This window comes from Acanthochromis polyacanthus, chromosome 4 (assembly GCF_021347895.1).
Source record: "Acanthochromis polyacanthus isolate Apoly-LR-REF ecotype Palm Island chromosome 4, KAUST_Apoly_ChrSc, whole genome shotgun sequence".
Classification (NCBI taxonomy): domain Eukaryota; kingdom Metazoa; phylum Chordata; class Actinopteri; family Pomacentridae; genus Acanthochromis; species Acanthochromis polyacanthus.
Genome location: NC_067116.1, coordinates 35,955,292 through 36,991,069, shown reverse-complemented (window position 1 = coordinate 36,991,069; position 1,035,778 = coordinate 35,955,292). Strand labels below are relative to the sequence as shown.

The 1,035,778-nt window shown below is 41.0% G+C and overlaps 49 protein-coding genes and 7 long non-coding RNA genes across 112 annotated transcripts in view; 34 read left to right on the top strand and 22 right to left on the bottom strand.

Annotated features, from left to right (window-relative positions):
- Positions 1–8,320, top strand: part of LOC127533614 (uncharacterized) — a 35,963-nt gene extending 27,643 nt beyond the window's left edge. The window contains exon 2 of the long non-coding RNA XR_007941375.1: positions 8,176–8,320. This is a non-coding gene — a long non-coding RNA (uncharacterized LOC127533614). The remainder of the gene's footprint in view (positions 1–8,175) is intronic.
- Positions 1–82,008, top strand: part of LOC110964951 (cytochrome P450 2J2-like) — a 228,538-nt gene extending 146,530 nt beyond the window's left edge. Inside the window, exons 7-8 of the mRNA XM_051947143.1 lie at positions 81,364–81,551; positions 81,910–82,008. Of these exons, the coding sequence (XP_051803103.1) occupies positions 81,364–81,551; positions 81,910–81,993 (272 nt within the window). The 3' untranslated portion in view covers positions 81,994–82,008. The remainder of the gene's footprint in view (positions 1–81,363; positions 81,552–81,909) is intronic.
- LOC110972462 (cytochrome P450 2J4-like) lies at positions 7,846–78,681 on the bottom strand. Of its 11 annotated transcripts, none has more exons than XM_051947132.1 (9): positions 78,481–78,681; positions 75,774–75,936; positions 75,432–75,581; positions 75,101–75,261; positions 73,041–73,217; positions 62,826–62,964; positions 10,496–10,683; positions 9,838–9,979; positions 7,846–8,322 (listed from the first exon to the last, which is right to left on the bottom strand). In XM_051947132.1, exons 1-9 carry the CDS (start codon positions 78,679–78,681, stop codon positions 8,147–8,149), a joined length of 1,497 nt encoding a protein of 498 aa, XP_051803092.1. In that variant the 3' UTR covers positions 7,846–8,146. The 11 variants fall into 11 exon arrangements, with proteins under 11 accessions (XP_051803092.1, XP_051803087.1, XP_051803091.1 ...); XM_051947127.1 differs by lacking the exons at positions 62,826–62,964; positions 73,041–73,217; positions 75,101–75,261; ... (1 more) ...; positions 75,774–75,936; positions 78,481–78,681 and adding exons at positions 10,873–11,011; positions 11,103–11,279; positions 11,555–11,715; ... (1 more) ...; positions 13,261–13,423; positions 15,099–15,328; XM_051947131.1 differs by lacking the exons at positions 7,846–8,322; positions 9,838–9,979; positions 10,496–10,683 and adding exons at positions 16,466–18,392; positions 61,355–61,496; positions 62,452–62,639.
- Positions 18,147–41,505, top strand: LOC127533613 (uncharacterized). The gene is made up of 2 exons (XR_007941374.1): positions 18,147–18,270; positions 41,388–41,505. It is a non-coding gene; the product is annotated as an uncharacterized LOC127533613 (long non-coding RNA).
- LOC127533618 (uncharacterized) lies at positions 31,020–31,769 on the bottom strand. Its single transcript, XR_007941379.1, has 3 exons — positions 31,451–31,769; positions 31,185–31,347; positions 31,020–31,132 (listed from the first exon to the last, which is right to left on the bottom strand). It is a non-coding gene; the product is annotated as an uncharacterized LOC127533618 (long non-coding RNA).
- LOC127533617 (uncharacterized) lies at positions 49,099–50,167 on the bottom strand. Its single transcript, XR_007941378.1, has 2 exons — positions 50,043–50,167; positions 49,099–49,905 (listed from the first exon to the last, which is right to left on the bottom strand). It is a non-coding gene; the product is annotated as an uncharacterized LOC127533617 (long non-coding RNA).
- A 3,255-nt stretch (positions 82,009–85,263) lies between the features above and the next one.
- On the top strand, positions 85,264–116,508 carry LOC110970666 (cytochrome P450 2J6-like). The gene is made up of 10 exons (XM_051947140.1): positions 85,264–85,619; positions 87,269–87,434; positions 87,523–87,675; positions 88,612–88,772; positions 88,878–89,054; positions 89,153–89,291; positions 89,775–89,962; positions 90,055–90,196; positions 90,291–90,457; positions 115,953–116,508. Exons 1-10 carry the CDS (start codon positions 85,428–85,430, stop codon positions 115,959–115,961), a joined length of 1,494 nt encoding a protein of 497 aa, XP_051803100.1. The 5' UTR covers positions 85,264–85,427; the 3' UTR covers positions 115,962–116,508.
- On the top strand, positions 98,367–105,678 carry LOC110970667 (cytochrome P450 2J6-like). Its single transcript, XM_051947139.1, has 9 exons — positions 98,367–98,701; positions 100,923–101,088; positions 101,177–101,329; positions 101,993–102,153; positions 102,292–102,468; positions 102,567–102,705; positions 104,663–104,850; positions 104,949–105,090; positions 105,185–105,678. The coding sequence occupies exons 1-9, from the start codon at positions 98,510–98,512 to the stop codon at positions 105,358–105,360; spliced, it is 1,494 nt and encodes a 497-aa protein (XP_051803099.1). The 5' UTR covers positions 98,367–98,509; the 3' UTR covers positions 105,361–105,678.
- Positions 105,246–126,235, bottom strand: LOC127533615 (uncharacterized). Its single transcript, XR_007941376.1, has 2 exons — positions 125,357–126,235; positions 105,246–105,325 (listed from the first exon to the last, which is right to left on the bottom strand). It is a non-coding gene; the product is annotated as an uncharacterized LOC127533615 (long non-coding RNA).
- On the top strand, positions 109,216–116,508 carry LOC110970663 (cytochrome P450 2J6-like). Its single transcript, XM_051947138.1, has 9 exons — positions 109,216–109,550; positions 111,834–111,999; positions 112,084–112,236; positions 114,464–114,624; positions 114,767–114,943; positions 115,042–115,180; positions 115,268–115,455; positions 115,550–115,691; positions 115,786–116,508. The coding sequence occupies exons 1-9, from the start codon at positions 109,359–109,361 to the stop codon at positions 115,959–115,961; spliced, it is 1,494 nt and encodes a 497-aa protein (XP_051803098.1). The 5' UTR covers positions 109,216–109,358; the 3' UTR covers positions 115,962–116,508.
- LOC127533616 (uncharacterized) lies at positions 115,563–125,137 on the bottom strand. Its single transcript, XR_007941377.1, has 2 exons — positions 125,048–125,137; positions 115,563–115,617 (listed from the first exon to the last, which is right to left on the bottom strand). It is a non-coding gene; the product is annotated as an uncharacterized LOC127533616 (long non-coding RNA).
- Positions 120,714–125,391, top strand: LOC110946367 (cytochrome P450 2J6-like). Its single transcript, XM_051947142.1, has 9 exons — positions 120,714–121,083; positions 122,778–122,943; positions 123,028–123,180; positions 123,899–124,059; positions 124,203–124,379; positions 124,478–124,616; positions 124,704–124,891; positions 124,980–125,121; positions 125,216–125,391. The coding sequence occupies exons 1-9, from the start codon at positions 120,892–120,894 to the stop codon at positions 125,389–125,391; spliced, it is 1,494 nt and encodes a 497-aa protein (XP_051803102.1). The 5' UTR covers positions 120,714–120,891.
- An 8,186-nt stretch (positions 126,236–134,421) lies between the features above and the next one.
- On the top strand, positions 134,422–142,070 carry LOC110952300 (cytochrome P450 2J6-like). The gene is made up of 9 exons (XM_051947137.1): positions 134,422–134,843; positions 137,570–137,735; positions 137,820–137,972; positions 138,604–138,764; positions 139,031–139,207; positions 139,309–139,447; positions 140,643–140,830; positions 140,929–141,070; positions 141,165–142,070. The coding sequence occupies exons 1-9, from the start codon at positions 134,652–134,654 to the stop codon at positions 141,338–141,340; spliced, it is 1,494 nt and encodes a 497-aa protein (XP_051803097.1). The 5' UTR covers positions 134,422–134,651; the 3' UTR covers positions 141,341–142,070.
- Positions 142,071–147,861: 5,791 nt separating this feature from the next.
- LOC127533611 (cytochrome P450 2J6-like) lies at positions 147,862–157,132 on the top strand. Its single transcript, XM_051947141.1, has 9 exons — positions 147,862–148,231; positions 151,229–151,394; positions 151,485–151,637; positions 152,257–152,417; positions 152,560–152,736; positions 152,835–152,973; positions 154,110–154,297; positions 154,396–154,537; positions 155,003–157,132. The coding sequence occupies exons 1-9, from the start codon at positions 148,040–148,042 to the stop codon at positions 155,176–155,178; spliced, it is 1,494 nt and encodes a 497-aa protein (XP_051803101.1). The 5' UTR covers positions 147,862–148,039; the 3' UTR covers positions 155,179–157,132.
- Positions 157,133–159,845: 2,713 nt separating this feature from the next.
- On the top strand, positions 159,846–173,109 carry LOC110952299 (uncharacterized). Its single transcript, XM_022195797.2, has 19 exons — positions 159,846–160,119; positions 160,488–160,650; positions 161,082–161,231; positions 161,335–161,495; positions 161,579–161,755; positions 164,515–164,656; positions 164,785–164,972; positions 165,070–165,211; positions 165,340–165,510; positions 166,642–166,688; positions 167,571–167,774; positions 168,363–168,528; positions 168,620–168,772; positions 170,198–170,358; positions 170,535–170,711; positions 170,815–170,953; positions 172,032–172,219; positions 172,319–172,460; positions 172,555–173,109. Exons 1-19 carry the CDS (start codon positions 159,937–159,939, stop codon positions 172,728–172,730), a joined length of 3,030 nt encoding a protein of 1,009 aa, XP_022051489.2. The 5' UTR covers positions 159,846–159,936; the 3' UTR covers positions 172,731–173,109.
- A 3,196-nt stretch (positions 173,110–176,305) lies between these two features.
- LOC110952301 (cytochrome P450 2J2-like) lies at positions 176,306–182,263 on the top strand. The gene is made up of 9 exons (XM_022195799.2): positions 176,306–176,553; positions 177,921–178,086; positions 178,170–178,322; positions 178,413–178,573; positions 178,774–178,947; positions 180,385–180,526; positions 180,619–180,806; positions 181,835–181,976; positions 182,088–182,263. Exons 1-9 carry the CDS (start codon positions 176,359–176,361, stop codon positions 182,261–182,263), a joined length of 1,497 nt encoding a protein of 498 aa, XP_022051491.1. The 5' UTR covers positions 176,306–176,358.
- A 1,344-nt stretch (positions 182,264–183,607) lies between these two features.
- On the bottom strand, positions 183,608–198,946 carry hook1 (hook microtubule-tethering protein 1). 5 transcript variants are annotated; one of them, XM_022195794.2, is made up of 24 exons: positions 198,713–198,946; positions 197,174–197,259; positions 196,358–196,430; positions 195,526–195,576; positions 195,000–195,132; positions 194,625–194,692; positions 194,327–194,389; positions 192,900–192,983; positions 192,473–192,519; positions 192,090–192,114; positions 191,323–191,486; positions 191,105–191,245; positions 189,722–189,923; positions 189,463–189,573; positions 188,994–189,081; positions 188,842–188,908; positions 188,604–188,744; positions 187,200–187,287; positions 186,965–186,996; positions 186,765–186,847; positions 186,575–186,675; positions 186,355–186,456; positions 186,202–186,270; positions 183,608–185,317 (listed from the first exon to the last, which is right to left on the bottom strand). In XM_022195794.2, the coding sequence occupies exons 1-24, from the start codon at positions 198,755–198,757 to the stop codon at positions 185,159–185,161; spliced, it is 2,223 nt and encodes a 740-aa protein (XP_022051486.1). In that variant the 5' UTR covers positions 198,758–198,946; the 3' UTR covers positions 183,608–185,158. The 5 variants fall into 5 exon arrangements, with proteins under 5 accessions (XP_022051486.1, XP_022051487.1, XP_051803048.1 ...); XM_022195795.2 differs by having other exon boundaries at positions 192,473–192,498; XM_051947088.1 differs by lacking the exon at positions 198,713–198,946 and adding an exon at positions 198,482–198,602.
- Positions 198,947–201,540: 2,594 nt separating this feature from the next.
- si:dkey-183n20.15 (RING-HC_RNF170 domain-containing protein) lies at positions 201,541–205,867 on the top strand. 2 transcript variants are annotated; one of them, XM_022195801.2, is made up of 6 exons: positions 201,541–201,779; positions 202,275–202,364; positions 202,726–202,837; positions 203,723–203,796; positions 203,875–203,985; positions 204,967–205,867. In XM_022195801.2, the coding sequence occupies exons 2-6, from the start codon at positions 202,350–202,352 to the stop codon at positions 205,261–205,263; spliced, it is 609 nt and encodes a 202-aa protein (XP_022051493.1). In that variant the 5' UTR covers positions 201,541–201,779; positions 202,275–202,349; the 3' UTR covers positions 205,264–205,867. The 2 variants fall into 2 exon arrangements, with proteins under 2 accessions (XP_022051493.1, XP_022051492.1); XM_022195800.2 differs by having other exon boundaries at positions 201,555–201,779; positions 204,928–205,867.
- Positions 205,868–205,901: 34 nt separating this feature from the next.
- pfas (phosphoribosylformylglycinamidine synthase) lies at positions 205,902–226,789 on the bottom strand. Its single transcript, XM_051947228.1, has 28 exons — positions 226,539–226,789; positions 223,264–223,386; positions 222,965–223,100; positions 220,119–220,224; positions 219,830–220,028; positions 216,786–216,891; positions 216,525–216,665; positions 216,311–216,435; positions 216,088–216,216; positions 213,036–213,173; positions 212,340–212,468; positions 212,151–212,224; positions 211,909–212,065; positions 211,758–211,819; positions 211,496–211,657; positions 211,114–211,350; positions 210,783–211,013; positions 210,405–210,585; positions 209,839–209,922; positions 209,465–209,620; positions 209,148–209,267; positions 208,908–209,053; positions 208,607–208,814; positions 207,519–207,610; positions 207,314–207,428; positions 207,083–207,232; positions 206,802–206,942; positions 205,902–206,528 (listed from the first exon to the last, which is right to left on the bottom strand). The coding sequence occupies exons 2-28, from the start codon at positions 223,382–223,384 to the stop codon at positions 206,215–206,217; spliced, it is 3,960 nt and encodes a 1,319-aa protein (XP_051803188.1). The 5' UTR covers positions 223,385–223,386; positions 226,539–226,789; the 3' UTR covers positions 205,902–206,214.
- Positions 226,790–227,502: 713 nt separating this feature from the next.
- Positions 227,503–663,055, bottom strand: LOC110952305 (importin-13-like). 4 transcript variants are annotated; one of them, XM_051947230.1, is made up of 23 exons: positions 663,049–663,055; positions 254,609–254,695; positions 248,554–248,679; positions 248,106–248,462; positions 246,963–247,216; positions 243,524–243,664; positions 242,298–242,439; positions 241,238–241,404; positions 240,842–240,962; positions 240,406–240,553; positions 240,085–240,266; positions 239,289–239,315; positions 238,932–239,066; positions 237,002–237,154; positions 235,962–236,042; positions 235,708–235,845; positions 234,185–234,281; positions 232,166–232,218; positions 230,570–230,636; positions 230,352–230,410; positions 230,159–230,248; positions 229,846–230,027; positions 227,503–229,709 (listed from the first exon to the last, which is right to left on the bottom strand). In XM_051947230.1, the coding sequence occupies exons 2-23, from the start codon at positions 254,675–254,677 to the stop codon at positions 229,613–229,615; spliced, it is 2,886 nt and encodes a 961-aa protein (XP_051803190.1). In that variant the 5' UTR covers positions 254,678–254,695; positions 663,049–663,055; the 3' UTR covers positions 227,503–229,612. The 4 variants fall into 4 exon arrangements, 3 of the variants coding, with proteins under 3 accessions (XP_051803190.1, XP_022051497.1, XP_051803189.1); XM_022195805.2 differs by lacking the exon at positions 663,049–663,055 and adding an exon at positions 255,131–255,256; XM_051947229.1 differs by lacking the exon at positions 663,049–663,055 and adding an exon at positions 255,042–255,158.
- On the top strand, positions 257,784–274,642 carry LOC110952307 (putative protein TPRXL). Of its 2 annotated transcripts, XM_022195811.2 has the most exons (5): positions 257,784–258,071; positions 263,660–263,872; positions 269,592–270,104; positions 271,062–271,213; positions 272,532–274,642. In XM_022195811.2, the coding sequence occupies exons 1-5, from the start codon at positions 258,008–258,010 to the stop codon at positions 272,574–272,576; spliced, it is 987 nt and encodes a 328-aa protein (XP_022051503.1). In that variant the 5' UTR covers positions 257,784–258,007; the 3' UTR covers positions 272,577–274,642. The 2 variants fall into 2 exon arrangements, with proteins under 2 accessions (XP_022051503.1, XP_022051504.1); XM_022195812.2 differs by lacking the exon at positions 263,660–263,872.
- Positions 274,777–285,841, bottom strand: LOC110952306 (janus kinase and microtubule-interacting protein 1). 2 transcript variants are annotated; one of them, XM_022195808.2, is made up of 11 exons: positions 285,047–285,841; positions 284,730–284,772; positions 284,409–284,569; positions 283,042–283,123; positions 281,351–281,534; positions 281,070–281,158; positions 279,898–279,974; positions 279,696–279,796; positions 279,534–279,616; positions 279,301–279,453; positions 274,777–277,414 (listed from the first exon to the last, which is right to left on the bottom strand). In XM_022195808.2, the coding sequence occupies exons 1-11, from the start codon at positions 285,110–285,112 to the stop codon at positions 277,248–277,250; spliced, it is 1,206 nt and encodes a 401-aa protein (XP_022051500.2). In that variant the 5' UTR covers positions 285,113–285,841; the 3' UTR covers positions 274,777–277,247. The 2 variants fall into 2 exon arrangements, with proteins under 2 accessions (XP_022051500.2, XP_022051501.2); XM_022195809.2 differs by having other exon boundaries at positions 281,070–281,143; positions 285,047–285,840.
- Positions 286,095–292,878, top strand: mmachc (metabolism of cobalamin associated C). The gene is made up of 5 exons (XM_022195813.2): positions 286,095–286,217; positions 287,922–288,119; positions 289,174–289,326; positions 289,430–289,606; positions 291,087–292,878. Exons 1-5 carry the CDS (start codon positions 286,128–286,130, stop codon positions 291,267–291,269), a joined length of 801 nt encoding a protein of 266 aa, XP_022051505.2. The 5' UTR covers positions 286,095–286,127; the 3' UTR covers positions 291,270–292,878.
- Positions 308,089–315,231, top strand: LOC127533642 (sterile alpha motif domain-containing protein 3-like). 2 transcript variants are annotated; one of them, XM_051947234.1, is made up of 7 exons: positions 308,089–308,358; positions 308,857–308,899; positions 310,278–310,393; positions 311,612–312,582; positions 313,144–313,302; positions 313,460–313,552; positions 313,780–315,231. In XM_051947234.1, the coding sequence occupies exons 3-7, from the start codon at positions 310,363–310,365 to the stop codon at positions 314,098–314,100; spliced, it is 1,575 nt and encodes a 524-aa protein (XP_051803194.1). In that variant the 5' UTR covers positions 308,089–308,358; positions 308,857–308,899; positions 310,278–310,362; the 3' UTR covers positions 314,101–315,231. The 2 variants fall into 2 exon arrangements, with proteins under 2 accessions (XP_051803194.1, XP_051803195.1); XM_051947235.1 differs by lacking the exon at positions 310,278–310,393.
- Positions 320,576–350,099, bottom strand: LOC110952309 (leucine-rich repeat-containing protein 52-like). The gene is made up of 2 exons (XM_022195815.2): positions 348,749–350,099; positions 320,576–330,825 (listed from the first exon to the last, which is right to left on the bottom strand). The coding sequence occupies exons 1-2, from the start codon at positions 349,395–349,397 to the stop codon at positions 330,488–330,490; spliced, it is 987 nt and encodes a 328-aa protein (XP_022051507.1). The 5' UTR covers positions 349,398–350,099; the 3' UTR covers positions 320,576–330,487.
- On the top strand, positions 366,217–372,789 carry echdc2 (enoyl CoA hydratase domain containing 2). The gene is made up of 11 exons (XM_022195817.2): positions 366,217–366,535; positions 367,760–367,827; positions 368,305–368,392; positions 368,467–368,553; positions 368,637–368,729; positions 370,415–370,471; positions 370,582–370,644; positions 370,734–370,858; positions 371,990–372,040; positions 372,135–372,182; positions 372,397–372,789. Exons 1-11 carry the CDS (start codon positions 366,307–366,309, stop codon positions 372,472–372,474), a joined length of 987 nt encoding a protein of 328 aa, XP_022051509.2. The 5' UTR covers positions 366,217–366,306; the 3' UTR covers positions 372,475–372,789.
- On the bottom strand, positions 372,792–383,299 carry zyg11 (zyg-11 family member, cell cycle regulator). The gene is made up of 18 exons (XM_022195816.2): positions 383,072–383,299; positions 382,806–382,971; positions 381,809–382,020; positions 381,405–381,722; positions 381,157–381,270; positions 380,937–381,053; positions 380,197–380,337; positions 379,786–379,962; positions 378,322–378,386; positions 378,047–378,146; positions 377,901–377,951; positions 377,641–377,802; positions 377,383–377,430; positions 377,098–377,295; positions 376,952–377,004; positions 376,369–376,466; positions 374,778–374,978; positions 372,792–374,695 (listed from the first exon to the last, which is right to left on the bottom strand). The coding sequence occupies exons 1-17, from the start codon at positions 383,099–383,101 to the stop codon at positions 374,788–374,790; spliced, it is 2,241 nt and encodes a 746-aa protein (XP_022051508.1). The 5' UTR covers positions 383,102–383,299; the 3' UTR covers positions 372,792–374,695; positions 374,778–374,787.
- On the top strand, positions 383,562–386,467 carry LOC110952312 (cytochrome c oxidase assembly factor 7). Its single transcript, XM_022195818.2, has 3 exons — positions 383,562–383,939; positions 385,226–385,366; positions 385,768–386,467. Exons 1-3 carry the CDS (start codon positions 383,834–383,836, stop codon positions 386,211–386,213), a joined length of 693 nt encoding a protein of 230 aa, XP_022051510.2. The 5' UTR covers positions 383,562–383,833; the 3' UTR covers positions 386,214–386,467.
- Positions 389,934–466,947, top strand: ralgps2 (Ral GEF with PH domain and SH3 binding motif 2). The gene is given in 23 exon segments (XM_051947233.1): positions 389,934–390,287; positions 411,150–411,258; positions 412,695–413,134; positions 413,321–413,451; positions 413,735–413,842; positions 414,514–414,565; positions 423,704–423,757; positions 423,760–423,785; positions 428,998–429,087; positions 429,193–429,285; positions 430,643–430,769; positions 454,047–454,184; positions 455,432–455,522; positions 455,768–455,835; positions 456,678–456,816; positions 456,967–457,118; positions 457,205–457,259; positions 457,996–458,073; positions 459,185–459,290; positions 460,632–460,724; positions 461,456–461,561; positions 463,019–463,110; positions 463,196–466,947. Coding segments are annotated over 20 exon segments (1,758 nt in total). The 5' UTR covers positions 389,934–390,287; positions 411,150–411,258; positions 412,695–413,134; positions 413,321–413,391; the 3' UTR covers positions 463,226–466,947.
- On the bottom strand, positions 434,596–452,320 carry angptl1a (angiopoietin-like 1a). The gene is made up of 6 exons (XM_022195820.2): positions 451,661–452,320; positions 440,955–441,202; positions 440,189–440,809; positions 437,099–437,292; positions 435,869–436,139; positions 434,596–435,780 (listed from the first exon to the last, which is right to left on the bottom strand). The coding sequence occupies exons 2-6, from the start codon at positions 441,142–441,144 to the stop codon at positions 435,593–435,595; spliced, it is 1,464 nt and encodes a 487-aa protein (XP_022051512.1). The 5' UTR covers positions 441,145–441,202; positions 451,661–452,320; the 3' UTR covers positions 434,596–435,592.
- Positions 470,239–492,057, top strand: fam20b (FAM20B glycosaminoglycan xylosylkinase). Its single transcript, XM_022195821.2, has 9 exons — positions 470,239–470,473; positions 471,433–471,778; positions 473,734–473,981; positions 474,074–474,160; positions 474,263–474,372; positions 483,077–483,248; positions 486,283–486,474; positions 490,883–490,942; positions 491,029–492,057. The coding sequence occupies exons 2-9, from the start codon at positions 471,650–471,652 to the stop codon at positions 491,258–491,260; spliced, it is 1,230 nt and encodes a 409-aa protein (XP_022051513.1). The 5' UTR covers positions 470,239–470,473; positions 471,433–471,649; the 3' UTR covers positions 491,261–492,057.
- LOC127533643 (uncharacterized) lies at positions 500,594–504,515 on the top strand. The gene is made up of 3 exons (XM_051947236.1): positions 500,594–501,238; positions 502,276–502,321; positions 502,480–504,515. The coding sequence occupies exons 1-3, from the start codon at positions 500,972–500,974 to the stop codon at positions 502,869–502,871; spliced, it is 705 nt and encodes a 234-aa protein (XP_051803196.1). The 5' UTR covers positions 500,594–500,971; the 3' UTR covers positions 502,872–504,515.
- Positions 570,740–573,445, bottom strand: faslg (Fas ligand (TNF superfamily, member 6)). The gene is made up of 4 exons (XM_022195823.2): positions 572,738–573,445; positions 571,862–571,904; positions 571,699–571,761; positions 570,740–571,610 (listed from the first exon to the last, which is right to left on the bottom strand). The coding sequence occupies exons 1-4, from the start codon at positions 573,005–573,007 to the stop codon at positions 571,192–571,194; spliced, it is 795 nt and encodes a 264-aa protein (XP_022051515.1). The 5' UTR covers positions 573,008–573,445; the 3' UTR covers positions 570,740–571,191.
- Positions 573,564–578,307, bottom strand: si:dkey-86e18.1 (uncharacterized protein LOC557342 homolog). Its single transcript, XM_022195822.2, has 5 exons — positions 578,192–578,307; positions 577,832–577,872; positions 577,682–577,756; positions 576,758–576,947; positions 573,564–575,659 (listed from the first exon to the last, which is right to left on the bottom strand). Exons 1-5 carry the CDS (start codon positions 578,256–578,258, stop codon positions 575,085–575,087), a joined length of 948 nt encoding a protein of 315 aa, XP_022051514.2. The 5' UTR covers positions 578,259–578,307; the 3' UTR covers positions 573,564–575,084.
- Positions 582,267–586,947, bottom strand: caiap (CARD- and ANK-containing Inflammasome Adaptor Protein). The gene is made up of 4 exons (XM_051947232.1): positions 585,771–586,947; positions 585,492–585,675; positions 583,998–584,220; positions 582,267–583,016 (listed from the first exon to the last, which is right to left on the bottom strand). Exons 1-4 carry the CDS (start codon positions 586,945–586,947, stop codon positions 582,267–582,269), a joined length of 2,334 nt encoding a protein of 777 aa, XP_051803192.1.
- Positions 590,960–593,040, bottom strand: jun (Jun proto-oncogene, AP-1 transcription factor subunit). Its single transcript, XM_022195824.2, is given in 4 exon segments — positions 590,960–592,152; positions 592,155–592,385; positions 592,388–592,525; positions 592,528–593,040. Coding segments are annotated over 4 exon segments (960 nt in total). The 5' UTR covers positions 592,670–593,040; the 3' UTR covers positions 590,960–591,703.
- A 45,730-nt stretch (positions 663,056–708,785) lies between the features above and the next one.
- On the bottom strand, positions 708,786–715,968 carry prdx6 (peroxiredoxin 6). The gene is made up of 5 exons (XM_022195827.2): positions 715,784–715,968; positions 713,675–713,831; positions 711,036–711,179; positions 710,551–710,697; positions 708,786–709,130 (listed from the first exon to the last, which is right to left on the bottom strand). Exons 1-5 carry the CDS (start codon positions 715,873–715,875, stop codon positions 709,005–709,007), a joined length of 666 nt encoding a protein of 221 aa, XP_022051519.1. The 5' UTR covers positions 715,876–715,968; the 3' UTR covers positions 708,786–709,004.
- Positions 715,969–717,280: 1,312 nt separating this feature from the next.
- On the top strand, positions 717,281–730,079 carry plpp6 (phospholipid phosphatase 6). The gene is made up of 2 exons (XM_022195826.2): positions 717,281–717,944; positions 725,995–730,079. Exons 1-2 carry the CDS (start codon positions 717,452–717,454, stop codon positions 726,360–726,362), a joined length of 861 nt encoding a protein of 286 aa, XP_022051518.1. The 5' UTR covers positions 717,281–717,451; the 3' UTR covers positions 726,363–730,079.
- A 136-nt stretch (positions 730,080–730,215) lies between these two features.
- On the top strand, positions 730,216–736,527 carry LOC110952323 (flavin-containing monooxygenase 5-like). The gene is made up of 10 exons (XM_022195830.2): positions 730,216–732,117; positions 732,258–732,446; positions 732,549–732,714; positions 732,854–732,996; positions 733,086–733,285; positions 733,386–733,521; positions 733,612–733,831; positions 733,930–734,002; positions 735,444–735,696; positions 735,803–736,527. Exons 1-10 carry the CDS (start codon positions 731,986–731,988, stop codon positions 735,950–735,952), a joined length of 1,662 nt encoding a protein of 553 aa, XP_022051522.1. The 5' UTR covers positions 730,216–731,985; the 3' UTR covers positions 735,953–736,527.
- Positions 736,528–736,611: 84 nt separating this feature from the next.
- On the top strand, positions 736,612–741,755 carry LOC110952322 (flavin-containing monooxygenase 5-like). The gene is made up of 11 exons (XM_022195828.2): positions 736,612–737,813; positions 738,127–738,284; positions 738,464–738,652; positions 738,735–738,900; positions 738,988–739,130; positions 739,303–739,502; positions 739,933–740,166; positions 740,554–740,675; positions 740,748–740,820; positions 740,940–741,009; positions 741,095–741,755. The coding sequence occupies exons 2-11, from the start codon at positions 738,153–738,155 to the stop codon at positions 741,455–741,457; spliced, it is 1,692 nt and encodes a 563-aa protein (XP_022051520.1). The 5' UTR covers positions 736,612–737,813; positions 738,127–738,152; the 3' UTR covers positions 741,458–741,755.
- Positions 741,756–741,831: 76 nt separating this feature from the next.
- LOC110952325 (flavin-containing monooxygenase 5-like) lies at positions 741,832–755,597 on the top strand. The gene is made up of 10 exons (XM_051946607.1): positions 741,832–742,457; positions 748,685–748,878; positions 750,124–750,312; positions 751,125–751,290; positions 751,444–751,586; positions 751,698–751,894; positions 752,920–753,055; positions 753,732–753,951; positions 754,883–754,955; positions 755,121–755,597. The coding sequence occupies exons 2-10, from the start codon at positions 748,744–748,746 to the stop codon at positions 755,497–755,499; spliced, it is 1,638 nt and encodes a 545-aa protein (XP_051802567.1). The 5' UTR covers positions 741,832–742,457; positions 748,685–748,743; the 3' UTR covers positions 755,500–755,597.
- Positions 755,598–758,136: 2,539 nt separating this feature from the next.
- On the top strand, positions 758,137–778,572 carry LOC127533512 (flavin-containing monooxygenase 5-like). Its single transcript, XM_051946629.1, is given in 12 exon segments — positions 758,137–758,232; positions 759,875–760,015; positions 760,105–760,293; positions 760,424–760,589; positions 762,151–762,293; positions 763,471–763,664; positions 763,953–764,100; positions 764,732–764,939; positions 765,041–765,113; positions 765,214–765,269; positions 765,272–766,481; positions 778,195–778,572. Coding segments are annotated over 10 exon segments (1,674 nt in total). The 5' UTR covers positions 758,137–758,232; positions 759,875–759,883; the 3' UTR covers positions 765,637–766,481; positions 778,195–778,572.
- LOC110950205 (flavin containing dimethylaniline monoxygenase 4) lies at positions 758,138–805,220 on the top strand. Of its 24 annotated transcripts, none has more exons than XR_007941250.1 (11): positions 758,143–758,232; positions 771,413–771,553; positions 771,643–771,831; positions 771,962–772,127; positions 773,054–773,196; positions 774,837–775,033; positions 775,656–775,803; positions 776,440–776,647; positions 776,748–776,820; positions 776,922–777,477; positions 804,420–805,220. XR_007941250.1 is itself a non-coding variant. In XM_051946619.1 (11 exons), the coding sequence occupies exons 2-11, from the start codon at positions 771,422–771,424 to the stop codon at positions 787,026–787,028; spliced, it is 1,680 nt and encodes a 559-aa protein (XP_051802579.1). In that variant the 5' UTR covers positions 758,143–758,232; positions 771,413–771,421; the 3' UTR covers positions 787,029–787,783. The 24 variants fall into 24 exon arrangements, 21 of the variants coding, with proteins under 21 accessions (XP_051802569.1, XP_051802579.1, XP_051802587.1 ...); XR_007941249.1 differs by lacking the exon at positions 804,420–805,220 and adding an exon at positions 787,161–787,783; XM_051946619.1 differs by lacking the exons at positions 774,837–775,033; positions 775,656–775,803; positions 776,440–776,647; ... (1 more) ...; positions 776,922–777,477; positions 804,420–805,220 and adding exons at positions 783,430–783,467; positions 784,845–785,041; positions 785,330–785,477; ... (1 more) ...; positions 786,431–786,503; positions 786,605–787,783 and having other exon boundaries at positions 773,054–773,158.
- Positions 805,221–809,674: 4,454 nt separating this feature from the next.
- On the top strand, positions 809,675–833,337 carry prrc2c (proline-rich coiled-coil 2C). Its single transcript, XM_022192670.2, has 34 exons — positions 809,675–810,073; positions 815,225–815,394; positions 815,854–816,028; positions 816,246–816,355; positions 816,704–816,829; positions 816,962–817,260; positions 817,348–817,427; positions 818,422–818,558; positions 818,671–818,758; positions 819,635–819,818; positions 819,902–820,538; positions 820,627–820,799; positions 821,224–821,488; positions 821,597–821,804; positions 821,901–824,345; positions 824,939–825,102; positions 825,218–825,372; positions 825,495–825,915; positions 825,997–826,082; positions 826,168–826,362; positions 826,452–826,709; positions 826,995–827,087; positions 827,233–827,334; positions 827,449–827,620; positions 827,748–827,969; positions 828,098–828,219; positions 828,452–828,606; positions 828,693–828,924; positions 829,025–829,135; positions 829,249–829,443; positions 829,531–829,631; positions 830,807–830,933; positions 831,054–831,296; positions 831,393–833,337. Exons 2-34 carry the CDS (start codon positions 815,280–815,282, stop codon positions 831,654–831,656), a joined length of 8,460 nt encoding a protein of 2,819 aa, XP_022048362.2. The 5' UTR covers positions 809,675–810,073; positions 815,225–815,279; the 3' UTR covers positions 831,657–833,337.
- A 1,087-nt stretch (positions 833,338–834,424) lies between these two features.
- myoc (myocilin) lies at positions 834,425–844,826 on the bottom strand. Its single transcript, XM_022192671.2, has 5 exons — positions 841,832–844,826; positions 838,289–838,357; positions 838,123–838,215; positions 835,663–835,874; positions 834,425–835,575 (listed from the first exon to the last, which is right to left on the bottom strand). The coding sequence occupies exons 1-5, from the start codon at positions 842,325–842,327 to the stop codon at positions 834,994–834,996; spliced, it is 1,452 nt and encodes a 483-aa protein (XP_022048363.1). The 5' UTR covers positions 842,328–844,826; the 3' UTR covers positions 834,425–834,993.
- A 45-nt stretch (positions 844,827–844,871) lies between these two features.
- On the bottom strand, positions 844,872–855,535 carry vamp4 (vesicle-associated membrane protein 4). Of its 2 annotated transcripts, XM_022192673.2 has the most exons (9): positions 855,388–855,525; positions 854,505–854,641; positions 853,809–853,910; positions 851,455–851,501; positions 850,847–850,897; positions 849,783–849,883; positions 848,002–848,081; positions 847,061–847,112; positions 844,872–846,175 (listed from the first exon to the last, which is right to left on the bottom strand). In XM_022192673.2, exons 2-9 carry the CDS (start codon positions 854,505–854,507, stop codon positions 846,147–846,149), a joined length of 465 nt encoding a protein of 154 aa, XP_022048365.2. In that variant the 5' UTR covers positions 854,508–854,641; positions 855,388–855,525; the 3' UTR covers positions 844,872–846,146. The 2 variants fall into 2 exon arrangements, with proteins under 2 accessions (XP_022048365.2, XP_051802597.1); XM_051946637.1 differs by lacking the exon at positions 854,505–854,641 and having other exon boundaries at positions 855,388–855,535.
- rangrf (RAN guanine nucleotide release factor) lies at positions 855,524–857,327 on the top strand. Of its 7 annotated transcripts, XM_022192661.2 has the most exons (3): positions 855,524–855,645; positions 856,291–856,412; positions 856,530–857,327. In XM_022192661.2, exons 1-3 carry the CDS (start codon positions 855,524–855,526, stop codon positions 857,126–857,128), a joined length of 843 nt encoding a protein of 280 aa, XP_022048353.2. In that variant the 3' UTR covers positions 857,129–857,327. The 7 variants fall into 7 exon arrangements, with proteins under 7 accessions (XP_022048353.2, XP_051802596.1, XP_022048355.1 ...); XM_051946636.1 differs by lacking the exon at positions 856,291–856,412 and having other exon boundaries at positions 855,556–855,645; XM_022192663.2 differs by lacking the exon at positions 855,524–855,645 and having other exon boundaries at positions 856,275–856,382.
- A 5,650-nt stretch (positions 857,328–862,977) lies between these two features.
- itpa (inosine triphosphatase (nucleoside triphosphate pyrophosphatase)) lies at positions 862,978–865,586 on the bottom strand. Its single transcript, XM_022192665.2, has 8 exons — positions 865,478–865,586; positions 865,180–865,237; positions 865,036–865,100; positions 864,482–864,555; positions 864,356–864,387; positions 863,658–863,770; positions 863,499–863,575; positions 862,978–863,292 (listed from the first exon to the last, which is right to left on the bottom strand). The coding sequence occupies exons 1-8, from the start codon at positions 865,565–865,567 to the stop codon at positions 863,160–863,162; spliced, it is 642 nt and encodes a 213-aa protein (XP_022048357.2). The 5' UTR covers positions 865,568–865,586; the 3' UTR covers positions 862,978–863,159.
- A 125-nt stretch (positions 865,587–865,711) lies between these two features.
- On the top strand, positions 865,712–872,764 carry mettl13 (methyltransferase 13, eEF1A lysine and N-terminal methyltransferase). The gene is made up of 9 exons (XM_022192666.2): positions 865,712–865,939; positions 866,427–866,699; positions 866,781–867,249; positions 867,350–867,549; positions 867,654–867,843; positions 868,462–868,620; positions 868,733–868,945; positions 869,034–869,165; positions 869,396–872,764. The coding sequence occupies exons 1-9, from the start codon at positions 865,787–865,789 to the stop codon at positions 869,680–869,682; spliced, it is 2,076 nt and encodes a 691-aa protein (XP_022048358.1). The 5' UTR covers positions 865,712–865,786; the 3' UTR covers positions 869,683–872,764.
- A 561-nt stretch (positions 872,765–873,325) lies between these two features.
- dnm3a (dynamin 3a) lies at positions 873,326–895,305 on the top strand. Of its 2 annotated transcripts, XM_051947551.1 has the most exons (21): positions 873,326–873,925; positions 876,694–876,767; positions 877,294–877,443; positions 877,673–877,876; positions 878,085–878,183; positions 879,084–879,244; positions 879,324–879,466; positions 879,559–879,694; positions 879,831–879,898; positions 879,986–880,124; positions 880,218–880,304; positions 880,410–880,480; positions 880,575–880,635; positions 882,210–882,236; positions 882,986–883,099; positions 887,915–888,024; positions 891,003–891,114; positions 891,752–891,913; positions 893,259–893,482; positions 893,571–893,720; positions 894,910–895,305. In XM_051947551.1, the coding sequence occupies exons 1-21, from the start codon at positions 873,765–873,767 to the stop codon at positions 894,941–894,943; spliced, it is 2,487 nt and encodes an 828-aa protein (XP_051803511.1). In that variant the 5' UTR covers positions 873,326–873,764; the 3' UTR covers positions 894,944–895,305. The 2 variants fall into 2 exon arrangements, with proteins under 2 accessions (XP_051803511.1, XP_051803512.1); XM_051947552.1 differs by lacking the exon at positions 882,210–882,236.
- A 1,787-nt stretch (positions 895,306–897,092) lies between these two features.
- pigc (phosphatidylinositol glycan anchor biosynthesis, class C) lies at positions 897,093–901,894 on the bottom strand. The gene is made up of 3 exons (XM_022192676.2): positions 901,788–901,894; positions 900,234–900,465; positions 897,093–899,614 (listed from the first exon to the last, which is right to left on the bottom strand). The coding sequence occupies exons 2-3, from the start codon at positions 900,459–900,461 to the stop codon at positions 898,958–898,960; spliced, it is 885 nt and encodes a 294-aa protein (XP_022048368.1). The 5' UTR covers positions 900,462–900,465; positions 901,788–901,894; the 3' UTR covers positions 897,093–898,957.
- Positions 901,895–901,924: 30 nt separating this feature from the next.
- LOC127533696 (uncharacterized) lies at positions 901,925–903,184 on the top strand. The gene is made up of 4 exons (XR_007941454.1): positions 901,925–902,049; positions 902,158–902,254; positions 902,921–902,982; positions 903,079–903,184. It is a non-coding gene; the product is annotated as an uncharacterized LOC127533696 (long non-coding RNA).
- Positions 903,185–903,306: 122 nt separating this feature from the next.
- Positions 903,307–909,531, bottom strand: tmed5 (transmembrane p24 trafficking protein 5). The gene is made up of 4 exons (XM_022192677.2): positions 909,208–909,531; positions 906,756–906,853; positions 906,492–906,669; positions 903,307–905,819 (listed from the first exon to the last, which is right to left on the bottom strand). The coding sequence occupies exons 1-4, from the start codon at positions 909,394–909,396 to the stop codon at positions 905,601–905,603; spliced, it is 684 nt and encodes a 227-aa protein (XP_022048369.1). The 5' UTR covers positions 909,397–909,531; the 3' UTR covers positions 903,307–905,600.
- A 1,051-nt stretch (positions 909,532–910,582) lies between these two features.
- suco (SUN domain containing ossification factor) lies at positions 910,583–956,803 on the top strand. Of its 4 annotated transcripts, XM_022192678.2 has the most exons (24): positions 910,583–910,874; positions 930,651–930,765; positions 932,628–932,729; positions 933,163–933,497; positions 934,294–934,434; positions 934,768–934,957; positions 936,068–936,173; positions 936,696–936,823; positions 937,331–937,398; positions 937,503–937,610; positions 938,585–938,690; positions 940,190–940,210; positions 940,501–940,556; positions 942,256–942,347; positions 942,723–942,788; positions 945,015–945,098; positions 947,827–947,911; positions 948,056–949,438; positions 949,565–949,652; positions 949,767–949,871; positions 951,811–951,968; positions 952,223–952,314; positions 953,102–953,157; positions 953,716–956,803. In XM_022192678.2, exons 1-24 carry the CDS (start codon positions 910,822–910,824, stop codon positions 954,280–954,282), a joined length of 4,305 nt encoding a protein of 1,434 aa, XP_022048370.2. In that variant the 5' UTR covers positions 910,583–910,821; the 3' UTR covers positions 954,283–956,803. The 4 variants fall into 4 exon arrangements, with proteins under 4 accessions (XP_022048370.2, XP_051802947.1, XP_051802946.1 ...); XM_051946987.1 differs by lacking the exon at positions 934,294–934,434; XM_051946986.1 differs by lacking the exon at positions 940,190–940,210.
- A 1,191-nt stretch (positions 956,804–957,994) lies between these two features.
- Positions 957,995–970,276, top strand: mysm1 (Myb-like, SWIRM and MPN domains 1). The gene is made up of 20 exons (XM_022192679.2): positions 957,995–958,095; positions 958,309–958,381; positions 958,467–958,537; positions 960,265–960,339; positions 960,441–960,525; positions 960,636–960,734; positions 960,905–961,466; positions 961,549–961,783; positions 961,864–961,994; positions 963,930–964,033; positions 964,124–964,201; positions 964,295–964,377; positions 964,456–964,510; positions 964,856–964,906; positions 966,001–966,075; positions 966,181–966,369; positions 966,454–966,586; positions 966,750–966,855; positions 967,971–968,028; positions 968,102–970,276. Exons 1-20 carry the CDS (start codon positions 958,040–958,042, stop codon positions 968,399–968,401), a joined length of 2,619 nt encoding a protein of 872 aa, XP_022048371.1. The 5' UTR covers positions 957,995–958,039; the 3' UTR covers positions 968,402–970,276.
- A 5,523-nt stretch (positions 970,277–975,799) lies between these two features.
- Positions 975,800–989,835, top strand: oma1 (OMA1 zinc metallopeptidase). 2 transcript variants are annotated; one of them, XR_007941482.1, is made up of 9 exons: positions 975,800–976,611; positions 980,331–980,559; positions 980,753–980,926; positions 981,029–981,136; positions 983,966–984,094; positions 984,226–984,300; positions 985,113–985,262; positions 987,527–988,035; positions 988,763–989,835. XR_007941482.1 is itself a non-coding variant. In XM_022192682.2 (8 exons), the coding sequence occupies exons 1-8, from the start codon at positions 976,253–976,255 to the stop codon at positions 987,851–987,853; spliced, it is 1,551 nt and encodes a 516-aa protein (XP_022048374.2). In that variant the 5' UTR covers positions 975,800–976,252; the 3' UTR covers positions 987,854–989,835. The 2 variants fall into 2 exon arrangements, 1 of the variants encoding a protein (XP_022048374.2); XM_022192682.2 differs by having other exon boundaries at positions 987,527–989,835.
- The last annotated feature ends 45,943 nt before the right edge of the window (positions 989,836–1,035,778 follow it).

The following is a 1,035,778-nucleotide window of genomic DNA, read 5'->3' as shown; positions in this document are numbered from 1 at the left end:
TGGAAGGAAAGGACTGGACTGGACTGGAAGGAAAGGACTGGACTGGACTGGAAGGAAAGGACTGGACTGGACTGAAAGGAAAGGAAAGGACTGGACTGAAAGGAAAGGACTGGACTGGACTGGACTGGACTGGAAGGAAAGGAAAGGACTGGACTGAAAGGAAAGGACTGGACTGGACTGGACTGAAAGGAAAGGACTGGACTGAAAGGAAAGGACTGGGAAAGGGACTGGACGAGGACTGGACTGGACTGGACTGGAAGGAAAGGACTGGACTGGACTGGAAGGAAAGGACTGGACTGGAGGGAAGGATCTGGACTGGACTGGAAGGAAAGGACTGGACTGGACTGAAAGGAAAGGAAAGGACTGGACGAAAGGAAAGGACTGACTGGACTGGACTGGACTGGACTGGAAGGAAAGGAAAGGACTGGACTGAAGGAAAGGACTGGACTGGACTGACTGAAAGGAAAGGACTGGACTGAAAGGAAAGGACTGGACTGAAAGGAAAGGACTGGACTGGACTGGAAGGAAAGGACTGGAAGGAAAGGACTGGACTGGACTGGAAGGAAAGGACTGGAAGGAAAGGGACTGGAAGGAAAGGACTGGAAAGGAAAAGGACTGGAAGGAAAGGACTGGAAGGAAAGGACTGGAAGGACTGGACTGGAAGGAAAGGAACTGGACTGGACTGGAAGGAAAGGACTGGACTGGACTGGAAGGAAAGGACTGGACTGGACTGGACGGAAAGGACTGGACTGGACTGGAAGGAAAGGACTGGACTGGACTGGACGGAAAGGACTGGACTGGACTGGACTGGACTGGGACTGGACGGAAGGACTGGACTGGACTGGACTGGACGGAAAGGACTGGACTGGACTGGACTGGACGGAAAGGACTGGACTGGACTGGATGGACTGGACGGAAGGACTGGACTGGAGGGACAGGACTGGGCCGGGCCGGGCCGGACTGAGCGGAGCTAGGGACAGGACTGGGCCGGGCCGGGCCGGACTGAGCGGAGCTAGGGACAGGACTGGGCCGGGCCGGGCCGGACTGAGCGGAGCTAGGGACAGGACTGGGCCGGGCCGGGCTGAGCGGAGCTAGGGACAGGACTGGACTGAACTGAGAGCAGAACTGAACTGGAGTGGACTGAACTGAGAGCAGGACTGAACTGGAGTGGACTGAACTGAGAGCAGGACTGAACTGGAGTGGACTGAACTGGGAGCAGGACTGAACTGGAGTGGACTGAACTGAGAGCAGGACTGAACTGAGAGCAGGACTGAACTGAGAGCAGGACTGAACAGGACTGGACTGAACTGAGAGCAGGACTGAACAGGACTGGGCAGGACTGGACTGGACTGGACAGGACAGGACTGAAGTGAGAGCAGGACTGGACTGGACTGGACAGGACAGGACTGAAGTGAGAGCAGGACTGGACTGGACTGAACTGAGAGCAGGACCGGACTGGACTGAACTGAGAGCAGGACCGGACTGGACTGAACTGAGAGCAGGACCGGACTGGACTGAACTGAGAGCAGGACCGGACTGGACTGAACTGAGAGCAGGACCGGACTGGACTGAACTGAGAGCAGGACCGGACTGGACTGAGAGAAGGGATGGGCCGGACTGGACTGAGAGAAGGGGCCGGACTGGGGGGGGCCGGACTGGACTGAGAGAAGGGATGGGCCGGACTGGACTGAGAGAAGGGAAGGGCTGGACCGAACTAGCAGGGCAGTAGCTCTGGGGGTCGGCCCGAAGGCTCAACTGGCCGAGGATGGATAGGGCGGAGGGTCCGTTCCGGCGGGCCGACCGTAGGTCGGACTGGCTGGGGATGAGTGGGCCGGTGAGTCCGTTCCGGTAAGCGGAGAGTCCGTTCCGGCGGGCGGACCGTAGGTCGGACTGGCTGGGGATGAGTGGGCCTGAGGGTCCGTTCCGGTGGGCGGAGGATCCGTTCCGGCGGACGGACCGTGGGCCGGACTGGCCAGGGATGGGCAGGACGGAGAGTCCGTTCCGGTGGGCGGCCTGGGGGTCGGACTGGACGTGGATGAGCAGGGCAGAGAGTCCGTTCCGGTGGGCGGCCCGGTCGAGGCTGGGCAAGCCGGAGGGTCCGTTTCGGGGAATGGCCCGAAGGCGGGACAGGTCGAGGCCGGACCGGCCTAGAAATCCACTTCGTGGACCGGACTGGTCGAGGCAGGGCAAGCCGGAGGACCCGTTCTGGGGGACGGCCTGAAGGCGGGACAGGCCGAGACCGGACCGGGCGGAGGGCCCGCTTCAGAGGGTGGCCTGGCGGCCGGACGGGCCAGGACTTGACAGACAGGGTGGATCGTTCGGGGGACAGCCCGGGGGCGGTAAAGCCGGTATAGACTGCTCCAGAGGGCGGTCCTGGGGCCGGACAGACAGGCGGGGCCGCTCCGGCGGACGGCCCGGGGGCCGGACAGACAGGCGGGGCCGCTCCGGCGGACGGCCCGGGGGCCGGACAGACAGGCGGGGCCGCTCCGGCGGACGGCTCCGAGGCCGGACAGGGCAGAGGGGCCGGGCTGGAGGCTGGACTGGGGGCAGAGCCGGGTCCGGTGGGTCCTCCGGGGGCGGAGCCGGGTCCGGTGGGTCCTCCGGGGGCGGAGCCGGGTCCGGTGGGTCCTCCGGGGGCGGAGCCGGATGGGAAGCGCAAGGCCTCTTCATGGACTTGGGGGAGACCCCAGGCCCCTCCAAAACCGCCGAGGCTCCAGGGAGCGGAGGCGGGGCGTCGACGGCCTCCTCAGGGAGCGGAGGCGGGGCGTCGACGGCCTCCTCAGGGAGCGGAGGCGGGGCGTCGACGGCCTCCTCAGGGAGCGGAGGCGGCGCAGGATCCAGGGGCCCCTCCGGGGGCGGCGCAGGATCCAGGGGCCCCTCCGGGGGCGGCGCAGGATCCAGGGGCCCCTCCGGGGGCGGCGCAGGATCCAGGGGCCCCTCCGGGGGCGGCGCAGAAGGGAAGGCGCAGAGCCTCCTAAGGGGCTCAGGGAAGGCTTTATGGCCTTCTAAGGCCGCTGAGGTCGCGGGGACTGGAGGCGGAGCGTCGTCGACCTCCGCGGGGACTGGAGGCGGAGCGTCGTCGACCTCCGCGGGGACTGGAGGCGGAGCGTCGTCGACCTCCGCGGGGACTGGAGGCGGAGCCGGGAACTCCTCCGGGGCCGGAGCGGAAGCCGGGGGGTCATGGTGCCTCCTGGCTTTGCGTCTTCGACGGCCCGGCCGCTTGACAGGTGGTTCCATGGGCGGCAGAGAGCCAGGGCCCGGTTGGCTGCTAGGGGAGTCAGCAGGCGGGTCACTCAGAGGAGCACTCAAGAATTCCTGCATGTAAGCAGGTAAGTGGTCGGCTAATCCGGGTCGCTGGTCTGCTAGTTTCCGGCCCAGGATTATGCTCGAGTCTTGGGGGTCTTCCCTCCACTTTTCCCACAACTCGTATAGCACGTTGAAAAAAATGCTGTGCTCCTCGCAGGAGGAGAAGAAGTCTATGGGCGTGTCTTGGGTTAGGGACTGGGTGTCGGCAGGGTCCGGGGCTGGTGGCACAGGTGGAAGGGAAAATGGTTCGGGCTGGGCTGGAGACGAGCAAACTTGGTTGAGCAACGTGACAAAGTGGTTTAATTGTGCCTTTGTGGCGGCAACATTCTGTAAGGCTTGGCTGTATTGAAGTATCCGGGTCGGGTCGGGGGCTTCTTGGGAGATCTGGCTGGCTAAGACGGCGAGTTGGGAGCACATCTTCTGATAACCAGTTGAAAGCAGACGGAAGGTTTGGTGAAGTTGCCTGATGTCGAATGGCGTGGGCGGGTCCGGCCTTGGCGGTGAGTTCTCCGGGTCCATGTTTGGCCAGAGTATTCTGTCACGAATCTGAGTTGGTGGACCCGAGCAGAGAGCCACTCATCCAAGACCTGAGGAGATGCAGAATGATTTTATTGGAGGGGATGAATAATGGCGGATGGAGAAAGCCAGGGCGTAGGAGCGGGGTTCTGGGCAGGAGTGGGGGTCCAGGCGAGAGTGGGGGGGTCCAGGCGAGAGTGGGGAATCCAGGCAGGAATGGGGGTCCAGGCAGGAGTGGGGAATCCAGGCAGGAGTGGGGAATCCAGGCAGGAGTGGGGAATCCAGGCAGGAGTGGGGAATCCAGGCAGGAGTGGGGAATCCAGGCAGGAGTGGGGAATCCAGGCAGGAGTGGGGAATCCAGGCAGGAGTGGGGAATCCAGGCAGGAGAGGGGAATCCAGGCAGGAGTGGGGAATCCAGGCAGGAGTGGGGAATCCAGGCAGGAGTGGGGGTTCCAGGCAGGAGTGGGGGGTTCCAGGCAAGAGTGGGGGGTTCCAGGCAAGAGTGGGGGGTTCCAGGCAAGAGCGGGGGACCAGGCAGGAGTGGGGTTCCCGGACAGCTGGCTGCGTGAAGGCAGGAGAAAAACAAGGTTAAAATAAGGCAGGAACTCAAACAGAAAATGTCAAAGGCTAGAGAGCAAACCGAACTGCATGGTTTCAGGTTCAATACTCTGGCAGGGAGTGGAAGGCTGAGCCGGTCTTTATTGCAGAGGTGAGTCGTTAGTGAATGATCGTCAGCTGTCCGGGAGCCGTGCAGGTGGTTGATTACCTGAGTGGAGTCAGCTGAGAAGCTAGACTCCACTCAGGCACCGAGCTGTAGGGGAAGAGACAGGGCAGAGGAGCGGATGGGAGACAACCAGGGCAGAGGAGCAGACGGGAGACAACCAGACAGAGACAGGGCAGAGGAGAGGATGGGAGACAACCAGACAGACAGGACAGAGGAGCGGAACTGTGACACTTAAAGTCTACAGAACTACATTTTACCTGCTAAAGAGGAGACCGAAGGGAGTAACCTCTAAAAACAAACGTCAACTGTAAGAGGCTGCAGTGAAAGCCTGGAAAAGCATCACAAAAGAACAATTCAAAAATTTGGTGATGTCAGTGGGCCACAGGCTTGATGCAGTTACTGCAAGCACAGGATATGTGACAACATATTAAATCTTATTCACTTTAATGTATTTTAAATCTATCTGTTCCAATACTTTTGCTCACCTAAAAATTTGGTATTCCGTTACAAGTAATGCTATCTTCTAAGTTGTGTATCAGATCCAGATGTAAATACCTGGAAATAAAAGCTGAAATGTTGATCTCTTGTCTCTGATTCCTCGTTTGATGCCAAACCCAAATGTTTTCAGTCTGTAGCAAACATAAAGGAATTGGCCTCACTGTTCCAGTACTTTTGGAGGGGAGTGTATGTGCTGCACCTTAGTTTTCTTGGAGAACAGAAGTTGTATCAAGAACATATTTTTATATTATTTTGTTTGTGCGAGGGGCTTTACAGTGGTGTGGTGGTTAGGACTTTCGCCTTGCAGGGAGACGATGCCTGGTCCAATTCTACCCAGCCTTCCCGGGATCCTTCTGCATGGAGTTTGCATGTTCTCCATGTGCATGCGTGGATTTGATTTTGGTTCTTGAAGACCATGTAAGAGGCTTTTGCAGTTCTTACTGACTGAAGTCTCAGATGTGTGTTTTCACATTGTCACATGGCTAATGACCCGTTAATGACCCCAGACTCACATGCCTCATCGTTGTAAAACTGCCAGGTTTCAGAATAATGGTTGTAAAACTGCCAGGTCAGAGGTGAGTCTACATATTGATGATGGTGGAACATTCTAGGGAGAGATCTCAATACTTCACTCTTTATTCACTAAAAAGTTGTTTGTCAAATAGCATTTCATGATTGTATAAAGTATTTATCTTAAAGTCCTCAATGTTTCCTGTTCATGTGTTTACAGTGAGTAGCCGGAAGAGTTCATTTTTCAGTCTTGTTTTTCCACTTCAGGCGCCCCAAGAGGCCTTCATCATTGCATCACATTGTTGGGGTCTCATTACCTCTTCCTCTGAACTCCTCAACCAGTTGCAGGGTTAAACTGTGGCTCCTCAGGAGTGTATTTAAAATATTTTAATCATGATTTTTCAGGCTATTTTTGATTCAATGAACTTCACCAGTTGGCTGCTTTTGGGTTTTGCATTGCTGTTTTGACTGATGTGATGAGAAACTGGAAGCCTCACAACTTTCCACCTGCACTTCAGACAAAAAAAAACTGCATTTATCATAAGTCTTTGCAAAATATTTCCTCCTTTGAGAAGTATTTGCTTTTACAGGCAGCTGTCTCAAGAGTACAGCCCTGTGTTCATTTTGAGGAAAGGCAGTGAGAGGATGGTGTTTACTTCAGGATACAAAATGGTCAAAGAGGCTCTTGTAAACCAGTTCCACAGTTTTGCTGATCGACCAGTTGTCTTCAAAGGCATTGGTGAGTCGTTACATGAGTGCAGGAGGGCAGGACTGTAAGCTGTAATTGATTTTTAAGACGATATCCAGCTCCTTCTTCTAACTACATCTAATTATTATGTGCTGAAGGGTTTATCTTAATAGTGCAATACTTTAGCAGCTGCACTCTGACTTAGTCTGCCCTCACAGTAAAACTCCAAACCCAGAGCAGCAGCGATAAGGGAGTGACGATCATTGTTTCTTTATGAAGGAGTCGGTCATGGGTGAGAGTTCTAAAACATCTCAGGCTGTTGTATAACCACACTCATAGTCTGAAATTTCTCTCCTTTAATGAGGGCACCATTCAGAAATAAGAAATCTCACTGGAATAAAGCTCCATCAGTCTGGGTGCATTTGTATTTTTTGGCAACAACAGACCTCATTTGCAACAAAAGCATGCCTATCTGCACAAATGCACAATCTTGACACCAGTATGTCAACAACTGGATGATGCCCAGTGCCACTGAAGTACATCTGAGAAGATGTAATAAATACATAAAAGTACAAAAGATAAAAGATTCAAAAAGTCACCTTACAAATACACCACAAGGGAGAGAAAGGGTGCTGCAGCAGGCATACGTCCCACTGGAGATCTACTTATTGTTCAGGACTGCGGAGACCTGATTGGCATCTTTAGTCAGTAGGAAAGGGAAGAAAAGCCAAAACTAGAAGTTGCCAAAAAGAAAAGTGTTCAATAGAGTTTAAGATTGTGCATCCATAATGAAAAAACAAAATTAAAAAACTGCCTCCATGAGATGAAGATGAAGTGTGATGTGTTTGCCTTTAACAGTTACTGGAATGTTCATAAAGAGGATTGCCTCCATCTCTTTGCTATAATTGCAGCAATCAGGACTGAGCAGAGTTCAGTCAGGTAAAGGTACTTCTGGAATGATGACAGATCTACAGGTGTGCTCATGAGTGAGTTATAAGACTTTCAAAATAAGAGCATGTGTGTGTATGTATGCAGGCGTGCTCGTCACTGAATAGTAATAACCTTTACTCATTTAAAAAAAAACTCTGTTACAAGTGAGTAAGCACAAAAAAGTATTTAAATTGTGCAAATATGTATTTAAAATAAACCTACATTTTGTATTAATATGTGGCATTTATAGAGTAACTGCTAACTGCTGCTAGATCAGTACAAGTTTGACACAGTGCGTGTTCATGCCAAGATAAAAGAGATCTCAAGTTTGAGGACTGCTGATTTTCAGAATAAGCATTCCTTATGGTAAAAAAATAACTTTTCTGTTTAGACAAAACAAAACAAGCAAACTAACAAAACCAAAAAATGCTGTATTGTATGTAAAGTGATACAATTTGGTACATGATGTATTGACCACAAAATTTGGAAAGCTTTCAAAATGTATTCAAGTTTCCTGTTGTACAAACTTCCGTCTTCACAGACCCTAAATGGAGAAGCAGGTGTAATAAATTCATAAAGTGATCAGCAGCACTGAGAGTCATTGCATTATGTCACTTGTGACCCACTGAAACAGCAGTCTGAACTCTAACACACAGCAGTCTGCACGGGAAGCAAAAGTTCATCTCAGTTTATTGATTTACACACAAATTACGTTTTTGTAAGTCTGTCTATTGTAAAAATGAGTGTAGGAACATGATTCCCAGTGATTTCTGTCAACAACAACAATGTGGATCTTTGAAAACAAGAGATTACTTTAATATTTTATAAAGGTTGATTGAAAATGTGTACTGGCTGAAAATACTTCCAAATTATGTTTATTGTACAGTACAGAAAAAGAAAAACATACGGCAGCTATTCTTGATGCTTTAGGACATAAATGTAGAAGAACACAGTGTTTCATTGTGTGTTGTGGTTTATCTTGGTGTGGCACAGAGGCGGTAAGGTTTGGGAGCGTGAGTAGCTCCCAGGACAAACTCCAGACTGGGTTTCTCTCCAGGAGGTGCCGAGAATGAAAACCTCTGAAGGAGGGAGGTGAAAAAGAGGAATAACTCCATCTTGGCCAGAGGTTCACCAAGACAAACCCGCTTTCCTGAGAACACACAATACAGCAGATGAGTTCCATTCACAAATTTTGATCACATTTTATTACTGCAGCTCTGGAACAAAGTCAGTATACAGCAGAGACACTGATACTCTTCCAAATCACAAACCAAATAGTATAGATAATGTTATTGGAAGGAACCAAAAATGAAGGTATTTCGTGTGTTTGATCTGCTAGAAGTGTCTCCAAGGCTGTAGGTGGAAACTGAAGATGATCTCTAGAATAAAGTTATTGTGCTTTTAACTTATAATCTGTATCTACTAGATCACTGCCTTGTTTTTCATTCATTCATTTCCCTGCACCCTGTGTGTCATGGTGCATAAGCTGCCCATGATGCTCGTTCACAACATCTACAAGTTAGATCAGGGGTCTGCAGTGAACATTCAGCAAGATGCCGACTTCAGAGTCCCTTAAACTGGATATAAACACATTCCAGCCTTAAACTTCTTTAGCATTTGTTAGACATTTGTGGGTGTGACCCTTATCAAACACTAACCAGGACCTGTGATTACCAACGAGCTGTAAACCTCCTTCAATCAAAAACCAAATACAAGTGTAAAACTCATAGCATAACATGATACATGATAAGAAGACTAATATCTAAATATAGTTTTGTTGTTTGTCTCATATTCTTAAACTGTCTTTATACTCCAGTCATTAGAGCTGCTGTAATGGTGAACTTTCCCCACTATTGGATCAATAAAGTTTATCTTATCTTCTATTAAAGACCTCCCCTAGAGCACCAGCTTGTGGTATTTCAACATCATTCTTCAAAATAGCTGTATGTAGGTCAGGGATTATTCTCAAATGTCAACTGTGATATAATGCTTTTAAACTGTGAGACAGACAGACATCCATCCATCCATCCATCCATCCATCCATCCATCCATCCATTCTCTATACACCACTTTATCCTCACTAGGGTTGTGGGGGTGCTGGAGCCTATCCCAGCTGACTCGGGCGAAGGCAGGGGGCACCCTGGACAGGTCGCGTGAGCCAGACAGTATTTCATAATGCATATTTTGTTTAAAATGTATCTCTTTTTAAATCCCTCATTAAACTTCCGTTATTTGTTTCCAACACTATATCAGCGCTCAAAGTTTGCAGGATGCTCACAAACATCTAAAAAGATGCAAATGAAACTATTAACTACTTAGACTCTCTCAATTTTTGTCTTTATTTGGTGATTATATTTGTAATGAAAAACATGATATCGTACTTGAAATTACCCCAAGTGAAGCAGCACTCTAATATATAATATTACTCTAATATATATAATAGAATTCAAATGGCAATGTAAGTTCAATATAACACAGTAAAAGGGAAAGGTTATATTCAACACATGAACATTCAGTTGAAATGATAGAAATGTACATCTACAAATGTGGTTACTGAAAAAAACAACTGATGCCACACGATGACATGTTTTATCTTTCTGTCATTTGGCCTTTTAATAGTTCTTGGCTAAAGCTGCATGTTACAGGACTATAACTACTGACTCACCTGCAGAAAAAGGAAGGAAGGCCTCTCTCTTCCTGAATTTCCCATCCTGGTCCAGAAAGTGCTGAGGGTTGAAGGAGTGTGGAGTTTCCCACATTGACTCATCGTGCAGGACAGAGTTCAGTGTAGCCAATAACATGGTGCCCTGAAGGAAAAACATGTTATTTTGTCTGTGTTTGTAGTTCCTGAGAAATAACTTTGAAGGCAGTGAGGAACTATTCAGTAAGATGCTTCACTTTACCAAAAAGGACACATTAGCAGCAGGTAATAATGCAAAAATCAGGAAGAAATGAAAATCTACAGAGTAACTACTTAGTATGATGCTCTACTTTGCTTCAGTGGACAGAAGAGCAATTAATGTTGGAATAATCAGTTAAAAATGAGAGTTTACTGTGTTGTGGTTCTCAATGTTTAAAAGACTCACTTGATTAATTGATTATTATAAATTCATCTCTACCTAATGACTCACTCGTACAGTCTTTCCCAGTTGGTTCTTCAGTAACTTAGAATTAACTTATCATACAGAGTCCCAGATTAGAAGTCATTACAGAGGTTCTTATCAGTGGCCCATATCTATTAGATCATTCCTGATGCATTTCTCACATGTTCTTTGGTAATTAATCTCATTTCCATGTTTAAGTGTTACCTGTGGATTGTGTACCTTTGGGATTGTGTACTTATCCAGTGTGGTGTCCCTGCTTGCCATGTGGACTACGTTCAGTGGGATGATGTTGCCCATTCTCTGAATCTCATGGATGACTGCATCAGTATAGGGCATGTTTTCTCTGTCAGTCATGGAGGGCTGTCTGGATGAACCAATCACAGCATCTATCTCAGCCTGGACTCTCTCTGCAAAAGTGACATTAAAAACAAAAAAAATAGTGTTTGTGCTGAAAAGATGATTGAGAGGAGAAATTACACATCACACACCTTCTTCCCCAATTCAGGACTGACCAGTGATTGATCTCTGACAATATTAAATCAGAGGAAGACGCTTAAAAAAGATCCAGCCATGGCAGATATGACTGAAACACTCACTCTGTATGTCAGGGTAATACATCATGTACAGCAGCCCCCAGTGTAAAGTCGTGGTAGTAGTTTCAGTTCCAGCACCAAACAGATCCAGAGTGCAAAAACACAAATTGGTGATATCAAAACCAGCTTCTTTGTCCTCCTTCTATCAGTGACACAAGAGACAGAAGTGAGAATCAGTTAATAACTTTCATCTATGAGGCACAAACACAAAACAAAGACACAGAAACACTCACGTCTCCCATTTCTATGAGGAAGGAGTCGATGTAGTCTCTTGGTGATGAGGGGTCGAGGTTTTCTCTGTGTTCTTTGATCTTGATTTCTATGAAATCAATTAAGTTCTGAGTCAAAGTGAATATCCTCCGATGAGGTCCTGGCAGCCATTTCATCAGCCAGGGTAACATGTTGTAAATCTACAGAGCAGGAAGACAGTTATTAAATCATCTGACAGGTGCAAAGTAGTTCTGATACTTTCTGTACTTGCTGGTGACAATAGTTGTGTCGTTATACTTAAAAGAGGATTTTAAATGAAGAATGTTTTATGTAACAGTATTTTTACAGTGTTGTATCTGTTTTATTTGTAGTAGAAGTGTTTCACAATATTGTTAATAAAATCCACATTTCACTTACTGTATGTGTTCAGCATGAATCTTGATTTAAATAAGATTGTTAGATGCTGGTGGCTCACCTGGACGAATAAACCTCCCTGTAAGTACACTACTTCATTGAAGTGGTTGAGAATAGTCTGGTGCTTCTGATCAGTGTACTCGAATCGATGCCCAAACACCAAACAGCAGATGATGTTGGACACAGCTTTGTTTATTAGTTTCTGGGCACTGAAAGGCTTTCCTGCAAAATAAACAGAAAATATAGATCAGACACAGGAACTTTGTCAAAAAAGGTATAATACATGTCCTTAAAGTTATGTGCTTTTTACGGTTTTAAAGCTACACAAAGTTTGTCTCTGTAGTAAATGTTGTGTCCACATTAGTAGGTTACAGAGCAGTATCAACTTCTATAGCAGATACAAACTAGACATATTTAGTGTCATGGCCCCGCCTTCTCCTGCACTGGACTCCAGCTAATTCCGAGCAGCTGTGACGGATCACAGCTGCTCTCAATCCATAATCAGCTGCAGTTAAAAGCCTGGCTCTCCTCTCAACTCGCTGATGGATCATTACACGCTGCACCCCGTCACATGCACACCGCTTCCCGGAATATCTGGATTTCCTCGCCGGCTCGTCACCCCTGCTCCGCTCTACACCCCTCCTCCGTCTGCTCTTGGACTGTCTGTTCCTCGGTCATCGCCTCATCCCCACCACCGGCTCCCTCGGCTCTGCCCCCCACCTCGTCTCCAGATTCCCCCGGACACTCAGTGAGTCACATCCCTCTTTGTTTAGTTTAGTTTAGCCCCCGTCGCGGCCGAGAGCCGTTGTCTTTAGTTTCAGTTTTAGTTTTCCCCGTTCTGTTGTTTTCCTTTGTCTCCCATACCAAGTGTTTTCTGTATATTTAGTAGATCCATTCATTAAATCCTTAATTAATTCACCCGCCTGTCCGATTGCCTGCTTTATGAGTTCAAACACCGCCCTGTTCATGACATTTAGAAAAGTTCTTAGAGCTGTACAAGTCAGCCATTTTCTATGCACTGCTTGATTCTCATTATAGTCATGGGGGGACTGAAGCCTCATCAGTGGACATCCTGGACAGGTCACCAGTCTATCACAGGACTACACATAGAGACAAACAAGTACACTCACATTCATACCTACAATTTAGGGTTACCAATTAACCTCAGCATGATTTTGGACTGTGGGAAGAAGCCAGAGAACCCGGTGAGAACCCACACTGCACATGGAGAACATGCAAACTCTATAGAGAAAGATGCCTGGACACAAACTGGGGATCTTATAGCTGCAAGGTGACTGTGCTAACCACTGATCCCCTGATTCTTTGTTTTAGTTCCAATACAAAGAATGCAGATGTTCCTTTAAATTATGGGTGTTGCCATATTTTTAGTTTGTGATCTGAAATGTCATGTTGCATGCTTCTGTGTTGCAAATTTGGAGTTAAAATTAAAATCACACATCTTCGATAGTGAAGAATAATGTATCATTGTAAAATAGAGTTTTTGTGCCTTGCTGATCTGCAAAAGTCTCCGTGAGATATCGACACTCCTCCTGGATGAAAAGCTCCAGAGTCTTCTTGCCCAGACCAAAGTTTCTGAGTGTATGAAGAGCAAATCTCCTCTGCTGCTTCCATGGATTACCATTTGACCCCACAATGCCTTTTGGAAACACAAAGAAGCATTTAATGCATGCCAGAAATCATTTAATGCCAGTGGTCACATAAACACCAATAAAGAACTTTTTTTTCACAAAATGCAACTATCATCACCTCTATTCTGAATTAATTCATCAAACAAGGGAAAAGACGGACGATCTACATAGTCTTCTCCTCGTTGGACCAGGGCTTCTTTCACAGTTTTGTAGCCATTTAAGATCACAACCCTTCCACCAAAGAGACGAAGGCTGAAGATGTTTCCATATTTCTCTGCAAACTGAACACAAACAGCAGACTGGTGTTGTGGTGACTCATATGAGGCCAGGTCCTGCTTAAATGTGTTTTTACATTTGCATTTTCTTCTGCATGTTGCACAATGAATCAATATGTGATGCAACACTGAGATGACATATTGTCTGAGGACAGCTAGAACTATGAAGACATGTAAAATAAAAAAAACAACTCATGACTGAATTCAGAAATGAGACAAAATGTAACCGATATTAAAGCTTCTAGAGGTTCTTTTCAGAAAACTACTGCAAAACCCCAACTTCTCTCCTGAAATATGGTTAATTTTTGAAGTGCATTATGGGAGAACATCACATCATTTCAACATTATTTGTCACAATCAGAGATATCTGTCAGAACATTATTTCCTCAAATAAAAAGGATGACATTGTCTTAAACCAGGTATTGTGTCATCAGTGAGTTGCAATTGTTGCCACTTTGCAAGGCAACACAACAAATGTATTTGACCATTTAAATCAACACTACCAGCAGCAGGAGGTGACACACAAGATAAACAATCAATCCAATCATTCAGGATTTCTCTGTCTCCTTTCCAAATAGAGTAACTCCAGTAAACTGGAGAAATTCCCTAATTCCTTCAGGTCACACTATAAATGGCAGAAAAGTTAAAATATGCAAAATTAAGTAAGTTGTTTTCCCAAGTATCATGTAGAATTATTATATGGTCAAAATAAAATAGTCAAGATAAGATCCTCCCTGTCAGAATTTGAACCCTTCAATGAACCCAATCATAGCTGCTTGCATTTATGTAACGGCCAAATATAAAGATAAGTGCTGCAAATAACAACTGTATTCGTTACTGATTGATCAGCTGGTTCTATTTTTTAGACTGATTGTTTGATTTGCCAATAAAATGGCACAAATTAATTGGAAAATATGACCTTTCGACATTTCTTGTTTTGTTTGCCTCCAGAAATCAAAAGAGATAAAATTTGCATTTTACGTATTTACATTTTTAATGCAGTAAAATTGTTAATTCACTTTAAGTCAGAGGACGAATTATTAACTCTAATTGAGGGAATGTTGTATGAATGATTTCTCTTTGGATGGAGGTAAATTGAGTGTAACAATGTGCTTGATTTTGTTGTTTCCAATGATGGAAAACAGCTGAGGAGATTTACTCAAGTGTTGTACTTAAGTATAATTTTGATGTACTTGTACCTGGTATTTCCAATTTATGTTTCTTTATACATCCACTCAATGATATTTCAGACAGAAATATTGAACTTTATGCTCTGCATCTGGATTGTCTTACATATTTAATCAACTGATAACATAACTTTGAACAAACAATGCACTAAAATTGAGCATTTTTACATTACTGTACATTACTTTTACTCCAAGACATGAAAATTATCTCTATTGTCCTTTTCTATTTTCCGAGAAGTGAGTTAATGATTTCCTCTGCTTCCATCAGATTTTCCCTGAACGTGTTGTATAGAAGCTCTGAAATGTTTCTTTCACTGTCACAACTTTTCTTCAACATTTATTTTTCCCAAAATGCAGAAAGGAACTTATAATTTAGTCATTTTGGGAAAAATAACGGGTCACATCAATTTGTTTGACGTTTCTGAAGCCTCAGACTCTTTCTTTTCTAATAACATTACTATTACTATTATTCTTATTACCATATAGATTCATACCTCTGTGAACTGCAGATGAAGTCTTGCAGGTTGGATGTGATGCAGATCACCAATAAAAGGCAGAGCCCACGGTCCAGGAGGGAAGTTTTTCGGCACTCTGTTCTTCCAAACATCAGCCAGCAGCAGAAAAACACAGAAAAATATTAATAAACTTCTGCCATCGACCCACTCCAAGCCGAGAACACTGAGTATTGCCTCCATTTCTTCTTTTCAACTCTGCTATGTGTAAATGGAACCTCGCTCCTTTTAAGTTGTTCAGTGAAATGAACTGACTCCTCCCAGTCTCTCTTAATCTGCCCATTCTGTTGTACATACTGATGTGACCTCACCTCACCTTTGCTCTTGCATGCAGGCAGATAAATACTGTCATTAAAATGAACAATACAGTGAAAAAAAAATCCCAGAGTTGCTTACCACACAGTCTGAATCCTCAGTAACACTTGAAATTCTCATTGTGGTAGGCTGCTTGGGTGGAAAATGTTGTTGTGTCCTGTAGCAAAGAGAATTTTATAACATCAAAAATGGAAGGGAAGGATCAAGGTGCCTGATATTATCAGTCACTGGCAGGCTTATACCACAAATAAATACATGACTTGTGTGTCCAGGGTAAGTGCTGATATAATCCACACAAATGCACCAAAATTAATGTTTTGTTTTAGTTTTTGTGCTGCACATTCATAGAACATTTTACAACTAAAACTAAAACTTTGAACTGCAGTGCCTGTGGGTCAGTTCAAAACCATGATTACAAACTACCCTGTTCCTGAATGTAACTGCTTTAGAATGTGATCTGATGTGAATCATCCCCTGACCCTGTTCATTCTGTTTTGATTGTACTCTCAACATCATTAAAAATAAGGACATGGCATCAATAATTCCTGTAAAAAGCATTTACTGAATGAATGATCCCGCAGCCTACATCTGGTTGGACACAACTCCTCCTAAATCTCAGCTAATACAAAAGTAAACAATGAGATGGAGCATGAGTACAGTTGAGGCACGTCATGGAAACATTTCTGGGTCATGGACCGTCCTATAATGACATCCACCTTTCACTCAGAGAGGCCTCATCCTTAATTATGCATGACTTTAAGACTTACTGCAACATACAGTTGTCATGAACATGGAATTAGCAATAGAGACCGAAGCTGTTGTTTGTAGTAGGCTGTTATCATGTTTATTTCTGCTGTAACTGAACGCTGGAATGCTGGAGGTCATATACAGAGGTACTGATGAGCAGAGTGACAACAGGGGAAGTGTTTGGGAGCAGGTGAGGTGGGTATAGCAGGAAGGAGGCTGACAACAGGGACAGAAACTGAAGACTTCTGGTGAGTGAAAGAAGTAAAACAGGACACAACAAGACTGAATGAATGATTTAAAAATTTATTGAAAAAATTAAAACTGTGACATTATTGCTAATTACTGAATTCCTTCAGTGCTGCACCTTTGATTCTAGAAGACAAGCTGGAGTAATGTCATTATGTGAAAATAAATGTGCTGCATACATCTTCATAAACATCCAGCTGCTACACAATCTGTATTTGAATATGTGTGTATTGATACTCAGTCATCCAGGTCATGGTAATCCTCAGAGCTTTAAAGAAACTGGACAACTCTCTTTTTGGTTCTTGAAGACATTTCATTGCTCATCCAAGAAGTTCCTTAAGTTCTAACTGACTACTGAGTTGGTTTACAGAAGCCTGTTTGATCATCTTGAGTCCTTAAATGAACATTATCTTCTCACTGACTCCTCTCAATGTGAATACAGGGCCGTGAATTCTGGTAAAAAGTAAAATATTCACAGGATTTTATAAGATATTTGCAAACAGGAGATTACTGTAGTAAAGTATAAGGGTTTATAAAAGAAGTCCACTGGCTGAAAATCTTTTCAAATTGTGACAGACAGAGCTTAACGAACTGATCAGACCACCACCCAGTGTAAAATACAGTGTTGTCAACCAGGAATTTTTACATTTACTGTTTTACAAAAGAGCAGAAAAATATTCAAGTCCATCATTATTTTTTGATTGAGACGCCAAATTACAGTTATCTGCTTGCATTCCTGAACAGAAAAAATGTTTGAATTGTTCTATGTTATTCTTGACTAATTTCTGACCTCTCAGAGAATTCCAATTTACTGGCTCAAATTTGGGTCCAAAAATGTGAATTCTGTTTGAAATTCCTTACTCATGTTCAAAATTGTGAAGCGTAGGGAACTCACTGAGAAAGACAGAGTCTGAAATAAAGCACTTCATGATGCTGGATGGTCTTTGAGACAAACAGAGCAAGACTTTGACCTGACTGCACACTGATACTTGCAAAATGAGCCACGGAAGAGGCTGAAATCAAAAGCTAACTGAAGCACATGTCAGAAACCTCAAGATTTTAAGTAATAGAGACAGAAGGAAAACCCATTTTGAGGGCTGTAAACATCCAAAAATGCCTCAGACTTGTCAGGGAGGACAAACACTGGACTGGAGATGACTGAATGAAGGTACCCTGGACACACGAGTCCAAGTTTGAAATCTCTGATCAGCATCGTCACGTTTATGTCCCCAAAAATGCTGGAGAACGTTTTGATGCTCGAAGCACTGCACAGAGAAAGTCAGAGGAGATTCCATTATGGTACGAGGTTCCATTTGTAGAAACAACACAGACAAAGTCAAAGTCCAGACTTGAATCCTATTGAACAGATCTCTGATTGAATAAATTCAAAAACAGATCGCACAATGGTTTCCTCTCAAGCAAGTCTCTGCGAACAGGTAGAAACTATTTGGAACTTAATAACAAAAGAGATTGTTGAAAAGTCCATAAAAACAGTTCCAACAAGAATGCAAGCTGTTACCAGGGAAAAAAGAAGTCAAACTAAATATTGAGATTTTTGGTTAATATATGTGAATAAGGACTATTTATTTGTTCCAGTTTGTTATTTTCCTAATAAATAACAATACAACTTTTAATTTGAAATACTTTTTTTTGACAGTTTTCTAAAATATTTGTGTTTTCTTGTTTTTATGACAGCTGGTCTAATAAATTCGTTCAGCAATGTTTATCACATATTCTTGATGCAAAATAAGATCAAGGTAGTGGCACACAGTGTGTCATTGTGTGTTGTGGTTTATCTTGGTGTGGCACAGAGGCGGTAAGGTTTGGGAGCGTGAGTAGCTCCCAGGTTGAACTCCAGACTGGGTTTCTCTCCAGGAGGTGCCGAGAATGAAAACCTCTGAAGGAGGGAGGTGAAAAAGAGGAATAACTCCATCTTGGCCAGAGGTTCACCAAGACAAACCCGCTTTCCTGAAAACACACAATACAGCAGATGAGCTTCATTCACTCATTTTATAAGATATTCACTTTAATCACATTTTATTACTGCACCTCAGGAACAAAGTCAGAATAATGTACAGACACTGATCCCTTCCTTAAATTATGAACCAAATCATTTAGATAATGTTATGATAAATGGTAGAAACCCAAAATTTATAGATTTTGGTAGAAGTCTCTCCAGGGCCATAGATGGAAACTGAATGTAATCCACTGGAAACACTGATGGTGATTTTACCTTCTTTGTCTTGTTTTCCATTCATTCATTTCCCTGCATCCTGTGTGTCATGGTGCATAAGCTGCCCATGATGATAGTTCACAACATCTACAGGTTAGATCAGGGTCTATAGTGACCATTCAGCAAGATACAGATGTTGGAGTCATTTGAACTGGATATACACACATGGACAAAATTGTTGGTACCCCTCAGTTAAAGAAGGAAAAACCCACAATTCTCACTGAAATCACTTGAAACTCACAAAAGTAACAATAGATAAAAATTTATTGAAAATTAAATAATCAAAATCAGCCATCACTTTTGAATTGTTGATTAACGTAATTATTTAAAAAAACAAACTAATGAAATAGGGCTGTTTTTTTAAATAATTATGTTAATCAACAATTCAGAAGTAATGGCTGTTTTTGATTATTTAATTTTCAATAAATTTTTATTTATTGTTACTTTTGTGAGTTTCAAGTGATTTCAGTGAGAATTGTGGGTTTTTCCTTCTTTAACTGAGGGGTACCAACAATTTTGTCCACGTGTGTAAACACATTCCAGCCTTAAATTGTCTTTAGTGTTTGTTTGTGGGTGTGACCCTTATCAAACACTAACCAGGACCTGTGATTACCAAGGAGCTGTTAAACCTCCTTCGATCAACAACCAAATACAAGTGGAAAACTCAGAGTATGATCTTAGACATGAAAAGAAAAGTGATATCTAAATCTAATTTGTTGTTTGTCTTCTATTAAAGACCTTCTCAGCAAAAACCAGTTGTATATGTAACTAACATAGAACAGAGTTTAAATAGCAATGTAAGTTCAATAAAACATCGTAAAAGGGAAAGGTTATATTCACCACATGCACATCCAGTTGAAATAAATACAAATGTACATCAGATACTCCAAGTGAGTGGTTACTAATAAAAACAACTGATGCCACACAATGACATGTTTTATCTTTCTGTCATTTGGCCTTTTCATAGCTCTTGGCTAAAGCTGCATGTTACAGGACTATAACTACTGACTCACCTGCAGAAAAAGGAAGGAAGGCCTCTCTCTTCCTGAATTTCCCATCCTGGTCCAGAAAGTGCTGAGGGTTGAAGGAGTGTGGAGTTTCCCACATCGACTCATCGTGCAGGACAGAGTGCAGTGTAGCGAATAACATGGTGCCCTGAAGGAAAAAAAGGTTAATTAACCTGAATTTTGAAAAAATATTCTAAACATAATAGTTTGTGATACAAACAAAAATAAAGTAATAATTTCTGATCCACGTTGGATTAAAAGTTGAGTTCATTCGTGACCTTTGAAAGAGTTGACAAAGTAACGATGCTTTCTGAAAATACGTGATTTAACTGAGCAATAGAAATTTTGTTAATTGGATGAATTCCAAAGTGATCGGTGTCAGTATGTCACTGACAATTTCTTGGTAAGTCACATTAATTTGTAAATTTGTATTTGCTAGACACTGTAAACATGAAAACACTCAATACACTAACAGCCTAAACTCAACTGCTACTACTTCTCACAGAAGTCCAACTTCAAATATTGAGCTGAACCGAATCAGTACAAACATTGTGTGTTACATTTTCTTTTGTCTGTGTTTGTAGCTCTGATATCTATTTGGTCGGCATGGCTCAGTGGGTAGAGTGGCCGTCTTGTAACTGGAAGGTTGCCGGTTTGATCCTCGGCCCGTTGAGCTCACGTCAAGGTGTCCCTGAGCAAGACACCTAACCCCTAATTGCTCCTGGTGGGTCGTGGTTAGTGCCTTGCATGGCAGCTCCCGCCATCAGTGTGTGAATGGGTGAATGTGACATATCATGAAAAGCGTTTTGGATAAAAGCGCGATATAAATACAACCATTTACCATTTTACCATATTATACAAAATGACAAAATTAATGTCAATATGGCTGAGTGAGAATTCTGAGGAATAACTTTAAAGGCTGCAAGGAACTACTCACTAGATGCTTCACTTTACTGAAAAGGACACATTAGCAGTAGGTAATAATGCAATAATGAGGAAGAAATGAAGGTCTGCAGAGAAATACTTAGTATGATGCTTCATTTTGCTGAAGTGCACAGAAGAAGAATTAATGTTGGATTAATTAGTAAACATTGAGAGTTTATTCAGCTGATTAACAAATTATTATAAATTCATCTCTACCTAATTTCTCACTAATGCAGAAATTCCCAGTTGGTTCTTCAGTAACTTAGAATTAACTTATAATACAGAGTCCCACATTAGAAGTTATTACAGAGGTTCTTATCAGTGAACCATATCTATTTGATCATTCCTGATGGATTTCTCACATGTTCTTTGGTAATTAATCTCATTTTCATGTTTAAGTGTTACCTGTGGATTGTGTACCTTTGGGATTGTGTACTTATCCAGTGTGGTGTCCCTGCTTGCCATGTGGACTACGTTCAGTGGGATGATGTTGCCCATTCTCTGTATTTCATGGATGACTGCATCAGTATAGGGCATGTTTTCTCTGTCAGTCATGGAGGGCTGTCTGGATGAACCAATCACAGCATCTATCTCAGCCTGGACTCTCTCTGCACAAAGTGACATGAAAAAACTATATCAGTGTTTGTGCTGAAAAGATGACTGAGAGGAGAAATTACACATCACACATCTTCTTCCCCAATTCAGGACTGAGCAGTGATTGATCTCTGACAATATTAAATCAGAGGAAGATGCTTAAAAAAGATGCAGCCATGGCAGATATGACTGAAACACTCACTCTGTATGTCAGGGTAATACATCATGTACAGCAGCCCCCAGTGTAAAGTAGTGGTAGTAGTTTCAGTTCCAGCACCAAACAGATCCATAGTGCTAAAACACAAATTGGTGACATCAAAACCAGCTTCTTTGTCCTCCTTCTATTGATGACAGAGTAGATGGAAGCAGGAATTAGTGAATATATTTAATTAGAAAAGCACAAAGAACAAACACAAAACAAAGACACAGAAACACTCACATCTCCCATTTCTATGAGGAAGGAGTCGATGTAGTCTCTTGGTGATGAGGGGTCGAGATTTGCTCTGTGTTCTTTGATCTTGATTTCTATGAAGTCCATGATTTTATGCATCAGAGTAATTGTCCTCCGATGAGGTCCAGGCAGCCATTTCATCAGCCAGGGTACCATGTTGTAAATCTACAGAGCAGGAAGACAGTTATTAAATCATCTGACAGGTGTAAAACAGTTCTGACATTTCTGTCTAATTAAATCATCGGTGGGTAGAGAAGCACTTGTGACTTTTGATACTCGATGTACTTGGTGGTGACGATAGTCAATGCAGTTTTACTTAAAAGAGGATTTTAAATGAAGAATGTTTTATGTAACAGTATTTTTTACAGTGTTGTATCTGTTTTATTTGAAGTGGAAGCGTTTTACAATTTTGTTATTAAAATCCACATTTCACTTACTGGATGTGTTCAGCATGAATTCTGATTGAAATAATATTGTTAGATGCTGGTGGCTCACCTGAATCAATATACCTCCCTGTAAGTACAGTACTTCATTGAAGTGGCTGAGAATAGTCTGGTGCTTCTGATCAGTGTACTCAAATCGATGCCCAAACACCAAACAGCAGATGATGTTGGACACAGCATTGTTGATCGCTTTCTGAGCACTGAAAGGCTTTCCTGCAAAATAAACAGAAAATATAGATCAGACACAGGAACTTTGTCAAAAAAGGTATAATACATGTCCTTTAAGTTGTGTGCTTTTTATGGTTTTAAAGCTATACAAAGTTTGTCTCTGTAGTAAATGTTGTGTCCACATTAGTAGGTTACAGAGCAGTATCAGCTTCTATAGTAGATACAAACTCGACATATATAGACAAGTTCTTAGAGCTGTGGAAGTCAGCCATTATCTATGCACCGCTTAATCCTCATTAGAGTCATGGGGGGACTGGAGTCTAAACCAACTGACTTAGAGTGAAGGCAGGAGACACCCTGGACAGGTCACCAGTCTATCACAGGGTGACCAATTAACTTCAGCATGTTTTTGGACTGTGGGAGGAAGCCAGAGAACCCGGTGAGAACCCACACTGCACAAGGAGAACATGCAAACTCTATAGAGAAGAATCCCAGGCCAAGGCTTTGACATGAACCGGGGATGTTGCAAGGTGTGGGTGCTAAACACTGATCCTCTGAGTCATTGTTTTAGCTCCAATATGGAGAATGCAGATATTCCTTTAAACTATGAGTGCTGCCATATTTTAGTTTGTGATCTGAAATGTCATGTTGCATGCTTTTGTGTTGCCAATTTGGAGTGAAAATTAAAATCATGTCTATGTCTTAGATTGTGAAGAGTAATATATCATTGTAAAATAGTTTTTGTGCCTTGCTGATCTGCAAACTCCTCCGTGAGATATCGACACTCCTCCTGGATGAAAAGCTCCAGAGTCTTCTTGCCCAGACCAAAGTTTCTGAGTGTATGAAGAGCAAATCTCCTCTGCTGCTTCCATAGATGACCATTTGACATCACAATGCCTTTTGCTTTTGGAAACACAAAACGACATTAGATCAGAACTCATTTAATGCAAGTGGTCTCACAAAAAACACCTAATTTTGAAACAAAATGCAACAAACATCACCTGGTTTCCCAGATATCGCTTCAGACAAAGGTAAAAACGGACGATCTACATAGTCTTCTCCTCGTTGGACCAGAGCTTCTTTCACAGTTTTGTAGCCATTTAAGACCACAATCCTTCCACCAAAGAGACGAAGGCTGAAGATGTTTCCATATTTCTCTGCAAACTGAACACAGACAGCAGATTGATGTTGTGGTGACTCATGTGAGGTCAAGTTCTTCTTAAATGTCTTACTTTTACATCTGTATTTTCTTCTGCATGTTGCACAATGGATCATATAACAATATGTGATGCAACACTGAGATGACATATTGTCTGAGGAGGACAGCTAGAACTATGAAGACATGTAAAAGAAAAAAAACAGTTCATGACTGAATGCAGAAATGACATAAAATGTAACTGATATTTAAGCTTCGAGAGGTTCTTTTCAGAAAACTACTGCAAACCCCCAACTTCTCTCCTGAAATATGGTTAATTTTTGAAGTGCATTATGGGAGAACATCACATCATTTCAACATTATTTGTCACAATCAGATATCTGTCAGAACATTATTTCCTCAAATAGAAAGGATGACATTGTCTTAAATCAGGTATTGTGTCATCAGTGAGTTGCAATTGTTGCCACTTTGCAAGGCAACACAACAAATGTATTTGACCATTTAAATCAACACTATCAGCTGCAGGAGGTGACACACAAGATGAACAATCTGTTAGGATTCTGCACTTGTTGTCATTTTTTCCTTCTGTGTTTTGGTTTCTCTGTCTCCCCCTGTCTGTTGCTTTCTGCTTTCTTTGTTCTTGGTCACTGATTGCTGTCACCTGACACAATCAGCTCAGAGTCATTTCACCTGTTCTCCCTCTGTATTTAAGCCCGGCCATTGTTCTCAGTGGTCGCTGGCTCATTCGTCTTGGACTCACCTCGTTCCCGTCTCTGCTCCCTCCTTTCCCCTTGATTATCTGCTCACAGGATTACTCTGTTTTTCCCCGGTTATAGATTGCATACTGGACTCAATGATTCTCCTCCCTGTCAGAATTTGAACCCTTCAATGAACCCAATCATAGCTGCTTGCATTTATGTAACGGCCAAATATACAGATAAGTGCTGCAAATAACAACTGTATTCGTTACTGATTGATCAGCTGGTTCTATTTTTTAGACTGATTGTTTGATTTGCCAATAAAATGGCACAAATTAATTGGACAATATGACCTTTCGACGTTTCTTGTTTTGTTTGCCTCCAAAACCGAAGGAGATTAAATTCACAGTTTATTCTTTACATTTTTAATATATTAAAATTGTTGTTAATTCACTTTAAGTCAGAGGACTAATGATTAATTCTAATTGAAGGAATGTTGTATGAATGATTTCTCTTTGGATGGAGGTAAATTGAGTGTCACAATGTGCTTGATTTTGTTGTTTTCAATGATGGAAAGCAGCTGAGGAGATTTACTCAAGTATTGTACTTAAGTATAATTTAAATTTACTTGTGCCTGGGCATTTACATTTTATGTTACTTGTACACTCAGTGAGATTTCAGACAGAAATATTATACCTTTTGCTCTGCATCTGGATTGTCTTACATATTTCATTAATTTATAATATAACAAGCTTTTAAGAAGCAATGCACTGCAGTTGAGTATTTACACATTGCTGTATTTTTACTTTTACTCCAAGACGTGAAAACTATCTCTGTTGTTCTTTTCTGTTTTTCTCGAAGTGAGTTAATGATTTCCTCTGCTTCCAATCAGACTTTGCCTGATCTTGTTATATAGAAGCTCTGAAATGTTTCTTTCACAGTCACAACTTTTCTTAAATATTCATTTTTGTCCCCAAAATACAGAAAATAATTCATAATTTAATCATTTTGTGAAAATAACACACATCAGTTTGTTTGATGTTTCTGAAGCCTCAGACTCTTTCTTTTCTAATAACATTACTATTACTATTATTCCTATTACCATATAGATTCATACCTCTGTGAACTGCAGATGAAGTCTTGCAGGTTGGATGCGATGCAGATCACCAATAAAAGGCAGAGCCCACGGTCCAGGAGGGAAGTTTTTCGGCACTCTGTTCTTCCAAACATCAGCCAGCAGCAGAAAAACACAGAAAAATATTAATAAACTTCTGCCATCGACCCACTCCAAGCCGAGAACACTGAGTATTGCCTCCATTTCTTCGTTTGAACTCTGCTATGTGTAAATGGAAACTCGTTCCTTTTAAGTTGTTCAGTGAAATGAACTGACTCCTCCCAGTCTCTCTTAATCTGCCCATTCAAGTGACTTCACCTCACCTTTGTTCGTACATGCAGGCAGATAAATACTGTCATTAAAATGAAGAATACAGTGAAAAAAAATCCCAGAGTTGCTTTACCACACAGTCTAAATCCTCAGTAACACTTTAAATTCTCATTGTGGTAGGCTGCTAGGGTGGAAAATGTTTTTGTCTCCTGTAGCAAAGAGAATTTTATAACATCAGTAATGGAAAGGAAGGATCAAGGTGCCCGATATTAGCATTCACTATAAATAAATAAATGACTTATGTGTACAGGATATTTGCTGATATAACACACATGCACTTAAAAAATGTTTTGCTTTAGTTTTTGTGCTGCACATTCCTACAACATTTTACAACTGAAACTGAAACTATTAAACTGCAGTGTCTGTGGATCAGTTCAAAACCATGATTACAAACTACCCTGTTCCTGAATGTAGCTGCTTTAGAATGTGATCTGAGGTTAATCATATCGTTGCCCTGTTCATTCTGTTTCTAATGGACTCTCAACATCATTGAAAATAAGGACATGACATCAACAAATCCTGCAAATGAATGAATAAACCCACAGCCCACATCTGGTCAGACAGGATTCCTCCTAACTCTGAACTAATACAAAAGTTAACTATGAGGTGGAACATGTGAGTGGAGTTGAGTCACGTCATGTAAACATTTCTGGGTCATGGTGCATGATGGCACCCACCATTCAGTCAAGTAAGCCTCACCCTTAGTTATCCATGACTTTAAGACTTAATGCAACATAAATTGGTGAGTTTTATAAATATGCTTCACTTTACTGAAAAGGACACATTTCCAGTAGGTAATCATACAAAAAATCAGGAAGAAATGAAAGTCTACAGAATAACTACTCAGTATGGTGTTACATTTTGCTTAAGTGGACAGAAGAAGAATAACTAATGTTGGACTTCATTTCTGTACACTGCCCAGACTACAGGAATAATCAGCCCAGAATAACCAGTGAAGAATGAGAGGACACGGTCTTGTATTTCTCAATATTTGAAAGGGTTATAATTAACTTATAAAACAGAGTCCCAGATTAGAAGTCATTACAGAGGTTCTTATCAGTGGCCCATATCTATTCGGTCATTTCTGACGCATTTCTCACATGTTCTTTGGTAATAATCTCATTTTCATGTTTAAGTGTTACCTGTGGATTGTGTACCTTTGGGACTGTGTACTTATCCAGCGTAAAATGTCACACAACGGGAAGAAACCCGAGCAGAGAGCACATGGTTGAGACAAGATGCAGTTAAGGAAGAGATTTATTGTACGGAGAGGGAGTGGATCTGGTAGGTGGAGAGCCGGGGTCTTGTCAGGGGAAGCGAGGAGTGTTACCAGGTAGGCAGAGTTCCAGCCGGGGATCGGGGATGGGGGGCCGTTGTGGTTCCGGGAGGGGAAGCAGAGTGCGGCGCCGGGTAATCTTGGGATCCCTGACGGCTGGAGAGGAAGCGGGGAAAAGGAGCAGGAGAGCTAGGATGCAGGCAGGGCAAACTGGAGTGATCAGAACCGGGATGGTTCGGTAATCGTTCTGGGGAAAGGTTGGGTCCAGGAGGGAAACCGGTGATGTACAGCAGGCTGGAGTCTGGAGCAGCAGATTCTGGCGAGAACAGGAAAAACAGGGTTAGAGGTCTGTTTCTTACACGGCAGAACTAAAAGGCGAGAAGGCAACTGACTAGGTGAGTCGAGTCTAACGATCTGGCAGGGTGTTGCAGGATGAGCCGGTCCTTTATTGTCAGTGTATAATGAGAAGGACGATTGTCAGCTGCTCAGACTCTGGCGGAGGTGGCTGATTGAAGGAATGGCTTCAGCTGCTCCCTCATCTGCTCTGCTGTCAGGGGAGAGAGAGAGACAACAGGAGAAACGCACCAGGAGAGATGAGGAGAAAAAGGCAGGATGGGGTTTAAGGGATGTCAGGTGGGAGTGAAAGGAGGATCCTGACAGTACCCCCTCCTCAACGGGCGCCTCCCGGCGCCCCACTGACCCAGACAGGATGAGAACCGATGGGGCGACCAGGGAGCTGACAAGGACACACACAGAAACCAGGGGAACTTCAAGGGACTCAAAGGACAGGAGGGACCGATAGAACAGGAGGAAAGGAGGGACGGGAGGGAAGGACGGGAGGGACAGGAGGGACTGGAAAGACAGGAGGAACTGAAAGGATGGGAGGAAAGGACGGGAGGGAAGTACGGGAGGGAAGGACGGGAGGGACTGAAAGGACCCGAAGGACTGAAGGGACTGGAAGGCTGGAGGGACAGAAGAGGCTGGAAGGACTGAAAGGACACGAGGAACCAGGGGAATCGAAAGGACTGGAGGGACTGAAAGGACTGAAAGGACAGGAGGGACTGAAAGGACAGGAGGGGCTCAGAGTGGAACTTGAAGGGACTAAAGGGACAGAGGATTTAAAAGGACTTACAGGGATTGGGGAACTGGAGGGACAGGAGGGAGAGAAGGGACTGGAAGGACAGGAGGAACCAGAGGGACAGAAAGGACTGGAGCTGGACCTGGACTAGAACAACTAGGACAATGGCTGGACTGGACTGGGAAACTGACTGGACTGGACTGGGAAACTACTGGACTGGAATGGGAAACTGACTGGACTGGAACAGGATGAGGGCTGAACTGCTTGCATTAATGACTATGTTGGGGTGAAGTAGAACTGGATTGGACGGGACTGGACTAGATTGGACTGAATTAGCTGGAGGGGTCGTCTGGAGGACGGCCTGAAGGCTGGACCGGCCGAGGATGGACAGGCCAGAGGGTCCGTTCCGGGGGACGACCCGAAGGCCGGACTGACCGGGGATGGACAGGACGGAGGGTCAGCTCAGGGGGACGGCTTCGAGGCCGGACAGGAGGAACCGCTCCGGCAGACGGCCCGGGGGCTGGACGGACAGGAGGGACCGCTCCGGATGACGGCCTGGGAACAGGACAGACTGGGGCTGGACATATAGTAGGGACCGTTCCGGGGGATGGTCCGAGGACTAGACAGGTTGGAGGGACTGCTCCGGAGGATGGCCCAGGGGCCGGACAGACAGGAGGGACCACTTCGGGGACCAGGTCAGTGGCCTGACAGGGGGCCGGGTCAGTCCCGGTGAATCCTCAGGGAACAGGGCCTGAGCCGGTGGGTCCTCAGGGGACAGGGCCTCAGGGACTGGAGGCGGGGTTCTACGGCACCTCCTGGCATCGCGTCTCCTACGGCCAGGTCTCCTTGCGGCCGACCCCACGCCTGGGGGAACAAACAGGGTCCGGTTGGCTGACAAGGGAGTCAGCAGGCGGGTCGGTCAGGGGAGCATTCAGGAATTCGTGGATGTAGTCCGGTAAGTGGCCGGCTAACCAGGGTCGCTGGCCGGCTAGCTTGCGACCCAGGGTTATGATGGAGTCCTTGGGGTCTTCCCTCCATCTCTCCCATAAATCTGTCAGGGGAGAGAGAGAGAGAACAGGAGAAACGCACCAGGAGAGATGAGGAGAAAAAGGCAGGATGGGGTTTAAGGGATGTCAGGTGGGAGTGAAAGGAGGATCCTGACAGTAAAGTAGTGGTAGTAGTCTCAGTTCCAGCACCAAACAGGTCCACAGTGCAAAAACACAAATTGCTGATATCAAAACCAGCTTCTTTGTCCTCCTTCTATTTAATATCACTTCCTTGCTTGTCTTGACTGAAGACACCTCTATTAAGCCTTTGCAACAGATGATCTGTGAGGAAATATGTGAGACATGTAAGCATCTTCATCCCTCAGTTCTTGCACTCTTCACTTTGCTGAATCAATTTCTTCTGAGACAGGGTAGCTTGCTACTGTTAGTTTTCTCAGTTTTCCATAGGGTACTGCCAGCTTGTAGTTAGCATTAGTGCCCCTTCTGGTGTTAGTAATCGCGACCACTTTGATGAGTGAGGCTGTCTGTAGTGCGCTGATTTCAAGTTTCTGTAAGTCATGAGTCTCACGTTGGTATAAGCACCAAACCAAAGAAGAAATCTTCTGTTCATACCTGTCCTCATAAGTCCAGCTTCTCTTTGCATGACAAGGACCAACACAAAGCACATCCCTTGTGTCTGTGAATTTCCCATGCCAGGAGAGTATTGATGCAGCCCGAGACATGCAAGTTTTCTCGCCAGCTTCAGTCCTTGAGAGATGGGTCATATTTCTGAAAAAAGTGCTGGGAAAGTCCAGGCTTTGGGTGCGACAGAGAGGAGTTTTCAGTTGAAGACCCTCTTGCTAGCTGGGTCGACCACATAGAAAATGTCAGCAGGTCAGCTGAACTCAAGCCAGAGCCAAAAAGTCTCCAATTTCGAGAAAGATGCAGCCAAACTGACTAGGAGATCCTTCATCGTGCCACAAGATAATGACACAAAACATAATGCCAAAACAACAAAGTAGTTCATCAAGGGCAAATAAGTGGAAGGTTTTAGACTGACCAAATTAAGCTCCAGACTTAAAGTCTACAGAACTACATTTTACCTGCTAAAGAGGAGACCGAAGGGAGTAACCTCTAAAAACAAACGTCAACTGTAAGAGGCTGCAGTGAAAGCCTGGAAAAGCATCACAAAAGAACAATTCAAAAGTTTGGTGATGTCAGTGGGCCACAGGCTTGATGCAGTTACTGCAAGCACAGGATATGCGACAACATATTAAGTCTTATTCACTTTAATGTATTTTAAATCTATCTGTTCCAATACTTTTGCTCACCTAAAAATGTGGTATTCCGTTACAAGTAATGCTATCTTCTAAGTTGTGTATCAGATCCAGATGTAAATACCTGGAAATAAAAGCTGAAATGTTGATCTCTTGTCTCTGATTCCTCGTTTGATGCCAAACCCAAATGTTTTCTGTCTGCAGCAAACATAAAGGAATTGGCCTCACTGTTCCAGTACTTTTGGAGGGGAGTGTATGTGCTGCACCTTAGTTTTCTTGGAGAACAGAAGTTGTATCAAGAACATATTTTTATATTATTTTGTTTGTGCGAGGGGCTTTACAGTGGTGTGGTGGTTAGGACTTTCGCCTTGCAGGGAGACGATGCCTGGTCCAATTCTACCCAGCCTTCCCGGGATCCTTCTGCATGGAGTTTGCATGTTCTCCATGTGCATGCGTGGATTTGATTTTGGTTCTTGAAGACCATGTAAGAGGCTTTTGCAGTTCTTACTGACTGAAGTCTCAGATGTGTGTTTTCACATTGTCACATGGCTAATGACCCGTTAATGACCCCAGACTCACATGCCTCATCGTTGTAAAACTGCCAGGTTTCAGAATAATGGTTGTAAAACTGCCAGGTCAGAGGTGAGTCTACATATTGATGATGGTGGAACATTCCAGGGAGAGATCTCAATACTTCACTCTTTATTCACTGAAAAGTTGTTTGTCAAATAGCATTTCATGATTGTATAAAGTATTTATCTTAAAGTCCTCAATGTTTCCTGTTCATGTGTTTACAGTGAGTAGCAGGAAGTGTTACGCTGTGTCGGAGGAAGCGGTGCAAGAACAAGAACCGGAGTGGATCTAGTTGAAGGATTTTATTGTAGAGGATGGAGTGTTGCATGTGGGTCAGGGCTTGGGTCGTGGCGTTGAGAGTTCTTGGCGGAGATTCGGACTTGGTCTGGGCTGTGGAGACCTCTTGGCTGTGGCTCTGGCGGAGATTCGGACTTGGTCTGGGCTGTGGAGACCTCTTGGCTGTGGCTCTGGCTTGATCTTGGCTGTGGGATATCCTTGCGGTGGTCCAGGCTGTGGTCCGGAGCCGTGATGACCCGTGGATTGCTCGTGGTCTTTGTTCAGGCAGTGGTCCACGCTGTGGCTGGTTCCGGGTCTCCAGGTTCTGAGCAGCTGAAGCTGATGAAGGAAGACAACAGGATTAATCTCTTGGAATCTCCTCAGAGAAGTTCAATAACTAAGACAAGTTTCAAAACTTAGTTTGGCTGGCAGAGTAACTAACTGGGTTAGTAGTACAACAATCCGGCGTCAAATGGGCGTCTGAACCGGTCTTTTATTGTCAAGGATGGATTGATGAGGGATAAGGATCAGCTGCTCTGACCAGTGCTGGCTTAACGACGAGAGTAGCTCCAGCTGCTGCTGGAGCTACTCTGACCTAGTTTCCAGAGAGAAAGAGCCGGAAAGGAAAGATGGACCAGAGCAAAACACACATAAAACACATGGCATTATCACCAGATAAAATCAGACCTGAGGCTTGGCATGGACAACATAAAAACAATAAAACGGTCCGTGGCTGACATGACAGGACAGAATCCTGACAGTACCCCCCACTCAACGGACGCCTCCCGGCGTCCTAGACGGCCCGTCAGGACGGGCACGATGGAAATCCCGAATGAGGGAGGGGTCCAAAATACGGGCCACAGGGACCCACTGTCGGTCCGCAGGACCATAACCCTCCCAGTCCACCAGGTACTGGAGACCCCGACCCCGGCGGCGGACACCCAGCAAGCGCGAAACCGAGTAAACCGGGCCGCCGTCCAGCATGCGAGGGGGGGGGGAACGGGAACGGGAGGGGCCAGCGGGGCTTCCCGAACCGGCTTGAGCTGGGACACATGGAAGGTGGGGTGGACCTTCATGGACGAGGGCAGATCCAACCGAACAGAGACAGGATTAATGATTCTGGATATCGTGAAGGGACCGACGAATCGAGGCGAGAGTTTCCTGGGAGAGGCCCGAAGCGGAAGATGTTGAGCTCGCAGCCAAACACGCTGACCGGGGAAGTAGGTCGGCGCCTCGGACCGACGACGGTTGACTTGGTCCTGAGACCGACGCGATGCCCGGAGGAGAGCGGCGCGTGCATGACGCCAGGTGCGTGCGCACCGGCGGAGATGAGCTTCGACCGAAGGAACTTCAATATCCTTTTCCAGGTCCGGAAACAAGGGAGGTTGGTAACCGTGAACACACTGGAAGGGTGACATCCCGGTAGCGGCGCTGGGCAGGGTGTTATGAGCATACTCCACCCAGGGGAGCTGTTCCGTCCAGGAGTCGGGTTCCCTAGACGACATACATCTAAGGGCGGCCTCCATGGACTGGTTCAGCCGCTCCGTCTGGCCGTTACTCTGAGGATGGAAGCCAGACGACAAGCTAACCGTGGCCCCGAGAGCCAAGCAAAAGGCCTTCCAGACAGCCGAAGTAAACTGAGGACCCCGGTCAGAAACGATGTCCCGGGGAATCCCATGGGCCCGGAAAACGTGATGAACCAAAAGTTCTGCAGTGTCCTTGGCTGATGGGAGTTTCTTCAGGGGAACTAAATGGGCAAACTTAGAGAAACGATCTATGACTGATAATATGACCGTATGACCGCGTGAAGGTGGCAAACCAGTGACAAAGTCCAAGGCTATGTGGGACCATGGTCGTCGTGGGATAGCCAAAGGATGAAGAAGACCGGGGTCTGGCTGAGTAGAGGTCTTGTTCTGGGCACAGACGGAGCAGGCAGAAACAAATTGCCGACTGTCACCAGCCATGGTAGGCCACCAGAACCGCCGCTGCAGGACCGACAGTGTCCTAAGCTCCCCTGGGTGGCAGGCCAAACGACTGGAGTGAGCCCATTGCATGACCTCAGAGCGGGCGGCTTCGGGAACGAACATAGTTCCTGGTGGACCGGCTTCTGGAAACACTTGGTTCCGTCGAGCCCGTTCAACCACGGATTCAATGTTCCAGGTGATGCAAGCCAGGTGGCAAGGGGACAGGATGGGTTCAGGAGTTTTTGAAGATTGCCCTCTGGAATTAATGCGTGACAGGGCGTCTGGTTTCCCATTGCGGGTTCCCGGACGATAGGCCAAGGTAAACTGAAAACGGTCAAAGAACAACGACCACCTGGCTTGTCTTGGGTTTAGTCTCTTGGCGGTTTGTAGATACTGGAGGTTCTTGTGGTCTGTCCAGACCAAGAATGGCAGTTCGGCCCCCTCCAGCCAATGCCGCCATTCTTCCAACGCCAATTTTACCGCCAGCAGTTCACGGTTACCAACATCGTAATTCTTTTCCGCTGGGGACAGCTTGCGCGAAAAGAAGGCACAAGGATGGATCCTGCCATCTCCACCGGCCCGCTGAGACAGCACCGCCCCTACTCCGGTGTCCGAGGCGTCGACCTCCACGATAAACTGCCGGGATGGGTCTGGCTGAACTAGGACAGGAGAAGAGACAAACAGGGATTTCAGTTTCAGGAAGGCGTCATTGGCTTCAGAAGACCAAACGAACGGACGGGTAGCGGACGTGAGTGCAGTGAGAGGAGACGCGATCTGACTGTAATTACAGATGAAGCGACGGTAGAAATTGGCGAAGCCCAGGAACCGCTGAAGCTGCTTGCGGTCCCCGGGCTCCGGCCAATCCACCACCGCCGCAACTTTGGCTGGATCCATCCCGACCTCCCCCGCGGAGATGATGTAACCTAAGAAGGACACCGCCGACACATGAAACACACACTTCTCAGCTTTTACAAAGAGGCGGTTCTCGAGCAATCGCTCGAGAACCTTTCTCACGTGTCGACGGTGCTCCTCCAGGTCGCGGGAGAAGACCAGGATGTCATCAAGGTACACGAAGACGAACCGGTTCAGGAAGTCCCGCAGTACGTCGTTGATAAGGTGTTGGAAGACGGCCGGGGCATTCATTAATCCGAATGGCATGACTCGATACTCATAATGTCCAAAAGGAGTGTTGAAGGCCGTCTTCCACTCGTCCCCCTCCCGTATCCGCACCAGGTGGTAAGCATTTCTAAGATCCAACTTAGTAAACACTGAGGCACCATGCAGAGGAGTGAATGCTGAGTCTAAGAGAGGGAGAGAATATTTGTTACGGACCGTGATATCATTTAGTTTCTTGTAATCTACACAAGGTCTGAGACCTCCGTCCTTCTTCCCCACGAAGAAGGTACCAGCTCCGACTGGAGAAGTGGACGGACGAATCAGACCAGCAGCCAAAGAGTCTTTAATGTAAGTCTCCATAGCGGATTTTTCAGGTCTCGAAAGGTTGTACAGTCTTCCGCTAGGTAAGGGAGCCCCTGGCAAGAGGTCTATGGCGCAATCGTAAGGTCTGTGAGGAGGCAGAGACATGGCGCGGTCCTTGTCGAAAACTGATGCTAAATTGTGATATTCGGCGGGTACGGAGGTCAGATCAGGAGGTGAAATGGATTCTTTGAGACGAGAGCGACCTGGAGCTTGGGCTGACACCAGACATGAAGCATGGCAGTCTGTGTGCCACGTTAGAATTTTCCCTAATCTCCAGTCAATCTGTGGGTTATGCAAGCTAAGCCATGGATAACCCAGGACCACCGGAGAATTCAGACTTGGCATAATGCGGAAACTGAGGGATTCAACATGATTACCCGAGATTCTAAGCGAGACTGGACCCGTTTGCGAGCTAACCCGAGCTAGACGGCGACCGTTAAGCGACAGGACGCTTAGCGGTGGATTAATAGGCTCTGTTGGCAAATCCAACTGGCTAACTAGGGCTGCGTCAATAAAATTACCCTCAGCGCCAGAATCCACCAGTGCTTCGACTATGGACTGGTGTCTTCCCCACCGAAGTGAGGCTGACACCCGGAGGTTGGTCGGTGGAGAGGAAACTGAAACTTGGCTCACCCGGATCTCCCCAGACCGTGGTGAGCCGAGCCGTTTCCCGGCTTGGTCGGGCAATTTGCCACCAGGTGTCCTCGTACACCACAATAGAAGCAGGCTCCTTGTTTCAGTCGCTCTGCTCGTTCTTCCGGGGTGAGGCTAGCCCGACCTAGCTGCATGGGCTCCTCCCCAGGCGTCGGGGACAACTGGACTGAGGGATACGTACGTGAAGACGAGTTCTGGGACCCAGCGGAACTTGAGCCGCTTGGCCGAGGACCGGGACGGGGCTGGACTGGGTGGGGAAAGCGAGGAACCTGAGAGCTGGTGAGTTTCTTCTCTCTCTTTCGCGCAGTCTGTTGTCCTGAATGATCGCCTGATCTATGAGAGTATTCAGGTCTGCCGCCTCGTCTCGACGGGCCATTTCGTCTTTTAATTCCTCGCTTAACCCTCGAAGGAACTGGAATCGAAGGGCTGAATCATTCCAATCCACTTGAGCCGCTAGCGTCCTGAATTCCACGGCATACTCTGCTACACTCAGTCCTCCTTGGTACAGGTTCCCCAGTCTCTTCATGGCATCGGGGCCGCGAACGGGATGATCAAAGGCTCGCTTCATCTCATCGGTGAAAGCCGTGTATGAGGCGCAGGCAGGCCGTTTGTTCTGCCACACCGCCGATCCCCACCGAAGCGCCGCTCCGGTCAGCAAACTCAGAGTATAGGAGATCCTTTGCTCATCTGTGCGGAAAGTCTGTGGCTGTGAGCTGAAAACTAAAGATACCTGCATTAAAAAGTCTCCACACGCGCCCTGATCCCCAGCGTAGCGTTCTGGCTTAGGTATCTTGGGTTCTCGGTATATTCCCGGCGGTGAAGGATTCATTTCCGGGATCGGCGGTGGTGGATTCGGTGGGAGGACAAGAGGGGGCTGTGAGCTGGAGAGCTGGGTCAACACAGTGGTAATCTGTTGTAACTGGGTGTTGATGTTTCCAATTTGGTCTGATAACAGGCGGCTGGAAGCCCCGAGTTCTTGAAGAGCCTGGCTATGGCGATCCAGTACTGCGGGTGCGGCGGCTACCTGGGACATCTGGTCCGATAAATTCTGGAGCTGGGATGTAACGTGATTGCCGGCTTCCACCAGATCTTTCAGAGTCTTGCTGTGCTGGCCCAGTAATTGTCCATGTATGGAAACTGCATGCATGATCTGGGGGGAGGCTGGTTGGTCCGGTCCCGGTTCCATGTTCTCCACTTCCATTTTTGGCCGGATTGTTCTGTTACGCTGTGTCGGAGGAAGCGGTGCAAGAACAAGAACCGGAGTGGATCTAGTTGAAGGATTTTATTGTAGAGGATGGAGTGTTGCATGTGGGTCAGGGCTTGGGTCGTGGCGTTGAGAGTTCTTGGCGGAGATTCGGACTTGGTCTGGGCTGTGGAGACCTCTTGGCTGTGGCTCTGGCGGAGATTCGGACTTGGTCTGGGCTGTGGAGACCTCTTGGCTGTGGCTCTGGCTTGATCTTGGCTGTGGCATATCCTTGCGGTGGTCCAGGCTGTGGTCCGGAGCCGTGATGACCCGTGGATTGCTCGTGGTCTTTGTTCAGGCAGTGGTCCACGCTGTGGCTGGTTCCGGGTCTCCAGGTTCTGAGCAGCTGAAGCTGATGAAGGAAGACAACAGGATTAATCTCTTGGAATCTCCTCAGAGAAGTTCAATAACTAAGACAAGTTTCAAAACTTAGTTTGGCTGGCAGAGTAACTAACTGGGTTAGTAGTACAACAATCCGGCGTCAAATGGGCGTCTGAACCGGTCTTTTATTGTCAAGGATGGATTGATGAGGGATAAGGATCAGCTGCTCTGACCAGTGCTGGCTTAACGACGAGAGTAGCTCCAGCTGCTGCTGGAGCTACTCTGACCTAGTTTCCAGAGAGAAAGAGCCGGAAAGGAAAGATGGACCAGAGCAAAACACACATAAAACACATGGCATTATCACCAGATAAAATCAGACCTGAGGCTTGGCATGGACAACATAAAAACAATAAAACGGTCCGTGGCTGACATGACAGGACAGAATCCTGACAGGAAGAGTTCATTTTTCAGTCTTGTTTTTCCACTTCAGGCGCCCCAAGAGGCCTTCATCATTGCATCACATTGTTGGGGTCTCATTACCTCTTCCTCTGAACTCCTCAACCAGTTGCAGGGTTAAACTGTGGCTCCTCAGGAGTGTATTTAAAATATTTTAATCATGATTTTTCAGGCTATTTTTGATTCAATGAACTTCACTAGTTGGCTGCTTTTGGGTTTTGCATTGCTGTTTTGACTGATGTGATGAGAAACTGGAAGCCTCACAACTTTCCACCTGCACTTCAGACAAAAAAAAACTGCATTTATCATAAGACTCCTTTGAAAAGTATTTGCTTTTACAGGCAGCTGTCTCAAGAGTACAGCCCTGTGTTCATTTTGAGGAAAGGCAGTGAGAGGATGGTGTTTACTTCAGGATACAAAATAGTCAAAGAGGCTCTTGTAAACCAGTTCCACAGTTTTGCTGATCGACCAGTTGTCTTCAAAGGCATTGGTGAGTCGTTACATGAGTGCAGGAGGGCAGGACTGTAAGCTGTAATTGATTTTTAAGACGATATCCAGCTCCTTCTTCTAACTACATCTAATTATTATGTGCTGAAGGGTTTATCTTAATAGTGCAATACTTTAGCAGCTGCACTCTGACTTAGTCTGCCCTCACAGTAAAACTCCAAATCCAGAGCAGCAGCGATAAGGGAGTGACGATCATTGTTTCTTTATGAAGGAGTCGGTCATGGGTGAGAGTTCTAAAACATCTCAGGCTGTTGTATAACCACACTCATAGTCTGAAATTTCTCTCCTTTAATGAGGGCACCATTCAGAAATAAGAAATCTCACTGGACTAAAGCTCCATCAGTCTGGGTGCATTTGTATTTTTTGGCAACAACAGACCTCATTTGCAACAAAAACATGTCTATCTGCACAAATGCACAATCGTGACACCAGTATGTCAACAACTGGACGACGCCCAGTGCCACTGAAGTACATCTGAGAAGATGTAATAAATACATAATAGCACAAAAGGTAAAAGATTTGCAATGTCACCATGAAAATATATCACAAGGGAGAGAAAGGGTGCTGCAGCAGGCATACGTCCCACTGGAGATCTGCTTATTGTTCAGGACTGTGGAGACCTGATTGGCATCTTTAGTCAGTAGGAAAGGGAAGAAAAGCCAAAACTAGAAGTTGCCAGAAAGAAAAGTGTTCAATAGAGTTTAAGATTGTGCACCCATAATGAAAAACAAAACAAAAGACTGCCTCCATGAGATGAAGATGAAGTGTGATGTGTTTGCCTTTAACAGTTACTGGAATGTTCATAAAGAGGATTGCCTCCATCTCTTTGCTATAATTGCAGCAATCAGGACTGAGCAGAGTTCAGTCAGGTAAAGGTACTTCTGGAATGATGACAGATCTGCAGGTGTCCTCATGAGTTTATTATAAGACTTTCAAAATAAGAGCATGTGTGTGTACGTATGCAGGTGTGCTTGTCACTGAATAGTAATAACCTTTACTCATTAAAAAAACAACAACTCTGTTACAAGTGAGTAAGCACAAAAAAGTATTTAAATTGTGCAAATATGTATTTAAAATAAACCTACATTTTGTATTAATATGTGGCATTTATAGAGTAACTGCTAACTGCTGCTAGATCAGTACAAGTTTGACACAGTGCGTGTTCATGCCAAGATAAAAGAGATCTCAAGTTTGAGGATTGCTGATTTTCAGGATAAACATTCCTTATGGTAAAGAAAAATAACTTTTCTGTTTAGACAAAACGAAACAAGCAAACAAACAAAACCAAAAAATGCTGTATTGTATGTAAAGTGATACAATTTGGTAGCCTAGCCATGCTAGATCCCATGTTTCTGACGGCACAAGGGTCTAGGGAAGCTCGACAGGGAGGGAGGCGGGCTAAAAGGTTGTCTATCAAATGCCTCTGCAGCAATTGGGTAGGTGTACAACCAATCAACGCAACGAATAGGCTGATGTAGTTCCCAGAGCGCCGGCGGATTGAGGCTAAGTCCCATTAGCTTCCCAACCAGCGGAGCCGCGGAGCCAACTGGTATTTTAAGGATTTGCCATATCCCATCGGCATAAGTCCAAATACGTCTTTCTTCTCAATGAAAGACTTAAGTGCGGTCCTTTGTTTATCTTTCAAGTTGAATTTTAGCTTCAAATCTTTAAGGGCTGTGGCCAAAACCGAGTCGAAAGATAACTGTTTATTGAGCTCCGGGAGATGACGTCACACAATCCCGGCATGCAACAGTCGAAATCAAAACACCGCCATATTGGCAGGAAGGCGCGCTGTTTAAACTACTGCCAGCTAACTCCTAAACGTTCTTCAGCGTCGACATCAGAGAGTTCCACCATATGGTGGACAGTTGTTGCGCCCCGGGATGCCAGAACAGCCGAGGACGAGCAAAGGGGAGAGCATTTTATCGGATTCCCAAAGATCCTGAAAGACGACAGAGGTGGATCACTGCCATAAAACGCGCAAGAAGCGAGCAGAAGAAAACGGAGCGGTGGGAACCCACAGGCAACGGATTCCGCTTATGTAGCGACCACTTTGTATCAGGTACAGAATCCGTTTCCTAAGCTTTATATCTGATCGCGTAATTTCTCTTACCCCTCAAGGCTTTTATACGTTGTTCCGCTTCAGTTCCTCTTCAGTGTCCCGCCCGCGGTACACTTTGAGATCTGCATAAGCAATTTGCTAAATGTCTGAAACGCGATTATACAAACACTATACGCCGATGGAAAGCTTAGATTCTCATGAATCCGCCGGTGTAAACCACTTTCAGATGCGATTACCACAGCGGGTAATATAAACACATTTGTCCAACAAACAACGAATATCCATCCATCTGTTCTCTATACACGGCTTCAACGTACACAGCGCGACTCACATTTCCGGGTTCATTATTACACACAGATGAAAATATTCCACAAAAAACGGCCATAATCCGACCTTGGACATCCAGACGACACAAGCCTGTAAAATATTTTTTCCAAAACATGTCTTGAAGTCGGCATATTATCCACGAATAGGTCGTTTTCGAGGAAATGCACCTCGCGATGCGTCCAATATTCCCTGTATTTCTCGTCATATTTTTATTTACAAATAGAATATTATCGATTTTTTGTACTGAAAATGGCTGGAATTGACTGCAGCTTAAAGGGTTAAGAGATTCACCGGAGTAGGATGAAGGAAAATTTGTCAGGTAATTGTAGATGTCAGGGTACCGCAGGTCCGGTAAAAGGTCCGCTCCGACCGTCTCAAGATTCTTAAATAAGATACCGGGGGCATGATATGGATCGGATAATGTTTAGTTTGTCCAGTTTGTTTGTATATTTTATAATATCATCTGATTTAAAATGAAAAGTAAAATCAGACGGCGTAAATTTTCTACCAGCGCCATTCATTTTGAAGCGGAGTTTCCTGCCAACATGGCGGCGTAAACAAACGGAGTCACGTGACGTCCGGAGCTCTATTGTGCGCCGGTTGTTTCTGTCAGAATCGTCACACCTCTGTCGTCACTTCGTTACGCCCGCCTTCTGACTCTACACTTCATGGTGATTGGTCCGGTCAGTTTTTGGAGAATCCAGCCTCGAGCCTTATGGAGGGTAACTAGACTCACCCTGGCAGAGAATTAAATTCGTTGCCGTGGGTTGTCTAGCGCGGCTAGGCTAGCAATTTGGTACATGATGTATTGACCACAAAATTTGGAAAGCTTTCAAAATGTATTCAAGTTTCCTGTTGTACAAACTTCCGTCTTCACAGACCCTAAATGGAGAAGCAGGTGTAATAAATTCATAAAGTAATCAGCACCACTGAGAGTCATTGCATTATGTCACTTGTGACCCACTGAAACAGCAGTCTGAACTCTAACACACAGCAGTCTGCACGGGAAGCAAAAGTTCATCTCAGTTTATTGATTTACACACAAATTACATTTTTGTAAGTCTGTCTATTGTAAAAATGAGTGTAGGAACATGATTCCCAGTGATTTCTGTCAACAACAACAATGTGGATCTTTGAAAACAAGAGATTACTTTAATATTTTATAAAGGTTGATTGAAAATGTGTACTGGCTGAAAATACTTCCAAATTATGTTTATTGTACAGTACAGAAAAAGAAAAACATACGGCAGCTATTCTTGATGCTTTAGGACATAAATGTAGAAGAACACAGTGTTTCATTGTGTGTTGTGGTTTATCTTGGTGTGGCACAGAGGCGGTAAGGTTTGGGAGCGTGAGTAGCTCCCAGGACAAACTCCAGACTGGGTTTCTCTCCAGGAGGTGCCGAGAATGAAAACCTCTGAAGGAGGGAGGTGAAAAAGAGGAATAACTCCATCTTGGCCAGAGGTTCACCAAGACAAACCCGCTTTCCTGAGAACACACAATACAGCAGATGAGTTCCATTCACAAATTTTGATCACATTTTATTACTGCAGCTCTGGAACAAAGTCAGTATACGGCAGAGACACTGATACTCTTCCAAATCACAAACCAAATAGTATAGATAATGTTATTGGAAGGAACCAAAAATGAAGGTATTTCGTGTGTTTGATCTGCCAGAAGTGTCTCCAAGGCTGTAGGTGGAAACTGAAGATGATCTCTAGAATAAAGTTATTGTGCTTTTAACTTATAATCTGTATCTACGAGATCACTGCCTTGTTTTTCATTCATTCATTTCCCTGCACCCTGTGTGTCATGGTGCATAAGCTGCCCATGATGCTCGTTCACAACATCTACAAGTTAGATCAGGGGTCTGCAGTGAACATTCAGCAAGATGCCGACTTCAGAGTCCCTTAAACTGGATATAAACACATTCCAGCCTTAAACTTCTTCAGCATTTGTTAGACATTTGTGGGTGTGACCCTTATCAAACACTAACCAGGACCTGTGATTACCAACGAGCTGTAAACCTCCTTCAATCAAAAACCAAATACAAGTGTAAAACTCATAGCATGACATGATACATGATAAGAAGACTAATATCTAAATACAGTGGGGAAAATAAGTATTGAACGCGTCAACTTTTTTCTCATCACATTTATTTCCAAAGATGCAATTCAAACAAAATTTCTACCAGACATTGATATTAACTCAAATAATCCACACATGAAAAGAAATCACAACATTCAGGTCCATAAATAATGATTATGTGGAATTAAGTGAGATAACACAGGAAAAAAGTATTGAACACGCTAACTGAGACTCATCTAATACTTGGTGGAGAAGCCTTTGTTGGCAATGACAGCTTCCAGACGCTTCTTGTATGTTTTAACTAATCGCCCACACTGCTCAGGTGTGATTTTAGCCCATTCCTCTGCACAGATTGTCTTTAAATCTTGAATATTCTTTGGTGCCCTCTGGTGAACCCTTTTCTTGAGTTCTTTCCACAAATGTTCAATTGGATTTAAGTCAGGTGATTGACTAGGCCATTCTAACAGATTGATTTTCTTTTTTGAAACCATTTGAGAGTCAACTTTGCCATGTGCTTTGGATTGTTGTCCTGCTGGAAGGTCCAGCCACATCTCATCCTGGTGGATGGCAGCAGATTCATATCAAGAATTTCCCGATACACGGCTCCATTCATTGCTCCGTCAATTATATGAAGTTTGCCAGTACCATGAGATGAGAAACAACCCCATGCCATGATGCTTCCACCTCCAAATTTCACTGTTGGTATAGTGTTTTTTGGGTGATGTGCAGTGCCATTTCTCCTCCAAACATGGTATGTAGTATGACAGCCGAAAAGTTCAATTTTGGTCTCATCTGACCAGACACATTCTCCCAGTATTCTACAGGCTTGTCAAGATGTAGCTCAGGGATTATTCTCAAATGTCACCTATGGCATAATGTTTTTAAACTGTGAGCCAGACAGTATTTCATCATGCATACTTTGTTAAAAAAATATATCTCATTTTAAATCCCTCGTTAAACTTCCATTATTCGTTTCCAACACTATATCGACGCTCAAAGTTTGCAGGATGCTCACAAACATCTAAAAATATGCAAATGAAGCTATTAACTACTCAGACTCTCTCATTTTTAACTTTATTTGGTGATAATATTTGTAATGAAAAACATAATACCATACTTGAAATTACACTAAATAAAGCATCACTCTAACATATAGTATTACTCCAATATATATAATAGAGTTTAAATGGCAATGCAAGTTCAATATAACACAGTAAAAGGGAAAGGTTATATTCAACACATGCACATCCAGTTGAAAAAAATACAAATGTACATCAAATACCCCATATGAGTGGTTACTGATAAAAACAACTGATGCCACACAATGACATGTTTCATCTTTCTGTCATTTGGCCTTTTAATAGTTCTTGGCTAAAGCTGCATGTTACAGGACTATAACTACTGACTCACCTGCAGAAAAAGGAAGGAAGGCCTCTCTCTTCCTGAATTTCCCATCCTGGTCCAGAAAGTGCTGAGGGTTGAAGGAGTGTGGAGTTTCCCATATCGACTCATCGTGCAGGACAGAGTTCAGTGTAGCCAATAACATGGTGCCCTGAAGGGAAAAACTGGTTAATTAACCATGTTGAAAAATATCCGAAATATCATAGTTTGTCATACAAACAAAATTTAAGTAAGAATTTCTCATCCACGTTGGATTGAAAGTTGAGTTCATTCTTGACCTTGGAAAGAGTTGACAAAATAACGATGCTTTCTGAAAATACTTTCACTGTGGAAAAGTAATTTTGTTAATTGGATAAATTCTAAAGTGATCAGTGTCAGTATGTCACCTATATTTTTCTTGGTAAGTAACATTCATTTGTAAATTTGTATTTCCTAAACACTGTAAACATGAAAATACTTAATACACGAACATACTAAACCCAACTGCTACTACTTCTCACAGAGGTCCAACTTCAAATATTGAGGTCAACTGAGTCAGGAAAGACATTGTGTGTTACTTTTTTTTTCTGTGTTTGTAGCTCTGATATTATACAAATAATGCAATAATCAGGAAGAAATGCGGGTCTACAGAGTAACTAGTCAGCATGATGTTTCATTTGACTTAAATGAACAGAAGAAGAAGAATTAATGTTGGAATAATCAGTAAAGAATGAGAGTTTACTGTTTTGTGCTTCTCAGTATTTGAAAAACTGACTTGATTAATGAATTATTATAAATTCATCTCTACCTGATGACTCACTAGTACAGTCTTTCCCAGTTGGTTCTTCAGTAACGTATAATTGACTTATAATACAGAGTTCCACATTAGAAGTTATTACAGAGGTTCTTATCAGTGGACCATATCTATTTGATCATTCCTGATGCATTTCTCACAAGTTCGTTGGTAATTAATCTCATTTTCATGTTTAAGTGTTACCTGTGGATTGTGTACCTTTGGGATTGTGTACTTATCCAGTGTGGTGTCCCTGCTTGCCATGCGGACTACATTCAGTGGGACAATGTTGCCCATTCTCTGTATTTCATGGATGACTGCATCAGTATAGGGCATGTTTTCTCTGTCAGTCATGGAGGGCTGTCTGGATGAACCAATCACAGCATCTATCTCAGCCTGGACTCTCTCTGCAAAAGTGACATTAAAAAACAATATCAGTGTTTGTGCTGAAAAGATGACTGAGAGGAGAAATTACACATCACACACCTTCTTCCCCAATTCAGGACTGACCAGTGATTGATCTCTGACAATAATAAATCATAACAAGATGCTTAAAAAAGATGCAGCCATGGCAGATATGACTGAAACACTCACTCTGTATGTCAGGATAATACATCATGTACAGCAGCCCCCAGTGTAAAGTAGTGGTAGTAGTTTCAGTTCCAGCACCAAACAGGTCAACAGCGCAAATACACAAATTGGCGATATCAAAACCAGCTTCTTTTTCCTCCTTCTGTTGATGACAGAGTAGATGGAAGCAGGAATTAGTGAATATATTTAACTGGAAAAGCACAAAGAACAAACACAAAACAAAGACACAGAAACACTCACGTCTCCCATTTCTATGAGGAAGGAGTCGATGTAGTCTCTTGGTGATGAGGGGTTGAGGTTTTCTCTGTGTTCTTTGATCTTGATTTCTGTGAAATCAATTACGTTCTGAATCAAAGTGAATATCCTCCGATGAGGTCCAGGCAGCCATTTCATCAGCCAGGGTACCATGTTGTAAATCTACAGAGCAGGAAGACAGCTGGGTCATTCCATATCATTTCAACCAGTTGTCCCCACCTGACCCTCTCAGATTTTGCTAAGTTTTTACATACATTTAGTACATTATATATGATGGGAAAATCCAAAATTTGAATTCTTTATTGTCATTAGTTTCAAAGTTATGGCCATTTGAAGTAGGTATCGGGTACCCTAAAATTGCAGCCAAAATTAAGACTTGAAATTTTCGACCATTTTCAGACTTCTGTAACTTCTGAACAACAAAAGATAGAGATCTGAAATTTTCAGAATCATTTCACAGTGACCTATAGTCCTCAGAAATGTGAAAATATTTACTTTATATTTATAATTGCATGTTACAGAGAATGACAAAGTTGCGATTTTATCCATCATGAACTTCTAAACTGCTACATTTGGCCACCCATTACACAAAACTAATCATCATATCCATTAGAAGTTTTTGGTGGTATAAGTTTCATTGTGGTATATTGCTATCTAAGGATGGATATGTATAAACTAAGTGCTATGGTATGTAATGCATGAAATATGAACAGAAAAATATCTGTCCGACCTTCGGATTCAAAGGTCCATATCAGCATGTGGGATAGGTGGTATCAAAAAATAAAAGACATCATGTGAAATTACAGGAATTTCCCTAAATTTTGACACCAAGCACAACTTGCTTCTATAAGCCCTTCTATGTTTAATGTTGACCTTTGAATCCGAAGGTTTAATGTACTAAATGTATGTAAAAACTTAGCAAAATCTGAGAGGGTCAGGTGGGAAGTTTTCTTAAAATTGGTTGATTTCATACGGAATGACCCAGCTATTAAATCATCTGGCAGGTGTAAAGTAGTTCTAATCCTGAATTAAATAAGATTGCGAGCTGGTGGCTCACCTGAACCAATATACCTCCCTGTAAGTACACTACTTCATTGAAGTGGTCGAGAATAGTCTGGTGCTTCTGATCAGTGTACTCGAATCGATGCCCAAACACCAAACAGCAGATGATGTTGGACACAGCTTTGTTTATCAGTTTCTGAGCACTGAAAGACTTTGCTGTAAAATAAAGAGAAAACATAGATCAGACAGAGGAACTTTGTCAAAAAAGGTATAATACATGTCCTTTAAGTTATGTGCTTTTTATGGTTTTAAAGCTATACAAAGTTTGTCTCTGTAGTAAATGTTGTGGCCACATTAGTAGGTTACAGAGCAGTATCAGCTTCTATAGTAGATACAAACTCGACATATTTAGACAAGTTCTTAGAGCTGTGGAAGTCAGCCATTATCTATGCACCGCTTAATCCTCATTAGAGTCATGGGGGGACTGGAGTCTAAACCAACTGACTTAGAGTGAAGGCAGGAGACATCCTGGACAGGTCACCAGTCTATCACAGGACTACACATAGAGACAAACAAGTACACTCACATTCACACTTATGGACAATTTAGAGTTACCAATTAACCTCAGCATGTTTTTGGACTGTGGGAGGAAGCCGGAGAACCCGATGAGAACTCACACTGCACAAGGAGAACATGCAAACTCTATAGAGAAAAATCCCAGGCCCAGGCCAGGACACAAACCGTTCTAGCTGCAAGGTGACGGTGCTAACCACTGAGTCTCTGACTCATTGTTTTAGTTCCAATACAAAGAATGCAGATGTTCCTTGAAATTATGACTGCTGCCATATTTTAGTTTGTGATCTGAAGTGTCATGTTGCATGCTTTTGTGTTGCCAATTTGGAGTGAAAATTAAAATCATGTCTATGTCTTGGATAGAGAACAGTAATATATCATTGTAAAATAGTTTTTGTGCCTTGCTGATCTGCAAACTCCTCCGTGAGATATCGACACTCCTCCTGGATGAAAAGCTCCAGAGTCTTCTTGCCCAGACCAAAGTTTCTGAGTGTATGAAGAGCAAATCTCCTCTGCTGCTTCCATGGATTACCATTTGACATCACAAGGCCTTTTCTTTGGAAACACAAAGAAGCATTAGATCAGAAATCATTTGATGCCAGTGTTCACATAAAAACACCAATAACGAACTTTTTTAACAAAATGCAACTATCGTCACCTCTATTCCGAGCAAATTCATCAAACAAGGGCACAGGCGGACGATCTACATAGTCTTCTCCTCGTTGGACCAGAGCTTCCTTCACAGTTTTGTAACCATTAAGATCACAACCCTTCCACCAAAGAGACGAAGGCTGAAGATGTTTCCATATTTCTCTGCAAACTGAACACAGACAGCAGATTGATGTTGTGGTGACTCATGTGAGGTCAAGTCCTACTTAAATGTCTTAATTTTACATCTGTATTTCCTTCTATTTGTGCACAATGGATCAATATGTGATGCAACACTGAGATGACATGGTCTGACGAGAACAACTAAGAACTATGAAGACATCCATCCATCCATCCTTTATATACCGCTTTATCCTCACTAGGGTCGCGGGGGGTGCTGGAGCCTATCCCAGCTGACTTGGGCGAAGGCAGGGGACACCCAGGACAGGTCGCCAGTCTGTCACAGGGCTACATACATAGATGAACAATCACACTCGCATTCACACCTACGGGCAATTTAGAGTAGTCAATTAACCTCAGCATATTTTTGGACTGTGGGAGGAAGCCGGAGTACCCGGAGAAAACCCACGCATGCACAGGGAGAACATGCAAACTCCATGCAGAAAGATCCAGGCCCACACTATGAAGACATGTAAAAGAAAAAAAACAGCTCATGACTGAATTCAGAAATGACATAAAATGTAACTGATATTAAAGCTGCCCAAGACTGTTTTTAGAAAATTACTGCAACCCCCAACTTCTCTCTCAACACAGTTTTTCAAGTGCATTATGAGAGAACCTCACACCACATCATTGCAACATTATTTGTCAGAATCAGAGATATCTGTCAGATAGAACATTATTTACTCAAATAGAAAGGATGACATTGTCTTAAACCAGGTATTGCGTCAGCAGTGAGTTGCAATTGTTGCCACTTTGCAAGGCAACACAACAAATGTATTTGACCATTTAAATCAACACTACCAGCTGCAGGAGGTGACACACAAGATAAACAATCAATCCAATCATTCAGGATTTATTTGTCTCCTTTCCAAATAGAGTTACTCCAGTCAACTGGAGAAAATTTCCTAATTCCTTCAGGTCACACTATAAACGGCAGAAAAGTTAAAATATGCATCAGTCAGAAAGTTGTTTTTCCCAAGTATCATGCAGAATTATTATATGGTCAAAATAAAATAGTCAAGATAAGATCCTTCCTGCCAGAATTTGAACCCTTCAATGAACCCAATCATAGCTGCTTGCATTTATGTAACGGCCAAATATACAGATAAGTGCTGCAAATAACAACTGTATTCATTACTGATTGATCAGCTGTTATACTTTCAGGTTGTTTGATTTGCCAATAAAATGGCACAAATTAATTGGAAAAATATGACCTTTCGACGTTTTTGTTTTATTTGCCTCCACAGCCAATGGAGATTAAATTTACCTTTCAATGTTTACATTTTAATGCAGCAAATTTGTTAATTCATGTTAAGTCAACTGTATTAATTACTGATTGATCAGCTGGTTATATTATTTAGACTGGTTGTTTGATTTGCCAATAAAATGGCACAAATTAATTGGAAAATATGACCTTTCGACGTTTCTTGTTTTGTTTGCCTCCAAAACCGAAGGAGATTAAATTCACAGTTTAACCTTTACATTTTTAATGCATTAAAATTAAAACAACATTTCTTCAATATTTATTTTTCTAAAATGCAGAAAGTAATTTATAATTCAATAATTTTCAAGGTCAAGGTGTCTTTATTGGTCTCCCTTGGGAGAAGAGGGATCTGCTGCACAGACAACACATAGGCTTACCACTCACACAATGAAATAACAGCCAGATAAAAATAAACATCTTGGGAAAATAACATCCAGAACAAAAAATAAATAAAAATAAAAGTACAATACATTATCACGGTTGGTTAAAAACAAACAAAAGTGCATTGTGCAAACTCAGCATTATGTATATAATTAAAACCAGGTGTATTACAGTTAAAATGGCATCACTTGCACTCCAGTTCATTTTCTATGCAAACTGATATTGATCCAGATGTGGCTCCACCTCCATATGAAGCTCCTGCATAACAGTTTTCTCCAGTGATTTCATAACATTGGAGGCAGCTTGGTGACTCCTCGGGTGCGTTGCCTCACTCCGCCCCTCTTCCCACGCTTCCTGAGCCTCCCGCCTCGGCGACGACTCGGTCGGCAGCGTCGCAGCAACTTCCCAGCACGTCGTCCAACAGGCCTGGCGGTGGCAGAATTCCGTGGTCCAGTAAACCCAACAGTTCAGTTCGGCTGTACACTCGCCCCCCGGAGCAGACAGTCCCGTTGTCGAAGCAGTGAGCTATCCGGCTTGACAGCACGAGACATGCCACTGCTAGCAGGTGCGGCTCCCATTCGGACCTCCACACAGTTCAAAGCACGAACTTTATCCACTGCGCATTTAGTTCACCGCTGACAAGCGGTAAGCAGGACGAAAAACACAAACAGAACACACACCATGCAGCAGACACCCTCCTCCATGTCTCCAGCACAGCAGCGCCAACTTCCGCGGAAGGAAGGATATTTTTGGGGAAAAATAACAGGTTACATCAGTTTGTTTGATGTTTCTGAAGCCTCAGACTCTTTCTTTTCTGATAGCATTACTATTATTATTATTCTTATTACCATATAGATTCATACCTCTGTGAACTGCAGATGAAGTCTTGCAGGTTGGATGCGATGCAGATCACCAATAAAAGGCAGAGCCCACGGTCCAGGAGGGAAGTTGTTCGGCACTCTGTTCTTCCAAACATCAGCCAGCAGCAGAAAAACACAGAAAAATATTAATAAACTTCTGCCATCTACCCACTCCAAGCCGAGAACACTGAGTATTGCCTCCATTTCTTCGTTTGAACTCTGCTATGTGTAAATAAAAACTCGTTCCTTTTAAGTTGTTCAGTGAAATGAACTGACTCCTCCCAGTCTCTCTTAATCTGCCCATTCTGTTATACATACTGAAGTGACTTCACCTCACCTTTGTTCTTGCATGCAGACAAATAGCCTACTGTCATCAAAATAAAAAACACACTGAAAAAATTCCCCCAATTCCTTACCACGCAGTCTAAATCCTCAGTAACACTTGAAATTCTCATTGTGGTCGGCTGCTAGGGGGGGAAATGTTGTTGTGTCCTGTAGCAATTTTTTTTTGGGCAATTTCCGCCCGAAATTTCTACTGAGATTTACAGAAAGTAAATTGAATGCTGTTCTTGAACTGTTTGGAGTACATGCATGGTTGGGGTCTCATTTGAAAGCTGACAACCTGAATTTTCACCCAGTGCAGTCAGAATTACTCTAGGTGCTACTGGCACAGAGTATTTCATGTTGGCACACACTGAATTAGGATGAATTTTTTTCTCGCCTACATTTTTTCCCTAATAAAACACCTGAAAATCAGTGTGGCAGCACTGTAAGAGCTTGAAAACACAATATTGCAAAAGCCTGGGGTCTTACATAGTTCAGGTCAAAATTTCAGAGCAATACTACAAGAAATGAGTGTTTCACACATGTATTTGTACTGATATGCTCCGCCCCTGTCAATGTTGGATACACTCTTTATACACTGTGCACACTCTTTACAGAATGGTATAAATTCATTTTCACTTCATTTTCACATTATTTTCATTCCAAAAACTCATAAAGAACTCAAAAAATCACTTCAGATAGGCTTCAGTGTCGATCACACAAACAGATTGAGAGGAATACAGAGAAACAGCAGGTGGAGCCCGGAGCTCACGAATGAAATATCATATAAACCCGCTGGCAGAGGCGGGATTTATATTCAAGCCATTCAGCAAGCTCATTGGCTACCAGGCCTGTCAATCTAACGTTTCCTCCGGCGTGATTTGCTGAGAAACAAGTCAATCAAGTGATGTAATCGATATCTGTCAGACTCGGCCATGGTTGGCTATATCGCCGAAGTAGGCGGAAACGAGTCACCTGATTGGTTGAAGTCCGGTTTGAAGCGGTCGAGAAGCGTTCAGTATCCATTTTGAATCGCGAACAAAGGAAATAGGACCCGTGTATGATAAAGTTATAATAGAAAGATGCAGTGAATATGAAACGCACAGCGCCACCACGCGCCGCGTGCACGCGCATGGAGCCGATCGTTTTCTGGATTTTTTACCTATTTCGAGACATGTTTTGGCCAAAGTATTATACTGGATTGTTTCCTCTGGATGGCTAAGCTTGGGTTCTGGCCAGTTTTTGTGGGTTATCTTCTTTTATGACCAGAAACGAGCGTCCAAACTGCGTCGACAGGTGAGCTGTGCACGTTTACATGACTTGTTGTTTGTTGGATAAATGTGTTTATATTACCCGCTGTGGTAATCACATCTGAAAGTGGTTTATACCGGCGGATTCATGAGAATCTCAGCTTTCTATGTGTGTATAGTGTTTGTATAATCGTGTTTGCAGTGTCCTTCTATTTTTAAAAAAGCGTATACCGATAAAAAAACGGCCCGCCCGCGGGCCGCCGGACTTTAACATCGATAGTGGAAATGAAGGATCAAAGTCCCCGATACCATCAGTCACTATAAATAAATAAATGACTTGTGTGTACAGGATATTTGCTGATCTAACACACACACACATGCACCTTAAAAAATGTTTTAGTTTTTGCGATGCACATTCCTAAAACTGTTGTGATCCCTGCTCTAGCCCTATTCTTCTCCTTGTCTCTCCTTCTTCCTGTCTTTGTCATCTGTCGCTCTTGCATTTCTTTCACTCATTCTGTCATCTCTCTCCCTGTTGTCTCTCTCTCCTTGTCTTGTCCCTCTGGCTCCCTCTGTTTGCATCTGTCAGTCTCTCTTGTTTCACTCACCTGCCTGCACCTTGCTGATTACAGTAATGCTCATCAGCTGCAATAATTAGTTCACTCCTTTCACATGTCTGTGAGTACCCCTCCTTAGTTTAGTTTTGTTAATCCAGTTTAGTATTGGTTGACTTCCGTTTTTTGTATTCGTAGTGTTTGTTTGTAGGGTGTTGAGTAGTTTGGTTTAGTTTTGTTCCCCTAGTCCAGCTCTCCATCTACATACTAGTTTAGTTATCTTGTTAAATAAACTCTTTCCTTTATTCACCTGTCTGCCAGTCTCTTTGTGTCTGTGCGTGGGTTCTCCAGCTTCCCCTGTAGCAAAAACATTTTACAGCTAAAAGTAAAATTTTGAACTGCAGTGCCTGTGGGTCAATTCAAAACCATGATTACAAACTACCCTGTTCCTGAATGTAACTGCTTCAGAACGTGATCTGATGTGAATCATCTCCTGACCTTGTTCACTATGTTTTGATTGTTCTCTCAACATCATTAAAAATAAGGGCATGGCATCAATAATTCCTGTAAAAAGCACTGACTGAATGAACGATCCCACAGCCTACATCTGGTCAGACAGGACTCTTCCTAAATCTCTGCTAATGCAAAAGTAAACAACGAGGTGGAGCTTGAGTGGAGGTGAGGCACGTCAAATTTCTGGGCCACGGACTGTCCTATGATGGCACCCATCTTTCACTCAATGAGGCCTCACCCTTAGTTATGCATGACTTTAAGCCTTTATGCAACTTAAATGGGTGAGGGTTTTTTTTTAAATTCACTAATTAGCAGAGTGAGAACAGGTGAAGTGTTTGGGAGCCGGTGAGGTGGGTATGGCAGGCAGGAGGCTGAGAACAGGGACAGAAACTGAAGACTTCTGGTGAGTGAAAGAAGTAGCCTAGCAGCGCTAGACCCAGCTCTGAAGACGCAAGGGTCTAGGAACTCTCGACAGGGAGGGAGGCGGGCTAAAAGGTTGTCTTTCAAATCACTCTGCAGCAATTGGGTAGGTATACAACCAATCAGCGCAACGAATAGGCTGACGGAGTTCCTAGAGCACCGGGAATCAGAGGATGCGGTAGTTCGGTGAAGCCTTATTTATACAGTCAATGGGTGAAGCTCAAGTATATTACAGACATGTTAACAGAAAGATTATTCAGAGTCGGTGCTAATGGAGCTCAACGACTGTTGTCGTTTTTGTTGTTGACCCTGGAATTAAATTCGTTGCCGTGGGTTGTCTAGCGCGGCTAGGCTATGAAAGAAGTAAAACAGGGCACAACAAGACTGTATCAATGATTTAAAAATTTATTGGAAAAACTAAAAATATGACATTATTGTTAATTACTCAATTACTTTATTGTCCCACCATTTGATTCTAGAAGACAAGCTCACGTAATGTCATAATGTGAAAATAAATGTGCTGCATACATTTTCATCAACATCCAGCTGAATATGTGTGTATTGATACTCAGTCATCCAGGTCATGGTAATCCTAAGAGCTTAAAAGAAACTGGACCTCTGTTTTTGGTTCTTGAAGACATTGCATTGCTCTTTCAAGAAGTTTCTTAAGTTCTAACGGACTATCAAGCTGGTTTACAGAACCCTGTTTGATCATCTTGTGTCCTTAAGTAAACATTATCTTCTCACTGGCTCAGATTCAGATATATTTTATTCATGCACAGAGAAAGATAAATATATTCTACCAAAGCAATTTGCAGCAGATGTACATGAAAGGGAACCCCACGGAAGCAAAAGTGCTCCTCTCAAGGTGAATACAGGGCTGTGATTTCTGGTAAGAACTGAAATGTTCACAAGACCTTTGAATACAGAAAATTACTTTAAAATATAATGGTTTATTAAATAGGACCATTGGCTGAAAATCTTTTCAATTTGTGTTAGATTTACACTACAGAAAAGAAAAAATATACATGTACTAATATAGAGTGCTTAAATTGATCAGACCACCACCCAATGTAAGGTGTTTGCCACCACCGCACTAAATGAACAGTATTGCTGCTTACCAAAATATTTTTTGTTTCTCGAATGGTTTATCCACCAGTGTGTGCAAGCTCTTTAATCAAAAGGATATCTTTAATGCTAAAATATACCTAGTGTTGTCATTATTGTTATTTTTTGATTGAGATGCGCTTGCATTCCTGAACAGAAATTTTTTTTTTTCGTGGTTGTGTGTTATTCTTGATTAATTTTGTACTTCTCAGAGATTTCCAGTGTGCTGGCTCAAATTTGGGTCTAAAAAAGTGAATTCAGTTTGAAATTCCTCACTTCTGTCTGAAATGGTGATACGTACGGAAGTAACTGAACCAGAAAGAGTCTGAATAAATGCACTTCATGATGCTGAATGGTTTGAGACAAACAGGACAAGACATAAAGCGTTCTCCAAGGATGATCAAGTATGCCTTGAACTCATGTTTTAGAAACTTATACTTACAAAATGTGCCAAGGAAGATGTGCCAAGATGTCAGAAACCTCAAGATTTGAAGTAGTAGAGACAGAAGGAAGACCACTGTTGAGCGATTAATGCATCCAGATCAGAATTTGAGAAAGTCATTGTCAGGTTCACTACTGTGGGCTCCAGATAGCGCTCTCCCCTCCCCCTGCCTTTTCTGTTTCTCCTACACACGTGGACAAAATTGTTGGTACCCCTCAGTTAAAGAAGGAAAAACCCACAATTCTCACTGAAATCACTTGAAACTCACAAAAGTAACAATAAATAAAAATTTATTGAAAATTAAATAATCAAAAACAGCCATTACTTTTGAATTGTTGATTAACATAATTATTTAAAAAAACAAACTAATGAAACAGGCCTGGACAAAAATGATGGTACCTCTATAAAAGATTGAAAACTATTTGACCAGAGTGACATGATTAACTCAGGTGTGTCATTTAATTGACATCACAGGTGTTTCCAAACTCATAATCAGTCAGTCTGCCTATTTAAAGGGAGACAAGTAGTCACCCTGCTGTTTGGTGAAAAGGTGTGTACCACACTGAACATGGACAACAGAAAGCGAAGGAGAGAATTGTCCCAGGACATCCGAAAAAAAATTATAGACAAACATCTTAAAGGTAAAGGCTATAAGACCATCTCTAAACAGCTTGAAGTTCCTGTGACAACAGTGGCTCATATTATTCAGAAGTTCAAGACCCACGGGACAGTAGCCAACCTCCCTGGACGTGGCCGCAAGAGGAAAATTGATGACAAATTGAAGAGACGGATCGTTGGAATTGTATCCAAAGAGCCCAGAGCAACCTCCAAAGAAATTAAAGGTGAACTCCAAGGCCAAGGTACATCAGTGTCAGATCGCACCATTCGTCGTTGTTTGAGCCAAAGTGGACTTCATGGGAGACGACCAAGGAGGACACCACTGCTGAAAAAAACTCATAAAAAAGCCAGACTGGAATTTGCAAAAATGCATGTTGACAAGCCACAAAGCTTCTGGGAGAATGTCCTTTGGACAGATGAGACCAAACTGGAGCTTTTTGGTAAGGCACATCAACTCTATGTTCATAGACTCAAAAACCAAGCATACGAAGAAAAGAACAGTGTCCCTACGGTGAAACATGGAGGAGGCTCAGTAATGTTTTGGGGCTGCTTTGCTGCATCTGGCACAGGGTGTCTTGAAAGTGTGCAAGGTACGATGAAATCTGAAGACTATCAAGGCATTCTGGAGAGAAATGTGCTGCCTAGTGTCAGAAAGCTTGGTCTCAGTCGCAGGTCATGGGTCTTCCAACAGGACAACAATCCAAAACACACAGCCAAAAACACCCAAGAATGGCTGAGAGAAAAGCGTTGGACTATTCTAAAGTGGCCTTCTATGAGCCCAGATCTGAATCCCATTGAACATATGTGGAAGGAGCTGAAACATGCCATTTGGAGAAGACACCCATCAAACCTGAGACAAATGGAGCTGTTTGCTCATGAGGAGTGGGCCAAAATACCTGTTGACAGCTGCAGAACGCTCATTGACAAATACAGAAATCGTTTAATTGCAGTGATTGCCTCAAAAGGTTGTGCAACAAAATATTAAGTTATGGGTACCATCATTTTTGTCCAGCCCTATTTCATTAGTTTGTTTTTTTAAATAATTATGTTAATCAACAATTCAAAAGTGATGGCTGATTTTGATTATTTAATTTTCAATAAATTTTTATTTATTGTTACTTTTGTGAGTTTCAAGTGATTTCAGTGAGAATTGTGGGTTTTTCCTTCTTTAACTGAGGGGTACCAACAATTTTGTCCACGTGTGTAGGTGTGCTTGGCCCAGAGGCTGCAGCAGCAGGTGATTCTAATCAGCAGAAGCATGAGCAGGTGGAACCTGGCCAATCAGACTCACCTCTGCTGCAATAAAGACAGACTCCACTCACTATTCGTTGCCAGACTGTGAACGATCAGCAGATCTATGCATCTTTCAATCCAGCCTCTGGTTCCCAAAACTTCTGGTAATTTGTGTTTTGCTTCCATCCAGTCTGAATTGCCACCTGCTTGTGTTCAGCCTGTTCTTCGTCTTCCTGGATCACCTGTTTTCCTGGCAGTTGCTGGCTCTCTTGCACATCGCCAACCAGCCACCGCTCCTTGTCCACCTACCCTTCTGGATATCACTCACCTGGTCCATTACTCCCCCTCTACCTCCTTCCCTTACATCTCACCCCCAAGCCTGTTGCAGCAGCCTCCAACAACCGTGATTCTCACCACTTGATGCACATCATGTCCTCTTCAGCTGAACCAGCTTGTGTCATTTTGGAAAGAAGACTCTCTGGTTTTCCTGACCCCATTCCCCTCCGTATTACTCAGCCAAGTCCCAGTCCGAGCATTCTAGACTAGTGTGACCTTCAAGTTGTTATTTCTGATCCTCAAGTGTGTTTATTCCGAGTTGAAGAGGAGACTGAAAGTGGCAAAGATGGAATACAAAAATAAGATATAGAGCAATTTTCAACACAGTAACATCCGTGATGTGTGGAGAGGAATCAATACCATCTCTGGACACAACAATAAAAAGAGGAGGGAGCCAATAGTGGGTGATGTAGAAAGAGCTGATGAACTCAACTTGTTCTTTAACAGATTTGACACTGTGGACACACCTACTTCCACTGCTACTCCTCCTTCTTCTCCTCAGCATATGGAAATCCCCACTATAGCTCCTCCTTCTTCTCCTCCGTCTCCTACACGTCTCCACAGCTGCAGCCACTTCCGTTCCAGCATCTGTATCTGTCTCTGTCACAGAGACAGGGGTGATGTTGGAGTTTCAGAGACTTTGCTCTGGGAAGGCAGCTGGCCCAGATGGTGTATGTCCAAGGCTGCTTAAAGACTGTGCTGCACAACTGTGTCAACCTCTCCACAGGATCTTCAACCTGAGTCTACAGCTGGGGCGGGTGCCTGCTCTATGGAAAACATCCTGTATTGTACCAGTACCAAAAATCAAATGTCCGGCTGAACTAAATAACTACAGACCTATTGCTCTGACCTCACACATCATGAAAACTCTGGAGCGGCTGGTTTTACGTCTCCTGAGGCTTGAGGTCAAAGACAAACTCGATTCCTTGCAGTTTGCATACAAAGAACACATTGGAGTGGATGATGCCATCCTCTTCATGCTTCACCGTGCCCTGTCTCATCTGGAGGAACCTGGAGTTTATGTGAGAATAATGTTCTTTGATTTTTCAAATGCAGTCAACTCCATCCAACCCACTATCCTCAAAGACAAGCTCACAGAGATGGGAGTGGATCCTTCCTGTGTTTCATGGATTACAAATTACCTGACAAGAAGGCTGCAGTTTGTCAGGCTGGGGAACTGTGTTTCTGGGACATTAATGAGTAGTACTGGGGCTCCACAAGGAACAGTCCTGGCTCCATTCCTGTTCACTCTGTATACATCTGACTTCAAATACAGCACTGAGTCCTGCCACATTCAGAAATACTCTGATGACACTGCTATCATGGCATGTATCAGAAATGGACATGAAGCTGAATACAGAGATCTGATGAGTGTCTTCAGTGACTGGAGTCACAAAAACTGCCAGCTACTCAACGCCTCAAAGACAAAGGAAATGATCATCGATTTCCACAGATCCAAACCCCCTCTTCAGCCAGTGAACACTTGTGGCGTGGACGTCGAGATGGTGACATCATATAAATATTTAGGTGTCCACCTTGATAATAAGTTGGACTGGTCTACAAACGTAGACTTCATCTACAAAAAGGGCCAGAGCCGACTTTATTGCCTCAGAAGACTTTGATCACTAGACATCTGCAGTAAGATGCTGCAGATGTTTTGTCAGTCTGTGGTAGCAAGTGTCCTGTTTTATGCTGCAGTCTGCTGGGGAGGCAGTATAAAACAGAAGGATGCAAGGCGTCTGAACAAACTGATTAAAAAAGCTGGCTCTGTGGTTGGAATCAGATTGAACACATTGGAGGATGAGGTGGAAAGACGGGCACTGAGCAAGATGGAGGCCATTCTGACAAACATGGATCATCCACTTCACATCTGCCTCAATGAACAACGAAACATTAGTGGACGGCTCCTATCCCTGCGCTGCAAGACCGAAAGATTGAGGAAATCTGTCTTGCCATCAGCAGTCAGGCTATTCAATTCAAAATTAAACAGATAAGAACCCTGACAACTGAATTTCCCTTCGGGGATGAATAAAGTGATTCTGATTCTGATTATGTTCTCTTGGTATCTTGTCTTATTGTAACATTCTCAGATTAGTGTAGTTTTTGTAACTCGAGTGTTTATATTGCTTCCAGGTTAGTATTGATTCATTGTTAATACTTGATTCTGTGATTCGAGTATTTCTAGTGAGTGTTGTCACTCTTCTGAGCCTGTCGTTACTATTAGTATTACTTGCCTGCCTAGGTATTACCTTCCGTGGGTTAGTTTGTTTTAGTGTTTTTCATTGTATCCATATTTCCCCGCCAGCCCTCCAGGGGCTCTCCTGAGTTAGTCTGTATCCATAGAATCCGTTCCTGTAAATGAGTGTAGTTTTCCGTTTGACATGTGTAATCCTATATTCCTTTTCTATTCTGCTAATTAAAGCCTTTCTTTTACACAACCCCTTCTCAATCTCGTTTCCTGTGCCTGAACCTCAAGTAAACTATTACAGTCTCCAGAATGACCACATGCACACGATTGAAGGAACAAGGCTTAAAGGGAAGAACAGCAGCGAAGAAGTCAAGATTGAGAGCTATAAACATCCAAAAATCCCTCAAATTTGCCAGGGAGGACAAACACTGAACTGGACATGACTGGAAGAAGATACTCTGGACACACAAATCCATGTTTGGAGTCTTCAGTCAGCACCGTCGTGTTTGTGGAAGCAAAAAATGCTGGAGAATATTTTAATGCATTGCACCCACAGTAGAAAAAACACTGGAGATATCATTATGGTACAAGGTTCCATTTGTAGAAATGGCATGGACAAATTAGTTAAAATCCCTGGTATCATAAACAAGAAGGTCCAGCACAACATCTTGGTGCGTCATGGAATCCTACCTGATTGGTCGTGGGTTCATATACCAAGAAAACAATCACTTCAAGCATACTTCAGAGCTGTGCAGAGGCTAGTTGAGCAAATAAAAAAAGGAATTAGTAGTACTGGAACTGATGGACTGGCCAAGTCATAGTCTAGACTTGGCTCTTATTGAACAGATCTTGGATTTGTTGAATTCCAAAACAGATTGCACAAAGGTTTCATCTGAAGCAAGTCTCTGGGAAGAGCAAGAAACTATTTGGAACTCAACAACAAAAAAGACCGAAAAGTCCATAAAAACAATGTCAACAGGAATGCAAGCTGTTATCAGGGAAAAAGGAGGTCATACTAAATGTTGAGATTTTTTGGTTAAATGTGACTAAGAACTATTTATTTGTTCCAGTTTGTTATTTGCCTAATAAATAATACAATTTTTAGTTTGAAACAATATTTTGACAGATTTCTAAAATATTTGTGTTTTCTCGTTTTTATGATTCTAATAAATTCGTTCAGCAATGTTTATCACATTCTTGAAGCAAAACAAGATCAAGGTAGTGGCACACAGTGTTTCATTGTGTGTTGTGGTTTATCTTGGTGTGGCACAGAGGCGGTAAGGTTTGGGAGCGTGAGTAGCTCCCAGGATAAACTCCAGACTGGGCTTCTCTCCAGCAGGCGCAGAGAATGAAAACCTCTGAAGGAGGGAGGTGAAAAAGAGGAATAACTCCATCTTGGCCAGAGTTTCACCAAGACAAACCCGCTTTCCTGAGAACACAAAATACAGCAGATGAGTTCCATTCACTCATTTTATAAGATATTCACTTTAATCACATTTTATTACTGCAGCTCAGGAACAAAGTCAGAATAATGTACAGACACTGATCCCTTCCTTAAATTATGAACCAAATCATTTAGATCATGTTATGATAAATGGTAGAAACCCAAAATTTATAGATTTTGGTAGAAGTCTCTTCAGGGCCGTAGGTGGAAACTGAATGTAATCCACTGAAAACAATGATGGTGATTTTACCTTCTTTGTCTTGTTTTCCATTCATTCATTTCCCTGCATCCTGTGTGTCATGGTGCATAAGCTGCCCATGATGATAGTTCACAACATTTACAGGTTAGATCAGGGTCTATAGTGACCATTCAGCAAGATACAGATGTTGGAGTCACTTAAACTGGATATAAACACATTCCAGCCTTAAACTGTCTTTAGTGTTTGTTTGTGGGTGTGACCCTTATCAAACACTAACCAGGACCTGTGATTACCAAGGAACTGTTAAACCTCCTTCGATCAACAACCAAATACAAGTGGAAAACTCAGAGTATGATCTTAGACATGAAAAGAGAAGTGATATCTAAATCTAGTTTGTTGTTTGTCTTCTACAAAAGAGTTTCTCTGCAAAGCCAGTTGTATATGTAACTAACACTGAACAGAGTTTAAATGGCAATGTAAGTTCAATAAAACACAGTAAAAGGGAAAGGTTCAACACATGCACATCCAGTTGAAACAGATACAAATGTACATCAGAGACTCCAAGTGAGTGGTTACTAATAAAAACAACTGATGCCACACAATGACATGTTTTATCTTTCTGTCATTTGGCCTTTTAATAGCTCTTGGCTAAAGCTGCATGTTACAGGACTATAACTACTGACTCACCTGCAGAAAAAGGAAGGAAGGCCTCTCTCTTCCTGAATTTCCCATCCTGGTCCAGAAAGTGCTGAGGGTTGAAGGAGTGTGGAGTTTCCCACATCGACTCATCGTGCAGGACCGAGTTCAGTGTAGCCATTAACATGGTGCCCTGAACAAAAAACTGGTCAGTTAACCTGCATTTTGAAAAATATTCTAAACATCATAGTTTGTCATACAAACAAAAATAAAGTAAGCATTTTGATCCACATTGGATTAAAAGTTGAGCTCATTCTCGACCTTTGAAAGAGTTGACAAAATAACTATGCTTTCTGAAAATACCTGATTTAATTGTGCAATAGCGACTTTACAGAAATGTTGTTATTTGGGTAAATTCTAAAGTGATCAGTGTCAGTACGTCGCCAATGCATTTCTCGATAAACCACATTAATTTGTAAATTATGTATTTGCTCGACACTATAAACATGAAAACATTCAATACACTAACACACTAAACCCTGCTGCTTTCCCACACAAGTCCGACTTCAAATGTTGAGCTCCACTGAATCAGTACAAACATTGTGTGTTACATTTTGTTTTTTCTGTGACTGTAGCTGTGATGTTACACAAAATGACAAGATTGCCAAAATTAATGTGAATATGGGTAAGTGGGAATTCTGAGAAATAACTTTGAAGACAGTGAGGAACTACTCAGTAGATGCTTCACTTTACAGAAAAGGACACATTAGCAGCAGGTAATAATGCAATAATGAGGAATAAATGGAGGTCTGCAGAGTAACGACTATGATGCTTCATTTTGCTTCAGTGAACAGAAGAATAATAACCAATGTTGGATTAATCAGTAAAGACAGACTTTCCTGTTTTGTGCTTCTCAGTATTTGAAAGATTCACTTGATATAGCGATTATTATAAAATAATTTTAAGTTAATCTACCTAATGACTCACTAATACAGAATTTCCCAGTTGGTTCTTCAGTAACTTAGAATGAACTTATATTACAGAGTTGAGCGACCCATATCGATTAGATCATTCCTGATGCATTTCTCACTCATTACTTGGTAATTAATCTCATTTTCGTGTTTAAGTGTTACCTGTGGATTGTGTACCTTTGGGATTGTGTACTTATCCAGTGTGGTGTCCCTGCTTGCCATGCGGATGATATTAAGTGGGAGGACGTTGCCCATTCTCTGTATTTCATGGATGACTGCATCAGTATAGGGCATGTTTTCTCTGTCAGTCATGGAGGGCTGTCTGGATGAACCAATCACAGCATCTATCTCAGCCTGGACTCTCTCTGCAAAAGTGACATTAAAAACAATGTCAGTCTTTGTGCTGAAAAGATGATTGAGAGGAGAAATTACACATCACACACCTTCTTTCCCAATTCAGAATTGACCAGTGATTGATCTCTCACAATATTAAATCAGAGGAAGACGCTTATAAAAGATGCAGCCATGGCAGATATGACTGAAACACTCACTCTGTATGTCAGGGTAATACATCATGTACAGCAGCCCCCAGTGTAAAGTAGTGGCAGTAGTTTCACTTCCAGCACCAAACAGATCCAGAGTGCAAATACACAAATTGCTGATATCAAAACCAGCTTCTTTGTCCTCCTTCTATCAGTGACAGAAGAGACAGAAGTGAGAATCAGCTAATAAATTTCATCTCTGAGACACAAACACAAAACAAAGACACAGAAACACTCACATCTCCCATTTCTATGAGGAAGGAGTCGATGTAGTCTCTTGGTGAGGAGGGGTCGAGGGTTTCTCTGTGTTCTTTGATCTTGATTTCTATGAAATCAATTATGTTCTGTGTCAAAGTGAATATCCTCTGATGAGGTCCTGGCAGCCATTTCATCAGCCAGGGTACCGAGTTGTAAATCTACAGAGCAGGAAGACAGTTATTAAATCATCTGACAGATGTGAAATAGTTCTGATGTTTCTGTCTAATTAACTCATCAGTGGATAGAGAAGCACTTGTCACTTTTGATACTTTACGTACTTGTTGGAGACAATAGTTGTATCGTTTTACTTAAAAGAGGATTTTAAATGAAGAACGTTTTATGTAACAGTATTTTTACAGTGTTGTATCTGTTTTATTTGAAGTGGAAGTGTTTCACAATATTGTTAATAAAATCCACATTTGACTTGTTGTATGTCTTCAGCATGAATCCTGATTTGAATAAGATTGTTGGATGCTGGTGGCTCACCTTTACAGATAAACTTCCCTGTATGTGCACGATTTCATTGAAGTAGTCGAGAGCAGTCTGGTGCTTCTGATCAGTGTACTCAAATCGATGCCCAAACACCAAACAGCAGATGATGTTGGACACAGCTTTGCTTATCAGTTTCTGGGCATTGAAAGGCTTTCCTGTAAAATAAAGAGAAAATATAGATCAGACACAGAAACTTTGTCAAAAAAGGTATAATACATGTCCTTTAAGTTATGTGCTTTTTATGGTTTTAAAGCTATACAAAGTTTGTCTCTGTAGTAAATGTTGTGTCCACATTAGTAGGTTACAGAGCAGTATCAGCTTCTATAGTAGATACAAACTCGACATATTTAGACAAGTTCTTAGAGCTGTGGAAGTCAGCCATTATCTATGCACCGCTTAATCCTCATTAGAGTCATGGGGGGACTGGAGCCTCATCAGTGGACATCCTGGACAGGTCACCAGTCTATCACAGGGCTACACATAGAGACAAACAAGTACACTCACATTCATACCTATGGACACTTTAGAGTTACCAATAAATATCAGCATGTTTTTGGACTGTGGAAGGAAGCCAGAGAACCCGGTGAGAACCCACACTGCACAAGGAGAACATGCCACCAGCTTCTAGCTGCAAGGCTAAAGTGCTAACCACTGACCACCTGACTCATTGTTTTAGTTCCAATATGGAGAATGCAGATGTTCCTTTAAATTATGGGTGCTGCCATATTTTAGTTTGTGATCTGAAATGTCATGTTGCATGCTTTTGTGTTGCAAATTTGGAGTTAAAATTAAAATCATGTCTCTGTCTTGGATAGAGAACAGTAATATATCATTGTAAAATATAGTTTTTGTGCCTTGCTGATCTGCAAAAGTCTCCGTGAGATATCGACACTCCTCCTGGATGAAAAGCTCCAGAGTCTTCTTGCCCAGACCAAAGTTTCTGAGTGTATGAAGAGCAAATCTCCTCTGCTGCTTCCATAGATGACCATTTGACATCACAATGCCTTTTGGAAACACAAAACAACATTAGATCAGAAATCATTTGATGCAGGTAGTCTCATAAAGAACACCAGTTTAGATTTTTTTTAAACAAAATACAACAAACATCACCTTGATTCCCATTTAATTTAAAAACAAGGGCACAGGCGGACGATCTACATAGTCTTCTTCTCGTTGGATCAGGGCTTCTTTCACTGATTTATAGCCATTCAAGATCACAACCCTTCCTCCAAAGAGACGAAGGCTGAAGATGTTTCCATATTTCTCTGCAAACTGAGCACAGACAGCAGATTGATGTTGTGGTGAAACACTGGGGTGACTCATGAGAGGCCAGATCCTTCTTAAATGTATTGATTTTACATCTGTATTTCCTTCTATTTGTGCACAATGGATCATATAACAATTTGTGGTGCAGCACTGAGATGACATATTGTCTGAGGAGGACAACTAGAACTATGAAGACATTTAAAAGAAAAAAACCTCTAACTCTAACTGAAGAAATGTTGTATGAATGATTTCTCTTTGGGTGGAGGTAAACTGAGTGTAGCAATGTGCTTGATTTTGTTGTTTCCAATGATGGAAAGCAGCTGAGGAGATTTACTCAAGTGTTGTACTTAAGTATAATTTTGATGTACTTGTTCCTGGTATTTACATTTTATGTTACTTTATACATCCACTCAATGAGATTTCAGACAGAAATATTGTACCTTATGCTCTGCATCTGGATTGTCTTAAAGATTTCATCAACTGATAACATAACTTTGAACAAACAATGCACTAAAATTGAGCATTTTTACATTACTGTTTTTTTACTTTGACTCCAAGACGTGAATACCATCTCCGTTGTCCTTTTCTATTTTCTGAGAAGTGAGTTAATCATTCCCTCTGCTTCCAATCGGATTTTGCCTGAACTTATTGTATAGAAGCTCTGAAATGTTTCTTTCACTGTCACAACTTTTCTTCAACATTTATTTTTTTCCAAAATGCCGAAAGTAATTTATAATTTAATCATTTCGGGAAAAATAACACATCAGTTTGTTTGATGTTTCTGAAGCCTCAGACTCTTTCTTTTCTCATAACATTACTATTATTATTATTCCTATTACCATTTAGATTCATACCTCTGTGAACTGCAGATGAAGTCTTGCAGGTTGGATGTGATGCAGATCACCAATGAAAGGCAGAGCCCACGGTCCAGGAGGGAAGTTTTTCGGCACTCTGTTCTTCAAAACATCAGCCAGCAGCAGAAAAACACAGAAAAATATTAATAAGCTTCTGCCATCTACCCACTCCAAGCCGAGAACACTGAGTATTGCCTCCATTTCTTTGTTTGAACTCTGCTATGTGTAAATGGAAACTCGTTCCTTTTAAGTTGTTCAGTGAAATGAACTGACTCCTCCCAGTCTCTCTTAATCTGCCCATTCTGTTATACATACTGAAGTGACCTCACCTCACCTTTGTTCTTGCATGCAGACAGACAAATACTGTCATTAAAATGAATAATAAATTGAAAAAAATTCCCAGAGTTGCCTTTCTACACAGTCTGAATCCTCAGTAACACTTGAAATTCTCATTGTGGTAGGCTGCTTGGGTGGAAAATGTTGTTGTGTCCTGTAGCAAAAAGAATTTTAAAACATAGATCATGGAAATGAAGGACCAAGGTGCCTGATATTAGCAGTCATTGGCAAGCTTAAACCATAAATAAATGAATGACTTGTGTGTACAGGATAAATGCTGATCTAACACACACACATGCACGTAAAAAAATGTTGTTTTAGTTTTTGTGCTGCACATTCATAGAACATTTTACAACTAAAACTAAAACTTTGAACAGCAGTGCCTGTGGGTCAGTTCAAAACCATGATTACAAACTACCCTGTTCCTGAATGTAACTGCTTTAGAATGTGATCTGATGTGAATCATCCCCTGACCCTGTTCATTCTGTTTTGATTGTACTCTCAACATCATTAAAAATAAGGACATGGCATCAATAATTCCTGTAAAAAGCACTGACTGAATGAACAATCCTGCAGCCTACATCTGGTTGGACACAACTCCTCCTAAACCTCAGCTAATACAAAAGCAAACAATGAGGTGGAGCATGAGTACAGTTGAGGCACGTCATGCAAACTTTTCTGAGTCTTGGACCGTCTTGTGACGGCACCCACCTTTCACTCAATGAGGCCTCACCCTTAGTTATGTATGATTTTGAGCAGTTATGCAAACTAAATTGTTGATTTTAAAAAAAAAAAATCACCCCATGTACAGTTGTCAGGAACAAGGGAATTAGCAGTAGAGACTGAACCTGTTACTTGTAGTAGGTTGTTTTCATGTTTATTTCTGCTGTAAGGTCGGACATTTTAACATGGGGGTCAATGGGGACTGACTTGCATTTGAGGCCAGCATCAAGTGGTCATTGAAGGAACTGCAGCTTTTGGTTCTTCCGCATACTGGTTTCATTTTTCAGGCAGCACTGGAGGTTGCTGCTTGCAAAGAACGCAGTCTGGAAACTGAACGCTGGAATGCTGGAGGTCATATACAGAGGTACTGATGAGCAGAGTGACAACAGGTGAAGTGTTTGGGAGCAGGTGAGGTGGGTATAGCAGGAAGGAGGCTGACAACAGGGACAGAAACTGAAGACTTCTGGTGAGTGAAAGAAGTAAAACAGGACACAACAAGACTGAATGAATAATTTATTGAAAAAACTAAAACTGTGACATTATTGCTAATTACTGAATTCCTTCAGTGCTGCACCTTTGATTCTAGAAGACAAGCTGGAGTAATGTCATTATGTGAAAATAAATGTGCTGCATACATCTTCATAAACATCCAGCTGCTACACAATCTGTATTTGAATATGTGTGTATTGATACTCAGTCATCCAGGTCATGGTAATCCTCAGAGCTTTAAAGAAACTGGACAACTCCCTTTTTGGTTCTTGAAGACATTTCATTGCTCATCCAAGAAGTTCATTAAGTTCTAACTGAGCTGGTTTATAGAACCCTGTTTGATCATCATGAGTCCTTAAATAAACATTATCTTCTCACTGACTCCTCTCAATGTGAATACAGGGCTGTGATTTCTGGTAAAAAGTAAAATATTCACGGGATTTTATGAGATATTTGAATACAGGAGATTACTTTTAAAAAATATATAATGGTTTATTAAAGGGGACCATTGGCTGAAAATCTTTTCAGTTTGTGCTACATACATACATACAGCGCTCTCCATAATTATTGTCAGCCCCGGTTAAGATGTGTTATTTAGCTTCTAATAAATTCAGTTTTTTTTTAACCCATAAGAACCCACGGTGACACCAGTGTAACAAGCACTTTGAGTGCCCCAGCCTCTTCCTTGTAAATTTTTATGTCTGACCTTAACTCATTAAGTCCTTTAAGGAAAATTGGGTCTGGGTTCTTTTGGGTTAAACTAAATAATACAGGACCACAGTGAAATAAAAGAGGAAAATCCATCCTTTAATTCAAGGTCATTTATTCAGTTGGGGAAAAAAATCACACATTAAGAAATAATTCTTTTACATTAAATCATGTGTGCCACAATTATTAGCGCCGCCGATGTTAATACTTTGTACAACCCCCTTTTGCCAACAAAACAGTACCTAATCTTCTCCTATAATACATTTTTCTACAATTTTCAATGTGAGAGTATGCCTCTGGGCTGCACAGTGGTGAGCACTTTCACCTTACAGTGAGAAGATCCCTGGTTCGTGTCCCGGCTTTCCTGAGATCTTTCTGCATGGAGTTTGCATGTTCTCCCTGCGCATGCATGGGTTTTCTCTGGGTAGTCCGGATCCCTCCCACAGTCCAAAACAAAAATATGCTGAGGTTGATTGATTACTCTAAATTGCATACATACATACATACATACATACATATATTCATTCATTCATTCATTCATTCAGACCACCACCCAGTGTTAGGTGTTTGCCACCGCTGTCCAAAATTAACAGAATTGCTGATTCCCAAAATGTTTTCTATGTTTCTTAATGGTTAATATTTGCTTGCATTCCTGAACAGAAAAGAATACTTTCATGCTTGTATGTGATTCTTCATTAATTTCTGAGCTCTCTGAGAATTCTAGTGTTCTGGCTCAAATTTGGGTCTAAAAATGTTCAAAATGGTGATGCGTAGGGAAGTTGCCAAATTAAAGCATTTTATGATGCTGTGTGGTTTTTCAGACAAATAAGTGTTCTCCGAGTGTGGTCAACGATGTCGTGGACTCGACTGCAGACTGGTATTTAAAAAATGAGCCTCCAGATTTGAAGTATTTGAGACAGAAGGAAAACCACTGTTGATCTTCAAGCAGAGATTAATGCTTCCAGATCAGAATCTGAGAAAGTCTCCAGAATGACCACAGCAGATGACTGAAGGAACAAGGCTTAAAGGGGAGAATAGCAGCAAAGAAGCTGTTATTGAGGACTGTAAACATCCAAAAATGCCTCAAATTTACCAGGGAGGACAGACACTGGACTGGAGATGACTGAATGAAGGTACTCTGGACACACGAGTCCAACTCTTCGGTCATCATCATCATGTTTATGTCCACAAAAAAGCTGGAGAACATTTTGATGCTGGACGCATTGCACCCGCGGTGAAAAACAGTGGAGAAGTGACATAGACAAATTAGTTAAAATCCATAGTATCATGAATGAGAAGATTTATAACAGCATCTTGCTGCATCATGGGATCTCTGGGAAGATCAAGAAACTACTTGGAACTCAATAACAAAAAAGATTGTTAAAAGTCCATAAAAACAATGCCAGCAGGAATTATTGAGATTTTTGGTTAATATATGTGAATAAGGACTATTTAGTTGTTCCAGTATTTGCCTAATAAAAAACAACACATTCTTTAGTTTGAAACAATATGTTGACAGATTTCTAAAATATTTGTGTTTTCTTGTTTTGATGACAGCTGGTTGAATAAATCCGTTCAGCAATGTTTCACAATCACATTCTTGAAGCAAAACAAGATCAAGGTAGTGGCACACAGTGTGTCATTGTGTGTTGTGGTTTATCTTGGTGTGGCACAGAGGCGGTAAGGTTTGGGAGCGTGAGTAGTTCCCAGTTTGAACTCCAGACTGGGCTTCTCTCCAGCAGGCGCAGAGAATGAAAACCTCTGAAGGAGGGAGGTGAAAAAGAGGAATAACTCCATCTTGGCCAGAGGTTCACCAAGACAAACCCGCTTTCCTGAAAACACACAATACAGCAGATGAGCTTCATTCACTCATTTTATAAGATATTCACTTTAATCACATTTTATTACTGCAGCTCAGGAACAAAGTCAGAATAATGTACAGACACTGATCCCTTCCTTAAATTATGAACCAAATCATTTAGATAATGTTATGATACATGGTAGAAACACAAAACGAATGTATTTTGGTAGAAGTGCCTTCAGGGTCATAAGTGGAAACTGAATGTAATCCACTGAAAACAATGATGGTGATTTTACCTTCTTTGTCTTGTTTTCCATTCATTCATTTCCCTGCATCCTGTGTGTCATGGTGCATAAGCTGCCCATGATGATAGTTCACAACATCTACAGGTTAGATCAGGGTCTATAGTGACCATTCAGCAAGATACAGATGTTGGAGTCACTTAAACTGGATATAAACACATTCCAGCCTTAAACTGTCTTTAGTGTTTGTTTGTGGGTGTGACCCTTATCAAACACTAACCAGGACCTGTGATTACCAAGGAGCTGTTAAACCTCCTTCGATCAACAACCAAATACAAGTGGAAAACTCATAGTATGATCTTAGACATGAAAAGAAAAGTGATATCTAAATCTAGTTTGTTGTTTGTCTTCTACAAAAGAGTTTCTCTGCAAAACCAGTTGTATATGTAACTAACACTGAACAGAGTTTAAATGGCAATGTAAGTTCAATAAAACACAGTTAAAGGGAAAGGTTATATTCAACACATGCACATCCAGTTGAAATAAATACAAATATATATCAGATACTCCAAGTGAGTGGTTACTAATAAAAACAACTGATGCCACACAATGACATGTTTTATCTTTCTGTCATTTGGCCTTTAAATAGCTCTTGGCTAAAGCTGCATGTTACAGGACTATAACTACTGACTCACCTGCAGAAAAGGAAGGAAGGCCTCTCTCTTCCTGAATTTCCCGTCCTTGTCCAGAAAGTGCTGAGGGTTGAAGGAGTGTGGAGTTTCCCATATCGACTCATCGTGCAGGACCGAGTCCAGTGTAGCCAATAACATGGTGCCCTGAAGGACAATTTATTAATTAATATCCCTTTTAACAATTATTCTGAATATCATAGTACATCATAAAAATAAAAATAAAGTAAAGAACAAACTTCTGATCCCAGATTGAGTTAATTCTTGACCTTTCAAAGAGTTTACAACATAACCAAGCTACTTGAAAGTACTTCATTTATGGAGCGAAATGAGAAGCAGAACATTCTAGAGCAACAGACAGAGAATCCAGAGACTCCTTCACAGAGCTGTAAATTTAGTAGAAACCATTTCAGGAGACAGCTAACTTAAAACTCTCATCTAAATGAAGCAGCGGCTTATCAGATGTTTAAGATCGCCCCTTGGGATGGACACTTCCATGATTGGCTAGATGCTGATTTGAATTTGGCTTCAAGACGTTTTGTAGAATTAAAGAAGTCACTGGAATGAAACCAGAGCTTAATTTTAAACAGGCTTTTGGACATTGTGCTTTTTCTATTGTTAAACTTGGCATAATATTTCTGTGGGTTCTGTACTATTCTAAATTTGGGTTTATTTTTCCACAGGTTCTAACTACTTATTTTTTGGCTTGTTAAAGATCCTTTTCTTCAGCTTTAGTTGAGTTTTGGTTTTCTATGTTTTATTTAAAGTTGGCCTTTGTAAGTTCACTTTAATAATGCAACAGTGCAAAGATTTTCTTTATAACTATAAACTTCAACCCTTGGTGTTTTTACTTATTACTTACACAATTGTGAAAGTCAAATATGCAAAAGTGCCACTTTGTCTCCTTTTTCCTGTTCCTCAACCAACTCATCCAGCAGATCATCACATGGACACATTCTGCAGCAGCCTAACCCTCCCTCCTCCAAAGGCTTCGCAAGCATCATTTTTTATCTGCTAAACGGGTGAATTTATAAATTATAACTTGCTTCAAAATTTTAAAGTATTTCTAAACTGTCCACCACTCTACCAACTGTGTCCGGTGACAATCATACATCAGTGTTTGTGTATATTATCGTTGGTTATACGGTGGATTTCTTTGTTTGGGAAACTGGAGGTCAAAGAAAACAGAGTTAATGAGGCTGATCAATGCAAGTAGATTTGACTTCAAATATTGAGCTGAACTGAATCAGTACCAACTTTGTGTGTTACATTTTCTTGTTCTGTGCTTGTAGTTCTGATGTTAAACAAAAAGACAAGGATGTGAAAATTCCTATGAATATGGGTGAGTGAGAATCCTGAGAAATAGTTTTGAAGGCAGTGAGGAACTACTCAGTAAGATGCTTCACTTTACCAAAAAGGACACATTACCAGTAGGTAATAATGCGGTAGTAACTACTCAGTATGATGCTTCATTTTGCTGAAGCGAACATAAGAAGTCTAACCAATGTTGGAATATAATCAGTAAAGAGTGAGAATTTACTGTTTTGTGCTTCCCAATGTATGAAAAACTCACTTGATTTATTGATTAATATAAATTAATCTCTTCCTATTGATTCACTAATGTGGTAATTCCCAGTTGGTTCTTCAGTAACTTAGAATTAACTTATCATACAGAGTTGAGTAGCCCATATCTATGTGAGCATTCCTGATACATTTCTCACATGGTCTTTGGTAATTAATCTCATTTTCATGTTTAAGTGTTACCTGTGGATTGTGTACCTTTGGGATTGTGTACTTATCCAGTGTGGTGTCCCTGCTTGCCACGCGGCCCACATTGAATGGAAGGATGTTGCCCATTCTCTGAATCTCATGGATGACTGCATCAGTATAGGGCATGTTTTCTCTGTCAGTCATGGAGGGCTGTCTGGATGAACCAATCACAGCATCTATCTCAGCCTGGACTCTCTCTGCACAAAGTGACATGAAAAAACTATATCAGTGTTTGTGCTGAAAAGATGATTGAGAGGAGAAATTGCAATCAATTACATTGATTGACCTCTGACAATATTAAATCAGAACAAGATGCTTATAAAAGATGCAGACATGTCAGATATGACTGAAACACTCACTCTGTATGTCAGGGTAATACATCATGTACAGCAGCCCCCAGTGTAAAGTCGTGGTAGTAGTTTCAGTTCCAGCAATAAACAGATCCAGAGTGCAAAAACACAAATTGTTGATATCAAAACCAGCTTCTTTGTCCTCCTTCTATCAGTGACAGAGTAGATGGAAGCAGGAATTAGTGAATATATTTAACTGGAAAATCACAAAGAACAAACACAAAACAAAGGCACAGAAACACTCACGTCTCCCATTTCAATGAGGAAGGAGTCGATGTAGTCTCTTGGTGACGAGGGGTCGAGGTTTTCTCTGTGTTCTTTGATCTTGATTTTTGTGAAGTCAATGACTTCGTTCATCAGAGCAAGTATCCTCCGATGAGGTCCAGGCAGCCACTTTATCAGCCAGGGTACCATGTTGTAAACCTATAGAGCAGGAAGACAGTTATTAAATCATGCCACATATTTATTACATTTCTGACGAGTTCAATCACCTTTGATACTTTATGCGTTCGTTGGTGATAATATTGGTGGACTTTTAAAGTGTGTTTGAATGGTGGATTTTTACATATGATACAGTATTTTGTTTTTGGCGATTTACTCGGTACAACACACACAGTATGAAATTTCATTTCCTTGCTTGGCCTGACTGAAGACACCTTTATTAAGCCTTTACAGCAAATGATCTGTGAGGGCATATGTGAGACATACAAGCATCTTCATCCCTCAGTTCTTGCACTCTTCAAGAACACTTTGAGTCAGAATTCTTTTACAATGCTGTTATTACAGTTTTTCTCAGTCACTTTGGTACATTTCTCAGAGCAGAATTGAAATTCTCAAAACCACTTGTTCAATCTTCACATCATTGTGTCACTTTTACACATCAAAGAAGCAGTTTGTCGTTTCTTTGGACAAGTTGGTAAATCCATGCTAATGATTCTGAACAATTCTCTGCTGTTTCCTACATTATCAATTGCTTATGTCATGTTGATCAAAATGTGCTATAATGGGTCTCTGTTGAATAGTCCAACCCCCCACAACATTTAGGCTTCAGTTCATCGCATAAGTCTTTACATGTAAAATGGTTGAACAAGTTGTCCTAATATGTGAAGGATGTTTCTATACATTTCCATTACACCTTTTTTCTCAGTCTGTCCTGAATTGATAAATTGCTCCCAGGTGAATCTTGACTTTGTCTAACAAAGGCAAATGTGTGAAGGGTTAGGGTTTTCTGAAATCGTTCAAAGAGGCAAAAAGTTGGCATCTGTGATGTGTATGAGAATTTGTGGTCCAACAGACAGGAACGTCAGGAGGTGTAGGAAGACTGCACTGTAATTCCTACAGCACTGCATGTACAGTTTCCCCTAAAGAGATTGTCCTATGTTCACATTTCTACTTCTGTTTTTTTGTGTTTTACTTTGTGCTATGCAGGGGTTTTCCTTTCTGTATCACAATGACATGGTCTGCCAACAAATTACAACAGTAAAAGCATAAATGTGAATCTTGTCCAGTCTCTTGCAATTAGTCTTTCACATACACTAAGGTGTAACTTACAATTTACAGTAATTGCAATCACAACTTTATCCACAGTTTACATCAGAGCATCTGTACATTGTTATAATGACAACATCCATCCATCCATTCCCTATACACCACTTTATCCTCACTAGGGTCGTGGGGGGTGCTGGAGTCTATCCCAGCTGACTCGGGCGAAGGCAGGGGACACCCTGGACAGGTCAGCAGTCTGTGGCAGGGCTGCATATACAGACAAACAATCACACTCACATTCACACCTACGGGCAATTTAGAGCTATCAATTAACCTCAGCATATTTTTGGACAGTGGGAGGAAGCCGGAGAGCCCAGAGAAAACCCACGCATGCACAGGGAGAACATGCAAACTCCATGCAGAAAGACCCCGGGCTCAGGCCGGGACTCGAACCAGGGATCTTCTAGCTGCAAGGCGGAAGTGCTAACCAGTACACCACTGTGCAGCCCATAATGACAACATGACAAAGCTATTTGACTGTCTTATCCACACACAATGACAATAGGACATTGGCACTGACATGTTCATTGACACAGATGTTTACTTTTGAGAGATGAACAAGAGACTGGCTTTTTCAGGTAATCTATGGTGTTTTGCTATTTGTACGAATTGTTTTGAGAAATGCATTTACTGTGTTGCAAATGTTGAGGATGATTTGAGAAATGTAGCAAAGCGATTGGGAAAAACTGTAAAATCCACATTTGACTGCATTCTGCATCACTTTTTTTTGTAAATACAATTACTGGATGCTGGAAGCTCACCTGGACCATGAAACGCCCCTGTAAGAACAGCATCTCATTGAAGTGGTTGAGAATAGACTGGTGCTTCTTATCAGTGTACTCGAATCGATGCCCAAACACCAAACAGCAGATGATGTTGGACACAGCATTGTTCATCAGTGTCTGGGCATTAAAAGGCTTCCCTGTAAAATAAAGAGAAAAATTTGGAGATGACAAGATGATGACAAAGACATTCCGTTAATTTGTGACTGTTGCTATATTTTGGTCCATAAACATCTTGTTGCATGCTTCTGTGTAATAAGCACATTGTGAAGGATAATCAATCATTGTAAAATAATGGGACTTTTCATACCTTGGTTATCTGCAAAAGCCTCTGTAAGATATCGACACTCCTCCTGGATGAAGAGCTCCAGAGTCTTCTTGCCCAGACCAAAGTTTCTGAGTGTATGAAGAGCAAATCTCCTCTGCTGCTTCCATGGATTACCATTTGACAAAACAATACCTTTGTAGGAACACAAACGAGCATTAGACCAGGAATAATCTGAAGCTGCTGGTCTTTGTAAAACACCAGTTCATAACTTTTGACATAAAATGCAACAAACAGCACCTTTACTCCCAAACAAACTAAGAGTAATTTGATGTGGCTGGTCATATTCAAACACAAATTTTTGAAATAAAATGCAATATAAACCACCTCTATCCCCAATTACTTCCTCGAACAATGGTATGGAGGGACGATCTACATAGTCTTCTCCTCGTTGGACCAGAGCTTCTTTCATATGCTTATAGCCATTGATGACCACAACCCTTCCACCAAAGAGACGAAGGCTGAAAATTTTTCCATATTTCTCTGCAAACTGAGCACAGACAGCAGATTGATGTTGTGGTGAAACACTGATATGACGTATCATCTGAGGAGGACAGTGTAAAGACAAAACATAACAGGCAGTACAATGTGGGCGGCATAGCTCAGTAGGTAGAGAAGTGGTTTGATCCCCCGGCCCGTCGTGCTCATGTCGAGGTGTCCCTGAGCAAGACACCTAACCCCTAATTGCTCCTGATGGTGGTTAGCGCCTTGCATGCCAGCTCCCGCCATCAGTGTGTGAATGTGTGTGAATGGGTGAATGTGTGTGCTCCAGGGGCGTTGTACCGCAGCTGACCCTGCGCTCTGACCCTCTGGATCATGGGATTAATAAGGGATATAAAATTTAAAAAAAAAATGTAACTCAAACATAGCCAGACACCATACCAACACCTAATAAAGACCTTGGAGAGGTTGGTGTGACTCCATCTTCACCTGGTAAGCTATTCAATGGACTTTCAACTTGGCTTCATAGTGCTGTTACCTACATCCATAACAGATCCGTGTCTCACCTGGAAAAAGCTGGGAGCACTGTCACTGTTTTTTTTTTGCATTCTCATTCTTTCAGCCCCATACTGCCCATGTTTCTGAGGGACAAGCAGGAGCACATGGGGGTGAACCACTTCACAGCTTGGGGTACCTGGACTACCTCACCAATGACCACAGTCTGTGAGGTTACAGAACTGTCAATTTGACATCTGCAGTACAGTGCTACTACAGTCCTTGCTTCATTTGTTTCCACCTTCTACACTTCAGACTTTGCATACAAGTCAACTGCTTGCCACCTGCAGAAGTTCTCCAGTAATTCCACATTCATCTGCCTCATCACAGATGGGGATAACACTGATTACATTAAATTGACTCTGATCTTTGTGGACGTGTGCCAGTGGAACCGTCTGCAAATCAAGCAGTCGAGTAGATTTACGAAAGTACTGTATATATGTATAGTTTTAAAGACTTGAAATACTTAAGAATTTCCATTTTGTGCTAATCTGTACATCAACTCCACTACATTTTAATTTATTGTACATTCTACTTCATTTTGTTTGACATCTAATTTCTTTTAGATTTTACACAGCAGATACAAACACAAGCTATTAAAATCCAATAACACTGTCACAGATTAAACCTGTCATGGTCCCGCCCTTCTCTGTGCTGCGCACCTGCTCAGCTGATGATCTGTTGATTGGACACAGCTGCAGAATGAACGCAGCTGTGTCCAATCACATCAGCGGCAGTTAAGTCCAGCTCGCCCCACCAATGGCCGCTGGATCGTTGCCTCTGCTGGCTTCCTGCCAGCCACTTCGCCTAGGTCCGTTTTGGCTCCGGAACTCCCCCCAGCCTGCCCAGTCCTGCCTGGCTCGTTCCTGGAGCTTTCCCCCTCTGTCCCTGCCTTGGGCCGCTCAGCCCCGTCTCCGCTGCATATTAGCAGCACTGACGTGCGCCGCCACAGACTGCCGACTGCAGAACCGGTCTGCCGCCACCGCCCCTCCTGTGGGACTTGATAGACTGTGAGTCAAGCCGTTTAGTTTAGTTTAGTGCTTAGTCCTTGAAGTGACCAGTTATGTTGAGTATTCTTGGTTAGTTTGGGACTCTGTTTTTTTGTGTGTGTTAAATTTGTCGATTTCTTTATGGAGTTTGGTTCGCTTTAGTTTACCTCAGCCAGTGTCTATTTCTGTTTGAATAAATCCTTGTTTAGAACATCAGTGTGACTCCTGTGTGCCTGCACTCTGGGTTCAAACCCCCCTGCCTTGTGACAAAACAAGTGGTTTCCAACCTTTTAAACTTCTCAAAAAATGCAGCGTGTAGTCTAGGGGTGCACTTCTAATCTAATTTCAGTAAAATTTCAAATGATCCAGGAACTCAGAAAATGCACAAAAACTGATTTTTCCTCTCATAATTACCATTTAGATCTTGTGCTTAAAAAAAACTGTGTATAAAGTAGTTCAAATTGCAGCTACAACAGTAAAATGCTGCTGACACACTGATGCCTCACCACTAATATTATGATATAAAATATAATGATATAAAATTCAGAAGGATCACACCAGTACTTAGACTTTAATGCTTTAACTATATTTGCTGCCAATACTTTTGTACTAAAACTTGACTAGGATTTTTTTTTTAAAACAAATTCCTTGTAATCAACTATTTTTACATTGTTGTATTTATGCTTTTATTTCTGAATATTTGTTCCACCTCAGTCTGCTTTCAGCTTCCTTGGGTTAATGATTACCTATGTGTGTGTGTGTGTGTGTGTGTGTGTGTGTTTGTGTCATAGCATAGAATCAGAGAAATAATTTTATTATATTTAATAGAAAACAGAGAGCCTGAAGCTTAGAAACATCATTAGGATGCATCCAATCACCCTAATACTACATTTGCTTACTGAAATGTCTGAAATTACTCAGGGTAAACCACATCATAAAAAACACATTTGTATTGTTGCTAAGAATTTTGTAGCTTTGTTTTCGAAAGGCACTGTACAAATATGTATACTATATATAAATATACAAAATATTATTATTATAATACAAACCTCTGTGAACTGCAGATGAAATCTTCCAGGTTGGATACGAGGCAGATCACCAATAAAAGGCAGAGCCCACGGTCCAGGAGGGAAGTTTTTTGGCACTCTGTTCTTCCAAACATCAGCCAGCAGCAGGAAAACACCGAAAAATATTAATAAACTTTTGCTGTCTAACCACTCCAAGCCGAGAACACTGAGTATTGCCTCCATTTCTTCACAGTAATTGCAGCGATCAGGACTGAGCAGAGTTGAGTCCGGTAAAAATCTTACTGAATGACTACAGAGCTGCAGGTGTGATCCAGTTTTATTATAAGACTTTCAAAATAAAAGCATGTGTATGTGTGCATGTGTCTCATTTTTACTGACACACATATATATATGACACACACACACACACACACACACACACACACACACACACACACACACACACACACACACACACACACACACACACACACACACGTTATGTAATTTATATGTAAGTTATATGTAAGTGTCTTATGAATGCTTAGACTTGGTGAGGTAACTCTCCATTAATTTAATGGAGGCTTCTGTTTGAACCAGATTTAAAGTCAAAGGCTCACTGAATGCAAGCTGATTTTTGTGAGGTCAAAACCCAAAACCATTACATTTATCTGTTAATCTGGGCAATGTGGAAAAACATCTAATTATTATTACATCTTCCTAAACATCCGTCTGTGTACCAAACTATATTTGATGATTAAAACGTCTATGCAGATTCTCACTTCTTCAGGCCATGGTAATCCTAGAAGCTTAAATTAAAAGCAACTACACTTTTATTTTGGTTCTTAAAGATCATCTAAGATGCTTTTGCATTTCCTGACTGAAGTCCCAGATGTGTGTTTTCACATTGTCACATGGCTAATGACCTGTTAATGACCCAAGACTCGCATGCCTCATCGTTGTAAAACTGCCAGGTTTCAGAATAATGGTTGTAAAACTGCCAGGTCAGAGGTGAGTCTAGATATTGATGATGGTGGAACATTCTAGGGAGAGATCTCAGTACCTCACTGCTTATTCACTGAAAAGTTGTTTGTCAAATAGCATTTCATGATTGTCTGTAGAAGCAGCTTCAATGGGGATTTAACTACTTCAGAAATATTTCTATTTAACAATGCCTTAATGTCTCACTCTTCAAAACACTTCAGACAAAAAAAAACTGCAATTATCATAAGTCTTTGCAAAATATTTCCTCTTTTGAAAAGTATTTGCTTTACATGCAGCTGTCTCAAGAGTACAGCCCTGTGTTCAGCTTGAGAAAAGGCAGTGAGAGGATGGTGTTTACTTCAGGATACAAAATGGTCAAAGAGGCTCTTGTAAACCAGTTCGACAGTTTTGCTGATCGACCAGTTGTCCCTCTCTTCCACGTTATCTTCAAAGGCATTGGTGAGTCGTTACATGAGTGCAGGAGGGCAGGACTGTAAGCTGTGATTGATATTTAAGACGATATCCAGCTCCTTCTTCTAACTACATTTAATTATTATGTGCTGAAGGGTTTATCTTAATAGTGCAATACTTTAGCAGCTGCACTCTGACTTAGTCCGCCCTCACAGTAAAACTCCAAACCCAGAGCAGCAGCGATAAGGGAGTGACGATCATTGTTTCTTTATGAAGGAGTCGGTCATGGGTGAGAGTTCTAAAACATCTCAGGCTGTTGTATAACCACACTCATAGTCTGAAATTTCTCTCCTTTAATGAGGGCACCATTCAGAAATAAGAAATCTCACTGGAATAAAGCTCCATCAGTCTGGGTACATTTGTATTTTTTGGCAACAACAGACCTCATTTGCAACAAAAGCATGCCTATCTGCACAAATGCACAATCGTGACACCAGTATGTCAACAACTGGACGATGCCCAGTGCCAATGAAGTACATCTGAGAAGACATAATAAATACATAACAGTACAAAAGATAAAAGATTTGCAAAGTCACCACAAAATACACCACAAGGGAGAGAAAGGGTGCTGCAGCAGGCATACGTCCCACTGGAGATCTGCTTATTGTTCAGGACTGCAGAGACCTGATTGGCATCTTTAGTCAGTAGGAAAGGGAAGAAAAGCCAAAACTAGAAGTTGCCAAAAAGAAAAGTGTTCAGTAGAGTTTAAGATTGTGCATCCAAAGCAAAAAAGAGAGGAAAATTCTTTTTTTAAAAAGTGTCTCCAGGTAAAAATGAGATGTGGTGTGTTTGCCTTTAACAGTTACTGAGATTCATCATGTTCTGGTGGTAGAATTATATTTTCATATAATTACAAAAGTTTTTATTATCAGGTGGTAGAGAGTCAAATATGGATGGATGGATGGTCTGTTGCTCACTATTAAGCCACATTTCCTTCCTTCAAGACGTAAATTACAGAGTCATTTTCAAAATGGTAAAAACATCTGCAGTTATCAGTTCTTGTGGTTTCAATGAGCCATGCTGCAACAATGCCTTTGTGATATTTTACAAGGAAGGTGTGCAGTTTATTGTGGCTTAAAGAATGTGCCCTAGACAGTGAATGATTAAAGTAAACTTACATTTTCCGGCTCTGTTTAATAATATATATTAACACAGACGAAAAATGTCATGAAGTAACAGCATTTTTTGTTGACGCATTAGAAAAAACAGGATCCCCAGGCTGGCTTCAACCTGGAAACACTGGCGGTTTGCACCCTCGACCTGATCGAGGCTGGAACAGAAATAGCTGCCACAACTTTACGTTGGGCCCTCGTACACATGATAAACTACCCAGAGACACAGGGTGATTATCTGATCTATCACATTAAGCATTGGAGCATTTCAATTAAGGTTACTGATTATTTTTAGTGAGTTCCACCTTGATGCACACTGAGCTACCAGTTATGGTTGTTATTCTGGTTCCCCTTTCAGAAAAAGTCCAGGCGGAGATAGACAGAGTGATTGGACAGTCTCATCAGCCCACACTGGCCGACAGACCCAACCTGCCCTACACTGATGCTGTCATCCATGAGAGCCAAAGGTTAGGAAACGTCGTTCCTATGGGATTCCCAAAAATGGCCAGTAAAGACAGTACCCTGGGAGGATACTTCATTCCTAAGGTAAAGAAATATCAACCAGACTCACCCAGGGACAAATGTCAAGCTGTAAATTCTGTAAATTAAGCACACAAAGCTACAGTTGAAAACATCTGATTACTCATTTTCCAGTGCACAGCTGTAACTACGAGCCTTGCATCTGTACTGTTTGATAAGAATGAGTGGGCGACTCCAGATGCATTCAATCCCGAGCATTTCTTGGATTCAAACATCCATTTCCTTAAAAGAGATGCCTTCTTACCATTTTCTGTAGGTCTGTTTTCCAGTCATCAAGGTTCACATGCAGAGAGGAGCATTAACAACAGGTTGCTCTGTCAGCTACAATAGCAGCAAGAACAATCTTTGTGATGTTTCCCTTTAGGTAAACGTGTGTGTATCGGGGAACGTCTGGCCAGAATGGAGTTATTCCTTTTCTTTACGTCTCTCCTGCAACACTTCACTTTAACTCCTGTTCCTGGAGAAACCAAACATAGGAACCAACATGATCTCCACATTTGCTTTCAGACCAGATAATCCCCAGCTTAACAACCGTGGGAAATGACATCTTCAGTGAAGCAATAACATGTTAATTACTAATCGACTTGCAACTTATACATCATTTGTATAATAATATGAACATTTTATAGAACTAAAACAGAACCAGAGTGAGAAATAGAACACCCGTCAGTGGTTCTGCAAGCTTGTATAATGACAAGTCTTTCACGTTGACTGTGTTACATGAAATTGTGAGATCATACTGTCTTGAAGGGAGACACTACAGGTCAGCAGAGGACAACTTTTGACAAATGGTTATTAGGATAACCAGCTGATAACTTATAAAAGAGCAGTGATTATGTTTGGTGTCACAGCATTTTCTGAAGTGTTATGCTTGATGGGTATTACATCGCATGTCTAAAAATGTCCCAATTTGTATACATTTCCGGAACTGAAATCTGAATATCGGATAAATCCAGCTTCAAAATCTTTACTTCCTTCTGTTGACATTCGACAGTCAAAGGTTTTTACAGAGGGGATTTTGGATATTTCTTTCTATCACTCAGAGAATCAGAATTTTCACCGTGTTTGTGGGAATGAAATGTTTCATACATTGTTGATTTACAGGTGAAAAAATTAATAATAGTAATATATATTATAAAACTTATTCAGTTTAGTAACAATTATTTTTGGTATTTAATAATTTATGTGTATATGCAAATGAAATATTATCTTAATAAACGTGCTAAATTGGTTAAAGTGCAGTAAGATGAACACAGAAGTGTATTTAGACCGTTTTTTTCCACTAGGCTGAAAATCTCAAAATTGATAGTGCCTGAAAAATAAATATGATTTCCTGTGTATTGTCAGTTTTGAGCCACAAGAACTCAAGATGTATTCACCATTTAATTGTTGGTAAGCTCATGATATCTCATACATGAGCTTCACATTCATTCACCAAAGAGTTTCAGGTTTATGTGGCAAAAAATTTGTTTATAACACTATAGTACTCTGGCACACAAACACTTCTGTGAACTCTACATCTTTTAATAGTTGGCGGTGCGTTTCTCTTCCATGATAACAAAATATATTGTCTGTAAAGTAATTAATTGATATCCTGTATTCTATGTGATAAAAGGCCACAGGGTTTAAGATGGATGGATGGACGGATGGACGGACGGATGGACATGGTTTAACATTCACCTCTACTATCTAGCATTACTCAACTTTGAGAAAGGTCATCTTCCATGAATCAATAACAGGATGATCCAAACTGCACCCAATAAGTAATTTGTATAATAGAAAACATGAATATTTCAACATGTTAACATATGATGTCAACAGCTGATAGTAACTTCATTTTTTGTCAGAACTGAGATACAAGAAGTCAAGATGTGTTATCCATTCAGTTTTCAATTAGTTCCTGATATCTCACACATGACCTTCACATTAGCTCAAGAAAAGTTTTGTCTCCTGGATAAAACTTGTTTTTCTTATGTAAATGACACTATAGTACTCTGACACAGTTCTGTGAACTTTGGATCTGTTTATCATTCTAGTTGCCTTTGCACTCTGCTTCCACAATAATAAAACACACCTCTGAGTGAAGCAATTGAACATAAATTATTGTTTATTGTATTCTCTGTAATCAAAAGGTGGTCATGCGGTTCAGGAGATCCACACAGGGTTTATTATCTGCGTGGGGAGATCTTGTGTATCCTCACTGGAGTAAAGACTAAATAAATAGAATTTAAAATCAGTCTCTCTTAATTTGTCGAATGATAAACAAATTCTGTTGCACATACTTCACCATTTATTTGTCATGCTGATGTCAGTTCAACAGATTGTACGTTTAAAATCAGAATAAGACCCTACGATATCATATACCGGGCTTTGCAAAAGTTCTGTTACACTTGTTGAGACATTCGCGAAAATGAACACAAAGACTTTTTGGTGCAATAAGATAAAACTTTTGGGTGGCCACCTTTCTGATTAATATTATCATTAACACATATATTGAAATATTTGGAAAATAAAAAATGATCTTATCGCACCAAAAAATCTTTGTGTTCATTTGGCTTGCATTTTACAAGTGTAATAGAACTTTTGCAAAGCCCGGTAAAATACAAAGTAACCCAATTAATTTTATTTCTAATATAAATTTACCTGTCTAAATTAAATATTATAATTAAAATATTATGGATATTACAAAGTAACTTCACTAATTTAAATATTAAGATTAAGTCCCTATATTATTATTTATAATGCAAGCCTGAGTCGGTCGAAGATTAACCTTGAGACATCAATGGAGGCGTCAAAATGCCGCACAGAGGTCTGAACAAAAAAATGTCTGCATCATAGCCAGTGTCATATATCAACGAGTTCTACTTTCAATGACATATTTTGGAACCAACATCAGTCCAGATCGAAACTGCGAAAGAAATATTCATTTTCAAGATTTTAACCCTTTAAGTGTACATTTGTGAACATGATAAAACTGTTGTTTTTAATGAAAACATAAAAAATAAAAACATGTAGCAATATCTGTAACATAAGTCAAATTTATTTTTTTACTATTACATTGTAACAGGGGCATATCGATGTTTAGCACCCACAGTGGTTGTGATGCAGTACTATTCTTATTAAATATTTATTAAAAACATCCTTGTGAAAGAAAAAAAACACTGTTTTCCATTTTAAATGACAAATGTTTTACCGCAACATCAGCCCTTATCATATTTACCAAACATACATTCATTTTCAGGATTTTAACCTTATAAATTACAGTTTCTTTACAAGACCCTAGTATTTTTTTTTATTTAAAAAACACAAAAACATGAATATGTTTCCATAGGACAAGTGCTAGCCTGAAATTGGGAAAAAACATTTGTGCCATTTGTGCTTATTATTATGAGATTAAAAATGGTCCTGTGATAAGTTGCAGTCCATGAACAGTGTTTACTACTGTTTATGATCCCATCAAAGTTTTACATTCGGATTGCCCCATTACTTTGTATTACTACAGAAAAAAACTAAAATATGAGGTCACTTTAGAGAAGACAAATATTCATTTTTAAAACCTGAAGAACTTTTGTCCTCAGTTTCAGAGTTCATGGGGCTTATTATCAGCAGGTCACATGACTACTGGCTCCAAGTGTTATGTATTGATATTGCTAGGTTACATAATATGTGCCAACAGGGAATACCATGTCGGTAAATAAGTCACCTGACAGAGGCACCTTTGTGTATACTCTAAAGCTTCTTTTCCACTGTCTGTCCTGAACAGATTAGCTTAAATCAGGTGTGGACGGGCTTTTAAACGACCTGCAACACCAGTTTTTCAAGCGAGGGCATATAAAATCTCAAAAGCAGGTCCTCCTGGTTGCTGCAGTTCTCTATCTAACCATGTGGCCTTTTAATTTTTTGCTGAGTTTTGACCTGAAGGGACTATTCCTGTTTATTCTTCTGTTTATTCTAATCGCAGACTACCTTAAACACAGGAATCCACCAAACTATCCTCCAGGACCACGGGGTCTGCCCATTGTGGGGAATTTCTTGAGTGTAGATGGAAAACACCTTCACAATTATTTTACCAAGGTAATGATTGATATACAGATTTCATCATAAGGGGGTTTGTAAACATTACAGATCAAAAATGTCAACTCATATTATTTGTCAATGTCAATGTCAAATTGTTCAATTTTATTTTGCTTTAAATTTTACATCATTTTGTCAAATTGTGTCTTTACAATTGTTTGTTGCTATGGATGTTTGCATCAGGTGTGAATTCTCCTGAGACATTCTGATAAATCGAGGCAACCGATTAGATCAGTTAAACAGAATGAAGTTAAAGACTTCAGGATGTTTCTCAAAAGAATTTAGCACAACTGTTCAGGATGACAGCATATGTGGAAAATAAAAACAGTCCTTTTAAAAGGTAAGCTATGGCAGTTATTTTTAAACAGTTCATCAAAAAAACAACCTTATCATTCACTTTGGGAAGTGTGCATTTGGATTCGAGATAGCAGCTTTAATGCAGACACCGATATGCACCTGGTTTTCTCATTGGAAAGTTACGGCAGTGTATGAAACTTTACATACACTTGTAAAGATAATATATATCATGGCAGTCTTGAGGTTCCAATAACCCCTATTACTCCTCATTTTCTATGACAGAATCATTTAAATCGATGCATCTTTGTCACAAAAAAACCCAATCATACATTTTGATTCTGTCATAGATTCACTATTGGTCTTCTGGAAACACGACAAAATCTGCTGGTCAAAAATCAATCACACAGCAACTTGCATTATCAGTTTTGGTGACACAGAAAATTATTTTAATCAAATTTTCTTCGTGTCATGGCCTCTCAACTCCATGTGATTACGACTGAGCTACTACAGCTACTGACTCCTCTGAGCCAGGTTGAATAGTACCCTTCTAAGACACTCATTAGTTTAAACAACAGATTGTATGAAGGGAAAGTCTGAGGAGCTCAACACAGATCTGAAAAAAACAATAATTTACTTTAACAGAAAAGTCACTTGAAGCCACTTCAATACGTTTGGAGGAAAGAAGGTGAGGCATTTAAACCCACGAACACCAAACCTACTGTCAAGCATGGAGGTGTTAGTATTCTGCTCTGGGGCTGCTTTGCTGCCAGTGGACCTGGTGCTTTACACAAAGTAAACGGAATAATGAAGAAAGAGAATTATCTCCACATTTTTTAGGAGAACCTAAAATCATCAGTCAGAAGGTTGGATCTTCAACACAGCTGGGTTCCAATAAGACAGTGACCCCAAACACACAGCAAAAATACTGAAGTGCCTAGACGATGTGAAAATGGCCGAAAAACAATTAACCAGATATTTAACATTACTGTCTGTATATTTTTCACTCAACAGATTTTGTCATATTTCTAGAAGAGCGATAATAAAACCATGAAAGAACCAAAATGCAAGATTGTTTTCTGTGACAAAGATGTGAGGTTTTCAATGATTTTATCACAGAAAATTCAGAGTTATAGGAGTCATTGGAAACTCAATACTGCCTTGGTGTATATGATTTTTGAATGCAAGCCCAATTTTGTTCAAGACCGCAAATGTAAATTTTTACAACTGAACACACCTGGCAACCCATTTGAAATGGTAGCCTTTTCCTTTTTCTTTGGGCTTTGGTAGCTTTTTGTTGGATAACTAATGTAGTCATGGGTTGTGGTTCATTGGTATCTGTTTCTTGTCCACAGCTGCAGAAGACCTATGGGGATGTATTCAGTGTCCGCCTTGGAGGTGAAAATTGGGTGTTTGTATCTGGATACAAGACGGTGAAAGAAGCTGTAGTGGCACAGGCTGACAACTTTGTGGATCGAGCATACAGTGCACTTGCTGACAGGATATACTCAGGAACTTCAAGTGAACGAAATCTCTGTTCCTTGGCACATTCTCTACAGAAATTAGTTGCCACAAATTCTTCTTCACATCCACATGTTTGTGCCTGTAGGTGGTCTGTTCCAGAGCAATGGTGAAATATGGAAGAAACAGCGACGCTTTGCTTTGTCAACCTTACGCACTTTTGGAATGGGCAAAAACATCGCTGAACAGAGTATCTGTGAGGAGCTCCGACACCTGCAGGAGGAAATAGAGAAGGAAAAGGGTGATTTACAATAAGTACAACACAGGATCCTTATGCTGTTCTCACTAAAAGTCATTACATATTTTTTAGCTATACAACTCGCTTAACAAATGCTCCACGGAACAGACGGTTTGTTGTGTTGGGCAGGATTCAATCTGGAAAACATTGCTTTTTTCTTATAAAACTGCAAACAAGCACAAAATACTAAACAAGTAATCCTTGAGAATATCCCACAATGTCTCCAATACATCAGTAGAGAAAAGATGACTGACATACACTCATGAACAGAAGTGAACGAAAACCTCCACATTACCTGGCGATCGCTCTTTGTTGTGGTCTGTATCTAAATCTCAGGACGCTAGAAAGCAAATCTTGTTCCGAAATCGCGCAATAGCTCGCACCAAAACCAGTGTTTTGGCTCGCCAGGTAATGTGGAGGTTTTCGTTCACTTCTCATCTCTACTATGTTGTGGGACACTCGTTGAGACTATCTGAGCCGGTCAGTTTGGGGAAAAAAGCACGTTAGGGCGGACTTTGTCGCGGAGGGGCAAGTTGCCCCATACTTTTCGCTAGCTGAGCTGCTAGCTGAGCTGCTAAGCTGCCTGCCTGGCTAAATACTGGACCTATGTTGAAAATTCATTTCTCCATCACTCACATGTATGAAATGACATATGAAAACAGACCCCAGGTTGAAAAAAACGAAATTCCCCTTTAATGCACAAGTGACAGAAACAGCCAGCAAAAAAAATAATTAAATTTATTTTAATATTTCAAGCATTGGTTTCTTTTTCTTCAGGTGGCCGTTTAACTGCTGCTACCACCAGGTAGCATTAAAAAACTGACTGAACTGATTCTAATACAATGATAAGTCTGCACAAGTGGCAGCAACAGCCAGCAGGCAAAATGGCCTTTTACTTGTTTATTTGAATATTTCAAGCAGTGGTCTCCTCTTCTTCAGGTGGACCTTTCAACCCAGGAACCCTTTTCAACAATGCTGTATCCAACATTATTTGCCAGCTGGTGATGGGGAAAAGGTTTGACTACAGTGACCACAACTTCCAGCTCATGCTTCAGTATATCTCTGAGAGTATTCGCCTGCAGGGAAACATATGGGCTCTAGTGAGTCAGTAACATTCAACAGTCTTCCATTAACTGAGAGATTTGGTGGTTTACAAAAGATCGAAAATTATATTTTTTTCTCATCATTTGTTTTGTCCTGAGTAGCTCTATGACGGCTTCCCTGGAGTGATGAAGTACCTGCCAGGTCCTCACAATAAAATCTTCTCTTATTACAAACTCATCCAAGACTTCATCGGTCAGGAAGTAAACAGGCACAAGAAGGACCTGGACTGCAACAATCCTCGAGACTACATCGACACTTTCCTTATTGAGATGAAGAAGGTAAGTGAACAACTGCTTTACACATATTGCACCGTCATGTCCATTTCTGTCCATCTACCACTCACTTACCAAGTGTCTTTTTCTGTATTTCTAAACAGTACAAAGAGAATGAGCTGGGCTTCACTGAGACCAATCTGGCTCTGTGCTCTCTGGATCTGTTCCAGGCTGGAACAGAAACAACCTCCACGACTCTGCTGTGGGCTTTGGTTTACCTCATGAAATACCCTGAGATCCAGGGTATGTGACGTTTTGGACTCTGCAAGAACATATAGAATAGCAAGGAAACTATGGTTCCAGTACTAAATTCTGACATGCTGATGTTTAACATAAATTTAGTTTCTTCTGTTTATCATCTTAAAGTATAATGTCAGCATTTGCAAATTAGTAGCAAATGCAAAGCACATCCAGTTAATGGAAGGGTTATTTGTTTTACAAATGTTTGATTACAAATCAGACAGTTGGATCATTAAAACTCAGATATTATGATGGCAAAACATTCCCAAAGATAACACAGTTCATCCTTAAATTCTACAATTCTACAAATTCATTCAGCAGACGTTTTAATCCAAAGTGACATACATAGTCAGGAGAACAACCTGGATAAGTGCCATAAAACAAATCAAACCTTATCGTCGTTGCCTAAATATTTTGTGGTGGTGCCAGAAAAAAGTGTGAATATTACTTCCACGAGCACAAAAGCCTTTGAATTTACTTCTACAGAGAAAGTCCAGGCTGAGATAGACGGAGTGATCGGACAGAACCGCCAGCCCTCCATGGCTGACAGACCAAACATGCCCTACACTGATGCTGTCATCCACGAAGTTCAGAGGATGGGAAATATTGTTCCACTCAATGGATTCAGGATAGCTGCCAAGGATACAACACTGGGTGGTTACTTCATTCCAAAGGTTCATTTATTTTACAATCATTGAAAGTGTTAGTAATTAACCAAGTGTTGCAGCGTACCTCAGTGTTGTCCTGTGTGGATTTTTTTTTCTAGGATACAATTTTGGTGCCATTCCTGACCTCTGTGCTGTTTGACAAGAACGAATGGGAGACTCCAGACACCTTCAATCCAGAACACTTCCTAGATGCTGGAGGGAAGTTTGTGAAGAGAGAAGCTTTCCTGCCTTTCTCTGCAGGTACAGACCACCACATTCACCTTTTACAAATTAACAGATAATATAAACTCTCATCCAAACATTTTAAACCTGTGTATCTTTGTTGATTCTTCAGGAAAACGTGCGTGTCTTGGAGAAAGTCTCGCCAAGATGGAGCTGTTCCTGTTTTTGGTGGGTTTACTCCAGAAGTTCTCTTTTTCTGTTCCTGATGGAGATGAACTGACTACAGAGAGCAGAAGTGGAGCTACTCGTGTACCTGTTCCCTTCAAAGTTCACGTCAAGGTCCGCTGAATTATGCAGCATCTCATGATGCATGAATCACATCGAGCAGGGAAGACTAAGTAAAATGCTTTAGGAGATAAAGTTGTAATCTGAGCTTTTCATTCTCATGTGATTACATTCTGTGAGGAGGACGTGTTCAATCTTTTAAATTCTACACAGAATTTTGAGAGAGAGACTCATCTTTACATAAAATTCTTGTATTATTAGCACTATTGGCAGCTCATTCAATCTTTTAAATTCTACACAGAATTTTGAGTGGCAGTTATTTTCACATAACAATATTCTTGTATTAGCATTATCAACAACAAAATGTATGCAATATCATAAACATACATTCTGTATAATAACAATAAAGCTGTACAATTTTGGAACAACTTAACAATTATGCCAATTAAAAGAGATGTTTCTTTTTATTTCAGTTCCCTCCACTTATATTATGTTCAGAAAAATGATCCACCACACTTTCCTCCATGTGGGACCCACAGTTCTACCTATTTAAGAAAATATCTTCAGCATTGAATCTAAACAGACTGACATTTATTAAGTGAAGCTGACGGCATTGAGGCATTTCCATGTTATGTTTAATCTAATTCTAAAACATCCAGTTGAACAACTTTATTAAGTTTAACGGGAAAACAAATTGCTGTTTTGTTCTTAAACTCTAATCACTGCTTCATATAAGTAAGACAGGTGATTAGCAAGGAGTAAATGATCAAAATGCAATCATAAGTAACTTAAAACAACTTAAAACTGCATGTTCTTTGTATTTATAGTGTAAAAGATGCTGATAGCAGCTGTTTCAAAGGACTTAAATACATTTACTTACAATCAGGTCCATAAATATTTAGACACTGACACAATTTTCAGCATTTCGGCTCTGTACACCGCCACCCCTGATTTGAAATGAAACAATCAAGACGTGCTTTAAGTGCTGACTTTCACCTTTAATGTGAGGATAGGTACATCCAAATCAGGTGAATAGCGTAGGAATTCCAACACATTTTATATGTGCCTTCCAATTTAAAGGAGCCAAAAGTAATTGGACATTTGGCTGTGCAGCTTTTCCTTGGCCAGGTGGGTGTTATTCCCTCATTATTTCATTTGCAAGGACCACATTAAAGGTATAGACTTCTTTTCAAATGTGGTATGTGCGTTTGGAATCTGGTGATATTTTTACTGATGCTTCAAGGCCTGTGTAAGTGCACTGAATTTGAAGCAGGAAAAATCTTGTTTTAGTTTTTGTGCTTCACACGCCTAGTACGTTTTAATTGTTGTAATTGTTTAAAATCTTGATGCCCTGTTCATTCTGTTTTGATTGTACGCTTAACATCACTGAAAATAAGGGCATGACATCAATAATTCCTGTAAAAAGGACTGAATGAATGAATGAATGAAACCACAGCCTACATCTGGTCAGATGGGACTCCTCTTAACTCTCAGCCAATACTAAAGTAAACAATGAGGTGGAGCCTGAGTGGAGTTGAGGTCATGCAAACATTTCTGGGCCATGGACCGTCCTACGATGGCACCCACCTTTCACCCTAAGTGGCCTCACCCTTAACTATGCACAACTTTAAGCCTCAATGCAACTTAAGTTGGTGAGTTTTATAAAAATTCACCCTCTGTACAGTTGTTATGAACATGGAATGAGCAATAGAGATTGAAGCCGTTGTTTCTACCAGGCTGTTAGGATTAGGGTTAGGCAAAAATGTAAAAGGTGAATGTGGTGGTTTGTACCTTTAGAGAAAGACAAGAATGCTTTTACCTTCTTTGCCTTGTTTGTCATTCATTTATTTCCCTGCATCCTGTGTGTCATGGTGCATAAGCTGCCCATGATGCTCGTTCACAACATCTACATTTTAGATCAGGGGTCTATAATGACCATTCAGCAAGATACAGATGTCAGAGTGACTTTAACTGGATATAAACGTAGTCCAGCCTTCAACTTTTGTTAGCATGTTAGACATTTGTGCATGTGACTCTTATCAAACACTAACCAGGACCTGTGATTACCAACGAGCTGTTAAACGTCCTTTGATCAACAACCAAATACAAGTGTTCATAGCATGATCTAATACATGATATGAAGGCTGAAATCTAAAAAGAGATTTTTGTTTTTCTTCGATAAAAGAGGTGGAGGCATGAAAAGTAGAGGAATAAAGGTCAGCAAAATAGAACATGTGTGTGAATGAGAGGGACCCAAGTAGAAGAGTGAGGTTACAGGGAGTAGAGATAAAGAAGGTGGAGGGTTGTCCCTCTCTTCCACATTGTCTTCAAGGCATTGGTGAGTCGTAAAATAAGTGCAGGAGAGCATGACTGGAAGCTGCAATTCGTATTTAGGACAATATCCAGCTCCTTCTGCTCATTGCATTTATTTGTTATGTGCTGAAAGGTTTATCTTAATAGTGCAATACTTTAGCAGCTGCACTCTGACTTAGTCCGCCCTCACAGTAAAACTCCAAACCCAGAGCAGCAGCGATAAGGGAGTGACGATCATTGTTTCTTTATGAAGGAGTCGGTCATGGGTGAGAGTTCTAACATGAGGCAGGCTGTCATATAACTGCACTCAAAGCCTTAAATTTACATCCTTTAATAAAGGCACTATTCAGATATAAGATAGCTTATCAGAAAAAAGCTCCATCAGTCTGTTTACATTTGTATTTTTGGCAACAACAGACTTGATTTGCAACGAAAACATGCCTATCTGCACAAATGCACAATCTTGACAGCAGAACGTCAACAACTGGACAAAGCCCAGTGTCACTGAAGTACACATGAGAAGATATAAAAAATAAATAGAAGTACCAAAGATCAAAGATTTGTAAAGTCACCACAAAAATACACCACAAGGGAGAGAAAGGGTACTGCAGCAAGCATACGTCTCACCAGAGATCTGCTTATTGAACTGCAGAGACCTGACTGGCATCTTGAGTCAGTAGAAAAGGGAAGAAAAGCCAGAAGTAGAAATTGAAAAAAAAATGCTCAGTAGAGTTTAGGATTGTGCACTCATAACGAAAACAACAAAAAAACTGTCTCCAAGTAAAAATGTGCCAGATTTGCATTCCAGTGACTATCATTTCAAAATAAAATTCAGATTAACATCCAAGTAATCGCAGATGTGCTCATCTCTAAGCCCTCTCTCTAGAAACACTGTATATAGGAAGAAGCCTAATACCTTTAAAATGTTTTTCTTTAAGAGTAATATCTGTTTACTAAAGAATTATAATAAAAATATGTGTGGGGTTCTGTTGCCCAGGTGAATAAAATAAGATGAAACAATGTGTTTGCCTCGATCGCTTACTTGAATGCTAACAAATTATTTAAACAGGCATATAAATTGTAGACCAGGGGTGTCAAACTCCGTTCCTGGAGGGCCACTATCCTGCATGTTTTAGATGTTTCCCTTTTCCAACACACCTGATTCAAATGATCAGCTTATCATCAAGCTCAGCAGAAGCCTGATAACGAGCCTGATCATTTGAATCAGGTGTGTTGGAAGAGCGAAACATCTAAAACATGCAGGATAGTGGCCCTCCAGGAACGGAGTTTGACACCCCTGTTGTAGACTGTTACGGCCACAGATATCTGTGTGCTGCCTGGTTTCTGGGTGGTTTTCTGTTGGGCCTTTGTTTGTGGGGTGATTGTTTGTGTGGGTTCAGCTGTGGCTGGTTACAGAGTCTCTCTGGAACCCCAGCTGCAGCCATTCCACCTGATGACTCCAGAGTTTACGACCTGCACTGCAGCCTTGTTCTCCCCGCCTCCCGATCTTCCTGATTGGGCCACCCTGCAGCTCCCCTCCACCACTGACCAATCGGACAAAGCCATCACCACACCTGCAGACTACATACCTGCAACCATGCTCTTAGTCTTGGTGGCTGGTATCTGTGACCAGTCTGCCCTGGTGCCTCTCAGTGTTGTGTTGTATTGTGATGTGTTTCGATCTGCAGGTACCGCAGACACTTTGGGTTTCTGTTGGCGGCTGCTACTTTGGTGTGGAACCTGGGGCTCCAGGTAGCAGTTGCCAACTGAGTGAAGAAGCCACTCTGTATTTTGAGTATTCGTGACCTGTGTGGTCAGTGTGAGGCACCAGTTTTGTTTAGTTCGTTTTGCCACTCTTTGTATTAGTTTTTATTACTTATGGTGGGTGTTGTTTCTATATTTAAGTTTGGCTAGGGAGTTTAGTTGTTTTGCTTTGGATTTGGAAAGTTTGGAAACTCTGTTAGCCTTCATTTTGTTATATTCTGTTCTTTGATTTAGCAACACTCACCAGTCTTGCGTTCTATATTGTCACTTTTATGTTCCATTCACCACTAAGCAATAAATCCCTTCACCTGGACCAATAACATCTGGTTATTTTTGCTGCATCCAGCCACCCCCAGAGGTTGGATCGTAACAATACTGTAGTTAAAATGATAGTAAATTTTATATATATATGAGAAAACACATGTACACACGTGGACAAAATTGTTGGTACCCCTCAGTTAAAGAAGGAAAAACCCACAATTCTCACTGAAATCACTTGAAACTCACAAAAGTAACAATAAATAAAAATTTATTGAAAATTAAATAATCAAAATCAGCCATCACTTTTGAATTGTTGATTAACATAATTATTTAAAAAAACAAACTAATGAAATAGGGCTGGACAAAAATGATGGTACCCATAACTTAATATTTTGTTGCACAACCTTTTGAGGCAATCACTGCAATTAAACGATTTCTGTATTTGTCAATGAGCGTTCTGCAGCTGTCAACAGGTATTTTGGCCCACTCCTCATGAGCAAACAGCTCCAGTTGTCTCAGGTTTGATGGGTGTCTTCTCCAAATGGCATGTTTCAGCTCCTTCCACATATGTTCAATGGGATTCAGATCTGGGCTCATAGAAGGCCACTTTAGAATAGTCCAACGCTTTTCTCTCAGCCATTCTTGGGTGTTTTTGGCTGTGTGTTTTGGATCGTTGTCCTGTTGGAAGACCCATGACCGGCGACTGAGACCAAGCTTTCTGACACTAGGCAGCACATTTCTCTCCAGAATGCCTTGATAGTCTTCAGATTTCATCGTACCTTGCACACTTTCAAGACACCCTGTGCCAGATGCAGCAAAGCAGCCCCAAAACATTACTGAGCCTCCTCCATGTTTCACCGTAGGGACAGTGTTCTTTTCTTCGTATGCTTGGTTTTTGAGTCTATGAACATAGAGTTGATGTGCCTTACCAAAAAGCTCCAGTTTGGTCTCATCTGTCCAAAGGATATTCCCCCAGAAGCTTTGTGGCTTGTCAACATGCATTTTTGCAAATTCCAGTCTGGCTTTTTTATGAGTTTTTTTCAGCAGTGGTGTCCTCCTTGGTCGTCTCCCATGAAGTCCACTTTGGCTCAAACAACGACGAATGGTGCGATCTGACACTGATGTACCTTGGCCTTGGAGTTCACCTTTAATTTCTTTGGAGGTTGCTCTGGGCTCTTTGGATACAATTCCAACCATCCGTCTCTTCAATTTGTCATCAATTTTCCTCTTGCGGCCACGTCCAGGGAGGTTGGCTACTGTCCCGTGGGTCTTGAACTTCTGAATAATATGAGCCACTGTTGTCACAGGAACTTCAAGCTGTTTAGAGATGGTCTTATAGCCTTTACCTTTAAGATGTTTGTCTATAATTTTTTTTCGGATGTCCTGGGACAATTCTCTCCTTCGCTTTCTGTTGTCCATGTTCAGTGTGGTACACACCTTTTCACCAAACAGCAGGGTGACTACTTGTCTCCCTTTAAATAGGCAGACTGACTGATTATGAGTTTGGAAACACCTGTGATGTCAATTAAATGACACACCTGAGTTAATCATGTCACTCTGGTCAAATAGTTTTCAATCTTTTATAGAGGTACCATCATTTTTGTCCAGGCCTGTTTCATTAGTTTGTTTTTTTAAATAATTATGTTAATCAACAATTCAAAAGTAATGGCTGTTTTTGATTATTCAATTTTCAATAAATTTTTATTTATTGTTACTTTTGTGAGTTTCAAGTGATTTCAGTGAGAATTGTGGGTTTTTCCTTCTTTAACTGAGGGGTACCAACAATTTTGTCCACGTGTGTATATATTCAAATACATACAAAAAGGAGAGGGTTTTTTTATTTTGAAGAAAGTCTCTCTGCCTTTTGCCTCCTCAGATGTTTGTGATGGAATTTTAAGTTTCAACTATGCAGCTCATTCTTACATGCATATCCTGTTTACATATACAAACTGATCAGACATACAGCCATGGCCATAAGTTTGGACACAAGTACCATGACGCTTGTGAATCTTAGAAAATACCACAAAATTGTCACTTACAATATACAGCCATGGCCATAAGTTTGGACACAGCATGACTTATGTCTGTTTTGATGTCTATTACAGAACATAGGTATATTGTAAGTGACAATTTTGTGGTATTTTCTAAGATTCACAAGCGTCATGGTACTTGTGTCCAAACTTATGGCCATGGCTGTAACATTATGACCACTGACAGGTGAAGTGAATAACACTCATTATCTCTTCATCGTGGCACTTGATAGTGGGTTGGATATATTATGCAGCAAGTGAACGTTTTGTCCTCAAAGTTGATGAATTAGAAACAGGAAAAATGGTCAAGCGTAAGGATATGAGCCAGTTTGACGGGGGCCAAATTGTAATGGTTAGATGACTGGGTCAGAGCATCTCTAAAACTACAGCTCTTGTGGGGTGTTCCCGGTCTGCAGTGGTCTGTATGTGTCAAAAGTTGTCCAAGAAAGGAACAGTAGTGAACAATCGACAGGATCATGGCCAGCCAAGGCTCACTGATGCATGCTGGGAGTGAAGGCTGGCCTGTGTGATCTGATCCAACAGACAAGCTACTGTTGCTCAGACTGTTGAAGCAGTTAATGCATGTTCTGATTCCCAAACCAGCATGATGGGGTTTAAGTCTGGAGACTGTGTTGACCACTCCATGCTTTCAAGTTTACCATCTTGTTATTTTTTCCTAAGGTAGTTCTGGCACAGCTTGGATTTATATTTTGGGTTACTATCTTGCTGTAGGATGAACTCCTCACCAACTAGGCACAAGCCAGAGGGTGGGGAAGTTGGGACACCTGTAGGAACTGGTAGCACCAACTTTCAAAGCTTGATCAACCTCCATTGCTGCGGAACAGCTTTAAGTTGTTAACCCATTTTTTGTTCCCTGAAAAAGGCCTTTTTGTATAATTCTGGAATGTACATTATGTTTCAGCTTTGGGTAACCTTACCTTTTTTTTTTTTTTACCACTGTTCACCACTTCTCTTTGTGCCATTTCAATCTATTCATTGGATTTGAACTACTTGAATTTCAATTTCAATAAAAAAATAGAAACATTCTGGCGTTCTATAACTTTTGACTGGTAGTGTGCGTGTGTGTGTGTGTGTGTGTGTATTTATGACACTATAGTACTCTGACACACAAACAATTATGTGAACTTTGCATTTTTACACAGTCTAGTTGGTGATACATTTTCCTTCCATGATAAGAAAATACATAGTGAAGTAATTAATCATAATGTCACTTACAGTCACGAGTTTTCTAAGACAGACAGAAAGACAGAAAGGACAGAGAGGCAGATAAACATGATTTCACATTCACCTGTTAAATGACAGATGTTTTATACCAACATTAGTCCTGATCATAACTAGCAAATTTTAGTTCATTTTCAGAATGTGAACTCGTTCTTCACAAGATACCATTGTTGTGTTTTTTATTTAAAACAAAACACAAGTCTTGCTTATTGTCAGCAGGTCCCATGACTCGCTCCAGTGCTAGGTTTTGCTCTTGCTAGGTTACATAATATATGCCAAAGGGGAACAGGGTGTGGTTAAATAAGCCGCCTATCACAGGCACCTTTGTGTACACTCTGAGAGCTTTTTTGTCCCCCGTCTGTCCTTTATGGATTAGTTTAAATCAGGCATGAACGGGCTTTTTTAGGGAACTGCAACACCAATTTTTCAAGTGACAACGTAGAAAATCTCAAAAGCACAGACAGTCCTCCTGGCTGCTGCTGTTAATCATCTAACCATGTGGCCTTTTAATTTTTTGCTGAGTTTTGACCTGAAGGGAATTTTTCTGTTTGTTCTTCTGTTCATTCTAATCGCAGACTACCTTAAACACAGGAATCCACCAAACTATCCTCCAGGACCACGGGGTCTACCCATCGTGGGAAATTTCTTGAGTGTGGATGGAAAACACCTCCACAATTATTTTACCAAGGTAATGACTGATGTACAGATTTCATCATAAGGGGTTTGTTGCATTACATTTTTTTTCTTTAAATTTAAATGTGAGATCATTTAATATTTCTCATGTTTCTCATTTTTCTCAAAAGACTTTAGCACAGTTGTTCAAGATTACATCATGGAAAATAATAACAGTCCTTCAAAAAAATAAGCCACAGCAGTTATTTTAAATCAGTTCACCAAAAAAAGAACAACCTTGCATCATTCACTTTGGGAAAATGTGCATTCAGATTCTAGATAGCAGCTTTAATGCAGACACCAACACACATCTGGTTTTCTGATTGTACAGTTACAGTTGTGAATGAAACCTTACATGCACCTGTAAAGACCATGTATATCAAAGCATATACAGCCATGGCCATAAGTTTGGACACAAGTACCATGACGCTTGTGAATCTTAGAAAATACCACAAAATTGTCACTTACAATATACTTATGTTCTGTAATAGACATCAAAACAGACATAAGTCATGCTGTGTCCAAACTTATGGCCATGGCTGTATATTGTAAGTGACAATTTTGTGGTATTTTCTAAGATTCACAAGCGTCATGGTACTTGTGTCCAAACTTATGGCCATGGCTGTAGTTTAGTTTCTATGATATAATCATTGAAATTTATGTATCTTTGCCACACACACAATTAAAAATCCAACTACGAAACGATCATATATTTTGGATCTTTCATTGATTCATTACAGCCTTCTGAGAAAATGACAAACTCTGCTGGACAAAAATATAAATAAAGCAACTTGCATTGTCAGTTTTAATCATGTAGAAAGTTGTTTTTATCAAATATACTAAATAGTAGAGTCATTTTTGGGGGTTTCATGACCAACCTCTCCAAACCGTTTTTTCTTTATGGATTTGGCATTCTAGACCATTTTGAAGGAAAATTAGCTCCTATATACCTGCCAAAAATGACGGCTAACTTTTTTACAGCCCAAAATTCAAAATGACTGCCAAAGTCGCTGCCACTGCCTATATCTCAGTAACTAATTGAGCTAGGAGGTTGATTTTGGTGTCTAGACATAGGTTTTTGGGGTCAAGCATTCCAATACTGCCATTGCTTTACTTGTAAAATATGTCCATTACAACGAAATCCAATATGGCCGCCAATATGGCCACCGGTATACATTTTTTTGTTTCTCGACTACCATGTGGCCTAGAAAGCTGTTGCTGGAGTCAAAACAGAGGTTGTGGGGCTCAAGCTATCTTTTCATGTCAACTGTAGTCTGTTAAACTGATTACATAATCAAGAAATCCAAGATGGCCGCCGGCTGCTATTTTCAAATGCAATGAAATTCATCATATCTGGCTCCAAATGAGCTAAAATGACCTGTGAGGTGTCATTTCTTGCTATTCTCACCCTGATATTAATGCGCAGTGGCCATTACTGTCCAGATCAACATCAATTTTGAAATGGCCACCGGCCGCCATCTTGGATTACACTACAAATTTGATATCGCTAACAAGTTTTTTTTTTTCCACATCTTGACTGGTACAGTTTACTTAAAAGTCCAACCTTACTTCACTTCATCACCACACCATTTTTTTTTACTTAAGTCCAACTTCAATAGTCTGTGACATCACTATCACTACTGGAGTCACTAACACTGCATGAGTCACTATCAATGTAGTCACTGCATGAACTCGCACTAGCAGAGTCACTCTGTGCTTCATCGCCGCTTTCATCACTGTTAACGTCTGTGTTCGGCTTGGGCGGTTTTGGCATGGACAATGGAAGTGGGGGTTCTGTCGATCGTACAGGTAGACAAAACCTGTTGACCAGATGCCATCCATGTCCTATCAGTGAAGGGTGTGGATTGCTACCAAGAGTGCCTAGATGATGTGAAAATGGCCAAAGGACAATTAACCAGATTTTTGCATTGCTGTCTGTATATTTTCGACTCATCACATTGTGTCATATTTCTAGAAGACTTAGAAGAAAAGTATGAAATGCATGATTGTATTTTGCAACAAAGATGTGTCGTTTTCAATTATTCTATCACAGAAATTTATGAGTTATACAGGTAATTGGACACTTAAGACTCCCTTGATATGTCTAATTTTTACAAGTGCAAGTCCACTTTTGTTCAAAACTGTACAAAAGAACAAAAGAACACAATTGTAATTTTTTTTGGAGGACTAATGTAGTCGTATGTTGTAATTCACTGGTACTTGTTTCTTGTCCACAGCTGCAGAAGACCTATGGGGATGTATTCAGTGTCCGCCTTGGTGGTGAAAATTGGGTGTTTGTGTCTGGATACAAGATGGTGAAGGAAGCCGTAGTGGCACAGGCTGACAACTTTGTGGATCGACCATACAGTGCAATGTCTGACAGGATATACTCAGGAACCACAAGTGAACAAAATCTCTGTTCCTTGTCACATTCTCTACAGAAATTAGTTGCCACAAATTCTTCTTCACATCCGGATGTTTGTGCCTGTAGGTGGTCTGTTCCAGAGCAATGGTGAAATATGGAAGAAACAGCGACGCTTTGCTTTGTCAACCTTACGCACCTTTGGAATGGGCAAAAACATCGCAGAACAGAGTATCTGTGAGGAGCTCCGACACCTGCAGGAGCAAATAGAGAAGGAAAAAGGTGATTTACAATAAGTACAACACAGGATCATTATGCTGTTCCTCAGTAAAAATCACTACATTTTTTTTGGCTCTACAACTAGCTTAACAAATGCTCCAGGGAACAGCTGGTTTGTTGTGTTTGGCAGGATTTAATCGCGAAAACATTGCTTTTTTTCTTGTAAAACTACAAGCAAAGAAACCTTTGAAAATACTACACAATATCTCCAGTACATCAGTAGAGAAAAGCTACATCAAGGAACATAAAATATAAAAAATACAGCAGTTAATACATGCACCTGTGTTGTAACTACCAAACACTAATGCATCCATTAATTAACTCAAGAAATAGTCACAGAAACATGTTAGAATTGTAAACAGCTGATGACTTACGATTGAAGTCGGATTGCAGACTTTAAGGCACAGGATGAAGAAGACCGATTCTCTGTGATTCTGACTGTGATCGCATCATATAAAAAGAACTTCCTGAGCAGTACTTCCTGTTCCTATTAGCTCACTTTCTAGTGCCGTTTAACTGCTGCAACCACCAGGTGGCATTAAAAAACTGATTGAACTGATTCTAATACAATGATAAGTCTGCACAAGTGGCAGCAACAGCCAGCAGGCAAAATGGCCTTTTACTTGTTTATTTGAATATTTCAAGCAGTGGTCTCCTCTTCTTCAGGTGGACCTTTCAGCCCAGGAACCCTTTTCAGCAATGCTGTATCCAACATTATTTGCCAGCTGATGATGGGGAAAAGGTTTGACTACAGTGACCACAACTTCCAGATCATGCTTCAGTATATCTCTGAGACCCTTCGCCTGCAGGGAAGCATATGGGGTCTAGTGAGTCCCTAATTAACTCTGGTATTACTGTAGAAATCAGTTCTCTGTAAGTAACTGAGAGATGTGGTGGTTTACAAAAGATGGAAATTATAATTAAATAATAAATGTTTCTCTCATCATCTGTTTTATCCTGAGTAGCTCTATGACTCCTTCCCTGGAGTGATGAAGTACCTGCCAGGTCCTCACAATAAAATCTTCTCCAGTTCAAAAGTCATCGAAGACTTCATCGGTCAGGAAGTAAACAGGCACAAGAAGGACCTGGACTGCAACAATCCTCGAGACTACATCGACACTTTCCTTATTGAGATGAAGAAGGTAAGCGGAAAACTGCTTCTCACATATTGCACCGTCATGTCCATTTCTGTCAAGCTACCACTCACTTACCCATTATCCTTTTCTGTATTTCTAAACAGTACAAAGAGAATGAGCTGGGCTTCACTGAAACCAATATGGCTCTGTGCTCTCTGGATCTGTTCCTGGCTGGAACAGAAACAACCTCCAGCACTCTGCTGTGGGCTTTGGTTTACCTCATGAAATGCCCTGAGATCCAAGGTAGGTGACATGTTGGGCTCTGCAAGAAGATATAAAATAGCAAGGAAACTATGGTTCCAGTACTAAATTCTGACAATCCTGGTGTTTAAAAGAAATTTAGTTTCCGATGTTTATCATCTTAAAGAACAATGTCAGCATTTGCTAATATTACCAAAAGCAAAACACATCAGGATAACGGGATGATTGTTTGCTTTGCAAGTGTTTGGTTATAAATCAAACCATTAGACTGTTGAAATTTGGACATTATTATGGTGAAACATTCACAAAGATAAGACAATTCAAAAAATAGTTGTCTAAATATTATGTGGTGGTGCCAGAAATTTTGTGAAATGGGTCAAAAAACATAAATTATGGCTCACAGGCAGCAGTTATGATAATGGGCTGCGATCAAAATACTTTTCTATGTATAGAGGGACCAGGCAGGGCTGCCCTTTATCACCTCTTTTATTTGCATTAATTATTGAACCACTGGCAGACGTCATTAGAATGGTGCCTTCTATATATGGTTTACTGATAAATGTGTGTCATACAATAACATTATATGCTGATGACTTGCTGCTGTTCTTATCTAATCCAGTCGTGTCAGTCCCATATCTCATTAGGATCAATGATCTGTTCAGTAAATTTTCTAGATATAAGATTAATTTTAACAAATCAGAGGTTATGGCTCTTGATAGTTTTATTGACATGCCTAATACTATGCCATCCCTTTTAAGTGGTCTCCCTCAGGTTTTATATATTTAGGTAAAGCTAATTTTGTTAATTTAGAGTGACGGAATGCACTCCATGTCTCGTGGCTAGGAAGAATAGCATTGATAAAAATGAATGTGCTACCGAGGCTACTTTATCCCATTCAAATGATTTCAATATATAATAGCATCGGCGTCAGTTTAGGGGGGGACGGTGGGGATGTGTCCCCCCCACTTTTTGTCAGGGGTCATTTTGTCTCCAACACATTCAAATTCTTCACATGTAAGCCGTTGTAAACCCAGTTATTTTCAGCAGTATAGAAAATTCCGACGCTCCTGAACGCACCATCCGCACTCAGCCGAGAGTTGCGCAGACATGCAGCACACCTTCATGAGGTTAAAAAAAACGTGCAGATGCTAAATTTGCGCCCGTGCCAAGTGGAAGCTCCGACCAGAGGCGTGCAGGGGCAAAATTTCGGCCCGGGAGAATTAGTACTATAGCGGCCCACAGACCCCTTTACCCGTATGTACCGATAGCTCAACAGGTTGAGCCTCTGCCTGTGGTTCGGTGGTTGTGAGTTTGAACCCAGCTTGTGGCATTTTGCCGCTGTTCTTCGACATTTTCTCAAAGTGCTGTGGTCTCCATCCCCCCCACTTTTCAAAACAAATTGACGCCCTTGTATAATAGGGTACTAAAAGATCTAAATAGCTGGCTAACTTCATTTGAATAAATCCTAAACTAGACTGAAAATGGCAATCCTGCAGCATCCAGGTTCTATAGGTGGCCTGGACCTCACAAATCTCAAAACATACCAGCTGTGTGTTCACTTGAGGTTCATATCCAAGTGGGTAAAGGATGAAACATTCTTTATTTGGCTGGACATTGAATACTCATAAATAAAATCAAAATACAGACTACAGGATCTGCCATTTTTTGTAGATTTCAAAAGCATTAGGGATAGTTGTGATAATCTACTAACAATAAATGCTCTGAAAGCAGGGCAACCAATCTGTCATCTGGAAGAAAGACTCAAGTTAACTTCTGGGTTTACAGCAGTACTTAACAATATGGAATTCTTGCCAGGTTTGTTGGATCCCAACTTCCACCAGTGGGATTGTGTTTTCATTGATGTCATTGTGTTAAAATCTGAAAACCCTATAAATATATTATTTAAAAAAACCAAAACATTATGGCTTAAAATGAAAGAGACTGTCTGCATTACTTATGAATTTAGGTTAAAAAAAAGTCATTGTATTTATTTCTACAGAGAAAGTTCAGGCTGAGATAGACAGAGTGATCGGACAGAACCGCCAGCCCTCCATGGCTGACAGATCAAACATGCCCTACACCGATGCTGTCATCCATGAGATCCAGAGGATGGGAAATATTGTTCCACTCAATGGACCCAGGATAGCTGCCAAGGACACAACACTGGGTGGTTACTTCATTCCAAAGGTTCATTTATTTTACAATCATTTAAAGTGCTAGTAATTAACCAAATGTTGCAGCGTACCTCAGTGTTGTCCTGTGTGGATTTTGGTTATTTTTTTCAGGGTACGTCCTTGATGCCATTCCTGACCTCTGTGCTGTTTGACAAGAAAGAATGGGAGACTCCAGACACCTTCAATCCAGGACACTTCCTAGATGCTGAAGGGAAGTTTGTGAAGAGAGAAGCTTTCCTGCCTTTCTCTGCAGGTACAGACCACCACATTCACATTTAACAAATTAACACATAATATAAACTCTCATCCAAAGATTTTAAACCTGTGTATCTTTGTTGACTCTTCAGGGAAACGTGTGTGTCTTGGAGAAGGCCTCGCCAAGATGGAGCTGTTCCTGTTTTTGGTGGGTTTACTGCAGAAGTTCTCTTTTTCTGTTCCTGATGGAGATGAACTGACAACCGAAGGCATTACTGGAGCTACTCGTGTACCTGTTCCCTTCAAAGTTCATGTCAAGGTCCGCTGAATTATGCAGCATCTCATGATGCACAAATCACGTCTAGCAGGGAAGATTGAGCAAAATGGTTTAGCAGATAAAGTTGTAATCTGAGCTTTTTTATTCTCATGTGATTACATTCTGTGAGGAGGACCTGTTCAATCTTTTAAATTCTACACAGAATTTTGAGTGACAGACTCATCTTTACATAAAATTCTTGTATTATTAGCACTATTGGCAACAAATTCTACGCAAGGATATTGTAAACATGCCTTTTGTAAAATAACAATGAAGCTGTACTATTTTTGTATCAATCAGTGACATAAATTGAAGAGATGTTGCATTTTATTTTAGTTGTCTCTGTTCATATCATTTATACAAAAATGATCCACCACACTTTCCTCCATATATATTTCTGCATATTTAAGAAAACATCTTCAACGCTGAATCTCAACAGCCTCACATTTACTAAGTGAAGCTGACAGCACTGAGGCATTTCCATGTTGTCTTTTAACTGATTCTAGAACGTCCTGTTGAACAACCTCAGCATGTTTGACTGGAAAATAAATAGCTGTTCAGCTCATGGACATAAATGAAGTTATCACAATGTCATTGTTTACCTTAGACTTAACCCATAAGAACCCAGACCCGTTTTTCCTTAAAGGACTTAATGAGTTAAGGCCAGACATAAAACTTTACAGGAAGAGACTGTGGCACTCAAAGTGCTTGTTACACTGGTTTCACCGTGGGTTCTTATGAGTTAAAACAGAATGACTCATGACTACTGTGCTTGAATTCCATTTTGAGTTACTTGTACTTTACTTAAGTATTTCCATTTTCTGCTTTTTTCTGCTTATTTTTTATACTTCTACTCTACTATTCAGATGCACATATTGTCTCATTTATTCTACCGCATTTATCCAACAACTTGCGTTACGAGTTAATTTACAGATTTGTATTCATACTGCAAAACATAATCAACAAATAAATGATGGTGTCATATTGAATAAAATAAAATAATATTGGCCCCACAATATGAGACTGGAGATGGGAGATAGGAAACTGCACAGCAGAAAAAACTTTATAATGTAGTTAACTCCCCTTTATCTGCTCCAACATCAACGTGATAAACACTTTGTGCTGAATTACGTCTCTTATCAGGGTCAGATGCTCGTCAACAAGCCACTCATTCTCTGAGTCCACAGCTTGCTGATGTTTATAGGAACGTGTTCTGTGCTCGTCTTGGAAGACAAAAAACAATGTTTTGTCTGGGAAGGAAGCTGTGGTGATACAGACTTTCACTTGGAGTAAGAATTTTACTGTTTTTTAAGAAGAATTTTGTGAAATGCAGAAAGTCATTTACAATGTAATTCTGAATGAAGGAAATGCAATGGAAAAGTTGAAAAAAAATATCATCAGATGATGCAGCCCTAATGGGGTTTATTAGGCCTCAGACACTTTGTTCCTTATTATATCATAATAATATTGTTATTTATTATTCTATATGGACTCCTACCTCTGTGAACTGGAGGTGAAGTATTGGCGGCTGGACGAGCTCATGGTCAGAGAGGAGAGCCAATCTCAAGTCAGACAGTCTTGGGTGAGGCTAAGAACAGGATGCTGTAGCTGTGTCTTTGCAAAATAGAGACTGAAGGGAACTTTCAATGCCAATGATGAAAACTTTAATATTACAATGACTAATTCACCCCTCCAAAAAAAAGCAGCAAATAACATCTGTGGCTTTGTGATCAAATCTTTACAAATAAAAGAGACAAACATAATTTGAAAATCGGTGCTAAACACAAGAAGCTTGCCTGTACTTTGTAAAATCAGATTATTCACTAGCAGTATGTTGCTCTTGCACAACTTCATCAAACCAATTTTGTCATTTTTAGTTCATCCACACCAATCCATCTCAAAACATGAACATTTGGAGAATGGACATCTCCATCTATCGTTGCTGATGGATATTGCAGAAGATGTGCATACAGTAGAATACAGGTCAGCCACTACCAATCGAGATGCAACCAAAACCATTATTTTTAAAATCATCTGTCTTTGTCTTTCTATGCTAGCTCGCTGACATTGCCACAGCGAATACCAGATTCACATTAAGAAAAAAAAAGACATTAATTCTGAAATATCCATCATCATTTCCCACCCACTCACATGCACTGCATCGTTTCTTTTGTGCTGTTGTTCACATTTCGACCATTCTTGACGCTCTACTCGATGGCACAGCAAGATTTGCTTTATATGCTGTATTGTTTCTTGGGCTGGACCTGAATATCCGAATATTTGGTCGTTATGTGGTATCCGAATACTAATTTTGAGATCCAGATATTCAGACTCCCGCCCTTGGACAACGAATATTCGGCTCGTCACTTCATCTCCCACCCCCACGTCAGACGCTCTCACGCGATCCGAATATTCAGCTTTTCCCTTTGTCTCTGTCCCCCCACCATCGGACAATCGGAATATTCAGATATTCATCATTAATTGGGGCCGAATATCCGAAGCGCAGAAATTGTTATTCGGGTCAGCCCTGATTGTTACAGTCATCTGATTTAAATATTTCACTTGTCGACTATCAGTTAGATTGTGTAATAATTCAGCATCAGTATTAAAACTCCATTTGAGCATACATTTCCTACATATAAAAGTTGGTGGAGAATGCAGGCATACATTTAAACTGATTTGTGAGCAAAAACATAGTTGTGTGTAGTTTACTTTTTGTAACTTGGTCATAAGCGTAGTGGGCAGTTTTATGTGAGATCCAGAGACATTTGAATCTTTTCTCCTGTGGGCGCATAGTAGCGATACACAGCCCGAACCTCGTTAAAATAATACAACTGTAGTAAATCCAACAGAGGACCTTTGGGATGTGGTGGAACATAAGATTTACATCATGGATGTGCAGCCAACAAATCTGCAGCAACTGCGTGATGATATCATTTTGGAACAATCTCAACAATTTGGAACAATGAAATCTCTGAGGAACATTTTCAGCACCTAATTGAAAGTATGCCACAAAGAATTAAGGAAGTTCTGAATGCAAAAGAGGGTCCAACCTTTTACTAGCAAGGTGAGCCTAATAAAGTAGCCAGTGAGTATGAATAACTGGACTCGTTTAAATATTAAGATAAAGTCCATGCAATATTATGCAAAATACCAGCTTGAGTCAGTTATATAATTAAGGCAACAATATAATTAGACAGAGGTTCTTAAAAATGTCTACATCAAAGACAATGCAATATAAATATAAAATATTATATATAGGTTAGACTTTTGATTGCAAATGTTTTAACCAGTCAGTCCACATCATAAATACCAAATATTTATCCATTTTCAGGATTTTTTCCTTTTAAATGCTAGTTTGTTTACATGATGACACTGTTAAAAAAAAAAAAACACATACACAAAAAATAGACTAAAACATAATAAAAATCATGCATATAAGTGCTAGCTTAAAATCGTGAAAAACATGCATGCTGACAGATGATTATTTTCTGAACAATCTGAGATTAGAAAGTTTTCTTTGATAAGTTAGAGTCCATGTAGTGTTTGCTATTCTTTATTATTCCCATCAAAGTTTTTACACTCTGATTACCCTACCACCTTATATTGCTGCAGAAAAAAATTTAAATATAGGATCACTTTGAACAAAAAAATATTTTTTTTTCAAACTTGAAGAACTTTCATTGTCAGTTTCAGAGTTTACTGGAGTTCTGCTCATTGTCAGCAGGTCACATGACTAGCCCCAGTGCTAGGTACTGATATTGCTAGGTTACATAATATGTACACAACAAAGGTCTTGGTTGTCAAAGGGGAATACGCTGTGGTTGCATAAGCCACCTATCACAGGTGTCTTTGAGTACTCAGTGGCATTTTTTCAACTGTCTGTCTTGAACGGATTAGTTTAAATTAGGTGTGGACCGCCTTTTTAAAGGACCTACAACACTAGTTTTTCAAGTGATGACAGACAATCTCAAAAGCACAGACGATCCTCCTGGCTGCTGCATCTAACCATGTGGCTTTTTAATTTTTTGCTGAGTTTTGACCTGAAGGGACTATTCCTATTTATTCTTCTGTTTATTCTAATCGCAGACTACGTTAAACACAGGAATCCATCAAACTATCCTCCAGGACCACGGGGTCTACCCATCTTGGGGAATGTCTTGAGCGCGGATGGAAAAAACCTCCACAATTATTTTACCAAGGTACTGAGTGATGTGTATTTCCTCGTAAGGGGTTTGTAAGCATTGCAGATAAAAATATAAAGTCATATTACTTCTTAATGCATCCATTATTAATTTTTACTTTACATTTAAATGTTACATCATTTTGTTATGTTGTGTTTTTAACACTGATGATTGCTCTGCATCTTTTCATCAGGTGTAAATTCTCCTGAGATATTCTGATAAATGTAGGCAATTGATGAGATCAGTTGAATAGAATTAAGTTAAAGACTTCATGATATTTCTTAAAAGAATTTAGCACAATTGTTCAAGATGTAAGCATATGTGGAAAGTAACAACAATCCTTTAAAAATTAAAGACTACCATGTGTATCATAGCAGTCTTGAGTTTCCAAAAAGTCTTACAACTCCTCATTTTCTATGATGAGATCATTGAAAGTTGTGCATTTTTTTCACAAAATAACAAAAAACAAACAAACATACATTTTGTTTCTTTCATAGATTTTCCATAGGTCTTCTAGCCTAGCCACGCTAGACAATCCACGGCAACAAATTTAATTCTCTGCCAGGGTGGGTCTAGTTACCCTCCATAAGGCTCGAGGCTGGATTCTCCTAAAACTGGCCGGACCAATCACCATGAAGTGTAGAGCCAGAAGGCGGGCGTAACGAAGTGACGACAGAGGCGCTACGATTCTGACAGAAACAACCGGCGCACAATAAACAGTTATCTTTCGACTCGGCTTTGGCCACAGCCCTTAAAGATTTGAAGCTAAAATTCAACTTGAAAGATAAACAAAGGACAGCACTTAAGTGTTTCATTGAGAAGAAAGACGTATTTGGACTTATGCCGACGGGATATGGCAAATCCTTAATTTTCCAGTTGGCTCCGCGGCTCCGCTGGTTGGGAAGCTAATGGGACTTAGCCACACAATCCGCCGGTGCTCTCGGAACCACGTCAGCCTATTCGTTGCACTGATTGGTTGTATACCTACCCAATTGCTGCAGAGGGATTTGATAGACAACCGTTTAGCCCGCCTCCCTCCCTGTCGAGCTTCCCTAGACCCTTGTGCCGTCAGAAACATGGGATCTAGCATGGCTAGGCTATAGGGCTTCTGGAGATACAGCAAAATCGGCTGGTCAAAAATATACAAACAGCAACGCGCATAGTTTTAGTTTTGGTGATGCAGAAAGTTGTTTTAATCAAATTTACTTTGTGTCATGGCCTCTTAACTCCATGTGAGTGATTACAATTGACTACAGCTGCTGACTGCTCTGAGCCATTTTAAATAGAGCCCATTTGATCCATTCATTAGAATCAACCACAAACGCTACAATGAGAAAGTTTGAGGAGCTCCGCACAGATCTGTAAAAAACAAATAATTTCCTTAAACAGGAAGGTCACTTGGACTCATTTCAATATGTTTGGAGGAAAGACAGTGACAACTTTAACCCCAAGAACACCAAACCTACAGTCAAGCATGGTGGTGGTAGTATTATGGTCTGGGGCTGCTTTGCTGCCAGTGGACCTGGTGCTTTATACAAAGTAAACTGAATAATGAAGAAGCAGAATTACCTCCACATTTTTTAGGAAAACCTAAAATCATCAGTCAGAAGGTTGGATCTTCAACACAGTTGGGTTCCAGTAAGACAGTGACCACAAACATACATCAAACATATAGAAAAAATGGCTAAGTAAGACAACAATTAAGCTTTTAGACTGTTCTCCTCAAAGTCCTGATTTAAACATCATCAAGAACTTGTGGACTGTGCTGAAGAAACAAATCTGTCAAACAGCTAATAAATTTACTTTAACTGAACCAATTCTGTCAAAAGGAGTGGCCAAAAATGCAACTTGTAGATAGCTACCAAAACTACCTAGATGGTGTGAAAATGGCCAAAGAACAATTAACCAGATGTTTGCATTTCTGCATGTTTATTTTTGACTCAGCAGATTTTGTCATATTTCCAGAAGACCTATAAGAAAAATATGAAAGCACCAAAATGCATGATTTGTTGTTGTGACAAAGATGTGGGGTTTTCAATGATTATATCACAGAAAATTAATAATTAAAAAAGTAATTGGAAATTCAAGACTACCTTGATATACACAGTCTTTACAAGTGCAAGTCCACTTTTGTTCAAGTCTGTAAATGTAAATTCTGACAAGTGAACACACCTGGCAACCCATTTGAAATGGTAGACTATTCCTGTCTCTTTGGGCGTTGGTGTTTTTTGTTTTTTGTTTTTTTGTATGACTAATGTAGTCATGCGCTGTGGTTCATTGGTATTTGCTTCTTGTCCACAGCTGCAGAAGACCTATGGGGATGTATTCAGTGTCCGCCTTGGAGGTCAAAATTGGGTGGTTGTGTCTGGATACAAGATGGTGAAAGAAGCTGTAGTGGCACAGGCTGACAACTTTGTGGATCGACCATACAGTGCACTTGCTGATAGGATATACTCAGGAACCACAAGTGAACAAAATCTCTGTTCCTTGTCACATTCTCTACAGAAACTGCCTTGAGTTCTTCCTCATCTCTGCATGTTTGTGCCTGTAGGTGGTCTGTTCCAGAGCAATGGTGAAATATGGAAGAAACAGCGACGCTTTGCTTTGTCAACCTTACGCACCTTTGGAATGGGCAAAAACATCGCAGAACAGAGTATCTGTGAGGAGCTCCGACACCTGCAGGAGGAAATAGAGAAGGAAAAAGGTAATTTACAATAAGTACAACACAAGATCATTCTCACTAAAAGTCACTACATATTTTTTAGCTATACAGCTAGCTTAACAAATGCTCCAAGGAGCAGATGGTTTGTTGTGTTTGGCAGGATTTAATCAGGAAAATAATGCGTTTTGTCTTGTAAAACTGCAAACAAGCACAAAATACAAAAAAAGTAATCTTTGAGAATATCACACAATATCTGGGTCATTCCAGAATTGGAGGACGATTTAGGCATCCTAACCTTTGAAAAATCGACCCTTTATTTGATCATTTTCTGTCATGTATTTAAGAAAACCAGGTAGTAAGCCATCAAATAATGTGATTTGTCCAGCTCAAAAGTTACACTTTTTATGAAATGTTTTATTTGATGTGCCCCATGCATAGTGCAATCCTGTTATGAATACTCAGGAACCTGAAAAAAATATAATTTTTTCAAAAATGTTTAATCAGTCCTTTACCATTAAATAAAGAAGGCCACATTCACATTGGATAATCATTTAATTTCAGTTAAGACTTGACCTCTATTAATTTAAACAACTTTTGAATTCTGGCATGCCCAACTTTTCAATATTTGCATGTTTTTTTGTTTGTTTTTTGTATTAAATTGCAAATATTTTCTCAAATCCATTACATTTCTGTAGAAATTAATTAAAACATTTTAAAATGTCTGTTGTAAATAATCTTAACATGAACATTAAAGAGTTGAGTTCATGTTCAGTTGATAATCTCATCCAGGTGGTTATTGCAACATTGACATACTTTTGCTATCTGGTGGTAATAAAAGAAACAAGTACTGTAGTAATTTATATTCCAGAAAACATAGTAATACATTTAAATAAGACAAGTAAATTATGCTAAATTATACAGACACATTTCATTTTACTATAGATAATTGGTTGTCCCTTATGAGCTGTCTGAAGGAAATGCAACCCTGTTACTCTAATTACAGTAACAGGGTTGCAAGTAACAGGGTTGCAAATCAATGCTAATGTTAGCTTTTTTTCAGGAATAGATGCTAGCTGAGGAATATAACGTTATTGTTAGCATCAAGGACAGACTTAGTTATATTAATAAATAAAGAAAACTTTGAATTAATTATTTCTTATTATGATAATATGAGTAACAGGGTTGCGTTGGTGAGAGTGACACACTCAGTGAAGGCTTAAAAGATTGGCAAAATATGAAAGACAGAAGAGAGAACTTACCTTTGGTCTGCCCATAGTGTCAGTATATGACTTGATGTCACTTCCTCTGTGTCAGGTGACTCAATGTTTTTCTTCTTCTTCTGCCATTCTAAATAGGTTTTGGTAACAGGGTTGCGCGCATGTTGTGGGACACAACTTCAATGCATCATTACTATTATTTAAAATATGTTGATGATGAAGTTAATTGATTTAACGATTACAAGAGACACATATCAACAATATCATACAAAAAAAGGGTATTTAAAGGTTTTTTTTAATGGTTATATTTGATGTGGAAGTTTGCCATCAAGAAGGTGGGACAAAAGAAAAATATAATTTTGGGGGTGTTTGAGATCTATTTGGTATTTTGAACAATATTTTGGAACACATTTTCCTACAACTATATTTACATTTAGTCTCAGAACAAGTATAATTTACACAACAAGTGCATGAGTTAGTGTTTTGTGCTTAGACTATTCGAAATTTTAGGGGTGGGACAGCAAATGTCGTCCAATTCTGGAATGTCCCACCTCTAATACATCAGTAGAGAAAAGATTACTGACATACACTCATGAACAGATGCTTAAAGCTATGTCAAGAACATAAAATATGAAAATACCGCAGTTAATACTATTGGCATATGCACCTGTTGTAACTACCAAACACTAATGCACTCAACACAAGAAATTCTCACAGAGACATATTGATGTAACTGTAAACAGCTGATGACTTATGATTGAAGTCATTTTCTGGACTTTAAAGACACAGGATTAAGAAGACCGATTCTCTGTGATTCTGACTGTGATTGCATCATATGGAAAAGAACTTCCTGAGCAACACTATTGGTTCCTGTTCGCTCACTTCCTTTCTAGTGCGTTTAACTGCTGCAACCACCAGGTGGCATTAAAAAAGTGATTGAACTGATTCCAATACAGTTATAGTCCTGCACAAGTGGCAGCAACAGAAAACAGACAAAATTGCCTTTTACTTATTTATTTGAATATTTCAAGCAGTGGTCTCCTCTTCTTCAGGTGGACCTTTCAACCCAGGAACCCTTTTCAACAATGCTGTATCCAACATTATTTGCCAGCTGGTGATGGGGAAAAGGTTTGACTACAGTGACCACAACTTCCAGCTCATGCTTCAGTATATCTCTGAGAGTATTCGTCTGGAGGGGACCATATGGGGTGTAGTAAGTCAACAACAATCAATACTCTGGTATTCCTGTAGGAGTCAGTTCTCTGTAACTGACTGAGAGATATGATGGTTTACAAAAGGTGTAAAATTTGGATTTTAACAAATATTTCTCTCATCATCTGTTTTATCCTGAGTAGCTCTATGACGCCTTCCCTGGAGTGATGAAGTACCTGCCAGGTCTTCACAATAAAATGTTCTCTAATTACGACATCATCCAAGACTTCATCGGACAGGAAGTAAACAGGCACAGAAAGGACCTGGACTGCAACAATCCTCGAGACTACATCGACACTTTCCTTATCGAGATGAAGAAGGTAAGTGAACAACTGCTTTACACATATTGCACCGTCATGTCCATTTGTGTCAAGCTACCACTCACTCACCAAGTGTCTTTTTCTGCATTTCTGAACAGTACAAAGAGGGTGAGCTGGGCTTCACTGAGACCAATCTGGCTCTGTGCTCTCTGGATCTGTTCCTGGCTGGAACAGAAACAACCTCCACTACTCTGCTGTGGGCTTTGGTTTACCTCATGAAATACCCTGAGATCCAGGGTAAGTAATGTTTGGTTGTTAATGCCAGTTTAAAATAGTAGTCACAGTACTGGTATACATGTTTGGTTTATCAATTTACTTCTACAGAGAAAGTTCAGGCTGAGATAGACAGAGTGATCGGACAGAACCGCCAGCCCTCTATGGCTGACAGACCAAACATGCCCTACACCGATGCTGTCATCCATGAGATCCAGAGGATGGGAAATATTGTTCCACTCAATGGAGCCAGGATAGCTGCCAAGGACACAACACTGGGTGGTTACTTCATTCCAAAGGTTCATTTACTTTACAGTCATTTAAAGTGTCAGTAATTAACCAAGTGTTGTAGCGTACCTCAGTGTTGTCCTCTGTGGATTTTTTTTTTCCCAGGGTACAACCTTTATGCCATTCCTGACCTCTGTGCTGTTTGACAAGAACGAATGGGAGACTCCAGACACCTTCAATCCAGAACACTTCCTAGATGCTGAAGGGAAGTTTGTGAAGAGAGAAGCATTCCTGCCTTTCTCTGCAGGTACAGACCACCACATTCACATTTTACAAATTAACAGCTAATATAAACTCTCATCTAAAGATTTTAAACCTGTGTATCTTTGTTGACTCTTCAGGGAAACGTGTGTGTCTTGGAGAAGGCCTCGCCAAGATGGAGCTGTTCCTGTTTTTGGTGGGTTTACTGCAGAAGTTCTCTTTTTCTGTTCCTGATGGAGATGAACTGACTACAGAAGGCATTACTGGAGTTACTCGTGTACCTGTTCCCTTCAAAGTTCATGTCAAGGTCCGCTGAATTATGCAGCATCTCATGATGCACGAATCACGTCTAGCAGGGAAGACTAAGTAAAATGCTTTAGGAGATAAAGTTGTAATCTGAGCTTTTTATTCTCAAGTGATTACATTCTGTGAGGAGGACCTGTTCAATCTTTTAAATTCTACACAGAGTTTTGAATGACAATCATTTTCACGTAACAATATCCTTGAGTTTGCATTATCGACAGCAAAATGTATACAATATCGTAAACATACATTCTGTACAATAAAAATAAAGCTGTACTATTTTTGCAACAATGTAACAATTACGTAAATTAAAGGAAATGTAGTTTTTTATGTTACTTGCTTCCATTTATATTATGTTCAGAAAAATGATCCACCAAATCCAAATTCTACACAGAATTTTGAGTGACAATCATTTTTGCAGAATATTCTTGTATTTTTAGCGCTATTTATAACAAAATGTTTCCAGTGATTTTGTAAACATGCCTTTCTGTAAAATAACAATGAAGCTGTACTGTTTTTGTAACAATCAGTGACATAAATTGAAGAGATGTTGCATTTTATTTAAGTTGTCTCTGTTCATATCATTTATACAAAAATGATCCACCACACTTTCCTCCATATATATTTCTGCATATTTAAGAAAACATCTTCAACGCTGAATCTCAACAGCCTCACATTTACTAAGTGAAGCTGATAGCACTGAGGCATTTCCATGTTGTCTTTTAACTGATTCTAGAACGTCCTGTTGAACAACCTCAGCATGTTTGACTGGAAAATAAATAGCTGTTCAGCTCATGGACAAGAATGAAGTTATCACAATGTCATTGTTTAACCTTAGACTTAAAACAAAATGACTCAAAACAGAATATTTTATATTTATAGTATAAAAAATGCTTATAAAAGTGGTTCAATATCAACTCAGTACATTTACTCGAGTACTGTGCTTAAATTCCATTTTGTTACTTGTACTTTGAGTATTTCCATTTTCTGCTCATTTATACTTTAACTGTACGACAATTCAGATGCACTTATTGTCTCATTTATTCTACCACATTTATCCAGTAACATGAGTTACTAGTAAATACACAGATTTACATAGTACAAAATATAATCAACAAATAAATGATGGTGTAATATTATAGATTAAAATAAAACTTTATTGGCCCCACAATGGGAGATTCACAAGCTGCACAGCAGAAACATTTTAGAATGTAGTTAACTCCCCTTTATCTGCTGCAACATTAAAGTGATGAACACATAATGCTGAATTATGTCTCTTATCACAGTCACATACTCGTCAACAAGCCGCTTAATCTTAATCCACAGTTTTCTGGTGTTTATGGGAACATGTTCTGCGTTCGTCTTGGAAGACACAAAACAGTTTTTTGTCTGGGTAGGAGGCTGTGGTGATACAGATTTTTACTTTCAGTCAGAATTTTACTTAAAAATAAAGATGATTCTTGTAAAATGCAGAAAGACATTTACAATAAAAGTTTGAATTCAGGAAATGCAATGGAAAAGGTTAAAAAATCATCAGATGATGCGGTCCTAATGAGGTTTATTCGGCCTCAGACACTAAATTCATTACCATATCATAATAATATTGTTATTTGTTATTCGATATGAACTCCTACCTCTGTGAACTGGAGGTGAAGCTCTGCAGGTTGGATGAGCCCACAGTCAAAGGAAAATTGTTTGGCACAAATAATCTTCTTTAATATATCATTTAACAGCAGAAAAACACAGAAAAATATCAAACTATTCTGTTTGTCAGGATTTTGTGTCTATATTGTGCTCACATATTGTCTGCTAAACTGTGTTCACTAACATGAGCAAAAAACTGAGGAAAAATAATTGGAGCATCCACCTGATGACCCAACGATGCCACAAAGTTGTCCAGCCAGTCGTCCCCTGGTGGACGCCCAGGGCCGGACTGGGAAAGAAATTCAGGCCGGGAGATTTCCAATCAGTCAGGCCACTTCCACCACCGCAAGGGTTGTGTCACATGGGATAATGCACCAAAATTTTGTTTTTTTCCTTCCAAAAATATGCCTTTTACAGTTATGTTATAGCAATTACAACACTACTAAACAGACAGTAAGTCTATTAAACACAACCATAACGACAGCTCCATACAGTCCAGTACTTTTCTCTTCTGTAATCTCTTCACTACCCTCCCCAATTTTTCCAATCTTTTCCTTTTCCTATTATTTATATAACATGTGGAATTAAAAATATATATATTATTTTGTCAGCAAATCATTTAGATGTCAGCTGGTCATAGCTAATAGTATATGCAAACACCAATGTTCATTTCATAACTGTAAATTGTAAGTCAACTGCCTACCCTACCTAAAGAGGGGGTCTCAAACGTTTTCAGGCTTCCTGCAACCCACCTGACACCTGTGGATCTTATTTGGGCCAGACTCACCATATTTTGTGCTTTAAAATTAGCATTACATTTCCATCACCATGTAAGAACACCTTTACACAAGAAACATGCTCAAATTAAATATGGTAAAACTTAATTCATTTTAAATGCTATACAAAGTCTCTCTCTCTCTCTCACACACACACACACGCACACACACTTAACCAAAAAAAACAGCAAATGAACATCTGAATCCACATACAGAACAGGCAAGCACAACCAACCACCACACTGACAAAAACTGTAGAAGATGCTTCCAATTACTGTAATATACACTGTAGAATGCATAGTACATGTATGATTCATCACTGGATCATAACATATTTGCAGAAATTCTTCCAAGTAGAGCAACTGTGTACAGTACATGCACTATATAGCCAACCATATCTTCTTAACCTGTCCTGTTGTAACAATGGCAATGCCAGATATACCAAAATGGCAAATGCATCAGCAGCAGTACATAGATAATATATTTTATTTATCCATCCCTTGGCTTATGATACTGGGATCCCTATAATTCAAGGTTGGAATATACACAGGTGACTTGTCTAGTAACTATATTATGTTTTGACTATTGAGAGACAAACACAACAAACCACCACAGCACTGCAGCAGACAGAAGGCAAAAGAAATCTACAATGTGGAATAAAGCTTCCTTTGACAACCAGTAGTGAAGGTTGTTATTGTTGCTGTTAGAATAAAGCAAAGTCCATAGAAAGACAAACGGTGTGTGAGTGTGTACTTCATCGTGTTAAAAGGGTGAGGGTCTAACTCTGAGGGTACAAGTGACCCTTTGCTAAGCCCCTCCCACAAAGGGCTACTGTCCAATCCTTGGTTAGAAACCATTAAAATGCACAGGAGGCCTGTCAAGCTTTAAAAAAAAATCAATATGCCTAAGCTGTGTGCATACAGCACTAACAAGTCTAACAGTCAATATTTGAGAAGTTTGGAGGGTGGTGTGTTTTTTTGTTGGCCTTTCCCAAGCCCAAGATGCAAACAGAAAGATGCTGAGTGTGGATAGAGCCTAAGAACACCTGCATTTGTTCTAAAGTAAGGTGTTAACTATCATGAGCGCTATGTGTCAGGTAAGATAATGTTAACAAACTAAGATGCTTCAATAGCAGGTTACTTCTGTTAAACCCTGAGCCATTGAGATATGTGAACAAGAAATATGTGTAACAGAAACAAGTTCTGACATACTGATATATTTTAGCATTTTGTGAATGGCCACCAAAGAAATGGGCAAACACAATGACAATGAAAGACAAATTAAAATTAATTTCAATTTAAACAGAACATATCGACTTACCCTTCTCTACAAGAACACTGTTGTTCTTGGTTTAATTGTTTTGATTTCACTTTAACTCTGCCAACATTTGATTTGATGTGTTTCTCTCTGAAACATACTGGAGACCTTTTCTGGCTACTTCTTTCTGAAGTATCTGAAGAATCTGTTCAGATATTTGAATAACACTCATTGATTTCACTCAAAACTCCATATTTCTCATTCAAGAAGGGAAAGCTTGACAGGCGTAGCAACAGTAACCAAGGGGGCGTGGCTTAGCAAAGTGTCACTTGCAACTGACAAAATGAAACAAAGTTTTCTAATATAGCCAAGCAAATCAATAATATACTAATCATTTTTTATTATATTTTGGCCTTTGAAGTCTGATGATGCATTTGTGAGAAGAACCGACCGTTTGTAAACTTACTTGAAGTAGCAGCATCATTTATTTTCAACTGTACACTGCTGGACCTAGGTGGGGGTTGATGAAACATGTGTGTTATTTTATAACACTTTGGCCCTTCCTCCTCGAGCAACCTTTTTGTCAAACTCTGCTTTTAAAATTGATTACTGATGTGCATGTTTTCATCAGGTGTGAATTCTCCTGAGACATTCTGATAAATCTAGGCGATTGATTCGATCAATTGAACAGAATTAAGTTAAACACTACAGGATATTTCTCAAAGCATATGGCGATGCCGAGAGGAACTGTGGTATTGCATTAAGGAATACCACAGTGGCAGAGAAGTATGTTATGGTGGTGCAGGACATGTATGAGGGCTGTAAGACACACTACTATAAGAACACTTTCACAAAGTGAGGTTTGCATAATATGTCCCCTTTAACAGTCCAGAGCAATGGAGAGTATGGAAAAGATAGGTGAAGAAACATGTGCAAGCAGGTTGGAACAGGTGGACAAAAGTGTCAGGTATGATACAACAGTATCAGCAAGAATGAAAGGAAATGTGTACAAAACAATGGTGAGACCAGCAATGTTCCATAAAATGTGCACAACAAAGGTCTTCGTTGTCAAAGGTAAATACGCTGTGGTTGCATAAGCCAGGTGTCTTTGTGTACTCAGTGGCATTTTTTCAACTGTCTGTCTTGAACGAATTAGCTTAAATTAGGTGTGGACCGCCTTTTTAAAGGACCTACAACACTAGTTTTTCAAGTGATGACAGACAATCTCAAAAGCACAGACGATCCTCCTGGCTGCTGCATCTAACCATGTGGCTTTTTAATTTTTTGCTGAGTTTTGACCTGAAGGGACTATTCCTATTTATTCTTCTGTTTATTCTAATCGCAGACTACGTTAAACACAGGAATCCACCAAACTATCCTCCAGGACCACGGGGTCTACCCATCGTGGGGAATGTCTTGAGCGCGGATGGAAAAAACCTCCACAATTATTTTACCAAGGTACTGAGTGATGTGTATTTCCTCGTAAGGGGTTTGTAAGCATTGCAGATAAAAAATATAAAGTCATATTACTTCTTAATGCATCCATTATTAATTTTTACTTTACGTTTAAATGTTACATCATTTTGTCATGTTGTGTTTTTAACACTGATGATTGCTCTGCATCTTTTCATCAGGTGTAAATTCTCCTGAGATATTCTGATAAATGTAGGCAATTGATGAGATCAGTTGAATAGAATTAAGTTAAAGACTTCATGATGTTTCTTAAAAGAATTTAGCACAATTGTTCAAGATGTAAGCATATGTGGAAAGTAACAACAATCCTTTAAAAATTAAAGACTACCATGTGTATCATAGCAGTCTTGAGTTTCCAAAAAGTCTTACAACTCCTCATTTTCTATGATGAGATCATTGAAAGTTGTGCATTTTTGTCACAAAATAACAAAAAACAAACAAACATACATTTTGTTTCTTTCATAGATTTTCCATAGGTCTTCTGGAGATACGGCAAAATCGGCTGGTCAAAAATATACAAACAGCAACGCGCATAGTTTTAGTTTTGGTGATGCAGAAAGTTGTTTTAATCAAATTTACTTTGTGTCATGGCCTCTTAACTCTATGTGAGTGATTACAATTGACTACAGCTGCTGACTGCTCTGAGCCATTTTAAATAGAGCCCATTTGATCCATTCATTAGAATCAACCACAAACGCTACAACAGGAAAGTTTGAGGAGTTCCGCACAGATCTGTAAAAAACAAATAATTTCCTTAAACAGGAAGGTCACTTGGACTCATTTCAATATATTTGGAGGAAAGACAGTGACAACTTTAACCCCAAGAACACCAAACCTACAGTCAAGCATGGTGGTGGTAGTATTATGGTCTGGGGCTGTTTTGCTGCCAGTGGACCTGGTGCTTTATACAAAGTAAACTGAATAATGAAGAAGCAGAATTACCTCCACATTTTTTAGGAAAACCTAAAATCATCAGTCAGAAGGTTGGATCTTCAACACAGTTGGGTTCCAGTAAGACAGTGACCACAAACATACATCAAACATATAGAAAAAATGGCTAAGTAAGACAACAATTAAGCTTTTAGACTGGTCTCCTCAAAGTCCTGACTTAAACATCATCAAGAACTTGTGGACTGTGCTGAAGAAACAAATCTGTCAGACAGCTAATAAATTTACTTTAACTGAACCAATTCTGTCAAAAGGAGTGGCCAAAAATGCAACTTGTAGATAGCTACCAAAACTACCTAGATGGTGTGAAAATGGCCAAAGAACAATTAACCAGATGTTTGCATTTCTGCATGTTTATTTTTGACTCAGCAGATTTTGTCATATTTCCAGAAGACCTATAAGAAAAATATGAAAGCACCAAAATGCATGATTTGTTGTTGTGACAAAGATGTGGGGTTTTCAATGATTATATCACAGAAAATTAATAATTAAAAAAGTAATTGGAAATTCAAGACTACCTTGATATACACAGTCTTTACAAGTGCAAGTCCACTTTTGTTCAAGTCTGTAAATGTAAATTCTGACAAGTGAACACACCTGGCAACCCATTTGAAATGGTAGCCTATTCCTGTCTCTTTGGGCGTTGGTGTTTTTTTTTTTGTTTGTTTTGTTTTTGTATAACTAATGTAGTCATGCGCTGTGGTTCATTGGTATTTGCTTCTTGTCCACAGCTGCAGAAGACCTATGGGGATGTATTCAGTGTCCGCCTTGGAGGTCAAAATTGGGTGGCTGTCTCTGGATACAAGATGGTGAAAGAAGCTGTAGTGGCACAGGCTGACAACTTTGTGGATCGACCATACAGTGCAATGGCTGATAGGATATACTCAGGAACCTCAAGTGAACAAAATCTCTGTTCCTTGTCACATTCTCTACAGAAACTGCCTTGAGTTCTTCCTCATCTCTGCATGTTTGTGCCTGTAGGTGGTCTGTTCCACAGCAATGGTGAAATATGGAAGAAACAGCGACGCTTTGCTTTGTCAACCTTACGCACCTTTGGAATAGGCAAAAACATCGCAGAACAGAGTATCTGTGAGGAGCTCCGACACCTGCAGGAAGAGATAGAGAAGGAAAAAGGTGATTTACAATAAGTACAACACAAGATCATTCTCACTAAAAGTCACTACATATTTTTTAGCTATACAGCTAGCTTAACAAATGCTCCAAGGAGCAGATGGTTTGTTGTGTTTGGCAGGATTTAATCAGGAAAATAATGCGTTTTGTCTTGTAAAACTGCAAACAAGCACAAAATACGAAACAAGTAATCTTTGAGAATATCACACAACATCTGTAATACATCAGTAGAGAAAAGATTACTGACATACACTCATGAACAGATGCTTAAAGCTATGTCAAGAACATAAAATATGAAAATACCGCAGTTAATACTATTGGCATATGCACCTGTTGTAACTACCAAACACTAATGCACTCAACACAAGAAATTCTCACAGAGACATATTGATGTAACTGTAAACAGCTGATGACTTACGATTGAAGTCATTTTCTGGACTTTAAAGACACAGGATTAAGAAGACCGATTCTCTGTGATTCTGACTGTGATTGCATCATATGGAAAAGAACTTCTTGAGCAGTACTATTGGTTCCTGTTTGCTCACTTCCTTTCTAGTGCGCTTAACTGCTGCAACCACCAGGTGGCATTAAAAAAGTGAATGAACTGATTCCAATACAGTTATAGTCCTGCACAAGTGGCAGCAACAGAAAACAGACAAAATTGCCTTTTACTTACTTACCGGTATTTGAATATTTCAAGCAGTGGTCTCCTCTTCTTCAGGTGGACCTTTCAACCCAGGAACCCTTTTCAACAATGCTGTATCCAACATTATTTGCCAGCTGGTGATGGGGAAAAGGTTTGACTACACTGACCACAACTTCCAGCTCATGCTTCAGTATATCGCTGAGAGTATTCGTCTGGAGGGGACCATATGGGGTGTAGTAAGTCAACAACAATCAATACTCTGGTATTCCTGTAGGAGTCAGTTCTCTGTAACTGACTGAGCGATGTGATGGTTTTACAAAAGGTGTAAAATTTGGATTTTAACAAATGTTTCTCTCATCATCTGTTTTATCCTGAGTAGCTCTATGACGCCTTCCCTGGAGTGATGAAGTACCTGCCAGGTCTTCACAATAAAATGTTCTCTAATTACGACATCATCCAAGACTTCATCGGTCAGGAAGTAAACAGGCACAGAAAGGACCTGGACTGCAACAATCCTCGAGACTACATCGACACTTTCCTTATTGAGATGAAGAAGGTAAGCGGACAACTGCTTCTCACATATTGCACCGTCATGTCCATTTCTGTCAAGCTACCACTCACTTACCAAGTGTCTTTTTCTGCATTTCTGAACAGTACAAAGAGGGTGAGCTGGGCTTCACTGAGACCAATCTGGCTCTGTGCTCTCTGGATCTGTTCCTGGCTGGAACAGAAACAACCTCCAGCACTCTGCTGTGGGCTTTGGTTTACCTCATGAAATACCCTGAGATCCAGGGTAAGTAATGTTTGGTTGTTAATGCCAGTTTACAATAGTGGTCACAGTACCAGTATACTGGTTTGGTTTATCAATTTACTTCTACAGAGAAAGTCCAGGCTGAGATAGACGGAGTGATCAGACAGAACCGCCAGCCCTCCATGGCTGACAGACCAAACATGCCCTACACCGATGCTGTCATCCATGAGATCCAGAGGATGGGAAATATTGTTCCACTCAATGGAGCCAGGATAGCTGCCAAGGATACAACACTGGGTGGTTACTTCATTCCAAAGGTTCATTTACTTTACAGTCATTTAAAGTGTCAGTAATTAACCAAGTGTTGCAGCGTCCTTTAGTGTTCCTCTGTGTGGATACCCCCAGGGTACATTCTTGATGCCATTCCTGACCTCTGTGCTGTTTGACAAGAACGATTGGGAGACTCCAGACACCTTCAATCCAGAACACTTCCTAGATGCTGGAGGGAAGTTTGTGAAGAGAGAAGCATTCCTGCCTTTCTCTGCAGGTACAGACCACCACATTCACCTTTTACAACTCAACAGATAATATAAACTCTCATCCAAAGATTTTAAACCTGTGTATCTTTGTTGATTCTTCAGGGAAACGTGCATGTCTTGGAGAAGGCCTCGCCAAGATGGAGCTGTTCCTGCTTTTGGTGGGTTTACTGCAGAAGTTCTCTTTTTCTGTTCCTGACGGAGATGAACTGACAACCGAAGGCATTACTGGAGTTACTCGTGTACCTGTTCCCTTCAAAGTTCATGCCAAGGTCCGCTGAATTAGGCAGCATCTGTGGGGAATATTCATTTCAACCTATCTATCAAACAATCATGTTTTAATTCTATCTTTAGTTATAATCCATTTAATCATAAATCATCATTTGATCACATCCTGTAACCAATTATATATCAGTGTGCTTGCAACTTGTATTAACCCTATAATCAAATATATTAAAGTGCTTATGAATGCATGTTTGAGTTCTAGCTCATAACCTGGAAAAAATGTTGATCTAAGCAGGTTGTGCAGGTTTCAACGTCTAACCTAAAGGAAAGTGTGTTTAAGGTAAATGCTTCATGCTCCACTTGACTAAAAGGCTTGCGGTTACAACTGACCTTTCAAAGAGCTGAGGGGAAAACTCTCCCCCTCGCTTCAAACTGACAAGCTGAAATAAGAATAACATCTAGGATGGCAGTTTAGCATGGACCAAGGGCGTAGGTTTGGTCTCAACATTGGTAGGGACGATATAACAGCATAACCTGCATGTACACTTTTTGCTGGGGACGGGACATTAATAAGACCAAACAGATTGGGTGAACGGGGGTCAGGGCTACATTTCTCACAAATATGAACCTAATTAATTGATAAGCTAAATGATCAATGCAAAATAAATCTGTATTGGTTCAGGTGATACACCATTCGATTCAAATCTTTGTTTTCAAAAACTACTAAAGAAACATTTTGAAAACTTCCAGAATAAATGTCTCGATTTTATTAGCAAATTTAAATTGCAATATTTGAACATAACTTAATTTATATTAACATACACAATAAATACATGCTCTAGCCTTCTTTCCTTCCAAACAAGGCCGTTTACAAGAAGAAAAGCAGCAGCATGTGTTTTTTTTTTTTTTTTTTTGTGACTGTCAACATTTTCCTGTGAAACACAGACTGGGACCTCTCTCTAAGCAGCTTCTTGCTCACGTTTTTCTGGTTCTATATTTTCCAGCAGAGTTCACTACATTTCTCACAGTTTAATTCACGTTAACAGTAGAAAACACATACAGGAGGACAATTCTCTCTAAGCAGCTTCCTACTCGAGTTTTGCAGGTTAGCAAGTTCACACAGTTTAATGTTATGCTAACTCTGATGCAGGTTGGACTTTCAGTAGCAACATTAGTGGTGTGTTCCCCACGTCCACAACATTGACGTCTTTTTACCATAGACTGTATATATAGTGGACGTGGCATCTGGCTCCAGAATTGAAGTCCACCCGGAAGTGTCAAAAACTTGCAATATCCCGCCGTCCGCTAGGGTTGGCTCCAAAAAGCTTTTGCTCCATAGACCCCAATTCATTTTTGGAAAAAATAAAATACGATAGACTGATTTTCTACAGCTCAGGATTTTTTTCCCGTTAGTTTTCATGGTCAAAATGAGAGATCAGGTGGCCGATCTTAAAATAAATCAATACTGAATTTTAAATAAATTGTTAAAGTTGGCGGAGCCAGGGGGCGTGGCTATACTTGATAGACAGCAACAGAAGCCTCTGCGGTAAAACGTGGGCGGGATAAGAGAGTTCTCAGCCAATCCTGCCCCGAGTTGCTCTCCAGTCCAGTCTGTTTGATGACGCTATTTACGTCACTGGCTCCAAAAAATCCAAAACGGCGACCAGGAAGTAGCAAAATCCGGGCTTCATTTTCTCGCCGTTGAAACCAACGGGTGACGTCACGGTTAGTTTACGCCTGCTTTTTACATTACTTACAGTGTCGTCTGCTGCTGCTGCTGCTGGCCGAAAAAAACTTCTAATACCCCTCCTCTTCGAAGGGGGCGGAGAAGGCGGCATGTTTATTTCTTGTGTATTTCTGTCGGGGCTGTGTGAGTGTGCGTGTGGGTGGCGGGGGGGTGTCAAGTCATCAGCCAATCAAACGCACGTTTGATTGGACCGGCACATTCAGCAAGTGAAAAGGGGTAAATGTAAGTCTGGTCTGAACATAATGAAAATAATTTACTTAATGGCAGGGTCAATTCTATCCTTACAACATATGGGAAGACAATCAAAATTACCTATATAACTGAACTCATTATATAATGCAAATAAGGTTGCTTAAAAGTTGGTGGGGACAATTTGACCCTCTTGAAAAGTTGGTAGTGTTATGTCCCTACCGTCCCGATGCAAACCTACACCCTTGGCGTGGACAGGTGACAGTTTTAAAATAAAAGTGAAGAACATCCGTTAAAACTATGCAATACCTGGAAGAAAGAGGGGGGTCTGCGGTTACAGAGATGTGCAACTTGTCACGTACACACAGAGGACAGAGACAGGGCAAAAGGTTCAAACAACAGCTAGATGTTTAAACAAGAATAAAAGTTAAAGTATTAAACCATAAAACAATATTGGGGAATTAAGATTAGAATATAATGTTCATAAGAAAAATGCTTAAAAGAAAATGTAATCAACAATGTCATAAATTAACAGTAAATTGGGGACAGGCATAGAAATCTTATATTAACCTATGAGGATCCTAGATTAAAATAGGGATAAAATCTGATTAATCTGCCTTATACAAATAATTAAATTATTGATGTTGTTGTACTATTATTAAACATAAAATTTAATAAGCTGAATTAATAAAACTCAAAGCTCAGCATAAATTGAGCAAGAAGCCCAGACCTGTTATCTGCAGAGAGCTGAGTTGTCGTCTGTGCAAAGGTCACAGGAAGCCACACCTCAGGCAGGCACATACACACACATGCAAAGTACTCTCAATACAGGGTGAAGACGGCTCGGATTGGACGAAGACCGAAGACATCCAGCAGTGTGAACCAATCAGAAGATAACACCTTCTTAGTTAAAAACTCATGTAATAGTTTAGAATTCACTCTTTGTTGCGAACAGCTGCATGCAGAGGAATATTGTCTTAGTTTAGTCAATCTGATGTCAGCTAGAACAACAGAGAGTCTGCATACATGCATTTCTCTGCTATCCAATGCGTTTTTACTAAATATTCTTAAATGAATATTTTGACTCTGAGTCATCCTTGTCTCCGAGTGTTTTTTCCTCATTAACAGTACCAAAGAATCCGCTCTGACACATCTCATGATGCACGAATCACGTCTAGCAGGGAAGACTAAGTAAAATGCTTTAGGAGATAAAGTTGTAATCTGAGCTTTTTATTCTCAAGTGATTACATTCTGTGAGGAGGACCTGTTCAATCTTTTAAATTCTACACAGAGTTTTGAATGACAATCATTTTCACGTAACAATATTCTTGAGTTTGCATTATCGACAGCAAAATGTATATAATATTGTAAACATACATTCTGTACAATAAAAATAAAGCTGTACTATTTTTGCAACAATGTAACAATTACGTAAATTAAAGGAAATGTAGTTTTTTATGTTAGTTGCTTCCATTTATATTATGTTCAGAAAAATGATCCACCAAATCCAAATTCTACACAGAATTTTGAGTGACAATCATTTTTGCAGAATATTCTTGTATTTTTAGCGCTATTTATAACAAAATGTTTCCAGTGATTTTGTAAACATGCCTTTTTGTAAAATAACAATGAAGCTGTACTGTTTTTGTAACAATCAGTGACATAAATTGAAGAGATGTTGCATTTTATTTTAGTTGTCTCTGTTTATATCATTTATACAAAAATGATCCACCACACTTTCCTCCATATATATTTCTACATATTTAAGAAAACATCTTCAACGCTGAATCTCAACAGCCTCACATTTACTAAGTGAAGCTGACAGCACTGAGGCATTTCCATGTTGTCTTTTAACTGATTCTTGAACGTCCTGTTGAACAACCTCAGCATGTTTGACTGGAAAATAAATAACTGTTCAGCTCATAGACAGGAATGAAGTTATCACAATATCATTGTCTACCTTAGACTTAAAACAAAATGACTCAAAACAGAATATTTTATATTTATAGTATAAAAAATGCTTATAAAAGTGGTTCAATATCAACTCAGTACATTTACTCGAGTACTGTGCTTAAATTCCATTTTGAGTTACTTGTACTTTGAGTATTTCTATTTTCTGCTCATTTATACTTTAACTCTACGACAATTCAGATGCACTTATTGTCTCATTTATTCTACCACATTTATCCAGTAACATGAGTTACTAGTAAATACACAGATTTACATAGTACAAAATATAATCAACAAATAAATGATGGTGTAATATTATAGATTAAAATAAAACTTTATTGGCCCCACAATGGGAGATTCACAAGCTGCACAGCAGAAACATTTTAGAATGTAGTTAACTCCCCTTTATCTGCTGCAACATTAAAGTGATGAACACATAATGCTGAATCATGTCTCTTATCACGGTCACATACTCGTCAACAAGCCGCTTAATCTTAATCCACAGTTTTCTGATGTTTATGAGAACATGTTCTGCGTTCGTCTTGGAAGACACAAAACAGTTTTTTGTCTGGGTAGGAGGCTGTGGTGATACAGATTTTTACTTTCAGTCAGAATTTTACTTAAAAATAAAGATGATTCTTGTAAAATGCAGAAAGACATTTACAATAAAAGTTTGAATTCAGGAAATGCAATGGAAAAGGTTAAAAAATCATTAGATGATGCAGTCCTAATGAGGTTTATTTGGCCTCAGACACTAAATTCATTATCATATCATAAGAATATTGTTATTTGTTATTCGATATGAACTCCTACCTCTGTGAACTGGAGGTGAAGCTCTGCAGGTTGGATGAGCCCACAGTCAAAGGAAAGTTGTTTGGCACAAATAATCTTCTTTAATATATCATTTAACAGCAGAAAAACACAGAAAAATATCAAACTATTCTGTTTGTCAGGATTTTGTGTCTATATTGTGCTCACATATTGTCTGCTAAACTGTGTTCACTAACATGAGCAAAAAACTGAGGAAAAATAATTGAAGCATCCACCTGATGACCCAACGATGCCACAAAATTGTCCAGCCAGTCGTCCCCTGGTGGACCCCTACCAGAACATACCTGCATAAAGACGCTCCCTGTAACAGGAAGCAATGCCCAGCAGGAAGACCACCAACCCGTACTTGAAGCTGAGCAACTGTTGCAATAGAAATGGCAGCTAATCAGATTATACACACTGAACGATAAGTGGTGGTAGTAGAAGTCAGTAGAGGCCAAAAAGCACATTTTTGTCCTGCAGCCTGTAAAACAATTAATCCTGCGGTTATATAAGTTTAATTCCTGGAGAGCAAGGACAGCTAAGGAAAGTAAGGATGACTTCTTCATTGGCTGCAAGACATCATGGCTGAGAGCTCCTCCTTTTGTTCTCTGCAGGCCAACACCAGCTGATGCACAGGTGCACAAAAATAGCAAAACATAAATCCAGGAGGAAGGAAAGCAAAGACACAAAGAGACCACAACCATTTTTGTACCAGGTTGTAAACATAGGAATCTATGAGGATTTAGACTTAGTCGGGTTATTCTGTATATAACCCAGGTAGGTAATCTCAGGCTGTTAATAATGTGTTTTAGCCAATATTTTGAGTTAGTCCCTTAATTGCCATTTCTCTCAGGGGAATTAGTACCTCAAATTGGCCACAAGGTGATAGCAGAAGGCCGTTATAGACCCTGTGCACGATAGCATGTGCTAGTTCCGGTTGAAAAACTCCGGGTGCTGCAGTTACTTCCGGTCCTGCTTACAGCGCTGTCAAAATGGAAGAAGCCAGCAGTACACTTTACTTTTCCAGATGCCTAGGCAACTTGCCTAAAATTTCTGTTGACGATGTTTATCGTCTCGATGATGATTTTGCGTCAGCTCCTTAAAGCAAACGGGAAAAGGGATTCAAATTTTATATATCCCAGTACATATATAACTTTGAAGGTAAGTGGCATCGCATCCTACATAACTAGCGCTAGCTTAACTGTAGGGCTTGCCAAACATGCACCATATCATTTTATTTTCCAGTATTTATACATTACTATTTTTTGCTTAGTTAGCTACTAGAATCCACTTTACACTTTAGTCTTTGGTACTTAGCCCGTTGCGCTTCAGTTGTGCTTCAGTGTCCCATCTGCGGTACACTTTGAGATCTGCATAAGCAATTTGCTAAATGTCTGAAACTGCAAACGCGATTATACAAACACTACACGCCGATGGAAAACTTAGATTCTCATGAATCCGCCGGTATAAACCACTTTCAGATGTGATTACCACAGCGGGTAATATAAACACGTTTGTCCGACAAACAACGAATATCCATCCATCCATTTTCTGTACACGGCTTCAATGTACACAGCACGACTCACATTTCCGGGTTCATTATTACACACGGATGAAAATATTCCACAAAAAACAGCAATAATCCAACCTTGGACATCCAGACGAAACAAGCCAGTAACATATTTTGTCCAAAACATGTCTTGAAGTCGGTATATACTCTACGAATAGGTCGTTTTCAAGGAAATGCACCTCGCGATGCGCGTCCAATATTCCCTGTATTTCTCGTCATATTTTTATTTTCAAATAGAATGTTAGTGTTTTTTTGTACTGAAAATGGCTGGAATTGACTGCAGCTTAAAGGGTTAGTCGAGTTCAGCAAGACATTTTATATTTGTAGTTTTGTTTGAACAAAATGACAAATGCTTGGATTTCCTCTATATTTGATTAAATGTCAAAACGGAATAACAAATGATTGAAGACTGCACGGATTGTTGTTATAGTTTATCAGATATTTGCTGTTTGATCAGTGACTATGCACTAATATTCCCGATCCTCAGCTCAGTGTGAAACATTTTCTTTCGTCTAATTTTGGCAAGCCACTGAGCCCGCAAATGCCGGTCTTTTGGAAAACGGTGAAGGCTTATAGAACTGTTATAAACACCAGAAGCCGAACATAATGGTACACTACAGTACCTCCCATATCGACCTTGAACACGCAGAAATCTGATTTTTTGTTTTGCCGAGAAAACGGTGTTTTTCTTTTTTTGATTCCATGTTATCCATGCTGCGAAATAGCCTCCGGAAGGACCTGTAAGACTCTCCGGTCAGAACCCGGAAGTTAGCATTTTTGACGTGCACAGGGTCTATTGTCCCTAAGATTGAATTTGATAGGTCTGTTTAGTGCGCGAAAAAGTGCAAGGGGTGGACATCTTACCGAAATATGCCATCTTTTCTTTCTCTTGCTGCCTCCAGTCCTATGTGGAGCTCGAGCTGGATTTACTTAAAAACGAACCATAAATGAGGTATGTTGACACTCAAGTCAACCGCAAAATTTACAGAAGTAGTTGAAAATCACCAGACGCCTTTGAACCACCTCGTAGAAATTGATATTCCAGTGAGTAATGGGTGTTCTTCAAGGTTTTGATGTAGCATGCTAACGCTAGCAAAGTAAAGCTAAACCGGTAAACCCGAGCTCTGTAATCTGTCTAAAAGAACAGTCGGGATAACTTTGATAGGAATTAAATGGTTTTCATTAACATATGTTAGCTGTTTTATGCGTTTGCTGAGTTGAATGTGGTTGCTACTTGAGTAATTTACTGTGTAAAATGAATCATCGCCACTCAGCGCTGGCTAGTTAGATGCTGCATGTGTTCAAATGGGTACCTGGTCAACTCACTCCCTGGTTAACTCACTCCTTGGTCAACTCACTCCCCGGTTAGGGTTAGGGTATTTCAGCTTTCAGTGTAAAATGATATCATCCATGGATTTCAGCTAGTTATAGGTAAGTAACCTAAGCATATGGGGAGTGAGTTTTCTGGGGAGTGACTTTCTGGGGAGGGAGTTGACCAGTATTTGTTGAAATGCCAGAGTACATTTTATTCAGCTAGGCTGTGAGTTACTGAGTCCTAGTAATGTGTTAAATTGTCAAAATGTGTTGCATTATCAGCTGTAGGCAGAGGGAAAGATGTATTTAAATTCAGAAGGTTAATTGTTCATCTATGATATGTCGTATTGTTATGTGTACTGCCTGTTATAAGCCAAGAAAGGACTGGCAGAATGGCAACTTTATTGAAGTAAATGTATTGGACACTTATTATGGATTGTATGAGTAATTGCCCTGCACATTTGCCTAGGCTGTTTTTTTTTTGAGGATTCTCTTCAGTGGGACTTCCATCTTCATCCATCTGCCACTGTGTTGATGCCCATCCACGTCCGTATCTCCATCTCCATCACCCCGGACCTGCTATCACTTCGGACCATCTCGTCGGACATTCGTTATAAGGTGGCGGCAGGATTTTCCTGAGCGCACTTGAATTTTTTTTGGTTTTGTTTTGTTGCCCAGGGGTTTGGGGTTTGATTTGCCTGGCCGGGCAGTTGTGGGTGAAAAAAAGACATTTCCATCTCCGAAACTGTTGTGACTCAATTGTGATCATTGTGGATTGTCATTAGATACGATCATTTGTTCCTTGTATGATTTCCAACTGATAAATCATGGTCAATTTGTAGTAGGATCGCAATCATGGTCGTCGGCAGGTATCTGACACAGTGTTCACTTGTTGTCATGGTTACAACAATACCGTGCCGCAGCTGTATCTCCCAATGGGAAATCCTTAACAAATCTGTGGATCCAGACTAAAAGCCACATGAATGCCAAAATTTAATGAAGTGGTCCTTGTGTCACTTCTGACCTTCCCTGAAAATTTCATCCAAATCCGTGAATCCTGTTTTTGAGTAACGTTTCACACAGACAGACGGACAAACGTATGCCGATCATCACATAACTCTGCCAATCCTTGGCGGAGTAATAATAATACATATCATACATTTAATAAATGCTATCCTAAAATTATGAAAACAATTATGCTGATACAATAATATTTTCTGAACAGTCTGACATAAAGTGTTCTGTGAGTCCATGTAAAGTGTTTGCTATTCTTTATTATCCCCATCAAAGTTTTTACACTCTGATTGCCCTGTTATCTTATATTACTGGAGAAAAAAACTAAAATATTAGATCACTTTGAGCAAAAAAACATTTATTTTTCAAACTTGAAGAACTTTCGTCCTCAGTTTCAGAGTTTACTGGAGTCCTGATCATTGTCAGCAGGTCATGACTAGGTCCAGTGCTAGGTATTGATATTGCTAGGTTACATAATATGTACACAACAAAGGTCTTGGTTGTCAAAGGGGAATACACTCTGGTTAAATAAGTCACCTATCATAGGCATCTTTTGTACTCTGTGGCATTTTTTCCACTGTCTGTTTTGAACGGATTAGTTTATATCAGGTGTGGACGGGCCTTTTAAACACTTTGCAACACCAATTTTTCAAGCGACAACGTACAAAATCTCAAAAGCACGGACGATCCTCCTGGCTGCTGCTGTTAACCATCTAACCATGTGGCCTTTTAATTTTTTGCTGAGTTTTGACCTGAAGGGACTATTCCTGTTTATTCTTCTGTTTATTCTAATCGCAGACTACGTTAAACACAGGAATCCACCAAACTATCCTCCAGGACCACGGGGTCTACCCATCGTGGGGAATTTCTTGAGTGCGGATGGAAAACACCTCCACAATTATTTCACCAAGGTACTGAGTGATATATATGTATTTCCTTGAATGAGATTTGTAAGCATTGCAGATAAACAATTGAAGTAATATTATTTGTCAATGCATCCATTATCAAATTTTACTTCAAATTTAAATATGACATTTTTGTCAAACTCTGCTTTTAAAATTGATTACTGATGTGCATGTTTTCATCAGGTGTGAATTCTCCTGAGACATTCTGATAAATCTAGGCGATTGATTCGATCAATTGAACAGAATTAAGTTAAACACTACAGGATATTTCTCAAAGCATATGGCGATGCCGAGAGGAACTGTGGTATTGCATTAAGGAATACCACAGTGGCAGAGAAGTATGTTATGGTGGTGCAGGACATGTATGAGGGCTGTAAGACACTGGTGAGATGTGCTGCAGAGGAGTTCAAGGTAGAGGTGGGACTGCATCAAGGATCAGCTCTGAGCCCCTTCTTGTTCGCTGTTGTTATGGACAGGCTCACAGATGAGGTTAGAGAAGAATCTCCATGGACGATGATCTTTGCAGGTGACATTGCAGTCTTTAGTGAGAGCAGGGAACAGGTGGAGGAAAATGTAGAGAGGTGGAGGTATGCCCTGGAAAGGAGAGGAATGAAATTTAGCCGCAGCAAGACAGAATACGTGAGTGTGAATGAGAGGGACCTGAGTGGAATGGTGAGGTTACAGGGAGTAGTGATAAAGAAGGAGGAGGATTTTAAGTACTTACGGTTAAAGGTCCCATATTATGCTATTTTTCAGTCACATCATATAGGTCTCAGAAGCCCAAAAACATAGTATTTAAGTTTGTTCACCCCAAAATCATCCTTTGTTCGGAGTTTCAGCGGTCGAAAAATTCACTCTCACCAGCCCTCCTCAGAACAGGCTGTTTTTGGGCCTGCTTCCAGGTATGCAAATGAACGCATCTGTCCGCGCCCGCGCCCACTCCCCCTCCCCTCTCTGGGAGAGGACGCGCTCAGTGCTACATTGGTGTCAGAAGTGGGATGGCGCTCGCCTGACTGCAGATGGCGGAAGAACTGAGGGAGCTCCAACAAGCTGTCACCGAGGGACTGAGCCGCCTCTTGGGAGCAAACCCAAGAGGAAAAGAGCCGGCCAGCGGAGAGTTCGCTCCCGTAATCCCTGACAGCTCCACCACACCAAGAACCCGCCGCCCCTTGACGAAACGGTGGGCCACCACAGGCAGCAGCTGCTAGCAGGAGAGATGCTCCGGCAGCCGGCCGCCGGAGCATCTCCCCAGCTGCCGGCAGCCAGCCAGGGGGTTCTGGAGTGGCGGTTCCCTCACAGCACCACTCTTTTCTCGTTTCCTGGAGCTCGGCTTCTCGGTGCGGGCGCCAGGCAGTCTCGTGCAAAGTGACTAGGCTCATGGCACCGGTAGCAGCCGTCTGGAGAGCGGCGGCGACGTAGGCGGCTCGGTCTCTCGCTCCTCTTCTTCCCCGGGCCCGCACTCAGCCATCCTGACGTGAACGCTTGAACGCGGAAGTTGTGGGGGGCCGGGACGTGAGCGCGCGTTCCGCTCTCTCGGCTTCTCGTAGTGCCTCGGCGGCCGGCTGCCGGAGCATCTCCCCAGCTGCCGGAGCATCTCCCCAGCTGCCGGAGCATCTCCCCAGCCGCCGGCAGCCAGCCGCCGGCCACCACCAGCCGAGAGTGGGGAGCCACCCGCTGCTGTGCAGAAAGCAAACACTCAGCAAGGCACTACGAGAAGCCGAGAGAGCAGAACGCGCGCTCACGTCCCGGCTCCACACGACTTCTGCGTTCAAACCGCGGTCAGGATGGTCAAATTCAACCGCGGTCAAATTCAACCTCATAATGAGGCTACTGCAACACACACTACCATAAGAACACTTTCACAAAGTGAGGTTTGCATAATATGTCCCCTTTAACAGTCCAGAGCAATGGAGAGTATGGAAAAGATAGGTGAAGAAACATGTGCAAGCAGGGTGGAACAGGCGGACAAAAGTGTCAGGTATGATACAACAGTATCAGCAAGAATGAAAGGAAATGTGTACAAAACAATGGTGAGACCAGCAATGTTCCATGGATTTGAGACAGTGACACTGAGGAAAAGATAGGAGGCAGGACTGGAGGTAGCAGAGATTAAAATGTTGAGGTTCTCTTTGAGAGTGACAAAGGATGGATAGGCTCAGGAATGTGTACATCAGAGGGACCATTCATGGTAAATGTTTTGGAGATAAAGCCAGAAAGGCCAGAATGAGATGGTTTGGACATGTACAGAGGAGGGATAGTAAATATGTTGGTAGAATAATGCTGAGTTTTGAACTGCCAGGTAGGAGGCCTAGAGGAAGACCAAAGAGGAGGTTTATGGATGCAGTGAAAGAGGACATGGAGTTAGTTGGTGTGAGAGAAGCGGATACAGAGGACAGGGTTAGATGGCAGCAGATGATTTGCTGCAGCGACCCCTGAAGGGAAAAGCCAGGAACCATAGTGCATGAATGTTTTTTGTGGCAAAGATACCGGATGCCAGAAATTTAAGAGTTGTAGGAGTCATTGTAAACTCACGATTGCCACAATATACATAGTCTTTACAGTGTAAGTGCACTTTTGTTCAAGGCTAAATTCTGAAAACTAAATACACCTGGCAACCCATTTGAAAAGGTAGCCTATTCATTTTTTGTTTTGGTAGTTGTTTTTTTTCTTTTTTTTGTTTAACTAATGTAGTCATGGATTGTGGTTCATTGGTATCTGTTTCTTGTCCACAGCTGCAGAAGACCTATGGGGATGTATTCAGTGTCCGCCTTGGAGGCGATAAGATGGTGTTTGTGTCTGGATACAAGATGGTGAAAGAAGCTGTAGTGGCACAGGCTGACAACTTTGTGGATCGACCATACAGTGCAATGGCTGTTAGGATATACTCAGGAACCTCACGTGAACAAAATCTCTGTTTCTTGTCACATTCTCTACAGAAACTGCCTTGAGTTCTTCCTCACCTCTGCATGTTTGTGCCTGTAGGTGGTCTGTTCCAGAGCAATGGTGAAATATGGAAGAAACAGCGACGCTTTGCTTTGTCAACCTTACGCACCTTTGGAATGGGCAAGAACATCGCAGAACAGAGTATCTGTGAGGAGCTTCAACACCTGCAGGAGGAAATAGAGAAGGAAAAAGGTGATTTACAATAAGTACAACACAGGATCCTTATGCTATCAACACTAGAAGTTGATATGTGTTTTTTTTAGCTATACAGCTAGCTTAAGAAATGCTCCAGTCAGATGGTTTGTTGAGTTGTGCAGCATTGAAACAGGAAAACATTGCATTTTTCTTTTAAAACTGCAAACAAGCACAAAATACAAAACAAGTAATCATTGAGAATATCGCACACTATCTGTAATACATCAGTAGAGCAAAGATTACTGACGTACACTCGTGAACAGATGCTTAAAGCTTCGACAAGGAACAGAAGATATGAAATAAAGCAGTTAATACTATTTACATATGTACCCGTGTTGTAACTACCAAACACTAATGCATCCATTTGTAAAAACTAAAAATCATCAAAAATACTGTGCTCAACCCAAGAAATACTTACATAAACATGCTGGTATAATTGTATGTATGGAAAAGAACTTATTTGTTGGTATTGACTCGCTTCCTTTCTCGTGCTGCCGAAGTGCTGCTACCACCAGGTGGCACAAAAGAACACATGAAGAGAAACAAACGGATTACAATACAATTAGAATCCTACACAAGCAAGCAAAATTGCCTTTTACTTTTTTAGCAGACTTCTCGTCTTCTTCAGGTGGACCTTTCAGCCCAGGAACCCTTTTCAACAATGCTGCATCCAACATTATTTGCCAGCTGGTGATGGGGAAAAGGTTTGACTACAGTGACCACAACTTCCAGATGATTCTTCAGTATATCTCTGAGACCCTTCGCCTGCAGGGAAACATATGTGGTCTAGTAAGTCATTAACATTTAGTACTCTGGCGTTACTGTAGGAGTCAGTTCTCTGTAAGTGACTGAGAGATGTGGTGGTTTACAAAAGGTATTAGACCACGTCAACTAACTTCATGTCCTCTTTCACTACATCTATAAACTTCCTCTTTGGTCTTCCGCTGTGCCTCCTGCCTGACTTGCCTCAAAATGGCCACGATAAAAGGAGAGAGGAGTCTAAAATTTGGATTTTTAAGAAATGTTTCTCTCATCACCTGTTTCATTCCGAGTAGCTCTATGACTCCTTCCCTGGAGTGATGAAGTACCTGCCAGGTCCTCACAATAAAATGTTCTCCAATTACAACATCATCCAAGACTTCATCGGTCAGGAAGTAAACAGGCACAGAAAGGACCTGGACTGCAACAATCCTCGAGACTACATCGACACTTTCCTTATTGAGATGAAGAAGGTAAGCGGACAACTGCTTCTCACATATTTCACAATAGAACACTTTAATTTCTGTCAAGCTACCACTCACTTACCAAGTGTCTTTTCTGCATATCTGAACAGTACAAAGAGGGTGAGCTGGGCTTCACTGAGACCAATCTGGCTCTGTGCTCTCTGGATCTGTTCATGGCTGGAACAGACACAACCTCCAGCACTCTGCTGTGGGCTTTGGTTTACCTCATGAAATACCCTGAGATCCAGGGTAAGTAATGTGCTGGGCTCTACAAGAACATACAAAGGAGCATGGAAACAATGCTAGCAGCTTTGTGAGGCTATGCTAAAGGCTAACATGCTTATGTTTAACAGAAATTTTGTTTCCTGTGTTCACCATCTTAAAGTAGTATGCTGGCATTTGTGAACAAGACGACATGGTCATCAATATCCCCCGCCACATGTGATGTCTATGAGTCTTTATCCAAAATAGTGATCAAGGGCCATAACTCTGTTAAATATTGTCACACAGGTCTCATTTTCAAACTTGATCAAGGTGTCCATGGTGTGAAGCTACACACTAAATTTCGTAATCCTGGCTGTAATAGTTTCCGAGAAAAGCTGTCCCCTTCATCTCGGACGGACGGAAGCACGGACGGAAGCACGGACGGAGGCCAAACCTATATCCCCCTTTCCACTTCGTGGTGGCGGGGGATAATTAGTACCAAATGTGAAGCACAACGGGTTAATGGGAAGATTGTTTTGCAAATGTTTGGTTAAAAATCAAACCGCAGTTAGTCCTAAAATCAAGCCATGTAACTGTTGCCGAAATATTTTTGTGGAGGTGGCAGAAAAAAGCTCTGAAGATTACTTCCACCAAAACAAAGTTTCATGGTAATCTAAGTAATTGTTCAGTCTAGTTTAAAGAGCTGGACTGATTAACAAACTAACATTCTAGCTTAAAATGATAGGAATTCTTTGCATGATGTTATGATCCAGCTCTCTAGGGTGGTCAAGAAGCAGCAAAAAGAAAGCAGAACAAACGCTGAATTCTAGAGGGTGAGGTGGGGATTTTTTTTGAAAGAGTAAGTTTAAAATAACACAAAATGTAATGGGCTAAAAGCAAATGGGTGTTACTGAAATTAAACAAAACAAACATAACCAAATGTTGTTTGTAGCTGATGTGCATTACAAATCCAGGAAGAAAGTGAAGGACAATCAGTACAAAATAAAGGCCCTACTGTTCACTTCTCAAAACCAAAATACACCGCAGTAGTTCCCAGAAACTAAAATAAACAATAAGTATTCTGTTTTCATTTCTGAACAATTCAAAGGTCCCTCACGTTTCTTTTACCCCCACACATTTACCAACCACTGTGATGGATTCCCTAAAGTTCACAAGGCCCAGGGCCATAACACATGGCTTATTCATTTACCTAAAAATGTCCTTGAATTTACTTCTACAGAGAAAGTTCAGGCTGAGATAGACAGGGTGATCGGACAAAACCGCCCGCCCTCCGTAGCTGACAGACCAAACATGCCCTACACCGACGCTGTCATCCACGAAGTTCAGAGGATGGGAAATATTGTTCCGCTCAATGGAGGAAGGATAGCTGCCAAGGATACAACACTGGGTGGTTACTTCATTCCAAAGGTTCACTTACTTTACAGTCATTTAAAGTGTGTTTAATTAGCCAAGTGTTGCAGCGTACCTCAGTGTTGTCCTGTGTGGATTTTGGTTGTTTTTTTCAGGATACATTATTGTTGCCATTCCTGACCTCTGTGCTGTTTGACAAGAACGAATGGGAGACTCCAGACACCTTCAATCCAGGACACTTCCTAGATGCTGAAGGGAAGTTTGTGAAGAGAGAAGCATTCCTGCCTTTCTCTGCAGGTACAGACCACCACATTCACATTTTACAAATTAACAGCTAATATAAACTCTCATCTAAAGATTTTAAACCTGCGTATCTTTCTGGACTCTTCAGGGAAACGTGCATGTCTTGGAGAAGGCCTCGCCAAAATGGAGCTGTTTCTGTTTTTGGTGGGTTTACTGCAGAAGTTCTCTTTTTCTGTTCCTGATGGAGATGAACTGACTACAGAAGGCATTACTGGAATTACTCGTGTACCCGTTCCCTTCAAGGTTCATGCCAAGGTCCGCTGAATTGTGCAGCATCTCATGATGCATGAATCACGTCTAGCAGGGAAGACTGAGCAAAATGCTTTAGGAGATAAAGTTGTAATCTGAGCTTTTCATTCTCATGTGATTACATTCTGTGAGGAGGACCTGTTTAATCTTTAAAATTGTACATAGAATTTTGACTGAAAGACTCATTTTTACATAATATTCTTGTATTTTTAGCACTATTGACAACTAAATGGTCAATGATATTGCAGTAATAATGAAGCTGTGCTATTTTTGTAACAATCAGTTACAGTGCCTATCATACAGTGGGGAAAATAAGTATTGAACGCGTCACCTTTTTTCTCAAGACTCCATTCCTCAACAAAAGACATGTTGAAGCTCGTTTAAAGTTTGCTAAACAGCATCTTGACAAGCCTGTAGAATACTGGGAGAATGTGTCTGGTCAGATGAGACCAAAATTGAACTTTTCGGCTGTCATACTACATACCATGTTTGGAGGAGAAATGGCACTGCACATCACCCAAAAAACACTATACCAACAGTGAAATTTGGAGGTGGAAGCATCATGGCATGGGGTTGTTTCTCATCTCATGGTACTGGCAAACTTCATATAATTGACGGAGCAATGAATGGAGCCGTGTATCGGGAAATTCTTGATATGAATCTGCTGCCATCCACCAGGATGAGATGTGGCTGGACCTTCCAGCAGGACAACAATCCAAAGCACACGGCAAAGTTGACTCTCAAATGGTTTCAAAAAAGAAAATCAATCTGTTAGAATGGCCTAGTCAATCACCTGACTTAAATCCAATTGAACATTTGTGGAAAGAACTCAAGAAAAGGGTTCACCAGAGGGCACCAAAGAATATTCAAGATTTAAAGACAATCTGTGCAGAGGAATGGGCTAAAATCACACCTGAGCAGTGTGGGCGATTAGTTAAAACATACAAGAAGCGTCTGGAAGCTGTCATTGCAAACAAAGGCTTCTCCACCAAGTATTAGATGAGTCTCAGTTAGCGTGTTCAATACTTTTTTCCTGTGTTATCTCACTTAATTCCACATAATCATTATTTATGGACCTGAATGTTGTGATTTCTTTTCATGTGTGGATTATTTGAGTTAATATCAATGTCTGGTAGAAATTTTGTTTGAATTGCATCTTTGGAAATAAATGTGATGAGAAAAAAGTTGACGCGTTCAATACTTATTTTCCCCACTGTAAGTATTCACCCCCTTTGATGGTTTACCCTTTTAATGCTTTCATAAATCAATCATGGTCAATAAAATTTGTCTCTCTTAACACAAAAATTTATTGGAAAAAACTCTTTAATGTCAAAGTGAAAACAGATTTCTTTAAAGTAATGTTAATGAAAGAAAATTATATAAATAAAAATAATTGCATAATTATTCACCCCCTTTTTAATTTAATGGTCTAATTCAATAGAGGTCCATCAAATTGTTACCAATAGTCTCACAATTGGTGAAATGAAGGTCACCTGAGTGGTGTGGGTGTGTTTCAAGTGATTGAGTTGTAAAACACCTGTGTCTGAAAGGTCCAGAGAGTGGTTGATCAGTATTCCTGGCTACCATTACACCATGAAGACAGAAGAACACTCTAAGCAACTTAGGGAAAGGGTTATTGAGAAGTACAATTCGGGATGGTTACAAAAAAATTTCCAAGGCACTGAACATCCCCAGAGTTCAGTGAAATCAATTATCAAGAAATGGAAGGAATATGGCACTTGTGTGAATCTGCCTACATCAGGCCGCCCTCGTAAACTGAGTGAGCGTGCAAGTAGGAGACTAGTGAGAGAAGCCACCAAGACCCCTACAACTACTCTGAAGGAGTTACAAGCTTCAGCTGCTGAGATGGGAGAGACTGTGCATGTAGCAACTGCTTCCCGGGTTTTTCACTGGTCAAAGCTTTATGGGAGAGTGGCAATGAGAAAGTCACTGTTGAAGAAAAGTCATATTAGATCTCGACTAGAGTTTGCCAAAAAGCACGTGGAAGACTCCATGGTCAAGTGGAAGAAGATTCTTTGGTCTGATGAGACCAAAATTGAGCTTTTTGGCCATCAGACAAGACGTCATGTTTGGCAGAAACCAAACACTGCACATCACCAAAGACACACCATCCCCACTGTGAAGCATGGTGGTGGCAGCATCATGCTGTGGGGATGTTTCTCAGCAACTGGGCCTGGAAGACTTGTAAAGATAGAGGGCAGAATGAATGCTGCAAACTACACTGAAATCCTGGGGGACAATCTTTTTCAGTCTGCATGAGAACTACGTCTTGGGAGAAGATTTATTTTCCAGCAAGACAATGATCCAAAACATACTGCAAAAGCTACACAGGAATGGTTAAAAAAGAACCAGGTAAATGTTCTGAAGTGGCCGAGTCAAAGCCCAGACCTCAGTCCTATAGAGAATTTGTGGCTGGACTTGAAAAGGGCTGTTCATGCCCGATACCCGCGCAACCTGACAGAGCTTGAGCAGTTTTGCAAAGAAGAATGGAGCAAAATTGCAGTGGGCAGATGTGCAAGACTGATTGAGACCTATCCACACAGACTCACTGCTGTGATTGCAGCCAAAGGTGCATCTACTAAATACTGACTTGAAGGGGGTGAATAATTATGCAAACAACTATTTTCATTTATATAATTTTCTTTCATTAACATTACTTTATAGAAATCTGTTTTCACTTTGACATTAAAGAGTTTTTTCCAATAATTTTTTGTGTTAAGAGAGCCAAATTTTATTGACCATGATTGATTTATGAAAGCAATGAAAGAGTAAACCATCAAAGGGGGGTGAATACTTATGATAGGCACTGTATGTAAATTGAAGAAGTGTTGCATTTTATTTTAGTTGTCTCAAGGCAATGGCAGGCTTTTACCTGCAGCCTACAGCGGATGAGTGAGACAAATGGGGTTTAACTCACTTCTGGAGGCAGTCTCAAGGAACTGAAGTTTTTTGCACTTCCATGCTGGCTCCATTCTTTTAACCCCTGAAGGTTGCTGTTTGCAAAGAATACAGGTCTGGAAACTGAAGCCAGTCTCAAGTCTCAGCTGCATCATTAATTCACCCACAAATTATTTATTGTGCAGCATTTTATATTTTATTTAAAAAAATGTTTGTAACACCTCATTGTGTACGTAAAATGCAGTTCACATTCCTCTATTCAGCAGCAACAGGAAGAGTTCAAGCTTCAGCCTTGTTTTTCCACTTTCAGAAGAGTTCACCAGAGGACACCAGTGTTACAAAACATAGTTGGAGCTTGGTTTCCTCGACCCCCATCTCACTCACGTGATCAGATAACCACCACATTGTCAGCAGAATCAAACTGTGCTTCCTCAGAGAGATGAAACATTTCCAACATGATTTTTCAGGCTCTTTTTGATTCTGTGGATTTAACTGGTTGTTCTGCTGTTTGGTTTTTCATTTCTGCTTTTGATTGATGTGGTGGGCAGCTGGAGACTTGCAGCTTTCTGGGGTTGTGCCTTTTCTTGGAAATATCTTCACTGGACCTGAACAACGGAGAAGGTGAAGTGAACAGTGTAGGATCAACCAGCAAGTTTCATCCATTTACAATCACAGACTGGAGACATGCCCCCAGATTAACCTACTGACTAGCTCATATCCCCAGTCACTCTCAGGCCTACAAAGGACCAAATGACTGTCAGAGACACTAACTTTTCACCCTGCAGGAAGTAGGTGTCACGTTCTTAACCTGTTGAATTCCAGATTTTTCCCTGCAAAATAAATGCATGCATTTTACTCCTTAGGCTTCCCAAACACGTAACGTATGATTTTTTTCATTTCATGTCGGTTATGTTAGTGAAAATGTAGGTTTTATACTCTGCAACAATTATTGCCGGTGGGATATTGCATAGTCTAAATTTACACAAATTTTTCAGTTTTACCTTTTTAAACATAAAAAAACCAACTAAGAATAACACTGAGTGTAGCATATTATAATTAGGCATTGGTACAAGTGTGTTCACAACTTTATTAGATACATAAAAATACCGTGGCAATGCACACTGAAGGACACTAACATTGACAACATTGCAATTACTGTATTTCACAGTCTCATAAAACACTTAAATAACCATAGAGCTAGGAGTGCTTGATCTTACAAAATAAAAACTGACCATAGTTTACAAAAATATAGTTAACGCATGTTGTAGCAGTAGCTTGGATTGACTTAACATTTACTGACCACTAACATCATGGCCAGAAGACAAGGGTACAGTATTATTCAGCAAGGTCTTCAGGAGATCCAGGGACAAAGCCGCTGAAAGTTCAGGAGGTCATAATGACTGCCAGCGAAATTTCTGAAGAACAGCCAGCTATTCACCACTGCACTGTGAAGAAAACCAAGCCAGGACTTGCCACCACCCCTTCTTTGACCCTATTGCAGAGCTATATCTTGGCACATGAAGATCATGAAGATTCACGCTGCCCATGTTTTGGTTGTATGTAAGGCAACACAAAGGTTGCAGCACTTTGACAAAAGCTTTTTTCTCTTTGCTCCACCTGGATGCTTAATGCTCTGAATATCTTTCTAAGGCATTGGTTGCGATGGTTGCAACACTGTTATCCTTCTGTCGCAACATGATGCATTTTTTTCAAAATCCTTCAGACCTGTGAAAGGGATGTCATGCTGACGGCATTGTCTCAGTGTGCCAAGGGAACCATAACCTTGTTTGGTTATTTCATCAGTGAGGTGAAAGGGTTACCATACACAAATGTGCATCCTGGAGGAACTTCTGCTTATTCACCCAGACCAAAGACTACCGTATACTTGGGCCCTGTCCTAAGCCAGCTTCAGGCAGATGTGTGTAGACTCCACAATTGCGTTCCATGTGAAACATGGACCCGTTGGGTGAAGCAAGGCTCCACAACCTGTACCCAGATCAGATTCGTAGATTGGTTTGCCCCGATAAACTGCTTGCAGCCATGCTTGCCATAATAGGGTATCATGCTTTCATCAATTTGAAGCTGTTTTGTGTATGGCATCATCTTGTGAGAACCCTTAGAGTAGCAGGATGCATCAGCAGAAACAAATCAACAGGATCTGGTTTAACTGCAGTTGGGCCATAGGTCATAAAATCTGGTATACTGGATGTGGCTGATCATTGTAATATTTTAAAAACCCTGTCCCTATTTTGCTTATTTTGAAGTTATTTGTGTCTCTTTTTTAAAAATGTGTTGGTGTGGATTTATCAGGTTAACATCTTCCTCATTCTCCAGATAGCTCACCTCTGCTTCACTACTCAGAAGTCTTGCAGGCAAATGTCCTGTTTCGTCTTGGTACTGTCCATCTGAGCAGTCACTATCACAGTCACTTTCAACTTCATCTGTTTCAATTGTAGGAATGTAAACTCGCAGTCAGTACCTGAAAGATGAAAATGTTCAAATAAAAAGAAAATGCTCTAACAATATGAAGCCGGGTTAAATCAGACACCAATACTTCAAATTAAATTTGTGGGGTTTTTTTGTTTCCCAATTTATTTTACATGTAGTAGAATTTACACAATGAAATGTGGTTCACAAAACCTGTGGTGCAATACATTAGCAAAAAAATATAAGAAACATAGAAGTAACAGAAACATACGGCTGTGGCACCAAGTGGACAAATAAAGCACAAAGTTACCACATTGCCCTGTGTAAGCTCCTGTGCTAAACACATACTGCAGTAACAAAAAGCACTTACAAACATTTCATCATTAACCAACACAAAAATACAATGCATATAATCATACATCCATATTTCATGGAACTAAGAACATAAAATGTTCAATGGTTTTCAGTTTATGTAATTGCCTCTGTTTACCACCTGGTTACAAATGTCATATATTATTTTTCACTTTTCTTGACTCACCAACAGGAGCCCTGATCACAGCTAGTAAATATTCCTTCATTTTGAGGATTTGAACTTTGTCAATGCCAGTTTCTTTACAAGACGCCACTGCTGTTTTTTTAATTTAAAAAACAACAAAATTCAGTTTCCATGAAAGTGCTAGTCTAAGATCGGGAAAAACATTTATGCTGATACATTTTTATTTATTGAAAAGTATGAGATTAAAACCTGTCCTGTGATAAGTTAAAGTCCATGTAAAATGTCTGTTAATGTTAATTATCCCATCAAAGTTTTTGCATTCTGTTCGGCCCATTACTCCATATTACTGCAGGAAAAACAAACGATATCAGTATGTGAGTTTGAGGAAATTCACATGAAAAATTCAACAAAATATATTTGTACATAAGAGGACATTATGTCTGAAATCCCTGATAAGCATGAGTTTCTAAAAAAAAAAGTTAATAGCATATTTATATTAGTTAGTTGTAACTGATATAACTTTGAACAAGAAAAACATTTATTTTTCCAATTTGAAGAACTTTTGTCCTCAGTTTCAGAGATCATGCTGCTTATTATCAGCAGGTCACATGACTTGCTCCAGTGTAAGGTTTTGATATTGCTAGGTTACATAATATGTGTCAAAGGGGAATAGGATCTGGTTACATCAACCACCTATTACAGGGGCTTTTGTGCACTTAAGGCTGTTTTTTTTACACCGTCTGTCCTGAATGGATTAGCTTAAATCAGGTGTGGACGGGCTTTTTAAAGGACCTACAATACTAGTTTTTCAAGAGACGGAAATCTCAAATGCTCAGACAATCCTCCTGGCTGCTGCTGTCAACCATCTAACCATGTGGATTTTTAATTTTTTGCTGAGTTTTGACCTGAAGGGACTTTTTCTGTTTATTCTTCTGTTCATTCTAATGGCAGACTACCTTAAACACAGGAATCCACCAAACTATCCTCCAGGACCACGGGGTCTACCCATCGTGGGGAATTTCTTGAGTGTGGATGACAAAGACCTACACAATTATTTTACCAAGGTAATGATTGATATACAGATTTTTATTATAAGGGGTTTGTAAATGTAATCCTATTATTTGTCATTACATCTATTATTCCAATTTATGTTAAATGCAAATGTTACATCATTTTGGATTTGTTGTGTTTTTAACACTGACTGTTGCTGTGCATCTTTTCATCAGGTGTGAATTGTCCTGAAATATTCAGATGAATCTTGGAAATCGATGAGATCAGTTGAATAGAATCGAGTCAAAGACTTCAGGATGTTTCTCAAAAGAATTTAGCACAATTGTTCAAGATGACAGCATATGTGTGAAAATAACAACCCCTTATAAATTCAAGACTATAACTCCTATTACTCCTCATTTTGTATGATGGAGTCATTTAAATTTATGCATCTTTTTCACAAAAAACAAGCATACATTTTGGTTCGCTCCTAAATTTATTACAGGCCTTCTGGAAAAACGACAAAATCCTCTGCTGGTCAAAAATATACAAACAGCAACTTGCTTATTCAGTTTTGGTGATACAGAAAATTGTTTTAATCAAATTTATTTAGTGTCATGGCCTCTTAACTCCTTGTGAGTGATTACAGTTACAAAGTCACTTGGAGACATTTCAGTATGTTTGGGAAATTATCTCCACACTATTTAGGAGTACTTAAAATCATCAGTCAGAAGGTTGGATCTTACAGACAGTTGGGTTCCATTAAGACAGTGACCCCAAACACACATCAAAAATACAGAAAAAATGGCAAAGTAAGACTATAGTTAAGATTACAGACTGGTCTCCCCAAAGTCCTGACTTAAACACCATCAAGAACTTGTGGACTGTGCCAAAGAAACATATCTGTCAGACAACTAATAAATTTAGTTGAACTAAACCAATTGCGTCAAGAGGAATGATCAAAGATTCAATTTATTTCAGTTCAATTCCATTTTACTTATATTGCACCAATTACAGGTCAAATTGTCTCAAGACGCTTTACAGAACCCATATGCCTGAACCCCAGAGCAAGCCCTAAGGGGATAATGGCAAGCAAAACACCCTTTTAACAGGGAAAAAACTTCGAGCAGAACCCGGTTCTTTATGTCGGGGGACCCATCTACCTCTGGCTGGCGGGTTTAGAGGGACAGAAGAGGTAGAAGGGTTGTGGGGTAGAGAGGTAGAGAGGTGGAGAGGTAGAGGTGGAGGTGGAGAAGAACAGGGATGGGAGAGGAGGGTGGGGAACAAGGAACATCCAGTCATCCATCCATTCTCTATACGCCGCTTTATCCTCATTAGGGTCGCGGGGGGTGCTGGAGCCTATCCCAGCTGACTCGGGCGAGGGCAGGTGACACCCTGGACAGATCGCCAGTCTGTCGCAGGGCTACATATACAGACAAACAATCACACTCACATTCACACCTACGGGCAATTTAGAGTAACCAATTAACCTCAGCATATTTTTGGACTGTGGGAGGAAGCCGGAGTACCCAGAGAAAACCCACGCATGCACAAGGAGAACATGCAAACTCCATGCAGAAAGATCCCAGGCCCACCGGAACAAGGAACATATAACACACGATTGGATACATGCATAATAAGATAGATGATACATACAAAGTACAAGCTAACATTGAAGATGATTCATAAGTTTACTGTTATGATGTACAGCTCTGGCATTAAACATACTACATATATAGCTGGTAATAAAATTCAAACACTATATGTAAATGAGCATATCAAGTATAGTGAGGGCGATGCAGAGTAGACCGGTGGAAATGGGCAGCTGGAAGCAGTGGGCTGGAGGAAGGTCAGCAGCAGCATCCCACAGTGGACATGATGGAGACTTAGCCAGTTGGTGGGACAGCAACCACAGATCTGAAGCATCCAGCTCTGGGACCAGGGACACTTGGAGACGCAGGATGAAACCGAGTGGATGCAATGCAATACCGGTATAGATAGTAAATACACAGGTAGTTAGAGAAGGACTCAAGAGGGGTCCCCCAGCAGGCTAGGCCTATAGCAGCAGAATGAGGGGCAAAAGTAAGAGACATCGAACAGGAAGTCAGTTGTGCAAATGAAGACTCCAGCTGACCCCCTCAGGGTCACCCAGTCAGCCCTAACTATAAGATCTGTCAAAAAGGAAAGTTTTAAGCCTGGTTTTAGAAATAGAGAGGGTGTCCACCTCCCGTACGCATACTGGGAGATGGTTCCACAGGAGAGGCGCCTGATAACTGAAGGCTCTGCCTCCCATTCTACTTTTAGAAATTCTAGGAACAACAAGTAAATCTGCAGTCTGAGAGCGAAGAGTTCTACTAGAATAATATGGTACTATTGAGTCTTCAAGACATGATGGAAATTGTTCGTAAAGAGCTTTATGTCAGTAGAAGGATTTCAAATTCTATTCCAGATTTAACAGGAAGCCAGTGCAGAGAAACCAGTATAGGAGAAATATGATCGCTAACTCCCATCAGTACTCTGGCTGCAGCGTTTTGGACCAACTGTAGATGTTTAAAACAGCTATGAGGACATCCTCATAGTAAGGATACAACCAGAAACTTGTAGATGGCTACTATAATTGACTAGTTGAGGTGAAAATAGCCAACGAATAATCAACCAGATATTTGCATTGCTACAGGTATATGTTTGACTTGGGAGATTTTATCAATATTTCCAGAAGACCTCTAAGAAAAGTATGAAAGAACCAAAGTGCATGATTTGTTGTTGTCACAAAGACATAAGGTTATCAATTATTTTTTGATAGAAAATTAAGAGTTCTTGGAGACATTGGAAACTCAAGACTACTTTGATAAACATGGTCTTTACAAGTGCAAATCTACTTTTGTTCACAACTAGAATGTCAATTCTGACAAATCGACACACCTGGAAACCCATTTGAAATAGTATTGAAATGTTATATCTAGTCCTTTCTTTGGGGTTTGGTAGTTTCTTTTTGTTTTTCTTGTTTGTTTTTTGGGATGACTGATTTTGTTGTGTATTGTGGTTCACTGGTACTTATTTCTTGTCCACAGCTGGCGAAGATCTATGGGAATGTATTCAGTGTCCGCATGGGTGGCAGTAAGATGGTGGTTGTGTCTGGATACAAGATGGTGAAGGAAGCCGTAGTGGCACAGGCTGACAACTTTGTGGATCGACCATACAGTGCAATGGAAGACAGGATATACTCAGGAACCTCAGGTGAAAAAAAATTCTCTGTTCCTTGTCACATTCTCTACAGAAATTAGTTGCTACAAGTTCTTCTTCACCTCTGCATGTTTTTGTCTGTAGGTGGTCTGATCCAGAGCAATGGTGAAAAATGGAGCAAACAACGACGTTTTGCTTTGTCAACCTTACGCACTTTTGGAATGGGCAAAAACATCGCAGAACAGAGTATCTGTGAGGAGCTCCGACACCTGCAGGAGGAAATAGAGAAGGAAAAAGGTGATTTACAATAAGTACAACATAGAATTATGATGCTGTTCTCACTAAAAGTCGCTCCATTTTTTTTTTAGCTATACAACTAGCTTAACAAATAATGTGCCAAGGAACAGATGGTTTGTTGTGTTGAGCAAAATTTAATTGGGAAAACAAGCTATTTTTCTTGTAAAACTGCCAACAAGCACAAAATACAAAACAAGTAATCTTTGAGAATATCACACAACATCTCTAGTACATCAGTAGAGACAAGATTACTGACATACACTCATGAACAGATGCTTAAAGCTATGTCAAGGAACATAAAATATGAAAATACAGCAGTTAATACCATTTACATATGCATCTGTGTTGTAACTACCAAACACTAATGCATCCATTTATAAAAACTAAACATAATCAGACATAATGTACTCAACCTGAGAAATAGAGACCGGATGTATTTCCCGATGAGAAATTAGCTGCAGCTGCCAAGATCCTGCAGCTGCAGCTTATCCCCTCATCAACACTGTGACATATTCCAATACATTTATAATCCTGCACAAGTGGCAGCAACAGTAAACAGGCAAAGTTGCCTTTTACTTACTTATTTGAATATTTCAAGCAGTGGTCTCCTCTTCTTCAGGTGGATCTTTCAACCCAGGAACCCTTTTCAACAATGCTGTATCCAACATTATTTGCCAGCTGGTGATGGGGAAAAGGTTTGACTACAGCGACCACAACTTCCAGATCATGCTTCAGTATATCTCTGAGAGTATTCATCTGGAGGGAAGCATATGGGCTCTAGTGAGTCATTAACATTCAGTACTCTGGTATTACTGTAGGAGTCAGTTCTCTGTAATTGACTGAGCGATGTGGTGGTTTACAAAATATGGAAAATTTTGATTTTAACAAATGTTTCTCTGATAATCTGTTTTATCCTGAGTAGCTCTATGACTCCTTCCCTGGAGTGATGAAGTACCTGCCAGGTCCTCTCAATAAAATGTTCTCCAATTTCAACATCATCGAAGACTTCATTGGTCAGGAAGTAAACAGGCACAAGAAGGACCTGGACTGCAACAATCCTCGAGACTACATCGACACTTTCCTTATTGAGATGAAGAAGGTAAGCGGACAACTGCTTCTCACATATTGCACCGTCATGTCCATTTCTGTCAAGCTACCACTCACTTACCAAGTGTCTTTTTCTGCATTTCTGAACAGTACAAAGAGGGTGAGCTGGGCTTCACTGAGACCAATCTGGCTCTGTGCTCTCTGGATCTGTTCCTGGCTGGAACAGAAACAACCTCCAGCACTCTGCTGTGGGCTTTGGTTTACCTCATGAAATACCCTGAGATCCAGGGTAAGTAATGTATTAGGTTGTACAAGAACATATAAAGGAGCAAGAAAACGATGCTAGCAGCTCTGTGAGGCTATGCTAAAGGCTAACATGCTGATGTTTAACAGAAATTTAGTTTCCTATGTTCACCATCTGAAAGTATCATTTTAGCTTTTGCAAATTAGCATCAAAAGCAAAGCACATCATGTTGATGAGAGGACTGCTGAGTTAAGGTCAGTGTTGGACTGCTGAAATTTGTACCTTATGATGATGAAACATTCCCAGAGATAACACAGTTCATAAAACCGTTGCCTCATTGTTTTGTGGTGGTGCCAGAAAAAAAACTCTGAAGATTAGTTCAACCAGTACAAAGTTTTATGGCAATTTATGTAATTGTTCAGTCCGGACCAAAGAGCTGGACTGATTAACTGACCAACGATATGGCTTAAAATGATTCTTTGCATGGCTAATTACTGACTCATCTAAAAACATCAGTGAGACTTTAAAGATGCATCCTCAACTTTAAAGTAGGGCTGGTCCGAATAGCAATTTGTGGGCTTCGGGTATTCGGGCACAATTAATGATGAATATTTGGCTCATCTGCTGTGAGGGGGAGTGGTAATGACAAAATACTATTCATTTATTTATAACACTCGTTTCTCTATTCATTAGCACAAGGAAGAGTATTTAAACAAACTGAAAGACAAATTAAATACTAATTTAGAAAATGACGCATTTACCTAATTAATTATATTACATTAACAACACAAACACACACATATATATAAGACAAGTAGTGCAAAACAGTGGCATATATTTACAATAACAGACATTTCAGTAGCCTACCTACAATCTCTTCATGTTATGTGCCAGGAAATGAGCATATCTACATTTTCAGGCAAGAGTGAAATCCTGATTTTGTTGATGGAGCCAGCCTTCGAGAAAATGGGGTGGAAGTGGCCGTAATGCACAGGCAGTATTTGGTTGTTAATGCCAGTTTACGATAGCGGTCACAGTTTTGTTTCCACCATTCAAGTGTGCCAGACTGGACTCTACTAGAGTCCGTCAAGTATTACGAGTATTCGGATCCACCTGCACATCAAGGCTTGAAACATGGTAAGCAAATTATACTGGTTTGGTTTGTCAATTTACTTCTACAGAGAAAGTTCAGGCTGAGATAGACAAAGTGATCGGACAGAACCGCCAGCCCTCCATGGCTGACAGACCAAACATGCCCTACACCGACGCTGTCATCCATGAGATCCAGAGGATGGGAAATATTGTTCCACTCAATGGATTCAGGATAGCTGCCAAGGATACAACACTGGGTAGTTACTTCATTCCAAAGGTTCATTTACTTTACAGTCATTTTAAGTGTCAGTAATTATCCAAATGTTGCAGCGTACCTCAGTGTTGTCCTGTGTGGATTTTGGTTATTTTTTTCAGGGTACATCCTTGATGCCATTCCTGACCTCTGTGCTGTTTGACAAGAACAAATGGGAGACTCCAGACACCTTCAATCCAGAACATTTCCTCGATGCTGGAGGGAAGTTTGTGAAGAGAGAAGCATTCCTGCCTTTCTCTGCAGGTACAGACCACCACATTCACATTTTACAAATTATTATGTAGAATAGAATAGAATAGAATAGTTTGTCAATTTTTCTATACATTCAATTTGTATTAGCGCCATACATTTTTTAAAAAGGACCACATACAACATAAATAAAATGAAGTAAAATAAAGAAACTACATGGAAATCAGCCTATGAACTGGCGGTAATGCAACATAGGACACCTTACTGAGGTGATAGTCGTGCAGATATTATAATAGCTTGTTGAGATGTACAGTAGTGCAAATGGTGATATGAGTCTCTCCTTATGTAAATGTGTGCTGCAGTCCAAGGATTGGGGGCAGAGGGGGGAGGTAGGGGAAGAGTTCAGCATGTGACAGCCTGGTGGATGAAGTTGTTCAACAGTCTAATGGAGAGGCTCCGGGTAGAAAATCTAAACTCATCCAAAGATTTTAAACCTGTTTATCTTTGTTGACTTTTCAGGGAAACGTGCGTGTCTTGGAGAAAGCCTTGCTAAGATGGAGCTGTTCCTGTTTTTGGTGGGTTTACTGCAGAAGTTCTCTTTTTCTGTTCCTGATGGAGATGAACTGACAACTGAAGGCATTACTGGAGTTACTCGTGTACCTGTTCCCTTCAAGGTTCATGCCAAGGTCCGCTGAATTGTGCAGCATCTTATGATGCATGAATCACATCTAGCAGAGAAGACTGAGCAAAATGCTTTTGGAGATAAAGTTGTAATCTGAGCTTTTTATTCTCATTTGATTACATTCTGTGAGGAGGACCTGTTCAGTCTTTTAAATTCTACACAGAATTTTGAGTGACAATCATTTTTGCATAATATTCTTGTACTTTTAGCGCTATGTACACACGTGGACAAAATTGTTGGTACCCCTCAGTTAAAGAAGGAAAAACCCACAATTCTCACTGAAATCACTTGAAACTCACAAAAGTAACAATAAATAAAAATTTATTGAAAATTAAATAATCAAAAACAGCCATCACTTTTGAATTGTTGATTAACATAATTATTTAAAAAAACAAACTAATGAAACAGGCCTGGACAAAAATGATGGTACCTCTATAAAAGATTGAAAACTATTTGACCAGAGTGACATGATTAACTCAGGTGTGTCATTTAATTGACATCACAGGTGTTTCCAAACTCATAATCAGTCAGTCTGCCTATTTAAAGGGAGACAAGTAGTCACCCTGCTGTTTGGTGAAAAGGTGTGTACCACACTGAACATGGACAACAGAAAGCGAAGGAGAGAATTGTCCCAGGACATCCGAAAAAAAATTATAGACAAACATCTTAAAGGTACAGGCTATAAGACCATCTCTAAACAGCTTGAAGTTCCTGTGACAACAGTGGCTCATATTATTCAGAAGTTCAAGACCCACGGGACAGTAGCCAACCTCCCTGGACGTGGCCGCAAGAGGAAAATTGATGACAAATTGAAGAGACGGATCGTTGGAATTGTATCCAAAGAGCCCAGAGCAACCTCCAAAGAAATTAAAGGTGAACTCCAAGGCCAAGGTACATCAGTGTCAGATCGCACCATTCGTCGTTGTTTGAGCCAAAGTGGACTTCATGGGAGACGACCAAGGAGGACACCACTGCTGAAAAAAACTCATAAAAAAGCCAGACTGGAATTTGCAAAAATGCATGTTGACAAGCCACAAAGCTTCTGGGAGAATGTCCTTTGGACAGATGAGACCAAACTGGAGCTGTTTGGTAAGGCACATCAACTCTATGTTCATAGACTCAAAAACCAAGCATACGAAGAAAAGAACACTGTCCCTACGGTGAAACATGGAGGAGGCTCAGTAATGTTTTGGGGCTGCTTTGCTGCATCTGGCACAGGGTGTCTTGAAAGTGTGCAAGGTACGATGAAATCTGAAGACTATCAAGGCATTCTGGAGAGAAATGTGCTGCCTAGTGTCAGAAAGCTTGGTCTCAGTCGCAGGTCATGGGTCTTCCAACAGGACAACGATCCAAAACACACAGCCAAAAACACCCAAGAATGGCTGAGAGAAAAGCGTTGGACTATTCTAAAGTGGCCTTCTATGAGCCCAGATCTGAATCCCATTGAACATATGTGGAAGGAGCTGAAACATGCCATTTGGAGAAGACACCCATCAAACCTGAGACAACTGGAGCTGTTTGCTCATGAGGAGTGGGCCAAAATACCTGTTGACAGCTGCAGAACGCTCATTGACAAATACAGAAATCGTTTAATTGCAGTGATTGCCTCAAAAGGTTGTGCAACAAAATATTAAGTTATGGGTACCATCATTTTTGTCCAGCCCTATTTCATTAGTTTGTTTTTTTTAAATAATTATGTTAATCAACAATTCAAAAGTGATGGCTGATTTTGATTATTTAATTTTCAATAAATTTTTATTTATTGTTACTTTTGTGAGTTTCAAGTGATTTCAGTGAGAATTGTGGGTTTTTCCTTCTTTAACTGAGGGGTACCAACAATCTTGTCCACGTGTGTATAACAAAAACATTTCCAGTGATATTGTAAACATGCCTTTTGTAAAATAACAATGAAGCTGTACTATTTTTGTGACAATCAGTGATATAAATTGAAGAGATGTTTCATTTTATTTTAGTTCTGTGTTTATATTATTTATACAAAACTGATCCACCACGCTTTTTTCCATGCCTATTTATGAAAGCATCTTCAGCACTAAATCTAAACAACCTCACATTTATTAAGTGAAGCTGGCCAGGGGCGGATCCAGATTAATTTTAGTAGGGGGGCACTGGGGGGTACAGCAGATACTTTGGGGGGCCACTGAAAAGTTGTAAGAAAAAATGAAAGCTGCTACCGACTTCTTGCTTTTACAAAGTATTTTTCTTTTCTTTTTTTATTGGCTCTTTAACCCAATAGGAAAGCTGTACATGACTTTTTCATTTTGGACTGTTAACATTCAAATTATGATGGACTTGAATCATGATGGCAAAGGCTCTGTCCCCCTAGTGTCGCCGGTTGGTCCTGTGTGGGTGGAAAGGAGGTTTGCATGGGATGAATATTCCTTTTAACCAGCCCCTCAGGTCTCTTTGAGGATTTTGGATGGAATACTTTGTTAAACCAAAATTTTAGGTGCATTTCCGGGATTTTTGATGGAATGCTCCTTTAAGGTAGATGTGTGAGGACCTTGTAGGTGGAGAATACTTCCTGAAACCAACCTTTTAGGTCAACATTCAAAGATTTAAGGTCGAATATTCCTTTAAACCAACCTAAATTTCATGTTTTGATCATTATCAAGTGAAACCTCAATCCAGACTCTTCATAATGACGTTTGACATTTATACTGCTGTGATTTGTTTAGTCCAGACTAAATGACAGAAATCCACAACTGTAATTTTATTTCAGGACTCGGTTATTAAATGTCAAAACAATTCATGTGACTCTAAAAACTCAACAACTTTACAAACTCTAAGATTAAACTCTCCACAAGGATCAAAAATAAGTTGGACTTAGAAGTCCAACCTTTTTTTTTTAAGTCTAATTATTCTTCATCTACTTCCTGAAAATTTTGGTCAATAAAAAAGACAAAAACTTGTGTTTTCAGCTGAACTAAAGACAGACTTTGTGATTTTTCTGCTCATATGTTGTGTTGTTGTAAACTTACTCTTTCAAATAAATAGCCTCCTAACCATAGGCGTCAGTTTAGGGGGGGACGGTGGGGATGTGTCCCCCCCACTTTTTGTCAGGGGTCATTTTGTCTCCAACACTTTCAAATTCTTCACATGTAAGCCGTTGTAAACCCAGTTATTTTCAGCAGTGTAGAAAATTCCGACGCTCCTGAACGCACCATCCGCACTCGGCCGAGAGTTGCACAGACATGCAGCACACCTTGGTGAGGTTAAAAAAAAAAAGTGCAGATGCTAAATTTGCGCCCGTGCCAAGTGGAAGCTCCGACCAGAGGCGTGCAGGGGCAAAATTTCGGCCCGGGAGAATTAGTACTATAGCGGCCCACAGACCCCTCTTCCTGCATGTATCAATAGCACAACAGGTTGGGCCTCTGCCTTTGGTGCGGTGATTGTGAGTTTGGACCCAGCTTGTGGCATTTTGCTGCCATTTTTCGACATTTTCTCAAAGTGCTGTGGTCTCCATCCCCCCCACTTTTAAAAACAAACTGACGCCCTTGCTCCTAACCCCTTGGAAACCAGCGTTTGTCCTGTTTTTGCGTCGCTCCTCGGTGACCCTAGACAGGCTAGTTGTAATGTTTTTTGAGCAACACACCATACTATGACATTTTTACAGTGAAGGTTCTACTACGGAACTAGTTTGACATGTTCAGGCGTTCTATGTGTGAAAACTCAGAGATTTCAGGTTTCAGAAGGTGGTTTTCAACTTTCTTTGTTAACTTTCTGCTTCAACTTTAAACTAAATTTACTTCACTAAGCCAGCCCTCTGGATGTCCAGTAAGCTGTGTTCCTATTGGCTGTCCAGGTGGCTGCTTGGCTTCCTCCAACAGTCCAAAAACATGCTGAGGTTAACTGGTAATTCTAAATGTGAATGTGCTTGTTTGTCTCTATGTGCAGCCCTGTGATAGACTGCCAGGTGTCCCCAGCTTTTTGTCTTACGTAGGCTGGGATACGCTCCAGCCCTCCGCGACCCTAACGACGATCAAGCGGTGTATGGATAATGGATGGATGGATGGATGGATGGAGGTTGCCACTTGGAGGTTGTTGTTGTCCGTAGCGAAGGAAAGTTTGAAATTGGTAAAACTCAGAAGTGAAAGCTGTCTGAAACGAGGCAATGGCAGGCTTTTACCTGCAGCCTACACAGGGCGAGTGAGACGCATGGGGTTTAACTCACTTCTGGAGGCAGGCTAAAGGAACTGCAGTTTTTTGCACTTCCATGCTGGCTTAATATTTTACCCTCAGAAGCTGCTGCTTGCAAAGAATTCAGGTCTGGAAACTGAATGGCGAGGCACTGAAAGCACCATGACATTATTACTGCTAATTACTTTAAACCTGCACTATTCGATTCTGGCAGACAAGCATATCTGTTAAATTTACCTCTAAAAACATCCATCTTCTGGACAAACATTAAAATGTGCCTCTACGTATTTTACCTTACATTGCCAAATGCATCATAAACTCACAAAAAATCATTTATTGTGTAGCATTCTGTATAATTTAAGTTATTTTTTACACATCGTGTTTGTAAAATGCAGTTCACATTCCTCCATTTAGCAGCAACAGGAAGAGTTCAAGGTTCAGTCTTTTTTTCCCCCCTTTCAAAGGAGTTCAAAAGAGGCCACCAGTGTTACGTAACATATTTGAGGCTTGGTTTCCTCGACCCCCATCTCACCGAGACACTATCAGACAACCACTATACTGTCAGCTGAATCAAACTGTGGTTCCTCAGAGGGTTTTTTCTCATATTTTCAACATGATTTTTCAGATTCTATTTGATTCTATGGATTTTACTAGTTGGCTGCTGTTTGGTTTTGCATTGCTGCTTTTGATTGATGTGGTGAGAAACTGGAGACCTCGCAGCTTTCCTCCAGGACCCTGGGCTATGCCTTTTCTTGGAAATATCTCCACTCCGCTTGACTTCAAAACAATGGAGAAGGTGAAGTGAACAGCTACAGTTTTACATGCCTTTATGTGCAGCTGTTTTCCAAGAGCAGAGTGTGAAATAATAGAGCAGATCTTTTAATATCCACAATGCAATCCATCTTGCAGACTGCAGTCTTGTGTAAACAGTGCACAAAAGGTAACAATAAGTGCACACTAACAGCAGCTACAAATGTTTTTAAGCTAAGATCGACTGTCGACAGCAGTAGTTGTGAGGAAGATTTAACTACTTTAAGATTAGTTCTATTTAACAACGTGTTACTGGTCCTCTTCTTTAAAGCATTTCATCAGACAAAAATTGCATTTATTTGAGGCTTTTGTGAAACATTTCTTCTCTTGAAAAGTATGTCTTTTTAAATGCAGCTGAGTCAAGAGTACGGCCCTGTGTTCAGCTTGAGGAAAGGCAGTGAGAAGATGGTGTTTGTTTCAGGATACAAGATGATCAAAGAGGCCCTTGTCAACCAGCTCGACAGTTTCACTGATCGACCAATTGTCCCTCTCTTCCACGTTATCTTCAAAGGCATTGGTGAGCTTTTAAATGACTTCAAGTAAACTATGAATGTATGCTGTAACCATTATTTTTGACAGTATTAGGCTCCTTCTTCAGGACAAAACTAAATATATTTATTCTGTGTGGAAGGTTTTTACCTTAAGTGTTGATAATTTTGCAACTGCAGTCTGACTTCGTCCATTTTTTCTGTGTTTTATTGAGATATCTATAATTTAACAAAATAATAAAAATCACTTACCATTTTCAAACATTAATGAACTTTTTTTTTTTTTTTTTTAAATGGCAAATATTTGTAAAATAACATTTTGGCTGATTTAAAAACAGTTTAAAGGTATTGTAAGTTCTTTAAAGGACAAATTCGTTTTTTGTGAAAAAAATAAATGAACTGCATGCATCACCATCTGTGCAGACCACTTCATAATCAATTTGATGTAACGTCCTCACAGGTATAGCTCTGAGCAATGGTTATCTGTGGAAGAAGCAGAGGAAGTTTGCCAACGCTCACCTGCGATACTTTGGAGAGGGCAAGAAGTCACTGGAGAAATACACTGAAGTGGAGAGTAACTTCCTCTGTGAGGCCTTTGCAGATGAGCAAGGCAAGCAGATTATTGTTTTTCAGTTAACTCAAGCATTTGCTGAGCACTGTTGTGTTTTTTTTTTTGGTATGATTTTAAATGACTTGAATTCAACATATTTCAGGAAAGCCATTCAACCCCCACTACACCTTAACAAATGCAGTGAGCAATATCATCTCCTCTGTGGTCTTTGGACATCGCTTTGAATACAGCGATTCGACCTTCCGTAAGGTTCTAGAGTTGGACAACGAAGCCGTTCTTCTGATGGGTTCAGCTCAGACTCAGGTAACTCCTGACTAAACTAATCTGCTGTGATGTCCCAACAAAGCTGGTTGTTGGTCTAATTTGAATGTTTGTCCCATCAACAGCTGTATGATGCCTTCCCTAGCTTGTTTAATTATCTGCCAGGACCGCACCAGACCGTCCTTGCCAACTACAGGGACATCGTAGATTTTTTGAAGAAGCAAATACAAAAACATCAGGAGGAGTGGAACCCAGACGACCCTCGTGATTATATCGATGTGTACCTGGCAGAGATGGAGAAGGTAACATGTTTACACATATTCGGTAACGCTTACAAATTTTGATAAAGAGTAAGTTTTCACCTTTTTAAGTTTCATGAGATGAGGGACATGCAGAGTGACTGAAGTCCTGAAAGAAGAAATTTTTACCTTCCTAGACTTTAGGGACTCCAAAGACACCAGAGTTTGAGAGATGTTTTCAGAACAAAAAACAAAACTTTTGAAGAGGCTATACACCGTTACACTACCAGTCAAAAGTTTGAACACATAGTTTGTTTTTCCTTCATTTTCAGGACTATCTACATTGTAGATTTTCACTGAAGGCTCTGAACAGTTGATATAGAGATGTGTCTGCTGCTAGAACTCTGTGTGGCATTTATCTGGGCTCTAATCTGAAGTGCTGCTAACTTGTCATTTCTGAGGCTGGTGACTTGGATGAACTTATCCTCAGCAGCAGAGGTGACTCTTGGTCTTTCATTCCTGAGGCAGTCCTCATGTGAGCCACTTTCATCATCGCGCTTGATGGTGTTTGTGACTGCACTTGGGGATACATTCAAAGTTTTTGCAGTTTTCCGGACTGACTGACCTTCAGTTCTTAAAGTAATGATGGACTGTCGTTTCTCTTAGCTGGTTGTTTCTTGCCATAATATGGATTCTAACAGTTGTCAAATAGGGCTGTCAACTGTGTACCAAGCTGACTTCTGCACAATACAACTGAGTCCCAACCCAAAAAGACAAGAAATTCCACAAATGAACCTTTGTCCAAAAATATGCTGAGGTTAACTGATTATTCTAAATTGCCCGTACGCGTGAATGTGAGTGTGATTGTCTGTCTGTATATGTAGCCCTACAACAGACTGGCGACCTGTCCAGGGTGTCCCCTGCCTTCGCCCGAGTCAGCTGGGATAGGCTCCAGCACCCCCCGCGATCCAAGTGAGGATAAAGCGGTGTACAGAGAATGGATGGATGGATGGATGTTTTGACTTATTTCACACTTTTGTGTTCACTACATATTTCCATATGTGTTCGTTCATAGTTTTGATGCCTTTAGTGAGAATCTACAATGTAAATAGTCATGAAAATAAAGAAAAAACATTAAATGAGAAGGTCTGTTCAAACTTTTGACTGATAGTGTACATGTTTAGGTCAGCCTTCCCCGCCATGTGATCCAGCTCACCAGTTGATAGCACTGCTCATCAGAACATCTCTGCTTCATCAGATCCTCTGAGACCGAAAAATTCATCACTGAGCAATCTTCTTAGTTATGCTGGAAACAAATATAATTCCTGATAAATCCTGGAAGTTTACAGGCAAATTGTCACAACTTCACAGAGGAAATGAGTTCATGATTGAGGCCACAGGCTGCAGTTTATGTCAGTAATACGAGCAGAGAAAAAATACTGTTAAGACATCACAGCTTACAACCAGAAAGATGTTTTTGAAAAAGACTTTAGAAAGGAGTGTTGGTGAGTTTATAGATATAAACGATGCCAGATTAGGACACAGGTACCTGCATTGCAGCGCCTGGAGTATTCCTTCTTAGGATTTGTGGGATTTTTGGTGTCCACTACAAAAAAAGAAGAAAAAAACATTATTTAACTTTTTAGAATCACAAATGTTTTTCCATCGGAAAGAAAAAAAAGACAGAAACATAAGTAGCTTTTTGCAGCTGGTGAGACGCCGGCCAGCTTAGACTGACTCATGACTTTGGCTCCTTGACCTCAACTGCTCAAACCAAAACTTTAAAAAAAATGTATACAATTGATGATAGCAAACAGTCTAAACAGAGAGGAATGTGACCAATCACACTTAAATTTAAAAAGAAATACACTCAATTAATAATCAAACTGTATTTGATGAGCACATCCCATAACAGCTTTGTGGAGTTTAAATTGCTCCACAAATGACTGATTAGTGGATGAGACATAACAAGCAGAGTAAAAAAAGGAATTTAATGGAATGTGTTCAGGGGAGGTTCAGTCTGTAGTCCTTCAGAGCAGCTGCAGGTCTGTTAAGTTTATATCAGCTCATCTGAGTTCATTTCAGGGCTGAGAGGGTGTGTTTGTCAGGGAGCAAGGGGAGTAGAGGAAGCAAGTAGGAGGGACAAAGTAAAACTGAAGCAATAGAAGAGGAGAGGCCTGGAGATTTGCAAAAGAAAAGGAGACTTATCTTAACCAGAGTCCAACAAAAACACAGACATCCATCACTGTCCGAACGGATGAGCTCATCTAGCCCTGCTCCTGTAAACAGCTCAGTCAGCAGGACATTATTTAACATTGACCTTTCACAGATGCAGCTGGTTCTTGGTTCCAAAGCAACTGTGTTTACTTTTATAAGTAGACATGACCAGAAACCGCATTAATCTCATCGGAAATTTTTTTTTCGCCTCTCACTCTCTTCTCTGTGCTGGCTTTGTTTGTTCAGCTCACAGGAATGTCTGATTTGTTTCCTTCCTTCCTTCTTTTCCTGCACAGATAGAAAGCATAAGGTTTATTCTACACATTTCTCTCTTCTTTCTGCTACGATACAGTGTCACTTTAAAAATGGGTAAGACCTTTGCATAGTCTTTAGTCTTTGTAGCTGCAAACCAAGAGTTTCAGTGAGAAGAAGGTGAAAACGTGTAATGTTTTACAAGGATAGTAAATGGTTAAATTCGACAGAAGGAATGAGCACTACACTGAGAATGATTAGAGTAAAATGAACTGTTTCCAGCTTTGTTTAATGACGTATAAAGTAGCCACAGTACTACAGCATCATACAATAACTTTCTGTCGACACATTAGAATGAACAGGATCCCCAGGCTGGCTTCAACCTGGAAACGCTGGCGGTTTGCACCCTCGACCTGATCGAGGCTGGAACAGAAACGGTGGCCACAACTTTACGTTGGGCCCTCGTACACATGATAAACTACCCAGACATACAGGGTAAGTATCTGATCTATCACATCAAGCATTGGAGCATTTCAATTAAGGTTACTGATTATTTTTGGTGAGTTCCACCTTGATGTCCATTGAGCTGCCAGTTATGGTTGTTATTCTGGTTCCCCTCTCAGAAAAAGTCCAGGCGGAGATAGACAGAGTGATTGGACAGTCTCGTCAGCCCACACTGGCCGACAGACCCAACCTGCCCTACACTGATGCTGTCATCCATGAGAGCCAAAGGTTAGGAAACGTCGTTCCTATGGGATTCCCAAAAATGGCCAGTAAAGACAGTACCCTGGGAGGATACTTCATTCCTAAGGTAAAGAAATATCAACCAGACTCACCCAGGGACAAATGTCAAGCTGTAGATTATTTATATAGAGCTGATATGGAAAATATCTCAACTGCTTTTCCAGGGCACATCTGTTACTACGATACTGTCGTCTGCACTGTTTGATAAGAATGAGTGGGCGACTCCAGATGTATTCAATCCCGAGCATTTCTTGGATTCAAAGGGCCAGTTCCTTAGAAAAGATGCCTTCATACCATTTTCAGCAGGTCTGTTTTCCAGTGATCAGGGTTCACACGCAGAGAGGAGCATTAACAACAGGTTGCTCTTTAAGATACAATGAAACTGCAACAACACTGATACCACAATAACAAATCTTTGTGATGTTTCCCTTCAGGTAAACGTGTGTGTATCGGGGAACGTCTGGCCAGAATGGAGTTATTCCTTTTCTTTACGTCTCTCCTCCAACGCTTCACCCTCTCTGCTGCTCCTGGAGAAATGCCCAGTTTGGAGGGTGTGATGGGCTTCACTTATTCCCCCGAAGACTTCAGGATGCTGGCTGTGCCTCGCTGAACCAAACACAGGGACCAGTCAGCACAATCTCCACATTCGTTTTGAGACCAAATAATGCCAAGCGTAACAATCATGGGAAATGACATCCTCAGTGAAGCAATAACATGATTATCACTTATCTGACCTGCAACTAATAAATTACTTGTATAACAGAAGATATGAACATACAGAACACAAGTGAGATACAGAAGTCGTACCAGTAGCTTTACAAGCTTGTATAATGACAAAGTCCTTAACATTGACACGTACTGTGTTACGTGATATTGTGAGATAACACTATCTGGAGGGGAGACACTACAGGTTAACAGGGCCAATTTTTAACTAATAGATATCACTATCCTAAGGTGAATGATTACAATAAGGGAATGGTTGTGTTTTTATGTAAGTTTTCTTATATAGTATACCTGATGGGTATTATACATCTAAAAATGTCCCACATTGCATGCTTTCCACAACAAAAATCTAAATATTGGATACAGGTAGCTTCAGAATTTCTGTTTCCTTTTGCTGACATTTTACAGTCTAAAGTTTTAACAGAGGGGCTTTTGGATATTTCTTTATTTCACTTGATGAATCAGAAAATACTGTAAACAGAAAAAAGAAATTTTCCCCAGGTTTGTAGATGTTCTTTAAATCAGGCTATGAATCAATCAACTCTGTCAGCATCTTCAGAATATAGATAGAACTAGAACTAGTAATATGATGTACATAATTGCTACTGAAGTGGAGATTTCTGGCTCAGTATAAGAGAAAAAAAACGTAATGTTGGGAAAATAGGGTAAACATATGTATTAAAAAGTACTACATACTATACGTTTTTTATTGTACACATCTATTTTTGTGTATGTGTATATATATGAATGTTTGAAGAGTGATCTGCTTTTGGAGTAAAAAGAATAAATTTAAAAATGAGTCTCTTATTTTGTCAGATGAAAAATGAACTCTGTTGTGTACACATTTGGTATGCCTGGGTCATGTGTACAGACATTTAATACGGAGGCAAAAGAAGCAGCAAATCAACTACAAGACAGCATAAAAAGCTTTAAGGATGTAAATGTTTTAAGTGTCTGTCTAAGGAATGGTACATTGGTGCATTCTTGCAAAACAAATCTTTAAACTGCTCCAGGATTGGAGTTGTGCATTTCCATGAGGTCACTGAGGAAAGTTCAGAGGGTCAGTCAGGCTTAGGGTGAAAAACATGGAGTGACGAGATTGAAAAACTTTACACAAACACACTGAGTTTGCAGAGTTGAATGAGTTATATAATGTTTTTCACAATTGCTTATCTATGCCGGTGAGAAAACATCTGGCTTGCATCTGAATCCACAGGGAGCTTCTGCTGTCCAGTCAGATCCAGGCCACTTTCTTAGAAATGATAAAAACTTTCAAGACTGCATTGCAATGTCCTCAGCAGAAGATTTATTCCCTGTGGGCGCCTCCATCCTGTAACAATAACTTAGATTTTGTCTGCTTGTCCACTTGACAGTCTGCTTTTAGATACCAAATCAGCTCAGCACAATGCCACTGACTTACATGCAACAGCAAAATGAAACAGATCCAGTTTGTCACAACCGCACTTTGTTGTTTTGACTTGAGTCGATTCATGTTACAAATTGACAGATTCAGTATTAACATTAAAGTTGAGAACCTACAACAAAATACGAATGTATCTGGCGACAGTGAAGAGGAACAACTCCTCATTAACATGACTGCCCTTTAAATATACTGCTGAGCTGAACGTATTGTTGCTAATGATTGATTCCTATAATATTGTGTAACATGCACAACTGAGGTCTCAGTTCCAACAGTTGAGGTCTCGGTTGTTGGAGAAAGGAGGACTTTGTAACTTGTTATGTAAGGACACTATCACAAGCCCCTCTGTGCAAATGTGCTCAGTTTTTCCCCCCCACTGTGCCCTGAGTGGGTGGAGAAAGGTTAAATCAGGACAGGGCGGGCTTTACACTATACAATTAGCCACACTGGAATTTCAAGTGAAATACTAGAGGTCGAGGAAAGTCTTGGAAAGCATAGAGAGTCCTCCGGCTGCTGGAGTAGCGCCATCTAACCATGTGGCTCTTTAATTTTTTGCTAAGTTTTGACCTGAAGGGACTATTCCTGTTTATTCTTCTGTTTATTCTAATAGCAGACTACCTTAAAAACAGGAGTCCACCTAATTTTCCTCCAGGACCACGGGGTCTACCCATCGTGGGGAATGTCTTGAGTGTGGATGGCAAACACCCACACAAATATTTCACCAAGGTACTGGTTCATATACAGATTTAATCTTAAAATACTAGTAAGTAGTGAGGATAAAAGTAAAAGTCCTGTTATTTGTTAATGCAACTTTAATAAAATTTTACTTTGAAAGAACTTTTTTTCTGTTTTTTGGTCAGGTTGTGTTTTTAAATTATTTCCTGCTGTGCATGTTTTCATCAAGTATTGAGATAATCTGATAAATCTCAGTAAATAATTAAATACAAATAATAGAATTTAATTCAAAAGATTAAATTTATCCCAAAAGTTATCGACAATTGCTCAGGATAGCAGCACATGTGGAAAATAATGATAATTCTATTCTTTTTTTTAAATTAAGTGATTGCAGTTATAACATGTATTTACACATTTTGAATTATTAAACCTCAAAAATTCAACTTTAAATCAGTTACATAGGAAAGTGTGCATTTGGGTTCTAAATAGTGATTTTTATGCAGAAAGCTGTTGTAGATACTGATGTCTGGGGGTCTGACTGTAAACATAAATGTACATTTGGTAGTTTTCTTGTTTGTTTGTTTTTTTAAATGACTGATGTATGTTGTGTTTCATTGCTACTTGTTTTCTTGTACACAGCTGGCTGAAACCTACGGGAATGTGTACAGTGTCCGCATGCGTGGTGACAGGATAGTGTTTGTGTGTGGGTACAAGATGCTGAAGGAAGCCATCATAACACAAGCTGAAAGCTTCGTGGATCGACCATACAGTGCGATGTTTGAAAGGTTTTACTTAGGAGCATCAGGTGAAAAAATTCTCTCTGCTCCTTGTCACATTCTGCATCGAAATTGGCTGCACACAAATTAATCCTCACCTCTGCATTCTTGTGTCTGTAGGTGGTCTGTTTGTGAGCAACGGTGAAACATGGAGGAAACAGCGACGCTTTGCTTTGTCAACCTTACGTACCTTTGGAATGGGCAAAAACATCACAGAACAGTGTATCTGTGAGGAGCTCCGACACCTGCAGGGGGAAATGGAGAAGGAAAAAGGTGGTTTACACTGGGAACAACATAAACTTTGCACAAGCAGAAGCGATAGCAAGTACACTGCAAAAATAAACACACATGTTCAATCTAAAACAATGTGTAATCTACACAAGTTTAGCAATTTCAGTTGCTTGAATGTATATCTGGGTTCCTCACATTTAGAATAAAGAGTAGCACAAAGGTGAAGCTGACAAAATAGAAATTAATCAACAAGGTTTTTTGGATAACAACAGCTGTAACCTAAACCCTACATGAGGCAACTTAAAATGACACGTAAAACCCAAAACTTTCATTGATATCTTGAAAAAACAAACATAAAACTTTCTTGAATCAAGCACCTTATTGGATTAACGTGTTTTTTGCAGCAGTCAGGTTCCATTTCCAGGAACAGTTCATGTTGGTTAAAACATCAATTTCTGCACCACATTTCTAGAACCCTTCTTTTTTGTGACAGCACCACTTAGTGTAGTAGATAACTAAGAGAGTGGTGCGTTCAGTTAATACCACATTTCAGGACAAGATGGACAATAATTAGAGCGAGATTCAAGTTTTGTTTTTCAGTTGATGTACGCATATATTTATATTTAAACAAATAGAGTCTTGTCTCCCTTCTTTCAAATAACTGTTTGAATTGTACTAATTAGACAAACTGCCCAGCATGCACCTCTTAGCAACAAAGTTCAATTGCAGATCAGAAACTGGTATTAGGGTCAGATTGAAAGTACTATTTGATTGAAATTAACTCTCAAAACCAAAAGACACAGACTTAAGTCATCATCAAATTCAGTACATGGGACTGTCATGAAAAGCAAAGGTCCTTGACATTTGTCTCTAGAACTACAGCCTTGAAGCTGCAGCCTCCCGTACCGCAGAAACAAAATTACACATAAAACTGAGTCATGAATATCAAACAATATTCAAAATGCTTTCTTATTTAACATCAGGTCAAGTAGACCTTTCTCTCTGTACATGAGTGCTGGCCAGAGGACATTAAACGCTACAGAAATGTCTGTCACGGTGGCCCACAAACATTGAATACAAGACAACTGAAACAACACTCACAAAACTACTTATTTGGGTTTGAACATTAACATTCCCATGGTTGTTTGCTCTGCCAACACAAAGCCGAAAACGAGCTGCTTCTCACTAAGCTGTAAGAGGCTGCACTTGGTGACACAACCAGCTACTACAGTTAAATTATTAATGGAAATTAACTAATTAACAATCATTTATTAATATCCCTAACATTAATTCAGAACTTCTACAAGAAAGTATCTTAAACGCTTATAAAAGGTCCTGTTTGCGAACACATTCAGCTTGATATTTCAAGAACATCCAGCATTTTAGTTGAACTGACTTAAGAGAACGAGCTGAGACAGCAAAAAGCTCAATAACAATTTTTGAAATGATTGGATCCCTCTTCCTCAGGCCGACCTTTCAACCCAGCAACCCTCTTCAACAATGCTGTATCCAACATTATCTGCCAGATGGTGATGGGGAGAAGGTTTGACTACAATGACCACAACTTCCAGATCATGCTGAAGCATCTGGCTGAGATTCTTCGCTTGGAGGGCTCCATATGGGCTCTAGTAAGTCAATAACATCCATTTAGTTCAGTCATTACCAGAGAGACAATGTTCTGACATGACTGTCAGAGTCCGTCTTCTGGAACTGACTGGATGACATTGGTGGTCAGAGTTTTCTACTAAAGTTGAAAAGTGGTGTGAACAAAACCTTCTTTTATCACCTGTTTTGTTTCGAATAGCTCTATGATTCCTTCCCCAGACTGATGAAGCACCTGCCAGGTCCTCACAACCAGCTCTTCAGCCATCATGTCACAGTCCAAGACTTCTTTAAAAAGGAGGTGGACAGGCACAAGAAGGACCTGGACCGCAACAATCCTCGAGACTACATCGATGCTTTCCTTACTGAGATGGAGAACGTAAGCGGACAACTGCAAAGCACATATTACACCGTACGACATGTCCATTTCTGTCAAGCTACCAGTCAGTCACAAAAGTGCCTTTTTCTGCATTTCTGAACAGTACAAAGAGGGTGAACTGGGATTCACCGACACAAATCTGGCTCTGTGCTCTATGGATCTGTTCCTGGCTGGAACAGAAACTTCTGCCACCACTATGCTGTGGGCTTTGGTTTACCTCATGAAATACCCTGAGATCCAGGGTAGGTGACGTGTTGGGCTCCACAAGAAGATAAGATATAGTCTATGATAAGAACCAGGACGAAAACAGCGGTGGCAGCTCTGTGAGACTATAATAAATGCTCACATCAGCAAGCTAACATGCTGATGTTTAACTGAAATTATATTTCTTGTGATCACCATCTTAAAGTAGAATGTTAGCATGTTTACTAATATTCGATATTTGTGTGGCGCATTTATAATATGAGCAGTTGAGCCAAAGCACTTTCCAATAGTGAAATGAAACCATTACAAAGTCTCCTATAAAGTTCAAATATTATGGTTAAGACCTGACAGCATCACATAAAAAGAAATTTTAATGTTGAAACTAAGTATTAAGGTTAAGACCAGACAAAATTATACACGGAAATCCCAACAAATTCAGTGATGAGCAAGCTTATCGGCATCAGTGGAGAAGAAAGCCACCAGCAGAACCGGACTCAGGGAGGGCAGCTATCTGCCTCAACCGGTTGGGGTGAGGGTAAAATGAAGCAGAGACAAACAGACAACAAAGAAGAAAGCATAAACACTGGGCGGATCAATGGGACCAGTAGCTACAGCTAAGAGAAAGCATAAACGACAAGAAAGAGAAGACTCAAAGGTAACCGCATGCAGTAGTGCATAGAAATGCATGGAAGAAATGACAACAATCACAGAACACATATGAGGACAACTATTTGAACACGATGGCTAAGACGAGCTAATGGATTGCTATAAAATAAGTAGAACTATAAAAGCAAAAACAGTAAAAGAGAAAACTGACAAACTGAATGAAAGCAGAATTTGTCCTATCTACAAAGCACAAATGGGGCTGATGAGACGTTAGTTTTGCAAATGTTTGGTAACATTGGTAACAAAATGGCCATCAAATATATATGAAAGTACAGAGGTTGCTATATTCCAGGGGCATGTATAACGGCCCTTTGCAACGTGAATTTCACAACTGCTTATTGGGTTCAATGTACATTATGGATAAATTAAATATTAAGTTAAAAAACTGTAAATTAAAGGAATTATCCTGTCCCTAAGTTAAAGCTGACGTCCTTCAATTTGCTTCTACAGAGAAAGTCCAGGCTGAGATAGACAGAGTGATCGGACAGAACCGCCAGCCCTCCATGGCTGACAGACCAAACATGCCCTACACTGATGCTGTCATCCACGAAGTTCAGAGGATGGGAAATATTGTTCCGCTCAATGGAGGAAGGATGTCTTGCAAGGATACAACACTGGGTGGTTACTTCATTCCAAAGGTTCATTTACTTTACAGTCATTTAAAGTGTTAGTAATTAACCAAGTGTTGCAGCGTACCTCAGTGGTGTCCTGTGTGGATTTTGGTTATTTTTTTTCAGGGTACGTCCTTGATGCCATTCCTGACCTCTGTGCTGTTTGACAAGAACGAATGGGAGACTCCAGACACCTTCAATCCAGGACACTTCCTAGATGCTGGAGGGAAGTTTGTGAAGAGAGAAGCCTTCCTGCCTTTCTCTGCAGGTACAGACCACCACATTCACCTTTTACAAATGAACAGATAATATAAACTCTCATCCAAAGATTTTAAACTTGCGTTTCTTTCTGGACTATTCAGGGAAGCGTGTGTGTCTTGGAGAAGGCCTCGCCAAGATAGAACTGTTTCTTTTTATGGTGGGTTTACTGCAGAAGTTCTCTTTTTCTGTTCCTGATGGAGATGAGCTGACTACAGAAGGCATTACTGGAACTACTCGTGTACCTGTTCCCTTCAAAGTTTGTGCAAAGGCCCGCTGAATTATGCAGCATCTAACAGAACCGTTCTCCAATTAAATGACGCATAGCTGAGGAAATGCTTTAGGAGATAAAAATGTGATTACTTTTCAGTCAGAGATTTTTATCCCTGTGTGATTGAACCTGTTCATTCTCTCCCTCTAAAACAAATTCTCTGTCACAAAGTTATTTCCACACAACAATATTCTTGTATTATAATCCCTATTGCCAAAATTTAAATCAAGATTTTGTAAACGGTCACACTGAAAAATTATAATAAAGCTGTACTGTTTTTTTTTAATCAATCAGTTATGTGACTGAGTAGGCCATTTGTTTACAGTGAACACCCATTTGAAAACATCTGTTAATGACTAATAAATGATTTGATGATTTATGTCATAAATCTGTGTTCAAGTAATTTGTACAAAACACAACACGATAAAGCTACTGTACATTCACTGTTGCTACACAATGGGACTAAGTTGGTTTGTGCTGCAGTTTTCCAAGGCAGTTATGGCAAAGAGAATTATTGCGTATTATTCATTGAAGCTTTAGTTTAATTCAGAGATACACTGAGGTTGGGGGCATCATTTACAATACAGCCTGAAAATGCTGCATAAAGCTGCTGAACTCTGTCCTGACTTTGGCTTTCTGTCCTGTCGTCTTCATGAATTGTATTTATCTGACAAGCACACATTTCTCAAGTCAAGTGACTGTCATCTCTATAGCACATTTAAAAAAAACAGACACTGACCCAAAATGTCTTTCAACAAAGAAATAAGATTAAAGCTGCTGTCCGGAGTTTCCGTTTGTTTTCAATTTATGTATCATTTTTTAACAAAGCTTAAATGTGTTAGTCTAGTTCGATACTATAATATAAAGTTAGAATAACGCGATATGAAACTTTATTCCTGAGCTCCGCCTTCCTCTCATAGACCCCCATGTTATTCCAAAAAGCGCCGGTTGCTGCCGACCAATCAAGTTCGAGCTTCAGCTTTGTCATGCTGTCAATCAACGGTTACGCGCACAGCAAGCAAGCCCATGCAGAGGTAGGTGGGCGAGCTACGCACTACGCAACCGCGCGCACATTTGTTTTGCTTGTGGAGGAGAGAGCATCAGGGCTCAGCAACTTCCAGAAAAGTTACCAATCCCACGGCTTGTCAGGCCAAGAGACTGCAGGACGTTTTTTGGCTCGGGGTGCTCGCCTCGCTCCCCGACCACGGCCTCCATAGCCCGCCTGACGGCTTCGTTTAGATGCCCGACCTCTGGAGGAAGATGTTGGGGCGTCTGGGACATACTCTTCGTCAGAGGAGTCATGCAATTCTGAACTCTAGATAGAAATAAATAAACAATGTAACACATATACACGCGTAAATGCACTAAGTTTGATAAACAACGTCATCGAGAAGGATACACGAGTGTAATCACATATTGAAACTTTACTCGTTCGTCCTAGCAGATTCATGTTATTTTGGTATTAGGACAAGTTAGACTCAATACAGCATTCTCACGTAATTCCTTTATTATTTACTGAATGTACTAAATGTAGAAGAGTGGAAAACAGCAAAACAGGCAAGATGCTGCAGCACTCCAGGCACTCCTCTCATGTACTGCGCGCGTGCACAAATAAAGGGGCGAAATCAGAGGGAGGGAGGGACCACCAGTGTTTTGGGAGACGCTGCGATTCAAACTCCGGACAGCAGCTTTAATGTTACAAATAACGGATTCAAAATTTGGGCCCTACAATGTTATTTATTTGACAAATTTATCTGACTAATTCAAAGAAAATGAGCGTCAACAGCCTACACTTTAATATTAAGACCTTACTGTTTACATTGTGGTAAATTCCCAAATGTTAGAGGTGATTTGAAAGACTTGAATAAAAGGGTATAAAACCATTTAATGCTACATGAGTAATCATATGAATACATTATGCTTTACTAATTCTTAATCGTAATGACGCTAGGAAAAGTAGTTTAAGTGATAAAACTGGAGGTTTTATTTCTGTTGTGCAGTTAGATACGGTTTTATTTTTTTATAGCAATAACTTCAGTCACATGGCACTTTCAAAACTAACAAAGTATATGCAGAATATCCAGAAGACAACACGACAATTAAGAAAAAGGTAAGACCATAAATGCAATGTCAGTACTAAAAAATACAAATAAAACCTTGAAAAGAAACAAACAGCTAAATAAGTTGTCAAAAGAGGACATTATGTAAAAACGAGTCTTTAAAAATGAATCTTAAAGTTTTCTATGAGAGATCTCTGATTCTGCAAACCTTATCTCCTCAGGCAGGTTGTTCCGAAGAGCTTTGGGCCTTTTCCGTTTCTGTACTGCTTTGTATTGTGTTGCTTTGGTGGGGTTTTGTGTTTGTTTTTCTTCTTGTTGCTCTGACCTGCCAAGGGACTACAGCCGCAAGTTATCTTGACTGTAATCTGGTACAGTCATTATGTTTGAGCTGTGCACTGCCGCTTCAAAATAAAAGTTTTTCTTTTCCTAAAAGGGGGAGGGGGGAAGAGAGTGAGAGAGAGAGAGAGAGAGAGAGAGAGAGAGAGAGAGAGAGAGAGAGAGAGAGAGAGAGAGAGAGAGAATATGATCTTTGAATCTAGCTTCATCTAGTGGTGGTTGCAGAAATGACAGAACACTGCACAATGTGTACATCTGTCCACACTGTAAAAACAGATGAGATGGTGGTAAACATACAACAACCCTTCAAATAAAATGTTAAATGAGTACAAATGTGCACAATGTGTTGTGGAAGAATTATTCAGAGTTAATCAGAAAAGCACTAATACAGTAAACATAATAGAAATGTAGGGAAAACTATATTAGCGGTAAATCGTAGTTCAAGTGTGAAGTAAAAGTACTGGTTTGGGCATCATTTATAGTGCAGTTCTGATACACAAATCTGCTTTAAGATATGAGATTTTCTTCTCTAAGCTGCAATTTTTGATGAGATATTGGCGCATTTAAACATACAATGAAATATGGGAAGTTTAGACTGAAAAATCACTGGAGCTGCTAACTCATTCACATCTGAATCAGACTTCAGACTTCACACTTTTCACTTTTGCATTGAGTCAAAAATGTTGGAGACCACTGGTTCAATCCTTCTTTCACAATTGTGTTGGAATTTAAAGGCTTATTACTCAGTGTGTGAAATCTTTATCTAAAAAGTTACCAAAGCTGTCGGATTAACATAATGGAATAGAAAGTGTCAAGTAGTGTGAAGTAGTATAAAATATAAAAACTCAGGTAAGACACAAGTACCTCAAAATTATACTTAAATCGATTAAATGTAATTAGTAACTTTTCAATGCCGAATCTCGGTGTTGTATTTGGACATTCTGAAGAAAGTAAAACCAACATCTAGGTATAATTTAGCCTTATCTGACAGCTCTTTGTGTTTTACATATAGCTACATGTTCTCAACTGCTCTGTTTTGTCATATTGTGCTTGTTTGAATCACTTCTCAGACCATTCTTTACTCTGCACTTGGCTAACAGAGGCCTGACTCACTGTCACACACACATACACCATATTTACCTCAGTGGTGAATCAGCAGAATACCAGGACATCTCTAACTGGGAGTGAATGATGAGGCCAGAGCTCCTCATCACTTTTCTGCTCTCCTGCTCTGCTTCACAATGTGGCTGTGTGATTTATTTCTGTGGCCTGATGTGAGGGGTATGTTGCTTTTTATTTTTGTCGTTCTCCTCCTGGTAGTATATTTCCTTCACAAAAAGGATCCACCGAACTTTCCTCCGGGACCACCGGCTCTGCCTGTCTTAGGAAACGTCTTCAGCATTGAATCCAAACAGCCTCATATTTACCTCACCAAGGTAAGCTGTCAGCAGGCTGTAATGTGCTTTACCTGATTCTGAAAAGTCCACCTGAACAACCTAAGCCTGTTCAACGGCAGAAAAGAAATCGCTGTTGAGTTATAACATTGCTACTTTAGGAGACTATACAGTCATTGTTTCACAGAAGTTAGATAAGACCAAAATGTTGGCATTTATTTGAGACAAACTGAATATTATAAAGCTTATATTATTAAACAGAGCCACAATGACTATGAAATCATTAACTAATGGATTTTTAAAGAAAGAAAGTCTAAATTCTCTTATTGTAGCTTCTTAAATGTGAATATTTGCTGGTTTATTTCTATTTTATAGCAGTAAACTGTGTATTTTTAGGTTGTGAACAAAACTAAATATTTGATGATGCCATATTGAACTTCAGAAAACACTGATCGACATCTTTTGTCATTTTCTGACATTTTATAAACCAAACAACTAATCGACTGACAAAATAACTGACAGATGAATTGGAAATAGGAAATAACTGTTCATGTATAGCTCTAATATATGAAATGCTTAAAAAACTGTGGTGAAAAGAAACTAGGTACATTTACTCAAGTACACTGCTGAAGTACAACTTTAAGTTACTTGTACTTTGGTTGAGCAATATCTCTATTTTTCACTACTTTATATTAGTATTCTACAACAATTAAGAGGCAGATATTGCCCTTTTTAATCCACTGACTGTCAGCTTTACTCACTAGCCAATATGCAGATGTTTAATAATGTAAAATATAACCAATAAATAAACTACGGTCTAATATTGTAGATTGAGAAAAGCTGCCCAGCAAACAAACTTTATGAAGGAGTTAAATCACCTTTATCAGCTCTAACATCTAAATGATCAATATAGCAATAATTAAGTACTTCAATAATTCTAATCAAATAATATACTTTTCTCATATTCTGTAAATATACACTACCAATCAAAAGTTTGGACACACCTTCTCATTCAGTGGTTTCTGTTTATTTTCTACACTGCAGATTAATACCAGACATCAAAACTATAAAAGAATACATTTAGAATTATGCAGTAAACAAAAGAGTAATAATCTACAAAGTAGAAAACAATTCAAATAAATAAAAAGCATTGAATGAGAAGGTGTGTCCAAACTTTTGACTGGTAGTGCACATTATTCTGAAATATGCAATTCTAGCATTTTCCTCAAATTTACATTCAAATATCTGACTTCTAGTATACTTGTAGTAGTACTTTTATTCAAACCAAATTGGAGCACTGCTTCCAAACGTGTCGATGTTGAGTCACAGTGTTAACAGCATTTTGTGCTGAATTATGTCTCCCATCAGAGTCACATGCTCGACAATAAGTCACTTATTTTCTCCCACAGCTTGCTGATGTTTATGGGAATGTGTTCTGCATACGTCTGGGAAGACACAAAACCGTGTTTGTGTCTGGGTGGAAGACGGTGAAGGAAGCTTTAGTGGCGCAGGCTGACAGCTTTGTGGACCGACCTTACAGCCCGATGGTGACCAGAATCTATTCAGGGAACTCAGGTGAACTAAACACCTGTACCAGTACTGAACAAACCTGCCTCTGGAGCCCCATATAAGTAACACCTGCTTTCTCTCTATGTCAGCTGGTCTTTTCTTCAGTAATGGGAGGGTGTGGAGGAGACAGCGGCGCTTTGCCATGACCACGTTACGCACCTTCGGTCTGGCCAAGAACTCCTTGGAGCAGAGCATCTGTGACGAGAGCCAGCATCTGCAGGAGGCGATGGAGGAGGAGGAAGGTTGACAACAGAAAAGAGACCAAAATGTAAGAAAGTGGAAGCAGAATACTCACATAGTGTACTGAGGCTGAAGGTATTTCCTCTGTTCAGGTGAACCGTTCGACCCTGTGCCGCTGCTGAACAACGCCGTGGCCAACATCATCTGCCAGATAGTGTTTGGGAGGCGGTTTGACTACAACGACCACAACTTCCAGAACATGCTGAAGAATCTGACCGAGTTGGCCTATCTGGAAGGCTCAGTATGGGCTCTAGTGAGTCAGCTCAGGCACAACAACAACTCCACATGGTTACATCAACCACAAAGCCATAACTAGAGAGTTAACTTAGGGAGATTAAAAAAAAAAGCAGAAAAAAATCATTTTAAGCATATTTAAACATGTAGTTTGCTGAGAATACTGTGTGTTGAGAGTACACCACCTCTGACTAAGATGTTTGTTTCCTCTCCTAACAGCTGTATGATGCATTTCCAGCACTTATGAAACACCTTCCAGGGCCTCACAACGGCATCTTCAGCAGCTCCAAATCTCTGGAAGCATCTATCAGGAGAGAGATTGAGAGACACAAGCTGGAACTGGACCCCAGCAATCCACGAGATTACATCGACAACTTCCTCATAGAGGAGAAAGTATGGCGTTTATGTTCGGATCAACAGAAGTGTTGAAAATGAGAGCAAAGCTACAGTGAATTTTATAAGTGTTCAGCCCCCTCTAGGAAGTTTACCCTTTTTTATTGCTTTTCAACATTGAATCAGGATCAAAATAATTTGACTTTTTGGACAAGAATTTTCAACAAGACACAGACTTCTATAACATACTGTCAATTAATTATTCACGTGGCCACCAGAACATTTGCCCTGCTGCCTTTAAACCATTTCAATGCAGCTTTGGCCGTATGCTTCAGGTCATTGTTTTGCTGCGAAACAAATCCTCTCCAAAGTGACAGTTCTTTTCCAGAGTGCATCAGGTTGTTTTCTAGGTTTTCCCGTATTCATTTTACCCTCTACCTTTACAAACCTTCAAGGGCCTGCAGCCTAGAAGCATCCCCATGTCATATTCCTCCCACCATGATGCTGCCACCGCCATGCTTCACAGTTGGGTTGGTGTGTCTGTGATAATGCAGTGTTTGGTGCTTTGCAAACATAGCGTCTGGCCTGATGGCCAGAAAGCTCAATTTTGCTCTCATCAAAGCAAAGAACCTTTTTCCAGTTGTCTTCAGAGTCTCACACATGCCTTCTGGTGAACTCTAGTTTAGATTCATTATGAGCTTATTTCTAGTGACTTTTTTTGTCCTTCTCTCAGAAAGCTTTGACAACTGAAAAGCACTGAAAGAGAAAAACTGAATACTTTTTATGAGCTCTGCAAAACTCTACAATAAAGGTGCAAATCATTTAATTAAGTAATACTTAATGAATGCATGAGTCATGATGGTACAATACATTAATCAATCTAGGGTGCACCATGAATTCCTGTTGCCCACCACTGACAAATAATCAGGTCACTCATTTTATGTGATTAGCCAAAACTTAATAGTTCTTTAGCTGAGGAATATGAATCCACAGTTACTTCATACACCAACTGATATGCAGCCACATTAGCTGCATTTTTACTACATAACAATTTATCTAGCTTTATAAATTAAGACATTACACAATATGATTTAATTTGTTTGCATCTGATGGCCAGTTTGATTTAACAAGCTTAATATGTGTAAGAGAAGAGGTACTGTTCTGCTTTCCAAGAGGCTGAGCGAATACACGGCTCTGGAAAAAAGGTTTTATTCAACTGAAATCCAGCCAATAGCAAAATGGGTCGCATATCAGGTCATGCATAAAGCAGCTGTAGATTGATATTCCTGAAATAGTCACCTATAAGGAATAAACTAATCACAAAGTGACTTGATCAATTGTTACTGGCAAGTAACATTAATCTGTGGATTAAATCACCCTGCATTAGTGAAGCATTACTTAAGTGTATGATTTTTGCCCTTATTTGAAAGTGTTACGTAAAGAAAGCACCTTTTATATTAACAGACTGTACGTTTCTCCCTCCACTCTGCTCAACAGCACAACAGAAACAGTGAAGAGGGCTTTGATGAAGGGAACCTGGCTCTGTGCTGTCTGGATCTGTTCCTGGCCGGCAGTGAAACCACTTCAAAGACTCTGCAGTGGGGGCTCATCTACCTCATCCAGAACCCTCACATCCAGGGTGCATTCACATAGCAAACAGACAAAAAAAAAATACCTCTCAGATACAAGAATATGTTAAAAATAAATGAATAAATGTGCTTTGCCTCTTAGAGAAAGTCCAGGCAGAGCTCGACAGAGTGATCGGACAGACCAGGCAGCCCACCATGGCCGACAAACCAAACCTGCCTTATACTGACGCCGTCATCCACGAGATCCAGAGGATGGGAAACATCGTTCCACTGAATGGACTCAGGATGGCTGCTAAAGACACAACGCTGGGAGGTTACTTAATACCAAAGGTGCATCCGATTCAACTCCAACAGGAAACTCCAGGGCTGCATCAGCAACTCACTAAAAAAAAAAAAACAACAACAACTATATACCGTGATGAGCCACAACATTAAAACCAACATCCTAATACTGTGTAGGTCCCTGTTGTGTCACCAAGGTCTGCAACAATGTTTTGGGAGGTGGTACATGTCAAAATAGCATCAATATTACAGCCAGGACGACGAGACAATAAGAATAAAAACAAATGTATTAATTTAAAAGTGCATTGCTATTAATATGCAGGATTAAATGCAAAATGGGCACAGTACATCTATTACATCTGCTCAGAAGAGCAGCTGGAGCCCATTGCATGTTAATTAGAAAACTAACATGTGATTCTGCCTGAAAAACAGTAACATGGGGAAGTCAGAATCAGCTGCAAAGTGTTCTACCTTGAGATTTATATTTAAAAAAGAATATATACAAAAATCTGCATCTTCTGCAAGCTGTAACTTCTCACAAACCCATTTTGAGATTCGTCGCTTAAAGCTCAGGCCATAAGTGTGGTCATTTATTTATTTTGTCATCTTATTCCACTCAGTAATTGTTGAGGCTACCATATACAGTACTAAAGGTATTTTAGTGTGTGCATTGACCAATATTTGTGATTGCCGCTGCCTGAAGATTAAAGTCGACTTCAAGCTCTGCTGAAAACAGTTGGACAAGAACGTCTAAGATGATAGATAATCATTACAAATTCTTTTATCTTTCACGTATATATGCAGACAATACTTTGTGGAGTTTCCTCAACATTATCATTCCATTTTGTTACCCACTTGTTGACATGACATGTGACAAAGTGTTGGCTGTCAACAAGACATGGCAGTACTTAAGGTGTAAAGCAGATTTCCTAATCCTTTATGCATAAATGATGGTGCAATTTCTTCTCTCAATGTAACTACAAGTGTTGTATTTCTACTTACAAATGTCCTGAAATACACACCAGTCATCTGAATACTGCCACAGTAATTAAATTGTTTTCTTTTGCTGTGTTCAGGGCACCTCTGTAATGCCGAACCTGACCTCTGTGCTATTTGACAAGAACGAATGGGAAACTCCAAACACCTTCAACCCTGAACACTTCCTAGACGCTGAGGGGAGGTTTGTGAGGAAGGAGGCATTTTTACCTTTCTCTGCAGGTAACTTTCACACAGTAAACCTGACTTTGACCAGGTGCTAAAATAATATATTTTTGGAAGCGAAGGATACAGTAAATACATCTGAACAGAACTTGTGCTTATTCTTACCAGGAAGACGTGCGTGTCTCGGTGAAGGCCTGGCGAGGATGGAGCTGTTCCTGTTTTTTGTCAGTTTGTTGCAGAGGTTTCATTTTTCCACCCTGGATGGAGTTGAGCTGAGTACAGAAGGAATCACTGGGGCCACACGAACACCGTTTCCCTTTAAGATCCATGCAAAATCCCGCTAAACCCTGCAAACGATCCCCTTAAAGACTGAATGTTGCAGTAAAGCTTATTTTCACACATATATTTATACATTGTATCTGTTGCAGTTATGGATAGTTTTCCTGTAAATTCTAAAATCTTGGCACCATTTATATTCCTAACAAGACGCTGATAGCGATATAAGGAAATGCTTTTTTGGAACAGGCAAGATAGAGGAACTATAGTGTGCCGTTTATTCAGCCGCAACCTGTAATGGAGAAAGTATTCAGATCCTTCACTCAAGCAAAAGCACCAATAAAGCAATGTGAAAATTCTTTGATACCATGAACAAGTTCAGCATGAACGCGGGCTTGAACTCCTTCCTTCATATCCAGTTTTATATTAAAGGACAGCAGATTATCACATGATTAACAGGGTGGGTTTTCAGTTGTTGGTCGTTTTTGTAATGTTTGATTGCTGGTCAGATGTTGCATTAGTTGAACATTTACTGAAATGAAACCATGTACGATGTTTGCAGTGAAAGCAATCACAGTTTGGTGGAGCTGTTAACGACTCAGACATCTGAAATGTGATCTACAGCTTTTCCAAGAGAAAGAGGAAGCTAGAAACCGCTGTGTAATCCTTAACATTGTGTTGTATTTTAAAAGTTTGATATATTGTCTATCGGGTAAAATGTTAATCTAAAAAAAGAACTAAAGCTCTGGAGAATGGAAGTGTAAAATAGCATAAAATGGTACCTCAGAACTGTACGAAAATACATTGCTTAAGTAAATGTACTTAGTTGCTTTCCAACACGGTTTTTGAGATTATTTCATATTAGGACTAACATCTATTTTCATTCATCTGTCAAATATTTTCTCGACTAGTTGGTCTGGAAATGTTGAAATGTTTCAAAATTGTGAAAGATGTTGATCTGTTTTTTGTTTTGTTTTTTTCCCAGAGCCTAAGAGAATGCCTTTAGATGTCTGGTTTCGCCCATGACACAAACACATTCAGCGAAAGGTCACTGAGAGCGAAAGAAACCAGACAATATTCATTTAAGAACCCAGAATCAGAAACTGTAAACATTTTTCACCAGTGGCCACAAGCAGCAGCAAAACTCAAGTTCAACAACTCTCACAATGAAGTCTAGTATTTTGTATTTGTCATATTATGAGTGATTCAATTTCACTGGACTACTGCAAACTATACAAATAATCATTTTAGAAAGGCCAGATTTTTTTCTCATTTTTCTTTCTTGTTGGATGGATCTCACTCGATGGGACTGAGTTGTAAATTGCTGCTTTATTGTCACATGAACATGCTGATGAGGGTTTTTTTTTTTAATCTTTGGACCCAATCTGAGATCAACACCACTGAATGTAAAATACACTTTTAGAAAAAAAGAGTTTATTTATTCACAGAAAACCAAAGGCTTTAAAATTTTACCTTCCTAAATTCCATAAAGTTCATAATGCCTTTCTCATGTTTTTCATTTACACACAAAACATACGACTCCTCTCATGTAGTTTCTGTGCTGTGCTACGTTTGATCAGACTTCTTATTTTTATGAGTGAAACTGCTTTGAAATCAGCAATCTATAAAAATCATCCACAGCAAAAGGAAAAATCAAAGCATCTTAATGTACATCTATTCATCACAAAAGCGAAACCGTGACAACAGAACGCCTCTTTAGTGTTGCTGCAAACATACAAAGAGAGAAGGCAATCAAACAGCCATTTTCTGTTGTGAAACTTAAACTCCGTAGCATCAGACAGCTAATAAACCACAATATCAAAGACATTACCTGCTTCTCTACAGCGCTCTTTACTCCGAACTGATACTAAATGGCCTGAAAACATTTCTCCGATTAAATAGTGACTACAGCCACTGAAGTTCTCAAGTTACAATTTGCAGGTACTGTATGAATGATTAACCTGGTTCTGACATTTGGATCAAAAGCTGGTGGTAAAATCACATTTACATTACAACTGTACAACTTCATAGATTATGGTCTTGATTACTCTTTACTACACAAGATTCAGTGAATAGAAAGTTACTGAGAACTTGCTGCCAGTGCAGAGGTCAAATCACACTCTGGGAATATAGAAAATAATCGATAAATACACAATTCCTGAATTTATTCTAGAAGATTTGTCGCTGCAGCACCTCGAAGGTTGTTTATGGTTAATATGACTTGTAGGATCTTCACAGCTTCATTTGATGGAGCTTGTTCCATTTTAGTAAAACCTTTGTAGGAGACTGATGTTAAATCCGTAAAAGCAGTTGGCGGCCAGCACCAAATATAGCATTTAGCGTTTTCGCAGAGCTTGTTTCATCAGTCTGCTGGGTGACAATATCAGTACCCCCGTTTCACTGCATAGTATGACGGTACAGTTCGTACTTACAATAATCTGAAGTCACATTTAGTTGATTAGCATTCAAGTAACCCTTTAAAAAGAAAATCACATTCATTACTTATAATAGGCTCTAATTTGGAACAAAAATGCTAAGCAGTCATATACATTTCTCTCATTCCTGACAAACTACGACAGGATATGAGACAAGGCTAAACTGATTATAGCAAGTATTTAGCTGAGTCTGCAGGCGATAAAGCACAAACACGAGGGCAAAATGGGAATACGCGGTAAATTGTGCGTTACTAGAGCCAGTGAGGTGAAAGCAGGTTGTGGGTTAATGTGCTATGTAAGGTCAGCTTTCAGGCTAGTGGAAATAGTGGGACAGCTTACTACAGCCTCAGGTGGGCGACCTTTAGGGTTGTGTTTGACAAGTTAGTGCTCATTGATCCCAATCAGCTTATCCTTGACTCGTCCCCAAGTGCAGAGAGCAGATGTGTATAAGGTCACTTGAGTGCTCACTTGTGGGAGGGAGAGAGGATGTCTGCTTTCGTTGAAAGACGTTTGGCTCCGCGGCGTGGTCTACTTGGAGGTAGTGGCTGGCACGTTCATGGACAGCGCTCGGCGTGGGGCGTTCGAAACCTGCCGCTGCTGCGACAGGAAGGACTGGGCCGGGGATAACACGGAGGGAGTGCGACCCCCCAGGCGGGATTCGATGGCCAACTTCTGATAGTTTAGACTCTGAGGACAGAGAAACAGCTGGCTGACTGCAAATCAGATTATAAAAGGCAGGATGTGCAGACGGGTGACACATTAAAGGAAAAAATCTGAACCTTAGATCCCTACAGTGAGGGGATCTGGTGGCTCTATTAAGCTATAACAATGTCAATGCTATAAGGAAAAGATGGAGAAGAAGCAGCAGGAGAAGAGAAAGAAAAAAAAAGATCAACTTTATGTCTCTAGTATCTTTTGAAACTAGAGTTACATGGTGTAAAAATCCAAACCCTTGATCCCTACATCATCTGGTCGCTCTGTTGTGCTAAATAATGCTAATGCTAGAAGAAGAAGAAGGAGGAGGAGGAGGAAAAGAAGAAGATAAACTTAATTTCTCTAGCACCTTTTGAAACTGGAGTTACAAGGTGTTTGCAAACTGCTATTGAAGACAGTGCAATCTTAAAAGGGGTTGAATAGTGTGTGTTATGTCTGGAGATGCATCACTGCAAACTAACACAAAGTTGTTCTGAGTGATTGTTTTCATGCTATGATGAAATATTTCTATCATGACATGCACGGTGTCTTCCAAAGTGATGAATCTCTTATTCTCGGTGCACAAGGAGTCACGAAAATGTTTGAGGAACATGATGTGAATCACATGCTATGGCTTTGCAGTCACCAGACCTGAACACCTATGGCAGATTCTACCTAAATATTAGACAGAGCTCTGTACCACCATCATCAAAACGGCAAATGAGGGGTTATCTTTTGGAAGAATGGGGTTTCATTCCTCCAACAGAATCTGTCCCAGTGGCCTCACACCCTACCGAGACACTTTTTGCTTGTTTTTCCTTTAATTCGTCACTCATCTGTAAATATGCAACATATCATTTGCTGTGACTTTTTCTTACCTTGTTATACCAGGCTGTGACGATCAGCTTCTCCTCATACTCTCTCAGCCTGGCCTGCTCACACTGACGCTTGAAGACAAATCAGTCAAGCATCAGTTAGATTTGAAAACAGCTCCTGGATATTCAGGTGACAAACACTGAGTGCCGACTTACTTCCAGGTTGACAATCTGCTTGTCCCGGTCTGCTAGCTGGTTCCTGAGAGCCTGGATCTCAGCGGTGGCAGGATTCAACTTAGGGTCCAATGCTCGGATAACCTGCAAACAGGAAGGAAGGAACAACAGTGAAATACTACGAAATAGCCCAACTACTGGACTCATCATCAAGTTTAAAGATTTATGCAAGAATTAAATACATTTTCAAAACGGTACGCACATTACGAGCTTTCTCCAGGTACATCTTGTACCTCTCTTCCATGGCCCGCATGTCGTCATCCTTCTTCTTCAGAGCAGCCATCAGCTCATCCACCTTCAAGGCTTAGGAAGGAGAAATTGTGACTCTGATTTGTTGAGCGTGCTGACAGAGTAGCGGTGGTTGTGTGATGATTACACTACATAAAACTTACAGGTTTGAGTGTTGTCAGGCTGAAGGTCCTCCAGCAGCTCTTTCTTCTTCATGATTTCATCCTGAGCCTCGTTCAGTTGGACCCTGGAGGGGAAAACAAAAAACAACAAAAAAAGATTCTTCAACTCCACCTCCTGGAGAACACACAGATCCATCTTGCTTCACTCAGCTTTTCCCAGCACAAACCAGAGCCACACTTACATGTGCGCATCAAGTTTCCGCTTCAGGTTTGACTGAAAATAAAAAGGAAAGCGCAAGTCATTAAAGCAAATCATTTTGGACGGCAAAATAAACAAATACTCTCTATGAAAGTGATTTTTAACCTCGCTATCGGTTTAACATTTTGACAGAAGAGCCACACTGTGATTTTCAGTCTAAGATGAACTCTGTGGGGTATTTCCTCTGTGTTGGTGCCAGGGCACGTTGGCACACTTACATCATCGGGTTTGGCTGCCTGACTCTGCAGAGCCTTCTGAAGGTCCTCGACCTGCTGCTGCAGCTCACTGATCCGCTCTCGGCTCAATCTGGAGATTAAGCACCACGCAGAGGAAGGAAATGTTAACATGTAGGAAGCACATGTTTGAAAAGGAAAGTAAGGGAGGAGTCTGTGATTTTGCAAAAAGACAGTCTATATTTAGACACTTAGGAGATTTAACATCTAACACATTCACCCCCTCTTTTGCTCCCCTTCTTGCCCCTATCTTCCTGTCCTGTCCAAGAGGACAAAAGTGCACAAGGAACATGCACAGATGGCTAAATGGCTAATGGCTAAAATAGTGTTGTGTGGATGACTCTGAACCACTAAGTTTGTTACCCATTTATGGTCATAACATCTCAAATCAGAAATCATCAAATTTTTAGTTCTTCTTGCTGGGTATTTGCTCATCATTCCGTTGATTCAGAATCTGCAGTACTGGACAAATAGATCAAATTCTGTCCAATTATGCATGGCTTGAAATTTATGTTGACGCTATGATGAAAAGTTGAGCACAAATTAATAATGAAATTGCTAATGTGGAATTAACTGGTCAGATTTTCTGTACCATATGTAGCTACATGTTACAATAATAAAAACAAAACAACTGAATATTAATATGAAATATTTGATCACAAAAAAAATGCTATTTAACCACGCCTGAGGTGTACGTCAGCGGGGTTACCGCAATCGCTTCGGTATCTGGCTGGCTGGGTAAGTACGTGTGTGTGTGTATGTCCGTTCAGATATCTCTGCAAGTGCTGAAGTCAGGATAATCAAACTTGGCACTGAAGATCGGTCTAAGGTCCCCTGCTCAGTTGTGGAGTTACAGGTCTGGGCGTGGTTCTGCCATCTACTGAGGGCTGTTCTAGTTTTATTTAACTTTTATTAGCTCATTTTATAAAATGAAAAAGTTGCTTTCATTTAACTTTCATAAATGGGAAACTGTTTGAAAAGGTCAAAACAGCCTTTTACCAGGTTAAAACCTTTAAGCATCTCTAGTTGGAGGAGAATGCAACGGGCTGAATATGTTATGTCTGAAATGACTGAAAACAACATTATATGCCTGTAATAAAAATGTTTTTCTCAGCTTGATGGTTGAGTGGACAGCCCCTAACGATTTGAGAAGGAATATCTGTTTACAGATCCAGGACTGTGTGCAATTTTTTTTCCTCCATCGCACACAGACCTGTGAGGAGATATTCACAGATTTTGAAAAAGTGCACTGGTGTAGAATCATAGCTCCACCTTGACCATACAGCAGAGACAACATGACAGTTATAAAACAGAAACAGAAACATATGGAGAACAGAACCTCTATCAGATGTCATTAGTTAACTCACATCAGACATGAACTCTGCTAACCTGTTCTCAGTGTCCAGTTCACTGCGAGTCTTATGAGCTTCCTCCAGCTGAGTCTGCAGAGCAGCGATCTTCTCCCGCTCAAATTCCTCCTGCTGCACTCTCAGCATCTTATTCTCGTGCTGCAACCTGATGAACTTTTCTCTAAACAACCGCACAAACAAAGTAAGCACTCACACACCCCGCTGGAGCAAACTAGATACAAATCATATGATGTGCAGTAACAGCAATAAGATATCACCTGTACTCAACAGGTATTAACTCAGCTGCCAGGTTATCATGGCTGGGACTGCCAGAGGAAAGCATCCCTGTGTGACAAAAGCATGTAAACTTTAGAGTATCAAATCAACACGGATAAACAGTGTAATTACTGGTAGAAACTGGCAGAGATACCTGCTTGAGAGAGCTGGTGCTGTTGAGCCTGAGTGCATCGCAGCTCTTCGTTGATTTCCTTCAGAGAATCTCTCTCAATGATGGTCCTCTAAAGGAGGAAAGATTGTAAACCATCAAGCCAACTATTAGCAAAGAATTGTACCACAGGAGAGTTAAAAACGGCAAAAAAAAAAAAAATTGAATAGAATAGATCTTTGTCACTGCTACAGAAATCAATGAAACTCAGTTAAGTACTCTCTGAATAGCAGCATTAAAAACAAACTATATGACACACCCTAAAAAAATATATACAACATAAGCTCAAAAATATACAGTATGGAAATGATTTGTGGATAGAGACCTGCTCTACACATGGTTATGAATTGCACTGACATAAATATTGCACTTGTAGGTATGTGATGTCATTCAGGGAGGAGGGAGCAGATATTTGACAGCTTGGGGATTAAAGCTGTTTCTGAGTCTGTTGTACCTCTTTCTCCTTAATCACAGTTTCATGCTTCTCCTCCAACTTTTTCATCTCAAAAGCCAGATTGTCCGCTCGCCTGGTCTCCTCAGAAAGCTTCTTGTGTAGCTCCTGGACCTAAACAAGCAAAACAACGTGTGGCACTAAAACATGCTTTCCCAGCAAACGACAACAAGAAATCTCTGCTAGATCTGTAACGTGGGAGATTCAGAAAACTGTGAGAATTTTCCCTTTAGTTTCCAACCACGCTTTGCACATATCTCACCTGTCTCTTGTACGTCTCGAGCTGAGCACGGGCAGCGTTGGCCTTGCGTAGCTCTTCCTCCAGACTGACGGTGTTTTGCATGTAGGTCATATTATTCTCCTCCAACAGCTTCATCTGCCTCTTTAGATCACCCAGATTCTCCAGTTTACGCTTGTAGGTTTCCACTGAGGCCTCCAGCATCACCACCCGATCAGAACAGTTCCTGTAAAATTTCAAAACAAAAACACAAATGTCAGTGAACAAAATCATAAGACGGGTGTTTTACTTTATTTCAAGCGTAAATATGAGATGAGAAAAAAAAATGAAAAGCATCATCAGATATGCTACTTACTCTGCAAACAACTTGCAGTACTCAAGATTTAAGGTAAAGAGTCAATTTCAAAGGCAACTTTATATTTTCATATGAAATGGTGGAAAATAAACATATGTTCACACCTGAGGAAAAAAAATGTTTGTTTGTTAAGTAACTGATTCCCAGTTGGTGCTCAGTTTCAACTGTAATAAAACACTACTTCAGATACTAGCCTTATCTATGATCTCCAATAGCGCAGACAAAGAATGGTGGGTTTCAAATATGCCTTAGCTTTGTTAAAATGTATTACCTTGCTCTGTGTCAGAACAATGCATTGAGAGTTGATGTTTTTGCTGCTTCTGCTCAAGCAAAAAAAAATCAGCTCTCACCGTCAAGGTCAAGAAACACAGCATCAGCAAGCTTCACTGATTAGCTCCTCTAGACTGACTGAGGGTAAAGTGTCATCTGAACTAATTCCATGTGTTTCCACCAAAAAACTAAAAAGGTTCTGCGCCTGATAAGCACAAACCCAGACAACATCCTCAGTGGGCATTTCTTGTTTTAAAGGGTGGAGCTATGAAGTTTGCAAATTAAAAAAAATTGAAAAGTAAATTATGCACCATTCCTCTTGAACAAACTCATTGTTCATTATTGGCTCGTTTAACTCCGTTTGACCAAACTGAAGCACATTTTTGCAATAAAAGCTTGCAGGTAAACAATACCAGGTCTGCCATGCTGTTTCATTTTCTCTGATATAAATGTGCTGTGAAGGACAAAAGTCTGTTATGAATTGGTGAACACCCAGCGGGTTCACACGGTGGCGCCCTGGTTCCACGATACCAGAATAGAGCTAAATCTCGAGCCAGAATTTTTGTGGTGGAAAAGCAGTGTCTGGCATTTCTTCTCCACCTCACTGACCCAGCTGTCTCCTAGTTTCTCATTAAGATGTCTGCAGGTGTACTGTTCCTCCAGCACTGCTTTTTAACCTTGTCAGGTGCTTTTATGCTCTGCACTCTGCATTAAAAGATAATATTTTTCCAAATCTGCTCAGCCTGTTGCAGCACACTCCCCCCCCCTCCATCAACACAAACCTCAAGACATCCAGTTCATCTTTCAGAGCTCTTGATTCCTCTGCCAGGCTGGTGAGCTCGTCATTACGGTGCTGAACCTCAATCAGCTGCTTCTCCAGCTCTTCACAGTGGATCCGGTAATCATCCTTAGCAGCCTCCAGCCTAGTTGAAGCAAACACATGTGACTGTTTGGACTTTATCATAAAAAGACAGTTGAGGTTCATTTAAAAAAAGCAAACCTGAAGTTCTCCTCCTGCAGTGATTCGAGCTGCTGCTGTAGCTGATTGTGTTTTCTTCCTGAGGGAGTGCTTGGGTCGTCGAACGTGTCCAGCTGATTGGCTCGGTCTGTTAGCACGTCATTCTCAGCTAATAAACTGTTCCGTTCCTCCTGGAGAACAGCCACCTGTCCAGGGACAACGAGGTCAGGGAGCCACTTTCACTCACAAGAAAGCATATTTTCAACAATGAGGGGAATTACGGCCGAGAAGGACAAAAAAAACATGATGTTAATTCTCTTTTCAGTCAATTATTGCATGCAAAGCAAAAAAGTCACATCTGAGCATCAGAAGATCCACCCTTTCCATTTCAAATAACTCTCTTCCTCTCCCAGCTGTTAAGCAAACAGTGCAGTTAATCCATGCTGGAAGCAGAGCACAGACAAAAGGCACTTTAAGCAAACATGTTAATTCACACTTAGTTAGTTTTCCTTCTCCACGGTCATTTCCTCAAGTCTGCTTTACCAGTTTACCAGACCCGAGTATGTTATTGTTAAAGTCCTACTAACAGCATGCTCACAAAGTAGATGACAACAACCACGAGGAATAAGACCACTAACATAAGAATTTACACTTTTACATAAAGCTGGACTGTGTGGTTGAAACCGACACTGTTAGAATACACATGAAAAATGGATGTCAAACAACAGAATGAACTTACATGTGCAATTTGTATTCTACTTTCATGCAATACAACAGCAAAGTTACTACACGTAAAATATATGACTCACATTTCTGCCGTCAGATTTCAGTTTGCTTGAAATCATTACATACAGTCATGACAATACAGTCCAATGGCATATTTATACCCAATAATATTAAATTATCTGCAATATGTATCCTATGAATGATACCACACCGTGTGACACAAAGATTAATTGTAAAATAATGTGATGCTGTGTTTCCCCAAAACAAGATGACAAATGGTTAATATAACAGAGATGTTGTAGTATGAATTACTGGAATAATAAAGAAAATTACTGACAAAGCGCTGCATGTCTCGTCTCGAACAGAACCCACATTGAGCCGTCTGTTAGCCGAGTTAGAGTAAACGTTTGAGCAGTTGGTTTAGATGGGTTTAGTTTTGCCCGACGGTCGGCCATCTTGGACTTACCTTCCTGAGACGAGAGACGAGCAAGACTGGGGACAGAACAAATCAATCTGTCGAGAGTCCAGTTGAAGAGATGATCAGTGGGTCTGCTAAATTTAGTCTGCCAGTCTACAGTGCTGCTGAGGCCTTCTAGCAGTGGGAGAGTGTGGGCCCACACTAGCAGAGCCCAGACTGTAAGCCCACAGTTATTCTGCCACAGCAGCTCCAGACAATGGACCCCAGCATTACAGCAAATTACACAACCACTGTTTATGCTCTACCAAGGCATGCGTGAGTGTGTGTACATAAGAAGAGCTGAAAATCTGCAACTTACAAGACGGAGCAGAGGGTGGACAGCTTGGCATTAATGATATGGATGTATATTTTTCTACAGCAATTCTTTTTCAAAGGAGTCCATGTGTGTGTGAGCGCGTGTGAGCTTTGTATTCACCTGCATGTCCAGCTCTTGACAGCGTTGGGTGAGTGCTTCCTTTTCTGTCAGAAGTTCACCAAGGTCCTCCAGGGCTTTTTTAAGCTGAATACATGAATAAAAAGTTGAATTAACTTGCATAATATATTGGCCACATGCATCAGAAAAAGCAAAGAAAGACTCCTTTCACTGCCTTTTTTCCAGTCAGAAGGCTCAAAGGGTTCTTAAACCCTTCTTCAACTGTCAACTAATGTTCGTGCACTACATATTTTTCAACTTGACTGAAGTAAAACCAGTGTGAAATCATCAAGGGATAGCAATTTTCATTTTTTTTACCCAATGTTAAGCCTGTTACACAGGACTGATCCCTCATTTCATTTTCCTGTCGAGGTTGCTGAGCCCAGAGCGCTACAGTGTGCAGCGCATGTCAATATGTGAGCTCTGGGATTCTCTGCACAGTGGTGGGCACAGTGTGAAATACAATGATGAGCTGCCCGGTCAAGTATTCAATCACACAGATATGCCACAACTTTGAAACCACCTGCCTAATACTGTCCAAGTTCTTTTGGTACCACAAAAAGTTGAGGCCTGAAATCCACACACCTCTGAAGGTGTCCTGTGGGTTCAGGCACCTACATGTTAGCAGCAGGTCCTTCTTGTTGTGAGGGGGGGCATCCATGGATTGCAATGCTTTTCACACTACATGCCACAGATGTTCAACCGGGCAGAAATCTGATAAATTTGGAGGCCAAGACATCAACTTAAACTCTCTGAAATGTTCCTAAAACTGTTTCTGAATCATTTTTACAGTGTGAACGGAAGCAACATTGAGGTAAAACAGACCACCAACTTCATCAAACAAAGCTGCCATGATGATGCGCAACAATGCTTAGGTGGGTGTATCCAGAATCCAAGTCCGTATCCTCGTAAAAGAAAATCATAGAAGGAAATGTGATGTATCCATTTCTCAGGCCAATTCAAATGAGAATCCATGAGCCTTGGGTGTCCGTGATCGTGTTGCTTGGACCGCTTTGGTATTTTTCAAACTAATTCATATCAGGAAAACTCCACAAGGGCAGCCATTTCAGACATGTTCCTCAACCCCTTACGTTGCCCGTTTTCCTCTCTACAATACATCAACTTCAAGAACCAACCTTTCACTTGCTGCCTAATACAGCCGACCGCTTCACAGGTGCTAATATAATGGAAAAATCAAGGTTATTCACTATTCCTTCTGTGGTGTCAATGCTGTGGCTGATGGGTTTACATGTTCAAGTCATTTGATAGGCACAGCAAAGGTAGACTACTGCAGACTGAACGACTTTAAGGTTTTTGGAGCTGGAATTTAGAGCTGCATTTCCATATTGACTTCATTAGAGAATCTCACAGCACAAAGTCCCAACATTAATGAATCCATTCAGAGGATTCTCTGTCGTAATAACACTGACCTGCTGTTCCAAGTCCCCTGACAGCTCTGCTCCAAATGGGCCCATGGTCTCTCTACTCATGAGCTGAGGGGAAAAATGTCACTGGGTTTATTACACACACTCATTAAAAGAGCTTCAGTGCCTCAGCCTATTTTAACCACACGAAAGCATGCACTCTGCCCTCCTTCAACACCTTCTGCTGAGGCCCTTTTAGGACATGTCATTTTTGAAAGGTACAACTGCTCAACAAAGCTTTTCTGGATATTATTAATGCATCTTACTTGAGTGAGGTAAAAATCTGGTATTAAGATGAACTGACCTCCTGGATGGCTGTCATGACAACATGCTGCACAGACTCCTCCAGGGTCATGATGATCTGAATGTATTCTGGCAACATTATGAGAGAGATTCATGACACACATACACACTTTTTTTTTTTTTATACAATCTTGCACAGCAGCTTCCAAATGCAACACTGTCCTCACTGGTTTCCCAGCCAGGCTGCCTCATGAGCTCTGCCTTTGTCTGTGGCTTGGCAGGGCAATAATTAATCATTGTTTGGCTGATGGCTTTAACCTAACTGCATTCTGACGACAACAATAGCCCTTCCCAATCTATACTGGGCAACACATGTATAGTGTAGATACGTCTGTACATGGGTTCTGTTAGGGTTTGATTTGTGTATAGAACATACCTTGTTTGCGCTCACATCTGACAGCGCAGCCCAGGATGAGCTGCAGCAGCCTCCCCAGCTGCACTGGGTCTGAATGCTCTGCCACCAGGGACAGCTCAGGCAGGGGAAAGTTGGAGATTTCCTGGCCTAAGACCTGATGGTACACAAACGTATGTACTAAAACCAAATATTGACACTTCACAAGGCAGAAGAATGAACACAAAAACAGGAACAAATTGCACGAACGTCCAAAGCAACACGTAAACACAGCCGAGGTAGTACAGGACAGCAAAATAAATACAAAAATTGATGGATTTCTGTGCTTTATGACATTGAAAATGCCTTGTGTACAAGCTTCAGCTGCTTAATGTGTATTTTGATCCCATGCTGCACTGCCTTTTAGTCAAGTCTCCTTGGGCTTTGTTAACAGTGCATAATAGAACCTTGCAAAAGAACTGAATGAGCGCATGGAGTTCATGTCACGGGGACAGCAGGTGTTTTCAGCATTCACTTTACAACAAGAAGGGGTGTGTTGTTTACTTCATACCTCATTGTAATAGTCAACCACCATCTGAAGGATCTTCTTCAGGTTATTCACCTGAGGAAAACACACACAAGATTGTGAAATATTATTAGGTTTGTTTAGAATATAGAGCAAGAGGACCAATCATAAGTTACATTTGGAGTTGTGAAAGTGGATAAAGTAAATAAAACCTGAACAAAGTCCCAAAAAAAAGACTCATAACACCAGAATGAAAGGGCGGCATGGCTCAGTGGGTAGAGTGGCCGTCTTGTAACTGGAAGGTTGCCGGTTCGATCCTCGGCCCGTCGTGCTCATGTTGAGGTGTCCCTGAGCAAGACACCGAACCCCTAATTGCTCCTGGTGGGTTGTGGTTAGCACCTTGCACGGCAGCTCCCGCCATCAGTGTGTGAATGTGTGTGTGAATGGGTAAATGTGACATATCATTATGTAAAGCGCTTTGGATAAAAGCGCTATATAAATACAACCATTTAGAATGAACAAAAACATGATAGTTATCCTGACAGAATTAAATGGAATTCAGTTGCTGTTACTTTTTTTATTCACACAAGTAATTTTCTTGCTAATTTGTTGAGAAAAAAGTGCAGCAGCAGAGACCATTACAAAGAGAAAAGGAGAACGCGCCTGTTGCTTTAAATCCCCCTTATATTACAAACAAACATGGACACATGGAGGAGTACAGGGTCAGAGTGTGGGCTGAGCCAGAAGCAGCACCTCTGGAGGAGGTTGGTGTCAAGGGCAGTTTAGAGGTTTTGGAGCAAGCAGAGAATCAAGACAATGTAAAGAGTAAAGTCAGAAAGGACAGATGGTGGACAGGGAAAATGACAGCACTTTGTACCTTTAATCTCCAGTTGTCCTCAACATCTGTTTTGATACGACCGAGCCACGCTTCAGTGAACCACGCTGGGTCTCTGTACCACACAGAGGGCAACAATAGTTAATCTACACAGTACTTTCACTTTAGTGATGTGACATCTTGACAAATTCTTTACTAAATCATTAGCATTATATTATCATCACTGAATCATGTTGAGTGTATTCTCGATGGTATTTTTTTATTCAATGCTTTTTTCTACTGTTTCTAAACTTTTTTTTAACTAAAGCTATTGAATGCCTACATTTGACAGAAATATATTCAACAGTCCCTTGTTCTTTCATTTAGCTGAGGGTTTTACATAGTGAACAGCCAGTTTAGCATCAGGAGGAAAGTATGACATTGTAACAGTGAAAAGAGAAGAAGACTCATTCAAGACTGTTGTGTGAGGCAAACTGGCAAAATCTTTGTCAAGAAACTGATATATAATGAACTAACTCACTGATCATGTGACTGTCTGACATTATCCTAAGTTTGCTGAAGGCTTATGTAAAGTAAAAACAGCTTGTCAAAATAACAAATGGAACCAGAAATGCAGGAACAGCAGGAGTGTCTTATGTTTGTGTTTTAAAGTGGAATCAGGATTATTATGCGCTACACTAGAACAGTTAGTCAGGGCTACATGGAAGACAAAATCATTTATTTTTGTTTTAATACATCTGGGCAAAAGTACACTGTCCCTAGTGTTTCCAGTGTATGGCTTCAGGCTTTAGTGTGTAATGTGAATTACTCAAGCTCAACGAAACTGGTTGTAACTAAATAATGCAGGTGCTCTCTCACATTTGATTAAGCGCCTGTGACATTGCCGCTCCAGTGGTCAGCTCTGCCACTGTTGTGCAGGGTGCAGGGGTGTTGAAGGTCTGCAGCTGAGAGGCAGAAAACATGGGATTATTACGAGTATTGGTCAACAGCAATGAGCTTATCAGTCAAGAGTTTATGCACAGTTCTGTAAGTGCTGAGAGACAGTTCAAGTGTTTCAAAACTTCTGTGAGAGTAAGTAAAGGTGAGAGGTGAAGATAGAGGACCGAGAGGAACTGCTCAGTGGATAGAGGGATAGAGACAGGTTAGATTGCAAAGAAACCACAACGGCCAAGCAAAAACAAGATCTATCCTGCTTAAATGAATATGTAAATAATTCAAGTGCAATGTAAGATGAATACTCCTGATCTAAGATCCCTTTTCTCAAGCAAGAGCTGTCCAACTGTGAAGTACACACATCCTGCTTAAACCAAGAGAGGTTCATTCCCACCGGCCATTTAAATGTTTTAGTTGAAAATGGGCGATAACTACAACTTTCTAGCATTTAAAGACAGTCCACTGCTTGGGGACAACTTTAAACATAGAACAAGGGCTGAACAATGAATCAAAACATTATTAAAACTGCAATATAGCCAAATGCAATATCCTTTTTTTTTTAAAATAAAGTTGAAATGTGTGACAACACACATAATCATGTTATCCAGACACGAGGGAATCATCATCTTCATATTATTGTTCTCAGTGGAAAAGAAATGCAAAACCAATATGCCCTTAAAATCATGACCCACAATCTGCCAAACTAATGGCAATGTGATTCTTTCATCTGCATTTTGCATAGCCCTGCTTTAAATGGGAACTTTTATTTACCTAAAAGGGCTTAGAGGGTTTTTTCTTGGCATGCAACCCTCATGGGATGAGCTCCTGTGTTACTAGGTGACACTGTTGTTCAACAAAGTGATTAATTTGGCTGATAGATCCAGCAGCAGCAGGATGTCAGATGCACCTGACACGAGATCTAACTACCAAACCACTTATCCTCACGAGAGGGCCAATAAAACGTGCATTCACCCCGATAAACAGCTGTAAACCATGCTAAGCTAGCTAGCTGTGCCTGGGGTAAATGGGTGGCTGGTGTTAGCTACATTTAATCAGTTACACAACAAAACATGCAAAGAGCAGCATTCCACAAATATCTCCCCTTTAATGGGATTAGTAGAGTAAGTCCAGTGAAGGTAAACTGGATGATATTGTTGTGTTTGTGTATGAGCAGGGTTATAACTTGATATTCAACAGAGCCCTGTAGGATGAAGGAGGATTTGCGTTCCTCACCTCGCTGCTGTTCCTACCGGTGGACGGACACAGAAATGAGCAGCAGATGAAGCTAATCTCTCTAATAGCTGCTGTTAGCTAACCTGTCCACCGTGTACTCCGCTTCATATTTGCCTCGTTTCTCTCAGCTGGTGAGGACAACTATCGCTGACACCCCCACCAGCTCCAAACAGTTAAATTTAAACCACTCTAGTGGCTTCAGGACTCATTCAAAGGAGCAAATAAACTCACCCATATGATGAGGCTCTCGACCAGCGCCGTTTTGTTGTCGTCCATTTGTCGCCTTTTTTTTTTAGCTAAAAGCTATAATATTATTTCTTTCCACCTGTCCGCAAAGCTCTTCCGCTCCCTTCCTCTGCATTTGACCTCACCTGCTGCCAAAGGTAGATCTCTAACGACAGATACGTAGCTCGAAGACCGATGAAGGACCTTTACACTATAAAATAACGCAAACAGTACGAGAATTCCGCAGCTTCTCAGTTTGCGCACGGGATAAATTGACGTGAAGCGGAGGAGGGGGCGGGGTCATATAAACTGAATCCAATCAGCACCGAGATCTGTGAAGATTGACGGCCGTTAAACCATGCTGTGACCAATCAGAGAGCTTGATCTGGATTTGCTTCCCCCTCATTTTCCTGAACAAAAACATAACATTCTGGAGCAATTATCAAACCCCTTGTGTTTGTAATGATGGATTCTATGATATATATGTATATATAATATATATATATATATATATGTATATATAATATATATATATATATATATGTATATATATATATGTGTGTGTGTGTGTGTGTGTGTGTGTGTGTGTGTGTGTGTGTGTGTGTATGTATATATATATGTGTGTATATATATATAAATATGCTGTAAAATTCTGCATAATCTCACCCAATAACCCAGCAGACTAAAAATCCTGCTCAGCCAGTTTTACCAGGAATTGTTTAGAGCTGAAACAATATTGCATCGTTAATCCCATTAGCCTCATTTTTCCATCAATACTAACAATAAACAGTTTCTGTAATGGAGACAGTTCCACTAAAGCCACTAAACCCCTGGCAACATGCCAACCCTTCCCCTGAAGGTAAATCATTTCTCAAGAATACAATAAACTGCCTCACGTTAAACAGTTACATATCTCACGTGAGGATAGATGTAATTGATAGCAGAGGTGAGTCCTGTCTGCTATTAGCCACTTTAAGATAAGAAACTCTATGTGTGTCAGTGCTCTCTGGAGCCTCACGATGGAAAAGATTAGAAACAAATGTAAATTTGCAACAAGGAATTCTTACAACATGTATAGTGCAAACATGACATGCACACAGTCTGAGAGAGCAAACGACCAACTGACACATATGTCACAAAATCCTAAAATTAGTGTGTAGAAGAGCTGAAGCTGGACTTTACCCACATGGCCTGCAGGAGCAGCCTCTTTCATGTGTTTACCGGTCAGTGAATGAGCCTCTGTTTTATCTGCTGAATTGTGCCACTTAGACACCCTGACCCTCACTGAGAGATATCAGTTATTTTTAGATGACCTGAGCTACACTGACTCTCTCGTTGTTATCTGAGGTGCATTGAAGAGCCCTGATGAAATATGTGAGGGCCGTCACATTGCTGCTCACTTGAAGAGCTTCTATTTGAACTGCCGGCATTTAGTAAAGAAAAGCTGTTTTCGTTTCCTGATCTCTTACTGGATTTTGAGTCATTCCTCAGTCGATCTCGAAATAAAACTATAATAATTAACTTTATTTCTACAGAACCTTTCAAAACTGGAGTTACAGGGTGTTTTATAATACATAAAAATAGAAAGAAATCACTTGAAAGCAACAATAAAACATGAGTAAAGACAGTGAAACATTATAAAAGGCAGTAACTAAACTTTAAAAGAGATAAAACATAATACAAATGTCTGTCTTCAGAGTTCCTTATTGACTGAAGAACTGAATGAGCTGCTTTGACTGTAAGCAACAGTTTTTTGCTGAGTGTTTGGTTAGGCAGCATTGATTCTCTGATCTGAGGGTCTAAGTGCTAAATAAAGTGCTAAAAACTCTGAGAAGCAGAGTGGGGGGGTTCCTTGTCCAGTTCTAGACACTCTGAAATGCAGATAAATGTAATCATTTTCATTCACCGGTGGGAACTGTTGATTATATTTCACGATAAACTTCAGTGCTACATGGATTCTGTAGGGTTAAGATGCTATATGTTGTACTTGAGTTAATTATTTACGTGGTTATTTATTGATGTCAATGTTTCTTCTTTGCAATTTTAAACAATATCTAGTTAATTAAAGTATTTTGTGTCATTTCTTCATTGCAATTGCAGGTTGTTCTCCATATGTAACCTGCAATTCTGTGCTTTTTCAAAGTGCAGTTTGCTCCTTGAGGATATTACGCATTCAAATGTTGATATTTTTCAGCGTAAATAATCTCAGGATGTTAATATCATTCTTACTTTTATGTTGCTTAAAGTCATTGGGGGAAATAATAATGTTTTGTAATTCATGCTTTCCTATTGTACATGGGTTCCCTTTGTAAAAAAAATGAAAATAAAATTCTGGAGATGGCCTACCAATGAAACTTTGCAAGCAAATGTGTTTTTGCAGGTTTGACAGCATGCAGGATAATCATTTTGTGTCAGTTTTAAAGAAAACTTTAGAATAACATTTGAGACGTTGCTCATGAAAATACTTGCTTTTCAAAAATTTAGGCCTCCTGGGTTGATTATTTACACACAAAGTGCCCTCATTGGAAAACACTGTTAACCTTTTTGACTTCAGAGCCCAGTCGGTTATGGTAAGAGAAGCGCTATGTGCACAGGGTTCTGGCAGAGTAAACTGTGGGTAAATGATTGGCGATTTCAGGTCTAACCTACTTAAACAGCGTAGGAGGAATCTTTCTCGGCTTTGATCTGCGGTCATGTGATAGAAATCGTTTGGCTCTGACCACTCTGAGGGGACAAAAGTGCACATTTTAAGATTTAACTGATCTGAATCTTTTTTATTTACACTGAAAGTTAGACACAGTTCGTTGTGAAGTTAAGTAAGTGTGTTTTGGGGTTGTCCTCGTGATATACAAAACACTGCTGTAGTGATCTGACTGCACTGCTGCTCCCTTTAAGCAGAAAGACTCTGAGAGCAGCTGATATTGGAGTGTAGTTGATCATTAACAGGCAGCTCTAATTTATTGTGTAAAGTGATGCTGTCGTGCAGCACTTCACTTCCTTCAGGGAGACAGCGAATACAAGGAACAGCTGCTTTTAGAACTACTACACACATTTACCGCAGATTTCAATCCAGGTGAGTCTCATTTTCCTGTGTTTTCTTGAACAGAAATGAGGTTGTGCATGTTTGGAAGCCAGGACACCCGGGTTCCCTTCACCTAAATAATTCTGAACCAAAAACTTTGATAGTAAATATGTTTTTTCTTAAATATTAATCATCTGCTTGTGTAATTTTGTATGTTTTTCCTGATTAACACATTCCTTGCAAAAGTAATTTGGAGATTAAAGTCAGAATGCACCAGCCAGATGACAGCTTTGATAGAACTGTATCATACCTTCATTTGAGCACTTATGCTCTTGTTAAATTTATATTTCCTTCACTCCAAATGCAGCATAAGCTTTGAAATCATTTCAGAAAACTGACAGACTGCTGTATCAGTATCTGGGATTCGCAAAATAGTCGAGTTACATTAACCTTATCTCACAAATCCTCAGTTCCTGTATGTGCCTGTGTTTCTCTTCCATCAAATCTGTGAGTGTTGAAGGTGTGTTCAAATTCCTCACGTTGCAGATCAGATCACCTCCGCTCTGAAGGTGCAGTGGGTTTAGGGTCATCGAGGGACACCCAGATCTTCAGTGTGAAGACATGAGCTGTCACAAGGTGAGTTTCACAGCTGATGTTCTGCAGGTTCTCCAGGGCTGAGTTATTATAAACAGCGTTAAAACCATTTATATTGGTGTGAAAATCAGAAAGCTTGGACATTCTCAAACTTGACATGTAGAAAAGTTCACAAGAACTGAAAGAGGCTCCTGTGAGATGATAACTGCTGCTTTTATCAAGGTCTGCACCAAACAAAAGCCAATAGTCTCACTGTTTACACGTCTGACACGTACTATGGATCTATTTTTAAGCTTATCAGAGATTACAACACGCAGTATCAGGAATGAATTTGATTGGAGTTTTAGCAGCATTTTTTCAGCATCCTTAAACATCTGTCTCTTTTTTTCTCTCATCTGTTCAGGAACCTACACAGCTGTGTCCGTCCACAAGCAGCAGACGAGACCTGAACTGTCCGGTCTGTCTGCAGACGGCCAGATTCCCAGTCCAGACCAACTGTGGCCATTTGTTCTGTGGTACGACATCACACACGAGTTGCTCAGTATCACATCAGGCTCGAGTTGTTCTTTTATTCATACGTCCGTTCATTTTTCATACATTCTCACACTTGCTCACCTCTTACATCATGTGTTTCTATTTGAGTTTGTGTCACTCATTCACTGACCGCTGTAGCATCAGTGGGCTTTAAAGCCTCGCGGGGCCTCGTCGGTTCGGCTTTCAATAATTAACTGTTGCCACGGTTTTCAAGCTCTGCTCCTGGGCAGTGGAGAAGATCACAGCAAATACGTCACTTTATCTGCTCGCTGTTGTTGCTCTTACTTGCTTATTGTAATTCACTGCTTTAAAATGCAGTCGGGGCGAGCACAAACATGAATAATTTGGTGCAGTAAGATAAGCAGAACGTCACTTGAAGTCTGGGTGGCTTGTTGCTTTTAAGTGTAACCATAATTTATTGAGCAATTTACAGACAACCTTAATGTTAATTCTAGTGGATTAAGTAAGCCAGCGTAGTAATTTTAAGGCAAATTTGCCTTCCGAATGAACTGTAACTCGAGGAAAGACATGCAACTGATTTTAGTCATTTTAGGTCTGGTTTTTGACAGGGACTCTTCTTTTTGTTGCTCCAAGTAGAAAACCGCTTACAGTACGTGTTTATAATGGCACAGATGAACCCCTATTTAACCTTGATATAATCTGTTAGAGATTACAGATTTATTTCTGTTTCAGCAGACACTTTCTGTCACAGCTGCACCTGCCCTCCACCACCCAAACACTTCTTTTCCTTATCATTAACAATCACACAGCACTGAACGTTTTGCATGACTCTCAGTTGTGCAACGTAAACATCCAGTGATTTCAATAGAGAATGTTGTTAAAAAGCTGCATATTTATCCCTGCAGCCCCCTGTCTGATCGCCTACTGGAGACATGGGCCGTGGTTGGATGCAATCAGCTGCCCTCTCTGCAGACAGAAGGTACATAATGGTTTGTCTGCATGTTATAAATAGATATTAAGGTGAGACATGGAATGAAAAATGCCTTTGATTGTCCAGGTCAGCGTTCTGTGCCACCTATTCAACGAGAGCCGATCAGACCAGCGGTCAAAGGAGGTTCTCGGGGAAATCACCGACTACAACAAGCGTTATTCTGGAGCCCCACGAAAGGTGAGAGCTTCTTTAAACCTTCAGACACAACCTCATTGTATCGACGCCTCCCAATGGGGTTGTTTCTGGTTGTGTAAAGGTGTCAGGTGGGGCGAGTCCTTGAAAGTTTCATCAGGTTAGATAAAAAGGAGGAGGAGAATTCCAGTATTTTGTCCAATAAAAGGCTTGGTAACAGGAATACCTCTTACGCAACTTCATGCATTTATTGTCCCTATACAAGCGCCAATACCAGACAAAGGAGATATCTTGTTAACACCTCACAATGTGACCTTCTTTGAACGTGTATTTTGTTTCTGTGGATCTGATTTCCCTCATGGATCTCATTTATATACTCTTACATAAGTAAACTGAGACAGTAGAGGGGCTTTGTTTTTGGCTAAAGGAGAATAATCTGAAAAAAATACAGCAAATGTGTGTAGAATGACGTTTTTCAGCCAGATCCAAATAATAAACCCCTGTAGAAAGCTATTTATATTAGGAAATCTTGAGTGATGCTCTTTAAAAGCAAACTCAATGTCTACCTTTTTAATCAGGCTTTTGTGGATATTACTCCTCTTTGAACTGATTTCATTTCAGTTTCTCTATTCATTTATTTATTTTAGTCTATTTGATGTGCCATTTTTACTTGTTTTTGCCCTTCACCTATCTATAATTTAATAACAGATATTTTATTTCCTTTTATCTCATCTTCGTCATTGCAGGCGTTATTTAGATTAGTGTTTCCTCAGTTCTTGTGTTTTTGAGTCCTTCATTTATAACATGATGTTGGGGGTTGTTTGCATTGTTTTGTTGTGTTTTTATTACTTTTGTCTGTGAAGCACTTTGTGTTGCATTTCATTTGTATGAAAAGACTATCGAGAGACGCTGTGTTTTCAAAACTCTGATTTTTAAACATCTTGTTTGAATGTGTAAATGATCTACACTGATTTGTGACCCCTGCAGTTAACGGACTACCTTTGCGATGCCCCACTTCTTCTCCAGTTACTGGCTCGAGGTCTGGGCACCATGGGAGGCCTGGTGTGGTTGTTTCTCTTCAGGGTGGCCTTGTGCTGTGTTGGGACCATCGTGTCCATCTCCTCCCCTCCTCTGGACCAGGTGTCTTCATCAGACAGTTCTCTGGAAACAGACCCCTCCCTGTGTGGACTGCTGGGGGTGCTGGATGACCTGGTGGTGGTCTTCCTGCTCCTCACCTGCGTTATTAACATCAACCAGCAAATGGCGCCAGAGAGAAGAGACTCTGCTCCGACCTTACAGGGAGTGATGGGAAATTCACTGTGAGACAGATGCAGCTGGAGAGCGTCAGTACAAGCTGTTCGGCATGGACTTTCATTGGATTTCTTCCTTCTGGCTGTAGCCGGTTGGATTAGCGGATGCAAGAATATTGACAGCCGCGCAGCATGTAACAGTCAAGACGTCAGATGGTGTCTGAGCTGCTCAGAACATGGACTCAGACTCCATGTCTGTTTGATAAGTGTTTACAGAGCCTGTGTGAGAGCGAAATCTGAAATAAAAAAGTTACGCAGCGTGCTGGTTCAACGACGGTTACAAATCCTCCAGTTCTTGTGTCCTGAAGTGTTTGGGGCCTTCTAAATCCTTGTTCCACAGACAAAATCTTCAGCGTCTGTTGACTTGAGGGGAATTATATCAATTGGAATTGTAAATTGATCCAGTGTATTTCTGTAATCCACATTTGTTAGCATCTTACCCAAAAAAAGTGATCAAGTTGTTATTTTTACTCCTCTCGGTGGGCAGCAACTTTGTCACCATTTCAGTGAGCTAAACAATACTTGTCATATTGATACTGTGATGTCGACATCCCTGTAAATACTTACTGTATGAATTTATGTTATTATGTATAAAATAAAGAATATTTATTGTCTTATGGGGCTGTTCTGTATCATATGTCACACCACACGTGGTTTTATTTGATTTATTTATTCGAAAGTTCAGTTTTTAAAATGTTAGCTGGGCAACACTGATAAAATCAGCAGACCTGATTTGTGCAGCTTTTAAAAACAGAGTGATCACTCGAATTAAAGCCTTGGAATGTATATAAAGTAATCAATGCATAACAACCTCAAAGGTATAAAGTACAGCAGGAAGTAACATTGCATTAAGACCTAAAACAAGTACCACAGTGAGTGGGAAAGTGTATTACACAATGTAAACAAGCCTTTTAGTTCCAGTTGACACAACGCCACTATTTGAACAGCAACATATAATGGGGTTTTATCCATCGTAGCTGCTGCACCAGGCAAATGCATTTCTAAACATACGAAGCCAAGGTGAAGGTGTGAGAGAAGGCCTGAGGTCTCTGGGGGCCCAGGGCCACTGCCAGCCCAGAGTGCAGCGCTCCGGATGGGGCATCATGGCCAGATGCCTCCCATTCGTGGAGCAGAGCCCCGCGACGCCCAGCGGAGAGCCATTGGGGTTCAGAGGATACTCTTCAGTGGGGTGACCCTGGTCGTCAAGGTAACGGATCGGAGCGAACCCTCCAGAAATAATCCGGTCTTGGGCCTGGGAGCTACGAAATTGCATCAGACCTGCCAGGGAGTGAGCAAAGTTAGAGGAAAATCAATAATAAACACAGCTGCCGATTACAGAACACACTGCCCTGTGACTTGTGACTCAGCAGAATAAATCGGTGCTGTGTAACGTTAAAACTTTCACAGTGATTAACCTCAGAATGCTCAGTCACGGTTCAGTGATGCATTCCACATTAGGTAAAATATTAGCTGATGGTTTGTGGACTCGATGCACACACTGTGATGTCTGAAATTTCCGACCATTTAAGAGCTGCTACATCCTGACTTTACCTTCTCCATGTGCAACCCAGGCTCCCAGAGCAGAGCCCTGCATGCCTCTGAGCCAGATGGACGGAGATTCCTGGATCCCAACGCTGACAAACCGGGACTCAAACCTGCCAGACTTATTATGAGTCAGCACCACTTCAGATTCTGGGGAAAAATACAAAGAAAAGAACAAAAGTAAAACAAAAACCATCAGACTCAGAACCTATTGTAAACATCTTATATGTGTGTTTCTGTTACACTCTCATTTTTTCTGCCTGTTTGCTGTCACTACTTGCTCATCTTACCTGCTCCATCCTCGCCCTCGCCCACCCAGCCCAGCAGGGCGAGCAGCTGGCAGCCGTTACAGACGCCAAGACTCAACGCGTCCAACCGACGAAAGAAGTGAGCAAATTCAGCCTTGGCCCTGTGGTTGTATGAGACAGTAGCAGCCCAGCCTTCATGACAGAAACATCATGTTAGACAACAGCAGTTGCACCTCAAACAGTCCATGGGTGAAAGCATGCTTGTTTAATTGCCTTTAGCTGATCCCAGGACGTCTGCGTAGCTGAATCCACCGACAAACACAACTGCCTTAAATGGGTCCAGGCTCACGCAGCCCGAGCACAAGTCATGCATGGTGATGTCCCAAACCTGCATACACAATAAGAGGGTTAAATAATGAACATAAGAAATGTTGCTTCGATCAACAAACATCCTTTTCATGCGGCTCTCACTAATGACCTCAAAGCCGGCCATATGCAGAGACACAGACATCTCTCGATCTCCGTTGCTGCCCTCCTCTCTGATCACAGCAACATGCGGCGTCTTTCCAACTGAAAGAGTAAAACATATCACAGAGATTAGCAAGTGACACGAAAAAGACTGACAAACATCACAATACTATAAAATACCACTGCGTCCTAAAGATGTCACTGTAATGAATACATGCGTTTCTAACTGCTAATCAAACAAAAGTGCAGTTTACGGACAAGTGATTTAATCCTCTGAACCCCAAAACCTGGCAGTAGGTTTTTAAAGGAACTTTATCTTTTTAAAAATTGCCAAACCTACACCATTTATTAGATCTGGAAGCTGGAAAAACAGAAAAAAATGTCAGGAATTCAACTTTCCCACTGTCCTTTAACTTATCATGTGCGACTTTGTTTTATCTGGAAAATGATCCAAAAAGAAGCTTAAAATTGTGATATTTTGTCAAAATATCTTTATTCTAAATATCTGTTAAAATTTGTCAAAAATAAACAGCTCTCTTGGTTTCTCATCAAACCCTGTAAAAAAGAAAAAATGTGCTCTACAGAGCAATCAAGAAACCATGACTGACTGCTGCAAATAAAAGTCAAATGACAAAAAAATCTGGGACTTCTCAGCTGGACTGCAGGCTGTGTTGGCACAGAAAGGATAGGAGACAAGTATGGAGACAAATTCAAAATGGAATATGTATAGCATGTAGAACTTATTGTCTAGTACTGGTAAAAGCTGTTTTACATACAAGTTCCAGCTTTGTTTTTGCAATTTTTGGAAAATAAATAGTCAAAGATGTTCAGCTTTTCTTTTGTCTTATGATTTGTGACGTTATACCTTTTTGATACAGAGCAAGTTACAGTTTTGAGTTCTCTCTACCACTAGGATATATTGCAGTTAAAAATGAGGCCACAGTGAGTAAAAATGTGACAGGAGCGAAAAAGCGGCAAGAAACTGTTTGGAGTTCAGAGGGTTAATTAAAAGATGACTTCATGTTGACAATATCCATTAGCTGTAATTCTAGAATGCACAAAATCTTTCAAAATAGTAAAAATCCTATTAGGTCTTACTAGGCTGCCTGATGATGGGCATTTCAGAGGGGTCAAAGGTCAGTTTGAAGAACGGCTGAGTCCTCCGGGATAGACCCGCCTCTTCCTGTTTAACACAGAGCTCATTGGCTTGGAGGCGCTCCAGCTGGAAGCTAGTTTCCTCCCACAGAGCTCTGAGGTCAGGCAGCGACTCTCTCAGCACCTCCTGTCCATCCACACGGATGCTAACCTGGAAGACAAGTGATGGAAACAGAAGACAGCGGTCATTATAGAGGAAGAGGAAGCTTTTGAGGCAAAGTCCAAGCCAAGGCTGACAGCTCACCATCGCCTCTGGTCCAAAGCCACATGTCCTGCCGATATGACGACACTGAACGCCTGCATCGCTGTATCTCTGACATACAGTTTCCAAATCAGAGTGCGAAACCTCCAGAACCAAACCAAGCTCCTCGCTGAACAACAGCTCCATGACTGCACAGATGACAAAACATGATTCCAACCAGTTTATAAGCTGTATTGGTAAATTACAGGAAAACTAAAACAAATGATGCATCGACTCGCTAACCTCCAGTTCCTTCTGATGACAACTCAACGTCAATCCCACGGTTTCCTGCAAACGCCATCTCTAGCAAGCAAGAAATGAGGCCTCCATCGCTGATATCGTGTCCTGCACTCAGCAGACGATCTGATAACAGAAAAAATATTCTTCCTCAAGTTTTAAACAAAACCCTAAAGAGTGAAACCACTAGGTGGCGGTCTGAGCACAGTACAAAGCTGTTGCTGTGCACCGAGAAAAGTTTGTTCACAGATTGAGTCACAGTAAACAATGATGAACTTTTTTTCCTTCTGCGGCAGGTAAGTTTCCCGCGAGTGCAAACTGACCGCGTATGAGCTCCTGAGTGGTGTTGAAGCAGGCAGTCAATAGTTGCGGCTGGTCCAGGTCAGGAGAGCAGTCTCCCAGCTGGCTGTAGCACTGAGCCAGGGCAGAACCTCCTAGACGGTGACGGCCCGGACTGAGAGGAACCCACAACAACACGCCTGCAGACAGAGGACAGAAGGTCAGATTAGGCCGTCTGTTACTGAGTGTGTGGCGCGAGTTTGAGAGTGAGATGTGTGTAACGTGGGCGAGAGCAGCTGAACAATGAGGATACTGAAACTCTGTGAATCCTGCTTCTGCCATCAGTAACTGGAAACTATGACAGCCAAACATACACGGGTTTATTAATCACAGGCAATGTTTATGCGCTGTGTCATACCTTTGCCATCCGGATCCTCGAGATCGGGCGTCACCGTTGCAGTGATGTCAGGACAAACAGCATACACAGAAATAACCAAAGCGCCTGAAACAGAAGCAGAGCAAAAGCAACTTTTAACTAAAACTCTAGAAAGTGATTCAGTGTACTTGTTACCACCACTTAAAAAATGTAAAATTCCAATTTAACTCATATAGGAAGACCTTTTATTCTGCAAACTTGTTTTGATGAGCTCTGCTGACAAAGCTAATTACTCTAACTTATCATTGTGTGTAGATTAAAAGAGAAATTTCTGCTTTAAGTGATTTGAAACTAAATTCAAGTTGTGGTAAATTAATGAAACTGGCTTGATAATTACACTTTTCTTCACCTTGCTTTTCTTTAAAAACTTGTGTTTATGCAACCAATTATTAAGTAATTGGTAATTTAAAATGACATTGATTGTAGAAGAAAAACTAATTTCAAAAACTCAATATAGTTTGTTGTTTGAACTTAATTTAATTAGAATTTGTCCTAACTCAAAAATAATGATGCATAACTTATTTGTTTTTAGAGTGCACACATTGTACCTGGAGCTTTGACCGTCTCTTTCCCGACTCTGGCAGCCATACTCAGAGAGTCTTTGCCCCCGTCGATGGCCACCCCCAGCTGGCCCATGACCTCACACATGGCTTTGCAGGCGTCCCACAGAGACGCCCCCTCACCAGGCAGCTTGGCAGCCCACATCCAGTTACCGCTACACTTCACATCCTGAAAAAACAGCAACATATATCAGCGGCAATCTACACCAGTTCTAACCTAAAGAGGATCAGGGTTACAGAGTTGTCATTTTATCATGTATATGTCATCAATTGGAGAGGATCGGCATATTTTTGTTTGTTATTGTAGATATTTTTTGTTTGTGTTGGATTTTATTTTTGTCCCCACAGGCTCCATGATCTGCTCACCTTCAGTGCTGTGACTCTGGCAAACACCAGATTGGTCAGAGCCTCTCCGACTGCCATGCGAGCCCCCGCTGCAGGGCAGACCAGACCTTTAATTGGCTGCTCCCCGATGGCCGTCGCTGCTCCCTCCAGGCTAAATGGCGACAGAGCAACAACAGCCACATCGGCCAATGGGGTGTGAAGAGGGCCGACACACTGTTGCTGGGCAACCAGCCCAGTGACAGACCGGTCCACCTGACGGAGGGGAGGCAGTGAAACCACGGACAGTCACAAAGTGTCTGCACAGATTAAGCTGTAAAGACAGAGACATGGAAGACGGGGATGTGACACACACCTTGTTGGTCAAGTAGCGTTTGGACGCCACAGCAGGCAAACGTAAAACTCTGAGGAGAGCATCTTTGACTGTCAGTCCAGCAGGAAGACTCAGAGGCTGATGTTTCGGGGGAAGTCGCTCCAGCTTAAACTCTTTCTGCGGCATTTTCCCCAGAACCCACTCCAGCTGCAGGTCGACAGGGTAACGCTCCCCACCTGCCTGGTCACCACTGCCTCCCTCATCATCCACCAGCACAATCTGTGTGAGAAATTAGACTGAAATCAACACACTGGACTCTTATTCAGGGCAACACTTGAGGTTCTCTTTTTAGTATGACGCAACCACTGATCACTGAAGTGGTTTGATTAGCAGAGTGGATGTGCCTTTATCGGCTGAAACATGCCTTTCCGTCTCCTGTGATCTTTCCCACAAAGTCAACAGGACACTTCTCCCTCTTACAGACTATCTCCAGGAAGTGCCTGTCTGATGGACGCAGCAGCAGAGCGTTGCTCTCCTGATACTCGGCTCCCCACAGCTCCAGCACACTCAGCGTGGGGTCACCTTTCTACACAGCAGAGACACAGAGGGAAAGCAAACAGTAGCAATTGATCTTATGAGTTGTAAAAGGAAATAAGAACAAAAAGCTGATCTGTGTTTGTGATTACCTTGAATTTACTGCAGTAGATCACAGCTCCAGCTGGCTCACTGAGCTCCTTGAGCACATTACCTAGAAATGAGAATGTGGCTCAATACTGTAACTTTGCTCTCATTTCTGAGCTTTATATAGATCCTTAAAAAAAGCCACAGTTTTTGTACCGTTTCCTCCTGCCCCCTGGTCATGTATACTGCAGATCGGGTTCCCGCTGCTTCTTTCCAAACAGGCCCTGAGAGCTCGATTCATCTTCTGCTCCATCTCAGGATCTCCTCTCTGCACGGCACCCAGATCCCGGTCGCTGCAGTTGTCCCCCTGCACCTAAAAGCCAAAATATATTTAAATACACATCTGCACTTGCTGAGATCACCGCTAGTCTCAGTCTGATTTTCTGCAGAGCCCATACTTGAACCGAAGAGGCCGCTCCTCCTCCTACACCGATCCTGTACACCGGTCCTCCGATCTTCACCACCTCCATCCCTGATCGAAGAGCACAGCAGAGGAGCAGGAAGACACTGACTCACTGATCGATACATGTGTAAATATAGCTTCGGAATTGATTAAACTCATTTCTCGCGCTACGTTAAAGCATTACCAGGCTCTGCTTCTTCTTTCTTCACATGCGTATCTTCAATAGAACCGAGACCACCGCTGAACATGATCGGCTTGATCCACTCCCGTCGCTCCCCATTGGCGAGGCACATACCGAAGGAACGAGCAAAACCTAGAGGAGGGCAGAAGCATTTTTAAAGTTAAACTTCTACAGAAGTGTAATATTACTTCACTACTTCAGAATTACTTCTTACTTTTCTCTTCTGGTCTCATTTTAGCTTTTTTTATTTACATGTTCAGTAATGTGTCATACTTATGTCTTATTGCCTTTCAATGAGCCAATGCATTTATTCGTATTGCATGTAATTTTGCTTTCTGAGCAACATCTGGCATGAAAATTTCCTTTGGGGTTAATAGTTTAATCTTATGAATACGCAGACTTACAGAAAATAGACTAGAATAATTCATAAGTGACTGATTGCTGCGTTTAACAGGCTACAGTTTTACAGATGCAGCAATTTGTTTTTTCCTTTCCCTCGTTTCGCACTTCATTTATTCCAACTAAACAGCCTCAGGAAAACATTTTAATAACACATTCTGGTTTTGTTTACCTCTGCAAAACAATTTCCGACGATAATTAATTAAATATTTAATTTTCATGCCTGTGTGGATGTTCAAGAATTAACTGTGAAATATACTTTAGTGATGCTTCAGTGCATGGAGTGGTGGATTTTCACACCTGACAGGACAGGCTCTCCAAACTTGTTGCCGTAGTCCGAAGCTCCATCGCTGGCCTCGATGGCAACCTGCAGCGGAGGAGCGAAGCTGGACGGATACTCCCAACCCTCGCCTTCAGACTCCCAGGGCAGAACGTAACCTGGAGAGGACAGAGAGAGACGATGTGTCAAATCAATATCCGTGCTGCACAGTCCAAGTTGCTTTTCTACATCTCTATTACCAACTGTGACTCATCACTCAGGGCTTATTTCTGGAGCCAATTTTTATTTTCCTTTTACAAACTCCACAGAATTTGTAGACATCTCTTCTCTTTTCACTGTTATTCTGATGCTACCTACATGTGTCTTACATTTGGACCCTTGCAACTGGGATCTTTGTCACCGGGTCACTATTCTCACATTATTTTCTAACGCAAAACAGTCTGGCTGCACCTCAGTATGCTGTCGCTATAGGGCAAAAAGCAAAAAAATAACGCTCCGGCTTAATTGTATTTCTTTAAACCAGGGATAACTAAGTGGCAGTCCGCGGTCCAGATCCAGACCCAGACGCCATCTTATACATACGCGGACCTGTAATCAGTAAATTGTAACAGGATTTTAATTTTGAAAAGTTGCTTCTATTTTACTGGCGCAACTTTTCCAGCGTTTCCAGCATTGGTTATCTGCTCAGGAAACACGAGTTCAACCGTGCCATGTGACGCTACTCAGCCAACGAAGTCTCTGTCAGAAGACAGCTGAGAGGCGACAGACAGATGACAGGAGGGCAGACGAACAAGAAAAATAAATACAGTGACATGGAGAGGAGGAAGCTTTCTCAACTATGAGCACAATCCAAACTAGATATTGTTCCAGATTCACCAATGAGCTCTTTAAAAATGTGTTTGAGAATGACCCTGACATTCAAAATACTGGCAGCTGCAGCTCAGTTCTACTATGTTCCACTATGTTGAACAGCATAGAAAAAACCCTCAATGACTTTGTTTCAACTTGAAATTTGATGACTTTTCCATGCTTTATACTGTACAATTCCAACTTACAGTCTACAGTACACCGTTTTCCTTCAAAAATGCATTTTAAGCTACTGTCTGTACATTTCTGGTTCTTTCTTAAGATACAGAAGTACTCTCTCTTGTTAAACAAATAATGTTTACACCTATGCAGTGCCTTTAGCAGCAATAAAAGTGATAATAAACTTCAACTTTAGTAAAGAAAACAGTTCTAACATGTGATGCAATAAAAACGAGCAGCGACCTCTGATTAAATACAGTCTTTCTGCCTTCTGAAGAGGGAAAAACCAGACATTCACGAAGTGTGTGATGCAGGACAGGTTACTTCTTCATGTAAAATTAGATTTCTGGTTGCTGAATTTTTAAGGCTCAATGGAAGTAGAGCTGCGGGTTAAAGATGCTATAGATTATATCATGATGGGTCGACAGAGGCTTCTTGCAAGGGAACATGTACACTCACTTGTGGTTTCCTTCTCTAGCTTATATATCTGTCAATATTCATCTTTAATTTTGGCAACTTATATGAGGTGATAGCCCATTCAACTACGATCAAGCTGATATATACTTTCCTATGGTTCTGCTCATTCTGTGGGATTTCACACACTGATTTAACATGAAAAAAATTGGTAAATTTTCACATTTAATAGGGACACTTATCTAAAAGGGGGTTTTAAAAAGTGACTGGAAAATATTCTAATGCAGTGCCAGCTACTTGTGAATATTTGAAGTATTACAGAAAAGCATGTAAGTTTATGAGGTAAAGCAATAATAAAGAAGGTGTTTAACTTTGGTGACAAAACACCTCACTGTTTTTTTTCCCATTAATTATGACAAAAAAAAAGTTTTCAACAATCACCTGAGATATAAATGTAACCAGAACAAAATGAGTTGCGAGTTTGAAAATTGACTTGGTGTTTTAAAATAGCCATATGGTGTATAGCAGAGTAACATCACTAGTGGTGGAGCCTTTCCCCGCTGTCGCTAGATGTTACAGAGTACAATATTTTCCTTTACATCTATCAATAATACCAACAAAGCTGGTTCATGCAAGATTTTTCCACAGAATATGATCACATGTGACAAGATTGAAGTATCTGTGCAACATGGTCATCCTACAACATACAGACTTGTTGCGGTGGACTGTGTTACCATGTTACAGGGTATGTCACAAAGCATGCAGCCAAGGGATGGCTTACCAATGACACAGGCCAGCTGTTTATGGTATTTTACTAGTAGTGGTAGCTAGTTAGATTTAGTCACTAAATAGTCAACTATTTCTTCTAATATATGTGATACCAGGTCCATTAATGATACACAGACATAGTATGTCACGTTTTGTGTACGTCACGCTCTGTAGCTTTCCAGATGTTACAGAACCAGCTTGGAATCATGTCATGAGTTAGTGTGTACTATTGATTAGTACTCACAAAAAGGTATTGTCTTCAGCACTGCAAGTAGTATCTTTAGTTTCAGCAAATGCCTCTTATGTCTCAGTCCCAATATGTCACGTTTTTGTGTACGTCACATTTTTAGTGTTTTCCATATTGGACCTGATTTAAAAACACAAGTATTAAGCTCTGAAACTTCACTGGATAATACCCCAGACAACACCCTTTAAAATGGTATATAACATTAAATATTTCAAGGTACTTCATTTTTCACCCTCTGGTGGCCAGAATCTGTATGCGTTCCCATGCTACAAGCCCAGATCATCCTCAGAGACTGGAAGAAACCTGGAGAACCGTCTTTTCACAAGTGGACAACTGCACCTCAGCAGTATCCAGATGTAAATGAGCTAGTACCAGATGTATTTTTGTTCTATTTACTTTACTGTTCAGGCAGCTTATTCATTTTTTGTACTGCCTTCCATAATAGGCTGAGATGCAAACCACCTCTGAGAGTGATGGACTCTTCTTGGTTGTGGGTGGGAGGGTGGGATGTGGGTGTTTGGGTGTTGATGGTTTGTATATCGATTCTAAAAATCACAAAAATAATAAAAACTACAAGTCATAGATTCTTTTCACAGTGCAGGTCCATAGTGTCTGACCTGGTATGTGCAGGTTTCCGAAACAGTATCCTGCAGTCCCAGCGATGACGTGGCCTCCTTGACCAGCGCTCTGCACGTCTCTAATTCGACCTCCGGTTCCTGTGGTGGCACCACTGAATGGCGCTACACCTAAAAGGTCCATGCAGATACGACTGAAAATCACTGCTTACTAAAAAAACAAATGCTTATGCTTAAGTGCGTGGAGTGTTGCTTGTGTCCTGACCAGTCGGGAAGTTGTGAGTCTCAGCAGTGAAGATGACGTGTCGCAGTGAACGGCGTGTCTCGTACGCGCTTACTCGGGACGGGTTTTTCGGATAAATACACTCGACCTCCAAGCCTTTGATGCCACTGGACGCACACACACATTTCACAGTGAGTCAGTTTGGGTGGAAACACACTCACAGCATCTGTGGTTGCTGCGCCGTTTCCAGAACTACCTGCTGTTGTCGCAGAACTTGATGACGTTGTTCTGGTTGCTGTGCCGCTGCGTGTCCATTATGAGGCTGAAAAGAGTCTCCTTCTGCTCCTGCCCGTCGATTATCATCCGCCCCCGGAAGAACCAGTGACGGCTGTGCTCGCTGGGATACCGAGGTGCAAAAGAAAGAATTGGAGAATAAAAAACCTCCAGAAGCCAAAACTACGGAGGCACAGGACACAAAGCAGTCCTGCTAGTCTAATCATTGCAGACAAACCCCCACCTGTTGGACTGGGCCAGGTCAAAACACTCCACACTGGTGGGGTTCCTTTCAATCCTCTGGAACATTGATGTGTAGTAGTCCAGATCCCAGGAGTCAAAGGCCAAACCTGCGTCAAGCACAAAACACAACATCCTGAATATCAGAACAATCGACCGCAAGGCAGGTGGAAAAGATTCAACCGTCATGTGTGATCTTTCAAACAGCAATGTACATAATGATGCAACAAAAACACACCTGAATTCCCCAAGAACCCAGAAATCCAGCAACTATTTGAGACAGTTTCAATTGCAAACAGTTAATTAGACAATTTCCACAGCACTTCACCTTCACAACGACTGTTCTGATGAATTAATAATTATGAAAACTACACACCACCTAGAATAATTAGCGTCCCGTCTATTAAACAACACGTTGAGCTTAACCGGGGAGGCACAACAGTGAGTGCACGATAAAGGCTTTAAGCAGCTATAGTCTCAGTAAATTCCACATACACCACTTCTTAATTATCGCCTCAATTCGCCAGATGAGCATGGCAGAGCCTGCAAAGTATGTGCAGAAATTATTCTCATCTGTCTGAGCCGCTTGTGAATATTAATGAAGCTGGGTGAATAAGCAGAGCGTGAACATAAGTACGCACACCACGTTCTGTCACTGTGGCTACCGAAACCTGCTTCACAGAAAAAGAAGAACTAACCACAGTCGCTGAACACACACCGTCACGAGCAACAAATTAAATGCATTTTTTCCCAAATACTTAATGAGAGGATTCGTTGCTTTCCATTGCAATAAGAAGTCCTGCACCTCTACGGAAACCAGAACTAGGAGGAGAAAGAACTCAAAATTCTGTTTTATGCAGTAAGACACAGGTGTAGCAGCAAAAATCACAACTAGCGAAGACAAAACTTAAATGTTTTTGTTGTTTTGTTTGGAGCAAACAGCATATTTTTGGTCATTTTTATTTGAATGTGAGGGATTCTAATGAAATGTCATTATTTCAAGTTTAGATTTGGTTGATTGAACATAAGAAATGGCACAGATGAGTAGTTTAAGGACTGCTGGAAACCTGACAGTCATTTCTGTTTTTAGGATTTCAGCTGGCTGTGATAAATGGTTTAACTTTTTGAAGATGACACCTTTCAAACCTGTCGGTGGGTTTCAGGGTTCAGAGATTTTCAGCGTGGTGTGTTTTCCATCCAGAAATTGTGGGAAACCTGAGCTCCCTGCAGCTCTCCAAAAAAGCTGATTTTTACATGAATCATTTAAATGTTTAGTTATTGAGTCTGAATGAAAGTCTGAAAGAATGGATCAGACATTTTTCTCACTTTTAATAGGATTTTTAGTTATTGTTTATACAGCTCAGAGTTGAGTTCGGCACCATCTCCAGGACAGCGATGTCTCATAAAGCTGCAGATTCTCTAGCTGTAGCTGCACAGCTGGGGCTGCTTTTATCAATGGACAAATGGAGATATTTAAAAGGTGAAAACAGCAGGTTAAAGCAGAGAGCGCAGGAACACCACTAGTTTCCTGAGCTGCATAGTTTTTCAGGACATAATGTTGTCTTCCTGCCTCCATCTTCGCAAGGAAGTCCAACCTCACACATGCAAACAAACTGGAATGAAAATGTTGGTGAATGATTTGATCAGCCCACAAGTATGCCTGGATTTCTGTGCTCAACTGCAGTCAGAACACAAAAGAAACAATACAAATTTGTGTAAAAAATTTGCCTTGTTTAAAAAAGCAGCAGGGAGCTAGCGCTAAATTGCACCACTAAATGCCATTTGCAAGCGGTTGCTGAATCTCAACAATGGAGGCAAAGACAGTAAGACACATGGAGGCTCAGTAATGTCAAATGAAGTCTGGGTTTGGGACATTTTACAGAGTAGTGTACAGAAAAAGTGATCTTCTACATGTTTATGTTTTTCATGTTTTTAAGCTGAATCATTCATAACTTAATTCATAACTTCCATGTTTTGCACACCACTGTTCAAAAGTTTGGCATCACCCAGGCAATTTCATGTTTTCCATGAAAATTCACACTTTTATTCATGTGTTAACATAATTGCACAAAGGTTTTCTAATCATCAATGAGCCTTTCAACACCATTAGCTAACACAGTGTAGCATTAAAACACAGGAGTGATGGTTGCTGAAATGTTCCTCTGTACCCCTATGGAGATATTCCATTAAAAATCAGCTGTTTCCAGCTAGAATAGTCATTTACCACATTAACGATGTCTACACTGGATTTCTGATTCATTTAATGCTATCTTCATTGAAAAAATAAATACTGTTCTTTCAAAAATATGGACATTTCTAAATGACCCCAAACTTTTAAACAGCAGTGAATGCACACAAACTAATAGTAGTAATATCAATGTCTGGGTGAGAGGAAGGGATTGGAACAGAAGTGAGACTTTGCCAATATTGTATGAACTTATATGTGTGGGAAGAAACTGATTTGCTTTTCTCTGCATAGACGACTAACGTACATGTTTTTTCATTAACAAATGATCTTAATAATGTCCCTTCTGTGAGTAGCAGCACTTCTCACCATTATCTGACATGTTTTTAGACTGAACTTTTAGAAAATATTTACCATTTTCACGATAAAATGCATGCCCTAATTGAGTCAGTCCAAAAGCAGATCTCATGCCAGTGTTCTCACACTCAGATTTGGCTCATTTTTACTGCATCAGCCACCTGTGAATTTAAAATCTTGGCTGCAAATAATAACGTATTCGGTTTTTGACCTCATTCAACCAGTCAAAAGCTGATCCTATTTTGGGTTTCATCACATTAAACACAAACATGCACGAGTGAGATAATGAGCGGCATCACTGCTGTCCTGTGACTTCAAGCAGTTAAGTAATAATGTCATGCATCATGTGACATCACGACGTCCACCAACACGCACGGTCTACTCACAGTTTCCTGCAAGACTGGAAGGAAGCATGAAGGAAAGAAAAGGTCACAGGACGTTAAATCCAATAAGGGTCTGAGTCAGAGGAGTAAAAGCAGAGGCGGAGAGGAGCTGAAGAGTCTCACCGAGTTCGTCGTTCGCCTTCTCCAGGGCTGCGCGACCTTTTCCCAGGATGTCCACCTCGAACACCGACTGCGGTTTGGTTTCCACGGCGAATGAGGTGATGGGACGCTGATAGATGCACTCGGTCATGCTGTCGTACAGACACTCGATCAGCTTCTTCACGTCTTCGTTGAGCTCGGTGAGGCTTTCTCCATCCTTGGGCTGCAGAGGAGACGGACGGAAAACATCAGGGTTTAGTAAAATAAAGTGCCAAACAGCCTCGAATCGTAGCGTTTGTGTGTTTGTTCCAACCTTGATGAGAAACCGGCGAGACAGTTCGACTCGTGTGACGTGAGCGAGGCCGACGCTCCGGCAGATGGACACGGCGTTAGTGGACCAGGCGGTGGAGAAATTCAACCTAAAAATGCAACGACATACAGGAAACGCTTTGAAGGAATGGTCTTTTTCGTGTTGGGTTTCTCCGATATCACAAATCTTCTAGTTAATGATTATCTGAAAGTATTCAATGTTTTTTTTCCACGAATTAATTACAATGCAAACCATGTTCACCCACAGTCTGTTTAAATTTATCCACATTTTCTACTCCTGGACGCAGTGAACATCTGCCTACCTCAATAGACCTTCAGCATAGAAATATCTGTTTTTATGTGCTACAGGGAGTCATAAACCACATCTTGGCCAGCATCCTTGTACTCATCCTTGTGCGTCCTTTCCTAGATTGAACATTTTATCTACCTGGAGATTGCATCCACATATTTTCCTTTCACTCTGCTGGAACCAGCTTGAATCCGATTCATTTCTGGCATGTTTTGGCATTTTCTGAGTCTTTCAGAACATGAGACCTCCACAGGCTTGCTTAGAAATATACATTATCAGGCCAGGATGAATATTTGTGCTCTAGTGGACTTGAGTTATTGAGCACAAAACTATTCCTGGATGACAAACCTTTAACATTTCGAACATATTCTCCAAAATTAGTTCACACTGAAAGCTTTTAGAGAATCATATTTCAATTAGGGGACTTTCGCGGCACAAAAAAACAAATCAAGGCAGAAAATTCAGCTCCAAGAATGTCCAGTTATCCAGTATCTGCTGCCTCCTTCTATAGCGACTGATGCAGAACAGGATCCAGGAGTTATTAAACCATATTGCATGTTCAGATTCAGTGCAGCGTTGCCAATGACGCACTTCATGAGATTAAAGTAGCGGTTTTATCGTCTCCAAGAGCTGCTGAAATTCACCATCGCTTACACAGAGGACAAATCTTTGATTCTGATGATCCAACATCCCAAAATATGCACATTTAGTTGGAACAGTTTCATTGGCTGCAGTAGGTTTATTTACTTTTTTCGTAAAACTTATTTTTTGCCTGTATTATAGTGCACAGCGGAGAGAGAGACAGAAGAAGAGTGGGGGAAAGACATGCAGTAAATGACCATGGTCGAACCCATGAACGCTGTCATTTTCAGCCCTTGTTTATTGGTCGCCCGTTCAACTTTTTGAGCTACAGGGTGCCTGGATGCAATAGTTTTTAATTTACTTGCGTCCATGTGATGACATGTGCAGTGGGAATAGGTCTTTAGACTTCAGGGTGGGAATGAAAACTGCAGCCTCTAGAGCTGGTGCTTCAGACTTCTTGTCTTAGTTGTCTTGAGTACGTTCCAATACACGTCCTACCATGCCATATAGGATGCCAGAAAAAGATTCTTCATGACATTCAAACTGCTGCGTATCGAGTCAACTGGGAAAATGGAGGCTGCTGCAGCACCTGGAATGCTTCGGATCTCTGAGGCAGAGTTTCATAAGATCTTAGATGATCGGGCAAAAAAAGGTCACTGCACTAGAGCTAGAAAAGGTTGGCTTCTAAGTGAGAGAGAGAGTACTTGCAAAAGCTACTCAAAACTTACTGAGCTGAAGCAAAACAACAGATGGCTGATATTTATGTAGATCTCTATAAAAAAAAAAAAGAGAAGATGTACAGAGATGCTTGCCTCGAAACTGAATAACTGGAAGCATCTCTGAAAAGGACGAGACGAAGGAGGCTGAGATCTGCCTCATGCAAAAGGTGGAAGAAACCTCCAAAATGAAAGCTGCACTGGCCAACGCAAAACAGCAGCTAGACAACCAAAGACCACAAAAACAGCTACAACAGGACATGAAGGGGGCTGAAGTAAAGGCTCAGGACGACCGGGACAACGAAAGAGACCAGTGGCACCATGGAAGATCCCACCGTTTTAAAACTACAAGTCGTCTCAAGTGGGCAGTCAAAGAGGAGGAAAGGGAAAAAAAAAACACGTGAGTTGAAGGACGACTTGTGCAATTACAAAACCGGATATAGATGATATGAAAAACAAATCCGTAAAGAAGAGAATTCATCACTTCTAAGATAATGTAATATAAAATAAAAACCTTGCAATGTAAATTTTCTTGTTTTACCTCTCACAATGACTAATTAAATCTATGTGGAATTAATACAGAAAAAAATGTGCATTCTTCATAAACATGTTCTTCACACGTTTTCTGTGTTCAAGTTCTGAGGTTAACAACATTCAATATAATATTAAACACATTGAGAACAGGAAGCTGGAGTTGTTTTAGCAGTTCTAGTGCAGTCGCATTTTGTTTTTTTTTATGTAGCGGTTTATGTTTTCATGTATTTCTGCAAGTTATCTGCCAACATTATATACTTTACCAATAAACAAAGAAGCCTCTGTGTCTTTCTTTTATTTGCAAATATCAACAGTTGTTCATCTGATCTACATCAAATGAGGCTGAACTTGTTTGGCTAAGAAGAGGACATTATTTAGGATGTTGTTGGTGTCCTCAGCAGAACTTTGGCTGAATGTGGACAGAGTTAAGTTCCCATTCCACATCAGAACGAGTGAATCTCTGAATGAATTGATTAGTTATCAGTATTGTGAGTTTTTCAGGCCTTTCATCTGCCATTATAAATGAACTGTACTGCTCCATGAACACGAGGGAGGGTTCTTGTTTGGTGCAGACCAACGCAAAGCAATACATCCAAATTTTTAGATTTCATGCAGAGAAAAAAAACGACAATTTCAACTAAAGTTGTGACCCATATCGCAACATCTGTCAAAATACCCTTCAGCTCTAACTGAAACCAGTAGAGTTACCTTGGTCCGATCTCCACCAGCTTCTCCCCGCTACCTTCTGTGAGGGTTGGGTTCCCAGACAGCGGCTCAGCCTTCAGAGGAGGACGAAACAACCAGAGCAGAACCTCCCTCTGGTCGAGGTCGAGATGCTCACAGCCTGCAGTCAAGATCAGGAAGAAACACCAACGTGGCAAAGAGGATGAAAGTCAAACTGAAGCAGGATGTGGCAGACTAACAGAAAACCTCAGTTCATCACAATTCTCTTGCTGTCCACTGAATCCACATCTTCATCATAAATTGACAAGCTGTTCCATTCTCACCTGTCAGTTCCACGTTGTAGCACAGCTCGGTAGTGATCGACAGATGCGGGTAGAGCTTGGCTGCCCTCTGTAAGGCCCGCCCATCCACAGCTTCATTACTGTAGAACCGCACCACAGGCATGACTGATGGAGTCGGACAAATAAATCCAGGTTAAAGACGGACAGCCTCGCCTTCACAAAATCAATCACAGGACACCTGAGATGATGAATTTTAGCTGCCATTCGTCGATAAAATTGGTGAACTCTTTTACAGGCTGCATTCTGTGAGGTAATCGATCACTGAATTGGAGGCCAAAGACACTATTACTGTCATATCTTTTCACTGAGGCTGACCTTTGTCTTCTGATCAGTTCAGGTCAAGACATCAGGTCAAGTCATCAATGATTAACCAGCAAGATCAATCTGACTGAGATCAGCTCTTTAACCCTCCTGTTCTCCTCATTTATAGGCACCAAAAAATACTGTTTCCTTGTCTGAAAAAAAATGCAAAAATTCAGCAAAGAAAATCCCCAAATTTCTGAAAATTTGCAAAACCTTCAGGAAGAAAATTCCAATAATTCCTTAAAAGTTTCTCCTAAAAGTTTTATTTTAAACAAATCCCCCAAATTTGGCAAGGAAATTTTTGCAAATATTTTCAAAAAAAATGCGTCAAAACCTTCCAAAAAAATCCTCAAAATATCTAAAGTGATTACATATATCAGAAAAATATCTAATATTCTCTTAAGGATACTGACATAGAAATCAACCAAAATCCAGCAAAATTTGCTGGATTTTGGTTGATTTTTATGTCAATGTTCTAAAGAAACATTTTTAACATTTCTTTTTTTTTCCCCACCAAAAAATGTTCAAAGATTTCCCTAAAAAAGATCAAGACCAGGAAAGCCGCAGGTCCTGATGGAATCGGCTCCAGACTCCTCAGAGACTGTGCAGACCAGGTCTGTCAGGTGCTGCTCCGTATCTTCAAACTGAGCCTGAGTCTGGAGAGGGTTCCTGTGTTGTGGAAGACTTCCTGCCTGGTTCCTGTCTCAAAGACCAGGAACCCCAGGGAGCCAAACCACTTCAGACCTGTGGCCCTCACTTCTCATCTGCTGAAGACGATGGAGAGGATCATCCTCAGGAACCTCCGCCCCCTGGTGAGCCCTAATCTGAACCCACTGCAGTTTGCTTACCAACCGAAAATTGGAGTAGATGATGCAGTTGTCTACCTGCTGCACAGATCGCTGACTCACCTGGAGGGCACTGGCAGCACTGTGAGGGTCATGTTCTTTCAACACAATCCAGCCTTCCCTGCTCAGGGTGAACCTTGAGGGAGCGGGAGTAGACTGTCACCTGGCTGCTTGGATCATCGACTACCTCACCAACAGACCACAGTACGTGAGGCTTCAGGACTGTGTGTCTGATGTAGTAGTCAGCAGCATGGGGGCCCCACAGGGGACAGTGCTCTCTCCCTTTCTCTTCATCCTGTACACATCGGACTTCCACTACAACTCTGGGAGCTGTCACATCCAGAAATTCTACAGCCATTGTTGGGTGTGTCTAATGGGGACGAGCTGGAGTACAGGACCGTCATCTCTGACTTTGTCGATTGGTGTGAGCGAAACCATCTGCAGCTCAACACCAGTTAGACGAAGGAGATGACCATCGACTACCACAGGAGGAGGACACATCGGACTGCACCGGTGAAAATCCGGGGTTTGGACATTGAGATAGTGGACTCATACAAATACCTGGGTGGTCACCTTAACAACAAACTGGACTGGTCACACAACACAGAGGTCCTGTACAAGAAGGGCCAAAGTCGTCTCAACCTGCTGAGGAGACTGAGGTCCTTTGGAGTGTGCAGGACTCTGCTTCGGACATTCTATGACTCCGTGGTAGCGTCTGTTATTTTCTATGCAGTGGTCTGCTGGGGAGCAGGGAGCACTGAAAGGGACAGAAAGAGACTGAACAGACTGGTCAGGAGGGCCGGTTCTGTGCTGGACTGTTTCCTGAACTCCATAGAGGAGGTGGGTGAGAGGAGGATGTTGGCAAAGCTCACATCCATTAGGGACAACCCTCTCACCCACTGCATGACACTGTGATGTCCCACAAGAGCTTTTTCAGCAGTAGACTGAGACACCTAACCTGCAAGACGGAGCGCTATCGCAAGTCATTCATTCCATCTGCTATAAGATTTTATAACATCAGCATCACTGGCTGATGTTAAAACAAAACTGGACTCTATCACATTGGCTTTTATCACATAATCTGCAGTTCTTGTATTATTTGAGTCTTCTTGTACTTCACATCATTCCATAAGCCACTTTTTTCCATTCTACACTCCTGAAAACATTGTGATTGTTATTACGATCATCATTATATTGTTGTTTATTGTTGCTCTACTGTATGGTACATGCTGCTGTAACATGGGAAATTTCCCTAGACAAGGGGAGTAATACAGGATTATCTTAGCTTATCTTATCTTAAAATGTTAAAAATGTGGACATCAGAAGTTTCACTGTGAAAATATAATTTTTCTTCCCCATATTCTCAAACTTTAAAACTGATCAATTCTGACGACACGAGAGTTAAGATCAGGCAAGTTACTAAAACATCCTTTTCAATTGTTCTTGACAGTAAGTCCTGGGAATGGAAAACACTACAACTACTTACTTTTTTTTTTTGGCAAATATAGATCCTTAAATCCAATACTAATTTGACTTTTTTGTACTTCCTGTACTTTGTATGGACTAAACTGACTCTTAAAATTTTTAAAAGAAGCCTTCATTTATTTTCATTGCTTAAAAGTTTTGTTTTCTACAGTATTTTAACTCAATGAATGAACATTACCTTCAGAAATCACAGCATTCATCATGTAAAGTGCCCATAATTTTATGAAATCACAGTAAAACTCTGGCATACTTTTGTGAGGTTGTGGTTACATTTTAAGATGAATTCATTCACTCACTCACTCACTCACTCACTCACTCAGCCCCATTGATTATGTGCATATTGTAGGTCAGGAGCTTTCTGTTAACCACATGGAGCAACACAGCACACACCTCTTCACCAACACTCATTATGATAACACTGATGTTACCAACTAGCATGTTGTTTCAAGAAACAACAACAGAAGCACACAACTTCTTAACTAGTCAAAAAAAAGTCACACAGCAGGACATTAATATACGTTCACGGTGTGTTGGCATTAACTTTGTTTTCCATGCTGTTTCCTCAATTTGCTGTGTGGAAGCTAAACGGCTAAAAGTTAGCAGAAAGCTCGTTAGCTCACTTACATGCAGCAGTTTCAGCGTTTCGCTTTTAGTTAGGGGTGAAAAGTTGAGGTTCTGCTGAGGTTGTGGAAGTCCTGGAGAAAGTTCTGATCCCCTGGGACGGACTGGAGGAGGTCTAATTGGAGGAGCTGAGCGGACAAACCATATATATCTATGGGACAAACAGGGAGGATGGACCTCTGCTCACATGTGAGCTGCTGCAGCTGCACCACGCATGCGCAAAAGGGGCAGTATGGAAAGACCTTGAATGAATGAATGTAGTTGCAACATGTTCAACATCTAATCTGTGCTGTCTCAGTTTCTAGGAGGGCATATTTCTGCCTATTAATAAGGCCCCAGACTTTTGCATTTACATGCTACCATGCTGTTATGCATTTAAAAATATTTACATTTGAAAGGCAACAGGCAAGTGCTTGGGGGTCAAAATTAAATGCACACCAACTATTTTAACCGAGTTTAAAGTATCTTTTACATAATATGTTCCATGTTTCTCCGTAATCTACTACAGTAGCAGTCATTCTCTGGGACTGACTGCATTTTCAGCACTTCTTTCTTGTATTTCAAGTCATGTTAATACAGTGGAATTAAGTTTCAACCAGAAAATGTTGCTAACCTGCACTAATATTTCTATGACCCACTGCATAGCTAATTCTTGTATAGTAATTTTACAGTATGATGTTGTAGTTCTTAATATTTGTGTTGCAGAGTTTTGGCATTAATATTCAACTCAAATGTGCACCATAAATAACTTAAATTAGCTTAATAAATCTTTCTCAGTTAAATATTGAATGTACCTGAACCTCAAAAATAAGCAATTAAAGCAAATAAAAGCTTTCTATTTTCTACTTTCATTTACTCTGGTGATTGTGTTTGTTTTCAGAGGTCTGGGAGAAATATCTGCAGGAGTCTGCAGAGTTTGATGGAAGCACTGAAGGAACAGAACAAAACTACTCCCACACAGACAAAGTCAAGAGCTGCAGTCTTAGATATATTTAATAAATTAAAGCCAAGGTACAAAAAAAATAATGTACATTTTCAAACCTCCCTCCCCTCCTCCATCTTCACCTTCTTCTTTAAACTGTGACAAGCATTGTTCATTTTCTCACTTCAGAACAAGACAATACAGACCAGGGATCAGCAATGAACGAACATCGAGTCATTCACAGTTCAGCCTCTGAAGCTGAACAGCTCACTGTGGAGCCGATTCCCGCCTCGGGTCTCAGTCTAAATCACGTCTTTCTGCAGCCTGACACACCGTGTTATCTTTGTCCCCTGAGCCCCCAAACCCCCCCCACAAAACACACACATGCTACATGTCTGCAGGCACCTTGGATAAGACAGAGGGATTAGACTGAGATAAAAGTTTTATCAGAGACCACAAAGTACATTTCAATGCCGAGTGTTGTAAGATGTCTGGTCCTGCTGGTTCACAGGACGTATTTTACAGCCATCACTTCACCAATAACGTCTCGGGCATAACGGATGAGCACAGAATGTCGGTGTAGAGTAACTTTCTCAGAGGTCTTACATTTTGTTCTAATCCTTCTCGGTCCTCTCCAAGGCAGTGACCCAGATGGGTGAAGGATTCTGGGTAGCTTGTTCACAAGCTTTTTTTTAAAAAAATTTTGTTAAGAGCAATAGTCGGTGTCAATAACAGATAGACGGTTGGGTCTGGTCAGTGATTATCCGGATGATATGGAGGTTTATTAGATGAGTTGCTGGTGAGCAGCAGATCGGAAATACTGGACATGCCTGGTCAGTCTTTATGAAGAGTAGTATGAAAGAGTGATGAAGAAATGAACAGGCTCTTTGTTTAAAAGACGGGGTGGGGGTGGGGGGGTGATGCATGTGTACTGTAGGTCCAATATAAGTGCACTGAACAAGTGGAAAAAGATACATCTGTGCGCACACAACCTCTCATACATACATACAGGTATGAACACACGCATACACCCAAATACACAGAAGTGTTCAGCAAAAACTGTTAATATGCACAACTTGATTAATATTTTTGCACGATTACAGTGACTAAGCAGTCCACCGTCAGGAATATTAATCCCTCCAAACGCTCAGTTCCCTTCTCAGTTTCCATCTTGTGCCTTTTCCTTCGCCTCCAACTACTTTAGTCCATTTTCCATCCAGCCATCACTCCAGGAAGTCCTGCTTTACCTAAGGGACCACTGAATAAAAACCACGATCTAAGACCCGAAGAGACTGCAGTAGGACTTGGTGGGATTTTATGTACATGAGGTACAACCCCATACATAGAGGGCTGGGCACAAAAGCAGACTGTCTTTAGTCCTGGTTACGTGGTCTTTCTGTCTCCACTCATACCCACTAAAAGGCATTGATTAAAAAACTAATAAAACAAACAAAAAAAAGACAAATTCACAAAACTATTCATGATAATTTGGCAAACGCAGATATTGTAGGGGCATGACAAGGAGTAAATATTCTTGTATTAATGTCGTTCTTCCTGCAGAATCCCCTCCTGACATTGGTCCTTCTCTCTTTCCATTAGCAGCAGCAGCAGGACTGAAAACCACTATCTTTCTATATGTGTATACATATACATTTATATAATTAATTTGATTTATTCTGAAAAATAATGTCAAGTAGCTACGTACGATACCACTATCATTTCATATGGATGCTAATCACCAGGAAACAACCTAGGAAACCACAGGAAGATCTAGAAAGGCAGAACAAGACAGAGATAGGAGGAGGCGTGAGGCAGCATGCTGGGTGTGCTGCTCAAAGTTTTTCCAACAAAAAGACCTTTAAATAAGAGTTGAGAGGAGGGAAGGAGAAACAATCAATCTCTTAACAGAAAGAAAAATCATTGGAGCAGAGAGGATGGCCCTTTAAAGCCACCAGGGATTTAATGTTTGTCCATTAATCCGATGGCAGGTCTGTGCTGGAATACTTCCATGTCTTGTCCTGCGATGATGTGGGTTTATCAGTACAATCATGATATCTTCGCTGATGGGGTTGGAGAGAACGGTGGTGTTGTGGCATCCGGCTGATTTGCGCTGAGGACAGAGGTCACGGTCAGGTGAGAGTTCACAGGTAGAGTTTTAGTATTCAGCGGCGTACTCTGTGCCATGGAGACCTCTGCACAATAGTGTGAACTCCTTCACTATGTCCTTCACCCTCCTCTTGTTTACTCGTTCTCTGCACAACAAAAGATGTAGTAGAAAGGGAATCAGAAAAGATGGGAAGCATACAATTATAAAGCGTACGTGAAGATCACACTATAGGTCAACTGCAGTGACCTGTTTGGCCGTAAACAAACCTCCAGCAGTGTTACCTGAGTATCTGCTGTGAGAAGTTGTCTTTCTGCTCAGCTGTGACCCGTGATGACGGGAATCCTGGAGGCTGCAGAGCTTCTTTTAACCACACGGCGAGCAGAGAGAAGCAGTGCTTGTTCAGACAGAACAGCACCTCTGCAAACTGGTCCATCAGACTCCGAGATGCCCCGCCCCCGATGCCCTGCAGACAGCGGAGGAGGCGTTTTACATCAGGGACTTACTTACAATAGGAGAGGAAGTAAAGTTTGGCTGCTGGATCAGTGAAATGATGAAACATTTCGATGTTGTGACGAGTAACGCAGAGCTTCTTACCTCCAGTACGGCCTGCACCAACAGCTTGCCGTCCTCCTGCACCACTCTGGCTAATGGAGGCACATCTGAGCAGTGGGGTAACAGTTCAGTCTGAGGCAGAAACGGAGAGGCAATCATCAAATATGAAGACAAATGACTCATCTGTAAACATGCCAGCACAGTTTCAGCTGTGTGAGTGTGTGTGTGTGCTTACAAAGAACAAGCACGTCGACTTGACTGTCGGAGCCTCAGGAAATTTGAGTGACAAAACTCCTGGAAGAGGGAGACAGAAACTACTGAAGGCTGGTGTCAAACATTTACAGTTTGTACTTTGTACTGACAGGCACGTATTTCACAGAAACTGAAGCAAAAACACCCAGCACAACAGTGTGTAGGGGTGTGTGTGTTTGTGTAAATTATGTGCAAACTTACCACAGTGGAACACTGCTTTCACGTCAAGACTCTCAGACAAGAACAAATCGGGCTTCCGTTTGAGGGCCTAAGAGGCAGATAAAGGCATTAAACAGAGTATGTTTCTGTCGGTCCGACCCAATCGGTACTGCTTCACCACATTCCACTGCATAAGCTCCTTCAAAATACTGCTATCAACAATACCCACTAAGCCTGGTAGCCGGATCTGACAGCAACACAGGACTGGGACCAGATCTGCCTACCAGGCTCTAGTACTCTCTCCATCTGTTTAAAGAAAACTATATCCAAACTCATACAGAGATCCTCCAATGCAGAACTCAGCAGGTATAACAAACAAATTGCAAAAAATCAAACTTTGAAATCATTTGAAACTTAAGTCAAACTAAAGGCAATGGTGGTTTAGGCTTTGTTTTGTTGAAATCAATTATATCTGCATCATTACTTTTCCTTGTTTTTGGTTGACTGGATTGAATATGCAACAGAAGTGTGTAAGTAATTAACATGTGCAGATAAAGAGAAAGACAACTCATCTCATAATAATGAACTCATTCAGGATGGAGGAGAGGAGAGAGGGAGAGAGGGAAAGGGAGAGAGATGAAGGTCAGATCTATCCAAAGATAGAAAACAAAGGAAGAAGAATGAAGACGAAAGACAAAAATATAAAACAGAAGAGCCATCAGCCAATTTGTCTGAACTGATTAATATTAGTTGAATATTAATTCATTTGGGCTTTGATTGGCTCTGGGCTGGAATGACTTCAGAGGAGGACTGGGCTCAGAGACTAACCAGTCACCTGGGACCACAGCATTGATAGTCATGCTGTTGCATCATCTCCCTGAGAGCGCTGCATCAGCTGAAATATTTCATCGCAGGCTCTGAGTGTGTTGATATTTTTTTCCAAAGAGCAAATGTGCCCTGATGTTGACTTTACAGAAAAAAGGGAAAAGATCCAGTCAAACTGAAGTGCTTCAAAAAGCGGATTTTCACTTAAAATCTGTCCACTTCACACAAGTGCTCATTTCATTCTTTCTAAGCAGCATGTGCAGCAGCGTATTACATTAAAATCATAGCTATTTGAAGGATTACATGGATTTATTCGAGTCGTTAGAATTTTACTGACACCTTAGGTAATGAAGATTTTCTAAAACTCTGTTAATTATCATTCATGTTAGTGAGAACACAGCCGCAAAAAATCTCTATCAGTGTTTATTCTAATCAGTTGTTTGTCCGAATATAGTGCAAATTTTACAAGAAAGTATTCTTAACACACAAGATAATGATTTGTGTGTGAACCTTAAAGGGGCTTCTGCAGCTAAAATAAAACGAATGAGCTCAGGACTATGCATGTGTGGCGAGGCGACTGTTAGAATCAAAAGCGTTTGACGAGAGGCAAACTGTCTCTTTTTCAAACGGTCCTCTCATGTGTTTCATTCCGCTGCCTCACCTATGTGATGGGACACCTTAGGGCCCAGTAACAAAGAACAGAAAGAGGCACAGAGAGAGAGAGAAGAGGACAGAGAAACAGCAAGAGAGTAGGAAAAGAGAGAAAGAGAGAGAGAAACCCAAAGTGAATGAAATAAGAAACCAAAAACACACCTGAGCTTGGAGTTGCATAAATGAATCAACAATATCAGGATGATCCCTGGGTCCTAAAATATAATAAAGATGAAACTTAAGAAATCATAAGAGAATAAGAATAATATACAAACAGCAACTTAATAGATTCAACAGTCATGTGGAAATAAAAGAGAACTCAAAAATATCTCATTGAAATAATTCACACGTGAGTAAGGAACAAAGGGGAGAAGGGGGGCATATGAAGCTTTGGCAGAGTCTTGGAAGAAGAGACCAACCAAAAAACAAAAAACAGGCAGAAGACAAAGACATGGGTCTGTTTGGAGAGAAAAAAAGAAAGAAGTAACGAGAGAAAAAGAACAAACCTAAAAAAACAAAAGTGGGTTTGGAGTGGGAACCCAGGAGGCACCTCTGTTACTGTTACAGTTTGGAGGAAAAGAGGCACCAAACCTGAATGAACCCTCCTCTACCTCCTTCCCATGAGGCACCGCCGGCATCGTCGTGATCAAATAACAAGTCAAGCATTTCCTCTTAGACTGAAGGAAGTGCCTCAGAGGAGGAGGTTTACTGTAAAGGGTCCATTCAGAACTGGTCAACTGGTCCCCTTTGCTTCAAAGGTGAACCCAGAGCATCAGTAGGAATCACACTCAAATATCCGGATAGGTTCTGATATCACTACCTCCCTTATGCTGGACACAAACTACGAGACTTTAAAATGTGTAACAGATTTCAAATGATGTACAATTAAACACACGTCTCCTGTAAAAGCTTCTGAAATGAAGAATCCACATTAAGATTTCCGACTTTCTGGTTTAAGATTGATGTTGGAGGGACTCCAACATCAAACTTATGATGAAACAGAACAAATGTCCGTAGTGAGCGCCCAGCTTTGGCTGTTCCCAGACTCCAAACAATTTCCCTGCTCAATATCCCCCTCCAGCCCTCATCCACACACAACCCCTCAAGAGAATACAGGGCTTATTCAGAGGGCTGTGATGGAGAGCCCGACTGTAATCCTAACACAGCAGTGGCTGCAGTCATATCGAGCTGGCCCTCTCTGCCATGTTATATGTCAGCCAACTGAATAAGCTAGTGGTCTCTGTGCTGTGACTGTATCCTGTACTGATACTGTCTACTGAAGGGCACCTGCTCAGAAAAAAAGAGTTAAGAGGCAGGAGGAGAGGCAGCCATTACTTAACCAGTCAAAGCAGGAAAAGAGGTAAAAAATGGACAACACAAAGGGAAGGGGAGCATCAGACAGACCTGGTACAAATACCCAAAGCCAGCTTTACTCAATGATATTATATCACCTTATTAATGTTCATTTTATCCCAAATTAAAGTCAAAACATTGGTTGGCCCTGGGGTCTCACACATATGGAAACATTTGATGAACTTTGAGCACTTTACAAAAAGAAATCCATTTTCATGCAGCCCAAAACACTGTACCCATAAATTCATCCACAACTTTGTAAATGTAAAAAATAAATGAAAAATGGAATAAGCAAAGACTAGGCTGACAAACAGAAAACATGGCAACATGTTGATTTAATAAGTAAAAATAGGTTTAAAGTAAATCATAATAGTTTGAAAAAGATTTAATTAATGGTAAGTGGGAGAAAATGTCTGCATTGATAAAGTCATCATTTGAGACTTGTCTCCTTAACACACCAAGCACACACACAACTTTGTGGTTCCACTTAAATTAATGAGTAAGAAGAGCAAACGTCTAAAGGTCAACGGTTCAATGAGCTCTAACTTGAAGGCCCCCAGGATGAGCTATCTGTGCAAAATCTAGTGACGCGGCAGCAAATCAGTCATATAGAATCACAGTTGGAAATGGCAACATAAGTCACCATTTCAAATACAAAATAAATTTGTTTTCTTGTATTTCTACAAATATATTTAAAACTTTCATTTTATTCTACCAGGATATGATGTTGGACCCCTGTGAAAAAGAATATGATCAGAAACATCCATTTCTCATTTGAACAGAAACAGTTCACAGCACTGACACTCCCGCCCCTGATGGACCCCCTACCTTGCTGGAAGATGGACAGTGTTACCGAGGTAACCAGCTCAAACAGAGCCTTGATGGGTGGGAAGTGGTCTGTCTCACTGGCAAAGATATGCACCATCTGAAACAGCAGGTCTTCAAATCAGACACGCTATTTTTGCTTGTATATAGCAAAACAAGTTATTAAAGGAAAAACAGTCTGATATTTGTCACTATTGTCTATTAGTGAAGTGGAATAAAAACACTCAGTAAGGAGAGTGCAAGTGCTTTTATTGTACAAATGTGCCTGAATTTTACAAATTGCCTTCAGCTCAACTGTGGATTCTGGATTACTTAGACTTAATTACTTGAGTGTCATTTTCAGTTTCAGTTGGACTTGAATTGAATTAATGCATACACCGCTATGAGTAATGATCTGTCATCTGTTCACACTGCTGCCACAGCATCACTTTTCCTGCCTGTAATTTCTGTCATACACATACACAGATCTAAGAGCATTTGTATGCAGACAGGAGACAAATTAGAGGAAAAACCACCTTCAAGTGTTTCAGTAAGGTGCTGGGCTGCTATGTGCTGCCAGAATAGCTTCAATGCGCCTTGGCATTGATTCAACAACTCTCCTAAACTCTACAGGAGTGATAAAACGCCATTCTCCCAAAAGATATTACCCCATTCTGTGTTTTGATGCTGGTGTTGGAAAGCGCTGTCTAGCACATCAATCCAAAGCAAAAATAGGTGTTAAATAAGGCTGAGATCTGGTGACTATGAAGGTCACAGCAAATGATTCACATCATTTTCATTAACCAATGGGCAGTGTCATCCTTAAAGAAACCGCTCTTAACAGGATAGAGTTCAGACATTCAAAAAAAACTTTGTACTGATTTGCAGAGACTCGTTCCCTCTAAGGGAACATGTGAACCCCAACCATGAAAGCAAAATACCCCCCACATCACAACAAAGCCACCAGATCCTCTTACTGTTTGAGTCAAGGATTCAGGTTTTTCCTTTAATTTGTCACTGTTAGCATTATCACCTCTAGCTTGATTAAAGAAACTGTTCTTACAGTTGGCATGACATTTTTAAAAGCCTGGTTACTGCAAAAATGCAGTTCATTTAATGCTATAAATGAAACTATTAGTGTTTATAAACAAGAGGAGCTCATTATGAATTCATAAGGAAATTACTTGATGCAAAATTGCAGAATATTTAGTGTTATTGATTACTTTTGTAAAGGAAACTGTAATTAGTAGGTTGGTTAAAGTAGTATTATTATTTATAGATAATAAAGATTGAAAATTGAGTTTAGTTTATGGCTGCAAAACATATGCTTGAGAGTTTAGTCACGCATCCAAACTCTAACTGTGGAGGAAGTTTTACAGACTTCCACTATATCCTCATTAACCTCGGACTCACTGATGCATAGCTCATTAGTATATACACAGCCCTTTTTTGACAAAGTGCTAAATTTTCCCTGCATATAACCACAAGCTATCAAAAAACAACTACTAATGTGCATTAGTGTCTGTGTGCACAAGTCGAGGGTGTACCTGTCGTGTGAGGTCGAGGGCAGAGGCCTGGGGAATTGTACTGTACATCTGCCCCAGCATCTCGCTTAGCTGAGAAACCATCGGAGCAAAGTCGTGGAGAAGAGTTTTCACAGACTTCTCGAAGATGGCACACACCGCCTGAGGAACATCACAAGATCAGCTCGACTGAAAATGTCATCATATCTGAGCATGTGGACCAGTTTTAACAAAGCAGCGCTCTGACAGTATGTGGATGCACATCTCAAACATCTCACCTCCACGACCTGTGAGTCGTTGAGCCACTTGCTGAGTACTGTCTGTATAAGGGCAAAGACTTGCTGCAAAACCACCACCACCTGAAACACAGAAACTTTATTAAAATAAAGCAAAATGAATAGAAACCAAAGTCATGAACAAGAAGAACCACTGCATTAACATTTATACATGGGTGCATGTCTCTCAGCAGAATTACTAATGACTATGGTTGAGTGAGAGGGCACAATTTTCCTGCTGGCCACCCTCATGCCTCTAGTCAGTGATAGCCGATGTATTCAGTGATGGAGACAGCAGGGGGCTGGGCTGTGAGACATTGAGCTCATTTGACTGCAAGGTCCAAGTGCCCCTGCTTTTAATAAAAGGCTGTACGATACAGCTGAAAAGTTTATTAAAATAAAGTTTTCATATCAGTTGAAATCGACAACTGCTAATAATATTTAATGGATTATTTCTAAGAAAGATTAGGAAAATAAGATTTAATATGAATTTATCATCTTCCTTTGAATTTAACTGCTTTAGCCTATTTATTAAGGAGAACAAGTGATAATTCTAATATTAACATTACAATGTAAAACGGATACAAATGCATGAATAAAAACCAGGAATAAAGAAAGAATCTCTCCTGCATATATAATAAATGAAGAAAGCAAGTAAACCTCGAGGTGCTCTGAGGGCAATAATGTGAAGCTGCTGCAATGTGCTGAGGTTAAGGTTGCTGTGGACAGAGGCTGGTCAGAATTTGTTATTACTGGATAGGTAATCCCACATTAGCCTCCAAGTGCACAACTAAACTTTGCATTTTCGTTATGTGCTTCATGGCAGTTTGCATCTAATGTATGTACGATGAAACCAAAACAACCTTCCTACTGCAGCTGATTAAGTGTCTGTTGCTGCTACATAATCATTTTTGTATCGTCATCCATGTCTGCTTTCATGTGTACTAAACTGAAATATACTGTACTATAACGCCTTAAATGCCTCTTGGTGCTCAGTCAGAGTGCCTAACTAATGAGAGTGATGGAGATGTGTGGTGACTGACCGGGTTTGGTCCAGGTGGAGGTGGAGCTGTTTTGACAGGTGGCGCTGAGCCGTCTGCTGACTCGTCATCTTGCTTGCTGATGTCGAGCGTAGTGAACAAATTGGAAAGCAGCCCCAAGATGTGTATGATTGCTAGCTTATTGGAGGGATTAGGCTGTACAGAGAAAAAAAAACAGAAAGAAGAAACATTACTTCCATTAATAATAATACATTTTATTTGTATAGCGCTTTTCAAAGCACTCAAACACGCTTTACATAAAACCACCAAACATTGAAAATATGAAAATAAAACAAGTCATAAAACAAATCGTAAAAATAAGTTCAAATTATGTGATATAAGTGGTTGTGAACAGGTTGGTTTTGAGGAGTGATTTGAAGGTGGTCAGGTCTGTGCAGTCACAGATGTGTTGGGGTAGGGAGTTCCAGAGAGTGGGGGCAGATACGGAGAAAGCTCTGTCTCCCCATTACGGTATTTACCGTACTTGTTTATACTCAAACACCTCGATTCTTCTGGCTCATTAAGTGCATTAGAATCTGTCTTAAAAAACAGCTGCCAAAGTATTTAAAAACGACAAACCCTAAACAGTCAATATACCACAATTAAACAGTTTAACAGTTAAGAAAAAATGCTGTAAAGTATCAACAACTCAAGAAGGTGAGGTAGAGAGCTGACAGCCAAATTAGAAAATCCTCCACAATTCTGATGAGAAATAATTCAATTAAAATAAATTGCTGCATTAAATAAAGGTGGGTTTGCAGTTGATCAGAAACTAAGTAAGGATTTGACTTTGGGCATTTCTCATTACCATTTTCAGAATAAATACAGAGAGATAATATATATCATTCTATTAACAAAGCAGATCTTTATCAATTTCAGTCATAGATGGAAATTAAAACACAAGTCAATGGGCAGATATTTCAGCAAGGTGATCAAAGAAGGTAATGACTCATTTTCATGCCACTTTTCTCACTTACATCTATGCACACGCACACCTCCCCCAGGTAAAAACATTAATTAGGTTTTCGCTGTCAGTGATTATTAATCATTGTTCTGTCTCCATGGTGATGCAACAGCCAGAAGACTACAAAGAGGTAAATGATGTGGCTGCCACACCCTCCAACAGATCTCCAGTGCCTCCTTCGAATCTGCCTGTACTAAGACAACATGTGCACATCCTGCTCAGCTGCCTCATCACAGTGACACCATGTTTTTTTCCCCCCAGACATCACGGTCATTCACCCCTGATGTAACGTAACCTGAAGGTCTGCCCACTAGGTGCCACTATTTGTCCAGTTCCAGACACGGCACCTGATTTAATAGTCTGATGTAATGCTGATACATCAAAAAGCGAGACGGAAAACAATAAACGAGGGAGGAAGTGAGGATGGATGAGACTTTGTGCGACAGTGGTGTGTTATGTGAAGGTTAGGGGAGGTGACACAAACACAGAGAGAAATGAAAAGCTTCATCTAAACTGACATCTCTATTGACTCCATCTATTCTTTACTGATGGAAGAACAAGAGTTTCAGAGAGTATCTACCGCGTCCTACAAACGGTAAATATCAGACTATTTTTAGATAAGGCTGGCTCCATATTTGTACTATCCAGCGTGACAGTCTGAATAACCATGCTCTATTAGATGTGGCATTTAAACAGAGACAAGAATTTTCTTTTTCATGACTGTGCGGTCACACGTGTATCAGTGTGACCTACTGTAAGCTCGTTTGTGTAGGCACTTTTCTGAATGTTTGCATGAGTGAGCGAAAGTGTGTCTTTGCTATTTCCATGCGAGTCACTAGCCCATGGTGCAGGGTCAGATCCAATCTGGTCCTGCAGAGAAATGTTCCACTGCAGTGACACCACACAGACACAAGGCCTGCTCCTATTGGCTACAGTCCAACTGTGCTTGTGCTGTGTTTGTGTACGCACCGTCTCATCTGCTAGCTTCTCCAGTTGCTGAATGTATGGAGTGATGAGGGAGTGAAGGTTTCTTAAGATGTCTTCCACTGGGAGAGCCGAGAGCAGGAAGCCGAGAGCCTGCATCAGCCACATACACTGACTCGTCTGCAAGAAGAGACCATCACAGGTTTAGCTTCAGCTTTAGCAAACACTGAGCTTGAAGTCATTAAATAGGTGTATACAGAAACAACAACAGATTTTTCACAACACATCGGGCTGCAAATATGCTATGTAATTCTTTCACAGCATTCCCTATTTAAATGTCATTTCTGAACTGAGTACAAGGGTAGAAACAGATAGTGAATAAGAAATGATACAAGCACTGACCTTGTGGATCTGCTTTATAAGCACCTCCTTGAGAGAAAAAAGAGATTTAGAGAGAAGGCTCGGTTAGCCTGAAAGTACAACAAAACCCTTCTCAAAATAGCCATAAAAAGTATCTCCAAAATAAAACAACTGAAGTGATTTCAAAGAGTAAATGTTATTTCTGGAGAGCGAGAACATTACAAAATCCTCCAACACCTCTGTTTTCCCAAGTCCCTCTCTAGTCATTGCTTAATTCCCTAGAAACTGATCTGTGTTTCATATTTTTTTCCCACAAAAATGATCCCTGCCTACCTCATGGCTCAGATGTAATTCTACACTATTGCTTCCTTCAGAACATGCAGATCTATGAATTCTCTAACCGTTATTTACATCCCTCCCTCAAAACAAACTTCAATGCGAGCACACCAATTCATCTTTGACTGAAACAAAGTAAAACTACTCTACACTACACAACAGTACATTGCAATGCTGGAGTATTTCAGTGACAAGTCTTTATCAGAAAGTGAAACTGAAGAACAAATATAAGCTGCAAGCTGACAGGATTAGCTCCTTTGCTTTGTCACGTATGAAACTCTCACTACCTGAATTTATGGTGTTGAGCCTTTTACTCTGCAATACATGGACCACTACAGTTTCTAGGTCTTATTTACTTATGATGTATCTTCCAGCATATAAAAACACCCTATGGATGCTTAAAGCACTTCATATTCAATGTAGGAGGTCTTTAATAAAGAAAAAAAAGAAACAGTTGGATCATCTGGGAAAAAAATCCTGTAGCATATAAATGTCCGCATACCTGAGAGACGGCTACTATGTTGGTTGCGTACGGTGGCAGGTCGTATTTACATTCCCTACAGATTTTCTTGAGTGTCGAGACAGAAGAAACAGAAAGGTCTGGATTCCCTAAAGCTTGTAGCACCAAGGGGAGGACACTGCTGAGCATCACGGGGTGGTCTGCCAACCATTCAGCCAGAGCACCTAGTAAGAGAATAACAGTTCAGATAAGGAATGAGAAACCATTTAGATGCAGTGCGACATATGTTTTTCCTGCACAGCACTGTCTATAACTTACACTTATTGGAGCTTGACTTTTATTATATCATGTGTATTGTCTCACCTATCGTGAACATCACTGTGTCTGCTAACTGGACGTTGTTGATGCTGATTCTCGGGATGAGTCCTATCAGGCCCGGGATGACGTCGGAGTAATTCACATCTATCGTCTCTGCTATGGACTGGAAGCCGTACAGCAAAGCTTCTGTGTGCTGGAGGATGCAGTCAGTTTATATGTAAGCATAAATTGTCAACAAAAACGTTGCATTAGTCTGCAAGAATTTGAGGTGTGAATTGAAAAAAATTTCAGTGGAAAAGGAGTTCACTCATTTAAGTTTGTCTTGATTTTGACTGGACTGTTCAGCGTTTATGCACGCCATCACAAGTACACAAATACAAGTATGACACATTTTCAGTGCAGGCTTCTGTGCAACACTCAAAGAAACAGAAAATAGCTCATATTATTTCTTTGCTCGTCTGTGTGTGTATGTCTCACCCACCTGCCATGATGTGGGCTGCTCTGTGTTAGTCAACAGTCTCCCTAGTTTATCATACAGGTTACTCAGCAGCTCTGCTCCCAGCATCTCATACACGTACATAAGTGTGTCTGAGATGTCCACCCTGCAGGACAGACGTGCACAAACAGACATTTTAGGGGTGTGCAAAAGATCTGTCAGTCTACTTGCCAGACAGGCTTTGCCCTCTCAGCTGCCAGTGCAGTGAGAGTCTGTTAGAGAAAAACACACTCATTTGCTGACCAATCATCCTGTCAGCAGGTAATTTCTGAAACACTTAGATCGTCAACGTAACACACAGTAGCATGCAGTAGAAATTGGGACGTACAACTCATGGAGATGGGGTCCTGCACACAAATACACGCACGCAACCAAGCACACCTGTAGATCCTGAACTGCTCCTTCTCATCTGAGGACCACGATGCATACTCCTGGTCAGAGGGGAACTGAGCTTTGTGCAGCAGAACATCCACCAGTTGGAAATACACTGGCCTGTAGACCTGCAGATAGACTGCCTGCTTGTCCGACTCAAAGGACATGATTTCATCCTAAGAAAATGAGGGAATAATTGTGAAGAAGAAGAATTAGTCTTTGACCTTTCAGATTAAAAACAAGTGTTCTGGTTAGCGAGACAACTTTAAAAGAATTACCTTAACTGTTAGCCAGCCACGTAATCAATCAATTATTGATTAAACAATGAAATTAAATCAACACACTGAATGTTTCCCCCTGTTTATATCTAGCGTTAGCATGAGTTTCAGGTAGCCCTAAACCCAACAGCTGCCAGACACCTTTATCACAACTTCACGTTGCACAGTTCTTCAACACGACTGGCACAGTAAGCAGTTATATAGCATTATGATTCTATATTTTAGATGTCATCATCCAACACACCTGTAACCCCATCTCACTTAACAAAAGAGGCTTTACTTAGTGGTGCAATCTGGCACCATAAACCCAGATCACATTTTCTGCCTTACTGGTTCGTCGATCAAAATATTAACAGCAAATAATCATTCAGATCCCTAGTTCTAGCCTGTGCTGCGTTTACCACACAAATGCAGTTAATAGCTATTCATGTATTTTTCAGATTTTGTCAGAAGAGGTATGCAAGTCTACATTGCCACTTCACTTAAACATATAACAGATCACATAAAAGGCAAATCGTAATTGTTTTTCAGATATGTTGCGAGAATATCAGTGAGAGACAAGCAGCACATTTATGTACCACATGTTCACAGTTTTATACAGGCCAAAGCCAACTATTCAAAACAAGTGCCAAACCTTATCTCAGCGAGCAAAATTTTGGAGGCTGGTTTTGCAAGCCAAGAAAAGATGATGGAAAAGGAAACCTGAGTAGCTGGAAAACACAATATGCAGAGACCCTCACTACAATATTACTTAAACGTCTCAGAGATCATAACATTTTGGCATGTCTTACTTGTAGAGTGTACCAGAAGGTGAGTGTGAGGGAGCTGGTGGTTTCATTGACAGGGTAGTGGCCGGGGATGCCTGTACAAAACATGATCATGTTGACTAAAGCCAGGAAGCTCTGCCAGTGATCCACCTGCTCCAACAGAGTCCTAGGGAGAGTGAGAGAACGGGGTATAAAGGAAAGAAAGAGGAAAGGTGCGATTTGGCAGCTGCACAGTAGTGTTGGTACACATTTAAATTAGCACTGAAACATTTCATTCGACACAGCAACACATTAAAAAAGCAGACATGGTACGCGTGGAGACTGCAAACAGAGACACCGGAGAATGACCTGCATGACTTGTTTTGAATGTTGAAGTTGCAGTATGTAATTCTAATGCAACACTATTTTTGTCAAATTCAGTGAATATCTCCTCTCGGTCTGCTAGCTGTCTGTTCTGTGTGCGCTAAAAAACGAATCTGTTGTTCATACCATGCCCAAATGATTCAGGGAAAATATTTAACTGAAAATTTTCTGACAGATATTGTGATTTGAGTTGTGAGTCAACTTTTTAAAGTCAAGCCTCACTTCAGTAATCACTGTGTAACAGATTACAAACATGTGACGGAGCACTACTCCATGAGATACCATCAAAAGTGTGACTGTGACACAAAGAGGACAGCATGAAATCATAAACCTTAGCAGTTTAAACAGTTTAAACTCTGGGTTAGACACACTGCTTAACATATACATGTGTAATCGAAATTGCAGCCTTTATAATTTATGGAATATATTGTTTCAAAGTGCTGTTTTGATTAAAAACAAATTGGTCAGCTCCAGTTCGCACACAGTCATAGTTCTATAAATACAAAATAAACAAAGCGCCTCAGAATTATCCACACAACACTATTCTAAAGTGTGTGACAAGGGAGGGGTATATCTGTACATCTGGACACGATAACCGTCTAAATACGGCAACTAGCTCAATATCAACAGTATTATTCCAGAGTCACAAACTCCACCTTTAAGAACTTTTTTCTCGTACACACCAGGTCATTAAATTTAGACTAATATAAAAAGCTTTGCATTGCGTATTTTACATTAAAATTTGTTTAATATTATGATTTCAAGCTCAAATAATTTCCCTTGCAATTTACAGGTGCATCATTCAGGACATTAATATTGGCCAAGATGATGCTATTATTACATGTTCATTGTAATATACATTTACAAACACACACACGCAAACACACCTGGAGTGGTTCTCTCCCAGTGTCACAGCGATCCGGCAGATACCGTGACACGTCTCCATGTCTCCATTCTGAACAGCCTCTCTGAGCTGCTCCTGGAGGGCCAGCACTTGAGGAACCAGTTTCAGCAAAGTGTTCACATATCTACAACACATCGACACAAGAAAAGAAACACCGCAGTCAATATTTAATTGCGCAGCTCATTTAAAGGACTTCTCTAGTCATTGATTACATTTTTTCACTAAAAGGATCTTTAATAATGCCAGAAAATGCATCCTAGCACTTCCTTGGATTTCTTGTACAGTATTGTGTTTCTTTTATTCCTGTATAATTTACAATTTCCCACAATCTTGAGCAACTGCTACAAAACAATTTCCCAAGAGGTTTTCTGTTTTTGAAAATCAATTTTAAAAAATGGAGTGGAGAAAGACACAGAACGTAAGGCCAGGGAGCCTCAGTCAGAGACTGTACATTGGCTGGTGAATATAAAACTGACTCACATCGCTAGGTTGATGTATTTATTGCTCTTTCCCAAGACAAGTGTTTATTTCAAATCAAATCTCAGTCCAAGTCAGTCCAACCTCTGATCCAGCACACCCACCCTAAAAATCCCACACATCTACCAGAGAACCGGAAAATCTATTCAAAGCTCCTTTCTCAGAGCTCCACCGCTGTCAGTTATTATTCTGTCTTCCTCCTGCTGTCTCAGCCATTTATAATTCCCTCTCTGACTAAAACACACGTGTGCTGCTGACATGCACACAAACTCACACAGACACACATACATACACTTTTCAGATCTGCTGTTGTGACAGCATCAGACAGCATCACTCCTTCTGTCATCCTTAATGACAGCAAGAGAAGGGGTGACATTTGGAGATGAAGGGCGTGTGTGCGTGTCCCTGAATGTCGCCGAGAAGATTATGTGCATGTGTGAACGCTGTACATGTCAACTATATTATGTGTGTCTCAGGAGGTTTTTGTGGTATGCAGGCTGTGCTTCATCTTTCATGGGAATGTCAATAAGAATGCTCATCCAGGTCGATGAATATTCATCAATGACAGAGCAAGGTTGTGCGTCTTTCCTGGCATTTGAAACTATACTATCACTTACTACGTTTCTCACAGGACTGAATCTAATGCTGCGACTAATGATTATTTCAGCTGTCAACAGCAGACAGGTGTTTTCTCTAAATCAATTGTTTTAATCTTGGGTTTTGGCCTTACAAAACAACTTAAACAATTGCTCAGATAATTAAAACTGCTGATTGGTTTCCTAGCCCATCGATTAATCAACTAATTGTTTCGGTGTCGATGTCATTCCTGACAGAATGGGAGCAGCCAAAGGAAAACAGTGGCCAGAAAAAAAAATGACAATGATATGCACCTTCTGTTGTGCAGGTTAAATGCATCTCTTGCCGCGGTCCTGGGATGCATTTTTCATTCTAATTTCCCTCAGGCCCTCTTATGAGCCGAGGCGCCAGTTCTATGGTCCTGCATTATGAAGCCAAGTCCCCTATTCAGCAGCCCACGCTGATTCAGCCGTCTTTGGAGAGAACTACACCCTGCTGAAACGCAATGTGTATGAATCTGGCCTCCATCTAATAAGCCCATACCTGTGTGCCTATTGGCCTACATCCTCTGCGTTTGGCTGTCTGAGCTACTCTCTGAGAGCAGCACCAGAAACTGCACTCAGCTGAGTGACTGCCTGTGTGTGTCTATGCACATGTGAACAGCAGACTGCACTCATGCACTCAGAGGATCATTCATTTTTAATAAGGTGCTTTGCAGATGCAGGTCATGCACTCTTGGTTCGGGAAAAGAGGACTTGGTGGGCATGTGATGCGATTAAGAGAGCAAAATGGATTTGTATGCCTTTCTCCATTTCCCTCGTAAGACATGACATTCTGGAGATTCCTTGGAGACTCTCTGCTGCAGTCTCCTCTCCTCTAACTCATAGTTGTCCATCCTCTTTTGCCCCTGTCCTGCCATTATACACTTTCCTGCCTCCTTCCTGACTCCTCCTTTATTCTCTCCCTCTCACTCCACCTCCTCCCTCCCTCCCCCCATATCCCTCTCCCCTCCCTGATCCCCTCTGCAATTACTGCAACACTCTGAGACAGGGGAAATGGGTTGCCTGGCAACAGGATGCAGCTGGACCAATAGCATCCCCCCAAATGAGTTGACTGTAATGTGTTTAAACAGAGAGAGTGAACAAGAAACAGGGAGGAGGGCTTAGTACTGATGGTGAGAGATGAGAAAATGGCAAGGAAGAGCACAAAGAAACAGAGGTAGAGTAGGAGGAAATATAACATATATAGAACAAACAGACAGGGGAATCTACAGGATGAAAAAAAATGTGGACTTTGATTGACTTTCTATGGATTTTGGAAGAAAAAACCTTTCACCTACTCTTGTAATAGATTTATTTGTTTCCTTGACACTCATAAACGTACACGAGAAACAGAATATTCTCAAGTGACTTCAGTGTAATCCCATAAATTGCACACTGCCCCGACATAACAGTGGCTCCATGGATGCTACAAGTGAGACAGTCACCACTTTGGGAGGACCTGATGAGCACACACCAGCACACTGCACAGGGCTGTGATCAGTCATGAGTAACAGAACAAATAAATAAAAAATGGGAAAATGCATAATGAAAGTAAGTGACTGTGGTAAGAATTGAAATTCAGAAATCAGGACCCCATTTCCAACAATCTATCCTGGGAGCCCAGCAACACTTGTGTTGTTCTGAGTGTTGTGTTGAGACTGAAGATATTCTACCTGTAACTCCGCTGCCATTAATCGTCTTCCTACCATCTGCTCACTGCGCTTAAACTGACTTGTCAGCAGCAACTTCACAGGTCCAACCCCCCCGTCTGTGCAGCAGCGCAGAGGTATGGAGGATGAAGACTTTTATTCTTGCACACTTTCACACCTTCCCCTGTCCTCCTCCTCCTTCCTCTCTTAGCATCCTTTCTTCTCTCTGCATCGTCCCGTCACCCCCGCCCTCTCTCTCTGTCTCCAGGGGAGGGGTAATGGGTGCCTGCCATGTCTGAATCAACCAGGGCATGATGACATCTCTCCCCAGCTCTGTAACCATAGCAACGCCAGCCAACCGAGAAATGCCATTCTCCTCCCCCTGGCTGTCAACTTGCCCTGTATCAATCCCTCCCTCCTTCCCTCCATCCCTCCCTGATGCCCTTCTAGTGCCCACCCTGTCTGTTTCCTGCCTTTGGCTAATACATCTTTCTTTTTTCCCTCTCTTTTTTCCCTCTACCTTCATTTTTGCTCCACTGTAATTTCTCCAGTTATTAACAAGATGAGTTTTCATGCCACAGTAATGCTATTTCATTTCTACTGCCTCCTTTTTTCTTTTTTTTCTTTTTTTTGTTGGGTTGGCATGAGTACACATTGGCAACCATAACTGTGTACATACCTTTGGGAGTCGGGTTGCGAGATGGCATTAACTATCGCCTCCACCGCTGTGTCGAAAAGCTCTGGGTCAGGGAGGGCACTGAAGCAGTCGTGCACCAGGCCTTCGCTCTCGCTGAGGGGCACATCCAGCAGCACCCACGATGACAGGCAGCGCAGCACGCGAGCTTTCACTGCCCCCGGGCTGTCCGTCCTTCGAAGCAGTTGTTGCAATAAGGGACACACTGACCCCCACTCCCGGCCCAGGGCTCCCCGAACCTTGAGGGACGATAATAACAAGGATTAGACTGCTGGAGTGTTGCTCATGTGTGTATGTTTCTCAGCTCGATAGCTTGATGATGAAAACTGAGGATAATTCAAAATGCTTTCTTGTTGGTGATTTTATTTTGCACTGACACAGATTTTGTTTTTGAAACCCTATTTTTTGGAGTACAGCGCCCTCCATAATTATTGACACCCCGGTTATGATGTGCTGAAAGCCTTAAAATAAATTCAATTTTTGTTGAAGAAGCATACTCTCACACTGAAAATTGTTGAAAAATGTATTATAGGAGAAGATTAGGTGCTGTTTTGTTGGCAAAAGGGGATTGTACAAAGTATTAACATCAGTCATACTAATAATTTTGGCACACATGATTTCATGTAAAAGAATTATTTCTTTGTGTGTTTTTTTCCCCCACTGAATAAATGCACTTGAATTAAAGGTTGGATTTTCCTCTTTTTTCCATTGTGGTCCTATATTATTTAGAAAAAAAACTGAATTTATTAGAAGCTAAAGAACACATCTTAACCAGGGGTGCCAATAATTATGGAGGGTGCTGTACATATACGCATTTGTTTGCAGTTTTTGTTTAACATATCAAGCCAAACATGACTATCTCACACAAGCATCTGCACATGAACATAAAAAGAAAACATAAAGAAGTCTAAAATGAATCACGATTTGAAGGTTATAACAGAAATTATATGAATTATAGAAATGCAAACAAAGCTATTATTCTGAAAACGCATTTACCACCTAGACTTGACCATTTTCTTATTTACTTCTACTTATTTAAGTTATTTATGTCATATAGAGGTTTGACACCTTTTGATGCGAAGGGTAACGCAAAGACAACCTGTGGACAGATTGAAGAAGGTGACATACCTGTCCCTTTCGGTACTGTGGCAGGCGGCTGGTCTGGAACTCCTCGGGCAGGACGGTGAGCAGCTCCAGCAATGCCAGGCAGCGTGCCCGTCCATCCACCCCTCCCCCTTCCTCCTGAAACACCCGCACCATCTCTGCCACCGCGCCAGGCCAGGCCTCAGGCATTGTGTTGAGTGCCAGAGAGGCCAGTGCCACACACAGCCGGGTGAGCACCATCTTGGAGCCAGATGAGAAGCAGGCAATCTGAGAGAACAGCTGGCTCTTCAGAGACTCATACTGGTCTGTGGGGATGTCGGACCAGTACCGAGAAATCTTCGTGTGAAGTGCGCTGGCACCAAAGTATTGGATCTCTGGCACCTGTGAGAGAAAATAAGAAGGATGTGAATGACACGTTTCTTTTAGTGTTTGTGTATGTGTGTGTCTTTGTGAGTGTGTGTGTACCCTGTACCTTATCTGGGCTCAGTAGGGCCCAGCAAAACTGCCAAGCCTGAGGCGAGACCTGAGCCTGCATTAGCCATTTCTGGGCCAGATTCTTGTTTTCTATATTGGGATCATAGTACAACTGGTGGAGGGCCTAGGAACAAAGAAGAAAAGGCAGAAAAACAGTGAGAACAGTCACACAAATCCATAAAATCTGTGGACGGTCGAACCATGCAGGAGTTGAACGCGCTCTTGTGAGAAATGTTTGCAGCTACACTCCACACTCCAGTGGATGTCTGAGAAAACAGACCAACTGAGAGTAGACAAACGCAGTCCTTTGAGCGCTCGCTTGCTGGAAAGAGCTGGTTACCTTGAGAAAAGAACATCTTTTCTCACTTGGAAACACGCAGACACATAGTAAGACAGGTTACCTCCAAAGCCTCAACAGTCGAGAAGGCAATGACCTGAAAACAGCACTCTCTGAAGCACAGCTCTGAGTAATTTGAGTACTTGAGTGCAGGGAGAACAACAAGGAGCAAGCCAAAGAGACAGGAGATAAAGGATGAGTGAGAGAGGGGGAAATAAAAGAAAGGAAAAAGTAGCATTAATTAAACAGACACCTCTAATCCTAGCAATGCCAGAAGAAAGGTTTAGGCACAACTCTGCAAAATGTCTATTTATTTCTCTCTTGCTGTCTTACACACAAACACACGCACATGTACATGCTCACTGAACTAAAACTACTGGCTGCCAGCGCAAACTGTCTCACAAGCAACACCGGAAAAAAAAAAAATCTATTCAGCGAGCTTCTGATCCTTGTCTTTTACCCCTGAAGCCTGCTCACATCAATTCCTTCACCACCATTCTCTCATCTTTCTTCCCTTTCATTTCATCTCTCTATCCACCCTCTTCCTGCCTAAACTGTCCATCCAGTCTCATCCTACCCCTCAGCTCTCAATTGTGATCCTAATCTTCGAAGATTTACATTTTACCCATTCACTAATGAGAAATCTTTATATTGTTTAACACAGAGGATGAACAATACTGTAAAGAAAACACAACTGGTCACAGAGTACAATGATGCAAGTGCAGCTGTATAGAAGAACATCAATACAACGTCAATGCTGACTGGAAGCAGAGTCTCAGGTGGCACTTTCTCCACGTCTGTCATCCTCCAATGCAATTATCCATCTCCATTTACTGTGTGAGACTCTGAGCATGACTGGCTGGCTGTTAATGAGATGTTTCTTCATAGAGAGTGGCATTCTATGTGTGAAAGAGAGCGATAGGTTCAACTACAGTATGTGCGGCAAATAAAGTACTGTACGTGTAGTAGATGTTTGCCTTCCACTTTTTCTTAGCTTGTAGGTTTCTGTTTTCAATTCACATGTGACTACAGTTTCAGCTGTTAAAGAGAAACCACTACACAAGTGAAAACAAGCTATGCAATGTTTCCTTTATCCATGTAGGTTAATGCAGACAAACCTGCAGGACAGAACTTATGAAACAAGAATCCGGCATCGCCTGTCTATGGGTCATTATTATGCTTTCATTGTAAAAAGCATTAGGATGGTTTTGTTAGTCAGCTCGACTCTGCCCTGTCTATAAATGAGGCTGTGATATTACGGTTCAAAGCAACAGCGGATCATTACCGCAGTCCACTGTGTGATCGCAGACCTCTCCTCATCCAATCCCAAACAGAGCGGTGTCTGAGTGTGTCTGTCCTTCCGAGATTTATTATCAAAGCACAAAGCGCAAAACAGCCTGTTCATTTGGCTGCTTTAATCTTCTCACAAAGCAGCATTGTCTGTCTTTTCCTATAAATCACACAAGGCATCTTAGCAGTGATCTTGACGTTGTTTAATTGTCTGTTGTTAAGTGGGTTTTACAACAGGAGAAAAAACATGTGCATCTCTAGAAATAGCAGCTTTTAATTTTACTTCCAGCTGAAGCAACTAATTGTATCTACAGATGGTATCTAACTGTCTGAAACACCGCGCTTCACCTGAGGACGGCGTGCTCTTGGCAGACACTGTCCGAGATCATTAGCCTCCTCTACGGCCCTTTTCCAACAGGAGAAGTGAGAAAATGGGAATGCAAGCGATAAACCACAGCTCAGTTAGACAGATTCAATGTCAACTCTTACATACAACTACAAAGAATTTAGCTGTATACACTTGTATACTCAAACCCAGGAGAATAAGCACAGAGTAGCTCCTGAGCCACAAAGAACAGTACAATACCTTTGCTATTAAAAATAACCAGGGCAAACATGAATTCTTAAGTAATTGTTTTTCTTGTTAAAATGAATACGAAGTACAAGGCAGGATATTTAGATAAAGAGAAGGGTCAGCCTTTTCATGATACTTCAGTGTGTATCAGAGAAATCTCTCTGTCTCCACATCTTTAAGAGGCACAAGTGCAAAAGCCTAAACATACTTTGGACACTGTGTTCACACACAGCAGGTGATGGCCATAGGTTCACTGTGTTTGCAAGCCATCTGTCCACGAGGGCGTCACTCTTGAAGCTATTGTAGCGATGGGAGGGCAATGCTCGTGCTGTGATGCAGAAGGCATCATCACACCGCTGACCCATCATGACACCGCGCTATAACTGTGAGAATCAAAGACATGCAGAGGAATGATGATTAATAAGGGAACAAAGAACAATAGTTTGTGTGAGAGTGTGCGCGGGTGGTTGTTGACAGCAAACTGCCAAGAGAGAAATTAAGAATACCATGTTGCCAATAGTGGTGAAATCTCACCGAATGAACAGAAAATAATCCTTTGAACCAAGTGTCTCAACAATTTCCCTTTTCACTGCATAATTCAAAAGACTGATCACCTCCAGTCACTGAATCAATGGGCTGCCGACACGAACACTGAAAAACACACTCACGCTAGGAGATGTGTGCATCATTTAACCTACAAGAAATGTGTTCCACCTTGAGCTACATGTATTTTCGTCAATAAGTGGATAAAAATTCCCTCCCACTCTGACTACCAAAACACTACTCAACACACCGTGTATCATTTCTCTCTGTGACAGATTCGGCTGCCCTGCTACGTTCCATGATTCGTTCGCTAGAGGCTGAATCATCTCCTACGCTTTAAAATTCCATAAAACTACTTAATAATGAGACAGCCCTTCCTGTCACATATATCTTATCCTAACGTTACTTACAGTTTCCAAATGGCAGAGAAATAAGGAATCTGAGAACTAAGCTCTACTGAACAGGCTTCAATAGCATCCTGTGTAGAAGTGACGTGATTACAGATGGTTGTGATAGCAGGAGTAGCAGAGTCCAAGTGCCCTTGAGCAAGATGCAGACCTGGACTGACCCAGTATTATGCTGTCTTTCCTTCTGATGGTACAGTAGTTTGTCTCGAGGGAGAAATGCAACAGCAGCGCTATGAATTTCCTCTAAATTCCACTTGTTTGGCAGATAGTCGCTCTAAAGCTAATTATAGTTGGGCGGAAATGTAAGGCAGTATACGATCCCCCCCTTCATTATACACACGAAGATACTGACAATGTGATACGTTGTTTCACAGACCCGAGATCAAACAAAGAGCCTTCTATTAGACGCATACAAATACTGGGCCAGGAACCATCATCTCCACCACCATGTGTACGACAAACACACACTCACCAGCACCCCACTGTACCAAATTGACAATTTGGCACTGCTTATCTTTTTATTTCACTCTTTTAGCAATGGCGTATGCTCTAATATTGTTACAGGAAAGCACAATTTGCCTTTCTATGAATAAACAATATTATATGTCTGCTGGTGGTATACAGGATTTTTCTTGGGTCAAGTCAAGTCAAGGAATCTTTAATGTCCCCACGGGGCAACTTTTGGTGCAGCAAGCAGCAAACAACAGACAAAAACACAATAACATGCGATACGCAACAATAAAAATACACAACAGAAACAACAATAACAATAATCAGTTAAATACAATAGAATACAAGATAAATAAAAACCTAAGGAAAGTTAAAATGACAGATTAGGAATTTTGGGGTTACTATGCAAGACAGAAAGCATATTACTGCATGTACAGTAAACGCAATGACGCTGTGTTAATTTGTTTGACATAAATCTATCAATTTCCTGTGGTTTCTACCATTTGATATGCTTGACGAGTTAAAACCTCAATTAACAGAACTGGTTAAAGAAATGATTGCTTTAATTTTCAATGTCCATCATTCTGGCAATGTGCGATTTGGCTAAAACCTCTTTGGGAGCTGTTGAAAATTCCTCTACACTCTAAACGCCCTGCATGTATATTTACAATTACCTGCTGCTGGGATTGTTCCGCAAAAAGAATAATACAATTACTCGTGAAAGCAGCATCTGAGTCATTAAACTGAAAGTCTGACGCAAATGCTGATATGATGCTTTCAGTGAACACATATTTTCTAAAGAAACCTTTTGTCTTCCTCTTAACATCCTACTGATGAAGTGTTATCCGAGTCAAAAGAAGAAAATGGAAAGGAAAAAAAAACATCGAAGCAGAAGGTAAATATACTTTCTAAAAATAGCAGAGTCATAAAAGACAGTATCTTTTCAGTGGCATGAATATAAAAGCGCATGTAGCCTTCATGGGAAATGATACTTAAGATGCTGTTTGCCGTGTTGTATCAGTTAATGAGATTACTGATAGCACTATACCATTTGGAGCAGACTAAATCCTGATGCAAGCTGTTTTACAGTCTGAAAAAGCATCTTAAACTCTACAAACAGCCCACGCATTCAAAAAAAATTAAGAGTACAAAATCACAGGTGACACGTCTAAACATTTCTTAAATGTATTATTCATGAAATAATCACGACACTGACATTAAACCATTATATACTGCTTCAGATTATGACTCACATGTGGTTCAGGTTATTTTTTGTTGAATATCTTGCGCTGTGTTTGCTCACTTGTGGTAGTCTGGCATGCAAGGCATCACTTTCAGTGTAGTGGGGATGTTCAAAAACGGAAAAACAGTCAATATCTACACGCCTGGGTGTTTGTTGCTTTTCACTAAGTTTATGTTCATATATTGTTAGCCATTTATGACGCTCCTGATTACATTTATTATACATTTTAGGTATCCATACAGTATGTACTAGTGTTTTTTCTAACTTTAGTCAAAATGGCAAGGAAGTGACTTTTTGTTGTTGTTTTTTCCTTTACAAATGCCAAATAAAAACAACACATTCCTACAGACAGTCTTCTCTCCACCTGTGGAAATTGAATATGAAGAAATGAAAGCGGAGATTATCCCACAGCAGACAGGACTGTGGATACTGGTTGTTATTCTTCCTCCTCTTTTATTACACCATAAAACCACAGAATCAAGTCAAACCATTTCTCCCTACAGGAATGTGCATCTCTCCCTTAAACCTGCCTCTAATCATTTCTGTCGCATCGCCAACCTCCTCTCACCCCCTCCTCCTCCTTTCTTTTTCTCTGGCGCTGTCACAGACATCGACCCTTCCCTCTCCTCCCTCCCCTCCTTCGCCTCACCCCCCTCTCTCTCCATCTCATCACATCGACTCTGCTCTTCCACAGGAGCACCACCTTTTTTTCTCACTCCCTCTACATCCTCTCCATTGTCTCCCCCACCCATCCCCATTCTGCCGGAGTCAGCGGCCACCCAGCAGGGAGATGCACCACAGCAACCTGGCAGTCAACAAGCATGCACAGGCAAAAACACAAACACAGCGTAATATACATTTAACCTTACTGAAGAAAAACAACATCCAAATAAGCATGGTACAGAAAGTGACAAGAGGTTGTAAAGAATTAGATGCAACCTGTTATTTTGCTCTTATTTGATGTGCATTATAAACATTCAGTCACGGCTAAAGTCCTCAAAAGAGCAACGTCACTTCTCCAGATTAAATCACTTCTGTAAGAAGTGTTAATTAACGTAATATTATGTAGCTACAAGGCAAATGCAGCCCTTCTGCTTTCCCTCTCAAGTAATCAGCAGAAACGCAAGCGCTTTTCCCCCTTTCTTTTGGTCTATAAATCTCCTCCGATGCTGTATGAGCCGTCGGGGACAAGCTGACCCAAAAACTCACCTTCTCTACGTTTTCCACCGTGAAGTCCAGGGCGTCCGGTGTGGCTGCTATTCTCGCCGGCGTCTCCATATCTCCGCGGACACGGAGCTGTCAAACGATTAAAGAGGAGCAACACATTGAGAAGCAGCCACCGCTAAACTTGCCTTTAAAAAAACAGTGTCATCTCCGTTAATATTTCCATTGCGGCATGAGGAACGTTAAAGTTAGCTACGCGGTTTAACTAATTTACTAATTTATGGATGACACGAGAGGCTAACCGGCAAGCTAACGTTAGCTCGCCTAACTTGAGAGCAGGCTAGCGGTCGGTAACCTCCACTACAGCATAATGGTATAGCAACAGCTAGCGCCACTATGCTAACGCCAAACTAGCTAACGTAGCAGTGTAACTTAACGTAACCCTACCACCGAATAAAACTGAGCGAGAAGGCTTTACTAGTATATTCCAAGTGTGACAATGTTATCAAAACAATGCCGTCTGCGTGTATTATCTCTAGGCTGTCCAGAGGTCCGATATTTCCACACCTTTCTGTCCTGCGACGGTATGAGACGATGCTGGCAGCTCCCTGCCGCTTTTCTGCCTCCTCTCCGTCACCAGGAGCTCTTTGCTACATTCAGGCGCTGTGGGAAAAACCGGTATCGAACTGTAACCGGTCAAGCACCACCCAGTAAATGAGACAGCGATTTTTTAAAGGTTTCAAAATATTAAAGGTAGTCTATGTGTTAAACTGTTATTAACCTTTAGTTAGTTAATTTTGTTTTATACTGTCGTTGTTACCAAATTATTTAGTTTACACTTTATTAGTTTGTTCGTTTTGTTTGTTTTTCAAGTGTCGTATGTAAATATGTACATTTGAATGTGGCATTTTCATTTTCATAAATCTAATAAGATAAAATCTTCACATTATGGAGCTTAAGATGGTGTCAGGGGCAATGAACTAAAGAGTATTTACTATACTGTATCTCACGGTTGTCTCTGGAAAAACTTCAGCTGCAACAATTGGTGAGTTAATTATCAATTATTGAATTGATTGCTATTTTTATAATCGATTGGTCAATTTGAGTATTTTTTAACAAAAGAAAAAAGTTTGAAATGTGAATGCTTTCTGTTTCTTTACCACTCTATGTTGGAAAACTGAATATCTTTGGTCTGTATACATTTGAAGACATTATCTTGGACTTTGGAAAACGCTAACAATTTTTCTCCATTTTTAGACACTAATCAAAAGAATCAACACATTAATAATCAATAATAGCTATAGACCTTTCAGTTTTTCGGTAGAAAATAAATATTTCCTGTTGGTCCCACAAGTCACTCAAATCCCTGAACATATTAAACTCCTCTTATGCATTAATATGTGTAAATAATCTAAAACAATGTGTTGTCTAGTAATTATGAATATATTGATAAAATGACGGAAAACATAACTACAAACTACCGTTTAATAAAAGAATATCCAATTACGTTTTTCACACATAGAGCAAAGTTATTTACAGGTTCTAATATACAATTAAATAAGAAAAAAAACTGCAGTCAAGTATGTGGCTGAAAAGAATATTAATTCCTTTTGTAAGTAAGAATCATCATTATACAACTATCACTAGATGATGCCAGTGTCGAGAAAAAAGTAATAAAAGGGTAGGTCAGAAAGGAGAAAGGATTTCAGTTTCACTTACTTGGAAGTGAAACTGCACAAAGGGGACACATATTATCTGGTTTATGTAAATAAATGTGCAATTAAAACCGAATCAGGATGATAGCAGCAGTGTGGAATTCTGCTCCATGAATCCAATTTAACACCAGCATAAATAAATAAGAAGAATAACTGCAAAAATCCTTACCCCCGTGGTTGTTTAATATTCTTCTATCCATTCCAACACAGGCTTGTAGCCTCACAAAATACTATTTTTTAAAAAAATATCTTCACTTCATATAACAACCACCAGGTACCATGGAAAATGTGAATAGATAACTATATTAAACAGATTCTAACATAAAATAAAATGTCAAAAATTACAACCATATTACCACATGGCACCAGAGTAGGAGCTCTTACTCTCACCATAAAAATGTCAATGCATGATCATCATACCACAAAAATGTGTATATGTCAGGTTCCTTTGTAATATCTTTATTTCATGGAGCAGCCACCACTTTATCTAGGAAATTTGGGGGAAAAAATCCCTTTATTTTTCAAATATATTTTTGTTCTTTCTGCAAACCAGCAATGTTTAATTTGAGCATCAGTTTCATGGAAACCAAGAAATATCATGAAATAACTCTGTGTGAAAAAGGTGGCTTCTGAACAGTGTAATTGAGGAACTGTTATTAAATCCTGACCTGTGGCTATTTGGAGAATCAACTGTGGAGCAACAGCGCCTCCACGTGGCTCAGCACAGACATCACAACACAGTCAAACACTCGGAGGAAAGCGCCAGTCATGGATTAAAAAAAAAAACCCACCAAGGATGATACTTTTTTTAGCTTCAAAAAGAGTCAAATATCTGAATTAGCATTTATAATTATATCATAATTGTATTTTTTTTATAAATAAAATCTCCAGCGTCACTTCACGCTGTTCAGGATTTATAGTTAGTGCTGATTTATTTATTCTAAGGGCCACAATGTTGTGGCACAACATGACTTCCAAATAGCCATTTATTAAACAAACCATCGATTGAAGTTACATAAAAACTTTACATTACATATATACACGTGTGATAAATTCCTTCTACTCTTTTCGTTTTATTACAGTTTGAATTCATAATAAATGCATTAAAGAGACGAGTGTTTGCCCGGGGGAGAAAAAACAGGAACACGTTGCCAAATCCTATGACATGATCTTTGTTGTGCGTAAAATGGTGAATGTGAATGAACATTTTCAGAACTGTATGGATCTCACAGAAGCTGAGGTGATTTATCTGTGTGTGTAGTCACTGTTGATGCTCTGTAACACATGATGTGGCCTGTGTGCCCTTCTGCGCGGCGTGGGTAGATGTCAGTCTACGCGTCATGGCACCGAGTCCGGTCCAGCGACTATTTTGAACAGGGAACACGTGGCACTACTGTTTCTGGAGAGAGAGAGAGAGAGAGAGAGAGAGAGAGAGAGAGAGAGAGAGAGAGAGAGAGAGAGAGAGAGAGAGAGAGAGAGAGAGAGAGAGAGCAGCAGCAGTCAGGACGCTTTCACTCCTCCTTCAGTCCTGCAGCCACGCAAACACTGGCGGAGCTGCTGTGCGTCTCTCTGCTGTGGGTAAAACACTGAACAGCGGCCTGGCTTCTGCGTAAAACCATTATTAAAGTCAATCGGACTGTGAAATATAGAAAGAGAGAGGAAACTCCAGCGAGAGCAAGGCAAGAGGAAACGACATTTGTTCAGTCATTTTCTTGCGAGGACAGAGAGGATGGAGACCAAACTCTGGACTGCTCTTTGTGCGCTTCTGCTCATTAACTTTGGATCCGCTGATGGTAGGTAGAACGTTATATCTGGTCTGGATTTTTAACTTTATGCCACTTTGATTAAAGCAATACACCATTAATTGTGCTGGAAATGTAAACATAGTGTTTGTATGTCTCACCTGTGGACATGTGGTGCTTGAGGGCAGCTTCTGTCACTGTGTCAAGCTGTAAATTGTCAAAACAGAGTTTAAAGTAAGAAGTCTCTGTGTGTGTGTGTGTGTGTGTGTGTGTGTGTGTGTGTGTGTGTGTGTGTGTGTGTGTGTGTGTGTGTGTGTGTGTGTGTGTGTGTGTGTTTAGACAGGAGGACATTTCAGTTCCTCCTCTGTGTGTTTCCTTTGAACCCTACTTGAGATCAGAAGTGGATAAACTCCACTTCAACTCCCCGCTTCACTTTCATTCTGAGCAGTTTTATTAAAATTTTCCTGTCCTTTTTGTTGAAACAACCCCACAGTTTATCTTTACCCCAATTTCCTGCCTCCTGCCTTCTTCCGGTTTCTGCCTGCATCACATTTGCACACCTCTCACACATCCTGTATTTCACTTCTAAGCCACGTTCTGCTCTCGACTCTACCTGGTCCACACACTTCCTCCTCTCCCCTTCCATTCTCTTTCCTTCCTTCTTTCTTTCTTCCTCCATCAGCGCCTCTCACATAAAAGGAAAATGAGACTATTGACATTTGAAAAGATTTTATTGGGCTGAACCATCCCATCAGCTCCTCCGGCTGAAATTTCGAATGAATAGAAAAACAGCACCGCTCCACTGGAGAATATTTATTGGCGGTAAAGGAGCAGGGAAGTACATTGTGATAAATGACACCTCTAATTATGTGCAGCAGCACGCTGTCATTTCACTGGGCTCCTGCTAATTGGCTTTCCTCTGCAGTACAGTATGTAGACTTTATGAAGAGATTTAAAGCGGTGCAGTGGTAGCAGGTTCGGTTTTTATGGTGGCCTGACGTCACATAGAGTGCGTAGGAAGGAAGGGGAGAAAATGCAAGTTAATAAAAATCCCCTCAAGTTTTCTTAGTACAGAACATGTCCCATGGCCACAGGCTTTTTTGTTCTACTTATTGACTCATCTGGCTGCCAGTGTATTCAATGAGTCACAGTCTTTTGGTCTCGCAGAAAGACAAGCTTTCTTGTTGAGAATAAGAAAACTAATTAAACCAAGACATAGCCATTAGGTAATACACAGTGTTTAAGAGAATGAGTTAAAACTTATTTGATTTACTTCTGTTGTCATATTACAGTACTATATGATCACGGAATGCAAAAATAATGCTTAGATTCAGGTATAGTGTTGGTATAGAAAGACAGGTTTAACGGCTACTCTGCAGAGTTTAAGAGGTTATGACTAAGTTAAGACTTAACTGATTTACTTATATTGTTATACTGTAGTAGAGCATCATATGGAGCAGATATGTACTAAAAATGATGATGATGTGCCTTGGTTACATGTAGGTATACAGTACTGGCGTAGAAAGTGGTAGATTTAATTGCTTCCCTGTAGAAAAAAGTCTTTGTTGCTCATTATGGGAAAAATTAACAAATAAAATCCACTTTATGCCTTATTTGATCACAAAATATTTTAAGATCTACATGCTAGAGCCTTCAATTGTGAGAAATTCTTTGAAAAACAAAGTAAATTATGTGTTAGGGACTTTTTTGTGTGGACATAAGACAATGTTTTTTGTTTACTGTCACATGTCCTGGTATTGTTTCACCCCTGCGTCAGTAATATCATTATAAATAACATGACTAACTAACCACCAAGCAAACACAACATTTGACATTTTTGGAAAAAGATAAGACAATATGTACAGTTTCAGTTTTGTTTTGTTTTTTTTAGCTTTTTCCAATTGTACTTAACAAGGAAATCCCCTTAAGAATGATCCGTTGCATTGACTATCAGCAGAAAAACATGCTGTGATTCTAGTTGAGCGGATAGCTGGGTTTCTATCACCGTTAGGCTCTTCTAGCTTTGAGTGCTGAAGCAGCAGACATCTGCTCGCAGAGAAACGGTTGGCTGTTCCTTCTGGCTGGCAGGGTCAAGAAGTGAGCAAAAGCTATTTCCCCAGGTACGTGCTGCATTGGCCTGAAAGATTGTGAGTAGAACCCTGTAATATCTGGAGAGAGCGGTGTGCAATAGTGGAAACAGTGACTCTCTTTATGAATCTGCTCTGCACACACACACACAGAAACACACATGTACCGTATACAAAAACAGACAGAGCCGACTACTCCAGCATTTGACCCAAGCAGCTCTAATAGAGCTAAAGTGAGGGAACAAGGCCGGTATTATGCAGCTGAGCACCTCTGTCTATTTATGAGTGAGTCTGTTTTGGTATCAGAGTTCAAACAAGTCTCTCTCTCTTTCTCTGTCTTTCTTTTTCTGTGTCTCTCGCCCTCACGCTGTGGGCTGATGAGCTGTGTGAGTGATTATGGAGGTAATGAAAGGCATCAGGGCAGTGTGTTACAGGACGGTAATGACTTTACATTAGTGCTCTGGTTTTCATCAAAGGGAAGAAGGTAGAGGCAGAAATGGAGATTTGTACAGTAGCGCGAAGGACATCGAGACAGAGGGGGGAGGAGAGAAGCAGCGAGAAAGATTGAAGGTCTTCATTAAAACGATATTACTTCAAAGACTTAAAATGACTTGCGTCTCATGTGGGCTCCAGTCGCGTAAAACAAGAGTCGGTCCTTATCCATTTTATCTTGTACTTTGCATTAATGTGACTGTGTAATCTGTCCACTGGTTTCCAGCCCTTACAGAGGACACATAAATAAAACTAATTAGATCAGTGTGAGTGGGGATGTCAAGATAAACAAAACACAATAAGAAACAAGAGAATGTTTCTGCTATGTTTATTTCATTCATTTTTGAAACGAACATTTTACTTTTTTTTTTTTTTTTTTTACAAAAGTTTCTTGTTTTTTGTTGAATTACTGATGATATCTGGTAAAATCACGGAAAACTGTAATAATGTACATGTTAGTCATAGGAAAACAGGGACAAAATGTAAATATGTCCAAAAATGTGCACATAAAAAATTTACATTTTTTATTTTAAATGTTTTTTTGTTCTTTTACAAAGTTTGACCTTAACATTACACTATTATTTGAAATGTATATAGATACATGTATATACTGAAAATGGGTAATATTTTTTTAACTCTTATTTTACAAATTAAACTACACAAAATATTTAGCAAAATCACAGAAGAAGTATACACTTCCATGTTGGCTCAAAAAAAACTGCATCAAAAATTTGTATTTTTAACAAATAGTAATTCACTGTTTTCCAATGTGTGCTCATAAAATTACAACGCTTTTCTGTATGGTATTCACTAAAAAAATATATTGTTTTTCTACAGGTATTTATTGTATTAGCTTTTTTTTTTACTCTATTTTAACCTATTATTTCTGACATCCTTATTTTTGCTGCATATTCACAGTTTTTTTAAACAATTTTTGTTTGTTTTTTACTGCATAGAAAGGGACATAAGATTTTGGTTGAATTAAGCACAACTCAGGAGGTCATGAGTACTTGCCTTACTTTGCTTCACATTTGAGGGTCATAGGTCTAAATGGCTGGAAATGTTCCTCCTGATGCGAAAAGCAAATCTGAATTTGCAAAGTAGCTGTATGGCATGCTATCTTCTTTCCTAACACTTTAGCACGACAGTGATACCCTGTTTGCTCCAGTGAAGGTGCTCACTGATCGATACTGGGCAGGCTGCTCTGTTAAAGTGCTGCAATGCTTTGCTGGAAACAAGTCTTCATGGACAGATAGCTCTCCTTGGATAAATAATAAATACAGTACTGTGCAAAACTTTTAGACTCTTTATATCCATCAAACAATACCATGAGGGAGACTTTGATTGGTCCGAACCCAAACATACAGCCAGCCAGAGTCAGCTCTGCTCAGAAATGGGACATGTGACATTGCTGTTTCATCACTCGGTTAAAGCGCCGTCATTCTGTCACTGAGGCATAGGACATTTTAACGTCAATTTTCGTTACAGCTTAATTCACCTCATAGATGAAGACAATTATTGTACTGAAGTTAGATTCGATGGAATGAGTTTACTCAGTCCGATCAATGAAAAGAAGTGCATGTCTGAAAGGGTCTGTATACACTGATCAGACACAGCATTAAAACCACTGATGGATGAATCAATCATCTGGTGAGAGTGCAATGTCCTGCTGGGAAACCTTGGCTGTTGTTTTGACTTGTTCCACCTACCACAACATTTTTGTAAGTGAAACACACCATCTAATGGCAAGATGACTTCACAAGCAGGATAATGCACCCCAACACACCTCAACAATGACTCAGGCATAGATACAGGAACACGACCAAGAGCTCAGATGGTTGACCGGAACTCCGAACTCCCAAGATCCCAATCTTGTGGGATGCACTGAGCAAACTCTGTTTTATAGAAGCCCCACCCTTCAAGGACCCAAAGGACACTACAGGACATCCCCAGAATTCACGTTTATGCTCCATAAACTGTTTTGGCAGCACAATGGGGACCTACACAATATAAGGCAGCTGATTTCAATGTTGTGGCTGATCAGTGTAGAACTATTTGCAGCAACAGGAGGAACGAGGAGTTGCTGCAGCAGATGGTATGGTCCCCACAGAGCTCCAATCTTAACTCTCCTGTTGTCCTCATTTACGGCACCAAAATATATTGTTCCCTTGTCTGAAAAAAATCCAAAAATTCAGCAAAAAATTCACCAAATTTATAAAAATTTGCAGGAAGAAAACTCCTTAAAAGTTTCCCTTAAAAGTTTTATTTAAAAAAACAACAAATTTAGAAGAAATAAAACTTTAAAAAAAATGTAAATATTTTAGGAAATTGAATAAAAATCTTCCAAATAAAATCCTAAAAATATCTAAAGTGATCCCATATATATCAGTAAAAGTTTTATTATTTTCTTTGAGAACAGTCGGAAAAAAATCTACAAAAATCCAGAGAAATTTGCTGGATTTTGGTTGATTTTTTCTGAATGTTCTTAAAGAAACTTTTTTTTAACATTAATTTTTTTTTCACCAAAAAATGTTCCAAAATTTCCCAGAAATGTTGAAAATGTGGACATCAGAAGTTTCACTGTGAAAATTTGTTTTTTCCCCACATTTTCAAATTTTTAAAAGGGTCAATTTTGACCCGCAGGACGACATGAGGATTAACTCTGGGGTTACAATCAACAGAAGAACTGTGGCAAGTCCTCCAAGATGCTGAACGACCTTCCTGCCAACTATCAAAAACTGTGTGCAAGTCTACTGAGCAAACCTGCTGCTGTTTTGTCTAAAGGTTAATGAATTATAATGCCATTAGTGTATGCAAAAAAGCTTTTTGTGGTATTACTTTTGAAGGCATCCTCACTTTGCTTTTGGTGCCTGGATGTTTGCACAGGCCTGTCTGCGCACACATCTTTCAGTTTCAGTAATGACTGTTTGAATAAACACCCTGGCCTGCACTGACTGTGAGTCATTCAGATGGTTTTGGATTGTGCACTGCGCCGGTTGCCTCATGTTTGCTCGGAATAATGAGCAAATGAGTTGTTAACGAGTGTTCTTACCTCATCAGATGGCGACCATGCTGCTGCCTCCCCTACTTCGAAGAGTCCGGTTGGAGCAGAGGCTGTAGTTGCAAAATCTGTAACTGATTCTAGCTCCAACCCAGCCAGTCATGCACCGAACAGCTCTGAGACAAACACAAGTTCCAGTGGCAACGGCAAAATGAGCAACAACACATCTACAGAGTCCATCTCTGTGACATCTGAATCAAGGAAAGATATTGGTAACTATACTGTATGAGGCAATAATAAGTTTGCTGATTTTCTCATTTTATTCTTATGTTATTTACAGTAAATATAATTTTTGCTGTAACTTTTGAATCTTAAGTTTACATATTGGTTTAATAGTTATTTCAGAGTAATGCTAATTGAATATGGTTATTGGTTTATCTTTTGGACTGGAACAGACTGTTCACTTTATGTTTAATCTTTGGTGGTACTGTAGCTTTAAGAGCTGGCAGTTTGGCTCACCGGAACGTGAGATTATTCTGATCAACGCCAGGTTAGCAGTGGAGACACACGGTTTTCTTACCGTGTCCCGTCCTGTGTTTGTTTTGAAAGCCTTTTTTGTGGATTAATCAGCGACCCAATGTAAATAAATACATTCTTGTTTTTTCATCATAACCTGGACTTGGACTGGATTGTTCAATACAACTGGGATTAGACATGAGTAAACCAGAGATAACTGTTAACTAGCATTAGCCAGTACATATACAACTCCACATTCCCCCTCTTGTGTATGGGAGACGCCAGTGTTTACAAACAGTGACGTCACGAAGTCACGTGATTACCGCGCTGGTTGGCAAGAGGAAGCAGAGGAACAATGGCTGATGATAACAATGCGAACTATCCTTCCGTGAAATTGTCCGATTATGCTCAATCCTTATCACCTGAGGCCCGACAAATATACGTGAGTAAGCTGAGATATCAGGGAAACAGTGAAACCTTGCCAGATCCCTACAATTTGAAGACTGGGCGGGTTGACGATCCTTCATTGTGGCCGGACATTTCCTTCACCGACATTTATTTTTACTTGATTGACACCGCTGGGCAGTTCACCCACCCAAAAATATATAATTATGAATTAAAAATAATATATCTTCTGTTAATCTTCAACAAGATGTCAAAGAAACGTCAAGAAGTTGCTGTATTTTTTGTCTGCAGTATGGCTTCTATGTAACAGTAACAGACCCACAGCATTGGTGATCGAAAATATGACAATTCTAAAAAACGATCGCTAGACGCATACAGAAACAAATGTGGTTACAAATAGGAGGCTGCTGGCTTAAGGAGATGTTATTGAATATACTTCATTCGACTTTAGTATATTTTCATTGCCTAAAAAGCGATCGGTAACACATGACAACACTGAGCCAAACCGAAAGTGTAGAGATCGCTTCACACGAAGGATGCGACACTAAATCAATATCTTTTCGTAAATAAGCTCAAAGTTGGACATACTAAACATGCTAAACTGTTGAATAGTTTACCTGAAGAAAAGTGGGAGCCACAAACACGATCTCTGCTGCTTACTGGGGTACAATTTTTCCTGTTGATGGCTGAAGCCACCGCCGTCTTCTCTCTCCTGAAATCAGTATTCGGTGAAATTTCAAGCCTGATCCCTTCTCAAAACGCTTCGTACAACCAACAACTACACACGCTATTACCATTGTGGTAAATACATGTGCAATTTCATTCATGAAAAGCGATAACTTTACGTATTTGTTTCAAACCCGATACCGTTCTCGTAGCAAGCCGTTATGTTACTGCCGGTTCTTGCCAACCAGTAGCAGTCTTGTACCACGTGACCATAGCAAATGACGACACGCTGGCGTCTCCCATAAGGAATATTAATGACAATACAGGCAAACTGAATGTTTTGCCGTCTTTGTGATGTGCAAACACACAAAAGAAAGGTGATGGGATGTAGTGGTCATTGTTTCTGCCTGTTTGAAGTTTGCCAGCACGGAAGTTTTGTCACACTTCAGAGGAATTTATTAGGAAGCCCGGCAGCAGGTGGTTCAGAGTTTAGGAGCTATATTTAACAAAGTCCTTATCACCATTTTCCACATCCAGAAGTGGGCTGCCGAGCTCGAGACAGGGTTAAAGATTTGACAGCAAAGACAACACAGGCAGGAACAGAGAACTCAGTCTGGACTTCAAGAAAATAGAGCACCGAGAAGGAAAGAAGTCTACACTCTGGAGGTGGTGTTAAAATGATGTGGAAGTAAACGAAAAAAGAAGCGGCAATGAGTGACTTAAATAAGGTGCAATCTGTTAAGAGAGCAATGAAAAATATACTTGGAGAACAGTTAGATTCAGATCTCGCTAGACAGAAGTGATTAAATGCTGTGCGACTTTTCACAAGGAGGTGAGAAAGGTAGAAGTGAAAAACTCCTCCCTCACAAGCTCACCCTTTTTCACACACACTCACACATTCATAGGCCGGGCACCTTTTCAGATCATTTATCTTTGTGGGAAAACTCAACTGTTTCCATTTGCACAAGTCAGTGTCTCTGCAGCATTTAGCCCAACAGATAACTGCGGTTATATTTGTCCAGGCTTAGACGCATTTGACCTTTAGTCTTCTGCCTCCACCCTGGTACAGTGGAGGTAAATGGATTTTTATTTGCTCATAGGGTTGTAAAATGTACATTAAATCATCAGGCAAGGCTGGAGTTACATAAGCATGCTCATAATAGCAGCACTCACATTCTGATGTTTAGCAGGTATAAAAATTGTTAGAATATCTTCATCAGCTTTGTTCAGAGAGTTAGCGTTTTACAAATTAGCAATAAGAACACAGCTCAGTGGAGGTTGATGGGAATTGCATTAGATTAGCAGGTATCTGGTCTTAAATCAATGGACAAAATCTAATTTTGAAGGGATGATGGTGCTACGTGAAGAATTTAAATGATCATCAAAGTAACTGTTTTATCCTCAGGGGAACAAGAATGTCTCTACTGAATTTAATCACAGGGTTACCAAGACTTGGAGTCAACAAACTTGACTAACAAACTTGTTAGTGTATAAATTCTGGGAACCATGAATATCTGAAGAACGACTGTGAAGACGCTCATTCAGGTCATTGCTGTAAACACATAAACAACGGCAGCTGGACTCGAAAAGTCTTGAACAAACTCAAGAAGCTCCATTTAGCATTGTTTTCACATTGTTTGTGAATGTTTTCACAAAATTTTATGCCAGTCCATCTGAAAGTAGTTGAATTATTTCAGCTTGAGCCAAAGCAGTAGCCTAGCCGCGCTAGACCCAGGTCTGAAGACACAAGGGTCTAGGAACTCTCTACAGGGAGGGAGGCGGGCTAAAAGGTTGTCTTTCAAATCACTCTGCAGCAATTGGGTATACAACCAATCAGCGCAACAAACAGGCTGACGTAGTTCCTAGAGCGCCGGAAATCAGAGGATGCGGTAGTTCGGTGAAGCCTTATTTATACAGTCAATGGGTGAAGCTCAAGTATATTACAGACATGTTAACAGAAAGATTATTCAGAGTCGGTGCTAATGGAGCTCAACGACTGTTGTCGACCCTGGCAGAGAATTTAATTCGTTGCCGTGGGTTGTCTAGAGCGGCTTGGCAAGTTGTTTCCGGTTGTTTCTGTCAGAATCGTCGCGCCTCTGTCGTCACTTAGTTACGCCCGCCTTCTGACTCTACACTTCATGGTGATTCGTCGGCCAGTTTTAGGAGCATCCAACCTCAAGGCTTACCGAGGGTAACTAGACCCACCCTGGCAGAGAATTAAATTTGTTGGGTTGTCTAGCGCGGCTAGGCTACCAAAGCAGTGCAAAGAATCTAAAGAAACATCTTATTCCAGAAGAGTCAAATCATTTGCCAGTCGATGCCAATGGCTGCCCTCCCTGGTTCTGTCAGAGGTGGGGTTTTGTCTTTCCCGGTAAAGGGGACGTTTTTTGGTTCCTTCCCACTGTCACCAAGTGCTTGCTCAAAAGGAATCCAGAGCAAAATTCATAAGGTCTTCATGCTGCTGTGTGAAATGCTATGAGATGACATATGTTGTGAATTAGCGCAATGTAAGAAAAATATAATTGAACTGAAAATCTTAATTTGGGTATAATATGTAATTGCATTTTTTTTCTGACAGATACTGGGATTTGATTAACACTAGAAATTTTTTTAGATCCAATATTAGCCGTGTAATTTAAAACATGTGATGGAGCATAATAATAAGAGCAGCCACGAGAAACATGACTGTCACACAAGTACAAGAGCATGAATTTGTAAAACCACTGACACAACAGTTAAAACTCTGGATTAGACAAACTGCAAAATGTATGAAATATGTCAGTGGAACCATGGTAAATAGACTAGAAATACTCTATTTGGTCGTTACAGCAGAAAGAGTACAGTTCCCACCACCATAAATACATATAAATAAGCAAAAAGTGGCAGTAAAGGATTAATAAGAAAAATATAAAATGCAAAACATCCTATGAAGAGAATGTACATATGTGAATGAATGAACTGCATAGGTTACGTTAATGGGAGGAAAACTGCTCCTGAACGCCTCATTCTGCTTGAACATAGGCGTCAGTTTAGGGGGGGACGGTGGGGATGTGTCCCCCCCACCACACACACACACTTTTTATCAGGGGTCATTTTGTCTCCAACACATTCAAATTCTTCACATGTAAGCCGTTGTAAACCCAGTTATTTTCAGCAGTATAGAAAATTCCGACGCTCCTGAACACACCATCCGCACTCGGCACAGACATGCAGCACACCTTCATGAGGTTAAAAAAAGACGTGCAGATGCTAAATTTGCGCCCGTGCCAAGTGGAAGCTCCGACCAGAGGCGTGCAGGGGCAAAATTTCGGCCCGGGAGAATTAGTACTATAGCGGCCCACAGACCCCTCTACCCGTATGTACCGATAGCTCAACAGCTTGAGCCTCTGCCTGTGGTTCGGTGGTTGTGAGTTCAAGCCCAACTTGTGGGATTTTGCCGCCGTTCTTCGACATTTTCTCAAAGTGCTGTCTTACCAACGACACAGAAGCATATGAGAAAATCAGGCGTGCCGCACCAATGCTAAACTTTGATCTCAAGTAGAGGGCCACAAAATATCGCCGGTGTTCCCGATTACCTAGCACGCCACCCAGGGTGTGCATTTCCATCTGACAATGGCTGTGGTCTCCATCCCCCCCACTTTTAAAAACAAACTGACGCCCTTGTGCTAGAACTACATTAAACTGGCTCACAGTATTAGACTGATTATCTAGTAACGCACCTTTTCTCGTGTGTAAATCTGTATGTTATTCACTTTAATTTTCATAGTTGTTAATGTAATTTTTAAGAGTATATAATATAATTGTTACAATCTTAACCTTAACATTTAAGCTGGTCAGATTACATTACACATTATGATATATAATACTATAGGGTTTTAACCATATCATTAGATTTAGAAAGGTAAATTTATATCTTATATAATTTTGTAAGGTTTGAATTGTAATATTTAAATTACTCTTATAATTCACACAGTATTTGTAATAATGTAGGGTGTTTACCATAATATTTGAACTTCTTAAGTTGCAACACAAATCTTATTTCTTTAATAGAAAGCATGTCGACTGAACAGCTGTTGTTTTCAGTGTTCTATATAAATGTGACTTGACCTGTATATCCTAAATTGCAGCCTTTGTGATTTGCATTGTTTTAAAATGCAATGTGAAATCAGTTTATTGTTCAGTCCTAGTTCCCTGTCTAGTGTCCCAGTTACTGATCATCCAAACAACACAGTCAGTTGTCTTGTCAGAATTCACATTTGAAACGCATGAATTAGTTCTCCAAAAATGGGCTTTTCACAATCGCTTTGTAAGGAAATAAGATTATTTTTATGTTGGTGAACTGGACCTTTAATTTCTCACATGCTTCAGTCATGCACTTCATATTCCTCTTCCTCTTTCCTGCAGCTACCGAGGTCTCTCGCACAGTGGATGGAGAAAAGAATGAAACCCAAAGAAATCAGCCGTCATCACAGCCTTCAGCTTCTCCCACTGAGAGCCCCACTCACAGCCCAACTTCCCCTGCTAAAACCAGCACCACACATCACACTTCTTCTGCAGACATCACCGCAACACTTTCACCAGAGCACAACACACACGAGACACATTCTGAGCTTCCACTCTCTGACTCCACGACACAATCACATCAGCCCTCTCCAACCACAACTCCCTCCATCACTTCTTCCCCAACATCAGCACCACCAAAGCCCCAAACTTCTCCCAGTACTACTACTACTACTACCAACACCATCCAGCCCACTTCAGCATCCAGCACCAGCTCCTCCCATGTGGCCACCGCTCCTGCACACACATCACAATCCTCCAGCATGGCCCACCCGAAGACACCCAGCTCCCCGCCGAGCAGCCCCTCTGCCAGAACTCACGGCGACAGCCCATCCCAGCTGAACATGGGGGGCGACGGTAAGTGCACAATACCTTCTGTGCTGCTGCATGAATCCGTCCTGGACTATTCACTGCCTGGATATTGACAGAGCCAGAAGTGAATTGGCGTCACAACAAAGGCGACGCTGTTCTTTGTTTTGCAGCACAAGCCAGTCCATGCTTCTACACAAACAGACACGCACACACCCTCCCCGCTTACATCTTCTACTAGCACTGTCACCACCAAGCACTCCACAATCATGGGTTTGTTTGAGAAAAGGGACAGAGGCGGTCATGGGACTCCGGCCTCGAGCTTTCTGTTCGTCTTTTTTAGTCTGTCTCCCTGTCCTTCTGTCTGTCTTGACCAGCTTTCTTGACTACTGTTAAAATGCAAAAATCTCTCTGCTTGTCTCAGTCTTGTGTGGTTTTATTAAGCGCTTGGCACGTGGCCTTTTTCCATTAGCCAGAGGAACAGGGAGCTTTCACTGCTCTGTGGTTGTTGTTACTTTTCTACCAGAGGGTATAAAAACAGCTAAGTTTACAAAAACAGTCTTCCATAGCAACATGTATATCCAGAAATACACAGCCAAGAACACAGATGCAAATCCCTGCTGCACTGAAATATACAAACAGTAAAGCAGTAACATCGAAAGGTCAAGATGCTTTTAGGGATTGCGCGCTGAGCTACTTGAATAGACTGTTTAAACTGCTCAAATTCAGTTCTAAGACATTAGAACATCTTCAGCAGTGACCTTAAGTACTGCACAGGCAAGTTTAACATCACCATCCTGTTTGACATTTCTGTCCCGAGCTGCATGATGAACACTCAACATGCTGCTTTAGCATCTATATTTAGCTCTAGTCACAACTTTAAACAGCCACTTAAGAAGCTGTGGTTCTGCTTTTTGCACCATGTTAAGTCAAAGTGAAATCCATCCTGATCTGACCAAAGAGAAGAAAGGCCCTGCTGACGTGTCTGCTGTGTTTCTGTTCCAGCGAAAAAAGACTCTCCTGCCTTGGACCCCCTCCTGGCCGGGCTGGTGTCGGCCTTCATCATCACTGCAGTCATCATCACCCTGCTCCTCTTCCTCAAGCTGCGCCGAAGAGATAGCAGACCAGAGTTCCGCAGGCTGCAGGATCTACCAATGGTGAGGAAATCAATGGCATCCAGTCAACACTTTGAGTCATGAAAATAAAATATACTACTAGAACCAGTGCTTCTGTAGTCCAAACATCTTCCTCAAGTTAGACCTGCAAGTCTGATGGTCTTAGCACTGCATTCTTCTGGAGAGACACCTCAAATGTTGTACCTGGAATATGCTGGAGTCACCATCCCATTTTTGAGGGTTATAGCCCCTGATGATCAAGTACCACTGGGACTATCTTGGCCTTGACCTTCCCCATATGTTCCAGGTGTTCCTTTAGCCTCTGGTAGTTCTCAATCTTCTCATACTCCTTTTTCCAGATGTTACTGGCAGCTGGGATTCCAACACTTGTCCCACCTGCCCTCTTCTGCTCCTTGTCAACCACCACTGTGTCTGGTTGGTTGACCAGAAGCTGCTCGTCAGTTTGGAAGTCCCACATGATCTCAGTTTTGCTGCTTTCGGTGCCAGATTTGGACTTGGGAGCTTCAAACCCAAACTCAGCACAGATGTTTCTATACAGTATCCCAGCCACTTGGTTATGCCAATCACTGTATACTGTCCCAGCTTGTATCCTACATCCTGTTAAAATGTGCAAGGCTGTCTGGGTCCTGTCTGCTGTTGTAGAGCCCAGCTCCTATGGATGTGGTACTAGGCCCTGTTCTTGTGTTACTGGAGCAAGACAAGTGAATATTATTGAAAAATTCCAACTAATTACCAAGTGATGTCTATTGTCAGAAAATTAAGCCCTAATAACAAAATTACTTCAAACTCTGCACTGCACCTCCTTGGGTCCTTGGTGATTCACCCACCAGGTTTGAAAAAGATTACGAGTTATGTTGAGATATGCGAAAAATAAACAGACATACAGAGATTGCTTCATTTATTAGCTAGATGTCACCGATTATGGTTATATAGTAACCACAACTATTTAAAACCATAAATATTGAAATCATTTTCCCATCACTTAGGTATATATAGTTATTTGCTTTCTCACAGCGACTCAGATGACAATATTGATATCACTCTGATATCATGGATAGCTTAGCTTAGCACAGATACTTGCTAACAAAAACTAAACTTTGGTTTGTTGAATGCATAAAACAGACATGATACAGCTTGTCAATTATGGAGGTTTTGAGACATTGCATCGTGGATATGGACAGAGACAGGGGAAGTGTTTTGCTAGGTGTTTGGGTTCTTATGCAATGAAGATAACCCATCCACTGACTATGGCTTTATATTTACCGTAGAGATGAAAGAGTAGTATTAATTTAGATCTCATAACACTTGACAAGAAAGTGATTCTATTTTTCCTCTGCAGGATGATATGATGGAAGACACACCCTTGTCCATGTACAACTACTGATGGAGGCACAATAGAGCTTTAGGCACCCAGATACCCTCCTCCAATCCAGACTCAGGCCGCTGTGGTTGTCGAACCTGGTCTCTCTTCCTTAATCGGCACCAAACAGAAAGAACTCTGGGTAGGTGTGAGCACAATTCTGGATTGCTTTCATTTACCCAGATCATTGCCAGGTAGAGATGGACACGACTGAAACTGCAGTGGACAATGAAGATAACACCCTCGATGGGTCCCTTTGGAAAATGTCTATTTTGGTGTAATTATAAATTAGGCCTCCGCTCAGTACTGTACACCTCCTAGTGTTCAGCCCACCTTTTGAGGTTGTTGGGGTGTATAAAGTATTTTGATTTCCCAAAAGTCAAAAAATGTAAAGCAGGAGGCAGCATCGTCCATTGTAACTATATCTCTAATGGTTCACACGCGACACAGATTGATCCTGTCCTGCCAGACTCTGACCTGGTAACACTGGTCTGATTTCCCTTTATCAGGTAAAGTCTGGCAGAAATAAAAGCGACTGAGAGGCAAGAGAAAAGAAATCAATAAAACAAATGGCCTGATTATAGTGTTAACAAGGTTGCACTTTACTTTTCAGGAGTGGGGGGGAAGGCAATGTATGAGAAAAATTAAGTTTTGTGTGTGTGTACATAAGCAACATAGCAGTGTGTGCATTCGTAGGTGAGTGCGCATGTGTGAGAGTCTGTTAAGAGGGTATGTATGATGTTTTGGTGGCATGGCAGAGAATATTTAAAGTTTTCTTTTCTGTGTTATAGGTTCTGCTGCCTTTAGCCATGATTTTGATATGTACTTTCAAAATGTATGTTTTTTTTTCCCTGCAGTCTTAAATCCAGGAGAGAGTGCCTTACACAGTATAGGAACAGCTCTTATTGTATACTCCATTGGAATTACAGATAAATGAACTTCCAGATTTGCTAGTCACTTTGTGCGATATCCATTTAAACACACTTTCAGGGCTGGCAGCTGCTCTGACTTGCCTGTTTGAAGTTTTGCCTCCAGCGTGTTCACCATGAGGCACTCCTTCACACACTGACAGCTGCAAACCGAAAGTTGGTCAATGGCCTTTTTACACAATGTTAGCATTGTCCTGTGCGTTGTAAATACTACTGATGATTGCATCATGCAAAAAAAACAACAAAGACTTTACAAAACCCCTCATCTCTAGTTGCTGCTGTAGCGTTCACCCGTCGCAAACATATTGAAATGTTCCATAGACTGACACCTTATCTCCAGTAAGCACGCTCACAAATGTTCCTTTGATTATACTAGGCATCGGCCTCGCTGTATACTTGCTATGCAAATGTGCAGGAAAATAAGAGTGGAAGTGGGACATATACAGGACAACAGATTCACCCGTAATGATGCAAAACACATGCAGTTCTTTTTTATTCAACATGGAGCTTATCTACTGATGCAAAGTGGAAGCTGATTTGAATCAAGCTTATGAATTTGAGCAGTGGGCTAGTTTGAACGCGAGGTGTGGGCGCCCTCCCCCTGGAAATTTTAAACATCAAACACTTGATTCCCTACATTCGGGTGAATATGTATGCATCAATTCGTGCCTTTTCTGCATCAGTTTATGGTGAAAATGTCTCTATCCAATGCACTCCCCCTGAAATTTACACGTCTGGTTTGCCAAAACAGTGTTTTCCGTTTAATATTTGTGCCAAAAGCAGCTAGATAAAAGAAAAATGAAATAAAATCATCAAGAGTAATGTGATTCGCCATCAGAACAGATCCAGAGCTATTTGGCAGATTCTATGCATGTATAAGACAATGTATCACTGATCCAAGAATTATTCTCCTCCAAATGTTTAAATGTTTATTTGGTGTCCTGTGGTGGTTACCGTCCAAAATTTCCCACAGTTCTTCTATTGGATTGAGATTTGGTGACTGTTTTGGGCCATAATAATTTTTGTACTCAGTGTTAAAATGTGTGTAAGTCCTGTATTGTCCATTTCTCGATGTGTTAAAATAATGCTGAATGAGGCTTTGCTGCCTGATGTGGATTATGGACTGTTGGTGATTTATGATTAAAGGTATTTTGGAACCACCTTCTGCATATTTTCTCTTATTCCCATTTTAGATTTCGGTTGTAAACAACCTTCGACCTCAGTGAGGACAAAAATACAATCAGAAACATAACACTGATCCACAGAGGCCACAACAGAAAAATCCTCCTCGCTCCTCGCTTGTAACACAGACTTTTATTGTTGGAGACAAAACACAAAACAATTCTTTTACAGATCTTCAGTGAATGAATCAATGCACTGCTTTACTGCAGCACCACTGCACAATACTTGGCAAATGCCATAAAATGGCAGTAAAAAGGTCTGATTCATCAGCCATTACGTGGCCACATGACAAATAGACGAGCCTTTCCTTCATTAAACGTCTCTCCAACCACAACATTAGCAGTTTCACAAGGATTGTGTGCAAGAAGAGGTTTGTGAAAATGTTATGTTCTGCTCTGTGCCATTTATTGTTTTCGAGAGGGTCTTTTATTGCTCACTATGGACCAGTGAGACAATCCCTCTTGTTACATGAGCTGAACAGTGTGTGGTAAATTTTACCACCTAAGCCTCCATATATGCACCCCACTGAACAGCTACCCGGTCTGTAAGCTCTGCACTGTGGTCTGGGATCCTTGATGGGGGGGTGTCTGGAAGCTGAAATATTTAACAGCTCGACACCTCGCCCGGCAATGTGAGATTCATGTCAGACATAACGGCATAAAGGGACCCTCGACTGTCTCAACTGAGATCTGTGTACATGAAGATCGCAGTGGAGGTGGTGAGGCACTGGCGCCTTGATAACAGTAATAGCTTTTGATTCCTCTTTGCCATCACTTCTGCTGCATTACCAGGAATCAAAACCCCATCCCTCATCAGATTCCTGCTGGACTGAAGAGTGCATTATGGCAGGATGAAAACCCCATTAAATATCCATTACTCTGCCACGATGAAGAATGAACAGTAACTTTTGAGACCGTGCCAGCCATGATCACTTGAACTTTAAAGACCCACCCTAGTGTTATCCTTACTAACATTTCTATATGGTGTTTTTTTACATACCAGAAGACACATGAATGCCACTGAAACTGCAGTGTAGCGATGACAGTCTCAAAAATAGAAATTCAGACGGTTTACCAAACCAAACATAACCAACCGGAGGAATCAATCCCATGCACTTGCAGGGTAGGTCATTCTGTATCATTGCTCTTTCTGGTTTGAGCATGTATGACTGAATTACAATGTCACCACTTAATGTGTAGCATAGAGCCATTTCACAGTGGTTTAGCAGAGTTCTGGTTGAGCTGGCGTGCTCGAGCTGCAGCGAGAGATGTGGAATTCATAGAACTGCAAAAATCACTTTAAGTTCAGGAAGAGACCATCTTCATGAGGAAAGACTTCTATATACATCTGACTTTGATACATGGAGATGAGTTTGTAAGGGTTAAATCATTGACAAGAGAAAAGAGAAAGTTGTAAAACCACTTAAGTTCGGGTTCTTTGTTTGCAAACCAGTGCTGTGCTCCACAAAGCAAAGTGTTGAGTTGTGTCTCTTTATGGATCTCACTTTAGCTCTGGGCAAAGATTAAAGTCTTGCCCACATCAAACCTTTACCTAACCCCAACAATCCACAATCATAGCAGACCTAAACATAACTATTTTTAATCTCATTCCGCCTAAAGCCAAACCTTGTGGTTTAGCGGACCAAGCGCTGTCCTTAACTCTGCTAAGACCCATAATTTATTGTCAGTACAGTGCAGCATGAGAGCAGAGGGTGTGGCAACAATTAAAACATTATATTCTTTGGATGGATTACACTTAGAAATAATGCACTTTACAAAAGCGCTTCTATTTTTTTATTTTTTTTTTTACTGGCACCGACATGAAACAAATTGGGTTTTTTGAATGAGCAGCTCTTACAAAGAACTCTTTAAACAGCTGCCTCACTCCACAGTTTGTTCCCAGCAACCTATCGGCCCGTACATGTGGAGACAGTTATATTATTTAAAGAGAATCTGTGGGGACTTTACCGTCCTTAACTGTAGCAGATAGGCAGACGGGAAAACAACGCTTTGAAGAACAGCATTTGAAACAAACTGACATGAATGAGTCAGCTTTTGATAAACATTTAGGCGATTTGTTTAAGCACAAGATGTTAGCAAGTGTTTGAGTGTGTCATTTAAAAAAAAAAAAAAACTTGGCCTGTCCTGATTTCAACTCTTCTGGTTCTCTGACAAATAACAGTTTAAAAATAGCATTCAAGAATTTCCCACATTAACAAGGTTTTCCCAAAAAAGATATGAACTATGACGAGCAGGTCTGTTAAGCAACACTAATAACACTAAGTAGGATGATTTAATTACTTGTTGTTATATGTGTGCTGTGCCAAGTCTGCTGCTTGAAATCCTTTGTTATCTTTCCCCTCCTCGTGGGACCCAAAAGGAAATAAGCCATATGGTTGTTTGTGTTATCCTGACTGTTCCTATTTTTAAAATGTTGGGGTTCAAAACAGAGCTGTACGTCTGAACTGTACTGGCAAAATGAATTCAGTTTCAAAGTATTCATATGTCTCAGGTAGTGCAATAGGCTAGTGAGAAGAAACGTCTCTGTTAAATCTCACCTTCATGAAGAATAAACATGTGAAAGTTCAGAGGTCATTAAGACTTATGTCAGATCCCAAGTCTGGGTTCACATCGTCATCGAGAAGATCACCACCATCCTCATCGTCATCATCCTCCAGATCTGATCCTGGACCAGCAAAGTGGCTCCGTCTAGACTGAACGCTCAGGCGTACTCGTGGCTTCTGATGAAGAGCTAGCAGACATTAAAAGAGCAGAGAAGGAGCAGTTCATTTTTGTGTTTGAGTGCCTCTTTGCTGTGCCACCATGTGGGATTAGGTTGGAAGACATTCAAATGCTTTCCCGTTAAAAACTGTGTACTAGTTTGAGTTTGTGTGCACGTGTGTGTGTGTGTGTGTGTGTGTGTGTGTGTGTGTGTGTGTGTGTGTGTGTGTGTGTGTGTGTGTGTGTGTGTGCTTGTGGATAAAGTCGTCGAATTATCCCAGTTCCATGAGCCCAAATCACTCTGGGAAACATTTAGAGCAGAGATTGTAATCTCTTCCGGGAACATCAACGTTCTGTTACTGTAAGTCTCGGGGGTGAGTAGTGTACGAGCTCACGCTGAAAGACACACACTGACTACCAAATTTCCCAAGAAATGACTCGCTTCGCAGAGACCGTAGGAGAGGAAATGAGAGCTTTAGTGGTTTATGTGCAGATGGAGGAACAAAGTAGGACCACAGACCTGCTCACAGTGATGCTGTGCACTGCAGATTGTATTCCTCACTTTCACTGTATTTCTAATACTGGCTTTTTCTTTAAACTTGGGTCTTTTGTATTTTTGCAATTTTTTCTGCCTTCATAAAACTTGTGAAATAAATAAGGGTGACAAATTAAAGGAAAAGCAAAATACATAGTCTTAGAAAGGTGTTGGGTGAACAGAACGGCTTCATTGTGCCTTGACAGTAATGCTAAAAGTCTGAGTCTCTACTGGAGGTAAATTCTCCATTTCCAAACAAATAATCCATCACTTGGGTCTTGATTATGGTGTTAAAGAGCGATGAAACGTTGGTCCAAAATCTCACAGAGTTGTGTAATTGGGTTGAAATCTAACTGTGACGGTGACAACATATGAATCGCATCATTTTCATCAAATCATTCTCTCATGCCCCACGGACGGAGGCATTGCTATTCTGGAGGAGACCACTCCCAACAGGATAGAAATGTTTTATTACAAGATAAAGGTGATCATTCAGAACAACTTTGCATTGATTTGCAGCACCTATTCCTTCCTAAAAGGACAAGTGGACCCTAAATGCGTCAACAAAATGCCCCCTAAAGCAAAAGAGAGCCACTGGATCCCGTCACTGTCGGGGTAAAGGATTCAGGTTTACTGGATTGAGTGGACTAGTCTGACATTTTCACTTACACTTCTTCACTTCCCTGTCAAGCATTAGGTAAGAGAATCAATAATAAAAAACGAGGCTACGGCCAAGTGGAGGTTAGCTTAGCACAAAGACTGCAACCGGGGGGAAACTGCTAGCCTGGCTGTGTCTAATGCAAACAAAATATGGCTTATAACATGTTATAGCTCTTTCATTTAATCCACACAAAAAAATTAAAACGTAAAAATGACTAGATGTGGTTTTGTGTAAATGCGGGACTAGTTTTTGTCCGGATGCATTGCCTTCATAGAGTTTGCCAGGCAACAAGCAATGACAGATATTGGAGCAGTATCAATCTTCTCATCTACCACAAGCCAAGAAACAAATGAGCATGTTTTCCGAAATGTCAGTCTATTCCTTTAATTAACTGTATGCTGAAAAGGCAAACACAGTGTAGCTGTGACTCAGATCTATTGGGGATGAATCCGAGTGAAAGCTGAGCCAGATGTGTGGGGGATAAATGGGAGGGCGAACTACATGTCCCATCTTGCTGAAACTGTCATTAGCCTGTGCCCATCTGGTGCGGCGCGTAACGTTATTCCAATTATCAAACAGTGTGCATGTAGGTAACCAGAAGGCTTGTGAAAATGACGCAGTGACAACATGTGGTATTGATGACTCGGCACGCTTAATCTGCGGGAGAACTGAGTAATCGTGCTTGGGTGCATTTTTTCATTGACAAAACATGAAGTCTTACCGGGATCTTTTTCATCCAGCCATGACAGATCATCCGAGCTGACCTCGGCCAGGCTCGGAGTCGGGCTAAAGTCTTCTGAGTCAGACTCTGGCTCCTCGACTCTGACAACTCTGCTGTGGCTGTGAGGGAGCGGGAGCGGGAGCGGTGAGGCCCCTGAATCAAAAAACAAAAAAAACACGCTTCCAGACTGATCAGGCAGTGGATGTTGGAGCCAGACTAGAAGAGATACTTACCTGATGTGTGAGCTGACAGCAAAGGTGTAGGTTCTCGGATGACGAGATTCCTGACCTCATCCTTCAGCTCTGACACAGTTGTCCTGATGTAAGAGAATAAGTATGTAATCCACTCAAAGACAAGATACAAACCGCAGACACACAAAACACACACATGCTCACCTGATCTGTTGGACCTCTTGTTGTGTGCGAGAATACTGAGCGAGCGTCTTTGTCAGATCAGTGCTGTGAGTTCTGTAGCTGTCTGTCAGCTCCTCCAGCATCTGAACAAAGCACATAAAGGAAAGGTTAAGTATCTGTGAGAATACAAACCACAAACTCCAGAAGCAAACACAACCTGTTTCAATAAAATGTGTGTGTGCACCTTGCAGCTGCGCTCGTACTGCCTCCTGGTCTCTCTGGCCTCGGCCTGCTGGAGGAAAGCGTCCTCCTCTTGCCTCCCTGCCAAGAAGAACAAGAAAGAGCCGACGTTATGAGCAAGATTGTGCTTGTCTTTCCTTTGCAGGGCAGCAGTGGGCCGGGACATGTGCGGTCCCGCTGAATCAATGAAAGGGCACGGTGTTTGTGTGAGAGCATACTGGAAAAAATGCCCCTCTCAAAACAAGAAAAAAAAACTTATTTCAAAGAATTTTTACCTTGAAGTAAGTGAAAAAGTCTGCCAATAGAACAAGCGAAAAATAACTTGGTAAGATTTCTTGAAAAAAGATACGATATTTAGGATGTTGAGATTTCAAAATTAGCTGGGAAATCTTATTTTAAGCTATATTTTACCAGGATTGTCAAACTTAGGTGTCTTAACCCTCCTGTTGTCCTCATTTACGGCACCAAAAAATATTGTTCTCTTGTCTGAAAAAAATCCAAAAATTCTGCAAAAAATCCCCCTAATTTATAAAAAATTTGCAAAACCTTCAGGAAAAAAAATTCCTTAAAAGTTTCCCTTAAAAGTTTTTTTTTTTTTTAAATCCTCAAATTTGGCAAGAAATAAAAATTTAAAAATTAAAAAAAATCTAAAAATTGCAAATATGTTCAAAAAATGAATAAAAATCTTCAAAAAAAATAAATCCTAAAAATATAGATAAAGTGACTACAAATATATCAGTAAAAGTTCTGACATTTTCTTGAAGAACATTCAGGAAAAAAAAAATCTACCAAAATTCAGCGGTTAATTTTCTTTCTGAATGTTCTCAAAGAAACATTTTTTTAACATTTCTTTCTTTCCACCAAAAATGTTCAAAAATTTCCCAAAGAATTTAGAAAATGTGGAAGTTTTCACTGTGTTTTATTTATTTTTTCTCCACATTTTAAAACGGGTCAATTTTACCCGCAGGACGACACGGCTGTTAAAACAAGATCATTTTAAGATCATTTGACTTAAGATATTTAAGATGTATTGTCTTAAAATAAGTCCCTCCATCTTACTGAAATGTCACTTGTTGAGTGAATTTATCTTAAATCAAGTAGGATGACACATTTTGACTAAAAATAAGACAAACAGACTTTGTAAGATTTTGAGTTTTTGCAGTGCACATAACTCACTTAGCCTTGTTTTCAGTTGGTCCAACTCTCTCCGCAGGTGTTCCAGCTCCTCTCGGCGGAGCTTTGAGCTGAAACTGAGGGATAAATGACTGACATGTTGTCATAACGCTGTCATGACATCTCTCCCCAAAATGAAAACGACACCCACACAAGCGTTGAAAACCCTTTCTAAATTCTATGGGAGGTGTAAACACATTCATATCAATCTTGGCCTGGACCTGTCATCAGTTTACTCTGCAGTTAAACCCCCGCCGCCTCCACCAGCTCCACCCCTGATTCACCTCTCCTCCAGGTTGCCTAGCGACGTGGCTCGGGTGATGTGTCCCCGCAGACTGCTCAGCTCACGTCCAACCTCTCTCCTCCACTGCTCCATCCTCCTCTCTGCTCCCGGACTCTGTCCCCTCCTCGATTCCTCCCTCTCCATCTCCCTCTCCCTCAGCTCCTCACGCAGCCTGTGAACTTCCTCTAGATAAGAAGAGAGATTAGTGTAAGTAGGGAATTTTCCCTTCTTTTGGCAGCCTTGTGGACAAAATCAGAATAATTTATTAGCGTCATTAATTATGAACGAATCCCCTCTTGATGAGTGGATTTGGTTGTTTCAGACAGAACAGGGGTGGATAGTGAGTAGAGAAGGCGGGGGAGATCAAATTCTAGCTATATCTGAACTTAAAACAAGGGTGAGGTGGTATTTTTATGCATCAAACATATCTATAGTTATCTAAATCACTGTAGATCAAGTAAGGGAAAATCAATAGAAATAAATAATGTGCGATAATAAACAAATGCTGCTTGGTCATTCTTGTCCTCTGCACGTAGAGCTGTAAGTGCTGATGGTTCACAAAATTGAGACCATATTTTCCTGTAAATCCACTTGCTTCCTGTTGCCGCAAGTATTCAGCTACTGGTTCCATTTTCCTACATCTCTCCTGAGACAAGCTAAGTGAAACTGGTGGTATGCAGTGAAAGTGAATCAAACTGTATTTAATGCAAACTAAAAATTAACGCATTTTCCACCACACTCAGCCATAAGGCAAAGCCCATCTGTGCCACTTAAACAGATTAAATTCTACCTTATATGCATGTAAATGAAAGTAGAGGCTGAAACAGCCTGCCAGGGAACTTTACTTGCTGTGATTAAGCTAGTCAACACATTCACAGTGCATATTTACACAATGAACAGAATTTAAACCACAGAAAGCGTCTTTACAGTGTTTTAATTACAGCAAAGAAAGAAGGGAAAGTAGCTAAAACACGATTTTGCAAACAGTCAAAGGCCAGTACAGAAAGTGTATTTTTTTATATTTAAACCAAAATATTAAAATTGAGGTTTAAAAAAAAGTGAAAAAAATAATGTAAATATCAGTAATTCAATCAAATGAGATTATTCAACTTTGTCTTAGTGCTTTTGTGTGTGTACAGCACTGGAGTTATGTCCTTTTTCATTCTCTCCCTAACTTATCAAACACAGATAAGCAAACAGGAGACAAATTCTCGTACAACCCCCTGATCTGAAGGATAAGCTGAAGGTGAGAAAAAACACTTACATTGTTAAAAATGAAGGTTTTTGTGCACGAGTGACTTTTGTCAGGTCAGTAATTTCAAATGAAAGGGCTTTACATGATTCTGTGGGCTGAAACTGGATCTGACAACCAGATTCACTTGTTTGCCAGACTTGGCTGCAGCACTGAATAATATATCATGGAAGCAACATGCACCCTGTATGTGTCAAGAACTGTGTGGTGATGATTTATTTCCAATAAAATGCACCATTTTAACAAACCAACTCTGGTCATTGTTTAGTTTTCACTTGTTAAGTTCAGTTGGGTGTGACCACACTAAACAGAATTTAATCAGATATGAACTCTTTTCTTCTAGTTAACAATAACTTGAGTCAGATGTCATTCTGTGTTTAGAAGATAATGTGACCCAGAACAAACTGAGGAGAATAACTCATGGCGAAGCAGTCGGTTACCTTGTAGGGTCTGAATGTGACATCGTTGAGATTGTCTCTCCCTTTCCATGTCGTGGAGTTTCTGGGTGAGGGACTCAATCGCCTGAAAAGACAATGTGAAAACGTTTTTGAAATTTTGCCCCGTTCAAATTTAACACTATGAAAGTTCAATATCCAAGATGCTAAACAAACAATATACCAGCAAAAAATTTTCTGCTATACAACAAAACAGTGGAACAGAGGAATCTACAGCAGAGAATGAAGTCGCACCCCATGGCTGTTGTAATCGGAGCTTCTGTTGTGCATGCATGTTAGTGCAAGTTAATACACGTTAGTGCATGTGAGTCCCTTCTTTTGAAACTGGTGGTCCTTCTCATGCTTATAAACAGACTAAGAATGACCTCCCACTGCACTAGAAAAACAAAAGTGTAGTCCAGTTTCCACACAGTGCCTCAACAATTAATCAAGTACTTTAAAAATTAAGTATTTTATTCCTGTTATAGGGGCTGCACGGTGACTCGATGGTTAACACAGTTGCCTCACAGCAAGAAGATCCACGGTTTGTGCCCCGGCCTGAGATCTTTCTGTGTCGAGTTTGCATGTTCTCCCTGTGCAGCGTGGGTTCTCACTGGGTTCTCCAGCTTCCTCCCACAGTCCACAAACATGGTGAGGTTAATTTCTAAGTTGTCCATAGGTGTGAATGTGAGTGTGCTTGTTTGTCTCTATGTGTAGCCCTGCGATAGACTGGCAAGTGGCGATCTGTCCAGGCTGTCCCCTACTTTCACCCTAAGGCAGCTGGGATAGACTCCAGCCCCCTTGCGACCCCAATGACAATTAAGTGATGAATAGACAATAGATGGATTTATGTTATGTACAATCATTTCATTTCAGCTCAGTGTAAGAAACATAAGAGTTTCGGTTTGTGACATGCTCGTGCAAAAAGTGCAGTGAAATTCAAATTGCTGCTGCTGTTTTAAGATTTTCTTCTGATTTTTGCACTCTTGCACTATGTACGGTAGTCGACCCGATTCATCCACCGGTCTGCTCCGAACCACCAAACCATGGAAACAGACACACATGAAGCAGAACAAAAACAAGCACAGGGAAAGAGAGAGGAAGTAAATTTGATACCCATTCATTGTATTTTACAATGCTAGTGTGAGCACATGATTGTGGCTAGACATTTTTTTAAAATTCGCTTTCATGTACGAAACCTCTCTTGTTGTAAAACAAAGGGAGGGAAGAAGAGAGGTTTGGTCGATGTGTTCATTTGCTGTCGTCTATGCTGATGCTCTAGTGTTGTCTTGCAGTTTTGAATGTTGCACACAGAACCATTAAACTAGATGAATACATGTGTGATTAGTTGTCACTGACAGACAAACACACACCTGGCTCTGTATCTGGAGCTGTGACTGGATGGAAGCGATTTCTGACCACTGAACAGTAGGACTGAGAGAAGGGGAAGGCTGTCGATGGAGAGGGGCTCGAGGGGGAAGAGCAGGAGGGTCCAGATCTGAATCATGAACCCTTTCCCTCGCTGGAAACAGATCTGGAGAAAAAGAGACATGTGTGGAGCTTTTTTTAAATGAAAGGAGTAAATCCTGTCAAATGATTTCAAACAAGTGAGCTCATTATTTTGTGCAGTTGAAAAGAAAGGAAGCCAATTTCTACTATTAGTCATATTCAGAAAACTAAAATAGTTCACCTACCTTCTCCCCCTTTGCAGAATTTCCCAGGTGACACGAGCCTTTCCTGTGGACGCATAAAAAGACTAATTCAAAGGGTATTCCCCAAGTCTTACTCTCAATGCACTGCTTTAATATGAATCACCATGGAGCATTACTGCCACCTACAGATGACTCCAAAAAACGACTATTTACAGCTGACCACAAGAGTGAAGGCTCTGTCTTTACGTTTCACACTCAGCACTGATGCAATACAAAATGCTTCTGTGTGCACTTTAATAATCGATTTCTGCCGTTCACTGCAAGACTAATGAATAAGAAGGATATTTAGACCAACTTACCCTCATTTTTGCAACGTTGCCATCTGCTACTGACAGAATGGTGCTCAGCTGATTGTCCCAGTTCATGTCGGAGTTGAACTAAAAAGTCAAGTGCAGTTGACAAATGCATCAAACATCACAACTACTTCCCTGATTCTTGCAAAAGCGTCTTGCAAGACAACGTTGTGCAGCCTGATTGCATCAAAAACCCGCTGTAGGATGGTGATGCAGTAACTTTAGACGTGTTATGCGGCTGCTGGGTGAGGTAACAGCTGAGTTACGATCTCTGACACTTTGAGGGAGGTTAAATTACAGCAGGCCTGTGCATTTGCATCTTTCACGGTTATCAGCTGCTACACAGGTAAAAGTAGCTGTTGTCGGAGGTGCTAGAAAATGCGATAATCCAATTGGTTTGCTCAGCCTGTCCGCGGGGGAGTAGATACTGATTTGAAATGCTGGCAGTGCCGAATCTTCCTGCTCCACGACGGTTTATGCTAACAAAGTCACAGCAAACTGCGCAACAAACACACACTCAGGCATAGCAAGTGTTAAACAGACCACGTTGGCGTAACGTTAACCTGAGCTAATGTCTGTTAGCAGCAGTTTTACGACGTTTCTAACTCTCTGGCTTCATGACGTTTCTGTTTAAGTTGGCCAAAAAAACATATTTGTCGCTTCTAAAACTCTTAATGATGTCTGCTTTTGCAAATAGCAATGTCGCTGATAAATATATATTAATTATTAACTAAATAAATACACATACATCTGCTAGCTGGCTAACCAAGCTACTCAAAGAAAATAGTACGACTCCACTTTTAAATCCAGGAGCCCGCAACAACGACGTGATTACGTACGACTTACGCCCGTGGGGCTTCTGGGTAGTGTAGTTGTAATAGGTTGTCGGTTAAGCTAGTCGTCTTTAGTTTCAAAACTACAGAGCTAGTTTCGTTTATAAACATATAAAGTATGTTTTATTTCTAATATAAGTTCAATTTAAATAAATTACTGCAGAAACTAACAAAAGAATAGCTTTTTTTCTTGACATTAAGTAACTAAAGAACATCATATCCCATAATCCAAAGCGCCATGTTGACATGCAACAATGGCGGCTTCCATTGACAGTGTGGAAAGTATAAGAGGACTCTTGGACAACTGTTTAACTAAGTTGGGGTTTGAAGTGTACCCTTTAAAGGTATGGTGGCACGAATTTGCTTCTATTGTGTTTCTCTGACAGAAAAATGGACTAAAAAGTGTGAGAAATGTAAATAAATACATTTTTAACCTTCAACTATGACAAAGAGGTGAGGAGTTGGAAAGGACAGTCAATTCTACACTGCCATATTTTGTTTTCTGCGATATGAAAATATACAGCAATTTTCACCAGATGATTTGAATAACTATCTGGAACGAGCTAATCATTCTGCAATGATTGCTTTCATCGTGTGGATCTGCATAATGTGTAAAACTAATTTTAAAAAGCAGTTTGTAACCTTTATCATTTAATATTAAACTGGCAGAGGCATCCAAAAATCATTTCTTGCATAAATGGCATTGAGATCTGGCTTTCCACTCATCATCCGAAGCTTTGTAGTGCTGATTTAAATTGTCAGTTTAGTTGTATGGTCTCCCATAGTGAAGCAACTGCAAGACACACCTAACAGAGTACCTATTTTTGGTCAAAATCATCCTTTCTGTAGCCAGAATATTTCCACACAACCCATTGCATTTCTTTTTGCAATATAATCTTCCTTCTCAGTGTTTTTCTCTCGTTTCTCACTCATTTTGCTGTGCATATGTGGGGTCTGAATGTCAACAAACTCTGTGTCTTGCAAGTAAAGTTTATAAACAATATGTAAAAGGACATTTAAATTAGAATAAAATATATTATATTAGACATCTCTTGAAGATCAGTGATAGAAAGTAAGAACTGTTGGAGTTATTATATATTAAAATATATGTTGTGCAGCCCCAATATATATTTATTTCTAATCGCAAATACACTTTTTACAGGATAAAGGGCCAAAAATTTAGTGTGACTTTTATTTGCTCGTAACGAATTTCAAACTTTACAGGTCAGAGAGATTTACTGCTCTGATCTTCTCTGAAATGTCATTTATATGAAATGGGACAGTCGTTAATTTTCTGCTGTACTCAGAACCAGACAAGAGCACCTGATTTTGTATTTTCCTCACTTTGACCAAGAACATTATTGTCCTTGATCCAGTGCAACACTTCTTATCTTATTTATTTTGTTTATTTATTTATTTATTTGGAATGGACAGTGCATATTAATCATAATAGTTTACACAGAGTTGCAGAAAATACGATGGATTTAGCACAAGGCTAATTTCCATCTATAGTCCCACACATAAAAGAAAAAATACTGCTTCACACACGTATAAAAAAACAATATAGTAAAACAAAAACAATGACAATTAATACTGGCCAGGTTAAACCTAGCCTAAAGTGCTACTATTTTGGAAAAGTGCTTTCTAGACATAGCCTATCATAAAGTGCATTTAGTAAAAGAGCCTGTTTGAAAGTGCCTGAATTCCTCAGTGTCTATGTTTAATTGTCAATCAGCCATGTAATATACTGTCTCTTAAAACTGAAAAAAGTGGAGCTTTCTCTGATAGCTATAGAAAAAGTATTCCAGTTTGTGCAACCTTTAATAGATAAGGCATTCTGTGCAAAGGAGGACTTTCTAAATTTTACTTCTCAGTCACCCCTGGTGGCTGACCTTGTACCACCAATACCATTTTTGTTTTTGATAAAATCCCCAGCGGCGGTGGGGCCCATCCCATTCATAGACTTATAGATTAAACAAGCACTTTTAAATGATCTGAAACTCTCAAAGCTTAGAAATGTAATATCATCTTTCCCTTGATGTTTAAAGGTTGGTTGGTACAACTCTTTGCTGCCTGCCACTCTGCGCCTGTCTTACCCAGATGACACCTTGGCTGTGGTGGTACTCAGCACTCCTGCTATGTTTGAAGAAGCCTTCCTGCCCTTCATGAAGCAGAGGGGCTGCCAGGGGCTGTCTGACCCCATAGATCAGTGTGTCCGACACCATATCGCCTCCACTGTGTCACAGGTGAGGGTGGAGTGGAAACATTAGATTATATGGTTAGTTTGGGATATGATTATCCTTTTGAACGGCATTGAATGAATGCATACATTGGTGTTAAAATCCTGCAAACTGAATACGGTCAGAGAAAACGACCCAGGTTGTATAAGTTGGGGGGGGGGAGGGGGGGGAGTCAGTCCACTGTATAAAATTTAAAAGGAATTACTTTAATATGGAACTCTGAAAATGCATTTGTAGTGGGAGAGAAGAAAGATGGCTAGATGAAATGGAGTTTTAGAACAAGAAATGTTGCAGTTCTGGTTAAGAATCTTGAAACGGTGTACTTTAGGAGATGTTAGTTACTGGCACTGGAACAGGAGGTTGTTACCACTGGGTCATCGTCTTGTTAAAACAATTTTAAAAAATAACAATTTACTGACTACGTATCACTATTTTCCTGATCTAAATCCAAGATTTAAGATTTCTTTGTACACCTGTGTTCACAAAAAACGAAATATTGTTCCCCTCAGCCTGCAACAGTACCACAGAAAATACAACAATGAAGACTAGCTTGAAAAAGTAAGAAAAATGTAATAAATAGAGCTCACTACAAAAAAAACAAAAAACATGCAAGTACAGTAGAGGAGCCAGAGCCTGAGCAAATCACAGTCAAATCAAGTATATTTAAGTAGCATGTTTAAGAACAGCCAAAGCTGACAGTCAGAAAACAACAAAATAAGTGCAAAATGCAATCAAACTGTAAAATTAAACACTAAATGAAAATACTAAATGTTTGGACCATTAAAGACTACCAAAAGCCAATGAAAACATGCAGGTCTTGAGATTTTTCTTTAAAATGTCAACAGAGAAGAAAGTTTGCATTGCGAAAGAAAGACTATTCCAAAGTTTTGGAGCTAGTAAAGCAAAGATTCAATCTCTTTTCCCCACTATCCTCAACTGTGCAACAGGTAACAGCAACTGTTCTGAGGATCTGAGAGGCTTTGATGTAGAGTAGGGGCAGAGAAGTTTTAAATTCTAGCAGTGGCACTTAAATATTCTCTTTCTTCTTCTCGCCCTGCAGTATTTTCCAGAACAGAAAGTGGATTTGAGGTTCGACTACGAGCTGCTGCCCAGCAGGAAGCCGAAGTTCTTGGCGCAAACTGCAGCTCACGTATCTGGAGCTGCTTTCTACTACCAACAGTCTGATGTCCCAGACCAACCATGGGCTGGAAAAGTAATGCTGCTCTTGGTTCTTTGTTTTGCTTTTTATGGACTGTCCTTGGTTGATGCTTAGATACATTTCTTGTCTCCTCACCTTTCGATCTGCTCGCTTGCAGAAAATGTTTGGCGTGTGCGTACATCCCAGGTTCGGGGGCTGGTTCGCCATCAGAGCTCTGTTGGTGTTTGGCGATGTGATGGTAGGATCTAAGCTGGTGCAGCCTCTTCCTCCTGACTGTGTGCCTTCCAGAGAAGCCAGGATACAGCTGCTGGAGGCTTTCAACTTTCGCTGGCAGGTGCTGAAGCTCTTTTAGACATAATACTTGTGCGAGACACAATAAAGAAGCAGCGCCAAAGTGTTTCATGCAAAAGATCCTCAGACAGATGGCCTTTGGATAAGAGCGCACCCATGGGGCGGAGGTTTTGTTGTCTTTTGAGCCACCTTCTGAGAAGATTTCAGTTATCTGTGCTGTTGGTCTGCACTGTAAGTTGTGAGACGAAACTAAAACCTTTGGTTTTACAGCTTTCTGTACAAGGACAGGGCAAATAAATTGACATCAAATTAAACTTAAACATCCAAGTTTTCAGCATGTAATTAAATGATGTGTTAGTCACAAGTAAGCAGCAAAATTCTGTGTTTGTTTACAATTTAACAACATTTAATTTCATATCCATTAAAGTTAACTATACAAAGTGCCTATAAAAAGTATTCACCTCCATTGGAAGTTTACCACTGTTATTGATTTTCAACATTAAAGGTCATGGTCAATATAATTTGCTTTTTTTGGTCAAGAACGTACAGAAAAGACTATTTCTTCCATGTCAAAGTGAAAACAAATTTCCCCAAAGTATTGTCAAGTAATTAAAATTAAACATGTAATATAAGCAGTCGCGTTAAGTACTCACCACCTTTAAAGTGACTCACCAAACTCTGCACATCATCACAATCACGCTGTCATCACTGGGAAGCATGGTGGTGGCAGCATCATGATCTGTGGATGCATCTCAGCAGGAGGCCTTCGAAGGCTTTGTGAAGGTAGAGGGTAAAATGAATGCAGCAAAACATAGAGAAACCCCGGAGGACAACCTGATCCAGTTTGCTAAAGAACTGTGACTTTGGAGAAGATTTCTTTCTCAGCAAGACAATATCCTGAAGCAAACAGCCAGAGCTACACTGAAATAGTTTAAATACTACAATGAGTGTTTTAGAGTGGCAGAGTCAGAGCCCAGACATCCATCCTATTGAGAATTTATGATGGGACTTGAACAGGAGTGTTGACTCATAATTCCCATGCAATCCGGCAGAGCGTGAGCAGTTTAGCGTTGAGGAATGAGGTAAAATTGTGGTGTCTTGATGTGCAAGGCTGATTGAGATCTATCAAAGGTGCATCTACTAAATACTAACTTGAAGGGGGTGAATACTGATGCTATCCCTTGTTTTACTTTTCATTTTTTTAATTAATTGACGTTACTTTGCATAAATCTGTTTTCACTTTGACATGAACAAGTGTTTTTTTGGAAATTCTTGTCTGAAAATCATAATTATATTGCCCATGATTCAATGTTGGAAAGCAGTAGAAACAGAATACTTCGGGGGGGGGGGGGGGGGGGGGGGGGGGGCGGTGGGGTACTTTTTGTAAACACTGCATAACTGTTATTTGCATATTTTTGGTTAGTTTTTATTCCCTAATTTAGTTTTAGTTAAAATGTTCTACTATGCTGCAGTATGCTAGGTTAGCATATCATTAAGTTCTCTTTTTATTTTGCATCATCCAGGACTGGAGCTACCGAGACATCATCCCTCCGGTCCGGACCTACTCTCAGAAACAGAAGGACTACTTCCTCACTCCTCCTGCTCAGCGTTTCGCTCTGCTTAAGACTTGGGGCTTTCTGCAGAGTGAAGATGATCGACCTGATCCCTCCTCTGACGCACAGAGTCAGGTGAACGGACATGGATGAAAACAAAGACCAGCTGAACTGTGGGCATGGCATCTTCTGGGATGTTTTAGTTCATGGTTTTAATTGAATCCTTGTTGATCAGCTGCCTATCAAGACTTTAACTTCCATGTTGATTTAAAGCCATCTGGTTTTGGGTGACGGATAATTGGAGCTAATAAGCTAATAAGGGATACTTGAATATTTGTGTTCAGCTCTGTACGACTGTTATTTTATCACACTACTTTAAAAAAGCCCATATTATATGAATTTACAGGTTTGTATTTGTACTAGAAGTCTACTAGAGTAAGTTTACATGCTGTAATGTTCAAAAAGGAGGTAGGCTGACATTAAGCAAATGTGTTACATGATGACATAAACAAGTCCCAGAAGAAAACCCTACACTTTAAATGAGGTGTTTCAGGCTGGTACGGAGGAAAGCTTTCTATGGGAAAGAGTAACTCCATTTGGTGTTAACTTTGGCCGTTGTAAGTTTGCAGTTCTTTGATGTGCCCCAAAAAGCTATAAGACACTAAAGGAAAGGGAAAAGCCCAAAAAGCATAATGAGGGCTCTTTAAAATACCCTGTTATAATAAGCAGATCCCTCATAGCTGTGGTCCTAAAAGCACAGTTAAATGCAGCTTCCATTTCAGTACAAAGTACCCATCATGTTTGTTGTGCGTTTGACAGCAGCAGCATCTCCTCTCCTGCTGCTGTTGTATAACGGATGATAAATAATGTTGAGTGGATGTTTGCTGAAAGTAGCTCAGCAAAGCAGGATTCACTGTCTGCCATATTTTGAAGAGGAATGCACTTTATATGCCTGTTTGATGGATCCCATCGGAAATTCTGAATGGTATAGTCGAAAGTAGCAACGGGAACTTTTACTTCAAAGTTTAGATGAATCATATATTAAGACATGTGGGTTGAAGAAGCTTTGTGTCACTCGCCTGTTTAAATCTTATTTTTGTTAAACGTTTTCTCTGCATTGTTTGATTTAACAGTGAAGTCTGAACAGTTAAGAATGAATGGCCATGTGCTGCAAAAAACAGGATGAGCCGTAGTAAAAGCAATCAAGGTACAACTGTATTTGTCTTTTGTATTTTATCGAAGTGTAATAAAGAGAAATTCTCAGTGAATATTTCAGCTTAAAGATTAGAGCTCATCTGACCAAGATTCCAACAAGTTATGACACTATTTGCCCTTCAAACATTACAGCCTCAGCTTTCTCATGAAGAGAACAGGAGCTTCTCAGTCGGGGAATGTAAATAATACAGAGTGCAGTCAAAACAAGACAATAGTTGGACCAAGGTTATGGCTGTTAAATGATAAAATCACTACAAGGAAAAGTAGAAAATGAAATTTTTTTCCTCCACAGCGATACAAAGGAGGTGCACTAGATAGAAAATATTGAAAACCTCAATATTTCTTCACCAAAGCAACGTTCCTCTTCCAAGGGCATGTTCTTTTGATTAGCCTGAGTAATGCTGACTATTTTTTGTGAGCACCTTCAGTGTTTGGGGTTGAACAATTACAGTTCAATCCACATCCATTACAGAAAGGATCATTTTAACAATCGAACTACGACGAGTACTGTGACACTAATTGGGAAATAAATCCTTCCATCCATTCATCTCTCTCCAGTATTTATGGCTCCTATTGTGCTGTCTTTGTGTCCAGTTTACTACCCGACATCCAGCTTGATGCATTATAGATGTGAGCTGCCTCTGCCCCCCCTGGCCTGCTGACATACTGACTACTTTCAACTGTGACTAACCCCTCTGCCAGTGGGTCAGCAGCACCCAGCATAAAGCAGCCACCACTGGCCCGCACAGTTTCTCAAATTTAAAGCTTCATATGACTTTAAGCTATCAGCTCCACCGGGCACTGAGGGGTTAAGTGTACCAGCACTCTGCAGCAGCGACTCTGTGCAGGTTACCTTTCATCACCTCTAGGTGCTGCTGTTGTCCTCCTGTTAATGCTGGTTGAAGGGCTTTGTGCTGCTGTTTCTGAAGCATCTGCAGATGTTCAGCACTTGATAAAGTCAATACAGACTGCAGATAAGCTGCATTATAAAGTGAAACATTTGTAGCTGCTCCTCGAGCCTCACATAACCATCTAAATCTGAAGTTTCATTTCAGCACCTCACCCTTTGCTTCCATCAATCCAGACTTCTTTTTTTCTTTTTTACCCCACTGAGCTTTCTATTGCTTCATTTCACATTTTATGTTCATTGCAACACCACATCCCCCCCCCCCCCCCCCCCCCCCCTCTTATTGCATCTTTCTCCTCACCCCCTTCTCCCTCCCGTGGTATTCTGTCTATCTGTGTACTGAATCAGCATTTCAGAGCAGTATGCCGCAGGCCTGCAGAGAGCCAGACCATGGAGTTAATTATACTCCCACAGATACTCGATCTCTTCCCCCTATCCCCCTCTGTTGCTCCATCTCACCTCCCTCTCTCCCCTTTCTCCCTCTTTTCTTTTTCTCACTTTCTCTCTCCGTCTCTTTTTCGATGTGTCAGTAAACTCTGCAGTTCAATTCTCAGCCCCAACAAAAGCTTCTGAGAGAACCTCATTACCCATAATTACAACAGCCACAGAACCATTTCTAAATTCCCTCCAGAAAATAATATGTTAGAGTTACATGTTATGCTTTTTTTTTATTACTTTTGAAACAGTTAAAGTCAGTGAGGCAGAATTACATAACTAAAAGTTGATTATATTAAACTGAGGCATCGTTTTGCGTGCTACATTTTGAGGCAGCTTTAAAGTGCAAAAAAATTGGCACGCCACTCGACAACAAAAAGCAAAAAGGCATAGAAACTGTTGGCAGAATGATGCTCTTTTTGCAGTTTTTGTCTTTCTCGCTTCTTCAGTTAGTTTTGAACTCAGACATTTCTTTTGAAGACTTGGAGGTATAATGTTTTTTGACAGTGTGAGAAGCCAACTCTTTAGCAGTTCTTGGGTCTCTGCTGCTGCTGGATTTGATTTTGTCCTCAGAGGTGCGTAGTTTGCTTCACTTCACTGCAGCTGGGAAAGCACTAATATCTGCTAGGGGAATATTTAGGTTGCAGGCTGGAGAAGAAGCAAAAAAGACAAGCCAGGAAGGGTGAAGAGGGATACTCTTGGTGATCCAGCTCCTCTTTTTATTTTTATTTTTTGCTTCTTCTGCTCAGTATCCTGCAGGAAAACCACAGTGCAGCTCGAGTTCTGGCAGGCGATGCTGCACCAAGGAGCTCTCGTGGTTCTTGTGTTGTTGCAGGACTGCAGAGGCAATTGTGGAAGAAAAGCTGAACCGTTTCTTACACACTAAGAAAGAAACAGTTTTCATGAAATCTGTGATGGAAAAATAGCCCACATATTGTCAGTACTGTTACATGTCACCAGACTCATCCTTTGTTACAGTCTGCCATACCCCCGTCTTACCTGCTGTTATCACACCTTTACTATTTGCAAGTGTTTACCAAACTCATCCTTTGTTAGCGTCGGTTATACCCCCCGTCTTACCTCCTGTTACCCAATTGCCCTTTTGTTCTGTTGTCTTACCCTCGATTGAACTATACGCAAATTAACCACTGTCTACCTTAGTATTTACTTACAACCCCCAACCCTTCCTCTGAGATGTTCCTTTTGTTTTACCCTTTGTATTTGCATACAGCCGTCCCTACCCTCTGATATTCCTATAAAATGGGAAATCTCCAAATGTTCTGGGTCGGTTGTTGCTAGAGGTACGGACCCGTACCCGTAGCCTGTGGACTACGGATACTGCACTTGCCATTTGCCAATCAGATACGCGAGATCTGGTCACGTGACTCCCGGTAGACGCTAGCGGTACGGACCCGTAGCATCGGTACTACAGGTACGGACCCTAAACCTGACCCTAACACTAACCCTAACCTTAACCTTTGCTTACCTTTCAACAGTTTGCAGTGGTTAGCAGCTTCTTGACTCGCGAGGCTCGCATACGGGTCCGTATCTGTCTGGCAAATGGAAAGTGCCGTATCCGTAGCCCACAGGCTACGGGTACGGGTCCGTATCTGTAGACACTACCTTCCTTTGAAAACGACCTATTCGTGGAGTATATACCGACTTCAAGACATGTTTTGGACAAAATATGTTACTGGCTTGTTTCGTCTGGATGTCCAAGGTTGGATTATGGCCGTTTTTTTGTGGAATATTTCATCTGTGTGTAATAATGAACCCGGAAATGTGAGTCGTGCTGTGTACGTTGAAGCCGTGTATAGAGAACGGATGGATGGATATTCGTTGTTTGTCGGACAAATGTGTTTATATTACCCGCTGTGATAATCACATCTGAAAGTGGTTTATACCGGCGGATTCATGAGAATCTAAGCTTTCCATCGGCGTATAGTGTTTGTATAATCGCGTTTGCAGTTTCAGACATTTAGCAAATTGCTTATGCAGATCTCAAAGTGTACCACGGGCGGGACACTAAAGCGCAACTGAAGCGCAAAAAGTAATCCTTCAATGCGTTATGAGGCACTACTTTGACATACTGCACTGTCCTGCTAACGGGCTCAGGGCTTCTCCGGTACATCAGCAGGAACTGTGATATCAACGTAACGACTGCTCCGGAGAACACGGAAATCAGTATTTAGTAAACCAAACGTTTAGCCGCGGTAACAAAGCAAGTTCCACCTGGTCACTGTCACAGCTGCCATATCATCTGCTTTACTATGATTCTGACAGCCGACAGCACAACAAGAAGGCATATTTAGCGTAATATGTGCTTGTAATATCACGACTTGGACAGGTAAACAGGCTTTGTTTTGAACCGGGTCTGCGCGCGCAGCTGCCTAATTAAGTATGCATACGTCACGTGAAAGGGGTCTATAAACACCCCACTACAGCAAACTTTGCAGAACCAAGTGTGAAATTTCCTCAACATCTGTCATGTTTTGCAGTTTTACTAAATGCTGCATTGACGGGTTTTCGAGGTATAATCATAAAGAAAAGGCTTGCAAATCCAACAAAATATGATGCATTGTTGCATGCCATAAAAGAAGAAAGTCAAATTTTTCAACACTAATACACACACAAAAGCATTGAGCAAAAGTAACTCTTGTATCTGTCATGGTTTGTGATTTTAGTAAATGCTGCATTGAAGAGTTTTGCACATATAATCTTATACAAAAACCTTGCAAATCCACCAAAATATGGTGGAAAGGAAAACGAGGCACACTACACGAATGCATGCAAAAGCAATGAGCAAAAGGTACTATCATATCTGTCATGGTTTGTGAATGCTGCATTAAATTGTTCTGGAAGTATAATTTTAAAAAGAAAAGAGTTGCAAATCCATCAAAATGTGGTACATGGCGACCACTCACAAAAGAAAATGAGAAAACTTTCCACACTTCTACACACAAAGGCAATAAACAAATAATACGTCATATTTTTAGCTAGTAGCAGGTTTTAGTTAATGTTGCAGCCTGCATGATGCATTCTGGAGGTGAAATCTTACAGAAAAGGCATGCAAATCCAACGAAATGTGGTGCGTGGCAACTGGTCATGAGAGAAAATGAGTCTATTTGGAGAATCAGTATGAGAAGTTGGACTGGATGCTGCTTCTCTACCAGTAAAATCAAAACACTGAAAAGCAAATACTGGGCAGTAATTGCATGTTTTTGTGGAGCACAAATTATCCAGAGCAGAGATAGTTTTGGGCAGAGATAAAAGAGATCAGAGAGAGTGAGAGAGAAAAAAAGAAAGATGAGTGGTGTTTCATGAGTTGTGGATCAGTGAAGCAGTGTTTTCCGCCCACAGACATCAGCTAACAAGAAGAGAGGGGAAAGGCCAGCAGCGTACCAGCAACAGAGGAGAGCTGGGGGGGGGGGGGGGGGGGGGAGGAAAGGACCGACATCCAGAGAGTTTAGTATTTTTGATTTAATATTTATAATGCTATTTAGGATTCCAGATTTGTATAAAAGGGACACTGGAAACACTGAAAATATTACGCAGTGGTTGAGATTCATGAGAAACATGCAGGAGCTTAATTATCTCTTTCTGAGTTTTGTGCACTTCCAATCTCTGCTTACTCAGACAAAATAGTCTCATATTTTCTCAAAGGGGCCCGTCTCTCTCTTGCAACCAATTCAGTGTGTATGTGTGTGTTTCCAGAGGTTTTAAATTTTTAAAACTGTCTCCTTATCAGTTTCTTGGCTTAGCATAATTAACTAGTACCCCTGCCTCAGAATTCCCCCTGCAGCCAATCGGTTGTTGGTTGGCGGCTGTGGAGGCCAATGGACATGGAGAGGGACGGAGGGGAGAAAGAAAGAGGGAGCGAGAGCGGGCAAGTAGAGGACTGTCCAATTATCTCATTATCAGGCTCGGCCAGGCGCTAAAACTAGAAATCCTCCCTCTCTGCGGCACCCACAAACACTTAACACATGTGTTAATTAAACCATCAGATATATCCAGGAAGCAGAAAATCAGATCCATTCCTTCACAATCCTCTCTTTTGTATCTCTTGTTTTCCTCTCTGTGTCCCCACGAATGTGCACTGAGCGCATTCAGTTTGTCAGAAAGACACGAGTTTGGACGCTCGAGTCCTCGTGCAAACAGAAAAATGCATGAAAAGCAGCAGCAGGGCAAATGTTCATGGTTGTTCATGTGGTGAAAAATGCTGCTAGCGACCTCCAAGCTACTGTGATGTCCACATATGTGTGCTGGAATAATTCTTTGAGGTAATTAAATATAAACATGAAGCAGAGTGTTGAAGGAAAATCGTGACCAAAGAGGCTACAACAACATCCACCTGACTCCAGACTCCTGACTCTCCTGCAAAGAGCCACACAGGAGAGGAGGATTAGCCCGAGCTGAGGTTCCCCTTACATAATCCACCATTTTAGATTAACTTCATTCCCCTGAGTACGTGATATATTTAACCCTTTTAAAACACACAGGAGAACTGCAGGAAACTGCAGAGGACGGTTATCCTTTATGACATAAAGGACTCAGATGTGTCTGCCGAAAGTTCACGTCCGTACAGCACCTTGTGGTTCAGTTGTGGGAGTTCAGTTTGGGAAAATACAGTGAAACAGCAGCACAAATGCAGCTCACAAAGTGACTCAGTAATATCAGCATTCTGATGTTAGATCATCAGGTCTGTAGCAGCAAAACCTGAGAGTCACCTGAAATTACAGATTGACATTAGATGCTTTTATTGCTTATGGATTAGACATTGCATTTGCAGGTGGAGGGATGTGAAATTAGAAATAGCTGATTGTTTTGGGAAATACAATTTTTGGATTTGTTTTTGAGTTTTAGGCCAGAAAACTGACCACTTTAATATCATATCATAAGAGCGTGCAGCCTTTCTTAGCTTAGCATGGAGTCTGGAAACATCAAATGCATCTCTATCCAGAAGATGGTGGCATTTGTGTGAGGCCAAAATCTGCGTTTTCATTACAGGGAAGGACTTCCTGCTCATTAAAGCTAAGGTGGGCAGCATTTTTTGGGAATAATTAGAAAGAAAAAATCTATACTAACCTTTCAGCATGTTGTAATTTAAGTGGTTTGAGAGGAAACTAGATTTTGCATTTCATCTTGTCTCCAAGTTCAGGTTTTAGGAAATATAGACTGTGCTGGGAGATTTTAGACAATCACAGGGTTTTTCCAGCCAATCCCAATGCGCTTGAGTGACTTTAGTCAGACCATCTTTGTGTATTTGAAGTATGTGCTTTTCTCACAGCAAAGGAGCTGTATATTTTCAAATTCTGGCTTTTTCTTTCTTTTTCAAATTTTTACCAACTGCAGCTTTAACAAAGAAAGACGTTCCTAAGATGGAAAAATGAATCAACCCATTTGCGCCAAAGGTGACACAATGCCAAAATTTTTTTATTTTTTTTATAACTGAGCAGTCTAGAGGTAACAAAATGGCACAACTTTTTAAATGAACAGCCCCAAAGTTGACTCGTTCAGTCGTTTTGTTTCTATTGCAGTAGAATCCAACCACTTCATCCACAGCATTAACTGAAAATGTAACAAAACAACATTTAGTCGTTAATGGATGTATCTCCGCTACAAGCATGAAGGAATTAGAACTGGGACTTGTTGTGTTGGCTGAAATGATGAATTTTACATTGAAGATAGCAGCATTTAACAGAAGAGAGCAACTCAATCAGGCCATTGTAAGGCATAAGGATAGTATTTGTTGTCACCTCAAGTTTAGCTAATCAGAACTTCTCTGATCCAATATTGTCCAATCACCTTCAGCATGAGCACAGCAGTTTTGTCGGGGTTGCACAAATGTACCTCCCATGGAGAAAGTACTTTTTGTGCCCTAAAAATTGCCTAGAAAATAGTTCTACAAAGGCAGTGCTTGCAATCAGAACATGCACAACTGTTTGAGGCGCTCCAAAATGACCTGCAAGCTCCTCTGGTGGAAAAACAGCCTGATGTCCACCCACCAAAACCTAAGGCTTACTAATTAACATGTCATTTGTTTAATCTGTAGCTGTTTGTCCTGTTTGCAGAAGCTTACTGGCTGAAGCTTTTTATTTACCAGTCCCACATAAGAGTGGTATTGATCTTTTCATCTAACTCTCTGCAAGAAAGCGGATAAGCAGATTTCCCAACATGCAACCATTCAGCTAACCTTTTAGAGGTGCAGTGTTATTAGAGATGTGCAGCGGATTACAACCAGCTGAATAATCCTCACCTCAGTCTAACCTTCTAAATATGTGGGAGAAATGAGCACGACAGCTAAAGCCACTGTGTTGTCCACTGTGGGGTCCTGTAGATGTCACTGAGTGAATATGAAGATGAACAAACCCTCCAACAGTCATGACTCCCATTATTATGTGTAACTTTAAGCCTTAATATAGACACCATAGCTGTTGTTTGTATCAGGCTGTAAACATGTTTGCTTTGTTGTAAAGTTTGGCATTTTAGCATCAGGATCTATGGAGACGGACTCACTTTTGAAATCAGCCTCAAGTGGACAATTGAGGAACTGCGGTTTTTGGCAGCTAAATCTGGCCATAATTTTTTGTCTGCTCGATAGAAATGAACTAAAGAGTGGTGCGACATGGCAGACAGTGAAAGAGGATTTTGCAGATCTAAAAGGCACATTCAAAAGTAACCAAAACACAACAATGCTTGGTAATTATACACTAATAAAAACATAGTTACTCCACAAAGGAATGTGGCAGAGTAATGTGATGATCTGCGTTGGTTTGTCTGTCTGTCATTTTGCAACATTACTCAGAAACAAACAAAGAGATTTGGATGAAATTTTCAGGGATGGTCAGAAATGACAAGGACTGAGTGAGCTATTATGCATGAAGTAACAGTTGAAGTAAATTAAAACTAACACTGTAAAAAAATACAATAAATTGCAGCAATACATTTTACTGTAGTTAAATTGCAATTACTGTTTAAACAAATTACAATAGCAACACTGTAAAAAATGATTTAAAAAATTGTGGTTGCCAATATTTTACAGGAAAATGTACCACTGTGTATGAAAAGTGCAGTGATGCTTCACATGCAAGTGAATTAAATACAAATGCAGATTGATTATTTGCCTAATGTGAGGAAAACACTACAGCACACTTTAATGGACTACAGAGGGAGGCGAGGGCTTTTTAAAAAAAAAAAAAAAAACATTCCTTCCTCCTTCCTACTAATGTGCTGCTGCTGTAAACGCTCACATATGAGCTAATTTATAGTCGTGCATTAAGTACTACATCACAACTGCTGATGAACTCTAAACCTGCCACATGCATGAGATTTGCTCTTTACTGCACCCCTCTCTGCAAGAACCTGCAAGGAGCAACATTTGCATCCTTCAGTCATGATTTATTTCTATTTATTTCCTTCTATTTTATGATCCTGCACACACGGTTTATCCTTTGGGTGGCCACCTTTCTGCTTGATGTCCTCCTGCAACCTCTTACCTCCCCTCACCTCTGTTATCTCTCCCTCCTCACCTCTCTCCTTCCCCCCAGAGAGGCAATGTTGTTGTGCTCACTTCGACTTTTCTGGTTATTTCACCAAGACAGAGTAAAAGCACAATTTGGATGAACAGAGAGGACATTTTTCTCGCCTTAAAATGTAGTTTGTCGACTTTGCACACTTCCTGCTTGCATTATTGTGTCAGAGAGAAAACTCCTGCAAAAGAACAGAGTGTAATTCATTAAGTAAACCCATGATGCAGCACAAAATTATTGGCCTGAAGCATTAGCTGGTATATAGATACATGTATCTACACCTTCATGCTTAATCCAGTGTTTTGCATTAATGTGCTGCAGGCTGAAACACACACTACAGGCACATTCTATGCGTCTCTGTGCATGTTGATGTATTTTTATGTAAATCACCTCCATCCTGCAGCAGTGTCGCCTCTGCACCGTGTGGCCATTATCCAGTTTTGTTAAGTCGATATTTCTTGCACGTGCAGAGAGTAACCTTTGCTATAAATCCCTCTTAAACGAGCTAAGTGCTGCTCCTGTTTAGTGTTTGATGTTAATGTCAGAAACTGGCTGACGTGTTTTAGTGTCAGCAAGCGTCACCAAGTAAAAATATCCCCTGTAACAGAGATGGACACAGGTCAAGACTCATCTAAGCCAGACACTGAAATATTCACAGGCTGATGTGGAACTTCATCTGCGCACAGCAAGGAAAAGTAAGAAGAGGCTGCAGGCTTTGCTTTCAAACCCTCGAGTACTTAGCACACCTGTCGTCCGCCAATCAGCAACAATAAGTGTAATGGGAGAACGGATGAATTCATTAGGCTCAGATTGACCTGCTATGACGAGCAATTTAGTTTCAAACACAGTTAGGCACCTGCGGGAGAGAGGAAATTAGCATTTTAAATAGGGACGATTATAGGCCAGGCCACTGTGCGAGTGTGTGCATCTGTGTGTCTTTGTGTGTAGCCAGACACACACAGGCATCTCCTCTCCACTCACTTGAGTAACACATCACGGCAGTTTATGCCATCTGAAATATTGACACAACATAGTGCTCTCCTCCTACGCCTCAATGCACTTTTTATAAATAGAGTGCCGGTGCTGAACACAGCTGGAGAGCACTTCTGAGAGCACTCGAATCTGACACAACACAAAGAAACCACTCGGCTCTACTCCTACATTTAGCTGGCAGGCCTCACACAATAGCTACCGGTGTGAGCATTTAAATTACAGATGGCTTTGATATGATCGCTGCAGCACATCATAGACAGAGAGACACAGACTGACAGTTATACAGTAGGTTTAGCTCATGTTGGAGTAAAGATGAGAAGTTTTGCTTTCAGGTTTAGTAACTGCAAAGTTGTCTTATTTCTGCAACTTTTTTTGGACTCTTGTCAGGAGAAATTTAGAGGTTTAATCCAAACAGACAATTTCTGGGATCACTAAGTCCAAACTAAATATTACATTAGATTTTGGACACCAGGCGTGCCCAGCTGGTTTGGAGCAAATCTTGAAAATGGATTATTCAACAGAAACAATGGGATTCTGAAATCCAATAAGATCAGATCAAACTTTCAGTATGTTTTGCTCAAAATGTTTTTCTGCAGGTTCTCAGATCTAAGGCAGAAAGCTGGATTCAGGGGGGACTTCAGGAACAAAATGTAACAAACTTTAAAATTGGTCAAATGATAAAACATTTGTGTAATTTTTTGCTTTTTGCACTTTGCTTGTTTAGCCTTTAGTGTAATAAGTTAAACATGAAGCTACCTGTTCAGTCTTACAGTACAGTGGAAAAAGAAAAATAAAGATTTTGTGCCCAAACATTAACCTGCCAATATCAATCCAAACCTATTTATTTTAACTGTCACTTATTACTGTATATTAATTAAAATGATCTTTATTTCTTCTAACATCAGAACTTGATAAAAGCAGGTACAAAATTAGGAACTCTGAACCTTATTTATTTTGATAACATTTGGACGTTAATCCTTTTTATAATTTCAAATGTGTCCGAAATACACTTTGATGTATTTACCACTGAAGTTGGTCATACACTTGGAAAAAATATTCACCCTGAACAAAAACAATAGACCTTGATACTTTTCATGTGTTTGAGTTATGACAACTTCTAAAGATATTATGCTCAACCAACAAACTACACAAAGTTAGTGGAATTTGCTTTTCTTCACAGTTAGATGCATTTTTAATTTCGTAGTGTCTACAGATACGGACCCGTACCCGTAGCTTGTGGCCTACGGATACGGCACTTTACCTATCATAAATATTAATGAGACGTACATGAATATTAATGAGCCGGCTGATGAACGCGCTTTGTGATTGGCTGGTAATCCGACGACATAAATATTAATGAGCCGGCTTGGTCATCCGAGTGATGAAGGCGCTTCCGTGATTCGAGGTGAATCTGCGTGCGGAGCCTGTCATGTCAGTCATCTGCTGTTCTCTTTTCTATCATGCATAATGTCTTATAAATATCATCTGACTTTTCCACTGACAGCGATTTGGGGGTTGAAATCGGCACTACTATTAAAAATAGCAAAACTTTTTATTCACGTGACCCTGTTCTAACAAAGCACAAACAGCAAACAAAACAAATGGCGGAACTAACAGCCAGCAAACTACAAGTATTTTTTTACTTTCAAAAGTAGCGACAGACTATTACATATTAACAACCTAAACAAAACCCTGACGTATTTTCTACGTCTGTCAACACAGACACTGCACGTCAGTCACTTTAATGTTAGCGGACTCTGTTGAATGGCTAAGTTACATAACCACAAACAAATCTCACAATATCACAGTAAATCGAGTTTGTGGGTTTTTTTAAATTCATGCCGAATTAAAGAGCTGCTCCTCACCATTCACGAGTGTTTGTTTCATATTCGACATCCTTAACTTTATCTTGTAAATTAGCGTCCGAAATTAAATGGGAACATTTGCAATGGAGTTCGTCAGCCGCTTCCACCACTGAACGCGGTAAACTAATTAATAGGAACTGGACTTCAAACAATTTAGACACGGCGTCTAAAAGCGTAAAAACTGTAATGTCTAAAGTGTGAGAGGAGACGGTGTATTTTTGGTTAAATTATACAATGTTCGCCGTCAAAGTCATTCGTATAAACTGCCTGTAATGTGCAGCAAATAGTAGTTAACCGGCGCCAGCTCTTCAGTGACCTTAACGGGTCGTACCTCTAGTACAGATGCTACGGGTCCATACCTGTAGCATCAACCTTTTAATTTTCCTGCCTTAACCATCTGAAACTCTCCAGATATGTTAAGATAGAGACTTGAAATTATGAGCTCAAGGTGAAGGAAAATAAATTTATCGAGCCATTTTTATTGTGTTACCTTAATGTGAATTTAGTTTTAGATCAACTAGTGCAGATATTTCACTTTATATTACATAAAAATGTGATTAAACATAAAAAAGTTTTTTGGATAATTATCTCAAGAAATTTGTTTTAATATGGGCTAAAGTTCTGTAATGCATTATAACAGGACTATAAATATGGTTATCTTGATACTGAATAAATTCTATGTAACTTTATCTGCTGTGGTGTGGTTTGTTTTGCTGCTCACCTATGTGACAGTGAGAATGTGGATATTAGCTGGGTGTTTGGAGTTTATACTGTATGAATAAGTTCTACTTACATTGCATTTCACCCCAGCATGCAAATGCTCTCCGCTGTGAAGCCGCTCACTGTGCTAAATCCATTAGCACTTTTGCCTGCAGCCAGGAGTTATCTCTTCTTATCGTTTGGAGCGATGCAAAAGAACTCATCTCCTCTGCAGAAAGCTGCATTCAGAGAGTGACTTTAGATAAATGATTGATTTTTTTTCTTCGTGATAGCTTCATATCAACCTTGAAAGAGACCTCAGAGATGGATTCTTGTGATAGAGATACGACTTGTAATGCAGAGCCTAGAAAATGTCTCCCCCCCTCATTGGATGTTTTCTCCTTTTCAATGATGAATCCTGGTCAGTATACTTTAGCTCAGAATAATGAGTTACACCTGCAGTACCCAGGTGTGCCAGGCTGATTAAGATCCATCCACACAGGATCAATGCTGTGACTGGACACTGACTTGAGTTTATATTTTTAATTAATTGACAGTTTGTGGAAACCCGTTTTCACTTTGACACGGAAGAGTCTTTAACTTTTCAATTACTATCAAAAAACCTGAATTAAATTGACCACAATTCTGTGTTTTAAAATAACATAAGGATAAATCTTCAAAGGAGATCCCCCCCCCCATTCAAAGGCACTGTATATCAGCTGAATAGATGAAAGGTATTAGTCAAGGGTTCTGTCGATATGCAGTTTTGAATCACTGAAGGATAAAAATATATAGTAAAAAAAAAAAAAAAAAAAAAAAAGTAAATGCAGCGTGTAAACTCTTAATGAATTCTATTAAGTCTTTTAAACACAGGAGTAAGCAAAGGATTTTTCAATGCCCTGCATCTCTACAACAGAACGGATGTCTTGAAACAACCATTGTTACGGGGGGCTCTGGAGAACCCAGGCGCAGACAAAGAGAGACTGATAGATTGGTGAATATTTTAAGGGGTTTTATTAGATGAAAATCCAAGCTAATACATAAACAGAGAGCTGAACTGGGGGAAGCAGAACAAAAACCAAACTACACTAAATTGTACTAGCTAACACTACGAATGCAAGAACAGCTTTTACACAACAGAGCTAAGGAGAGATACTAACACTACCGGGAAACTGACAACCAAGGGGGCAAAACAGACTGGGGAAAATCCAAGAGAAGACAGGAGCACAATAGAGTCCAAAAGAGGGGAATCCAGGAGGGAGGAGAGCAGAAGAGTCTATGAGCTGAAAGAAGTCCAGAGGTGGCAGGTTTGGTGAGGAACAGTGTCTATGAGCAGGGTTTATAGTGGGGAAAGCTTGTGGACAGGTGAGCTGAGTTTACTGATTACTGCAGCTGACAGTCATTGGGGTAATCAGCAGGCAGAGTGCAGGTAGAGCAGGAGGGCGAGTGGCAGGGAGAGAGAGAGACATGAGGGAGAGGTGACAGACAGGGATCCAAAAAGGCAGGACAAAACCGAAACAGATCAGGAAACAAGAAAGGAGGAAAAAGAGGAAGAAAGGGGGAAGAAGGGCAGGGGCCAGAGCAAGATCCTAACAACTATAAACATCTTATTTTGGAAATTATGATAAAATTCAGATTCAGAATGGTGTTTACAAATCAAAAGTCAGCCATGAGTTGCACAATAGTGACGCATAAAGTTAAAGAGCTTGCTGAAGCTGCTTATGGATTCTTGTCCGAGGCTTCCTGAAAGACTCGAGGAAGTCATTGGACATTTTGGGTCAAAAAAATTTCTGTCAACTGATCACATTTTCTGATCATTTAAAGCCAAACCTGATAAGGGAGTGGACTAACTTAATGATTGAGAATGAGAATGAATTAGATTTTATCTTCTCTGTGTCAGAAAAGAGCAAATGAGGCTGAAAAGGGGTTTCCATTTACATGCATGTACACACACACACACACACACACACACACACACACACACACACACACACACACACACACACACACACACACACACACACACACACACACACACAGAGAGAGAGTTCTTTTGTCAGATCAATATATTGTTGAAAGGAGGGAGGTCCATGTGGAGGACAGGAAACACAGAACTGTATCCCCTCTTCTTCTTCCCACCCTTTATTCTGTTATCTCTTGTATTGATCCAAAAACGTCTGTTTTTAGCCGCAGCCTCCAGTATGATGTCTGACCCTGCTATTTTCTTCTTCTTTTCACCACTCATTAAGGAACTCTTCATCAAAATCTGACTGTTTGATGTCAAATCAACTTCGTCTGATGTTTCCCCGCAGCGTCCGCCTAACAGTGCATAGCTTACTCGGGTGTTTCTGAAGTTACAGAACAAAGTTTACATCATCTCTCTGAGGTGAAAGTGTTTCGTCTTTGGGGAGATTGTTAGAGACGAGCGAGGGCAATGTAGGTAGCAGTGAGACATAGTTGTAGTCTGCTTTTTATTCTCCTGGGAAGCAATAAACATCACAGCCAAACTCATCAGCACGAGCTGGAAAAGAAGGTAAAACAGGCTGGAGTTAAAGAGAGGTGTAAGTTGCTAAGTTTGTATTCTCCTGATGCTGGAAAATTGCTGGTGAAAGAGCAAAACTCACATAAAAACTATTGGAGTTATTCAAATCCTGACAACAGCGCCGGCCCAACATCACAACGTTGTCCATCTCACAGCTGCAGCTCCCAGTGTGCTGTTTCATCTGAGTGGGTTTCTGCTCGGCTATATTCAGCGTCTCCTGAGAGCGGTCAGAATATACACGTCTACCTGGAACAGGATCAAGAGGCCATCCATCATGCAAACACAGCTACTATAACCAGCCTCGCAAAGTGCTGAGCCAGCAGTTCCTGTGAGGAGGAAAAAAAAGAGAGTATATGAGAATCTATCCTTTATTTGTGTTTGGCCGAAAACGTGAGGTAAGCATAAATGCTTTAGGTTTCCTGGAGGCTGAGCAGGTTTACCCTCCCTGGATGTAGTTTTTTTATGTAGAAGGACCCATTCATCCAGGAGATTCCCTGTTACATGATAAAAAGGAGCCTCCCAATGGTTCTTTGCTTCTTGTTCAAACTCTCTGTAGGAGAACAGATATCATAAACAGCACAGGGAAAAACATTTACTACTACTATTGCTGTACAGTTCTGAGAGGCTTACATTTTACTCCAGTATTCTTACCTTCTGACTCTGAAATGTTTTATTTTGCTTCACTACTGCACTTTAAACTCAATTCAGCATTGAGATTAACCTCACTTTTATCAGTAACACTGTAAAATGTAATTGTATATCATACTTAAAATATAAAGTGACCTTAACTTATTTCAGCTTACTCTGTTGAGTCTCCTCACTTAAACCTAGTAAAGACAACTTTCTACTGAGGCAAGTAAACAAACTTGTCAGCAGCAAGTTACCTATACTTTGAAGTATGAGTGAGCAAGAAGCGTCTGCTCAACCTGGAGAAACTCGGCAGCTTTCGGCACCATTCGGCATTTCTCGTTGAGTGCACATGCGCAGTTGCCATGTTTTGAATCAGGCGGTCAAATCTCAAGCGGGAAGAGACGTACTACTCCTGCATATTGTCACGGTAAGTTTAACTGGTTTTATTGATTGCAAATGCATTGTCGTTTTTATTTGTAATGTCATTTATTCGTTAGTTCAAGTTTGGAGGTGAACTTTGTGTTATTGATTTAGCCGTGGCTGGGACTTTCAAGCCGAAATTCTGAAGTTTATTTAGTGGCGTTTTGTTGTTGCTCGAGTCGGTCCTCACAATGCCGCGTTTATATCAAACGTGAGCTAACGTTAACGTAAAGATTAATGTTAGCATTTGCAAGCTAAAGTCAACCAACCCTTCATGTAACGTTACGCGATGCAAACAGATAACTGGAGCTTCAGCGTGCTTATTAACGGTTGAAAAAGCAACTCTGCTGATCTTTCAGGGTCACTCTTCAACAAAGAATGAGTTTGTCGTTGTCCATTGCTCCTTTTTAACTTGGTAGAGATGCTTTTAGTTTACTGTTGTCCCTTTTTAAACTGGTCACATATGTAACAGTTTAACTGACTGATTTTGTTGTTTCTTTTGTAGGCTTTCATTTCTGAAGACTGAAACCTAGCTATGCATTGGAAGTGTAAGTACTGCTTGTTTTCTTCTGAAAAGAGGGCTCAATTATTCAAACACTACCGCTTAAAACATGGAAGCTATGCCAGGACTAGTCCAATTCCATGCCTCCACACAGATTGTCTGTGTTCATTCAAGTCATTTAATGCCCTAAAAGTGCATCTAACAAGAAATCACTCCCATGAAGTACATGATGGGCAGATGAGTGGAGCTGATGAAATCCCTGTGATATTCCATTGTCCTCTTTGCAATTTTGAAGAACCCTGCACAGAACTGACTTTTTTTTCCCATTTGCGCCAACATCTTAAAAATAAGGAAACTGTGAAATGTCCATATGAAAGCTGCATTTTTGAGAGCAACGTCTACTCAACATTTAATGCTCATAAATGTAAAGAGCATCGGCTTCCCAGTCAGAAGCGGTTGAAACCTGACATTGCCTTGAGCAGTACACCTCACAATTCAGATCCAGATGTGGAACAAGATGTACAAGAAGTTGAGGATTTTTCAAGTGAGGAAGAAGCGAAAATTGAAAATTTGGATCACTTACAGCATCAACTGGAGCATAATTTAGCCTCACTCTTTCTTAAACTGCAGGCGATCTTGCATGTATCTGACATGGCAGTACAGGAGGTAATTCAACAGCTAAACCAGCTTGTTCTTCTCTCAGAGCCCCTTTTGCATAATGCCATTCAGCAAATTCTCAGTGAACATGGTGTCAGTGACGATTCAGTTGTGAGAAAGATTGTGAATGCTGTCAAAGAGAATAACCTGTTATTGAAAATGACTGATGCTGGCCAGTCACTGTCCACAGCTAATAAAAGAGCCTCCTACTTTCAGAGGGAATTTCCTATGGTCATGCCAGTTGAATACAAACTTGAAAAAGACTTACAATCACTCTCTTATGTGCCAATTCTGAAAATGTTACAAAAACTATTAAACAGAGCTGATGTTCTAGATAAAATTCTCACACATGAGTGCACCGTTGATGGATTTAACACTTATAGAGATGGCACTCACTATCGCAGGAATGATTTTTTTAAGACTGAGACCTTAAGGATTGCACTTGGCCTTTACATTGATGAATTTGAGATAGCCAATCCTCTGGGCACTTCCAAAAAAAACACAAACTGTGTGGTATTTATTGGGTTCTTGCCAATCTTCCCTCAAAACATTGCTCCTGTCTCCACTCTATTCAGCTAGCAATATTGTGCAGAGCAAGTGCAATCAAACAGCATGGCTATGCAGCTGTCCTTCATCCACTTCTTCATGATCTGGTCACTCTTGAAAAACACGGTGTCTATGTTGAGCAGTTAGGCGAGTGTGTGAAAGGAACTGTGCTCTATGTGTCAGCCGATAACTTAGGTGCTCATTCTTTGGCTGGTTTTCAGGAGAGTTTCACAGTGCAGCACCCCTGTCGATTTTGCATGGTGAAGAGGAGTGACATCCAGCAGAGAGAGGTCCGATCAGGAGCATATGAGTACAGAACCAGGCAGGATCATGACAGGCAAGTTTCTGAAGTGTTAGAAAATCCAAATCTGGTGAAAGAGTATGGTGTGAAAGGCCCTTGTGTTTTAAGCGACAATCTTGAACATTTCCACACTGTCAAAGGCTTTCCACCTGACATAATGCATGACCTCTTGGAAGGTATTATCCCTGTTGAGATGTCTCTGTGCATTAATGACTTGATCTCCAAGAAGTACATCACCCTTGAGTCCTTGAACAAAGTCATCAAACATTTTCCTTACAAATTCACTGACAGGACTGATCAGCCTCAGGTTATCCCAGCCACATTTGCCTCTAGAGGTACAATTGGCGGTAACGGCCATGAAAACTGGGCACTCACAAGACTTCTTCCACTCATGATTGGTTTTGATGTCCCAGAGAATGATCCAACATGGGAAATTTTAATGCTTTTGAAGGACATCGTAGAACTGTCAGCATCATTCAGACTAACAGAAGATTCTCTTGACTTCCTTGATGCCAAGATCTCAGAGCACAGAGGTTTACTTTTAACAGTATTCCCTCACTTCACATTGCGCCCAAAGCACCACTTTGTGGAACATTATCCACAGTTGATAAGGATGTATGGGCCGCTCAGACATATGTGGACAATGCGCTTTGAGGGAAAACATAAATTCTTCAAACAAGTCATTCACAACACAAAGAACTTCAAAAACGTCCCACAAACTCTGGCTGTCCGGCATCAGAGAATGATGGCATACCATGTAGACTCCTCATTTTTCAAGCCATCCATCCAAATGGACAAGGTGACACTTTCTTTAGTTTCATCTTTACCCGAGAATATTCAGAACTTGTTGAAACAGAGGTATGCATCTCAGAACACTGTCCTTGTAGCATCATCTGTGAGTGTTGATGGCATCAAATACAGTCCAGATATGATTGTGTCTATTGGTGCTTGTTCATGCCTACCTGAATTTAGGCAAATTCACAACATCCTTGTCATTAACAGTGATATTTTGCTTCTGTGCAAACATATGACATCATGGTATAATGAGCATCTGCGTTCTTATGAGCTTTGCAGTCATGTGTCCTCGATGTCAGTCAGCATGCTCTCTGATCTGAATGACCCTTTTCCTCTGGCAGCCTACAGAATCAGGGGCAGAACATTTGTTACCCTTAGACATTATATTTTGTGCTGATTGGATGGTGAAGATTTTTATGTCAAGTGTCATGAGGTAACTGAACTTATTTTTTCCTATAGAATCACAGCCAACAAAGGAGATGAAACTAAGGATAATTGTCCATGACAATGACATCAGGAAAATTACACTCTCTGGGAAACCACAGACACTTGACTCACTTGTTGAACAGCTTGAGGAGAAGCTGGGTCTTCTGTACAAATTCTCCCTCCAGTATGAGGATCCTGATTTTAACAATGCCTTCGTCAACCTCACTGACATTACTGACCTGCCTGACAAATCCACCCTAAAGATAATCGCACTGGTTCCAGCCCCCACATCAAGCATAGCCAGCACAGCCAGCACCGATGACACCGAGATCCTCTCTTTTTCCTCCCCTGAAAGTCGGTCATCTCTTACTCGCTCTCCATGGCCAGACACTTTTGACATTCCTTATTTTCCTGTGGACATCGAGTACAGATTACGCCAAGGGAATCTTCTGTATATGAGAGACAAGACGTATCTACAGGTATCCAGGGACATGAAGCATGAGATACTTGAAAAACTTGCTGAGGCAATTTACAGCTTCAAGGCATATCCCTGCGATCAAGAATTCAATGATGTTGCAACTGCACTGATTCAAAAACATCCATGCCTCACTGAACCAGGCTCTGTCAATGGATGCAACAGCTGGAAAAATAGCATCAAGTTCAAAATGGGAAACTATCGCACCAAACTGCGACGAGCTGGATGTACAGATGTGACTGTAAATCAAGGGAAAAGAAAAGGCCAAGCTCCTCAGAGAGGCATCAAAAGACCCAAACGGTTTGAAATCAATTTTCTACCCAATTTCCCTGATGGTGAAGATGAGACCAGTATGGAGTTCAAACGAAAGGAACTTGTAGAAGAGATGAAGAAACGTCGTCCACCTGCTGCTCTGATAACCAAAAACATGGACTCGACTTTTGCCTTGAGAAGACAAGAGTTGGTGAACTTGGAGCCTCCAGTGAAAGACACAATGGAAAGGTGGCCAGCACTCTTTACAGAGTGTCAGGTAATTGAACACTCTTCCTCTCTTTTATGCGTTAGTTGTTTGTTTTTTTTTAGTTCTTTGTCTTATCTTTGATTAACTTACGGAATTAGCTTCAATGTCCTACAAGTGAAAAGTAGTCCTAAGATGTTAAAGATTCCTTCCAAACATGTTTTAAGATGTACATAAATTCTTTACTTTTTTCCACAAAAGTTATCTTGATAAAATCCTTAAAATTATATCTACTACTTCTCGTTGAAATCCCTATTTTTTTCTGCAGTTGAATGCAGAATCCACCTTTCATTGTCAAACTGCACAGTGAAGCCCAAATATTCAACTTCAATAGGAACACTAAGAAAAATGTTTTTGAGTGGAGGTTGACTTCATGATTTAAGAAATTGATCACTGTAAATCTGAGTGCTGAAGTGTCTCATCATATAGTAACAAAACACTTAATCACATGGGCAGAAACAGTATTGTACTGGCCTCCAAAGATTAGATACAGATTTCTATTTTTTGTTATTCTTTAATGTAGGTGAAATATGGCTACATCTTGAATAATAACTTGTCATACTTTTCCTTTAGATTCTGGCAGAGTTCTGTCGCTTGTCAAGCAAAAACCTGAATACAGAATTCTTCAAAGAACTTGACAAATACACTCCTCGCTTCTTTGAGATCTTCAAGACCAAGGGGGGAAGTGTTGGCCAGAAACTTAAGACTTATCTGCAACAAGTCACACCAGAGGTAAGTTTCACGGATACAAAAAAATTCATTTTTTATCATGTGGGGAACAAAAAATGCAACCCCATTGTGTATGCAGAGGTATTAATTGATTGTCCTTAACCACAGAAGTGATGTGTGTTTGATATGATTGTTTTTTGTTTTGTTTTTTTCCCCCCAGAGTACAGATGTTACTGCGAAGCGAACAGCTGTCCTCCGTGGCCTTCCTGTCATCCTTGGAGATGAGAACACAGACTTCTTCATGACATGCTTTGTAAGTCGTCTATACTACTAAATTTTTATTCCACACCACAGGATGTCCACTCTATTTAATTCTCCTTATGTTACTTTGATAGCTTTAGGTTAAGTTATTTTACCTCCACACAGCCTCTAATATCAGAATATCACTTACTTTTAGTGGCTGTCTTGTGTTTTCTGCCGTAGAAATTCAAGATAACATCTGATATGTAATTGTGGCTGTATTTCTGCTATTGCTGTTAGGACTGCGATGACCCAGGCATATCTCACACCCCCATTGGAATCCTGACCACTGTTCCTGAGGACGAACAGCTCTCCCTTGACTCACTGCACCTTCAGACTTCAGGTACCGCAATCATTTTGGAAGGAAGAATTGTGATGGATGACCTTGAAAATCTTCCACATGCCATGTGCTTGCTCTTTGGACTTACTTACGCCCTGAATTTGGAGTACCCTCAACAACTGAAGTACACCTTTGACTTCATTCAAAGGGTGCTTCTCTCACTTGGACATAAATCCCTAAAACCAAAAATACAATCACTCAAAAATCTTCTGATGCAATGAGTGAATGTAATCATGATGTGAATGTGACTTGACATCTTGGGTCACATTGATGCCTTTACCCTTATTGGAAAAGTGATATTTTTTCTTGTTTGAGCCTTTTTTGTGGGAAGGAACCTCATCACCCATTTTAGACTACTGAATGTTTTTTATGTTCATGAGGAGAAAAATGAACACCTACTTTCCTTTTAGCTTTTGTTTTTCCTTTTGTGTTGATGCTGAAATGATCGTGGTGATATTGATTACCAGGTTCTGGAGCAAGTTCTCTCTGACTTAATATATTTCGTAAGTCAAGCTCTGCTGCAGTTCTAAACTCAACCACTAAGAATTAAAATCAGAAAGCTCTTAGCAGTTTTTAGCGGGAGCTGGCTCAAACATAAGAATTACAGTTGCACATTCAGTTGAAATAATAGGTGGATTGTAAACAGTTGAGCAATGTCTGCTGTTCACTTTATTGATGTTAAGATAAATGTTAGACCCTGCAATTGACTACTGAGTTTATCTGTAGTTCACACTATAGTCAACAGAGATATTTAAGCAGGAATTCTCAAAGTTTTACTGGAAGCATGCATTTCATGTCACCTTTACTCAGTGGGTTGCCATTGTAGACTGCACTTTAAGAACCCCTGTATGTAAAGTGTGTTCTGAACAAAAAAGTTAAATTATTAAACTTTGTTTCCATTCAAACTGTTGTCTTTCTTTGTTTCTATAGCTTATCACTTTAAGTTCATCTTACTTGAACATATCAAGGCAATCGGTTTCCTGATATTTTGCTAGTAAGGTGAATGCTTAAACTTGTAAAGTTAACTTATAGTTTACGAGTACTGCTTAATTTACATAACTCATGAATTTAAGTAGACAAAATTGACATTTTATAGTGAAACTATCTAATGATTTTGAGTTAACTTTACTCAAATTTACTGGCACTGTATGACTTGTCTGAATTTATATTTTATAGTTAACCTAACTAATGATTTTTAGTTAACTTCACTCAGGTTTACTGACATTATCTGAGTTGTCTAAACACAGTTATTTTCAGCTTTAACAACTTAAAATGAATTATCTACTTTACTTGGGAATTTTGAGGCAATCGGTTTCCTGACTTTTTTTAAGTAAAGTCAACTTATTACATTTTACAGTGAACATAAAAAAACAGCATTCATCAAACTGAGGTTTTTTTTACTTACTTTAAAGACCCTTTTGGTTTAAAAAAATATGTTTTTTACCTTTGTTAAAATGAATATATGCTATTTTTGCAACCCGGTCTCCACAAAATTGTGTTCCTGTATGTTTAAACTACAATTACATTGAGAGCCAATCACATTTTAGATTGGGTGGAACTCGTCACCCTGGTTACCCAGAAAATGGAGATGATGCTTGAAGTCTGTAATGAAAGGGTCATATTTTAAACCCTGTCATGCCATTTTTTTCAACCCTAACCAAGTAATTTTAACATCTAACCCTAACCAAGCTTCTAACAAGCTGCTTCTTCATGTCGAAAACAGTCACTTGAGGTAGTTTGGTCATCTAATTCCGATACCTCCAGGGATACTTCCTTTGAAGGTTTTCCAAACGCATCTGCCTGTGAGGAGACCCTGGGGCAGAGCCAGAACTCGCGGAGGGAATATATCTCTCATCTAGCCTGGGAACACCCCGGGAGCCCTCAGGAAGAGCTGGAAAGCATTGCTGGGGGCGGGATGTCTGGAACAACCTGCTTCGCCTGCTGCCTCCGTGACTCAGCCCCAGATAAGGGAAAATGGATGGATGGATGTGTGGTTGGGGATGCAAGGAAGTGCAACGTTGGATTTGAAGCAGATCAGATGAGTAGTGGCTGTGTTTGGGGTCTTTTCACCGTCTTTGGCTTCCTGTGGGTGGAGTCAAAATCACTCTTTTTTTTTTCTTTTTTCAGGGTTCACATGTCAGCCCGTCACTTGGCAGGGAGCAGTGGACTTCATGAAGTTAATGCTCCCACACACACAGACAAACTATATGGTTCCACTTTCCTATGTGTTCATGCTAAGCTAAGCTAAGCTAACTCGCTGACTGAAGTGTCATTAGAGTGAGACCAGTCTGCTAATTTGGGTTAAGAAAGTAATTTCTCAAAATGTAGCACAAGTAAGTCAACTACTTATACCTGTGGTTTAATGTTTAACTTCTAGTTGCTGCCTGCTTACAGTCTTACAGTACGCTGACTTCACACCCCAATCTCAAACCCTCTACTTAAAGAAAGGACAAACTGAGGTCCAGACATGACATAGCTGCAGTAATGATGAAACCAGGTTGCAGCAGATGGTTGCTTTATATTAAGTGGGGCAAATCAGATGACCCTTGTTAGATTTGCATTCATTGCCATAATGAGAATTCTGTTGTCCTTGATGAGGCATTCTCTTCTGCATTGAAGCTGTCTCCTAAATCATGAGACTCTCTGTTGTAATGTCCAGGACTTCTACATAGCCCCTCATCGTCCTTATTTTCGCAAACCACTTTCACAAACTCACTGTTGCAAATTAGACATGAAATAACACAATTTGTATTCACGGTGAGACCTACTCTGTGACGCCTTCACAGTTTGTTTGTGCATGTCTTTGAAAAGTCTCCGTGTCTGGCACAACAGTACTCAGAAAACAGTTTATTATGTTGATCGAAATTCTGAAAGGATTTCAAACGGTTGTCTCAGCTTATGTTTTAATTTGACAGCTCGGTGGAGCACCAGAATGAAAATTATGACACTTGACTAAGAGGAAAAGCAAAGAGAGGGAGGGAGGGGGGAGTGAAAGACATGATGAGACCTCATTAAGGCTACAACGAAAGAGGTGTGCACGCTCATGTGCCGGTGTGCACGGCGTGATCCAGTCATTTTTGTGTGCGTCAGTGTGTGTGTCAGTCAGTGCAGATCTAAGGAGCCCCTGGGAGGGTTAAGTAGGGAAACAGAAGAAGATTGAGGTGGGGAATTCTCATCAAAAACTTCCAAATCAGGAAAGGTGTCGACAAGAGCCACCCTGCAAGGGGACGGAGGGAAACAGCAGGGGAGTGTTGAGGGGGGGGTTCTGTTCAAAGACAGAGGAGTCATATGTCTGACATGGGGGCAGCTGCTAAAAATGCTGGAGAGGAAGGTAAAACACTTAAGTATGAGGGATGGGAGTTACTTTAACATCACTAAGAATAGCTGCTTAAGGCAGGAGGAGGTGTATTTACGCAGATGTGCGTCACGATGTGGGGGCTCCATCTGAGGGGCTGAGGTCATGTTGGGAGGGGAGTGAGGAGCCGGCAATGGAGGGGGGAGGCATGGGGGTCCTTGGGGGCAGTCCTGTGGTAATGAGCTGTTAGTCTCAGAGGAAGACGAGCTCTATTACAGGAACGCTGAGCTGCTATTCTGAGGTTTAATCTGGCTGGTTCACCTTCTCATGACGCTCAGCACAGATACAGGCTCTCCATCCGACAGCACAGCGAGCGTAAGGGGGAAGAGAACACGGAGATCTTTGGGCTTGAATTAGAGGATTCGATCTGGAAAACAAATCAGATCGGAGCTGAGAACTGTTTGTTTCTTCTTGCTTCTGTTCTTGGGAATCTGGGTTTTGTGGGACTTCTAAACAGCCTCACAGGGGCCATGGCCTCCTTTCAAATTTAATTCCTGGAGGGAGATTTGTCATCAGGCGGCCGGTCAGGAGGTCAGCAGGTCGAGGTCAGAAAGTCAAACGTCTGCTGGGGACATTTGTTCATCATTTTCATATTCAGGCTGCAGGAGACAACCAGTACTCTGTCTTTTTTTATTGTCATTCACTTGTCTGTACAGTTAGTACGAACCCAATATATTGTCAAATATTTATCAATGTGCTTTCAATTTATTTAACATCAAGTAAAAAGTTCAAGATTAAATACATCTTAAAGGGCTACTTCACTGACTGTAAGAAGACAAAGACTCATTACTCATAGTGTTTGCATGATATGAACTGTTGCGTCTAATGAAGCACAAGACGCCCAACACATCTGCTGGCTCATCCTATGGATGAAAACAATCAGATTGGATTGTTCAATCACTGCATCCTATTTTGCGCCAGTTACAATATATTACGCTGCTTTTGCATCTGTAAATATAATGTACTGCCATCTGTAAATATCTATCTACTTGCAGACCAGCCAGGCAGCATTTTATTAAACTATTGCACTATCCATTCTTAGTGTCTGTCTTTTTTGCTTTTTCTACTGTGCCTTGCATGTTTACACCGGGGTCTGATAGAAACAGCATTTCAATCCCATCTAAGTCCTGTATATATAGCAAAACTGACAATAAAGCTGAGTTTGGTGCTACCGAACTGCATTCTTGTAACTGTAATGCTTCTGAAACTTGATTGTAAAGCAATCAATTCAATTCTTTAATTTATGTCCTGCATGTTCCCCGACTTTATAAAAGTTTCAGCACTTAATGTCTGGAATACATTTTGAAGGACCTCTTTGATGGTAAACAAGTTTTTTGACTTGTTGCATGTTCATCAGTTATTTTGTAAATGTTAGAAAACATATCATAAGTAAATGAAGGAGTCAGCACCATGACTGAGCATTTCCAAAATGAACTGCAATGTACTGATGGCAGGTTGGCAAGGATTCAGTCTTCCAGTATTTTCTGGAAAATCCTGGAATAGAAGGAATCAATCCTGCTAACCTGCAAGCCAGGTTTTCTGTTCCGACATGTTTTGGCCACAGTGAGTGGAAGAGGGGAGGTTCTGCATTGCTTTCTTTTGTAGAAAACTTCTAAATATGTAACTCTGATACACATAGACATATTTTTAATGTAGGAGCTTCAATAGAAATCAGCCGGACTTCACTTGTAGGTTCTTGAAGATGTTTCAGCTCTCATTCAAGGGGCTTCTTCAGTTCTGTTCGATAACCTGGATGACTGAGAATCTACACAGGGAAAGCGTTAGGGGTTCAATGAACAAAGATCGGCTTTCACATTTAACATAAATAATTCACATTGCATTTAGAGAAATATTACCCTAAATAATAAGTTAAATGAGTAAATAAGAGCTCTTTGGGAAGGTTTTTATATTCTTTCCATGTCAAAACCATTCAATCAGTCCTTGTATGGTAAGTATTGGATTTACTAGACCGGTTTCTTTTGAGAGGGCATGAATAATTTGAGTTACCATTTAAATAGCTTTGAGAGAGGAGGCAATTTTGGATTAAAGTATAATCGTTTGTACCCTCCACAGTTCACAAAGTTTGATTTAAAAAAAGTGGTTGTCTGCCAGACTTTGGTACAATTTAAAAGATAATTTTTAAAAAGTCGATTTTTTCTTGGAAATATACGTCAGAGTTGTGATTATCCATTTAGCTGGTGGATTTAAGGAGTCGGTTTTTGTTTTGTTTGCTGCCGTTAATGGTTCTGCTGCCCGTCTGAAACAGATGGATGAACTGCACGGAGGGAATGCTAAACAAGCCGAGACTGACAACTTCACTTGCAGCTTGGTAGGTGTAGCAGAAAATACACAATAAAGTCCTAATAATGGACGACTAAGAGCGCACACAGGGATTATCTGTGAGACCAGGGCTCGTCGTTTTGTATTCTACTAGCGAATTCTTGCTGCAGGAGGAGAGATTTTAGCCAGTAGATGTGGTTCCTTGCCCTTGTTTTTCTGCCTCAGTGTGTCGGTGTGACCTGGTGACACACTGAGCTGTCAGGATCGATTGAGGCTCCTCTGAGCTGGCAGCAGAGACCGGGCCTGGCGTTCTGGCATCGCCGTGCCATGTCTGGTCGTCCGTATCATAGAGGGCCCACAGCCACAATGACGGACCAAGTGGAGCCGTGGCACTTTATTAGTATTTGCACAAATATTTTACACCTGCCAAGCCGAGCCTTCACTCCCACAGCGTGTGCAGTAGATGGATAAACTCTCCACCTGCATGTCACTCTCCCTGCCTCCCTCAGCTGTTTCTCTTTTCTTTTTTCATCCTCTCCCTTATGTTAAGTGCCAAGTGAAGACGGCTCCACTGCAGTATCTGACCCATCCTGGCAGAGGTGACGCTGGATAATAAAACCACTGTTCCTGCCAAAAAGACAAGAGGAGATAAGGGGAGGGAGGTAAAGCAAAAGTGAGAGCAAAAAGCACAAGACAAATAAGGAGAGAGAGGCAGAGTGGAGGAGAAACAAGAGCGAGCAGGAGGAGGGAGAAACACTGGAGGAGGCGGAGAAGAATTGATGAAGGGATTTGAAGAGGTTTAAAAATAAATAGGGGAACTAAAAGCAAGAAAATGGGAGAGTTTATGCTGCAGGTAGAGCATTAATGCATGTTCATCTTCCTCTCCCACCCCTCGATCTCTCTGTCACTCCCATCCCCAGTGCCAGGGCGCTGGTGCAGAGGCTAAATCAATCACCGTTTCGCCCTCCTTCCACACAGATATGCTGACATAGGAGCTGTAGTTCTGCACATCACAGTAGAAACACAGGAAAGAGAGCAAAGAACGAAAGCACAGCCGTTGGTTAAACGTCAGTCTATTGTTTTAATTAATAGTAAAAGATAAAATGTTACTTAATATAAGTTACTGCAGTTTTTAAATAGCCAGAACTGCGAGTCATACAGAGGCAAGTTCTGTGTAGATTCATACAATGAGAGTTTGTGTGTTCTGAAGTGTGTAAACCCAAAGATGAAAAAGAGGAGAGCTACTGTAAGTCAGACAACCAAGATTACAGGCCAGTGATGAACCAGCTGTGTGTGTGTGTGTGTGTGTGTGTGTGTGTGTGTGTGTGTGTGTGTGTGTGTGTGTGTGTGTGTGTGTGTGTGTGTGTGTGTGTGTGTGTGTGTGTGTGGGCCCTATACGATATAGCTCAGAGGCCCTCAGGTGCGTTGCTGCTCAGTGTGATGTTGTGTTTCTAACATACAGAAAGTGTGTCATGTAATTATGAAACATCTGTCTCTCGCCCTCCTGTGACCTTTGACCTGCGAGTTCCATCGATTCAAGTCACAATCTGGGCATCCTGGAAAAGGCGCTTGTTCATAACCATTCACACCTCATACAGTTTTTGTTTATTTATTAAAATCACTCCAGTCCACAGCCTCAAACCTCCTAAATCACAGCTTAAAACATGAACAAGAACTATAGTTCTGGCTCATCTGCAGAATGTTTAGCTAATAAATATATAATTATATAAATACTGTCGTCACGTTGACTTTTTAATCGTACTATGCTGACTTTTCTAGGATGGACATCTAGTCTGACAATGATTATTTTCTCCATTTTAGCACAGCTTACCTATTGACAGGTCTGTTTCACACACAGTCCACCCAACGTCTACTGACAGAAAGGTTGTGTTTCTGAAAGCTTCTCATTAACTCTGAGAACATTTTGTTTTGTAGGATAGCTCATATTAAAGGAGAATTGTTGACTGTGGCCTTTCTGACTCATGCTAACTTTGCAGTCACCAAGCTGCCGCTGGTTTTGGAGACCCTTACAGAGTTTAGTACACAATCTACAGGACTGCTTTGTGTATTTCCTAAGCCCATTTCAGACATGTGCCATGTCTGAAATGGGCTTCAGCAGCATGTAATTCAGACAACTAAACATAAAGTGATAAATAATGCATAATGAGGCACTAATAAACTAAAGACTAAACTAATAGCAGACTTATTAACCTGTCCAGATAACTAATATTGCTTCTTAACCTCCTAAACACTGAGAATTCTGTCCATTTGTGATGCCAATATCAATCATACTGCAAGTACTTAATAAACTCAGAGGAAAGATTCCTCCAAACAGCTGGAAGCAACAAAATAAACTTCAACTCCAGTTGATGTTTTGTAAAAACATGGATTCCTTTTTTTTTTCCTGATCACATTAATCTGACACTTTGAAGTCTGACTTCATTGCAGTAAAGTGCTATTTTTGTGGCCAGTTCAGTTTGCAACATGACCCAAAATAGTGACTTTGACATGCAAACTGTGTCTTTGCTGGAACTGAAAATGTGGGAGAAGACCAGATCCGCTCACGCAACTCAAATTTCCTGCTTGTGTGTTAACATGACGGCATGCAGCTCACACTTTTGCCATTTCAAAAGTGATACAGAACAGCTCCAACTTAGTAGGTGATCAACATTCAGAAATGAAGCCCTTCTGCCAGATGAATGGGAAAAAATCTGAAATGAGCTTTATAGACAAATATTTCTAATTCTAATGTGATCATTTGTCAGGGTCACATTTCAAGAATCCCTACAGCAGAAGTGTTGACTGCAAAGTTAGCCGAGTTACATTAGCCACAGTTACAGGAACGAAAACCAGGTTGTAACACATCAGAATTTTTCTCTCCTGGTTGTGTTTTTCCTCCTCTCTTCTTAGGATTCTCATAATGCCATTCAAGGTTAAGCAGGCAGAGGGAATCCTGCTGACAGCTACGCTCTCCTCTGCTCCCACACAATGTCATCTTCAGAAAGCTTTGAATGTGTGTCTGTGTGTATTTGTGCATGTTTGTGCGCTCTCACAGTGGGGTCACGCTGAAAGTGATGCACAACAGCTGTTGATTTTGACTTTTCACCTCTTCCTGGTTCCTATTAGAATATTCCACGCATGATTTCCAACCTCCTAAGATAAATGAGATTAGGAGCACGATCAGTACTACGACTTCGTCCTCTGCAGCTCTACGATCAGTGGTGAGTGCAGGACATGTTGCGAGGGAGAATAATAAAACTTGGTTCTAAAACGAAGCCTCGACAAAGAAGAAAACCCTCATCTTTCCCCCTGGAAGGCTATCTTGTGCTGTGTGTGTGTGTTGTGTGTGCAATGATGGGATGTATTATTGACTTATTGCATTAGATGGTCTCTGTGCTTCATGCATCGCCCTCAGAGAAATAACGGCATCAGATCAGAACGAACACACAAACTCAAAGCCACCCACACAAACACACAGTAATGGTTGCGTGAACACAACTAATGTTTTGGCTCTTGCGTTTGCTGTTGTGCTTCTGGGGTTTTGTGTTCTTAGTTTACCATTTCTGTCCATCTGCAAGCCTGTCCATCTCTATGTGTCCGTTTGTCTGCCTACAATCCTGGTCTGCCTGTTTGACGGGAAGCTTTCTGAAGGGGCAGGAAAGAAAGGAAAAAAAAAAGCTGTGAGATCCAGCAGGCAGAGTTTTGAGGGCTGCGTGAAGGATTAGAGCCCGCTCTCTTGCCAGTGGTGTGAGCGGAGCGGCTGAACAGTTGGCAGCACAACTGAAGTCAAAAGGGAGGAGGGAGTGGAAAGAAAAAGGGGAAAGTGGGAAGGGGTGGAGAGCTGTGAGGCAGAGCAGGTGGGAGCTGGGTGTGAGGACAGATAAAGAGGAGAGAGAAAAGTTGTCAGGCGGGAGAGGGGAGAGAAAAGATCCGTACTTGCATTCACTGAAGTCAAGCGTGAGCCTCTGCTTCCTGCTCTAAGCCCCTGACTCTTATCCCAGTGCCCACTGTGGGTATGTGCCTGTGTGTTTGTGGTGTGGGTGCATGTCTGGAGTTCAAACTCTGAGGAATCTAAAGCCGTACATGGCTGACAGTTCAATATATAGGAAATAGAGCCAGGCTGAAGTATTACTGAGGTTTATGACAGTCTGAGACAGAGAATTCCTTAACATTGTTTGTGAAAATGATCTCCAACCGCACCCAAACATAGTAGGAACACAAGTATGAATATCAACCTTCACACCTCACAGTCAAAAGCTTTAAGATGTCAGTACTGGTTGATTTGTGGTTGCACAGTGGCATAAAATACTACTTGAGCACCTATGCAGTCAGAAATGCAACAGAAAAATGACTGTTTAGTGCAGCTAAATAACTTTGTTGCTCAACAATAATTGCATCCTTCACTAGAAGGGGTTTTACCAGGTGAGTGCTTTAAACTTGATGCAGTTGGAAGTGTTGCGTGTTCAGACTTATCCCCACAGTACTGCAGAATGGTCTGACTGCACCTTATTATTATTCTGCTACAGGAAGAGGACAAACAAAAGCGCTCATCTTTACTTCTTTAGTCTTGGTTTGCCAGTCCATTCTGTAGAACATAAAGGTCTGACTGCACCTCAACAGACTGCTATATGGAGGGAAATTCTCTGGCTTGTTTGTATTTCTTTAAACCAAATGCAGTCATTGTGGGCAAAACGAAGCAAAGTATACAGCTTCTATGTTTCCTCAAAATGGTGGGATCACTGTGACGAGCGCTGTCATTGAAATGGATAATCCTACTTTTTAAAAAATTGCATTTCCGCCTAACTGCACAATCTAAATCCCGTGCAAAACTTGAAATTGTCAGGTTGCTCGCGAAGGAAATGGCGACACACAGATAGCGGAAGGAGAGGTCAAAGCAATGCCAGGCTCAAACCCACATCCAACATCCAGGGAGTCAGGCTAGCACTCCTTTAAACCAAATCTTCTGTGGTCTAAAACTTGGAATTCACCAATGCTGTCCCTGCAAAATAGCAATGTTTCAGTGGAACATTCGCACAGAGGGAAGCAAGCACTGTCAATAAAATAGCTAAAATGAACTGAGCAGGTCTGTCTTTTTGCACGATTGGCAGGTTGCTGCTCAGTAGCAGTTGCTGTTTCCCATAGATTTTGTACCACAAATAGAGAAAAGGGAGGAGAAAGTTGCGTGAAAAGCCAGGCTAATATGACAGACTAAGGCCCAAAGTTTACATCCTGTAGGTCTCGAAATTAGCTGTAATTTAAAACAGGCAGAACACTTAACACAGAAGCTAATATCAGTGAGATGATATTGAAAGTGCAAAATTAGATGCAGACTGACTCTAGCATGTGAATGCTGAACTCCGCCACTATCAATGAAAGACTTCCACACGCCAGTTACAGGACACAGCAATCAGTCCCAATATTAAACCCACTGACGGATGAAGTGAATATCATTGATTATCTTATTACAATGCAATGCTCTGCTGGGAAAGCTTGAGCCCTGGTGTTCATGTGGATGCTGCTTTGACATGTACAGCAACACCCACAGAAATATTACTGCAGACCTTGTTCAGGCCCCATAGCAACAGCACTCCCAGTGGCCTCCCCAGCAGGACAATGCCCATTTCCAGACTGCAAAAACACAGAATTGGCCTCCAAACTCCGCAGATACCAAATCACTTGAGCATGCAAGGAGGCATCAAACAAGTACAATTCATGGAGGAGCCCCTCCGCAAACCCACAGGATCCATTGACACTTTCAGACCCCTGGAGGTCAGAGATGTTTTGGTGGCACGAGGAAGAGCTGCACAATATTAGGCAGGCGGTTTAAATGCTGTGAGTAACTGATCTGTAAGTATAATCAGCGATAAACAGCATCAAAAAGAGGAATAGTCTCCACGAAAATTTGAAAGCAACATCCAGCACAAATGCATGTATGTGCAACAGAAAAATGTTTTGAGAAATCAAGAGTGCCCTTATTTGTGATCTAAAAATTCTTACAATATTTTACTGAATACTTTTTTTTATTCATGTAAGAATTCCTGTTTAATTACAGCACAAGAATTCAGATGATTTCTTTCAGTATTAACAAGTAAAGTCTTAGAAAACTATTCTGTATCCGTCCTTCATCCTTCAGTTCTTTATTGCTCATGATACACGATGTACTAAAACTGAAGAGAAATCTAAAAGAAAAGACATAAAATCAGGTCTATCAGAAGGCGCATCAGGAATCTCATGTTAGAAACAAACACACACATACAGCAACTGAAGACCTGGTTCTGCAGCTTTAACAGAGAGCCACCGCATAACCTTTGATTTCTGATCAGCAGGCTAATGATGTTTTCTTCCTCTGCGCAGTAAAGTGTGAATGTTCCAGACTCGCACACTGAAACACACACACAGACACACACACAATGAGTGTTGTGATGACGAGAGGAGGGCAGAAGTTACAAAGCAGCCCCTCCCTCTCATTCATCACTTGCTTGAATCGGCTGCATCCAGAACATCGCCCTCGGCAATGATTTTCATGTCGATTTTTTGGAACTCCGCAGCCACTGAAACATTACACTTTCCTCCAAATCCAATAGCAGCAAGACTCACAAAAAAATCACATCGGATCCTCTGCAAAAAGTCCCTTTCTTCACCAGCAAACCTCCACCCCCCGGCTGCTGATTACACCCTTTGACTGAGCCTATACGTGTGCACAAACACAAAAGTCCTCTTCTTCTTAGATCAACTGTATTTTTACTCCGTCCTGCTCTCTGTCCTGTGACGAGTTAACACCAGCATGTCGCCTCAACTCACTCCTCTCGTCTTTGTGGCACACTGACTGACTCTCTTATCCTCTGACCTGCTGCTGACAAAGGACTCACATTTTCTGTCTGCTAAACAGCTCTATATTTATCAGCAGCACAAAACTGACATTCACTTCAGCCAAGTATCTTCCAAACAGGAAGCGTTGCATTTAAGGACGTATGCAGGCATGTCGCCTCTTGTAGGACAAATGTCTTTCTATGAATGCGATGTAACACAAGAAGCAGGTCCGCTAAAGCCTCCTAAGCTTCCCTTTGAATAAATGATCCGATAATGACAGGCTGAGGATTTATCAGGTAAATTATAGGTGCAGGTGTGTGTGTGTGAGCGTGTGCTGGCATTGTGTGAAGGCTGATGACAGTGTCAGATTGAGGATGGAGGGGAGGACAAGAAGATGTAGTCATGCATGGCAAGAGAGACCAAAACAGGAGTGCTAATGTTCCCAGGCCTGCGGCTCTGACTTTAGCTGTGCCCTTGAGATTTATTGTGCTCGTGTGTGTGTGTGTGTGTGTGTGTGTGTGTGTGTGTGTGTGTGTGTGTGTGTGTGTGTGTGTGTGTGTGTGTGCATGAGCTGATACCTGCTTTTGAGTGAAGGAAGGAAGTGTCTGCGAAGGAGCTCCCATGTTACTGATTTTGATTACATTTTAACCTCCCACTGTAAAAACAAAAAGCTGCTGTCACTCGTGCATTAACCTTTAAGATATACCGTCATGATCCGAGCCACAAACACCATAAACGCACACATGCGCAAGCGCACACACAGTGACAGGCGCTGCCAGACCCTTTGGAGAGTCATCATTTAACCGTGCCCATTCATCCAAGGCATTTGGATCCACTCAGCACGGAACATGAATAAAAGCCCAGCTTTCAATCGGTCTCAATAAAGCTGCCGAGTCTATCAATCAGGATGAATTCCTGCTTCTGATGGTGACCCCCCGGCTCGTTCTCCGCCCCGCCTCCACCCAGCCGTTCATCATCTCCGTCCTGTGACGGACGGACGGGCCGGAAGCGGAGCAGGATGGAGTAGGATGGCTTTGGATCGGTCTGCGCTCATGAATCACTCATCCATGCAGCTCACAGAGATGCTCTGCGATCGCTCTGCCCCACTTAAACACACAGTCACGCATACATGAACACTGTTACTACTACGACTACTCCAGGGGCCTCGCTGACAGTCGGGTAATAGAGTGGCGCCTGTAACGTCCAGTCACATAATGTCAGGCCATCATTAGAGATATTCTGTCAGACTGACGCCGTCTTCATGAACCTGCCCCACTTCTACAGCTACAGTAGGTTGGAGATCACAGTGAGCAACTACTGCAACCACAAACCATGCAGACACAGAAAGATGGAGACAGTAAACAGGAGACATGATGGAGTCACTTAGTGTCACTATGAGTTGACTTCTTCTGTCCATCTCTGCACTGGATTGACCTTTAAGAGTAACTGAGCAGGTATCAGCAGGTCTTTTGGCCATATTTTTCTGTGTAGGTGAATCAGTTAGGAGACTGACCTACTTCCAATTATCAGTAGTCTTTTAAACTTGACCCCCAATAAATAAAATTATTTAGCAAAAGTGCTAGTTAGGCTCTGATGCAGATTCTGATGCTGATGCTGATTAGCTCAGGTAAGAGCCAATCAACACCAGAAGATAAATGAAAAAAAGCCTTTTTTAATAAGCCTATTGAAATCTTAGATAAGCATAAGTACTGTATTAGAATTTGTGTTTTTCTAAGCTCTGATCTGCAAATATTTCAAATATCCGTTATCGGTCTCCTTGATTACTAATAATCGATACTGGTATCGGCCCTGAAAAAACTGTCAGTGGAACTCTAGTATCAATAAAAACCAGATGCAAGTGTTATGGAAACAGACAACGTGAATAAATGATGTACGTATGTAATATGCAATGAAGTTTCTGCTCCAGTAAAGAGTTGAAAATGGCTGCAAACGAAAACATCACATTTGCATGAAGTGATCAGGACACTGTACCACTCTACAGATAACAAAATTAAACATAAATCCCAGGTTTTCGTCACATTTTTCGACATTGGTTTTGTTTATTTGAGGATTAACGAGTGCTTTCATTCCCTATCAACCACCGACTGTTTAGCTAAAGGCGCCAAATGACAGGTTCAGACTACACAATATTTCTACACTGTGTCAGATTAGGTGATTATAAAGTCGTAAATTATTTCTGTGACTCCTGATAGATTAGAAAGTGGTCGTAACTGATCATGGCCTTTTGACTTTCACAACCTGTGTGATGCCGTTTGAGTGGAGGACCAACTACCCAAACACGATGTAGTGGTTATGTCGTGTACCATACCGACTGTTTTGTGCTTGGAAAAGAGTAAACATAAAGAAAGAGGAAACAGTGGACATGTCTGTGGGCTGCACCAACAAGACATTTCACCATGTTGTCACTTTACATGAGAGAAGGTTTAAAAATGTTTGTGAAAGCCATCGTGAAGCGGTCCATATTCAGAGTTGGTGTAAACCGTTTTCCACTGCAGGAACCTGTGAGGAGTTTTAAGGTGATCTAAGCCCCTGCAGAACCTTGTTTTTAGGGAAGAAACAAGTATCAACTCCAGGTTAGACATTTTTAAGCGGCCTTTTGAATAAAACTGCTATGTAGGGTTTAGCGCTGATTGTGTAAACACAATGAAGACAACACTGTTCATGAGAGGACAATAAGCGCCATATAAGCAGAAGCAGCAATCTGCTCTCAAACATCGCCATTAGCAGCTTAAAATTCACCATTTAGACCAACAACAATTTCCACAGTTCTAAATTGTATGTGGAGTGTCGGTGCTGCTTTGGTGCACTCTGAGTTGACACTGAAGCTTCTGCACTGTCATTCCTGTCATTCCATGTCTCCCCTGAGTTCCTGCAGTGAAAAGCCTCCTTATGTTACACTCCTGTTCACTTCCGAGTCCCTTTCTGACATCTTTCTGGTTGAGCCGATATCGTGCAGTCTGAACCCAGCATGGCTCCTAATGTCCGCCTTACAAACTGAGCCAAAAATGAGTGCCGCTGCGAGGAAAGCAAATCTACTGATGGGTGTCGTTATGTGTAGATTTACAGTGCATCATGTATGAAGGTCAAACACAACAAAGGTCAACAAAAACAGGATTGTGTTGGTGGCTTTGTGAAAGGAACCCTGTGCAGTTTTGTTGCCAGCAAAGAACAGTTGTGATTACATTCAGAATGTATGATATTAAAGTCATTTGCTCATATCCTTGAGGTATAAACACTTAAAACGTGCCGTTTTTCTCAAATAATTTAAAATCTGCATCACTTAAGCAGTAGTGCACAAATCCACATACAAAATATTTCTCCACCGAAACCACCAGCAGTTTGGAAAACTCCACAAGGTGCCTTTTAATTAAAAAAATCAAACTCACTTTGACTGCCAAGTCCCAGAACTGGTTGTATTTGTTAACTTCCTGTAAATTCTACTTCATTCTAGGTTTGTACTTTCACTTTAATGTGTCCTAACTGCTCGGGTTTTTGTTCTCTCTGGACAAACTCTGTCGATAGGAGACAACAGTGACTAATGACTGCTTTAGGTGCCTTAAGGCATTCAGGAAACTCACATTTTAACACTAGTTTCACCTTTTAACTGCAGCAGAGATAAGGCATCACTCTCTTTGTGACCCCCTTAACACCTTCTGATGTGTTTTGTACGGATGAGCTGTGTGTGTGTGTTTGTTTCTCGTCATGATCATCATTTACAGGGTGTTACTCAAGAGCACTTTACACAGTGTGCAGGTACGTCCACCCACTCAGAGAAACCAGCAGCTCCGTAGACTCTTGAGTGGTTAAGCTGAACGTGTGTGTGTGTGTGTGTGTGTGTGTGTGTGTGTGTGTGTGTGTGTGAGAGTGTTGGGGGAGTGGGGGGTTATTGCTCGCAATAATCTCAGAGGTCATTCTGTTCTCCTGAAGTGAAAGCATCCTTATTGCTGTCTCTGTCTGTCTGTCTCTCTTCACACACACTCTCACACTCACACACACTCGCTTTCCAATATGTTAAGGAGCACATTGCAAATATCTAAATCTGTAACAAAGACAGACAGGCAGATCTTTGTTCATAGCGGAGCCTTTGGTCTCCTCCCTTCCTCCCTTGTCTTTAGTGATATCTGTCCTTCCACATCAGTCCGTCACACCTGCATGCCAGGCTTGCTCAGATCTCCGTTACCCTGGTTCCCTCCGCCTCCACCTCCGCCTCCGCCTCCCATTCCTCCCCTATCGTCCTCGTCGTCGCTGTCCAGCTCCTCGCTCTTCCGCTTGCTGTAGCGCTCGTACAGCACCATGAGCACGCCCATTACCCAGGCCGACACCGTGCCGGCCGAGAAGATGACGAAGCCGATGGCGATGAAGAACAGGTAGTCCCAGTAGCCCAGGCCCTGGTGGCAGTCCGCTCGCAGCTGCATGCCCACCTCCGCCAGCCGCTGGCCCGCCAGCTCCGGGGGATTGTGGCAAACCGTCTGGCCTTCATCTGGAGAGTAATGAGAGAGGAGATTAATGAGGAGGGTTGTAAAGAGAGAGAATTATCAGTGTGTACGGTTGAGGATGAAGGGCAGAGCAATGGGAGAGAAAAAGGTGGAAAAAAATGTAATTACTCCGGAGGTAAACGTGTGCACCCAACAAAAACACACACAGACACACACACACAGCTCTTAACAATGCAGCGATAACCTTTTGCGATAAAGGATCCCGGGAGACACTATAGATTTCCTCTGAGTAATGTGGGTCTTCGGTGTCTAGGACATGGAAACATTATTATGCTACACACACACATATATACATGCGCAGAAAGGTGACGAGACTCGACCATGATCCTACAACGCATCAACCCTCCCGCCCTCCTCGCTGCACGTCGATATCCACTAACAAATCACCGCACAGCAGCCTGAGCGATAAGGAGATGAGTGTTTTCCCTGACAAAACATCCGCTGCTCGTAATGAGGAATATGATAATCAGCCTGGGCGAGCGGCGGCCGCACAAAGAGGCAGAAACGAGTTTATTTGCGGGGTTTGATCGCCTACATCGGAGAGGTCAAAGGTCAGGGTTGGATTCAGGAGCACTTTAGCTCATCACACCTTCCTGCATTCTGCCACAGTGCCTTTTCAGCATTAGCATATACAGTACGCTCATGTATATCAATTAGCGCAAATGTAAAGAGGATGAGATGCTCTGTATGCGTCTGACGGTGATCAGAAACAAGAAGGAAGCAGGGTACAGTACTGTTTTCTATCAGTTCATCTGACTTTTAGCAGCGCTGCTAATTCCCAGGCTCCTTCCCTCCCATCCTCCCCGCATGCTTAATTGCGTTTGTACTCTCCAGAAAGGGCAGAAGTTTTTTTTTTTTTTTCCCTTTCCAAGCAAGGAACAATGAGAGAGATGAGAGAGCCGAAGAAGAGATAGATAGACAGGCGAACCGAGACGAGAGAGAGTAGGGAGACAGATAACAGCACAAAGCGGAGACAGACGGAAGGAGAAAGACAAACAAATGCGCAGGCAAGGGGAGCAAGTTGGAGACATTTGCACACTTAAAGCGAAGCAAAGGATGATGTGAAGATGAGAGAGGAATCTGGCCGCAGTCCTGCCCTCTGATGGATTATTACTGTTAACAATGTTAATTAAACTGCAGTCATCTACCCATAAAGCTAAAGGTCTGAACATGGAAATGAGCAATGGGGGAAGGATGGAGGAAGCGGTCAGATATGATCTATACTTCTCAGACTACTTGCCAGGGCTTTTGCAGGAGCAGCGGCCGAGATAGAAGAGATCTGCAGGGAAATGATTGGCTTCCACACACACAGATGAACCTAAATCCTTTGCAAAGCCTTAAGTGTTTTTTGTGCTTATATCAGATTTAACCCCGAGATGACCACAAGTCAGATTAGTCTGCTGATTAGATTAGTCAGACTTAAGGGTTGAAAATAACTATTCAGCAACCTCTGCATTTTGTAAAAGGTTTTTCAAAATGCCTTGGCGGTGGTTTGAAGTGGCTTATGCGCAGGTTAAAAAGTAAAAACAGACATTTAAGTAAACTTGATTTGGACACACTCACTATACTTCCATGCATTCATGACTACTGTGTTAAAAGTGCAAATTTTGCAGTAGTAACAATGCATTTAATATGCTATTTGAACATAATCAGTGCTGGGGGAGATATACTTAAATACAACCAAGTGTACTTCACTGTACTGTTTTGAGATGCCATTCAGACACACTTAAGGTATATATAAAGTATTTTTTTGTTGTGCTGGTAGAAAAGTACTTTGTTTCACTTTTAAGTATATTTTAATCCACTTTGGATAACTGTTAATACACTTTGATCGACCAGCCACAACATTAAAACCAGTGAAGTGAATGACATTGGTTATCTCGTTATAGTGGCATCTGTCAGTTAGGCAGCCAGTTCTTGAAGCTGATTTGTTGGAAGCAGGAAGAACTGTCAAGCACAAAGATCTGAGCGACTTTGACAACTCTGATCGCTAGACAACTGGGTCAATGCATCTCCAAATTGGTAGGTCTTGTGGGGTATTGCAGCGATTTGTAGCATTCAAAGTGATCCAAGGAAAGACAACCGGCGAACAGGGTCATGAACGCCCAAGGGTGAGCGACGTTCATAGTGGAGTGAAAGCTGGCCCGTGTGGTTCGATGTTACAGAAGAGCTTCTGCAGCAGTCACTGCTGAAAGCATTAACGCTGGTGATGATGGAAAAGCATCACCACAGCTTGTTGCATTTGGAGCTGCAGACCAGTGACTGTGTCCATGTAGACTCTCAGAGCAGCTATGATAAGCACAGTAGTGTCAGAAGTGGACCAGGATGGATGGATGGATGGATGGATGGATGGAAGGATGGATGGGTGGATACTATATTCATCCCCTTGGTGAAGTTCAAGGTATCCAGTAGATCACACGTTGCAATTACGAAAAGGGAAACTAATGTGCAAAGCAACGTGCTGGTAGAAGAAACAAGATGCTAAATTGTGCTGGTATTTACAATAAAAAAGACTAAGAAAAGTGTATTATACAGTGTAACAATAGGGGTGCTTGAGACCTGGTGGACCCAGATGGCAGCAGGATGGGAAGAAAGCAACCATCGATGCTTTGTACAATGTTCTGCAGTGGAACCATGGGTCCTGGCGATGCTTTGACATGGCATTGGTCTTCCCTGAAGGCAGCAGTGGCCTCATTCATCCATCCATCCATCCATCCATCCATCCATCCATTCTCTATACACTGCTTGATCCTCACTCGCAGGGGGTGCTGGAGCCTATCCCAGCTGACTCGGGCGAAGGCAGGGGACACCCTGGACAGGTCGCCAGTGTGTCTGGCCTCATTCAGTTAAGAATATTGTTCCATACTACACCGCAAGAAATGTTCAGGAATAGTTTGAGGAACATGACGAAAAGTTCAAGATGTTGACTTGGCTTCTAAAGTCTCACTCTGATTGAGGTCCCACAATGCAACCTCATGGACTTTAAGGACTTGCTGCCAATGCTTTGGTGCCTGGGACACCTTCAGAGGTCTGTAGAGTCCAGACCTCCATACAGTAGATCAGAGCTGTTTCAGCAGCACAAGGGATGGCTACACAATATTAGGAAGGTGGTCTTAATACCTTGCACCTTGGTCTATAATATATAAGAATTACAGTTAAAATTCAATGAAAATGTGTGGATAACACATTTTGTATTGAGTTTCAAGTGTGTCTACTATTAACAAATGTGTTTAATACAAATAATTGAGCATCAAAATAGCTGTGAGGTGCACTTAAGGGAAGTGGAAGTTAAAGTGATCAATAAAAACTAAATGCCCAGATAGCAAACTATGGGTGAATCAATGTTGAATCGATGTTGAGACCTAACGTAGAAATTACACAGAAAGCGCAAGGCTGATAAAATGTTGAGTCAACGTTTGCTTTTCAACCATAAATCAGACTTTTCCCAGATAGCAAAAGATGTTAAATCAATGTTGAATTAGGGTTAAGAAGGTTGAATTTTGGTTACGGTTGAAGATTGATGGTTGGATCAACGTTGATTCAACAACATTTTGTCAACATTGAAGTTTGTGTTTAAAAGATGCCATTGAATCTACATTGTATTTCGGTTTAATTAAAATGTTTGACAGGTCAATGTTTAATTCATGTTGAATCTATGTTCGCAAACACGTTGACTCACCATTTTATCAACCTTGCGCTTTCTGTATAATTTCTACATTGGGTCTCAACATAGATTCAACATTGATTCATCCATAGTTTGCTATCTGGGTGACCACCTCACCAGGGGGCTCTGTGTCAGTCTGCAGAGGAAAAGTTGTGCTGATGATGCGTTTGTGACTGCTGGGCCTGTTGTAGTGATGAATCCTCTCTTGTAACGCGATAGCTGTGATGTGTGATAATTTGACAGCTTTTCTTGTCTGGGCAGAATTAGCATTTAACATTATGCGTGTGAATTAGTGGTCAGTGATGTGCAAAGATTAATGAAGAGTTGTTTAGCAGCAGCAGATCAAACCAGGGATGAACCAGGAGATGTTTAAAAGCACACTCTGAGACACTCTTAGCCCAATTTTAACTGCAGAGGCTTCCTCAAACTGTCATTTCTCATCTCCCCCTCTCCTCGTCTCAGCTCAGGGTAGGAAAATATGACTCTATCTGAGGCTGTTTGCACTGAGATATGATCAGTCTAATCTAAGACTGTGGCAAACACTCTGCGGTTTAAGAAAAATCTGGACAAGAGATCTTAATTAACACCAAGGAGAGGACATACAGAATGGAAAAAATGTCTCTGTTAATGCTGCATGGTCAGCGAGAGGTGCAAAGGGCAAAATTATACACTGCAAATTTATACACAGACATTGTTACACCGTGTAATGGGCCAAAACGGGACTCATGTATGATAATGACTGCTGGAAGTGTAAAATATGAATCCTAGGAGCTTCAGTGAAAAAGAAAATGAAGCACTTTCCATTGCTTTAATGTGGAAACGCTTTTTTGTTTCTCCTTTGTGCAAACCAGCTATCAAAAAGTACTGGAGAGGGGTTGCAGAAACCGAAGACAGGTCTCTCTTAACACATTTAAAGAAGTTAGATGTGTGTTAGCAGGCTTTATTAGCACTTCAGGGATTAATCTCCAGTAATGTTGCAATGAGGCAACACCGTTTTATGGATATTGCAAAGGAAAATCTGAGGTGTGGTGTCATTTTTCGGTAATTTATCAAGGAAAATGTAATAGGAAGTGAGCACTCCTGTTGGTTTTATTGTCAAAATGTTGTGTTGTTTTTTGTTTTAGTGTTTATATTACGTCTTTTAGCATCTTTTATGTGCCCTTCAATGACCTATGTTGCTCTAAGGCCTAAATATGTTGGAGAATGTGAACTAAAGTGAACTTCCTTATGCTCTTCTCCTCTTATTTTTCTGTTTTCCTTCCCCTCTCTGTATCACTTCTGTCCCTCCGTCACTCTCCGTCACCATCTGTGACGGTCTGGGCCGGCTAGCCGATCCACTCAGGCCTCATTACCCTGCCAAGCTCGCCTCCAGCCAGGTGTGAAGATTTTTTCCCTGCCTATGTGTGCGTGCATTCAGGTCGCTGTGTGTTATTTCTCTCGATGCAACACTCGTAACCGGATACTGGAACAGTGAGGTGCAATCAGCGGCTGCACGGACACACAACAAACAGGTCTGTCAGGGTATCTGGGTCTCATTTGTCCTCTGTTTTCTGGTCACTGTTTGGATGCATCTTGTAGCAGTTCACAGTTCTTGGCTGGTCTCCTCTCAGTAGAAAAGTGCGATGAAAGTCAAGGCGGATCCCTAAAACAACAGAACCACCAGCATTTGGCAGGTGTTGCTACGGTGTTTGTTTGACTTGCTGCCTTTGTGTTTTTGCTGCCAGTTTTCTGTGACACACGTGTTCCATTAGTTAATTGGTCCTTTGTGTGTGTATATATACTCCACCATCTTTAACTTTGCGTTCTTTGTGCAGTTGTTCCTCCAGCATTCACAGCTTGTGCCTGGTACCTTTACTTTGCACTCTGAATTCTGTATCAGACTGAAGGTCACTTTTCGTTTTTGCAACCTCCCTCCTGTGTCCTGCATTTAGGCCCCCGCTAAAGTGTTTTAAACTCAGTCAAAAATGAAAAACCTCGTCATTTCCAAAGCATTTTTTTTTGTTACTCTCATCTTTGGGTGTCCCAGGCTGATGGCTTAGTCAGGTAGATGGCAGTAAGGCCACTAAAGCCACATCTCGAGCCCGATTCTTTTCTCAATGATCATTTTGCCCTCATACATTGATGTCTGAAATGAATTTAAAGTGCTGCTCTTAGTTTAAATCTAGGTTCAATAAAGGGAAAAGAAGCTGTATTTGCAGTTTTACAGAACACTATAGGAAGCCAATAAAGGGAATCTGTGATATCGACTGTGTCTTCCCAGTGTGACACTAATTAACGTTTGGGAGATTTCATGCTAATTCACCAAAAACCCACACGGTTCATCTTGTGGATTTTCTTGAAAGAAATCATGTGAAAACTTCTATTAATGATTCTTTACTTTGTTAAAATGTTGCAGAGAGTTCATAGATCAGCACCATCTAAAAGAAGCATTTGCCCTATTATTAATGATAATAGGGCATTATTTTCATGGCAAAATGTATAAATATATAATGTTGATGAACAAAGATGAGTCTATAGGGGTTAATCGATGCCTGAAGCAGCACTTTAAGTTAACAGGACCTTGCAAAGTACTAAACCTTTGCTCCAAATACTTTTTTTAGTTATAAATTGTTACGTTTAGCCATCAGAGCTAAATTTCTCTGCTTTCTCTTCCTTCTGAGCCTAATCAGTTACTATTGTTTTTACTGTATAAGGTTGAAATTTGTGATAAACATCCACAAAATCTTGAAAATCTCTGTCAATTTTTAGAAAAGCAATTGTTGCTGAAGATTTTACAGTAATAAAACTAGCAAAAAAATAAAAATAACAGAATAACAGTGTTCTACCCAAGCAAAGAATCTTAAATTTCAAAAAAATTAATCTTTTTTTAAACCAAATTTTCATTTTGTGTCATATTATTTTTGATTCCTATCATATTTAAAAGTTATTTGATATAGTAAAAAAAAAAAACTGAATGCCACATATCTTGCTAAATATAGCATCAGATCTGAAAAAGTGGAAATAATTGGAAAGCTAAGAACACAAAACATGAAAATCATACAAGTGGAGTATTGCCTATAGTATTTAATTGACTTAGTGTTGTGCAATATTCCGCTTCATTTACCAAGAGTTGGCAAAAATTAGGATATTGCTATACGCTAATGTTCATCAGACCTAGTAAAGATGTAGAAGGTAAACTTATGAGTGCTTTAATTGAGAATAGGTGTGTTTTATTTCATTGTCGTCTTGTCTCACAGAATGTACAAGATCTGACTTCAGTGTACTCCTATTCATAGATTTCTGTATTTAAACTGGTTTGCTTTGTTTCAGGCTGCACAAAACTTAAGTGAAATGTGAACTATGCAGCTGTATTGTATTTAAGCAGCAAAGTCAGAGCATTTTTCAGACAATAAGCGCTCAGATTTGGACTGGGTCAGTGTTTTATCTCACGACCAAACCCAGGGAAGGAAAACGTATACATTTCCTAATCCAGTCATATTTCTCTTGTACATTTGTCGCTGTGTTTAACAAGCCATTCACGATAGCGTCCCGTATTAAAAAATAGAGAATATAATGCAAGTATTATTGGAGAACATGGAAAAAAGGTTGCAGCCGGGATGATTCACTCAGTCTCTCTTCACCGTCTGTTTCTTTGTCACTCAGTGTTTTCTCGCTCATCCCATCACTCTGCCTGGGAAACCACTCAGACATCAGTCTGGCACAATGCCCTTGACATTTTCAGTTGTCCCTGTTTTTCACAGTCCCCGCTCCTTTCGCCGAATCTTGTCTGCAACAATACATGCCCTGACACTTTTATTGAATGGAATTGAAATCATAATACTCTAGTTTTCAAGGCCAGTATTTAAGGGATAAAAAAAATCCTGCAGTTCATAACCTTGACTAAATCCAAGACTGCATCCAATTTTATTGCTCTAAAGCTGCAGTTGGCAGAAAATAAAAGATCTAAAAGTCAACTTGTGACTTTACATGGAGTTTAAAACCTACTCTGTTTTATCCCTGTGTGTCAGAGAATTTGAATTACAATATGCTAAATATGCTTATTATAGAATTTTTGCCCACTGATGCCAAAGAAATAATGTAGAGTCCAGCTTTAATACTGTAGAAATACATCTTCTGTGATTCTAAAACATACCATTTCGAAGACAATTACACTAAAATGCTTTTTATAAAGTCCAAATTTGGGAACATATAGGCCAACTTAAGCTCAAATTGATCCTACTTCTACCTTGCCTCAGCACTTATCCTGTTCATTATGCCTCTTTAACAGTCATAAAGTTTCTCTAAGTGTCTGTACGTGCAGCACTCATATGCTGCAGGACGTTTTCAGGTTATGCAGTGTGCATCTGTGTGTGTGTGTGTGTGTGTGTGTGTGTGTGTGTGCGCGCATTTGTGTGTGAGGGAAACTCAAAGAGAGTAAAAGGAATGTGGGAGAAGCAGATAAAGAGCTGTGTGTGTCCTCTTTGTTCCTGCATAGTAGCTTGAATGTGCAGTCTAATTCCAGCAGTTTCGGGACAGTTGCTGCAGCCTGGAACAATTCATTGGTTTTGCATGCGTTTACTGCACTGCAGTTTCCATATTTCTGCACTTCAAACAAGCAAGAGCTGAGAAATCCTGCGGCATTAGATGGATATGGGACAGCAAACCCTCTGCCCTCTTGTAATGAGGTAGTCTCATCTGAATTAGACAACATTAATCTTTGTGACAAACGTTAGATTTCAGCCTGCAGTGAGATTCTGTGATATTGAAGGTGGTGAGACGTCACAAAACCAGCAGCAGGACAGAATGTGGCGGTCATCTGTCTGTGCATGGCATGATGTCAGCGTGTTATGATAATATTACCAGGGTTACGGTCAGTGGTGTCAGTGTGCCACGATGCAGGATTTGTCGTGAAGCATGCCGCTGACCGGACACAAAGTCCAGCAGCTCAGTGACACACTCCAGGCCAGAGGCTGTAAAGATAAAAATAGCACAGGAGGAAATAAACGGCAGCAATCAGAGGAATAAACATGTAGCACCTTACTTATTTACAGATGCAAGCAGAGACAAGCAAGCGCTCCTCTAAACACAGCAGAGCTTTCCAGGAATCCTGAATGGGGATTTTATTCAAAAGAGAACGCACAATCAAGCGACCCAGTGGGCTTGAACGGTAATGTTTATGTGTGCGCATACATCTGTAATCAGAAGTGAGTTAGTGGCTGCTGCTGCGACTCAGTGATACAGTCTCCGTGTCAGATCATCAGCTGGTTGCATAGATTGTTCGGCTGGATGGTTTCCAGGCTGAGCTCTGACACACTGGCAGAGAAGAGGGCTCACCACCTCCCTGGAGGAGGAGCTAATGTAGGGCCAAGACGCTACTGAAAAACATTGCTGACTCTTTTGTGAACTTCCCTCAGTTTCCCTCCTCTCTGATGCTCAGATGCATGAAAGAGCAATGAGCAGCAGAACTGTTATTTCAATTCAATTCATTTTTCCATCATACATGTTGAATGCAAACATCTGCGGTTTAAAGGATTAAAATGCAGCTTGTGTATTTGACACTGTATGTGTGTAGAATGTTCACATGTTTGTATACATACATGATCAGAGCTGTGAGGTATTAACCTGCAGGGCCAAGATCCCGTCCTGTGAATTGTGAACAGAGCTATTTATAAGCAGATTAATTATGCCAATGCATATGGTAATCAGTGTGGTTGTGGTCTCTTATAGAGGGGAAGGCTGGAAGCTGTCCACACAAACATCCCCTAAGACCCACAATGTAGGCGACTGCAGCAGCTAATGCTTGATGTTGTTTTCGTCTATATACAGACATGAAAGGTGACCACCAGTCAGACATATGACCTTGAGTAGAGCCTCTCTAACTAGCCACCATGCTGAGTTATCTCTACCTGCTCCTGTGCTGAAGCCCTACTGGTGACCTTGACCTTTGACCTCCACATGGAACAGGTAACTTGATAGTTGTCAAAAGATCACTGATGTTAAATAAGCCCTGATTCCATGATGTGTTACTTAAAATACTGCAGAAATTTATGGTAAAAACAACAGAGTGTGTGTTTATACGTGTGCTTTTCTTCATGCAGCTAACGCGTGTGGGATTTTTATCTAAATATCTACATTTAAGGAACCAACAAGGTGGAATATGATTGAGTGGAATATGATTTGCTTTTTAAAAAATCATTTTTCATTTGCACCAATCAGGGCTGCTCAGCGGCGTAGTGGTTAGCACTTTCGCCTTGCAGCAAGAAGATCTCTGGTTCGAATCCTGGGGTGGGCCTGGGATCTTTCTGCATGGAGTTTGCATGTTCTCCCTGAGCATGCGTGGGTTTACTCCGGGTTCCTCCCACAGTCCAAAAACATGCTGAGGTAAATTGATTACTCTAAATTGCCCGTAGGTGTGAATGCGAGTGTGAATGTTTGTCTGTATATGTAGCCCTGCGACAGACTGGCGACCTGTCCAGGGTGTCCCCTGCCTTCGCCCGAGTCAGCTGGGATAGGCTCCAGCGTCCCCCGCGACCCTAATGAGGATAAAGCGGTGTATAGAGGATGGATGGATGGATTTGCACCAATCAGCCACAATATTATAATCTCTGACAGGTGTGAATAATATTAATTATGTCATGACAGTGTGCTGCTACTGGGAACCCCTGAGTCGTGGCATTCATGTGGATGTATATATATATAATTGAAGGACATTTTTATTAAAAGTGAAAGAAAATAATGTTTTCTATGTTCATTATGATCATGTCTTTGCAAATTCCAGAATTAATTATTATAGAAACAATCACTTATTAATAAAAAAATGACTGGATATCACTAAAATGTCAACTAAATAACTGTCTGAATTTAACAACAACTACCTTCTAATTGCGTTAATTCCAGATCACATGACCTGCTCCACATGATGTCGTTTCCTCCTGAAGAAAAGACTGGCAAGACCCCAAGGCTTTCTTGATTATTTAATATAAAGTAGTGTGTGAGTCAAGTGTGGATTTATCACATGTCAACAGGTTTGCTACAATATCTTTATAAAGAACTTTCAGTTTTACTCAATTGTATACATAATATTTAGAAGAATCTTTCTCTAAAAATGCCATGAGGTGTTTGGTTGTAGGCGGCCATGTTGATTTTAGGCCTGAAAACAGCAAAAATAAGATAAGATAAGATAAGATAGACTTTATTCATCTCACAAAGGAGAAATTTACTGTTACAGGGCTCTTAGAAACAAAAAACAGAGGAGTGCAAAAGTCACAAAAGTGCAAGAACAAGATAATAAAAATGTCAACTATGTTACAATAAATCCTGCAATTATATATTGACCCGGGAACAACCGTCCTAAACACTGACTATAGACCAAGCACACCTCCAATCCCAACAGCCTGCAGCAGCCTGCCCCAGCAGGACAATGCACAAAAACTGCTCAGGAAAGATTTGAGCAACTACAAAGAGCCTCCACTCGGCCTACAAACTCCCCACATCTCAAGCGAACAGAGCATCTGTGGGATGCACCAGAACAAGCTCAATCCAGAGAACCCAAAAGATCCGCTGCTAAACTCTTACCACAGGACACACGACCAGGTTGCATATTCATACCCCAATAGGTCAGAGCTGTTTTAATGGTGAAAACCAATTAACTGATTAATTTTGTAGCTCCTTAGTATATATTTTTATCCACTTATGCATGTGTCAGCTGTTTCAAGTGTTTGGTATTTGACTTCCCCTTTGATAAACCTCTGTGGCTTAAACCTTCTAAATCTCAAAGAGTTGGTGCTACTTTTCCAGGCATGTTTCTAAAATACTAAAATGTCACCATTTCTCAGAGCCAGAATTGTAAAATCAAAAAGAAATGTTGGATTTTCTGTTTTCCAATGGCGCTCGAGCTTCTAGTGTCTGCAAAAAATAACCAAATTGAAACCTATAATTGTGATATTTCATTCTACAAATTTAATTTATAAATTTGCCAAAAGAAATCATTTGCTTCAACTGGATACATATAAAAACTAATAAAGGTTTTGAGCTCCTGGGTGCAACCATAAAGTCATTAACAACTCAGCTAAGACAAACAGTCCTATGAAAAAAATTCAGGGACTCTTCAGTTGAAGTGGGTTGAACTGCAGGCTGTGTGCACTGCAGGTATACAGACAAGTATAGAAATATAAATTAAACTTTTTTCCTATTTAAAGATGTATGGAATTCTAACTGTCAAATTGCACAGAAGACATATATTAGTTCTCTCTACTTCCAGCTGTGGTTGGGTTGTTTCCATGGAGGTGCAAGACTTTAGATGGCACAGGGAGCTAAAATCTAAGAGAAGCAAAAAAAAAAAAACATCCAGAAACTACTTTGAATTTAATAGAAAAGACTTGTGTTTTCCTATTGTTCATTTTCCATTTCAGAGACACGCACTCAATGACGGTTACACAATGAACAACATTTCAACTAAACTGCTTCACCAGACATGTTTCGAGCTCCAAACCTCCCAGAAGAATCTGATATTTAAGGCGTTTTGGGGCTCCTCCTCTCCCAGCGAAGCTCCAATATCTCGCTGTTTATCCAGCTAAACGCATCATACCGGGGTTGGCGAAGACTAAGAATAGCTGACCTTTTCTCCATCACATCCACTAGGGCTGAATAACACACGCCTTCACACTCCTCTCCTCTCAAATACGGCATTAGTCAGATTACCACCATCCTCCATTCCATCATTTCTCCATATGATCCCTTCTTCCTCTGGCGGAGGATGAGTGGAGAGAGAGAGAGAGAGAGAGAGAGAGAGTGAAGGTCAGATAGCAACAGCTCTCCCTCTCTCTCTCCTCTATCGGTTCTTCTTATCAGTCTCGCTCTCTTTATCACCTACCACTTTTCATTCCCACTCTTTGCATTTATTCTCCCTCCGTGTCTCCCCTTCAGCTTTTATCACTCCTCTACTCTTTGACATCCTATTTCTTTTAGTTTTTGCTCTGTCATCTTCACACTCTCCGCTTTCTCCCTTTTCCAGTTTTATTCTCTTGGCTTGCATATTGGTTGGCCACACACACACACACACACACACACACACACACACACACACACACACACACACACACACACACACACACACACACACACACACACACACACACACACACGCACGCACGCACGCACGTACAGTACATTTATATACACACAAACACCTGAGATATCTGTGCCTCAGGTGATCACATCGCAAACACGCCCACACAGGCATCACATCAATCTTGGTTTCCGAGCTTCACACCGCGAAATGCACAGAGACATAAAAATACATACAGACCGGCACTACACAAGTACACCAGTTGAATTCGATATGCTTCTCCTGCACCAGATGGGTCGGAGGAATGGTTCCAGCTGATAAATAATGTACCATCTACCTGTATTAAATTGAATCGATGCCTCCTTGTCATAATAAATGTTTTAATGGATTTGAGTGACAGATCTGGGGCACAGACGATCGGTAACTCCTCGATAGATAGCCCGTCTGTTTCTTCTTTTCCCCCTCACTCTATCCAAATCCATTTTAATCTGTTTGTCTAGCCCTTCCTGTCTTATCTCTTTTCTTTTGGCTACTCTAGTTCCTCGTGTCTCATCTCTCAATCAAAGATTCACTTTCATTAAAGAGAAATCAAATCCGACTGTTTGAAAAAGTCATTCCTTTCATTTTGCTTTTCTTTGAACCTGCTGAACTCGTGATTCTCCTTCTCTTTTTATGAATATTTAACATTTGCCCCATGCGTGGCCCCCTGCCTTGGCTCTTTGCCTCGGGCCTGTGAGCTGTCCAGGGCACTGACGAGCGGCCAGAAATACTTTCCCCAACACCGGAGCCATAACACCACAAACTCTGCCAGCCCTGAGAAGGACAAGCCACTTACATTGTGTGTTTTTATCCGAGGCACTTGTCAGAATCAACCTACAGTGATACAACGGGTTGTTAAACAAGATGAAATGTCACTATGACAAGAGACGGTTTGGTCCCCAAGTTGTGGGAATTGATAATGGGTATGTTTTTGGTACGCAGTATGGGAACACAGATAGCAAAATTTTTTTAAAAATCTTATAGAACATATTGTACTCAATGATGTAATCTCATTACAATTACAATTAAACAAGCCCGAGACATAAGCAAAAAATACATAAATAATTGTTGGACTAATTTAGATTAGTTGCTTTAATCGGTAACACAGAATCGAATTAAGTTCATCCAAGTTAACAAGTAATATTAATATCATTGGATAAAGTTAGATGTACTTAAATAATTTGATTCCTCTCAAATGAGCATTGCTGCAACTAAATTTTAATTTTAATCAACTTAAATAGTTTTTATTTTTTTCCCAACCTAAGTATTTGCTTCACCCAAATGTAAAATGAAACTTTAGACTTCCTGTTTCCCCCTTTTCTTTTCTCTGGGATCCTACTCAAAGATTTTCTATTTTAGCTAAGATTCAAATACCGCTTTAAAAGTACTTCAATCAGTCACTAGAATCCACAAATCTACACTGCCATCACTAAGGCAGAAAGATGAATAAGATTCATTTAAAACAGTACATTATTTCAGCTAGTTCTGTTTGATCACATTAAGCTTTGACACTTAACGTCCTTAAAATTAAAGGCCACATTAGACAGTCAGCAGAACTCACAAAAACAGAACTGTAAAGTGCAAAAAAGTACATTTCTAAACCTGAAGCAGTACTGACAACAACAAATTATGTAATAAAGCTTGTTTGCAATGTAACATTAAGTTATGTTTTTCTAATAAACATTTCTCCACTGAAGCATAATATTTTGATGTCATGAAATCTATGGACACCCTAATGAACAAAAGAACTGATTAAGTAAGTTTAGGTAATACATTTGGTGTTGTGTTTGTCCCCTTGACTTTCTGTTTCTCTTTAAAGACACATTTTTCAGTTTTTGCCTGCTGGACATGTGGCCCATACAAACCAACAATCACACGTGTTATGGCTTTGTTAGGTGGCAATCGCTAACATGCTAACAGGATATTTTGCTTGTTTACACATTCAGAGGTGAGAAACATTCAGTCAGGTGTCTGTTCATGAATGCAAAACGCAAGTTCAGTACTCATTTCAGTATATTTCTTTTATCTCAAATTTGGTCTCCACCAACCTCCTATGTCACTTTGTTCGCTACTAGCTATCACTGTTGCTAACTTTGTTGTTTAGCACTCAGCATGCATAGTGTATGGTACATATGCTAAAGATTTTTGTCTTCTTTTTTTTTGCCAGACAGCCTCGTGAAACAATACTGGAAACAACAGTGAAAGTGAAGCAAAAGTTGGAGGCAGTAAAACCAAAATAATGGACTGAAAGATGCTAAAATGCTACATAGCAGTGAGAGGAACTACAGAACTGGTCATTAAAAATGTAAGTTTCTGGCTAACTTTTGGCAATATTAATGCAAGGTCAAACTATAATACAATTATTGAATAATATAGACTGACATGTTTGCCTCTAAAGGGAAACTTGTTATCAGGAATGTATTGAAAGTCCTGGAAAACTTTGGTGGCCAAACACTGATGAACATGTTTGCCAGCAGTGTCTCATTATTGAGGAGAAGGCAACATGCACACTACTTAGTCGGTTTAATTTGTGGTGCGGGCGAATCAAAACCCAACATATTCAAAACAGAACACAAGAAAACATTTCCCCCCCACACATCACTCAATAAATCAATGCAGAGGTGAAACGTGTGTGTGGAAATAGACTTTCTTCAATAAACTTATTGCCAGAATATTTCCTGAAGTGTCTCACTAGCAGCCAACGCAGCCAAAACTGTAACAGCATTTTTTTTTTGGCAAACTAACGTCTTTGCTGCAAATCTGCCACAAACATTTTGCTTTAGTAAGTGGACTTAGATAATTCTGTGTGAGTTTGTCACTGTGAGTCTTTTAACTTTACTTGCGGCCTTTTACATTGTAAATTCAATTTCAACTAATATTTTTTTCTCTGTGTCCTTTAATTTTCATTTTCTTTTAGGGAATTTAGCAGCCGTAACAGAGGAGCTTCCTAACCTGGGCTTGCATTTCTTGTCATATTTAGGTTTTTACATTTTTGTCTTTTCAAACCTTGAAAATCTTTCAGAAACCAGTTAGGAATCACTCCAGAAAGCAACATCCAGCATTGTCTCTTTATGTTGACCACATGACTAGACCGCTCAATCCACCACCTCAGACTCAATAATAAACATGTCTTTTGACCATTTCTTTGCTGTTATTTTTTTTTCTTGCATTGCATTATCACACTTCATCTCTCAGATGAGACTGGAAAGCAGCTGCAAACCTCACAGCTTTCCTCAAACCGGATCTTGACTTTATTGACTGCCAGAGTGAACTCAAGTCAGCCTTTCTCAGTGACACAAACCCAACACAAACTGAGCAACTTCCTTAAGCACAAATAACCACACAAATACACCAACAAAAGATGCAAAGCCGGTTACAGAAATGCAAAATGACTAAACAAAAACCCATCAGACCAAACCAGATGTTTCAGTCAGTCTATACACAAATTAGAACCCTCTCCAGCAACATGAATGAATTAGTTACTGTGTCATGTTCACAAACATGCACACTTGCATGCACCTGATTCATATTCACACTGAGACATAGAGACAGCTGGAATCTCCATACGTTTGACTCACAGCCCTGCAGTCAGAGCAGGGAGGCATTCACGGCCACGGAAATGCACACTTGACCCCGTTCACTTGGTTTGGCTGGTTAGTCTGGTTTGTTTATGTCCAAACTCCACTGGTCCCAACTTCTAAACTCCAGCGTGATGACGAATAGCTGTTATTTCAGAGCTCTGATTTAAACCGGTGCAGGTGTGAGTGTTTTTTGATGCTCAGCTGTGGGTGTTGGATTGTGTCGCTTCGGATTCAAAAGCTCTTCTGCCGGAGTGTTTGTTCTAATTTTGTTGCAGAAATGAGCAGTGGGAGCGTGTGTAGTTTTTCGAGGGTTCTTCAGTTGTAAAAGTGAAGGTGGAGCTGCTGTCTCTCAGTGGCCTTCCTCACAACCTCCTAGTGCCTTAATCTCACTCTTGTTTCCCACAGGTCCTCGGCCTCAGGGTCTCCCCTCCAGCCTCCAGATCTCACACTGACTCACACTTAAACGGGGTGAGTCACTTTCAGACACACACTTCACACACACGTACTCACTGTCCTTAGCAGCAGCATAGGAGTCCAGCTTTTTTTGAGTACCATCATTAACCATCTGGACTGAAGGGCCGAAGCATACGGCAGCGGGGGCGCCAGCACACCCAGGTGCACGAGTGTGTGTCTAAGTGTGTGTGTGAAGACAAAATAGAGGTACAAAAGGACACAATCATCCTCTCAGCATTATCTCTGCCTTCAGGACCCAGATAGACTAAAGCAGCAGCATCGATGGGACCAGCACAGGCTGAAAGGCGGCTATTATCAGCAACACCCACATTGTTACAGAACCTAACCCAGTTCACCTGCTTACAGCTAAGCTCAATTAACATTTACCAGCAAAGATCATCTCAGCTTGTCCTCTCTGAGAAGGTCACAGGTCTCATTCTCAGGCGATTTCTTGGGTCACTCTAATTCAATCCCTCTCAGTTTAAGGGTCTGAGGTTTGCTGTTGCTTTCCAGGTAACAGTAACCGTCTTGTTAGGGGGGTAAACTTGAGATATTACAGAGATGTGAAGGGCGGTTTGAAGGGATTGCGTTGCAGTGGAAGGAAATCTTCAGATTGCTCTGACTCTGAGGTCAAACCATTAGCTGTGAAGTCTGTGCGACTGCATCTGCCTCTGCATCTGTGCACACATGGGGAGTGCACGTGGGAATATGCGAGCATTCATATCCAGAAAATAAAGCAATAAGCGGTCCAGCATCAGGCTCTAAATTGACCAAGCGCCCACAATCGAATTATCTAAATGAGCTGATGTGACAATATCAAATGATGAGACCTTGGAGCGTCTTTGGCTCATGGTCTTCACAGGAAAACAGAATTTGCCAGGGAAGTGGAGCCAATCATCCAAGAGACCACCAGAAAGAGGTCTAATAGGGACACAGTGTGGAGCCACATTTGGGCAAAAGGCTTTTTCACATTTTCTGTGTTGCCCCAAACAGAAACCTTAAAAAGTCAGATGAAAACGTACATTTTAACATTTTTCCCAGTTAAAATCACCCTAGATTTGCCTGTTTGTGCAAGAGATGCTTGGAAACCATGTGCTGAGCATCTTTCACACCCTCAGTCTCACCTTGGAACTTGAACCCCTCTATCTGCACCCACAGGCAGAGGTCCTCCGTGTCACAGTCGCACCTCCAGGGGTTTCCGCTGAGCCCCAGAGAGCGCAGAGCCGGCAGAGCGATGAGGCTGCTGATGTTCAGGGCCGTCAGATTGTTCCGACTCACATCCAGCACCTGCAGAGCCATGTTCTCCGAGAAAGCGTCCGGATGGATCTCCCCCAGACTCGGGTTATCCGTCAGCCGGAGCATCACCAGAGACGCCAGTGGCCCGAAAGTCCGGTCCTCGATCTGCAGCAGGGTGTTGAACGACAGGTCCAGGTAGGCGAGTTTCCGCAAGTTCCCGAAGGTGGACTCGGAGATCTCAGTCAGAGAGTTGTTGCTACAATCCAGATAGACCAGATCGGACAGGTAATTGAGCTGCAGCGCCGGCAGGTCCCCGATGCGGTTGTTCGAGATGATGAGCTGCCGGGTGGCCAGCGGCAGGTCGTTGGGGAACTGGGTGAGATCCTGCCCCGCGCACTGGACCACGAGCTGGTCGTCGCACACGCATCTGTCCGGGCAGCCGGCTGTGAGAGCCGGGGAAGGGGCCACCCCCATCACGAAGATAAAGAGGAAGAGGAGTCGGAGGGACTGTGCGCTGGGCTCGGGCAAGAGACGCATGACGAAGCCGCCCAGAGCGTCATGAACTCGGGCTGAGCTGGACCAGGGCTCCCCGGCGCTCTCCGGGCATCCTGCATGGGTCTGAGGAGCTGGGAGGGAGGAGAGACGGCTGCTCTGGGTGTCTGGGTGTCGCTGCCTGAGAACCGGGCTGCTGTTTCTATCCAGCCTCCTTTCCTCTCTCTCTCAAAGAAACACTATCGGCCAGTCAGTCACTCACGCGCACGCTGGCGCACGTCGCCACAAGACATCATTTGAGAAGGTGACCGGAGATACGCGTATGGCTTTGTTGGTGGGGGGAGACGCGTGGCAGCTTCCCAGACTTTGTCCCAGCTGAGAGGAACAGAGAACCGCTGGATGCTGTCGATCCGCACTTGGGAGTCTCATCTTTGTGAAGTAGTTGCCTCCAACAGAGCGAGTAGTTTCCAAACAAATGCCATGACTTGCGTAAAAATCCCCAGAATCCTTTACTCCCCAACAAATCTCCTCAGACGGTGTCCTTTACTGTGTGTTGGTGTTCTGAGTGTGCGTGGGTGGTGATGTGTGCTACTGTCCAGCCGTTTGTTTCCTTCAGGAGCGCAGAGGAAAGTGCGTCCTTCCACTCAGACAGCTCGCTGGGACTGAAGCTCTCCGCTGCGCCGAGGCTCCGTGCGCGTCCCTCCCCTCTCCATCAGCGCGCTCACACTGCAGCCCCGCGCGTATGTGTGTGTGTGTGTGTGTGTGTGTGTGTGTGTGTGTGTGTGTGTGTGTGTGTGTGTGTGTGTGTGTGTGTGTGTGTGTGCCCATGTTTTTGCTTCATTGTGGGGACCAAATGTCCCCACAACTGTAGGAAAACCGAAAACCATGTCACTTGTGGGGACCTCATTTCGGTCTCCACAAGTTTAAACAGTGTTTTCTTGGCCATGTTGTTGTTACTGAAAAAAGTAATCGTGCAAAAACGTTTCTTTAGGGTTAGCCATTGTTTGGGTTAGGGTTTGGTTAAGGTTAGGGTTAGGGTAAGGGTTAGGGGTTAGATATGAATGGGAGTCAATAGTATGTCCCCACAATGATAGCAAGACACACACACGTGTGTGTGAGTGTACTTGTTTCTGCTATTCCGGTGGGGACTTTGACCTGACTATTTGCTATAAAGGTGGGGACTTGTCTTACGGTGGGGACCTAAAATGAGGTCCCCACGGGTGGCAACACCGTTTTCTTGGCCATATCGTTGTTAATAAAAAATGTAAAAGTGCAAAAACGTTTGTTTAGGGTCAGGCATTGATTTGGTGATGGTTAAGGTTAGGGTAAGGGTTAGGAGTTAGATATGAATGGGAGTCAATGGTAAGTCCCCACTGGTATAGAAAAACAAACATGTGTGTGTGTGTGTGTGTGTGTGTGTGTGTGTGTGTGTGTGTGTGTGTGTGTGTGTGTGTGTGTGTGTGTGTGCCATGTGGGTGATTTGCGATGGTGACATCACCAGGTGTTGCCCTCCTGAGAGCAGCAGACGTCCAGAGAACAAACCGTCTGACCGGCCAGAGAAGCTCAAAGGCAGAAACCAGAGAAGGCTGGACACATCACATCCCCCTTCACCCTTTCCTCACCCCTTTAAATATGCGTGTGCGTGTCTGTTTGTGTGTGTAAAAACCCAACTCAATCATAAGGTTGCCTGAACGCAGCACGCACACATTGAGCCGGCCTTATCTCGTGTGGTCCAGTGGCTAATTTCTGCTCATTCTGTCCCCCAGCGGCTTGTTGACAACATAATGCATTCAAATTGGATTGTGTGTGCTCACTTATTAATTTTTTGGCATAGTCGATTTCTGTTTGAATTCAGCAAAACCACACATTCAGTTGTTTACGTCCACATGAGCATCAGAAATACTGGAATACTGAGATATTAAAAACAGTGAATAAAAATAACAGAAAATATATGGAAAATAATGATATTTTAACTGATTTAAATACAGTGTAATTTTAGCATCACATAGTGCAAAAGAACAGATTATTGTCTAGAAGAATACAGACTTTTTTACAGACTTTTTTTGCTGTTGTAGTTTTTTCACAGTCACTGTAAAGTAATACATTTTGTTCTGTGATTTAATAGATTGTATCTGTAATTTTAGAATACTGGAAGAATGTGTAATTTTTTTTTACTATTTTTCACACTCATTCCTTTCAAATAACAGCAGACTCATTTAAAACAATTAAATATATTTAAATAGAGTAAAAAAAAACATTTTAAACAAACATTGTTAAAGAAAGCCTAAAGTGATTTTTTATATGTAAATAAACACTTTTTCCTGTTTTAAAAGATAATTTCTACATTTTTAACTATACAAGAAAAATATGGAATATAAATATATATTTTTTTAAAATTTCAAATAACAGCAAACATCTGTAAAATATTTTTGATTTAAACTGAAAAAAATGTACTTTATTTTACAATTTACCCAGTTTTTTTCAACATGTTACATTTTTTTTTCAAATAACAAATATCTGTAGGGTAATAATTATTTACAATGAAAATTTTGCCATTTTACAGTCAATCTTTGAAAAACAACAAATTACTGTATATATATCATTGGTCAAGTGTAACATTTCTGGTGCAATACATCCGTTTACTTTCAGTTCATTTTGTGTTAGTTTTACTTATTATTACTATACAGTTTACATCTTGTACTTATTAATTTATTTTTATTATTTATTTTTATTCTTATTTTTAGATACTTTAAACACTTAAGACACTTCACACAAACACTTTTAGAAACTTTACATTTTGTACTTTGTATTCTTTGTTATTTCTATTTTACTTTTAACCTCTGTGTTATTGTGTATATTCCACTAACCTCTGTTTATTGTATTGTACTCTGGAAAAAATAATTTCCTCTGGGATGAATAAAGTAGATCTTATCTTTATTCTTATTTAATGTAATTCACCAAAACAGGCAGATCTGTAGAATTAAAGCAAAATGTAAAGGAAAAGAAAAGAAAAACATTACAGTTAAAAGCTGTTTTCTAAAAAGTATTTCTTTTACAGTGTAGACTTTTTGTGTAATTGATGGATTTCAGGCTCCTTCCCTGTGGAGGTCACACAGAGGTCATTCGTCTTTGAACGCTTTCACTATAAATGAATCACTGTAATGTTGTTTTCCTGCAGGCACAGTTCAACATTTCGGGAATTTGTTTCTTGGCTTTCTTTTCGAGCGTTAGATCAGAGGATCGATGCACTCATGTGTCTGAAGGGTACCAATCTACAGGCAGCTTAGATCAGCATAAAGGTGAGCACATCTCAAGCTCACACTCTAACATGCTAGATCCGGTTTATTTATTGAACCCTCTGAGCCCTGAGGCTGTCTTTAGGGGAATTTCACCACCTTTACTTTTAAGCTCCTATCCTGGTCATTATCAGGGTTAGACAAACCTGATGTGTCTTGCTTTGTTTTGTTTCAAAACAGTCCAGATTATCCAGATCTTCCGTGGTTTGGCATTTTTAAATGAGCTTTTATGTGAAGGAAAATATACGTTGTGTATGATGAAATCGTTGGAGTTTTTTTTTTAACATGTATTACCCATTTAATGAGGTGTGTTTTCATAGCTGTCTGATTGTTGGAAATCTGGTGATGTCAGAGCCATGATTGTGGGATACTGAACTGAAAAACATGTGCTTAGTTCTTAATGGGAATATGCAACACCAGGTGGCGTCCACTTTGCTTTGGCAGTGCAGGACTGTGACCTGCACTTATCTTTAAACCACAACTTTTTCACTGCAATGAACAACAGACAAGTAATTGGTATTGTTGGAAAAGTAAAGTAAGATGGCTTCATTTGATTGTGTGCCACAAGTCACTGCAACAAACACCGAGGCAGCAATTCAGCTGAGAAGGAGGCATATGAATGTGGGCATCTGCCAAGCTAAAAGACACAACAACAAAAAATAAAAAAACCTGCCAAATATATGCACTAAACATGAGGGTTACATACATCTTTAGTGTATTATTACCTCCGCCAAAGAGGTTATGCGATCGGGTCCGTTTATTTATTTGTCTGTCTGTGCGCGTGTCTGTGGACAGGATTTCTCCGAAACTACTTGTCGGATCTTCATGAAATTTTCACCAGAGGTGGATCGTGGCCCAGGGAAGACTCCATTCAAATTTTGTGCTGATCCGGATAAGGTTCTGGATTCTGGATCTGGATTTAGATTTTCCAACTTTACCATCCACATCTTCCCTTGGCGGAGGTCAGAAATCTCGGATTGCTCTTGTTTAAAACAGGTATTTGTTTCATGTGAAGCACCCTAAAAAAAACCTCAATGTTGATTTCCTAACATTTCAAAGCATTCCATTAAATCTAAATAGTTGACTGTGTATAAAAATGAACAAAGCAGTCATCCACAGGTTTCCTGAGGATAGATTTTGAAAATCAGTGACCTGGCAAGACCTCACTCCATCTAATTCCTGGCTTATCTGAGCAAAGAGGTGAAGCACATGTGAAGGTGAGGTGGGTCATGCACACATCTGAGACATGGACTGTCTGAGGACTGCATTCACCCGTTACCGAAAGCAACCACACTGTTTATGTGCAACTTTAAGCCTTATACGTAAAACATGGGAGTTTTATATAAAATCATGCCTTGTAGTGTTGCTATGAAAGGGAACATTAGCTGTAGGGACCAAAACAGTTGTTTGTACCAGGCTGCAAACATGTTTATTTCTGTTGTGAATCTGAACCTTTTAGTGTGGGCACCTGTGGAGATGAACTCACTTTTGGATCCAACCTCATTTGGACGTTTGACGAACTGCAGTTTTTGGCAGTTTAGCCGTGAAGGTCGCCAGTCGTTGTAAATCTCACAAAAAGTAGGAAAATGAGATTCAGACGGTTCATTGACTCTAATGAAAGCAGTACTTAAAGACAAAATGTGTGACTCCTGCAGGAAAAGGGTTTAAAACATGTCTATCTGATGCATCTGTGACAAAATGGGTGAAAACTCATTTTTCTTCAACACTTTCATTCTACACAACACAGTTTTCATTGCGGGTATTTTGCTCTAATTTAACCATACTAGTGTAACATTGTTGCATATCCTGCTCGTTTGCGTTGATACTATGTTACAGTTTACATCCATCATATGAGGGATTAAAGCCATTAATTAGTTTCAGTTTTCTTGTATAGAATTACAGATCAATTGTTTGTTCCTTTGTTCACACTTACCTTATTTTGTTCCTTTGTTCTGACTCACCAAGCAGGACTAATGTTTGGGAGGCGGCCAGCCCAGCACTTCCTGAATTTATGGTGATGTCAGAGGGACATCGTTGGGCCAGACCAAGTGGAGGGTTTTTATTCTTTTTAGTAATGTTTGTTGTGCATTAAAAGGAATAAATCTGCAGTGACTTCAAATGTTTAGCTCTATGGGAGACATTTAGAAAAGGCTAATGTGTTTGTAGTGTTTACAGTGATGTTGTTTGCAGTTTTGTTTGCATCTGGGTTATGGAGTAGGTCACCATGCCGTCTGATGGTAGCGCTGAAGTGATGAAGGCCTGAATTGAGCACCCTATATAAAGGCTAGAGAGCCTCCACCTGAAGAGGGGTGTGGTTCTGCCTCCAAAATTTGCCATTGTTTGAGTAGCAGTGGCTTCATTTTGTGGTTATTTTTCCTTGTACATTATTTGCTAGTCATTTTAAGATTTATTTGGTTTTAGAAGTGCTGTAAATTATAAATATTTTGCACCTTTATATATGTTATTTTGTTATTTTTCCACGAAGTACAATCTGTGTTATGTAGAGAATCTGCAATAATAATACTCCAGTGGTGTTTCTGTGAATCAAAATAATCTGTGCAGTACCACTTATATGTGCAATAATGTTATTTTTAGAGTACTTATGTGTATTTTTGTTTATTTCTACCCTTTCCCCACTGTGGGATTAATAAAGCGTTCTCTTCAGTCTGCTGAATCTGCCTGCCGACCACCTTTCTCGACCTTACAACCCTTTGACCAGACTTTTCTACAGCAACTAAGGAGCAAAACAGCTTTTTTTAAATGCTGAACTATTCCTTTAGAAGTGGCTTCCTTCTTGGGGTCAGGACTGTAATATTATGTTTGAAGATAAATGAATCCAGGATTGTTTGATGCTTACACAGATAGGACATTTCCACAAATCTGCCACACAAAATCAAGTTTACTTTGTAGACTTTTATCTATTCTTTGTGGGTTTTTTTTTGTTGTTGTAGTTGCTGTATTTCGGCCTCTTTGTGCCTTTCAACAATCACATGTGAGTTCTCACTGCTCAGTCACAGCCAACCTTGTCCAGCAGCACACAGCTGAGTATTAAGGGTTCGCGGGGATAACAAGCTGTAAAATATTACAGCTCTGACCCCGACAGCTTTTCATCTCAGAGCTGTTGTGGTCAGCCGCGGTTATCTATCCTCAGTCTGATATGCCATCATTGAAGTAAAGCTCCACCGAGTACAGAGCAGCCTGAAGAAAAATGAGCCTATTTGATCAGTGTCGGTTTCTTTCGGCCTGTCAGCTCCCTCTGTCATGGGTTTGCCGTCTAAATGGCCCCGCTGGATCGTGTTCGCAGATAACTGCCTTGGTAAAGCCTGGCGATCAGAATCATTAATGTAACTTTCCTCCCCGAGGGCTCCAAACGGTGTCAGCTTCCAGAGGGACTCGTACATGTGTATCTGTGTGTGCCAGTTTACAGAAAGTCAAGGTTACGTGACATTTGAGGTCTTGTTTTTGTATGATCCTGTGGCTCGTGTCATGCTTGTGTGCATGGATGCTCCCTGGCTTTGTGCCGGTGTGCATGTGTGGAGTGTGTGGGCCAAGCTGGCCGGTGAAACGTCTTTATTTTTTAATAAGGGTGTGTTCAGTGTCAGCTGTCAACTGCCAGACAGCCTGTTTGATCCCCGACCTTAAGGGAGGCCCATGCACCTCTGCCTTCAGAGGTGTCAGTCATGTTTGCTTCACACCCATCCATTTCACATCTTTTAGTTTTTCTTCGGCAACATCACTGGACCTAATATTGACTGTCTCCTAACACTTGAGTGTACTGATCTCTGTCCTGATGCTTCTCTTCAGGGTGCAGTCATAATTCCTCTCCTTCTTTCTCTCCTCGTGGCTCTGTTTGGTCGTAACTCTTCTCCGATCTTCGCACCATCTTTCAGACTATAAGTCTAAAGGGCCCCCCCCCCAGCACATAACCAGCTCCATCATTCTAATGTAACTGAAAAAAGAGTGTGATCATCTATCCGTCATCTTGACTGCTTCTGTTCTGGTCGCTGGGATTTGTGGGTGTAAGCTCTGGGGAAAGTTAAACATAAAGAGACAGAGCATTTGTATATTATGTTTTATTTACAGTCATAGAACGACTCAGGATGACTATAAGGGGGATTCTGAAAATGGTCAAATGCAGCATAAAGTGCTTTTGTGTGTAGCGATGTACACAGAGCATCTCTCTATTTCTGTTTTGTGTCCCGTTTTTCTTGACTTTTTGGCATTTTGTGTCTCGTTTCGTTATTTTGTGTCCTTTTCATCATTTACTGAGTAGTTTTGATTGTTTTGAGTCTTTTGGGACAGTTTCAGTCCTTTTGTGGCAGAGAACATTTACAAAAAACAGATTTGGTTATTAGAGTGACACCTGGACGGATTCAAAACTGATCTGATCAGCCGTTTTACATCTTGCTTTTCTTGTTTTGTGTTTGTTTTTTGTTCTTTTCTGCTCATTGTTCTCATTTTTGTCTTCTGTCATCTTGTATCAGTTTTGTCTTTTTGGGGCTTTTTTTTTTTTTTTTTACTCATTGTGGTCTATTTGCTTGTCATTTAATATAATTAACATGATTCCATACCACGTGAACATATGAGAGAATTTCAAAAAAAGTTGTGGCCTCACCTAGAAACACGAGGTGTAACTTCCATTTTGAGGGTTATCTGTATACCATGAAGCCTTACATCACTGTCTACAAAAACTTAGATGTTTGAAGCAGTCAAAGATAAAAGGTGTGGAATTCTTTGAGCTGGCTGCTGTTGCTTGAGGAGGCAAGAAGCAGCCAAACGGGACCTTGAATTGCTGCTTCATGATCCTTACTCACACACAATTTGACCTCTGCTTCCCAAACTGATATCCCACTTGTGTAGTCACCATTTTCAGAGTGATAATGAGGTCATGAATGCTGTTGAGGAGAATCTGGAGGATCAGGATGTGACCTTCCGCAAAGGAATAGCGGGGCTTGAACATCAGTGGAGCAAATGTATTAAAGTTAATGCAAGATAATGCAAGAACAATCTTTCTCTTGTGATGTTGGTTTATTAAAGAGCTAGAAGGTCACTTGTAGAGCACAGATGTTCACCAGTGCCAATGCCTTGACTCAACACTCTTGGAAAAAAAAAAAGATCTGCATTTGTACAAATATCTTATAAGTCTCCCTTTGCCCATCCTACATCTCTCCACCAGCTTTCATGACATTCTTCAATGACAGTTTTTGCAAAACTTTGCTGACTGTCAGCCGAACAAACGACAAAGATGTGATGATTTCTCTATCTTATAAGAGCCATTAAAATACAGGCAGAGCGAGGCTTTATAAATGAGTCACAATTAAGCACAAATTTCCCTCTTTAGTCTCTCTCCTGACTTGAAAATGGAACTTAACTGTCATGGCCCTCTCCTCACCCCTTCCTACCTGGCATCCCAAATACCCCATCCTATCTCCTTTTTCTCTTCCTCTCTTGCTCTCCTCTCCCTCTCTCTCTGCTCTCTCTCCTCAGCGCTTAACCTGACTGGAGGGTGGCCTCACAGCTGCCGCCACTCAGGTAATTAGCCTCACCATGGGACCCGGACAGCTGCAACTCATCGCCATGATTACACCTGCTGCAATAAAGACCGGCTGAATCTTCCACACCCTGCTAGATTGTTGAACTCAACCTAACAGTTAGTCGCTCTCTAGCCACTCAGAGATTCTTTGAAAAGTTTGACGTTTCATGTCTTCTGTCTTGCTTAGATCCAGCTGTCCGGGTTCTCATCTGCTCTGCCTCCCTGATTCTCCCTTGGAACTCATTCAGCACCGAGCTGTTTCTCCTGGATCCCCTGATCGGCTCGTTCCATTCTTGGATTCCCCTCTCAGCTCACTTCCTGGATTCTCCAGCCATTCACCGGCTCCGACCCACCTCTGGCTCCCCACCTGCTCCTCTATCCATCCAGCACCCCACCTCGGCGTCTCCCATGAGACCGCAAGACGTCAGCCGCCACCTGGCCCATTCACCACCACGGCCCCCCGGATCGTCAGTGTGTGACGTCTCTCCAAACCCCCTGCGTCTGCCTCCCCTCCGAATTTCCGTCCTTCGCCTGCCTCCGGCCGCCAGGGATCCAACCACCATCATTGCCACACTCTGGTTCCCCCCTGGAACCCACGGCGACCGCCGATCCCTGGCCACGGAACCCCCCCCAACCTGGACTCACTCTGCTTCACCCATTCCCCGTACTCCTACTCCTCTTCACTATCCATCCCCTAGCAATAAGTCATTTCCATTCCACTCTGCCTTGATAGTGTGGCTCTCTGCTTAGGTCCAACTCTAAAATCTGTGACATTAACTGCACCAATGATTGTTTCTTGCATAGTTGATGACTGATGAAACAACTTCAATAAGTTATTAACTTGAACTGAGTCACAGAGAACGGTTACAGACAGGCTTTACTTTTTACATTTAATAAATGTGAGGAGATCCTTCTTCATTTAGCATTGAGATTTTACAGCCTCAGCTTTTGAAGCCATTTTTGGCCTGAGCCAGAACAAAGAGAATGTGAGAGGCTGCTCCCACTTACTGTTAAATAAATTATAAGTCTATGACTGTTGGGACTGAATTCAATGAGAACCTTTGCTATGGTTAGAACTGTTTAGATTAGAAGAAACAACCATAACTTTATTCAACGTGTATTAAAGACACAGCAAGTTTCCACTGTGTCTGTCTTCTCAAACTACAAAAAAGAAGAATCTCTGGGGAGTTTTAAACATAGATATATTCCAATCTGCCTGAAACTTTACACGTGTGATCACATCCCAACCCTCATCACATCCATCCGTCCATCCTCTATACACCGCTTTATCCTCACTAGGGTTGCGGGGGGTGCTGAAGCCTATCCCAGCTGACTCGGGCGAAGGCAGGGGACACCCTGGACAGGTCGCCAGTCTGTCGCAGGGCTACATATACAGACAAACAATCACACTCACATTCACACCTATGGGCAGTTTAGAGTACTCAATTAACCTCAGCATATTTTTGGACTATGGGAGGAAGCCGGAGTGCCCGGAGAAAACCCACGCATGCACAGGGAGAAAATGCAAACTCCATGCAGAAAGATCCCAGGCCCAAGCTGGGATTTGAACCGGGGATCTTCTTGCTGCAAGGCGAAAGCGCTAACCACTACTCACTGAGCAGCCCTCATCACATTCATTGGCTGAAATATACTCTCAATCACAGTGCCACCTGGTGGACATGCTTGGATTCACCGACGAGCAAGAGTGCGAGGACCCGTCCAACACTGCTTGCAGCTTTAATTTAACTCATTTTAAGTCCAAATGTCCTGAGTTAGAAGAACTTGTGTGTTGAAGTTCTGTAAGTTTTTATGACCTATAATCCCTTGATTACACTTGCCTACTTAACCTGGACCTGAATGTTTAGTGGCAATTTCTACCACCTATGTATGCACTTTTGTATGTATTTACTGTGAGTTAACTAATTGTGTTGCAAATTTACAATGACAATAAAGAAATTCTATTCTATTGACCTGCAACACATTTTGAATCTACATTTTAATGTCACATTTTTAATCTGTAAAACTATTATTTGCTGAAACACCAGGTTAAATTCCTCATATGTGTTTCTGATTCAGATTCTAGAGCACTCTGAAAGTAAAAATTAAACATTTTAAATTGACTTAATCAGAAAACAGCACAACTTATTTATTTACATTAAATAAACTAGAGAGAATTAGATGATTTGACTAAATTCTTTTATGATTTTTACAGTGTAGCGTTTAGGAATAAAAATGAGGAAATAGTGCATTTTAGGAGGATTGTTTTTGTAGAATAATACACATTGTTGCACCGGTGAGTGTGTAAAGCATCAGGATTTAATATGTAGGAATGAAAATAAACTAGTGTCCAGGTTCATCACAATGGAAGAACACGATCTGATTGAAATATAAACATTTGCAGTCCGCAGAAGTTGAATCTCATAATTTACTATCATTGGGTATTTGAATAGATTTCTTGACAATAACATTAATTAAGGCTGCTTCCAGATGTTTCTCTTTCCATGTACATTCTTATGCTGCTAATCTGCAATAGACTAATATCACTGAGTCACGTTCTGCTCAGAAGTTTGAGAGTGTTGGAGCTGCAGTATCAGCAGAGCGTATTAATCCACTCCACACTGCTTCTCTGCACTTTAGTGGCGTTAATGTGCTCACATAACAACAGCCCTCTGGTCCCAACCCATTCACACACACTCACAAGCACACAAATCAGCATCCCCTCCAACAAACATCTTCTCTGATTTTCTTTATCTCCATCGCTGCTCCTCCCACTGCACACATTCATTTGCACAAACACAAACAACACACAGCTGCTGTTTTTCTTCTATGGTTTTGTAAGGAAATTAGCGCTGATTTAAAAACAGCCTGGCCTGGGGTTGTTTTTCTTGTAGGTGTCTGTGTGATACAGAGTAAAAAAAGTCTTTATGAATGCAGGCTGAGCGTAGGATAGAGAATTATGTGTGTTAGTGTTACACTGTAACCTCAGACGCAAAGGTCAAACACATTGTGGACGCCTTGAGCAGATCACTGGACCTCTTGACAGAGATTTCCAGCAACGAAATGCCAGTCACTGCCTCTGACTCATGCCTGTCCTTGTACCCCGTCACCAGGCCTCCCCTCCTGAACGCAGCCCTGGGCTATGATGAGCTGGAGGCCCACGTGGATCTGACTCTTGTTTTCATCAGATCCTGCCTCAGATTGGAGAAGAAGATGGGGGGGGGTATAGATAAGGATGAGGTCATGAGTAAAATGACATTATGGGAGCTTAAGAGCAACATGACAGACTTCACGATTCTCTAATCAGCCGTCTGATCCGAGGCTGACACCTGCAGGACTGGAGGGGAAATGCTGGGAAGTGTGAGGACGTTTCTTGACGAACGAAGGTGAGACTCTATCCAGTTAACGCTCGTATTGTCCTGCGGGTCAAATTGACTCACTTTAAAGTTTGAAAATGTGGAAAAAAAATATTGTCACTGTGAAACTTCTGATGTCCACATTTTCAACATTTTTGGGAAATTTTTGAACATTTTTTTGGTGAAAAAAAAAAGAAATGCTAAAAAAATGTTTCTTTAAAAGAATCAACCAAAATCCAGCAACGTTCACTGGATTTTGGTTGATTTTTTGTGCGAATGTTCTTAAAGAAAATATTAGAAGTTTTACTGATATATTATATCGGACTCATCTCTGATGGGGATGAGTCTGCTTACAGACTGGAGGTAGACAACTTGATGACCTGGTGCAGCAGGAACAACCTGGAGCTCAACGCCCAGAAGACAGTGGAGATGGTGGTGGACTTCAGGAGGAACACAGCCCCCCCTGCTTCCATCAAGCTCTCTGACTCCACAGTGCTCACCGTGGAGTCTTTCCGCTTTTTGGGATCCAACATCTCCCAGGACCTGAAGTGGGAGATGAACATCACCTCCATAACCAAGAAGGCACCGCAGAGGATGTGCTTCCTGAGACAGCTGAAGAAGTTCAACCTGCCAAAGACTATGATGGTGCACTTCTACACGGCCATCATAGAGTCCATCCTCTCCTCCTCCATCACCGTCTGGTACCCTGCAGCCACCGCTCGGGACAAGAGCAGGCTGCAGCGCATCATCCGCTCTGCTGAGAAGGTGATCGGATGTAACCTGCCATCCCTCCAGGATCTGTACACCTCTAGGCTCTTAAGGCGTGCAACCAAGATCTTGGCCGACCCCTCTCACCCTGGACACAAACTTTTTGAGCCCCTCCCCTCAGGCAGGAGGCTGTGGTCCGTCAGGACTAAAACCTCTCGCCTCAAGAACAGCTTCTTCCCCTCTGCTGCATCGCTGATAAACACTGCCCGTACCACTGCAAATCAGCTCTGTTGACTATATTAATTACTACTGCGTAGTAACTGCACATACCTTGTCTATTTTAACCATATTTCTTACATCTCTTTACTTACTATTTTATTTTATTTTATCTGTACTTGCACCAAGAGCACCAGAGAAAATTCCTTGTAAGTGTAAAAACCTACTTGGCAATAAAACTGATTCTGATTCTGATATGTAATCACTTTTGAAATTTTTAAGATTTTTTGGAAGATGTTTTGAAAATATTTACTAGAATTTTCTTGCCAAACTTGGGGGATTTTTTTTAAATAAAACTTTTAAGGGAAACTTTTAAGGAATTATTGGAATTTTCTTCCTGAAGGTTTTGCAAATTTTCAGAAATTTGGGAATGTTTTTTCAGACAAGGAAACAAAAATGTTTTGGTGCCCATAAATGAAGACAACAGGAGGGTTAAAGAGCAGAAATGCAGCTACATGCAGGGAAAGAGTGGAATAAGGGAGAAGATCCATCAGACTCACTGCAGCACAAAATACCTCCTCACTTCTTTCATTTCTCTTGTACTTGGTCTCAGACTCTGGTCCTGCTGTATTTTAGGTCCAGTCCTGACTTTCTACAGTTGGACTCCGTCAGGTTCAGTTCTCAAACCTCAAGTGTCATTTTTGATCAATTTTAGGTGTAGTGTCACTGTTTTAAGTGAAATGTATTGTTTTTAGCTTTGTGAAAATACATTTTACTCCTAGTTCATGCATCTGAAGATCTAGAAAAATGCTCTTAACTTGTGAATACATGTAATTATTGAGTTTAGCAGAAATATTCTACCTCAAAATCACCAAATGATGAGATAAATGATTGTCAGTGGTTTGAAGAAAAAGCTGCCAGACAAATAAAGTGCAGTAAAAAGTATAATATTTCCCTCTGAGATGCAGCAAAGTAAAAGCGTTCTGCTGTGTTTTGAGCTCACTCTTGACTTTCTACATCAGTCAGGCTCAATTTCTGTCATTTACACACCTTCATACTCAGACCACGAGTGTCATTTTCCATCAGTTTTCCATCTCAAGGCGGGAGAAGAAACCTGCCAGACATCAAATCTCAACAAGCTGTTCTCCTCCACAACCACCAGCTAGCATTTCACTCTGCTGCAACAGAACCGACAGACGAATGCAAATCTCTGTCTCTCATTACCTCTCAAATGAAACCCCATCAGGATTACCATTTATATTTAAATCGTCCCTTGCTTCACCTGTCTTTGTCTGTCGCTGTCCTTATATCTTTATTTCTTTTATATAACCAAGCTGCCGCTGTTCAGTGGTCAAATTAATGTGTGTAAAAATGCATCTGTGCTGTTTTGGGCAGAGTTTCAGTTTCACTTTATTCATTTCATCCTGCCCTGTACCCTGCAGCTCAGCCACCTACACCCTGCAACTCTTAATTCACATCTCAATTACAAATTAATATGATTCATTCAAGCAGTATCCATGCTAATTATGAAGAATGAACAAAGCCAAACAGCAACAAAACAAACAGTGAGAGTGAATGTGATTGATATAAATGTAACCTTATGAATCTGAGAGCTGAAATAAATTCACCAACCGGTTCATTTCTATCACAATGCATCGATCACATGGATTTGCACGGGGACACACACGTAGGCCGCCTCTCTCTTCTCAGACTGTTGTGCCATCAGAGACACTGTCTGACTCCGTAATTGCAAAACTTGTAAAGACCTGCTCAATAATGCATGGTCAGACTAGACATCAGCGGCCTGACGGAAAACCTTACCTCAACACGCCGCTTTGTCTGGCCAAAGACTGGACACTTCAGATGGATAGGACAGCAGGTCGAAGGGCAGCGTGTGTGTGTGTGTGTTCTCATGTTGTCTGGACTTAAATCTGTGTACAGAGTCACATTGCTGGGATTCACCTGACACATAAGTCCACATAACTTCCATCCATCCATCTATTACCTATAAATGGCTTTATCCTCATCAGGCTCATTAGGGGAAGGCTGGAGTCTATCCCAGCTGACTTAGGGCGAAAGTAGAGGACACCCTGGACAGATAATTTAGAATTATCAATTAACCTCGGCATGTTTTTGAGCTGTAGGAGGAAGCCAGAATACCCATTTGCACAGGGAGAACATGCAAACTCCATGCAGAAAGACACCAGGAAGGTGCGAACAGGGGATCTTCTAGCTGCAAGACTAATCACCAAGCCCCTGTGCAGCCCTCCACATAAGCTAAATCATTAAATTATAAGTCGAAGAATTGGTTTCGGGTTCGGGTAAGGTCAAGGCTTATGTTAAGGTAGAGTGTGGGAGTGTGTGTTACGGACAAGATGAGTTCACAAGGAAGTAAAAATGAAGTTACATAATTGCAAGAGTTTCACTTTGATTCCTGTTGAGGGAAATGGTGACTAGTAGCAGGTAGTAGAAAATTCCATTTTATTGAAACACTATGAAGAAACGATGCAACTTCAGCACTTCAGCTTTAAATGCTAAAATATCATCCACTGTTCTAACTTTTTAACCAGCAGAAGCGGTTGGATCCTTTACTAAAGTGAAAACAGCGAGACTGCACTGTGAAAATACTCCTCTACATGTAAAAGTCCTGCATTTGAAACTTTCTGTAAGTATGTAATGCATGATTTAAGCCATGGTTTAAAAGTAAAAACGACATATTTTACAGGAAAAATGTTCATTATCAGCATTTTACTGATGCATGTGATGTTTTAGGTTAATATTTCTGCAATATTAATATGTATGGTGCATTTCTTTTTGCTGTAGATGTTAAGGGTGAACTAATTTTACCTACTTTATATACTACTGATTGTTTAATCTACAGCAATATTTCATGTTGTATAAGAAAATCATGTTTGTAGTGTCACTGTTGTGTAAGAAACTTGTGTTTTTACAAAGTTTTTTTTAATGAAAAATAGCTGAGATTAGCTTTGTGAAAAAAACATTTTACAGTTAGTTTACGCATCCTAAGAAACAGAAGAATTTTGTCAGCATAATCTTTGAGTTTTTAAGAAAAAAACAAGGTAGTGTCTACAGATACGGACCCGTACCCGTAGCCTGTGGTCTACGGATACGGCACTTTCCCTTATCATAAATATTAATGAGCCGTATATAAATATTAATGAGCCGGCTGATGAACGCTCTTCGTGATTGGCTGGTAATCCGACGGACATCCGAAATTAAATGGGAACATTTGCAATGGAGTTCGTCAGCCGCTTCCACCACTGAACGCGGTAAACTAATTAATAGGAACTGGACTTCAAACAATTTAGACACGGCGTCTAAAAGCGTAAAAACTACATTGTCTAAAGTGTGAGAGGAGACGGTGTATTTTGGTGAAATTATACAATGTTCGCCGTCAAAGTCATTCATATAAACTGCCTGTAATGTGCAGCAAATAGTAGTTAACCGGCGCCAGCTCTTCAGTGACCTTAACGGGTCCGTACCTCTAGCATCAACCAAAAAACAAAATCAAAATCACTATATTTAAAGGTAAAGGACAGGAGGTGTGTCTACGGTGGCTGTCAGATGTAGTGGAATAAAAAAATATGTCGCATAAAATGGAAATACTGAAAAAAAAGACAAGTATCTTAAATGTATTTATAAAAAATACTTTAAGCAAATGTCCTCTGTTTCATTTCTCCTCTGATTTGAACTTTCAAAGGTACTGCTGTTTAAAAGAAGGGAAGCAGCCAAGTCCCTCCTCTCAGGAAGAAACCTGCAGCAAACTTCCTGCAGCTCTTGGACGCTCTTCCTGCCCCTGCAAACTAAACAGCAAAGAAACTACAAGCATGACGACTCTCCTTCGCAGACTATCGGGGTCGATGTGCTCACTGTTGGGGTGCAGGGCTGTAACGCACAACCGCACTTCCTATCTGATCCCCCGGGACGGAGCGTGGCTGCTGCCCGCCTGCAGCGGCTCTCTGACGGGATACAGTCGCGCACAGAGCCGCTGGCAGCACACAGAGACTGGAGATCCTGTAGAGGTGGATTTGAAGCGGTTAGAGGGCAAAGACGACGGTATGGACACATTTAAGAGCAATTCAACATTGTTCAGTTGTATACCAACAAGGATTTGGTTTATAAATACAGACACCTCACAGCCAGCCATCTGATAAAACATGAAACTCGTGTAAATGTCAAGTGTCTGTGTGTGCTGACTAACTCAGAAAGAAGAGGCTGTTCTCCCACCCGTGATGATATTTCCAGATTAATATCAACAAAGGCATTTGTGTTGATTAAACCTGTTTAATTCTGTGGGGAAATAATATTAGATCAGGCTAGTTTCGGTACCGGAAGCTTAGATTTTGACCAACAATACTTCCTCTACAGTCTTTCTAATTAAAAAAAAAACTAAATAAGAATGAAAACTTTTACGGAAATGCAGCAGCTCAGGACATTTTACATGCCCAGGATAAAGATCTTATAATAGTATGTAATACAGAGAAGCTCAACAAATCCAAATGCTTCCCCTGTAGAAAGCTCTTTGGTGACATTGGGAAGGAAAATTCACCTCATACTGGAATAAAATTCTAGCAGAACCAGGCTCAGGCAGGGCAGACATTTGCCTTAACTGGCTGGGGGTGAGGGTGAAGTAAGAGAGAAAAACATAGAGAGACAACACTCCAAATGTCCTACAATTTTGCATCTATTATAAACTGAAATGTCTGTGAAGATAAAACTTAACTCCAGTTTTGTGCTACTTACAAATATTATACCGTGGCTCTCTGTGCCACTGTTTTGCATGTGTCTGGATAAGTATTAATACAAAAGTGACTTACATCCGAGTTACAGAATGCTACCACTTCAACAGACTGATTTGTATCCCACGTCTGATTGTGGCTCAAGACACCGAGATGTTGAATTATAGGACAAGGAAAAGAAGCAAATTCTGGCAGTCAAGATGTTCCTGACCAGCCTGGAACCAGTGCATGTCGTTCCTCTGCTGTCTTTCCCCGTGTTTTCTGTCTATCTCTGCTGTCTGTATGAAAACTGAAAAGGGGGAAATTAGTCTTATTCTCAATTATTTTGTCAATAGGAAGTAGTAATTACACAGTTTTAATGCTGAATTGATTGCAGACAGCTGCAAAATAAGTACATCAAGACAACAGTAGTGCTCCTAATTTTGTATTTTGCACATTACAGTGACAATAAATGCTCTCTATTCTATTCTATTCTATTCTGTTCTATTCTATTCTATTCTATTCTATTCTACCGCTGCCCTTTCTGTTTTCTTTTTCTCAGGCATAGTGGAGGTGTTGATGTGCCGACACAAAGCAAGAAACGCTCTCGGACATGTTTTTGTGTCACGGGTGAGCCGACGTCTGCGCCACACACACACACACACACACACACACACACACACACACACACACACACACACACACACACACACACACACACACACACATGTTTGTACTTCTATCTTAGTGAGGACATCCATAGGCGTAATGCATTTCCTAGAGCCTTACCCTAACCTTAACCATCACAACTGATCGCCTAACCCTAATCCTTACCCTAACCCTAACCAAACCTCAATTCATACCTGTTCTCTAAAAACAAGTCTTCACCCTCAAACATGGCTGTTTCAAAGTGAGGACCGGCCAAAATGTCCTCACTTTGTAAAAATGTCCTCACTTTGATAGTTAAATGCAGAAAATGGTACTCACCATGTAGCAAGTACAAGAACACACACACACACACACACACACACACACACACACACACACACACACACACACACACACACACGCTGCACTGATTGAGACTCGGTGTGTGTTTGTGTGCAGATGAGGGAGCTGGTGTCCACTCTGTCCAATGACTCAGCGGTTCGTGTGGTTGTCTTCAGGAGTTTGGTGCCAGGAGTTTTCTGTGCCGGTGAGTGATTTCTGCTACATCTGAAACCTGAACTCCTGATCAAAGTGTGTGTTAATGTTGTGTTGTCTGTTTAGGTGCTGATTTAAAAGAGAGAGCTCTGATGAATAACTCAGAGTCTGACCTGTTTGTTCATGGCCTGCGGTCCCTCATGACTCAAATAGGTAAGAAAGAGGATGGATGGATGGATGGATGGATGATTGAATGATTATTCATCTTGCCTTTTTTTCTCGGGACGCTTCGGCAGCTTCGTTGCCCACGCCGACCATCGCAGCGATGGACGGCGCCGCCCTGGGAGGAGGACTGGAGCTAGCGTTGGCCTGTGACCTTCGCACTGCTGGTGAGCGTCTCCCGAACCTCCTCCTATCAACCCTGAGCTGGAGAAGTCTGATTCACGCAACATATTCTTTCTTCCTTCAGGTGACGTTAATGAGGTTAGAAAGGGGATGTCATGTTCTCTTCACAGCTGTCTCCAGTCCAGTCAGATCAGATCAACGCTTGAGTCTAAACAGGCTGGTGGAGGGTTTGTGGCTCCCACTTAGGGCCATTTCTCTGCACTGACAACTCCCTCATTGCATCAGTGTGGATTAGAGCGGCGTGTCTCAATCTGGGTGTCAAGACCCCCCAGTTGGGTCGCAAGAAATATTCAGAAGGGTCACAAAGCGTTTGATCAAATCAGTTTGTTCCTGTGAAATGTTGGAGAGCTCTACATCTTCAGGACCCTAAAAACTGCAATGTTTTGAATTGTTATTGCACTTCTCACAGCTTTTATAGATATCTGCAACTAGTGATGAAGCAACACAGTAAGTCACTCTCTGTTCATTGATTTAAGTTCTAAAAACTCATCTCCGTTTATCAAAGTTACATATTTAGATTTTTTTTCCATGAAAATATCTTCCTCTTGCCTTAAAATGGCTCTACGTGGTTGCTTCAGCTCGATGACACCAATCACTGATGTCTTTCCATCCACATCTTCCTGCTTGCTGAAGCTGGAGCACACCAGCTCACCTATGACTCACGAGTTGCGAGTTGTTATATTAGAGTGATCCCACCCTATATTTGACCTAGAAGCCAATTCTGAAGGAGAATAGTGATGTAGAAAGTTCTATCAGGATTGATTCCTTCGTTTTTCTTACTTATGACACTCCACAAGTCTACATCTATGTTTTTGAAACCATCATACACTGCTGTTTTAAGGTGGAAATGCCCAGCCATGGCATTGATTTGTTATTTTCGATAAATAGTATGTCTTCCAGCATGTAAAAAAAACACCTTATGGGCATATTAGCAAGGGAAAAAAACACATGATTTTCACTGGAAATGGTTTCAAGTTTCAAGATAGAAGTGCTTATTGCAGCCTTCTTGACAGGTTTTTGAGTCGTTTGTTATTAATAATAAATGTGATTGTAATTTAATTCACTGAAAAGATGAAGAAATGTGTGTATAAAGTGATGCATGCAACACATTTACTGTTTTCATTTGATTGAATATTGTTGCTATTAAAAGTCTTTGCATTAACATTTCATTCACTTTAATTATCTCCCATGAAGAACCGGGAGAAAATGATACAAAATGTGTTCTGTTACTGTCGGTGTGGAATAACACGCTTCTAAGTATCTTAAAGCAGCATAGGGAAAATTAAAGAGGAAACTTTATGTTGTGATTAATGTACAAATGATATAGAAATGCTGTACAGTCTTTTGTTCTTTCGGAGAAGTTGCCGTTATCACAGATAAAACTAATGATCTGCTGATGAGCTCGGGGACTAATGATCGCCTATGACGTCAGACACATCTGCCCAGCTGCTCGTCTAGATTAATCTGCCTGTGATTGGTTACATTAGGCGAGGCAGCTCTGCGATTGGCTGAGCGCTGATGGGCTCGGCGAGCAGGTGTTTGCGCCTAATGCTCTGACAGAAGCATCAGTCAGACTTTACCCTCCACAGCTTCAACGGCACTCAGCAGCTCAGACCTTCAACTGTCCTCTGTGTGTGTGTGTGTGTGTGTGTGTGTGTGTGTGTTTCAGCACGTTCGGCACAGATGGGTCTTATTGAGACGACACGGGGGCTGCTCCCAGGGGCGGGTAAGGCGCTCAGAGGTCACACATATGACCCTGCCACTGCACTAGAGTGTCTGAATAGAGAGACAAAGCAGCTGTGAGAAGTTGACCTTCACCTGGTTTTTGTCCTGCAGGGGGCAGTCAGCGCCTGCCGAGGATGGTCGGCCTCGCTCTGGCCAAAGAGCTCATCTTCACAGGTGGTGTTACAGAAAAAACAAAACATAAACGCTGACATATGGATATATAGGCGGCACAGGATGCTTATGGAGGTTCTGTGTGTTATCAGGTAAACGTGTGGGAGGGCAGACGGCGCTGGAGATAGGGCTTGTGAACAGAGCTGTGGACCAGAACCAGACAGGAGATGCTGCCTACAGAGAAGCACTCAGCCTGGCCAGAGAGATACTGCCCCAGGTTAGAGTACAAACCCTCTTTTTTTTTTCATGCCTCCTTCAGGTGGGAGATCTGCTCTTTTACCTCTTCCTGAGCTCCTCTTCTGCTTGTCATTGCCTCCCATCCTGGTGTTTTCTTTCCACCTCTCCCTCCTCTCTCCAGGCCTCTGTCGTTCCACATATCTTTCACTCCAGTTCAGATGCCCGCGGTCGCCAGGGCCGGAGTGGCAGTCAAGTGGAGAAATGGACCACAAATAGCATCACACACACATTCACACACACACATCCGCAGACGCCGGCTCAGGTTGAATGACTGATGGGAGTTTGTGCTAAATGAAAGCACGGTGGAGAATAATAGGCTGTGTGAGCTCTTAGATTTTTCTCTCGGCTTCCTGGAAAAACCTGTAGGATTATAAGAAGTAGTCTGTCCAGTTGACTGATGCATATGGAGTTCTTACAGGTTAATTTGTGCACATTTTAAAAGGATTCTCCAGTAATTTAATAATACATTTCCTAAGGCTGGAGGGCTGCCAACAGACAGAAAAAAAACAGTGGTCACATTCTGTTCTGCAAAGGCTGCAACATCCTTAAGAATGAGTCGAGCTTGTGCCAGATATGCTTAACTTTGGTTAAATTCCAGCCACAAAATTAAAACCGCCGGACAAATATTGTATTGGTGTCTCCCGTGCCGCCCAAACAGATCAGACCCACTTGGCCATGGGACTTCTCGGGGTTTCCTGTGGTGTCTGGTCTCCTTTAGATCCTGCGGGGTTGTGGGATCTAGTCTCCGTGAATTAAACTTGTTTCGGTGCATCTGGAGGATGCTCAGTCGCTTTGGGATCTGGGAGGTTTGAAGGCTGGGTCAACACCTCGGCTCTTGTTTGTGTTCCTCGCGCTCCTCCTGAACAGTATTTGTGACGTAGCAGGGCATGCTGTCCATAGATAGGTGCTCTTATTCTGCAGCAATGGTTAGATGGGTGATATGTGTACATATTCATCCACATGAATGCCAGGACTCCAGATTTCCTAATAGAAAGTTGCACATGCAAGATTATAACTGGTATTTGCTTCACCTGTCGGTGGTTTTAATGCTTTGGCTGATCGGTGGATAGCATCTGATCAGTACTAACTCACTTTTATTTGTCTTTTCCAGGCTCCTATTGCAGTGCGGATGGCAAAAGAGGCGATGAATAAAGGCGTCGAGGTACACTGTGATTCATCGATCTTGATTTTTTTTTATTTGAAAAACATTCATTACATCGGTGACCGCAGCACTGACTGTAATCTGCCTCTTCCAGGTTGACATTAGCTCAGCAATGGCAATAGAGAGGATGTGTTATGCTCGGGTAAGACCAAACACTCTCACTGCAGTTTTGCATGATTTTTGTAGGTTAGGATTTTCCTTTTAACCTAATTTCTAAGAAAACCTCAAGATAGTGCTACTTTTTTTCCTCATAAAATTTCAACTAGAGGCAGTACTTTGAATTGCAGTTGAGTTCATCTTTGACATTCACTCTCTGGTGTAATCACATCATCTCCCCACTTGCCCTCTCTTTTCAGGTCATCCCCACACGGGACCGGCAGGAGGGGATGGCAGCCTTCATAGAGAAGAGAGCTCCACAGTACACTGGGGAATAAACTCTATTGAGCTGCTGGATCGGTCACTCTAATGTGCCAGGACAGATGCATGCTGCTGCTCTGTAACCTCGCGCCAAATAAACAATTAACACCTATTGATTGTCTGTGCGCCTCCCAGCCAGCGTCGGTAAGTTAGTTAAGGCCAGTGTGAGCGCTCAGTGGATCAGTGTTTGTGATGATCTCCAGGACAAGAGCTGATTTTTGTTTGATGCAACAGTGAAAATGACAAAGATTTTTAAAGTGAACTGTTTGTGCTTCTTTTGTTTTATGTGATCAAATTGTCATATTTGGAATAAAAAGGCAACACAAGCACCATCTCCAGGTTATGGCAATGTACATTCTTTATTTCCAAACTTGAAAGTGTGACTCTGAGCAGCAACATGGCACGGTCATGGCAGACGTACAGCATCTTGACTATTTCCATCTGCCTTTTTTATTCAATTCTTGTGGAAAAAAACATCAAACTGGCCTTTCTCCAGGGCGACGTTCAGGAGCTCCACTAAACAATCCAACATATAAGGAGTGACAGAAATAACTCTTCCATTACTATTTCTCCTTGTTGAAACTGATGATCTGTCTGGGAAACGTGTAATTATCAAGCTCACTGTCAACAACAACTGATTTATAGAAACAATAAATCATTTAACAGATGGCATGATGAATGTTTAAGTACCATTTTGTAGCCCAAAATCTGAAATACATTTCCATTACCATACATGTTATATATGGAAATCTGCAGACCTGTCATTGGTATCCTTGCTACTATACTCCATTTATATATTTGAAAGTGTTTTCATTGTTGAATCGGGGGTTTGACAGCAGTTTGTAAAAGTGAAGTTGGTCTTAATTGCATAGAAAATGGTGATAGGGGCCTTCATCAGAGCTAAACAAGGGAGATGTGGCTTCTCTAGAGAACAGAAGTGTACCTGGTAGATGGCATCATGTAGAATGGTCGGTCATTTTAGAACACAGAGAAATGCCCTGAAACATCTAAAACATTTCGACTTGCTCTCTGAGTGAAAGGATTTTTTCCCCTTTTGTTCTTTATTATAATAACTGAAAAACAAAACAAATGAGCATACAACAGAATACTTTCCATGCAACCAATTCAACCGGTCCTGAACAATTACTATTTCACCCTCATTTTCTATAATGTACAAATTACACACACTCTGTAAGATGCAGCTACTTGTACAGACGTACATACACACATGCTCACACCAAAGTGCTGCCTCTGTCTTTAAGACACTCGGACGCGTAGCAAACACACCCATATATACACAAGTTTCTCAAAGAGAAAACAGATGTGACTCAGTACAAACGTGCATCTATCATGACTCTGCTGGACACCTCATTATTGCCACTTGTGTTTTTACTTTTGCACTTTACCAGGCGTAAATGGCTGCCAACTTATCACGATAATTCTACTCTGGAGCGTTCTGCACTGCAGGTTTTGCCACTGATACAGATTTAGTGCTGCCTGATGTTAAGAAAGTAAAATGAACTCGAGATTCTCTGTCTGTATAATTTCTGTTTTCGTCTGTAATGTTTGGAACATTGGAAGCTGCTGAACACACCCTTGGCAAGTGTCTGGTCACATCAAATCAAAGGCATCAGCTGATAAAAGACGAAATGAGGAGGAGAGCAACAGTAGTATTGCAGACCCAGAGGCGTGGGTTTCAGTGAACAGAGCACTGATATAAACAACCAAGCAGGCATTCCTAAAATGAACAGTACAAGCATTCAGACAAACTCCAGCATGCTTGAGCTCACGGCAGCGTCATGCGTATATTTAACGAGCACTCAACGTACGAGGGCCGCAGGGCGTTGACCCTCACTAGAGCTGAGCTGTGGGAGGTTCAATCCCAGACTGAGACTTGTAATTGTGCACTGGCATGTTTTTGGTACGAAAATCAACTTGATGCCAAAGTCAGGCTGGCGAGAGCGAGCACAAACACAAACTCAGTGCTGAGATACAGCTTGTCATAATTGAATTTTTTTCATATGTCACAGAATTAGCACACAGAAATACTTTTAAAAAATAAATAAGGTTAGTGTGTGCAAAGAATTGCATTGTCTCTCTCCTATTCTCCGTTTACTTTCTAGGGATTCTCGTGCGTGTTTGTGCATTCACACGCACACATACAACTTCCTCCCACTTCACCTCGCCCACGATGGGAACCAGCTTTGCGTCCTGTTCTTGATCTGTGAGCCTCGTTTTCTGAAAAAGGCAAACGCAAAAGGATGAAAAACGTCCGACCGTTGTGTGGCTGAGCTAGCAAACGGCTGCTGTGTGCTTTTACCTTTGTGAGGCTACTGTGGCGGCGGGCGGCGACTTGTGTTAGTGTGCGCCAGCTGGCCGGTTCGGGCTCTGTGCCGCTGCAGACTGTCCAGAATGCTCTCAGCCAGCAGTTTGACGTCTTGGTGGGTCTGTGGGTGTGCGTGAACGCGCTCCAGCTGCTGCAGGCCGCCCTCCTCTAACAACATGCTGCAGTAGCGAGAAGCTGCAGACAACAATGCAATGCCACGTGGATCAGCGGTTTGGGTAAGTGAATCACAGGGCATCAATAAAACGGGCAAACTGATGAAAGTAGAAGAACATTAAGATTTGCATGTGCTCATACAGCCGTGACCAAAAGTTTGCATACACTTTACACTACAGAGCATAATGGCAGTCTTGACTATCCAGTGACTCTTACAACTCTTAATTGTCTCTGATTGAATCACTGACAGACATGCATCTTTGTCAGTAAAAAACACAGCTATGCATTTTGGTTCCTTAACAGGTCTTCTAGAAATATGACGAAATCTACTGGTTCAAAAATACACATGCAGAAATTCAGATATTTTCCCCATTTTCACCTCAGTTAGGCTACCAAAAGTGCCTAAGGCCAGTCTTAAACCCTAATTCTAGCCTTATTTAGCCATTTCTTGACCATTTATGATGCGTGTTTGGGGTCACTGTCTTGTTGGAACATCCACCTGTGTTCATGATTCAACCTTCTGGCTGAAGAATGTAGAGGCATTCCTCCTCCTTTATTATTCCATTTACTTTGTGTAAAGCACCAGTTCTACTGCTGGAAAAAACAGCTGCTGAGAAGATTAGGCTAACTCTGAAAGGGAAAGATGTCTGTTTTGAGAGAATGTGGAATCCCTTCATGTCATATGTAAAAAGTACAGCCTGCCAGATCACTGTGAGTTGAATGTACACGATTGTTTTTTTTATCTGTTTTTCTTTATTACTCTTTTTATTTATTATATCTTTATTCTTTTTGCTAATATCATTACGGTTGATATTGTCACTTCTGTCTGTATTCTTTTATTACAGTCTTTGTTTAACATGTTTTGCTTCCGCTTTACTTTTTTTTTTTTTAAACTAACCCGTTTACAGGCTACGTGTCCAGCCAACTACGGGTAATGGGTGCCAGCCGGTGGGGGGTGGGAGTGGAGCATTGTTATTTCTTGTTTCTTTCTTTCTTTCTTTCGTTGTTTCTGATTAAATTTAAATCTGTGATTGTACATGCTTACTGTGAAGAAAATCAATAAAACAGATTGTTTAAAAAAAGAAAAAGAAAAAAACAGCTGCTGAGCATGAGCAGAATTCTATTTATTGTAGCCGAACAGCTCATCTTTTGTCTTATCTGACCACAGAACTTAGACTTATACATCTATACAAAGGTTTGCATTGTTGGCTTTGGGATCTGAGGTATCTTTGAAATTAACCTAACACCACAAATTAACATCACCAAAACTGACAATTCAAATTGCTGTGTGTATGTTTTTGATGCATGGATTTCAATGATTCCGTAACAAAAAAATAACCATTCCTACGATATATGCATGGTCTTTACAAGTGTAAGTGAGCTTTGGTTGACGACTGGATCTGTGTCTCACCATTCTTGCTGCAGACGTGTTGCATGGCCCAGGCTGCCCACAGCTGGACACCAGGGGTATGAAAGCACTCCAGTAAGGGAAAGAAGGGGTTAAATGACCTAAACAAGGAGAGACAATGACAATTTATCGACCATGTCATGTTTGAAGATTTGAGTCAACATCTGCAGCCTTCTTAGAAATGTATGTTCTGACACCAGATTACACAAAGTATAGTCAGAATTCTAAAGACATTTTGCAGGCTTGTTTTCAAGTTGCCTCCTTAAAATGTGTAACCTGAATGCATGTTAGAGACCCTAAATCATTCCTGCACTAACTCAGACACTGAAAGGTTCATTTGTGTTATGTTTTCTTTGACGCCATTCTGACAGAAACGCAACATAAAAGCTAGAAAGTTAAGTCTAATTAGCATCACAAAACCGCCACTTGTTTTTTTTGTTGTAAGAGATTTTATGTACATATTTGAAATGGTGAAAATGTCACATTTAACAGCTGAATCAGGCTACAGTCATTAAGTCTGAAAGTCTGTGCTGTCATTGTGACTGCTCCCTTGTTCTATAATTATTGTAGTCAAGCTGTGTCTCACCTGTAGGCCACCATTTCACACTCAGGCGGGGGCCACTTCATAATGACAGCATGCTGAAGACAGACAAATGAGTCACACTCAAAGCGACGTTTCAAATAACGGTGTATTTCTGTGCACAAGGTAGAAGCAGCATTGCTTATTCTTACTAGCTGTTCAAGCAGTGAAGAGCGGAGATTAGGGCTGAGCGTCCAGGCCTCCTCTCCTCGTGACGTCAGATGTGCGAGGATGCCTGCGGCGAAGTAGCTGACCTCCACCTCGGGGCTGTGCAGCAGAGTCTTGATGTGGTCCAGAAAGCCCTGCACCATCAGCTCTTCATGCAGCTCTCCAACCTCTGCTATGTTGTTCTACACCGCAAAAGGAGAACTGTGAGTTCATTTTGTTCATTTATTCAAAATTCTGCTTTTTTTAAAGGGTAAAGAAAAAAAACTCACCAGAAGACCGAGAACCTTCTGCTGAATAGAAGATTCACTGGGGAACGACTGCAGAGACGGGTGAGGAAGGAGGGGGAGGGGGTGGAGGTATGGACACAAAACAACAGTGAGTCAGCCGCCTCACAGGCATGTGTACTGATACTGAGCAACACATGATTAAGTGCGATGATTAACTCCTATAGAAATCTGCTGGAAGCTGTTCTGTATGTGGCGTTGACTGTTCATGTACACGACGTCCACGCTGACAATTCTGGGTACCTCTAGAACTTTAATGAACAAGTCCAGACCCTGGTTCTCGATAAAATGGCGGCAGGTTGTCGGTGATTCATCCGTGAGGTTCCAGAGTGCACTCAGTGTAAATTTGAGCGTGGCGTCCACCACTCCCTGTGTGGCCTTCTGACGCACAATGTGGAGCAGTTGCTGCAGGGCGGACAGAGTGTATTTATAACAAAAACATGTCTTTTTTTTTTTGTAAATTAGCAAAGGCAGAGAGTATTCAGCTCTAGAGTGAAACCTACCTTCACTATGAACAGCTCTGCCCCCAGCTGGGCCGTCTGCTCTGTGGACAACTGCAAAAAGCAAACGTCACCGTGTTTGAGAATAACCCAGCAAACATATCGCATGAGTAACAATGCATGTGATAGTAATACCACACAAAATATACCTTAGCTGCCAGGATGGAAATGATAGCTACAGCCATCCTCTGCATGTTCTGGTCTTCATGGTTGCAGAGCCACTGCATCACCAGTTTGGCAGCTTCAAACCTTGTCAACAAGGAAGCAAAACATTTGTACTGTAAATCTTCCTGACAACAGTTAAAGGTTCCTGGTTTGCTCACGTTGAGGCACATTTACAGATTGGATTTTTTGTTTTGTGTTCCTAATGAATATGTATATAAAGTCGATTTGAAATTTGCTTCATAAAATGCGTGTTTCTCACCTGTTGAATGGAACCTCCTGCAAAATGCGATCGCTGCACAGAGACAGCAGGCAGTTCTTCTGAAGCTGTAGAAGGAGAAAACAGACGTCATTGTAGAGGCTGAAAAATGTCAGACTGCAGTGTCCTCACATGGTCTGTTAACGTACAGTTCTTTCCCTCCACTTATCAGTTTCTTGCAGTTACAGTGACCCAGTAGAATGTGTGTAAAGACACATTATGAAACACAAAAATAGTTTTGTCTCACTTCTGGAAGGTAGGATTGTACATGCTGTTCTTGCACCCAAATTATTGAAAGAAAAATGTATAAATGATATATATATATATATATATATATATATATATATATATACATATATATAGCATTAACATACTATTTATAAATACAAATTCTAGTATTGTAAGTATTAATTACACGCCGTTATCACTAGGGCTGGCCCAAATAGTGGTTTCTGGCCTCCGAATATTCGGGAGGGTGGGGGCGGGGGCGGTTGTGGCAGAGACGGCGCGAATATTCGGATCCGTTTGTCTGGTCAGAAACCACTTGCCTTTGTTTTGTCTTCAGTTAAACTGAAGAATTCCCAAACAGCAGAGGTCTTCAGCATCTTGTCTTGTATTTATGCAACGAAGTGGGTGGGCGAATATTCGGACACCAAAATTTAAATTAATCTCTGGATACCGCCGTAGCGAAAGAATATTCGGATATTGGGGATATTCGGGTCCAGCCCTTGTTATCACTGTGTGTGTCACTTCTCCATTTTTGACCAGAGCCCTGCTTTTTTTATTTTATTTTATTACCGTAACAAAGCATTTATTGGTATTCCACTGCACAATTTTATGAAAGCTTTTTTCCTCAAAAGAAAACAAAAAAGGGAAGCTGCTTTTTGTGGTTGTGGCAAGTTCCCCAAATCATCAACATTTTCAGGTTGAAAACAGACAGAGAGGCAAACTCTTTATTTCTTCTCTCAAATGTTTCACACTAACACAGCACCTTGAAAAGTCAGCAATTTAGAGTCTAAGTATAAGTTGAGGTTTTCTTATTTTTCCCAGTGAATGTGTATATTTGAAAAGCATCACATTTACTACTAATGCTACTACTAGTAATAATAATATGTTGATTCCACTGCAAAGCCAGTATTCTCTGCAGCTAAGTTGAATTAGCAAAAACCAGTTGAAAAATATATCAACAGAAGTCCAGTATCTTGCATTTCTAGTTAACACAGATAGAGTATACACATTTTGATGTATATTTATGTGCACAAGCAGGTTATGAGCTTAAATGATAAATATATAAACTGGAGGCCAAAAAAAAATCTGCTTATAAAGCACCTAAAAAAGTATGACGAAGTATCTGAAGTTCTGGTAGTGTGTAGTGGTGGGAATCTTGTATATGGAGTTTGCGAAATGACGCCATTGTTTTGACGAGCTTTTTATGACTAAGCAAGAGCAGTGCAGGCATGAAGGTACCTGTTGGTGGTTGGGAAAAGTCCTCATGGCCTCCAATAGAAGCTGAGTAACTGTACTCAGCAGTCGGACCGGCATTCCTGCTGCCAGGTCCTGCTTCGTCAGGTTGAACACACACGCACTGGCTGCCAGCTGGACGTTTAGAGTGGCCGGGTGATTCTTCATACCCAAAACAACCAGCTAGGAAAAAATAACAAGAAAAGGGAATTGATATTCTGCTATATGAGAGGAATGAGGAATTGGAAGTGTGCAGAGGAAGAGTAGAGGTATAAGGTTTGAACACAATATTCTAAATACTCTGCTTATCAGATAAACACAGTATCTGCTTAAGAGAAGACATTTCTGTGCGTTAAGCCTGATAACATTGTTTTCATTAGGATTAGGCAAAACAAATCTGGAATAATGTGATTTTACCTTTAGGATGTCAGGCCTTGGTTTCTCCATGACATGAGTCAGGCTGAACAAATGAAACAGAGCTTCTCTCACAAAACCTTCCCTCTCACTGTAGCGCCGCAGAGCCTCACAGATTTGCATCTCGTTAGCTTCTCCCGTGACCTGTTTAAACAGACAAGATAGCTTGACGAACCTGAAAATTGTATTGCTCTTTGTTCTATGTTAATTCTTCTATGCTAATGTTAACCAATTACAAGCCATTGCCCCCCCCCACTCCACCAACGACCTGCGCCAAGCAAACCAGTTGAACAGTTCTACTGTCGCTTTGAAAGGCAATGGTCAGCTGACGACCCCATCCCCGCACCTCACACCTCCAGCCCACCTCTTCACTTGGCCGACCCCTCTCACCCTGGACACAAACTTTTTGAACCCCTCCCCTCAGGCAGGAGGCTGCGGTCCGTCAGGACTAAAACCTCTCGCCACAAGAACAGCTTCTTCCCCTCTGCTGCATCGCTGATAAACACTGCCCGTGCCACTGCAAATCAGCTCTGTTGACTATATTAATTACTACTGCGTAGTAACTGCACATACCTTGTCTATTTTAACCATATTTCTTAAATCTCTTTAATTACAATTTTATTTTATGTATCTGTACTTGCACCAAGAGCACCAGAGAAAATTCCTTGTAAGTGTAATAACCTACTTGGCAATAAAACTGATTCTGATTCTGATTCTAATATATGTACCGTACTACTGCCTACCTTTAGATTTCCATCTCCAGAAAGGAAGTCAGAAAAACCAGCATCTGTGGCCAGAAGTCCCATAAAGGTCATCCCCGGTCTCTCCTCGACAAAAGCCTTCACAGCTGCATCTGTTACCTACAACATTCACCAATACAGGGAGTAACTTGACTTTAAAATATCCATGTATTTTATTTGCAATTAAACTGACTTATACAGACATGCAAACACATACACCCACCTGTTTCCGCCCTGACACATCGAGGGAAACAAGAGCAGGTAGGATCCCCGGCTGTCCGAGCAGCTGACGAGCAACGTCGGAGGTAAACTGTTTATCATCACTAATGTCCAGGTGCTGAATGGGAAAGGTTTCACACACAGCACAACAACACAGACACAAACAAACATGGAGACAGTGTAATAAATAAACAGAATCATATTTACTATAAACACACACAACAGCAAACTCAACTCCACCCTTCCACTAACCTGCAACACATCCAGCTGTCCTATGACCCCCAGTAACTGAGCAGTGCTCATCTCCAGCCTTTTGAGCTGGTGCAGTGTCAGCGAACGCAGCCGCTCCTTCAGGCCCAGCAGGGGGCTCAGGTTGGTGACTGAAGTGTTGGAGAGATCGAGGCTTTCCAACCGAGGCAGGGAACACACGTCCACCAGTCCAGAGTCATAGAAGTCCACATTAGCTAGCGAGAGGGAGCGCAGGCCCTGGAGGGAGCTGAAGCGATACCATATTGGTTCCTCCAGCGACGACATGGTGAGACCCGTTAGGACAAGTCGCTGGAGGGACTCCTGTTTGAGGAAAAAGCAAAATTACTTCAGTATTGTAAGAGAAAAGGTTAGCTAAGTCCCACATTTTGCCATGCATCTCGCTTTACCTGGCAGTATTTATTGGTGGCCAGTCCCTGCAGAATGTCAGGAATGGTCAGGTCAGCGTTGACCCTGGCAGCATCCAGCTCCAGCAGTCTGTGAGGGCAAAGGGCTTTCTGGAAGGCTTCTGCAGAGATCCGCGCTGTACGGATGCAGGCCCTCCTCAGCCGCAAGTATTCACAGTTCCGAAACACACCCGCTGTGCTGTCATTCAGCAGACCTGTAGTGGAATGAACTTATGTCAAGGTTCATCTATGGGACATGTGCAGGACTGAGCTTTACACAGTCCTGCTACTGTTTACTGAGGGCAGGGATTTGGTTTAAGTGACAACATACCATCAGACTAAGTAGCTCACAGATTTCAAACATTTCCTTAAATCAGAGTTAATTTGTACCAAGTTTCAAAACAATCAGACTGAACCAAAGTGCTATGTCTGTTATAAATCAGGACACAAATAACGACAGTAAACTGTAAAAGAAAATAACTATAAAATGCTAACAAACAAGACAACTTCTAGGATCAAACTCTAAAATGAGAGAAATGCAAAATACTAAAATAATACTAATAAGAGCAAGCCAAAAGCCTATAACGCCACACTTTTGAAATCGCTGCAGCTCTTGTAAAATGTAACAGAATATTGAAACACCTAAACAACACGCAAGTACCCACACTTCGGAGAGGGTTCAAAGGGATGTAATAAGCTCCTTATTCCTGTGACATAGTGAACTCCAATTAACAGATTAATTGATCAATCGCTTAATCATTGTAGCTCTTTTAAAATGCAACAGAAAATTGAAACCATAAACTCAAGCACCCACACTTCAGAGAGGGGTAACAAGTGATGCTGTGACATGGTGAACTCCAACTAACACAAAACTGAAGCACCTAAGTAAAGCACAAGTGTCCACTCTTTAAAGAGGGTGATCATCTTCCTTTGCTTGTGACAGGGTGATCACCAACTAACCCATTAATCACTGCAGGTCTACTTTGGGGTCCGGGTTTACCTTCAGTGGCCATCTTGGCCAGCAGCTGGTCCGCTAACTCCTGCGGGAAGAGCACAGCCTCCCTGAAGCACAGAGATCCGTCCGGGCGCTTCACACAGAAACACTCCAGGTTCTGACTCACATAGGTGAGACACAGGTCTGTCAGAGCCGCCGGAGACGCCTCATCCTAGAAATCAGGGCAGATTTATTGCAACAGATTTCCGCGTTATGACTGAGAACATAAAAATGCGTCACACCCATCACCTGAAGCAAAATCTGAAACTTACCGTGTTTAGGAAACTACAGGCCATAGCCATGGTTTAAAAATATACAGTGTTAGCTTATCCAACCGAGACTGGTGTCTGTTTCACCCAGAAAAAAAGTGTAAAATTTCTCGCTAGCTTGCTGAGGAGAAGGTCGGTTTGTATCAGTGCCCACCTGCAGGTGAGTGCGAGGCGGTTAATCGGGGTGACAGTAACCGGGAGAGGACGACGGCTGGGCTGCGACGGTTAGCGGGGGACCAGCTAGCTAGCTCACTTGTTGTTTCCTCCGCGGTGGAAAATCACTCTGCGACCAGAAACGTCCAAAGCTTTCGGATGCGGCGGAATTCATGTCGATCAAAGCACGGTAGCGACCGAAACGCAGGACTGAGGAAGCAGGCTGGGGGATACGGCTTTCACAGCGAGGTCTATTTTTGACCAGCGCGAGCAGACAGACAGTAAACAAAGGTCACAGCACTGGAAGTACATTAGCGAAGGGGGGCGGACTACGGAAGCCGGCAGAGGAGGGTTACAACCCAGGTTACAACACAGGAAGAGATCGTCCGGGAGACAAGCGTGATCTTGTTTTTACTGAAAAGAAAACTACCACACGAACTACCGCAGTGGGCTTTTATAACATCTTTACAACTAAATACAACTATCTGCTCTGTGCTTCGTGTTGAGGAGACGCTTTTGTAACGTCGCTCAGTCACCAAGGTCAAGCAGCAGTGGATGTGTGCAGCTCAGCCTTCAACACGTGTGGTTGTTGCAAGAAGTAAAGGCTGAGATATGGCTGGACTTATAAACTTTGAAGATGAGAATGAAGTGAAGCAGTTTTTGGATAATTTGGGAGTGGAGTACAGCTTCCAGTGCTACAAAGAGAAGGATCCTGAAGGTAAGAATCGGTAATCGGTGGTGCTGACAGTTAAGACTGAACTACGAATCGGTTTTAATTGAAACGGTGCAGAAATTGGTTGCGATTTAAGACAAACATTAAGCATCATTATTATTATTTTTATTACTTTGTGCAGTACCTAGATGTAATTCCTAAGCCATGGATGACCTACCTGTTTCAATGTCAGAGATTGTTATATTCTATTTGGATTTGTTATTATTATTACTCCATCTCATTTGCCATTAAAAATGTAACAAACAAGATAATATAAAATAGAACTTTTGCAATCCTGAAGGAAATTCTTGTGCCAGATGTTGTGAAGACAAAAAATAACTTAAGAGTGCATGCATAGTCAAAAATCAATAAGAAAAGTAAGCAAGCTTTAATTAGACAAGAATAAATAAGAAAGGGTAATACTGGCAATTATTCTGAAGTAGTGAAATAAGATGACAAAATGAAACATTTTGCATTAAAATTAAATATCGAACATGAAACTGAAATAACACACATTATAGCACATGTTTATTACTATTTATAAGTTCCCTGTGTTAGAACATGGAGCAGTTAATATTCGGATGAGAATAGAAAGAGATATCTAATAGAAAAGAAAGAGTGAAGTAGTAAAATGATTTTACACATGATAATAAAATGTTGCCATGAAATTGAAATGTTAGACGTGATAACGAAGCAATTCATATCTTTAAGTTCTGTGCATTAGAACATGGAGCAGTTATTATTGTGATATTATCTCTGTATCTCATAATGATCCATTACATGTTATAAATCTGTCACACAATACATGTTACCCCAAAATGAATTCCAGTATTTGCCAGAAAAATTGCAGGATGGAGAGGATGTGTTGTTAATTGACGAAAGAATCTGATTAAAGTATATGTTTGTCTGATTTACAGAATGTAGAATGTAAAATTCAGGGAGCAGTGGTCATTTAGTACATTTAAACCGTATGTATACAAAGCATGTCAAAACAATGAATGAATCGCCCTTTATGTGCATCAGTGGAATATGTATTATGTGTCCCAGCACCAGAGCGCTAATATTTTGATGGCATCTCATGAGGTAATGATTGAGTGTATGTCTGTAATCTGTTACACAACAAATACTGAACTAATGTTTCTGAAAAATATATTTCACAATAGAATATTTGTCAGAAAAATCGTGGTTAGATATTTTCTCCAAACTGTTTAATCCTAACACAGACTCCAGCTATATAGCCATAGAGGGATAAGTATGTTTCCTCATTGTGTGCTTTTCTGCTGTGTTCTTAGGGTGCCAAAGGCTCGCTGACTACTTGGATGGGGTGAAGAAAAACTATGAATCCGCAGCACAAGTGCTCAAACATAACTGTGAGACACATGGACATGGAGAGAGTTGCTACAAACTGGGAGCTTATCATGTCACAGGCAAAGGTAACTCATTATTACTTTAGTTATTTACCGTCTCTTGTGCAGAATGTTTTTAAATGTGTAATTTTTAGGTACTTGTGCTTTATTTAGGTGAACTGATTGGAAGGTTAATTGATAATTAAAAATGATTAAGACTTAATTGTTATCAGGTCAGCATGCATTTTTCAATATCAAGACCCACTTTTTAGTGAACACATCAATAATGAAATAATTCAGGTTAATACTTACAGGTTTCATGCACAGGTAAATTTATGGTTCCTTTAGTAATGAATGGCCTCTAATGGAGCCTTTCTATTCAAGTGGGGGATTTGACTAATCTTTACAGTACCTTTACAGTATCTTTACAGTGTGCAAGATGTGTAAAGATCTCTGCATAAAGTCATTCTCTTAAATCTGTCCACCAGGTGGAGTTGCTGAGTGCCTAAAAAAAGCCTACTCCTGCTTTATGCAGTCCTGCAACACCGGAGGAAAGAAGTCTGTAGACGCCTGCCACAATGTTGGTCTGCTGTCGCATGACGGACGAGCTTTGGATGGACAACCCGACCTGACGGCGGCCCGGCAGTACTATGAGAAGGCCTGCGCTGGAGGCTTCGCTCCCTCCTGCTTTAACCTCAGTGCTTTGTTCATTGAGGGCAATGCCAAAGGTCTGGCACCAGATATGACTCTAGCCCTGAAGTACGCTAACAGGGCCTGTGAGCTGGGACATGTGTGGGGCTGCGCTAATGCAAGCCGGATGTACAAACTTGGGGACGGTACAGAGAAGGACGAGAAGAAGGCAGAGGAGCTGAAGAATCGAGCTAGGGAGCTGCATGGTTCGGTGAAGGAAAAGCAGCTGAAATTTGGCGAGTGATCATGAAACACTCGACTGAATTGTCATTGTTTTGGTGTATCTACACATGTGGCGCTGAAAAAACCCGTTCACTGGGTTTTAAGGTTGGAAATGATGTGTTGTTAGTCTTTAAAAAGACCTCATGAATGAATATCTTTTCCTGATGTACAGTCTGTAGATGGTAAAATTCAGGAAGCAGAATACATTTATGTAAGTAGATTTAATATATATATGTGTATACCCTGCTCAAAAAATTAAAGGGAACACTAAAGTAACACGTTGTAGATCTGAATGAATGAAATATTTTTATGAAATACTTTGTTCTTTCCATAGTTGAATGTGCTGACAACAAAATCACACAAAAATTATCAATGAAAATCAAATGTATCAACCCATGGAGGTCTGGATTTGGAGTTATACTCAAAATTAAAGTGGGAAAACACACTACAGGCTGATCCAACTTTGATGTAATGTCCTTTAAACAAGTCAAAATGAGGCTCAGTAGTGTGTGTGGCCAAGCTAGAGGCGTGGAGGTTTGCCCTGGAAAGGAGAGGAATGAAGGTTAGCCGCATCAAGATGGACTATCTGTGTGTGAATGAGAGGGACCCAAGTGGAAGAGTGAGGTTACAGGGAGAAGAGATCAAGAAGGTGGAGGATTTTAAGTACTTAGGGTCAACAGTCCAGAGCAATGGAGAGTGTGGAAAAGAGGTGATGAAGCGTTTACAGGCAGGCTAGAACGGCTGGAGAAAGTGTCAGGTGTGATGTGTGATAGAAGAGTTTCAGCTAAAATGAAAGGAATGGTTTACAAAACTGTGGTGAGACCAGCCATGTTGTTTGGTCTGGAGACAGTGTCCCTGAGGAAAAGACAGGAGGCAGAGCTGGACGTAGCAGAACTGAAGATACTGAGGTTCTCTTTGGGAGTGACCAGGATGGATAGGAATGAGTACATCAGAGGGAACAGTGCATGTTAGAGGCTTTGGAGATAAAGTCAGAGAGGCCAGACTGAGATGGTTCGGACATGTCCAGAGGAGAGAGAGTGAATATATTGGTAGAAGACTGCTGAGTTCCCACTGCCATGCAGGAGGCCTAGAGGAAGACCAAAGAGGAGGTTTATGGATGTTGTTAAAGAGGACATGAAGGTAGTTGGTGTGAGAGAAGAGGATGTAGAAGACAGGGTTAGATGGAGGTAACTGATTCGCTGTGGCGACCCCTGAAGGGAAAAGCCGAAAGGAAAAGAAGAGGAGTGTGTGTGGCCTCCGCGTGCCTGTATGACCTCCCTACAACGCCTGGGCATGCTCCTGAAGAGGCGACGGATGTTCTCCTGAGGGATCTCCTCCCAAACCTGGACTAAAGCATCCGCCAACTCCTGCACAGTCTGTGGTGCAACTTGGCGTTGGTGGATGGAGCGAGACATGATGTCCCAGATGTGCTCAATTGCATTCAGGTCTGGGGAACGGGCGGGCCAGTCCATAACATCAATGCCTTCGTGTTGCAGGAACTGCTGACACACTCCAGCCACATGAAGTCTAGCATTGTCTTGCTTTAGGAGGAACCCAGGGCCAACCGCACTAGCATATGGTCTCACAAGGGGTCTGAGGATCTCATCTCGGTACCTAATGGCAGTCAGGCTACCTCTGGCGAGCACATGGAGGGCTGTGCATCCCTCCAAAGAAATGCCACCCCACACCATTACTGACCCACCACCAAACCAGTCATGCTGAAAAATGTTACAGGCAGCATAACGTTCTCCATGGCTTCTCCAGACCCTTTCATGTCGGTCACATGTGCTCAGGGTGAACCTGCTCTAATCTGTGAAAAGCAACCAGTTCCGGCACCAATTCCTGTGTTCTATGGCAAATGTCAACCGAGCTCAACGGTGCCAGTCAGCGAGCACAGCGGGCACTAGAGGACGCTGGGCCCTCAGACTACCCTCATTAAATCTCTTTCTGATTGTTTGATCAGAGAGATTCACACCAGTGGTCTGCTGGAGGTCATTTTGTAGAGCTATTGCAGTGCTCATCCTGTTCCTCCTTGCACAAAGGAGCAGATACCTGTCTTGCTGATTGGTTGAGGACCTTCGACAGCCCTGTCAAGCTCTCCCAGACTAACTGCCTGTCTTCTAGAATCTCCTCCATGCTGTTGAGAATGTGCTGGGAGACACAGCAAACCTTCTGGCAATGGCACGCATTGATGTTCCATCCTGGAGGAGTTGGACTGTCTGTGGAACCTCTGTAGGGTCCAGGTATCGCCTCATGCTACCAGAAGTGACACTTACCCTAGCCAAATGCAAAACTAGTGAAAAACAGTAAACATTAGGAAGGAAAAAATGTCAGTGGCCTTCACCTGTAAACTCATTCTTGTTTTGTGGGTTGTCTCATTGTTACCCATCTAGTGCATCTGTTGTTAATTTCATGAACACCAAAGCAGCTGAAACTGACTAAAAACCTCCTCTGTTACTTACTTGACCACATCAGTATTCCACATGTTTGACTGACTTGATGCAATACTTAGAATAAATTTTGTTTCTTCCGATCATTTTTTTTCTAGCATCTAAAGCGTAATATGACTGAATATTTAGTTTTGCTGTTTGAATGTAGTAGTAGTTGCAGTAATGGTATTACAGCAAGCATGAACTGAACTAATCACTGAAGTAAATGAAAAAAACAAGGCGACAGACAGTCCAATCATGAAAAAAAAAAAACTTTTTGCTAACATTTAAGTTATTGTAGATAATTCATCACCACAAAGTGAATGTCTGTTTTGATAAATAACAAGAATGTCAGTGTTTCTTAAGCCATAAATTAAATGCAAAAGGTAATGATAATAATGATAAATATTATCCATGCGCAGTGTGTTTGGGCTCTGGAATTTATATCAGGGCCAGTTTTACTGCCGAGTAGGTTTTCACATATCAGGAATTTGATGTGGTGATTTGATTTATTGCAGTAAAAGCTGACAAGTAAGGAATTTTCAAAGAAGGATGAAAAGATCTGAAAGGAATGCAAGTGCTGCAACATAAATAGGCAGCCAGACTTACAGGTCGAATAAAATGCAAGTGCAGCAAATCCAAGGATTTTAAGTGATAAATAAAGTGACAGAAGGATTTATGATGTGCTGGAATGCACAAATGGGCCTGTGATGGTCCACGGTGTCCCCTGCCTTCACACTTAGGGATAGACTCCAGCGTCCCCTGTGACCCTACAGAAGATAAAAACAATGTATAGAAAATGTATAGATGGAGAAACATGCAAATGTGTATTTAGATTGTTGAATTATTGTTCTTTGGTATTTGACACTGCTTCATGGAGAAAAGGAGCCATTATTACTTTGGACAGTCACAGTTAGAATAGATAGATTGATAGATAGATGGATAGATACTTTATTTGCCTTTCATTTACTTTTTCATAATAAAGGGTGAAAATGCAAGTAATGTTAAATGAAGAAAAAGATGCAGAGAAAGAATTGGTTATAGTTTATAAGTATAAAGAGTAAGATTCAAACATTTACAGTGCGCAGAAATGTCCAAATTATTCACCTGGGGATGTGCAATTTTACATAATCTCAGTGCTGTTATTTGATGTTAAATTTGTTTTTAACAGAAGTTTAGCTTTTCATCCTCATATTCTGGGAGCTACCACTGCAGGAGCAGGTGCAGGCACAACAATAGTTTGACCACAAGAGGGAGTGAGAATCAAACGCATGAACTTTGCGCCCTTTTTCAAAGCAAACAGGGCGCTTCGTCCCGGCTCCAACAATAAACCAGGGTTACGAGCATCCCATCTGTCAACACGTTAGCCGACGCTGCATTAGCAACCTGTAGCTAACGTTGGCAGCGACAGAAGGTCTTTGTGCACTTGTGAGCTGAACTAAGCCGGTGTGTGTGGAGGGTGATGGACAGACTGGCCCGTTTGCACCCTGGAAGCTCCGCCCGTTAGCCGTGCGTCTCCTCCTCAGCCCTCATTCAAAACAGAGCACAGCTGTTGCGAGGCGCATCGTCGTGTCCCGAGCGTTAGCCTAAAAACTGTTAGCTGCCCGCCGCCTGCTGATGTCCCCGCTGGAATATCAGGAGAATACGGAGGAAAACCGCGCACTTCGGTGAGTTACTGAACGTTACGAGTCAAACTTTGTCACTATTAGCGATGTAGTCAAGAAAATCCCTCCCCAGCCGTCGAGTTAGTAAGCTAACGTAAACGTTAAGCCCCACGAACTGGTTGGTTGGGTGTGTTTGTTTTTAAATGCAGGATGCTCCCTTATCAAAGTAAATCGGCATCCATCCAGAGGAGGGGAGATGTGAGGCAGGCGATAAACCGGACACGGAGACTGGCCCTGGGTTTTGTAGTTCTCACTCTGTGTGTAGCTGAACGCAGTGGGGGTATTTTAACCGTTATTTATTTGCCCCTCCGCCCACGTGAAGACAGGTTACGGTCGCCCCACCGCACGCCGAGCAGCGGCACCGACTAGTTTTGATGCCATGCTAATAATAAATCATGCGCTCCCTCTCCGAAGCCAGTGAGCCCGGCTAGTTAGCGTGTACATGCTAATATGGAGAGTTTAGCGATTGGTGGTGCTTACTTTGTTGGCTTTGATAGCTACACAGTTAGCTTATGTTCCAGAAAGGTTAAAGGGTTCACCCGTTGGTGCTGGCTAGCCCCGCACGGCTCACTTAGCAGCCACTGCAGACGCCGGGCTGCTCCGGATAGCTCATTGGCGGTGAACCCCCTGCACAGTTACCCTCCGGGGACCGCTTTGGGTGTGGCGTGGGTTCACCCACGAACAATACAGCGTGCAGCTTCAGTCTATCTTGTCTCAGCAGAAACATGTCTTAATAGCAGAATAGGCACATTCGTGAGAGTGTTTTGAGTTTGCTGGAAACGCTTTGTCGACCTGGATGACCTACAATCAATAAATTAAATGCGGGAAACTTTTCAAGCTTGATGTAGAAAGAATCCTGCAAAATCCAGCTGCTTGGTGTTCCTCAAATATGACAATCACATCTCAGAAACAGCAAGCTATTCTGCATGTTCCTGAGACCTGTCTACGCTCCATTAATCTGATCTAATTATGGATCAACAACTTGAGTTTAATGAATTAGTCTTCAATTAGATATGTCTCTCTAGTAGCTACATGTCAGTCCTTCTAACAGCTAAGAAACATTAAGTTTTATGACTCTTTAGACTGTAATTTAGCAGCTACACACAGCTAAGGTGAAGGCATGTTGACCTTTATATTAAATTAAAATGAATTTGGCACAGTGATGGTCTGATCTGTTCCCCTAATTTGCGGCATCAGGAATAGCCACAGATACTACACACATTTAAGAGGGACGAAGGCAAAAAAACATCCACTGGCTTTTCATTAATAAATCGCCTTTTTCTTAAACAAAGCCTCCCTCTGCTCAGTTCTCCCATCCAACAAACTCTTTGTCGCCTGCTGTCCTCCGTGACGTTGCTCTCACCCCATTTTTAAGGACTCTAAGGAATGTTCCATATCGATATTTGGGATTGCTGTGTGGAGCTGCTGTTGTCAACACTTCACATATGACCCAGAGGTCACCGGTTCAGGCTCATGACGAGCATGCCTTTACAGTGCCGTGGTGTCGTGTTATGCAGAAAAGACAGAAACAATCTTGTTTCGCTTTGGCAGTTGTTTTTAACGGTTAAATGCATGCAGAATGAGTGGGAGGATGATGCTTACAGTTAAAGTTAAGCCCAAAATTGGAGATGAAAACTAATTCTTTCCAAATGCTAGAGCTCCCCAGTCCTCCATATAAAGAAGGAATCTGTTTGGAATTCCTTTTGGTTTTTCACTTTATCTGCTTCAGTTTCAGCTGAGAATTTTTAGAGATCACTAGTGAAAGTTTAGCCCGAATGACAGTGGTCAGTGGTTGTAAAGGGTGCATCTGAAACATTCAGCCAAGCAGTCTTCAGTATCAGGGCTCAGGTTTTAATCCAATAAAATCCAGTTGATTCAGTATTCTATCGTGCATGGAGCTTTGCTTTGGTTTTAGGCGACACGACTCCCATCTGTACGACTATTTACAAATGCTGCATTTAATTATCATCGTGTATTTTTGGGTTAATCCTGTTCTTCGTCTGTCTTCCCGACAGTAAACAAAAACGTCATGTCGCATATCTGTTGCTTGCCAACAGAAACAGTGTGAGCGCCTGGAGGTTTCGCTAAAGCTCACTTGGTTAGTGTGCTGTTTTTATTTGCAATTACATCAGTTTGTATATTCTGGATAATCATCCATGTCTTTGCAAGGATGTAAGCCAACAATTGAAACATTAAGTGTTGTCGCAGATGGAGGGAGAAAGTCATTTAAAGGATTTACCTTCACAGACATTACTCATGAATGGACATTGCAGCCGCATTTCCAGTTTCGATCCTTGATTGATTACACCTTTGTGGACTCCCTGTGTTGTAATTTGAGCACCAGTTACTTTTGAGAAACCGTCCCCTGGTAACTCTATCTGCTACTTCCACCTTCTGGACCAGGCTAATCCCAGAGATGCCTCATGTACGTGGGCCCATCTGTTCACCACCGTGGTGTAACTGCTCTGTCCAAGGCTTGCAAATGTGATTAGTTGGAGATTACATCTGTGTGTGTGAAATGAAACTCCCTTCTCAGAATCAGAGCCGTGTGTTTACAAGAGAAAGGGATAAAACACTGTACAGCTTCTGCGTCATCGAGTGCAACCCCTGGTCTTTCTCAGATTATGTTTCTCGGCTCCACATTACGTCATGTTCACTACATAGTTTATGTAAAATGTTCCTGAATGCATCACGTTCGCGTCTGTAACAATACATAGGGTTCAACTTGGCCTCCTTCCTGAGCGAATAAGCAGTCGTCTTGCAGGCTCCTTTAGGTGCTATACATACTCCAGGAGCATTTTGGTCTGCATCAAGATTTTTCTGCATGTGACCTCCAAGCAATGATGTTGCTCTGTTGCCAGGGTAACTTTATGCGTGTGTCTGGCACATCCATTCAGCACAGATGGAACTGCGAAGTCACATGTCGTCACACTCTTCCTCTGATGCCTCCCCAGCCTTGGCTCTGTCACTACAAGTATAAACACATAAAGGAGCTAGTCGTGTGTGTGTTCATTGTCTGCTTTGGCTTTTTTATGCCAACTCCAGAGCCATCCAACGTTTCTGTTACTATTAGAAGTGATATAAGCGGTCTCTGCGCTTGACAAGTTGTTTTGGAGCGCTGGTAATAATATTCTGTCTGGTTGCCTGTTTGATAAAGACTTTAAAAGGTAAAGAGGTGTTTCTAATGTTGCTGGCAGTTGGTTGAAGTGGGTGTTGTAGATGTGAGCTTGGCTAACGCCTGACTAGCTGAATGTGTGCATGACTGTGTGAGAAGAAGATAAGAGACAAGTGTAATGCACGCACTAGCTTTTGACTTCAGAAATCTCAGAGGCAGGCACCATTTTTTGCTGTGTATGTTGAGCAACAGGCCTTTTTTTTGTTGTTGTTGTACCCAGAGCGACATTTGAGGAAGTGGCGCAAAACTGCCTCTTCTTATTGTTGTGTGTTAGCCATGTGGTTCCTGCTGTGTTGTAATCAAAGCGCTTGTTTAGGAGAAGTCGGACACAGGCGGTGTTGAAGCGGAAGCTGTACACACAGGGTCACTCCTGACTGATGGCTGAATCTCGCACACACACACACACACACACACACACACACACACACACACAGAGCACAACAGGCCGAACGGCGGCAAGAGACCTGGTGCATTGAGAACATTTTAGCCTGAATTAGACCCCTGTTGGGAGTTGCTCACACATGAAGGGCTACACTGCGAGTGGTCTGCTGCACACCCGTCTTCTCTTTAGCTCCTAGCTTATCCTTTGTGTAAATTTGCTCTGTTTCTCTTTCACGTTGCTTTCTTGTTGTGAGTGGGATCTGATTCTATTTTAGTCCTGCCTTGTCTTCCTGTGTTTAATTTTTCCAGTTGTCAGGCAGCATCCCTTTCAATACATGTGCAGTGCATTCAGTCACCCACATACGTCCTGCTTAGATCTTTTTGTCTTCTTGGCTCTTCTGTGAGTATGTCACTGCCTTTCTATGACACCTGACTATTACCTGTCCAACTTTTGGCATGACAGTTTAGGATACTGTGCACAAATATATCCTTGATTCTTGTACTACTTGCACTTCATGGTCGTATGATGTCTGCCTGTAAACAATTAATCATTTTCATGTTCAACGAATGCAAATTTCAAATCACAGTTTAGGATATTCTGTATGTTATACAGTGTGTGACGCAGGGTTTAAACTGTTGCGTCAATCGTTTTGCAAATTCACGCCATCCTGCTTGTGTGACAGTCATGTTTTGGACGCTATCTCAGGCGCGTCACGTGTTTTAAATCCATTACACAGGGAAAACTGAAAAGAAGCTTGACTTTAATTGCAAATCAAATTGCAGTATCTGTCAGAAGCCGTGCATTTAGATATTTTCCCCCTCAATGTTAAGTTCTATTGCTGAGCTGACGTGATCTTTAGAAACCGATCAAATCTATCCTGACCTTATCAGTTTTTATTTCTCTTTAACCACAACAGTAATTCGCACTGCAGAGTAACGTCAGCTGCTGTTTGCGCCGTTTGTTTGGGGCCCTGTCTGCCTGTTGACGGTGATCCTTAATGTCTTGAACATGCAGCTTGAAACAGGATTAGATATATTACTGGACACATGTGCTGCATGGTTATTTAAACGTCGCAGCATTTCTGGCAGTAGGGTAGACTATTGGTTATTCAGCTTCATGTGAGCTATTTTGATATTTGATGAACTAAGATACTTTTACTTCATGTCTAATGTGCTTTTTAAGCAGGGTTATGTTAGGTTTGAATTCATTATTAGGCTGACTCATAAAAAATTTGAGGAACCCCCACAGCTTCTTAAACTCAAATGACTGTGTGTAGGTGTGTCTTTTACTGTAATTGCCGCTGGTGTTGAAATATAAGCCTGAAGTTTTTGCTGATGGGGCTTCATTCATCAGCAATATATTCTCTCATTAGATTCCAATTAGCTGTTCTTATAAATCTTGCAAATGTAGGGTGCAAGCTGTTGGATAAATTAGAATCATCAGTCACACAAGATTTCTACTGTTTAAGAGATGCGTTCACCACCTCTGCTTGTCTTTTCATCTGCGCATATGTACGCCTTTTTAAAAAATATGTTTATTTTAAGGTCAACATTACCTCAGCTCACGCAGCTGATGGGTATTAGCTCGGCTTGGTGTGTCAGGTTGTAGATGTTTGAGGTCATGAGATCAGGGGTTAAAGGTGAGTTCAGGGACAGGACTATAGCAAAAGGGCCCAGCCTTTCAGGCATGCAAAATGGCAGCTATGAGGGTCCCGTTCCACCTGACACTTTCAGGCTGGTGTGTAGCCCCAAGTCATGTGGCTTTTTGCTCTGCATATCCGGAATATTCTCACTGGAGGAAGTTTCATCGAGGAGCAAATTCAGAGTATGCCAGGCAGCAATGATCTGCTTCAAGGAATACAGAGTTTTTCTGCATAGAGGAATTTTTTGGCATCCTGAAAGAGAGTTTTATAATTGTGTTTATTAATATGCTAATTTGGGGGCTGCACAGTGGTGTACTAGTTGGCATTTTCGCCTTGCAGCAAGAAGATCCCTGGTTCAAATCCCGGCCTGGGCCTGAGATCTTTCTGCATGGAGTTTGCATGTTCTCCCTGTGCTTGCGTGGGTTTTCTCCGGGTACTCCGGCTTCCTCCCACAGTCCAAAAATATGCTGAGGTTAATTGATTATTCTAAATTGCCCATAGGTGTGAATGTGAGTGTGATTGTTTGTCTGTATATGTAGCCCTGCGACAGACTGGCGACCTGTCCAGGGTGTCCCCTGCCTTCGCCCGAGTCAGCTGGGATAGGCTCCAGCACCCCCCACGACCCTAGTGAGGATAAAGCGGTGTATAGAGGATGGATGGATGGAATATGCTAATTTGGTCTTCATTTACTCAATATAATAGTTTTTTTTATTCAGCAAGTGGAAAATGCATAAATTTCCGTCAAATAAAGGAGCACAGACCCATTCCCCCTAATGGACGTGCACCGATCATGCCTGCTGTTGTGTGTAATCATCCTCTAAGGGCCCTTTCTGAGCCAGGAAAAACCCTGTAATATGGCCTCATTTTTAGGAGATTTTATGATTTGCATATTAGACTGCATCTTAGTAATATGGACATTAATATTTCATTTAAATATTGTGGTTGATGAAAATGATTCGGTGAGCTTTTGATCAGGAAGCGTTTTCCTCAGTCCTGATTGTTGTGGACAAAATATTAAAAATAGCTCTCAGTTTCATGCACAGCTGTTGTAGTGCTCTGTGGTGTGTGTTTTTTTTTTTGAGGTTTACTAAATACGGAACTTGCAGATTGTTTATTCACTCCCAAACCCTGGTCTTTGTCTTGTACAAGCAGATTGCATGCGCTCACGTTCAATGGAATACTCTGAAGCGAACATAAACAGACAGATGCCTCACCCTTCCATTTCCCCTGTATATTGTCTTGAGCCACCGGTTTATATCAGTGCTGGAGACAAGTCTTTGTGGTCTCGCAGCGCAGCCTCATCTATCTGTCTAAAGTCTGAGTGTTTTGGCCTGAGAGCAAAACGGAGAATGAAGCCTTGGCTATGTCATGGAAACTTGTCAACTTGGTCCTGGACTGAGCCAAAGACAATAGATCAGATTCAGGCAAACATGATTCCAACTCTCTGTTCTCTTTCGTGCTCTCATCCTTTTGCTTTCTTCTGCTCCCAAAGTTGTTTTTTTTGTTCTTTTCTTCCCCTTCAGAAAGGCAGTCTCGGGTTCACGTCAGGCTTTTTGACCTCAAGCGCACCATGAATAGAACGCCTCATCCTCCCCACCTGTTCTGCACCTCCTTTGATTAAATAATTGCAGCGATGATTCACATCCCAGGCAGATGTCTTTCTGTGTCATCTCAAAGAATCCATTTAAAATCTGTGTGACTGAGACAATCCGTGTCCTGTCGTCTTTGTCAGGTTTCCCATAGGTTGGGTCATGACTTGCACACACACGCCTGCAATTACACACTTTAGATCACCAACTGTCAACCTGGGCGTTATACCATTTCGTGCACACATTTAATAAATATATTTAAGTTGTGTAGCTGTGATGGAGAAGCAGTATTTAGGAATTTTTTGCATTTTTGTTTACATTTTGCATATGCTAATCCAATTTGTTTCCCTCATGTGTGACTGGTTTTATTTTCATTTATTTATTCTTTATTTTACCAGGTAAGATCAGTTGAGAACAGTTTGTCATTTACAGTGATGACCTGGCAAGGCTTTTATTGAATTAACCAGTGTATGTTTAGGACAAAAAAACCATTCATGTTTGATGCTGCTTTGTATGTGAAAAGACAACCCGAGTGTTTGTATGCTTTCCTTTTGTCTTACAGTTAGAATCTGACGAAAGTGGGAGGGTTGGGAAGACAGAAGGGAGGGTGACATTGCCGCTGGAAACAATGTCTTTCCTATTTTTAGTCAATAGATGAATGTTTAGTAGCACATGGATCCTGCCTGTACTTGTCCTCCAGAGAGAACAGAGGCTCCAAACCAGCAGTGTCTGTCTAACTCGGGCACTTCATATTGTAATCTGTGTGTCCATGCAGGCAGTGAAGCCTCTGACCATGAAGCTCTGTGGGAGAGGAGGATCAGAAAAAGGGTGTGAGGGGCTCATTCAGGGAGAGCGAGGATGAGGGAGTGAGGGGGGGAAGGGATTGAAAAGATACAGCTGTTTCTCAAGTCTCAGCTGTTGCTCTTCTTCCATTCGATGCAGGCTCGCCTTCCCTCCCTCTCTCAAACACACACACACACACACACACACACACCCTAACTGGAAGAAGCACACAGTGTAACATTGTTCTGTCTTGTGAGAGAAACATGAAAGAATCAATCTTTCATAGCTGCTATCAGATGGGAATAGTAAGTACCCTCCATATTAAGGGAGGCAGCCATGGCCAGATTAGGCAAAAATCAGCCTCTCGTTTCTTCTCCCGCACATCCGTTTCTATCTCTGTCATCTTCTTCTGCTTTTCCTCATCCGCTGTGCCTCGTGTTTTTCACTGTGTGTCCTGGTGTCATGTTTTATTCTCCCCTGTGATCTCTGACCCAGTGAACTCTCAGAGCAAACAGCTGTCTCTGTGTGCATTTCTTAGTTCATATCCCTATTTGACCAGAGTGGTGTACTGTGAAGCGAGTTTGACATAGCCAGACTCTCTTTGTATTAGCCGGCTTAACAAAACCTAAAACCCCGGTGAGAGTTAATGGGTGTAATGACGGTGGATATCAACTTTCTTTGTTAGCTGTATTTTCTCTAAAGAATGAATGTAATAGCATGGAACCTGTCATTAATAACCAGGCTCCCTTATTAATAAGATTAGTGTCATTAATTATGTACAATAGCAATAGAAGTGAGGACTCTATCCTGTTTACCGTTGGATCGATTAAGATTGAACAGTTCGTCTCCTGCAGTTCTATCTGCTGTTGTTCTCTATTTCCTTAAACTTTCACTGTTCTATCACTTTTATTGCCCATTATGGCCCGTATCTTATAGCATCATTTGTTATTGTTTTCCAGACACTGTTTAGAGTAATTTGTGGCTGCAACCTAACTTGGCCGCTAGACATTAGCAAAGCTTTAGCCACTAAGAAAGCTACTTCCTGATTTGTGCTGGTGGTTAGTGTATCTTGTTTCGTTTTTGTGGGTTGTGTCTCTTATAGAGAAATGTGCTTGTCAGTTAGAGCAGATTGCCGAGGGTAATTTTACTTTAGAAAGATGTTAAAGGAGATACAGCAAGCCTTGTAGAGATAGCCTTAGCTTAGCATAACCAGAAAAGTAAATTTCAGCTGCACCGGCATAGATAAGTAAACTGAGCATTTTCAGTGTAACGGGGGGATCAGACATGTCTGTGGAAGATTGTGGTGATTAGGACAGCTTCAACCACATCTGCTACCTCAAACAAAGCTTCGCTAATAATTGGAGCTGTTCCTCTTCATAAATGGGTTCATCTTTCCTTGTCTGCAAACAGTAGCTTTCAGTGTTAATTGGCTGTTACTTGTGGTATGTAGCCAATCAGATGGCACTGTGGATGGGATATTGGTTGACATCAGACAGAGCTGCGTCAGTCAAAACGGAGCATTTAATTTATCAATAACTGGCTGATGGAAAAATAACAATGCATATAATCGGTAAAAGCCTAATTTCGCTCCGATAATCAGCCAAACGTTTTTACAACATAGAAGAGGGCATTTGGTGCATTATTTTGCGTCACACATGATGGACTGATTATTTCAATTAGCAGGTTGGTGGAATGCTAGTTAAAAAAAAGGAAAAAAACAAGTTGCACTAATTCTTGTTAATTTGTATATTTTACCACTGTGTGATACTGTTCCATAATGAAAAAGACGTGGAAATTACTTTGTTCAAATTCAAGTGAAATCAGTATTATCAATATTTTCTATCATAAATATCAGTGGACTAGACGATCTTTAAATCAATAAACTGCAGTGCCTGAAGCGTACAATGGGCTCGATAGCAAATCAGGGCTAGGCCTAAAAACATAATATGCATTTCCTGCATCACTGACTGAATACATGTAGGTTCCCATCGCTATGGCTGCTGTGGGATTAATAGCTGAGTTCACCAGGTTTACTGATCTATTGCCTCAGCTGAAAATCTGCATCTTTCATTGTGAATGCTCAGAAAATACACCGCTAAAAGGGAGCCGCTTCTTACGTCCAATTTAAATCCAAAACTCTGAAAATAGCCAGGTTAGCTGTGCAGCATGAGATAACATAGTGATCTAGCTGGTTTAAATTAGATCCACCTTCATGAAACTGAAAACCCTAAGCTTAGTCTTGCTTTGTAGCGCACCACGCAGGTTTGCATGATGGTGTGAATCTAGCTTTGGCTTTCGTTCTTTTTCCTGTGCGATACACAAGTGTCAGAAGTTGACACACTTTGATCACACACTTGTTCATCCGTCTGTCCCTCCCCTCTTGACTTCTCCCCCTGCTTTTCCCTCTTGGTAGCCCTTTATGTTTTAAGTTGTAATTACTCATTTTATCAAGCTCTGGAGACAGGGCAGTGTCATGTTAGGGGAAGTCATGCATGCAGCACTGTGTGTGTGTGTGTGTGTGTGTTCATGTGTTAAGCCGTATGGGAAGCCTGTTACTTCAGTTTTGCTCAGTTAAGCAGGTTCAAAGTGAATTGAGTTGCACACCAAAACTACTGAAAGTTCAACTGGAAGCCTGCATTTGAAGCTGAATCCCTCTTTATCTTACTGAAAACCTGGCTGCACTCACTGCATATTCAAACACAGGATATAAATCTGACAATAGCTGGGCTGCAGAGTGTTTTCAGAATCAGACTTTAAGGTTTGGCTGGCGCTCTGTTTTGGGTCAAGGATCTGAGCAGAGTAGGCCAATCTAAAAGAGGACAGAAATACTTATTGGAGGAGGATGAGGTCATTGTTACAGAGATGATAGAGTATACTGGTGTTTTTTGAGGGATTGTACTTAAACAAATAGACAGACAGTACAGCACAGTTGAGAAACACTCAGGTTTATTTCAGCAGAGCCAATCCCGGGTCTCATTCTACCCCATAAAACTACCTCTTAAAATATTTTTTCCTGAGTCTGAGTTTGGCTGCACGGTGAACCTTGGCCAGACAAATTGAGGAAGCAAGGTGAAGCTAGATGGATATGGCATGCATGCAATGTAATAAAGTGAAATTAAAGATTAATAGAGACATTATGCCCTTTTGTTTGATAGGAGAAGCCTTATACACCCACAGGTTGTTAAGTCTCTGCTTTAGCCAGTGTCCTGTGCCTGAGAGAAGGTATTGTTGTACCCAGACTGTTGGTGTTTGTGTGTATGTTTGCACTAGTAACTCTATGGTTTGTCAGGTTGCAGCATGTACTGTCTCTTTAGCTCACTGTAAAGCCCTGAGGGCCCACCAGGTATCCAGTTCTGGAAAAGGCTGTGTGCTTCTGTTTGAGGTTGCATCCACACTTACAGGTTTAATTTTAAAACATAGGAAAATAATCTCCATCCAGACGTGTGTTTTAACAGTTTCAGAAATATTTCCTATGAGTACTAACATGTATAAAGCTCAAATCATGTGACAGTTCACATAGAATGGGCCTGTGGGTGCCGGTGTCAACATTTAGCAAGGGGTTGGTTGCTTAGTTGCAGAAAATACTACAGAGGAAGAAGAGCAATAGGGAAAGTAACACCACAGCTTTCGTTAATAGCATAACGGCTGCTAAAATGGACAACAAGGTAAGCAACGCCTGGAGTGAATGTTGAATACCCGCTGGCAGTTGAGGCTGATGTCTTTGTTTTCTTTTGGAAAACAGTCACGCGACAGAGTGTGACAAACTCAGGAGCAGCGTGCATTGTCAATCAGAAGGCTAACATGGGTGTCTGCGTTAGTTTTCAAAAGTTTCAGTTTCTGCATGTCCGGACAAAAACACAACCTTGGATTTTTTTCAACTTACATGTAATCAGAAGGATATTAAAAATCTTGACTCTTCTCCTCATGTTTCCCGTCTCTCTCTCTCAACTGTTCTCTGTAATAAGGACTAAAAAGGCCAAAAAAAATAGTGTTTTTATTTAGGGCCCCTAAAACTGAGGAGTTATGTGGATGCAAGGTGTAAAAGTAGCAGAAGTTATGCATTTTAAAATGAAAATGGATGTGATCTGGAGTACTGTCAATAGAAAGGTGTACCATATTTTGCATGACACACTGAGCTACACACCACATTTCATCTGTTTATTGAAGTACTATTGATAGTACAGCAGCATTAACTGAAAGAGAGTAAAGATATATTCCTGATGAAGCTCTGATGATAAAAAGAAAATCAGATGAGGAAAAAAAAAAAGCACCACTGACAAGCTGGACTTTGGGGAAGGGCTGTTTAAAGCAAAGTCCGATGCTGTTGTCATCTTTACCAGCTTAAGTAGGGATGGTTATACTTGTGAATGCATGAGTCATTTAGTTTTTCTAGTTTGATTCAAACATACTCTCATTAAGTCCTTATAATCCTAGCTGCCGCACCTGCATTCTAACTTTGTTTTTCGACATCTTTTACGCAGCAGAAGTTCTTAACCAACAGTTCCTTGCTTTAAAACAGATTCGCCCACAAAACGACCAACAAAAATGTTTCAATATCCACTTCCAAACTCGGTTACAACCTCCAACTAAAAATATAGATGTTTTATGTGGCCATAACAATAAAAGTCACACATAATTTTACCCACTTACAAGCTTCAATTTCATCTCAGGGAATGTTGCTTTTCCATTAACAGAGGTTAATGCCATTTAATGTTAGTGGCTTCTACACATTTTTGAGGCTTTTTGTAGTTTCGTGTTGCGTTTTTTTTTTTTTTTTAAGGGAAGGTTTGTTGGCAGAAACGGGAGCCTTCGTTTGAGATGGACAGGAAATGCCTTTGCACTAATCTGCTGTGACCAAAACTGTATTTATATTGCTGACATAAAGCTGTGTGTACAAAAACAGATGCTGAGACACACAGCAGCTGCACAGGTAATTCTGGATCGTCACAGGGGTGTAGATTTTGACTTCAGTTGTCATATTAAGTTGGAGTCTGCTGTCTCTGTCTTTGTTGTTGTAATTGGAAAAAATATTATACTCATCTACTGTACCTGGGCTGGGTGATCAAACAGTAACAATATGTACCACCAATTGAACCCTTAATTAATATCAATCCGAAACTGTTTGTTTGACTTTTCAACAGTGTCGTTTAGATGCATGGATGTAAACTGAAATGAAAGCACAAAATGAAAAGTTCGGTTTCATTTACAAACTCGAACATTCTCCTTCTCTAGCTTGTAAACACCCTTGATAATGGAGCCAGTTTGCCCTCTGCGCCGTTAAAATCGTTACCTTTGTGCCTTGATAAACAGGGTAAAATGGTTAAATTCAATGTCAAGTGGTTAAAATCAAATAAAACTTCATGAAAATAGATCATCTACAATTATCTACATGGACTGAAATATTTTACAGTGACAAACGTTTCATCTTTGGAGTAGCCCTAAATCTAATATGTCGTCTCATAATCTGACGTGCACTGCCACTCTTATCCTGATGGAGTCTTCACTCGGCCTCCATGATGTGGTTTTACTGCTGTGGTTTGTCTGTCTGTCAACCCTCAGAGACTCATAGAGGAAGACGTAGAGATTATATCAGTTTCCTCTAAACACTACTGCTCTGACTGACTGCTCCGTTGCCCTGCATTGTTAGCCTGCCCTTTCCTTGTTAATAGTCCGTGCAGGGAATGACCACAGACAACAGTGCTGCTGCCAGCCTCGCACTTCCTCTGCTTCCTCTCCCTCCCCCTCCTTTGACTTTCTTTCTTTTTTTTTTTCTTCCCTACTCGTCTGTCACCACGCTCGGGTCGCCCAGGCCTCAGCAGCAGAGTTGAACTTGGGCTGGGCCGCCTGCCTGCTCCCATTTGGGCCACAAATCAGGCTGAAGCCAGCACACGTTCAGATCCAGGCGTACACACAAACAGTAGGCCGGAGCTCTGCCCACACGTGACGGCGTGCTGCTCTCAGGCCCTGCCACATGCCACTACTCACAGGCTTGGCAGTGGCACCGTTACTTTGTTTCGGTTCATTTGATGGATAACCAGATAGCGCGATCGAGACAAGCTGGACCTTGTATTCGCTCGTGGTAGCTGTAGCAGCCATTAATTTCAAAGGCTATTGCTGGTTGTAGGTTAAAGCCGGTGTCGACTGTAGGCATTATCTAGGTCCGTGAGAGCTGTACATACCAAGTGTGTCTGTGTCACAAGGGGATGTGCCAGGAGAAAAGACAGAAGCGGGGACAGGCCTGAGCAGCATGTCTGTAAAGCCTGAGCTCTAATTATCAACCCGTAGAGCTGCAGGGATCGAGGGAGAAGAAGGAGAAAGAGCGAGGGAGGCAAGTGTAACTAAAAAAAGCATAATCACACCCCACAGTGCAAGCTGCTGCTACTACACTGATTTAGAACTAGTGGAATTTCACTAACAGGCTATCTCTCTCAACTAGCTTTAGGTGTGTTAGTGCGCTTTGCTTGATGTTCCGTCTTAGAGTTCGTCACATCTTGTCATATGTTTGCTGTCAGCTGAGCAGAATAAGAACCAGCTGACCTGCCTTTCACCACACAAGATATTTAGCCATCTGACAGGCCTGGTGACGGTGTGTAATTGGCTGTGTAAATTTGAATTGTTTGCCTTGGAAATGGAAAATAAAGCTTTTCACTATGCATCTGGACTAATATCTAAAATAGCAGCAATGTTCACAACCAAGCTGTTGACAGCCTCAACACGTCCTGTTTGCTTTTGCTACTTAGCAAATCACCTACTTTGGCTGCTAGATGACCTTGTGGCAACAGCTTGCACAGTAAATAATAAATTGCTGTGTAATCTTTAATATATTCCTTATAGAAGCAGTGTTTCCCCTGGGTTGAAATGGCTGTGAGGTGGTGGGGTGTAGGCAAGGGCCAAAGAAAATCAAGATGCAAAATGGGGCATTCTGGCACAATTTGGAGCACATTTTGTTGTATTTGTAGCCATTTCCAAAAACTAAATTAAATAAAATTTTCATGTTTCTTTTCTAAAAATTAGTGACAGGGAGAAAATATGACAAATATAAACCCACTTGTCCTTGCGATCAAAACATGTCAACTAGTCCAGTCTATTTTATTCTGGTCAGATTTCCACAAGCCATTCCAAAATGCCACATCAGTTCTTATTACAAATTTGAAAAAGATGACAAAGGACTTGAATCTGGAATCAAGTGGTGACTTTTACTTTTTTCTAAAAACAACTACATGTTAGGTACCAAATTCCCACTTCATTTTTATTTAGAATAAAAAGGTTATGTCATGACTTTCATTTTACTTAAAAATGTGAAAGAAAACTTCAACTCTGGGTTAACAACTGGTTTTCTGAAGGAGTTAGTTCTGTTTTCAAAACTGTTACCTTTGTGAACACAGAACTAGAATTTGAAGACAGAATTTGTTTTGCCATTGAATGATATAATTTCAGGCACTCTATAAGTCATTTTATCAAAAGAAACTAGGAACTTTATATTCCGTTGAAATCCTTTGTCTCGTTAGTGAGAACGGGTTTTGTCGTGCCTAAATGTTTTAACGGGAGCCATTTTTGAAGTCAATGTCAATTCGTATCGCTGCGGACAACAAAACAGTAAGCAAACTCAGTAAAGGAAGCAAGATCGATGCCTACACTGCGTTGCTCACTTTATTTTGATGACATGCGATACTTAATTTGACATATGTCTGTGAAAAACGAAACGATGGAGTGCTGCAGCTTCTTGTCCGCCATGCTTTTTAACGCTAGGAACGTTCGCCAATCGGAACAACCGACATTTGAAACACGATCTCGCGGGATATCATACGAGAACTGAGTGTTACCGACCAATGGGGATGTGCCTTGCTGTCTTCAGCAACGGCGAGAAAAGGCTGCCATTCTGGCTTGTTGATTTCAGCGGCGAATATACCGGACTTATGTGTCAATGCTTTCTAATATTTAGCATTACTTTTTTTTTTTTGGCACGGACCAGTGAGGCGGCAATGTCGGCAAAATTGTAATGAGGCGGTGGCCTATACCAGCGAGGCGGCCCGCCTCATCGGTCATATAGGAGGGGAAACACTGATAAGTATGTATAGCAAATTTCAACTGTGAAAAAAATTAACTGTGGTATTACTGAAAGATAACGATTTTTGCAAATGTGCAGGTAAAGATCTCTAATGGAACATTCAGTAGTCGTGCAAGACCATGTTATCTAAGATAAAATAGACCTTTTGTGGAGCTTCTGGTTGAGGACCCTTTTTATTCAGAGATTGATAAGATAGTGACAGAGAGGCTTGGCTGGGTGGCGGTTGTGCTTCATATAAGTGGATTCTGTTGTCATTTAGATGCAGCTAAATGATACACCCACTGTGCCCTCAGGTGTCCGGGATCGTGCTCATTTTCAGTCACAAACGGACGTAAATATTCATGAACTGATGGCTCAGTATGTTGGAGGGTAAAGCACAGACTTTCTGCACACAGCCAGTGAGGCTGTCTGTGTCGTGTCACTGGGTTTATTGCCTGTGGATTTTCAAAACAAAACAAAAAAAAAATGCTTTTGCTGTGAAATGATATGACACCATTAGCCTGTTCTGGCTTCTTTGTTTGCATTATGTCACTATGATAAATCAGATATCTGCAAGCTTCTCGTCTGGAAGGATGCACTCTGGAACTTATTTCCTCTTGTGTGTATTTTTGTGTTATCAGGACCTCATTTCATAAGCAATAGGGATACTAGCATGCACTGTAAGCAGTGTTACAAACCCTTTCTGTGTGAGAATTGAAATGAAGAAACGCCCTGTTCTAGCTGGGACAGTTGCAGATTTTCTGCCCATACTGGCATTCAGAAGTTGAGCAAATGGAACACATGGCTTTTATTTACAGATGGAAGTGTTTGTACATACAGAGTTGCGGCAGCTTTTGCTTTCCCTCTTCCATTCCTGCAAATATACTCATGAAAACATTTACTCTTCTCCACTCCTGCTGGTCCAAACTGCCATGGAGCTGCCGCTATCCACTTATTGACCTTCAGAGGGGTCTGAACATCAGCGGCATGTTAAGTGATAATGTGACGGGGCTGTTAGTCATGTTCCCTCGACAACAACGCACACACACGTTCAGACACACACACACACACACACACACACACACACACACACACACACACACACACACACACACACCATTGTCCCTCCACAGGCAGTGCCACTAACCTCTGCTTGAACAGCCAACCTGCTGAGTGAAAGCAGTGTATATCGAACTGCTGTGACATGCAGCTGTTACTGTGTGTATGTGCTGGTTATTAGAGAGCCGGTGTGATCAGCCAGGCCCTCTCTTAGCTCCAGATCAATAGTGTTGCCCCCGGGAGGCTCAGTGAGAGCCCAGAGAAAATGAGAACCTTGATCCAGTCCTTCATGGCATTGCATTACCGAAACACCACTGACGAGCTCTCTGGTGATTAACAAGCACCACAAAAGATGTAACCATAGTTGGAAGTAGCGCTCTTCTTGGAAATCCGGTAGTCAAAGTAGGCCGACGTTGTACATTTTAAGACCTGATCCTGTTTTGAAATTCTGTAGATACAAGATGGTAAATTTGTTCAGCTCCTAGCTTCTTTACAGGTTTAGTTCAGAATAATGTCATATGGCAGTGAGGCCTGCTACAAGAATTAAATAGTGGGAAAATAATGTGCCAGGAAGGTTACAGCTTTGATGCTGACGGTGTCACTGTCCTTTAGTGTGTGTGTGCTGTGTACCAAAGAGAAGAAGACGGCGGCTCAGCCTAATGGTATGCCACATCTCTCCCCGCTCAGCTCAACACACTGACCCACTTTGGCTCCCTGACTTTGTCGCATCTGCGGCATGCTTTTTAAATGCATCAAGCCCTGCTGCTCCGAGGGGAAAAAAAAGAAAGCATGTGTCTGTGTAGTGCATTCATTATCCAGACAGTGACAAAAAGGAGCTACTGCAAGTTTTATCATACAGCACAGCAGGGCAGTAAAAGAGAGAGATTCTTTTCTGACTCCGTTTCAAATGACTGTGCAGCGAGAAGGACAGGACTCTTTCCTGTAAGCGGTTCATAATAAAATGGTCTGTGATTCTTGCTGTGAGTATGAGGGAGAAGGACATTTGTGGCACTCTGTGACACAGTAGGAGCAAGATCATAAGTGTGGCTTGCAGGGCTGTTAGGTGTCAAAGACCAGGCCTGCAGTGCTGCAGGCAGGGACTGGCAGAGTTGTCACAACTGCTCTGTTCATGCTGAATGCTACACAAGTCTCACATGTGTGATCCTTTATTCATAGCCTCGCAGCTTGTGACCTTTTCCTGATCACACAATTCTGTGTGTCTCAGGACACACAAATGTGGTTCATCGCGCGCACACACACACACACACACACCACACTTTGGTGCTTCATGTTAGGATAGAGATGATGTCGTGAGTAAACATTAGAAAAGTAAATCAGATCAACACTTGGAGCAGCCTAGTGTGTGGTTTCTTTGAGTGCCAAGTTGTTCTCTTCCACTGTATAGGCCATCTGCAGTGCGGCTTTGTGGCTTCCACAGATTAATAAAACATAAAAATGTCATTATACATTTTACCTTGTTCCAAGGGGAAGACAGCTGCTGTCATCGATGTTGGTCAAGAGAAGGGTAATGGGAAACTTTAAGATGAATCTTGACCTGTGTTGACCCATAAAGTCATTTTAAACTCCTTTTGCACAGACTCGGTATTCCAGAAGTTAGTTGCTGTTGATTAAATTGTTGTATTGCTTCTGAAACATTACCGACCTAAATATTCAAAAAGTTGATTAATTTTCTGCAAACTGAGTTTTTTGTTCCCTGTCCTGACTCTGTCATATATGTAGGATTTATTATGTCCTCAACTAATTGAAAGAGACTTCCAGTTGGAAGACAGATATTTCTGCTGTAAAATGAGATTGAGGTGAGGAGGGAAAGGACAGGAGATGAGCAGTGTAAGGAGGACAAAGGACATGCCAAATGAAAGTGGTGGAGACCTGTTTTCAGGGCCACTGGAGACAGGAATGTAAGGGGTGAGTGCAGGAGGTGGAATGTGTTGTCACATGCACAAATATGCCGGCATGTGAATGATGACACAAAAACCCTCGCTAATACACATTGTGACGCTAACTCACAAGGCCCGTTAGGCAGGCAGCACCTTTTGTGTTTGAACTCCAGCATGTGAATGTCAAAAAGCAGTCTGGAAACATCAATAGAAGGAGGGAGAGGCAGCCGATTCAGAGAAGTCTGATTCAACAGCACCTGCTATGCAGTATAATGAGTCACATTTAGCTTAACAGCGACACATCCTCTTCTACAAGCTCCAACATGAGTCGTTCCACTTTCTGTCACTCTTCCCCTTTTATGCTTTGCTGCCTCTAATCCCTGTCATGTCGTCTTGATATCTTATTCCCAGCTTACCCAAACACACACCTATTCCTTATCACTACGCGCATGCTGTTCTGTCAGCTGAACATAACAGTCCCTGGACTTCAACCTCAGTAAGTGAAGCATGAGGACTTACGTCACCAAACACACAAACAAGCACATTCCAGCTAAGCTTGCTGTCAAATGTGTATACATGACGTTAGGAGCAGAGCACTGGCTGGTTAGAAGTGGATTGGGGATGCAGTGCTTTAAAAGCGACTCCCTGTGTTTTCGAAATTACATCGCTGGAGGTGTGGGCGTCGTAAAAAGCTGTGAAGCTCCGTGTAAACTGGTCCAGGGTAATTGGGATCAAGACTGACAAGCAGCTCAAACAGAGAACAAACTGACAGACAGCAGACAAGCAGAAACCTGCTGTTACCGGGGGCTGTTTACACTGCGCGGGGTATAGACGAATCAACAATTGACAGTGACACAGACACTATAGACGTGAGCTTAGCCTCTGTTACGGTTGTGTACACAGGGATGCTATTTCTGTTTTCATACCACAAAAGGACAGTCAAAAGGAATGGAAGAAGTGAAACTCAAGGGCAATGTTTTCCTGCTCAGATGTGATTTTTTTTGTTTACTGCTCGTAGTGGAAATCTTAATCTGCTGTTTGCTGTGCTGGTGAGCCTTGTACCCATATCCAGCATGATGATAACCTGGAGAGGATGAGGAGCTGGTAGCCACTACCTGATGGCTGAAGGCCGGCCACTGTCAGTCAGCATGCAGCATTTGTCTGCAGCTCAGCTGAAGAGTTTAACACTGGCCTTGATCCCTTAGAGTAGTGAGACACCTACTGGTTAGAAGGAGTCATGTAATGTCCTGGAAGAAGTCTGGAAACAGAGAAGCTCAGATTTTCACATGATGCAAGACTGCAGACCGTCTGCTGTATATCGGGATCATACAGTGAAAAATCTTGACTCTTCAAGCCAGTGTTTACAATAAAGAAGTTAATACATAAAAATGAGCTAAACTCGTATTCTAAATATATTAGAAATGAAGATTTCATGTGTACTCTTCATACTTAAGATTAAAGCACAAACCTTAGTTAATTGATGTGAAGGTTTGCGTCCTTTGTAGCTAGTAATCTCAGTAAACTTTGTACAGAACTGTATTGAGCTTTACAGCTTGAAAGATGCAGGTTTGAAATTTAACTTTGCATCAGCTCAACCAACTACGACAGTAAAATGCTATTTTTTACAGCCATTACATTTATAGGTTGCAATGATAGAATGTTTACTCGCACAAATACATTTTCCTGATTATACTTCAGATAATTAGTTTAAATAACCTTTTCAGTGCAGGTCTTTAACTTGTAACACTACTTCTACAGTCTTGTACTTTTGCTACAGTAAAGGATGTGAAAATTTTCTGCGCCTCTACAAAGTGTGGATTCGTCATGTCATGGTCAGAGCCTGATCTCCTTATTAGAAGAAGTATGAGACGTAATCTACATATAAGGGAATTAATCTGTTGTTGCTGTATTTTTTTATTCAGGTTAACAATAAGGACAAGTGCATTTATATTACTAATCACACAATATATAAACATCATTTCTACAACGGGAGGCAAGATTTATTTCTGTGTATATTCCTGTATTTTACTGCATGCTGGCCAGGCTCTTAAAACTGATGGCCAAGGAAAAGTTTCCATTAGAACGCTGCTATTAGATCTTGTCCCGTCAGCTTGTCATTGCAGTGGCTGTGGCTTTTCTATGCGCTTACACAAATCAGATCAGCTGTTAGATTATTATTATTTTTTGGCTGTCGTTACTTATGGCTGCGTGGGTTTTCCTCATGGTCAGAACAATCCCGCTGCCTTCCTTTCCATCTCTCCCTCATCTCTCTCTTTTGCCTTTCACACAGACAGCAGGAGCCAGCCGCAGAGAAAGACAGGACTCGATAGACAGAGAGAGGAACACAGAGCAAAAGGCTGACTTGACTTCCAGCACTATGCGCATCTGACACACATCTGGTAAGTACGGCCTTGTCTGAGCAAGGACCTGTTGTTTCTGGAAGAGCGAGCCTATCTGCACAGGTGTGTCTGCGGGTTCTATGCTAATCATTTTTATTAACCACCCGAGGTCATGATGACATAACGGGCACACTGGCAAATATTATGCGTTTTGTTAAATCTACAAACACACACATGAAGCCCAACACATTATGTAATTGAGTGTTGTACAAACTCGGCGGCTTTCGGTGTTTTTGTTGGCTCAGAATGGGCCTCTACGGCAGGTAACTACACATTGCAGGAAACATGTTCAGCCCTCCTGCAGTTCGGGCAGTGAGTTTGTATTAACTTATCTGGCAGAACTCTGTGCACTTTCCTGTTGTGTCTGACCATTTGATAAGCAAAAGTGCCTATTGTGCTTGACTAAATGGAATCTAAATGAACAAAGTTGCATTTTAATTTGTGGCTTTGGACCCCTCTTTTGAGGTCTCCAAACATTCCTGAAAAACTGCAGGAAAAGCCCATGCTTTAGTAGTAGCTAGCATGAATTACATAAGATTTTAGTTTGTTCTGTTTTTAGATAAAAAGACCAAAATCAGGTACATGGGATTTTTAAAAACTGTTTTCATGCTTATGTTCACAATAAACACACTGTTGACTCAATCTGTGCAAAGCAACTACAGGCAAAGCTCCCACAAGATATTTAACGTAATGCGTGGCAGTGGCAAGACATGCATGGGTGTTAGTCCAGGAAATAAGGTAATTACAGATGTAAGATTTTCTAAACAACAGGCTCCTACTTGTAAGCACAGCCTAGCTATTGCGTCCTGTACAATTATGCGCTGCTGTCAGACAGTTCAGGGGAAGTTGACATGATGTACTGGTGTTGGCTCTCGGCTCTGGCAGAATGCAACTGTGGAAGGCAGCTAATGGTTCTTAAAGCACAAGCCATTTAAGCTCAAGCCAGCCGAAAAGACGGGCAGGCACGCACGCCCACACACATACAGACCCGCATTGTCAAGTACACAAGGGATGCCTCTGCTGGCCTTCAGTATTTCTAAGCAGCTCCTTGTTTTTCATTACTGTCTCTCGGCACGCTTTTGCCAAAGAACAGAGGTGTTTTCAGCGCTGAGCAGAGGAGGATATTTAGAATATCGTCTTAATAAAATACCACGCAAAGTTGAAATTTCGGTGTATCTCTACAAAGACTGGACGCTGAGCCTTCAGTTTAATGTTCATAATTCACATCATTAAATGCTTTTATTCTGTTTCCATCTGTTCATGTAGTCACACGGTATGCTGTTTCAGACTGGGACTTTCAATGTGTGGTTTTCTACTAATTGATGTAAAGAAAATATGTAAACTGCTCTTTTAAAGTAGGCAGTAAAATACAACTTGTGCAACAATCAGCAAGTGATGCTCCTGCTGAAAGTGCTTATCGATTGTCTGATTCACAGGATTAAAGAATTTATCAAGACAACACACTTCAGATTAAGGTCTGAAGAAGAAGAACAAACCACTAACCAACCGAATGAACTTTATTTACCGATAACAGCAGCCTGTAATGGCCAAAGTACCCTGGAGAACCTTAAGACATGCTACATAAAAGGTGTTGCTCTTCTGTTGACAAAAGAAAAAGTAGATCTTGACTGCATTCAGGACTTGACCCTGCTGTGAGTGGCAGTAGGTCAGGTAAGCTGTTTACTGTTGTGGATCTAACAAACCCCTTTCACATAAGATCTTTTCCTAATGCTCAGCCTAAGCTCCTTCTGTCCTCTCTTTTGTGTTGTCAGGACCGACTGAAGGCGTACGTCCACATGCCATGCACAGGAAGCATAGCTGAACCTGTCAACACTTGCACTTACACCTCAAGTTCAACCGTAGCTAATTTTCTGAGGTTATTTTTAGCGTCGTATTTCAGTTAGTAACCTGAAATGATTAAATGCAGAAGAATATGCAGATCTTTTATCCAGTAGGTGGAGCTGCTGCTTCAGACTCTGTGATCACTCAGGGATACAGGTAATATTGGCTTGGACGTGGTGCAAAATGTACTCACTGTTGTACATGTTCCGTATGTATTCAGAGGGCCAGGCCGGCTTTGCTACAGCTGAGGATGATGAATGATCTCCTGAGCTAAAGCTAGATGGTGTGCAAATGATGGACCTCCCTAATGGCCAATCAAGCATCACCACCAACGCTGCAACGATCTCTGAGGTGAGGCCACACCCACTCATCAGACCAGCCTTTTAGAATCCACCCTGTGCACGCATCTTTCAGCGCTGAAAGCTTTAGTGTGTGATTATGAGGCGACAGGATGTTGTTACCTGTTTTCCTCTGACAGCTGAAATTTAACACAGTGTTTGGTAGCAGTGCTGTCACAGCACTTAGGTTGTTTACCCCTCTCAAAACCTGTCATGCCTCACCTCTCTCCTTCACTCTGTAACCTTGTTCTAAACAGCAAAGCCATCAGCTCTAACTGTGTGTGTTTGTCTTCCAGAAGAGCAGCAGCTCAGAATCTCTCAGTGATAAGGGATCTTCGGAGCTGAAGAAGAGTTTTGATGCTGTTGTGTTCGATGTGCTGAAGGTCACTCCAGAAGAATATGCAGTAAGCAAAGTTCATGTGTTTGTCAGCCACTCTGTCTCTTCCTGTTTGGTTAACCTGTACAGTTGAGTGATTAAAAATGAAATGTTCAGTAAGCACACATGTGATGTGCTGACTTGAGACAGGAGGAGATGGAATGATAGAGGAAGAAATGGGGTCAGAGACTGGAGCAGTAATAATTGATGATGTTTGGCAGTGCCAGGCAGGCGCTGGTCCAGTTCCCCCAGCTGCCTCTGCACAAACTTTCCAATGGCGTTCTGAAAAAACCCCTGATCAGCATCACACTCCTGTTCTAATAGCTGTAGGCTAATGCTCAGGATTTCCCCGTGATGTTTCAAAGAATAGCATGCTCCAAATGTCTGTCATTTTATCAAAATGCTTTGATGTTGGTTAGTTGTTCTGCCACATTCGACCACAAGAGGGCACTCTCTGTCTTATTTTGCCCTGAAGCCACTCTCTCCCTGGTATGTCAGTGCATTTAGAGGTGCTGTCACTAATAAACCAACATGTCTTGTGAAGAATGAGTTGTACACTGTCACAAAGCAGTGCTTTAATTGTTGAGTTTTAATCTCACTGACCTCCTATTTGACAGCTTACTCACTGTGATGCAATGTTGTTTGTATGTTTCTATCTGAAGAGAACAAATCTAACAACTGTTGTTTGGTCTCCTTCAGGGCCAGATTACGCTCATGGACGCTCCTGTGTTCAAAGCCATCCAGCCAGAGGTGAGTTGTTGTTCCATCTGTGGAGCAGTGAGTGGCTTCAGCAATGTTGAATATGGTCCAAATGCCTGAGACCACATCAAAAATGTCTTAAATGTTCATGTAAATCAGGAAATAATCAGACAATTTAGTAAAATTAACAAACATTTCTCATACTAGAAGTTACGACATGTGAAATCAGAAATATTTTGGATTTTTCACTATTTCTACATCAACAATCGATTTATTCATATTTGTGTTGTTGCTCATGTTAACGCCTTTTGTACAAAAGCTCAAATGACACTTGAGTGTCTTTGATGTACTCAGCAGAGGCTTGTTCAAGGAAATCCACTTGTAGCAGGTGTTCACCCATTCTATGTATGGCTTTGCTTCAGTTTTCCAGCAGAGCAGTGCTGAAGTGGGAAACATGATAAGTAAAAGTGTCAGAAGGGTACTTATTTTAAGAAAAGAGCGGCTTGCTGAGCATCATGTCGTGGCTACACTGAACGTTTCTAAGGATGCGGCGGATGGCACTCTAAATCACTTTGAGGAAACTGGGATCAGCGGGTTAGGGAGACCAAAAGTGACCACACCATCAGAAAATCAATGTATGAAGCTTTGTTCATGGAGACGTAGAAAAGCTGCTTCATCACAGATACACAGAGACTCCAATCAGTATCAGTCCTGTCAAAAGAAGGCTGCCTCGTGGTGATCTCAGGGGACGGGTTGCTATCACTGCATTACGTGTCAGGAAAGGAAAGAAGGCCAGATGCTTGGGGTTGGGTCAGACAAACCAGTGTTTCACGGTGGATGATGAGGGAAAAAGTCCTAGAGGAGTGAATATAAAAAAAACAGGTGGAAAGAGAACAGTACACAGTAAATCAAATCATGGTGGTATTCTGGATACGTGCACTGACTCGTCTACATCTTGGCCAAAAAGAAATGCCACTTTATTCTTTAGATGCATGCTATAGAGACATGTTTGTGTCTTTTATGTAGAGAGAATCATAGTGCAACAACGAAAACTTAGAAAGCCAAACAGTCCTGATGTCACTAGAAAATCTTTGGAAAACTGTTATATCGTGCTGGGATAAAAGGGATTGCACAAACTTGAGTTCCATGTCAACTGTAATCAAAGATCCCACGCAGTCACATACCACAGTCATGCAGAAAATGATTATTTGCATCACAACTTTTCTTTCACACCTGGTCTGTGCGAGCCGCCGTAATTTCCTGCTTTTTCTCTGTTTGGCTCTTTGCTGACAGCAGGCGTGGATAGCCTGTGTTTAAGGTCGGCCGCTGTGGCCTTATAAAAGCAGCATACTGACCACAGCCCAGAGCGGTGTGGTACAGTCTGACTCCTACTATTGCATATTTGCAACACTCACTTCCCTCAGCTAACAGCACACACACTCCTCTGGTATTATCAGACCCATATTTTGATTTTATTAAGTAACACTGTCATAGTGTCCTTTTTGAGTCTTGTTAATAGTTTGTTGTGTCTGAGGAAACGGAAAACACCAGAGACTTACAGTTCCCAAGTATCTTTCGTCAGGCCTTGTTTGTCTTTGTTTTGTTTGTCACAAGCGGAAAGACTTGAAAGTGGGATTGAAGAATGATACAGGGGAAAGTGAGCAAGAGGGGGCATCTGGAAAGGAGCTTGATTCAGGGGGGGGTCTGAGGAGTTGATGGAGGCTGCAGTCTGTGGGGAGAGAGGGAGTCGAGTGTACAGTATTCAGAGTGACCCAGCAGGAATCCTGAGTGGACTAGCAAGGCTTTTTTTTCTGCTCTCACTGTGCTTTTGTCTCATGCCGAAAAAAGGTACACGACTGTGACTGAGCTGCACTCAACTAGAGTTTCCACCGCTGTCGGTCTTCCCTCGCCCTCCTCGCAGACACATGATGGAAAAGCAGGCGTGTGTGTGTGTGTGTGTGTGTGCGCTGTTCACTCCATTCACTGCTGAATAGGAAAAGTATTAAATAACTTGCTCGATTCCTTGAGTTGTGCAAATAGTGTTTTTACTGACTTACAGCCATTTGGCCTTTTAACCGTTTGGTTGCTGCCATCATACAGTGATCAACACATGTGGACGCTAGAGAGAGCTTCCTATAAATGGGGAACAGTTATGGATGTAATTAATGTAAAAAAGGCATATTAATATAGAGAACAACATTTTTGTGTTTTACTATATCATTCTCAAAGATGAAGAGTGAAAGAGATGGTGTTAGTTCCATGAGTGATATGTGGTAATTCTCGTTTCTCTGCCAAGGCAGGAGCCGGGCCATGTGGTTGTTGCTTGTGTCTGTCTGTCAGCAAATTATGCAAAAACGCCTGACCAAATTCGTGAAACTTGTTGGAAAGGTGGAAGGCATAATCAAAGGAAGAAGCCAATAAATTATGGTGAGGAACTCGATGATTTTCTTCTTCAGACACCGCGTTGGCCTTGACGGAGAACTGTGCCCTTCTGGTTTGATTCAGCTCGACATAATATCCTAATACAGATTCTTGATGTGCCAGTTGATCTTCAGATGGTTTCAAGGTGATAGTTTCACTTTTGCATTAAAGAAACTATAAACAGATTAAGTCCTCCACCAGATTTTTCCTATATTTTTACTGCATACCTCTATATGCATTGTCTTCACAGCTGATTACTGCAGACAAATCAAGCTTGTCCTGTTGGTCTCATTAGTGCAAAAAGCAGCAGTCTTTCAAGTCTGAGCTGCTGTATTCTGCTGTTCTCCAACACGCAGTCTTTTCATAATAATGAACTAGACATAACTGAAATAACCTATAAATTAGCTATGACCTGGCCTGTTAGTGTCTGTGTTTAGATTTTTATTTTCCTTTCACCATAACACATCATAACTGCGTTAATAGAATAATGTGAGAGCTTCTGTGAGACTGAGAGCCAAACGTTTTTTCTTCTACATGTGTATAGACACTTAACACAATATTCTGGCATGGGTCTGAAAAAACCCTCAGAGAAGATACAGCAGCTAGTTAACTCAAGTGTTCCAATGCTGAGATGCAACAGATGTATGGAGAAGAGCCTGAAAATCCAGCAAACCGTCTGGATGAGGAAGAAAAGATAACGGTCTGTCACAATAGGCAATAAACGATTACATGGGAACCGTGGACAGACACACCAAAAACAGAGTGAGGAGATGTAGAAGTCTGGCCAGCCCTTCTGGGCACGAAGCAGAGTCCACGCCCACTATCTGTTGTTCCTCCCAGACATGCTGCTACGTATAATGTGGGAAAATTTATGGGTAATAACTGGGAAGGCCGTTTCTCTTTGATATTGAAAAAAGCGTCAGTAGAGCCAGGTTTAAAAGATCAGGCTGAACACATGTCACTCCTGACACAGCAGAGCAAACGGAATCTCAACACATCTGCTTTTTTATGATACTATAAGTGACGGCTATAAGCCTTTTTTTTGGGGGGGGGGGCAATGCATGTTGTAATTTACTTCTCCGCTTAATGACCCTCGTAAGCGCAATACTCATTGTTCTTGTGTGGAAAGGAGTAAATAAAGAAATGGCCTGAGAGCCAGCGAGCAAAGCATTGTCAGAGTCTCGTGCTCTGTTTGGAGTGGGTAATAATTGATGGGAACACCAGAAGGCATTTTTGATGGTAAAATAATCTATACTGCAGAGCCAGGCTGATGTTTAATCTACAGCCCCCAAATGAATCTCTGTTATGTTCCTTGGCTGTTGGTTTCCAAAGTGAAATGCCATTAAAATGACAAGACTGGATCATAGCGAGGGGGAGAGGAATGAATGCGAGGACTTGTAGCAATCAGTTTCTCACATCTCAAGTTTATGAAGCAGTGATTGCTAATGGGTCGTGAGCATTGGCTGGTTCTGTTTATCAGGGAGCGACTATGGATGCATATCTGCTCAGTGTAGCATGAATGATCAGTTACAACAGAAACGGAAAAATAAATGAGCAAAGTAAAGGGAGGGACAAGCACAAAGAATTGTGATGAAATGTAAGAGCGTGGAGACTTTTCCTCCATTCTCTTGCCCTTTTCTGTCCCAGTAGGCTTTTCTAATTCATATCAGAAATGCAGCTGAAGATCTACATCTGGATGTTTATGAAACAGAGGCTGAGCGAGAAAGACTGATTGAGTGACGCAGAGGGGCTTTGGGGGGAGAGAGGGTAGCCTTTGTTTTTAACATACAGTCATTCAAGAGCTAAGTAAGTAATTTAGTGGCTTTGGCTAGCCGAGTTTCTTTTCAGCCTGAAGGGGACAGGATATCGGGGTTGCATTTTACGTACCCGCTGAGAAGTATGTCAGATCTCACATGTCTCAGCACCCAGAGTAGAAATCCTCTGAACAGACTGACGGTCTCATGTGAGTCGAAGAGATGGCTTGTTAGTTGGAGCAGGTAACGTTTCACATTCTGAGGCCTGTCTCGTCTGCTTTCCAGCATTGACTGTGCAATTAAAAAAACATTTGCTCAATATCATCCTTGTGTCCATACCAGTCAAAAGTGTAACTGAGATACTAACCCAAGTAGTGTCTGGGAGTTTTTTTTCCTCTTTGCTCCTGTTACATTTTACTATACAGTGGGCTCCTTTTTTCCTGCAGTATAAAGTCCTGCACCTTCAGAGAAACAGCACATCATAGCTAGAAGTATAGATGGAAAATATATTTGTGCGAGTACAAGGTCATCAATCAGAACAGAAAATCACAATAAAAAAAATATGAAACAAAACCTAGAATCAACATTTACAACATTTGCCACAGTTTAGAATACTGAAAAAATCGTGATTCTACATCATGCTATGTTATAGTTAGTTATTATGGAACTACTTAGATTTTTAATTTGTTTTCTTACTTGTTTCCTATCTGCTTTTGTAAACACACCCTGCAGTTCCAACCCGGTCAGCCGAAACGTCCCAGAATTTTTGTTGGTCATTATTTCCTTCACAGTTGTGCCAACAATGCAAATGTTTACTCTTTCTCCTTCAAATCAGGTTAAAGTAAAGAGGTTATTTTGGGGGATTTAAAAAATTATATTTTTTGAGTAAAATTCACAAAATCAAAGTTAGATCTGGAAGGTTTTTTTTTTTTGCAACAGAATGTTACATAACAGGTGAGCAGTTCAAGGATTATCAGAAAGTTTAAAATCCGATGATTCTATTTTTTACAGTTTCTGGCTCTAAGCGGTGGAGTTTTGGCTGCTTTTTTAAATAACGTGTTTATCGAACAAGCTGTGGGTTTCAGAGGGTTAAATGTGATGCATACAGTTCTATGTAGATCCACAGAGTCTGCACATGTTGTTTTCTAATGGAGGGATTTGACAGTAATTGCTTCACAACAAACGCAGGAGGGAACCCCTCCTACACCACAGCTTGTCAGCGTGACAGTCTGGATGCATTCATCACGATGAAAGGTGGAGAAACAAAGCTTTGCAGCAGAAATGGAAAACAACAGTTCCATCATCAACAAGGATTTAGTCCACCAACATTATAGTATATTTTTATTATCTTTAATATATTCTTTATGAATTAAAATGACAGTTATGATTATTGTAGCATCTTTAGCAAATGCACTGTAAATCTTTTTATAGCAACATGCTTAATCTCGCTATACTGTACTGTCTTAAGAAATAAGACATAAACATAAAGTACATGTACTAACATACAAAAGTACAGCTATTTCCTGGAAAACTAATTCTTTCCATGGTGTGCAGAGCAAGGTGAAGGAGGCTGCAGCTGGCTCCCACCTCCCTGCCAAGTCTATACTTTAGAACAGTCTGACTCCGACACAGTGTATTTATAGGTCTTCTTTTCATTTTTCCTTTCCTGTCCTTCCTTTCCCTGTCCTTTCACTCTCCTCCTTTCCACACTGCATGCTATTTCGAAAAAGAGCGAAAAAGTCACATTTTTTCAAAGCCAGAAACTGTACAAACAGAAACAGTCTGATTTTTAACTTTCTAATGCCTCTAGAATGGTGTGATGTGACATTCTGACTTTCCTTTCATTCACGCTGTGTTCTGTTTTTCTCTGTTTACCTAGAACAGAATCAAAATGGCAATCTGTAAATAGTGACACCACATGTTTGCATCACCTGCCATGTCGGTGTTCCTCTGTCTCCCTGCATCCTCGAGTACTAACAGCAAAGAGACGAAATTGTGCATGTTTTTCCATCGCAGTCCTTCCTGTCATCCCGAGTAAATCTTATCGCCACAATCTCCTCCTCTTTCTGCGCATGCTTGATGTCTCACTTTCCTGCCCTTCTCATCTTCCTTCTTTTTTCCATCCTGTTCCTCATCTTTATCAGCCCTTCCTGTCTTGGCCCGTGCCTCTAACGTTAAATTTCATTGGGAATTCCCGACAGCATTATTTCCATTTACAGTGCAGACCAAAACAAAAGGAATAGCTGTGGCATCTCACATGAGCTTCATCGCAATTATGCGGTTCTGCTACAGCGGGTATTTTATTCTGCTTGTACTTCGGCTTATATAATACTTCTTACAGTGTACAATGTACAGCACGTCTATGCTTGGAGTTGTGTAAAGTTATGTGGTTAATGACCGTATGAACATCTAATCTGTGTCTTTGTTTGAATGCTTAAGAACACACTTTACTCAATTAGTTGATATTTATTGGTTATTGTAACTTGTCGGTCACTTAAATGTTCGTCCAGAGGTGACATCACTTTTCTTTGACAGCCTCATGTTAATATTCATACCCAGCAGTGTAATGCGCGCAGCTTCTCTCAGCCCTGAGGACTGTGCTTTAATGAAAATGCTGCTCAACCAGACCAGCATGTGGAAATGACAGGCGTCTGTGTTTGGCTGTGCAGGCTTTTTTCTTTCTTCTTTTTTTTTAACTGTGCTTTTTTACTGCAGTATGTTAAAACCTTTACCCCTTACCAGAGCTGCCTCGTCAAAGCCTTCCTCCAAAGACTCAACTGTTTGTGAAAGTTTTATTCAGAAGTTGCCTGCAGTTTGTAATGGCTGAGTGTTAGAAGAAGCTATAAAGGCACACAAAAAAAATAAAGGAAATAAAGCCCTAATAGTTTCTGGAGAGGCTGTGGATCAGTTTCCCTGCTGCTTAAATGCGTGAGACATTGTTGGCTGTGAGCTTAGGAAGACTTGAAGCTCAGCTGGATGGACAGATGGATGGATAGTTTAGATTAGAAGACGGTCCAGGTGGTCCAATGTTGAAGGTTCAGTTTAGCTTGTTGAAATGTGGTCTTGGTGTCTGTGTCAGTGTAACGCCTACTGGGTGGCCGAAACAGCGAGAAACAAACGTTCCCACCAACTATAGAATGCTTTGTTTTAGGAATCATCAACCAAAAAGAGACAAGAATGATTGACACGAAGGGAAGCGGTTTTTGAAAAGGACAGATGTTAAATAAATAATTAGCTCTCCTTGGTGAGACAGGCTTTCTACCTTCAGGTTTAATGCTATAGCTGTGACAGCACACCGTAGACACACAGGAGGCTACTCACAGACCAGCAAACCTTGTAAGGAAGATGCTGCTGGGTCCCCCACAGTGTTTTATTTCACAGCATTAATGCTGTCCATTCATCTTCACGCACTTTTCTTCGTGTTCGTTTCCGTGTCTCCTAACCCTGACTCAGGCAACATAGACACCAGGGCATCACCTCGCCCACGGCATGAATGTCTGCTTTTAACATCTGTATTTGATATGTTGCCTCTTTGCCCTTGCTGGCCACCTCTGACAACCCAGACACGTCGAACAAGCGCAACTTCGCTTCTCAAGCAGACATCCCGATGAAGTCCGGCGCAGGGAGCTGTGAGCAGTTGGTTGTTGCTTCAGACGGTCGAAACTGCCTCACGAGGAGGTTGTTGTGTGGGAGAGCCCGCAGCCTGATTCAGCTGTTCGTATTGTCAGCCGGGCTGGCAGGGATTACGAGGAGAGCTTGCCACAACGTTTTTCCTACTGTTATGTCAGTGTCCCTGGCCGCTGGACAGCCTGCGGGGCCAAAGAGGGCCTGGTTCCCCTCGCAGTGTCTGTGTGGTCTCCTGTTTTTACCTCATCTCTGAGGACAGGCAGCTAAAGCCAAACTGAGTCCAGCCTGGTACTTCAGAGCAAAATGACTGTTGGTGCGTAGCTGGAATTTTCTGTGTTCAAGTTCCAAAATCACCACTCTTCCTTTTAACTGAGTTACTGAAATCGTTATCAGTACTGCTGCTTCCACAGCTGCTGCTGCTTGCTTTGGAAGATTGAAGCATCAGTAGAAGTGCAGCGACTGATTTATTAGCTTTAACAGAAAGTCAACAAACAGCATTTCAATAACCCGGTATTTTACAAAGTTTTTATGAAGTTAGGAAACAGTTATTTACAGCTTGTCATGTGTAAGCTTGTTGCAGCTTTTCTCTGCTGTGTGTGACTGTATGTTGAACTGCTTTTACTTTTGGACCTTTGGCAAGATGTCTGAAAGATGTCACTTTGGTATTTGTTTTACTTTATGTAATAAATGTTTTTTATATTTAACATTTTATGCATTTACCAAAGAATACCCTGGAATTTCATGGTTTACATTCAGTGCATTTCTTTCAGAAAAATGCATTGTGCACCCTTAATTTGACCTTTTTAAAAAAGCATCACTTTGTGCTTTTTGTCTTCTTGTCTTTCAATGTGACGTAACTACTTTTTACATTGCATAATCACAAACTGCACGTTGCTACAATGTGCAGCTGGCTGAAATGAGAATAGGATCACCACTGTGCTCAAGACTGCATTAATTCTAGTTTAAAAGTCGAATTCTTTTTATATTGTTCTTTAAAAAGGGTTGAGAATTCTTGAAGCTTTTTTTGTTTCACATAACTCTAGTTGAGCAACAATCATTCCACAGCTTAGAGATCAATTTTCATTGGAATAGTTTTCAGTCAATGATGATTGCTCAAGCTCCGTCCTGAGGAAGAACGTGCTCCTGAATAACTTGTCCTGTTTGTTTTTTCATTCTTTCATTAATCAATCTGTGCCTTTGCCGGATCTTTGTCTTCAGCATCTGCTTTTCTCTCCTTTCATATCCTGCCTTTACTTCCTCTCCACTTCTCACTGAGTGACCTCTGACTGGGCTGTTAAATACATTGAGTAAAATGCTGCGTGTACAGAAATGCTCTGCCGCTCTGCAAGTAATCTTAATTTACATGATTTGTTTGTGTGTTTTCAGGAAGCTCTCAAGTTGTGGCTGGAACAAGAAGGAGAAGCACAGCTCTGCCCCGAATGTTGTGCCTTTACCCGCAGGTTCAACCAGGTGAGACACATTGACCGTTTGTGCTACACGTCGCTCAGTACAATTTCAAGTCTCACCCAAAAGCAAAGAGAGAAAACAGTCCCTGTAGTTTATAGATTTATGAGCCTTGGCCGTTGAGGTATGGAGAGATTACAGCTCTTCTTTCCATCGTGTCCTCCGCTCCGTCTCCAAGTATCAAATCATCACCCCAGCTCTCCCAGACGTGGTTGTTTTGAAGCTGTGCTTGTCATGGCAGCTCTTAATAATCCCCATGTCTCCATCCCGCCAGTCAAACAGTTATATATATCCTAAATGGTCCCCAGGTGAAGCAGGTCTGAGGGAAAGCAGCTTTTCTTTTGGTCCTTGTTTTCTGGCATTTGTGAACTTATTAATGTGCACATGTAGGAGTGTGTTTGGCACGGTCCCCTTCCTCCGTACTCTGTGACATCATCAACAGGAAGTTGTGGTAATGATTCAAGGGGTAGCCATGCCCTTTAATCCACTCCCAGTGTTTTTGCCAAGCTCCTTTAAGACCCACTTTACTGCCCTCCAGTATAAATATGAGATGATCTAATAAGAATGCGTTGCTGTGGAAACTTCTCCATGTATACCAGATCTCAAACGGTTGTTTCAAGATGTTAGCTGCACACATTCAGCAACTGGGAGCCAAGGAAAATGAGCTTTTTGGATAATGGGACTTGGACAGGGAGGGCAGAGAGTCCCAGAAAGCCCCTTCGCATGAGCTGAAGCCATATTCTTCTTCCTCAGTCCCGGTTTGTTGGCGCTAAGTTTTGGAAGCCAATGAGGCTGAAAGGAATTGGCTAGGCTATTTAACACATTATGATGATGATGCACAGTAATTGTCTTATTAGGTTTTCTGCAGTGACAAATCAGCAGCTTGAAGTGTTTTTATTCAGGAATCAAAGAATCAAAGGCTTAATAAAGAATTCACGGCTGTAACTGAAGGAGAATGCATTATATTCTCAACATGTCTGTTAGCTCTTTAGATTTTCTCTACTAGTGAACAGGGATTAGCACATCAAGAATCAGATCCCACTGTCAGTCAGCTGTCGTCTCCATCACAGGCCTGATCTCAATCTCCATCCCTTCTCTTCCTCCCCTCAGGCCATTAAATTGGTTAATCTACAGCTATAAGCTTTTGGATAGATCTGTCTGCTTCCGCTTATTTATGATTATTGAAACGCCGGGACCTCGTAGCTCCATCTGGAGGCCTTGATGCTCTCATAAACACGGCCCCAAAAACATCGTTTTTGCTTGAGGACATAATTTGAGATCTGAACAGACAGAACTCCGTCTGCGAAGCTCTCTCACACACTTGTGATTGCACCTATGTGGAGCGCTGCCATCATGACAGACCTCATCGCTGTGAAGTTTTGGAGACCAGAGCAGACGGAGACGCATTCCCTGTAATGAACCCCATAGGTGTAGTGATTTTGGAGACATGCTTTGTCCAGATTGACCTCGAATATCAAGAGATTAGGCCACTGAGGAAACTAAATGTGAAGCTCCACCAAGTTTTTCTCCCAGACTGGAGTCACATTTTACAATTACTGGAAAGTCTCTTCTACTGTACAATAGAAGAGGAAGGTAATTTTTGAAAATGGGAGCTGCTTTTTCACAGGAAACCGCTGTAGCAAGCCAGTAGATCCATATTAAACCAGTGGAAGTCAGGGTCCACCATCCGATGTGTCTCCTGTCTGTTTTCTACGTCTCTCTGTATTACTTCATGTGAAATGGTGAAAATGCAGAACACATGGCTCTGTTTCCTGCTGATACACTACCTCATAGATTGAACTTGGTTTCATGTGTACATCATGTGTTTATAAGAGAGGACGGGGAGTGAGAGAATGAGTAGTTGGACGAATTCATCTTCTCACTCCTCAGCTCCTCTCGTCTTCTCTGAAGTAAAAACAAGTCTTGGGGCTGTTTCCAGGAAAAAGTAGGCAAAGACAGCTGTAGGTTTAGAATTTGTGTGGAACTGAGAATCAAGAATGTTGAAAAGCACGAAAATGCTGCCACACACTCCTACACCTAATTTATAAACACACACACACACACACACAGAAATCACACCTCTTGGTTTGTGGCCTTAGTGGAGAATGCCAGCCACACAGGTATAGTCAATTAATCAAGGAGACAAAAAAAGAGAGAGGAAAAAAAAGCGCAAGTAGCAAAGTGAGAGAATGTTTCAGAAATGGAATGTATGCTAGTGTAAGAAGAAAACGTGGAGATGGTCAGTCTCTGTCTTATCAGAACACAATGTGCAGACAGCTGTGGGCTTTGAAAGTCCTGAGAGCCCTGCAGCGTTGAAGCTAACTTCCCTTCCCATTACCTTCTCTCTTCCCTCACTCTTCTCCCTTTTCCTCTTTCCATCCCCTCTCTCCCAGGAGCTTAAACAGTGATTGATTCACTGACTTTTCTGTTTGTGTGTATGTGTAATCAGAACTTTGGCTTACCAGCATTCTCCCTAAAGAGACAGATTTCCGACATCACTCTTGGTCTGGCCAAGTACTCTGAACACACAAAGTATTCACCGTCTCCTCCTCCTTTCTCCGTTGACATATCAGGAGTTATGGTGTGTATCTGTTGTGTAATCACTTGGCATCCAGCAGATTTTCCTCCGAGGGTCTTGTTTTTCCTTAAGAGCTGATTTTTAACTGTCGCTACACTGCAAATTGTTTTCCTTAGTAATAATTTTATTGTTGAACAAATACGATGCTCTCAGTCGATCCAAAATGTCACTGAACCTCAAACGTGAATGTTTAACAGAGGAAAAATGTGTTTTGTCTTTCTCAGGAGAATGTATAAGTGCTCACAACTACTAGGCAAGTCAGTTACAAAAATCATTTTCCCCAACTCACGTGTTTATTCTCGGATTTAGTAACCGAGTACAGCAGACAAGGTTTTCCGCTAGTGGTACTGGTCCTACCAATTTTGTCAGCTGTTTAACTCCTCACTGTCTGAACATCTGCTTTGATGTTGAATAGACACTATCATTTCCTGATGTTCCCTAAACGCCTCACGTGCAGGTAACAGAGACATGCTAGCTGGCTAGTTTTAGCACCCTCAGACAGGTGCGTGACCAAAAATTATCTGAGAAATACTAAAATAAGGTGTTTTGATGCCAGACATGCAAAAGTTTAAAGCAATTTTTATCCACATGGGCTGTTTTCTTAGCCTAGCTACGCTAGACAACCCACGGCAACGAATTTAATTCTCTGGCAGGGTCGGTCTAGTGACGCTCGGTAAGCCTCGAGGTTGGATGCTCCTAAAACTGGCCGACAAATCACCATGAAGTGTAGAGTCAGAAGGCGGGCGTAACTAAGTGACGACAGAGGCGCGACGATTCTGACAGAAACAACTGGAAACAACCATAGAAACAAGGATAGACAAGAAGATGGCTGCGCACAATAAACAGTTATCTTTCGACTCAGCTTTGGCCACAGCCCTTAAAGATTTGAAGCTAAAATTCAACTTGAAAGATAAACAAAGGATAAGATAAGAAAGATAAATAAGGCTTCACCGAACTCCCGCATCCTCTGATTTCCGGTGCTCTAGGAACTACATCAGCCTATTCGTTGCGCTGATTGGTTGTATACCTACCCAGCTGCTGCAGAGTGATTTGAAAGACAACCTTTTAGCCCGCCTCCCTCCCCGTCGAGAGTTCCTAGACCCTTGCGTCTTCAAACCTGGGTCTAGCGCGGCTCGGCCACTGTTTTCTGTGTGTGAACTTTTCTCTGAGTGCATTTTAAACAATCAATACCACTCTCAGTTTTGTTCATTTAATTTTGGGAATCCACAATCACGATCACAGTTATTATTAGTTAATTTTTTTAGCACTAGTACTGCCATCGTGATTAGATGTAGTGGGCTGCTTGTTCTTCTTCACAGGGTCGGTATCTCTCTGCCTGCAGTGGGTTGTTTTTATACGCCAGGCGGGTAGAGACTGACCGATCCAGGGAAAGTAGTTTTCCACCACAATATCTAACATGGTAGCACTAAAACGACCCAATGTTCCAGGTGCAGATTTGTGACAAACCAGTATAAATCATTTTGGTACGGTGTTGGGTCATCTCGTATCTCCAGAAAAGCTTCATTACACCTTTGATTCTGCAAGTCTTAAAAATTTACTGGAGAAGTGCAACACCTTTCACCCTACAGATATTCCCTCATTTGGCATTTTAATAATAGTGGTGAAAAACGCTGTCTAACATGTCGGTTTAAAATCTTCTATGGTGTTTATTTAGCTTGAGATCAGGTGACTGCAAAGACCATAGCGTACATCATTTCAGTAAACCATGCCATGACCCCTTATGCCCAACGGATGGAGGCATTGTTGTCCTGCAAGAGACTGCTTCCATCAGAATTTACATGTTTCATCACAGGATAAAAATTACCACAACTTTACATTAATTTGCACGGACTCTTTTCTCTAAGTTGACTCAAACCAAGTCAACAATATACCACCAACAGGCAACAGTTTTACAATATGGTGGTCCTGGAGGATAATGGCTTTGTGGTAGATTTATATGCACTTTTTTCCCCCTAAGACTTGTTTCTTTCATTTTCTGCAATGACGTTGACTACTTGCAACAAAGTGTGCGATCATCAGGTGTTCATTCTTCAAAAGTAAAAAACAAAATTAGCAGCTGTCTTCAAAGCACTTTACAATTTTTGTATTTTCAACTAGTTAAGTCTCTGTACTGGCCCATTTAAGCTAAGGCAATGAAGCTGCCTAATAATTATGCACACTTTAGTGTAGGGAGTTATTCCCTGTAGGCCACATCCTCTGTCATTAGACAAATACATGCCGCCTGAAGATGATTAAATCCAAAAAGCATTCAAGTTTATATGGTGTGGAGTTGGAAAATATGCATAGAAGTAATGATGAGGTCAGAATATGTACTTGCTTAATAACAGTGTAAAGGAGTGTTTCCATTAACGGTCTGCCCTGTGTTCTATATTGCTGAGATTTATATGAGTTTCAGCCCATAGTTTTCATGACTGTCTGCAGGTCTTGGCTCTGGACTCTAAGTCTGGCGATGGCGCGAGCCAAATCTCCCCGTCGCTCTTTTAATATACCTGATATCCCCATGGAGCTTTGAAGATTGTAACATATGAGAGTTAAAACTTTCAATGGCATCATACTTCTGTTTTTGGTGAGTTTGTGAGTGTTGCTCGGTGCCGTAATCCGTTTGTGTGTGTTTTCTAGACGAGTTTCTGGGTGGTACGAGAAATCCTCCATGCACAGACGTTGAAGATCAGAGCCGAAGTGCTGAGTCTGTACATTCGCACTGCCAAGGTAAACGCATCAACACAAAACACGACATTATTGTTCTTCATCCCCGTGAATATTTGCTGTGCAAACTCAGCTTAATGATGTTTGATGTACTGTAACTTTACACAGAAACTGTATGACATAAACAACCTCCACGCGGTCATGGCTGTGGTGTCGGGGTTACAGAGTGCTCCCATCTTCAGGCTCACCAAAACATGGGCGGTGAGTGTATTTACCTTACTTTGAGGACACATGGTTTATTAGTTGAGTGCTGTCGATAAACAGGAATTTCACGAGGATCTGTAGCAGAACATTGTACACATAAATGAAGACTAATAAAACTCGCACGAGTGACGTGAAGAGGAGAAAGAAACAAGCAACGAAATGAAGTATTTAGAACTTTGAGAAAAGCTTAGTATCACACTGTTTCATGAGATAAAAAAAAGATTTGAACATTCTCTATTAGTAGCCCTTATTCTTTTGAATTCTATGGTTTTCATGCTGTTAATGAAACCCCCAGTATTTGCATACAGGCTTTGCTAGATATTTGATGATGGAGACATTTTGATCCTATTATTTGTTTGTAGACCAGTGTCAGTTACACAAACATGAGGCACAACTAGTGTGTGTTCTCAGTGAAGATGTAGAGCTTACATAATGACATAATGATGCTCTGATGTAATGGGGGGAAATGTCTCTGGTCTACAAAACCACAGGACATTATTTTCGGCATTCAGTGAATGCTGTTGCTTGTCACGATATAGAGCACCTGCATGCATGCATGGAAACACACACACAATTTTCTCTGCTGTTGTCACAACCTGTGCGGTTCCTGTAACTCACATGATTTTTCGTGCATATTCACACAAAATAAGTAAAATCTTTTGTTTCGCTCCAGCTACTGACACAATCTGCAGATGTGATATTAAAAGGCTTCCACAAATGCGTGTCGAACATGTCATAAGACAGCAAAATGTTCCTCACCACATGCCGCCATGCATGTCATCCATCTGGAGATTCTTTGATCCTCCTTTTTCCTCTTCCTCCCACATATCTGAGCTCACTCTTTCTGTGAATGGATTTTAATACTATGTGAGCATCCTGAATGTGCGATTATAAATTAATTTCCATGCTTTTGTTTTTAATTGCCAGGGCAGTCTCTGTGACTTTCTAGCAGTAAACAGGCAGAAGGAAGAAAGAAAACAAAAACACCTTAAAAATATAAAGAAAAATGACCCCAACAAACTACCAACATGGTAGATTTGCATGGGATTAAAATCACAGAAGACCTCCACGATTGTTACAAAATAGTAGAGTATCATGGCAATGCTAGTTCTGTGCAAATACGGCCTGGGAATCATATCAATAAATGTAATTCACACCAAGGTCTCACCAGCTATGTCACTTATTGCACAGAAAAATGTGACTCAGTAGTTAACAGTAATAAATTGATTACAGCCATTTTTACCTTGACAGAATTAATATCATCAAATGTCTTCCCTTCGATCTCAATGTGTTGCTAACCATTCTGGCTGTTTCCTGTTCCCTCCCTGTTTTTCGGTCCCTGTTTACCTCATAGTTACTGAGTCGGAAAGACAAGTCAACATTTGATCGGCTCGACTACCTGATGTCCAAAGAAGACAACTACAAACGTCTGAGAGACTGCATAAGCAGCCAGAGCATGGTCTCCTGTATACCATACCTAGGTAACAGACACACTCACAGACCACCACCATCTTTGATCTTTGAAGCCTGAACTAAGATGCCTTACTGTTAGCTTCTTCTCTTTATGAGCTGTTTGCAGGTTAAAGCTTGAGCTAATGACAAACGTCTTGGCTTAACAAAGACACCTCTGCCTCTGGATGTGCGTTTGGTATCATTATCTCATTGATTATTCACTCCGACCGTCATCATTCATGTTTTATTGTTTGTTGTTCTTGTATTTCTCCGTCGTCTCTTTTTTTAGTAAGCTGCTTGTTTCCCCTGTAGCTCCCTTTTCTTGGTTTTTGAGTTTGCTTGGCTTCTACGAATTGAAAAGAGTGATTGTCGCCCATAAATTTGGTGCTCAACATCCCAAACTTCCTTTTTAGCTGGGAAAAACGCATGAATCAGCGAGAATAATAAGAAAGAATAATAATATTAACGGTCTTTTTCCTTTCCTTTAATATTTATAGCCTCGTGCTCCGCAGTATGACATCACACAGGAGTCGTGTTATGAGCTGTGCAAGGAGAACGCTCGTGCCCACGTGTGTGGTTTTACTGCTGTACTGTTTGTTCTTGTTTTGATTCGATGATGACTGGACGGCTTTGATGCCGGTTACCGTTCGGCTCGTGTCATGGCTACTGCAATGTGATTCAAACTCAGATGCTCAAGTATGCACAAACAAACAAACACAGACACAAGCAACAAAAAGCTCACGAGTCTGTTTGCCATTAAAGAAACTTTAAACCGTCCAGTTTCCCCACCGTTCTCCGTCATGGAAGACTTTGAGACGAATTCAAAGCTAATCCTGTGAAACGGCACGTGTTTGCCAGCTTTACTCTAAGTCATCGTGAATCAGAAGGAAACGCTTTCTTTTTCGTAAGTGTTTGAGTGATTTGTGACTAGTTGGTCGTCCCGTCGGGTGGAGCTTCGTTGAGCATGTGTGTGCGAGTGGGATGGTGCTGACTTAGTGTGAGCTTGTCAGTGGTGCATGTCCGTGTGTGATGTGACCAGCTGGCTGTGTTGAGCGCTGGATCGAGCCAAGCTGACGTACAGGAGGTAAATCGTCGCTCTCTTGTACTCGGACATTCCCCTCGATTATAAATTCGCCCGGTCCCTCTGAGAGAAAGCAGGAATGAATGAGTGGGATAGTGAAAGCCGCAGTGCTTGTTAGAGAGCATCACTCCCAAAATAAGTGCTGGGTGTGTGTGTGTGTAATGGTTAAATTTGGGTTGGGTTTCGCCTGATGTCTTAGTCCATGTGTTTACTTCTTTACTCGCTAAACAAAGTACTTGTTGAATTTGGCTCTAAGCTTCAATTACAGTCCCAACCCACAGCAGAGGGTTAAAACTACCAAGTGTTATTTTATGTAGGAAATATGCCACAGGAGGGTTTCACTTCTACAGTGTTTTTATGTACTCGTGCCACTTTTGTGACTTCCTGTCATGTTTCTTTCTTTGCTCCATTTGCATCTCTGTGCGTGTGATGCCTATCTCTGATAACGGGTCTGGAGAAAGAGTCGTGTGTGCTCACACAGTGTCTGAACTTGGGTTTTTCTACAGTGATGCATTTGTGCAGACCTGCATGTATGTGCAGCGGTGTGATCTCTGACCTGCTATTAGTCTCGGCAGACACAGTTCCTTCTTGTCTGCTCGCCACAGGGCCGCCCTGTCAAATGCTCAGATGAACTTGTTCCTGTTCTCTCGTAAATCATGTAAGGATAAAGAGGCCATAGAAACACATGGCTCCACTATGACAAAAACTAATTTCAGAACATTTCCTCAAGTCGTTATCCTTTCACCTTGTGTACATCAGCCACGTTGCAGAAGCAGCACAACAGCAGTAGCTACAGTTCTCCATCAGTATCTGCTGCTCACAGCTCAATGTACTGTTATGCAAGTTAGTGTTAGGCGATGAAGCTGTCTAATTTATCGCATTAAATGTTTAATTTCAGTCCATAGCGTGTGTATTATGCCCAGTCTGTCGCAGGGCTGAGTTGAACTACTTTAGTCTATTTGTTAAAGAACACCTGTACAATTTTTAATAGAAACAACATAAACACATACAAATAATTACATTTACTAACATAAATAAAGCAAATAAGGATGAAGGAATGATTTCACCTTGCTGTACATTAAATAAAGCAAGTAAGTAAAACTCGGAGGCGAATGAAGAGTGACAAAGGTGAAGCCTTAGTCTGAGGTTAAGGTTTTGACTGACTTCCACATTGGCCTCCATATGCTCCGTGCGTTTCTTAGATGGAGGTGAAGTTGTGAGTGTTTTTAGACCGTAAAGCTAATCTTGCTGACTGCAGCCTCCACCAGAGGAGGTCTGGAGTACAGCGACTGCTGGAGAAAGGGCTACAATATGAAGAGATGGTGGGCTGTTTATGAGCCAGGAAAGGAGCATGCTTGGGGTTTTCATTGTTTCATGGTGGTTTGCGTCCGTTATATTTTAAGTCAAATTGTTGAGCAATATCCTGATATATTCACATATCACTGTTGTTTCATCACACTGGCCTACTGTTGGTAAATTATGAAAAGAAATTTAAATTTAAATCCCAATAGCTTGCTTTGGACTGCAGTTGTATATGTGAAGCATAAGCGTGAACAGTTGCAGTGTTTAAAAATGAAACTTTATCTGCTGTGTCACATGAATGAGTGAAAAATGCTGATGAAAAATGTCCTGTGTAATATTACACTTCTCTGAATAGTGTCACTGAGCAAGAGCTTGTTAATATTTATGATCACCTCAGTCTAATTTTATTACACATATTAATAAGATGCTGTGATTTGTGTTTTCTTTTTGGCCTCTGTCAGTAAAGTAAGACTTTATTGAAGGCCAGAGGCCAAGCACAAGGTCCAGCTCCAGCATGATTTTGCTGCTGTGTAGTGGTAGCTGTGGGACATGAGCATCAGCGGATGGAATAACAAGTGTAATGGAAAACTCCAAGGTGTCATATATCTCAGGTCAGAAAAGTCTGCCAGCTGAGGGGTTAATTGCCCCGCTGGTTCTTGTAACTTGGTGTATCAGGAGCCAACACAGCCAGGCCTGGAATCGCATGGATGTACAGTATTTTAATCTGTGACAGAAAGCCTCTCTGCCAGTGTGGTTGGCCCACTGAATGTGTGAGAGTGTGAGCTAAAAAGTGTTGAGTGTTTGTGCTCTCCTCCTTAGTGTTTGCGTCAGACAGCTCCTATCTGTTCTAACTTACAGCTCCTCTGAGGGAATGGTCCAAAGGGGAGCCATAACTTCAAGTTATACGCATTTTAATGAAACAAAAGCTCAACGATTTTATGTGGAAGGAATGTTCCCCTCCTTCTCTTCCCCAGCTGTCTGTCTGGTCTCTTTTATCATCCTTACTGTCTCTTTCTACTTTCATTTTGGTCTAAATTCTTCTATAGCAGCATCATTTAATATCGTCCTTTATCTATTTCTGCTCTTGATATAGTCCGATACGCTTCTGCAAAGCTCTCATATTCGTCTTAGATATTTCTTTTAAGCCTCTCCTTTGCTTCTGTCAGCACAAGAATGATGTGATTTTACATGCCGTCTCTTTCTGTGGCCGCAGTACCTTTTTCCTTCTGCCCATTTTATTTTAATTATTTAATCACCCTGACCTTTTCACTGCTTTGGCAGCTCAGATTGCACTGAAATCAGATCAAGGAATATGTTTCATTTCAGATGACTTTTTATACTGACAAAGGCTTTGCAGATATTTTATGTAACATTTCAGGTTTTACATTAATTCCGGAGATCATTTTCTTACGCTTTACACAGCTCTGTTGCTACTCATTAGAACATGAAGCTTAGAGAAAAATGAAAGACAGTTTAATGTTTGTAAAAGAATTTAATTTTTCTCGGATGACTAGCAGTGCATGCCACATGTTCTCCATCCTCAAGTCAACAGACATCCACTCTGGATTTGTTTTATTCTGCTGTCTTTGTGTGTGCTTCTGTTCAAGTGTTACTAACGTATCTCTACATGGGATTAAAAACAAAAATGTTAAAGATTGTATTGTTACAAAGCCAGATATAAAAAGGCCATGACTATACTTACTATAAATACACAGATAAATAACAAAGAATGGCAGAGTAACAACATTGTGAACATTTGGCCTGAGTAGAATCACACCTCTTAAATTAACTTTCACAAATAAAGCCAAAGATATTTACATACCAAAGCCAGCTCAGCCATATGCACATTGAACAAACACATTGTCGCATGAGTTCACTTTCTGTTGCGGGTTGTGAGGAACCCCAGAAGTCCAGAAAATCCCAGAACAAGTGGACAGTAGGTCCAGCAAAAGCTATTCCCCTCACCATTTGATTGTCTGTCAGTATGACTTCCATTTTCATGCTATGAAGGTAAAACATCCCAGTATAACCAATGCCCCCGTGGTATGGGAAACACTACTTTCAATAAGTCACCATTAGCTGCTCAGAAGAAATCTCATGTCTGTAGTAAATCACCATTTCCCCTTATTATATACTGAGTCTCAAAAATAGTGAGTAAAATAGGACACAGGAGAATAATACTGAATGTCAGGGGGCTTGATGGACCATTACTGTCCAAACTGATACGTGCAGTTGCTAAAGTAAAGGAATGGCATCCATCTTTATCGTAGCATTGGAGTGAAGTAGCCACTATGCAAGAGTTGTTGGTGTCTGGCCACAAACTTAGGCCACTGTGTCTTTCGTTTGGATTGCGCAGTTGAACGATGGCAGAGATTCCCGATTCTGCCTTAACAGTATTTATTTATGGGTAGAAACACAAGATAATGGCGCAGACTGAGGTGCATTTGAAGGGAAGCACAGTTCAAGGTTTCAGTCGATCGGTCGGATCATGAGACGCACCGACTTGAGGGAGTAGAAACCTCCCCCGTAGTCGGCCCAGAAGATTCCATCCTGAAATTTGCTGCGGTAAACTCCCCCGCTGTACCATACGCCGTTCAGATTGGTCTGACCGCAAGCGTTGTACCACCAGCCACCCTTATGGAAATGGGCACAGTTACCTAGCGAAGAGAGAAACACAACTTCAGAAAACGAGATCATAGTAATACACAAAACCAGGAAATGTTTGAGACTGGCTCATCACCCTACCAGAAAAGGCGTCTTTATCACGGTCGAGTGTGGTGAACTGTTTGCCGTTGTGACTGCTGAAGGAGTCTCCGGCGTTACCCTGGTAGGTGCCCAACCTCAGCCGGTAACCTTCGCTCTCAGACTCCAGGTGGAAGCTGCTGTACTCGGCGTAAACCTTCTTTCCTGTCCAATCTTCCAGCTCTATCATGAGCTTGTAGTCGCCCTGTTTCCCAAGGTTGTAGATGTTGTCCAGCCCAAGCCAGTGTTCACCGTCTATGTTGCCAAAGCCTTTCTGTTGGGAACAAACACCGCAGCATGTTATTTTCACTTGTGGTTTGTCTTTAAATGTCACTCTGTTATAGTATTAATTTAGCTAACTGGTGAAAGAACAGTTCCCTTATTGTTCTGCGGTCCTCGAAGGAAAGTCACATCCAAAAAACACAAACAGTAAAGCAGACTGAGGTTAAAAAGATTTCTTTGCAGGGTGCTGCTGAGTTTAAAGGAGCCCTTGCAATCAAGTGAAATGACATCAAATCTGCTTCCCATTAAGATGATAATGTGTTAAGGTTGTGATCTGAGGTTCCTCACTCAACAAATTAGTTGAATGGCAGCTGCAGTTGTGATTTGGCTACAGTCAGACACATTTCTGTCCCCAATCCAAACAGCATGCAAGTATTGATTTTGAAATCTGATTTTATTACTGGAAGGGAAGCTCTTGCCTTTGCCTTTTTGTATACAGAGAAAACAAAGACCAATCATTTTGTCAGGCCGTTTATTGGTGCCATTCTTTTTTTGCTCAGTGTTACAATAATTCTTCCTTCGTCTTTGTGCACAGCTAGTTCATAAAGATTTTGGATCTTATCTCAATTGCAAAGTCCGACACATGGGAAGAAAAGGATAAAGGGATCATTTCCAGTGGTTTTGAGAAAACAATTGCATGCCCCTCACAACTCATGGGACTCTCTGATTGCGTATATTTTTACGTAGTTCCCTGGATACAGCTGCTGGCTGTAACTGCACAGTGAGGAAATCCAACACTTTGCTGTTTACACTCTTGGAGCAAGTGCTTGTTTAATGGCCTCAAAATGAACTGTTGAGACTGGATGGCTTAGTGAGGGGTGAGGGAAAACTGTAAATAAAGTTCTTTCTCATGCAAAATAACATGTTCACTAATTGATGAGATTGTTATCTTAACAATGGAATTCAGTTTTCAAACCCTTGAACCTCATGGTGCTTTTTCAGTGAGCTTACCTTGTAGTTCTCCCAGTTTCGAAAGAAGTTAACAGAGCCATCTCTCCTCCTTTGCAACACCGTCCAGCCTCCATTGTCAAGGCTGTGTTCGCACCAGGCTTGGATCAATCGCTCACTGCTGTCTGTTTTAAGTAAGTACATCCCACTGGTGGTGTGACCTGCCTGACGTACTTGGTAGCAATCCTTGAAAGGGCCTAGGATAAGAAAAATGGGGACAAAAAAACAAACACTGGTTCAACAAAGATTGTGCTAGTGGGTATAATTTAAAATGTTTGATATCAAAAGAAATGCATATTTTAGTTTAACCATTAGGAAGGTGTTTTGTAATCTTTCTGTCTGCATATTACATTCTTATCTTAATGTTATTCTTTCCTGAGTATTTGGGATGGAATACTTGATAATGCTTATTAACTCTTGGGACAGCAAGTTGTTCAGATGAGTCTTACGGCAGATAAAATGCCATGGATTACCATTATAAAGGCACTATAGTTGGAATTTATATTTTGCTGATGACTTTTGATTTCTACTAAGACCATCAATTATCTGAATCACAGACAGTTTAAGCTTCCTGAACAAATTTACCATACTGTGTGTGCTTTGAATTGAACAAGATGCCTTCTTTTTTTAAGTGCACATGCAAAAGTCATCATAATCCTTCAGGCAAGATGATGGCAGAGAAAGTTGGGAAGGAACCCCCATGGTTTGGGGAGATGTATGATTGTGGCAAAATGCTTCGGAAAATACTTTCTTTTTCTCAGACCAGCCAACTATCTTGCAATCTCAAGTTGCATAAGCATGCATCTCCACACTTAAATTATGGGTATAATCACTCAGGTTGAGCTTTTAATTGAAGCCATGAGGTAGTGCTGCACCCAAAGCTGAAGCAACTTAACCTAAAGCCAGCATATTTCCTCTTTTTCTCCCCCTGTGTGAATATTTATTAAGCCGGCATGAAGACGGGCTTTGTGTGTGGGGGCCTCTGGGGCCTAAAGGCCTTTGGTAGATGGTTTTCCGAGCTGGGTGTTGGAGCACATAGGGACCCACAATGTAGATACCTAAAACCTCCACGCACAGGCTTGTATTTTTCTTGTAATGTCTTCATCAGGTTGAGGTTAAAAATAAATCTAACATACCATAGTGGTTTAAAAAGGGTTCTGCTAGACCAAACTGTGGTCGGGCCATGTGTATTTACAGTAGTACTGAACCTACATGGAAGACCGCCTATTTGGTGTCTGTAGTGGTTTGGGGTTTTAAATTTTCCTGTTTTCCTGTCATGATTTAGCTCAACTGTCTGCTGAATGGCATCTCCGTAGCAGTGACAACCAAATGAATTAAAGGAAATTTGAAAATTAAAGCTCATATTATTCAGGAACAGTACCCATCCTTATCACTAGCTAAATATATTTTATGGAGACAAGAGGTAGAAACATTTTGTGGTATGTGTTTTTCTTTTCCTGCCTAGTGAAACAATGAAGGATGAGCCACTAAAGCGAGTGATCCACCCCTGGCTTTCAGTTCTTTTTCTTAAATAAATGGGGGATGAGAAATGGTGAAAACAGCGGCTTATGGATGACTTTTATAGTGTGGAAAAGGTCTGTGGAATTGGAGGGCTACCGCTTGAGAGTGCTCTGTTCTGACGAGCTTTGATTAACTTATACAACACTAAAATTACAGTTCAGCCAAGCCAAGGTGAGGTAGGTGGGGAATTATTATACACCGCTAGAAATAGCTACAAGAACACTCTTTGTCATCTATAAGTGCAGTCTTTGGCATTTTACCTCCCGCAACCACTTCCCCAGCCTCATATTTTCTTCCATCTCCCTATGTTTCCTTGGACTTTTTTTCTGCACAGAGGCTTTTAACATATTCCATCTTTGCTTCTCTGCTTATTGAGCCTGAAATAAGCCTGTCATTATTAGTCCTCGGGTCAGTGAAAGGTGGCGACAGCTCAATGTACTGAGAAGAGCCATGTTTAACAGACTGCTTTCCAAAGAACTGACAGTGCACCTCTTTGAAAAGCACTTTTCAGACACTTTGCATTAATTCACACTTCACATTACTATATAAAGTCTAACGACTCTGCAGCATAGGGTTGATTAAATTTTTTTTTGTCCTGAAATGACATTGCAGTGACCTGATGGTTTTAGACTAACACCAAGATGTAGCAGACATCGACCTAAACAGACTGACCTAGTTTTCAAATGGTACCTAGCAGTATTCCTCTCTCCAGTATTCTTTCATGTGTCCACTTCTTGCACAATACTAAATCAATCTCCTGCCAGTGTTTAAACAGCTCTTCTTTTACTCCCTCTTTTGTCTGAGGGATGTTATGAATGATTTCATCCATTTCACCATCGGGTTGTATAACCCCTGTCAACATTCCTCGCCGTACTCTAATCGCCAGTCAAAATACAACAGCCCAGACCAGATTTTAGGAGCCCTTTCCAAGTAGCATTTTAACCTTGCAAATTGGTTTCATATTGAGGATGATCTCTCTCAGATGTCAGAATTAACCAATCTCTGGGGGGAAAGCACAGAGGAGCCTTGTCTATCTTAGAGGGTTTTATCTGATGGGATGATTTTGTGCAGTGACTTGAGATGTGATGGCCTCATCCAATCCATCAGAAGCTTTGTTTTACGATTTTCTGCGCCCTTTATTTCTTGCATAGACTGAATTTAAAGCTGACTACAGCCTTGCAGCAGGTTATGAAGACTTTTCAGTGCTGTTTAAAGAGACCTAATCCACAACCCACTAATTTAGTACATATGCTGAGTGCTGTGCTGCCAATACAGGCGGCCAAGTGGGATCATAGGAATGTATGATTTCACTGCCTCCGTAGTATGCCAAGGATGAGCCAACTGTGCCTCAGCAATATGACATGTTGTGAGAAATTACGTTTTGAATTGCAGCCCTTAGCTAAATGCATTTAAGTAGTTTTGTGAACAATTAGCTACCACAATTGCTGTGATAAGCAACGATAGCTTTGTTTCTGCTCAGTTTCCATCCATGAAAACTCATTAGATTACTGATTGTTTTATGTCGTTAACTGGCTACTCTACCATCCCCTGTCATTATAGATCGGTGCATACCATCAGAGGTGAGCGTCCCCTGTGGTGGTGGAGGATCAATCCCTAAAGGGCTTGCAGTAGGTGCCTCCATGCGTGATCCTCGGGGGAAGGCCCGGTTGTTATTGTCCCTCTGTATCTCATTGGTGAAACGGTTGTTAACTGGTATATTCTGCGGTACCACCTGCACCAGTGGGGGAACTGGGGGCAGCTCGCTCCGTCCCAGTGTCCTCAGACACTGCTCCTCCAGTGCAGAGATGAGAATAGACTGGTTGTTCACCACCCCGGCCATTGTGGCGAATCGGCCCTCTAGCTCCTTGTACCTTGAAGCCAGTCGCATCATCTCAGAGGTCACATTGAGGACACGGTTCTCCAGCTGGGCTAGCTCCAAAGAGTTGTCTCTTTTCCTGATGATCTCATGCAACAGCTGCATGTAGAGCTGGGTCACCCTGGAGTTCATGTTCCTGCTCTCCTTCCGCAGCAACTTCATCTCATTCACCAAGTTACCATCCACATCTACCACCAGCTGCAGCGTCTCAATCTCACGCCGCTGTTTGTTGAGCACCTCCCGCACATCTGCAATGTCCATACGAGTCACTCTGTCCTTGTCTGGCTCAGGCCCTGTGGTGCTGGCACAGATCGGTCCTGAAGACAGATATGAATTATTTAAGGGATTAACAAGAAGCTATTTTACTTAATTGAAAACAAAGAAGAAACACTTGAATCAGTGAGAAATGATGACATCCACATCTTATTGTTACTTATTTCTGAAAGAAGTCGTCCTTTGTACCTGTGATTCTCTGCTGAGGGACCAGGAATGTATAGGAACATTTTTTAGCGTCAGGATCCTGAGGAGCTCTTCTACTCCTGTGAAGAAAAGGCTCTTTGGGCCTCCGGGCTTCCCTGGAGCTCCTACAGTAACTTTCCTCCCAGAGAGAGAGGCAGAGCAGGGCACACAGGCTCCACATCAGCCCCTGCATTGCTCCTGGCTGGCTGGTTGGATTGATGGACAGCTGCTGGTGTTCCCTCCAGGCTTCCCTGCAAGAATACAAGACCTTAGGAGTTAAGAAAACGGCCTCTTCTTAGTTTACAATGGCTCACAAAAGGAATGACAACAGCAAGGCTGTTTATTGTATGTTCTTCCAAAGCAGACCACTATTGGATTTTTTTTTACTGAAAAGGTTTTTGAGGCTGTTTCAAACATTCACAAAAAATCAGTAGTTGTTTAGGAAAGTGTGCAGTAGAAGATTTGTCACATCATTTTTCCATAGAAAGTTGTTTGTGTGGAAAGAGTGATAAAAAGAACTCATTTCTGTCCAGCCAACTGGACGACGTCTGTTTTGTGTCTAAGTTACGCTGCTGACAGACGCTGTATTTTTCTGAGGTCCTGTTGGTTCACGCTTTTAAAATGTTCTGATACGTGGCTGCTGCCTGTGCTTTGTCTTTAGGATCTGCTCTTACATTTACCTTTCCTTTCTATCCTTAAAATGAATTGTTTCTTTTCTTTAGCAAACTTCCACCCTCTTGTCTTGCAGAATAAGCACATTAACTGTCTTTTTCAACAGCAAGCATCTTTCTAGGAACTCTTTAGAAATCTAACATGTTAATTGCAGGAATCTCGTTCCAGTTTTTGGTTCCTGATAATGCTGTAGCTTATGTTGCTTTAACTATTTTGGAATTAATATAGTCTCGCAGACAATAACTCTGGGCTTGCAGGTATTTTTCTGTCAATAAATAAGCTATGAATGAGAATCAGCTGTTATTGGTAACTTGTAAATAACTGGACTGATCTTAATTAGACAAGATGAAGAGAGACATGCTTGAATTCATTTGATAATTGTTTCTGTGCAGTGAGTCACTAAAATTGGATTTGTTTTCTTTATTTTGTGTTGGTTTATTGCCTGACCTTTGTTTTCCATCTCTTTAACCGCTGTTAACATTGATGCAAACTTTGCCAACAGCATGTATGATGCATAGTAATCTCTCTTTAGTGTGTCAGTAGCGTAATCCTAATTACGTCTGGGTTTGAATGTGGTGGAAATGCACTAACATTGCCTACAGGCCCTCTTCAGTCTTTGATCAAACCTTGTAAACTCATCTCTGTGCAACAACGTTACATATTTTGAAGTTTTTTCTGATGAAAATAATCACCTGACACCTTAAAATGACTGTTATTATTGCATTTTTTCCATTGTTGCATCAATGAAAATGTGCAGATCTTTGAAGTCAGCTTTTTTCACAGCCAACCCATCCACCTCTAATAGCACCTCGAGCACACCAGCTCAGTTAGACCTCTGCCTAAATACTATATGATGTTGTAATATTAGAGTGATTCAGCCATTCATGCTCAAACTGGGATTCTGGAAAAAAGTTATATATATATATATATATATAGATAGATATAGATATAGATATAGATACAGAAGGCTCCACTCTGCAAGTTGTCAAGATTGATTTGGTTGTTTTGTTGCATATGAAAATGTGGCTGTATGAATTAGTGCTCATTTTTGCTCAAGATGCAAGATAAAACAAAAAAAAAACTGTGTGGATCTTCTAAAAAAAATACATTCATCATTTACAGGTGTTAAAGAAACTTTGAGCTTCTGATACATTTCCTGAGTTTGTCTCTTGTTGTCTTGTACAGTCGTGTTGGCCATGTGCGCATGCCTCCCCTAAGCAAAACACACGGAGGGTAAAAGCACCAAGAGGGATGTTATGTAGGAGGTAGTATTTTTGTTTCACTTCAAAGATTTTACAAACATGCACATGCAGACAGTCACTATGGGGGGTTTGAAACGAAGTCCAAAAAAATAACAGCATGCGCAAAGCTTTTTTAGCCCTGTGTCTAGTTTGAGAAGGACTCCTGGCCTCTTTTTCCCCACTGATTCTAGCTCTGTTTCTCATCAGTATACGAAGACAAAAACCACTCACATAGACGTATACACTGCTCCATTTAACACTCTGGCCTGAGCCTGCGCAAACCCAAGACTGTGTAGGCCTCCAAGTCCACTCCATCACTCCTCACAATCAGTCTTTGCTCAGTGCCACATCATTAAGTCCTACCTCCACCCTGAAACTCAGGCCCTGTGTGTCTCCCATATGACGCCATTGTGGTTCTTGAGGAATTCTGGCAGTCCTGTCACTTGGAACAATGTTGAGAGGGGGACAGAATTGCTGCTGATCTGTAGCGTGTGTGTGATGGTATGTGTAGGGTTGTGCGTTCGCCTGTATGATTGAATACTGCGTGTGCATGACTATCCAGAGACGTTATTCATTTTCATGGTGTTTTCCCAGCAGCCGGTGTGTCTGACAGCGTAACCAGGTACTGTATCCTTGCTGACCTCGGTGAGGACCGTTAATGACTTTAACAGCAACATCAGCAGTATCAGTTCTGCAGTGTGTCTTCTTGAAACCGCTTTTTTCTGTTATCAGCGCCACCGAACTGTTCATAGTCACGTAGTTTAAGGGGGATTGAACAAGACAGGCAGCTTTACAACTCATCCATCAGTCCCCATCTCTTTCTTGTCATCCTCCTTTTTCCTTCTCATTCTCCCCACTCTCTCTCTCTCTCTCTCTCTCTCTCTCTCTCTCTCTCTGTTTCCATCTTCTGGTCTCTGATGTCTTCCTGGTTGGTGGTTCTGAGTACAAGGGGCCTAACCCTTTTCATAGAACCACAACATATCAAAGGCATTCCAGAGAATGTTCAGAGGTCACCAGTGTGTCGTGAAGGTACAAAGTTTACACTGTTTCCTCAGAACAAGCACAGCGGCTCCCTTTTTTTCTTTCGACCTTAAAAAAAACCCATGAAACTGTTCAAGTGCTTTAGGACTGTGAGGGCAATTGAGCGGAAAACATAAAGCACGAACCTGCAGGACAGAAGCTTTGTGCCTGTGAATGTGCTTTCACATGCTCTGTTATAGTCACCAATACGTTATGTTTTGTTGATTTCTTTCTGCAAATTGTCAGTTACAGATTTAATCGTGTTTGTAGACATCTGTACAGTTACCCTGCTTGACCAACTATACTGCTTCAGCAGAGTTGGCAGGGAATTTATCCCAGCAATAGCGCACATCTGGTTGGTTTCAGATTTAACAACAAAAGAGGAACGATAAAACTCCGTGCATGCCTGAGTAGACAACACTTGGGTCTTTATCAACAGGCTTCAGTAGATGCACCAGCTTGTTTTCCTGACTGTGGTTTTAGCTTACAATGGAAACGCTGCAGGTCCTCTTCGTATGTATGTGGGTGTTTTCATGACAAGGCAACACAAGGTCACGTAACGTTGCATTGATCGTTTTATTTCCATGTGTTGGACAAGCTTTTGTCTCGCACGTACAAGTGCTGCATGTTTGGCATGGTGTCAGTGTGAATGAGCAATGTTCCCCGCTCTTGAGTGTTATTTTGCTCAAAATAAATTGCGAAGCGCTTCAGAGAAGCATTCCTCACAATCAGAACGTGGAGCGCTGAGCTACATGTATAGATACTACAGCGGCTGCAGATGAGGAGCGACAGACTGTGAGGCTGACGCACATCGCAAAGATTTAAAAGGAGAGCAGAGACACTAGTAGAGACTAATAGTAGCAGGAAGTTGGTCATGACCCTTTTCCCTTTTTGGCAAGGCATCATGAGCATAACTTCAGGCAGAACCTCTCACAGATAAAATACTCCCTTTTCTTTTTTTTAGAGTATATATTTTTGTTCTTGACAGATTTGCACTCTTCTCTGGCAGTTTCTTTCCATTTAATTGCTTTCCTCTCTGTGTAACCCCCCCTCCTCGTCACTTTCCTTTTCTTCCCTTTTCCTTTTAATACTTCCCTTCCTCTTTGCTTTCTCTATTCGGTGTTCCTTCCACTCGTTTTGGTACAGTTAAATAATGGCATGTGAAAGTTATTGACTGTAAGCAGTGCACACAATCAAAGAAATTGAAGCTAATTTTCTTCTTAACGTCAACAGGATTTATTGAGTTTCTTCTTGGCTCTGCCTTGCTGACAAACAGCTTGTGTCTTCTTTGTTGAATCAGAGAAACACTGTCTGGAAAAAAGGATTTGCAGCCTTCATCTCTGCTTGCCTGGTGTTTTGGCAACAGTAGGAAATTCTGTCTTCCTTAGTGCACGGCTGGGTTCCCTAATAACTCCTAATAGTCCTGAGATGTGTTACGGTGTCTCTTTAATTGTCCTTCCTCCTCTTTGTCCGTCTCTATCTGCACTATTGGTTCATTTATTTTCAGGGCTGTTATTGGAGCCGTCTAACTGCAGACAGTATGTAGCCTATTTCTCTTTTTACCACGCACTTTCTTCCAACTGGGAATCATTTTCAGTTGAACAAGACACAACTGTTTCAGTGTTTAAGCCAATTAAATTCTGTCATCCTCTGAAGGCAAACTTTGTGTCTGCAGCTCTGGCTGTACCATATTTTGCTTTATGGTTCTTGTTCATTCTGTTTGTCGTCTTAATGCTTTCCTGTTTGAAATGAACTGGTCCTCTGGTTCTTACTCGAACAGGAGAGTCTGAGCCTGGAGGCTTTGGCTGATTTATCTGGTAATTTAGGAGCTTAGTACAATGCTGATAGATTTCTGGACTGCTTTAACACACACAAATATGCACGTTTTGTACGCCTCCACACGTTTCCATTTGCACACAGTTTTTACACACAAATGCAGACAACATGTGAAGTGGTGTGATGCTGAATAGCTATTTTACATTGGTGTTGGTTTGCCTTTTTTTCCGGTGGCCGCACGCTGACTCTGGAGGGAAACCGGCTCTCATTTACTTTCAGTTTCTGTGTGGAGGTTTATGTTGCACTTTAATGCTGATTAGTTTTGTGCCTGAGTAGGAGACAGAAATAATTCATTTCTTCAAGTTCTAAGAGAGGAAATGACCAGAGAAGTCATTAGGCAAGATGGCTGCTTATGTTACTCCAAGACAGGAAAAATTAGCTCTGGCTTGTTGCTGGTTAAACAGTGTAATGAATGTTGGTTGTTACCTGAAAAAGACAACCGTATGCCACTCTTACAGCCTCAGGTTACACTGTGAATGTGAGAGGGCAACAGTTTGTTAAACACAATCATTTTTGACCTGAAAAAAACTGATTAAATGATAAATGTCTGCATGGAAATGTGATTCACTGCAGGTGTGTGGTTAAAGGCTGAGGGAGCTTTATATGTGCTTTTCCAGATGAACTCCATTAATGTCCGTATTATGTCTGTAAAGGATAAAATAACAGCTAATACAGGTAAATGATATGGGCATGTAGCTAAATTCTTTCATTACAAAATCAAAATGCAGACTCATTTGGGTTTCATTCTGTGTAAAATAACATATTAGTGATTTGATAGCGTGTAACATTGAGAAGCAGTGGCTATGCAGAGCATCTTGCCTTTTTCAGCTAGTAATATTTACTAATTCTGAGTTAACCCACTGATCCCTAAGCAGTTTATGGATATTTTCTGTTAATCTCACATTTTTGCTCACTGTACACTCGTTTGTCACTGCAGTATAAAGTCTCAGAATGTCTTTCTTGCAGAATGACAACATTAGAATGTTATAAATGCTGGTAAAAAAGTTTTTTGTTAATTAATAGATTTGGAAAAATTTCAAAATCTGGAATCAACATGTGCAACAAACACTGGTAAAAACAGTACAATTCCATGTGCTATAGATATTTTATGACTTGTATGTTTTGTTTTTGTTTCTACACTTGTCTGCTCTTTGTAAACACTGACTGCAGTTCAGCTGAAAAGTCTCCAAATTTTGTTACGTGACTGTTAGTGATCGCTGAGTAACTAATGGCTGCATGATCATTGGTTTGGACAGTTTATTTTTGATGATTTTTTTTTAGCGACACGGGTAGAAAGAAGTGATTTAAACAAAATTTCAGTTTTAAGCTGAGATTTGGTTAACTTTCTAACAAAACAGCCCATTGCAGGTGAGTAGTTCAAGGTTAGTCAGAAAGTATTAAATTCTACCGTTCTCTCTGTTTGTACCATTTGTGGCTCTAAAATGGTGCAATTTTGACTTGATGTTTTTAAAAGCTAACATGCCTTTCAAACCTTTCAAAAAGCGTATTTTGGAAGTAAAATTGCCAACTGTAATTCAGGTGTATTCTGATATTTGGTAAAAATTTTGAGTAAAGTGCAACTTCAAGGCTTGTATCGGGTATCTAAGATGAGCTAGACCTTTTAAATGTGTAAAATTCAGACCACAACTGTTTGACTGCTGGAAGTATCTGCCTGTGTTTTGTGAGTTTCAGAGCTCGTGCTCTCTGGATGTGTCCTGCAATGATTTACCAATTCTGATGTGTCGGTCTGTAGCCTGATGGATTGCAGTTCAACAAGCCGGAGAGAAAAACTTGGATAAAATTTATTTATATTTTCATAGTCAATGTATTTCCCAGCCTCAAAATCCCTCGCTTTCACTTCCCCCATCTGGTCCTCAGACTTTCCCAACAAGAAGTCCAAAATGCCCCGAAACTCACAGCACCTCATCAGTGGTCAGAAAAACCGGGGGAAGAAAGTCCAAGCAAAATGTGGATACATGAAGGCAAGGAGTGGGTTATGAAATTTGTGGAGGAGGCGTAGAAGGAGCAACAATAAACAGCAGCTTTCCTTTACATGACAACATGGAGCTCAGCCAGCTGTACTGTTAGAACAGCTCCAGAGACAGACTTCACTCCAGCCCTCCATTCATACGTGATGTCACCAGCCACCGTTTTTGGCCACAGAGCCGAGTTACATGACCATTTATACACTTTCTCTGGTGTGCTTGCTGCTGAAGCAATTGGTTACAGAACCACAAGTGCAACTGACAGCTAAGAAACCATTTAACTGGCTTCAAATCAGAGCAAAGAAATCGCTGCAGAGGAGAGCACAGCGTGAGCTCAGAAACGGTGAAAGTACTAACATTATAAAACAAACAGTGTACACACTGAGAACTAACAACAACAAGGAAAAACTCATAAAAGACTCATCAGCAAAACTGAAGAAACCTTACAGAGATTAAATACTTCCACTAAAGCAGAGCACAGAATCCACTGTGGTGCAGGAATAATGATGCTGTTTTATATCTGCTCATTAAATGGTGCATGTTGGGAATGTTAGAACTGAAATCAAAGCACAGACAAAGAACTACGATGGGATTATCTTTGCATTTATGGCCTGAGCCAGTAATTGAGACTGGATATTGAAGTTATGTTCGATTAAGTGGTTATGCTGCTGGCTTATGCTTCGAAAAGTTCTGTCCACGTCCTGTTCTCTAGCTACTGAGTTGTTTTCTTTCATGATGCTACATTAGTGACGAGCGAGCCCCCTACACCCCCCTGAGGCCCCACCGGCCCCCATCTGTTTTCCTTCTTCTGTACTGAAACTCTAAACATGTGGGCTGATGTTGGGGTCAGAGGTCTATATGTGGGATTAGGGTGCAGGCCCCACCCTTCCGCTGCCTCACCCCTCCCCTGCTCGCCCGCTCAACAACCCCTGCAATCAATTGGCCATTGTGGAAAGCAGGTCCCCCACCGTCTCTTCCTCTTCATGCACGTATAAATGCACAAACACTGGACAGAGTTCATATAAGGCCGTCCTTCTATATCTGTCACACTTAGTCAAGATAAGGACTCTCAGCTCTGCAGCGCCCTCGTCCATCACCGCACGACACTCACCCCTCCTTACCTCCCCCATCACACAAGCCAACGCTCCTTGTAGCCACACTTACAATGATGCATGCACATCGAATCCCAGCAGTTAGCATCATCTTCCACCAATCTATTACCCATTGTGACATAACAAGCTGCGGCTCAGATGCCTTTTCTCTGAAATTTAAGCTGGTAAAGCGACACTTGGCTTCCCTCTAAGGTTTTAGGCAGCAGAAAAGAGCGGCAGGAGAGGGAGGAGAGCCAAGAGGGGGCAGCATTAAAAATTTACTGCATTTATATAAATGTTTGTTTGGCTGGATGGTTCAGATTTTTTCTGATTTAGGAGATTACTCGTCACCACTCAGGCGCTCTCTTGGTTTTTTTTTTTTATTTCTCCTCTGAGTCACACCTCACCTTCAGCTCATACCTCACACTACACATGCTTTCTATTAGCTGAATCAACAAGGAAGAACGCATAAATTCACACACACGGCATCTGCACACTCGTTACCCACTGGCTCTACGTAGTTTCATGCCTCTACTTCTCTCGACTGTTTACCCTGACCTCCTGGCTGACCTCTGCCTCCCTTATGCTGACCTGTCTGTTCGACTGTGTCCAAGCTCTCATTAAGGAGATTCTAAATGAGCTGAGTGTTAGAAACTTTCCTTGGAGTTTTGCTGCAGCCTTGGCACTTCTTCTTTTTTTCTTTCCTCATAGTTGTTTCAATTTTTTGTGGTTCTTTATACAATTCAAAAGTACGACAGCTTGCTGTGTGACTCGTATTGTCGGTCTGAGTTTTTTAGAGATATAATGTGTCCGACTTGTTTTTCTGTGGCAGGTTCTAACCACATGTGGTCGCCAGGGCAGCAGCAGCCGCAGTGTTTTTGGCTCAGGGCTGTATCCAGTGCGTGTTATCTTTTGTCTGCTTCTATAAGTGGCTCTGTTTTGCAGATAAGATCAGCTGAGCTGTCCATTACACATCTGGGCCCATGAAGGGTCGGCACTCAGGATTAGGTTAAACAGGGAGATACGATTGGATGCGTGCCCGTTGCCCAAAAACCGCAGTTGGTGTGTGCTGGCTGGGCGAGCTATCAATCTCCTGCTGGGTTACAACATGGTGTGTGACAGGATGGCTGGGGGAGGGCGGCGGGTAACCGGCTCCGACAGCCCTGCCACGCACGACCTGATTGCTATTTATTGGCTTGTCCAGGGAGTTTTAAAAACTTTAAATAGGAAACTCATCAAAAAGTTGTGATTCAAAGTTTGGAGTGGAGGTTAAGAGTCTGGTTAGTTTATGTGTAGACTGATAGCAATGACCCAGTTAAAGCGTGTCCCACTCGAGGTTCAGGTGAACTCGAGGGCTTCAGCACGGAATGTTCTGGATGCGTCTCACACAGCTGCTCCTGCTCCTCTCCATCTTTTTAGCTTTCGTTTTTCTTCTTCGCCTGCCTGAGTTATTGGAGGCATTGATATTGTGATTTATTGCTCTAAGGGAAAACTGAGAAAGCTCGTGAAATGTTTTCTTAGCCTTTTCCCTTTCCCTCATTTTGCCTTTTACTTCAAACCTTTGCTTTTTGAAGCTCTGTGCAAATGTCTCTCACGGTCATTTACGACATTCACAGATGTGGCTTCTCAGCGAAACAGAATGTTTTCCACAGATCCCACCAACAGACCAGGGCATCAGTGAAAACATGTGAAGATAATTGGGAGTTAGTGATAGGGAAGAGCACCAGATTGATGTTGTTAGTGTTCAAAGCTTTTGCTATCCTGGCGAGATTGTGACTGAAGCGTGTTATGTCCGTGGGGTGCCCTTTATAGAGGATGTGGTTGGAGTTGGCTTACATCATTTCCCCCCCCTAAAACAACCTTGTGATTGTGGACACTCATAGAAACAGCCTGTTCACTTTTAAGGATTCCACCAACTACAATATATTTTCTGTGCACCTCAGTGTATGATCTCACAGCCCCTGTATGTAACAAGAAGAAGCATGTGTTGAGAGGCATGTCATCGCCTCATTATGTGTGATCTTATTGATCTAACCTTGATTCCAACAGGTTAACTTTGCTCTCTGTTAGAGAGCAGGCTCACATGGTGCTGTATTAGGAAACCAAAATCCAAGAAAAAATAAACAAGCCTGGCTCCAGAGCTCAAATCTCTCCATCTGATCAGACCAGTGTTCTGCTGGAATGCCCCACTTTTCTTTCTCTTCACATTTTTTTTTTTTTTTTTTGTGCTTTCTGTTGGACGTAGTGAACATTTCAGGGAACATTTAAGACATGGGATGCTTCTTCTTCTTACATCTACAAGCATACACATCTATGACTAAATCTTTTTTTATTTGAGGATTTCCATTACTGATTTTGTATCTGATGTCTGTTCTGACCCTGCACACTGAAAACACCAAAATCACCAGTCACCACACTTCATAAATTTACTTCAGTCTCCCTTTACAGCCCTTATGTGGCTCATATTGTCACATTTGTTGATTGTGTAGACACAATACACTCCTCAGCATGCTGTACACACTATGTCCCGGTCAGACTCCAGAGGAAAGCCAAAGAAGCGTTGCTAAATGCTTCTGTCTGCAGCCGCAACATCCAGTCACGAAACGTTCTAACCTCTCCAACCTCTCAGCCAGAGCTCTCACAGCTGCCCAGACACACACACACACACACACACACACACACACACACACACACACACACACACACACACACACACACACACACACACACACACACACACACACACACACACACACACACACTCATACATACACCGACACACACTCACAAACACTGTCTCTCTGACGCAAACACACCCTCCAAGAACCAAAATTGGAGACAGAATAAACTCAACCAGCGTTTACCTTTTAGTTACCAGTAGTGGAGGGGAGTGTTTTCCTGCAGTTATAGTTTCACGTGTGTGTTGTGTTGTGTCTTCACCGAGCTGCAGTGCTCAGGACTCATCTCTCTGTCTCTTTGTCCCGGTCTTCTGAGGATCTCCCCTCCACTCACTCCTCCTGTCCTGCTGCTGTGGATCACAACACGAGGCTTTAGTCGAAGGCCCTGCTTCCCCAAAAGATGTGCCTCTCTCTGTGGACTTAACTGTCCCGGGGCTCAGGCTGGGGCATGGTTCGAAAGCTGGCCACTTCAACAGACTGAGCTCTGAACCACTGATGCCTTGAGTTTTTCACGAAGAATGGGGGAGACGAGAAGAGGGAGGGGAAGGAGGAAGAGAGGGGAGGAGAAGGGGGATGAGGGTGTGGGTGTTGGAGATTGCCTCCCTTTTTTTCCTTTCTTCCTCTCTTTATTTTTTTGGAATTGCCCAGCCCACCTCTGATGTCACTCTGATGGGGGAAAAAAAGACAGAAAAAGAGAATAACAGAGCTGCCTCATTAAATTTCCCATCCTCAACAATGGCCTTCGTGGTTCTTGTGTAGAAGAAGTGAGTTGAGTAAAATGAGACGAGACCTGTTTGAATTCGGAAGTGGTTTTCGCTGAGTCTGGGGCTGCTTTGACCTCTTTGTCCTCAATTACAACTCTCAATTCCCCTCTCATCTATTTTTTTTTTTTTGGGCTTTGTCCTTTAGCTATGGGAAGACTGATTGTAATTCTGCTGGGGTTTCTGACCGCCTTCCTGTAGAGAACAGCTGGATATATGAGAGCCTGAGACAAAAGCAGGCAGATACGACTGATTTGTGGAGCATTTGGAAGAAAATACTTGCTCCAGGTGGAGTCTGAGCTTGTCTGGACTTAGCTTGCTCCTTATCACCACTGTTATTTACGTTAATGTGTTCAGGTGTCGGGAGACATGGACATATGTGGAGTTTTTTGTGCTGAAATATTTGAAATATCTTTCTGAGATAACAAGCTTAGAGGAGTAGAGACAGGATGATATCTTCTCCCTGCATTGTGGCTGCACTTCTTCTCTCTCACACTTATGTTTCTAACTTCATTCACAGTATTCTCATAAGAGGTTTGCAACATGCAAACACATACAAAGGGTCTATGTAATCTAACCACTGGTCCTGTGAGCACGCATCTGTCTGTGGGTGGCACAGGCAGTATGGATTTGTGCATGACTAACTGCTGTTATCCCTGACATGCTCTCAGAGAAGCAGCTATAGCAGTTAAGCCTTAAGGATCCCACTCTTCTTCTCCTTTTCTCCATCTCTCACATTCCCTCTTACAGCCGAATCTCCAAATGCTTGTAAACCTCTTCTCCTGTTCCCAACTCCTCTCTTTATTTCCCGTCTCACGTTGCTGTGTTTTGTGTGTCTATATGAAATCCTTAGATGAGTTTTACCCCTTTTTATCTGTTCTATCTGGTCTTCCAGCTCTGAACTTTGACTCTGCATGCAAGCTGTTGTAAAAGCATGTGTATGAACACACATCTGTGAGTATTACACCCTTCTCCAAGGGAGGTGGGGGAAGCAGGGGACAAGGGTGTCATGTAGTCTACTGTGTGATAACTTTTCTTACATCTGCGCTCAATCGTGATGCTGGCGTGTGAAAGAAACATTGAGCAAGAGAAGGAGGAAAGAGGAGAGTGGAAGGAAAGTCACACCAACAGTTCACGTCTGAAGCTTGTTAATCTCTCTTTTCAGAGTTGTGGGAAGCCACTCCTGAGTTTGCCCCTTAATGTTAATATTTATGTAATGAGAGACTAAAAATCTCAGCTCTGCTCCAAATCTGCCAAAAAGATGCAACAAGAGGAGGGAACTGAGGGGGGATAGATGGCCTTGAGTTGGAAAGGCTGAAGAGGATCAGCCATCCACTCAGGACACTCATTTAGACCCATCAGGAGCAGATCAAGGGGGCAAAAAAATGTGTTTGAAACTTGAGCAAAGTCTGTGCTAACAGTTTGTGCAGGGTTTTCAATTCCTGCCGGTTCATACACATGTGATTACAAAACAACAGTCTGCAAGTACCAGCTGCTTTTGACACCACATCTGCATGACGCTTGCATCGTGCGTCCGTGGAAATCTGGCTGTGTTACAATGTCCAGCCTTGATTGTATCAACATGTTTGCTGCCTAATGAGCTGATCTGTGTGTTCAGTCAGGAAAACCCTTGTGCTCCCTACTGGCGAGAAAATAAAAATAAAAAATCACCTCCGACAGATGGACGCTGTCCTCATTTGGCCTGCACTGGGGCCCTTGGCTCGCTGAAAGATGAGTGCACGACGAAGAGATCTGTGTGTTTCTCATAATTTAATGCGTGCATCTTTGTTCTGTCTCCTGCTTTATTTCAGGGATGTACTTGTCTGATCTGACGTATATAGACTCGGCCTACCCCTCAACGGGCAGCATACTGGAGAACGAACAGAGATCAAACCTGATGAACAACCTTCTCAGGATCATATCAGACCTGCAGAGATCTTGTACCTACGGTAAGACTCAAACAGCCACAGCCACTCATTCATTGGATAACCATGGGCGTTTTATTTGCTCCTGGCACATTTTTACTAACTGTGGATTAAGGTGTCAGTGCAATATAAAGCCTTGCACTTCTGTAGAAACTGCAATAATCATGGCCAGAAGTAGAGAACTTAAAAATTTCTATTTTGCAGTATGACACAGTTCTAATGCTAAAAGTCATTAAAAAAGAAAAGAAGCAATTGTTGAATGTCTACGATTAGTTGTTTTATGGCAGCTGAGAAAACTTGGATTTAGCACGTACAACATTTTTCCAAGTGTCCACAGCTGCTACCAATACTTGGAAAAGAAAATGATGACTCTACATAATAGATATTTCGCAACTTAGACTTGTAATGTGTTTCCGTGCTCGTCTCCTATCTGTTTTGTGTAAACACAGTCTGCAGTTCAGCCCAAGCCAAACTAAAAGTTCCTGAAGTTTTGTCACATGACTGTTTGTCACGCAAAATTTTCAAGGTTTTTTTCTGTTTAATTTTTGGGGATTTTGTTGGTTTTTTTAACGAGACATATATAGTATAGTGATTTCCAAGTGATTTTTTTTTTTCCTTTCAAACCCACTGGTGACTTTTGGGGCGCAGAGGTTTAATCTCATGTCAGAGTGTAATCCACAAGTCCTCACTCTTTCCTGAACTCTGCCCATCTACATGTGAAGGAACAAAAGTTTAAGGGGAGAAGGGAATCTGTGCAAAAGCTGGAGAAAGCACCACAACAGCCTCACCACTTCATTTCTTGTTGCTATGGAGACACTATGAAAGAGTCTCTGCTATTCATCTCTGCCTCTGTGTGTTTTTGTGAACTGTGAAGTTGGATAAAATATACATAGATCAGTTGGTGTCGTCGACGTTCATAATTTATCACAAGACATGTTGCCATTTTAGAAAATTTTAACTTTTTGTTTGTGAAAAATGTGAGGAAAAACTAAATTAAGATGAGAGGAGACATCATTCCACACAATTTCCAGTTTGTTTGCTTCTTTAAAAACAAATTAAAAATATTAAATTTCAAATGAGCTTCAACTATTACTGAGCAATACGGTTGCTCCAGAGCTGGCTTGCACTTGAATGGTCTTCAAAACAAGCTAAAAATGCAAATTTCTAAATTGTTACACGTGCTTCAGACACACTATTTAGCCAAGTTAAAGAATGTTAGCAGGTTTAGTATTTTTTAATCCTAATGTCTCTCTCCATCTGCCCTCTCTCAGATATACCAGTGTTGCCTCATGTACAGAAGTATCTCAACTCAGTCAGGTATATCGAGGAGCTGCAAAAGTTCGTGGAGGATGACAATTACAAGTAAGAAACACAACACAACGTACAGAACAGAATGCGGATAAACAGAGCATCTGTTGGCCAACTCGGGAGAACACAAACATTTTGGCTCATATTTCTGATTTAGTCACAAGAGCAATTTCCAAAATAGGTTCTGTCTAGTTTTGTTTCACTCATCTGTCTGTGTTGCCTAAAAAAATCTGAGTTATTGTTTCATGACAAAATTACAGATGATTATTTCAGACTGTTGGATGTGTCTTTTTTTTTAGATTGTCACAGAGGATTGAGCCAGGCACCAGCACACCACGAGCAAACGCCTCCAAAGAGGATCTTGCCGGTGAGTTGGAGTGTAGATCTCCAGTTGGCAGTTAAATCTATTGTGTAAACTAAACCTGTGTGTTATCTGTATTTTTCCATTTTTCAGTGTTAGAACTGCAGCGACGAGGCAGCATAATCAATGTAGTCAACGCTGAAAATGTGTTGGCATCAATATTTTAAACCAACGCCTGGTTTATTATTTCTTCAGTTCAAATTAACAGTGTTTTTGTTCTGTATCAACACTCCATTCATCATCCTTGTATCATGATATGAATAATTTTTGGCTCCAGTCACCAGTCAGGTGCACTGCAGTTGTCTAAAATGGCAGCTGCAGCGGAGTATGACTCGGCCGAGTGTAAAAGTTTCCAAAGGCTCAGGCTTTGAAAGTTTGGGAGTGATTCAAATTATCACGTAGCAAAAAATTGTTTTGCACACTCTGCAAAGATGCACTGCCAAAAAAACGGCAAAACCGCCCTCATTAGGCAGCAGACTACAACATAAAATGAACTCAAATGTAAAATTGATGGTTAAGATTAATTGACCAATTGGTAAAATAACCAATAGATTAATAGAAAAATAGTTTTTAGTGGCCGCCAGCTCTGACACTGCACAAGCTGTCTGAGCATTTTTCTGTTTTTGGTTGACTTGTTTTTGTGTTACTTTTACTACTTTTCTGCTGTGTTGTTTCCTATTGATTTAGACTTTTTATAGTGATTTTCCTGTATATTTTTTTGCTTTACTGCTGAAATACTGTACATTTCCATGCTGTGGGATTACAAAGGCTTAGAATATTTTGTCTTGGCTCCTCTTCACCCTTTTTGTGATCTGTAAACCTGTATTTCCTGCCGTTGTTGCTTTCAGGCCAGGAAGCATCAGCGTCTCCTCTCTGCGGCCGTAAGTGTACGGTAGCAGCTGAAGGAACCAAAGTCCCGGCGACACCTCCGTCCCCCAGGAACCTGCTGCCCTATGGACACAGGAAGTGCCACAGCCTGGGCTACAAGTCAGTGTTTGCTTTTATCTTGTATTAGGTCGTTAACATGGGTCAGTCCCTTTTATAGATGTTGATGAAGACAGAATTTTCACACCTGCGTGTTAAAGTACAGACAATGACATTTCTCTTAATATTACTGTGCTTACTGTGTCTCTGCAGTTTTATCCATAAGATGAATACAGTAGAGTTTAAAAGTGCTACGTTCCCCAATGCTGGTTCTCGCCATCTATTGGATGACAGCGTGATGGAGAGCCACAGTCCCACCAGAGGACAAGCAGAAAGCTCAACTCTGTCCAGTGGCATTTCTCTTGGTAAGACTTGAACCTGTCTACATATTCAAACACAGTTTCTATCATCATAATGACATTTTTTCCTGATGATTTCTGTCTGTTTACAGGAAGCAGCGAGGGCTCCGAGCTCAGTGAAGAGGTGTCTTGGCCAGCGTTTGAGAGGTAAGGCTCATACTTCTGTAGGCTTCAGTAGGCGACGCTTTTTCATCACGTCCACATGCAAAAATCAAATCATAAAACACTGCCGTCCCTGATGTGATCATCTAATTTTTAAATCTCTGCCTTCAGTTATGCATAGTGATCTGCCATTAAGCCTCACACACACACACACACACACACACACACACACACACACACACACACACACACACACACACACACACACACACACACACACACACACACACGCTTCATGCACAGCCTTGCTTTTAGCCGTGCAACCAAAGGCCATCATTCTTCATCCCTCCACTGCTGCTCTCAGCCTTCAGCAAAGATATAAAGACGCTTCTGCTTCTCCGAAAGCCTAAAACGCATTAAGTGCTTAACATTTAAATCCCCTAACCAGTAGTCGCCCTGTGCCAACAAGTGTCTGGAGCCACACTCACCAGATTTGAAAAAACACCCTCTCGGCTCAAGAATCTACTAGCCTGAAAATCATCTTAACCTCTTTTTCCAAAACACCATTTTCTTTAAAGTCTTGAATAACCCTGTAAACACGCATCCATCAGTAGCTCCTCTAACCCAATGACTGCTCTCATCCTGCCCTAACCCATGCAATCTGAAGGGAAAAACGGCAACAGCAACAACAACAAAAAAAAAACCACGCAGCCTCACACCGCCTTAACAGTGTCCCGTGCCCCCTATCCTGTCCTATCCTATCTTATCCTATTCTGAACAGGACTCGGTTCTATCACTCTCTGGGCCCAGTGACCCGAGTGGCCCGGATCCCCTACAGAGGAGTCCTGAGGCCCAGCAGGTACACACATCCCGACTGGTACCAACTCCATCTGAACCAAACCCTCTCTTACCCTCACTTTTCGCCCCTCAGTCGCTGCCAGGGGCCGCTGTGTGCTGGTGCTTAGAGTGTGTGTAGTGCTGGGATACTCTTGTGGTCTGAAATAAGTGCGTGTGTGTGTTGGTGAAATCACAAATCAGGTGAAGGACAAAGGATCTGTTCTCTAGCTTTTGCTGCAGTTAATCAGTTTCCAATCTACCTTTTTGCTTTCTTGGATTTCTTGCATGTCTGTTTCACTCTCACACACATGCTGAGGTTAAGGTCGAAGTGTGGGAGTCTCTGCATCAGCTAGCTGAAGTTCAAAGTGTCGGTTTAACAGAGAGGACAGCTGAGATCCAGAGCACATGGAGTAATATTAAAAGCTTTTATTAAGCTCCTGCACTTGAATAACGGCACTGTATTGAAAGCCTTTTTCTTATTAAAAACCTAAAAAAAAGAAGCTCTTAATATTACCATGTGCTCCAGATCCTGCGATTATAGTCAAACCTAGTCGTCTTCTTGTGATAAGTTTCCAAGGTATTTCACAGCTTGGAGCTGAAAGGGAGTTTCCACAGCCGCAGTGCACTCCACGTGTTATTGGAAACAAACGGTTACATCCTCATTCCTAAAGTAGAAAGGAGGAGACTGCTTCAGGATTATTAAAGCCAATTCTCATGGACATTGCATATTAAGCGTCCCTTGCGGTTTAGGATGGTCTCGCCTTCTGTCTATCTCTCGCTCTCTAGCAGGCTTCACTAGACTCCTGCACTGGGCTTCCTGCTCTGATCCTCCAGACAGACACAATCTGCACACCACCTTGCCCGTCTCCGCTCTCCTCTCGGCCAATAGCATTGTTAAGATTTATATCTGTGAAATTCGATTCTGTCAAAACAAGACAGAAAAAGGTGTAGTTAAAAAAAAAACTGTTACACTTACAGTGAGGTTAAAGGTTGCTGTGCAGATTGCAACTGCCTGCCTGTACTATTAGTTTATCTCTGATTCCATCCTGGTATGTTTGCGTGAGCGTGTGTTTTCCCCTGTGTGTATGTTTGTGTATATATAGCGAGTAATGTTTGTCTTTGTCCTGTTGCAGCTCGGCTGAGTCAGAGGAGCTTGCGGTTCACTTATATCCTGGAGCGGTCACAGTGCAGGGGGTGTTGAGACGGAAGACTGTGCTCAAGGAGGGCAAGAAACCAACCGTAAGAACACACACACAGTCACAGATAGAAATGCATGCGTTCTCCGTGTGCTGTTTGAACCTGTATGTACTGTACAGAAACAGACTGGTAATAAATACTGTCTGCCAAACACACATGGGACCTCAGAGACTCCTTAACCTGCACAACGTCTCTGTTTCTGACTGTTCCCTGCACCCTTTTTAATTCTCCTCCTCTCTGACTGCACTTGCCGTGTTTCCCCAGTGCTTTTGTTTTCCTTGTCCCTCCTAAGCCATTTCCATATTTGCACTGATATTATCCTGTTCTGTTTTGGCTGGAAACCAATCAGGAGCTTTTTACGTACTTAAAATGACTTGTCACTGTCTTAGGTAGTGAGGATAATTTGCAAGATTCTTTGAGTGTTTTTTTTTTTTTTTCTTAGTTTTGTTTAGTGGGTTCACTTGGTTTGTTTTTCTTTCTTATAGTTTCTCATCATCTCTTTTTTTCCCCTTGTATTAGTTTTTCAAGGTTTCAGTGTGTTTATGTAGCAGAATGCTTACTTTGCCCTCTCCAGTCAGCCAGCCAACCACAGTCAAAAAAAAAAAAAAGTTCCTCAAACCACAATCTCCCTCCATTAATTCACCTGAATCACGTGGACACACCTCCTCATTACAGGGTTTTCCTTAGGAGAAAACTGAAGACGACAAAACGATGAAGTAGCAAATACAGACTTATGTCGGAAACACAAAAAGGGTTAAACAAACCCTAGCATGTTTCACATCTACGATTCTTCAAAGTAGCCACCGTTGGCCTCGATGACAGCTTCACACAGTATTGAAAATATCTCAGCCAGCTCCATGAGGTCGTCACCTGGAGCTTTTCCAGCACTCTTGAAGGAGTTCCCACATATGCCGAGCACTTGTTGGCTGCTTTCCCTTCGCTCTGCGGTCCGACTCATCTCCAACCAGCTCAGTTGGGTTTAAGTTGGGTGATTGGTGGGGTCAGGCCATGTGATGCAGCCCTGCATCACGCTGTACTCCATCAAACAGACCTTCGCTGAGCCCGGAGGTGTGCTTTGTGTCCTGCAAAAGGAATGATGGTAAGCTCGAACCAGATGGGATGTAATGTCGCTGCAGCAGGAACCAAAAGTCCAGGTTTTCACTTATCAGATGTCTGATCAAATGCTCTCCTGTTTTTGTTGGTCTTCAGTATTATTCTACAATGTAGAAAAGTATGAGAAAGTACGTGTCCAAACTCCCGTGAAGCTTAATCTTCCAAAGAATCTAATAGCACCTCATAATATTTTACAAGAATAATTTTTCATTGACTCAGTCCAGCTGAAGTGGAGTGTGTGACTGGATTTCACTATTTTTGTGCCTCCAGGTGGCATCTTGGACCAAATACTGGGTGGCTCTTTGTGGAACCCAGCTCTACTACTACCCTGCCAAGTCCCTGAAGGCCACTGAGAGAAAACATGTAAGTCACACAGACACACACTCGCACTGTTCCATCATCATTCTCCGTTTAGCAGTCTGAGGAGGTGTTTACATCCAGGGTTAGCGTTAGAGAGCTAGTTATGTTTGTTTGTGAAGACAGCAGATTGCTGGTAGCGACATTAACACATCTTAAAGTCTTCCCTTGTGTTTGATAGAAGGGAGAGTGAGCGTACCAAATGACCCCAAAATACTCTGTTTTATAAGTAGATGACACATGAGAGCTATTACTCACTCTTAATTACAGAATAAATTCAGAGAAAAACACTTAATGATTATTTTTCTTGGTATGCACACTGAAAAGGAAAATGAAGACCGAAAGCTGACAGAAAGACATGCTTTAAAAAAAGTCGTACTCTGGATGTGTGTGTGTGAGTGTGAGTGGTTGGATTGAGAACATTTACTGAAACTGTACAGAAGCTCGGGGAAGAAAAGGAGGCAGGAGGGACAATAAGAACTGCAGGAAAGAGAGTACATAAGTGGATGTTTTTTGTGTGAATGTATATGTGAGTGGTCGAGTTCTGGTACACACAGATGGTAGCACTCATTGAATAATGAGACCGATGACATCACCGCAGTCCTGTGTGTCACTCACGGTATAATGAGAACCTTGTGGAGTGCACATGCAAGACCGAGACGCACGAAGTTTGCGTTAGCATCTCTGCGCGTAGACGAACATTATGAGACAGTTGATCATCGTTTCACTCGTTCCAGTTCAAGTCCACGTCCAGTAAGAGCGTGTGTGTGGTCGGTCTAATGGCCATGATGGCAGACGATCCCGAGCATCCGGATGTTTTCCTGCTGACTGACTCAGAGCATGGTGAGACACACAGACACACACGAGAAAAAAAAACAACAAAGAGTAAAGGATTAACGCAACAAGCAGTCAGGTGTCTGAAAATTGATTCAGTGAAAGGTAAACTGTGCCAGTGGAGCTTAGTTTAAATAGCGACTAATAGTGTTCATTTTGGCACCTCATTATAATGTAGTTTTAGTATTTTGACAACAATGTGAATAAGCATTAGTAGGCTTAGATCTTTATTAGTGAAAGGCAGTGATGCAGCAGCCTCCTCTGTAAATTAAAATTTCAGAATTCACTCTCTCTCTGTCAGTCCTCCTTACCCAGCATTAACATTAGCATTACTGCAGCTGTCTCAACTGCAGAGCAACAGCTAATTCAGATGCTGACTCGCTCCCTTGTTTCATAATATGCTGTTCTCTGTCTGGATTTACCTCGAGAGGAGAATTTGAATCATACAGTAATAACCGAACACAAGATGCATGCTGACTGGGGAAAACATAAGATATATTATGAAATAAAGGTTGTCGATCAGGATTTTTCACCGTGGCTTTCTTTGTCGAAATGAACACAGATGATGACACTGTACACAGAAAAATTCAGGTTGTGTCCGACTCACTGGACAGTAAGTTTCCCTGTCAACTAATGCTGCTTTATTATAGCAAAAATCAGTCGTCATTATTGTTATTATTATTAAGATTTTTCATGATTCTGTACCGACTTGGAAAACACATGCATGTATTAAATATTGAAGAGAATGTCAGTGGATTTCCTTGGATTTTAAATATAATTTAATCTAAAAAAAAAATGCATATAAAAACAGCAAAAAGACATGAATCATCTGCAAATGATTTACCACAAAGTTCTCTACAAACACTGGAATGTGAGATAGGAGAAGGGCGATAGAGTTTCACAGAGATATTGTATCATCACATCTGGGCAGGTGTTTAGTCGCAGACCCACAGATGGTAGCTTCACACTATCGGCTTCTCACCAGACATAGACACCAAATGTCTGCTTGTACTGAGTAGGATTCACATTTCAGCAACACTAAGCTCTCTCACAATGTTCTAACCTCAGCTCGTGTTCCTTATTCGTGGCTTAACAAGCTACCGTTTGGTGAACATTTTAACAGCGGCACTGGATTCAAACGCAGAACAGCCTCACTGCAAACTGGAATGCAGCACAATAATCATTTTTGTCATAATTATCTTGTTTTCATAAGTGTTTTAAGCCAAACTCTGCAATTCTTTCAGCTTAAATGACTACACACACACATCATATCTGGTATTCTTCTTATTCATACACAGCTGTTAATGCACATCACACACATATCATGTGACTTTGTCCTGAACTTCTTCACTGTGACTGTTTGTATTTTATCGAACTGTTCCAAAATCAAGGCTTTCCAGGCTGTCAAAAGAGCAGGTGGAAACGAGAGACCTGGCGTCCTCACACTGTTTGCCTCTGTTGCCTAGGTAACACCTACAAGTACCAGGCGGGGAACAGAATGAACGCTTTGCTCTGGTTCAAGCATCTGAGTGCTGCCTGTCAGAGCAATAGGCAACAGGTATGAAGTTACTTACACACTCACACACACACAGACACAGAGTTGAGTTATTGCCTGCGCTCTATAAATGTCACTTTCTTCCCAGGTGCCAGCCAATCTGATGTCTTTTGAGTGACCGTTGCCGAGGAGTTTGACAGCACGAAGGAGAGAGAGAGGATGAGGAAGCAGATGAGGATGAGGAGGAGCACTGACTCAGTAGTGGGAGCTTTCACTGCCATGAGCCCTAACCGCCGATTCTCCAATTCTAGCCCCGGCCTCACTGCAGCCTCACCTGCCACCACTGCCTTAACAAGAGTTACCCTGTGTGTGCGTGTGTGTGTGTCTGTGTAGGTATGACTGTTTTGGATGTACTGACTACTGAACAAGGACCTGCACCACTGCTCTTGTCTCCCATTTGCTCTGTGTCTTTTGTTCAGCACTTCAGTGGAGCCCTTTGACCTCTCCTCTCTCACAGATAAACTGCCCTCAGAGGGGCAGAAATAATCCTCTTCTTCATTACTTTTTTTTTTTCTCCAAGGGGTTGACTACTTTTATTTGAATCTCCGCCATGCTCGAATGCAAGATTTCCACCTCTTCTTCAGCTGGATGCACAATCACAGCACGCACGCTCACATCGAACTAACCCACTGGACTCTGGAGGGTTTTTTGAAAACACCTTTTTACTGACTTGTTTCATACTTAGAATCGTTGGTCTCTTCAGTAACTTGACTAAAAATCACACGATTATTGATGTGAATCTCACACACTCACATACTACACACACAGTCACAAGCCTATTTGATTGCACCGTTGTAAACGTAAGGGCTCTGATTCGCAATCAATTCCAGCAGAAACAATTCCCACACTTCCTGAATGTGTTTAGTTTTTATTACCAGAATTTAGCCCTTGTTTTTTGTCAAGTGTCGTGTATGTATGGTGTGTGTGTTTCTGTAACTGCATTGGATGAGGGGGTTGGGATCCGCTTAAATTAGAGGAATCTTATCTGTGTTCCACATAGGTACGATAATCCCAGAATCGAAGCTAAGACGTGTTCATAGTTGGGAAGACAAGAGTTTCTCAGTTTCAAACCTGCATTTCTTTGTTCTCCTGTGTTGTCTGCTCTCCGTCGCCTGACATCAGCTTTCTACGGCAACTCTTGGTTCACCGGACTCACACATGCAAAACACTAAAGACTTGAAACTGTGAAAGAGTCTCAGATAGAGAGCTACAAGAACTCACGACACGTGGTTTTATCTCCTCTTCTGTTTGTTGTTTGCTATGGTTGGATCCTCTGGTCTGGAGCAGACACTCAAAGCTACCTGGAGCCATACAGAGTCTCTTTTAAATCTTGTTTGTTGATGATGTTTTGTGTTAGTTTCTTCTCCTTTTTTTTTTTTTTTTGGGAGGGATGGTGCAGTTCACAGTATTAACATGTAGTAGATCGATTGCACGGTAATGCTTTATAGTTTTGTCTGTTACATTTGAATGTTACATTTTTTGTCTTTTTTTCCCCCTTTGGGGGCATTTATTTTGAGTATTTTTTGTTCATGCGAATTTGTTTTTTTTTGCCCATCATAGTGGTGACCAGGACCCGGTTCAATTTTAGGCCCAGATAATGTTGCATCTGATTTGGAAATGGCATAAAGCACCTTGGTAATAATGAGTGCCAAGCCACGCTACCGTGAGGCTGAAGAAATACTAGGAAGCTGCAGTGGAACTAGACAGAGCTGCTGGTTTGCTTCAGTGGATTTACAATTTCCACTATGCATTGCAGATGTGTTTGTGTGCCACAGATCGACTATCGCTAATTGTTTTTGTGAAAACATGAGCAGGATGATGGTTATGACGATGAGGAGGTGCTTTTCACCCAATAATACTCAAACATCAAATTAGAATTTTTTTAAACAGCTGTTTACATTGTATGTTTACACAGTCTTTTCCCTGATATCACAATCCCTTCTCTGCTCCACGTGTACTGTATTTAGTGTCAAACGCTGTGTAGAAACAAATGTCTGGCCTACCACTTAAACTCAGAGCTACTTTCAGGCTGTTGATGATCAGAGGGATGGGTGAACATATCCACACTCGCAGCACTGATTCCTGTCTGATGTCGTTCAGTCTGCCCTCTTCTCCAGGCTTAAACCCAGTTCATGTCTTCAGCACAGCTTATTGTACAATCTAACAGTCCAACTTAGCTAGCTTTGTTTAGTTCAGATAAATATTACAAACTGAAGTCAATTTAGTACCTTAAAGAGACGCTCAGTCCTTTGTATGTTGACTAAAAGGAGACATTGTCGTGGATGTACCTGTGGAGGAATGAATGAGGAAGCCAAAGACAGGCCTGTATAATGTGACAGTCACTGCAAGTATGTGTGTGCATTTGTGTGCCTGTGCATACTGCTCTATTTTTTTAAAAGCGTTGTAATTCAAGCCAGAGTAGGCAATTCCTCAAGGCTGCCATCACTGCTGAGCAGTGGGGGGTAACCAGCTACCTAATGGAGTGTGTGACTGACTCCTCACCGGGGTGTTTTGTACCGGAAGTATGACGAGAGGTTCCTTCAGATTAAAATTGAACTCATCTGTCTGCGTCCACCATGGCTGAAGTTGCATAATGGAGCAGACAAAATCCCAGATTGAAGTGCTATGGAGGCTGGCTGGTCTTTGTATACTACTGGGTGGACTAAAGACTAAAGAGGGCTGTGAATGAAATGAGTGAAATGTCTGAGACGGAGTTCAGGGTGGGCGGTTGAGAGACTGTTTACCCGTGTTTATGTGCAGATGCTGGTTGCTCTCTCTTAACCTGAAATTCAGACAAGCTTAACCTGCCATCATTTGCAATGTATTGACTGCGTTGGTGCAGCTGAGCAAGAATTAAAGCTAAAGACTTTCAGGGTCTGCAGGAAGGACTGTGCGCAGAAGGAGCTGCCATGTAAACAAACCCTGTCTAGACGGCCCCCATTCTGTGTATTTGCTTTATCTGATGTTAATTAAGGATGATGAAAGAATAAGACAAATGAAATGGTAACATATGTATTTGATGTCGACTCCTGAGTTGAAAGTTTTATCCGTAACGCGACCAGAGAAGTGCTTTTGGGGACGTCTTGGAAGGTTTATTTGAATTCACTTTGGGTTGAACAATCTTTCTTTTTGAGAAATACCCAAATCATATTGAGCTCTTTTAGTGAGGAAAACCTCACTGTTACCTGAGTTTACATGATTTTCTTTTGTTTTATTATCATTTCTGTGCAGTGTATGGTCAAAATGATGGAAACACAGATGTTTTAGTCGAGTCATTTCTTGGATTTGATACCAGTCACTACTAACATTATCGCCCATTAGGGTGAGAGTGGAAAATTCAAATGTCAGCCACTCTTCATTTGATTATAATGTTTGGTTTTTATGAAGAAACTTGATTCCATTTGCTTGAAAAAAAAATCCCCTTCACTGCATTACAAGCTCATGTTGTTTCCTTTATACTTGCCATACTGTCTGCAAATGCACAATTTGCCCCCGTGTGAACCGTTTTGAGCGAATCGCCTTCTGATTTCAGTCTTCTGGGTTTTTTTTAACGGTCCTGTAAAAACATTTAACAGTCGAGATGAAGGGTTTCAACCAGAGGAAATGTCAATTCGTTCTGTGATTCACTGTTTACCACGGACAGCAGCAACAGCAGCAGCCTTCATTAAAGCCATGGAGGTTGACAGGGGTGATGTATAAATGCCCTTCACCTGGCTCTGAGTGTGTCTGTCTCTGCCTGTGTCATGACTGTCGGCGAGCGCTGTGACCTCACTTCTGAGTGATGCGCTGCCAAATTGTGAAGACTGAGAACCAATAAACACTCTGCCCTTTTTTACTCCACACATTGGTTTTATGCTCATTGTTCTGCTCAAGGTTGTGTGAGACTGAAATGAGGCGAGGCCGTGTGCTCCTGACTGAATCGTGGGATTACACGTCTCACTGCTTCCCCACAATCAGTTTCAGCTTTTTTTTTTCCCCCAAGCTGTGTGAATTGTTGCAGAGCAGTAAGATTGACTTTGAGAACTACTGTAAGTGGTGTTCTGGAGGATATCATTCCTTTTAGGATAGCATCACCAAAAAAATGTTTAACACTTGTCTGGTTTGAAAATGAGGGAAAAAATATTTTCTCAATGAAACTTATGACGTCCACATTTTCGGCTTTTTTGGGTGGAAAAAAGAAATGTTAAAATTTTTTCTTTAAGAACATTCACATAAAAATCCACCAAAATCCAGCGATTTTTTTTTTTTTTTTTTTTTTTTTTTTTTTAATGTGAATGTTAAAGAAAATTTCAGACATTTTACTGATGTATATGTAATCACTTTAGATTTTTCTAGGATAATTAAAAAAATAAAATAATAAAATAATCATATAAAAAGATAATTCATGTTAGATATTTTTAGGATTTTTGGAAGATTTTTACTCTTTTTAAAAAAAAAAAAAAAAAAAAAAAACATTTACAAGAATTTTCTTGCCAAATTTGGCACTTTTTTAAAATATAACTTTCAAGTGAAACCTTTAAGGAATTATTGGAATTCTCTTCCTGGAGGTTTTGCAAATTTTCAGAAATTTGGGGAATTTTTTTGTTGAATTTTTGGATTTTTTTCAGACAAGGAATCAATATTTTTTTGGTGCCCGTAAATGAGGGCAACAGGAGGGTTAAAGGAATGAAGATTTGTAAATCAACTGACAAAATACCTGGAAGAAATCCCATCTGTAGCTTGGCAGATTTTTTTTTTTTACTGAGAGCATTTTCTCCAATTACATTTATATTATTAACAAATGGTGGTGGTGAATGGTCAATCAGTGAAAATATTTCTTGTGAAGTTTTACATTTTCTAAAACAGCATTTTTTTTTTACAGATAGTGTGACCTAAAAAGCTACCACACTGAAAATGTGAAATGTAAATCTGAAAACAAAGATTTGTTTTCTGTGCCCACATCTGTGCATGCAAATGTTCCACCAAAATAGTTCCTCCATCATTATTTTGAGATGACAGTGTTGCTTTTCAGCACCCAAAACAATTGTTTGGTTTAAAGAAATACAAACAACATATAGTGTTTCCCCCTCCTGTGTTTACACTTATTTAGTTGCAAATAAAATCTGTATTATTGTCATCAAAAAGCAAGCAAATTATAAGAGTGAGTGAGGGGAAAAAATACTATTTGCCTACTGCAATTTGCTGAAAAATAGAAAACTGATTACACTTTTTGCCACTTCAATGTGAGTGATATATAGGAAATCGCTTCTTAAGGTACAACATTACTCCATTGTCCCACTCGCATTTTATGCATCACGGCAAATAATGTGTATTCAAATATCCATACTACCGTACTATGTAGTACACCCGAAAAAGGTATAGTATGCCCCAATACATAGTATGTCAAATGCTGTATACTAAAAATACCTGGATGTCTCGTTCGATCCAAGCTCAGTTTGCCATATGGAGGATAGCTTGCTTTTCTGCCTATACTGTGACCTCAATATATTGCAATATTTCACTTGTATTAAAAGCTTGAGCAACAGAAAATGAGCAAACGGGTGATATCAAGCTACAGATTGCGACCGATTTATGAGCAAAATCGTCAAACCGTGAGGCGTAATACTTTGAAGAAGTAGTATGCTGTAATAGTACGATTGCAGCTTGCGATGGAATGGAGACCAATGCGGACTTTAAAAGCAGAAACTGATGTCGCTATGGCAACAGTTTAGGGCAATAATTTTTATATTGATTAGGTTGCGTTCTATTTTTTACACGGTAACAAAACGGGGGGGGCAGAAACAATACGGTAAGAAGTGATGGTATTCTGTAATCTTCAAACTTTATAATTTTATGGTCATGCGTCAAAAGGACAAAATACTATTTGTAAAAATATTTATATTTTATTAGATTTTTTTTTATAGTTAACATGTAAACATATATTTTTCTGTGATGTTTTGCTAGTTATTGTCCATCTTAACATAAAGGAAAAAGCTGTAAAGTAATATATATTAAACAATTTTTCAATCCTTAATATGCATAATTTTTCTTTCAAATATTTGCAAATATCTGTAAAACAACAAGTTTGCACTTTTTCAATAGAGTATACAATAGTATAATATTGATGGACAAATTTTGTAAAAAAAAAAAAGACATTTTTGACTTTGCAAAATGCTACAGACAGCTTTGGTCCGCTTATTTTATTTTTTACAGTTAGAATGTAAAATTTCTTCTTTTCCTATGTTTTTTGCTAGGCAGTATCTGTAATTTAACTGAAGAGGTAACATTTGTTTAAAAAATAAATAAAATATTAGTAAATTGTTCAAAAACTACAGTTAAAACCTGTTTATAATTTTTAACAATATATGATACAGTAATAGCATTCGATGGGTTATTCTCTATTAACGCTATCGGGTCTCTGCCTCAATATGTATTAAAGTCAGGTAGAATAGTAATAAATATAATTTCTGTTGGATTTTAACCCTTAATATGAAAATTGTTCTAGTAAAATCACAACATGAACAACACTGTAGGTTCTCAACCCCAGCATTTATGTTTGTTAGGTTACAATCAATCTTTTTTTACTGAAAGATGTTTGAGGCAAAATGATTCATGACTCAACCACTTTATCATCTGACATTTGCTTTATTGTAAAGCAAATATGTTTTCAAAAAGTGCTGTACAAATGAAGTTATTTTTCTTAGAGGCAAAATGTACAACAATATCGCTTTATCTGTGATCTTGCTAGTTATCTGTAATTCAACTAAACAGAAAATTTGGGGAACTTTTTGCTGATTGTTTTTTTTTTTTGCTTAATTTTGGATTTTTTTCAGACAAGAAAATATTTTTTGGTGCCCATAAATGAGGAAAACAGGAGGGTTAAGTGAGCTAGATAAAACTGCTTAATTTAATTATTTGTTGAATTTTACATTTGCATAAAGCACATTGTTTTTGAAAAGTGATGTTTGGATAATATTATGAGTAATATCATTATTACATCTCCTTAATCACTAATAATTACTATCGGCTTTTTTGCTTCTTTTTCTCAATTAGCTTTTTGGGCTTTAATATGAACATGTGTCAGTTTGTGGTTTGTGGCGCTCAGTTTCTTCGTGCGTCCTGTTTGGGGTTTCCGCGGTGTCACGGCGCCACCTGGCGGCCGCCTGCAGCCGCTGCAGGACGGGGAAGTGTTTCGGAAGTGGACACGGCAGGGCAGAGAAGGAATCGAAGAAAAGGGCGGAGGAAAGGGAGCCACCGAGGGAATTGAGAAAATGACAAACCGCCGTGACTTTTAGCGCCGAGCCGACTCGATGCATTAAACTTTCATCACACTGCGGGACTTTACGGACACTTGGAAGCTGCTTCACATCCAGCGAACGAGCGGAAGGTGAGTGAAGCCCGTAAACACAACAGACGACGCACTGAATGCAGCTAGCAGCCCGTTTTAGCTAACACACTCAGCAAGGTGTACGGCGGTTTGCTAAGCAGCTAGCCCATAAGAGGTAGATGTCAGAATGTGGTGGCGGGTATGGTGAGCTAATAGCGTCAATGAACGAGGAGTTACCGCGGTTGAAGGCGGCGTTTAGGGGCTTTTTCTGCGGTCAGCGCTGCCCGGCCGTTTTCTCACGGCGGTTGAGGCATCATGAAAGAGCGATTGTATGGGAGAAGAAGCTGCCTGCGTGGCCAAACGTGTGTCGACTGAGCTGTTAGAACCGTAATTTCTGCTGTTTCGGGTTGCCTTGTTATTCTGTTACGGTGTGGTGGCATTAGCTGGTCTGCCATAACGACAGCAGGTAACTGTCAGGTAAACGTGGCAGTTTGTGACACTCACAAAGTAACGCCCCACGTTACAGCCCATTTTACCGAGCGAACTATGAAGCCTTTAAATCACATGAATGTGCTGTGGTTCGGGTCATCTTCCACCACCTCAGCTGACCACCTCTCTGCACCACAGCAGTGTCCATCATCTCCACTCTGCTCAGTAATAAAAGACAGGAGTTGTACTCTTACCCCCCACCCCCACCCCACCACCTCCTTTCATCTTCCAGAGCTGGAGAAAAGAGGGAGGGATGCTGTAAATATGGCTTCAACACAGCCCAGCCTGTAACAGCACCCGGAGTCAGAGTCTGCTCAGCTGCTGGCAAACAGAGCAAGTTTTATGGTGTATTTATGAATGTGCACAGACATTTAACACAGCGTCCTGATGCTGTTCACTGCAGTACTGGGTCATCCTCTGCCCTGGAGGGAAACCAGCTAGAGGGGCAGCAAATCAATCGGGTTTCTCTCCACATGTTATTGACAGGACATCTTTCATCCCTTCCTCTCCCTCTCTCACTTTCATTTCAGTATCCTGCTCTCTTCCTGCTGGCCTGTTTGCTCGGATTGTAGCTCCAGGGAAAAGGGAAGGAAAACCCACCTAAAGCCCTAGCGTCCATCAGAGGAGTTCGTCTCGACAGCATTGGGGAGCTGCTGCAGGGGCCATGCATTGGGGGTGAGGGGGACTCGCTTCGGGGGACAAACACAGCGTCGGGCGACGAGGAGGCCGGGGCCGGTCGGCGTGGAGATGAAGCTCAAACAGCGCATGGTGGTGCTGTGTGCCGTGCTCCTCCTGCTGGGCCTGGCCAAGATCTTCCTGCTGGATGGAGGTGAAGGATCTGCAGCCAGCCGACGGGACCTCAGAGCGTTTCGCAAGGTCAGGGTGCAACTTGTTTCGTGGCCTTGAAAAGAGACGTATAAAAATTCTGCTGTCACTAGGGGAGAGTATTATGGGTAGGAGGATTATCTAGCTGGCATCACATGAAATTTTACTCCTGGGTTCTGTCCTTGAATACGAAAACAAACGCTCTGCCGGGTTGTCTGTAAATTCAGTATTTTTCACAATATGGAGAAGAAAATACATCGCAAGGGGAGAATACAAAGAATACATGCAGCATTCTTCCTACTGGCTAATATTAAATAAGTTCCAAGTGTAAACCTCATGGTGCAGTGTTTTATTCCGTGTCTGAAACGCCGAGTCCATCTTTCCAAAGACAAAAGCCTTGAAGGAGGTGTAAACATATCTTCTCTGGCTGGCCTCAAACTTTACTCTTTGATGACATCAAAGTTACTCTACCAGCATTAAAAATGATCCCCAATAATTAGGATACATTTGCTGAAAATGACTATATAGACAGTAAATAATATCCTTACGGCTTGTCGTTGACTTTTCATATTCAAACATGCTCATGTTTATTGCTACATTCCTTCAAATTTTTGCAATAAAATGTTTCTTTTTCACATGAATTCAGTGCATCTCTTAGAGACAAATCGCCTCACTGTTAACCAATAAACCCTACAGTCTACCAATGTTCTCGCATCACATGCTGCTAGACACTGGTTATGTTCAGTTCAAATTTTATTTTTGTAGCACCAGTTCACAACAACTTATGGAACAGTCTGGACAACAGTCTCAAAACAAGTACAACCATTAAACAATTTAAGAAAAAAACAAAACAAATGAAGACTCCTTGAAAAATCTAATAATGTGGAACAGGAAATGTGTTCTGTTTTTTTTAAAGAGGCATAAAAGTACAAGTTTTGATGCAAACAGGAAACAGTAGGATGTGAGATGTACAGACATGTAGCAGGTAGAGGTTAATAAGTTAAACTTCATGTTACCCGTTTTCATTATTTTCGGTCTCAGATTTAGTTTGTTTGTTTCGTTTCTCATTTTGTGTGTTTTAATTTCTCTTTCGCCTTTGATACCGTGGCATGTCTGAAATAAATATAATAATGGAAAGGAACCCAAGAAAAACAAAAGCTCCGACAGAACCAGGCTCAGGGAGGACAGCCGTCTGCCTCGACTGGTTGGGGTGAGAGTAAGGAGGATGGGGTGGAGGATAGCAGGGCAGCAGATGGAGGACGGACAAACAGTAAAAGGGCATTGAACATTTTGGAGTTATGCACACAGAGAATATTTACCAAAGGTGAAGCCCAGTGATGATGTGTTTGGCCTGTGCCTTTTGAACATCAGTTATTCATGTTCGCTTAACTGTGAGAAGCCAAAGTTATGAATATGATGAACATTCAGTGAATTATGCGACCTCTTGTTGTTGATTATTCAGTCGATTATTTTCATAATTAATCGATTGGTTGTTTGGTTGAAAAAAATGCCAGAAGAGGTGATGTCCTCAGATTTTTTGTGTACAACTCAGAGACATTCAGCTTACTGTCATAGGTGAGTAAAGAAATGAGAAAATTGCTATATAATTAAGAAACTGGAATTAGAGAAGTTTTGCTCTTAAAAAAAAACAATTAATTCATTTTCAAGGTAGTTGAGCGCTCGAGTAATCATTGCAGGTCTTCAGCACATCAACACTGAAGTGTAAAACGGAAAAATGGCATTTTTAGGAGTCACAGGCTTTCTATGATGTTCTATAAGAGAAAAACAAATCTGTATCCTGTTGAAAGTTTATGGTTCTAACGAGATAATTTGATGTCATTTTGACATATATTGTGCGGTCTCACAGCTGACGTTGCATTAATTTGCGACTTCCTTTCCACTGCTTCCCTCCTGTTCTTTGCTCAGTTTGCTTTGTGCATTTTTTTTGCCTGAATGTCCAAAAACTGTGTGTAGCTCAGCTAACACTAATCGCTCACCTGTGACAGATGGAAGCCGGTCTCTCTCTGTCTCGGGGAGCTCGCCTCACCCACACCCTCCAGTCTCCATGGGAGATAGCGAGCCAGTGGGTGGGCCCCAGAGAAGTGTACCCTGAGGAGACCCCAGAGCTGGCTGCTGTGCTCACATCCCTGAGCTCTGCCAGGATAGAACGGGCCGACGTGGGCTACAAGGGCACACAGCTCAAAGCCCTGCTGGTGCTGGACGGAGGACAGAAAGTCGTCTTCAAACCCAAGAGGTCGGCCTTGTTAAATATGGAATTAAACACTTTAGTTTTCCATTTAAGTGTGATGAATTTTTCACACTTTTGCCCTTTACACCCACATTTAGATACAACAGAAACTACGTGGTGGAAGGGGAGCCGTATGCAGGCTACGACAGACACAACGCAGAGGTGGCTGCTTTTCACCTGGACAGGTTTGACAGCTACCTGGTTTGAGTGCTGACATTCATTGTCTCTGATCTTTCAGTGTTTCTGTGTTGTAATCCTCTGATATCATGGTATCTGTCGCTCTGCAGGATCCTTGGGTTTAGGAGAGCGCCTCTGGTTGTGGGTCGAAATGTCAACCTGAGAACAGAGATCAAGCCTGTGGCCACGGACCAGCTGTTGGGCACTTTCCTCATGCAGGGTGAGTGTCTGCTCACTCCTTTGTCTTCTGCCACACTTCACAGATAAGCTTCTAGTAAGGTGAAAGTTTACAACTGCCAAGAGAAAGGTGTGAATGAATGATTTCTTTTCCTTTTGACTCATCTGTCCACTTTCTTTCTCTCCCTTTTCACAATTTTCACTCCGTTTCGCTCTCTGTCTTGCTCACCTTGCCTTTCGTTTTTTTAGTCAACCCGTTAAACCAGGATACACCTTGTCAGATCCTATTTGCTGAAGGTGTGGCCCTGCTGTTCTGTGAAACGTAAGAATTCATACAAGAACAGACACACCTTCTCATTCAGTGTTTTTTTTCTTTATTTTTACTGCTTTCTACATTGTAGATACACACTGAAGACATCAAAACTATGAAGCAAGATATATGGAATTATGTAGCAAGCAAGCAATTGTGAAAGAACTTGTAAATATGTTTCAGATTTTGGATTCTTCAAAGTAGCCACACTTTGCTTTAGTGACAGCTTTGCAAACCCATGGCTTTCTCTCCATGAGCTTCATGAGGTAGAACCGGAAATGGTTTTCACTTCACTGGTGTGCCTTGTCAAGGTTAATTTGTGGAACTTCTTGTCTTCTTAATGGGGTTGGGACTATCAGTTGTGTTGTACAGAAGTCAGGTTGGTACACGGTTGACAGCCATATTTGACAGCTGTTAGAATCCATATTATGGCAAAAACCAACCAGCTAAGTAAAGAGAAACAGATGACCTGGCCTCCACAGTCACCTGACCTAAACCCAATCCAGATGGTTTGGGATGAGATGGTAAACAGACCAACAAGTGCTCAGCATCTCTGGAACTCCTTCGAGACTGTTGGAAAAGCATTTCAGGTGACCACCTCATGAAGCTCATCCAGAGAATACCAAAAGTGTGCAAAGCAGTAATCAAAGCAAGGGGTGGTGATTTTGAAGAATCTAAAATATAAAACATGTTTTGACTTATTTCACACTTTTTTGTTTCCTACATAATTCCATATGTGTTCATTCATAGCTGTGGTGCCTTCAGTGGAAATAGTCATGAAAATAAAGAAAAACCATGAAATGAGAAGGTCTGTCCAAACTTTTGACTGGTAGTGTTTATATAAAAGAGCATAGTTTCTCCCTGTATCAAAGGGGAAGTCCACCATATTCATACATAAAGGTCAACTGACCAGTCAACCTGTGAAAGTAAATGTGTGGTTTGATGAGCCCTAATGACATGTCATTTATGGGAACATTCTTTATTTAACTTGCTCTTAAACCTCCATTTCTGTGCATCATTTTCTTTTATTTGTCTCAACATCTCCATAGTATTGTAATACTAGTAATACAGAATGACCGACGTAACCTTTTCTTTTAAGGTCAAGCAGCAAAACTAGTTTTCAGCTGATGTGCCCTGACTGTTGCATGTGTTTCATTTCACCGTAACTCATGGGTTCATTAAACCGTTGTTGGCTATATTATCAATTGATAAGCGGGGCCTGTAAGGTAATATTGGATTTTTTAAATCAAATTTTTCCTTTTTGTTCTGAGATACCTGCTGCTTTTTCTAATAGAAAATAAACATTCAAATTTAGGGCTGAAACGATCCCTTGAGCTACTTGGGTACTAAAATCCCACGAGGCAAAATTCTCTGATTCGAGGCTTTGTTGAATCCACTACAGGCTAGATCCTAGGTCAGTAACGGGTGGTTTGAGTCTGGACCCAGAGTTCATCCTATACAGACCAGAACCTAAAATCAATAAATTATAAAGGGATTTTAAATTCTACGGGGCGCTTCTTTTAACCGGTGCAGGTTTCCAAGTGTTTATGGTGTTTAGCAGATCAGAGGACTGAACTACGAAGGCAGCTTGACATAGTTGGACTTTCTTTGTGTGAGTTGGCTCGACAAAAACTGAAACCTCAGTCAAATTTAACAGGTATGAAGGTGGTTATCAACTTTCCTTTTTTAACTCGCACTGTATGCTTCAAACTCGCCCACACAAACAGAAACGTTTAACGAGCATTTGACTCATTTTCCACAAAATGAACCGATCGCAAACAGGTTGTTTAAATGGAGAACGATGAGGAATATAAAAATGTTTGACGGCAAAAAGCGCTGCGACTGGAAATTATGTAAAACACAAATGCTGGTAGAAAACTGTTAAGCGTGTGTGCTGTATTTACAGCTGCACAATAAAACTATCAAACTTCATATGCTCACACATGATATTGTTTTGAAGTGCATGTAGGTTTGACACTGTACCATAATGAAGGAAATCACTTTAATTTGTGGCCAAATCAAAATGAAACTGTTACTGATTGAATATTCTCTGTCGTAAATGCTAATAAACAATCAGTTTTTTATTTGTGTTCCATCAGCTGCAGTATCTGCAGTTTAAATGGACCAAACGTAAAAACATATTTATGTGATTTCTGCATCATCATCTAAGTACATGTGGGGTTCCCGTGGCTTTGAGTTTTTGTTAAATACCCCTGTACCATACTGTAAATGTCCAATACACCACAGATATCCACCCATGTTCCGCCAGAACGATTATTTCTGTTGCACAGCGCGCTCACGTCGGCTTTTTGCAAGCACAGACTCTGATTACTCAATTAATCCCCAGAATAATCAATAGAATACTCAGTTACTAAAAGAATCAGAAGCTGCAGCGCTGCTCATATGACTTGAATATTTTTTATGGTTGTTCACAGTGATGCATAAAAGCAATCGAATTATTATTATTTTCTTTCTGTAACATAATATTGACGTAATAGGATATACAATCAGAATTGTTTTGCCGGGTTTATGCTTATTGATGGGCGAGGTAGCTGAAAAGCAGAATGTGAGAGAACGAGAGCAAAAGACAAGAGGAAAGAAGTGTATCAAACAGAAAAATTACCATATGTACAGTTGCCACTCTAACCGATGGGTATTATTAGTCATTCATCCAACACCTTCCCACTCAGACCCCTCCAGTGTCTCAACGTTTGTCAATTTCCTTTATCTCACTCCTTCCTGCGGTCTGGAATCTGACATTCAAATGGAGGGTCTTGCTCAGTTATCAGAAACATGTTTTATAATTCCATAATAGTAAATATAATGGAACCTTATTTATTTGCCATAAATAAACTTCCTTGTTCGCAAAATAGTTATTTTTAATATTCAGATACACCAGTCATCACAACAAGAGTTCAGAAAATATGATGAAAGTTGATCTGTTCTGTTGCAATGTATGCTATAATATAAATACATCAGTGACCTCATAACAGCAGATTTTATTCGTTTTTCACCCCTACTTTTCATTAAAACTGCAATTTATAGCTTTCCACTCGCTTAGCAAACACCAACCATCATCCGATATGTAGTGTAGGTACTTCTAGTGCTTTAGCAGAAAATGAACAATGAAACTGGATTAATGTTGTCAGTAATTCTACAAGCAAAATACCAACTTTTAATGTTTTCAGCATGTCAAATATGTACATTTGTTACTTTTTCTTGTTTTACAAGGACAAATTATTATGTTTTGTAATGTTTATGATTGATTCTCCAGCTATTCAGACCACTCCAGTGGTGGCCCATACATTTAAAGCTTCCTTTAGTTTGAATTTTTTGAATTGTGGCTTTATGAGATGCTTATCCACAGGAAGTGTTTTAGCTACAGTATTGTCGGTGTTCACAGTTTACATGAGCAGACAGGAGTCCTGGCACACAACTCTTGTGAGTCCTGGCAGCAAAAAAATGTATTTTAGTCACCAAAAAATGACCCACCTGAAGAGTAAGCTTATATTTTGATTATTTTTACTACTTTGCCAACTGAAGTTATTAGATTGTTCTCTTCAAATCCACGAGACTTCATTAGCCAAAAAAACAGAATTTTATTCTGTGGAATAAAATTGCTCTGTCTGCGTCGTTTAGTTTTAACACAATAGTTTGGTTCTGAACTGACTTTTTAATACATTGAAATCACAGATTAACACAAGCAAACCAACCAGTTCATGCAGGATTAGACCCACAACTTCAGTTTTTTTTCAAGATGAAAGGTTTTCATCAATGAAGTCTTCTGGCTTTGATGAAGATGATGTTGGCTTCAGTTCCCAGTCAGAAGGGGCTTTACAGGAAATTAAACAGGGCACATCTTCGAAATATAATCTGTTACATATTGTTTAGATATTTTTGATGGCTGGAATATGTTTTGCTCCCCATCCACAGAAGTTCGCTGTTTAGCTTCGATCCCTCCACCCATGTTTGTGTCTCCAAACAGGCAATGTGCCATCTGCTGTAGCTAATAAGTGGTTCACAAAACCCCACTTCAAAAAATCCAAACTAACCCCCTAACATGAGTCATCTGTCTCGCAACCTTTACACTTGGGGTTTACAGCGATTAAACGAAGGCAAAGCCAATACCGCAGTAGACTAAGCAGTTACGCAAATGTGTCATTTCATTCTCAAAAGTGGTCTTCAGTAAAATAAAACTTGAAAGGGTTGGTTGACCGTAATGCAAAAATGACCTGATCCTAGATACATGCAGTTATGCAGCAAGTTTTGATTTTGACTTCATTTACAAATTTCTGATATTTACAGCTTCCATCTGCATCTGCTCTCCAAAGCTGTCTAAACTGCTGTCAAGTTAACCACAGAACTCTTGAGAAGCTATTCCTCTTGATTGTGGGTGACAAACCGTTAAAAGATGCATTGGCAAACAGGAACAATGCCTTCACACGAAAACGGCAATTAACAGATTCATTATCTTGACTCAGCCATTATTGGAGTCTTACAGGTTCTCAAAGTATAACAACTGTGAATTTATTGGAGGGCTAAAGATCTAGAAACACTCTATTTTAAGATGATGTTGCACCTCATAATCAACCTCAAGGTGTCTGAAAGAAGATGTTTTCTGTGAAAGGCCTGTCCTGAATCCGCTCAATAAACTGCACCAAGGCTAAGCTGTTTGATAACTGAATGATTCTCAGTGGAGAAAACGCACGTCAGCACAGAGCTAAAATGTGTTTTAAAGAATGTCATATTTCAGCGAATTAAAGACAATACGGCAAAAATGATCCAAAGGGCTGCAGTAAATGAAGCAGAAGAGGAGGCCTGGCAGGGTGTTGTAGAGCAGCAGAGAGCTCAGACTTTGAAATCAGTTGAGATAAACTCGTGACTTTGAATCTTTATTAAGTCAATGTGTTGGGGCGTTCCTCTTGTTGTTTTGCGTTTTTTGGGTTTTTAATCCAGTCCAAGTAATATGAGCTGTCTCATCAAAAAAATGCACTAAACATAAATACAGACACCACTCCTACAGAGTTAAAATGATCGTTCATCCAACACCTTCAGATCCCTTCCGTGTCTTAACATTTGTTACTTATCACACTCCTCCTTCACATTGCCTTGAGTCTGACCCTCTTCAGATGGATGATCTCATCCAGCTTTCTCAACCACATCTCAAAGTGAAAGACAGCATCAGATTTCCATAACTGCAAGAAATATGTTGTTTGTTTTTTTTAGCTAGCATAGTATTCATAAACACTGGTCATTTGTCACAATAAGAGTTCAGACAATGCAATAATAGTTGGTTGATTATTTCTAAGAAATGCAATATATACTATTATATACAATATAACAAATATATTAGTGATGCATCATTTTTTTTATATTTCTTACCCATAATCTTCATTAATGCTGTGATTTATTATATCTTTCTACTTGCTTAGCAAACACAAAGATCATCAGATATCTAACTGAATTACTTCTAGAGCTGTATCAGAAAATAAACAGTGACACTAGATTAATGTTGTAGATAATTCTTGAAGCGAAACACCAACTTTTAATGTTTTCATCATATCAGATGTGAGAATTTGTTAACAATTTGTCCTTGTAAAACATAAAGTATGTTTTGTAATGTTTGTGATTGGTTCTCCAGCTATTCAGACACTCCAGTGGTGGACGTTCACTGAGCGGCCTCTATATTTAAAGCTTCCTCTTACCGCCAGTCAGCTTGAAGAGTTAGTTTGATTTTTTTTTTTTTTAAGTGTGGCTTTATGAGATGATTATCTGCAGTCAGTGGTTGCAGTTTACAGAAGCAGACAGGAGTCCTGGCACATAATAGCCTCTTGTCAATCTAGGCAGCAGCAAAATATATTTTAGCCACCAAAATATGATCCACCTAAAACTTAAGCTTATATTTAGATTATTTTTACTACTTTGCCATGTCTCTGACAGTCTTTTACAACTGCTTTTTTGGATTTGAATCCAGTGTGAATAATAGGAACTTTGTCTGTCTCATCAGAAAAATGTGCAACACTGTTCAAACAATTTGGAGTGGGTAGGCATACACTGGTTCTTTTTTTATTGTTCGTTTGTGAAGGATGTTTTGAATTTCTGCTTTTATTGATTGGTATTTTTCGTGGCCTGCTGTTATTTAGAACAAACTTAATAGGATTTTTAATCCGTTTACCACTGTTGCGGGTCAACGACAACGCTGTGTGGCATCGCTTTGTGAGTCACTTCCAATGAAATCAAACGGACTCCGACTGAAGTAGGTGCTTTGTGCTTCATGGGACTCTTGACGTGTGTGTCTGTGTGTGTGTGTCTGTGTGTGTGTTCTTGTACTTGCTACATGGTGAGTACCATTTTCTGCATTTAACTATCAAAGTGAGGACATTTTGGCCGGTTCTCACTTTGAAACAGCCATGTTTGAGGGTGAAGACTTGTTTTTAGAGAACGGGTATGAATTGAGGTTTGGTTAAGGTTAGGGTAAGGATTAAGTTTAGGCAATCAGTTGTGATGGTTAAGGTTAGGGTAAGACTCTAGGAAATGCATTAAGCCTATGGATGTCCTCACTAAGATAGAAGTACAAACGTGTGTGTGTGTGTGTGTGTGACCTTAAAGTGTTTGGATTGAAAGTTTGAACAAACATGCTAACTGTTCATTAAATGAGTATGAATATGTTACATATGTTCACACCAGAAGGCACAGATGTTTATGTTTGAGTCAGTCTGATTGTGTATCTGAAGTTTTTGGAGTACATACATGTTTTCACACTTCATCATGGAAACATATTGCTGCAACCTCAGAGAAAGGAAAACAGATCAGTATCACATTATAATGTCAAGGTATTGTTGGCACAGGATGTTTTTCATGTTTTCAGAAGACATTTTCACATTACAGTATGCAGACTTGCGTCATAACTCAAAACTTTCTTTTGTGGTTGCACCATTTAAGTGCTCCTTTGTGCTTGGATTCAGACATGGCAAGATTCTGCTGTTGTTGAGCACCGTAGATGATGTGATAAGTGTGCAACACAAAGAAGAAATCTACAACACACTCTTGCTGTACGGAAAGAAAAACGAGTCTGGTCCTCTGGAGGAAGCATCATTTCTTATTGATCAGCTAAAGGGACACTAAAGGCTTCATTTATATGTAATTTGCAACAATACCTTCCACCGTGCTCAATACCAGAGAGTTTCACTGCATTTCCATCCCGACACAAAGTAGCACTTCATCAAATAGTGTATTTAAGGCATATTTTTCAATGCATCTGTCCTAAACTGTTGGTAAGTTGTAGTGCTGCAACAATTATTGTTTTAGTTCTTAAATTAATCACCAGCTGTTTTCATCATCAATTCACTGGTTTAAGTAGTTTTTTTAAAGAAATAAAAAATGAATACTTTCTAATTCTGGCTTCGTAAAGTTGAGTATTTTTTGGTTTCGTGCCTCCTGTGTGACTGTAAAACTCAATATCTTTGAACACGTTGACCCTGATTGACATTTTGCATCATTTTCTGAGGTTTCGCCAAACAACCACAAGATTAAGAAAATAACCAATTAATTGACAGTAAGGGGATGAATAATTAACTGAATATTAATAATAGTCACAATTTTGGCTTCCCACAACATAGTGAACGACTACAGTATTGATGTTTAAAACACTTCCCTCAGAAAACGGCGTCTGCAGATAAAATCAGTTTCGCCCTGAGTAAACCTGTATTAGAACACCTTATTTCACCTCTTGAACTTAACGTTTTGACCACACATTTGTCTGATTTGCTGCACTGAAACAACTGAGTGGGGAGACTCGGAAACTTCTCTGTGGTGGTTAGCATGTAGCGTAGCCTTTATGTGAGGCGTTTAGGGAACATCTGTAAATCCAGATATCCACAGGAATGTAGCATGACACAGAATTGGCAGCATTACTCTGTTTATTTAATGTAGAAGTGTAATAAAAGTATTAAAAACTGATTAAAAAATTGCCGTCTTTCTAAGCATCAGAATAATCGGGGTGGTTTTTGCAGCTTTAATATCAATCAATCAATCAAAGTTTATTTCTATAGCACTTTTCATACAAAAAGTAACACAAAGTGCTTAACAAGTTAAAAACAAACAATAAAAAACAATAAAAAGACAATGCCCCACATCCCTCCCAAATCCTGCCCCACATCATACTTCCTATGAACACACACACACACACACACACACACACACACACACACACACACACACACACACACACACACACACACACACACACACACACACACACACACACACACACACACACACACACTCTCTCTCACTCTCACTCTCTTATAACAGAAATAATAGTGTCTGTTGGCTGAGAGTAGAAGCACCAGAAAGAGGAATCACCATCATTGAGATGGTAGTAAGTCATGGTCGAAAGGATTTATAGTCATCAGCTGCTATTTTTGTGTTTCCACAGGTAATAACACATGTTTCTATGGAAAGTGTTACTACTGCCGGGAAAGTGAACCAGCATGTGCAGAGGGGGAGATCATGGAGGGCTCTTTAACCCTTTGGCTGCCAGACGTCTGGCCGTTGCAGAAACACAGACATCCGTGGGGACGAACATACCGAGAAGGCAAACTGGCCAGGTAGGTGTTGAGCAAAGCTGTTTCTGAGACGTTTTATCGGCTTTTGAAGTCGGGTGGGAAAATCTTCTGACTTGTGTCTGATGCTTATTTAGAGGGGAAATGCAAATACTGTGTTGATGCAGCATCTCTTCCATAATGGAGGCATTTCAGATCAGCGGTTTTAAAAAGACTGACCTGTATTTTCCAAACATCGAGACTTATGACGCTCCACCTCCTCCTGTATTCTGAGAAACGGTGACTGTGGTGGGACGAATAATGCGGGGGCGGGGCGAGGTGGGAGAGTGTCTCAGATGCCGTTTAGATATTTGAGCGATTAGAGTTTGTGGCGTCATTATTGGGCACAGAGTAAATATTAATCTGAATCCAAATAGAAGCTGTAATAGTTTGAACTGATGAGCTACTAAACACTTTAACAATGAAATACCACCAAATTTATAGCAGTGAAATATTTTACTTTCATTTTTTGTTTCTGAATTTATAGGGATTAAATTTCTCCTCTTGCTCACAAACCAAAACGGGAACTCCAAGTGTATAAGTTAAATGCAGTATGAATAATTTAATGAGCATGTAGTCTGCAAAGGATGTTTGCTCTTGTGGTATTTTGGTCAGATTCCACGCTTTGGTTAGATGACTCAGAACTGAGAGGACTGAGGATTGCTTCTGTCAGGCTTGACTGTTAATCTTTGTAAAGTTCACCCTAGACATTATTAATTTCTATTTTTTTAAATTATTTGGGCATTTAATTAATTGATTGTGCTTTGGTCTTCATTGGGGTTCAAAGCAGTGGAAACGTTTACTTATTTAAAAAGGAATATCACTGTGTACGCATTTAATTAGTGGGTTTATAATCTTAATAAATTCTATAAAATGTTTGCTATTAAAATGTTAGACTTAGCCATCACATTGAAAAATAATTGTGTTAAACTGATGCTCCTTATTTCTGTTGGAACGTAGCACTTTCCGTCTGCAAAAGTCTCAAATTTCTGTAGAGGTCGGACTTCATGATGGCAAATTTTTTTTTTTTTCTGCGACATTTCTGTAACGAAAAGCAGCATATATGGAACATTTTAAATATAAGTATTGTGTGTAACGTACCACAACTCATGACACATTGTAAGTTGTTTGCACATAATAGTAACAGTCCTGTGATGTGAAATATGATGATGGTGTTTATTAGAACAGTTAAATGATGGTGAAAACATAATAATCACTTTACCTCAATTATCTGTTTAATACTTTCTACAAGCAAAAATTGACGTTGAATTGAAAATAAATGAGTTTAACCCTGTAAAACCCACTGCTACAGAAATTCGTCAGGTCCATATGTTTGAGATATTATTTTCGATTTTATATATATTATTTTGCATTTTTTTTCTATATTTGTTTTCTATATTTTTTATTATTTTTGCTCATTTTCTTCTATATTTGGATTTGTATGTTATTATTACTATTGTTATTATCATTTATAAAATTTTTTGTTTGATTTATTTATTTTTTTGCTAATTTTTTTTCTTGATTTGGGTCTTACAGGGTTAATAATTTTGTCTTATCTGCAGGCAGAGAAGCTGTTCAACACATTTAATAATAATATAAATATAAATAATGACAAATTAAAAACGGTAAATGAATCATTTCTTCATTTGACAGGACATTTCTGTTTTCCTCATAATTAGCACTAAATTACTTTGGTCTTTCATTGAAACTTTACAGAATATATAAAACACTACCAGTTGCCCTTTACTTTCCGGTATGTATTTATTAGCATAGACATGTCTGTGTGTTTTCCTGTTAAATATACATGAACGTATTTTTCCTCCTGTTATGGTTCTGGTTTCTCTCTTGTTCCTCGCTCTGCATTCTCATTTCTGGTCCGGTTTTTCTGCAGCTCTTTTCCTGCGTTTTCAAAATTCAGCTGGAAGCGACACACTAATGTGAACGCTGCACGCAGACGCTTTCATATAGATGAAGGACACCACCAGCACATTATACTGACATCATCAGAGAGAAACTTTCCTTCATCATGACAATTTGTTCTCACTGGTCTTTAAATATTAAGCAAAAGCTGACTTCACAGAATAACTGAAGAGAGAATTTTGGCAGAATAGTCCCTTAAAAAGGGATTGAGCTTCTTGTCAGTGAGGATGGTGCACCTGCTGAGTTAAAGCTGAGTATGTGTGAAGACCAGTAGTGTGATGGAAAATCTCAATAGTAATGATGAATCAACATGTAAATTAAGACTTTTTCAGTGATTTTACACAAAAAATAAAGGAAAGTCTGCAAATTAAGAGAAAAAGCTGCAGTTGCATTTCAGACATACATCAAATTAAATTTTCCAGTTTCCCAAAATTATCTGGAGTGTGATTTTAAAATGAACTGAGGTGCTGTGTTCAGTGCATTTTCAGTAACTCTGGCTACATTTAACTAATATCACGTGCATAATTTTGTCTTTTGAGAATTTCTGTTTGAATGACAAGTGTTTCTTAGGGACTGACCGATATTTTGTTGTTTTTTTGTTTTCTTTGTTATTTTAGGAACGATGCCAATTATAGGCAATCAAGAAAGGCAGACAGCCGGTATTTGGAACCGATCTGCATTAAATGTAGTGTTTTAATAGCATATGATAGCAGGGAACCAGTCCTTCATAACTATCTTATATCTTAAAGAATTCATATCTTAAAGAATTATTGTTTTCCAGACTCTGTTTCAGGTTGATCTGTGGCTGCCTTCTGACTTAGCCGCGAGCTGTTAGCATAGCATTAGCCACTGTGAGAGAAGCTCATTTCCTGGTTTGTCACAACAGTTTGTGCTTCTTGTTCAGTTTTCGCAGTCTCTGGTTTAGACACAGTTCTGAGATCACAGAGAGAGAGAATCGATCAATAATCGGTCAATAAAAATACTGATACCGATAATCAGAAAAATGTCAAGTATCAGCGACGATAATCAGCCAGACTAATAGTTGGTCTTTCTCTGGTATTTATTGTAGACAGTGTGGATGTTGATCAGTGTCTGAGGATTATTTGTGTTCGTCATCCAGGTGGGAGTATGATGAAAGCTACTGCGAGGCGGTGAAGAAAATGCCTCCATACGACGCAGGACCGAGGCTGCTGGACGTCATCGACACGGCCATCTTTGATTATCTCATCGGTAACGCCGATCGACATCACTACGAGAGCTTCCAGGATGACGGAGGCGCCAGCATGCTCATCCTGCTCGACAACGCAAAGAGGTGAGTGATATGCAAAGAAGGATTTTAACAAAAATTATCCGCTTACGGGAAATCCTGAGTGAAATCGGAGTCTGTGCTTCCCACGACATTACCGCAAGAAATAAATCAGTAACTCAGACTGACTGGAAAATTCTGCACTTTGATCAGCGCTCCCACTACCATAGTCTGATCGTTTTTGAAAAGTTCACTTTTGCAGCTTACATTTGAAGTCTTACTTTTATTTTCATTTTCTATTAGACATTTTCCAATGTGCTCATCTATTTGGAAAAAAAATCTTTTTTTTCCAAGAACTCTCTTATCACCATTGACTGACTCATGGTGAATACCCACTTCATGAAGTGAGGACGGCAAGCTGTTAATCCCTCTTTGAAGTTGGGTTGTTCTTGCTGATCAAAACTCAACAATGGAAAAACTTTCTGAGCAACATGTTCTTCACAGTTGACAGGATGAGGTTAAATATGGTGTTAACTAACCTTTTGCTGGGAATACCAAATGTCCGACTGAACTTCTGATTTCTGTGTATCGTCTTTTATGAAGCACATCAGCTTTATTTTGTACATATTGGAAGATCCTACCAGCTTCTTATTAGTTTAATTTGTTGACATTCCCGTCTGTCACAAATCCTTATCCGAGTAGGAGAAGCCACAGATTCTTTCCCACTTTCTAACCTAGCAGAGATTCCTGCCTGTTACAGTCACATTTTACTAGCATTAGACCTTTATTTAAAAAAGAAAAACAAGAACAAGCACAGCCATTATCAGTCTCTCAACAAGCTAAGTTGGGTCAGTTTGTCCAAGAATTCATTCCTTCAGTCAGGCTGCTTTGTTTCTTTCTAGTGCAGCCTTATTTTATGGGAAATAGCTATGCTTACTACTAGTGCATTAAATTGTTCAGGAGCATATTCTTTCACCACTTCTTCCCTCTGGACTCTGCTGCAAAGATCATAAAGTGGAAAAAAGTACTTGTTGACAAATGCTGCTGCAAATACTATTAAGTCATTCTCGCACACTAATGACACAAATTGGAAAAGGGAGATGCTTCTTACAGCTGATTTAAATCCCAAACTCTGAACAGAACCTCCTCCGAAGCAAGTTTATGATGATGATCTAGCAGGTTAAAGAGGGATACCTAATGCAAAATTAAAAACTCCGAATTCAGGCTCAACATATCTTTCTAACCTGCTAGTCTTGCTTGGTAAAAAGTACCAGGAGTTTCATAGTGTGTACAATCTGAAAGGTCACAGTAGGAAGCCAAAGGCGACCCCTGTACTCTGAAGAATGATCGGACGAGAGGCCAAGAAGAATACGAGGATCACCCTTGAGGCTGTCTTGATGAATCTCAGTAATTCTGATACGAACTTCTCTAGCTAGACATTCCAGAAGACACTGAACAAGGAGGACTAACCTTTGCAAACTCTCACCTGGACAAAATATTACACTTTGAGTCATCAGTTCTGTAGTCGGATGAGATTAAAAAAAAAAAATTGAGTTGTTTCAACACAGACGTGGTTTTTGTTTGGTGGAAGAAAAGAGAAGTATTCGACTCCAAGAACATCATCCTCACAGTCAAACATGGTGGTGGGAATGTAAAGTTTTCAGATTTTCAGCCTATAGTCCGGACAACCTTGTCAAGGTAAAGGGCATCATGAGAAAAAATTACGACATTTAGATTCTGGAGGAAAACATCAGGCAACCGAAAAACTTGACCTCGGGCAGCTTTGGACCTCCCAACAATAATCTGAGACGTCCAGCAATGCCAGAGTTCAGGCTTGAATCCAACTGAGAGGCAGATGAAGGAACTGGAAACCATATAAATGGAATGGAAACTTTCCAACATGGAGACCAAAGCAGGGTGGTCCAAAATCCCAGTAGAGATGAGCAAAAAAAAGCTTTACTCTGACCGCTATGCTGCTACTAGTGCAGAAAAAGGTTCATATTTTCCATCAGTAAAGGCAGTGAAAACTGTATATATTTTAAACACATCATACAGAAAGTGCTTTCTCTTTTAATGCTGATAATTATGGAGTACAGCTTGAAAACTTATGAGGTATTTATGTGATAATATGATAGTTTGAGATGCACTACTGTGTAAAAAAAAACATACTTGTCTGCCCTGTGAATGTGGATAGATCAGCATTTGTTTTTCTTTAAAACCTTTGATGCGTAGAGTGCATCAGGAGACGCCCATTTTCCATTGGGTTTGGGTCACTTTTAACCCACGGTGTGAATCAAAGGCTTAAAATTCATACAGAGTTTTGTCACTTTGTGCCTCACATGCTTGGAGTATACTTCAACAATTTTTTAGTTTTTGTAAGGTTTAATTGCTGCTCTTATATAATTGTAACTGTCATTACTTTTAAACTGTATATATTTTTTTGTTTAATGTTGTCTTATTTTTTTGTTCTCAATGCCAATTTCTACTCTTTTAAGCATTGTGAATTATATTTTTATCTCATGGCTGTTAATTCTTCCTTATTGGTGTGTTTCTGAATTCATAGTTTGTGCCTTGGCACGATTTTACAAAAATGTCAGTCTCTTAATATGTTCTCCAGTTTAGATGAAGATGAAAAGATAAGATTAGACCAAAACTTTGAGGGTTTGAGACCAAGGCAGCATGACAACCGTTAACAGTAACAAAATTTCCATTAATTAAGTGGAAAGAGTCAACTTTTTGCTTGCATTTGAAGCAGGAAGTTCTGCATCTGGTCATGCTGATGTAGCTAACCAAGACAATATGCAGACAGTTGTGTTCTTGACCAGGCTTGAAATAAAACACTGAGTCCTCTGTCTTAGACCAAGATGAGTAAAATTGAGGTCAATTGTGAAAAACGGCTTTCTAAAAGTGGTCTAGAGATTGGTCAACTACAACTCTAGTACCCAGTTTGACTCATACATACAAAATCCTCAGCGTGTTTAGCAAGTCAGTGAACACGATTCAGAGCAGGTACTGTCAAAATAAATACATTTAATTTAAAAACAATATTGGAAAAGTGCATTAAGACCTGACACTGTCCCATAATGAAGTAAATCACTTTGGTTTTTGTACCAATATTCTCTCTAATAAGTGCCAGTAATCTATTTTATAATCCTTCTGTTAGCTGCAGTGTAAAGCAGACTTAGCAGTGAATCAGGACCAAACATTGAAACATATTTGTGAGCTTTCTGCATCACCAGTTGAACACATGCGGGTTCCTGTGACATCCCATACAGTTTGCTATATTGTAACTGCATGGAACTGTGCAGTTTTGAAAACGTACATCTGTACAGGTTCACAGACAAAACATATTCCGTCAGCAGAGAATCAGCATTGCTCACAGAAAATTAACAGAAATACTAATTAGATGTTTGGCATGGGACGTGTACCGAAACACTGAAACTTGTATGAAACCCACAGTATTCTGCGGCATGTCAGGTAAGCACAGAATAAGTTTCCTTATATTGTGTTTTCACCCAGAAAATCACAGTTTATTTCCACGTTTGTCTCAGTAGCATGTAACAACATTTTGTGAGTGACTGTTTTCCCACATTCTTTAATTGTTGAGGAGCATATTTTTCCACCACTTCTTCCCTCTGGACTCTGCTGCAAAGATCATAAAGTGGAAAAAAATACTTGACAAATGCTGCTGGAAATACTATTAAGTCAAATTGGATTAGAGAGATGCTTCTTACAGCTGATTTAAATCCCAAACTCTGAACAGAACCTCCTCTGAAACAAGTTTATGATGGTGATCTAGCAGGTTAGAGGGACATCTTTTGCTACATTAAAACTCCAAATTCAGTCTCAGCATATCTTTCTCATAGTTTTGCTTCACAGTAAACCCTTAAGGACCCATTTTGACTCGGCAATCTGTTAAATGTTACTTTAAACCCTAAAAGTTCCTGTAGAAGGAATGATTTTTTTTTTTTTTTTTTATTGGTCTCTACAAAACCTTAAAAAGAGGTCCAGGAATGCAAAGAATGGTCTCATGAAGCAGCTGATAAGATTAATAAAGAATTCCCATCATGTTGTTATTGTGGAGCCATGAACAATTCCTGTAAATGTGTAACGAACAGCGTGGTTTCTCACTTTCTCTCCTTCCTGATATTTTCCTTGTCTTGTCGACTGTTTGCACCAAATATGATTTCTTGCTTTTCTTGGATGTTTGTTATCCTAATTTTCAACCTAAAAACTTGTTAGCGTTGCACAGCAGAAAACAGAGAAACAGCTACAAAATACAAGATCTGTTGTAACTTGAGGCAAACCAGGGAAACATTTCTGTTCCAGTAGACTTATGCGTTGTAAAGATTGTGTGTGCTGTGGCCAGCTGAGTGTGGTTGATGCATTTTTCTTGAAATTGTAGTGCAGACAGGCCTCTGGCTTTACATGCCTTGCTTTAGTTTTTAATTGTGATTTTATTTTGTGTCTGCAGCTTTGGGAACGCGGCTTTGGATGAGCGAAGTATCCTCGCACCACTCTATCAGTGCTGCATGTAAGTCAGGAAATGACCAACTCTCTGTTTTATCCTAATCAGATTCCTTTCATGCTTTTATTTCTGGTTCTTTCCCTCTCCATCAGGATCCGTGTGTCCACTTGGAACAGGTTGAACCTACTGAGAAGTGGAGCTCTGAGTGCAGCCATGCGACAGGCTCTGGCGTTCGATCCTATCCATCCGGTGCTGTCTGAGACGCACCTGGCAGCCCTGGACAGGCGTCTGTCTGGAGTCATAGCGACTGTAAAGCAGTGCATGGAGGCGCAGGGCCCTGACAACACTCTAATAGAGGACCGAATGAACCTCCCACATCCCTGAGATGAAGGAAGGAGATAGTGATAAAAGAGCTAGGAATTTCCTCCGCAGGCCTGGAAAGGAGGAGGCGAGTGACCAAACAGATCAGGTTCTAAAGGAAATGGAGAGTGAGGAAAAGAACCGACAGGGTGGAACAAAGACTACATTTCTTTTTGTCAAGACTCGAGTGGTTCTCTAAAAGAAAATACAGGATTTGAAGAGTTAAAACTTTGTCACCTTTGACTTTGTGAACTTTTTCTCAGGACTGTTGTGCACTAAAGGACAGTTTCTGCTGTAAGAACTCCTCCATCTACTACTACTGGTTTTGATGATACTCCGGCCTTTTGCCAAATCCTCCCTCCAGTTTTTCCATAGGAGTCAGGATAAAGCTCGGAGAGATAAACACTCTCAAGGAAGGAGGAAAGGTTAAAATGAGCCACCGATTGATGCTGCACAGCTGTGTTTCAGGCTGTTTGGAGCTTGCAGTCCAAGAAACTAAAATTGAATTTATTTAGGACCTGAGAACTTTTTTTTCGCCATGAATTTAAATTTACCTTTGGAAGGAAAAGAGAATTGACTCTGCCGCATCAGTATGTACATATTTAACTACGTAGTGACATAGAATTATGAGAAGAAAGAATATAAATTTGCGGATTATAATAATAAACCTAAAAGTGTGTGTGTGGGTGAGTGTGTGTGCGTGGACGAGTACCATATTGTGCCGTAATTACAAAAGCTACTGACACGACAGACTTGAAGCGAGGGGTAACAGATGTTGGGAGCGTGGGTTTATCTTCAGCATTAAACTATGATCTATTTAATTTTGGTTTCTCTCAGTCATCTTTTCTTCCATGTGTTCACCACTTAAAAGCCCACAGTCTGCTGTCACATACAGTGTGCTGTCAGTGCTGCTCTAAGAATAACAGTTCTCCTCATGCAGCGCCACGTTCATGCTGGAAGGGACTTTCGTTTTACTCTTGCTTTTAGTTGTTGGGATGGTTTTGTTTTAGTCACATTTGATCTGAGATGTGTCACAGGTCATATCTAGAACGCAGTGGTTATAGCCGACGCTGGGTTTATAATAAGTAGTTTTAGTCTTCATCTTTTTCTCGTCTCACTTTCTGTAAGTGTTTGTTTTCGATTTTCCAAGTTTGAATCACCTCTCATACCCTAAATAGAGGTTAAATTCAGGCACCAGTAACTCTTTCTAGTTGCAGATTAATCAAAAAAATCTTTTTGAAGGCAGACCTAAAATTATTCAAGTTTTGATCTGTAGTGAATTTCTAGTCGACCCAATAGTTTTCTCCTGGCTGGAAATGACAAGTTACAAAAGACAGGAAGTCATTATGTTTGAGATGGTTCTACATGCCTACTTCAAAAGAAAAGCAAAAAAAACCCTTGTGAACATTAATTCTTCTAATTGTTGCCAATTTCTGAGAAAACACAAACTTGTATGCCATGCCACATGGTCCTGATTTGTCCCATGTTTTACAGCATTCCCACTGACAGCAGCTAAGGCCATAGCTGTCTACTCAGTTGTAGCTAAAACTGAGGAGCCGTGTAAGACCGCAGCTATGTTCCATCGCTGCTTGTGAGCTACACATTGTGACTCCTCGCAAGATGTGGGAAGCCTATAAAGCCATATCAACGTGTTATGAAATGCCAGTGGCCACTGTGCAAAGCATCATCAAAAAGTACCAGGAGTTTCACAGTGTGTACAATCTAGGAAGTCAAAAGCGACCCTTATACTCTCGAGATCGGACGAGATGCCAAGAAGAATACCCCAAGACTGTCCTGATGAATCTCAGTAATTCTGATACGAACTTCTCTAGCTAGACACTCCAGGAGACTCTGAACAAGGAGGACTAACATTTGCAAACTCTCACCTGGACAGATTATTACACTTTGGGTCATCAGTTCTGTAGTCGGATGAGATTTTAAAAAAATAAAAATAAAAATGGAGTCATTTCAACACAGACGTGGTTTTTGTTTGGTGGAAGAAAAGAGAAGTATTCAACTCCAAGAACATCATCCTCAAAGTCAAACGTGGCGGTGGGAATGTGAAGTTTGCAGGTGATTTCCAGCCCATAGTCCGGAGAACCTTGTCAAGGTAACGGGCATCATGAGAAAAAACGTTTAGATTCTGGAGGAAAACATCAGGCAACTGAAAAACTTGACCTCGGGCAGCTTTGGACCTCCCAATAAGAATCTGAGACATACAGCGAAGTCAGAGTCAAAGTCAGGGCTTAAATCCAACTGAGGCTACAGACCTCCAAATCCCACAATGCATTGTGGGATGTAACACTTTACAGGTGCTTGACGGTGCAAGTTTGGCAGATGAAGGAACTGAAAACCAGATAAATGGAATGGAAACTTTCCAACATGGAGACCAAAGCAGGATGGTCCAAAATCCCAGTAGAGATGAGCAATACAGTTTGTTCGCATTTAAAAAGCTTTTACACTGACTGCCATGTAAGGGTACAGGTCATTCTGGCAAAACTTAAATATAAATAATTAACATCTCAACATAATGTCTTACTGTCTTTTGCCACTTATTTATGGCGTTTTGGTGAGAAGAAAGATTGTTAAAACCTCACGACACATCCGGATTTGGCACGGGTAGGAATAATTTTGGGCCTAACTATACGTCTTCATGTCTGATTTCTGGTTTCAGATCATTTCTGTTGTCTGGAGGAGATTTCAGCAGATTTATGTTGTGTAGAACAAGTGTCAAGGCAGTTTGCACATCAAAAGACATAAAGTGGTGTTTGGAGGGGCACGAGGTGCTTTGATGTTTATGTTGGGAGGGTATCTTCAGTTGTGGTTGACACACCTGTGAGTCTCTCGGCATCATCCTGCTGTCTTACAGTCTCATCCGCCGGTGTTATGAAGATGACGAGGGCAGCTGAATGAGATTTCAACTTCTCACCTTTTGTAAAATTTTTGGAAGCCAGCAGCCTTTTAACCTGAGGTGAGCGTTGTAAAAGGATGTGTGTGGGCCGCTGGTGATTTACCTCTTCACACTGTTCTTCCGCAAACCTTCGTCAACCCTCTGCATGACAGCTGAAATGGCAAAAAAAACAAAAAACGCACACACAACTGTACCCCTCTGAATATGACGCAACTTTACCTTCTGGTAATGGATTTCCCCATTTGAGCATTTAGTTTACACATCATGTTTCACCACAGCATTTTATCCTTACCGCTTGACATTTACATCATCTTTTGTTCACGTCGCTCACGCAAACATCATGGCTACAAAAGCGTGTGCTCTTGTTCTCCCGTCTGAGTCGAGTGTTCTCGTGTTTGCTGCACCCACAGAGGGGAAGCTTCATTGTGAAACCATGTGGCAGGTCCCCCCACTCCCACAGGCAGATGTTCACTTCAGCTGCCGGCTCTGCTTATCTTGCCGTCACATCCAGCCTCTTCATTGTTTATGTGTGCAACAAGCCAGATGATGTAGGACACCTGTTTCGTTTATGCTAAGCAGGTGTTTTACTTGGGACATGTACCAAAACAGTGAAACCTTGACGAAAACCGCAGTATTTTGGGGCATGTCAGGTCATGTCAGAGAAGGTACTGAATGTGCCTGTACAGAGCACGTTTCCTCATATAGGATCAGATCTAGGATAATATAAAACAACAATATTAAATCATGGTCAATTTAAGTTGGCTTTTTGGACAAAAATTTACCAGAAGCAAAAAGACTCACTACAAAAACAGATTTCTACAAAATGATGGCAATTAATTAAAAATCTAAAACATAAAATAAGTGAAGTGACTTGTGAGGTAGACCACCAAGACCCCTGTGACTGCTCAGAAGATGTTATAAGCTGTAGTGCTTGAGATGTGACAGACTGAGCATACAGTGACTGCTGCCTGTTGGTCACCGGTCAAAGCGTCATCAGAGAGCAGAAAAGAGAAAACCGCTTTTTAAAGTTCGTTAAATCACAACTTGATCTTGCCAGAAGACATGTGGGACACTCTGAAGTCAACTGGAAGAAGGTTCTTTAGCCTAGTGAGACCACAATTAACATTTGTCCATCACACTAAACACTATGTTAAGCAGGCACCAAACCGTGCACATTGTCCCAAACACCACATCCCCACTGTGAAGCATGGTGGTGGCAGCATCATTATGTGGGGATGCATTTTGGCAGCAGGCCCCAGAAGGCATGTGGGGTAGAATGAATGAAGCAAAGCATGGCGAAATGCAGTCTGCAAGAGAACTGTGACCTGGGAGGAGTTTTGTTTTCCAGTCAGACAATGACCTAAAGCACAGAAATAGTTTAAAGATGACAAGGAGAATGTTCTGGGGTGACTGAGTCAGATCCCAGACCTTAATGAAATTAAGACTTTTCAATCTTGCCTTGAAAAGAGCTGTTCACATATGATTCCCGTGTAACCCGACAGATCTTGAGCAGTTTTGTAAAGGAGAATGGGGGAAAAATTGCAGTGCCTCATCTGCTTATACTCAATGCTGTAATTGCAGCCAAAGAAGCATCTACTAAATACTGACTTGAAGGGCAAGAATGCCTAGGCAATCACCTATTTTACATTTTATATTTTTTTTTGATTAGTTGACATTACTTTTTAGAAATCTGTCTTCACTTTGAGTAACTTCTTGGCTTTAAGGTCAAATTATGTTGACCGTGATTCAGTCTTGAAGAGCATCTCAAGGGGAAGCTTCCAAAGAGGGGTGTATATGCATTTTATTCATGACCTCAGTGATGCACAGCGTAGCAGCAAGCATGACAAAAGCCTCCTGCAAACCCACCGCTGACTCTGAGCTGCACTGAAGAAGTCCCAACGCTTATTACAGGAACATCAAAACCTGAGTGTGTAGGAGCCGAACGATAAAGCAATAAAGTATGACATGAGAAGTGCTGAGTCATTACAAGTACCACAAGCACACTGTACACCACTCCTAAAATGAGGCAGTGACACTTATGTCTCAAAATAAGAAAGCTACACGGGATATTTCACAGTGAAATCACCAGATTTTGCTCGATTATAAATGTTATATATGACTTGCATAAAAAGTCTGGCAAATTTCATGCTCTTGTGGGAAACATGAGAAGTGAATGACCTGCTGAAGACAACTTGAAAACAACTGAGGGGGTTTTTGTTTGTTTGCTTTGTTTGTAATGACTGGGCATAGATTTTGCTATTTCTATCTCATAAATAGAATCTGGTGTATGAAGTATTTGTTATAGAATAAGTGGGCAAAAATTCCACACTAAACTTTAATGCTTCCGCCTCCTCTTGCCTTCATATTGAGGTTTTAGAAAATCAGCCAATCACAGTTCTTTGTAGCCACATCAGGTGAGTATAGCAAGGGCAAAAAAAGGCTGCAGCTGGTACATAGGAAGTGGTGGCGCATTGGGATAAACAATGTCTTTTTTTTTACATTTTTTTACACTCGCCGTGAAGCCACAAGTTGACAGGGGCTTTTAGAGCTGACTGTTTAGTTTCCAAGCGTGTGAATAATCCCTTAGCTTTTCTTTTGGTGAGGGGGGCTTTTTTGATTTTGAAGCATCCATTTAACCCCTTTAAAAGTCCAATGTGTAGGATTTAGTAGCATGGCTTAATATTTCTCACCTCACAGCCCCTTCCAAACATGTTGGAAACATACAGTGGTGGCTGAAAGTCCCCACGCTAGCGCCAGTGTTTGGATTTTCCATTTTGGCCTGAAAGGTGCAACATTACAAACTTGTTTGCAAACTTGCTTCACTCTGTAGGTACAAGGAGCTTAATAAAGTCTTGGAAACATAGCAGCATGACTAATATCCTGTGTCACTAGGCCAAATGCAGACAGGGTAAATCTTCTGCTGACTTACTTTGACTTGCGTCAGCCCTGCTACGCTATTTCATGACAGTAGAACCACTTCAGCAATAGTTCTTTACCGTACAGCAAAATTGTCATTTAGAAGCTTTTTATGTGTCTATAGGAGGACAAACTTGTTGAATCGTGTCCAATAAGCAAAACAATAAATTTTTTAAAGACCTCCTGTAAAATTCAAGTTTTTACTTTCCCAACTTCTCCATACAGTGTTTAATAATTCTAGAAGTCATACAATAGGTGAAATAAGACATCAACGCATACAAACACTAGAAAAGCACTCAGAGAGTGCAGACCTCTGCCAAGGATAGAGAGGAAAACAGGAAACCCATGTAGTAAAGGATCATGAGCTGGAATCAAACCTGGGTCTCTGACACAGTTCTGTTTACAAATCACCTTCTTAACCAGTTGAGCTATCTGGACACCTTGCTCCAATTTGTTGGACAACATACTAACCTATGATGTTTTTGTCATATTTTGGACCACATACTACAACATAGTAAAAAATTCACAGTGATCCAGAATCCAGGATCCTTTCCGGATTGCCACCCAAATTAAATATACTCTTCCTCTTACCATAGTCTACATCCTCTCAAAATTTCATCTGAATCTGCCCAGGCGTTTTTGAGTTATCTTGCTAACAGACAGACAGACAGACACACAAACGCTGGGTGTCACATAACCTCCTTGGCGGAGGTAATAAGGAACTAATCCTGTCAACTTCCATGTTGGGGCTGTCTGAATCATTATTCTTCAGGATTTGCTTTCATTGTTTGAGCTGAGGCTTATAGGTGAGCTGGTGTGCTCGAGGCAGGGCCTAGAGGAAGTGGAGGTGCAATGTTGCATCTAAACCATCTGATGGTTAAAAATTCTCTTTTTATAGTTGTGTGTGGTTGTTTCAAACTTGGAGATGTAAAATAAAAGCTGTTAAGATACAAAGATGTTCACTTCTACCACCCTCCCACAAGTAGGTAGTAAGAATTCAACTATGATGTTATTTATCAGATAGCTAGCCAGTCCGGTTCAAGCAATTTTCTTTCTGAAAGGGGCGGGAACAGAAGCAGCTCACTGCATTCCTTTAGAGCAAAGCAGCCCTAAAACCAGGGGTTATAAATAATCAGCCTCTCCCAGAAACAAGGAGCATTACTCACATTTTTGGCCATATTTGTATCTGACAGCGTCTATTTTAACCCTCCTATTATCCTTGGGGTCAATTTGAACCCATTCAATGTTTAGCGATTAAAAAATAATAGTTGACTTTATTTCTTTTTTTGCTTCATATTTCATGACTTGTCCTAATTTCATGGGAACTATCAATTAAGCCTAAATTTATCATGATGATATTTTTTCAATTTGATGAACACATTTTGCGCACATCGGTGTTCCTCTGGGGTCAATTTGACCCCAAGCTGTTTTGACTGCGTAAAACTCGTCTGAGTGTGTGACCTAACATCCCCACACCTGCAGGTGCAGAGTTGATACTTTTGAGTTGATGGGTAACAGAGGGGTGGACAAACAACTATTCCCACAAGAACTGTGATTCTTCTCATGGTGTGGGCATGTGGGGAATATCTGGACTTGTGAACTCCTGCCAAAATGAGGAAGCCAGTGTAGGTTTGGAGGTGATCACATCCAAGTCTTTCCAACTACACATTCCTCCCCTCTAAAATTATCACCTCAAGCACTATGTTTTCAACTGATGGGTCAATGTAGAGCTTGAATAATGACTTTCTGTCTTCAATATGGCCGACTGTGTGTCTGGTGGGACACACTCTTAGCAGCACGTCTGTCTTGTTGTTGAAGTGAGTAGAGGGACGAAAATTTTTCACGATACATTAATTCTAATTTATAAGATTGCCCTGATGGTGGCACTAGAGCATAGATCAGGTTACACTATCAAGGGATTATTTATGTATTCAACAAATACAGTGCCTGACACAATAACTTGGACAACAATTTTACGCAAATCATTGTCTGGTGGCAAATGTCCCTGGAGTCAAACTGACTTCAAGGGTAAAATGTTGTAGCAGTATTTGAGGAGGAGGGTTAATCCATTTCTCAAATTGAATCCCACTTGTGTGGTCGCTATTTTCAGAGTGATGATGGTGTTATGCATGCTTTTGAGAATCTCAGTCCCTTCTTCCGCGAAGTGCACTGAAGCTGCCCCTTTGTTGAAAAATAATGCACCAATCTTTTGGCTGTGACATTTCCTGGTGATGTGGAGGACTTTTTTGAAGCCCCGTCATACAGTGATGATGAAATGAACCATCTTTGTAAGATGAAAGATGCACTGTGGGAACATGAGAGTCTTTGAGTAATTTGCTGAAAAGGGGCCCAATATGGGACCTTTGATATCCTCTCCTCAAACTGACATTACACCTATTTCTGAACAGCAATTCAAACAGTGACATGCTTCTACACGTTTTGTAGTAAGACTGTTAAGGTCAAGAACATTTCAAGAACATGATTTCTTGCAAATTCTTGTCCAGCAGAGGTAATACAAAATATTATTTCTTTTCCAAAAGCTGCTGTTTCTGTGATATTCTTCATAAAGACAATCTCTCTTTTCTGAATAGTAAAGAATAGAAAACCATATAAAAGCACATAGCAAAGGTATCCTTTCCACTAAAGCATCAAAAATTATAGTATCAAGCCATTTTACTGAGTTGTTCACTGTATGTTTGGCTGTTAATACCTTGTCAAGTGAAGGAAATTACAGTCGACACTTTCAACTGAGCGTGTCAGTAAAATGGGATGTAGTCCTCTCAACAAATCCATCAACCAAAGTTTAAATACAGGAATCGGTGGATTTGACGGACTGTAAGGCATCAAAAAAGAATTCAGTCAATCTAGCTCATCCATTTGAGTTTACTTAATGTAAACACAACACTAACTGACTAATTTATAACGAAGTGAAAAACAATCACTTTTAAAATTTGCGAGCCACTTTACAATTTGAAATCTCAAGTTCTTAGAATGTGAGGCATTCTGACTTAAAATAAGCAGTTGAATGAATGAAGCAACAGTGTTTCTAAGAAACAAAACTATGATATACAGTCAGCAGACTTACCAGGATGCATTTTGACAGCGTTAAAGACCCTCAAAGACTCATTTTGAGACTGAAATAGTGAACACTTGATGTGTCTTTATGAGATAAGTTATATCTGTTACTGTCTTTGATCATTTTGTTGATTCTACTTAATATTTTTAGCAATTTTGTACTTGTTAGTTCAACTGAGTTAAATAACTCAGCTAGTTTTACACTGTTAAAACTCATAAGATGACTTTGAACTGATAGATAGATAGATAGATACTTTATTCTTCCTTTGAGGAAATTCAAACTTTCCAGTTGTTCACACACAAGTTAGTTTCAATAAGAAACCAATGTGCAAAGAAGAAATAGTTTCCAAAATTGCTGATTTTGCACATTTATTTTGCATAAATAAATGCAAAATCCATGGTATTTACAACAAAAAAAAGAACATTAAAAAGTCTAAGTAGTAGTGGCTGGTTAGTGGTTTTATTGAACAGTTGAAAAGAAAGTTTTGTATGTCATAATGATTTTTTTTCATATCTCATCCTTTGCTTTTTTCTGTTTTTTCTTCTTGCTTTTTTCCGGGGGACACAATGGACATAATCAGACTATAAATGGCAGCAGTCTTGGTTGTCCTGCTGCTGAAACATGCATGGTTTCCAGGAAGCAGGACGTCTGATGAAAATGATGGGAAGACGACGGTTTTGGAAGCTGCTGCTCCCGTGGGAGGTTTCAGCTCACTCTGAGTACCATCATCTCTCTTCGTACCAGACAGCGGCAGCCAATCAGCTCGTGGTTTCGCTCCCAGTTCGCCCCCCTCTCCTCCCACATCAACCAGCCGCGTAATAAAGCCGCCTGCATGCTCGCTCTCTCTAAACTCTGTCGTCTCCCTCTCAAAGCTGCGCAGTGCGTCCGGTTTGCGTTCTCAAGCCCCAACCGCGCTCCCACACGGAGCACCGGAGCACCGATGGACCAGATGGGGATGGTGGATGCTGAGGGGGGCCGCGTGGTGCACCGGCCGCGGCGCGCCGGCGGGAGGCTGGCGATGGTGGTCGCCGTGCAGAACGTGCTGGTGGTGGTCTGTGTGCTGGTCACCGTGTACGTCTACTGGGACGCTCAGAGCAAGGTGAGTGAGGAGATGATGGGATGGGCAGGGTGTTGAAATGCAACTTTCCATCATTTAAACTGCGAACCAACTGTCTCAAATAGTAATTAGTTAAATATCTGCTCCTATACTTGTTCACTTTTTCTCACTGATTGACCTATTTACACACAACTTTTTCTGCATTTACACAATTTAGTTGATTTCAATTATTGCTCTTGAACTAAAAATACTTTATTTTCGTCAGATTAAAAAAATACACTTATACACATATATGTATTTATTTATTCTGAATAAAGCAGGAAAAGAGGGAGGAAACCTTCAATTATCAGTTGATAGCACACCTGGGAAGTTGTTTAAAGAGCTGCCACCACTTCTTCTACTTGTCCGGGTCTCCTAATTTCACTAAGCTGGAATTTTGAATTAGTAAGTTGCCTAGTTATGGAATCATGCAGCTCAACTGTAGATTTTGTATTTTATTTCCTTGTGCAAAGAGATGCTCATTTAGTCTAGAAAGCATCACCAAATTGGAAACAGCTCATTGCATTTTCATTCAGTTACTGAGTGGATGCTGCACTGGACTTTTCACTAGTTGCCAAAGACTACTTAGCTGTCTTTAATCTGAATCTACTAAAAGTTTCCGTCTGAGTGCCACAGGAGTGGGCGAGCATTGATTCTCCAGCTATCCCATGACCTGGATGACTTATAAGCTCCATGCATTCGAGATATCTGCTGAGTTCCTGTATAAAGATGGTTATTTTAATGGGTTGCTTTTGTTCTACTTTTAGTCCCCTGGTGTTTATTGCTGCACAGCTTCTATCGCTACTGCTATTAATCATCCCACTGCGAGACTTTCCCTTGTTTCTGTCAGCCTGCTTGTTTTCACATCATGTCACCAAACCACTGTATCAAATAAACAAGTCTTGGCTTCAAACATCAAGGGATCTCAGAACAGAGCGTCGTGACCTTTAGCAAATGCTCAGACACAATGTTCAAGTGCAGTAAATCTAACATCAGGAGAGCTGGAGGGAGTGAAAGTCTAATGCTTCCTTTCTTTACAGACTTCCTCTGAAGGTATCGTGCACATACAGTTTGCTACCATCACAGGTGAGGAGATGTGACTAAAAGTTTCCAATCTTATTGTCTTTGCTTTTTGCTAAACACTCATATTGAGACAACTAAAGACTCAAGGTAAAGATGTGTATTGACCTGTTTTTTTTTTCACTTTCTACTCTCTGTTTCACACTTCTCTCTTCATCTTCCAGTCCCACTAGGAAGTAGCACACTTTTGTTCAGCTACACTGACAGCAGGAATTCGATTGACTTCGGTGAAGATACAGACAAGTTCACCATCAGATGCACCGGACCCTACATTCTGCATATGGACATATGCTACACGAGCTACAAGAAGGATGAGAAGATGAGGTCACAGACTCCATGGAATCTGCAGCTGCAGGTGGAGGGCAGTAAAACTCCCGCCGGCACTGTGGAGCTGCAGCCTTCAGATGAAGTCTGCAGGGGGCTCCACAGTATCGTCTTCCTCAGAGCGAAGGAGGTGGCCAGTCTGCACTTGTTGAACTCTACAACATTTTTCAATATCAAGAATGTGACAGTGGGCCTGAGCTCTCTGCTGGGGAACAGGTGTGACACTGACTGAGGGTTTTTAAATACTGTCAGAGGACGAAGGCTGGAGCTGGAATGAGGAAGGAAGGAAGGAAGCTCCGCATTCATCTGTGTTTGTCTGCCGCTGTGACTACAGACACACTAAGCTTGATTCACACTGATGGCATGACTTGTGTTGACAGATTCTTCTCCTCGTTGGTTAATTATACTTCGGCCGCGGTTGCAGTGCCTCAAGAAATCACAAGGAATCTCAACAAACTTGTGCGCAGTTCAGGGTGAGAGGAAATCTCTTTACAAAGTGCCTTTTTTTTGGTGCATCAGCTGAAATTGTCTTCTTTTCTTGAATCATGATGATCAAGGCTGCAAATGAATGTTACTGCTCTTCTGTATGCACATCATCGCTATGTCTTGGTGCCTAAGAGGACATTTTCAAATTTGTTTTCATGCTGGAACAAATGTCCAGAACCCAAAGATAATAAATAATGATAATGATATGTAATGTAATATAATGGTGATAATGGGGGAAGCCTTTTAAAAAAGCTATAAGTAGAAACTTGTAGGTGTTTTTTGCATGAAAAATGAACCAAAAGCTTCATGATCCCTGACTTCTTTGGACTGAATAAGTCACAGTGTTGTGTAAGTTGAGTGAATATTTAACTGGATGTTTTTCAAAATAGTGTAACAAAACCCTCTCCTGGCCTGTATTCGGGCCGCTGCTTGTTCAGGGGTTTTTAAGCTTTTTCATTCCTCAGGTGCACTCAAATTTTAATATAGAGTGTTGTTTTTTTATTACTTTATTTCACTATAGCTGTTGTCGAGTACCAAATGAATGTATCAGTTATCTGTGCCTTTATCCTCCAATGAAGCTGTGATGCGAGTCTCTGTGTGCTGTGCGGCTACAAAACAGTCCCTTCACATTTTTTCATGGAATACCACATTTTTAGAGACCACATTAACCTGCAGGGGGCCTACCTCCTGGTCAGTGTCTGACATGCTGCTGGACATTGATCTTACGCTGGTGTTTGTGGAGTTAAACTGACAGATCAGGTGCTGCAGTCACACTGACACAGAGACGACTCGGAGCAAAGACCAAAGAGGATGTGAAAGAAGTGGGAGTTTTTTCTCTTTTTCATTATATCTGCACTTACGGTGCTTATGACATGACTGAATGATTTTTTTAAATGATGCATATGGTTATGAAGCACATAAGGTTAGAATGTATTGACTGATTTCCTACAAGGTTCTTTGTTTTTGATGCTTTTGTTAAGCTATAATATTTTAAATAAAAGTATGTTGTGTTTTAACATTCTGCTGTTTTATAATACAGGTTTGTGGGCCAGTGTTTTAGACAATGTCATGTTCAGTGTCATTTATTTTTTGCTAACATTGGTTGCTTGAATGATATTGATTTCAAAATGAAATGTTTTATACAGACTGTAAACCAAAGATAAAGAAATGGTACATTCGGATTTTAGAAATATCCAATGAAAAATTAATGTGTTTCAATGAGCTGAAGCAGACCTGTTTTGTTTTCACTGGATTTTCCCACACAAGACCTGTAAGATGTAATGATGACCCAGGGATTAACAGAGTTGCTACCTCATGTAAGCTTTGGCACAGATCACCTGTTGGGATGAAACTTTAATAAAAAAAAATAAGAGTTTCCATTTTGCAAGAAGCACGCTTCATTGTTTCACGTCTGCCCCTCCCCTTTGTGTGTGTGTGTGTGTGAACAGTTTCATCATCATTACCTCCACGTTGTTTAACTAAAACTGAAAGTGAAGTGAGGGCGGATCTCATGCAGTGACGTGTGCATTTTTGCTTGTATACCTGAGAGCTTCAGGCTGCAGTTTCACACTCACTTAACCCCTTAAGCCCCGGGTTACATTTTCCACCTGAAACAAAAGTACGGGGTGTCCATAAAGTCTCTTTACAATTTTAAGAATTTATTACAAAGACAGTTGATAAGATATCTTAACCAGATTTGTTTTATTGTAATCAGCGTTTATTAAACTTTGTAATCACATTGAAAATGTGTGCTTCAGGTATCCCGTTGGTGAAAGAGGTACTGTTAAATGAAACCTGAAAAAATGGCTGCTCCTCAAGAGAAGGCACAATGTGTGTCATGGTTTATTGAGGCAAAATCGGATGTGCAAACTCGGTGAAACTACAGAACTGAGTATGGAAAAGATCTACCATCATGTCCTTCAATTCGTGCATGGCACAAGAAATTTATGGAGACAGGTATAGTGTTGGATGAAGGGAGGAGTGGGCGACCAAGAACATCTGACGAAGACATCGCTCGTGTAAGACAATCCTTTGCTTGTTCTCCCACAAAGTCCATCTGTACTGCTGCCAGAGATACGGGACATTACTGACTTGAAGCAAAAGATTTCTGATGCCATTACAACCGTTGATGAGGCTACAGCGAACATGGCAAGAAATTGAGTACCGTCTTGATGTGCTTCGTGCAACTAATGGTGCCCATATAGAGGTGTATTACATGAGGTACAAAAAACTTTGACAACCACTGATTACAGTAAAACAAATCTGATTAAGATATCTTTTCAACTGCCTTTGTATTTAACTCTCAAAACTGTAAAGAGACTTTAATGACACCTTGTATTGCCAAATTACACAACGATAAGGCCAAAGTGAGCAACCTTGGTTCCGAGAAATTTGAAAGAGTTTTGAAATGTGTCAGTTATTTTTGTCTCCTTCTCGAAATTTCAAAAGACTCCTGCAAGAGTTGACTTTTTTACTTCTGCATAATTCAGACTAAAGAGAAATTACAAGCTCTATGACACCCTGAACCTGGTTTAAAACTTCTGAAATGCAACTCTGCTAAATCTGATGCAACAGAAATGAAGCGCGTCAAATCCTACATCTGTACAATCAGCAGGTTGCCTCATACGTGAATGTGCCACTTCCTGCAACCTTCTATCAATGGGCCCTGTTGAAGTAATTTCACTCTTACTCCTTTGAAGTTTGCTGTAATGGGGTGTTGTTTATTGGTATTCCGACATATGGTGGGCTTACCAACACCGAGCATGAGTCTGTGAAGGTAAGCCAACCTAGAACATCTGCAGAGTCCATGTTTTATAGGGATGGTCAGAGGGTAGGAAGGGGGCTGTATGTAAAAAAACAAGGATGAATAGTGGTGAATTTGCGTATAGTTGCTCATCAGTGACAGACGGGGAGACAACAAAGGACAAAAGGTGGTTGAATCAAGTGTTCTGGCAGACCAACAAAAGGTAAGATATGAGAGGCCTGGCAAACAGTTGCAAATAGCAAAGAAGTCGGGCAGACGGCAACAAATAACAAACGATTAAAAAAAATGTGGATAACAGCGGCAAATGGAATGAAGGAGTGACACTTGAAGGTATCTGTAGCAAAAGGTGTGTTATTTTCTTCATCATGTCTTTTGTCATTTTAATACCTGATACTACCTGGTCACCAGACACAGGTGAAAAAGGTTAAGGTGTGCTTTATCGCATTATACCAGAATTAACATTAGGGGATTTTTGGCTTTGCTTTACTTTGACTGGCTTTCGTCATTTCTAAAAATAGAACAGTTTTTCAATGCAATTTTCCCAAGGCAGCGTGTTGAAGCAAATCTTCTTGTTGTTGTAGAAGATATCATCTGTTGCTTAAAATAACATTGCACGTGTAGATTTCCTGTGAATTTGAACCTGAATGCTGTTGCAAGTTTAAACAAGAAGAGAAAAATGTTCACCCACATGTGTGAGTTAATCTTTGGCAGTCGAAAAAGTTTCAACACAAGACTTTAATTATGACATGACTAAATATATTATTTATTTGTGCAATTCTACAGAATAAAACACTTACAGCTGAAGAAAAAATGGATGCAGTGTTGACTCAAACTGTGTCACTCACCCCAAGATGTGTCAGACCATCCTACGTTTTCAGTCAGTATGGTTTTAATTAACTTGACGCGTCTGCACATTCAGCTACTCTTGTGTATAAAATGCGCTACACAAATAAAAATGCCTTGCAGCCACAGAATTTCTGTTCATGGCAGACAGCAGTAAAACCCAATGTGGTCTAATGTTGTAGCAGACAAACCTTAAAGGGGAACTTCGTTTTTTTTCAACCTGGGGACTGTTTTCATATGTCATTTCATACATGTGAGTGATGGAGAAATGAATTTTCGACATAGCTCCAGTATTTAGCCAGGCAGGCAGCTTAGCAGCTCAGCTAGCAGCTCAGCTAGCGAAAAGTATGGGGCAAGAGGCTCCTCCGCGTCAAAGTCCGCCCTAACGTTCTTTTTTCCCCACACTGACCGGCTTGGATAGTCTCAATGAGTGTCCCACAACATACTAGAGATGAGAAGTGAACGAAAACCTCCATAATACCTGGCGATCGTTCTTTGTTGTGGTCTGTATCCAAAGCTCAAGATGCTAGAAAGCAAAAAAAAAAAAAGGACGCAAGAAAGCAAATCTCGTTCCAAAATCGAGCTATCGCGCGATTTCGAAACGAGATTTGCTTTCTAGCATCCTGAGCTTTGGATACAGACCACAGCAAAGAACGATCGCCAGGTATTGTGGAGGTTTTCGTTCACTTCTCATCTCTAGTATGTTGTGGGACACTCATTGAGACTATCTGAGCCGGTCAGTGTGGGGAAAAAAAGAACGTTAGGGCGGACTTTGACGCGGAGGGGCCTCTTGCCCCATACTTTTCGCTAGCTGAGCTGCTAGCGGAGCTGCTAAGCTGACTGCCTGGCTAAATACTGGAGCTATGTCGAAAATTCATTTCTCCATCACTCACATGTATGAAATGACATATGAAAACAGTCCCCAGGTTGAAAAAAAACGAAGTTCCCCTTTAAGTCTGGATGTGTTGTGAGTCTGAAATTTTTTTCCGCTTACCATAGTAGTAAAGACATGAGTTACTTTTCGGCTTCTGTTTCACAATTCCATTGGATCAACGCTTTCGGAAAATGTTCAAACCCACAACATGAGGGAACAACGATCGTGTCTTGGTTTCATGAGAAGCCGCAACCCTTTTTTTACACCAGCATGTTTCTGTTACAGTAGTGAACTTTGACACTCCACTGTTTTATTACTTAACAATGTTTTGACCTTGACACACTTATCAGAGCCGTGGTGAGGCGGGAAACAAATTGCTGCCGGGTAAATAATTTAATAGTGAGCTTAAGGTCCAGCATGTTTCTGTAATAAAAGTGGAAGCATGGATGCACTAAACGTTCTTGGACAGCTGCACAAAACTTGCCAGCCTCATCATCAAGTCTGGTGAATTCCTGTCACTGAACTGATAATGTGTCCTATAAAACCATCTGACTAAGCAATACGGCCTCTTTCATGAGGCTCAACTCTGAAACTTCCGGGTGATACTGCTCTGCTCTTCAGTTTTAACTTGTGACCACAGTAAGTACAAAGGACGGCATGTACACACGTGGACAAAATTGTTGGTACCCCTCAGTTAAAGAAGGAAAAACCCACAATTCTCACTGAAATCACTTGAAACTCACAAAAGTAACAATAAATAAAAATTTATTGAAAATTAAATAATCAAAAACAGCCATTACTTTTGAATTGTTGATTAACATAATTATTTAAAAAAACAAACTAATGAAACAGGCCTGGACAAAAATGATGGTACCTCTATAAAAGATTGAAAACTATTTGACCAGAGTGACATGATTAACTCAGGTGTGTCATTTAATTGACATCACAGGTGTTTCCAAACTCATAATCAGTCAGTCTGCCTATTTAAAGGGAGACAAGTAGTCACCCTGCTGTTTGGTGAAAAGGTGTGTACCACACTGAACATGGACAACAGAAAGCGAAGGAGAGAATTGTCCCAGGACATCCGAAAAAAAATTATAGACAAACATCTTAAAGGTAAAGGCTATAAGACCATCTCTAAACAGCTTGAAGTTCCTGTGACAACAGTGGCTCATATTATTCAGAAGTTCAAGACCCACGGGACAGTAGCCAACCTCCCTGGACGTGGCCGCAAGAGGAAAATTGATGACAAATTGAAGAGACGGATCATTGGAATTGTATCCAAAGAGCCCAGAGCAACCTCCAAAGAAATTAAAGGTGAACTCCAAGGCCAAGGTACATCAGTGTCAGATCGCACCATTCGTCGTCGTTTGAGCCAAAGTGGACTTCATGGGAGACGACCAAGGAGGACACCACTGCTGAAAAAAACTCATAAAAAAGCCAGACTGGAATTTGCAAAAATGCATGTTGACAAGCCACAAAGCTTCTGGGAGAAGGTCCTTTGGACAGATGAGACCAAACTGGAGCTTTTTGGTAAGGCACATCAACTCTATGTTCATAGACTCAAAAACCAAGCATACGAAGAAAAGAACACTGTCCCTACGGTGAAACATGGAGGAGGCTCAGTAATGTTTTGGGGCTGCTTTGCTGCATCTGGCACAGGGTGTCTTGAAAGTGTGCAAGGTACGATGAAATCTGAAGACTATCAAGGCATTCTGGAGAGAAATGTGCTGCCTAGTGTCAGAAAGCTTGGTCTCAGTCGCAGGTCATGGGTCTTCCAACAGGACAACGATCCGAAACACACAGCCAAAAACACCCAAGAATGGCTGAGAGAAAAGCGTTGGACTATTCTAAAGTGGCCTTCTATGAGCCCAGATCTGAATCCCATTGAACATATGTGGAAAGAGCTGAAACATGCCATTTGGAGAAGACACCCATCAAACCTGAGACAACTGGAGCTGTTTGCTCATGAGGAGTGGGCCAAAATACCTGTTGACAGCTGCAGAACGCTCATTGACAAATACAGAAATCGTTTAATTGCAGTGATTGCCTCAAAAGGTTGTGCAACAAAATATTAAGTTATGGGTACCATCATTTTTGTCCAGCCCTATTTCATTAGTTTGTTTTTTTAAATAATTATGTTAATCAACAATTGAAAAGTGATGGCTGATTTTGATTATTTAATTTTCAATAAATTTTTATTTATTGTTACTTTTGTGAGTTTCAAGTGATTTCAGTGAGAATTGTGGGTTTTTCCTTCTTTAACTGAGGGGTACCAACAATTTTGTCCACGTGTGTAAAAGCTGAAAGCTGCTGCATAGACACATTGACATTTTGCAGAACTGTGTTGCATTTGTAGTGTTTTATAATATATAATCATTGAAACATTTGATTGTAATTGTGGTTTTACACCACTATATGTTATTGTGTTTGGTGGAATTTCCATTTACAGCTTTGAGAATTAAGTATTCAGAATCTTTCTGTGCTAAACTTAAAGTCATGACTTACATAGAACAAAACAGGCCAAGACAGTTTGATTTCTTGTTTGTTCCATTAATGCATCAGCACGGTATGATTATTTAGTGGTCATGTACAAATCATTGTCTCACTTCATGTCTTTGGCACATTTGATCCTGCAAGAGCCAGAAAAGCACTTTCAAAACACACTACTTCCTCCTGATTGCCTAAATCTCTGTGGAGAACTTAAGATCATTCACGTGGGTGTAGATAAAATTGTGTGATGATGTCAAAATATCACAAGGTATCACAAGACCCCATAACGCAGCACATCCGCTAGACAGTCTTAGCTTTATGAGTTTCACTATTCTAATAATTGCCACAGGCCTTCCAGAGTAAGATGTGATGCAATCATTGGAAAAAATCTTAGTGAACTTGATGGAAAATTACTCTCACTCATCAGGCTTTCTGCTTTTTCCGTATCTCTGTAATACAGCTTCATCACACCGATACAATTTTCAGGAAAAGATAGTTAATTGATTTGATTTTGCTTTTGTTTCTAAGATGTTATTAGTTTTTTCAAACATGATAGTTAAAAGACGCAGAGGACACATATCTAGTGTCTTGAGGGATTGGGGTTTCCACTTTGACTGGTTGATTGGTAGGAAGTGGATGTAGGTGGCCTGGACTGGTGTCTTGTGGGACTAAGGATAGTAATGTCGGTCAGCTGATTAGTAGGAACCTGAAATGTGTGTCCTACACTAGTGTTTTAAAGGACCAGGAATATGAATGTTAGTTGTTTGGTTGGTAGAAAACAGAAAATCCAGTATTTTGAGTGACTGGGGATGGCAATGTTGGTCAGTTGATTGGTAAGAAACAGATATAAGCAAACTGCAGTGCTTTGATGATTTGGAGATGCCATTTTTGGCTGGTTGATTGGTAATAAATGATTACAGTTAGCATGTATCTACCATTTTGACCAGAAATGGCAATACTGGTCATTCAGTTGGTTGGATACAGAAATAAGAGGCCCATATCTAGTATTTTGATGCCAGTTTTGGCTGATTGGTTGGCAATTGGACTTCTCTCATCCAAGAGGCTTCTTTAGTTCTAACTGACTGACTGGGAGTTTTGGATGTAGCCTCCAGTGCTTTGAGGGATTGGAATTACAATGTTGGTCAGTTGATTGGTGGGTAACAGCGATATGTTTCCCATATGTAGTGTTTTGAAGTACTGAGGATGCCAAGGTTGGTTGGTTGATAGGTGGAAACAGACACTGGTGGCCTACAGTAGTGTCTTGAATTACTGTGGATGTCAATACTGGTTGTTTGGTTGGTAGAAAACAAAAATAACTGGAAATATTGGTTGGTTTATTGGTGGGGCACAGACATATGTGACCTGTATCTTTGATGTTCTCTCATCCAAGAGGCATCTTCAGTTATAACTAACTGATTGGGAGTTTTGGATGTAACTTTCAACGTTTTGAAGGATTAGGGATACCAATGTTGACTGGTTGGTTGGTCAGAAAGAGCTATAGTTGGCCCTTGGAGCTTCAGTAAAAAGACTTGACTTCTCTTTTAGAGTCTGTCATATGTGACATGTATCTAATGTTTTAATACATACAGGGATTGGAAATGGTCATATTGGTCAGTTGATAGGTAGGAAACAGACATAGATGAACCATATCTAATGTTTTAAGGGACTGAAGACACCAGTGATGCCTGGCCTCAAATAGACATCAGTGACTTGAGGGACTGGGGATGCTAATGTTGGCTGGTTCATTAGTAGGATACTGTTGTAAGTGGCCTGCACTGGTGTCTTGTGAGACTAGAAATAGCCATGTTAGTCAGCTTGTTGGTAGGAACTAGACATTTGTGGACTACACTTGTGTTGTGAAGGACTGGGGATGTGAATGTTGGTTGCTTGGTTAGTAGAAAACAGACATATATGGCCCAAATCCAATTTTTTGAGGCACTTGTTAATCCGGTGTTGGTCAGTTGATTGGTGGGGGAGACGTAAGTGGCTTGTATGCATTAGGGTTTTGACTGACTGTGGATGTCAGTGTTAGTCAGTTGGTCTACAACTTTGGTCTAGACTGAAATATCTTAACAAGTATTCTATAGAATGTAATGGAATTTTGTACAAACATCAATTTTTCCAAGAGAAGAAACAGGAAAAACATCCCGATCCCTTAACTATACATCTCTGACAATCAAATTAAAATTCCTGATTGTAATGATGTAATATGTGCACTACTCATCATATTTACAACAGCCACAGGTGCACTGTGTGCTTCATGTTAGCAAACAAATGTTGGCATTTGTCATATCACATAAATGATCCAAAATGTGAACATGGTTAACGTTACACTTGTCATGTCATCATTATCATTGTGAGGGAAATTCAGTTTCATCATTTCCTCATATAATTGCTTTGTTTATTATTTGTCTATGTGATCATATGTTCATGTGATTATGTTTCCTTATTATTTGGGACATCAACTTCTCATGTGGTGTTGGGATGTAGGGGCTTCTCCCGTGTTTCGATGATGCACGTACACAATTGATTGTCTTATTCCATTGATCTGTCTATTAATCGCTCACTGGTTCTGATACTCTAAAGATGGAAAACTAAACAATGAATTGTGTGTGTGTGTAACTAATTTAGACTTACACAATCCTAAGAGCTCATGTCTACAAAAGAGGATATTGTTCACTGGGCACATGAAGGGGGTGTTCTTTGTAGAATTAAGAAATAGGCAAGGAGAATGAAATTCTTTCCATCAAACAAGTATAAAGATGTCTGGTTCTCATTCAACCATAGATGATGACTTGGTCTACTTGCGCAAGTGCATTCAATAAAACTCTTTTTTGGCACTATTGTACTGAAGTGCAGTCCCACTTAGGGCATGGCAGCAGATTCCAAGAAACAAACGTGCAGCTAACAAACCAAGTTCCATGTGGCATCTTGATGTGAAAAGCCTGCAAAATATTGTGCCAGAATGCAGCTGAAAAATGTCAAAATTTTCCGGCACAGTAACACATTATTGCTTTTCTTACTAGTGCTGGATTCATTACAAAACAGATCTGTCAAACTGAAGTGGTTTTAGTTGCACCTACTGACTATGAGGTCAAAACTGGACCTGTGGTGAGGGTTTGGGGTAAATCCCTGTGTGTTTGAGAGTTGCAAAGAGTGGTTTCAGGTTATGGCAGAGTTCCCTGCAGATCGCCTGCTTACTGAATAACTAGACGCACTGCATATCCATGCTGTGATAATCGATTGATACTTGCTGTTGATTGTGGTTTATATGATTTTCGTTTATCAATCACCATTTCACTGATGAAAGATTGTCTTTGCAGATTGGATGACAGTCCATAATAAAACATGAGCATTATCCAGAAATATCCATATATTTATAAGGTCCTTGTTATAGTGCTAAAACATGCAGACCATACATCCTGAAGTATCCTTATAACTGGCTGTTTGCTGTAGCTCTGACTCAGTCTGTAATCTCAATTGAACTGAACCAGTCAACAGTTTGGACACCCTTATACATTGGGATTTTTCATTATTGTTGCTTTTTACTACAGTTTGGGGGAAAAAAATGAAACTATAAAAACGATGACAGGATACATATGGAGGTATGTAGAAAACCATGAAAGTGTTAAACAAGTCAAACGGTATCATATTTGAGATTCCTCAAAGCCTCTGCTTCGTGTAGAGACAGCTTTGCACACTCTTGATAACTAGCTTGATAAAGTCGTCACCTGGGGTGGTTTTCAGTTGGCAGGGGAGCGTCTGCAAAAGTTTTTTTGATTAAATATCTTGTCTTCTTAACATGCTTGACATAGTTGTTCTGGGTCAGGTAGAATTGGTATACAGTCTTGTAGACAAAGAAAAAACAGACAGACCATCATTACTTTTAGACTTGAAGGTTCATCCATCCATCCATCCATCCATCATACACCGCTTTATCCTCATTAGGGTCGCGGGGGGTGCTGGAGCCTATCCCAGCTGACTCGAGCGAAGGCAGGGGACACCCAGGACAGGTCGACTTGAAGGTTCATCAATCTGAAAATTTCTTAAAGTGCTGTAATAAAAAAAATAAAAAAATCTTACACCATAGAGAAACAACGGACTCTCATGAAGACTATCCCAGAAACGGAAGACTGAGATTTACCTCTGTGGGGCACCATAGCAGCTCACCAAGTACAGTTCATGCACCATGTCTTAAAACTAAGTTCTTTGCTGTATGTCAGACATGCCCTACCTATCAAATATAAAGTTAAATAAAGACTTCACAAAGAATTACTAGTCCTGCAAAGGAGAACTCAATTAAAACTACTAGCTTCAGAAATTGCTAATTGATGATTAGAGTTCATCAGTGCTTCTCAGAGTTCAAGCAGCAGACACATCTGAACATTGAATGTCGGGAGGGAACCAGTATTTGATCACTATACTCTGTGCATTAGGCCTTCGTAGAGGAGCTGCTATAAAGAAACCACTACTGAGGGAGACCAAGAAGAAGAGGAGAACTGCTCTGATCCACAAGGTAATGACATGAGACAGGTGAATGTTTGGACTTTGGTCTGATGAATGAATCCCAATGTGAGATTTCTGGTTGTGGTCAACATGTTTTTGTCAGACTCAGAGAAGGTGAATGAATGGAATCTTCCTCTAGGTTTCCATTGTAAATCAAAGAGGAAGATCTGTGATGGCGTGAAGGGACTTTCCTGACAACACTGTTGGCGACTTACACGTAGCCAACATGGAGTCTTCAACAGTATGCAGTGACATTCAAAGAAAACGCCTTGAATGACTGGGTGTTGCAACATTCTACTTTAGGGACTCTGAATCTAAAAAAAAAAAAAAAAAAAAAAACAGCGTGTGGAGGTGCAAGTTTTTCTTGTCACTTCCTATTGCATAATTGCTTTACAAATAATTCACAATTCATGTGGGAGGATGTCTGATTGCAAGGTTTTAACCTTGTGCAACCTCTAGCCGATAAGTGAGTATTTACTTAAGGCCTGGTGATGGCTTGTAAAATCCCGCCTGTGCTTTGGTTGAGGTAGTCATCATCTGCAAAGGAAGTGAGGTCATTGAAAGACCAATGTAAAGTCTCTTGCATGAATACAGGGCTTACAGGGTGGTTGTGGATTCATTTAAAATAAAAATGTGTTTCTATGTTGTAATTTCTTGTAAATACTGAAGCTACAAATGGAGGAGGCACATAGACCTTTTCGCAGTGACGTCAGAGTCTGGGACACGTGACCATACCTTCCTTAGCAACGCACGCCGCCATTTTAAGAGGGGGCAACAAAGTCATTAGCAACCGCGATTTGACCGCCGAAACCGCGCAGTTTTGACCCGGAGAAAAATGTCTGCTGATTATTTCGGAAATCTTGAGCCAAAAGCCAAGCTACGGTATCAAGAAAAATTAGAACTGGTTGGTTTGCAGTCATGTCCGTACCAAATTCCTCTGGTTTCATGGGAAAACGACCCTACTATGTGGCCAGATCTTCAATGACACTCCATTTACGAGTACCTTATCAACAGCCCAGGCATCCACACAATGGAGAAGATGAAGACTTATAAAAGCCTGGACTCATACGTTTTCTTTGAGGTATGCTTATATTTATATGTTTTTGTGCATACAGGTCAATGTCAGAATGATAAATGCCTTGTAAGATACGGCTACACCAGCTCCGCTATGCTAAGCTAATGTTAAGCTAACGGGGTGAGCCATTACACCTTTTAATTTCAAGTGGAAGTAGTTTATGTATATTAGTTAGATGTGCATTATCAAAACTAAGAGTCAGATACCTGTAAATGAGCTCTGCCCACCCTAGGCCCAAGGGTATGAGGTGCTAACAATAATGGGGACAATGCTGCTGATTACAGCATAGTAGTTAGCAGAACGAAAGGGAGGAGAGAAGGGAGACTTGTTTGTTCAGTATTGAGTTTAGGAGTGTTTAAAAATAGCAGTGTGAGTAGAAAGACCCCTGACTTTTTGTGGGAAGCACAGCTAGCACTAACCTAAGCTAAGTAGCTAGCCCTCAACATTTCAGATAATTATAGACATCATAAGCTGCAGTCAATTCCAGCCATTTTCAGTACAAAAAAATCGCTAATATTCTATTTGTAAATAAAAATATGACGAGAAATACAGGGAATATTGGACGCGCATCGTGAGGTGCATTTCCTTGAAAATGACCTATTCGTGGAGTATATACCGACTTCAAGACATGTTTTGGACAAAATATGTTACTGGCTTGTTTCGTCTGGATGTCCAAGGTTGGATTATGGCCGTTTTTTGTGGAATATTTTCATCTGTGTGTAATAATGAACTCGGAAATGTGAGTCGCGCTGTGTACGTTGAAGCCGTGAATAGAGAACGGATGGATGGATATTCGTTGTTTTTCGGACAAATGTGGTTATATTACCCGCTGTGGTAATCACATCTGAAAGTGGTTTATACCGGCGGATTCATGAGAATCTAAGCTTTCCATCGGCGTATAGTGTTTGTATAATCGTGTTTGCAGTTTTCAGACATTTAGCAAATTGCTTATGCAGATCTCAAAGTGTTCCGCGGGCGGGACACTGAAGCGCAAGTGGTTGCTTATTAATTAATAATTTCAGAAAATCAGTTAAGGGGTAATAATTTCATGAAACACAACATACCATTGACGAAATGCTGACTGCAAACATAGGACCATTTTGACTGTGGGCTCCATGTGGTCCCATTATTGTTAATCCGCCTCAATGCTGTGAGCCATAAAGTCCTTTTCTGGCCCTTTTCAGTCGGAATCCTGTAAAAGGAAATGTTCTTGTTGCTCCATGACTGAGAACTACAGCCAAAAACAGCGCAGGTTTTGGGCATATCTGCTTTTGGTCGTTCAAATCGGGAGGGAAACGTGGGAAAGTAATGGTCGTCAAGGCAAAGCATACCCCTCTTAAAATGGCGGAATCGCGTTGCTCGGGCCGGTGACCGGCGGTGACGTTCGATGATGACATTTCGGAAAAAGGTCTATACTATTGTGTTATTTTTTAAGAAGACCTGCTGTCAGTTGTACTTTAAAATTTTCTTGGCCTCAACAGAAAAATATGGAATGTCTTTGTGGTTACATGTTCATAAAATAAGTGGCAGTTCCAAAGGAAGCAGCAGAAACTTTGTACAGAGATAGAAATCATGCATAAGGCCACGCCTCTGATGTTTTCGAACAGTTTGTCACCTGGAGCAATTTTCCTGAAATGTTATTGTAACCGCACGCCAAGCACTGCAATACGAACAGTCGCAAACCACGGTTTACACAGACTTTTAAAGACCAGGTATATTAAGCCAGTCTTGAGTTTCGCATGAGTCCTATAACTCTGAATTTTCTGTGATGGAATTATTAAAACCCATGTACGATTGTCACTAATGCATTTAGTTTATTTCATAGATTTTTTTAAAGATCGCCTGGAAATATGACCAAATCTGTTGGGTCCAAAATATACAGCAATGCTAATATTTGGTTAATCATCTCTCGGTCATTTTCACCTCAAGCTTCGGGTTGTATATGACCTCTCCTCTTGAGGTGAAAATGACCGAGAGATGATTAACCAAATATACAGCAATGCTAATATTTGGTTAATCATCTCTCGGTCATTTTCACCTCAAGCTTCGGGTTGTATATGACCTCTCCTCTTGACAGACTTGATTACTTTTTAACTAAATTTGTTGGATTTCCGGCACAGATTTGTTTCATTATTACAGTTTACAGGTTCATGAGAGGGTTCAAGTCAGGATTTTAAGAAATTTAAAACCTTAATTCATTGCCACTTTTGATGTGTGTTAGGAGTCATTGTCTTGTTGGACAAAAAACTGCCCTCAAGATCCAACCTTCTGGCTCATCATTTTCAGTTTTCTTGAATAATGTGAAGGTAATCCTCCTTCTTCATTGTTCAATTTACGTTGTGTAGCACCAGTTTCACTGGCAGCAAAATAGTCCCAGAGCATAATACTGCCACTACCATGCTTGACAGTAGGTTTGTGTTCTCGTGGTTAAAGACCTCATCTTCTCGCCTCCAAACGTATTTGTGGTCATTGTAACTAAATAGCTTATTTTTTGTTTCGCTTCACCTCCATAAAACTTTTTCTTTGTCTGTGCAATCAGCAGCAAGCTTCAGTTGAGCCTTAAGGCACTGTTTCTAGAGGAAGGCCTTCCTATCTGCACGGCAGCCTCTCAGCTCATGGTAATGGAAAACAAACTTGACTGTCTTCCAGCAGTTTCTATTTCATTGCAGACTCCCTTTTTAGTGATTTGTGATAGACTCGTGACCATTTTGACCAATTTTCTGTGAACAGCAGGTTATAGTTTGTGTTTACTTCCTGACCAAGGCAGTGACACAACTGTGCCATGCACTTCATGCTTACAGTTGTTTTCACAGTTGATTTTGGGATCTGAAGCTGCTTTGAAATGTCTCCAAGTGGCTTTCCTGACTTGTTCAAATCAGTGATTTGCTTTTCAGATTGCATACTGAGCTCTTCAGATTTTCCCACTGTCATGTTTGTGGCTGAGTCAAATGGGCCAAGAAGAGTCACCAGCTGTAGTCAATCATAATTACCCATAAGACCAAAAGAGGCCATGTCACTAAGAACATTTAGATTCACACAACTTTCTACATTACCAAATCTAATTATTCAAGTTGCTGTACGTATAGTTTTGACCAGCAGATTTTGCCATATTTCCAGAAGACTGCATAAATAAATCTGTGTCGTTTTTTTTGTGTGTGTGTGACAATGATACACAGGTTTTAATGAATCAAACTCAAAACTGCCATGTTATAAATGGTCTTTTCAAGTGTATGTAAACTTTTGGTCATGACTGAATATAGCGTGGCTGGCGTATTGACAGATTATCTTTATTAAAGGTAAGACAACCTCATGAAGAAATCTGGATTTTATTATTCAGGCCTTTGCTAAGAGCTATTTAACTTGTTTTAGCTTTTATTTAATATCCAAGCAAAGTTTTCTTGCTCATGAATCTTGACTAGGAATCTGCTTTCTCTCATGGAACATCTACAACTTTCACTGAAATATATGATGAGACTGTGAAACTAGTTTCAAGTTCTGCCCAGCAGGCAATGAAACTGAAGATACACGCACGCACACACACACACACACACACACACACACACACACACACACACACACACACACACACACACACACGCGCGCGCACAACTGTGACAAGGAAGTGTACTAGACTGGACTACATAAACAGCCAGAAAGCTCAGGACATGTGGGCGTGTGTGTGTGTGTTAACAGTCAAGTCAGTCAGTCACCAAGCCTTACCGGCAGTTAGGACCGAAGCCAAGATGGATATACAACAACAACAGTGACGTAAGGTCATGCTGCAATCTGAAGGTGGGCGGGACAATAACAGTGATGCAAGGGCAGTTTCTCTTGTGGAGGAACTTCCTGCTAAATGGGTTAGAGAGACTGAGACAGAGAGAGAGAAGTGGTTTGAAGTGCCGCCTTCAGGTTTCTTTGTAAATGTGTGTGTCAGTGCACTCCTACCCCTGCACTTGCACAAATATGCTGGGTGTGTGAAAGTGGCATGTGCTTCACGTTCAGGTCAAATGTTATGACACCAGAGCTTGTGTAGCCGCACCTGTGCTGCCATACTAAAGATATCATTCACTTTGCATGCAGTTTCTGTGAGTGGGAGGAATGAAAAGACTGCAAATCATAACAGACACCAGAGATGACAGTGCAGTGGCTTCAGGTGCTAATTCCTTCTCAGCGGCTTGACAGTTGCTTGTATTTAAGAGAAAGAAGCAATATTTCTTGAGAGAAAAAGAGGTTCCATGGGCAAGAAACGTACAGTGCTGGTCTGTTCATGTACAACAGCATATTGCAAGAAAAATGCTGCTATAAATGCATATTAAACACAGTTTGAATGTGTGTGTGAACATGAATATAGGGGGATTATTAAAGGAATGACTGAGTAATCATCAGTCCATCTGCCATGTTCCCACAGGAAGAGAGTGCTCTCAGCAGACATAGTCTTTCACAGGACATTGATTGAAAGCATCAAACCATCATCCAACAGCAACAGCACAATAGCATATACAAAATACACTGCCTGGCCAAAAAACAGTCACCACCTGGATTTAACTAAGCAAGTAGTTAAGAACCTTCCATTGGATAATTAGTGCAGTGATGAATATGTTTCAGCTGCAACAACTTTTTTAACCCTAGCTGATGCAGTGAGGAGCTTCTCATTTCTTAAACAACCATGTTGGAAGACATATCCTGGGGTCATGGAAAGGATGTTAATCTGTCTCAGAAGGCTTAAATTATTGGCCTGCATCAAGCAAAGAAAACAATTAAGGAGATTTCTTAATCTACTAAAATCAAGTCAAAAACCGTCCAACGTGATATTAAAACCTGAAGGATAGCGATGAACCATCGTCTTTGGGGAACACATGTGGTCTGATGAGTCCAGATTTACCCTGTTCCAAAGTGATAGGTGCATCACAGTAAGAAGAGAGGCAGATGAAGTGATGAACTCATCATGGCAAGTGCCTACAAGCTTGTGGGGGTTAGGGTTATGATCTGGTGTTGGTCAGGTTCAGCAATGTTATGTTCCCAAAGAATGAGGTCAGCTGACTACCTGAATATACTGAATGATCGGGTCTTTACATCAATGGAGTTTTTCTTCCCTGATGACACGGGCATATTCCGAGATGGCAATGCCAGGATTCATGGGGCTCACCTTGTGAATAAGTGGTTCAGTGAGCATGAGATCATTTTCACACATGGATCAGCCTCCACAGAGTCCAGACCTCAGCTCTATTGAGAATCTTTGAGATGTTCTGGAGAAGACTTTGTGCAGCGGGCTGACTCTGCGATCATCAATGTAAGATCTTGGTAGAAAATTAATGCATCTGTTGTAGTTTCTCTTAGACATTCGAAGAGGTGCAAATGTTGAATAAATGTCCGATGACACTGTTGCTTAAATATAATATAATTTTATTATAAGGAAGAACAGCAGCGAACAGACAGAGAAACTGCCTGGAAGGATCAGGCCAAATGAATCTCCCCGAACGGCAAGCAGAGATCATATTTATATGTTTTGGACAAGTATGAGGTCACAACATATGTTTCCTAGTTAGAAGACATCTGTTATGGAACAAGACCCTACTGATCAACCCCCTATCATTAAAAGGCACCCAAAGAGCCACTAGGGCCCCAGAGATAAATTATCATTACCTAAACATAATGACTCCCAATCTAATCACAGCAATGACTTCTTTAGCAGAAGGACACGTACTATTCTAACGAACAACATATATCTCAGATCAGATACTACACATCTCTGGATAGAAATTAATGCTGTAACATTGCAGAAGTTTATCGAAATGATGTCACAGCAAATGAGTGCCATACTCAAAGCTGAAGGCAGTCCAACAAAATATTAGAATGTGCTGCTTTTTTTTTGGCCGGACAGAGTAAATCTACATACAAAAAAAAATTGGGAACCCTTTGGAATACGTTTACTGCTTTTATTGGCCAATTAAAGATGATCTGATCTTCATCACAAGTCTATACAAGCACAATCTGCTCAGGCAATATTAAAAATACCCAAACAACACACCCACGCATTTTTCCAGTCCTAGTGGAAAAGACAAACCCTGCCAACTAACTAAACACCTCTTTCAGAAATAACCTCAGACAAGTTTTTCTCGAAGCTACTGATCTACCTGCAGGACAAGTAGGTAGATTTTTTGGACAAACTTTCCTGCAGCTCACTCTCATCTCTGACTGTATTTTCAGAGAAATCTAAACATAAAGCTCAATTCAAAATCAAAGGCCTTCATTTCCTTTTTTTTTTTGCCACTGTTCAAACGCAACTCACAGAGTTTTATTTAAATAAATAGCCCACAAATTCCTCATTAAATATGACCCTGGCATTAAGGGCTCAGGAATGCCAGTGTTTTTGATTCAGACAGGCGTGCCAGCACAAATACAAAGATAACAACCACAAGTTTCTCAGTCCCAGATAAGCTCTTACGGAGAGTCAAGAAAAGCAGAAGCAGTCTAATGATTAAACCGGTTTTGTTGCATAGGCTTTGAGGGATTCCCTCACTCCTTTCTGTTTGCGTTTTATTGCACATGGGCGGGAGCTAAGTGAGTTTGGGATTCCCACTTTCTCTGTCTGTGTGGGAAGACATGGGCTATATTAAGAAGCCTCCACTGTGGCTGAGTATCACAGTTGGCACTATGGACAAACAGCAGGCAGGACAGGAGGAGACACTCATCAGGATGGAGATGGGCAGTTTGGAAGACTCTCATCCACGCAGGGCTTCAAGGGGCTGCTTTAGGTGTGCAGTGGCTTTGGCAGCAGTGATGGGAGTGTTTGTTGTGCTCCTGCTGGTGGGCTTCAGCCTTTATTATTTCTTATTCAGACCATCATGCATCCAGGTAAGAAACACCTCACAGTTTGAATAGAAAGGTTTAATGCTGTCAAAAGATTTCTCCTCTCTACGGTGCGCTTCTATTCATAATTATTGTTTTTTTTTTTTTTTAGGAATCTACATCATATTCACTAACAGGTAAGTGTAAATTTTATTTCAGATGCTTCCAAAAATCCTAATTAGATGTTAATGTGTGTATTAATGGGAATTATTTCAATTTCTTCTGAAGCGACTGATGTAAAGGGAACCTATGACATCTTCACAGCAAAAAAAGATGCACGGTACTTGGTCTATGGATGGGTGATGTTCCCCAATGCCACCAAGGACGAGATTACTCTGTCAATGACCTTCAACACTCATACTTTAACCCTCAACAACACGAAAATCAACAAGGAAAAGATGGTCTTTTTTCATAATGTCACTCTAACTGCTGGTCAAAAAATAAGGATTGAATTCAGCCCTAGATCCATAAACAGCTCCTTCCACATCTTTGAACTTTGCCTCAGCAACACAAGCTGCTGACAGAGTTTCACTGTCTGAACGTGGTGCACTGTACTGTACTGTCAAAACCTGTTGCTGCAGACATTGTGCAATTTCTCTGGATCCATATTTGTGCACTTAAAGCAGTCTCATGAAAAAGTGAGGCAGTTTCATTGTTGGGCTCGCTCTGGATAGAGTCTGTGAATTCTCGCGGGAACAGGTCTGACCGTCCACACCAAAGAAACAGTTTGCTCATTTAATTTGAAATGTAAAAGAGGAAAATTCCAAATACTGCTCCTCAAAAGTGTCTCATCACGTTAAAGGCAACTCATAATGTGCTTTGCGTTCTTGCCAGCTGTCATTCAAATACTATTACATGTAAGTGTTAATTTCAGTTTCACAAGAAAAAGTTTGTCGTTAGTCATTTCCATTTCTCTACTTTTACCTGTGAGAATGACCCACCGAGCAGGAACTGAATATTGTTTATTGCTCTCTGTATGCCAAACAATTCAGAGGTTATTATATTGAAGCTTGTAAAGTTAACAGAAGTGCGGCAGAGGGGTTTTGTGGGTTTTGTTTGCTGTAAAAATCTTGTAAAAAAAATCAAGTTGAACGCTCTGCTTGTGGTCTTTCTTTTCTTTCTGTGAATGAATGAGTTGAGTTATTGTGTATTAATATTTATGTGTTGTGAGTTTGTACCATTTTGGCGTTTATCTTGTATTGTATTTTATGTCACATCGTGCTGGGTGTTGTGCAGATTGAAAAGCCCATTTTGTATGTGCTGTAAATAAAACTGATCTATCGCATTTGTAATGTCTGATAATTTCATCAATTTTTGCTCAGATTTTGTAGTATTTTATCGGGACTTAAACCTATTACATATATATATATATATATATATATATATATATATATATATATATATATATATATATATGTACATCCTAGCAATTAACAAACAAGGACAGCTGACTGGGGTTTCATGCTACCCAATTAGTTGTAGTTACATAGTTGTAGTAACTATGATTAAAAAAAAATGACCACAACAGAAAAATGTTAACCTATTTCCACTAGAAATAATATTAGCTATGCAACTAATATCTGAAAAAAAATTACTCTTGTTTCAAAGAAGTTACACAAGGCGAAACTGACTGATGCTTGAGGTTAAGAAAAAACATTTTCTAATCATAGTCTCACTGCACATCCTCTGTATGACAGACAATTTTTTTTTTATCTTAAGGATCATAAACATTTTATTAAGAAAAACAGGTATTGTGTTTCTGACTTCTAAAATCATCTTACCACATCTTAGCATCTCTGAAGACCCCAGTAAATTGGTGTTTGGCACTTTGATGCTTCTTAAAGGCCTTGTGTGACCCCATTCAGAAGTACCAATCTAGTTTTAACAGGTGAAGCTAATATTATTGAGTCCATATTTGCCATGAATCCTAATTATAAATATAACACAAACAGATAACCTGAAATACTGCTGTTTCAATTATATATATATATATATATATATATATATATATATATATATATATATATATATAGAGAGAGAGAGAGAGAGAGAGAGAGAGAGAGAGAGAGAGAGAGAGAGATAGATAGATAGATAGATAGATAGATAGATAGATAGATAGATAGATAGATAGATAGATAGATAGATAGATGAATCACTAGTCAGGAGCTTTTTCTGGGTGCTGAGGAGGGGGGAGGTGAGCAAGGCAGTGAGGGAAGAGGTGGAGAGGAGGGAGGACAAGGTGGAGGACAGACTGGTGGACTGGAGCATATATATATATATATATATATATATATATATATATATATATATATATAGAGAGAGAGAGAGAGAGAGAGAGAGAGAGAGAGAGAGAACAGTTAAGAATAGACACACACACAACCACACAGATTCCTTCAGTGCTTTTCACTTCACCTGCCAGTGGTTTTAATGTTCTGGCTGATTGGTGAGTCCATAGTTTCACTTTAAAGTATTTGTCATTCATTTGCATTTATTTACATACAAACTTTGTTATCTGTCTGAAACAATGTTTATTTGAGTCCATTTTAATTTGACTTATTGCACCATATATCAGTGTTTTTTAAAATTGTGCTTTGTGTCCACACAGCATGAGTAATGTGAAAGGGCTCACGCACGGGGGTCAGCCCAAATGTATTTCAGGGAACTCTGCAGTTCCCCTCAGCTTTACAGAATATTTTATCTTTCATCTCATTGTTTTGATTTTACTCTATGCTTCAGTTTCACTGCTCTCATAATCTAATTTCTGTACTAATTTTGTACTGCAGACTGTGCGGCATTTAGAAGCGGAAGGACCAGAGGTCATAGGAGAGTAAACCAGAGTTTACACTTAATATTGGACTTAAATCTGTCAGATGGGAAAATACCCAGTGGAAAACAGAGTCAAATTTTACGGTCTGCTCAATATGTAAATACACTGAGTCAAATATATCTGCCATATCAACTTTGTTACTTTATACATTACATTTGTACTGTTTAAATTTAGCACATAGCCACAGAAACTTAAGTTACACTGAAAAACTTTTCTTTTTTAGTGAAGTTGTATGTGATATTTCTGTTTGCTATTATAGCGCATATCTTGCCCAACACATAATGATTTGTCGTTGTAGTTTTCATGCACTTTAGACCGAACAGGGCACATTTTGTTGTAGATTGTAAGCAAATTCTATCATTATGAATATTGTAAAGTATTTTTTCCACATTTTTTTCATTTGTGAACTTGGTTTTATTCACTGTAAATGATTAAAGACTTTCTTAATTGTAATTGAATCCCCATTTTAGGATTCAGATCCTTTTGTTGCTCCTTAAGGCTAAATTATGGGCTTCAGTTTAATTTATTGACTGCGTTATTCATCTATTTTTAATTACTGATATTCTGTACTGATATAAACATCTTCTGTTTAATTTTGCAACTCTTTAAGTGGATCGGGAGACAAACAAAAAGGATTAAACAAACTAAGATATGCCTGTTGATATGGTATAAAATTATGTTGTTATTTTAATTTTGTCATGCATTCAATCAGAGCATTGAAAGTGCAGATAAAGCTACTCTTCACTTAAGTAGCTGGCACATGTTTCAGCATGATACTCAATAACTGCATGGTCACACACTCGGTAAACATCCTCCACACTGCTTCGGTCTGCTGCAAGTTTCTTTTATTCAAAGAAAAAGTTTTCTTAAAGCCAATCAGTTTAGAGCTGCCAAGTTGTGTGTCATTCTCATGAGGCAATCTCTGAAGAAACATTTCTGGTTCTGCTGCCCCGAGCATCCACCCATACACATTTGTGTAGCTGTGGTTCATCCTTCCACCACCAGAAACAATTCATAGTGTATTTTTAACCTACGGGGGCTTTTATAATAAATTCTTTCTTGTTATATTTTCCTATTCAGTGTGACACTGACTGAAAAATGAGAGTTGAGGCTTTAAATAGGACTCCTGACTAATACAGAGGCAGCAGAAAGTTGTGCCAACAAGTGTTTCACATGAGGCCATGTGTCAGACATGGATCAAATACGTTTAAAATGAAAGTGTAAAATGGACGATAACTTATAAAAAGCTGTTGGACAGAAATATCATTTTAAAAAACAGTATTGTAAAACAAGTTTGTTTGAAGATGCCTTAACAAGATTTAACATGTTTTTGGCTGAGGAAGCTAAGAGAAAAGCACAAGCACTCTCTTTAGGTGGGATGTTCACTATGTTTCTTGGCTGAAATCATTAGCGGCACCATGAGAGTTTACATATGGAACAAAGGCACATTTGGATCATGTTTAAAGTATCATTGAAATTGAAAGATAGTCAAAAAAAGTAAAATTCCATGGAAATGTAATTACTACTATACCTGTGGTTAAGATTATGTCATATCTTTCATCTAAAGGGCTTGCGCAGAAACCTAGATTACCACAAGATTTTGTTATCTGTTGAGCCTTTTCTCTGACAGAAAACAACGAATGCTGGTGAGGGAACTTTACCGAGGTCAGCTTAGTCAGAAATACTGTAGAGCTGTTTTATTGCATGCTTTAAAAGTTGCCTTGATGTTGGACACCAAAGATGATACGTCTGTAGTTCTGCAGGAACCAACACATTACTATTTCTCAGAAGTCAAATGGGAGGCTGAGAGGCAGTAGCCTCAAGTTGTATCTCTGACACACTGGCACACACCTGGGCTACAAAGGTTTACTATTGATTTAAGATTATTAACTGTTTGAAAAGCCCAAGTGTGCTTACTTACTGTGTGCACATAAATCTTATACGCACTGTTCTGCAATGCCACGAGGAGGCACCAGTTTCTCCTTCAACAGTATGATTTTATTATTTACTTTGGACCATGGAAGCTGAATACCCAGCTATTTAACTTCAGATTTTACAACCAAAACTGAAAATGAATGACAATGTATCTTTGTTTTTCCGTTATGAGCTAAATTTCAGCCACAGCATTAGAACCACCTGGCTAATATTTTGTAAGTTCCCTTGAGCTGCCAGAACAGCCCTGACCCATCAGGATGTGGACTCATGACCCAGGCTTGGCGCCCTGTGGTGTATGGCACGGTGCTGTTTCTGTTCTGTGGGTCGCAGGGTGGAGACTCTGTGGATCAAGTTTTATCCGCATCTCGCAGTTGCTTGATCAGATTGCGATCTGGGAAATATAGAAGAATTTGCTGGTGGGTTCCACAAGCTATTCCCGAGCAGTTTTGCAGTATTACAGGGTGCATGATCCTACTGGAGGAGGCTACAGAGGCCGTAGCCATTAGGGGGATGTCTTCAATACGGTTTAGCTAGGTGTTGCCTCACATAGCCGGACATTTCCCTGCAGCACTGTGTTGGAAAATGGTCTGATTGTACTTCATTATTATCCTGTGAGGAGGGAAAAAAACAATCTGGCTTGTTTGTATTTCTTTAAACCAATTACAGCAGCTTTGAGCGGTGCTAAACCCAGGATGCAGTGATGGTTCCCCTCCAAACTACTGACGTAGGAACTTGTTTTGGTTGAACATTTGCATACAGTGAGGTCAATTTTGCCATTAAAAAGGCTTATAAACCAACAGAAGAGAACAGGTCTGCCTTCCTGCATGATCCATTTTCAGCTGGTTGCAGGTCGACAGTTGTTGTTTTCCAGGAAAGGAGAAGGGGAGGTGAAAACCACCCAGTTTGAATTCTCTCAGCAGGGGAAGCACAGGTGTATTCACGGTGGCTGCATTCTGCTGTTACTGTCCATGCTGGTTCACTTACATGGCTTTTTGGGACATTTAAGAGAAGTAAAACATCACTAATTTCCCTTGTGCTTTCCCTACTGTGCCATGAACAAGGGCCAGGTACGTCAATAGCATGCAAACATTGTCTATGCTGAAAGCATTGGTATTCCATGTTTAATTTATCCACCACTTCTTTTTAAAAAGTTATTATTTTGGCCTTTATTATATCGGATAGTGGAGATAGAGACACAGGAAACATGGGCAAAAGAGTGGGGGAACGTCATGCAGTAAATGGCCATGGGCTGGATTTAAACCCATGATGGCTCCGTTATGGACTATAACACCTGTTTATGGGTCGCCTGGTCAGCCAGCTGAGCTATCTGGGTGCTCCTCTTTTTCTGTACTGAATAAGTCGAAAGTACTGTTTGAGGTCTCAGATTTGTAACATTACAGTAAATGAGTGGCAAACATCTCTGCCCACACACATTTCAGCCGTTTTCATGCTAAATTGATGACACTGCTCAGATATCTGGTTTAAAAAAAAGACATCTGAGATTTCAGTGGTACTTTATCTGTTACGTACTTTTGAAATTTGTTCCTCTTTTTTTAGTTTCAGGAATACAGGCTGTGTGTCCATGAATAAAAAAAAACTATGTTTTTTCACTTTACTGTACGCGCACCCTCTAAAAATGTCAAAAATTTAAAGGGTCCACCAGGGCTGAAATTTAAAGTTCTGTTAACCAAAAGAGAAACAAAAGTCATGAGGAAGAAAGGAAGCAATTTGATTGAAAGCAATTGTTAAACCTGCATTCATTTTTTTTTATATCTGCGGTTCAGGTTCACCCCACCAAGGTGTAAAAACAACATTTTATAAAGTCATAAAGTTGATTTGACAGATATGTTTACCTCACAGTATTTACATACTGAGCAGACCACAAAATGCGTCTCTGTTTTGCATTGGGGTTTTTTTCCCATTTGGCAAGTCTTAGTCCAATATTAACTGTAAACTTGAGTCTGCTCTCCTGTGACCTCTGCTCCTTTAGCTGCACAGGCAAGTTATTGACTGTTGTCTGCCATATGAAGGATATTTTTAAAAACACCATTAAGACTACAAAAATGTAGCAATAAGGTGCAAGAAATCAAATAAACAGGAATTCATACAGATATTATGTCAAACAAATAATAAAGTTAGTGTGTAGATAAATGCAAATAAATGAAAACTATATGAATACTTCAAGGAGAAACTAAAGTATTCACCATTCAGCCACATCAGGTAAAGTGAACAGTATTTAGCTGCTTACAATACAATGCTCTGCTAAGAAACCTTAGGCCCCGGTGTTCATGTGTGTTACAGGTGTTGACCCAACCCACAGAACCCAAAAGATCCGCGGTCAGCGTACAGAGGTTCTGTGTCTATGGCCCGATGGCTCAGAGGAGTTTTGGTGTTGTCTGGGACACCTACGCGTTATTAGGCAGGTGGATTTTTTTTTATCGTGTTGCTAATTGTTGTATGTCTCAAGACAAATGGAGGAATCTGTGTGGCTGTGTGTGTCTGTTCTTTATATTTATTTGACAATTATTCATCTGATCCGCTTCAAACTTAGCTGGTCTATTGCTGGAGACTTACTGCAGTACAGTGTTGAGTTTCAAGATGTTTGGATGAGCGGTACTTATATTTTGGCAAAAAGTTGTTTTCTCTATGCTCTCACAGCTGAACTTTGGCTGAGCATGATTTACCTCTGTTGCCATTCAATGTCATCAGAGCCAGGACTCTAGAAAGCTTTAACAGATCAAAAACATCAGATTTTTGTCCAATATTAACTGTCAACTCTGGTCTGCTCTCTTGTGAGTTCTGGCTGTTTAGCTGCTAAATGTTCCACGTGCTAGTTATTAACTATTGTCTGCCACACAAAGGATTTATTATTTCTTTCATCTTTAAAAGCTGCCTGGTGTGGTGGAAAATTGATGAGGTTAAGAGAGAAGTGAAACTGAACCAAAGAGTAAAATCAAAACAAGATTGAAGAGAAAGCATTTTGTAGAGCTGAAGGGAACCACAGAGTTCCCTGAATTACCTTTGGGTTGACCGCTGTGCATGAGGCCTTTCACATTACTCATGCTATGTGGTCAGAAAGCACATAAAACAAATGTGAAACCCTTTGATTGACAGATAGATAGATAGATAGATAGATAGATAGATAGATAGATAGATAGATAGATAGATAGATAGATAGATAGATAGATAGATAGATAGATAGATAGATAGATAGATAGATAGATAGATAGATAGATTGGTCGTATATACCTCATGAGAAAATGAAAGAATCTGTAAGGGTGTGTGTCTGTTGTTTACACATCTTGAAAACTATTTATTGAAACTACTTCAAATTTGGCAGCTGCATTGCTTGCGACCCAAGAAAGCTCAATATCAAGGTCATTTTGATGATTTGTCTTCATGTTTTGGACTGAAGTTACTTTCTGTTACATTTTCACAGCAGTATCCTCAGAGGTCTTTTGACTATGTCTGGGAGGAGCTTTATTTGCCCCTGTTGCTGGGTGGCATAGTCAAAGACAAGATTCTAAGATGTTGGCGCCATCACTGATATCAGACTTTAACTACAGACTGAGGACACCCCACAGATAGTAATCCATTCAGAATATTGTATTAGGGAACTTCCTGCAAGAGAGAAAAAAAATTTGATCTATGACCAGCGTTAACGTACCTTGCAGGCAACAAGTAGGCTGACTACATGTGTGACATATTCAGTAGAGAGGATGATTTAGGTTTATACAACTGATGACATTAGCTATTTTAAGACATCGGTGCAAAACATAAAATTCTTTAGATTCAGGTCAGGAACTTCAGTAAATGTTGAGGTGTGATTTTTGCCTCCAGATGTGCAGGTTTAAGGATTTCTGAAACTCCTGATCTACAGTCTCCTTTTACCTAGGATGATGTGACAAAAACATCAATCAAGCAGCAACAGATTTTTATCTAAAAGTAGTCATAAAAGAATGATCAGCATGATTGGAGTGGAGAAGAAGGCTACTCAGATAACTATTTTTACAGCTCTGTAGAATAGAAAAGCATCTCAGACTTTGAGGTGGATGTGCTACAGCAACATGTTATGTTGAGTCCTGTCAGTCAAAGGCAGAAACATAACAACATCATGACCTCCTCAGTCATCCTATCTGAATCCACACAGTGGATGACTGTGCCGCTGGCAAGTGTCAGAAATCAAATGCTGCTGTCATGCCAACATGGAACAGAATCTCGTAGATATGCTCCTAATATCCTGTGCTCTGTTGCATGAAAAGCAAGGATTGAGGCTCTATCCAGTATTAGCATAGTGGCTCAGATAAAGTCCTCAATGAGTATCTCACATATGAACCCAAACTGCAACAACAATCACAAACTAAACTATTTTGCTTGGCTGGTGCTGCATCGTCCCACAAGCATATCATGGCTTCTTACTTCTGATTTTGTTTGTAATGCTAGTCATTATAATTTTTGCTGAAAATGCCAGATTTTATTGTGTTGTGTTTATTGCTTGCAGTATTTTTAGGCTCTGAGCAGATGTACAGCTTGACCTTTAACAGAAAGAGAGAAGCAGCTGGATTGATTCACTACCAGATGTACAGACCATCTACTACAGGAGACATCGCCTCTTTTGTACTCAAATAGATTGTGCCTCACATATATGCTGCATATACAGACTCCTGTTGTTAGACAGCCTGCACGATAGGAAATGAATCATTTCAGCTGCTTCATTCTTTCTGTCAAAGGTCTAAAACTGCAAGCGATAAACACAGAAATAAAAAATTAATTCCATTAAATTTGTGCAAAAGAATTAATAAAGCAAGCATTAAAATGCATACATATAAAAAATACCAGTACTGCACACATCTGAACAGCAAGTAAGTTGTTTTGGGCACCAGTATTGCATCTGTAAGTACCAGCTAGTCAGCCTCAGATGGCTTCTAAATAGAGTGGTTTTCTAAAGCGCTCTCTGACAGCAGAATCAACTGTTTGTCTGCCCGTTGGCAAGAAACTTTGACAAAAAAGCAATGTATGTGCTAAGTTTCCTGAATAACTGGGACTTCACCTTAATCTCCTACCACTGTCTGCAGTGCCGAGCAGGTGCCAAACCACAATGTGGTGCAACTTAACAGAAGGCCCTCAATAGTGCATTTGCAAAAGTTCAAAAGGATCCCCTGGTCCAGGCTTTACTTCCTATGTCGCAATCAGTCTCTTTTCTACAAATATGCAATACAAAAGCTTACAGAACAACTTAAGGACACTGTCCACAATATGTCTCCCGATATGTCTCTCACTGGTTCATTTAATGTTCTGATTCAAGCAGCCACAGATCTTGAATTTTACCAGTAAGATGACTCAGTGTGTGAGTTTAGACTCATAACCAAAGTTCTTTTCTTTAATCTGCGATACATCACATCTCCTGTCCTGCAAGACATTCCTTGCTGTTTCCACTCTGAAGAAGGGGTTTTTCAGCTCCGTGTCACAGATTTCATTTTTTTTAAAACCGTATTAAATCTTGATCTATATTTATACATACTTTGGTCAGCAGTGTAGGTTTTTCCCCAGAAACGGCACTTTCAGAGGTTTGTTTAATACATCATGGGAGGAGTTAGAAGATAATCATGTGGAATATCCGACAATCAGCCACATCAGCTCCCACCTCTGTCAGCATTTGTGGTATATTTGAGAATGTGGTCATGTTTACAGATGTCATGACAACAGATTGTAAACTCCAGTCTTATCCGGTCATGCCCTTGACTGATTGAAATGTTTTCTGAGAGTTTCCAGGAGTGGATTCCTGTGTAACGGGTGCAGTATTTTTTGTTCAGATACTTGTGCTGGCTTTTTCTGTAGATACTGATCTTTTCAATCATTTTACAGGGGCCATATTTAAACAGTTTCCTATTTGCAGGCCCTTTTTTGGGTCTGCAACTGGCACAGTTTTGGAGTGATTGCCCCTGTTGAACCTTTTCCATGGCATTTTCCATAGGAGAAAAAAGCATCTACTCCAATCCAGGTCCTTTTAAGCTGAACAGAAAAAACTGCTAAGCAGGGATTGATATCAATCAAGAATCCATATCAAGAATAACCAGGAAGGTGAGTACAGGGACTTGATGGAGGCCTTCAGTTACTGGACTGATAAGAGCTTCCTCAATGCTGAACATCTCCAAAACCAAGGAGATGGTCATCAAAGCCCCCGCTCCAACCAGTCAACATCAGAGGGAGGTACAAACCTATAAATACTTCAGTTTGCACATTGACACCAAACTGATCCATAAAGATGTGCTGTATTGGAAGGGTGCTATCTCAAGAGATTAAGATCTATGCAGTGAAACACGTTGTGACCAGTGTTCTCTTCTGTATTGTGATCTGGTGGGATGAAAGCATAACTGAGAGCAACACTAAGCAGCTGAACAAGCTGATGAAGTGCAGTTCATTCTGAACAATGGCAGCCACCCTCTTCACAACATCCTGACAGAACAGAGGAGTGGCTACAGTGGGCGGCTCATCTCTACAGGACTGAGTAGTCCTTTGTTTCCACAGCGATCAGGTACCACAACACCTCAGCTACCACTGGTTACCGTACATCAGTAACAATCGTAAATGTAACAATCCTGGGTCAACAAGGCCACTCTATCTATCTATCTGTCCATCCATCCATCCTCTATATACCGCTTTATCCTCACTAGGGTCGCTGGAGCCTATCCCAGCTGCTCGGGCAAAGGCAGGGGACACCCTGGACAGGTCGCCAGTCTGTCACAGGGCTACATACATAGACGAACAATCACACTCGCATTCACACCTACAGGCAATTTAGAGTAACCAATTAACCTCAGCATGTTTTTGGACTGTGGGAGGAAGCCGGAGTACCCAGAGGAAACCCATGTATGCTCAGGGAGAACATGCAAACTCCATGCAGAAAGATCCCAGGCCCACCCCGGGATTCGAACCAGGGATCTTCTTGCTGCAAGGCGAAAGTGCTAACCACTACTCCGCTGAGCAGCCCTAGCTATCTATCTAGTCTTTACTATTCAGGAAAGAGAGCTTGTGTTTGTTGATAGTCAAGACTGAAGAATATCATAATAACTGCAGCCTTTGGAAAAGAAACTACTTAGTATTACCTCTGCTGGATAGGGATTTGTAAAAATCATGTTCCTGAAATGTTATTCACCTTAACAATCTTACTACAAAATGTCTAGAAGCATGTAACTGCTTGAATCGCTGTATAGAAAAAGGTGCAATGCTAGTTTGACAAAAGGATATCAAAGGAGTAATATAAGTCTTTAAAGTACACAGTTATGCAACAAAATGGGAGTTGTGTCCCTTGTTTCTGGGTGAGGCCAAATTTTTTTTGAAGTACAGTTGTGTAACTCTTTGTTTTCGGGGTGTTTTGCTTGAAAAACTAATGAGCTTCTGCTGTTCCCGGCCCCTTCAGGAGGAAAACGCTGTGTCACAGTTTGAGCTGGACAATTATTGGTTCGTTAAGTGTTAAATAACATCAGGGTCAAATTCTGACTAACTAGTTGTGGGAGGATGGCAGAAGTGAACATCTTTGTATTTTAACCGCTTTTTGTTTTTGTATCACGTTTACAACAATCACACGACACTACAAAACGGGAATTTTTGCAATTAATATAACAACCTCCAATTGTTATATTTCCTACATGCTCATAAAACTGGAGTTACATCCAGTGAGTTCTATTTGCAGTCAAAAGCAGCAGTAGTCTGCTGCATAATAAGTAGTACTGTGTCATAAAACAGCTCAGACCCTTTGTGTAGGTCAGAGGTCATAAATCTGAATACTAAAGGAATGCAAAAGTACTTCCAAAAAAGTGTTCCACCTAAGTCATTTCCTAATAAAAATGAATTCAGCCACAATTTTATCTACACAATTCTTTGGATTTTTCTCCTTGTCCCTGAGGGACCCTTGATTGATAATGTGGCAGTGGCATGACCTGTTTTGCTGCCAGAAAGTCTTTGGGGGCAAGAGCTTGGGCGGATGTGATTTTGATCCGGCAGACAGTTGTTGCCTCACAAGGATATTCAAAGAACCCAACAGAGTTTTTATGCTTCAATTTTGTTCATGCTTCTCATATAAGGGCATCAGAGCAGGAAATACTCAGACCTTGTGAGTCAGTTCGGAAAGAAAGATGAGACTGGTTGTTTTGTCGAACACAACTTACTTTCTTTTTTGCTTGGGGACTGTTTGAGGATGTTTTACCGACCAAATACCAATACTTCCTATTTCTGAGAATCAAAACCTTGCAAAACTGAGTGAAGAATGGAGAAAAAAATGCAGACACCAGACAAAGAAAGCAGACAGAAGTGAGATCAGAACCTATGTCTAGACTCAAATGCCATTTTACTGCTGTCAATGAAAACACTTTAATTAAAGTGTGCATAACAGTCAGACAAATTAATCCCTCGTCTGTATTTCTTCCTGTTAAGATTAGATCGGTTTTGCATTCCTCTTATTGTTAAGAGCAGTGGAATGTAGCTGTAGTTGTGCAAGTATCTCCGTGTTTTGCTGCTTTCTACATCTGCTCCACTATATTTCATAGTTACTTTGCACATAGCTACATTAATTTTAAAGCTTCAGCCATCAGTCATTTTGCAAGTTTAGATTATTAATATAAATTAACAAATGTATTTTGATATATTAGTATGAATATTCAGCCATTCCCTATTGTAAATTAAAACGAGCTCTAGCTGCAATACTGAGGTCATGCACACATTACTGAATAAAAAATTATAATCCTATAATATGATATATGTGGTTTTGAAATTCTGCATAATGATCATTTTCACTATAGGTTCTTTATATGTACTTCTGTACTTGTAGTTAAGTAAGTTTAAGTTTGAGTCCAGGACTTGGATTCATGACAGTACTACAAAAAACCTAGGAAGTTTGGATTAATTGCACTTATAACTCAATAAAACATGACCGCCTTCACAGATTTACTCACAACTATTATAGTATACTTCTTAATAAACCCATAATGAAAAATTGTTAAGTGATTTACATTTTACCTCAGATGACATTTAAGTTTTGCTGTGTGTGCACATTAGCACTTCTGTCTTCTTCTGAGAAAAGCTTGAGTTAAAATCGAACCCATGACCAGAGTACACACAAGTAGGAGTATGGAGTTGATTTTTTTTCCTTCTTATGTATTTGGGAAAGTCTGTGGTGTGCTGCTGTACGTCACAATTATTTTTCCAGTCCATCAGTTGCCCATCAGCTTTACCTAACCCCCCACGGTGTGTTTGTGTGTTGTGTATGTAGAACTCGCCTACAGTCTCTCCACCATCATCCATTTCCTCTACTTTTGATCTGCTGGGGGAGGTGAAGTTGGAACACAGTACACATATCAATATTGATGGTCTATCTTTCCGCTCTGACACATAAACATCGCCTTCATAGCTTCAGACATCAAACCACACAGGTCAGCTGACATCCTCTGTAACTGTCTGGTGCTGACGGCAGGTAAACAAATTGTCCATTCAGTTCAACCACATAAAATGCAGTCTTGTATCACAGATAGCTAATCCTGCTCCAGCAGTTTGTATACACACATATATGTATATATATATAAGCTCACCATAATGAGACCATGTAGTGCATACTATTCAGGAGTGCTAGCTGATTACAATTTGAAGCTTTCTGGGGTAGAATATCTCTTATGAGAAAGCATTTGTTTGCAGCAGTACCTGGTTGGAAGCTCCACATGTGTCTCAAAGATTAGTCTCTATTTTGACCATTCCTTCACTCAAAGTAAATGCAGGGTACTTCAAAGCTCCACATGAAACTTAGAGCAGTGATTGTGATGGGCTTAGATAGGGGTGATAAGGAAGGTGTCCACTGGACAAGGGGCACTTCATGATGCTGCCACCACCATGCTTGCCGTGTTTGTGATGGTGTGCAGTTTTTGGTGTCCACCAAACATAGTGTCTTTTTGGTGGCCAAAAAACTCAATTTTTGTCTCATGAGATCCAAAAACCTCATGTCTTCACATGTCTTCTCATGAAATCTAGTCAAGATTTAACAAGAGATTTTTCAACCAGTCCAATTAAGCTTTGACTGGTGAAAAACAGGCAACAGTTGTTGTCAGTGCAGTTATTGTCATCTCAGCTGAAAAAGCTTCTACTTCAGAGGAATCATGTGTGTCTTGGTGGCCTAACTCACTTGTCCCTTTTCTGCACATTCAGTCAATTTTTGAGGACAATCTGCTTTAAGTGGATTTACACATGTGATATTTTCCTTTCATTTCTTAATCTATTCAGTGATTTACACTTTATAATGCCATTTTTCATGGAATTGCTCATGGTGTTCTTTGTCTTCATAGTGTAGTTACAGCCGGGTGTGCAGATTTCACCAGTGGCTGGACCATAAAGACGAGTGTCTTTATACAACAATCACTTGAGACACATTTACTGCACTCAGATGATATCTATTTCACTGATTATGTGACTTCTAACACCAACTGACTGCACTTAGTCACTTAGGCTGTGGTGAGAATGTTCAGGAAACTGAACTCTATTATGAACAATGCTTCTCACCCACTAAACAGTCTGGAGGTGTTTCAGCAGAGCACCTTCAGCCACAGACTCATCCTCCCTCCATGCAGGTCTGAGCGCAGCAGCAAGTCTTTCCCACCAGCTGCAACCAGGCTTTTCAATTCACAGTAATTTACGTTAATATTTTTACCCAGTTATATGCTGTACATGTTTTTAGTATAATTTTTTTAGTTTTTTCATAATTTTTCTAACTTACATACTATGTTTAAGGTCATACTGATGACTACTGTTAGTGTTGGTGTTCTATCACATTTGTGGGTGGTTTGGGTGTTAACATGCTGCTGTTACAAGCAATTTCCTGTAAAGGATTAATAAAGTGCAATTCTATTCTATTCTATTCTTTTTTATTTTGTAAAAACAAACAAACAAACAAAAAAAACATACACACATATTAAATTGACTGTTACGGCCACCAGTATTGGTGTGCCGTTCGTTTTGAGGTGGTGTTTTGTAGGGCCTTTGTGTGGGAGAAATTTGTGTGCGGGTTCAGCTGTGGCTTTTGCAGACTCTTTGGAAACCCAGCTGCCAGCCGTTTCAGCTGATGACAAAGAGCTGAACACGAACTGCACTCCAGTCTGGTTCTCCCCGCCCTTCGACCATCCGGATTGGGCCACCCTCCAGCTCCTCCTCCTTGGACCAATCGGAGGCAGCCAGGCACCACACCTGCTACCTATAAAGTGCCACCATGCCATTAGTCTTGGTGGCTGGTACTTTGACCAGTCCACCCTGGTGCCTCTTTGCACTGTGGCTCTGTATTGTTGTTCTGTGTGGTCTTTCGGTCTGGAAGCACTTGTGGTGGGTGCTACAGACAACTTCGACCTTCTGTTGGCGGCTTTAGTTTTGGTGTGGAGCCCTACATCTCAGTGGAGATTGAGGCTCCAATTTGTAGTCTGCCAACTGTGTGTAGAAGCCACTTAGTATTTTGAGCTTTTGTGAACTGTGCTCAGTATGTACACTTGTTCAGAGGCACCAGTTTTGTTTAGCTTGTTTAGTACACATTTTGTATTAGTTTTTGTTCCTGGTGGTGGGTGTTGCTTCTGTAGTTCGGTTTGGCTAGGGAGTTTAGTTGTTTTCTTTGTGTTTAGCTTAGTTACAAACTCTGTTAGCCTTCGTTATGTTTTATTCCGTTCTTTGTTTTGGCAACACCCACCAGTTTTGTGTGTTATTGTCACTTTTACGTTCCTTTTACTACTAAGCAATAAATCCCTTAACCTAAACCAACACCATCTGGTTATTTTGCTGCATCCAGCCAACCCCTAGAGGTTGGATCGTAACATTGACCATAATTCGGCGTTGAAAAGCAACGAAGGAGTTAACTCCCAGTGCAAGTGAATATATTGTAGCAAGCACTTGTCTAAACTGGTAGTGCAAAATACACCTGAGAATCAAACTAACATGTTTTTCCAGTTGTGCTGGCACGATCTGAGGAATATTGCAAGGCGAAATCAAAATTCTACCATGGTTGTTGTACAGATTTCAATCTTGAAAGATCAATAGCCTGTATATTAGAAAGAATAACCCTAACCCTCTAACAGGATTTGTATACAGTATATGAAAAAAAAAACCCAGAAACTACTTTGACAACATAATTTTTTGCCAAGTGTTGAGGACAAAAGCTGACATGACTTCTAAAGTAATTATTTACCTTGTATCTAAAACCAAATTTCAAGGTACATAATGTTAGGGAAAGCAAATAATTACATTAACAGAGCATATCATATTCAAAACCCTTCAAATTTCAATCTAGCCTAGGTGAAATCAAAATTCTAATTCCGCCTAGGCGGATTTAAAATCTGCCTGGATTCTAATTTGGCCTGTAACATATACATTGCCAAGAGATAAAACATACACCTTCAGCCCAAAGAAACAACACTCAACAAAAATATAAACGCAAAACTTTTGTTTTGGTCCCATTTTTTATGAGATGAACTCAAAGATCTAAAACTTTTTCCTCATACACAATATCACCATTTCTCTCAAATATTGTTCACAAATCTGTCTAAATCTGTGATAGTGAGCACTTCTCCTTTGCTGAGATAATCCATCCCACCTCACCTCACAGGTGTGCCATATCAAGATGCTGATTAGACACCATGATTAGTGCACAGGTGTGCCTTAGACTGCCCACAATAAAAGGCCACTCTGAAAGGTGCAGTCTTATCACACAGCACAATGCCACAGATGTGGCAAGATTCGAGGAAGCGTGCAATTGGCATGCTGACAGCAGGAATGTCAACCAGAGCTGTTGCTCATGTATTGAATGTTCATTTCTCTACCATAAGCCGCCTCCAAAGGCGTTTCAGAGAATTTGGCAGTACATCCAACCAGCCTCACAACCGCAGACCATGTGTAACCACACCAGCCCAGGACCTCCACATCCAGCATGTTCACCTCCAAGATGGTCTGAGACCAGCCACTCGGACAGCTGCTGAAACAATGGGTTTGCATAACCAAAGAATTTCTGCACAAACTGTCAGAAACCTCAAGGAAGCTCATCTGCATGCTCGTCGTCCTCATCGGGGTCTGGACCTGGCTCCGGTTCGTCGTTGTAACCGACTTGAGTGGGCAAATGCTCACATTCGATGGCGTCTGGCACGTTGGAGAGGTGTTCTCTTCACGGATGAATCCCGGTTTACACTGTTCAGGGCAGATGGCAGACAGTGTGTGTGGCGTCGTGTGGATGAGCGGTTTTCTGATGTCAATGTTGTGGATGGAGTGGCCCATGGTGGCGGTGGGGTTATGGTATGGGCAGATGTCTGTTATGGACGAAGAACACAGGTGAATTTTATTGATGGCATTGTGAATGCACAGAGATACCGTGACGAGATCCTGAGGCCCATTCTTGTGCCATACATCCAAGAACATCACCTCATGTTGCAGCAGCATAATGCGCGGCTCCATGCTGCAAGGATCTGTACACGATTCTTTAAGCTGAAAACGTCCCAGTTCTTGCATGGCCAGCATACTCACCGGACATGTCACCCACTGAGCATGTCTGGGATGCTCTGGATCAGCGTATACGACAGTGTGAACCAGTCCCTGCCAATATATCCAGCAACTTCACACAGCCATTGAAGAGGAGTGGAACCCCTACCCCCCATAAAACAAAACTGCACCTTTCAGAGTGGATCTTCCCTGGTGAAACAAAGAATTTAAAAGAGCAATAGATGAGTTTTTTTATTGATCAAGTCACTGTCTGGAGTCTGTATAGATTCCGTGGAGACTGGAAACTGGAAGCAACAGTGCAAAATGTGGGCGATGGGTGTGGTTTATTGTGGTTGTTTGCATATGGTTATTAATCTCCTGATTTTCATCACACATTCACTTTCATGGCAGAATAAATAATATGGCTCATTGTGTGAAGTAGGAAGGTGTTTCCCCTAAATAATGATGTGATTGATTGCTGACTATGGAATACTGTCACAGTGTTAGTGTTTTGGAATTTTATTTTTATTTTTTTGACTGGTGAGGTTTTCATTATTCCCACATTGACATTTCACTCTGGTAGCTATTGTATGCTCAAAAGGTCAACCTGTTAGCAAGCTAGTTTCCCCACAAAACATCTGAGCATCTCTACATAACTTCATCTAAAGCGTTGTTTCTGTGTAAACGGTGTGCCAAAACGCAACAAGATCGTTGTGTTTCATCCTAAAAACCGCTGTTGGGTAAATAGGATCTTACACGATAAGTGGTAATAAGTGCCACTTGTAATGTAGATAATTACCGCTTGTAATGGAATAAATGTGTGTTTTTAGTGCTCCAGCCATTATCTGGAGTCTGTGTTGCTTCCCTGGAGGGTGGAAATTGTAATAATTAACATTAAGTACTGTATCATCAGATGATCATCAGGACATTTACTTTTCCGGTGGTTACTATCGAGGTCTATCGACATGTTTCTTCAGCTCACCTGAAAAGTGAAGCTAAAGGCTGGATCATGCTCTTGGGCCTGTTTGAACTAGTCTGTTCTATTTGTCCTGACAGCTCAGCTGGGAGAACTGGGAGAGTGCTCTTTCTCTCTCAATACAAAACAGTCACAACAAATTCCAGACTAACATTTGTTAATGGCACAGTTTTTCACTTTAAAATGTTAAATGTTTAGGGGTGAAAATTGGAAATATTTAGAGAATGTCACTGTGATTGTCAGACAATCAGAAGCCTTCATTCACCATCACTGGCAACAACTAAGTCTCGGCTATTTGCTTGTTGACAAATTCTTTTTTGATAATAGGTAATCAGTGTTATGATGTACTGTAGCTTTTTTAAAAATAGAGCACACACACTCTGCTTATCAGCGAATTTGGTGGGAAGTGATCATTCAGCAACTCATGTGCTGCGTTCACAGCTTTTAATCACTAGGTGCATTTTTGTTTAATGGAAGAAAGGATGTGATAAGAGAGATATGAATGGGGGAGTCCCACAAAAATTCTGCTCTGCAAGGGCCCCAGCGCCTCCCACCTGCCTGTAAAAAAAAAAGTTCAGCCTCGCGAAAATTCACAAGACTCAAGAGAGTCTATGAAAGCTTTTTGTTAATACTTTTGGTCAAATCTGTTCTTAGCTTTGGCTCTGTCTTATTGTATGAGGGCATTTTGCTTGGCAGACTCTCAATTAATTAGAGAGACTTTACAGCAACTCTGTGATGCAGCAGAGCACATCTTCTGCACATTTTAGTGAGCACATTTCAATTGAAGATGAATGTTTTGTGATCACCGGGTTCCTGCGAAAGTTACACAGCAGCAGCATGTGATGTTTCAGAAGGAGGAGTTGCTTAGTGTCAGATTAATCACAAGGGTCAGAGAAATAGTCTTTCAAATCCCACTCTAAGGGTCAACTGGTGACATCACTATCGCAGCAAACATAACCTCATTTAGCTGCATTTTATGATAGAAAAATGGCCATTAAAAAGACAGTGATGCGTAGGTATTATTCACACAGTCACTGGTATTCCCGGTGACTCTGAAAATGAAACATTCTGAATTTTATTGCAGCTTTAAGCTAACTAAAGTAAAAGTAAAATATGAGCCCTGTGTCCCACCCTCTGAAGTATGTCTAGGTTCTTTGGCCATTTGTGAGCAGATTTTAACTTCTCGGCTGATATTTTGAGCTGTTGTTTCAGTGCATTCACATAACTATTCACTGCTCTTCTTACCCACTCTGTGAGGTGCACTAAACTGCTCCCATACAATGATGATGCCACCACCGTGCCCAATAGCACAATTTACTTATTTGGTCTTTAAGAGCAGTTTAAGAGTAATTGCAGTGTTGAAGCAGCAATTTACTTGACTCAGAACACATCTAACTTACACTGAGCTGAAATGAGGTAATTAGGAAAAAACACTAGTTTAAATAGAAAGAAAGATCGAACAGAAAAATTAAACATAGATTCGGAATAAGACAACACTGCTTATACTGAAGATAATAAAAGATATAGTTTGCTAATATGATATCTGTAAGTGGTTAAAAGTCTTAGTTTCAAGTATATGAAAACATCAACAACAAATGTATATTTACAGTATATACAGATGCAGGCATTCTTAATTCTAGGCTTCTTAATTACTTATTAGCAGTTTAACATGAAAACTATCAGTTGCTCAGCTAAAAATCAAAAAAGCTCCACAGCTGTCAAAACATTTTCAGTCAAGTGCTGCTAGACAACTATAGATTATCTTGCAATGCTATCACACCAGCCAGTTTTCTGGCCCGTTCTGCAGTCATTACTACATTTTCACGAGATTACACACAGATGCAACTTTAGCTGGGACTTGCTGCTCCAGAAGGCCGAACTGCTGTTTTAAACTATCTTAACCTTCCTGTTGTCCTCATTTACAGGCACCAAAAAGTATTGTTTCTTTGTCTGAAAAAATCCCAAAATTCAACAAAACAAACTGCCCAAATTTCTGAAAATTCACAAAACCGTCAGGAAATAATTCCATTAATTCATTAAAAGTTTCCCTTAAAATTTTTATTTAAAAAAAATCCCCCAAACTTGGCAAGAAAATTCTTGTAAATATTTTCAAAAAATGAGTAAAAATCTTCCAACAAAATCCTAAAAATATCTAAAGTGATTACCTATATATCAGTGAAACTTCAAATGTTTTCTTTAAGAGCAATCACAAAAAAATCAAATCAAAATTTTTTTTTTTGCAAATGTTCCTAAATAAACTATTTAAAAAAAATTTCCACAAAAAAATGTTCAAACATTTCTCAAAAAATGTTGCAAACATGGACATCAGAAGCTTTACTGTGAAAATATTGATTTTTTCCACATTTTCAAACTTTAAAATTTTGACCCGCAGGACAACACAAGGGTTAATGACGTGAACCGTAGGATGGTTCAGAATCTTCTTCAATTAAACAAATCTAAATCTGAAGTATTGCTTTTTAATCCACCGAACCTTAAAAAAGTCTCACTGCCAACAACCGACGTAAAACCTGTTGACAGAAACCTCTGTGTTTTGTTTGATCCTGACGTCAGTTTCACTCCCCACATAAAGCAATTTATCCAGTCTCGCTTCCTCCAAATCAGAACAATCTCCAAGATGAAGTTGATGCTCACATACCCAGACCTGGAAAAACTTGTCCATACACTCGTCTTCTCCCATCTCGATTACTGAAACTTGTCCAAAACGCAGCAGCTAGACATCACATCACACCAACCCTGACTTCCCTCCACTGAAGCCCTGTTGGTTTTAGAATTGATTTTAGGATTTTACTGATCACTTTTAAAGCTTGCCAGGATCTTGCCCCAAGCTACATTCCCGATCTGCTGACCCCTTATGAGCCTGCTCGCAGCCATAGATCTTCAGATGGATCCCTTCTGGTCGTTCCAACGTCGAGGCTTAAATCTAGCTTTCTCCATCAAGACCCCTCGACTTTGGAACAACCTGCCTGAGGAGATAAGGCTTGCAGAGTCAATAACTTCTTTTAAATCACTTCTTAAAACTCACTTTAAAAGACCTGCTTTTATGTGAAGTTTACTTTTAGCTTTTGTTGAGTTTTAGTGTTTTATTGTCTATTATGTCCTGGTTATTTTTAATGCTCTCTCTTGTTTTATTTTAATTTTAGCTGCACATTTGTTTGTTTTTTGGTATGATGTTGTCTCTCTAATACTTTAATTTTAGAATTTTTTGACTTTCAATTTTAGCGTTGCTCTTTAGTTGTTCTTTAGTTTTCAAATTGCCTAGTTCCCTTGTTTGATTTGCATGCTAATCCAGCTAATTATTTGTTCAATTTATAGTCATTTTTACTATTTCTTTTAATTGACTGCTCTGATTTGTCTCCTGCATCTTGTTTGATTGTCTCTGTGTTTGCATGCTTTAACTGTCAAAGCACTTTGTGAATGCTGTTCTTAAGGGTGCTATATACACACGTGGACAAAATTGTTGGTACCCCTCAGTTAAAGAAGGAAAAACCCACAATTCTCACTGAAATCACTTGAAACTCACAAAAGTAACAATAAATAAAAATTTATTGAAAATTAAATAATCAAAAACAGCCATTACTTTTGAATTGTTGATTAACATAATTATTTAAAAAAACAAACTAATGAAACAGGCCTGGACAAAAATGATGGTACCTCTATAAAAGATTGAAAACTATTTGACCAGAGTGACATGATTAACTCAGGTGTGTCATTTAATTGACATCACAGGTGTTTCCAAACTCATAATCAGTCAGTCTGCCTATTTAAAGGGAGACAAGTAGTCACCCTGCTGTTTAGTGAAAAGGTGTGTACCACACTGAACATGGACAACAGAAAGCGAAGGAGAGAATTGTCCCAGGACATCCGAAAAAAAATTATAGACAAGCATCTTAAAGGTAAAGGCTATAAGACCATCTCTAAACAGCTTGAAGTTCCTGTGACAACAGTGGCTCATATTATTCAGAAGTTCAAGACCCACGGGACAGTAGCCAACCTCCCTGGACGTGGCCGCAAGAGGAAAATTGATGACAAATTGAAGAGACGGATCGTTGGAATTGTATCCAAAGAGCCCAGAGCAACCTCCAAAGAAATTAAAGGTGAACTCCAAGGCCAAGGTACATCAGTGTCAGATCGCACCATTCGTCGTTGTTTGAGCCAAAGTGGACTTCATGGGAGACGACCAAGGAGGACACCACTGCTGAAAAAAACTCATAAAAAAGCCAGACTGGAATTTGCAAAAATGCATGTTGACAAGCCACAAAGCTTCTGGGAGAATGTCCTTTGGACAGATGAGACCAAACTGGAGCTTTTTGGTAAGGCACATCAACTCTATGTTCATAGACTCAAAAACCAAGCATACGAAGAAAAGAACACTGTCCCTGCGGTGAAACATGGAGGAGGCTCAGTAATGTTTTGGGGCTGCTTTGCTGCATCTGGCACAGGGTGTCTTGAAAGTGTGCAAGGTACGATGAAATCTGAAGACTATCAAGGCATTCTGGAGAGAAATGTGCTGCCTAGTGTCAGAAAGCTTGGTCTCAGTCGCAGGTCATGGGTCTTCCAACAGGACAACCATCCAAAACACACAGCCAAAAACACCCAAGAATGGCTGAGAGAAAAGCGTTGGACTATTCTAAAGTGGCCTTCTATGAGCCCAGATCTGAATCCCATTGAACATATGTGGAAGGAGCTGAAACATGCCATTTGGAGAAGACACCCATCAAACCTGAGACAACTGGAGCTGTTTGCTCATGAGGAGTGGGCCAAAATACCTGTTGACAGCTGCAGAACGCTCATTGACAAATACAGAAATCGTTTAATTGCAGTGATTGCCTCAAAAGGTTGTGCAACAAAATATTAAGTTATGGGTACCATCATTTTTGTCCAGCCCTATTTCATTAGTTTGTTTTTTTAAATAATTATGTTAATCAACAATTCAAAAGTAATGGCTGATTTTGATTATTTAATTTTCAATAAATTTTTATTTATTGTTACTTTTGTGAGTTTCAAGTGATTTCAGTGAGAATTGTGGGTTTTTCCTTCTTTAACTGAGGGGTACCAACAATTTTGTCCACGTGTGAAAATAAACTTATTATTATTATCACTATTATTGCCTCATGGTTTGAACCACATCCACCTTTAAAATGGTTTTCACTGTGATCGTAAATATGTACTTGTAAAATTTCATGATTGATGTCTTTCAGCAAAGCTAGGTGCGCTTGAGCTTAATCTCCTTTCTCGCCACATGTCTTGTAATTGAATCAAAACAATGATGAAAAACAGCAGAAAGCTGCATGCAGTACTTCCACACTGAAAGCAGAAACTGGATTTAATCCTTGACTGCCCAACTTATTTTTAAGCTAATAGAAACAAGGGTCTCTGTGCATCTTAAAGCAAAATGCAGCTAAAATCAGATGCTTGTCAGTTCGAGAACAACAAATTTCCAAAAAGGGGGTGGGATCATTGATTTTATCGCGCTTCTTGTAAGTTGACACGCTTGACAGGTATTGATAGCTGAACTTTTGTCCCGTCACCCCCCCTTGTTCTGAGAAACAGAAGAAATTAGTTTAATCTCAGGCATGAAGGTAGTGGTTGATTTGTCAAGTTTCCATTGGTTTCTCACCTTTGAATGATGCTAGTTCTGATATTTCTTCATGATTTTTCTTGTACTTTCATCTTTCTACCTTTAAACAAGGTCTGTTTTCCTTTGGCTGTTAGGCGTGGGACACTTAAAACAACTAATAGTTTATCACCCAGTAGATTTCCACCAATTATCCAACTGTACACCTGAATATATTTGATTGCATCATGTCTTTGTCTACTTTGACTCTGATTAAGACAACAGCAGTGTTGAAATGTCTGTTTGCACAAGCCTGTGAAATAAGTAGTGTGCTCAAGTATATATCTATTTTTTTTTTTAACTCTGGATAAGATTGAGGGTAAGAGGCCTTTTTCACAGTAGACTTGAGTTGGCTTCTTCTATAGGGAAACACACGGGCCTCACTTTGATTTTGAATGTCTCTTTTCTATTCCAACATAATGTGCCAGCAGGCGCATTACACAGATTTTTGAAATGCATGCAGCAGAATGTTTTAAATAAAGGAAAGAGGGATCATGTGGCTCCATAATTATTGTCAGTTGCATCACACTTTAACGGTGGAGACAGCTTATGTCAGTATTGTGTTCACAACCTGTTTCTGCTGCCACCAGGTGATCAAACAAAATTAAAATAGCAACATTTCAAAGCGGTTATCTCACACCAATGGTAACCCTGGAACCAACACCTAAACCACATCCGTGATAAATCCTTTTACATAAAGCTTAGTCTTTATAGCAACATTTTTCTCTCCCTGACACCTGTTTGTACTTGAAGAGATGTAGCCTTGTTTTTAGAAAAAAGAAAAAAAAAAATCCTGCAGTCTCAACTTTGTGTATTTATGTCCCTTTAATTCTGAATGCTGCATGTGACACCTAGGATTTAAAAGAAATTAATTAAACCTTAGTGCCTTGTTCTTGCTTTCCGGTGAACTCGACTGAAAATTAAAAACTGCTTACTTATTTGCAGAAGCATTTGCTTATATAATCTAATCATCTGCAGCCTACATTTCTGGTAAGTTCATACTTTCCATTTCATTCACACAGGGAAGAAGAAGGGCACATTTCTTGGACAATACGCCCACACTTTTTTGGTTCTGTGCTCCCAGCAAGTGTGAGGAGTGGAGAGCATCGTGGAACAGGTTTCTGCCGCTGGCTGAGTCATTGTGAAGCCGTTTATGCATCAGAGAGGACACTGTCAGAAGGACGCTGAGGGAGAGAGACCTAGATAAACATCTCACACCTTTCTGTAGAAAATGAAAAAGTGTTTGTGCGCCGGGGGGAGGTGAAACTGCATAGAGGATGCCACCAGAGATCGAAATTGAGAGGGAGAGAGAGAAAGGGAGAGGGGAGGAAGAAACACAGACAGAGGGAGAAACAGACAGACAGACAGAAAGAAAGAATCAGAGGCAGTGAGAAAACGAGATTTCCCAATATATTGACAGGGGGAGTCCCACGGCCTCATCTATGGTGGGTCTCACACTGGGCTACAGGCTTTATCTTGCATCATGAGTGGGCTTAGTCAAAGGTGTTTGCTTACTGCTGTCGCCTTCCCTAAACAGAGTCATGGAGCTTTAAGATGGTACTGGGAATCCCCCTTGTATCTCTCAGCCAGTATCTGTGAACGTCACCATCCTGCATAAAGCTTCATAGAGATGTTAAAGACATTTGTGAGCAATTTATAGAGATTTAGTGCCTGCTGTACAGTTCCAGGAACACTTTGGCTGACTAAAACAATAAACAGTGGTGGGCCCCCCTCAGAGCTGTTGTTGGTACACAGTCAGAAAAAAGGTGCAGTCCCAACAACAACTGGATGCCACTCTGCAGCTTTTATTTACTTGGGAAAAAAATTGCGTTCTTAATTTCGAAAAGGCAGCTCATCTCTTTCTGCGAGTGTTATCTTGATAATAAAGGGTGTTGTATTTGAATGAATCAGATTAAATCAAATTGTGTAGGTTCAGTGAGTCCCATGTCCCAGACAGCACAACTATTTTTTAAAAACGGCGTCAAATATATCCTCTACATTGTGCAGCAAATATATATAAATATAGTCGTCATGGTTGACTTTGTGCGTTGCTGTGCATTATATACATTAAATTCTGTGTTCTGACTTTATCTCTTTACTTTTCAGTTGCAGTGATGGCTTTACCATCTTGTGCATGCTTTTGCCGCCTCCACTCTTCTCAGTTTACATCTTGTTTTTATGAGTGGTATGATAGTATAATGAAATGAAACTTTTAGCAGTTTCAGACATTAACTTGTTCAGCAAATTTCTAAAAGTCAGAGGTCAGAGCGTACAGTCAAATATTCCAGGTGAATCACTATTTAGTTATTAAAAGCAACCAGTTTGCTGAAAACAATGGGATTTCAAAGAAGCTGAAGATAAAGTCGACTTGATAAGAGCTTCATGAATGAGACCACCAGGCCAAGGCCCAAAGGCCTGAAAAAGAAGGCCCAAGTCAGGAATCTTTGTGAAAAAGACAATCAACTGACTACAAAGAGAAGCAAATGAGTTACAAAATTAGTGAAAACCACTTTAAAGTGATGAAAATGAACCGCAAAGAGAGATGGACAACTTCAGAGGAGTAAAAACGCCCGAAAAAAGAGAGATAGAAACCACTTAAAAACAAAATGAGCACAAATGCAGCTTTGGAAATACTTTGACACTTTCCCATCATGATTCTTGGTTGCTGCCTTTTCTTCTCATGGTTGTAATGGAGAGCTGTATAGCTTTTCTCACGGTTTCCGTCTTTGTTAGGCACAAAGACGACTGTCACTGATTATCTGCTGGCCACGCATTTTTTCCAGCAAGTGTGAATTTTACATGTATTCTCAATTCCCCTACGTTTTTTCAAGTTTAAAAAGATCCTCATGATCACAATGCAAGCTCATAGGTCTTTTACACACACACACACACACACACACACACACACACACACACACACACACACACACACACACACACACACACACACACACACACACACACACACACACACACACACACACACATACATACTGTCGAAAGGATTATTTTTTTTAACACAATTTAATGCATTTATAGAATTACTTTAAGATTGTTGTTCATGTTTTTTAGAAGGTGCTGCAATTTTTCAACCACAATGATAAATTTTTACAACATTATCGGGCCTTTTGCGTCCAAACAGTAAACAGTCCGTCTGGCAAGTGAGACTCTATTTGATATCACCAATTTCCATCCCTTGTCATCACAACTGAAATTCAACCATCTCTGGTTGTCTGGGCACGTACACAGAATGCCTAAATCCCGCCTGCCTCGACAGATCCTTCACAGTGTTCTGAAATAGGGTATGAGGCCCGTTGGCAGACCTTGTCTCAGGTACAGGGACGTTCTGAAGAGGGACCTTGAAGACTTCAACATGGAGCCTTCATCATGGACATCCGCCTGCACTGACCGAGCAGTTTGGTGCTCCAAACTACACAAGGGAATGAAAAATGAAAAAGCAGCAAATATAGAGAAACTGAAGACACGGTGGAGATGCCTGTCTACCACTGTCTAACCTAGCTGATCTTCTTCCGCATAGTCGGCAACGACTGAAGCTGGCCTGAACTGAACTGAACTGGGAAAAAAAACTGTATATTTTGACATCTTGCAAATCTGCGTGTGCACCTGACAATAAATATATAACAAATGAGCGTTTGCAAGTTTGATGAGGAGGTAGACAAATCTCTTCACAGAAAGAGCACAAGTCAAATGATTGCAAAGTGAAAGACAGCTTCTTCAGAAGCATTTTTTTATTTTTAATGTGACTCACAGTAACCTGTCTCAAACTGCTACATGCATCAGTTTCTGCCGATACACTGCAGGGTCTCAATTGAGCTTTTGGTTTCTAAATACCAAGAAACAACAGTGTTATTAATACAAGCATATTATTCAAAAGTTTCCACTGAAATCTGACTGAAACCAACCACAGTATTTGTGTTTAAAGCAAATGCACTGCTGATAATTTTCAGATAAAACCTGACTGAAACTAACCACAGTATTCTTGTTAAAAACAACTTACAACTGATAAATTTCAAACCAAACCTGATCGAAACTAACTGCACTATTTCAGGTGAGGCAGAAAACTTTGAGTCTAACTAGATAAACCTCAGTTTATCCACAAAAAGACTGACAATGTAAAATATTTCCACACACAGACACACACACCTTCACATGTAGATCTGAAGGTACGAACATGTAAACATACAAATATGAAGATCCAAAGAGCAATGATTTTCATGCAAAAATCAAAAATGAGATCCAAAATGTAAATCTGTGAGTTTTAGAGGTTCTGTTTTGCATTGTCTCCTTTTCAAACTAATGGGTTTCGTTATCTGTGTTAATAAAATAACTACACCACCTTAAGCTGACAGTGTCTTCATATTTAGTATTTATTTCCAAGATTAGGGAATCTCTGCTTTCTCTGCTTTTTTAACACTAGTGTCCTGGACAGATGATTATTAACATAAAAATTACAATAACATGGTTTGAACAGTTTCATCCTGGTAAAGATTTGAACATAACAGCCAAAACAGAAACACAGCATTTACAGTGGCATCACTCAAGAAACTTTGTCATAACAAATTTTTACCAGTGTGCAATTTCTTACAATTTCCACCTGGAGACGCCTGCGAGCACTGTGAGGATCATGTTCTTTGACTTCTGCAGTGCTTTCAACAAGATTCAGTTGGCTCTCCTGAGGGACACGCTGGAGCTCACAGGGGTGGATCATCACCTCTCAGGCTGGATAATGGACTACCTCACAGACAGACCACAGTTTGTGAGGGCATGGGACTGTGATTCTGCACGGTGATCTGCAGCACAAAGGCCCTGCAGGGAACGGTCTTGGCTCCGTTCCTCTTCACCCTGTACAGACTTCATGTACAGCTCAGCCAGCTGTCATCTGCAGAAGTTCTCTGATGACTCTGCGACTGTCGGTCTCTTTTCAGATGATGACGATCAGGAGTACAGAGGGCTGACCCTGGACTTTGTGGACTGATGCCAGCAGATCTGAACCCCCTCCAAATCAAAGCAGGGCGCAGTCACACACCCCTAACATCACTGAACATCCAGGACATGGACTTTGAGAGAGTGGGCTTGTACAACTACCTGGGTGTTCACTTGAACAGTCAATTGGACTGGTCAGACCACACTAGTGAAATTTATGAGAAGGTTCAGAGCAGACTCCATCTGCTGAGGAGGCTGAGGTCTTTTGGGTTGCAGGGAGTGCTGCTGAGGACTTTTTATGACTCTGAGGTGGCATGAGCCATCTTTTATGGAGTGGTCTGCTGGAGTATCTCAGCTGCTGATAGGAGGAGACTTGATCGGCTGATTAAGACGGCCAGCTCTGTCCTGAGGAGCCCCTTGGACCCAGTGCAGGTGGTGGAAGAAAGGAGGATGTTGTCCAAGCTAACATCACCGCTGGACGGTGACTCCCACCCCATCCACGACAGTCTGAGCAGCTCCTTTAGTGACAGACTGCATCACCCCAGGTGTGTGAAGAAGCATTACTGCAGGGCCTTCCTTCCTGCTGGTATCAGACTTTATAATCAGCACTACTCCCAACAAACCACACACTTAATGATGACTGTCATGTGCAATAAACCCAAGTGCAATTCATTCATGTAAATACTGTTAAATGTTCGTTCTTAGTATCCTTGTGTTCTTCTGTTTTTCTTATTTATTTTGAATATATAGTGCATATACCTCACCTCTTCAATTAATAGTTGCTTTTTTTCTTGCTTTTCTTTCTGCCACTCTGCTGCTGTGACGTAGCAAATTTCCCCTAATGGGACAAATAAAGGATATTGTATTCTATTCTACAGTATAAAATGTCACGAAAACACAAATGTCACTTTGTTTTTAGTTTGTGTCTGTTGTTTAAATTTAGTCCTGTCACACTGCACCCTGCAGTTGCTTGAATCCATCATTAAATTAATTAGGAAACTCATTTAGGAATTCTGATGGCTTTTCAAATTAAGCTAAAATATATTGTGAGTAAAAAAAAGGCTCAAGAACTAAAAAGTGATCCTGCGTGACCTACGCTTCAAAAATCACAACACAAATGACGTAATATATCGTAAGCAGAAGCAAGCATCCCTGTGCAAAAGTATCATTAAAGGAGAGTATTTCCTCCTGTAAACAACCAAAAACAAATTCTTTAGAGAGACTGTGTTGAAACTACAGGCCACATAGTAGAAACTCAGTGTGAATACACCTGTGATCACTTACACCAGAAAACCTGTGTTCATTTCAACAAAACTGAGTATGCTAGTGATTTTCAGTTAGCCTAATTGCATGAACACTAAGATTTTCTTGAATTTCAACCTTTGGACCTATGTCTGCATCAGGGCTAAACATGAAAACGAGCTGACAGATAAACTGAAAAAGGAGATTGTGAGACTTCACGATTACGCAAAAAGATACATGAAGATCCGTGACTAGCTAAAAAAACAGTCAAAGCACACTATTCAGGAGGTTTTGAAAAATCCATACAGTGAGACAGCAGTTTACTATCTTCACAACACACTTCTGAGGAACAGGTAGGTGTCCCGGATTTGGTTCAGTAATCACCAGCAGAAATCCGAGTTTCTGTGAGAGGTGAGAAAGCGTGAAAGAATTTGCATAATGTCAAACTCGATGGGAGACATCAGAGAAAAATACCTTGTTTGCTGTTCAGAACGAAAGTGCACAATGAAACTTTGCTGCGGAACAAAAAAAAGCAGCTTGGTGAATTTTGGGAGTACATTCTTTTATCATATGAGACCAAGATAAATTTGTTTCAGTCGAATAGGGTCAAGCATGTCAGGGCTAAACCAGACCATGAATACCACAGCGAAGCATGTAGATGGGAGTGTGATGATATGGGGCTGCATGAGTGTAGAAATGAGTGAGTGTTTTTTTGTATTTATTTGTGTTGTTTATATTTTTCTTTTGTGATTTAGATTTTTACCTATTTTGACATTTTGTATTTATGAAGCCTGGTGGACAGTCACTGCATTTCCCTGTCATACTGTATGTGTTTGTGACGCACAGAAAACTCCAGTCTAATCTAATCTAATCTAATCTAAAGTGAGATGACATTTAGAATGCTGTCGATTCACCAAAATACCAGCTGACAAGATGACTATGCGTCAACCGAAACTTAGCATGATCATGATCTGAAGCTCTCTTTTTTTTTCAAAAAGAAAAAACTATAACCTGGTCCCCTGACTTAAATCTAATGGAACCTCTTTGAGATGTTTTAAGGAGAAAGATCGTGCAAAACAATCACTCAAGCTAAAAGGAGTAGAAAAATTTCTGTGAATTATTGAAAAATCCCCCCAAAAATGGATCTTGGTAATGAAAGGTGTACTGGTGTTTGCTGCATTGAATTCCTGCAGTGTGGCCTGTAAATCACAGAAACTGCTCTACTTAAAATAACCAATGACCTCCTGATGGCAGTAGACTCCGGACTCTTATCCATCCTCATCCTTCTTGACCTGAGTGCAGCTTTCGACACCATCTCCCATTCCATCCTCCTCTATAGACTGGCATCTATCGGTTTGTCTTGCACACCCCTGGACTGGTTCACTTCATATCTCTCTGACCGCACTCAGGTCATTCAGCTAAAAACATTTACATCTCAGCCATCCCCTCTCTCCTCCGGTGTTCCCAAAGGCTCTGTTCTACCTCCTGTCCTTTTCACTATTTATCTTCTCTCCTTTGGCCATATATTCCATAAATTTAACATACAGTTTGCATGCAGACGACACCCAGCTCTACCTTTCCAAACCCACCTCCACCCTCCTTCCTTCCTCTCTCTGTGACTGCCTCCAGGAAATCAAATCCTGGTTCTCCTTCAACTTCCTCAAACTCAACAGTGACAAAACTGAGGTTCTCCTCATCGGATCTAAATCTACTCTCACAAAAATTAACAATTTTACCATTACCATCGACAACTCCTCCTTCTCCTCCTCCCCATTGGTCAAGAGTCTGGTTGTCGTCCTCGATGGCACTTTATCATTTCAAACCCACATCAATAACATTACTCGGTCTGCATACTTCCATCTCCGTAACATCAACCACCTCCGTCCCTCCTTCACCCCTGTCAGCACCGCCATCCTAGTCCACTCTCTGTCACCTCCCGCCTGGACTATTGCAACTCCCTTATCCCTGGTCCTCCTCTCAAGTCCCTCTGTAAACTCCAGCTCGACCAAAATATAGCCAACTTGCCCGGATCATCACCAGGACACCTTCTCTCCACCACATCACCCCTGTGTTCCCACAGCTTCACTGGCTCCCAATCACACACTGCATCATCTACAAAACCATTCTCATTAGTATCACTGAAGGACCGACAGATTTATTAAACTTCAGCAATCACATGAACTCCTTGTAATCTACAGGCTCATATCCATTCAAGGGGATTGACACAATGTGCCAGTCAACAAACCTAGAGGCAGTTTTTGTCTTTTGAAAAATAATTATAGCATTATGTCGCAAATATATTCACTCCAACTTTCAAAATGTAGGATTGTAGCATAGACTGGCTGTTAGGGGTTTATATATAGTGTGTTATATTTCTGAACAGTCTTTGGGTTGTAGGAGCAGAGTGAGTTATTAAAAAATACTTTGGCGACCTCTAGTGGGATAAATTTGGCCTGTACATGAATTATACATGCACGATTTATGTAATAACAAAATGAAATATATGAGCATTGATTTAGTAGTATTTTACTTTATTTTTTATCATCATTTAATACTACATGTAGTTACAGTTAACATAGTTGCCCTTGTTGGACTATTGGTATGAAATTGTAGTTTCCAGGAAGTGTAACTCTGCCCACCTCAGTTTGCAGCTTCATTATTTACTGCCACAGTGTGTTTTTTTGATGCTACCAGAGAAGGGCGCCAAATAGTAAAGTTTAATATAAATTTACACATGTATTCTGCTCTATTCTGCAATATGTTTAGGAGTATTGCTGTACAAGACATCAACACTAGTTTAGCATTCCTGTCAATCCCAGTTCATTGAAATTGGAAGGCAAAAAAGTTAAAAAAAAAAAAAAAAACTGTACTAAGAAAGAGTGTGACTGAAAAGTGAGGCTTTCAGTTAATACCTTTTGCCAACTGATACACATTCATCTGTAGCTGAACTGAGGTCTTAACACAAAATTCAGCACTGGTATCTGTAGTTGAGAACAGGTAGTTGGATTTATCTGTTAAACAGATGAAAAATTAACCTGGTAATAGCCAGATTAATAATTGTGTAGTACTTGGATAGTACGCCTCTCGTTGTTCTTCCTTCAAAGAAGCGATAGGAGATTCAGCTAAAACTGACTTAATAGCAGCATCTACACGATCGTTGTCCTCCATTGCCATGTTTGTTTTGATCTACTGGCGCTTGGTGTTGTCGTCACACCCGGATATCCCGCCCATTATCCCGCCCCACACACGAATACTGCTGCATGATTGGCCACGAACCAACTTGGTGCTGTACGAAAAGTGAAGGCGGGAGCGGAGCAAGATGGTTTCTTGAGAGATTTGTGAACTCACAAATATCGCGAGAAATCAACTTGCTGGCAAGGTTAATAAAAAATACCTTTTTAATATATTGATGCACAGTTATGTTGTGTTTTGTCCACTTCTTTGTTTTGTCCACTTTAAATGGAGAAAAAAAAATCAACAGATATTGTGGCATGTGCAGAAGCTACCCCTCCCCACAGTTTGCAAATGCTTTTTGCAGCCACTGTATGTCTCGTCTATATTTATGCTTTTTACTATTTTTTTCCCTTTCAAATCAGTCCAAGTCCTGATATGTTTTGGAGCTGCTTTGTGCACCCAACATGTTTGAAATAGACTGGCTGATTTTCAAGGATGTCCCAAAGATGTTGCACAAAGTGGATGCTGAGGTCTACTGTGAATCTGAAGTCCCGTTGCAGAAGAAGTCCTCTTTTCATTTTCACTTTCTTATTTGACTGCAGGACATTTGCATCTAGAATTTGCTGGCTAGTTATTTTCGATACTTGACATTTAGTGAATCTATTCTTTCTTCTGTCTGTGTGGCAGACGGTTCCCACCCCCGTGCTTTACTTAACTGTGACTTGGCGTTAACTTCAGCTGTCTTCGGCACGTTTTCAGAATGACTCTGGCCCATACAGATGTTACTCTTCAGACTTTTGCGATGAGGTTTTTCTTCGGATGACTCTTCCATATTTCTGCATCAGCATTGCAACACCTTGTTTTGCAGCCGCTTTGCATTCATAGGATGGTTTTGCTCTGCCTTTCTGGCCAGCAGACGTGTAGGTTTTTCTGCGAGTTGCTTTTGAGCTTCTTCAGGGTCCATAACTCCACTCTGAAGTGTCTGAAAACTTCATTTGCTTTGGAAATGTCATCATCTAACAGTACCCAAAGCAAGCTCTTAGGCTGCCTTTGAAGTCTTAACAAGTCAATTAAGGCCTAATAAGTTAATGAAGGCATGAGACTTCACATGCAACAAGTACTGCATATTTTCATGCTTACTGAATAAAAACGGTGAATTGACATCTGAAGACTCTATTTTAATGTCTGCAGGGGCTGTATTTAATTATTTAAACATTTGCAGACATCTGTGCAAATGTGATTGGAGTTTAAGGCAAACTTATGATACGACAGAGAACAAGGTGTGCTGCTTGATTTTTAGGACTGTGGTTTACAATATACAATAACTGCAATGAATAGCATGAGATAGCAGGTTTTGCAATGATAAAAACACTGACATTGTATTGATTTGAAGTATATAAAGAGTGTTTAGGATCTAACCAAAGAGTGTTTAGCATGTAGAAGTCTCAACAAACATCATGAAAAGAGCATTTTCTGTTGCGCCTTCAGCAACAAACTGGTACACTCTAATTGTAAGAAAGAACGTTTCCTCAAGTCCTTTATTCCAGCATCAGTCTGATTGTACAATGCCCCACAATAAACTTCACCGCTAAATTAAAAAATAACAGTAATAAAAAACAGTAAGAAAGTAAGAGTTAAAGAGGAAAAAAAAAAGCAGAGGTGTACCGGGATGCTGTATCCATGGCATGCCTGTCTGACACTTCTGCTCTGTTCTGCTGTTTCACAAGTCCACATACACAAACACAAACTCGAGTGTGTGCGCGCGCCCCCCTATTCCAAGCGAGTGTGCATCTCTGGGGGATGTTGGGGGTGGAGAGGGGGGTTTACCATTTACTGCTGCACTTTCTTCCCCCTTACCTCTTTCCACTTGCAATAACTGATACCTCATCCTCTTGTATATAGTCTTCTATATATTATTTAAAAAATAAAAAATCATCTGTATACAAAGTTCTCTACAAATTTTACACTGTGTTTTTTTCTTATTTATTCTTGTACTGCCTTTATATTTTTTTTCTTTTGGAGCTGCTTTAATGGTGAACTTTCCCCCCTGTGGGATCAATAAAGTTTATCTTATCTTATTTTATTGGAAAATATTACACAGCATCACAACAGTGTTCAGGAATAACTGGTGCCTGAGATAGATGATTTCTTTTGGACAAAAATGTTCTTGTTCTAGTTACCTTCCTTGACCTCTTACTAGTGTCAAACCAAATGCAGTGCATAACAGTTCTGATAGATGGTGCTAAAGATAAGGTAAGGAAAGCACTGAGCACTTCGATTCAGGTTCATATCCTTTCCATGTCACAAATGTAGGTCGTTGTGCAGCATCTGTGGCTATTGATTTCCTGCTATTAGGAAAACTTTCGCTCATCTGGCGGCTTTATATAAGATTTTGGAATTTGGCTGAAGGTTTTCACCCTCATTCAGCCACAAGAGCAGGTTGGCACTGATGTTCAGTGAAAATGACCCACAGTAGAAAAGTTAATTTCAGAGTAGTGAGAAAGAATTAAGTAGACTGTGTAAGACAGTCATGGTTTTCCAAAACCAACTTCTCTAACCAAATTTACTTTGTGTATTTGAGGGTCCATGTATATTTTTGCAATTGGATTTTCCATTCTGAAACGAGTATTGAAAAACAAAAACGAGTGGTTATTTGATTTTCGTTTTAAAATACAAAAAATAGAATTGAAATACAAGGCGTTTTTCCTTTTCATGATCAAAAAGAGATATACCACATTTTTAAAATGCTTTGATTTTAATTTTATATTTAGAATAACAAAAAAAATAAAATCAGTAAGAGACAGAAAAGAAAAAAAGTCAGTCTTTTCATTTTCTGAGACCGGATGTGACCGCAAGTGTGGAGACAAATCATATAAATGTCTATATGTCTATGAGCCAAATGACAACAAGATTCTCAGAGGACGGAGCCAGAGAGCAGTGTTTGGTCCATACACTGTATATATAGTGGACGTAGCATCTGGCTCCAGAATTGAAGCCAACCCGGAAGTGTCAAAAACTTGCAATATCACGCCGTCCGCTAGGGCTGGCTCTAAAAAGCTTTTTCTCCATAGACCCCAATTCATTTTTGGAAAAAGTAAAATTTGATAGACTGATTTTCTACAGCTCAGGATTTTTTCCCCGTTAGTTTTCATGGTCAAAATGAGAGATCAGGTGGCTGATCTTAAAATAAATCAATACTGAATTTTAAATAAATCGTTAAAGTTGGCGGAGCCAGGGGGCGTTGCTATAGTTGATAGACAGCAACAGAAGCCTCTGCGGTAAAATGTGGGCGGGATAAGAGAGTCCTCAGCCAATCCTGCCCCTAGTTGCTCTCCGGTCCAGTCTGTTTAATGACGCTTTTTACGTCACTGGCTCCAAAAAATCCAAAACGGCGACCAGGAAGTAGCAAAATCCGGGCTTCATTTTCTCGTCGTTGAAACCAACGGGTGACATCACGGTTAGTTTACGCCTGGTTTGGTCAGACCATAGACTGTATATAGAAGACAGTGCGCTAGCATCTAGTGTTCTATCTATATCTGTGGTCGGCACATCTTGTAGCATCTCTGGCTGCTGTTGACCTGGTTTCTGGAGTAAAACATGGTAAGAAGATAAATACTTCTAACCAGTAGTGTTATTTTGTTGTACGTTAAGTCAGCGACTTGTGAAGAGTTGTGTTTTGTTGTGTTTGAGCAGTTGGTCTGGACGCGTTAGCTAGCTAAGCGACTAAGTTAGCAAGCGGGCTAATTAACACAGGTGGCTAACTTACCGCTGAACACCTGTGTTAGTTGCTGCCACAGCTGTCCATCATTATTAGAATGAACTTCTCAACCTGTATTTCTCTGCTGTGTATTTTAGCTTTTAAAAAGTTATTTTACCTTAAGGTTAACTGAAACCCATTCAGCTGCACTGAAATTTAATATTGAATTAAACCGCGCTTAACTTAACATTGCGCAACATTACCTGTCTGAATCTCTATAAAATCATTAAATTCCTTCTCTCTTCAATGCTCAAATTCAATCCAGTATATAAAGTGACATTAATAGTGAGTAAACTAACAACCAGTCATTGTATTTATTTATTATTGCATATATGAGTAAAAATCAGCTAAGGAGTTAGCCTAGCAGCGCTAGACAACCCACGGCAACGAATTTAATTCTCTGCCAGGGTGGGTCTAGTTACCCTCCGTAAGGCTCGAGGCTGGATTCTCCTAAAACTGGCCGGACCAATCACCATGAAGTGTAGAGTCAGAAGGCGGGCGTAACGAAGTGACAAAACTGTCGCAACGATTCTGACAGAAACAACCGGCGCACAATAAACAGTTATCTTTCGACTCGGCTTTGGCCACAGCCCTTAAAGATTTGAAGCTAAAATTCAACTTGAAAGATAAACAAAGGACGGCACTTAAGTGTTTCATTGAGAAGAAAGATGTATTTGGACTTATGCCGACGGGATATGGCAAATCCTTAATATACCAGTTGGCTCCGCTGGTTGGGAAGCTAATGGGACTTAGCCACAATCTGCCGGCGCTCTAGGAACTACGTCAGCCTATTCGTTGCGCTGATTGGTCGTATACCCAATTGCTGCAGAGTGATTTGAAAGACAACCTTTAAGCCCGCCTCCCTCCCTGTCGAGCGGTCCTAGACCCTTGTGCCTTCAGAACATGGGTCTAGCATGGCTAGGCTACTAAGGAGTAATAATGTGTAACAAATCATCTGGACATTCAAATTCTTTTATTGATTAATCAAAGGGCATTTTATTACACTTTGATGATTACCTTAACAATAAAAACATATGAAAAGATAGTAAACTAGGCACGTTTTTGACAAATGGCCTATCAAGTTTCCAAAATTATGCTTATGTATGTTACTTTTTGACGGAAAAAAGTGAACTTTTGTTCCGTCAAAAAGTAACATACAAAAGTAACGTACATAAGAGTAATTTTGGAAACTTGTCAAAAACTTGCCTAGATATGTGCACTATGCTTGGAGACCAGAACAAACGCACTATGCTGCGTCAGAGACCAGCCCCTGTACATGGGTCACCTGCTTAACCCAATGAGCTATACGGGCGTCAGGCACCCAATAAACAAAATTATTTAATAAATACCAGCGCACCGGCCCACATGTGGACCGGCCCTTCGGTCAAATGACCGAATGAAATAACGTTCAATCCGCCCCTGAGCACCGCTCAGATTCAGCTGTCATCATTGGAGTCGTGATGAGGATCTTCAGCAGAGACAGTCTCTGAGAATGTGTCCTGAAGATTGTTGCTCATGAAGAGCTGGTACAGAGCCACAGCGCAGGGTGCGGTCAGCCTACACCCCGCTGTCTCCTATCGCTTGTATTGAAGATGAACGAACTGCACATGTCAAAGTTATAACGAAAGTCAATGGGGAAAGATGAGTGCGCCCCGACCATATATGTCCGCTATTAGTAATTGTAGACAACGTCAGACGTTTCTAATCTGACTTTTTATTACAAATTATAAATTTTAGCAACTATTTCAATTTCACAATTGTCAGAAAAGTAATAATTCAAACAATAAAAATTTCCTCAACCCAAAATTGTAACACCTAAACTTAAAGTTTTCACACTACTTTTCCAGTAATTATATTTTTAACTTGATGTGTTCTTGCTGAAGCATGTTAAGTTTTATTTGTTCCTTAGCACGTAGAATTTGCTGGTGTGCTCGCTCAGTTTCCATCTTGAAGAGTTTTTGGTTGGCATGATCCTCATCATGATGCCTCTTCTGGTGATGTCTTGGTGGAGGTACAGGGGGAACCTCCCCACAGCTCTGTAGAGGTGGAACCTCCCCACAGCTCTGAAGTGTGCTTGGCTCCAATTCTGGTTCTATGGGAACAAGAGAGTATGGTCTCTGCTGTGGAGAGATCAAGAGGTTGTGACCCCGCAGATTCACCTGCATCAGCTGATACAATGCTGTGCAAAGCATGGGAGCTCTCACCACCAATGATATCAAGTACAGAATTCGTAAATTCGCCACACTTATATTGTTTGTTCCCAGTTTCTGGGTTTTTAGATTCAGTAAGGTCCTTTGTTGCCTTCTGTTTGAAGTTTTTCCATCTTAACTTTACTTGGTCCACAGTCCTTCGCTCACCACTCCCAGTGGCATTTACCTGTAAAGAAATGTTAGTTAGTTTAGATTAACACCAATAAAAGACACTACAAATAAGTGTTCCAAGTCTTAAGTTTTTTACCAATTTAAAGTATAAAACAAATCCAAAGGACCGATGTCTTAAAATAAATTGCTCTTATTAAAGTGAGACACTGCAGGTGAATAGGGGAAAAAATAAATTTATAGATATCAATTTGAAACATTTGCTGAAGATCACATCAGCGATCTACAGCAAATGTGAGAAAAACAAAAAAAACCCTATTGCCCAAAATGGTCCAAATTGTCTATATTTTAAACTAAAATTTAGATCCAAATTTTAATGGTGGATGGAGCCTGGTTTAAATGATGGTTTTATTTTGTTGATTTAGGATGTCTTAAACTTTTTAATAAACTAGTTTTAAGAGAAAAAAAAATCCGGTTTTCTTAATATGTAATTTTTAGTCTGATTTATTGAATAAGATCTAACCCCACAAGATAAGGCAAATTTAGAATGTTAGCTTCTTAGCAAAGCTTCAATATATTAAGTCCAAGATTGGAAAGTTTTGTGTCTGTAGGAGCTGCTACAGTGAAAATTTCTACAATACCAGAAAAAAAACACATATGGACAAACATCAAAGCAGTGCTGCAATTAGATTAGGCAGTTTATTTGTTTTCAGGTGAAAGTTTATATGTTCATAGAGCAAACTGGCCCATAATACAAATGAGTTTTGCCTGTAGTGTCTCCCCTTTACGATAAATCAGCTTACTTGAAAAAAATTGTACATATTTTTAGGATACTCGTTGAAGTGTATCGCAGAAAAAAAAATAATGAGGAAAGTGGCCGATTAGTATAACAACAAATAAAAATATGGTCATTTTGCATGCAAAAAGGCTCAAGGAATGAATGTAAATGGTTTTACCTGCTGGGTTACTTCTGCCCAAATAGCACTTTTGGCTCTTGTGGTCAGAGAACTTTGCCCAAGCCCGCTGAAATTCCCAAAAAGTGTTTTGTAATTGGCTCGAACACCTTCTAGAAGAATGTTGGTTTCGGCTGTTGAAAAATTGCACCCTTTTGTTCTGGTCTCCATGATGTTTGAAACTCACTGATGAAGATGAACTCTTTATAGGCCTTCTCTGTGACGAAGGTAAGATAAAAACAGGTGTGACAGCAGAGATCACAGGTTTTGTAAATTTCCCTCTGTGTGACCTAATTGGCAACATGGCTTCAATTGTGCATGAGCTTCAGCATCGCAGGAGATCATACAGGCCAAGGGAACATGTTGAACGTCCAAATCTACTTCAGCAGTACTCCAATGAAGAACTGTATGCAAGGTATCGATTCAGGAGGGATGACATTTCATACTTGTGTGGTGTTCTTCGTCCTTATCTGAAAAGACAGACCATGAGGAGTCATGCCTTGACAGTGGAGGAACAGGTGCTGATTGCTCTGCGTTTCTTTGCCTGTGCCTCATTTTATGAAGTCATTGCAGATGGAATAGCAGTAGCAAAAGCCACAGTGGGATATGTGGTGCATTCAGTGGCATCAGCACTTTCTAGTATGCTGAACACTTATGTCAAATTCCCAGAAAGCAACAGTGAAATATCAGACATCAAACGAAGGTTCTTCTCTATGGCCTCAATGCCTAATGTTATTGGTGTGATTGACTGCACACATATTCACATTCAGGCCCCACATGAGAGAGAGTGGGAATATGTCAACAGGAAGGGGCGCCACAGTATTAATGTGCAGCTCATTGGCAATGCAGATCTCAAAATCACCAACTGTATCGTTAGATGACCAGGATCTGTACACGATGCTCAGATTCTGAGAGAAAGTAACATACACCAGAGATTCCAGAATACTCCACCAGATGGCATACTTCTTGGTGAAAGTGGCTACCCTCTACTCCGTTGGCTAATGACACCATTTTCAAATGTGACCAATGCCTCTCAACTACAGTATAATATTGCCCACAGCTCAACAAGAGGAACCATTGAGTGCATCAATGGTATTCTTAAACGTAGATTTACCTGTTTGAATTATCTCAGGGTTGAACCCAAAAAAGCACGCAAGATCATTTGTGCCTGTATCGTGCTGCACAATACGGCTCAAGCACGAAGAGTTCCACTTTGTGAAGACAAGGCCGATGCACCAGTAGCCCCAGAAGGTCCAGATCTTCCACCACCTTTACCACATCTGCCTGATGAACCAGCAGGAAGAGTGGTCAGAAGTGCTTTGGTTGATTTGTATTTTTCCTAAAAGTTCTAGGAATACTTTTGTTTTCCCTTTGTTTATGTTCAGTAAAGCTACTGGATATCTCACATTTGTCTTATGTTTTTATTTCATTACACTAGTCTGTGATGTCCTTTTATAAAATGCATCTCTAAATATGAAAGGTCAGTGACAAGGCAATTGTTTAAACAGAGAATTGAAGTAAACATTGACTCCATGCAACAGAAAATATTTTGAACGACTATATAATACTTTTGCTTTTGGTATATTAATTTATCAAAGATCTCTGTAGTCTTAAGATCTACACAACACACATTCTGTCTCCTGTCTGTGACCCTGAGGGGGTCCTAGGGGCGGGATGGATTTTAAAATCTCAGTCCGAGAGGATCAGGATTATTCTGATCCAATCCAGCAAAGTTTTGAAATACCGGGATAGAAGATCCTGATCCATGGATCAGGAAAGTGGGATTTGGAAATCTAGATCAATTTAATCTGGATTTAATTTTTTGAAATACTGGGCCCTGATGTTTATAGGGGATGGTTGGTGGCAACGTTAAGGCATGGCAACACCTGCTGGTCACTTTATATACCTACTTTTGGCCTCCTCTTGGGTGTTTAATTGCCGATAAATAGGCTATCTCTCGCTCATTCAATCAATAAATAGCCTACTTTCGTGCAAACCCTGTACTGTGTACACCACTTGCTTTGATTTAGAATTAGGGGAAGTGCAGTGGGGGCAGGCAATACAATGAAAGTCAGTCTGTCTATGCCTGCCAGCGCAAGAACTTTATTGTGATGGGCAGGAGCTTTATTGTGCACCTGCGGGCTCCGAAGCCCCGCGCACCAATGAAACGAAATATGGAGTCGTATTTTCATTTTGGGGGTGAAAACGAAAAAACGAAAAAACGAACCGTTTCCTGATTTTTTGGGTTTTTTGCTCAGAACGAAAAAACGGCTTGATTTTTTGTTTCTGCCCGTGTCTTTTATAGCCAGGAAACGGACTGATAAAACGTACCTTGACCCTGACCTGTCCGCCCCTGACCGGGTCACATTTGACATTGCCTTGTTGAACATTTGCTCTTTTCGCTTGAACTTCATTTGAATCTATCTGTCATATAGTCAGTAACACATCATCTAACCAAGTAGTCAGAGTTTCTCATCTTACATTTAGCAAATAAGATAATTTCTCCAACATTTTCTATCGGAAGGCTGAACAGTGATCAGTAGTCAGAACTGTCAACTTGCAGCTCGAAGATCCCCGGTTCATGTCCCAGCCTGGACCTGGGATCTTTCTGCATGGAGTCTGCATGTTCTCCCTGTGCAGCGTGGATTTTCACCAGGTACTTCGGCATCCACCCACAGTATAAAATCATGCTGAGGTTAATTGGTAGTTCTAAATTGTGTTGTAAATGTGAATGTGAGTTTGCTTGTTTGTCTCTCTGTATAGTCCTGTGATAGACTGGTGACCTGTCCAGGGTGTCTCCTGCCTTCGCCCTAAGTCAGCTGGGATAGACTCCAGCCCTCCTGCGACCGTAATGAGGATAAAGCGGTGCATAAATGATGAATGGATATTCTTTTGGACATAAAAGCTAATTTTACATGAGGTTTGAGTGACATCCTGTTCCTAAACACAATTCAAGTAAACACTTTGAGGGCTGTCAAACCTGAGGTGTGGCCTCATGTTTGACCTACATAGCAGGTGCAGTTGCTGACACATAAAAGCCTTCCAGTTGTGGCCAACCTGTGACCTGCTAGGTCTTACTCCACAGCTCTATTTTAGTTTTCACTCTACAGATTCATGAAAAGTGTAGATTTTCTGTATAAAAATGGGTGTTGCAGTGGTTTAACACATTTCAATTCACAGGAAGAAGCTTCTGGGTTTGAACCTGCTGGTCGGCCTTTCTGTGTGGAGCTTGGATGTTCTCAGCTTGCATGGGTGCTCCAGCTTCCTCTTGAAGATGAGGTTTATTACTGACTGTAGGTGTGAGTGTGAGCGTGCATGGTGGTCTGTCACTGGAAGTTCGGTTGTGATGAACTTGCTTTTTTGGTTTTTTGAATGTTACCAGAAAAATCCCTCAAGATATTTTTATTTCTTTTTGTTTACTGCTTTAATTCAGTGCAATTCCGGTTTATGGTGTAGTGTTAATTCACACAATAAGGGATTTCAAGGCATTTTGTATATTAAAGTGAAGAAATTACAATATTGTTTATTATAGAAAGAAACCCAACAAATGTAAAGATTTCTCTTTGACCAAGCTCTTTGGGGACACTGGGAATAAAAAAGTCCTGCTTAATGAAAGGAAACCTCCAGCAGAACCAGGCTCAGAGAGGGCAGACGTCTGCCTCCACCAATTGCGGTGAGAGAGAAAACAATAGCAGCTTTGTCACGAACGCATTAGAGGAGTGAGAAAATGTTGATAAAAGGTTGGGGTCAGCCGTGATCAGAGGAGGAGCATATATAGGGTTTAAGCACCTTGCTCAGGGGCCAAACTGTGGATCGCTGTAACAAGACCATTGGACCATCACCGTCCCCATTAACAATCCTCAGAGACTGGACTTGAACTCAAGTCTCCTGGGTGAAGATCCACTGGCTGAAATCCTCCATCAGCTCATCCAGCATAAAATTAGACAAACAGCATGAAGCACTTCTTAATGATTATTTAACGTTGAGCGGAAATATTTCAGTTTTGAAGCCTGTTATTCAGGGCCTTCAGTTGAAACTGTGACATAAAAATTTCATGTTTGACCTACATAGCAGGTGCAGTTGCTGACACATAAAAGCCTTCCAGTTGTGGCCAACCAGTGACCTGCTAGGTCTTACTCCACAGCTCTGTATTTGTTTCTCTTGTCTTAATTTTATGACACACATTAAGATGACTACAGTCCTCCCTCTGTGCATCAGTTCCTCCCCAACACTAATGCAATTCTGTCTACATTAGACCATTAAGAGGTTCTTTAAAGGTTACATTTCAGTAAGTACAAAATCCCGTCTTTATTTTTTTATGTTAGCTTGTACAGTTTTGTCTTTCGGTCTCTTACATTAGGAAGAGTTGGGCAGTACAGCGATGAGTCATTCTGCTGTCATCATCAACTTTGCTTAGATACTAAATGAGCTCTGAAATGTGACAAACACACTTTTAAGCTTGATACTCAGCTGCTTGACATGGTTTGATTTGCAGCATATTTACTCTTCTACTTGGTGGTATAGAGAGTTTGAGCAAAAGTCTCACAAAATCAATTGATTCCCACACAGCTGCTTCTCAAACTATCTTTAGCTTATCGTTTAGCTTTATCTAATTGTGTGGTTTAACACTTCAGCAGTAAACAACCCTCTGACTTGCAACATTGACTTTCAAATATAGGGGTGTGATGAAACCTCCTGAAGAACTAACTTACAGAATGTCTCTTTGCACAGTCTCAGAAGCTTATAAATTACAAAACAGCTGCACTTGGACATACCCTGTAAGATATTGTCCAGACAGCAACACTGTAAAGTCTGAACTGTAATAATCAGCAGTTCTAATAATATATATAAACACCCAGTTCATAAGAAGATGAGCAGGCTTGCAGAAATCAGAGTCCAATTAGCAAAGAAAGTTTATTGTGTTGTAACCAGACAGCAAAACAAACTAACTTGAACCGCGCTGAGACTGAACATCTGATGCAATTGCTTTCATGGAGCAGATGCTCCTCCTTTGTTTCTACCAACTTTCGGAGTGCTTTCGTTTCTACCAGTGGATGCTTGTCAGGCTCATCTGCACCGCTACAAGCTTGGTGACATCTAAATCTAACTGTCATACAGTCAGCAACACGTGATTAAACTGAGTAGTCAGAGCTTTCATCATACATTTAGTAAATAAGATCATTTCTCCAGCATATTCTATTGGACATAAATGCCGATTTTATATGCCATTTAGACGACATCCTGTTCCTAAACACCTCGAGGGCTGCAAAAACAAACCCGAGGTGTGGTCTCATGTTTGACCCTGAATTTGTTTTACATATGAGGGGCAGTTGCTGACACATAAAAGCCTTCCAGTTGTGATCAACCTGTGACCTGCTAGGTCTTACTTCACAGCTCCATTTTAGTTTTCACTCAACAGAATCACAAAAAATTTAGATTTTCTGTTTAAAAATGGGTGGTGCAGTGGTTTAACACATTTTGATTCACAGGAAGAAGCTTCTGGGTTTGAACCTGCTGGTCGGCCTTTCTGTGCGGAACTTGCGTGTTCTCAGCTTGCATGGGTGCTCCTGGAGACGAGTTTAATTAGTGACTGTAGGTGTGAGTGTGAGCACGCCTGGCGGTCTGCCTCCATGCGTTAGCCTGCAGTTTGCAGAAAGTGTAGCCTCCTTCTCGCCCAATATCAGCTAGAAAAACCTGTTGAAGGTGAAAGAGGCAGAAGCTACGTTAGTGGTTGAAAATGGAGCGCTGCAGAGAAAAATAAATGAGGGCTAAACAGTTAACTAAAATGAATTTAAAATGATGAAGATACTGTTTCTTATAAGATGATGCAACAAGTTCAACAAGATCACGGGCACATTTTTCCCAGCCCCCTTTAGTTCGTGTAGAGGTTTTATAGTCAAAAGACCGTTTTTAAGGGGAGTATCACTTTGAACAGAGAGTATTGTGATGAGTATAAAGTGAATATTGGAACAAGATGCCTCCTGAAGTGTACTGATGACAGACTGGGGCAGCTTTTATGTTGCTGAGTAAAACATGAACTCTCTCAGATGTGTGGTTTTCAAAAAAGGTTAATGTGCAATTTAGAGTGAGAATAGCCTAGAACAGAAAGCAGACACTTCTTTGGTGAAATCTGCTTTTTTCTTATTTGCTCTACACAGGTGGTCCACTGTAGGAACAGAAAAATGAATGAATGAAGAGGCCTCAAAAGCTCAGTTCTACAAATCCTTAAAGAATTATTCACAAATAAACTGTCAATAAGTCACAAGTTATGTTTTTTTTGTTTTTCACTACTCTGTTAGAGGAATTTGTGGCTCAGTCCTGCATGGTTTAAAGACAATATTTCTTTTCTGGTTTAAAATGATTCTTTACATTTCAATGCAAAGCTCGTCAGAACTTGTGACAGAAATAAATCTACAAAGGAATTCAGAAGTTTGACACATGGATTCAAAGAAGCACGCACTCTTTCACAAAAATCAGCCTGCAGACATGCGAGACCCTCTTGATATTCACACAGGAAGGAAATGCACGTCAAACCTAACACAGCTTTGGTCCCCTCATCTGTGCCCAGCCTGCACGTCTTTTCACCATCCACAGCCATACTTGTTTGTGGTGTACTGACAAAGAGCAGAGCAAGACAGGCGCTAAAGTGAAAAAAAAAAAGAAGTGCTGCAAAAATGCAAGTGTGCTCGCAAACTGTGGTCTCTAAATCATTTCTGACACAGCAGATGAACCAGGAAAAGTAATTTTTAGTCACAGTTTAAGTGTTGGTTTTGAGATTAGACTGGCAGATTCCAAAACACCAACCTGCTCTGGTTTCAGTCTGCAGCCTCACGTCAGTGGAATATATGGAAATGAAGGTGATTGTCAGGAGCAAATCTGAGTTGGTGTCTTCATGATAATACTTTCCGGTGATTACCACCCACGTGGGCATTCCTCACAAGACAGACTCAAACATGAAACGCCCTCAGATTTCAATTACAAATATTTATTAGCATTGCTCTTTCCATTAGACACATGTAAAAGTCACTTAAATTATCTCTTCAAAACAACCAGAATATAAAATTTTTCTCTTTTATAAGCACACATTTAGACATTGTAACCGTCAGATCCACACTAAAATAAATATTTTAAAAAATGCTACAACTAAATCAGCACCTTAGTGTTAACTGACTTCCTCCTCATCGATGAAAGGCACAATATTTGTTTATACATGTGTAAAATGCTTCACTACCCTTATGTATACTTTCTCAATTCTCAATTTTAAGCTGCCAATCTAGAAATTGTGCAATATTTCCCTCACAGAAGCTGCCATGTTATGCTATCCAGTGCAGTTATTATATATATGATGAGAAAGTTTCACTCCTCCCTGAGACTGATACTGGAGTAAAATGACTCCATAACCTGACACAAACTTCTTCAGATCTGGTAGACACCAAAGAAAGTGCCATAATGTGATTGACTAAGAAGCTGCGGGTGTGATACATTCACAAAAACCCTGTCGTATTTCTTCAGCTGCTGAACGGAGCCAAGGAAACTGTCAGTGGTGAAGGCATGGGCGCGTTGCTGAGGACAGAAACCCATCCTGTGGGCCACCATCAGCCTCACAGGGGAGGACTGTCCTGATCTCCTCACAAACACAGAGTGATCAAACGAGGAAGTGGAGGAGCATTTCCCGAAGATCAGCTCCACTCGTGAGTAAATGTGGTAGAGTCCAGACTCGTTGACCTGCAGAGCCCCGTCTTCAATCCGGTAAGCGACTCCTCCAGAGGTGAACGCCTGGCCTGTCTTTGGCTCCCATCGCAGAGTCTCGGGGTGGTGTTTAACTTCAATGCGTCCTGTTTGAGGAAAAAGCACAATGTTACCAAATGCGAGAAGCAGAAAATCTCAGAGCGAATATGAAAGCAAATTTTTTAAAAAAGTTACCTGTAACGTGTGCTGCAGCTCTGTCTTTCTTATCTTCGCCACTGATCTGGGGTTCATAGAAACCTGAAACAACCCTCAGATTAGCCACGTTATCTTCTTTATTGGGAACATTTTCACATTTTTGGTGGGAATCCTTTGTTTATAATAAGAGATGAAGACCTACCAATTTGCTTCTGAGGTGCAGCAACCTCCGTCTCAGGCTTAACCTTCAAGTGAAGCGAAAGAGACAAATTTTAATACCACATCACACAGATACCGGAGCCTCAGTGCTTTCTTCTGAACGCTTTCTCAGAGCACGAGTCAGAGAGGATTTCCTGTCTCACTGGACCCGTGACCACAGATGGAACACTTTGGGTTGCGTTTCTAAATGTCAGAGGAGAGCTGAGGTAAATTAACTCTTCAAATTATTCCAACCTAAATGGTGAATTAATTATTAAACCTTCTTCTGCAGCTCTAAACTTTCCACTCTCCCACTTTACACCTGTCGCCCCCTCTCTGATGCAAAGGTGGCAGAAGTCGCACCTTTAAATTTTTGCTGCTTTTTCTTCCATTAAACCAGATCAAGAAATGTCAAGACTTCTCTTTGTCACATAGAGTTTGAGCAGTAAAATGAAAAGTAAAAAGTTCCACAAGGCTGAGCAGTAATAACAGGATTTCTTTTAACAGAAGACCTCATAAATAGTAAGAGAAATTAAAATGCAGTGTACATTGTACAAGAGTTGCAGTCACACATTTATGTTATATCAATATTTGCCTTGTGCTATTGTGCTGTAGCTTAGAGGTAATTGGGATTTAGATTTAAGTAGCAATATTGTACACAAAAGAAACATGTTTAGCACAATTTCTTTTCAACCACTACACAAGTATTAATTCACTATTTCTTCACTTACTTCTAATTTTTTAAATCTACTACACAGTTCTGCCAGATTTTCACCATCTCAATGATTTTCCAGCTTCAAACAGATACATTTCCACACACTGCTGCAGTCTTTAATAGCTAATTAATCACGCAATTCCTTCTCTCTTTGCCTCTCCTTACCTGTCTCAGCTCTTTCTGTATGTTCATAATCTGGTAGGCTTCAAAGCCGAGGGCTGCAAACACCAGCAGGAACAGCAGGAGCACGATCAAGGCCACACCGGGGCGAATTCCCATGCAGCCCTCGCTCTTCTCACGGCTCCTCAGCCTCTGCTGGGCGGGAGGGAAGGACCAGCAGGGGATGAGACCCGGAGGCTGGGCAGAGTGCTGAGAACGTCCACTCTCATCCACGAGGAACACCTGGGGGAAGGGGTAGCTCTGGTCATAGCTCATGGTGCAGGTCCTACCTACTGTGAGACGAGCTGTGTGTGCATCTATCACGTCTGCATGAAAGAAGGTGTCTACTTTTGTCTGAGCATGTCTGTAAAGGGCCAAACTTCAGCTGTCACTCACCACCCACTGGTCCCTCCCACGCCTGCGCAGAAGACTGCATATTACTTAGCATAAACTTACACAAGCCAACACTTTCATCGCCTATGTGGTTGCTCTGCTGCATTGTATGTCTTCACAAACTTTAGCGAGCCTTTTCTCACAGTTTAGTGCTCAGTGTTTTAACTTTGTGTGTTGCAGTGTGCACATAGAAATGTGTAGCGAAGACAGAACAGAAAGGAAGCTTGAGGTTTCAGCTGACCTCCACCTTACTAACCACCTGTAGCTCATCATCAGAAAAGGACTTTTGCATAACTTCCATGGAAAGATTGAGCAACCACTGTCACACTCACGTGCCCAACACCGATGCCCTAGTTGTGTGCTTTTCAACATGTTTCTCTTTATCTGAACTGCTGAATCTGAAAATCTCACTTTAAAATTCAACACATTCAAAAACAAATTAGTCATGAGATCAGTTTTTATTGCGCTTTAAGAGCGTGTTAGTAAACAGTGATAGAGCAGTTTCAGTTGTACAGAGTATTCTTGGTGGGAAGATTCTGCTGCCACATGAAAAGGACATATGTCTGTGCTCTGGCTTTTGTGACGACTGCTTGTGAGAAATTGGCAGCGAGAGACGCAACGATACTTTAGAGCGGTGAGATTAACCCCAAACAATACCTCAGAGATGAGCTTACAGGAAAGCTGACACCGCTTCTCTACCCACTCTGTCAATAACTAATAAGAGTGTGGTCTTCATCATTCTTTTGCGTTCGGTTCCTCAGACACGGAGCGATTACTATACCATTGTGGGTGCAATGGTTTCCAGACAGGCATCCGCTTTTATCTGTCGTTTCATCAAGAAAATCTGCTTGCAATTATCAGTGAGCACTCTTTAGTGAGCTTTCGGTGGTTTTTGATGAAGGGTGTCTTTCCAGCTTTACAGAAAAAAAAAGCAAATATTGCGGTGGAGGGGGCTGCAACAGCGCTGTGTCATGCAGACCTCCACCGAAACTTCGGCTTCAAGATGATTTACAATTCTGAAGTGAAGCAAACCTTGTTCATTGCGTAAAGTGCTGCGTGCGTATTTTAGTAACTCCAAAGGAAATTCTAAGGTATCAGTTCCGCTAAAGTTTCATTTCTCCAAGTTCAAGCAGAGCCAAAAGGGAAACCCACCTTGCAGCGCACAGCAGAGCTCAAACCAAAAGGTTAACTACGTCAGACTTAACCATAAACTGCACAGGCTGCATTCTACAAGCTGATCTGTTTCCCAGAATCATCAAGCTGAAAGCGGTCCTCTAAGCAGTAGCAGTAGCAGCACAGTGTGTGTTAAGTGGGAGGGTGGGGTTTGGGGTCTAACCAGGCCGTATTCACTGCTGCTGCTCCAGTTTATGCAACCAGATCAAGAGAGTAAAATGAATCACGAAATCTGCAGACATTTCCACCGATTACTGTCAGTTTCTCACAGACTTGCTCCTTTCTATTGCATAATGGAGGTAATTGTGGTCATGATGACTGATTGCACAAGTGATACAGAGCCTGACAATGAATGATTTTCTAAAACTTGACATGCATAACAAAACATTACTCATGCTTTTGTGGAAGTACACTATTTTACTTATGTAGCAGATTTTGTGAACTTAAATGTCTCCATTCGTAATTTTATCTCAATCTGACACAGCGTAAGAGTAATCTTAAATACCTGAGAGAATGCAGGTCTTTGTTGTTGAGGAGGAGCTGGAGATAGAAAAATGCTGAGAAAGACTCTATGGTGGTATGCAATTAACAAAGTTATTAAAAACCCCTTCTGGTGAAAATCAACGGTTTTTTATGCTGTTAACATACCCATGTGTTATAAAACATACCATGAGCAAAATGCCTTGTGTATTAATGGCAGTCTCTCTTGTGAGGTGAAGAGCAGCTTTACAGTACTTGAGCAGAGCTGTAGGTGTAGAACTCAGAAATTGTGGACTACTGCATGACATTATGCATCACAGTCCTCATCAGAAGAAGAGTAACAGTCTAGTCCCAGGACATGACCAGTCCTCTCTTCTGCTTCCTCAGAGTTAGATGATTTCCCAGGTATCCTGTCAGCTGCATCACAGTCCAACTTCTTCTCCTGGATGGCAGCTCTCTGTCCAACAGCAGAATCATCTGTTGCTACATCATTGTTCTCTCTGTCTCCATTCTGGGATGAAAATGTTTGTGTTCTCAATGGAGAATTACTCAGATTTGGCAGCCCAGACTGCAGAAGGCTGGCAAGCCTTTGTGTTTGAGAAGAACTGATCTGAAGTGAAGCTCCTCTGAATGCAGCAGCAGCGACTGCCAGCCGTGTCTGATCAAAGGCGAGGGGCTGGTCCTGGGCTGGACAGACAGACTCAGAGGTCTCTGAGGCCAGGTTGGTGGGCACAAGGGTTTGAAATCTGGTCTCTGAAAAGCTGAGAGGTTCCTCTGTGTCTGAGGATTTCAAAGTTCCTGTCCCACTGCTGGCCAAGTCACTCTCACCTGTACTGTACTGACTGCTTCCACGATGGGACTCACCGGCCCGAGGGTTTATATCTGTGAACGAGAGGAAGTACGCAGGGTTGATATACAGATCCTTTCCAAAAAATTTGAATACGATGGAAAAGTTCGTTTATTTCCATAATTCCATTCAAAAAAGTTAAACTTTCATAGATTACAGATTCAAGGCCCATAATTCAAACAATTTCAAGTATTTATTTGTTTATTTTTACATAATTTGGGCTTCCAGCTCATAAAACCCAGGAAAACAGGAATTCAGAACATTAAAATACCTTTTCAGTTTTTGCAGAAAAGAAAGACAGAAATTAGGATGACATCAAGTGATGAAAATACTCCGTTGGAAGAACAATGCATGTCCACTGAAAATATCTGCAAATGACCAAGACTGTCCTCATTTTGAAGGCGCTCTTGTGGGCTTACAGCTATCCCATGGGGAAGTGTCTCTGCAGTTTTTTTGCATTCAGAAAATCAAAAATAAATCTTGCATATGTTAGTACTTTCAAGCAAGAAATTGTGATTAATGGTAGCTATTTGAGAAACAATCTTGAAAACTATTCATTTGACATAAACAGCACTGCTACATGCTGCAATGACAGGATGAAGAAAAAACTGTGCTCAAATTTGACCAATAATGTAAGCTAACTGACCTACAAAAGGGCAAGTATCACATCTTTCCTTTTAGTTTTAGTCGCTTTCTATACTTACAGGTATGTTACATAAACCACATGCCACCCCATTTATTCACAAGTTTATGATGCCTGTCAGTTTCATTTTTAAGCTTACTATACTTAGGGTATGTACGTATGACAGTTTACAAAGCAAACTCTAGATTTTGGAATAAAATTAAACCTATTTCTACTCTTTTTGACAATCAAAAGAACCACATAAGTACCTGCCCTTGATCTGTCTGTGTTTCTTTTTTTTTCTTTCCAAAGATATATTTATGTCAACTGTTTGTTCCTCTCAAACACAAACTGCATTCTGTACTTTGGCTCGCATTCTCAGAAGAACTACCCTTATAGATTAAAAACAAAAAGCTTTTTTAAAAATACATACATCTATAAGCTGTCTGTTGTTGAACCCACAACATGCTTTCAGTGCATGCAGATGATTAGTCATAACTTAACCACTAACCGTTGGTTGGGCATTCTTGAGTGTCAGCTCTCTTTTTGAGGTATGCGCGAGGAGTCCACGGCTTATGCTTACACGAGGGGTCGAGAACTCGTAGTTTGGTGATGAAGCGTTTGTACTCTTTTTCCAAAGCCTCAATGCGAAACTGGAACTCCGCAATCTTCCTCTCGGGGTAATGAGAAAGCTGGGATTGCTGCGGGAAAAGACAGAAACATCCAGAGAGTACAGTCACCAGTACATGCTATTATAGCATTTTCCCACCTAACAGTGCTGTACATAGATATGATATAAGAAAACATATCAAACAGTTACACCTTATAGTGTTCTGGACTGGGCTTTGTCAATTCTCTATTAGATTATGGAAGCTAAGCCATGAAACAGGTATAGTCAAGTAGCATTTCTGTTCTCTTCTCTTACAGATTTTAGATAGTGGCTGAGGAATCAGATTCATGTATCCCAAATGATCACATCTGACTATAACTGACCCTTTTCTTATTCTTTCATAAGGGATAGAAAAAACACAAGTTCACTTTAGTATATCTGCACACACACTTGCTTCACAATCATTGACATTGACATATAAGATAAGATAAAGTAAGATAAAACTAAATAGGATGAGACAGAACTTTAAAAAAAATCCCATTTGCAATCCCTGATTTTATAGAAGAGCACATACATCCTTATTACATTTTCTAGTTTTGTAAAATTATTTTTTCCTATAGTTACGCACTTGCTAATTTCTGGAGATTCATGACATTTATATTGGATTATAAAGTACTCTGTGGTGAGATTTCTCACCTGCACAATTTACTTTAGTCATTAAGTTTCTACTGATTTTTTTTATTATGGAAATTAAAATAAAATACGAGCATGTTTAGGTCTAAAATAGACTAAAATCTATTTTCATACTAAAAACTAGTCACTCACCTGTAGATAATACTCTATTTCTTTCTTGATGCTGGGGATCCACTTCTTTACAGAGGAGGCTGTATTAAGGGTTGACTGTGGGAGAAAGGTTTTAACTGAAACAAACTGTTGTGAGGTTTTGCGAATTTGATGATTTTTCTTACATCTTACCAGTTTGGGTCGTCGCTCACGAACATCTTTGAGGCGTCCCTCTGTGAGGGAAATATTAAAAGGAAGTGATAGTAGGCTTCGAGTAGCTCAGTGTTTGGAGGAGGAAAATTATTACCCAGTGCGCAGGTGTGTAAGCAATAACATTTTAATTAACCATTTCAGAAGGAGAAAGATATGGTAATTTGGAAATATTTAGCGATACAAGGAGAAACTCCGTGTGTGTCTCCCGGTTAGCTTAGTGCTGCAGCTAACTCTAAAAGCTAACTGTCCGTAAAGTAGCTTTAAGCAGTTTTTAATTAGGCAAACATTAATTAAAGTTTGTATTTTTAACTGTTTGTGTTATGGATATTAGCTGCTTACCCTCCCTCTCTTTCTGAAGCCACAGTCTGTTGAGTCTCCCTTGTTGTTTCTCTTCGTTTCTTGCCATCTCCACTTCATTCAGAGACTCTGCAGATGAAAGGACTGAACCAAAACAATATCATGTGACGCACTGTTGTCGTCTCGTAATATATCGCGATAGCCGTCATAGAACGTTAACTGCCAAGTCTCTAGATGGGAATTAAACTAAATATTCACACCGAACAAAAATAAAGAAGAAGAAGGAGATTTGTTCTGTCCTAGAGATAAAGTGAAAAAAATGTGTTATGGTTAGAAAGTAATTAAATTTAGCCAATTCTGCACTAAAAGGTTTTGAGTTGTTAAATTGCTGTAAATGAGTTCATCCCCACTGGGGCTCGGTGTGGCTTTAAAAAAACAATAATCAGATAGTGTCACCAGTACACAGTTACTTGAATGTCCACAATGTGAGTGTGATTGTTTCAAACAATTTGTTTGCATATGTAGGCCTGTGATAGACTGATGACCTGTCCAGGGTGAACCGCCTTCGCCCTAAGTCAACTGGGATAGAGTCCAGTGCCCCCACGACCCTAATGAGGATAAAGCAGTGTAGATAATGGATGGATGGATAGATGGATCTGTGTTGACTTCACACTTCATCACTTTCCCAAGAACTGACACACATTGGGAATGTTTCAGTGTGTCTGGCTGACCTCACTCTGTGGTCTACTGATACCACATGCAGCAAACACTGTTGACCTTAATTCTTCCGTGTTTCTCCGTGCGAGTCAGCGTGAACGCACTGTGGTCCTAAAACAGAGTTGGGCTTCCAAAGGTGGAAGTGTGTTACCAGACCCAGTAATGACTCAGTTAACACTGACTATCAAGTGAAAGTTGCCATAGATTGTTAAGAAATAACCAGCAGTGTCAGACTATTCTCCCCCTACCTTTGTCGCAGTTCAGAAATGGACTGTTTCCCCCCTCCTTTCTCTGTTTATTGAGGGATTTGAGTATTGATATGAGCCCAGATATCTTCCCTTAATTTTATAAAATGTATCTACACTACCAGTCAAAAGTTTGGGCACACTTTCTAATTTAATGGTTTAATGGTTCTTTATTTTCATGACTATTTACATTGTAGATTCTCACTGAATGCAACAAAACTATGAATGAACACATATGGAATTATGTAGTAAACAAAAAAAGTGTGAAATAAGTCCAAACATATTTTAGATCACTTGATGTGACTACTGCTGTGAACACTGTTAACTGGTTGTCAGTTTAATATTTTTCCAGTGGTTTAATCTTGATCTGAGACTTGTTGATCAATTCTAGAAACTGTAGGCCCCCTTGCAAACTAAACTGTGGGTGTGTTACAAGTCAGTTTCATTCTTTCAGTCACTTCGGTCCACCGTTTAAACTCCCACTGCCTTGCACAAAAAATAGAAAAATTAATGCATATCAGGGGGCTGCACAGTAGGGTAGTGGTTAGCACTTTCGCCTTGCAGCAAGAAGATCCTCAGTTCAAATCTCGGCCTTGGCCTGGGATCTTTCTGCATGGAGTTTGCATGTTCTCCCTGTGCATGCGTTGGTTTCCTCCGGGCACTCCGGCTTCCTCCCACGGTCCAAAAATATGCTGAGGTTAATTGATCACTCTAAATTGCCTGTAGGTGTGACTGTTTGTCTGTATATGTAGCCCTGTGACAGACTGGCGACCTGTCCAGGGTGTCCCCTGCCTTCACCCGAGTCAGCTGGGATAGGCTCCAGCCTCCCTGCGACCCTAGTGATAATAAAGCGGTGTATAGAGAATGGATGGATGGAATTCATATCAGTGAAGAATACAAATAATACATCACTTAATTTTGTAAGATACCTCCAGATGAGGTTGGATCAGTGCATCTCTAATACTCTTCGTCTGATTATGGAGAAAAAAAGTCCATCTACTGCACCTTTAAAAGGTCTTTTTGCATGTTTTCCAAGGTGCAGCTATATTTCCTAGTCATATATCAAGTGGAAAAGACTGGTGTCACTGCTGAAACCTGATATTAACCTAAGCTGAACCGATTCACTTTTTAAAACAAAAGACTGCACAAATTAAGCTTTATTTAAAGACCATTATGGACATGTAAACATGAGGGTATTGTTTTAGGAAAAACTTGAAAAATTTCAGTATTTGTATTATATTTAACATGTTTAAATTTTTAAGCAAAATTGCAATATAAGTCTGTATTTTTGTTATGGTGTAAAAGTAAGAAAGGAGATATGCCAGTTCTGTCCATCTGGTGCAATAAATGGATTCTTTAAAACATGGTTTTAAAAAAACAACTACATGTTATTAAACATCTTTCTGAGCTTTTCAAATACTGTATGAATTTCTCTTTAGGGTAAAATGGACATTTAGCTCAGTCACTCCAAATTTACATAATACCTGAAAGGCCCATAGTTGGTCTATCTGAGGCTGAGCACGAATCAAATTGAAGTTCATTAGGTAATATACAATTATCAATAAATTAATCGGCATATTTTTTCAAATTTTTGAAGTTAATCTAAAGCTGGAAACTTTAATAACACTTTAGTACATTTAAAAAAAAAAAAAAAAAATATATATATATATATATATATGTAAAAAAAAATTCTGTAATGTTAAAATATGCGATAATTTTTAACTGACCAGTGAAGAGATTCAGTGAGCAATTAGACAGCAAAAACAACAACAAAAAATATGTTATTAAAGTTGTTGTTATGTACTTGTGTCTGATTTCTTTCTGTGCAGTATTTTGTGCATAGCACGAAAATGTCTTGCATATTTTCCTCGGTATTTTGGCCGCTTTTGCTAATCCGTAACTGTGACAAATCATTTTCCGAGTACTGATTCATATAACAGCGATGGAAAAGTGATGTGTGGGGGGTTACAAAGAACTTGAAATGATGCAGATGTGAGCAAACAACTAATAACATCCCACCTCGACTCCAGTGGTTTTGGTGTCAGTCACTTTGTCATTTTGGGTCTTTTTTCGACGATTGCACAGGAAAAAACAGATGACACGAAGACCGAGCATCTTTATCATTTCTGAATCTTCCAGTGCAACTTGCACTTCTGCAGATCTTTTGATAAAGACTACTGCACGTATATTTTATTCCTAGCAAACAGGAAAAGACCCTGAAGCAGCGAGAAATAAAACAGAACCCACAAATTGAAGGAAAGTAGGTCAATACACTTTATTACAACATCATTATTGCACTGAACATCGCGACTATAAAGCATAGATTCATATGAAAATCCAACTTTTTTGACATGTTTGTAGAACTGAACATCTGATGTTGTGCCTACAAATAAAGGTGGTGTATGTCAATGATGGCACAAAGTTTCTGATCTTTTATCCAATAGAAATATCAAGAGAGGTAATATCTTTCATTATCTTTCAATATCTTTTTGTATGTGTTTTGCACAATTGCCCACCAGTTCATGCATCGGCTAGCATCTTTTTTCAAATGTGTACAGAACTGAGGTTCTATTACTTTTATTAATTTCTAAAAATGAATTAACCTCATTATGTCTTTGTGAGCCATTCTTTGGTATGTTTGATCATGCACTTCAGTCATCAAAACGTCCTTATTTGGGGACCATGAATATGTGCAAATTCTTCATCCAGTACACCACATATACTTGAGATGTTCCAGTATGGACAAAAGTGGTGGACCAACTAATGAACTGATAACTGGGCTTAAAGTTATTGTACCAAAATCTCTTTTTTTAAAAATGAAAAATGGTCATTATGTGTGTACAGAACTTAGATTATATTTTTCAGTGGCATGGACAGTTAGAGTTATATGAAAGAAAACTTCTTTAACATATATTTGTTCTTCTATCTAACATAGAAGCCCAGCAGGATATTCAAATTCAAGCAGTCTAACCTGATGACCTATTTATTTTTTGACTGAGGATGCAAAAAGAGCATGTGATCAACATCAGCACCATTCAAGGAAAATGATGCAGGATTTGTATGAGATTTCTTCTGAGATTTGAGTTCCTGAAAAAATGAATACATAAATAAGTAGACTGATCATTAAGCTGATATTGCATTTTTAAACTCTTCTTCTACTTGGTGAGAAACATCTTCTTTTTGAGTAAAATGACTATGTTCTCATGTTCTGGTGTGTCTCCACTCTCTGCCAGCTGCAGCGCCGTCCTGCCCACATTATTTGTAGATTGTAGATTGACCTGATTCCTCCGTCCTTTCTGCCCAGCTTGGCCCCAGTTTACAAGCCTCTTCATCACCTCCTGGTGTCCACCGCGAGCAGCACAGTGCAGAGGAGTGTCTTTATTCTGATCTGTGCTGTTGATCTTTGCTCCAGCCTCCAGGAGCAGCCCAACCACATTATCATGGCCTTTCTCAGCTGCAGCATGAAGTGGTGTTTTCCTCCATGCGTTCCTGTCTTCTATCCCCTTGTTGTTGAGTGAATGCAGCAGAGCTGAAACCACGCCAGCATGTCCACCAGCTGCTGCGTAATGTAGAGGTGTGGAGCCGTCCATGTCTCGTGTTCCTGCTTTTGCCTTGTAGGACAACAGTGAGGTGACTGCATCTACTTGTCCTGCTGCCGCAGCCACATGGAGAGCAGTTTTCTTCTCGTTATCGGTAATGTTTGGGTTGGTTTTGGCTGACAGCAGCAGGTCTACCACACAGCTTTCTTCTTGAGAAGCTGCTGCCCAATGCAGAGCTGTCCTCCCCTGCCTGTCTTTGACTTTTGGATCTGCTTTACCCTGAAGAAGCTGGATCACTGTGTCTGAGTGACCCTGTTGACCTGCTACATGCAGAGGAGTCAGTCCATCCTGGTTCACTGCATTCACCTAAAGAAATGACGCACAACACTCCATAAATCTACTGTAATTATTTAAATATAAAACTGATACCAATCACCACCGTGTTCAGAGGAATTTCTGTAAACTTCTAATAATGTTTTCAGCATTAAAACTCTTTGGTGATAACATGGTTAGACTGTTGTGCCCTAACGTTCCCAGTGCAGGAATGTCTTATAAATAATGTTCTGTCATCTGAGGCCTCGATAACACCTGGAAAACATTTTTTGAATGTTGGTTTAAGAACATTCTGCTTTTGTTATTAGGAAACATTGTGAGAGTGTTTAATTGGGAATGTTCTCCAACAGCATCCCCAAGACATCCATAAAACATTGTAGCCACAATGTTCCACCTGTGGTAACATATCACAGTACGAGAGCATCTCATGTTCTGTCATCTGAAATTTCAATAACATCTTGAAACAGTTTTTTGAATGTGGCATTGAGAACATCCCTGCTCTGTCATGACTGTGGAAATGCCTTGTAGAAGAACGATCTATAATTTGTTCCTTTAGCATAAAGGGAAAATGTTCTGCTTTTCATATATTACATTACAGGAATGTTATAAAAAAATCTATATAAAAACATTCAGTTATCTGAGGCCCCAATAATACCTAGAAAACATATTTTAACTGTCAGTTTGAGAGCATTCTTCTATTGTTTTTGTAGAACATAACAAGAATGTTCCATATAGAGAGAGTTCCCCAACAACATCCCCAAAGCATCCACAGAACGTTAGACATTACAGGACATCTTTATGAAAAACCATATGAAGCCTTGGCAGAATCTGGAAATCATTTTTTGAATGTTGGCTTGAGAACGTTTTTCCTCTGAAATCATGGGACATACTGTTAATAATAAGACTGTGCTTTAACTTTAAAATGTACATCTTTGAACATTAGATTAAAACATTTTCTCTAAATAATGACTCAAATGTGTAGGTAATGTTATGGGAGCATTTCCTGATTGTTACCTGAGCTCCAGCTTCTAACAACAGACCAGTTAAGCCCGCCCTGTTGCACTGAGCTGCCAGGTGAAGGGGCATCTGGCCTTTAGCTCCAGTGACGTTGGGATCCGTTCCTTGTTCCAGAAGATTCTGTACTATGGGAATGCTGCCACCATGGACAGCCAGGTGCAACGCAGAGGAGAGGTCAGGTAAAGTGGTGTCCAGTTTGGCTTGTTTTGCTGCCAGCACTCTGAGGTGTAAAAAATAAAAAATAAAAATGGCACTATATAAGATATAGCATTCGATAAAATGCAAATAAGCAAGGAAAAATGACTGGCATAGTATATATATAGAATCTGCAACGAAATTGTGCTGAATAAAGTGGCAGTAATGAACATAGAAAACAAGGATTTCATACCACTTGAGGCCATTTTTATGTAAATGCAAGTAGGTCTATGTCTGTGAGAATAAGTCTTTCATTTCCTGATCTAATTTAGGAAACTTGAGTTGTGTATTATGCATTTCCTGTTTTATTTTGTCATTATCTGCCCTGGTGTGACTGTTGTTGTCTTTACTTCCTGCCTCTATCTGTTTCCCTTCCCACTTCTCTGATCAGTTTCTCCTGGATCTCCTGATCTCCCAATTAGTTTCACCTGTTTTTCTTTTGCTGTCTGTCGGTTTGTCTGCTTTGTCCTCCTTCCCTACCGGTAACCTGCCTGGTTTGTCACCTGTTTGTCCCCCCTGCTTGGTAGTTTGGCTTCCATATTGGACCACCTGCTCACCTGACTGAGCTCTTCCCTGTGCTCACCTGCTTCAGGTTTGTACTTTTCATTTTCATGGTTTTGAATTTGCTTTTTTCTCGCTTCAGTTTATGCTGTGCTTTTGTTGTCCTCGTGGGGTTTTGGTTAATTTGCCAACTCCTCTGCTTTTGATTTTTCAGTGCTGTGGTTTGTTCTTTGTATCAGCTTTTTGCTCAAACTTTGCTTTTTGTTCTTTTAACACCTGCTTTTTCTGTGTCTGTGACTGATTCATGACATATGCTTGTCCTGTCAAATGATGCTCAGGGTGATAATCTTTGGTGTAAGACTTATTTTTTTTGTCTCTAACGTCCTGCGGTTGAGCGGTGTGGGCTGCTGGCATGAAAAACACAGATTTTTACATTGATGTTCATGCAGCTTTCCCAATCTTGATCCCAGTGAATAGAGTATTGCAGTTTCTAATAATAGCTGTGGTGATTTTGTTGTTGACACATATGGAAAAGGTGAACATATGACTTTATGTTCAGACTTTCTGAAGATTTCTAAACAATGCAAAGCTCTGACAAAAGGACACAACTAGCCCAATATAATAATAATAAAGTTATTTCAAAATCTGAGATAAATTTAGGCATGATTTAGGTAAAAAGTTCCTTTGTACATCAAAATGTTGCACTTATAAAAACCTACTATTCGAAAAAAAATGTGTAGACTGAAAACCAAACATGCATTTTAATGACACTAGATCCTTTTTAGTACACATCACCTGAAGACTTCAGTGTGTCCCAGCTCGGCCGACAGGAGGACAGGAGTGTATCCTTGTTTGTCACAGATGTTCACATCTGCTCCATTGTCTATCAGTGTAGTCACTGCTCCGTCATGGTTCTGTCTTACAGCTGAGAGAAGAGCGGAGCCCAGTGCTTCTTCACTCAGAACAACTCTTGCATTCTCTGTAGTTTGAACAACACTTACTGTGAGCTTGGATGCTTGTAGATTTATACTTCAGTTTGTTTAAATGTCTTAAAGTAACTGCATAAAGACTTACCAAGCAGCAGCTGGAGAATTGTTGCTTCATGGAGATTAATGGCTTCATTTAAAGCATCTTGGTCAACTGAGGCTCCTGCCTTGAGAAGCATTTTCACCATTTTCTCATTGTTTCTCTTGACTGCATTGAACAGAGCTGTCTTTTCATGGCTGTTTATGGCATCGACAGCAGCTCCGTTCTGCAGCAACAGCTCAGCAAGCCTACAGTTATCTTCCATAGCTGCCATGTGGAGAAACATGTCCTGGTTGTGGCTCTCAGACTGCTTGACCTCCTCTTCCACCAGGATTTTTACAGAATCCAGGTGTTCATCATCCACTGCCAGGTGAATGGGGTTTTTTCCATGCAAATCTAGAGTGTGGATGGAGGCCCCAGCCTTTATAAGGACCCTCATGATGTCAGTGTGACCCATGCTGGCTGCTTTGTGAAGAGCTGTGTGACCAACGTTGTCCTGCAGGTCCAGTCTGGCTCCTTTATGGATCAAGAGCTGAATGATGGATAAATGTCCATGTTCTGCTGCTGCATGTAACAGAGTCTCATTGGAGGCATTGACAGTGTTGATGTCAGTGTCTCCTAACAGCTCCTCTAGTAGCTCCACTTCCCCATTTGCAGCAATCATGTGAATGAGGTTTTCTGATTTACTCTCCGCTGGTTTATTGTCTTCTTTTCCAAGCAGCGTGTTTTTTCTTCCTGCCCTCTCAGTCTTATATCTCTTGGCTTCTTTAATGGCATGCAAAGTTGGAATCTTCTGAGTTACAGTTTGGTTTTTTAATTGATCCATCCCTTCATTGTCCTTCTCCAGCAAATACCCAATCAACTGTGTCTTTGAATCTTGAATATATTCGTTCACACTGCCCACGTAGGTCTTGATTCGCTGGTAGAGGTCTGGTTCTGCCAGCATTAGACAGGGATGGAAGAATTTCCGACATGCTCTCTCACCTCTGGCCTCCAGGATGTCCAGGACTCTGGAGTTCTGATCTATATGAGTCCTGATGGTCAAGACGACGGACCTCTTCTCTGCCGTTATGGCTCCTTCTGTGACGAGAAGATCCAGCAGATCCTCAGTGTGTGAGATTCCATAAATCAGATCTCTTCTCTTTACCTTGATCACATCCACTGCATAAGGGTTGGTATAGTTTGATGTGGCTCGAGCCTCAGAACCTTTGAGTTTGCTGATCATTTTAGACATACTGGAAACTAAAGGTGTCTTCTTAAGCCTTCACCCTCGGCATGTCCGTGTTATAATTTGTTGTTCTACCTCTGCATGAGTGTGTGTTTTATTTCATATTGCTAAGTGAAAAACCTCACCTTAGCAACTAAATACAGACAAAAGCCATTCACAATAGACATCCAGTCGGTTCAACTTACCTTTTGTGAGATTATGTGACCAACTAACAGTGTTAGTTTTCATTAGATGTAACAGGAGTCATAGATTGTCATAATATACTGAACAAAAATACATGCAAATGGTCTTCTTTTCTGATTGAGAGATAAAGTGAAACATCTGTTTTCTGTGGTTATGATTAGCCAGTTGTGCACTAAAAGTTTTAAACTGATGACAAATTATCGACCATTGAGAGAACCCACATCCTAGTATGGCTATACAGGACAATAATCAGACAGTGTGACCAGCACACAGACTCTCCTTTGAGCTGTAACTACAAAAGGCCACCTTAAAATGCAACTTTAGTCAAATGGAACGATGCCAAAGAAGACAAGAAATGGCACAGAATGGACAATTGGTATGCTGGATGCTGCATATCAGTTAGGGCCATAACCATGCATTTGAATATCCACTAATCACCATTTGTTGTCCAAGAAATATTTAGATATATACATAGTACAACAGTAAATCTGCTTTGTGATGCTCTGGATGGACATGTCCAGTTCCGGAGTGGGACAACCAACATCTCATTAACTCTATGTTGCACTATACAATAAAAATGGTGAATGAAAAGTGGCTCACAATCATACTTTGAGGAGACGGGACGGAAAAAAATGTTTGATTTGAGGCATGTTGGACATGTTGGTTATTAGCTCTTAAGATTAGGTTGGTTTCTTTGTACTCTCTGTGTATTGTACTATAAAAGCCACAAGTGGACAAAAGAACTCTGACATTGCTCATTTTCTTTTTCTCAAGTGTGCTACAATCATGTAGTTATTTAATAAATGTGCTAATCAGATAAACATCCCACTGTAAAAATATGTATATTCTTATAAAACACCACCAAGGATTATTTTGTGCTGTCAAAATATTCCACCAACAAATGATTTCAATGCCTTTTTAAAAATTAGCTAGATCACTATCATCCCAGAGAAGACCCTAAACAAAAATTAACTATATCTAATTTTGGTAATCATTATGTAGCAGAATAACCTCAGTCACTTATCATATCAACGAGAACGCATATTTTTAAAATATTTTAACAAGGCACTATGCAGTAAGGATGCTTAGAGACGTGTATTAGTATGTAGACTGTTAATTTACATTATTAGGGACTATAGCTGCCAAACACATGTAGGCAGTGGAGGAATAACTACATCATTTCCTTGAAATGTAGTGACATTTCTAATAAAAGAACATATTAAATACTCAAGTCCTTCAAAATTGTATATAACTGGATGCAACCTCCTTCTACTGGCTTTTATCATCGAGTGTATTCACTTTATAAACTACGGTAAGTATCAGTTATAAACCGTCCCTTTATCCTGGGCTTACAATTTTGTTTTGATATTTTTATGTATTTTAATCCAGAAAGTGGGTCGTCTTTGTTATTTCCCGGATTCTGGTCCTCCAGTCAGCTTTATTGTCGCTGTAATCTTTCCTCTGATTCGTCCTTGGGAAGTAAATCCTGTCTGTTCTTCGTAGAACTTTCTAGGACTCCTCTTATTAAACACAGCAGATTACAGCGTCGATTCACTTCCGTAAGTCACGCCCCCTCTGTAGTGACGTGCACCTTCCGAGTGTTCCCTCTCCTTATATGGCAGGGGAGCTTTCCGGAATGATGTCATGTTGCCCAAGTTTGAGAAATCAGAGCAGATTTACAAATCAGAATTCCCACAAATAAATATCTAGAATATCAATATGTTTAGACAAATCAGAGTAGACCCAAACAATCAGCTTTAATAATGTGCTCGTTTAGTGTGTGTAACTGGCTTTGAAGTAGTGTAAAGCAATATAGTTTTTAAAAGACTGTATTAGAATAAAATAATCAGGCTGTAAGATGATTATTTAATCAGAGCAGACCAGACACCCAAACAATCAACTTTAATAATGTGCTCGTTTAGTGTGTGTAACTGGCTTTGAAGTAGTGTAAAGCAATATAGTTTTAAAAGACTGTATTAGACTGTATTAGAATAAAATAATAATCACAACAGAATGAAAACAGACAGTTGAATAAGCTGCAGATATATGGTAAGATATGTGGTAAGCTGTGTCAGAAAATATCCCCAGTGTATTATTATATATAGCAAAAAAAAAAACAGAGATGAATTGTGAATAAATGTAAAGAAAAAATAGAGAAAAGAAGAAACAAAAATATTCCATGGCTACTTAGAGTAAGCGTAAAAACTGCACCATTTGTTATACTGAAAACATTATTTAAGCTTCCACAGTCTGTAACCCGTTCTGTTTGTGTCATGACTGATGTTTGTACTAATTTAATCAACAAATTAACCAATAAAAGCTACAATTGAGCCCTGGAGACTTCATCTCTCAGATCATTCTGACTCGGTCTGTGCCGCCCTCTAGTGTTTAATTATAAGCAGCACCGGTGTCTGGCAGTGGTTGAAGGCACTAAACTTTATAACCTGTGAGCCCAATCTGACCTGGCCTCTCATATGCACCTGCTGTCTGAGCAGGGAAGACATTCAAAATGATGGGTTAACGTACTAATTTTCCAGTATGTTTGTTCTTTACTTCAACAAATGAAGAAACTGGGGGAAAAAACTCTCCAAACTGGGAATGTTCAGCTATGTTGTATATAAAACTGGACTACAACAGTATTATTATTTTGTGATACTTCCCAGTCTTCTGTATTGATTTCTTCTGCTAAAGTATCTCTGCTTAGTTTCCTATTTGCTGATTTAATCTATTCTACTTTTTAGACAAGATCTTTATAGTAGAGTTGCTCTGAGACAGCATGACATTAGAATAAAATCTATCCAGACTATACACAACCAAACACATATAATATTGAGTTTAATTGCGGTAATGATGTGCTTTGTGTAGATATTTGCATTACAGGACCTGAGACTTTATTTGCATTTGTTCTGATGTGTTGGGCCTTTCCTTATTTGCAACAGGACAGAAGTAATCCCGAGTAACTAAATGATGCAACAGCATGACTGGTAGCCTGTGATTGGCCTGATATGTGTTTGTAAATGTATGTGTTGTCTCCCTTTAAATTAATAGTTTCTTCTTTTATTCTGTTTGCTTTATGTTAGATTTATATGCTATCATGTGCTTTAAAATCATCTTTAACACTTGTATCTGAGTCTATCTATCTAGAACTCCACTTTAGTTCTTTTATCTGTATTTTACAGATTTTATACAATGAAATTATGTTTTTACTTTAATGTGTGGGCTTAGTTTTATTGATTTTTTGTGCTCTTATGTTACTAAACTTTACCAAAGGGATGTACATACAGCTCTGATTTTTGTGAATTACTTATTACTTTAAATTCTTTAACCCAGAAAGCAGTTTGTTCAAAAGCTTGAAATACTTCTATTTCTATATGTGCCATATCAGTGATGCCTCAAATGTCTTTAACTGAGATTTCTTGCTCACTTCAAACTGTTGCATCTCAGTTTTGCAGCTCCAGGTTGTCACAGACTTACTTGTCGTGTCATATTGTGTTTTCTGAGAGCTTAAGAGGCTTGTGTGTTGCCTAATAGTAAAATTCTTCTTGTATATCTGTGTGTGCTGATACAAAGTGGAGATCTCAAACTCTACAACCCCATTTGCAGAATTGGCCTCCATCTGTAGTAAGTGAGCCTGATCTGTCAGCTGAAACACAATCACTTAGCCTGAATCAATACCAGCACTAATGGAATTTACCGTGAGGTACTCTGAACTAGCAGCTCTTGCAACATGTTGCAACATGTTTTATTGTTTGAGTTCCTGACATGGCACACCCACCTTTTTCCTTCTTTCTGTCACACTTTTACAAGAACACAGAGGCAATGTTGCTTCATTTTATCTGGTTTTATTTTCTTAAATATTGATTAGTTTCTGAAGTGCTCAGAAAAAAAACATAAAAATTATACAGTATTCTTATTACAAATAGTAAACATAAGTACTCCAAGTTGATCTTATATACATATAACAATGAGTGAAACCCCATTAAACAACTTTAGAAAAAACAAGTAAATCTTGAAGCTTTTCTAACTTAACTTCTTACAATTAAGAAAAATGTACTTTGTACTGTAACTCAGAAGTCAGGCAGCATTTGTTACAACTTTTCAGCCGTTTAGAGTTGACCAACACGCCCAAAATTTGAGGCCATTATGGCTACAGCAAGAAAAGTCTATTGCAGGTTCTTAAATCCTCTAATACTGAAACTTCTCCTTGGATGTCATGATTAAGGTCCATGCAGAGCTGGGTGTAAATCAAGAAAACTTCAGTCCTGTCCAGTTCTGTTAAAAACAAACAGCACGAAACAGAAAGGAATCCTGCTTGTTGCCATGTCCCCTCTGGTTCATGGCTACTGTCACTGTCCCGAGCCCATCTCTAGGACGCGCCACCGGGGAGCGCATGGCACTTTCAGGAACTTTTAGCGCGGCCCCCCGGTCCTGCCAGTGGAAGCGCCACATCGTCCAAATCCCGTCGCGATTTCGGGAGACACAGCCACTCACTGTCACAGGAAGCATCCGCTTCTTTCAACTACAGTCTTTTTCTTTTCCTTCTCTCTCCGCCCGCCGCTTGGTCACCACCTCAGAAGGTCTGGAGCTGCTGCGTTAACATGAGCTGGCACCCGCTGTTAACGTGGTTCATCACCTTCTGCTTCAGCTGGGCCACCTGCTCCCGCAACATGTTGGCGGTGGAGGCGAGCTCAGAGTTCTGGGACTTGAGGGTCTTCACTTTGTCCTCCAGCCGAGAGATGCGCTCCAGCTTCCTCTTCCGGCACTTGGAGGCGGCGATGCGGTTCCTCATCCGCTTTCTCTCGGCCTTGATGCGCTCCTGGCTCTCCATGTCTATCGGGGAGAGAGGAGGGGTCTCCCCCGGCATCTCGGGAACGGTTTGGGGCTCCTCTTTGAGCGCCGTGAGCCGGGGGAGCTGGGCGGAGGAGGGCTGGCCGTAGATGGGAAGCTGAGGCGGGGCGGCGGGGAAGGACATGGTCGGGGCTGAGGTGGTGTAGTTCGGTGCCGACACGGTGCTGATGGCGGGTTGAAAGTGTTCAAGTCCTCGTAAACCGGCGAGTCGGAGCGCATGGTAGCGTTGTTGCTGTAAACGGTGGCACCGGCAACGGAGGACACCGGCGGCAGGGCAGTGTTGACGCCGGTCTGGGCAGCGGAGGTGGTGGCCGGCATGTGCTGGTGGTGCAGCTCGGCCAGGGCTCGGACGAAGCCCTCCGCGAAGCCTTCCTGCTCGTCAGTGACATTCTTGGGGCACAGGACTGGGTCGGGGTTGGCGTGGTGGTGATGAGCCCGTTGCTGGACTGGATGATGAGCCGCTCCAGCTCCGGGGAGGCCAGCTTCAGCAAGCCCACGTCCGGGGAGGTGAGGATGTCTCCAGCTTTGGCGCGGAGGTGAGGTTCAGAGAGACGGTCGGATCGGAGAGGTTCAGTGTCATGTTGTGTTTCAGCGTTTTGGGGTTGCTGTATCCGTAGCCGGTGTTGTCGTGCTGGGAGAAAGCGTTGAGTGAGTCGTCATAGAAAGTAGTTTCCATCTTGGTATACATAGAAGTGAACCAAAAACAAATGTAGCTACAAAAAATCTTCTACAAAACAACTTTTCGAAGAACCCCCCTCTCTTCTTCCTGGTTACTGAGGTTTCCAAACGTCCTCTCTGTGCGTAAAAACTTCCAAAAACTTTGAGTGCGCACTTTGTTGACACAGGAATCAGGACTTACTTCGTTCACCCGGCGGCGGGTGGAGTGTTCAGTGTTGAGTTGTAACAGTTCACAAAGCTTTTTCCAAGTATCCAGACTTGTTTTGAGTCGTGAATGAGAAAGCGCCGAGCGGTTCTAACTTTTCTTCGCGGTGTGTCCTCTGCCCGGGCAGTGTTTCTGTATATACTCTGAGCTGAGCAGCGTGGAGCCAAACCTTATCTGCTGCCGCTGCCTCTCTAAAAATAACCATGATGTCATGAACGGGCTCTCCCATTGGCCAGAGGGCGGGGCTCAGGGCGGGGCTCGGCGCGCAGATAAGGCGCGTTGCCTTGACGACCACCCAGAAGATTCTCAGTCTCGCGGTGGATTGTGGATGAGGTAATGCTGTAAGAGAGCGTAAGCGCGGTGCATTGTGGGATGACGTATGTTTTTGAATATCTGGTTACCCGCTTTACTGTCAGTGGCGGACGGACGTGTTCAGGACAGTGGCTCTGTCTAAATGTTGTTTTTACTGAGAAACTGCTGCAACTATACATTTATTTTCTATCAGGACTTTATTTAATACTCTTTATTATTTGTTAAACTTTTTCTGCACACGGAAGTGTTTTGTTGAACCTGCAGAAGCCTTGTGAAATACAGTTAAGATACACTGATGGCCTATGAATTCCATGAAATGACCTATTCTGTTCTATTCTGCTGCTCTGCTTCTAATTGTTATAAAGTTGACTTAAAAATACTTTGTTGCAGACCAAAAGAAAACTAAATTATCTATTCTATATTATGGCCTGTTTTATATTTATTTTGCTACTTAATGCTACCTATAAGGTTTTAAAATTTATTTGACTTCAAAATAACATTTTTGTAAAGACCTAAAATAAAAATATTTTCCTGTTCTATTGTAAACTGCCATTCAACTTAAGCTTTTTTCAAAGTTGTCTGACCTTAAAATATTCCCTGAAGTAATTTTTTATATAATAAAAGTAAACCTACCGTAAGAATTGTAATCTAACGTTCAGCTTAAATTATTTAATGTTTGTCTGAATTAAAAAGAATAGTTTCATAACAACTAACATGAATGAACGGATTCTTTTCTATATTATGTTCTATTGTAGCTTTTGTAAGGTAATCTGACTAAAAATAATGTTTCATTAAAAACGTGTAGTAAGATTTTTATTCTATATTTCATTTTTCTAGTGTAAGTGGCTTTTAGAGGTTTTCTGACTTCAAAATAACATTTGATGACTGCCTATTCAAATCTGGACAAGAAATAAAAGAAAACCAAATCAAAGCAAATATAGATTTTTCCATGTATGTGTGCGCTTATGATGGAAAGACTTCATGTCATTTTACGTCTTGGACTGAGGATCTCCTGGTGGTCTCTGGTTGGTGGTCTCATGTAATTTGTCTTATAGCACAGACACACTCTTCACATTTAGCTGTATACACTACAGCCCAATCATTTGGAAGCAACTTCAAGTTTCTGTTCACAATGTCTTTCTTAAAAAGGTAAAAATATTTTTTAAAGCATGAATTCTGTGGATTTTGGGATGTATTTACTGCATGATCAGACTTTGCTTTCATTGATACACACCATTTTCCTCAATTTCACTTTCTGTATACATTGAAGTTACCGGACAAGTGCTCAATATATGTTAACAAAAGAAAACAAGAGCTTAGTTTTAGAGCTGAGAAGATTTGCAAGAGTCACAACTTCAGTGCAAAAGTAAAAACAAGTCACAGTTTGCATTGCTCACTTCATCTCTTTGGCTTTTAAGAGTTTGCACAGAAAAATCCCAATTAATCTCACCTGTGTCCATATCTAGTACAAATTGACACAGAAATGACTAACAGCTGAGTAAAGAAACAAAAGTATAGATACAAATACCTGATAATTATAGTGAAAATGTATTGTGATGAATAACTCTTGATATAATTATCATGTCTATTTATTTGCAAAGTATACCAATGAAACTAGGATCTTTATTTGTACAAATTTGATCTTGCTTTCACACTTTTACCCTGTAGTGTGTATATATATTTAGAAAGAAATGCATTTAACTTGGTTATTTACCTGAGATGCAGTGTTTGGTCAATGTTCCTGCACTAAACAGTCCCTTGACATTTTTAAATGTTAATTCAGCCATTACTTGCGGCACATCTGCAAAGCCACACTTTAATCTTTTTATTTCTGCTGTGACTACGAGACGTTAAAGACAGATCTACAGATGTCTGTTCACCCTCATAAAGAGCGAGTACTTCTCCTATTATCCATGTCAGGGTGTGTAATTAGTGTAGTGCAGTCCATTGTCCTCTGGCCCTCAGTCAGAAATCACTGCTGCTTTAATGGCAGGAGGTTAACCGGTGTGTCTTACGTGTTCGCCTCTAGTCCTCCACACTCCCACTGTCTGGGTCATCTTCTGCCCTGCCAGCTTTACTGCCCACTCTCTCCAGCCCATCCAGTCTGAATATGTCCCCCATGTGTGACAAGTAAATCAGTCCCATGGCGCTGGCTGGCTCAGAGAGGCACCTCAGGAGGATGAACCTGGATCATAAAACACCTCCACAGTCTGACTTTTTATGGCTGCTAATGTTGTCTTTATGTACTGTTGTGTGTGTCAAATTGTGGCAATCAATAAAGTCAGATATAATCTGATCTAACTGGTTGACTTAGCCGATCTTTGGTAGTTTCTAATATGATTTAAACACATGACAGAATTTCGCTTTGCTCTATGGCCATAAGGAAAAGGTTAATGTGAGTCTTGTACATCAAACTTGAGCAGCAATTTTTCGCTTTCTGTCAGTTTCATTTACTTGGTTGTAGTTTTATAACAGTCAGGGATGAAATAAGAGCAAGCAGACCGAGCATAAGTTGTTTAGATGCTTGTTTAAGCTGGCACATTCTGAAATATTTATCTTCTTTGCCTCATTCATCTATTCATGATTTTGTTTCATTTCAATTAAAGCACATGAAAGAATCATAGGTGGTCTGTCACCGCCACCTGACAGCAGGGATCCGCATGTACGGCTTCACCAGTTGTCCCAAACAGACAAATTAAGTTAAGGCAAAATACATGATGTCATTTAAAGTTATTGTCTCATTTAAATTAAAGCTCTTTTCAGAGTCAGATCCCATGGCAAAAGTCAGACCTCTGGAAATTCTATTTTATATACTTTCAAACGGTGTTTAATACAGAACCCCTAAATGTTTCAATATGACTGCAGCGCTGGCTGGATGGGGTCTGCTTTTCTTCCCTGGTTGCCATGCGTAAAGTTATAAAGGGGTAACCACAGCATGGTAGTTTGCCAAAGTCATTTTCTGTGTAGGAATGTATGGGAAAATTAGCATGGAGGAACCCCGCTGCTGCTAGTCCGGTTTGGTCAACTGTGATCATAAATTACTTCTTCAGTATTGCCCTCAAATGTAGTAGGATGGAGACAGGAGGTGGATATGTGGTTGAATATGGGGTAGCTGTACCTACAGCAATAAGAAATGACAGACGCTATAAAAATTTGGAAAAGTAGAAATAAATGTTGATGACGACTGCTTTCAATTTTACAGCCACTCCTACATATGAATGACTTACAAGCTCTAAATCACCAGACAATGTTCAACTGAATTTAGGTGATTCACTGCCACCAGTAAAACAGAGGCTCGTTTGTGAATAATTCTGATTTGACTCAGTGTTTAGATTTAATTATTTGTGGTTGCAAGTTTTCATGTATTTGACAAGCAAACAGCGTTGTGGCATTCTGTACTAAAACATGACTAATTACTGACTCATGTTGTGATTGTTGATTAAGCCCCAATAAACTGATGTGTGTCAGAGGTACACAGAGAAGACAGGTTTCATTTCCATTAAAATAATCCCCCTTCTGATTAAAAAAAAAAAAAAAAAGATTACATGTAACTCTACACTGCTTCTTTCTCTGGAATGTGCAGATCTGTGAAGTCCCTGCCTGTACGACCAAACACTCGCTGCTGCTCGAGCACACCAGCTAACATACAAAGCAATCTGTGGCATTGTGCTGTGTGATAAAACTGCACCTTTCAGAGTGGCCTTTTATTGTGGGCAGTCTAAGGCACACCTGTGCACTAATCATGGTGTCTAATCAGCATCTTGATATGGCACACCTGTGAGGTGGGATGGATTATCTCAGCAAAGGAGAAGTGCTCACTATCACAGATTTAGACAGATTTGTGAGCAATATTTGAGAGAAATGGTGATATTGTGTATGTGGAAAAAGTTTTACATCTTTGAGTTCATCTCATAAAAAATGAGAGCAAAAACAAAAGTGTTGCATTTATATTTTTGAGTGTAATATCTACTATAATCACAGAAAAAAATGTGATTTACAGGTCAACTGCAATAAGAACAGGCACAAACTGTAAATAATGTCCAGTTTAAAAACTGCATCTTATTAAATGTTAATTCATTCTTTTCTAATGTTTGGTCGTATAATTACACTATTTTTTGTTTTTACAATAAATAAGTGAAAAATATTATTTTACAGATATTTGTCATTATTTAGAAGAAAAAAATGCATATTAAAGACTGAGAAATAGTAAATAATTTTTCAACTATTTTTCATATTTACCCTGTTTTGGTAACAGATAAAACTTAGTAAAACCATTGAAAAATATTGCACATTTTGATTGTTAAACAGATCAAACTGTACATGTCTACCTCAAATATTATACAAATACAAACAGTAATACATTCTTTAAAAAGTATGTTACTCTAAACTTGCATCCCTTTACTGTATTTAAATCAGCTAACATATATGCTTTATAGACATGTGCTGTTATTGTCACAATTTTTAGTTTTTGAATATTGCTTCTGGCAACTTTGCCCCCCCCCCCCCCCCCCAAAAAAAAAAAAAAAGACTTGTTGCAGCTTGCACAGCACAAAAACTGCATATGAATTACTCAAGGAACACAATCCCAAACTCATCAAGCATCAGTGGATCAAGTGGGAGCAAGTTAATCAACTAAATTTTTCTGCCTACATTATTGTACAAGATTTCCGGTAAAACAAAAATTAATCAAATCAAAGGCTGTCAACGTATTCTGGTAAAACAGATTGCAGAAATTGCAATCGGAGGTCTGAAAAATGTCAAGGCTTTGTATTTTACTGTAACACATTTGCAAGTCACACAACACAAAGGTCAGAAAACTCCTTCCTGTTGCTGCACTTGTGGTTTACTTTCAAGATAAAGAATCAACACGGGTTATTTTAGAGCACCGTGTTCCTGCTCAGCTGCGTCCTGACCTGATGTAGTACAACCAGCCCTTCTAAGTTATCTTGAATCTGGATTTTCCACCCACAAACTAACCTCCACTTCTTGCGGAACTTTTCTTCATCATTTTCTCTTCCATTTCTTTCACCCCTTTTACTCCCTTCATCCTGACGTTACCTCTGCACTATCTTTCCCTCTGGACTGGATCCCACATGTCCTCCTCTTCTATGCCCCAGCACATTTTGCCTCTCTCTTATCTCTCTCCTCCTCTCTGGCTCTCTCCCTCTCATCTTACTCCTATCAGTGGCCGTCCAGGCAGCAGGATTTCCCCTGTGATGGAAACAGGCTGCAGCCTAATTGTATTGTTTCAGCAGTTCTTTTCAGTTGAAGCTCTCTACGTTTGTGTTGGTATCAGTAAGTTAAACTAGTTCACTGGCCGAAGCGCTGCGCAGAACAAAGGAAATGCACAAGTGTAAAACCACTGAAATGTTGAAAAAAAGTACTTTTGTTCTTTACGTCACACTTAACATCCCCTGAGGTTTGCAGGGTGGCTGAGAGGCACGGAGACGGACTGTTGAAGCTTTTGAGACAGTGAACACTCACAATGGCCTTACCCTGTGAGAAAAATTGTTGTTTCAGCTGTTATGTGAAGGGAAAAAAGCACCCAGCTGTGTAGATTGTAACTGTAAGCAAGCACACAGACTGGACTGTGTGTACACGTCTGGGTCGGCCTTTGTTGTGAATGTGTGCGTGTATTTGTCACTGTGTAAAAGAGGAAAGAGGGAATTAGAGTCCCTGAAATAACTCGATAAATTCCTACTTTTTCACATATAAAGCATACTGAGGCAGCGACAACACTTTAACACACTTTGAGTACCACAAAAACAGCCAACAAGTAGGGAAGTTTAAACTGAGCTAAAAATAAATGGATAAATGGTTGAGATAATTAACCAAAATGATGGATAAATGGTGGAAAGACTAAATAAAACTTAAGCACAATTGGCTGAAATATCTCAAAGTTAAGGTAAAACAGACAAGCTAATTGCTAAAGGAGGAAAAGATCATAGTTTGGGTTAAGTTTGTTGGACAAAACCTGTTGTTTTTTTGTTTTTTATAATTGCCTAAACAAGTTAAAACCCTACCACTAACATGGTATATTCTAGTACCACTAACATGGTATATTCTAGTGGACCAGAGTGTCTGTTGCATCCTTTTGTGGACACCGGGGGAAATTTTACATGTGCTTCCTCACACGACTGCAAGATCACCAAGATAATCTGAGTTAGTTTCAGTTTTTATTAATTAGCGTGTATAATATGGTCAACTAGTAAGTGCAGTTTGCCCAATCAAACGGCAATTTAATGGACTAATAACATTCAAAGCAAAGACTCCACATCGCCCTCACTATAACTGATATGCTCATCTACATATTGTTTGAATTTTACTGCCAGCTATATTTTTATATATAAATATATATATATATATAGTATATTTAATGCCAGAGCTGTACAACATAACAGTAAACTATGAATCAGTTTCAGTGTTAGCTTGTACTTTGTATGTATCATCTAGCTTATCATACCTGTATCCAACTGTGTGTTATGTGTTCCTTGTTCCCCACCCCCTCTTCTCCCATCCCTCCCCCTTTCCACCCCTCTACCTCTCTACCTTTTCTGTTCCTCTCGACTCGTTCGGCCAGCTGGTAGATGGGTTCCCCCACATATAGAGCCAGGTTCTGCTCGAGGTTTTTTTTCCCTGTTAAAAGGGTGTTTTCCTTGCCACTGTCGCCTTGGGGCTTGTGCTGGGGTTCAGGCATATGGGTTCTGTAAAGCGTCTTGAGACAATTTGACTGTATTTGGCGCTATATAAATAAAACTGAATTGAAATAGTATTGCTGGAAACCAAAGAAAATGCAGAACTGAGTGAAGTGTGGCCACTTTGGGGGTTTTCTCATGGCCAAAAGTTGTTCTGTTGTGTTTCCACAGCAGTGTTCTCAGTGGGATTTTGGCTACTTGTGAGCCAAAGTTGTATCATCAATAACAAATGTATGATGTCACAGGATATGTCACTTTCTGTATGTGTGTGCGTCTGTTTTTAACCAAAAGTTTTCTGTTATGCTTCCCCAACAGTATTCGGTAGGTATTAGGTGGAGCCATGCTGTGGGACAACATCATCAAAGGCAAATGTGTTATGTAGTCCAAAGGTAGGACTCTAGAATGTAAATTGGTTATACCTGCTTCAAATTGTAGATTGTCACAAAGGGCTGAAGTTTATTCCAGATGGCACTGGACTAGAAGGGGGGGACACCATGGACAGGTCAGCAGTCAATCGCAGGACCAACACAGACAGACAGGAAACGGTAGTGGTCAGACTTGTAACCTTCCATGGACTTTGGGGTGTGGATGTATCTGGAGAAAACCCATGTAGGCACACAGAGAACCTCCATACTTCAGTCAGAAAAGCCCCAGCCAACCACCAGGGTTGACTCCAGAACCTTCTGGTTGTGAGTCGACAGTGCTAACCACACTTTCTGACACAAGGTTGTAAGCTAATGATCCTGATACCGAGTCTGTGACAGTAAGGGGAACGAACTTGGACCAACATAGTGAGATCTACCCATTATTCCACACCTCCTTCCTTCTTTTGTTATCCTCTTTGTCCTTATCCTATGCTGCGTCTTTCAGTCTCCCCTACTGCTTTTTTAATCATCTTTCCTGAGTTATGTGTAGCACTCACACACACGGACTCACACACAGCCACTTACACATTAATAAGATACTGTGGCAGCCATTTTTATAATGAAAAAGGAAAGACGCGGCTACATGACAAATGTCCCTCTTTCCCTTCAGGATTTACAGCATGGTTTAAAGGAAGAAATCATTGTGTTTGATTATTACACACACTCAGACACACTCATTGAATCTCCCTGAGTGATGTCTCTTTGTTCAGCCCTTCCCCAAGTATAGAATGAGTGTTTGATGCCTGACTTTGACGGGTTTTTTTTTTCTTTTTCAGGCAGCGTTTTAATTAATTTGCTCGTAAAATCAACCATGATTCCCAACAGCCTCTCTGGCACCCTCAGCCGCAAAGGACTTTATTAGCTTTGACAATTAATCGTCACTAACTACCCAGACTAATCGCATCTCAGATTTATGGGTCAGAATCGTATAGAATATCGATTGGCTCTCCCTCATTTTGACCCTTTCAGCACACCGTAACTCACTCGCAAGTGTACAATGACATCATTGGGTGAGGGCGGGCACAATGCAGGTTCTGAGACTTTACTTTTATTTTATTTAAGGCCACAGATGCTCTTTTATCACAGCTACAGCAAAACAAGTCCAGTTAAAGGGTCGCATAGACTGGGATTTGTGTGTTTGTAGGGGTGCTTGTCTGCGTTCGTTTCTATTTGTTGTCTCAGAGTAATTCAATCTATGAGAGTGGGTCTGGGCCTCATTATGTAAATTAAATAACCTCATCTAAAAAGAAAGGCAGAGTGAGCCACAGCAGGACTCTCACACACACATAAGCGTACACTCAGAGGCACACAAAAGCACTAGAACACACACCCATACACACACACACAGGCAGGCAAAGTAAATGGCCTTTTTGACGCTGCATGGTAGCTTGTATGCACATGTGCAGTGTGTGTGTGCACTCAGGGACCTGTATGAGTCCTCAGCTGGCTGTGTTCGACTTGTAACAGGGAGGTGAGTGTGTCACCAGGGAAAATGATCGATAGCTATTAAAACCCACCAGTGCCTCAGTCCAGATGGAGGACTATTTGTGTGTGTGCGCATGTGTGTGAGAGTCTGCTGAGCCATGATCAAGCACTATGTTTGTACAGGTGGAACACTATATGGCAGCAATGCTAACCTGTTCCGCTCCATTTACCTCTGCAAGCCGTGGAACCGTACCAACCGCACAAGGTGTATGTATGTGTGTGTGTGTTACTGTTTTAGTATGTCTACATGTGTGTGTTTGTGTTGTTTGTGTGTACAAGTGTGACTGGGAGGTTGTCAGCATGTGTTTGGACTTGCTGGTTATACTAGCCTGGCTTTTCAGAGGCAATAAAAAAGTAAAGGGAGGGAGGGGGGAGGAGGAGAGTGACAGGACTGAGCGATTGTTTTAAGCCGAGCAGCAGTTTCAGTCTTTGGGTGAGAAAGGGGCAGAAAGAAGGAAGAATGGACGTTTGTTCTGCCGCATATACCGAAGAGGAGAGAACATAAATACGGGCTTGTCAGAACTACAAAATGAATCAGGGCGCGGTGGATATTTCCCTTAAATTATGTTCAGGCTTTACTGGACATGTGATCGGTTTAGGTGAACCCGATCTGGCAGATTGCAGTCCTATGAAACAAGAGACATACAACAGTAAAAACACACTCCCCTCTCTCTTCTCTGGTTTTCTTCTCTGCCTCACTATCTCTCGCTCATGTATGCAGGCATAAACACACTCAGGCACACAGATCATCCTCACAACCCTCCTCTGAGGCAGCTATGAAACCTGATCACAGATCAATATTGAGTGGTGTTTTGGTTGCAGGGGAGGGGGCTCACACTGGGATGGCTGGCTGATGAAACAGGGATTTTGTGCTATCTTATAATGTACTAACACCATACAAATTATCTATGTGATTATTGTAAAGTTGAACATTAAAATGACAAGCTTTATTTAACAATTAAGCTGTAATAAAGGTCTTCATTATTCATATCAATAACAGAAACATTGCATTGCTTCTTTAAGAACATTGTAGGTGGTGAGACATTACTGCAGAAAGCAATGAAGCTGCTAATAATTATATGAAACAGGAATGTGAAAATATGGTGGAATTCACAGCACAGCTTTCTCCTTAGCTCTTGTGTACTGTGAGGTTTTTTGGATGACACTTGGAAAATCAGCTTTTTAGCAGTGGCAGCAGTTTGGAAGTGATTGTTGGTTAGCATGTTGTCAGATTGAATTCCATCCACTATTTAATACTTGATCATTTATTTGACAACAGAAAATTTAAAAAAAAGTGTCAATAAGAGCAGCTTTATTGGGAAGTTGGATACATTATATGTGAGCACAGAGAGAAGGAGAGAAGCAAATGTAAAGATCCTCCAAACTGAGTAGAGCTTCTGTTTGTTGTCTTCAGCTGTTTGCACAACTTTGCACAGTGTGCAAACCATGTTTCTGTTCTCAATCATTTCCAAGCCTTGTAAACTTGAAGCTCAACAGAATCCGACTTTGCTGCCTACAACTGTTGTGCTGACTGCAGCTGAATAATGAATAAACTAGAAACAATCTGTCATGACGCAGCATTATATAGAAAAACCTTTGTAAAAAATATTTGTTTAAAAATGCATGTTAAAAATATTGACGCCATGGTAGCTCTAGCTCTCTGATAAGTGATTGCATAAAGGATTGGTATTTAGTGGAAGGTCTGTTTAATGTGAAATGAGAACATATAGGCTGAATTGTGGTACAAAGAACATTTAGCTCCTATTTCAAGCTGATCATGTTGAGTTTTCTACATCTTCTGCTGCTTCCTGTCTGAAGTGTTCAGGATAAAAGACTCCCCAGGCCATGAACATCATTTTAAGGTTCCGGGAGGCTCTGATTGTCCGGAAATGGAGATGAAGTCTGAAACATGTTGTTAAAAGGTTGTATTTTAAACCAAACTGTGCTATTTTCCTAAACCTAACCAAGTCATTTTGGTACCAAACATAACCAACCCTGTGACAAGTAGTTATCATTGGGAATTGGTCAACCAAAGCATGATATTTTGTCAGACCTAACCGTGTACTTTTACTGTCCAAAGCTAACCAAACAGTGAGTGAAAACCAAAATAGAACAATGAGTGAAAATGAAACCTACGTTTAAGAGTAATGTTCTCACACAGGACACGAAACTCAGTCTCTTGGGTGAAAGTCCTGTTGCTGAATTATGCCTACATCCACCCGTCCTGACTCTTCACATGGATTTTGCAACTCTTTTAAACTGAAATTTGAAAGTGCTTGTTTCTTCCAAAAAGATAATGCGGTTGGCTGTATACAGATGTCTTTTTTTGGAGACAGATTTGTATAACATTACGGGATTATTGTCTATAGGTCATGCTCTTTTTCAGGATGTTGATTGTTGGTGAATAAACACCTGGTTGGTCTGCACAAGCTCATGCAACTTTTGCCACAAGTGACAGTTATACTAAATGATAAAGCAAAATGCAGCTTCGCACAGTAACATCGGCTTAAAGTTTGTTTTCATTAGCCTCAATAAGCTGCTTTTCATCCAAGACCAGGTGAGGCTGTAGCAGCAAAACCCCTGAGCGCATTAAAGTGACAAATTGCACGCGTAATTACTTATGAATTCAGTTTTTCATTTTTAATAGGAAAAGTGTGCGAGTTTTTTCTCTGTAAGTTATACACCCTCACGTTACATGTTCAGTGTTTATGGGATCCTATAGTCTGTAATGCCTGTAACCATGGCAACAACAGTGAAACTCAGCAAAGGTTAAACTAACTTCTGGTTAAATCGAGGATAAACACTTTGTCTGCCAAAAGCTGCCAGCGCTGGAAAATAGTGGGCTCAGTGGACTGGACTTTATGTCACACATTATGCTTTCTAACTGTATCACCTGGCTGTATGTATTATCACATATTGAATAGAAACCCACAAGAGAGCTTCAGATCTCTGTGTGTGTTTGTTTCTGATTGGGTGAGGCTGAAGGGAGGAAGCAGCACCACATAGTTCAGTGACAGTAGTTTGTACTGTTTCCGAGTGTTACTCCGTTCACTAGTGTGTGTGTGTGTGTACATATTGGCACGTGTACGTTCCTTAAACAATGTCAGCAATGAAACTCACAACTGCCTTTCGAGTCGCTTGTTCTTTAAGTGACTTTTTTTTTTTTTTTTTTTTTTTACATTTTTTGGACCGCATTGCAGTCCACATGCTTCTGCTCTGGGTGTTCCCTCTCCCGCTCTCGGCTCTCTGGTATCATTGTAAGGGATTTGCTAATAAACATGTTGGTTGTCCTGTTGCCGTGCCGACCGAGCAACAAATATTTGCAGCTATGTGGCACCTTCCACCAACATTCCAGGATCTGCTGTTTTGGAAAGTTCTCCTGTCAGTCGTCTTTCTCTCCTCTGTCTCCATCCAACATTCAGCCTTGTCCTCGCTCTCTTTCTCCTCCCCCTTTCTCTCTCTCTCTCTCTCTCTCTCTCTCTCTCTCTCTCTCTTTCTCTCTGTCACCCTTCACACATCTCTCTCTCTCTCTCTTTTCTGCCTCCCTCTAGATAAATGGACTCTTTGTCTCCTGGTAAAAATGAACTTGAAAACAGTAGTTGGGACAAGTGGTACTGTTTATCAGCAGGAACACACACTATAGCTGGGCAGCAGTGCAAATCTGGAATAGCATGTACTTTGTTGTTATTAGGAAGTGAACCATACAGACGCTGTACACTTAATCTGAGAAAAACAGTCACATATGTGAGTTGGATATGCAAGGTCATGGAAACTATTATTTAATACAATATAAATGTGCAGTATACAGTATTGTATCGCTAAAACCACCTGCCTACTACTGTGTAGGTCCCATTTGTGGTGCCAAAATAGCTCAGACACAAAACCTCTTTGGGTGTCCTGGTAATGTGAGTTCTGTGGGTTTCAAGGTGGAGCCTCCATGGATTGGACTTGTTCTGGTGCATCCTGTGGATTCACAGACAGACTGGTAGCAAATCTTGTAAGCTTGGAGGTCTGGAACAAGCAACAATGCCATTGTTTAGCAGTATTTGCAGTGTATCGGGGCTTAGTGTCCTGCTGGGAGAGGCCACTGCCACAGTGTAGAGTGTATGTGGTCTGCAGCAGCATTTAGGAAGGTGCTACATGTCAACATCCGTATGAATGCAGGGACCCAAGGTTGTAGACAAATTTAACATTGCATCGAGATTTTACCACCTCAGATCGTACAGTTACTTAGTGCCATTACTCAAGCACCCTTTTGAGGTCATTGTCTTTCAAATTCTAGAGCTACTTTATTTTCTACACTGTATTCAGTCAGTGATAATAATTCGGTGAACAATCCAACAACATAAATCTCACCGTATGTATCGGCAAATGCCTGCAAGCAGAATGCAGGGAGTTTCAGAGCTAGACTGAGGTGACGGATAAGAACTTCCCCTAAATTAATGTGTTGCTTCGATTTCATTTTGAGCTTTTATTTCCTGTTCGTTCTAAATCCGTCATCAGTGGCTCCTCAGTTAATCATGACATTACTTAGCAGAGTTATCGCTGAGGCTGCTGAAAGGCTATCAATTCTTTGAGCATGAAACCTGACACTTCTGACAAACGATGCACAGGTGCTGCCTGAGGATTTACGTGCAAGCTCACAGACACGCATTCAAATCAGCTTTGGTGCTATCGCAAGCATGCAGGAGCAGAGTGGCTGGTGTTATGGGCAGCCCTGCAGCACAGTGATGGAAACCAGAAGCTCCAGTTCATGTGGTCCAACTTGACAATTCATTCATCTTTAATGTTTACACTGTGGTTTGACGAATGTGTAGCAGATATATTTGCTTGAACGTGCAGCACAATTTATATTTTCAATTTAACTATAGCTTTATTCCTGCTTCAGCCCCATTTATCACTGTACAGGCGAGAAGAATGGTCTGAGCAGGAGGGACTGCTGCTGTAAATTGAGCTTTTTCAGTGTCTTGGGTCTGCTCACTCTGCAGAATTTATGAGGTAAATGCTGGTACACAGTGTCTGATTTGCTATGACTGTTTTCGTTTGAGGTTAGATTAGATTCTTGAAATTTAATGTGTTGCTGTGTGTTTTACGGCACATGTGCAAGGATTTTAATGACCTTCACGTAGGAGTTAAAAGTCTTCGTGTTTCTGAGTAAGCAGTGTACAATGAGCTTGTCCAGTAAATGGGAGTGGGGTGAGTAGGAGAACCTAATTTCTTACTAATTTCTTGCAAAGTTCTCAGAAGAGATACTGATCTTGCAGCATATTGCGTGTTTGTGTTTGCATGTACCTATAATTTCAGTATGAGGTAGCCGCGATCAGTGGCTAACTCTGTGGAATGCACTTCCACCCTCAACCAATTATTAATCTGTATTTGCTCAGTGTAGCTCAGGGCGCTCTGGTCGTGAGAAATCTCTCCCAAATCACTTCTCTGCTTTAGCACTCTTGCACGAGTGTGTCTCTTTGTGTGCCCATGTGCAAGTGTGTAGATATGTGTGCAGTCAGACTGGTTTGTCAGAGAGAAATAGGAAAAAAAGTCTCAGCCGAAACTGCGCTGCGTGCTCATGTACGCGCATACTGTCCGTGTTTCACATACAAACACACACCGAGTGATTGAGTGAGCAGTTGGATTCCTGTCTGCACTTAAAGTCCTCCCTCTATCGCAGAAGGTTAAGGGCTACAGCTCTTATCGCATACTGAGAATGTGTGCGCACATGCATGTGTGTGCGTTTGTGTGTGTGTTTGTTTAACCCTGTACATGTGTGCTGGTGGGTGTGTGCGTGTGCATGTTTGAGAAAACACAGACTGGCCCATGGGGCTGCTCAGGCTGTGTGTTTTGGCTCTGTCAGGCAGACCATTACTATGGCGTCGAAGGTCAGGTGGTCTGACCAGAAGGCACAGATATATATTTGTGTGTTTGAATTAGGGCCTGATGAATAACCTCGCTGCAAAGTCGGTGTGCGCTTCCTCAGTTCCCACTGGGTTTTGTGGAATTCTCAAGACACTTCCCAAGACCAGTGTGTCCTTTAACAGCTGGAGGGTAAGTTGTTGATGAGACAGGCCACCCTGAAAGTTCAGGTTTTTCTCTTTTGTCCAGGATGAAATTATCCTTGAGCAACTCTTTGATCACTTACCTGTGTCAAGGAGATTACAAGCAGCTGTTGAAGCTCTGCTGATACTCAATAAAATCCCACATGTTTCTTCATGACCCAGCAGCTATAATTGCCTTTGTCCGCCATGCTGTGAAATATTTGAACCATTAATTCTACATGACAATATATGCTATTTTTGGGTAAAATCTTACATAAAACCTCAATAATAAAGTGCAAACTTTCCTTATTCGTTGGCAAGAAAGTGACAAAATGTGGTCATAAACAGTAACCTCAAGAATTGAAACTCCCCAACAATAGTGCCATAAACTGCAGTTCCTGGAAATGGCCACTTGAGATGGTCTCCAATAGTAATGAAGTACAAACTGTCTTTATTCATTGACAAGACACTGGCAAAATGTTTTCACCATGAGTGGCAACCTCAGGGAGTCAAAGATGAAGCCAAAACCAAAGTGACTAAAGTGTCAACACTGCAGTTCCTCAAATGGCCACTTGAGGCTTGTTCCAAAAATGAATCGATCTCTATAGACCCTAATGCAAGAATGCTGAACTTTACAGTAGAAATGAACATTTTTACAGCCTGGTACAAAATCAGTTTTAGCTTCCATAGCTGATTTTCCCGTTAATGATAACTGTAGGTTAGATGGGTGATTTTTTTTTTTTTTTTTTTTTGTTTGCTCACCTGTTTAGATTGTATCAAGACATAACATTGTGCATAATTGAGGGTGTGTCCATTCGGAGTTACAGACAGGTGCCATGACAGGACAGTCTATGGCACAGAAACATTTGCATGTCCTGTCTGAGCTCCAATAACGCTCAACCTCTTGGCTCATTTTTGGATTAGCCGAGAGTTAGACACTGATTTCAGACACAGTTTGTGCTGCACTTTCACCACTGGGAGTTGCAGAGGGCAAGAAGAAGTTTTCAAAACTTATCGCAGGACTATAACACTAAATTTATGATTATTTTGTGTTTTGTATGAAAACTATAGCTTTTCATCGTTACCTCAAATAAGAAACTTCAACAGGTGTGTAAAGCCACGAGAGGGAACACGTAACAAACGGAAGTTACGTTCACATGTATTGAAAAGTGTTGAACACACCAAAAAAACCATCTTGGACAGAAACCTGTTTCCAAGATGGAGCTTTCGACTGCTCTTCAGGAAACTGATAGCTGATATCACAGCATTCCTCTGATCAATATTCAGTTGGCATCTCTTCTCTCTTCATATTTAACAGGAAAACTTGACTGATGCCAATGAACACACATCACACAGCAATACTACAACTAAAAGTAAGACTAATAGCAATGCTAACAGAGATATGCTTACTAATATTAATACTAATACTATAAATAGACACATTTTATTCATACTGAGAGAATAATAATAGTGACAGCTCTTTTTTCACTCAAGTCTAATCTGGTGATCTGTGGTTGGCAGCCTGTTAAAACTCACTCTGAGAACCATCATGCAGGTCCCACATTCCAGGTTACCCGAGGTCAACATGCAGTCAGGCTTCTTCTCCTCTCACTGTCTCTTTCTGCTCATCACTTCTCCTGTTTCTTGTTTCTCCCACGCAGGTGTCGGCGTGCGTTTTAGCAGCATGCTTTAATAATAAATGTGCAAGGGCCTCTGTTTCTTTCATTTGTGTTTCTCTCTTTTAAAATCTAGGTCAACAACCGTGTATAATCTTTGGGTATCAGATGCCTCAGTAGTTCTGCAAAATTCTGCCTGTCTCCCTGGTTTCAGCACGCAAAGATAATCGTGCAGACATTATCATACTACACCTCGTTCTACTTTTAGCTGTTTAGCTCTTCGGAAACTGCATTTCATGTTGTTTTTTACTTTCAAAGAAGTTTTCAGCTGTTCTCAAGGCATCTCTTTCTGCTCATGTTTCCATTTACCCCCTTAACCCAATAAACCAATAGTCTGACATTTTGAGCTTTTTCACTGGCAGGGAGTCAGATGAGTAGTTGCTCTCCAGTTTTTTTTTTTTAAGGCCGCCTTCGTTTACAAGACTCTGACAGTAGCTTCATATTTGCTGCACAGACATGAAGGTGATATCAATCTTCCTGTGGGACGCACTGCCAGACACATGAAAAAGCCTATTTCTCAAAATGAACATTCACACTGTGAAGCTGTGTGAAATGCACTTATTTAGACACAAACGCACCCATTGCTGTTCCAAATCCTTCACAGTGTGGACTACATCCTTTCTGCTTAACTGTTGGTGGATTATAAGGTAGTTCTTGGGTGTCAGAGGTTGCAGGTGTGTTGAATAAATGCAGCATTTGTCTGATGCTTATTTGCAAAGACATTACAGCAGGTGGTCGTAAGTAAAATGCACCTGATTGATAAATTTCCTTTAATTGCTAAATTGTGTCCCGTCTGTCAAGTCTGTGTATCTAAATGGTATTTCCAGACTGATGGGCATTCGAATGGGCAGCGGAGGAAGTCGCTTTGGCGTAATGGCAACAAATGAGTGGGCTAACTGGCAGTAATTACCCATTGTGCACGTATGTGTGTCAGAGTCTTTAACGCACACCAATGATAACACAGCTGTGTGTTATTCCCCTGAGTCTGGGAGCGATTATATTGGAACTGAATACCAGACTTTTTTTTAATATTATTATTGCTTCCCCAGTTTCTTCAATATATTTGTCTTAAATTTCAGCCATCCCATTGTGCTCTGTGTGTCGAGAGTGTGGGATGCTGAAATGGAGAAACAGATGGAGGTGGAGAGAATAGCCAGACGTCACTGTCAGTCGACGTAGGAGCTCTCAGACACTCACACACTTTCATTCAGCTCATCACAAGCGCCCTGCTGTCTTCGTCGGTCTGGGTGCCATGCCGGGCAGCAGTGGGCGCGTGACGTTATGGGAGAGTAGGATTCCACTGTTTGCTTTTTTTGACGTACGCCCACCCTCAGCTGTGTGTGAGTGTGTTTGTGTGTCAGCGTGGTTACGTGAGGGGACGTATTTCTCTGTGTGTCTGTGCGGTTTTGCAAAGCGGAGAAGTGAAACCAGTGTAGCCCCAGAGACTGCACCATCCTCCCTCTTTCAACCAGAATGTGAAATTCACAGATCGAAAGAGCTCCGTGTCACGTACAGCCGCCTCGCAGTATCTGCAGCATCAGTTACAACCTTGAGCCGAAGGCAATACCATAAATTACAGCCACCTTAAATTAAAGTTTATGGATTATATGTTGACAGTGATATTTAGATGTTGCACATGAAGAGCATAAAAACACGTGAGGAATGCGCTGCTACCCAGAAGGCCAACCTGTTTGGACAATAAACCACCACTTTGGCATTTCACAGCCATACGTCAGTTTTGGGCGCCGTTCTGCCAACATGCTTGAACTTTTCGACAGTGCCATCTTGGACATGTGTGTTAGGTGACTGATGTAAGCAAATCCCTGATATGAGGACAGGCCCCAGTGCAGCACGATTCTGCCTTTCAAGAGCTGCAGGAAGAACTTACAATGAAACTACTCAGGCTGCTTCCTTTCTGTGCAGACGCTCTGACAAAGAGGCACAGAGCCAAGTTCTCCTCCCCTCGCCTGAGGTGGGTTTTTTATTTATTTTTTATAGGGAACTGCTCAAGAGTTTGGGAACATATTGAGCAAATAGTGTGATGGGCTGTTGACTGATTGATTGATGACTTTGTTTGTGAAGGTGTTGCAAAAGCTGTTCAGATGTTAAATTAACACGTATTAAAAACATACCACGTTATATATGTGGCTGTTTTGTTGTATCCACAAACTTGCCGAGTGAAGTTTTTGCACGTGCACCGCTCAGTGTCGTAAAAAGTACGGCAAGGTGCTGATGCACACAACACTCGAGTCATTGTGACTGTGCACCTGAAAGCTGTGTTTGTTTTTGCTGCTGCTGTACACGCAGGACCTGCTTTGTGTGTCGGGTCCTGAGAGCAGCTTCCTGAGGTTCTCTCCAAGCTTCCTCTCCAAGAAGTCGGAGGTTATCTGCGAATCCCGCCCCTTTCAACCCACACAGGTCCACGCAGCTGTTTCCTCTGATGATTATGGATCAGATTGAATCTCTCACACACATGTCAGGAAGGCTAGAAAAAGCATAAACCTTACTGAGGAAATAGTAAAGTTTCTGCAAAGTTGCAAAGTCTTGTGTGGTTCAGAGGATGCTTTCGATGTCTTATGTGTTCCCTAGCTTCTCTTTTTTACTTCACTGTGAGTCTGTGTGTGTATAGAAGGGGTGAGGTTGTGGTCTCGGTTGTAGGACAGGAACTATATACTCAAAATGTGTGTGCTTGCATCAGTGTGTCTTTGTGTGTGTGCTTTTTTTTTTTTTTTTTTTTTTGAACATCTGCTCCTCGTTGGCTTTGTTTTCCCTGTTCTGCATGGCCCACCCTTGCACTGGGTGCTGGACTAATAAAGTCTTTAACTGTTTTCTATGAAAGAAAGGTAGAGAGAAATGTTGTGTTGTCATTTTCAGTAAATGTAGATCATTTCATAGTCAGGAGATTAAATCGGGTGATGTTTCTGAGCTCAAGTCCACAATTCCCACTTTGTTTTCCTTCACTCTTCTTTTCTTTCAGTGTGTCTCTTATGGTGGTTCTCACTGTCAACTGTCCTTCTAGCAGCAGATGTTGGGTCTGTGTCCAGATGTTTTATGTTTATCAGTCTCCGGTCACATCTTTAACAAACTCTCATACAGTAAACATTTACAGAGGCGTCTCCTCTCCTCCACTGCCACAAGAGCAGGCACGAGCGGAGAAGCGTTCTGGGGAGAGCGAGGTAGATCCAGCAGAGTATGAAAGATCAACATCCAGCGCCACATTCACACGCTTGTTGCCATGAGCGACAACTGTCCTTGTTTTCCCTCTGTTTACAAGACAAACACACATTTTGCGGGGCACTTGTGCGCATGCAGGCACATGCACACACACACACACACATGCAAATGAGGCGTGTGCGCACTTCATAGTTTCTGTACTGGTTTGAGTGCAACATCTTTGCTCCTGACAGTGTTTACTTAACAACAAAGACAGTTTTCTGTCACTTGCATGCAGCCAGACTCCACAACAGAAAGGATGTTTTCAGACTTGTTTTTACACTCATTTCAGAAGTCTGCTCACTTTTTTTTTATCCATCTGTTCACAGAACTTGACCCTGCGTCTGACTTTTGATTTCTATTTTACGTTTCGACTGAGAGGTAATAATTCTGAAATTCCGCTCTTTCACACGCAATCACAAAGCAAAGCATCGTCTATTAATATTGTTCAGCTCAGCAGTGAGATAGCAATAACAAGATCATAAATAATTCTTTCCACAGTTTACCTGGCTTGCTCTGGCAAAGTGGTTTGACAGAACATGCAGAGAGACAAAAGTACATGCCATCAGAGACGCGCAAATAACGCATTTATATTATGTAGACATTATCATCCATTAAATCTCTAAACATATAATTTTATAACCTCGTCTTTATAGCTAGTGATTACCGAGCATCATGTAATAACTCGTTATTTTTACACCTTAGTGCTTATTTTTTCTTCTAGTGTGTATTTTTTTATAGTTTTCTTGGTAAATTCCTAAAAAATAATTATCAAACAAAAAGATATAATGCAGAGGTAGATACATTTAATCATGCTGGCATTGTGACTAAATGTTTAACAATGATGCTTCATAGATCCAGTACTGTGGTCCAGACTGAAACATCTTGATAATCGTGTACTCTTGGTCCCGATAGACAGAATCCTAGCTCTCTTGCTGATTCCCTGACCTTTCCCCCGGTGACACCATAAGACTGAGAATTGTGGTTTTGAGTAAAATGTCTCACCAAAAGATCAACTCACATAAAATGTTGACGAAAATTGTAATAACTTTGATAATCCCTCCACCTTTCCTCTGTCCATCCTCAATCATCAATTCAACATTTTAATTTGTCCAATGCATTGGTGCAACATTCCCATCAGCCTCAGCATGACCTGTGCACATGTTCAGTATAAATAAGTGTGGCCAGAGTGGCAATGTGGTAAAAGTTATGCCAGCCTTTCATCAGCATGTTGCCGCTCTCATTTTTTGCATGTGACTAGGCTAACATTAGCTTAAAGCGCCGCTGTGCCAAAGTTGTTGCTCCACTGAGCTGCCAGCGAGGCTCAGGACTCCTCTTCCTGCTCAGCGAAGCTCGGATGTGAAAATTTTGCAGTCACTGCCTTCCCAAGATAAATGACAGCATCATTCATTTCAGCAGGTGCCCCAAAGCAGCATATTTGTGTAGGGAGGAGGTCAGAGCGAATGCATGAGTCAACAAAACACCAGACTATAAATTTGAAGACAGTTGTTTGTTTCCTGCTCTGAACGGACTGTCAATCTTATTTTTTTTGTTTAAACCATGACCATGATCTTTCCCTAACTTTCACAACCAACCTATTAAACGACAACCAAAGCCAAGATATTTTAAGCCTAAACCTATACACTGTAAAAAAAAAAATCCAAGCAAATAATAAAAACAACAAAAACATGTGTTAAATAAAAGGTGAAAATCTGTGAAAAATACAAACCATGCAATACTGTAACATTAAAAAAAACAGCAGTTACTGGAAAAAATAAGATTAAATGGTAAGATTAAAGAACAAGGATTTTTTTTTTTTTGCTGATTAGAATGCAGTACATCAGTGTAAATCATACGTTGAGAAAATAACTAATTACTATTTGCAAAAGTACAGATTTTTGTTCTGGACATTGCCTACTGTTATTGCTGTTTTTAAAATAATGTCAACACGTAATTTAAAGCTGCTTATGGTGATTTTACTAGATATTATCTGTAATGTAACAGAATGGGGGGGGAATCTAAAATAATAGCTAGCAAAATCATTATTTGTAATTTTACCAAGCAGGGACAATCAGTAAAATACCTAATCTTTTTAAAAAAAAATACAGATACCGCTTTATTTTTTACAGTGTAATCAAACTTCACCAAAGCATTCTTGCATCATGTACAAATTTAGCCTTCAGCAATGTGTTGTAATGGTTTTGAAAGGAACAGACAAATGTTTGTCTGATGATTGTAGCTTAAAAAAAAAATGTTGTCATATGATTGAAGCAAGTAGACAGCGCTGTTTAGCATGTAACGTAAATGTACAAAGAATCAGAAAAAAAGTAGTTTTTGTGTTTTCTGTGCACCGATGTTGTAAAAAACTTAAATGTATACGCTACCAGTCAAAAGTTTAGACACGTTCTCATTCAGTGCTTTTTATTTAGTTGTGTTGTTATTCCGCCAAGGAAAGCAGTGGTGTTATGTGATGATCAGTGTTGGTTTGTCTGTCTGACTGTTGGCAACATTAAAACGGACTAAGAGATTTGGATGAAATTCAGAAGGACACAAAGACGACCTGATTAGATTTTGGCAGTGATGCGGCTTTTAGTGTGTATCCATGGATTTGGTAAAGGTTTCTGTATCATTGCGAGATAGCGGCACTGCGTCGCTGTAACTATAACAACAAGTGAACACTACTTCAAATCCACTGCTGCAGACATATCAGTCAGAAATTATACAGTGACTGAGCAGCCTTGAGGAGGAGTAGTACTGCACTCTGAGTACTTTTCTTGTTTTCTACCTTGTAGATCTATACTGAAGATTAACACTTTTTTGCTTACAGCATAATTCCATTTGTGCTCTTTTATAGTTTCGATGTCTTCAGTATTAATCTACAATGTATGAACTAATTAAATGAAAATCATTCAATGAGAAGGTGTGTCCAAACTTTTGACTGGTACCGTATATCTATAAATAAATCAAACAGGGTCAGACAAACAGGTCAGCAGAAAAGAAGCCTAATAAAACTCCAGTGATGGACGATGCTGAACCTCGTGTTGCTGAACTTGACCACAGGTCCAGACTCTGACACCGAAGTGTGACCTTCAGCTTGACGAAATCGCACCATGCTGCCAATTAGAGGGGATTCCCTCCCTTCAATCCTCTCCTCTCCTCTCCTCTCCTCTCCTCTCCTCTCCTCTCCTCTCCTCTCCGTGAGCTGTTGTCTTGTGCAACATGTTCTACCTGTTCTGTTTCACATCTGGCTGATTAATAGCCAACCGTAGATCAAAATTTATTGCTTCCACAGACGTTTTGGACACAGCTCACCCAACACCAACCTCCTCCATTTGGCCTCAACCCCACTACTGTAGCTTACCTCTTTCATTCGCTAACATTTCCCCTCCTCTTGTTGCTTTCCGCCCTGCTTTACCCCCCTAGTATCACTTATCCAGGTGATGACATCCATCTCATGTCGAGGCGGGCAGGCTGCTTTGTGTGATGTCCAGGCGCTTAATCCTTTACTTCTATCCAGTTAGCCCCTGTTAGCCCTCCGACACGCCAGCCGGTGGACTTGGAGCCAGAGAGGGAGGCCTTCAGACAGGCAGCTGCTGCTTTGGTGTGACAGTTCCACCGACTGGACATACATAACATGCTTTATTATGCCTCTATACAGATCAGGACCTTTCATCAACACCCTGACCTCTAATCCCAATTTTCACTCTCACAGTTGAATGTCTAACACTGGCTGTGGCTTTTATACCGCATGTATAAACACATACGCAGTGTATGCAGAAAAAATACTTAAATTTAACTGTTTACACACACAGACACACCGAGTAGGGTAATTCAGTGATAATTCAGCAGATCAGACGTTAACAAGAGAATCTGGACCTAAAAGTTTACCAGCTATGGCCAAGGATGTGCCACAGTTTAAAATTTTTAAATCCAAATTTATTTTGTTTGCTTTTAGTGCCATATACTGTAAAAAAAAAAAAGAACAAACGGCAGCAAGGGTGCCAGAAATAATATGCTGAAGAAAAAAAATGTGAAATAAATATGTATTAAAAGGGAAAATAATCTCAATTGCCAGTACATTAATTATATTATTTGGTGCATTTAAATACCTTAAAACAGCCAATTTTATGGTCACACACTGTGACTACTGTAAATAGACATTTTGATCATTTTTGGCAGTTTTTCTTTTGTTTATTTTTTGACAGTTGACATGTAAATGAATATTTTTCTGTCATTTTATAAGAACTTATGTTATTTAACAAAGCAGTAAATAGCTATAACAGGTAAAATTTTTCTTTGCAATTTTCCACTCATATGTGACTTATTTTGAACAAGGGTAAATATTCAATAACATTTAAATGCAGTAAAAAATGTGTAATTTTAGGGTCAATTAAATACGATTTTATTTTAACAGTCAGCACCGCAATCAATGCTTTTTTTTCTGGGTTAGTACTGAGTCTTTTTTGTAATTTAACAAAACATTTAAAACTTGTAAAAAGAATAGTTACAAAGTGATTTCTTCCAATCCTTAATATATCTGATTTTCTTTCATATAATGGCACATATCTGTCAAATATACATACAGAAAAAAACAGTAATTTTATGGTGAAACAGTAAAAGAATTAATTATCATTTACAAAAATATAGATATTTGGTGTGGATATTATCAACAGTTTTGGGTTGTTCTTGTAGGGTTATTAATATTAATTAACTTAACAAAAAATGTCTAATTCAGCAAAACAGGGAAAATCTGCAAAAAAAAGTAAATTAATTTTAATAAATGACAGTTAAAATAATTTTTTTTACAGTGCACTGAAGACGGTAGAAGAGCATTCACCATTCAAACCAACACAGTAAAAACAGTCCTGAAATCACAGACGGTGGGAATGCTTCCCTCTCAGTGCCAGCAGTTGGACTCGGCTTGTGTTTCCAGAATTTATAGTAGCGTTCTAGTTAAGGCTTTTTTTGCTGAGTGACTGGAAACAGTAAGTGATGACTTTCCTCCCAACACATTTACAATAGAGCTGCCTCTACATGACAGGAAATAAGCAGAGGTTTAACGTAAAAGCTTATTGGAAGAAATGTAGCCGTCATGGTGAGATGATTGTTTATGGCTGATAATGAATTAGTGCTAGCTAATGAGACTGTGTGTCCACATGCACTGATGCACAAAGAGGAAGACACACACACACACTAACACACACAGAGTAAGACATGAAGACACACTTATTCGCTCCACTTAGTGGTTCTGAGAAGGAGCTTTGCACCCATAAAGCACTGAGTCACAAGTGTAGCCCAGAATTCAATCACTGTTTTCCCTCTGCTCTCTCAGCTTGATTCCCATCACACACACACACACACACACACACACACACACACACACACACACACACACACACACACACACACACACACACACACACACACACACACATGTTTGTACTTCTATCTTAGTGAGGACATCCATAGGCGTAATGCATTTCCTAGAGCCTTACCCTAACCTTAACCATCACAACTGATTGCCTAACCCTAATCCTTACCCTAACCCTAACCAAACCTCAATTCATACCTGTTCTCTAAAAACAAGTCTTCACCCTCAAACATGGCTGTTTCAAAGTGAGGACTGGCCAAAATGTCCTCACTTTGATAGTTAAATGCAGAAAATGGTACTCACCATGTAGCAAGTACAAGAACACACACACACACACACACACACACACACACACACACACACACACACACACACACACACACACACACAGGGGGTACATTTTCCTATCAACACATCACTATCATCCACTGCAGTTTAGTGGCTAATAAATTTTCCTGTCCACCAACCAATGCACTTCTTTACCGCTCATATAAAGCACTAGACCTGTGTGTGTGCGTGTGTTGTACGTATCTGTGTGTGTTTGTGTGTGCGCCCTTGGGAATATCAGTAATTAAATAAAAAGACAGATTTCATGGTAATGGCTTACAGTACGAGTCCCATCCCATAAATTGGCTATCTTCCATTTAGCTTATTGTTTTAAATGGCTGCGGTGGAGGGAGATAGAAGGATAAAATCTGCAGATTACAACCAAAGAAGTAAATAGTGGCGAGCGGTTGATGGATTGATAAGAGGAAGATGGAAAAACCCTGAAAGAGTCTCACGTGCTCATCAGGAAAGCACCATCTTAATTTTCTGAAATCAGATTTGGTAGGAACTTCATGCTGCACACAAAGGCAGAAAAAAAACCCCCACGACATTTAGGCCAGAGTTGATTTATTCCTAAATCTGGCTCGGGCTGATGAAACAACCAGGGAGGGACAGGAAAGCAGGAATAGAGAGAAGATGGATGGTTAGAAGACGTTTGGTGTGTTTCAGATCAGGGCAGGAGGAGGAGGGGTGAGATGGGATGATGAGGAGAGGGGTGAGACGTAGAGATGGAGGAGTGAGAGGAGGGGAAATCCCTCAGGGAGGTTCATCTGTCCACATATGTAATGAAAGATAGTCATCCATGTACCCGCCTAATGTAGTGTATCGATGAACAGCTAACAGCCTCCCTCCCTCTCTCTCTCTCTCATTCCCTCTAATCACTCATGTTTGCTGAGAGGTTACAGGCTTTGTTGAGGTCTCCCTGCCTGGAGGCAAACCAGAGCCTTTCAACTCGGTGGCTTGTGGACCACCCTATCCCACTCTGGTATGCACTCGATCCCTCTCTATCCCCGGCTCTGTAGCGTAGGTCAAGGGTCAGGCGCTGGCAGGTGATTGGATGTTGTTGTGGTAAGGGAATACTGGGCCGCTAAGTGCTGCAAAAACACCAACTGTCTCTGATATTACTGCCCACAGGCCGTTAGCCGAGCAGTGTGTGTTTGTGTGTGTGTGTATGTCCTTTGTGTGTGTCTGTGGAGGTCAAGAAAGGACATGGACCAGATTTTTGTCTTGAACTAGACCTTCTGAACACACACACACACACACACACACACACACACACACACACACACACACACACACACACACACACACACACACACACACACACACACACACTCCCCACCTGGAAATTAACAGAATCCATGTGTCTGTATGAACATGACTCTCTCTCTCTTACTCTGTGCATATGAGACTTCAAAAAAGCCACTTTGGTAGATACCATTATTTAAAAATATCTTCACATCATTTCTGCCGTTAAAATAAGTTATAGTCGGAGCTTTAAACAGACAGACAGTAACAGTTGGACGTGCAGACAGTTTTGGGTGCTGGATAAGTTGAGTCGGGGGAATGCAGACAGGCTCTCCAGTAATGTTTTTGATTACCCAGCTGTGGCCACATAAACTAGCAAAGCTGAAATGTTTGTGTGTCTAAAGAGAGTGAGAAAAGACGGGAAGGGAAAAATGGAAGATATTTTGAAGAACATGTTGTTCTACTCTGTGCCAAAGGGGAAATTTGCATGCTCAGTCTGACTCTCAGGATGCAGACTGCGGGTATAAGCCTGCAATTCTCTGCTCATTTCAGTCATTTTCGTGATCTTCTTGCACTATCTACCTGTTAGCATTTTCAAAATGCAAACTACCACACTGAAAATCTCAAATTTTGTACAGCCTGTGGACCATGCATCTCCCGATCATGCCAATGTTCCACCAAAACAATTCCACCATCACTATTTTAAGGAAACGCCAAAACATCCTTGGTTTAGCTCTGCCCAAGATGATTGTGATTGGTTTTGAAAAAATACAAAAAAAGCTGGAGCACTTTTGTCTCCGCCCTATAGCAGAATGATAATAAGATGCAGCCAGACCATTATGCACTACAGAATAGTCTGATGTGGTTGTTCAGATTTTAGCTGCTGGTTGCTGGGTCTTCAATTAAGCACCTCTGGCAGGTGGTGATTTACTTGGCAGTTGCAAATTAAGCTACAACATTAAAACCACGTGCCTAATACAATGTAGCCCCCCCATGTGCCACACATGCCCCCATGAAGAGCTGTAGCCCATTAGGGCATTGACACGCTACCTCTGGCATTGCGACGCTGGCAGCAGATCCTTTTGAGGCCTCAGTGGATTGAACTTGTTCCAGCACATCCTGTGGATGCTCAATCAGATTGTGGTCTAGAAAGTTTGGAGACCAAGTCAGCGCCTTGGGCTCTTTGTTGTGTTCCTTGAGCAGCTGTTGTGCCATTGATAATGGGCTGTACTTGTTTAGACGAGTGGTATGTGTCCACATGAATGTCAGGAACCAAAGATATCCCAGCAGAACATTGTGTTATAGCAATAGAGGTGAGACCAGTGATGTTGTATGGTTTAGAGATAGTGGCACTGAAGAAAAGACAGGAGCAGAGATGAAAATGTTGAGGTTCTCTTTGGGAGTAAGCAGGATGGATAGGATCAGGAATGAGTACATCAGAGGGACAACACATGTTAGATGTTTGGAGATAATTCCAGAGAGGCCAGACTGAGATGGTTTTGGACATGTGCAGAGGAGGGATAGTGAATATATCGACAGAAGGATGTTGAGTTTTGAAGTGCCAGGTAGGACGTCTATAGGAAGACCAAAGAGGAGGTTTATGGATGTAGTGAAAGAGTACATGGTGGATCGGGTTAGATGGAAGCAGATGATTCATTGTGGTGACCCCTGACGAAAAGCCGAAAGGAAAAGAAGACTGCAATAGATTACTGAAGTTGATAGTGGTTCCAATGTGATTGCCCAGTTTGAACAGTTGTTACTGTCCAAGTAAGTCTGACAAATGCATAAGGCCAGAGAGGAAGCTGTTCATTCTCACAGGCAGAATGGTTGCTAAGATGTTACTGCTATATGTACAATAATAGTAGGTTTTACAGGATAAACGTTAGTGGTGTTGCATGCTAATAGGGCGCTTAATGTAGAGTTTCTAGGTAGGTGCTTAGGATGTCACAAAAAGACATAGTAGTCGATGCCAATTACACTGAAATTTCTTGATTCCCAAGATCAAATTTTATACCATAACAAAATAGATACAAATATACTATGAAAAGATTCAGGCCTAACCTGTAAACAAGAAGTGTGACTCCCATTTAATAACTGTATGCTATGAAACCTTAAATCACTGTCCACCAAAATTTTAAATGTTGGTCGCCATTTCTTTGCAGGTGAAGGAAAATCGGTGGATGACAGATAAACCAAAATGGGCAAGAAGTTCATAGTTTCTGCTATGCATTGGAAAGTCGCACGCCTATCCTTAACCATCTAGCGATGCTTTCCACTTGATCATCTGTGGTCACTGATTCTGGGTGCCTCGACCATGTGTCATCTATGCTCTCTTTGCCCTGCTTAAAATCAGCAACCCTACTACTTCACAGTCGAAAAGAAAGGAAATTTCTCACCAAATGTGTTGACCATGAACACCTACAAGTTGCCGCAAAGACGTGTTTACCACGAGATGTGACACAGCATGCTAATTTGTGACGATTACTGCCTGCACCAGGGACAGTCTCTCATCTTTTTGATGGCATCTTGTAGTTGTATAAAAGAGGGTAAAAAATGTAGCAGATCTTTGGGAATTATTTTGCAACAAAATAATCAAATCATAGCACATTCTTCAATAAGCTGCAAAATGTCATGTGTCATTAAGTGCAACAGGAGGAGGAGGAAGGCGCAGAAAACTGTTGACCTGGGAACAATTTTGTTGTCTTGTAAGCACACTGGATGAAGAGAAGCATCTTTCTTATATCTATAACGAATCGAGTTATGTGGCATTGAGTTTTGCATGTGTACGTGAAGGCTGGGACTCATGGATGACACGTGATATGATATTTGTAGAGCGTATATGTAGGTTTTAAGAAGTGACTCAGAGTTTGGTGGGCAGATGAATGAGACGCACACACACAATCAGTGTTTTTTTTCGGCTGAAGGTTGCGGACTGAAAGAATTCTCTAGTAATTACGGGTCTATTCTCATCACTCTTCATCTGAAGGCTAAAGTGCTCTCTTGGCGCTCTCTTCTCCACTTTAGTTTGATTGAAAAGACTCCACTTTAGCTGAAATGCATATGTGGACGCACATACGAGCATGCAAGCTGCACAAAGCACACATGCAACACACACCGCAGCTGTTGTATAATATTTTTTTACGAGCACACAATGCTCTCTTGGCAGTGCCTCGGCTTTCCAAAGTTCAAGCACCCTATAGTTGATATTCTGGGTTAATGCCAGACTGACTCACTGCTCGCTCGATCTAACAGGCAACACACACACACTCACACACACACCCTCGCACACCCATATGCAGCCCTAAAGCTTTGATTGTTCAGTGCCCCTGCCAAATGTTTCACTGCAATGGGGAACCGGCTGCAGCCATTTCTCACGTAACCTCACTCTTTTCTCACCTCTTCACTTCTCTGCCTCCACTCTCCCTCCTCTGTGTGCAATAAATAATCATGAGTGAGCCTCAATAATTAGCTGGCATAGGTGTGAGAGGGCTATCGAGATGAAGAAATGCCCGCAGGAATGATATCGACGGAGGGAGCGGACAATAAAAAGGGTAGACGCTTCAGCTCTTCGGAGCAGCCAAATAAACCCAGTGACCCTCTCCTCGCCCCATTGCTTCCCCGACTGATGTTCTCCTCTTCTGGCAACAACAAGACATCTCCATCCTGGCCTGGCCTTGCCCATCCTCTCTGAGCCTCACCTAGTGTACCAAAAGCTCGATCCAGTCCAGCCCCACCCGGCAGCCCTGCAGGAGGCAAAGCATGGAACCTCTACTGCTCACATGAAGCACTGGAAAACTTTTATAGCTCATAATATTTAAACCTCTCCCCTCTTTTTTCTTCTCTTATGAAGCAGTCACATTCTTTCTACATGTGCCCCAGCTGTTCTGACTTTATTGTAGCACTGTCATTGCTATCTTCTTCTTCTTCCCCCCCTTCTCTGTCTATCTCTTTCCCTTTCTTTGCTTTCTCCATCTCCACCCCTCACACCCACTTCACCACAGCCTCCACTGAGCGCTGCCTCGCTGGCTTGCTGAAACAGAATCAGGGGTTTAGAGAGCAGTCAGCGCTCGAGATCCTCCACAATGCAAAGCAGATGTGACACACACACACACACACACACACACACACACACACACACACACACACACACATCCAGAGACACACGTGGAAGAGCAGCCTGGAGGATTTTGGGCCAGAGGGTGGAGAGAGAAGTAAGCAGAAACAGCTCTGTTGCTAGGCCACGGCAAAATAAAACAAGTCTCCGAGAGCTGCAGTCTCCAGCTGAAACAGGCAGTTTGTTTCACACACACACTAGTAACTGTCAGGACCAGAAAACAATGTTTTGAGAGAGTCCTGGGAAACACGGACGGGCTGAGTCTGTGGACTTTCATAAAAGATGTTGTGTCAGATTTCTTGTTCGCAATCAAATAAAAAAACAAAAACAAGATGCAAATTGCTGGCGTTGGCAGTCTGTTGATGCGGGTTTGGGAGTGTGTGTGTACTTTTTATTTTTGCATGTGGAGAGTTGAGGAGTTCAGGCTTGTTTGTACATGCAGGTGTGTGTGTCTGTGTTCAACAGAGGGGCTTTGATTGAACTGTTTTCCAGGGTGGTTATTGTAGCCAAAGGACTGTTCTGGTCCTTATGGAGAGCAACAAGACTGTGTGTTTGTAAGACAGAAAAAGGAAGGGAGAGGTCAGTCATTCTCTCACAGCTTGCCCATGCAGTTTATTCCATCTTTTGCTTCTATATTCATTTATCTGCTTGTATCTTTGGTATTTTGGCCCCTTTCTCTTGTCCATAGCTGTTAAAATGCATACACTAACCCTGTGAGATTTGTTTGTCCTGACCTTCCTCAGACATCAAATCTCCAGGAATGTTTATTCCGCTGTTCTCCAGAACAGGTACTATCTTCTTGGAAATCTCCTGATTGCTGTATTCACACACATGCACACACAAAGTCATAGCTTCAGAGGAAATTACATTCACCTAATTTCATTTCTTAGAGACTTCTACCTTTACTATAATGACTACCTTAAAAAAACATCTTCACCTTTGAAATTTAATGATTTACAGTACATGAACTTGCTTTTTCTCCTCATAAGGAAGAAATGTGACTGTGTAAACACATTGAGGTCCTCACAACTTTAGAAACAGCTGAACCTACACACACAACACACACTGCCACACACACACACAAAGCCAAGGGGGATTCCTGGGACTAATGTTTAACAGGGAGAAACTGGACTGCACCATCAATTTTAGCTCTTTCTGCAGACACTGTGGTTTACTCTAGATAGCCGGGCCAAGCCTCAGAGATAAGACGACTCTCAGCCAGCCTGTGGAAGAGATGAAAGCATTCCCTTTAAAGCTGACTTTTCTTTCGGTGTTCCCACTCCCCCACCAATCTCTTTCTCCAAGTGTAATGTGTGAATGTGTGTGAGCGTCCTGAAAACGCCTGAGAACCTGGATACAAGTTTTAACCTGTAGTTGCAACTTTAAAGTTGGATACATGTTTGTATGAGGTGGGAAGAGTATTTGCAGCACACTCACTCACTCATTCATACACTTCTTAACCGCTTTAGAGGTGATTCCTACGCACCAAGCAGTGCCATCAGGGAGGCCCGGTCCCAAATCAGTTCTGCAGCGACTCCAAGCATACAGCCAGAGTCGTAAAGAACCACCATCAGTGACAAGAAGAACAAGGAGTTCTGCAGCAGATGGTCCAGCCCCCACAGAGCCTTGATCTCAACAGTCGATCTGGGATTACATGAAGAGACAGAAGATACCGAGGCGGGCCCGAAACCACAGAAGAACCGTGGGAAGTTCTGCAAGATGTTTCGAGCAGCCTACCTGCCGAGCACGTTCAAAAACTCTAAATGCACCAAGTAGGAGTGACGCTGGTTTAAAGGAACTTTGCTGAATTGGGAAATAATTACTATTCATGGCATTATTTCTGATGCCCTCAGTGCACTTACTTGAGAAATCAACACTCATTCGAAAATCTTTCCATATTTGTGTAATTTTGGAGATTAAATACATAAACTGTCACACATGACGAAAAGCTGTGTACTTAGCAACATGAAGTAAAACATTTTCAGCCTGACTCGATGACAGTTTTAGGTTTTGCAGCTGGACATCCTCATGTTTTCCATGTTGGCTCACACACTGTAGATTTGCCAGTAACTTACACAGGTGAGAAATTTCTATAAGTCTCTGAATCCTACACATTATAGTACAATTCTTACACTTAGCATGTGCGTTACATGTTTACTCCATTGTCAGATTTTGCATATATTTGCACCCAGAGAAACTGCACAAGGTCGTATAGGGGTTAATATGCAAGTTAGCACACAAACGGACACATACACACTGACTGTATATGCACACACACACTCATCTGCAACTCGCACACAAACAGACCTACCATGATGAGTCCTGTGAGTAACTGTAGATTACAGAGCTGTCAAAGTGGCTGCTGGAAGGAGGCAATTAGATCAGGGGATGTCTTGCTAATGGGCTGCCTGACCCCGGACACACACACACACACACACACACACACACACACACACACACACACACACACACACACACACACACACACACACACACACACACACACTAAAACACCTACACATAAGCACAAACTGCATTTCTCCATTACCCTCCTGAACCTTGCCCCAAACAAAAGCAGAGAACTGTTAAATCTAAGGCCCGCAGGACTGCACACACACTTAGACTAAAAGTGCAGGATATGCAGAGGCATGCAGCACACTAAGCCCTGACACACAGGTATGAAAAAGATTCCATTGGAAAACCACCGGAATACCTCTGTTTCCCAGGCTCTTCCACCGATTAATAAACACTGAGTGTGTTGTGTGTGTGTGGGCCTATAAGAGTATATATAGTAGTGTATTTGTGTGTCTGTGTGTGTGTGCGAACAAGTGGGTGTGTTCCTATGCACGCATTTTAGGCAAACAGAGGATTCATTGTGATATGCGTATGTCCCTCAAGGCGCTGGAATCTGGCACATTGTCTTTGTCGGAAACTCAAACCATTTACAACTCTCGACTTGTTTTGATCCTTTCAAAAGATTCCATTTCCTGCGGTCGTTTGAGGAGTGACTGCAGAAGAGCCTCTGGAAGGAAAAGCCTCATTATGGCTTCGATGTGAGCTGGACGACTTGACGCGAGGGTCAGTGCCAGCTTCACCACTGAGTTTTTCTTCATGCTAGAGTTTTGGGCAAGAAAAGTTGACTGTTAGATAATAAGGAAAGTGGGTTCTGTGAGTTCTTTGCTACCGGATGGGTGAATGTAATCATTCCAGAGGACAACACCTGTCAGGACAATTTGTTTATTCAGTGGGATCATTTTGTTATTACTTAATACATCATCCCTCCAAACATCAAAACCTACTGGCAGGTTTGAAAGTCATGTAATATTATACAAAACTACACTTACATTATCAGAGCCAGATACATTAAAAACAAAAACAGCATGAAAAGCACTTGGAGAGCACAGTACTCCACCAAGGCTGTCCATTCCCTAAAATGGAATTGTCAGAAATGCAGCATTTTTTTTTTAAGATTGTGAGCTGAGCACAGGTGTGTGTTATGCATGTGTCACCTAAACATGTAGCGGGCGATGGGAATTGACGGGACACCCTCAGAATTTAATCAGTTGTTCCTTGTATAATGCCGGACAAATAAATCCCAATAAGTTGCGTTCACTCGTTGTCACAGTGACACCGTGCCGCAATCCTGCAATGATACAGAAATCTTTAACAAATCCGTGGATACAGACTATAAGCTGCATCACTGTCACGATCTAATCACTTGGTCCTTGTGTAATTTCTGGCCTTCCTTGAAAATTTCATCCAAATCCATTTTTGAACAATGTTGCGACAGACGGACGACAGTTGTACAGCAACTGTCACATAACTCTGCCTTGTTCCTTGGCAGAGTAATTATCAGGTTTTCAACTTTCCAACAGTCCTTGAGCTACCAATCCGTGGTGCTGTGATCATAATATTTTAAAATCACTTTATTCAAAATGTCTCATAAAATAAATCATTTATACAAAATTCAGTAAGCACAATTACTTTTTCTCCAGTTCTATTCCAAACCCTGATCTCTTCCTGCTGGTCGGTCCAATGTCAGTTTTTGGAGTTGGACCCTCACATTATCTTAGGACGGTACTGGAAACATCGCCTAGTCACCCTTAACACACCACTATCTGTCTTTTTAGTGTTTCAGAGTGTGCTTTTGCATCAATACAGTGCACATGTGTCTAAGTTTGCATCTGTAAATGTGTTTCTTTGGATGTGAGGTAATGTCTGACGGAGCTGCTCTGCTCACTGCCAGAGCATCACTTCTCCAGAAATACAACTAGTATGACATCAGCTGATGCAAATTTCATAGACAATGTGAATCAAGGAAGTGGAGCATATTAAGTAAAGGGTGTTAGTAGAACTGTGGGAGGGAAAAAGTGTCTGACACACTGCTGAGTGTTGCCCATAGTACGTAGTCACATACTCTATGCAAATGTTTATTCTTTGGGGCACAACTGCTTTTTTACTAATAATGTGGTGTTAGTTCTGTTACTTCTTCAGTGAGAAGGTAGAGAAGTAGTTTAACAGTTCAGCTAAGCAAATTGTTGTTAGCTCTGTCCAGTCATTGATTAACCCTCTGAAAGCTCTTGTGTGTGTATCAAACTTAGATATTTTAATTTTCTTCCCATGAAAATGATTATTTTCTGCCTTAAAATGGCTGAGATCATTGCTTTCTTTACAATGTACTGATCTATGACATCCCTGCCTCTGTCTGCACCAACCTCTCTGTCGCTTGCTGTAACTCGAGCACACCAGCTCACCTATGTACCTACTGAAACACTGACTCTGCACTTTACAGTGGTAAAATTCGCTTTGCATGTTAAAGGCCAAACTGATTCTGAAGGAAATTAACCCCAAAAAGTCTGAATCTGTGTTGTTGAGACTGTTATTGGTTTACTGCAGTGGACAAGTGGAAATGTTTGTGTCGCTCTTGATGCTTCTTCTGTTGCATAAAAAACAGCATATGGAGTCGTTAACAAGGTGAAAAATGGATTTATACCAGATTTGGAATATAGTGTCCACATACTGTTGCGCATGCTAAGGACCGTTCTTCTTGATCTCAGTTTGTGAGTAATGTCCCGACTCCGAGCTAAAATGCACACGTATTGTGTATGTTCACATGCTGTCTGGCTGTGATGGAAGTCAACAGGTTTGATGACGGGGATTCCTGTCAAAAAGCAGATGGGTCACCGAAGGCGATGAGATTTTTCAGCTTTTATTCTATGCGGAGTGCGTGAATGGATGCTGAGCGTATAGACGGCATACATGCAGCCGAACGCTAGGTTTGTAGCAGAAAGCAAAAGGAGAGCGAGCCACTTAGAGAGAGAGTGAGAGAGAGGTTATTTGTGTATGACAGAGGGTCGCCTGTATCTGTAGCGTGTGACACACAGTGCTCTCTCTACAGCAGCCAGGCCACAGCTTAGGGAGCTGTGCCAAGGGACAGAATAGCCTGTCTGTTTCCTGCCTCTTACTGAACACTGATTGACAGCAGGGCTTGTGTGTGTGTGTGTGTGTGTGTGTGTGTGTGTGTGTGTGTGTGTGTGTGTGTGTGTGTGTGTGTGTGTGTGTGTGTGTGTGTGTGTGTGTGTGTGTGTGTGTGTGTGTGTGTGTGTGTGTGTGTGTGTGTGTGTGTGTGTGTGTGTGTGTGTGTGTGTGTGTGTTCTTGTACTTGCTACATGGTGAGTACCATTTTCTGCATTTAACTATCAAAGTGAGGACATTTTGGCCGGTCCTCACTTTGAAACAGCCATGTTTGAGGGTGAAGACTTGTTTTTAGAGAACAGGTATGAATTGAGGTTTGGTTAGGGTAAGGATTAAGTTTAGGCAATCAGTTGTGATGGTTAGGGTAAGGCTCTAGGAAATGCATTACGCCTATGGATGTCCTCACTGAGATAGAAGTACAAACGTGTGTGTGTGATGACTTCTGTGTGAATCAAACTGACAGACTGACAGAAACACATCGCATGAAAAGGGATGCAAAGAAGTTTTCCATCTCCACAGAGAGAAGACTCTCTTGCTCAAACTGTCAAATTGTCACTTATTTAACTTGTTTATGTGCTCTTCTTGTGCGCAATATCACACTCTCTCACAAAAAACACACATGCGTACAATTCACACACACATGTTCACGTAGCGGTCAGTCCCCATTTAAATAAACAATTTCTCCACAGAGCACACCAGGGTTTATTTATTGAGAGTGTCAAATTGCACGCACAAACACATATGCACAATCACACTTCCTGGTCTCAGCTGTCATGTTTGTAGAGTGTCAGGTTGTGAAGAGCAGAAGTGGATGCCTGACCTCTGACCTCGCCGCGGTCCTCCGAGGTTGTGAGGACTGCCGACGCATAAACGTGTATATCTGAGGTTTTCAGACAGGAAGGCAGGGATCGGTGCAGGAAGGCTTAGAGTGTGATTGTGGAGGTCAAAGAATCTGCAGAGAAGACAAAGAACAGACAAAGATGGAAAAAAAACAGACGTCTTCAAGCTGGAATGTACAAAGTAATGTGGCTGTAAAATAGCAGAAGTTAAGACGGAGGTGACAGAAGTCTGCTCACCACATCTTTTAGAATGAACTGAAGAGAAAATGCATTAGTAAAGCTCCACTATTTTTGTCCTTTCTGAAGGCGATACAGTAAAAAGACATAACTCCAAATCATCACATTCCATCTTCAAGTCCCCTACAATCTTCCCACAGCCAAATAAATACTGGCTGGAACTTTTAAAGGGCATTAGCCGTTTTCAGATGCACAGCAGGGAGATAAAAACTCACTAATTTAGGAAGGTGGTGTGCTCACTGACAGTAAAGTTAAATGGAGCAGCAGTCAAGTTCAACACAAAGCAAGTCATGCTAATGTTAGCATTCTGTGTTAATTCCCTAATCCCTGTTGAACTGTTGCACGTTTAGCTGTGGTTTTTTTTTGTATTGGATTATGGACAATGTTGTGAAAGACAATAGAAATGCTTACATTCGGCAGCACATCCAATCCCTTCTCATTCCCAGTGCATCAAATACTGACTCTTTTTAAAAGCCACTGATGTCTTGGAGATACAAATAAGGTGTCCTTTGGCCTCAGTAGTTGACGCTGAGGGATGCATAGGAATTTTCATCCATCCATCCTTTCTCTATACGCTGCTTTATCCTCACTAGGGTCGCAGGGGGTGCTGGAGCCTATCCCAGCTGACTCGGGCGAAGGCATTCAAAAGAACCTCATAAAGATGTTTGAGGAGCAGGGCTAAGTCAAAGGTCTTCCACTCAGCAGACTGAGATGTGTCAAACCCCTAGTTTTTCACTTAGCTTTAATGATTTCTTTGGTCATTTTACACTTGCTGTATGGTTCAATTTAGGCACCAGACGTACTTAGTTAGGTTTAGGCACCAGAACTACCTGGTTAAATTTTTAAAAAGATCATACATCATTTCCAAATACGCCAATTAACAGCAATAAATACGTAGCATGAGGTTCTTGTTGCCTGAAAAGGAGCAACAATGACGACTCAAATGATTACAAATCAAGCTACAGTTCAATTTTTCTTTTTCCTTTTTCAATGATCTCAGTTCTTTCACACAAGATCAAGAATTTACAGCATCATATTGTAGAGATAAAGTGAACAAACCAATAGTTCCTATTGAATGAGCAGTTGAAACTGCCATTTTTGAAAGAAAAAGAGGCTTCTTTTCAACATAAAGATATCTGCGGCAGAACCAGGCTCTGGAAGGGTGGACATTTTTACAAACAGCAATGTCTTCTTTAACATTTGGCTCTAAAACCACGCAGTCATACGATATGTGAGCCCATTAAAATTTTGTAAGTTTACAGATATTTGCTGTTATTTTCAAAGTTGTTTTTTCTTGCAGTTGAACACTACAGTGTTCCACAGTTTGTTTGTTTTTCTGGCACTGTTGCTGGCAGATTTTTGACAGTTTTAATGGACTTTTTTATTTACATGTATTCACAAGATGGGTACAGTAAAATGATACAAACCATTTTGACAATATAGGTTATATGACAAAGTATAAGTTTAAATGTGTTTTTCTTGTTTTACTTTTTTTTTTACGAGGTCAGACATGAATGAAATAGAATGTTCACTGAAGCGGAACATATATTTTTTGCAGTTGTTTGTGGTTCATGTGTTATTCATCCACAAGAGAGGGTGAAGGAGAGACGAAAGAAGAGAAAAGTTGTGGAGTGAAAAGACATGAACTATATACAACAGAAATTGGACACATCATCAAGGGTAACTGATAGTTCCCCCTCAGCAGCCCCGCCTGTTCCCTGCAGCAAGCCCCCAGACATTCACTGGAGGACTAAACAGGAATCCCCCACAGCCTCACGACAGACTGACTGACTGCATGGTCTACACCACACACACACACACACACACACACACGCACACACACACTGAAACTGTCAACACACACATGCAGACACACACACACACACACACACACACACACACACACACACACACACACACACACACACACTGAAACTGTCAACACACACATGCAGTCACACACAGGCTTACAGACAGTTCAGAAATAGCCGTAGTCTGGGGTATTACCATACACACTATCTGCCCCAAGCATCACCTCATCCACTTATATCACTCTGCAGGACTATATGGCTTTGCCACCTGCGGCCATTTATATTTAAAAATCTCCTCTTGCTCATGTGTTTGCCACTGAGCCATGTTTGTTTCACCTTTTTCATCCTTCACACTGTTTTTCTCTCATTTTCTATCTTACTTTCTCTGTTTTTCATTTGTTCCCCCTCTCTCTTTCTGTTTTAATTTCTCTTTCACTTTCTGTCACACACTCCCTTACATGAACATTCAAATCTTTACACTAAATGAGCTCCTTGAGAGCATTTTTTTCTCGCTGTTTATTTCATCGGTTTTCAGTCTTCCAGCCTTCACACATTTCACAATGACACCGGGTGATGCACAGATTGACAGAAAGTGCTCATGAAAGGAAAGGTCAGGAGTTCCTCAGCCTCTAGTTCCTGACATTGCAGCACCTCCCACAGCAGCGCCGATGTGCTTTGGTTCCCCTCAGTGTTCAGCCAAGCACCACAACGACTAGGAGGGGCTTTCTTTCACCCTTTCCCCTCAACATTTGCATGGTACTCATTAGCAGGGTTTTCCCTCCAAGACAAAATATCACACAATCTACACATCATTATGTGTTATTTCAATGATTGCATGCAGGTAGCGTTATATTTGAAAATGTTGGCTCACTTGCAAATCAAGAATTTGGATAAAATTGTCAAACCATCAAAGGTATAATATTGGTGAGAGTCCTAACCGATGCTGGCTACAGGAGTGGGTCGAGTTTATTTGGGGAAAACACCTGCAGGAATTTTTCTAAGAGTGCATTTTCTGGTTTAGGAATCGACACTTCAACAGAATGAAGATAATAGGAAGGTTCCCAAACATAATGAATCACCTAAAACTTGTTGTTTCCAGGTGGCTGCTGCTCCTTTCCCCGAAGACTCTAGCCAGTCTCTGTCCTTCATAATCTGCAGAATCATATCGAGAGCTCCTTTATAAAGCTCCTCGCTGAGCAGGTTTGAACGAACATCCCTAAATCCTTTCCTATTGTGGCTAAAATTTGGGTTTAATCTACTGGAAATCTCCTAAGACTCAGGTCTACAAATGTGAATATTTACTCAACTTAAATTGGAATGTCATGTTCCACTCTTTCTCCATTTGGTGTACGATGGTAAGTCATTTCATGCTTCCGAAAGTGTCGAACCGTCCCAATTAGAGATGATTCAGTGGTTTCGATCAGGACGCAGCGACGCAAGCTTTGCGTTGTTTCAGCAGCAATGAAACTGCTGTGTTCAGTTGTTATTGGACAGTGCAAACAAACAGAGCAGATGCCATCATGAGAGATGTTCAGTTGATAACCACAGCGTTTATGGTGACATTTTGGGATGTTTGCTTTCTTGCTCAGAGTAAATATGCTGCTGAAGCTTGCAAGTTAGTTAGCTTAGGTTGTTTATAAGGACTAAAAACACAAGGAAACAGATTAAGGTAAGAAATTCTGTCCATCAGCCCCTGTAAAGTTCCCTGTTTATCCTATTATATCATGTTCATTTAATGCTTAAAGTGTAAAAATCACAACTTGATCTTTCACAGAGGGTTATACGTTGGACTATTTCCTGGCAAATTCTTGGTAGAGACCACAAATGGAAATGCAGCATAGTCAAGGAAACTAAAAGACAAGACACTGAGGAAATGTGTTCATCACAAGGGGAAACCTCCTGGGATGAAATATGAAGCCAAAATTTAAGTCCCAAAAACTACAGTTCTTCGAATGTCCACTTGAGGCTGGTCCAAAACCCAATCAATCAGCATAGACCCCCATGTTAAAATGTCCAACTTCACAGCAGAAATGAACACGTTTACAGTGTGGTACAAAAATGATTTTGGTCTCTCTAGTTAATTTTCTAGTTCATTATGACTGTATGGGGATGATTTTCTATGAAACTCACTTGCTTAGATTGTATTAAGGTCTAAAGTTATGCATAATTAAGGGTGCAGTTTCTCTGAGATACAGGTGGGTGTCATCACAAGATAGTCCATGGTCAAAAGGAGTTTGCATGTCCTGGTTAGCCCCACTCACACCCCACCTCTTTTCTCATTTTTAGATTAACTTGTATTTATGAAAAGCCAGGCACTGTCCACATGATGATGGCCGGAGCTACAAAACTGGCTTTTAGTGACTTCACAGATGGCGCATTAATCTTTATATAAAATCAAGTCTTTGAGTAAAGCCAAGATAGCTGTTTGCCCCTTTTCCAGTCTTTATACTAAGCAAACAGACTGCTGGCTGCACCACCATATTCAGTGTACAGACATTTTTACCATGTGTTAATTTGTGTACAGAACAAAGTGCAAGAAGGACAATGTTCGGCTTTATGAATGGCCATGTGTCAACATAGCAGCGCTTTGTACAGACAGGCTACCCGGCTGTTTACCCCTATTTCCTTGAGGCTAAGCTACGCTAACCGACTGCTTGCAGTAGTTTCATATTTACTGTACAAACACAAGAGTGGTATCGATCTCCTCATTAAGGTCTCAGCAAGAAAGGAAAGAAGCGTGTTTCTCTAAATGACAAATGATTTCAGAGCAAAATAAAGCTTAATGAAAAAGTCTCAATGAATCAAAATGAACCGAGTGTAATATCTGACTATAGGTGAAGGATTCTCTGTCTGTTATTGCTGCTGTTGTCTGTTACTCCCCATAGTGTGGAATACTGAGGATGAAGTTGTTTGCATGAACAGTGGCCAATTTGGATGTTTTTTGTGATCATCAAGATGACTTGAGGTGCATATGGACAGAGCCTAAGTCAGTCCTTCTGCTAGTCAACATCAAAAAAGGCGACTGTATCATGTCACATTTTGATTAGAGCTAGAAAGACAGTGACAGGGTTAATTAGAAAGACCAGGCCACACTGGGAATTCGTCAAGAACTTTGTGGGTCTTTCGAATGAAAAGTCAGCACGAGACTTCTAGCAAATCAGTTTCACTTTTGTTTCCTTATCCTCAAAGTCTTGATAGTCCTGTCCTGAATCATATACTGACAACTCCGAAGAAATGACTGGTGTTTCTCTTTTATTGCCACTTCAGTCTGATGTTCAGTTCAGCACGAGGCAGTGGGCAGATTTGCTTTGTCATGATGGCTACTCGGGACACATGATCCGCCCTCGACTCCCGCCCCGCCGCATGCACCCCGCTGGTTTCTCTATCAGGTCAAACTTGTCGTCAAGAATGCCGTCTATTTCCAGTTGACCTGCCTTGACAGCTAGTTATAAACCTGGGTTACGCGATTAGGGCTGCCAGAGCGGACGAAGAGGAGGATGAGGAAGATGAGTGTGGGGTTTCCTGGGAAGCTCCTAGCCAGACATCTGCTGCCATCACTCCATCACCGCCTCTCTCCCGTCCTGCCATCGTGCTGTCTGTCTTTCTGCTATTTGCCCCTCTGTGTCTGAGATGGCTCTTTGTGGCGAGCAGCGGAGCTCCACTGAATAATTCAAAGGAGCCAGCTTGGGCAGACTGTGGATTAAGTCCCCATCGAAGAAAGAGGTAGAGGGACGAAGCAGGAGGACAGCGGGGATTTTAGTCCATTAGAAACTAGGAGGGGAATTTTGTTGGTGGTGCAAGAGAGGGGGGTGTTAAATCAGGGGGAAAGAGGGATGCTGTCAGAAGCGAAAGAGAAAGGGAGGAGGGAGGCGAGGAGAAAGAGAGCGAGCCAACGAATGGGGGGCAAGTCATGTGACCATCGGGAGATCCCTGAGCACAGCCGGTCACCTGACTGCCTGGAAATGCACCCTGCTGCCTGAGAGCGATTCCCAGAAGTTACGTCTGTGTGTGCAATCGCAGATTACAGTATATAGCAGCAGCGTTGTGAATTATGTCATCTATACATCGCACTGTGGCACAGGTGTTATTTTAGATAGGGGGAAATAAAGAAAATTACAATAAAACCCATGTGTCCTCTCACATTCAGTCAAGCATGACGGTAGAAACAAAGTGCAAGATGCCCTTCAGATGCGTTTAAGTGTTGGCAGCTGGGGTGAAAAGAGGATTTTGGTGAAACAAAGCTGCACATTTAAATGTCAGAAGTGCAGAGAGTATTGAGTTAGTGTGAGTGATCAGTCTAAACTGGGGTAAAACTTTTTCTTCTCCTGCTGCTTCTGGACTTTTGGGCCAGCTGTCTCACGCCCACTCAGTCACACACAAATGCACAATCTCACACACCAAAACAGCCCGAAACGTCACTTACAGTTCAACATGCTCACAGCTTAGAAAGTGAGGGGGATTTGATCATTTGTCTTTCCTAGAATAGTAATGTTTCGAATTACTTTTGATTAAATGAGAACTGAGTGAAAGCTTATTGCTTTATCTGATTTTTGTTCCTCCTAGAGAGTACATGTTGGGCGCTGTGGTGAGTGAGTAGTTAGTAAGTGGCTATATGTGGGTGTGGGATTAAGATGGTTTAATCTGGCCAGTTTCTCTTGTTTGTGACGAGATTTGTAGTTGAAGACATTTTACTCTTTTTCAACCAAAAAAAGCCCAAAATTGCCAGATTCACGATTACTTAAAAAAGTTAATCTTGATTTCTATATGAAACGTAGCCTCCTTATGTTAGACCATCCCACTTTTTCATGTGAAGCTCAGTGGTGACTAAGACATAAGTAGTGGGGGTTTGAAATTTGCACAGATGTGAACTTTACTCCTGCTTTATTGGAAGTTACACGTTCTGCCCCAGGTCTTGCTCATACCCGGTCAACTCGTGCTACGGCCGGCCGAGCAGCTTTCAAAGCCCTGTGCATTGTGGGAGTGTGACTAAATAAACACATTGCAACCATAACTGCACAGTTCATTGATGGACTTTATGGCCCGTCTCTGAGGGCAGCGCCTGCGAGGCTTTGTAGCAGCGGGTGAAAAATGCACTCAGTATGAAAAGACGTCAAATACTTTCCATGCGTGCACGCCGGGTTTGCGTTCCCCGGAGGATGCCCGCACGTTAGTTTATATGTTCCTGATGGGAATCTGGTGTTTGCTTTAGTTCCGGGTGGGTTGTGTTCGGGGTTTGTGGGTCGGTGTTTTCAGGCCAAGCAGCTCCAGAAGCAGGACTTCTGTGTTTTTGAAAGGAAGCTGTTGTTGCTCTCATCTCTGAAAATGTCTCTGTGAAAGCGTGACAATTATGAAAACAAAAGTATCGCCTGGTTCCAGGTAACTGTAGGTGAAGTAAATATTCATTGAGGTTTACTGAAATGTACCTTTGTTGGTTTCAGAGCACCCACTCCTGTTTCAAAGCAAACCTCAACAACACTGCTCAGTTACGAAGAAATGTGGGCCAGCATCAATGCAGTGAGCATAACGGAAAACAGAACAGATCTAACAGATATCTCTGTGATATTAAACTGTAGTGTTTTTCAGTTTTATACCTGCTTCCCTCCATCTCTATCTTCCTCCATCTCTCTCTCTAATATAATTGTAGTGAGCTTCTCCTCTCCTATGTAACCCAATGCTCGTCCCGCAGCACTAAAGTGTCGTTTGGGACGTAGCTTAAGTACTCGGTGTGCTCTGCGCTGCGCTCTAACTCTTCAAGATCAGCAGAAGCCCAGATTAGACAAATGAATAATTCAGCTTATTGCCTTAAATGCAGTTTGTGGTAAAAGAGAGTATTAAATCCTATTAGACTTCTGACCCTGTTCGTTTCACTGTTGTGCCCTGAAGTACCTGCTAAAATGATGGAGCAGTTCAAAGCATGTATCTGTATTTCAAATGTTTTCTTAATAATTTTTCCTCCTTCCTGAAGATGGTTAAATCCTCAGTATTCTTTCTAAAACTCAAGGACAAGTGTGCACACTGAGATTTATACATGTAGCACCGTGTGCATGCGTGTGCTTTATGTCGGTGATATTGGCAGCCTCGAGTAAAAATAATGGAAAATAGCTTTATGTTTGGCAGAGCAGGAAGACGAGAGCAAATGCTTTCAGATATAAAGATTTTCTGATCTTCCCTCTGATCCATCTGCGCCGTAATGGATGTCAACGTAATAAAGTGAATTAAGGTGATGTTGATGTCATCATCAATTATTGAGCTTGAATAATTTATGATGCAGGTGATGTTTAGCGAGGCCGATATTCTGCTTGGAGTGGATAAACATGTTAAAAGAATATTGTTTTTACTCTGTGCAGTAGCAGTTGTTGTGGTTTTCACTGTGTCGATGCGTGTCTGAGATTAACCTGATGATCTCATGCTGTGGGTGATGCAGGGTCACAGCAGGTGAGTCATCAGGCGGTGCTGTGGGCTTCTTACTGGAACTAAGACTTGCTCAGATCATCCCCCCTGCAGCATTTATCTGCTGCTGTACTTACTGCTGCATCATCTCCCCGACCTCCCTCCATCTGCCTCCACCTCCCTGGACAGCTTTATCTCACTTTCCTCCTTCGTCTCGCACCCTCACTGTACTCTTTTATGTCTTTCACACTCATCTCTTTTCGGTCCTATTATGGTGTAAGCTGTTTCTCCTCCTCTTCTCTATCCTTATCATGGTCCTTTTCATCTTCGTTTTACTCTCGCTACACTGTAAAACTGTTTTGAACCTGCAGTTGAAGTAAACTGTTTATCTCACCTGTCTTTCTGCTTTGCTGGAGACGGTTTTCTTTGGTGGATTCCACCACCCTGAAATTGAAATTACATTTGTCTCCTTAAAGGAATATTTGAACTTCAGCAAAAGTGTGAAAATTGGCTTTGCTATTGCTTTAACACTGAGTCTGACAGCCATGAATCTTCATATTTTTTGAGTGCAACTGCTGTTTTATTTTTTTCTCAGTAAAAATACGAAAAAAATGGAAGAACTTTAAGTCTAGAAACTGAATAAATTTTTACATTTTATGTATCAGTAATCACTTTCCTTACAAATTCAGTTGTGCCAATGCTTATTTCAGCGAAATCTAATTATTTCAGTACATCCACCTTCAATCAGGGGCATTTACTTTACTTGTCAACAAAATTTAAATAAATTAAATTCAGTTGCTTCTTACCAATTTAAGCAATTCATTTAAGTTAGCCCAACAATTCTCTTTTTTCAGTGTAGACAGTGGCTCTGCTTTAATCCTGTATGATGACAAGTTTAACAAAACTAGCAATAAAACAACTTCTTATGAACTTATCAAGTTTCCAAGAAATTCCACAGTGGTGCTTTAACACCCTGACAAGGCAGCTTTGTTTACACAATTTTCTTGCATCCAAATGCAGTTAAGAGATTAGCAATTTTTCACTCACAAAACATAGTTTGGCGTTGTTTGCTGGAGTACAATGGACTATTCTAGCGCAGGGAGAGATAATCCAGCTCACAAACCTCCATTAAAGCTCAGCATGACATTTTTACACACTTTTGGATGGATTAAACAAACAAGGCTAAAGTGCTAAAGGACCCCTCAGGTGAAAATCAAATTACTTTTGTTTACCTTGTTAACATGGCAGTGTGGTGATTTTATTCTAGAAGTGACATTACAAATGAAATCAGCAGTCAACACCATGGTTGAACATTTACCTCTTTGCAAACTGCAGTTTACTGTTTCAAAAATATGGATTCATACAGTCAAGGTTTCATTCAAAACAAACCTAAAGCACCAGATCCTTTCAGCTTGCCGGGTGGGGCTTTCTTCATTGTTATCATTCTTCAGAAACTAATTTGGACATATAAGGCTGAATTACTTAATATTTCAAATTGCACAGTCATTTAACAGGGTTTGACTTGTTGCAGGTGAGCTGGTCTGCTCAAGCTGAAGCAAGTGGTGAGAAAAAGGTGGAGAAAGTCACAGTGACTTCATAAATGTGCACTTTCTAGACGAAGTAATGATTTAGAGTTACAGCTCAGCCGATTTAAGGCAGGAAGGGGTTACTTTAAAGGGAAAAACTTTCAAATTTTGAAACGTTAATACACAGAAACTGTTCTTCAGTTGTTAAATCGACGACCTGACACAGAGGTAAATATTGGTAGGTGAATTATTTTACTTTCATACAGAGCCAGACTAGTTTTTTTCTTTCTTTATGCTAGACTGAGCAATGATCTCATATATATCATTCTGGCTTGACAACAGTATCAATCTTCTCATCTAAATCTCAGCTATAAAGCATTTAACCACAAATGTCAGACTATTCTGAGCAGCAAATGCCAACCGATAAGTAAATAAATGAAGAGATAATAAATTCCTTTGTTACATCAGGTCATTTCTCCTTTCTTTGTCCTCTGGCTCTCTGTCACCCGGCCTTCTATTTGCATTTTTCTGCTGCTGCTTGTGTTTTATGCCCTCCATCACACAGCAGTAAACACAAGAGCCACAGAGACCGCCAGTTTGTTTTTTTAATTAGGTAAATGGACTTGTGTCTCCCAGACCAGACAGAGAAATTACTCTTTGGACTCCGGCACCGTCATAATGATTTCTGAAATTAATGAGCTTCAACTAAATGTTATTAAAATCTTGCTGTGCAGTAGATTATGCGTACTTTTACCCACTGCCGTTTTGGGGGTTTTTTTTGTCGTTTTTTTTTTCCTTCTCGGGTTTGCTCTCAGCCTCTGAGAAGGTTGAACGATCAACAGTTTCCAGAGAGCCGAGTCCACAGATGCTCCTGCCAAAGGGGGATTTCACCCACGCAGCATTCGACCTCAAACCTCAGCCTCATACCTGGTCCTGGCAGGTTGCAATCCGACTCTCCCACACCCACGGGAGGCCTGGCTTGGTGCGGCGGGCGGAGACGTGGCACTGCCCATCTTTCCAGGGAGGATCCCTTCAGACACAACAACAAACATGCACTCAGACAGAAGGGTATTATCTGTTGTTATTATTGGAGATAATTACGTTGGATAATTACATCTATTTGCTACGCTGCGTCTTTTCAGCCGCTCCAATGTCAATATTGTTTCAATTTCAGTCTTGAGAGCGTGGGAGCCCCATGGGAAAATCTTGTGAAGTAAAGAAAGAGGATTTGAATGCACCACAAAGTGAATGAGCTTTGCACATTTTATTTACCTCTGGAATAAAGCTCTGACAATAATAATTAAAAGCAATCATTTTATTCGTATGGCAGTCTTTGAGTACACTATTGACCAAACAAGAAAAACTCGATTTTCAGTTAGGATTAACGTGATCCCAAAGTTTACTCATCGTTCTCTTAGATTTCATGCCAATCTACAGGCTTTATTGTTAGATAATCTAACAGAAAATCACATCTCTGTTTTCTCTTATTACCAAAGACACAGTGTTTCCCAACACTCCTTGTTTCCTTGTTGTGCATGAGCGGTTCTGACTTCTGACTGACTGTTTCGCTCACAGAAGCCTTTTGTGTGCTGCAGGTGTTGAGGTATATGAGGCCGTGCTGAGGAGTGTTTTATTCCTATGGGCCCCCTGAGGCCCCAAGGCCTGGTCCAAGAGAAAGACCAGAAGCTGTTTCAACTTCCTCCGCTGTTGTTTTGTATGGAACACGACTTCAAACGCTGTACGTCAGAGCACGCAGCTACACACACAAAACACGCGCACTGTAGGCTTTTATGACACAGACTGCTCACAACATTCAACTTTTTTATTTTCCTGGTGGACGTTCTAAAATAAAAACATGACTGTGCATTATTTTTAGTAGGCTGTGAAGAGAGAGGAAGCTTGGAGTGATAGTTTGCAGACACAATCAAGTTTTTTTTATGGTTAAATATAACTTTAAGTTGTTAGAAAAGCCTGCTCTTAGTTATCTATCTATTTTGTGTGGTTTTTCAAGTGGTGGAACAGTTCATTGAGATTTGTTAGTATTTAGTATAAGTGTAGCAGCAGCACAACATTCATAAACTTGAATGTAAGAATTCTGCAACTGTTTTGAAGGAGAAACTTCTCATTTATACAGAACATTAAAATAAACTAAAACAAAATTTATAGCTACTTACCATAACTGTTGAACACTGTGCATCCCTTTCACAAAAATACATAAAACTTTATGAACTTTATTTTATAAGCATTAAAAGTATATATAAAAATTCTCTGTATAGTTGCAGCTGTTGTGGTATTTAATTAAAATGAAACAACTAAATACCTTAACTGTTGAAAATGGTTGGCTGCCAGCACACACAAAAAAATGTCAAATGTTTTTTAAATCCATTTTGAAGCCCCTGAAAAAAACATTTTTCTTTAGTAGATTTGCAACTAATAAAGTTAAACATAAGTAGTAGTTAATTAAAAAAAAAAAACGGTTAACTGAATAATTATCTACCTACTATAGCCATTGACTAAAAGCTACTACACTGTTTGGCTCCAACACAAAAAATTATATAAAACTTTTTTTATTCCATTTTTGAAGCATTAAAGAACAACATTTTCTCTGAGTAAAGTCACAGCTATTAAAGTTAAGTATAAGTGGTAGTTAATCATAGAAAATTCACTATCCACTACATTTCTCTTGAATGACAGTTTAAAAAAAATTGTATGCTTTTAACACAAATGAAGATGTAAAACTTTTTGGGCGTTTTAAAGCATTGAAGGAACTACATTTTTCTTCTGTAAAGTTGCAACTAATAAAAGTTAAGCATAAGTAATTAAAACTAATTAAATAATTAGCAAAACACTATTGACACAGTTGACTAAAAGTTCTTACACTGCGCCTTTAAAACATTTTAAAAGCATTCAAAAAAAAAAAAGAAACCTCAGTTTTCCTTCCTTCTGTAGAGTTGTAGATTTTAAAGTGAAGTATAATATCAGTCAAACCATTTCTGTTTTTATTTTGAAAAGCAACTTTAGACTGCAGTTCTTGGAAAGTAAAATTCCCACAGAATAATTTGCACTATTTATACCATAACATAATGTACGTCCATATCAGAGAGATGACATACGGAGCAGGCTGTAACGTTACACTGCAGCAGTAAATGGAGTCCAGTCAACAGGTAGAGCAGTGGAGCAGCAAGCTCCCAGAATGGATTGTGTTAGCGTCTCTAAAGCCCCTGGAGCCACAACACTGACCTTTCCTGTTATGGAAATGTACTGCTGGCTGTTCTAGGCCTGCAGCCACACGCTGCTTGTTTGAATGGTCACACAGGCCCCCTTCTGCTGCCTGCCTCTTTCCTGAAGACTGCTTTTACTGTTTGTGCTGCTATGTGAACGCATGTTAGTGGAGCATTGTTCAGCAGAATGGGCACACCATGTTCCCTTTTTATGTTACTCTCTAGCTGTCTTTACTTTGGCAACCTTCTGCTGTACTGTGTGGCGCAATTGTGTGGAAATTTACTTTGAACTTCTCATAATGCCTCATAAATAACTGCTGCTTCTATCTGTGTGTGTGTTGGATGAAAACCAGTTGATTTGGGTTTCCAGACCAAAGAGTGCAGAGTGTTCGTTGATCGTCTTGCAGTTCACTTCAAGCTGCTCCATCACAGAGCCTCCTTCTCTTCTCCCTCTCCTGCCCATCACTGTGATTAGGGGCTAAACTGGGGCAAATGAAGTGACATGTTTTGCTTTGCAATGAAAACATAGCTGTGTTAATACTTGCACATGGAGCGGTGCGAGCGTCAGAGCGAGCAGAGGCCTCGTGCTGCACACCAGGTCAGCAGCGGTGGTGGTGATGCAGTGCTGCGATCTGTCCGCCATCATCTGGACTTTCCATATGTGATGTGATTAGAAAGCAATTTGCTCCTTGACAATCTGACCCAAGAAAAACACCTGCTTTATTAAAACCAAACAAATTACCCCATTTAGGCCCCAAAGACACAGAACCGAGCGGTTTAGCAGCCTTCAATACATCACATGGATGGATTATTATAAACAAATGGAGGTTTTACGAATAAATCAGAACATGATCCTCGTTGTGACGTATTGCGGCGCTCCACCAAAACCTGCAGTATTTTTGTTTGACCTAGAATCTTGACTGAAGGTCTTAAGGAAACACAGCTGAACATGGCTGTTTGGATTATCAGAGGTATCTGAATTACAGAGCAGGTAATCCACAAAATATACTTTGTAAGTCTCAGAATTTCTCGATGTACTGTACGATGTGGTATTTATATCCCATCATCATGCTCAGATATCCCAGGCTGGTCTTCAAAGTTTCTCCAAAGCACTAGAAGAAGCAAGCAAAAGCTTATTGGACAGTATAATTTTGTGGCTGTATATTTCACATCGCTTTAAAATGAAACCGATTGCAACCCGGGGGAATTACACTGTGCTGGATTACACACAAAACAAGCTACCTTGTAAAATAAATATCTGTGGATTGATGTGGCTTAAGTGTCAGCGAAACACAGGGCTCTGCGACGCTTTTTCCAACACGTTCTGTATAAGTGGGAGATTTTAAAGACAACAATTTTGCCTACAGAGGTTTAACCACAAAAAGGGACCCTGACGCAGCAAGGATTAAACACTGTGACATAAACAGCGATCAGTCCTTGTGTGCTTTTAAAAATAGATTCACTAAACATCTTGCCAGCAGGAATTTCTGTTCAATTTGACTTGAAACATCCTAGAAATGCCACGCGGCTTAGCTCTGCTTAGGATTGTGACGTGGTCCATTGTGAGAGCAGTTTTTCTTCCCTCTCCTCCTGCAGGCCCTCAGCGGACGGTAATCGCCTTGCGTTTGTGGGACGTTAGCGTAGCATAGCGTGGCTTAGCATTGGACTAGTCAGCTGTAAGCCTGGATTGTTTATGATTTGTCAGAGAAACGAAGCATGGCGTGGTAATCGCTAAACTTTTCAGATGCCCTTTTCAGTTTTTTGGCGGTTTCGGATGCCGCAGATACACAATGAAGCCTTTTCACACAATTAAAGCTCAGCTGGATGTGTGTTCTGCTCAGAAAATCCATTTGCTGTTTCATTTCTGAGCTTAAACAGAAATCCGTGATGGAACTGGTCATTTTTCAACAACTTGTAGATCACTTTTTTTTTTACATGACAGCATTGTTTCATGCATGACAGGGATGTTTTGTAGAAACCAAAGAGCCAGCAGTGTTTTCTCCCTTCTCCATGTAGTTTCTCTCTATAGAGAAACTACATGGAGAGGGGAAATATAGAACTCTGCAGAGTTCTATATTTATCTCCTGTTAAAGACAGGAAGTTCTGTTAAAGGAAAGAACTCTGTTTACAATCTTTTCCTGTTCTTCGCTGTTTCTCACTTCCATTTCCAGAATCAGACGTTCTTCTTCTTTTGTATGCTTCAGAGAACATTTGCTTTCTGTCCACCTCCTCTCAGTGTTCAGGTTTTTTCCTTCATTCACTCTCTCTTCCTCAAACCGACGGTTACTTAACTCAGCTGTAGACGTCTCCTTTGCTCTTGTGCGTGTCTGTCTGACTGTGTTTTCTTTTTCTGTGTGCACACTGTGTAGGATGCAACAGGAGAGCGGCCAAAAGCAGCAGGCCGGACACGACCAAAATGTCCAATTCAGTCAATATTATACAAGTACCACCACAGAATGTTCTTTGTTTTATCATCGTGTTGTTTTCCCGATCAGAGAAGTGTCACTGATGGGCAAAGCGGCCTCCAAGAAATTCTATTCAGAATTTACGCATAAAGGCCCAATTCTGCAGATGTGCTAATACAGGCATTGCACACAATCAAGTTGAATATTTGGCAGCTTTAGTTGAAATTTGAATAACAAATTTGTCATCCTTCAGCCTCCACAGCTGCAGACACTAAGGCAGATCATGGAAGCAATAGTAATGTTAAAAGCAGAAAAGACACTAAAAACACTCCAGCTTAGATGTCTCAGATGTAGCACCAACCACCAGCAGCTCAATCCTTGGCCACCAATTTAAAGAAGGTCCTGATGAACTTGATCAAGAAGAGTCAGACTTGTCCAACTCGTCTGTATACTGGGGTGTTTGTTTTGCTGCTCCCGATTTAGGAGCAGAAAATGGTAAGGATATTCCTGCAAAAGCTCTGTGACACTTTGACCCACTTGTAAAATATTGGGGTCAAATAACAATGCAGATGTTGCCTTCACCACAGCTGGAGCAGGGTTTAAGGGTGCAGGTGAAGCTGTAACTGTTGATGAAAAGGAAGGACACGTGTTATTCACTTACTACTGCTGAGTTTTGCAACTTTTTCCAGCTGTTTTCCAGCATAGCACGCTATTTTTCACTGCTGTTCAATAAATCATGATAATTACTGTCTAGTTTCCAGATCCCGGCCTTGAAAACTAGAATATTAGCAACCAAAGACATATAAACATCAAGAAAGTATTGGCTATACTCATGTGAATGTCATCCTGATTATGATATAAACTGCTTTTTGGCTGTGATTATTCACTGAAAACACACTTCAGTTTCACAAAAACATGTTTTTGCTTTTACAATGGATGGATTTAAAGTTATGTTAGAGCTGATCCAAATAAACAAAGCTGCAGACACACATCAACTGGAAAATAACTTTTCATGTGAGTCCCCCCATTAATTTCAGATGCAGCCTACCATTTTGTTTACATTTGATCAGAACCTTTATCTTTCCTCATCTTAAAGTACTTTTGTTACCTAAATATAATCACAGACAGAACTTTGGGTGTAAAACCAATCAGTTGTGCAGTTCAAATATCCATAAACATATATAAAATAACGACAAACGTATTGGACAGAATAGAATTCTGAGCTGATGATGGCCCCATGAGTAAAACCCAAGGGGCAATCAAAAGCGATTCATGATCATAAGAAGCCAATAGCTGATCTTTGATCCTGGACCAAAGTCGTGGGCAAACTACTATTTCTGATGCCATGACTAAAAAGAGGAAAATTACTCACACTGAATTTCCTGTAATGACGCTAAACAGCCAGGTTGTAAAAGTAAGACAAACTTCTGTCTCCCTGCTTTTAAATCACACAGTCGACCAAATATAGTTCCCATCTGCTGCCAACGGTCACATCTTAATGTCTGGTAAGAATATCATCTGCATATATCGTGTTTGACACAATTTGTTTATGAGTTGAATTTAGCAGTGGCTCAGGATTAATTGGAAAAACGACCCGCTGCGCTCTCTGGAGACAACCAAACGTCCCAAACAAGGACTTTAACCTCTTCTTCCTCAAGTTTCCAGTGTTTATTAGCACCACGGTGACAACTCCAGGCCAACGGTAAGCAGGGATCTGCCTTTCGAGGAGCTGGCCTACTTATGCCAAGAACACAAAAGTCTAAATCAGTTCTTTCAGCGCTTCTTTGTGCACGTCTCGCCATCGCAGTCAGACAGACAAGATTCCAGCGGCGGTGCCAGCCTCAATAACATTTCAGTCTGCTTTAATGGCTCCGTGCACGTGTGTGTGTGTTTATGCGTGCGTCTGTGTCAGTGTGTGTGCATTTTTGGACGGGAGAAGGCGGGCGTTAGGAGGAGTTGAGCGGTTGGGTGAAAAGAGAGATGAAGCAGATGCTATTTCTCAGTTCGGGCAAACCGTGCACGGTGCCATGAGGCTGCAGCCTTTGGCACGGGACTAACAAGTGCGAGTCTGTGGGTGTGTATTGTGAGAGTAATTGCAAATGTGGGGGTTGTCTCAGCATTGCATTAGCTGTGCCCTTATAAAGATGGGAGCGGGATATACTGTTCTCATACTGAAATGCCATATTAAACAAACACCAAGCTCTCTCTGTGTGTGTGTGTGTGTGTGTGTGTGTGTGTGTGTGTGTGTGTGTGTGTGTGTGTGTGTGTGTGTGTGTGTGTGTGTGTGTGTGTGTGTGTGTGTGTGTGTGTGTGTGTGTGTGTGTGTGTGTGTGTGTGTGTGTGTGTGTGTGTGTGTGTGTGTGTGTGTGTGTGTGTGTGTGTGTGTATAAAGAGTGATGGTGTCTATCTCTGAGTGAGGCCTTTACTGGCTTCAGGAGCTGAAACACCGCAGTCCTCTTGATGTAAAAATAGACTGTATATACTTACAGTCTCTATACGCTCTGCATAGACAGTCGAGAGATTCAGACACAACTACCCCGTGTGTGAACCAAGGAGAACGGTGCATCTTGAATGTAGAAGAAAGTCGTGTTTGGTCTCAGTTTTGCAGCATTTATATGTTACAGTTATGATCTGGAATATTTCATCCCTGTCTGATACATGGTTGGTGTTGATAAATCAAGTTTAAGACTAAAATTATCTTAAAACAGCTACACTAGGAGGAATAACAGTAAACGGAGAGAGGTGATATCTACAGGAAAAGGTTACACGCAGTAATTCCTGCCTAATTTCCTGTGAATTAACAACTGTGAGTGCTTTGAATCCAGTGGGGCAATGCAGTGCCCAGCAGCGTCCAGGTTTAGCATCTCAGTGGCTTTAAGTGTGGACTTAGCCTCTGAAGTGTCCAAAGCATAAAAATAGGGTCTGGTTTCATTAAAGTGTTAAAGTCACATAGTGTTACATTGCATCTAAGGCTGGCTGTGCGCTACGAACAAGAAAAGGCTGCAAAATATCAGGGTAAATAGCAGCTTTACACACAGTAATTTAAGTATCAGCAGAAGCCAGTTCTATAAGGAGGAACCAATCTTTGTCGAGTCAAGCGTTCCACATCAGAAATGTAAACAGTTTTTTGAGTGAAGAAGCAGAAGGTTCTTCCAATAGTTGCTGGTTCTGTGAGTATTTGTTTGTGGTATATTATGGAACATGTTCGAGTTTAATTATCCGGATGAATGACAAAAGAAAATAAACCGACCAAGTGTTCAGTGGTAAGTTTTCTCTCGGACTTTGATTGATGAAACACTTCACTCAGCACGTCATTAAGATCACCCAGGGGTAGCGTGTCAGTGGCTTCACGTGTTGGCCTGACCTCTGCAGTATCAGAATCATAGCCAGGGTCCGATTTCATTAAAGACACCATTAAAGTCACATGATGTTATACTGCATCTAAGGTTTACCTTTTTATGGTCACTCTCCGGTCATTGATTAAACCCCTTAAAAGTCATCTGTGTGTATCAAAGTTATGTATTTAGAGCTTCTTTTCCCATGAAAAATAACCCATTTCTGCTGTAAAATTAATTAGAAGTAACTCCACACTGTTGCTTGAACTAAAATATACAGATCTACTTGCTGCAGCTTGAGCACATCAGCTCACCTAAGACTCTGCTCAAACACTGTAAAACCACCAAATGTTCCACAATGGGAAGTTGTGATATTGTCATAATTCAGCTGTACATGTCTGAACTGGAAGCTGATTCTGAGGGATCATAGTGTTACAGGAAGCCCCACCCAAGCCAACAGGATTAGCTCGTGAAGTTTGTTTAGTATGAAAGTCTGAATCTGTGTTTTTGAGACTCAACTATGGCACTGACCCCTTATTTTGCTCATGGTGTGTCTTCTAGCATCTAAAAAACACCATATGAGTCATTCCATGTCAATTCAACAAATGCTTGTTGCACCACTTTCTCAGATCCTCCCAAAATTTTTTTTGGGCTTTATTTGGGTAATTTTATGAACAAATGCAAAGTATTATGGTTATAAACATACAGTATAAGCAGTAATGATCTAATCTAATACCCATAGTCAGTCCAAACTTAATCCTCGCCTATGATTTTAGGGTTTTAAACTACTAAAAAAAGCAATTTATACTCCTTTTACATGGTCAGAATTTTTTCCCCTTCCAAAACTTTTACCCTTCTGGTGAGAAAAGTATAGAAATGAATGAAAATAAAAAAATACTGGACTGTGGAATTTCCCAAAATATCCTTATTATTTCATGGGCGACTTTATTTTGGGTTTTTCATGCCTCTATTTTAGGACTTATTCTTGTGAAAAGACATTGAAAGAATGAATTTTCTTCTTTACTAATGAAAGTTGCATAAGGTAAAAGTTTTAAAACATTAAAATAAAGCTTATTTATTGATTTATAGGCTGTTGAACTCAGGTGTAGACCCAAAATAGCCTAACTTTAGGCATTAAAAAGTGCATGTGGGATACATGGTACGCGGTTCAAATTTTTTTTGGAGGAACTAGTATGTGTGAAGTATGTGTGAACTTACTTTCATATTTGTTTCTTGTGCCAAAGATGAGCAACTGCTGAATCAATTTACTATACATTTTGATCCTCGTTTTTGTTTTTAGGAACCATTTACATGACCAACTAAAGATGAAAGATGAATCTGAAGCATCAGCATCGTAGTATAAGTTACAAAGGGCATATCTGAAGTTAATTATTATATAGACATTGTTTTTTCTTTCATACAGTAACTGAATAAGAAGAAATGGCATCACTCCCAGACTGCATTCTCAGGACAGCCTCGGTATCGTATTTGACTTATCAGCTGAATTTGAAGATTTGCAAGTGAAATTCATGCACCCAAAAGGTCCCAGCAAGAAGTTCACATGGCCTAGAAAGGATGACGTAGTGTGGGTGCCTACAGCCCACATCCTCTGTCCAATCACTGCTCCTTCAACACGCCGTGGTGGACAGTACCACATATCTGGTGCAGATGATGGCCTGATTTCAGAGAAATTCAAGCAGTTCAAAGGACAGAAATAGTGGTGTGATAAGTTGGGGACAAATTACATGTTTTACATGGGACCTAAGGCAATATAACTCATTTTAACTGCAATATATTAGTTAGAATTCCTAAAAAAACGCCTATAAAACATAGTGCATTTCTTGGTTAAATTGGCCATGAAGGATTCAAGAAACAATGTTGATACTTCAGATATCAATTATTCGGATGTTTATTGTTATACAGACAAAGTTTCATGTTTCTACTCCATGTCCCACATTGGTTTCTGTGCCAATATATGTATGGTGTTTTTCAGTCTGTTTCATAAATAGGCATCGTTTTGAGGTCTAAGGAGACTAGCTAGCTCTTGGATATTTTTAGGTTAGAGAGAACTTTTAAGGTACTTTGAGATTTTTATAACATATGAACCTTGTTACTTATTAAAATTTGTGAAAAAAATGCCTAAATTCTTGAAAAATGCCATTTTCGCCAAATTTTTAAATTGCCCTGTACCACAGAGAAATGGGTATATTCATTCCAAATTTTTTTTCCTGCTCTATTGTTAAGGTGTTTGAACCCTTCAGATCACTTGTAAGTCTATATCATCAGTCAGTTCCCAGTATTATCTTCCTAAATCAAGCCTTTCTACCTAACATATCAATTTCCGAGTGGAAAAATAGGGATTTAAATATTTTATAACTTAGCAAATAGCAATCATATGATGTTAAAACTTTGCAAGTAATCTATTCTTATGTTGGGATAGTTAAAAAAAAAGTTTGGAGATGATCAGAGGAGGTCATGCAACAAAATTTCCTCAGATTTGTTGAAATGAGATGGAATGACTCATATGGAAATGTTAAAGTTTAAAAAAAGACTCAATTTTCATCAGAAAGTGTTTAATATTTGCTGCTTTTTATCTAATATATATTTCAAAATGAGTACTTCAGGCTTACAGAAGTCAAGATTTTACTGAAATTACAGCAGCAAAAAAGGTTTCAGTGATGCTGTAATGAAAAAAATGGCAGAAATCTCAAGTGAGCCCCTGATTATCGGCAAAAATGTAATTTAAAAAAATGTAAATATTCATATTTTTAAAATGCCTTTTCAAAAAAAATGTAAGTAATTATTAATTAGCCATTTCTTGGCATGTGTTTACGTTTTTGGCCTGCTGTGGGAAAGTTCACTCTGAAGGGTAGCTTGATGCCTATCAGTGTCAACAGCAATTTAACATCAAATTGAGCTTTGTGGGAGGAACTCCAGAGTTCTGCTTATTTTCCTTCTTCCCTTTCTTCCTCATGTTTCTGTTTCCCTCTCGTTCCTCTTAAGGTCACAGCTGAGCATGTGTGTTGTTCAGTCCATCAGCTCCAAGCAACTGGCCCAGGTTGACCCCAGTGGTATGGTCCGACACGCACGCACGCACGCACGCACGCACGCACGCACGCACTTCGGCAAAGATGCACGGTCAGCAGCGACACTTTAAGACTAAGTAGAAGACATAACCAGACGTGTGCACGAGTCACACACACACCAAATGCTTGTTGGGTCTCTGTGTGGCATTTTGTGAATCAGACACCGTGCAAGGCAACTGATACACTTCTCTTTCACTGCTCCTTTTTTGTAAAAGTAGAACATGTGGACACACAAATTATTGGGTGGAATAGATGACTTAAGACATAGGAGACTTATAATTGAAGATCAACAGAACAGGATTACAAACCTTGCTGGCATCACATTCCCGTTTTCAACCAAGCACCGGCCTGACATTGGTTCTGTTGCATGATAACAGTATCAGTAATCACTATCTTAAATGCCAAAGTACTAACAGCCTTCAAGGCAGCAGCTAAAACTGGCAGACTGCAGACTTTTGGAAGTGGTCCACATTTTAACCCTCTGGACGGAGAGATTAGCACCTTGGCATCACAGGCCAAGTCCGACCAGCTGGCAGAGAGGCACATACTGCAGATCTGGCCTTTCTCTGGTCAGAGAAGTGCACTTGGTGTTGCCACACCCACCTACATTCGTGAGATACAATGCATGTTGTCCTATAGCACAGATCAACAAGGGACAAATGGGGAACTACTTCACTGCAAAGGAAAATGTCCTGATAACAAATGCAAAAGGCTGTGCACTTGAAATTCATAGACCCTTGCAAGAAAATCTGTTTGTTTTTTTTACGTTGTTGACACGTCATGATGTTGTTTTTCACGTGTTGGAGGATATATCCCGAAGAGAATAAGCAGCCATTATCATGACTGAGCATGTTGGCCCTAAAACTGCAGTATATCTACTGCATGACAGTCTCAAAAACGGATTCAGGCTCATACAAAACAAACCGAAGAAGCCAATCAGATCAGCATATGTACACAAATGGATGGGTGTCTAGGGTTTAAATCGGTGACCACAGAGTGATCTAAAAACAACCTGTATGGCTTCACGAAATAGTGCAGAGAGATGACCGATTCAAAAAATACAAGATTGCTATTTTACTACATGTACCCTAAATGTGAGCTAAAGGTAGCTACTGGTTAGACAAACTTCGCAGAAAACCTGCAAGGAGGGTTAAATGTTCCAACATCCTCTGGTTGCCCGATTACCTCATGAAAATGGCAAGACCAGCTTCAATGTGTACGTTGTTGTTTTACACTGGATTTTCTCTCACTATAAATTAAGAAATCTTTGTATGTGTGTCTGTCTGTTCTTTGCTTTTCTTGACAACAACTTACGTGACAAACTACAAACGTTCCACGTGTATTACTGAGGACCAAAGGCAGCACAGTGTCAAGTTTGAGGTTGTTTGGATCAGCGGTCCTCCTAGTCTGGGTGAAAGTTGTTCCCTGTTACACTATTACAGCAGTATCCTCTCACTGTCCTTTGGCTGTCTGACATCATCAGAGTGGTTGGGTTTAATAAAGGATCTCTCATGTGTTAATTAGTGAGGTATAGACATAATGGTAGGTAAGTTTTGTTAAATTTTGACAGAACCATGCTATCTGTTTTCCCTTGGTCTTTAGGCGAAGCTAAGCTAAACAAATTCCCTGCTGGATCCAGCTTCAAATTGAGCATGCAGACACAAGTGTGGTAATGGAAATGAGGAAACGCTTCATTACTTTACTGTGCAGTTTAGACATGTCAAACTTTGCATACACAGGATTTCCTTCCTCACCTTTGTTATTACCGCTCGGCAAAACTGCGTTTGCCGGAAGGTATTGTTTTGAGCTGCATGGTCTTGGTTGGTTGGTTGGTTGGTTGGTTGGTTGGTTAGTTAGTTGTTTGTCTGTAACAATTTGGTTTCCGCGCGATAACTCGATAAAATATTGATGTAGCCGCTACGTATTTGGTACACAGCTGTACCATAATAAGACACAGGTCAAGTTGGCATTTGGTGACCGTGACCTCATTTTCAAGGTCACAGGGGTCATCTTTGTCTGTAACAATTTGGTTTCCGCGCGATAACTCGATAAAATTTTGATGTAGCCTCACCATATTTGGTACACAGCTGTACCATAACAACACACAGGTCAGGTTTGAATTTGGTGACCGTGACCTCATTTTCAAGGTCACAGGGGTCATCTTTGTCTGTAACAATTTGGTTTCCGCGCAATAACTCGATAACGTATTGCTGTAGCCTCACCATATTTGGTACACAGCTGTACCATAATAACACACAGGTCAAGTTCTAATTTGGTGACCGTGCCCTCATTTTCAAGGTCACAGGGGTCATCTTTGTCGCCGGGGGGTCCAAGTTTGGTAAAACTTCTTGTTGTATGTTGTTATCACGTCCTGCGCTCCACAATCTACTGTGTACTGCACTTGGAAAAGTACATCTCATTCTTATAGGTGGAGTCTGTGATTCTGGGGAAAGATTGGTGATGTTCAGCCTGTCAGCATGTTTAAAAACTTAGCACGTGTCTGATTTACTGTCCCTCTTACTCTCTATTCTGTGCATGAGCGTGAATGTGCACAAGACGAGCTTTAAGAGTGTAACATAGATTGGTCTGAGCAAGTTTGTTTGCTTCCCATTTACAAGGCTGTGTACGAACACTGGATTAGTTTTTATTGCACACAGCTAACAGACAGCTGTAAGGAGTTCCAGCTGAATTTGACAACAAAAAAATGTATTGGATCAGAAATGTATAATCCACTGTGAAGTGAAAAGAAGAATAATTGCTCTTCCATTTTTATTTGCACAATTTGGTCCACTTTGCTGCACTTAATAAGTCTGCCGCTAAATCTCAGTTGTCTGGAAGCGTCGATGAAAAACCATCAACAAAACAAAGTTGACCTGAATGAGCAGCAACGCTTGACTCTGTAGTTTCTCACCAGCAGACGAGCTCACATTTGTTTTCTGTGACTGGAACCAGCTGAGCATCTTCACTATATTCTCACTCAGAGACAGACAATGGAGAGGGAGACTGGCTGGGTCTGAACATCGTGGTGTGTAGGCATATGTGTGTGTGTTTGTGCATATGTGTGTGTGTGTTTGTGTGTGTGGCTCATTGCAGATGTAGGGCTGGGCCAGTGCCAGCAGCAGGGATCTCTGGGAGCAGACCCAGGCATGATGTCATTACCAGTCAGACCAAGGAGCCGCAGTAATCTGTGACATTGTGCCTTCCAAGGAGAGAGCCAAGCACCCAGCGTGTGTGTTTGTGTGTTAATGTTATTGCTGAAAAGTGTGTGAGCGTGCAAGGACGTGGTTATTGTTGGGTTTCTCCTGCTGGGTGTCAGTTCTTCATACTCTGATCCGTCTGGTTGGCAAACCCCTCAGTTATATTTTTTCTCAGAGTTGTGAGAGCGTTTATGTGACTCTCCCTCTCTCTGTCGAGGAGGTGAAATATGAGACCGTCTCGCTGTTTTCTCTCGTCTATTTCAGGTTTATGACTTAAGACGGACAGGCAGACGTCTAACAGGATGACATTTCTCGGCGGCCACTCGAGTCTGCAGCTGATGCGATTTGGAAGTCGGAGGGGATACCCAGTGACAGTCCGACGTTTTAATCCAATTTTATAGAATGGAACCGTCAAAATTCGCCATGACGATTTTCCTTTTTGCTCATTTCGCTTTCAGACTGCTGCTTCTTTGAGACGTATGGGGCCTGTCTGATGCTTTTCCATGTTATATTTGTTTATGGTCGACCGGCAAGGAGGGAGGCGAAGGGTGAGGCAGGGAGCCAGAGAGAGGAATCATTGAAGTGCTCGCCAGTGTTTATGTTTGTGTCTGGGTTTCCCTCTCTCTCTCTTTTTCCCTCATACCCACAACAGCAAGCAGCTTCATTTCCTTCACCACACCTCTCACTCTCCCCTCAGCCTACCTGTCTCGTCCGCTCAAGCACAATTCACGTCAACCCAACTTTCCCTCAAACCCGCTGTCTCTCTATACACCTGCCAACCTTCACTTTCTCCCGCCTGTGTTTGTGCTCCGGTCTGGCTTTTGGCGTGGTCCGTCTGGACGCTGCGGAGGAGGAAAACCCGTCAGGTGGAGCGCAGATGTGGGAGGAGCTTTTTAGGCCTGGAAGAAAAGACTGCCTGTGGTACTGGATTGAGGATTTTCCATCGAACAGCGAAAACCAGACGTCTGTGCAAGCTTTATCAGGAAGAAGTTTGTTTCGAATGCATAGACTGTGCAACAGCAGAGTCCTGTTATAACTGAAGGAGATGTGTGGAAATTTTAACAGCCAGGTTGACTCATGCTAGTCCGTCTTTCCTTTCTTCTTTTTGTCAGTGCATGTTTTCAGGTGATTGCGGCCAAATTGAATTGGCACTTTGGGTTTCACGTGTCAGCAGGGAGCTCTGTTTTCAGAAGCTAGGTTTCAGATAACTGCCCAGTCCTCTGTCTTACGTCTCTTTCCAGCCAAACACATTAACACTCCCACTGCTGCTCCAATAAGGTCCCTCACCTCTGGAATATGAGGTTCACCCCACACTGCCTTTAACTCATTTCACCTCCTTTTAGAGGTTCAGAGGCACCCCGAGGTCATAACACGGAGACATACAACACCACTAACCCGCCTGTCGCCACTCAAACTGGGGAAACATGCAAAACCTCCATTGCACGCCTCTGCACAAGCAGATGAAAAGCATTAAATCTACAATTTTACGATTTCATTTAGCAGATGCTTTTATTCAAAACAACATAGAGAGAAGGTACAACACAAGCAAGAATGTAGTCAGGAGAAAACAACCTGGATAAGTGCCATAAAACAAGTTCAAGTGTGATTGGACCTTGGTGCCTACAGGTGCAGGAAGTAGTAGGACTTTTTTTTTTTTAACAGTCTGCTAAGTGCAAGGATGTTCAGTGAAAAGCTTAAGTTTTTTCTTAAAGGCAGAGAGGGATTCTGCAGATCTAACAGACTTTGGTAACTCATTCCACCACCGGGGAACCACAGAGGAGATGAGTCCAACTATCAACTGGCCTTGTTGTGGCGGTTGCAACGGGCTTTTTGCTGGCTGAGCGTAGTGAGCAGGACGGAGTGTATACCTGAATGAGAGCGTTGAGGTTGGAGGGAGCTGCTTTCATTGTAGTGTTGAACGCATGTGTCAGAATTTTGAAATTTATGCAGGCAGCAACTGGAAGCCAGTGAAATGATCTGAACAGTGGGGCGACGTGCTGTTTTTGGCTGGTTGAAAACCAGACGTGCTGCTGCATTCTGGATTATCTGCAGAGGTTTGACCGTGCATGTGGAGGCCTGCTAGTAAGGAGTTGCAGTAGTTGATGCGTGATCTTACAAGAGCCTGGACCAGGAGTTGTGCTGCATGTTCAGACAGGAAGGGTCTGATCTTCTTGATGTTGTACAGGACAAATTCACAAGACCAAGCAACAGAGTCCACATGAGCCTTGAAGGTTAAATCTGCAATATATTATAATCTATACGAAAATATATGGTAGAAATAGGGCACACGCATCATAAAACATACTATAAATATAGTAGAAAATGGGGAATATCAACATTATTTTAATATTGTAGTCATCTCCAGATGTACATTTAGGTTTTTTTTCCGTCGTGTTCTGAGTTAACCAACCACATCTTCGTCATTTCCAAGCCAGACTTCCGCCTGCAGCGTGTAAATATCGTAAGTTAGTGCCCACGCATTCAGGAAGACAAGACCGTTATTTTCCCAGAACACAAACAGTCAAAATGGCCGGTCGTTTAACACAGGGCCACCAAGCTTCAGTTGAGCTTTACTGGAAGCAAAACGGACAAATCTATAATTTCAGTTTGACTCTCCGTGAAACTGCCACCCTCAGTGGCTTTGTTTACATAGGTTTATTTGAATCTTTGTCAGGGTGAAAATGATTTCTGTTGATGATTGTGTTACTTGCATTGCATCATTTCACTTTTGGATGTTTAAATATGAGGTTTATATCATCCCACTCAGACACACATGGTGTTAAAGATTTTCAGGGTGTTTACCTGAAGTTACAGGAAATATTTCTTTTCCCAATAAGAGTAATTTTGCAAAATTTCCACCAACCGTCTGGCTCTTTCTCACCTGGAATTTTTGCTGCATTATACTACTGAAAAGTGTAAATATGTCAAGAAACCTTTGACCTTTGGGTTTGCACTTTCTGTCCACCTCTGCACCAGCTGCTCTGAGTCTCTGCTGTGCAATTTGTCTCTGCTGAGGTTTGCCGTATGCATTCGTCTGTATCCACTCTAAGTCACCACACTTCTTCTGATCAGGCTGAGAGGGATTCCCAGCCTGTTCACGGTTAGTTTACCCGCCCCACCTCTCTTCTCTACATCGCTGTCACCTCCCACCTCCCCTGTGGTTTCTCCGGCCTACACTGTGGTGAACCTGTCACTGTTGATGAGTCAGTTAAGCGCAATGGCAGAGACATGCTGTGGTTAGCCGATCTTTCTCCCTGATGAGAATCCATGATAAGGAGACCCCAACGTGTCTCATTCACAGCCACACCAGCGCTAATGCAAAGTCTGGGTCCAACCTCTCATTTATGCAGAAGTGAAACAAAGGAAGTTGGTTTGCCTTTGCAGCTAAGAGACATTTATAGCCATTTTTGGCAAAGTGTAGTATAACATTAGCAATATGGTGGTTATTAAACCGAGACAAAGCAGAGTGAAGATTCATCATTACAAAAATTGCATCTACAGTAAGAAATATAATAACTTTAAGAGCAATAAGGCCAGTTTTCTAAACCAATCTGCTTGTAGATAAGAAGAAAATAAGTGCAACTGTTGTGCTGATAGTAAAAAGATGCATAACCTCTATCCATCCATTATTTGTACACCGCTTAATCCTCATTAGAGTCATGGGGGGTGGAGTCTATCCCAGCTGACTTGGTATGAAGGCAGAGGACACACTGGACAGGTCGTCAGTCTATCACAGGGCTACACATAGAGGCAAACAATCACACTTGCATTCGCACCTACGGACAATTTGGAGTTGCCAATTACCTGAGCATGTTTTTGGACTGTGGGACGAAGCCGGAGTACCCAGAGAAAACCCAAGCATGCAAACTCACGGAAAGGTGGGGACCAGGGATCCTGTAGCTACAAGGCGGAAGTGCTAACCACCATCCACTGTGCAGCCACAGATGCAAAACATGTTTATGAGAATTTTTAAAAACATTTTTAGTCATAATTTTACCCACTAATGCATGTCTTTTTCTTCTAAATATCAGGAGAGTTTGTTGAACAAAGCTGGTTGGGCTGTGCTAGCAGGTATAGCCTAATATTAACCATGTTTACCATCCAGCAGATTAGCAGGCTTGTATGTAGTCATTATTGCCTAACACCAAGTATAGCTCTGTCTAAATGTTATTTGTTTTGCAGGAGTTTGGTTAAGAATCATTTGGACAACTTATGTTTTCCAATGTTGCTGCATTCTAAGATGTCATGCAGCTCAAAATGTAATCCACTGCCCTTTAAATGATCTGCAAATGGGTGTAACTATTTCTCATTTTGCAGAGTATCGCTTTTGTGCAACGTCCATGTGCCGCAAATTTCCACTTAAGAAAGATTCATCAAAACCTTTCTAACCTCTTAGACGACCACATGTACGATTTGAATGTCATTATGTAGAGCAGAGGGGATCCCGTCGTAGACACAAAACCCAACAGAGCGTCACAGTTGCATAGTGGAGCGTTAACATCGACCCCACGCAGCGCTCGTGGGCGGACGGCTGCTGTGGAGAGGGGGGATTCTGAAACTTCAGGGGAAAAGGAAAGCCCTCATTTCAAAGAGCTGACTTTGCAGGTACAAAGCTGAGTGCAGCGGCTGAGAGTCTGGTGGTCTTTATGACACCCACACAACCTTATTTTTTTTCCCCAAAACTGAAGCTGCATTACTGAATTTCGGTAACTTCAACTCACTCTTCATCTCCTGCACGGCATAAGCACTCCTGCTCTCACACTTTGCTCTCTTTTAAGCGTAGAATCAGATTAAATTTCAGAGAGGCATTATGTCTTCATCCAGCCAACATGTTCCCCTAAGTGATAATGGAGTGACATGAAAGATAATGTTAAAATTACAAGGGTTAGGGAAGATATTTCTTAGCTTTTTCCCTTAAAATTCTGATTATCAATTTATATCCAGCAGCAATATGAAGCTGATCCCTCACCGGTTTCCCACCTTCAAACGATAGCGTCAGAGCTAATCCACATGTGCTGCTTCAGCCAGTTCTCCTGGCAACATATTCATGTTAATTAAATCACAATGAGGGATTTCACTCCTATGTGAGGAGGCGACCTTACTGGAAGTTGCAGCTTCCTCTGACTGACCATGAGTTCGGTCAGAGATCCAGGATGCAGGACCACTTAGCGAGGCAGTGATATGGCGCTGAACTTCAGCTACAGCAAAGGACATGGAGCCTTAGCATGAAGCTGCGAAGGCGTTGTTGTTCTCGGCGAGCGGGTGTCCCGGTTGATAATTAGGTCAGCACAGCCCTCCTGGGAGCAGAGGGCAGAGGGGACACTGTAGAAACCCCTCGACCTCATCACAGCCAGATGAAAAGAAAACAGTCCCAGTACAGGTTCCACATGTCGGGGCGAAGGGTGAAAATGTGTTTTAGATTTTCCTCCTTCCCGCTCCTCTCTGGTCCCGTTTGATTCTGAGCTGGAAGGGAATAACCTCCTAAGAGCTCTTATAACACCTCTCTGCCCCGGCGTTTAGGTTTGTTCCTATGCGAGTGTGTGCGTGGCGTGATGTGGTCCGCCATATCTATTTCTTCCTTCCTTTGGGTTTTAACTAATCCACTTCTCTAGGCTTCCTTCCCAGAACAGTGAGACCTTTCTAAAGAAAACAGGGCAGAGCAGCACCCTGGAAATCCCTCCACCTCTCTCATTAAAGATGAGGATGAAAACGAAGTTGATTTTCCTGATTCAATTTAAGCCCGTGAAACTGGACCTCAGCCACGGTGCTCCAAGAGAGGGATGAAAGAGAGACAGCTGGAGAGAGAGATGGAGGCACTTAAATGAGCAAAGATGGATCTGTTATCGCTTTTCTTCGGTTCTGATTTCAGGATATGTGGGTTACTGAGTGGTGAGCACTTTTTTAAAACATTTTTGTGTGTGGCAGAATGATTGCTTTGCTATTATTGTTGACAATAAGTTGATTCCATCTAAGTTAAAACTCATTTTGGTCAGAAATAGGCCTTGGTCTGAATACTAAAACCTGAAAAAAATACTTTTGCTTCTTTCGAGCACCCCCTATATTGGATTTCAATATAACTTTATCATATATTGGGCACAGACTAAAACTTGGCAGTCTAGTTGTGTGTCAGTGTGCACGAGCACCGAAGTAAAGTTAATAACAGCTTCGGTTTCAGCAGCCACACAGGCATGAAACCAGTTTGAGGCGAAACTTCTGGCCATGACACTATGAGCAGAATTCCAATTTCACATCGACTTCTTACTTTACAAGTCAAGAAGCAGTGCAGTGATGGATTCTGTGAATTCAGAAATGAAGACGCACATGTTTGCGTGTCTGGTTGCAGCCTGTAGACGCATGTGTCGGCCCTTGCGCATGTGAAAACGTGCGCATGCGGTCGAGCACATGATAATGATCCACCAGCAGAATTGCACGTCAGGCAAATGACAGACCTGCAGAGATAAAGACTGTTCTTACGCTCGTGTAATTCAAACAATAATCTGCTGTGGACTCGCTGATCCTGCCAAACTGGGCATCTTCTCTGTAATCACAGCTGTCACGCTTGGACAGAAGAAAAGAGCAACAATTCCTGCCTTTTTCTAGGCTCCTTCTTTCTTTAGAGCCTGCATTAATAATACACATACCCCTTTTATTATATGGATATTTAGGCTGTAGATGTGTGACACTTCTGTGCAAAGTGTAGAAATTTGTCATTTGTCAAACCCAGGCTTATCTTAACATCTTTATAAACAGGTAACATTGGGATGAACTGGCTCCAACTGAAGCCAAGCTGTGTTTTCCATTTTCATTCTGTAGGCCCAATAGAGTCAAATCTGCAAGTGCTGAGTAAGATTTTAAAATCACCCTTTGACATATGATTGTTGTTCTGTTCATTTTGTGGACAGCAGTGTATTTGTCTCTGTCAGCAGCTCTTCAGCACAAGCGCAGATCAAAAAACCATGAAATAACAATCCAGGAAACCAAACATGCTCAAGCCCGACCAAAGTCTACAGTTTCAACTGGCAGAGGAAGTTGCTGATGTTTAATTTTTTTTTAAAATGAGATATTTTTGTGCCTGCATTGGAAAAAGACCGTTTGAAAAAAGGAGAAATCGAATCAAATGACCTGGAGAAATGTGAAGAGAGGTGGATTCGACTTTAAAAAAAGACAATTTGTTCTGAAGATATTAGTAATACTGATGACTGTTCAAAATACCCGCAGGACTGTTGGTGTTTCTGAACCAGGTGCTGTTCTAGTGAATCACTGTTTGTGGCATCTGTTTACTGGAATAGGGTCCAACTTATCACACTAAAAGCACTGCATCACACCCTTTTAATTATTCATAATGTGAACTGTAGCGTAAATAATAATAATAATATAAAGTGACTCCAAGCAAGTTTAACTGAATGAAGTGTAAAAGTGCAATTACACATTGAATTTTGCACTATATAGCCGTTGCTATCATGTTACTTCAAACCAGAGTGGGAGTTAAAGTGCCGGCACAAATGCACTGAAGCAGCGGCAGACTGTAGTTCCCCTCACAAGAGGGGACTGTGGTATTCAAACTAGACCGAGAATGTGTTTTCACAACTCGAATCTGAGACTTTTTCCTCTCATCTCGTACTACCAGCTGTGTTTTTGTTGTCTTTTCCTCATTTTCAGTCTTTCTTTTCATATCAGAATACGTGCTGACAGGGGCTTTCAAACACCGTGGAGACGTCTCTTTCTTCAGACTCTTTGACCATTGTTCACTCTGAGCTGTGCTGCCTTTCTGTCCAGACAATGTACACTTACACCACATTTAAGGCTTTACAACTGTACAGCAAGACTTTGTTCTTTGCTCTTCATTGTATTGTGTATCTGTTTGTCATATATAGTATAAACAATGATGTGTGACTGACTGAGCAGAATATATTGAGCAGATGTGTCCACACTGGATTAAAACCTGTATATCTGCTTGAGAAATCATCCCCCTCAACACTCCCCCACGCCCAAAACTCTAGATCCCTCCAAACACCCCCTTCAGCCTCTCTGGGGAGCTACTGCAGGCAGCGTGGCTCCAGTGTTCTGTACTAAGACTCAGGGGGTCTCCATGGAGGGCATACCCAAACTGTGATTCCCTCACGGGGGCGCAGGTACACTCATCATCCTGGAATCAGAACGGAGGAGGAGGGTCACGTGTGGTCATAAACAAAGCACAAGCACAGTTAATGAGTCACAGTAAATCCATGGTCTTGGCTGACAGTCTGTGTTGTTTGGTGGAAATTTAGCCAGAGAAGTTATTGTGGAGAAAGAGGAGGGAAAAGTCTCTCTGCCAACTTCTTGACTCATTATCTGTGTGCACTCTGTGTGCCTCGCATAAATCTGTACTTAAACGTGACCTTCAGTGTTCAGCACCTCACCTGAACTTAGAAGGGAATGATAGTTACATAACAAAGACGGCAGGTCAAGCATTGCTAATACAATAAAAGGCTGAAAGTCTTTTTTTAAATCCTGTGAGCTCTAATATTTCGAGCACACAATCTTATTTAAAATTAGATACAGTATTTTCATCCACACCATCTTTGCTATATCTGCTTGTTTCCTTTACTTAACTGAGGCACAGCTAAAGAACCAGATCATATCAAAGGTACCATGAAAACACATTTTTATGGTTGCACCAGTGCAAGAGTTGTCAAAGTAAATGTTTTGTGCAGTATTTTACAGACTTATCCTTCTTACTCTCACATAACCAGAGCTCATTTTTAAACTCTTAAGCTACCTGGTTTAAATGCTTTCACTTTCCAGACATTAGTTAGTATATTTGCTTGTCTTTTTTTTTAGATTTGTTTGTATTGGTAGCTTAGCTCTTGGTATTTTCATCCACAAAGAAAAGTCAAAAAATATTTCACTTATCTTGTAACATATCTGAACATCTACTGGATGGATTGATTGCCACCAGATTTCATAACCACTGTTCCACTGGGACCACTAACTCTGATGATCCCCTGACTTTTCCTCTAACGCCACTTTGATGGGGGAGTGTTTAGAATTTTAGCAAAACTGATGCAGAGACAGCTGTCACGAGTTAAATCTGAGGTTTTGAGACAGATGTGGTACAGACAGACAGACAGACAGACAGACAGAAATTCCTTCTCGAATCTTGCCTTTTGATTTGATAATGTTGCCTAGCAACAGGGGCTCCACCCACAGGCAGCCAAAGACTGGGCTGAGGGCCTCAAAAAAGGATCACTGCTCATTCAATCTGTTTCAAATTTGACACTGCACTTCCTCAAGTTCCCAGTGATAGGCTTGCCATGTTTCAAGAGGATGGGATGTACATTTGTCAAGATATGTGAAGAACAGATATACACACACACAGATTCCCTGATTTATAGCAAAAATCATGACAACTGTTGGATGAATTATGACTGATGGTGCATTCATGGCCAGATAATAAATCCTTTTCTTTAAGCACCACTGTGAGCTTGACATTTGGGATTCTGAGTAAAATTTTTAAATATTTTAAATGGTTTGTAGTTTTTCCTTTCGAGTGAACAAGACCTTTCCTGTAATGGTGTTAATATGTGAAGCTTAGTGTGTTTAATTGTCTTATTGTCTTGATCTTGTCTAGTTGAAAGGTTTAACCTGCATAAATGTGTTTAACAGTAGTGTTGCATTTCAGTCTTGCATTTGGAGATACTTTACGAAAAAACTACCTCTACAATTGAAAAGCTCGTTTCAGATGGCCACACAGTAGCACACACAGAATGAATGGCGTATCAAACAGCACCTGTTAGTCTGTAATGGAAATGGCATTACTGAGCCAATCCAGCGATGATCATTCTCCTTCGCAAGGCTTCTGTTTTCTTCTCACTGTCACAGATTCATTTGTTAATTGCCCTGTTAGAGACCCACAGGCCACTTAGAGCCTGTTGACCTCTGACTTCTGGGAGGGGTTAAGTATGGGAATGAAGGGGTCACCGAGGAGCGAAGGGTTAATTGTCGTCCCTCTTAGAAGTAATCGGCAACATCACCCACGCTCCGTGCCCCCTCTTCTCCGCTGCACACACATCCACACATTCGACAGCTTCCCTATCCTCTGCAGTGTCCCTTCATATCCTGGCCCGCAGGCAAACAGTTCCCCTTTTCTGCAGACGGATAGATGTTCTGCTTGTTTCCACGATACATGTTTAGCATTCCACAGAGAGCTGGAAGGTCAGGCCTTGCCCAAGACTCTCCCCTCGGGATTTGATCTAGACTGTACCCCAAGGGTCAGCCAAACACACAAGCACACCACAGTCTCAGACACAGTGTCGTCTACTAGTCTGTTACAGCTCAAGACGCTCCAGCTATTGGGAAGATTTTTGGAGAAAGAGGAATGCTAATTGGAGTGGAATTTTCAGATTTTTTTTTTTTATTATCCGGCTCGACTCTTACTTTATTGAACAATTGCAGTTTGTCAGCCGTTCGTTTGAAGGACAGTGTGGGAGTATGTGTGAGCAGCGGGGCGTTCAAGTGATGCAGGATGGATGTGATTAGAGGATGGGACGGAGCTCAGCAGCAGCAGGGCAGGAGGGTGAGGTGGAGAGACGGAGGAAAAGCCAGGTTGGAATGGGAGTGTAATAGGCTGAGATGAAAAATGAGAGTCCTTGACCTTTTGTTACCTCCAGGGATGGCTGATAGCATGAGAGCCCATCCCATCACCCCGTCCCTGTGCCACTCCCTCAACCCATAAAGATCTTTAACTACAGGGATGGAGGACAGGAGGGAGGAAGGTAAAAACAGGCGGTGAAGCTCAGGGGGGAGTCGCTTGGTTGTTCTTGGGTGTGGTGGTCTTTTAATGTGTGTGTGTGTGTGTGTGTCGGCTAAGTGCGTGTGTGTGTCAGGGTCTCAGCTGTCTCAGCCTCCATTAGTCACTAATAGGGCTGTCACTCAGGGCTTTTAACTCTGCTTGTTAGCATGGCAGATGACCAACAAACCTGCTCGCTCTCTGCTCGCCCTGCTCCGATTCTACAGATGTCTCCATTAGCGTTGCTCTCCATCCAGGTCGCTGCACTACAAATATGCAGAGTGAAACGAGTCCTACCTCAACCTACCGCAACACCTTTGATGGGAAAGATTCTCAATCGGCATCTACATGCGGGCTTCATAATCTGATTCACGGTGCAGTTTTAGCAGGAATTCCCCAGTGTCCTCAGTGCAACCTGCCGGGTCTGTGTGGTGACAGGTGTGTCCGTTAATTAAAGCTCAGAGGTAATAACAGGGTGGCGGACCTGAAGAGAAGAAAACAAAAAGAGGCCCAGGGGATGGAGAATTGCCGGCACGAGTTTAGTAGTGGACTGAAAAATCCTCATTGTTGACAAATGACTAATCTGGTGAAGAAAGAGGGCCCACTTGTTGTTTTTTCACTGTCTGAAATTCAACTATGCTTTCAATTAATTGACACAAAACACAAAAATTTCATGTATGTCTGTCTTCCCATAAACCGTCAGTCAGTGTTAGTCTAATCTGACCCAGACAGACAGGATGAGGAACACTAAACAGCAAGAGAAGTACTGAAGTAAAAGAATGTATTAAAAAGGTTTAAGTAACTAAATCAGCCATAAGTAGCTCAAATCCTTCATGTTTGAGAATCTGCTGAGCCGAATTTTGCCTTTTAGGCTGTTGCCAGAGCTATAAGTGAAAAAAAATTCAAGATAAAGGTGAACTGATACTTTGGATTAGTCAGAATAAACAAGGGAGAAGAGCTCAGATACATGGGAAAGGATTTCAAGAGGGGAGAAAAGAAACAGGGAAGGATTGAACCGGAGAGAGTGAGCAGCTGTGAGGAGGTGCAGTTTGTCCTTGTTAAACTCGCAGCCATATGGCCGGCATCTGAGCTGGTTCTGGAGGTGATTTTTATAGCTGCTTTTATAGCTTGGCAAGCTCGTGCTGCTCCAAAGAGAAAGTGCCTGCCTACCTGCCAGCGGTCGGCCATTCAGCTGATGGAGAGGAATAAACATGAATAATGTCCTGAACTTTATTCTACATTTGGAATATTAAAAAGCGCCGAGATCCTCCGTCTTGAAAAGAGATTAGTTGGGATATATACGGTCAGAGCTGCTCGCCTGTCCTTCGGCCCTTTTGTCTTCTCTTTGCTCGAGTTCTTTGTCCCCTGCTCTATCCATCATCCATCCCTCCAGGCCCCTTTGGACTATTTTAAAGGTTCACAGTGAAATGTGTCCATTTGAAATGAAAACAAACAGTGCTGATTTCAGTCGTGCCTTTCCCTAACCTGATGGATGTGCACTAAAGACCTCTCTAAAGGAGTCTGCTAAATGGATCACAAGTTGGGTTTCACCAAAAAAAAAAAAAATCCTTCAGCCTCCACTGATTCTCCTTCACATGCACCCCATTACTCGGCCATTACAATTAGTGATAACTGCTCAACAAAGGCTTTCGAGTGCTGCACTTTCAAGATATCCACATGCTTGTCTGTGCAAAAATTCAACTCTTAAGGATTGTTGCACACTTTTCCCTTCCTTAAATAGTTCAAGAAACACAGTTCAGTCTAAGAAAAACCACACTATGGGAACCTGTCGTCCTTCAGACTCACATTCATACATTATATCTGCCATGGAGCTAATTTCTTTTCATCTTTTCCCACAAAGTTCATTAGGTTTTGCTGCCGTTGTTGTTCGAGCTGCCAAGCCTCTCCAGCAAATTGCATTTCTCAGGCATTCTCTCAGCGTTTGAACTGGAAATATGAAGGAGATCAGGTTTCCACGGAGGGGAATTAGTGAGTGTGTGTGTTTGTGTGTGCGGCTGAATGGAGGTTTCTCGTCTTGTGTGAGACTCCTGTGAGGCCGGACAGATGCTCCACACACATGTGAAAGGGCAGACTTAGATTTTACAGTCAAAAATCTGCTTTTAAAGGGGAGTTTTTAAGGATTGTTAAGTTGTTATCCATTTGGTAAAATAAAAATGGTAAAGATTAGTGTTGTAAAGAAAAGAAATTGCATATATTCCACATTTATATATCCATATATATGAAATAAGCCACAGCTGACCAACAGTTAAAAATCGAATTTGTTCAAAATTCACTTTGTGCAGTCTGTTTATTCACCCCAAGCACCAAAATGAAGCCGCTCCGACATCAGCTGTAAGCCAGCTACCAATGTACACTTTGTGTTAGTCCAGCCTTTGAATGAAGCTCAAAACATTCTGTTATTTCCCTCCACTCGTTTTCATTTTCCTCTTGCCTCTGCACATTTATGAAGCAGATTTACAACTGCCTGGAATGGGTGCACTTTTTTTCTCCTCTGGTTTAAACATGTTTAACTCGTGCAGATGTGTCTTCGCCTCAGTTTGTTAACCTGATGTGCCAGATGGTTTGCCACACAGAACCATCTGAGAAGTTGTCCTTGGAAACTATTTGGAAAAGCAGGTAGGTTTTAAAAAAAGTTGGCAAGAGATCGGATGAACCATCTGTCTATTAACTCAAACTGAAAACTCCCTGTTGCTGCAGCTAGTTACTCAGTTCTTTGCCACTAGTTCCTGATTAGTCTAACCAACTGTGGATCAGCTGCAGTTGGATCGCTTGAATCCAGGCCAGATGGATGCCTGGACAAGATAATCAGTTTGCAAAACAACAGTGAAATTGCATTTTCTTCTATTTAATGCATTTTCATCCGCCTGTTCTTAAGTGCATGTATATTTTCAGTCTCTCCACACCAAGCAATGAGTTGCAACACCAGAATTTGAAAAAAAAAAATCTAAATGATTGTTGTTGATTGATGTTCAAGTTGCACTGGTGGTGAGGCAATATGCAATGGAAATTGACTTAGCTAAAAAATAAAAAGTGACATACATGATGTACGAGACTAAAATATCATTCAAGCTCCCCGACAGAGGTGCAAATCTGCTGCAGACAAAACTGTCAGTTCTTTGTGGAGAGATGAGAGCACTGTAACCTTCCTCAAATGAATGCATGAAGACAATACATTCAAGGTTTAAAAAAGAACTTTGACAGACAAATCAAAAGCAGGATACAAAGAAGGCAAATCAAGAACAGGAAGTCAGACAATAAGGGCCAAAAAAAGCCAGGTAGAACTAAGGTTGAATTATAATGAAGATAAAGGAGACAAAAGAGGCAAAAATACAGAGTGCATGTCTCTAAAATAACAAAAGCAATAAATAACCTTGGTGAATGATACAAAAGAAATATAAATCCAATTTTCCTGCATGGTTTTCCATCATTTGAGGTTTGACTGAGTTGACACTTTTTAAATTACGTATCAGCTTCTAATAGTCACGGTGGATGGAAACGTGCACCAATTCATAGTTTCTTTTGACAGTTTTATGGAAATTCTGTTAAAATTTACATCCTGTTGAGTTTACACATTATTGTGCTGCATCTGAAATCCATCTTGTTTCTATGTAAACACACTTTATTCTTTTGGTTTCACACTAAAACCTCAAACACTTCAACTGTGTTCCACCAGGGAGTGAAAAAGTGATGTCAAATCATAGAAGGTGCACTCTCAAATATACTCTTGAGTCCTTGAGCTTTTCTCAAGGTTTCTGTCAGAAGCGATCGTCATCAAGTTCTGTCCACCGAGTTCAAAGTGAAACGCTCGCTGACGCACATGTCGGCGGTGGAGGTGACGGAGAATGGTGATCGTTTATCTGTGTGTCAGGTAACCACATCTGTGGGGGCTGTGTTCATGTTTACACCATGATGATAGAGTCTCAGCTCACCACACTGCTTCACTCCAACTCTCTCTCTCTCTCTGTCTCTTTCATCGTGACGTTGTGTTGCGGAGGACTCATGGATCATGGCCAGCCAACAGTTTCCCCTCTCCCACTTGCTGTCACATCAAACCCGACCTTCAGAAACTCACTGCAGGCCCCCTTGAAGTGTGTGTTGTGGTATTGGCAAATGGCAAAAAGAAAGGGGGGATATTTAGGAGGGAGATGGAGAGAGAAAAGGCATGAATTCAGCTGGAGGAGAATAATATTCGATTCGACCAGAAGAGGAAAGGAGAGGAACTGAAAAGAAGGGTGGTACAAAGTTGAAATTTGAACTGCTGCCAAACCATTGTAAGAGTAACTGCTCCGCCTGCAGCTGTCCTGGTAATGTTTCCCACCGCTGTTGTTTCCCTTCCACATCTGTCCTCATTCCTCTGATGATGATGATGATCTGATCACCAAAACAGAACTTTTCTTGGCGCTATAGGAAATGTGGCCACACGCTAACATAAGGGTGCCTCGATACGCAAACAAGCCTATGATGGATTGAAATCTAAAAAAATCAGAAGAAAGAGAGAAGCAAGGTGGAAATAACTCCCAAGTTCATGCATGCAGGGTGAAATGGAGGAGAAAGGAGGGGACGTTAAATGGAAAATGGCTGTGTGCCAAGTGGCAAAGTGCCCTTTCAGCTGTCTACTTGTTTTATACACACTCGTCCATCACAAGCATTGCTGAGGACAAGCTTTGGTGAGCACGAGCGAGCGTGCATGTGTACCTGCAATGACTTGTTCCATTTACCATAAACTGTAAAAGGGCTTGTTTGGCTGAGAAGTGTCTGTTTTGTTGGGCAGACAGGACCGGGGACACTGAGACATGTAATTTAGAGTGCAGCCTTACTTCCTGTCAGAGACTCATAAAGAGAGATGATAACACACTCATGGGGATGTGCCCGTCACAGACGCTCTTGACAAATCTGCTAATGTGTGTGTGTGCGCGCCCGTAAGTGTACTCATCAGTCAAACTGCTCTCCTCCCCGTCTGCATTCAAAGAAGTGTATTGTCTGCCCTTATCTGTGCATCTGTGCAGAAAGAAGAGAGGAGGAGAGGAGGAGGAGCTGCAGGCTTGTAGTTAAACCCCCCGATGCCTCCCTGCTTTTAGGCTCAGAGATTTGTTCACCTTTAAGCGCTGACAGGACACATCGTGCAAATGAATGTGGCTATTGATGAGGAAGTTCGGATCATCTCTGGGGATATCTGGAAGTCATGAGGGACAGACAGGTGACAAATTGAAGGAAAAAAAAGTGAATGGAGAAGTGTTATTTGTGTGCACGAGGACTCACTGATTGATCTGATGAGCATGAAAAAGGATGTGAATTTTTTTCTAAGGTCACAACAGTCAACAGATGTCATCTCAGCTGATCACATACTGGAGATTTTGGAGCAATGTGTTGTGAATTTGCTGAAGCTTTTATAAGAATGTATTCATCTTTCCGGTAGTGATATATCAATTTTCAGAGTATTTACCAAAAAGGGGCCCCAAAGAAATACTCATGGTGACCCCACACCTAAAGAAACACTTGATTAGTTTTTTTCTCTGGTTTGTCACCCATTTCTACATTAGCAAAATTAAAACTCGTCCTGCAACATATGTGAAACGCATGGCCTACTACCAGAATATGTATTTACGAATATTGCTTTTTCAAGAAGAGGTTTTATGAGTTGTGGGTTTAAAGTGGCGTCCGCACTGTAGCAATTTAAATATCACACCATCTACTAGATAATCTAGGCAGAAACTACATCATTCTTGTTTAATGTGACTAATTCCTAGCAGCAAATACCTCTTACATGTAGGGATGCTCTTCAAAATGCACTTACTGCACTTACTACAGGTTTTTCCTTATGTCTGAATTCTTGCTTGTGTTGTACGTTGCTTTGGACAAAAGCGTCTGCTAAATGAAATTGTAGAATTGTAGAATTGTAAAATGGACAGCCTTTCCAATTTTGCCTTTTATAAATAGGCTTAAGCCAACAACAACAACAACTGTATTGGCTGAATGTTAATTTTAAATTAAGTGAATTCAGTTTTTGGACACTTGAGGACAACAAAATCGGATCCAAATACATCACTGACACATTCTAACCTTTTTAAACTGAAAGAGGAAACAGCCAACCAGCAAAATTAGCTTGTTTAGGCATCTAGATTATAATAAGGTCATGCACCAGTTGGCACTTTTAGAAATTCTCTGCTCCTCTTTGACCTCTAGACCTCTTTCAGGTCACGATCGAGGCGAGTGGGTAAAAGAGAACAAGGCTTTGCAGTAGCAGCTCCAAAGCTTTGGAACAATGAACTTCCTCTTTCAGTCAAAAGTTCCTCTTCCACTGACACCTTCAAGTGAAATCTCAAGATGTACATATTTACAGTAACTTTTCATTATTCTTCGGGGCTTTAGTATTTTAGCATTTTATATTTGTGTCATTGTGTATTGTCTTGTTTTTTTAAAGTATTTTTCTGTCTTTCTCTCATTTTGCGCATATTTTTTGTTGCTGCCTGTCTTTAACAGCACTTTAGTAAAACCGTGGTTATTTTAAAATGTGATTTTGATTTGACTGGATGTGAAGCTCTGCTCTGATTTATCTGGAGTCGTGTTTCTGACCACCTGATTGATGTTAGTTCAATATTAATTCCGCTTTCAGCTCCGTTTATGGTCTACACCAGCTCCTGAGGGAAATATCTGGTTCTTCTGCTGCTAAATGCTGCATGATGTTTGTCACGGTCTGCTTAGCGTGACACACACACCGTGATTTCAGTCAGGTCAGCTCTTCTTGATTTTCAGCTTTAATCTCCTCACTTTAATTCGTAGTCACTCTCTGTCTCCACTCTGTTACGCTATGCCGAGTCTATATCGTATTAGACTTGTTTTGTGTTCGAATTAGAGGCAAACATTTCTTGCTGGCCTGTTAACTTCGTCCTGCTCTTAGCCTCATGTTCTATGTAACTCTCAGAGTTATGCTGCTGCCTAATGCTTGATAGAAGGCCTGCTAGTGGTACTTCCAGCATATATCTCTGTGCAAAATATGGCGAGTTTATGCGTAAAGGGAGAAGGGAAGTTAACAAAACCAAACAAGTAGTTGGAAGACCTGGTGCCCTCTCTGAATGTGAAAAAATGGCAAAAAACTTGAAACTACACTCAATGTAGCTGAAAACTAAACCGAAACAAATTGGAAAACCAAGACAATGAGCTGAAAGGTGCCAAAAGGGGTGCTGCAAAGTTTTGTGATAATTCCCTGTTGGTTTAATGCTACATGTTCTCTTCTGGTAATATAGAAAACATTGATTATAGACACTTTAAACTGATTTGTCACCCTGGAGAAAAGATAGCAGTTTTAATAAGTGATATTTCGTTGATATACTCATGCAGAGCAACAGATGTTTGAATTTCCTGAAAGCACAAGTGCATAAAAAAAAAAGATTTCTTCCCAGTAATGAGGGTTCTTGTGATTACTTTCCATAAGTGTTCAAATGTTGCGCACTCTGAGCTGCCAAACAGCACGGCGGCGGCGTAGTATCGGTATATAACGCTATTCACTGTGGTACAGTATAAGTATTGTTTCTGCTGTAGTTAGAGTTCCCAGCAGAGTAGTAACCACAGTGAATGCAATAAAACAAAGACCTCTGTTTAAAAGGGGGCTCTGTTTGCTGTTAAAATGTTGGAGTGGTGATCTGTTGCTTTTGCCCAACGTGTTCTGTAAGCAGTGTTAAGTAGATTTTAGTTGCTATTTTGGAGAGTCGAGATAAGAAACATGCTCAACATTACCCAGCATCCACTCTACCCCACCGAGCCTGATTGTCCGTTGCCCTGACATGAGAAAGCCTGGCTGGTTTGGAGCCAGCTGGACCAGCCCTGAGCTCCTCTGAGAACCGGAGTTACAAAGGCTCACTGTGCTGGAGTGGCACCGAGAGCTGCACCCTGGCAGCGGCTTTGACACTTAACCAAAGCTGGGCAACACTTGAAAAGTGATTTTTCTGTCTGCATTTCACCTCCACCCCTCCTCGTCCTGTTTTCTTACTGGCATCACCCTGTCGTAGATTTTCTCTCCGGTATCCTGATTTGTCTGTTTCAGGTGGATGACTCGGTATCGTTTCGATCTGCATTTATTTATCATGGCAGAGAACTGGAAAGAGAATCGCCCCCTCTCAAAATAGCTCGCCCTTTCGCACACTGCTCCACTGGCAGCATTGTTTTTTGAAAGATTTTCCTGCTCTGGTTTGTGCAACTGTTTGGAGGAAAATCCCCTGACAACAAGGTTGTGATGTCATCAACATGAGACTGCTATACTGAGATCAGGTGCACTGAAGTGGAATCAGGGCCACTAATCCCGCAGTAAGAGGCCTAAAATGTTGGACCGAGGTGACAACAGAGCAAAGAGTCAGGCAGCGGGGAAATCCCTTCGTACTCTTAGACCTGAATTTCCCGCTGCTGCCTCTGTGTCCAACTTAAGCTGTTTACAAAAATTCCCCCACAAAAGAGATCCAGTGTCAGACGTGAGGCAACTGAGTTCACCTCTACTGTAGCCTCAAGTCAGAAGAGTGTCATAAACAACTTCATTCATATGGGTTTTGTGTTAAATCACATTAGTTTGGCAAAAATAAACACGTGTAACTCCTTGGTTTATCCGTGACATTTAACAGGATTTGTGATTACTGAGATATTTTAGTTTAATAATTCAGGAGTAACACAGGCAGCCAAAGAATGTCTTGGACTGAGCTTCAGGTTTAATCCCTTCTTCCCAGCTGGTGCTACTGTCCCAAACACCCTAAAACAAACACTAAACCGCAATGATTATACGGCTAAGACCTCTGAGAGAGCCATAAATATCACAGGACTACCCAAACAAGTCACATTTTATGCTCCATAATCCCAGAATCAACAGCAAATATTTGACTTTCAGTTTGTTGTTCCGAGTGGCAGATAAGCTCCGATGCCACAACGTGTGGTGACTCTCACCTGTGCTGCTCTGAACTGAAGGTGTTCTAATACTGTTGTTGGGTTCCTGCCTGTGGATGGAGATGGAAGATGTTTTTCATAGCTTTGCCCTTTTTTCAGCAGTTTGTTAGGCATGCATCTGTAAATATCAGTGTACTGCAAAAATGTACATTTTAAACACTGTCAATTGCAAATTTTTGGGCAATTTACTGTTGTTTTACAGATTTTCACCCTTTGGAAAATTGCATATATTTACATGCCAATGGTAAAAACAAGCCAAAACCATATAATGTCCACATCAAAAATCTCTGTTTTTATTTAGTTTTTTTTTCAGTTTCATCATTTGACTATAAAATTCTACAATTTGTTTAACTTTATTTAAATCAGAAAAAAAATGTTTCCAGATATGTATCATTATGTGAAATAAATGAATGTATATGGAGCATGGAAAAAATAGTGAATATGTTTTTCACTTTCACAGACTTGTTTGTTTTGTTTAATTGTAGACAATAACTAGTAAAATTGCAGAAAAAAGTAATAATTTACAGGTTAACTGTAAAAACAAACAAACAAAAACCCTAAATAAACAGTCCAAGACATTATAAAATATCTAAAGCAAATTTCTAAATTTTTACAAATAGTAATTTGTTATTTTATATTTGGCCATTAAATTTGACAAACTTTTTTTTTACTGTTTAAATCAGATATTTATCATTATTTGAACAAAATAAATTCTTAGCAAAGATGGAAAATGGTAAATATGTCGTTTTGACTGCTATTTTAATGATTTCCCTATGTAGTTACATTACAGATAATAACTAGTAAAATCACAAAAAATGATTAATATAAATGTCAACTGTAAAAGTCCACATAAAAATTTCTGCTTTTACACATGGTAATTTGTTTTCTAACAAATAAAATTCTATACAATTCCACAGTTTTTTATGGTAATGAAAGCAAAATAATTATTTTACAGATATTTGTCCTTTTGTCAAAGAAAAATTATGTATAAATATGGACTGACAAAGAGAAAAAATTTTAAAAAGTTATTTTCCATATTCTACCTGTTTTGTTAAATTACAGACAGTAAAGAGAATAGAATAGAGTGAAATCACACATCGACATCAAAAATCTGTATGTCTGTAGTAATTTGTCCTTTAACAGTATGTGATGGTATAATTACACCATTTTAGTGTATTTAAATCAGCTAAAAATATCATATTTTACAGATATGTATTTTACAGTCATTTTCACTTTACTTTTTAGTTTTTGAATGTCATAGTATTCCAACATTTTTCCCTGGCACTCTTACTGCTAGATTTTCTGTTTTTCATTTTTCTTTTTCAGATTTCTTGTTTTTACAGTGTAATCAACCTTTTATGTGTTGTTTCTTTCATTTGTGCAAAAAACATAAATAAAGTGCATAAACAACACTTTGACATTTAATGATGGTTTAATGTGGTGAATTATCTCTTTGCTAGAATCAGTAACTTCCTGGATTGTCTGCTGGCTGCCTGACAGACATAAAAATGGTATCAGTCTTCCCATCTGCTCGTTTCAAGAACGTGTTCAAACATATTTCCTGAATTCTTAAGTATGAAAAGTGACTGGCTTTAAATCTCTTGCAGATCTCATGAACAAAGTGTCCACAGTGTTGCTGTTTTCACGTCAGAATTGAGTCGTTATTATATCAATATAATCAAATGTTAGCTAAACGTGGCAGCCGGTCGGGAGAGGAGTTAATTTTTTAGAGTGCACATGTGGATACTAGTTTGTAAAGTGTGCTTGCCTGTGGCGGTTTGGTCATGTGACAAAGTTTGCGTGCAGCCTCAGGTGGATCGTACCCGCACCCATACAGACATCAGTAAAGGGCAGCTCCTGACCGCTGACCCCATAAAGGTTTGGGGCAGACCAGAGGGGATGAGCAGTCGACCTCATCAGCTTCACGCTCACTGTGACTGTGCTGATCTGCTTAGCGTCTTTAGCGACAGAACTGACCTCAGAATCATGGCCACTGGGTCGGTGCGAGGTGTGAAGCCACTGACCCGACGTCTAAGCTGTTGTCTCTTTTTTTGTTTCTGTCCAGCAGACAAACCCCCAAAAAATCACTCAAACTCCTTCTCCGTTTTCACAAAATCCTCTGACCTACCTGCGTAAATAAACTTGTGTACAGGCGGTCAACTCACCTTTCCTCCCCCCCTACTTAAATAAACATGCAGTTGGGGGGGAAGTGAGGGGTTAATAAGGCCAAGTTTAGGGAAAAAGAATGGTGGGAGCAATGAAGGCGTGGAAGGAGGGGTGGAAGGTGAGGGAGGCCCAGGGGAGCTCATTATACCCAGTCGGAGGAGATGTTAACTCGCATGCACACATTCTGACACAGTTTTTTCTTTCTTTTTTTTAAACACACACACAGAGACTTATTACTCGCTGTGTGTAGCATTTGCTGGCTTAAAGCCCCATTAACACACAAAGTTTTATAAGCGCACTTATTGGAAGCAGTAACCCAGAAACTCACCGGTTCCTGGTTGGGGTGAAGTGACACTACAACATGAGAAAGGGATACGTGTCTGCTCTACTGTGTGTAGCAAAGTCTTACAGTCTTAAATCTTGAAAGTGGGGTTTTGTCGAGAGCTTATCTTGAAGCTCGCTTTAATACAGGGACGTTTTTATCTCGGGGGCAGGCAGGTATATCTGAGTTATAATAACAATCCTGCCGTTTTCTTTGTGCCTCTCTCAGTGTCTGTGTTAGCTTGGCACTGTTTATTTACAAGTGCTTGTTTTATGATCATCACTTTAATTGATGGTTAACTATGGCTCTGCACTCCCACTGCTGGATGAACATAAACAAGTACTAAAGCAAAACATGTGTTACTCTCTAGGCTGTGTGTGTGTGTGTGTGTGCGTGTGTGTGTGTGTGTGTGTGTGTGTGTACATGAGATGGGGTGTGAGAGCCAGGAAAGCCAGACTGGTTTCATTATACTCCAAACTATTATGGTTAGAGGAAAATCATCCAAACCCTAAACTGTTGCCATGGTAATGCCATCTCAACTTTTCTTTTTCTTTTTCAACCTCTCTCACTCTGTTCTTCACCTCTGCAGCCTCCACCCCTCACTTCGCCTCCTCGGCTTTATCCACCGCAAGGTCAGGGTTATCTCACAATCTGACCCAGACAGACAAAAAGATGAGAAACACTAAGCAGCAAAGAAGTACTGAAGTAACGAATAAATTAAAAAGGTTTAACTAACTAATCAAGCCCACAGTAGTTCAAATCCTTCATGTCTGAGATCCCGCCGCTGAGACGAATCCATTTAGGCTGTTGGAGAGCGTACAAGTGACAAAAAATGCAAGATAAAGGTGACTATACTTTGGATTAGTCAGAATAAACAAGGGAGAGAGCTCCAGATACATGGGAGGATTTCATAGAATGGGAAAGAAACAGGGAAGACTGACCGGAAGAGTGAGCAGCTGTGAGGAGGTGCAGTTTGTCCTTGTTAAACTCGCAGCCATATGGCCGGCATCTGAGCTGGTTTGGAGGTGATTTTTATAGCTGCTTTATAGCTTGGCAAGCTCGTGCTGCATCCAAAGGAAAGTGGCTGCCCTACCTGCCAGCGCTCGGGACATTCAGCTGATGGCAACGAATAAACAGTGAAATGTCCTGAACTTTATTCTACAATTGTGAATATTAAAAAAGCGCCGAGATCCTCCGTCTGAAAAGAGATTTAGTTAGGATATATACGGCAGGCTGCTTCCCTGTCCAGACCCTTTTGTCTTCTCTTGTTCGAGTTTCTTTGTCCCCTGGCTCTATCCATTCATCCATCCCTCCAGGCCCCTTTGGACTATTTTAAAGGTCACAGTGAGTGAATGTGTCCATTTGAAATGAAAAAAACAGTGCTGATTTCAGGTCTGCCTTTCTCTAAACCTGGATGAATGTGCTTGCTCTACAGATGTCTGCTGAATGGATCACAAGATGGGCCTTCAACTAAAAAAAACGCTTCAGCCTCCACTATTCTCTTCGTATGCACCCCATTTACTCGGCCATTACAATTAGTGATAAATGCTCAACAAATGCTAGCAAGTGCTGCATTTTTAGATATCCACAGCTTGTCTTGCAAACACAATTATAACTCCTAAGATGATGTTGCACACTTTTCCCTCCTTAAATATTCAAGAAACACAGTTGTCTAAAGAAAAACCACCACTTGGACCTGTCCCTCCTTCACGACTTCACACTCATACATTATACTGCCATGGAGCTGATTTCTTTTCATTCTTTATCCACAAGTTCATTTAAGGTATTTGCTGCGTTTTTGTTCGAGCTGCCAAGCCTTCCAGCAATCTGCATTTCTCAGGCATTTCTCCTCAGCGTTTGAAACTGGAATAATAGAAAGGAGATCGAGGTTTCCACGGGAAGGATTAGTGAGTGTGTGTTGTGTGGTGCGGCTAATGGGGTTTCTCATCTTCTGTGAAGACTCCTGTAGGAAGACAGATGCTCCACACACATGTGAGAGGCAGACTTAGATTTTACAGTCCAATAATATCTACTTTTAAGTGGTTTTAGGATTTTGTTAGCCATTATCAGTTTGGTTTAAATAAAAAGTAAAGATTAGTTTGTTACAAGAAAAGAACATAGGGCTGATACAGTGGTAAGTGGTTAGCGCTTTCGCCTTGCAAGCTAAGAAGATCCCTGCGTCCGCGTCCGCGCTTTCCCGGGAATCTTTCTGCATGGAGTTTGCATGTTCTCCTGCTGCTGGTTTCCTTCCGGGTTACTCCGCTGCCTACCCCCACTAGTCCAAAACCATGCTAGGTTAATGTACTATTCTAAGCCCGTAGTGTGAAAGTGTTCGAGGAGTGGTTGTGTGTCTTTGGTGTTACCTGCGACAAGACTGGCGACCTGTCCAGGGTGTCCCCTGCTCGCTCCGAGTCAGCTGGATAGGCTCCAGCCCCCCCCCGCGACCCTAGTGAGGATTAAGCGGTGTATAGATAATGGATGAGTGGATGGAAAGAAAGGGGAAACATTTAAAGTCTATCTATATATATAGAACTAAGCCACAGCTGACCAACAGGTAAAAATCTAATTGTTCAAAATTCACTTTGTGCGAGTCAGAGTTTATTACCCCAAACAGCAAAATGAAAGCGCTCCGACATCAGCTGTAAGCCAGCTACCAATTATTTTGTGTTAGTCCAGCCTTTGAATGAGGCTCAGAACATTCGTTATTTCCCTTCACCTCGTTCCATGTTTCCTCTTGCCTCTGCACATTATGAAAGCAGATTACCAACTCCTGGAATGGGTGCAACTTTTTTTTTGTTTGGCTGTTGGTTAACAATGTTTTAAGTCGTCAAGATGTGTCTTCGCCTCAGTTTGCTACAGTGGGTGTCCAGTGATTGGTTTGCCCACACAGAAGCCATCTGAGAAGTCGTCCTTGGAAACTAAAAGAGCAGGTAGGTTTTAAAAGTTTGGACAAGAGATCGGATGAACCATCTGTCTATTAACTCACACTGAAAACTCCCTGTTACTGCAGCTAGTTTACTCAGTGTCTTGCCAGCTAGTTCCTGTTAGTCAACCAGACTGTGGATCAGCTGCAGCCTGGATCGCATTGAAGCTGGGCCAGATGATGCCTGGACAAGATAATCAGTGTGCAAAACAACACACAATTTGACACTTTGCTCCTATTCAAATGCATTTTCATCCACCTGTTCTTCAGTGCATATATATTTTCAGTCTCTCACACCGACAGCAATGAGTGGAAACACAGAAATCTGAAAAAAAAAAATCTAAATTATTGTTGTGTTATTGATGTTCAGGTTGCACTGGTAGTGTGGCATCATGCAATGGAAACTGATTTAGCTTAAAAAATGTGACATACATGAAGTACGAAACTTAATATATTTAAGCTCAGCTTGAACAGAGATGCAAATCTGTCAGTTCTTGTGTGGAGAGAAGAGGACTGTAACTTCCTTCCAAATGAATGCTGAAGACAATAAAATTCAAGGTTTGTAAACGAGCTTTGACAGAAAAGTCCAAAAGCAGTATACCAAAGAAGGCAAATCAAGCCGGAAGTCGACAATAAGTGGCCAAAACAAGCAGTAGAAACTAAGGTTAAATTAAGGAATGAAGATAAATAAAGGAGACCAAAGGGGCAAAAATACCGGAGCACAAAATCTCTCTACTACAATAATCAAAAGCAATAAATAGCCTTGATTAGTGATAAACAAAGAAATATAAATCCACTTTTCCTGCATAGTTTTCCATCATTTTGAGGAGTTTGACTGAGTCTGACACTTCTTAAATTACTGTCCAATGTTTTCGATTCAAACGATCACCTTCTAATAGTCACGGTGGATGGAACATGCACCCAAATTCGCATTTGTTGGACAGTTTTATGGAAATTCTGTTCAAATTTACATCCTGTTGCGTTTTATACATTATTGTGCTGCACTGAAATCCATCTTGTTTCTATGTAACCACTTTTTTATTCTTTTGGTTTCAACGCTACCTCACCTTCAGCTGTGTCCCACAGGAGTAGTGAAAGAAGTGATGCGCAAAATCATAAAAGGGTGCGCTCTCAAATAACTCTCGAATCCTTGATCTCTTCTCAAGGTATCCGTCAGGAAATGATCGTGAATCAAGTTCGTCCGACCGAGTTTCAAAGTAAAACGGCTTGCTGACGCACCGTGTTCTGGGCTGGAGGACGGAGAATTAGTGATGCGTTTATCTCTGTGTCAGGTAACCACATCTGTGGGGGCTGTGTTTCATGTTTACACACCATGATGATAGAGTCTCAGCTCAACACACTGCTTCACTCCAACTCTCTCTCTCTCGTCTCTATTTCATGCGTGACGTAGTGTTCGGAGGACCCATGGATCACCGGCCCGCCAACAGTTCCCTCTCCCCACTTGCTGTCACATCAAACCCGAACCTTCAGAAACTCACTGCAGGCCCCCTCAATGTGTGTTGTGGTACTGGCAAATGGCAAACAAGAAGGGGGGATTGTAGGAGGAGGATGGAGAGAAGAAAAGGCCATGAAATTCAGCTGGAGGCAGAATACATATTCGATTCGACCAAGAAGAGAAAAGGAGAGAACTGAAAAGAAGGGTGGTACAAAGCTGAAATTTGAACTGCTGACCAAACCATTGTAAAGATAACGCCTCTGCCTGCAGCGTCCTGGGTAATGTATTCCCACCGCTGTTGGTTTCCCATCCACATTCTGTCCTCATTCCTCTTGAATATGATGAGCTGATCACCAGAACAGACTTTTCTTGGCGCGTAAGGAATGTGCCACACACTAACATAAGTGTTGTGCTCTATAACGCAAACAAGCCTATGATGGATGGAATTCGAAAAAAAAAATTCAGAAGATAAGAGACGAAGCAAGGTGGAATAACTCCAAGTTCATGCATGCAGGGTAAATGGAGGAGAAAGGAGGGGGACGTTAGATGGAAAAGGCATTGTGTGCCAAGTGCAGAAGGGCCCTTTCAGCTGTCTACTGTGTTTATAACACTCGTCCACACAAACATTGCTGAGGACAAGCTATTGGTGAGCGGTGAGCCTTGTCGTGCTGTGCTATCCATGCATAACTTGTTCCCGTTACCATCACTGTAAAAAAGGCGTTGTTTGTGAGAAGTGTCGTTGTTTGTTGGGCAGACAGGACCGGGGACACTGAAGATGTGTAGATTTGAGTGCAGGCCTTACTTCCTGTCAGAGACTCATAAAGACAGAATGATAACAACCACTCTAGAGTGCCCGTCACAGACGCTCTTGACAAATCTGCTAATGTGTGTGTGTGTGTTGTGTCCTAATAAGTGTACTCATCAGTCAAACTGCTGTCTGCATTCAAAGAAGTGTATGTCTGCCCTTATCTGTGCATCTGTGCAGAAAGAGGAGGAGAGCTGCAGGGCTTGTACGTTAAACTCCTGCTGCCTCCCTGCTTTTAGGCTCAGAGATATGCTCACCTTTAAGTGCTGACAGGACACACTGTTGGTGATGAATGGGAGCTATTGATGAGATCATCTCTGGGAGATTCTGGAGATCCATAGAGGAACAAAACAGGTGACAAATTAAAGGAATAACAGTGGATGGTAGAAGGGTTATCTGCTGTGCATAGGACCTCACTGATTGATTTGTATGAGCATGAAAAACGGAGTAATTATTTCTAATGTCAAAACAGTCAACAGATGTCATCTCAGTGACACATCGTACTGGAGATTTTGGAGCAATGTGTTGTGAAGTATGCTTGAAGTCCCTTTCATAAGAATGTATTCATCTTTCCCGGTAGTGATATATCAATTTCAGAGTGGTTACCAAAAAGAGAGCCTGAAGAAATGCTCGTAGTATCCACCCTAAATGAAACACTTGTTATAATTTTTTTCTCTAGTTTGTCTCCCATTTTGCTACATTAGCGAAATTCACAAACTCTCCTGTTAACATATGTGAAATGCCATGGCCTACTACCTGAATATGCATTACACAATATTGCTTTTTTAAGAAGAGGTTTTATGAGTGTGGGTTCAAAGCGGCATCCACATGTTAAGCAATATAAATATACACCGTCTACAGAGACATCTGGGCAGAACTAAGATTCATCTTGTTTAAAGTGACTTATTCCTAGCAGCAAAATACTTCTTAATATTCAGGCAGCTCCTTAAAATGGACAACCTTTCCAATTTTTGCCTTTTATAATAGGTTTAAACCAACAACAACAACTGCATTGGCTGAATGTAATTAATGAATTCAGTTTTTGGACACTTTGAGGACAATAAAATCATCTCCAAATACATCACTGACATATTTAACCTTCTTAACTGAAAGAGGGAAATTAGCTAGCCAGCAAAATTATGCTCTTTAGACATCTAGCAAGATAATAAGGTCATGCATGAGTTGGGACTTTGGTACATCTTGAGAAATGTCTCCTGACCCTCTTGCGACCATCCAGACCTCTTTTAGGTCACCGTCGAGGCCAGTGGGTAAAGAGAACAGGGCTTGTGTGGAAGCAGCTCCAAAGCTTTTGAAACATAAACTTCCTCTTTTCAATCAAACACATTCCCTCGTCTGTTGTGCATTTTCAAGTGAAATCTCAGACGTACAGATTTGACAGTGACTTTGCGTTTCTTTGGGGCTTTAGTATTTTAGCCTTATTTTGCGTAGGCTATCGTAGTGGTTGCACGTCGCCTGCGAAATTGTTTCACGTCCGCTACTGGATCTTTCGCAAGGAGTGATGTCTCGCATGCGTGTTTTTTCATCGGTCTCCCATCTGCTAAATTTGTCTAAATCCCATTGATGTGGTTCTGTATACCTCGACTGGCGATGTCAGTGCCGCCTTTTCCCGAGTTTTCATGGGATGGCTTCCGCCCAACTAGTGAGTTAAGCGGTATAGATAGAGGGGGTTTTCACTGTTTTTATTTTCTATTTACATTGCACTATTTGTTGTCTGCACAGCACTTTAGTAAACAACTGGTTGTTAAAAGTGTGCTTTAAAATGTGATTTTTGATTTGCTGGATATGGAAAGCTCTGCCTATGAATTCCTGGAGTCGTGTTCCAACCACTCTGATTGATGTTAGTTCAATATTAATCCATCGTTCGCTAGGTACACCAGCCTGAGGGGAATATCTGTTCTAGTGCTAGATGCTGCATGTGTTTGTCACGGCTGCTTAGCGGACACACACACCGATGATTCAGTCAGGTCAGCTCTTCTGTGATTTTCAGTCTTAATCTCCTCACTTTATATTCGCAGTCACTCTCTGTCTTACTCTGCTACCTCATGCTCGAGTTCTTATCGTGATTAGACTATTTGTATTCAATTAGAGGCACTTCGCCTGTTCTCGCCTCATGCTCCTACGTAACCCTCAGCTAGAGATGCTGCACAGTATAATGCCTTGATAGAAGGCCTTGTTAGTGGTAGCTACTACATGTCCTCTCTGTGCAAATTATGGGGGTTTATGCTTCACAAAACCCAAAACAAGTAGTTGGAAGACCTGGTCAAGACCTCTGAATATATAAAAGTTGGCAAAACCCTGAACTACACTCAATGTAGCTGAGAAACTGAACCGAAACAAATGGGAAAAACCAGACAACGAGCTGAAAGGCTGCCAAAAGGGGAGCCTCAAAGATTGTGTGATAAATCGCCTGTTGCGTTTAATGCTATATGTTCCTTCTGGTATACAGAAAATATTGATTAAAGCCACTTTAAATGTATTTGTCACGCCTAGAGGAGAGATACGCAGTTTAATAAGGGATATTTCGTTGATTGCTCATGCAGAGCAAACGAATGTTCGAATTTCCTGAAAGCAACAAGTGCATAAAAAAACTATTCTTTCCCAGTAAGAGGGTTTTGTGATTCACTTTCCCTAGTGTTCAAATTTGCGCACTCTTGAGCTGCCAAAACAGCACTGGCGTCGTCGTAGTATTAGTATATAACGCTATTCACTGTTGATACGTATAAGTATGTTTCTGCTGTCAGTTTAGAGTTCCCAGCAGAGTAAGTAACCAACCAGTGAATGCAATAAAACTAAAGACCTCTGGTTTAAAGCGGCTTCTGTTTCTGTTAAAAGTTGGAGTAGTCGTCTTGCTGCTTTTGCCAAACGTGTTCTGTAAGCGTATTAAGTTCAGATTTTTAGTTGCTATTTTGGGAGAATGAAGATAAGAACATGGTCGAAAATTACCCAGCATCCACTCTACCCCACCGAGCCATATTGTCTGCTGCCCCTACATGAGAAAGCACTGGCTGGGTTGGAGCCAGCTGGACCAGCCCTTGAGCTCCTCTGAAGAACCGTGAGTTACAAAGGAAGCTCAACTGTGCTGGAGTGGCACGAAAGCTGCACCCCATGGCAGCGGCTGTGACCACTTAAACCAAAGCTGGGGGCAACACTTGAAAAGTGATTTTTCTGTCTGCATTTCACCTCCACCCCTCCTCGTTCTTGTTTTCCTTACTCGGCATCACCCTGTCTAGATTTCTCTCCGGTGTCCCGATTTGTCTGTTTCAGGTTGATGACGTCCAGTATCATTTCGTTTTGCGTTTTTATCATGGCAGAGGACTGGAAAGAGAATCGTCAACGTCCAAAATAGCTCGCCCTTTCGCACAACTGCTCCACTGGCAAGATTGTTTTTTTCGAAAGAAGAATTTTCCTGCCTGGTTGTGCAACCGTTAAAGGAAAATCCCCCACAACAAGGCTGTGATGTCATCAACATGAGACCGGCAGACTGAGATCAGGTGCACTGAAGTGGAAGCAGGGCCACTAATCCTGCTATAAGAGGCCTAATGTTGGACCGAGGTGACAACAGAGGCAGAGAGTCAGCAGCGGGAAATCCCCTTCGTATTCGTAGACTGACCTCTGCTGCTGCCTCTGTGTCAACTTAAGCCGTTACAAAATTCCCCATAAAACAGATCCAATGTCAGACCTGAGGCAACAGAGTTCACCTCTACTGTAGCCTCAAGTCAAAAGAGTGTTCACAACAAACGAGATTCAATACGAGTCATGTTTGTTAATCAACATTACAGTTTGGTGCAAAAATAAACACGTGTAACTCCTCGGTTTATCCGTGACATTCAACAGGATCTGGTGATTTACTGTGAATATTTTAGTATAATAATTCAGGAGTAACGACAGGCAGCCAAAAGAAATGTCTTGGGACTGAGTTTCAGGTCTAATCCCTTCTTCCAGCTTGGTGACCGCAGCGCTACTGGTCCCAAACACCTGAAACAAACCTGAACCGCAACAATAGGATACAGAACCTCTGAGAGAGCCATAAATATCACAGGGTTACTCAAACAAGTCACCATTTTATGACTCGTAATACCCAGAATACACAGCAAAATATTTGAAACTTTCAGTTTGTTGCTCCCAGTGGCAGATAAGCTCTGATTGCACAACGTAGGTGGACTCTCACCTGTGTCTGAACTGAAGTGTTCTAATAGTTATTTGGATGATGTTCATATTTGTCGATGACATTGCATGAGATAACGTTATTTCTTTTTTACAACCGAAAATCAAGAAAGATGGTTTTACCTTAGCTGACATGTTTCAAACTGCAACTGCAGTCTTTCTTCAGAGCGTCATCCGACGTGGCTGACGTGTCCTTTTTTTATCAGTGTGACCGGTCTGACAGATCTGTCAGAATCTGTCAGATAGGCCACGCCCCCCGCCGTCCGGCGGTCTCTGGAGGATGGAGTCCCAGGTATTAGAGGGTTTAGGCCCCCTCGTTCCCGGTTCATGGAGCAGCTCGCCCGTTCCTGATCTCCATCTAAACGATGGATCAAGTAGGCCATCGAGATCGGTAGTTTAAAGCAAAAATAATTATTTTACCATATTAGCCGTTATTTCAGAGAAGAAATATGTACATCAAGGCTGAAAACTTGTAGTAATTATACCAGTTATTGTACATATTCTACTTGTTTGTTAAATACAGAGATGGGGGAGTGTTTAGAATTTTAGCAAAACTGATGCAGAGACAGCTGTCACGAGTTAAATCTGAGGTTTTGAGACAGATGTGGTACAGACAGACAGACAGACAGACAGACAGAAATTCCTTCTCGAATCTTGCCTTTTGATTTGATAATGTTGCCTAGCAACAGGGGCTCCACCCACAGGCAGCCAAAGACTGGGCTGAGGGCCTCAAAAAAGGATCACTGCTCATTCAATCTGTTTCAAATTTGACACTGCACTTCCTCAAGTTCCCAGTGATAGGCTTGCCATGTTTCAAGAGGATGGGATGTACATTTGTCAAGATATGTGAAGAACAGATATACACACACACAGATTCCCTGATTTATAGCAAAAATCATGACAACTGTTGGATGAATTATGACTGATGGTGCATTCATGGCCAGATAATAAATCCTTTTCTTTAAGCACCACTGTGAGCTTGACATTTGGGATTCTGAGTAAAATTTTTAAATATTTTAAATGGTTTGCAGTTTTTCCTTTCGAGTGAACAAGACCTTTCCTGTAATGGTGTTAATATGTGAAGCTTAGTGTGTTTAATTGTCTTATTGTCTTGATCTTGTCTAGTTGAAAGGTTTAACCTGCATAAATGTGTTTAACAGTAGTGTTGCATTTCAGTCTTGCATTTGGAGATACTTTACGAAAAAACTACCTCTACAATTGAAAAGCTCGTTTCAGATGGCCACACAGTAGCACACACAGAATGAATGGCGTATCAAACAGCACCTGTTAGTCTGTAATGGAAATGGCATTACTGAGCCAATCCAGCGATGATCATTCTCCTTCGCAAGGCTTCTGTTTTCTTCTCACTGTCACAGATTCATTTGTTAATTGCCCTGTTAGAGACCCACAGGCCACTTAGAGCCTGTTGACCTCTGACTTCTGGGAGGGGTTAAGTATGGGAATGAAGGGGTCACCGAGGAGCGAAGGGTTAATTGTCGTCCCTCTTAGAAGTAATCGGCAACATCACCCACGCTCCGTGCCCCTCTTCTCCGCTGCACACACATCCACACATTCGACAGCTTCCCTATCCTCTGCAGTGTCCCTTCATATCCTGGCCCGCAGGCAAACAGTTCCCCTTTTCTGCAGACGGATAGATGTTCTGCTTGTTTCCACGATACATGTTTAGCATTCCACAGAGAGCTGGAAGGTCAGGCCTTGCCCAAGACTCTCCCCTCGGGATTTGATCTAGACTGTACCCCAAGGGTCAGCCAAACACACAAGCACACCACAGTCTCAGACACAGTGTCGTCTACTAGTCTGTTACAGCTCAAGACGCTCCAGCTATTGGGAAGATTTTTGGAGAAAGAGGAATGCTAATTGGAGTGGAATTTTCAGATTTTTTTTTTTTTATTATCCGGCTCGACTCTTACTTTATTGAACAATTGCAGTTTGTCAGCCGTTCGTTTGAAGGACAGTGTGGGAGTATGTGTGAGCAGCGGGGCGTTCAAGTGATGCAGGATGGATGTGATTAGAGGATGGGACGGAGCTCAGCAGCAGCAGGGCAGGAGGGTGAGGTGGAGAGACGGAGGAAAAGCCAGGTTGGAATGGGAGTGTAATAGGCTGAGATGAAAAATGAGAGTCCTTGACCTTTTGTTACCTCCAGGGATGGCTGATAGCATGAGAGCCCATCCCATCACCCCGTCCCTGTGCCACTCCCTCAACCCATAAAGATCTTTAACTACAGGGATGGAGGACAGGAGGGAGGAAGGTAAAAACAGGCGGTGAAGCTCAGGGGGGAGTCGCTTGGTTGTTCTTGGGTGTGGTGGTCTTTTAATGTGTGTGTGTGTGTGTGTGTCGGCTAAGTGCGTGTGTGTGTCAGGGTCTCAGCTGTCTCAGCCTCCATTAGTCACTAATAGGGCTGTCACTCAGGGCTTTTAACTCTGCTTGTTAGCATGGCAGATGACCAACAAACCTGCTCGCTCTCTGCTCGCCCTGCTCCGATTCTACAGATGTCTCCATTAGCGTTGCTCTCCATCCAGGTCGCTGCACTACAAATATGCAGAGTGAAACGAGTCCTACCTCAACCTACCGCAACACCTTTGATGGGAAAGATTCTCAATCGGCATCTACATGCGGGCTTCATAATCTGATTCACGGTGCAGTTTTAGCAGGAATTCCCCAGTTCCTCAGTGCAACCTGCCGGGTCTGTGTGGTGACAGGTGTGTCCGTTAATTAAAGCTCAGAGGTAATAACAGGGTGGCGGACCTGAAGAGAAGAAAACAAAAAGAGGCCCAGGGGATGGAGAATTGCCGGCACGAGTTTAGTAGTGGACTGAAAAATCCTCATTGTTGACAAATGACTAATCTGGTGAAGAAAGAGGGCCCACTTGTTGTTTTTTCACTGTCTGAAATTCAACTATGCTTTCAATTAATTGACACAAAACACAAAAATTTCATGTATGTCTGTCTTCCCATAAACCGTCAGTCAGTGTTAGTCTAATCTGACCCAGACAGACAGGATGAGGAACACTAAACAGCAAGAGAAGTACTGAAGTAAAAGAATGTATTAAAAAGGTTTAAGTAACTAAATCAGCCATAAGTAGCTCAAATCCTTCATGTTTGAGAATCTGCTGAGCCGAATTTTGCCTTTTAGGCTGTTGCCAGAGCTATAAGTGAAAAAAAATTCAAGATAAAGGTGAACTGATACTTTGGATTAGTCAGAATAAACAAGGGAGAAGAGCTCAGATACATGGGAAAGGATTTCAAGAGGGGAGAAAAGAAACAGGGAAGGATTGAACCGGAGAGAGTGAGCAGCTGTGAGGAGGTGCAGTTTGTCCTTGTTAAACTCGCAGCCATATGGCCGGCATCTGAGCTGGTTCTGGAGGTGATTTTTATAGCTGCTTTTATAGCTTGGCAAGCTCGTGCTGCTCCAAAGAGAAAGTGCCTGCCTACCTGCCAGCGGTCGGCCATTCAGCTGATGGAGAGGAATAAACATGAATAATGTCCTGAACTTTATTCTACATTTGGAATATTAAAAAGCGCCGAGATCCTCCGTCTTGAAAAGAGATTAGTTGGGATATATACGGTCAGAGCTGCTCGCCTGTCCTTCGGCCCTTTTGTCTTCTCTTTGCTCGAGTTCTTTGTCCCCTGCTCTATCCATCATCCATCCCTCCAGGCCCCTTTGGACTATTTTAAAGGTTCACAGTGAAATGTGTCCATTTGAAATGAAAACAAACAGTGCTGATTTCAGTCGTGCCTTTCCCTAACCTGATGGATGTGCACTAAAGACCTCTCTAAAGGAGTCTGCTAAATGGATCACAAGTTGGGTTTCACCAAAAAAAAAAAATCCTTCAGCCTCCACTGATTCTCCTTCACATGCACCCCATTACTGCGGCCATTACAATTAGTGATAACTGCTCAACAAAGGCTTTCGAGTGCTGCACTTTCCAAGATATCCACATGCTTGTCTGTGCAAAAATTCAACTCTTAAGGATTGTTGCACACTTTTCCCTTCCTTAAATAGTTCAAGAAACACAGTTCAGTCTAAGAAAAACCACACTATGGGAACCTGTCTGTCCTTCAGACTCACATTCATACATTATATCTGCCATGGAGCTAATTTCTTTTCATCTTTTCCCACAAAGTTCATTAGGTTTTGCTGCCGTTGTTGTTCGGGCCTGCCAAGCCTCTCCAGCAAATTGCATTTCTCAGGCATTCTCTCAGCGTTTGAACTGGAATATGAAGGAGATCAGGTTTCCACGGAGGGGAATTAGTGAGTGTGTGTGTTTGTGATGTGCGGCTGAATGGAGGTTTCTCGTCTTGTGTGAGACTCCTGTGAGGCCGGACAGATGCTCCACACACCATGTGAAAGGGCAGACTTAGATTTTACAGTCCAAAAATCTGCTTTTAAAGGGGAGTTTTTAAGGATTGTTAGTTGTTTATCCATTTGGTAAAATAAAAATGGTAAGATTAGTGTTGTAAAGAAAAGAAATTGCATATATTCCACATTTATATATCCATATATATGAAATAAGCCACAGCTGACCAACAGTTAAAATCGAATTTGTTCAAATTCACTTTGTGCAGTCTGTTTATTCACCCCAAGCACCAAAATGAAGCCGCTCCGACATCAGCTGTAAGCCAGCTACCAATGTACACTTTGTGTTAGTCCAGCCTTTGAATGAAGCTCAAAACATTCTGTTATTTCCCTCCACTCGTTTTCATTTCCTCTTGCCTCTGCACATTTATGAAGCAGATTTACAACTGCCTGGAATGGGTGCACTTTTTTTTCTCCTCTGGTTAAACATGTTTAACTCGTGCAGATGTGTCTTCGCCTCAGTTTGTTAACCTGATGTGCCAGATGGTTTGCCAACACAGAACCATCTGAGAAGTTGTCCTTGGAAACTATTTGGAAAAGCAGGTAGGTTTTAAAAAAAGTTGGCAAGAGATCGGATGAACCATCTGTCTATTAACTCAAACTGAAAACTCCCTGTTGCTGCAGCTAGTTCTCAGTTCTTTGCCACTAGTTCCTGATTAGTCTAACCAACTGTGGATCAGCTGCAGTTGGATCGCTTGAATCCAGGCCAGATGGATGCCTGACAAGATAATCAGTTTGGCAAACAACACAGTGAATTGCATTTTCTCTATTTAATGCATTTCATCCGCCTGGTTCTTAAGTGCATGTATATTTTCAGTCTCTCCACACCAAGCAATGAGTTGCAACACCAGAATTTGAAAAAAAAAAATCTAAATGATTGTTGTTGATTGATGTTCAAGTTGCACTGGTGGTGGGGGCAATATGCAATGGAAACTGACTTAGCTAAAAATAAAAAGTGACATACTGATGTACGAGACTAAAATATCATTCAAGCTCCCCGACAGAGGTGCGAATCTGCTGCAGACAAAACTGTCAGTTCTTTGTGGAGAGATGAGAGCACTGTAACCTTCCTCAAATGAATGCATGAAGACAATACATTCAAGGTTTAAAAAAGAACTTTGACAGACAAATCAAAAGCAGGATACAAGAAGGCAAATCAAGAACAGGAAGTCAGACAATAAGGGCCAAAAAAAGCCAGGTAGAACTAAGGTTGAATTATAATGAAGATAACGGAGACAAAAGAGGCAAAAATACAGAGTGCATGTCTCTAAAATAACAAAAGCAATAAATAACCTTGGTGAGTGATACAAAAGAATATAAATCCAATTTTCCTGCATGGTTTTCCATCATTTGAGGTTTGACTGAGTTGACACTTTTTAAATTACGTATCAGCTTCTAATAGTCACGGTGGATGGAAACGTGCACCAATTCATAGTTTCTTTTGACAGTTTTATGGAAATTCTGTTAAAATTTACATCCTGTTGAGTTTACACATTATTGTGCTGCATCTGAAATCCATCTTGTTTCTATGTAACACACTTTATTCTTTTGGTTTCACACTAAAACCTCAAACACTTCAACTGTGTTCCACCAGGGAGTGAAAAAGTGATGTCAAATCATAGAAGGTGCACTCTCAAATATACTCTTGAGTCCTTGAGCTTTTCTCAAGGTTTCTGTCAGAAGCGATCGTCATCAAGTTCTGTCCACCGAGTTCAAAGTGAAACGCTCGCTGACGCACATGTCGGCGGTGGAGGTGACGGAGAATGGTGATCGTTTATCTGTGTGTCAGGTAACCACATCTGTGGGGGCTGTGTTCATGTTTACACCATGATGATAGAGTCTCAGCTCACCACACTGCTTCACTCCAACTCTCTCTCTCTCTGTCTCTTTCATCGTGACGTTGTGTTGCGGAGGACTCATGGATCATGGCCAGCCAACAGTTTCCCCTCTCCCACTTGCTGTCACATCAAACCCGACCTTCAGAAACTCACTGCAGGCCCCTTGAAGTGTGTGTTGTGGTATTGGCAAATGGCAAAAGAAAGGGGGGATATGTAGGAGGGAGATGGAGAGAGAAAAGGCATGAATTCAGCTGGAGGAGAATAATATTCGATTCGACCAGAAGAGGAAAGGAGAGGAACTGAAAAGAAGGGTGGTACAAAGTTGAAATTTGAACTGCTGCCAAACCATTGTAAGAGTAACTGCTCCGCCTGCAGCTGTCCTGGTAATGTTTCCCACCGCTGTTGTTTCCCTTCCACATCTGTCCTCATTCCTCTGATGATGATGATGATCTGATCACCAAAACAGAACTTTTCTTGGCGCTATAGGAAATGTGGCCACACGCTAACATAAGGGTGCCTCGATACGCAAACAAGCCTATGATGGATTGAAATCTAAAAAAAATCAGAAGAAAGAGAGAAGCAAGGTGGAAATAACTCCCAAGTTCATGCATGCAGGGTGAAATGGAGGAGAAAGGAGGGGACGTTAAATGGAAAATGGCTGTGTGCCAAGTGGCAAAGTGCCCTTTCAGCTGTCTACTTGTTTTATACACACTCGTCCATCACAAGCATTGCTGAGGACAAGCTTTGGTGAGCACGAGCGAGCGTGCATGTGTACCTGCAATGACTTGTTCCATTTACCATAAACTGTAAAGGGCTTGTTTGGCTGAGAAGTGTCTGTTTTGTTGGGCAGACAGGACCGGGACACTGAGACATGTAATTTAGAGTGCAGCCTTACTTCCTGTCAGAGACTCATAAAGAGAGATGATAACACACTCATGGGGATGTGCCCGTCACAGACGCTCTTGACAAATCTGCTAATGTGTGTGTGTGCGCGCCCGTAAGTGTACTCATCAGTCAAACTGCTCTCCTCCCCGTCTGCATTCAAAGAAGTGTATTGTCTGCCCTTATCTGTGCATCTGTGCAGAAAGAAGAGAGGAGGAGAGGAGGAGGAGCTGCAGGCTTGTAGTTAAACCCCCCGATGCCTCCCTGCTTTTAGGCTCAGAGATTTGTTCACCTTTAAGCGCTGACAGGACACATCGTGCAAATGAATGTGGCTATTGATGAGGAAGTTCGGATCATCTCTGGGGATATCTGGAAGTCATGAGGGACAGACAGGTGACAAATTGAAGGAAAAAAAAGTGAATGGAGAAGTGTTATTTGTGTGCACGAGGACTCACTGATTGATCTGATGAGCATGAAAAAGGATGTGAATTTTTTTCTAAGGTCACAACAGTCAACAGATGTCATCTCAGCTGATCACATACTGGAGATTTTGGAGCAATGTGTTGTGAATTTGCTGAAGCTTTTATAAGAATGTATTCATCTTTCCGGTAGTGATATATCAATTTTCAGAGTATTTACCAAAAAGGGGCCCCAAAGAAATACTCATGGTGACCCCACACCTAAAGAAACACTTGATTAGTTTTTTCTCTGGTTTGTCACCCATTTCTACATTAGCAAAATTAAAACTCATCCTTCAACATATGTGAAACGCATGGCCTACTACCAGAATATGCATTTACGAATATTGCTTTTTCAAGAAGAGGTTTTATGAGTTGTGGGTTTAAAGTGGCGTCCGCACTGTAGCAATTTAAATATCACACCATCTACTAGATAATCTAGGCAGAAACTACATCATTCTTGTTTAATGTGACTAATTCCCAGCAGCAAATACCTCTTACATGTAGGGATGCTCTTCAAAATGCACTTACTGCACTTACTACAGGTTTTTCCTTATGTCTGAATTCTTGCTTGTGTTGTACGTCGCTTTGGACAAAAGCGTCTGCTAAATGAAATTGTAGAATTGTAAAATGGACAGCCTTTCCAATTTTGCCTTTTATAAATAGGTTTAAGCCAACAACAACAACTGTATTGGCTGAATGTTAATTTTAAATTAAGTGAATTCAGTTTTTGGACACTTGAGGACAACAAAATCAGATCCAAATACATCACTGACACATTCTAATCTTTTTAAACTGAAAGAGGAAACAGCCAACCAGCAAAATTAGCTTGTTTAGGCATCTAGATTATAATAAGGTCATGCACCAGTTGGCACTTTTAGAAATTCTCTGCTCCTCTTTGACCTCTAGACCTCTTTCAGGTCACGATCGAGGCGAGTGGGTAAAAGAGAACAAGGCTTTGCAGTAGCAGCTCCAAAGCTTTGGAACAATGAACTTCCTCTTTCAGTCAAAAGTTCCTCTTCCACTGACACCTTCAAGTGAAATCTCAAGATGTACATATTTACAGTAACTTTTCATTATTCTTCGGGGCTTTAGTATTTTAGCATTTTATATTTGTGTCATTGTGTATTGTCTTGTTTTTTTAAAGTATTTTTCTGTCTTTCTCTCATTTTGCGCATATTTTTTGTTGCTGCCTGTCTTTAACAGCACTTTAGTAAAACCGTGGTTATTTTAAAATGTGATTTTGATTTGACTGGATGTGAAGCTCTGCTCTGATTTATCTGGAGTCGTGTTTCTGACCACCTGATTGATGTTAGTTCAATATTAATTCCGCTTTCAGCTCCGTTTATGGTCTACACCAGCTCCTGAGGGAAATATCTGGTTCTTCTGCTGCTAAATGCTGCATGATGTTTGTCACGGTCTGCTTAGCGTGACACACACACCGTGATTTCAGTCAGGTCAGCTCTTCTTGATTTTCAGCTTTAATCTCCTCACTTTAATTCGTAGTCACTCTCTGTCTCCACTCTGTTACGCTATGCCGAGTCTATATCGTATTAGACTTGTTTTGTGTTCGAATTAGAGGCAAACATTTCTTGCTGGCCTGTTAACTTCGCCCTGCTCTTAGCCTCATGTTCTATGTAACTCTCAGAGTTATGCTGCTGCCTAATGCTTGATAGAAGGCCTGTTAGTGGTACTTCCAGCATATATCTCTGTGCAAAATATGGCGAGTTTATGCGTAAAGGGAGAGGGGAAGTTAACAAAACCAAACAAGTAGTTGGAAGACCTGGTGCCCTCTCTGAATGTGAAAAAATGGCAAAAACTTGAAACTACACTCAATGTAGCTGAAAACTAAACCGAAACAAATTGGAAAACCAAGACAATGAGCTGAAAGGTGCCAAAAGGGGTGCTGCAAAGTTTTGTGATAATTCCCTGTTGGTTTAATGCTACATGTTCTCTTCTGGTAATATAGAAAACATTGATTATAGACACTTTAAACTGATTTGTCACCCTGGAGAAAAGATAACAGTTTTAATAAGTGATATTTCGTTGATATACTCATGCAGAGCAACAGATGTTTGAATTTCCTGAAAGCACAAGTGCATAAAAAAAAAGATTTCTTCCCAGTAATGAGGGTTCTTGTGATTACTTTCCATAAGTGTTCAAATGTTGCGCACTCTGAGCTGCCAAACAGCACGGCGGCGGCGTAGTATCGGTATATAACGCTATTCACTGTGGTACAGTATAAGTATTGTTTCTGCTGTAGTTAGAGTTCCCAGCAGAGTAGTAACCACAGTGAATGCAATAAAACAAAGACCTCTGTTTAAAAGGGGGCTCTGTTTGCTGTTAAAATGTTGGAGTGGTGATCTGTTGCTTTTGCCCAACGTGTTCTGTAAGCAGTGTTAAGTAGATTTTAGTTGCTATTTTGGAGAGTCGAGATAAGAAACATGCTCAACATTACCCAGCATCCACTCTACCCCACCGAGCCTGATTGTCCGTTGCCCTGACATGAGAAAGCCTGGCTGGTTTGGAGCCAGCTGGACCAGCCCTGAGCTCCTCTGAGAACCGGAGTTACAAAGGCTCACTGTGCTGGAGTGGCACCGAGAGCTGCACCCTGGCAGCGGCTTTGACACTTAACCAAAGCTGGGCAACACTTGAAAAGTGATTTTTCTGTCTGCATTTCACCTCCACCCCTCCTCGTCCTGTTTTCTTACTGGCATCACCCTGTCGTAGATTTTCTCTCCGGTATCCTGATTTGTCTGTTTCAGGTGGATGACTCGGTATCGTTTCGATCTGCATTTATTTATCATGGCAGAGAACTGGAAAGAGAATCGCCCCCTCTCAAAATAGCTCGCCCTTTCACACACTGCTCCACTGGCAGCATTGTTTTTTGAAAGATTTTCCTGCTCTGGTTTGTGCAACTGTTTGGAGGAAAATCCCCTGACAACAAGGTTGTGATGTCATCAACATGAGACTGCTATACTGAGATCAGGTGCACTGAAGTGGAATCAGGGCCACTAATCCCGCAGTAAGAGGCCTAAAATGTTGGACCGAGGTGACAACAGAGCAAAGAGTCAGGCAGCGGGGAAATCCCTTCGTACTCTTAGACCTGAATTTCCCGCTGCTGCCTCTGTGTCCAACTTAAGCTGTTTACAAAAATTCCCCCACAAAAGAGATCCAGTGTCAGACGTGAGGCAACTGAGTTCACCTCTACTGTAGCCTCAAGTCAGAAGAGTGTCATAAACAACTTCATTCATATGGGTTTTGTGTTAAATCACATTACAGTTTGGCAAAAATAAACACGTGTAACTCCTTGGTTTATCCGTGACATTTAACAGGATTTGTGATTACTGAGATATTTTAGTTTAATAATTCAGGAGTAACACAGGCAGCCAAAGAATGTCTTGGACTGAGCTTCAGGTCTAATCCCTTCTTCCCAGCTGGTGCTACTGTCCCAAACACCCTAAAACAAACACTAAACCGCAATGATTATACGGCTAAGACCTCTGAGAGAGCCATAAATATCACAGGGCTACCCAAACAAGTCACATTTTATGCTCCATAATCCCAGAATCAACAGCAAATATTTGACTTTCAGTTTGTTGTTCCGAGTGGCAGATAAGCTCCGATGCCACAACGTGTGGTGACTCTCACCTGTGCTGCTCTGAACTGAAGGTGTTCTAATACTGTTGTTGGGTTCCTGCCTGTGGATGGAGATGGAAGATGTTTTTCATAGCTTTGCCCTTTTTTCAGCAGTTTGTTAGGCATGCATCTGTAAATATCAGTGTACTGCAAAAATGTACATTTTAAACACTGTCAATTGCAAATTTTTGAGCAATTTACTGTTGTTTTACAGATTTTCACCCTTTGGAAAATTGCATATATTTACATGCCAATGGTAAAAACAAGCCAAAACCATATAATGTCCACATCAAAAATCTCTGTTTTTATTTAGTTTTTTTTTTCAGTTTCATCATTTGACTATAAAATTCTACAATTTGTTTAACTTTATTTAAATCAGAAAAAAAATGTTTCCAGATATGTATCATTATGTGAAATAAATGAATGTATATGGAGCATGGAAAAAAATAGTGAATATGTTTTTCACTTTCACAGACTTGTTTGTTTTGTTTAATTGTAGACAATAACTAGTAAAATTGCAGAAAAAAGTAATAATTTACAGGTTAACTGTAAAAACAAACAAACAAAAACCCTAAATAAACAGTCCAAGACATTATAAAATATCTAAAGCAAATTTCTAAATTTTTACAAATAGTAATTTGTTATTTTATATTTGGCCATTAAATTTGACAAACTTTTTTTTTTACTGTTTAAATCAGATATTTATCATTATTTGAACAAAATAAATTCTTAGCAAAGATGGAAAATGGTAAATATGTCGTTTTGACTGCTATTTTAATGATTTCCCTATGTAGTTACATTACAGATAATAACTAGTAAAATCACAAAAAATGATTAATATAAATGTCAACTGTAAAAGTCCACATAAAAATTTCTGCTTTTACACATGGTAATTTGTTTTCTAACAAATAAAATTCTATACAATTCCACAGTTTTTTATGGTAATGAAAGCAAAATAATTATTTTACAGATATTTGTCCTTTTGTCAAAGAAAAATTATGTATAAATATGGACTGACAAAGAGAAAAAATTTTAAAAAGTTATTTTCCATATTCTACCTGTTTTGTTAAATTACAGACAGTAAAGAGAATAGAATAGAGTGAAATCACACATCGACATCAAAAATCTGTATGTCTGTAGTAATTTGTCCTTTAACAGTATGTGATGGTATAATTACACCATTTTAGTGTATTTAAATCAGCTAAAAATATCATATTTTACAGATATGTATTTTACAGTCATTTTCACTTTACTTTTTAGTTTTTGAATGTCATAGTATTCCAACATTTTTCCCTGGCACTCTTACTGCTAGATTTTCTGTTTTTCATTTTTCTTTTTCAGATTTCTTGTTTTTACAGTGTAATCAACCTTTTATGTGTTGTTTCTTTCATTTGTGCAAAAAACATAAATAAAGTGCATAAACAACACTTTGACATTTAATGATGGTTTAATGTGGTGAATTATCTCTTTGCTAGAATCAGTAACTTCCTGGATTGTCTGCTGGCTGCCTGACAGACATAAAAATGGTATCAGTCTTCCCATCTGCTCGTTTCAAGAACGTGTTCAAACATATTTCCTGAATTCTTAAGTATGAAAAGTGACTGGCTTTAAATCTCTTGCAGATCTCATGAACAAAGTGTCCACAGTGTTGCTGTTTTCACGTCAGAATTGAGTCGTTTATTATATCAATATAATCAAATGTTAGCTAAACGTGGCAGCCGGTCGGGAGAGGAGTTAATTTTTTAGAGTGCACATGTGGATACTAGTTTGTAAAGTGTGCTTGCCTGTGGCGGTTTGGTCATGTGACAAAGTTTGCGTGCAGCCTCAGGTGGATCGTACCCGCACCCATACAGACATCAGTAAAGGGCAGCTCCTGACCGCTGACCCCATAAAGGTTTGGGGCAGACCAGAGGGGATGAGCAGTCGACCTCATCAGCTTCACGCTCACTGTGACTGTGCTGATCTGCTTAGCGTCTTTAGCGACAGAACTGACCTCAGAATCATGGCCACTGGGTCGGTGCGAGGTGTGAAGCCACTGACCCGACGTCTAAGCTGTTGTCTCTTTTTTTTGTTTCTGTCCAGCAGACAAACCCCCAAAAAATCACTCAAACTCCTTCTCCGTTTTCACAAAATCCTCTGACCTACCTGCGTAAATAAACTTGTGTACAGGCGGTCAACTCACCTTTCCTCCCCCCTACTTAAATAAACATGCAGTTGGGGGGGAAGTGAGGGGTTAATAAGGCCAAGTTTAGGGAAAAAGAATGGTGGGAGCAATGAAGGCGTGGAAGGAGGGGTGGAAGGTGAGGGAGGCCCAGGGGAGCTCATTATACCCAGTCGGAGGAGATGTTAACTCGCATGCACACATTCTGACACCGTTTTTTCTTTCTTTTTTTTTAAACACACACACAGAGACTTATTACTCGCTGTGTGTAGCATTTGCTGGCTTAAAGCCCCATTAACACACAAAGTTTTATAAGCGCACTTATTGGAAGCAGTAACCCAGAAAACTCACCGGTTCCTGGTGGGGTGAAGTGACACTACAACATGAGAAAGGGATACGTGTCTGCTCTACTGTGTGTAGCAAAGTCTTACAGTCTTAAATCTTGAAAGTGGGGTTTTGTCGAGAGCTTATCTTGAAGCTCGCTTTAATACAGGGACGTTTTTATCTCGGGGGCAGGCAGGTATATCTGAGTTATAATAACAATCCTGCGTTTTTCTTTGTGCCTCTCTGTGTCTGTGTTAGCTTGGCACTGTTTATTTACAAGTGCTTGTTTTATGATCATCACTTTAATTGATGGTTAACTATGGCTCTGCACTCCCACTGCTGGATGAACATAAACAAGTACTAAAGCAAAACATGTGTTACTCTCTAGGCTGTGTGTGTGTGTGTGTGTGCGTGTGTGTGTGTGTGTGTGTGTGTGTGTGTACATGAGATGGGGTGTGAGAGCCAGGAAAGCCAGACTGGTTTCATTATACTCCAAACTATTATGGTTAGAGGAAAATCATCCAAACCCTAAACTGTTGCCATGGTAATGCCATCTCAACTTTTCTTTTTCTTTTTCAACCTCTCTCACTCTGTTCTTCACCTCTGCAGCCTCCACCCCTCACTTCGCCTCCTCGGCTTTATCCACCGCATCACACTCACACAAAACTGCCACGAACACACACACACACACACACACACACACACACACACACACACACACACACACACACACACACACTGGAACGTGGCACTCGCTTTCTCTCTTCCCCCGCCGATAAAGTTTCACAGGCACCTTCCCTCTGCCCTCTCACACCGACTGCCCTCTGCTTTAAAGAAAAATAAACCAGTGGAAAAGGACACAGTGGGTTTTTGGAATTGCAGGGTCTCTATCTTTTTTTCCATTCTGCTTTATTTACCTCATCTTTTTCTTTGTGGCCGGCCAGTTTTTCGGCTCCCCGCTTCCTTTCCGTGTGATGACCAAGTCAGGTTTTTCTGAAGAGGATAAAAGCATCCTGTTGGTGATCAGTTTTTATCAGGTCAAGATGACTGTTGTTATGGTGAATTAACGCTGGTTCTCCAGCTCCATTCACCTGGAAAATATTTGCCTTAGATTAGAGCAGCAATGGAACTTTGATTCAGTGACTTTACACTGTAAAAAAAAAAAAGGTATTTGAACTTTAGTTGAATTAAAGTACTGTGTTTTACTTTCTACTTTGGTTGAGGCAGTTTCTTTTTGTGGAATCTATCAGTCAGCTTGAGATTACATTCTGTCCCTCTGAACTGGTATCGTAATTTTAGAGAAATTGTGAAAATTAGGTTTGCTACTCCTTTAACATTGAGCACATTTTTTCTGTTGCACCTTAACTGCACTATACTTATAGTAGCATTACAGATTAAAGTCAACATTACAAAATCAAGTTTATTTCACATTTGGGTCAAGTAGATACTTACTAGTATGTTGGAAAAATGAAAAACTTACACTTGAGTTTCCTTAAAATGAAATTACAATAATGCTCATTTGAGAGAAGTTAAATGATTTTGACTTAAACTAGTGACAATAATATCACTTTTTAAGTTAATTTGAATAAACTCCGGTCATTGATTTAACCCCTAAAAATCAAAGTTACATATTTAGAAATTTTTTCAATGAAAATAATGCCTTCATGCCTCAAAATGGCTGAGATGTGACTCTACACTGTTTCTTCCTACCTTAAAAGTATAGTTTGATATTTTGGTAGATGCACTTATTTGCTTTCCAGCTGAAAATTAAATGAGAAGATTGATACCCTGCTTTATTTATGTACAGCATACACAAGACTACATGCTGCAACCAGTTAGCTTAGCTTAGCATGAAGACTAGAAACAGAGGAACCAGCCTACCTGACTCTGTCTAAAGGTGACCAAGTTGATCCAGCAGTGAAGACAAAAAAATAGAACCCTATTAATCTTGAGGGAATTGTTTTGAATGCTGATTAGAATTGGCAAACTCCTGGAGAAATTGCGCGTGAATTTGCTGAAAACTGCTGTACCTTGCTAGCCTAGCCGCGCTAGACAACCCATGGCAACGAATTTAATTCTCTGCCAGGGTGGGTCTAGTTACCCTCCATAAGGCTCGAGGCTGGATTCTCCTAAAACTGGCCGGACCACTCACCATGAAGTGTAGAGTCAGAAGGCGGGCGTAACGAAGTGACGACAGAGGCGTGACGATTCTGACAGAAACAACCAGCGCACAATAAACAGTTATCTTTCGACTCGGCTTTGGCCACAGCCCTTAAAGATTTGAAGCTAAAATTCAACTTGAAAGATAAACAAAGGACGGCACTGAAGTGTTTCATTGAGAAGAAAGACGTATTTGGACTTATGCCGACGGGATATGGCAAATCCTTAATATACCAGTTGGCTCCGCGGCTCCGCTGGTTGGGAAGCTAATGGGACTTAGCCACAATCCGCCGGTGCTCTCGGAACTACGTCAGCCTATTCGTTGCGTTGATTGGTTGTATACCTACCCAATTGCTGCAGAGGGATTTGATAGACAACCTTTAAGCCCGCCTCCCTGCCTGTCGAGCTTCCCTAGACCCTTGTGCCGTCAGAAACATAGGTGTAGCATGGCTAGGCTAGTACCTTGCTGCTACTAGAGCTTGCCCAGTCCACCACTTGTAAGGATGTCTTATTATTGAACTTGAAACCTCAAGATTCAAAGATAACCATCCAACTGAGCCATAGTCATCATGAAACCCTTAAAAAAACAAGTTGTGCTATTCCACTGGGGTTGGGTGTCATCATTACTAGGCAACGCGACTCACTTCCTGACGTCACAAACAAAATTGATAAAACACACTGATGAGTGAGCTTTAGAGGTTTTGGCAGGCAAATTCTATTATTTTTGGGCAAGACCACAGTAGCTGTTTCACTCCATCACCGGTCTTTGTGCTAAGACACATAATCATGCAACTAATCCACTAGTTGTATATTTTGCAGACAGATTTTCACATCTAACTCTCGGCCACCAATTAGTTCATTTCCAAAAACGTCAACCTACAAGCTAAGGTGAAAAATGGGGGGAAATGCAGTGCAGATATTGCTTCAGCTTACTGAGAGTGGGACTTGAGAAAAGTAAAACACACGTGCACACATGTTGAAAACATTATTAATGACTTGGAGTGCTCTAGTGGTTCTGTGTTTTGTGGCTGGGTTGGTGGTCTGCGATTCTTATTGGCTTGTGTTTGATGTCTCTTCTTAATGTCTCCTGCATTATGATTGCGCACACACACACACACACACACACACAGAGAGAGAGAGAGAGGCGCACTTTATTATGTGAGCAGCCATTTGCCTTGTCGCCATGATAAAGCTCTTGGCGCTGTGCTGGGGCCTGTTTTAAAGCCCAGACACCCTTAGCCATTACTCAGGTGATATGCCAGCCGCCGGTGATCAATGTGTCTCTAATAGAGAGAACGGGGGAGAGCAAAAAGCGAGGGAAAGGCAGAAATATTGATAGAGAGAGATAAAGATAAGCACGGAGAGTGATTGCACTTTTACCTTCTCATTTATCACCCTGTTCATTCAGAGCACTAACTGGCCCTAACCTAAGCTCTGCAGTAATAGCCTGTCTGGACACTGTATTTACGAGGTGCCATCAAAACAATTGCATCTATCTTGGCACCTGGATCATACACTTTCATCACTTTTATCATGATGTCTTCACCTCTGTGTGTGCAGGTGTGTGTGCTGCGTGTCTGCTGAAAGGCCCGTTGACCCATACTTTAGCGAGGAAAGCTCAAGGGTGACTGTCGACTGCGAGGCGGCTAATGCTCCTTTAAAGTTCAGCCAAATCCCGAGGTCATCGCTCATGTTTCTGTTTGTCTGTCTGACCTTCAGTCTGTTCATTTGTCTTACTGTCTACCAGTTAGTTGATGCTTGGCACACAGAAACGCCTGCAGGCTTTTTGCACCAGTTTCAGAATGTAACCGCAAAGAGAAGGGATCAACTGTGCTGTGTTTGTCTGTGCATGGGAAAGGGGAAGCTGAAGAAGCAAAAAACTTTGATAAGCCGGGGTTGAGTGAGATGGGGGAGGTGCCATTGTGTTAGTGTGCAAGTGTGTGGGAGATGTGGAGAGAGTGGGGAGGGCGAGAGTGCCAGGCGATGTAGGAGGGAGAAACAGAGAGACGGAGCGTCTGGAAAGCATCAAGCCATGGCTCAGCATGTGTGTGATTACATGTGCATGTGTGTGTTGTGTAGCTCCTCTGGTCTCTGGCCTGTTAACCTGCAGGTCACGGGCAGCTTCAGGTGATGAAGTCAATGCCTGGCACACAAGATGGGAATAATGACCTCTTCCACAGTAAGCACAGGCTCATGAATAAACACACATGCACAGAAACACGTACACTCAGCATCTGTTTTTGGTGTTTTTTAATGCTGGTACTTCTCTACATCAAAGATCTGAAACACCTTTACAGGACCACTTTGACTTATTTGTTTTGTTGCCAGGGGTTTGATAGAAAGATTAAGTTCACTCTCGTGTCTGTTAAATGTGAAGCTACAGTTTGCAGATGGTTTGTTTAGCAGATACATTAAGAACGGGTAACTTGAACAGTGTACTAAAAGCTGTTGGGCCTAAAGCCAGAGTTTTTAATGTCACAAAGGTGGTTCTCCTTTAAACTGGCAACTGATGCTGTACAGCTTACCTACACTGAAGGAGGTTCTGTTCCGAGTTTGGGATTAAAATCAGCTGCTAGAAGTGCCACCCTCTCACCAAACAGAATCTCAGCTGAAGGAATACGGTACAGTCTGCAATCCTGTTGAGCCACACGCCAGTAATGTGATAGTTGGTGACAGTGGCAGATCTTCCGTGGGGGCACGGGGGGGGGGCAGTGGCCCCCCCTGTGATCTGATTGGCCACCCCATGTGCCCCCGAAAATTTTCATTGGAAATTTACATTACTGATACTCCGATTTCCGACGCTCCTGAACGCAACTTCGTTGTCCGACTGCACCGAAATGCACCAAGGATGTTAGTTTGATCGTCTGATTGTATTTCGTTTGGATTTGAAGAAGCTTTGAAGGCAGTTCCTGATGATGGAGTTTCTGACTGTTACGTACTGAGTTTCTCAGTACGTAACTGTCCGTACATGGGTTCTCATGTACTCATGAAACGTCATCATGGAGACTGCATCAGATCGGACCAGTGTGCATAGATATGAATCAGTAGATGGGACACGCCCCTTTGAGCTGCGTGCTACATCTATGATAGATTTATATATGTGTATGATAGCTCTATCATAGATATATATAGATCTATCTATATATATCTATGATATATAGCAGATATATATAGATCTATCTATCAATGTATGATGAAACATTTCTATCCGGATGGGAGTGGTCTCTTCCATGATCCATCCATAGGACATGAAGGGTCACTAAATGGCTTAATCTGTAGATAATGTGAATCATATGATATGGCCTTGATGGCCATGGTTTTAAACCAACATGTTAGACAGCACTACCAGCTGGCATCATCAAAAGACCAAATGAGGGAATGTCTGTTAGAAGGAAGGTGCTCATCCCTCCAGCAGACCTCAGAGACTTGAAGAATAAATGCTAAGTTCAATTGAAGATGTTCAGGCAACACATGGTGGCCCAACACTTTACCAAGACGCTTCAAGTTGCTTTATCCTCTAATTTGTTACTCATCTGCATATGAGTAGGCCATACAATAAAACTCAAGCTGGCAGTTACAATCAAGCATAAATCTTGATCCCAATTTGGTTATCAGTTCTCAGGAAAGCTGGAGTCTGGACTGTCTGAGAGAAAAACATCATCTTCTGTCTGAGATAAGAGAAGTTTGATGGGAGGCCTCTCCTTTTCAGAGCAGGGTTTATGTCTTTGATCAGCAGTGTGTGTGTGTGCCTTATAGAGAAAGAGAGAGACCAGCAGCTGGTATTGTGTTTGTGTTTTACCCCGTGAGACCTGGTTCGGGGCTGGTGTTGTATTACATGTACTAGTGTTGCCGAGGCGAGGTGGGGTGAGCTGGCTCGATAGCCAAGAAGTGGAGGGTGACAGATGAACGGGGTGAGGAGAGTGGGGGAGGAGGAGGAGGGTTGGTACTGGGCAATTAAGCCAGCGTCTGACACCCAAAGCACTTCTCATGCTCTGGCACTGGCTATTGTAGTCTGGAATTTGAGAAATGCATTTGATCAGCACGGTGTGTCTGTGTGGGTGTTATTTTGGATGACTCCTGAGGACAAAACAGCCACCAGAGAAGGGGAATGGGAGCAAAGACAGAGGAGGCGGTGAGCAGAGGGCGAAGGTTACCTGGTGAATACATCAACTTTCATTGCACATTTGAGAGGTTTGCATTCAGCAGTTTCATCCAAAAGAATGTAGCCGCTATTCTAGAGGATGAAACACTGCAAACAAAACACAGATTTTTTTTTATAACTTACTCTGCTAAGTGATTGAGAGGGGGCGGGAGGGAGGGAGATAACATTCCAGTTCACATTGTGTGGATGACAGGAGGGGAAAGAAGGAGGGCCTGAAGATATTTTATCTGGCCCTGCACACTCTTCACCTCCCTCCTCACTCAAAGGGAATCCCATCTTTTCTCTTTGACCTCAGCATTCCTCAGAGTCGGAGTGAATGCGAGGCCAGAGCGTGTGTGCATGCGTGCGAGATCAGTGTTCACCTTCAGACTACTTAGAGTAATTAATACGATCCTCAACCGTGCAGTTTTGAGGGTTGAATAACTCAGAGGAAATCTACACCTCAGTCCTGGCTTCAGTGTCTTGTCTACAGTTAACACCGACCTGCTGAGATGAATTTACTGCGGCTGAAATGGCATCAATCTTTCAATCCTTGGTCTGAGTCTGGAATTCAGAGGGGTTGTGATTCTTTATAGGTATTTTGTGATGCTGTGGATCTTGCTAAAATGAAATACATTCAGGCTACATTATTATAAAAAATACATGCTTGACATTTTGAAAAACTTGCAAACTCCAGTGACAGACTAACCTTTATAACAAAATTGAAAGACGTCCATCACATCAAGGTACTAGGGCTTCAATGGAAAAAAACTCCCCATGCAAATTTCTACTAAAAAGAATACAAGCATTGCAGTAAAAATGGATTTAAAGTCCCCAATCAGCTGAGAAATGGCCTCCGTTACTGATATGTTATTAGTTATGAGACTAGATTGTTCCTTAACACTTTGTATGCACTGGTTGATGTGCTTGCAGTGGCTCCTAACCCAAGAGTCAGGGTCCCTCCAAAGATCAATTTAAAAGGCCACTGGATGATTAATGTAGAAGAAAAGGGTAAAAAGCAAAGATCTGACTGTTCCTTTTTGGTAACATTACTTTTTTCCTCTTTGGGCCTCATACAATTATTGAAATGAAACCATGAGAGAGTTTGAAGGGGGAACATGTTTTTGGAGGAAGTGGTGAAAACTTGTAGACATCTGAAACGTGAAGGACCCCCCAACTCCAAGCTGTTTTTTGGAAGAAATTTCCAATCGAAATCACATGGAAACCACTAGTTTAACATGGAGCAAAGTGTTGTATTTTATAATCTTATATGTGGGTTTAAGAGCCTTAAGCGAAGACAACAATCTGGCAGATAAATGTAAAGGAGTAAACATAAAATACAAGCACCTTAAATGTGTCCTCAACTGCATTACCTCAATAAGTCTACTCACAGAGAAGCTTGTATCCCTTCGGTGTCATGCAGCTGGTAAGTTTCATCTCTATGATGGTATTTTAAAAGCCTTGACACTGAGCAGAGAACGAACACCGTCAATTTAAGACTAATCCTCGGTGCATTAAGACACTTGGAAAGCTCGAGCATTAGCCTGTGATGCTGAGTTCGCAAAATGATTCAGAAAAAAAAAACGTGAGAAAGTTTTGAAAGCCTCAGTACTTAGAAGAATACATCAAAACAACCCTACTGAAAGTTGATATCTACTTCACAATTAATGTGCTCTCCCATTTTCTAAATAATTGCAAGTGTAAACAGTCATTTCAGAACATGTGGCACCACTCCCTATCACTGCAGTTGTTGAGAACAGGTTGGTGCTTCTACCTCTGTAGAGAGACCAAACCACTGTGCCTGTAGTGCCACCTATTGATACAAGACAGTGCTGCAATAAAAGAAGCACGGTGATGTTTCTATTTGAGGTTGTAGGACGACATCTAGTGGGAAATTCTGCGTCCTCTGTTCTCCAATATTGTGGAAAAACTTCAAAAATACAGAGCAAGTGAGAAAAGTGTGTTTATTCTAGTGACACAAGGCACTATACAGTTGCACTACAAAAATTGATGGTTCAGTGCTTGAAATGCCATTGGACTACAAACACTGGTCACCGAACCAAATAAGTGCATCTATTCATTTTGGTCAGTTCTAAGTGGAAATGATTGACCGCAGATCTCCTGGTCAGAGAACAGTAAACTGTAGCAGGACGCTGTTCCAGAAGGTCTTCAGACCTTAGTGTAGCGAAGGTACTTCTTCCCAGAGGGCAGTTCTTTAGTTGTCACACCGTTGGTGAAGAGAGAAGCAGCTTCAGCATCAGACAGCGAGGGAATGACCATGACTTCATCACCAGGCTGGAACAGAAGAATAGGGAAGTATGTAACCGACGAGACTACATTTCTCACGATTAGATAAAGTCTTTACTTTGATGATACTCATGCAGAAGCCTCCTATCGCTCCTGTGACCTGCAGTATTTAATCATGTGATGTTCCCACTCAAAATTTGGTCACTTCAACATTTTTGTCTTCATTTTCTTGGCTTTTTGAAAACTTAATGATGAGCGAGGGGAAGATGTGAGTAAGGACGGCACACATGCCCATATGGTAGCGAGTTCTTAATCACAAGGCAGTCACAGCCTAAATCCTACCCTACTTTATATATTTATACTTTACCCTACTTTTTTTTACGGACCAAGATTTACAAAATGAAACAAATTTTGTATTGAAAGAGGTTGGAAAGTAGCAGTTGAGACCAGAAACTGTTTACTGAAGCAATAAATCAAGAGAGAGGACATTTCTCAAATGTCTACATAATCTTCTTTCTGCAAGAAGAGAGATCGCCCCCTGTTGGCTGTTGAATGCAAGTTTAAGGCATATCTACCCAGGCTTTACTTTCCAGATCAAGAGACTCTGACCATCATTCATATATTTGACTGATTCACTGAATATAGACTGCAGGTATAAACCTACATTTCACATTGCTGTCTTCTCCACTTCTATCTGCAAAAAACCTCCAACTACAACCTTCAACACGCAATCTGCATGCTTCTTTTAAAGAATTAGCCATTTTAATGACAGTGTTTGCCTCCCTGTGTGCAACTGTTCTACCAAAACAAACTTTTTGTCTCCATCTTGCAAGGACACATCCTGGTCTTAGAACCACCCAAGATGAATGAGAGTGATTTAAAGAAATAAAAGCAAGCCACAGAGTTTCCTCTGTGCATAAGAATGATAAAGAGGCATAGCCAGAACAATTTTTAGCACTGGCAAAGTGCTATAGAGTTAGGTCTGGCAATGTGAGGCTATTAATATACAACCTATAGACACTTAGATTGTACATTGTGAAGGATGCACTTACAATTTTACTCATATCTGAAAGGCAATTAGCGCAGCTTAACAAGGGTCACTGCTCCAGACCAAGGAGTGGTCGGATACATAACCCCCCATAAAAAATTTAAATAAATGTACATCTATTTAGAGGCACTCTTAGCTAGATTTAAGTCAGCAGCCCTGGATAGAGAAAGGCAAACTCCTCCGCCGTTTTCAGTATTAATGCTAAGCTAAGCTGTAGCTTCATATTTAAAGGGCGAGATATAAGTGTGGTATGAATCTAACCCTGGCCTTACCAAGAGCTCAAATATTGTTTATGTGGTTGACAGCTGGTAGTACCCAACATGTCAACATCCACCTCTAAAGAGAGCTAGCACATCCATTTTTTGCTCTTTCTGATCACCCAGACTGCTGACTGACATGAGTAAATGTTGAAATATGTACCTTCCAGTCAACAGGTGTGGCGACCTTCTTCTGTGCTGTCAGCTGCAGAGAGTCGATGACTCTGAGCAGCTCGTCAAAGTTCCTTCCAGTGGTGGCGGGGTAGAGGATGGACAGCTTCAGCTTCTTGTCAGGGCCGACCACAAACACCTGAAGTGGGTTGAGATAAACTTCAACACAACACCCAGAACAGGCTCATCATTTAGACTTATGTCCACTTAAATCTGTCCATTAAACGATTGAAATTAATGCATTTTCCTGAAAAATAATGTAGTCATCCAGTCCAATCTGGTGACAAATAAACATTAAAGTCAGAACATTATATATTTTATTGCACAAGACAAATTTTATTAATACTAATAATGATGCCGTTTTTCATCTTTGTTCATTGTAGTGACATAAAACATTACATCAGCTATTGATAAAGAGCTTATTATGGTTAATATATTAATGGCTATGCAGGTGTAATTAGGAGGATGGGTTCTCACACAGCGAGCCGTGAGCGGCATCCCATCCTTGTCTCTCTCATCGGGGTCCAACATGCCCAGCTGGACTGACAGCTGTCTCTTGTCGTCAGCGATGATGGGGAAAGGCAGAGGACTTTCACCGTCACTGTTAAATGCCATCACATCCTACACAGACAGAAGGGACACATTCAGTCTTTACTTCTTAGTTACTGCAAGTCATTCTGGTCAGTTAATAATCCTCTCATTCTTGGCAGCTACTATTACTGTGCAGGTTGTAGTGGCTTTTAATCTTTAACTGCACCAACAGTGGTTCACTAGCAGGTTAAACAAGGACTGTTGCATCACACAGAGGTATAAAGTAGCACGAAAGTAAAACAGTTGGGCCAGAGAGCACGTGGTTTTCTTCATTTTCTGGCAGCGAGGAAGACTGTTCATCAACTGACAATGGTCCAGTGAGCTCTCGGACCAATCACTGGCCTTCCTGAGGAGGCGTTACTTCAATGGGGCAACCCATTTATAAGCTAAACAGTGAATCCATTCTGTGGTGAGAGTAGAGGTGGGATTAACCCCGTCAGCTTCTGTCCCCTCAGTTTTATCTGAATACCAATAATAAAATACCGTGATAAACATAAGAAAAATGTAATAAAAATAAGTGTAAACAAATCATGTTAAATTATATACGTATACATATTTAAATTAACTGAAATAAAGCCAATCCTTAGGCATTGATTAAATGTTGCAAACCCATCTCTGAGTATCAAAATGATATATTTAGAATTCCATTCTAAAATATATGTATGAAGGAACTGTATGAAGTTCCTGCCTCTTTTTCCATCCACCGCTCTGTCATTCGCTGCAGCTTGAGCACGTCAGCTCACCTACGACTCTGCTCAAACACTGTAAAACTACTTTAGGCAAATAGTAATTTGCAATATCAGTAATTTAACTGTACACGCTGGACCTGGAAGCCAATTCTGAAGGATAGTGATGCAGAAAGCCACACTCTGTAAACCGTCAGGACTGATTCTTTAAGTTTGCTGCATATAAAACCTCAGAAGTCTGAAACTGAATTTTTGAGTCTTTCATCAGTACAATGCAACTTTAAAGTCTGAGTACTTAGTCATGATGTTAAAAGCTTGCTTCACTCAAGAAGTCCCCCAGTATGCAATAAACAGGATGTAGAAGTTTCAACAAGTTTTTAAAAAGAACTTTGATTTGTATCACGTATTACATTTTCAATTGAAACCGACAGACTGTTTGGAGGTTATTTAAATAACTTGTGATTTAAACTGCAAACAAATTGTGGCCCTGAAGAAGACATTTTTTTTGGTTTGAAGATTTCTCACAATCACATTTTGAAGATTACACTTGTCCAAGCAGAAGAGGGTTGTGTCAACAGTAATCTTTTGTGTTAGTGGATCTTTATAAAAAGCTGATTTGATTACTTGTAGTAGATGCAATAACACTGCTGCAATGTTTCACACCGTTAAAGGCACTGCATTTCCTGCAGAATTTACATGACTGAGCATGTGTTAGTGGAGAACTGCCTATACTTAGGACTTAAAGTTAAAATGCTTTGTAAAATAAAAGCCCTCGGCTATATTTCCTTGCAGATGCATGCATGGGCAGCTGCGGACACTGTGATGGCTACCCCAGCCACACTCAGTCCTCACACAGGCTGTCACTCACTGGACTCCGCCCAGGCCTGAACCAAAGCAGACTGGGGAAGGGGAAAGTTTGGGGTTGAGTTTCCTTACTTATGTTGATTTATTTATAAGTTTATGGGATTTTTGTTAATGTGAATCATTGGTTTACTGAATGTTAAATTCCCTGTTTAGTTATGTCCTGTCTAGTGGTTTGTCCATGTCAGTCTCCCCCATCCTTATGTGTGTTGGAGTGATCAACCAACTTAAGTGTTCCAGGTGTGTCTTGTTTGGCAGGTCAATTGTTTTTTGTCTTGGTTTGGTTCAGTTTTGTTTGGGGGAATTTTGATTCAGTTACTTAAGATTATTTTGACCTCTTTTATGGGCCCAATTTAATGTTATTTTTGAACTTTTGTTGGCTACAATAAAAACCCTTAAACTTTATGATTCTTTTGTCCTTTGTCCTGCCCTCGGTCCCTTTATGAGACTTTCTAGTCCATATGGACGATGCGTTTGCTGTATATATGTCACTGAGTACTGGATGTTATATACTTATGGATACAGAAAGCATAATGCAGACTTTAGAGCAGACACTTTCTAAGGTAAAGATGAACTCCCTTATTTTTTCAAAACTTGACCAGATATGAGCCAATTCCAGTCATGGGTGTTTGCTAAATAATTAACTTGGACAATTCGAAAAAAAACAAAACATGAAAGGACTTTGATTTGAGTGTGCAGGACAGCAGGCACGTACATGCACAGATCCTGCCCACAGAGATCAACAGCTCGAGTGTAGCGACAATTACAGTGTGACTGCTGCATTTTTTCTAGATCAAGAGAACCACCTATACACTATATAATAGTAAATAAAAGTAATAACAGTATATGAGGTTTAATTACCACTCTTAGCTCTCACTACACCCACAACTAGCCCCATCTGTTATTAAAGGTTGTGATTTCACCTCTTGAACTCGACAATAAATCACTGGTAGAGTGACAGAATAGGTTTTCATGCACCTTGCTCCAGCCTTTGTGATCCTCAACGCTGTCGATGGACAAAGCGATCATCTTCACATTCCGTTTCTTGAATTCATTGCTGATTTTAGCAGCACAGGCCAGCTCAGTGGTGCAGACAGGAGTAAAGTCCCTGGGGTGGGAGAACAGGATACCCCACCTGCAAAGGGAAGGAAACCTTTTTTTTTTTTTTTTAAAGAAATTAAGCGACATGATTATCTGGCTCGGAAGCACCAATGTATAAAAACTGGATGAGGAAAACCGATGGAAAGTCAGTGTCTGCAAGCGTTCTGCATGTACGTGCTTCTGTTTACAACTGAACTTGCACGCGGCTTTAAGTTTTATGCGCTGCCTGTGTTGCGTGACTCGAGTCACAAGTTCTAGTAATCACAAGCTGAAAAAAGTGGAATAAAGGTGAAAACTTGCACAGATGTAGGACAACATTTTCCTCGTCCCTGTGCATTTCATTGGCTTTTCAGAGCTCATTTGGAGTGTTTCATTTGTGAATTTACTAACTTTTTGTGCATGTATGCTTTGGTGCAGCTGTACTTTGACAACACAGGGTTTCCAAAAGATTTAAAGAGATTTTAAAAAAAAAAACAGGAGTAAGAGTGCACAGAGTGAGAGCAGGTGGAGAAGGCCGAGAAAGGAAAAAAACAGAACAGTATGTCTCTGTTTCCAAATACAGATTGGAGCAACAGGTGTCTGTGAATCTGGGAGTCAAACCGAAGAGATAAAATCCAGCTGTCTTGCTCTGAAAACTACAGTGAAGGACTGAGCAGGCGTTTCCTGCAAAAACAGCACAGAGCAACATTTGAAACTGTAATCTTTTTCTGAAAAGATCACAAGTTTCACTTGTTTTTTTATTCCAAAACTTTCTGCAACAAGAGATTTGCTGGCTTCAAATGTGGATGTACAAAGTTCACTGTTCTCTCCCACTGGGATTGCTACTTTCACTTGCACTGGCAGGAACAATCTAAATCAACTACTGCTGAAAAAAATTATTGAAAGCCAGAAAACTGGGACACTGCTTCAACAGATGGCTGCCTCTGGCAGTCCAGCATCTATTCCCAGAGTGGAACGAAGGAAGTTATTGTGCAAGTAACAAAAGTGAGGAGTGTCCTGTTACTGATAAGCTTAGATTTAAGGAGGATGTGTCTGTTTGGAAATTAGGGTCAGCTATGCTGTTGCTCAGCCACACTGTGTTGAACTTTTAGATGGGGAAAATCAGTGGAGAAAATCTGATTTTGTTCAACTATCGTCGCAGTTTGTTCTGAAGTATTTCTTTCTCTGATTGATATAGGACCACAAAAACATTTAAATCAGCTGGGATGAAAAACAAAAAAAAATGTGTTTTTGCTGAAAAATAATCTTCTACCAATTGTCAGTGTTTTTGCTGCTTAATTTTTCCTAAAGGTACCGTGTTGAATTATTCTGACATGCTTTTAGAACAGCTGTGTGCATGAAAATTCACAGGTGTTCGAGTGGGACAAAAAAGCACATCAAACAGTGAAGCTGTGCACACACACACACTCACTTTCTGTTCTGTGCTCTTTTGAAGCAGCTGAGCTTAACAGGCTTGGAAATTAGATGTGCTGAAACAGCTCCAAGTTCACACAAACAGAACACAGGCATTTCCTTACTGTGATTACACTCCACTGATTAATTACCCAGGGAAAACAAAATAAAACAAACACTGCATCAGCTGATTTTAATTGAATTAATTATACCTACATTAAAATGATAAATTACTTATTCTCTTTTCAGCTATTTCAAAACGGAAACACAGGTTTGTACAGAGTGGAAAACTACAACTGTTGCTAAATTGTGCAATTTTATATCACATTTAAATTCCTTATCTCATCTGAACCGTCATGATTATGTAACGATCTGCGTGTCGGCCAGCAGGTGGCGCACGACAATCAAATGAGGATAAATCAACCCGTCTCCGTTTTTGCATTAAGGATATAGAATATAAAATACATATATATATTCGCTCAGAATTACTTGTACATAACTGATCAACAACATCTTGCACTTGTATTTAAAAAACTGCGCATAAAACAAGTGAGTTACAATGCGTTTCCTGAACATTGGAGCCTGCGCACTTACGAGTCTCCGAGGAAATCGTGGAACTTGATCTTGCCGATGGTGGTGTCGGCTTCGAAGTTCGGGAAAACGTCTCCCAGCAGAATTCCGGGCATGCTGTGATCCTCTCTGCAGCTCAAACACCAGAGAAATGCACGTAGGACTGCGCTCCTTGCTGCTTTCACCAGCACATGAATGGATCCGGACGGGGCGGAGCCAAAGTCACGTAAATACGGAACCTTGCGTAAGTGACGGACCAATCAGGAAGAGGCGGAGAGAACCGTCTTATTTCATTATCTTTTCAGCAACTTTATTCAACAAACAAAAACATTACAAACACATAAGAAGCTTTATATAAAAATCAAATGTGTGTTATATATAAATTGGAGCTTCTACATAAGAAACAAATAAATTCATATGTAGAAGCTATTCATTAGTTTGTTCTTCGATTTTTTTTGTCTGTGTCGTTACTTCAGATGTTCATTCAAGCAAGACATTTTTCGCTTTATTTTTTTGCTTTATTTTGTAAGGGCAGAGTAGCACTATGATACTTCATGCTGTAAAAACAGGCAACGGGTTCTGGAGGAGCACCCTGGGGAATTTTTTTACGCTACATTTTCTGCATTCTGGGGATTTTTCATGCTGCGGTTTGTGACTTTTTTGCGTCAGATAGTAGAAGCGCCTTTAATCTGGCTAAGTTAAGGAAAACTCTCAGTCCAGTCACCTCTAAAGACCTCAAGCATTTTTTATTGTTTTCAAATATTATTTTCTATCGTATCAACACCGCTCATTTAATATAATCCCTGCTGACTCACGCATATAAGCATTATTCGCTCTTTTGTGTCTTGTTTTGGGACATTAACCTCTTTACATGTACACGTGGATGCTTTTCACATCAGTAATAAATAAATTAATAAAACCCCGGACTTCGATAGTTCGTATTTCAGACAAATTCCGTCTCTTCCTTAAAACTTTCTGTACATTTAAAATATGGCACATATATCTATGTTTTGAGATGACAAACACACATGTCCCACATGTTAAGGGGGACATATCACCTGTGAAACCTCTGTAAACTTTTCCTATGCATATACTGTTGACCAAAAAGTATATGAAAAACATCAATTAACAAAACAAACAAAAAATACTTAATTCTAGTCAAATAAAGCTATATATTTGTAACTATTTGCAAAGGGTTTACAATTTTACAGCAAACAAATTGGGCTTACTGATAAGTAAGTTGTGAAATGGGTAATTTAAAAATGGAAAAACTCGACATTCATCACGAAAGCATTTCAGAAATAATCATACAGATGGTACCCTTATGAATGGTAGTGGCTTAGACAACGTATGAATAATATATAAAAAATACCATTTAAATATATTTTCAATGAATAATAGTGTGATATGATAGAAATAGCAACAAGCAGCTTTATTTACAGAAAAACGCTTCCAACATTTATTTTTACGTGTACATTTTTAAATAAAACTCGGTTTCCCAGGTTCCTTTGCAATCAGAACAACAAAGATGGCGATTCAGCTTGGTGTTCCTGGACGTGATATGAATTGTCAAACGTACAACAGATGAACTAACGAAGCGACAACCGGCACGGCACTGCAGAAAACTCTCCACTGCGGTGAAACTACACGACCACACAACTGCCAACGTCGTAGCGTACAGTAACGGACAAAATGCCGTCTCCGAAAGCTAAAAACCCCGGTCGAAGCGGAGGGAGCCCGGTGCTCGGCAGCTCCAACGGCCGCTACGAGTTCATGTCGCTGACGAAGCCGCTGAACCGCTCCTCGCCGCCTCACCTGCTCCAGCGGCAGGGCTCCGATCCGACCACCGCCCGCCTCCGAGCTTCGGAGAGCCCCACTCGGCGTCGGGGCTCCAGCTCCTCCACGGGCTCGGCGAGCGGTCAGGGGCTGCCGGAAGAGGACGGTATACGGCTTAACCCGTCCTTCATCCGCGTCGCGCTCAGCTCGCTGCTCGCCATCGACCTGTGGCTGTCCAAGCGGCTCGGGGTTTGCGCCTGTGAGGACTCGTCCTGGGGCAGTGTGCGTCCCCTGATGAAGCTCATAGAGATATCTGGACATGGCATCCCCTGGCTGGCCGGTACCGCCTACTGCCTGTACAAGAGTGACAGTGCTGCAGGGCAAGAAGTCATGCTCAACCTTCTTATGGGTAAAACTACTCTGCTGGTTATGTTGTTCCATGTGTTGTCACATTGTTCTTCTTAAATGGCATGCAAACACACAGAAATCTTTATAAATAGCTGTGCAGGTAGATCTCTAGGTACCACAGAGATGCAGTATTACTTGTCACACCCCCCATGCACAGCTCTTTTATGAACGCTAACCTCAGCTATAGAACACTTAACCCACATCCTCTAACATCACTGGTATTATTCTGACACATTTTTCTCCATTAGTGCAGGAGATGTCATCTGTTCTTTATTCTAGCATCTCTGATCGCAGTCTTGTCTCGTCACTTCTTGGTTATGACCTGCTCTACATGTTGCTCCACATGTCCTGCTTTATATTTTTCTGTGTTTGTGTCAGCCACCTGAGGAAACAGATGAATGGCTCTTACTCTGATGTAGTGGAAACTGGATAGCTGTGTTGTCACGGTGTTTTTTCTTCTTTAGTGGTGTGCAAACAAAGAAAAACCTTTAGCAATAGCTATACAGATAGGTCTCGATGTACCATGCAGAAATACTTGGTGGCACGGCCCCCCATCTCCTCCCAGGTCCTAATTTGCTATTCACAGCTGTTTTATCAAAGCTTCCATTACCTACAGAAGATCAAACCCACCTAACTTAACGTTACTGTTCATTTTCTGCTGGCTTGTCACATGAATGCCTGATTCCATTGCTAGTTTTAGTCCAGCCTCTTACTTTCTTGGTTTTAACCTCCTCTATGTGTTGCTTCATGTGTCTTGCATTATATTTTTCCATATTTGTGTCAGCCAGCTTACAGTGTGCTGAGGAAACAGGTGAATGCTAGTAATGTAGAAGTGGTACAGTTTGGATTGCAAATGCAGAATGATCTGAGTTCTTGTGCAGAGACTTCTCTGTGCCTTCGATGGGAGTTTCTGTGACTGACGCTTTCTAAATCCACATGAAGGAAATGCAGAACTGTGAAGAAGAGCTGCAACAAAAGCTGTTGAAGTAGTCGCCATCTGTTTTGAAAATTTGTTCCTCCGTGTGTGGTCACTGTGTTTCTTCTTCTGAAATAACATGCAGACACACACAAGCCTTATCAACAGCTATGCAAACAGATCTACAGATACAAGAGAGGTTCTGCAGTACTTGGTGTCTCAAACCCCTTGTTACTGCCAGGTCCTGATTTGCCAAGCACAACTCTTTTATCAGAGCTAACTTTAGCTATGAAAGACTAAACCCACCTCCATTAACATTACTGTTAATTTCCTGAGTGGCCTGTCAGTGCTATCATCTCAGATGGAAATGTTTTCCAGCTCTGATTGCAGCTCCGTCTCTTCATTTATTAGTTTTAATCTACTCTACATGTCCCGCGTTGTTTTCTTTACATCTTTGTGTCAGCCAGCTGAGGAAACAGGTGAATGCTTCTAACTCTGAAATGGTGCAAATTGGATAGCTGGGTTGTCACTCTTCATTAATGGCACACAGAAAGCTCTATCAATAGCTATGCAGACAGGTCTCTAGGTATTATGCAGCATTACTTGGTGGCATGGCCCCCCCAGCTCCTCCCAGCTCCTGATTTAACATGCGCAGCTGCTTCATCACAGCTTACCTCATCCGCAGAAGACTTTCCCCAGCTAACACAACATCACATGTTCATTTTCTGACACATTTTACCCCATCAGTGCAGGAGATACCAGCTGTTCTTCATTCTGGCATCTGTTATTGCCGTCTCTCCTCTGTAATTATTGGTATTAAACCTGCTTTACATGTTGCTCCACGTGCCCTGCATTATATTCTTCCATACTTGTGTCAATTAATAACACGTTTTCCTCCATCAGTGCTGGAATCTCATGGAGATGTGTTCTCTTCTTCATTCTGGCCTTGTTCCTACTCTACATGTTGCACCACGTGTCCTGCTTTATATTGTTCCATATACACACGTGGACAAAATTGTTGGTACCCCTCAGTTAAAGAAGGAAAAACCCACAATTCTCACTGAAATCACTTGAAACTCACAAAAGTAACAATAAATAAAAATTTATTGAAAATTAAATAATCAAAAACAGCCATTACTTTTGAATTGTTGATTAACATAATTATTTAAAAAAACAAACTAATGAAACAGGCCTGGACAAAAATGATGGTACCTCTATAAAAGATTGAAAACTATTTGACCAGAGTGACATGATTAACTCAGGTGTGTCATTTAATTGACATCACAGGTGTTTCCAAACTCATAATCAGTCAGTCTGCCTATTTAAAGGGAGACAAGTAGTCACCCTGCTGTTTGGTGAAAAGGTGTGTACCACACTGAACATGGACAACAGAAAGCGAAGGAGAGAATTGTCCCAGGACATCCGAAAAAAAATTATAGACAAACATCTTAAAGGTAAAGGCTATAAGACCATCTCTAAACAGCTTGAAGTTCCTGTGACAACAGTGGCTCATATTATTCAGAAGTTCAAGACCCACGGGACAGTAGCCAACCTCCCTGGACGTGGCCGCAAGAGGAAAATTGATGACAAATTGAAGAGACGGATCGTTGGAATTGTATCCAAAGAGCCCAGAGCAACCTCCAAAGAAATTAAAGGTGAACTCCAAGGCCAAGGTACATCAGTGTCAGATCGCACCATTCGTCGTTGTTTGAGCCAAAGTGGACTTCATGGGAGACGACCAAGGAGGACACCACTGCTGAAAAAAACTCATAAAAAAGCCAGACTGGAATTTGCAAAAATGCATGTTGACAAGCCACAAAGCTTCTGGGAGAATGTCCTTTGGACAGATGAGACCAAACTGGAGCTTTTTGGTAAGGCACATCAACTCTATGTTCATAGACTCAAAAACCAAGCATACGAAGAAAAGAACACTGTCCCTACGGTGAAACATGGAGGAGGCTCAGTAATGTTTTGGGACTGCTTTGCTGCATCTGGCACAGGGTGTCTTGAAAGTGTGCAAGGTACGATGAAATCTGAAGACTATCAAGGCATTCTGGAGAGAAATGTGCTGCCTCGTGTCAGAAAGCTTGGTCTCAGTCGCAGGTCATGGGTCTTCCAACAGGACAACGATCCAAAACACACAGCCAAAAACACCCAAGAATGGCTGAGAGAAAAGCGTTGGACTATTCTAAAGTGGCCTTCTATGAGCCCAGATCTGAATCCCATTGAACATATGTGGAAGGAGCTGAAACATGCCATTTGGAGAAGACACCCATCAAACCTGAGACAACTGGAGCTGTTTGCTCATGAGGAGTGGGCCAAAATACCTGTTGACAGCTGCAGAACGCTCATTGACAAATACAGAAATCGTTTAATTGCAGTGATTGCCTCAAAAGGTTGTGCAACAAAATATTAAGTTATGGGTACCATCATTTTTGTTCAGCCCTATTTCATTAGTTTGTTTTTTTAAAATAATTATGTTAATCAACAATTCAAAAGTGATGGCTGATTTTGATTATTTAATTTTCAATAAATTTTTATTTATTGTTACTTTTGTGAGTTTCAAGTGATTTCAGTGAGAATTGTGGGTTTTTCCTTCTTTAACTGAGGGGTACCAACAATTTTGTCCACGTGTGTATGTGTCAGCCAGCTAAGGAAACAGGTGAATGCTTGTAACTCTGAAACGTTGCAGGTTGAATAGCTGTGTGAAATGTAGAATAATCTTGTGCTGAGACTTCTCTGTGCCTTAAGAAAGAGTCTCTTTGACTGACACTTTCTAAAGCCACACAAAGGAAATATAGGAAAGAGAAATAGAGCTGCATCAAGAGCTGTTAAAGTAGTGACTGTTCTTAACATCCGTGTGTTATCACCCTGTTTCTTGCTCTATAATGGCAGAGAAACCTTTATCAATAGCTATGCAGAGAGGTCTCTAGGTACCACGGACAAAGGTTGTTTTGCAGCATTAGATAGTATCACAGCCCTCCTGAGCTTCCATCTTAACGGCTCCTTTTTCGCAGCTCACATCACCTATAGAAGACCGCCTGTCTTGACATGACTGTTAATTTTATGACACTTTCTATCTAGTCCGTCATTGCTGGCATCTCACATGGAGGTGTCTGATTCTGGCCTTGTTCCATCTCTGATTGCAGTCTCCTCTCTTAAATTTTTAGTTTTAATCTATTGTCCATGTTGTTCCACCTCTCCTGCATTACATTTTTTCTATACTTGTGTCAGCTGGCTTAGGAAACAGGTGAATGCTTGGAACTCAGTAATGGTGCAGTTTGCCCTCAGAGGGAATCTGCGTGACTCATGCTTTGTGAAGAAACACAAAGGAAATATCTGACAGTAAAGTAGGGCTGCAACACGTAATTGATGTCAGCTATGCAAGTGATCGTCATCTGTTTTCAAAATCACCTCCTCCATGTGTTGCCACTCTGAAATAGCATGCAGACACACAGAAGCCTTTATAACTATCTGTGCACCACAGAGATGCTCGTCCCAGGTCCTGATTTGCTTTGCACAGCTCCTTTATTACAGTTCACATCCCCTATAGAACACAGCCCACCTACCATAACATCACTAGCAGTTTTCTGATACATTTTCCTCCGCTCATTGCTGACAGGGGCTCATGTGGAGATGTCATCTGTTTTTATTCTGGCATCTCTGGTTGCAAACTCAGAAGGGGTGACCTTTTCATTTCTTGGTCTTGATCTCCTATATATGTTGCTGCACATCTTCAGCATTCTATTAAAAGAAATAAATAACAGTTGCAGGTGAGCAGGGAAAACCGGTGAATGCTTCGAACTGTGAAATGGTGCGAATTGGATAGCTGTGTGGATTGATCTGAGGACTTCTCTGTGCCCTCAGAGGGAGTCTGGTTCATGCTTTGTGAAGCCACATGAATGAATTATATGGCGGTGAAATAGGGCTACAGTGCTAAATTGATTAGCTGTCAACTGTTAAAGTAACTGCGAGATATTTTCAAAATCAGATTGATTCTGTTTTTCAGAAAAAAGTCCAAATTCTCTGCCTCCAGCTTTTAAAATTTGAGTATTTTCTGGTTTCTTTACTGCTCTATGAAAGCACCTAAATATATATTTGTTTTGGGGACAAAAACAAGACATTTGAGGATGTTACCTTGAGCTTTGGGATACACTGACATTTTTCATCTTTTTGTGACTTTTTATAGGTAGTTGATTAATTGGAAGAATAAAAGAAATGAGCTGTACACTAAAGAGGTGGGGCAGAGTCTAAAATCCAAGGCGCCAACACAAGGTGCAGCAAGTGCAGATGAGAGTATTTTGCAGCATACTTAGTAATCTAGCAAAGGCTGGTCTTTGGACTGTAGATTAATTCATGAATAGCACCTCTTATTTAAATTGTGTCAGTTATAAAAGCAATAAATATGTGTGGTGCAAGGTCACACTTTGTACCCAGATATGTCTGTAGAGGTCTATTGTTTGCTCAGAGATATCAACCCATTATGTCATTTTTATCTGAATATATTTTTATTATGCATCTTACTTGATACAACCTTCTGTAGTCTGTCTTATTTAATGTTTTTCTTGCAGTGTGTGATAATTGCAGTGGCACAGCAATATTAAACTGAATTTCCTAGGATTTGAACAAAGCAAGCCCTTTCATGACATCTAGTTGGCCTTTGGCAAAGTGTGAAGAACAATTTTCACTAATTTATGACCAATTTTTCAGGGATCAGTTGTCAGAAACTGAATGAATCCATTTTTTTTGTCTTCGTAATATGATGGATCCAACAAAAGCTTTTTTTTTAAGAGGCACAGATTGTTGAATAGGACCTTCCCTAGTTTCCTCTTTCTGTTTTCGAGAGATACAGCTGCACTAGATACTTACTCTGAAGTTTTCAGATAAATAATTAATTTTGCCCCTAAAAATCTTTCAGTGGTAAAAATAATATTTGCCGGTCAGCCCTCCCATATGCGTGATGTCAGACGGAAAGCAGCAGCCTCTTGTCTTCAACAGTTTCTTTCTGCTTTAAACTAGACCACCATTAATCACCAGGGGGCTATTTTTAGAGCGCACTAAATTAGGTAATATAAATAAACCAGCTAAGTACTAAGAAAGACACAGTTTAACGTCAATAAGTCCCTGGATAAACAAAATCACTGTTGCTACAAGACTGTGGTGAGGGCCAAACGCTTCCCTCAAATCTAAAAGAGCGTTTTAAGACAAACAACAGGCTGCAGTTTGATGCTGCCCATGCTGTAAGAAATGCTCGTACCTGAAGTCTTTGTACACTCTGATTATAGACTGCAGCTTTTAGTTAGCAGTAAGGAAGAAAATGCACTGTTGCGCGTTCATCATGCTGAAATCCTTTTATCTGATTGCCAGCAGCGATTGGCTCGGTGCCACCTGACTGTTGCATTAAATTTTCAACACTGTAGCTCTGGAGAGCTCATAAATCTGTTGCTAAAAAATCTGAATACATGCTGAGATGCAACTTCTTCAGCTACCCTTTTATCTAACTATGATGTTCAAAGGAGATTTCTTTCACTTTTGTCACACTGGATAACCCTTTGTTGCACTTTCTGTAATGCAAACAACAAATGTTGTGTGTGCGTGTTTTAAATACACATTCAGCATGTATTCTAATCCAGACAGATAAGAATATTTGATACAACCTAGATCTGCAACTATTAAATGAATCGTCTTCTTACTTTTCAAAACGCTGGTCGACGCTTTTCACCATTTTTGGACGTTTTACAAAGCAACTAACTTAATTAATCAAGAAAATGGACAGATTAATCGACAATTAACGGTTAGCTGCAGCCCTAATACATATCATTTTGAGTCATATACTATTAATATTAACTAAATATGCAAACATTCAGTTTTTCTGTCTCAGTGCCTCAAGGATTCAAGATTTTAGTTTTCTTTGTCACATGCTCATAGAGTAAGTGCAGTAAAAAGCACACTAACTGTTCTTCAAGACTGTGTAATAACACAATAAGACACTATAAAAGAACATTCTTTAAAAACAATAAAAAAAATAGAACCAGTCTAGAACCATATACTTTGACTTTGCTTGTCGTCATTGGCCGTTTGTTCCAGACGCACCTACTTTATAGATTCGAAAATCCTGGTTAAATGGACAACAGCTTTGGCAGAGTGTAGACTGTTACAGATCCTTGGAAGGTTTAACATTTTGACTTGCCATGTAGGAAAAGCACAGTTACATTATTGAAGGCTAAATTCAAAGATCCTGGTGTTCATGCTGCTTCACTGTCACACTGTAAAGGAGGAGGCCACGCTTGGTTTTATTAGTAGCTCTTGTGTCTGCTTTGGAAAGGTTCTGTAGCAGTTATTGATTACACACGCTTTTGACAAGAGCCTGTTAATAAATACCAACAGCAAAACGTGATTAACAGCATGCACCGGTGTCTGTCACTGTGTTGTTGCTGCCACCAGATGCTGCCAAAGTGAAGAATTTGAAACCCCGTGTCCTGTACACAGCTCAGATAATTTAGCTGGACACGTTTTTCCTTTCTGGTTAGAAAACTGTACTCTGTATATGTGGTCAGGTTAGCTATGCTATATGGTTGTATTTATGTAGCGCTTTTATCTAAATCGCTTTACATGATATGTCGCATTTACCCATTCACACACACATTCACACACTGATGGTGGGAGCTGCCATGCAAGGCGCTAACCACGACCCATCAGGAGCAATTAGGGGTTCGGTGTCTTGCTCAGGGACACCTCGACATGAGCTCGACGGGCCGAGGATCGAACCGGCAACCTTCCAGTTACAAGACGGCCACTCTACCCACTGAGCCATGCCGCCCCTTCATTAGTTATTCATATATAATATATAATACCACAGAACACGTAAGCCTGTAGTGATATAACAGCATCATATGATTACCAGACACCATCACCACTCTCAGATACCTATTTTTTAGGCTCTCAATGCCATCAGTGTTCTTGTGGTTGTGATGTATGTGTGTACCAGGGATGTAAAAGTAGTCTCTCTCATCGCTGATACAGCATATCCCCTCTTTTTTCCTCTAAATATTTCCTGGTTTATATCCGCTTCATTCTGGTTGCGTGCAGTTTGTGTTGCTGTTTTTGTAACACCTCTCCTCCTTCGTCCCTGCAGGCCTGCTGCTGGACCTGATCCTGGTCGGCGTTGTTAAGGCGGTGGTGCGTCGGCGTCGGCCAGCCCATAACCGCATGGACATGTTTGCCACCTTTTCCGTGGATCGCTATTCCTTCCCGTCCGGCCACGCCACCCGTGCCGCCCTGTGTGGGCGTTTCCTGCTGGCCCACCTGGTGCTGGCCGCCCCGCTGAGGGTCCTGGTGCTGCTGTGGGCGGGTCTGGTCGGGCTGAGCCGAGTGCTGCTGGGCAGACACAACGTGACTGATGTGGTGTTTGGCTTCTGGATGGGCTACTGCCAGTACAACCTGGTGGAGATGCTGTGGCTCTCACCTCAAACCCTGCAAGGGCTGCTGGGACAGTTAGCTTAACCTTAAGCACTGAAGTAGGAGGAGACGTGGGGGTTTACATCTTGATTGTGAGAGCACCTGCACATCTTTTAGACTGGTATCTGAGTGAAATTATCGTTGGACGAGAGAGGAGAGCTCTATCAACACACAGTTTGCTTCTTCTGTTAACTGACACTTCCATCTATCTTTGCCTCTCATTCTAAGGTAGCAACTAGCCTGCCAATATTAAGTCGTACATGATTTTAGTCACAACAAACCAGAAGGGAACAAATTTGATCAGTTTACCTCCTGATGCCACCTCACTCACCTCTGCCACCTCACTGGCCTGATCCAAGGAAACGATATGAAGTCAACTCTTTCCACTTTTATGGGTGTTGAACACTAAGTTTACTTTTTACGATAAGGAGACATAAGTGCAGTTTGATGCCCTTTTGACTTGCAGATTTGTCTGGATATCATCAGTGACTTTATATCACGGAGGAGTCAAATATTTGATAAATAATTTGAATTTACAATAGAAAAGTAATATGCTTTGACTTAAACTGCAGGTTTTACGCTTTGATCAATGCACGACCAAACAGCCGTAAGTAAATGAAAATCAGTCATTAATGGAAGAACCTGCATAATTCTGATCTGTATCCTGATTTTTAAATTTCCTGCTCAGAATGTCAGAATACTCAGCTGGTCATGAACAAAGGGTTCACAGAGTCATATTTGTCTAAGTAGTTTAAACAAATGCATTAAGTAGACACTTATCAGGAGCATTTACTTCCTCAAGCAATGTTCATAACAGCGAGTGTTATACCTGCTCAGCTTCTTTAGGATGATTTCTAAAGACCAATCTTGAAGTCTGTGTCCTTAAAGCACCCTCTTTACTACTGATCTGATAGGATTAGATATTACATTGTTCAAAGTATACACACCTAAACACTTCAGCGTTATCTAACTGTATCGTGTTTTTTTTTTTTTCTTTTGCACAACCGCCGTTTTATTAATTATCAACCAAAACAACTCCTGTAAGTGACAACCAATCAGCTCTGACTGAGTAGATTTGGCACTTAGCCACATTGTTATCCGGTCATCTGAGGTTACTTCCAGGAATTTGCAAATATAAGGTTGTCACATCAGATATGCTTGGATAATTATTATGAAACATATCGTGTATCTGTTTTATTTAAAGTGTTTATGCAGGGAAGACAACGGTGATGTGATTTTGTGGGTTTGAGGTTGAAAAAAAGTCATCAGTTAAAAAATAAAACTGGCATTTCAGATGATGCAATGAGGCTGAAGTCTGACATAGTGTGCAGTACCTTTGTCTATATTAGGAAGGAAGACTGCATTTTAAATTGACTAGATTACAGTGGTACATACTGTATATTTACAAAAAAAGACCGTTTTCTCTACTTGATAGTAAAAGAGTCACAGATTTGGTGTTTTGAATTTATGAAAGATTGTAAATTTACTACACGTGAGTTGTCAGTTTCATTTATTAGACAGAAAAAAAACTATATTTGTAGAGCAGAAAGTGGAGGTCAAAGAAACCCACAGCATTTATATTTGACAAAACTAACCCAATAACTGAAGATACGATCAGCTGAGGTTTTAATTGAACAGAAATATGGTGACTTTCTTTCATCCAACCCAACAATATTCCAAGAATTTTTTTTTTTTTTTCCGTTTACCACTAATCTGAACACTTCAGATCTGTCAATATGAGTTATAAAATAGAGATACACCTAAAACCTGGACATGTGTAAATACCAGAAATGTGTTAAATTGGCACTGACTTAAAACAGATGAAGAACCAAAGCAGCTATCATCATTGTTCAATCTAAGACCAAGAAAATATCACTTGAATCTTGCTCATTACAATCTTGTTTAAATCTTACACTGTGAAATCATTCCTAAATATCCTAACATTTTAACCTTCTATTTTTTTTAAATGTTGCCGCTGTATTTTCAAAAATTGCAATAATTTTAGCTATACGGACTAGGATAGATGATAATTAGAAGATGTTTTTGACACAGCAGCAAGTAGTTTGTTGGCAACGAGTTTGGGTGGATGAAGATGTTTTGACTAATTTGCTATGCAGTGATCTGGTGTGCTGCCCGAATGTTTTGTGATCTACTGTCTATGTGGTACAGTTTTGTGGACATTCTTGCAATTGCAAAAGAACAAAAATGGCATCATATCGCCTGTGCTAGCTAATGCGGTGTCACATGGCCCTGTATGACAAATTCCAGTTGGATAGCTTGTGATTTTAATCTTTTGACATGCGCTTGCATAAAGTTTTGCACTAATGTTCAGCTGAAGATTCGCAAAGGCAATAATATGTGAAGATGCGACATGTCTTCCTGCAGTAAATATTTGACTTGTTCTCAGCCTTGTGCTTCGACTGCAGCACATATGTTTGGATACAAATCTGTCGGACTTGGGATTTTACATTTCCTATTCCCCAGACACCATGTTTGCTTGTTTGATATGTAATCCATGAACTGTCCCACTCACCAGCTGGTGGACGGAGATCCAACAATAACAATAAACTGGCGCCAGTGGTGAAGGTTTTGTAACCTAGAAGTGTCTTTGATGTTAGCACTGTCATGGAGGAGTGTAAGCATGTGTAGGATTGTGTAAAGAGTTGTAGTTTTGTGTCCTTACATGTGCTGGCTGACCCTCATATACTCTGCCAAATCTGAGGGGGAAAAAAAATGTTTTTTTCCCCACTTTAAGCAACAGGAAATAAGGAAACTTGGAAAGGAAATGTTGTGCATATATGGCACGTCATCTTGTCATTCGCATGGTTCACATTCTACGTTCATTCTCATCCTCGCTTGCATGACTTTTGCTGCTGTGTTGGTTTATGTTTCTGGACCACTTTGTCAGCACAGAGCAGATAATTAAATACAGCAGCTAACTTCACCGACAAACATCTTGGCACTGCCAGAAACCAGGAGCTGTTAATCTGCAGGTGCATCTTAGTTTATATCGTCATATATGGAAATATTTAGTTGTATTTGAAACTAATAATTTCTTTAACAAAAATAAAGTTCTCTGTCTGTGCAGCTTTTACTTTTTGAGAGATTTTGGGCTGTGAACCACTTCCTGTGGCTGGTGCAGATCTAACTATTTGGTGTCAACCAAAGCAATGTAAACGACTGTTCCCATTGTCAACTGTTGTTGACTTTTTGCATACTGTGACGTCTTTCTGCAATAAACAGCCAATTATCTTCCCAGTGCCAGTGAGTGAGGTGGCAGTTCCAGGCTTTTTTTTTATTACATTACCATTCTGTTGCAAATCTAAATATGCTGGATTGTGAATTTTGTGACCAAAAGATTTTTTTACGATTTTTTGCGTCGCTGTACATTGAAATGAAGCTTAAAACTATAATATGTTGTTTATCACAGTGAGTACAGGCACTATATATTTGTGTGTGGGATAGATTTTGCACATTACATGTCACCAGTTTGTTCCCAGGTTCAGAAACTATCAAAAGACATTTTTCTGGTTTATTCAGCCTCTCAAAGATTGTCAGCAGTTGTTACATGGGTTCTTGCACATAGTCAGACACGGTATTGTTCTCTACACTCTGTTTTGCCTGCTGAAAACTATAAATAATAATGTGTGTCAACTGTATAGACCTTATTCTAATATATATACACAGTATGTCTGTATGGTCACGTGATTGCACTGTTCAATGCATTTCAGTTTGTGATTAAATGGGTTTATTCCCACAGGATTTGATTGTAATGATTTTTAATTAAATGGGGAACAAATCTGAAACTGTCTCCCGTTTCATGTATAAAACCTGCTGCTACTGACGCTTCATGCTTTTTAGGGCTTATTACCAGAATTTAGTCATCTGTGAAGCTCCTTGAACTGCTCTATTCTGCATTGAAGGTGCCACATGAATAAAATTTAATAGAATTTACCGTTGATACATAGAGTCACGTAAAATCATTGTTACTCAGTCACTTATCAGCACTCTTCAACTCCCTTTAATGATCTCAAAGGAAACTTACTGAACTTTAGTCCATCAGATTTGGGTAAACAAAGGTCATCTCTAAAGCTGCCTTTTTTGGGCAGAATCTGAAAAAAAGTGTATACCCTTAGGTTTAAAAGTCTGTGCTGTGGTGATGCTCATGCCATTTCACTGATCAGCACGCAAAGATCAAGGTAAGACGGAAAGAGGATGCATTTGTCTTTCTGTTTTTCTTTGCAGATAGCTCCTATTTTTGTATCTTAAAAAAAGTGAGATGTGTTATATAGGATGTTTGTGTGCAGATGATGAAAGAGCAACATGATTTTCAGCCTTTTATTGTTATCAAAAGATGCAAAATAGCTGGAGAATAGTTAATTGTAGCCGATTTCTACATTTTGCACTGATGCAATCACAGAATTTAAATAAGAATAACAATAACATACAGTAGGCCTTTCTGAAGTGTCAGTGCCCTCAAAGAACTGAAAGATCACAGAGGATAAAAGGGGGCTGGAGCACAATTCAACACTACTGCGTGTTCATCAGAGTCAAAGTGTTAGACAGCTGTAGGCCGCTAGATATTCAGAATATACTAGGTGTAAAATTATTAGATAATTAGTTGAAAGGGGTTTCAGACCTATTGAATGATAAATTGCTGGGTGGGAATTGTCAAAGTCCATATCCAGTTGCCACATCTCTAACTCAGGAAGTGTAAAAAGTACATAAAAGTAAGAATAAACATCTATCGGATGCGGCAGCCCGGAAGAAACAAAACATGCAATGCATTTATGTCAGAGGGCTAACATCAGTAATCACCAGCTTGCCATATACAGCTACAGTTGTAAGATTTTCTTCCCATGAAGCTTCTGATCTGCAAAGTTATGTCACCCAGTCAAAACTTGCAACTGCTAACTCTTCAAGATACCCATATTGACTGGGCTGAATTCCACTTTGAGATAACTACATTGTTCTGACCAGTTCAAATTTAATTTAGGATGTCAAATAATGAAAAAGCAGATACCTCCAATTGACTTAAATATATGTTAAACTTATATTATGAGTTGGCCAAATTAAACTTTAAAAATCTGAAACTTGAATTAAAAGTCGTCATGATTCAAATGGCAGATATCTGAGACAAAATGTATTTCAACCCTACAGACAAAAATGTTAAAACTGATGTCATTTGTCCTACGAAAAATTACAATGTAGATATCCAAAGTGTTCTTTTTGACTAGGAATAACTGAATTACATATACTACAGCCCAAATCCAGTTTAGCTAATAAGCGTTTTAACCGCCTGCTATATGTTATGTTTGACAACAGCAGAATGTTTTGTGTACGTACTGCAGTCCTGTGGTCAGATATATAAATCTTCGAGGTTCTTTTTTTTTGGCCTGACACACACCAGAGCACAGGGGCATGTCAGCATATAGACAGCATGTCTGCTACTGCAAATATATGGCAGGATTTAACTTTGTACCATCTTCAACCAATTATCCAGCAACAAATGTTCACCTGAATGCATGCATTTTCCTCTTGTCTTTGTCCAGGCTGCTTTCTTTCTGTGAGCTGAGAAGCACCTGATTCAGCAGCATTTTGTTTTTTTACACTTGAATCTGGCGCTCATCTAAACCAAATTTTTCCCTCATCTTGTTGCAGCACCATCATGGTACAGAGAGTAGCTGTGATCGGGGCCGGCCCCTCTGGTCTGGCCAGCATGAAGGCTTGTCTGGAAGAGGGCATGGTTCCAACTTGCTTTGAGAGCAGTGATGACATGGGAGGGCTGTGGAAGTTCAAGGTATTTTTTTTTTTTATAAAGTACTGACAACTATTCTATGTTTAAGCTCAAAGCCATTTATATGAAAGTGAACATGACAAAAACACCCACAGATGTAATTATTTGTCTTCTTTTTGTCCTTTAAAACTGTTTCTCTGCAGGAAGTGTCGGAGCCCAACAGGGCCAGTATCTACCGATCCCTCACCATCAACATCTCCAAAGAGATGATGTGCTACAGTGACTTCCCCATCCCCGCTGACTACCCCAACTACATGCACCATTCTAAAATCCTGAAATACTTCAGAATGTATGCAGAACACTTCAAACTACTGCAACACATTCGCTTCCAGGTAAAACAAAAAAAAGACACAGCAGGGCATTTGGTTTCAAAACTGCGCTTTGATAGATATCTTCAAAATAGTCTACTTCTGTATATTCTTGTTGTATTTTAGACCTCAGTGAAGAGAGTCAAACAGAGACCAGACTTTACTCGGACTGGTCAGTGGGAAATAGTGACTGAGAACAGAGACGGACAAGAGGAGAAGCATGTCTTCGATGCAGTTATCTGTTGCTCTGGTCACTACACCTACCCTAACCTGCCACTCAAAGATTTCCCAGGTAGGTGTTCAATCCTGCATCAAAAATGAGACAGGTTTTTATATTCTGTCTTGATATAAAAACAGCTTTCTTCCTCACACTTTGCAAAAGATTGCAGAAACAACACAAGACATGTAAACGTGATTGTACTACGTTGCAGGAATTGAGACATTTGAGGGAAAATACCTCCACAGCTGGGACTACAAGGGGCCTGAAGACATGTACCGGAAGAGAGTCGTGGTCATCGGCATCGGTAACTCAGGAGGCGACATCGCTGTAGAGACCAGCAGAGTTGCAGAGCAGGTTGAGGAGTCTTTCTGATTTGACTTTTAATACAGCGTGCTCATTTGTGATGATAATTCATGAGTTCTGTCTTTTTCTCTATTCTGCAGGTATATATGAGCACTCGTCGCGGTGCCTGGGTCGTCCGGCAGGTTTCTGACAACGGGCTGCCAGTGGACATGAAGTACAACACGCGTTTTGTCCACATCCTCTTCCAGCTGCTGCCCATCAACTTCTTAAACTGGTTTGGCGAGAAGAAACTCAATGCCATGTATGACCACACCATGTATGCCCTCAAACCCAAACACAGGCAGGCGCTCTCTTGATTTCTCATATTGTTGCTGGAGTATGAAAGCAGTACAGCCAATCACAGTAAATATCTGCTCTGCCTTTATCTGCTGCCTCCACAGGCTCTTCAGTCAGATCCCAGTGATCAACGATGACCTGCCGCTAAAGATTCTGTCTGGATCAGTCATCATCAAACCAAACGTGAAGGAAATCCGTGGCTCCACTGTGGAGTTTGACGATGGCAGCATTGTGGAAAAGGTCGGCAAACAGTCTCTTCTTGAACTTCCCCCCCAAACGTCTTTATTGACTTCCATCATCGTTTAATTCTTTCTTTCTTCCTTGTTCCAGGTGGATACCATTGTATTCGCCACAGGATACAACTACGATTTCCCCTACTTGCCAAGCAACACTATGTACAAATCTGGGCACCGTGTTGGCCTCTACAAGCATGTGTTTCCCCCAAACCTGGAGCATCCTACTCTGGCTGTTGTGGGCTTTATTCATGGCCTTGGAGCCATTATGCCTCAGGCTGAAATGCAGGCCCGCTGGGTCACACGTGTCTTCAAACGTACGTCTGCATAACCAGTTATTAGTGTAGATGCTTCCAGAGCACAAGATGGTCTTTTTACCTCTGTCTCCTGTTTTTTCTTTTCTATTACTGCTCAGGAATTAAAAAGCTGCCCTCAAACCAGGCCATGATCAAGGCAGTTGAAAATGACACAAAGGACATCGAGAAACAGTAAATATTCCATCACGTTCCTCTATGTTTTAAACCTGACTTCAATATTTCCTCTTCTTCTGTTCTATCCTGGTGGAACACATGTATGTTAATATATTTCAACTCTAAACAGGTGTACATGTCAGCAAACCATATAGTAGTCACCAAATATAAAATCCATTAGCTCTCATGACAAAAACAAGTACAATATTTAATTTTTTGTATCTGGTTTAGTCTCAACCACAGACTACATATAAAATAAGGACGTAGCCTCCAGATCTGAAAAGAGAAGAATGTGGAAGGACCTCAAACTTGCATTCTTTCTGATGAACAGCAGGAGGCGACCCCTCTGGTTGCAAAATAAGTTACACTGTACAAAAATCTATAAGAAAATTATTGTACTTTTTATTTGTTTGTCTTTTTTGCCTTAGCAAATATTTTTGTAATAGGTTTATGGTCTGTTGTTATGGCCCTATTTAGAGTAAAATAGACAATATAGAAAGGTATGTTTTATGGTAGATGTACCTCATAATTGGTAGGTTGCTAACTTCTAAATTTGCTGTCAAGCTGCATTTCATCTTTTTTCTAAATACCAAGATGGAGATGGATAAATACGCTACTAGAGACTTGAAAAGAGTAGTTTGCAAACTAATGAGTGACCTCAGAGTAGTAATGTCCATTGTTCATGTTAATTCCATGGTATCAACCAACCCCTGATTGAACTATCCTACTTTTCAAGTTGTTCAGTTCCTGCCAACCAGGAACGGACACAGCCAAATGTCATAAGATATGATATGATATGACAAATGATAAGATAAGATATGATGAGTGGCCGCCTCGCAACAGAAGGGTTGCAGTTCGATCCCCAGGCCCGTCGTGCTCATGTCGAGGTGTCCCTGAGCAAGGCACCTAACCCCTAATTGCTCCTGATGGGGCGTGGTTAGTGCCTTGCATGGCAGCTCCCGCCATCAATGTGTGAATGGGTGAATGTGTGTGCTCCAGGGGCGCTGTACCGCGGCTGACCCTGCGCTCTGACCCCCACAGATGGGAGGATATGCAAAAATCAGAATTTCCCCTTGTGGGATTAATAAGGGATATAAAATAAAATAAAATAAATAAATAAATTTTTTTAAGATGCACATGAACAACTCAATCACTAGGGGACACTGGATACAAACTCAACACAGAACAAAAACAATTAGCTTAAAGAAGGTTAATTTCTGTGGGTTCATAACACATGCTAACTGGATATATTGTTCTTAAAATATATTAATTTCTGCAGCTTTAAAGCTGCAAAATAATCATCTGCAAAACCTTTATCATTCCTGAAACAATCAATCAAAGCAGTCAAACTTACCAGAGTGCAATCCAAGAAAGCTTTATTCCTTCATTCATATTAACTTGCACTATACTTATTTCACTATTAAATCTTACATCCATTTCTCACCTGTCCTGTCAACAGCTACATTGTGTCAAAGCTGACGCCGCTGCAGGTGGACTTTGTTTCCTACTTGGACGACATTGCTGGAGAGATTGGAGTGCGACCTAGTCTCCTGTGGCTCTTCTTCACAGACTACCCGCTGTTTAAGAGGGTTTTGTGGGGACCCGTCTCTGCCTACCAGTACCGGCTGATGGGACCAGGGAAGTGGGAGGGAGCCCGCCAGGCGATCTTCACCCAGTTTGATCGGATGTACCAGCCCCTAAAAACCAGACAGGTCTGAGAATAGCACTGTTTCTTCCGCATTCTAGAAGTCTATTTTGGCGTAATATGAAACAAGATGAAAATATAAACACACACTTTTCTCTTTCCATCTCTTCCAGATGGTGGAGCAAGAGTCTTCCTTAGCTGGACGCCTGGTGAAGCTGAGTCTGACTATGATGGCTGGAGGCGCTGCTGTCTGGTATGTCCATGCTCGCAACCCAACCACCATCCCCACCCTGCTGTCCAGCCTCCGTCCACAAACAGTGTGAACACAAACAAACCAAAAAACACATCTATTGCTTCTGGATCCCTTGAAAGATCTATTTCAGTATACTTCTATTTGGGTTGTAAATTGTTGAAATCTTTAAAGGGGTCACTGTCTGAGCCGCTGATTGATGCTGCGATGTTCTTCTGTGTTCATAGGCTGTTTAAATGTCAGTCAGGAACTGTTCCTCCTAAAAATAATATCATATGCAACTACTTTACAGCATATAGTTTTGAAGAAACTCAACAAATCCTAGTTTATTTTGTTTTATAATTACATCAAAAAAGATCAGCACCTACTTGAAACATGAGAAGAAAAAATGCCAGCCATGCTGTTGTTGTTGTTGTCAACCATGCCTTACAGTGTCGCAGTGGTTTTAGTTAGTTGTATATGATCACAACTGGCATGAAATTATACAAACCTTCTCTTTAATGGCTTTCAATTTCTTTGTTTTTGTCAGATTTATTGGATTGTTAAAGGTCAAGCACAAGTAAGCTGAAATTCTGATTTAACTTTATGTCACCATGAATGTGGAGTTTGTTTCCTGTGTATATCTTGTGAATAAACTAATATATTATACATATGATCTGAATGTCATGTGTTTGCTGGGAACTCGATAAATTGCTGTGTCAAGTTGAAACTAGACTATATGAGCACTGATAGTTTTGAGGGTCTTTTTGGCCTCCTTAGCTCAGCCTTTGCTTGTTGGTGAAGTCCCTGTTGCCAGGCAACCCCATCAAAGTCTTAATCTCTGTTTACAACTGACAACCACTCACAGTGGACTATGCAATAATGCTGTAAAATCAGCTAAAGCCAGTTGTTTCTCTGAGCTTCGACCCCTGAAAGGAGCCAGGTGAGGTGGTTTAGGCATTTAGTTGGGATGTTCATCAAACACCTCAGTGTGGAGACATTACAGGCAGTGAGACCACCTATATGTCCTTTGACCTCCTTTGGATGTCCCAGAGGGAACTGAAAGAAGTAACTAATTAGGTAAATAACTAATGAGGAATTGATTCTGTCCTGAGCACTCAGTCGTTTTGTTGCCAATCTGCATAAGATCGACAACAAAAATGCATTTTCTGTAAAAAGTGAAACAATTTATCTTCTGTTGACAAAATAATGATAATTTCAAACAGAAGAATTACAATCAGTTGAAGAAGAAACCTAATTTATGTGCACATATACCTCAGAACAACACACAAAAACATAACAATGCAATTTTGATTAAAAATACTCCTAGTTCAGTCCTGGTTGTCCTCAAAAACGCATCAGGGCTCCTCTCTGAATTATGCTCCAAGTTAAAATCTACTTTACATGAATGTTATTTTTGCTACTGCACTACCTTTACTCCATTACATTTCACTTCTGCTATGCAACATTTGCCTGACAGTTTTAGTTATGTCTAAGATAAAGATTTACACAATAGGTAACATAACAAGCTTTAGAACAAACAAAACACTGTAGAAGATTAAACCAGTGGTTTGCAACCTCTGTTGGAGAGAGAGAGAGGGTATTACACTGGAAAACTAGAGATAAGCATTTCCACTTGTGTGAACAATTGTGTGAGTGGGTGTGGGCTTTATGGTAGGAATCTGTAATAATCACAGTTTGAACAGTGCATTCTTGTGAATGATTTAAAATTGGCCAACTTCAGCCTTTCCTTCATTTGTTTTTCCCTGTAAGCCAAAGCTACTTCTTCAGCACGATACAGCATTGCTCTTGAAAGCATTTGGAGATATTTCCCTTCACTGAACAGGGTTAAAGTCCTTCCTCTGCAACACTGTTTAACTGATTGGGTGACAAGCAACAGTTGTTTAACATCTGACCGCAGCTGCACAGGACTCGCAATCAGCTTACTGGAGAAGGTGAGAACAGCTGACATGTCTTTTAGATTTCAACAATAAGAACATTGTTGTTGTTGGCATATTTTTGTACATGTGCTGTTCAGCCAAAGCCAAAAATGGTCTCTAAACAAATGAGGCTAAGAAATAATTAACCCTTTGATGTGCAGTGTGGGTCAGGAGACTTCCATTTGATTTAGGTCACTTTTGCCCCATGTTGCGCATCAAAGGGTTAATGATAGAAGATACCTACACTACAGTGCTTGAGAAGTCACAAATATGTAAAACTTTGCAAAAGACAGTTGTTTTCAGACATAAAATACATTTGCTCGATTAGGTTCTTCCACGCACAAGTGCTGAGCAATGGTTGGCCGTGTGGCGATAATTGGAGCAGGCAGTTCAGGTCTGGTCTGCATCAAGACCTGCATCGATGAGGGCTTGGAGCCCGTCTGCTTTGAAAGAAGTGATGACATTGGTGGCCTGTGGAAATTCAAGGCAAGTGGTTGTACAGCTTAAGATATCACCTTACTGTTGTTGAATGTTGCATTTGTGATATACAATATGGACAGAGAGTGTGTAGTTTCTGTACAACAATCATTGACACAGCATAAAACTGTAAAATGTTCTTATCAGATCATGATGTTTTATCAGCTCTAGTGTCTCTTTGTCCACAGGAATCCCCTGAGCCAGAGCAAGCCAGTATTTACCGCTCCTTAGTGGTCAATACCTCCAAAGAGTTTATGTGTTTCAGTGATTTTCCCATGCCTGCTCACTATCCAAACTTCATGCATAACTCTCAACTGCTGCAGTACTTCAGACTCTATGCTGAGCATTTTGACTTGCTCAAACACATTAGCTTTCAGGTAACTCCTGATCCTACCCACCATTGCACATGCATTAAAGTCAAAGTTCATAATATTAATGTATGTGTTTTTATGCATGTAGACCATGGTGAAGAGCGTCACACAAAGACCAGATTTCTCTGTGTCTGGTCAGTGGGATGTAGTAACCATAAACAGGAATGGGGAGGAAGAAAAACACATTTTTGATGCAGTTCTGGTGTGTTCAGGTCACTACACACATCCAGCCTTACCACTGTCTGAATTCAAAGGTAAGGTAAACAAACACAATATTTTTATCTGCACATTTTTTGAAACTCTTGTTTTCCTCTGAGCAGTTGCATCTGTATTTTCTCCAGGACATGAGACTTTCTCTGGCCGGTGTCTTCACAGCTGGGAATATAAAGACGCAGATGACTGCAGAGGAAAGAGGGTGGTGGTGGTTGGCCTTGGCAATTCTGGAGGAGATATTGCTGCAGAGATTAGTAGATCTGCAGAGAAGGTAAGACCCAATGAGAACAGAAAAATGACAATGTCTCAATATCAGTCTTCACCTTCACACCTAAATACTAAACTGTCATATGTTTGCTAGGGCTGATAATTATATAAATATGAGGAATTGGATACAGTATTATGCATGCTATTACAGCCAGTCCTCTCATCCTCTCAAACAGACATTTCTCAGCACCCGTCAGGGTTGCTGGGTGATAGGCAGGATGTCCAGCAATGGCCTGCCTGTGGACATGACATATATCACCAGGTTCAACACCATCCTCCTACAGCTTCTTCCCAAGACTTTGTTGAACTGGGCAGCAGAGAGAACACTGAACCAGCGATATGACCACAGTCTGTACGGCCTGAAACCCAGTCACAGGTGATATACGGTGTTTTGACCTGGGAGATGTCTATTCTATTCTAAACAATGATTCTGGACCGCTGAGACTTATTTATGTGGACTTCTTTTGGGCTCCCATCACACAGCTTCAATCAACTATTCTTATTTCTGTGTTTGTTTCATTTTATTCGATTAGAGGATTTTTAATAATTGCTGAGTCTCAGACAGTTGGCAACATAGGAATCCAATGTTCAACACTTCAGCTTCACTTTGTGCTCCAGGGAATGGCAGTCAGAGCTGTACAATGAAACAGCAAAGCTTTGAGTTTACTGTTAATATTGGAATGCTAACACACTCACAACGTCAACGCCAACATGCACATGTTTAGCAGCTACTCTGCAGACAATTCACTAATACAATATTTGTAGCCAAGATACTTTGATTTTAGCTGTCTTCTTTTCTTTCACAGAATTATGGACAAAAAGCCGTTGATCAATGATGATCTTCCTCACCGAATCCTTCAGGGAACGTTAGCTATGAAGCCCAATCTAACAGGGTTCAAGGGATCAGGAGTTGTATTTGAAGATGGCACAGTGGAGGAGAACATCGATGCTGTGGTCTTTTGTACAGGTTATAATGGCACATTCCCATTCCTCCCCTCAGCTCTGTCTGAAGGACCTCATGGAGAGTTGACACTGTACAAGTAAGCTCATGGTGAATAGTAAGCGTAGCTGCTACTGGTATTATCTGAAATGTAAAGATCATCGATTCAGTAATGCACAGTTGCCATCTTCTTTGATGTTAATCACTAGTTAGTTGAAGTTACATACCTTTTTAAAATATTTTTACACAAATGTATAAATTCTGTAATTTACTCATTGCTTTTCTACAAAACACTAGATTGTGACATTTTTTTTAAAACTAAAGGGCATTTCTGATCAACCAATAACTGAACTAGATTGTAATGATAAATTTGACATATTAGATTGTCGACTATTTTTCTTAGTTTCATTCGTTTACGAATGAAAATATTAATTATTTCATGTTTACAGTATGACCACTATTCTAACAAGGTTTTCTCGTGATTCAGAAGAGCATTTCCTCCATCCCTGCAACACCCCACGCTGGCCATTATGGGTCTTTTCCAAGCTAAAGGGCCAATCATGCCTTTGGTGGAAATGCAGGCACGTTGGGCTGTTAAGGTCTTTTCAGGTAAACTCTTCATACATGCAAACACACTGGCTTAACAAAATGTGGTATCAACTGGTATGTTTTACCTTCAAGGTTTGAGCTGTCTTCCATCTGAGGAGAAAATGCTGAAAACCATTGAGTCTGACAGACGGATAAACATGCAAAGGTACACTCCATCCTCTAACTGATATTTTTTGATGACACAGCCAAATGATTCATTCATCAGTAAGTCTGGTTCATGATGTATAATACGTAAGAATCCACATCGTTGCTTTATTTTCTCAGCTACCCCAACCCACAACAGGCTGCTCTGCAGGTAGATTACATCCCATACCTGGATTTCATTGCTGGGGAGGTTGGTTCACTTCAACACTGTATAAATTTCACCATTCACATTGTGTATAAAGGAGAAAACCTTCATGATAGACTTTCAATCTCAGATAGGTGTTCGACCAAACCTCCTGAGCCTCCTTCTGAGGGATCCTGTGCTCTGGATGAAGGTCTTCTTTGGTCCCTGCACTCCTTATCAGTTTCGTCTCACTGGGCCTGGACGGTGGGCTGGAGCCCGACAGGCCATCCTCACTCAGTGGGAACGAGTTGTTCAGCCTTTCAGAACCAGAGAGGTACCAGAACCAAAGATCAGGAGATCAGTCCTGTGTTCTCTTTGGCTGCTCACATGTGGGGGAATGCTGGTAATGGCTGTGGTCTTGTTTAAAAATAAGACCATCCCAATGCTGCAAGGTGCAGCTCAGATTCTGGAGAGCAGCAAGACTTTCCTTGGGGACTTGTGGTTCACTGCATGACCAAAAATCATGATGCAAAATGTATGAATGGGCAGTTATCAAGCAACTGCTTTGTATTATTGACAAATATTTGCTATGCATTCATTGATACACAGTCCACAGGTCTGGTCTTTTGTGATGACATACAGAGACAGTTGCAGTCTTTCACTTCTGATGTAGCCCACAAATGCTGTAGTGTAGTAAAAAAATAAAAAATTAAAGTAGTTTAGAAAACATGTTCTGTTTATATGTCTGAACACATGCATGGAACAACTACAGGTTCATTTGCAGGACTGATTGTTTTGTAGCTCTATGACAGTGTGTGTATATATATATATATATATATATATATATATATACACACACCCCTGTCAAAAGTTTTAGGACACTTTCTCATTCAAATAAAGTAGAACCTGTCCTCCAACTTTTGACAGGGGGTGTATCTACCAAATTTGGTACACATATGCAGCGCATCAGGCTGAACAAAAAAGTCAGTGACAGCCACATTCCAAACCCAACAGGAAGTGAGCTATTTTGCGTTGAATGTCAGATTTTGCCCATTTTTCATTTTTTTTCTAGAGCGAACTCCTCCTAGGGAGAAACTCCAATTCACCTCAAATTCAGCCAGTACATACAGGAGGCCTTAATGATCCAAAGTTATTAAAATCTTTTTCCAAAGTCAAAGGGCGTGTCCCTGGCTGCGTCTGGAATTTTGATCCTTCGCCATGAAATTTCAAATGCTGTGTAAATGCCCTGAACATGCTCCAGTCTGCCTGAAATTTTACATGTATGATCAGTGTGTAAATGACCTAAATTTTATTTGTTCATCTCAGTTTTTCTTATAATTTAAGTTCCTTTTGATTAAGTTAAATCGGGTGCTTTTATTTTGGTAGTGTTGTACGGCAGGAAGGAGTATGGCGTCTGACAACAGAAAGTGTAGAGTGTAAATAAATACGGAAAGTTAAGGAAATAGAAAACGGACAAATCATTTAAAGTTCAGCACCTGGCTAAAGGGGACAAGGTTTGTGTGTGTTTCTGTTTAATTTGTGTTTATAATAGTTTAAATTGTGACGTTTTTATTGATGGTTTTGTGGACTTTGTGTTGACTTTGAATGTGTGTTTTAGCTAGGTTGAGTTTTTGTAGTATTGTCCAGTCGTTACTCTTTCGTTTATAAGGTGTATATTTTGGGATTAATTCAGTTTTTCGATAAGTTATTACAGTAAATGTATTTAAGTTAAGATATGAATATGAATGATATGTTTTCTTTTTCTGTTATTGTCATAGCTCTTACAGTGTCTTACAAAATAAAAACAACTGAAAAGGCATCAGTCAGAGAGCACTTCTTTAACCCTCCTGTCGTGTTCGGGTCAAATCAGACCGATTTACAACTTAAAACCTTCATAAAAATTGTGTTTTACATCTAATTGCCTCAAGGCCTCATGATATCCTCCATACTATGCAATTAAACACATAAAAAAGATTTTCACCACTTTCATTGAATTTTAAGTGTTTTAATCAACCTTGTTACACCTGTTGTGTTCCCGGTCAAAAGTGACCGCCATAAGAAATGAATGGGTAACCAGAATATATTCGTCCATCAGACAGAAAATATTTCCATAAACCACTCACTAACTCACTCACTCACTCACTCACTCTTCAGACCAAACAATGTCTTTTGTGGGTACACATCTCTTTCGCGTGCTTATGTGCCGTTCCTCCCACGTGAACCGAAGCAATGAATCAAATCTTCGCACAGACTAGACAGCTGTCTGTTATGTGAACCCATCTCTTTCCCGCGCCTTTGTGCCTAACCCCCACGTGGACCACACCTTCCAGACTAATCAATGTATCAATCAGTGTATCAAAACATTGGCATCAATGTATCATCTTCAAACAGATCCCATATATATAGCTTGATGTCTGCCTTGCACTCCTTTTACTCTGAGCACAATGTGTAGGCGGCTGACCAAGAGGTTCTCTGTAGAAGAGGTTCTGGTCCAGATTTTTGGACAGGATGAAGATGGCACTGAAATTGAGCCAGAGATAGAGGAGGATGTCTCAGAAGAGGAAGACAACATGTACTTTGATCCAGACTTTGAGGAGACAGACCAGTCAACCGATGGAGAAGGAGAGGCATCTGAAGATCAGACACCTGAGGAGACGTTCCGGTTCAAGAGTGGACACTTGCTCTGGTCTTCAGTCCACCAGGACAGAGGAAGTGCAGCGAGAGTGGAAAATATCATAAAGATGACGCCAGGGCCAACTTGCTATGCAACATCTCATGTGGATGACATCAAGTCCAGCTTCTAACTCTTTTTACCAGAGTCCACTGAGGGAATTATAAACAAGCCTGAGATGCTGCAAATGTGATGCCTACATTTGCAAGGCCCACTCTAACCTGAGTGTCACATGCCGCTCATGTGCATCAATTCATGTACCCCCCCCCCCCCCCCCCCACACACACACACACACACACACGCACACACACAAGCACACAAACACAACTTCATGTTGAGTTTCATCTTTGGTTTTAAATTTTTTTACAGTACACGTTCATAATTGTAATTTTTAATGCAGTTGTTTTATGTCTATTTCCATAAATTCATATTAAATGTCACTTGTTCACAGTTAAAGAATGTTGAATAAAAGTTTTCTGGTGAAAAATGATTTTTGTGCTAGTTTAAAAGCTGTTAAAACAGACCGGTCAATTTTGACTGGGAACACTAAAGTAAGGGGCAGGAGGTGAACATGACAGGAGGGTTAATAAAGCCAGGGATGCTACACAGAGTCCTGCCCTGATCACGTCCATATGATGAAATACACCCCCTGTCAAAAGCTGTAGGACAGGTTCTACTTTATTTGAATGAGACAGTGTCCTAAAACTTTTGACAGGGGGTGTATATGCCACAGTTTTCATAATTAGTCTTCTATTATTAAAAAAAAGGTATTAAATTGTACTGAAAATTTTATCTGACTTGTACACACGTGGACAAAATTGTTGGTACCCCTCAGTTAAAGAAGGAAAAACCCACAATTCTCACTGAAATCACTTGAAACTCACAAAAGTAACAATAAATAAAAATTTATTGAAAATTAAATAATCAAAAACAGCCATCACTTTTGAATTGTTGATTAACATAATTATTTAAAAAAACAAACTAATGAAACAGGCCTGGACAAAAATGATGGTACCTCTATAAAAGATTGAAAACTATTTGACCAGAGTGACATGATTAACTCAGGTGTGTCATTTAATTGACATCACAGGTGTTTCCAAACTCATAATCAGTCAGTCTGCCTATTTAAAGGGAGACAAGTAGTCACCCTGCTGTTTGGTGAAAAGGTGTGTACCACACTGAACATGGACAACAGAAAGCGAAGGAGAGAATTGTCCCAGGACATCCGAAAAAAAATTATAGACAAACATCTTAAAAGTAAAGGCTATAAGACCATCTCTAAACAGCTTGAAGTTCCTGTGACAACAGTGGCTCATATTATTCAGAAGTTCAAGACCCACGGGACAGTAGCCAACCTCCCTGGACGTGGCCGCAAGAGGAAAATTGATGACAAATTGAAGAGACGGATCGTTGGAATTGTATCCAAAGAGCCCAGAGCAACCTCCAAAGAAATTAAAGGTGAACTCCAAGGCCAAGGTACATCCGTGTCAGATCGCACCATTCGTCGTTGTTTGAGCCAAAGTGGACTTCATGGGAGACGACCAAGGAGGACACCACTGCTGAAAAAACCTCATAAAAAAGCCAGACTGGAATTTGCAAAAATGCATGTTGACAAGCCACAAAGCTTCTGGGAGAATGTCCTTTGGACAGATGAGACCAAACTGGAGCTTTTTGGTAAGGCACATCAACTCTATGTTCATAGACTCAAAAACCAAGCATACGAAGAAAAGAACAGTGTCCCTACGGTGAAACATGGAGGAGGCTCAGTAATGTTTTGGGGCTGCTTTGCTGCATCTGGCACAGGGTGTCTTGAAAGTGTGCAAGGTACGATGAAATCTGAAGACTATCAAGGCATTCTGGAGAGAAATGTGCTGCCTAGTGTCAGAAAGCTTGGTCTCAGTCGCAGGTCATGGGTCTTCCAACAGGACAACGATCCAAAACACACAGCCAAAAACACCCAAGAATGGCTGAGAGAAAAGCGTTGGACTATTCTAAAGTGGCCTTCTATGAGCCCAGATCTGAATCCCATTGAACATATGTGGAAGGAGCTGAAACATGCCATTTGGAGAAGACACCCATCAAACCTGAGACAACTGGAGCTGTTTGCTCATGAGGAGTGGGCCAAAATACCTGTTGACAGCTGCAGAACGCTCATTGACAAATACAGAAATCCTTTAATTGCAGTGATTGCCTCAAAAGGTTGTGCAACAAAATATTAAGTTATGGGTACCATCATTTTTGTCCAGCCCTATTTCATTAGTTTGTTTTTTTAAATAATTATGTTAATCAACAATTCAAAAGTGATGGCTGATTTTGATTATTTAATTTTCAATAAATTTTTATTGTTACTTTTGTGAGTTTCAAGTGATTTCAGTGAGAATTGTGGGTTTTTCCTTCTTTAACTGAGGGGTACCAACAATTTTGTCCACGTGTGTATGTTAGTCTCACTGTTGAAACTGGTTTAGCAGAGGAAGTACAGAAGAATGGAGTTAATGATCGTTTCATTTTTGAGAAAATCAAAGAACAGACATACAAAACACACATTCTTCCCTTGTTAGTGAGATGATCAGACAATTTTGAGGTTAGACTCTGGACACAGTTTACGTCCGTTTTAATATCTAATCAAAATGTGAAATTGTGCCTAAAATAATAGCACAAAAATTTTAACATTTTTGCATTTTAATTTAATGTATGTTTAAAGTCATATTACATAGGTAGGCGACAACTCTATAAGCTTAAAATTTTCACAGTTAAAGCCGTTGGTTGGAGTCGATGTGTAATAATCCACATGACCCATAAACCAGGCCCTGAAAAATCTGTAGTTTGGCAACAAAAAGCTTTATTACCTCAGTCTTTGTCAGAACAAATATATGTTTTATTTACTTTTTCTTCTTCATGCTTTTCTGAAAAGACTGGAGCAATTATGTGCTAAATATATATTTTCTAGATTATTCTATGATTTAGTTGCTGATCAAGAAAAAATCTCTGAGGAAATGGAAAAGTGAGCCCAAAGAGTTAAAAAAAAAACTGAAATAAAGTACTAAATAACGTAAAAAGCATTTTAAAACTGCAAATATAGGATTATTGTACTAAAATTAGGTTGCACAGCTGTATTTTTAACACAAAATTGACGAAAAGAAAAACTAATAGGCATTCATAAAATACCAAAATTGAGAATTCCACTGGTATGTGGACTGGCCTAATAAAACAGAAGTAAGGTTGATATTTGAATTTCAAAGCTAAATAAAAGGCAAATTGTCTATAATGTCTATAGATCAATGTAATATTACTACTGAGACCCTCTGTTTGGGTTGAAGGTCTATAAAACATCTGATCTTTACTCTTTCTACTTACTGAATAATCCATTAAACTTCTGGTTGAGTTTATTTCTTCATGTGTCCACTTGCACACATGATCAATCATCAACCTGCCCTGTACGTCTGTGTAAAATGTGTCTGAGAAGTTAGTCTTGAGGAGTGTATTCTGTTTTTCTTCGCTGCCTGTAGAAGACGAGGTAAGACTGATGCAGGTGTTCATGTGGGTGTTGATTTGATTTTTTACAAACACAGCAGATTGTAGACTCATACATGATGGTGCAGCAATGATTGTAGATGTGTGTCAATAAAGAGAGACACACATGCATAGCTGTCATTTAAAATGTAACTAATTATAACCTACCTGTATTTTGTTTCTTTGTTTCTGCTGTAGGGCACACAGCTGTTAGTGTTTCCTTAGTGTGCTAGTTTAAAATCGCTTTTTTAACTTGTGTATCTCACTACCAACAGAGGTGTGTCAGAGTGTGTTTGTAAATGAAAAATGGTGCAAAAAGGTTCATTTTAAACTTGAGTCAATCTCTTTGGGAACAAAAGCTTGTGCGATGCGGCACCTGGCTCCACAATACATCTTGGGTGTTTGCTGCAAGCGGCCCTGATTTGATTCAACAAGTTCAAACTGTTTCTCCATCAGCAAATCCTGAATTCAAAACACCGACAATGTCTTCCCTTGCATTGTTCCTGCTGGTCTACAATGTAAAACAAATTTTCAGAAGTTTTCCTCTCGATGTCTGTGCGCAGAGAAAGCACAAATCAAAGTTGGAATCATGTTATGATCTGATTTAGAAGCTGCTTTTGTTATAAAACAGCAGTTGAGCAGAAAAAAATTTCATTTCAAAGATCTCATTTTTGTGTTTATTTTACCTATTAATAGTCAAAATTGATGACCATTACAGTAAATAAAACTTTTGGGAAATCAATATAAGCATCTCTAAATATTTGTGCACTGAGTCTGACATGTTTTACAAAAAAATATTTCATGAACCCTTTTCCACTGTTTAATTCAAGATAAAGACGCATTTAGATAAACTATGCTATTTTTGATTTGTTGGGGTGACATATTTATGGTTCCAAATAATACTGCATGAAATTTAAACTAAAATTTCTGCATTAAATTTAAATTTTAAGGAAGATCATGTCTTCTCCCGTATCACAGCTGGACAAAAGACTGACAAGACTGACTCCCTGAACTCTGTGTAGTTTGGTGGTTGAACACAATTCCATTAGAAGCTGTTATAACTCCAAAACAATGGTGCAAACTTAGGCATTACATATTTTCCTTGAGCCCAACATTATGAGTCAGAGCGTAGTTGAACCTTAGAAATGGTTAAACTTGTAGCAGGTTAACAAAACATTTAGTTCAGCGAGTACACAGCACAAAGCATGTAAGCGTGAGAGCGATCCTGTTCTCACGCTTCCCTTTGAGTCATCACCTCGAGGCTGTTTTCCTGTGGTTGAGCAAAGAGCAAAGAGACACCAGTTTAATGTCCTTAGAGATCAAGATTCAGATTCAGAAAACATTATTTGTCTTAGAAAAAATTATTTGTTTAGAAAAAATTTAAAAGAAGTGCCTGCAGCCACTGCAGTCATTTTATTCTCATTTAGAGCCACAACAAAATTGACCTAATTATCCCTGATTGGATAACAAAGACGCCTGTATGCAAATGGAAGTCGACCGCCCTCAAATGCTTCAGGACACACACAACAAAACATATATTTAATCCTCTATCCTTCTCAGTCCAGCTTCAGTCTCTACAACAGATCAGAGCTCTCGTTGCTGTTAGCTTCCAGTCCATCATGGTGGTTCAGAGAGTGGCAGTGATCGGTGCAGGACCCTCAGGTCTGACCAGCATCAAAGCCTGTTTGGAGGAAGGTCTGGAGCCCACGTGCTTCGAGAGCAGCTATGACATTGGAGGTCTGTGGAAATTTAAGGTGAGGGGCATGAATGCTTCTACATGATACTATAAGAAAATGATTTATATAGCGTTTGCTTTGATAGGAAAAGCAAAAGAAATCAAAATAACAACAGGAACCAGGACAACAGGGCCAACGAAAGCATGGCAAAATTACGGGCAAATTGGCAAATGATGCAAAAAGACAACGTGCAAATTGCATTGCTGGTAAATGCAAAAAAACAAAACCTATCAATATTTAGATGACAAATACAAGCAAGTTTGCTATCATGGATTTAAAAGATTCTGTGAGCTTTATCTCATCAGGCAAAGTTCAGACATGCACAAGGAACAATCCCTTTTAGATCTCAGTTTAGCCTGAGGCCAGAACCAGACAGGCTTTGACAGCACTGTAAATAAACATAACAAAAAAACCCACTAAAAAGCATGAAAGGAAATATGTTAAATGATGGAATACTGTAAAGAAAACTGTTAAAACAGTTAAAAAAAAGACATTACAAACAAGATTTTTTTTAGCAGACTGGAGATTTAATTTCAAGGTTAAGCACTGTTGAATCAGAGATGACTGTCTGTAAAAGTAAATGGTTTTCATGTGACTTTAGTTTTTCTTTACCGTCAACATGTGAATTCAAAACTTTTTTCTGTGACTTTACCAGTTATAACAAAACAGGGATAATCCATTAAAAAAGATATTTAACATTTTACTCCTTGATAAACATGTTTTCTTTCTTTCAAATTACAGTACAATATCAATATTTCTGCTCACTTTAATTACAATTTTACAGTCAGTTGTAACATAAGTAATTGCTAGAGTACGGTTTTGGCCTCTTTTTTTCATGCTTAACATGTAAATGAATACTTTTTTCTATAATTTTGCTAGTCATCTGTAATTTAGCAAAACAAGGAAATCTGTAAAATCACAATAAATTGTTTTTAAAAATATATTGGTAAAATATGTTGTTAAATCAATTCTAAAATGAAGAGGAAGCCTGGATTAGGATCAGTATTCTTAAAGCCAACATAATATATGAGTAATTTCAGAAAAAACAATATAACATTGGATACTCAACAATCATTTTCATACCTGTTATGAATATCCACAGTGAAATCCTTTAACCATGTATTCCAAATGACCTCTGTAGTAGTGGAGATGTGTCACACTGTTTTCACTTTACTGGCACAGTGTTATCATATACACACAATATTTAGATTTCAGGTGAAGCTGTAATGTGAAATATGTGGTTTTCATTTTTTCTCTCTTTAGGAGAAGCCGGAGCCTGGACGGGCCAACATCTATCAGTCGGTGGTTATCAACAGCTCCAAAGAGATGATGTCCTTCAGCGATTTCCCGCCTCCCGCTGAGCTCCCAAACAACATGCATCACTCTGAGATCATGATTTATCTGCGTCTCTACGCTCAGGCTTTTAATCTAATGCAGCACATACACCTGCAGGTCAGTGAGCTTCAAGTTTGTTCCTGAAGGAGATACCGACAAGTGCAACTGTAAAAGTATTTATTCCCCTCAGAAGTTTTCTTTTATTGCTTTTCACTGTTGAATTAGGGTCAGTATATTTGACTTTTTGGCAAGAATTTACAAAGAAAGACTCTTTCATGTCAAAGTGAAAACAGATTGTAAAGTAGATTGTAGTGTATAGTAAGTGACTGCATATAATAACACAGAATTTTCATACTGTTTTTGAAGAAGGCAAAGAACTTTTTTTAGGATTCATCAGTTTGAATAATGTTTCTATGAGGAAAAATGTTTTAGCTGCAGCATTTAGATGATGCTTGAACACAACAAAGGACGAATGTTCTCAAACCAACATTTCTAAAAACATTTTCAAGATGTTATCAAAGCCTCAGATGATAGAACATTTTTCATCAAACTGTCCTGGAATGAAATGAAATCAACAAAGATAGAACATTTTTCCTGCAAAGAGAATGTTTTAGGGATGTTGCTGAAGTAACACATTACAAAACATTCCCACAACGCTGCAGGATAACAAAAGAACAACATTCACATTGCGACATTTAGGAAATGTTTGAAGAATGTTCGGATGCGATGGTCTTGCAGTGTTATCACCTGTAGAACATCTTTAGTGAGTGTCACCTGGCTATAAGTAGAAGATTCTGGAAACTTAAAGAAAACCTCCCCCTTAAAACTATCACAAGAACTTTGCAGAATGTTTTTGGAACTAAAGAAATGTAGCTGGGTTTGCACTGAAGGATATTTCAACGCTGTTTGTTTGTTTGTTTGGGTGTCAGACTACTGTGGTCAGTGTGAGGCAGAGACCAGATTTTGCAGCGAGCGGTCAGTGGGAGGTGGAGACAGAGAAGACGGAGGGTTCGAGGGAGACGCATGTTTTCGATGCAGTGATAGTTTGCACCGGACATTTCACTCAACCTCACCTGCCGCTCAAGGACTTCCCAGGTAAACTGAACAGAGAACCATTCTGCAGCAGCTCTTCTTCCAACTCCAGATGTCACATAATAAATGTTCTGCATTGAGGATACAACAGTCCGTTAATAATGAGCTTTCTGTATGTGCAAGCTACTGTAATTTGATTTCTTTGTTGCATCGCAGGTATCGAGAGCTTCCAAGGCAGATATTTCCACAGCTGGGATTACCGCAGTGCTGAGGGTTTGGAGGGAAAGAGAGTGGTGGTGATCGGGATGGGGAACTCTGGAGCTGATATTGCAGTTGATATCAGCAGAGTTGCAGAGAAGGTACACAAATGAACATTTCTGCACTTCAGGCTTTTTCAGCAACAACAAACTAGCACTGCAGTTTCATATTGAAATCTGAGCTCATGATCCTGAAACCTCTCTGACCTGCAGGTATACCTGAGTACCAGGAGTGGAGCCTGGGTAATCGGTCGTGTCGCACCTGGGGGGTTACCACTTGATATCGTTTATGTTTCTCGAAAGGACAATCTGATGCAGAAGCTCTTCCCCTCATGGACCAGTAAGATGTTGGAGAAGAAGCTGAATGAACCGTTTGACCACAAACTATACGGCCTTCAACCAAAGCACGCGTAACGTATCATATTCCACATAAGAATGTTTTTTTAATTGTGGTTTCTTTGGTTAACATTTCACTTAAAAGTTTATTTAAAGGGTGTGACTCAATTTGTGAATCCTTTATGAAATAATTGAACGTCTGTTGTTTGTTGTCAAAGTTTGAAGTTTGTCCTCCAGATGGCGCCAGAAAAAAAGCTTAGAGGTGTTCTTAGTGTTTGATAATGCTTCTGCAAAAACAGCAGATAAAAAGTTCACTCACGCAGAAACATGTTCCTGTTGTGCATTTGTGCATTTATTTTGTGAATCCATTTAGTTCTAAAAGCCACAGTTTCTCCGCACATACATAGTTCACACTCCAGTTCATACAGTGTCATGGACAGATAATCATGATCTTAAGTGTTCAAGTGCAAATTTTAAAAAAACAAACAAGCAAACAAAAGATTTACAGAAGAAGAGTTTGAACCCTAAATGGGCTAAATTAATAATTAGAAACATTTTTCTGGTTTCATGTGGAAATAAAAGTAAAAAACTATTTTTTTCCAACAGTGACTTCCATCTCACACTGGGACAATCTACCTAATGTGTCTCTGAGATGCTTCTTCTACAACGATCATAAACAGTCGCAAAGGAAAAAAATATTTTGACCTGACAGATTTTCACACATTTCCAGAAGACTTAATAAATCTATGAAAGACAAAGATGAGACAAAGATGCATGTGCTTCACTGATTGTATTATAAAAAAAGTGAGAGTCCTAGGAGTCACTAGAAACTCATAAAGATAAGATAAAGAAAAAGAGACTTTATTGTCATTGTGTAATGAAGTGCAATAAAATTTGTCAGGAAGAACACGACAATTAGCAGCAGTGCAAATGAGAATAAAAATACTCTTAAAAAGAAAAAGAAATCAAACAAAAGTAATATATACAAAGTAAAGTGGTCAGTTGGAAACTCCTGACTGCTCAGATGTACTCGGTCTTTACAAATGTGTGTAAACTTTATTTTTTTCACGACTGTTCATCGTTGCTGTTTTGTTTGCAGCTTTTTTGCACAGATTCCCGTAGTCAACGACGACCTGCCAGCTCGGATCATCTCGGGTCGTGTTCAAGTGAAACCCAACGTGAAAGAGTTCTCTGGTTCCAGTGTGATCTTCACTGATGGCAGCATCATAGACAAGGTGAATGTTAACGCTTTTCTTAACTGTGGATCAACATATTTATTGGATTCATGTCGTAAAATGTCTGGCATATCAGCATTCATTTCTGGAATATCCCATTTATTGAGTTTATTTATCCATGATGTGATTATATGCTCATTGTTGTACAAACTGTATAACCTCATATAAGATTGTATTAAAATCAACTCAGCCTCTCTAGTTTACTTAAATGTAAATATGTGAGTTTTGGTCATTTCTAATGATTTTACTTAAAATATAAAATTTTGATTTGCACAACACCTTAGGACTTAAAAAACGAGCTCTGATCACTTAAAGCATTTTGACTTGAAGTATTAAGTTAAATAAACAGATGAAAGCTCACTTAACTCATTAAATTAGGCTAATAAGAAACAAAACTGGCATAGAAGCAGACTTTCCATTTGTAGAGAGTGAAAACTCGCCTGAGAGAAACAAGGCCAGGTGGAAACTTGCTGTGTATCTTTATCTTTTTTCTATACTCACCAGAACAGTTCTTATCTTAAGTTTGCTGTGCTCTCAAAGTCATATAACTCTGCTAGTTTTGCACTGTCACACCTCATAAGACAACTTTGAACTGAGAAAGTAACCAAAGTGCAGGAGGTTTGACATATCTAAGCTGAATGACCTTAAATTGTTCTACTGTGTGTCCTTCATACAGGTGGATGTCGTGGTGTTTGCTACAGGCTACAACTATGGCTTCCCTTTCCTGCCTGCAGCTCTGCAGGCTAAATGTGGCTACAGGCTGTGTCTCTACAAGCATATTTTCCATCCTAAACTGACCAAACCCACGCTGGCAGTGGTGGGCTTCATCCATGGCTTCGGGGCGATCAACCCTCTGGCTGAGATGCAGGCTCGCTGGGCTACGAGAGTGTTCAAAGGTAAAATGCCCCACAGGAACAAAGTTTGTTTTGTGTGCTGAGTGAGTGAGGCCATTAATCTAACACAGCAATATTTATAAAGGCCTGTTAATATTTGAAATGACTGATAGTGAACCGATAAGGAGGCACTTAAAGTGGAAACTGGACAGAACATAAAGCAATTAAACTGTAAAAATAAGTACATAAATCAAAAGATCTGGCAGCAATGCCCACAGAAAGTAATACAATAAAAAACAGTCCAGTAAAATTGCATCATGTTGTGATTACATAATGTAAAAGAATAAGCTTACAGTTCTACAGTTTCATTTACCAGATGCTTTTATCCAAAATGTCGTATATCTGAGAGTAGATACAACACAAGTAAGGATCTAGTCAGCAGAAAACAACCTGGATAAGTGCTATAAGACAAGCTTCTATTGGTAAAACTACAGGTTTTTGAGGATATACAGTTTTGTACTGTTATGTTATTTTACAGTTGACATGTAAAAAACAGTTTTTTCTGTGTTTTTGTCAGACATTACAAGTGATGAAGAAAATAGCACATAGACACCCCCTAACCTTAGTGTCACTCTTTATTATACTTCGTTTGTCACTGATGACTCTCTTACCATTTGTTGTCCTGTAGTCCTCTTGATTCAGTCACCTGCCAGACGCCTCATTCTCTGACCTTTTGTTGTCCCGACTGCTTGACTCCACATCACTATTTGTCAGTGATTAGCAGCCATATGTAAACTGACCAGTGTTATTTTCTGGATTTACATTCTGTCCCCTTCCAATCTGTCTGACCATAAAATGTTTTACTCAGTAGGAGTTCTGGGTCAGCTTACCTTCACAGACTCACACTCTGTGTTAAGCCCACGGTATACCAGAATACCAATAACCACCCCACAGCAGTAAACTTTGCATGAGGATTTTGAATTCTTTCCTGCAGGCTTAATAACTCTCCCAACTGAGAAGATCATGATGGAGGAAATTGAGAAAGACACAGCAGAGATGCATCAGAAGTAAGAAAAAAACTGTGAAGCTGAATTATAAAGCTGCTAATGTGACCAAAACTGTGTATTAATTTGGTGGAATGATCACCAATAACAACTTGTTGCAAAATCTTCTAACTTCTATAGCTATTTGTTCCTCCTTTTACACTGTTCTTTTCTCTGTTCCTCTGTTAGATATGCCTGTTCAGAGCGTAACCCCCTGCAGGTGGACTACATCCCTTACCAGGACTCTCTGGCAGAGCAGTTCGGGGCTCGACCAAACATAGCGTGGCTCTTTGTGAAGGATCCCAAACTGGCGCTGCAGGTTTTCTACGGTCCTGCCACTTCGTATCAGTACCGTCTGACTGGAGCAGGCTGTTGGGCCGGAGCCCGTCAGGCGATTCTCACTCAGTGGGATCGAGTGATTCAGCCTTTCAAGACGAGAGTGGTACCAGAACCAGAGACCAAACCTTCGTCTACCCTCGGCATCATTATGATTTTCTCATGTGCTGCTTTGCTGAGCAGCTTCGTCTACAATAAACAGCTTCTTTCCTCTTTCCTCTCTCCTCCATAATTCCTCATAACCCCTCAGTAAGTTGTAAGAATAATAATGAATCAGCTGTAGGTGGAGAATGTTTTTAGAATGGGCACTTTGAATAAAATATGGGGAAATGTTTAAACATAAATGCTGTCTTTTTTCAAATCTGTGCATTCCTTTGAATATGCTGAATGTTTTTACTCCTTGCAGTGCAGTTTTCTTGGAAGCTGACTTGTTTCTGCATCAAGTCCACTCGCTGAAAGTTCTGTCCAAACTGTTTTTTCCAGTGAACAGCTCTTCACTTAAATGAATTACCAGTATGCAGGAAGGTACCAAATGCATTTTAGCCCTGTTTGTCCATACTACTGTAATGGAACCTGTTAATCACAGTGCTTTATGATCGGTGCAGTCAGGCCTCCATGAGTTTGATCAACAGACACTTCAAGAAGCTTCACTGTTCCAGTGATTGCGCAATAGTTCAGATATGTTTAAGAAAAAAACAGCTGGAGTGAAAAGAAATGAGCAGATCTTGTCATGACTAATTTTACAATAAGGAAATAAATGTCTAGCTTTCCAACATTATCCAGCTGCACTGCTGGACAGGGTTAAAGATCAAAAATCTGCACAATGATGCAACATTCATAGACTAGAAAAGCACTCAGAGAGTGCAGACCTCTGCCAAGGGTAGAGAGGAAAACAGGAAACCCATGCAGTAAAGGATCAGAAGCTGGAATTGTACCTGCATCTCTGACACAGTTCTATTTATTAATCACCTTCTTAACCAGTTGAGCTATCTGGACACCTTGCTCCAATTTGTTGGACGACATACTAACCTATGATGTTTTTGCCATATTTTGGACCACATACTAAAAAATTCAAAGTGATCCAGAATCCAGGATCCTTTCCAGATTGCCACCAAAATTAAATCAGCTCTTCCTCTTACCATAGTCTACATCCTCTGAAAATTCCATCTGAATCTGCCCAGGCGTTTTTGAGTTATCTTGCTAACAGACAGACAGACAGACACACAAACGCCGGGTGTCACATAACCTCCTTGGCGGAGGTAATAACTAATCCATTTATTCTGTGATAACTCATTAACTCTTGCTTTTCTTCTGTTTTCACTAAACTATACAAACGTCTTGACAGAATTCTGCACAGTTACCTTTATTTTTTGTGTTCTTGACAACATGAATGTACATTTTAACCTAGTACTTATAAAGGCTTCTTGACGTGTGTAGTCAGACCTCCCTGACTTTGGCCTGTTGAAGATCCTTCAAGAAGTCTCACTGCTCCTTGTGATTGCACAACAGTTTAGATGTGGTTAACATAAGATGGCTAGAGTGAATGATTTCCTGCATCATTCAACTGCACTCCTGGACGGGATCAAAGAGCATCTGTCTGTGTAGTGTGCAAAATCCATCACTAACTAATCAATTTAATTGATGATAACTCCTCTAAGGCTTGTTTAGCATTGCTCATCACTAAATTACCCAAGCTTCTTGGCAAAATGCTACAGATTTACCTTGATTTTCAAGTGAGCATTTTACTCCTTGTAATGGAGCCTGTTGTTTTTTGTTCATTCTAAAACTTCACAGCAATTGCAAAAAAAAACATCCTGACTTTGCTCAATAGAAAAATCCTCAAAAACCTTTATTGCTCCTTGTAACTGCACAACAAATCAAATGTGTTTCAGATTTTTTTTAAAAATGGATTGAGTGATATTTAAAAAATCTCATCGTGAATCATCATTTTAAAATAAGGGAACAACCCCACTTTTTCTGCAGAATCCACTGGATTTTGAAGAGAACCTCCCTGCACAATGACACAAGATTCATAGCTACCTAATTGATTTAATCACTGATAACTCATTAATTCTTGCTTGGCTTCTATTTTCCCAAAACCCCACCAACTCCTGAACAAAACTGTGCACAGTCACTTTGATTTTTGCTATTTTTGCATGTCAGCATGAGTCATCATTTTATTCCTTGTAATTGAACCTATTACAAAACTTTATAACAGCAGTAAAAACCTTCAAGGAACGTCTTTGCGCCTTGGGACTGCACAAAAGTTCACATGAAGTTCAGGTGTGTGAAAATACACAAACTGATCTTGAAATGACTCGTTTTATTGTGGAATTCTTTACATGATGACAAGAATGAAGTATGCATCATTGCGCATGAACATACTATTTCACTATATTCAGTGATAAGTTAAAACTAATCAGTGTCAGGTGTGATATTGACTTCAGTTTTGCAGTAGTGGGTCTTGGTTTGTCCTGATAAGGTCTTCAGAAAACTTGTAACAAACTGTTGCGATTCTGTTGCATTACTCCAAATAAAAAAACAAAACAAAAACATTGAAACACATCTCATTTTCATTTCGTTTCATTTATTAATTTCAGGCTCACGACCATTTTTGGTTTGGAGCACAAACATTTACATAACAAAACAAAACAAAACATCCAAACCATCATTTCTCATCAGAGTGCATGTAAGGCATTAGGTTCTACTGCTTCTTTTAACTTGTAAAAATAGAAACCCTCTCGGGTTCATGACATTGACTATAAAATGGAGCATGTATGGAATGTTTAGGCAAAGAGTAGTGTTTGTCTGTTTGCTTTTCCTCCTGTTAAATAACTGTGACACCGCAGGTTCAGTTTAGAATGAACAGAAGAAGCTTCACTCCGCCCACCGTCCAGCTCCATGCAACCTCAGACCGTGTGCATACAACACGAAGAAGCTGTTTCCTGACTCGAGCTGCAGAAAGGTAAGACATCTGGATAATAGGTTGCAACGTTTGGGTACATCTGTGCAACATTTTTAAATATGACGGCTGGAAAACCAAGTTTGGCAAACAGGACAGCTTGGATCGCTGCAGCGGCTGGAAACTCGCTGACGAAGAACAGAAGCCACATATTAAGTACTGGTGAACTTTATGCCATTAAATCTCGACACAAGAGGCTTCTTCAGTTCTGGTGGTGGTTGGTGTTGCCTCAGCTTTTAAACCTCTGTGAGGTGTGTCCGGGGCTATTATTCCAACGACCGATACTAAAACTCATCTGACGACGATGGTCGTTGTGAGTATCGGTGGGGGTCGTTGAAATGCACAGATGTCACTGAGCCCTGGTGTGCTAATGGTGGTCATTAGCATGAGTCATATAGACTCTAGAACAAACATGAATATGAAATGTGTGACATTGTGCGCTAAGCAAAGTAAAATTATCCTAATTTCTTTCTAAAGTCAGTCCATGCTCCATATTTATCCATCAGTGAGTGCAGAAAAGCAAGAGCCACAGTTCTCAAACTCTGTTCCTTGTAATTCGTCCTATTTATTTGATTTATACAAAGAAAAATCACATATGAAGGCGTGTCTTGCATAGAAACATTTTGAAATCCACTTGGTTACACCAGAGTTGCCCATTTTTAGCTGCCAGCTGGAGTTAAACTGATTTATTTTATAGGTTATTGATGCTCGTTTTAATTAAATATAGTTAAGGGGCTGCACAGTTGTTCAGTGGTTAGCACTGTGGCCCTGCAGCTAGAAGATCCCTTGCCTGGGGACCAGACAGCCTTTATATTGTGTATATCCCTTATAACGGGAATACAGTCTAGCTAAGCTAGGCTAGAAGATCCCTGGTTCGTGTCCCAGCCTTGACCTGGGATCTTTCTGCGTGGAGTTTGCATGTTCTCCCTCTGTGTTCATGGGTTTACTGGAGGTTCTCCGGCTTCCTCCCACGGTCCAAAGACTGTTCCATAGAGAATGTGCTATTTCTCTCTATGTCCAGCCCTGTGATAGACTGGTGGCATGTCCAGGATGTCATAATTCGCCATATGTCAGCTGGGATAGAATCCAGCTCCGCCTGCAACCTCAATGAGGATTAAGTGGTGTGTAGATATTGGATGGATAGTCGTTTCAGCTATTTAAGAGTGATTTGGCTTTTAATAGTCCAAAAGACTATTAAAAGCCAAAAGAGCCGGATTCTGCTCCAGGTTTCTTCCCTGTTAAAAGGGTGTTTTTCTTCCCACTGTGGCCTTAGGGCTTGCTCTGGGAGTTCAGACATATGGGTTCTGTAAAACGTATCGAGACTATTTGACCTGGAATTGGCGCTAAATGAATAAAATTGAAAATTTAATTAAAAGAAACAAGTGTTGGTTAAGGGAGAGCGTTCATCCTTATCACAAATATCTAACAATCTGACCAAATTCTTCTACCTCGAGGTCACAGATTAATCTTGCTGTTAATAAATGCATCCTGTTTACTGTCATAGATTTTATTGTATTTGTGTCAGATGATAGCATTTCTTTTCTGCCGTTAGAATTTTAGTGGTGTGATGTGATGAGATTTAATTGTTTTTTAAAAGGCAAATTTCCAAAAAAGACATTCAGACTGATTGGATTTATTTTCATAGATTTGAAGTATGACTCGTCGCGTGGCAGTGATTGGAGCAGGCAGCTCAGGTATGGTCTGCATCAAGTGCTGCCTGGATGAAGGGCTGGAGCCTGTTTGCTTTGAAAGCAGCAATGACATCGGAGGCCTGTGGAGGTTTAAGGTTTGTGACGCTGTGTACAGGTTGGACTTTTCTCTAGATTTGATAAGAGATTATGATGTTTTTTCCCCTCATCTTGGCTGTTATTGCAGGAGAATCCAGAGTCAGACAGAGCCAGCATCTACCACTCTGTCATCATCAACACCTCCAAGGAGATGATGTGCTACAGCGACTTCCCCATCCCCGCACATTTCCCAAACTTCATGCACAACACCCTCATCATGGACTATTATCGGATGTACGCCGACAACTTCAAGCTCATCAAGCACATCCGCTTCAATGTGAGGACGCTTTGCTCACTTCCTACATTTACTTCTCTTATCACCTTCATTTTCATGTATACGACAAGAAATGATGACTTGTGGTGATTAAATGAGTCTGCAAACTCTCTTCTGTCTTCTTGTTGTCCAGACCAGAGTCCTGCAGGTGAAGCAGAGATCAGACTTTTCCCATTCAGGCCAGTGGGATGTTGAAACGGAGAACAGTGAAGGCAAAAAGGAGAAACACATTTTTGATGCCGTGATGATCTGTGTTGGACATCACTGCCACCCCAACCTGCCTCTCCATGACTTCCCAGGTAATGCCCCACATCTGTATCCCTCTATCTGTAGCCCACAGCACATCTGATTGGTTACATATGCAGAGTAGTAGCCCATCAACAGTGAAGGAAAACTTTTAAAAGTTGTCCCTGATTAAAAATATGAGAAACACAAGAATTTGAAGTTTGACCACAGATGCAAATCAGTTCCGAGTATCGGTCATCAATCTCTTTGATTGCTGATTAATCTGCCTTGAAAAACAACACATTAGTCAATTCAACTCACCAAGTTCACTCAGTAGCAGATAGACTCTACACACCCACCGTGGTCTGTTCTCCCTGCTCCCCTTTGGGAGGAGGTTCTGCAGCATCAGAACAAGAACAGCCAGGTTCTGTAGCAGTTTGATCCCCCAAGCCATCAGACTCTTGAACTATGTCTTTTCTGTAGAATAAATATGTGTGGATGTGTATGTATGTGTGGGTTTTTTTTGCTCAAGTTTGTTTATTGAGTTTTTATCACATAATTATTGCAAGTGGTATTATCACAGATTCCAAAGTTGTGTCAGGTACAAAAAACAAACAAACAAACAAAAAAAACGCGTGACACAAACATGAAGCAACAACAAAACAAAACCCCTGGTCACCACACAATGATTGAGTTAAATGTAAAATGCACAGAGTTGAAAAATAAAAAAATAATTTTGAAAATAAAAAGCATCTCATCGCCACCCCATGCACACAAGTGGGCACCATGCACACACAGTCCGGGACATGTGGTAAAAGCAGTCAGCCTGGAACAACAGTAAACATCAGTACCTCTACATATTTGAGGAAAGGTCTCCAGCTTTTGTTAAATTTGTCAAGAGAACCATTCAATGTACACCTTATCTTTTCCATCTTAATAAAGTAAATATTGTCCTTGATCCATAAAGCATGAGAAGGAGGAATAGGACACTTCCATTTCAACAAAATCAGGCATCTAGCTAACAGGGTGACAAATGCTACAAAGTCCACCTTATATTAGGGAGTGACAGTGTAGGGGGAAAAACCCCAAAAACTGCTGTGAGTGCTGTCGGTTCGAGTCGTGTCATGGTACAACGGACACGACCAAAACATATGAAGATGGGTTGTATGTGTGTTTTTTACATGTATATATTGGAAATGTTTTTTTTATTTAAAAAAAAAAGAATATATATATATATGTGTGTGTGTATATATATATATATATATATATTATTTTTTTAATCTCTCCAATGGCAAGCTTTTTTCATCGAAATTTCTGTCAGGATGTGCACCAACTAGTGTATGTTCTGGTTGAAAGTAAGTGACTATTCTATTCTATTTTATTCTATTCTGCTCCTGATTGTGCTGCAACACCATAACAAGAGAATTCTGTTGCTTATCAGTCGACCCTTGACACAGTACGACTGAGCTTTTAGCAACCAACAAAGTGGTTTTATAGCACTATTTAGTGAGATGATCCACAGTGATAAGAGTTGTCAGCATCATGTCCTGAACTGTGGGTCCAGCTGTGGTTTGATTGCAAAGCTTCAATATCTACTTATGTACAGCTCTCACAAATCTGTCTTATTTCCTTCAGGCATCGACACTTTTACGGGGAAGTATTTCCACAGCAGAGACTACAAGACTCCTGAAGAGTGGAGGAATAAAAAGGTTGTGGTGATTGGAATCGGAAACTCTGGAGGTGACATAGCAGCGGAGCTGAGCAGATTCACCAAGCAGGTTGGCCTGAGATAGTTACGTACCCATACGGAAAGATAAGATTTTATTTATCCACTGGATATGGAAAATTGGCATATTGTACATATCTATATAAAAAACAATGTTATGGCAGAGATGTTCTGTGATTAGAAATACTGATATCGCATAGATTTTTGCCTGATATTGTACCAAGTTTTTAAATGTGCAAAATATTCAAAATGCACAGGTTTGAATCTGAAAATGTTGCATCAGAGTGAAATACTTCAGTTTCATCATGTTGGCTTACTAAAAAAAAAAAAAAAAAAAAATCATCTTTACCATCAGGGTGCAGTCCAGAAGTCCTAAAAAGCAAATTCTAATTAATAAATGTGCAAAGCTTGTTATATGAATTAGGAGCGGCTGTGTCTCAGGTGGTACAGCGGGTCGTCCAATGATCAAAGGGTTGCCTAGTCATGTGCTGTTGTGTCCTTGGGCAAGACACTTTACCCGCCTTGCCTCCAGTGCTGCTCTCACACTGGTGTACGAATGCGTGTGAATGTTGGTGGCGGTCGGAGGGGCCGTAGGCGCGGATTGGCAGCCACGCTTCCGTCAGTCTGCCCCAGGGCAGCTGTGGCTACAAATGTAGCTTACCACCACCAGAGTGAGAATGTGTGAGCGAATGAATAATGGATCCATTGTGAAGCGCTTTGAGTGCCTTGAAAAGCGCTATATAAATCTAATCCATTATTATTTAAAGGTGAATACGAGCGCATACCACATGGACGCAAATACCCTCAAGCAGTGAGCCCCCAGTTAGATTCTCAGCCAGCCCAGACCTGTACTGCATACAATTCCCCATTAATTTCCCCAATTTCCTGTCTCCTTTTCTACTGTAACTCACTCATAACTGTGAAAGTGCCAAATAATTGTAATAAAACAAAAAGAAAGGAGTTTGAGCCAGTATGTTCAATTTATTGCGTGCACAACTGCACATACAATTGAAATAAATGTGATAGAGGTATGCTACCCAAACAAAGCGCTACACTGGACAGTATGGGTGATATTGCATTGTTGTAACTTGCGGATAACACTATTTCAAACGCACTTTACCAATGATTCATTTAAGTATTAACATTTCAGACACAAAGCATCCTTGCAAACCATTTTTTTTTCAAAATTACCTGGACAGTGACTAACGACCATTTCTTTTCTGTTTTAGCTTTACCTGAGCACTCGTAGGGGAGCCTGGGTTCAGAACAGAGTTGGGGACAACGGGATTCCCCGTGATCTGTTGAACAACAGGGTCAGAGGTTTTCAACGGAGAAACTTACCCTTTGTTTTCTGTTCTCTGGGAGAGAAGAAACTCAACTCCAGATTTGATCACACTCTGTACAATCTGAAGCCAAAGCACAGGTTCAGTATTTATACAACTATGTCTATATCTGCATGTTGTGTTGTATTATAGTCAAACATTTTAATTTTAATGAGTTCACTGCAGTTTTTCCGAGCATAATCTTATGGTCAAGCTTTTGGCCTCACTATTTGTGTGGCTTTATAGCAAAATGATAGGAATATTTATTCTGTGTAACTAAATGATGCTACTGGTGGAGCTTTACACTACTAGCCTTGTTTATATGAATCTATCTGCAGTATTTAATAAATTGCAGTCATATACCTAGCCAGAGCGGACATAAATTTCAGGTTGCTCAGCCAACATCCCACAGTGAACGATGAGCTTCCCAACCGCATCCTGTCTGGAACAATTCAGGTGAAACCCAACATCCGCAGATTTCAAGGTTCCAGTGTGGAGTTTGATGATGGAAGTGTAGTGGAAGATGTTGACCTGGTGGTAAGTTTATGTGAAAACAACACTCACCCACTTGTACAGCTTTTCTGTCCTCCCAACACTTTATTTATGAAAACATACAACTGTCAAGCAGTTTTACAATGCCTGTACAAAGTATGAAGCCCACTTTTGTTGATTTTCAACATTAGATTACAGCCATTTTCATTTGTCTGTTTGGACCAGAATGTCTGAAAAGACTCTTTCATGTCCAAGTGAAAACACTCTTCCACAAAGTAATGTCAATTAATTGAAAATTAAAGAAGAAAAAATAATTGATTGTATAAATATTCTCCCCATTTAAAGTGACTCACCCAGCGCAGCACAGGTGCAACCAGTTGATGCTAGAAGTCACCGTTAGTGAAATAGAGATCATCTGAGTGCAGTGAATTTGCCGAAAGTGATTGTAATATGAAGACACCTGTATCTGGAAGGTCCAGTCACTTTTAAATTATCACACTTGGCTTTAACTACTCCATTAAGACAAAAGAACACTTTAAGCAAAAAAAAAAAAAGAACCTAAGTCAGGGGGCGAATATAAAAAAACAAGACGATGCGTATCATCACACGGCATGGTGGTGGCAGCATTATACTTTTTATAGGCACTGTGTGACTGACACAAGCCTCTTTCTTGCAGGTTTTTGCCACAGGTTACCGGTTTTCCTTTCCATTTCTGGCTTCACAAGTGGTCTCAGTGTCTGAGAACAAAGCATCTCTGTACAAGTATGTGTTTCCTCCTGAGCTGGATCGGCCCACGCTGTGTATCATTGGTTTAGTGCAACCACTGGGAGCCATTATGCCCATCTCTGAGATGCAGGCCAGATGGGCCACACGTGTCTTTAAAGGTAAAGAGATTCTTTAACAAATGCAACCTAATCTCATCACTTAGGCTTTTACAGAATTATTTTGCTCATGAAGTTAAACAACTATGTCCCCTTTCAAACAGGCTGCTTAAAGCTTCCTTCAGTGGCTGCTATGCTAAAAGATATCCAGTATAAGAAAGAGACCATGGCTAAAAGGTACTGAAGTGAAATCAGTCAACTTTGTGATTACTTAATATTTCAGATCTGTAGAGATCCAGATTTTTCTGCACATGTTCAACTGGAGTCTCATTTTCAGGTATGTCACCAGTCAGAGACACACCATCCAGGTGGACTATGTTGACTACATGGATGAGATGCCAAGATAGTGGGGGTTCGACCCAACATCCTCAAGCTGCTGCTGACTGATCCCAGAATTGGAATGAGCGTGGCGTTTGGTCCAGTCACACCCTACCAGTATCGTCTCGGAGGGCCAGGAAAGTGGGCCGGAGCCCGGCAGGCCATCCTCACCCAGTGGGAGAGAATATCTCAACCCATGCAGACCAGACCCTGTGAGGTCAAAGCCAAGAGATCCGTCATGTGGCCTCTGGTTCTGTCAACTGCTGCTGTGAGCTTGGCTGCCTACGTGAACAGGAACAACCTTCCAGCCATCCTACAGGATCCATCTGCATTGCTGGACAGGATTAGAGAGCACCTGCCTGCAATGCTGCAACATTCTTAACCAGTCAGCTTCATCTGTGATCACTCTTTGAATGTTTGCTCAGCAAACGTCTGCACTAAACTACAACAATGTCTGAAATTGACAATTTACTGATACGTTAGTGAATGATGTAATTGTATGGTAACTTTGAAGGTCAGCTCCACATCACTATTTGTCAATGATTAGCAGCCATATGTAAACTGACCACTCTTATTTTCTGGATTTTCACACTGTCCGCTGACATCTGTCTGACCAGCTGCATAAAATGTTTTACTCAGTAAGAGTTCTGGGTCAGCTTACCTTCACAGACTCACACTCTGTGTTGGTAAGCCCACAGTATACCAGAATACTAATAACCACCCCACAGCAGTAAACTTTGCATGAGGATTTGGGTGAATTTCTTCAACATCAGTATCTGGACAAAAAAAGAGATCATCTGTTAAACAACAGTTTAAAACGATTAACTATTTTGCATCCTTTAATATACTTACATTTTCTTTCAAATAACAATAAATATCTGCAAAATGTTTTTTGCGGATTTAAGTATAGTAAAATAGCGTTATTTTGCAATTGAAGATCATAAAAGAACAAATTACTATATGTTAAAGTTAAACATTTTTCAGGTGGACACTGCTTGCAATTTTAGCCTGTTTTTCCTGTATTTTTTCTAACAGTTAACATGTAATTTTATTCTTTTGTCTGTTATTGTTACCAATTATTATCTGTAATTTAACAAAACAAAGAAAATCTGTGAAATAACTGTAAATTGTTGATGAAGCACTGTTAAAACTGTTTCAAACTTTCATTCTTGATGTTTCTTGTGCATAAAGCTAATGATGATTCACAGCTACAGTATCGTTATGAAGGTAACAACAGCAAACTGTGCAAAAGTATAAATCCACCTCAAATCAATGTTAGAAGCCGATATTGTCTGTTTTAGTCTGACTGAATTCTTCCCTGCAGGCTTAATAACTCTCCCAACTGAGAAGATCATGATGGAGGAAATTGAAAAAGACACAGCAGAGATGCATCAAAAGTAAGAAAAAAAACTGTGAAGCTGAATTATAAAGCTGCTAATGTGACCAAAACTGTGTATTAATTTGGTGGAATGATCACCAATAACAACTTGTTGCAAAATCTTCTAACTTCTATAGCTATTTGTTCCTCCTTTTACACTGTTCTTTTCTCTGTTCCTCTGTTAGATATGCCTGTTCAGAGCGTAACCCCCTGCAGGTGGACTACATCCCTTACCAGGACTCTCTGGCAGAGCAGTTCGGGGCTCGACCAAACATAGCGTGGCTCTTTGTGAAGGATCCCAAACTGGCGCTGCAGGTTTTCTACGGTCCTGCCACTCCGTATCAGTACCGTCTGACTGGAGCAGGCTGTTGGGCCGGAGCCCGTCAGGCGATTCTCACTCAGTGGGATCGAGTGATTCAGCCTTTCAAGATGAGAGTGGTACCAGAACCAGAGACCAAACCTTCGTCTACCCTCGGCATCATTATGATTTTCTCATGTGCTGCTTTGCTGAGCAGCTTCGTCTACAATAAACAGCCTCTTCCTTTCCTCTTTCCTCTCTCCTCCATAATTCCTCAAAACCCCTCAGTAAGTTGTAAGAATAATGAATCAGCTGTAGGTGGAGAATGTTTTTAGAATGGGCAATTTGAATAAAATATGGGGAAATGTTTTAAACATAAATGCTGTCTTTGTTCAAATCTGTGCATTCCTTTGAATATGCTGAATGTTTTTACTCCTTGCAGTGCAGTTTTATTGGAAGCTGACTTGTTTCTGCATCAAGTCCACCCGCTGAAAGTTCTGTCCAAACTGTTTTTTCCAGTGAACAGCTCTTCATTTAAATGAATTACCAGTATGCAGGAAGGTACCAAATGCATTTTAGCCCTGTTTGTCCATACTACTGTAATGGAACCTGTTAATCACAGTGCTTTATGATCGGTGCAGTCAGGCCTCCATGAATTTGAATTTTGCTATGAATTAGCATATATATATGCTAATATATATGAATCAGCTTTATAATTCACAATGACACAACATTCACAGATAACTCATCAATTTATTCTGTGATAACTCATTAACTCTTGCTTTTCTTCTGTTTTCACTAAACTATACAAACTTCTTGACAGAATTCTGCACAGTTACCTTTATTTTTTGTGTTCTTGACAACATGCATGTACATTTTAACCTAGTACTTATAAAGGCTTCTTGACATGTGTAGTCAGACCTCCCTGACTTTGGCCTGTAGAAGATCCTTCAAGAAGTCTCACTGCTCCTTGTGATTGCACAACAGTTTAGATGTGGTTAACATAAGATGGCTAGAGTGAATGATTTCCTGCATCATTTAACTGCACTCCTGGATGGGATCAAAGAGCACCTCTGTGTGTAGGGTGCAAAATCCATCACTAACTAATCAATTTAATTGATGCTAACTCCTCTAAGGCTTGTTTAGCATTGCTCATCACTAAATTACCCAAGCTTCTTGGCAAAATGCTGTAAATTTACCTTGATTATCTTGATTACCTGCGGTAAGATGCTGCAGATGTTTTATCAGTCTGTGGTAGCAAGTGTCCTGTTTTATGCTGCCGTCTGCCGGGGAGTCAGCATAAATCAGAAGGATGCAAGGCGTCTGAACAAACTGATTAAAAAAGCTGGCTCTGTGGTTGGAATCGGATTGAACACATTGGAGGATGAGGTGGAGAGACGGGCACTGAGCAAGATGGAGGCCATTCTGACAAACATGGATCATTCACTTCACATCTGCCTCAATGAACAACGAAACATCAGTGGACGGCTCCTATCCCTGCGCTGCAAGACCGAAAGATTTAGGAAATCTTTCTTGCCATCAGCAGTCAGGCTATTCAATTCAAAATTAAACAGATAAGAACCCTGACAACTGAATTTCCCTTCGGGGATGAATAAAGTGATTCTGATTCTGATTCTGATTTTCGAGTGTGCATTTTAGTCCTTGTAATCGAGCCTGTTGTTTTTTGTTCATTCTGAAACTTCACAGCAATTGCAAAAAAAAACCATCCTGACTTTGCCCAATAGAAAAATCCTCAAGAAACTTTATTGCTCCTTGTAACTGCACAACAAATCAAATGTGTTTCAGATTTTATTTTATTTTTTTAAAAATGGATTGAGTGATATGTAAAAAATCTCATCGTGACTCATCATTTTAAAATAAGGGAACAACCCCACTTTTTCTGCAGAATCCACGGGCTTTTGAAGAGAACCTCCCTGCACAATGACACAAGATTCATAGCTACCTAATTGATTTAATCACTGATAACTCATTAATTCTTGCTTGGCTTCTATTTTCCCAAAACCCCACCAACTCCTGAACAAAACTGTGCACAGTCACTTTGATTTTTGCGTATTTTTGCATGTCAGCATGAGTCATCATTTTAGTCCTTGCAATTGAGCCTATTAATTATAAAACTTTATAACAGCAGTAAAAGCCTTCAAGGAACGTCTTTGAGCCTTGGGACTGCACAAAAGTTCACATGAAGTTCAGGTGTGTGAAAATACACAAACTGATCTTGAAATGACTCGTTTTATTGTGGAATTCTTTACATGATGACAAGAATGAAGTATGCATCATTGCGCATGAACATACTATTTCACTATATTCAGTGATAAGTTAAAACTAATCAGTGTCAGGTGTGATATTGACTTCAGTTTTGCAGTAGTGGGTCTTGGTTTGTCCTGATAAGGTCTTCAGAAAACTTGCAACAAACTGTTGCGATTCTGTTCCATTACTCCAAATAAAAAAAAACAAAAAAAAAACATTGAAACACATCTCATTTTCATTTCGTTTCATTTATTAATTTCAGGCTCACGACCATTTTTGGTTTGGAGCACAAACATTTACATAACAAACAAACAAAACAAAACATCCAAACCATCATTTCTCATCAGAGTGCATGTAAGGCATTAGGTTCTACTGCTTCTTTTAACTTGTAAAGCTAGAAACCCTCTCGGGTTCATGACATTGACTATAAAATGGAGCATGTATGGAATGTTTAGGCAAAGAGTAGTGTTTGTCTGTTTGCTTTTCCTCCTGTTAAATAAGTGTGACGCTGCAGGTTCAGTTCAGGATAAATAGAAGAAGCTTCACTCCGCCCACCGTCCAGCTCCATGCAACCTCAGACCGTGTGCATACAACACGAAGAAGCTGTTTCCTGACTTGAGCTGCAGAAAGGTAAGACATCTGGATAATAGGTTGCAACGTTTGGGTACATCTGTGCAACATTTTTAAATATGACGGCTGGAAAACCAAGTTCGGCAAACATGACAGCTTGGATCGCTGCAGCGGTTGTAAACTCGCTGACGAAGAACAGAAGCCACATATTAAGTACTGGTGAACTTTATGCCATTAAATGTCGACACAAATCAGCAGAGTAAATGAAGCTAGATTGATTAGACTGAATAGGGGAAAGCCTGATTTAATCAACGCGTAAAAGTTAGAAAAACCATACTTGTTTCATGCTTCCTGCATGCATACACCCTCTTGTTTGCGAAAGAAAAAACACGTAAAGCGTTGTTAGGATCTGAAATAAAACACTGGAAGCTCAGCCTAGCCCACACATCTTCAAATTTTAACCTTTTAATGGCATGTTTTAAGGTATTTTAGAGCAAACATGAATCTGAAATGTGTGACATTGTGCTCTAAGCAAGGTAAAATCATCCTAATTTCTTTCTAAAGTCAGTCCATGCTCCATATTTATCCATCAGTGAGTGCAGAAAAGCAAGAGCCACAGTTCTGAAACTGTGTTCCTTGTAATTCATCCTATTTATTTGATTTATACAAAGAAAAATTGGATATTGCATAGAAAGATTTTGGAATCATCCACTTGGTTACACCAGAGTTGCCCATTTTTAGGGTTCGGGTTAGATTTGTTTCATAGGTTATTGATGCTTGTTTTAATTAAAAATAATATAGTTAAGGGGCTGCACAGTTGTTGAGTGGTTAGCACTGTGGCCATGCAGCTAGAAGATCCCTGCTTCATGTCCCAGCCTCGACCTGGGATCTTTCTGCGTTGAGTTTGCATGTTCTCCCTCTGTGTTCATGGGTTTACTGGAGGTTCTCCGGCTTCCTCCCACAATCCAAAGACTGTTCCATAGGTTTGAATGAGAATGTGCTATTTCTCTCTATGTCCAGCCCTGTGATAGACTGGTGGCATGTCCAGGATGTCATAATTCGCCATATGTCAGCTGGGATAGAATCCAGCTCCGCCTGCAACCTCAATGAGGATTAAGTGGTGTGTAGATATTGGATGGATAGTCGTTTCAGCTATTTAAGAGTGATTTGGCTTTTAATAGTCCAAAAGACTATTAAAAGCCAAAAGAGCCGGATTCTGCTCCAGGTTTCTTCCCTGTTAAAAGGGTGTTTTTCTTCCCACTGTGGCCTTAGGGCTTGCTCTGGGAGTTCAGACATATGGGTTCTGTAAAACGTATCGAGACTATTTGACCTGGAATTGGCGCTAAATGAATAAAATTGAAAATTTAATTAAAAGAAACAAGTGTTGGTTAAGGGAGAGCGTTCATCCTTATCACAAATATCGAACAATCTGACCAAATTCTTCTACCTCGAGGTCACAGATTAATCTTGCTGTTAATAAATGCATCCTGTTTACTGTCATAGATTTTATTGTATTTGTGTCAGATGATAGCATTTCTTTTCTGCCGTTAGAATTTTAGTGGTGTGATGTGATGAGATTTAATTGTTTTTTAAAAGGCAAATTTCCAAAAAAGACATTCAGACTGATTGGATTTATTTTCATAGATCTGAAGTATGACTCGTCGCGTGGCAGTGATTGGAGCAGGCAGCTCAGGTATGGTCTGCATCAAGTGCTGCCTGGATGAAGGGCTGGAGCCTGTTTGCTTTGAAAGCAGCAATGACATCGGAGGCCTGTGGAGGTTTAAGGTTTGTGACGCTGTGTACAGGTTGGACTTTTCTCTAGATTTGATAAGAGATTATGATGTTTTTTCCCCTCATCTTGGCTGTTATTGCAGGAGAATCCAGAGTCAGACAGGGCCAGCATCTACCACTCTGTCATCATCAACACCTCCAAGGAGATGATGTGCTACAGCGACTTCCCCATCCCCGCACATTTCCCAAACTTCATGCACAACACCCTCATCATGGACTATTATCGGATGTACGCCGACCACTTCAAGCTCATCAAGCACATCCGCTTCAATGTGAGGACGCTTTGCTCACTTCCTACATTTACTTCTCTTATCACCTTCATTTTCATGCATACGACAAGAAATGATGACTTGTGATGATTAAATGAGTCTGCAAACTCTCTTCTGTCTTCTTGTTGTCCAGACCAGAGTCCTGCAGGTGAAGCAGAGATCAGACTTTTCCCGTTCAGGACAGTGGGATGTTGAAACGGAGAACAGTGAAGGCAAAAAGGAGAAACACATTTTTGATGCTGTGATGATCTGTGTTGGACATCACTGCCACCCCAACCTGCCTCTCCATGACTTCCCAGGTAATGCCCCACATCTGTATCCCTCTATCTGTAGCCCACAGCACATCTGATTGGTTACATATGCAGAGTAGTAGCCCATCAACAGTGAAGGAAAACTTTTAAAAGTTGTCCCTGATTAAAAATATGGAAAACCTAAGAATTTGAAGTTTGACCACAGATGCAAATCAGTTTCCTTGGTTAGTAATTAATCTGCCTTGAAAAACAGCACATAACTCAACTCACCAAGTTCACTCAGTAGCAGATAGACTCTACACACCCACCGTGGTCTGTTCTCCCTGCTCCCCTTTGGGAGGAGGTTCTGCAGCATCAGAACAAGAACAGCCAGGTTCTGTAGCAGTTTGATCCCCCAAGCCATCAGACTCTTGAACTCAAATAATCCTTCTGGGCAGGTCCACCTGTTGTCACTGTGAAAATATAAATGCTGCTACTTTTTTCAATGTTACATGCAATACTGCTGCTCTATCTTGTCTGTAGAATAAATATGTGCGGATGTGTATGTATGTGTGTTTTTTTTACGTGTATATATTGGAAATGTTTTTTATTTAAAATTATTTTTTGATTTTTGTTTTTTTTTATCTCTCCAATGGCGAGCTTTCTTCATCGAAATTTCTGTCATGATGTGCACCAACTAGTGTATGTTCTGGTTGACATTAAAGTGACTATTCTATTCTATTCTATTCTATTCCTGATTGTGCTGCAACACCATAACAAGAGAATTCTGTTGCTTATCAGTCGACCCTTGACACAGTACGACTGAGCTTTTAGCAACCAACAAAGTGGTTTTATAGCACTATTTAGTGAGATGATCCACAGTGATAAGAGTTGTCAGCATCATGTCCTGAACTGTGGGTCCAGCAGTGCTTTGATTGCAAAACTTCAATGTCTACTTATGTACAGCTCTCACAAATCTGTCTTATTTCCTTCAGGCATCGACACTTTTACGGGGAAGTATTTCCACAGCAGAGACTACAAGACTCCTGAAGAGTGGAGGAATAAAAAGGTTGTGGTGATTGGAATCGGAAACTCTGGAGGTGACATAGCGGCGGAGCTGAGCAGAGTCACCAAGCAGGTTGGCCTGAGATAGTTATGTACCTATACGGAAAGATAAGATTTTATTTATCCCACAGTGTTACAGCAGCAAAGAGGATAGAGCAAACATGCAGGAAACATCAGTGGAAATTAGAAATAAACAAGAAATATACATAAATACCTTTGATAATGTACTGATTCTTTCATATGTAGAAATTCAGATATTGCACAGAATCCACTGGATATGGAAAATTGCAATATTGTACACTGACAGTCATTAAAAACTTTGAGACCATATTTTTCAACATAATTTTTATTTTGAAGCCCGAAACTGGATTTTCTTCAAATGAATCATTTGTTTAGCATATTGGCATACAGAAACAAAAATCTAAAGTTTCAAGAATGATTTCAAAATAAAGAATTTCACAAAAGAAAACGGCACCTGCCAAACACAAAGTCAGAACAGTCAATACCGAGTATGGCCTCCATTTGCTTCGATGCATGCAGCAGTCCGTCAGCGCATGCTTTGGACCAGGCTTCTGATTGTGGGTTGGGAACAGCCCATACGCCTGGCTACATCACTGTAGCTCAAACCGGCCTCCACCATACCCAGTGCCCGGAGACGTTGTTCATGTGATAGACGTGGCATGATGCTGTTCACTGGACTAACAATTGTGGCCTTTTTTGGGCCTTTATATAGGCCTTCAAAACCCATTCTCAAATTGTGCAGATACTCACTGAGTATTGCTTGGTGTGTATTTGATTCACTTTTGCAAAGTGACCAACCCATGTGCAATGAATCATGACAAAATGACAACTCATCATTATCTCAACGACCAGGGCACTAGATCATCAGTAAATCCACAATGAATAATTACAACCCCCCTACAAGTAGAATTCTGCGTACATTTCTACCTCAAAGTTTCTATTGACTGTCAGTATACATATCTATATAAAAAACAATGCTATGGCAGAGATGTTCTGTGATTGGAAATAATGATATCGCATAGATTTTTTCCTGATAATGTACCAAGTTTTTAAATGTGCAAAATATTCAGAATGCACAGGTTTGAATGTGTAAATGTTGCATCAGAGTGAAATACTTGAGTTTCATCATGTGTGCTTACTAGAAAAAAACATAATCTTTACCATCAGGGTGCAGTCCAAAAGTCCTAAAAAACAAGTTCTAATTAATGAATGTGCAGAGCTTGTAATATGAATTAAAGGTGAATACGAGCGCATACCACATGGACGCAAATACCCTCAAGCAGTGAGCCCCCAGTTAGATTCTCAACCAGCCCAGACCTGTACTGCATACAATTCCCCATTAATTTCCTCAATTTCCTGTCTCTTTTTCTACTGTAACCCATTCATAACGGTGAAAGTGCCAAATAATTGTAATAAGACAAAAGGAAAGGAGTTTAAGCAAGTATGTTCAATTTATTTCATATACAACTGAAATAAATGTGATAAAGTAGAATTCTACCCAAACAAAGCGCTACACTGGACAGTATGGGTGATATTGCATTGTTGTAACTTGCGGATTACACTATATTTTAAACACAATTTACCAGTGCTTCATTTAATTATTAACATTTCAGACACAAAGCATCCTTGCAAGCCATTTTTTTTTCAAAATTACCTGGACAGTGACTAACGACCATTTCTTTTCTGTTTTAGCTTTACCTGAGCACTCGTAGGGGAGCCTGGGTTCTGAACAGAGTTGGGGACAACGGGGTTCCCCTCGATATGTTCAACAACAGGTTCGGAGGTTTTCTACGGAGAAACTTACCCTTCGATGTTTTCTGTTCTCTGGGAGAGAAGAGACTCAACTCCAGATTTGATCACGCTCTGTACAATCTGAAGCCAAAGCACAGGTTCAGTATTTATACAACTATGTCTATATCTGCATGTTGTGTTGTGTTATAGTAAAACATTTTAATTATAATGAGTTCACTGCAGCTTTTCTGAGCATAATCTTATGGTCAAGCGTTTGGCCTCACTATTTGCGTGGCTTTATAGCAAAATGATAGGAATATTTATTCTGTGTAACTAAATGATGCTACTGGTGGAGCTTTACACTACTAGCCTTGTTTATATGAATCTATCTGCAGTATTTAATAAAGGTAGTGTCTACAGATACGGACCGTACCCGATACGGACCCGTACCCGTAGCCTGTGGGCTACGGATACGGCACTTTCCATTTGCCAGACAGATACGGACCCGTACGCGAGTCTCGCGAGTCAAGAAGCTGCTAACCACTGCAAACTGTTGAAAGGTAAGCAAAGGTTAAGGTTAGGGTTAGCATTAGGGTCAGGTTTAGGGTCCGTACCGCTAGCGTCTACCGGGAGTCACGTGACCAGATCTCGCGTATCTGATTGGCAAATGGAAAGTGCCGTGTCTGTAGACCACAGGCTACGGGTACGGGTCCGTACCTCTTGCAACTACCTTTAATAAATTGCAGTCATATACCTAACCAGAGTGGACATAAATTTCAGGTTGCTCAGCCAACATCCCACAGTGAACGATGAGCTTCCCAACCGCATCCTGTCTGGAACAATTCAGGTGAAACCCAACATCCGCAGATTTCAAGGTTCCAGTGTGGAGTTTGATGATGGAAGTGTAGTGGAAGATGTTGACCTGGTGGTAAGTTTATGTGAAAACAACACTCACCCACTTGTACAGCTTTTCTGTCCTCCCAACACTTTATTTATGAAAACATACAACTGTCAAGCAGTTTTACAATGCCTGTACAAAGTATGAAGCCCACTTTTGTTGATTTTCAACATTAAATTACAGCCATTTTCATTTGTCTGTTTGGACCAGAATGTCTGAAAAGACTCTTTCATGTCCAAGTGAAAACACTCTTCCACAAAGTAATGTCAATTAATTGAAAATAAAAGAAGAAAAAATAATTGATTGTATAAATATTCTCCCCATTTAAAGTGACTCACCCAGCGCAGCACAGGTGCAACCAGTTGATGCTAGAAGTCACCGTTAGTGAAATAGAGATCATCTGAGTGCAGTGAATTTGCCGAAAATGATTGTAATATAAAGACACCTGTATCTGGAAGGTCCAGTCACTTTTAAATTATTACACTTGGCTTTAACTACTCCATTAAGACAAAAGAACACTCTAAGCAAAAAAAAAAAAAAAAAAGAACCTAAGTCAGAGGGAGAATATAAAAAAACAAGACGATGCGTATCATCACACGGCATGGTGGTGGCAGCATTATATTTTTTATAGGCACTGTGTGACTGACACAATCCTCTTTCTTGCAGGTTTTTGCCACAGGTTACCGGTTTTCCTTTCCATTCCTGGCTTCACAAGTGGTCTCAGTGTCTGAGAACAAAGCATCTCTGTACAAGTATGTGTTTCCTCCTGAGCTGGATCAGCCCACGCTGTGTATCATTGGTTTAGTGCAACCACTGGGAGCCATTATGCCCATCTCTGAGATGCAGGCCAGATGGGCCACACGTGTCTTTAAAGGTAAGAGATTCTTTAACAAATGCAACCTAATCTCATCACTTAGGCTTTTACAGAATTATTTTGCTCATGAAGTTAAACAACTATGTCCCCTTTCAAACAGGCTGCTTAAAGCTTCCTTCAGTGGCTGCTATGCTAAAAGATATCCAGTATAAGAAAGAGACCATGGCTAAAAGGTACTGAAGTGAAATCAGTCAACTTTGTGATTACTTACATATTTCAGATCTGTAGAGATCCAGATTTTTCTGCACATGTTCAACTGGAGTCTCATTTTCAGGTATGTCACCAGTCAGAGACACACCATCCAGGTGGACTATGTTGACTACATGGATGAGATTGCCAAGATAGTGGGGGTTCAACCCAACATCCTCAAGCTGCTGCTGACTGATCCCAGAATTGGAATGAGCATGGTGTTTGGTCCAGTCACACCCTACCAGTATCGTCTCGGAGGGCCAGGAAAGTGGGCCGGAGCCCGGCAGGCCATCCTCACCCAGTGGGAGAGAATGGCTCGACCCATGCAGACCAGACCCTGTGAGGTCGAAGTCAAGAGATCCGTCATGTGGCCTCTGGTTCTGTCAACTGCTGCTGTGAGCTTGGCTGCCTACGTGAACAGGAACAACCTTCCAGCCATCCTACAGGATCCATCTGCATTGCTGGACAGGATTAGAGAGCACCTGCCTGCAATGCTGCAACATTCTTAACCAGTCAGCTTCATCTGTGATCACTCTTTGAATGTTTGCTCAGCAAACGTCTGCACTAAACTACAACAATGTCTGAAATTGACAATTTACTGATATGTTAGTGAATGATGTAATTGTATGGTAACTTTGAAGGTCAGCTCCACATCACTATTTGTCAATGATTAGCAGCCATATGTAAACTGACCACTCTTATTTTCTGGATTTTCACACTGTCCGCTGACATCTGTCTGACCAGCTGCATAAAATGTTTTACTCAGTAAGAGTTCTGGGTCAGCTTACCTTCACAGACTCACACTCTGTGTTGGTAAGCCCACAGTATACCAGAATACTAATAACCACCCCACAGCAGTAAACTTTGCATGAGGATATTGGGTGAATTTCTTCAACATCAGTATCTTTACAAAAAAAGAGATCATCTGTTAAACAACAGTTTAAAACGATTAACTATTTTGCATCCTTTAATATACTTACATTTTCTTTCAAATAACAATAAATATCTGCAAAATGTTTTTTGCTGATTTAAATATAGTAAAATAGCGTTATTTTGCAATTGAAGATCATAAAAGAACAAATTACTATATGTTAAAGTTAAACATTTTTCAGGTGGACACTGCTTGCAATTTTAGCCTGTTTTTCCTGTATTTTTTCTAACAGTTAACATGTAATTTTATTCTTTTGTCTGTTATTGTTACCAATTATTATCTGTAATTTAATGAAACAAAGAAAATCTGTGAAATAACTATAAATTGTTGATAAAGAAGCACTGTTAAAACTGTTTCAAACTTTCAGTCTTGATGTTTCTTGTGCATAAAGCTAATGATGATTCACAGCTACAGTATTGTTATGAAGGTAGCAAAAGCAAACTGTGCAAAAGTATAAATCCACCTCAAAATCAATGTTAGAAGCCGATATTGTCTGTTTTAGTCTGACTGAACTCTTTCCTGCAGGCTTAATAACTCTCCCAACTGAGAAGATCATGATGGAGGATGGATTGAGAAAGACACAGCAGAGATGCATCAAAAGTAAGAAAAAAAACTGTGAAGCTGAATTACAAAGCTGCTGTCGTTTACTGCTGCTGTTTATTGTCTACAATTAACAGCCTCTTTCCTCCATAATTCCTCATAACCCCTCAGTAAGTTGTAAGAATAATAATGCATCAGCTGTAGGTGGAGAATGTTTTCAGAATGGGCAATTTGAATAAAATATGGGGAAGTTTTTAAACATAAACGCTGTCTTTGTTCAAATCTGTGCATTCCTTTGAATATGCTGAATGTTTTTACTCCTTGCAGTGCAGTTTTCTTGGAAGCTGACTTGTTTCTGCATCAAGTCCACCCGCTGAAAGTTCTGTCCAAACTGTTTTTTCCAGTGAACAGCTCTTCATTTAAATGAATTACCAGTATTCTGCATAATTTCTTTGATTTTTGAGTGGCAATATGCATGAGGACATCAAGTATATTTTAGTCTTTGTAATGAAACCTGTTAATTATAAAACTTCATACAATGACAGAACATTCATAGCTAACTAATTGATTTAATCTGTGATAACTCAACAGCTCTTGTTTGGCTTCTGTTTTCACTAAACTCCATCAACTCCCTGAAAGAATTACCTTGATATTTTTGTGTTCTTAACATGAATGTGCATTTCAGTTCTTGTAATGGAGACTGTTAATTCTAAAACTTCATAAGAAATGCAAACAGGCCTGTCTGACACTGATCAATAGAAAATCTTCATAAAACTGTTTTTTCTCCTTGTAATTGCACAACAGTTTAAATATAGTTAGGATAAAAATGTTTGTAGTGAAAAGACTTCAACAAATCATGTCCTCATTCGACAACAAAGGAACCGCCTTCCAAATTTTTCAACAGAATCTATTGATTTTTAAGAGAACCTCCCAACACAATGACGCCCCATAACTAACCAATGAATTTATTCTGTGGTCACTCATTAACTCGTTTTGCATCTATTTTCAGTAAACTGCACCAACTCCTTGACAAAATTCTGCAAAATTAGGTTGATATTTTTGTGCTCTTCACAACATGCATGAGTACATCAAGAATATTGTTTTCCTTGTAAGGGAACCTGTTGACGATAAGTCTTCATGACAAATCCAGCCAGGCTTTCAAGAATTCTCACTGCTCCTTGTCATTCAGCAACAGTTTAGACGCGTTTAAGATAAAACAGCTGGAGTGAATGATTTCCTGCATCAGTCAACTGCACTCCTGGACGGGATCAAAGAGCATCTGTCTGTGTCGTGTGCAGAATCCATCACTAACTAATCAATTTAATTTATGATGACTCCTCTAAGGCTTGTTTAGCATTGCTCTTCACTAAATTACCCAAGCTTCTTACCAAAAGGCTGCAAATTTACTTTGATTTTCGAGTGTGCATTTTACTCCTTGTAATGGAGCCTGTTGATTTTTGTTCATTCTAAACCTTTCTGGCAAATACAAATAGACCTCCCTGACTTTGGTAAATAGAAAAATCCTCAAGAAACTTTCTGGTTTTTGTAACTGCACAACAAACCAAATGTGTTTAAGATAAAAATGGATTTAAAGAATTAAAAAAAAATCTCATCATGACTCATCATTTTATATGTAATGGAATCTATTAATTATAAAACTTTGTAACAGCATTAAAAACCTTCAAGGAACGTCTTTGCGCCTTGAGACTCCACAAAACTTCACATGAGGTTAAGTAATTATGACTGGAGAGTGAAAATACACAAACAGATCTTGAAATGACTCATTTTATTGTGAAATTCTTTACATGATGGCAAGAATGAAGTATGCATCATTGTGCATGAACGTACTATTTCACTACATTCCGTGATCAGTTAAAACTAATCAGTGTCAGGTGTGATATTGACTTCAGTTTTGCAATACTGGGTCTTAGTTTGTCCTGATAAGGTCTTCAGAAAACTTGCAACAAACTGTTGCCATTCTGTTGCATTATTCCAAATAAAAAAACAAACAAAAAAAAAACAACAGTAAAACACATCTCCAAACCATCATTTCTCATCAGAGTGCATGTAAGGCATTAGGTTCTACTGCTTCTTTTAACTTGTAAAGATAGGATTCCTGACATTGACTATAAAATGGAGCATGTCATAGAATGTTTTGGCAAAGAGTAGTATTTGTCTGTTTGCTTTTCCTCCTGTTAAATAACTGTGACGCTGCAGTGGACGCAGGTTCAGTTCAGGATAAATAGAAGAAGCTTCACTCCGCCCACCGTCCAGCGCTATACAACCTCAGACTGTGTGCAAACAACACGAAGAAGCTGTTTCCTGACTCGAGCTGCAGAAAGGTAAGACATCTGGATAATAGGTTGCTACTTTTGGGTACATCTGTGCAACATTATTAAATATAACGAACGCAAAAGTCGCCCTGACGGCTGGAAAACCAAGTTTGGCAAACATGACAACTTGGATCGCTGCAGCGGCTGTAAACTCGCTGACTAAGAACAGAAGCCACATACTGGTGAACTTTATGCCAATAAATCTCGACACAAATCAGCAGAGTAAATGAAGCTAGATTGACTAGACTGAATAGGGGAAAGCCTGATTTAATCAACGCGTAAAAGTTAGAAAAACCATACTTGTGGCCTGCTTCCTGCATGGATACATCCTCTTGTTTGCGAAAGAAAAAACACGTAAAGCGTTGTTAGGATCTGAAATAAAACACTGGAATCTCAGCCCAGCCCACACATCTTCAAATTTTAACCTTTTAATGGCATGTTTTAAGGTATTTTAGAGCAAACATGAATATGAAATGTGTGACATTGTGCTCTAAGCAAAGTAAAGTCATCCTAATTTCTTTCTAAAGTCAGTCCATGCTCCATATTTATCCATCAGTGAGTGCAGAAAAGCAAGAGCCACAGTTCTGAAACTGTTTTCCTTGTAATTGGTCCTATTTATTTGATTTATACAAAGAAAAATCACACATGAAGGTGTGTCTTGCATAGAAAGATTTCGAAATCCACTTGGTTACACCAGAGTTGCCCATTTTTAGCTGCCAGCTGAAGTGAAACTGATTTATTTTTTGGTTATTTATGCTTGTTTTAATTAAAAATAATAGAGTTAAGGGGCTGGACAGTTGCTCAGTGGTTAGCACTGTGGCCCCTGCAGCGAGAAGATCCCTGGTTTGTGTCCCAGCCTCAGCCTGTGATCTTTCTACGTGGAGTTTGCATGTTCTCCCTCTGTGTTCATGGGTTTACTGGAGGTTCTCCGGCTTCCTCCCACGGTCCAAAGACTGTTTAATAGGTTTGAATATGAGTGTGGTATTTGTCTCTATGCCCAGCCCTGGTGACATGCCCAGGATGTCCCTTGCCTTCGCCATAAGTCAGCTGGGATAGAATCCAACTCTCCTGCAAACCCAGTGAGGATTAAGTGGTGTATAGATATTGAATGGGTAGTAGTTTTTGGCTATAAGAGTGATTTGGCTTTTAATAGTCCATAAGAAACAGGTGTTGGCTAAGGGACAAAGGTCACCCTTACCATGCTTAGCAATGCCTAACAATCTGACCAAAGTCTCCACCTTGAGGTCATAAACTCATCTTGCTGTTAATAAATGCATCCTGTTGACTGTCATAGCTTTTATTTGAATTTAATTGTTCTTTAAAAGGCAAATTTCCCCCCCCCAAAATTGAAAGTGATTGGATTTATTTTCATAGATTTGAAGTATGACTCGTCGCGTGGCAGTGATTGGAGCAGGCAGCTCAGGTCTGGCCTGCATCAAGTGCTGCCTGGATGAAGGGCTGGAGCCTGTTTGCTTTGAAAGCAGCAATGACATCGGAGGCCTGTGGAGGTTTAAGGTTTGTGACGCTGTGTACAGGTTGGACTTTTCTCTAGATTCAATAAGAGATTATGATGTTTTTTCCCCTCATCTTGGCTGTTATTGCAGGAGAATCCAGAGTCAGACAGGGCCAGCATCTACCACTCTGTCATCATCAACACCTCCAAGGAGATGATGTGCTACAGCGACTTCCCCATCCCCGCACATTTCCCAAACTTCATGCACAACACCCTCATCATGGACTATTATCGGATGTACGCCGACAACTTCAAGCTCATCAAGCACATCCGCTTCAATGTGAGGACGCTTTGCTCACTTCCTACATTTACTTCTCTTATCACCTTCATTTTCATGCATACGACAAGAAATGATGACTTGTGATGATTAAATGAGTCTGCAAACTCTCTTCTGTCTTCTTGTTGTCCAGACCAGAGTCCTGCAGGTGAAGCAGAGATCAGACTTTTCCCGTTCAGGACAGTGGGATGTTGAAACGGAGAACAGTGAAGGCAAAAAGGAGAAACACATTTTTGATGCCGTGATGATCTGTGTTGGACATCACTGCCACCCCAACCTGCCTCTCCATGACTTCCCAGGTGACAATTGCATCCTATAAATAGAAATCGATAGATTACCACATCCAATATCTATTTTTTCCCCCAAAGGTCTGTGTTGTTGCTTTCCTATTTCCAAAGATTCATGATCAAATGCGTGAAATTAATGCACCACATCTGTATCGCTCTATTTGTAGTCTCTCTCTCTCTCTATATATATATATATGGTTTTTTACATGTGTATATATTGGAATTGTTTTTCATTTTAATTATTTTTTTGTTTTTTTAATCACTCCGATGGCAAGCTTTTTGCATCAAAATTTCAGCTATGATGTGCACCAACGAGTGTATGTTCTGGTTGACAATAAAGTGACTATTCTATTTTATTCTATTCTATTCCTGATTGTGCTGCAACACCATAACAAGAAAATTCTGTTGCTTATCAGCTGACCCTTGACACAGTACAACTGAGCTTTACGCGACCAACAAAGTGGTTTTATAGCACTATTTAGTGAGATGATCCACAGTGATAAGAGTTGTCAGCATCATGTCCTGAACTGTGGGTCCAGCTGTGCTTTGATTTCAAAGCAATGTTTTCTTATGTACAGCTCTTACAAATCTGTCTTATTTCCTTCAGGCATCGACACTTTTACGGGAAAGTATTTCCACAGCAGAGACTACAAGACTCCTGAAGAGTGGAGGAATAAAAAGGTTGTGGTGATTGGAATCGGAAACTCTGGAGGCGACATAGCGGTGGAGCTGAGCAGAGTCACCAAGCAGGTTGGCCTGAGATAGTTACGTACCTATACGGAAAGATAAGATTTTATTTATCCCACAGTGTTACAGCAGCAAAGAGGATAGAGCAAACATGCAGGAAACATCAGTGGAAATTAGAAATAAACAAGAAATATACATAAATACCTTTGATAATGTACTGATTCTTTCATATGTAGAAATTCAGATATTGCACAGAATCAACTGGATATGGAAAATTGCAATATTGTACATATCTATATGAAAAACAATGTTATGGCAGAGATGTTCTGCGATTAGAAATACTGATATTGCACATATTTGTCTGATATTGTATCAAGTTTTTAAATGTGCAAAATGCATAGGTTTGAATGTGCAAATGTTGCATCAGAGTGAAATACTTCAGTTTCAACATGTCGGCTTACTAAAAAGAAATAAATAAATAAAATCATCTTTACCATCAGGGTGCAGTCCAAAGAAACAAGTTCTAATTAATGAATGTGCAGAGCTTGTTATATGAATTAAAGGTGAATACGAGCGCATACCACATGGATGCAAATACCCACTAATAATGGTGAAAGTGCCAAATAATTGTAACAAAAAGAAAGGAGTTTGAGCCAGTATGTTCAATTTATTGTGTGCACAGCTGCACATACAACTGAAATAAATGTGATAAAGAGGTATGCTGTCACGAAACTGGTGTGTGAATCCAAGCAGCAGGCAGGTGGATAAATTTAAAAAAGGATTTAATGAATGTTTTAAATGAACAACAGCACTCCAAGAGGGAGGATTAGGGAAATCAACAGAATGGTAAAATTAACTAAACGAACAGAGGATGGACCAGACGGCCGAGACAAAACTATACATAAAACAGAACTAACATAGAAGACAGCTTACTGAGTGTCCGGTGGGGAAGGCAGAAGTGGGGCAGAGCTGGCAGAGTCGGTGAAGGGAGAGTGGCGATGGCTGGGTAGCAGGCAAGATATTCCAGTGGTGAGATAGAGTCCGTGGAGCGACGTGCAGGAGACGTGAACGGAGCGCAGCATGTAGCAGGGTGCATAGACTAGCGGGGTGGATGAGTCAATGAACCGGCATTGGAGTGGTGGCGAGAATCCGGTTTTATGCTGTGCTGATTGTGCATAGAGTTCAGCTGTGCTTCCTCAGCTGAGCTCAATTAGCCAGATCAGAGGGCTGGCACAGGAGGAGTGTGACAGTATGCTACCCAAACAAAGCGCTACACTGGACAGTATGGGTGATATTGCATTGTTGTAACTTGTGGATTACACTATATTTTAAACACAGTTTACCAATGCTTCATTTAAGTATTAACATTTCAGACACAGACACATTTTTCTTTCAAAATTACCTGGACAGTGACTAACGACCATTTCTTTTCCGTTTTAGCTTTACCTGAGCACTCGTAGGGGAGCCTGGATTCTGAACAGAGTTGGGGACAACGGGGTTCCTCTTGATCTGCACTTCAACAGGGTCCTAGGTTTTCTACGGAGAAACGTACCCTTCGGTGTTTTCTGTTCTCTGGGAGAGAAGAGACTCAACTCCAGATTTGATCACGCTCTGTACAATCTGAAGCCAAAGCACAGGTTCAGTATTTATACAACTATGTCTACATCTGCATGTTGTGTTGTATTATAGTAAAACATTTAAATTATAATGAGTTCACTGCAGTTTTTCTGAGCATAATCTTATGGTCAAGCTTTTGGCCTCACTATTTGCGTGGCTTTATAGCAAAATGATAGGAATATTTATTCTGTGTAACTAAATGATGCTACTGGTGGAGCTTTACACTACTAGCCTTGTTTATATGAATCTATCTGCAGTATTTAATAAATTGCAGTCATATACCTAACCAGAGCGGACATAAATTTCAGGTTGTTCAGCCAACATCCCACATTGAACGATGAGCTTCCCAACCGCATCCTGTCTGGAACAGTTCAGGTGAAACCCAACATCCGCAGATTTCAAGGTTCCAGTGTGGAGTTTGATGATGGAAGTGTAGTGGAAGATGTTGACCTGGTGGTAAGTTTATGTGACAACAACACTCACCCACTTGTACAGCTTTTCTGTCCTCCCAACACTTTATTAATAAAAAAAAATACAACTGTCAAGCAGTTTTACAATGCCTGTACAAAGTATGAAGCCCACTTTTGTTGATTTTCAACATTAAATTACAGCCATTTTCATTTGTCTGTTTGGACCAGAATGTCTAAAAAGACTCATGTCCAAGTGAAAACACTCTTCCACAAAGTAATGTCAATTCATTAAAAATATAAGAGTAGAATATAATTGATTGCATAAATATTTTCCTTATTTAAAGCAACTCACCCAGTGCAGCACAGGTGCAACCAGTTGATGCTAGAAGTCACCGTTAGTGAAATAGAGATCATCTGAGTGCAGTGAATTTGCCGAAAATGATTGTAACATAAAGACACCTGTATCTGGAAGGTTCAGTCACTTTTAAATTATTACACTTGGCTTTAACTAATCCATTAAGACAAAAGAACACTTGAAGCAAAAAAATAAGAAAATAAACAAAGAAGAAGAACCTAAGTCAGAGGAGGGATATAAACAACAAGACGATGCGTAGCATCACACGGCATGGTGGTGGCAGCATTATATTTTTTATAGGCGCTGTGTGACTGACACAAGCCTCTTTCTTGCAGGTTTTTGCCACAGGTTACCGGTTTTCCTTTCCATTTCTGGCTTCACAAGTGGTCTCGGTGTCTGAGAACAAAGCATCTCTGTACAAGTATGTGTTTCCTCCTGAGCTGGATCAGCCCACGCTGTGTATCATTGGTTTAGTGCAACCACTGGGAGCCATTATGCCCATCTCTGAGATGCAGGCCAGATGGGCCACACGTGTCTTTAAAGGTAAAGAGATTGCTTAGGAAATGCAACCTAATCTCATCACTTAGGCTTTTACAGAATTATTTTGTTCATAAAGTTAAACAACTATGTCCCCTTTCAAACAGGCTGCATAAAGCTTCCTTCAGTGGCAGCTATGCTAAAAGATATCCAGTATAAGAAAGAGACCATGGCTAAAAGGTACTGAAGTGAAATCAGTCAACTTTGTGATTACTTACATATTTCAGATCTGTAGAGATCCAGATTTTTCTGCACATGTTCAACTGGAGTCTCATTTTCAGGTATGTCACCAGTCAGAGACACACCATCCAGGTGGACTATGTTGACTACATGGATGAGATAGCCGAGATAGTGGGGGTTCAACCCAACATCCTCAAGCTGCTGCTGACTGATCCCAGAATTGGACTGAGCGTGGCGTTTGGTCCTGTCACACCCTACCAGTATCGTCTCGGAGGGCCAGGAAAGTGGGCCGGAGCCCGGCAGGCCATCCTCACCCAGTGGGAGAGAATGGCTCGACCCATGCAGACCAGACCCTGTGAGGTCGAAGTCAAGAGATCCGTCATGTGGCCTTTGGTTCTGTCAACTGCTGCTGTGAGCTTGGCTGCCTACGTGAACAGGAACAACCTTCCAGCCATCCTACAGGATCCATCTGCATTGCTGGACAGGATTAGAGAGCACCTGCCTGCAATGCTGCAACATTCTTAACCAGTCAGCTTCATCTGTGATCCCTCTTTGAATGTTTGCTCAGCAAACGTCTGCACTAAACTACACCAATGTCTGAAATTGACAATTTACTGATATGTTAGTCAATGATGTAATTGTATGATAACTTTGAAGGTCAGCTCGACTGAAACTAAAAGATTTATTCAGCAGATTCTTTTATTAATTAATGTCCAATTCACAAATATGTTTTGCTTCTGTTTTTTACTGAATAGTTTAAGAAGTATTTGACTTGAAGACTCTTTATCTAATTAGCTCATTTGTTTTGCTTGACAGAGTGTATCATAACTACGTACATTGCATTTCTTTTGCTTTGTGTTGTCCATTTCTGAGGGAATGTATTTTCATAAATCATTTTTGCTTGTAATATCTTCTGTATAATGTCTTTTTTCAAAATCTTACTATGTTATGTATGTGTGCAAAGAAATAAATGATAGATTTAGATTTTCAGTGTTTAAAATGACGGATTCCACGATTTATGGCGAAGTTCAATATGCATCAATATGAACTTCACATCAATTGCAATTTGAAGTAAACTTGTTAAAGAAAATGTTTTAAATAAGCTTTTAAAATGTTATGTTTTGTTTTTTGCAATACCGGAATGTGATGATAAAGAAGGCTGAGAAGAAACAGTGTAATGTAAAGCTGCTTTCACATGCTTTGATTTTTGTCTTGTTCTTTCTTTATAGTCATAGAATTGTTCAGGTTTACTCACATTAAATAATGCAGAACTGGTTGCATCCAAATGCTTTTTACAATGCCAAAGGAGAAAAAATCAATTACCCAAAACATTTTGATGTCATATTTTGAAAAGTTCCCGAAACTAGTCTGGTTAAAATGTTTTATTGTATTCTTAACAAGAGATTGACCTATCAAAAATGTGGTGTAACTGTATAAATAAACCTGGGTCCAACACTAGAAATTGCAGAGCTTGAACTTTTTATCCCTCCCAAATCAGTCATCAGGTCTTCAGTTATATAAGCTTAGAAAACAGTTAAATCTTTATTTGCTGCAGCTGTTAAAGCTTGTTTTTAGTGTTGTTTGTAAAAGCAAATGTTTTCTGTTGCGGTCAAAAACTTCTTTCATTTTATCTCCAAACTCTAGCATCCTAATAGGTTTTCTTTTAACTTGAGAAACCTAAGAATAATACTGAGGTTTTCTTTTCTACATCAGGTATAGCAGGAGTTACGCTGACATGCAGTGTGTGATAAATCAATACAGTCACATAAATGTTCACTCATCATTCTGCCAACTGAATTGCCAGATTATGCAGAGCTTTTGGCAAAGGAACAATTCAATGTGGGTCACTAATCAAAGGTGCTTTTAATCAATATAAACAGTACTTTTTTAAGCATCTAGCTCTTTCATTAACACCAAGACTCAACTTTATAGAATATTATGCAGTTACCCTCAGATGCACCAAGAAAGTAAGTAAAAAAAGTTTCTAAAGCCTCAATATTTACCTGAGGATTGAACCTCTGGGTGTGTGCAGTAAGTTATTGATGCATAATAACAGATAACTGCGGTGTTTACACAGTCGCACAACTGCTAGTTTAAAAATGTGCACTTCTAATGTAAGAATGTTTTAGCTGCAGCATTTAGATGATGCTTGAACACAACAAAGGACGAATGTTCTCAAACCAACATTTCTCAAAACTTTTTTAAGATGTTATCAAAGCCTCAGATGATAGAACATTTTTCATCAAACTGTCCTGGAATGAAATGAAATCAACAAAGATAGAACATTTTTCCTGCAAAGAGAATGTTTTAGGGATGTTGCTGAAGTAACACATTACAAAACATTCCCACAACGCTGCAGGATAACAAAAGAACAACATTCACATTGCGACATTTAGGAAATGTTTGAAGAATGTTCGGATGCGATGGTCTAGCAGTGTTATCACCTGTAGAACATCTTTAGTGAGTGTCACCTGGCTATAAGTAGAAGATTCTGGAAACTTAAAGAAAACCTCCCACTTAAAACTATCACAAGAACTTTGCAGAATGTTTTTGGAACTAAAGAAATGTAGCTGGGTTTGCACTGAAGGATATTTCAACGCTGTTTGTTTGTTTGTTTGGGTGTCAGACTGCTGTGGCCAGTGTGAGGCAGAGACGCATGTTTTCGATGCAGTGATAGTTTGCACCGGACATTTCACTCAACCTCACCTGCCGCTCAAGGACTTCCCAGGTAAACTGAACAGAGAACCATTCTGCAGCAGCTCTTCTTCCAACTCCAGATGTCACATAATAAATGTTCTGCATTGAGGATACAACAGTCCGTTAATAATGAGCTTTCTGTATGTGCAAGCTACTGTAATTTGATTTCTTTGTTGCATCGCAGGTATCGAGAGCTTCCAAGGCAGATATTTCCACAGCTGGGAGCTGGGATTACCGCAGTGCTGAGGGTTTGGAGGGAAAGAGAGTGGTGGTGATCGGGATGGGGAACTCTGGAGCTGATATTGCAGTTGATATCAGCAGAGTTGCAGAGAAGGTACACAAATGAACATTTCTGCACTTCAGGCTTTTTCCGCAACGACAAACTAGCACTGCAGTTTCATATTGAAATCTGAGCTCATGATCCTGAAACCTCTCTGACCTGCAGGTATACCTGAGCACAGCTGACATCGTTTATGTTTCTCGAATGGACAATCTGATACAGAAGCTCTTCCCCTCATGGACCAGTAAGATGTTGGAGAAGAAGCTGAATGAACCGTTTGACCACAAACTATACGGCCTTCAACCAAAGCACACGTAACGTATCATATTCCACATAATAATGTTTTTATTGTGGTTTCTTTGGTTAACATTTCACTTAAAAGTTTATTTAAAGGGTGTGACTCAATTTGTGAATCTTTTATCAAAAAAATTGAACACGTCTTTGTTGTTTGTTGTCAAAGTTTGAAGTTTGTCCTCCAGATGGCGCCAGAAAAAAAGCTTAGAGGTGTTCTTAGTGTTTGATAATGCTTCTGCAAAAACAGCAGATAAAAAGTTCACTCACGCAGAAACATGTTCCTGTTGTGCATTTGTGCATTTATTTTGTGAATCCATTTAGTTCTAAAAGCCACAGTTTCTCCGCACATACATAGTTCACACTCCAGTTCATACAGTGTCATGGACAGATAATCATGATCTTAAGTGTTCAAGTGCAAATTTTAAAAAAACAAACAAACAAACAAAAGATTTATATAAGAAGAGTTTGAACCCTAAATGGGCTAAATGAATAATTAGAAACATTTTTGTGGTTTCATGTGAAACAAAGGTAACAAACTATTTTTTCCAACAGTGACTTCCATCTCACACTGTGACAATCTACCTAATGTGTCTCTGAGATGCGTCTCCTACATCGATCATATACAGTGGTATGCAAAAGTGGGGGCACCCCTGATAATTTTCAAGATTTTCCTTTATAAATCACTGGTTGTTCGGATCAGCAATTTCACTTAAATATAGCAGACAAACACTGATATATGAGAAGTGAAATGAAGTTTATCGGATTTACAGAAAGTGTGCAATAATTATTTAAACAAAAGTAGGCAGGTGCAAAAATTTGGGCACCCTTGTTGTTTTTTTGATTTGAATACCTTTAGCACTAAATATTGGAACACAAAATTTGTTTGGTAAGCTCATTGACCCTTGACCTACATACACAGGTGGAGCCAATCATGAGAAAGGGTATTTAAGGTGGCCAATTGCAAGTTGTTCTCCTCTTTGCATCTTCTCTGAAGAGTGGCAACATGGGAGCCTCAAAACAACTGTCAAATGACCTGAAAGCAAAGACTTTTCAACATCATGGTTTAGGGGAAGGATCCAAAAAGCTAGCTCAGAGATTTCAGCTGTCAGTTTTCACTGTGAGGAACATAGAGAGGAAATGGAAGACCACAGGCACAGTTCTCGTTAAGGCCCGGAGTGGCAGGTCAAGAAAAATCTCAGATAAGCAGAGGTGAAGGATGGTGAGAACAGTCAAACTCAACCCACAGACCAGCTCCAAAGACCTACAACATGATCTTGCTGCAGATAGTGTCACAGACCTGGTGGAAGCTTGCTGTGTATCTTTATCTTTTTTCCATGGTCATCAAAATAATTCCTTTCTTAGGTTTTCTGTTCTCTGAAGGCAATATAACTCAGCTAGTTTTACGCTGTCACACCTCATAACTTTGAACTAGACATTAGTTCAACTTTGCCCTAATAAAGTAACGTTGTAGTGGAACCTGGTTATCATAAGGGCTTCTTGACAAGTGTAGTCAGGCCTCTGACTTTGGTTTGTGGAAGATCCTTCATGAAGCGTCATTGCTCTTTGTGATTGCACAACAGTTTACATGTTTACATGTGAGTGAGTGATTTCCTACATCAATCATCTGCACAACTGGACAAGTTTGAAGAGCACGTCTCTCCATAATTCAGGACTAATTAATTTAATTTGTAACTCTTAACATTTGCTTAGCTTTGTTTTCACTAAACTACATAAACTTCTTGACAGGATTCTGCACAATTTTGATTTTTGAGTCACAACATGCATGAGGACATCAAGTATATTTTAGTCCTTCGAGTGAAAAATATAATAATCATAATAATTATTATTATTATAAAACTTCATACAATGACAGAACATTCATAGGTAACTGATCGAGTTAATCTGTGATAACTCAACAGCTCTTGTTTGGCTTCTGTTTTCACTAAACTCCACCAACTCCTTGAAAGAATTACCTTGATGTTTTTGTGTTCTTAACATGAATGTGCATTTCAGTTCTTGTAATGGAGACTGTTAAGTCTAAAACTTCATAAGAAATGCAAACAGGACTGTCTGACACTGATCAATAGAAAATCTTCATAAAACTCTCTTGCTCCTTGTAATTGTCAGAGGGTGCACAATTAAATCAAACGTCAGCAGAGAAGAAGATTTGTTTCTTTTATCTTTTTTCACCACTCTTTCTGTGATGTTCTGTCAGTGTGAAAAAGGCGTGGGAGAAATAATGGACACATGTGGAACTCACATCGATATGTTGTTTCCTCCTCCATTTTGACGTTGCACTTCCTGAAAAAGTTGTCCAGAGTGAGCATCGATGCAGACTCGCTATTTAAGGGCTGAACAGTCCCTCCGCACTACGCGGTTTGGGACGGCCCTTAATATGGAGGACCCTCCACGGGAACGCGCAAACGGAGGGGTAGTGTGTCGGGGGCGGTTTGGGATTCAGCCATTGATGTGAGTTCCACATGTGTCCTTTATTTCTCCCACGCCTTTTTCACACTAACAGAGCATCACAAAAAGAGTGGTGTATAAAGATAAATCAAAAGAAACAAATCTTCTTCTCTGCTGACGTTTGATTTAATTGTGCACCCTCTGACACCTTAAAATTTGAACACAACTGACAGAATTCATTTATTCATTTATTCATTTGTTGGATTTGAAATGCCAGATAATAGGATTGGAAAACATGTGAGTGAAAAAAAAGTGGGATGCTTTCGTCTTCTGGAAGCTGCAGCGATCCTTGTTAGTTGCAACCTGTGCCACAGCGCTACAGCCATGACAGTAGGCGTCTTTGTGTTACCATGGCGATGACGTCTTCCGTTTTCCGGTGAGGCGACAGGGCGTCCCATTCCTGACGATCGTATTTATACCCTCCCCCTTCAATAATAGGTGCCCTCCACAGCTGCGAGTGTGACTTCTTTTGGAGTGACACTCGGTAGTGGAGGGGAGTGTGCAGGGGGCGGTTTGGGATTCAGCCAAAGTCTCCGCTCTGTTTTTGGACATAATATCATCATTTCGACGATCGACACGTCTGGGCTTTTTATCTCGCCCGGACGCGCGCTCAGCCTGGCTTGGATCAGCCTGGCTTGGATCAGCCTGGCTTGGATCAGCCTGGCTTGGATCAGCCTGGCTTGAATAAGCGTCTCTGAAAAACAGCTGAGCCTCGTTTGTGGAACTACTTGCAGCTGAGATTAAAGTTGCCGCTTGTTCAAGCCACGCTTACCGGCGTAAGCCCAGCCTGTTTTAGCCTTGCCTGGGGACCAGACAGCCTTTATATTGTGTATTACAAATACACATAAAGTCAGTCTGGAACTGCTCCATTGAACCAAATCTAGCCCAGAGGCGGGACTACCGATCACAGCTTGAATTGGAGAGAGCCAATCAGCGTAACACATGTGTGACGCAATCACTAAGCGACCTAACAACTGCCTTTCCGCCATGATATTTTGTAGTTTTAACAGCTTCCTTCGCCATACAGGGGTCCTGAGGAAAATTTAAGCTCTCCCTTTCAACAGTGGAGGGCAGCATTACGCATTCTATCGTACAGCCTGCCGGAATTAAAAGAAGAAGAAGAAGAAGTAGTCCTAACAGTTATGGCGACCAGTTTTAAGGACAAATTCAGCCCGTGCAAAACAGAGGAAAGCGCACGAGAGAAACCTCGCTCTGTTGCGGTTGCCATTTCGTTTGTATGCGGGAGGTGCACAGGTGTTAGATGGGTAATCTCGGCCCTGAAGATGACGCATCGTTAACTCCCGCCTCTGGTGCTCTGATTGGTTCGGTCTGATCTGCTCGGAGCTTGACAACCTGTCAAAATGTGTCAATGGAGGAGGGCTAGACCGTATTCCCGTATATCCCTTATGGGAGACGCCAATGTTTACAAACAGTGACGTCACGAAGTCACGTGATTACCGCGCTGGTTGGCAAAAGGAACCAGAGGAACAATGGCTGATGCGAACTATCCTTCCGTGAAATTGTCCGATTATGCTCAATCCTTATCACCTGAGGCCCGACAAATATACGTGAGTAACCTGAGATATCAGAGAAACAGTAAAACCTTGCCAGATCCCTACAATTTGAAGACTGTGTGGGTTGACGATCCTTCATTGTGGCCGGACATTTCCTTCACCGACATTTATTTTTACTTGATTGACACCGCTGGGCAGTTCGCCCACCCAAAAATATATAATTATGAATTAAAAATAATATATCTTCTGTTAATCTTCAACAAGATGTCAAAGAAAAGTCAATACGTTGCTGTATTTTTTTGTCTGCAGTATGGCTTCTATGTAACAGTAACAGACCCACAGCATTTTTTAATTCTAAAAAAACGATCGCTAGACGCATACAGAAACAAATGTGGTTACAAATAGGAGGCTGCTGGCTTAAGGAGATGTTATTGAATATACTTCAATCGACTTTAGTATACTTTCATCGCCTAAAACCGATCGGTAACACATGACAACACTGAACCAAACCGAAAGTGTAGAGATCGCTTCACGCGAAGGATGCGACACTAAATCAATATCTTTTGGTAAATAAGCTCAAAGTTGGACATACTAAACATGCTAAACTGTTGAATAGTTTACCTGAAGAAAAGTGGGAGCCACAAACACGATCTCTGCTGCTTACTGGGGTACAATTTTTCCTGTAGATGGCTGAAGCCACCGCCATCTTCTCTCTCCTGACATCGGTATTCGGTGAAATTCCAAGCCCGATCCCTTCTCAAAACGCTTCGTACAACCAACAACTACACACGATATTACCATTGTGGTAAATACATGTGCAATTTCATTCATGAAAAGCGATAACTTTACGTATTTGTTTCAAACCCGATACTGTTCTCGTAGCAAGCCGTTATGTTACTGCCAGTTCTTGCCAACCAGTAGCAGTCTTGTACCACGTGACCATAGCAAATGACGACACGCTGGCGTCTCCCATAATGGGAATACAAAGTCTAGCTAAGCTAAGCTAGTTTTAGCCAGCTTCGTGGAATACCCCCCAGGAAAGGGCGTCAGTTTGTTTTTAAAAGTGGGTGGGACGGAGACCGCAGCACTGTCGAAGAACGGCGGCAAAATGCCACAAGCTGGGCTCGAACTCACAACCATCACACCAAAGGCGAAGGCGCAACCTGCTGCGCTATCGGTGCATGTAGGTGATAGGGTCTGTGGGCCGCTATAGAACTAATTCTCCCTGGCCGAAATTTTGCCCCTGCACGCCTCTGGTCGGAGCTTCCACTTGGCACGGGCGCAAATTTAGCATCTGCGCGGTTTTTTTGACCTCACGAAGGTGTGCTGCATGTCTGTGCAACTCTCGGCGTGCGGAGTGCGAGTGCGGATGGTGCGTTCAGGAGCGTCAGAATTTTCTATACTACTGAAAATAACTGGGTTTACAACGGCTTACATGTGAAGAATTTGAATGTGTTGGAGACAAAATGACCCCTGACAAAAAGTGTGGGGGGGACACGTCCCCACCGTCCCCCCCTAAACTGACGCCTATGCCCCCAGGTGTGCCAGGCAGCAGGGCACACACAGAGATAAGGGTGAAAAAGAACAATAACAATAAAACACTTGCAGACGAGCAGAAAGCTTGAACCGACAGACAGAACAGCAGTAGCGCGGCCATATACACATAGACATGCACTGTATGTATATGTCTATGAGTGCAGCGGCAGAGGTGGAGACCCGGGAATGACAACGCAGCTTCCCAGGCATTTGGTCTTTATACTTAAGTACCAGAAATATTTTGGTACTACGTTTTGCATTCTTAGGGGAGTCCGATTTTAAATAGGGAGACAGAACGTTTTCTCAGTTAACAATTATTTTATTGGCACGTGCATAACACTGATAGAATATGAACAACACTTGGCGATTACACCTTGTCCTGACGTCCTCGTATGAATGAAGCATCAGCATAGGATCTCCCCCGATGCCATTTAGGGTGCGGACATACTGATGAGAAGAGGAGGAGAAATATGTCACCTTATTATATTTAACAGGAAAACATGTCCACAGTTCGGTACTTAATTTTTTTCGGTACTTAATTTATTTCGCCATTTAACCCGAAAACCAGAGGAAAACAACAACAAAAATCAGTAAAGGTACAACAGAAAATCCGTCAAGTGGCGTTCACGCGAAGGGGGAGTCATATTTTTCCGGGGAGTGGGAGAATTCTGCCACACCTGTCGGATGCATGTGCGAGATGCGCCGCCCTCTCCCAGATGCAGCTCTGCGTGGCTCCGCCCAGTAATCAAGGGGCAACAAGAAAATTGCTTCCAGCTGAGCGGCATTCAATGAGCGGTGAGCAGCTGAGAGAGCTACACCACAATTCACCTTATCCAATACGCACAAACAGCATAAGTGGAGAACGACTGGGCCGTCCTATCACGTATGTGTAAGATAAAAATGGATTTTGTGAAAAGAAGTTTTGAAAATCTCATCATAACTCATAATTTTAAATGTAATGGAATCTATGAATTATAAAAGTTTATAACAGCATTAAAAACCTTCAAGGAACATCTTTGCGCCTTGGAATTGCACTAAAGTTCACATGAGGTTCAGTAATTATGACTGGAGAGTGAAAATACACAAATAGATCTTGAAATGACTCATTTGATTGTGAAATTCTTTACATGATGACAAGAATGAAGTATGCATCATTGTGCGTGGATGTACTTTAGTTTTGCAGTAGTGGGGCTTGCTTTGTCCTGATAAGGTCTTCAGAAAACTTGCAACAAACTGTTACCATTCTGTTGCATTACTCCAAATAATAATAAAAAATGCTAAAATACATCTTCAAACCATCATTTCTCATCAACACGCATGTAAGGCATTGGCTTATCTTGCTTCTTTTAACTTGTAAAGATAGAAACCCTCTCGGGTTCATGACATTGACTATAAAATGGAGCATGTATGGAATGTTTTGGTATAGAGTAGTGTTTGTCTGTTTGCTTTCCCTCCTGTTAAATAACTGTGACGCCACAGGTTCAGTTTAGGATAAATAGAAGAAGCTTCACTCCGCCCACCGTCCAGCTCCATGCAACCTCAGACTGTGTGCATACAACACGAAGAAGCTGTTTCCTGACTCGAGCTGCAGAAAGGTAAGACATCTGGATAATAGGTTGCAACTTTGGGTACATCTGTGCAACATTTTTAAATATGACGGCTGGAAAACCAAGTTTGGCAAACATGACAGCTTGGATCGCTGCAGCGGCTGTAAACTCGCTGACTAAGAACAGAAGCCACATATTAAGTACTGGTGAACTTTATGCCAGTAAATCTCGACACAAATCAGCAGAGTAAATGAAGCTAGATTGATTAGACTGAATAGGGGAAAGCCTGATTTAATCAACGCGTAAAAGTTAGAAAAACCATACTTGTTTCATGCTTCCTGCATGGATACATCCTCTTGTTTGAAAGAAAAAACATGTCAAGCGTTGTTAGGATCTGAAATAAAACACTGGAAGCTCAGCCCAGCCCACACATCTTCAAATTGTAACCTTTTAATGGCATGTTTAAGGTATTTTAGAACAAACATGAATCTGAATGTGTGACATTGTGCTCTAAGCAAGGTAAAATCATCCTAATTTCTTTCTAAAGTCAGTCCATGCTCCATATTTATCCATCAGGGAGTTCAGAAAAGCAAGAGCCACAGTTCTGAAACTGTGTTCCTTGTAATTGGTCCTATTTATTTGATTTATACAAAGAAAAATCACATATGAAGGTGTCTTGCATAGAAAGATTTCGAAATCCACTTGGTTACACCAGAGTTGCCCGTTTTTAGCTGCCAGCTGGACTGAAACTGATTTATTTTATAGGTTATTGATGAGAAAGGTCACCCTTATCACAAAAACGCAAATACGCAACAATCTGACCAAAGTCTTTCACCCTGAGGTCACAGACTAATCTTGCTGTTAATAAATACATCCTTTTTACAGTCATAGATTTTATTTGTGTTTATGTCAGATGATAGCTTTATAAAAAATTTCTTTTCTGCCATTAGAATTTCTGTGCTGAGATGTGATGACATTAAACTATTTGTTGAATGCAAATTTGAAAAAACATCGAAAGTGATTAGATTTATTTTCATAGATTTGAAGTATGACTCGTCGCGTGGCAGTGATTGGAGCAGGCAGCTCAGGTCTGGCCTGCATCAAGTGCTGCCTGGATGAAGGGCTGGAGCCTGTTTGCTTTGAAAGCAGCAATGACATCGGAGGCCTGTGGAGGTTTAAGGTTTGTGACGCTGTGTACAGGTTGGACTTTTCTCTAGATTTGATAAGAATTATGGTGTTTTTTTTTCCCCCCTCATCTTGGCTGTTACTGCAGGAGAATCCAGAGTCAGACAGAGCCAGCATCTACCACTCTGTCATCATCAACACCTCCAAGGAGATGATGTGCTACAGCGACTTCCCCATCCCCGCACATTTCCCAAACTTCATGCACAACACCCTCATCATGGACTATTATCGGATGTACGCCGACAACTTCAAGCTCATCAAGCACATCCGCTTCAATGTGAGGACGCTTTGCTCACTTCCTACATTTACTTCTCTTATCACCTTCATTTTCATGTATATGACAAGAAATGATGAATTGTGATGATTAAATGAGTCTGCAAACTCTCTTCTGTCTTCTTGTTGTCCAGACCAAAGTCCTGCAGGTGAAGCAGAGATCAGACTTTTCCCGTTCAGGCCAGTGGGATGTTGAAACGGAGAACAGTGAAGGCAAAAAGGAGAAACACATTTTTGATGCTGTGATGATCTGTGTTGGACATCACTGCCACCCCAACCTGCCTCTCCATGACTTCCCAGGTAATGCCCCACATGTGTATCCCTCTATCTGTAGCCCACAGCACATCTGATTGGTTACATATGCAGAGTAGTAGCCCATCAACAGTGAAGGAAAACTTTTAAAAGTTGTCCAAAATTTAAAAATATGGAAAACCTAAGGATTTGAAGTTTGACCACAGATGCAAATCAGTTTCCTTGGTTAGTAATTAATCTGCCTTGAAAAACAGCACATAACTCAACTCATCAAGTTCACTCAGTAGCAGATAGCCATGAGACTCTTGAACTCAAATAATCCTTCTGTGCAGGTCCACCTGTTGTCACTGAATATATAACTGCTGCTACTTTTTTCAGTGTTACATGCAATACTGCTGCTCTATCTTTTCTGTAGAGTGTGTGCGTGCACACGTATATATGTATGTGTATGTGTATATATATATATATATATATATGTATGTATGTATGGGTTTTTTTTACGTGTATATATTGGAATGTTTTTGTATTTAGAATCCTTTTTTGTTGTGTGTATGTTCTGGTTGACAAAGTGTCTGTTCTGTTCCTGATTTTGCTGCAACACCGTAAGAAAATTCTGTTGCTTATCAACCGACTCTTTGCGCAGTTTTAGCGGTTTTAGCAACCAACAAAGTGGTTTTATAGCACTATTTAGTGCCATGATCCACAGTGATAAGAGTTGTCCGCATCATGTCCTGAACTGTGGGTCCAGCTGTGCTTTGATTGCAAAGCTTCAATATCTACTTATGTACAGCTCTCACAAATCTGTCTTATTTTCTTCAGGCATCGACACTTTTACGGGAAAATATTTCCACAGCAGAGACTACAAGACTCCTGAAGAGTGGAGGAATAAAAAGGTTGTGGTGATTGGAATCGGAAACTCTGGAGGTGACATAGCGGTGGAGCTGAGCAGAGTCACCAAGCAGGTTGGCCTGAGATAGTTACGTACCTATACGGAAAGATAAGATTTTATTTATCCCACAGTGTTGCAGCAGCAAAGAGGATAGTGCAAACATGCACGAAACATCAGTAGAAATTAGAAATAAACAAGAAATATCCCTGAATACCTTTGATAATGTACAGATTGTTCCATATGTAGAAATTCAGATATTGCACAGAATCCACTGGATATGGAAAATTGCCATATTGTACATATCTATATGAAAAAACAATGCTATGGAAGAGATGTGAGATTTTTGCCTGATATTGATTCAAGTTTTTAAATGTGCAAAATATTCAAAATGCACAGGTTTGAATGTGTAAATGTTGCATAAGAGTGAAATACTTGAGTTTCTCCATGTGTGCTTACTAGAAAAAAAAAACATAATCTTTACCATCAGGGTGCAGTCCAAAAGTCCTAAAAAACAAGTTCTAATTAATGAATGTGCCGAGCTTGTAATATGAATTAAAGGTGAATACGAGCACATACCACATGGACGCAAATACCCTCGAGCAGTGAGCCCCCAGTTAGATTCTCAACCAGCCCAGACCTGTACTGCATACAATTCCCCATTAATTTCCTCAATTTCCTGTCTCCTTTTCCGCTGTAACTCACTAATAACGGTGAAAGTGCCAAATAATTGTAATAAAAAAAAAAGAAAGGAGTTTGAGTCAGTATGTTCAATTTATTGTGTGCACAACTGCACATACAATTGAAATAAATGTAATAAAGTAGAATTCTACCCAAACAAAGCGCTACACTGGAAAGGGTGGGTGATTTTGCACTGTTTTAACTTGCAGATAACACTATATTTTGAACACACTTCACAAATCCTTTCTTCAAGTGTTAACGTTTCAGACACAAAGCATCCTTGCAAAGCATTTTTTTTTCAAAACTACCTGGACAGCGACGAACTACCATTTCTTTTCTGTTTTAGCTTTACCTGAGCACTCGTAGGGGAGCCTGGATTCTGAACCGAGTTGGGGACAACGGGGTTCCTATTGATCTGACTTTCAACAGGTTCAGAGGTTTTCTACGGAGAAACTTACCATTTGGTGTTTTCTGTTCTCTGGGAGAGAAGAGACTCGACTTCAGATTTGATCACGCTCTGTACAATCTGAAGCCAAAGCACAGGTTCAGTATTTATACAACTATGTCTATATCTGCATGTTGTGTTGTAATATAGTAAAACATTTAAATTTTAAAGTTCACTGCAGTTTTTCCAAGTATAATGTTATTTTTTTCAAGCTTTTGGCCTCACTATTTGCGTGGCTTTATAGCAAAATGATAGGAATATTTATTCTGTGTAACTAAATGATGCTACTGGTGGAGCTTTACACTACTAGCCTTGTTTATATGAATCTATCTGCAGTATTTAATAAATTGCAGTCATATACCTAGCCAGAGTGGACATAAATTTCAGGTTGTTCAGCCAACATCCCACAGTGAACGATGAGCTTCCCAACCGCATCCTGTCTGGAACAATTCAGGTGAAACCCAACATCCGCAGATTTCAAGGTTCCAGTGTGGAGTTTGATGATGGAAGTGTAGTGGAAGATGTTGACCTGGTGGTAAGTTTATGTGAAAACAACACTCACCCACTTGTACAGCTTTTCTGTCCTCCCAACACTTTATTAATAAAAAAAATACAACTGTCAAGCAGTTTTACAATGCCTGTACAAAGTATGAAGCCCACTTTTGTTGATTTTCAACATTAAATTACAGCCATTTTCATTTGTCTGTTTGGACCAGAATGTCTAAAAAGACTCTTTCATGTCCAAGTGAAAACCCTCTTCCCCAAAGTAATGTCAATTAATTAAAAATAAAAGAGGAAAAAAATAATTGATTGCATAAATATTCTCCCCATTTAAAGTGACTCACCCAGTGCAGCACAGGTGCAACCAGTTGATGCTAGAAGTCACCGTTAGTGAAATAGAGATCATCTGAGTGCAGTGAATTTGCCGAAAATGATTGTAATATAAAGACACCTGTATCTGGAAGGTCCAGTCACTTTTAAATTATTACACTTGGCTTTAACTACTCCATTAAGACAAAAGAACACTCTAAGCAAAAAAATAAGTAAATAAATAAAGAAGAAGAACCTAAGTCAGAGGAGGGATATAAATAACAAGACGATGCGTAGCATCACACGGCATGGTGGTGGCAGCATTATATTTTTTATAGGCGCTGTGTGACTGACACAAGCCTCTTTCTTGCAGGTTTTTGCCACAGGTTACCGGTTTTCCTTTCCATTTCTGGCTTCACAAGTGGTCTCAGTGTCTGAGAACAAAGCATCTCTGTACAAGTATGTGTTTCCTCCTGAGCTGGATCGGCCCACGCTGTGTATCATTGGTTTAGTGCAACCACTGGGAGCCATTATGCCCATCTCTGAGATGCAGGCCAGATGGGCCACACGTGTCTTTAAAGGTAAAAGAGATTGCTTAGGAAATGCACCCTAATCTCATCACTTAGGCTTTTACAGAATTATTTTGTTCATAAAATTAAACAACTACACACGTGGACAAAATTGTTGGTACCCCTCAGTTAAAGAAGGAAAAACCCACAATTCTCACTGAAATCACTTGAAACTCACAAAAGTAACAATAAAAAAAAATTTATTGAAAATTAAATAATCAAAATCAGCCATCACTTTTGAATTGTTGATTAACATAATTATTTAAAAAAACAAACTAATGAAATAGGGCTGGACAAAAATGATGGTACCCATAACTTAATATTTTGTTGCACAACCTTTTGAGGCAATCACTGCAATTAAACGATTTCTGTATTTGTCAATGAGCGTTCTGCAGCTGTCAACAGGTATTTTGGCCCACTCCTCATGAGCAAACAGCTCCAGTTGTCTCAGGTTTGATGGGTGTCTTCTCCAAATGGCATGTTTCAGCTCCTTCCACATATGTTCAATGGGATTCAGATCTGGGCTCACAGAAGGCCACTTTAGAATAGTCCAACGCTTTTCTCTCAGCCATTCTTGGGTGTTTTTGGCTGTGTGTTTTGGATCGTTGTCCTGTTGGAAGACCCATGACCTGCGACTGAGACCAAGCTTTCTGACACTAGGCAGCACATTTCTCTCCAGAATGCCTTGATAGTCTTCAGATTTCATCGTACCTTGCACACTTTCAAGACACCCTGTGCCAGATGCAGCAAAGCAGCCCCAAAACATTACTGAGCCTCCTCCATGTTTCACCGTAGGGACAGTGTTCTTTTCTTCGTATGCTTGGTTTTTGAGTCTATGAACATAGAGTTGATGTGCCTTACCAAAAAGCTCCAGTTTGGTCTCATCTGTCCAAAGGACATTCTCCCAGAAGCTTTGTGGCTTGTCAACATGCATTTTTGCAAATTCCAGTCTGGCTTTTTTATGAGTTTTTTTCAGCAGTGGTGTCCTCCTTGGTCGTCTCCCATGAAGTCCACTTTGGCTCAAACAACGACGAATGGTGCGATCTGACACTGATGTACCTTGGCCTTGGAGTTCACCTTTAATTTCTTTGGAGGTTGCTCTGGGCTCTTTGGATACAATTCCAACGATCCGTCTCTTCAATTTGTCATCAATTTTCCTCTTGCGGCCACGTCCAGGGAGGTTGGCTACTGTCCCGTGGGTCTTGAACTTCTGAATAATATGAGCCACTGTTGTCACAGGAACTTCAAGCTGTTTAGAGATGGTCTTATAGCCTTTACCTTTAAGATGTTTGTCTGTAATTTTTTTTCGGATGTCCTGGGACAATTCTCTCCTTGGCTTTCTGTTGTCCATGTTCAGTGTGGTACACACCTTTTCACCAAACAGCAGGGTGACTACTTGTCTCCCTTTAAATAGGCAGACTGACTGATTATGAGTTTGGAAACACCTGTGATGTCAATTAAATGACACACCTGAGTTAATCATGTCACTCTGGTCAAATAGTTTTCAATCTTTTATAGAGGTACCATCATTTTTGTCCAGGCCTGTTTCATTAGTTTGTTTTTTTTAAATAATTATGTTAATCAACAATTCAAAAGTAATGGCTGTTTTTGATTATTTAATTTTCAATAAATTTTTTTTATTGTTACTTTTGTGAGTTTCAAGTGATTTCAGTGAGAATTGTGGGTTTTTCCTTCTTTAACTGAGGGGTACCAACAATTTTGTCCACGTGTGTATGTCCCCTTTCAAACAGACTGCATAAAGCTTCCTTCAGTGGCTGCTATGCTAAAAGATATCCAGTATAAGAAAGAGACCATGGCTAAAAGGTACTGAAGTGAAATCAGTCAACTTTGTGATTACTTACATATTTCAGATCTGTAGAGATCCAGATTTTTCTGCACATGTTCAACTGGAGTCTCATTTTCAGGTATGTCACCAGTCAGAGACACACCATCCAGGTGGACTATGTTGACTACATGGATGAGATAGCCGAGATGGTGGGGGTTCGACCCAACATCCTCAAGCTGCTGCTGACTGATCCCAGAATTGGACTGAGCATGGTGTTTGGTCCTGTCACACCCTACCAGTATCGTCTCGGAGGGCCAGGAAAGTGGGCCGGAGCCCGGCAGGCCATCCTCACCCAGTGGGAGAGAATGGCTCGACCCATGCAGACCAGACCCTGTGAGGTCGAAGCCAAGAGTTCCGTCATGTGGCCTCTGGTTCTGTCAACTGCTGCTGTGAGCTTGGCTGCCTACGTGAACAGGAACAACCTTCCAGCCATCCTACAGGATCCATCTGCATTGCTGGACAGGATTAGAGAGCACCTGCCTGCAATGCTGCAACATTCTTAACCAGTCAGCTTCATCTGTGATCCCTCTTTGAATGTTTGCTCAGCAAATGTCTGCACTAAACTACAACAATGTCTGAAATTGACAATTTACTGATATGTTAGTCAATGATGTAATTGTATGATAACTTTGAAGGTCAGCTCGACTGAAACTAAAAGATTTATTCAGCAGATTCTTTTATTAATTAATGTCCAATTCACAAATATGTTTTGCTTCTGTTTTTTACTGAATAGTTTAAGAAGTATTTGACTTGAAGACTCTTTATCTAATTAGCTCATTTGTTTTGCTTGACAGAGTGTATCATAACTACATACATTGCATTTCTTTTGCTTTGTGTTGTCCATTTCTGAGGGAATGTATTTTCATAAATCATTTTTGCTTGTAATATCTTCTGTATAATGGCTTTTTTCAAAATCTTACTATGTTATGTATGTGTGCAAAGAAATAAATGATAGATTTGGATTTTCAGTGTTTAAAATGACGGATTCCACGATTTATGGCGAAGTTCAATATGCATCAATATGAACTTCACATCAATTGCAATTTGAACTAAACTTTTTAAAGAAAATGTTTTAAATAAGCTTTTAAAATGTTATGTTTTGTTTTTTGCAATACCGGAATGTGATGATGAAGAAGGCTGAGAAGAAACAGTGTAATGTAAAGCTGCATTCACATGATTTTTGTCTTGTTCTTTCTTTATAGTCATAGAATTGTTCAGGTTTACTCACATTAAATAATGCAGAACTGGTTGCATCCAAATGCTTTTTACAATGCCAAAGGAGAAAAAATCAATTACCCAAAACATTTTGATGTCATATTTTGAAAAAGTTCCCGAAACTAGTCTGGTTAAAATGTTTTATTGTATTCTTAACAAGAGATTGACCTATCAAAAATGTGGTGTAACTGTATAAATAAACCTGGGTCCAACACTAGAAATTGCAGAGCTTGAACTTTTTATCACTCCCAAATCAGTCATCAGGTCTTCAGTTATATAAGCTTAGAAAACAGTTAAATCTTTATTTGCTGCAGCTGTTAAAACTTGTTTTTAGTGTTGTTTGTAAAAGCAAATGTTTTCTGTTGCGGTCAAAAACTTCTTTCATTTTATCTCCAAACTCTAGCATCCTAATAGGTTTTCTTTTAACTTGAGAAACCTAAGAATAATACTGAGGTTTTCTTTTCTACATCAGGTATAGCAGCAGTTACGCTGACATGCAGTGTGTGATAAATCAATACAGTCACATAAATGTTCACTCATCATTCTGCCAACTGAATTGCCAGATTATGCAGAGCTTTTGGCAATGGAACAATTCAGTGTGGGTCACTAGTCAGAGGTGCTTTTAATCAATATAAACAGTACTTTTTTAAGCGTCTAGCTCTTTCATTAACACCAAGACTCAACTTTATAGAATATCATGCAGTTACCCTCAGATGCACCAAAAAAGTAAGTAAAAAAAGTTTCAAAAGCCTCAATATTTACCTGAGGATTGAACCTCTGGGTGTGTGCAGTAAGTTATTGATGCATACTGTGCTAAAGGTCAGATAACTGCTGTGTTTACACAGTCCCATGACTGCTAGTTTAAAATGTGCACTTTTAGTGGAACTAATGTTTGCATGATAACATGGAAAAACTTGGATTATTTGATTTTCAAATGCTACAAACCTTTGCAGTCTCTCATTATTGTTTCTTTTTTTTTTTTTTTATAAAACTTGCTCCAACTGCTTCAGCCATCTTTACAATACTGTCTGACCTCAATCACTGCTCACTGTTCTGATATTATGTCAGAGGGTTAAAGTGCGCTCCTCATTCATAAAGATAGTGAAAAAATATGGTTAATATTGTTTTTCTAAACCATTTTAATTGTAATTTTGTGGAACAATTCAGTGCTATTTTACAGATGTTCTCTGTCTGTTAAAAAAACAAATATTAACTCGTAAAATCTCAGAAATAAAGGTATTAAATGATATGTAAACTGCTGAAAAAACAGACCAAAATGATGTCCACATGAAAAATCTGTTTTTGACTGTAAAATTACACTTATTTTTCTGTATCTAAATCAACAACAAGTATCTGCTACTATTCTTTTAATTAAATAAGGTTTTTTAAAAAATACTAAATACATTTTAAAATGTTATTTCACAGCAGCTCATTCTTTAGTTAAAGTCTAGCAATATCTAATATCTAGTAGAATCTCTGAAAAAAGGATTGATTTACATGCTGAATGAAAAAAAGGTCAAACCAATATAAAATGTTCTCATCAAAAAACAGTATTTCTACAAAGAGTAATTTGTTCTTTTAAAATGCATGGCAGCACGATTACATAATTTTACTTCATTTTTACCTCAGGAACAATATTATTACTTAACAGACATTTTCTGTTCTTTTAGCAATGTTTACAGCTTCTGAATGTTACAGCACTCCATGATTTTTAATGCTTGTTTTCTGGCACCATCAACTGCCAGATTTTTACAGTTGTTTCCACAGCTGTTTTTTGTTGTTGTTGTTGTTGTTATTGTTGTTTTTAAAAATGCTTTAGTGTAGATTGCACAGTGTATATCGGTGGTTAGCACAGTCGCCTTGCAGCTAGAAGATCCCTGGTTTGTGTCCTGACCTAGGCCTGGGATCATTCTGCATGGAGTTTGCATGTTCTCCATGTGCATGTGTGGGTTTTCTCCCACAGTCCAAAAACATGGGGAGGTTAATTAATGATTCTAAATTGTATGTATGTGTGAATGTGAGTGTGATTGTTTGTCTCTGTGTGTAACTCTGTGACAGACTAGCGACTTGTCCAGGGTATCTCTTGCCTTCCCCAAGTCAGCTGGGATAGACTCCAGTGCCCCCACGACTAAGGATTTATGGTATATATAATGGATGGATGGATGGATGGATGGATGGATGGATGGACGGATGGATGGCTGTGTGATGTGTACAAACCCAGGAGATCTTTTAGGTAGCCTCTGGTTCTGTTGAAAGGAACAATCTTCCGGCTCTCCTGTGATGTGTTACTTCATGTCTGATGTGATTATGACTTTGTAATATATGGCTGACTTGCAGGTATTTGTTAATTATAATACCCGATATTGTGATGACAGATGATGCACAAGCTGCAAAACAATATTCAGATCATTTACTAACCTATGAAACAAAATAGATAAAAATGTCAAAAGTAGACAAACACAGCTCAATAAATATCTGTAATAAGGTCATGCATAAGCAAGCATATTTAATTATTTTCTACATGTTGATACATCAGATTTCGTGTATCTTCCTCATCTTGGTGTAACCACAAAAAAAGCTGACAAACTCAGGTAACCCTGCCATGAGTTCTTGTCAAGGCTGGACTGTGAACTGAAATAATGTACACTGGTCTTTAATGCCATCTAATGGTGACTTCAGAAGTTGCCTCAAGTTTTGTTTCAAAAAGCCTCATGTATTGTACAAACCTTTGTGCCTGGCTGCATCATACTGAGAGCATGTGATGAAGAAATCCCCTCCTGTGTCTCATGTAGTCCACATCAGCAGTTAAGGCAGCTTTTTACATTTGTATTGATTTCAGTTTAGCTACAATGAGACTGTGTCAAGTGACTGTGTAAAAATATGAATAATCAAGACTAAATCAAAACTAAAAAAAATACTTGTAGAAGGAAATAAAAGTCTATTGTTTATGTATTTTGTCATTTTTATGTAGCTTACTGACACATTGAAGGTAAGCTGAGACTTTGATACAAGATTCCCTTTATGAAGGATTTTCATCCCATTATGGATATGATTTAATTTGGCTTTGTTAATAAAATAAAAAATAATTACTTTTTAAAACTCTAGAAAGCTGTGAAAACATATAGATAGATAGATAGATAGATAGATAGATAGATAGATAGATAGATAGATAGATAGATGGATAGATAGATAGGTAGATAGAGTCGTTTAAAATTATTTTAAATGAATCACGATAACAATAAAAATGTAGGTGGAAATTTTCGATTTGAAATTTCCTGACTTCAAGCAAACCGCCTCCTCCCAGCCACCGGTAGACCCCGGAACAAGATTCATCCACGCGTGACTCGTTGACATTTGGGTTGCCAGGTTTGGAGAAACCGAAGTTTAAATGTCACGCCGTCAAAGTCAACGCACTCACATATTTGAGATTTTGTTAAGTCATGTTTGCATGGTTTCCTACCTCTAGTTTAGTTGTCTTATTATTATTGCTGTTGTTATTGATAATAATACTTCAATTATAAAGTACTTTTAAGAATTAGGGTTTACAAAGCAGGTTCCCTTGACGACCAAATAAAAGCTGTAAGCCTTTAGAGACATGCCAAGTAAAACAAGGCAACATAAAGGTGACATTAAGATTAATGTAACTGTACATTTTCTATTCCCAACTCAGGCATCATTTTCTTGCACTATTTCTTGTATACGCTGCTGTAACATCAAAAATTTCCCCGCTACAGGATCAATAAAGATTCAGTCTATCTATCTATCTATCTATCTATCTATCTATCTATCTATCTATCTATCTATCTATCTATCTATCTATCTATCTATCTATCTATCTAAAATATTTCTGAATGTTTTTAACAGTGTCCTGTGTTAAGCTGCAAATGAATCTTATTTCTGTCTCGTTAAATTACAGGGAAACAAAAGGCATTGATGAAACTCAAGAAAATCTGAATGCATTCAGTTGAATGACTTTTTACATGCAACAACAGTTCAGTGTTTCAGCCATCTAAATAAAGACTTTTAAACTCACAGAAAAATGCCTTGGATAGTTTTAAGCTTTGCTATGCTTCTAGGTGCTCTTTTTTTCTTTCCTGTAAAGGAAAATTGTTATATTTTACTCTTCTGTAATGCAATCATCATTTGCAATCATCCTACATCTACTAAAGCTGTATACTGTGTAGCTACTGTGGGTTACACCCTGAAGAGCTTTATTTTAAAATGTATGGGTATTGTGTACCTTTTTAGCATTTTGTCATAAAATAGCAATCAGAATTAATGCTTTTTAAAAAAAATCTTTCTTTTTTTTAACTTGTTCCCAGAAAACATCTTTAAAATATACAGAAACTTAAAACAATCTGGATTTTTTTCCCATTTGGTAAATAAATTGGGAAAAAATCTTACAGTTGCTTTTCTGTAATGCATGTATCATTTGCAATCACGCTGCATTTAATAATATAATATTTTACAATTTCATAATAAAAAACCATCTGAATAAAAGTTTTATCACTTTTCTTGCCTGCAGTTTTGTTCTTTTTCAACACTTTTGTGTCCCTTACCAAAAGTGCCTTCTTCTAGAAACATTATATGTTGATACAAATATATTTGCCTAAGCACCTGCACAGGTTGAATCTGAGAAAGAGGGATGTCAGGGAATAAATCTGGCAACTCCAGTCTGCCATCTTTGATTGTGCGACAGGCCGCGGCGCGAGCGGGGCCTCACTCAACTAGAAAAACGGTCTGGCACGAGATAACGGGTGGGGAGAGACACGGAACCACGGGACGACCGAGTACCGGTTCCCGCAGAAACGGCCCAACAGACGAGCACAGACTGACGGCGTGAAACGGCGGAGAGGACACGCAGCGTGAAGCCGTGCATGTGGAGAGCGGTTTGTTGGCAGCCGACGAGCAAAGTAGCTAACCATCGTTAGCCGAACTGGGTTAGCAGGCTAGCCAGCTTTTGTAATCCGCCGGCCAGACACACACATTCGTCCGCCGCAAACCAGGCCGAAACCGGATTTCAAGTGAGGCCGTACGCTATCCGAAAGGACAAGGAAGGCACCGGCGGTGGCAGGTGGGTCGGAGTGGCATGCCGGTTGGAAATGTGAAGCATTGCCTGGTGGCTGAGATGTTAGTGTTAGCTTGTTAGCATAGTTTGGCCACTGACGGGTTTGAAAGTGGATGTGATGGCGACTAGTGAGAAACGAAACTATGCACAACGATGCAAGCTGGCGGCCTGCTCTCTGACAGTCGCATTGTGCAGTAAAAGCGATGTTGTTGCCCGCATTATAACGTTAGCGTTTTTGTGTCTAACTTTTGTGCAACTAAAGTGTTATTTGAGTCCGGTCTGGTTGAGTTCCGGGCGGAGAGGGCCTCTACTCCCCTGCCGGTATGAGCCACCCAGCCCACCAGTAGTTTGATTCATGGAGAGGGATGGCCTGCACACTCATCGCTGGCACTGATTTAAGAAACTGTACCAAATAGTATAAAATCAACCCATTTATTTTGTTTTTCCTGAGAAGTTCTCTCTCGATTCTTTGCGTTCAGGTTAGCTCAGTGTATTCCTTTACAGCCTTCGGTGTTGAACAGATTCAGCAAAATGTGGTAATAAAGCACATTTTTAGTGTGTGAGTGTGCACTCTGAGTTTGGCTGGGCTGGCTTGTAGAAGAATCCATATGATTCATAAACCCCTCTCAGATGTGGAAGCCAGCTGTGAGATCATTAATTAGGTGCATGTAAAGCTCTCAGCTTGTGCATTTAAAGATTACTAATGTGATTGGTTGTAGGGAAGCATCCAGACATTTGTTGGTTAGAGTAGTAATTATTGATTGATCAGTCAATGACATGGCCTGATCTACAGCTGAAGTGGAAAGTGTCTTTTGGAACCCATAAGCATAAATTTTAAGGAATAAGATGATGCTAATGATTTATATTTCTTGCCTCTTCCTGGTTATTAGCAGTTCCTAACAAGAGCTGATAATCCAGTCTGCTTTTTATACATCACGCGTCAGTCCCCTAAACTCCTCCCATGTGTGTAGTTTAAAATGACATTTGCAATAATAAGTGCTTCATTTGTGTATTAAATCTAGAGACGTGCGTGTCTCTTGAATGAAACTATAGCCATCCTGTGCTTTCTTATTAAATTGCAAACAGCTCCCCAGGGAGACCATCCTGTTGGTATTGATGACCAGGCAGACCTGGAGGAACCACAGTAATCATAAGTGGCTTCCGGTCTTTATCTTTTTCTGAGGTTTACGTTCATTGTGCCAAAAACGATAAGCACCATTGAAGACGTTTGCCGAAGCCCCTTGCCTTGAAATTTTATAAAATTGAAAATTAATAGACGTAGATTCTGAATGTGTTGTAATCAGTTATAATAATGGATGCAACATATTTCCTATTTACGAGTCTGATCGTGTGGTCTGTTATCTGTGAGGTGTGACCATGTGTTTCAAGATCAAAAAGTACAATCATACGCTGAATATTGTAGCTTTTGATGGTAAACCAACAGATTAGGCACAGCACACTTACTGTTGCAGAGTTTTTCCACTGCACCATTACAATACTAACCTTTAGGGACAATGAAATGCAAGCCTGCTTTCTCTATTCTATTCAGCGCCCATCATTTAGGCCATCTTCATGACTTCTCATTCTGTGAGTTAACTGTAGCATTACACAAGTCAGTCCCATGACTCACTCAAAACAAAGAAGTGGGGGACATGAGCACTAGATAGGTAAGTCTAACTGGACAATACATCAACATTGCTAAAGAGAAACCCATTTCAATATGTGGGCGTCATCTTTTCATTTTGATTTCTCAAGTAGCCACACTGATGCTTGTGCCTCCCTATTTGACTTTTTTTAGCACAAGTGAGTACAATATGCGACAGTCGTTTACCTTCAGCGAACAGTAATCATGTGCGAGCTACAAAGCAGGATGCTCGGTTTCTGACTGCTAAGAATCTTCACCGAAACAGGAAAGTCATTTCACTGATGTCAGGGTTTGATGGATGCCAAATTAAGTCAGTCTTTTTAACTTCATCTCACAGTCAAAATCTGCAAGGAACATTTTTAACAGAAGTGCTCAAGTGAACTAGTTCTTGCCCAGAAGAAACACCCAAGTGATGATATTTTTGAGTATCGGATAAGAGAAGGAAAGAGCTTAGGTTGATGGATGGACTGAAGTGCAGAAGCAGTTGCAGGGGTGCAGGGTCCTGCTGGAGGTCAGGCCAGCCCAAACGAGTCTAGAGAGTTGGGATGCTGCTGTGTGATTGATGACGGATCTTTCTTTTCCACTCTCCCGAGACAACGTCTAAAAACACTTAAAAGGAGAGTACATGTTGGAAGGTTCAGAGGCAGTCGACATGTATTGTACACTGAACTGAGCCTTTCTTTCATCCCCAGGTGACTTTTTGGTCTCACTGGCATTGAATAGGTAACATCATTTGTGGTCTGTGCACAGATGAAGTAGGACTGTTGTGACTTGGACTGGACACAGTGTTCCCGCATCCTGTTTGTTCCCTTTTTTTGTGTGTGTTCTGAAACTTATCCTTTTACATCCCGTGTCCCTCAATGTCAGGAATGGCATTTCTACGCGCACACACACACACTATTACGTCCAGCCTCTGCACCATATTCCTTAAGCTGACCTTTCTAAAGAGGAGAATAACAGCCCATTCTTACAAGAACTTGCCCTGATAAAAGGTTTTCTAAGAGTGGGGATTACTAAAGCTCGAGTCTTGACAATTCTACACAGTTGATTACCTTTAAAAGCTTTCTCATTGGGATCAAGCATGTCTAATGTAATCAGCATATTTCCTACAGTTTGGCAGGTAATGGTCTGCAATAGAGAGTTGCAGGGGTGCAGTTAGCAGAGTAAAAGGAAAAATGTCTCTGCTGCATGAAAAGTCTGCTTTTAAGCATTCATATACAAACTCTGCTTTTTTTATGACGGTAAATGCTTTTCTTTAGCAATTCAGTTTCTCACAGATCATACCTGCTACAATAAGGGACTCCGAAGTGCACAGGTTCGTGACAGTACTTAGCTTGGTGGGGATGTTGTGTGTTGTCCTAAAGCTGTGAGATTAGACGGTTGTAAACACTAGTTCTATGTTGTTATCTTGCAAATTTGAAAATCGTTTATAGTGTGTGTCCAGCTTTTGTGTCTGGTGGTGTTGTCTGGAGCAACCATTTTCAGACGGCGTAGTGTTGTGGTAATGCATCAAAGTGCCACCACTGCATGGCCTTTAGTAATGAAAAACCACTACCACAAAAAGACAAATGTTCTAGAAACAAGGAGAGTGGGTATCATACTTTTTATACCAATGTCCCTGTGGTGCAAGAGCTGAACAGTTAATGGAGTTATTATTCTAACTGCAATATGGCTAAGTGCAGCGCGTAAACCGGCAATTTTTAAACTAAATTTAGAACATGTCACAACGTACCATTATGAATTAAACGGCGTGGTGCTACAGAAATGCCTCGACCTACAAATCATATTCTCTAGACATAAGGGAAAGTTTAACAGAAACTGCACACAATGTTTACATGCGTTTTTATTTTTTAAAAAACAAGTACAAAAAATTCCATTCCCAGTAAAACTGTGGCTCAAATTATTCATATTTGTCAAAACAGTTGCAATAAAATGTTTATTTTGGATATCAGTCAGCCCTATGCAATACCTGATTTTTATTTTTTTTCCATTTTGCATCATAGATTGTCATAAAATACAACATATAATCATTACATTTCTGATTTCAACCAGACATTGAAAAATTTTGTTATTCGCTTACAATTGAACCGACATAAACCCACATGCAAAGTATTGGTTGAACAGGATAAATCACTTTCTATTTAAATACGAGTTGTATTGGTTAGCATCACTACTGATTCTATAGTTAAAGTTGGCACGCTCTTACTTGCAGAACAAAAACAATATACATTTTAGGTTTAGTCTTATTCCGTTTTATCAAATGAGAACCAGGTTGTTCTGACAAGACAGCTGTTTTCCTTTTAAGAGGATGTTCTTTTGCCAAAGTGTTCCAAGGCCAAGTTGCAGATAGACTGAACTCATCAGAGCTGTCGGCTCCCCCCAACACACATGCACACTAACACAACCTCGCACTCAGTGTTACACCACTGCTCCGTTAATAATAAATGACCTCTGTGTGACTTCGCAAAGACACTGCAGCCCTAAACATGCTGTCTCTGTGTCCTTCCTGCTGCTCACTTTCTAGCTTTTCCTTTTCTTGCTGCCCCTCCGAGAATCCTCGTTTCTGCTTTATGTCTCCTCTGTGTCCCGTCAACACCACCGGTCAATGTGTCTTTCTGTTTTCTTATGACGGCTGTACACCACAAATGCAATTTTAAATTGGTAGTCTCTCACTGACTAATTTACCCCAAACACATCTTTTGCCTCTGATCCCGATCAAAACGGTTCTCCTTGTCTTGTATAACTCACTGACAGGCATGATATATTAATTGAGAAAAGCTTGCTGGTGTCCTGCACTTTGGCTCGAAATGCAGTGTTCGGCATACAAAGCTCAGTGGGGCATTTTTGACATCTCGCTCCTTTATAAGGCGCAAACAAAAGATCGTATAACACTAAGGCTTCATGATGCCTTTGCTGTTTTTTTTTTTTTTTTTTTTCGTAAGAAAGAACTTGGAAAGTCATAATCCTTTAGACTGATTCATTTAATTCTATTCCCACCCATAAAGCAGGTTTGACTGCTTTAGCTCAGATTAGTGGTAACCAAAAGGCTCATTTTCACTTTTAAAGTGTGTACTGGCCTAGAATCCGAAGTTGGGCACAGTTGAAATGAAGGGACACTCCAATCCCCCACATTGGTAATGAGATCAATGCAACCTTATTAGGAGGATCAGGGATCAGCAAGACAAAACAGATCCAAAAATATATGCTGAGTTATTCTTTTATCTCTTTCATTTTTTTCAGTTATAGATGTAGCGATTACTCAGGTTTTAGTCCTACAGCACCCCTATCGTTAGCTTACACAAAAATGATTGCAATGATTCTCACGCTGGGATATATGACCTTTTTTTTTTTTTTTAAAAATTGTAAACCAGCTTTAGGCTCAGATGCATTAGGAGAGAAAGAATCTCTTAAAGCCAGCTGTAGTTTGTTAGCAAGCATCAAAGAAAGCTGAGAATATGTTACAGTTTGTATTCAAAGCCAGTAACCTCTACACCTTTTGTCTTTGTCTTTAGGAGGCTGGTTCTGGGGGCGTGGCCAAAGGACCAGACTCAATGAGTTTCCAGCGAAATGTCCGAGAAGTCAGGGCAGAGCACCAAGGCAAAGGATGGCAAAACAAAGTATGCGACCCTTAGCCTCTTCAACACCTATAAAGGCAAATCTCTGGAAACCCAGAAAACTGCAGGTAAGCCAACACCATTATTCTGTGGTTCTGGTGATGCAAGCAATGTGTGGACTGAAAACTTGCTTCTTACTCACTAACCTTCTTGTGCTACCTAACTCCTTCACACGCCTCCTCTGGCCAAGCCCAGCTTCAGTGACCTGGCATTGCTCTCAGGAATGAAAATGGATTTGATACCAAAATTTAAATATAATTTAACCAACTGGCCAAAAAAAGAGGGCGAGAGAAATAGAAAGTGTGCACACAGTAATGAGGGAGAAAGCGGTAACATGCACAGACACATGAACTTAACTTTCATCTGGTAAAGATTCAGATTTATTTCAATGTTAATCAGTGACATATAACGCTCTATCTAGCTCCAGAATTGCAGAGTACACCTGTAATTGTAAAATGTCCTGAAACGATGCTGCGTGGTGATTCTGAATTTTACATAAAATTGATTAAGTATTTTTTCCATTCCAGTGGCTGCCAGACATGGGCTCCAGAGTTTGGGCAAAGTTGCTGCCAGCCGGCGCATGCCCCCTCCGGCCAACCTGCCCAGCCTGAAGGCAGAGAACAAGGGAAACGACCCAAACGTCAACATTGTCCCCAAAGACGGTAGTGGCTGGGCATCCCGAACTGAGGCCGGAGACGAGAGGTAACTTCATCAACTTGGATGCACTTTTATACCTTCACACATGGGAAATAATAATTCCCTTTTCATGTCTTTTTCTTCTACATCAAGGTGTAAGTGAAGCACTACAGAGTTACTGAAAGTAGTAATAGAAGTATAATATTGAGGAAGAGGTTTCTGTCATCCATGTTTGAAATGATCGGTGTTGTTGAAAATTCTCTCCTGTTTTCATGTACCACAGGCAACAGGAGACACCCCCACCTCAGAACAAACCAGCAGTGCTCCAGTCACAAGAGCTGTCTATTGGGGGCAGCCGCTCCTGGGCAAACAGCAAGCAGACACAGCTAGACGGTAAATGCACTTACCATTTGCTCCCTAAGCCTTTCACTTACTCATAAAATGTAGATTACTGATGTTGAGTTGTAGTTCTTGGCATTTATGTAGGAAGGTTGTAAACAATATCCAGTATGTTTGCTGCTTGTGTTCAAACAAATGAATGCACAATCCTCAAGTGGTTTACTACACTCAGCCATTACAGTTTGCATGGAATGCAAACCATTTGATCTCTGCTAAATGTAATGTTGTGGTGGAAGAACAACTGTATGCCAGTGGAGGATTAGACCCTTTTCTGTAACTCACTGTATTATGTTCAACCTTAGGATTTCTGTGCAGTTGTAATGATGTGCTTATATTGTACAGGATCTCCTCGTGTGAGCAGCCATTTTCACCAGGAGTTTCCCAGCTTGCAGGCGGCTGGTGAGTTGGAGAAAGGGGACGGTCAAGAGGAGGAGCCTTATGGACCAGGCCCCAGCCTCAGACCTCAAAGTATGGACACACACATGGACATGAATAATAATCATTCACAAATCACTTTCTGTTAGCCTGTTTTTTAGCAATGACGGGTTGCCTGACTGTTTGTCAAGTCAATCAATACCTCTTTTCCATCTGTCCTTCTAGATGTTGGCAGTTGGCGTGAGGGCGGCGGCAGGAATTTGAACACTGCACCCAGCCCTCCTGAGATGGACAACAGGGCTCTGGAGGAGGGCAACACGGGCCTTGGTACTTCCACACCACCTGGGGAAGCTGATGAGCCTGGCCGAAATGTAACCGCTGACGGTCAGAGGGAGAAGAGGGATGGCAGGGAGAGGTTGCCACCCTCTGGCCCTCCTCAGTCGAAACTAAATGGGGGGCAGCAGCCTCCTGCTGGGGTGCCAACTCACTTTGACCCTGCTTTCAGGAGCATGATGCCACCTTATGTAAGTGACATTGTGGACTGACTACATGAAGATGCTGCTGTTAGCGCGTTTCTTTACCTTCCGTGATGATTGCCGTTTTTGTTTCAGATGTTCCACGCCTATCCTCAAATGTCTTTTGGCCCAGGACAAGGGAACTTCAGATACCCTATACCACAGGATGGAGCAAAGTGAGTTCAATAGATCGCCCTTAGGTCCTTGGAATAAGGCTCATTTAAAAAGTTTTTTTTTTTCAATCTTAATACAGTTAAGACACACTATACTCTGGATTTTTCCTGCACAATTAACACAACAGCTACTTATTTTTTGTGCAATTCAAAAGTTATACAAACTTTTGATGTACCGCTTCGTGTTTGTGAGAAATAAAAAAAAAATGCCCTGTATTGTTTGCAAAACGATAAACAGAAGTTGTAAGATGGTCACTGAGGCCCCGTCCACACGAAGACGAAACGAGGTCTAAACGCATAAGTTTCTTGCCAAATCTGCGTATCATCCACACGAAGACGACGTTTTGGGGGTCTGTAAACGATCATTTTTGAAAACGGGTTCCAGAGTGGAAATTTTTGAAATGCCGTTTACGCAGCTCCGTGTGTACGGGCGATCCGCTGCTTTTCAGAAACGCTTGTCATAGTTTTGTATCTTCATTGACACGCATGCGCCACACGCGCGGTAAACACAACAACAATGGCGGCATACAGTGTAGCAAATGTGCTGATGAAGCCAGTGACCCTACTATCCCTGTTGCAGCAAAATCTCCTCCTTCTCAATCACCACCGAGTTGAACAAACAATTATCGAGGACACATTACGGCACTTTATTTACTTCCCGGCTTGGTCTCTGTTTATAACTTTTGCCGCAAGTGCGCATGCCCACTGTTTTTTCTTCTGTTTGTGCATTTCTGTCATATCGTTACAGCGCCCCTAGAGGTCTGGCATGTGTTTTACAGCGTTTCCATGCGTATCGAGTGCATTCATGTGGATGCACACAATTTCTGAGACGCCTTCGTCTTTATGGCGATCATTTTTGAAACTGTTAAGCGTTTTGTCTTCGTGTGGATGGGGCTTGAAAAGCACATTGTTTTATCAATATATGCTTTGAGCCTGTGCACATGTAAGGTGTGTGATACTGCCTGACGTATTTTACTACCTTGTATCTGGCTTTCAGGGGTCCACGTTCAGCGCGACCCCAGCAGGCACCTCCTCAGTCTTGGCTTCAAGACCCGGACAGACCCTCTATCATCAGTGCAACAGAACTTAAAGAGCTGGACAACTTGGACACCGATGCTGATGAAGGCTGGGCTGGTCAGTAGATGTACATTATCTATGAATTACTACACATAACTAAGTGGCTAAAAAGATGATTTCATAATTCAGTTGCAAGCTTCTAATCAGTTATGTCCCTTCTGTTATTCAGGAGCCCAGATGGAGGTGGACTATACTGAGAAACTAAACTTCAGCGATGATGAGGAGAACCAGGCTGCTAAAGAGAAGGGAGAAAACTGGTGAGCCTTTTGATCTTTGCATCATTTTCAGTATCTCACATTTACAATTTGTCTTCGGTTCTCTTCTTTGACCCCACTGATATGTTTCTCTGTTTAGCCTGTTTAGTTCAAGTTGTGTAGCTTTCATGAGTGCCAGCCTTTTTAAACACATAACGCTCCTGCTTTGTACTTGTGAAGACTTATAATCATGCAAGAGATAGGTAGTCATCAGTTTATTTCCTCTGAATCAAGCACTCCTAGCAAAAAAAATTATCATACAGTGGTACACCTTTTATAACAGTAACGTTAGAGATGATGCTTATTTTGATTGATTTTGTATCTTAACAAATGTGAATTTGGATTTTTATTCTGTATTCAAATGAAGAGATGTGGCTGCTTGTTAGGCAGGAAATGCAATCGGTTAAAAAAAACAAACATATCCACATCTCATTGATATGACTTTGAACATGGTTGGCATCCATGTGAAGTGAAGTCATTTGTAATAAATGGACAAATACATTGAATAACTACTGTGGTGGCTATAAGGCTTTATCGTTAATTAGTGCAGATGCATTAAACACCAGTCACATAATAAAATGACTCCTCAGTGCTGGACAGAATGTAATTGACATCCATATATTGCAGACAGAGCACAGCTAGAAGTTTAATGGCAGCATTAGAATTACTACTTAATGTTCAAAGTGCTAAATAGTTTTGTACAAAGTGGAGTGATTTTAAAAATAAATCTGTTTGTGAAGGTCATTTGTGTGTGTACAGTGACATCGGTTGTGTTAAGTTGTGGCATGCATGTTGAGGTAAAGGCGCTAGAGATGCAGGGGGACTGACAGTTGAAAGACGCTGTTGTTTTTAATGTTTCTTAAATTATATTCTTTTCAGGGAGTGGATGGGTAAAGTGGAGCGTATGAGATCTCGGACATCAGACAGTCAGGAGGGCTGGAAGGAGGGAACTGAGGACCGTGGAGGCATTAAAACCTCATGGGCTGACAGTGTGGATCCCAGAGCACCATCACCTGGAAGCATGGGGCAGTACAATAAATCAGCTGCTACTCAAGACTACCAGGTAAAGCATCATGCATTACACGTGTGACATTTTTTGCGCATCATGATCACTTTGTATCTGTATTAATTTCTGTATTTTTCCAGGGTGGCAGTCGTTCTGTTGGCGGTGGAGCTCCCCGTGGGAGCAAACCACAGGCAACAGTGGCACCTGGGGCTGAGGAGGACTCTGACGCTTGGCGACAGAAGCGCAAGAAGCCATCTGAAGTTTCTGAAGCTGTAGAGCGAGCAAGACGGAGAAGAGAGGAAGAGGAGCGGAGAATGGAAGAACAACGGCTTGCTGCTTGTGCTGAAAAACTTAAGCGTCTCAATGAAAAACACCGCCAAGCAAATGAGGGCAAACCTGTCTCTGCTCAGACCGCCAGTGATGAGGCAGGAGGTGCCCGTGAGGAAGCCCCTTTATCAGTCCCTGCTCCTGTGTCCAGTCCTGTACCTTCAGTCCCAGTTTCACAATCACAGGCCCCAATCACGCAAGGTCCTCTGTCTGAGAGGGTGGATCGAGACAGGGAGCAAGAGAGAGAGCGAGTAGAGCCAAGTGCTGAGGATGAGGTTCACTTGCCTCGTCAGCCCAGCCCCCCTGTCCCGAGACCTATATCTGTAGCTCCGGAGTTACAGAACGAGGGGGAGTCTTCCCTGGCTGAGGTTGGTCCCCTGATGGAGGAGAACCAATCTGATAGGACCTCAGTGCCTATCCGGGACTATTTTAACATAGAGGACAACAGGGGTAAGCCAACTGAATATTTTTTTTCCAAAGCTGCTAGTAAATGATGTGATTGCCGCTAACAATCAATATCGTGTTTGTTTTTCTTTAGTGGATGAGCCCCACTTGTCTCTGCCACACATGGAAACCCCGGGTGGTGAGGAAGTCCCCGTTGCACCTCCACAGCTGGAAGGAGAGGCAGCAGCTGCTATGCGTCCCTCTCTCATCTCAGGCTATTCCAAACAGTTTCAAAAGTCGTTACCACCTCGTTTCCTCAGACAGCAGGTAGGGGTGTTTAGATCTGGTTTCTGGAGTTTCTAAAGATCAGGATGTTGCTTGCTATGCAGATGTGCAAAGAGTTAGCTGGGTAGTTTCCAAACTGTTACCCAAATGGGACTTGATAATTCATATTAGAAGACAAAAATATTAGACCTTTCCAACAAAGGACTAGTAATAACAGAAGACATTTAGATGTACTTTACAGCATTTAATTGGGGATGGCATTTCCGTGTCATTTACATTTGCAAACACAGATGCAAAAGTGCTACTACTTGTTTGCAAAGGCTTGTGTTAAAACAAATAGTTTGTCCATTTTGAGAACACTGTGTTGTTAACAATCAGATATCACACTGACTAATGAATATACAATATCATTAAAACCAGATAGGCTTCAAAAATCTTACATTTCTCTCCTTCATTGGTTTTGTAGGAGCAGATGAAACAGCAACAATGGCAACAGCAGCAGCAGCAGAGCGGGGGCTCTGTGTCGCCATCAGGTGGTGGAAGTGTTCCACCTACCCAACAGCAGCAGCAGCAGCAGCAGCACCGCTCCATGTATCAACCTATGGGGCCCCACCACCAGCACTTGGCCTCCATGGGCTTTGACCCCCGCTGGCTCATGATGCAGTCCTACATGGACCCCCGCATGATGTCAGGCCGCCCCCCTATGGACATGCCAGCTAACATTCATCCTGGTAAGTGCAAATGCAGGATAGAAACTGGGAACATACAAGTATGTTTGTGGTTATTACGACAGCAGCCGGACAACCTGTTCAAAGCCACTCTGATTTCATCCTCTATAGGGAGGATACCTCCTAAGCAGATTGTACGCAGAGAGCCAGGTGACAACTCTAGCTCCAGTTCTGACTCATTCGACCACTTGACCCGACCAATTCGTGACCATGGCTTGCCCTCAGACTCTCGGATGGTATGGGGATCAGACCCATACCCCCAGTCAGAGCCGTTACCTTCTGTAACACCTCCAAAAGGACGGGATGATAAAGAGCAAAGGTAAAAAAACAATGCATATTATGAATATAATAATGAGGCTAATAGCTTTTGTATTGTATTGATTTTTATATCACAATCACAACTGTTTGTTTACAGGATGGACTCTGGTTTGGATCTGGACAGGGGTCTTACAGCTATCTACCCCCAGGACCATGGTGCATTGGACTCTCGTAAAAGTAACTTCTTCCGAGACCCTTCAGAGTCTCTGTCAGCATTTTCCCAGGGTCCAGAGGATTCGCCGGGGCCTCTAGACAGGGTCCCCGTTGGTTCAGCCTTTGATCCTGAGGAGCCTGGCTTACCAAGTGGGGAGGAGGTAGAAGCCCTTGGTCAAGCCATGCTCCAGAGGAGTGTCTCGCAGGGCTCTAGCCACTCCCTTAAGCTGGATGAGCCTCGGTTTGATGGGCTACCTCTAGGAACAAAATCGCTAGAGCTACAGGACACTGGGGAACGGGCTGATGATAAGCCACAGAATGAACTCTACTCCCAGGCTGCAGTATCCAGCAACAGGGCTACACCTCCTGCTGATGGATTACACAAACAAGAGAAGCTGCCTCTGCCAGCACCCAGCAAGCAGAAAGCTGAGGTGCGTTGGGGTGGAAGATCAGGTGCTGGACGCAGAGAAGGACCAGGGGGAGAGAGACCAGTCCGCAGGTCTGGACCAATAAAGAAGCCAGTCCTGAGGGACATGAAAGAAGAGAGGGAACAGAGAGAGGAGAGGGAGAAACGTCATGAGAGAGGGGAAAGAGGAGACAGGTCCAAAAAGGATCAGTCATCCAAAGCTCCTTCTGCAGCTGCTGCTGTCTCTGAGGGCTCCAGACCTCAGGGTGAGGGGAAGAGGGAAACTACAGAGTCAGAGGAAACACCGACTGCCCATCAGAGGGCCAGAGACTCTCAGCCTTCCTCTGGGGTGCCCACCTCTTCCTCTCAAGAGGAGAAAGCAGACAAACAGCCCAGCAATGACAAACATCCAGAACCCAGACTGCCCTCTCGGAAAGAGTCCAACCTTCCTCCGCGTGCCTACCGACGAGAGGAGAGAGAGAGGGAACGGGAGAGGGAGAAGGAAATGATGGATAAGGACAGAGAGAGAGAATGGCCTGCTGACTCTAATTTTAAAGGACGTGGTCGAGGGGAGTATTACTCCAGAGGAAGGAGCTACCGGGGTACTTACAGTGGCCGAGGGAGGGGGAGTCGTGGTAGAAGTCGGGCAGAGTACCCTTATCGAGAGCCACGATCACGCTCCGATTTACCTTCTGCTGGAGGTGCTGCTGCTTTTCGGAACAGGGAGGAAAGTGAGACTCGCAGTGAAAGCTCAGACTTTGAAGTTATACCAAAACGCAGACGGCGTCGCGGTTCGGACACAGACTCGGAGAGTGAAGGTGGGAGAGAGTCTGCCAGTGACACTGGACCTTCAGACCGTGAGCCGAGCACCAAACCTAGCCGTCCACTGAGACGAGAGCTCCCTGGGGAGGGCCGATCAGGGCCCCACAAGCCAGGCTTCGGACCTCCTCACATGGGAGAAAAGGTTGGATCAAGAGGGGACGATGACAGCCGGCCCAAACCAGGATTCCTGCCTAAAGGAGAGCCATCTCGGCGAGGAAGAGGTGGGTTATACAGTAGACGAGGTGGAGCAAGGGAACGTGGAGGTCCTCGCTCAGCCCCTCTTAGACGGCCAGCAGCCAGAGAGTCCTCCTCTCAGTGGCCCTCTAAACCCATGGAGACATTCAGGCCTGAGGACACAGAGTCCACATCAAGATATGACAATCCTCCCTCTGACCGACGACCGCCCAAATCGGACAGCAAGAAATTTGGGGATGTGGGCCCTCAGAGTAGCAGAGAAAGGCCACGTCGATCCAGACCAGCACGACCTCCAAGGCAAGACAAACCCCCTCGCTTTAGGCGTTTGAAGGAGCGTGAGGCTGCAGTGTTGGCTAGTGGAGAGACGGCCCCGAGTCCCCCTGTTCCTTTACCCTCAGTGCCTGCTGCTGCTGTTGCTAGCTCTGCACCTGCCCCAATCTCCCTTTCCCCAACCTTATCTAGAGCTCCAGGAACCCCTTTAACTGTGCCTGCGGAAGTGGCAGCCACTATACCTGCAACTGACCTGCCCTCTTCTTTAGAAACCCCACTACCTGACACTAGCAGTCCTACCATCACTGCAGTTGGTACCAAATCCCCTGACTTGTCAAACCAGAACTCTTCAGATCAAGCCAATGAGGAATGGGAAACTGCCTCAGAGAGCAGCGACTTCAATGAGAGGAGGGAGCGAGAAGAGAGGAGAGGAGCATTGGAGGCTGCAAATGAAGCAGCTACAGCTTCTGCCCCAGCACCTGCACCTCCTCAGGGCTCTGTGACTCCCAATAAAAGTCCACCTGATGGAGGGGTGACTCCAAAACGCGAAGGAGCTCCTGCAGCCAAGAGGAGTTTCTCGAGTCAGAGGCCTACAGAGAGACAGAATCGTAGAGGCAACAGTGGAGCCAAACCAGGTCGCAGTTACACAGGGGGCAAAGGAGAGAGGAGAGGAGGGGCCAAAGCTGGCCGTAAAGGGTGAGTTTGACACAATCAGGCTTTTGTGGGTTGTCGGGCATTTAGTTTGTCTGCTTACATTAACACTTGCACAAAGAAATCGACTCAATGAACAGTGTGCAGTAGGATAATACTGCAAGTTCATTCACTCACAATAATACCTTTGTGTAGTTATTACTGTTCCTAATTAAGAGTGGTGCGGAATCTAAATTCTCATTAGTGTTGATATTGCCTGTTCAGATTAGCATGGCTGTTTCTAGAAGATTCTCCACTAAAGATACAAAATTACTAAAGAAGAAAAAACATTTTGATTTAAAAATAGCTGTTTGGTCTCAGAATGGTGGTATTTTTAGACTGTTTTTGTACCTTGTTTCATGACGGAGAAATGTCATTTCACCTTCTGCATCAACTCGTGCTGTGTAGTGGTTTCTTTGTCATCTTCTGCTTCCGATAATGATGATAAAGTTAAACCGTATATTCATGGTTTCTTGAAAAAATGTTGTCACGACACCATTTTTTAAAAAAATATTTGTGGTGTATTACCACTTATTACCGAGTCTCATGCTGGGCTTGAATTTTTAATTCTGTCTTCAATATATGCCTTAATTAACCAGGCCTGCAGCCCAGCTGAACTCAGAGGCAACGGCGCCAGCAGCTGGAGGAGCAGCTCAGAGGTCTACAAAAGAGCAGCCTGCCCGTCGCAAAGATGAGGCCAAACAAGCCACCAAGAAGCCTAAGGAGAACGCTCTTTCTCAGTTTGATCTCAACAATTATGCCAGTCAGTAGACACATTTATACTCCAGCTTTTGTCTCTTAATGATTACATAGATACCCTTACCTGGCTGCGGTTTCTCGTCACTTGAAAACTTAATGTAGTTTTCTTGTTATTGTAGGTGTTGTCATTATCGATGACCACCCAGAAGTCACCACAACAGAGGACCCACAGTCCAGCGCCAATGACGATGGCTTTACAGAGGTTGTCTCCCGCAAGCAACAGAAACGCCTGCAGGATGAAGAGAAACGGAAAAAGGAAGAGCAGACTACTCAGGTACGGAGACAGTTGGTCTGCACTGTGTGGTTACAAAATTGTTTGCTTAAACAACAGTGCATTACTTCAGTGAGAATGAGCCATACTGATTTGATATAATAATATTCATACTGATTCTACAGAACTGGGGTAAAAAAGGCTCAGGTGAGAAGAGCAGAGGGGGAGGAGGAAAGCTGCCACCAAGATTTGCTAAAAAACAGTCATCACAACAGCAGCAGCAACAACAGCAGCAGCAGCAGCAACAACAGCAGCAGCAACAACAGTCCTCACAGTCTCAGCCTCCTGTAGCTGCTGCCCCTCAACCCCAGCAGCAGCCTCCTATTTCTGCTGCACAGCATCCTCACCTTGCCCCCTCCCAACCTGCTGCGTCCCCTCAGACACTGGAAGGAACAGTGGCTCCTCTGCCCTCCATTCCCCCTGCTAATGTGGACTTCACCTCAAAGACCCTCCCCCCCGCTTCTACACAGACACACAGCACTCTGGGCACAGAACTGTGGGAGAACAAGGTAGCAAGCTCCACCGTCCTGCCTGACGTCAAGAAGCGTGAGTAGAAAAGTTTTTCTTAACTTCTGAATCTTGTTGTGATGCAAGCTCAATCTAAAAATTGTAATCTGTATATTCCAGTTGGTCCGATCAGCCCTCCCCAGCCACCTTCTGTGAGTGCCTGGAACAAACCTCTTACCTCCTTTACTGGCACTGTCTCCTCTGAGGTAGGTTGAATATGCCTGCCGTGCCTTTAGTGACTGCTTGATCCATTTAACCATGTGATAGACCACAAACAATGTTTCGTTTCAGGGTGTGAAGCCTGGAGCTGAAGGCAGTGTAGAACTGGGAATAGACAGTATTCAGTTTGGAGCACCATCATCTGCAGGCAGCACTGACAGTGATGGAGTTCCCGCATTGCTAGAAAGTGGCTCTGAAAACAAACTACCTGCTCCCAAAGAACAGAGACAAAAACAACCTCGAGCTGGCCCAATCAAAACACAGAAGGTAACCGGTCTGCATTGTTTTACAAGACTGATTGATATTAATTCTGTTGAATTCTCTTTCAATGTAAGCGTTTTGTCTCTCTTCCTCAGCTCCCTGAGATGGAGCCAGTAGAAACCAAGGAGTACAAGCCAGGTCCTATTGGTAAAGAGCGCTCTCTGAAAAACCGCAAGGCCAAAGATGCACGTGGAGGAGAAGGCGAGGGGATGGAGGCAGGAGTACCTGGAGGAGGCGTCAGCAGAGCCACAGACTCCAGCCCTCCCACTAGTGATACCACAGTACCAGAACTAGGAGGAGATATCGAGGGCATGATCACGGTCCCTTCAGCAGAGTACAACAGTAACTCAAAGGTACAACATCTTAAATGCGCTGTATATTTTTATCATACTTGAATTTTACTTTTACCTCTAGACTGCTGTTACAAAGTCCTACACATAGAGGTAGTGATGATATTTTTAAATCACATCATTGATTCTATTGTATGTTTTTTTATTTTGACCAATTATTAGTATTTTTAGTAACTCAAAATAATATTTGATCAGTAGATTTGATGTTTAACATAGTGAAGTTTGACTGCTGTAGTATAACATTTTTGTGTGAGTGAATATATGCTAACTTCTTGCCTTTCTCTTTAGGAGTCTGTCACTGACTATACCACCCCGTCCTCCTCACTGGCTGACAGTGTTCCTACAGGAGGGAACAAAATGGAAGAGAGTTTGGTAGCCAATGTGAGTGAATGTCTTTACACAGACATAAAATAATCATACATTGATCTAAAGTGAGGAAATGCATCTTTAATCTGTTAAGTTACTGTTGTAGTTGTCAATGTTCACCATTTTTTTAATACTTTGTGGGATCTTTGTTCAATCTAAGGTTGCTCTACCTCACTCTTTGCCCCTTCCTCGTCGAGAGACCCTGCAGCAGAGCTCCAGCCTCAGCACCGTCTCTCCTGCTACTGTTGACCTAACACTAAAGGTACACGCTTGTACAACACACTCCAAACAACACTACTTTCCCTGAGAAATACAGTTCTTTAAAGTTTGAGTAAAATGTCACCTAAGCACCTATTTCTTCCTTTCATCTCTTTAGATGGAATCGGCTCGTAAAGCCTGGGAGAATTCCCCGAGTCTGGAGAAGAATTCTCCAGTCACCTCTTCTTCGTCCCCTATCACCTCCTGTGCGTCGTCATACTCCTCTTTCTCCTCGGCCTCCATTGCACAGATCCCAGTCGCTTCTGTTACCCCCAGCACCTCACTATCAGGTAACACAGCTCCCACTCCCACTGTATTGTATACCTCCTACAGTGCTGTTTGCTGCCCCAACACTATGTAAAAATCAATAATATTTTCTTGAATTGACTGATTTATTTATATTTTTTAACCATGCAGGTTCTGGTACTTATACAACATCATCCCTCAGCACCAAGACCACCACAGCCTCCGACCCCCCTAACATCTGTAAAGTGAAGCCCCAGCAGCTGCAAGGTGGAAGCCTGTCGTCCTCCAGCAGCAGCAGCAGTAGCAGCAGCTTCTCTCAGCTCGGCTGTGTGCCTCCCCTCCTCCCCCAGCAGCAGCAGACCCCACAGGTGTACGTCTCCCAGTCTGCAGCAGGTGAGGGAAACATGCACTGGCCGGCCTGTGATTTCTTTGTTTTTTTTAAGTCCTGATAGTTCAGTTTCATATTTGAAGAACTTCCCATGCCTGGCACTAATCTGAAATTTAATGACCCGTATATTCAGGTTCTGCAGCTCAGATTCCAGCCTTCTATATGGACACTAGCCATCTTTTCAGCACCCCTCATCCTCGGTTGGCTCCTCCCTCTTTGGCACAGCAGCAAGGCTTCCAGCCTGGCCTCTCACAGGTAGGATTTTCTCTTGGATTTTATAAGATAAGATCAACTTTACTGATCCCTTAATGGGGAAATTCATGTTATACCATTTAGATACAAATAAAGCACAGTAGGAAACAAGACAAGTATTGCAAAAGTACATAATAGAGATTTTGAAGACTGTGTAGACTTTTCATGTGTGGAGATATGGATTGCAGAAATGTTACATTTGAAGGTCAAACTATGCGTTTTGTCCACATTATAGCCTACAGCAGTGCAGCAGATTCCCATCCCTATCTATGCTCCGCTGCAAGGTCAGCCTCAGCACCAACACACGCACCAGGCTCAGCTTGGACTTAGCACTGGCCCTCCAGTGTCACAGCCACAGGACCTGTTTAGCTCCTCACTGCAGCCTTACAGGTAACATGCAGCCTCACAGGTGTTTTATTCTCAGCTATAAAACACTATTATCCCCATTTTAAGGCTTTTTATCTGTCCTCCCTCAGGTCTCAGCAGGCGTTCATGCAGAGCAGCTTGTCACAGCCCTCCATGATGCTGTCAGGACCCTCCTTGCACAGCTATCCTGGTGTGCAGGCTCCTGAGCTGGGCAAACCTCAGTCTAATCTGGCCTATCAGCAACCCTCCTCCACCCAGCACATTCCTATTCTGTTTGAGCCGCAGCTCAACCAGCCCTCTGGCATGGGAGGGTCCCAGCTCATTGATACTCACCTGCTGCAGGTAACTAGATCACACTCAGGAAATACTTAACTTACTTTAGATATTGACTGGCATTTTGCTCTATTTTATTTCCATCTGACATATTTGTTCTTCGGTTCAGGCTCGACAGGGGATGAATCAGCATTCAAACATGTACTCAGGACAGGTGCAACAACACGGTCAGAGTAGCTACTATAGCAACACTCAGTCGCCAAGTTCTGCAATGCAACAGGTAACCCACATGCTGACTTTTAGCGTTTATGAGTCTTGTTTCAGCGGCACGAGACGGAAAAGCTGCACATTTTTGTTGAACCAGTTAATAGTCTTGTCTTAATTTCTCCCCAGGTGACGGTCCCTCTGCCCGGCTCCCAGTTGTCCCTGCCAAACTTTGGTTCGGGTGGAGGTCAGGCCCTCTTGGCGCTGCCTCCCACTCCTCCTCAAGCTCAGCCCCCCAGCATCAACCGGCAGCCCCCAGTGTCACAGCCGTACCGAGGCATCATGGGCCCCAACCACAACATGATGCAGCCTCCCACCAGCAAGGTACTGCACTGTGTGTTTGATTCTGTGCACATAAACATGCAGATTTTTACAGGAAAGTCAACAATTTTTTTTTGTGGCATGTTGCAGATGGACATGGATCTGAAACTGTTTGGCAGTGGGATGGATGTGAAGCCTGGAACCCCTCCTGTCAGCGCAAGGAGCACTACGCCCACCTCCAGTCCTTACAGGTAAAAGCATAAATGTGTAACGGTACGCCAGGAACGCAAAGTGGTGAAAACCTTACAAGATGGTATCCCCTTTCTCAAGATGCCTGTTGTTAGTGTGTATCAAGTGTTAACAGAGTAGCAGATTAAATCCACACACTCCATAAGATCTTCTTCCAAACATGTATTGCAGTTCACAACCTCATGCAAAACTACCTGAAGAAAAATATCTCGATATTCAATCATCAAACACTGCATGCAATAGAAAATTAGGTTTTGAACCAACTATGAGGATAAACGGGGAAGTTTCTTTGTGATGCAGAGTCGAAGAAACTCATAACACATGATGAAAGAACTCCAGAAATCTTCACCTTAAAGCTACACCTCGGGTCCATAAATCTCTCACCAGACTCCCAGGACCCACATGTTTTCGGTTTAGATGCAGCAAAATTGTTTTAGTATCACAGAGTATCGAAAACTACCTACAAACGTTTTGAATTGGTACGTAAGATCCTTTAAATGAATTTCTTTTGTCTGGGTGATGATTTGTATTCACAACCACAAGTTATATAGTCTGTCAAAAAGCCTGGGAGAGTGAGGGACACGGCAGACACACTGCTGGGAGCAGAAAGCTGAGCAGTCTAGAGGTTTGGATGAGGAGTTGTTGTCTCAGTGGGCTGATGGGTGGTTTAGCTGTTGGAGATTCTGTTTCTCTGAGAACATAATATATTATTTGACTTTCTATGCTTTCCCTTTAATATCTAATGATGACTTTCTATGAGGCTGCTGTTACCTCAGGTCATATTACTGGAATTTATAATTTTCCACATGTAAATATGTGCTCTTTTCCATGCGTGTGGCTTTTGGTTTTGTGGTTGTTTAGGGACTAGCTGGCCATGCTCTGACCTATTTAAAGGTTAGGAATTAAAAACTCCTTAGACACTGAAGTTGTAATCTTGAATCTTTTGTCATCAGGTGTTCTTGCTCTTGGTTTTTTTTTTTTTTTTTTTTTTACAAAAGTGTGCTCTGCAATAAATATTTTAAAGGGGATTTTTTTTTTTGCCTCTGCAAAGGTTTTTGAAGAGACTACACATGTGTTGCTCGTCACTGAGTCAGAACAATAGGTGCAGCACTGTTTGGACATTTTCCAAGTGTTAACATATCCTCTATCATATTATTTCCTTGTCCTCTTCCTGCAGGGCCAGCTCCACCTCTCCGAGCAGCCAGTCCAGTAAGATGAACAGCATGCTCTACCAGAAGCAGTTTCAGCCCAGCTCTGCCGGCATGAGAATGACACAGCACTTCCCTGGCCAGTTCAACCCACAGGTTACACATAAACAATAATCTAACAGTAGCCTGTGTTTTTGTTTAAGTTTAGATAATGCACTGATTATTCATCACAACAACAACTGACGGGGAATCATTTATCCTCCTCTCTGTGTGCAGATTCTGTCTCAGCCCAGCATTGTCTCTCCTCTGGTTCGCCCTCCTCACGCTAACTCCTTTGCTGGAGGTGTCCAACGTTCTCCAATGGGCCCTCCAATATCACCCAATGTGGGTGGTGGTCTCATGCCTCATCCCCGACCGCAGCACCCGCAGCACAGCCAGCATCCTCCCCGGGGGCCCTCTGGTCCCGCTCTTGCACCCAGAGGCACACAGGCGGCTCTGAAGGCCGAACAGGACCTAAAGGTATGTTTGTTTGCATCTGTTTTGTTAATGTGGCCAGTTTAGTCATGATCTTCCAGTGATGGGTTGGGTTTCTTTTTTCCTCCGGTTCCTCTGCAGGCAAAGCAGCGAGCTGAAGTGCTCCAGTCCACCCATAAGTTCTTCTCAGAGCAGCAGCAGCAGCAGCAACAGCTCAAGTCCCCGCAGGTCAGCAAAGCATCTCGACTTGATCAAGGAGGAAAACCTCCACTAGACACCTCGGCCCCAAACCACCAGGCGGGAGGCGAGCGCCCAGATTCTGACAAACCGCCCGTCTCCACGGCCAAGCCCATACGGACTGGCCCCATAAAGCCACAGGCCATTAAACCAGAAGAGGGCAAGTAAAGGTATTCTGACCCTCTTCAGATGACGACATGAATGGAAGAGAGGAAGAGAGAATCTTGCCCCATTCACTCAGCCGGCGCCTCATATCAGCCCTGGAGGACAGTGTAGGGGAGGAGGATGAATTGGGTGGAGATCCAGATGGTTGTGGTTACTGGCAGTAGGCGCTGTCACGTGTAAACATAATCCTCTTCCTCTTCTTTCTTCCCCTGCCTTGTCTCACTGTAGGTGGGGGCATTTGAGTTGGATTCTTCCATCATATTTAGATGCCGATAAAATTGCTGCACAAGTTGTTCCATAGAAATCTACTACAACGGTAGATAAGAGGAGAGCTGGAGAAAGAGAAAATCAAGATTTGCTGCTGAGTTTGCCATTTTTATAGCTCTTTGTTTCTGTTCCTTTTAATTATTTTTTTCCCCAAATAGGATCACACATATTATAGGAGAAGCTTGTTTTGTTAACGAAGGAATGAATCAGATTTGTTTTTGTAGTCAAAACAATCTTAAGGAGATGTCATTTAGTGAAGCACACTTTCTGTTGCCCAATCTCCCATTCTAACTAATCCAGAGATCTGTGCACATGTGCGCTCTCACTCAACGGTTAGATCCGGTTACTGCACGGAGCCATGAAATCTGAAATTCTGTTGTCTTTTTTTTTTTTGTTTTTTTGTTTTACCAGAATGGAAATGTGAAAAAATGCAGCATTTGATTGACTTACATGATTGATTTGATTCGGCTGCCTGTGAGCCTTTGCTCCTGCCTTCTGCTCTCATCTCCTTGCCTGAGAAATACTGATGTGTTGGGGGGTGTGTGTGTGTGTGTCGGGTGTGTGCTCGTGGTATAAACAGGGGAAAAGCTTGCAAGCTGGACTCTCCTGTATATTTAGCCAAAGGTTACAGCAGCGCAGAGATGATGTCACAGCCTTTTAGGATCGATGTTGCCGCGGCAGCAGAGTTTTGAGTGGACTTCAAAGGATTACACGGATGATGTATGATCACTACGTACAGCTGTTCCAGCATAGGGGGCTACTGTCACACACCCTTTCACCGCTTTCACACCCATCTTTGCTGTCACACAAACACATGTACACACTTCACTGTAAAGCACCCAGACCTGCTGCTATTGACTGATTTCAGTGCCCTTAGCTAGAGTATAGCAGGATAGGGCTGTTTAGAGGAATAGATACGGTGAGTTTGATTGTTGAAACAGTAGAAAACTTTTGAGTGTGTGTATCGTCCTTCACGGTGAGGGGGGATCAGGAACAGGACGGAGAACAAGGAAAATGAAATGAGAAGCCTCAAGTTCTGAAGCGTTTGGGCAGAAGGACACTTATTGTTTTGTTGTCTTTACTGATGAGAGCAATCAGTGCTGTTTTCTGTCTCTGCCTCACCTCCGCTGGCTGTCCCACCCACAATGCTCTCATCTTGGGGTTGTGGCAACAAGGGTCCTTCAGAAATGTACAGTAGTATGCACCCTGAGGTTGTGAGGGAGTCCTCACATCTACCTTGCTTTGGAGGTTGGATGAGGGAGGGAGGGTAATGACTTTTTTTTTTTTGGTTCTTTTTTTTGTTTTTGTTTTTTGTTGTACTTGTACAGGGGTTTCATCGCTGTATTAAAATATGTACGGTCTTATTTACATTCTCTTGGTTTGGTTACAGAAACTAATAAAAATAATATACTGTTGAGATGTTTTCCAGTGATTGGTTTTTACTTGAAGTCGTTGCTCCAGTCAAAAGCCAAATTCAGCATCTGACCACCAGGTGTCACTGTGACACCGTCATAAACGTAAAGTTGGTTTTCTTCCAGCAGTAAAGCATATGAGTGTCACCTTACAATTACGCACCTTTAGTAAACTGTTGAGGATGAGGAGTAATGAAAGGGTTCAATAATGGTTAATTTTATTTGTCCATCCATTACTAGACAGTAATAGGAACAGTGTTTGGGTTGCCAGGTCTTGACTCAGGCAATAAACCTCTAATTCTTCATGAAAGCTGCTGTAATGGATAATTTGACTGTCAATCTTTGGGGAAAAGGCTGTGAGATGTCTGGTGTAATAGTCACATACTTAAGAATACGTAATAAATAAATGAAAAATGGTTGCTAGCACCTCTAAAGCGATTCATCAAAATTCACCACAATGTGTTTCTCATTCACCTGTTTAGATGCAGTCTGATGGCATATTGAGAGAATCTGACATTGACCTGCCAAGCTGCCCCGATTATTCATGTTTGTTACCATTATAAGGTAAATAAAGACTCAACAATTTTATTTCTAATTGTTAGCTTGATTGATGGTTTAACTTTAATAATGACTTAATAGCCAGAGAGATATTTCCACGGCCTTCTGTTAGACACTTTTGAATGGCATAGAAGTAATTTATAAAGGGAACGACTTATCCCCAAAACATCACATTTTCAGGTGACGTACCTCTAGCGTCTACCGGGAGTCACGTGACCAGATCTCGCGTATCTGATTGGCAAATGGAAAGTGCCGTATCCGTAGGCCACAGGCTACGGGTACGGGTCCGTACCTCTAGCAACTACCATAGAATAAAGGCAGTCACTCAAAATGACTTGCAGTGACCCTCCCCTTTAAAAAAAAAAAAGCTAAATGATGCCAGTAAAATGTTAAACAGAGCCACCAGATCCCCTCAATGTAGAACTCTTTGGTTCAGGTTTCTCCTTTGATTTGTCACTTGTCTGTGTGTATTACTCATGACCTATGAATAAATTCTGCAAAGTAAAAAAAGTAATCAAATAAATACATATACTGTTGTACTTTAGAATTTTAAAGTTTATTTCAGGATGGTTTTGAACATTATGTTGACTACAATGTACAAGAACATGCAATATTCAATACATACTAAGTGAGGAAGCAGTTTATTTGACAGATGGTGCTGACTGGTGAAACATTTTAGGGCATGTCGTACCACGGGAGTTGAAGATTGTATGCAATGATTGTCCCACTTAGTGAGTGAAATTGAACTATGCTTTTTTTTTCCAGACCTCAAATATAGCATAACAAGAAAACAACAAAATCATACATCTGAATTAAAGGCGGTAGAAAAATAATTCCTCTAAAAACATGTTTGTGGATCAAGCCACAGCAAAAAAAAAAAAAAAAAGCCCTCCCACTGAGAAAATAAAAAAGAAAAGCAGACCTGCCGGGGACACTGTTCCTCAAATGTCTTCAGTTTGGTAGTTAGGCTCTTCTACATGTATAAACTGATGGTGCTGGCTTTCTAACTACTGTGGCCACTCAAGTAAAGCTCTAAAGCTGTGAGTCTTTGAAGCAGGAACAGGTGAGCAAAGGTCACTTCTCAGCAGTCACTCATGTTGGCCTCAGTTGGCCTGCTGGCGACCCAGCCTGAGGTCATAGGATATTATGTGGAAGTTGTCCCAGGCAAACAGCTTCCTCTGAGCCAGGTTATAGTCAACCATGCTGTTGTAGCCGTACTTGTTCCTGAAAGGTATGGCGATAGTCTTCCCTTGGCTGGTTTCAGTGTCGTACATGTAGTTGATGATGGTTTCAGGAGCGGCATAGCTGGCCACGGTGTACAGCCTGCCGCAGATCATGAACGAGTTGGCCACGGAGTTCTTCCTGATGTTGGTTTCCCAGCTCTTCTTCACCTCCAAGCTGTGCGGGTCGAGCTGTGAGATCACGATCGCCCCTTTGGCCTTGCTGGTGGAGTACACGGCCCACAGCCCCTTCTGGTCCACAGCCAGGTCGATATCTGTGTAGCCTCCCCAGGAGTACGGGAACTGGCCATGGAAGCCGGCGTGGGGAAGGTCACGACGGGCCGCGATGGTCTCTGATGCCAGGTCATAGCGGATCAGAGTGCGGCTGCGACGTCTCTGATAATACAGGGAGCCTCGGAACAAAGCAGCTCCGGTGCTCTCGACTAGTTCTGGCAGCAGCAGCACCTGTTAGGGAAGAACACGAGGCAATAACATGGAATGACTTGGAATGACCAAAGAAAATATCCACATCAGAATCTAAGTGGCACCTACCTTGGATGGAAAGCCTTTAGAGAGTTGCTCCATATCCTCATAACCAAACAGCTGCCGCACCTCAGTGCCGATGGCATCGATACGCCAAATCATGTTGGGTCCATACGGAGAAACAGCCTCAGGGTCCTGCATCCAAATACCATATTTACCTGCGATGTTGTCGGCCTTCCTGTGAGTAACCGGCTCAAGGACTGAAACCAGCACCCCACAACCTGAACACAAGAAGGAGATAAAACATGAGAGAGAAGAATAGTAGGAACGCTCTAGAAGAACGTCATTAACTGATAGTGGGAAAATGCTAGAAGAAGAAGATGGCCGTGTGTTTCGGGAAATTTTAGAGGCATGTGCCTTTATTTTCATGATTTGGGGTATTTTGGGTCACCTACACCAAATATCGGGCTCCTCTGCTGTGGAACGAGCTCACTAGACACTTTCTCTACTTTAGTTTTTGATAAAGGTTGTAGTTAGGACTGGATTCCCCCTTAGATATTCTTCGTTATATCCTCTCTGCAGGTATCTCTGGTTCTGGATCTTTCTGATCTGTGGTTTCTTTGCTAGCCATGTATCTGTTCCCTTTACCCTCACCCCAACCAGTTGAAGCAGACGTCTGCCCTTCCTGAGCCTGGTTCTGCTTGAGTTTTCCTTTTCTTAAAGGGCAGTTGTTCCTTCCCACTGTCGCCAAGAGCTTACTCAAAGAGAATCATGGGATTTTTTTGGGTTTCTCTCTATAGTATAAGGCATAGTATATGAGACACCCTGACCCTTTTTTCTGGGCTATTTTAAATGGCCACTTTCTCAATAACACTAACTTGCAAATGAAAGCTTGGAAACCTGGGGTCACATTGAAAAATCCAAAATCTGATATAGTCATAACCAAACTTTTAATCCAAGACCTTACGAGGCACATCGTGTGGAGAGTCTGTGTGAGGGCTAATATTGGGAAACTGCTCAGGAAGAAACTGCAACAGTCTTTTTCTATCTTTAAATCAAATCTGCCTTTAAAGTATGTTTGTTCTTCAAGTTGACTTCAGGAGAGAAGTCACAGAGTAAGCGAAACACGGTAAAGGAGACCCACATGCACATGGCTGAAAAATGATGAAGGTAACCTGAGAACTGATCAAGGGTATGATCAGGTCATCAGTTCCCATCGGAGGCAGACAGCAGGTCTGGAGATGCTGCCTGACGTCTACGTCAGCCTCAGCTTTGCCTGAGTCACCACCATCAGAGCAGCAGCAGCTGTGCTACAACTCAACGTGGGCAGGAACTCTCCGCTTCTCATACTGGGAAAGCGATAAGGCCGGCCATATATTTACCACTTCCTAAAATACACCCTCTGCCCTCGGTCTCAGGATGTAGCACCAGATTTAGGGTTAGATAGGAATATGTCTTATAAATACACCCATTACCGTGTAGCTTCTCGGTGGCATGGTCACATCTGAGATTAAATAGCTGCACGTGTTTCCTGCACGTGTATTTTCACAATCTACCAAACAGTCAAATCTGCTGAAAACAATTCAGCAGCAATGACGTGATTTCAGGAAACACCATCCAGTGGAGGGTTAAACAGCATGTGTGGCACCCTCATTAAAGGTGCTTTCCCTTTTTACATTCAACAAATGTAAACATGACTGTCAGGATGGCCCTCATTCCTACGGATTGGCATGACTGTGGTATTCTCGCCCCAAATGCCTCAGTATTAATAGTAGTATTTGCTTTGAGGCTGTCAGTGGGGGGTGTGAGTGTCATGTTTGTCAGGTCAGATGGGAGGAAGGGGGAGGAGGGAGAAGGGGAGTGAGTCCGATGTCTCCTTTTAAAGGACCGTACAAGTGCAGTTTGTCTTCATAAATTAGGTGCTCCTTGTGTTTTGACTGTTCAGTTTTGCAGTTTCAGTGAATATTTCATATTTCAAACTTGTGCTCATTTCATGCTACATTCAGACCCAGAAACTTGATATGAAAGGTGCTCTGTGGAGTTTTCTTGGAAACAAACAAAACACCTGCTTACATTTATTGTTTTGGGGGGTTTGATTGGAGTTTTTGAACCAAAATTTATTGTATTCACTTTATTCTTTAACAAATCAGAGACCAAGTCAATGCTATAATTCCTATATTGTTAGTCTGTCAGGTGGCTTCTAATCTTCTTCTTGTCTGTCTTTGGGGGCATTCTTTTGCACACGATGGCCAGCAGCTCTCAATCAGGGGTGTAGCATGCATGCGTCAAACAAAAAAGGCTTTGCTTCATGGTGCTGCTGGTGGTCAAAAACTCCACAGAGTGCCTTTATTTGTGCAGACAAGCAAATTAAGAGCTATTGTCGGCTTCGCTGATGTTACAGTATAGACAAAAGGAAAAAACTGCGTATCGGAAAGGGTAGTAAGCCTGTACATTCAAGTCTATAATCTACACGAATGTAATGTTGGGGCTAAAATGGGCAAAATAACCCATATAATCCAAGTTATAGACCTGTGTCGTTGTCATTGCTGTCAGGAGCAGGAACCTCCGTCACCTCAGCCTTCAGTTCCTGAAAACCCGGAGCTCCATACTGCCAGGCTGAATCTGAACAGAAAGAGAGATGGAGTGAGCTGAAGGAGTTACAGAGAGTGAAAGTTCTGCAGAAACCTCATCTCACCTCTCAGGCTGCTGCTGCTGTCTCCCTGCCTGTTTGGCCTGGTCATCAGGTGAGACATCGGATTGGAGCCTAAACACACAAAGACACACATCACAGCTTAGTGATTTCTGTTGCACCCTTTCCTTGTAACAGTTTGGAGAGAATTTGTGTACCCTGTGTACCCAAGCGTGTCGATGGCACTACTGACAGCAGGGAATGTGACAGCAGGAAACAAACACCCCCTAAATGGATTCCCAGCTGCTCTGGAGTCAGACAGTCGGTAGATTGACCGACCACAACACACAATACTCGACGCCCCATGCCACCCCTGCGCTGTCACCTTCACTTCCTTAAAACTTCATACCGGCCGTTTGGCTTTGGCTCCGATTCTGTCGGATCACTCCCCTCTCTTCATACATTCCTTTTGTTTATCCAACTCTGTCCTTTCATTTTCCATTTCCCCCCTTCTTGAAGTCATTATTGTGAAAAGTATGTCAAGCAGTGTCTGTAAACTATATATTCCTCAGGGGTTTGATGATACAAACATGGTGGTGTTTGCAAAAGAAAAAAAAAGCAGTTTCAAAGGATTTTCATGAAAACTGATATACAGTCTGTTTATATAAGTTGTGTAATTGTGACCATGTTGCTGCTGTGCCCGTTTCACGTGTGTTGTCCGCTGAATTCAGGCGCCTAATGAGGCCTAATGATGCAGGGAAAAGTAAACGCCAGCATCTGGAAGCTGATGTTGATTCTCGGCGTTGATGGAGAGGAGCAGCAGGCGGGTAATGGGCTGGACGAACAACAGGAATGTCGCTGGTGAACGTGTTTCTAAACAGAAAAAATATTTGCAAAAGCTAGTGTTACGGGGGGTTTAAACCGCAGCTATTTTCCCACAGGTCATTTATCATCGTCACAGGTAAACGGCCACATTCTCCTATTGTAGTTTCCCCTGGTGCAAAAGGGGGTTCTGTGCCATATGTGCCCTCATGTCCGGCCTCTTTATTTGGGATGTCATGGAGCAGAATACCATGAACCTCACTAATTTCCCAGGAGAGGCTGTGTGTGAACTCAGTTAGCTGATCAGCTCTAGCTAACAGAGTTCAGCAGAAAGCTTTGTTACAGTTTAGTCCAGTCATAAACAGTTTGCCTCTGGATGTTTATCTTCACTGCTTAGTCAGAATTCAGGGTACAGTCTATAACAAACAATATACAAGGGGTCTCAAAATCAGCCACAATCTGGTTAAAAAGTTTCTCAACCTTTTGCATAAAAACACATTGACTGAGGTGTCTCACAAACAGCATTTATTACTGCATTTCCTGTTGGTTGCACGCTCAGGAAATTAAAAGAAATCATAGAATAAGACATGGTAGCTGTGTTTTGGTCCCACCTTCAGCTTAGCAAAATCTCAAGCTTAAATGCAACACAAAGTCTTCGGAAAGAACGTATCCAGCGTGCACCTTTCACATTTGTTTCAGTTCTGCTTTAAGCACAGGTAGGTCACGCTCTAAAAAAGAATGCTGCCATCTTAAGCACGCTGATTTGTGTTGTCACATCCCGTATAAAGTTTATGTGAATGTCTGTTTTTAAAGTCATAAAATAACAGAAGATCAGGTCATATATTTTGAGTATTACTACAGGTCAGAACCGCTGCTTAGGTTGTAAATATTAAAGATCTTCCTGTCAGACTTTCTTTACTCTCGAATGCAAAACTTGCCAAAATGGTTTCACTTTTATTTCTTCCCTGCTCTGGACCTGCATGTCTTAGTCTGCCTATGATCTATCCGGCATCTGCCTGTCGCCCTGAGGGGCCTCTGTGCATTTCCGTCTCCAGGTGCAAACATGAGGAGCTCAGCAGATAACCGGGAGCATGCAAGAGATACAGTATGGAAGTTCCTCCCAATGCACAGGGAGTAAGGACGTCCATAAGGAAGGATTTATTGCTGCAGGCCATTTCAGCTTTTAAAGCAATTGATGCTCAGAGCCAAGAAGGTAAACAGAGCGACAGAGAAGAGAAAGGGGGATGGTGACCAACAGCAGAAGGCGATCTGGGAGGCCAATTAGACAAATGTTTGGACACTGCAAACACACAGAATACCAGAGCTTAACTTTACCGGCTCCAGGATAACTCCTAAGCTCTGCGGAGGCCTCTAACCCCTGGTCGTGTAATGTTCTTGGCCCCAGACCTCCATCCTCACCAGCCCTGACCCACCAGGCGTCATCAAAAGCTGCGAGTTGAGACCTGGGCATGGAACCACCACTTCCAGAGCCTGCATCACATTTCAACACCCACCCCCAACTTCCCCAACCGGGCTATTCGCACACTTCTCGGCATGCTGAGGGAAACACCAGCAGTAAAGAAAGCAAGATCTGCCCATAAATACTAAACTGAACCCCTCTGACCTGCAACCACCGCCCCTCAATGCAGGGCAGGAAGTGGGGAGCACCGAAACCTGAGGTGAGAGACAAACTGAGCAACCAAAACATTAAACCTCACACATACACAAACAGGTGCTCATCATTAAAACACGATCACGTTATTCAGCCTTTTCTCTTTAGGATGACTGGTGCAGGCAGATCTGGTGCCAGGAGGAAACTGTCACCTCTAACAGACACATAAACACACATGCATGGGATCCCCCGTCTATTGGAATCTTGTGTGGCTATATGTGTGCGTGGTATTCCATGCATGGATGACGTCTATGTGTCATCACTTCTCTGCTCCAAGCCATAGTCCTTCAGTGGGAGTCACTGAACACATATTTCAACTGAAAGTCAACCTGTTCGCGAGCATATAGGTCATAGAAGCATGCATCTCAATTTTAGATGAGATAAAACTTATATTAAATAAAAAGTCGACACATAAAGTCATCCTGAAGCTAAATATTTACCTACATTAGAATGCCACTGGGCTTTGCAAAAAGGTCTGTATTAAATTACAAATCATTGCGAGCATTTTTCTAAAAGTTAAACATTTATTAGTTTAGTAACAACCTTATTATTATATTATTTTCTATTTATAAATGTCATTAAGCTCTGCAAAAGGTTTATATTTAATTCAAAGCTATATAAACATGCATCCAAAAACTATTAACAGAAACAGTAGACTGCATACGAGAAAAAAATATCTTCTATTAAGAAGTGTCATTAAGCTTTGCAAAAAAGTTTATATTTAACAATAATCCCTGTGAACAGTCACCTAAAAGTTAAATATTTAACAGTAACAGACGAAAATTCAAAATAAAACTTCCCTTTCTGGTCTAAATGCCATTAAATTTTGTAAAAGGATTATATATTATATAACAACTATTGTGTGCATTCACCTAAAAGCTAAACATTTATCAGTAACAGTAGAATATTCACAAGAAAACATTATTTTATTTTTAAAATGTCATTAAGCTTTGCAAAAAACGTTTACATGAAATAAAAATCTATCTGCAAATTCATCTGAAAGGTAAATATTTAACTCTAGCAGTAGAATATTCACAAGAAAACATTATTTTCTATTTAGAAGTGTCATTAAACTTTGTACATTTTTGTAGCAGAGCGTATGGAGTGTCTCTTACCACCAGTGGGTCTCTTGGGGCTCCTGTCCTGCAGAGGCTGGCTGGGTGGGACCACTGGGGTCTGGGGAGGACAGGGTCTGTTCCTCAGCCTCTCCGTCTCCCTCCTCATCTCCTCCATCCTGCGCTGAAGCCCCTCCACCTCCCTCTCCAGACGCTCCTTCTCCCCCCGCAGCAGGTTCCTCTCTCCCACCGCCTGATTCAGCGTCTCCTGGAGCTCACTCTGAGCTCTGGCTCCGGGCCCCTGGCGACCCCCTGGGAGCTGAGTCTCCCCTCCGGTCAGCCGGGCCACCAGCACCTCCAGCATGGTGAGCCTCGCCTTCAGACCGTCCACCTCTGGACCCGACATCTGCGGGCAGCTGCTCTCTGCAGGGCTGGGCACAGTGAAGGTGTACTGGCATCGCCCACTTCTGTCGTTTTCCTTCCACAGAGAGGCTCGGCTCTGAGCTTCACCTCTCACCAGGAGACCCAACATGCACAATGAGAGAAGCAGGAACATGCTTGAAACACTTCTTCCACAAAGCTCACTGTATAAACCCCTTTTCTGTCCTGTTTCTTCTTTTTTTCTGTATTATTCTAAAAAAAAAAAAAAAAACAGTTTCAGGTGATGATTTTCTGTCTTTTCTGTCTTCTCTCAGGTGTCTCTTCTTTCCCTGCTGCTGCCAGAGTTGTTTCTCTCCTTCCTTCTCTTGTTCAGGTCTGCAACACTGAGCTCTCCCCAACAGTTCACAGATATTTATACAATCTGGATGGGACAGAAGGAGGGAAGCAAAAAAGGGAAGAGAGGAGAGGTGAAAGGAAGGGAGGGGTGGAGATCAGGCAGGGAGGGGTGAGGCACGAAGAAAGAAAGAAATGAAATGGATACTGGTTATTTTGGGGACAAAAACAGACATTTTTGCATAAGCTTGACTTTGTCTCTCTGAAAAAGCTGTTTTTGGGATGTTTTTATTATTATTATTAAAAGCCTTTCTATATCCCTGATGCAGTCCCGTGTGTCTGAGGACTTTTTCCTGAAGTTTGGGTCAAGCATGGCAGAAAAAAATGATCCTTGTTGGATACAGTTTCCTGCTGAGGAGCCAGTGTCTTCTTTCATACTGGCACGGGGCCACAATGTGACACAAAGCTGCCAATAATAGTCACCATAAGAAGAGTCGAGGTAACCAGTCATTCGATGACTGGTTACCTGGCGCTGACCCCGTCTTCCCTCAGCAGGGTTTGTTGTGATCAGTTAGTGTGCGTATGTATTCAAAGTCACTGCAGACTGATGCCTTTACATTCATTTATATTTAACATGTGAGCATGAGGGTGGATTTGTCTGCCTCCCATCTCTCCCTTCTGGTCCCTTTGAATTTAACACAGCATCACTGACATGTCGAAGTAAAGTCTCGCTTCTGCAGTCATGCGATATGGAGGCTCTCTTCAGAGAGGCAGGATGCAGGACTTGGAAGTGAGACAGTAGCACAGAGCCAGGCAGGTGTGTGGACGAGCACAGCATCCAATCCCAACAGTCCTAAACGCTGCGGCTCTCAGCTTACCCTCATATCCTGCCTCTTTGTTTGGGCTCCTTGGATCTTTCCTGGATCCTCTCCTGCACTTCTTTCCCTCGTATCTCCTTACTTCAGTGCGTGTCCATCCATCTCTCCCGACCCGCCTGGAAAACCAGATCTCCAAAGCGTCTACTTCAGGGCAAAGGTGAGGAGAGATGGAAGTGCAACAAGATGAAGTGCCTTGAAAACACACTTACTTGCACGTCGATCCCATCCTCTCCTGCTTCTGGTGTTACTTGTTTACATGCAGCTGGTGATACTTGAGCTGCTTATCTTGATTAATGAGGCGAGCCAATGATTGGCTGGACAGATGGATGGATAAATGGATGACAAAGGTACATTTGAGCTTGAAAAAAAATGAGCTGCAGAGTTCACAGTCTGGGAACACAAATTTGTTAAGGCATTTCAATTATTAAAATACCCAAAGAGAAAAGGCAGAACATGTGGTAAAATCACATCTAAATGGACATTAGGGAGAATATAAAGACAAGGAGCTCCTGGAAAAGTAGCTGGAGTGATGGATTGTTTTGGTGGATATTTATTCTCCAGCCTCTGACACGTCCACCTCCAACTGATCAGCCTGCACTGGACTGGTCAGAGGGTGTGTGTGTCTGCGACTGACGAATGCTGGTTGGCATATTGTCCACACTCGTCTCTTGTGGGTTTAATTCACTTTTATGTGAGTCATATAACCGCCGCTATGCCCGGAATCTTAAGTCATCCACTATGAGCCCTAACAGAAGACCAAAACATCCTGTGCTGCCAATGTGGGAGTGTCTCTGCAGGCCAAGAGGACAGAAATGCCTCAGACACTTTTGCACGATAGTGGAACAAAAATCTTTTCCCCTTACATATAGAAGGACAATGGAAACTCACACCTCCAGACTACATGTTCGCAGTTAAGGTTTGCCAGCGACACCTGAACAGAGCTGCAGACACTACTCCCAGCAAGACTTTACAACTTCTGCAGCTAAGCAGTGACCATCCAACTACCATTCGGCCTTTTCACTACAATATTTAAAAAAGTGCATGAGATGAAATAACCGCTTTCCTCTTCATCTTCACAGCTGAAATGAAGCCGTCGTCTCCCGCCATGTGTGAGCCAGAGGGCCAGATGCCTCAGTTCAGTAAAGCAAATGCTCCCGATGGGCCAATTTAATTTGTGCTCCCTTAAAAAGCGTTTGGTAGCTCTGGCTGAGCAAAGGGCAGAGCTGTCAGTTTGTGTTTTCATCTACTTTCTGGGGAACACGAGAGCGGTGGGTCTGTCAGAACAATAACGCTTAACAGGCTCCTCTCCCTCCAACGTTAGTGCCATCTTGGGAATCCACACCGCCAGTAAAGTCGCAAACCAATAAAATAGTCGGGTAATGAGAAGAGATAAAAGAAAGCACAAGCCAGGCCTTTTGCTGACTCTCAGAGTGCAAAGGCAGCGGTCAAAAGTGGAGTTTTCCCCCTCTTCATCTTTTTTTTTTCTAAACCATAACATCCCAGACAAATGCCTCTTAAAATCACTTTATTTCAGAGCAAAAAAAAAAGGGTCACAGTCTTCCAATGCAATGCCAGAGTATTGTACATCATCGTTACAGAATCAATATTTACAACTAAAATAAATTACATTAAAAACAATAAGATGGCAATGTAAAGTTAATCCAGACACAGTTACACCTATGCTCAACTTTTTAAACTTGCGGCACAAAAATGACCTCCTCCCTAAAAGCAACAGAACAGGGAGATAAACTGTCCCTCCTGTGGGGGAAATACCAGCATTCGTACAAAGCATCACACTGAGCGAGCGGCAGAAATTAAAATAGTGGGAGAAAGACAGAAGCGGTGTTTGAACGGAACCATCTGCAGGGTGAAGACAGTGTCATGTAGGAAAAGTAGGACAGCCGTGACCAAAGCGGCCCAGAGCTCAGCACAACCGAGGAGGTTTAGCGTACAGAGTGGCGAGGAGACATTCATAACCTGGCCGATTTGGTTCAGCACGGTCCTTGTGTACTGTATAGCAAGCGGTAGAGATTTACGCGAGAAAAGCAGGTGGTTGTATGAACACATGGAGCTTCCTTTCTAGTCCCCTTTCCAGTCATGTGCTGATGAAGAAAAATACACCTGAAAAGTGAAATCAAAGCCTCTTTGATGATTATTTTTAGACAGATTAACCTCAGATGTTCCTGCGCCTGATGTTAGACAGAAGAAAATGTGCTTTCATTCACGAAGTGTTCCCTTTAACCGTTCTCGGAGCACACAGGGAATCATGGGTAGACATCAGAGGTTCATCTGCTGCAGGAGATTCAGACCAGCTAAACTAAGAGGTGGCATGGAGTCCCTGCTTTTACAGTATGGATCTATGTGACGTAACATGCAGGACCTTGTTGTCAAAGCAAAGCCAGTGCCCTTCCTGTGCTATGAATCATGGAATGGAGCGCTCCTTCACATTGACCAGAGGGCTGAGAGTCAGCGTTTTTCTCCTAAACTGCATTAAAACATCTCCCCAGTTCTTTCCCCCTGTGTCCCCTTTCTGCAGCTTAGTTTCAAGCCAGGGATCAGACTGAGCCTTAGTGCTGATCTTACAGCAGACTCAAGTGGAAATACAAATATAAGATCTGCACTAAGGGGCAAGTGGAGGCCAGATCCTTGAGGGTACACAGGCTGACGCTGAAGAGGGGGTGGGAAGCTGGCTGGCGCCCCCTAGCTGGAGTGGAGGACTGTGTGCAAGGTGGAAAAAGAGAAAGAAGATGAAGAGGAAGGCTCCCCCATCTCCTCCTCATCAGTCACTGGCGAAATCGAAGGATCACTGGAACTGGAAAAGAGAGAGAAAAGACAGAAACGTAAGCACAGAATACAAATGATGGAAATCCAAACTGTTTATGTATACAAGCTGATCAAAAAGTTCTGGGAATGTTTGTGGCACACGAAGCACATCATGGTGACTCCAACATGTGTGAGATCAACTGTCCCGTGTCCACGTGGCATGATCTGTGTTACACGTTATGTAACCACTGGTCGGACTGGATTTGTGGATTGTCCTTGTAGCTCAAAACTGGAGCAAAAAACAAACGTCACATTTAGTGATAAAAGGTGAGTCTGTGACAAACGCCAAGAGAAAAAAACAGTAATTTGTCACATTAGAGAAGTCCACCGTTTCAAACACCAGACAAAGTGCATAAGGCAAGGAGCACCAAGAGCATGCTAGTTATTTACTTTAACAATCACCTGATTGAGAATTAGTCCTTCAGGTTTTAACTGCCAAGGCAGAGTTCTACAGTAACGTACTGAGGTATAAAATGTTTGATGCAAATGACCTGAACTGTGGCACGATGCCATGCAGGTGCTACACTGCATTTTGCTGTGATTATGCACAAGTTTTTTGGGCACAACAACAAAAAAGTTGCTCGTTATGCGCCATACTTACTAGATTGTACTCCCTTTGACTTATAACCAACATGAAATTCAAACCCAGTGAACACTGTTTAGACATAGTGGAGGAGATTCACCATCACAAATGGCACTTGATGTGTTTACACAACAGGACTTCCAAGCATTGCAGGAGCACCTGGAGAGGTGCATCACTGCACGAAAAGACTACTTCAACAGGGAAGGTGGCCAAATATAAATAAGGTTTTTGATTTTTATGGGCACAGTCTCAAAACTTTTGGATCACCTTCATATGCGGTCTGATACTCACTGATGATAATCAGCAGGAGAGCGACAACTACCAACGCAATAATCATCTTCATCTGTGGAGGAAATGACACACGTTAAACACGATACTCATGATGCTGAACATCTCTCTTGTATAATTAATGATACTGTAGATTTTTAACCTTAATGTGCACATTATTATTGTAAATTCACAACCTAGGTTATAGTGTGGGGTCATAACCCTAATTTAGTCAGTTATATTTTATAAATCATAAAATGTCAGATCTTAACAGATGTTTTAAAATACTCAGGCAAATTTGTTTTTTATATATATTGTAGGGCCTTAATGATAATATTTAAATTACTAAGGTAACCATGTATTTTTAAAACATTGAATGGTTTTAACCTTACTATGTAAACTACTCAGGTAATTTTACACAATAAATAATGCTGTAGGGTTTTATCCTTAATATTTATTTGGTAAGGGAAATTTGAACTTTATACAATATTGTAGGGTCTTAATATTTAAATTAAGCGGGTAAATTTGTATTTTAGATATTGTAGGGTCTGTGCCACAATATTTAAATTACTCATTGCTCTGTAAATTTGTACTTTAGATAATATTGTAGGATTCTAACCTTAATATAGAAATTCCTCAGGTAAATGTGTATTTTATATATTGTTGGAGGATCTTAACCTTAATATTTAAATGACTTGGGTAAATGTGTATTCTATATAACAGTGCACAGTCTTAATTTTAGTGTTTAATTGAATCGGATATATTTACATAATAAATAATATTTAATTTAGTATGATAAATTTTTAACTTTTTATAATACTGAAGGGTCTTGATCTTGATATTCAAGATTTGAGATATTTTAGGGTCTTAATCGTAACATTTAAACGACTAACTCAACAGAAATAAGACATAAAGTGAAGGTGTCTCAGACTTGAGTACCCAGACACGCTCATAAAACACCCCACCTTCATGTCTCTCCACCACATCCTCCTGTGCAGCTGTTTGGCTCGGCTACTGAAGGCAGACGCGTTGTCTGATAGGCTCTCTGCAGCATCACATGACCACAACGAAGAGGAGGGGAGGACACGTGAGGAGGAAAATAAAATGGAGAAGAGGACAAATAACAGACATCTGTTAATCACAAAATAAACAATAGGCTGGTTATTGTCTTCACTTCGATGTTGGATAACTGGTCTCAAACTGCCTGGCTGCGTGTTGTGCATGTGCAGCTAAAATGTGTCAGACTTATGTAAGACTTAGCTGAGATCACTTGGTTGAACAGCTTTCTGTAAAAAAAAAAAAGAGTCAATTCTATTGGAGTGGAATGCTGAACAAGTTTCCAAACTAAAACACAACGGAGCAAAAGCTCATTTCCTGCAGCTTCCACCCTTCTGTCCTTGTCGTGATATCCCTCTCCAAACGGCTCGCCCACACTGCCGTCTGCCTCTCTGTTTCTTAGATACTGTTGTTAACTTGATGTTTATGCATGTGAGCAGGAAGGTTACGGCTCCCTAGCGTGCCGTGGCGCGCTTGTCCAAGCCGCTGTCCCTCCTCAGTCTTTGTGCCTGCCGTTTCCATCTCCATGTGGCTGTTTACAACCTGTCGCTACTACAAAGAGAAGCCCCCAGACAAGGCTTCTAACAAGATGCTTGTTAATCTTGTGGAATTTAACAACAGGTTACCTGCACATGGGTCAGAGAGCAAACCGCTACTGTCAATCATGGGACAGTACACTGCTCACATAAAAAGTGCACCGAGACACGCGTACGTCCGCAAACACAACGGCGCTCGTACATGCACAAAGAGTCGCATTCAAACACGAAAAAAAATGTGCTCCAGATGTGCGTCGTTGTCTGGGTTGGGTGGTCAAACATCTGTAAGTGCGATGCTTAATAGACTGGCAACAGACACTAGCAGCTCAGCCTCATGACTTCATCAGTGGAGAAGAGCTGTGAGAGCATCTTTCTGAAAAGCCTCACATGTGTGCGAGGTTGTATAAGAGCTTAAGACATTTTGAATAAGAGCGTGAGAGATGTCAAAAGCTTTCAGACATGCATCTGGTAGAGCACTAAAACTGACAGATCTTTAACACCAAGCGTATGGAGCTGTTGCTGCACGCTTTGGATGCTGCTGGATCAAAAACAGGTCTAAAAATCTGACTACTTCTGGAGCAAAGTTAATGTTTAGTTAATTCTTCTAAGCAAAACATATTACACACATCATATTATTTAATAAATTTAACACACTTGCCAAATTGTAAAAGTAGCACTTCTATTCAGCACACAGTAACACCTACTTTGGCAGAAACTGCAGCTCCCAACTATTTTTCTTGGAAATAGCCACGTGCCTGCATTTGGAAGTTCTTACCTGTCGAATACTTCTGTCATAAAAACATAAATATTCAGGTTTGAGAGCTGACCACATATCTGCAATACCTTTAAGGCTGAGAGCGTTTCTACCCCTCTATTTCCAAGTGGTTCAAAGCTGTTTATCGGATGATTCATTCTCATTACAAAATGTTTTTTGTTTAATGTGATGCATATTGCGTAAAATTTTCCATCCACATAAGTGAATTCCCAAAATAATACCAAACACAGGGTTTGTAACCTATCAGTGGAAACAAAATGTAAAATAAACAAGACTGATAAAATATTCCCTGTAGAGGCAATTTAATTTTTCTTTGTGAAATCAACAAGCCACACATGCTCCGCAGATGTGAAGACGCACAAACACATGCTGTCCTGACCTGACTTGTCCTGCAGGTCGTCGAGCCGCTCGCCCCTCTCTATCACCTTGGAGATGTTCTCCTGCATCACGTCGATCACCTCATCGACCTGCGACTGCACCCTGAGGACACAAGTTGGTGTGAGATGCAGAATCTTGATAGTGCCTGAAGTATTGATCTCAGTTTTGATACAGCACAAAGGTTCTCCACGCCTAACCCCGTCCAGCTGGCAGGAAATAAAAAGCCTGTCAAATGTTTTTCAGCCTCTGTATATCCTCGACGCACCTGTTCGGTATCTGCTGAATTATGCTCAAATCCTCGCTTTATTCATGTGACTCCTGCCTGAGATTCCCCTTTTATTTTAGAGCAACACAAAAGCCTGCAAGGTTAGCAAGAATCGAGGCCTTGGCAAAGAGATAAGGTAAAGGAACTCATATGGGAGAAAAACCTGACAGAACACAAAGGTATTTCTATTTCCTAATGACTGTTTGTTCTCCAGCACCATCAAATTGATTGCTTCAGACAATCACTGCAGGAAACTATCAGTGTTGGCCTGCAGTTTGATTGCAAGCTCAAGGTGGTATTCATGCAAAACCAGTCAGTAGCTGGGGGACATAAAGAAGCATGAGCTGCCAAACACACGTAAACATCCCTGTGAGGACCTGACCTCAGGAATTCAGGTTCAGACAGACACAAAGAGCCTGAGCCTTGTGCACACGACATCCCTGGAATCTGCAATGACGGCATCCAGTTTCATGTGCTCACAAAAATGACAAACTGTTAGGTATGAAGGCAGCATGAGAGAAACAGCTCTGAGTGCCAGGCTGTCTCAACAATGACCTCCTCTGTTCTCTGGCTGCTGAGGTTAATATGGAAACTGACTGCAGAGGGACTACAGAGACGTCCTGGGAAGGTTACACAATCACTCGCAAACGATGGCCTCTCTTACACAATGTGCTAACAACTAGCAACTTCTGGTAAACATGACGGGCCACAGTTACATAAGACCAATATCAAAACTTGTGTTGGAAATACTACACTGACCTCTGGCTTGGAGCCGTCATGAGGAATGTGTTTGTACTTACTGCTTGATTTTGTCATTCTGAGGTCCAAATCTTGGTCCTGTCGGCCCTCTCCTGGAAAGCAAGAGTCAACATTTCCAATTTAATGCATAAATTTTAGAGCTGCTTTTGTATACACAGCTGCAACACTCCATATTAGTAACATTGCACTCATCCAGGGCTACAACGAGCAATTATTTTTCAATTATCGATTACTTTCTTAAATACTGATAAATCGTTTAGTATGTAAAAGATCCCCAACACATCAAGTAATCCATGTGTCTGTTCTTCTTAGATCTCGACAATCGTACATCTGATTTGCTTCAAACATAGCGAGTGTATTGCTTGGGATCCCAGGGAGTATAGTGTCAAGTCTGAAACAAATTGGACAAATAGTGGCCATTTCTGAAGTCCTAACTTGGCCTTAGGCTGCCTGTGTGTGGAGCCTATCAAAGAAAATCATATATGGAAAAGAAAATCTGGAACTAATTAATTAATTTACTGATCACTTGACTAATCATTGCAGCTCTCCTCCGCAATACTCATTAGGACACATGTAAAAATGCAAAATGTAGTTTGAATTTTTCAAATGTATTCGTGTCTGAATGCAATATATCTTCATGCAAACTCACAGAAAAAAGTCTTCCTCTTCATCAGAGTCCTCCTCCAGAAGGTTCCTCTGTAAAAGAGCAAAAGATCACAGGTCAGGGAAAAGTAAGCTCTGCATATTGAATGACTAAAGCACCATCATAATCTCCACCCTCAGGCCTGAACACTGAACCCTCACAGACTTCACTGACGTCACGGCTGTAGCACTCAAGTGTGTGAGTTCTTGAGGGCTTGAAATAGTATAAAAAGGAAGAATGAGACACACTGTTGAGTGAACACGTTGCCTGGAAACAATGCATCGCCATTAAAAAAAAAAGAAAAGTGAATTTGGACTCGTGTCTTTCACAGTTTGACTTGCTGCTCAGTTGATCACTCACTATTAATATATTGTAGCAAACTATTACAAGTCAGAAAAGCCATGAACGTGTAAATCCTATGAGGATGTTGAACTGAAAATAAAAACCTTACAAATACAAATAGTGCAATGACAAACTGTGACGCTGCTGTCACTTACAGATGAACTTCCTTGTGGACTCAAAGTTGAACCACGCTTGGTTTGTGTACATTTTCTGGGAGACAGGACATGCACGTTGACAATTTTACTATGAACTGTGGGTGAGGCCCTCAGGAAAGACGGGAGATATGTGAAATCCCAGAATGGATGCAGAAAGGAGGAATGAGTCTCAAAATCCATGAATGTGGAGACTCTGATTGAGCTCAGGAGTTGGGACTACCCTGGTGATGAAATTACCCAGCCACCTACAGCATCTCATTAGTTCTTTGGTTGTGGACAAAGACTAAAAAGCTTAAAGGGCCATGGTTTACCAAATCAGCAATTAGAAAGTTTGCAGATTTTAATTTGGGTCTGTAACCAGCATCTCTTCAGTTTTGAGTACAGTGTGTGATGCGGTACATTCCAGGTCTTCAGGACTAACCCTGCTGGTACTAAAACATAAAAGAAGCTGCCTCCTCCACATGCCTATAGCTCGTGTACAGATCAATAAAAGCTTTTCCTGGCTGTCTCCACAAACTAAATATATAGACTAATATAACATGAGTCTAGTACATATAAGGCCCTGTTATGACTGGATAATGGTACAAAAATCACATCTGATGTTCTGCTTGCAAAAGCTCAATAAAACCTCTTTATCTTCTACTCGCTGAGAAACATCTCACTCTGATCAGGGTATAATAAGCTTGCTGTGAATCCAAAATAAACCTGAGCAGGTGCAGATAAAAAACAAAAGCATTATTTCTGGCATCTAAAGGTACATTATGCCATAAAAATAATATGCTGCCATGATCACTATCATATCTGAACCACCAGGTTTGAATCGGGGAAGAAAGCATCCTGTGTAAAACGCTATTCACGGAGAATCAGTGTGGACAGCTGCACTAAACTCTCACAGGAGGCAGTAAGAGTCTGTTTCTCGTCCGATTGGAGGCAGAAGGAATACATTCACTGCTACTAAAAATGAAAGGTCTTCAGCAGAGATTATGTAAGGAAGATAATCAACATTTGATGCCTTCTAAAGAGAGATTAATCACATTTCATTTTCCGTAGTTTAGGCTAAATCTCCAATTTTCCGTCATGATAATCATCTTCAGACAACCATCACACCTGCCACTACAAGTCAGCTGCCAGCCAATGTGCTGCCGACATAGACGTTTTATTTTCTTGTAAATACAATGACATCTGCAAAGAAGCTCGGGGAATGGAGGCCATATGATCGTAAAGCACTTTATAAGTTGAGGCTCCTTCTGTGCAGCCTCTTCATTTCTTTCCACTCGGACCGGAGACGTGAAGAGAACTGTTAGCAATTATCAAGAGGACACGAGGTAAAGCACCAAGGGGAAGGCATGGAAGGTGGAAGGGAGCATGTTATGCAAGTTCTTGACGTTAGATCAGCTTTGATCCAAGTTTACCACAACAGCAAGAGGGATTACTGAGAGGAAACAGAGGACTGAAAAAAGTCAGAGGGAGGACAGGGGAGGTGGAAGTGGGTGGGATGGGGTGATCACTTTGATGAGGACCAGACATTTGGCCATAGGAGTTCCTGGAGTTAATACAAATGAATACCTCACCTCCTTCAAGCCTGGAGTCTGTTGTGTTTTTTTCAATAGTATGTCACTGATGGACCAAGAATCTCACTGCAAAATCTGCATTTTAAAACCGCATCTGTTTTAAACTATAAAAAATGATCTGTTATTAATTTAATATGATAAAAATGTACTGCTACTGTTCAAAAATAAACAGACTTGCTTATTACATGTCAGCTTCTTCCATGGCTTAAACTGCTTCCTCTCTCCATCTCCTGTAATTTTAATGAAAGCTACAAACCAAAAGACCACCTTTCTGCCTACATCTGTGCCTCACCCTCTCGCTGCGAATGGATCCCGTGACCTCGTCGTCGTTGAGGTGTCGTTTAAACTTGGGGGGCATGTTGTCTTCAGTCTGCTCCTCCCGGTCTGGCTCCCTCTGTAGGACAAGAGGAGGAGATCAGCAGTTATGATAAGAGACATTTGAGACATGAACAGAGTCAGAGACCTGCAATGAGTCACAATTTCCAGCAGTTATTGAAAAACAAAGCTAGTCATAGTTACCAATCTGTGGAGACCTACAACCCCTACACCTTTTGTTAAACAGGCTGGTTTTGTTACTAGTCAATTTATTTATGTCTGCTGTCTTCAAAAACCTACATATGCGTTGTCAATTGAGCAAGGAAAACAAGACATGGCAATATATCTTACTAAACTGTATTAATTCCAAATACTTCTGGTGTTGCAGGCATTGGGTCTCATGAGATATGAAAGGAAGTGTCATCAATGCTCTCAATGCCACTGGGCAAAAAAAAAAGATAACAAAAAACCATGGATAGCATGCCGTTCTCCCATTTATACACCCTCAAGTCTGAGTTTCGGGTATCACATGTTCCACAGAGCGAGACTAAACACGCCAATGTCTCGATAAAGCGCCTTTGTGACCCTGAACGAACCAACATGTGATCTTTAGCAACATCAGTATTCTTTTACACACACACACACACATGCACACCAACAACACAGCTTATACCATTGAGTCCAGTTAGGTCTGACACTGTGGCTTTCTCAGCGTCCTTTTCTGGCACTGCGGTTGGAAAATGGCCTTTCAGCGGGCCAGGAGAGGAGAGCAACTTTCCAGCAAAAAGCTCAGAGAAGCAGGGGACAGATCTGAAGCAGTGAAGAGACACAGAAAGACAAAAGAGGAGAAGCCAAGACCAGCATGTTAAGCTCTCAGAAGAAAGACGTGAGAAAACTAGTCTATTTTGAGGGAGGAATTTTAAAGGTGCAGTCTATAAAAAAAGCAGTATCGAATTTAAATTCAAGCACTGATTTATTACAGAGAGAAAAACAGTGTTATGTCAGATTTGGACAAAAAAATTGTGGAAATGACATAATGACAAACTGAAGAGAGGACTACTGATTATTAATGATCGCAATCAATTCATGGATTGCAACTTTGACCAGACAGAAAAAGAAGAATGCAAGACAGAGCCACAATCAATTTCTCTTAAGGGAAGGAAACCAGATGCTGCGTCCATGGAGTACAGCTATTTTTAGATGAATACTCCTTTTTTCGGACTAATGTAATGGCTTTAAGGGCCAAAGAGGGACCCCTTAAAGGAGCCACTACTGAAAATGAAACTTGTTATAAGCCCAACTGTCAGGAATGCTAATTAACGTTGTATCACAGCCAATTTTAGCCGGCGAAGCTATTGGCTAAGCTAACTCTAAGCTATCCGAATATCGTTGTTTGCCACATATAAACCATTAATTTATAACGCCACAATAATACGACCAAAAACACACTGATGTAAACGCTACAATAACGTAGTGACTTTCTAATTTATCAATATTGGACAGGCCGCTTAGCTAGCCAACTAAGCTAGGCTAAGGAAGCTAACGTGACTAGCTACCTGCTGTTTCCCACAAGATACGATGCTGGATGCTGGTGAACTCCCACACACAGAGACTCGGATATAAACCCCGAGTGTTCTGAGATTAAAGCGGTTTTAGAGATTCATTTAAACGGCTGTCCGGCGATGGGACACGATGATCATTGTGGATGTCAGCAGCTGTGCTCTTGTCTTTCCTCCGTCAGAATCAGCTGACCAGGAAACAACACAAACAGCTGGAAGAGGAGAGAGAGGGACCGCTGCAGATTGTTTTACAGCGTGGGTGGTATTTTATATTGAGAGAGAGAGAGAAAAGACATTTTAATAGTTAATAGCTGCAACCAAATATATTTAACATTCACTACATTCAAGGTCGTGTTTTAGTGCTGCTTATTTTTTTCTTCAAATAACCAATTATGAGAATCAATGTCATGAAGTATAGTAGCAAAATGACACCAATTTATTGTGCATTTTAGGTAAACTTTCAAGGATCGTCGTGATAGATGGGTGTTCAAAACAAGTTATAGCAAACGAGTTGTGGTGCTTCATTCAAGTAGGGCACCCTGAATTCTGCCCTTAATGTGCTATGTTTTTATTCTTCAGAATATATAAATATTTTTTTAGGAATTTTACTTTGGTTTGTCTTTCAGTCATTGCGTTTTATTGTTTACCTGGACAGCATTTATGTTCAAATGCTGTTGCTTTCAAATGTGCTACATAAAGTTAAAAGTGATAGCAGATGAAAAATGTTTCATCTGAAAAGATTTATCTTCTTACTATGTTTCCTTCTGTTTCAAAGTAATTTCTAATATAGTCATATTTTAACACTTGCTATTGTAAGTGATAGCTTAGGATTGATTTTGTTGCTTAAATTTTCTTCTTTCACCATGCTCGTTTCAGTGCGCATGTCTGTCAAACCTGTAGGTGCAGCAGTGCGCGTGTCACGACTGAAATTGAAGCAGACGACGAAGAAGAAAAGTTTAACCCGGAAGAGAGCTCAAGAAGCGGCTGCGTTGGTAAACTGCAGGTCTTCTTTTTGCGCTGTGGTTAGGGGTTTGTTTTTTCAAGGTTTTCTTGAATTTTGGTAATTATTTTAAGCATATATTGTTTCTGTAGGAGCAGCCAGTCACTAAAGGTCCCTGTGTTTGCTGCTTTTGCTCCAGACAGCCTCTTCGGAGAGATGCAGAGCGCAGGAGGCAGCGCTGATCAGCCTCATCCTCTGTTTGGAGGAGCTCTATCAGCCGTCATCCCCCACAGCGCCACGGACATCAGCGAGCTGAGGGAAATCCCGGACAACCAGGAGGTGTTTGCCCACGCCCACACCGACCAGAGCCTGATCGTGGAGCTGGTGGAGTACCAGACTCAGGTGGCAGACCAGGATGCAGCCAGGTACCACTTCGAGGACATCGCAGGCAGCAACAAAGCTCTGGAGCCTGGTGCTTTTGAAGTCACCAGTGTTGTGGCTTTGCCCAAACCCCAGCTGTCTCTGTCAGAGTGCAGCTCTGCCTGGATGCTGACCGGGACGCAGTGTGTGTCCAAGTTCAACGAAGACGCCAGAAACACAGTGACCCTCCACCTGGGTCTGCTCCGCCTGCAACAGTTCTCCACAGACGTCCTGATCACCTTCAATGATCCACAGAGCATCAGCCCCGACAGCAGCAGCGCCTCTGCAGTGGGGACACACAAACAACCCTGGACAGTGCAGGAGTTTCAGCGATTATTACAGACGCTGACACTGCACAACCCAGGACTGTTTGGTTAGAATAACTGCAATTTTCTCAGTATGGGACCTCACCTGTTGATAGCTGGACATTCTCTATGATACATGCAGCAAGGTGGGTTCTGTTTAAAAGAATCAGGCCCTTATGTTTTGAAGGAGTAGTGGTCCTATGTTGCGCAGTGACACACATGAACAAATGCTCTGCTTTGGTCTACCAATTAAAATTAACTTAAAAAACAAATATCCCGTAATGTGGTCATAGTTTTATCTAGGGCTGAACGACTTGGGGAAAATATCTAATTTGGAATTTTGTGACCGATATTGCAGGTTGGTTTTCAAAATAGTTTCTAAGGTCAAGCTTCAGTTCAGATTTAATAAATGATTAAACATTAAGACATAAAAACAATCAAAAGGTGACTGTTACACAAAGAGGACAACATGGATTCATAAAACCACTGACACAGCAGATTAAACTGTGGGTCAGGTATGTTGACTGACATCCTAAACTGCAGTCTTTGTGTAATGCTGAATACATTTGGATTTGAAATCAACTATTGAGCCCTAGTTTTACATCATAGATTTAGATGGACTGTTTCACTACATTTGGTTTATCAGATTAAGATTTATTTGTAGTTTAAGTGTGTTCAGAATTCGATCTTTACTGCAATGTTCAATTTTCCAGTAACTCTCATAGAAAAGGTCAAAGTCAAATTTATAAAGTTGAACTTACCTACTTTACAGTTAAAATGACGGCATAAAATACAGTAAAATGCAATAATAAATTGGCAAATCTGAGTCAAAATAAATGGATAATAATAAAAAATACTACACATTAAGGGATAAAGTCAGGGTGTCAGGCAATATTTAACTTAAAGAGGTGGGTCTTAAGCAGCAACTTAAAGGTTTTTAGTGCAGTTCTCACATGAAAAAGATTAGAAGCAGCCATTGCAAAGGCTCCATCACCTCTATTTTTGCAACTGGATGTTGGAACATCTAAGATCATCTGATTTAACATGCAAGAGTTCGCTAAGTAAGCAGGCACCAACCCATTTGCAACCTTAAAAGCAAACAATAAAATCTTAAAATCAGTCCTAAAACTAACAAGAAGCTAAAGGAGGGAGGCAAATACTGGAATTATGCCTGTTAACAGATGAGCAGCTGCAGATGATAAAAAGCCAACTGTTCTACACCCACATACAAAAGATTACAATAGTCCAACCATGTGGTAATAAAGTCATGAATAATTTTTCCAAAGGCACACAGATGTGATCAAGTTAATGTTTATTTTAAATCTGGTCTGTGTAGTAGAGCTGCAGTTGTCAACTATTAATTAATCTCCAACTATTTTGATGATTAATGAATGGTTTTTAAAAGAAAAAAGTAAAAATAAATCCTCTTATTCAATCATCCAAAATCTAAATATTTCCTTGTTTCTTCACTCCTTTTTGACAGTAAATTGAATTTTCTTGGTTTCTGGACAAAATAAGACATTTAAATATGCTGTCCAGGGCTTTAGGGAGCACTGATGGTCATGTTTCACAATTTTTAGACATTTTATAGACCAAACAAACATAATTTAAAGAAATCACATCACTAACAGTAAGTACCTCTACATAAAACTCTAAATTACACATCATAGTCATATTTCGAATTCTTTTTATGGCCACATTCCCTTTAGCTCTCTCCTTGTCACTCTTCTTCCCTAACATCTATCGTTTTCTATTTTTAGGGTCCGAGCACCGATGGTGCCAAATGACCCTATGAAACCCTAGGGTTTCTTTTTCTTCTTCTTCACTCTTTTCAAACTCCACTTTGGCGGCCTAAACATACCCCAAAACACGTCAAACTTTGCATGCACATCAGGACTGGCGAAAAATTTTATATTTTATGGGCGTTGCGCACTTGTGGGAAAATGGCTCCATAGCGCCCCCTGCAAAATTGAAAAAGTGGTCATTAGGCCAACTGCCACTGTTTCATCTACAGCCACAATATGTGGTGGGCTTATGCGGCACATCAGGAAACACAAAAAAGTCAATCATGACCATACTGTAAACCCAACATTAAGTCAGCCATCTTGAATTCGCTGTAAATTTTTTGAGATTAATAACTCCTTGGGGGTAGCCTAAGTCCGAGAGAGCTCAAACATGGCCAGTATATGCAACAGTCCTTCCTGATGAAAAGTTATCAAAATGCTCTGCAAAAATTTGAGGATGTGGCCATAACGGCTTCAAAAAATTTTGATCCTTCGCTGTGAAAGAGGAAATGGTGTCTAATTCTCCTGTGCATGCTCTGATCTGCCTGAAACTTTACATGTGATCCAGCCCTCATCACATCCATAGGCTGACAACCACTCTCGGTCGCAGCTCCACCTGGTGGACATGCGTGGATTCGCCAACCAGCAAGGATGTGAGGACCCATCCAGCTTTAATTCATTTTTAATCCCTGTCTTTGTCTTTAACCATGTTTTTTATGTTTACAAAAGTTGATTGCAAACCACTTAAAGAGATGAAGGCCTTAAGGGTATCTGTAAATCACAAAAGTCTCCTTTCAGGGTGCTAGAAGCCTACTTTTTGACACTCACCATGCTTCGCTGCTCAAATCTCCATATTTCTTACAGTATGATGGTAGTAAAACCATGAGGAATGTCAAAGGTTAAAGTACAAAGTAAGAAGGTTAAGGGTGGAATGAGATGCCACATACATAATTGGGAGCAGCTAAAAAGCAGGTAATATTCACAGAGCCCTTAGTGTCTTCAGTGCAACTTGGGTTTAGTGAAAAGCAGTGAAATATGAGAGGACGAGTCCCAGCAGGAATATGTATTAGGTCAACTGTTTCTATCATTCACAGCAGTTGCCTCCTGGTGGAATAATTCATTAGTCAGAACCTCGAAAAAGCCTTGGATGGACTTCATTCGAGCCTGAGTTTGGTGAAACACAAAATTTATGGAATGGAAATTGACCCTTATTAGTTGTTGCTTTGAAGTTAAAACCATCTTCGAATTTAAACATCGTAAGTCATACAGTGTGTAATCAAGCCAGTTCGTAAGTACATGCGCTGTTATTAAAGAAAATGGTTTTCACTGGAGTCTGCTGTTAAATAAAAGGCATCACAGCAGGGGAATTCAGGTAAAACTTGCATAAAACAAATAAAAGGAAGCACAGTCTATCTCCCCTAAGCCACATCAAACCCTCGTCATCCTCCCTTGCAATCACGAAGGATTAAGATCTCATAAAGTCAGGCATCTTTTCCTCTTAGTGATCCAAGAGTAGCACATTCCTTCATTAACCACAACATCCACAGCATCACAACAGCAAAGCCTCCGTCTGACCACCGTAGACAGACATGCTGTTTTTGGTCAGGTTTGTAATAAAGTCTGAAAACATCCTGTCTTTCAGAGCCGATGAGGATTTGGGAAAAAGTTTGCAGGTCTTGTTGGGAGACAATTTTACTAACACCGTGGATTTCCGAGGCCCGAAAACATCCTATCATGGAACGGCTGCTGGGGTTTGTCCTGTGGTCTCCAACTTTCCACCTTGTGCATGTGAATATGTAGAACTCTGGTGAAGAGTTCAACAAAAGAATTGTCTCTTTCTGGGTTGTTTCCATTTTGATCAGCAGGAGCATCAAAAATATTGAAACAAAGAACAGTCATAAAGACAGAAAACTGTTTTATTAATGCAATTTTCATTATTAGCATTAGTAATCATATTTATATACTTTTTACAAACACATTGCAGATAGAATAATTTGATGTCTTTAATGTTTGCTATGTGTAAACCACATAGCAAACATTGACATGACTGATGGAGTTTAATTGTATTATACCAAAAGCAGATGCCTTATTCTTGCAAACTTTAAAAAAAATAATCCTCTATCTTCATGTTACTTATTATTTGGATACTTTGCTTAAGTAAAAAACAATAGTACTACAGTATAAAAATACTAAATTACAAGTAAATTTCCTGCATTTAAAATCTTACTTAAGCAACAGCACAAAGCATCAGCATCACAATATAATGGAATTACTTAATATAAAAATAAGCATTGTGCAGAAAAGCCAATTTCAGACTCATTTATGCAATAGTATTGGAACATAATTATCAATTCGTTATTTTAATGTTGCAGTTGGAGCTCATTTGAATGAACATTTATACTTCCAAGAAGCTTAATCTGTAAGAGTAGATAATATTTTGTCGTGTATTTATTGCAGCAATCTCAACCTACAAAATAACCCATATCCAAAGCTAAAAATAAATGTAGTGAGTAGAAAGTGTAATATGTACCTCCAAAATACAGTGGAGTAGAAGAACAAAGTAGCATGATATGGAAGTATTTAAAGTAAAAGTCCATTAAAATGGTAAAAAAAAAAAAGCAGTACTTGAGTACATTCATTTAGTAAAATGCTATAAATAAAGAGTGCTTTTACATATGTAATGATGACAAAGACCTGTTAGATGAATATGCACATAAAGATAAACTTCTTTCGGTTTGGGAACTACAATGTTCTGATTAAATGTAGTCTAATATTCATATATGATATATAGTATAATATTATATTTGATGTGACAAATCCACTGTAGAAATATTATATCCTAAATGTGCATACTGTATGTGTCTTATTAAAAACAGTCATGCGTTTCATTTTAACCAGTTTTGATGCTTAGTTTAATTTAGTTTGTTTAATTATAGTTTTTCTAGGCATCATGAGACTGTCTGATGTTTATTCCAAAGAGGAAACAAAGAAAAGAAGAGAATTATTTTAAAGAATTCTTGTAAACTCAAGACAGTAGTCAAATTAAACAATACCAGTTATCTTTTGTGACAGCTCCAAAGCCTTCTTAACTAGTTTTGTGCTTTTGAACCTTTGAAATCATTCAAACTTCATACAGTCAAAACCCTTGAGGGCCCCGCTGAACACACCAGCACCGACAGTAACTGTGCTGATTTGGAGTCACAAGAGGAAAAAGGAGGGAAGCCTTCACAGCGATGTCTTCGACCTCTAGTGACCTGTAGTCTGGCACACATTCCCCCCCCCCAAAAAAAAAATCTGGCTCACGGCTGAAGTGAAGCCTTCCCGATGAGGGAAAAATGCAGCTTTCCTGCTTTCCACAACAAGTTGTTGCTTCCTGTGAAGTCCCCAAACAAAAGCAGAGGTCTGGATAAACAGAGCAATCAAGTGTTTTAATGACACCTTTTACAGAGAAAATTTTTAGTAGGCATTTTTGTTGATAACCAGGTGAAAGATTTCATGTAGAGGATCAGAAAAGCTTCATATATTATAGATAAGTGAGGAAAACACACCATTAGACAAAATAACCCTTTTGAAACATTTTAACTGTAAGCTGTTTCTCCTGGGTTTAGTCAGAGCTGCATGTGTCTGTGCATGTGTCACATCTTCAGTACATCTGGGAGGCATCAGTCACAGGTGTATGCATAATTCCTGCTCAGAGACTTCCAGCTCCGGGGTCGTTTATTATCCAAACTCCCCTGTTATCACTGCAGTGTTTGTACTGAACACCCCACTTTCCTCTTTAGAGACTCGCTCCTCTTAAACCTCCTCCACCCCCTCATCCCTCTCTGGATTCCTGCCTGAACAATCCTCTGCTTCCCTCTTCCAAATCTAGGAGTGAATCTGAGACATGGAGCGATCTGTTGCTCTCATCAGGACCCTGGAGCTCCTGTTTTTCATAAATTATGCTCTTTTCCAAGTCTATCTTTGTCAGTCCTGGGAAGGGAAAAACTCCAAACTTGTCTTGGAATATCCACTGTGGAACAATCAAAGAGGACTTGCAATAATCTCTGCTATCTTTTCATATTATCTGGAAGATATTTTTAACATGATCTGCTCCTAACAGAAGGAATCCTTTACAAAGGAAGACAAAGAAAGCAGATTTTATTCAGAAATGAACCAAGCTTTTATTAAAAAATAAACACAGATATTATGTGACACATTTTTTTTAAACTACAAATTCTTTAACTACAGGTTGTGATCATAAAGCAGTTTTCTCCTTCAGCAATAAAATTGTCGAAGTAATACAGAGTTGAGAACATTTTGTAGCAGATACAGTCATCTTTAATCTTCCTGCTTCTTCTTCTTGCTCTGTGGTGAGACATGGTTGTTTTGAGAGAAGTGCTCAGACATGGCAGCAAGAGCTCGGTAGCGGTGAGAGATTGTGTTCTTCACTTCTTTGGGCAGTTCGGCATATCTAGAAATAAGAAATCAAATGTGAGCACAGGGATGGAGATGTTTTCTTTTGGTGAAAATGTAAAATAATAGTGTCACTTTATCCAAAGCCCAAACATAAGGAGAAAAGATCATGTGATTTGATGCGTTTGATTTTCTCAGACAGTGTGTTAACCTCTGGCTACCCCTGGTGGTATAAAAGAAGAATTTCAAACATCCTTTGCTTACGTTTTATCATATCCGTCTGGCTGGAAACAAGGATCCCATCCAAAGTCTCGAGGACCCCTTGGTTCCACAATTCTCCCCTAAAAATATCCAGAGAAAATAGACAATTACAAAATACTCACATAAGCATAATGGGGCAGTCAAATAGAGATAAATTCTCACCTCTGTTTTCCCTCTGAAGAGCTCTACAGGTTGATCTTTACCAGCAGAGAAAGCAAATGTGCAGAGAGCCCATGCTGATTTATCTTCAAACCCAGCTAGGAGTTTGTACAAACCTAAAAAACAACATCCAAAAAGATCAGACATGTTGGAAGAGTCACATCACAGTTTTTCTTTACAGCTCTACAGAACTTTTTATTTTTATTTTTTAAAATTATGATATATTGCACTGCTTTGTATATCTGTAAATATACTGCACTGTCATCTGTAAACGCCTAACTACACGGCATTTGTAAATATCTATCTACTCGTACACCAGCCAGGCGGTATTTTACGACACTATTGCCCTCCCCATTGCATTGCATTGCTTGTTTTTCTGCTGTGCCTTGCATGTCTGCACCGAGAAACAGCATTTAAATTGGGCCTATTTCCTGTGCATATGGCAGAATTGACAATAAAGTTCACTCTTGACTCGCTGACTGAAGTGGATGGTAGAGAAGCGAGGGCTCCATAGATTTATGAATACTAGAGGAAGCAATTGTGCAGAGTTACATCCAAGCTATCCTGCTAGGCAGGAAGGGACTATTTTCATGGAAAACAACTTTAACTATTTCACTTTGGTATTCAGAGGTGGATATTTAGGGGTTTGGAGATGGACTTTAAAAGTCTTACAATATATATATATTTATTTCAATTCTTACCTTCAGGCTTGAGCTTATCCAGAAACCATTTACTGCAAAAACAAGTGCATATATTCAGTGAAATATTGCTCATTACTAGTATTTCAAATAAAATTACTGAATGCATATGATAGCTATTATGCTTACATGTAAGGACCAGGTAGCCCCCCCAAAGCACTGAAACAAAGACAGGTGTCTTCTACGATGACTGGCCCATCAATCTAAAGAACAAAACAGAAACAACATAAGGCTCATCTCATTTCTTCTTTTGGAGCTTTTACATCTCCTCTGTCCTCCGTACTTCAGTAGGCCATCTCTATCTCAGTTCTTAAAATGTATCTCACGGACACAGAACAGAGAATAATTGCTGGAAGAGCTATGGGAAAAGATGCATGGGTATTATCTCATTTTGGGCAACTGTAATGTATAAAGCAGGCAGAATGTACAAACCATGTTGAGAGCAAAACTGATAAAAGTATATATATAATACATATCTATCAATCATAATATGTAACTCTTTCTTTGTACAGTAGCTGCTCTGTAGTGTGTGACAACTCCTTCAGACTTCAGAGTCAGAGACATGAAGAGATGAGTTGAAGACACTTAAACGATGTACAAACTGAGAAATGAGAATAGGGGTAGGCATTGTTTCTGATTCACATATGGTACAGACAGATGTCTGCAGGGACATTAAACTGTACCTGCCGTGCAGCTTCCTTGCACTTCTGTATAGAAATCTCATCTGGCTCTCCTTGGTACTCAGGCACTGAATAAAGAAATTGTTTAATGAGCAGTGACTACATATAATGAAGGAGTTCACTAAAGGTATGTCCATTGATACTTACAGTCAATCTTTTTTGACACTAGTTTGTATGGAAACTTGTCTCCCAGAATCTGAACGACCTAATGGGTGCCAAAAAGAGAGCAAAGCAGATTTCCAGTGAGGCTGTTTTCTCTTTTTCTGCTGGAAATCAACCAAGAAGATAAAGTTACAGCTCGTGTTTAGTTGCCTGTATTTAGCAAACACAGTCTGGAGCAAAACAAAATGGCCATTGTGCAAATATTTTGTCAGAAACGGTTTAGACCGAACAACGTCACTGTGAACAAACAGTCAGTTTCTGGAATTAAATGTTTGACTCTTACTTCTTCGAGTTTCTTTGCGTTTCCAGTCACGAAGACCAGAGACCTTCCAGCAGGTACAGCCATGATGAACGACGCCCGGATGACTAACATTACCGGACCGGGCACATCCGGCTCAGCAGTGGCCAATAAAATCCACTCTGACAGCCTCAGCCAATCATAGGAGAGAATGTAGCACCGCCTCCAAAGGTTAGACCAATCAGACCGCGGTACTCTTGTATTGCTGTCCGGGTGGAAAAGGGAATACGAGGTGCCATGTGGAGAAGAGCCTGAAATCAAGTCCTGTACGGTAAATATTTGGACTGAACTGCAATGAGTCTTTTACCTCGAACCGCCGAAGAGTTCAGCTCTGCTGAGTACTGGGAGAGATTTTTTAAGAAGCGCGGAGAGAAAGCTTTTGAATGGTATGGAGACTACAACAAACTCTGCGGCGTACTGCATAAATACATCAAAGTGCAAGACAAGGTAAAGTGGGATCTATCAGGGGGTTAATGATACACTACATTTTACTGTTTTCATTCACATACAAGTAATGTGTACGGTATACAAGAGAAATGAGTACACTTCTGTGCGAAATGTCAAATAATTACAAACTAAATCACTTCTCAATAGTCGCAGTGTATCTCAGCTGTCAGCTCGGGTGTTTCCTTTTAAGAACCATCAAAATACTTTAAAGAGATCATGCTGAAAATACAGGCCTCAAGGTAGAAATCTAAAGCAGCAAAGGTGAATACACCTGGAATCACTGACACACAATTTAGGAAACCTGTGATCACTGAAACAATATTAAATGCACCAGTGATTTACAGTCAGCCTAACTGCATGAACATGGTAATAAAAAGAGTAAAAAGAAACAAACAAAGTAAACCACAGTTACATAAAACAATGGATTTAAGGTGTGTGTATTCTTTACGTGGTCCAGAAGTTAAAAATGCTATAATTGCTCCTTCAGGTGCTGGTGGTTGGTTGTGGTAACTCTGAGTTGAGTGAACAGCTGTATGATGTCGGCTACAAACATCTCACCAATATAGACATCAGTGAGACAGTGGTGACTCACATGAACCAGAGAAATGCCGACCGCAGACCAGGTCTCGCCTTTCATCAGGTAGATGCTACACAAACTCCATATGAAGACGCTAGCTACCAAGCTGCTCTGGACAAGGGCACCTTGGATGCAATGGCATCTGAAGAGGAAGGAGCTTTGGCCAGGAACATGCTCACTGAGGTAAGAAACCAAGTATACATAATTTTCTATATCACCAGTGTACATCTTTGTATTCTTCTCACTGATTTATTGTGTTTGTAGGTGGGCCGTGTGCTAAAAGTCGGTGGGCGGTACGTCTGTGTGACACTGGCTCAGGAGAGTGTCATAAAGTTGGCAGTGGATCATTTCGTTCAGCTTGGGTGGGCGGTGAGGCTCCACTGCCTGCAGGAAGAAACTGGGCCTGATGAAGACTCCTTTGCTCTGCCTGTGTTTGTTCTGGTCTGCACCAAATTCCGTCAGCCGATGCCCATGCCCATTCTAGAGATGTGTCTTGGAGAGGATGGAGCCCCGGTCCGTCACACACAAGTTTCAGAGCTGTTGTCAGCTGTGAGGGAACATCAGGCTTACTCTGTCTTGAGAAAGAGGCTCCGCACAGGCACTGATGCCAGCTCAAACCTCTCACTAACTCTCTGCCACGCCAAGACCGGCCTCCCCAGATACACTCTCACAATACAGGATTCTCTCCCTGGTGCCAAAGTGCCAAGACCAAACCAGTTTGCTGTATTTATTGGTGAGCCTTTTTGTCATCTCTTTGTGTGTCTGCATTATTGTATACGTAACACTGGTTGTATTTTGTTCTTCTTTGATGATTACCCTTCTTGTTCAATCAGTGCCTCAGGGGAGTGAGACAGCTTGGCTCTACAGCTCCACCGAGGGCCGAAGGCAGCTGGCAGCCAGTGCTAACTTTCGGCGCCTGGTCATAGTTGCAATGCACAGGAATCAGGAGTACAACGACATGGAAGCTGTTCAGTCAGAACTTTCACCTATGGTGATGGATTTGGCTCCCCCAGGCATGCCAGCCAACCATCAGGTAAACAGACTTAAATCTTCCCTTTTAAAATGCTTTTTAAAACAAAAAAACATTTTATGTCACCAAAATAAGTGCATCAATTTGAACTCTCTATCCCCAATCAGGTGCCCTTTCTGTCAGTGGGAGGCGACCTTGGTTGGCGAGAGGAGGTCAGCAGGGGTGTGAGTCAGCTGAGTGGGGAGTTTATTGTGGAGAACGTCAAAGGAGAAGATGGACAACTGTATCGCAGACTTGTGTTCATGTCTAACACTGCCCTTGTCCAGTCAGAGAGCCGTCTTGTCTCATCGAATACTGGTAATTTCTTATTTCCTTTCACTTTTCTCTCAGTTTATTATGTTTTTTTTCTTCATGATCTTAATAAAATAAATTATTCAGCTAGATGATAAAAGTAGAACTGTAGCATAATAATAAATTCATAGTCTTTAATTTGACAAACAAACTAATGTTTTAATATTATTGTGTCTTCATCAGAGTCATAGTTGTATTGAAACATCAGTCTGTATGCTCAGTTAAAGGCTGTATACTGCATTTGTTCTTTCATCCACTGGAATTTTGCTGTTCTGAAGCTGAGAAGCACCTGGTTCAGCTGCATTGGGCTGGATGATACACAGAGAACCCTCTTTTTTTTTTTTTTTTACAGCAAATGAACCGATCAAACACCACCAACGATGCACATAGATACACCAGTGAGCCAAAACATTAAAAACCCCTGCGTGATATTAGGCAGGTAGTTGCAATGTAGTGATGTGTGTGTGAACATTTATTTTCACAGTTTAAGAACAAAATGTCCTGGCACAACAGTTAATATCAAGTTAGAAGTGGATACATATAGAAACACACTAAACAAAGACATACAAATACATAATTTAAATAGCAAAAGTACTATATAAATGTGTATTGGTGTCCTTGCAGTGTCAAGTCAAAAGAAAAAGAACAAAAAGAAAGCCAAGGCTGCTCCAGTAACATCCTCATCCCCTCTGTCAGTGGACATTGGCTTCCTCTGCTGTGCTCATCATGAAGTCATGGTGGCTGCTCTTGCTTTGCTTGGTCTGGGATTGCCACAGAACAAAGGTGTGTGACTGTGTGCGTCTGTTCTGTAGATCCATGCCAAAGTAAAAAAATATCACAATTAATCCAGTTTACCTGTGTGTTTTCTCTACTCCCACCTCATCTTGCTTCTTAGACGTCCCAGTGTCAGTGCTTCTGGTGGGGCTCGGTGGAGGAGGCCTGCCTCAGTTCCTGCGAGGCTTTGTGCCTAATGTAACTGTTGAGGTTGTAGAACTGGATCCTGATGTTCTGGAAATTGCAAAGACGTGGTTCGGGTTCCAACCAGATGATCGTTTGACTGTCACTGTTGGGGACGGCCTTGAACGAATCTGTGCTTTGGAGAAAGGAGGTCAGTGAAGGAGCAGAACAAAGTTTGGTTACAACAGTGAATATATTAACAGTGGCAAGAAGTGACTGTGGCTTTTCTCTCTCTGTAGGTGGTCGATTGTTCGATGCCATCATGTTCGATGTAGACAATAAAGATAGCACTTTGGGTATGAGCTGTCCTCCTACTGCTTTTGTAGAAACACCCATCCTGCAGAAAGTCTCCAGCTTGCTAACTCCCAGAGGTACAGACACACTAATTGTTTCTTTATTTGTTTGAAAATGTTGTGTTTTCAGTGAAGTAATGACCAAACTATCAAACCGCTGGCATATTCAAAAGCTGTTGTGCCTTCTGGTGGCTTTATTAGAGACTTGTAAACCTTCAGCAGTCTCATTCCAAAAACCTATTATGTCTTGCTAGGTTTTTGTGTTTACATTCCTTTTTGTGTTTTCTGTCCTTATCGCTCTCTGCCAGGTCTGTTCATACTGAACCTTGCATGCCGTGACTCGGCCCTGAGGAAGAGCGTGCTTGAGCGTGTGAATGGTGTGTTTCCCACCATCCTCTCTCGAAAGATTGAAGAGGAGATCAATGAAGTCCTTCTGTGTTCTCGTGGAGACAAGGAGACATCGGTTAGCATCCTTCCATCCTTGAACCAAGCAGCCAAGAATCTGCAGAGCGCTCTGAACTCAAACAGGACTGAACCCAACCGCAGGCCTCATATAGACATTGCAGAGTTGTTAAAAAACCTGAAAGTTGTGTGACCAAGTGAAGCTGGTTTTAATCGCGTGCCAGGACTGTTTGAGATAATATAAATGATATAATGAAATATGAGAGCAACTGCATTGGTCTTTGCTTTTCAGTGCAGTGTAATGAAGGAAAAACCCACAATTCTCACTGAAATCACTTGAAACTCACAAAAGTAACAATAAATAAAATTTATTGAAAATGAAATAATCAAAAACAGCCATTACTTTTGAATTGTTGATTAACATAATTATTAAAAAAAACAAACTAATGAAACAGGCCTGGACAAAAATGATGGTACCTCTATAAAAGATTGAAAACTATTTGACCAGAGTGACATGATTAACTCAGGTGTGTCATTTAATTGACATCACAGGTGTTTCCAAACTCATAATCAGTCAGTCTGCCTATTTAAAGGGAGACAAGTAGTCACCCTGCTGTTTGGTGAAAAGGTGTGTACCACACTGAACATGAACAACAGAAAGCGAAGGAGAGAATTGTCCCAGGACATCCGAAAAAAATTATAGACAAACATCTTAAAGGTAAAGGCTATAAGACCATCTCTAAACAGCTTGAAGTTCCTGTGACAACAGTGGCTCATATTATTCAGAAGTTCAAGACCCACGGGACAGTAGCCAACCTCCCTGGACGTGGCCGCAAGAGGAAAATTGATGACAAATTGAAGAGACGGATCGTTCGAATTGTATCCAAAGAGCCCAGAGCAACCTCCAAAGAAATTAAAGGTGAACTCCAAGGCCAAGGTACATCAGTGTCAGATCGCACCATTCGTCGTTGTTTGAGCCAAAGTGGACTTCATGGGAGACGACCAAGGAGGACACCACTGCTGAAAAAAACTCATAAAAAAGCCAGACTGGAATTTGCAAAAATGCATGTTGACAAGCCACAAAGCTTCTGGGAGAATGTCCTTTGGACAGATGAGACCAAACTGGAGCTTTTTGGTAAGGCACATCAACTCTATGTTCATAGACTCAAAAACCAAGCATACGAAGAAAAGAACACTGTCCCTACGGTGAAACATGGAGGAGGCTCAGTAATGTTTTGGGGCTGCTTTGCTGCATCTTGCACAGGGTGTCTTGAAAGTGTGCAAGGTACGATGAAATCTGAAGACTATCAAGGCATTCTGGAGAGAAATGTGCTGCCTCGTGTCAGAAAGCTTGGTCTCAGTCGCAGGTCATGGGTCTTCCAACAGGACAACGATCCAAAACACACAGCCAAAAACACCCAAGAATGGCTGAGAGAAAAGCGTTGGACTATTCTAAAGTGGCCTTCTATGAGCCCAGATCTGAATCCCATTGAACATATGTGGAAGGAGCTGAAACATGCCATTTGGAGAAGACACCCATCAAACCTGAGACAACTGGAGCTGTTTGCTCATGAGGAGTGGGCCAAAATACCTGTTGACAGCTGCAGAACGCTCATTGACAAATACAGAAATCGTTTAATTGCAGTGATTGCCTCAAAAGGTTGTGCAACAAAATATTAAGTTATGGGTACCATCATTTTTGTCCAGCCCTATTTCATTAGTTTGTTTTTTTTAAATAATTATGTTAATCAACTATTCAAAAGTGATGGCTGATTTTGATTATTTAATTTTCAATAATTTTTTATTTATTGTTACTTTTGTGAGTTTCAAGTGATTTCAGTGAGAATTGTGGGTTTTTCCTTCTTTAACTGAGGGGTACCAACAATTTTGTCCACGTGTGTATATGTATACATCTAGTGTGAATGCAGAGACTAATCAATATTCAGAGCCCATTCATTTGTCCCAGCCAATAAAATCATAAAAAAGCAGAAAACCATTATTCTGAAAAGCTGTTATAACCTTACCCTTAGAACCAACAACACCTATGTGGCAGGTTGGCCTTTTTCTTCAGCACTCATTTTTCAAACTGAAATGTTACGATGATATCATGGAATGAATGAAACATTGAGCAAAAGGCACAAACAACAAATGCCAACATAGCAGTAAGAGAAATCCATGGGTTTTGCATATAGAAACAGATTTAACTACGCTAAAAAATGTGGGACTTACCAATGACACAAAATAAAACCTTTACATAAATAACGGCATTTCCACCATAAAGTGGTACAAATTGGCAGAGATTGGTGCATAGAATTCACCAGAATTAAGTGTTTTATGATCTATTTAATGCGCCCCCGTCCATTGTTTCAAATAAACCCCAGTACAGTGCCTATAAAAAAATATTATCTATACTTCCCGGATTCATTTCACCCTCTGCCTTTATAAGCCACTAAGAAACCAGCTGCTGTGAATCATCCCAGCGTCATGATGCTGCCACCACCATGCTTCATGGTGTGCTTGATGTCTGCCAAAACATATCATCTCATCTGATCACCAAAAAGGTACATTTAGGGTTCATCAGACCAAAGAATCTTCTTTCAGTTGCCTTTAGTCTCCCACATGCCGTCTGGTGAACTCTAGCTGAGATTTACTGTAAGGTTTTCTCAACAATGACTTTTTCTGCAACTCTGTTATGAAGCTTGACTATTGAAAGACATGGGCAACAGTTTTTGTATGTACAGTCCCTCTGGTCTCAGCCACTGAAGCTTGTAACTCCTTCAGAGGAGTCATAGTTGTCTTGGTGACCTTGATCACTAATCTCTTTCTGGCATAGACAGCTTGCTCAAGACAACTTTACACATATGCTATATTCCTTCCATTTCTTTGTCATTGATTTAACTGGAGTTCAAGTGATGCCATGTGACCTTGAAATTTGCATCTTGCAACTTGCATCCATCCCCTGACTAATACTGTTCAATAACCATATCACAGGGTTGCTTGAAGTTTCTTTTGTTTTCACTGTGTAGTTGCAGCCAGGACTAGTGATTCACCTGTGACTGTACTTTCCAGATGCAGGTGTCTTTATACGTCAATCACTTGAGATCCGTTCACTGCACTCAGATTTTCTAATTCCACTAATTTTGAAACTTCTGGTACCATTTGGTTGTGCCTGTGTTGCATGGGGTGAGTCACTTTAAAAGGGGTAAATACTTACACGAGTACTTGTTTTACATTTTTTATTGACATTACTTTGAATAAATCACTTCCAACTTCGACATGAAAGTTTTTTGGGGGCAAATTCTTTTAAGTAAAGACAAATTGATCATTATTCAATGTTGAAAGAAACAAAAAGGGAAAACTTTAAAGCTGAAAGAATACTTTTTAGATGCAATGCATGTTTATAGAAACAATCACAAGTAAAAACCATTTTGACTTTACATTTTGATGGAGTGGTTTTACAAAAATACCTTCCTATTGCTGTTAAATATTTGAATAAGTGTTGTTGTTGTTGCTGTTGCATTACTTCACCATTTAATGTAGCCTTTACTTTCTTTTTCATGTGCTTCTGGTGTCTAGTGTGCTACACCCTACCCACTCCCTCATAGGCAAAGAATGCAGCAGCGTTATTTACAGTAGATGAATCGTACACTCTGGTTCTAGTTGCAGTGTTTATAGGGCTGCAGAGGAGCCTTGCCCACACTGGATGCGTAGGATTTTAAATAGCCATGTCCCCGAGGACCGAAGAAGTCGGGGTGCTCTCATAATTGGCTGTAAGGTGTGTCTGTCTTCTGTATAAGGGGGGCTGCCGAGATAAAATCACTTCGTAACGCGCATGCGTAGAAAACTTACTCAGTAAGCTGTCAAGGCAGAATGTTTTCCTTCTGAACATGGACCAAACTGAGCGAAGAGACCACCGGAGAGCTACTTAATGTCTCTATAGTTTACTAGAAACGACACGCCACGAGTTTTTGGACTTTTAAGGCGACAAAAATGACATTACTGAGCCGCTTTTGTGGACTTGAGATCTGTGAGTACAAACACTATCGTCGCTACCAGACGCACTAACTAACGGCAGCTAAAGTTGCGAAGCCTTAAAAGTTAGCACCAACCATCAAGAAAAGACTTAAAGTTCTTTTTTATTTACCTTTCAATTTTGCTAAAAGATATAATTATGAGTAAACACCAAGTATGGTAGTTCCCCTGTCGACTGGTGTGGACTAGAACCGGAGGGAAACAGGATTCGAAGGAGCCGGACAGGTAGCTCCTCCTGTTGCGATGGGCAACCGCGGGATGGAGGAGCTGATCCCGCTGGTCAACCGCCTTCAGGACGCCCTGAGCAGCGTGGGGGAGAGCGCCAGCCTCCACCTGCCCCAGATAGCCGTGGTGGGCGGCCAGAGTGCAGGCAAGAGCTCCGTGCTGGAGAACTTTGTGGGCAGGTAAGCCACGAAGAAATCACAACCCTGTACACATACATAATCACTTTTATCTGCGCTGACTAGATGTGGATAAGCCTCAGATACAAGGAAAATTGATACCAATTAGTATGAATGGTTGAAGTGGAAATAACAGGTCGTTTAATCTATTAGTTTTCAGTTGTTTGGTAAAATATAAAAATTATGTCTCTATTTCGTCCTCAACCACAAAATATTCAGTTTGCTGTCACAGAGGAGTAAACAAAACAGAAAATATACACTTTTGAGAAACTGGAATCAGAGAATTTCAACCTTTATTAATCATAAAAATCACTCAAACTGATTAATCTCATAATCAAATAGATGACAATTTATCACGTCCCTGGCACTTCTGTAAAAAGCAACTGAACTTCTCTTTTATTTTCTTGAGTATGTTTCACCTCTCATCTGAAAAGCTTATTCAGTTCTGCTTTTCAAGAAGCTTTTTGGATGAGAGGTGAAATATTTTCAAGAGTCGAACAAGGACGTTCAATTGCTTTTTGCTGAAGCTCTGGGATTACCATGACCTGGATGACTGAGAATCTACACATACTAATTGATTAGTCCTTTTAGACGCAGCTCTGATTAAAGGACACCTTTGACATATGACACAAATAAACCGAAAAGAGCGACTCTTAGATTGCCAGGCTGTGTAAAATCCTGTTTGACTATTTGACCACTGTGTTGACTAAAATACACCATCAGTTCCTTATACATCATTTATGATGTTAGAATAGAATAGGAACTTTTTATTGTGATTGTAATGTATAAAATACAGTAAAATGAAGAGATCTGCTCCTAACTGATGCATATGGTGACATGCATACGCAAAGCACCACCTTAAAAACACACAAATAATATAAAAATAATACATTTTAAATTCAACAGGAAACATAGCAGTTCAACTACTATGAATGTTGATTATTACACTGTAATTGTTGCACTATAAAGCAATACTGTTTCACAAGTTTGACTTGATGGCTACTAGACAGTGAAAACCCCCTAAGTTTTCTATGAATGGGGAAGCAACAGTAAACTGGAATTTTACCAAACAGAAAGTATAAAGACCAGCCTCTATGGGAAGATATACTTTAGTTTGAGAGCTGTTGTTCTCATTAATACTTTATACTGATGTAGAATGCATTAGTATATGTCATAGTCACCATTAACTAAGCCATTAATGAAAGCATATTGATCCTGTCTGATTAGTATGGCCTACAAGAACAAAGACTGTCTATAAATTGTCTTTATAAACAGCTGTTGGTTGCAATTTTATGAGTTCACCTGAGCAATTTAATGACTTAAATGACTGTCAGAATATTTGTAGCAAACATTTATGTGCAATGTTGTACTGAATTCATTGTTAATTGCATTAAAATACTTAAACTTATTTTTTTTTAAAAAGGCATGGCCTGTAATTGCTGAAAATGTGATTAATAATATCTGTAGTTGAATGAGATGAGTGAGAACCTAGGTTTGTAATACACTTTGAAGTGGTTGTATTGTCAAAAGTAAATCCATTTAGGCTGCTCAGGTAATGGGACATGTCTAATTTCACTAAACTGAAACCAAAACCTAAAGCAGCTCATGTGTTCATACTTTCTGTGTCATAATTTCCGTCGAGCACAAGTATTCGGGCTATCTTTACCAGTCTGAAGTGTTGGATGCCAGATATGACAGTGTCTGTATGACGGTAGTCAGTATAGCAGCTTATCTCAGTGAAGGTGCCAGTGAAGGGTGGAGATTAATCTGATTCCTGAAACAATATAGAAGCAGCATTTAGGTAGCTTCCAACATGACTGAGTTGAACAGAGCTTTGTTGTGTTACATCTTTTTCTGACCTTTAGCAGATTTCAAGGTCCTAAAAATATCATATCCCACTAATGAATAACAGGATTGTTTCGGTGAAACTTAAATGCAACTGTAATAGTTTGGTGTGTGATGAGGAGGCTAAGTACTTCCATCCTGTTAGAAAGGAATGCTGTATAGTAGACAGGAGTTTCTTTGCTTCCTGCAGCCACAGATGAGACAATCAAGCTCTGTTCTGTGAAGGAGACATATGCATTGTCCACATTGTTTGGCTGTCCAACCTATAATCTCTGCCATTGCCAGTTACTGCAGTAGGCTGTTAATGGCGGCTTTCCTGAGGGTGTGTTGATATTTTACCCTAGTTCTTTGTCTCAGCCATGAGTGTGATATGACACCCCTTTTGTGGAGGATTGTACCAGCTGTTTGATCTGGGACAGGATGTAATAAAACAAACTTCCTGAATCTGATTTTTAAAGGAAACAGGACAGGCTATGTTTTTAGCTTTTGCATTGTGCTCCTTTATACTAGATTTAGCTTTAAGTCTGTATACATCTAAGATGGCTGATCATATGACGCATAACATTTTCGTGGACCTCCTGATCCTGAAGTCTGAATATTATATATATAAATTAGGATATATATATATATATATATATATATAAAAATATATCCTGAATATTTTGGATAGCACAACATGTAGCTAAAACTTATGTACAGCTGTCTGTTAGTGCTCCTAGTGCAATAAAGCCACTCTCTAGTTGCAAATTATTTCGCTTTAGTGTAATGGCTGCTTCTGTGTGTGTAATAAGTAAAGTGGTGGGGGTGTCAAACTAATATTTCAGACTGACATTAATGTCAGAAGTGACAGGGTTAGAAGCAGTTATCCTTTCTGTTTCCTGTCTGTGTGTATGTTCTTCTCTGACTCCGTCTTTCTTTTCTAACAGAGACTTTCTTCCACGGGGTTCAGGAATTGTCACTCGCAGACCGTTAATCCTCCAGCTGCTAAATAGTAACACAGGTAGGAAAGCTTGGAGCATGTATTTAAGACTACCACCAGATGGCAGTGTGATATCTGATAAATACCGCTTCTGACTGCTGGGAAGCTTCTAAAAATGCCAGCTAATTTTTAGAACTGTGAGATAGTGTGCTATATTGTTTGACCTAAACAACAGTCTTGTATCCCGCTGTATGATTCTGAGATTGCATGGCCAGACCCACAAAGGTTAAAAACGTAGCTTAAGTTTTGGTGGATAGGTCATACTAGACAGCAGGCAGATGGGTCCCCCCTATATAGAGCCGGGTTCTGCTCGAGGTTTCTTCCCTGTTAAAAGGGTGTTTTCCTTGCCATTGTCGCCTTTGGGCTTGCTCTGGGGGTCAGGCATATGGGTTCTGTAAAGCGTCTTGAGACAATTTGACTGTAAGTGACGCTATATAAATAAAATTGAATTGAATTGAATTGAAAGATATTCCTGAAAAAATCTAATCCAATTATGAATCTGGTATCAATTTGGTGATGTTTTCTCTTCTGCTTATGTCTTACCCAGAGTATGGTGAATTTCTCCATTGTAAGGGAAAGAAGTTCACAGATTTTGACGAGATCCGCAAGGAAATCGAGACAGAGACACGGAAACTTACAGGATCGAATAAAGCCATCTCTCCTATTCCCATCAACCTACGGATTTACTCACCAAATGGTAACACAGTGTGTATTTTGTTGTGTGTTTCACATTCTCGCATACAGCCTATTTCTCTGACAAACAGTAGAAGTAAGCTATGTGCTTATTTGTTCCCTTGTGTGTGTGTGTGTGTGTGTGTGTGTGTGTGTGTGTGTGTGTGTGTGTGTGTGTGTGTGTGTGTGTGTGTGTGTGTGTGTGTGTGTGTGTGTGTGTGTGTGTGTGTGTGTGTGTGTGTGTGTGTCTACAGTGCTCAACCTGACTCTTGTGGACCTGCCTGGCATCACCAAAGTGCCCGTAGGCGATCAGCCAGCTGACATAGAGTACCAAGTTCGAGACATGATCATGCAGTACATCTGTAAAGAAAACTGCCTCATCCTGGCTGTCACGCCTGCCAACACTGACCTGGCCAACTCTGATGCACTGAAATTGGCCAAAGATGTTGACCCGCAAGGTAAACCGCTGCTGTGGAGGGGATGACTTATACAGTGTTTGGGTTTTTATTTTACCGTGTGACTGTATCTCTTCACCCTTTTGTCCTTCCAGGGATTTTTTTCCACTTTATTACAATAAAAAATGTCTCTGAAGCGCTGAGTATGGTATTCATTCTTCCACTGGTTTCATATTGCTAAGGCAGTACATTTTTTTTTGTCTCCCTTTAGGTCTGCGCACAATTGGTGTAATCACAAAGCTGGACCTGATGGATGCAGGAACAAATGCCAGGGAAATCCTAGAGAACAGGTTGCTTCCCCTACGCAGAGGTGTGCTGCCTCCCTGTGTGTGTATGTGCATGTGTGTTTGTTGTGCTGAGCCATAAAGCTGCAATCAAATCACAATGGAGCCTCTTTGGAGAGGCCTGACATCATGATTGTGTCTGTTATCACCAGCCAGACCCTGAGTCTCAGCCAAGAGCAAAAACTGCCTCGCACTTTGTATGACATCACTACAGTGCCACTGAGTCTGTGTACATGTATATCAGTCTGTGTGCTTTGGTTCTTGTGTGGATGTATGCAAGAGATAAAGAGTAAGACTTTCAATATGTATATATTACATATATAAACATTACTGATAGTGTAGGTTTGTGTAACAGCCAGAATTGTGGAGTCTGAGTACATACCAGTTTGTCTGTGTGTGTGTGTGTGTGTGTGTGTGTGTGTGTGTGTGTGTGTGTGTGTGTGTGTGTGTGTGTGTGTGTGTGTGTGTGTGTGTGTGTGTGTGTGTGTGTGTGTGTGTGTGTGTGTGAGGCCCAGAAAGCCAGTGCAGGAGGCTCCTGGCCCGGGGCAGCATACACACTGGGTAAAGCACCACCAGGTGTTGTATCCTTCATGCTTCTCTTATAGTGCAAATGCATTAGCCATGGAAGCCCACTGAAATAGCTGCTCTAGCAGCAGTGTAGAACTGAAGCATTAGACATGAAGCCTGGTGCTATTACATCTATTACTGTGCTAAATAGGGGATTTGGCCCGCTTTACACAACATACCCTGCTGTTGCGCAAACACACACATTTCCTGCTTGTATGCTACAGTCATACTGGAACAAATTGCAGCCTGGGAAGAGTTGAGAATTGTCTTAGATCAGATTGTTCCTTTCTCTTGCCGCTTATTGTCTTCCTTACAGTGATCACATGCTCTTCATTTCCTTTTCGACTCTTCCTTCCCAGGTTACATTGGGGTTGTGAACCGCAGTCAGAAGGACATTGATGGGAAAAAGGACATTCAAGAAGCTCTGGAGGCAGAGAAAAAGTTCTTTCTGTCCCATCTGGCCTACAAACACATGGCTCAAACCATGGGGACCCCATATTTACAAAGAATACTTAACCAGGTTAAAAATGCATACAAACACATATCAAGATTTAAATATGTACTGTGTATGTGTTGTTACTGACAACGTTTGTTTGCAGCAACTGACAAACCACATCCGAGACACACTGCCAGCCTTCCGTAGTCATCTACAGAGCCAGCTACTAGCTTTGAACAAAGAGGCCGAAGAGTATGGACAGTTTAATCCTGATGACCCAGCACGCAGGACCAAGACACTGCTAAAGTCAGTCTATCATCCTTTGACTCTGTGGGCCCATTCAGTATTTTTTCTATTATTCATGTGTGTATGTGTTCATCCATGTCTCTGTCTTCCAGGTTAGTTCAGCGCTTGGCTGTTGATTTTGAGAAGCTAATTGAGGGTTCGGGTGACAAAGTAGACACTGTCAATCTGTCAGGAGGTGCTAGGATCAATCGAATCTTCCATGAGCGTTTCCCCTACGAACTGGTCAAGGTGGGCATTTGATTCTGTGTTTAATTTCTGTTTATCTTTCAATGTATATAGTGCTGCGAATATTTTAAGTGCATCAATTACTGTAATGCTAATGCTCCTAAGCTAAGTCCTCACCTGTCTATCATGATATGCTAAGATTGAGTCTGATGAGAGGAAGCTACGGCGGGAGATCAACTATGCCATCAGAAACATCCATGGTGTCAGGTGCAGTATAGTGGTCTCAATATAAATGTGAAATCCTTTTGCATCATTTACACTTTTCTGTTTTAACGACTGTTTTTTTCCTTACAGAACAGGCTTGTTCACTCCTGACATGGCCTTTGAAGCCATAGTGAAGAAACAGATATCAAGGCTACAAGATCCATGTACTAAATTTATTGACCTGGTCACTCAAGAACTAGTCACCACTACGCAGCAGTGTATCAACAAGGTATATGTGCGCTTGTGTGTTGACAGTGTTCTGTATAATTGATGGTGTCAAAAGTGTCTTATGTCTGATTTGGGGTCTGTTTTCTTTCTATAGCTCAGTTCTTTCCCCAAACTGCGAGATGAGACAGAGAGAATTGTAACCTCTGAAATTCGAGAACATGAGAGCAGATGCAGAGATCAGGTCATTTGGATTTGCACACTGCATTAAAAATTTGTTTTAGATTACTGTATTATTAAGGTATGTGGAGTTCTGTTCCTTTAGTTAATATTTGTCTGCTCTGTTCAGGTCTTGCTGCTTATTGACATACAGCTTGCCTACATAAATACCAAACACGAAGACTTCATCGGCTTCACGAAGTGAGTAACCTCATTGGTTTTAAATGATAAAAAATAACCTACAAACTGTAACACGCTAACTGAGTAAGTAAGATGTGCTATTCTTCTTTCTCAGTGTCCAGCAGGCTTACAATCAAAGCAATAAGAAGACTGTTCCAGGGATAACAGGAAACCAGGTGAGACTTTAAATTACACTACATTCACCAAAACCAAATGAATGTAGAAAACCAAGGGTAAATTCTGGACAATGAAGCACTGAAATGAACTTCTGCTGCATTTTTAACTATGCAAATAAAGGGACATTTGAGACATTTTGATGGCAGATGGTCAATCTGTCTGTTGATGTAGTTCACCCAGGCCATGGCTTCACTTTTGTCAGCATTTTTGACAAGTAATCAAAGAATTGTAATTAAACAGAGTATGAAACAGTCATAATCTAGTAATTCTGTTTTAGTCACTTTCTACTAAATATGCTAATGATATCCTGCAATTACTTGCTATGAACATCCTTAGCTTTGCGCTATTGCCCTGAGGCCAAATGCTACTACTTGTGGTGTAATGGATCGTAGTTGATTTGTAACCCATGTGAATCTCCCTCACGTGATTTGGCACGCATGTTAACGGTGAATCAATTGCAAAGTTTAACCATCATCTTATAAAGTACAGTTTTACTGCTGATGTTACTTTCAAAGTAAGTTTTCAAAATGGAACTCGGAGAGCTCTTCTCTGCCAAGGCCAGTTCCCTGCCTTGAAATTGTATAAAAAGTAATCAGGAGCCACACTAGAACTGAATTAGCTATGTTCTACCTCTTCACCAAGTTTCATGAAATTCAGCGCCTTAGTTTTTGTGTGATGGTGCTTACACGCAGACAGACACACAAACAAACGGCACTAAAAACATGCCTTCATCTGAGCGAGGAATAATTCCGGAAATGTAAATGTAGAGGTTATTGGTAAAGTGACAAAATGTTCACATGAACGGACATATTAAAAGCAGTTCACAGTGAGTCATAGCAATATTTGTCTTTTTTTTGGTAGATCTTTTTTGGCTGATCTGAAAACTTATCCAATCTATAACTGAACAGCTGCTACATGATCGAATTGAGACTTTGTGATTCATTGCACCCTTATTTATTACTGTTAATCCTATTTTCTATCCAGAATTGTGTATGCATGTCATGTCATATGTCATGCACAATACTGTCTAAATGCTCAAAATTTACACTTATCTGCAGTGCAGAATGTAAGTATGGCTGAATTTGACCTAACCCTCTAGTCTGCCTCTTACTTTTTTACAGTTACGTCACAGTCCCATGTGTTGTGTATTAATCAGCTGTAATCAACATTCATTGCTACAGATAAATGGGAATTTTTATGCTTTTAATGAGCAGGATTTGGGCTCCAGTAACCATAGCTAATCTTGGCTTTTCACAGGAATCAAGTCAAGTTAAAATAATGTATCTGCTATGATTAATGTGCAATATAATATGTACGTGACATATTTAAAAGCAGGGATAATTAAAAACAGAGTTCCAGTATAATTGTGTTTAATCAGGAACTTTAATGTATGATGATGATATTTGTTGAACAGCAGTATTTTATAACCGCAGCTTAAAAAATAAAAAATAACATCAGTTATTTGCACAGTTTCTCTTGCTGCTTTAATAATACGTAACCATAAAATGATTGATATTTGTGTCTTCCCCAAAAAGACATTAATGTTGCCACTTCATCTCCTGTTTTTCTCTAGGGTGTGGCCCCTCCTTCAAGTCTAATAGTAGGAGACCAATCTCTTTAAGTCTTCTCACTGCTGCCTCTGCTGGAGATTTGTGTGTGCAGGAGTCAACCTTAAGGGTTATGGGTTGGCATGCGACTGATTGCAGCAAACATGCACTTTGGCAAAATGGCTTCTTGCAACTCTATTAATCGTGTTTTTCAACATCTGCAACTGCTAATGTCACAACCTGTTCTAAGTTTTTCTTGTGTACAGTACTCTCTGCGTCCTATCCTAATATTCCTTATCTTTCACAGTTCTCCTGTTCTATAAATATCTACAGATGTCAAAATGTTCCTCACTTGCAGGATGTGCTTGTCGTTTCTTGGTATTATGTTCTGTTTCCTGGAACTTTACTCTTTGCACATCTTTTCTCTACCGTGTCTTTGTCTTTCACCCTTTGCCCGACTGCTTCCGTCCTGTTTTTTCTCCAAATCTTATTTTTATGCTTACTTTGTTGTCTTTACATGTACGTCAAATGATTTTTTTGATTACTTTTATCCACTGGTGGTAGTGAAATTTTTTTTGGTCATTTCACACAGCTCCATATCTAAAACTGGATTTTGTTTCTTGCAGTGCCAGCTGTTTCTGACTTTGCTCTTTATTTTCATTGGCAAGCTCCACTCTCATTGTATGACCTGCTTTGTATACCTTAATTGGATCCATGCTTTCCTATAAACCTGTCCTTTCAAAGTTCTTTTGCTGATCCTGTCACTGTTTCCTTCCTTCCTACGCTTCTGTCTGCTGTGCAGGTGATACGGAAGGGCTGGCTGACTATCTCCAACATTGGCATCATGAAAGGTGGAGCCAGGGAATACTGGTTCATCCTCTCTGCAGAGAGCCTGTCGTGGTTCAAGGATGATGAGGTGAGACCTTTATATACTTTTTTTTTTTTTACCTAATGAGTTCCTCATCTCCTTATTATGTTTAATTCCCAAGACAAGTTATTATTTGGACTGATGTGGAAAGTGTTAAACATTTATGAAAATAGTGAGACCCAAACACAGCAGTACACTTAAGTCACCACAAGTTTATTAAAACATATTGCAGCTTGAAATAGCGTTCCCCCTGGTAGGTTCAAAGAATTAAGTAGAAGGGAAACTGTTCATTTGTTGATATTGTTATCACAGCTTCAATAAAGCTCCTGCTGGTTTATTGAAGTAGGCGGGAGAGCTGTCCTAATGGCCCTGCGCTCTGATGTCAGTGGGGCTGCCATCTGTCTGCCTGTCTGTGCCTGCTGTACAGGAGCAGAAGGTCTGCACAGCAAGTGTAGACAGGCAGACACACCACAACAGTCTCATCCTGTCACAGTTGATGTCATGGGAAGAGGGAAGGGAGAGAGATCAGAGAAGGGGAAACACATTGCATCATTTGTATATGGATACAAACAAGGACCTGTAAACATTCACATCTGGATGAAAACACTGAAGATGGATAGTGAACATTTGTAAGTACGATTTTGGTGAAATTGAGTTGTATTGTTTGACAGATTGAGAAGTGGTTGGTAGCAACAATATGTAGGATGCTTTTGCAAATGAGTTATTGTTCTTGGTAACCGCACGAAAGTAGTTTCAAGGCCCTTTCTGTGTGCAAGTTTTGCGGCATGCACAGCTGAATGGGCATCTTTAACCCCCATTTCACTCCTCAGCTAGCTGTTTCTTTTCTCTCTTGCCACCTGGACCTGCAACTGAACCCCACCATTCCCCCCATTCATTCCTCTGACACCCTCCCCTCCCTATTCGTCCTGCTCTCCCCTCACTCTTCCCCCCTTACTCCCCCTTTTCTTCCTCTTCTGGGAGTTTAGGCATTTGGAGCAGCTCACTCTGACACAGCTGGAGCTGCCCCAAGCCAAACTAAGATACACACACACACACACACACACACACACACACACACACACACACACACACACACACACACACACACACACACACACACACACACACACCACAGTGGACAGAGTTGTGTATACAGTATACAGTACACATGCAGACTCTGATGTAAACAAAATGGCATGCAAATAGTGGAGAAAAATATACACTCACTCAGACAGACACATGGTCACTTTTCAGATAAACACTGGATCGCTTGAACACTGTGTTCCAGACACAGCCCCAGGCATGCATATTGTACACACACAGTGTTATAGGTTTCCTCTTGCTGTCATTCTCTTGCTAAGCATCAGCTTACTCATGCACACAGACTTTTGCACATCTGCAAGAAATAATACAAAGGCAGGCAAGCAAATATCTGTCAACCACATCAGAACCTCAAACCTCAAACTTTGGCTGTCTGCAGATCACAATGGGACACATATGTTTCACTACAAGGATTAAAGCTAGTATGAAAATCTAACTCTTACCAATTAATTTCAGTTTTGTTGAGTAGTCGTTTAATCTTCACACCTCCTCACTATGTTGGAAGGGTTATCAGTTGTTTATGTAATTGCAAGGCTTGAGTGCTTTTTTCAGTCAACCGTGTTATCACTGGACATCAGATCTACAGGCTTTTCACATACACACACAGCAGACACACACACATGCACAGGCACACAAGCCAAGCTTCTGCTTCTTCTCTCTTACAGTTCCCGCTTTCATAACTCCCCGCCCACACTACCTCCACAGACATTTCTTTTTTCTTTAACTACTGCCCCCCTTTATTTTCTCTTTCTTTTGCCTCTGTTGCCTTTTACTCCTCCTTTCTCTCCCCCTCTCCCTCTGTCTCACCCTCTTTCTCCCCCTTTCTGTGGTTGGCAGTCTCCCTGGGACTGTGCACATTCCTGGCTGGAAAATCTGAAGCTTTGTCCAAACACCAGCTTCCAAGATCTGCCCAGAGAAATCCCACATGGCTGTTTCTACACTGCAGACCTCCCCTTTTGATTCTCCTCTCTCTGAAACTCTTCCATAGTCTCTCTCACAAATCCCCCTCTTCCCCCACTTCACCCCCAAAAGATTCCCCTTGCAGCTTCCACTCATCATCCCTGTGTCAATTACTTCCATACACACAATTTTGTAACCTCTCTGAGGCGGTTGCTTTGCATTTTGGTGCGCTACAATATTTGTACCCTGCATTGACCTCATAGTCAGAGTGCAGCATAATAGTTCAGAGTTTAATCTGCACAGCACACTGAACAGACATACATTCCTTCACCCCTCGACTGCCAGAACTCCACTCGGGAGCATGAAGAAAAACAGACGACTCATGCCTATATACTTAATCTACATGCACTCGTCTGTGTGTACGCGTGTGAGGCCTGTTCCATATCTCAAATCCATTAGTCTCTAGAAAGGGGAGACACGGCTTCAGACACAGCAGCTCTGATGTATGGGCCTTCACGATCACCCCGACACCACTTGGGAATATGACATACACACACATACACACATGCATATACAAAGCAGTGCCACGATGTCTGCGAACACAAGTTATCATGTTGCCACACGGATGCACATGCAGAAACTCAAAATACCCACAGTGTGAGGCATTCTGTAAGAAAAACAGTTAGTTTAGAGCTTCTCTGCAATGCATCTGTGTAATAAAAGCTTAAATAATTATTAGTTAACTTGTTCCTTTCTGAGTTTGTAGCTTGAAAAAGGATTAAACAGCACTTAGTTTTATGATGTCTTTTGCTTGAACGTAAACCTCTGCCTTAATGTATGTTTCATTTGCTCGTAACAAAGCTGACAAATGCATCAAAATGGATGAAATACTACGTGACTTGGTATAGAGTTGATCACGGTGTTTAAAGAAATGAAAGCTGTTGATAGTGTGTACAGATTTAAAGGCAATTGCGAATCTGCAAGCAAGAAACATCAGAGAACATTAGACACCATATTAGTTGCATTACGTGCAGGTTTTCATGTCATCCTGAGTCTTGTGCATATGTAGATGTTGTTAGCGTAGGCTACTGAGGCACTTCCTTGCACAGTCTAACCAATGTGCAGACTACTGTACACCAGTAAGATCCTGAACAGGTAGTCTGAACACTGGGATGACGGAGCAGGACCCTTTGTCACTCTCACTTGGGCCTCGCCTTTCCCATCTCTGGCTGTTTGCTAGCAGTCCTGCCTGAGGCGGAGGGGAGTTGGCAAAAGGTTTCCGCTGTTATTCTCTTCTTTTTTATCCGGTCTCAATGCTGGGTCGCAGGGCAAGAGGTCTGCACACACATCAGACATCCACTCCTTTGGGTGTCCCCCCCGTCAGAGATGTTCGCGTTTCTCGAGTCGGCCGTCCACAGGGCTGTGTCCCGGCGTAGTATCCAGTCTTGACGTGGCACATTCAGTCATTCAGCTAGGGATCTGCCTGTTCACTCAGGGAAGGCATAAGGAAATAAGGGGAGTGAGAGAAGGAGAGAGAGTTAGGGAGGAACTTAGCAGCCATATATGGGTTGATGGGACCCATGGGGAATCAACTTTGGACTGGTCTGCAGTTTCTCCCCACTTCTTCTGCACACTCTCCCCTGCTCTTGGTGTTCCTCAATGTTTCCTCGTCTACTTTTTTGCAAAATTCACCTCCCTCTATCCCTCTATCTACCTCTATCCCTCCTCTTCCTCTCTTTCTCATCTCTACTTTCTATTTCTACCCCATCAGAGCACCCTATACTCGCTCCAGTCTCCTCCCCCTCCGTCTAAAGCGATCCCAGATGTTGCTGTATGAGCGCCAATCGCGTTCTGTCATTTTTTTTCATCCTCTGTTACAGGAAGTGGGCCCCTTTGGAAAAAAGGAAAGGGGAGCGAAGGAAGAGAGTCGTAGGGTTCAGGGGAGCACTGAGCGAGGGAAGACCAAAATGTACTAGCAGCATAGTCATATCTCCTGTCACATGTGTGCACGTGCTCACACTCAGGCGTGCATGTGTGCATCTACACACACACACACACACACACACACACACAGACAACATCCAGGATTTTGAGGGCATCCTCTGGAGGTCACCTTTCTCTTTCATCTTCTTCTTTCTTTTTACCACATCCATGGCTCCTACAGCCAGCCTTTCTGGAAGGCCCCTTCTCAAAGGTTAGACGGAGGGAGCAGGCTGGGGAAGAGAAATGAGGGGGAAGGGCTTCACTTTAGGAGAAATGTTGTGTTAGAGCTTGAGTCTGAGTAATGACTTTCACATGTGGGCCCGGCCTTCTCTCCCTCCTTTTTTTGTATCCCTTCTCTCATTCCCTCCCTCCCTGCTTCTCTGTACCCTGCCTCCATTCTGTCTGGTTCTCCTCACATTGGCTGCCCTACTCCTCCAACTGTTCTCTGTCATTCATAAGTCCCCATGGTGATGACAGACTATAGACTTATGGCATCTCTTTCCCCTTCGCTCTCCCTCCTCCACTGTCTCTCTTTCACTAGTTAGTGGGTTGTTAATGTGAGTCAGTCTGACAGTCAGACACATCATCCTATATGAACTCGGATGCTCTGCTAGCACAGTGTTCCACATCTCCTGTTAACTTCGCCTTCTGACATTTTTCCCATTACAGTTCAAGTTTCTTGGCCTCTCTTTCTTCTCCAGGCGCAGGCTGAAAAATATTAACCACCAGACACAACTATTTTCGCTGAAGCCCCCAAGTGAACTAGCCCCAGTCTCTGTTGTTTTTTGCTATCAACACCTGTGTTACCTTTCTGTGATGTCATATTTTACTCTGCATACCTCTGTCAAATGTTATCTTTCTATATTATATCTTTTCCAGGAGAAGGAGAAGAAGTACATGCTTCCTCTGGACAACTTGAAGCTCAGAGATGTTGAGAAGGGCTTCATGTCCAGCAAATTTGTTTTTGCTATCTTCAACACAGAGTTAAGGTTTGTATGTGTGACTCAAGGCATGTGCTTTTTTTTATATGCTCCTATTTGTTGAGTGAGTGTGTGAGTCAGAAAAGGGAGTTCTGTTCTTGTCACCTGTTTGCTGAAATTCTGGTGATCTTTTACAAGGGAGGACGTGTCAGAGGAGGAAAGGGAGAGGGTGTCAGTGTGGTGTTTTGCCCTTCCTCTGACCTCTTTCATTCAACTTTGCCACCTGAACTGAAAGGATATCCAGTGGGTACTGGAATGGGTGTAGTTTTTTTTGTCTCTGAGTATATTCCAGGCTGTTGAGGGCCAGGCTGAGATTGAGTTTGCTGGGTTTGTGTGTGTGAAACAGATTGAGAAAGACAGAGAGACAAAGGGAGAGCATGAGAGAAAGGAGAGAGAGAGAGCGAGTGTTTAGGAGCTGGAGCTGACCCAAAGCCTGGCTGATTGTACCAGAGCATGTGGGCTTTGTTTATAATTCTGTGCTATGCTGCATTCGGACACACAAACTGGATTCATAAGTGCATTTGTGCGTTTGTACACGTGTGTATGTGCCCCTGCAAAGAGTGCGCGTATAGACCGCAGCATACCGACGGCAGGCTCATTAAGCAGCTAATCAAAGCCAGAGAGCTTGGATCAGAGATGAGGCTGCTCTTGTTTGGAAAGAATTGCTCGACTCACCACAAAAAGGAGGGAGCGAGAAGAATTGGAAGGGCTGAGAGGAGAAAGAAAGCGGGAGAGAGAGTATCAGAGCCATCGGCCAGGAATGTGTCAAAGTCTGTCCTGTGGCGCCCCCCCTCTCCAACCCTCCCTCCTTTCCTGCGCCCTCACTCTCTGTTTCTGTGTTAGTGTGTGTGTGTTGGGGGGCAGACATTGCAGTGGCTTTGTCTCTGTCTGACAGTAATCAAAAACCTCAGGAAACTCTTCAAATCTAAAGCAGTCAAGGCTCTGCAGAAATTCCTCAAGAGGAGTGAAAAAACTCGCACTGGCCATGAGCTGACGAGAGTGCAGCGAGGAGGAGCAGAAAAAAAATGTTGATGTATCAGCTCAGAGAACAATTTAAATGTGCGTTTGAGAACACTGGTGTCCTGAACTTAGTGTAATAGCGCTTTAGTATTGTCATGGTTGGCCTGGCTCCCTGCTTGTTAGGCACCACGCCCTGACTTATTAGCCTCACCCATCCTAGCCCAGTCATAAGCACACAAACTGAAAGCCTATTTCTTGATCTTTCAGTATAGCTCTCAGTCGCTGCAGCCAGTCTGATTTCTGTCTCCGTTTCTGTTGTCTCTCATACACGCAAAGGTTTCACATATTTGAGGTTAATTGCTATGTGTTCTGAATGTGAGAAGGGAACAACAAAAGGAGGAAAGAAACAACTGAGTGATTAAAGAAAAATGTTTAACAGATGGGCCACAGCCTTCTCCAGATCCTTTGCTTGTTTCTTAACTTTTCTGTGCAGCTTCCACAGCCAAGATAGGGAGATGGTTTGAGGGACGTGAGGGGGGACGAGAGAAGGAAAGAGGAGCTTGGGAATCAGCAGTGAGAAAATACACGGCGGTGATAATAGCTGACGTGAGATGCATCATGTCATGCAGTGAATTTGAGGAGAAGTAAATTCAGCTGTTTTATTTTCTATGTGTACGTGTGGATCTGCTTGCTGCAAGTGCTTGTGTCTTTAACATTTGTCTGTGAATCCTTCTCTCTGTATTCTGTTTGATTTCGCACAATATTAAGTGTAATTCTGGCGAGTTTGGCCTAACTTGCTAAATATTTGTCATTCTGTGGTTCCCTACATGGGGCTGACCAACATGGGTTTACATAAAACCTAATGGCCTTTGCTACCCGTGTATCAGTCATTTACGCAAGAAGCTGGAATGGGACACAGGTCAGCCAGTGAACCACTTAAACAAGTCTGTGTACGGTACATTAGCTCAGGCTGCCACAACTCTACCATGCTGTGTAATTAATTTTGCCAAAGACATGATCTGAGTTTTAGTTATTTCCCCTTAATAAATTTAAAAAGCTCCTAATAGACGAAACATTCACAATACACATCGCTCTATAATACATAATAAATGAAAATAAATGTAGAAGCTCTCACAAATCATTAACAAAATTACAACATTTGCACTGTAAAAGAAAAACTAATTACAATAACTCTTATTTTTAATGCAAACACAAGAAATTACACTTTCCTGTAGAAACAAATAGCAGCTTTTATTGTTTTGCATGTTACAAGTGAAACTGTACTGGGCCCAGGAGCGCTTCACACTTGAGCGAAAAAGTTATCTTAAGAAATTTGAACACAAATGCTGAAATCACTCATTTTTGGCCCAGATTTTGTCTTTTAAATACACTACAACCCACCTAAAACTGTGCTTATTTCACTTATATACAGTTCACAAGAACATTTGTGGGTTGTGGATGGTTGTCCTTTATACTAATCAGCACTGAAACTGACAGGTGAGAGGAGTTACATTGATCATCTCATTACAACACAATGCTCTGCTGGAAAACCCTCAGTGTGTGGTGTGGCAAGATAATCCACCCTTATACACCGCAAAAATGGTTCAGGAACACAACAAAGAGCTCAAGGCCTCCAAAACTCCCCAAACCCCAATCTGATCAAATATCCTTGAGGTGCACAGGAGCAGACCTGATCAGTGGAGGCCCCAAAGGATCCGTTGTTTTAGCAGGAGGCTCTACACAGTGTAGGAAGGTGGTTTTAATGTTGTGGCCGATCAGAAAGCATTGTGCTGCCGTTTCTCTGCGGCACCAGAATGAACGATCTACCAGAGACATCTGCACGACTCTGGTATGTTTTCATGACAGTAAAGTAAGCACTGGGCCAATCTCCCCACATCTTTGTGTATTTGTTAAGGTATGCAAGTTTATGTGTTTATTACTCTGTATTGTGGAAAGCACCCTTGAGTTTTGGGTGTTATTACTGTATATATTTTGGAGACATCTGACAGGAATTTAATGAATTGCAGGAACGTGTACAAGGACTACAAATGCCTGGAGTTGGCCTGTAACTCTCAGGAGGAGCTGGACAGCTGGAAGGCTTCTCTGCTGCGGGCCGGCGTGTACCCTGAGAGAGTCGCTGTTAGTACTCTGACCCCCAATTCAACCTAATTAAACCCAACCCTAACCTTAGCTGTGGGGAGCTGCACCTGTCTGCCCCTCACCTTTGCGCTCTCATTGCCTTCGCTAACCCGTAAATCCTCGCCGTTACCCCTTACCCCTCTCTCTCCATGTTCCCCCTTTTCTCCCCCCCTGCTAAAGCGAAAAGCAAGTCCCCCACCCCTTCATCCCGCTCTGTCGTTGGTTCTTTAGCGCAGCATTCCTGGTCCATGATGTCACTACAATATGCGTGTATGTGTGTGTGTGTTCTAGTCTGTTTCTAATCAGCAGTTCCTCGTCCCTCACCCGCTCCCCCCTCTTCTTTCTTCTGCCCACTCCTCCTCACCTCCCTCCTTTGTGTTCCCTCTGTTCTGCTCTCCTTGTTCTTATGCTTTCGAATGTGTTTCTTCTTGTCACCAGAATAGGATACATGTCAAGATATGGCAACACACATAAGATGGATCTTTATCACGTTACGATTCTGTATTAGCATGAAATTACCAGCTGGATGTTTTCTGAGTAGTCCCTGTAGCACATTACACAATTCTCTACTTTACTGGTTAAAAGTGTAAGGGCTATCTGCTGTACTTTTATCCCAACTTGTCTGTCTGTCACTCAGGTCGATGGTCAGGGAAATGGAACTCCTGAAAACTTCACAGACCCCCAGCTGGAGCGTCAAGTGGAGACCATTCGTAATCTGGTTGACTCCTACATGAGTATCATCTATAAGACCGTCAGGGACTTAATGCCAAAAACCATAATGCACCTCATGATCAACAGTGTAAGCAGTCCAGACCACACAGTTAGCTGTTAAGCCATTTCCCCCTTTTTTTTCTCTTTTCGTTAAGCCTCTGAACTCCCATGGCGGGTTTTTTTTTTGCTCACTGTGGGCTCGTTTTTCACTGCAGTTCCTACACCTCAATAAAAACAGCACAGCCATGGGAAGAATTGGAGAGAATTCAGAAATGTGTTTTGTGCAGTATGACAAAGGTAAATACCATAAACGTAAGAAAAAAGGTAGAATTTCTTTGGTCATTTTTTTTTTTAGAAAAATTGAAAAAATTAGAATCAACATGTGCAACATTTTTCCAAGGGTCCTCGTGTGTCAGCAATACTGGGAAAAAATGGTGACTCTACTTACTGTAGATATTTTACTTCTTGCATTTTTATTTGTTTCCACACTTGTCTCCTCTGTGGTTTATGTAAACACAGCCTGCAGTTCAGCCCAGCTGAGAAAGTCCCTGAATTTTTGTCACATGATATATTGGCCACAGTTGAGTCATTTTTCACTGACGAGGGCAGAATGTTTGTTGTTTTTTTTTTTTTTTTTACAAAATCTGATTCATGCAAACAGTTTATTTTTGCTGAAATTGTAGATGAGACATAAAGGGTTTTTGATGAGATTTCACAATTTCTAGCTTAGATCTGAGGATGTTTTCTGACAGAACAGCACCTCACAGATGAGTAGTCCAGGAACTGTTGAAAAGTTGGAAATTTTTTTTGCCGCTTTTACAGTTTCTGGTACTGATAAAAAGTTGTCATCTTGACATTTTTAAAGAGCAAAAGATAGAATAAAATAGAATGGATCTTTATGGTTACTGTTACAGAAACAATGAAAGTCAGTTTGGTACTCTCTGAATAGCAGCATTGAAAATAGACTATATAGTACACCTGAAAATATAGACAACATAAGACCAATTATGCAGTATGGAAACGGTTCGTGGTTAGAGAGCTGCTCTACACATGATTATTGCACATGAAATATGGATTGCACTAAGATAGCATGCCTCTAAACCTGTTGACAGATTTTGGAGTTCAGAGGGTTACATTGCTGTACCAGCTAAACGCTTCGTTGTGATCCAGCAAAACCTGCCTTTGTAACTTGGTTTGGCAATAATCTGTCATAACTTTTAAGTAGAATCTGTATTCTTTAGTCTGACATGTATGTGTTCACAATTGGATCATATTTACCTGACAGGAAAAAGAGAAACCTTTTTAATAAAAAAAAAAACAATTTTCACCACACCTTTAAGAATTTAGTCTTAAGAGTCCAAATCAGAGAAAAATATCACTTTACAAAGTCTGCAGTTGAAGTTGTCACAGCAGTTTATAATCCCTCGCTGTAGGTGAAGGAGTTCATTAGCTCCGAGCTCCTGGCTCAGCTCTACGCTCTGGGAGAATGCTCAGTGCTGATGGATGAGTCACCAGAGCAGCAGCAGCACCGGGTGGAAGTTCTCAGCAAACATGCAGCCCTGAAGGAGGCGCTCGCTGTCATTGGAGAGATCTCTACTTCTACCTGCACCACTCCTCTGCCTCCACCTGTAGACTCCTCCTGGATACAGCCCTCCAGGTACACGCAGTGATCCACACACAGATGCATGCAGTAAGCATACGTGTACATCTTGGCGCTGTCACTTAAGGTTCTCTTCTCTACCCAGCCTAAGTCCTCCTAAACACTCAGGCAGGCCAGTGATTCGTGGCCATGCTCCACCTGCTCCTCGGGTGCCTCACACTGGACACAATGCTTCCCCCGCCGGCTTTCAGCGGCTCGCTGTTCAACACAGCCGAGCCCCAACCAGTGTGCCAAGGTGATTCTGAAACACAGAAATTAAAACCCGACCTGTTGTTTCACGATGCCCTCCAGGTCTCGCCAGGCCTGGCATCTACGCACTCACAAGCACACAATCAAACGCTCCTCCACAGCGGTGCAGGGTTAGGGAAAGTTGTTATTTGAGCTGGGTGGGGGTCTGCTGGAAAATGTGTTTCTCATATTCTCCTTCCCATCAGCCTCAGTAGACAGGACTTCTCTCAGTGCAGCTTTCTACTGGAGCCAGAGACAACAGGCTGAGCGCTTTGTCAAGTTTTCATCTTTCTCTCTGTCCCACACCCCCCCCCCCCCCTTTTCCCCCTTTTCCTTTAGCATGCATTTGTTTTATTGCCTTCCTCAGTTTCCCTCATGCAATAACCGTTATTTTTCCTTTTCCCTGTACCTCTTTTTCTTGTACTTTTTTCTTCACTTCTCCTCTTTCACTGGTTCCTCCCCTGCTTTTGGCCCGTCTCTCCTTTTTCTCTCTGCCCCATTTCCTCTGTGCTCTCCAATGGTTCTTTAGGTTCTTTCCCGCATAGCCTCTTTCCTGAGTCTTTCCATCCAACCTTATGCCTCTCTGCTTCCCCTATAGATATACAGTGCATGAGATAGGAGGTTACTTTTATACGTCTACTTCTTATTTTTATATTTATTCTCCTCAGTGAAAATTCTGGTGATGCTGGACACTGGCCATGACTTGTGTAACAAAATGTGTGGCATTATTGGCAAATAAGAGAGAGAAGAAATTGTGCTAGGAACAATTGTGAACCCTGACTCATGTCATCACATGTCCTGTAGTAATAACTATTTTCCATCAACCTAACTCATATTTTCTCTCTCTTCTTCTTCTTCTTTGAAACTGTGCCCGACCCATCTAACTCTCTGTTTGCCCATGTAATACTTTCTTTTAAGAGAACATCCTAATCCATTCAGCCTATGCCACGTTTCAGAACTCTTGCCTGCAGTGCCGTTACAGTTTTATAGATAAGGGAGACTTGCATTTTATTTATTTGGATTTCATTAATTTTCATCATTTAGGAGAAATGGGCATAGAAAGGTGGAAAGCTGATACTCAAGCTTCAGTCTGAGTCCTGGCTGATGATAAAATCCAGAATAGACCTATGATGAGGGATTTATATAGACGTTTTATTAATGTTAATATAATATCTTTGATCTGATCTTCTCTCTAGGAGGCATCCTCCAGCAATACCGAACGTCAAATAAGTCTTTTCTGCTCAGGACTCCATTACCCATCTGCCCCTGTACTTCTTCCAGCTGCAGCTGACTGCTACCCAGAGAAATCCCACAACCTGCCTGATGTGTAATCCAGCTGAAGCACTACGCTGGGCTTCTCCCCGTCTCCTCTGGGAGCTGCAGTCTGCAAAATTCACTCCGTCCTGAGTCTGCTTTGTACATAATACATTGGCCATAAACGCTGGAATGTGCACAACTCTCTGCTGACTTCTCTCAAGTGCCTGAACTTTGTGTATATATAAAAAAAATATCAAATTGAATTATTCTGCTAAAAGAGAATATAAATGCACTGTTTTTACCGTTTGTGAATAAACTGGTATTTTATTTTTGAACATGTATCCTGATTTCTTACTATTTCAAGGCTAGACAAACATTATTCTCAGTATCAGTTAATTTAATCACTATTATTGCTTTTACTTTCTTTTTCGCTTTTCTACAAAACGTTTGACTTTGTGGCAGGAAAAAAAAACAGCATTTTGAAAAAAGTTTTGCAGCTAAGCCTAATTATGTTCATTAGAATCTAGCAGATCATGCATATCAATTTTAAAAATGTTTTTATTGTCTTTGTATTCTCTTCTTGAATTACAAAAGTGTATACTAAGTATTTTGTTGAGTGACCAACTAAAATTATTTATATTCAGTAGAATCTAGCAAATAATGTTTATAATTCTAAAATGTAATCTTTTAAAATTATTGTTTTCTCATCTTCAGTTACAATAATATATACAAAATTATTTTTATTGAATAGAATGTAGCAGATAATCTTTGATAATTATCAGACTATCTTTAATTTTAGACATTATAATTATCTGTTTTCTCTTTTTCAATTAGAATAATGTATAGAAAAATATTTTTGTTGAGTGACCAACTAAAATTATTTATGTTCAATAGAATGTAGCAGATAATATTTATACTTATTATCAGATTTATCTTTAATTTTTAGAAAGAAAATGCTGGAATAGTAAAAAAAAAAAAAAAAGATTTCATTAGAATGTAGCAGAATTATCAGACATTATCTGCTACATTGTAATAAAATCATTTTAGTTGGTCATTCAACAGAAATATTAAATCTTTATTTTTTAGATGAGTTATTATTGATGTTCTCTCTTATTCACCAGAATAATGTATAGAAATTAGTTTTTGTTGAGTGGCCAACTAAAATTATTTATGTTCACTAAAATCCAGCAGATTACGTTAAAGATGGATATCTTTTTTCTTTTTAAATGAATTCATATCACGTGGTGCCTGACAATGAAATAAAGCATCTGGCACAGTTTTTTTTTTCATTAACCCTCTTCTTGTCTTCATTTACGGGCAAGATTCAGCAAACAAAATTCCTCAAATTTCTGAAAATGTTCAAAATCTTCAAGAAGAAAATTCCAATAATTTCTTACAAATTTCCCTTGAAAGTTTTATTAAAAAACAAAACAAATTTAGCAAGAAAATAAAAAAAAAATGAGTAAAAAAATTTAAAAAATCCAAAGTGATTACATGAATATCAGTAAAACTTCTGTTTTCTTTAAGAACACTCAGAAAAAAATCACTTTTTTTTAACATTTCTTTTTTTCCCACCAAAAGCTTTTCCCAAAAATGTTGAAAATGTTGAAGTTTTCACTGTGAAAATATATATATATATTTTCGACATTTTTAAACTTTAAAACGGGCCAATTTCACGCGCAGGACAACGCGAGAGTTCAACCAGTAATAGTTTACTTCGCGGCTGGAAGTAAACAGAATATTTTCCGTCGCACGGTAACGCGCTGACTGTTACCAGGACTGTTACCCTGCAGCGATTCTGCCCGGTGAGGCCGGTCGGCTCTGGGCAGCTCGCTTGGACGGTTGTGTCAAAGTGGGGCCTTGTCTGCTGTTCCTGGTCAGACTATGGCGCCACTAAAGCGCTCAAAACCCGCTGCAAAAGCCACCGCCACATTCCGGAGCAGGCCGAGGAGAGAGGAGGTGAAGGTACGACGACACCTAGCGACCGCTGCTCTGCTGCCGGGTTCAGCACCAGCTGCCCTCACCGAGGCTCCACAAACACCAGCAGCAGTTTAAATGCACTTTTAACCGCACAGGGCTTCTCATGTAGCACTGAAAGCCAGAATGAAGAAAACACAACGTGTAGATATGCAGTTGATTTTAATATATTGAAACAAGAATTAAAAATAAACAGTAATTCCAGTTTCATGAACAGCAAATGCTGAACACAAAAGAAGGACAGTGGCATGAAGTATAATCAAGGTGTTTAGGTTAAATTAATAATATTTCAACATTCTGAAGGGGAAGTGAACTTTTTTTAAGCAAGGTTTGTACATTATCAGAGGTGTTTGACCATGTGATTAGTGTCTGGACTGAAGGCATCATGGCTGACAGTTTGACTCCCACTCCAGCAGCTTTCTGCTTCCTATGGCAGGTGATTAGCGCTCTAATACTGCTATGTTAAAGACCCCGTCTGGTGAAAATATAGTTTGTATCTTGTTAACGTGTTCATATAATGTTTTTCTAATATGTTAGAGGACACAACATGAGCAAAATTTGTAGCATTTTCACGTTGAAGCTGCAGTGTACCATGGTTTCATACATAATGAGCCTCACAAAACAATCTTGTCAGTTTGTAGGGTTTCATGCCATTATTATTTGTCTAAATGCTGCAAAATAAGACAGGATGTAGTGGGATATTTTTGACAGACTGCATTTGACATACCACACTATGTATTGGGATAAATTATGGTTGTGTACTATCATACTGTAGCACGCCAGAAAAAAAACATGCAATATGCCAAAAATACCACAAAATCCAACTACCTTTAGTCTGATTTTGCAGTATCCTCTGCTCACTATAAGACACGTCACATATGGTAGTGTCTTGTTCGAGTTACAACCTTGAGCTGCACAAACTAACGATTTCACACTGCAGATTACGACAGAAGAGCCACACAGTCAAAGCTTAAAGGTGCAATATAATGGCAAATTACCATCTCCCAACTGTATGTTCACTGCATAAGGACAGCTGTAGCAGAAAAAGGAAAAAGTATGTGATTTGGATTGCAGGGCAAATTTTACTACAAAGTATGGGTACTTGGAGACATCCTCGGTTTCTGGTTTCGAGCAGGAAATACTCTAATGTCACAAGTTGCCCTTATGCAGCGCAGACAACAGTGTGCAGGCATGTTTTTTCCATTGAGAGAACAGCTACATTTGTAACTTTGATGCAGAAAAAGGACTTTCCTAAGGGTTAAATTAATGACTGGAGAAGAATTTTAAAGCATAACAGGTGGCTTTGTTATTCTAATTAACTGCTGAAGAAATTAGCCCTCAATACAGATTTGTATACAAAACCGGTGTCTTCAAATCTCAAAAAGTAACATCTTGTGACCCAAATTTTAAACAGATAACATGATCAATGAGTATGTCTGACAGTAAAAAAATGAGGACATAGCTCCAATATGATTACAGTGAGCTTTTTGCAGTACAGTGGAGGTAAAAATTGGCCTCCTGTGGTATTGTATTGAATAACACTGAGGAAATACTGCAGCTCCTTTAAAAAATACCTCTCGAAATCTTAAAATCCTATTAATTTTTAAATGTCTTGAGCCCTTGTATTCAGATACAACACGAGCAACCCCTAAAACATGGCACATCTCCCACCGATTATTTAAACATCACTGATATCAGACTGGTGCATAGCATCATAGTGTGTCCAGTGAGGTTAGTCAGCTTTGCACAAGTCGAGATCATCCATATAAACTTTGAGGTTGATGGTTACAGTACAGTAGCAGCTTTAACATTAAAAACATTGTGTTCTCAGATGGAGAATGTCAGTGTTGCTATGGCTGTCCAGACAGACGTGGACCAGCGATGAAAGAGTTGTCAGTTTAAATGTACAGCACCAACAAAACTGCAGTCTGACAGTATAAAAAATCATTGGTTCACACCTTAAATGTCAGTTTGTCAGGAGCAGCCTGTGTTAGTCCTGGCTCTGTCTGATTAGTGAAGGAAGTGGCTGAGGTCCTCGTGAATCTCAGCCTCATCCCAGGGTCCGTGGATGTTGTCTTTGTGCCTCTGCAGCCTAACGAGCAGCAATGGACAGAGCAGTGTAACACTCCCTAAGGCCAGCGCTAAGAGCACGGCTCCCCCTGGCGACTGCGACCCCAAACCTCCTACCCCTGCGATGCACACTCCCACACACACCCCTGTAAACTGGCTGGGAGTGTTCTCCCTCAACCTCTGCAGCAGGCAGGGCCACAGGGCAAACACCAGCAGGGCACAGCTGAGCATGGCGAAGGTGTGCAGGGCCCCAGGTAACCTCGAGGCTAAACACACCGAGGCAAACAGGGCAGCATTCAGGGAGAGGATGCCGGGAGGTGAGGGCTGGGCGTAAGGAAATGACACCAAGTGGGCCAGCAGCATCACGGCAGACATGGCGTACACCGTGTCCGTGCTCACGGACTCCGTTAGTGTTTTAAGAACTGGCGAGAAGCCAAACGTGAAGGACAGGAAAATAGCAGCACTCTGTAGATCAGCCAGATGGGTCCTGGGCTCGCTGCATGATTCGACTTTAGAAGACAAGAGCTGATGCAGTCCATAACCCAGCAGGGAGCAGACGAGGCTGGTCCACAGCAGCGTCACAGGAGACAGCAGACCCTGCAGAGAAAGTGGAGGTGTTGATTAATCAGCCACTGCATTCAGTAGAGGCGCAGTATGAAGACCATGAGCACAGCAGTGAGGAATTAAAGAATCCATCTATCCATGGTTTTCCATTGATTGAATGAACTCAAGCCAGGCATGAGGTGGCACATACGAATACAGGACGCGCCCTGTAGCTCGCTGTAGCTAGCCGTTTTAGCCTTTCTGTTTCCATCATGGTGTAGAATGAGAGAGCACAAGAACAGTGACAAATATTAGTCACTTGATATCCAGTTCCGTGACATGTAGGACGTAGAAAAATCAAGAATTTATGTTAGCTGTATGGTGAATTTTACTATGAAAATTACATCAGAGAGGAGAAGGCTACTACTTCATGAGGACATCCCTCCCCAGGTTGTTCCACCACCATTAACACCTAGAACCATGTTAGCCCCATGTCATTAGTGACACTTGAGCCATGTGAGTTGGGCTATGAATAATACCTGGGACCCCCTACCAGTCACCTGTACCTGAAGAAGCCTTATGGTTGTGAGGTGAAACATCTTCAGAAGTCCAGTTGCTTTCTACTGAAGCACTTAGGATTGTGAAGACCATAGATTTTTATTTAAAGGTTTACCTGTTCCATGTAGAGCCATAGGGTGATAAAAATGGCCACACAGGACAGCTGCTGTCCTACAAAGCCAGCTTCTTTCACCACAGCCCAGTAACGGTACTGCCGGATGCCCTCATTCCTCCGTAATTCCTCCAGGAACCGCTGATCCACGTAGTTATCAGGGAAGGGCTGGCGTTCCCACAGCACCTTCCGCCAGGGCACAGCTGGACCTGGGGCACTATCTGGCCCCATCACCCTGAACCACAAACACACAGAGACTGGGTTGTGAGTAGGCATCTTGAATCTACTGCTCAAAGCAGCTGGTAGTATTTACGTTGTTTTACCATGCAAATAGTAGGGCTGAACCTTTAATGCAGTTCAAATCCAGACTTGAAGAGCCGCAAATTGCAAAGGATTATTTAAATATTTAAATAAGTATATATGCCATGCAGTGTGTCTGTCCCCGAGCTTAAAAGTGTCACGTCAGTGGTTTTACACATTCCCGCCGTCCTCATGCGGTTATGCTGTCATGTCATCTCATGTGCTCCTTCAACAGTTTGTATATTGAACTGAAGCTTTACTTTTTTTTAATGATGTTTCAAATCAAATCACAGTGGCTGTGAGAAAGATGGCAATTAGATAATTTCTCCAAATCGTTCAGCTACAACATAGCTGGGTCATTCTATCTGAAATCAGGGTCTTGCTTGAAACTTTTTCGATTATCAATGGATTATTAAACTTGTATGTGTGAAATTTTAGCTAGATATCTGAAGTACTTTGGAAATAACATTTATTAAATGTCCGCCGACTCACTTTCAACACGTTTTTTTCCAGACATTTGAGGCTGTTTGAACCACAATATCTTAACTTCTAATAAACATAAAAGCCTGAAATTTTCACTGTTATTTGCCATCTCACCATTGATTCAGAATCTGTGATATTGAACATCGATAGTCGCTCATTATCAAAAAGTCTATGATTGTAGGTGGATTGAGATATGAAAAGAAAAAGAGAAGCTGTTCTACAAAAACCAATAATCATGCTTCTTACTACAGTAGTGATGTCTTAAACACGTGTGTTAAAATGTAGTTTCTTCTCAGTTTTGAGCTTCTATGCGACACGTTTCTAACAGTTGGCCAAATAGCAATAAAACACAGAAAAAAACAACAAACATATTGAGAGGAACAGAGGTCTAATAGTGTTATTGTACATGTAGTAGTATACTTTAGTAGGGGTTTGCTATCTGAACACACTAGCCTCAATTAGCTAAGCTAGCTTTGGATGTATGTCGTGTAAGGGATATTTTATTAGTAATTAGACAGCACTAATGTCAGAAGAACATGTAACATGTAATTCAATCATATTCATACTGTTGTGTTGACTGTCAGGTGAATGCATCTGTTCTGAACGGGGTTTTGACAGTTGGTCGGCTGAGAAACTGCCGGTACTTCCGGTGTTGAGGCGACGATAACAGCACTTCCACCGCGTACATACGGGTCTATGGGTCTATAACCAATAACATGTCGATAATTGTCTTGAATGTCTCCATAAATATGTACATGAGAGTTTTAAGCCTACCTGGGATGTGATTTTGTTCGGCACCGATGCTACAATCTCATCGCGTCATTATCCCGGAAGTGAAGCATTTTATCAGAGCTCACAGCGCCTCCTGCTGGAGGAGGTTTGAAACGCACCTGTCCCTGTCTGCCAATCCCAGCTGTCCGTTTTAACGTGATCTCTTCATGTTTTCCTCTGTCAAGGTGTCTGTGTTGAACATACGCCCCTTCTCTGCTGATATTAGAAGACCAAATCCACAGACCACCAACATGTCTGCCCAAAGGTAACATAGTACTGTAACCTTATAACAATCCTGTAGTGATGGTGTGTGTCACAAAATTGATCACCAGGCTGATTTTGATATTTTTCATGAACCTCATTCATCTTCTAGCTTCTCAGTGGGTAAACCACATCCTCCTGTCTCCCTGGTAACAGAAAGAAAACCTGTCAACTCCGATACTGCACCAGAAGAACAGGAAACCACCATGGTACAGTTTCTATAAAAATATTAATTCCTGTTTTAATTGCTTTTCAACATTGAATCATGGTCAGTTTAGTTTGTTTTTTTGGCAGGAATTTCCAAAAAATATTCTCTCATTCTAAATGGAAATATCTGTCTGTCTGTTTATCCATCCATCCATCTATCGCTTACAATCCCTGCACAACCTAAATCAAAGCTTGAACAATTTTACAAAGAAGAATGGAGTAAAACTGCAGTGTGATGATGTGTGAGGCTTTTTGAGGCCTATCCACACAGGCTAAATGCTGTAAAAGCCCATCATCTACTAAATAGTGACTTGATGGGGGTGAATACTTATGCAATTACTTGTCTTAAATTTTAAACTATTTACCATCTAGAAATTTGTTTTCACTGTGATGCAAACAATTCTCCTTTTTTGGTGAATTTTTGTCCAAAATGTTAAATTAAATTGACCATGATTTATTGTTGAAAAGTAATAAGAGGGGAAAACTTCCAGGGATGGTGGAATACTTTTTATAAGCATTGCATTTTCTCCTAACATTGCACTCAGAACAGACACACAGTGAGATGTGATGAGGCTTCTGCTTCATCTGGTATTCCACCTACGGCTGTTTTTGCTGTTTTCTGATTTTGTGCTTGTTACATATCTGCTCCTGTATATTTGACTTTACAGATAGGATCGTGCCTTAGCGGGATTTCCAGGACTGAATCGTCCACCCAGCGTCTGATGGGCCCGTAAGTATCATTAACTTAAATGTAATACTGGAAGGAAAACAAATTAATTTCAATACATTTTTCCTTTCTTTATGGTCTGCATCTGCTTTACTTCAGAGGAGCATCTAGTTCTTCACTAAGGGAGTGTCTGATCATCACATCTCTGCAGCAACAAACCAAGAAGATACCAGATCCCCCAGCAGCTCTATGACTAGTAAGAGACAGCTTTATTCTACTGATTTATTATTTCATTGTCTTATCTGTATTTTTATTGCTTGGTTACATTGTTTTTTTTGTTTTGATATAAAGTTTTTCACTCAATAGGAACACAACAATACACAGATGTCAGAAAAACATGATTGTTTAATTTATACACATATACATCTACAGGACATTAGCTGAATAAATATGTCACATTCCTTCTTTTTCCACTGATCATTTATGGTTGTAAAAACTTTTTTACAAAACCAGCGTGGCTGTTTCATATGATCTCCTTTTCAGTAACGTAGAAATACTCTTTAAAAAATGTCTAATTTTTGTAGAATTTTGAAAGCGCTTTCAAATAAATCAGAAAATGAATTTATTACTAATCCGTAAGACTTTCCATAAGACACAATCTCAACATATATTTCAAGACTAGAAACACAGTAACATCAGTTGGACAGAGAAACAAGGAAGGAATAAGCACTGGAACTGAGGCAGGAGGTGATCGCTTCTCACAACCATCCATCGTATATTATTGCAGGCATCCACAGAACAAATGCACATACAGTATGGGAAGACATTGAAAACAATCACACTACTCAGAGTTTGGTTTAACGCACATCCAACGTAAGGCGGTGTAAACTACGAAGGCGTGAACTCACTGTATTGTCTTTATCTTACGGCACAGGGCAAAATTTAGAAGATGGAGCTCCTGGCCAGGTCTCAAGAAAGGAGCTGAGTAAACACCAATAAAAAAATTAATAAAAACTCACTGAAACCATAACCACAGGCCGTGTTGGCACCTTAATAGAAAAGCAACTGATGAGAGTTTGTTAACTGCCGAACCCAGCCCTGAAGTGTTAAGAGCATTAATGCAGTTTGATCAGCAGAGTTTCCCCTTTGGGTTTTGTGTGTTTTTCATGAACACACTCTGGTTTGCACGACACAAGAAAATGATCTGGATGCCAACAATAAAGAAGAGCAGAGGTCATTAAAAACCTACAGTATTTACAAATGAGCTCAGCCCTTCTGGACTTTTGGTAGGAGTTCATTACAGAGTTTGGTGAGCTCTTCAGTCTCCTCCTCCTTAGGAGTTTTTAAAAATCTCTTCATCAGTGCTCTTTCTCCCACATGTCAGGACAAGTTGTGGACCCATTTCTGCTGGACCCCACTAAAACAACAGAGCCCAAAATGTTAAATTATGTACTAAGAATACATAGACAAAACAAAAAAAATGTTGTTCTGTGGCATCAGAGGCAGTGCAATGATAAGATGTCAGTTTGCTATGTTGGCTAAAAAAATGCTAATACACAGATACTAGCTTTTAAAAGAATGCTGACGTAGTCAAGGCAGTGGATGGCTTGTGCATATTAACTGAGCAGTGCAGTGTCGTAGTGGTAATGACCTTCCAGATGTCAGTAAGATAGAAATAGACTTCTGTCACTAGAGAGACTGGCAGGCTCAACATCTTCATACAGCAGGCGGCTGGTGGCTGTAAGCAGACACCCACCAGCAGTCATCAGTCTTCACAGTGGAGGGTAGCGGAGCTAGCAGCCATTTAGGCAACAGGTCCACAAATCATGGCAGAGGAGAGTAGGGCAGCAGTCACTAAGAGACTTGGAGACGGCCTGTTTCCTTTTCTTCTACCCCACGGTCCCACTGGTGTCAGAGAGCAGCAGCATGGCTCTGACTAAACACCTGACTTTTCAGTACTTGCATGGAAGTGAAAGTGAGACAGAACGGCAACGACGCAAGTGTTTGAGGCAATGGGAGAGTTATTCAAAGGCCTCACAGATTGGCAAAAAGCTAGCAGCTAAATCCATATCACTAAGGCAACTCCGATCCATACAAAAGGTATGCTTTTAAAAGTACTTAACATATGGGGAAGACATGCGGACAGACTGGTTGCACCTCACACTCCTTTTAAGCAGAAATAAATTCTTAATTTCTTCATCTAGTTCAGTTTAACACTCAGAAAAAAACACATCCAAACAAAAACGGACATCTTTGCAATTGGCCAGTTCCATGGTAACTCTGTTAGAAAAATAGTCCCATCATAAATGCGCTTGTAACATCACTGTCAGTAAAGAACTACAGCAGCCAGGGAGGACAATAAAACAAGAAACAAGTTGTAAAGAGAGACTTGGAGACCTTTTTTTCCTGTAGCAAAGAGACAGAGGTTGCCTGTAGAGGGGCTGACAGTTATACGTTCTTGGATTCCTGCTGTCTTTCAAACTCCAGTGGACTGACGACCAAAGTGTGGTGAATGAATTCTTAATCGGTGTCTGTAGTTGGTGTCTGTGCATAAGTGTGTGTACATTGAAATCTTGTATTATGAGAGTCACAAGTCAGGAGATCAGCTGAAAAAAATCCCAAAGATTTTTGTGGGCAAGTGTGTTAGTTTTTCTCCGTTTCTGCCTCCATTTCAGGCGGTGTTATGTGCGAATTTTCCTTTTATCTTCGAACAGCGAGCGGACAAGGTAGACCTGAACCGCGGACACCAACACCATCACAATGAGATTGATCACCGACCAAAAGTTCACCCTCTCGAAGTTGCTCTCCTGGAGGTTACGGTCGCGAGCCTCAAACGCTCGCAGCAGTGTCTGGATCTGCACACTTTTCCCCAGCCGAGCCTTTACATTGTTGATGGTGTCCTGAAGGAGAAGAGACAAGCAGGTCAGACTTACTGGATCTGAGAAGAGAACTGATAATTTGTCTGCAATTTTCATCTTGGGTAATTTTAGATAAATTAAATACAACTTCTAAGCAAAGACGAATCAAAATGAGATGTGGATCTTTTTGAGTCTGTAAACAAAGCAGCTCATTCAGGTGAGTTCCTTCCTCCACAAGAAAACAATTTCCTCCACAGCTGGAAGATACATTTCCTGCCTTTTAACAACTGATGCCTATGTGACTTCTGACACAAATTAAGGCTATTTCTGGGGGCGGTGCAGGCTACTGTGGTGCAAACTCAAACAATTGGCTCCCCTCGGCCAATAGGTGAGAGTTCATTATGACATTGTCTATTCTCGTGACAGTCTCCTTGTGACTTTCCCTGGATGTGGTGGATTGCATGCTATTTTGCTGGCGGCCTGTTGGGTCACTTTACCCCCCTGTGAGCATATATGGCACAGCGACAAATATCTCAATGACAGACAGTAGAAGGACAAAGAATTAAACACCAAGTGAGAGCAAAACACCACCTTGAATTGGTATACCTCTATATTCTATCAAGATTCAAAAGTTCTCATACATACAAATCTATTTCAGTCTTTGTCTGGAAAGCATTTCATGTCAAATTCAACTGAGACGGACTGCACACGCACCATAATGTCTTCCATCTTCATATCCAGCATATCTGACCCGTGCACGTACTCCTTCCAGTCATCTGGGTCTTCTGTGTCCATGTTGTCCAGGATCAACTCAAAGAAGATGAGCTTTTCCGAAACAGAGCTGAATGTGTTGTCAAAGCAGAACATGTAGTCTCCATCCTCGGTTTCTATGCTGCATGGAAACACAAACGGCACTAGGAACTTGCACGTTTAACTCAGTCATTTATGTGTGTTTGAAGGATGATCTCTGTTGCTTACGTGTGAACGCCGTCTGACTTGCGGTAGTCGCTGAACAACAGTTGGCCAGAAGGAGAGGAGATATAGAAATCTACATCGAGACCTGCACCATCTAATACCTGTGAAGGGTGGAAGAAAAGGTCAGTTAGGCAGAGAGGGAGAAGAAAATCAAGAGCTACTGATGTTGTAGAGATTAGGGGTGAATGAGAACGGGACAATATCTGATGGAAATTGAACAGAAATTCCAATTATAATTTGATCTGCGATAGAATTCTTTTAGTTCGCAGTGCATTAGATTTAACTCGTGATGGTTCAATACTATATGAGATACTGACAAAGGTGTGACTGTCGCACACGGAAGACAGTGTGAATTTGTAAAAACAATGACACGTTTTAAATCCTGCATCAAATGGGCTGCAGAACATACATCTTAAGTTGTAGTATTTACAGTTTGCTAATTGCATTGCTTCAAACTGCGATTTTGATTTGAAATCAATGACTTATTCAGTCCTAAAGATGTAACAACACTGAAAGTTAGCCTTGGTTGCAGCATTTAAACAGTTTAATATTCATGTCATACATTAAATTAGAGAAATGCTAGTTCTCCCTCGCAAGGTTTTCATGACAGCAATAAGCCTTGATGCCTTGTCCTTCACTGTAGACACCACAAGATATGTACACACGTGGACAGAATGGTTGGTACCTCTCGGTTAATGAAAGAAAAACTCACAATTGTCAGAAATATTTTGAATCTGACATAAGCAATAATAAATACAAATTCTATGAAAATTAAATGATGAGAATCAGACATTGCTTTTGAACTGTGGTTTAACAGAATTCTTTTAAAAAATAAACTCATGAAACAGGCCTATACAAAAATGATGGTACCCTTAACCTAGAGCTGACATTTTGTTGCACAACCTTTTGAGGCAATCACTGCAATCAAACGATTTCCGTAACTGTCAGTGACACTTCTCCAGACGCCATGTTTCAGCTCCTTCCACAGATGCTCAATAGGATTTAGATCAGGGCTCATAGAAGGCCACTTCAGAATAGTCCAATGTTTTCCCCTTTGCCATTCTTGGCTGTTTTAGCTGTATGTTTTGGGTCATTATCCTGTTGGAGGACCCATGACCTGTGACTGAGACCAAGCTTTCTGACACCGGGCAGCACATTTCTCTCTAGAATACCTTGATAGTTATGAGATTTCATTGTACCCTGCACAGATTCAAGACACCCTGTGCCAGATGCAGCAAAGCAGCCCCAGAACATAACAGAGTCTCCTCCATGTTCCACAGCAGGGTCAGTGTTCTTTTCTTGATTTGCTTCATTTTTTCGTCTGTGAACATAGAGGTGATGTGCGTTGTCAAAAAGTTCCAGTTTTGTCTCGTCTGTCCATAGGACACTCTTCAAGAAGCTTTGTAACTTGTCAACATGCAGTTTGGCAAATTCCAGTCTGGCTTTTTCATGATTTGTTTTCAACTTTGGTGTCCTCCTTGGTCGTCTCCCATGAAGTCCACTTTGGCTCAAACAATGACAGATGGTGCGATCTGACACTGATGTACCATGACCTTGGAATTCACCTTTAATGTCTTTAGAGGTTGTTCTGGGCTCTTTTGTTACTATTCGTATTATCTATCTCTTCCATTTGTCATCAATTTTCCTCCTGCGGCCACATCCAGGGAGGCTGGCTACAGTCCCATGGATCTTAAATTTCTGAATAATATGTGCAACTGTAGTCACAGGAACATCAAGCTGCTTGGAGACTGTCTTATAGCCTTTACCTTTGCTAGGGGTACCATCATTTTTGTCCAGGCCTGTCTCATGAGTTTATTTTTTTAAATAATTCTGTTGAACCACGGTTCAAAAGCAATCTCTGATTTTCATTAGTTACTTTTCATAGAATTTGTATTTGTTATTACTTTTGTCAGATTCAATTATTTCTGTGACCATTGTGGGTTTTTCTTTCATTAACCGAGGGGTACAAACAATTTTGTCCACGCGTGTAAAATGCTTGGGTTGCCTCCCACAGACACAAACATATATTAACTCCCACACATCACTTAACATCTAGAAAAAACAAAGGGATCCATTCTGTGTTGCACTCTGCATTCTGACCGGCAAAACAGGTTCTAAACAATTTGTAAATCAAGGTGTGAGCACATTGTCTATATATTCGTGGGTGTGAGCCACATAACCTGCTGGTCCTCTTGCACTCGACAAAAAAAAAAAAAAAAACACGTCAGTTTATCATTAACCTGCACATGGTTTGAACGAATATTGAGAATCAAAAATTACAGTGAACAAGAATTTAAAAAAGGACAAATCAACAGGTTTGACAAGTGTGTCAATGTTGACTCTTCTTCCTTGTCGGTTACCACTGATTTGACTGCCTGTAGACACAGACAGGAAGTTTTAGTTTATTTAGTTAACCGAACAGTTTCATGTAAAAGTTGTGTGAGCTCTTCATAACCTGATATTCAATCTCCAGGGAGGCATCTTTCTTCATGGTCTGGTAGAAACACTCCTTTCGACCGGGGGGTAGAGTAAAAGTGAAGTCGCTGTCCAGAGATTGGGAGAAGGCAGCCAGCACCACTAACCTGTCCGATAAGAGCGAAACAAACACGGACAGGACGCACAGAAATACCCGGACGAGCTCCATAGTACGAGGCTAAAAGTCCAAAAGAGCCCAAACGGTCTTACAGTAGCCGGCCACGGTGCTGGAAGTAGGCGGAGGAGCTGCTAGCTACGTTCGCCCAAAGTTGACTCCTGTTGAAATGTTCTCACTCAGGGCTGTCGAAAGTTCAGGACCCCGCCGGTTTAAAATTGTTATCAATTGCATTATAAATAGCTGATTAATTTGTTGCTACATTTAAACTTAGCATTATGTAGGATTTTTGTATTGTAGTAATCTTTGGATACATATTTAATACAACAGAAAATAACAGGCATATTTCTAAATGCCTGTAATGACATGCATTATGGGAAATGCTGTTCTTTAGTCCTATGTGCGTTAAATAGGACTACAGGAGGAGCCAAAGCGTGTATATATATACTTTTAATGGCTGCTAAGACATATGAGCTATTTCTGAACTGTTTTTTAAGAACCAAACATGACTGACAAATTCACAAGCGTTTCAAGATGTGGTTTTAGTGGGCAGGATTTTTCTACTCGAAAGGCTCTTAGCAGTTTACAAATACTATAGCAATGTACTTATTTAATTTAACGTTAATAACCGTTGGTTATTAAGTAGTTTGTGGCTTAATTATTAAATATTATATATATATATATGTGTGTGTGTGTGTGTGTGTGTGTGTGTGTGTGTGTGTGTGTGTGTGTGTGTGTGTATATATATATATAACAACAATATGAAAATGATATGTACCGATAGCATAACACAATGGGAATATATTCAGCTTTGATGACAAATAAATGTTTTTGAAGTATGTTAAAAAACATACTTTTTCTTTACTCTTTGAAGGCGTTTTCATGTAAAAGATAAAAGTACACAGTGTTCACATTCCTTCAAGCATTCATTACAGACTTCGCCCACTTAATAAGAACATGGGCGCTTTTAAAAGACAAAATTTACAGCATCCGTCAATTATACTGAAACGTTTGACATCACACTGTTGTGCAATAATTTCAAATATTGCATGCTTTGGGGATATGCTTATCGAGAAATGGGTGACGCGTCCTGCTCAACAGTCACCAACTCATCCTCAAACCGGGGGGCGGGGCTTATTAGTGAAACCCTGCGTGAGGGAATCTGCAATGATTGGTCAAAAAATGCTGAGCGCTGATCTGATTGGTCGGACTCTGAGCGGGGGTTGAACTTACGAGGAGGCAGCTACTCGTAAGTCGCAGTGGCTACTGAAGCTGAAAAGAGCCGGACTGCTAGTCCGCACAATGGGAAATAGCATTCCCCAAGTGTAGGGTTTTACCATTAAAAGACAGCTGTTTAAAAAAAAAATCACACAGGCGGACACTCAACCGACATTTCAGCCTGTCTTTCGGTGTATTGTGTAGCCGCGAGTGATCAGATAAAACCCAAAGAGCGAGGATGTTGGTCCCCGCGGGAAGATAATGAAGAGGCTGCGCGTTTTGTTGTTGTGCCTCATTGTAGCTCTCCTGTGCTGGTAAGCTTGGCCCGACATCTCCATTCACATTATTTACATCATGTCAGACACATTTCTGCGATAACAATAAGAGAAATACGTTTAATGATGGCAATATTGTCCGTCATGTCGCTTTGCTCGGTGTCTTTTGCCGCATTACATCTGCTGCTACATAGCTAACAGCTTTATACAGCGTGTGATGTTTCTTTGACCTGTAGCTCAGACAAACAGCCTTGAGATGGTTTTGTTGGAGCCTGACACAACTGACTGATAAAGTTTGTTGTTTGAATGTTATTTTTAGGGTTTTAGAAGGTTGGGTAATCAGCTGTTGAATAGCAGCAGAGCTAGCTACTCCTAAAACCAGTGAAGTTGGGCTGTAATGGCAGAGGTTACTTGTCTGGTGGATGCTAATGTTCACCATGAAATACTAACTTGCCAGTGAAAAACTTAACTAAACACTTAACTAACATTTATTTCATTGTAGGTTATTTTTCAGTGACAAATCTGCATTATTAGCTAGTAAAGTCCTAAAATTAGCAGATGCAACCATTAATCGATTAGCTGTCAAATGTCATCTCCATTATTAACATTCAGTAATTTCTTCAGAAAAATAACTCAAAATGCTGTGATTCCACCTTGTGACTATTTTCAGATTTCCTTACTCCTCTGTGACCGTAAACAGAATATCTTTGGATTGTGTTCATAACAAGACATTGGAAGATGTCATCTTGGACTTTAGAATGCATTGATTAACATTTTTCATTTTTTTGACCTTTTATAGACCTAACAACTAATGATTTGTCAAGAAATCAATGGGCAGATGAATCCACAGTGAAAATAATTGTTAGTTACGAAGCCTAATGGATGGTAATGTTCATAAAATGCTGAATGTCGCAAACTGTCCTCTCTCTACAAGATTTACAATGCTGCAAATCAGATTTTTCTTCATGTAACTGAGGGTATAAAATAACCATTATTTCATTACGAGTTATATTCCAATACAAATTCAGCCGCCATTGCTCGTAAAATTTAAACTGATGTCCATAAATTAATACTAAGAAACTTAACTTATTTAGAAATAAATTTAAATTTTTCTTACATTTTTCTTGTAGGAAAAACCTTACAATAAAAATGTATAATAAAATTAAATAACACAGCACCTTAAGATATAAACAAGATAAGCAAACATGTTAAATTGCCTGTGCAAACCCAATTGATAGGTAGTTTTATATCATGTGAAATAGAACATTGAAAGCCCTTCTTTGAAATTGTGACTAAATGCATAAAAAAGTTGACATTGTTAACCTGTTGTTAACAGTAAATTTCAAAAACACTTAGTTGTGATCAAAATAACAAAACACTCCAACCCTATGTTGATACAATAAAATACAAGAACTTTATTTATCCCCGAAGGGAAATTCAATACTATGGACCAGTAAGTGAGAGGGATACAAATACACAGTGGAGCTTGAGTTTACAAAGCGTGTAAACATTACAACATAGTATAAAGTTAAATATATTACTTATGCAGATGTAACAGAGGTCTATGATTACATTAAGTCATGTAAATAAGTGGCTCCCGTTAAACCAGTGATTGTAGGTCTTCTCCAAAGTACACAGAGGTATGGTAGATTAACGCAACAGTTTAATCTCAGAGGCACGAAGCAGGTAACAATGTGTAGGGTTTGTGGAATGGGATTAGGAGTCCGACTAACGTGCCACCTTTATCCAGATTGGTGACTCAGGAACAGCTAAGAACGCACAGGGTAGCCTGCAGGCTGTTCGTTTTTCCCTTTGCTCTCCTGGTTACTTGGTAGTGATGATCACTCACTGTCACGTTCCTTGACAATGCAGAGGGTCAAACTTTATTCTCGAATAATATATATTCATTGCAGTTGGCTAAAAACATAAATAAATACAAGACATTTTTTAGTGGACTAGTAGTGGTAAGTAAGGTTTAAAATTTTTGCTTGTAAAACTCCCAACAACTGAGCTGTGCCAGGTAACATTACGTCACTTCAGATGTGCTGGCACTTCTTTCATAATAATGTTTCCTGGAAATTATCAGCATATACCTGTGCTACCAGCACACCAGAGCCAACAGGTATTGTAAGGACAAGCCCTATTTCATTTTTTTCTGTTTTCTCATAGCATTGAAAGCTGTTTTTAGGGTCCATGTTTTATTTATAATACTAGGAATTATTGTTATGCAATGTCTTCATTAATAAGTAAAGCTTTCTTCAGTACATTCTAGTGTATTACCTTTTATAATATTCACAATTTGCCGTACAGTTTGGTGCGTATTTCATACTGTTTTGAAACTATTTCACTGGCAGTTGAATTACAAACTAAAAGGCTATGGTAAATCCACTTGTTATTCTCAGGTTGTAAGTCATTCTGTTTTCCCAGATTATTATTTTGAAAAGGCTCACGTACTGCACAGACAACATTTAGCGGAAAAAGAAGAAAGAAGGGAAGATAGCAGTGTGTTTCTCTCAGATATTGGAACAGAGATACTGACTGAGGGATTTACATATTCATAGTTAATCATTAAAATTCCAAAAAAGCTCTACAGGAATATGGAATTCTACAGCATAAGTGAAGCCATCTTCAGTAGCGACTACATTTGATTTCAGCCTTGTGAATCAGATGTTTGCATGCCTAAAACATTGGTGCACTTTTCACTTTCCTCCAAACGAACTAATGACCACGCTGCTACACGAACAGACTTCATTACTAATGTAAACCCCTTTTAGAGTGCCGCGCTTGGCTTCTCACTCCTCCGTGCCAACTCTCACACGTCCCAGTAGGAACAGCGAAGCAGGGAACACAATCCTTGCAGTAATCCAAAGGTTTCCAAGGCAGCAGTGATTTTAAACATTGAAAAGGGGCTCTGTGTTGGGAGGCTGGTGGCAAATGGCTACAGGGGGGTGTGTCGTCATGATTCACCTGATGTTTTTTAAAATCCCTGTGCTGCTTGAAATAGTTGGAGCTAATGTTGAATATTTATGGTTAGATTTTCTGTCTTATGTGAATCCTTTGTATATGGCTTTGAAGCTGCTCAGCTGGAGGTCTCTTTGCTGCAGTACTCATAGGGGCACAGCAGAATGTGCTCTGTGTTTGTGGTGCTGCCCCTTCACTCACACGGTCAGCAACAGGGATCTTACTGTGCATACGGTAAGCTAGCTCAGGCTGTTGACATCAGCATTGGTGGAGAAAGTGTGTGCATGTGCTCCAGAGACTGTTTGCGTGAGGGTGCACATTTCCAGCCAGGTTTCTTGTCAGTAATGACAGCTCACCACAGACGCACGGTTTCTCCACATTTAGATCCTAACTTAAGAGCCGACATGCTGGCTGAGAATGGCTCGTTAGCTCTTGTTAGCTCTTATTGCAGGTTACAAACAGTTTGAACTTGTTAGAGTTTTTGGCCGACATATTGCATCTTTACGTTAATGATAGATTTTGTAAAACTACCTGACGACTACCACAAAAAATGATTTTGTTTTTTGTGTTTGAACAGGAGTGTGCTCGAGATGATGTCTTGTCATCGTCTCATTCTGTTCCTGTGTCATAGCCTTAATAGTTTCACAGCCATCTGAAGATTATTGTCATTATGCAATATGATTAGCGCTTATGAGATAACTGCAGCCAATTGACCAGTTGGGGATTGTCTATTATATTCCACTAGACTGCTGATACTTTGTAATCATCCACAGCACAACAAAGCTAGCAATGCATTGCATGTCTTTGAGCATGTGCAAATTAAATTAACTTGCCTGTCTAGTGTCATTGAATTATAAATCTACACCTGATTTCTGTTGAAATTTGTTGATTAGCTTCGTATATAATTGCATGAGACCAGCTTAAATGGCTTTAAGGCATTGTGGTATGTTGTTTGCTTCTGCTTTACCAATCGAGGTGTTTGTGCTGTATGTTTTTACGCAAGCTCAGTAAGAGAACACCGTGGGGGTTTTTGCTTGTCCAACCTGTTCCCTTTCCTAGTTCACCTATAGGACGAGGTGATTACTGTATGGGATTTCACTGGCTCTCTGCTATCAGATCTCAACTCACATCTCCACTTCTTTAGCAACTCTGTGTGTGAGACTTTGTTAAACAGTGCAGATATTTTGCCAAAAACAAAACCCCCCAAAAAAGCTAGCAATAAGTCAGCAGGCTAATGGACTTGACCATTATATTATAACATAAGGGATCCTCTCCCTCATTACACATGCACACAGTTGGAAGTGTCTCATTTTGCTTAAAGTTTCAAATATTTTTTGAATCTATGCTCCTGTGTCTGAACACTTGCTGAAAGGCAAAATAAGTACTATACAAAGAACGAGGCCAGGATGTAGCTAGAGGACCCTCTTGTTAAAGAACAATGTGTTCTGCCTACATCGTAAAAGTTCCCCTTTTCGGGGCAGTTGTTACATAAGAAGACCTTCCTCCTGATGTGCACTGGTGGTCAGTGAAACTGTTGTCACCCATAGCCCTGCTTGTATTTCCCACCAGTAAACACTGGTACACAGAACGTGTACTGGGCACGGAGAGTAGACGACCGAGACACAGAGAAAGCTCTGTGTGCATTTTGGCTATTTCAGCTATGAAAGAGGAGGCCAGATGGAACGTAAAAAGGTTACAGAACCTGCCTTCGGAGAAGACTGTGTTGCTTACTTTAGCCTTTTCCTGAAGCTCATCACCTCCCAGCTGTTCGTTTCATCCTGCTGTCTTCTTGTAACTTTTGCAGCGTTGAAATGTCATGTGGCTGCTGTGATTTACAGCATGTGTATCCATACACGTGCCTATATTTTTCTGTCCTCTTAACACTGCCAGCATTAGGTAACTCCTTTGTTGTTGGTGGTTTCCTCGTGTTGTTGTTCTGGATGCCTGTGCTTAGTTAATACTGTGTTTGATTGAAGGCTGAAGGAACTGATTAAATTGGTTTATACCTCTGGCATACCTTATGCTATATTAGCAGCACATTTTCACATGATGACTTCCCTTTACGTCTGAGCTCAGCATTTTATGTGTGTAGATTTAATTATTTTTGTATCTAATTAGATGATTGTACATTGTGAGATAAATCAGTTACATTCTAGTGTGCCATGGTTGGTCAGAATTTACCACAAAGTCATGCGATCAGATGTGTCTTACCTGGTCATCTGTCCACTTTCTCAGGACTTTTTTAAACATTATTGCACAGTACTTTGTTGCTCGTTGCATAAGAAAGCAGGGAAGTTATTGATTGTTGGCCCGGCTGATTAGTGGAGTCAATATTCATGATTTTGTAATGATTGATGTTGCTGTTTTTTTATGTAATTCTAGATAACATAAATTAATTTAAAATGTGCAGCTTTGCCTCTGATGTAGACACCGCACACTGTCTGCTGTTGCAAGAAATGCCCTGGCCGCGGCATTATCTGTTTAATTACATCATGAGTATTAACCTAACAACGCTGAAGAGGAAATGTGGAAAATTCACTTTTAGTTAAGCAGGCGTTAAACATAAATCCAGTTTTATGCAGAAGTTTGTGTTACTCTAAATTTTGACACCAAGATTTTTATTTTGACTGCAAATGGCAATCGGTGGTCAGCGTCTGTGGTTGCTGATAGTTAACATAAGCCCTACAAAATCCATTTACTTTGACTACTTTAAGTAAGCATCAAAGAGGTTCAGACATCAATAATTCCTCTTAAATCATTATTAAACACTTAAATACACATACCTCTGTCTTTTTTAACCTCATGAATATAAAGCATCGATTGACCTGTAGAATTTGGAATCAAGTAGGTTTCTAAAGCAAAACAAAAGGATTATCTCTCTGAGCAAACATGACATTTAACCTACATGCCAGAAAAACAGCAGAATCATCACGTTCTACATGCAAACTGGACCCAGACTTTGTTGTTCTTGGCCACGTTGTCTTTTGTCTAAATTACGTCAAAGCTTTCCAGATAGTCTCTCTTGCTTCTGTTTGGCATTTTCACAATTCAGAGTAGAGCCAGAATTGATAGTAAGTTAATTACTTGATCAACACAACATTGCTAGTTTAAATCAGTTATCAAATAAAGATAGCAAACATTTGCTGATGTCAGACCTTTTAATTGTTTGGTATGTGATCAATTATGAGCTAAATAACTACACATGCACACGCTATGTTTATGATTGTTTCATTAAAATGATGACAAACCATAAAAATTTACTACATACCGCAATCCGATTTTATTTTGTTTGTGACACTGGCTGGCAGGTTGTAAAATGTACATATAACATCCTTTAGATAAAACAAGAGAGACTGGGTCTAATCAGCTGCCAGTGGGTCTATTATACTTTGCAAATCTCTTTGCAAATTCATTATAAAACCATCAGTTTCCTTAACTGTTGGCTGAGAGTACAGAGGCTCAGTAACTCAGAGTCCCTGTCTCTGTTGTTGTTGTAGCAGGTCGAGGTTTAACACTGCGGGCTGGCAGCTCTGGTTTTATGCGAGGAGACAGAACTGGACTGGCACTCCTGCACACACTATTGTTCCTGCCCACCGGCCATGCTGACTGATGAGCACAATGAGTTCTCTTGCCCGCTGGCTTCCTGTGTCCCAGCTATCAATACAACGCTGTGTATGTTAATGCTTTCCGCTGGCACGTTTTAAAGCGATCAGATCGGGCCAACACCTGCGGTAGACTTGCATACCAGAGTAATGCTCCGAGGGTAGGACTTGTCGAGCTAAACAATCTTAATTTTAGATTCCTACAGAAGTTCTCTTGCTTGTCGTGAGTGTGGTTAATCAAAAAACAATCGCGTGGCGGTTTATACAGCATAGCTTGACTCCTGTTTGTTTGAATCATCTACTGGAAGAAAACCTTATTAGTTTACTGCATGTTAGGTTGAGCATAACTGCACTCTTTAGAAGGAAGTCAGTGTGACAGCAACAACCAAGCAAAAAAAGTAGATTTCAGGTTTGCTATCACAGTATTTTGATTAAACTGTGAATTGAGGACATCATGACTTGACAGTCGTATAAAGCAAGGATACGTGGTTCTTCTCTGACTCTATTATGTGTCTTAAATAAGTCTGCCTTTATAAAACAAATTAAAAGTAGATGCAAAACTGATGGAGTATCCTCAGTCTCAGTTTGTAGTGATCTTGTCTCACTTCCTTTTGCTCAGAAAATAATTCAATAACCTCATTCAAAGACCCAAGCTAAATCTTGCACATCCCACAATGCACATCAACATATTTTTCTATCATAAAGTTTCTGTCACGACTAAAGAATCCTTTTTTCTGGTAGCAGGAACTTCTCTGCAGAATCCTGTTGCTCACATAATGTGATTCTCGGAATAGGTAGTCCTGTGGAGAGAGTTGATTGCAGGCCAGTAGCCCGAGGCTCTCACAGTGGTTGGAGAGAAAATACCACCGTTTGCTGCTTTAGTGAACAGTATTCCGAGGGTGGAGATTGTTTGATTTTAAAGGTGGGGTTCTTCGTCAGAAAACTAATCTGGTGTCAATGTGTGTTTACCTGTGTGAGAAGAGAGTACGGCGGAGGGAATAGATTGGATTGATTAGACTGTTTGACAACTGAGCTTTTAGTTTGAACTTGCTTTTTATATAAACCTCTTGTCAACATAATTCCAGAGTAATTAAAATTGCAAGTGGGTTCCTGGGGGTATAATTGTATGCTGTGGCTCAAAAACAATTTAGATGTGAAATTGTTCTATCTTCAGCTGTTTTAATGCATCTGATGGCAGTTTGAATGCTGGATACAGTTCTTACTACAAGTTTTGCATTGTGTTTGCCTTTCCTTTTCTTGCCTGCTAAGAGAAAAGCTCTTATTTTCTCCCCTCTTGTAAAATGCTCTGGTTTCTTCTCCTCCCATCCCCCTCTCTTACTCACCGCTCTTTACTGTTTACCTTTTGCAGGACCCGTCGAGCTCTCATGCATAAATTCTGTGCATGTGGGGGACCACTTCTCTATTTTTTCTTTGTTGGTATGAGGCAATCTTCTAACGCAGAAAATGCATAACTTTGTACCTTTACACTGTGTTGGTGAGGGGAGGGTCACAGAAAGAAGCCCTGTCCATAGCTGACATAAAAGGATACTAAGGAATATTGTGTGCTAAAGCTAAAGCATGTTTTCGCTGAACCTTGTACGTAAAGCCTCTCCAGTGCCATCAAATCTACTTTCCTCAAGCCGCCTGCTGAATGCAAGATGCCTATAGTGCTTGCCAAAATAATTAGATTGCTGATGGATGTCTCAATCCAAAGGGCAACATACAGTTGGTTCATTGTTTTAGATTAGCTGAAGGTGAGTGGACTGTATTGTTCAAACAAAAATGTCACTGTGTTCATGTTATATTTTGCTTTTTATAAATTTTGAAAATACTTTCCTTGGCGCTGGAGCCTGTTTGGCAAATTCACGTGTTTCACCATGCTACAGCAGTTTGGTACACTGTGTACTAAAGTGAATGTTTGATGAGTTCTTGTTCTCCCGCTATGCCAGCTGATACATACTGACAAAGAATTCACGTTTGTGTCCACACCCCACCCATGTTACCCCTCACTGGCAAAGTGGCTTTTCCTATCAGATTGCATTATATCACATGGCTGCGTCCTTCACTCCCATTGTCCTGAGCCGATGCTCCTGATGTCGTATTCCCAAGCCTCTTTGATCCCCGCCTGACTGGAACTTCTGTGATGGTTCACAGAGCCACTGTTGCTGCTTGACTGATTGTGGGCCTTTTGTTTAGCTCAGTGTAAGAATTGTGAGCTTAATTTTACTGCTAATAAATATAGTGTTATAGTGTGGCATTTGTAGCCTCTCTAGTCAATAAAATTATTAGATTTAATATCCAGAACTTAAAATGTAAGCTGTGTGAATTATATGATAATAATTCCCATTAGTCACATGTTTGTTCTGCTTTTAATGAATCATTTGTTGTCTATTATACTGTTTATACTTGGTCTTATTCAGTCCATTGAATCAATACTCTGAATGGTATCATTAGTTCGCTATTAGTCGCTATTAAGGATTCTGCTGAAAACCAGTCCCTCAAAAACTCATGTTTCTGCTCTTATTTCTTAAACATATTTCTGCTCAGTGCATTGTTATCACTCTTTTTAATAATAAAACATTCCTTTACTGGACTGTCATTTTCTCTGATTGGTCTGTTTTAAGCTTTTAGCGAGCTGGTCAGGTTTTCATTTCCTCTTGAGCGTTTTTCTGGCTTGTCGTAATGATGGTCAACTGATAATATCGTTTGTCTGAATTGTTTCATTGAACATTTGAATGGCACAACATGCTCATCCCTGTGCCTGTTTAGTTTTGGTTCCTGATAAAAATGTCCTTCTTGTTGGCGGGCTGCAGGCCTGTTAGGTGAAGTTTAGTCTACAGGAGCAGCAGTCTTTCCTTCGCCTAATTCCTTGGTCTACCTGTTGCTCCAGGATATCTCTCAAATAAAGGTGTGTCTGTTCATTCACACTATATCCTAGAGAAAGGATCCTGTGTAAATTAAGACGGATCCCTGTGCGTCACAGCTCTGGTGGAGTCAAATGGGGATGCTTACAGATCTGAAAAACAAACAAGCTTTACAAATAGATTAAACTAGTGTGGATCATAAGAGCATGTGGCCTTTCAATACGTACAATGTATTCAAGTGTTTTATTAAATTGCAATCATCTGAGATTAAGAAGAAACAGGATGAAACGGTGGCATTGTTTCAGGAACTACTGGGTTCATGTCAGTACGTGTATCAATGTGACATTTCACTAAGAATAAGAAGAAAGCCATTGACTGGGCTCTTTAAACAAAACTTTAAATTAGTTTATAAGCATAAAGCAGTGCCATTGTATGTCTTACAGAATATCACACAATTGTATATAATTATAGTTGAAATGCAGATACTCAAATCTTGTTATTTCAAACTGGCTTCCTGTTTACAATAACGACAGTAAATTAAATCATATGACTAGTACGCATAATTTGATTTAATACACAGTGTAATGTTTTCTTCAGTGTGTGAGATTGAGCATCAGTGTTCATTTTTGACTATATGAATCTCTTTGAAAAATTCTAATTTGCTGCGTAAATGATGCATGCAAATGTGAAACAATCTGAGATTTCTTGGTAGATCTTGCTTCTCTTTACCTAATTACAGTGAGACTTCTCTTTAACTATGGCTTTGATGATAGATTTGACAAAATTCCTCTAGTAAATAAAGGAATCCATCTCTAAATATGTATTTGTGTGTCTGTATGTCCTTTACCTGTCTCAAAAACCATGTATTCTGTCCTATTCAAACTTGGTGGGATTTTTGCTGTGGACGGAAAAAGTGCAGTGTCCAGTTTGAAGTCTGTGTAATGTAGAGTAGCCGGTTTTGGCACCTTTCGGGTCATCAGCAGGCCATTAGCTGCCTAGAATGTAAGGCTCTGATTATACTTTTTTGTTGACACACACACCGCATACCCCGGTGTTGCGTAGGTGTTGTTGTTCTGCAACTTTTTAGTCCACTTAGTCAGCTTTGAGGACTCTGCTCTGTACACGTGCAATAGATTTGCGTCTATGTATTCCACACATGTACCCTACTGCCCAGCGTGTGCATCAGTGTGGCAGAGTGGCTACACAGGCACAAATTTTGGCCTGCACTCAGACATCCACAGCGGGGTCTGTGCAGGCAACACAGACCAGCAGATGACAAAATTAATTTGGTCTAGATTGGCCTTTTTTTTCTTGGCAGTGCCACCAAATAACAAATAAACAATGTCAAGAGATGTCACTCTCTGATAAGAGCTTCAAAGGCAAATAATTCTAATAAGAGCTATAGAGGCATTGACAGAACTTGTTTAGAATTCCAGTCTCCTGGCAAATTGTCAACATACTTTTCCTCCATACATTTTAGAAAAACACAGATTGTTCTGCAAACTGTGTGCAAGTTTAAACGATGAACCTGTCTGGCCTGGTTTCAAACAATCTATCATCAGCTGACTGTGTGTCTGTTGAAAGTAGGATGTGAGATGTAAGTAGTATTTTCTCAGCAATCACCCCTTGAACATGAGCAGAATGAGTGAAAAAGAAATTTGAATCTTCTCTGCATCTTTTAGGCATGTCACGTATTGTTTTATGTCAAGAATTGCTAACATTTCTACTCCTTCTAGGTTGTGCACTCATGTTTGTTCTGTCACTTTCCAGTTGCTGGGAAATCCAAATTGATTTGTGCAGCTCTGTCCTAAAATCAAATGAAGAAAGAGAAGAAGTAAAAAATGAAAAGGGGCAACTTTTGGTTTCTACATTCCTGTGCACCGACCGGTTACATTTACGTTACAAAACACTGGCTATGGGGTGTATGTGAGACCTAGCATACTTCGGCAGATGTCAAAGTCTTGTGGACTCTTTGTGATCATACATTAGCCTTAAATCAAAATGTCGGACCAAGAAAAGCATTGGTTTTTGGGTCAGTCATGGTTGCTTTTCTGATGTGAAATGCCTGTAAGAACAGTCCTGTTTCTTGGTGTCAGGAACAGGTCATAATTCTTGGCGCAGGAAGAAGTAGATTGCGATGCCTCTACTCCTCCTCCAATACAGCACACACCATTAAAGCACTTAGGGAAATGAGCCCTTTACTCAAGCCCCATTCACCACGCACAGTGCCTTGGGTCAGTCCACACAAAGCAACAAATGGAGCAGCAATGCTATGTGTGGGATTCATGTTTGCAGCAACAATGCAGCAAAACATCAGTTTCCTTAATTATTTTCCTTTACTCCTCTGTTTGCCAGCTGGTGAAATTTCTGGTTGTGGTCAACACAGAGCTGCAGCAATCTGAAATCAGTTTCAAACAGTGAAAAATTTACAGAACAAATTCAAAGAAAGAGGGCTGTAAGGAAAGCACAGAGACACAGTTTCTACATGGGCGCATGGATTCAAGATGGGATCTACCATCCAGCTGTCCATTTTTGGGATGTTTTTAGGCTTTTCATTGGGTCTTTGCCTACCTGTGGTTGGGGTTCTCGTTACTAATCAACCTCATCCAAGAAAAATCTATTATGTAGAAGCTCACTTCTACTGCCTCGATGTCTGTAAATATCTCACACAAGAGAAAAAGGATTTGAGGAAAACAATCTACCTGCCACTAGCGTGGATGTCAGTAAATTAATGACTTTAAGCCTAGAATGTTTAAAAATTATGGTAGAAACACAACCAAAATGGAAACAAGTAGAAAATAAGAACTAAAAGGCAGATTCAGAATGTGGTCAGTCATGGTCGCCATGTCTGAAGAGTTGGCTAAAGAACAGAGATGAGTCTTTAAATGTTATTTTAGGACAGAAAATGCTTGATCGCCTTTGGTTTTTAAATGCATGTGTGTAGAATGAAGAGCAGTTTGAAGCCAACTGGACAAGTACTAAAGGATGAGGAGTTTAGTGGTGTAACCCAGGGCAAGTCCACGCTAGGCTTTTAAAATATAAAATAATCTTAAAGTCAATTCTGCACTGTACACATGACCTTTGAAGAGAGGCCATTGCACTATGGTGTGATCTCTCTTTTTTTGTAGCAGTAATGTGGTTGCAAGTAGGCTCTGGTTCAGAACTGCGTCTTTGCTGGCGAAAGAGCTATTTACCAGTTCAGCCACTGTGTCCTGGCTGCCATGAGGATGCACCAGTGGAGAGGATTATGGGGGATCAGCAGGCTTTAGAACAAACTGCTGGTCTACGTTATTTCATGCATCGATGTGGAGGAAAATTAGAGCGCACACACAAGCGGTCAGTCCTCCTAAGGCTGAGCTTTCAGGCTCTGCCCTCCCTTCTCCTCCAAACAGTGACGGCATGTTTTTGTCTGCTTGGCAGATGCGCTGGCCTACTTTTCCTGGCGAGCTCTGACACATCTCCCTGCCCCACAATCCACTTCTGCCCACGTGGATCCTGGATTCTCTCCTCAGCTCTTTTTCGCTCCATCTGCCTTTCTGTCTCTCTATCAGCTGTGTAGATGTGAAGCACAGTGTGTCTCATTTGAATATGGATTCTCTGGCTGATGAAAGTATTAATTCCGAGAGGGAAGTAAATCCTTCTGGGCGACAACAGCTGGATTTTTTTGAGGACTTTTATAGGGTTTTTGTTCTCCACAAGCATGTGGTTAGACTTGGGTGAGTTGCCAATCCAGTTTTAACAGGAAGCTAGCTCAGTGCCTTGTTTTAGCACTGTTAAGTCCACTCCCAGCACCTCATGTTATACACCAAGAGTAATCTGAACTAAAGTACAAAGCATCACGAGACTCCCCTTTCCCTTAGGACAGAGGACAAACAGATGCTGTATTCACCCTGCTGTTGAAGTCATAACCAAGACCATAATAATATACACCCAATTACTTAACAATACATTAAATTATTTTACCCTTTTTTTTTTTTTTTTTCTCTCAGTGTTTTGTGGTGACAGTTTATACGTTTGTGCTTTTTCATCTTCTTTGCATATCTCTACAACTATTGTAATTGAAATTTCCCATGAGTATGGCTGAGGAGTGTGGCTAAATGATTTTGGGGAAAAGTTCTAATAATATCTAGTATCTATTAGCATTTTTTCTGCTACATATAGCGATAGCAGTTTGATTTGCTCTACAATTTTGAAAAAAAGTAAAACTTCAGGTCAGTTGGTCACTATCCACTGTATATTACATTACCACATAACACACCATCAAAAGCGTGACTGTTACACAAGAAGGACGGTATCTATTCGACCACTGACCTAACAGTCCATGGGTCAAGTGTGTTTCAAGTAAGATTGCCATGGTGGGTGAACCACATGTTGTACATCAAAAATACAAAACTCTCAACCTGCTTGAATTAAGTTAAGTTGATTTACAGCATTGGATTTATTAACAGCCTAACTGAGGATGTCCTACAGTAGCTTTTGTGATTTGTTAATTGCATTATTTCAAACTGCTATCTGTCCAGGATGTACCTTACCCTTCTACCCAGGTCAGCTGGGACAGGCTTCAGCCCCTCCTTGACCCTCTACAGGATAAAGCAGTGTATAGATAATGGATGTTTAGCCCTGCTGAGGATCCAAAGTTTGAAGTCATTTGCATGAGCAGTGGCCGTTTTTGGGGGCGGCAGGAATTTGGCTGCCTGTGATTGGAGGTTAAGTTGCCCCTGTTGCAACAACATCAAAGACTAATGTGTGACGTCATGTGATGTCACATTCTGATGAACCATCCAGACGTCAGCAGAACCAATTTAAGACAATTAGTGATGGTAGGGACTTAGTGTACACCATGTACTGTTGGTCAGTTGCTGTGTGTGTGTGTGTGTGTGTGTGTGTGTGTGTGTGTGTGTGTGTGTGTGTGTGTGTGTGTGTGTGTGTGTGTGTGTGTGTGTGTGTGTGTGTGTGTGTGTGTGTGTGTGTGTGTGTGTGTGTGTGTGTGTGTGTGTGAGAAAGAGTGTTTATGTAATGACGAGGAACATGCTGGTCTGAGATTTAGGCCAGGAGACTAAAAGGCTACCACTAATCTGCTCTGGATTGGGTTATATGTTACACGTGCTGCCATGTACAGCCATGAACAAGATGAGTTGGGTAGAAAGGCAAACCTTTTGGGACTCTTGTGGTCATTTGGGTGAGGCTGTCAAATCAGTAAAAGATGATTCAGAGAAATAACAGGACCCAAAGCTACAGAGAGCAAAAGCTTTTGGTCATCAGGAAAACATCCTGCCTGGGAAAAGATCAGAGCGCACTTTGCATGCCATGTGGCTGGTGATAATATTTGACTTTGCTGTTGGCAGATTAATCAATCCTCTTGTTGTCTCTGCAATTTTGGCTCCTCTGTGTCAACGCAGTCAGTTAGTACAGTGCTGTTGTTTTGGTAGAGCTGTGCCATGTCCCCTGATTCTGAATGGCACTAAAGCCAACAGGAAATATCAGGGGATTTGGCTGCTCGGAACCCGTGCAGACAGCGTAGTAGATCATGTAGCCAGTGTCTCTGTGCACATCTTTCCAAAGATGATAATCTGAAGCACTTATAGGAATACTGTAAAATAGCTGAGCCATTTGTAGCCTTCAGAGGAAAATGGAAAAGACGGAAACACTTCTTGCAAATCCCTAGGTGCTTTTAAAGTGGGACAGGAAACAAGGATATAGACAGAATGAGGAAGAGGATATTTGCAAGCTGCTGACTCATTAGTCTCGCTTGCTTCTCCTTCTTCATTCGCTTGAACCACTACCAGAATGTAATGTGCATAGTTCTCTAGTCCCATTTATTGTTTTACTATTCCCCGTATTTTCGCCCATTTGCGGGTCATACATTCCACCTCCTACTGTAGCAGAAGTATTTGAATGAAAAAGTAGGTCACAACAGACCTGCAAAGCAGATCCTGTCAGTTCAGCTCCGTTTTTAGTTTTTTTCCCCCCTCTGTTCACCAGCTTTCCTTTTTTTCACCTTTGGAAGGAATGTCAACACTCAGGTCTTTCCATTCATGCATGGAGCAGAGCAGGCCAAAGAGAGCATCTCACTCGCTTCACAGTTTGGCTTGTGTTTATGTTTCTCTGTAAATACAGTGCATTTGTGGACTTGAATTGCTCCATAAAAATGTAGTCTTTATGTTTATATTTTATTATCTGTCTGTAGGGCTATGTGACTTGGCACGCTCCAGTTCAATATTGGTTCAGTGAGTCACATTATCGAAGTCAGCCACATTTGCATCTGTTATTGCGGAAGTTTACACAGGATGGTTTACTTTGTGACATGTTCACTTAAACCTGTGCTGTGGTATGTAATCTGTTTATCAGCCACACAAGTGCTCCCTTTACTTAGCAACAAAAAGTCAATTTGGCAGCATGAACGGCTCTTTTATTAAGTAATTGAGGGCACATATTTACAACAGCAACTGTAGATACACATTTTGAGAGTTTTGATAATTTAATAAATGACTTGCGTGTTTTAGTGACTGTTTTAGCCTCTCATGTCCTTATTTGAAACTAGACTGTGAAACTGAATAGTGAAAAAGCCGTGGGTGTTTTCAGAAAGCAAGCAGGAACTAAGAGATCTTGATGTAAAAAGCCTTATCACCGCTAAACATTCAGCACTTAAGTATTCAGATGATGTCGGACTTGTAGAAAATTTGTAAAACAGTTCCACGATTTTGCAGCATCCTGTGTGAAAAATGTAAATGCCAGCAGTAACATTCTAAAGACTTTGAGTAAACAGATCATAAAAACAGTCAAGAGATCCAGGGACACTTGTAACACTGCAAACGCCTTGCACCTGCAGATCTCTGAAGAGTGTAAATTCTAGTATGTAGGATGTTCTGATGAAAATTAAAGCTCAATTTTTGATTGTTTGTAAAAAAGTGTTTTTTGCCCATTATTTTCACAGATACTGTCCTGCATCCACCCCTTTCTATTGAGTGATTTGGGCTACACTATTTTTTTTTTTAGCTTAAAATCAGTATGAAATGTATATAGAAGCATACATTAATTATGCCTTCACTGCATACACCCTCTTAATCTCCTTTTAATGTAATGGTTTCCTGCAGCTGTCTGTACAACACTCTGGGTTCAAACTTCTGGTATCTTCTATCTTGTGACTTTGTACCGATCTGTGGTTGGATGCACTTTACATGTACAGGAAAGTTATAAATAATTTGCATAGGGTTGATATGTGAAGTGGCTGAATCGGCATTTGAGAGGAAGCTGAGAGATGCATTTGTTGCTGTGGCCATGTTTTCATGATGTTTAGGCTGATGTTTGATGTTGGTGCAAATGGTTTCGCTGCCTGGTAGTATAAGCACCCTGAGTGTGTTTTCTGGCATGATTTTGCCTGTTGAGGGCAAAAAGGTGATCTGACTTGACTTAAAAATGTACCTTAATGTTTTTTTCTCTTTTTTTAGTCAGCTGCTGATGAATCAATAAATCAATAATTAATTTGTTGTGACTATTGACATCAGTTGAAAAATACAAATTATAAATTTAGTTAAGGAAAATCCTAAGAAAAAGCTATTAATCATCATTGTTGTAGCTACAGGGGTTTTATGTCGCCGTCTCTTACATAACCCTTATAACATCCTTAGTGAAACATGCATAACGCTTCCTCCCTTTACATCCCTGCATGGTTGAGCAGACGGGCACACAGCAGACATTTGAAACGCCACACAACATAGATCTACATGGATCTAAGTATAGCCAGGAGCCTACATTAGCCTGTGGTTCATGTTTACTCCTAAGTATCTGTACAGTCTGTGACTCTTAGGTTTCCTTTACTGGCTTTGTGACTCCTACTAACCCTTTTGGAGAATGTGCATATAATGAGGTGTTATCACTTATAGGGACATGCACATATTTCATTGTCAGCAGGGGTCCAAAATGACTACGGTAAATGTCATGTCTTGGTATCATAGTCAGATGTCCTTCAGAATTGTGGAGCAAGGGCTTTGTCCTAGACATAACACTGATACAGGGATAAATCCTTCATAGGATACACTGATATGTAAATTTCTTCACACTGCTTGAGTAAGTTTTACTGCAACACAGCCAGACAATCCGTCGTATTTAGCAGAAAACCATAACTCTTGGATGAAAACTTTACGATAAATTAGATAAATGGCATTTCAGACTCAGTAGTAGAAGTAGCTTCAGTATTATAACTAACATCTTATCTCAAGTCATCGTCTGTTCATCAATCTGTCTGTGTTCGCTTCAGAGCTTTCAAAAGATCCAGCTACTTAGCCAGATGTTCTTGTCATCTTTTATCTTGTCATTCCATCACTTCAAATATTAATGAAGAGTCAAGATGGAGAGGCTCTCTGAATGACAGGACACTGACTTGCACAGATGGCTGTTTCTCTGTGCTCGGAAGTATGTGAGCTCGCTGTTCGTCTCCCTCCTTCTGACAGCCGGGCTGACAGGGCACTAACATGAGTGTCCATGTGTCTGCCTCTCTTCTGACATTGATATTTGAGCTCTCAAGGGGAACAGCTCCAGTTTGAGGCTCGCATGGTGCTTTCCTGCCAAGGTGTGTCTTTGTGTGTCACCATGTGACATAAACTGATGTAAGGTGTTGTCATGATGCTCTAAGTTTAAGCTTTCCAGTTGTACTTCCATGATATATTCAGATCTTTTGTTTAATTTAGTGTACAATGTGAATTTCAGTGAATGTGAACCTGTATGAAAGTCTTACACGGGTCTCTGATCTACATTAGCACTGATTTAGTGGCCAGTTTTGTTTGCCAGGCTGATGGCCAGTGTGAAAAGAGGTCTTTGTTTGGTTCTGGCATCTTTCAATTGAACACAGTCTGACTATGTGCAACAAGCTGGACTAATAGCTCCACATTAGTACAAAGAAATTAAAGACCGCTCCAGTAAAAAAATCAATTTTTTTTACCTCGTTAATGTCTCTGTATGGTGATTTTTATGACAGAAGACACGTAATGACTGTCTAAAAAACACTTCTGGGATTCCATAAAAACAAATCTAAGAAACCAGCCTCGTCAACTTTTCACACTGTTTTCTTCTTTAGAATCGGTTTCCGATTTAAACATGTATAATTGAATTATTCTACTATTCCAACTTGCCATTGTGTAGTGTAGAGTAGTTTTGCAGTGTTTAAGCAGAGTCCTAAGTGTGCTGGTGTCCTCGAGCTGCAACCAGTTTTGAAGAGAGAGGCATAGATCTCCACACACTAGAAGACATAACAGTGTAGACTTGTATTTCTGGCATTTTAGGTCAGAAATTGATTATTTTGAGAGGGAAAACATCTAAATGTTTAACTTTGATGCACTGCAATGAATTTTTAGAGGTTAAATCAACTCCTGGAGAAGGACTCCAGTGTACAGGGAAGCAGTTGCAATACTTAGATAAACCTCTTGCTTAATTCTTCACTTTATTTTGATTCCACTGATAAAGAAACCAACTAAGAAAGAGCTGACCCTCTCATTCCTGTGTATTTTCATTAATCTCTTGCCTTGCCTGCCAGGTATTAGCTCTGGGTTTTATTATTTCATAACCTTTCCATCTCTATTTGCACTCCTTTTTTAATGCAATCTATGCTGCTGATGACTTCTGACATTTATATCATAAGAGTTCTTTTTTTTGAGGACAGCACGCTCAACTCATTCTTAACATGCACAGAAAAGCAGCAGTTCTTACAGTCTGTCATTTGTGTGGAAGAGATAATGTGGGTTAATCTGTGCTTGAAGCACAGTTGGCCTTGAGCACCTTGACTTGGAGGCCACTAACAGAATTTCAGCAATATCCCAAGCCCTGCTAAACCTTTATACAAGCAAAGTGGAGCTAGGGAGAGAGCAAATGGAGGAGGGGGTCGAGAAGGCGAATCAGAGAATGCAGTTTGCCTCAAGCAACTTGTCGAAGCACGCATAATGAGCCAAATTTTGTTTTTGCTGGTTAGTCACACTAGGCTGTTCAGTTTCTGACTTTTGCTTGCTTTCCGCCTCTATTTGTGGACTTAATTTACACTCTTGCCTTTGGTTCTAGCTCTCTCTTTGCCTCTCTGCTTTCGCTCATGCACTTACAGCCTTCTTTGCCCTCCTCCACTCAGTGCTTTCATTGCCTGTATCCAAAGAGCTAGTGTCGTGGGCCCTCCTCAGACGAAAGCAAGTGCTCTCACTGTGGAGAATGTGATGTAGTACAGCCTAACCTTTGTTTGAATTGAAAGGCACTCGTTGCTTGTAACAAATTGTGGCCGCAGTAACACCAGGTTTCTGAGTAGATGCAACGTTTGGATTTTACATTTTGAAGCTACATCTATGCTAACTTTTTCTGTGATGATGACAGTTTCGCATTTACTAACAAATATTCCACTGTTTGTGTTTCAGGTACTCCAGTCAACATGTGCATTGTTCAGAGCAGAGCTTGTCTGGCCCAGGTCGGTCTGCCCAGGACAAAGACCCTGACAGCCACGAGCAGGAGCAGGACTCCATGCAAAACAAGGTGTGTTAAGGTTTTTTCATCGGTCTCATCAAGCGTAGTTTTTAATGAGCAACTTCAGTATACTTCTTTGATTAATTATGCAATCCTTGCCAACACCAACTTCAAATGGAAGCAAAATATTCACTGTGACATTGCTGGCCCAGCTGTGGTATGGTGAGCAGTATTATTAGACTCACTGCTCATGGTGAAATGTATGAGTTAGCAGAACGCAGTAGTGGTGGGAGTTAGGTCATGCACTTGAGTGACCTACTAACCCCTGGTGAAAACTAGTAGGGAGAGAACTGTAAGTGAATGGTCAGGAAGGGCCTGGATTATGGAGGCCAGGCTGGACGGTGGGAGGGCCGAGGGTATTATGTAAACGCTTCTAAGTCATACCTTTGACGGACTTATTTGGGACAAAAACAACACGAGTTTTTCTCTGACAGCTACAAACAGAATTGATGCATAGTTGTTATACTAATTTCTAGTTTCGCTTGGAGTCTGCTGGGAGGTGTCTTCTTAATACTTGCACAGCAGGCCTGCTTGTTCTGTACATATGCACTACTGCCCTGGTAAAGTTGTGACACAAATTTTGGGCTGCATATGGACATCTATAGAGGGGTGCTGCTCATGGACTCTCATAGATTTAGGTAGATGGCAAAATTTACGCCACTTGCACTAGCAGGACCAAGCTCACCAAAGGTTGGCAGTTTGATCCCTCAAAACACCATTCTTTCAATCTACTTTAAACTCAACCCTGCACTTCCTTGGGTCCCCAGCAATACGCCCATCAAGTTTGAAGTAGATATTATGTACAGTTGCCTTTGGTGATGTTGCCCATTAATTTGGGTGACAGTCTTAGGCAGACAGTGGTTTTCTTAAGGCCCCAAAAAGGCCCGTAAGCCGCCAATCAGTCATCCCAACACCTTCATATATGGCATTTCCTCCTTGGCGCTAACAGTAGACCCACTGAGTTTGAAGCGGATTGAATGTATGGTAGTTTAGATATAAGAAGAACACATAGATGGATACAGAGATTTCTTAATTCATTTGAGATAATTTAAAGCCTCAGAAAGAATGAAAAACAATGTTGAGTACAGGAAGATTGGAGCCACTTACAGGGAAATAGTCACTTAAAAAGCAGCCCAGTTATATGTTGCCAACTTCTCTGTTGAATGAGTGCTAGACGTTGTGGTGATATAGGTTGGGACCTGGTCTGTGGGGTTAGAGTTCAGGGTCTAAAAGCTTTCATAATTCTCAGCTTTCCAGTCTTTCCTGTAACCTTAGTGGCACAGTCTTGTTGCAGACTAATCCATTTTAAGTCTGTGGAGGTCATTCCATTCATTTTATGATGAACCATAAAATGGTCTTGTAAGAAGAGCTGGCCTGAAGTGGGTTGGCGATGGCTCAGAGCTGGGTTTGGAGTAAATATGTGATACCCTCAGTTCTTATGAATGGGTCCTCAAAGTTGTGTGTGTTTATGTGCAAACGAGCATTAGAATGAATGATAATTTGTGGAAGTGAGTGTGTTTTGGTATGCATTTGTGAGCAGAGAAGAAGGGGAATCATTGTTTGAGGTCCAGCATCAAACAGGCGTGCCAGGGCAGTTCAGCAGGCCTGGCAGTCTGTCATTGGCCTTATAACATGGTCTTTGTCTACTGACAAAGGTCTTTTTCACATCCTGAGATGCAAAGACCTCTCTATCTGGCATCTGTACATTGTAAATGGATCTTTAACCTAAACAGAAGTAATAATGCCTTGCAAAGAATTTGAATAGTTGTATTTTGTCATTTGATGATATTTCTAAAACTGTAATTGTTTTGTTGTTGCTTAAAGTTCCTCTTTAGCACTGTGATGATGTGATTTTTTTCCTCTCCCCCTAGGTGGTGGAAGAATGGACGACACATACATCATATGACATGGGATTAGAGACAGAGAGAGCAGCACTAGAAAAGCTAGCAAAACAGAACACTCACCATGAACAGGTATCAACAAACAACTGTCCGTTACTGATAGACTTCCAGACATGACTCAGAAATATTGTCAAATATAAATTGCATTATACAAAAGAACTAAAACATGTTGATGTGAGAAGGATCAGAACTGAAATGACAGTCGAACTAATAGAGAAAGTCTCAGAAGGTGCAGCATTTCGACTTGCTATTTTTTTTCTGGATACAACACTGCAGTTACAAAGGAAGGATTTCACTTATTTATCCTGATAAATCGTGAAATGAACACAAACTAGAATTGGGGAAAAAAGGAAACAAGGAACAATTAGCCAGGTGTAAATACAGTAATAATGCTGATAAAATGCGCAAACTGCTATCATTTCACTCAAGTAGAGAGGATGTAGAAAACATTTGAGCTGCATCAGAACATGACACACATATGAATATTTCTGTTTTCTGTCACCAGACTGTGAATCCACAGGAACCTGAGGTGGAAGAGAGAAAGTCAGACCCAGAGTCAGATACTGTACCTGTTGTTCCTGAGCCAGAACCTACCACAGACCCCCAGACTGACTTGGACCTGCAGACTCACACCAAGGACCATGACCAGGAAGCTCCAATGCCCTCGACTCTAGAAACAGCTCCAGCACAGGGCCAAGTGTCCACAGATGCCCCAAACCTAGCAGAGACCTCCAGTGATGCCCATGCTGCAAATCCCAGCCTGGACTCAAACCCAGCCACATCCCCAGATGAAGCTGAAAACTCACCTACCTCACAGAGTGCTGCTGCAACCCACACAGGGTAAGCTCAGTTTTACTTCATCATTCCAGAGACCTGGTCTCTGGCAGTAGAAGTTGGCTATAACCATAGAGAATTCACATTGGAGAACTGAAATTAAACTCTAAGAAAATCCACTGCATGCTCCTCTTATAATGGTTACAGCCAATTTCAGTACAATTTAGGTGTAGGATTGGTAATAAATGCTTCCAGTGCATATTTTCTTGGATATTTTTGTTGGTTAACTTTTGCTTCCCTCAGTTGTCTGTTTTATTTCGATTATTTTGTTTTCGAATTCAACAAAAGAATTACTGATCACAAACTGGAGAAAACAAAAATTCAAAGGACAGATGATTCCTGGATATTTCAGTCATCTTTCATGGAACTGATGGCTGCCATTGTCAACTTCTATGGGACAGATAATGCACATTTTTTTGGAATGGAACTACAAGAACACTGAAGAATCACCTGTATGGAGATGGAACTTGACCAAGATTAGCTCAGATATCCACTGGAATGAAACTTCAAAAAAGATGCATCCATCCCACGGCATATTTTGTATTCGGCACAAGAACATTTCAGCATTTCGGGACGAGTAAATCAACTGCCTCACCAGCGAGCAGCCTCTCCTTCCCTTTTGTCCATCTATTTCTTTCTGTCTCTCTACTCTCTCTTTCTCTTGCCTTCTTTCTCCTGCTCTGTGTCGTTTATCTCCTCTTCCTTGTTCCCATCCCCTCCTCTCTCCCTCCCCATCCTTCTGTCTCTGCCCTCCCCAGTGTAAGGAGGTGTGGTAAACCCCATGTCCTTTCTTTCCCCTCAGTGCAGAGTGGGTTGCCAGTGCAGGAGATGAACTCCCAGTAGACAGCTTTGTCTATGCTGAGCACTCTGATTCACAGTGCGGGGTCATTCCCCCCGAACTGGCAACCTGTGAAAACTCCCCTTTTGGCAGTCCTCTCTCCAGGTGAGTTTCAAACCACCAGAAGCCAATCAAAGCACAGAGTCAAGTAATCAAGGTACAAGCTACACCTCTCTGCTGTGCGCAACCGTCGACCGCTGGCCTTGCTCTCCACCTACTTCTGCTTTTTTATTGTTTATTTTCTTTTCCCTTGTTTTGCCTGCTCCAACCAAGGACTGATAAAACTCTCAAATAATTAATGTTCGCTTGTTTTTACATCATGTGTGCAACATTGCTATGCACTTATTTTTGTCTTTGCTCTTCTTTATCCTTATTCCTCCCCCCCTCCACTTCTTTCTCTTCCCTGTCCACCTCAATGGTCCCATGTTTGTGATCCAGTGTGGATGAGGCCGTCGTAGAGGACCAGCGGTCAGACCAGAGGCACAATTCTGGTCCTGAACCAGATGTTCAGTCCACCCCAGGCCTGGTGGACCAGGAACAGCAACAGCAACAGCAACAGCAACAGCGGTGGCAGGAGATGGAGGATGGCCTATCTAATTTGGCCCGGGAGGACAACACCTCCCAGCAGGTTGGCAGCTTGCGGTTCCCACACATCTATCATATGTATCGGGTCATTCTAAATTCAATATGGGAAATAATTTTTAAGTGACACCAATCTTTAAGCAAAAATAGAAGAAATGTAAATACAACTTTTGAAAGTTAATATTGAAGTCAAAATAAATGCAGGAGACTTTACAGGAGTCACTGCATCAGTAGATGCATTACAAAGCTGTTCATATCATGATGGAAAATTTGACTGTCAGACAGTTGGTGGAAAAACACTTTGAATGAGCCACATTCAACGTGCGTGGTTCAGGTGACATAATTAGCTGAAACATGATCCTGCAAAAAAAAAAAAAAAGACATTTAGGGCAGCTGCTGCAGACCAACACTTCAGTAGGAATAAAATATAATTGGTGGCCTGAAGATGCTGTGGATCAGCTGGACAATCCATCTGTCCACACAGATCACACCTCCTTCCACCTGCTGACTAGATTGCCATCATGGTTATAAATATTCAGTGTGCACATCTGTCCTGGTGAAGGACAGCCTTTGAAGGTTTCAAATTGCAAATGCTGAGTCTGCCTGCTTTCAGTTGCTTTTTCATGATTGAAAGATAATGAAAGACCAGTCTATCTGGGAGAAACTACTTATTTTCAGGGGCATTGTGTTCATAGTGTATTTCTACATTGTTTTGCCTCTTTGGAACTAAGATCTGATGACTAATCTGTATGTTGCTGGCATTGACTCTTGGTGGACTGTTTGGGTGTTTGCAAAAGAGGCTGTCTGAGTCTGTGGATTTTTAGGATCAGACTCTCTTGTAAGGTCCAAAAGGACGCTTATATAATCCATCAAGATATTATTCACAGCTCAATGCCTTTGAATGCTGTAGTGGCCAGGGGCTAGCTGACTGCCATGAGCTGCCAAGGGAAGTCTCTTAGTTGTTTTACCCCACACTAGGCTTGTGTGTTATTAGCAATAGCATGTAGTTCACATAGTGAGTCACTGTTACTCACTGATGATTCACTACAGCAATTTGTGAATCAATATCTTCTGTTCCCCTCCTTGTAAAAATGGAAGCATATTCGAAAGGTGATTGTAGTTCTGATGTTAAATTCTGGACCTGTGTTTGTTTCAGATTGTGGAGCCTAACATTGTCAACGATCCCTCAGTACCCCACGAAAAGGAGATCCCCACTTTCGACGAGTGGAAGAAGCAAGTCTTGGAGGTGGAGAAGGAGAAAAGTAAGTGCATACATTATTAAAGCACACATTTAGATACATGCGCATAACTGGAAGGGGAGACATCACATTAACAACAAAGTGCAATGTCCCATTAGATTTTGCTTCAAGCTCGGATGCTTCAAGGCTTTTGGCCTAACAGAGCTGGATAATGCAAAAATAGCTTGATGATGTTAATATTGCTTCATGACACAGGCACAGTTTGCAGCACGGCCTCTGTAGACAAAAGAGGCCTCATGTCAGCTTTAATCCACATCTCATCTTGTTTCTTCTTTGTTCTTCTTGCTACAACTTTTTGCACATCCTTTCTCTGTAACTTCCTTCCTTATGTTCTATTCCTGTCTGTCGCTCTCTTCATCTCTCTCCTTCTCTAGCTGTACACGCCATGTGCAGTGGTCAGCGGAGCGTGTGGTTTTTGTGTGTGTTGCGTAACCTCTCTACGTATTCCTCTCAGGCAATGCTCTGTTTTTTGTTTTTTTTTTCCATGGTGTCAAATGGGACTAATGTATCGCTCCCTCTGTGTAGGCCAGTCTCTCCATACCTCAACCACCGGCACCCCTCATCCAGTGAAAAAGGTCCAGAAAAACTTCAAGAATAACTACGCTTCTGTGGAGTGTGGTGCCAAGATACTCTCTGCCAACACTGAGGCCAAGGTTAAACACACATCACCGCTGTCCCCCTGTTGCCTGCACACAAATACACAAGTGTGCAGACATCATGCTGTCATATTGTATCAGCAGATGGATGAAACCTGCTGGAAAATCTTTTTGACATTTAAGCTGAGCATTTAATCTGAACCAAGGGCAGATGATTAGTCACACATTAAACAAAGTCAACTACATTTACCTGATAAATATTATATCCAGGTTTTTCCTGCGTAAAGGAATTTTTGCTGCCATCCCAAAAGGAGTTTTAGACGGCACGAAAGGAAGTTTAATTGTGAATCAAAGTTTCGTTAACTGGTCCTTTATTTGCTCCAGAATATTGCATATTTTAGCTGATCACACAGTTGGAAATAACAGGAAAATAGATATGTTTATGCAAAATATGACTTAATGAAAAACCCATTCAAAAAAACCTGTAGGTAAACAGAATAAATCAAAAATGTGATGCTGATGGTGTTGGTAGGTGCTCATTGAACATTCTCTATCTTTTTTCAGAGCACTTCAGCTATTCTCATGGAGAATATGGACCTATACATGCTAAATCCGTGCAGCAACAAAATCTGGTGGGTGCCAATATGAAATTTGTCAGTAACAGACCCTGATTAACCTCAATGCAACATTCATGTGAGTTAGCCTTTTAATAATACTTAGTTTTACTTCTCTGCAGGTTTGTTATAGAGCTCTGTGAGCCCATTCAAGTCAAGCAGCTGGACATTGCTAACTTTGAGCTCTTCTCATCAACACCTAAAGACTTTCTAGTCTCCATCAGTGACAGGTATACTCTGAAAAATGTCTCATAAGCAGACATATGCTACAACACTGAAATCAGCATGTTCCCACAGGCTATATAGAGGACACGCATACAAAGCTCTTCAGTCCAAATTTCCATAATATTGTTTTCAATTCATTGTCACCTGCAAATGATTAACAAGTAGTGACTGAGTATATGAGAACAAAGAGTTAATGCATCACTGAAGTAAAAGCTTTAAAAAGTGCTTTGCGTTGCCATATTTCACTCCTTATGTGATGATATAAATGTCACTACGTAAATTACTTTATGGTTGATGGTTGCTTTTTTGGTGGGATGAAGATTTCTAATGAAAAATGTTAATTGTTTCAGGGACTCTATAATAACATTTCACTTTAGTTGCAATAATATATTAAAAGGTTTGCCTTTATTGTTAGTTTCTTAGTATTTTTTTTACCATTGCACAAACAATTGTATCCAATATTGAAGGATCTCAGTAGTTAGTTTGAAACCAGTTAAATAAGATGTTTCAGTGTTTGCCTGGGGGGTCCACTCAAAGAAACACAGACAAATGTCAGGTGAACCGGTACAGCCAGTGAAAATGTTTACAACAGATTGCTGCAGTGCTGCATTTTCATTCTTGAGATCATCACTTGTTGGTGTACAGTCACATCCTGTAACAACACCATGTAATTTCATTCCATTCCTGTCCACAAGACCAGCACTACTTAAAATGGCCTTCTTCCTCCTGTAGCATCACCTCTAACTTTAGTGCAGTCAGAGCTGCTGCCGCTTTTGTTTAGAAGTTCAACCTTGAGATTTATTTCTACCATGATCCTGATCCATGACTCATTAATAAATTCCACCCTTTGGCCTGGAATGACAGACCTTCAGTTATAATGAAAACGGTGACATTTGCAAACACCCTGTGAGAACATGTTTGACGTAATTCATGGCCCTCAGCCACACACATCTTACTTTTTGCTTTGCTCTGTTTGCAGGTATCCCACAAACAAGTGGGTAAAGTTGGGTACTTTCCATGCCCGTGATGAGCGGATAGTCCAGAGTTTTCCACTGGATGAACAGCTTTACGCTAAATATGTCAAGGTACTCCTGTTATCCTTTCTTTTCTTGCTCATGTTATATCACAAGGGGATAAAGGATGAACAGTAACTTCATTCATTGTCAGCAGCATTGACACACGCAGCCTTTCATACATACTAGTTCAGGCTGTATTTAAGGCTCTGGGGACCCTCTTATGACTTCATGGTAATTAAGCCATGTCATCAGGGCTGACTGTAAACCCTCCTTTAAATGGATGAAGGATGGTGACTGTGAGGGTGTGACAGAGTTTCACTTGTAAGAACTGAAGACACATTGCTTTGGTTATATTTAAGATTTGGGTGTCACGATTGATTTGGCCAAATGTGTTGTAGTTACAGGATATTAAATCACACAGTGTGTGACGTTTAAGGATTACAGTTGTTTGCCTTTGGCCCAAGTCGCTTACAGCTGTTCCTGCTGCAGTTAATTTAAATTTCATATTCTTAAATGTTTGATTTTTATAACTGAATGCAGGATCAGTAGTGTAGAGGTATGAGCAAGAGACCTGAACAAACAAGTTGACTTAAAATAGTTTTCTGTGGCTTCAGTGGGGCTTTTATTTTACAGTCCAGTTTACCAAGGTTACAACCGTTCTTTGTATCTCTTAGAAATCTTTCCCATCACCCACTCTGACTGCAGAGTTTAGTCACTGCTGCCCGCATCTCTCCATCTACAATTTCATCTATGTTAGTCTGCTTTCAGCTGAAACTGCAGCAAGAATAAACAGTGCAAGTTCCTTATCAACGGGCATAATTTCTCTTTTGCGTACCTTTTTCAAGCGTGTGAGTTCCACCCTCACTGACTAAATCATGCGTTGGGCAGCTAATCTTTTTGATTTTCAGTTTTTGTCAAGCCGTTCATGAATTTTCACACAAAACCGGAACATTGATGTTCATAATACAAAACTTCTTTGTATTCATTGGAATATGTGTGGATGTGCTATTCTGAGCTGTCGCTCCTCTTCCATTTTAACACTCGGCTCTGCTCGCTAAATATTCCCTGTGCAGACTTATTAAACAGTTTCATGCTCAGATAATTATCCTGTTTATGTGATGAGTGTGGGTGTTGTGTGTGTGTGTGGGAGCTTCCTGTGATTCATGTGCTCTGTTCAGAAGCAATTGTGTTTTTATTATGTAATTTGATTTTTTTGTTGATGTTGAAGGTTTCATCTGTTTTAAATCTAGGCATCCTGAAACTGTTCATGTCTCATGTTTTGTGTCTTTTCTGAACTTCTGAGTCTGTTTGTCTGTTCCTCAGTCTTGCTTGTGCATCTTTCTAACTGCTTATTAGAAACATCTCTGTAGTGTTTTGCCTGTGGAATGTTACAGACCACGATTGAGTATATTTCAGCGATATGTTTGTCTTGTGTAAAAAAAAAAAAGAAGCTAAACTATACGCAGATTCTTGACTTGCTTGTAGCTTGAATCCGTCTTTACTGATTTCTTTTTCTTTGTTTTATTTCTCTCTCCTTCTGTCCCTCTCTTCTCTTCCTCTCGCATCAGATGTTCATCAAGTACATAAAGGTTAGCACTCTTCTCCTCTAACTGACAGAGGTTCTAATGAGCTGTGAAAACACACTCTTATAATGGTGGTGCACTGTAATGGGTGAACTTCAGCAGAGAGTCAACTTTTAATGCACGTGAAACTTGTAGAACGTGTACGCAAGCTATGCTGTGAAAGCTTGGCAATTCTAATGTATATTTGGTGGATTATGGGTTTATGACTTGGGCACATAATCTATACATTTGGGGGATTGACGTTGTTTCTGTCTGCGATACTTTCAGTTTAACAGTTGACCCGTTTTTTCCTCCAGGTTGAACTCCTCTCTCACTTTGGATCAGAACACTTCTGTCCCCTAAGTCTAATCAGGTAAGATCCCAGACAAAAATGTAAATTTTTGCCTTTCATGACATTACAGAAGTATAGGAGCAACTTAAGCTAATTTAGGATTCCAAAAACACCCCATAATTGGCCGCACACTTATACAAACATTTTCAACACTGCACTTCCTTTGGTCCTTCGCACTACACTCACCAAGTTTGAAGCAGATCGGATGTATGCTTCTGGAGATATGCAAAAAACTGACACGCACACATGCGTGCAAATACCTTTATTTATGTAGTGATTTTTTGCGAAGAGGGACAGCTACTGAACTTAAGTTCCTCTGCTTGCCTTGGAATGGTAGGAAGAAGCTTAAAACTATTGCTTCTTTTCTTCTTCTGTATTACATGTTGTGTATTACATGTTGCTGTGTTTCAGTCATGATTAACAAAATAGGTTTCAGAAAGTCACTTTACTGTAATTTTATGACAGTGAAAATATTCTTTTATCATCCAGAATAGGGACTCCAGTGTCTTAGTTTACAGAACACTGTAGCCAGGAGCGGTGCAACATCTTTAAAAGCCAGTTACTATTCGATTGCACAAGGAATGTCTGCTTTTTTTAGTTGGTCACTGTCATTGATTGTGTTACCACCAATATCCCAGCTGCAATGCTTATGCCTGTTTTAATTATATTCAGTATATGGCGTTAGCATGGAGAACAGAGGAATCTGGCTATTCATATGTATACATGATAACCACTAATATCCCTGTCACTGATCACTGTGTGCAGTTTGAGGAGGCGTCTGTTATGTTTACAAAACAAACCAGCCATTAAATTTGACTTTCGTATATCTGTCAGCATAAACTTAAATTAATCTGATTGTGGCTGTTAATTTAGCACTTTTAATTGTTGACATCACGCTAACTGGTGTCCGGCTATCACCACATAAGACAAGGGAGCGGTGGATGAAGATCCACTACTATGACTGGTTGGATAGTGTCAATATGGGATTCTGAAATAGGGATATAATGTTTAAAAACATGTAGATGGGATATTTTAAAAACCCGATCAAAACCAGGACGCTTAAGTCATTGTTAACGCAGTCATTCTGCACGTTTCACAGTGGTTGTTCGCAGTGTTTGCATTCTGAAAATCCCAAAAATTGTAATAAAACTGATGTGTCTGGATCTATACTGTGTGAATCCATAACCAGTCATCCAATTAATGCACTGAACAAGAAAGTTGAATTTCATTTATTGATTTTTTTGCCTTGTATTGTTCCATCCGTGTGTAGTGGAGCACACGACACAAGGGTTCTTCCTGCTTTTTGAGTCATAGAGCTCTATTTATACTCCGACACGTTTGTCCTCTGGGTCATGAGGGGCGTTTTCTGCTGTTGAGGGTTAAAGGGGCTGTAAAACCCTGCAGTTGTGTTTTACAATGAGGTCAGCACAAATCTGCTACAGATTGTCCACCTCAAATACTGCAACTGAACCATGAAATTCTATATGTTTGAGTCTGTTTATCTTGGATAGAATTTTTACAATTAGACACATCCCTTAGATTATGCAGTGCGTATAATTTAGTTGACTTTTTAGTGCATGATTTGAGCAGCATGTTTCATAAAACTGCATTACTTCAACAAAAGACTGCACTGCCTCTGCTGTGTGGTAATCTCAACCTATAACCTTTTCTGTAGGTCTGTTTGCTTGTATAACGCAGTATTTGTGTGTGTTTTGTGTAGGGTGTTTGGTACCAGCATGGTGGAGGAGTATGACGAGATAGCAGATTCCCAGTACCCCTCAGAGAGACTGGAGTACTTGGATGAAGACTATGGCAAGAATACTGATGGGCTGCTTGTCTTTTTTTTTTTTTAAACTGTCATTTTTTATTTAGCTAAGAACAGAGTGCATCTGTTAATAGGAGTATAATTGAACTGGCTCACCCGCAAAACAATACATGGGTTTCAAATCGTTGCAACAGAAAGGATCCAGAGGAACAAGTCAATTTACATTCTTGCTCTCTGAATTAGTTGCCAAATGCCTTGGGTCAGAGTCAACTATTAACATCCACTGACTTTTTGCTGTGGAGTTTCCTTAATCTGAGTCTTATGTTTGTTTTTCAGTTGAATGGGATTTAATTGAAATGTGAGAATTTTTAGGTGGGTGCATGCATTTAGTCAGCTATAACCTGTTCTGTGTTTCTCTTTAGACTATCCTCCTGGCTACCAACCGTCAGAGGACAAGGCCTCTAAAAACCTGCTGGGTTCAGCAACCAGTATGTACATCCACACACATGCTTATACAGCTACTGTTTTTCAAAGACCAAATGACAGCAAATATGCCACAACAATGCAGTTGATATTAGCAGAGTTAAGCTTGATTTGCGTGGCTGCTTTCAGGATGACTGCAGAAGGAATACTGTAGCTTTATGATAGTCTTTGATTGAAATAATCCTGTCACCTCTGCTACAAGTGACACAAATGTGGAAAGAGTCACACAGTACAAGTATCTCAGAATTCGGTTAGATAACAAGCTGACAATTAAATTTCATGTGACCAAACTTGTGACAAGGTCGAAGAATTGGTTTCTTTTACAGAATTAGATCATTTTTTCCAGTGCATTGTAGAAAGATGTTTTTTAAGGGAACTTTTGTGTCAGTATTGGATTATAGTGGTACATTATACATTCATGCCTCAGCTGAGACTTTAAAGCCCTTGAATACTGTTTAACACACTACATTGGGATATCTTACCGATGACAATTCTAACGCTCCTAATTTTGAGCTACATGCTTGGGTTGGATGACCTCTACTGTTTGTAAGGCAATCACTGTTTTTTACCCCCTTACATTACTTTGCTGGTGTCTTTTAATGCAGGCCTTTACCTTTACCAAACACACTCAGTTGAAGTCGCAGGTGCTGGTTGTTTTTACTAAGCTTAGAAAATCCAGTTTTGCACACAGTGCGCCTACTGCCTGGAATGACATGCAAAACAGTCACAAGTTGACTCATTTTTATCCTTAGTGCAACTTGGGTTTTTAACTGTTTGAACTCCAAGCACTTTCTTTTTTGCCCATATAACATTTTTACTCACTGTAGGCTCATTTTCATCGCAATATGAAGACCTGTACCTCTATGGAAATGGCTTAACTGTGGCTAGAAGTAGACAAGAATGTCTTCTGTGCAGCATAAAGTTATATAGCCGTAAATCATAAATAATAGACAAAAACTAGGGTTCAATTTCTTTTATAATTTGTTTTATAAAATTGAAAAAAATTAGAATCGATATGTACAATATTTTTCCAAGTGACTACTCATGCTAGAAAAGCAATTTAACTTGGACTGTTTACATTTTTACAACACTACAGCACTTCACCTCATTTACCAAGATGAAAGATACTTCACCCCACTGAATATATTTTCCAACAGCTTCCTCCACTGTAGCCGATTGCACCACGTATTTATTTTACTGATTGCTTTAGTTTTTCCCCTCCCAGTCCCTCCTGTCATCGTCTTTCTGCTCTGTGTAAACACTACCTGCAGTTCACCTGAAAACTCACCTTTGTTCACAGCAAACATGGCCTCATGGTTTAACTTAGGAGCTCAGAATTTTTTGTTCCTTATAGGATCTGTTGGAGGCCACTTGTTTTTGGTGAATTTTTGAATGAGATATAGAATGAAGTAATTTTTAAAAATATCCCAATTTTACAATTTTAAACGTATTTGCTGATGAGAGTAGATTATTTCTATTTCTTCTTACAAATTCTTGCTATGATAAACTGCTTCACTGTACATCCCTGGGTGACTTCCGATCAAAGTGTGATCTTAAAAACTGGCAAAACAATATGTAAAAGTAGGTGAATTAGCCTCTGTTGTGTGTACATATTTGTTTTTCATGCCTTTTCTGTCTAAATAAAGCGAGCACAGACTTTGAAGTAGATGAGGCTCTATACAGTTGTTGGCACAGCAGCCCAAGCACACACCAGTAATTTCCTTGGCTAAGTTAGACATGGACTCATTTTAGTAGGGCACAGTTGAACGTGTCCTCAATATCGGTATTACATATACATATAGGCTGAGATTTTTAGCTTTTGGAAAATGTACTGCTCAGCTTTTTGTTTTTTCTCAAACCACACGCATACACAAATACGCTGGTGCCCCACTGTCTCCTGAATTAGCAAAGGGAGGACTGGTGCACCCCCCTCCAAGCATACTGTGCACTTAAATCTTCAGGCGTCTTACCAGCAGCACAGGGTGGCCATTTTTGTCTTTTGGTTAGGCTGAGTCAACCCACAGGATGGGAAAGCCTGAAGGAAAAGTAAAGTAGGGGAAATGATCTTGAAGAAGAACAGCGTCATCATAGTAATGGATGGGATTGTAACGGAGAAATGCAAAAACCAAGCTCACCGTTTCTTTGATGTGTGTTTGGCCTCAAGCTGCTGCCTGTCAGAAACCTCATGTCTTGCCAATTCATTTCGTTGCGTGTGTGCTCCTTTCTTTCAGATGCCATCCTAAACATGGTAAACAACATTGCTGCTAATGTGCTCGGCGGAAAACCAGGGCTGGAGGGTGGAGCAGAATCAGGAGGTAATCATCTCTCAAACAAAACCCTTTCTTTTAGATGCCCACTTTTCAGAGTCTCCCCTGAATCCTGTCTTAACATTCTGAACACGGCACATTTCTTGCTGCATTGCCATGCTTTACACACACATTTTCAGCTGTCTTGCTTTTGTGAGTGCCTGAGGCTGTTACCTGTTTTGGTTTATGCAATTAATTGATCTGCCATGTGTTGAGTAAATCACTATAGATACCAAATATACAAAAAACAAAAGCCTGACATAAGTGTTGCTGCTGTGGTCTCCAGAGTTTTAACACCATTCCTGATGGATTTGCACAGTAATGAATAAAAGACTTTGTCGTTACTCAGGCTTTAGTTTAATTGGTGCAGGCATTAGTTGAACATTTTTTTTGCAGATGAGGTATGTCTTAAAAGAAGTGCGCCTTCACATACCTTAGCCACCTAACTGTGATTTCCTTTCCCTTTTTTGTACTTTGAAAGTGACATATATGCATTACTGAACTACAGATTGCAGAATAAACCGATATATGCTGTTAACGAAACCTTTCCCAATAACTTTTTACCTACTGATAATACCTGCTGTGGGTGAGGTGAACTTGTAAAAATACCACAGTACTTCCATGACAACAGTTTTCATAAACACAGTAGCACCCCATTTACAGTCAAAGTTATATGACATTATTGACTCGGCTCCTTTACGCATTCTCTTTTGTTAGACAGTTAAGACCCTGACGTGCATTCACTTGAGTTCCCTTTGAACAACCGCTCCCTGTCCTAAGGCAGCATGATGCATAACTGGTTTATCAATATTAATAAATCAGTTGTTTCAGAATCGACAAGATCAAAAACTGAGATCATTAATCATGATTTGCGTATCAAGTTTTGATGTCCGCTACGAGCTTGTCCTTGGGTGCACTTGCAATTGTGTCACCAATACCTCAATAATAGTTGGCATAAAGTAGGTGTTCAGTAATCAGTCTTTTATACCGTTTGTTTTTGTGAATGGGAATCATAGTTACAAATGTGAGTGAAGCAATCTGAGATGGAGTTTATTAATCTGAAGAAAATGCAATAAAAAGAGATGAAAACATATTTTGCAAATAAACAACAATGATCCCAGAGATGTTTCATCTTCCTCCGCAGACTCATTATTCTGGCATGACATTAAAATGTACTTATCCACACTTTCTGTCTTTATTAATAATTTACAATCAATTCCACCGTCATATGGAAGACTGAGAAGCTGTGGCTCTTTGCCTGCGCTCTCCTTACATATACTTACATCCACTCTTTGGCTTCCTTTTCTCTCCCTTTCTCCGCCTCAAACCACCGGCCTGTCTGTCTGCCCACATGTTGTTTAGATTAACTGCTTTGAAAACTGGGTCATTTCATTTGCTTCTCTAAAGTGCAAGCATGTGTATAGCCTGAATGTTCTGGTGTATATGTGGTGAGAGAGCCAGATGTTTATTTAGTTCTTGCCAGGAGACCTCCTGGAGCATTTCAGCAGAACTTTGTCTATCTGTGTTTTACTTCCTGGCAGAAAACTCGGCTAAATTCGGACTGAGAGGGGGCCTGTGACGCCAAGCCTTTCGTAGTTTTGTTTACCACACAGAGAGCTGTATCAAAAATGACTGTCTTTACTCAGCTTTTCTCCAGTGGGAATCACTTAAAGGGAATAACATTTGATTTGACTTAGTTTTAAAGTTACTTTTTAGATTTCTCTTTAAGCGAGTAACTAAGATTCATTTGGGAGTGTAAGATTTGTAAAAACTGCATGTCTTTAAAAAAAAGTAAATGTATCTTTATTTAAATGGAAGTCTTGTATTTAAAGGAGCAGCTGTTACTGCTAGCTCTCTGCAGTTACTGTAGCTTCTAATTCCCATTTACACCCGCAGACAGCGAACCACTGTAGGAGAGAGATCAGTTCTAACTGGACCAGACTGGTTCACGGTATTCCTCCTTTTCCCAAACATGGGCGTTCCAGCCACACAGTGTACTGTGTATCTTCACTGTGCCTCCTACAGCAGCACAGTACTGGCGAGGGGAAACATGCCGCTGCCAAGTTGAAGCCAATTCAGTTTCTTCATCTCCATGCAGTGATGATCCAGATTTTAAGAGTGGACAGCGACTCTATTCATGCTACTATAGCTGTGCAGACAGTCATATTTTCCCATTTATCAAAAGCAGAAAAAACACACATGGCTCCTATGGAGTTTTCTGAAAGTCTTGCTGTGACTTGGCACATTTTCCAGAGTGTAGCAGCTGGCTGTAGTTTGGGCTGTAACTCCCTGTCAATGTAATTATTCCTGGGGTGTTTTGAGCACAGTGGGTGGACATACCTGGAGAATGTAGAACTTCCCAGTCTGTGTTGATAAAAGTATGTACAAATCTAAACAACTCCAAAGTGCAGCAACGACTGCTTCATCTAAAACTATAGTATTAGTGACTTTTAAATGTGTAGATAATGACAAATCTTGTTGCACAGCTTCTCCTCAAAACAAGCATTTGGTTTGAGCACAGTTTGTTGTCCTGGTACATATGCAGCCACATATATTCGGTTGCACATGGAAATTCGCAGAGGAGTCAGTGCAGACCTTTACGGAATTCATCAGGTGACAGCGTTACATTATGCGTACCCTCGCAGACAATTTATGTTGCACTGTGTAATCTTAAACAGTGGCTATGTTTTACCAGTGTCCTGTTTGATTATTTTTTTCTCATTTGTACAAATTCCAGGTAACACAACAACAGAGGGGACTGAAAAGAAGGGGAGCACAGATGTTGCAGCTAAACCAACTGAACCGACTCACGACTCTACAGTGTAAGAACTATAAAAGACAAATAAACCCCTTTCAGTGTAAATTGTGCAAATGATTTTAAGTTGAGAGATAAATATGTTTGCTGTTTTGTCTCATCCACTTTTCCTCTAATGAGACACTAAGTGTAAACCATGTTTTTCCCTCAGACTGGAGCCTGCAAAGCCAGAACAAGCTGTGACTGAGGAGGACACACATGTCTCCGGTGATTCTTCCACGTCTTCCCCCTCATCATCTGAATCTGAGGATGGCAGACAGATTGTCACTCTGGTCGAGGAGGAGGAGGACGAAGAGCCCAGACAGTCGACTGTCACTCTGATGGAGGAAGAGGGAGAGGAGGAAGAAGAGAAGAGAGATGAGGAGACGAGGAAGGAGGCAGACAGGAACCAGTGGGAGAGCCAGACATACTGTCCTTTCTCCACCTTCTCCTCCCTGTCTCTGTCCTGCATGGCCACCCTGCCTGAGCTGCTCCATCGCTGGTGCTCCGCCAGGCTGGCCAAGGAGAGACTACGCAGCCTTAAGAGGAGGCATCTTAGCTCTCAAACACAGACTCACCCTGTTGTGAACACCCCTATCCTAACACACACACCTCCACAGATCCCTGTTCCCTCCCCAACACCTTTACAAGAAGCTCTTCCTCTCACAGAAAAAGCTCCAGAACCTGAGGTGCCTGCTAAGGGCCAAAATGAGGGGAAACCTCTAGGTGAGGTACACGCCACTGATACAAATCTTAACATTCACACACCTGATGCACACACTCCAGAGCTCAACATCCTCCTTGAGCCTAGCAGAACCTCCACCATCCCTCCTCACAGTTTGTCAGACATCCAAAGCTCCCTGACACGACCTACCCAGACCCACGAGGAGATGCTGTTACCTCCATTTAAAGATGGAGCCCTGGACCCTCTCCCGACTCCTCCCCTCCAAGCCGGTTCTATCCCAGAAACGCAGCAGGCCAGCAGTGCCACCCCGACTCTTTCTATCAGCACTCCCCCACAGCCTCTGTTGTCTGAGACGGCCTCTCCTGGTGTTGTGGTTCCCTCTGTTAAAGAGCAGCCTGTTCAGCCTCTTCCCACTGCAACAAGGCCTGAAGACCTCATCCTCCCTCCCACTGAACTGCCAACAGCTGTCCCACCGACTGATACTCAGACAGACACAGTTAAGTCGGGCACAGACAGCGGGGACTCTCAGAGACAAAGTGTTCAGGCTTCTCAGATCCATGGGGAGCAGGGGGACTCTCTCTCTCAGACAGTAGAGCCCCATCGGGTGGATGACACAGTGGAAGAGTTCCTGTTAAGCACTAATGGGAACAGCAACATCCACCGGACAGCCACAGACTTCTATGCAGAGCTGCAGAACGGTGGAGATTATAATGGTGGAGCAGTGAACGGGAACAGCGTCTTATTGAATGGAGGAGCTGTTCACGGATCCAGCCAGAAGGAGAGTGTGTTCATGAGGCTGAACAACAGGATCAAAGCTCTGGAGATGAACATGAGTCTGTCCAGCAGATACCTGGAGGAGCTCAGCCAGAGGTAAAAGCATTGCACCTCCTTAAACATGCCGCTTAGTGAAGTCATGAGGGAAATCTTATGGTTTCAAACCTTTTTAAACGTGGGAGAGATTCTCATCTATTGTGATTTTGCATCTGGGCTCTACAGGTACCGTAGACAGATGGAAGAGATGCAGAGAGCGTTCAATAAGACCATCATCAAATTGCAGAACACATCCCGCATGGCTGAGGAGCAGGTGACTTTGCTTTGACTTAATCAAAGGAAAATAAATTAATAGATAACTGCGTTTATGCTTGTGATAGACAACTAAACAACAGCTGTGGCTTGTTCCTCCTGCGCCTATTTTTAGGATCAGAAACAGACTGATTCCATCCAGATTCTGCAGAGCCAGCTGGAGAACGTCACTAAACTGATGCTCAATCTCACGGCTACAGTCAGCCAGCTGCAGAAAGAGGTAACACGCCCGATTTAGTTTATTATAGGGCCGCCCTAAATACTTTTCTTGTTGACTAGGAATTCAAGTCAGTAGTCTACTATTTGTTGCACATTTATGATATGAGTTTCATTATCTAAAAATGTTTTTTTTTCTTATGTATCAGTGTTAACATTGTTGTCCCTGTGCTATATTACAGAGAAATGCAAAACCTGCTGCTAATAATGAGCTTTTTACAGTATAAATAATACAAGTGCATGCTGAAGTGAGTGGCAGCAAAAGTTGTCATGATTTTTAATGTCTTGGAAACCAGCACGCAGACTTAACATTTTATTTATAAGAAAAAGAAACTCACAGTCAGCTCATGAACACCTCATCCTCAGAAGGTTATGACAGAAACTATAGGAGTGTACCTCAATGCTGCCAACAGTCTGTCACTGCATCGCGCCAGCCCCAAAATGCTGACCGCTGTATCGATGGTTTGTAAGATTTTTGCCAATGCTGTCTATATCTTTACCTCTCTGTGTGGCTGCCAAGGCTCACTCAGGACCCTAAAAAGACCCCTAAAAATAAGACCAACAACTTCAAACTTGACATTTCACCTCCTTGAGTCTGTGGCAAGTTTGGAACAGATTGGATGCACAGTTATGGAGAAAGGGAACAACAGAGAACGACAAACAGATTCTCTGTTTTATATTTAGATTCGTGAGATGTGCGACCCGTATGTTCTGTGAAGTCTCTCCAGCAAGCTGTTAACTGGGACCAGAGACAAACCATCTGTTCAGCAGTAGTGCATCAGTAGTTTTCAAATTCTCTGACGCTGCTGAGAGGAGGAGATGTGACATTTGGTTAAATAAACACAGAAAGGTCAAGAAGGCATCAATACACCTCTACTGTGACTCACCACATGTAGACTGCAGGTACAAGCCTGTCATTTCTGGCACCATGGCTGTGTTGTTGGGCTTGGTGCCACACAGGCAAATGTGATTGGCTTAAAGACATTTGAACAAGCCAGAGCATTTCTTTTCCCTGTGGCACAATAATAATGAGGTGCACAAGACGAAGATATGGCAGCATTTGGTGTTATTTTAGGTATCTGCATAGATATCACGTTCATATAGTGTATGAAATAAATATATATAAAGACCATATAAACCCCCCTAAATTATGTGGTATTTGCAGAATTGGCTTTTTTCTGACCCTGTATGCTCTTCTAAAACACACATTGTGGGGTGTCTGAATTCAGCAGAAAATATCCCACTGACCTTCGGTGGAAGCATGCATTTCCAAATGATTTCCCTGGAAAGACTTTCCATCATTTTAAAATGCATGTGGAATGCTGTGGAGGGGAGAGCTGACTGTCAGGCCGCTGCCAACAACTGCGAAGGAATTTCTATTGAATTTGTACCTCAAACCCCCAACACAAACCAGGATAGATTCTGTATTTCATTCTGTTCAGCTTCTACCACAAACACTTGTGGTTAAGTTTAACAGATTTTATAGGTCGGACGTTTTGTGGAGAACTCTTTAGGGTAAACTAGAAGGACTTCAGCAGAAAGGTCAGTTTTGAGGACGCAGTATAAAACATCCTAACTGGGGAAACAATTTAACACTGTATTGTGTGCTTAAACAGTTTTGATGGCCTTAAATGTACCAATATAGTTTTTGCTATCAAAATGTGGCATTAGAAGACATTGCTGATGCTGAATTGCAAAAGCGGCTCCACTCACAAAAGGCCCAGCTGAGGATGCCAAAAACCACAAAAAGACCCCCAAAAGGGCCCCCATTCATCCAATTTGCTTCAGTAAATTAAGTTTGACACAAATCATATTTCCTGTAGCCGAAATATGCGAAGAACATTCACAAACACACTGACACAAAGTCTGGGATTTGTTAGTGAGATGTGATTTTTCTCGAGCAGCGTTTCACAGCTGCCTGAACTTGAACTTTCTCCCTGCAGGTGTCCGACCGTCAGAGCTACCTGGTGGTGTCTCTGGTTCTGTGTCTGTCTCTGGGGCTCCTGCTGTGTTTGCAGTGCTGCTGTCGCAGCTCGTCTCCCAGCCCCAACACCAACACTGCTGCTCTTCCCAAGAGCAACCACTACCCTAGCCCCAAGAGGTTTGTTTCACACACGCACTCCTGCCAATACAAAGGACGCTTTGTTTTGCTTTGCTCTGCATTTGATTCACTGGTTATTGTTCGGCTTCCCTCAGATCTGTCATTATGATCCCTGCATCCAGTTTTAGGACTCTGCTTTTGAATAGAACATTGGATCACTTCCATACTTGAGATGTGTTTATCAAATGCTGTCACTCCTGTCCAACCACTAACTGCTGCACATTGTAAATGACAATCTTTTGTTCCCTTGTCAGATGTTTCTCCTCCTATGATGATATGAGCCTGAAGCGCAGGGTGACCTGCCCGCTTGTTCGCTCCAAGTCATTTCACCTGTCTTCAACAGAAGGTAAAGAGCCCTTCTCCTAATTCACAAGTGTGCGTAAGCTAAAACAAGTCTCTCCTCAAGCCTACCTCCTCTGTTTTCCCATCTATTGTGTTTCCCCCTCTTCCTCTGTCACTGCGACATAATCAGGACTTGATACTACAGTCGTAGTGTGCTGTAAAGACAACGTAATCGCGCCTTTTTCAAGTTAGCAGCTTTCGAGCACTGCAGTTCTGTCCAAGCACTACCCACTCTTTCTTCATTTTTCCATCTCTCACTCTCTTCACCTTCGCTGCTTCCTCTCACACGTGTTGCCAGACTTAGTGGCAGATATCTGCGGTGTTGCCAGCGTCTTAAGCAACACCCGCCCACAGGGAGAGGCTGTTGCAAGCAGTAGAAGAAGCCAGTGTTTGACTCATGAAACCTAAAACTCCCCCTGCTGTTCATTATCCCTCAACTCTGTGTGTATGTGTGTGTGGGAGAGTTTGCCCTTGAGGCTGTGAGGCTGTCATTGCCAGCTTGTGTCCACATGCAGGCTTAAGGAGTGTAATAATAGAGCACAATGCTTTGCTGGCTCATGGTAGACATTTGCAAGTAGTACTCAATAATAAAATAACACATGCTTTTCTGCGATTTCAGCTCGATGTTAGTCAAATTAATTGTGCTACCTCCTGTTGCCACAGTAGGTCATGAATAGAAATGTGTTTTTGTCTTGAATAATACTACTTGCAAGGTCTCTTCATGCTTGTTACATGTATGTATTCCTGTTTCCCATTCCATCATTAACCTGGCCCCTCTCTCCCCTCCCCAGTAGGTCCAGATGACTTGTACATTGTAGAACCTCTAAGGTTTTCTCCAGAGAAAAAGGTACAGTGTCTGTTGGCTGTGATGGCCGCCTTACATAAGTGTGTTTTTCTAGTGTCAGTCAGTCTGTACAGTAAGTGTGTCAGAGCAGGGAGTAACTTGTTCATCTGTCACCAAAATTTTTTTTTTTTTTTTGATCTCAGCGGAGTAGACGAGATGAGATCAGCTGAGGAGTGTTGAGATTCAGCTCACTCCAAATACCAGTTAACCACTTCTTTGCTGACATTGTGTGATAGTAGACCGCTGCTTTATTCACCTTACCTGACATTTTTGATGAGGTGAATACAGCGTGGTCTGCTATGGTTTTATATCACAGCGCAGCATTGGCATTAAACACTGTGTTTAAACAGTTTAAAAAGTTTCAAGATTTTTTTGCTTTTTCCAAATCCTGTATTTCATCATTCCCTAATAAACTTTCCCGCCCTTCTCTGACCAGTATGTGTTGCATCAGTGTCCAGCACAAAAGTGGTTAATATGTCATTTCATTATAAACTGTAAGTAGACTTTCTTTGATTCTTTAAAAAAAATAAACACTCCATCTCTGTTTTTTTTTTCCTGCAGAAAAAACGCTGCAAGACAAAGTCTTTGGACAAAGTTGAGACTCTGAAGGCGTTCGTTCCCTCTGCTCCCATCGCAAATGGGGATCCCAAGTGTAACGGCTTCCACCCTTGCCTCCCAGCGCCTCCTCCCCCTCCCCTCCCCCTCCCCCTGCCTCCGCCTCCCCCTCCACCTCCCGCACTGCTGCCTCCCCCTCCACCCACAGAGGAGGCGCCGTCATTGCTCGCTTGCATCCCCAAGGAGATCAGCCCAGAGACCACCAGCTGCAGCTCATCCACCCACTCTGAGGAGTCCTACACGAGCCGCCTCCCCCCTCCCTCCCCCATATACCCCTCCTCCAGCATGTGCAACGGCCACGGCCTCTCCTTCCCCCTCATCCAGCCCCCCGTCAAGGCCCGCCAGGAGAAGCGCTCGACGAAGCGGCGGAAGTCTCGACAGACGGAGCTGCAGTTCCCCCACATGCCGGGCGGCAGCGTCGGCGCTCTCCCCAGCCTGCAGCACCTTATGAAGGGAAACAAGGAGATGAGCGTCGGGACCATCGGGGTGACAGCGGTCACCGGACATGTCTGAAGACTCACACTTCACCTTGACACAGCTTTCTGTTCACACACACTATAAGAGTAGCAGACTCGAGTGAGGAGAAGAGGTCTTACCACATCCCAAAGAACCACATTTCCCATGAGCACCCAGGCGCACCGTGTAACTGAAGTGGCTCTGGCAGCAGTAGCTCGACATCATCCAGTCCTCATCCACTCCTGTCAAAGACCTGTTTACGGTTATGTGCCTTTATATCTGTTGTGGACCTTTTAATTCTTAAAAAAATAAACATAAAATTTTGAGAATTGTGCACAGAGAGACATAATGGTGGGGAGCGAAACATCAGTCTGATCCATCAACATGTTTTTTCTACTGGATAAGCACATCGTCCCATGACAGCTGAGCACCAGTGAAATTAGCTTTTCCCACTTTGAGCACAGTGAGGAGAGGTGCCAGCCTCGACTCGACGTTCCTTCAAGAAGTATTAGGCTGTTCTCTGGGATGAAATGTGAAAGAACTGCGGAGCATGACAAACTGCTTCTCTTATCCTCGTTTCTTTCTGTCTTCATCTGCCATCATTTAATCTAATCCATCCTGTCTTAGTCCTGAAATGACTGCAGGTGTTTGTTTGGGACCAGAGCGTTAAACTTTCACTGATTCTCCTCCTCCGTCTCTGTCAGCGTGTTCCCAACCAACCATTAGAGCTGAATGAAGAAAATCATTTTGCATGGCGTGGAATGGTCTGAATGTGTTAGCCCTGTCAGTTTAGTGCGCCATTTAACACAAATGCAGCAGCAGCAGTCTGTGGATCCTAAACATGGAATCATTCTTCAGTTATTTGGGCTGGGCCCAGAAAAACACTGCTTACGCACCAGGTGAAGAGAAATGACGCGGTCACGGCGGGTTTTGTAACTGTGATGAAGGTAAACAGGCCAGAGGCAAACTGTTTTATTCTTTCCACGACGTGTTTTTATTTCTTTCATCCACAACTGAGCCATGTTCCTCGTTTATCATTGAGATCACAACCTGCATGTGGGAAGCTTTTTATCCTTCTTGAGGGCACAATATACTGTAGGAGCACTTTGACACAGACACACACCTCTACTGGGACCCTGCAGAAGATTCTGACACACCAGTTTTATTTATCTATTTATTTATTTAAATGACTAGAGAATTTTCTAACCATGGCACTGGTTTGTCAGCTTCTTAATCCTGCAGTGTCACATTAGCTTATCCATGCAAGTTCGCTACATAGAAATATTACTACGGTACGGAAGCGGTCGTGGTGGATGGCTCAACCGCATACATTTTCTTCTTCATATTTTACACTTTATTTCAGGCTCTCACTTTATAGCAGCTTCTTGTTGCGTTTGCCTCGGCCTGAAATATCAGACTAGTGTGAATGAGAGGGCTACGTGTTTATTAGGATCGTCACACTGCTGCTTTTGTATCTGTTCAGAGCTGCTGGCTAGGTGGAAGTAGTGCAAAGGGCTAAGCTGTTTATCGTCCTGTCGTCTTCTGTGCGCTTGTTTCAGCATCTTCGCTGGGTTTTAATTTGCCCTTTTCTGTTCTCATGACTGACCTACAATAACAATCAGTTTAAAAGGTTGCAGGCAGTTACAGTTGTGAAAGAGGGGTGTTTGTTTTGTGTGTGTGTGTGTGTGTGTTTTTAAATGATACAAACTTAAATGTATGCTTCTATTTCTGACTGGCTCTGTGTGGTCGGTGTTGTACGCATTTTTGACAGAGACAGAGCTTTGCTGTAGCGCTTCTCTCCCTTTAGAGCTTCATTAACTCTTCTGACCAGCTTCTTCTTTGCTCTACATATCCAAAACTCTCTGACTCCACCCCTGCACGATTTTCTCCCTTTAAATACGCCTGCTTTTATTACGCACTCTACCACGTTCCTGTTACAGCTAAAAATGCTTTCCCATTCTGCGTGTCTAGCCATCTGCCTGCCTCACTCTCACCGCACACTCCCTCATCTTTCATTCACTTGTCATTGCTCTCAGGCTTTGTGTGCTTGCCCTGCCCCCCATGACGGTGGAGAGTAGGAAATGAATTGTTGATGAATAAAGGGAACGCAGGAAAGATGAGTCTAATTTGGAACACTAAAAATGTGATTATATATGTTCCAGAAGCCGAGCAAATACTGAGTGTTTTTTTTTAACCGTTTTTGAATGTGTATGATATGTTGTGAGCGTTACCCTGTACGCATGTGAGATTTTGTTCTCTCCTCCGTGTGTGTGTGTGTGTCTGTGTTATGAGAAAGACTACTTTGAAAAATACTTACACCCATAACACAGCAAATGGGGAGAAAAGCACTTCTGGGAGCTCAGTGTGCACTTTGTGTGACTCCTCATGCCTTTTTTTGTTTTTCTACCTTATATGTCAAGTGCTATCTTTTCTTCTTCTTCGCTCTCCCTCTCGTTCTCTCTGTGAGTACTCTAAAGAGCTGCACAGTATTTTTGAGCAGGAGTGAGTTACTACAAAAACTGTAGTGCCATTAGAAACTGTGAATTCTTTCTAAATAAAACCTTTTTTGTTGTCTTTCGCTTCGTATTATTTTATTGGATACTCTGATATCTTACTACGGACAGATCACATGTTTGACATTTCAGGTTTAATAGCAATAAGAAAAACTGAATAAAATGTCTTTCAGAGGACAAAACTTTAATTTGACTGATAATATAAATTTCTGTGCTGCTATAGATAGTGAGACAGGTGCATATACACAAAATCCTCCTTATTGCTTACTTTGATTTACTGTTGTCTAGAAATTACTGTCAAGCTGATGTAAATTTATATTTCAGAGGGGGGCATATGTGGACTACCTACCCAATATTTGCAACGCATGCATTTCTACACTGAATAAAAATAGAAAAGATGCAGATGCATGAAGAGAAGGCGCAAATTTGTGCATAAAAAACATGCTCCAAAGTAAAAAAAAAAAAAAAGCTACACCAGATGACATATCAGAAAAAAGTTTTGGATCAGATCAGCAAGAAAGATAAAATCAGATAAAACTTTATTGTTCCTGAAATTTTTGCCAAATATTGCTCAGAAAAAAAAAAATCTGTAACATGAGATTAAATGTAGTGACTGATAGTGAAGCAAGATATGAGTGTGATACATTGTGAAAAATAAAAATAATAAAGCTAAAATTAGAATAGAAAAGTACTGCATATGAAATTGGAATGTTACACACAAGATCAAAATATTGCAAATGAAATATTACGATAATAAAATACTGCACATGCATTAAATATTACAGATGAACATAAAATATCGCACATGAAATTAAAATATATATGACACTAAATTACTACACCTAATACACAATAATTCGATGTCATGAAATAATTCATATCATTCATTAAATTGGAATATTGCTGTGATAATAAAATATTGCACATGAATCTGAAATACTACACACAATACTATAATATTGTACCAGGCAGTGAAGTATTCCAGACAAAAAAAGCATTGCAAATGAAAATGAATTTCTACACATGATGATAATATATTGCACATTTAATTCAAATATTGCACTTGAAATTGGAATAGTACACGTAGCTGAAAACAAGCAGCATCTATTTTCATTAGTGACACTAGAAACTGATGAGATGAATTCAGTCCAGGAGGAGGCAGTAAAACATCAGGCAGCAGCTGCAGGAAAAAGCAGCAGTTCGTCCTTCCGGCCAGCAGGGGTCGCTGTGATTTCAAACTGTTCTTTGTTCTCCTGCAGCTTTCTCTCTCTTCTCTCAGTTGTTTATCCTCATCCAAGAACATGGAGGACGAGGTGGATGTTGACATCGAAGGAGACCATTTGGACAGCGATATTCGGTGAATGTTTTCACTTTTTCAGTAAATTCGTGTCTGTGTTTTCTGCTGGTGTAACGTTCTGCGGTTCTGGGGGGTTAAAGTAAACTTGGACGCTGTTTTTTTTTTTAGTCCTACAGCTACAGGATGAAGAGTAACAAGTGTCATATAAACGTTGTGTCTCCTCCGCTGTTTGACATGGTGAATGAGTGACAGTTTTTCGTGTGGTTGTTGCAGTGAGGTGGATGGAGGAGGTTTAGTCCCGGAGCAGATCATTCAGGCTGCGGGGAGGAGCAGCTCCTGGATGCTGGTAGGACTGAATGAAGCCCTGTTATTCACCCGGCTGCTGGATGACTGTGGAAGCTAGTGTTGACTCTGTGTCTGCTTTTACTCAGCCCTGGGAGCTGGACAGCTCCATCAGCCCGGAGAACAGAGAGGTGATAGAGAGGATGCTGCTGGAGGAACAGTATCCTTTTACAGACCCTTAACGCACCACCAGATGCTGGACAGATGTACGGATCTGACAGGCTGCAGGGGGACGCTGTGGACATTCCAACAAATACTGTGATTTAGTTTGCTGTGTAGCACTTTAAGGTCTACCTTTCGTTCTATATTCACAGTGCAATAGATTTAATATATGCAATGGAACATTATGCAGCTATAGATTGTGACATAATTGGTGCATATTCTAGTAAATACAAATCTCATCTTGTGCCTAGCTTTTAGTTTGGCTTACTGTTGAATTAATGCTATTGTACAGCTGTCATAGATTTATATTTAAGGTGGGATGCAAGGAAAATGTGCACACCCATCCCCAATATGTTGAAGACATGCATTTATCCCTCCAGATAAACACGATAGATACAGATGCATGCAGAGAAGGTGCAAATTTGTGCTCAAAAATTCACCAAAAAGCAAAGCAAGAAGTGTTTGATGCTCCCAAACAGGGTTTCTGCAGGGCATTAAAAAGCATTAGTAGTCATAAAATTGATATTCTGAAAATTAAGGCCCTAAATGGCATTAAAAATCATTCAGTTTGATTCTCAGTGGCTTTAAACACTCTTTCTGCAGTTTTCAAGAAAAATATTTGATAATAATGATATAATAATATGTAATTATGGACTGCGATTCGTCAGGCATGTGCATCTGCATAAACATGCCAGAGCATTGTGATACTTGTTCAGGCCAGTTGGGTACAATTGCCAAAAACTGCAAATGGGGAAATGAAAATTCCAGCAAAAATGGCTAGAAAACGTGGAATTCAGAGAATGACTGCAGCCCATGGGTGGTCAGAGGTGGTTTCCGGATTCAGAAATAGTGAAACCTAGGGACAGTTTTCATCTAAAAATCATCCTTTACAAAAAACAAACCCGTGTAATTTGTTGAGCTCATGGTCATGGCATTGAAACTTTTACAGTATAGCATTAAAATGGCATTAAAAAGCATTAAATTTGACTGGCTGATTTCTGCAGAAACCCTGTTTATGGAGAGCTGCAGGGCAGATGTGCACCCCCGTCCCCAATATTTTGAAGACATGCATTTGTCCCTCCAGCTAAACACAATAGATATAGATGATGCAGAGAAGGTGCAAATTTTTGGCCAAAAAGTCACCAAAAAGCAAGGCAAGAAGTGTTTGATGCTGCTTAATTTCTGGAGGACCCTTCCGACTCATAATATGCCACCCTCCTAATGCTCTTATGCTCATACCAGCTGTATTATGCAGGAAAACTGGATCAGATGTGGTATCACAAAAGGATTTGATCAGACATGCTGTGTATCGTTAGCATTTGCGATTTTCTAATTGTATTGCTTCAAAGTGCAGTTTTGATTTGAACTTCCTCCTGCCACAAAAAAGAGCCCAACAAGTTGACCATTTTACCTAAGTCCCCCAGAGTTAAATCCGATCAAGCATCTGCACTGGAACAAACCTGATCCATGGACATGCCACCCCAGCCAGAGGCTCCAAAAGATATCAGTTGTCAGAATAGTCGCAGATTATACTCTTTACTATAAAGACTTAAAGCTTGCAAGTATGATGTTTGCTGGACTTTTACAGTGAAAGTAATCTGTGTTTGTGCTGCTATTTGCTAACGGTGAAGGTGAGGGTAATCCAGACTATGTTTCAGATACAAGTTTTTTGTATTGCTATTGCTGCAATGATTATAAAGCCGTTGTCCTGAACTACACTTGAAGATATTACCTGACAGGTAAGGAGATTCCAGACCAAATTTGGCAGAGTGATGCCAACAAAAAACCCAAAGTGAAAAAGTAAGTCAGCGTTTCTTTCAGCATTTACTATGAACGCAGTGCAGATGTGATTCCTCAGTTTGTTGGCATTCATGTCACTTTTCTGTCTGTTGGATGTTCAGGTCTCCAGTCAAGAATCCCGCTTCAGCCTCTGGTTCATCTTCTCGCTGGTCCAAACAGGAGAAGGACCTGTTTGAGGAAGGACTGGTAAGCTTCCCCTGTAAACATGGGATTGTCTCTGGCTGTTGTTGCTTCTGTTGTCTCTAATGCACTTGATTGTTTAAGTTATTAGATGGTTCAAGTGTGTTTTTCTGCAGGCTCAGTTTGGTCGAAGGTGGACTAAGATCGCCAAGCTGGTGGGCAGTCGAACTGTTCTTCAGGTCAAGAGTTATGCCAGACAGTATTTTAAACACAAGGTGAATTTCTCTGCATGTGCTTTGTTGCAGTGCAGGGTGTACACACAAGTTTGCAGTCTCCCACAGTTAATCCTTACTCATTTTTCAAATACTTTCACAACCAGAATGAATTCCTTGGTCATGATTGGGAAATAAAAATAAAGGGTCCATATTCATCTGTGTTTTTTCAGGCTAAATCAGAACCCAGAGCTGCAGCTCCCTCTGCAGGTCCAGTGTTGCACTTACAGCCTCCTCAGCCCACATCCAGTCATGCGTCCAGTCTGGCCAATGCAGTCCGCATCGAGAAGCTTTCTGACGATGAGGATGAGGACGTGGACATCACTGATGACCTGAGTGACGATAAAGGCGCAGATGATAAACCACAGGTCCGGCTCAAAACTGAGTTCTGTGTGCCAGAAGAGCAAACAGAGGCTGAGATTCCAACAGGCAGAGCTACAAAAGAAGAGAATGAGGAGGGTTTGAGTGACGTAGAAAGCATCCATGAGACAAAGGACCAACCCAGATTGAGCTCTCTTTCTCAATGCTCGTCTTCAATTCTTTGCTCAGAGAAACATGGTGTGACCGGGGTGGACGAGAAAGCCAGCAAGACAGTTTCTGTGTTTCCAGAAAGCCCTCAGACACAATCACAAACAGACTCTAAGCTAATGACTGAAGCAAACCAGGACCAAAGCTCCCAGTGTGAGATCTCACCATGGACCGATCAACTGGAAGACCCCTACATTGATAACTTGGGTAATCCTTACTTGTTTCTTCTGCATAACAACCTCCATTATTTTCTCTTAATTTTGTAACTGTGCACATTTTTGCCTCCTAGATCAAGCTGATAAGATTCACAAGAGTATAGATGCTGGACCAGAAAGAGACCAGGAGGAGGAAGAGGATGAAGACGAGGAAGAAGAGGAGCTTAAAGCCCCCGAACAAGAAATAGAGATGGACATGGAAGCCATCACCGAGGATGAGAAACAAGCCATCCCCGAGTTCTTTGAGGGACGACCGTCCAAAACCCCTGAAAGATATCTGAAGATTAGAAACTACATCCTGGATCAGTGGTAAAACATACGGTCACGCTTGGTGTGTTCTTTACCACAGCTGTGCAGAGGAGGTGGTTATTACTGTCTTTGCCCAACAGGCTAAAGAGCAAACCGAAATACCTGAACAAGACGTCGGTGCGCCCTGGTCTGAAGAACTGCGGAGACGTTAACTGCATAGGAAGAATACACACCTACTTGGAACTCATTGGAGCCATCAACTTCAGTTGTGGTAATTAATTCGGCTGTGTCTAAAGCTGCACTCACACATGCATTCCTATCCATTAATCTTCTCGATTTTAAACTCGTCTGCTTCGTGTCTGATCAGAGCAAGCACCCTGCTGACTTTTCTATAAAACTTGCGATGCCAATTTTAATTGGGTCAGAGCATGTTGTGATTGTTTGCAAACTAAATCAGAGAACACCTTTGTCCTTCAGTGTGTCTTACAGTTTCACACCTATTACAGGCTGAAATGTCCATGAACATTAAACCTTACTGTGATGAAGACAGTGACCACAGGGCTCCAGACTAACTTTTTTTCCAAGGAGCACAGTGGCCCCTAACTTAAAATTTTAGGAGCAAATCCAGAAAATTTAGGGGCGCACACCAAAATCGACTTGCAAAGTAAATATTCACATTTCCTCTCATTTTAACTGTATTACTGATAAATACTTGCACAGTAAATGCAGAAACTATGTTTTAAATTCACATTTTATTATAGTGCAGCAGTTGACACAACATAACAAGAATATCACTCAGAGAGTGCAGTACTCCACCAAGGCTGCTCTGTTGATGTATCATTTCCGACGGATGAAATCTGTAATAAAAAATGACCTTGTGCTGAGTACAGGCATGTGCACGTTATGTATTTACACCGAATCACGTGTAAATTACTCTTATAAAGGTCTTTTGATCAGTTCATCACTTTTGGCAAGCCTTTGTTTTGCTAGTGTTAAAACAACCGTTCCCTTCAGGCTATTCTTTTGAAGACGTAGTTTTAATGCTACGCGCTTTTATTTTGTGACCATTTCAGCGGCACAGGAAGTAATTCTCTAAGAAGAGGTTTCTTGACATGACGAAGATGCTGCTGAAAAGTCCGAAAATTCACGTAAAGATGAAAGAAAATGGTTCCACGCTGTTGCTGTCTAGCAAAGGATGTGTCTAAACTTAGAAGCAGCTGGAATGGGGACAAGAAAGGAGTGAATGACAGAAAGGTGAATTTGTGTTCAAAATAAGGCTGAACGTAAATGAAGGCTTTGTGAAACATCAGGAGCTTCGCCGTCATTCGCCCCCTGCTCTCACTCTCTCTCGCCTTCTTCTTCTTTTGGAGTTAATGTCGGTTGGTAAACCAGCTCATTTGCGCATTACTGTCTACTGGGCTGAAGTGTGGAGCAGAAGTTTGTCAGTAACAAAAAATACTCAATAGTAATTTTAAAAAAAAGAATCGGCAAATTTACTGGTCGCACATGCGCGAGTAGATGAAAAATTTACTCGCATTCGCTCAAATTTTGGTCGCAAAATGCTACCATTTAATCGCAGTCTGGAACCCTGGTCCATAACATGTTGATAAAATGTTGACAGGAGCTAAAGCTTAGTTTTGTTGGTTCCAGTTGCTTACAGGAGTCTTTTCTCTGATTTTCTGACATTTCAGACAGCACCAGAATTCACATGAGTGTCTACAAAGAGAGAGAGTTGCATTTATGCACATGGAGCATTAGTAGCTTTACTAATTATTAATACATAACTAGTGCAGTGCTGAATTACAGAATATGACATTGTACATTTGCATTTGTTGTGGTAGCCTATCAGCAAACGTACTATACAAAGGCAGCCAGGTTGAGGACCTGCAAAATGGACCTTATTCATGTGATCTAGTTCAAACTAGACACTGCACCTTCTTGGGTCTCCAGCAGTACAATTGCTAAGTTTGAAGCGGGTTGGATGAGGATGGTTGTTCAGATATCCAAATAGCTCACACGTACAGAGATTTCTTAATCCCCAACATGGAGACAGGATTGTACTTTTCTGCAGTTAAATCGTTTGTTACATAGCAGCTGTCATCAGGTTGAGTCTTGAGCTCCATCACAGCTGTCGGCATTATCTGTTACTATCGTCTGTGCATCTTGCTTTCTTTTTGATATCGGGGATCTGACTTTTTTCTTGTAGAGCAAGCTGTGTATAATCGCCCAAAGGTGGTGGACCGCTCCAAGCATAAGGTGGGCAAAGATGTTCTTGAAGCTTATCAGCTGGCGCAGAGACTGCAGAGTATGGTAGGTAAATCTATGAACACACAGACTGAAACCACAAGTCATTGAATTACGAGTTTGCTGAACGTGAAGCTGACTTCTGATTGGTTGCAGCGGACCAGGAAGCGACGTGTGCGGGACATATGGGGGAACTGGTGTGATGCTAAAGACTTGGAAGGACAGACATATGAGGTTTGAACACTGCCTGACACACAAACACTGCATATCATCGAGTGAATTCATACATTATTTCTATTAATTCTGTGTTGGTGGTGTGTGCATCAGCATCTCAGTGCCGAAGAACTGGCTCTGCGGAGAGAAGCGATGAAGAAGCAGCCGAAACCCTGCAAGATGTCCAGATACCGAGGGTGAGCACGATGGATTCATGCAACATGTACTAAATTATACACACAGGAACACTTACATATTCTCACTCCATCTACCAGGTCTTTTGATCCTTTCCAGCTGATTCCCTGCAGATCTTTTGAAGAGGATGTGCAGGTCAGTGATCATCTCTCCCATCATTTAGTCACTGATATTCTGTCTTTCATGCTGCATTGGAGTCTCATCCCCCATTTAATGGAGTTATGCCTCCATCACAGTTGAAAATAGAACACAGTCTGTTCCCCCTGAAAATCAATCTCTTTAATCAGACAGTCTTTGAAAGAGCATCGGAAGTCTTGCTTTTCCATCGACATCAGATGTTACATGGACTCATTTAACCTTTTTGTCTTGTCTTCATTGACTGTTGCATTAACTGAACACAAGCTGAATTACAGAAGAACGGAAAACAGGCCAAGACATCAGATTTATGCTTTAAAAGCTCCTCTTTGCTGTCTTCACCAGGAACCATTCCAGGTCATTGTGTGTGCTGAGACTCTTCTCATCATGGACATGGTATGTTAGGCATGAAATCACGTGCTGAATGTGTTCTGTGGTTTCAGACTGCCTGCCAGTGAGCTAGTCAAACAGGGATTCATTTTTTTTGCTTTTGTTTTCCTGTAAGAGAAGAAGCTTGATGGTACAATGTGTGATCAAAAGGTTCCAAGACCATACCTATGAAATTCAAAGCCATACCTGATTTAAATTTGCCTTCCATCTACTTCAGAGTGGTCTCGTTGTGCAGTGATACAGCATATCTAACACTCCTGCTACACTTCTAAAGCTTCCTAGAAGCCCTGCTATGTAAACATGCCAAGCACCATGTACGACTGCAGCTGAAGCTCTCGCTGTGTCAAAACAGCAACTTTTCAACTTCAGTTTAATTTTAGAGGAAAGAAATTAGTCACAGAGAGCCAAATCTAGTGAGCAGGGTGGGTGGAAAGCAATTATTGTGTCGTTGTGGCCACCTGTGTATAATCACTTTGCTGTGATCGAAGACACAGTGCATTTAAACACCAGCATGTTATTACGCCACAGTTCAGGTCGATTGCGTCAAATGTTGCTCCTCAGACACCTCAGGATGTTACAGCAGAACTTGGCAGTTTGATAATAAGGGACTAATTCCTGCCGCACAACCATGTAAATGTTGAAGGAAAAAAGAAGAATGCTTCTGAGCTGATGTTCCCTGTGCAGTCTGGGAAAATGCAACTCTTCCACTGTGAAAACTAGTGTTTCTTCCCTCAGTGGTAGCCACAGACCCACCTCTCATCACAACTGAGGATCCTTAGCATGAAGGCTGCTAATCTCAGGCTGCTGATTGACACAGAATGTAATGTTTGAACTCCTTGGATAAATGCTAAATGTGCCACACCTGTCAGTAGGCATAGACCTGGTCCAGCTGTTGATAGCAAAGCATCACACGGTCTCTTGACTCGTGTCAGTTACTGCTGATAAGTGTTGCATCCGCATACAATGAACAGTCCCAGAACATGTTGATCGCATCGTGTACAACCAGTGCTACTTCATTTGTTAGATCTGTTCCTAAAACAATTGCCTCTTGTATTCTGATGCTCCTAAATTGATCAAATGTACTGTGATCCTGCATCCAGCACGCCCACGTGTCCCGAGGGGAAGTCATTGGTCTGCTAGGTGGAACTTTCAATAAGGAAGCCAAAGTATTGAAGGTAGGTAGAGACTTTGGAAGCAGCACTGCAGACAAACAAAGATGAAACCTTTATTCCCAGTATGGTCTGAAAACTATCTTTAGTGACAGAGGATTTCCTGTTTAGATCTGTGCTGCAGAGCCATGTAACAGTGTCAGCACAGGTCTGCAGTGTGAGATGGACCCGGTGTCCCAGACTCAGGCCTGTGATGTGCTGTCGTCTCTGGGTTTCAGTGTGGTTGGCTGGTACCACTCACATCCTTCCTTCCACCCGAACCCTTCAGTCCGGGACATAAACACACAGGACCAGTTCCAGGTAGAGATGAACCAGTGAGAGCTCACACAGGGTTTATATGTCAATGAACATGTGATCTGATTCTCTGTGTCTTGATCGTTCCAGAGTTATTTCTCACGGGGTGGAGCCCCCTTTATCGGGATGATCGTGAGCCCATATGACCCAGCGAACCCCTCCCCTCATTCCCAAACTACCTGCTTGTTGGTAAAAGAGAGTCAAGAGCCTTCAGGCTTTCAGAGTATGTGTAACACACACACTCACACAGTAAGACACCACTCAGAACTTCAAAACGGTTCAGATCAAGAAGCTTTGAAATCAAGCTGACAATGTAGGTCAGCGATTTGTGTACACATTAACACAGTTTATCCTCTGGCTGAGTCTCTGTCTCTGTTCTTCCCCAGAGCTGCCCTACAGATTCGACTTCCTGTCATCACAAGACATCCCAGACTGGGAACAGACGATGAGGAGGGCTCAGTGGATCATCCACAAATACTCTCAAACACCCGGGTGGGTGAGACACTGTAGACTGTACTGCCCATTGTTAAACATGCGTGCCCACAGTGACTATTAAAAGTATTCACAACCCTTTTAAAGTTTTTTAACACCAAATCGTGGACAACTGTATTTGGCTTTTTTTAGAGAAATTTTTATAAAAAAGATTGTTTCATATCAAACTGAACAGATTTCTACAAAGCAATGTCATTGTATTAAAAGTGTAAAATAAGTAATTGTAAAAATATCAAATTCCCTTTAACTTAGGATTTAGTAGATGTGCCTTTGGCCATAATTACAGGATTGAGCCTGTGTAGGTCAGTCTCAATCAGCCTTGTGCATCTGGACACTTTAATTTTAAGCCATTTTTCCTTGCAGAAGAACCATGAATGAACAGTGTTTTCAAGTCCAGCCACAAATCCTCTGCTGGACTGAGGCTCTGATTTGACCACTTCAGAACATTCACCTTGTTGTCTTTAAACCATTTCTATGTAGCTTTGGCTGTGTGCTTCAGGCCACTGGCCTGATGGAAAACAACATTTCTCCCAAGTTGCAGTCCTCTTGCAGACTCCATCAGATTGTCCTCCAGGATTTCCCGATACTTTCCTGCTTTTTATTTTATCCTCTACTTTTGCAATGCTTTCAGGGCCTGCTGTTAACAAACATTGGCACGTAATGATGCTGCCACCACCATGCTTCACACTGGAGATGGTGTGTTTGTGATGATGTGCAATTTGGCGCCTGCCATACATAGCTTTGAGTCTGATGGCCAAACGGCTCAATTTTGGTCTGATCAGACCAAAGAACCTTCTTCAAACTGACTTCAGAGTCTCCCACTTTGCTTCTGGTGAACTCTAGTTGAGATTTAATGTGAGCTTTTTTAACAGTGGCTTTCTTGGCTACTTTCTAATAAGGCTGTCTATGGGAGAGTAGTTGTTTAGCATCAGAATTCTTTTCAAAAAGTCACATGAAATTGACAATGATTCAGTGTTGAAAAGCAATAAAAGGTATGAACTTAAGTTGAATACTTTTAATAGGCACTCTAAATGTTGAGCCCATCTTACTGTGTTATTGAACAATGTTTGAGGAAATGTCTAAACTGTTTTTTTTTTGCTACTCTGTTCGGTCAGGAGTGTGCAGATGAACAGGATGTTCCGTAGAGACTCCCATCTCACCTGTTTGGAGAAGGTAAGTCCGAGGATTTACTCTTGCTTTTACTGTTTTATTGTCATGCTAATTTCACTTGACTTCCTCCCTCCAGATGCTGGCGTCTTTGGCGAGGTATTTGGAATCGCTGCCAGATGAGGAGGGACACCCCTTCCTCACCCAGATCCAGGCCCTTTTCCAGTCAGACTTTATTTCAAAGCAACAATCTTCTGACCAGGAAGAAGGAGAATCTTTAAGTTTGTCATCCAAACCAGTGGACTCAGAAGACCTCGCTTTTGATCAGTTGATCAGTCAAGAGACACCACAGGAGGGACGAAAGGACTCAGAGACAAACAGCAGCACAGTGTTACACCTCGGCTCTGTGTTGTCAACCGAACATGATTATTTACTATGAAAAACCAAATAGCCGACTGTTCTTGTGCTATACTGCAGTATTTACAGTGCCTATCATAAGTATTCACCCCCTTTGATGTTTTACCCATGGTCAATAAAATTTGGCTCTCTTAACACAAAAATTTATTGGAAAAAACTCTTTAATGTCAAAGTAAAAACAGATTTCTGTAAAGTAATGTTGATGAAAGAAAATTATACAAATAAAAATAATTGTTTGCATAATTATTCACCCCCTTTTTAATTTAATGGTCTAATTCAATAGAGGTCCATCAAATTGTTGCCAATAGTCTCACAATTAGTGAAATGAAGATCACCTGAGTGGTGTGGGTGTGTTTCAAATGATTGAGTTGTAAAACACCTGTGTCTGAAAGGTCCAGAGAGTGGTTGATCAGTATTCCTGGCTACCATTACACCATGAAGACAGAAGAACACTCTAAGCAACTCAGGGAAAGGGTTATTGAGAAGTACAATTCAGGGGATGGTTACAAAAAAATTTCCAAGGCACTGAACATCCCCCGGAGTTCAGTGAAATCAATTATCAAGAAATGGAAGGAATATGGCACTTGTGTGAATCTGCCTAGATCAGGCCGCCCTCGTAAACTGAGTGAGCGTGCAAGTAGGAGACTAGTGAGAGAAGCCACCAAGACCCCTACAACTACTCTGAAGGAGTTACAAGCTTCAGCTGCTGAGATGGGAGAGACTGTGCATGAAGCAACTGCTGCCCAGGTTCTTCACCGGTCAAAGCTTTATGGGAAAGTGGCAATGAGAAAGCCACTGTTGAAGAAAAGTCATACTAGGTCTCGACTAGAGTTTGCCAAAAAGCACGTGGAAGACTCCATGGTCAAGTGGAAGAAGATTCTTTGGTCTGATGAGACCAAAATTGAGCTTTTTGGCCATCAGACAAGACGTCATGTTTGGCGGAGACCAAACACTGCACATCACCAAAAACACACCATCCCCACTGTGAAGCATGGTGGTGGCAGCATCATGCTGTGGGGATGTTTCTCAGCAACTGGGCCTGGAAGACTTGTAAAGATAGAGGGCAGAATGAATGCTGCAAAATACACTGAAATCCTGGGGGACAATCTTTTTCAGTCTGCAAGAGAACTACGTCTTGAGAGAAGATTTATTTTCCAGCAAGACAATGATCTGAAACATACTGCAAAAGCTACACAGGAATGGTTAAAAAAAGAACCAGGTAAATGTTCTGGAGTGGCCGAGTCAAAGCCCAGACCTCAATCCTATAGAGAATTTGTGGCTGGACTTGAAAAGGGCTGTTCATGCCCGATACCCGCGCAACCTGACAGAGCTTGAGCAGTTTTGCAAAGAAGAATGGAGCAAAATTGCAGTGGGCAGATGTGCAAGACTGATTGAGACCTATCCACACAGACTCACTGCTGTGATTGCAGCCAAAGGTGCATCTACTAAATACTGACTTGAAGGGGGTGAATAATTATGCAAACAATTATTTTCATTTATATAATTTTCTTTCATTAACATTACTTTATAGAAATCTGTTTTCACTTTGACATTAAAGAGTTTTTTCTAATAAATATTTTTGTTATAAAAGCTAAATTTTATTGACCATGACTGATTTATGAAAGCAATAAAAGGGTAAAACATCAAAGGGGGTGAATACTTATGATAGGCACTGTAACAAATTGTGAAACTTTTTTACCAAACACAGGACGTTTTGTATCTATAGTAATAACTTACTTAGTTTTTATTTTGTTTTATTCCATCAAGCAAATACCGTGTGATTCACTCAATAGTTTGTGTTTGAGAGAGACAGACAGACTGTGTGTGTGTTCTGGTGAGAATTCTCAATCAATCTGGTTTCTTTTAAACCTGAAATAAAAATCTATTTTCATATTTAGTGATCTTTCATGTTTTTTGTGTAGCACACTGAAATATGTTTTTGTTCTAAAGAGGCTATCCTATCCAACACCGCATTACAAATCACTTCAAAATCTACATTTTTCATCCTATGACAAGGTGTATTGATGTTATGTTTTATGACAAACTTTATAGCAAAAAAGTCTTATAATACTCATGTTTTGTATTAAAATATGATAACTTGGCCTGTATTGTTATATATAATCATGTCTATTAGGTAGGGTGACCATATTCTGTTTCTCTGAAAAGAGGACACACTTCCAGCTCGCGCGCGAAAAATTTTCAGTCCCCCCCCCCCCCCCCCCCCCCCGTTTTTAGGGGTTTTCCATGGGTCAGGGGGCTTTGTGCTTCAAACTCAGTTAAACAGATATTCTGAATTTCCCAGAAAAGAACACTTTACCTGGATATACAGAAAAATAGCCCAAAACACTCACAAACAGTTGATTTATAAATAATATATTTATTAATTTAAAGCAATTCTCCTTAACAATATAATCAGTCACATACAAATATGGCATGCTCTAGTCTTTAATAGTTATTGACTCAAGTTGTGTAGGAACGGACAAGGTACGTTTTATCCGTTTGATTCCCGGCTATAAAAGACACAAGCAGAAACAAAAAATCAAGCCGTTTTTTCATTTTTTCGTTTTGAGCAAAAAACAAAAAAAGCAGGAAACGGTTCGTTTTTTCGTTTTTTCGTTTTGAACAAAAAACAAAAAAACAGGAAACGGTTCGTTTTTTCGTTTTTTCGTTTTCACCCCCAAAATGAAAATATGACTCCATATTTCGTTTCATTGGTGGGCGGGGCTTCGGAGCCTGCCAGTGCACAATAAAGCTCCTGCCCATCACAATAAAGCTCTTGCGCTGGCATTCATAGACAGACTGACTTTCATTGTATTGCCTGCCCCCACTGCACTTCCCCTAACTCTAAATCAAAGCAAGTCGTGTACACAGTAATGGCAGTCATAACCAGTGGTGTAGTCTAGTTTTTTCTAGTGTGTATACTCCAACCTCATAAACCAAAGCCAGGTCAGGTCAACGCTGCTCGGGGTACTGTGCAGCGAGAAATACGGCCGCCGTCTTGGCCCGGTCAGCCGCTCCACTCAGCGCTGTTTGACAGCGCATTTAATCCATCTTAACTCTGAAAATTAAAATGATTTCCACGCGTTTTTTATTTTTATTTTTTTTGCTGCAAACGTCATACATGTAGCTATGATCAGTGATGTAGTCTACGTGATACGCAGGTATACACCCCACCACTAGAAAATTTTCCAAATTTCTGTTTACCCACTTAAAAATGCGCAAAGATACGTATACCCAGGGGTGTAAACACGCAGGTATACGCCTTATACCCACTAGAAAAGGTCCCGAATTTCCATATAACCACTTAAAAATGCGCAAACACATGTATTAGTATGTTTTTTTGACATAACGTTCACTTTTCTCTGTGTCAGGAAGCGGTGAAGCTGTATGGGACAGGGGAAGGTGTCTGGCTGAGAACAGGGCTCACTAAAGGCCGACCGCGGTCCGGATCCGGACCCAGACGCCGTCTATACGGGTGTAAATTTGACAGGTCGCTTCTATTTTACCGGTGCAGGGTGCAGCTTTCCAGTGTTTATCATTGGTCTATCGGCTCAGAAACGCACAGACCAATTATGTACGAGTTCAGGCATCCCACGTGACGCTACTCAGCTAATGACGTCGCTGAATCGCATCGCGGCTCTGCCTTCAAAAAGCAGCTGAGAGATGAGGGACAGAGAGGACAGTAGTGATGGAAGTTCAGCTCTTTTCAGAGAGCTTTTGGCACTGCTTCCAAAGAAAAGCCGGTTCTTTCGGCTCCCAAACGGCTCCTAATTTATTATTCTTTGTAGCCTCATGTTTTTGCCTAACCTGGCAAATATGAATCATTTGTGTTTTGACAAACTCTTTTTCATTCAGTGTTTTTATGAGAAGCCTTATAATTGACTCATTTTGTACATTTGCTCTGTTACAAAAACAGGTATTCTTGCTTTTGTTTATTATTTCAACCAAATTTTTTTGCACAAAAAATAAATGAACAAAACTCTGCACATGAACCCACAGAACCAGAACAGAAACAGAACCAGACTCAGTATTCGAACAGTATAAATGTCCTCAGAGCAGGCTGACATTCAGAAAAATCAGATGGCTGAGCTTGGATGGGCTGATACATTTCTTCTTTCAGTGAATATCTGCTGTGTTTCTGAGAAGATTCTCTCAGATGGAAGAAGTTGTCTCTCCTCCATCACCTTCACCAGGTGGGGCAGACTGAGGCCTTGTCCTGCTCCAGCTCAGTGGGTCGTCTGCTGGTTGGATGAGGGCTTCCTCTAGATATGATCCTCCATTACCACATCAGCTGTAGGATTTCTCCTGAATCATCTCCTGTAGCTCTTCCATCAAAGAGCCTCCACACAGCAGAAGTTTGAGGTTCCTCCTCCACTTGGTCCTCTAATGGTGGAGGTGTCAGACTGCTGCTCTTATTCTCTGAAGTTTCTCATCAACAGCTCTGTTGTCACTGAAGGCAAGCTTCTTTAATCTAGGATCCAGTAACATGTTTTCTGCTAGGGCAGTGTTAAACTCCATACTCCATTAAATACGTTAGGAGTCGGCTCTTCAGATTTACTACAAAGCATCGGCTCTGAGAGTCGTATCTTTTGTGCCTTATACATCTCTAGAGGACAGACTGTGGTCACATGCTGACCATGTTTGGCTCAGCAAACAGCTGTAAGGCAGCTTTCTCAACTATGAACATAATCAAAATATGTTTTGAGAACGGCTCAAACAAGCAGCAGCTCAGTTCTCCCATTAAGCAGCAGAGATATTAGGGGAGTGATATGAGACAGACAAAAATGTAAAAGTGTTCAAATGTTTACATTTATGAGATTTAATTATTGTTAAAGATGTATAGAAGTTGATTCAGGTTGTTCAGTCATGCTTTTTTAAGTTCTGCACTTTATTCTAAGATATACAGTTACATAAAAGTTATTTATTAATAAATGTCAAAATGTTTTTGAACCGTACTGAATTTATTTGACGGTCAGTTTTTGATTACAGGCAGACTCTAATAAAACTACCAGGTTACATCAGCATATATCACAGTAACTCAAGTTAGACATTATGATGTTCTGGACCTTTGCTGACAGGACCGCTCTGAATTTTAGCTGAATACCCCTGGCTTAGAAGAAGAGGGACATGAGTCTAGAACTTCTAATGACCCAACATCAGTCAGTGGAGAAAAAATAAGAATAAGAAAGCAAAGCTAAATGAAACCATTTCAGTGTTTTAATAAGCCTGTTGCTTGTCCTGTGAATACTGCCACTTTAGGGAACACTACAGCTGGAGCTAAGGTTAACATTTAGGAAAGGGAGCCTGATGAAGAGGAAACATCAGGTCTACCTGATGAAGAGGAAACATCAGGTCTACCTGATGAAGAGGAAACATCAGGTCTTCCTGATGGCAGGAGGAGGAGCTGCTGACGCTATAATGTCTATAAGTATCTAATTGGTAGTTTGAAATAAAGGAGCTGCTGCTGCGTGTGTGTGTGTGTGTGTGTGTGTGCGCGGACATGTGAGTGCACGCGCACATATATGAGAACCTGACCTGGCTTTGGTTTATGAGGTTGGAGTATACCCAGTAGAAAAAACTAGACTACACCACTGGTTATGACTGTCATTACTGTGTACACGACTTGCTTTGATTTAGAGTTAGGGGAAGTGCAGTGGGGGCAGGCAATACAATGAAAGTCAGTCTGTCTATGAATGCCAGCGCAAGAGCTTTATTGTGATGGGCAGGAGCTTTATTGTGCACTGGCAGGCTCCGAAGCCCCGCCCACCAATGAAACGAAATATGGAGTCATATTTTCATTTTGGGGGTGAAAACGAAAAAACGAAAAAACGAACCGTTTCCTGTTTTTTTGTTTTTTGTTCAAAACGAAAAAACGAAAAAACGAACCGTTTCCTGCTTTTTTTGTTTTTTGCTCAAAACGAAAAAATGAAAAAACGGCTTGATTTTTTGTTTCTGCTTGTGTCTTTTATAGCCGGGAATCAAACGGATAAAACGTACCTTGTCCGTTCATGTATTCAGATGTTTAACAAAATAAGAAATAATCATCTCTCTTAAGTCTGACACTTACACCTTAGTTAGGAAAAGTGAGGTAGAGTACCATTCTTCAAAATAACCTTCCAATTATCAATTATGTAAAAATAGAAATAATGCCTCAAAATATTAAACAAAAAGAAAAAAGAGAGGTAGCCTATTCTTCAATGTTCAGTTAGCCCATTCTTCAAAATAATGTGTCTAATGGCAAATGAAAAAAATATAGAAATAATGCCTCAAGTCAACAGTCCTTTTTTCCTTCTTTTTCCTTCTCTTATTAGCTACAGTGACATAAGTCCCAGCTTTGCAGACTGTACATTCTGCCTCCCATTTGACACGACCCGGACGAAAACAGGGGTACTTTTTTCGCATTTCATCAGTGAAATGACATTTGCGTTTCGGTATTTTCTTTCGGTTCGAGTGTTGTCTCGCAGTGTGCCTACCTGCCTGTCAGCCTGCGAGGAGTGAGTGAGTGTGGAGCGTTCCGGGGTTCGGCTCAAACTCCGCCTCTCAGAGCGTGTTTCCAAAAGAACAATTCAACGTGAATGGTAACCGGCTCATTAATATTTATGTCCGTCGGATTACCAGCCAATCACGAAGCGCGTTCATCAGCCGGCTCATTAATATTTATGTCCGGCTCATTAATATTTATGAAAAGGGAAAGTGCCGTATCCGGAGGCCACGGGCTACGGGTACGGGTCCGTATCTGTAGACACTACCATGATAAATACTCTGGTCTGTGACGCGCTCAAGCTAGGCAAGATCAAAAACCCGGACATTTGAAGGACTTTATAAACCCCGGCCGGACAGCCCGGACAGCCTCTCAAAAGAGGACATGTCCGGGCAAAAGAGGACGTATGGTCACCCTACTATTAGGGACTGAAAAATCCAGAAACAGAATTTCTGAAGCTGCTGTTCTACGGTATTTCCGTTTTCTTAAATTACAGATAGTATCTTGTAAAAACACCGGGAAAAAAATTAATTTGCATGCTGACTGTAAGAACAAAACAAGCCAAAACTACTAATGATGTCCACATGAAAAATTAGATTCTTTTGAAAATTATATTTCTTGTTTTACAACTTTTTACTATTATGGACTGAAAAATGGTAAGTAATTTTTAAATGGTTATTTTACGGACATTAGAGATAATATTTTGCAAACTCGTGGGAGCTGTTTTTCTCCTTTTATCTTTATTTTATTTTTTACGGTCAACATGTAAATTAATATCTTTGCATTCTTCCTGCCAGAACCAACCATCATTTTATTACGGATTTTGCAACGTTACATTGCGGGAACACTGGGTCAGATACCTGAAACTTAGGCAGGGAAACATGTTTTATTTTTTGTGAAAAAAAACGCTAGTTTCCATAGCGGTTCATACGTTCTTACTAATTTTTAGCTGTATGCAACTTTTACCTCCAGCGGGACGCTGGCGGTGTCCGACTCCGGAACGTTCGTTACAGACGTGTTTCAAGGGGGAACCATTGGAGAAGCAGGAGCGTTTCCCCAAACAGCCGAAGTTTCATTTGACATTTGTCGTTGCAGGAGTATAACGTGTTTTAATTTAGCGTTTGACGGTTTTATCAAACTCACCTTCGAACATTTCGGTTTACCGCTGCCGGACTGTGGTTACCAGGTTACTGCTAGCTAACATTAGCAATGACATTGACAGCTGAGAACAGGTCGAGATGATATTTAGAACTAGTTAGGAAGTGTTGTTGTGGTCCTCCGACGGTCATTTCTCGCTTACAATGGACATTTCCAGCCTTTTTACATAACAAGCGGCTGTGCTGACTTGTGTTTTGTCCGTCTGGAGGAGCAGTTGTGTTACCTGACAGAACCATGGCTTTACTTTGTGGCAGACTTTTATTAAGGAGCAGCCGATTCTGTGCGGTTTCCACACACCTCACACGAAACTTCCGAGTCTGCAAACCAGCTGGCTGTCCGGTGAAGAACAGATGCTCTGTGTCCTCTCCAATAACAGACTCTGTCCACCTGAGAGCCGCCAGAACTGGAGCACCTTTCTCATTATGCAGATTCCAGATTTGTCTCAAAAGCAGTTCCCCTCTGTCCAGTGGTTCTGTCCTGACTCAGTGTGGACACCAGATACATACCTCAGCCCCCCTGAGGGCCCTGCCTGCTCCCCTCATATGGATGGTCGTCAAACCTCTGCAGAAGCTTCTGGCTATAATACTGGGCAGGTAGGACACTGTTATTATATATTGTTACAGAATTAAGCAATTACTTAGGTGTGCTGCAACCGGCAATTCACAATCAATCAATCAGACTATTTATACAGCACTTTTCATACAAATAAAATGTAACACAAGGTGTACATAGAAGGAATGCAAATGCAATAAAACAAAGCACACAATACCCTCCACCACACCCCAAACCTACCCTCATTATAATGTTATGAAGTCAGTTTAAATTAAGTGCATTTATTTAACATCAATTGTTTGAATATGCCGTCTCATGGCACTTCACATAGTAAGGTAAAGACTTTACGAATTTTCAAACAGAGAGCCCAACAATCCAAAGTTACCTTTAGATTCCATATGAGCAAGCATTCAACGATGGTGGGAAAGAACCAAAACAAAACACCTCGGACTAAAAAAATAACTTATGTCTTTTTTAGCACAGTACTTCTTATACTTACAGCATTTTTATTTAGATTTTCTCAGATTTTGATTTGCATATTCATTCTTTTACTGTCTGTTGTTGTTCCTGAGTACTGCAACTCTACACACCACGTCAAATTCCTTGTGTGTGCAAACTCACTTGGCATTAAAGGCTTTTCTTGTAAGGCTGAAAAACACAAGGACTGAGGAACTGGGGAAAGGCTTTCCAAAATAACACATGCAATGAGAAAACACCAGATGAAATGAAATAAAATTTTACAAAATAAATAAAAAAATAGTAAAATAAGATCTATATTTTTAAACAGTATTGGTAGCTAGATGGAGAACAAAATAAAAGTCAAAATTCAGAAGAACAGAATAAGAAAATGTAGTAATAAATGATAGAATAAATACACTTAAATATGTAAATAAATTAGTAAGTGCAGAAATCAATAGATACAATTATTTCTATAAAAAATATTTTAAAAACATCAGATCAATTAGTTGTTTTTCATTAAATTTATCAGCACCTTAAATGCAAATATTTTCTCTTTTCTTTCTTCCTCATGACTTTTATCTGATTATCTTTGGGTTGTGAACAAAACAAGACATCATCTTGGGCTTTGGGACACTCTAATCGACATTTTTCACCATTCTCTGACATTTTATAGACCAAACAATTATTTAATTAACAAAGAAAATATTCAGCAGATTAATTGACTTTGAAAATATTCCTCCGTTGCAGTCCCTTTACACACGTGGACAAAATTGTTGGTACCCCTCAGTTAAAGAAGGAAAAACCCACAATTCTCACTGAAATCACTTGAAACTCACAAAAGTAACAATAAATAAAAATTTATTGAAAATTAAATAATCAAAATCAGCCATCACTTTTGAATTGTTGATTAACATAATTATTTAAAAAAACAAACTAATGAAATAGGGCTGGACAAAAATGATGGTACCCATAACTTAATATTTTGTTGCACAACCTTTTGAGGCAATCACTGCAATTAAACGATTTCTGTATTTGTCAATGAGCGTTCTGCAGCTGTCAACAGGTATTTTGGCCCACTCCTCATGAGCAAACAGCTCCAGTTGTCTCAGGTTTGATGGGTGTCTTCTCCAAATGGCATGTTTCAGCTCCTTCCACATATGTTCAATGGGATTCAGATCTGGGCTCATAGAAGGCCACTTTAGAATAGTCCAACGCTTTTCTCTCAGCCATTCTTGGGTGTTTTTGGCTGTGTGTTTTGGATCGTTGTCCTGTTGGAAGACCCATGACCTGCGACTGAGACCAAGCTTTCTGACACTAGGCAGCACATTTCTCTCCAGAATGCCTTGATAGTCTTCAGATTTCATCGTACCTTGCACACTTTCAAGACACCCTGTGCCAGATGCAGCAAAGCAGCCCCAAAACATTACTGAGCCTCCTCCATGTTTCACCGTAGGGACACTGTTCTTTTCTTCGTATGCTTGGTTTTTGAGTCTATGAACATAGAGTTGATGTGCCTTACCAAAAAGCTCCAGTTTGGTCTCATCTGTCCAAAGGACATTCTCCCAGAAGCTTTGTGGCTTGTCAACATGCATTTTTGCAAATTCCAGTCTCGCTTTTTTATGAGTTTTTTTCAGCAGTGGTGTCCTCCTTGGTCGTCTTCCATGAAGTTCACTTTGGCTCAAACAACGACGAATGGTGCGATCTGACACTGATGTACCTTGGCCTTGGAGTTCACCTTTAATTTCTTTGGAGGTTGCTCTGGGCTCTTTGGATACAATTCCAACGATCCGTCTCTTCAATTTGTCATCAATTTTCCTCTTGCGGCCACGTCCAGGGAGGTTGGCTACTGTCCCGTGGGTCTTGAACTTCTGAATAATATGAGCCACTGTTGTCACAGGAACTTCAAGCTGTTTAGAGATGGTCTTATAGCCTTTACCTTTAAGATGTTTGTCTATAATTTTTTTTCGGATGTCCTGGGACAATTCTCTCCTTCGCTTTCTGTTGTCCATGTTCAGTGTGGTACACACCTTTTCACCAAACAGCAGGGAGACTACTTGTCTCCCTTTAAATAGGCAGACTGACTGATTATGAGTTTGGAAACACCTGTGATGTCAATTAAATGACACACCTGAGTTAATCATGTCACTCTGGTCAAATAGTTTTCAATCTTTTATAGAGGTACCATCATTTTTGTCCAGGCCTGTTTCATTAGTTTGTTTTTTTAAATAATTATGTTAATCAACAATTCAAAAGTAATGGCTGTTTTTGATTATTTAATTTTCAATAAATTTTTATTTATTGTTACTTTTGTGAGTTTCAAGTGATTTCAGTGAGAATTGTGGGTTTTTCCTTCTTTAACTGAGGGGTACCAACAATTTTGTCCACGTGTGTACATTATTGATAAATCAAAACTTACATAGAACTGCTTTGAAAACCAATTAGTGACATGTTCAGGTCATAAAAGTAAAAAGAATAATTACATAATCCAATAGAGAAGCAGGCAAATTCAAGATAACTTATAATAACTTTATAATATACAAGGCAATTGAGACATTTGTATGTTTTATCACACAGTGCTTTTCAGTTGTGCTTATTAATTAAACCTTAATTAATATTTTTTTAAAAAGCACAGTCCTAATTGTGTTATTCCTGTCATTAAATTAAGAACAAATAAACTGCTCTTGAAATTATCGCCATGTTTTATGTTTTAATCAACTGGTTTTAATTAACTGGTACAAATTAATGACTGAGTTTGTGTGACTATGATACTATCATTTGGCAAACATAATGCACGCCATCAGTGAAGCTTCATTAATTAATTTGGTTTTATTTTGGGTGTGAAGGCTGTTTGTAGAAACATTTCCAGCCCTCCTCACAGAAGTGATACACAGAGTGGTTTTATGTAGCCACAGAACTTTTGGCCCAGTTGTATAGTTTAATATTTGAGTATGCCCTTTGAGCTCTCACACAGAATTACTTGAGCATTTTTGTGCATAGTACATTGTTGTGAGCATGTTTTATGCATGTTTCTTTCTTGGCCAGGCCTCTTTGAAAAAGAAACGATTGATCTCAGTCTGCATTCCTACAATTCTAACTGTAACTTTTGCTGAGGCCTTCTGCTTGCTTTTTCTCCTAAATTCCAAACGTGCAAATGTTCCCAACATGAAAGGAGCTTCAGATGATTCTTTCCCTTTCAGTGTTCAGCACAGTTGGGCTGTATGTGATTTTAGATTTACTGCTGGAGGTGGTGTGAGCTACATGAGAGGATTCAGTGAACCTTGCGGCCTCCCTCTGTGTACAGGAGTTTAAGGAAGTGGTGGGTGGCTCTACCAGACAACCGCCGGGAGCTCATGCGCGAATGGGCCTGGCAGCGCCGCTGGCATCTGGCAGCGGGGGCAGGCGTTGCTATGGCGATTGTAGCCCTCCTGCTCCTGACCCACCTGGATGAGTCTCCAGTGACGGGACGGACCCGCCTGCTGGTGTTCAGCCGAGAGAACTACATGGAGCTGGCAGCACTGACTTCAGAGGCGGTGAGACAAGAAAGGGGTGGTGAAAATGATTACTATAAGGATATTATAAATATAATTTTTTAAAACAAGATTCATTGATTCAGCTGAGAAGACAGTGACGACAAGTTAGATGACAAATTAGGGAGAAAATATAGTACGATGAAAGGCAAATGAAATTCCTCCTTAAATAATTGTAATCATCTTTGTGTCTCAGTACATGGAGGAGTTTGCAGAGCTGCTGCTTCCAGTCACTGACCCCCGTCACCAGGTGGTGGAGTGGGTGGTGCAGCACCTGGCGCAGAGGAACAAGGACATCCCTGAAGTGTCGCAAATCAGCTGGAGTGTCCATGTGGTGCAAAGTCCCAACGTCAACGCCTTTGTCCTCCCAGTGAGCCAAAGAAAGATGAAAAGAAACGAGAAAGTTCATTGCCAACTTTTTGCACACCTGTAATGACATGTGGCTCACATATGTGTTATGTTTTGCTTGTAGAATGGAAAAGTGTTCATGTTTACGGGGATGCTGGAAGCTATAGCAGATGCTCATCAGCTCTCTGTTGTCCTGGGACATGAGATGGCCCATGCTGTACTTGGACACTCTGTAAGTACATAACCTTCTGCAGACAGTGTTTGCTGTTGTTATTATTTCTGCAGGGTATGATCAATAAATTCTTAGACTTCCTTTAAAAAGTGTACAAACATGTATGTAATTTCAAATTAACTGCCATTACTGTCAAAGTAGTCTCCTTGTGCAGCGATGCAGCGCTTGTAATTCCTTGTAGTCCCATCGTGTAGACATGTCAAGACCATTTGCAAATGGGTGCTGAATCTCTTAAGCTGTGTCAAAACAGCAACACTTCAACTTGAATTGGATGAGGAAGAAGTAGCTGGGTGCCAAATTTACCAAGTAGGATGAATGTGGAGTAATTATATGAGTGGGTTGTTGTGGCACACCTCACACTGGGGCACCCGTATAACATCACACCACAGGCCAGCTCATTTGTGACAAATCTTCTCCCTCAAACACAGCTTGATGTTACAGTAGAACTTTGCCATGTCAGTCTGACCCCAGAAGGGCTAATTCTTGGTGCACAGCCACATGAATATCAGGGCTCCAGAGTAACTTTTTCACTGGTAGCACTGGTGAGGTCAACGTTCTCATGTGATCGCATCTTCCACCTTGTCACAGGCAAAACTCATCACTTGCTGATCATCTACTTATTGACAGGATTTCCCTAAACCCCCCACATTGCAGGTTGTGGTAGCTGCAGCTGGGTGGATGCTGTGTGCTCAGACGGGTGCGCGGCCAAAATGACATTGAAAAGAGTAGACTGAGGTGTTCTCATGTCAGATTTGTCCCAGATGAAATTGAGTGATATTTTTCTACGTGCTTTCTTTTCTGAGCGGAATAAACAGCACATGTAGGTGAGCTCTGCATTTCATGAGAAGACCGCATTCTTAAGCGAAAATACCACAGTTGATAATGTTCATGTAATGGTGCGAAGCTAAAATCATTACTGTGATTAATGTTCATTTAATTTTATGACCCTACTTCTGCGTTAGCCATTGTGAGTGAATGAATTGCCTTTTATCCTTCACCAGTTCAGTATTTTCCTGCTTCCTCCTGCCCTCTGATCATCAGGTGTGTCAAACCTCTTTTTCTCCGCCTCCTCTTCCCTCAGTTTCTTTTAAAAAAAAATCATTTACAGAGAAGTTTGTCTTTTTAACACACATCAACTAAACAGCTTGTTTTACGCATCAGACAGGGACAGACTGACGGAGACACTGAAGTTATAAAAGTAATACAGCCACACAAATACAGCTTAATTATCATTAATCACTGGCATGAATGCGACCAGTTGAAATTTCAGCTTACACACTCTCAAAAATCCGTCGCATATGGGATCCTTTTGGTCGCAGTCTGGAGCCCTGAATATTGAAGAAACAATGAGCATACTCCTGGTGCACTCCTGACCTGATGGGCTTTTTTCAGTTTCTGAAGTGGCCATTTCTTCTCTTAGTGGTAGTCAAAGACCCACCTGATGTCACCAGTGATCAGCCTTAATGTGAAAGTCCGCTTACTTTGGCTGCTGATTGACACAGAATGTGGTGTTTGCTCTTTGCTCTGGTTTAAGCTCAGTGGAGAAATTGCAAATGCACACCTACCAGTGCACACAAAAACACAATCTTATACATGTTGCACCTCAAATAGTCCCAGAACTTTTTGATCACCCCTTGTACCACTGATTCTATCACTTGACTTGTCGTGTTTTTGGCTGTAACAACTGTTTCCTTTCATGAGTGTTCATGAAAGAAAACTTATGACCTTGTTACACACTGATAATATACTCTGTGAAATTTGTGACTACTGCATCAATGTACAGTAACAACTGGTCTTCATTGCTTGTGCAGCTGGAGATCAGGGAAAATCATACCGGCAGCTATTATTTCCAGAAAGAAAATCTGAGTTTGTGCGATAATTTGTGCAAATTGTTCCAACAGTTCAAATTACACCCAAACACTGAGTGTAACGTTCAAAAAATAAATGTGAAATCTATTTAATTTCTGAGACTGGAGTGCTGCAGTGTACATAGATCTGTGCAGTATGCTGACATTTGAGAGGCTTAGCAGAGTCACAGACCTTGGAGTGCATGAGGATGAGTTGTTGAAAGCACTTTAAGTGCAAATAATGTTGAGGAACAAACTTTAGTCATTTACAAGCCTTTGGCACATAGTGTAGAAGTTACAGCTGGAAGTGTTCCAGATCTCTTCTACTCAAGGTTGTAAAATATGTATGTAGACGTGCTATAGGTGTGTTATATACTGCATTATACACTGAGATCTCCCAACTATTCACCATCATCACTCCCACTCTGCCTCTGAAGTATATTATTGGCTGTAGTGGCATTAGTTGCAGTGTTGTTGCATCAGCCGTTGATAAAAGACTCACTGACAATCACCTCACTAATCCTGTCTCCGCTGTGATGACCAAAGTCCTGTCGACCTCAGGCACTGCCATGCTTTATTAATTCTCCACAGATGGCTGTTTTTCTGCAGCTATAAAAGCCCATTCTTCTTGTTCTAAAAAAGTGTCTAATGAAGTTATGGGTATTTCAAGACTTTAAACGTCCTCGGAGGAAATGCTTGAAGGAGATTTTAATTAGATGAAGGGAATGAGCATCGATGGGCTTGTTATTACCCAGTAGGTGTGCTCTATTGGATTGGCTGTTAAAACCTCTAAATCTGTTACAGCGTAAACGTTCCACTAAAATAGATGGGAACAATCAATATGTTCCAGCTGCCTCTTCACCTCCCAAAAACTTTTTACCTCTATTTTTCTCTCTGTGTCCCATCCTCTTTGCTTTTGTACCTCAATCCATGACTCTCTTCTCTGTCACCTACTCCTCATCCCAAATTCCACCCCCCGCAGGCAGAACAGGCCAGTCTGTCTCATGTCGTGGACCTCCTGTCTCTTATTCTGCTGACAGCCATCTGGGCCGTGTGTCCTCGAGACAGCGTGGCAGTGCTGGGGCAGTGGGTACAGGGCAAGCTTACAGAGGTGAGACATTACTATTCATCGGTTGAAAAGATGCCTCAAGAAAACGTCAACTTCATGTAAGAAAAGTGCGACGTTCCTGGAGTTTTTACACACCTACACATTAATCATCTCTGACTCTGTGTTTCTCTCAGCTGATGTTCCAGCGTCCCTACAGTCGGAAACTTGAGGCTGAGGCAGATGAGGTTGGATTGCAGCTGGCTGCTAAGGTATCACAGGCACCGATTTGTCATTACCTAAAGGGGCTGAAATGATTTTGCATGTAAAGTTCAGTTTACTCATCAAGAGGAGTCTTTGAAAAAATCCTTGTTTTCGAGATGCTTTCAAACCAACAATGTGTTTCAGGCAGTTTTTCGGATGAATCTCTGTTTTATTTTTGTTTTCAGCGCGATGTGCCACATTTTTCGACTTATTTATGGCCTCTTTTCAGTGTTTTTGGTCTGTTGAAATATATAATTGGGGTTGTTTCAGCATGGATTTCAAACATGAGAATTGAAAAAAAAAGAAAAAAAAAAGCCCACATTACAAACTGGAGATATTTGAAATTTGAGTATGTGCACATTTGAATTAAGTTAAGATTTAAGGAAAGAGCCTGACCAACAGAATGGACAAATAGTCAGCGTTACCCATTTTCTTTGTCTCTTGTGATTGTCAATCTAGTCTTTGGTTGCCTGTGGACTGTTGCAAGGCATCATAGACAATGTAGAAAGTCACAAGATGTTGTCACACTGATAACAACTATTTAGACATATGCAGAAATAATTCTTAATAATTCGGGACCTTTTGCTCTTTCTGGAGTCAGGAATATTTCAGCATTACAGAATAACACTGTACTGCAGCAATTTCCCTCAAAACTTAGATTTTGTCTGCATTGCACTAGGGGGCACTGTTGTCAAACTAAACTCAGGCGACTAGTCAATAAGGATTTTCATGTGGGCACAAGACAGAGGGATGCCACATTCTGTGTGTGTGTGTTCATTCTTGATTACGTGACATGCATGTGGTTGTGTGTCCTCTCCAGGCGTGTGCAGATGTGCGAGCAGCCCCTGTATTCTGGCAACAAATGGAAATCAGAGACCAGCTGACAGGAGAGCTCACTTTCCCCGAGTGGCTGTCCACACATCCATCGCACAGGAACAGATTCACTCAGCTGGACCGTCTCGTGCCACAGGTACAGACGCACACAGTAATCATTCCCTAGATTGATTCCTTTCTTTTCATGTAAGTAAACACGGTCATTACCGACGTGTTTGTCTCAAATAAAAGATTGAAGTGAAAAAGAGGCTTTGATGCCTGCGTGAGGAGACAGACCTGCACCTGTGTGTTGTTTAGGAGAAACATTGTAGCTTTAGGAGCTGTTGGAAGGAGTCTTAATGGAGCTAATGAAGCATCTAGAGAGATGTATATCGACCGGCAGACATGGAGAGGAGGGTAAAGAGGAAGGAGAGATTGGGGGAACAGGAAAAGAATCGGGATTTTAAGGAAGACAGGAAAAACATTTTGCTGCGCCAGAGCCTGAATGCCTGCTTAACTAAATGTCTTGTAGAATTTTAGTTAAGGACCTGAAGGAAAACAGTCCCGCGGGCTCCCACACTGGGCTGGCACAGTGGAGAGACAATCAATGGTTTCTTAAGCCTCGAAGGAAACCAACAAGCAGTGGGGAAAGAAACTTCTATGGAAAGTGTCAGCATCCACAATGGCTACAACATGCGTGTGTGTTTGTGTCCGTGGCAGAGAGAGAGATTAACTTTATAGACCAGTCAGCCAGTAGCTACTGACAAGTGAAGTGGTGGACATTGATCATCTTGTTACAGTGCGATATCCGACGGCCTCCCCTGGCCTGCCACACTGCAAACACTACTCAGGAACAACTAAAGGAATACGATAAACAGCCCAAGAAGTTGACCCAAGATCCTAACTCCCCATATCCCACTCTAATTGAGCATTTGTAAGAGAACAAGCCTGATCTTTGGAAGGCTTATCCTGCAACCCACAGGACTGAAAGAATCGACTGCCAACATCCCGGTCCCAGACACCACAGGACACCTCCAGATGTCATATGTCATGCCCTGACAGACCCGAGCTGTTTTGGCAACACAAGGAAGATCTACACAGTATTAGGCAGGTGGTTTTAATGTTTTGGCAGAAGGACGTGTTAAACAGCAGTGAATTTAACCTTGAGTGTCAGTTGGACTGTTGGTACACTGTCAGATGCTCCTAGCACAAAAGACGAACAGATGGGTAAACCACTAATTGTCCATCAGGTGCCTGTGTCGTGGAGTATGCACACGTACTATGTATGTGCTCGTGCATCACATCACATCCCTGCGTGGTGGATTGACCTCTAGCAGCAGTCGTCGTCGAGGCCAGACTGTAGCCACAGGCGGTGTAGTGATGAAGACTGTTATTTTGGGATTAATTGGCCTGTATTGCGCTTGTGTGCCGAGAAAACTCTCTGGTTTCTGGTATGTCTGATATCCTCCTCGCCCCAAACTGTTCGATCCACCACAGCAGCACAGACGAGCCAGTTAACAGCTGAGCTCAGTCGGGTGAAAGTGTTGCATAATGTGATGTTTTTAACCTTGAAAGGGGTGACAGCCTCAAGCTACTTAACCTGACTCTTCTGGGGGCACTCCACCTCCTCTAGTGCGCTCATCATCCTTAAGCAAGGCGCATTGAGTCCACTAGTAGCGTGAGAGGGAGAGCCTGTTGAGTGGGAAGCCAAAAGCATGTTTGTGCTCAGTCTTGTAGGTGATTCTAAGTGAGAGATTAATGTGTTGGTGTGTGTGTGTGTGTGTGTGTGTGTGTGTGTGTGTGTGTGTGTGTGTGTGTGTGTGTGTGTGTGTGTGTGTGTGTGTGTGGGTGTATGAGACATGCCCAGGAAATGCATTTAACTGCCTGGATGTGATTGTGGTTAGTTTCCACCAGCTCTGTTCATATAATCAATAGAGTAGTTGCATCCTGGGATGTTTTTTAGCCAAGCTAGCAGCATGACTATCATATTAATGTTGTTGCTGGTTGATTGGTTCACCAACATGCTCTAAGCAGACATATTTTTGAAACTCAGGAGAAGATTGAGATGAGCACTATTAATGTTGACCAATAAACCAAGCTCACAACCCCGCCTCGCTAGTTAGCCCACATGGCAGGTACAGTAGCATGTGCAGGCTTGTTAAGCAAAGCAAATGACGTATTAGAGTCTGTGTTTATTTACAGCAACATCTTGTAGTTAGAAATGCTTCATCATTAGTGGCTAAATCTGCAGTAGATGTTGAGATTGCTGACTTTAGTGTGGTGAGGGGAAAGTGATTGACTGAAGGTGTAAAAACATGTCAACAATTGTTGTGCTAGACTTTTCCAGCCTTGAATGTTAAAGAATTTCTTTAAAATTGCTGCAGTGATATATGTACAGTATGTGTGTTTCTATCCTTCTAGGCTCTGGAGTTGAGGCAAAGTTGCATTTGTCCAGCTCTACCTCCTTCTGACCCTCGTGTTGTTTTCTCCAAGAGCGTCCGTGTGTTGCTGGAAAACGCTAAGAACCGGGCTGGAGGAGGGCCAGAGAGGGCACGTAAGCCCCAACTGCCCCACGGGCCCACATCACTCCCTGCGGGACTACCTGCAGCATTGCTTGCAGAAAGTGTACCTCCTCCTTCCCTAAATGTGGACCAGTCAAGCAAAGGTCTGATTCCAGTTGTGGCAACCCCCGTCCCTGATACTGCAGCAGGCGAAGAATCCCAGCACGTGTTGCAAAGCACCAGCTGACAGGGGTCTAAAATCCGCACAAACTACCTTCAACCAGTCTGATTAACTTCACTGGAGTAGTTAGCGCTGCTAAAAGTTTTTTTTTTTCATTATTTCTTTCCTGTTTAATTTCAGAGCCTCTGGGAGCTCCAATGGTAAAGGGTTCAAGTTCCCACCCACCATCACTGCTGAGGCTCCTATTGGTTGGTTGGGATGCCTTCACAATTTAGGGTGGAGCTGGAGGGGCAGTGTGAAAAGAAGTGGCTGGGATCAGTATAAATAAGACAAAACGGGTTAATAAGTCAGCAGAAATATGCAGAGAATGTTAACCATGCCTAGTGACTACAAAGATGCCATTTTAATTAGATAACCTTGAATGGAAAATACTGAATTAATTAGTAAAGCTTCCATACATTGCAAGATTAATATGTGCATTATTCATTGACACATGGCAAGACGAGAGTAAGCACTTATGTGTGTGTATGAAGGCTGTGTCCATGGCAGGCAGAGGACATCTACATTCTCATTATGACTACTGCATTGTCATGCCACACACACAGCACTTTATGCATTTTCTAGCCTGAGGGACTTAATGGTGTAAATTTATGCCGGGTTGTTTGCAGGCTTTAAAACACAGCCCTCTGCACAGGAATGCCAATATCAAGCGTCAAGCTCAGAGAAATCTTTCATGGGATTTTGTAAAATCTTATTTAACAAGGCAAGTTGACTGAGAACACATTCGTATTTACAGCAACAGCCTGTGGGAGCAGTCACACAAAAAAGGGGAGGACAGTTATGGTTCAAATCTTGATAATCTTTTATCCCTGTGTGCTGAAGTAAAATAGTACACTTGGTTACACTGTGAAATCAAATGCGACTACTGTGTTTTCATTTGTCATAAATTTATCTTATTTTTGCCATGCTTTTTAGATATTGAGTGTGTGTCAACAGACAAAACATCAGCCGAGAGTCTTACACCTGCTGTGGAAGCTTTGCTTTACTGCCAACAGGGTAGGTCTATATTCGAGTCTGCGTCTATATTAAAATAAATGGTCCGTGATTGGTCTTCTGCAAAGCAGTACAATAAAAAGCCAAGGGAATATTGTTTTTTGCATATCAATAACTCAGCATAAACGTGCTCAGTTTTCGAGCAGCAAGCGAAAAAATAAAACCTTTTGCGGAATAATTTGTTGTTTTGGTTTTTTCTATTTCAATATCGATAAATTGAATGGATGGATCAAAGGTGCATATTTATAAACAACAGGAATTAGGACTATGGCAACACTGTGTAATATGTGCTCTGTGTGAAATAATCAGCCTGTGTGACATTGCATAAGAACATCAAAACCCTCTTATCGTCACATGAACCAATTAGACAGTGAGGGAAAGAGGAGTTTCTTTTGAAGTGTTTGTGTGTGCATTTGTGTATGTGTGCTATGCTAACGCTAAAACCAGTGTACTTATTGATGCCAGGCTGCTGGGGAATGTCTTTGCCGGTGTCTCTCAGCCGATCAGTAAGATGTAAAGTTGGGAAATCACGGACAATGTTACACCACGCCAGTCGTAATCAAATGAAAGCTACCAGAATTCCCATTAGTCAGCCTCGCTGCAGCTCTTTTGTAATGTCTGCCAACTGTTACGAGTTCTAGCTTCTTGAATACAAGATCAATCTTGTGATATCTATGTGTATTAAACAGCTTTGGAGTATGAGCCTTTTCACTATCTGCTGTTGAAGATGTGTGAAGCAAAAGTGAGATGGCTTAAAATTCTCTCTTCCTGCCCGTTCTGAGGCCTCGAATATAAAACTCGCCCAGAATCAAATTTAATCTTAAGTGTGACTTAAACAGAAAACTACGTCTCAGTTATGAATTAGGAAATCTATAAATGTATGTTTGCTATTTGCATATCTTGACAACCGTACATTGTATTTACTTCAAACTTGGCTGGTGTATTGCTGGGCATCCAAACAAGTGCAATGTCCTGTGTAAAAAAGATGGGATGAATTATGGCTGTTTTTGTCGTTTTTTTGGATTCATCAGCATCATGGCTCACTGAGGGTGGAGCCACTGTTACTAGGCAATGTCATCAGAGAAAAGTGTATGATTGTACAGATCCAAGGCTAGATTGTAGAATGAATGTCAGCCAACTTTGTGTGAATTCGAAGCATTCCCCTCTCTATTCAATGTCTTCCCAGCACATGAACTAAATGTCAACATTCTTCCGTGGCTTCACCCAGGATTCATTCTTCAGGCGACCACATCCTGCTGTTGAACAACAGTGCAAACCTTGTTATTGCCTGAACTCTCCTGTCAGGCATTTTCTAAAACCTGAAAATTTAACCATGATGAGGTGCAGACACTGGGTGAACGTAAACATAAGATTTGAACAACTACAAGAGGCACTGCACTAGTTTAGATGTATTTAACAGATCGCAAGTGTCTAAAAGAAGCTCAGCATCTTTTATCAGTCCAACACAAGAACGCTGTTGGGATGATTTTAAGAGTAGGTTCAGGTATAAATCTAAGAATATTTTTTGCTGGATGTGTCCTGAGCTGATCTAAGTTGATTAATAATATCCACAGATACCTGATAGCATTTCCTAGGTAGTACAACCCTCAGGTATCGGGAATAGCTGTTTGTGCCAGCAAGTGAACTCTCTTACTTACTGCACTTCCACATTGACTGACAGAGAGCATTGTGGGATTTTAGTGAGTAAAGAAACAACTAGATCCATGCTCCTATGTCACAGTAGAACATGTGATGGTTGCTTTTGCTTCTCTTATTTCATTGTGATGTAATCGAAAGCTTGTCTGCTGGTTTTTGCCATACCCAATCATTTAAAAAATGGCCCTGATCTAAAGATTTAATTTGGGACATTCCTCATTATTCTAAATCTGGCCCCTGGTCTTTGTCTTGCCAGTTTGTTTCTTCCAGAATTTTTGGATGTGCAACTCTGGCTCATTGTAATGAAGACATCCCATTTCCTGGTCACACTGCTGCATGTACACTGAAGAAGCTGGATGCAGCCTCCTCCCCACTCAGAGAGAAATTGGAACATGAGCAGGCAACAGATGACACACTCACACCCAGAGGTAATTGTAATGAGCGTGATACAATACACACACTGCGCTGAGTAATTGTAGCCTACTGCTGGAGTCTAAACAATACTGCGACAGAGGGCTTAATCACGGAAAACAAAGAGACAGCAGTCAGATGGATTGAAAGGACAGAAATAGAAAACAGACAAAGTGGAACCATGGGGATTGACAGGAGAAAAGAAAAGATTTTATTTCAAGCGTGTGAAAGGGAATCTTTTTTGGTGTGATTTACATTTAAATCAGATGTTTAATTTTTAAGACGCTGTAGCGCAAGTGCTGAATGAGATAGTCCTTTTCCATGTGGCTGCTCTGTGTTCACATACATCGCCCCGGGCAGATAAGATCTGTTCCACAAAGTGAGTTGAAAATCAAATGTCTACTTTGTCTGTAAATTCACCTCAAGTCGCAGATTGTTTTGTGTTTGTATATTCTTCCGCCCACTAGAGACATCAGACGGCTTCAGAGACCTCCGACAAACTGCTCACAGGTATTTTGAGGCATTGACGAGCACAGAAGCGTTGAGAAGTAGAAGAAGGAGCAGTAAAGGCAGCACACCCACACCAGAGAACGCTGAATACCTGATAGATGGCAAACTCAAGATGCTGCTTCCCCAACAAAAACACTCCCAGAGAGAGTCAGGGCAGTGAGAGAGCAGCCCAACACATCTGCTGTGTAGGTGTCTGAATGATGTCCCAGAATGCAGTCTGGCTACCCTCTGACCTCCCCGCGGAGTGTTGCTCGAAGTGGCTCATCCACAGTTACATTTCATGGATCCGCCTCGACACACACACACACACACACACACACACATATGCAGCAGCTGGCTGTGATGTGTAGAGGGAATATGGTGATGGAAAAGTGTGTGTATGTGTGCGGTTGTGGTAAAAGTTGGCGTGTCCTTCCACTGTGCATTAATTATACATGTGGCATGTGGGTGTCTGATTGAAATGAATATTTTACTGCTTTTAATCACTGCCATTGCCAGAGTGATGGAGCATCTGGCTGTGTTACCTGGGTAATTAAAGATGCTGTCTCACACACGCACACACGCAACTCTCAGAGGTTGTGTCTGCAGTATGAGACAGAAGTACTCCAGAGGCTTACTAATGAGTCAAAATTAGATTTGGAATGTTTTAAAGCAATGGAGCCCATGGAAAAGTACAGACTCCTCATTCTGTTTTGCTGTTGCATAACTATGATTAGCAAAAAGGCTTTTCAAACAGGCTAGGAGATGGTGAAACTTTAGGTCATGTAGCACATGGAGAGTTGGGCAGAGAGTAGCCTTAGGAATGTGAGTTGCTACAGATGGGTGAGAAATTAAAGGGAAAACCAAACATAAAATGTCTTACTCAGGTGCTAGGCCACCATGTGCTGCCAGAATAACCTTGTCATTGACTCCACAAGTCTGTGGAACTCTAGTGGAAGGAGGGAACACCATTCTCTCAAAAGATGTACCATAATTTGGTGTTTGTTTATGGTTGTGTAAAGTACTTTTTAACATGTTGATCTGAAATCTCCCATAGGTGTTAAACTGTGTGAAGATCTCATGACTGCAAAGGTTGAGTGTATGATTTGCATCACCTTTCTACTCATCAAATCATTGAGTGCCCTGATGCATCATCAATCTGAAAGGTAACCATTCAGAACACCTTTATATAGATTTGCAGTGAACCTTTTCTCTGAGTCAACAAATTGACCCAAACCATTCTAGCAAAATGACCCCTACTATGAAACAGAGGCGACGGATCACCTCACTCTCGGGGTCATGGTTTCAGTTTTTAGTTTCATTTGTCACCCTCACCCTTTCTCTATCTTAAAACACTCGTGCTTTCTGTAGTTAAGTCTGATGGTATGTTTTTAGTATCTATAATCATGTTGAGTCGTGAGTCTTATCTAAAAATATAAACAAATAGTGTATATACAGCTGTAAATGTCGGCGATAGTTAATTAAGTGGTCAATTGTTTGCTCTTATTTAGCTCCTTTTACAACGTCTGTGTAGATTCTCAGTCATTCAGGTCATGGTGACAGTACATGATTCAGTAGAAGGCAACTTGACTTCTTTTATTGTTTTTACAGACTTTTTGAACTGTCATCTAAAAGGCTTGCTTAGTTCAAACTGACAGGTGGGAAATCCCAGGTAGTCATTCCCACCCCCAACTTGAACGGCACAGGGCTTGTGAAACTAACAAAGATTCGATTCAATTCAATTCAATTCAGTTCTACTTATGTAGCGCAAATTCACAACATTTATCATCTCACAGCGCTTACCATAGTAAGGTACAGACCTTATAAATTTTAAACAGAGAACAGAAAACTCGGCACTCAAAAGCTACCTTTGCATTCCCTGTGAGCAAGGAGTCAGCAATGGTGGGAAGGAACAAAGAAAAAGGCACGGGGGAAAAATAGCTCAGACAGAACCAGGCTCAGGGAAGACGTCCATCTGCCTCAACCTGTTGTGGTGACGGGTGTGGGGGATAGCAGAATCTGTTTGGGACAACAGAGGACAGCCAGTTAATGGTAATGCAATGTAATGCAACACTCAGCAGTCCACCTGCATCTAAAGGATAAGGGGCACTTCTTTTAGGTCAGAAATGTCCACCTCCTGTGCAGGGAGGAGTTAACAAAGTTTATCTATGTTAAACTGAAACTGCCATCTATAAACCATTAGCACCTGAAGTCATCCCTCCCCAGGCAGTTTCACAACCATTCACAGCTTAAGTCATGTGATTCTTGGGGTTGTAAATGGGCTGTGAATTGTGTAAGCACAAATACCTCCATACCTTCTTATCACCTCTTGGGTGAGCAGTGGCATATCTTCAAACCTCAAAAAATATGTCCAGTTCTGCTGGAGCAGCCTTGAGCTTTAGCGGTTCTGCAAAGCACTTTACTGTGTTTCTTATTCACCCTTTCACACAAATATTGATACACCAATTGGAGGTGCAGCTGCAAACAAGGCACTGGCCTGCCATTGGAAGCAACGCGGTGTTCAGTGTCTTGTCCAAAGACGCTTTGACATGTGGAGTGGTTGAGGGTCAAACCATCAACCTTGTGATTTGTGGACAGCTCGCTCTTCCAGCCAAACCCAAACTGCTCACAATTTCTTCATAGGAGTGTGTCTGTATAGCAAAATAGTTGCCTAGTAGTGAATGTGCTCTGTGCTGATGGCCCTGATGAGGTTCATCTATCACTGTTATGGATGAAATTATTTCTATGCTGACTGTAGGTAACTGTGGTATTCAAGTCCTCAGTTTTAAATGGTCACTTCTTGTGCCATTCGCCTCATTATATATACTGGACACTAAATTTTGATTTTTTTTTAGCAAATACAGCAAAAACAAAATGCTGAGAAAGGCTGGGGTTGGTCTTCTTGGATGCACTCTAGTGCTATTTAAATAGGTTGGTATCACAGAGCCTTTTTTCTTAGTTTGGTGCAGCTTTAATGTGTGCTAATGCACTGGTCACGTACAGTACAGCTTTAGCCTGAGAAAGTCATGCTTCACTCAGCAAAGCTTAACAATTTAATTGCAGGAAGTTCAGAAATGAACACAATCATGAATCAAAATGAGCGTCCACTTTCCAGTTATGAATTAATGAATCTGGATTTTTTTAATGTGGTCTTTGGACCGTGGTGTTCCTGGGAAATGAGCCTATGTGTGAACAACGGTGAGGAACAGACATGAGGTCATCAAGGCTATCTGGGTATTCTCTTTCAGCACACAATGCAGGTCCTCCTCTAATGGCTCCTCGTGTCCTCTCTGTCTGTCTTATCATCTTGATCTGTGCTTCAGTGTGTCTGTGTGTGTCTGTGTGTTCATGGTTGAACTGGTAGAGGTTTTTATAGTCTGGCTGCTCTGATGCTATTAGAGATTAGGATGTTAACACAGTCCCTCATCTGACTGCATCGATCCCAACCCTTGCAGTGGAATCGCATTAATACTAACAACGTCAGGTACAAGCTTTGTAGCTCCCTTTACCCCTCTCTCTCTTTTTACATCTGCTTCTCTGTCAGTGTTGATTTAAATTTGAATAACCAGCTTTCTTGCTGATCTTTCAACAAGGAGACGGTGCAATTTAATGAAGGGAACGAGCGAAGGAAGATTGCAGAAGCAGAGGGGAACTAGAGGATGTGGAAATGAGATGAGATGAAATTGTTTAAATCAGTCTTCCTCAGCTGCTTTGACACTAGTTGCTTTCAGTGTTGGAGTGCATACATCAAGTCACAACTCAGGGTAAGCACATTAAGAAGTTTCTGTGGGCTTTCAAGAAAAATGAACAGTGCAACAGTATAGTTTACTCATGACAAAGTACAGTAGGATACGAAATTGTTGATAAGAAATAAGTTATTTAAAAACCAACACAGAAAAATGAAATTCAACAATGTTGTGACTTAAGAATGTCACATTTTCCTCTCATTACCTACTGATGAAGACATGCTGTTTTGGGTTTAATTGGTTTAAAACCCTGTCAGAAGATTTTGGTGACCATCAACAGATGAGAAATGTTTGGTCCAGTAGTGAAAACAACACAAATGCCAGCACATTCCCTTTTTCATCTCTGCATCCGTCAGTGCAGCAGTGCATTATATTCTCCCTCTCGCCTCCTCTGTGATCTCTGTGAATCCATCAGAACAACATGGGAGGGTAGAATGCAGGCCAAAACACTGTCAGTCAATGTCAGCCAAATTCAACAAACTGTGACGGACCTGGTTGTGCATTTAGACCAAAAGTAAGGTACAACTGGCGAGCACAGCGGGTGTGTTTTGATGACTTCCACTTTGGCAGGACACATTCAACACAGAAACTATTAACTTATTTCATTTACGCATACAGAACACCGTTTCCTGGATGGTACAGTTGTTCTCTATTTGTGGGCTGTGGAGTTTCCTGCCATATTAGTAGACTCAACAATATGATAAAAGTCTACTAGTTTAGTCCCTTTGACTGATATATTTTTATGTTTGATGTCACTACATCATTAATACTGAATCATTCGTGTGATAGCATCATTTTACTGTTGTAGCTGCTGAAGGTGGAGCTAGTTTGAACTACTTTATAAAGAATAAAATCAGAAAAATGTCAGAGAAAGTTTAGAAATAGAAATCATTACATCCCAAAGATTAATTTGTGAAAATGCCAGCAATGCGACAACATTCACACCGTGAGGCATCGGAGTCCTTAGGCTTCTAGGACGCAATCTACTTCACACTTGTGAGCGGTCTTCATATTTTAACTAAAAGATTGTTTCTGTTATGGATTCACAACAGCACTTTCTGCAGACATTTGGCTGTCTGTTGCTTGACAGTAAGTTTATACTTTGGTAAAAACAAATTGTTCAAAGGCACGATTGTAGATTTTGGACACACTGCTGGCACAGTGTAAAGTAAATAGTAAATCATTTCACTGCATTCACTGCATTATTTCACTGCATCACTTCATAGCATAAATTAAATCCACCACTTTCCTGTTTTTGCTGCATTGCTTCACTGTGTCTTGCTTCCTTGCACCACTTTACAGAGTGGCATCAGCGCACCACTTCACTGATCCACACTGTCTCTCACTCCAAAATTTCACTGCATGATTTCACTGTATGACACTTTGCTACATCACACTTTACTGTAGTCCCTCCTGATTTCACTGAATGAGTTCACTGCACCATTTAACTGCATCACTCCACAGAATTGCTTCAGTATTTTACATTGCTGCATTGCTGCATCTCATCATTTTACTACGCCGCTTTACTGAGGTACTTCACAGTTTCTCTTCACTGCATCACCTTGCACCGTTATTTTTTCAACATGATTTCACAGCATCGCCCTTCACTGCATCACTTCACTGCAACATTCCAGTTGCAGTCACGTCGCTGCATGACTGGACATCATGTTTTAACTGCTTGGTTTCACTGCACCACCTTTCTGAATTACTTCACAGCTTCACTTCACTGCATCACCTTGCTGCATGATCATTTTACAGCATGATTTCACTGCATCACACATCACTGCATTTTTCACTGCATCACTTTGATGCGTTGCCTTGCTGCATCTTTTTACCACTTTACTTCACTGCATCATGCCACTGGGTCATTCTGCTGCTTTCCTTCCCTGCAAAATGTTACTGCTGTACTTCACTACATCATTTTACTGCTTTTACTACACTGCATCACTTTATTGCTTTACTTCACTGCATCACGCCATCATGTTGTTCCACTGAATCACTTGATGACCTTTGCAGCATTCTCCAGGGAATTTCGTGATAGTTTTCTCACCCTCTGGTGTGTGTGTGTGTGTTTTATCTTGCTAACATGTCTGTACTGTTTTTTATAGGCCAGAAGATATACCATGAGTGAAATAAGCAGTCAACACCACGGCAGACCATTGTTTCCTTGGAACTGCAAACGATTTATGGTTGATTTGGTTCCTTAAAGTTGCTTAAATCATTATAAGCACATTTTAAGCTGTCATCTTGTAGGAGGCTTTCTGTGTCATTGTTATTCTTCACAATTCCGAGTTGAGTTGTTGTCTGGCAGAATTTATCTAATTTTACAACTGGCCACAGTGCAGTGCTGAGTAGTTTTACAGTGTTTGAGCAGAATTACAGATGAGCTGGTGTGCTTGAGCTGCAGGGAGAAGGTGGGTGAATGGAGAGAGAGGCAGGATCTTCATAGATCTGCACGTTTTAGAGGACGTCTTTAAACCATTTTAAGACATTAAGGGAATATTTTCATGAAAATAGTAAAGTATCAATTTAAACATGTAACTTCAACGCCAAGCAATGAGTTTTTATGGGTTTAATCTTTACTGAAGAGGGGGACTGTAAAGATAGTGACCTGGATTTGCACTAAAATTTAGCCAGGTCTTCCTTTGCTCATACTCCATCTGTTTATAAAGCAACATGCTGGCTTTTCCACTATTTCATTATCTATCTGGGCCTGCAATAATAATTCCTTAGAATTAATCATGCAATAGGAGTATATATGTTTCTATGTTTTTTATTGTTTTAATTTTATGATGAATTGTAGCAATTTGATCAACGTTTTGTATTGTTTTAAATAAAAAAATCTAAATAAAAATGTTTTGATCTGACTTCACAAAAGGCACCGAAAACTTACTTGCGAAAAGGGGCGGAGCCTCGGCGGAGGTAACCAGTTCGCTACAGGTGCAGCAGAAAGGAGCGGAAATGTCAATCAAACAGGACGGAAAGCACACGCAGTCTGGAGAATACACCTGGAGGCGTTCACTGTGCGTTTGTTGCTCCTCTGAAGTAGATTTGACCCACTCGATGCTTTAGTCAGTGGCAAATAATGCTTCTAGAAACGGCAGCTGTAATTACCAGCTTCAAACACAGAGAAGCAGCACGTGATGTGGCCATCGTGACTTTACATTCAGGTTAAAGTAGAAACCAGGCTGGAAAATGGACAAACAAGCCACAGGTGATACGCATGTTTTCATTTAAGTAACTATGTTACATTTTTACCAGAAAGATAGTGGAGGAATATTTAATTTGAAGAGACAAGATGCAAAAAGTTAAAGTTAGTTAGGCTCCGCATGTTAAGGCATACAAAAATCTAAAGGATCCCACAAGTCACACTTCATTTTTTTAAATAGCATGCATATTATCAGATGTAAAGCTGAACATGCCAGGACTCCCTAAACTTACCACAGATTCACGTGATTTGGGATAAAACACACTATAACAAATAGTACTGAAATAAGAACATGCTACAAGGGCAAAATAATTAAAAATCTAAAAAAAAAAGTTTTTGTATTATCTTAAAATATACACAAATATATTACAAGATGTAGTTCATTTGTCTAAGATGTGCTACCTGATCAAATTAATTAATTATTAGGCTAAATATATATTTAAGATGTAGTTTGTTAGGCTAAAACATGCTCAAAATTCATAATAATTAGGCTCAAATATGTCACTAAGTCTTGTTTGTTAGGCTAAAACATACTAAAATATGCCATATGGTGTAGTTTATATTGTTGTTTTTTAAAAATCTGAAACACATTAAAAATCTAAAACATTTTTAAAGTCTAAAACATGATTCACTGTCAAAATACTTGGATATCTCTCAAACTATTGTTTGTTAGGTAAAAACATACTGAAATATGTCACAGGATTACTTCATTAGGCTTAAACATGATGCTAGACAATCAGACTAATCAATGATTAGATTGACATGTGTTGCGAAATATTGTTTGTTAGACCCAGACATGCTAAAGTATGTCACAGGATGTAGTTTATATGGCTAAAACATGCTACAGGATCAACATCATGAATGACTAGGCTGAAACATGTTAAAAGATAGCTTTTTAATATGCAAAACATACTAAAACATGAAGCAAGGTGTAGTTTATCAGGCCAAAACATGATACACTGTCAAAATACTTAATCATTAGGCTTAAATATCTGACAAACTATTGTTTTCTAGGTTAAAACATACTTCAGTATATCACAAGATTAGTTAATTAGGCTAAAAAATACTACATGAGCAAACTGATCAATAATTAGATGAAAATATGTTACAAATTTTTGTTTGTCACACTAAATCCTGCTAAAATACATTACAAGATGTAATTTATTTGGTTAAAACATGCTACATGAATAGAATGAGCAATAGCTAGGTTAAATGTGTTACAAGGTATTGTTTATAATTCAAAAATACACTAAAATGTGTTACAAGATATAATTTACTAGGCTAAACATACCACAATTTAAAGTTAAAATTTATTACAATAAAACAAGTAAAATGTAATTAAGCTAAAACATACAACAAATATGAGCTTATCAGGCTAATCCATGATATAAATTGCAGTTTAGTAGAAAAAAACATTCTACAAGTTGAGATTGTATTTCTTTATCCAATTTCCTGTGTTAGTTCACGGGTCTGAATTAAAAAGACACTATCTGATTATAGGCGTAGTTGTGATTATTCAGGAAATGGTGGCTAATTGGAGGCTTTGCTGAATGTGTGACAGTGCGTGCATCTAAAACGTGTTCTAAGTTACAGTTTATCAGGCTAAAATATTCCATATGTTATAGTCTGATCAACAAAAACACTGCAAGTTAATTTCTTGCTTTGCTATCTGGTCAGTTGCGTTATTTCATCAGTCGGACCAACAAATACACAATCTGAAAGACACAATCTGAAAAGTCCTGGTGGTGGTGGTTACTCAGGAAAAGAGGACTAACTGGAGGCATTATGTGTATGTGCATCTGCCTGCTTACAGCTACTTACGAGGGATATTATGAGGGATTAAGCCTGGAATAAATTAGAATAAATTCACATTAATCCTTGTACGTTTGTTTCTGTGACGTTTGTTTTAAATTTGACATTATAACTCCAGCTTACTGCTGGGGGGAAACCGGCGTAACATCTTAGGAAACCTTAAGCCACTACACGCTGTTTGCTCAGGTTTGTAAAATAGACTCTGTGCCGAAACCGTAGTGACTGGGAATATACTGTATGATTTTTGTTGGTTGGAGTCCAGCTCAGTTCTGTGGGCTGCATATGTTTAATGAGTAACTTTGATAGCGGAGGCTTGGAAATTGTGAAGAAAACCCCACAGAGCCCTTATTAAACCAAAGCACCGGCTCACATTATACCTCAAAGTCCTACAGATCTGCCAAGAAAATGAAGTTCCACAGTGTCTGTGCATCTATGTGTTATTCAGGCATGCAAGCGAGGGGGAGGGTGCTGAAAACTAGGGTTGATAATCGCATGTTTTTTTCCTCTCTCTCATATCTTCTTAGTTCACTTCTCCTTCAGCTGTCCTCTCAGAAAACCCCATATATCTATACATCCATCCATCCTCACTCACCCTAAGCACTGCTGTCTATTTGCTGTCTCGTTGCCATGGTTTCCATTATGCTTCCTGCCTTGTCTGGTTTGAAGGACAAAGCACTGATGATGGGTTGCATTTAGAGTCAGACGGAAAGAGAAAGACCAAACACTGAAGGAAAATGTATGTACATATATGCTGCTCTGATTTGCCACTGGTTGCTTAAGATCATTTCTCACACAGACACACACTCGCATACACACGACGTGGTCTTCGATCCGCATCTGCAGGGCTCTGGGGAAGCTCGAGAGGCAGCCCTACGCCAACACTTCCCTTGGCGTTGGACGTTTAGCTCCAGCAGGCCTTATCTTTTAACTGATCAATAAGCAGGTGGTACAGCACTCCTTTTACTCTCTACGGGATCGGCCACAGTTTCACAGGACTGCACCAAACCACATTACCCTGCATCAGGCCCGTGTTCTGCTCACTGACTGTGCTGCACGCTGCAAAGCAATACAGGGGGAAAGGATTTGCTCTGAAATCTATAACCAACAACTGCACGTGCACACACAACTGCTTTGGCGTGTTCGTGCTGTGTTTGTGTGAAGTCTTCGGGCTGTCAGAAATTAGGCTAAAACCGTGGACTTTATTTAGCTGACCTGGTTGGAGATTTGAGGAGGAGTCACTGCAGATGAGTGGGGAGAAAAGACGTCACAGAGTGTGTGTGCGTGTGAAAACAGAAAAGGAAGGAATAGGGAGAGAGCGAAAGGAAAGAGAGCTTAAGCTCAATCCTTTCTCTGCCACACACATCACCTCCCCTCCACTGTGTGATTCTCTCACCCCCTCTCTTATTGTAAGGTTCTTAGGGCCTTCCTTAACTTTTAATAAGAGTCTTTAATAAGTCCCCAGATCATGGCTCGGTCGGTCAGGGCTTCTATTTCAACACAGCTCTGCTTAATCTCACTCTAAAATAGATCTGCTCCCTCCTCACTCCTTCCCCCCACCCTCAGCCCCTCTGCCTCCTGTCTCTGTATTTCTCCACAAGATTGTAAAAGAATTTCATAAACTACTGGGGAGAATCAAGCAAGGTTGTATCGACCTCAACGGTTTGTGTGAATGTAAGCAGTCTGGCAAAGGTACATATGACTGGGGATGTAGCAGCTTTATTACTATTAAGGAGGCTCAGCGGGGATGACATGAGAAGTAATTCCTTGGTTTTCGGTGATGGAGCGGAAATTTGCCAAAGAGGTGAAGTCAGAATTAGGCCAGGGTGAGATTTAGTGTGTTAATTGTCCCGTCAGTTAGTAACGTGTAGCTCCATTTGGTTTGTGCCCATCCACCGATTGTGTTTCCTTTGCTCTGTGCGGAAGCCTTAGCCGAGTCGAAATCACAAACCTAAACCACCTGCTTTTTGTCCATGAAAGAAGTTCAAGTCCCCATAACAAGACTGTGAAAGCGTGAGTAATACAAGCGCACACACATGCATTCAACTGGCTCCAAAATTTTGTTATCCGTGCTCAGAGTTCCCGGTTTCCACGGTGTGCACGGGGGTGCTGTGGCGCGTATATGTCATGCTTTAGTCAGTCTCTTTGGCCTACTTAGGCATATTGTAAGTAGCACACTGAGCTGCTTCTCCTTTCCCTGTGGACTCAGGCTGAATAATTGAGTGGTGCTGAGGCAGGGTAATAAGCTACACTGCCACTGTAATAACCTGCTGGACAATGTGCGCGCGAGTGTGTGCTCATGTTGCTGGGGTGCTGTAATGACGGCTATTACTCGAGGCGCGGGAAGCAGATGCGCTGTTTAAGGAACCAGACATGTTATGTAAGCAAGTGTGTTTTCTGTGTCCAGGCTGATGCAGATATCTGGTTGGTGATCCGTCTCCTATGAATCAGGTAGCGCAAGTGTCCTCCATAAGAGCACGCTGTCAGTTTTCTGCATACACTTGTTGCACTGAGAGTTTTTTATTCAAGTCAGGTTTGAATGTCAACAGGTCATTTTACCATTGTGATAAAAAAAAGTGTAGCTGTTACTTTCTCAGCTGTGTTTTTCTTGAAATATTTTGAAGTGGAAGTCTTAAATCACAAATCTGTATTCAGAGTCAATACTTAACTCAAAACAATCAGCTACCACATTAGAACCACACACAAGTGAAAATTATGTTTTTGACCTCATTTACGTATCCATATGGTGTTTTGCTTTTAATATATATATATATTTTTTATATACCAGAAGACATATTGTGAGTGATGTAGGAGCCAGTGAGCTCGTTGTTATAAATGGGAACCAATCTTTGTCCGGGCAGGCGTTCCTCCAGGAAGGAAAATCAGTTCTGACTGTCGAAGAAGCCAATCAAAATGAATTGCTTGTTTTAGATAGCAACTGTTGGACTACAATTGTTTGAAGTAATAAAAGACGGATTATTGGAACCGCAAGCATTGGTCTCGCCTCTCTTCATCAGATGCGGTAAAGTTTGTCAACTCTTTAAATCCTCTGGGGCATCAAGCATCGGTTTAGCCTCTACAGGTGAAATAAAAAGTTAATGCAATGACTGAGCATTTCCACCATGAAACTGCCGCACCGATGATGGTTTAAAATACACAGATTCAGACTTCCAAGGTTTCATATGTAACAACCCTAAGGACCCAATCCCATCAACTTCCAGGATGAAGTTTTCTGTGCCATTGCTCTTCTTCGGGATTGGTTTCTGGGTTGAACATGCATTGTTTGAGGTGCATCAAGTGGCTGAGGGATGCATTGAGAGAAAAGCGGGGTTTTTGTGGACGAACATAGTCTGGAGGAAGCAACAGTGTAAAGCTGAATCTAAGCCATTTACAGAAAAGATTGTATTACATCCATGGACAGAAGCTTTAAAAACTTTAATTTTAAGGTACAGAGATGAATTTTTAGCGGTTTAATAAATGACAGAAGAGGGACCAAAGTGAAAAACATTGATCATTTTGTTACAAGACATTCTTCTGCTGGGAAACCTTGCATCACGGCTTTGTGTTGCTTTGACCCACAACACCCACTTAAACTTTCTTACATACCAAGCACATCCCTCTGTAGTGACAGTACTTCCCCATGTCTTGCACTAAACCATAAAAACTGTGAATGAAATAGCTCGAGGAAGAGCCCGTGGATCTGGTCTCTGAATTCCACAGATTTCATCCCAATCAAACATCCATGCAACAAGGCCCATCCATGGAGGCCCCATCCCACAATCCATATGACCCATAGGATCCATTACCAGTATCTCAGTGCCACATGAAGCCCCCAGATGTCCTTAATCCATTGCGATGCATCACTACCTATACAGTCTATGGCTGATGCATGTAAAGTTAAAGTAATGATGATCTGTTTTACTGTAGTCATTTACTGCTTGTTTGTAGTGCTCACATTCTGAATTGTAATATGTTTGATACATTTACATTCATATTGGAAAAAAAATCATCCATTTACCTGCAGTATCTAACCCTGACTTCTGTAAATAACCTGTGAGATCAGTTTTGTGCAGAGTTTAAATGTGAACTCCACATCAGATGTTCTGTGAGCCAACACCCCCACTGTAGTTTTATGAAGGAGAAAACAGATAAATGTAACACCTAACAGATAGTAAGTTAGGTTAAAGAAACTCATTCTCTGTTAAAGACAGGCAGACATAACAAGCTGAAAGACCATCTGCTGAATTTCTCATGTGTGACCATATTTCACAAGTTTGATTTTAATTGTTGGGAAACTTACTGTCATAGCAATGTTGACTGAAAGTGCTTTTCTTACTTCAAAGTAGAATTTTTCTACCGCCTATATTTTGTCCCTCCCCACCAACTCCCACTATTTTGCTTCCTTCTGCTCTTGTATGTGTGCAGCGACCTGGCGACCACAGATCCTCCCTCCTTACTCTCACATAGTACACACCACTCAGCAGTTTCTCCCCTGCTGAGCACCACTATCACTGTACATCTTAGCGAACCCCTCCCCTGCCGTAATCTCAAACCAGCATCACTTAGATCGCATAAATACTTAATGCACATTCCTAAACCTGAAATACTTCAAACCCGCTCTCTGCCTGGTTCCCTTTCATGTGTCTCTCTTTGCATGGGTGACTGACTGGCTGCTCATTTGATTGATTTTCTTGATCCTTTTTGAAAATTCAAAAGTTAATGATAAGCAATATTGAAGGTGCTTAGCAGACACTATGTATCGCACTTGCTGTTGACACCATCCTTCCTTTCTTCTCTCGCAGATGAAAGCCATGCCTCCTGATTAGTGAAACATGACAAATCAGAGTGATAGCAGAAGAAAAGCCATTTATCAAAAAGTTGGAGCTGACAGCTGTTTTTCTGCAGCGCCTAGGTGAGTGTATTTTTTATGCGTTCGCTTGCTTGTGTACACTTGGAAGTGCACTTCACTTGTTACTGGACTCTGTGTTTATACGAGAACTCCGGGACCTGAAATACTGTCCTCTGTGTGTGTCATGCGCAGCAGTGTGGTGCTGACAGACGTGCAGACATTTCCTCTGGCCACCCTGCCTCTCTCTGTGCTCTTGTCAGTCCGTCCGTGTTTCCATTTTGTTTCTGACGTTTATCCACTGCCCAGTGTTGACAACTAATATAATACTCTGTCATTCAGCCACCTTGCTGCTTGCCCTAACAAAATCACCCTATTACCCAACTAACTAACTTCTGATAACACACGCACACACACACACACACACACACACACACACACACACACACACACACACACACACACACACACACACACACACACACACACACACACACACATATATATATATATATATATATAGAGAGAGAGAGAGAGAGAGAGAGAGAGAGAGGAGAGAGATATGTATACACACACTGAGTTTAAGCTGTCTATGTGATGGATGTGCCCCCTCAAACAGAACTGCTGTGTGTTGCATCTCAACCTCCAGCCTCACCTTCAGGTGATATCCACTACCGAGGCAATCCTCTGTGTTTGTGTGTGTGGAGAAGGAGAGAGTGTTTGATCATCAATACTTTTTATCCAAAAATATAGTAAGAAGTTTAAAAAAAAAAACTCCATATGAAAACACAGGGACTCTCTCACTGTCACATACACACACACACACACACACACACACACACACACACACACACACACACACACACACACACACACACACACACACACACACACACACACACACAGAGGCCCCTATAGTGGCTGATAAAGACCTTTTTGGCAGAGGCTCTCCTCTGTGCTGTGGGCTCATTAATGCTCTGAGTGTGTCCCTGTGACTGAGGACTAAGCCCTCAGCCCTTATCAACACCACCAGGCCCGGTCGGCTACACACATACACACACCACGACGCACAAAAAAAACACACACACAATGGATTATGAAGAGTGCGGATAAGTCGCCAACATCAGCTCCGATATCCCCTTACAGGACAATGACATACCCCCCCCCCAACCACCACCCTTTCTCTCCCATTCCACTGTCACAGTCATGGATAGTGTGTGTGTTTGTGTTGAAGGGTTGGAGTGAAAAAGGGGAGATGCGATGCTTTCCAATTGATCCATTTGTATTTGTTGATCCATCTGTACACAGTCGCTGTCATGGATAGGTCATTTTGTGTGTCGGGCGTGCCATCTCGGCGCAGTATGACATAAAAAAAAAAGCTTACACCTACTACCATTTATTTCCACACACACACAAACTGTGGGGTTATTTACATATTTATTACTGTGCCGTGCTTGTGCTCACACAAATTGATAGTGTGTGTGTGTGTGTGTGATTAACTGGGTGTTGGTGCAGACTAATGTTACAAGCCCGGTTCAGGGAGGACAGTGTGGGGGTGGCTGTTGGTTTATGGCTATTTCAAGTTGCATGTGTGCGAATTGTTGTTTCCTTGTGTTGTCTGAGCCCGCAGGCTGTATCTATTCAGGTTGGTGGAGAATTATTATTACTTTATCCCCAGGGAGAGCAGAGGTGACATGCAGCAACACCCACCACCACTCCCTGCCACGTTCCACAATACTAGTACACACACACACACACACACACACACACACACACACACACACACACACACACACACACACACACACACACACACCCAAGAAAAATTTGAGGAATCTTCTGCTACACATGCATTAACACTGAGGTCATCCCCAGTGGAGTTATAAGCATTTGAATCTTATATTTCGATATCTGTTTTTTTTTTTATTCACGTGATGATGAGGGGAAAAACATGTTTACAGGCAGTCATAGTTCTTAGTTTTGCTTTTTTTTCCTTCTTTCCAGTGCTTCATTTAAAAAAGAAATGCATTATTAAAAACTTGGGGCTTTCAGGAATGTTATGCAGCAACCTCATTTTCAATTTATGCGCTTTAACAAAAGTTTTTAACGGTTTTTAGAGGATTTCATTGGCCCAGGGGTCACGACAGTTGTTCCACTTATTAAAGGCCTCTAAGTAAAAATAATGCAAATCATCAAAATTTATGTTGAAGTCTAACATCAGCAGCAGGATCCTTTTACATCTCCATGCTCTTTCAGCCTGAGGTTATTTTTTTAATATGCAGGGGCCTCTCCTCACATCAAGTCCCTTTTCCCCCTTTGTCCAGTTCTCTCTGAGCAGCAGATGTACAATTTACAGCATGCAAAATATTTTTGTTTAATCCTGAGCTTTTTCATCTCAGCTCTCTGTACAAGAGAACAAGTGGACCGGATGTCCTCTGGTGGGTTCAGATCTAATCACGTTGAAAGGCAGCCAGTATAGCTTGCGGCGCTCGATAATTGGTTGACCTCAGAAACACTCCAACTCTTTTTGAGTATTTGATATGTTACGGCTGATGCTAAAATGTAGACGGCTGGTACTAATGATGGTTCTCCCTGCTTTACTGTCTGAATTACCCGATTGTCCTCGTGGATTTGGAACAGTCAGGCGGCTGGCTCCTTATTCACAGCTACGTTGCCATTAATATATCCCATTAATGACTGCATCTAGGGCTTGGAGTAGAAAGCAGAAAGGGCAAATTTGTGGTGTAAAATAGTGGGAAAGCCTCGTCAGTGATGTACGATTTGGAGAGGGGGCCAAACTCGAGAATGCAGTCTGAAATGACAGTTTATTTATTTACTTGCCAGTGTTTTGTGTTCATTTTTAGTTTATTTTTACAAACCGCTGAAGGTGGAGAGTGTGAATATCCGACTGTGTGTGTCTGTTAGGAGTGATTGTTGGGTGGGCAGGATGTGGTGGTCCGTGTGTGCTGTGTGCGATTGTAGCCCCAGTGCATCTCGTGCACGCGTGTGTTCCTTTTGTCTGTTAAGGGAGTTGAGAAGCATCTCTTTAATTTGGTCTATAATTGAATTTGGCCCATGGGCATGCCATATTCTTCTGAGAGATGGCAGCAGATGAGAAGGGGATGAAAAGAAGCGGCAGAGGGAAGGAGAAGGGGACAAGAGGAGAGATGGCAGAGTGAGGAGGAGGTGGCATGTAGAGGGAAGGAAAAGTGGAGATCTAGGAGGAGGAAGAGGCTCGGGGAGGACACAGCTTTGCATCCTCAGTCATCTGTGAGACTTCATAAGTACGGGGTGCACGGGCGAGTGGCTGGCAGTCAAGTCAATATGACATATGAATATTGCAGGAGTCATTCTCTCGCCTCCTGCCCTCCTCAATTATTAATGTCTGGCTTGGAGTTGGCTCAACTTTTATTTGAGGCATTCCTCTCCAGTACTCCTAAAAAAGGAGCGAGAAACACAGAAAGATGGACAAACAGACATATAAAGGACAGAACAAAAGAGTGTAGTAGAGCAGGGAGACAATAACAAACAATGTAGATGGAGCAAAATGAGGTGAAGTTAATCAATTCCTACCTGGATAATTTATTTCTGCAAGAGGGATTGAGTTTCTAAGCATTTTTCTGTGCTTCATTGCCAATCAAAATGCTCCAAAGAAAAAGAAAAGTCTTTACTACTCAACTTAACATGACCTGATTGCAGATCTTTAAATGGTCACTGGAGGCTGTCTCCAAACGGGAGTCAGTCTCTGTAGATAGCTATGTTAAAATGGCTAATTTTACGGCACAAATAAACATGTTTAAAACTTGGTATTAAAGACAATTTGATCTCTATAGATCGCTCACCCATTTAAAATATAACAAATCCTAAAGTTATGCACAATTCAGGGCGTGGCTGCTGTGAGTCACAGGTGGGTCACTCAGTAACTATTGGTGAAATCATGGAGGGTTCATCTATCTTTGCGTACAGTCAGGGATCAATACAGGCTGCTGCAGGAAACTTATAGTCACAGAATTCCTATTTTCATGCATTTCTATGTGCATGAAAAAAAAATCAAGAGAGAAGTGTCAGGTCAGTGGGGTTTGAGGCAACATGTTTGACACCAAGATGTCTGTTCTCATGTATGTTCACAGATGTGTTAATGTTAAATCCGTTAGAAAGGTGTGGAGGAAATTGCAGCTCATGGCCTTTTTAAAAATCAACACTGTGGAATTGCATCAGGATACTTCAGGGTCAGAAACAGCTTCATTGTTGGTTAAAACTGTGGGGCTGATGTATATTCTGGAGACGTATCAAGCCACAATTTTTTAGGTTTTCACGATTAAATTTCAGATTACAGCTTATCTCTTTTTTTAGATTATATTTGTTTTTCTTTTGGCAGATTTAGAAACAAATCATAAACCCTATATACATAACACCAGTTGTCAGTTTTACTTGAGCAGTATGTTAATTTGTTCTTATAGAAACTGCAGAAGAGAAATAAATGTAGATCAGACTGAGTTAGCTGTGCAACAAGGTGGTTTCTGTTTTTCATGCAGTGTGAACTGGAAATCTGCAAAATGTGCTTATTTGATTCTTTATCATGTATGCAGTGTATTACTTTTTGTTTTGAGTGCATATATAAAATAGTATTCAAAGTGACATCATGCTTTATTTGGCTTCAGTCTCCCCCTTTGCCAGGATTTAGACCCAGCCAACCTGCATGCTACTAGCTACTCCGGTGATAGTCTACACATAAATTACTGCGGCTGTTTGGAGGATAACCATTAAAATGACTGATCGTGTCATTTCCAATTAGTGTCAAGTATTATTTAAAAGCATTAAAGCGTGACATTAAGCCTGTGAGTGTGAGTGTCACATCAGATATGTGAGAGTTGATAGCCTTAAATGTAATGAATGCATGAAATAAAGTTTTGAATAGGTCAGGGCGGCTACACTGATTCGGTGCGACTGTTTGTCCTTGAGTAACATCTTTGCTGGTCGAACTGTTGCCACGATGCCGGCCAGGTTGCTGACACTATGGCTCCTGTTGACCCTACCGGCAGGTGAGGAACGGAGCTAAGATGAAGAGAGAAGGTGGGCAAACGGGTGATGTAATGTATTGCGCGAAGGCCGGAGGGTGGGCAGGGTCACTGTGATTGACGGGGTGTTGGCAGGACGTTGCAACAGCAACAGGGTGATCAGGGTACCGCCCCAGCTGGGTAATAGATTCAAAAAGTGGATGTCAAGGTCTCCGGTGTTTATGCACCGCACACAAACACGCCCACACACTTATGCATGCACGCATTCACAAACACACACACGCTGCCTGTGTTTTGAATGTTGACCTTGTTGGGCTGACAGAGTTAGCAGGCGCAACACCTCTCTTTGGCAGCATCATCTGTTTGCTTCGAGCAGAGCAGTGTGTTACTGTGTGTGAGTGCACGCGCATCTCAGCACTGTCTGTGTAGTTTTGGTTGAACTCCCATCGGACTTGATTCATTCTTTACATATCCACAGGTTGAAGAGGAAAAACAGGAGAAGAGGAAGAAAGCGGGAATAAAAAGAAAGCAACAGTGGGTTTTCAGTTTGTCTGCCGTGGGCTCACAGTTGATGTTAAAGGAAACTTGTAGTACTGGCGTAAGTGAGGGAAAAGTGCAGCGATTCAATCAATTAAAGCTTTGAACTGAGATGATGAAAGCAAAGCTGACAGAGTGCACATATGCAGGTGTAGTTTTTAAACTCGCTTCTTTGTCGGGCTTCATCTGACGCCTCAGCAACCGGAGTCGGTGTGTTTGCTCCCGAGAGAAGATGAAAAGAGTTGGTTAACTAAATGTCTCTATCGGCCTGTAAGGGAACATGAAATCAGAAGCGGCCGATATGCTGTTACTTTATTTTAGACAGAATGTTCAGGTGTTTAATCTTGTTATTGGACGAGGCTCATTTTGAGAACATGAGCAGTAAGTGTGGTTACCAAAGCTATGTTCAGTGCCAGTTCTAAAGCTTGTTTAATTTACTGATCAAAAGAACTTTGCCAACTTTAGACAGTTTTATCTCAAGGCAACAATCAATTATTTAAAGTTTTTAAAAGTTGGTACAAAAAAGTATTTACCAGACCTGACTTTTTTTTTAGCCTGTCTTTTAACATTTTTGAGCCATGTTTAGAATAAATGGTCTTACTTTAACATACTATCACTTGAACTGGTTATTTTTCCTTAAGAATATTCAATCAAATCAATGATGGATGGGAAGTTTGTCTAAGCCTGATTTGGGTTTTGTTAGTGTTCTTAGATGTGCCCCTTTCTTTAACGATAAATGTAGGAAGCGCTGTCTGTCTTTTGCTTTCCACGACAACCATTATTCTGCTCAATGTCACACTTGGTGCATATAATGCTGTGGAGATGAGGAAATGCAGTGTTGAATTTCAAGAAATTTGCTAATGTTGATTTCTGTTATGCTTTCTCCCTGTGTGGGGAATCTAACCTGTAATCTTGTTGCTTTTAGCATTGGTTGCAACATCGTCAAAGTAAATCTTTGCTGTCGCTCTGATTGCACATTCTGACAGCAGTGCACCAGTTTTACAGAACAGTGTACACTTGGATTTCAACATGTTAAAACTGTTTTCAAATTCATCTGCAGAAAGTGGAAAATTTCTCCACTTGCAGAGGCTGATCCTGTTTAACAGGAGACTTCCACAAGTGCATGAGGAAACCTTAATCGCACATTGCACATACATTGAGAAAGGCCTTTCAATGAAGCATAATGTGTCTTATATCCAGTATTTAAACCTTTGGAATGAAAAATGGTATATTCTTAGATTCTGCATTTTTTTTCTAGTGAGGTAGGAGGCATGGATTGCGTTTACATGCACAAGAGTATCCCGGTTATGAGGCTTATCCCGGTTTTGACTGTATTCAAGATGTAACATTTACATGGAGAGAAATCTGGTTATTCATATTTCTCTATACATGAGTGCAAGTGCTAGTATCCTAGATAGACATTGGTCAGAAACCAGGAATAAGATGCATACATGTAGCAGTTCCAGCTGGCATAATTGGGTTTCATAAAACCAGAATCAGGGCTTATCTGCTTCCCAGGAATCAGGATGTAATTTTTACATGTGGAGCACAAAAGTGGGATTCTTCAAAAGTTACTGCAAGGCACCCATAGATGTAATTTTAATAGTTTCTAACCAGGTAATTATTTTTATACATCTTTAAACATGTCTGGAGGGGAATTTGTTTGAGCTTGTGTGTGTGTGTGTGCACACTCATATTCAGAGTGGCTAAAATGCCTGTGTATGTGTGTAGCTGTGTCCCTCGCCTGCGTGTTGCAGCTGTTGTCGCAGTGATTGACGAGGAACTGTGAGTGTGCAGCAGGAGCAGAGCTCAACCCCATCTGACTGATCTGTAAATATTCCCCCATTCTGCTGGCTCAGCAAGTCTGTGCAGAAGCAGAACACATGGATCACATTGGCAGGGTACAGGCAGGCAGGGAGGGAGGGAGCGAGAGGTGAGGAGAAAACTAACAAGTACAGCCGAATGAGAGTGGAGACAGGGAGGAACTGTGGGAACTGGAGAAATGGTTGTAGGGATGGAGTGTTGGGGGGTAAGCAGCGGGAGAAGAGTGGGGCTGCAGAGCTCGCTTCATCAGAGCTGCAACATTAGATCCTCGGGCTCTGCTGGACCTCAGCCAGAACCACACAGCAGCAAACACAGAGGATCAGCTCCCCTTGTCTCTTTCTGTTGTTCTCTGGCTCAGGGTTTCTCTGTCCTTCTTCCATATGTCTTCTCTTAATCTATCAGCCTCAAAATGGATAAACAAGATACGGATAAAGCAGAGAGGTGACAGTGGAATCAGAGAGGCTTTAAATGTTTACAACTTTAGGTTTCTTAATGAAAAATTGAATTGAAGTCTGCAAAACCAAAACATGAATAATTCATAGGAGGTCGTAAGAGTGCATTCCTGCCTACAGCCCTTTGAGAGTCCATCTAAAAACAGCACAGCACCACAGAGACTTTCTCACTGACCAGTAATTAGAGTCAAGTGTAAATCAACCTGAAAATGGCTTGTTTGCTGTGAGAAATATATCAGCTACAACATTGTGACAGCAAATATGGAAAATGCATGTAAAGACAATTATATAGAAACATAAAGGAGGCAGTAGTCTGTTCCCTTTTTCTGTTTTTGCTGCACTTGCACCCTCTGTTCAGGCGTCTCTCTCTCCCAGCAGTGACGGTGAAAAGCAAATGCTTGGCTTCAGATGAAATGGACATATTGATATTAAAGGCCCGGCCCTGCAGTGGAGCATTACTGGGTAATTTTCTAAAGTAAAAGGACATTTTAGTCATGACCTTTATGAATCTATTTCTTTTACCCATTTCTGTCAGATGCATTCATACACTCACACATTCACTCCTAGAAACATGTGCAACACTCATATCCTCATATTCACATTTCATAGCGGCGACATGCCGAGTGTTTTGGGGCAGAACTAAAATCTTTTAAAGTCACTTTGTAGGGTTGGTCCACTGGCTAATTCCATTCAGTGTGAAATGAAATTGTGAGCTTCTGTGATGCATGTCCAAGTCTTGATTCAGAGGCCTGCAGCTTCTTTAAAGGGGGATTTAAAAAGAGCAAAGGTTTGACACAAAGTGGCTTTGTTGATTGCATGAAATTAGGTCCTGCATATAGGCTTTTTCCACTGCTCTGCTCTTGCACAAGACCCTGTTCTCCCTCTTACTTATATAAAGCCTGCTAGCATTTCCATTACTCTTTTGACAGAAGCATATGACAATAGCTTTCCTGTGTGGTAATATGATTACATTAACATGGTGGAATGGAGCCAGTTGCTCCAAGAAAGCTAAATCAAACAGAATGTCTGCTTCATTCCACTTAACAAATATAAACGGACATCTTGCAGTGTCAAATGCCAGCTCGGTATTTAGTTTTTTTTTACTTTAATACAAGTTTGCGCTCGCATAACTGGTCATATACTCTTGTTTTGCGAGCACTCCTGTAGCCAAGGCAGCGATCCCACTTTGCTGCTGATGAGCTGACTGGTGATCAGCTTCAGTAGCACCATCACCTCCTGTCATAACCTTGCTTACGAGTAAAGTATGCAGAGCATAATGAGTCAAAAAAATGAGGTCCTTTGTGTCAACATTCTCTAGTTTTACCTCTAATGTGCAGTTTATTATGGCTCAAAACTGCATTTGAACTTGTGCATTTTGCTCGTGTCCGGGATTATATAAAAAGATTCCGTCAAAACACCATCTAAAAGCTTGATGCCGCCACAGATCCACAGTGACACTCCTCTCCATGGATATTATACACAGCACCCTAGGACAATATACTGAGTATTATAGGAAGCTGTCAAAGGAGAGAAGTGATGCAGGCTGCTTAATGCACTGCCATTCAGCTGTCATACTTTATTTTTAAGACAATTTACTGAATTGCTTGAGTAAATTGAGTGTAGGCACACTTTACACTGTTATCCAAGTTATTATGCAAGTGGCATATCAGAGAGGCTTCTTAAGTGACATCAATCTCAGACAGGGTTGTTATTCGTTTGCCAGGTGATTTTCGAGAGCCCATATTATGCACAATTACAGGTTTATACTTTTTTATTATTTTTGAGGTGTTACAATATGTCAACATGCACAAATATACAAAAAACACATTATTTTTATCATTATATACATTGCTGCGGCATATCCGGCTGAAGCCTTTCTCTTTAAGGCCCCCCATCCAAAACAGCCAGTTGCTCTGATTGGTCCGCTGGCCAGGCGGAACGAGGCAATGTTGGCTGCATTTTGTAACCCCAGATCTGAGTTACAGAGACGTAACCCTCACAGCAGCAGCTCCAACGATGAAATAGTGGTGGCCCGCGAGGGAGCTTCTTGTTCTTTAAGGGTGTGCCAAACTAGCCGCCAGGCAGGTGTTATGCAAATGTGTTAGATGGTGACATAAATAAGTAACAAAAGACAAGCCTGGACTATAAATGAGACCGTTCAGGCAGGTAAGGAGCAGTATTTTCTGCTGGAGAAAATGGAGTTTAGAGTTTAGACTTTATAAATTTTCAGACCTTCTAGATGCAAAAAAACCCCAAAAAACATCTATGCAGCACACTCAAGGAAAGGGAGAAAACCCAAAATGCATAATAGCAAAGGATCTTTATTTAAAGGGATTTTGCTTAAGGAAATTGTTTCACATAGTTAAACAATCCTTCTACATGTAAAAAAAATAAGTGTGAATTGTCTTCCAAAAGGCTTGCGAGTATTCAAAGCAGACACATTTGCTCAGATTAAGACTTAAAGAAACTTGGACTAATGAGTCTGAGTGATGTCACTTCTTTGTATCGGCCTTGACTCTCCTGCTCTGAACGCACAAATTGTGTTCTACCAAATTACCAGCTTGAGAAGATCTCACATACCCCACACTCTCCCTGATAACATTGGTGGTTACCTACTATGGCCACAGCTGGAGAAACAGGAGGTGTCATAACTTCCAAAAGCTGATGGATGCTCTTACAGACTCAACACCAGAATGCTGCCACTGAGGAACTCCTGCAAAAATGCTGGAAAAACCTCATCTGTCCATAGTTTGACTAATTTGTGTTTGGTAGTTGCCAGAATTTACAGCAGCCTGTGAGCAAGATAAAGTTGTTTTTACCCTATTTTTTTTGTTGCTGTTTCTCAATAATTGGTGATGCAATGACCCTGTTCACCCAAGAGAATCATGAAAGTTTAATGTCAGAGAAATTACCTTCTTGGTTTGCAGCTGTTGTTTCACTTCTATCGAGAAATTCTCCATTTTTCCCCAGAAATACCACTAAAGATTTGTCCTCTAACCCCAGGTTTGGAGCACATTCTTGAAATTCATTCGAAAGCTTGAGATTCATATGGAAGCTTACAATTTTCCCTGTATAATGAAAAGGCTGAAGCTCAATCCAGCCCATTTTTTTTAGACATTCACCCACAACTCTTGCCTGTCTGTTGCAGCCAGTGGCCTCATATTCTCTGTTTGAGATTCAGGCTGTTTGTGCAGTGGATACCTCTGAGCAGAGAGCAGCACACTATTCACAAGTTTACATTAGAGCTTAAACTGTAAGGCCATATTTGATTTGGCTTTACGTCCTTATCAGGTTTCAGTGTTAGGTTTTTACAGATGTGTGTACTGTATTGGGACAGTAGAGCCACTGTGGTCTCCTCTCTTTGCCTCGAGTGGCTTTGCATTCAATATCAGGTCAGGCAAAACAAGCCTCTCTCAACACTTTTGTATTTGATTTGGTGTGAAAGCAGTGGGGAGAAGGTGGTGCTGTAACCTCATCCTGACCCCAAGTTGTCCTCGTAATTAACAGATAACCTTTAATGAGGCTCCGTCCTCACAAGCTCTAACCATGGAAATGTCACATTTAACCAGACAGCGACACATCCTGAGCCTGCATGCACACACAAATGGGAGCATGCACACATATACTTACAGTGGAGAAATGTGTTAAAAGTGTCCTGTCATGCCATAAATGTCATCTGACTGTAACATTCAGGGACTGCCTCTGTGCTCTTTACAGATGGATTGTGTGGGTGGGATGGAAACAGGCTGGGAAAGATCAGCCTGTCACACTGTGTTGTCATCTTACATTGAGGAGAACAGTGAGCCCAACACATGAACATATTAGTCTAATCTGTGGACAGTTTCTTTTAAATGAAATAAGCATGTCAGCAGAAGCCATTCTATACAACATCTGACCGTCGAAGCTTTTTTTTTTTCTTGAAAGAAAAGTTCTTTTCATGAACAGGAACGGTGAGAAACGTGTATTCTGTAGTTGGAGTTCAAACCTGGCAGGCAGAATCTCTGGGCACAATCAGACCCCCTGCTCTCTCTATATACTCTTCTTTTAATCTCTCTTCTGTCGCACTCTTTATTTTTCTGCACTCTTTTTTTCTATCTGCTTCCTTCCTGCTTCCTATCTGGCCACTCTTTGAACACAAACAACTTTTTCTGACAATCCATTTATGAGGAGGTAGATTGATGTGTGTGTAGGTGTAGTTTTAAAAACGCACACTATAAAAGAAAACACCGACACACACACACTCATGCTCATAGACACACACAGTTGAATTTCACATCCAGCTACGTATCCATTAGGGAGCTATTGTTTGTAATAAGTTTAAACTCTGCTCTGGTGCTGGTCACAGAGGTAAGCTCCTGAGCTGTCATATTTTCTTATTGGGACTAAATAGATTTCCTCCTTTTTTTGGCGTTGAATCACCTGAAGTTTTGATGGTGCTTGATGGCTCTATAGGGCTTTTGTAATCTTGTCCTGGAGACTAAAAGGCTGATTTATTTAACTATCTGTGAATGCTTTAATAGAAATGTATGAATTGCAGTTAGTACTGAGTCTACAGTTTGTGATACTGATCTTATTTGCATATACACAAATCAGTGTTTCCATATATTGATTTATCTGTGGCAGCCCATCACAATATCAGCATTGAGCACCACAGATTGATTTTCTGTTTTTAACAAATTAAAAAAGGGGAAGTCTTTCTTCTTTGTAAGTGTGTTAATTTCATAACTCTCACTAACACACTGATGATGGATCTATCTGTAAATGTAGTTCTTCTCCATGTACATGATACCAAAACATGAATTCAAGGAAGGATAGACCCATCTCCTCAAATAAGTTATCAGCAAGCATGTATGGACCCTAGTGTTACCTTTTCAAATCTGGAGCTCTTAACTGTGGCAGCGAAAACTAAAGTTTTAGACAAAGGCCCAATCCCAGTATTCACTGTCATGTATTTATAGATGTTGAGGCACATTCTGTTGCTGCTCAAGGCTATCCCACTGTCAAATCATCAAGCACAAGAGGACTCTCTAGCTGACATTTTGAGCCCTTCATGCATGCTTTCCATAAGTCTACATTTCTGCACATTTCGCCTGAGGGGATTAGCTGCAGTCCATAGCATGTGATGTTAAACACAGGGTTACCAAGAGAAGCTTGGAAAAATGGAAAAAACAAGTTTAGTAGGAGCAACCAATCCCAATGTTACAGGGAAAAAAAGCTTACATTTAAGTGTAACTACATAGGTCACTGGTGATTCATAGTCGGGACTGAGTGTAGTTCTTTGTCCTGTCATGGCTTCATGATGAAATTCAGTTATGGCTTCCCTCAACTGACTTGTAATGTCACATTTTGCAAAATGTGATGATCCCATTCCTGCTTATACCACCAGCACCTGTCAATGTCTGTACGGCGCTTATACATATTACGTTGACTAGCAAAAGGGGCGACTCTGGCTCCGTTGAGGACCCTAAATCACAAAAAGACCCCCAAAACACTCCTCCACTCCTCAACCAAATGACTTCAGACACAGCACTGCTCTCCCTCAGCTCCCCAACCAGACACCAGCCAAGTGTGAAGTGTATTGGTTGTATGATTGTCGAGAAAAGTGAAGAACGGATGCACACACACACACAAAGATTTCTTGATTTTGTAGCTCAATTTTGAGCCTTTGCAGCCTTTTGCACTCACTCACTGGCTCATTCACTTACTCACCAGGTGATGTCAGTTAGGTCTTTGAGAGTTTGATGCATAAGTGTCTTTTTGCTAGCCTGGTAGCTGATAACTAGCCTAGAAGCTAGAGACGCTGTTCTGACATTGCATGATCTGGGCCTTAGTTTTCTTTTCTGGAGCAGTAAACACTGCAAACAACATTTTAATAACTTGCGCTAAAATAAAGACACTATGACTGATCACAGCTACTTCTCATCCCATGCCAGCTTGCACTTCACAGTTGCTGCAGTTACATGCACTGGTAATGCTGCTTCTCACTGACTTGTGTGGGGGCGAAAAACTGAAAACATTCACTGAACTTTATAGCTTGTTGATGTTAAAGGGCAAAAATGACATGTTTGGCTATTCATTGGTTCTCCAGCACTGAGTGAGGCTGTGTGAGTGTCATTTCACCATAAATGGGTTCAGAACTGAAACTGTCAACTTTCATCAGACAGATACGTGATGGCTTCTGCATCCTCGAGAGACGCACGCGTGACGCTTTGTCGGCCGTTCTGCACTGCCGCCTAATGCAGAGATGTACTCGTGTACTGTATTGGCCGCATCCCCCGCCCTTGTGCGTCCGCCCTCGCACACAAACACACTCTCGCAGCGTCTGGATGTACGAACAGACACAGTCGCATACACATTCCCCTTGCATCTTGTGCTCTCGTCACGCCTCCCTGACATTCTCTCATTGTCTGAATGCGAGATGAATGCACACTCAAACACACACGCGCGCACACAAACAAAAACACACATACATAGTCGCACAAATTACACCACACGCACGAACACATTCCTTAGGTTGGAGAACAATTTGTTCAGCATCTGTGAAATTAGACATGGGGTTACAATGTACCCTTTTCAATACTGATCACTGTCATACAAGTGTGTGTGTGTGTGTGTATTTGTGCGTTTTTATTCTGAAGAGAGTTAAAGAAAAGTCCGTTGTGGTTCTCTGTGTTAAGTTGCTTTGTGAGCAGGCAACGAGCTCCAGGGGTTTAACTTAATTCAGGGTACACAAGCAGGCTGTCTTTGTGTGCTCTTTGTTTGACATGGATTTTTATTTTATTTTTTATTTTTTGGTTGTATGCATATAGACCAAGTGCTCCTTACTGCAGAATGCCTCAGGCCTACATGGGACTAAAAAGCAAGACTCTCCAACCACTTGTTTTCTGCCAGCACAAATGTACTATTTAAAGTGTAAAATATAGCCTTAACCTGTATAAAATTATCTGTTTCTTGAAGTCTATCTGAAACAGTAGTGCATTGACAAGAAGGCAGATTTACCATGCAACAGAAGGACTGTTGGAAGAAAATTGTTACAGGAAGAGTTTGACAAATGAATTTCATATTAGACAAAAACACAAAACTGAGAGGAAGCTGATATTGAATTAGTCTGTGCAACTCCATGTGTTGTGGTGTTCAAGTGTTTTAGTTTCCCCTCAGATTTTGACAAGCCCTTATATATTGTTCTGCTTCCACATAACTATAATTTTAGAAATCCAATGATTAGATCTGCATTAGACTTTGCAGTGTGTTGCTGGGGGCTGTTTTCGAGGTCCTCGGGTTGGCAATTGTTTTCCTGTGTGCAGAGACCCTCTTGCTAGTTAACATCATCCAAGGCAAATTTATGATATGGATTAAAGTCCAAACTCTACAATGAATCTTTCACTGAAAAATTTGTGTATTTGCTTGTTTGTCTGTTTCCAGATGCTGAATTTAACCACTGACAACAGGGATTGCACTGGTCTTACGAATAAATGAAGGAATATTGGTGTGTCTGCCCCTTGATTTTCTCGACAGTCGTTTATCCAAGATACTTCAAACTTGATGGGTGTATTGTTGGGGATCTAGGGGAGTGCAGTGTTGAGTTACAAGCCATTTGGAGGAGTGAAGACCATTTTTGAGGTCTCTCAGGATCCTTCATCTGTGTACTGGCTGCCTATAGACAATGCCTAAGGCTGTGTTGCCACCAAAATGTTTTTTGCAATTTGAAAAAGCCAGGTGCTCTTCTAACATCATTGCCGATGTGACGGTTCTCCTCCATTGAGATTGGTTACCTGGGTAAAAAAATGACAAAGCTGAACATTTGTTGAACTCTTGGTGATCTGGAAAAGATGCTTATCGCTCACAGTTCAGTGCCTCATCATGCTGCCAGTGTTTTTACTGTACTGTGAAGACATGGCACTCCCATTCCAAGCACGTTGTCGGACACAACTCCTAAGTTGCTCCTGCTGGTGGGAAACATCATCAAAGCCAAGATTCTGGAATGTTGTTGTAGATTTAAGGCCAATTTGTAGATTATCACAAATCAAAGACATCAGAGTTTAAACTTAAAGTGCAGAACGTTTGTCTTCCCCTCCTGACAGAGACCGTATCTACATACACTACTGATGCACTATAAGGCCTCATCCTCAGTTATTTGCTCTTTTTTGACTGCATTCCTTTACCTGAACACTGACTTTCTATTTTATCTGAAGCATCAGAAACCTCTGGGTTTTTCATCGGTACTCGGTAGTTGCTTTAGCTTCCTGCCTGTATTGCTACAGTTGTTCCCCTCATCATTTCTGGCAAACTAATGATTGCACCAAATTCAAACCCTGGTATAGCTGTTGCTGATGAGCTTAATCAGCATTGTGTGAACTTATACACACTCTAACTTGAACCGCCAACAGCAGGCTTAGCAATAATTTAAATAAAAACAAACAAAATGTGATTCACTTCATTTAAAATTGGTGGTGATTATCTTTACATAAGATTGTGATGACAAAACCCAGCAGCCAGTAAATTTCACTTCCGTCTTCAATCCTCATTTTCTCTTTTTCAGGTTCTCTCTTGTCTTTCCAACATTGTGTGACTTTGGTTTTTGGTAGTTAGGTTGTTTTTGTTGTACAAGGTTCAGAATGCAGGGCCATTTAAAATATTGGACTGAATAGACTGACTGAAAGAAGAGTGACTGCTCTTGAGAGAAGCAGCAATGCCATGTAGTAGTATTTTACTGCTGTGTTCCAGTTCAGAGGTTGTCTCCTTCACAAAATATACCCTGCAAAAGTGTCTCCACTGGAGGATGCAAAGGCCAAGCTAAAAATTGTTCTCCTATACATGTCCATGATGCATTGAGCCTGGTTTGCATATTATTACATTATGCATTGTGGTTTTCACATAATTTCATGAGTAATAATCCCTACAATGCATAAATAGTAAACATGTGACCATGCATCATTTCCTGAATTTACAAATTGATAAAAACTTGAAGTGTGGTGAAAAATTTTGCTGTATTGAACGTCAAAGTATGATAGAAAAAAACATTACTGCAAATGACAAACTTTAAACAGAAAAATAATATGGTAACCAAAAGTAAATATGGAAGTATGGTTGAATGCACGTGATGTCTGGCTTAAAATGTGTATGATGCTGAGAGATGCATAGCATGCAGTGGTTGTGACCTCCAAATTCAAGAAGCAATTCAATTCTGTGTTTGGAAAAAAAAATCTTTGAACAAGAACAGCCCTTGTCAACTTGTTCTGATGCATTTGGCATTAAAATACAGACTTTGTACGCTGTATAGCATTTTTCTTCACTGGGTTTGCATAGACTGCTGTTGAAGGAAATATTTGTGGAAGCATATCTGAGAACAGTGTGTGTGTGTGTGTGAGAGAGAGAGAGACTGGACTCCATTTAAATCAAAGCTGCCTCTGTGCTTGCTCCTTGAATCCCCTGTTGGTGAAAAGTCAGTTTGTCTGGGAGCTAAAAGAGACTGGTGAATTATTAAAGCTTGCTGAAGCTTCACTCATAGAGAACCAACAGACCACTGAGACGCCACAACACACACAGACACACACACACTCGCACAGAGGCCAGTTCAATGTAATACCCACCGGGTGCCGTACTCACAATTGCTACACATGAAGAATGTTGACTGCTCATGCTGAGCAAAGCTTGTGGATTTCACTGTTTGCAACCGCAGATGGACTGCTGCAGCCTTTCAAATGTCCAGCTATAGGCTACTCTTACTACAGCTCACTACGGCCGAAAAAACACATCATCCCACCTGGATCTCAACATTCACAGCTTGTAGCTTGAACTCAAGTCCAGGGTCAGACAAGATTTATGAAGAACGACCGCTGCTTTACACACTCTAACCTTTTAAAGATTCATTCTGACAGCATTTCTATTTTATTACATGATCAGGAGATGGAAAATAAGACTGAACTGTTCTGAGGTGCAGCCTAGCTCTGTAATAGTTGGTACACAGGTGTTGGGTGTTGTTAATTTTGGTGTGAAATGATGGAGTGCACATATGTTTAAAGAAAGTAACTCCAAGGGGTTTCTATGAATGTCTTTTCAAAAAATTGTATGCAGCAAAAACAGAAGAATCTGGAATTTCCTGATAATGACGCCCACCTACCTCCCTGTCCATCATAAATATCTGCCTGACTTGCTCTTTAGAACTCTGTGCATCCTGTGATTCTTCCTTACATGGTATGTAACCGCAGCAGAAGCGTAGATAAAAGGCGTTTTGTTTGTCATTGTTACGATTTTGACATGTTTTGAATCATTACCTTCTGCTGTCACAGCTACCTTTTGGTTTGCTCGCGAATGTTACTGAATTCTTGGAACAGAACACTCTCCACCCTTGAGAGTATGAAGTCATATTTCATGACAGTTTTTTTTTGTTTTTTTTTGCACTCTCAAAACTCTAGAAAACAATCTGTGCAGAGCTTGTATCCCTCGTCGGAGCCATAAGTTTGCTCAAAGGCTCAGCCGTCATAACAAGACGTATGTTGCTGTGGATAATGTTGTATTTATATGTCATCAATTTGTGATGTTCAGCTAATTCCTGAAGTTTTGCTGCTACTCTGGTGAGTGATTTCTCTTTTCTCCTAGAACAGCATTTGACCGTAGCAGGAGAATAAGCTTGCGTGTGCTATAAACATGTGGGTTGAAAGAGCAACTGCCATAACAATGTTTTAGTACAGTTTTCCACTTGAGAGAGGGTGAGCACAGAGAGAATAAAGCTGTGGTTTATCATGCCCAGTGGTTTAATTAAGCTGCTAAAATGCCGCTTATACTGTAGGTCTTAAGCAGGAACACAAAGCCATTTGTGCCACCTAGATGAGCTGATGATCAGCTGATTCCTTTAAGTGCCTCCTTCACACTAATTCACATAATAGATTGTTTTTCTCAGACACCCAGCTCCGTACATCTGCCGTTTGCTGCTGCATTGCAGTCTGAAAACCTCCAGCTTTAAGCTGTAGGTTAACTCAATTTGAGCCAATTCATGTTTCAACTATTGATTACCACTTATGTCTAAGATAACCTTCAATCAAACCTACATTTTAAAGACCCCTTCCAGTGAAAATCTATTGTCTTTATCTTGTTAACATATCCACGTGGTGCTTTTTATATCCTGGGAAATATATCAGGAGTGAAATAAGTAGACATGGCTGAGCATTTCCACCATGAAACTGCAGTGTAATGATGATAGTCTCAAAATGTAAATTCAGACTTGCGAGGTTTCATATGTAACAAACTTAATGAACCAACCCTGTCAACTTATAGGGTGAGGCTTTTCCCTATCCTCACTCGTCTTCCGTTTCAGGCTCAAACATATGTGGCTGAATAACTCTGATATTTCCATTGTGTAGTGTTGAGGAGTTTTATAGTATGTGAGCAAAGTTGTAGGTGAGCTGGTGTGCTCGAGTGGAGGGTGTGACTATGTAGATCTGTGCTTTCTAAAGATACCAAGGATGTAGGGTTACACTGGTAAGAGTTTAAGGCAGGAAAGGAATGTTTTCATTAAGAACAAACTTTTAAATTTTAAACATTGTGCCTTATTGATAGGCATGGTTAAAGAGGGACAGGAAGTGGGGAAAGTAGAAAGTGAGGATGACGTGCAGTAAATTGTCACAAACTGGAATTAAACTCAGACTACTGCATCAAGAATTATAACCCATATACACTGGACATCTGTTCAACCAGTTGATTTTTAGTTTCACCATGGAGGACTTCCCTCTAAAATATATAAATTTGATACAAAGAGATGAGTTCTTCACTTTTAAATCAATAACTGAGGGGAGATTCTAACTACCTGATAGTATGTAGCCATGCCTTTGCATTGTTCCTGAGAATTAATAAATGCCAATAATGCACACTAGGGTTGATCCATAGCTATCATAGTGTTGGAAACAACACTTTATAGTCTATCAGTACTAGTGATGGGGCTGGTGAGCTAAGTTAATCACCAAAATGTTAACCAAATTGCCACTTAAATGGTTTAAGCTTCTAGACTCTTATTATACTGTCCTATGTAACAAATATCGCCAATCTACTGTTCCTGGAAGGTTAAAACAAATATATTCAATTATTTGCTAATGCTGCTGGATCAAAGTGCAGTATATTGCAATTGCAAAGCGTCTTTCAAACTGCAGTGTCCGCCACAGTTCCCCCCTGCCTTTGCCATTTGCTATCATCTTCCAGTCTGGGGGAGATCACAGCTAATCTATTCTTACAGCCCAGTGGCAAGTTGCAGGCCAGTGGCGCTATCTGCTGTGTGAGGCAGCCTCCATTGACTGCTGCTAGTCAAGCTGGCATTCATTATCAAGCAGGTAATAACACAGAGCACTGGGCCTAACTCAACCGGCAGTGGACTCATTAATATAAACAGGACCCTAAACCCAAACTCAATTTACTTGAAAGCCTCTTTGGAGACGCGAGGTTCAGTGAAGAGTCTGTGCCCGAGTGTGTCTGCGAGTGTGCGCATCCGCATGTGTGTCTAAGAAAGGTATTAATCATTCCTCTCCCACAGCCCAACACGCCGAACAGTGCTGCTGAGTGTGTGCATGTGCATTACAAAGCTCCAATTAGATAGCTGATCAGTGGTGTATATTTAAGTAGTCACTCATCTCTTTTTTTTTTCTTTCCCGCCCCCTCCTCTCAGCCCCCACTCATATCTCTGTCATTAATGAGTCCAATTAGCACATGCAAATATTTACTTCTAACTAGCATTTGTGATTTATCACACTGTTCGGTCTTTAAAACAAACAGTCTGAGTCATTTGTGTGTGTGTACGTGGGCTTGCTCTCTTTATTCATGAAGGCACATCAACTCATTAGGCCCTCCTGTAGAGTAGAGATCATCAGCAGTGCACGGAGAAGAAATCAAAAGCCAGCGTTAAGAGCATCGCAAATGCTTCACGGGAATATTTTGGCTACACGGACTCACATACACCCCACCCCATGTATCAGTCATTGATTTAGGGTGTGCGACTATAATGGGTACCACTCCACTACCATCAGATTAATGACACCCAGACATTGCAGAAGGCACTGGGAAGAGGAGGAGGGGAGGAAGGGAGTTGGGGGGGATTAAATAGAGGGAAACAGAGATGCTCCTTTGGGGAGTTATTGCTGAGAGGTACTTAAATCTGCTGCACATAGCATTTTAAAATATCAATATATCATTGGGAAATGTGTTATGATGCCTCGGTAGAATTGACACGAATAAATGGGCGCTATTGTAAATGTTCGTGTTTCACAAAATAAGAATACATTTTCCTTGAATCCTTGCTCCCTTCTTTTCTGCCTCCATTTGTGCTGCGATTCTGCTGTAATCCCTGCAAAATCTGACTTGATGCCGCACGATATAGAAGGCAGTGCAGAGGCCACTAGAAGCTGGTGAGGTGGTATTCTTTATTAAAGAGCATGTAATATTAGTTTTTGAGCTTTTGCCTTTCATTTAAGGAGTTATAGTGGCTTTTTTTGTGCATGTAAAAAGGTCTGCAAACTTTCAAAGTCCACACCAAAAGAGGGTTTTCTCTCCCACAGAAAATGCTGCTTTTTACCTGCCTGAAATGCTTCATTTGAAGTTCAAGCTTTTGTTCTGTTACTTATTTGCGTCATCATATAATGCATTTGCATAACGCCTGCCTCAAGCGTAGTTTGACCCTCAAGGAATGAGCAACTTCTTCCCAGTCCACCGTTATTTCCTCACTAAAGACACTTCTGTTCAGATCTGTCTATAGTCATAGATCTGTGGTTCTGAAACTTAAATTATAATTGTACATGTATGGTGAAATTGAAGGTGCAATCCTACGTAGGTGTCATAAAAAATAAATAAATAAAAGAACAAAGTGCCTGAAGTGCCCTGGAGTGAAAAAAAACAAACAAAAAAAACCATTTCATCCACATATAAACAATCATTTCACATCATCAGATTATTGCACATGCATGATTGTTATTGCTCTTACATTTTGTGTTAATATTTGGTATTGTTTAGAGCAATTATGGCTCTTGCATAAAAAACATTTTTTAGTCTGTTCTGTCCTTGAATATCCTAATTTCAGTACAGTGGAGTGTTGCACAATATGAGAAAAATGTGTTTCTTTAACTTGAAAGCATGCAAACATATTCTAGTACACCCCAAAAGCAAAATTCTAAGCCTGTAAATGTCCATAATATGGATTATTTACCAGGAATTCTGTCTCATAGTTATTGTGATGATAATTTAATGTGTTGCATGGAGCACACTTGAAGTATAGTACCTGATCCAAGCTGCAGTGTGGGTTATGATAACTACATTTGGTGACTGTAAAGGACATGATGAACTTGCTTTTTTAACCAGTCTCATGCATACACAAGTAGCTTTGACACAAATGGCAGCGCTAATGGCATTTTCTGATTATAGTGTGTACCTGGGGCATTACAAATTTAATCCTCTATGCAGTGTATAGAATTTATTATACTTGACAAATACCTTTCTGGAGAACCTCTGACTTTGCACAGTGTAGACACAGAAAAGTAAATGTGCTAATAAACGAGGAAGCTAATGTTAAGACCTTGGCAGAAAAAACTGGAAACAGTGATTAGCTCTGTTAGTTTGTCTTTAAAGCTTTTTTGCCTTTGTTGGTAAAGGCCAACAACAGTAGCAGATGTGTTATACAAAATATCTGTTTATTTGTTTTTTTCCTGAGAGACTTTTTTAAAAGGAGAAGCTTCAGATAAATATACCCTGTGTAATAGATTTCAAATGTGATGGAGCATTGCTACATGAGAAACTGTGAAAAGAGTGACTCGCAGTAAGACGGGATGAATTTGTAAAACAGTTTAAAGTTTGGGTCAAGCATGCTGCAGAATTTAGGAATTGTGGCTATTAGATAATGACACTGGGCTTTTGTTAGTAAAACTGCAGTGTTCATATACCAAGTAATATACACCGATTAATGATAAACAACCCCTGAAAGTTTATGTCTGATTGAATTAAAATAAATTGAGTTGCAGCATTAGCCTCATTATTTAGTACCCACAACCTGTATATCCCAAAGTGAAGCCTTTGCAGTTTGCTATTTTCAGGGTTTCATGGTTCAATTTGAAACCAATTAATTGTTCACAGCTGCAATTTATGAGTTATATTGTTTTCTCAAGAAGCACACAACCGACACCCTGAAGTTAGTGGACATCATGTGCACGTGATCGTGAAGTTAAAATTCTCGGCAACAGCACTTGAGAACATTACATTTTTTCAGTATCACATCATTTCTATATGTAACTGACCTTAACATTGATACAACTGAACTGAAGTATGGTATTGAAAATATAGGATTGAGGTTCATTTCTAAAATATGACCAATTTTTCCTGATTTTGAGAGGGTATTTGGATGGTAACTATGCAAAAGAGTAAGCATGATTGTTCTGGATACAATAAAGGCAAGGACTGTGTTACTTTATTTGACAGAAATCAATGCAATGTCTGATTTTGGAGATATATCTACTATTGTTGAATAAATAAAACGAGGACAAAAAACATTTTTCTTCATTCATATAAAGAACAACTTGATTGTTAATCAATGAGAAGACACTAGCAATCAGATATTAGCATCTGGTAGAAAATAAGAAAATCATTTGGAAAAATCTTGGGAGTTCAGGGAATTTTTGATTAACACACTGTGCTATAATACCAGTCTGTAGAATGGATATGTGGGAGTTCAACAGAGCTCAGATCAAACATTAATATATTCAAGAGTGTGTACCAATTACTTTTTATGATTATCTCTGACCTGGAGGTGGGTGTGACTAATAGGAATTGGTTTCTCATGTACCGCCGTAAATGTGACTGTACAGTGTCTGCGTGTGTTTGCATGTATGTATGTGTGAGCTTTAATCTGAAGGCTGCAGCATGATCATCTGCTATGTTTTATTCATCTGGGAGTCTGTCACCAGCTAATGGAAAAAGGAGGTGCACCAGTCTACATGCATGTGTGCTTGTACATGCCCGGTGTGTGTGTCTTTGCCATGCGAGTTCTCAGACTCTGCTGCTCTGATTAGCTGCGTCGATAGCTGCTCTGTAAGTTGTTGGCAAATTGGCAAGTAACATACGGTAGTGGAGGTAAAATGTAACGGCAAAAAAACAGGAGGAGGAGGTGTGTTATTTGATGTTAGTGAAATCATTTGAATAGTGTATCGGGCTTATAGTGGTGTTGGTATGTGTGAATATATACTGCATACAGAGACAACCGAAAGAGAGGAAGAGGGAGCTTAGAGTGTGGTTCTCGTTTCTGCGGAATTCAATCACTGGAAGACCTTCATACTGAACTGAACTCATGATTTAGAAGCTCATAAAAGATGCTGCAGGAAGGCAGAGCAGCTACGGTCTTTTCTAATTTCCCAGAGACTTAAGAATAATTTGACCATTTTTGTTTACGCTGTGTTAAACAACTGCTACGTCTAGGTTTTTAATCGTAAATGACATTACTGGAAGAAGAAGATTTTCACCAGGCAGGTAACCACAAAGTTGTTGAGGCCTATTACTGAACTATAAAGGATTATTTCTTGTGTTTTATGAATAATAGATTTTGTAAAGTCATAATAACACGGGTTTTCTGATACGCTTTTTTCTTGATTGATCTCGATATCGGGTAAAAAGAATCAAGAGGACTGATAACTGATATTTTATACTTGTTACGTTCATGCCTGGCATTACAACAGGACTCACAAACAAATACTATTCCTGACAAATATTTTCAGTTACAAGGTAAAGAGGCATAATTGTAAAAGGAGGAGAATCATACAGGAAGATGAAATCTTATCATCTCGACTAAAATGTTTATTCCAATAATGTGTCCCCCAAATGTTATTTTCCCTGTACTATGCTTAACTAAGGGATTTTTTTTAATCTCTGTGTGTGTTCTGTGAGTGTGTGATCCTATTTCACTCGTGTCACACTTTATGAGCCTCCATCAGCAGGTGCCCTCCAACATTTAACCTCAGATCTCCAAAGCTGTGTTTGCTGACTGCTTACTTCTCAAATCCCAACCATCTGGAGAGCATGATTTTTTTTTTTTTTTAAAGAAGTATTTCTCAGCTTTAGCTTTCCCGTACCGTACCTCATCCATTTCCTCACCCATTTGTCCCCGCACTTCACCCTCACTAGCCTCCTTCACCTTTTTTTTTCTGTGCCGCTCAGCAACCATCCGTAATTAATGAGCTTTTACAGTTCGATCTGATCTACCTCAGGATTGGACACGTCTGATAAGCCAAATGGAATATACACATAGGCCTGCCCCTCTATGCTCAGCACTGCCTGGAAATATAATCACTGGAGAATACACACACACACACACACACACACACACACACACACACACACTGAGTAAGCCCAGGTTAATACCAATCTTTTTCCTCTTCTCTGCACTAATTAGAAATGTACTGACGAGTCATTTGTTTGGAAGTTGAATACACTGTGCACTTGTTGTCATTATTCAGAGACTCAGAAACTTGGATAATTAAATCTATTTAATGATACGCTTTAGTGAGCGTATGTGTGTATGTTAATGACATGCTCTGATGCTCTTAATGAGCATGTGACAGTGGCAGGGAGACGGAACAGCGTACCACATCTAGTACCGCTCAGCCAGTCATTACCTAAACGTAATCTATCTCCTCAAATGACAGTTAACACACTGGCTCATCAATCTGCCCCTATGGCCGCACTCGACAGCTGTCAATAGACTGCTCAAGTGGCTCCTTACAACAGCTTAGCCACCAGGAAGTAGACAGAAGCTATATTCACGAGCACACTAATGTCCTGGATGAAGTGATGCTCCGATACTTATGTTAGTCCTGCTGCATAGATCTGTGGACCCCCCCCCCCCCCACAATGCATCTGGTGTGGAGTGACGAACAGTGTAGGTGTTTGCTTGTGTGTGTGTGTGTGTGTGTGGGTCCTCATAGATTTCACACAGCGAGCATGTAAAGGGCATAAGCACATCCTATAGAGCCACTCACTCAGTTTGGAGTGAGGCAGCACAGTCAGGTTTATTGCTGTGGCCATAGCAACAGCCATGAGTGGAGATGGAGATGACATTCTTTTTTTTTTTTTTTAGTGATGATGCACTGAATGTCCTTGTTCAGATGAGAGAGGAGAGCGAGGGTTGAAAGCGCAGTCAGACTGAGAGAGGAGGGAGGGGTGGAGAGGGCTGGAAGAAATTTTAGAAAAAGCCCGAGCGGAGGATTTCTTTCATATCCTTTGAGCTGTTTGTTCTACAAGCTGGTAGAGCTCTGTGACGGACTCTTTATGAGCTTCTGGTTTTCTCTCTGTCCCCTTGAATGGGAGCTTTACCCACCAGTGGTGATTCGTACAGAGACACATTGTGAAGTCGAGGCAATAACAGGAGAGACGTGCATTTAAAGACCACATCTGGCAAAAGAAATCAAGTTTGTTGCCTTATTAAGATGCCATATGGTGTTTTTATATGCTTGAAGGTAGAGTAAAATAAGCAGCAAATGGAAGGGCCAAGAATTTGGTACTGCAATGTATCGATGACAGAGTTGGGTTTCCGGGGTTTCATATAACAAACCTAAGGAACCATTTAACTCTTTGCATGTCATTATTCTTGTTCAGAAAAGGTTTGGAGGTTGAACATAAATTGCTATAATAATATACATTTCCATTGTGTACCATAGAGTAGTGTTAAAGTGTTTGAGCAAAGGTGTGATTAGCTGGTGTGCTTGAGCTGCAGTGAGCAGGAAAAGGTAGGTGAGGAATGTGGAGACCTCATAGATCTGCACATTCGAGCAAAAGCAGTAGTGTAGAGTCACACACAAGTCATTTAAAGGCAGCAAGGGAGTGTTTTAATGGAAAAAATAACTCTAAATAGGGTCACTCCATCTCAAGTCTTCAGGGGCCTTCTGCTCGACCATTTCATTAACTGGATATTTAAAATCTGTAAAATTTTAGATTAAAATACACACATTTAAACAAAACATAGTTGCCTTTTGACCCACTTTGAGCTCATTTTTCCGCATTGAAAACTGGGGCTATGCTTGGATGACAATATCTCAGAAACTATTGAAGATAAAATCCTGAAATGTTCAGTTATTTCTCTGTATGTCGTTAACTCAGACTCTTCAATGGGACAGTAGAATCAAATAATCTCTGAGTGAGCTGAAACATGGAGACAGAAAAAAAAATGCCATAATGAAAAGTCCCATCTTTGTGCACAAATTAATATAAAAAATGATAATGCAGAATTCAAGTAGTGATATCGGAACCATATGTGACTGCATGTTACAATATAGCAAAGCAAAACATACAGAATACTTTTTAATACAAAAAATTACAAAAATGTGAAAAAAAAATAGATAATTAAGCTGATATGACAAGTTGTATCACTATAAAAAATATTGCAGAGCAAACTATTACAGATGATACTTAATGAAATCATTTACTGTCTGGTCACTTACTGGAAGAGAATTTATCAGTAAAGTCTCGCTCACATAAGTGCATCAGATTACCACAATATAGATTACATTCAAACAGAGCCTCAAATTTCAGTGCCTAAATAAATGTGATGAAAGTAGGCTGATGAGCAAATTAAAAAAAACAAAGTGTTTCATATATAAAGTTTAAATTTCACAAATGTCTTTGTAAACATTCACATTTTATGCACTAGTATTTTCAAAATACAGATAGTTGAGCAGAAGCTGTTCTAAAAATCTGATGATTTTAAGATGAAATGACCGAATATGTAGCTTTGATACACGGAGACTTTTTAGGAGTTTGATCTATGACCAGACAGAGATTTTAACTATTTCACTAGGGGGAAACAGCAGACTGATAATGCTGTCTCCCTGATTATTAAAAATTCTCCCTAATAACAGTGAAAACAGAGTATTTCATATTACAAGTATTTGTTCTATGTTAAGTTAGCCCTTTTCTCTATTTTATCAGTCTATTAATGCTGCTTTCCTGGCACACTTTGTTCCAAAACAAGGAAAAATATAACCAACAAGCCTGTGAGAGACTCTGTATGCATAGCATGACATATTGATCTTCTCTCTGATGGTTTTTTAAAAAGATTTGTTGCTGTTGCCCGTTGAGGCCTAAATGTCAGACTGTGTTGGTTACAGACCGTAACAAAAATAAATGATATTTTAAAACAATAGCAAACCCTTATTTCATTTATTTTTTGGATTTAATCCTAAATCCGTGACCCTTATAACTTCGAAATAGAAGATTTCCTCTGGAGTTTTCTTGTTGATCTCTAAAACATATTGTGTGTATTTTTGAAGTCTAGTGAATGTGCTGAATAGGTTCTCTGCCTCATTAATTGTCAAAAAAATATTGTTATCGATTAATAAGGAAACAGTTCTTTTGTGCTACTCAACTCTTTACATCTGGATCACGTTACACACTTGGATGTAAGTCAGTAACATCCTAACACTTCCTAAGTCTCTTCTATTTCCTGGGTTGCTCTTTTCTCCCAACAGGCGACGCTCCTCTTGACTTCCCCTCCCACTGTGTATGTGTTCCTCTCTTCCCTCTCCTTTGTGTGGGTGTCTGTGTGTAGTCTGTCTGTGGTTAATCTCTGTGTTAGGGAGGGCTGAATAAGCCTGTCTTTGTCAGGGCATTAGGTTTGGAGAGGATGAATACATTAAATGATAAATAGTGGTGGTGAAGGTGGTGTCTTGTGGGTTTGGATTTGTCAGGGGCTACTGTTCCTCTTGCCTTGCTGTGTTTCCTGCTGTTGTAAGCATTTGTGTGGCATTTATCTATCTTTAAATGTTAAAGGGTAAGTTTAACCACATTACTAAAACATGTTTGATAGAAATTAGTTCTATTGAATGAAAATGGCATAGTGACATTTGTGTCAAATGTCTTACTTTTGTTGTGCTTAGAGGAGCGCAAACCCAGTTCCATTCCCCTTGATTGTATTAAGGTGGAGGCAGAAGTCCCCAAGACGAGTATTTTAAAACCAAGGGAAATAATACCACAACTATCTGCAAAGCTCGATCCCGTTAGAGTAGGAGTGGCCAAGTATATGCCATGGACAGCAAACAGTCTGCAGATTTTTATTCTGGCCAAAAACTCGACTGACTCACAGGCGCTTCTTCGAATAGAGGAACAGATTGCATGAGTAAACTCACTAAAAGAGGTGACCCTTTGAATAAAAACCTGCAAACTTCATCTTTAACTTTATTATTTCCCCCTAAGGGAAACTGTTGACGGACAGCACACAGTTGAACCTGACATGGTTGGTTAGTAGTTGCGTGCCGACGTTTTTTAAGAAAGGAAATGCAAGGCAGTGATCAAAAAGTTCTGAGACTGCACATAATTATGAAAAACCGTACCTGATTTAAATTTAGCCGCCATCCGCTTCAAAGTAGTCTTCTTGTGCAGTGATACATGGCTCACAGCACTGCTGTCATGCTTGGTACACTGACTGGAAGTACTGTTATGTAATTATGTCAGGCACCATCTGTGATGGACGCTGAATCTCTGAAACCGTGTCAAAACGGCGACCCTTCAAGTTGAATGTCTTTTTGGGGGTGAGGAGGAAATTTGGTGAGCAAAGTGAGTGAGTTGTGTTATTCTGGCTAAAAGCAACGTGCAGTTGGAGCACAAACATTGCTGTTGTGCCACAATTTCAGTTCTCCTGGTAAACTTTGAGCAGAACTCTTCGGTTTGATGCTGGGGCCATAATTCAATGTGTACAACTAAATTAAGAAAACAATATGCATGGTATGGTGCGCTCCTGACCTGATGCTCCCTGTGCAATCTGACGGCTTTTCCAATGTGAAAACTGCTGTTTGGTCTCATGATAGAACCTGCAGACTCCTATCCTATCACAGTGATGATCCTCAACATGAAGGTTGGCTCATCTCAAGCTGCTGGCTGACACAGATTGCAATATTTGCTCTCTGCTTCTGTTTTCTTTTTGTGAAAAGATCTCAAACTCGCATCTAAAAGTGGTCACAAAAACGTGTGTGTAACAGGTCAAGATGTTGATAGTGCAATGTCACTGCCTGCACATTAAAATGCATGCCACACACTGCATGTGCAACAGGAACAGATTTTGAACTCTGAGCACACCAAATATGTAGTTAAATGCTAAAAGGTTTCAACCTCTAAAATCTCTTCTTTGTGTATCAAAGCTTAATATTTAAAAGAATTTGCATGGAAGAAATCTTTTCCTTCCTTAAAATGGATATTACTCTACACCTTTGCTTCCTTCAACTGTCCAGATTACTCACCTGTACCCACTTGCAGCAGCTTGAGCACACCAGCTCACCGACAGTTGTGCTCAAACATCGTAAAACTACACTATGCAATGACAAGCTGTAATATTGGAGTAAATCAGCCACACGTTTGAGCTAGACTGCAGTGGCTTGGTGGTTAGCTCGGTCTCCTTGCAGCTAGAAGACCCCCGGTTCATCTGGGCCTGGGATCTTCCTGCATGGAGTTTGCATCTTCTCCCTGTGCATGTATGGGTACTCCGGTTTCCTCCCACAGTCCTCACAAAAAATTGATGACTGTAAATTGTCTGTCAGTGTGAATGTGAGTGTGCTCGTCTGTCTAGATTGGTGACCTGTCCATGGTGCGCCCTGCCTTCACCCCAAGTCAGCTTGAATAGGCTCCAGCCCCCCCCCCCCCCATGAGGATTAAACGCTGTCCAGATAATAGATGGATGGCTGGATGTTTGAGCTGAAAATGAATTGTAGATATTAATAATGACAGAGAAAACCCCACCCTGCAGACTGACTGAGGTATATGTATGTTTCACAGTGGATGCTTTGCCATGGCAGTGAGCCATTATTTTGCACGTAAAAAACAGTATAAGAACATATTAACAAAGCAAAAAAATGCAAATTTTCACTAAATGGGGTCCGCTAAAGCTTTCCTTTCAGCCCATGTGCACAAATAAACTGTCACTGAGGAGAAAGAATGCATCAGT

Bases quoted from the DNA above. Each gene is read 5' to 3' on its own strand.
- suco (XM_022192678.2), top strand. From the start codon at position 910,822: ATGAAGAGGCTGCGCGTTTTGTTGTTGTGCCTCATTGTAGCTCTCCTG. The intron at 934,958-936,067 runs GTTGGCAGCTTG...TGTTTGTTTCAG, and splicing joins AGGACAACACCTCCCAGCAG to ATTGTGGAGCCTAACATTGT. The intron at 936,174-936,695 runs GTAAGTGCATAC...CCCTCTGTGTAG, and splicing joins GGAGGTGGAGAAGGAGAAAA to GCCAGTCTCTCCATACCTCA.
- LOC110946367 (XM_051947142.1), top strand. From the start codon at position 120,892: ATGTGGCTTTTTAATTTTTTGCTGAGTTTTGACCTGAAGGGACTATTC. The intron at 121,084-122,777 runs GTACTGAGTGAT...TCTTGTCCACAG, and splicing joins TCCACAATTATTTTACCAAG to CTGCAGAAGACCTATGGGGA. The intron at 123,181-123,898 runs GTGATTTACAAT...CCTCTTCTTCAG, and splicing joins AGAGATAGAGAAGGAAAAAG to GTGGACCTTTCAACCCAGGA.
- si:dkey-183n20.15 (XM_022195800.2), top strand. The intron at 202,838-203,722 runs GTACGACATCAC...TTATCCCTGCAG, and splicing joins CTGTGGCCATTTGTTCTGTG to CCCCCTGTCTGATCGCCTAC. The intron at 203,797-203,874 runs GTACATAATGGT...TTGATTGTCCAG, and splicing joins GCCCTCTCTGCAGACAGAAG to GTCAGCGTTCTGTGCCACCT.
- LOC110950205 (XM_051946627.1), top strand. From the start codon at position 771,422: ATGACTCGTCGCGTGGCAGTGATTGGAGCAGGCAGCTCAGGTATGGTC. The intron at 775,034-775,655 runs GTTCAGTATTTA...CATAAATTTCAG, and splicing joins AATCTGAAGCCAAAGCACAG to GTTGCTCAGCCAACATCCCA. The intron at 775,804-776,439 runs GTAAGTTTATGT...TCTTTCTTGCAG, and splicing joins TGGAAGATGTTGACCTGGTG to GTTTTTGCCACAGGTTACCG.
- rangrf (XM_022192661.2), top strand. From the start codon at position 855,524: ATGATCATTGTGGATGTCAGCAGCTGTGCTCTTGTCTTTCCTCCGTCA. The intron at 855,646-856,290 runs GTGGGTGGTATT...TCAAACCTGTAG, and splicing joins GCTGCAGATTGTTTTACAGC to GTGCAGCAGTGCGCGTGTCA. The intron at 856,413-856,529 runs GTTAGGGGTTTG...CTTTTGCTCCAG, and splicing joins GGTCTTCTTTTTGCGCTGTG to ACAGCCTCTTCGGAGAGATG.
- LOC110970666 (XM_051947140.1), top strand. From the start codon at position 85,428: ATGTGGCCTTTTAATTTTTTGCTGAGTTTTGACCTGAAGGGACTATTC. The intron at 85,620-87,268 runs GTAATGATTGAT...TCTTGTCCACAG, and splicing joins TTCACAATTATTTTACCAAG to CTGCAGAAGACCTATGGGGA. The intron at 89,055-89,152 runs GTAAGTGAACAA...ATTTCTAAACAG, and splicing joins TCCTTATTGAGATGAAGAAG to TACAAAGAGAATGAGCTGGG.
- LOC110952301 (XM_022195799.2), top strand. From the start codon at position 176,359: ATGTGGCTGTGTGATTTATTTCTGTGGCCTGATGTGAGGGGTATGTTG. The intron at 178,574-178,773 runs GTGAGTCAGCTC...CTCTCCTAACAG, and splicing joins AAGGCTCAGTATGGGCTCTA to CTGTATGATGCATTTCCAGC. The intron at 180,807-181,834 runs GTGCATCCGATT...TGCTGTGTTCAG, and splicing joins GAGGTTACTTAATACCAAAG to GGCACCTCTGTAATGCCGAA.
- oma1 (XM_022192682.2), top strand. From the start codon at position 976,253: ATGGCTTTACTTTGTGGCAGACTTTTATTAAGGAGCAGCCGATTCTGT. The intron at 976,612-980,330 runs GTAGGACACTGT...CTCTGTGTACAG, and splicing joins CTGGCTATAATACTGGGCAG to GAGTTTAAGGAAGTGGTGGG. The intron at 980,560-980,752 runs GTGAGACAAGAA...TTTGTGTCTCAG, and splicing joins CAGCACTGACTTCAGAGGCG to TACATGGAGGAGTTTGCAGA.
- dnm3a (XM_051947551.1), top strand. From the start codon at position 873,765: ATGGGCAACCGCGGGATGGAGGAGCTGATCCCGCTGGTCAACCGCCTT. The intron at 877,444-877,672 runs GTAACACAGTGT...GTGTGTCTACAG, and splicing joins ACGGATTTACTCACCAAATG to TGCTCAACCTGACTCTTGTG. The intron at 888,025-891,002 runs GTTTGTATGTGT...AATGAATTGCAG, and splicing joins ATCTTCAACACAGAGTTAAG to GAACGTGTACAAGGACTACA.
- LOC110952325 (XM_051946607.1), top strand. From the start codon at position 748,744: ATGGTGGTTCAGAGAGTGGCAGTGATCGGTGCAGGACCCTCAGGTCTG. The intron at 750,313-751,124 runs GTCAGTGAGCTT...TTTGGGTGTCAG, and splicing joins TGCAGCACATACACCTGCAG to ACTACTGTGGTCAGTGTGAG. The intron at 751,895-752,919 runs GTAACGTATCAT...TTTTGTTTGCAG, and splicing joins GGCCTTCAACCAAAGCACGC to CTTTTTTGCACAGATTCCCG.
- LOC110952322 (XM_022195828.2), top strand. From the start codon at position 738,153: ATGGTTGGCCGTGTGGCGATAATTGGAGCAGGCAGTTCAGGTCTGGTC. The intron at 738,653-738,734 runs GTAACTCCTGAT...TTATGCATGTAG, and splicing joins TCAAACACATTAGCTTTCAG to ACCATGGTGAAGAGCGTCAC. The intron at 739,503-739,932 runs GTGATATACGGT...TTTCTTTCACAG, and splicing joins GGCCTGAAACCCAGTCACAG to AATTATGGACAAAAAGCCGT.
- LOC110970667 (XM_051947139.1), top strand. From the start codon at position 98,510: ATGTGGCCTTTTAATTTTTTGCTGAGTTTTGACCTGAAGGGAATTTTT. The intron at 98,702-100,922 runs GTAATGACTGAT...TCTTGTCCACAG, and splicing joins TCCACAATTATTTTACCAAG to CTGCAGAAGACCTATGGGGA. The intron at 102,706-104,662 runs GTAGGTGACATG...TTATTTCTACAG, and splicing joins GAAATGCCCTGAGATCCAAG to AGAAAGTTCAGGCTGAGATA.
- angptl1a (XM_022195820.2), bottom strand. From the start codon at position 441,144: ATGCAGGGGCTGATGTGGAGCCTGTGTGCCCTGCTCTGCCTCTCTCTC. The intron at 440,810-440,954 runs GTACAAAGGACG...ATCTGTCTTCAG, and splicing joins CCCTCAGCAGAGAATCACAG to GACCGATCTGTGCCAGCACC. The intron at 437,293-440,188 runs GTATGCACCGAT...TTCTTATCCTAG, and splicing joins GGGGACGCTCACCTCTGATG to GCCCTTTCAAGGATTGCTAC.
- LOC110952299 (XM_022195797.2), top strand. From the start codon at position 159,937: ATGATTTTTCAGATTCTATTTGATTCTATGGATTTTACTAGTTGGCTG. The intron at 161,232-161,334 runs GCAAGCAGATTA...AACATATTTCAG, and splicing joins GGCCTTTGCAGATGAGCAAG to GAAAGCCATTCAACCCCCAC. The intron at 167,775-168,362 runs GTACTGGTTCAT...TCTTGTACACAG, and splicing joins CACACAAATATTTCACCAAG to CTGGCTGAAACCTACGGGAA.
- fam20b (XM_022195821.2), top strand. From the start codon at position 471,650: ATGAAGCTCAAACAGCGCATGGTGGTGCTGTGTGCCGTGCTCCTCCTG. The intron at 483,249-486,282 runs GTAGGTGTTGAG...TTCGTCATCCAG, and splicing joins CGAGAAGGCAAACTGGCCAG to GTGGGAGTATGATGAAAGCT. The intron at 486,475-490,882 runs GTGAGTGATATG...TTGTGTCTGCAG, and splicing joins CTGCTCGACAACGCAAAGAG to CTTTGGGAACGCGGCTTTGG.
- LOC110952300 (XM_051947137.1), top strand. From the start codon at position 134,652: ATGTGGCCTTTTAATTTTTTGCTGAGTTTTGACCTGAAGGGACTATTC. The intron at 134,844-137,569 runs GTACTGAGTGAT...TCTTGTCCACAG, and splicing joins TCCACAATTATTTCACCAAG to CTGCAGAAGACCTATGGGGA. The intron at 139,448-140,642 runs GTAAGTAATGTG...TTACTTCTACAG, and splicing joins GAAATACCCTGAGATCCAGG to AGAAAGTTCAGGCTGAGATA.
- plpp6 (XM_022195826.2), top strand. From the start codon at position 717,452: ATGCCGTCTCCGAAAGCTAAAAACCCCGGTCGAAGCGGAGGGAGCCCG. The intron at 717,945-725,994 runs GTAAAACTACTC...TCGTCCCTGCAG, and splicing joins CATGCTCAACCTTCTTATGG to GCCTGCTGCTGGACCTGATC.
- faslg (XM_022195823.2), bottom strand. From the start codon at position 573,007: ATGAGCTATGACCAGAGCTACCCCTTCCCCCAGGTGTTCCTCGTGGAT. The intron at 571,762-571,861 runs GTAGGTCTTCAT...GGGTTGTTTCAG, and splicing joins TGCACCTCAGAAGCAAATTG to GTTTCTATGAACCCCAGATC. The intron at 571,611-571,698 runs GTAACTTTTTTA...TTCCTCAAACAG, and splicing joins AGCTGCAGCACACGTTACAG to GACGCATTGAAGTTAAACAC.
- mettl13 (XM_022192666.2), top strand. From the start codon at position 865,787: ATGAGTCTTTTACCTCGAACCGCCGAAGAGTTCAGCTCTGCTGAGTAC. The intron at 866,700-866,780 runs GTAAGAAACCAA...TTGTGTTTGTAG, and splicing joins CCAGGAACATGCTCACTGAG to GTGGGCCGTGTGCTAAAAGT. The intron at 867,250-867,349 runs GTGAGCCTTTTT...TTGTTCAATCAG, and splicing joins CCAGTTTGCTGTATTTATTG to TGCCTCAGGGGAGTGAGACA.
- LOC110952305 (XM_051947230.1), bottom strand. From the start codon at position 254,677: ATGGAGACGCCGGCGAGAATAGCAGCCACACCGGACGCCCTGGACTTC. The intron at 232,219-234,184 runs GTAGGGGGTCCA...ATTATATTTTAG, and splicing joins ACTGTCCATCTTCCAGCAAG to GACCCAGGGATCATCCTGAT. The intron at 229,710-229,845 runs GTAACACTGCTG...TTTGTTGTGCAG, and splicing joins TTCTCACAGCAGATACTCAG to AGAACGAGTAAACAAGAGGA.
- LOC110972462 (XM_051947132.1), bottom strand. From the start codon at position 78,681: ATGGAGGCAATACTCAGTGTTCTCGGCTTGGAGTGGTTAGACAGCAAA. The intron at 73,218-75,100 runs GTGAGCTTCCAG...CCTGCTCTATAG, and splicing joins AGGGGCGTTTCATGGTCCAG to GTTTACAACATGGTACCCTG. The intron at 9,980-10,495 runs GTACACAATCCA...TTTTTCCTTCAG, and splicing joins ATAAGTACACAATCCCAAAG to GGCACCATGTTATTGGCTAC.
- LOC127533643 (XM_051947236.1), top strand. From the start codon at position 500,972: ATGCTCGCTCTCTCTAAACTCTGTCGTCTCCCTCTCAAAGCTGCGCAG. The intron at 501,239-502,275 runs GTGAGTGAGGAG...CTTTCTTTACAG, and splicing joins ACTGGGACGCTCAGAGCAAG to ACTTCCTCTGAAGGTATCGT. The intron at 502,322-502,479 runs GTGAGGAGATGT...TTCATCTTCCAG, and splicing joins ACAGTTTGCTACCATCACAG to TCCCACTAGGAAGTAGCACA.
- zyg11 (XM_022195816.2), bottom strand. From the start codon at position 383,101: ATGGCTATGGCCTGTAGTTTCCTAAACACG. The intron at 382,021-382,805 runs GTAAACCCGGAC...ATTCCACTACAG, and splicing joins GGCCAAGATGGCCACTGAAG to GTCTGCTGAATGACAGCACA. The intron at 377,296-377,382 runs GTGAGTTTTTTT...TTTGCGGTGTAG, and splicing joins AGAAGGTTCTCGGTCTTCTG to AACAACATAGCAGAGGTTGG.
- prrc2c (XM_022192670.2), top strand. From the start codon at position 815,280: ATGTCCGAGAAGTCAGGGCAGAGCACCAAGGCAAAGGATGGCAAAACA. The intron at 824,346-824,938 runs GTGAGTTTGACA...TTAATTAACCAG, and splicing joins GCCAAAGCTGGCCGTAAAGG to GCCTGCAGCCCAGCTGAACT. The intron at 828,925-829,024 runs GTAACTAGATCA...TCTTCGGTTCAG, and splicing joins TTGATACTCACCTGCTGCAG to GCTCGACAGGGGATGAATCA.
- LOC127533611 (XM_051947141.1), top strand. From the start codon at position 148,040: ATGTGGATTTTTAATTTTTTGCTGAGTTTTGACCTGAAGGGACTTTTT. The intron at 154,298-154,395 runs GTTCATTTACTT...TATTTTTTTCAG, and splicing joins GTAGTTACTTCATTCCAAAG to GGTACATCCTTGATGCCATT. The intron at 154,538-155,002 runs GTACAGACCACC...TTGACTTTTCAG, and splicing joins ATTCCTGCCTTTCTCTGCAG to GGAAACGTGCGTGTCTTGGA.
- mmachc (XM_022195813.2), top strand. From the start codon at position 286,128: ATGGCGGCTTCCATTGACAGTGTGGAAAGTATAAGAGGACTCTTGGAC. The intron at 289,327-289,429 runs GTAATGCTGCTC...GCTCGCTTGCAG, and splicing joins ACCAACCATGGGCTGGAAAA to AAAATGTTTGGCGTGTGCGT. The intron at 289,607-291,086 runs GTGCTGAAGCTC...TGCATCATCCAG, and splicing joins CTTTCAACTTTCGCTGGCAG to GACTGGAGCTACCGAGACAT.
- LOC110952312 (XM_022195818.2), top strand. From the start codon at position 383,834: ATGGCTGGACTTATAAACTTTGAAGATGAGAATGAAGTGAAGCAGTTT. The intron at 383,940-385,225 runs GTAAGAATCGGT...CTGTGTTCTTAG, and splicing joins CAAAGAGAAGGATCCTGAAG to GGTGCCAAAGGCTCGCTGAC. The intron at 385,367-385,767 runs GTAACTCATTAT...TCTGTCCACCAG, and splicing joins TTATCATGTCACAGGCAAAG to GTGGAGTTGCTGAGTGCCTA.
- LOC110970663 (XM_051947138.1), top strand. From the start codon at position 109,359: ATGTGGCTTTTTAATTTTTTGCTGAGTTTTGACCTGAAGGGACTATTC. The intron at 112,000-112,083 runs GTGAACAAAATC...TTGTGCCTGTAG, and splicing joins GATATACTCAGGAACCACAA to GTGGTCTGTTCCAGAGCAAT. The intron at 114,625-114,766 runs GTAAGTCAACAA...TATCCTGAGTAG, and splicing joins AGGGGACCATATGGGGTGTA to CTCTATGACGCCTTCCCTGG.
- pfas (XM_051947228.1), bottom strand. From the start codon at position 223,384: ATGCCTGTGGTGCGGTTCTACAGTAATGAAGCTGTGGATGGGCGGGCC. The intron at 211,351-211,495 runs GCATGTTTCAGC...TTTCTCACACAG, and splicing joins AGATCACAGGAGACGGAAAG to ATTGTGCTGGTGGATGATGA. The intron at 211,014-211,113 runs GTGTGTGTCACA...CCCCTCCGTCAG, and splicing joins AACGCTACTTGACCAACAAG to GTGGACCGGTCTGTCACTGG.
- pigc (XM_022192676.2), bottom strand. From the start codon at position 900,461: ATGGGGCCAGATAGTGCCCCAGGTCCAGCTGTGCCCTGGCGGAAGGTG. The intron at 899,615-900,233 runs GTAAACCTTTAA...CTTTCTCTGCAG, and splicing joins TATGGCTCTACATGGAACAG to GGTCTGCTGTCTCCTGTGAC.
- itpa (XM_022192665.2), bottom strand. From the start codon at position 865,567: ATGTTAGTCATCCGGGCGTCGTTCATCATGGCTGTACCTGCTGGAAGG. The intron at 864,388-864,481 runs GTAAGCATAATA...TTGTTTTTGCAG, and splicing joins GGGCTACCTGGTCCTTACAT to TAAATGGTTTCTGGATAAGC. The intron at 863,293-863,498 runs GTAAGCAAAGGA...TCTTATTTCTAG, and splicing joins CCAGACGGATATGATAAAAC to ATATGCCGAACTGCCCAAAG.
- hook1 (XM_022195794.2), bottom strand. From the start codon at position 198,757: ATGGACGACAACAAAACGGCGCTGGTCGAGAGCCTCATCATATGG. The intron at 196,431-197,173 runs GTGAGAGAGCAC...TGTGTGGTACAG, and splicing joins TCACAGGCGCTTAATCAAAT to AGACCCAGCGTGGTTCACTG. The intron at 187,288-188,603 runs GTTAGCAGAGTT...CTTAATCTCCAG, and splicing joins GAACTGGACACTGAGAACAG to ATTGAGCCGAGAGCGGATCA.
- LOC127533642 (XM_051947234.1), top strand. From the start codon at position 310,363: ATGAGTACAGAACCAGGCAGGATCATGACAG. The intron at 312,583-313,143 runs GTAATTGAACAC...CTTTTCCTTTAG, and splicing joins CACTCTTTACAGAGTGTCAG to ATTCTGGCAGAGTTCTGTCG. The intron at 313,553-313,779 runs GTAAGTCGTCTA...TATTGCTGTTAG, and splicing joins ACTTCTTCATGACATGCTTT to GACTGCGATGACCCAGGCAT.
- prdx6 (XM_022195827.2), bottom strand. From the start codon at position 715,875: ATGCCCGGAATTCTGCTGGGAGACGTTTTCCCGAACTTCGAAGCCGAC. The intron at 713,832-715,783 runs GTAAGTGCGCAG...TTCCCTTTGCAG, and splicing joins CACGATTTCCTCGGAGACTC to GTGGGGTATCCTGTTCTCCC. The intron at 710,698-711,035 runs GTGAGAACCCAT...AACCCACTTCAG, and splicing joins TGCCGCTCACGGCTCGCTGT to GTGTTTGTGGTCGGCCCTGA.
- vamp4 (XM_022192673.2), bottom strand. The intron at 851,502-853,808 runs GTGAGGCACAGA...GCTCTTTTACAG, and splicing joins GATCCATTCGCAGCGAGAGG to AGGAACCTTCTGGAGGAGGA. The intron at 846,176-847,060 runs GTGAGTATCAGA...TCTCTTTTCCAG, and splicing joins TCTCCTGCTGATTATCATCA to TTCCAGTGATCCTTCGATTT.
- LOC110952307 (XM_022195811.2), top strand. From the start codon at position 258,008: ATGGAGACCAAACTCTGGACTGCTCTTTGTGCGCTTCTGCTCATTAAC. The intron at 263,873-269,591 runs GTAACTATACTG...TCTTTCCTGCAG, and splicing joins TGAATCAAGGAAAGATATTG to CTACCGAGGTCTCTCGCACA. The intron at 270,105-271,061 runs GTAAGTGCACAA...TTTCTGTTCCAG, and splicing joins GCTGAACATGGGGGGCGACG to CGAAAAAAGACTCTCCTGCC.
- tmed5 (XM_022192677.2), bottom strand. From the start codon at position 909,396: ATGGAGCTCGTCCGGGTATTTCTGTGCGTCCTGTCCGTGTTTGTTTCG. The intron at 906,854-909,207 runs GTTATGAAGAGC...CACCCTTCACAG, and splicing joins CCCTGGAGATTGAATATCAG to GTATTAGATGGTGCAGGTCT. The intron at 905,820-906,491 runs GTGCGTGTGCAG...CTTCTCCTTCAG, and splicing joins TGAAGATGGAAGACATTATG to GACACCATCAACAATGTAAA.
- LOC110952309 (XM_022195815.2), bottom strand. From the start codon at position 349,397: ATGCGTCTCTTGCCCGAGCCCAGCGCACAGTCCCTCCGACTCCTCTTC. The intron at 330,826-348,748 runs GTGAGACTGAGG...ATTACTCTCCAG, and splicing joins AGAGGGGTTCAAGTTCCAAG to ATGAAGGCCAGACGGTTTGC.
- LOC110952306 (XM_022195808.2), bottom strand. From the start codon at position 285,112: ATGAACTGGGACAATCAGCTGAGCACCATTCTGTCAGTAGCAGATGGC. The intron at 284,570-284,729 runs GTAGGTGAACTA...CTTTTTCTCCAG, and splicing joins ATTCTGCAAAGGGGGAGAAG to ATCTGTTTCCAGCGAGGGAA. The intron at 279,454-279,533 runs GTAAGTATCTCT...TTTTTGATTCAG, and splicing joins GCTGTCAGCTCACACATCAG to GGGCCTCACCGCTCCCGCTC.
- myoc (XM_022192671.2), bottom strand. From the start codon at position 842,327: ATGTTCCTGCTTCTCTCATTGTGCATGTTGGGTCTCCTGGTGAGAGGT. The intron at 838,358-841,831 runs GTAAGAGACACT...TTGTGTGTTTAG, and splicing joins CCCCAAGAGACCCACTGGTG to GCTCCAATCCGATGTCTCAC. The intron at 835,875-838,122 runs GTCTATAACTTG...TCTTGTGTTCAG, and splicing joins CAGCAATGACAACGACACAG to GTTGTGGGGTGCTGGTTTCA.
- si:dkey-86e18.1 (XM_022195822.2), bottom strand. From the start codon at position 578,258: ATGGCAAGAAACGAAGAGAAACAACAAGGGAGACTCAACAGACTGTGG. The intron at 577,873-578,191 runs GTAAGCAGCTAA...TTTCCCTCACAG, and splicing joins GCTTCAGAAAGAGAGGGAGG to AGGGACGCCTCAAAGATGTT. The intron at 577,757-577,831 runs GTAAGATGTAAG...TTTCTCCCACAG, and splicing joins GTGAGCGACGACCCAAACTG to TCAACCCTTAATACAGCCTC.
- caiap (XM_051947232.1), bottom strand. From the start codon at position 586,947: ATGATCAGCAAACTCAAAGGTTCTGAGGCTCGAGCCACATCAAACTAT. The intron at 585,676-585,770 runs GTAAGTCTTTAT...TTCAAACTACAG, and splicing joins AATTCTCCAGCTGCTGCTTG to AGAATGCAAGAGTTGTTCTG. The intron at 584,221-585,491 runs GTGATGTGTACT...TTTACACCTCAG, and splicing joins GGACACACTGAAGTCTTCAG to AGTGCTGGCAGCAAAACAAG.
- echdc2 (XM_022195817.2), top strand. From the start codon at position 366,307: ATGACGACTCTCCTTCGCAGACTATCGGGGTCGATGTGCTCACTGTTG. The intron at 368,554-368,636 runs GTAAGAAAGAGG...ACGCTTCGGCAG, and splicing joins GTCCCTCATGACTCAAATAG to CTTCGTTGCCCACGCCGACC. The intron at 370,645-370,733 runs GTGGTGTTACAG...GTGTGTTATCAG, and splicing joins CAAAGAGCTCATCTTCACAG to GTAAACGTGTGGGAGGGCAG.
- LOC110952323 (XM_022195830.2), top strand. From the start codon at position 731,986: ATGGTACAGAGAGTAGCTGTGATCGGGGCCGGCCCCTCTGGTCTGGCC. The intron at 732,118-732,257 runs GTATTTTTTTTT...GTTTCTCTGCAG, and splicing joins GAGGGCTGTGGAAGTTCAAG to GAAGTGTCGGAGCCCAACAG. The intron at 734,003-735,443 runs GTAAATATTCCA...TCCTGTCAACAG, and splicing joins ACAAAGGACATCGAGAAACA to CTACATTGTGTCAAAGCTGA.
- mysm1 (XM_022192679.2), top strand. From the start codon at position 958,040: ATGGAGGACGAGGTGGATGTTGACATCGAAGGAGACCATTTGGACAGC. The intron at 961,784-961,863 runs GTAAAACATACG...TTTGCCCAACAG, and splicing joins AACTACATCCTGGATCAGTG to GCTAAAGAGCAAACCGAAAT. The intron at 964,378-964,455 runs GTGAGCACGATG...TCCATCTACCAG, and splicing joins AAGATGTCCAGATACCGAGG to GTCTTTTGATCCTTTCCAGC.